Below are 1,085,328 nucleotides of genomic sequence, written 5' to 3' on the forward strand. Positions count from 1 at the left end.
TGTGTGGCAGAGACTAATATTATCACCTTTGTATTTCAGATGGGCATTTATGGCTGAGCAATAATGGTTTACCTAAGACTACAAGGCCCACCAAGTACTGAAAAAAATCGCAACTGCAGTAAAAACAGCCATAATACAAGACAATAAGCAGCAAAGCCGATAAGAATTCCAATAATGGGATGGAAGATTATTATGTTGTTTTGTTCCGATGTCAGGGACTTATTTTCTCTCAGTGGATTTAGGTCGACAATTTTCCCACTGACCTTGAGCTAAATAAATGGCAACAAATTCCTTATACAGTACATTTACTGTTGCTTTGGTCATTGAGCAGCACAGACCTGAAATAGATTATTGAATACAAAATACAGTATTTAAAACAGTTTAAAACAAATTACAGTCACAGTTAGAGTGGGCCCTAAGATATATATCTCAAGCGTCAAAGACCAAGGTAACCAGCGTACCGCAAAAATCAGTGATGATTTTTGTGTCCATAAATCTCCAAGACAGGGGTGCCAACTTGAACAAAATATATGGGGGGGGCAGGTAAGCCCCTGTCCCACATAATTGATCACATGACACTGCACACACACACCATTGAATGGCAATGCCCATCTACTTTGGGGGGGGCTGCAAATCATTTATGGAGGGGCCGAAGGGACATTGGCCCCTTGGAGTTGGCTTCTATGCTCCAAGGGCAGACCATCCCAATCGGCCGTCCACCCCTGCAGAGTGCAATAGCCACATTTGACCCAAAGCTCACTAGGAATTGGTCCCTCCTTGACAAATGACTCACAACGAGTCCCACAGAGTGTTACCATTCTACTCTGTGGCAAAAACCAGACTGAGGGTATGTCCAACCACAGGTGGAGGAAAGGTAAAAGAAACAAGTGAATAAATAACCGGTAGGCAAGAGAACGGCAGAGCACAGCAACACACTCAGCCAGTGTTGTCTACTAAACCCATGAGAAATAAGTATTACAATCTCCTCATCATAGATACTCTTTGTGGAGGCTGGTTCACTTGGGCAAATGAGACACTGCTCCAATATTATTATTTTATTATCCATTAAATTTATATTCCAACCTTCCTCCCAAACAAGACCCAACCTCAGTCTGCCCTTAGCCAGCCACCACCTGCCTTCCTTCTGACTTACCACCAGTTCAGGGGGTAGCATTACCTGTTAGCATCCTCATCCATGTTCTCAATGTTGCCCCTTGTGGAAGTCACCAGAGAGGACAAAATTAGAATTCGTTAGCTCTGCTTGTCATTGGCTGTCACTGGCTCCACCTACTTTTGGTCTTCCTCCTTTCTGCCCTGCCAGTCTCCAAGAGACACCAGACACCGTTGTGACCATTTGACCATACTCAGTGATGACTCATTGGACCATTTTTCTTCCAGCTTGCAGTTGCCTTTGCGAGTTCTTAGTCCTGTGAGGCTGCTAGGACCCTGATGATTCAAAATTGTCATCAAAGCTTGCCGATATTATCTTGGATAGACGTAGAAGAGGTGGTTTTGTGAGTCAATCTACTAACAGTACAAAGACTCACTTTAGAAAACCAAACCTCCAAGAAAAGAGCACAGAACCGCACAGCCATACAGAAATACTTTACCCTGTTTATGCAACCACTTCCCTTGTGGGTTTTAACTGCAAATAGTTACATCAGAATTGGTACATGTGCCCATTATAGGCACTAATTCTCTCCCTGCCTGTCGTCCCAGCTCCTTGCAAACAAAAGCCTCTGGTGACCTTGATCCTATGCTATCTCACCGCACATGAAGCTTCAAGCACAATGGGAGGGATATATTCCCCCCCCTTTATAATCTCTTAGTCTGTGAACTTTCGCACAGAAGTATGGTTAACGTGACTGTGCATTTTTCAAAATGAAGGCTTTTCAATGCTAGATCCCTTCTGCCTGTAAACACTAAAGCAAAATTATGCATCTTCCATGACACCCCAAATGATTTTTTAAAATTTAATTTTACACTTTACAAATATATTTATTTCATTCACAAGCAGGAGCTGAGATGAGGGACAAAGTAGGCATGACAGAGTCAGCTTCATGTATGTATTGAAACACACAGCTACCCTGTCACATAGAAGGGGAATGAAGAGGATCCCGTTAAAAAAACCCAGCCAGGAACAAAAGCCAAATTTTCCTCCAACGCTTGGCTTATATCCCATCAGCCCAGCTTTCTAAGCAACTTTCTGTCTCAACTAATCAGCTTCAGTCCTTTTCTGAATCTCTGGTTCAATTCGATGAGAGCTAAGAATTCTTTGGTGTGGCTGCAAAATGTTAGACTAGCCTCCGCAGGGCTGTTGTAAGGATAACTGCAGTGAGAAGCAGGGACATTGCACAGCTGCCTAGAAGCTGTGGAATGGACTTCTCTCTTGACTTTCCAGAGAGGGTGCAAAACATCTCTTTGGCCTTCAGTTCAGCCGGTTGGTTTACTTGTTTTCTGCCATTCTGTTCTTTCGTGAAAGCCTTACTGCAATGGTTTTGTTTTAGCTCTTTGTGCAGTGCCTTGAATATGTGGAGAGGCAGCTAACTAGAGATTTTAATCAGTCTGTGGTCAGAGATGCTTCTGGTATCAGAACCTCTGCTGGGGCGGGGATAGGGGAACACCTGGAGAGAAAAACAGGTTAAGGGCTACAATGAATGGGAGCATCTGCACTTGCCCGTTACTTTATACATGGATTTTTTTCTCCTATCTGATTGGGGCAGTTCCATGTTTTGACATGAGGATATGTGACACAGCCACCTTGTTGAAGCTGAGCAAGTCTGGACTGCTTGGGAAAGGCAGCAGCTCAGTGGGTAGATCATCTGCTTTGCACACAGAAGGCCCCAAGTTCACAATTCCCAAGTAGGGCTGGGAGACTCATGTCTTTAACCCTAGAGAGTTGCTGCCTGTCAGTGTAGAGTATACTGAGCTAGATGGAGGAAGGATCTGACTCAGGAAAAGGCAGCTTCCTACATGTTTGTTGAGAGCCTGAATAGGAGACTCCTGGAATCCCTAGAATCCATGATGGAAGAAAAGCTAGACTGGTGACTGGGAGTGGCAACTGAGACCACTGAGGTGGTACCTGAGGTGGTACCTGAGGTGGTACAGTGGTACCTCAGGTTCCATACGCTTCAGGTTACAGACTCTGCTAACCCAGAAATAGTGCTTCAGGTTAAGCACTTTGCTTCAGGATGAGAACAGAAATTGTGCTTCGGCGGCGCGGCAGCAGCAGGAGGCCCCATTAGCTAAAGTGGTGCTTCAGGTTAAGAACAGTTTCAGGTTAAGTACGGACCTCTGGAACGAATTAAGTACTTAACCTGAGGTACCACTGTAATACCGGTCTTGAAAGTCCTACATTGGGCCCTGGTACCTTTTTGAGCACAATTCAAAGTGTTGGTGCTGTTCTTTAAAGCTCTAAACGGCCTTGGCCCAGTACAGTCATACCTCTGGTTACGGAGGCTTCAGGTTGCGTTTTTTCAAGTTATGGACCGCCGAAACCTGGAAGTACCAGGACAGGTTACTTCCGTGTTTCAGCGGTTGCACATGTGCAAAGCGCCGAATCACAATCCGTGCGTGCGCAGACGCAGGTTGCGAACGTGCCTCCCGCACAGATCACATTCGCAACCTGAGTGTCCACTATATACCTGAAGGAGTGTCTCCACCCCCATCGTTCAGCCCGGACGCTGAGGTCCACCTCCGAGGGCCTTCTGGTGGTTCCCTAACTGCGACAAGTAAACCTACAGGGAACCAGGCAGAGGGCCTTCTTGGTAGTGGCGCCCGCCCTGTGGAATGCTCTCCCATCAGATGTCAAAGAAATAAACAACTATCTGACTTTTAAAAGACATCTAAAGGCAGCCATGTTTAGGGAAGCTTTTAATGTTTGATGTTTTATCGTGTTTTTAATATTCTGTTGGGAGCAGCCCAGAGTGCCTGGGGAAACCCAGCCAAATGGGTGGGGTATAAATAAATAGTAGTATTAGTAGTAGGTTACAAATTTGGCCTCAAGATTTAAAAAATGAGGCAAATGTTTTTAGGCATTGCATTGTTAAACAGGAAGGTGTATTATATGCCCTAGTGCTTTTCAGCCAGCAAGCATCCCAGAGGCCCTGCATTTAAAATACTGAAAGAAATCACATTTTATAATAAAAACAACCATACTGCAAGATAGTAAGCTGCAGGGAGAAGTCCCAGTGTTAAAATGATGACAAGCTCTAGAAAGGGGTGTGTGTCCATTGAAGACAGTGTTCAAAGGAAGTGGGCTGTTCGTCCACATCCCACACTTAATCCGCACCAATTCTGCCTTTTCAATTCTCCAAGGACAGAGTGTGTAATAGTTATCAACAGCCCTCTAAATACAGGGAAACTGTCAACAAGGTCACCTGCATGCTCTTCAAACTATGTTGCTGCATCATATTCTTTCATAATATGCCTGGGGCTGAACGTGTCTCCAGCAAACCCTCAAGATTTATTTTCAGCATTCATTTTATCTTAATTCAACTTAACCAGTGAACATCTTTCTTAAAGCGGTCGGGTGGGGGCCCCCGAGGCCTCTCTATCTGCTTCCTCCCTCGCTACACCCCTTTCTAGCCCCCACTTGGTATCTTTCCAAGTAGTAATGCGTCCTTGAACTCTGATAATACTTCCTGCTTGTCTGAGCGCACTCCTCTGTTGTCTCCTGAGACAGATGGAAGCCAACAACCAACCAGCCTGGATGGATGGAAAAGAGTGAAGAAACAAACCTACTGCACAAAAAGGTAAAAATTCGCATTTAAAGCTCTCCCCACCCTTGCCAGGTGGCCCTCAGGTGGTTGCCTAGAAAGGAATGTGGCCCTCGACATTATCTTTATTACTTTGCTTTACTCTTCCCTGCTCTGGGGTTGAAAATATTCAATAAAGAGCAGGTTAGGAATACTTCTAATTACTAATGAAGATGATGTTGTTCCCCAACCTTATTCTTTAGATGGCGATGCCCCCAAATGAATTGATTTTAGTCAGGATTAAACAAACTTTGCTCCTCTACATGATTCATTGGAACATCTCTCATTATAGGGCAGCAATCTCTAGGTTGGATTACTGCAACACATCAAACATAAAGCTACCTCTGAAGACAGTTCGGAAACTTCAGCTGGTGTAAAATTCGGCAGCCCGGTTGCTCACTGGGGTTAAGACCAGTTGAGCATATAACACCAAATCTGGCCTGACTCCACTGGCTGCTGATTAGTTTCCGGGCCCAATTCAAAGTCCTGTCCCCTCCCTCCCCCCCAAAAAAGTGCTGCTTTTGACCTACAGTGGTACCTCGCAAGACGAATGCCTCGCAAGACAAAAAACTCGCTAGACGAAAGGGTTTTTGGTTTTTTTAGTTGCTTCGCAAGACGATTTTTCCCTATGGGCTTGCTTCGCAAGACGGAAACGTCTTGCAAGTTTGTTTCCTTTTTCTTAAAACCGTTAATACAGTTGCGACTTGACTTCGAGGAGCAACTCATAGCACGCGGTGTGGTAGCCTTTTTTGAGGTTTTTGAAGACTTTGGTGATTTTTGAAGCTTTTCCAAAACTTTCCCGACACCGTGCTTCACAAGACAAAAAAACCCGCAAGACGAAAAAACTCGCGGAACGAATTAATTTCGTCTTGCGAGGCACCACTGTATAAAGGCTTAAACAGCTCAGGACTGCAATACCTCAAGGAATGCTACTTTCCATATGGACCAACCCAGATCCTTCAGTCATCACCTGAGGCCCTTCTCTGTGTGCTTCTTCCACAAGAGATGCAGAGAGTGGCAACACAAGAATAGGCCTTTTCTAAGGTGGCTTTCTGCTTGCGGAATACTCTCCTCAGGGAAGCTTGCCTGGCGCCAGGTGATTTTTCTCTTCAACCAGGCATTCGACCGATGAATGTTCCAAATGTGTTTGGGGGGGGGATATTGGTTTGTTTCTGTTTTATTACATATTTTATGTTCTCATTTTATATTATTCCTGTCATGCACCACCCTGGGATCTTCAGATAAAGGGTGGTACAGTGGTACCTCGGGTTAAGTACTTAATTCGTTCCAGAGGTCTGTACTTAACCTGAAACTGTTCTTAACCTGAAGCACCACTTTAGATAATGGGGCCTCCTGCTGCTGCTGCGCCGCCAGAGCACGATTTCTGTTCTCATCCTGAAGCAAAGTTCTTAACCTGAGGTACTATTTCTGGGTTAGCGGAGTCTGTAACCTGAAGCGTATGTAACTTGAAGCTTATGTAACCCGAGGTACCACTGTATACATATTTGATTAACAACAGCAACAGCAACACAACTGAGAGAAGTTTAACTGAAGCTTCATTGAAATCCTACATTGAGTGTCTACTCCAGTAGTTCCTAGTGTTTTTCATGTCACCACCCCCTTGGTTCCATGCCCCTTACTCTATAAAAAGCATTGTTAATAATAATAATAATAATAATAATAATAATAATAATAATAATAATAGAGTTATACCTCGGAAGTCAAACATAATCCGTTCTGGAAGTCTGGTCGACTTCCAAAACGTTTGCAAACGTGCGGCTTCCGATTGGCTGCAGGAGGCTCCTGCAGCCAAATGAAAGCCACGGAACCCGCTTCAGACATTTGGGTTCCAAAGAACGTTCGCAAACCAGAACACTCACTTCCAGGCTTGCGGCGTTTGGGAGCCAAAACATTCAGCTCGCAAGGCATTCGACTTCCAAGGTACGACTGTAATTTATCTGGCTGGGTTTTCCCAGCCCCAGAATAGCGGTTTGCACAGCCCACTAAAGAAGATAATGCACAATAAAATTAAAAACATTAACAATTAATTGCACATTCATTCAACATCCAACCCAAACTACTTAGGTTCATTAATTCAACAAAACTGAGAACTTGATCAAGAGATGCTAGCTTTTCAGTTCGAGATCTACTTAATCCACTTTCCTGTTTCCAATAGTAACCAGCCAGCTGCTTCTGGGAACCTGATAGTAGGGAATGAAGGTCACAAGCCTCAGTGTCAGGTACGCCTAAACAAGATTTCCCCTCACATGTTTCAAGCCCCATGCCTCAGCAGCTGCATGCTGGCCCTGCCCTCTCTGTTGCAGGGGGCCTTCTGTAGGCAGGGAGCCTTCTGAAGCAGGTCTCCCAATTGCCTGGAAGCTTCTACTTGTGTTCCAACAAACATAGGTAGAAGCCCCCTGGGAAGGTCTGGGACTGAGCAAGGGTGGGACCAGGCTGGATGGATGACATCAGAATAGGGCTATACAGTGATACCTCGGGTTAAGAACTTAATTTGTTCTGGAGGTCAGTTCTTATCCTGAAACTGTTCTTAACCTGAGGTACCACTTGAGCTAATGGGGCCTCCCACTGCTGCCACACCGCGGAGCACGATTTCTGTTCTCATCCTGAAGCAAAGTTCTTAACCCGAGGTACTATTTCTGGGTTAGTGGAGTCTGTAACCTAAAGCATCTGTAACCTGAAGCATCTGTAACCCAAGGTACCACTGTATTAGCTTCCATGTTGACTCTGGATACAAGGAAGCCGGGTTCGAATTCCAACTTGGGCCCCCTGTAGTGTGAATGCGGCAAAGGTGTAGATCACACGGGTGGGTACTCCTACCAGAGTCTGCTTGCTGACAAAACCCTGCTTAGTTTTTGTATGAGTGAAATAGCCTTCAAATGAGATCATGTTGTGGTTTTGAGTATGTCAGACTGACCTATTTCACAGGGCTGCTATGAGACCAAGGTTGCAATCTTCTACCTACTTACCTGCAAGGAAGCCCTAATTAACACAGTAAGACTTGATTCCATATCTCTTTTCTTTTGTGTAAACACTCCAGGAGCTTTTTTGGCTCAAGAGTGAAGTTAAAAATGTTTTAGATCAATAATAACAGTGATTCTTGAGATGATTATCCAGAGCAAGGTTTGGGATACAAAACAACCCTCCCTTTCACTGGGTTGCTGACTGAAGGGGAGCCAAAATGAGCCCACAAGAGGAAAGCATCAGAAGTTTTCAGAAGTATGTACAATGAAAAAGAAAGGAAGCCTAATGAGACAATCCCTCCACCAGATTGTCCAAGCTAAGTAGCCCTGGAAAGTTGAGCATCAGTTGGGGGTGGGTGGGAATGGCCTTACTCCGCTTGGAGGAAATGGCTGGGTGAACATGAGTGCACCCATAGCTGTCAACTTACAGATTTGAAAATAAGGGACCAGCAGCCTCGAAAATAAGGGATCAGCAGCCAAAATAAGGAATTTTCCGGGCACTGGTATATTCAACTTCTGACCCAAAGGCAGAAAGCCCAGCCAGCAGCCAAACGAAGCCTCAAGCGGTGGTTCCCACAGCGCAGCAACCCGGCAAAGGGGATGCAGCAAGGAAGCCACCATCACCTCTCTGCTGGGAAGTGCTGAGCAAAGGCGAGTCCCCAGGCAATGCGGCCGATTTGATCCGCACAAGGCATGCAAGCTCCACCCCCCAGTCGTTCTTAGACTCCTTATTGGGTGAGCAACGCAGCCAAGCAACACAGTTGGAGCCTCCCTCCTCCCTGACCGGCAGGGAGGGAGGGAGGGAGAAGAGCTGCTTCCTTTGAAACCCGGGAAATTTAAGGGACATCATCAATAAGGGACAGCAGTGGGACATGGCGCTGGGATAAGGAAGTTTCCCGCCAAATAAGGGACAGTTGACAGCTATGAGTGCGCCTATTTAGGGAGAGAGGACCCCTCACCCTGCAGTGTTTATTGATGGATCCCACTCCTGCCACCAAACAGTGACATTGCATTTGCTTAGCTCACTCCACCCAACTCCTCCTTCCTTGCATCAAAACTGGTCACACAACTCATTCCGGATCTGACACCTTCAGGCATGCTAGCAGGGAAAGGATTCAAACTCTTGGATCTTCCATCACAAATATACTGCCAGTGCCACGTTTACAGTTTAATAGTGGACGTTTTATGAATGCGCTGGATGTAGCAAATCAAGTCCCCTGTAACGTATTGCATTTGATGCTATCTGAGCTGAGCTTATACCTGCAAAGGTTCATTTGAACAGGAAGATCATGAAATAATGAACACGCATGCATGGAACTCAGATCTAAGTTACTAGCCAGAAGCACATCCAACGGCGGCTAAGTCATGCAAACACACCGCAAGGTTGCCAACTTCCCCTCGCAGCTTGGCTCCTGTGCCGTTAACGGCAGGCTTGACAACCAAGAACTAAGCCTTCCCCAGCATGCTGATGCCAATACGTATAGGCAAAGCTCCCCCTCCCCCACTTAAAAAACACACACGCTGCTTGCCACTCTACTGCAAAAGGCACAGGAGCCTTAAAGAGGGGGGAAAGAAGACGCTGGCAACCTTAGTCAGTAATAAACGTCTTGCGCACACAAGCGCTCTTTTTAACCCGCGACTGCTTGCCAAAAAATAATAATGAAAATGGAGAGCCATCTGACTGCGACGAATACTGCAAGTTTCTTTTCTGAGAAGTGCTGGGGAAGGGAGGCGGGGAGAGAGCACCGCCCGCGGGCTCACGTCGGAGCGCTGCGCCAATCACAAGCCAGCGGGGGGCGCTCCCAGGAGGAGTCCCCCCACCCACCTCCCCACGTTTTGCAGTCATGGCGTTAGGGGTGGGAGGGTGGCGGGGAAGCGTACAGTACGAGGAGCCCACACCCTGCTGCGAAGCGGCACTGTCTTCCTGCGTCTCCCCGACAAGGGAGGGGGCGGGCACAAAGCCAAACTCCCCAGGGCGCTTTCTTGCAGCGCGATCCTGTGGACGTTTCCTCGCGAGTCGCCGTGTGAATGGGGCTTGCTGCCAGGATCACAGTCTCAAGACATCCATATATAGGGCTTCGGGTGTGTTTGTTTTGCGGGGGGGGGGGAGCACAGTCTTATAAGCCCCGATAAATACTGCAGGCTTCATTTCCGAGCAAACACGCGTCGGATCGGGCCGCGTGCCTCCTCCAGGATGTTTCAAACGCACCCTCCTCCTCCTCGGCTCCTTTGCAGAAATGGAACCCGCCCTCCGCCCAACTCTGCTCGGATTCAAGAAAGATCCGAGTTACGAAGCAGGGGACGAGGAAACGGCGCGCCATGCACGCAGGGTGTGTGTGTGTATGTTTGCACACCCCGAGCCTGGAGCGTCACCGGGGATCTCTTGGCCCCCGAGTGCAATTGCTGCTCGCCACCCGGGAAGCTGGCCCGGGGCGCCGCCGACAGCTCGGACAGGCAGCAGCGCATGGGGAGGTGGGTTTGTCCTCCGTACCTGCTGCATGGGAACTGCAGCCCTTAGAAAAGGGAAACGAGTGGGGCAGTGCAAAAGAGAGAGAGAGAGAGAACACCCTCCCTACTGAAAACCCCAGGAAGACACGCCGCTAAATTGCCGGAGTTTGCTCCCAGCCCGCAGGTCACTCCTTAAGACAGGAGACCCCGGCGAAGGGTTCCGCGCTCTGCTACTAACTGCCGCCACTGACACCTTACTTCCTGGTTTGCAAACTCAGGACCAGACCCATCTCGGCGGAGTGATTCGATTTTCTCTCCTAGCCTCCTCCCCTTTTTGCTTCTGCTTTCTCTCCCCCCCCCCTTCTTTTGCACGAAAATAATTTGACAGCGTTTTGCTGACACGGGGATTTTGCACCAGAGATTAAGAGAGAGGGGGGGCAGAGCCCCCACCCTAAAGTGGCATGCAAGGAATTTCATGCACAAGGTAAGTCCAGCTCCCTTGAGCTTCTCCTCCTGGCGTGGGCTTGGGAAAGAGCGAAGATTAGTTATTTCCACCTCTCTCCCCCCTGTACAGTCGCGGAGGGGAGGAGGGTGCATTGCACAGGGGGTGGGTGGGTGGGGGGAGAAGAGGGGGCGGAGGCGGCGGGGTTGCGTGTAGATATGCAAGTATATATTTCCTGGCGGAGCGATATTTGTTTACAGCAAGAGCTTGTACTGTAAGCAAAGTAGGACCCGAGTAAATAGCAGCTCAGTAATAAATTAAAATTGCAATTGCCCCGTCGCTGCACAATATAGATCCATTATATGTATTAAAAACTGCGCCCACACGGACCCTGCATGCACTTGTTGCAGACTTGGCACCAGGTAGGCAAAACGCTTAACAACTTCCATTCTTGCACGGAGCTTGCAAACTCAACTTTTTCTTCTTTTTTTTAAGTTTGCAAGTTCACTCACTTTCGGTATGTAGGACTGAGTGGGCGAGGCCCTCCCTGTCTCCTTCTCCTTCCTGCAAGATATCCCAGCAGAAGGAGAGAGAGAAAAAGGAGATCATTAAGCCTGGCTATTATTATGATTATTATTTTATTATAAATAAATGTCCCCCTGGCTGCGTGCTTCCTTAAGTAAGGTGCAAGGCCGCGTTATTTTAAATCGGATCGAGGCGAGTCCTCGCACTGCGGGAGGTGGGGCGGGAAGAGGGCAGCGTGATCTTTTAAATCGAGTGCGTGTACAGGGAGCTGCCCGCGGTGTGGCAAGAGAACCATATGCGAGGATCTGGCAACGGCGGATCGCACACGCTTCCTTACCTACCTGCTCCCAGTCGGTGGGAAATTAGAAAGCGAGAGATTTGCATCTTGGCCACTCCCTAAGCCCGCACACCCATGCTTTCTTTCCCCGTAGCGCTCGCTTAGCATTCATCAAAAGGAAAGAGGCACTTAAAGTAAGATGGATGCATTTTAAAAAAAACAAAACCAGAGATGAGTCAGTGCCTGAAAAAGCCCATAAATGAATACGGTTGTGTGTTGCGGTTGTGTTTCATATAAAAATATAGCAACCGGAGAAGGGGAATATGCAAGGCCGGTACTGAGACCATCTATATTTTCCTTGTTTCCAGAGTCTTGACTCCGAGAGCGTTGCATGAACAGAATCCATATCTGCTTGTGTAATTTGGGTTAATGCAGGATTCACATGCTTCACCCAAGAGGTTAAAATGAGATCTGCAACTTTTCATTGATTAGTCAGTTTAAAAAAATACCCTTTGACCACCCACAAAAGTTGTCTGGGTTAACCTGGTAGCAGTTTATTTTAAACAGAATGTTTAATTATTTTTAAAACAAATATGTATGAAATTGTAGGCAACTGGGCTCCATGTTAGAAAAGCCACTTGTCCTTTTCTTGCATATTCATCCCTGAATTGTGCCTATGAGCATTAAGCTTAAAAGCAAAATATGCCTGTTTTTCTTTTGTTTTAATTCATAAGCAGTTTTTTTTATTAATTAATCGTCTAAGGTGTCTTTAATCATACGTCAGCCCTGGTTTAAAATACTCCAGAGTCAGTTTGTAGGTTTCCAGATGCATAGTGTGAATGTGGTTCTTGGCTATGAGATTAAAGTATATTAATGTGGGGGAAACCGTGTGCCTAATTGGTTTGGAATCTCTTGCCAGCTGTCTAGTAGTTGTCAATGTGATATAATCTGCAGTGTTTACTAAAAAGCTGGTGGAGCATTGTGGTCAACAGCAAACCTGCATCCCTGCTCAGAAGTTAGTCCCACTGTGATCAATAGGACTTAACTGCTTAGTGTGTTTAGGATTGGAGCGTGGAGCTAGATCTCCATTTTTAGAAGACCAAGACCAACCCACTCTTGTGGCACCTTCAAGACTAACCTTAAAGGTTAGGAATTCCTTAAGGGTTGTTATGGCCTGAGCCAGAGGTTGGAAACCAAGGTATTTTTGTGTGGCTAGAAAATGGTGTCCTTCAATTCCTGCTGAATTCCTTCCTGAATGGAAGCTAGATTTGGATGTAGAGAAACTAGCCTACTGTACAAAGAAGGTAGAACTTGTGTTTGTTTTGTAAAACTAATAAAAATATAATTAAAAAAAAAAAAGAACTTGTGTTTGTTGCCCCTTCCATTTTTGCTTCTGGGCTACTGAAAGGAAGCCTGGAAGTGAATGTGGCCCTGGTAGGTTCCCCATCCTGGCCTGAGTCTTGGTGGAACTAGTCTACTTCCATCAGCTGCATGAATCGTCAGGGTTGGTTACCAAACATGTGCACCAGTGATTGGGGTGGGGCATTTTTCTTTTTAGGGAGTGACATTTTAAGCATTGAGTTTTAGAGGGAAACGAAATGCTTTCCAAATGAACCTACCCAGATCCTGAGATCATCTTCTGAGGCTCTTCGTCGTGTGCCTCCTCCAGGAGAGGTCTGGAGGGAGGCAACACGAGAACAGGCCTTTTCTGCAGTGGCTCTCCGTTTAAGGAGTTTTCTTCCCAGGGAGGTTCTGCTGGCGCTTTCGTTACAGACTTTTAGGTGCCAGGTGTAAACATTTCTCATTAAGAAGGCCTTTGGCTGATTGACATCCAATGCCCTTTTAAAAGGTAGGGGGAAGTATAGTGATACCTCGGGTTACATACACTTCAGGTTACAGACGCTTCAGGTTACAGACCCAGAAATATTACCTCGGGTTAAGAACTTTGCTTCAGGATGAGGACAGAAATCGTGCCCTGGCGGCGCAGCAGCAGCAGGAGGCCCCATTAGCTAAAGTGGTGCTTCAGGCTAAGAACAGTTTCAGGTTAAAAACGGACCTCCGGAACGAATTAGGTACTTAACCTGAGGTACCACTGTAGGTTGTTTATTGGGTTGCTTTTATTTTTATTATGTATTTTGTGATTCTATATTGTGATTTTATGATGTAACTGCCCTTAGAATTGTGGGTATAGAGTGGTATACAGATTTAACTAATTAATAATAATAAATGCAAAAAGTACAGGCTCTGACTGTTTTGTTGCAGAGGTATTGCAAGGTTTATTCACATATTGTATGGTAAGCAGTTGTTCAGATGCAATGTGTCTCTACTCTGGTCTCCATGTTTCTCTATCGCCGCCAGACACAGTGGTCCAGCCGCTTTGGAGCCCCTCTTTGAGAGGGCGCTTGGAGAAAGGTCTTTGTAGAGGACTTTGGGGCATGGGTACAGGTGCATGGGGGGGCGTTCTTCATTTCCCAAGCCATCTTAAGGTTTTCTATGTCAAAATCAGCATTTTGAATCTGGCTGGGAAGCAATTTGGAAGTCGGTGAAGGTATATGTTCTGAACATGTTCAGGGTTGCTATATAAATCAGAGTCCCGGGAAAGTATCCTGGGAACTATAGTTTGTTAAGGATATACAGTCACTTTCCTTTAGTGTCAAAGAGGATATAAGGTTGTTTTAAATGTAAGGTGTTGATGTTAACAGTTGAGGCATGAGCCCAACTACACCTTTTGGGGGGTCTGCTTTTGTGTGCATGGGTGGATGTAAGAAAATTGCCAGGCTTCACCATGCTTTGACCCGAGTACTACTCCTCTTTGGAAAGAGTGTGTATGTATGAGTGTGAGAAGTAATAAGTGTGGTGGTGTAGTGTAGTGGTTAGAGCGTTGGACTAGGACTTGGGAGATGAAGGTTCAAATCCCCCGTCCACTATGAAAGGCAAACATAAAATGAGGAGAATCATGTATGCCACCTCGAAGTCTTTAGAGGAAATGGGGAGTTGTAAATGTAAAAATAAATTAAATAACAATGATGAGAGCTGCTGTACCCCTGATAGCAAAGAGTGAGTTATGAGCAGGAAGTTTTTGGCTCAAATGGTAGCTTACCCACAAACTTGTTGTATGGCCTAAGCTAAGCTCCTATCTCTCAGCCACCCCATTGGGTAAGTTGCTGTTTTTCTGTCCATCTCCACGTTTGCAATACAGTGATAATAAGACTTCATAAGCGCTGTTCATAAAAAATCATAATATTGAGATAGTTATTGAGAATGTGCACTTGAAGCACTGTGAACCCTTAAAAGCTTTCTTACTAAGAGTGTCCCTGAGCATGTGCAGTGTCTCACAGGCTTGGCTTGAGTTTAGGAGACAGAGCATTGCTTCTAGAAATATCTGTTTCTGCACCTGTTTCTTTGGAATTGAACCACTGGAATCTAGGGCGCTTATCTGATCAAAGGAAGTCGATAAATCAGTTGAGTTTTTAATAGATTAAAAGTGGCATTTTCTCCTTTGCGTAAGTACTTCTAGCAACAATGATCAATGCTTGCTAAAAGAATATGTTTTGCGTGATTTATCTGTGATACCTTTTAAGTTTATTAAATGTTGTTTAGCTGATTAAACAAACTGTTTATTTGACTGTAGGTGGTATCCATATTGGAAACCACCTCAAGTTGTGTACTTCTTTATAAGTTCTGTAAAGATTTAACAAAAACATGGTGGGATATGTAGCAGGTACCACCAAGTAGCCTCTCTCAAGCTTCCAAGACTTTGAAGGACGTGAAAGTTTGACACACTACCTCTTGTGGGAATGGATTACCAGCCACTTGGTTGGTTTGAAATTCATTTAATTTTTGAATTTTTTGGGGGAAACGTTTTCAGTAATACACCCAGGCATTGTGTTGTATTAGCATCGGATGTTAGGGGCACTGCAGGGTACTTAAAATACTTAGTGCTTAAAATGCTTAGTGTGCTCAGCATAGCTCAGATATGCCTCTGGGCAGATAAAGATGGTGGATGGGGTCTCATTGGCACTGTGTTTGCTGTGCATTGCACACAACCACACTGTAAGCAAAGGCTGTGGCTGCTTCATTCCCTAGCCGCCTTATGGCACGTGCAGGTCCTATATATGCAGAACTAGATTTTCCCCTTTTTGGAGAAAGCTTTTCCTGTGCAAAAGTTAATGCTTTTTTTTATGATAAGAAAAGCTTATACATAAAATAATAGCAACGACACTGTGCATTTCAAAGGCATTTGCTTGTAAACCCTCAATTTTGCATTTAAAGCAAAACTGAACGATGCGCTTGATTTTGTGAGATCCACGTGTGTCTGACAAAATGAATCGTTCACTGTAGTTTTTCAGCACATCTCTGCAATTTTAATTCGCTTTGAAATAAGGCAGATTGTGGCTGGCATCCACATTCACTTGTTCTGTAGCTGAAAAGATTAGAAGACATTGTGAGTCCTGTGTTCCGCTCTGGCACCACATCCAGGTGTAGACCAGTGATTCCCAAATTTTGGGGGGCCACCACCCCATTGGTTCCATAAACGAATCTCCAGTGCCCCCCACCTTACCCTGTAAAAAGGCATTATTCAGGTTTGCAGGACCCACTAAGGAAGATAATAACAAAATAAAATTCAATTAATTGCACATTTATTCAAAATCCAATCAAAACTATTTAGCACAATCAATTCAGCAAAAGTGATGAGCTTGGTCCAATGATACCAGCTTTCAAAAGTCTGAGAGTCATTTACACCTCTGGGTAATCCCACCTACTAGGGGTGGTATCATTTACTTTAGGAACCACTGGTGTTGACCAATTGGAATGAGTTCACTGAGGGCAGCAAATATTGTCAGGGGTAGGAAATACACGTCCTAAGAGGATTGGAAGCCTGGATCCCTTCCAGTCGGGATTCAGGCCTCATCATGGGACTGAAACTGCCTTGTTCGCACTGGTTGATGATCTCCGGCGGGCTAGGGACAAAGGTGAGAGCTGTTTCCTAGTTCTGCTGGATCTCTCAGCGGCGTTTGATACCATCGACCATAGCATCCTTCTGGACCGTCTTGAGGGGCTGGGAGCTGGGGGCACTGTTATACAGTGGTTCCGCTCCTTCCTCCTGGGCCGTGTTCAGAAAGTGGTGGTGGGGGATGAGTGTTCAGACCCCTGGGCTCTCACTTGTGGGGTGCCTCAGGGTTCTGTCCTCTCCCCCATGCTTTTCAACATCTACATGCGGCCGCTGGGAGAGATCATCAGGAGGTTTGGGCTGGGTGTTCATCAGTATGCGGATGACACCCAGCTCTACCTCTCTTTTAAATCAGAACCAGTGAAGGCGGTGAAGGTCCTGTGTGAGTGTCTGGAGGCGGTTGGAGGATGGATGGCGGCTAACAGATTGAGGTTGAATCCTGACAAGACAGAAGTACTGTTTTTGGGGGACAGGAGGCGGGCAGGTGTGGAGGATTCCCTGGTCCTGAATGGGGTAACTGTGCCCCTGAAGGACCAGGTGCGCAGCCTGGGAGTCATTTTGGACTCACAGCTGTCCATGGAGGCACAGGTCAAATCTGTGTCCAGGGCAGCTGTTTACCAGCTCCATCTGGTACGTAGGCTGAGACCCTATCTGCCTGCGGACTGTCTCGCCAGAGTGGTGCATGCTCTGGTTATCTCCCGCTTGGACTACTGCAATGCACTCTACGTGGGGCTACCTTTGAAGGTGACTCGGAAACTACAACTAATCCAGAATGCGGCAGCTAGACTGGTGACTGGGAGCGGCCGCCGAGACCATATAACACCGGTCTTGAAAGACCTGCATTGGCTCCCAGTACGTTTCCGAGCACAATTCAAAGTGTTGGTGCTGACCTTTAAAGCCCTAAACGGCCTCGGTCCAGTATACCTGAAGGAGCGTCTCCACCCCCATCAGTCTGCCCGGACGCTGAGGTCCAGCGAGGGCCTTCTGGCGGTTCCCTCATTGCGAGAAGCAAAGCTACAGGGAACCAGGCAGAGGGCCTTCTCGGTAGTGGCGCCCGCCCTGTGGAACGCCCTTCCAGCAGATGTCAAAGCGATAAACAACTACCTGACTTTCAGGAGACATCTTAAGGCAGCCCTGTTCAGGGAAGTTTTTAACGTGTGATATTTTACTGTATTTTTGGTTTTTATGGAAGCCGCCCAGAGTGGCTGGGGAGACCCAGCCAGATGGGCGGGGTATAAATAAGAAATTATTATTATTATATACTATTATAGCAGAGCATCTGCCTTGTGTGCAAAATATGCCATCTTAAATCCTGTGTATCTCCAGGTAGGGTTGAAACCCTGGAGAGCCATTGCCAGTCAAATAAGACAGTATGGAGCTAGATGGACCAGTGGACTGACTCAGTATGGCAATTTCCTATGTTCCCAACTGGGTAGAATTATGGAATTGTAGTGATGGAAAGGGACCACAAGGGTCATCCAGTCCAACCCCCTGCAGTGCAGGAATTTTTTTAGCCCACTTCTAGTCTGCGGGGACCTCACCTGTCTCCCAAGAATTCTCAAAGATCAGGATTCCTCAACCTCGGCCCTCCAGATGTTTTGAGACTACAATTCCCACATCCCTGACCACTGGTCCTGCTAGCTAGGGATCATGGGAGTTGTAGGCCCAAAACATCTGGAGGGCCGAGGTTGAGGAAGCCTGTCAAAGATTATGGACATACTTCTGTTGATGCAGCCTAGAATAGCATTAGCTTTTTGGGTTGCTGCATCACACTCTTGACTCAGGTTAAGGTTGGAGTCCACTAAGACCCCAATGTCCTTTTCACATGTGTTTCCAGTAAGCCAGGTGCCCCCATCTTAGGTTTGTGCATCTGGTTCTTCCTTCCCAAGTACAAAACGTTTCATTTGTCCCTATTGAAATTCATTTTGTTAGTTTGGGTCTAGGTCTCCAATCTGTTAAGGTCTCTTCCTTCTCTGGGTAGTGGCATGAGTCCTTCTCTGCAATGTGCCTTCCCCAGCCACCTTGGTGTATTCTGAGGTCTGCAATTGTCCTTGCTCCTCCGGCTGTTGCTTTGGATTTCCTGCATGAAGCAGGCTGCATTGGAGAACCAGTGGCCCTTTTGATGTTGTTAGACTCCCAGCTCCCGTCAGCCCTAGTCAGCACGGGCAGTGGTCAAGGATGATGGGCGTTGTAGTCCAGCAACATCAAGAGGCTTACAGATTCCCCATCCCTGGCCTACAAAGTCTTGCATGATGCTGTATTGGGGGTTGCTGCTCAGGCTAGGTCTACAGTATTCCTTCATTGTGCCATGCAGTGGTACCTCTGGTTACATACTTAATTTGATCCGGAGGCCTGTTCTTAACCTAAAACCATTCTTAACCTGAGGTATCCCGCTAGACTAGCATGATTTCTGTTCTCATCCTGAGGTAAAGTTCTTAACCTGGGGTACTACTTCCAGGTTAGTGGAGTCTGTAACCCAAAGTGCTTGTAACCCGAGGTACCACTGTAGTGTTATGTGCTTTAAAAATATATAAGAACTATACACCATGCTATGACATTTAACATACATTTGCCCAAGAGACCTCATTATACTAAGAAAATTCAATAGTAAAGGCAGCTAATTAGATGAGGGAAAAGTTTGTAGCGGAATCCAAAAATGTATACTCAGAAACAAGCGCTATTGAATTCAAGAAGTGGGGTTAGGATTTCAGCCTTAACAAAAGTGATTTTATCTATATATAATTCTCAAGAGAGTGTCTTTAAAGAACTATATTTGTGGAGTTCGCATTGGCATGGGCAAGATCGATCCCCATATTTGACAGCTGCATTGACAGCTGTAATACTAGATGATCCTCACAGTGCCTTCAAACTCTACAATTTTATGACTTTATGTCTTGTAAAAATTTCAGTATTTTTGTCTGCTTGTAAGATATAGTGATGGCCTGGCCACCAGCTTGGATGGGGAGAGGAACAACCATGTACTTTACCTTGAACTTTGTGGAGGAAAGGTGGAATCTAAATTTGATGGTGATGGTGATTTTTTTTTTAAAAAAAGCACCCCATAGTTTTTGCTTAGTTCAGATGTAATGGCAACCTATAATTTGCCACAAAACTGGAAGTCAGGGAACATGCAAGCTAGGGGCATGTCATGTATCGTCACAAGTTAAACATAGTTTGCTGCTTCGTTGTAGTATGCTAAGCACTTGAGAATGCAACTACGTGTGCATTTGAGGAAGTCTGCAATGTGGAATGTAGAAGAATGTGGGCAGGCACTAAGATATGGATCGTTCATGCTGGATCAGGGCTCTGCGTCAGGATTGGGGAACCTTTTTTTTTGACATTCTATTCTGAGCAACCTTCTCAGGGCAACATGCCAATTGTAGGTGGAGCCAGAGGCAAAAGCAGGCAGAGCAGTGACTCTAAATTTTGCTTTCATGTAGTGGGCACTTCTATCTCCATTCAGACAAGCAAGAGGCAAACACCAAGAGTTGAAGGACACAATCCAGGGAGGGAAAAACAATCAAGGCCAGAGAGGGGTGTGGCCTGGGGAGAGGAGGTGTGGCTTGGAGAAAGTGCCAAGGGCCAAATAGAGAAGTCCAGAGGGCCACATTTGGTTTGCCAACCCTTCTCTGCATGGACCCTTAGTCTAAGGCAGGCATAGGCAAACTTGGCCCTCCAGATGTTTTGAGACTACAATTCCCATCACCCCTGACAACTGGTCCTGTTAGCTAGGGATGATGGGAGTTGTAGTCCTAAAACATCTGGAGGGCCAAGTTTGCCTATGCCTGGTCAAAGGTACCATGGGCAGTTCATATGTTCTTACCTGCTGTTTGCATTTTCCACCCCTGTTTCTACGCTGCGTGTGGCCACGTTGGAAAGGTGCGCATATGTTACTTGGTTTATGACATTGACTCATAGCTGAATGTGTGCATTGTTGTTCCATGCCCTGGCAACTTCCATCTTGGTCTACTGAAAGGCGCTTTGTGTGGGGATACCCCTGAGGTTGGTCTGGAAGATGCACCGAGTGCAAAATTCAGTGGCTCAGCTGCTCAGTGCAAGGGCCAACTATCACCTCCATCTTACATAGTGCTGAGAGTCTTGTACTGGCAGTCCTCTATTGGACTTAGTTGAAGGTGCTGATTTTGGTGTACAACACCCAGTGCAGCTTGGGAACAGGATACCTAAACAATCATCTCACCCCTTATATACCCAGTCAATCACTATGCTCTGCAGATAGAGGGACTCCTTCAGATACCATTTCATCAGGAGGTCCATTCCATTTGATGCAGAAATTGGACCTTTAGTGTTGTGGCATCTACATCTTGGAATTCCCTCCAATGATGTATCAGACAGGTGCCATCTCTGTTGCTTTTGGTGCATATTGAAGATCGTCCTTTTCCAGCAAACCTTTTAAGTGAAGGTTTTTGTCCTTTTTCATCTACATTGGGTTAGAAATAGTGTGTTTTATAAACACACACATTTTTGAAGCACTTTGGGATGTTTTCTAGGAAGTAATTTATAAATTAAATGAACAAAATTAGCTTGTACTGATATGAAAACTCCAAGAGCTTGGCAGCAACTCTTGGCGAGTTGAAGTATTGCGGGTTTTTCTGGAAATTTTTGAATTGGAAGATTTCCCTCTGTGTGTTAGGGTAAGCTGCCTTGGGAAAAAATCATTTTGCATCAGAAAATTTTGTGGTGTCTTAGAGAGGGATTTAATTTAGCATCTTTATGATGTACTTGCTCTGTAATACAGATGGTTATAGCTATGTTTTATGTTTATGTTGAGTGTTCACTGATGGTTTGGTTTGTCTTCAACAAGTAACAAAAAAGTTAGCATTTCTATTTTACTCATAGCTGTCAACGTTTCCCTTTTTTAAAGGGAAATTCCCTTATTCCGAATAGGATTCCTCGGAAGAAAAGGGAAAAGTTGACAGCTCTGATTTTACTTGCATTTAGTAATCAAAGCTGAAAACTTTGAAACTGCTAAGCTCGCCTCGTGTTGTATTTGAAGTTGGCACCCTTTCATGGTTAGTCATGAACTTAGGAAACAGAAGATTTTCTATGGGGAAAAATAAATCACTGGGGAGAAAATTCCAACACACATTGTTGGTGGTGAATTGTGAGGCAAAGGGTATTAAACACAGCGATACACAAGAGGTTGTCAGAAGGCTCCAAACTGAGATAACATATGCAATTGATGGTCCCCTTAGGGTAGTTATTTTCAGAATTCCTGCCGGCTTCCTTATTGCTTTGTCTGATGTGGGACCTTGAAACACCTCAGCTGACATTCACACAAAAAGGTTTTAAAGTTGCTTGTGCAGCCTCTACTTAAGAATTGAAGGCATCACTAACTTGTATTACTAGGGCTGTTTGTTGTCAGGCTGCTTGGCATAAGTGAATGCAAATCTTGAGAGAAGTTGTGAAACTACCTCCTGAGGGAAGTTTGTCAGGCCCTACTCTTGATTGGATATCAGGAGCAAGGTGAAGACTTCAGTGTTCTGGTGAGCATTTGAAGTGTCTGTTCGAATGTTTAAGATTATGCTGCAGATGATGTGCAGTTCTGCTGCTACAATCTTGTTTTTCACCCTGGTGCTGTTGGGAATTTTCATTATGCGGTGTTTTAACGAAGGGAAGTTTCTGTTTATTGAAAGTTACGTATGATGAGAGGCAGAGTTTTGTGGTGGAACACAAAAATTTAAAATGTGTGTGGACAACAGCAGAGTGCTCCATTCTAGTTGAACAGTGGCTGGGATTTCGCCAGTCTCCACGTGTGTATTGACTGTTGACTGTAAAAGGAAAACCAGTTACACAATTAGGCTCTCTGACTTTTACTGCATATATTCCACTTTGGTTTACTTCTGATTGATCTGATGTTTTTCTATATAGAGTGTACATTTCCCTTGCAGTAATTACTGGCAAGATTGAACACCCTTTTTGGAACGGGTGAGTGGGCATATAAAATAAATTTGGTGGTTGGTTGTTTAGCCAAAGTGTTCAGTTTGTAAGTCCAATGGCTAATAACTAAAATGAAAGTTAGGAAGTTACCCTGTGCAGTTGTGGCATCGTAAGCTACTATTGACTAAGACTCCCCAAGCTGATTAATGATTTGCTATTTAGATTCAAATCAACTCATAAAAAATAATCAGTATTATAGCTTGGAAGGGAAGGAATTCCAAAGGTTGCTATCGGGAAAGGAGAAATGAACTCATAGGCTTTTACTTGCACCAGGGTTTTATTTTGATAAAGTAAGGGCATCTGTACTTGGCAACACAGAACTAAAGTAGGACAACTCACTAGAGTAGGTGTGAAATGCTGTCTTAAGAGATGTGAGGCATAGTTTGAGTGTTGCAGGTAAAAATGAAATGTGATGAACTTAAGCTGCCTTTATACTGAGTAGGGATGGAAGGATCTGTCATTCTGCCAATATTAATTCCCCCCATCACAAAATGCAGTTTGTGCATTTTCTTTTAAAAAATACACATGCAAATTATTATATGCATTTCTGTATGTAGTTTTGACTGATGTACACATTTCTGCAAGCAGTTTCTTTTAATATGATTTTTTGGTAATTTTAACTGGGGCTGATGGGAGCTGGGGTCCCAAGTTCATACCACCCAGCTCTCCCTTCTGTAGCTGGGTCTAAAAGTTTACTTCAAACTGCAGAAAAGATAGGGAAGCAAAATAAATATTGTGGTACATAGTCAGCTGCTAATGACATAGAAAAGAAAGCACTGTTCTATTTTGTCACCTCTGAAGTGTTGACATCCCATGTTTTGGCTGAATACCAAATGTATACGAGAAAAGTACAAAAGCAGCGTTACCTCAAAAAAGTTGTTTTTGAGTGATGAAGGTTTTAAAAAAGGATTGGCTTGGTTTTGCTTCAAACTTAACTGGAAATGCAAAATCCCTCCAGAATGGGATCTAAGATTTCCAGTTATAGCAAAGTAATAAAATTGTATTTATTTCTTTTTTACGGATTTGTCTGTTAGGTTAAATTTTAGGCTCCTTTCAAATTCACACGTTGGTTCAAAACATAAACAATGCAATGAGATCTAATTGAAAAGCCAAATCCAAACGATGTTATTTCTTTTTCTACCTTTAATGTAGCAATTTGAAGTCAAATATGGTTCAGGGCTTGAAATGTGCTTGCAGAATATCAAGTTGGGACTTGTGCAGTTTTGGCGGTTGGCATCGTTAAAATAATGCAGAGGCAAAGTGCATGCACACAAGCTGAAAACAACCCAAAGTGTTAGCTATGCAGCTTAAACTATTTAATCAGTTTTTATTAAAACTTACTACTGCTGGACTCGATGATAGACTAAAATACTACAGAAATGATGTGCAGTCAAGTCCTAAGCATGTTTACTGAGAAGTCAGCACTTACTGAATCCCAAGGGGCTTGTTCCTAGGTACATAAGTGTGGTTAGGGCCAAAGCTTTAAACATTACCCAATCTCTGATATTTCTTGTGTTGGTCTTAAAGCCTATATTATTCTTAGTGCTGAATAACCAGTGCCAGTGAGATGATATCTTACCCAATGCGTAAAGCAGAGGAATAAATTTCTGTGGAATAAGAGCTTTTAACCTTGAAAGGGCTACGTGTCTGCTGTGGAAACAGAGCAGACATAACATCCAAGAATTCGTTGTGAAGAATGCAAGGGGGCAGAAATTGAAATGGCGAGATATAAATGTAGCAAACCAACAAATTGTTCGCCTTTCCTCCAAGGAACTTGAGGTGATGTTCATGGTTCTTGTGCAGGTGCTGCCCCCCCTCCCACTATTCTATCCTCTCACAACATCCCTGTGAGGTGAGTTAGGCTGTGAGATTGTGTGACTGGTCTCAGGTCACTGGGGGGGGGGGCTTGTGGCTGCAAGAGGATTTGAACTTTGGTCTCCCTAATTCTTGTCTGACACTTGCAGTGTCAAGCAGAAGGTAGACAGGGATCTGGGTAAACCAGTAAGGGAATCTGGGTAGACCAGAAAGGGTTTCTGACTCACAAATAGGAATAAAACATTTCCCTCACCTAAATGCAGCTGCTGAAATGATGTGCTAACCAGAGGTGCTGCAAGAGGACCATGAACTGACTTCAGTTCTGGTACTGAAAGCATAATTTTAGGCTCAGAATATGCTCAGAAGGACCCTTGTTTTTGAATCTTTGCGTGTACAGTATTCAGCTCCCGGCTCCTGTTGGTAAATATTGGGGTTCCAGAAAATATCAAAGGAGATCAAAGAAACCTAAAGTCTGCCCATTGCTGCTGTAACCCCAGTACCACAGCGGCTTCTGAGATTTCTTCAAAGAGCTTTGTGAGAGCTTGGTTAAAAAAACAAACCATCAAATTCACAAAATGGTGTTGGAAGGGGGAGTTGCATTGCCTATTTACCAGCATTCAGCACAGGTACTAGCATGTCATCGTCCTCATGGCATAAACAGAAGGAATTAGTCCCAAGTCCTAGTCCAGCATTCAAACCACTTCCCCAACTGGCCTCCTTGGGATGAAGTGTTTGATGCAAATCCACTAAATTACTGGAGGAAGATTTGTTTAATGCCTGGAATTGGCTTTTTTAAAAGAAGATGTGATCAAGATGCAAGTGTATGCTTTAAACCAATGGTTGGGTATTATTAACAGCAAGACTTATTGCAACTAGGTATTGGAGATATATGGAAGGAGCCTCTGACGGATTGTTATAATAAAGTCTGGGAATCAGCACTTGTTTAGAAACTCACCAATAAACTTAGAAGGGCAGAAGGTTTAAAACAAAAGGACTTCTTTGCGGTAGAATGAAACTGCTTCATTAAGCATACAGTGAAGAATGACTATACAGGACTTCATATCAGCATTCTAGGTTGCTTTGATCATTTTTTGGGGTTATCCTTTGAGGAACCTGTGAAAATAAGGATTTATGATGTGGACTTGTGTGGACTTCAGATTTGGATGCAGACTTAATCTCTCGGCGAGGGTTAAATTAGTCACTTCTCTTTTCAATTTCTGCATTTATATTGTTTTGTAATATACCGTATTTTTCGCTCTATAACACGCACCAGACCATAACATGCACGTAGTTTTTAGAAGAGGAAAACAAGGAAAAAAATATTCTAAACGAAATAGTGGATATATGATTTTTGTGGTTCATGCTGTGGCCACAGACATGTGATCTGACAGTGAGTTTGGAGTAGCCCAATGCAAAAATCCTGAGGATCCATGTGGATCCATGCTTTGTAACCACGGAGGAGGGAAGGAAGGGGAACCATGGATCCTCTGCTCGCGACTGCAGCAGATCCCCCCCCCCCACCCGCAGGCATTCGCTCCATAACATGCACAGACATTTCCCCTTACTTTCTAGGAGGAAAAAAGTGAGTGTTATGATGCAAAAAATACGGTACTTACAAAAACAATAGCAACAGCTCTGTGAGGTAGGTTAGGCTACAAGACCAGTGACTGGGCCAATGTCACCCAGGGAGCTTCATGGCAGAGTGCAGATTTGAATCCTGACCTCCCAGGTCCCAGTGCAGCATGCCAACCATTACATCAACTGACTGCCTTCTGATTGTATGTGGATATGTTTTTTGGTGGAAGATTACATTTTCCCATTGATAAAATGCTATAATTTAAGTGTGAGTGTTGGAGTCTTCCTTTTAAGCAGCAGTAAGTTCTTCAGTAACTACTGTGCATTTAACACACAAGTAAGTCATTATAAAGTAAGTCAAGTAAGAGAGGTCATTTGAACTGGGTAGGACCCCTCTAAACTCTCCCCAGGCTAAACCCCGTACTGTCACTGCATCTTTCCCCAGTTGTTCTTGTCTGACTAGAATCTATGTTTATTAATTTATTTAGACCACTACTGTACTGCTAGAGAAAGAGAGCAGTGCACAGAAATCTAAAACAGCAACCAGAAATCTGACCAAAAACACACACACAATAATAAAAAGATAAATACAAATTACTAATAAATGTATACTGATATCTGTTCCTGTTCCTTCTGGCACAATTTCCCAATCACCCAGCCTCTTGGCTCTCATCCATGATCCAAACAAACTCACAGAATCATGCCCCTCACACACACAAAATAATCTCACAACGAAGAGAATTCCTGGATCCTTCTGGCATCACCCTAGTCTCTCACACTAAGCTTGCTTTTATGGACAGGCACCATGATTGATGGAGCTTTCTCGGGTTGTCCATAGCTGTGTCCCTCCCTGCTCAGCACCTTGTTTGCTGCATGGCGCGCACACACAATCACAGTGGTGAGTTTCCTGTGTTGTGTGTAAAACAGAGAGCAAATAGGGCACTCTTCCACTATGTGGTCTTGAACTCTCTTAATGCCTCTTGCTTGGCTGGGTGGTGGAAACTGAGGGGGTGTGAGTGTGTGTAGACACTGGCCTACGTACAATGCAAAGGTAACCTTGACATTTGATGCTCCATCTACTTTTGCTTCACTGTGCACTGGCATGTGGTCCCTTGCCCTGAAAACGGTTCCCCATCTCTTGTCGTAGAAAGACAGTTGCCCACAAAGCAACTGCAGCTGATTTCATGCTGAAAGGAACTTTGCTGCAAGGCTGGCCTGTAATCTTCAGTTGAAGGTCATCCCTGGTCTCCCCCATCTGGGATTTAGCCCAGCAAGGAGACATAACAATTCTGTGATTGCCACGTTTATTTTGCCCTCCTTCCTTTTCAGTGCTCACCCCACCTTTTTTAAATTAGTCTAAGACTGAGTTTTCACCAAGCTGTGGGAGGCAGTGGAAGAGCGGAGTGCCTGGCGTGCTCTGGTCCATGGGAGTCGGACACAAAGAGTCGGACACGACTAAACGACTAAGCAACAACAACAAGACTTGAGTCTTCAGACCAGACAGCGCAGAACAGTAGTGGGGATTCTGTGGCCCTCCGTATGTTGTTGGACTCTAGCTTTCATCAGACTCATCCATCAAGATTAATTGACGAGGTTGATGGGACTTAGTAGCACAACAGCCATTGGAGTTAGGCCTCTATCCCTGGTTTAGAATCTAAGCAAGCCTAATTGCTGTACAGGGATGAGGAAAATAAGGAGTAGAATAGATCTTCTGCTGCTCTTCTGCCAGAATAGCACCTCCTGCTGTAGCATCGTTGAGATTTGCTTCCTCAGAAGGCCGACTTTTCTCCGTCATTGAATAGGTATCGGGAAACGGTGAGAATTTATTTTCTGTCCTTTTCTGTGCTTCCGGAGAAGCTTACTATCTCGGCACGTCATGCTATCCTTTCAAGTTTATCTCTATAGTCTTCCTATTTTAAGATTTCAGTTGTTTCATCTGGCTTCTTGGTGTTGGGTTAGATCAAAGCCCTCTGTTGCGTACTCTGAAAATAGATAAATCAAGCGAGGCTTGTGAAAATATTTCAAGGCTTATTATGGTGTGAAGTGCTTTTTGTTTAATTCTTTCCTGTTAACCCCCCCCCCCAAGAAAGCAGTGTTTTTATTGTAAATGTTGCTTTTAAACTTTTATTAGGATATACATTCTATTTTTCTTCAGCTTATTAACAACATAACCTTTAAGAACTACTACTACTATTCTTATTTCTTAGCCTTTTTATATGTTTATTATACTTGGCTATCATCTAAATAGAATCTAAAAACTTTTTTAAAGTGTAAAATTATATCTTAACTTCTTACTAAGCTTTTATTTACCTTTTCATTTTAGAATCTTTATGTGAAAACTTTGGACAAAATGAAACTTTTATACAAACATTACTCAATACTCTCTTTCTTTCTTTCTTTCTTTCTTTCTTTCTTTCTTTCTTTTAAAAACACTTTCCTGCTTTATAGTTTTTTCTTTTTTAATGCCCGTGTTCATTTTAGATCTATTACATCAGGCTGGTTTTTAAAGGTCTGAGTTAAAGCCGCTTCACAGTTATTGATTTCTTTTGTGCAAAGTCATCAACCTGGTTTCTGTGTTTCTGTCCCAGTAGCTTAGGGTGAATACTTTTAATACATTTATAATGCAAATGAATTCTATAAGGGTTAAAATGTTTTGTAACTTAGCTTTCTACATTTTCAAATGTGTATCATTCAGGCACACATTCCAAGGAGCTAGAATTAGCTGTGTCTCACTTTTGTGTATGTATTTGGTGTCAAATGTGGGTTTACAACTGCACAATGTGTGAATCAGGCCTTATTCATTTGGGTTCTCTATCTAAAGTACCTTTAACTTGAGTGACTCTCTGCTATGATTTGCTTTCCTCCACCTCCTTCATTTCATGTTTACCAAAGCATTCATTCATGTTCCTTTTCAAGTGCTGTGTGGGGACCATATTAAGTAATGACTTACTAAGTGGATATATGCAGAAAACTTCTGCCCATTCACATGGCCATTTTGATTCTACTTTTGCTGTAAGGAAACCCAGAAGCTGGAACCCTGAATTCACCATAGTTTCTTGTTCTGTCTGAAATTTTAAGCTATAGTTACCAGGCTTGGTTTAAAGTTGGTTTGATGTCCTGGCTTGTTCTGAACTTGATAACCATGGTTTCCTCCTGGTTGATGAAACAGGAAACTATAATTAATTAGTGGCTTCTTGGTTTAGTTATGGCTCTCATAAAGGGGAGCACAAAGAGCAAATTTTGTGAGCAAGATGTCGATTTACTAAGCTGAGATAAGGATATCCAGACCAGCTCAGTGAGTCAGAAATTCAGTTGCATGAAGTGAAAACACATAAGCATTGTGAATTTGGGGGCAATGGGGACACTTGGATTTGAGAAGTTCTTTAATGTGCAGGTTGGCTGCATGGGCAAAGGAAGGATTAATTTCAGTCTTTCCAGGCATTTCCTCCCTGTATGATAAATGCATCTGTCTGTAGATCTAGCCCCCTCACCCACACCCACACCCAGCTCCATTGCAGGATAGCACATTTTCTTACTGTTCAGATTGCAATATTTTGTCACTGGAAAAAGATTTTCAGCTGTGCTGCAAATGACAAAACTCTTTATTGTTTATTGTGATGCAAATTCTCTGTTCCCTAGTTCCCAATCAAACAAAACTATGATTCTGCTTATAGACGTTTTTAAATAATAAAAAAGCAGCAGTATTTTCTGTTTGTGTGGCTAATTTTTTTTAATAAAAAAACCTTATGCTTTTGGAACCTTAATATTAGGAGCTGTGAAGAAGCTGTGTTTTCTAGAAGGTAGGAGTGGGAGTTGTGTTGATGGCTAGACAGGAAATTAGCAGGAACAAAAGCTATTGAGGATTTATTAAAAACAACTACGATTGTCAAGTAGATATTTTGCTTTTGGACTACTTGTGCATTGAAGATAGGTCCAGGGAACATATTTAAATTATTACTTGCATTTGACAAAGCACAAGTGAAACGTTTGTTAAAATGTTTTATCAATTTTATTTTGTGTCTTGGTTTGTTCCTATGCTTCGTTTATATAAGGATTATATATTTTAACTTGGTGCATAGTAGAAAAATGTATGGTTTTGTGCTCTAATTTGCTTTTATTGGGTATGTGGCAATATTAAAAACGACTGTAAAATGTTTGCTGTTTAAAGAAGATATTTCCTGGTGTGTGTGAATATTGTTCTATATTCTTGAAATTGCTTCTCCTAGCTTCAGAAGATTTAAACCTTTTGCAAAATCTTTTTTATTTTTATTTCTGGAAAATGTTCTTCATTGGATATGATTCTTGCCAGCTTAGGGCTGTTAATTTCAGACAGAGGGCGTTTTTGAACACTGGGTGTTCTAATTCAGTGTATTGGATACAAGCCGCATGTGAACTTCTACTAAATTGAGTTGCAGATGTGGGAATAGCAGAAGCAGGGCAGGTGCTACCTGCATGATTCAAAACAGGAACATAGTTTGTGTTCCTTCCTTATTGTACGCTTTTCTACCACTCTCGGTTTAGTATAGTACCGTAGTGCTAAGTCAGCATGTGGGAAGAAGATGCTCTGCGGACACAGGCTAAGATGTTTCAGGATGGTCCTCATATTGTAGATCTGCCGTTATGTAAGAAAATAATTACAATAGTGGTTTCTTTATCTGGAGAAAAAATCACCCGCTTTGTAATTATGCATGCGCACACATTGTAATTTGCAAAAGTACAATTGTCAGCGGTAAGCCTCTTGCCTCACTTAACCATAGTAGCTTTTGTTTCGTGTCAAATTAAATTTCTATATTCTTTTGGGGAGCCTTCCAGTTCTAATCCTTTAAGTCAAGAGAAATGGAAAACAGAACAAAAGAACACATGCAATTTATTTTAGGCAATGCGGAATGCAAATCTGTATCTGCATGCTTTAATAGCTGCTAATTCATTTGCCATAGACTATTTCTATTAGAAGCCCTGGGTTAGCTGTAAAGCAAATCTCCGCTTAGAAGAGGAAAACCAAACCATCTTTTTGTCCTGGGCAGCATTCTTGTGCCTGACAAATGTTGAGCAATCCTCTAAACTCTTAACCTCGTGTAACAAAATATGTGAAATGACCTGACCTTTCTTGAACAGCAGAAATGTCTGTGAGTGCAGACTCATGGCTTAGGAGCACCCAATATTATAGAACAGTTGAAGTGGATGTGACGGGTATCAGTATGGGAGCTTGCGGGGCTGTGTGAGCCTTGCAGAGCTTTCAAAGGAGGTGTGAAACGTAAGGCAAGTTCATGCATTACGCAGCAATGAACCTGCTCAGAGAAACTCAAGCAGGTCACAGTTCAGTGGTAAATCACAAGCCTTCCATGCTAAAGGTCTCAACTTCAACCCCCAGAATCTCCAGTTAGGACTGGGAGAGAGCCTGTAAATGGTACAGTGGTCTGACTCAGTATAAGACAGTTTCTTATATTCCTGTCCTAGGTTTTCCACTGAGCATGTGCTCAAGAGGGTGCAATTTATTATCTGTACCCCACCCATCTCATTGAGTTGCCCCAGCCACTCTGGGCAGCTTCCAAAAAATATAGCAGCATAATAAAGCACTATTGAAAACTTTCCTATACAGGGCTGCCTTCAGATGCCTTCTAAAAGTTGTATAGTTATTTATCTCCTTGACATCTGATGGGAGGGCATTCCACAGGGCGGTTGCCACTACCGAGAATGCCCTCTTCTTGGTTCCCTGTAACTTCACTTCTCTCAGTGAAGAAACTGCCAGAAGACCCTCGGAGGAGGACTTCAGTGTCTGGGCAGAACGACGGGGGTGGAGATGCTCCTTCAGGTATACTGGGCCAGGGCCATTTATGGCTTAAAGGTCAGTACCAACACTTTGAATTGTGCTCGGAAACATACTGGGAGCCAGTGGAGATCCTTTAGGACTGGTGTTATATGGTCCTGGTGGACCATAAGATCTCCTGTTTTTCAGTGGAACAAGGGCTAAAAATCAGTAACATTTTCTAGTAGATTGGATGGACTTCTGTTTTCAAGTCTTTAATTTTATGTGAGTTACTGAAATGAGCACAGTTTTGGTTTTAATGTAAAAAGGCAGAAGTTTGGAGCTGGGCTTCTTTGATGACACGCTTAAGTTTGGTGTGAATGAAGTACACTTTTTTTTTTGTCTGAGCTTCTGGCATATTCACAACGAATGATGTAAATATTGGTCATCACTTACTGTAAATCTTCACGATGCTTGGCAGACGTACGGCTTGATTGAGCTACACAGTGATGCATGCTGGGAAGTAATTTACTGTAAGTGTTGTCTCCACAGTGACTCAAAATTAGAAGTACTTTGATATGTACAGATTTTGAAGACAAAAGAGAGCAGAAGAAAAGTCACGGCAGTTGTGTAGCGCTACAGTTTGTTTAACCTCTACATAGCTGCAATATAGAAAGTGCTATTTGGGTTCTTTGACTTGGCCACACATATGTAAGCTGAGAGCACAGGCAGGGGATAGGTGTCTGGTTTTCGGTGCGAAACCTTTTTCGTAACACTTTGAAAACAGCATATGAAAATCCCAGATCAAAATCCGTTGCTTATCGGGTCATTTATAAGGTAGAGGTGGGGAACCTTAGGTCTGGGGGTGGGGTTGAACGCGGCCCCCTCCTGTTACAAATGGTTCTCTTCATTTATCTGTTCTGTGGCCTGGGCACTTCAAGTACTTGTTTGTGTATGGAACTAAAAGTGCACTTTTACGACTTTGGAGCCGTCTGGCCTGCGGAAATGGCAACTAGATTTTCTGTTTTGGCAACTATAAACCTGGTTTACAGAGCCATTTGGCACCTAGCTTATATATCTTGAGTTTCTTAACACTGTAAGTTGTTAGCTGCCCTGGGCTCTGTATGAGTAAGGGTGGGATATAATAAAAACTACTACTACTACTACTACCACTACTACTACCAATAATAATGATTTTATTATTTATACCCCACCCATCTGGCTGGGACTCCCCAGCCACTCTGGGCGGCTTCCAGCAGAATATTAAAATACAATGGTTAATCAAATATTAAAAAAGAGAGACTGGTTTAATACAAACTCTAAACAAAGAAAACACAAACACAGGGTAGTTCTTTTTGTGCGATTGGATGAATTAAAAGAAAAAGAAAAAAGACTGGTACTCCAGGAAGCTTTTTGTGATGCACCTATTCGGCTTCTGTTATGATAAAGATTTGTCTCTTTTGTTGTTGTTGTTGTTCTTGACAGTAATTCTAAATGTGTGTATATACTTTCTGTGGAAAGGAATTGGAGAAGTAAGGCTGAATTCAGTAAGGCTTGTAGCTTGCAGCACCCCAAGGAAAATAAGAGGAAGTACTGCTACTGTGTGTAACAGCACTGCACCAAAAATTCATGTGTCCTTCCATGTCTGAAGAGGCTATTGGGAATCAAAGGGAGGGGAAAACATGGAAGGGGAGAGGGGGAAACATGTATGAACTTGGCACTCAATGTAAGCATCTCCTTCTCTTTCAAGTTCCCCAACTCTCATTATTTGAAGGAAAGTGTGTAGGGCCTAGCTCACAGTTGAAGCATGGTGGGATAAATGCTGGAAAGTGTCTCAAAACTCATCTAGTGATTCAGGACTACTATGGCATTGCTGATAGGTAGCCATCCAGCCTCCACTTAAAAACTTCTAGTGAGGGACAATCCACTGCCTTCTGAGGCAGTCTGTTTCTCTGTCCATTACCACTAGGAAGCTCCTCCTAATGTTTAGACTTGAGTCCTTCTCCCCTTTGTAGTTTCAACACTTTGGTTCAGGTAAGTACCCTCTAGAGCAGTGTTTTTCAACCACTGTTCCGCGGCACACTAGTGTGCCGCGAGATGTTGCCTGGTGTGCCATGGGAAAAATTGAAAAATTCGAAAGATTTAAAAAAAAAGTCAAATTTTCGCCCACTAGGCGGGCACGGACTGTGTCCATCCTATTTTCCATCCGTCCTGGGTGGGGATCAGATCGGATGGGATCGGATGAGAGCGGACAGACGGTCCACTCTCATTCGATTCCCCATAGAGAGCAGCGGGGCTCTGACATCTCCCTCTCCGCACACAGTGGTGGTGTGCCTCGTGATTTTTTTTCATGAAACAAGTGTGCCTTTGCCCAAAAAAGGTTGAAAAACACTGCTCTAGAGCAACACAAACCAAATTTACAACCGTCCTTCAAATATTTGAAGATGTTTTTCCTGTTTCGGGGAGCATTTAATATTTGATCCCCCCCATTCCCCCCCTCTGTATTTTGTGGGAAGCTTCCTAGAGTGGCTGGGGTCACCCAGTTAGATGGGCAGGAGTCAGTGAGAGTTGTGACCTGGGAAGATTTCTGAGGGCTGGTTAGAGACACCTGGATTTTTCTTGTTTGGCCGCCAGGCCTGAAGCTTCTGCCGTTGACGTTCCCATGTGGAGGCATGTGTTACCTGTGGCTTTTACATGTTGTTTCCTGTTCTGACCCCTGCACATTCCCTTTTCGATGACATAAAATGATTTTGGAAGGCACAAATTTGTGTGTGTGTATGTATAAATAAAATCTGTCGGTAACCAGTAGAGAAGATGATAAGAATACAGAGCACATAAAACAATAAAATACATTAAGTATGCTATTAAATGTAGAGTTAAAAGCAATGTAAAATATTGCACACTTGTTTAATGTTTAAAACCTCAAAGTCTGCAATTGTGAGAGTGAGTTAGCATGCATGCATTGGAAATGAGAAAAAATTATTTTGAGGCCAGTGAGGAAAATGAGAAGTGATGAAACAGAATGTGCTTGCAGCCTAGTCTCCACCTACAGCTATCCAGATTCGTATCAGCATGTTGAAGGTGAAAGACTCTCTGTTTTACTCTCGGTCCCAAAGAGCCATTTTGTTCTAGATAATCTCTCCTCTCTTTCTCTCTCTCGTTTGCAGCAATGTACACCAGCAAACACACCAAATTGCTTACTCACCAACTTGGTTTCTCTGTGATTCGTATATTGTGGAAAAAGATGGCTAGTTTAGTGTAGCGGGTGATGTCTGGTTTCAGGATGATGCTGGGCATGTTTGAAAGGAACAAAACTTAGGGCTGACTGTGCATTGCGCCACACATGAACCTGGCAATGCACTAAGGGACGCGGGTCCACAGAGCCTAGGACTTGCCGATCAGAAGGTCGGCGGTTCGAATCCCCGTGATGGGGTGAGCTCCCGTTGCTCGGTTCCTGCTCCTGCCAACCTAGCAGTTCAAAAGCACGTCAAAGTGCAAGTAGATAAATAGGTACTGCTCTGGTGTGCTGCTCTGGTTCGCCAGAAGCGGCTTAGTCATGCTGGCCACATGACCCAGAAGCTGTACGCCGGCTCCCTTGGCCAATAAAGCGAGATGAGCACCGCAACCCCAGAGTCGGCCACGACTGGACCTAATGGTCAGGGTCCCTTTACCTTTACGGGCCTGCACTGGGCAGGCACCAGATAAAATTTTACAATGAATTAACTAGGTGACTAGGAAAGCGCTCTCTCTCTCTCTCTCTCTCTGCACATATTTTTCCATCCACAAGACAGGACTAATAATAGTTCAGTTCACTAATAGGGGTACTGACAATATTTATTTACATGAAGCTCCTTGATTATTTGGCGTAATCTTTACCCTTTTAAATATTCAAAGAGCTTCATGTACATAATCTTCACCCTTTTAAAGGGGACACAGGTGGGGCTGTGGTCTAAACCACTGAGCCTAGGGCTTGCTGATCGGAAGGTTGGCGGTTTGAATCTCCGTGATGGGGTGAGTTCCTGTTGCTTGGTTCCAGCTCCTGCCAACCTAGCAGTTCGAAAGCATGTCAAAGTGCAAGTAGATAAATAAGTGGCTTAGTCATGCTGGCCACATGACCCGGAAAAACTGTCTGCGGACAAACATCAGCTCCCTCAGCCAGTAAAGCGAGATGAGCGCCGCAACTCCAGAGTCGTTCACGACTGGACTTAACTGTCAGGGGTCCTTTACCCCCCCTTTAAGACTGGGGCACTGGACCAGTCTTAATTTTCTGCTTTATGGGTTGTATTCAGTGTTGCCAGTGTGTGTTATTTTGTTGGCATCCATCTGTCTCGAAAGACAATGGAGTGTGTCTCCAGGGGTGAAGTCAAACCGCTGGAGAATCAGAGTGCCATATAGAACTATTATCCATTCTAGCTAGTATCATTGACAATTTTCTTTTGGCTCATAAGCTACTGCAAAAAGAAGTTTTAGGATGAAATCCTGTGTAAAGTAATGTGGTCAGAGTAAATAGAAAGGGGTTCAGGGAAATCAAGGAATATAATAATTCCAACTATTCCTTTGAAATGACAAAGTGCCCACTTCTTATTTTAGCCCATGAATCTAGATTTGCCAAAAGAACTGCCTTATGATTTAATAGGCTACAAATTTTACTTGGCCTTGTTAAAAAAAACAACAAATCAGAAGTGAGTATCTGGCTTAAAGCCTGGTTTCCATCTGTCTGTATTTATAGAATTATGCATGTTTTTAACATGAAAAATGTGAGGTCTGTGTAGTTACAGAGGCAAAGCAAATTAAGTCATTTAGTTGTTAAAACAGGTCAGTGTGAATACCACAAATCCTTTTCATCCTGTAAATACTAGCAAAATGCCTGTCGCTATGATGGGCTTGAAGAGAAGCAAAATTAGAAAGAGACTGAACATCAGCAATGCCTTTAGAGCAAGGGGACAGTATTTCAACTATGTCCCAGATTGCAAGCTCCCGTCGAATTTAGCGTCTCCACTGGGAGCCACTAAGAACTAAGTCCTCACCGACATCAGTAGCCATATACCCTGGGTTCCCTTTCTTAGTTACACTAGAACACGAGTGCAGAACATTTTTCAGCCCAAGGGTATTTATCAGGGCCTTGTGGGCTGGGGCAACACACCACTTGTGAACAACAGTGAATGTAGATTTTACATTTGTACAGTAGGCTATTTTATAAACAAGACCCTTAAACACTCCTGTCTGGCTCCATCTGGGCAAGGAAGAGTAATCACCAGAGTTCAAGTCACATTGCAGCTGGGCAAAAGCACCCAAGAAGCCTGTGACTGATGAGGGAGATTCTCAGGGGCCACATAGAGGCATTTAGCCCCCTGGTTTGAGGTTCCTCACTCCTGTGCTAGTCTGTGACAATGAGAGGGAACCCTGGAAGCAGTGGTTTCATATACACCGGGGTGGAGACCCTGGTATTGTCCAGCTTTTGTTGCACTGTGCCTCCTATCCTCCCTCACCACTGTCTGCACAAAGGGTGGGGCTGATGGGAGTTGTAGTCCAGCAAGAACTAGATAGTGACAAGTTAGGAGAAGCTGCCATAAAACAGCTGTCATATTGAAAACCACATTGCTTTCAGTGAGAACTACTTTCTGAAGCTTTAGTCAAATGGAGCCAAGTCCCAATTCTCTAGCTTCATGTGATGTTCTTCGAGCCTTCGACTGAAGCTGCTACGCTCTTTGTTTTTATTCGTTACCAAACAATACTTCCTCTCCGGTGACTCTTTCTGCATTTTCAGATCAACTGGCCTGCTGACTCAGCAGCCTTTCATTTTATAATACGTGAATCTTGAAATATTAATCCTATGTGTTTTGATGGTTTATGTTAGGCCAGGCATAGAGAGCGGGTTCTTTGTGGAAACTGGCCTTTGCTCCTGAAAGGTTTGGATATTCTAGATTGGTATTCTTTATAATGTACTGGCGACTGACAAAACAATGGGTGGTGTGTGAATATAGAAAGGGTGGAGGATTCTTCCAAAATCAGGCTTGAATCCCAACTTAAGGTAACTTAACAATGCTCACAGGAGAAAATCCCCTCCAATACCCATCCTATGTTAGGGGGGCTTCACTGAACTTTCAAAGTGCCTTAAGGTACACAGATAGGTTTGTGATGGAAGGAAGAAAGGGTTAACTTGTCATGGAACCCGTTGCCGTGTTTTAGAAATAAAATAAAATCCAAACGCTATAGAGGGACTGTATTTCTTTAATATGTATTCTGTCACCATACTTTCCTGTGTCTCATTAACTTATTGTTTTTAAACGCAAATATAGGTTGTGCTCCTTTGTTTCTTTTATTTTTACGTTTTCATTTATTTTCTCAAATTACAGTGATTGACTCCTTAACATGAATCAGCTATACCTTCAAGCATTTTGCCCAAATATTTGTTTACTAGCTGCTTTGTTTGTTCAGTGCAATTTGCTGAATCAGACTATAAATTGAGGGTGTTCCCTGGAACTAAAAGCGGGTGAACAGTCTAAATGCATGACTTTGAAATGTTTAAATTTGTGTTTCAAGGACTGTCCTCTGAGAGGGAGGGTTACAAATTGGGATTAGTTTTTTTTCAAAAGTGCAACCATATTTTTACTGAACTGAAACAAACTTGTTTACAATAACTCCTTGGCATGTTTTGTGTTCTTTCTGGTAGTCAATATTTAACCCGTGAAAGGAAAGATAGTATGAGATTCCAAAATGATTGTCAGAGGGTGTCAGAGCTGCTACCAGGTCCCAGCTCACATAGGACCACGCCACACAGCGTCCACTTTAAAAGAGTCTTTATTGAGTTACAGGTTTCATTTCCGAACTGCAGCGTGCAGCTCTACACCTTCTGCCCTAGGTCGGCGAAGACCCATCTGAGTCCCCGCCTCTTGCACACCAGCTTAATACCCTAGCCTTGCTCCACCTCCTTCGCCTCTCCCTACGTCTCTGGGTCCTTCTGCCCCCCTGGGACTCCTCCCTTCTACTCTCCTCTGACGCTGACCCCCCTGATCCTTCCGCTTCCTTTCGGCGGGCTTTGGGACCTGGCTCACTCTCCGGGCTGCTTACTGCTCCAGCTTCCGCTGCATTTGAACTTGGCGCGCGCGCCCAACTCTCTACTTTCCTCTTGACCGTTGCCTCGCTCTCTGAGGAGGGCGTGACCACCCCTGACTCGTGCCCTCCCTCCTGCTGACGGCCTCCGGAACCCGATGCCTGGCTGCCTTCCTCCCTGCTGCTCTCAGTCTTGAGCGTGGGTCCCGACTTCCAGCTGCTGCTCTCTGAATCTCCTCTGTTCCCTTCCTCCTGGGGTGTCCCCCCGGATCCCCCCCTTGCTCTGCTCACTGGGGCTCCCTTTTGGGAGTCCTCTGACTCACTGCTTAGGCTTGGAGATCTCGGGTCGTCATCATCACTCATTCTCCCTTCGGCTTCCTCCCCCTCGCTCTCTGTTTCCACCCTTCTCTGCGTCTCTGCTTCTGAACCCCTGACATCCATCCCCCCCTCGAAGCCCCCCCTTCCCCCCTCCCCGCTGTCAGGTGTGGGTGCTGGGTGCTCCATCATCATGGGAGGGAATGCTGGATACAGGTCGCTCCCCGTGGGTGGCCGCCAACTGAAGACCTCCGAGTCTTCCCCCTCGCGGTCGTCGACGTTGACTTGTTGCTCTTCCATCTCTGTACCGCCGTGCTCGAACCCGAGGTCCTCCCCGAACACTTCCATGTCAGTCTCTGCGTCGGTCGCTCGACCTGGCATCTCCAGCCACTTCCTGCGCCATTGCTCCTCTGGTCGATCGTCCCACCAATACGAGTTGCCTGATGCCGAACCTGCCGGTGAACCTTCTGGGGAACGGGTGCTCCGTGTGGGTTCCCCTTCTGAGTCGAATCCATGGAACGTGCTGGAAGAAAGTGTGGGTGTGAACAACCAGTCGTCGAAGAAGCTCGCTGGCATGGGTTTGTGTGGGAAGAGGGCATGAAACTCGTCCTTGAGCAGGGGTTCCTCCAAAGCGTAGTCTGGTACCCAGCTATTGGCGCTGGCCCGGGTGCCCTCTCTGGCTAAGAGGTATTCGACTCCCTCTTCCCCCCATCTGGAGTCCAAAATCTCCGTGACCTCGTTGATGTGGTCCTGGTGCTTCACCCCCCGCGTCTCCGTCCGTTCCCGGAGCGGACTTGGCGCCGTCCCTGGCTCCTGGAACCTGTGAGGTGCCTTGTAGGGAGTGAGCACCGACCTGTGGAACACCGGATGCATTCTGGAACCCTCCGGCAGCGCCAGTCGGAAGGCTACCGGGTTGATCTGCGCTTCGACTTGGTACGGACCGATCTGCTTGTGCCCCAACTTCTTCTTGGCAAGTGACCTGGTCGGCACTGCGTGGGCTGCCAACCAGACCCAGTCTCCCACTTGGATCACTTCGCCAACCCGCCTGTGCTTGTCAGCTTGCACCTTGTAGGCGTGCTTAGCTAGCTCCAGCTGCCGTCTGAGTTGATCGTGGACCGCCTGCAGCTCTGACGCGAACGCGTCCGCCGTCTGTGGTTCTCCTTCCCCCACTCTCTCCAGTCCCGGGAAGGTTCTGGGATGCCTCCCATTGTTGGCAAAGAACGGCGTCACTCCTGTGGACACGTGCTTCGTGTTGTTGTAAGCGAACTCGGCTAGCGGCAGGTAATCCACCCACGTCGCAGGCTGTTGATTGGCATAGCATCTCAGGTACTGCTGCATGATGGCATTGACCCTCTCTGCTTGCCCGTTGGTCTGCGGGTGTCTTGCTGATGCCAGATTGACCTTGACATTTAGAAAACCCATCAGCTTCTGCCAGAAAGACGAGATGAACTGGCGTCCGCGGTCGGACAGGATAGACCGTGGCAGGCCATGCACTTTGAACACGTGATCTATGAACAGTTTGGCGGTTTGTTCCGCCGTGGCCACCTTCGCACACGGAATGAAATGTGCCATCTTGGTGAACAAGTCCACCACCACCAGCACAGCTGTCTTGCCTCTCGAGCTGGGTAAATCCGTCACAAAGTCCAGGGCCACCCTCTCCCACGGTTCAAACGGCGTTTGCAGCGGTTCTAACAGTCCCGCCGGTGGTCTGTGTACCGGCTTGGCCCTCTGGCAGGTGTCGCACCTCGCGACGTAGTCCGCGACCTCCCCTCTCAGCCTGGGCCACCAGAAGTCTCTCGCGACTAATTCCATCGTTTTCTCTGTGCCAAAGTGACCGGCCGTGGGTGCGTCGTGCAACTGTTGCAGTACCTTGGCGCGAAGGTCGTCTCCTGGTACATAGACAGCCCCTTTGCGTAGGAGCAAGCCGTCCCGCACCTGGAACTCGTCCGTGGTAGCCGTGCCTCTGAGCAGTTCCGCCATCTTGTCTTGCGCGAATGAGTCGTCCCGCAATGCACGTCGCACCGCATCCAGGTCTACTGTAGCTGAGGCACACGCCCACGCCGTCGGTGCGAAGATGTGCATGGCCGCCGCTGGCGTCACCTCTTCTAGGTATTGCGGTTTTCGGGACAGTGCATCCGCCATGATGTTGGTGTCGCCTGGGACGTACTCTATTCGGAAATTGAAGTCAGCAAAGAACTCCGCCCAACGTATCTGCCTCTGGTTCAGGAACTGAGCCGTGCGCCAGTGCTCCAGATTCTTGTGGTCCGTGCAGACCTGCACCGTGTGCTTGGCGCCGATTAGGAAGTGCCTCCACGCCTTGAAAGCTGCATGAATGGCCAGCAACTCCCTGTCCCAGATGGTGTAGTTCTGCTCCGACTTGCTGAGCTTTCTGGAGTAGAACGCTCCCGGCCGCCACACCCCCTGCGGGTCTCGCTGCAGCAGGACAGCTCCCACGGCTCTGTCTGACGCGTCTGTCTCTACCCTCAACGGTTTACTGGGGTCGATATGCAGCAGTTGCTTCTCCGATGCGAAGAGATGCTTGAGCGCTTGAAAGGACTGTTCCGCCTGCTCCGTCCAGATGAATTTCTTTTTTTTGGAGCTGAGCGTGTCCGTAATTGCTGCCGTCTGCATCGCGAACCCCTTGATAAACTTGCGATAGAAGTTGGCGAAGCCGACAAACCGCTGGACCTCCTTCCGGTTGCGCGGGCTCTTCCAATCCAATACCGCACGAACCTTGGTGCTGTCCATGGCTATCCCCTTGTCCGACAACTTGTATCCCAGGAAATCCACCTCCGTCGTGTCGAACTGGCACTTCTCCAGCTTGGCGTACAGTCTATGTTGTTGCAACCTGCTGAGCACCTCCCTCACGTCTCGGTCGTGAGCTTGCTGCGAGTCAGAGAAAATCAGGATGTCATCCAGGAAGCAGACGCATGTCTTGTAGAGGAGTCCCTCCAACACGTGATGCATAAAAGCTTGAAAACAGTGAGAGCCATTTTGTAATCCAAAGGGCATAACTCTGTATTCGTAGGTGCCCAGCGGTGTGAACATGGCCGTCTTCCACTCATCGCCCTCCCGCATGCGGATGAGATTGTACGCCCCTCGCAGGTCCAACTTGGTGAACACGCGTCCCTTGCGCACCGTCGCGAGGAGGTCGTCAATCCTGGGCATGGGGTAATCAGACGGTTTGGTCATCTGGTTCAAAAGGCGGTAGTCCACAACGAGTCTTTTTTGGGGCGTGTCTTTCTTTTTCACGAAGAAAACGGGACTGCCCCCCACTGCCTTGGACTCTCTGATGAAGCCACGCTCCAGATTATGCTCGATGAACTGTTTGAGTTCCTGCATTTCATCTTCAGACATGGAGTATAGCCGCCCCTTCGGCAGCGTCGCCCCCGGTAGGAGGTCAATCTTGCAGTCATATGGCCGGTGAGGGGGTAGCTTGTCCGCCTCCTTCTCGCAGAAGACCTCCAAAAAGCTCGCGTATTTGTGGGGGACCGCTTGCAACGTTCCCAACTGCAGTTGTGATTCCTCCTCCTCTCCCTCCCGACGGGGCAGGATGCAGTGTTCTGCGCAATAAGAGGAGCCGAAGATCAGTTGTCTCTGGTACCAAGCCAGTGTCGGACTGTGCCTGTCCAGCCAACTCATGCCCAACACAATGGGCGTGTCCGACAGTTGGGTGACATTAAAACTGATGACTTCCCTGTGGTTGCCAAGGCGCATCACCATCGGTGGCGTCTGCTTCACCACCTGCCCCCCTAGCAACTCTCTGCCATCCACTGTGACGACTTGCAGGGGCAGAGTGGCAGGCAATAGCTGTATAGCGTGCTGCTCCACAAAGCTCTGCGCTATAAAGTCTGCGTTGCTTCCAGAATCCACAGAAAGCGGCACTTCGATAGTGACGCCGTCGGGTAGCTGGAGAGACGCTGTGAGCTGCACTACTGGTTTGGGTGGGAGGGGATCCGTGGGTTGCAATATCGCTGGGGACTGCTTCACAGATGCGTCTGGCTGGGCCCCAGTGCCTCCGTCTCCAGCCAGACATCGTCGTTTCCCTGCTGTGGTTCTCCTTGCTGCGTTGCTGCAGTCACCATTGCTGAGGCTGCAGTGTGCTTGTGGAGCCTCCGGGGACACTCCTTCGCCAAATGGCCTGGATCCTCGCAGATGTAACACTTCCTGTTCCCTCTAGGAGGCTTCGCTTTCACTGCTGCCGGTGCTAGGGCTCTGGCTGCTGACTGAGCCCTTGCACCTCCAACCTCCATCGGTTCCCCTCCCCCTCCTGGCGGAGGTGTGGATTGCGCACGCGCTGCTTCCCTCGGAACGAAAGAGAAACTTCTCGCTGCTTCGCGCCCTCCACGTCCTTCATCTCTGCACCATGGACGTTCTTCCAGCCTCACCCCCACAGTCAGCGCCCTTTGGACCACCTCCTGCGTGCTTCGGGGCCTCTCCCCCCTTGCAATTTCATCCTTAACCGCAGAACTTAGACCCTCCCAGAAGAGGTCTCTGACAGGGGGCGAATCCCGATCCCATTCTAAAGCACTGACCAGCGCAAAAAATCGGGCGTGATACTGCCGGACGCTCGCCCTCCCTTGTTTTAGTCCATGAATCTCCCGTCTGGCAAGATCCACATCAATAGTAGACAAAAAACACGCATCCATCGCTTTGATAAAGGCATCTGCATTCTGAAGCGCCGGATCTTTATCCCTCCACAAATTGCGCAGCCAGGCTTTGGCATCCCCATGCAAATGGGACAATATGAACCCCACCTTCTCTTCCTCATCTCTAAAGTCTTTTGCCAGCAGTTGCAGTGCGCACATTACGTCTGCTCTAAAATTAGGGTACTGTTGCAAAGTCCCATCGAAGTGAGCCACAAGCCCTCCTGCTCTCCGTGCCAATCCCACGCCCTCCGGTCTGGGTCCCGGTTGCCCTTGCTTAACAAGCATTTCAAACCTGGCGTGTAGGTCTCTGTAGGCGGCTGTAGTCTCCTCCTCCCGTTTCTTGGAAGCCAATACCTCTGAGGACAACTGGGTCACTGCCTCTCGCAGCGCGGAGATCCTCTGTTCTTCCGTCATCTTGCTAACCTTTGTGAGCTTGCTTACAGACACCCCTCTTCCTCCCCTAGCGGCTTCTGCTCCCGCTGCGAGGTTTCAGGTTTCTGAAGCTTTGATGTGATGGGTCTTACTGTCAGAGCTGCTACCAGGTCCCAGCTCACATAGGACCACGCCACACAGCGTCCACTTTAAAAGAGTCTTTATTGAGTTACAGGTTTCATTTCCGAACTGCAGCGTGCAGCTCTACACCTTCTGCCCTAGGTCGGCGAAGACCCATCTGAGTCCCCGCCTCTTGCACACCAGCTTAATACCCTAGCCTTGCTCCACCTCCTTCGCCTCTCCCTACGTCTCTGGGTCCTTCTGCCCCCCTGGGACTCCTCCCTTCTACTCTCCTCTGACGCTGACCCCCCTGATCCTTCCGCTTCCTTTCGGCGGGCTTTGGGACCTGGCTCACTCTCCGGGCTGCTTACTGCTCCAGCTTCCGCTGCATTTGAACTTGGCGCGCGCGCCCAACTCTCTACTTTCCTCTTGACCGTTGCCTCGCTCTCTGAGGAGGGCGTGACCACCCCTGACTCGTGCCCTCCCTCCTGCTGACGGCCTCCGGAACCCGATGCCTGGCTGCCTTCCTCCCTGCTGCTCTCAGTCTTGAGCGTGGGTCCCGACTTCCAGCTGCTGCTCTCTGAATCTCCTCTGTTCCCTTCCTCCTGGGGTGTCCCCCCGGATCCCCCCCTTGCTCTGCTCACTGGGGCTCCCTTTTGGGAGTCCTCTGACTCACTGCTTAGGCTTGGAGATCTCGGGTCGTCATCATCACTCATTCTCCCTTCGGCTTCCTCCCCCTCGCTCTCTGTTTCCACCCTTCTCTGCGTCTCTGCTTCTGAACCCCTGACAGAGGGTAATGCACAGTATGATCCGATTTGAGTCCTAATAGCCAATATGGCAACTCATAGACCCTTTTTCATCCCTATTTATTTTGTTGATCATAGAAACATAGAATCTTAGAGTTGGAAGGGACCCCACAGGTCATGTAGTCCAACTCTCTGCAATGCAGGAATCCCAGCTAAAGCATCCATGACAGATGGCCATCCGACCTCTGTTTAAAAACCTCAAAGGAAAGAGAGTCCACTACCTCTTGTGGAAGCAAACGTCAATCCACTGAAAACCTGATAGATGTTTGCTCCAATTCAACTGTTAAAGAGTGGGTTTCCCCCGGGGAAATCGGCAGGACAAGTGGAAGTGTGTACAAGCCCTGAGTGGGCACTGAGGGAGGAGAGGTCACATTCCCTCACTGCAGCGATAGGGAACCTGTGGCCCTCCAAATATTTCTGCACTCCAGTCTCCATCATCCATCCCCAACCATTGGCCACACTAACTGGGGCTAATGTGAGTTGTGGTCCAGCAGAATTAGAAAGGCCACTGGTTCCTCATACCTGGAAGGAGATTCAAGGCAGCAACTGAGGCAGGCGTGGGATGCTTCAGCACCTTGCAGATGCATTGCTGCTAAATAACTAGCAGCATCCTACAACAGCCCATTGATGTCAATGTATCATCCAGGTATGCATCTGGCCAGTCAGTAGCTATGCACCTGTGTGGTGCTGACGGATCTTGTGTCTCCTGTTCCTCTTAGCTGTTGCACAGGGGAAATGGGCAAGTAGAGCCTCTGCTACAAACCTCCCTAATTTGATAATGACAATTTGATGTTTTAGTACGCTTTTATATTTGCTGGAAGCTGCCCAGAGTGGCTGGGGCAACCGAGTCAGGTGGGCAGAGTACAAATACGATAACAATAAGGACAACAACAACGTTGTATAAGAGGCCCTGCAAAAAAGCAGTTTCACAAAAGCGGAGCAGTTCCGCAGTAAAAATCTAATGTGGAAGCACCCTAAAATTATTGGCACTTGGAAAATTGAAATAGCGTTAGAACTTGACTGCCCTGACATTATTTTCCTTCCTTTAATTGAATACCTCTATTTTTAGCTCGACTTTAATGCTAGGCAGCAGACAATTAAAAAATTTGCATACATTTAAATGTATTATGCAAGCCAGCAATGACAATGCTTTAAAAAATAATCTGTAAGCCTTCACGGGCTCGCATTACACCTGTATTGCTTTGTGACAGAGTAGACGTGTAGAGCTCCTTGGACCTCCAGGACATCTGAGGAAGCAAAGCATACACGTTGTCCTATGTGCACTACAGAACATGCATGCCACCCTGCTCCTAGCATAGACAGAAGGAGATGGACAGGCCATGGAATCATTGGATTGTGACCAGGCTCTGCTGATTGAAATGAAGGCTGGCTGTGTAAACTGATGCCAGAAAGCTGAAGCAAAATGAATATGTTCTTGGCAGGGTTGGGGATATATCTGGAACTCTTATATGCTCCTGCTCTTCTTTGTATGTTCAGAGCAGAGTAAAACATTGGTTTAGAGAATAGGCTGGCAGTGTAATGGTATTTGCCCCCAATAATTTTCAGCCTTTAAACCCGATCTCAGTGCAAAACCCTTTCTGTTCTTCCTTGCCTTTTAAAAACCTCTTTCCAGAGTTTTGGAGCAGTATTGGATATGAGCACCCTTGCTTCCAATTCGGAGATGTAAAGTCCTGGGGAGTGGGAATGGTGGAAAAGTGTGCCCTGCCCCACGTTCTTTTCTGTCACTCTATTTCTTATTATTTATTAAACTTGTATACAGTAGTACCAATGACTTGGATGATGGACTTAAGGGCATCCTGATCAAATTTGCAGATGACACCAAACTGGGAGGGGTGGCTAACACCCCAGAGGACAGGATCACACTTCAAAACGACCTTGACAGATTAGAGAACTGGGCCAAAACAAACAAGATGAATTTTAACAGGGAGAAATGTAAAGTATTGCATTTCGGCAAAAAAAATTAGAGGCACAAATACAAGATGGGTGACACCTGGCTTGAGAGCAGTACATGTGAAAAGGATCTAGGAGTCTTGGTTGACCATAAACTTGACATGAGCCAACAGTGTGACGCGGCAGCTAAAAAAGCCAATGCAATTCTGGGCTGCATCAATAGGAGTATAGCATCTAGATCAAGGGAAGTAATAGTGCCACTGTATTCTGCTCTGGTCAGACCACACCTGGAGTACTGTGTCCAGTTCTGGGCACCACAATTCAAGAAGGACACTGACAAACTGGAACGTGTCCAGAGGAGGGCAACCAAAATGGTCAAAGGCCTGGAAACGATGCCTTATGAGGAACGGCTAAGGGAGCTGGGCATGTTTAGCCTGGAGAAGAGGAGGTTAAGGGGTGATATGATAGCCATGTTCAAATATATAAAAGGATGTCACATAGAGGAGGGAGAAAGGTTGTTTTCTGCTGCTCCAGAGAAGCGGACACGGAGCAATGGATCCAAACTACAAGAAAGAAGATTCCACCTAAACATTAGGAAGAACTTCCTGACAGTAAGAGCTGTTTGACAGTGGAATTTGCTGTCAAGGAGTGTGGTGGAGTCTCCTACTTTGGAGGTCTTTAAGCAGAGGCTTGACAGCCATATGTCAGGAGTGCTCTGATGGTGTTTCCTGCTTGGCAGGGGGTTGGACTCGATGGCCCTTGTGGTCTCTTCCAACTCTGATTCTATGATTCTATGACCTTGAGTTACAAACGCCTCAGGTTACAAACGCTTCAGGTTACAGACTCCGCTAATGAAATATACTCTGAGTCTGTAGTGATTTCATGCTCTTTATTGCAGCTTGTAAAGCAGTGATTGGATTGCCCTCCAAACCTCAGGTTTTTATAAACAATATTTACACAATGAGTCCCGTCTGATTGGCTGATTCTGCTGCCCTCCTGGAGCCTGATTGGTCTTTTCCTGCAGGCCAATCAGTTGTTGCATTCTACAATCCGACCAGCCTAATAGGCTGATTAACTTCTTCCTGGAGCCTGATTGGTCTTCTCCTGGAAGCCAATCAGTTGTTGCATTCTAGGATCCTACTTGCCTGTTGTTCTAGGATCCAAGCTTAGTACATAACAGCTAACCTGAAAGAGTTACCTCATGTTGAGAACTTTGCCCCAGGATGAGAATGGAAATTGTGTGCTGTCGGCGCAGCGGCATTAGCGAAAGCATGCCTCTAGTTAAGAACAGGTTCAGGTTAAGAATGGACCTCTGGAACGAATTAAGTTCGTAACTAGAGGTACCACTGTACTGCCCTTTGCCCGCAGGTCTCAAGGCAGTTGTTTCAATGGCGGAGCTTCATGCTCCAGCACCGGGGGGCGGAGAGCAGGCAGGGGCGGGGCTGGCGCTTGTCCTGGGGGCGTGGCACGCCGCCTGCGGAGGCATGGCGCCCAGCGCGGGGGAAGGGGCAGCCTCGACCCCACCGGGATCGTGCTGCCGGGGCCGGTGTGCTTCCCCCACACTCCTCTTCCTCTGCCAGTGGGTTGTTTCCTTCCACCCCCACCTCCCAATTCTCTGCAAAGAAAACCCAACTCCCCCTGGGCTATTTAGATCTCTCCATAGCAATGAAATTTCATGGTCGGCTATGAGCAAATCATTGTTTCCAGATGTAATGATCCCAGCCTGATAAACCATGGTTTACCAGACCAGCAGTGAGCTGGCGCCCACATACTTCTTCCTTGTGTGTTTTACTCCATCCTCTCCTCATGCACCCACCTTTAGCAGTGGCTGTCTGGGTTTCTGAAATCAGTTTCCCGAGATGTCTGAACCGGGAAACTGGTTTAAGAGCTCTCTCCAAACTAGGATATGAAGCAAGGATCAGATCCTGGAATGCGACATCTGTCGGTGCATGGTTTGTTACTAGTTATTCCAGCCTCAGCCTATTGTGTGTCGCTGAGTTGCCCAGGAGGATAATTGGAGATAAAAGAGGAGGGAAGAAAATTATGTGATTGCTGTACAAGCAGAAACAGCTTTTTCCCCTAAAAACGTTGGTTTATAAAATAAAGCCTGCTAAGTTTGTGAGCTTCTGAGCAGAATGCAATTCACCAGCCATGTATGGTGATCTCTCAAATCTTGTGGGACTGCTACTCCCATCATGCCTGACCAATGATCATGCTGGCTAGAGATAATGGGGATTGGATTACAACCACATCTGGACTGGGGGAAGCTGTTTTACTGTCTTCCAGGGTGGACAAAAACAGAGGGATTTCCAACTACCTGATTCTAGGGCTGCTGGTGGGCAAAGTTGTGTAAGTCCCCTCCCCATAGTACTGTAAAATACCATAATCAGGATCTAGGTGGATTGGTGGAAATGTTTTTATACAATAGATGACCTTCTGTGGACTATAAGTAGCCTGCTGTAAATTGCTTACTGTCAGAAACCACAACCATTATTTATGTCCATTTAATCATTAATGAGATTTAAGGTGACACATCAAGTCATAAAACTCTGCTCTTTGACCATCCAATATTTTCTTACCGCGGAAAAGTTCTGAACACCAATTTCCAGTGGGGTAGCTGTGTTGTTATTATGTTCTTTACTCTTTTACTACTTACAGTGCATGCTTATTACAACTTTTAGAACCAGGATTCTAAGTATATTGCTAGTAATTTACTGGAGGTGATTTTCTGTAGGTGTAACTTCTGAATGTTCTTTATGCTTACAAAAAAATAAATACTAGATTTCACAGTTTCTGATTTACAAGATGTTTGCTCCTGCAGCTTTCCAGAGATTACAGAACTGTGTTTTTTAATTAAAGAATTGCAGATGGCCTCAGTAGGTTTGTTGCTCAGGTTCACATTTAAGGTAGTTAGATGTGTACCAAAACATTTTTTAGTGGTGTTTGTGTTCAGATATGTGTATGTTAATTACTTATTTCTTTTAAAAGCAGTCGTGTTTTTCATGCACCTGGTCATAACAAGGTTGTTAAAAACCAACAAAAAGAGTAATTCAAACCATGATTAAATTCAAACAAGGAAAAACAAATTCACACCAGAAAGCAGTGGCAGCAGAAAAAAATTCCAGCTAGGTGGAAAGGTGGCAGAATGAGATGGCCTTTTATCTAAGAGACAGAAACATAAGGCGCCAGCTCCGTAACCAGTGTAGGGCAAATGGGTGCACAACCCCCCTAGATTTGTGCTTCATCCATCTGTCTCTCCAGAATTTTCGGAAAGTTGTCTTAATTTGTGGCATGACAGCCTATGGCAGCCTCCATTTACAGAATAACAGCTTGTTATAAGGACAGGAGAAATTTAAGAATAGGACCCTCTAAAAAATTCAGGCAAGGTCTCAGAAGTCTCATCTGGAAGAGCCCCCCAAAGTCTGCTTACTCAAGACTTCCCCAACTGAGGGTGGATTTTTCATGATCACAATCACTCTGCAGGCGCTTAAGCCAGGGGTTGAAAAAACAGACTCGGAACTTCCTTTTTAAAAAGTAGATCCCTAGACTTCCTAGTGAGAAAGTTATGGGGCGACATGTATAGGTACTTTATAAATGTTTTCTGTGAAATGAGAGTAAGGTATTTTGTACTTTGTATATTTTTCCTGGTACCGAGGAAAGCTTCAAGTTAGAAAGCAGGAATATAAATGTTTGTGTGTGAGAGAGAAACATGATTGTGTGATTTCCACAATCGGGACCAGCAGGACACTGCTGACTTTCTGTGGTAAGAATAAGGGTGCCAAAGGTGGCTGTCTCTCTAATTCTGTGTTATGCTGTGCATCCCATGGCAGTCGGTTTTGTGTTATGTCAGGATCCCCACCATAGCAGCTATTTTGTGGGTGGTGCACTTAGCACTTTGTCAAATAAAGTGAAATAAAGAGAGAACTTAAAGTGATCTGAAGAAACATCTTCCCTAAGTTACCCTTTACTCTCTTAAAATACTGGATACTCTGAATACTGGATCATAGTGGCTATTTTCCTTTTTTTTTCTTGAGTGCTTGATGGCAAAGGATGAAACCAGCTGTAGAGGAATATAGTGGTACCTTGGTTCTCAAATGCCTTGGAACTCAAACAACTTGGAACCCAAACTGAAAACCCAGAAGTAAGTGTTCCAGTTTGCAAACTTTTTTTGGAAGCCAAATGTGCTCCGATTTGAATGTTACGCTTCCGCTTTGAGTGCCACACTTCTGCTTTGAATGTTACGCCGACGATTTGAGTGCCACACTTCCGCTTTGAGTGTTAGAGCGAGGTCTGTCTGTTTTTACTCATTATTTTGTGTTTTTGTTTTTGCGGCTATTTTTGTTTTTTGTGTGTGACTGTGTGGAACCCAGTTCAGCTACTAATTGATTGTGTGACTGCAGTGCATTGTTTATTGCTTTCATTTTATGGATCAATGGTCTCAATAGATAGTAAAATTTATGTTAAATTGCTGTTTTAGGTTTTTTTTTAAAAAAAGTCTGGAATGGATCGATGCATTTTGCATTACTTTCTATGGGAAAGCGTGCCTTAGTTTTGGGATGCTTTGGCTTTGGAAAGGACTTCCGGGGACGGATTAAGTTTGAGAACCAAGGTACCACTGTAGAATCTGTCAGCTGCAGGGATTTTTAGTGAAAATTTAGCAAATTTAGCAAATTTGGTTTTTCTTTCATTTGACCCATGACTTTGGTGTTTGTGTGGATTTGCTGCCTCCGGCCCTGTGTGGCACTGCCACAAAAGAGTCTCTAACCCAAATGTCTATGAAGTTGGGAGCATTTGTTCAGAGTCAGGTCTTCAGTAAAGATCTTAAGTTTGGGATGGGGAACCTGTGGTCCTCCAGATGTTACGGACTGTAACTCCCATCAGCTTCAAGCCACCATGACCAGGGGTCAGGGATGATGTGAATTGTACTCCCAACATCTGCAGGGCCATACCTTCCTCATCCTTTTGGTACTTAACTAGCAGCAATGGGTAATCTTCAGCTACTTTCTGTATGATGGTAGCTGCTTCTCATACATTCATATGAATATACCTCCATGGGATGTGACGTTTTGTGTGTGGCAGCTCCTCACATCGCTTGCAGTGGTTTTGTTCATGCTACTGAAGATGTTCTTTTTCAGGGCTTGATAGAGTCCGTAATGCATTAACAACTCATAGTGAGTTTATAATCCATACGCAAGGACTGTGTGTGTGTGTGTGTGTACACACATATTCACAATGTTGTTATGGTTGCCATGGCACCAGAGAACCAGTTTTCTCTTGTATTAATTGGCATTTGTGCCTTGGTAATTTTATTTATTTAATTTAAGAGTATTTGTTGCTACTCTGAGGAGCCATGTCAGATCACTGCACAAAGTGGGTCCTTATCGGATATGTGGCAAAACTTGTTGTAGGATTGAAGTAGTCCGTGCCTGTGAAATTTGTGACCTGCTAACCACACAGAGGCCACCAGCCATGTTTGATGGCTTGCTGGGAAACTGTCTCACTAGTCCTAAGCAGACAGCAACAGCTTGCATTGCGAGCTCAGAATGCCTTGATGCAGAGGCACACACGTACGACAACCTAGGTGGCATCGTCGAAGGCTAGAAATCGGTGCACAAGGCTTGCAGGAGAAGAAACACGCTGGTGTGTGTTTTGGTGTTTGGAGGTACAACCCCTATAATTGTTTTGCTGGGTCTAAGTTCCACTGAAACTAGTGGACATGGTTCTGAGTAGATGCATCTAGAATTGCATTGCTCATTTTTAGTCATGAGCTTATGTTTCATGTTGTTGCATCAGAACAGTTGTGAACTACCTTAGGTGCAGTAATTGAAGCCAAGGCCAATGTTATTCAAGTGGGCCTTCCACATACATACACACATGCAATGCATACACATTGTTTTATCTGTGTACCACTTTTCCACAGTTTAATACCATGCTCAAGGAGGTTCGCAACATGAAAAAATACATAATTACAGCATAACAAAAATAGTCATAAAGAATAAATAAAACATAAAAAATACACAACGAAACTGAACAATTTACATATAAATCATAAAAAGATCTGTTGAAGAATCCTTGCAAGGGAATTCTTTTTTTTTTAATGAACATCTTTGAGTAAGCAAGCAAGAAGCTCCGGTTTTTAACTCAACTATGCAAACAAATTACTTGTTAGTCAATTGTGGCCTGGAAGCAGTTTTTGTAAAGCTTCCCTTACTAGTGACCAGGTAAATAGACACTTCACAAGCCTGAATTAATCCATGTGCCAGAATCCAGTATATCCCAGTGAAATCATTGGTGAGTAAACACTCCACAACTCTCTGCTGGATCATAACCTAAGGGCCTGACCACTATGTTTGAATAATAATAAAAATGTAGGAGAGATACTATGATCCCTTTCTGATGTGGGCCATTTTGAGCATATTTAATGACAGCAACAGCCTCCTAGCTAAAGCAACACAGACAAATTATGGCAGGGGCCATTTTGAGGATATGTAATGATGGCAACATCAGTTCTTTTGCTAAACAATTCAGACAAATAATTTATCACTTGGAACAGCATTTAAAAAGATGTTGCCAAGATCACAGGATGCACACAGATTGTTTATGCCTGTACTCTAATCATGGAGCATTTGGCAGGGTACAGCCTCAACTAAAAATACACATTTTCAATCTTATTAATTCATTAATTAAGACTTTAAGCCTGTTCTTAACTAATTGCAGTTGAAGCGCCATGTGGATCTGATTATTTTCTCCACACCACATTCCCGCGCCTCCAATCTCACAACATGGAGAAAATAGCCCAATTAGTGTGATGAACAGCTGCACGTGAACCGTCTGATGTGTGAAGGCATCCATTGGAAGGAGCAATTTGGAGTGGCTTCTGTGTGTGTGTTGTTCCATGAAGAAAAGCTGTTACAGTGGTTCAGATGCTTCTCCCCACCCCTCCTTCCCAAAATTGGGCTTGAAATCTGGCTGGGATCTTGCGGAGTTGCATGTAGCAGCCTCTCGTCATGCCTCTTGGGATTTGTCTCATTGGAGCCTCTTTAAAAGGCCTTCCATGGTTGCATAAATTGCAGTGGTCAAATATGAACCCCCCCGTGGGGAGACACACCTCCATACAACCTATGCCTGCCAGCAATTCAGCACCTGGACAAGGTGATGCAGGTGGGATATAATGTTGTATGTGGACATGGCCCTGGCACTCGCTCTTCAAGGGGTCATAATTTTATCAGCCTCAGTTCCTCATTTGTAAAATGGGGATAACAGCAGCCTACCTAATTTGACTATTGCCAGAAAAGCCCATTAAGAACTCTGTGAATACAGTGGTACCTCGTGTTAAGAACTTAATTCCTTCTGGAGGTCCGTTCTTAACCTGAAACTGTTCTTAACCTGAGGTACCACTGTATTCACAGAGTTCTTAATGGGCTTTTCTGGCAATAGTCAAATTAGGTAGGCCTATGTGGGACAAGAAGCTACAGTTAGAACTGGATATGAAACAACTGATTGGTTCAAAATTGGGAAAGGAGTACAGCAAGGCTGTATATTGTCTCCTTGCTTATTTAACTTATATGCAGAATTCATCATGCGAAAGGCTGGGCTGGATGAATCCCAAGCTGGAATTAAGATCGCCGGAAGAAATATCAACAAATAGAAGGGGAAGAAATGGAGGCAGTGAGAGATTTTACTTTCTTGGGCTCCATGATCACTGCAGATGGTGACAGTAGTCACGAAATTAAAAGACGCCTGCTCCTTGGGAGAAAGGCGATGGCAAACCTAGACAGCATCTTAAAAAGCAGAGACATCACCTTGCCAACAAAGGTCCGCATAGTTAAAGCCATGGTTTTCCCAGTAGTGATGTATGGAAGTGAGAGCTGGACCATAAAGAAGGCTGATCGCCGAAGAATTGATGCTTTTGAATTATGGTGCTGGAGGAGACTCTTGAGAGTCCCATGGACTGCAAGAAGATCAAACGCATCCATTCTGAAGGAAATCAGCCCTGAGCGCTCACTGGAAGGACAGATCGTGAAGCTGAGGCTGCAATACTTTGGCCACTTCATGAGAAGAGAAGTCTCCCTGGAAAAGACCCTGATGTTGGGAAAGATTGAGGGCACAAGAAGAAGGGGACGACAGAGGACGAGATGGTTGGACAGTGTTCTTGAAGCTACAAACATGAGTCTGACCAAACTGTGGGAGGCAGTGGAAGACAGGAGTGCCTGGCGTGCTCTGGTTCATGGGGTCACAAAGAGTTGGACACGACTAAACGACTAAACAACAACAACCACTTTAGCTAATGAGGCCTCCCACTGCCGCTGCACAATTTCTGTTCTCATCCTGAAGCAAAGTTCTTAACCCGAGGTACTATTTCTGGGTTAGCGGAGTCTGTAACCTGAAGTGTCTGTAACCTGAAGCATCTAACCTGAGGTACCACTGTAATACGTTTTCTGGTTGAGTAGCAGCTCCCACCATTCCTGACTGCTGGCCATGCTCACTGGGGCTGCTGGGAGTTGGGAGTCCAGCAACTTCTGAAGGGCAACAGGTTCCCAATCTCTATGTTATGACTTAGCGATGCTCAACAATCATCCTTTCCCCCCTTCTTCTTTTTTTGAAACCCCGGCAGCCAGCTTAAATAGTAGCAGCTTGGTAGGTTGAATATTGAGATCAAATATCAAATTCCTACTTGGGTACAAACTTTCCTGGTGGCCTTTGACTTCACACTTGAGCCACGTACCTCACAGACTTGTTGAGTGGATATAAGCCACTTGTTGCTTCTCTGTGGCTGGAAGGGTGAAATAGCAATTTGGCTATCAAGGCAAGACCAACTGGTGAGAGTGTCAGGTTGGTGCAAGCTGAGCATGGGCTGGAAAGTGATGGCAGATTTGTTATACTACCCTCATTTGTCCCTTGGTGCAAACAGAACAACCTTCTTTACATGAACAACTGGTTATATCAACCCTATAAATGTTTGTTTGTTTGTTGTGTTAGCTTTGAGCCTCACCTTTTCATATTAAACATCCAAGATGGCAAACGACAAAGCTAAATAGTTGCAGAATAAAATCAGATTTGGAAAACAAGAACAGATGAAAATAGAGCATTAAAAAAAAAGAAAAAAAGCAGTCAACTGAAAATGAGCAACAGAGGAAACAAATCGCTTAATAGCCAAAAAGCCTTTCCATACAGGAAGTTTGGAACAGGAAGCCTGAAAACGTTAGACAGTCTCAATCAGCAGTTCTCAACCTGTGGGTTCCCAGATGTTGTTGGACTACAACTCCCATCATCCCTGAGCTCTGGCTTTGCTGGCTAGGGGTGATGGGAATTGTAGTCCAACAACATCTGGGAACCCACAGGTTGAGAAAGGCTGGTCTAGATGGATTTCCCTAGTGAGCAGGTTCTAGAGCATGAATTAGGAACCTTCTGTCTGTAGGCAGAATCAGCAGGCCAAAGCCCTTTGTTCCTTTCTGGCACACTGGCCGTGTTGCGCTCCCTTCGTGGTCATCCCAGCATCAATGGTCATTTACATGGCATTGAAAATACTGAGAGACCCACGGCAGTGGAAGATGTGGGGCTGAGCAGGAAGCAGTTGCTCCCTTCCTGTGCTGCTGGCTCTCTTGGCTTTCTCACTGAGAAAGTAACGCAGGATCTGTGTGCCAAGAAATGGGCTCCCTTTCCTCAGCATGGCTTCTTCGCTGTTCCCTGAGGAACAAGACTCCCAAGGGAATTCACTTCGGAATGGAGAGGTTCCTCAGCCCTGTTTTAGAGCCTAGGGAATGTAAGAGCGTGCTGGATCAGACCGGTGGCCCGTCTAGTCCAGCCTGCTCTACTCACAGTGGCTGAACAAGTTGCCTGTGGTCAGCCAGGCAGCAGGATTTGAGCAGAAAAGCACTGTCCCCCTCCTGCGGTTTTCATCTACTAGGAAGGTGCTTCCTCTTGTCTGTCCACAACGTGCCTCACATGTTGGCAGGATATAAAGAAGGGCATCTTGTGAAGATCTTAAAACCTAGGCAGGTTTGTAATGAAGAAAGCAGTCTTCCAGATATCAGCAGTATAGACATTTTCTAATTGCAGCATTAAACTGATGGTGGGGGAAATGTTCATGCCCTCTTAGCGTGCCTTCTTTCCAGGAAAACCTTACAGAAATTGCTTGGCTTTAGACCTTAAGAATTGTGCATCAGGATTGTTATTTTTAAATGGCCTTCTCCGCTTCTGTGCCAGGATGCCTGCAGATCTGATAATAAAGCTATTTTTTTATGACAGATGCAATTTCAAACTCTGAAAACTGGGACATAGGCAGAAATGCCCTTCTGCCCACTAACTCCTCCAATAGAATGCCTTTCAAAACAGAACAAAACATAGCAATGAACTCTGTGTACAAAAGCGTACAGTTGGGTTTTCAGGGGACCTAGTCTGAACCAGATATGGCATGTATTTGAATCACTTGTGGCCAGAATAAGTTAATTCTTTTAATACTCCCAGGTCTTTAACTATACAGTCATACCTCGGGTTGAATGTGCTTCGGGTTGAGAGCATTCGAATTGCGCTCTGCCGCAACCCGAAAGTAACGGAGCGCGTTACTTCCGGGTTTCGCCGCATGCGCAGACGCTCAAAATGACGTCATGCGCAGAAGCGGTGAAAAGCGACGCGTGCGTGTGCAGACGTGTCATCGCTAGTTACGTTTGCTTCTAGATACGAACGGGGCTCCAGAACGGATCCCGTTCATATCCAGAGGTACCACTGTATAGAAATAGCTCTCTATAAATTCTTAGTGATGGTAGTGTACTAACATGAGCAATATTTACATTCTGCCCTGTGTGACAAAGGGCCCATTGGACTGGATGAGAGAAATTAAGTGGCAGCAGTTTTATTACTTTTATTAATTTATTTGTTTTCATTATTTGTTACAATTTATAAGTACTTCCTTCCTTCCATGGAACTCAAGGTAGTTAGTGTGCATTGCTTTCCCCTTCTCACAGCAAACCTGCAAGGTAGAATACGCTGAGAGTTTCTCCCAAAGTCACTCAATGAGCTTCATAATTGAGATTTAAACCTGGGTCTTGCTTGTAGGAAGTGTGACACTTAGTTTAACCACTATGCCGCAGTTTGAGAAGGCTGATAAAGCCCCTTTTCCTATAGGAAACCTAGATTTATTTGGACATTTCCTTTATAAAGTATGCATAAACAGAGATCCAGTTCTTTTCCAGAGGCATGTATTTTAAACAGGACTGTTGCAGATGCTTACATATTGCATCTGTGATACCTGATGGAAGAGTGTGTGTGTGGTTTTTGGATATTGGAATCTAGTTACAAAACTTTCCAGAGGGATGGCTGGTTTAGTTTCTTGCAGCAGAAACAAAACCCTTGTGGCACTTTAAAGACTAACAAATTTATTATGGCATAAGCTTTTGGGGACTGTAGCCCATTTTTTTGGTTACAGCTGGGAATAATGGGGATGTAGCAGGGTAGTGGGAACAAGGGAGGGGCAGTGCATGTGATTTCAGCTGTGTGAATCGGCACATTGTGCATTCGCCTTCAGACATTAGTTTAAGTATGGTTTAAAGCAGGGGTCAGCAAACTTTTTCAGGTCCACTGTTCCTCAGACTATATTTTGGGGAGAAAAAAAATGAATGAATTCCTATGCCCTACAAATAACCCAGGGATGCATTATAAATAAAAGCACACATTCTACTCATGTAAAAACACCAGGCAGACCCCACAAAAAACCCAGAGATGCATTTTAAATAAAAGGACACATTTTACTCATGTAAAAACGCTGATTTCTGGCCCATCTGCGGGCCGGATTTAAAAGGTGATTGTGCCGGATCTAGCCCCTGGGCCTTAGTTTGCCTACCATGGTTTACCGTACTTTAAAGTGATGTGTGAACCTGGCCTAATACAATGAAATATAACTGTGCTTTGCCTCAGTGTTCATGTATGTCCATCACAGTAAAGGAACATATATTATTAAGATTCTTTGGAACTGGTAAGTCTGGATAGTGGTTGCATTACCCTTTTAATGTGTGAAAATATCATAGTTTATTACTTCTTTATTTATATTCTTTAAGGCATCTACTTGGGTATAAGGCAAATTGATGTCATTCTTTCGAATGCAGTGGTGCCTCGCGAGACGAAATTAATTCGTTCTGCGAGTTTTTTCGTCTAGCGAGTTTTTCGTCTTGCGAAGCACGGTGTCGGAAAAGTTTTGGAAAAGCTTCAAAAATCACCAAAAACCTCAAAAAAGGCTACCACACCGTGTTCTATGAGTTGCTCCTCGAAGTCAAGTCACAACTGTATTAACGGTGTTAAGAAAAAGGAAACAAAGTTGCAAGGCGTTTTCGTCCTGCGAAGCAAGCCCATAGGGAAATTCGTCTTGCGAAGCAGCTAAAAAACCGCAAAACCCTTTCGTCTAGCGAGTTTTTCGTCTTGCGAGGCATTCGTCCTGCGGGGCACCACTGTAAGTCCTATTTGGTGTCCTTATTTCCTTACGATATGTACTTAGGCTCACGACCTTAATTTAATTGCTTTTTGTGTGTGCCTTAGATGAATCATTTTGGGGCATATGAATACAACGTAAAATGCTACAAAGAACAAATTGCCTCAGAGTAATTGAGATTTCTGAAAACAGGAGTTGCTTCACAGATTTATGTGTTGTTTATCAGATTTATAATTGGACTATGAAGCATGGCACGTTTAAGGAGTCTATTAAGCAAATGTTCGTTTGACAAGATGGTATGTTCTCTCACCTTATGGTTAGAAATAACATTGGAATATAAGAACATCAAAACGGACTTGATGGATCAGAGCAAAAGGACAAGTACCAGTTTACTTAGAAGTAAGTTCTGCAGTATTCAGTGAGGCTTATTCCCTAATAAGTGTGATTATGATTGCAGCCTTAGTCTACAAAAAATGTAGGTGGCATTGTTGGTCCACAGGAAGTGGGTGTAGAATCCAAAAACCACATGGCTTTATTAGGACTAGCCAAAATGTCTCAAAATCACAAGCAAGCTTTTGATTTGACCAGAACTCTTCCATCAGGGGAGAAGAAACGAGGTGTGATGATGTTAGCTCAAAGCCGACAGTTTATGCAACAATCTACAGAATGCAGAAAGAGTTATGCGGACACAATTAGATTAGCCTCACCAGCTGTAAGACAGATTGCAAGTTGTACCCAGGGCTACATGGACAAAGAAACAACAATGACCTTACTTTCCAGCTATGGTCAGTCAGTTCCCCCTGGAAGGGCTGGTGATTATTGGGATCTCACCTGACAATGATAATAATAATAATAATAATAATAATAATAATAATAATAATAATAAATAATTTATTATTTATACCCCGCCCATCTGGCTGGGCCTCCCCAGCCACTCTGGGCGGCTTCCAAAAGAATATTAAAATACTATAATACATCAAACATTAAAAGCTTCCTGAAACAGGGCTGCCTTCAGATGTCTTCTAGAAGCCTGCTAGTTGTTGTTCTCTTTGACATCTGGTGGGAGGGTGTTCCACAGGGAAGGCGCCACTACCGAGAAGGCCCTCTGCCTGGTTCCCTGTAACGTGGCTTCTCGCAGTGAGGGAACCTCCAGAAGGCCCTCGGTGCTGGACCTCAGTGTCCGGGTAGAACGATGGGGGTGGAGACGCTCCTTCAGATATACTGGACCAAGGCCGTTTAGGGCTTTAAAGGTCAGCACCAACACTTTGAATTGTGCTCGGATGGTGGAGTTTAAGCCTTTTGATCCCGGCTATGGTCCTGACGAAAATCTCTCATCTGAAGCAGCTATTTGCATTGGGAGGAAATCCATCACCATTGTCAGTGGCAAATGGCAACTTTTGATGAGCCGTTTTTGTCAGGACTGGGGGCGTGGGGCAGGGGGAGATTTTCGATTTTGCTAAAAACAACAACACCATTCTCATCTGCTGCAGTTCTAATAACTAGCAGTTCCTCGCGGCCCCTGCTGTTTTACATTTAAAAAACACCCATGCTGAATTCAAAGACGGTATTTAGCATCCTGCTTGGTTTTGCCATTCCTCCGCGTCCAGAACACACAATGGTGGGGATTTTGCTCCATATCACTAATGTTGATGGTAGTGGTGGGGAAACACACTATGTAATGAGATTGGCCTAGATCAGGGGTCTGCAACCCGCGGCTCCAGAGCTGCATGTGGCTCTTTTACACCTTTGCCGCGGCTCCGGGGCGGATACTAGCAAGGGGAGGAGGTGCATTGTGTGCCCCGACACTCCCCACTGTGGCGGGCGCTGTACTGGCTGTGACGTCGCATGGGGGCAGTGCGTGCGTTAGTCACGCACCGTCCCGACGTCACCTTCCTACCTGCTGTCAGATCGCGGCTCTGGAGATATATTTGTTTTAAATGTCGCAATGGTTTTGCGGCTCCCAGTTGTTGTTTTTCTTCGGAAATGGGTCCAAGTGGCTCTTTTTGTCTTAAAGGTTGCAGACCCCTGGCCTAGATATTATGGAGGGGAAGGTGGCACATAAGCCAAAAGACAACCTGAACTCATCTGTATTCGTTAAATGGAAATCAGCTAACAGAGTACATTAAAAAAAAAATAATCAGCCAGGCTCTCCCTACCCACCCTTTAAGCACTTTATCAAACATGCCGAACTTCCTTTTTCAACCATAGGAATAGCCTTCCCATGTTGGCTTACCAGATGCGTTCAGGAAGCCCACAAGCCACAGGCACAAAGGCGGTGGCCTGTCCTGCTGTTTCCTTCAAAAACTGGTATATAAGTGGCATACCTCTTCTGCTCACACGTAACGACGAGCCACACTTTCTGGCTTATTGTGGTTGTCAAGAATGAGCAGCACGCTTGTGCACGCTGTCCAGTTTGCTCCTTCCATAAGCAAACCAAGAAACACTGGCTTTCCATTATGCCTGAACCGGGTGGTTTGTTCCGCCATAACAAGACTTGAAGCCATGGTTTTCCTGGTTTTAACCCATAAAGCCCTAAGTAGGTTGGGACCAGGTTACTTGGAACATTGCCTCCTCCCGTGTAGGTCTTAGGCTCCTCTGCAAAATCCCTGCTCCTGAGGCCAGCCAAGGAGAGGATGGTTTCAGTAATGGTACCATGGCTACGGAATGATCTCCCAGGGGAAAGGTTACCTGGTACTTTCTCCAGTGTCTTTTCAGCACCAGATGAAGACCTTTTCGATCACTCGGGCCTTTTAATTTGTTCTTCTTTTCTTCTCCTTTCTTTAAAATCTAGCCTGTTTTTTATTACAAGAGAAACCGCATTAAAAAACAAAACAACCCCTGGCCATCTTTTATTGAGCAGGATTCAGCTAATGAGTCTTATTAACAGAAGCTTGTGTTAAGGACTTCTGCTTGTCTAGCAGGGCTTCCCCCACTTCTCTTCCCCCTGCAAGCCCCCAAAATTGGCTTGGGCAGGGGTTTGGGGGAACCCCTAAATAGCGTGCAGGGGAAAAAACAAGGGAAACTTTTGTCTGACAAGTGCTCTTTCACTCTTATCACACACATAGAGCATTGTAGTGTACATAGGCTGCCAGGGAATATTTGTTTGGTGGGTGGCTATATAAATTCAAATATTACTGCTACTACTAGTAGTATTAACCTTCCCATTAGTATTCTCTATTAGTATTAGTAGGGAAGGTATTGCAACTCCTTAATAACTTTTGGTCACCCATTGCTGCACCTTTCCCAGCTCTGTGATACCCTTTTCGATATGTTTGATATCTTACGCATCTATTAAAATTTGAACCTTGCCTTGTTTTTCGAAATCCATTTTGCATTTTGAAGCAGGCGCCGAGTTTTCCCTCCCCTCTAATGCATGACTCCCAGCAGTGAGAAATATTTGAAGTATCTTGAAAAAAAATTAATAAAGCAATTTAGCCAAAAGATAATAGCTGACATTTATGGAAGAGAATTGCTTGGCTGCTATGGGAATAATTGTGTCCATAAGAAATTATCTCTTTTGCATTAAATTGAATAAATGCAATTAATGAGAAGTTAATATAGTCCTCCCATTTCAGAGTAATGATGGCATTGGTTTTTGTTTTTAAAAAATATATATCTTGACACAGTTATCCCTTTATGTAGAGGGAGGGGCTTTTATTGTGGTTTCCACAATGGTTCTTTAAAGAAGATGAGCAATATCCCCCCCAATTTTAATAAAGAAGATATTAAGAACTGCATTTTCCCCCTCCCCTTCTTTCTCAGACCGTGAGCTTAATCACATTTGCAGTGCTGTAACTGTTCTAAATCAAATGTTTTCAAGATTCTTGCAGTGAGCAATCCTTAGACAAGAAGATATCTGAGCCTCTGTGCTTTTCAGTCTTCCTCACTGCCTGATTTCAAGGAAGAGGTCAGAAGTAGTCTATGGTCCTTTAAAAGAGAGAAAATACTTCTGACATTAAATTTAATCTCCCCCCCCAAAAAAAAAAAAAAAAAAAACACCAACCAGCTTCAGGACTGAAATTTGACATTGAGATTTGCTAAGCAAGCCAGTGTGGTATAGTGGTTCTGTTATAGGCTGGGAACTGGGAGGCCAGGGTTCAAATCCTACCTTAACCATGAAGCTCACTGGGTGGCCGTGGGCCAGTCACACCCTTTTAGCCTAACCTAACTCTCAGGGTTATTTTGAGGGTAAAATGGGGAGAGGGAGAACAATGTGTGCTACTTTCCTGGAGGGAAGGTGGGATATAAGCAGGATAAATAAATGTGTTTGTGCTGGTGAATCATTCAAGCCCTCTGCAGTCTTCCACACACACAGGATTAGACATGCATTAGCAGAAGAAGCCCATTGACCCCTCCCACTCTGTTAGCCTCTCATCACCAGTCCCCATCATCCTCTGCAAAGTGAGACCTGAACATCCACAGCAAGGAATCTTCACAAGTGGAGAACTGCAGGAGTTGAACCCCCTTGGTGGGTGTGGCAAGAGAGAGTAGGACCAAAGGCCTCATTCCTGCTCTCCACCTCACTGTGTGAGGGGTGTATCTTCAGAAGAAGGCTGTGGCCTGGGTAGTGATGGAGACTTCATTAGATCATCCCAGGCTGAGGCCCAGCACACATGCACCTGTTAAAATGTGGTGGTGTTGGGGCACAAGGGAACAAGGCTCAGCACATCACTCTTTGATGCTTGCAGAATAAGGCTCAGTGGGTCTCCCATCTGGAAAATTTCCAGAGAGCTTCTTGTAGGACATTCTTTACCCACTAGTGAATAGGTTGGTGTCAGCTAGGGTCTTCAACAGCAATGGAGAGCTTCTCAAAGGAGAGAAGGGTAAACCCAGTACAATTTGAGAGACCTGTTGTCTGCTCTACACAGTGGCAAGAGATTTTCCCAAAAGCCAACTTTGGGCACATTGATAGGTGTGGTTTCTAAGCTGGACTCAGACTTTAGTAAGGTCTTCTTGGACACCAAGTTTATCCATGTGGCCAGCTGATAGACCTAGTGTCTGCTCTGGATACCTTCCAGGGGCAACAGAAGAAGGTCTGCCAGTTGGTAGACCAAAGGTATACCAAATGTTCTTTGAAAAATAAACCTTCAGAAGGGTTTCTTGGAGATTGCACACTGTAGCTAACCAGTAGACCTTCAATGTGTTTCTTCTCTGCCATGTAGAATGTGAATCATTGTCATCTCCAGGTAGGACTGGGAGAGACCCCAGTCTGAAACCCAGGAGAGCCGCTGCAAATCAGTGTAGCTGATAACCAACTAGGTGGACCCTGTATGAGACAGCTTCTGATGTTGGTAGCCACCTCTAGGTTTTATGTTACATCACCCCCACTAACTCACTCTGCCTTTGCATTCTTACTGCCTTCGCAATGTTAGACTTCTCTACTCTAACCTTCATATACAATTGGGGGGGGGGGGTGGAAGAAGGAAGCCAGAATCTGGGGCAGACTGGAGGGAGCAGGAGAGAGTGTGATGGCTGGGTGCAGTTTGCTTTTCTTAACTCTGGGTTGAGACACACCCTGTGGAAAAGAGGTGGAGAAGCACTCTCCATTCTGTTAGCCAGACAGCTTGCTTCTCCGGGGATTCCATAGGGAGGTAAGGGGATTCTTTGGCAGGGAAGGCTAGTGGATGGAGCAATGATTATTACCTTACATTTCCTTTTGGAGAGTGGAATTCTTCATCTGCATTCCAGCTACTCACCCCACTAATTCATTGTATTTGAAATCCTAGGGGTGTGGCATTGGAGTTGTATTTAGAGCATAGAAATGAAGAGCAGAAAAATGTTTTTCTCAATGATAACAGATTTAATTACCTTTTCTTTAAAAAACCCTGCACTTTTGCGTAGGGTCAAGTGTTCTTTCTTTCCTTCCTTTTTCTGTTTTAACTATGCTAGGTGCACTCTTGTCCCAAGGAAAGTTGATAAGGCTATGCAGAACAGAATAAAAACAATTACACCTTTTTCCTTTCCCTTCCCAGGTGTCCAGAGTATGCCGAGTATATTCTTAGAATGAAGACTGATGCTTTTTCGGCCCATTTAATGAAGGAATGAAACCTTCTCTGCTTGAAAGGGGAACAGCCATCCAGAAAGAATTTAGTTCCGTAGTGCAGATGGAAGAGCCAAAAAAATAAATCACTTCACAGACGATTTCTCAGGGATTACAGATCTTGGTGTGTGGTTTCTTAAAAAAAAATAAAAAACAAAAAATTAAATGGTTTTTGTTGAGAGAAAATGGGAGATCAGCAAATGTACAAAACGAGCCATGTTGTCAACAACAACGAAAGCTTGTATTACCAGCAGCAGCAGCAACAACAACACCACCTAAATTCCCTTGCACCGTTAAACCACAGCTATGGAACATCAGCCATGGATGCAACTCAGGAATCTCCGCTCTCCCCATCGTTCCCCCAAGACACCAGGGAAAACATAGCTTTGAATGCTGGGTCCAAAACCCTTGGGTTGATGGATTCTCCTAGGCAATCCAGTTGGGCCCATTTGGGTTCCGGGAACCACGCCCCAGTGAGGAACAACCAAAACGTCATGTGGGGCTCAGCGGGGCAAGGTGAAGTAACTGACGGATACGAGCATCTGTGTTCCCAAGCCAACGAGGTCAGGCCGCAGAAAATGACGAGTGGCGTTTTGCATAAGCTGGACTCCTTCGCCCAAGTGTTTGCAAACCAGAACTTAAGGATCCAAGTCAACAACGTATCTCAGGTCATCCAGCCTTCGGCGATGGGCGGCACTGGCGACAGCGCCCTTCGGCAGCTGCTGTCTCAGAAGCCTGCGGTGGAGCAGCAGCCCGCCGTGCAGAGATACCAACAGGTGCCGCAGCAAGTCCACCAGGGTTTTGTCGGCGCGCCGCAGAAGCAGCACATGCACATGATGGCGCACCAACAACCCCTCTATTACGACGAACAGCAGCATTTAGCCCATCTGCAGATGCACCCTGCCACGCATCAAGGGCAGGCCCACTTCCAGCAAATGCACTCTCAACACCTGCTGCCACAGCAGCTACAGCAAGATCAATACTATCTGCAGCAGCAGCAGCAGCAGCAGCAGCAGCAGCAACAATCCCACCAAGGACAACATAGGCTTTTAATACACCAGTTGCAACAGCAGCAGCAGCAGCAGCAGCAGAGGCAATGCCCAGTGCAAACAGCTCAGTATTATTCAATACAGCCTATGATGCAACAGTTGCAGCAGCAGCAGCAGATGCAAATGCAACTTCCTGCCTTTCACAGAGATCCTGACCAGAAGCCTCTGCACGAGACTCATCAGTACTCTCAGGATCGGGGTCATTCTGTGCAGCTCATTCAGCTGGGAGCAGTGCCTCAATACTTCTATCAAGATCAGCAGCAGCCCTTCAGGCATTTGTATTCACAAAGCTTATTGCAGCAGCAGCAGCAGCCGCCACCAGGAGATGCCAGTCAGCCAAACCATTACCAGAGCAACAACAAGGCTCAGGCACTGATGGATTCACACCTTGGATTCCCCTTGGCAGAAGGGACGGAGGGCACAGTTCAGCAGGACATGAATTCTGTCGCCGGTGGCGTCCCTCAGCAACCTCTGATGTCCCCAGAAGGTATCCACGTGGATATCAAAGGGCCACGGCCATTATCCCCTGGTCCAATGTGGCCTCAGGTATGTAATACTTTCTTTACTGTATCTGAGTTTGGGAAGAAGCAGAAACCAAATTCGCCTCTGCTGTGTGAAGTGGAATTCCATCAGAAGTTTTAGGCTCCCATTGGCACAGTATTTTGGTGAATCCACAACTTATTAGCCTGGGCACTGAGGTCCGGCTGCGAGGGGCTTATGGCGGTTTCCTTACTGCAAGAAGTGAAGCTACAGGGAACCAGGCAGAGGGCCTTCCCGATAGTGGCGCCCGCCCTGTGGAACATCCCATCAGATGTCAAGGAAATAGACAACTACAGTCGTACCTTGGAAGTCAAACGGAATCCGTTCCAGAAGTCCATTCGACTTCCAAAACGTTCGAAAACCAAATTGCAGCTTCTGATTGGCTGCAGGAAGCTCCTGCAGCCAATCAGAAGCCGCGGAAGCCCTGTTGGATGTTCGGCTTCCAAAAATAGTTCGCAAACCAGAACAGTCACTTCCGGGTTTGCCAAAATGTTCGGGAACTAAGCTGTTTGAAAACCAAGGTACACTGTAGTTGACTTTTAGAAGTCACCTGAAGGCAGCCCTGTTTAGGAAGGTTTTTAATGCTTGATGTTTTATTGGGGTTTTTCTTTTTTTGTTGGGAGCTGCCCAGAATAACTGGGGCAATCCAGCCAGAAGGGCAGCAAATAATAAAAATTAAATTATTATTATTATTATTATTATTAATAATTTTAATTAATTACCATATTTTTCCGTGAATAAGATGCCCCCATGTATAAGATGACCCCTTATTTTAAACTTTTAAAAAATTGGGAAACGTGTAGTCTTATACACGGAAAAATACGGTAATTTGTTGGCCTCCTAATACAGGGCAGTCTTGAAGGCGGCATAGTTTAAAAACATAAAAGTTTGTGCTTGTTTAAATTCTAATGGTGGTGGTTGTTTTTCTTCAAAAGAAAAACCCAATACATAGCATAAAATGCCAGCTTCCATGCCAAAGGCACTGACAGAAAAACCTTGACCTGGCTGTGTCAAATTCCATTAAGCGCCCTGTCTTTACCTGGTGTCAGTGCTAGCAGGCCTCGCTTGGGAGGGCATTCCCACAGGCAGAGGGGCTACAACTGAAAAGGCTCTGTCCATCCTTTCCACCCTCTGAGCCTCTCTTGGCAGTAGCATGTAGGGAAGGGCTTCGGATTACACTCGCAAGGTCCAGGCATGTTCTTTTCAGGAGAAGCAGTTAGTCAGGTAACTACTTAGCATTCATTAGCACTATGCCTACCGCTCTCCCAAATAGGCAACGTGTTGCTAAACTAGAAAAAATGCCCATAGTTCTGATGGCTGGGATATGAATTAGTGGAGGGTCTATATATTATATTACAGAGCTCCCCAAGTGGAGAATTCAGCAGCATTCTGCATTCAAAGATTAATTATCACCATGGGGTCTCTGTTAGTGGAAGCCAAGCCGACCACAGGTGGAAGGGGGAACATTTTGCTCCCACAGTGATCTTCCCTGTGCAGCCCCTGTAAACCCAGTGTCTGGGGTGCGAGACAGGCTTTGTCCCCTCTCACAAGTCCCAGATTGCATCCCATTTAGACCTGGTTTATGCAGGCAGCAAAAGGAGGTGGCAGAGTGCTGAAAGTTCTCTGCAAGCATAAACAATTTTCTACAAAGGTTCTGGCTTCTTTGTGCAATGCTAGAAAAATGGCATATGATGATGATGATGATGATGATGATGATGATTTATTTATACCCTGCCCATCTTGCTGGGTTTGCCCAGCCACTCTGGGCGGCTTCCAACCAAATATTAAAAACAATACAGCGTCAGACATTAAAAACTTCCCTAAACAGGGCTGCCTTCAGTTGTTTTTTAAAAGTAAAACAGTTGTTTATTGCCTTGACATCTGCTGTGGGAGGGCATTCCACAGGGCAAGTGCCACCACCGAAAAGGCCCTCTGCCTGGTTCCCTGTAACCTCACTTCTCGCAGCAAGGGAACCGCCAGAAGGCCCTCAGCACTGGACCTCAGTGTCCGGGCTGGATGATAGGGATGGAGACGCTCCTTCAGGTATACATATTCAAATGAGCACCCCTCACGTGTTGAAGGGGGAACAGGGTCAGTCCGCCATCAATACATGCACCAGCTACAGTCTGTCTCTGCAAGGCAAGCCAAGGATGTATGCTTCACATGATTCCCCCTGGATGTTCTCTCTATTCAAGTACATTTGTGTGTGCATACAGCTCCTTCACACTAGCACCAAATGTGCAGCTGGTCAGGGGCTTCACAAACATACACATCATTGCGGATGGGACATGACTAGGGATGTAAGAAGGCGTTTCCCCCCCTGTTCTGCCCTATACGTACTGCATGCAGCACTGTTTCCATTCTGCTGCAGCTTGTCTTGCTGTCTGATGCGGTGGAATTAAGCATAGCTTACACAGTTCACATCATTAATTAGGATGTCACTAAGTTATTCCAGCCCAAATATTTCAGTGCAAAGGAAACACAATGGAAGCATGATCATTTATGTGTAATTTGTGGGCTGAAAGCAACGGCAACAGTGAATGCTGATCATATTTGCTAGACTGATTTCCATTGGGCATGGGTCAAATAAGGAAACACAATGGCAACTTCCACTTCCATAGCTGTTGGAACCTTCTGATCTCCCTAGATAAAACCAGTTAGCGTAACAGCATCGTTCACCTTCACGCATCTGTGAATGGGCAGGGGAGGTTGCGTGAAACTCTTTAAATGATTATTTGAATGAGTCATTACATGTGTGTGAGTCTAGATAGATGATTCTTCAGCATGCTGATATATACCAGTATTTTCATCTCTTCCTTTAGCAGCAGGTCCATCTGCCTGATGGAAGACTCCAGTCAGTTTCCCCCGAGCAAAGGTATATTTGTTATATAGCTACATATGTATTCTTAACTTTCGTTTTTTCAAAAGTCCTCAAATAGTGGCCTCTGTACAAGTCCACCTGTATGTTTATTGGCCATGTAGTGGAATCTTCTAGAGCTCTGAAGCATCCGGTACTTATTCTACCAATCTTTGACTGAATGGTTTTGGTGCCTGTTGCTTCCTCAGTCCTTGGCCCATGGGACTAATTTAGTGATGGAACCAACCAGAACTTTCCAGAACTCATTTCTGGCACCTCTCAGGTGGGCGCCATTGCCATTCTAAGAGAACAACGGAGGTGTTCATTGTAAATTCTGGCACCTCTTTTTCTAGGAAAATAGCACTGGATGGAACCTTCTGCATAAAAGCATAAAAGTGACCCTTGAGTTAATGCTTGTCTGCTCTCCACCTTTTCACTGGCCGTGAATTGGATCAGGGCCAACCTGTTAAAACCTCACAACAGTAATAAACGGCAAGCACTTTCAGCATTTGAAGGAGAAACTTCATTAATCCTCACTCAAAAATAGTTTAGTTGTGAGAAGATTGCTTTAAAAAAGAAGAAAAGCACTTGCTCACAGACTTGATTCTGACAGTGGATGTTTTTCTGAGGAAAAAATGGCTCACGATCTCCTTAGATCAGGGGTGGGCAGACTCGCAGGATCTGCTTTTTTTGTTTTTGTTTACTAGAACTATTCAAAGCTAGGTGCAAAATAATGGTTCTGAAGGGTGGATGCACAGTAAGAATTAAACACAAGCACACCCTCAGCCCAGGTTAATAAATGTACATCTGTTTCCCCACCGATCTCTCTTTTTCTCAGCAGCCTAACTTATGGTCAGGAATCAGCAGGGAAAGTTTCTGTTAGACATTTGGGAGTCAAAACCCCATGCCAGCCCACTGAAGATCTGCCAGCAGATCCCCATCTATTTTCTGCCTGCCCCTGCTCTAGAGTAGACCTGGTCCTTCACTTCAGGCAGCAAATTGTCTCGAGCTGGCCCTGTCAGAGAGAGAATCTGTGATCATTGTTTTTTAAGAGTACATGTATGTGGCTGGATTAAAATGTATTTGGGAACATTCTCATCAAAACATGTCTCTCCTTCCTTTCTGCAGCAGCATTCATGATAAAGAAACTCATAGTGAGAGATCTGAAACAAAGAGCAAACTCACATGCACTGTATGCTTGAAGGAATTTAAGAGTTTGCCAGCCCTAAATGGCCACATGAGGTCTCATGGAGGGATACGGGCATCTCCTGCCTTCAGACAGGTAACACTGTGGTGTTTTGCTGTATGGCCTTCACCCTTTTTTACTAAAGTTCGCTGCTTGCTTTGCTTTGCAATTTTCCTTTTTTTAAAAAAATACAGTGATTCTCAATCTGATCCTGCTATTGTCAAGGAAATGTGTCTTTCTCCAGTTTCGTTTTCTAGTATGTTCATTCTCCATCGATGGAGATCTGTCAATGTCTGATGTCATGTAGACATGAGAGCTGTTCTGAGGCGCAAAGTTTGGCTAGCCTCCAAGTGAAAGGGGCTCCTCGCTGTGAACACACCTCGACGCTGCCTTATGACACCATTATTATTATTATTTATTAAATTTGTATACCACCCTTCATTTGTAGAGCTCACAACATAAAATTACAATGTAAAACCCACAAAATACATAACAAAAATAAGAACAACAACAAACCAATAATCCCTGCCCCCAAAACAGGGATTTTCTCCACTCACCTCACCTGAGTCTACTTTCTGTTCTGTCCTGAGGCGTTTCTTCTGCCTGGGATGTGCACGTGCCACATTTCATGCTGTGTTTTCCAGAGAAATAGCAGTGTTGACCCTCTACTGCATACTGAGATTTGACAGATCCGCTACATAGTGGGCTCCAGCCCACAGTGACCAATGCCTCCATAAGTAGGCTAACCTTGAGAGTACCAGAAGACTCTTTTATTTGTTGTCTGTGCTGCCTTTTAGTGTTCTAGTTGGGAGCAGTCCACGGTTGAGGCTGAATGCCTTTGGTTGTCTGCACAGGACGAAGGGGAGAGCCTGCCGCAGCCCCAGCACCAACACCAGCGGGAGCAGCTGCCCTCCGAGGCGGAGAGCTTCGTCCCCATCGTCATGCCTGTGTCGGTGCCCGTTAAGCTGCCGTCACCCGATCCCGGCAAGCAGGCCGCTGACAGCAGCGCCGTGCTTAAAGATAAGCCTGTCTCAGATGATGAGATGCCCGTTCTTGTGAAGATGACTTGCTCTCCGCCATGCTCCCCTAACATGGCCAGCCCCTGCCTGTCCTCTGTGAGTGTTCTCTTCCTACTAACTGTGCTAGGGGTGCCTTGTGAATCCCTCTGCATTTTTTTAAAAAGTGCTTCCTGTTAAACATCATCCCTGTTTGGACATATGCAATACTGGGTACTAGGTAAAGGTAAAGGGACCCCCGACCATTAGGTCCAGTCGTGGCCGACTCTGAGGCTGCGGCGCTCATCTTGCTTTATTGGCCGAGGAAGCCGGCGTACAGCTTCCGGGTCATGTGTCCAGCAGGACTAAGCCGCTTCTGGCGAACCAGAGCAGCGCACGGAAACACCATTTACCTTCCCGCTGGAGCGGTACCTATTGATTTACTTGCACTTTGACGTGCTTTTGAACTGCTAGGTTGGCAGGAGCAGGGACCGAGCAACGGGAGCTCACCCTGTCGCGGGGATTCAAACTGCCGACCTTCTGATCGGCAAGTCCTAGGCTCTGAGGTTTAACCCACGACGCCATCCGCGTCCCAATACTGGGTACTAGGACTGGGTGATTCCTGGATTTCAACATTGTGATATATCACCAGCTAAATGTCACGATATACCAATATATTGCCATGTCTGAAGTATGGAGTTATGTAGAGGTATTGGCTGGCTTCACAATTTTTTCCACATTGTGATTTATGATGATGATGATCATCATCATCAACAATAATATAATTATTTGTACCCTGCCCATCCAACTGGGTTGCCCTAGCCACTCTGGGCAGCTTCCAGCATATATTAAAATATAGAAAAATATTTCAGGCACTCCCAAACTCAGCCCTCCAGATGTTTTGGGACTACAACTCCCATCATCCCTAGCTAAGGACTAGTGGTCAGGAATGATGGGAGTTGTAGTCCCAAAACATCTGGAAGGCTGAGTTTGCCTATGGCTGATATAATTAATCATCCCCTAGACACACACACACACACACACACACACACACACACACACATCATGATTCGCAATATATTGCCAGGTCAAAAATTATGAAACCAATATCACAATATGGACTTCAGTTTTGGATGATATATTGACCTAACGGGTACCCTGGTCTCTTCCAGTTCAGGCAGAAGCAGCCTTTTTTTTCTGGATTGTCCCAATATTCCTAAAGGGGAAGCTTTACTTCCCTCCTCCAAAAAAAGGCAGAGGGATTTATTGCCTATCAGTGTTATTTGTGCTTGTTTGTTTTTAATGTTGCTCGAAACCGTTTTCTTCTTTAATAATGTGGGAGCAGGGCTGAGTGGGATTTTGCCTAATATTGTCTCCTGCAGATAAATAGCCTTTATCACCTAATTATTATTGTAAGAATAATATACTCCGGCAGGTATTGTGAAGGACTTAATTAGTCTCCTCCTTCCTTTCCTCCCTATGCATACAAACACCCCCCCCAAGCAGATTATAGATATCTTTGTGTGAATTCTCAAGGACACAAATCACCTTCGGGGAGTCGACTCCCCAGTGCGAATGTGGGTGGGGGGAGCAGGGATGAGTGTGCTAAGCTCAGTCCCCCTCAGTTTCCATGCCTGTCAACCTCTGTGAGTTCGTGGTATTGTCTGAATCGCAGAGGGAGCCCCCTGAGTCCTGGAAGCTCACTGCTTCAGATGTTTGACCTCCAACTCATGCAGGGGGGTAGCAGTTGATGGGTAGGGAGCTTAGTGTTCTCGTCCCCATTTTGCCCTGTGTAATGCTTCTTGTGGGAGGGATTCATTTATTTCCACATTTTTATCCCTCCTTTCCTCCAAAAGAGCTCAAAGTGACATACATGGTTCTTCCGCCCTATATATTTTACCCTCAGAACAATCCTGTGAAGCTTTCTGCCTGCAGAAACCAGCAAGAAAACCACTGGCAATAGATTTTCTGCCTGCCTGGGTATGGTTGGCAGTGTGGCCAGTGTGGTGTAGTGGTTAAGAGCAGTTGATTCGTAATCTGGTGAACCGGGTTCGCTTCCCCGCTCCTCCACAGGCAGCTGCTGGGTGACCTTGGACTAGTCACACTTCTCTGAAGTCTCTCAGCCCCACTCACCTCACAGAGTGTTTGTTGTGGGGGAGGAAGGGAAAGGAGAATGTTAGCCGCTTTGAGACTCCTTTGGGTAGTGATAAAGCGGGATATCAAATCCATCCTCTTCCTCCTCTTCATAGCTGGGGGTTTCTCAGCTGCTGATGCTTCTCTCCACATGTGGAGGTCAGCAGAGATGCACCAGGACACCATCCTAACTCCATTGGTTTTAGGGGCAGGCAGAGGTTAGGATTCCACTCTTACTTTCCCCACTCTTACTTCCCTGAAAATGGGAAGTTTTAACAACAACAACAAAAACACGCACATATTTGTGTTCAGGAAAGCAAACTTATAGCATAAGCAGTGTACCACTTTGGTGCTTGCTGAAAGCTTTTTCATATCAACAAGCCAGCCAAATGCAGTTTAGTTTCCTGTATTGATTTATTTTAAAATTGATTCTTTTTATCCATGTTTTAAAGATGATTATTGTGTGTATATTTGTCTTTCAGTTTTTATGGATTTTAGATATGCTTTGGTCAATTGTTTTATTTCTACGCTGCTTAGAGAGCTCTTTGATTTAGTAGTTCATGATTTTTCTCTCTCTAAATAATGAAATATGTGCAAATAAATGAGGATGGTAGCAATTAAAACAACTGGAGTCTATACGTAAAATAAGCAGCAAACGAGGTCTGCAGCACAGGTCATAAAATCAGTGTCATACATACCAATAAAGCGAGTTAAAGACTAATGATGAGCTGAAGCATGGTTTCATGAACACATTTGATAGTGGAAATAAATATCAAAGATAAGTTGGTGACTGAAATTGCAAGACTTTGTGTATACATACATAGCTCTATATTTTGGGGCTGTTCTGCGGATCTGTCAAGATCCCTGTCAGGCTGCCAATGTACATAGGGAGGTCTCTGGTTTAGCTTGGCCCATTTTAACTTAAGTTTGCTAATCATTTCACCACTGGGAAAATCCCACACTCTGCCAGACCATTGAAGAACTGAGGTGGGTGGAAAAAAAATAGGGGAGGTTGTTTTGGGGTGTCACCTCATTGATGTCAAATTATAGGCTGGTTCATAGAGGCTCATGAGTTGGTTCAGGTTTTGTGTCCACCTGAGACTCAAGTACATGATGCCATTTGCCCATGTTACGTCTTAAGTTGTCTGAATGCTGAAAACCTTCCATTCAGGACCTCAACAGAAAACAGCACCAAAGCACGGCCAACTCTGAAGAAAGCTTCAAACCGTTTAAAGACAAGAAAAAATACCGCCACAGACCGGAGCCTCTGTTCATACCGCCACCTTCTTACAACCTCGCTGCATCCCACCTGGGCGCGACGCTGTACCAAAGCCAGCTTCGCTCTCCCCGCATCCTGGGAGACCACCTGCTTGACAGCATTCACGACCCCCCTCCTTACACCCCACCTCCCATGCTCAGCCCGGTACGTCATGGATCTGGCCTCTTCAGCAGCGTTATCACATCCGCTCATGGTGCGTCTCACCCCCAGCTGCCGCTCACACCTTTGACACCCACACCCCGGATGCTTCTCTGTCGATCTAGTAAGTATGATGGCGCGCTGTAAACCAGGGGGTCCCAAACTGTGGTCCATGGACCACCTGTGGTATGTGAGCTTCGTACAGGTGGTTCACGACATGTCCGCATGAAATACACACACTGATTTTTAGTTGTGTTTTGTCGTATGTTTTATTTCTTGTATTTCATTTTACTGTATCGCGATGCAGATTCTGTGGAATGCAATTAAATGCAACCCAAGCCATTAAAGGACAATTAAAAATCATACGGTATCTAGCCCCAGTGCATTACAGTTGCCACAACAGGCAGAAATTAAGTGTTTTGCGAAGGCCATTTTTTCAAGTGGTCCAGCCATTTTCAAGTGGTCCACAGGGGAGAAAGTTTAGGAACCACTGCTGTAAACTTATCCAGTTTCCATGCCTCACTTCTGTATAGCACACTGCTGGTTTTTACATCATGCGGCATTTTATTTTCATAGAATCATAGAGTTGGAATAGACCACAAGGGCTATCAAGTCCAACCCCCTGCCAAGCAGGAAACACCATCAGAGCACTCCTGACATATGGTTGTCAAGCCTCTGCTTAAAGACCTCCAAGGAAGGAGACTCCACCACACTCCTTGGCAGCAAATTCCACTGTCGAACAGCTCTTACTGTCAGGAAGTTCTTCCTAATCTTTAGGTGGAATCTTCTTTCTTGTAGTTTGGATCCATTGCTCCATGTCCGCTTCTCTGGAGCAGCAGAAAACAACCTTTCTCCCTCCTCTATATGACATCCTTTTATATATTTGAACATGGCTATCATATCACCCCTTAACCTCCTCTTCTCCAGGCTAAACATGCCCAGCTCCCTTAGCCGTTCCTCATAAGGCATCGTTTCCAGGCCTTTGACCATTTTGGTTGCCCTCCTCTGGACACGTTCCAGTTTGTCAGTGTCCTTCTTGAATTGTGGTGCCCAGAACTGGACACAGTACTCCAGGTGAGGTCTGACCAGAGCAGAATACAGTGGCACTAGTACTTCCCTTGATCTAGATGCTATACTCCTATTGATGCAGCCCAGAATTGCATTGGCTTTTTTAGCTGCCATGTCACACTGTTGGCTCATGTCAAGTTTGTGGTCAACCAAGACTCCTAGACCCTTTTCACATGTACTGCTCTCAAGCCAGGTGTCACCCATCTTGTATTTGTGCCTCTCAATTTTTTTGCCCAAATGCAATACTTTACATTTCTCCCTGTTAAAGTTCATCTTGTTTGTTTTGGCCCAGTTCTCTAATCTGTCAAGGTCGTTTTGAAGTGTGATCCTGTCCTCTGGGGTGTAAGCCACCCCTCCCAGTTTGGTGTCATCTGCAAATTTGATCAGGATGCCCTTGAGTCCATCATCCAAGTCGTTGATAAAGATGTTGAATAAGACCGGGCCCAAGACAGAACCCTGTGGCACCTCACTAGTCACTCTTCTCCAGGATGAAGAGGAACCATTGATGAGCACCCTTTGGGTTCGGTCAGTCAGCCAGTTACAAATCCACTGAGTGGTAGCATAGTCAAGACCGCATTTTGTGGTCACTCGGATAGCAGTTTCTCTCTTGCCCACACGGGTCCGAAGAGGAGGGATTGTAGAATATCCCCAGGAACATACCACCCTGAAAGACTCCTCCATTTGCCCCTGGAATCCATCCAATCCATTTTAGGACTGGACTACATGATCATTTGCCCCACATAATACAGTGGTACCTCAGGTTACATACGCTTCAGGTTACAGACTCCGCTAACCCAGAAATAGTACCTCGGGTTAAGAACTTTGCTTCAGAATGAGAACAGAAATCATGCTCTGGTGGCGCAGCGGCAGCAGGAGGCCCCATTAGCTAAAGTGATGCTTCAGGTTAAGAACAGTTTCAGGTTAAGAACGGACCTCCAGAACGAATTAAGTACTTAACCCGAGGTACCACTGTATATCTGTTGATGAACTTGAGGCTGCAGGTGTGAGGTAGAATGTATAAATGGTCACTCATATTAAAAAACAACAGCAAATAGCTTGCATATACAAAACTAGAATTTCTAGTCAAAGCCAATGCATTCCCCTCAAGCAGCAGCACCTCTTTTTGTTGTTGTTAAAAGGTGTAACAACATCATGATGAGTACTGGCACCTACTTCTCTAGAAAAAAAGGGATCTAGCCTTGTCTTCTCTTTGACCTCCTAGGGAGGTTTTTGCACAAAGGAGCCTTCAAACTTTCGAACCCCAGCCCCTTCACTTGCAACCTCATGTGTTAAAGTCCAGCAACAAAGATGCATTGTGTACAATTGTCGATGGTTGCGGTTGGCCTCTTAAAACTCCCCATCCTGGTCTGGTTTTGCACTGGTCTCTTATCAGCCCTGTGGACCAGGCGGGGGCTTCTTGAGCAGGGGGACCGTGATGTCACTTCCACTTAGGTTCTTGTTATGAGAACTGTCTGGATGAAAGGTGTGTGCAAAAAAAAAGGTGTATGTTCTCAGATCTTGGGTTCTGGAGCACCATGAAGAGATGAAGATAGCAGATAAAGTTCAAAGGGGGCGGACATACATTGTTCCATTTGTAGAACCCACACTAGTTTGCAGTGGGACAGTTTTCACCATGGTTACACAATGGTTTAACAACCCCCCCCCCCATTTCATCAGTGTAGAATTTTACTTGCTTGTGGCCTTGAATAATCTCTTTAGCGGTTTTAACCTCCAATTTTTTTTTTACAAAATAGTCCCAAGTTGAAATTCATATATACAAGATGCCGCCAAACATACAAATCTTTCTTAAGAAGCTGTGGCCATCCAGATCTTGTTGGACTCCAACTCCCATCGGCCGCAGCCAGCATGGCCAATAGCCAGGGATGATGGGAGTTTTAGTCCAGTAACTTCTTGAAGGTCGCAGATTTGCCATCCCTGTCTACTTTGATGGATCTCAGGGAGAGGCTTTTCCCCATTCCCTGCTATCTTTATCCATTTAATTGGAAAGGCCAGAGATTGAACCTAGGAATACCTGTATGAAAATGCGTATTCTTATCCTTGAGCTATGGTTCAGGCAGTCAGTGGGTTGTATCCACTCAGAGTATTCTACTCAGAGTAGACCAGTTGAAATTAATGGCTCTGACTAACTCAGGTCAAATAATTCCAGTGTTTCTACTCTGAGTACTGCTTAGTTGGATACAACCCTTTGCCCCGATGAAGTTTTATTTTCTGTTAGGTTTTCCCAGAAAGATGCAAATCTGTACTAGTGAAGGGAGTGCCTGCCTGCACACAGAATGACATATTCTTGTTTTTCTTACAGATAGTGTTGATGGAGTCAATGTCTCGATCACCCCAGGACCTGGAGAACAGACCATTGACGTAGAACCGTAAGAACTAGTCTTATGTATTCAGACATCACTTGGTATCCACTGTAGTTTTATAAATTGAATGTGATCCAAAACATCTTGGGTCTAGTACAGTCGTACCTTGGTTCTCAAACGTAATCCGTTCCAGAAGTCCGTTCGACTTCCGAAAAAGTTCAAAAAGTGAGACGCGGCTTCTGATTGGCTGCAGGAGCTTTCTGCACTCAATCAGAAGCCACATCGGATGTTTGGGTTCCAAAGAGCGTTCGAAAACTGGAACACTTAGTTCTGGGTTTTCAGCGTTCGAGAACCAAGGTGCAACTGTAGTTTACATGTTCACTGTAAGCCATAGTTAATGGTTTGCCGTGAATGCAGAGGCTGCTTCTGCCTCACTTCTTCCCCTAGTGAAAGGAACAAACCATGACCCCTGGTTTCTGGTTTGGATTTAACGCTTAACATTGTGCTGTGTTTGGGAGTGAAACTAACCACGATCCCTGTCTCAGATGTAACACTAAGCCAGGGATCAGGGTTTGCTGCTGCGCGAGGTGGAAAACAGAAGCGATCTGCCTGTTCTCGGTAAAAACCGCTAAGCATGGCTTAGTGTGACATGTGAACGCTGCCAGTGGTTTGCCTTGACATTTATATTTTTAAAACAACAACTGCAGCTTCTTATGCTGCTTCAGAAACTACTTCTGGAAGGACCCCTGAGTTTCAAGAACAATTATATCTGGTGTTCTGCCCTGGTCATGCACAGAGGGTGATCTCTGAAGTGGTACTTTTCGTGTGAAAGAACCCCCGTGCAATGTTTTGCATTCTTCAACCAATATACAGTGGTACCTCGAGTTACGAACTTAATTCGTTCTGGTGGTCCGTTCTTAACCCGAAACCGTTCTTAACCTGAGGCGCGCTTTCGCTAATGGGGCCTCCTGCTGCCACCGTGCCATTTCTGTTCTCATTCCTGAGGTAAAATTCTTAACCCAAGGTACTACTTCTGGGTTAGCAGAGTTTGTAACCCGAAGTGTTTGTAACCCGAGGTACCACTGTAAATAGCTCAATCAGAGGTGATGGGGGAGGAGGTATCTTTAAGCGCAAAATGAAGCATATGGAATTGACACTTCATATACCACAGAGGAATGTATTCTTTCCTATGTTTAGTGACTTCCCATCCCTCTGTGTGGCAAACTGATGTAGTCAAAGACCCAGATTTCTCATTGGGGGCTCCTAAAACCTCGCACTCATTGGCCATATGTTTAAGCTTTTCAAACCATTAATAAAATCCCTGTCTCACTCAGCTTAACTATTAATGGAACGATGTTCAGCTAAACTAAGCATACATAACCATTTTCAACTGGTTGCTTGGCAGATAATAGCCAAGATGGGAATTCCTTTCCGCCTCACGTCACAATTGCATTTTATTCATATTGTTTTTCGTTACAATTATATCTGTTTAAAAAGTCCACGTGGGAGACTGGAGAGTGAAGAACTGGAACAGCTCAGTTTTTAAAGCTTCCTTGTTTGCTAGCATTTTAATTCTCCTAACTCCGTTCCTTAACTCTTCTCTCAAGACAGAGCTTTGCCGTTGAATTCCGTGACTATTTAATCACCCAGTTCTGTTGGGGCAAGGGCACAGTTTTAAAGACTTAGGTTAACATGAAGCTTCATTTTGAGAGGTCCCTTGCTTTTCCTCACAGATTGTGCATTTTACGCTATGTCTGGGCCTGTTTGTTTGTTTGTTTATTACTGTATTGGCCTGAATGTAAGCCGCGCCCAAATATAGTCCACACCGCTAAAAGCAGATTTCTTAAGAGTGCAACAATAGACCCCACTCAGGTTTTATACAAGTTAGGTTGAGCAGGGCGTAGTGTATCCTGTTTTCAGACCGGTATGGCATGGGACGCAGGTGGTGCTGTGGGTTAAACCACAGAGCCTAGGACTTGCTGATCAGAAGGTCAGCGGTTTGAATCCCCGCGACGAGGTGAGCTCCTGTTGCTCGGTCCCGGCTCCTGCCAACCTAGCAGTTCAAAAGCACGACAAAGTGCAAGTAGATAAATAGGTACCGCTCCGGCGGGAAGGTAAACGGTGTTTCCGTGCTCTGCTCTGGTTCGCCAGAAGCGGCTTAGTCATGCTGGCCACATGACCTGGAAGCTGTACGCCGGTTCCCTCAGCCAATAAAGCGAGATGAGCTCTGCAACCCCAGAGTTGGCCACGACTGGACCTAATGGTCAGGGGTCCCTTTACTTTTACCTACGGCATGGGTATATTCCATCTTTCCTCCAAGGAGCTCACAGTGACATACATGGTTCTCCCTCCTCCTCTTTATCCGCACAAGAACCCTGTGAGGTCGGTTTGGTTGAGAGTTAGTGACTGGCCCAAGGTCACCCAGTGAGTTTCCTGGCTGAGTGAGGATTTGAACCCTATTCTCCCAGGCCCTTGTCCAACGCTTTAACCATAGTAGTTTGCCCACCAATCCTCAACGCCAAATTTTGGTGAGTGAGTGAAATGGGGAGGAGATGAAGTTTCTTTATATGCTTTCAGGCATATCAATATTGGATCGAGATTCCAAGCCGATATTCCTGAACTTGAAGACAGAGCATTGGTGGGGGAAGAGGACCACAAGGCAACTTTAGTTTGGAAACCAGGGCCAGAACTGGAAGATGAAGATATCCAGCAAAGAGGTACTGTGTTTTCTAACCCTCTTTGCGACTGATCTAAGCATCTCTGCCAAGTGTCCTGTCCTGGTTTATCATTCCACCTCTGTGTCTTATGGCGTAAAAGTCATTGCTTCATTAAATGGGTACTGACCTTCACATGACTTGTCGTGTATCTGTGCAGAATAACACCTCTTGCTGTCCTTTAGCCTGATCGCCACTTTGAAACTCAGCTCAAAATGTGCCTTTTTCCTCAAGCCATGGGAGTTTTTCGCCTGGCTGCTGGACTGTTCATAATTTTTGTTGGGTATTATTTTACTGCTTCTGTTTTCCTTATTCCTGGTTTATATAGTTTTCATATTTATTTGAACATTTATTTTGTCACTGAGAACCTTGCGGGTTGAAGGACAACATATAAATCTTATAAAAATTATTACTGTTACAGGCAGCGAGACCATTTTACATTTTACATTCATCCAAGCAACACGTGACTGCCAACACGTAGGGGGGGACTCATAACGGAAACCCCCCCCCACAAAACAATTGCCACCTGTTTTTATTTTATTTTATTTTATTTTATTAGCTGTTCTAAATAGCTTAATTAATATTTAAGAGTGTCTAAGTACTGTACAAAATACAATATAAAAACCCGTAAAACAGGTAAAAGCAATATTATTTTCCCCAGTGTTTAAAATAATGCTGGTAGATGCATTTCAACCTATATATGCGTTCGGCCACCCCCTCTGAAACACTTGTCTGGTACAGTTGTATCTTGATACTCAAAGGCCTTGGTACTTGCTTGTTTTGGCTTCCAAACGCCGCAAACCCAGAAGTAAGTGTTCCTGTTTGCAAACATTTTTTGGAAGCCGAACTTCCGACGCGGCTTCTGCTTGAGTACAGGAAGCCCCTGCAGCCAATCGGAAGCCACGCCTTGGTTTTCGAACCGTTTCGGGAGTTGAACAGACTCTCGGAACAGATTAAGTTCGAAAATCAAGGTACCACTGGTTTTCTGTTCCAACTTTCTCAAAATGAGAATCTGAGCTTGTAAGAATTAGAAGATTTGTGCTGACTTCATGACACTTTCAGATTTATGTTTTTGCTTACAGGCTGAATATTGGACAGGTTTGACAATACTGTTTTGAATTGTTTTCTTACAGTGACCAGCCTTTTAAATCTGTGTTGTTCAAGTGTATTGACTGGTGGGGGAACCAACCTTGAATATGGCTTGCATTCTCTCTTTGAGGCTAAAGGAGACGTTATGGTAAGAGCAGCTTGTTTATCCTCTCCCAAATATGTGTTAAAATATGTGTAACAGGCTTCATGAGGAAACCGGGCACAAGAAAGCTTTTTCCAGTGACTAATTGGGAGAATTTAGCCTCACTCTGGCACCCACCACTTTTCTTTCTCAAAAGAAATCTATTATTTTATTATTCCTAGTTTTTATTTGTTCATTAAAAACACATACCTTGCCTTTCTTTAGAAAAACATTCAACACCGCAAGTTGACTTGTTTATTTCGTAATGTTTATACACTGTTTGTTAAAAAAACCCAGAAACAAAACCCTGGATGATGCTCGTTTAAAATACAGTTAACTAAAATGGCAGAATTACAGTAATACTCCAAATCAACAGTAGTTAAAATCATACTCGTGGAATACAAAATGCAAAACCAGCATCAACTAAAATCACACAGAACATCCTGGGTCTAAGGCCCATTTAAAATGGTCAGAGAATGAGACAGGTGTATCTCGTGCAAAAGGTTGTTCCATTGGATGGGCTCTTCCATCCGTAACATGGGGATAATAAGACTGGCCTGCTCACAGGGCTGTTTTAAGGATTGCTGAGGTCCCAGCAAAGGAAGAATGGATACAGAAACTTAAGGAATATGCAGAAATAGTAGAACTTACTGGAAAAATAAGAAACCAGGCAACAAACGTTTTATAAAAGAATGTTGTTGTTGTTTAGTCGTGTCCGACTCTTCGTGACCCCATGGACCAGAGCACGCCAGGCACTTCTGTCTTCCACTGCCTCCCACAGTTTGGTCAGACTCATGTTTGTAGCTTCAAGAACACTGTCCAACCATCTCGTCCTCTTTCGTCCCCTTCTTCTTGTGCCCTCAATCTTTCCCAACATCAGGGTTTTTTTCCACGGAGTCTTCTCTTCTCATGAGGTGGCCAAAGTATTGGAGCGTCAGCTTCACGATCTGTCCTTCCAGTGAGCACTCAGGGCTAATTTCCTTAAGAATGGATGTGTTTGATCTTCTTGCAGTCCATGGGACTCTCAACAGTCTCCTCCAGCACCATAATTCAAAAGCATCAATTCTTCGGCGATCAGCCTTCTTTATGGTCCAGCTCTCGCTTCTATACATTACTACCTGGAAAACCATGGCTTAAACTATACGGACCTTTGTTGGCAAGGTGATGTCTCTGCTTTTTAAGATGCTGTCTAGGTTTGTCATTGTTTTTCTCCCAAGAAGCAGGCGTCTTTTAATTTCATGACTGCTGTCACCATCTGCAGTGATCATGGAGCCCAAGAAAGTAAAACCTCTCACTGCCTCCATTTCTTCCCCTTCTATTTGCCAGGAGGTGATGGGCCCAGTGGCCATGATCTTCGTTTTTTCGATGTTGAGCTTCAGACCATATTTTGCGCTTTCCTCTTTCACCCTCATTAAAAGGTTCTTTAATTCCTCCTCACTTTCTGCCGTCAAGGTTGTGTCATCTGCATATCTGAGGTTGTTGATATTTCTTCCGGTGATCTTAATTCCGGCTTGGGATTCATCCAGCCCAGCCTTTCGCATGATGAATTCTGCATATAAATTAAATAAGCAGGGAGACAATATACAGCCTTGCCGTACTCCTTTCCCAATTTTGAGTTGTTCCATATCCAGTTCTAACTGTAGCTTCTTGTCCCACATAGAGATTTCTCAGGAGACAGATGAGGTGATCAGGCACTCCCATTTCTTTAAGAACTTGCCATAGTTTGCTGTGGTCGACACAGTCAAAGGCTTTTGCATAGTCAATGAAGCAGAAGTAGATGTCTTTCTGGAACTCTCTAGCTTTCTCCATAATCCAGCGCATGTTTGCAATTTGGTCCCTGGTTCCTCTGCCTCTTCTAAATCCAGCTTGCACTTCTGGGAGTTCTCGGTCCACATACTGCTTGAGCCTTCCTTGTAGAATTTTAAGCATAACCTTGCTAGCATGTGAAATGAGTGAAATTGTGCGGTAGTTGGAACATTCTTTGGCACTGCCCTTCTTTGGGATTGGGATGTAGACTGATCTTCTCCAATCTTCTGGCCACTGCTGAGTTTTCCAAATTTGCTGGCATATTGAGTGTAGCACCTTAACAGCATCATCGTTTAAAATTTTAAATAGTTCAGCTGGAATATCATCACTTCCACTGGCCTTATTATTAGCAGTGCTTTCTAAGGCCCATTATAAAAGAATAGAGATGGTTTATTGAATATTTACAGATAAATTGTAAACAGATAAGAACATTGGCAGGATTATTGCAATAACCTGCAGTTTTTTAAGAGTATATATTTAAAGCAGATGAATAAATGAGCAAATTAAGTTAATTTGGATATTCAGAAGGTATCAAAATAAATTTAAGGAACACCAGAAAGAGGGAGAAGGAAGTCAAATTTTGAAATGTTAAAATTGTATATTGTAAAATTATAGTGAAATGTATTAATCTGAAAAGCATAAATAAATTTTAAGAAAAAGGATTGCTGAGAAAATGTATAAGGAGCTCTTAGTGCATATAGAACAAATGGTATGTAAATATTATTATTTTAATACATTATTAAAAGAAGCAAAAGAGTCATAGCAATTAAGTGTCACATAGTCTTAAAAGAAGATAGAGTCATAATAATTAAGAACATACAATTCTGCTTGCCTCTTTTTGTCCTGCAGGTCGCTTTGGAGATGCTGCTTTTGTTGAAGCCAGCAAGAGCAAAATCGCATCCTCTGGCAAGTTATCACTATGCTGGTAAGTTCCTGAACGGATGAGTTAAAAGGATTACCTAATAAAGGCTAGTTCTGTGTGTGAGTCCTTTGCTCGTGGAAGGAATGCAGCTGCCTAGTGTCACTGATGAAGTTCAGAGAAAATAGTTATTCCATTGACAGTATACATACACACCTACTTGCAGAAATCATAGAACCTTCGAACTGTAGAGTTGAAAGTGACCCCTGCAATGCAGGAATCTCAACATGCGGTTCCCCATCCAATTTGAAACCATACCAGAACCTGCTTAGCTTCGCAAATGTGACAGCAGTTTTGTTTTTGTACCATGGTGCAGGCACACCCCCACCCTCGATTCTTATCTGTTTGTTTCTTTCAGGTTCAGACCAGTGGACACCCGTTGAAAGAAAGCTGTTCAGCAAAGCATTATACACATACGGCAAAGATTTTATTTTGGTACAGAAAATGGTAAGGCTTGTTGTCCTTGTTCTTGCTTTGTTGACATTCCTGATCTTGTGGTTTTCAGCCACTAAGTTAGTTTCATCATATGAAAGTAGAACATTATCAACATCATCTCGTGTTGCTTTTCTTTGCCACTTTCCTGCAAAAACCAGGCCCAAAGTGATTCACAACGTAGCAAATGAACAATAAATATAATGACAATTCAAGAAGGACACTGACAAACTGGAACGTGTCCAGAGGAGGGCAACCAAAATGGTCAAAGGCCTGGAAACGATGCCTTATGAGGAACGGCTAAGGGAGCTGGGCATGTTTAGCCTGGAGAAGAGGAGGTTAAGGGGTGATATGATAGCCATGTTCAAATATATAAAAGGATGTCACATAGAGGAGGGAGAAAGGTTGTTTTCTGCTGCTTCAAAGAAGCGGACACGGAGCAATGGATCCAAACTATAAGAAAGAAGATTCCACCTAAACATTAGGAAGAACTTCCTGACAGTAAGAGCTGTTCGACAGTGGAATTTGCTGCCAAGGAGTGTGGTGAAGTCTCCTACTTTGGAGGTCTTTAAGCAGAGGCTTGACAACCATATGTCAGGAGTGCTCTGATGGTGTTTCCTGCTTGGCAGGGGGTTGGACTCGATGGCCCTTGTGGTCTATTCCAACTCTATGATTCTATGACTGGAAAATATGAGTATCAATGAGTTTAAAAAGAAAAAGAGAGATCCACACAGCATTGTATAAAACAATGCAAAAAAGTGAAACAGATTTAGTATTTCCATTTAAGCAATAACGTCAACACACAAATAGAATAGTAGGGTGCAAAACATTGCCCTGTTCCACACAATGTACCTGTATCTAATTGTTTGGTTCCGAAACTCAGTCTCCATTCCAAGGACCCTAACCCCATCTCCCACACAGACCCTGCCTCCCTGGCTCTCACCCAGAGGGGCCTTATGCTCACCATTATCATGTGCTCTTACCCACATGGTGGACATTAACTTTCCTTCCACACTCTCCCACCAAGCACTGCTCATTCATCCAGGTTGGGGGGAATTCTTACGTTTTAGCTTATGAGAGACTCCTCTAAGCATTCAGTTTATTTTACTGTGTCTGTGATACCGAGCAAGAATTTGTTGCTGAAATTAGAGCGGGGGAGAGGGAATGTTGAAGGGTGGTTGGGGCAGAGAGCATCTGCACTGAAGTGGGGAGACCCAAGTTCATATTCCCTACTCGGTAAATGAATCTCATTGGTGACATAGAGCCCAGCCCCTCCTCTCAGCCCAGCCCCTCTCCCAGTCATAGCTGTCAACCTTCCCCTTTTTTGCGGGAAATTCCCTTATTCCAGCGCCGTTCCCCGCTGCTTCCTGCTGCTGTCCCGGATTGTTAGATATCCCGTAGACTGTCCCCAGGACAGGTGAGGCTGCTGATCCCTTATTTTCAAATCTGAAAATTGACAGCTATGCTCCCCGTCTAAACAGGACTGTCACCCAGTGCTCCATAATGGACTGGCAGGATAAAAATGAGCATGTGACTGGGAGCATAGGTAAAAATACTTCCATAAGACCTGTAGCCCAATTCATGCTTTCAAGCCTTCTTCCGCTCTTTGTGATCAAGACATGAGTGAGTGGTGTTTTTGGTGTTGCGCTGAATGCTACACAATCATAGTTCAATGTTGCAACATCTGAATTACTGTTTGACTGTAGGTGAAGTCGAAGACGGTGGCCCAGTGTGTGGAATACTATTATACCTGGAAGAAAATCATGCATTTAGGACGAAAGCACAGAACACGCTTAGCAGAAGTGAAAAATGAATGCCTGGTAGGAGCCACCCTCATTTTTATTTTTCTAGTTTGTGAACTTGTTCTCTCCAGATATTTATTTCTGACATTGCTCCAAGGTTCAGAAATTCCCTGGCATCTCCAGTTTAAAGGATCAGATAGCAAGGAATAGGAAAGACCTCTTACCTGGAGAGCCACTGCTAGCCAGAGTGCTCCAAGTTGGTGAAAGCAGCTTTTACCAGCTGTTCAACTTGATTTTTCAAGCTGGGAGGAGGTCAGCCAGCTAGGGGAAAGACTCCTCCCTCCTTCAGAGCTGAGAGAAGAGCTTTCCTGTCTCCCATTTATTTAAGGCATGCTTGCTCTCCACCCCACCTCCCCTAAAATCCCTTTTGAATTTCAGACTAGCGGCGAAGATGATGAATTAGAGGAAGAGGAGCAGGCAGAGGAGGACAAGAAGTCCGTCAAAGAAGAAGCCGAAATTCAGAATTCTCCTGAGCCGCCTTCAATTATTGCTGCTGAACCTATTAACCTGCCTTCCTTGCAGAGCCCCACACTTCCAGCAACCTCATATACATGTGAAATGCCAGACTGCGGAGCGGTAAGTGGACCTGGAAACATTTTAATTCTATGGTACAGCTGTGCTTGGAATGTTACGTCCAGTTCGGGTTGCCCCACCTCAGAAAGGGACATTGTAGAGCTGGAAAAAGGTCAGAAGAGGGCAACCCAAAACCGTCAGGGAGATGGATCAACTCGCCTATGATGAAAACATTTGGGGAGGGCTTGTTGAAGTGGCTGACCGCTATCATAGGAAGAAAAAAGTTGGAGATCTCCCAAGTGCACAAGAAAAGGTTTATTAAGCCCAACACATTTTGGAGAAAATCCTCCTCATTGAGCGCTCTAGGAACCAAGCTGCAGCTGTGCTTTACAGACTGGGTCACAAACTGTTATTCAAGAGTCCCCCGAAGAAGGATTTATTCCAAAACACATGACGCCTGAGAAGTCTCTTCCTAGGTGCCTAGAGGTCTCTTCCCTTTTTCTTCCTTCCCCTTTCTGTTTAAGACGGTGGTCAAGAAAAACAAAGTTGGGCTAGATGGAAGTTTTTAACTGGTCCAGCAGGATTCTCCGTATGTTTTTAAGCAAGCAACCAGAACAGGCCAGTGGCCAGTCGTGGTGCAAAATCCAGTTGTTACAGTGGCCAACCAGTTGCCTGTGGGAAACTCTTGATTTCACTTCATTTTTGTGATTTAGAACTGTAGCGTTGCAAGGGCCCACGAGGGCCATCTTGCCCAGCCCCCCGCAATGCATGATTCTTTTGCCTAACATGGGCCTTGAACCCACAACCCTGAGATTAAGAGTCTCGGGCTCTACCAACTGAGCTATCCTTTTGCCCCCTAGATGTTCAACTCCAGACCAGCTCTGAATGGCCACGTTCGCATTCATGGCGGTACAAACCTTGTGACGAAAACCCGCGGCGGGAGCCACAGTGCGAAGCAGAAATCCAGCTCCCAGAATGACCACCCTGCCAAAAACTCCCCAGCTCACAGCACGACAAGTGGCGAGACAGACCCAACTACACTTTTCCCTTGCAAAGAATGTGGCAAGTGAGTAGATGTGGGAAACACAGAAAGAACTTAGTTGTTTCATCAGGGGAAATAAACTGAGAGTGGGGCTCCCTAGAATGGTAACTCCACTGTATAAACCAGGGGTAGGGAACCTTTGGCCCAGGTTCAAAATGTGCCCCATCAGGCCTCCCTGTCAGGCCCTTGGGATGTGCCTGAGGCCACACACCCTTCCCAGACCACACCCCTGGCTGGTCCTGCTGTGATCCCTCCGTGGGTTGCCTGCAGTGTTTTGATGCCTAAACAGAGGATGGTAAACTTCTTGATGTAGCCAATCCCAGGGTAGTACACTGCCAGCACCAATCAGCTGATAGGCACTGACAGCAAGACCCCTTGGCTGCACCAGGGAGTTCTATGTCATCAGCGCAGCCCGGGGAACTAGATCTGAGCACTGGACTGGATCCCCATCTCCCCCACACTTGCTGTAGACCAAGTTTGAGAAGTGGATGGAGCCACCTCTCCACCTCTCCACCTCTGAAATGTGCACAGAGCTATGCAAGCTTCATCAATCGACTGGCTATTTCAAAGTAATGCGTGGCATGCAGGCCCTTTTGCAGGAACTGATAAGCAGGTGATGGTTGCTGCTTGCGAAGTACTTTGTATGGTGTACCACTGGACTATGAATCTATGGGTGGTCTGCATCATAGCGGCAGAAAATTGGCTGTGCTTGCAGGACGTCCCAGGTTCAAACCCCAGCATCTCCAGGGAGGGCTGGAAACATTCCCTGCCTGAATTACCGGAGAGCTGCTTCCCGCTAGTGTAGACAGTCCTGAGCTAGATGGACCAGTGGTCTGAGTTGGTATAGAGCAGCTGTGTTTTGCAGGTACCTCTGATCAGCTGGTAAGTTATGCCTTTGACCCAGCCGCATCTTTTACCCGTCCCACACCTGGCATTGTATATAATGTCACAGGTTGGACAGGTGTGTACGTGGTGTGGCCAAAAGAACCTCACAGTCCAAATCTGGAGGCCTGGCAGGTCTGATGAAGACCAGATGGTTCCCTGCTGCTAATGCAACTGATCCGTGCAAGGCTTTGCTGTCAGTGCCCACTAGGACTTCTTGTAACAACCACTCTTTCAGCAGTGAGACCTGCTTGGCCCAAAGGATCCTGGAGAATGAGGGAATTGCTGTGTGAGGATGCATACCCTCTGTTGCTCATTATTTCAACCCAGAGTTCTTTTCTACAAAGGAACTTTTAGCAGCAAAGGGGCCTGGTCTGCCTCCATCCCTTGATGACCGGAGAGGTGTTGGGAGAGCAGAGGGCACATACCAGGGGGCACCCATCCCTGGAGCCCAGTTCTCCCCTCGCCTTCCAGTATCCTTCCTTTGGTAACAAGGCAGCCTCCTCCCCCCCTTGAAATGATCATTCAAGGGTTTAACTAACACCTTAAGTTTATTCTGGTTCCCTTCTTGTGAATGCTTGGAAACAGTCCTGGATTTAGGGCACTGTGGGCAGTTACCCCAAACAGGCAGCTGAGCTGACAGGGTGCAAAATAATAGTAGTAATAATAATAATAATAGTAATAGTAATACAGTGGTACCTCTGGTTGTGAACGGGATCCATTCCTGAGGCCCGTTCACAACATGAAAAGAATGCAACCCGCAGCGGCACATCTGCGCACACGCGGGTTGCGATTCACCGCTTCTGCGCATGTGCATGACATCATTTTGCACTTCTGCACATGTGCGAGCGGTGAAACCTGGAAGCAACCCTTTCTGGTATTTCTGGGTTGCCGCAGGACGTAACCTGAAAGAACGTAACACGAAGCGGATGTAACATGAGGTATGATTGTACTAGCACTACTACTACTGCTGCTACTACTACTAGCCAGATAGGCAGGATATAAATATAAATATAAATATAATAATAATTTTATTATATTGCCAAAGTCTGCCTGCTTGAAAATGCATTTATCTGTATATTCAACTAACACCTACACTTTCTGGATGTTCACAGTAGCACATATACTCAAAATAATTGTTTCTGAAATCTGCTCTCTCTCTCTCTCCGCATTCCTTTCTCTTCCTCTCTCTCCCCCCCCCCCAACGCTAGGATGTTTTTCAAAATCAAAAGCCGGAATGCTCACATGAAAACACACCGGCAGCAGGAAGAGCAGCAGCGGCAGAAAGCCCAGAAGGCGGCTGTTGCAGCTGAAATGGCGGCTACGATTGCAAGGACCACGGGGCCCTCTGGGCATAGCTTGATACCCTTGGATCATTTGGACTTGATAAAGCAGGTGGAGGAAGCCGACGACCTCAGCAGCGATGTTGTTCAGGAATTGGGAGAGGTCATGGACGGTACTGAAGTGATAGACCCTGACCTCTTACTGGATGAAGAAGACACAGATTTGCTTCAGGATGATGTGGAGCTGTAGAGAGAAAAAAAGCCATTCTGTAAAATTATGGATGCCTGTTGGAATTATTTTCCTTCGGCTGGGAGGGTTAAGTGTTTACTTCCCTTTTATTTTAAACTATCTGAATAGTTTGAATGTTTTGTTTTTGTTTTGTTTTGTTTGTAACTTGGGGGGTGGAGGAGGGTGGGATAAATCTGGTTATTGCTGTTGGTCCTTTTACTTTTTGCAACTATGATTGCAAAAAGATTCATATTTTCCCTCATTCGAAAGGTATTTTTTGTCAAATACCTTGCAAGCTAGTTGGTTCTGAGAAGTCTTATTTCCTTACTGTTTCCTTTCAGGCATTTACGTGACAAGTCCCCAAATTTATTTGCAACACCTCAGGGTTTTTGTTTTCCCTTCCACCACACCCCCTATACGTGTAGATTTTGGTTTCTTTTTCTTTTCAAGACGTGTTTCATTTTGTGCCTTCAGCTCTGGCCTCAAAACATCTGCCACAACAAAGAATGCTGTCTCCGCAATAAACAGAAGCTGAGACTTGGATTGTTGGCATCTGAAAGTTTTGCTCTAACATGTCGCCGGGCCTGTTAGAGGGCCTCTCTGCTGATAGGACAAGTAGCTGTGGCAAGTTCTTTCCCATTACACGGAATGCTCTGTGGTGGATGGAGGCTTCCAAGATGCCTTCACATTTCCTTCTTAGCAAGAAGACTGGCTTTGTAGAAATGGATGGGCTTGGCGGCCTATTCCGCTTTACTTTGACCCAGAAAAAAATTGAGCGGCCCTGAAACGAGCGAGAACAGCTAGATTAGCCCTCTGTGAATCTGCATTCACTTCCTTCTTTCCCTTTTAGGAGGCAATCTGTTTCTTTGAGAAGGGCTCTACTTGCGCTGTACACTTCAGAGCTCCCGGTTAAACAGGGTTGAGGGAGGGATACAGGGAAATCAGAAGTCCACAGGCTTCACCATGGGAGATGCTGCTGAGGCACATCACAAAAGTCTTTTGACTGGAGACTACTGGCTTGGATACTTGGACTTGGATGTGCATTCGTGATAGGAATGCACTGAAATATACCTCCATTTGCAAAAGTTTTATCACTTTTTTGTTTTAAAAAGGTTATCCTTGAGAGTATGCAGGGATTTATTATTGTTAATTATTATTATTATTTGCTGCCTAGAGGCAGTGGTACTTGTCAAGACCTTTCCTCACAGAAAGAAGAGGGGGGAGATTTCCACTTTGAGGTAAAGCACGTTAAGATATTTCATCATGGCCAGAGGCCGTTTATGTATGTATGTATGTAAGAAATAAATAAAAATTACATAGCTTGGCTGATAATGTTAGCATAAATATACACAGTGGGGTTTTATGCCTGCCAGCGCTCTCTTATGGAGCCATAGGTTTGCTCTGGGAAGCGATAAAGCCCAGCAAACATTCAGCAGTTTGGGTCAGGGGGTGACGAGTATGGAAATGCAATAAATAAATAAAGACACACACACCTCTTCTATATGAAAATTTTATCAGGCCACAGCTTCCTCATTCCTGTTCAGGGAAGTCAGCATGTTCAACTTTGGAATGACTTGGCTAGGGAGCTTGCACCTTTTCCCTTCCCAGAGCTAGGAGTGGGATCATTCCCCAGGCCACGGTCTTCTTGTGCATCACCTCTATTGCTTATAAATAGACAGTTACTATATCTTACGTTTGCACCTAAGAGTCAAGACCAGAGCCCTAGAAAAAGTTAATAGTCAGAAACGTCTTTATTTTTCTCATTCAAAGCCAAACCGTTCATAGCCATGCTCCCACTTGGTTCAAAAGCTGCGCCAGTCATGGGTGACACTGGTGAGACATGGCTCTTGGATACCCCCAAATCAGATGAAGATTGACCCTCTTAAGCCAGGGCCGCTTTAGACAACTGAAATTGTCTCCACTTGGCACATTCGCCAGGCATTTCAGAAAAAAAGTAGCACCTGTCCCAGGGTGTTCCCAGTTTACACCCAATAGTTCTCAGTGGTGATTCAGGGTTGAAAAGAAATGCGTTGCTTTGTTCACTTAAATTGCTGCCAGAAAACCATGGTCAGATACTAGTTTTCCACGCAGTTGCCTCTCCAGTTGGAGTTGCATCCTCTGTGTGGCCGTGTCCCTGAGGATCTGCACGGAGACAATCTCCGAGAAGATGAACTGGCTTTCAGTATGAGAGGACCGATTTAATAATCATTGAAAGCATTTTGATAAATGCAGAGGAACTATTTGGGTGTTCCTTGCAAGCTACTCCTCTCTTTTCCCCAAGCTTTCTCCCTGAGAATCTGTTCTCATCAGGGAATAGCTAGTGTCACCCAGGTTGTCTTTGGAGAGTTGGGTATGATTCTTCAGTGTGCCTGCCCATCTCAGTCAAGGGGTGTGATTTGCCTTCACCTGTTGCTGTCGCCCGACATAGCTGATGAAGAGAACTGGCAACTTGCACGCTGTGTGAGATGTTTCTCATATGACCAGCTGATCACAGACAGCCTTGCATGGTTGACCCTTTTCCAGGGGTTAGCTACATGACACCTATAAGCATGCCTGCTCTCATATGAAATGTTTGCTGGCAAGTGACATTTTTAGTGTTCTTAGCGAGATGCTGGTACCTGCATGTCTGAGCAGAATATTTTCTCTCTCTCGGTATTATTTTCAAAAGGAATGTAATGTCCCTCCCAGTTTTCATTGACTGGCATCTACTGGGACAGACCCTTAAGAATTCTCAAAAGTCAGGGATTGTGTATTTTCCATCTGTTATCTAATCGGATTCTGTTAACAGCTTGGCAGGGGACTGGCATAATGGTGGTGTTGTGTAGGTCAGTATCTGATCAGCTTACTGATTATTTGTTTTAGCCATTGGCCATAACAGTTACATGTGGGTGCAGTAAAAAAATGCATCAAAAACAAAAAATAGAGGAGCACCATAAAACAAAATATATCCAGCCTATAGGCAACAAATTACACAAGCATCCAGATTTTTTTGTCAAAAGTTTTGTAGCAGCCAAGGCAAACATAGCCACAGTTCCAGAGATCTCTATCCTGTTTGCAATGGAAAAAAATATTATTTCTGCTGATTTTATCAGTTGATATACTCCTTCAGTAGGCAAAGGAATCATTGTACCTTTAGGATAAAACAAGAACAAACTAAATAGGTACCACAGACTGTCTTCTGTTGCTTCCTCATCACAAATGCAATAATGTGGTATTGCCTGGCTAACACAGCAGAGGGCATCAGCTGAAATCTTACCAATGTGTATTCTTTCCTGTAGTGCAAATCTAGACCAATCAGTTTAACTAATTCTTTTGCCATTTGCCATTAAAGTACGGTTACATGGACAAAGATTTCTTGCATTTCCAGTTTAACAGGGTAACACAGAATCTGAATGTAATACGCAGGAAAGACCAGCTGAGCTATTCTTTGAAACCAATTGGACAGTCCTAGGCAATCAGGTTGCAAGTGTTTGGAAGCCTATTGTGACATATGCATGATCTGTAACCAATAAATAAAGAGAGGAGACTAATGCGTATATAACAATAGCTCCTTCCAAACAGATTCATTGGGTTTATATTTGACTATATGATGCAGCATTACACCAACAAGCCCATGTAACAAATGTCTGTTCTAGGTCAGGACTTGTTAAAACATGGAAGGTTTGGGGTGATACATATTCTTGTCAGCAAGCAATGATTTTTCCAATGTGAAATTGCAGTGTATAGGCCTTTCCTTCAGATTTATAACCACAAAGTTGTCCTTTAGCAGTAGTCTTACATCATACTGGAAGGTGTTACAGGGAAAATTGCCATCTTGTAAAAGTATTGTGGAGCAAATGATGTGGCTTAAAATAACCAAAGAGAATCTCAGAATAATTCTTGGAAGAAATATTGATCCTCGTTTAACTTCTATACATAGGTTCTGTATTTCTAAGACAATTGCAGTGATAAATAACATCTAAATATGGTCAACATTTTGCTGGAAAATCTGATCTTTTATTTCCCTTTTTGTTAATGTTTCATGTTTATTGTGGTATAATTCCAGTAGAGAATTAGAGAAAAATTGTACATAACAAAAGAAAAAATCTATTTTATGGGGGAGGAAATCTTATTTTCAGACATATTTAACTGCTGTTATATTGTTACAGAAAAGCTGTAAATAATTTCAGAGTTACAGTGTAGTGTAAAGAATGTTCTTTGGGGATAAAATAATAAACATTTTAATGTAGTTCTTTTTATTTTTGTAAAGAAAACTTTGCCTGTTACGGCTTAATTGCACCTGAACTGCATGTGGTTTAACTTCAGGGTGTAATTTTATTCAGGTTTGCACTAAAATGTTTAATTTCATACGATGATGTGCCATGGTGTTTTTTCTTTCTTTCTTTTCCCCCTTTCCTTTTTGTTTCTTTGGAGGGGGCATGAATCCCAGTTAGTTCATGAGAGCACTATGTACTATATAGAAATATTTCAGCTTTTTCTTAAATCGACAGAATATTGTATTTGTAAAATCAAAGGGATCCAACGTAACGCTGCCACAGAACAGTCTTTTATACTTTTGATAAAATGTACGTTGCTGATGTTTTTTCCTTGTTCACGTGACAAAAGAGTTCTTTTAAATAAATTAATCTTCATTTGAAATATGTAGCATTTTTTAAAAGTTGGGATGTTTATCTGAGTTGCCTGTACAAAAATGGGCCCCCAAACTTAGAGGTAGTGCTCCGCTACATATGTGAGAAAGAATAGCCGTGTGCATAACTGCCACACTAACATTTCAATCATTTCCAGAGGAGTATCTGTGTTTGTCTCGTGTCCCCAAAACAAGAGACTTGTGATGCTATAAAGATTTGACACATTTATTGTGGCATGAAGTTTTGTGGGCTGTAGCCCACTTCATCAGATGCCTGAAGTTCATTACTAAATTTGTTGACGGTTGCATCCAGCTAACACTGTGGCCACATTTGAGCATTTGAATTAGAGCAGAGTAGTCCAAACCCATAGGTATTTGTGGAGCAACTTCAGTCTTTACTGGTCACCCAAGTAGGTGTTGCTTTATGTCTTTGACCTTGGGGGAAGGATGACGATCACTGTTGTTGCTGCTTTAAAAATAATACAATGGTACCTCTGGTTACGTACTTAATTCCTTCCGGAGGTCCGTTCTTAACCTGAAACTGTTCTTAACCTGAAGCACCACTTTAGCTAATGGGGCCTCCTGCTGCCGCCGCATTGCCAGAGCACGATTTGTTCTCATCCTGAAGCAAAGTTCTTAACCCGAGGTACTATTTCTGGGTTAGCAGTCTGTAACCTGAAGCGTATGTAACCTGAAGCGTATGTAACCTGAGGTACCACTGTAATAATAATAATAATAATAATAATAATAATAATAATAATGTGTCATTTGAGGGTAACATCGTGTTGACAACACAAATGCAAGGAGCTACAAACCATAGTGTGGTTCTGTGCAGATTGTTGTTGTTTAGTCGTTTAGATTAGACCTGCTGAAATTACCTGGCCTCCGTCATGTCCGTTAATTTCAGTGGGTGTGACTAAAGCATACAACATTAATCAATGCTACAAAACTCATGTCTTTAGCAGCATTTTAAAGTACTATTTAAGAATCCTGCTTGTGTGTACAAAAGGGTGGGGTGGGGTGGTTTTGTTTGGTAAAGAAAATGTTTCTTTATTAAAGCCTTTATCAAAGCGGGGTTAAGTAGCAACTGTTCTGAAAGATGGAGATCATAATAAGCCCTAATAAACTTAACTCCACCCCAATCTGCAACCAGACAGAAGTTAAATCCTGGAGTACATTACATAGCTGTACATATTCTTAGGCGCCAGGTAAAAACTTTCCTCTTCCAGACCTTTGGCTAAATTTAAAAAATCTGTGGCCTTTTAAACTGGCAAGAGTTATTGTTTTGTTTATTGTGTTATGTGGTGGTGTGTGTTTATACAGTAAGCAGTCCTGTGATCCGCGAATGAAAGGTGGTATAGAAATTTAATGAATAGTAACAAATTCTTCAGTATCCCCATCTTCCCCTCCCAGCTCAGCATTGTAGCTAGAACAGCCCAGATCTGCAGCGCAAGGTTGCTCTCGGAATGCCATTTACACTTCATTTATGAACCACTGACTGTGCCGGTAGGGTTTTTGCGAGCAGGGCTGGCAACCTGCTGTTGGACTACAACTCCCATCATCCTTGATGCTGAGGTTGATGGGAATTGTAGTTCCAAAACGCAATTCATCCTCAAGACTCTGGAATATGGGTCTTAACTATTCTTTCGCAATTTTAAATGGTTCTCCCTGGAGCAGGGCGAATTTGCAGGTCATTAAGATGATGGTGATTAATAAAACGCCGCAGTTCTTAAAATAAAATAGTAATAATCAAATTTCCCCCACACTGGAAGATCTGCTTGTACTTCCCTTTCCTAGCCCTGGTAGTTATTTGTTACATTGCTGCCAAACGCACTGCAGCAATAATGAGCAGCTGCAACTTTTGCCGCTCTAGCGAGAAAGTCACACGACCAGAGAAGGAACTTTTGTTGTTTACGCCTCTATCGTTTCTTCGGCGAGAGAACTCTATGATTACCTGGATGCCAGGGCCATAGAGATCGACGCCGTCGCTCGGGCCCTACAGGAAACCGAGCTCTATGATGTCATGGCCGTAGGAAGTTGCTTGAGGAAGGGCAAGATGGCGGCGCGGAGGGGAATGAGCTTCTTGTGCCGGCTATGGAAGGTGATTGTGGCGTCCCTTGGGGCAGGGTTCGGCTGAGCAGCGAGGAGGCTCCCCGGGGCGGTATAAGTGAATGTCTAAGCCGCTAAATACAGGGTGATAATCTTAAAAAGCCGACGTCAGAGCTGCCTTTGGATAATATCTATCTGAGCGGGAGGGATGTGTCAGGAGAGGGAGGCTGGCGAAGATGGTCACCTCAGAGCTGGGCTTTTATGTCTCGCCGCCACCCTTCCTGTGGGAAGGACCACCTCATCGACGGGTCTGCTCCAGCAGGATTTTATCCCTTCCCCACCACAGGGCCCCGCGAGAAAGCGTCATACGTTGATATCGTTTGCTGCGGCGTGATGGTTTTTCTGCAAGCTGCATTGGAAAGATGAGCATTCCGAGGTTACTGCAGGTGTAATAAATGGCAATGCATGCTTTAAATGCGTATGTGCGAACTAGGAGACCCGGGTTCAAATGCCCACTGAGCCACAAAATTCACAGTGATCTTGGGCCAGATACTGCCAACCTAGCCTACTTTGCAGGGTTGCATTCGAGTCTTTGCAATGGAAAATTGTTAAAAGCTTTTACTGGCAATGGCTCTATGTTATTGGAATTATTAAGCACCAAAGCAACGGTCTGTTGCTTAAATGGTGATCTCTAAAACCCTTGGAGTAGCTTTGCCATTCATCTCAGTTGACATAGTAAACAAAAGAGAAAAATAGTCATTGTCACTTTCGCCTTAGTAAGTCTCCAGCACCTTTATCTGTCTTTTATCAGGCAACATTCAAAGAGGTTTTCCCGGTGACCACCTTCACACTGGAAAAATACCTATTTGCTGTGGCTTTGCCTGGCTTTTCTCATATGTTTTAGAATGCATAGCACTCCCACAATCCCAGTGGCAAACTTTATTGGTGGCTGCTTATGGACTGATGTGCGTATCTCATGGAGAAGCATGGGACGTAGATGCTTCCATGTCATTGCAGCCTGGTAAGGGAAGTAGCTATGCTATTGCCCTTTCCCTCTCCTGTTGCACTGATGCCCTTTACAGCTTTTACTACATCAGGCTCGGAATCTACTGTTAAGAAACCCCAAAAGCAGCCAGGGGGCAATGAGTGGGAAATGCTGTGCTTATGAGGGGGCAGGTTTGGCCTCAATGGATGAGCAGCAGCCCATTTAAACATGAAGGCCTTGAAGGGGATTGTGTGTAGAAGATCCAGTTATGACAGTTACATAATACGTGAGGAATCTAGAAAGAACTGATGTGATAGTTTGTAATTGTGGACTGCCTTTTGTATGAATAATGTTCTAAGTAAAGTCTCCTTTCTCATCAACTGCCCACCTTTTTAATGTATTTTAGATGGGGGTGGGCATCTAGGTATTTATTTTCTTATTTGACTAAATAAACCTGGAAAGCTGAAGTAGCTGGCCAACAATGTAGCAACATTGCTATCTTAACATACCAATCCTATATTATGTTCTTAGGAACCAGAGGCTTGCCTTTTAACAAGAAGAGTTCCACTAAAGCAATGTAGCTTTCTTCAGTAAGTTTATCACTTCCAGCTAAATTCTTAAAACACTCATTTTCTTATATTGCTCCTGTCGTGATATTATCACACACACCCCTTTTTCCTATTTCAGCAACAATCACTTGATGTGGTTTCAGTTTTCAGGCGTGCACACCAATATTCAGCAGCCCAAGGAAAAATCCCTGGTAAGTCTTGAGTTTTGAACTTCTTATATCTTGCCAGTAACTAATAAAATGTTCTGAAAAATATTAACTTCGAGATTGGGAGTACAGGTACTTTACAACTTATGCATATTGAACTTGTGCACATTCAGCTTTACGTACTTGGCAAATTAAAAACAAATAAATAAAAGGGGATGGAAAGGGGGCGGGCATCCTGAAAACAAAATACAGTGGTACCTTGCAAGACGAATGCCTCACAAGACAAAAAACTCACTAAAGGGTTTTTTGTTTTTTGAGCTGCTTCGCAAGACGATTTTCCCTATGGGCTTGCTTCGCAAGACGGAAACGTCTTGCAAGTTTGTTTCCTTTTTCTTAACACCGTTAATACAGTTGTGACTTGACTTCGAGGAGCAACTCATAGAACGCGGTGTGGTAGCCTTTTTGATGTTTTTAAAGACTTTGGTGATTTTTGAAGCTTTTCCAAAACTTTCCCGACACCGTGCTTCGCAAGACGAAAAAAATCGCAAGACGACAAAACTCGTGGAATGAATTAATTTCGTCTTGCGAGGCACTACTGTACATTGGTTTTCCCACCTGCCATTTATTCCTATGTGTTTTGGCTTTATGCGCTATCCCCAGAATGTAACCGCCATGTAAGTTCAAAGTCATTTTTATACACAAGTACCTTGGTACTTGAACGGCTGGGCTCCCAAACAAATTGGCTCCCGAACGCCGCAAACCTGGAAGTGTTCCGGTTTGCAAACATTTTTCGGAACCCGAACATCAGATGCGGCTTCCGCTTGAGTGCAGGAAGCTCCGGCAGCCAATCGGAAGCCGCACCTTGGTTTTCAAATGGTTTCATGAGTCGAATGGACTCCTGGAAGAACCAAGGTACCACTGTATGTATATTGATACGGTTTAAACAATGTTGGGGCACAAAAAAATGCATATAACAACTTAATTTGAACTCAATGATTTAAAACAAGACTTTAATGAACCATGCATTAAGGCTGCCAAGCCTTAAAATATGAGTGCTTCTTTGCTTATTTCTCATTGTTTTTACATCCAGGTATCTGTTTCAGATGAACCAGATGTGTTATATAAGAAACTGGCTGTTTTGGTGAAAGGTCATGACAGAATGGTGTTGGACAGTTATGAGTATTTCATGGTGCTTGCAGCTAAAGAACTTGGTCTCTCCATAGAAAAAGTGTAAGTACAATTATCCATTGTAGTCACTCAGTAATTCTAGAATCTCATTTTCTAATTGGTCCAACCAATTATCCAACTATAGCTCGATAATTGTAGATAAAAGACTTAGCAAAATTGCATTTTAGCTTAATGCTTTCAAATCTGATGGTTTTATTGACATTTGAAAAACAAGAGAGAATGCATAAAGCACACTAAAACTGTTTTATTGATTGGAAAGAATCCAGAATATCAAATTACTACCCTTATATAATTTTGAGGGCAAGTGTGGTGCAGTGGTTAGAGACAAGGGTCTGTGAGATTAAAGTTCAAAATCTTCATTCAGCTACAAAGTTCACTGGTTGACCTTCAGCCAATCACATCACAGAGTTGTTGTAAGGATAAAATATGGAGGGCTGAACCACATATGACAGTTTGAACTCATTGGAGTTAAGATGGGATATAACTGTAGTCATAAACAGACAGTTGGGCTCATTGATTCTAACTTTGGAATATGGACTATTAGATAATTTGCTTAAGGACTAGTAAATTATGCAAGACACTTTCTTGCAAATTTACAGTCCAGAAGTACATCTTGTGGCTGCTGTCGCTAAGAAATCTATCATATTGAACAACAGTTCAGTGTTTCTGAAGGTAGAAGTAACCTTGTATTTTAGGCAATGCATATTTACTCAAAAGTATGATTTTAACTAGCAGTATTACTGTTAAGATTTTTTATAAAAAAAGTTTGTCATATTTAAATTGTTGACAAAAGTTCTTGAAGTCAGCAAGAGTTTTGCTACTGACTTTAGTTTAATAAGGTTTTCTCTTGCCCATTTCCATGATCCCCCCTCCCCCAAACCTTAGGTTACATGCATCTCTTTGAATACAGCCACAAAGGCCAATCAGTTGAGTTGGAGGCTCAGTTGTTTCTCTCCCTGCTCCCCACTGCTTGCCAGGCAACTTCATTATTGAAAGCTGTCAGTGGAGTGGCTGTAATTTCAGAAATACATGAATATACTAAAATGACCAATGATTCTATGAAAGCTACTCTATCTCTTAGAGAAGAACCTCCAAAGAAGATAGAACGATTCACACTTCTGAAATCAGTGCACATATTCAAGAAGCACAGAGTTCAGTATGAAATGAGGACGCATTACCGCCACGTGCAGGTGAGTGAAGAGCTGTATGTTTAAATAAGAGACGTGCTTAGCAAACAGATTAACATTTTTATTATTATTCAGGAAATAACAGCTGTCTACCCCCTCTTTCATCATACACATGCACATACATACTCGTGTGTAAAACATTAAACATAATAGGTGGTGAATAGCTTGAGAGCCATATTCAAGCCTCTAATGTTTGACCTAGAATGGTCATAACAGTGGTATCTATATTGCTCCAAGTAGGGCTGCAAAAGCCGGGGAAAAGTAAGCCAGATACAGCCTACAGATTGGTTTCCTTTAGCACATGTCTTATTAATTGTTATGAAAATACTGTTTTTGTTTCAGTTAAAGCATTTAACCGGCAGCACAGCCAATGTTTACTTGGAATACATTCAACGAAACCTACCTGAAGGGGTTGCTATGGAAGTAAAAAAGGTATTAGTGAACTTTGTTCTTGCTTCTGTAGTATAAACTCTTAGTTTTATCATTTATCGGACAAAATGGGATTTTTGCCACTTGGTAGCCTATTGGCATGTCATACACGTGTTGAATTTTAGGAATAGGATTCATATAAGTATCACAGAAATGCGCTAGGATTGTTCTAGCATAAAAATAGCTGTTGCACATGCATGATTTTTTTAACCTCATTTTTGATACTTTCTTTTTAGACAAGACTAGAAAGACTTCCTGAACATATCCAGAGACCTGTCTGGGACACACTGCCTCAAGTAGAAGAATCAACAAGTAAATCCTAAATGCCTGGTCTGAAGATCCCACCCCCTAGAGTTGAAATCAAATGTAACAATGTCATTCTGTTAGAGAGAAATATACTATTTCTTAAATGGACCTTTAATGAACTAGTTTTTAATGAGCCTGCTTTTCGACCAATTAATTCTCAAAAAAAACCACTCATGTTTCGGAAGAGATTGTGGACAACAGACACTTGACAGAAGTTGTGTTAATCTGTTGTTGTGTATCATGTCTTGCTGTACAGTGGACGCTCGGGTTGCGAACGTGATCCGTGCGGGAGGCATGTTCGCAACCCGCAGTGCTGCGTCTGCACACACATGGGTTGCGATTTGGCATTTCTGCACATGCGCGACCGCCAAAACCCAGAAGTAACTCATTCTGGTACTTCCGGGTTTCGGCGGGTCTGTAACCCGAAAAAACGCAACCTGAAGTGTCTGCAACCCGAGGTATGATTGTACGTGGATAAAAGGTTTAAAATTATGCTACTGACACTGTTGCTTATAATCAGAATATTTACTACAGTATGAACAGCATAATAATAAAGAGGCCCTTAGCAGAGTACAGTTGAATTTGTAAACCATCTGCAACCAACTGTATTAATAACCTTTACTTCCTTCTATATAACTCTTAGAAAAGCTGTTAACAGAATACAATGGCACCTCGGAAGTTGCACAGAATCCATTCCAGAAGTCCGTTTGACTTCCAAAATGTTTGGAAAGCAAGGCACAGCTTCCGATTGGCTGCAGGAAGCTCCTGCAGCCAATCGCAAGCCACGGAACTAGCATTGGATGTTTGGGTTCCAAAGAACGTTTGCAAACCGGAACGCTCACTTCCAGGTTTGCGGCGTTCAGGAGCCAAAATGTTCGACTCACAAGGCGTTTGGGATCCAAGGTGCGACTGTATTTTGTTCACAATAGGGATCTTATTATAAGAGTCACTGTGCTCTACATATGAATCTTTTGTGTGTACCACTGATAAGAAATGGAAGGTAACATCAGCTAGAAGGACCAGGTGTGTGGTGCCAGGTATCCATAGTTCTTAGTGCCAATTACAGCTAAGGACCATGTTTGCCACAGCTTCCCCTCTACCCCCACTGATGTATGGATGCTTGCTGCTACATTCACAGCACACGAAATTAGCTGTGGACGGGCACTATGATTCATGAAAGAAGCCTGAAGCAGCCTCATGTTAGTGTTTAAACAATCATAGAAATACGTCCTGCTTCTCTGCAAAAAACACTGGGCAACTGTAGACGTATAGTGAAATCCTGTGTCTACTTAGAAGACAGAGTTCAATGCGGCTTACTCTAAGATGATTAAATCAAGGTTGCAGTCCTACAGAGACATGGTTCAATTGCTTCGACTGAAAAAAAAAAATCCCCTCAATTTCAGTGCAAAGGTGCTTCTTTTATCTTCATTCTCTTTATTACCAAATGGACATTAATTGTAGTGGATAAAAAATTACCCTGTTAACCTGTTACTTAATAGGCACCAAATTCCCAAGTACTTAATGTGTGATAACCACTTCTAAAAAGAAAAGTGACCGCTTTTTTGAAAGCGAGATGAGAACTAGTCAGCTTGAGATGCAAAATGCCTAATTGCTTGAGACGGAGCTTCGATTTCACACGGCTAAGGATGATTTTGCAGGATTTATGACTTTCCGCAATTGCTGTCAGTTCTGATCCATAGTGTCAGCTATTCTTGGAGAATTGGGCATACTGCTGGAACAGTAATCTTAAGCTGATTTTTCCTTCTTTTTTTGTTGTTGTTGCTAAAGAGGAAGTGTAAGACCAAGCTGTGCCAAAGAGCTTGTCTTAATTAGGCCAGCCCCGAGCAGATGCTAATCTCCCACATAGAGCTTACTAATAACCACAGGATGTTTATGAAACAATCAAAAGCCTACAGAAATATTTTTAATTGGGGCACAAGCCAATCTGTTTCTTCCATAAACACACTTAATAATTTGATATGTTAATCTGCACCCCCACCCCAAATATCTCAACTGCCCAGCAACCATATTCTTGTTTTACAAATCAGTGAAATCACTCCGTTTGCTAAAGCATTTTGATCTCTTGGAACCAAACCCAGAATGCTCCAACCCCATAGTAGTTATTGGCATTCCTGGAAAAGATATTCACCAACCTATGAACAAGATTCATTTAACATACCAATTTTTATAAAGGATTGCATTGTTAGTCTCACTCAGGTTTTTTTTTTAATTAAAAATTTTGTTTTTTAAAAATACGCAAAATGGATAATTTTGAGAACTGCATCTCTCTTTCTATTTAGCTCAGGGAATCAAGTTCTTTTTCTCATTATTGCTTTGAGCAACATTTGAATGGTATTCTTTCTTTACTGAAACAGTGTTTCAAAGAAAGTTGTTTTCCTAAGAAAAAGAAAATCACAAATAGCCAACGCTTTCCTAGGTATAGGCTGTCTCTTAGCAACCAGACTCAAGGTAGCTAGGATACAGAAAATACAAAGGGAAAAAGGTTTCTACTCTGCCAGAGCACAAAAAAGACGCCTGATACAGGGATTGGTCAGTACAATGAGTGTCTAGCTAGGTATCTATTTGTATTGAGAGCTCCCCATGTGGTTTGGCTCTCAAGAAACTACAGCAGGGAGACTGAATTACCAGTCATGTTTAGTTAATGGTGAGGTTACTGTTACTCCACCCCATGTTGATGACTTTAGCCAGAAAGTTAAAAGTGCTACATATCTTCTCAGCAGCAATAATAGTGCCAGGGCAAAATAAGCCAGCTATGTATCTTGTGCCAGTTTAACAGGAGCTCCATTGGACCTAAGCAAACCATCTGACATAAGCAGCTTGAGTGCAAGAGAAGATGAATAGGGCCATAGACAAGAGCATAATGTCATCTTGGGTAGCAGTTGTTCATTTAAAGGGGTTTGTTCGGTAGGAATAGATGCTGGATTTTATTCAAATACAACTAGGATTATTCTGTAGACCTATTCATCCAATTCATCTCAGGTCAGACAGGAAACTTTATATCCACCACTGCGAGTTGCAGCATGGAAGAAAGCATGCAGTGAATAATGTATATATTCATATGAACCATTTCCTTCTTCCCAATGATGCTAGACAGAAGAGTAGTATTTATGTACTGTATACACCTTGTAAATACTTCCATCACACAACAATCACAGTGCTTAGATACTTTATTAGTTTCTCATTCATTGACAACAAAATACATTTTTGTCTTTAAAATGAGTTGATCTTGGGATGTAATTTATTGCAATAGACAAAACATTCCTAATATATTACACACACACCTTGGCTCAAGTTTGAATCAAGATCAGGCTACTGTGAAATATTTATCTACCGTGTTTCTCTCAAGGTCTGTGAAATGGTCCCTATGGAAAAAAATTGAGTTAACTGTACTTATAGAGTTACCGACAAGGGGAATAATTCAGCAGGAATTTCCTCTGCAGAGACCCCATTGAAATTAACAGGATCAGTGTAAAAATACCAAAGATGAGAGATCTATCAATGACTATTCCTCCTGGTAACAGAAACAGTATCTCTGAACGCTGGGTCCCTGGGGCAACCTACCACATTCATGCTCTGCTTATGGTTCTTAAAACATCCAGATTGTGGCTAAAATAACAATACACTGGCCTTTCTAAATAGGGCGATAGACTCTCAGAGCAACTTACAAAAGCTTCTCACAATACAATTCAAGTATAGTATCAGATCCATGGAATTGGATCTGGACTAATTCTGCAATCCTATATAAATCCAGTGGGACTAACCTCTGAATAAACAAGTGTAAGATTAGTGCTAGTTAGCTTAATTTAGTAATGAGTAAGTCTGAATAATCTTATACATGCCTATTTAGGCTGGTATTTTTTTTTAAAGTGATACAACAAATAGGGGTGGGGGGGAAGATGATTATAAATTATGTGTTCATACATCTAAATGTTGTCAATTGGCCTTACTCCCAGGTAAGTCTGGATTCAGCAAATGATGCTAAGATAATTCAAGTAGCGTGTTTTGCCCTCATCCTTGCTTTGTCTTTACTAGTGTGAGCCTTTGACCATCATGTACAACATCATGACCAACAATTCCCACTGAGGACTTCTTAAGTTAAGGAAGGAGAGCCAAGCAGGTTGAACTTGCTTGGCCAATGATGAAGGCATGTGTTGCTCATATTAGGACCACGTTTCCATCATTTCACTTTGCACCAGAGCACTATTACAGTTTATACAGGCACTAGACACTAGCTCTTTCTGCACTCAGTTGCAATTCAGTGCAAGTAGAATTTTATCAAAAGGAGCAGGGAACCTCAACCTAATCTTCCTGAAAAGTTAAAATAGCTGCACTCTATGAAAACCGATACACTGTTTTGCAGGCTGTTAAGTTCACATCTGCAATGGATGTTCCCCACAGAAATATAGAAGGTCAGAAAAACAGTTTCACTGTCAAACCATCATCATCATCATTTTTTTGAAAGAGGGCAATAATGAAAGCAAGTGTTACCTTAACAATAGACTTGAAATCTTCCTGCAGAGTAGTATGCTTATACACAATTCAGATGGCTGCAGCAACTTTAATACACTAGAAAGGACAATTAATTCTCAGTCTATACAAACATTTGTGTGATTGCAAGCTTCCAAACTGATTGCTTCTCCATGAACATTAAAAATCAGAAATATGTTAAGTCAGCCTGCTACTGTATTTTAAATTTCTGAACAGTAATCTCATGCAGCTAATAGTAAAAGAAAGGAAAAAGAAAAGAGGAATTCCAAGCCCCAGATCTTTAGTGCTGAATGGGATTAAGAGACAACTGAGGTACTACACCTCTGAAATGGGGTGCAAGCAGAGGGCAAAGCCAAGCTGACTATGTAACAGCATCAAAGCTGTTCCATTCCCCTTCCTTCCCTCAGCTATGCCAGCCTGAACTGGTGTACTGACAGAGAACACCCACACCACCTACCCTGGTTGGCATGAGCTAGCAGGACTTGGGATGTAGTGGTAGATATGCCATACCATGCTACCTTATCATTTTGGATTGCTCTGCCCATCATGTAGGTGAATTGCTGTACTAGAGCACTAAAAGTGTTTGTGTTCTCTCTTATGCTTGGGTTCAATTTCTCTCCATATCAACAGATAAAATTCAGCAATATATTCCTGCTACTAAATGTACAGGCTAGTACTGATTTACTATTACCAAAGCAGCTTTGCTTCGCTTGCTCATTACTCTTGTCAGCAGTTGGTATAGAATAATATAGAAGACTGAACATACTAATCCTTTTCTCCTTGAATTTTCAAATGCATTGAATGGAGAACAGCAAATACTAGTTCAGTTCAAGGGGGTATTTGCAAGCAGAAGGCCAGCTTCAATTTCTGGAAGCACCAAGTTACAGCTATCTCAGAAAACAAGTCTGGGGAAAATCTTAGGAGATCCATGGTCAGTAATAACAGACATTACTAGGCTGGATCAGCAGGAAACCTATGAGGCCCTTTGGGCTAAGCCACACGAACTTGCCGTACATGCAGTCTCAAGTGTGGGTTAGGTAAAGACGCATCTGTGCCAAAAGTGGGTTTGCAAGCGCCTGCAAAGCCCAGTGCACAGCCAACCTTTTGCAAGCCCCAATAATAAGCATGGCACTTGAACCACACAGCCAAAAACAGGTCATCTGACATCATGAGGTCAGGTGACTAACAGATGGCCAACCCCACCCACCTCACAAAGTGGATCTATTATGTGTCTCTGTGTTGCAGAGATAAGGATATAGCCTGGTAGCTAGATCATTCCCCACCCCTGGACTAGACAGAGGAATGTTCCAATTCAGTGTAAACATGGCTTTGTATGTTCAAATGTTATTCCAAGTAACAGAATTTGTGTATTGCTTAGTAATTTCTGACAGTAACCTTTTCGGTAAAGATCTGCATAAAGCCCAGCTTCATTGGACACACACCTGGTTGACCCACCACCATATGCTTGGCAGCTCGGTTTCTCCAACTGAACCTGATGAATCCCTTTTGAATGACTGGGTTCCACTAGGAGATAACTCTGTATATAGGCCGCTAATGTTCTGAGTGAAACAGAATTGAGACTGTGTGTTGTGTATGTGCCCCACTTCAGACATGAATCAAACTCGGATGAATGTGCACTTCACTCAAAGAAAAAGAAAGTGAGTGGGGAAAATGTTTAAATACTGTCTCACCTCAAGGCCTTGATGAAAGCTCTCCCAAAGGTCTGCATGGCATCTCCCACTGGCCTCAAAGGGTGACTATGTTACCCTTCAGAAGATAACAACAGCATCATTCTTTCACCATTGGGCAACATTAGATTACTTTTGTAAAAGTTGCAGTCAATACTGTGTTTTTAAACCAACACAAAGTCAAAACAAAGCATCGTTGCAGTATAATGATTTAACCAAATGAATAGAATAAAGTATTTTCTAATATGTTATACACAGCTGAATTTTTTCACTTTTAAAGAATAAGTTGTGAAGGCTAAATATTAGCTTTCGTGATTTATTGGGAACGTTGAGGTTCTGATCAAGTATCAATTTAAAGTCGGGGTTTTGTTTTGTTTTATCAAAGCTAAGGTTAATACAGTTTGTTCATATATTAATTTAACTGGAAGCCAAGTGTTAAGAGTAGACTATAGACATCTATATATGCTTTCATACCTCAATTTATTGCTTTTCTTCATTTTTTTTTACTTTGCTTGTAGACTTTGGACCCAGTGTAGGAACTGCTTAAGTTAAAAAGTCCCAAACTGCACCAGACTGGTAAAAAAAGTTTCTATTCAGCCCTCAGCACAGAAGAACACAGACCGTATTAATGAATGTAAATTTACTGACTGTGATCATCCTTGACATTAAACAGCACTGTTTCAGAATTTTACAATTTTATCTGTCATTTTAACAAGCAAAAGAAGATTTACATGTTTCGTTTTTGTTAAGTTTTTCTAGTGCACAACAAAATCAAATCTAAAGTGATTATGTAATGTACAGAAATCTGTCATTTAAAACAATATGCACACTGCGGATTTTAATATAGCCTTTCATTTTATGTTTTTGATAACATCACCAGTTGTAATTATACAATAGGTCAATTGTTTAGCCATGTACTACACTTAGTTATTACATGCTAGAAATTTAAACACCAAGGTCAAGCTGAGTAACAGAAACAGTAATTAAAAATTTAAACAAAGTCCATAAACTTCTGTTCATTTATAATTTTTTTCTCTATTTCTTAAATTAACATCCACAGTTTGTTTTATCCATTACATTTTGTGCATCGCTTATATTTCCCCACATGATACAGAATAATTGCCCCTTTGAAGTAAGAAGCATCTTGATGAATTTATTGTTACCACATGTAAGTGCATTTGAAACCAGAGTTCACAAGATTAAGAACAAACAAATACATGTTACTGAAACAGATCAAGATGTATTTCCAAAAAAAGAGCTGCACACAAGTTAATTGAATATTAAGTTAAAGCTTGACCTATTCTTAAGATATGTTTCTTTTAACTTTTAGTGTGCAGATGCCAAGGTCCACAAACAACGGGCTTCAAAAGGATATGCTTGAAAGTGTCCAAGGAGTCACAGGTCTTTAGGATATTTTTAAAAAATATATGGCTTTTACCAACTTGGTGCATAAGGGCTGCTGGAAAAATATGGAATATCAAGCACTCTGTTATTTTCTTTGCCTTCTTTAATGCTTTATAGGCAATTCTTAGTCCAGCCATTTCAAATGGTCTTAAGGTAAAAAGGATGTATCCCAGTTACTGAATTTAAAGAATAAGCCTCTTTAATAGTATCTGCCACCTGGCGGCCCAGGCCATCTCTGGCCCCGCACAGGTGGCGGAAGGGCTGGTGCACCGGGTCCACTGGGAAAGCTGTATAAAAGGATAAAATCATAATTGTTGTTTTTTCCCCTTCTCAAAAGAGTTACTTTTTAAAAACAACAGACTTAAAACCCTACATTACAATTTGGGAAAATGCTTCCAACATGCATATTTAGAAAGCTTCCAATGTGGTTAAATATTATGCTAACAATAAGTTCTGATTTTTTAAGTCTACGTGATAAGCCTCGTTCTGAATACTTAACCCTCCTTAAGTTTTAAACATTGTTACATAAAATTCTTTAAGTGTAAAGTAAAATGAGCTAAAAAAGGAGTGGGAAAGGAATCTTACCTGCTTGGAGGTGGGAAACGGCCTCGTGGCCATGGCAGCATCCCTCTGCCTCTGGGGGGAGGAGGAGGTATTCCTCTGAAGCCCATTGGTCCAGGTGGTGGGGGAGGGGGAGGGGGAGGTGGGGGCGGAAGCCCAAAACTGCAGAGACAGACCCAACTGACCATCACCATATGACTACTAACCCAGTTATATATCATGTAACTATTAGTTTTGTTTTCCCTGCTTCAGACAGGCATTTTCTTTAAATAATAATAAAAACATACCATATTTCTCCGTCTATAAGATGCCCCAATGTGTAAGACGCCTCCTACTTAAGAAAATGGGGGGAGATGGCCCCCGTGTACAAGACCCCCCCCCCAATTTTGGACATTATTTTTTAGGGGGAAAACCCAGTCTTATACACAGAAAAATACGGTAATTTTTTATTAGAATTTGCTCATTCATTCAGTTTACATTTTGCCATTCCTCCCAAAGGAGCCCAGGACAGCAATCATATCGATAATAAAACATTTTTAATCTAAAAATTGCGCTTTCAGAGTTGCCAGGAATAGTTGCATGTTTTAACACATTTTCTCCAAATTTCAGATGAGTGTGTGTTCACAAAGAAGTAGATAGATAGATAGATAGATATTGGGGGGGGGGGGCGTAATTTCTCCTTGTATGTACAGGAATGCTTGATCTAACTCAGTAGCTCTCAATCCTAGACTTATCTGATTAGCATCAGCTTTCTTGAGGTATATTTTACAACCCCAAATCTTTCCAAAGAAGCACTCCTGATATTGAGTCACATACAACCTTTCAGTTGCATAACTTAGATTCCAAAAAAACATCAATTGCAGTGTCATCTCCTCAGTGGAAAATCCCCAAAACTTGATCTCCAGCTCTTGAAACTTTTTTTTTCTTTGTGGACCCTCACACAACCAATTCTATGGAATTTGACAAGAAAACAGGGTCTTGTGAATTTTGCTTGCAGAAAGCCCCAAATTCTGCAACTAATGCAAATTGCATATATAAAACATATGGCTAGGTGAATCAACCCCAAGCACATTACCCAAAACTACAGTCACTGTTTTTAAATATATTTGCAGTTAACCTCAATACTAACCATGGTGGGGGTGGCAGAAAAGGCACTCTCATCATTCCTCTCCGAGGAAGAGATGGCGAGAAGAGAGGTCCGCCTCGTACTCCTCTTCGCCCTCTTACATCTGAATATGGGTGCATTCTTCCCATTCCACGTCTACAAAAACAAGAACTTCTCAGCACCAATCTAAAAGCATGAGCAACTCAGCAAATCTTAATAAAGAGACAAAAGTCCAGGTTTGCAAATGTGCAGGCTCCTGGAAAAGTGCTTGCAGCCATTTTGGTCCTTTCCGGTCCCTTTTGCTCCTAAGCCATGTGTGAGGTAAGTCAAGGTTTGGCTTAGCTGATCTTCTGAACACAAGCTGATGATTAAGTTCTAACCACATTCTTGGTTACAGCTCAACATATGAAGCTGCCTTATTCCATAACCAAGGGTCAGGAATAAGAGGGGCTACAGTCCAGTGACATCTGGATGACCCCATTTTGGCTACAGCCTGAATGGCAGTCACATTCCGGAGTTTCAGGAGCCTTTCCCAAGCCCTACTTGGAAATGCTGGAAGTTGGACCTGTGACCATCTGCAAGCAAGTGCAACACTCATTTCAGTAGGGGAAACGTACCTGCATGCACATCCCTTTAAGCCTGAAAAACCATCACAATTTGAACTGCAACTGTGTATTAAAGCTTTACCACTTAGGAAGTTTGCACCCTGAAGTTAATGTGTACAACATTATACAATAAGTAAATAATGTACATTAGGTAAAAAATTGAAAGATTACCTTATCGGCCCAAAGCCATTCAGTGATCTGCCTCGCATTTTTCCTCTAGTATAGCCTCTGCCACCTCGGCCTCTTCCCCGACCTCTTGGGCCTCTGAGCATAACGAAGGAGAACATATGAAATTCTGACCACTTTTTTTTGTTCTAAGAACCACAGACCAATTACTATGGCTAGGGGTGCCAACAGGATTTTTCAGGTCCACACTGTATGTAGATTAGGCCCTCTGCCCTACCCATAAAAGAGAACACAAATTTGCAGCAAACTTGCAAATATTTTGTGCCATATGGAAAGCTGTATCCTCCTTTAGCAAGGGTCAAAAGTAACCTGTGGGCCACACAGAACTAACAAGACAGATGAAGTTCTTTGCAGAATTGCATTTCCATACTAGAAGTCTTAACCCACTGAATTTGTGATTTCCTCATAGCTGTGGCACATGAGCCTGCTCTCCCTTCCTAAACCATGCACAGAAGCAGAGTTGCATGGGCTGTCAACCTAGGGTTGCCATATGTCCGGAATTTCCCAAACATACTGTATATGGAATACTGCAAATATACAGAAAATCTGGAAGTATGGCAGCCCATGTTGGCAGTGCTGTTTTTCCATAAAGCTAGCTCAAAAACGGCTCACAAATTTGCCCCCCACCCTCCCCCAAAAGAAAAAAGCTCGACAACTTTCCTTTCCGGATTTTCAGTTCAAAATATGGCAACCCTATGTCACTTGAAATCTTTCATCAATTGATCTTACCTGGTAATGCTGCATTGTGCCTAGTACCAGTCATGCTCAGAATGGATCCACTGACAGTAATAGTCAGAGTTAACTTCAGTGAATTAATTTCTATCGGTCTACTCAAAGTAAAATTTAGTTGGATACAACCCACTATGTTAGTACATGACCGAGGGCACTTACTTTCAGATTACATATATGTAAAAATATACGCAAACCCAATGGAAGGGGGGGATGACTGCTTACAATCCCAGTACATATGTACTTGCAACTCAGGATAATGCGTAATGCAGCTGATGAACATGAAAATATACATATATGTTAAGGTGGTATTCAACCAAATTTATTCAGAGTAGACCCACTGAAATTAATGAACACAACCAAGTTATTTCCATGAATTTCATTAGAACTACTCTAAGAAAAACTTAGATGAATACCACCCTTCAAGATGCCATAAGACTCTTTCTAGTTTTTATAAAACATTTTTCATTGTTTAAATATGACATTTAACAACATCAGCAACTTAGGAATTATGTCTCACCTTTTTTTTGTTTCAGTCACTTGTATGTTTTCTGGAGCAGATTCAGGCTGATCCATTAGGTCTTCAGCTCCTTCTTCCATCTATTAGAAATACTGGAAGGGAAAATAAAGTCATGTTTCAACATAAAAGTTTAAGAATCAAATCCTAATGTAATTTTGGAGGTTTCCAGCAGAGTCTGTTAAAAATAGTTACCAACAATTATGCACCATCTTATTGATACAAAGAGAAATATCAAAGCAAGTCTTCTAGATAATCTTACCCAAGTCTGTGCCTTGTACCATACGATGCAACTATGAATACAGTTTCAAAACGAAGATGTCAGAAACAGGCAGATGCAAGGCTGCTGGGCCAACAGCAGGGGTGGGGAACTGGATCCAGCCAGCCAGAGGGCCAGATCTCCACAAGCAACTTTAATTGGTGGGCACCCCTGCCCACCTATCAATCACAGGACATTGTATGATGTCAGGTGATTCTATCTGTAGATTCAATCAGATCTTCCCTTGCAGCCACAGCTTGAAATCAGTTGCAGTGCAGACAGGCAAAACAGCTCATTTTTTATCTTGTAAAGGAAGAATCAGGAACACAACCATCGCAACATCTGCTACTTGAACTTTCCTAAATCTGACATCATATATGACTTCAGATGGAAGGAAGGTGGATGTGACTGGCCTGGTCAACCATGAGGCTTGAGAGATGTAATGAGACTCATGAGCCACTTTACATTGGCCAACAGGAAAATTCCACCACCTCTCAGTGAACGCATGGAAAGGTACTGTGTAGGCACTACTATCGGTAACACAGAATCAGAGAACAATAGTCTCCTATTAGAGAAGAGGGGAACATGAACCACACATCTCTTTTAAGAAATTATTCTTTGCATTCTATTAAGTATTGCTCAAAGATGGCATGTATCATGAAACTGACTAGCACAGTAGTAGTACAAGAGGGTAGGAAAGTGGAAAATGGAGTTTATTCATTATACATTAAAACAATAAAGTTTTATGCTTTGTTCAAGACAATTTAAAGGTATTTTGTTGTTGTTTAGCAAAGTTTAAAACAGATTACTTAGATTTCTTGTTGTTAGGGATATAGCAGAAGAAATGGGCTTGAAGGATTCCTGTCAGCAGAGGTCGGCACTTTTGGTTACCCTAAAATTTTCCATTCCAGTGGTTACTACAAGAATTCTCTAACCAAGATCAAGTTTGTGGTTTCCTCATCCCTCCGCATCCCTTTTTCTTTTTGTGCCATTTATTTTCAATTAAAAGTCTGACATTTCTAAGCTGCTCTGGAAGCCTTTTTTCAGCTGAAGAGCTGGCCAAAGGGGTTTTAAATAAACTGCGTTGCATATTTTGCTGTATTTTATAGTATATGACCTTTTTTGTATAACTTACTGTAAACTTCTGATTGATGTTTTAAACTAATTCCCACCCCAGCAGTCTGGCTCTGTTGATCTATTGTTTATCAGGCGGATATTTTAGTTCTAAAAAGGTTTGCTGTAGATCTCTTAGGTGAGAGTCTCTGTAGAGTTGGAACAGATGCAGCATGTATACTGTATATTTGTTGGTCAGTTGGTTTACGGTATAAGGTGGTTGTCTATACGCCCATCCTGTATTTTTATAGTAGTGTCCAAAAATTCTGGCCGGTTCCCCTGAGGGAAAAGACGCATCAGGATCAGGCCTTTTTATGCCTGACCCAGCGAGGCGACGGTTATACAGTATATGCTCCAGGCGCGCGGAGGAGAAAACGAGGACGGAGCAGAAGCCGCGGAGCGAGGGAGGACTTACCCGGCTCGACGCTTTGCCAAACGGCTGACAGAAACAACGTCGCGGCCGCGCCGAAAGGGGTGGGAGGAGAAAGCCGCCTCTCCTCCTCTCGTCTTTCTCGGGTTCAGCCCACAAACAAAAACGCTTTTCAAAATGGCGCCTCTGCAAAGTCTCAGGAGAGCGAGCGAGCGAGCCGCGAAGCCACGCCCCCCACCAGGAAGGAGGAGGAGCCCGGGGAACAGCTTCGTTTCGGCAAGCAGCTGCCGCAGCTAGGCCCCGCCTTCTCTACGTCCAAGTTGCGTCAGCGGCAGGGCTGCGATTGCCGCAAAGGACTCTGGGCACTGTAGTCCGCCCCCTCACAGAGCTACAATCCCCAGCGAGGCTCAACGAACCCTAGAACTGTCTCAATAATACGTGTATTAAAGAGAGCATTCAACCAACAGGGGTTGGGGGTGGATAACCGATATGGGCTGCGATTCTAAACACATTTACTTGCCAGCAAGCTCACTGGGATCCCATGAAACTTCTGCGTAAAGGTGCAAAAAAAAACCCTAACTATACGCCCTTACATGCCAGGTACCAGCCACTCCTCCTGGAGGAGGAGCCAAGGAACCCACAGCAGATTCAGCCTAGCCCACTGTCGTAAGCGGCGGACTTGGGGGGCCGTAAAGCGACAGGGGAGGAAATCCACGTGGGAAGCGGAGCAGGAAGTTCGACAACATGGGGAAGAGGAAAGCTCGCCGGCAGCAGCAGCTGATCAGCAGCTTGAGTAAGAAGCAGAAGAAGCACCTCAAGGATTTCGGGGAGGAGCACCCATTCTACGACCGGTGAGCGGGGCTTGTTTGAATAGCGTCTAAGGTGAAGGATCTGTTTGTTGCCGGCAACGATTTCCCTACAGAAGCCTTCCCTGAGTCGGCGCTCTCCTGGTGCTGTCGGACTACGACTCCCATCGTCCCTGGTAACTGGCCCTGCCGGCTAAGGGTGATGGGAGTTGGAGTCCAACAACGTCTGGCGAGCCACAATTTCCCCATCCCTCACATAGACTGAATTGCTAAGGCAGACTGCTCCGAGGATTTTGGCTGTCCTAAATGCCCTTCTCCTCACTCCTGCAGCATTTTAAGTGATCCATAGCTGACTATATGTCTTCATTTTCATTTTTCAATGGCCTTTGCTTCCTTTCTTCCTGTGTCTCCATTTCTCACAACTGTTAGAGAGCAGTAAGTTTTTAGTTATCTGTCGCAGAATGCAGAGGATATTGCCTCCCTAGTCAGAGGCAGTCCAGTCGGCATCCATCTGTACCGGGAGATAGTGAAGGAATGCACCTATGGGGCTGACAGCAAATTGTTGGAAGGTTACAGAACCTGCTGCGGCTGTAGAAACTGATAATGGAGATACAAGTTTTGTTGCAGTTGGGGCAGATGAAGGTGCCCGGTTGTGCTGCTGCAGATGCACCATTGTGTTTCTTCTCTCTGGGAACCGCAGGAGAGGAGTGCTGTTGTGAACAGATATCACTTGCTGGCTTCCCATGGTTATCTGGTTGTGATCAAGGCCCTGTTCCTCATAGTGTGCACACTTATCCCACACTCAACCTCTGTTCACTGTTTTTGCATGGTTCTGTAGTGCTTCGAAACCCCGCAAACACTACAGTTTGACAGAAGTGAGCACTGGGGCAAAAGAGTTGTGCGATCCACCACAAATCTTTTAGACTGCCGTTGTATGCACACTTACCAGGGGCTAAGCCCCATATAGCTCAGTGGGGCTTACATCTGACTAAGCATGCTTATTTAAAGCTATTGCTTATACCCAATATAACTGTATTGCTGGGCTCCTCCTCTCCTTTCCAATTATTCAGTGCCAGATTCTTTTTTTAAAAAAAAAATATTTATTGCTTTCCCAACAATTTAAACACTACAAAAAACAACACAAAAAAAGAATAGACAATATAATACAATGCAAAAACACTACATAACACTAACACTAACACATTAAACTAACAAAACAAAACAAAAGCAATTTAAAACACATCAAATAATTTCAATATCTTATCTTTCATTCACTTATTTCAGCATATTCAGTGACAGATTCTCCACAATGTATTAGGTGATGCAGCAGCAATAATAATCTGGGACTGGTGCTTTTTTCCTGCAGCCATTTGGAGCACTGAAAGGACAACACACTTGGGATGGTTTGATCACATCTTTCTGTAAAGTTTCCTCTCTTTCGAAAGGTGCAGTTCAGCTTTGAGCCATCAGTGATCTCCTTCCAGCTCCTAGGTGGTGTCCACACAGGTGTGCAAAGGCTGCACATAGTAGAGTGGTGCAAGCATTAAGGAACTCTTAAAACATTATTCTCTTTTGGAAATCTCTTGTTGTTCCGGTTCCAATCAGGACATTATAAGTTGTGATGGGCAGCTATGCTCAGTAATGCTCACATCTTCTTGTGCTAAACTCTCCAAATATTAAAAGCCACACACATTTTTGGTTATTTTTAATTTGCTTCTTCAATCTATCAGTCGCTAAAGATAATTTAAATTCAAATGGTTTCCTTTTAGGGTTTCTGGGAAAGAAAAACCAACTCAAATCTGTGAACTGGTAAGAGTGACCCTACCTTTTTTTAAACATGCTTCTTTTTATATGGATAAATTAATGGGAAATGCTAATGCATGAAAACTGACTAATTGTATTAACACAGTTAGTTCAAATTCTATAGCACATCCCTCCTTACTGCCTTTGCTGTTTCCATCCCTGGTTGGAGTGTAATTCGATAGCTCAGTGTGGTGCTAATAGTGCCAATGTTGCAGGTTCGATCCCTGTATAGGACAGCTGTATTGTATTGCAGAGGTTTGGGCTGGATGATCCTCAGGGTCCCTTCCAACTCCACAATTCTATGATTTTATGTGTCTGTTTTAGCGCCTGGTATTTTACCTAGGCTTCAGCATATCTTGTTGGACTCCACTCACATCACCCTCAGCCAAGCACAGCCAGTGGTCGAGCATTGTAGGGATTGTCATCCAACAACATTTGAAAGGCCACAGGTTCTCTATTCCTGTCCTAGCACTTGCTACTTCAGAGGAAAGCTTGCAAATCTGAGAATCTGAAAAAGCTGGGGAGGGCTTGTGGAAGCTTGCAGTAATAACAGAGTAGGACTTCAGCAGTCCCATCCTCTGGCTCCAGCTCATTCTCTATCCCTGCCCCAACCCATCCCGCTTGCACAACACATTTCTGCTGTTGCAAATGGGAATTCCTTTCCCTCCTTCCTGCAGCTCCCCACAAGCCCCAAACATCTGCTCCAGTGAGTTGAGGGATACTCTAGAGCAGATAGGGGTGCAGGGGAAGAAGAGAAGTACCGTCACGGCCCCTGGCGTGCCATTGGATCTCGCCCATAATTTGGATTTCTTAACACAAAACTTGAAATATTTATTAGCAGTTAAGTCCCATGATGAGGCCTGAATCCCTATTGGAAGGGATGCAAGTGGTCCGCATCAGTCTTCTCCAACCTGTTGCTTTCCAGATGTTTCAGGCTACAGCTGAACACAGCCAGGAGTTGCCCATCTTGAGGGCACCATGTTGTAGGAGGACAGTCTACATGCTTGAGATCCTAAGTTCAATCACTGGCATTACCAGTTAAGAAGGAAACCCCTCAGCCTGTGAACTTTGGAGGGTTGCTGGCATATAAAAGCTGGATTTGGATAGAATAGTATAGAAGGTAATACTAGGCTCAGCATCCAGTGATCAAAATCTGTATCAGTAGGTTTGTATTATATGTTCTGGGTTATTTTCCCCCCATTTCTAGTCAGACACTTCCGAGCAGTCAAGCTCAGAAAGTGACACAGAGAATGATTCTGAACAAGCCTCAGTATATCACAAGTTACTGGCCACCTTAAAAACTGCTCCATATTCGGACAGTGAGGATGATGAAGATGAATCAGAAGGAGGAAGCAACAAAGGTGATGCAGAAGTGGGCAGTGATGATGAGTACGAAGAAGATGAGGGAGAAATGGAGGGCGAAGACAATGACAGCAATGCGCCTGACCCCCCAGAATCAGGTAATCCAGCGCATCTCAAATTCTGTGAACCACAGCTCTCGTACAAATACAACCTATGACTCTTCTTCTTTTTTGATCTGGCATAGATCAAGAAGCACCACTGCAGAAAAACATCCAAGAGGAAGCTGGAGATCCAGAGGCTTCTAGCGACCTAAAACATGAAGCCACTGAAGAATTCACAGACATGCAGCACGAATCTGAGTTTAGCCTGGAAACCAATTTCATAGAAGAAGAGTGCAGTGATCCTTCTGCAGATGGGAAAGAAAGCAGTGGTTCTGCAGATATTGCAAAAGGTAAAATGCATGGTCTTTATATTAAATGTTTGTTGGGTGGGGGAGAGTACCTACATACAAGCTTCTTGACATCTCGAAGGACTGCCTTCACCTCTTTGGACCAGTCTGAGCCCTATGGTTGAATTTGGAGGCCCTTTTCATAGGCATGCCACTAAGGCCAATTAAACAGGCAGACACTAGAAACAGGTCCTTTTCAGTGGTGGCCCCTGCCCAATGGAATCCCAAGGAATGTGTGGTTGGCCTCATCTGTACCTGTTTAAATTAAGAGGATTTTTATTATGGTTGTTACTGTTTTTTAGAGTTTTGTTTCAATTGCTTATGGAAATTTTGGTCATTTTTATGCCTTTATGTTTTAAAAGGTTTAGTAATTCTGGTTACTGCTTGCTGGATTCTTGATATTTTATATGTAATATATATATTATTATATTGTATTATATAATTGGAGCTGTGATGGTCTTGGTTATAGGTTCATATGTTGCTGCCTAGGGGAGGACATTATTCCTTAATGTAGCCTAAGAACCTTGAGAAATTGATTTAAAGCAGATCTGAGCAGCTGATGAGCCATAGAACCTGTTGCCTTCCACCTGAGGTCAGATGAACCTCCTCTTTGTGCTGCCTGATTAAAACTACACAAAGAAGAGTTTGCCATTGCATCTGGCAAACCGCACATAGCGAGCTGCGTTTAACTTAAGAGGTCATCAATTGTGCAGATCAGACTTGAACACTAATAGCTAATTTGTTTTTTATTGTCACTAAGTTCAGTTCTCTGGTGGTGGAAAAAATCTCTTGCCATTCCTTCCAAAGCCTGCTTGGGTTTGCCAAACCTCTTGAGAATGGGTGTTCCTTTTTTGAGGAATGACAAGTGTTATGGTTCCAAGGGGTTGCTCGAGAGCAAGCAGGCAAATACCTCCCTGCTCGGCTGTGAAGCCTTGCTTTTGATGCCAAAATAAACTTTATCTGTCCAGAGCGCCACTCTCCCGTGGCTGGCTCATTCACTGGCAGAATCCGTGAGTGGGCGGTCCTTAAACCTTCCCCAGCAAAGTAATTTCTTGATGCCCAGTCTGTGCCTCCCCTCTCAGCATGAAAGCTTATTGCGCAAGGAGGGCGTGGGTAACGGAGGACCTCTCTCCTCCCCGCTTTGCCCAGGCAAGGTGTCCTGGCACCTCTGAGCCCTGAAGCTCCTCTCCACTGGAGGCGTGGTTACTCTCCTCCGCTGAGGAGGAGCTGCTTCCCACGATCTTTGGGGGCTCTCTGTCATCCATCCGGCTTTTCCTCTCTTCCCCCTTGAACCGATGGCAGTTCCCTGACAACAAGGTTTATGTGTATGCTCATTGTAGAACAGGGGTGGACTGCACTGACTGAGGCAGATGGGAGCGGGAGTCCTACTACATTGGGATGAGGCAGAAGTTCCCCTTTAGCCATGCTGTTGTTTTCTGTACTGTAGAATTGCCTTGTCATGCCAGATTCTTTTATGATTACATTCTTCTTCTTCTTCTTTTACTGTTTGATGTAGCATTTGAGATCTCTGACAAGACGTCTAACAAATTCATAATTGTGATAGCAATTTCCTCCTCCTGATCAGATTTCTTTAAAAAATGTGTAGAGCAGAGTCTAGTTTTCATAACATTGTTTTTATCTCTCCACACAGATCCATTTAAGTGTCATGTCGAAGAAGAACTGGAAGAAAAACAAATAGATAAAATTCTTGCATGCTCAAAATCTACCAGCCAAGTCAAGGTAATAATGTACATTTATTTCATATTCACTGTGGTTGGTTTCCATTCCTTATTTGGTTCAAAACTTGCTAACTCATCTCTGAATGTGTTGTGTTCATCCTCTGTAAATAAAGAGAAATAGGGTCTTTTACAGCGTATCTGAGACTATTAACAGGAGTTGTGTTTAACCTTATGTTGTGTTTGTTTCTCCTTTCTAGTGGCCAGCACTGGGTCAGTTAGTTTTTTCTTCAAAATTGGAGAAGTTCGGAATGGTTAAGCCAGACAAAGAAGTTGATTTGAAACGGCTTCATCTTCGAAAGCCTTTAGGATCTGCTTGGCCTAAAGTCAACAGCCCATTCCTTTCCACGCAGGTGAAATCAAAAGATCAGCCATTTACTCCACTGCAGAAAGAGCTTTTCTGCATCATGAATTCATACAAGGACTTGTTCTACCCAGAGAGGACTGCTTTAAGCAATGGGGAAGAAGTCCGTCAAGTCTACTGCCTGCATGCCCTGAACCACGTCTTGAAGGCAAATGCCCAAGTGCTTGGCAATAATGCCAAGCGAAGGGACCAAAAACCTGGGACTGACGATGATAGCTTCAGAGATCAAGGACTCACAAGACCAAAGGTGAAAGGATTTCCTTAATTTGTCGTCGTTGCATGGAAAACATGCCTTGGTGTATGTGGTATTCCCTAAACAGAGATGCCATTGTACAGTAAAGGCATCCCTTCAAATCAGCCTATGAATCCCTGACCCAGTAGAGGAATTATTAAATCTCTTACAGCTTGGAAACTGTAAGGTGCCCATGCTTGGCCAACTGTCCATGAGTCCATAATCATCATGCAATAAGACTTCACTTGATTCCACCCAGTATTTGCTTCTCTTGTGTAGCAAATGATGGACCAATTTTCTTTTTGGACTTGAGTAGAAAACGTTAGTGGAATCTCCAGGATCTATGCCTTGGAGGATGTTTAAATCTTGTATCATAACACTGGGTATGTTTTTTGTTTGTTTGTTAGATCTTCATTTTAATGCTCAAATGACAGGGACAGGGAGTTTGATAATGAATGACATTGTTCAGTATATCCCATGGAGAATGCTCCTTATTCCTGTATAGTTATCTAGAACTCTCTCATTCATATATATGAACCCAGGTATTTACTGAACTGCCTTCTCAAGCAGTAATCTGCCTGCTCACTGAGATTATCATCTGAGACCATTATCCAACCCAACACCACTGAGGATAAAATGCCATTTCATTGGTGGCTCCTCACCTTTGGAATGCCATCCACAGGGAGACCCATCTAATGCCCTTATTACTGTGATTTAGGCACCAGGCATTTTTTTCTACTGTTTCCCCAGGCTTCTTAGAATGGTAAATTTTAACACTTACAACTTTGAGCAGCTCTGATTTTCACTGGACTGTTTGAACAGACAACTGCTGTTTTAGTTTGTTGTTCTAGTTATTCTCATTACAATATCCCCCCCCCCATTTTTCTGCTTTGTTAGCTGCCCTGGGTACAAAGATAAATTTGTGTTGTAAGTTTGGTAGGCTATGAACTCTACAAATAAATACCTATTTTAAGGAGTGTTCAGTCAGCTAAAGCTAGATGAGAAGCACATAATTTTTCTAATGGCTAGCCCTAAATACCTACAATATAGTATCTCACTCTCTGTGTGTCTTCTATTGAAAAATATTTCTTGCTCAAAATAGATTTGCTTCTGCATTTCCCTGCATAGGTGTTGATAGTGGTGCCCTTCCGGGAATCAGCTTTACGCGTGGTGCAGATTTTCATCAGCCTCCTTGAATCGACAAGTCAAAAGAAAATTGATGTTAGTAACAAAAAGCGGTTCAAGGGGGAGTTTGGCTCAGATCCAGAAGAGAAACCGCCCAATCTGAAAAGGCCAGAAGATTATGAAGCTGTCTTTGCTGGGAACATTGATGACCACTTCAGGCTAGGTACTGACATTTTAAGATCAGTCCTTTTTTGTTCTAAAAAAATAGTTCAAAGCATTAAGCATGTTTTACAAGTTTAGGGTTGTTTTTTTGAATGCCCAGTGGAAGCCCACCATATCTCCAAAATAGTATTCAATTTTTTGCGTTGATTTTTTTCCCCTTGGTAAAGCCAACACTGTCTTGTTTTTAAATGTAATTCTCCCTCTTACCACTTAGACTCCTTAGGGCTGCTTCATTTATAGGAAAAACAACAAGGAGTCACTTGGCACCCAATTTATTATGACATTTTGTGGAGTACAGTCCATTTCATCAGATGCAGGAGTCGCAGGTGTGGTTTGGTGTGTAGTGCTGCAAACAGTGATTTCAGAAGAAAAAGACAGCACAAAGTGCTAACCCCACTACTTTGTGTATCTCATTTGCTTTAGATCTCTCTGTTTATAATCTTCCACAAACCATACACACCCACACACACCTGCAATATTTTTACCAGTCGCCAGTGATGTGGGTTTGCTGGGAAAACAATTCCAGTGCCAAAAATGATTTAAATGTGGTTTAGCATGTTTGCTTTCTGATTAGTTAGTATGCGGTAATAATGTTTTACAAAGCATGCAGTGTAAATTTTATACACTGGATAACTATCTCTAATTTTTCTGCAGTTGCCAAAATTATTTGTATGGAACAATTTCCTTAGTGGGGAAAAATAGTCAATTGCAATTCATGCAGCTTAGATGTTTCATTTGAAGCCTTACAGATATTATTGAAATACTTGAAAATATTTAAGGCATTATAATGATGACACCAAAAACTGTTAGCATGCTAATTTCAGCATGCCGAAAGAGCTGTACAATTATATTGTATGTGTGTGCATGCATTTATGCTTTTTTATGAACAGTACTCTGAAAAACGTACATTGCAACCTTTAAACTTTCCCAGTTTCACTAATAGCATATTTGTTCATCTTGTTACTATGTAATTTTGAGGAACAATGCATTTTCAGAAATGGACACTCGTTTTCCATGGAAAATTCCATTGCATTGCAAACAGTTTGCATGGAAAATTTGATTGCAGAACCATTTTTTAAAAAACAACAACAAAGGGCTCAAGCTTGGCCCTGCTTGTAACATTGAGGCAAATGCACAAGCCGGACCACATTGTGCAGGTTGGATGTGATTCAAAACAATTGGTGCTTCAGAATTATGGATGAAGCTGCCGCTACTTAATTGTCTTTCATGCTCTCCTTCCTCTGCTTGAGACATTGCTGCCAAGCGGAGTAGACAGTACTGGCTGAGATGGGCCAGTGGTCTCATTTGGCTATAACTCAGCTCAGTGGAAGACCCTATATCCTGCTCCTTTTTGTTTCTTTTAAACTGCTCTGATCTCCCTTGTCTCTCTACAGCACGATTGACTTAAGGTAACAAAAGATGGTAGGGAGATGCAGGTTAATTCGGAATCTCAATGAGCATCAGCACTGAGAGCTGTACTGGATATATAGCTCCAGCAGCTGCGGGCCCAACCACATTGTGCAGGGTTGAAAAGTAGATGCCCTGGTGTATTTCCTCGCTGCCACCTACCGCTGCCTAGCAACTGCATCACTTGTCCTTCCTCCTCAAAAGTGAAGAAGAGGTGGATGTGGACTAATTTGGAGCGCACAAGAAAACGCTTTGCACAACCGTGGGAAGACGTGCTCAATATGGAGAAATTGGCAGGGACAGAAGCAGTATGCGGCTGTGTTTTGTGCTGCTTTTGGTCCAGTTGTGCCTTTACCCTGCACAAAGTTGGACCGTGCCCTAGTTTTTCAGGAGTCAAAATCTTAGACACTGAGAGTGTGTCCCCCTCTTCTCAATCAGCTGGTTGTTGCTCTGTGCAAAACAGGAAATCTGTCCATTGGTCCTCTGTGGCAGTGCTGTGATCTTTGGAATACCCTTGAGAACATCTTCTGAGGTCCTCCTTTATGTGCCTCCTCGAGACACATAAAGTTGTGATGGGCAGCTATCGAGGCACCTTCATTATACACCTTTAGTCACCAGGCAAAAACGTTCCTTTTTAACCAGGCCTTTGGTTGATCTGATTGATATCCTAGGCCCTTTTAAAATGAAACCCCTGGGTATAGGGTGGTATAAAAATTCTAATAATAATAATAATAAATTTAATGTTAATAATAATTTGTGCCATGCCTTCTCCTTACAAACTGGAAAGTGCCCAGGGAAGAGAGAAACTAGGATAGTGAAGGGTCTGGAATCCATTACCTATGAGGAACAGTTGAAAGAGTTGGATATGTAAAGCCTGGAGAGAAGATTAAGGGGTTTTGTTGTTGTTTAGTTGTCTTAGTCATGTTCGACTCTCCATGACCCCATGAACCAGAGCATGCCTTGGAAACTCTCACTTTCTTCTCAGAGCTTCTCCTTTTTTATGTCCATGAAGTTTTCTTGGCAAAATACTAGAGTGGTTTGCCAGTTCCTTCTCCAGACAGGGTTGTTAGCAGTCTTTAAATATCTGAAGAGTGATCACACAGAAAATGGAGAAGACGGGTTCTCCATTGCTGCTGAAGCCAGGACTTAGAAACATCCGAAGAAGCTTCCAGATGATAAAAGAGCTATCTGAGGATGGAACAGATTGCCTTGTGTGACGGTGGTGGACTTTTATTTTGCTGGAGGTGTTTAAACAGAAGCTGGGCAGCCATTTATCAGGAATGCGCCCTGCATTGCAGATTCTTCACTGAGCAGCGCATTGGACTAGGTGAATTCCCAGGTCCCTTCTAACTCTACACTTCGGTCAGCATAGAGCAAAGCTGTATGCTTTTGTATGGAACATGCAGCCTGCTAATCTACCACCAGCACAAGCACACCCCAGCTGCAATGGTGTGCAATAAACATTGTGGATACCAAGGTGTGGAAGCTGCAATAATCGTTGTGGAGGCATAGGTGGAGGCAGCCCTTATTCTAGAGTTGTTGAACCCCTAATGAACCCTGCACTGCGCTGAAACTAGAAAACTGAAATGGAATCTGATGGCAGTGTTGTAACCGTCACTCTTCTTTGTTGCCCTTGAGGACTGGAAAAAGCAGAAATTCAGCAAATGATCTAGATGTTGTGTTCGTCTGCAAAATGGTGATTGTGCAGCTAGAATGCCTGGGGCTTCCAGCTGAGCTCTGCTGTACTCTCCCCAGGTGAAGTGAGTCCAAATGTTGGCTAAACAGAAAGTGTCAAGACTCTTCCAGAAATTGCAATTTCATACTGGTTTATCGGTGCATTAGGCAGAGTCTTTCCCTGTGGCTTGATGTCTAGGACTCTTGCTATGAGAAGGCTGCTTTAAAACTTAATGTTACTTGAAGGTATTGTCTCATGAAAGATATTGCTTAATAATACAGCCAAGAGATGCAAGTGCGTCATTACTGCCGCTGATGGTGTTCCTTTTGATTAAGTCCGGTTGCCAAATGGTTCCCTTCAGGATTCCCCCCTCCTGTACAAATGTGTCTTACCTACTTACTAGGCATGCTGAAAGAAGCAGAGAAGTTCTCTTCACCATAGTGACAAACATGGCTTGCGTTCATTTTTGTGATACTGGTTGCTGCATTAAGTGTCACTTAATGTTGACCCTGTAGGTGTGTTTGGAATCAGGGAAGCAACTGATCCCAATTCAAACAAGGGAATTGGAGGAAGGTCTACTATCCAGTTCATGTCATTGGTTCCATGTATTTGGACCCACCAGTGGGCTTTACACCATGGCAGTGGGTTGTGCCTCCATTTAGGATGGGGAACATATTTTACTCCATGTGCCAGGTCTTTATCAGGATCTGCCTTGCAGACTTAATTTGACGAGTGGGCAGGGCTGCCCACCTGTCAAAATGCCTTTCACTCTGATGGGAGTGGGAGAGGAGCCTTTGTGAGTTTCCCTCACCCTTCCCCTTCGAGTCTCTAGTCTCATGCTGATCTCGTTCTGCTGCCTAGGCTGTGCATTTCTTGCTGGGAACAAGATCATGCAACCAGTGCAGGATTAAACCCTGCCTGTCAGCTGGTGTCACCAGTGATGTCAGCTGATGGGTGGATGGTCATAGGTTTGGGGAAGATGGCCTGGCAGTCCAAGATATGCTCATGGCCTGGATGTTCCCCATCCCTGACTTAGGGCCTATCCCAAGGGCAGCATTCCCTCATGGGCAACCCTAGCTAGCAATGGTTAGGACCAGAGAAGGAGAAGAAGGAGGAGAAGAAGAAGGAGGGTTTGAATTTGATATCCCGCTTTATCACTACCCGAAGGAGTCTCAAAGCGGCTAACATTCTCCTTTCCCTTCCTCCCCCACAACAAACACTCTGTGAGGTGAGTGAGGCTGAGAGACTTCAAAGAAGTGTGACTGGCCCAAGGTCACCCAGCAGCTGCATGTGGAGGAGCGGAGACGTGAACCCGGTTCCCCAGATTACGAGTCCACCGCTCTTAACCACCACACCACGCTGGCTCTCAAAGACAAAATTGGGCAGAGTGACACATGTGATCATTGCCTTTTGTAGAGTAAGCTGCATCCACTCAGAGGTTTCTGTGCACACCTGCATGCTCACACAACTCACCCATACATACACAGCCATTGTGATCAGGTGCGATGGTTGTGATGGTTCAGAGAGAAAGGAACAGCTATACACAACCGTTCTGGGATTCTGTGAAATAATGACTGTTGAAATAATGACTGACTGGTGACTGGCTTGCTTGTCTGTGTTTGGGCAGGTGTTTCTGTTCTTCAGAAGAGCATACGGCTGTACGCACCTTTTTACTCCTCCGATATTATCATTGCATCTCCCCTTGGCCTGAGGACTGTTATTGGAGCTGAGGGAGAGAACAAGAGAGACTATGATTTCCTCTCGTCCATAGAAATTCTTATCATCGATGAGGCCGACATCTACCTAATGCAGAACTGGGAGCATGTTTTGGTAATGCATCTCCTTACCCCTTCTTACTCTTTTCCCTCGCATATCATGCCTCACGAACAGGGTTGACAATATAGGTAACGCAGCAAACAGCCAGCGGATTTTAACACTGAGAAACGCGGGTGTTTAATTTGAATTCATGGGATGGAGACATGTGTTCTGGGTTTCTTGAGTGCGGCTGCATTCTTAAAATTTAGTGAAGCCGATTCTCCTTTTGGACTGCCTTCAACAGGCAAGGCTTCCCTCTAGAAGTAGCACATTGCTTAGAAATTCTCCTGGCAAGTCTTCCATAGGTAGTGATGGCCACCAACTTTAAAAATAGGATTACAGTGGTACCTCGGGTTACAGACGCTTCAGGTTACAGACGCTTCAGGTTACAGATGCCACTAACCCAGAAATAATACCTCGGGTTAAGAACTTGGCTTCAGGATGAGAACAGAAATCGAGCGGCGGCAGCAGCGGAGGCCCCATTAGCTAAAGTGGTGCTTCAGGTTAAGAACAGTTTCAGGTTAAGAACTGACTTCCAGAACGAATTAAACTGTAGTCATATCTGTGGAGGATAAGGCTAGTCTCTACTTCCACTGTCAGAGACATTATGCCCTGAATACCAGTTTCTGGGAATTTCAGATTGGTAGAGTTCAGCTGTACTGATGTCTATGAGAAGCCTGCCAGCAGGGCATCTGGTTGAGCACTGTGATAACAGGATGCTGGACTCAATGGGCCACTGGCCTGATCCAGCCAGCTCTTCTGATGTCATGCTAGAAAATAGTGGGGAGTTCTTTCTAAGGGCAAATCAGTTGCAAAGTCGTGGAAACTATGAAAAGCAGTATAAATAGCTCCTGTGATCTCTTCTTGTACCATATTATTTCCTGCGGGCCAGTTGAGAACATTAGAACCAACTAAAAGATTTCGTTTTGTATGGTTTCTAACACTGGATGGTTCAAACAACACTTAGAGCAAGCCAGGTGTCGAATGACCCTCGTTTCACTAAACACATGCTGCAGTGATCGTTGACAGTCTCTTGGATGCTGCAGAACGGTTTTCCAGAAATGAGCTTGAGAGGCAACAAAAGCCTCCTAGCAACAACAGCCAAAGAGCTGTTAGGAACATAAGGAAGCTGCCAAATATTGAGTCGGACCTTTGGTCTGTCTAGCTCAGTATTGTCTAAGCGCCAGGCGAGAATGTTTCTCTATAAACCAGGCCTTTGGCTGATTAAACAATCTATGGCCTTTAAAATGGGCTCACGGGAGGGGGGTTATTGATTTGTTTGTTTGTTTCATTACCTATTTTGTGTTCTCATATTGTATTTTTATGTTGTGAAGTGCCCTGTGGTCTTTGGATGAAGGGCAGTAAACAAACAATTCTGTACTGGCTGGCAGTGGCTCTCCCAAGTTTTCAGACGGGTGACTTTCCTCTCCCTGGAGATGCCAAGGATTGAACCTACCACCTTCTGTATTCAAACTGGTGCTCTACCAGTGGGCCAAATCTGTTGCTCAGTTTCAGCCAGGAAAGGAGTTTAATAGTTCAGATTTCCATTCACGTGGCTCATTTTAGTGCAATGCAAGAACTTTTTAGGGTTCTCTTTCCTTGATTTTCCTCTTCCTGCAAACCGATCCAGATTGACGGACATCTTTCTTTTCTTTTTAAAATCTGCTCACAGCACCTGATGAACCACATTAACCTGTTGCCTTTGGAGTCTCATGGGGTGGATTTCTCGCGGGTGCGAATGTTCAGTCTGAACAACTGGTCCAAGTATTATCGGCAGACGCTGCTGTTCAGCGCCCTTCAGGATCCACAGATCAACTCCATCTTCAATAAGCACTGCTTCAATTACAGGGGGCAGGTTAGTTGCACATGTGTCTATAGCCCTTGTATAGAAGTGAAGAAGGCCTTCCAACATGACCTTGCAGGGCGATGGGAGGGTGTGCTTATGGACTTACAGATAATAAATCTTCCCATTCCTAATGTGTTTTAATGTCTCCAGCCAAGCTGACCTCAGATTATTGCTGCCTCCAGTTATTACATTTGTCACCTGCTGCCAAGCTAATATTGAAGCTTGTATGTTAAAATATCCCACCCCTCATTGTCCCATTAAAGATATAAACCTTGACAGGCATCCTCCTCAACAGTCATGTCCTATTTCTATCTTCCTTGCATCAACACAAATCTTCTTTTTTCGTGTAAAATAAGGGTTGGCAACTAGTAGCCCTGGGGCCAAGCACAACCCTATGATGAGTACCCTCTGTCTCTCTTCCTCCTTGAAATGGTAATTTAGAAGTGCAAAGGTACAAAGAGAAAGCATAGGATGCAAGAGACTTCCCTTTAAAAGGAAGTGTTTCTTTGGCTCTGGATTTATGACAGGAAGAAGGGTCTCCTTTCCCCACAATTCTTGATTTACTTGTCGAATTCACCACTCTCCTTGACGAGTTGATGGCCACTAGTTTAGAGAGTTTTTAAAAAAGGATTAAGCAAGTTCATGGAGGATAGACAAATGGCCTTATTAAGTACTGCTAACCTTGACATCTGAATGAAGAGTCCTTTTTCACAGGCAACTTAACCAGTTGCTAAAGCTAAATAAGGAAGGTAGCTGTCATTGCCATGCCCTACTTGTTTCTAAGAGCACCCGGCTGTCCGTTGCTGTTGAGAACAGGATTCTAAAGTAGACAAGGGGGACGTACAATAAAATGTTGCAGTTCCAGTTCTATATTGGTTTTATTCTGCTTTAAGGGCAATGGCATCCTTCAGTGAATCCTGGGAATTGCAGTTGTTTGTTTTTATTTTATTTTTAAATTGTACACTCTTTACACCAGAGGATTTTACAATCAAAATAAACCATAATACAAACAAGAACATGACTTTGCTTTTCATTCATGTTAATCTCCTTCTTTTAACTCCTTGTTCTTAACCTCTTAAATCACATGTATATCTTTAACAATTTTCCAAATTCTGCCCTATACCTCCCGCCCCCTGTTCCCGTTACTTCCCTTCACCCGTGTGTGATCTTCTGAACCTTATATTGTTTCTCGTTGTGTTAACAAAAGTTTGTATTTGTTGTTCCATATATGTCATGATACCGTCTTGTATCCTTGCGCATTTTACCTATTGCATGTTAAATTTAAGCTCCAAAACCAAATCTTTCCATGTATTTCTTTACACACTCCAACTCTTTGTAAATTTTTTTGGTTGGAACATGTTGCAGTTCCAGTTCAGTGTCTCCCCCCCCCCCCTGATAGGATGTTCCATTCTGTTTCTCCCTCCTGTGTATTTTTCCATTTTTCCACCCCAAGAGGCAGCCAGTGTTCTGGGTCTACGAAGCACGCTCAGTCCTCATTAGGCTGTTTTGTGTCTCTTACTCCCCTGAGCAAGGAAAATATTGTTTATACATTTGCAAACCTTGGGCAGAGGGAGCGTTTGGGTTACATAAGCCAATGGCACTCATGCCTGAGTGCTGGAAATAGAGGAAATGAAGAACCGAACTGTTCCAAGCCGGCAAGTCAACTCTTACCCTTTCCATGAGAGTTGATCTCAGATGTAACCTGTCTGGTCTAACATTGCCTTCATTTGCCTGTTGTGTTTGCTTCTTGCAGGTAGCGGTAAGAAACATACCTCTGAAGGGCTCTATCAGCCACGTTGTAGTACAGCTTCCTCATGTTTTTCGCAAGCTGGAAGCAGAAAATTCCATTTCTGCAATAGATGCCAGGTAATGTGGTCGTTTCAGCTGTGCTCTTCTGACATCAGGTTCAGATTTGGTGCTCAGTAGAGTGTAGCATTGTGGAAAGAGAGTGTGTGTGTGTGTGTGTGTGTGTGTGTGTAGGCAGTGGGCGGGGGAATAAAATTTAAAAATCCAAGGAAACCAACACAGCCTGCTGAATGGCAACATTATGCACACCAGAATCTTCTGCTAACCTGCGGTGCTATAGAAACCTCAGTCCTATATACTAATAGCAAACTCCTTCTCCAAGCACTGGTCTTTATGCAGGCAAAACGGCACCATCTGCAGACAAGGAGGAGGTGTCAGCAGGGAACCTCAAGCCTTGCCAAAGTGCAGTGAATCTTTAGCCAGGGGGCAGGCAGGGAAGCCTAGCGGGCAGACCCCAGAAACAGCACAATGAGGACTGGGCACACTCCGTAGGCAAAGACTGCTACCTACCAGGGCTGTGGGGAGATTATTATTATTATTATTATTATTATTATTATTATTATTTATTAATTTATACCCCACCCTCCCCAGCCAAGACCGGGCTCAGTGCGGCTAACACCAGATATAAAAACAATGGATTAAAATACAACTTTAAAAAAAGATTAAAATACAACATTAAAATGCAGCCTCATTTCAGTAGAAACTCAAATCAAAAACTTTTTGGGGATGAAAACATCAAATCTTTACCAAGGCCAACTATCCAGACTGGTCCTACATGGGCCAGAAAAAAGCCAGGGAAGTCCCCAAATAGGGGTTCCATCACAGAAGGAAAAGGAAAGAGGGGAAGGGGATCAGGCTGGTCCCAAACCAAAGGCCAGGTGGAACAACTCTGTCTTACAGGCCCTGCGGAAAGAAATCAGATCCTGCAGGACCCTGTCTCATGAGGCAGAGCGTTCCACCGGGCCGGAGCCAGTGTTGAAAAGGCCCTGGCTCTGGTTGAGGCTAATCTAACTTCCTTAGGGCCCGGGACCTCTAGGGTGTTGCTATTTATGGACCTTAAGGTCCTCCGTGGGGCATACCAGGAGAGAATAGAAAACCAGAGGATGGAACTCTGGAAGATGGCAACCCTGAACAACTCTGCACTGAAACACTCTGTTGCCGGTCCCAATTATTTTCCTTTGGCGTTAGACACTTGCCTTGTGGAGGACTCCTAAACGTTTCCTTATGGTTAAGTGCTCTGTGTTGCAGCTGCAACATCCCTCCCCAGTCTGATGCCCTCCCAAGTGTTTTGGACTGCATCTCCCATCACTTGAGCAACGTAATTACTGCCATCGTGGAAATTCCCCCTGCTCCCACCAAAGCTCACCAAGAAAGATTGAGAGCCAAGTGCCCACTCGGTCTCCAAAATATTGTGGGGTGTCCTTTGACCCATCACCATCTATCCACCTAAGCAACCTCACAGGGGTGTTGCATAGATAAATGGGACAGGAGAAACCATATAGGTCACCCTGCGGTCCTTGAAGGAAAAGTGGGATATGAATAATAGTAAAAATGCGGAGACTCCACACAATGTTAGATGCAGTTAGTGGTCTGTCTGCAGTGTTTTTACTATGAAGACTCTAGTGATCTGTGTATAAATCATTTTTATATACATTTACGATGTTTTTAATAAGATTTTTTATTGCTTTCGCTAGAAAATACGATCAAGAATAAGATAGCCTGTGGTGCATGTAAAAAATAGTCATAAAGACACATTTGTGTGTATCAGTTAAGGGGGAGACCCTCCTTTTGTATTAAGCAGCATTAATAAAACCTCTCCCATTTGAGAGGAGGGTGACATCTTTCCCTTATTCTGCTTATGTAGGAAATAAATTGGAACTCAGCTCCTTCAAAATGGTCCCTTTTGCAGTGTGTTGAGTAAGACGTGTATTTACAACGTAAAGAGAGTGTTTGTGTTGTGAGATATATTCTACATTTGCATTGAGTGAGATGCTGGGAATTTTTTTTATTTTTGGAGCAGAATAACATGCTTATGTTTCCTTAATCAGGTTTCATTTTTTCATTGAGAAAGTGTTGCCTGAGTATCGCGATGCCGTCATGTCGCACACACTCATCTACATCCCGTCGTATTTTGATTACGTGCGCCTTCGGAACTACTTCAAGAAGGAAGAGTTGAGTTTTGTGCACATCTGTGAATACACCAGTAAATCTGGCATTTCCAGAGCGAGGCAATTCTTCCTAAAGGGAGTGAAGCAATTTCTGATTTTCACGGAGCGTTTCCACTTTTATAAAAGGTAGGCTGGGGTGGTTGCTAAAGTCCAAGTCTTTAATAGAAGAGGGTGCATGAGGTCATACTTGCTCCCCCCCAAAATTAATAATGCTTCATAATTAGGCTAAAAATGTGGAATTTTTCACACAGCACTGGAAGATTTATTAAATGTGTATTATTTTCATCACCTATGCAGCACCATCAATGTAGATGCTGCTCCACAGATCATAAATATAGGCTAAAAGACAGTACACTTCTGGTTTGATTTCTGAATGTGTTAATAACTGGTGTTTCTTGGGCTCATATTTCTCCCATAGAAAGGTAAAATGTGTCTTGAAAATCATTGCCAGCTAATCATTATGTGATGCTGTGTTTACTTCCTTTTGAACCAAAGCTGTACGTATTTATTTAATAACAAGGAAGGGCCATAGCTCACTGGTAGAGAATGTGCTTTGAGTGCAAGTCTCAGGTTTAATCTGTGACTGCTCCAGATTTGGCTGGAAGAGACCTCTGTCTGAAATCCATGAGAGCTGCTGTTAGTCGGTGTAGACCAGGGGTAGTCAACCTTTTTATACCTACTGCCCACTAATGCATCTTTCTTGATGGTAAAATTTCCTTACCACCCACCAGCACTCGATGGAAGGAAGATTCAGCTTGTGCCGTAGAACCCCCTGCCGCCCACCTAGAACCCTGAAACACCCACTAGTGGGCAGTAGGGACCAGGTTGGCAACCCCTTGTGTAGACAGGGCTGAGCAAGATGGACCAAAGGTCGGACTTGGTATGAGGAAGTTTTCCTTGTTCCAGAAGTCTGGATTAAGTGGTGAGAACAAAGGTGGATAGAGATGATCCAGTTTGACAAGAGGAGAAGGGACCTAGGGGATGTTACTTTGCTGATCCACTAGAGGAGTGATGTTTGAATAGGAATCCGCAGCCCTTCCTTATAAAAATGATGCCACCTTTGTGATCTTTGGGGCACCAACTGAAGCCCTTTTGATTCACCCAAACCTTTTAAATTTTGAAGGCTGGGCCTCTCAGCATTTATATCTGCATTTTAATGAGGGTGGGGGGTACAGTGAGGTTTGCTTTTGTTTGCATTTATGTAGATAACAGTTGGATTGTTTTTTACTTATTCACTGAAAGTTGACCAGATACCTTTATGATATAGGGTGTCCAACAAATGCCAAACATACAAAAATAAGGTGGGGAGGGAGGAGGTTCATCAAATAGCTGCAGGAAGGTTTCAGGCATCCAGAGACCCTGTTTTTTGGTGGCTAGCAGTCTACAGAATCTATTCTACCTCTCTGCATTGTAACTTTTAATCCTGCTTCACTGCCGGGGGGGGGGTGCAGGTTCAGGAAGCCCCATTTCCCTTGTTGAAATCCCAAGTCTGTAAAATTAAAAAAGGGGCTGTGTTCTGTTTCATCTATAAATGGTTAAAGTTTCAAAAAGGGATTTCTGTGTTGCCCGGTTGCATATTAATCATTTTGTGCCCTCTTGTTTGCTTGCTTTATTCAGGTACTCAATTAGAGGCATCCGGAACCTTATTTTTTACGAGCTGCCCACCTACCCCCATTTCTATAGTGAGGTCTGCAATATGATGAAGCTGGCAGGCAGCGAGGAAGAGGCCACCTTGACCTGCACAGTGCTTTACTCAAAATACGATGCTCAAAAGGTGGCTGCGGTGGTGGGTGTTGACCGGGCGGTCCAAATGCTCCAGTCTTCCAAAAATGTGCACCTTTTCGTCACTGGAGAAACAGAGTGAAATAAGTGGTGGACTGAGATTTAGAGTGGACTCCGTGACCTGTTCAGCCTATTATTTGGGGCTTGTGCTTCTTCCAGAACAAATGTTAGAAAAAGAAAGGCCATGCATTTAAAATGTGATTATACCACATAAGCGGTTATGGCTCCCCCCCACCCCAAAACAATCCTGGGAACTGTAGTTAAGGGTGCTGAGAGTTGTCCCCCCCCCACACATTTGCTTTTAACTGCTTTGAATACACTGTCTAATACAATACAGCTACAGTAGGGATCAGCAACTAGCAGACCCTGGGTCCAGTCCACCCCTCTAGCAAGCACCCTTTAGCCCCACAATGGCCAGTGGTTGCCAGCTGTTCTTTAGGGTCTGGTCCATCATTCTCCACCTGTTTCTTGATGTGACCTTCGGTAAAGCTAGATGCTGACCAGAGCACTACGGTGCCCAGAAAAACACAGCCAGCCAGTCACTCACCCTTTGAATAACTATAAACATCAAACATGTGAGAGATGTCTTGTTAAAAAAAATATATGTTCTATTTGTGTTTTATTAAAAAAAATTGCCAAACTTTTTAAAATCTTTGCATAGTGATTGTGTCCTTTAAATGTCAAAATAGGCCTGCAGAGCTGTGGTTCACTAGTCTCCGCCATTGCATTGCTGTCTATTTTAGTTTTAAGCTGATTAACTGTGTCTAATTCCTCTAGTGCAGGAACTAAACACCAATAAAGAGGCAATTCCATTTCAATTCCTGAATTAGCCAGCATTGATATAGGAATGTTCCTTTAAAAAAGAGAGAGAGAGTGTGTGTGTTTATTTTTGCATTTTCAGGTTTACAAGCAACAACAAAGAAAATAATTAAAATATAATCAGTAAATCCCCTTTGACTTCCCTCCTCCCCTTTTGTGGATCCTTATGCCAACATTTTTTTCCCTGCTTCTCTTCTATTACTCCAATTTTATCAAATCTTTAAACAGACCATAATTCAACTTTCGACTACAAGTATTTATTCTTCCTGGTTCCTAATTCTTCTGGTCAGTTTTGCCATTTCAGCGTAGTCCATCAGTTTTATCTGCCATTCTTCCTTGGTAGGGGCTGCATTTTCTTTCCCATCTCTGACCTAACAAAGTCTGGGCAGCTGTAGTCACATACATAAATAGTCTCTTCTGGTCATTTGGAATCTCTGCACCTAAGACTCCTAAAAGAAAAGCTTCTGGTTTCTTAGAAAAGGTTATCTTTAACAGGAATGCTCCTGTTTTTGTACTGAGAGACTAACTTACTTTATTTCTAAATTCTGCATGCTTCTCAGGCTGACTCATGGTTAGAGACAGGAAAGCAAGCTGCTAAATTAAGATTAAACGTCTCCTGTCCCTCTCTTCAGGATGTATTTATTAGAGATGAGTGTCTGAGCAACCTAAAGCAGGATAACAAAGTTAGGGAGCAATGGAAAGATAAAGCATGTTGCTTTGTAGTTTCTTGGCAACAACAGGGGTGTCATTGAAGTCACCCTGTTCACGAAAGCTGATTTTCATTTTTTTTTTAAAGATCATAACTTTTGGTTTTAAAATGAAAATGTGAGAAATGGTAGCTACATTGCTAAGTGATGGGCCCAGGTCAGAGGAGTGGGCGGCCTTTGAGATGGGTTCTGTGATACTGTTTGACTGACTTGTGTGAGCAGAGAAGAAGAAGAAGAGTTTGGATTTGATACCCCGCCTTTCACTCCCTTTAAGGAGTCTCAAAGCAGCTAACATTCTGCTTTCCCTTCCTCCCCCACAACAAACACCCTGTGAGGTGAGTGGGGCTGAGAGACTTCAAAGAAGTGTGACTGGCCCAAGGTCACCCAGCAGCTGCATGTGGAGGAGCGGAGACACAAACCCGGTTTCCCAGATTACGTGACTACCACTCTTAACCACTACACCACACTGGCTCTCATTTGCCTTGCTCACACACTGTGTCATTTGTATTGTGCTGGGAACCAGCGCTGCTTAGGTCTGGATCCCCACCACACAAAATACATTACTGTCGGCTGTAAATTGGTGGCGCCCCAAACGGGTCTCGGATACCATTTTAGAGTTGCAGAGGAGTAGATCTGGCCTAGAGCCATTTTACTCTCAGAGAGATTCCTGCATATAAAATGTCAAAAGGCTAATCCCTCTTCCCTGTATCTTCTCATGCCACTGTTCTGCTTGAGCTGGAATGGGACTGCCCCTTTGACTTGGCTGATTTGACCTTATTCTGTTTCCTGAGAGCCTATTAAGCTAAGTAATACCATATTAACTGTCTCCTCTTAGAGCGCTGATGATGCCCTGTGTAAAAAAGCTTTCAGCATTAAGGGCTGTGTGCTAATTTCTTGGTTGCTGAAAGCCAGATAAATTGTGGTCCAAAACACTTAATGGGAAACCACCAAGAAATTATCCCTCATCCCTGGAATGAGAGCACACATTATTGGAATTAAATGTTTGTGAAGCATTAAGCAATGACAATGTAAGACAGCCATTCACAGGAAGGAGCGTGATTTGTGCCAGCATTGGGGAACCTGTGACTCTCCAGGTATTGCTGGACCACAGCTGTCATCAGCCCTAGCCAGGATAGCTGGTGATCAGGGATGATGGGAGATGAAGTCCCGCTACATCAGGAGGGCCACAGGTTCCCCATCCCTGGGCTATATTAATGCTCCTTTCTCTGAATAGTCAACTCTACAGCAAAGGAGACAAATTAGAGAGTGTCTGCCCAGATGGCACCCAAGGGAATATATATGGCATTAAGATCTGAGCAAGTGGCATATTCCTCAGGTGTGTGGTAGGTGAAATGCTTCACAGATAATACGACAACAAATTTGAAATGGTAAAAAAACAAGTATTTAAGGTTCCCAGGGTGACTGAATAGTCATTTGCACCCAAATTGCCCATGAGAACACTCTTACACTGCCATACTGTCTATTTCCAGGGGCTATCCAGTATATCTCATCCACTGGGAAGTTCTCCACTGTGGCAGTTAGTCAGGAACCTCATCTCATTTCCCACCCTCAAGAAGTTTGGGGTCTGTTAGGCTTGAAAACAGTTAGGCACTACAGTGGTACCTCGGGTTAAGTACTTAATTAGTTTCAAAGGTCCGTTCTTAACCTGAAACTGTTCTTAACCTGAAGCACCACTTTAGCTAATAGGGCCTCCAGCTGCCGCCGCGCTGCCGAAGCACGATTTCTGTTCTCATCCTGAAGCAAATTTCTTAACCTGAAGCACTATTTCTGGGTTAGCAGAGTCTGTAACCTGAAGCATATGTAACCTGAAGCGTATGTAACCCGAGGTACCACTGTACAAGTACAGTTTGGAAAGGCTGGTGTCATCACTTCTTTTTTGTGCACACAGTCTTGGTAGATCAGGCATGGGGGGCCTCAGGGCCAGGGGCCATTCCTTTTGGCCATGGACTGGCACACTTCTTGTGACACACACACACACACCTCCCCATGGTAATGTCTCTTGCTTGCCTGGATAAGTAGCAGACATATCTGTACATTTCAGTTCTCCAACTTTCTATTTTTAAAAAAATCTTAATTTCACTTCTCAACATTTCCACAATTTGTGGTTATTATTTTTGTGATCCCCATGAAAATCCACCAGCCTTTAGTGCACATTTTACTAATAAAAACTTTTTTGTATACAGTTTTGACTAATAGCATTTTGGCAAGCAGTTTTCTCTAATGTCCATTTTTGTAAGATAGTTTCACAAATATATGCACTTTCATGTGCACTTTACCCTGGAATATAGAGGGACGTGGGTGGCGCTGTGGGTTAAACCACAGAGCCTAGGACTTGCCGATCAGAAGGTTGGTGGTTCGAATCCCCGCGACGGGGTAAGCTCCCATTGCTCGGTCCCTGCTCCTGCCAACCTCGCAGTTCGAAAGCACGTCAAAGTGCAAGTAGATAAATAGGTACTGCTCTGGCGGGAAGGTAAACAGTGTTTCGGTGCGCTGCTCTGGTTCGCCAGAAGCGGCTTAGTCATGCTGGCCACATGACCTGGAAGCTGTACGCCGGCTCCTTCAGCCAGTAAAGTGAGATGAGCGCTGCAACCCCAGTGTCAGCCACGACTGGACCTAATGGTCAGGGGTCCCTTTACCTTTACCTTTACCCTGGTATATATATTATGTGGCTGAAGAAATGCATTGCAAAATTTGAAGAAGTATGAATTTGAAAGGGTGGCATTGCATATTGTTTCAGAAAGAGTGGTTTTGGCTCATCTTTAAAAGTGAACTGAATCAACTTTCTCCCCCACGCTTGTCTCTGTCTGTCTGTCTGTCTGTCTGTCTGTCTGCCTGCCTGCCTGCCTGCCTGCCTGTCTAGAAACCTGACTTTATTGCATGGCTAGAATATAATCTTAAGAGTCACATCCATTGCAGCTCCCATAAGGCTGCCCACAAGGGAATGTGGCACTTAGTCTTTTAAAAAAATCTCACCCCTGTGGTAGATAATATTTCTGTGATGCCCTGGTGATCATAGATATAGATATAGGTGTGTGTTTGTTTAAAACAGCTTTGAATTAATGGCAGGGAATCTCTGATTCCCACCTACAGTGTGCCGTTCACAGAGTATTTGGCTCTTTGTTCTCAAACTGTGAGGGAATTAATGCAATTTGTGCTGGTTGACTGACTGAACAGTTTGAAATGAACCATAAAGCCCATCTGTTCACCCAGATGATATCAAGCGTGCTGGGAACAGTGAGGGAATGTAGCGAAGAGGAATTTACAAGTGGTCGTCTTTTCTAAAGTGTGGAGCAAAGTCTTAGTAATTGGGACAGATCTTTATTATATGTACCATATCTGTGACAAACAGTGCTTGCTTGATGATACCATTGGCCTGATCAAGAGAACAAGGAAGTTATCCCAACCAGGGACCACCTGTTCCACATGACAATTGGTTTTGAAGCAGTTGGCCAGAGGGATAGGCTGTGATAACTCAGTCAAGATCTGGCGTAGTACTTGCCCGTTTCCCAGAGTTCTTACGGATTCTGGGGCTTTGACTAAAGATTGAAGTTGCTGCTGCTGCTTCAGTTATTTTTGTAATGGTACTTACCGGCATGGAGTACATCCTCTCTCCCCTCCCTCCCTCTCTTGTTGTGCATGGCTTTTACCAGGCTCCCCCTTTCCATAAGCCCAGTGTTTGGTGCTTTAAAGCCCTAAACGGCCTCGGTCCAGTATACCTGAAGGAGCGTCTCACCCCCATCGTTCTGCCCAGACACTGAGGTCCAGCGCTGAGGGCCTTCTGGCGGTTCCCTCACTGCGAGAAGCCAAGTTACAGGGAACCAGGCAGAGGGCCTTCTCGGTAGTGGCACCCGCCCTGTGGAACGCCCTCCCACCAGCTGTCAAAGAGAAGAACAACTACCAGACTTTTAGAAGACATCTGAAGGCAGCCCTGTTTAGGGAAACTTTTAATGTTTAATAGACTATTGTGTTTTAATATTCTGTTGGAAGCTGCCCAGAAAGGCTGGGGAAACCCAGCCAGATGGGCAGGGTATAAATAAATTATTCTTATTCTTATTCTTATTCTTATTCTTATTCTTATTCTTATTCTTATTCTTACTACTACAGTGGTACCTCAGGTTACATACGCTTCAGGTTACATATGCTTCAGGTTACACACTCTGCTAACCCAGAAATAGTACCTCGGGTTAAGAACTTTGCTTCAGGATGAGAACAGAAATCGTGCTCCGGTGGCGCAGCGGCAGCATGGAGGCAGCAGGAAGCCCCATTAGCTAAAGTGGCGCTTCAGGTTAAGAACAGTTTCAGGTTAAGAACAGACCTCCGGAACGAATTAAGTACTTAACCCGAGGTACCACTGTATTATTATTATTGAGAAGCACCTATTTCTCTCCCAGTCCCACTAGCAGCTGATGCTTTCCTTCCCCACTGCCTGTCACTTGATGGGGGCAGGAGAAGGAAGTGCTTTTCCCAGTGCTATTTTTCTAGAAAAAGAGGTGCCGGAACTCAACACGAACACCTCCCTGGTTCTCTTATAATGGCAATGGCACCCACCTGAGAGGTGCTAGAACTGAGTTCTGGTAAGTTCCCACTGAGAAAAAGCCCTGGCTTTGCCAGCCCTATATGTGTGGAACTTCCCAAAGTGTCACCTAACTGCCCCAGTGCCATGAATCAGGGACACACAGGTTTGCTGAAAATAAAAATAATTTCTAAAAACACAACCGAGACCCTTTAGCCTGCTAGGCATAATCTTGGCATGCTTTGAGAATGGATGGTGTCTGTGGAGCCTCTCTGATGAGCAATCCCAAAGCATAGCCACTGTCAAGAGACGGCGTTGCCTCTGAATACCAGTTGTTGGAAATCATGAGTGGGAAGAGCGCTGTCATGCTCAGGACTGTTTGTCCATTCTGAGAGCAGGATGCTAGATTAGATGCGCTGTTGGCCTGATCCAATATGGCTCTTCTCATGTCATATGGCTCCATTTCCCAGTAAGCGGCAACAGCTTGTCAATAGACGAAGGCTAAGGAGAAATCGGTATCGTTCCTCAGACAGATTTCACTTAATAATTTAAAGCAAAGAAGCATTGCTAGTTGTCTCTCCACCCGCTTTTGACTTGGCATAGGAAAGAAATTGGATGGTGACTCTTGAGATTATTCATGAGCGTGCCAGGTTTATGCACTGCAGTAACTTAATGTTTTGCCAAATGGATCTCTCAGTTCTGGTGCTTGACAGCCATTTTTGAGTAAGTGGGTAGATAAATTACCAGTTTGTCACTTTTTATATATTTTACAAAAACTTTTACATTTATTTACAGCACTTTGGAGAAGAAATGATAAGAGCTTTGAATACAATTTAAACTCACATATCATAAATAACCAAATTCTCAATTGTACCATTTTACCACAGAACGCAGATTCATCTTTCTAAACTTTTTCATCTTTTCTTCCAGGAAATTGACAAAACTGGAAGAGTTATAATGTGAATCCCTTCATTTTCTTTTCTTTGTCTTATCTTGCATCCCAGAGCTGCTGAGGAGGGAGGAAAGATATATAGGGCCAGGGCAACCCACTCCATCCCACATGCTGAAGAGTGCTGTTTGAAGGAACAAAACCTATTGCTCTAGAGCTCACTCTGAGTTAGGATTGCCAACCAGCTAAGATCTTGCTTGGTCTTAATAGCAGTCTTGCTTGGTCTTATAGCAGCAGTAACGCCGTGGCACTCATGGGCACCATAGTGTGTCCTCCATGTACGGTGGTACCTCGGGTTAAGTACTTAATTCGTTCCGGAGGTCCGTTCTTAACCTGAAACTGTTCTTAACCTGAAGCACCACTTTAGCTAATGGGGCTTCCTGCTGCCGCCGCGCCACAGGAGCACAATTTCTGTTCTCATCCTGAAGCAAAGTTCTTAATGTGAAGCACTATTTCTGGGTTATCGGAGTTTGTAACCTGAAATGTATGTAACCTGAAGTGTATGTAACCTGAAGCGTATGAATCCTGAGGTACCACTGTACTTTCAGTGGCGTTGCAAAAGGTCTCTGTAAATATACCTTCAGAACTCCACAGTGCCTGAGAGACTGTTAACTCTTCCTGCTCAGTTCCTGTTTGCATTGGCTTCTTCTCTCCTCTGAACGACATGACCAGTCCAACAAAGTTGATGTTGCTTTCACGCTGTTGATCTTTGCTTCTTCCAGTACACTGGCATGTGTTCACATAATCACTTACGGACACACAGTTAAGACCAGTGCTTTTCTGTGGGTACGCAGGGGTACGTATACCCCTAAACATTTTGTGAATCTAATGGGATGAACCATCAGTTCCATTTCTACCCCGATGGTGGCCTCATTTCCCTTCACGGTGTTTCCTGAGTCAGTCTCAGATGGAAGCAAGTGTTTAACGTATGAAGCAGTGTGGAATGTGGGTGTGTTGTCTTTTACTGATGAGGTAATGCATGTTCTTTGTACTTTTGTCCATTTACTGTATTTATTTCCCCTGATATAAACTATAAAAGGGTGATTTTCTTGAGTCAAAATGTGATTACCCCTAAACATTTTTAAAGAAAAAAAGTACTGGTTAAGACCATATTCATGGAAGACATATTCCTACACTGAGCACCCCCCCCTTATGATTACTGCCATTGCGCCCGAAAAAGGGAAATATATTTGCAAAATGTGTTGGGTTTCAATAAACTTTGGCATTCTTAATAATCTGTGTCTCCCTTGCTTTCCTGTCCTGCTACTTTTCAAGCTGAAAAAGCTTTATGATTTTAAGATCTCATGATATTAAGACCGGCTGGGGAGGTTCTTCCCTGTTTCTCATCAAGAGGTACATCTGGCCAGGACTTAAAGGAGTCCCCCCCCCCCCAATGTAGTTGGACAGAGTGTGGAACTCCCTCCCCAGGAACAGCTGCCTATCCCTTTCCTGCATAGTATTTCACTACCTCAGAAAAACCTTTTTATTTCAACAGGTATTTAACCTTTCAGTTTGCAGGTGTTTTATTATGATCTGATGGTTTTATAAAGTTTATTTAAAACCTGTTGTTCTCTCTGTCCCTCTCCAAACCCCGACATTTCAATGGTTTCATCGTTCTGGATTGTTTTATTTCAACTCATGTTAACTGCCTTAAGTGTCTCTTAAGAGACTGAAACTTGCACAAGCTATAATGAAACATTAATGGCATTGGATGACATCCAACACTATGCAAATAGACACTGGCTCATGTACTTCCTCACCCTCTCTTTCCCACGCAGCCCCACTCCCCCGGGAGGCTCTAGAGAGTCCCCAACCTTCTGGAGCAGATTTGGGGTGTGCAAAGGAGGTTGCATGGGGAAGAGAAATCTGTTCCGCTGATAGTGTCCGTTCCACATGCAGATGGACGCTATCGGCTCTCATCTTCTGTATGCATATCACCTGAGAAAGATTAACCTGTCCAACTATGTTGCTGCAACAAGTGTCAGTCATTGAAATAAAACATGATGTGGCTGTTAAAACACACACACACACATTTCTCACCTGTCAGTATACACAGTGTGGTTTCCCTTAGGGCGATGGCTTGTCCGTCACTAACAAACATTGACAGATCAATTCATCACCGATTTTTGTGGAGCGGTGCCAGAAATAAATCTGACCCAGTTTGCTTTTATTCCGTGATGTTTCTGTTCAGTTTTCCTGCGCAAGGCTGCAATCTGATCAAGACTGCTCCCTTCTATTTGGTCTCTGCCAGCTGCTCACTTGCTAGTCAGCCAAAAAGGGAAGACATTCCAGATGCTTTCGTTTTGGTTTCAAAGTACACGGGATCTATTAATTATAGGGAAGTTAGCAGATGATGAAAAGCAAAGGCGAGCCATTTTTATATTGCTTGGCTGCAGTTCCTGGGAGACAAACAGATCTGGTGCTAGAGACAGGCACAGTTCCCTGGTGACTATTAATATTTTAGGGCACGTGTAATATTTTCAGGATTGCATTACAACTCTTATTCATAGAATCACAGAGCTGAGGAAGTCTTTGCAGGCCATCAAGTCCACCTCTTGCTCAGGCAAGTAACCCTGATGCCCCAACAGATGGCTGTCCGCTTGAAGACTTCCAGCAAGGAACAGATCACCTGACTGGAGAATATTTACATTGTCAAAGTAGGGGAGCAATAAAAAACAAAACAAGGGATGAAATGAAAAAGAGGGAGGGAATAAAATAAAAAGGGAGGCCAAAATTTGGGATGATTTTGCTCATCATCTAGGAATTTGTATTTGCCAATATGATGTGTGAACAGGGATTCTAATAAAACAAGAACAGAAATAGTATCCCCCCCCCCCCGTGAATGATTATTGCATCAGATGAGAAGAAAGGCTATACAATATGATTGGTTTTTCTGCAGAAAATCCAGGCTGCCTTGGAGTGGGGAGGAGCCTTTCCAAAAGAAGGTGGAGCAGAAATTTAATAAGCAAATAATAAAAATGTATGCATCTTTATGTGGAAATGTTTCAGGGATGCTTTGCCCAGACAGGCATTCCAGACATGTGTATCCACATATGTATCAGCTGTCCACAAGCATTTCTCCCCAACTTCACTTTATGTGATCGCGGCAGGAATCACCAATGAGTAGAATTTCTGGATGTGCTTAGGAGAGCCACAAGCACTAGATGGCGCCCTAAGAAACAGCAGGGGCTACTTCGAAAGAGACCTGATGGTAGTGCAAGGAGGAACTGTCCATTTCATAGAACAAATATTGTGAGTGGGGTGCCTGTGCAACATTTTTCTTTGCATTGTAAAGCGCCTCAATCGAAGGAGCGACAATATATGTAAAGTGCTCAGTACATTTACTCCATCCTTCTGCTATAAGATTGGCTGTGGGAGGACTCCTTAAATGTCTACCATCTCTATGTACCCTTATTACCTGTCTTACCATACATTTTGCGAGGACTATAGTTGGTGACTAAGGCTGCAACCCTAACGCCACTTATCTGGGAGTGAGTCCTATTGAATGAAATAGGACTGACTTCTGAGTCAACGCAGTTAATATTTTGTTATAAACCTCGCATTGTCTGTAAGCTCCCCGTTTTTGTTCTGTTTCAAAAACAAGGGACTATTTTTCCATGGCTTAAAGTGTGCACTTTTCACAGCAGTCTGTGCAAAAGGATATTGGTTCAGGCCAATGACCCATCCCATCCAGACTCCTCTTCTCAGAGTGGCCAACAAGATGCGTGTGGGAAACCCTCAAGAAGGAACCAAGCACAAAAGCGCGCTCCACACTTACAATTTCTTTCTTTTTTAAATTTTTAAATTTTAATTGCAAAACAATTTACATAAAAGAACAACAAATAAGAAAGAAAACAGTTGGGACTAAAAAACAACAACACACACAACAACGTTAGACATTGACTAACAATACATCAACTAACATTGCACACTCTTTTGACTTCCGATTCACCTCCTTGTGCTTTCAACATATTCTTAACCTACACGCACTGTCTATTGTATCTGTTACATATCAAAAATTATCTACTTTTGTCACTTTCCTTTTAATCTTCAGGATTCAATCTAAACATCACCGGCACAATATTGTTTTAAGTATTCTTTAAATATTATCCAGTCTTTGCACACTCTCTGATTTGAGTTTCCTCTTATTCTCCCAGTAATTTTAGCCTAGTAGCCATTGGTAGTCTTATGCTAATTCCTTTTTGTTTCAACCGCCCTGACAATTCACTATCATCAGCAAATTTGGCTACCTGACTACTCACCCCTAGCTCTAAACCACTTATGAACAAGTTGAGAAGTACGGTTCCCAGTACCAATCTTTGTGTATCTCTGCTTCCTGTTTCTTAACCAGATCCACAAGCAGATATCTCTTATTACATGACTGCTAAGCTTATTCAGGAGGCAGCCTATAGGTTATGCTACAGTAATGCCACAAGTCTCCAGCGACCTTCAAAAGAAACCTTCCTTGGGGCACACACTGGAGTACCTGAAATCTCTCACCTTTAGAAGATTGGGGTATGTGGTGGGTGGCGCTGTAGTCTAAATCACAGAGCCTAGGGCTTGCCGATCAGAAGGTTGGCAGTTCAAATCCCTGCGACGGGGTGAGCTCCCATTGTTCGGTTCCTGCTCCTGCCAACCTAGCAATTCAAAAGCACGTCAAAGTGCAAGTAGATAAATAGGTACCGCTCCAGCAGGAAGATAAACAGCGTTTCCGTGCGCTGCTCTGGTTTGCCAGAAGTGGCTTAGTCATGCTGGCCACATGACCCTGAAAAACTGTCTGTGGACAAACGTCGGCTGCCTTGGCCAGTAAAGCGAGATGAGCGCCGCAACCCCAGAGATGTTCGCGAATGGACTTCACTGACAGGGGTCCTTTACCAATTTTTTTACCAATATTGTGCTTTTTGTGTATATTAATTATAAGCTATCTTGGCTGGGAAATGAGTACAAATATCAAAATTAATAACTGAGAGAGGCTTGAGTCCAACTATGTAACTGTGCAAGAAGCAAGTGCCCCCTTCCTTTTCTCCAACTGCACATCCCCCTGCACCTTCACAAATCTGCTTGGGGGGAGACCCCCAAAACAGATTCTGGGGGTGCACCAGGGACAGAGGGAGGGGAAATTCCATTGCATAAAGGAAGTTGTTCTGCTTGTGCAATGACCTCATTGGATACAACCCATATTTTCCCATATGTAAAGCTAAACTTGATGCCTCATTAGCTTATTTTTTTTTAAGGCCACAGATATTTCTAGATCTCCCTGCAGTATACCTGAAGGAGCGTCTCCACCTCCATCGTTCTACCCGGACACTGAGGTCCAGCACCGAGGGCCTTCTGGCGGTTCCCTCACTGCGAGAAGCCAAGTTACAGGGAACCAGGCAGAGGGCCTTCTCGGTAGTGGCGCCCTCCCTGTGGAACGCCCTCCCACCAGATGTCAAAGAGAACAACAACTACCAGACTTTTAGAAGACATCTGAAGGCAGCCCTGTTTCGGGAAGCTTTTAATGTTTGATGTATTATAGTATTTTAATATTCTTTGGGAAGCCGCCCAGAGTGGCTGGGGAGGCCCAGCCAGATGGGCGGGGTATAAATAATAAATATTATTATTATTATTATTATTTGCCATCTTCGCAGTCATAATTCAGGTTCAGTAGCCTAGCAATTCTGACTGCTGCTTGGTGTCACAAGTCCAAGTTCAACTTACCTTGCGCTCTTCCACAGTGCTGTGACAACTTAATAAATAGCACCTTGTTAAAGCTAATGAGAAGAATAACTAGAGTGCGAAATGGAAGATGAAAGAGCAAGGCACCATTTGACAATGTCTCACAGAAATTACTTGGAGTTTTGCCTTAATAAAGCTGACAACTTCCGATTCTCTTTCAAAGGTTGGGTGGGAAGCAGCAGTGGCTATTAATCTATCAGGTAAAATGTTACAGTTGGGGCAGATTTGTTATAACCTGTCACAATTTTTTAATGCAAGATGGTACTGAGGCAGCTCATTAATTTCCACACAATTTAAATTTCACATGTCATTATTTTATAATACTCAGAGGATTTTTTTAAAATAATAATTAATGAGGAAGCCCAGGGGGCTGAATTTCCCTCGGATGGAAACTTATATGTTATGACAACTGATTGCCACATAGATTTCAAAATAGCCCACCTATAATATATTACCTGAAGTCTTAACTTGCCATGTGAAACGACTGTGTTACAGTAGGGTTTGGTTTTTTTAAAAATGTGCAACATTTTAGACATTTTATGCAGAATTCAGGAAGGTGTGGATAATTTCCTCATTACTCCAATTTCATCCTTACAGCTATCTGTAGCATACGTTATGCTGCAAAGTTGTGAGCCAGTTCTGTCTTGGTTTCTAAACCCCAGTTTATTAAATCAATACTGTACAATCATCAGTCATATCTGCTCTCTTCCTAACCCTGTGCACCAACTTCTGTGTTTCTATCATGGTCTGTTTAACGTTTAAACCACAGTTTTCTGTTGCACTTGAACTGGGAAACCATAGTTCAGTCCTGGTCTATTGCTTGTTTGTTTATTTAATTCCATTTATTAATTGCTGCCCATAAAATACCTCAAAGTGATTTCACAATAAAAACATCAGCAACAAAACCGCTAACACAATGTCATATATACAAAAACATAACAATGGGGGGGATGTAAAATGCAATTTCAAATCCAATACACATACTGTTTTAGATAAAGAAATCAACTTAGAAGGCTTGTAAGAAAAGAACTTCAACAGGCACTACAAATACAATAGGGATGGTGCCAGTCTGATATGTACCAAAATACACCTTTGGATTCTGCCCCATCCAGCCTTAGAATTGCCCCCTAATGCTGCAATTTTTTATGCACTTACTTGGAAGTAAGTCTCAGTGGAATTTCTCAGTGTGGGATGTAATCCATTGGAGCAGTCAAATACAACATTCCTTGTTTCACTAGAGTGGACACAGGCAGGGGGATGTTACTCCAGCCAGTATAACTTCCTGTTCCACTGGTCTGGGGTGTCCTCGCCTGCATGTGACCAGGCAGATGGTCATGACCCTGACTGACTCCATAAAAGAGCCAAGTCACACAGCCATCTTTCTCTTGATGCCATGCTGCTCTCCTGCAGCCATTTTGTTCTCTTGGTGCTGTTCTCTTAAAGTATTTTGCTGTCTGCTGGCTCTCAGCCAGCAGCACACGGGCTCAGTCCCCATATGGGATGAAGTCACACTTTGTTCTGTAATTACAAGCTAAAGCCTGCCTTCAGGGATCATACTGGGAACTGAATGTGAGTAAACGTCTTGTTACTTTTAAGGAAAGACTCTTGTGTCTTTATTCTTTTAAGAGGGATCATAGGGTACTTACCAGGAATCATCCAATCTGGGCAAGCCAGGTTGGATTGCTTAACTTGTTGTTGTTTAGTCGTTTAGTCGTGTCCGACTCTTCGTGACCCATGGACCAGAGCACGCCAGGCACTCCTGTCTTCCACTGCCTCCCACAGTTTGGTCAAACTCATGCTGGTAGCTTCGAGAACACTGTCCAACCATCTCGTCCTCTGTCGTCCCCTTCTCCTTGTGCCCTCAATTTTTCCCAACATCAGGGTCTTTTCCAGGGAGTCTTCTCTTCTCATGAGGTGGCCAAAGTATTGGAGCCTCAGCTTCACGATCTGTCCTTCCAGGGAGCACTCAGGGCTGATTTCCTTAAGAATGGATAGGTTTGATCTTCTTGCAGTCCATGGGACTCTCAACAGTCTCCTCCAGCACCATAATTCAAAAGCATCAATTCTTCTGCGATCAGCCTTTTTTATGATCCAGCTCTCACTTCCATATACATCACTACTGGGAAAACCATAGATAGCTTTAACTATACGGACCTTAGTTGGCAAGGTGATGTCTCTGCTTTTTAAGATGCTGTCTAGGTTTGCCATCGCCTTTCTCCCAAGGAGCAGGCGTCTTTTAATTTCATGGCTGCTGTCACCATCTGCAGTGATCATGGAGCCCAAGAAAGTAAAATCTCTCACTGCCTCCATTTCTTCCCCTTCTATTTGCCAGGAGGTGATGGGACCAGTGCTTAACTAAAGACATTCAAACGAATCTGCAAACTAGCTTCCTAGTTTGAGGGGAATCTACCTGACTCACTAGTGTGAGTGAAGGAATGATAATATTTAATCAATATATTCTCTCCTACTATTCTTAACATCCCCACACTCAGTAGCAATGTGAAGGACTGCGACAGGAAGGACTGCAGCTCCGTTGCAGAGCATCTGCTATGCATGCAGAACATCCCAGGATCAATCCCTGGCGCCACTAGGTAGGGCTGGAAGAGGCTCCTATCTGTAACCCTGGAGAGTCACTGCCAGTCAGTGTAGACACAATATTGAGCTAGATGGATATAAGGTATGATGATATGGCAGCTTGCTATGCCCTATGATAAAATATATCCTTCATCAGGTGACAGTCTTAATTAGTAGGGTTGCCATATTTCATGCAAAGTTGTTGATCTTTTTTGGCAAAATCACAAAAAATGCCTATTTTTATGGAAAATCGGCAAGAACTGCATTGCTAACGTGGGCTGCTATTTCCACATGACATTGCCACTACCAAGTGCACTATTCCAGATATGTCTGGGAAATCCAGGGCATATGACAATCCTATTTCAGAATTATTGAGGAACACACCTGGCAGGAGCCGCTTAGTACAAATATTGAATTCAGTGGGACTTCTCAAAAGCAAAAGACTTTAAGGATCTAAGGTACTAATGAATAACTGCTGAGGCAAATCATAGCTCTTCAGCAGAACTAAAAAGTTTTCGGATTAGCTGGCAGCCATAATTCCCCCCATGTCTATTTGAAAGTCAATTATGGTTTCATAATTTAAGTCCAGTCCCAAAGGTTAACAAACTCTTCGAGATCTAGACTTGATATAGATTGGGCTTGCAAAGGGCACATTGATTTTTAGACCTGACTCATAAAAATGCCAAGCGGTCTTGAAGGAACTGAACTTTCTCCTCACCTTGCCAGGATTAGATTTACAATAAATCTCCTTTATGATTGTTTTTCTGTATTCTATGAATATTCAACAGGATGGAAAACACTTGCTCAAGTCTCACCTAGGGATGGGGGGGGGGATTTGATTCAGTTCACATTTAAAGCCAAATGTATCAAATTAATGCTAGAGAGAGAGAGAGATGTTTGTAAAGCATATATTGAAAAGTGTTACAAAAATCAGAGAGGGAAATGGATAAATGAAATTATTCTACTCTTGGTATTATTTTTCTACTTGTACATAGAAGCCATGAATATCCTAACAGAGATAAGGCAAAGGACTGTTGTCAGATCTGAACTACTGCAGCCTTTTCCCAATGGAACATTTATCTCTCTATTGACTGGAACAGAGGAAGCTAACACCCTTACACAGTTCATTGGTCCCCTCAGTTGTTAGGGACATATTTTTGAATACTTGCATTTGGCTCCAAGTAACTGTTTTTCTGATTTATGGAGACAGTAAAAGCTATAGAAGATGTATAGAAGATGCAAAGTGCTACCGCTGAGATGCCATCCATGACCAAAAGTGCTGAATAGTGAGAGGCTGACTCCAAGGATAATTTTTATTTATCTCTCCAAATCACAGGAGACTAATTTAAACCACTCGTGCTGTCCTTTTCCGTTTCAACATTTACCTTCATTAACAGTGTGAGCCTTTGCATGTCTGCTCAGAAGTAAATCCTGCTGAGTTCAATCTAGCTTCCTCCCCAGTAAACAGCTGGGATGAGGAACCTTTCTACAGCACAAGGGCCACATTCGTTCCTGGGAAGCATTCTAAGGGCCACATGCCATGGATCAGTGAGGCCAGAAGCCCATGTAAAATTTATGTCTGTACTATAGGCTAACTTCTTGCGCACGCTCACACACAACCTCCATCCGGACAAGCAAGCAGCATTACCAAAGTTCAAGCTTACTTGGAGTGGTTTTAAGCCTGCTTTCTGCAGAGATCGGCTGTGTGATCGAGTTCCCCATAGGGCTTAGAGTTGAATAGCTGGTTGAGCCATGTCTCTGTACCTGCTATCACATATGATATCAGGTATGGAGCAAATGGCCATGGTTTGGGGGAAACAGCCTTGTGGGCCAAAGAGGAATCCATGCTCAAACAAACTTGGCTAACAGCCCACATCCTTCCTCATCCTTGGCTCAGCATGTCATCCAAACCAGGCCAATGTCTTGTTATGTTGGCTCTGTGCTCACATCCTTGAAGTTTGATTGTTTTGTCTGTTTTGTTTATTAGAACCCCATGACTTTGCTGTTAGCTTTTTAAATGACTTGCATTTAGGACAGCAATCTGTGGTCAGAAGAGTTTTTCAGGGACTTGAAGGTAGCAAACCATGGTAAAGGTAAAGGGACCCCTGACCATTAGGTCCAGTCATGGCAGACTCTGGGGTTATGGCACCCATCTCGCTTTACTGGCCAAGGGAGCCGGTGTACAGCTTCCGGGTCATGTGGCCAGCATGACTAAGCCGCTTCTGACGAACCAGAGCAGCGCACGGAAATGCCGTTTACCTTCCCGCCGGAGTGGTACCTATTTATCTACTTGCACTTTGACGTGCTTTCGATCTGCTAGGTTGGCAGGAGCAGGGACCAAGCAACGGGAGCTCACCCCATCGCGGGGATTTGAACCGCCGACCTTCTGATTGGCAAGTCCTAGGCTCTGTGGTTTAACCCACAGCGCCACCCACGTCCCAAAGCAAACCATAGTTGCTACAATTTTTTTTAAAAAAATCCTTCCAGTAGCATCTTAGAGACCAACTAAGTTTGTTATTGGTATGAGCTTTCATGTGCATGCACACTTCTAAGACCAATAACAAACTTAGTTGGTCTCTAAGGTGCTACTGGAATGAATTTTTTTAAAAAATTGTTTTGACCACGGCAGATCAACATGGCTACCTACCTGTAACATAGTTGCTACAGTATACTCACTATTTTTTTCTCTCAAACAATAATTGTGTTCCAAGAGGTTTTGCAATATTTTGACTCCATCCAGAAACCTGTAAAACCCTCCTCGCATTAATAAAATATTTCTTTCTGCAGCTATCCTACTTACAAGTCGTTAAAAAAATAAATAAACTGGAACCTGGGCTGTCATCAACTGCTAGGGAACAGATGATTCTGTGGAACACATCCCAATTTATTCTTATTATATCTGTACATTCATGTGCATTTTATTTTGGGAGCCAATTTTGGCTGAAACGTAGGGTGTAATGCAGCAGAATAAATGAATAAATAACAGACATAAACCCAAACCACCTTCACGTTACTGGTTTGAATGCCTTCTGAGTTGTTAAAAACCTACTTAAGAATCTTAAGCAATCATTAAAAAAAACCTGTACCTTAAGAATCTTAGTGGCAATACAGTAAGATTGCCTAAAACCAAAATGTCTATAGTCAAAACACACTGGGTTCAGTGGCACGTGGGATTGCCAATGTATTTATTCCTGGATGCATGCTGTTTCCCGCTCCCTTATTTATTTTTTATTATTGTTCTGCCAAGTGCATAAAGCTGAATGCGCACAAGTTAAATGTGTGCAAGCTGTGGGCTGACTGTATAACATTCCTCTAAAGCATTTATTTCTGTCTGTAATTCCTTGGATCAATCAATAAACAACAAGCACTATAGAGGCTCAGACAAACCTGAATCTGGGGACTGTGTGGAGCTCACACTAGATCCCATAGGAGAAATCTGCCCACAGTATTTTTTTTATCTCACACTCCTCCTGCATAACTTGACCATTTATTGATTTCTCATAAGACCAAACTTCAACTAGGATACATGCTCAATTGGGTATAGCATGGTGCTGATAATGCCAAGGTCGATAGCTACATGTTCCTGCATTGCAGGGGGTTGAACTAGATGATTCTTGCGGTCCCTTCTAACTTTACAATTCTATGATTCGATGATCTGGCATTACCATTAGCAGTATTGATTTACCACTGTGATAAATTTTGAACAGTAAGATGAATGACTGACAAATGGAAGAGAGTCCTTTGCCAGGCATTATTCAGTCTGCTACATAAATAAGCACCTTAAATAATGTAATGAACCACTAAGAAGACTTTAGTACAAGGGGAGGGCCCAGCTACACATAATGGTATATTAAACCATAGACATGTGGTTAAATAAACCAGCCAGTGATTAATTTGTGATAAAGAATGGTAAAAACAAACTGATCTTTATTTCGTTTTCTATATGCTGGACCATGTATGACTAAATCAGGTAAGGTAAAGGTAAAGGACCCCTGGGCAGTTAAGTCCAGTCAAAGGTGACTATGGGGTATGGTCAAAATGTAAAAAATAAAATAAAATAAAAATTGTCCAGTAGCACCTTAGAGACCAACTAAGTTTGTTCTTGGTATAAGCATGCACACAAAAGCTTATACCAAGAACAAACTTAGTTGGTCTCTAAGGTGCTACTGGAATTTTATATATCTATATAATCTATATACTGGTATCTCTCTCTCTCTCTCTCTCTCTCTCTATATATATATATATATATATATATGCTTTCGTAGATTTTCACGGGTACAGGAATGCAGGTTTTGGTGTCTTCGGGTGTCTTCCCGTGTAAGAGTCGGGGTGTCTGTGCGACGTTTCGACGAGGTCTCACTCGTCATCTTCAGGCTGGTGCTTTCGGCTTCTTGTTACTGGAACAGAGCAGAGTCTGGTGTTTGAGTTCCTATAAATACTGTTGAGGGGTGTGGTGTATAGCCTCCAACGTTCTGGGTAGAGAGGAAGTTCCTAGATTAGTGTGCCTTTTCTTCTTTTGTTCCTTAATTACTTGAGGGATATCTTGGGTGATTTCATGAGTGATATTCTGAATATCACTGGGTGGGTCATTAATTACTTGAGGGATATCTTGGGTGATTTCATGAGTGATATTCTGAATATCACTGGGTGGGTCATTAAGTGTAGATTAGTTGCTAAAGCTCTCGTGTCTTGACCTCTTGAGCTTGTGAAGAGTTTTTCTGAGAAGATGGCTGTGCTGCATTTAGTTGTGCTCTGGCTTGGCTTCGTGTATAGGGGCGAGCTATGGTTTTGTGCCTTGTGCCAGCCAGATCTGTGTAGGGATTGCAGGGGGGTGCAGCATCCGGAGGTGCCACTATAGTTTGGTTGCTGGATGGAGTCTGTAATATGTCTGTGGAGAGGGTCTGGGTTTGGGTCTGGTGTGGTTGATTGGTGACGGCGTTCTGTGTGCCTCTGGTTCTGGTGTCGGTTTTTGTGGGGAGGGCTAATTTCCAGATGTCTGGCAGGCGGGACGTGTCGTCACGCTTGTTCATGTTGTGAGGGTGTTTCTCTATCTCGATGGCTTCCATGATTATTCTCTTGTGGTGATGTTCCATGTTAAAGAGCAATTTGGAATCTGCAAAATTAATTTCGTGTCCTGTTTCTTTCATGTGTTGGAAAAGAGAGGAAGTTTTTTCTTCTTTTTTGACGGCATTCTTGTGTTCTGCGATACGTGCATTTATTCGTCTGTTTGTTTGTCCAATGTACGTGGCTGGGCAGACTTTGCAGGGTATTTCATAGACCCCTTGGTTTTCCAGCTGGATTTTGTCTTTTGGGTTTCTGAGGATATTGGCTATTTTTTGGTTGGTGCAGAAGGCTGTTTTGATATTGTGTTTATGGAGGATTTTGCTGATTTTGTCTGTAGTGCCCTTGATATAAGGAAGGAGGGCCATGCCATTGTTTTCTTCTGTGTCTTGGTTTTTGGGGGGTGTTTCTTTTTGGATTAGCTTCGTAACCCTGTTTTTCTGGTATCCATTGGCGATTAACACATTTGAGAGATTCTGTAACTCAGTTGTCAAGTGGTCTTTGTCAGCCAGGCGTTTGGTTCTGGAGATGAGAGTCTTGGCTACGGAGTTTATTTGTGCAGGGTGGTGGTGTGATTGTGCATGTAAGTAGCGGTTGGTGTGTGTTTTTTTCCGGTAGATAGTGTGTCCTAGGGAGCCATCAGGTTTTTTGTAGATTAGGACGTCAAGAAAGGGGAGTTGGTTGTTGTCTTCTATTTCCATAGTGAATTGTATTTTGGGGTGTAGGCTGTTGAGATGTGTGAGGAAGCTATCTAGTTTTTCTTTTCCGTGTGGCCAAATTACAAAGGTGTCGTCAACATATCTGAGCCAAAGTTTGGTCAAGACACGAGAGCTTTAGCAATCTAATCTACACTTAATGACCCACCCAGTGATATTCAGAATATCACTCATGAAATCACCCAAGATATCCCTCAAGTAATTAATGACCCACCCAGTGATATTCAGAATATCACTCATGAAATCACCCAAGATATCCCTCAAGTAATTAAGCAACAAAAGAAGAAAAGGCACACTAATCTAGGAACTTCCTCTCTACCCAGAACGTTGGAGGCTATACACCACACCCCTCAACAGTATTTATAGGAACTCAAACACCAGACTCTGCTCTGTTCCAGTAACAAGAAGCCGAAAGCACCAGCCTGAAGATGACGAGTGAGACCTCGTCGAAACGTCGCACAGACACCCCGACTCTTACACGGGAAGACACCCGAAGACACCAAAACCTGCATTCCTATACCCGTGAAAATCTACGAAAGCAAATATATATATATATATATATATATATATATATATATATATATATATATATATATATATATGCAGGTTTTGGTGTCTTCGGGTGTCTTCCCGTGTAAGAGTCGGGGTGTCTGTGCGACATTTCGACGAGGTCTCACTCGTCATCTTCAGGCTGGTGCTTTCGGCTTCTTGTTACTGGAACAGAGCAGAGTCTGGTGTTTGAGTTCCTATAAATACTGTTGAGGGGTGTGGTGTATAGCCTCCAACGTTCTGGGCAAAGAGGAAGTTCCTAGATTAGTGTGCCTTTTCTTCTTTTGTTCCTTAATTACTTGAGGGATATCTTGGGTGATTTCATGAGTGATATTCAGAATATCACTGGGTGGGTCATTAAGTGTAGATTAGTTGCTAAAGCTTTCGTGTCTTGACCTCTTGAGCTTGTGAAGAGTTTTTCTGAGAAGATGGCTGTGCTGCATTTAGTTGTGCTCTGGCTTGGCTTCGTGTATAGGGGCGAGCTATGGTTTTGTGCCTTGTGCCAGCCAGATCTGTGTAGGGATTGTAGGGGGGTGCAGCATCCGGAGGTGCCACTATAGTTTGGCTACTGGATGGAGTCTGTAATATGTCTGTGGAGAGGGTCTGGGTTTGGGTCTGGTGTGGTTGATTGGTGACGGCGTTCTGTGTGCCTCTGGTTCTGGTGTCGGTTTTTGTGGGGAGGGCTAATTTCCAGATGTCTGGCAGGCGGGACGTGTCGTCACGCTTGTTCATGTTGTGAGGGTGTTTCTCTATCTCGATGGCTTCCATGATTATTCTCTTGTGGTGATGTTCCATGTTAAAGAGCAATTTGGAATCTGCAAAATTAATTTCATGTCCTGTTTCTTTCATGTGTTGGAAAAGAGAGAGTCGTCTGGGGAGCTGAAACTGAGACCTCAGAAACTGAGACCTCCCCAGAGTCGTCTGGGGAGCTGAAACTGAGACCTCACATAAGACAGACAGACACACCAACAAACTCTACAAACTAGAGAAACGCCAGAAGCCCAGCCACCCTCCACAACAACCCATGAAACAAACAGTACATAACATATCAAACAGGATCCTCACCCCAACTGAAACCAAAGTACTCTCCAAAGGTTTCAACTTTGCAGTCGCCCCGAGACGCATCCCCACGGAAAACATCATATGCGGAGTCGAAGCTAGCCTGACCAAAATCGACCCAGATGAAGCCAATAAAATCAGACTTGAAGTCACCAACATCCTCTGCTCCAGCAAACCACCCAGAAGCAATTTACACAAAGAAGAACAGAAAGCACTCACCAACCTGAGGAAAGACAACAACATAATCATTCTCCCAGCAGACAAAGGCAACGCCACTGTTGTGATGAACACATCGGACTACCAAGCAAAACTATCAAATCTACTCCAAGACCCTACCTACCAACCTATAAAAACAGATCCCACCACCTATCTGGAAAAAACCACCAAATCCAAAATAAAAGCCTCTCCTATCAGTGAAGAAATCCAGCTAAGAATCATCCCCAGAGAAAAATCATCCAGATGCCCCAAACTCTACGGTCTCCCCAAGATACACAAAGAAGGAACACCACTCAGACCAATAGTCAGCTCCATAGGCTCACCTCTACAAAATCTCGCTAAATTTCTCGCTAAGCAACTTCAGCCCTATGCAGAACCCATCGCTTCACACGTTACTAACTCCTTCCAGTTCATAGAAACAATAAAGAAACAATACCTACATCCCGATGACCTACTTGTGAGCTTCGATGTTGTATCTCTCTTCACTCAAGTGCCCATTAATGAAGCCTTGACAGCCATTCAAAACAAATACAACCCCCCCAAATACATCCTGGACCTGACCAACCACTGCCTAACCAACACGTACTTCATCCACAATGGACAAAGATACAAACAGATAGAAGGAGCACCTATGGGATCACCCCTCTCACCGGTCATCGCAAATTTGTACATGGAACACTTTGAAACCAATGCTTTAGACAAGTCAGAACACAAACCCAAACTTTGGCTCAGATATGTTGACGACACCTTTGTAATTTGGCCACACGGGAAAGAAAAACTAGATAGCTTCCTCACACATCTCAACAGCCTACACCCCAAAATACAATTCACTATGGAAATAGAAGACAACAACCAACTCCCCTTTCTTGACGTCCTAATCTACAAAAAACCTGATGGCTCCCTAGGACACACTATCTACCGGAAAAAAACACACACCAACCGCTACTTACATGCACAATCACACCACCACCCTGCACAAATAAACTCCGTAGCCAAGACTCTCATCTCCAGAACCAAACGCCTGGCTGACAAAGACCACTTGACAACTGAGTTACAGAATCTCTCAAATGTGTTAATCGCCAATGGATACCAGAAAAACAGGGTTACGAAGCTAATCCAAAAAGAAACACCCCCCAAAAACCAAGACACAGAAGAAAACAATGGCATGGCCCTCCTTCCTTATATCAAGGGCACTACAGACAAAATCAGCAAAATCCTCCATAAACACAATATCAAAACAGCCTTCTGCACCAACCAAAAAATAGCCAATATCCTCAGAAACCCAAAAGACAAAATCCAGCTGGAAAACCAAGGGGTCTATGAAATACCCTGCAAAGTCTGCCCAGCCACGTACATTGGACAAACAAACAGACGAATAAATGCACGTATCGCAGAACACAAGAATGCCGTCAAAAAAGAAGGAAAAACTTCCTCTCTTTTCCAACACATGAAAGAAACAGGACATGAAATTAATTTTGCAGATTCCAAATTGCTCTTTAACATGGAACATCACCACAAGAGAATAATCATGGAAGCCATCGAGATAGAGAAACACCCTCACAACATGAACAAGCGTGACGACACGTCCCGCCTGCCAGACATCTGGAAATTAGCCCTCCCCACAAAAACCGACACCAGAACCAGAGGCACACAGAACGCCGTCACCAATCAACCACACCAGACCCAAACCCAGACCCTCTCCACAGACATATTACAGACTCCATCCAGTAGCCAAACTATAGTGGCACCTCCGGATGCTGCACCCCCCTACAATCCCTACACAGATCTGGCTGGCACAAGGCACAAAACCATAGCTCGCCCCTATACACGAAGCCAAGCCAGAGCACAACTAAATGCAGCACAGCCATCTTCTCAGAAAAACTCTTCACAAGCTCAAGAGGTCAAGACACGAAAGCTTTAGCAACTAATCTACACTTAATGACCCACCCAGTGATATTCTGAATATCACTCATGAAATCACCCAAGATATCCCTCAAGTAATTAAGGAACAAAAGAAGAAAAGGCACACTAATCTAGGAACTTCCTCTTTGCCCAGAACGTTGGAGGCTATACACCACACCCCTCAACAGTATTTATAGGAACTCAAACACCAGACTCTGCTCTGTTCCAGTAACAAGAAGCCGAAAGCACCAGCCTGAAGATGACGAGTGAGACCTCGTCGAAACGTCGCACAGACACCCCGACTCTTACACGGGAAGACACCCGAAGACACCAAAACCTGCATTCCTGTACCCGTGAAAATCTACGAAAGCATATATATATATCTATCTATAGACTGGGTCAGACCAACATGGCTACCTACCTGAATCTAGAACTATGGAGTTGCAGCGCTCAACTCGCTTTCAGGCCGAGGGAGCCGGCGTTCGTCCACAGACAGCTTTCCGGGTCATGTGGCCAGCATGACTAAACTGCTACTGGCACATGGAGAGCCGTGACGGAATCCAGAGTGCACGGAAATGCTGTTTACCTTCCTGCCACAGTGGTACCAATTTATCTACTTGCACTGGTATGCTTTTTAACTGCTAGGCTGGCAGAAGCTGGGAAGGAGCAGTGGGAACCCACCCCATCACATGGATTTGAACCACTGACCTTCCGATCAGCAAGCCCAAGAAGCTCAGTGGTTTAGACTACTGCATGTGAGCAGTGTTATTTTTCTTGTTGCCCAGTCACTTCCTACACATTTTCCCAATGCTGCTCCCATTTCAATTGTTCAGCATCTCTTGGCAACCAAATCAACTTCTGTTTAAAAAAGTAAATAAACCAGGAAGCTGTATACAACATACCCAGTGTGTGTGAATTATTAGAGCTATAGTTCTTTCCCGAACAGTTATTTGGTGCCTCAACTCTTCAAAACCCACATTTCCACTTATGGTGCAATCATATAAACCAGGGGTGGGGAACTTTTTTCAGCCTTGCGGGTCAAGGTCCCTTTATCTTCACAAGCCCCATGGACCAAGTGAAATGAATCACTATACTGTATAATGAAAAACGAAAAACAGTAAAGGAACACTAAAGGAAGAGTTTTATATTACATTTTGCAAAACAAAGACAAGGCCCACACGACAGTCTCTTCTTGCATATGTACAGTGGTACCTCAGGTTTCAGACGCTTCAGGTTACGGACTCCGCTTACCCCAGAAATAGTACCTCAGGTTAAGAACTTTGCTTCAGGATGAGAACAGAAATTGCGTGGTGGCAGTGCAGCAGCAGCGGGAGGCTCCATTAGCTAAAGTGGTACCTCAGGATAAGAACAGTTTCAGGTTAAGAACGGACCTCCAGAACGAATTAAGTTCTTAACCCGAGGTACCACTGTACAGGAGAAAACTATTTAAGTGAATTTTATGTGTATGGTAGCACTGCCTCTCACTAACAGAAGGCTAAGACATGGGTCAACTCACTAAGATGCTTCATAAGGCAACACAACTACAGGACAAGGTGAGGTACCATTGCCAAGGCCCTTGCTGGTGCAATTTGTAAGTTCAAGTTTGTGGTGTCCCTTGTTCCATGTCACAACATCCTTTTTGAAGTCAATCTTACAAGCAAGCCACTACAAAATAAGGAAGCTGATTTAAATTCAGGAAAGGACCAAGAATTGCCTTGTGGGCTGAAAGTGTGATGAGGGTTTTCAACAAGTTTTGATAGCTGATACTGAGATTGCAAAGCAGCTAGGAATGCTACCAAACTCTGAGAAAGAAAAAGGAGAGATAAATGGCAATTTGAGTATGAGACCTAAGAAGAAGCACCGCCAGATTCAAAGTAGAAATTCAGGGTAGGCCAACCATGCAATCTGTTAAGGAGTTTCCAACAGATACAATAATATAATTCCTTATTTGTCTTTCTGTACGATATATACAAAAAAAATCTACTTCAGGTGTACTTAAGGCCTGCAAGCACTTGGAAAAATAATTGATGCACAGCGGAAACAAAGATAACGATGCTGAATATCTGTGGTGTGAACTTATAGCAGTAGCTCAAAGACTTTCAAAGTTGAGGCCGCCACAAAGAGTACTTATCTTCATTCCACAACAAAAGCTCCTGGATAATGTGCCTAATGTTTCTTTCGCTCTAAAGATCCTTCTCATGCTTCTGGTGTCAGTGGCAAGTGGTGACTGCAGTTTCTCAAAGCTCAGACTTATAAAAACTTACGTGCACTCAGCAATGTTGCAAAAGAGGCTGGTTGGCTTGGAAACTGTATCATTTGAACATGGCCAAGCACCAGCCCTTGATCTGAAGGAATTGGTGACAAAATCTGCAAAGGAAAAGGCACGCAGAGTGAGATTTTGATGTGCCTGAAATTGAAACTTTTAAGAGACTTGAACTTTAACACCACATTTCGCAAGATTATTCAATAAGCTTTGTGTGCAGCTAAAATGTTTTCTTTTGCATTTGGGAAAGACAACCAAAGAATGTTGCGCTTTAAAATAAATTTAGCAGTTTTGTGCTTTTATTTTTCTACAGCTTTTGAAAATTGATGTTAGCAATTTTTTGGCAGGGGTGCAAGTAGTTAGCCTTGCCCAGGGCATAAACTAGCCTGGCACCAGCACTGCCCATATATTGGTTCACCATTAAAATTAGAAACCAGTTGTTCTAGATATATGGAAGCATAGGAGAATAAGCCCCGAGTACACTTCTCTCCTATGATAGAGGCCTTTTATTACATCTGTTGGTAACATATTATTCATAAGATATTCTTAATTATCCATAATTGAGAACTGGGAGGCTGCTGGCACCCATGGGGAAAAGTTTGCTATCCAAGAAAAAACACCTTATCAAAAGCAGATGATTATAAGAGAACTGGCATATACATCACTCAACCTGAAGTCAACCTGAAGTCTCAGAATTATAGTGGCAAATACAATGCCAGGAGAAGGTACCTGTTGCTAGAGAAGCAAACAAAGAGCTACAGAGAATGACGAGAGAGGACATGGATATATAAGAGGCCTGCTGAAACTGCATGGTCACTGTTTTAGGAGCAGAGTGTATAAGTCTTCATCTCAGCTGCAGATTCACATTGAATTGAAATGTGTTCATTGGACCCCAGGCTTGAAGATCTTGCTGGGACCATATAACCCTGGCCCTAAAGGATCTTCATTGGCTCCCATTACGTTTCTGAGCACAATTCAAAGTGTTGGTGCTGACCTTTAAAGCCCTAAACAGCCTATGCCCAGTACAGTGGTATCTTGGGTTACAGACGCTTCAGGTTACAGACGCTTCAGGTTACAGACACTTCAGGTTACAGACTTCTGTAACCCAGAAATAGTACCTCGGGTTAAGAACTTTGCTTCAGGATGAGAACAGAAATCGTGCTCTGGCACGGCGGCAGCAGGAGGCCCCATTAGGTAAAGTGGTGCTTCAGGTTAAGAACAGTTTCAGGTTAAGAATGGACCTCGGGAATGAATTAAGTACTTAACCCGAGGTACCACTGTATACCTGAAGGAGTGTCTCCACCCGCATCGCTCAGCCCAGAAACTGAGATCCAGCACCAAGTGTCTTCTGCTAGTTCCCTCACTGCAATAAACGAAGTCACACGGAACCAGGCAGGTGGCCTTCTCGGTAGTGGCACCTTCCCTGTGGAATGCCCTCCCTTCAGATGCCAAGGAAATAAACAACAATCTGACTTTTAGAAGACATCTGAAGGCAGCTCTGTTTAGGTAAGTTTTTAAGAACTGATGTTTTTATTTTGTTTTTAGATATGTTGTAAGTCACCCAGAGTGGCTGGGGACACCCCGCCAGATGGGCAGGGTGTAAATAATAATAAAAAATAAAAAATTTAAAGTATCTGCTGAAAAAGCCAAACATACATGGAGAAAGCTGAAATGTTGATAGTCTGTAGGCCTTTGGACCAGGATGCAACATAGATATCCACCCACTTGCTGAGGTTTAGAATCCCTGGTCAAAGTTACAGATGCCCATCCCTGCTAAAATATATCCTGGGGTCTTTTGTTCCATTGTAAATGTCCATTTTCAGCCATGTCTATGACCCAAGCACCCAAACCCTTTTCTTTTGGGCCACTGTCTTTATATAACAGTCTTTACTATTGCTGTATACTGAATGTGTGTTGGACTACAACTCCCATCAGCCCTTTGACGTCTGCAGGGCACCACACTGGCTTTCGGTGATTAGGCATGGTGCAATGTGTCAATTTTTGTTTCTTGCAGATTCTCTCTTTTTTTCATTCTTAATTTCAGCTTTCCCCATTTCTGCACCAGTTTGCAATTTTCCTTTTAAAAAGGCTACCAAAGGCTACCCAAAGGCTATTGCATGGCTAGCGAGTAGACCAGGTGGCTGAGGGTGCACCGGACAGATTGTGGTACTTAGACCCATCTGAAAGGAGGCCAAGATCTACCAGTAGGTCCACTGTTTGAGAAACACTGGTCTAATGCAAAAACACACACCAAGCAATAGGTTGCATGAGGAGCACTAAGGAAAGTTGAGTTGTTCACTTAAGTCCTTCACCGTGGAAAAATGTTTGGCTGTCCATTAATGTACCAACTGGGAGTCAGACTTCTCACGGTTTCCTTTGTTCTCAGAACAGCATAGTCAGGCAAACTACAGCAAAATCAATTTCATGCTGTGAACATCTAGTCCTACAGTCTTCAAACTCAAACACTGGAGCTGGAAAGCTCACAAAATAGGATCAATAAAATATCTTAGGTCACTTATTTTATTATTCTAACTCTATGGAGCCAAAATGATTGCACAGCCGTCTTTTCTGTTTAAAAATTACCCCCGCCCCACCAATTCTAGCATTCTCTAGATTTTAGACAATTACCCAAGAAATGTTGTTTGCAATAGCTTCACTAAATGTGCTGTCAGGGAATTAGCTAGGTCACTAATTGCATTATGTGCATGCTGCAAAAAAGTGTGTTTAATGTTCTGTTCTGTTAAATTTGATCACACACTTCCAGTTCAATTATTTGCTGCAAAGAGGAAGAATGAAAAGTACCTGCATCATGTCAGATGACATGATTTTTGGATTGTCAAAGAATCCATTTTCTTCTTCTTAAATAGCTTTGTGGTGACCCCAGGGTATGTTCTACTAAGGTAACAACTTGCTAAACCAAACCAGCTCTTAAGATAAACTATGTTGCTGCATTATATGTAAGGGATCAACACAGCTGCCTGCACTTTGGACTCTATTTGGGGTATGGTGATGGGGGCTGTCATGATGAGCTCTTGCACTTCAGAAATTACCTTTCATTGACTGGGTTGAAATTGAAATTAAAAATTACCTTTTGCATGGAAAACAGCGTCAGGGAGTAGATTAGGCGAGAACCAGTCAATAGTGAAGCAATACTTGCTTTTTAATTATGATTAACTCCTTTCCTCCATTGCATTCCTGGAACTGCCATTTATTTCTCCTTCTTCCACTACATGCCCATTGTGAATCGATCAACTGCACTGCCTAGTCCGCCTAGCATATGAAAAGGAGCCTACCTGGCTTCCTGCTCAGAGAGACCAAATTAGCTTTAGAGGAAACAGAATTCTCTAAATAAGGGAGCACGTCTGGGTTTATAAACAGATGTCCTTGGCAGCAGGGCTTTAGCAACGAGTGTGGAACATATCAGGAGCAGTGGAAGAGAAAAATCTTACTTGACTCATGTGTTCCTCATTCCACAGCCCCGGAATGACACTCACTAGTGAGAAAAATGAGGTGGGGGCCAGGAAGAGAAAGACATGTTTTCCAATACAAGTACTGTACCCTTTGTCATGATTATATATACAGTGGTACCTTGGGTTAAGGACTTAATTCGATCCGGAGGTCCGTTCTTAACCTGAAACTGTTCTTAACCTGAGGTACCACTTTAGCTAATGGGGCCTCCCGCTGCCGCCACGCCGCCGCACAATTTCTGTTCTCATCATGAAGCAAAGTTCTTAACCCGATGTACTATTTCTGGGTTAGCGGAGTCTGTAACCTGAAGCGTCTGTAACCTGAAGCGTCTGTAACCCGAGGTACCACTGTACAGAGCTTAATGTGAGCTTGTACAATTTGAGAAGCCAAATGCACATCCTTCTAGTGTATTCAGCAGCGTATTCATTAGCCTGCCGGCTGCTTCCCAATTCTCTTGTTTTGGTCACTCTCAGGCAATAAAACCAGGGATTCTTAGCTGCTATGAAGGACAGGCTGATGGTCAGCATTTGGCTCATTGTGTCATCCATCCATGCATGGATTAGTAATCTAAAGTAGCAGGTGTTTCAAGAAACAAGGATGCTTAGCATGTTTGGGAAAGCCTTGCCTTTGAACATAAGAGGTTATCCTACAAAGTGATGTTCAACTCCCTCAAGCAAAATGTGGTACACTGAGGAAGCAGAGCTAGCAATCGGGTTTGGCATCCGAACAGTGCCAATTTTCTGAATAAACTTTCTTCTCATATAGTTCTCCCTCTTAATGGTGTCTCAAATTTGAAGAAATCCCACCACACACAGTGACATCCAAAGGGAGCAAATTATTGTTACCACAAACCATAGCTTTCCCTGTGAAATCAGACCAAGAAATCATGTGGGTAAACTATGGAAGCTTGTCCAGTCAAGATGTCACACAAGAGGTCAGGCAATCAGAGCACACATAGATAAAAGGAAAAGAGAAAAGGGAGTATGAAAGGCTTAAGCCTGTTTTGCAACCGTCAAACCATGGTTTGGCCATGATTTGTGAGTTAATAAGTAAGCAAATGATCCAGTTTTAAAGCAAGAAGCAAGGCTGGTCCAGAAATAGTTAAGACATTCATAATACATTTTTCTTTCTTTCTTTGTGTATTTTTTGCTGGCTGCAGAACAGAATACAAAACAGTAGCAGCTGCTCCCAAGCTGCCATTTCAACAGCATTCAGCTGCCTTCATGGAATAATCACAAAATGTTGAAAAAAAATCAATGATCTTATTTATTCAATACTACCACCAATTATTTTTAGGAACCCACGGGGTGGAATTCAATATAGTGCTAAGGAGATCATTCCACCAGCACAAGCATTTCTGCTTGTCTGATGGGATAATCTCCCCCGCCCCCCTGCCCAACCCTCCAGAGTGGATTATTGTTATAGTGGGAGTCCTTTCACTGGCTGAGGTAATACCCGTAACACCTGACCAGTGTATTGGACTTGACAAAAGAGTGTTGATAGCCTATGATGCTCCAGTGATGCAATCCCAAAGCAGCAAAGAAGCCTAGGTGATGAAGGAGATGACTTGCCCTGATTGCCCAAGTTGGTAGAATCTGTCCCTAGCGATCCCCTGCGTCTTCAGTTAAAATGATCAAGTAGCAAATGACAGAAAAGGCCACTCTGCCTGAGGCCCAGGAGAAAAATCCTGGGCTCATTAGACCAAAGGTCTCTCAGAATATGGCAGCCTCATACCTGCATAAATAATATTGAGGAAATTAGTGTTAATGCCTACAATTTTGCAAAACGCTTTAAATTTTTTTATCAAAATGTTTCAATTTACATAGAATTTAGTCTAACTTTCTTAGCAGCTTATTCCCACCTCCCACTCCTCTCCAAACAACCTACAGGGGAAATCAATATAGATCTATGGTCTTGAGTTGTGAGATGCACAGCTCCACTTGAACGATCATAGGGAGATCCTGTCTGCTATGGAGCCCTTCCCTTCCTCAGTTTCAGTTTTGCTAGATTTTGAATGAAAGGGTTGCTAGCATTGTGATAAATGGTTCTGAGAGTCTGTCCTGTTTCGATTCTGAAATTGCCTTTCTGCTCTGTTGAACCACTGATCTGTAACACCTCACAGATATGTCTTTACAATGTACAGCAGCTGATATCGGCACACTTGCTATGATACTAGACTATAGGGCAGTGCTAGAAAGATACTGCTTTCATAGTGCTGCGTTAAACCAGGATACAGGCCCCTCACCTCGTGTCATAGTATGTAATGCTGTTTTTGAAATGTCCATTGTACTCATGATTATTTCATGCAGCAGTACACCCTGTTTCCTTTCCTACCAATAACACAATGTTATAACCTTAAACTTGTTACAACTCCTAGAAATTTAATCATTTAGAAAAGAAGGTGTACCCAGTGGGATTGTAATATGATGTGGTCTCACTGCCTCAACTGCTGCTGCTGCTGGTTTTATTGCTAGTTCACAGATTTAAGTGCTTTCCTCCAGTTCCCAAACCCGCTGCCAGTACAATCTGAAATAGCCAATATCTACAGTTTGATTGTTTTTTAAGATGTGAGGAAGAAGCAATTAAACTGGCTGTTTTCTCACAAGTAGCCCAACTAGCAATCAGCCAGGATAGTTCAGAGCTGAGTAAGGGCTAGCAAGCTGGGAGGCACTGGGAGGATGATGTAATCTATAATGGAGTTGGTGTGTTAAGTGGGCTTGTTTAGCACCTCACCAGAAGGGCTTCAATGGTCTGACAAGAAGGCTGAGAGAAGATAAGGAGATCTGTGCCTCAAATAAGAAAGCACTGCTATCTAAGTTCGGAGGGGTCTGGGACCCTGGGACAGTGACATAAAAGTATTCCGTAAAAGCCTAATAATCTGATTGCAATATGCTGGCCGTTTTCACAGAATTGTAGAGTTGGAAGAGACCACAAGAGTCATCCAGTCCAACCCACTGCAATGCAGGAATCTTTTGCCCTAAATGGGACCTGAATCCATGATCCTAAGATTAAGAGTTTCATGCTCTGCTGTCTGAGCTTCCAAGGATTACCAAGCTACATTTGCTCTAGGATTACTTTATGCGGAGGGTGGAAGTCTGAAAATTGTGACAGAAATGTGGAATTACACTAGATCTATGTGCCAACAGCCTCTTGAAATTCTCTTCCATATATATATTTACTAGCAGAAAGTTCAGCACAGCTCAGAAGATATTATAAACCAAAAAGTCTTGTGTGTTTTTGGACTGCGCGCACACACACACACACACACACACACACACACAATTCAGTGCATCTCATGGCATCGAAATGTAGACGAAAACCACCTCCACCACCTTGGGAAACCTCCTTTGTAACCATCATGCCAAACTGGGTGACCTCATGCCAAATTCATGTTTTGGTCTGCCATCTTAATTCAAAATGGCACTTGGCATCCAAACACAGAGGAAGATCTCTGCCTCCTCCTCAGGAACCCTTGTACCAAGTTCAGTGACAATATATTAAGAGACATACAAACTGACACAGTTGCAACCCATCATGCCAGATTGGGTGACAGTACCTTCAGAGCCATCAAAATTGGTGCAGATTGAACCTGTGATGCCAAATTGAGTGAAGTCCCACTAAATGGGGGTGATGAGATCTTCAGAGGCATCCATACCAGTGCAGTTTGGACATATCATGTCAATATTAGGGTGAAGTCATGCAAAGGCTACACTTTGGTCTGCCATATTGACTCAGAATGACACCTGGTGTCCCTACACCTCATCTGTCCCATAGCCACAAACCCATGCTGTAAAGAAAGCTATATAGTAGTATATCAGAGACAGGAATCCTGAGAAATTGACTGACCAATCAACACAAGTCTTCTTCATAAATGCTGCAATCCTCCAAGGTCATACATTACGTCCCATGGGATATAGACAGCGCTGCTTTTGAGGGTAATTCACACAAGCAAATGTTGGTTTTAAGTTAGTTCAGACAGACTTTCTGCTTTTGCAGGAATGACTAGGGGACCTTGACTCAGGGTAATAATAATAATAATAATAATAATAATAATAATAATAATAAGTTTATTATTTATACCCTGCCCATCTGGCTGGGTTTTCCCAGCCACTCTGGGCGGCTTCCAACAGAATATTAAAATACGATAATCTATTAAACGTTAAAAGCTTCCCCAAACAGGGCTGCCTTCAGATGTCTTCTAAAGGTATGGCAGTTGTTTTTCTCTAGCCAAAGATACCCCAGTTGTGCCTCCATTCCAGGTTTAGAATTAACAACCAAGCTGTTTTAGATCTGTCATGTTCTGGAGAAGTATCAGACCTTGAGGATGCACCATGTCAGGCTTCAGGGAATCGGCTCCCTCCCCTGTGGCAGTAGATAAGCAGAACAAATGAAAAGGAGTCTTCTTACTAGTTAGAAACTTTAATAATCACAGTGAGAGAACAAAGAACCCACCTCCTAGCAATGGCCTGTGCTCCCAATTAAGGATCCCACCCTCAGCCATCCCTATTAATCTACGTCACTTCTGCGTCTTGTAATCTGAATTTGTACCCGCTGTGCTTTCTGTTCTGCCACTTTCTGAGCTCTCCGTGACTTTGGAGAAGCGGGGTGGATGCTGCCCAGAGACTGTGAATCTGTTAACCCTCTCTCTTCCAGTGTTTCTTCTCCTAGCTGTTCCCCATCCAGTATTTCCCAGCTTCTGCCTTCTGAACTATGTCCCTCTGCAAACCACTGTTCCAAATCTATACTGTCGTCCTCCTCCTGGGAAGATTCAGGATCCAGATCAGGAGCAGGGGGAGGGGGAGGCTCCCACACACCATTAGCCCAATTATTTGCTGAATAATGTCTGTTTACTTGAGCCTTTGAACACAGCCGTTCCATTTTTGGAGCATAAACCTGCTTCCTTCTTGCCTAAACTTGTCTGTGCTTCTTTTCCTCCCTCCCTCTTTCAGAGAAGTGTAGCAAGATGCACCACCTACTGCATTCTGCCTGTATCCTGACATTGCCAAGTTGCCTGGCTGTAACTGAGGCAGAATGTACCAAGCAGTGTGAAACACTTGCTCATAAACCATTAAAACGTTCTGCTTGACTGGCATCCAACAGCCAAGGCAAGCAGCATGGCTGGGAATTGCACTCTGACATTGACCCCTCGTGGCTAAGGGGGTCTAGGATGGGGTGGGCTGCTTCTCTGGGCCAGAAGGATTAGCTAGCACTCCATATTGCCCCATGGACAGATCTGAGCAGATCCAAAACCTGCACACCCCACACTATTTTTGTTCATTTAAAATATATCTGTACAACTTTTCATTTGCAAAAATTGTTCAGATAACCAAAACAAGAGAATAACTCCATAAAAGTCAATAGTCATTAGACTAGGAGAAGTAGATTTTGTAAAAGGCAATACCTATTCTCTGCTCCAGGACCACTGTGAATTTTTGAATTTTCAGTAGCTAATTAGTTATACCATAATTGTTCAGGGTGTCTGAATAAACATATTTTAAAAAAAGAAATATACAGATGTATAGGAAGAGAGTGTGTGCACTACTTCTGAAAAATATTGCATCTACTGTGTTGTCTTCTATCATTTTTCCAGAATGCAAGCTATGACCTTGCTATAGAATAATGTAACTTCAGTGAAAAGTTCAGTTTTAATGTTTTCTGTCTAGACTTCCCCATATTAGCCTCATCTAAGGGAATAGTTTTCTGTCTGTGTCAAAGAGAACAGTGAGCTGTTATGAATCCTACTGGGTTGTTTATTTGTAAATTGTGGCTCCCCCCCCTCAAAAAATTGCTGCAGTGTAGCTGGATAATAGAATGTGTGCACAAAACAAATAGTTTCAATATATTATAATTCCTCCAGAAACTTTGCTATTAATATGGCCATCCATGGCTTGAATCCAATATGTTTCTTTTATTTAAAGCTGCCACAGATATCTAACCTATTCCATTTGTACTCTACTCCTCTTAGTTTTAGAAATTGTGTTCCAGCAGCTGAAGCAAATCATCTGTTATACCAAAATTAGGAAATATGAATAACTTCAAAGCTTAATTAACCAAAGAAATACAATCGGAGATGAGATCTGCTTAGAAACCTTAGGGCAGAGCTGTGTAAATTGTTCAGCACAAATAAGCAGGACAGAGAACAGAGCCTGTAACTGCATGATTTGCATATTATTTTAATAATGGATGCCAATATACAGTTGATACAGTACCCTTCCTGAATCTAACTGTGCAATGCTATGCATGTTTTCTTGGTCATAAGTTCCACTATGTTCAATGGGGATTAGTAAGTATAAGATTTCAGTCTTAGGGTGCAATATATAAGTGATCTCTTGAAACATATTGATGTGAAGGCCAAACTAAACCCCATTCAAACAATCATACCTATGGAGAGAAATGCAAAGAGAGAGGGCTCATACCTGCTGCACATCCCCTCACCTTCACCTGCTCACCTAGAGGTCAGAAGAGAGTTAGTGTGTGTACGAATATGTATGCACATTAGCCCTCTGTGTGGCTGGGAAGTGAACTCTGCAACATGTAGGTTCCCTGAATAATGGATTGTATTCATGTTGATTTGTACATCTGTTGGTTCTGTTCTGATCTTGCAATTAATGCAAGGAGAAGGCACAACCCTTGATATGGACACTATCCAGCTTGTCACACTGTTGACTTGTGTTAATTTCCCTTCCCATGTTCCCTTCCCATGCTCCATGTTTTTAGAAGAAGAAGAGTTTGGATTTGATATCCCGCCTTTCACTCCCCTTCAGGAGTCTCAAAGCGGCTAACATTCTCCTTTTCCTTCCTCCCCCACAACAAACACTCTGTGAGGTGAGTGGGGCTGAGAGACTTCAAAGAAGTGTGACTGGCCCAAGGTCACCCAGCAGCTGCATGTGGAGGAGCGGAGACACGAACCCGGTTCCCCAGATTACAAGACTACCGCTCTTAACCACTACACCACACTGACTCTCCAAATTAGACAATTCCCTCTCTCTTTCTCCTCTCCCTGAATCAACTTCAAAAAAGATAAAGTAGGACAAGTTCATTGTTGCTTTCAATTATCTTTCTAGTGCAAAATTTGTTTCCCATGCATATAAAGAAGACCACGAAATTAACGGAAATTAAATTCTTAAACTAACAAAAATGCAAAAGGAAAATACATTATTGTGATTGTGCATGATAAGATTTCTCTGTAGGGCATGTTGACTGGCTGGCATGCCATTTTACCTGGGCCATTTCTTAGATTTATAATCGTAAGTAAAGGAGACAGATGGTGACTGTCAAGCCAGAGCAGCCATGCAGAATGATATCAGGGCTGGAAATATTCCAGCTGGAGATGGCAGCAAAAAAAAAAAAAAAAAGAATGTGAGAAAATGAAAATATGCCTTATACCCGAACAGACTAAACAGAACCATGGGAGATATTGTCAACAAATTTCAAAACTGGTATTGTTTTCATCACTGATTGTCATGAAGCAAATAGAATTCCTGTTTCTTGGTCTTTCAGTTTTTCATGAAATGTAACACTGTTCGTTCATGAAGAGCCTGGGCTAATGAGTGTGAGTGCACTTGGGACTTTGTTGTACAGAAAAGGTGAGTAAGGGGTGATATGGTAGACGTTTACAGAACTCTACCAACAAAGGTCCGTATGGTTAAAGCTATGGTTTTCCCAGTAGTGATGTATGGAAGTGAGAACTGGACCATAAAGAAGGCTGGTCACCGAAGAATTGATGCTTTTGAATTCTGGTGCTGGAGGAAACTCTTGAGAGTCCCATGGACTGCAAGAAGATCAAACCTCTCCATTCTTAAGGAAATCAGCCCTGAGTGCTCACTGGAAGGACAGATCCTGAAGCTGAGACTTTCCAGGGCTGAGAGTTTCCAGGGCTTTATATATTAGAAATAAGTAGCCAATCGGCAGCCAGCGCAGTTCCCTCAACACAGGTGAAATATGTGCACACCCAGGTAGTGCACTCAGCAACCTGGTTGCAGAGTTCTGCACCACCAATAATTTCTAGATCAATCTCAAGGGAACCACCATGATAGTGCATTATTGCTGTCCATTTGTGAGATTATGGACACATGAATCACAGTTGCCAAGATATACTTGTCATTTTCCATTGGAAAGAGCAGTAGCTTTTGGGGAAAAAATGAGCAAAAAAGAGACTTGTATTTTCCAACTTTGGGGCTGAAATGTTTGGGAACATTTCCGAGTTATAATTTTGGTAAGTGGGTTCAAGTTTCAGAGAAAAGGATTCAAGAAAGCAGATTGGGCAATTTTCGAACTGAGTTGGATAGGAAAAGAGTGGGCAGTTAAGTGGTGGAAAGAGTAAGATCTGTTTAGTATATACGTAAGTACTAAAGTACAATGGCTCGATTATTTCAGATGTGTATGAATCTTTAAAGACGTGGAAAATTCATGCAGAATGATTGAAAGCTGAAACTATGAGGGATATTAAAACAGAACCATTTTAGAATTAATTATTTTAAACCACAGTTGGAAAAATTGCAAATACATAAAGTTGTCTGGTACTTTAAAAGATCAGATACCTAACCGAATATTTTAAAGATACGTAACAGAATTGAATATGGATTGTGGGGCATCTGATAGAGATTTAGCATCAGGTGAATAATCTTGAAGGAGAGAAACCATGGTTACCAGAGGCAAGGCAAGCTTCTTTAAGTCTGAAGTGTGGATTGGAAAGGCACAAAAAGATTTATTTATTTTTGTACAGGGAAAAAACTTTGGAATGTGTGGCATAAGCCTTGGATTGTCCAGCTTTTTGCACATTGAGAAACCATAGTTTTTAGTTGTGGACCAGCAGCTAGACCTAGTAAACTGACAACAAGGTGAAGGAAAGGTAACCACAGACAGCAAACAGTAAGAAAATGTTGGAATGTCCTATCACCTACAGTTAGGTTAGTAAATTTTATTACACTTTTGGATCTTGCTTTCCCATGAACAAAGAAGGAAAGATGCAGCACTGAAAGGACAGTGATGTTTATATAAAATAAGATAAAGTTAGCCTACATGAAAAGGAGTAAATTTCTCCATGTAAATAGAAGAGGGTTTGGTCATAGTTCTATAGGTTGCACTTCCAATCACTTGCTTTATTAATTAATGTTGATTGTAGCACACACAGAAACACACATATCAGTATATACACACAAAATGTATTAGTTGTCTTCTTCGTCCCTGAGCTTCCCAGTTAATTTTGCCATTTCGGCATAGTCCATCAACTTGATTTGCCATTCTTCTTTGGTCAGGGTTGTTTCTTTCATCTCTGGGCTAGCAGCATCCAAGCGGCCATTGTAGCATACATGAACAGGTTTCTTTTGATCTTTAGGGATCTTGGTACCTATAATTCCTAATAAAAAAGCTTCTGGTTTTTAAGGAAAGGTTAAACTTTTTCCACATTTCATTATATATCATTTCCCTTTTTTTATTACATTACAATTCCACCACTTACGATAAAAGGTACCCTTTTTTTCTTTGCATTTCCAGCTTATATTGGTACTTGTTCTATACATTTTTGCTAATTTTACTGGGATTAAGTACCACCAATACGTCATTTTCATATATAGTTTTCTTTCAATGAAGAACATGCCATAAATTTCAGATCTGTTTTTCATAGCCTCTCCCAAGCCATCATTTGTATATTATGCCCCACATCTTTCGCCTATTGTATCATCCTACTCTGATTATTGATAATACCCTCACAAACCCACATTGCCATTCTTAGGTGACATTAGTTAGGAGATTCAGAGTAATCTCAACATGTGGAATTTGTATTATCTTTTGATGTAAGTTTATCCTTCTCTCTCTCTCTCTCTCTCTCTCTCTCTCTTCTTTTTCTTTCTTTTCTTTCCGCCTCTCCTGGTATGCCCCACAGAGAAACCTACGGTCTTCAAATAAAAACCTCTTGAAGGTCCCAGGCCACAGAGAAGTTAGGCTGGCCTCAACTAGAGCCAGGGCTTTTTCGGCTGTGGCTCCGATCTGGTGGAACGCTCTGTCACAAGAGACTAGGGCCCTGCGGGACTTGACAACTTTCCACAGGGCCTGCAAGACAGAGCTGTTCCACCAGGCCTTTGGCCAGGGCACAGCCTGACTCCCTCCCTCGGCAATCTTCGCAGAGCTCTGGCCCAATGGTTGCTAGTGGCTTGAATTAATTAATTTTTATAATGAATGATTTTAGAATGTTGTTTATGTTGTACTTTTGTACTGTTTTATTGTTGTTAGCCGCCCTGAGCCCGGCTTCGGCTGGGGAGGGCGGGATATAAATAAAATTTATTATTATTATTATTATTATTATTATTATTATTATTATTATTATATGTGTGTGTGTGTGTGTGTGTGTTTTAAATAACAGTTTTAAGTTTTTGGTGTGTTGTTTTTTTTAAAAAAAACTTAAAAATAAATACCTGTTCCATTGACTGAAATGGGACTGTTTTCACTTAAACCACTTATTTTGCAAATTTATCATTACATCCTTACTGGAGCTGTTCCCCAGCTTCACTCAATTCTCTTGTACAGCCCTGGCAAGTCACACTGCCATAAAGGGTTCCATCAGCGGTAGTCTACTGCTGGCACAACAGTACACACACAGCTGAAAAGAACAAAATCCTTGTCCTTTGGTTTTCTGGCAATTGTTCACAAAGCAAAAAACAAGCCATAACTTTTTCTTTCTTACAGACTAGCAATAACTCCTTACCTGGGAATCAGCTCCATTTAGTACACTTGCTTCCAAGTATATTAAGGAATGTGTTGCTTGTCTCTCTAAGTCTTGCTATATGAATGAAAAACTAAAGCCTATAACGATTTCAGTTCTCCCAGTGCCAGCCCAGTGGCACAAGCTACAACATTCATGGAACAAGGCTGCTAGCTATGATGGCTATGCTCTACCTCCACAATTGGAAACAGTAATGTTTCAAAATACCAGTTGTTGGGAATAATGGGAGGGAAGAGTGCTCTTGAGCACATGCTCTGCTCCCTGGTTTCCCACAGGCATTTGGTTGGTCACTGTGAGAACAGGATACCGGACCCAGCAGGCTAGTCTTATGTTCTTACATTAACAGGGAGGAAACAGTAGGCTCAAGGGAGCCCCAGGGTTTGCATGAATATTTCAAATCTAGGGTGGGGGAATATGCCAGGAAGGGAGGGCATAAAAGGAAATATTCAGGAAGAAGGTATGGTTGGTTGGCAGGAACCCTGAAGAGCAGGAGCCCCGTGTTTCTTCGCAAGTCTCACTTGTTTTCTGTTTACTCCTGGTTTGCATTTTGTGTGTGTGTGTGTGTGTGTATGTGTGTGTGTGTGTGTGTATATATATATATATATATATGCTTTCGTAGATTTTCACGGGTATAGGAATGCAGGTTTTGGTGTCTTCGGGTGTCTTCCCGTGTAAGAGTCGGGGTGTCTGTGCGACGTTTCGACGAGGTCTCACTCGTCATCTTCAGGCTGGTGCTTTCGGCTTCTTGTTACTGGAACAGAGCAGAGTCTGGTGTTTGAGTTCCTATAAATACTGTTGAGGGATGTGGTGTATAGCCTCCAACGTTCTGGGCAGAGAGGAAGTTCCTAGATTAGTGTGCCTTTTCTTCTTTTGTTCCTTAATTACTTGAGGGATATCTTGGGTGATTTCATGAGTGATATTCTGAATACCACTGGGTGGGTCATTAAGTGTAGATTAGTTGCTAAAGCTTTCGTGTCTTGACCTCTTGAGCTTGTGAAGAGTTTTTCTGAGAAGATGGCTGTGCTGCATTTAGTTGTGCTCTGGCTTGGCTTCGTGTATAGGGGCGAGCTGTGGTTTTGTGCCTTGTGCCAGCCAGATCTGTGTAGGGATTGCAGGGGGGTGCAGCATCCGGAGGTGCCACTATAGTTTGGCTACTGGATGGAGTCTGTAATATGTCTGTGGAGAGGGTCTGGGTTTGGGTCTGGTGTGGTTGATTGGTGACGGCGTTCTGTGTGCCTCTGGTTCTGGTGTCGGTTTTTGTGGGGAGGGCTAATTTCCAGATGTCTGGCAGGCGGGACGTGTCGTCACGCTTGTTCATGTTGTGAGGGTGTTTCTCTATCTCGATGGCTTCCATGATTATTCTCTTGTGGTGATGTTCCATGTTAACACCAAAACCTGCATTCCTGTACCCGTGAAAATCTTCGAAAGCATATATATATATATATATATATTATATATATATATAAATATAATCTCTCTCTCTCTCTCACACACACACACACATATATAATGAGAAGGTCTGTTCTGTGTTCCCCCTACAAAAACATTAATCTATCTAATAACTTTGCTGGCATTCCATATGTCATGCAAAAAGAAAACGAAGGAAGGAAAAGGACACAATGTTTAGGCGTTTATGCCCTAATGCCAGAAGTCTCAAAAGCCAAGATGTGGGATCTTGGAGTGCTTGGTTACTCAAAGTGAACGTAGATATAATGGGAATATCAGAATCTTGGTGGGATGAATATAAATGGTGAGACATTTATTTATTGAACTGATACCCCACCCTTCCTCCCCAAGGAGTCTATGGTGAGCCTTGGATATAAAATACATTGAAAGGGAAGTGTGTGTGTTGATCTACATAGAAGGGAAGCAAAGATATTCCACTGGCTCTGCTGAGACACCAGCTGCCTTTTGCTCTCTCTCTGGGGCTGCGGGCTGCCCTTGGCACAATCTGACTGATGCCCCTGTCACCTCCAAACCCTGCCAATTCTCCTCTTTATGACAGCAACACCACTGCCCCTCTTCTTCCACCCTGTTCCCTCTTACACATAGAGTACGAGCAGACAAATGGACAAACCATTCCCCAAAATATTGGGTAGATGAAAGATATGTGAAAATGGCATAATTTCTTCCATCCTCTTATAATACTAGAACCAGGATCATACACTACCCCAAACTGATTGTCAATAGATGGCAGTTCTTTATACTATACGTAATTCACTTACGGAATTTGCTACCACCAGATGAGGTGATGGTAAGCAGCTGAGATGGTTTTTGAAAAACATAAGAAAAAATCCAAAGGGATACTTCTAGCAGCATGTATTAATAATGGTGCCTAAATGGAAACCTCATGTTTTAAAACAGTGTATCTCTGAATAGTCGTCACAAACAGGCAAATGTCAGGAGAGGGTTTTCTCAGCAAGCTATCTCGCTGGGTTTTCCAGAGTCTTTGCCACTGTTGGAAATAGGGTGCTGGATTGGTGGACCTTGAAATAATTCAGCTCATTTGGTTTTTCTCCACACTTTTATAGATAAATGAGGTAGAATGACCAACAAAAGACTCACTGTCAATATTCTTACAAAGTTGTTGATATAACAGCTCCCAAAATATATTTAGTTTGATGAAATTATGATGTAGGCATTCTCATTATCCAAAGTACAGTCTAGATACTTAATGTGATTTCCAGTTACATCTTCAAATCAATTAAAAAGATGTGGTGATTTTACAAATAATAATGTTTGATATGATCATGTGAGACAGTGGTTTTAAACGAATTACTGCTAACTTTACCCTTAAGAACAGGATGCTTGAAATAAAACAAAGCAAGCACAAGAACATCAATGAACAGAACTGTTTTGTGGAAAATTGTGTGGCTAAGGTGTTTCTTACCAAAAATTCTGCAGGTGTAATAATTACTTGATTGCTGTTTTGGCCACCACTGTTCGGGGGGGGGGGGGGAGATGGAATGTGCTTGTTAATGGAAAAATGCCTCTAGAAAACATGCAAAGTTTCTGCATCTCTGTGATATGCTCAGTGGGACACTCACCCACAGTATTCCCACCATCCAAGGTTTTGATATTTTTCCTTTTCATGCCGAAATAGAGTTGAAATGAGATGGAAATGGAGTCCAATGGGAAGCCTTTACTTTTAAGCACCATTCACTCTCCTATAGAGCTACTACAATATCCTTCCTCCTACAGCATCTGTACTGCGTTCAACAGTCGTGAGAATTTCTCAGTTTCAAGTGTACACAATGAACTTTTGGGAACTGTATATAAATATAACTTAAATATTGGGAGAGCTTTAGTTTCAGCTGTGCTCAATAATAAAACATAGGAAATGTTATTTAGTGAAAAGGATCATCTTATGGATTTTTTTTAAGTATGAAGAAATATATTTTAAAAGGGCAAGCTCCCAAACATGAGCACTTTTGAAGTGACAGAAAACAGTACTCACTGAAAATAATCTATTCTCATTTGTGAACACAATTGTTAACGCCACTCTAGTTGCATTTTTGAAAATAACACAGAACAGAAAGGAACAGAAAGAGTGGAAATGATTTTTCCGTTTCTGGGCAACTATTGTAGTGTAGGAGTTCCTTATCAGGAATTCAGCAGATGAAATTAGTTTTTAAAACCTTTTTTATAAAAGGGCAAGCTCTCAAACATCAGGGGTTTCAAAGAGCTATGGAAATAAAACTTCTTTAGAGAAATCAATACACATTTGTTAATCCAATTCTGTCATAAATCTTAATGCCTAAATTATGCCCATGTACCATTAGACTGATGACTCCTCTGTGAGCTTTTGGAAGGGTAAATAATCACATCTTAAAAGCAAGTTTTGCTACAACAGTTAACAGCAAATTCATTTCACACCTGTTGACCTTTGATAAAATAATTCTCAGTGAAACTATCTTTATTTGTTTGTTTTTATATTATGTATTTATTAAATCTATATACTGCCCTTAATTACATGATCACAGGGCGGTTTACAACACAAAAACACAAAATGAAGACACAAGCATTTATTTATTTATTAAATTTAATATTTCTTCTTCTGTTGAGACTGCTATTTAAAGATGGATCCAACTTAACTAAATGAGGAGTGCTTAACAGTATTGGGGAGGCAGTTTTAGGTACAATGGGTACAGATTCAAGACTCTGCCACATATATCGTTCCGCGAGTTTTGTCGTCTTGCGGTTTTTTTCGTCTTGCCAAGCACGGTGTCGGGAAAGTTTTGGAAAAGCTTCAAAAATGCCAAAGTCTTTTAAAACCTCAAAAAAGGCTACCACACAGCGTTCTATGAGTTGCTCCTCGAAGTCAAGTCGCAACTGTATTAACGGTGTTAAGAAAAAGGAAACAAACTTGCAAGACGTTTCCGTCTTGCGAAGCAAGCCCATAGGGGAAATCGTCTTGCGAAGCAGCTCAAAAAACAAAAAACCCTTTCGTCTTGCGAGTTTTTTTGTCTTGCGAGGCATTCGTCTTGCGAGGTACCACTGTAACTGAATCATCCACCCACTCATTTCATTTTTGCACTCAGCATTATGATACTGCACCGTTTTGTTATGGTGGTTACAATAAATTCAATATGTGGACAAAGTTTCTCAGTTTATAAAATGGAAGCAGATGAATGAAGTGTGTGTTCAATGTAACTGAATTCTGAGCTGAGTTTCAGTGAGGATCATTTTGGAATAGTAATGAATAGCCATGATGTGCTGATTTTGAACTTGCTAAAACAACTTTTGAATCTTAAATGGTATCCAGATTTTTATTGAACAAGCTAGTACGTCCAGTTGTTTAAAAGAGGATTCTTGAATAAAAAAAAATCAATGTATCAAAATATTATTTCAGTTTACCTTTATAGGAGTGGGAACAATCAATAATAACTCCTCTCTTTATGTGATTTATGTTAAGAAATTATCCTAGCCCCTTCTCCATCAAAATCAGATGGTATTTTCAGCTCATTGAAATGATGTAATTTCCAATGATATTTTTAATATCCCAGTGCCCGGTCCCCTTGGACAGTGATTTTGACACGAAGGTGTCCTCTCCAAATGTAGGTCAACAGGGCTCTGACTTAGGGATCACATATGACAGTCTGAGGGACAGCACACACCACACAGAAGAGGATTTGATATCAGACTGTGCCTTTGAGGCCAGGGGTTCAAATTACTAAAGTTAAGTATAACCTTAAGCAGTCCCACAACCACAGTAAGTGCCCAGTGGCCTTCACTCCCATATAAATTCAGAGCAGAGAAGAGGGGGAAAACACACCTAGAGGCCACAAAGGGAGACAGTGCATAAGAACATAAGAAGAGCTTGCTTGATCAGACCAATGGCCAATATACAGATCTAAGCCAAGCACAGCAGGCACATGTCTCTAAAGTAGGGTTCTGACCTTTAGCATTCTTACCAGCTTTCTCCAGAGGCAGGCGTAGCCTGAAGGTACATTAGGAATTGGTAGATCTCAGAGTAATTTGCAGTACATCAGAAAGGGTCTCGAAGTACCAATTGTTTAGCAAAAGGCTCTCACTCTCCAAAATAAGACTGCTGAAATAAAGAAAGCTAGTGGGTATGAGTCAGGAGTGAACATGAGAGAACTGAGCTCAAACTCGGGGCTGAAAGCAAATTATTGGGCTACGCATGTGCTCAGAAGCAGCCTGTTCCTAACTTCTGTGTATATTGTATATCTACATCCTGAGCCATGATTTTGCACCTGGCTCTGGTTGGTGGTCTTTAGGATCTAGTAAAAAAACACAACAAAATGGATCCTGCAGGCCTGACATCTGCCTCAGTAGCCTTTGCTCTCAGCTAAATTCAGATTGTCTAAGCAACCTGTCTTGGTTGCTAAATTTGCTGGGAGCTCTCCCAGGTCCTGAAAGACTCAACCTCAACCTGCTGTTTGAATTCTGACTTCTGGGATCTTACATCTGTTGCTTTCTACCAGGTCTCTGGAGTGAGATGATTCATGCTCCAGCAGTTGCTGCTCCACAGGCTCTCAGTATAGCTAATCCAAGCCAGGACTATGTCTAGCATCTATATTTCTGACCAGTTCTTACTTTTCTAACTGAATATATCAAGTTCATGTTTATTGCTTTGTAAGGTAAAGGAAAAGGAAAAGGAAAAGGACCCCTGGACAGTTAAATCCAGTCAAAGGCTGGGGTGCAGTGCTTATCACGCTTCAGGCCAAGGGAGCTGGTGTTTGTCCACAGACAGCTTTCGGGTCATGTGGCCAGCATGACTCAACCGCTTCTGGCGCAACGGAACACTGTGACGGAAGTCAGAGTGCATGGAAATGCCAATTGCTATGTAGACTAGAAGTGTCAACCAGTTATCTGTGTAAACCTAGCAGACAAATATGCCATTTAAAATGTAGTTGGTCTTCAGGTAGTGATAAGTTCCTTTTGTGTCAACAAAAGATGCAAACCCATCAAATGAGAAACATTTTGCATGATATACTAATTAAGGTGGACATTACCTTCATTGGAACAGAAAGCATATGGTATTGGTGCCAAAATTTTGCAAAGATGTAAACATAGTTCTCAAATCAATTAAGGTCATCATACTGGTTTATAATTATCTCAACTTGCCCTTCATCTGCTGGATTAAGAAAATCCCTAAGAAGAAAATCACAGACTTTTGCTTGAACACCCTCTGAGTATCTTAATCAGTATTTGCTACTATTACTAATGAATCTTTTTTGTAAACTGTTTGAGGGAGTTTTTTGTGGGTTTTATTTTTTGTTTTACAACTAAGCAATGGATAAACTTTATGAAATAACTATATAATGAATGGGATTGTTAACATTCCCAGTAACCAGTATTTTATATCAATTTGGCGCTGTGGTGTAAACCACAGACCCTAGGGCTTGCTGATCAGAAGGTCAGTGGTTTGAATTCCTACGACGGGGTGAGCTCCCGCTGCTCGGTCCCAGCTCCTGTCAACCTAGCAGTTCGAAAGCATGTCAAAGTGCAAGTAGATAAATAGGTACCGCTCTGGCGGGAAAGTAAACAGTGTTTCCGTGTGCTGCTCTGGTTCGCCAGAAGTGGCTTTGTCATGCTGGCCACATGACCCGGAAGCTGTACGCCGGCTCCCTCGGCCAGTAAAGCGAGATGAGTGCCGCAACCCCAGTCTTCCGTGACTGGACCTAACGGTCAGGGGTCCCTTTACCCTTTATTTTTAATCCAGCTGTGAATGTGTGTGTGTGTGTGAGAGAGAGAGAGAGCATGCAAAAGGACCAACAAATTAGCTCCCAAATTTGGTTTATTATTACTGTCTTTTTCTGCTTTATTATTTTGTTGTGTCTGTCAGGTGAATATAAAATACAGGTGAAGACAAACATATGATTTTAAATGTTGGAATTGAGATTTGAACACAAATCACTAAAATGCAGAGAATGTGTGTTGGGACCACTTTCACTTTCAAATGTTTGGTGTACATAGGAGTAAAAGAGCAGAAAGAATAAAGAAATGACAAAATGAAAGGGAGCAGCAAAAGTGAAGGGATGGTAAGGAAATCTAATAAGAGACATGAAGAAGAATGTTGCTGGAGGGCATTTGATGTAAAACAAGCTATGAGTAAGACGCCACAAAGCATGGCAGGGGGGGGGGTATCAGTCAACATCCTGAGCTTTAATAAGTGAATACAGTGGTACCTCGGGTTAAGTACTTAATTCGTTCCAGAGGTCCGTACTTAACCTGAAACTGTTCTTAACCTGAAGCACCACTTTAGCTAATGGGGCCTCCTGCTGCCGCCACGCCGCTGGAGCACAATTTCTGTTCTCATCCTGAAGCAAAGTTCTTAACCTGAAGCAATATTTCTGGGTTAATGGAGTCTGTAACCTGAGGCGTATGTAACCTGAGGTACCACTGTACAGAACTGTACTTGAGTTTTAGCTCAGCACCTTCATTCCTATTTATTCTTATAATGGTGCTATGGCTCCTTCTGATAGCCCTGCTACTGTCATGGTAATGCCATTACATATTCATCCTAAAACTTTTGCTCTTTTGGGCTTTCTACAGGTGAAAGACAACGTAAATGAAGTGTAGACAATGCAGTTCAAGTTCTCTGGAGCTCTCTTGTTATAGAAGCTTCCATTGCTTGCTTTTTGGAGTCAAGCTAAAACATTTTTTAATATCCTGATGAAGTAAAATGTTATTTGACCTTGACATAATAAATTGTGAATTTCATTTTATTATGCATTGTCTTCAATCTTTTTATGTGTATTAATTGTTGTACGCCTCACTGTTCTTTTATAATGGGCTATAAATGTTTAGTACAAATATATATATATATATATGCTAATGAAAACTGGTCCAAAAATGAGTTTTCAGAAGACAAAGCAAAAGACAGAGAAACCTAGACATATTCAAAATAAGGAAAAAAACAGATTAAAGAGAATCTGGATTTTTAAAAAGGTAACGATGAAAAGGAGCTGATAGGAAGCATTAACTACAGCCAGCCATAGTACTGGCACACTGAGTACCTGCTTCATCTGAATATCTCTGCCAACTTACACTCTTCTTGACCTGAAGCCACCCCTTTAATTCTAACACTGGAACACTTTCGTGACTAAGCAGCCTGCTAATTGGAATTAAGTGGCACAGGAAAATGGGCACAGGGATAACATTTTCAGTCTCCAATTTGTCTTACAAGTCATAGAAATGTTAACTTATCTACCTCTAGGGTGGCTCATTATTATTATTATTTATTTATTTGTTTGTTAGTTGTCTAATACTGACAGTCTCTATGAGCCATAGAACAAATCTAAAACATGCAAAACACACGAATAGCATGATAACATTAAAAAGAACACCAGCCTCTAAAAAGAAAAATAAGTATTCTCAACAATTCTTATCTATATGATTGAAATCCCCTCTGTCAATTTTGTTTTAAATAAATTCATTTTAAACCCTCCAGGTATCAGTCATACATTCTGATGACAAGGTGGGCAAAAAATAGGTTCAGCAGCAACCAAATGTTGGCAGAAGACAGCTTGTTGCTAGTTTCTGGTAGACCCCTAGCACCTGCTGGTTGTTGGGATTCTTCCAAATAATGGTGGAGTAAATTTGGCAGTCCCCCCCCCCCTTAATATAAGTACTGCCTACTTGTATCATATAACATAGATTAACTTTGCCTTAATTGTAAGCAGCACTAAAACACCCACTCTTGCTTTGTGTAAATAAAGGCTTATATTCCATCTTTCCACTATTTAGGTATTCCATTCTGCATTGAATTTAATAAAATAAGGTTGTCAATCCCAGGAAATGCACCTATACTTGTAAAGTGCCATGCAGATTAATGACACTAACAAAAGACCACAGAGGACAAACACCAACCCACCATCTTTGTATAGCCTCTGGCACATTTCTCTCATGTTATAGAAGCTTACATTGAATTAAGATGGGATTTAAATTGGTCATCAATTTTTCATTTTACACAGCAAGGATTGTGGAATGAAGCAGCAATGGCTCTGCCCTAAATAAAGACTGGCTTGTAACCCAGATTTAAATGAGATTAAAGTTAGTTGTAACAAATTTACATCATGACTGACTTTAGTCCTATTGAATTTCTTGGGCTGCAACCCTAACCCTACTTATCTGGGAGTTAGTGCCATTGAGTTCCATAGGACTTACTTCTGAATAAGCCATGGTGTAAGTCTATACAGTCATACCTTGGGTTACAGATGCTTCAGGTTGCGTTTTTTCAGGTTATGGACCGCCAAAACCTGGAAGTACCAGAACGGGTTACTTCCGGGTTTCGGCGGTCGCGCATGCGCAAAAACGAATAATCACGCTTTGCGCATAAGTGCCAAATTGCAATCCGCGTGTGCACAGATGTGGGTTGCGAACGTGCATCCCGCACAGATCGCGTTCGCAACCCGAGCGTCCACTGTATTTGAAAGTCATATGAATGCATATATGTATTTGAATGTACAATTTCTGCACCCCTGTAAATGTTCCTGTAGCTCAGGATAACATTTCATACACTTGAAGACTTATTTATTTATTGCATTTATATCCTGCCCTTTTCTCCAGGCAGCTCACGTACATGGTTCTCCCGAATCTTCACGTAATCCCCACAACAACCCTGTGATACCTCACAGGTGAGGCTGGAAGGCAGTGGTTGGCCCAACGTCACCCAGTGAGCTTCAAAGCTGAGTGGTGATATGAAGTCCAGTAGCTCCCAGGTCCTAGTGTGACACTCTAACCACTACACCACCAAAACCTATGGTGTAAGAAATCTGTTAAGTCTTCATGCAGAGGCAAATTTAGGGGGCTGTGACTGGTTTGGTTGCACTGGGTGCAGAGCCTTGTGGGCTATGATTTACAATGGAGCATGAGAGGTGGAGGGGCACTGAATTTTGGCGTTGCATAGGGTGCCACTGAAATCTAACACAACAAGACCCGCCACTGCTTTGCGGTTGCCACAAGTGCCCTTGCTCCGCTCAGGGTCAGCCCAAGACATTTTGGCACCTGAGGCAGACCTCGAAATGGCTCTCTTCTCCCTGCCCAGGAAGAGTGACAGTAGCAGACTTCGGGCTCTCAAATTTCAGCAGCACCCTGTGTGGCACTAACATTTGGCACCCACCCACCTCTGGCGCTCTGTTCTACATCATTGTTGCAGCACCCTCTCTGGCACCCAGTATAGCCAAACCGGTTGTGCTACCCGGTGGAGCCCATGGGTGCAGCCAGGATTTTTGATGGGGGGTGGGGCTTTTTGATGGGGGTCAGAACCTCAGATTTGTATTGATTGGGGGGCAGTTCCCCCTGCCCCCCCCCCCGCTACGCACATGCTCTGGAGTACGGCAATATCTACATCAGTAACAAGGCAGGGTGGTGGTGGGGAAAGATAGATCGACATGGGGATCTGCTGCTCGGGTGGATCCCGCTACCTGAGGCCGTCGCCTCACCTTGCCGGCCCTGGCTCCGCTTGCGACGCTGAACTAATGCAGCAACCCCCTCAGGAAGCTGGATGCGCACGACTCTCCTCAGACTGCCTCAAGCGCGTCTCTTTTCACATAAGGCCTTTTTATCCGGCGACGCCCGCGGCGGGTGAGGCAACACCCAAACACCCCACCTCCTCCTTCACACCCACGCCCGGCCTCCGAGAGGCTGAACAGTGGTGCTTGGCTCGCGTTGGGAGGCTGCAGCAGCAGCAGCAGCGGCAGGCAGTGGCGTCGGCGGCCTTCCCGCGCGGTTTGACTGACAGCGGGAGAATGTGGGACGACCGTTGGTCCGCGAGATGGTGTCAACTGCCGCGCCGCGCGCCGGCAGAAACCAAAGGAGGAGAAAAAGCCACCGCCGCACTTTCGAATCTGGGCGCGCGGAGCAGGGAGGGAGGAGGAGTTGGAGGGGGGGGAGGAGGAGGAGTCACGCGCAGGTCCACAGCCCTGGCACGCTCCGCTCTGTTTAACAGCCCCCCCTCCCTCCTCCTTCTCCCGCTGCCTCCTCCTTCCCCCATCCTCGGGCGCTTCCCTTCCCCGCCGCCGCTGTTCCTTCCCGGCTCTACCCGACAGCGTGTGCCTCCTACGTGCGTTCCACTTGGTACGGCCCACCTGGAAGATCATGGCGATTGATGGTAAGTAGGCCAATAACGGGCTCCTCTCCTCTCGAATAACCCCCCCTCCTTCCCCCTACCTGGGCAGCGGGCGCGGGGAGCGAGGGGGAGGGGCGAGCAACGGCGCTGTGGTGCCGGTGGGTGGTGGTCGGGGGGGTGCGCGCGGGCTGCCTGCCCCTGAGGAGAGGCGGCGGGATAAACAAACGCATAAATTAAAAGAATGAGAATTAAAAACAAAACCCAAACCAGGGTGGCGGGCGCGCGGGAATGATGATGAGTGGTCTTTCCCCCAAAGTGAGCGGCGGGGGCGCTCGGGGCGGCTCTCCCCCCGCTCTGGGGTGCCAGGCGCTGCCTCAGCTCGACCCCCGGCAGCGGCGGCCGTTTGCTCCCCGTGGAGTCGAGGCTTTTTTTGTGGGCGCCGAAGACGAGAGGCAGCCGCCTCCGCAAACACACGCCGATATAATGGTGGGGGTCCTGTATCGTTTGTTTACATGGTGTAGGTGGCTGACTCTTCGCTGACATGTAAAAATTAATTCCCCCTCAGGAATAGTAGTTGCCACACCGTTATTGACCCGTTTTACTTAGAAGTTGTGTCTGTCTTAGGCCCCCCCCCCCCGCCCTGTGCCACAGGCAGCAGCAGCAGCTCCTGGAAGGCGAAAAGGTGCCTCAAGAAGAAGTGGGGCGGAAGAAACCCGCTTTCTTTTTCTCACTTCGCCAAACGCCTTCTGGCAAGCCTTTAATAAGTGCCTGAGAGAAATAAAGCCAGCCTCGCAAAGGCTGCCGTCACGCAGCTGGGTTTCAGGGGGGCTGCAAACAAGCAGGGTTCAACGCCCCCCCCTTTTCCGCCGCCTGACCCATCTCCTAGAGATGCTGCCCTCAGCCCTGGATACAGCTGGTTGCGTGGAGTGTTTCCACGTCTGTTGCTCTTTCGGCATCATTTGAATAAGAGGAGGGGGTGTATATATATATATATATATATATATATATATATATATATATATTCAAATGATGCCGAAAGAGAAACAGACTTGGGTAGACTTTCAGGCGGACTTTTTAATCAGCTGTTTCACAACTAAAAGTCTGCAAACAAGAGAGAGAGAGAGGAGCTTCTCTTTCCCCACTTCCCAAGGAAGGCAGTCATTGGTCTTTCTGAACTCCATTCTTTTCAAATATACCTTTTAAATTTTGTAGAGTGTGGGAGTATTCAGTGCATTTGGTTGACACTGCAGGAAGTTGGGGGGGGGGGAGAATTCATTGCCGCTGATGAGCTGGAAAATGTTCTTATTAATATCATGTTTGATTCTTAGAGAGAGGTACGGATTTAACACTGCTAATGTCCGTTTACTTGTACTCTTTACATAAAACTAAAGTTTGTCTGAAAATCTTGTCTTCTTTTCCAGTTTTCCTTGCTTCTATTCTTTGAGAATAGTTGGTTTCATGCATTTGACATGCACATTTATCTAGTTTGTGTATTGGCAGTCTATGCTTCCTTGAAATTAAGACACAGTTGCTTCAGCAAGTTTTGTTGTTGTTGTTTAGTCGTTTAGTTGTGTCCGACTCTTTGTGACCCCATGGACCAGAGCACGCCAGGCTTCCCTGTCTTCCACTGCCTCCCGCAGTTTGGTCAAACTCATGCTGGTAGCTTCAAGAACACTGTCATTATGCATAGGATCTTAGTCTGAATAGGTCCTTTCCCATGTAAGGTATTTAAGACAATTATGGCAGTAAAATAATCCATATGTCATCATTTATGGCAAGATTTGTTCCCTTTAAGCATTGCAAGTGGGAATAGAAGGTGTGATTATGTTCTTGGAAGTGCACATTGGGAAACAATATTTCACAGTTACTCAGTTGAATAATATACTAAGGTGGAATCTACACAAATATAAAAAAGCTGTGAAAATGCTGTTTTAAAAAACGTTTTGAAAAATACATTGAATTTTGCATAGCTCAGTGTCGTCATCTAGAATTACATTTGTATATTGTACCTTACACTTTGTTTAAAACATTTTATTTGCAGCTGTATGGACAGAGTAATTTTCTACCTAGCCAACTAGCTTGTGTCTGTTTTATAGTCTTGACAAGTGTGTAACAACACATGACATTAATAGAGTAGTGCAATCTTTGTTGATCATTTCCAACTATGCTGTCTGGTGTTTTGGCCTGTCTTAGAAGACAGTTATTTGTCTTGATCAAATTAATTAGTAGTCATTGCCATCTTTATTATCCTTGTTTGTTTATCTTGTAGACATTGATTTTCTTTTTTTAAGAAAAAATGAGGGAGATTATCATGCAGATATCTGAATATGTCTTATATCTGAAACTATTTTAATTATTTTTCCAGTTCACCACATTTAATAACAAGAGAACACATATATTATCTGTTAAATTTATATCCTGCATCTTCTTCCAGAGGTGCCTAACACTTAATATTGTTGGGTGTTTTGTTGTTGCTTTTTATTGATATACATCTTGCCTTCATAAAAGTGCACTTTTCAGAGCCAGTTACTAAAGATAGGATATTTGTTAAAACTCCTAAATGGAAAATGCATTCTTAAAGTGTTGAGAAGATCCTGTAATGGTAGTGAATAGTTCTAGATGTTAATTTTGTTACATAGAATACAAGAGAAATATCAGTGATGGGCCCTTCTGAGTCCCTGAGCCCAACCATTCTATGCCTGAACTGAGACTTAAGAGTTCCTCTTGGCACTTTTTCTCCTGTTTTCATGGTACAGTAGCCTCAGCAGGTGGAGCAGTGGTTATTACTATGGTCCGTCAATTCAAAACATGGGTTGCGATTCTTCTTTACAAAACATGGTTCATCATTTCGGACATCATGTCAAACTATAGTTAAGCTTTTTAAAGCATTGTTTGCTAGATGATGCTGGGAGACATTCCTAACACATGGGATGGTAACTCCTTCATTGTGGAATAGGCAGGGTCCTTGCAAGTCTTCTGCCTCTCCCTTGTAGGGAGGAGCCATCCGGCCCTCCAGACCAGAGCTTTGATTAGGTTGGGTCTGACCTAAGCTCTGAAGAGTTCTGTCAGAAATACTTTCGAGTTGCTATGGATGTTTTGGGGTTTGTCTTTCCTTTCACCTTCTGTTGCTTCTAAATCTTTTTCTCTGGTCTTTCTGTTTTATTGTCAGTGTTTGCATTTTGTTGGTTGAAATCTCATTTTTCTTGTTTTTCACTTCATCCCCCCCCCTCTATCTTTGGAGGATGAGTTACACATAGTTTTCATTGAGGGATATGTTTTGTTAGCCCTGAGGTTGCTGTTATCTGCCAAGCAATCCCTGTGATGTAGTGCCTTCAGGCACAGAGCTTTTGCAGGTTAATTCAATGGTGTAAAGAAAATAATCTTATGCTTAACACCAAAAAAACCAAAGAACTCATAATTGACTTTAGGAGAAAGAAAAGTGTATTGTTACCATTGCACATAAATGGCGAGGAAGTGGAGAGGGTTGGTAGTTTTAAATACCTGGGCATTTATATCTCGGAGGACCTCTCATGGACTACAAATATTAATATGGTTGTGAGGAAGGTGCAGGGGAGGTTGTATTTCCTGAGAATGCTCAGGGGACTGAATCTATCCCAGCACCTACTCCTGTCCTATTATCATAGTACCGTCGAGAGTGTCTTAACCTATAGTATATTATCGTGGTATGGGAGCAGCTCTGAAACGGATAAAAAAGCTTTACAGCGAACAATTAAAATTGCCCAGAACGTTATTGGGCTCCGACTACCAACCCTGGATGAGATCTTCACGTCTCGCATCTTAAAGAAGTCACATAACATTCTGAGAGATCCCACCCACCCTGCCCACAACTTCTTTGAGCTATTGCCTTCGGGCAGAAGATATAGGACAATGAAAACACGAACCACACGCCTTCTGAATAGTTTCTATCCAAGAGCTCTGATTGCACTAAATAATGATCTCAGGGCCAGTTGCAAGGTTTAGTAAGTAGGGAGAGGAAGGAATGAGATAGGTTTTAGGTTATGTTATGCTTTTAATAGGTCATGCTATATTTTAGACTGTGTATGTTTTATAGATTTATAGATTATGACCAAATAGGATGAGAGCTCGGAGATACGTGCAAATGTATATGTGTATCCGGTCTTTGGGTGGGTGTTTGATTTTTGTTGCTGTGCATACTGTGTATATACGGACAATGACAATAAATTATCTAATCTAATCTAATCTAATCAAAGTTATCAGAAAGGCATTTTGTTTGTGGCTCTTGTGCTATCTCCCTTGCAATCGAAAAGGATGCAGTTGGTCCAGTGAGAGCAAGTCCCACACCCTCTATAATCCAGCACAATTGCCTGGGTCAATACTGCTTTTAGCAGCATAATATTGCTGCTTAACCTTGGTGTGGTTTTGTAATTATGCTTGTCATAATCCAGAGTATTAAAAAAGAGGTCCATGGTGCAAATTTGATTGAATAGTAGTGGAAATAGTGAGGTAAATATAACTACCGCAGTCTCTGAAACTCAGAAATTCAGAAGTATATGCTGTAGGTTTGTTCACCATACATGGATGAAGGGATTTACTTTACATACAGTGAAATAAACTTTCTTACACAATTTCTTGAAATATTGTTGATTCTCTGGCTGCTAAAGACTTAATGAATAAACCTGACTAGTGAGACTGAGGATCACATTTTGTAGTAATTATATAGTATAATATTGTTGCATGCCACCCCAGTCTCCAAGCTGTGCAATATTCCAGGGGTTCTGGGTACTTTCCCAGGGTTTATGTTTCCTTTTGGAAATGAGGCACAGTGGAGACTGTGGTGTCTTTATGATATATGGTTCATTTACACGTACAATGGTACCTTGGTTTGCATATGTTTTGGATTACAAACATGTCAAACCTGTAAGTGTGTGTCCCAGTTTGCAACCTTTTTTTTTTGGATTACAACCCATTATTTTTTTTGGATTATGAACAAATTTTGGAGGCCCCATTGGCGAAAGCACGCCTTGGATTACAACCTGTTTTGGTTTACAAACAGACCTCTGGAACGGATTTTGGTTGTAAACCAAGGTACCACTGTATATACAACCCGAGCCTACAATGTAGGGGTTCCCAGCATTAATACCCCAAAAGGATCTTGTTTCTCCCATATCCGCAGCCTTAGATTCAAATAGAAATCAAACACTGCTCTCAAATGTATCTCTGCCTCTCCTCTCCAGCCTGCTGCTTTATTTCTAGATCATATTGCCCTCTCAACTCTCTTCCAAACTCTGGCTTGTCTCTTGAGTGAGGAGCCCCCACCCATTAGCCATCTCATACCAAGCTCCTTAATCACCTCATCAGACAGCTAACTTGGCTTGGTTAACTTTTAACACTTGGTGGATCCAGGGATTAGAAGGTTCTGGCACATATCTCAACACCACAAACTCCTAGCAATATAGTCTTGCATAGTATAGTATTACAGGTACCCACAAATCTCCTTGCCAGGGACGAGTACACACAGCAGCCCAGAGGCTCGTTTTCCATTGCAATTTTTAAGCAGGTAAAAAATAGCAGGAGTCCCTTCCCATCAGCATAAGAAAGACTGCTGTTTCTTATCTTACCCATATGCTGCCAAAATGTGAGATGACCCTGCATCTCAAGAAATGGGAAGTGACTGGTGACAGGCACTAGTAAGGGCTGGCTAGTAAGCCAAGCCAACATTTTTGGACACTTAAATATTGTAAATGTACAGATGGCTTTTGATTGGGTTACTTGCTCTGGGGAACAACTCATTTTCATTAGCTTGAAATTTCATTCTGTCCAGTAAATTACTCTGTATAACTGCAAAGCTTACATACTTAAGTACCAAGGTAAATTGCTCCAATATGAGTTATAATTATAATTTAGATATTTTGAATCTACTGTTATCTATTGAGGATAGAATAAGAAACTAATAACCATTTGATACTGTAAGTAAGTTTGAAGGTCTTTCAAATAATTAAAAACACCATTGGATGATTATTAAGCCTGCCTAAGATAAGTTTATGAATACTGAAATATATTGTATCGTTTCCCCACTTAATTCTCTTTCTATGAACAGGTGGTGAAAGACCCTGTGGCGTACATGAACTAATTTGCATTAGAAAAGGTAAGCAACTTCTTTGAATACTTTTAATTATCTAAACATTTTTTAAAATAGTGGAACAGCCTAGAAGAGTTAAGGAAAGAGCAATCCAGACCCTTATGTTCAGCTCTCCTCAGCTCAGCTAGTCTCCCACTGGCTGCTGAATGTCCCCACCAGTGGGGGCAGCACACAGCCCTGGAATGGGGCATTCCAAGGCTGTGAAGAGGCTGATGCTGAGCTGGCCCAAGATCTGCTGCCTCACAGCTGTTGTATGTCATCATTGGACCTAGCTGTTGTGCTAGCTGGTAGGTGGCATAGCAATCAGGTCTGAATTGGGCCCAAGTCTCTTACTCTGCTGTTACTGTCATGAGTGTTAGGACTATGGATGCAGTGGTTGTTCCTTTACTCTGCAATCAGATTTCCAGGAAGTTGCTTCAAATTCAATCTAGTTGTGCTTAAGAATCATTTCTATATTTTTGCATGTAGTAAAGCCTATTTCAGGCCAATTATTCTCCTGCTGTCTTCATGTGAGAAATGCTTGCTACAGAGCAATTTGTATAGCCACTGTAGTGTAGTGGACAGAATCTTAGATTTGGCCTGGGAAGACCTTGGTTCAAATCTCCTTCAGCGTGAAGTGCTGCTGGCAAAAATTTGGGTGAAAGATGACTGGTGGGCCATTTCAAAAGAATTGAAAGGCAAGACCTGGTCCAGAGATGGACAGTTTGTCACACCTCCCTTTAAGGAAGGACGTAATACAAATGTGATAGAATAATAAAATAACTGAATTCCGAATTGTAGGGTCATCTAGTCCAACCCCCTTCAATGCAGGAATCTCAATGAATGAATGAAACCTTAATTAAGCTCTTTTAAGCATGCCAAAGCACTAAAGTTGTCCAGTGGAAATTATTTTATTCTTTTCTTCTTCTTCTTGCATGGCAAACTCCCATTCAGTATCACAATCTGCATTTGAAATTTTCAGTTTCCAAAGAGGCTTGCAATGCAGCATGGAAAGTTGCTTTTCCAGAAACACAAGTCAAAAGTTTATTTTAATGCATAGCCATAGTTGTATGGTTCTTTGGATCCAGGCTATAGGCTATATGTGTCAAATCTTAATTGTACTGAAAATTATTTATTTTACTTATATAATTCAATACTTATATAATTACTGTCAATAGATCTCAAAGCGGTTTACATTTAAAAAGTCCAAGTACATACGTATTCAGTAAGCCCATTCTCCTTTCAAGTTTAAATTAAAGTACTTGGAAAATATAACCTATTCAAAATACATGATTGATTTTGGTGCAATACATTTTACAGCTAACAATTTGAATATAAGTCTGGCATATCAGTAAAAGCAGCATAGTAACATCCCATAAATGCCTGAATAAATACAGGTTAATCTCAGGACGAAAGTGCTATGTCAGAGTAGTATCAGACAAACATGGAATCATCACAAAACTTTGCAAAGAGGAATTTATTAGGAGTGAACCCTTCCTTATACACATTGGCTGCTAATTAATTTACACCATGATACTATTTGTGGGCTACAAGCATTCAGATGGCATCTTATGCCTATCTCAGGTTCAGGCCTTTTAGTTTTCTGTTTTTCTTAGCAACAGAAGTGTGCTTATAGGAGCTGTTTTGCAAAATGTTTTGTAGAGATAACCCAATGCTCCACTGCACTGGGAACATTGTTCCTTTTGTTGGTCTGTCACCACCTCTGACACTTGAACGGGTTAAAGCTAATCTGCAAAGAGGCCTAAATTCCATAAACCTGTGGGATATAGAGAGAGTTTTGAAACTATTCCAGACACTCCTGCCCCTGTTTAAAGAATTAAGACTGAATGGATGTGAGGAAACATATTTTTATCATTGATGTAAGTTGCCTTGAGCATTGAGAATAGGAAGTAAAATGGTTAAATAAATATTTTAAGCATTAGCAAAATAACTTTGTCATCACCAGTTTGTTTTTTAGAAGGTATGAAACTAGATATGTTTTTTTCCCTTTAGTCTGTTATTATCATAATGCTTGTGTTTTGAAAGCCATTTACTAGCTCTTTAATAAATCAAGATTATATAACCCAATGAAACTAGATAGGTACTTGGCTATGGTAGATTGAATTTCCATTGGTAACAATCAACTGATATATTGTCTGGTGATTTCCAGCTTTAAAATGTTGCATAGTGTAGCTTTGTCCACTCATTTCCATATGGCATATTGTTTACTAGACAACTCTTAAAGAAGTAGTAGTAGTAATAGTAGTAGTAATAATAATAATAATAATAATAATTAATAATAATAATAATATTTCTATCCTGCCTATCTGACTGAGTTGCCCCAACCACTCTGGACAGATTCCAACACAGAATAAAAACACAACAGAACCAATTTTGTTATGTATTAATAGCAAAAAAGCCATATCCTCCAAAGTATCTTAACAAATGAAAGTAGGGTCACACCTCTAACCTTTCATGTCTGTCATGTCCCTGTTTAAATGCCCTTAAAGCAAACAAACAAACAAACAAACAAACCCCAAAACACAGTTGTAACCTTATGGCATAAACTGGGAATTGCTCTACCCACTTGAACATTTTGGTTACCCGCTTTTTAATCTCTCCCTGCCCGCCCCTAGTTCTACATAACTTTTTGAGATGGCATGCCCAAAACAATACAGTGGTACTTTGGTTCTCAAACTTAATCCGTTCCAGAAGTCCGTTCCAAAACCAAAATGTTCCAAAACCAAGGCACGCTTTCCCATAGAAAGCAATGCAGAACAGATTCACCTGTTCCAGACTTTTAAAAACAACCCCTGAAACAGCAATTTAACATGAATTTTACTAACTAATGAGACTATTGGTCCATAAAATGAAAGCAATAATCAATGTAAGGTAAAGGTAAAGGGACCCCTGACCATTAGGTACAGTCACGGACGACTCTGGGGTTGTGGTGCTCATTTCACTTTATTGGCTGAGGGAGCTGGTGTACAGCTTCCGGGTCATGTGGCCAGCATGACTAAGCCGCTTCTGGCAAACCAGAGCAGCACACTGTATCAATGTACTGTACTATAAAATAAGTAAGACAGCATTGTAGATGATAAAAATTAAAATTATTTTTTTCTCTTTACCTGCACTGATGATAGTCATTGTTTGGATGGGGGACTTTTATCCATTTCCACAGTCACACAATCAAACAGTAAGTAGCTGAATTGGGTTCCACACAGTCACAAAAACAATTTAACCGAATACCCCTAAAAATAAAAAACGCAAAATAAATAGCAAAAACAAAAGCTCCAAACTTAATCTGCTTCGGAAGTCCGTTTGACTTCCAAAATGTTTGAAAACCAAGGCACAGCTTCTGATTGGTGCAGACGCCTCGGAAACAATAGCCAACAGCCGCATTGGACGTTTTGCTTCTGAAAAAAAACGTTAGAAAACTGGAACACTTACTTCTGGGTTTTCGGCATTTGGGAACCAAGACATTTGAGAACCAAGGTACCACTGTACACAGTACTGTACCTCAAAGCATGGACACACCATATATTTGTATTTTAATTATGTGATGCTGGAAGTTTTATTTTTGATTCCTTCCCTAATAATAGCTATCATGCAATTTACTTTTTTCACAGCTGCAGCATCCTGGTCAGTTGTTTTCATTGAGCTATCCACCACAACCTCGAGTTATTTGTTGGTCAGTCAGTGCCAGCTCAGACTCCAAAGTCGCCTTGTAAAGTTAGGATTTTTTTTACCATGAAATGTATCACTTTGCTGTTACTTTCACTGAACCACACTTTATTTATTTAACAAGTCCCCCCCCCCCGTTTAAACAACAAAAACCTCTTTTGTTTTTAAGTTTTACATAAAGCAGTACAAAAATTCATTAAAACACCAATAAAAACAGTAGGCAAAGTAAAATGTATCAAAATATAAGTAAAAGTCTGTAGTTTTACAACAAATAGATGTAATAAAATTCTATGTCTAGTAGGTTTACCTAAGCAAATACGTTTTTAGCAGTTACCAGAAACTACAGTGAGGTTTTCATCATTAGTTGGCACTTGTCAATGTGCCAGCTTTGCAGATTGAACCATTTGAGTGGGTAAGATAATTTCGCCTTTTTATTGCCTATTCAGCCAGTTAGGAGAGCTCTTTATGGAGTTTTTTTTTTTTGCTTTTTTTACCATTCTGAATAACTTGGTGTCATCAGCAAACTACCATCTTATTGCTTATGCCTAGCTCCAGATAATTAATGAATAATTTAAAAAGTTCTTGTTCCAATACAGTTCCTTACCTCCCTCATTGTGAAAACCATCCATTTGTGCTCTGACCTCTTATCCACTAGCTTCTAAGTTTACTTTGGTGAAGGAATTAGTCAAACACTTTTTGAAAGCAGAAGGATAAAATGTGCTTGTTGTCACTGTCAAGGAACTCTGAACAGAATAGTGAGGCAGACTTATTTCTGCAGAAAGCACATGAGGTTTTTCCAGCAAAACTTGTTCATCTCAGCACTTGGTAATTTTATCTTTAACAATATTTTAAGTGTATTTAGAATATACTTTAAGCTAACAAGTGTGTAATTTTTTGGCGCCCCCACATCCTTTTAAAAAAGTTATTATACTGGGCACTTTCCAGTTCTCAAGTATAGAGACTGATCTTATTTCAAGATCAGCAATTTCACATTTGTGTTTTTAAAGAACTCGTGGATGGGATACCATTAGAATCTGCTAATTTTTAAGTTGTCAAGGCTTTGAAAACTAGCAATACAATTTTAAATTACCTTCCAATCTAAAGGTACTAAATGTAAGGAATGTAGGACAGATACGATCTGATCACAGTTGCTTAGAGCAGGAAGTAACTATGCTATTCTATTATGAACAATTTAGTTCATAAAGCAGCATTACTGGAGGCCCATATAGAAGGAAATAGCAGAAACTGAGCTTTGTGACCACCAGAGACCATTGGGGCAAAACCACCACAGGACAAATAAAATCACAATTAGCACATCAATCTCAAACTCAGTATTCAAAATTTGAAGATGATAATGACCCACTTCCTTGATCTGAACTTGTCAATGCAAAAGAAATTGAGGACATTAATATTGTGCCCTTCAGACCCTCATATTGCACCCTTCATACATTCCCCACCAGTCTTCCCAGCAGAGAAAAAAGTACTATGATGCAAAGGGGTAAGAGATATGTTATGTTTACCTATGGCACTCTTAAGTGTCTGCTACTGAATCACTTGGGTGTAGAACAGCACATAGAGGAACACATTTAAATCTCTTTGGAACAACACATAATTGTTCTTCATTAGTGATTCAATCTCATCTTGTGGATATAGATTTTGTAGGTATATTTTATTCAAGTTGGCTCATCTTGAAGAGGCAGTTCATGTTCAGTCATTTCTGATGAGATGCAGCTGTAAGGTCCAGTGTAATCATAATGGCTAGCTGTCCTTGATCTAAACTCCTCAGCAGATCAGCCATGCCCATAAAAAGTTTGAGGTTACAGAATTAAAAAAATTGGGGATAGTAGGTCAGTGCACCTGGAATACGGCTTGGAGGCACCTATTAAGGGGCTAAAAAGGTCAGATTTGTGTACTAGTTATTGCCATGACTATGGGCTAGTTAGGGCTGGAATAACTGCTGTTCCTTCTGAGGTGGTGATTCAGAAGTGGGAGAAAATTTGGTAAGGGTCATGCAGTGACCGCTCCCCATGTGTTTCCTCCTTGTACGTGCGGAAGAGCCACCTCTGGCAAATTATTGTGTGTCCACTTGGGTCTTAGACCAACTTACCTGGGAGTAAGTCCCACTGAACTTGATGACATCATAACTGAAGTTACATATATGAGTGCATAATGCCCTTCCTCCCAATAAGACCACTAAGTTCAGGGTCTAAAATTACCTAGCTGCACCACTGGCACAGTTCCTTCCTGAAATAGACCATTCCTTAAATTGGGGCTTATGACCTCTCTCTGTTCCCTTCCTCTCCCCCTTTTCCAAGCCTAAAAAGCCTTACTTTATAGTTTGTGTACATCAAATGAATTTTATATGGACTAGAGAAAATGATTTTAACTACAATCCTATAACTCTCACCAGTAAGCAAATACCAAGGAAATAAATGGGTTTACTCAGAACTGAGTAGACATGTAGAGAATTGTGCTGCGTGAAGGCAGTCTTGATTGCGGTGCACACTTAGCTGAAGTAAGCCTCACTGAATACAATAAAACTTACTTTGAGGTAAAAATGCATAAGATTGTGCTGTAAATTCAGACTTCCGCTTGTTTTGTGTTTATTTAACAGTAACCTTATTATTTTTTAAAAAATATTATGAACTCCTAATTTATTTTCATTGAATTATATTTTTAGTTTTTATCCCATCACTATATCATATACTTTATAATACATATTTCAAAATGTATATTAAGGTTTTGTGAAAGTCTTAATTGCTTGATGGACTCAAATTTTATATTACAAAAAGGGCTAATTTTTGTTTAAATCTTTGCTAAACTTACGGACTTTGAAGCAAAAAAGTAATTCAATTTCTTCCCCTCCCCCTTTTCATCTAGTTTATAGACCATCTGCTGGGTGTAGTTAGAGCACATGAAAGTGCGAAGGATGGTAGAGAACGAGACAAGCAGCTTTGACATAGGTAACATGTCTCAAAAGAAACAAAGCAAAGTAATCAACATTTCCCATTGAATTTGTGGTTCAGATATATTAAAAGAGTAAAGATGACTAGGATTTCTTAGTTTTAAACTATGGATAAAATATTTTCTGTGAAACCAAAATTATATAGCGTAAAGTAAGTTAGATGCTGACTGTATCGGAATATTGCAGTAAACCTGCTGTTTCCGTAGCACAAATAGGAGCACCAAACCACAGTCCCTGGATTAGAGTTATGTCTGAACTAGCAACTGTGGTTTGATTTGCTTCACATGAATTACAATCTAAAACCAAAATTCGTTTTTGGCTTTCTGAGCATGACTTGTTCAAGAAAAACAAACCACCATCTTTGGGTCGGATGTAATGCTAAGTCAGGGATAATGGTTTATTGCTTTTGTTTGTACTAGAGCAGGATCAGATTTGGAATGATCTGTGTCTTATGTGCAAAGAGGACCAATGTGTGTATAACTATAATATAAAAATTTTGTTTTTGGAAATATAATGAATAATTACAATACTTAGTGCTTCAGCAAAATTTGAGGGTAATGTTTTTAAAAGCATTGAACTTCACGGAGCTGAATATAATATAAAAAGTTCAACAGTGGAAAAAAAGCTTGCTCCTTTCTTGAAGGTAAAGGAATATGTCAGAGACACTTTAGTACAGTAGTACCTTGGTTGTTGAACTTAATCCGTTCTGGGAGTCCATTTGACTCCCGAAACGGTTTGAAAACCAAGGTGCGGCTTCCGATTGGCTGCAGGAGCTTCCTGCACCCAATTGGAATCTATGGAAGCCGCGTTGGACGTTCAGCTTCCAAAAAAGCTTGCAAACTGGAACGGTATTTGGGAGCTGATATGTTCGACAACTAAGCCGTTTGACAACCAAGGTACCACTGTAACAGCATTTCAACTTGGAGGAGCCCTTTAAGCCTGTCATAATTTGTGGTGTGGCTTGTTTGCTTCCATTTTGCGGCTATTTTCATAAAACCTGTAATTTGTCCCGCTAATGTGGTATGGGAATTGCTTCGTTGGGTCACATTGAATATAAGTAACATTTGTTTACAGGAGTCTTCTGAAATCAGTGGATAATGTGGTTACTTCTCACACTAGCACTAGTATTGTGGTGTTGATGTAGGTGTAATCATATAACCAAACTCTTCCATGTGGTTCCTAGAAATAGACACTATTGGTGTGGCATGTGAGTCATCTATGCAGAATCTCTCTCACATTTCAGTGGTTGGTTACATATAAATTGGCCCTGAGTTATGAATGAGGCTGAATGTAATCTAGAATGCATCAGACAAATACCTTAGAGATGTTGAATAATGTAGAGCATGACTGATCCTGCTCAATGCAGGTATTCCATTCCCCAGGGTTCTGTGGTTAAGCAGTAGCAATTAAATGTTTCTTTAAATATTTTCATTGTCTTGTGGTCACAGTTTATTTGTTTAGCTAGAGATTTAGGTTGGACGTAATCAATAATCTGTCATTCAAGTTATTTTACTTAATTTATGTGACGTAATTATGTGCATTTGCATCTCACTAAAATAAATACAATAAATTCATGTAATTGCATCAGCTTGCTGATTTCTAGAGAGATAATTTACTATTTATTGTAATCTGTTGATCATAAATAAGGATAATCATAACAAAAAAGGACAAATCCTAAATTTAGAAATGATGAGCCATTAGATGAGCTTGTTGCATGGATCAGTGCTCATTACTTTTTATAAATCTAAAATAATGTTTATCTTCATAAAACAGGAAAGTATGATCCATCTTAAATGAAACACTTTGAAGGCCTGTTCGTTTCAGTTGGAGTTAAGCACTTGCTCAGTTCCCTCCCTTTGAAATTAATAGGATTTAAATATGTTGAGCTGTATCTGGATTCCACCCAATATTTGAGTAAGCAATCAAAGTCACTATCTGTGGTACTTATTTAGTGGGAACAGAATATTCAAAGTGTAGGTTTTGCACTTTGTAATCTAGTTGACCTATAGTGCCATCTAATGGCTAATTTATGAAATACGTTAAAAAATTTCCCATGAAAACCATGGTCTAATGAATACTGTGCAAAATAATACAGTGGTACCTTGGATTACATACACTTCAGATTACATACACTTCAGGTTACAGACTCCGCTAACCCAGAAATATTACCTCGGGTTAAGAACTTTGCTTCAGGATGAGAACAGAAATCGTGCTCTGGCAGCGCGGCGGCAGCAGGAGGTCCCATTAGCTAAAGTGGTGCTTCTGGTTAAGAACAGTTTCAGGTTAAGAACGGACCTCCAGAACGAATTAAGTACTTAACCCGAGGTACCACTGTACTCTATATAGGTTGCTTTTGGCCATCATAGAAACCATTGAGATCAGTGGACTTAAGCTAGTAAAGACAAGCTTATTTCTGTTCATTCTGGGATGGCTGCTCTGAGGATGAGTTAAGCAGATAAAGCCTATTTTTCATTGCAAATTATATTTAATAGATTTTCACATCTGGTTTCCTGAGCCTGAGTGAGCACAGAAGTGAAAAATACTTTTGGCTGTGTGTACACTGAAATTACAACTGCAGTGTAATGGTTTGAGTTTTCACCTGCTGTCTCAGAACTAATACTTTGTAAGAATTTGAGAATAGTCTTTTTAAAATGAGCAGTATTAATTGATAATAATCTGAAGCTGCCAATAATTATTAAAAACTTTATTTTTTATATGGGACAGTGGATGTCACTACTAATGTGAACTACTAAACTATGGTTGTCATAAAGAAGATCTCCCTGCCATGTTTTTAAACATGTGTCTTAAACGTATAAGCCCAGATTACCCATGAGTTCAGAAGGCTGCAGAAATTGCAGTAGCCCCATACTTCATCTCTCACAGGTTGAGGTGTGGGCTGACATACAGTGTGTCAGTAAGCCAGCATACTAGGATAGTTGGCATATGTGCCTTCACCTGCTGTCACCACTGCCTGGTCAGGTAATGACTTGATTAAAAGAAGAGAAGGGAGCTGAAGTGGGGAGTTGATGGGGAGGGTTCTTTGGGGACCAAAGAGGGTTGACTGGAAGGAGGAATATTTTCTGAACCTTGGTTTATTTCTGAATCAATTAAGGCAGTGGCCCACTTGCACATCTCTGCTGTGAACTTCTGTTTGTCTGCTTGCTGTGAGCAAGTAACATAAGCTTCTAGGAGTATGCCTCTTCCATTGAAACAGACTGCTTTCTTGTGCCATAAAGGTAAAGGTAAAGGTACCCCTGCCCGTACGGGCCAGTCGTGTCCGACTCTGGAGTTGCGTGCTCATCTCATCTTGTGCCATAGTTTCAGTGATATCTGTGCTACCCCTTTAACACTGGGGCTGGTCTCTGGGATAACATTATTGCAGATAATGATTCTGTCTCTGTCTTAAATGGTCACTGGCCTATTAAGCCAAGAAAGCAAATAAAGAAGTACACATATTGCCAATAGTGACTTTGTTTTTTTGTTGCGGCATGTATCCAGTGGGTAAATGGAGAAAAGGTTGGTTAAATACCCTTTGATTAATGAGGATCTTTAGAAGCAGCTGAAATAAGAACTTTTTAGTACTCCTTTTTATACAGTGGTACCTCGGGTTACATACGCTTCAGGTTACATGCACTTCAGGTTACAGACTCCGCTAAGCCAGAAATAGTACCTCGGGTTAAGAACTTTGCTTCAGGATGAGAACAGAAATCGTTCTCCGGTGGCGCGGAGGCCCCATTAGCTAAAGTGGTGCTTCAGGTTAGGAACAGTTTCAGGTTAAGAACCTCCAGAACGAATTATGTTCTTAACCCAAGGTACCACTGTATGCCTATTTTAAACTTTTAAAATTCTATACTATTGTGAAAGAAATGAAGTTATTTAGTTATAATGAATTTATTATTATATAAATTAAATACCAATATTGTATTTGATACCTTAACACTGTAAAAACAGCATAACTTTTAGTACTAAGTAGCATTCAACTAAATAATTCCACAAGCGGAATGAGTTCCATTTGTGCAAAGGGACTTAACTCCTCCTTACATCCCATGCCATTCCCAAATCTGCTCTCGAGTGCTGGGGTAACCCCCAAAACAGATTTAGGGAATACACAGGTGAGAAGAGAGAGGGTGAACATTCCCTTGTGCAAGGAGAATCCTTGCTTTCATGGAACACTCCCCTTAGTGCTACTTTGAATACAACCCGTTGAATTGTGTTTTTAAAAATAAGTGTATGTTCATTGACCATCATGGGGTTTCAGATCAAGTACCAGTTTGGCTTGTACACAAGGCAGATACTATTGCATTGACCACATTAATAATTAAACTGTCTTGACATGCAGTAAGATAAATATATAGTTTCATACACTATTGGAGCAATTGAACAGTCAACACTTTATGTAAGTAAAAAAAGAAGTTTATAATTTTTTTTAAAGCAATTACCCTTCCTTAAAATTAAAGGTATTTGTTTTGGTTTAATGCTTGTGATACTGCTACTCTTCAAAAATACTTTCCCAGTATGTTTGAAATTACTTTTGGAAAGAGATAAAAACAAATTTAAATATACAACATATGTTGATTTTTGTGACAAAGAAAACAAAAGTCCTAATATAATGACATTTAATTTATGGTAAGCTGCCAAATACTAATTTTGTTAGCGTAATTTATAACCTTTGAATTCATTGCTAGTATTTACAGTACATTACAATATTAATTTCAGTGAATTTCTTTCACCTGTTATTGAAATATAATAATGTTCCTTGAATTACTTTAGTTCATTAGATAGAATTTACATTCTTTTTGTCATTGTGCATCTGCTATGTTGAATAAAACTGTTCAGCCTCATAAAAACAGTTCTAAGATAGTCTTTACAAAATCTGTTGTATTTTGAAAGTTGTAATACTTTTCAAGAAGCAATTAATATTATTGTGGGTCATTAATTAGGATATAACATTAGCAATATTTTTAATGGAGTGCATCCTCTGCATAATTGTGTTAAATTCCTTATATTTAATTTTATGAGAGTTACTATTACTATCTGTCCGTAAAATAATTGTGCTTAATAGTTAATTTAAGAGAATTAAATGCTTAATGTTAAATAGTGGAATGCAAACAGCATAGTATACTGTACTGTACATAATCCCTCATGGGGTTATAGAAATGCTGGTTACAGGTTTAAGAAAACTATCAGAATAGTCATGTCTTTCACATGTGATAAAATCAGGCTGCTTATAGTCCTAAAGATGGGTTCATGTATGCAAATTGATACAAGATAGATAATTCCAAATACTTGCATTTGGTGTTAAGGTAGATGAATAATTAATTAGTCTAGCTGAAGCTAAGGTATCATTCTTTCGTAAGGTATTAATTGCTGTATTCTCTTAACCTCAGAAAATGACCTTAGATCTATAATTGATATTATCATATTAAACACTAAATTTAACATTAAGCTAATAAGCAAACCAGCTATGCTCTGTGGCTGAAAAAAGTGTTATCCTATTGGGACAGTGCCCTTGCAGAAGAACTATACAGGCAGGAGTAACTTCTGCAATAAAATGGGGCTAGTTTTGTTTTAATTGATTATTTCTGTGCTGTGGCATTATAGTCCGTCAAAGTAAATAGGGGCAAATGAAACACTGCATGCTTGAAGGCATTGTCCACAACTTGATAAAAAGTCTATTGAAACAGCAAGTATTTTTCATAAATTTGATGCAGCATTTAAAGCAAGGCATTGTTAACAATTTAGAGATGAAAACAGGGCTGCATGCCAGTGGCAGGCATAGCTAAAGTGAATGTAGAAGTACTCAAGTTGGTGTGGCCACCCCAGATTCACAGTCTCTTGCAGTCACAGACTTGCAGACATACAAAAATGCATGCAAATCCCTCTATAGTGGTTGCTCTGTACTACAAGCACTAATCCGTAATGAAACTTCATACAATAAAATTAGAATTGTATGTCTAGACCCTTGGAAGACTAAACGTTAGAACTTCAGAGGGTTTTGGATCGCCACTAGTCAATCTGGAGGCAAGCAAAGAGAACAGGAAGCTGGAGTGAGAAAGCAGTGGCTTCAAAACCAGGTCCAGGTTACTGACAGGTGTGGGATCCAATCAACACATTAAACATGCACTAGCTGTCAATTTGTTACCTGACCAAGTCAAAGATTTTACTATATATCTGTAGTGGACATTAGAAAGCATGTGTTGAATTCATTCCCAGTAACAAGTTCCACATAGATATCCATGTGTGGTAACTGTTTATTTGCAGCAAAAAAAAAAAAAAATCCTGGTTATAATCCAAAAGGATGTGATTTTAAACTTTGATTTAAACATTATGTTCATTAATGGGTCACATTGCTTTTATGAAATACAAAAGTAAACACAATTCATAAAAGTAGACATAAAATTGCTGTCGTATTCAGCCAAAGCCATGTAGATTTCACAATTGGCAGGATGGGGATATATACACACATTGGTCTTGACAGTAGATCTGTGATTGATTACTTGATTGAAAGTAGGCTGAAAAATTATATTGTAATGAAAATGATGGCAATTAATATTTATTTATTAAGGGTTTTTATTTTATTCTTTTAACTCTACAAGGCAAATATATAAACAATATGATAATATAATAAATGTTAGTAAATAACTTAAAGAGCAAATAAATGAAACAAGGTAAAAGAGTTAAATAAAACATTCAAAGCACCAGCAGTTGAATTCTATTCTATGAACTCTGTTGAGCCTAAAATAAAACCATGTTGGCCTGATGCCTAAAAACTAACAAAAAAGAAGCAAAGCAACTTCCCTGGGTATGGAGTTCTACAGACTTGTTACCACCACTGAAAAGGCAGTGTGCCCATGTAACCACTTGAATGAAGGGGAATATGAAACTAGGCCTCTTGTTTCATCTTCTCCCTATTATGTACTTGCATGGAAGTTTGGGTCTGGGTGTGATTTACTAACAATCTAGTTTAATGAAATGTGTTGGCTTTCCATTCTGGTCATTGTTTGTGTTTTTTCTAGTATCTCCTGAGGCAGTTGGATTTCTGTCAGCAGTTGGACTGTTTATTATCCTGTTGTTGATTCTTTTTCTATATATTAACAAGAAGATGTGTTTTGAGAATGTTGGAGGTTTCCCAGACCTCAATTCACGATACAATGCCAGAAAAAATTCACAGGACAAACTTTGTAAGTATCAAATTCTATGGTCTATGGCTTTGAAAGACTGCAAACCCCTGGTGTAATATCATATGAATAATGTTATGTAGGCATAAAAGTTTGACTTGAATAAAATAAATATCTGATATAGTCCAAAATACTTTTACTAATCCATCTGTAGTGCTTAGTCAGAATTTAATGGCTTTGGGGTCTGTTGAATGTTTTGTAAGGGGTTGACATTTTAGATAGTGGAAAGAAACAAATGGTTTTATATTTCCCAAATATGCTTAATAAGAATAATTAGATCACAGCTTTTATATACCAGGAAACCATATTTTCTCAATTATGAGGGACAAAATCTTAGATATTTCTGAAGTGGTAGGACAAACCTCTTTTATTTGCAGTGTATCATTCATTAAAAGTTAGAGGGAAAACACACAATAATCATATTTGAACTGAATTATATTCCATGACCGCAGTTCAACATAGAATTTAGACTGCATAAACTTGTTGATTTTACTGGGGTTGTATGCTTATATTTGTACAGAATTTGTACAGACTGTTGGCCATGGGTACAGAATTATTGTGGTCTGGGTGAATACAATGTTAAGAATGTAGTCCAGTGTTAAGAATTATGTTTTATGGTTTCTTAATAACCGATACAATGTGGGGTATATGCTAGTGTTTTGAAACAATGTAGTATATCTGTCTTTATAATATATTATTTAAATACGTTTAAACTTTTTCTTTGCAGGTGTAGAGTAAATTCAACAATTTACATATAATATTTAAAATGTCTGGTTATGTTATACAATACAACATACAACACAACATAAAAAACAGAATAGATTTTTATCAATTGATTTTGGCTTTGTGTAGTAGAAAACACTTGCTCCTATTTATTGCTTTTAAGGTAACAGAATTCAGAGAATGACTAATCTGCAGAGTCCACAATTTAAAGGATAGGGTTTAGGATACTTGAAAAAAATACAATAGCAGTGCATTTGAGGAATAACATATTTTCAAAGCAATAATGTACTAACAATCAAAACATGGCATTTTTCAAAAATTTTCAACAAAATCTGAGCCTTCCTTCTATGTCTTCTCTGGTTGACACACTCAGTAATGCTGTAGATGATCTAACCAGTGCTGTTGGAGATGTCAGCTATACAGTAGCTGACTCAGTTACAGAACAGGTAACAAGTATGATCAACAGCCTTCGGACAGATGATACTGCTACCGCCCAAGAAGATAAATCTATAGTAGATAAAGAGGAAAATAAAGAGAAAGAAGACTTGAAAAATGTTACCTTTCCAAAAGATACTAGGCAGAACTGCAAGACATATAGAACAGATGAGTCCCTTAATAAAGAACTAAATCAAGAATTGCATGCTGAGGTAGAACAAAATGAGGGCCCGTTGCATAAAAAAGCAAAACAAAAATCACCAGGACTTGACTTCAAAAACACCAGAGAAGTGCACAGTTTTGATTCCAGGAATTCAGAAAAAAATGAAGAGCAAACTCCAAAATTGCAGAAGTTAAAGTCTAAAAAAGCTCATGGGGTTCATGATGTAAAAGAAAAGAAATGCAAACCATTTTCGGATGGCCACAGACAGTCTGTAACAAAGCAGGAAGAAAATGCACCATCTATTCTTTCAAAAGAAAGTAAAAAGGAAAAGGCTAAGCAATCAGAATGTTTTTCAAAAGAAGTGAGTAGTAAGAAGACACCAGAAAAAGGTGAGGTGTCTTATATCATACTTTATCCATGTGGCCTTTCCTGGATCTTTTACTACATACTTCTTTTCCCAACTGCTTTTTTAGATTTCATTCATAATGATCTTTAAAACAGTCTCCTTAGTAGAAACTCTTTGTGATATGTATATTATTTTCTCTGAAATTTGCTTTATCTAATTTTATTCATACTCCTTGAAAACTGGTTACATATTTTCTTTCCTGATTAATGCTACTAACTTTTGAATAGTGATTAATCAACTTTTTTAAAAAAAATATCTTTCTGTTCCCTTAAATTTTGCTACATTTTTCAACGGTTTGCACTGGATAACAAGAATATTTTGTACATGATTCTTGAATTCTATATTTATATGTGTTTATTTGCCTGGTGCTTCAGGACATAGTGTGCAGATGTTGTTTTATTATAAGAAATAATATCTGGGAACCTAACATATTATAAGCTACATATAGCTTTTCATGAGGGGTAATACTAAAAGTGAGAAAACTAACATACAAATCATGAAGTAGTAATGCAACAAGTCTAATATATATATATCTAAAATAAATAAATATAATTGAAAATATATTTTCTCTAAAATCAGTCAATGCATAAATTATAAAATAGGCTATTTCACATCTCTAATAATGGAAGGAAAACAAACATTTAAAGCCATTGCTAGCGAAACCATGAAGGTATCCCAAACTTTGCAGTTATACACAAAAACAAATGCTGACATAAATGTATCTATCTAACAAGAAGGATAAACCCCCTATATCAAGTTACAAAAGAGCTTTCTGAATCCACTAAGGGTGATAGGGCAAAGAGGGAAGACAAAACAAAATGAAATGCATGGGGGGGGGGACTTCCCCATGGGCAGCAGTAAAAAGCATGTATTTAGGAAACAACCTTGGTTCATCCCTTTAAAAGCCTGATTATTTCAGGCTAAAATAAATATTTCCAGGAATAACAGAAACAAAAAATAATTATGTTAGGGATAATACATTTATTGTGAAGTTTGAGCTCTTGCCTAAACTGGGTTAAAATGTGAACTATATTACCTTCTGTTTAGGAAAAAAAATGTATTAACAATTAAATGTTTACCCATTATAATTTTAGCACTCTCCTTTATGGTGCCATCTGTTATCATTCCCCCCTCCTTTTTTTCCAAAATAGACAACTCATACATAAATAAAGATCAGCATGGTTCATCATCTGAAAGTGAAGATGAGGCACTGGGTAAATATCACGAAGCCTTATCCAGAACACAAAGTTCAAGGCCACCAGCAGGCGATAACAGACAACAGAAAAACTATATTTGGGAAACCAGACAAAAATATAGCCCTCTGTCTGCAGAGTATGATGGGTACAGTAGTGAAGCCTCAATAGATGAAGGTATGACATTATTTACAATGGTTTTTACTTCATCTTATTTCACATTCATCAAAAAACACCATAGGATAAAGATACAGCGGTTGCAAGATATTATCTGTAAAGGTGCCAGTAAAATCTAAAACCCTGATTGAAATAGTTAGGGATTTAGGGGGAAAGACTGGATTTCTTTTATTGATCTTTTACCTTCTGAGTGCTTAGAGCTTTCCAAGCATTTCACCTATATTCATATGGGAAACGTTTAACAAAAAGCGTAGCAGTTTACAATTTATTGTTATGTATGGAAAAGTTTGTAAACATTTCCTGATAATAAACTGCCTTTGGTATATGGTGGTTTTAGGGTGACTAGATGAAAAAGACAGGGCTCTGTGCCTTTAATAGCTATGTAAAAGAGGGGTTTTCAGCATGTGTTACTTGTCATACAAGCAACACCATTCCAAATTTACCTCCTCTATGCAGGTCTTAAAGGTGCGCTCCTCTTTTTCATCTGGTCACCCTGGTTTGCACTGACTCTGTTTATAAATGAGATTGTTAAGAAATCACTGTTGTTGTGAGCTAAAGGTACATGTTCTAGCCCTATTATATTCTTACTGGGATACCAGATAAGACATCCTCTGAGACTTCTATACCAGCTGGATGATAGAAAACTCACGTTTGAGAACTCTGGTGATGATCTGGTTCAGTTGTGTAACCATAGCTGAATTTATTTAGAGTTTTACATATATGTGTCAGTTTATTTAAGGACCTGTTCTGAGACAGAAAAAAAGTTAGTTGGGTAAATTAGGAAGAAACACATAATACTGATGACCTGTTGGCACATAATGTATGTAAATCACCTTGGAAGATGATTCATAAATGTATTCATCATCATTACCATACTTTAATGTCCAAGGGAGTGCCCAAAGTGTCTAAGGTACCATACTATGTGTGGCGCTTATCTTTTCTGCCTTAGATGACTTCTAATAAGGTAGTGGAATTCTGGTGTGTGCTCAGAGTTTGGGTCAGGGAATCATCATCAAGTGATTCATCATCAACAACAGACATATAATTTTGGATTGGGGACTAGTTAAAAGGGAGATAGAATCTGTCTCTGAGATAATAAAAGTAGGGCATAACTTTATTTGAATAGTTTGTTGTTTTGTCTTTCATCTGAAAGTCTCAGCTTCTCAACCAATTATGTTGTACATCCACTGTTGGATGAAATATATATTTGACTGCCAGTTGCTGAGAATCACTAGTAGGAATAGTGTGATTGTCCTCAGGTGTTTCTTGCAGGCTTCCCATAGGCATCTGGTTGGCCACTGTGAGAACAGGATGGATCACATGGGTCACTGGCTCATCCAAAAGGCTTTTTCTTATATTAATTAATATTTCCTGCTGCATTAGGGCATATTGTGTCAACTACTAATTAATGAACTGTTTTCATAAGTTATTTTTTTTGGTAAATCCAAATTTCCCTAACAAAGCGTCTTACCAACTTTGGCCTTTCCAAAAACTAGAAAATGTTTGGGTGATGTTAACGAAATGCTTTTTCTTTCCACCTTTGAGATAGTTCCTTCTGCTTTTTCTTAAGTAACTTAAGTGTTTTGCGACCCTTTGGGGCAGGCCTTACTTCTTCCCTTTCTAAAGTGGCAAATAAGTTTAGGCTCATTTTTCATCATAGTATAATAGTGGCAAGTCTTTAGTCAGCTTGAAAGGAGTCTTTGGGAAACGATCAGCATCCTAGTCTTACGTTCTTATAGGTAACAATACAGTCCATGTCCTCAGGCTTCCAGTCTAAAAGATACAATAAAAAATAAAAAAATAGATTGATGTAGAAGAGGGGGGAAAGCAAACCCAGGCACTATTGGTTAATTACAAAGAGTTCAAGGAAAAGAGGGATCCAAAGTTGCTGCCAATGGAGTGACTTGCTTCTTTCTGCTGTCACCTGATGTGATGGCTTCTGCCCATTGACAGTTGATTGGGGGAGGAGCCTGGTTATTTCTCTACAGACTGATGGTGACACTGCTTCCCTCATCTCCCTTTGATGTAGCCTCACTTTTAGGTAGATCATTGTCTTATGTTCAGTCAAGTTCCTAGCATGCTTTAATGATCTTATGACTATCATTGATCCTATTAGAATTTTAGCAGATTTTGACATGATGAAGTGTTGGTGCTATGGCTGGAATCCTTATGATTTTTCTTAAGACACTGAAATAGGACATTGCTGAGTTGATCTGCTCGTTCCTGGAAGAGCAAGGATGAATGCCTGCTCATTACCTCTCTGGCTTCATGTGAAGTTCTCTAACGTTTCATAGTATTTCCTCTTTCCCTCACACTTGCCTATTCACTATATAGAGTCAGGGTTAGCAAACTTTTTCAGCAGGGGGCTGGTCCACTGTCCCTCAGATCTTGTGGGGGCCGGACTATACTTTGGGGAGGGAAAATGAATGAATTCTTATGCCCCACAAATAACCCAGAGATGCGTTTCAAATAAAAGCACACATTCTACTTATGTCAAAACACCAGGCAGGCCCCACAAATATCCCAGAGATGCATTTTAAATAAAAGGACACATTCTACTCATGTAAAAACACACTGATTCCCGAACTGTCCACAGGTCGGATTTAGAAGGCGATTGGGCCGGATCCGGCCCCTGGGCCTTAGTTTGCTTACCCATGATATAGAGGCTGTATTGAAATATATGGCAATTTGTAGTTAGAAGTAATTGATATGCAAATGACTATCACCTATCCTTCTCATCCGTGTAAGATTCTAGGCTTACCGGATGCTTGACTATTGCAAAAACTGGACGTGAACCATGCAAACTGGTGTATTTACGATCAGCAGGCTTTGTGTCTAGTAAATGTGAGTGGGAGGGATTTGTAGTTCTTTCTAGATCTGATGGTATATTTGCACATTAGATTGTGTAAGGCATAGTGCAGGAATACTGGTGAGTGACCAGGAAATTCTCTAAAATAATAATCAAAGTGTTGGCTCATGGGGACAATACAACCTGCCATGCCCTTCTTCTGACAATCCACCACTCTGATCTTTCTTCTGTAGTATCAAATGTACTGAATGAAAACATTTCTGATTCAACTCTATGTAGCTATTCTATCCCTCTAAGTCATACTCCAAGTAGACACTGAAACCAATGGACTGATTTCATAATGACTAACGTGTCATTCATTTCAGTAGGTTTACTCCAAGTATTAGTTAGTCAGGTAGAGTAAATTAAGATTTACATTTGTGTTACTGGAAGCAACACAGCACTAGGCTTGTAAATAGCCAGTCACTTTCTCAATAGGAGTGAGTCAGAATTGCCATAGGTCTTCATCCGATAGGGTGCAGCCTAATGGGTTGCAGCCTGATTCAAAGTAGGTCGCAACAGGAGTACTACCACCATACAAATATATGGTAAAAGATTAAGAAAATATTAAGAAATGGGTCCTTAAATGCATGTTTGGGTTACAAGTCGATCCTTAGTCTGAAAGGTTTGAAGACACCTGCTCTAGGTGACCTAGTAGGACAACTTTTGCTAATAGAAATGGAGCTGGCTCTCTAGGACAGGGAAGGGGAACCTGTGGCCTCCAGATATTTTGTGTACTCCAACTCCCACCAGTCCCAGCCAGCATAGCCAAATGACAGGGGTGATGGGACTTGCAACATAGCATAACATCTGGAGGGCCAGGAGTTTCTCATCCCTGTTATCTTCCCCACTCTTTATGGTTCTAGCAACATACCTCTTGATTGTTGTTGTTTAGTTGTGTCCGACTCTTCCACTGCCTCCCACATCTTGGTCAAACGCATGTTCGTAGCTTCGAGAACACTGTGCAACCATCTTGTCCTCTGTTGTCCCCTTCTCCTTGTGCTCTCCATCTTTCCCAACGTCATGGTCTTTTCCAGGGAGTCTTCGCTTCTCATGAGGTGGCCAAAGTATTGGAGCCTCAGCTTCACGATCTGTCCTTCCAGTGAGCACTCAGGGCTGATCTCCTTAAGAATGGCTAGGTTTGATCTTCTTGCAGTACATGGGACTCTCAAGAGTCTCCTCCAGCACCATAATTCAAAAACATTGATTCTTCGGCGATCAGCCTTCTTTATGGTCCAGCTCTCACATCCATACATCACTACTGGGAAAACCATAGCTTTTACTATGCGGACCTTTGTTGGCAAAGTGATGTCTCTGCTTTTTAACATGCTGTCTAGGTTTGTCATTGCTTTTCTCCCAAGAAGCAGGCGTCTTTTAATTTCATGGCTGCTGTCACCATCTGCAGTGATCATGGAGCCCGAGAAAGTAAAATCTCTCACTGCCTCCATTTCTTCGCCTTCTATTTGCCAGGAGGTGATGGGACCAGTGGCCATGGTCTTCGTTTTTTTGATGTTGAGCTTCAGACCATATTTTGCTCTCTCCTCTTTCACCCTCATTAAAAGGTTCATTAATTCCTCCTCACTTTCTGCCATCAAGGTTGTGTCATCTGCATATCTGAGGTTGTTGATATTTCTTCCGGCAATCTTAATTCCGGCTTGGGGTTCATCCAACCCGGCCTTTCACACGATGAATTCTGCATATAAGTTAAATAAACAAGGAGACAATATATAGCCTTGTCGTACTCCTTTCCCAATTTTGAACCAATCAGTTGTTCCATATCCAGTTCTAATTGTAGCTTCTTGTCCCACATACAGATTTCTCAGGAGAAAGATGAGGTGATGAGGCAGTCCCATTTCTTTAAGAACTTGCCATAGTTTGCTGTGGTCGACACAGTCAAAGGCTTTTGCATAATCAATGAAATAGAAGTAGATGTTTTTCTGGAACTCACACTAAAAATTGGCTCACACTATCAGTCTATTGCTTGTGCAATGTAATTTCAGAAATCTGAACTCACATGTGATCTCAGCATTTCAGTCAAAACAAAAAAGGAGTCATGATCTTACATGACTTTGCAGCTTAATGTTAACAGTGCTGAAGTACATGGACCATTTAAACACAAGTTGTCTGTCAGGGTATTGTTATACTGACTCTTATACAGTGGTGCCCCGCAAGACGAATGCCTCGTGAGACGGAAAACCTGCTAGACAAAAGGGTTTTCCGTTTTTGAGCTGCTTCGCAAGACGATTTTCCCTATGGGCTTGCTTTGCAAGACGAAAACGTCTTGCGAGTATTCCGATTTTTTTCGCTCCCCCCCTTTTCTAAGCCGCTAAGCCGCTAATAGCCTTTTAGCCGCTAATCCGCTAAGCCTTTAATAGCCTCTAAGCCTTTAATAGCCGCTAAGCCTTCAATAGCGCTAATCCGCTATGCCGCTAATAGGGTTGCTTTGCAAGACGAAAAAACCGCTAGACGAAGAGACTCGTGGAATGGATTAATTTCGTCTTGCGAGGCACCACTGTACTAGAAGCATTGGTACATATTCTCCAAAATGTATGAACATATTTAGGCTATTTCTAAATTATTTCCGTTTAAGAAACTTTTGAAATATTACTACAATATCACAAATAAATTTACTTTGAATGCAGGAAAACATAATGAATGACGTTCACAGTTGCATCAGATTTGTGATGGAGAAAACTCTGCGCAGCATAGGACTATAGTGGCTGAGAAAACAGGAACCAGCAGGCCATAAAGGAGGCTAACAAGCACTACCAGCCTGTATAATTTTTAAAGAACTTTTAAAAAAAGTTTCTATCTCAGATTAGAAGTGATGGACATCAAGGTACATTTTAAACGTTCAACAGAAATAATAAAGGGGATATGCTTGCATTGTGAAAATAAGACAAGATGTGGTGAATTGCATTCACATCTGCTATAGTGCATGGGGCAGCAGCAGTTCACAGCCCTGCTCCTATTTTATCATTTCATACTACTACCTGTCAGGAGCATCAGACTCCTACTTTTTTGTATCAGTTTATTATTTTTAAATTTGTTTTTTAATTTCAAGTAACAAACATACCCATACAAAGAAAACAGAGCATAGTATTTGTACAGAAAAGAAAAGAAAAATAGTGGATGCTGGTTGTAGTTTTAGATGTTCCAAGAAAGGCAATCAAATTAAAGTGTCTCTCCATAAGGTTCCATGAGGCAATGGAGGGTGAAAAGCAGATTTGATTGTCTTAAAAGTATTTAAAAGGATACAATGTTGTATAGATGGTGTGAGTCTTTCCCCACCAATCAATACTCCGTTTGTGAAATGATTGATTTGTCCATATGCACAATGTCCCATTGGTAGCCAGCATCCCAGTGTTGATGAAAACTGCAGTTCCCACCTTGGAAACCCTTGTGCTGAGTTTGAAATCAGCACAGATGTACCCATCGCACCAAAAACCGGATGAAGTCACACCAAAGTCACATTTCAGACCAACATCTTGATTCAAAATGGTGGCTGGATGCCCAACACCAATGAAAACCAGTTCCCCAGTCTCAGAAACCCTTGTTCCAAGTTTGACAACAGTATGGTTACAGACTCCGCCAACCCAGAAATAGTACATCGGGTTAAGAACTTTGCTTCAGGATGAGAACAGAAATTGTGCGGTGGCAGCGTGGCGGCAGTGGGAGGCCCCATTAGCTAAAGTGGTACCTCAGGTTAAGAACAGTTTCAGGTTAAGAACGGACCTCCAGAACAAATTAAGTTATTAACCCAAGGTACCACTGTGGTAGGTTCTCATATCCCAAAATAGTACTTAATAGTTATTTAAATAGTATTTTTAGCTAATAGAATTAGGAAGATTATTACTCATTGTGAGTTTTTATATATTGTTTTATACCTATGAGAATTCTACCTAAACCACACTGAATTGTTTGAAGTCACCTTGAGGAATGAAAGGAATATTTTCTTAACTGCACCAGTATTAACATGATTGATAGGATCTGACCCACTGGCAGAATCACAGCTTTGGAGGCAGGAGTACACTAGACCCTTTATGGTACTCATTGCCTCTGAGATAGGGAGAAACACACTCAACTTCAGTCACCAGATTCTACTATACCTTCCTTCATCCCTGACAATGGCAAGTGGAGTCCAACATCTAGAACGCCAGAGGTTTTCTGTTCCCACCCTAGACTCCACTGCTCTGTCATACAGCCTAGAGATGACCTCTTTAGGATACACTGCTATCTATAGCTTCTGCTTCAACTCCCATGCAAGGTCAGTATAACCATAACTGAAATGTAGTAGTGCATAAAGGTTTATTGTGTTTTCTACTTGCAGCTTTTTTAAAAAGGGCATATGACCTACAGATATGAAACATGTATCTATAATTTTTGTTACTCTAGTGGCAGGATTCAGAGGGACCTGCGAAGATTTCTGTTTTAGAAAGTATGATGAGATTTCAATACTGCAAATCTTCCATTTTATATATTCAACTGTGAATGCAACCTATTTAAATTTTATTATAGAAAATAGTTAAGTTGGGCATGACCTCTGCTGGGGTAACTTGCATGCTTTTGCAGGAAGAAAAGTGTCCAACAAACTCCAACTAAACATAAAGATTCACTGCTATGCAGTGAGTGCCTACCCTGAACACAGATCTGGATTGTTTCACTATATTATTGAGCTTATCTTCTACAAGCTGAGTAGCCTAACCTCACTGCTGCTACAGCAAGCTCACCGGGATTTTCTCTAAACCTCAGGGATTGAACCTTTCTGGATTTTATATTGGGGCACCTAGGGATATTGTTTTTGGGTTTTTTTAAAAAAAATTGCATGCAAAGTGTGTGCTCTGCCACTGAGCTTTGTCCTTTCCTAAGGATATCTGCTAAATAATGGATTTTAAGGAATGAAATTTTATGGAGCACTTTCCATCTGAAATGAATTTTACACATCAATCACTGCCATTCAGTGCCTTAACATTTGGCACGTACATATACTGTGTGGAGAAAAAAAGATTCCTTTGATAGAAACAGAGTTACCACTCCTAGGATAATTTCATTAGGAACAGATGTGTGCATAATACAAAAAATATACATTATAGTACAAGATGGATATGATACACACAAATGGCTGTGTGTATATGGATAGATAGATAAGGGTGTGGGTGTGTAATATCATGCCTTAATGGTCTGTGTGGTAACTAGATGCATATCATGGGTTTGTACCCTTTCCCTGATGATTGATTGATTGATTGATTGATTGATTGAATTTAACTACTCACTTACAGCACATAGAATGCAAGTTATCTGATTCACACTTCCCAAAATAATATGCAGTTCTTTTGAGGAATTATTATATATATATTTTTTCACTTCATTGCTGCTGATTTAAATTAAAATTATGGGAATCTTTGTATTGAAGAGCAGACTAGTAAATTCCTACCTCATTGAATACTGTAAAAAGCACAGTTTTGTAAACTCATATTTCACCATAGTCTTAAAAAAAAAAGACTACAAGTTTAGCTGGCCAAACCAATCAGAAAGCTTGCATCATTATAGTAGGTTGAACTCTAGTAATAGTTATGCTAGTAAAACAAAGTACTATGTACCAGTGCATTGTACTGATATTTTTCTGGTGTTCCCTGGCAGGCATACCAGCTCAAGATATACTTGTTTCATGATTATTAGTTTAAAATACTCAGAAACAAATATGGGCTGCTTTAGGATTATTCTTTTCACCTCTAGGTGGCCATATTAATCTTTTTTCTTTTCTTTTTTTAGCATGGGACTACTTAGAAAAGATGACTTACCAATATGGCAAGATCAAGCTATGATTAAAAATGTTTCAACATGTAATATTTTCTATAATTTTCCTCTTATTTCTCATTTTACATTTTATATAAATAATGAAGTACATATATAAAACTTAAAATATTATAAGAATGACAGTTACTTCAAGCAGATATGGCACTTCAAGATACTATTATTCTCCTTTTAGAATAAATAGCTCTGAATCTAATAAAGTTGCACTCCTATGCAATGCAGTTCTCCAGCCAAGTAACATGTAGAAAAATACATAAACTAGTGTAAGATATGCATATAAATGTATATATTATTGAAAACAAATACAAAAATGCATGTTGTTCAGGAAAATTGCATACAAACATGTATATTAGGAGAAATTAGCACTCAAATGCTGATGAATTTTAATGAGGACTTTAAAAAAATAATTTGCAAACAGATGTGCATATGTGAAGAACTGAGTTTAAGGTTGGAATAACTGAAAGAAACAGAAATGGACATATTTGTGCATCCCTATTGGCTACTCAAGAAAAATTAAAACAACTGCATAGGCCTGTTGGCATAAAACCAGTCTTCAAGAGACACCTGAAAGTCAAAAGCGTGGATGCTTGCCGAATCTTCTGGAATAAATTCCCTTCATTGTTATAGTGCTTTGTCTTTCAGTTTTCATGAGCTAGTGGTTTTCAAATGTTATGCTTTCAGGGTATGTCAGTTTGTCTGTTGAGGGACCTGGTGCACTGCAGAGGATTCTGGGTTTTATTCTAGGATATACTGTATACATAAATCAGAAGTGTTAGGTCATAGCATTTAAATGCCTTGTGTTCTCTTTCCCCCCCAACCCTCTACTGCATATACGGTAACACCAAATGTCTTACAACAAATGTAACTGAAGAACCTGAAGAAAGAGACAATGCATGTGCTTTTGAAAATGAGGGGAAATTATTAGTCTTTTAAAGAAGAAAAGGAGTGTGTAGCAGCTCCCAGTATTTAAAGAGCCCCCACCCCTTTTACATCATTAGAACCAGAACATAAACCTATGAAACTAGAAAAAGAGCAAAAAATATCAATGTTTGGTCCAGATGCTAGGTACTGCACCCTCACTAAAGTAGACTGTATGGATGATTCACTAAATGATTGTAGGATGACATGTGTACCTGAGCTTACGGCCTCAAATTCTCTTTATCTTATATGCTGTTTTATAACAAAAATGACGACTAGACTACTGATTCTAAACTGAATAGTTAGTTGCCCAACCATCCCCTCCAGAACCCACCGCTCTCAACTGACTCTCAACTGCCTTGCATTCAGACTCCTTTCAAATCCTCATCCAGTCATCACTCACCACCAGAATTCCACAATCTCTCTTTCCCCCTCCCTCCCTCCTTAACCTTCCCATAATAATTCTGATACAGTTACCTTAATAACCCTGTTACATTCAATGTTTTATACACACTGCTACCTATAACCATACTGTTTAGAAGCACTTGAGCTTCCCATTCCTTGTTCCTAGGAAATGGGGGTGAGCAAACTGCAGGTTCTTCATCCCTGTTCTAAAAAGCAGATGTCTTCCCCCAAATGATCCTGGGACTTGTACTTTGTTAGGGGTTATGGGGATTGTAAGTCTGTGAGAAGGAAGCCACAAAGGCAGGAATCCTTTTGGGGGAAGTCATGTGCTTTAAAGGCGCATTGGATGCTCTTTAAAACATAGCATCATCAACCCCCTACAATGAAGGAATCTCAACTAGATGATCCATGGCCGATGGCCATCCAAGCGCTGCTTAAAAGCATCCAAGGAAGGGGAATCACTGCTTCAGCCCTAAGGGCCTCTGGAGCAGCTGAAAACAAACTTGTTCCATCCTCCATGTGACAGCCCTTTAGACTTTAGTTATTAAAAGGGCTGCATGGTGTGGATTTCATATCAGTGTTATGAGTGTGGAAGCAACACATTTCTCTCTCCCCTATCCCCACACCATGCAGAATTGCAATGGTAACCAGAAGGCTGGAGTTTGGAGCCCAGCCAGGGCTGGCTGTGGGCAGGATCCTTGCATTGCCGGGGGTTTGACTAGATTACCTCTTGGATCTCTTCCAAGCCTGCCATGCTTTGATTATATCAAGCAGCTAAAGGAACAAAAAGATGCTTCTGAAAGATTTGAGAATCATAGGACACTCTCCCCACCAGTGGCTTCCAGCAAGAGCTTGCATCTTTCTTAGGAGAGAGGCAGTCCAGAACAAGGTGGGAAAGGCTCAGAGTTCAGGTAGGTGGAAATGCCAAATACTATAGGAATGCTTCCTTCCGGTGTCCCCCACCCTCATGCGCCAGACTGGTGCTAGCATGGCTGGGAGCTAGGCACTGCTGATTCCTCCAATTTCTTTGCAGGGAGGGAGCCTTTCCCCAACATATACTTTGTTCTGGCCAAATCCCTGGAGAGACATGATGACCCTCAGGAACTGGGGCAGAGGGAAGGAAGGGGTCCTTGTGGAACACATTTAGGGAGTCTGTGGCTTCCAGCAAGTGCTTTTCAGAAGCATTGCTCTCTCCAACAGGTGAGGCTGAGCATAACCATCATGGCTAGTTGCCTTTGATAGGCCTCTCCTCCATGCAATTGTCTAGCCTTCTTTGAAAGCCATCCCATCCAAGAAGCTCTTGTGGTGCATCTGATTCTCCTATGCTTCCTTGCTCTTGCAAGGAGATGACTATTATGAAATCCTTTGGTTAACATCTATCTGGGCAGGAAAATATTAAAGAATCAGAGGTCTGGTGAGCTTCCCTTGAAGCACAACTGACCAAAGGCAGGCAGATCTGTTAGCATCTTGATAAAGATGCTCAAATGACGAAGGATGCTATCATACCCCGCAAGCATCTCAGAAAAAGCTCCCAAGCTGAAGAAGAGAGCAGTTAAGTGCTCAGTGGGGCTCCAGGTTGCCGTTTCTGGATCCCACCGCAGCCCTTCCAAGTTGCCAAAGAAATCATTGACACAACAGTTTTTTTCTCGCACCTCCTCCCCATGATCCCACATGGGGCCTTCTCAGAGGGGAGACTGCCCGCTGGGGGGCGGGTGGGCTGGGGAGCCCCTCTAGATTTAGAGGCCCTAGTTTTCAGCCTGCTGGGCCTATACATAAATCCAGCACTGCTTGTGTAACCTGATGGTGCGTCCTGGAACTTAAAAATCTATGACCCATGGTGTATTGGAAGATCAGTAGTAATGTGGGAAAGCTATATTTCAGGAATTTTCTCTTCTGCTACTCATGTTCTCATTGACATCCTCTTAATAAACTTCTGAGGAGTATCATGAGCCACTAGAACACAGTTTGCAATTCACTGCTCTTGTCTTGCAATCTGTGTTGTCCATACCATCCCAAGAAACTATCTCAGCAAGCAGTAATCTAGTTAATTAGATTCTCAAGTTTTCATTTTCAGTTCATTTATTTATTTAATAATTTTATGTCTCACCTTTTAGGGCAAAAATGCTCCTAAGGTAGTTTTCAAACATTTAAAACAAGAATGAAAATATTTTGATAGGTAGACAGACAAAGCCATATGTATTTTAGGGAGAGACTTCCAAAAATGTAGACCCATCACTTTCTCTGATATCTCCTAATTTAATTAACTTTCATTGCAGGCCAGAGAGCAGGACCCATGCAGATTCATATGGGTGTAGGTAGTCTAAATACAATTCTCCTTTAATTTCACAGGATATGGAAGCGAATGGGCCATTTTCTTTAAAATGTGCCCAGGTCTTATGGCGACTGTCCTAGTGTTCTTCTCAAGTATAACTCTTCCACACATAATCCTGGCTTGACTATAGCTTGCTGCTGCGGATATAGCTAAGTGTTCAACAAACTAATTTACAAGCAAATTAGCAAATTTACTATTTAGGTGAATTTGCACATGATGTTTTGGTTAGTTTTCTTTGGAACTCTTAAGGGAAATCATTAGTACATATCTTGTATAGCCTTTCTCAAAGGGTACATTAGTGCTCATCCACACTTCCTTCTGCACCATTGCTTTGCATGGAAAACCTGTTTGCTGTTTGCTCCAGTTCAGCAGTAAAATACAGGTTTTCTCAGGGAATGCGCTGGGACAAAAAAATTCCACCCTGCTGTGACACAGAGCTTTAAAGCCCAGACCTGTGCTTAGAAATGTGGCACAAAAGGAAGGCTGGATTAGCCCTTAGTATAGCCTTTTTTGAATTAGCTTTTTTGAGGGTGGTAGAAATAACAACAACAACAACAATAATGGCAATTAAAGAACATCTTTGCCTTTTCAGCAACAGCCCTTTCAGCCGTACCTTTGCTAGGTATCAGTATTACATAGAGTCTAACATAGAAGTGGGCCTGCTTAGAGAAGATTTTATTTTTAATAGTGAAAATGAAAGAGTGAAGGGGAAGAAGTGAAATGCTTTTTAAAGCTGTTTTCATGACAGTTTTATTTTATTTTTTTAAAGTAGGCTGACAAAAAGGAACAAACTGAAGCATTTTTGATAACCTAGTGTCTTGTTTCTTTCCAGATGCCTTTCTCTCTCCAAACAATTCAGCATCAGATTCTTCCAGCCACAAGCTGCCAAGTTAAAAGCAATAACAGACTGTAGGCTCCTGGAAAAGGCTGATGTTTGTAATGTGTTTATAGTTAGTGAACATTAAAATTTTCCTACCACACTGTGGGTGCAAACCCACCTTCTATCCAAGTCACTGGCAAAAATCCCATTGATTGTAATTGATCTGAAGGTTTTGAAGATAGGGTTACATGTTGAATTGTGCTGCGTCCAAGCGGTTTGTTATAATGTATGCTGTTGTGTGGAGATTAAAGACTGCATCAGCTTGCATGAATTCTGTGGTGAAGGATGGTTATGTCTGAAATCATTTCCCCTCCTTTCTCTTTTACTATTAAGCGAACAACACGACTGGAGTTAATACTTCTGTTTAACTCTGCATGTTGCTGCCTAATACTACTTATTCAAGGAGAAGAGGACACGTGCCTGTTTAATCCTTAAGGTACCAGAAATAATTTTAGGTTTATTGGCTAGTGTTGTAGTGTTTTGCAGTGATTTAGCTGTTCACAGGATCAGGTGTACCCTAGTGATGAGGCATGATCCCAGTTGTTTATTGGCAAGGATTTGCAAGTAAAACATGGTGTGTGTCTGTGTGGTTTATGGAGTACAATTGCTCAAAGAACATTCTTCTAAAGGAGGAATGGCTGCCAAACATCTAGAAAACCTGATTTCACACCCACAACTTTTACTGGATTTGTCATGGATGCTGGCCTTGTGAGGCACAGTACTCCTCCATAACCGTAAGATCCATGATTGTGGTACTTATTGAAGGAAGGACTGTAGCCTCCCAGAGAGGCGTTACTGTAGCCAGTTTTTATCAGACAGATAAAAACAGAGCTGAGGCAAGGAGAATTTGAGGTTTAGGAACTGCCAGATCCAGGACACTGTTGGAGCAGAAGGAGTGTCCTCCCCTTATCTTTTCCTTGTATGTGGCCTTTAAAAAATGTTTCAGTGTAATAGAAAATAAGTATCCCATCCCAGATTGGCATACTACCCACATTCCAGAATGTGTTGAAATGACATCTGATCAAGATGCAGCAGCAGAATGCCACCTTTTTTTCCTTGACTTCTAAGGAGGCATTGATGGTGAACCTTTCTATGGAGGTTGGGAGAAGGTTTCCAAGGGCAGGATTTCCCCTCATTGGTGTTGTTGTTTAGTCGTGTCCGACTCTTCGTGACCCCATGGACCAGAGCACGCCAGGCACTCCTGTCTTCCACTGCCTCCTGCAGTTTGGTCAAACTCATGCTGGGAGCTTCAAGAACACTGTCCAACCATCTCGTCCTCTGTCGTCCCCTTCTCCTTGTGCCCCCAATCTTTCCCAACATCAGGGTCTTTTCCAGGGAGTCTTCTCTTCTCATGAGGTGGCCAAAGTATTGGAGTCTCAGCTTCAGGATCTGTCCTTCCAGTGAGCACTCAGGGCTGATTTCCTTCAGAATGGATAGGTTTGATCTTCTTGCAGTCCATGGGACTATCAAGAGACTCTCATAGGTAGAAAAGTTAATTTTACTAGTTCTGCTATTATCCTATTTTGAAGAATGTTCTACTGTTTTAATATTTTGGTTTTGATGCACAGTTGTTTTAATTGATTGTTTTAATTGTTCTCTGCTCCAGAACCCTTTGGGGTTAACAAGTGTGAGCTACAAACAAAATATCTCTAATAAGAAGAAATTTTAAAAATTGCATTGTTGAAAAATATGCACATATTAAAAATAAGAAAATACAAAGAATAAATATTTAGCACAACAAACTTATATAAATGGACATACATAAGCATAATAAAAGAACATTGCTGTTTTAATATAATTATCATAAAGAGGAACAGAATTGTCAGCTCTTTTACTTAAAATATAATTTTAAATTACTCGATGCATGATGCACCAAGTAATGGTGGGGCCTGGGGCCTTCCAGATAAGGATGGAAACCAACTTCCATCAGCCCCAGCCAGCATGATCCTTGGCCACAGATGGTGGGAGCTCTAACCCAAGATTACAAATTTCCTACCCCGTCATAAAAAAATTCTTTTTTATCCAGGTTTGTCCTTATAACTAATTTGATACACTTTTTGCCTTGCACAGAATTATAAAAAAATAGGTATGATACATGTGCTCCTGCCAACCTAGCAGTTCGAAAGCACATCAAAGTGCAAGTAGATAAAATAGGTACTGCTCCGGCAGGAAGGTAAACGGCGTTTCCGTGCACTGCTCTGGTTTGCCAGAAGCGGCTTAGTCATGCTGGCCACATGACCCGGAAGCTGTACACCGGCTCCTTCGGCCAGTAAAGCAAGATGAGAGCCGCAACCCCAGAGTCGTCTGCGACTGGACCTAACGGTCAGGGGTCCCTTTACCTTTATGATACATGTGATGAGCATATAATGGGTTTGGTTTTTGTTTTAATTTATTTTGTTGACACTTAAACTTATGTAAGCTGCCCTGGGAACTGTTAAAGGGTGGGTTATAAATCCCTAAAATCAATCAATCAATAATAAAGAGGCGGTGGAGTTTGTTGTGGTGAAAACGATGTATTGTAGGTGTAGAAGTCTTTTGAGGGTGATTTGAAGGAAAAGGCAGTTTGCAGGATGCAGAATGGGTGGGAACTCTTCCAGGTATAGAATGTGATATTGTAGAAAGCGTGAAGACAGTATTGGGAGAATGGAGCAAAGCTTGTATGTAGCTAGGACTGCTTCATTCAATCCCCCTACCCTGCCAACCCACCAGTCTGTGGCTTGAAGTCTAAGAAGGAAAGGAAAATAAAGTCCTTAAGATGACCTTGAGTTTATGTACTTGGAAAATATCAGAGACACAAACATTTCCAATGAGTGATATTCAATAAGTAGGAAACTGTCTGTTCCTTCATCTGTCTTTATATCTATTTCTATACAGGAGATATACCACTATATTGGTAGTAATGGTAGAGATATCCAATCTTTTTTTTAAAAAAAGCCAGGGAGCCAGAATAACCCCCATTCAGTCTTTCAAACCTCAACAGCTGTTACCCATGTGCATTTCACTCATATATCCCCAGCAGCAGCAGAAGATGGCTTGCAGGTGCTAGCCTTGGGGCCTGTGAAAGGTTTTTGGCTTAGCAGGAATTGAACTAACACAAAGATGATTATGTGGGAGTAGGTTAGCAAACCTTCCCTCCGTGTCATGTTTGCTTCCAAGGTGATGCCGGGGTTTAATGGGTACACTGAGGTGGGGATGTTTCCAATTATCTCTATCTCCTCTTGCACCCATTGTTTTGTTTCATCTTCTAAGATGTATGGGATAATGTGGCGCACATGGTTGGCGATGTATTGAGGATTTTCCAACTCCTTCTGAGGAGGGGAGATGCAGAAGCTTGGAGTTTATTTGTGGCTTTTTGTGTGAGAAGATAAATGAGTGTAGTTTTTTCTGCCACAGAGTTGTGTTGAGGGGATCAAAACTGGGAGGATTGCTGAAAGCCTTATTTAGGCATTCAGTGCCAAATGGAACTGATCACGCAGGGCTACCCCACCTTCTTAATCTGAGTTCTCATCCACACGATGGAAACCTTATGCACGTAGAAGGGGACTCCTTCAAACTGATGCCAATCACACTTTGGATGGAAAAGTCTGACTGGTACATGTGACATCTTTGAGGGGGCAGAGTTATGTTCCTCCTGGTTCCTTCATGTGTTTCATACCCACATGTACTAAAGACTTAAAGTTGCAATTACTCTCTGCTCATTAAAGAGTAAATAAGTGTGTCTTGGGTCACACGCATACATTACCTGGGGAGAGCAGCATTGGCCGAGGGAGGAATCAGGTACCGGTAATTAGCCCTATCCAAAGATTGGTTACCAAAAGTTCAGGCCCTAAAACAATTCATTTTTCTTATTCCTCCCTTCTTTGCTGGAAAGAGAATTCAGTATGAAAAATAATTTCTGAGGAACTTAAAATCTTGCTCACTAAATTTTGTCGTAATAGAAGGTATTACACTACTGTTGCTCTTGGATTACCCCCCCCCCGCAATGGACTTACATGGCTGCCCGCAGTTTTAGATGCATCACGTGACCTTTCTCATTCTATATCAAAGTAATTATGTAAATATTTTTTTCTCGCGTATCTGGTTTACATATTTTCAGTATTGTGGATTCTCACTTTACATTTGGTCTGTGAGTTTGTGCTCATATATATTGTCATCTACTACTTTGACCTGATTTTACTTGTAGATGAAGCATTAGAATTGTACATTCTCAGAACACTTTTTTTACGTGGATCAGCACCTTCTTCCTTCAGCTCAAAGTTATTTGATTTTTGTCTTTAGCTAGCTTGTTCATCTCCTTTGAAAACCAACAGGTTGTTTTCTGCCAACAGAACAGAAAGCATTATCTGAAAGCATTTGCTTTATTGTTACATGACCAGATACATATTTAGAAATAAGTTACAGTACTGAGACTTTAATTCTAAATTTACTTAGTGTCATGGCTTTACGCACCATGTTTGGCATTTATATCCTGTTTCCTCACATATATTCAGACTCAGGGTTCAACTAAGTGACATGCCATTTGTGCAATTAACAAATGTGTGGATGTTGTATTAAATTTGTATACTGCCCTTCATCTGTAGATTCAGGGCTATTCGCAACATAAAATTACAATATAAAAAACACAAAATACATAACAAAAGCAAACAAGCCAATAACCCCCTCCCCCTTCCACAAACACATTTCAGTCAAAAGGTTGAAGGGGAACATTTTCATCTGGTGCCTAAAGATGTATACAGTGGAACCTCGGGTTGCGAACGTAATCCGTGCGGGAGGCACGTTCGCAACCCACAGTGCCGCGCCTGTGCACGCGCATGACGAGCTTCTGCGCATGCGCAAAGCACGATTTAGTGTTTCTGCGCATGCGCGAGCACCGAATCCTGGAAGTAACCCGTTCCGGTACTTCCAGGTTTCAGCGCGTCAGTAACCTGAAAACACGTAACCCGAAGTGTCTGTAACCCAAGGTACCACTGTAATGTGTATAATGAAGACAACAGCTGAACTTCCCTGTGGAGAGTATTCTGCAAAAGGGGAGCCACTGCAGAAAAGGCCTGTTCTCGTGTTGCCACCCTCCAGACCTCTCATGGAGGAGGCATATGAAGAAGGGCCTCAGAGGATGAATGTGGGATTTGGGTCAGTCCATATGGGGAAAGGCAGCCTTTGAGCCTTTAACCCTTCCCCCCACAAATAGAAATCCAATAGAAATAACAGGCATGATCAAGACTGGGACTACAGCAAGTGCTAAAGCCCTGCGTCCTATCCCCTTGCTAGCCAGGGTCCCGGTCCAAATCAGAGCCCTCTTGTACTAACTATTTAAAACAGCAACACTGACACAGTTGCTAATGGCATCTTGTCTAATTTACCCTCGGGGACACAGAAATAGTTTGCTGAGATTGATACAATAGTTTCTGGGCCATCTTCCTCTTGTCTTTGCAAAGGCCATTCTCGCTGGAACTGTTGTCTTTTTCCATGGCTTGTATAGAAATGTTTTCAGAAACCTTCTAAAACCTGTTTTTCATTTCTAATTTGTGAGCTAGTTTATATTTTTAGTATTTAGAGTTTATTGACTTGGTTTTACAGTCTTCAGGTTAATTTTATTTTGTAGTAGTTCATCCTTCTACCAGTAGTTTACAAATGCACTATTATATGGATGCCACACATTAATAGCATTCCTTCGCAAAATGCATCAATTTGTCAGATAAAGGAAGAAATTAGCTACACTTTCTTCATGTTAAAAGTCACACCCTATCTAATTTAGAGGCATCTTTGACTAGAAGTTGCAAGCCTTAGGATACTGATTTGAATTATGCATGACTGTCTGGTTTGCAGTTCCATTAGCCTGCTGTTTGGATAATGTAAACATGCTCTGAATTTTAAGTATACTATATGAGTGGCAGGTTAAAAATAGAGCTAATAAGAGTACATATTTGGAAGATGTGAATCTCAGAACAGAAGGCTGATCACTCCCAGCAACTTGAATTAGGATGGAAACACATGACCTGCAGCATGGTGATGCTAACAGCAAGGGTGATGACCATCTGTGGCCTTTTGCCATGTGGTAAGTTAACATAATCACTACTGGAAATACACTGATGTTAATGCTGCCAGAGGTATGTAAAGCTAAACTTATCACATAGTTTGAGACCACAGGTAGTTGTGATTCTGGGCCTGAGAACAGGAAGTGAAAGTGAGGGAACACCACTTACTACCTACAGCTTTTAAATGGACAATCTCCCGACATTTAATCAGTTGACTACAGCCCCTCCTGGACAATTATATTTGTAAATAATGTAGTCAAAAGGCCAAGGGGATTCAATAATTGATCTGTTGCTGATGAATAGCCATTATAGTGAGGATAGACTTACTACCCAAGGCCTCAGATGGAGAGAATGTGTATCCATGTACATAGGTGGGGAGGGTGATTTATTTGCTGAAATTTATCACAAATACTTTATAGTGCAACCATAGCCATATCTATTGAAGTCTTGTTAAGAGTTAGTGTTGCAACCATACATGGCAATTCTATAAATACTCACCTGGGATTAAGCCAATTGGACTTGCTACTCAGGTAGTGGGTGGGATGCGGGTGGTGCTGTGGGTTAAACCACAGAGCCTAGGGCTTCCTGATCAGAAGGTCGGTGGTTCAAATCCTTGCAACGGGGTGAGCTTCTGTTGCTCGGTCCCTGCTCCTGCCAACCTAGCAGTTCGAAAGCACGCCAAAGTGCAAGTAGATAAATAGGTATCGCTCCAGCGAGAAGGTAAACAGCATTTCCGTGCACTGCTCTGGTTCGCCAGAAAGTGGCTTAGCCATGCTGGCCACATGACCCAGAAGCTGTACGCCGGCTCCCTCGGCCCATAAGGCGAGATGAGCACCACAACCCCAAAGTCGTCTGCAACTGGACCTAACAGTCAGGGGTCCCTTTCCCTTTACTCAGGTGCTAAGGACATGCCTACAAATTTATTTTGATTAGCAGGCCACACTTCAAATGTGAATTTATAAATTTTTTTGGTAGTCTATAATTTTTTATAGTACTGCTTTTTTATGAGCTGGATTAATATAAACTAAGAGCTTTCACTGAAGTATAATTTGCCATACTTTTGCCTCGAACCTGGCTTTGGTTATCTGATGTCTGAATTTACCCAAGTTAGCATGATGACAGGAGAAAAGAAAGGCTGACAACAAAAAACATCACTGTGTCATTAGTTACAACTGTGCAACCTACTGTATTTTTCGCTCCATTGGACACAGTTTTCCCCCTCCAATAATTGAGGGGAAATGTGTGTGCGTCCTATGGAGCGAATGCCGGCTTGTGCCATAGCAGCGCGCAACACCTCTGGCAGGGAGAGGCTGCACGGGGCTATGGCTTCTTTAGCTCCACGCAGCCTCTCCCGGCAGGGAGAGATTGCACGGGGCTAAAGAGGAAGCCAAAGCAGCCAGCAGGATCCATCCCGCTGGCTGCCTTGGCTTGTGCTATAGCCGCGCGCAACCCCTCCGGCAGGGAGAGGCTGTGAGATTTTGACCAGCTTCGGCCCATCTGAAGCTGATACAGGCTCATCTTATCTTGAACCCAAGCAGAGTAGTCCACACAGCAGAAGGATAAGCAGTATGTGCCACATTCTTAACTTTATTTCCACTCTATGCTGAGAGAATACAAACATGCATCTTGCCTCTGTGAGAGCAGAGAAGCAACTCCTCTCGGAAACAAAGAATACCGAGAGAACAGTGAAAAACAGGAAACCAGTGTACGTCACATCCAGTCTCCCATTCCCGTGGGAATCCCACAGTAACTCTGACTGTGGAATGCAAAACAATGTCTTGTGACTGCAGTTGATGCTCACTGAGGGAAATAGAAACCAACAGAGGCTGCACGGGGCTATGACTTCTTTAGCTCCACGCAGCCTCTCCCGGCAGGGAGAGATTGTGCGGGGCTAAAGAGGAAGCCAAAACAGCCAGCGCGATCCATCCCGCTGGCTGCCTTGGCTTGTACTATAGCCGCGTGCAACCCCTCCGGCAGGGAGAGGTTGTGCGCAGCCTGTACACTGCCTTTGGGGCTGGGGGGGGGACGATTTTTTTTATTTATTTCCCCGTCTAAAAACTAGGTGCGCCCTATGGTCCGGTGCGCCCTATGGTGCGAAAAATACGTTATTTCTCAGACTTCTTGGTTTGTATAATAGCAAACTCAGGTGTCAGTGCAAACAGGAAAAAATCTGAAACGGAGACACTGAGGCAGAAGCAGGGAATCCCAAAGTTTGCAAAAATACAAAAAATACCTAAGGAGATGCCCCCTGTTTAAATACTGAAGACTGAGCTGAGGGTCAGTTGTTAAAGGAAAGTGAAAGACTTGGGAGGAAAGAAGAATGGATTGCTTTTCTTGGGCTCCTTGCAGCTAATAAAATCCTGGCAAAAGTGTGGCAATATATTATTACTACAAGGTGCCACTTGTTGCATCTAATAGCAAACCCAGGTTGTTGAGTGATGCCAACAGGATTGGAGCCCAAATGGCCGCTGAGAAATGAGAGGGCTGTATTGGAGTGCTTGAGTGAACCACAATGCAGTGAGGACTGAGCATGCTTAGTGACTTCCAGGAGCACAGAACGTTGAGTGTCAGCTGGAAAGAAAAACAGAAAATGGGGGTGGGATGAATTGTACTGCCTAGGCAGCTTACAGTTTATAAAACCCTGTCCATCTGATTAACTATGAACAGGAGCACTTCTGTTAAGGGATGAAGAGGACACGCTGCAACATTTTGTTGCATGTCTCACTTGTTACACCAGATGATATTTATGGCGGGTTTTTTGCCTCAAGTGTGTTGAATTGAGACCCAGAATCACAATTATCTGTGTATCAACCTGTGCCCTTGTATTATGTCCAGTTATGCTGATTTTGCTGATGTATGTAGTTGGTTTCAGGGTTGACTAGCAATTTTTTATAAGAGGATATGACTTCTATAAAGAGTGTCAGGAGCTGGAGTCAGGCGTAGGTCAGCAATAAAATAATAAGAGCACCCAATGTCAGTGAAGTTAACTTTTTATTCAAGAAAAGAAAACAGCTCAGTCATAGTGGTCACAGCAACCCTTGCCCCAATGAAGCAGTTGTGAGGACTGAAGGTCTCTGCCTTTCCACTGCTCTCTAAAGCTTCTTTCCCAGTTCCTTCCCCAGCAGCCTAAGGCTCCATCATCTTGTTTCTCATTTCTGTGTCCTCTTCATTTCTTTGTTCTGGGAAAGGGGAGAGGAGGGGGAGCTGGTCACAGCAGGAGGGGGGAACTCCCTGGGTTCTTCAGCAGCCTGCCTTGTCTCCTGGGCCCCCTCTAGGGTTGTGCAAAAAATCACCACACCCTTGAAATATTGAAATATTGTGATAAGTGTTTCAACAAGGCAGGTGGACACTTAACAGCTTCCTGGGAGTAGCTCAGGTGAACTGATACTTTAGTTACTCTGCAGATAATTTGCAGGCCCGGTGTTGCCAGCTTTGTATGTTCTCTCCCTCCTAACTGATAAGAAATTAAGATAGTGTTGGTGCTGACCTTTAAAGCCCTAAACGGCCTCGGTCCTGTATACTGGAAGGAGCGTTTCCACCCCCATCATCCAGCCTGGACACTGAGGTCCAGCGCCAAGGGCCTTCTGGTGGTTAACCCCTCATTGCGAGAAGTGAGGTTACAGGGAACCAGGCAGAGGGCCTTCTTGGTAGTGGCGCCTGTCCTGTGGAATGCCCTCCCAGCAGATGTCAAGGAAATAAACAACTATTTTACTTTTAAAAGACAACTGAAGGCGGTCCTGTTTAGGGAAGTTTTTAATGTCTGATGCTGTATTGTTTTTAATATTCGGTTGGAGGCCGCCCAGAGTGGCTGGGGAGGCCCGGCCAGATGGGTGGGGTATTATTACTATTACTATTATTTTATTTTGAGATAAACTCTCACACAAATCAGCAAACTCTTTCAGCTTCACCAGTATCTTTCCATTTAGAGCTCAGCTAATTATGCTGAGCCTGCTAACAATCCAGAAAGAGCCCCCCCCCCCATGACTGGACAAGAAAGAATGTAAACAAAGAACTGGAAAACACTTATTTCTTTTTTCTTTTTTAGAAAAAAGAGGGGGAAGAGTTTTTATTTTTATTTTCTGATGGTGTTTATGCTGTCCCCCCCCCTAAATAGTTTCCTTCCATATCAAAAGGGAAGGTTTTATTTATTTATTTAAATGAGTCTATCTTTTTGCTTGCTTGCCCTCCCTCCCTCCCTCCCTCTGATAAAAAGGGAGAGATTGGTGGGATGAGGCCTTTGGGGGGGGTGTTCTGGGGGGACATGGAGGGGAGAAGATTTAGCTGGCTGCCTTGTGCTGAAATGGGAGGTTGGGTGTTTTGCAGTAAGCAGTGCAAGCAAATGCATTTCTACTCACAAGCAACCCCTCCTGAATTCAAGGAGGCTTACTCCCAGGAAAGTAGAAGTAAGTTAAGTTGAACTCAGTGGGGCTTATGCATGCATAGAATCCGCTTAGACCTCTGAGTGGGGAAGCAGATGCAACCTGACTAGTAAATCACTTAAACAACTCTTAAATTAGTTGAAAATATATGAAATATATTATATGGGAGTTCATTTAATATTTTTATTAAGTCTACTAGTTTACAGTTTAAGACCCTCCACCGCCACAGGGAGCCTCATCAAGGCCCTCAGTTGCTGTGGGGAAGCGCGGCACACCCTCTGCCACTGTGGGGAGGTACGGCGAGACCCTCTGCTGCCAAGAGGGGGTGCTTCAAGGTCCTCTGCTGCTGCGGGGGGGGTATGGCGGGACCCTTTGCCACCGGGGGGAGGCCTGGCAAGGCTCTCCGCTGCCATAGATATATATTGTGATATATCAAGATATAATGATATTCAGCTGGTGATATATTGTGATGTTGAAAATCAGATATTGCCCAACCCTACCCCCCTCTGCTCCTGCCTCTGAGTCTGCACTGTTCTCTGCCACAGTCTCTTCCTGCTCACTAAATCCTGTTACCTCTTCAGCTTCCAGCACCACCTCCTCTCATTCGGCTCCCTCTTCTCCCTCTGACCACTCATTGTTGCCCCACCACCAATCCCCAGGCTCTAAGATTGTCCAGGAACCTCGAATATGCTCCCTTGAGTTAAAAAAAGGCAGGATATAGTTATAAATATAAGAAAAGAGTCCCTAAATTTGGTCCACTGAATAATTTTCAAAATGTCTCACAATGCCACATGAGCTCAGGGCCAAAGCTGAATGTCAGCTGTTCTTTGCTTGAGAACTTAAGTGTTATTTCTGAAACTCTCATATCATCGCTAGTCATTGCAGCAACGTTAGAAACTGAAACCCTAACCTTTTTTTGGACACTTTTTTCTTTTTCTTGGAATGCAGTCAGCTGGGTTAAATAACTCCTTCCCCTCCCGAAAATTAATCTACAAATTCATTTCATTTAGAACTCAAGTGTATACAGTATTGTGCAGCTTGTTTCTAAGGGTGGGGGTGGGAACCTCAAGGAACAGTACCAAGAGATTAGAAATTCATCCTATATAGATGGCTCAGATTCCTACTGTGTCAGTTTTCTGGTGTTTGATAAGACACACAAAGCAGTTGCAAGAGAAAGCATGTCGTTGGTATCCATGGCAACGCCAAAGATACTTTGGAACTCTGGGGGATAGACTGTGCCACAGTAATGGGTCGCATTATGAGGGCAAAATGCATAAAAGGCTCAGACATATGCTTGTAATTAATTGCCATAAATAGCTTAAAACAAAACGTAATGGTTTGTTTTGCTGGTAGAAATCACTAACCTTTGAGATTTTAAAGATATGTTTGAACTGATTTTTTTAAATAAAAAAACCTTGTTGTCCTAAAAAAGTGCATGGTACCTTGAATACTAATATATTTGTGAAATCATGTGCCAGCCATGAGAGAGTACATGCTGATAAAAGCTTCTATAAATCTCATATGTCCAAAGGTTTTAGATGGTGCATTTCAGTTTTAATTCCCCAGTCCATCATGCAATTTCTTACGATGACTTTGGACTGTAAAGCATTGCCCATATGGTGCATTGTGTAAGGAATTACTCAAAGGTATGTTTAATATATGCCTTTCTTTCCAAGGGAATGATGCAACAGACATTGTTGAAAATTGGTACTTCAGGTTAGACTAGAAATCCTTTTTTTTTTTAAGGACATGTCTTGAATTTATTTATAGGAACAGCAATTGCAGTGTAATATTTGTCCAGGGTGCAGGGAGATTCAACAAGCAACATTTTTAGATAGGAAAAACAGAATAATTATTTAGAGAAAATGTTTTAATTTGAAGGGGGGGGGAGGCTAAACTTTTAGCAAAATAATCCTGTTTGCAAGGAACCCATCTTTGTGTATTACAATGCAATTCACCACATTATTTCTTCTTGGTTGCTATAGAAACTAATTCTGGTGCAGATGTGATCGCCTATCAAAATTCTAACATTACCCTATGTTACAATACACATTTCTTACTTCAAAGTAAATTGCAATATGGAGTCTGGTTAAACCATGTACTTCATCATTCAAGAATTGTTGAATGGCCAAAATGATAATGCAATTATGTTTCTGAAAACTGTCCCTGCCTACTTTTTTTTTTTGCAACTTTGTACAAGAAAACAAGAGTGCTTACTTATGGTTGTTTTTAACTGAAATTCAGGCAGCTCGGGGAAGCACATGATATTTTGCGAGCCCAATCTTTGTTTCATTTCATGGTCATACATTGTTCAGCCACAATTGTTTCTAATAGGAGTTAATTTGAAAGTATTTGATTATGCTGCGACTTCTATTCTGGTTTATAATTCTATAAACAAACCAGTCTTCTATGATAACAGTTTAAAACAGCTGCTTTGGTGAAGTGGGACAAGTACCATAACAGTGGTATACATGCTATGAAAACTTGAGCATTATATACTGTGAGCATTATATTCAAACCATTTTCTTTTAGAATCTTAGAGCTGGAGAGTTGGAAGATACACCAAAGGTCATCTAGTCCAACCCCCTGCATTGCAGAAATCACTGCTTTTAAGGTAGGGTGCAGTCAGCAGTCCCTACCGATGTCCTTTGATAAACATTTTAAGATAAGTGGATTTTGCATAGAGCCATGAAATAATTTCATTCCTGTTATTGAAACCTTAATAAAAATAATTCCAGGCAAGGGAACTTTATAGCAGGGTTAGCTGTTGAATTCATGGAAGTCTAATGAGATTTGCAAAAAGTTATTTACCTTCTGATGCAACCTATCTTATGATGATAGGAAGGAGAAGGAAGGGAAGCATGGGCAAATAGGAAAATAATACAGTGGTGCCTCGCAAGACGAAAAGAATCCGTTCTGTGATTCTCTTCGTCTAGCGGTTTTTTCGTCTTGCGAAGCAAGCCCATTGACGGATTAGTGGATTAGCGCTATTAGCAGCTTTTAGCGGCTTTTAGCGGCTTATCTGCTGATCGGATCAGCTGATAAGCAGCTTAGCAGCTTAGAAAAAGGGGGGGAGGAAAGGAAAAAAACCCCGCAGGAACTTGCAAGACATTGTCGTCTTGCAAATCAAGCCCATAGGAAATTCGTTTTGCGAGCACCTCCAAAACGGAAAACTCTTTCGTCTAGTGAGTTTTCCGTCTTGCGAGGCATTTGTCTTGCGGGGCACCACTGTATGCGATTATTTCAATTGCATGTGCTTAAGGCCTAACTGCATATTACATTTACAATGTTACTAGCCATCACATTATGAGTTTTTTGGTTTTTTAAAAAAGGTTAATGCCCCCCCCCCCGTTTTATATTTACAGATCATATTTTCATCCTTATACAATAATTTGCATAGAGTTCCCCACCTGGGTTTCCGTGGCAGTTCAGATGCATCTTATTTAGCTACATATCCATTAATTTATCCATCCTATTTTTACCCCCTTCCATATCATTGTTGTTATCAACTGTTGATCATAACATTCCAAGTGGGTAGGGAAGGTTTAAAACCTTCCCTCGCCAGCTGTGATCTTGGTAAAGAAAAATCCCCTCCCAAGCACAGTGATTCACAATAGGGAAAAACTCCCACTGGTACCTAGCCAATTCATGCTTAATTCATGCAAAATCCATATTACTAATGTTTCAATTGGATGGGAGAGAGAGATGAAAAACGAAACTAAATGATAATTCTTTTCTGGTGCAGGTGCAGCATCTGTTCACGGAGCAGTCCCCACAGGGCTCAGTCAAGCTCCATTTCTCCTCCTCTAGGCAGTGCATGGGAATATTATGGGGCCTTTCCTCCCTTATCCCCATCCAGTCTTCCCTTGTGTAAGTTTTTTCGTCTATGAGACATGTGCAGGTTGCATACAGCCATGATAAAACACTGGATGGAGATATGGGACACATGCATAGCTCTTTGTTCCCCGTAATCTTATGGTGGGCATACGTGGGAGGCTGGGTGTGAAATAAAACAGTTTTGCTGAGATGAAATGGCTCAGAGACTAGATCAGGGGTTAGCAAACTTTTTCAGCAGGGGGCCAGTCCACTGTCCCTCAAACCTTGTGGGGGACTGGAATATTTTTTTATTTGGGGGGGGGATGAATGAATTCCTATGCCCCACAAATAACCCAGGACACATTCTACTCATGTAAAAACACGCTGATTCCTGGACCATCCCTGGGCCGGATTCAGAAGGCTATTGGGCTGTATCCGGCCCCCAGGCCTTAGTTTGCCTACCCATGGACTAGATGCTACATTTCTTGTTTTTAACTGTAAGCTGCCTTGAGTCCCGTCAGGAAAAAAGGTGGGGAATAAATAAATATATTATAATAAGAAGATGTTAGCTGTATATCTTTGTACTTAAGTACCTTGTTTTCCATCTTGGAGACCAGGGTTCAAATCCCTGTTCAGCCATGAGGCTGTGTAACTTTGGGCTGGTTATTGACCATCGGCTCACCTCTCGCACAGGGTTGTTGTGAAGAAATAGCATACGCTTCAACATTTCTCCGATGAAAATAGGGACACCCCATTCCATAATGATAATTTTACTATTTATACATCACACATCTTACTCTGTTGCCCTAGCCACTCTGGGCAGCTTCCAACATATATCAAAACATTTTTTTTAAAAAAAATCCCAGAACAGGATTGCCTTCGGACAGCTCGGGGGGGGGGTGTGTCAGATAATTCCATACCTGCCAACATTTCTCCAATGAAAATAGAAACCAGGACGGCTTCTCTAAATCAGGGACGCCCTGGAAAATAGGGAAACTTGGAGGGTCTGATACAACTCTCAGATCACTAGCTGAGAGAATGCTTTTCACAGCTTCTATAATGCTACTTACTATTTTAAGAATGCTTTTACTACCACTATTACTACTATTATTGACATCTTTTACAGCTTAGTCTACTTCAGGAGGAAGAGTGGGATATGAGTTAACTGAATGAATGAATGAATGAATGAATGATGGGAGCGGGAGAGCTTTGTATGTCACTTTGAGCTCCTTGCAGGAAATATCAGATATAAACGTAACAAATAAATAAAGTGTAGCTTGGTAGAAGGGGTTTAGCCATTTGTCCTCCACTATGCCCCCACTCGTAGAAAAGCAAATGACACTCCTCCACCCCTCTGCTGTGCAAATCGTAAATCTGAATCGGGACCAAAGTGAAGGAGTTAAGTGCAAATCTCCCTATTTATATGTTTTAAAATCCTACACTTAAAAGCACCAATACATAGGTGTTGCAATATATACATCCCCTAATATCTTTTTTTCTGATTTGCTATTAAATAATTTCCACACCTTCAAAACAGTGCCCAGTTAATACATGGTTTTAAAGGATTGGCTGTTCAATTTTTTCCCTATTCTACCGTGCTGGCATCAAGGGCTAGAATTATTATTTTCTTACTTGCTTTTTATTGACTAAGCCGTCCCAACATGCAACGATTTTTTCCGCGTGGAAGAAATCAAAGTGGTCTTTGTTTGTATCCCTGTAAGAAAACACTGGAATGTTTTAATCGCGTGTTTTTTTTCCAGATAAGTCATTTAGCTTCTGAATGGATCTTCAATAAACCATTTTCAGTTTTGGAATTATCATACAAACATTTTGCAGCTGTAGCTGTCAGATTTGTTAGTAATTAGCTACTTATCTGCTACCTTCAAATGGGTTGTTTAACAAGCTGTATAAAACAGTAATTTCAAATTAGGTATCTAAAATGTTACATTTTATGCCCATGAAAATGTTGAGTGTGTAAACTAATAACTGTAAATAGTAAATACATCAGCATTCTTTTGAAATATGCTTTTACAACTTCCATTGTGACACTATTGACTGTAAGGTGGTAAAACCAGCACTTGAGAGTAGATTGTTCAGTACTTGTGTCTCCCCGCAGTCAGATTGTCTTCTGATGATTAGCTTTCCATTAGGAAGGAACTCATTCTGGTTCTTGAATTGGCATAATAACCTTGTATGTTTTCCCATGTTGGTGATGAAGCAGTTTGGGTCGAGCAATTTGGGTCGAGCAATTCTGAGCTGAAGAGTCTTCCTGCAGGATCGGGAGAAGGTTAAATCTCTGCCCACATCTCCTTCATCCACAAGCAGTGAGGAACCTATGGCCTTCCAGTTGTTGTGGAATTCCCAACCCCCGTCAGCCCAAACCAGCATGGCCAAAGATCAGGATGATGGGAGTTGTAGTCCAGCAATGTCTGGAGGTCCACTGGTTCCCAAATCCAGGCTGCATTGGGTTAAAATAAATAGTGCTCAGCTTTAAGTTAGCTTCAGCGATATTTCAGTCTGAAATTTTGGGGCAGGGGACGGAGTGGCAGTCAAGGGAAAATGACGCCAAAGTCGCCCTACAGTTTACCCTTCTTCAACATCGCTTTTCTTATGGTGCTGACAATAGCACTCTTCCGGCAGCAGCCATTTCTTCACACATTGGATGATTCTGAGGTAGCTTTTCGGGGGTGACGGTGGTCAAGGGACGCCTTTTTGTTTTGACAGAAGCCTCTCACAGAATGATTAAATTGTGTTGTTCCAAGGAGCGATTCTGGGGAAATAAAATGGTAGTCACAGGGAAGAGAGCTGGCACTAGAAAGTTTCCCTTCTCCCCATTTCACTACTTCTCCAGCCTCCCCACATTTCTTAGAGAGAAAAGAATCATGGGATTGGTTGTAACATGTTGCTTGCTGTGGAATGACAGCAGAGAAAACAATGGAGGGGGGGAGATATTTGAGGGGAGCAGGCATGTTAAAGGAGGCTTTGGAAACATTGAATCTAGGCACTCCTGCGTCTCCAATGCTAGAACAGGGGGAACAGATACCCCAGGTGTGCTGCATGGAAGCAATGGCATGGATTTAATTTTTAAAGATGTAGCAGTGAACCAATGAAAAGGAGGAAGAACCCACATCACTGCTTTCTGCCGTACTGACACAAGCCCAATGGGGCTTTGGATTAGGCGGTTTGCTCGCCTTCGATTCTCCTTTCCTTTTGGATTGTTCTGCCCAGCAATCAGTTAAAGGGAAGAGGTTGTGTAGGTAGCAAACGAGAACTGGGTTGTCTGATTGATGCTTATTTCAGCTTTTGAGCAAGACAGCTGAGCTGTCTTCAAGTGAATGTAACTGCCACTCCCCGCTCCTTTTTTCTTCCCTCCTTGTTCATTCATTCTGTCAGACTGCTTTTTTCTTCTGCTCCTTTCTAGTACAGAGCTGATTACCGATCGAAAATCTTGTTATGACACATTTCTTTAATAGGTTCTTTAATAGGAGTTTCTCGCTTTTCAGTGGGATTCTGGGGGTGTTATTTTCTAAACTGAATTTTAGTTTATTTCATTAAGCACAAGAGAAACAAAACTTCCTCTCCACCCCACCCCACCCCAAGAGCTGTGCTATTTATTGCTTTTGGGCTCCAATGTCAGCATGGTTCACCAAAATATGGTGCCATTTGTGTGGTATGGTGACAAAGTATAGTAACTTAGTGGAGGCAGGGGCCAGCCAAAAGGACACAGTGCATGTATGTGCTAGCCAAATAGTCAATGGTGCCCAGCATGGGTGTGCGTTATGCTTGCATTCAGCATAACTCCCGGACCCAGCCAGTTCAGGGTTAGTGCTTGTTTTACTGCTCCCTGCTCTCATCAAAGCTGCCTGGTGCCATGACTGCAGTATTCATGCAGAGGTTGGGTGACTATCTGTCATGGATGCTTTAGCTGAGATTCCTGTATTGCAAGGGGTTGGACCAGATGACCTTTGGGATTTCTTCCAACTCTACAATTCTGTGATTTTATGGTCTGATGAAACCACCCCATGTTTTTCCTACACATCTAGCGGAGCAACCCACAAGTGCCTTCTCCTTTCCCCCATTTTGTCACCCAGCACTACAAGTACATAGCATGGTTAACAAATTTACTATTGTTGCCATTACTGACAACAATAATAATAATTTATAAAGCACCTGCAGCTTTTTAACTACTCTCAAAAGTTTTTTTTTAAAAAAAACAACAACCAGAGTTCCTGCATGCAAACGTATTGTCTAATCAATGTGATGCAAAAGGAAATAGGATTGGGGAGAAAAGAGGGAAACAAGCCAACTTGGGCCCCTAGTTTTTGGAGTTACTTAATTTTTCTTATGATGACCAGCTAGAATGGAGACAGTCCTAGGAGAGGAGAAGCCAAAGCAGGCTTCCTCAAACTCAGCCCTCCAGATATTTTTGGCCTACAACTCCCATGATTCCTAGCTAGCAGGACCAGTGGTCAGGGATGATGGGAATTGTAGTCTCAAAACATCTGGAGGGCTGAGTTTGAGAAAGCCTGCGCCAAAGAGTTCATTTCTCAGCTGAGCTGATGGGGTGAGCCTCTCCTTTCTCAACCTTAGTAGCACCAAAGGGTTTCATCTTAGCAGCACCAAAGGGTTTCACCAGTAGATGAAAACCCAAGGGAGAGGAGGATGTGAATGGCAACTGTGAATTTTCACTGCATTATAATGCGTTTGAATGCACGTTCCCTGAGTTCAGCTTGCTTTCAGAATTTAGGAATGTCCAAAGTAGCAATTTATTTGGAAATGAAATCAAAACGATTTGTCTTCCTCCCAAACAACCCAGTAATCTACTCGTAAGGTATATTTATTTTCTCTCTGCACAAGTTACCCTTCATGTTTAATATATGTTGTTTCCATTTTGGTAGGCAGGTGGTATAAGCCGTGATTCCTCTGTAGCAGGATGCTGAGACAACCCACTTCATTGTGAAATAACAATGTTTGCATACGCTCGTCTAATCTTTCTGTTTTAAAAGGGGGGGAAAGCGCCCCAGGTCTTCATTAAACATTTATTATTTATCTTCTATACTCTCTTTGCGTTGCAGGGTTATTTGGCGAGATGAACTTTTCCCAGCTCAAAAATATTAAAACATGAAAATTCCATTTGCGCTCATTGGAGTAGCATAGCAGAAACCTCTGTGGGTATTTAATCATTCAAAATAAAGGGTTTTATTTAATTTTTAAACATGTATTTCATTTTATGTTTTATTTAAATTGTTTTAACATTTGCCGAGAAGCCCCTGAAGTACTAAAACTTTTGAAACTTAGGTTAGCTTAAAAATAAACATGAGTAATCCTGCATGTGGAGGAATGACAGGAGAGAGGAAGGGGGAGAGAGAGATGCAAGTATGCTGCTGAGAAAGAAACCAGCCATGATGATTACAAAGCATTACTTGCAAAAATTATCAAGCTATACAAGGAAGCCGGAATTGGGTTGCTCATTGATAACAATAGGCCTTTTTTCTGATTATTATGAATATTTAAAGGAGCTCATGAGAAGCTCAAAGCTAATGTGCAAAATCAGATTTTGGTAGAGCAGTTCTCTGGCTAGGGATTTTGAACCTCAGAGATAAGGCAGCAGTTTCCAGATGTTAATGAGGCAGACAGTGTAGGCATGGTTTGGGGAAACCAAATATAGAACAAGAAGAGTTGAGATGATGAAGACCTGTGGGAAACTGCAAGGCACGCAATGCAAAAGAACTTTACTAGCAAATGCTGTATTTTTGTGAGTAAGTAACATGTAAGGCAAGGGACCAAACTTGCAATTGAAACGAAAAAGTTGAACATTTCAAAGGAGAGGGGAAAAAGAAGGAATAAGATGGAGCTTACATCTGAAACAGTAATGGTTGCAGTTAATATGGATTCAATTTGTTTCCTTCTACAGGAAATTTGCAACCCACTTAAATTGGTTAGTAGCATTAATCACTTCTCTGCTTCTTTCCTGACTCCAAAATGCACCTTTCTTTTCTTCATTATCTTATCCAGCTTTTAGAAGCAGCCCATATACTCATACACTTTACTTCATATAAATCCTTGTTAATGGAAAACACTAATTTGTTTCTGTTTTGTCTTATGGGGGGGGGGCAAACGCCGTGTGTTCATAGGTTTTACTTGACTATTTCTTCTGTATGTACTTTCCATCTGTCTTGAAATATATTAGGGCTGTCATTCTTCTTCATTTCTTAAAGTTATTTAATTAATTGTTTGAGGTTTCCAGTGCAATCTTATACATACCATAATCCCTGCTGACTTCAATGGGACTTACTACCAGGTAAGTGGGTATAAGATTGCAGCCTTCATTAAGTAATTAATCAATTTTATAGTTGCATATGAATAAGACACTTGTTTTTTGGGGGGTGGGGAGTGCCTCCTTGTTTTCAGACAAGGCATGTGCCACAGAACACACAATGTATTCCCTCCTGTGTCATAGAAAAAGAAGTTGGAATCTTCTTTTAAGAGGTGCCATATGTCCAGAAGAGTAGATTATGGCAAATTTTCTTTTAAAAAGCTCAACAACTTTGCCAACTGTTGTGTCTGGACTTTCACTTTTTAAAATATGGCAACCCGATTCTAATATGCTGTTGACCCTGTGCCTTTTTTATATGTGTTAATATTTAACACAATGTATTTCCCTATAAATTGGGGGCACCTTTTGATCAGTTAAAAAGCTTTTAAACTGATAACTGTTTAATCAGCTAAATGGCGCAGCCCCCTAATAATACTTAAATTATATTACAGTACTTGCAAAGTTAAAATAAAGTTCCATTTAAAAGAACTTGGCTATATGTTTTGGAAAACGTAGCCGCAATGTTTGGCACACTTGATTGTGTTTGCAGGATCTGGACTGGGACTCAATACAGAATCAGAACTGTAGGTGAGCTCTTAGACTCAGAACCAGGAGATGAACTCAGCTATAGCTGTCAAGCAAGCACATGCCTCATAGTGACAGACTCACGGTTATGATTCAAGTATCAAGCTAGGAAAGTTAGGCAAGAAAAGAAGCTGCAAGGATTGTCAGAATCTTATCAAGGACAGAAGATCACACCTAGGAAGTACTTTTTATGAGAAGGCACGGGTGGCAATTTGAGGTAGAATTCAACCCGGCGCTGCATTGTTGGATAGCAGATGAGGCAAAAACTGTGAGGATATTGAAGTTGGGTCGTATTGGAAGTTCAGGATAATCAGGGCAGGGCAAAAGCATATCTGGATCCATGGAGCAGGAGTGGTAAGGGAGCATACCTAGAGATGAGGGATGCAGTTCCTTCTTCATGCACCAAGCTCAGCACATAACTCTTTGGATCAGGGCCACCATGTTTGAATTCCTCGTAAAGCACCACCTTGCTAAACAAATGATGTTTTTCTCTTCCAGCCACATTTCTTACGGAATGAAAGCCTATGATAACTGTTATTTATTCCTAGCAAACTGCATTCAGAGAATGAGACAAACACCTCCTCTTGATGAATTGCAGCCCCCACCGTACCAAGATGATAGCGGCTCCCCGCATCTCTCATGCACGCCCTCCGAAGTTGGTGACAGCAAATGTGAATTCTCTCAGTGTAGCAACAGTCCGAGATGCTCATATAAATGCCCAAGTGAAGGGAGCACTGGGCATGAAATAGAAAGCTTCCATAACAAAGGATATGAAGAAGATGTACCCAGTGACAGCACTGCAGTCCTTAGCCCAGAGGTAAACACACGCTCTCCCAATTGTACCAAAATTATTCAGGATATAATGAAGCAGCATTGGTCCGGTACATTACAGATCAGTCGGGCCTTGAAAGATGGCTTTCCCCATTGAGCCATACATGCACCACCTGAGACACAGGCAGAGAACTCTTTAAGTTCCTCCAGGTGGCGCTGTGGGTTAAACCACAGAGCCTAGGACTTGCCGATCAGAAGGTCGGCGGTTCGAATTCCCGCGATGGGGTGAGCTCCCATTGCTTGGTCCCTGCTCCTGCCAACCTAGCAGTTCGAAAGCACGTCAAAGGTGCAAGTAGATAAATAGGTACCACTGCGGTGGGAAGGTAAACGGCATTTCCGTGCACTGCTCTGGTTCGCCAGAAGCGTTTTAGTCATGCTGGCCACATGACCCGGAAGCTGTACGCCGGCTCCCTCGGCCAATAAAGCGAGATGAGAGCTGCAACCCCAGAGTCGGCCACGACTGGGCCTAACGGTCAGGGGTCCCTTTACCTTTTGCCTACTGAGCATGAAAACTGAGATGCAGCCTCTATCAAAGCCTTGGCTAGAGTTTAAATTAGAGAGGATGTGGTAATTCTTCTTGTTTGCCTGGATAGAGGATCAAGGAGTGTGTGTGTGAGAGTATGTGGAAACTAGCCTACTGTAAAAAGGTAAAAACCACCTTTCCCTCTGGCCCCACTCATCACTTCCCTGTGGCCCCCGGAAACTTGCCCAGAAGAAAAGGTGGCCCCCAGGCTGAAAAACACTCCCCAATTCTGACACATCAGAAGACCACCTCAGGACCTGAAGTTAACTTCTTCCCCAAACCTGCCCCTGAGCCTTTCTTCCACCAAGTGCCCTGTGGGAAGAATAGCCATGACTTTTTACTTTCCTCATAGTAAAATATTGTGTACTTTAAAAAAGTAATTTAATGTCACTAATAAGCCGTTGTGGAAGGATTTGTATCCTGAAAGGTGGGAAAGAAGTAATTGCAACAAATAAGTATATAAATGTAAGTCTATTATAGTTAGACTTGCTAACTTTTCAGTGGAATTCTTTGACTGGAATCTTAATGTTTGGTACACAGATAACACCACCGTCATCTACCACAACCAAAATTATTAGCAGATTTGGCTACATATGTGAATCTCATTCTTATAATTAATAATGTGCTTTGATAGTTTAAATGTACAGCATGCAATTAGGAAGGTGTTTTATTTTTAACTGAGTCTTCTCACATACCAAATGTCACTTTGACTGGTCATTTGACCAGTCTGGTAGCAGGGTTTTGGTTTTCTTTTTAGTAAAGCACAGGGTGAAATAGGTGGAAAAAGGCTGTGGTGTCAGCACATAGCACCCTCATGCTATGGGACTTATCTGTCCCTCCCTTAAAATAAATCTGGCACTCTGAAGAATCACCAGGTGTTTTGAAACAGCTATTATTATTATTATTATTATTATTATTATTATTATTAATCACAAATGGAAGTTCTTTCCCCCAATAGACATAGCAGGTGCAGAAGGCCTAATCCTGAAACTGACTATAGTAGAGGGAAAGGGGTTAGCTTACCCACCCTGATCCAGATCAGACCTCCTGCACATGCTTTTAACTTTTAAAATGCCATGCCCACAATTGATAATGTCATGAGCAACATCTAGTCTTGCCTTTAAAGGCACAATTTCTACAGCCCCTGCTTCTATGTATCAGGCTGCACAATCCACAAATTGTCACTTATTTCTATGTTTTATTTCTGTTTTGTTCATTTTTATGCAAACATTTCAAAATGGTTTATTATGTCATTGATTAATTAAATTTATTATGTCATTTAATTCTCCAGCTCCTCCCGACCCCTTCAACATTGTCCTAGCCAGTTCTCCCAGCTGTTTCCAAACACTTTGACCTTCTTGCTATGAACCTTTTATTCTTGCCTTTCTCTTTTCTGATTGGCTCTTTTCACAAGCAGTAAAAGAAGCCTTCACATTTTTTGTTTGACTGCCTGACAGCATACTGTCCTTCCTTGAATATTCAAATACCTTGTGTGTGAAATGAACAAAAACATCATACTCCGTCACCGAGGACAAGCATTTTAATTTTAACAATTTATGTTAAGACACATACTGGCGAAACCACTTTTAACAAAATGTATCACAGAGTGTATCGATACAGTTATAGATGTCTAAATGGGGGTGAATGTATGTAAAATCTCTGCTCCATTTCATTTAGGATCTGTCAGCTCGAGGATCATCATCACAGCTCCCTAAATCTTTTGATCCTGAACCAGAAGCTAAGTATGGCACCCTGGATGTGACTTTTGACTACGACTCGCAGGAACAGAGGCTTCTGATAACAGTGACAGCTGTCACAGACATTCCAAATTATAGCAGGACAAGTGGAAGTTTATGGCAAGTACACCTGGTTCTTCTTCCTATCAAGAAGCAGAGAGCAAAGACCAGCATCCAGCGGGGTCCATGCCCTGTCTTCACTGAGACATTTAAATTTAATCATATTGAGTCTGAGATGATTGGGAATTATGCAGTGCGCTTTAGACTGTACAGTATACGCCGTGTAAAAAGAGAGAGGATTTTGGGAGAAAAGATATTTTACTTAACCAAATTAAATCTTCAAGGGAAGATGTCGGTACCGGTGACATTGGAGCCAGCGTACCCTATTTCCGTGAGTATTAAATCATACAGAAAAGTGTACAACCAAGGATTCTGATTAGAACCGTTATTTGTGCCACAAAGAAATATACTTCTCTACAGCAGGACAATCGTTACAGCAGGGCAATGAATAGTTGGTTGATTTAATGAAATTCGCTCACTCCTTCTTTTCTGTTGGGGAAGGAGAGAATCCATTTTGGAGTTCACCTCAGGTGCTGAAATGGCTTGGACTGGCCCTGGTAGTAGCCCTAAAACTTTGTAATTCCCTCCCAGCAAAGGTCCATGTAGCATTGCCATTATTCAGTTTTTGTCATATGCTAAAGACACACCTCTTTATCTTGGCCTTTGAGGAATGTGTGTGTGTGTGTGTGTGTGTGTGTAAACCTGAAAATAGTAAATTAGTAATATATATATATATATATATATATGCAGGTTTTGGTGTCTTCGGGTGTCTTCCCGTGTAAGAGTCGGGGTGTCTGGGCGACGTTTCGACGAGGTCTCACTCGTCATCTTCAGGCTGGTGCTTTCGGCTTCTTGTTACTGTAACAAGAAGCCGAAAGCACCAGCCTGAAGATGACGAGTGAGACCTCGTCGAAACGTCGCCCAGACACCCCGACTCTTACACGGGAAGACACCCGAAGACACCAAAACCTGCATTCCTGTACCCGTGAAAATCTACGAAAGCATATATATATATATATATATATATATATATATATATATATATATATGATGGATGCTATTAATTGTGCTTTGAACTGTATTGCTTTTGCTGTTGCATGTCAGCCAAGATTCCTTTGTAAAAGGATGCTATCAGAAATACTGGAAGGTTTACTCCATTGGAGACCAAGACAGAAAGAAATATGAGATCTCTGATAGTTGTTTCTGTAATAATTATCATCTGAGGGGGTGCTTTCAGGAAACGTTAAATCTGAGGTAATTAATCCAGCTCAATGTGGGCACATCATTTTATCCTACAATGTAACGTAAACAACATGGCTCTCATTTGTGTAATACAAGATGAGTATTACTAAGTTGGAATGTGTGAGCTCTTTGAAGTAATGTAAGTGGCTTGTCTGAACAGATCCACAATGAACAACTGTTGCTCAAGTCTAGGTTTGAAAGCTGGTGGTACTAGAAATAAACATGGGTAGGGGGACAGAGGGGTGAAAAGAGAAAAAACAGAATGATTCAGCTTCCTAAGCTCCAGTTAGTTTTCCCTGCATTTACTACACAGTTTCCTCCAGGTTCCTCAGATATGTGTTTATTGTATCACCTTGTGAGAAGCATGGTAGGATTCTGCCAAATGGCTTGAATCACCTTGTATCAGCTGCAGGCAGCACTAAACCAAATTCTTCCCAACTGAATTTGCAATGAGACAGGGGGGCATCATATGCTATATTCAAGAAACCGTCAAAAGACTTTAAGGACAATGGGGCTATCTATCGCTTACAGGTCATATAGGGACGTGGGTGGCGCTGTGGGTTAAACCACAGAGCCTAGGACTTACTGATCAGAAGGTCGCGGTTCGAATCCCTGCTCCCGGGTGAGCTCCCGTTGCTCGGTCCCAGCTCCTACCAACCTAGCAGTTTGAAAGCACATCAAAGTGCAAGTAGATAAATAGGTACCATTCCAGCGGGAAGGTAAATGGCGTTTCCGTGTGCTGCTCTGGTTCGCCAAAAGCGGCTTAGTCATGCTGGCCACATGACCTGGAAGCTGTACGCCAGCTCCCTCGGCCAATAAAGCGAGATAAGCGCCGCAACCCCAGAGTTGGCCACAACTAGACCTAATGGTCTAGCAGAGACCTTGCCAACAAAGTTCCATATAGTTAAAGCCATGGTTTTCCCAGTAGTGATGTATGGAAGTGAGAGCTGGACCATCAAGAAGGCTGATTGCTGAAGAATTGATGCTTTTGAATTATGGTGCTGGAGGAGACTCTTGAGAGTCCCATGGACTGCAAGAAGATCAAACGTATCCATTCTTAAGGAAATCAGCCCTGAGTGCTCACTGGAAGGACAGATCGTGAAGTTGAGGCTCCAATACTTTGGCCACCTCATGAGAAGAGAAGACTCCCTGGAAAAGACCCTGATGTTGGGAAAGATGGAGGGCAAAAGGAGAAGGGGACGACAGAGGACGAGATGGTTGGACAGTGTTCTTGAAGCTACAAACATGAGTCTGACCAAACTGTGGGAGGCAGTGGAAGACAGGAGTGCCTGGCGTGCTCTGGTCCATGGGGTCACGAAGAGTTGGACACGACTAAACGACTAAACAACAACAACAACAGACCTAATGGTCAGGAGTCCCTTTACCTTTACAGGTCATATGCTTTCTTTATAGAATTGATTCCTCAAAGAATAGTGGATCTACATATACACACACATGCAATATTCTCTGGGGGATTTTCTATAAAGCTTGCAAAAAAAATCATGAGGTGGCTGCCATTATTTTGCTAATGGGCTGTTCTTTCAGAGTACTCACAGCCATTAATTAACATTCAAGACCATGGATTTTAGTGGGCTTAATCAGTAGCAGTGTGTGTTGTGGCCTCCTGTGACTGGCATTTCTACGGCTTACCTGGACAAGGCAGGGCAACAGTGAGGTCAGGGCTACATGGTTGCATTGGTGGGACTGTGGCCTGTTCCCACCCCTGTCCAAGTAAGCAGCAGTGATGCCAGTGCCATGCTACTACTGACCTTATGTGTGGTTAACTCTATGTTAGGTTGTGATTTTTGACTTGGGATCCCTTTATCGGGGATGCCTGAGGAAGTTGCTCTTTGTGAATTCTGATAGAAACTGAGCTGACCCACACACACCTCCCAAGCTATTATGCAGATTGGAACCTAGTTATTCTTTAGATTTAGCACTCCTCTGAATTTTCTGCTGCAGTTTTTCACTCCAAAATATGTAAAGTATCTGAGGTGAAATACATTTATAAATGCATATTTAGAGATAAAATATGTTCAAAAAGTATTTATTTAAATTTGACTTTTGTGAGTTTTTTAAAATCTTGTAGATTGATGCAGAAACACGATGAAATGGATTTATGAAAAAACATTGCTTGAAAGAGGCATAAACCAGAAATAGACTGATATGTGCCTGCTTACCCTTTAATCAAATGTTTGAAAAGTTTTTATGGCTACATTCTTACATAGCTGTGAAGTATGTTTGTCAGTGAAAGATGCCTTGCATATGACACTATTAGACCCTAATGTAGACTATAAAAAGGGTATCTAGGCAATAATTTTAATGCTTTGTCAGAGCACATTCCAAACAAATTAAATAATCTATCTTCTCATTTTTACCCACTAAGATGTACTGCATAATTTTTATTAGAAAACTTATAAAGACACTGCATTGTGCATCAAATGAGAAAAGTGGCACAAGGGTGCCATTCTTACCTTGCCAAATGTCTGTTGAGGAAGTTGGAACACTGATTTGCCAAAACATATAAATTCTGTTTTGTCATTTCATTTTGAGAGTATATTATTCACAGTAGCTTAAGTTTGGGAACAAAGCTGATCTGTGAATAGTGTGATACTTTTGTTCTCAGAATAATTTGCCTATGCATATATTTCACATATTATTTATGATTTGCAGAAGGAAATTTGATATAACTTTATAGACTCTGTAGTAATAAATCACAGCTGTATGTAATAATTTTTAAAGATTTGAGTCTCTTGATTATACCCAGTGAAGGAATTATGTTTTTCATTTGATTTTACTTTAATCAGTGTTTTTGCCCAAGACAGAAGGAGATTTTTAATAGTGCATCTACCAGTTTGCCCTCTTGAGATTGAAAAAAACAAATTAGAAGCAAAGGCCTTTGAGAAGTTGTCTTTTAACCAATTCTTCTAAAACTCTGATTAGGTGCTTCATGCAATTCTATAGAGTCTATGCCAGGGGTCAGCAAACTTTTTCAGCAGACCTTGTGAGGGGCTGAACTATATGGGGGGGGGGAATGAACGAATTCCTATGCCCCACAAATAACCCAGAGATGCATTTTAAATAAAAGCACACATTCTACTCATGTAAAAACACCAGGCAGGCCCCACAAATAACCCAGAGGTGCATTTTAAATAAAAGCACACATTCTACTCATGTAAAAACACGCTGATTCCTGGACCATCCGCAGGCCGGATTGAGAAGGCAATTGGGCCGGATCTGGCCCCCGGGCCTTAGTTTACCTACCCATGGTCCATGCAGAATTAAGAATCAATGAGTTCTGTGTGGCTTTCTCCTAGATAAGTGGATATAGGATTGTAGATGAGCAGATCAATCCTCTGCACTGGAGTGAATTTGGATGGGGCTTCCAACTGCATGTGACTGAACGTGTGGAAGCTACCACTGGCAGTGTCAGTGTCAGCTACAGCTTGTGTGTGCCTCCCAAACAAGGCTTTTCAGGGGCGAGGAGTGGAGAGTTTTGGGTTGGCAAAGGAACTACTGATCCTAAGCCAGTCCATTGACAGGCCCAATCCAGGTCTCTCTGCTGTGTTATCCTGGAGCTGCTCCAGAATGGTAATTTCGTGCCACCCACCTTCTGCTCTGATTGCCATGATGTCCAGTTGTACCCTCCAGGAGTTTGGATTGTGCCCTTAATAAAACAACATATCATTTTTTACTGTACCACTAGAATGGCATATGTAGCCGGCAAGATTTTTCATAAATCAATAAAAGAGCTTGGCTCTAAATTTTATTCAAACTAGATCTCACCCCCTCATCTTAAATAGAAGCTATACTGTGATTAAAATAATCATCATCACAAATATTCTGATTACAAATATGGTCCCCCCTGCCTTAATGGAAGCAGCCCCCACAACAGCGGGGGATCACCAGCAAATGAAAAACAAGGATGACAGAGGCTAAATCACCCTTGCAAATTCCCCCCAGGGATGGGGGGAATGGGCTTCACTCGTAGTTTGACTCGGTACCTGGCTCTTGCTCCAGTATGGGACAGGAGACCTTTAATCTTAACTTAGCAGCTTGCTTTTCTGTCTCTAACCATGAGTCAACCTGGGAAGCATGTAGAATTGTAGAAATAAAGTAAGTTACCCTTTCAGTGCCAAAACAGGAACATTCCTGTTCAAGATAACCTTTTCTAAGAAGCCAGAAGCTTTTCTTTTAGCAATCCTAGGTGCAAAGATTCCAAATAACCGGAAGAGACTATTTACCGTATTTTTTGCACCATAACACTCACTTTTTTCCTCCTAAAAAGTAAGGGGAAATGTCTGTGCGTGTTATGGAGGGAATGCCTACGGGTGGCATGCCTACGGATTTTCCTCCTCTAAAAACTACGTGCGTGTTATGGTCGAGTGCGTGTTATAGAGCGAAAAATGTGGTATATATGTGACTACAGATGCCCAGACTTTGTTAGGTCATAGGTGGAAAGAAAATATAACCCCTACCAAGAAAGAATGGCTAGTAGATTCTTTAACATATTGTGCATGCATACTTCTTCCACTGAAAAAAATTGGAGATGTTCTAAGTGTATGCCAGAGATTGTAGTTGCATATAAGATAATCTTAGCTTGAGGCACATTTCTTGATACCTGATTCCTGAAAAGGCAGGAAGACACCTCATTGTAGCACTTCTCCACCCCATTAAAGCCTTGCACCAGTGTTGAAAAAAGGATATCCTGAGTCACCAAGAAGCCCCATGCTGACGTTTCCAAAAAGTGGAAAAGATCCTTGAACAATCTGGTCCAAATAGATTCTTGCTATCTTGGGTAGTCACCCTTATCTTGGTATTAACCCTGGAAGAGGACATCTGCTTCACACATCCTCTGATACCCAGTTGCACCTGAAGTAGAGGTGACAGAGTGTAGAAGACAAAAGTGGCATCTGGAGTGAAGTGAGAAATAAGAAAGTATACTTACATGGGGCACAGGTGTGTTTTTTGGTAGCCGAGAGAAGGCACAAGGAGATGGAGGTCAGGCTATAACTACCTTACCCTTCTTGTCAGAGGTCCAGCTTACCAGGAGCTGCAGGTCTCCAGGGCCCTTTCTATTGATTGAAAGAGAGTTGTTTAGTGAACTTTCCTCAAAAGCAGAGGTGTTTGTTAGGAGAGAAATCCAAGTGGGAAGAGAGGTCTCAGATTTCCTCGTTTTCATGCATGGGATGTGGTTGCTGCCAGAAGAGGTGCCTACAAATGCCTACCACATAGCAAAGATGGACCGACACCTGATATCTTACACCCTGGCTACATTGTTTACTGTCCACTACATAATTTACTGTCCCAAACAAAGGCAAATACAGGGCACCTGTCTAGAGTAGAATGTGCTTCTTAGCAGCAAACACATGCTTGCAACTGCTTTCTGGAAAAGATTCCTAATTTCTACGAACACGAACCAGGGTTTTGAAAAGGCAGGTCCCTGGTGGAGAGTTGTCTCTTCAGGTCAGATGCAATACACATACACACACATTTCAAAAACATAATTTTACCTTTGTGTTTGTGCTTGCTTCCTTGAGTGTTAGATTTGTGCTTGCGGCGATCTTTCGTTTACACAATGTGGGGTTATTGGAGAACATTTGCCGGTATCTTGCCGAGTCATTTGAATTGCTTTGTTGCACCCAACTGATTTGTAGAAGGTTGCACTTGGCTTTGCACCACACTGAGTGTCGGTGATAGACCCTTGCCTGCAGTTATGGGAAACCTGCAGAAGCATACCTTTGATTTCCAGCAACCAGATTTATCACACTGCGTTTCTGACTTAAGGCAAGGTAATTCCGGTTCTTTGGGCTGGGATGGTAATGTAATCCTGGCTTAAATGTATGTGATGAGATTTAATTGTTTTCTGGGGTGGGGGAATTGAGCATCGAATTTCACAGCTTGATATTTTGCCTCGGCTTTGCTCTGAACATTGGGGGCCCCTGGAATCTTGCCTTGCTGCATTCTCCTACAGCTGTTATAGAAAGATAGAGGAAACAGGTTCCGGGAATTGATCTCTCTGGTAGAAAGTGATCGGGGCTGGTCCTTGGTTTAATGTTGTATGATAGGTGCAGGGACACCGTGTGTCTCTCTGCAGGCGTTGAGCATGGGAATTCATTCTTAGACCAAGAGGGTAGTGAAAACCTTTCTGTGCATGGATTTTCCCTCCTGACTCTGTTCCAAGTGCAAAACTGAGCATTTTCCAGCACTTTGAGAACTTGTTATTCCTATTTGTGATACTGGTTCTGTTGGCATAGAAGGTGGCCTTCTTTATATTTTGAGGAGGGTTATATTTCACTCTTATATGTATTGTTCTTTCAGATCCACACCCCCGTTTTTTATTTTCATTAAGCTGTCATGTGCTGTTAAGATCAAGTTAGAGTCAAAATCTAGGGAGATATAAATACTGGGAATGGGTTCTTCAGTATCTTGGCTGCATAAAATGCTTGCAAATGCTTTGCTTTTGCTTCTAGGGCTGCGACTCCCAAATGAGCATGTCAGAAATGTCCTGCAGTGAAAGTACCTCCTCCTGTCAGTCTCTGGCACATGGCTCAGCTCCAGAAATCCTCATTGGACTGCTTTATAATGCCACAACTGGAAGACTAGCAGCAGAAGTGATAAAAGGCAGCCACTTCAAAAACCTGGCAGCAAACAGACCACCCAGTGAGTGGAATATATTTTTTTTTATCCTAATACTTCTGCACTTGGGGGGATTTCACTGGTGGGGACTTCAATCCTATCATTTAGCTTTATCCAGTCAAACTGAAATACTGCAATCATCAGCTAATCTGTTTCATGTTTTATATTTCCAGTCATTGGGGAAATGGCAGAAATCTAAAATTCAAAATATTAGTTGTGATTTGACAAGATCCTTTTAATTTTTCATGACTGGCTGACTAATAAATTGCCTTTATCATAATGATTAATTGCTAAACTATTAATGCCTCACATCACAGAGCCAATATAAAAAGTTATAATGTATTTTAAAAGTGTGTGCCAATGAATGTTTATGTAAATGTGTTGATGCTACTGCGGTTAAGGATCCTCTTGTAAGAGTTTATCAGTGTGTGAGAGTTTAACTGATACCGACATGTATAATTTAGATTTTATATTCTCATAGTATAATATGATTTATATTATATTTATTCCTGATACCAGATATGAAGAAATGTTGCACACTCTAGAGATAGATAGGAAGACAGTCATGCGGTTTGTTCTTGGCTTCCTGCTTCTTGTTTGTATGCGGTACTCAAACAACAAACCTGAGTTCAGACATAATGCTAAGCCAAACCATGGGGTAGCATGGGGTTGGACAGCAGTAGCAAGACCAGGAAGGAGCAAAGTGGCTGTGATTTCTACTGTGCGTACCCGTGCACTTGAACAGTCACACTGAGCCATGGTTTGGCTTGCCCTTATGGATAAACTGGGCAAATATGGGTGCAATCCTAAGAAATTGCAGACCTCTCACTCCATGGGTAGAGAGGGAGATCTACAGACAGAGGAGATCTACCCCAGGGGGAACTTCTGTAACTGGAAGTCTCTTCTGCATCCAGTGCTTCTGCTGTGTTGGTAAGGGAAAGGGGGCATGTCAGGGAAGAATGAAAGAAACATTGGATCCACACGATCTAAAGCTCTCCCATGCCCCTGGCATGCCCCCAACAATAGATGAAAAGGATGTCTTGGAACTTCCACATATTTTCCCTGCAGTGGCCTGGCACCCACCTACCAGCCTAGTCATCACAAGACTGTCAAGGCTCTGTTCTTCCACTGTGAATTCTTCCTTTCCTGCCCCCACTAGACTGCTCCACCCCATAGCCTCAGATGGAGCTAGGAATGTGCTTGAACTGGGCATATTTGAGTTCCTTTTGTTCAGATGTACATTGTGCTAGCACCCAAATTTAGCCCTTGGGAGCCACGCATATATAAATCAGTAAAGAAAAAAGTAAGCGGTAGAAAACCACAGTGGTAGTCAGAACCTAGGGAGGAGAAAACACAAACTAGGTATGATACTCAACAACCATTGCTCCCAAGATGTTAAGTCGTAAGAACATAAGAAGAGCCCTGCTGGATCAGGCCAATAGCCCATCTAGTCCAGCATCCTGTTCACATAGTGGCCAGCCAGATGTCTGTTGGAAGCCTGCGAGCAGGACCTGAGTGCAACAGCAATCTCCCCTCCTGCTGTTTCCAGCAACTGGTACTCAGAAGTATTACTGCCATGGAGATAGTCCTTGTGGCTGATAGCCATCAATTGCCCTCTCCTGCATGAATTTGTCTAATCCTCTTTTAAAGCTATCTAGGTTGGCGCTGTGGGTTAAACCACAGAGCCTAGGACTTGCCGATCAGAAGGTCGGCGGTTCGAATCCCTGCAACGGGGTGAGCTCCCGTTGCTCGTTCCCTGCTCCTGCCAACCTAGCAGTTTGAAAGCACGCAGTGCAAGTAGATAAATAGGTACTTCTCTGGCGGGAAGGCAAACGGTGTTTCCGTGCGCTGCTCTGGTTTCGCCAGAAGCAGCTTAGTCCTGCTGGCCACATGACCTGGAAGCTGTACACTGGCTCCCTTGGCCAATAAAGCGAGATGAGCGCCACAACCCCAGAGTCAGTCACGACTGGACCTAATGTTCAGGGGTCCCTTTATCTTTACCGTAGGTTGGTGGCTATCTCTGCTGCTGGGGGAGTGAGTTCCGTAGTTTAACTATGTGCTGTGTGAAGAAATACTTTCTTTTATCTGTCCTGCATCTTCCAGCATTCGGCTTAATGTCCTTGAGTTCTAGTGTTATGAGAGAGGGAGAAAAACTTTTCTCTATCCACTTCTTCCATGCCATTCATAATTGTATACACTTCTATCTATCCGTTTGGGTTGCTGCAAGCATTATTTTTTGAAAAAACAAACCCTTTTTAACAGACGCTTCAGGTTACAGACGCTTCAGGTTACAGACTCCGCTAACCCAGAGATAGTACCTCAGGTTAAGAACTTTGCTTCAGGATGAGAACAGAAATCGTGTGGTGGCGGCAGCAGGAGGCCCCATTAGCTAAAGTGGTACCTCAGGTTAAGAACAGTTTCAGGTTAAGAAAAAACCTCTAGATCGAATTAAGTTCTTAACCCGAGGTACCACTGTATCTTCTTCCATTTTGTTTGAAATGGACCCATATTACCGTCATGAGTTTAGGAATCTGGTGCCCTGATCCAGAATCTCCTTGCACATGCAGGTGTTGTGATCCACACACCAAATTTTTCTATCTGTTCATTGCAGTGTTGGGAACAGATCTAGGTACTAATCTCCACTATGTTTTTCACTCAGGCTTCCCTGACACTGTAGTTTGAGTAGAAAGCCTATTCTTACAGGAGAACTTTATGGGTACATTGAAGCAGCCATTAAGCTTTAGATGGTCTATGATCACATGATTTTGCACTTGGTGTAATAATTTATCTCAGATGAATGATGGTGTAAAGTAGCATTAAATGTACAGAATAGTGTTGTGGTTGTTGTTTTTTTAATAAAAACACACACACCCAACAACCAGTGTATTGATCAAACTAATGTTTAATCCAATTAGCTTTCACCTTATTGTTTGTAATATATACAGGATTCAATTCAGTGACCGCTTGCCCTTTTGTAATCCCATTGACCTCAAATGAGGCTCCACTAGTTTGAGGTCATTGAACTGACCCTTACTCAAAAAGCTGGAGTTTGCATGAAAAAGAGGATGGTCCGGTAAAGGTGACACTATGATTTCTGTAGTTTTGTAGCATAATCTTTTGCATGAATCTGTATGTTCTGTGTTAGAAACACAATAGAAATTAGTACTAAAATATCCCATTACTTGAAACAGTGTAATTTTTTCCCCTGTTAAAGATTACACAGTGACCTTACAGAATTCATTTCATTCAATTGTACCTGCCAATCCTTTTGTTTGGTCCCTCTCTCTAAATGGATTTGTTAAGGTTTCATTTTCTTCCACTCTGGTGAATAGTGTTTCCTCTTAAACTTTAACCTTTGATCCTCTCTCACCCAACTATTGACATCTGGTCATTATTTCTTTTACTGCTTTCCACCCCCTGTTGTCAGACGGACTGTTCTGTTGTCTAAAACACTTGATAGGTGGACAGGTTTATATAATACGAGGTGAGTTCCTGTAGAGACTAATTGGATGTTGTCTTTTTCATGCAAAAGAAAGTTGCCAGCAGCAAAGCTCTCCACCACTCGCCACCATGTTGGTTTCTGACAATTTACCTTAATTAACTATTCCACTCTTATAATGGAGATAGACCAAATCTCTGACTGGATGATGGTATTTCAAAGATCTGAAAATTAAAATGTGAAGTCGAATTTAATGGGTAAGCCAAAAAAGAAGACACAAAAACTGTCTTGTTTCTAAATACCATTAAATACAGATATGGATGCAGCACCCTGCATTCAGTGGCCATGAGTGTATTTTCCCAGACAAAGTGGAAAACACTATAATGAAACCGATAGTTTTTGGTGTCAAATGTTGTATTAATGAATTCATGTCCACGATTCAGTAGCTCTGGTGCACAGATAGAGGCTTTCCTGTTCTCTTCTATCAACATTGGAATATATTCCCCTGTGCAGATAGGATTTTGGATCGTGGCCTGAATATCTGAGCTATTGTTATAGCCTAGTACTTCTTAAAAGCACTATAAAGCAACTGTGCCCAAATAATGTAACAAAACAACACATTGAATATTAAAAATTAGACGTGAAGAGAGAGCATTACTCAGATGAGTAAACATCAGCTTGTCAATGCATTTTGTTTTTTGGCATTTTAAATATTCACAAATGAAAGAAAAAACTGACAACCCTTGAACCACATCCATGCAGAGAATTTTCCCCCAGTAAACATTTCATTCTGAGCACCCATGATATCATCACTGCACTCCACCTCATACACATATTTTTACTTGTAAATTATTTGTTTATTTCATTTCTCTTTTTATCCACCTGTTTACATTATCTGAAAACTCTGAAATGCTTTACAGTGTTGTGGCCAGTTGTAGCTTGCTGAGTGTTAATGCTACACATGTCTGCTTTATGCAAGTGAGCAGGGGGTGAATGGATAGAAGGATTATGAGGTATACCTTTAAGTAAACTTGTTATGTAAGGATAATGCAATTAAGTAAATTTGAACTTCAATGTTTACTTCCTTTTTTAAACATGGCTTAAGTTTAGTCAACTACTCAAAATCCAACATGGTATACGCCATAACCTTAAAGATAGTCTGGTGTATTTTCGCAGGAGAAATCCTTTGTCTAAAGCATCTTATGCATGACATTGTTTATTTTGTAGATACGTTTGTTAAGCTGACGTTGCTGAATTCTATGGGCCAAGAGATGTCCAAATGCAAGACATCTATCCGAAGAGGGCAACCGAATCCAGTCTACAAAGAGACCTTTATTTTCCAGGTGGCACTGTTTCAGCTTTCTGACGTTACACTCATATTGTCTGTGTACAATAAACGCAGCATGAAACGAAAGGAAATGATAGGCTGGATTTCTTTAGGTTTGAACAGTTCTGGCGAAGAGGAACTAAATCACTGGACTGAGATGAAGGAATCCAAAGGACAGCAAGTATGTAGGTGGCACTCGTTGTTAGAATCTTAATGAGTAGTTGCGGCTCCACGTAATGTCAGGATTCCACGAGGCTGCCCCGCAGGTGCAACCAAGAGAAAGTGTTGCAGAAGTTACAATTCAACATTCCACTTTTACAGATGCACAAAACGCCGTGGAGCAGAATTTACTTTCGCATCTTCAGTTGACACCACTGAGTTCAGGTGACATGCACTGGACGCAGAAGAAAGAGCAATCCCAAGTCCTTATTTTGACGCTTTCAGGATTGTTTTGGTTCACATCTCAGTTTTCCATTTAACTAATAGGTATTTTGTGTAAATCATCTACTATTGCAAAGTTCTCTTGATTGTGTTTGTTTTCTTAGAGGTGCTATGCTGTGTTATATATGACTTGTCGAGAAGCAGATTTAGAGAGCTGGGGGAGTAGTTAACTAGTGGAACACAAAAATTAGAATTTTGGCACACAGTAGTTGGAACATTGCTTCCCCACCCCCTTAGGAACTTAACATTTCCTTAACGGAGTTTAATTTTGAAGAACAACATGCAAGAGCACTCCTGCATGTTGACTGCTTATCAGATACACAAACAGCTCCTCTGTGGTGCCTGCTTTAGGCTGGGGGTTGTAACTCCCTATTCGCTCCCAAGAGCGGAAGTTGTTTGAATGATGAATCACTGCTAATAGTGTGCATAAACCCATCACAATTCATCCCTGGCAAACACCTTTTTGTGTTGTTTCAGGAGCTTACAGACTTGTTTCGCCGGTGGCAGCAGTGAGAGAAAAGAAAAATGTGTATGTACACCATGGGAAGGGAAGCCTCTCTCAAAAAACTTTCTGCTCTCTTGAACTATTGTGAGAGTGCCAATTTACCATGCAGGATCCTATTGCGTGTCGTTTCCTTGGATCTGTCAAATCAGGTCTCAATATTTTTGGCATTGATCAAATTGTCTTTGAGTCCACCTCAGGAATAATCTCCACTTTATGTCATGCAGCGATCATTTTTTGTTTTACGGATCCCTCACAGGCCTATTTAGACAGGTTGAAAACACAGGATCTAAAGAGCTGCACAACTAATTCAATGTGCCTAAGGGAGCTTTAGACGTGTGTTTCTCAAATAGCAGCCCTCCATGCTTTGAAACTGAGAGGAATTTTCACAGTATGGAGGTCGAGTTTTTTTTTAAAAAAAAGTTTCACTGCATGAACAGAAGCACCAGGACACAACTAAAGCCATCCTATTTCCCCCAGTAGTAGAGCATGGTTGAAATCCTGTATGCAGTTTCTGGCAAGTCTCACTGATACCAGTGGTATTTTTGTTTAGGTAGCAGACTTCAGGACTACAGCTAATAACTTTACTAAAATTTCTTTGTCATTAAATCAGTTGGTCTTTATATGAACCTTGTATTACAAACCTTTGAAAATTCAAAGGTGATAAAATCTAAGGATTAAAACAGCTGGGAATAAGGACTTGGGTAATCTTTGATAATAAATAAGGGAAATAAACTTCTATGACATCTGTCAATTTATTTAACTTCAGCAATGTGTTAATCATAATATAAATCTTGGAAAGACAGCTTCATGCATTATGAGATTTGAAGCACAAAGGAAAGTATGACTAGAGTCTGCTAGTTTTAAAGTTCTTGCAATAAATTGTTTCACCACTTTCTGTTTCAACTACTGGTAAATTTCAGGGATTCTGTGTGATACTGAAGCTTTCCTTGAGGATGAGGTTGGCATCATGATTAAAAAATAGTACAGTTTAAATAAGCACCTAGAACTTCTAGTATTCATATCTGAGGATGGAATCTCTATCTGCTGCAAGTGTTGTCAGAGCTCATGAATTCCTAGTTAAGTGCCAGATTCAGTTAAGATTTCTGGATGAGGTGAGTCTGTGAAAAAGATTCATATTTCCTTTATTTATTTAGAGTGAGCTGATCGAGAAAGTGCATATTTATCACTGTTTTCTTCACAATATTTTTGAATGCCGCTAAGTTTGAGATCCAGTTTTTGCATGAATGGATACAAGTGCATCATATGAAATATGTGCAATGTTCCCAGTCTCAAAATTCTTAAGAACCTCCTTAAAAATTCCCAGCTGTTGTCTTGAAATTGTTATTCAGTGCCTTTCATGTTTCACCACTTAAATTTGTAACTGTAATGCGATGCAGAACTGGATGATTTAAGTCTTGATTGATTTAAAGATTTACCAAATGAATTTTCCCTCCTGTGTTGCATGAAGAGTATGGCACACAAAATATAATTTGTTAAAAGAAAACCATTCAGGAACTTTTGCAAACATAAATAATGTTAATAGTTGTTCAGTATAGTATAATCTTTCCAGTTTTGTTTCTTATTGATTTCGCAGTGCATCCTTATACAAGCCTTATTACAAGATTTTTTTGTTTCAGAAGTCCTCACTTTACAACCTTTTTGTTAAAATGGAGACACTTGGGATCTACTTGTAGCTCTAAGCCTCCAGTTCCAATAAGGCTTACCAGAAAATAAGTACTATTGAACTCATTTAAACTTCTGAGTAAGCATATTTAGGATTGCTCTGTAAGACTTGCACTGTCATAGTGCCTTGAAGATTGGATTATGCATTCATACAGAGAAGGAGCAGACGAATAAACTGTGGCTTCATAACAATATTCCTAATTTTAAAAATGTATTACTTGGTTGGTGGTTATGACCTAAGAGATTCCTAATTCACAAAGTTGTCTAATCAGGATTGTACCTCTGCATATTATTTGCTTTTTAAAGTGCAGTATAGATACAGCTATTGAGTAATTCTGCTAAAAGGCAAGATAGAAGTGAGCAGAGTATTATTTTTTTATGAACGTTGTTTGTCATATTAACACCTTTGCCCTAATTTTCACATTGGTTGCCTTGTTTGGAAATTACCTTGTACACATAAAGCATTTGATGGGTAAGAAACATTCAAATCTTCTTCCATCTTTCTACAGGATTGTTGTACAGGTATTAACTGAAAATTCAACTTTTGTACCATAAGACTTTTTAAAAACAACAGCAAACATATTTGGGTATGTATTTAGAAAGGCCTAAAGGGAATTCAGCAAGTCACGTTAACATAAGATCCTATTAATAGAACACTCCTTTTGGTGGCACTTATTTTTATTTTGTTGTTTGGGATTATCATTACTGTATTAGTTACTAGATTCCCCCCCTCCCTTCTTCAACTAGCTCAAGGCAACAGATTAATGTCATTTTCAACTGAGTGGGGTCATATCTCCGTAGTAGAACACTTTGCATAAATGGTGCCCTAGGGTTAATAATTAATATGTTCAGTGACTCCTTTTAGTGCAAGAAATGTCCTAAATGCATAGCAATTTGATGTCGGAAAAAAATCGTATAAAGTCTGTGTAAATTGTCACGTGCAATAACTGCATAATGTGTACACAAATTGGAAATGGCATGTACATGTAGTAACACAGGTACAGGTTTTAAAAGACAGTGTATGTGCAGTTTCCAGTTTTGTGCACACAACAAAATAGAGGCTAGTACATGTGAGTTAACAGTTTCTTCCTATATGGTGGAGTAATATGCTTAGGAAAGCAGTATGTGGTTAGCCTTTCCACTACCATGATGCCAGAATATAGTGTGAGCTAGGGCCAACAGATGTATAGCCTTTTCAGTGTAGTTGCTGCCATAACACTGCCTCTCTAAAGCTAGTTCCCATGTTGTACTAGATCACAGGGGCATTTCCCATGCTACCTGACTTTAGTGCGGGAAGTATCTACATGGTCTGATCCAGCCTTCAACCAGCCTGATACTTTCCAGATGTTTTGTGCTGGCTAGCGATAATAAGAGCTTTCCGGAGGGCAGCAGGTTGGCAAAGGCTGGTCTGCCTTAACAACAGGATATAAATAAAAAATATTATCTGGGGCAGGAGAGCCTGCCAGACACAAGCAACTTTGTGACAGCAGCTGCACCCAAAATACCGTATGGATTGCCCCCATATATTTTTTTACCCAAACATTGCAATTTTTCATGTGAAAGTACTGTGGGTTGTATCCCAGTCTAGTCCTATCAGAACTAACCCATTGAAGTTAATAGACATGGCTAACTTACTTTCATTAATGTAATGGGTCTACCCTGAGTAGAACTTAATTGGCTACAACCCTCTTTTTCTTTGAGTGCAGAAATTATATCTTGATTTGTATGTTTAGGGAAAGGGCCTTGTGGTGTTGAGGACTCTCGCAAGGGACTGTGTTGCTTCAAGTTCCTGTCTAGCAAGTCACCCAGTGATTACCGCTTGAGAGCGAGGCATTTTAATGTACTCATTTTGGGTGTCTTGGAAATATTCTTGCTTGAATGCTGTTGGCAAAGGGGCCGTCATGCTTTTCAAACTCTGACTTGGCATATTCTCTGAATCGTTTCCAACTGTTCCAACTGCTTTCTTGCTAATCTGTGGATTATTGCTGAATGCCAGCAAGCCTTTTATGGGAGGGCTATGGCTTATATGGCAGGATCTTGCTTGCAGAAGATCCCTGGTTCAATCAGTGGCATATGTAGTTGAAAGGAACTCAGGTTGCAACGTTGGTGAAGATCTCTTGTCCAAAACCTTGAATGCCACTGAAGTACTGGGATAGGCAGGCCAGTGGTTTGACTCAGAAGTCAAACCTCATCAGCCTCATGTGATCAAACTCATTGGGGCTTTTGTTTTTGCTCTTGATTTTAGAAGAACAGAAATTGCATCCTATGGGCGGGGGGAAATAGTGTGGTTCTTTTTCTGCTGTTGATTTTACTCACTGTTCATGTTTGGATTCTCTTACATTGTTTTAAATCATGATGATTTTTCATTTTTGTTATGCTCAGCCGTCTTGGGTGTTTTACACACACACAAAAACCTGGACAGGATATTAGTTTTTAAAATAAATGAATAAATGATGCCACTAAAGGCAAGTGACATTAGGCAACCACAGATGCTATGTGAATGACGTGTAAAGTATAGTACCCCGTTTAACATGGATGAGTATGATTAAAAATCCCCTGTCTTCATTTTAATATCCTGTTCATCCTTTAGCAGCTTGGAATTTGTCTACTTTAAAGCTAAAAAGAAAGGGAATCATTTGAGGAACACTTCATTCAAATAGCAGTTATAGAATATCTGTCCTCGTGAAAAGAGAGATTAATTATAGATTCTCTTTTTTGGCAAATTGCTCTGCTCAAAGTCTGTAAGGCACTTACCAGGACTGGGAAGGTAGGAAGCCGCAGATTCACTGCTGCATCCTGAGCCCTACCTGCTGCTGCTGGACACAGGGAAAGGAGGGGTATTTCCTCCTCCGGCTTACTGCTGCTTCAGCTCCAGGGCTGGCACAGGATTGGGCCCCTTGGGGGATCCATGGGGATTTGGATTCCATCGGTCCATAATCTGTGGTGCCCCGAAATGCCCCATAACCTCTTGCCCAGGCATCTTCGTGGTAGACCCTCCCAACCAGCAGACACAAGTATGTGCCATCCTAGCCTCTCCCCCTGCCAACAACATTGTGAGGTTAGGGTGGCAGCCTTAACTCCTGAACAAACCACTGACAGCACTTGCTTTTGGTTCTATGTTGACTGTGTGTTGTTCTCCCACTTGTTGTGATTTCCATGTGGCAGTCCTTTCATTTTCCTGCTGCAATAGAGAATGCACGTGGGAGGGAATGACCGCTCCACGCTTAAAACGGGGGGCACCCTTTGCGTGGACGTGCGCAGCCCCTAGATCTGGAGCGGCTCCAACAGCATAGGCTTGGTTTGCCTTCCCTCAGGTGGGATACCTGGAGGTCTCCGCCTACCTCAGTCAGTTGTCCAATCCCACCTGGGGGAAGCGTTGCCAAGGAGACCAGGCCAGGTAGGGGAGGGATTACCTGCCCACACAATAGAGGGAGGATCTTACCTGGGAATCCTCACTTGGCTCCAGAGCTTTACTGCTGCAATAGAGAACGCACGTGGGAGGGAAAGTGTTTTATCTGATCTTTAGCAGAGTTCATATTTCTGAATGACAAATTTAAAACTTGCCTTTTGATAGGTTTGGGAACATGTATATCCCTTCAGGACTCTGGATGTTGTGCACACCTAGTTGCTTATGACTAGAACTGGGCTGGGACCTGTTGCATTAAGATAATTTCTCTGTTTGACGCTGGCATCACTGCTTATCTTTTGGCCTTCTATTTTAAACCAAGTAGAGAACTCTTATTAATTGCAAGAGGGTTTTCAACCACAGACAGAACTTCTAGGTGTGGATTAATTAGATACTGTGGTGATTTATGTATTTATTTAGCCTCCCTTACTACAGGAACTCTTGGGAAATGAGTTGCATGAAAGGCTCTGGCATGAGACCACCTCCATGGCCACCAGACTCTTATTAAAATCAAATAGCGATTAAAAAAACAAAACGTGGTGACTGGAGACTCAGTGTAATGCTAGAACCCTTTTCTACCATGATGCTGCACAAGGGATTCACCACAGGGTAATTGTGAACACTCACCATGGAGTGAACAGATTATTGTCTGAGTCGATCCTGGAGCTTCATGTCCTGCCTAAAGATTGAATCTTGTCAGTTGCAAGCCTTGTTACCCCAGTAACTGCTAGACATACTTCTCGTGAGCACAACATTTCTCACACATCAGCATGAGAATAGCATCCTTCTGCTTCCCCACAATAATAGAATTGGTAGGTTGGATAGTCCTGTGGACTAGCGCATGAAATGCACAGCTTCCTAGAGCTTAAAAAAAGAAAAGAAAAACAACACAATGATGTTTTCTGCACAGCTTTTTCTGAGCAGTGCAGAGTTTTTCATTCTTTTTCATGATTTGCATACCTGTTCCACAAATCTCCGCTATCAAGTAGGCACATTTAAACACAAAAATTGAAGCTTGTGAAAATTTGGTTGAACTCAACTATTTGCCTTTTCAAATTTCCCTATATTTTAAAGTTGTACCTTAACATTTAATAAAATGTTACTCAGTGCTACCCATGCATATTTACTTGTATGAAGATTCTTTGTTTTAAAAAACAACAACCCTGAAATTCCCTGTAGCAGCAACAAGATTTGGCATGTATCTCTTTAACGCTCGCGTTAAAGTTTTAACATTCATCAGAGAGGTGGAAAGGAGCTGGGAGTTGTTGTTATTTGGTGAGGTTTTTATATGAAATGTATTGTTTGCAGTTTTAGCTGCGATTTTTATTTTTTTTAAAAACTAGCAAAGAAAAAGTAAGCAGCAACTTTTCAGTTTGCATGAACGTTGTTTCGATCAACAAATCCGGTCAATTTCTCTGTAACACAGGGGCTCTAAGCAAATAGTATCAAAATCTCCCCTTTGATGTAAAATCAGAGTTTGTATAACTCCACATTTAGAAATGGCACAATCGAATTCTTTTGGATACTGTGGCAGATTGTACCACAATGCAGAACAACTTTGTTCTTAGGCTGTAGCTGCCAACGTCCTACCCAAGGTCCTAGTTCCCTAATGCAGTGGTTCCCAAAATTGGTAGACCATGTAATAATTATTTGTCTGCCTGTTTCAGCAATTTTAATGCACTGTGCTACTGTATGTTTTCAGTTGTATTTTATTGCTTGTTTTATTTCTTATATGTTGTACATATATTACATTGTGTTTATAAAAGAAGCAATAAAAAACTGCTGGTGATCTACAGGCCACAGGTTGGGAACCACTGCCCTAATCTTGCACTGAGTACCTGATGCCTCCCCCCTTTGTTCTTCCGTATGCTGTGCAGCCCAATCCTTACCCCACTTATATCCATGGCCTGACAACATCCATGGCTACAAAGCAGCTTATGGGTCCATTCCCACTCACATAGCACCACAGCATGTGCCCCCAGCATCAACGCCATGAGCAACTTGCCTGCCTTGTCTCACCCAGCTGATAGATGCAGACATCAGGTTCAGGCAGCCCAGGTTAATGTACTTGGTACGTCTTTATAACATTTTAAGCATCTTGTAACTTTGGACATTTAAGAAAATATTTATTAACAATGCAAGTCACAGGCTACAAGGACGCTTCTGAGGGCGACATCCAATAATGCTTTAAAAGCATCATTTTAATAACAATGTGTGATAAATGAAATGTTATTTCCTTTCCTTTTTTTAAATTTAAGGCAAGATTCCCCCTTACTGAGTTTATGAACTTTCCTACAGAGCTTTCTTAACTATTTTTATAACTTGGATCAAACTTAGATGCTCCATGAGCAATACTGTATCATAATGGTCCTGACCCATTGTCCTTACTCAGAGACTGATTCTGCAGGGTTTATTCATGCTGAACCACGCCCTATACATTATGTGATTCAGCTGATTTCAGTGAGAACCCATTCACAGAATATATACTACCACGCAAAAACAGTGGTAGGACTGCACCACTCAGGACCAAATCCATTTTCCACTTCAAGTCAAAGGGATCTCAAAATGTAGTATTAATATGACCAAGAAGGCACATAGCTATACATTCAGAAAAACCATGTGGTACATGGTTAGAATTCAGAAACGTTAGAATTCACAAGAGGGTTCATCTAAATGCCCAAAACTTTCTGCCTATAGAAACAATGCACATCAGACAGGATTTTCATCTAGCCATATTTCCGATGTGCCAGTTTTCTATATATAGGGACTTGGATGGCTGAATGTGAATTTTCTCTGCTTTCATTGGAAAACAGCACATTCAGGAGATCTGTACAATGTGCTTTTTCTGAATTCCTATATTAGCTCTTAGATTTACGATCCTTGAACTATTTCAAACATATTTATTGGTGATGATAAACTAATAAGTGATCTTAGAGCATTCACGTAAGCTGTTGTGGCATTATAAACAAAGTGTGTTTATGTGTTCCTTTCACTTTGTTGCAAATTTTTATTGTATTGAGAGATAAACCTGGCCCTGTGATGCTGTAGGTTATGTGAAGAAAGCACATGTCCACCAGATTTTTAAATGTGCGTATTAAAGACTTACTATATTACATATTATTCACATAATTTTCTACTGCTTACATACCACCGATACACTCGGTGCCTTGTTTCTTTGTAGAAAAGTAATATGGAGGACAACTGATGTTATCCTACTCCTTAGTGTCACTGTAATTGTGATTATACTGGCCACAGGTTTTACACATTGTGTTCTTTTTCACATAATATAAAGGGCAATTTTGTTGGAAGGCCTCTTTTTTTGCTGGCTTGCTTTCCAGTAGAGTTGTCCACCCTTATATGATTGGTTGTATTTTGCCTATTTATGATTGTCACATGATGGGAGCCAAAGAACAAGCCCCATTTCTCATTTTTATGGAAAGGCAATGTTGTTTCCAAGTGATCAGATTTTACAAATATGAACTTGGCATGTTGAAGTATGTTGGAAAGTATCTTAACAAGTTGCGTAATACTATGTTAAGAGCAAGAATGTTAATTTTTTAGATTTCATTGGTCAGATCTGTCCACAAGACAAAAATCTAAATTAAAAGTGAAATCTGCTTTACATTATATTCCTTATTCTTCCATATGTTAGAACTACACAAATTTATTATTGTTAGAAACTTATTAGCGTGTACATATTTATCTGTATGAGCTATCCCAGGCATAGGTAAACTCAGCCCTCCAGATATTTTGGGACTACACCTCCCATCATCCCTAGCTAACAAGACCAGTGGTCAGAGATGATGGGAGTTGTAGTCCCAAAACATCTGGAGGGCCGAGTTTCCCTATGCCTGAGCTATCCAGATCACTATGAGAGAGGACATGCATAGAAGAAGAGAGACTCCACTCGCTTGCACCTATCCCCTCTGCATGCAAGGGCATCGCAGGGAATGAAAGACCTGTGTGTCTCCATTTTGTCATTCAGCAGCCCCCTGCCCCATTCTCCAAACAAAGATACCCTCCATATGGTTCTTAACCAGATGAACTGGTTGAAAATATAAATGGCCTTTTTCACAGACCTCCCATTTTTGTTCTCCTGCCTAATTTCATACTTCCAAAAAGCAGCCATCCTTCACAATTCACACACAGCTCTGAATTTTGCAAGGTCACAAATTAGAAATGTTAGAAATTTACTTGAGTAATATGTGCATAAAAATGCATATATTCATGAAAATAATGTATAAGCAAATATTTTATTGGGGAAATTGCTTGCAAACATATGTACATTGTGGAAAATTGTTTGCAAAAGTATGCATATTAGGAGATATTCACACTAAAATGATGATGGGGACTTAAAAAAACCCAATTAGATGATGTGGAGAACTGAACTTAAGACTGGAAAAATGAGGAGCAGAGACATTCAGCCATGACTACATGATACCTAAATTTTATGAGAATCTCTCTATTCATAGTTGCTGTGCCTACAGTGGACTGGATTGAGCACTGTTTACATTTACAGTGAAGAATGGATATTTTATTTACTGTACATATCTTATGGATAATAATGTTTCTTTAGAACAGCTCTACATTTTGTTTTATTTCTTTAAATTAAAAAAATGTTCACTGGAAAATGTTAATTTTTTTAATACTAAGGTTTTGTTTTCATCTTCTGTTTTTCTACTATCACTGCAACTTGTTTAGGAATCTTTAATGAAAAATTGTGTTAACAGAACAGTGGTTAAAAAGAGGATACTATTCTGCAAAATGGTATGCTGCACGTTTAAAATATGTAATTTGAACTGTAAAGTATCTGGAAATTAAAACACTGAAGTTATGACCAAGTCACCAACAGCCTTTAAGTCCATAAAATATCCATGAGTGGACCAGAATCCTTCCTGAATTAACTTGGTTGACCTGAAACATCAATGTCCAGTTAATGTACTTTTTTCTGATGATGCTTAGAATGGAAATGTAAGGAACTCTCCTTTTAACACTTTGATATCCTTTAGAAAGCATGGATCTCGTAACTGATTCCTGCTGTTGATTTAATGCATTCTTACTGCTTCTCCTAGCTAACCTTTCCCTTTTGCTGTTACTGTACTTTCAGTTGAATAATCAGCATTTTCTATAAATAAACTGTTCTCTATTTTTAATACTCCTTTTCATTTGTTTACCTAATTTATTGTCCAGTATGAATCTTTTTCAATGTCACTGTTGTTGAGCTAAATGTATTGTGGTCTGACCATTTAGATGGATGTTGACACAAGTGATAATTCTAGTAGCAGTTCTTGAAATCATTGCTCAAAATGTGGACTGTTATCTAATATTAAGATGGATTCATAATTAAGGTAGCAATGTTACTCACACTTTTTTTAAGCAGAATTCCCCCCACTCAACGGGACTTTTGACTAAGAATGTGTGGAATTGGGCTGCACATGTTGCATTAGCACAATGGTACAATTCAACTGAGAAACCATGATTTTTTGCTACAAGAAATTGTCATGGTGAGCCTATGGCTTGCCTCCTTCCCCTCCCCTTCATTCTTTCATGCCAAAGAACAGCTCAAAAGTTTCCTTCTTTAACCACAGTTCCATCTTTGGCTAGCAAACTATAATGTCTCTGGTTTCAGTGTGCTGTGCACACACATGGCAGAAGCTATACAGAAGCTACCCCAAACCATGCAACCCAGAAAAAGTAAAATAAACAAATAAATTTATTTTTAACTGCCTCTTCCACTTGTTCTGTGATTACATAGAAAGAGGGGGGACACTTCAAAACCAGAGGGTGGGGCTCACACAGGAAAGAAAGAACTTGGATGGAAAAGAAGGTGGAATTTTCAGGAGGTGCTGAGGGGTATATGAGGCCCTTAAACTGCAAATTGTTTTCCTGTGATATAACACAGTTACTGCCAAAATTTCCAAGGGCCTCCCCCCCCCCCCAGTTATTTTCATGTCCCATATTGAATTCATTTTGGTGGTGTAGACATGATAAACAAATCAGTCTTCAAAAATATTAGGCCACTAATCTTTGTATTGGTACACCTGCCCATGCATTTTTGGCACATAAATAGCCTGGAAGAAGGATGAACATATTCTTTCATTTATTTATTTTTAAAAGAAAAAAATCTGTGTGTTTTGGTACCTGGAGGCAAAACTTACTTGCCATAGGCAAGTGCCTATTTACAAACCTGATCTTAGCTAGCATAATTTTTTTAAGGATCGTTTTGTTCTCTGTGCGTAAATCCCATCCTTCCTTAATTATATGGAATGTACTTCTGGAAGTTTTTTTTTTCAGAAGAATGCACATACTACATGAGATCTGTAACAAGAGTGAAGTGCAGAATACATTTAAACAATTGGTTGTCATTCTAGGCAATCTAAATTAGATGTGATGTGTAAATGCTGCAATCTAAAAGAACAAAAGCTGTAAAGTGAAGCAGTGGCAATTAGAAAGCACATATCCAGGAATACAAGCAGAAAGAGTTGCTTTGAGGGGAAAGGAAGTAAGCATTTATATAAACAGTGAATGGGTTATATAAAAAAGAGGAACGCTATTCAAATATCACCAAAGGCTATATACAGACAACAATTCCAGCCGACCAATGGAAGCATATCTCCAATCTGTATAATTGGCAAAACTACAGTAATATTGGAAAATTAATAATAAATTTATTTATTTTTTAATTGAAGCAACTCTCCCAGCTGTGGTGGTGAAGCTAACCCTGAGCTGACAGCTTGATCACTATCAAGGGCAGCAAGAATCTTGCTGCAGAGGGAGACGCTTGTTCTTAATTTCTAACTGCAGTGGTGTGAAATTAAGGGAGGTGGCATTTCTAACAGAGTAGAAAGTGCTTTGAGAGAGGTTTTGCTTCTCACGGTTTGCATGTATAGCACACAGGACTTTCAGGGTTTGGGGAACTAAATAAAATCCTGCAAAGGTTGTTTCTCCAAGACAAAAACTACAGGCAGTGAGTGATCCCTCCTTCAAACAGTTTTCATCTCCGGGAGAAAAATTTCTCCCTCAAAAGGTTTCTGGCCTAGTCAAGTTCACTTCCACAGAAACCTTTGAAGAAAATGTTGATGAATATGAGAATCATATAATTTTAGAGTTGGAAGGGGCATTGAGGGTCTTGTAGTTCAAACCCCTGAAATGCAGGAATCTCAGCTAAAGCATCAATGATTGATGGCCATCCAAACTCTGCTTGAAAATATACAAGAAAGGAGAGTCTACAACAAACAGCTCTTACTGTCAGAAAGTTCTTCCTGGTGTTTAGACAGAATCTCCTTTCAGGTGGACCCTTTAAAAATATTTGTTGTTGTTTTAAAATTAAAGCAAGGAAACATTCTTGACATGGCGGAACACTGCTAAGTTGGAAGAATGTAACCTGGTTCATTGTTTTTTCTTTCTAGGACTAAATGCTAAATAGTAGATACACATGCATCCTTTGTTGTACTAAATAAGCCTGGGGTAGGGATTGCTCATCACAAGTAATCTCATAGACACTATTGAACAAGTGCCGGCAGCATTCATATATATTTGTAACACCGCACTGGCTTGGGCTGCTGTGACCCATCTTGTATTTTCTCCAGGCACCTTTTGAACATTTTTAGACAACTGTAGTACTGATGTGACATGACAAACACCATGACTTGAGAGAAATACAGGTACGTGTGCTACAGGCAGTAATAGCTCTACAATGCCACTTCCACATATCTTAAAAGTTATCTGTACACAACCTTGGACTTGCCCAGATTATCTCTGATACTAAATTTCTCTTAGGCCAAATGTAAAAATTATGGCACTCCAAGTGACATTTGTGCAGCTTGCCCCCACCTCCGCTCTCATATTTAGTATTTGGCTTCCAGAACTGCAGGGACGTGGGTGGCTCTGTGGGTTAAACCACAGAGCTTAGGACTTGCCGATCAGAAGGTCGGCAGTTCAAATCCCCTCGACGGGGTGAGTTCCCATTGCTCGGTCCCTGCTCCTGCCAACCTAGCAGTTCGAAAGCTCGTCAAAGTGCAAGTAGATAAATAGGTACCGCTCTGGCAGGAAGGTAAACGGCGTTTCCGTGCACTGCTCTGGTTCGCCAGAAGCGGCTTAGTCATGCTGGCCCCATGACCTGGAAGCTGTACGCCGGATCCCTCGGCCAATAAAGCGAGATGAGCACCGCAACCCCAGAGTTGGCCACAACTGGACCTAATGGTCAGGGGTCCCTTTACCTTTACCTTACCAGAACTGCATATTCCTCTGAAGCATAGGAGCCAACTCCTAGTGGCCGTGGGGTCTTCAGCCCCCACAATAAAATATTTGAGATTAGCTGGGCCCCCGCAAAGTTGATATGTGCGCATTGTGTCATGTGATTGATTATGTGGGGCAGGGCTTACCTGGGCCCCCACAATATTTCATTCAAGTTGGCACCCCTGTTCTGAAGGTAGTGCTAGCATGCAGATAGCTGCATCTGATTGGGATGGCACATGTGGTAGAGATCTTTGAAATGTTCGTTTATGTACTATGGTGTCACAGGATAGGCTTTTGGGTGACTCCCGTATCGGGAATAAAACATTTAAAATAAACTCTTATGGATATCAATAGCTTTGGTTTCTTTAGATGTTGTGCTTTCCCCTCACATAAATGATTCTCATTTGAGATTTTCCTTGACTTCATGTACACTGGCAATAGTGTGGACAACACTTTCCCATCCAGCGACCCCATGTGTAATAATGGGTGTTCCCATGCTGTTCTGAGGATGCAAATGAAGCAATCAAATGGGCAGGACATACCTATTTCCCACCTCCTTGTCAATTTGCTAGTAGCAAGTTAAGTACAGTAACCTTTACAATACAAAGTTTATATTTTCAGAAGTGCTTCTGTCTGGCCAGTTATATCCTCTTCTTCCTCCTGAGTAGGTACACCTGTACATCATGCTCTGTCGTGGATGCTTTAGTTGAGATTCCTGCATTGCAGGGCATTGTATCCCTTCCAACTCTAAAATTGTATCCTTCTATGATGCTATGAACTGTCTACTGTTCTTGCTGTCCCTTGAGCAGCAGATTGTGTTTAAGCTCTAATATTAACTGTGCTGTTTCTTCTAGCTTCTCTAGTGCAGAATCTGCATAATGGCAAGGAAGGACACATTCCATATTGCTCTTGAAAGCGAATGTAGGCCATCAGTATGTAATAACTGGAGCTGGAACTCTGCCAGAACATTTGGATTAACTACCTACATGGAGAAAATATGGCCTGGGGTCTTTAATTAACTGAAGTAATTATCATCTCTCCTTTACATCTTATCCAGCAGATGGCATCTCCAGAAAGTCAACTTTTCCTTACCACTCCTCCCATACTAGGGGCACTAAAACTGCAAACAGGCAACCACGGAGTTAGCGTCGTCAGCGTTTACAGCACCAAATATAAACCCTATGCAAGCTACCTTCATGGAGCTTACAGAAGATATCACTTACATTAACAGTATGTCTTCATAAGATTCAATAAATTCTCTCAGCAGCGCATGGGACTTAGCCGAGGATAGTTAGAGAAGAAAGGGTATGTACTCTTAACCCAGCTGTTCCACTTATTTCTAGGAAACATGTTATTTTTGCCAGATAACTCATTTCTCTAGATATCATTCGCCATTTTTGCAATCATTATTTTCAAGTGCAGAAAGGATGCCATTTGAAAAGATAATGCATGAAATATGTGGATATCCAGCCCAGTCCTCTCTTTCCAACCTTTTCTGTCGGACAACAGTCAACATTTCAGAGTAGATCTTTGCCCCTGGCAAATGCATATAATTGAATGATTTGATTATTGCCAGCAGTGCAACATGGCCAAGAAACATTTTATTTCGCAGGGTCACATTCCAAATGCATTAGTTCTTATGAACAGTATTTTTTCCCTGCTAAACAACTCACACCATAGCTGTCTACGCTCACTTCCATTGAGCAACAACTCCAGCTCAGTTCTCCCCATCACTATTTATTACAGGAGCTCCTATGACAAAGTAGGGCTAACTATCAGCTTGGCAGTTGCACTGCAGATGCAGTATTCTCATTATATGTTGCTATGAACCAGTTTTACTCAGAAATGTGCAGGTTTCCAGGTATTGAAAATCTTGGAAGTAGTGTGTGATATACTTTGGTATCTAACAGCCACACAGCAATGAGTTTTAAGTCTGCTATTCAGCTTTGTTCAAGTGGTGTTATATTACTCCCACTGTTCCAAATTATGAAACATGATTGTTGCAAGAAAAATCTTAATTCCCCTTTTGCTACGTATCTTGTATGAACTGCTTTTTTCTTGGAAAGTTCAGGAAGTCTTAAGCCAATTGAAAGTTGCAAAAATTAATTAAAAAATTAAGAAGTCACCAGGTCTAGATAGTACACAAGAGTTTCAAAAGAGGTCAAATGTGAAATAGTGGATTTTAAAAAATAAAATTTGTCATTAAAATCAGTTTATGGGGTGTAATGAATACATCACACCCCATAAAGTAGGGGGGAGATTATTAAGATCTTTAGTTAAACAATTAAAACATTAAAAATATCGAAAACCACGCTTATTGGTTCCATACCTTCTTTCTGTCTGTATTAGTTTTGTAATGCACATGGATAAGGTTCTGGAGAAAGGCATGTGTTGCATCTCCCATCATCGCAAGAACAGTGCTGTGCAATACAGGAAACTGCTAAAGGAAACTGGCAAGGGCTTAATTCACCCTTCATCTCCAGTCACTGCCTTGTCGTCTCTGAATGTTAATAAACAGTCAGAGGTGTGTTATTATCTAATAGCCAGGGTGCCTTACACCCCCCTGCCCAGGAATTGGAATGCATTAAGAGCTCCTCAAATAATTCTCAGTGTCCTGGTGCTGAGGACAGCCTCCTGATTTACTGCAACATCCTGAAGAGCTTCTCCCTATGCCTCCCGCCTTGGAATTACCGGTAATAATATTTGCACTCCAGTTTCTCTCTCTTTCCCTGCCTCCCTCTCTCCAGCTCTCTTGCAAGAGCCCATGCTGCTTTGCAGCAAGATGTATTTGTGTTCTAACTTGCCTCTTCATCCCAGTTCAGTTCCCCACATGTCCTTCTGGCACCTGCCACTTTTTCTTCTCCATATTTGCCACTAGGGTCTTCCTGCCTCTCTATTTCTTGTTAGTTTTACCCAAAGAGTTGCCAGTCCATCTTAAATTATAGTGCCTCTATGGTCCATCTTTTATTTCAGTAAAAACCTGCATGTTATTCAATCTTTGTCTTTTAAGGTTTGGCCTGTTGTCCAGTTACTGGTATGTGTAATTTACCCCATGACTTTGAGCTGAAGACCCAGTGTATGTTTCTCTCATACATACACATTTCCCCAGCACATGTAAATGAGGGCATGCAGCAGTAACCCCGAGGATCTGTGGTGGGACCCATGTTATTTAATTTATAGGCGTCAGGGATAAGCATTGTGGTGGCCAAGTCTGTGAATGACATCAAATGATTGAGGATGACGGAAACCAGGGAGCTGTGTAGAGCTCTGGAAGGGCTCTTCCCAAGTGGGTGGCTGCAGGAAATTGGAATTGTGGTTGATGAAACCCTGTGACCCATAAGACAAACTCCATGCTGGTCTTGAAAAAAGGCAAGGGACTGAAAATACGGCCGCTAAACTGTACACGCTTGGGAGTGGGTCCTAGGGAATCTAACAGGACTTAATTCTGAGTAGACATTGATAAACTATATGGCAAAACAGCAAGCACAACAGTATCCCTATGCATGCTTCTAACCATAGTGTGACCACACTGAAATACTATGTGCAACTCTGGTCATTCCATCTCAAAATGCACATCACAGGGTTGTGAAATGTGCAGAAAAGGGAATCCCAAATGATCAAAGTGTTGCAGCCTCTTTCCTGTGATGCAAGGTTAAGTGTCTGGGCCTGTTTGGCTTGGCAGGGGTGGGGGGAATATCTGAGGGAGTATCTAACACAGATTTATTACACATCATATGGAGAAAGTTAATTTATTTCTTCGTCTCTCTGCTATATCAATGGAATCTTACTGCATCTCAGTAAAAATTAGATTTAGGACAGGCAATGGAATATATTTAGGATAGACAAAATAAAACATAGAATCATAGAACTGTAGCGTTGGAAGGGACCACAAGGGCCATCTAAGTCCAACCCCCTTAAACGCAGGAATCTTTCTGTCCAGCATGGGGCTCAAACACACAACCCTGCAGTTAAGAGTCTCCTGCTCTGCCAACTGAGCTGTCCAATACAGTGTATGGAATTCACTGCCGTTGGAGTTAGCAATGGGCACTGGCTTATAGAAGGCTTTAAAATGTGATTGGGCAAATTTAATGCCTATTAGCCAGAACAGCTAAATAGAACCTCCAGGTTCAGATGCAGCACAGCAGTTGCCAGGAGAGGCAAAGAGTAGAGGATGCTCTTGCCTTGAATTCCTGGAAGTATCTGCCTGGTCACTTTGGGGGAAAAGGATGCTAGACTAAATGGCCTATTGGCCTCACCCATCGGGGTTCTTTTGTTGCTCTACTCTCATCTTTCTTGACTCAGGTGGTCAGCCTCATTTGTTTCCCCCTTTGTCCAGGTAGAAGAGCAATGCCTACTGCAAATCCTTAATCTGCATGGAAAGTATATAAGCTGATTTGTGTATTATCCTGACTGTTTCAGTCATCCTGACCATGTCCAGAATACTCATCATCCCAATATAGTGCAGCTGTTTTGAATAATCATCAGCCTGTTTCCTTGCACTCAGTGTTTTGTTTTGTTTTTATAGGTGAGCAGTAAGACTAAATTTCTGTTCTTTAAAGGGATTGTGTTGCAAAAGATCTTTTACTTGAGACATCTGGAGCTATTTGCTCTGCAGGCAACTTACTTTAATGCGGTTGCTCTCTGTGTGAATTACACTGGATTACGTAGGTTGTTCTCTAGAAGCTGGTGGCTCGATGGCTCTGCTCTGGGGCAGGGGGGATAGACTAAATGGTGTTTAGTCTATCCCAAGTGTACAGTTCTGAGAAGAAACACTTAGTCATGCTTCTCACTTAGAGGAAAATTGCATTATTAAAGATTGTAACTTGTTACAGTAGTGCAATTTTGGACTTGTATCTGTATGAGGACATACACAACATGTCCATTTCAGTTGTGCAATTATAACTCTGAGCATAAATATGCACTGAATGGCAATACATCTTCCATTTTACGAAGACAACTGTCTAACACTAAGGGGAACTTCTTTTGAAATAACCTATGTTGAGAGATTCAGGGCAGACAAAACAAAGTACTACGCAGCACATAGTTAAACAATGGAACTCACTCCCACGGGAGCCAGTGATGGCCGCCATCTTGGATGGCTTTAAAACATGGCTGGCCCAAGACATTTTGGCACCTGAGGAGAACCACAAAATGGCACCCCCTCCTGCTATGGTAGAAGAAGTGGGTGAAGCTCTACATCAGGAACAAGCTGTGTGGAGGAGGATAAAGATCTTTATCAGGAGCAAGGGAGGGGGGATAAAATCATCCTTACCAGACAGCTGAAGTGGGGATCAAAGGCTGTCACGCGGAGGGAAAAGGACCTGCTCTGAAGAACACTGGGCGGGTGCAGAGCCCAGGAGACCCCACAGAGCAGCCCCCACTATTTCCTCTCTTAAGTGTGGGAGGAGACCAGCAGTGTCTCCTATTCACTGAGGCTGCAGTAGCATGGGGGGGGGGCTGCCTGGGAAGCGCTCTAAGGAGTGTTGCCACCTTGGCTGCAGCAGTGGACAATACATTCCTTTGCTGACTATGGATGCTGCCGCCTGAGGTGGTCACCTCACCTCGTCCCATGGGTGGGCCCCATTTAGGTTTAATAATAATAATATTTTTTATTTATACCCCGCCCTGCCCATCCAAGGCCGGGCTCAGGGTGGCTAACAAGCAATAATAAAAACAAGTTGAATGAATACAACTTAAAAACAATATTAAAATACAATATTAAAATATTGAAAGAATAAAATATTAAAATGCAGCCTCATCACAGAAGGAGAAAGGAAAAAGAAAGAGGGGGAGGGACTCAAATTGGCTCCAAACCAAAGGCCAGGCGGAACAACTCTGTCTTACAGGCCCTGCGGAAAGAAATCAGATCCTGCAGGGCCCTGGTCTCATGAGGCAGACTGTTCCACCAGGCCGGAGCCAGTGTTAAAAAGGCCCTGGCTCTGGTTGAAGCTAATCTAACTTCCTTAGGGCCCGGGACCACTAGGGTGTTGCTATTTATGGACCTTTAGGCTCTCTGTGGGGCATACCGGGAGAGGCGGTCCCGTAGGTACAAGGGTCCTAGGCCGTGAAGGGCTTTAAAGGTCAAAACCAGCACCTTAAATCTGACCCTGTACTCCACCGGGAGCCAGTGCAGCTGGAAAAGCACTGGGTGAATATGCTCCCAGGGCAGAGACCCCGTGAGGAGCCTCGCTGCTGCATTCTGCACCCGCTGGAGTTTCTGGGACAGCTTCAAGGGCAGCCCCGCGTAGAGCGAATTACAGTAGTCAAGCCTGGAGGTGACCGTCGCATGGATCACTGTGGCCAGGTCGGGGTGGGAAAGGTAAGACAAATTTAGACAAATTCATGGAGAGTAAGACCAAGCGGTGAAACTAATGCCTGATGCAAACTTTTATAATTCTATAAAATCAGTGTACAAATGAAATGGGCATATTTGCAGATGCTAATTCCCCAAACTTGATATTTGCTCTGCTGTCTTATTTTTCCATCCTGTGTTTCAGACCCCTCCAGTGCCTGACTGAGCAGTACACTTGAGGCACTATATAAAAATGCATTGTTGCTGTCAGGGGTTCAGGAGCAGAGACGCAGAGAAGGGAGGAAGCAGAGAGCGAGGGGGAGGAATCCGAAGGGAAAATGAGTGATGATGACGACCCGAGATCTCCAAGCCTAAGCAGTGAGTCAGAGGACTCCCAAAAGGGAGCCCCAGTGAGCAGAGCAAGGGGGGGATCCGGGGGGACACCTCAGGAGGAAGGGAACAGAGGAGATTCAGAGAGCAGCAGCTGGAAGTCGGGACCCACGCTCATAACTGAGGGCGGCAGCAGCTGGAAGTCGGGACCCACGCTCAAGACTGAGAGCAGCAGGGAGGAAGGTAGCCAGGCATCGGGTTCCGGAGGCTGTCAGCAGGAGGGAGGGCACGAGTCAGGGGTGGTCACGCCCTCCTCAGAGAGCGAGGCAACGGTTAAGAGGAAAGTAGAGAGTTGGGCGCGCGCGCCAAGTTCAAATGCAGCGGAAGCTGGAGCAGTAAGCAGCCCGGGGAGTGAGCCAGGTCCTAAAGCCCGCCGCAAGGAGGCAGAAGGATCAGGGGGGTCAGCGTCAGAGGAGAGTAGAAGGGAGGAGGCCCAGGGGGGCAGAAGGACCCAGAGACGTAGGGAGAGGCGAAGGAGGTGGAGCAAGGCTAGGGTATTAAGCTGGTGTGCAAGAGGCGGAGACTCAGACGGGTCTTCGCCGACCTAGGGCAGAAGGTGTAGAGCTGCACGCTGCAGTTCGGAAATGAAACCTGTAACTTAATAAAGACTCTTATAAAGTGAACGCTGGCGGACTTGGTCCTATGTGAGCTGGGACTGGGTGGCAGCTCTGACAGTAAGACCCGTCTCTTAAAAGCTTCGGACACCTGATATCTCGCAGCGGAGAGAGAGGCAGCTGGAGGAGGGGATCGGTGTTTGGGAGCAAGCTCACGACGGTTAGCAGAGATGACGGAAGCAGAGAAAGTTGCAGCGCTGCAACAGGCAGTTACCCAATTGAACGCGGAGGTACTGGCATCCAAGAAGAGGGAGGAGGATGCGGCAGCCGCCTACAGAGATCTCCACGCCAGGTTTGAAGCATGGGTTAAACACGGGCAGCCAGGACCCAGACCGGAGGGGGTTGGGTTGGCACGGAGAGCAGGAGGGCTTGTGGCTCACTTCGATGGGAATTTACAACAGTACCCCAATTTTCGAGCAGACGTAATGTGCGCACTGCAACTGCTGGCAAAAGACTTTAGAGATGAGGAAGAGAAAGTGGGGTTCATACTATCCCATTTGCATGGGGATGCTAAAGCGTGGCTACGCAATTTGTGGAGGGATAAAGATCCGGCGCTTCAGAATGCAGATGCCTTTATCAAAGCGATGGATGCGTGTTTTTTGTCTACTATTGATGTGGATCTTGCCCGACGGGAGATTCATGGACTGAAACAAGGGAGGGCAAGCGTCCGGCAGTACCACGCCCGCTTTTTTGCGCTGGTCAGTGCCTTAGAGTGGGACCGGGATTCGCCCCCTGTCAGAGACCTGTTCTGGGAGGGTCTAAGCTCAGCGGTCAAGGATGAAATTGCAAGGGGGGAGAGGCCCCGAAGCACGCAGGAGGTGGTCCAAAGGGCGCTGACTGTGGGGGTGAGGCTGGAAGAACGTCCCTGGTGCAGAGATGAAGGACGTGGAGGGCGCGAAGCAGCGAGAAGTTTCTCTTTCGTTCCAAGAGAAGCAGTGCGTGCGCAATCCACACCTCCGCCAGGAGGGGGAGGGGAACCGATGGAGGTTGGAGGTGCAAGGGCTCAGTCAGCAGCCAGAGCCCAAGCACCGACAGCAGTGAAAGCGAAGCCTCCTAGAGGGAACAGGAAGTGTTACATCTGCGAGGATCCAGGCCATTTGGCGAAAGAGTGTCCCCGGAGGCTCCACAAGCACACTGCAGCCTCAGCAATGGTGACTGCAGCAACGCAGCAAGGAGAACCACAGCAGGGAAACGACGATGTCTGGCTGGAGACAGAGGCACTGGGGCCCAGCCAGACGCATCAGTGAAGCAGTCCCCAGCGATCTTGCAACCCACGGACCCCCTCCCACCCAAACCAGTAGTGCAGCTCACAGCATCTCTCCAGCTACCCGATGGCGTCACTATCGAAGTGCCGCTTTCTGTGGATTCTGGAAGCAACGCAGACTTTATAGCGCAGGATTTTGTGGAGCAGCACGCTATACAGCTACTGCCTGCCACTCTGCCCCTGCAAGTCGTCACAGTGGATGGCAGAGAGTTGCTAGGGGGGCAGGTGGTGAAGCAAACGCCACCGATGGTGATGCGCCTTGGCAACCACAGGGAAGTCATCAGTTTTAATGTCACCCAACTGTCGGACACGCCCATTGTGTTGGGCATGAGTTGGCTGGACAGGCACAGTCCGACACTGGCTTGGTACCAGAGACAGCTGATCTTCGGCTCCTCTTATTGCGCAGAACACTGCATCCTGCCCAGACAGGAGGGAGAGGAGGAGGAATCACAACTGCAGTTGGGAACGTTGCAAGCAGTCCCCCACAAATACGCAGACTTTCTGGAGGTCTTCTGCGAGAAAGAGGCTGACAAGCTACCACCGCACAGGCAATATGACTGCAAGATTGACCTCCTACCAGGGGCGACGCTGCCGAAAGGGAAGCTGTATTCCATGTCTGAGGACGAATTACAGGAACTCAAACAGTTCATAGATCACAATTTGCAGCGCGGTTTCATCCGGGAGTCCAGGGCAGTAGGGGGCAGTCCTGTTTTCTTCGTGAAGAAGAAGGACACGCCCCAGAAAAGACTGGTGGTGGATTTTCGCCTCTTAAACAAGATGACCAAGCCTTCTGATTTCCCCATGCCCAGGATTGACGACCTGCTAGCGACGGTGCGCAAGGGACGCGTGTTCACCAAGTTGGACCTGCGAGGTGCGTACAATCTCATCCGCATGAGGGAGGGCGATGAGTGGAAGACAGCCATGTTCACGCCTCTGGGCACCTACGAATACAGAGTGATGTCGTTTGGATTGCAAAACGGTTCTCACTGTTTCCAAGCTTTCATGCATCATGTGTTGGCGGGACTCCTTTACAAGAAGTGCGTCTGCTTTCTGGATGACATCCTGATATTCTCCGACTCGCAGCAAGCCCATGACCAAGATGTTCGGGAGGTGCTGAAGAGGCTGCAGCAGCATAGACTGTACGCCAAACTGGAGAAGTGCCAGTTCGACACGACGGAGGTGGATTTCTTGGGTTACAAGTTGTCGGACAAGGGGCTAGCCATGGACAGCGCCAAGGTTCGTGCGGTGTTGGATTGGAAGAGCCCGCGCAATCGGAAGGAGGTCCAGCGGTTTGTCGGCTTCGCCAACTTCTATCGCAAGTTTATCAAGGGGTTCGCGATGCAGACGGCGGCCATTACGGACACGCTAAGCTCCAAAAAAAAGAAATTCATCTGGACGGAGCAGGCGGAGCAGTCCTTTCAGGCACTCAAGCGTCTCTTCGCGTCGGAAGAGCAACTGCTGCATATCGACCCCAGCAAACCGATGCGGGTAGAGACAGACGCGTCCGATAGAGCAGTGGGAGCTGTCCTGCTGCAAAGGGACCCACAGGGGGTCTGGAGGCCGGGAGCGTTCTACTCCAGAAAGCTCAGCAAGTCGGAGCAGAACTACACCATCTGGGACAGGGAGTTGCTGGCCATTCATGCAGCTTTCAAGGCGTGGAGGCACTTCCTGATCGGCGCCAAGCACACGGTGCAGGTCTGCACGGATCACAAGAATCTGGAGCACTGGCGCACGGCTCAGTTCCTGAACCAGAGGCAGATACGTTGGGCGGAGTTCTTTGCTGACTTCAATTTCCGAATAGAGTACGTCCCAGGCGACACCAACGTCATGGCGGATGCACTGTCCCGCAAACCGCAATACCTCGAAGAGGCGACGCCAGCGGCAGCCATGCACATCTTCGCGCCAACAGCGTGGGCGTGCGCTTCAGCCACAGTAGACCTGGATGCGGTGCGGCGGGCGTTGCAGGACGACTCCTTCGCGCGGGCGAAGATGGCAGAGGTGCACAAGGGCACGGCGAAGGGCGACGTGTTCCAGATACGAGACGGCTTGCTCTTACGTAAAGGGGCCATCTACGTGCCGGGAGACGAACTTCGCGCCAGGGTACTGCAGCAGCTGCACGACGCACCCACGGCCGGGCACTTTGGCACGGAGAAAACGGTGGAATTAGTCGCAAGGGACTTTTGGTGGCCCAGACTGAGAGGGGAAGTCGCGGACTACGTTGCGAGGTGCGACACCTGCCAGAGGGCCAAACCGGTGCACAAACCACCGGCGGGACTGCTGGAACCGCTGCAAACGCCGTTTGAACCGTGGGAGAGAGTGGCCCTGGACTTTGTTACGGATCTACCCAGCTCGAGAGGCAAGACAGCTGTACTAGTGGTGGTGGACTTGTTCACCAAGATGGCACATTTCATTCCGTGTGCGAAGGTGGCCACGGCGGAACAAACCGCCAAACTGTTCATAGATCACGTGTTCAAAGTGCATGGTCTGCCGCGGTCTATCCTGTCCGACCGCGGGCGCCAGTTCGTCTCGAATTTCTGGCAGAAGCTGATGAGTTTTCTAAATGTCAAGGTCGATCTGGCATCAGCAAGACACCCGCAGACCAACGGGCAAGCAGAGAGGGTCAATGCCATCATGCAGCAGTACCTGAGATGCTATGCCAATCAACAACCTGCGACATGGGTGGATTACCTGCCGCTCGCCGAGTTCGCTTACAACAACACGAAGCACGTGTCCACAGGGGTGACGCCGTTCTTCGCCAACAATGGGAGGAATCCCAGAACCTTCCCGGGACGGGAGAGAGTGGGGGACGGAGAACCACAGACGGCGGACGCGTTCGCATCAGAGTTGCAGGCGGTACACGATCAACTCAGACGGCAGCTGGAGCTAGCTAAGCACGCCTACAAGGTGCAAGCTGACAAGCACAGGCGGGTTGGCGAAGAGATCCAAGTGGGAGACTGGGTCTGGTTGGCAGCCCACGCAGTGCCGACCAGGTCACTAGCCAAGAAGAAGTTGGGGCACAAGCAAATTGGTCCGTACCAAGTCGAAGCACAGATCAACCCGGTAGCCTTCCGACTGGCGCTGCCGGAGGGTTCCAGAATGCATCCGGTGTTCCACAGGTCGGTGCTCACTCCCTACAAGGCACCTCACAGATTCCAGGAGCCAGGGACGGCACCGAGTCCGTTCCGGGAGCGGACGGAGACGCGAGGGGTGACGCAGCAAGACCCCATCAACGAGGTCACGGAGATTTTGGACTCCAGATGGGGAGAAGAGGGAGTCGAATACCTCCTAGCCAGAGAGGGCACCCGGGCCAGTGCCAATACCTGGGTGCCAGACTACGCTTTGGAGGAACCCCTGCTCAAGGACGAGTTTCATGCCCTTTTCCCACACAGACCCATGCCAGCAAGCTTCTTCGACGACTGGCTGTTCACGCCCACACTTTCTTCCAGCACGTTCCATGGATTCGACTCGGACGGGGAACCCGCACTGAGCACCCGTTCCCCAGAAGGATCGCCGGCGGGTTCGGCGTCAGACACCTCGTATTGGTGGGACGATCGACCGGAGGAGCAATGGCGCCGGAAGTGGCTGGAGATGCCAGGTCGAGCGACCGACGCAGAGACTGACATGGACGTGTTCGGGGAGGACCTTGGGTTCGAGCACGGCGGTACAGAGATGGAAGCGGAACAGGTCAACGTCGGCGACCGCGAGGAGGAAGACTCGGAGGTCTTCAGTTGGCGGCCAGCCACGGGGAGCGAACTGTATCCGGCATTCCCTCCCGTGATGATGGAGCACCCAGCACCCACACCTGAAAGCGGGGAGGGGGGAAGGGGGGGCTTCGAGGGGGGGATGGATGTCAGGGGTTCAGGAGCAGAGACGCAGAGAAGGGAGGAAGCAGAGAGCGAGGGGGAGGAATCCGAAGGGAAAATGAGTGATGATGACGACCCGAGATCTCCAAGCCTAAGCAGTGAGTCAGAGGACTCCCAAAAGGGAGCCCCAGTGAGCAGAGCAAGGGGGGGATCCGGGGGGACACCTCAGGAGGAAGGGAACAGAGGAGATTCAGAGAGCAGCAGCTGGAAGTCGGGACCCACGCTCATAACTGAGGGCGGCAGCAGCTGGAAGTCGGGACCCACGCTCAAGACTGAGAGCAGCAGGGAGGAAGGTAGCCAGGCATCGGGTTCCGGAGGCTGTCAGCAGGAGGGAGGGCACGAGTCAGGGGTGGTCACGCCCTCCTCAGAGAGCGAGGCAACGGTTAAGAGGAAAGTAGAGAGTTGGGCGCGCGCGCCAAGTTCAAATGCAGCGGAAGCTGGAGCAGTAAGCAGCCCGGAGAGTGAGCCAGGTCCTAAAGCCCGCCGCAAGGAGGCAGAAGGATCAGGGGGGTCAGCGTCAGAGGAGAGTAGAAGGGAGGAGGCCCAGGGGGGCAGAAGGACCCAGAGACGTAGGGAGAGGCGAAGGAGGTGGAGCAAGGCTAGGGTATTAAGCTGGTGTGCAAGAGGCGGAGACTCAGACGGGTCTTCGCCGACCTAGGGCAGAAGGTGTAGAGCTGCACGCTGCAGTTCGGAAATGAAACCTGTAACTTAATAAAGACTCTTATAAAGTGAACGCTGGCGGACTTGGTCCTATGTGAGCTGGGACTGGGTGGCAGCTCTGACAGTTGCCAAATATTTCAAAACTTTAATTGTGACCTCAGAAAAATCCCTTACGTTTAACAACTCTAGGAACCCATCTATGCCAGAATGCTATAGTGGGCTTTGGCAAGATAGATAGATAGATAGATAGATAGATAGATAGATAGATAGATAGATAGATTCTTTATTGTCATTACACTAGTGCAACATTGCACAAGTGCAACGAAATTGGATGCCATCCCTTAAAAACAACAAAAGCAAAACAACAGCAACAACCAACCAAACCACCTTCCAGCCACACCCACACCCACACCCATCAAACTCCCAGGTCTCACTATCGAGTTACAGCATTCAAAAAGGCCACAGCTCTTGGATAGAAACTGTTTTTCAGTCTATTTGTCCTTGACTTGATGTTTCTATACCTCCTGCCAGAAGGCAGTAGTGCAAACAGACTGTATCCCGGGTGAGATGGATCCTGCAGGATGTTGTTTGCTTTCCTAAGGCAACGGGAACCGTACAGTTCTTCCAAAGGTGGGAGAGGGTGACCAATAATCCTTTGGGCTGTGGTTATGACCTTCTGGAGCACCTTCCTCTCCCTAGCTGTACAACTGGAGAACCAAGCACAAATACAGTATGTAAGTATGCTCTCTATGGAGCCTCGGTAGAAGGACACCAGCAGTCTCTCACTCAGATTGTTCTTTTTTAAAAGTCTGAGGAAATAAATTCTCTGCTGGGCCTTCTTCACCAGAGCAGTGGTATTTGCGCTCCAAGTCATGCCCTGATCCATAGTCACTCCCAAAAACCTGAATTCCGCTACCCTCTCCACCCGTTCCCCGTTGATATACAAGGGCTGAATGTCCGCCTTTTTCTTCCTGTAATCCACCACCAATTCCTTGGTCTTAGCCGTATTGAGAGCCAGATTGTTCTCTCCACACCAAACACAGAGCCGCTCCACCTCGTCCCGATAGGCGGACTCATCCCCTCCTGAAATGAGCCCCACCACCGTAGTATCATCAGCAAACTTGATGATTTTGTTGCTGGAGTAGATGGCTGTACAGTCATACGTATAGAGAGCATAGAGCAGGGGACTCAACACGCAACCCTGTGGTGAGCCGGTGTTAAGGCTAAGGGCTGTGGACACATGTGACCCTACTCTAACCCTCTGAGAACGTTCTGACAAAAAATCCAAAACCCAGAGACAGGTGGAGTTGGGGAGTCCAATCGTCTCTAGCTTGGACACCAGTCTATGGGGGAGGATAGTGTTAAAAGCAGAGCTAAAATCCACAAACAGCAGCCTCACATAATCCCCCGGCCGCTCCAGATGGGACAGAGCAGCATGGAGAGTGATGGTGATAGCGTCTTCTGTGGATCTATTTGCCCTGTATGCAAACTGGTAGTTGTCAAAAGTTGATGGAAGACAGGAAATAATATGACGGCGCACCAGTTTCTCAAAACACTTCATGATGATTGGAGTCAGTGCAACTGGTCTGTAGTCATATAAGCTAGTCAATATTTGCCTTTTTGATATTCATTTTCTTATTCTTTTGTTATTGGTTTGTCTCCATGCTTGAAAAGCATAGTATAACCACATTTAAAGACCACATTTAAAGATACTAGATCATTGTATCTCCTTTCTCCTTATAATGCAGCCTAGTCCTATACTGTTGGTAAAACAGACTGAAAACTCACCTACTCTGTTGCATGATGTTATGATATATCTGATGCTATATCATAGTTCAATGCATCTAAGAAAATGACTCCTAATCCTTAATGTGCAGGAATCCTTAATGTGCTAATCTACAGATTTTTGTAATGTGGTTGTGATGTCGTCATCATCAGCATCATTAAATTTATACACTACCTTTCATCAAAAGATCTCAGGGCAGTTCACAATTTTAATATAATTTACCCTTTGATTTAAATCTGTTTCCTAAACTTGGGTCTCCAGCTGTTTTTGGACTTCAACTCCCATCATCCATAGCTAGCAAGACCAGTGGTCAGGGATATGATGGGGACTGTAGTCTAAAAACAGCTGGAGACCCAAGTTTGGGAAACACTGGTTTAAAGTAATGAAATAAATGGCCTGCGAGTCATAATCACTATTGTATTAGCTGCAGTGCTTCATATGCTTCATGTTTTGTGGACTCCTGGATGATTTAGACTTGAGAAAACAAAGGTAGCTCAGAAATCATACAGTTCAGTGACAGAACAGTTCACTGACAAACCCCAGTGAAACCTTCCTTTGGGGGCCGAATATTTTGGAGATTTGTTGATCTTCCATTTTTTTTGGAACGGTTTTGGCTGGAAATATGTTTTAACCTGCCCTAAGCCCCCAGGATAAGCATTTTTAATTAGCACAACCTACACTGCGGGAAAATGCCCGTAGATTCCCCAGACTCGGAGCACATTTTGCCTCGTCGTGCGTTCATTAGAGATGCAGCATGTATCAACGACGGCAATTAAACAGCAGGCAATCTGTGAAGTTCACCCTATAAATAACCAGAGTGAACTTCACCAGTTGCCCTTCACCCTAGTTTGCTATAATGGGCGGACCACTTTTCTGATAATAATGCAGCCCTACCTAGTCGCCTTCCCGCCAGAAAACCAAAAGGACCCACGTTGGGTTGGACCAGACGTCGTCCTTCTTCTACCGCCTAACCCAGTGCCCAGTCTCCAGCAGGGAGCAGTGGCAATGGTGCAGGAAGCCGCCACGAGGTACAAAGCAGGGCATGAAGGGTCTCCCTCAGCATCTGGCGTTGAAAGGTCTCCTGCTGCCTCACAGGCAGCCTCCAGCTCTCCTCCTCCTCCTCCTCCAGATCGCGGCACCTGGCCTCCTCCTGCCTGGCCTCGCAGCAGCGCCTCATCTGTTTCCTATCAATGGCGCGCTGGGCTCGGGGAGGATGAAAGGGCGGCAGGGCGGGAAACGCCAGGCTCTCCCCCTAAACAACAATGGCCTCCTTGAGGAGAGAGCAAATTAAGCCCTCAGCCCATGTGTGGCAGGAGGAGCCATTCAGAGGGGAAAGAGGCTGACTGAGGGGGTCTTAACCTGAGGGGGGTGGCGGCGTGAGGGAAAGGTGGCTGCCCTTTCGCCTTAGCTGGACACGGAGCGGAGGAAGGCGAGAGAGAGAGAGAGAGAGAAAGAGGGTTTTATATTATATAATTTTTATTAAGGTGGGGAAAGGTTTCCTCACACACTCTCTCTCCCCGCTTTGCTTTGCTTAGCCAGCCAGTTCCAGCGCCTCTCTCGCGTCTCTACTATTCCTCTTCTAACCCTGGGGGCATCCTGAGGAGAGCACATAATATAGATATATATACGCGCGCGCGCGCACAACATACAGTATAAGCGTGTACACACACACACACACACACACACACACACACACACACATAATCTTTTACTATTCATTCAGGGGGGCATGAATGTGCAGAAACAGGACTGACTGGTTTCACGCGCTCCTTCGCTTTGGGAGCGAGCCTCTCTCTCTCTCTCTCTCTCTTCATTATCATCCACCACAACAGCCGCCTGCACACACTTAATAGCGAGGGCGGGAGGGAGGAAGGAGGCAGCCCTCGCACCCTCAGGAGCAGCAGCGGGCACTGAGGGCAAAGCCTGAGAGAGGCCGCCGGCGGGACCTGGAGCGAGGCAAGCGCAGCCGCAGCCGCTGCTCCCAAGCCACGCAAAGACCCGCGGGGTAAGGAGAAGGTGTCTGCGGTCTGGGTCGAGGGGTGAAGCGGCCGGCGTGGCCCCCGAAGCGCGTCTGGCGAGGAGGGGGAAAGGGGCTGGGGCGGCGGGGGACGCTGCTGCTGCTGCTGCCCCTGAGATGGACTCCGCTTTCGCTCCGGAGGCGCTGGCGCTCTCTCCCCCCCCCCCCCCAGCGCAGGGATGGCTCTTCAGGCGCTGCCTTGGACAGGGGGGAAGGAGATGGAGGAGGAGGAGGAGGCAGCTGAGGCGGGGAAGGCTGTGTGAGAGAGAAAGGGGGAGAGGGAGGGAGAGAATAAGCCGCTTGAGGAATAAGCTGAGGCTCAAAAGTGACCGCCTGAAGGAGGGACGTGACACAGCGGCTGTGGCTCTCTCGGGCGCCCTTTTCCTGAGGGGAAGGTGGGGCGGCCGGTGGGGGGGGGGAGGCAGATACTGAGGTGACCGGCGTGTGTTTGTGTGGGGTCTCCACCTTGGGAGGCCAGCCGCCTCTTCCCTGCAGCCAGCGCCGTGGCGACCTCTTCCCCAGCTTCTGCCCGGGGGGTGAGGGCGGGGAGAAAGGGGTGATGATGATGGTGGTGGTGGTGGAGGCGGCGGGAGCTGGCAACCTCTCGTCTTTTGAGGAAGGGTGAAAGTAGCGGGAAACCAGCCGCTCTCCTCCTCCTCCTCCTCTGCCCTCGCCTCTCCCTCCCGCCTCCCGCCCTCTCTCCCTCCTTCGCCAGAGCGCGCGCGCGCGCGCCGTGCCAAGCTCTCCATTAGGGAGAAGCTCCCGACTCTTTCCGCGGGGTTATAAATAACCGGGCCACTTGAGTTGTAATGACAAGGCGCCCCTTCGCCAGCCCTCCCTTGAAGCATCCTCCTCCTGATGGCTCTTTATGCTCCAGGGCGGATACAATGAGCAGGATCCCTTGGGGGGGGGGTGGAGAGAGAGCTGCCGAGGAGTTGCTCCCCTCAGGCTCTCTGTGACTGGCTGGCAGAGCCTCTCATGGCTAGAGGGGTGTGTGTGTGTCTCTGTGTGCAGTGATTAAGATACACGTGTATCTTGCCTCCCCGATGCACGTGTGAACACACACCAATACCACAAACTGAATTCCTCCAGCAGGGATGTATGGAGGCGAACCCGTTTCATGTGCTGGGTAAAAATGCAGTTGGGGGGGGGTGTCCACAGCCTTCAGTGGGGTTTTGGGGGGTGGGTAACAGTCGTGGCCAGGACCAGGTGTGGGGAATGGTGGTCTGGTAGAAATCTGCAGCTGGAATGCGCCGTTTGTGCAGGAAACCCATAGGGGGGAGAATAGCTGGCCAATGCAAGCGCGCCAAGGGGCTGGATGTTTGCATTCAGAGGCGGATTTCTGAAGCAGACGACGGAAAAACAAGCAAAGCAGCGTACCGGAGGCGAAAGGCGCTGAGCTCATTTGGTCCACTTGCAAAAATGTGGACTGTATCAGCTGCCCGATCCCTTCCCCGTTTCCCCCTCCTCTAATGCAAGGATCTCCAATACTGTGCCGTGTAAATAAATTAGGAGCGGAAGAAAACTCGGAAGCATCACTTTCCTTAATTCATTCCATGCGCTTCTATGCAAGGGTTATGGGTGTTTACCTGGCTTTTTACTTGAGCCCCCCTCACCTGTCCACCTTTCGTCCTCCCCAATTTGTGGAGGTGTTTATCGGCAATATTTTGCTGCAGTGCTTCAGCACAGGAAGATAAACGATCCCCATTTTCCCCGGTTGCCACAATGACTCAATCATTAAAAAAATCCCCAACTTGGAGCTGAAAACGGCAACTTAAGCAAAGCCCCTGAGGTGGGGAGTTGGAGGGTGGGGAATACAGAAGTGGGAACATTAAAAAGTAACTTCAGCAGCTCCTATTTTCATTTGCAGTGCCTACTTTGAACTAGGAAGGGTTAGTGAGCTGCTGCAGGCTTTTGCAAAGACTGGATTCAATTTTGGAAGCCTGTTGCCAATATTTGTGAGTCATTTCCTTGGAATCCTACCTTTGGTGTTTATTTCCCTTAGAAGGATTCTTGTAAAAGTGTAATAATAGCTCTTAAACTTCATGGAAAGTAGCACAGGCTACAGTGAAGACAACTTGCTTTTTGCTTCAAAACACTTATTTTGGTTTTGTTTGCATTATTCAGTGGACAGAAGAGAAGGCGGCAATGTAATTAACCCATAAAACATCTAATTTATTGTACCAGTGACATTTGTGTACTGCTGCATTAGGGTTCAGAGTCAGTTGGAAAGGCAACCTTAATTGGTAGTTCTTTTTAAAAGAATAATTAAAGAATCAAGAGAACCATCTTGTGATTTTAGAGGTCTTTGTTAAGAGGAGTGGTTTGCTTTGTCAACCCACTCGGAGTTCCTTGACCCAATTTCTTTAAGTTTTATACCATTCCAGCACAATAACAATACATATTAATTACAGCGATGTGAAAACTTAAGATGCACTATATAACAGCCAGAACTTTTCTCCCACTTGATATGCAATTGTTTTGCAGGTTAGGTTATCTTAGGACTATTTCCCACATAAATGTTCTGTGTTTTTATAGACTTTTTAAAGCAAGCACATTGCTTGAATACCTCCACGTAAAAATGTTACATGAAGATTAGTCATCCATGCAACTTTGGGTCCATGAAGTGTAGAAGCAGGGGGAATCTAGGATTATCTGGTCAGAAATTAATCCAAGAACATGTAAGTGGTAAACAGAATGCTTTTAGAAATCTGAACTCAAAAGAACATACTGAATCTAAAAAATATCAGCATTGCCATTAGTATGGCTGTTAAAGTGAGGCAGTCAGCACTTGAGGCTTTCCTAACAGTCTTAGAGATATATAAGCAACTTACTGTTCTCAAAGTACTGACAGGTTCTTGGCTAATATCTCATCATACCATAAACCAAATGGAGCCCAGCTTCCTAGATACAATGCATTTGCAAAAATCTTCATAATGTAAATTAATTCATGTTCCAAACTATCATAAAGAGGTGACCTTTCTATTCCACTTTCAGCAAGGAAGTAAATACTAGATACCAATGTAGTATTGAAAAACTAGAGTGATTGATTAAGAGCAATCTTCTTAATGCTTGCCATGTCTCTCTTTCCTGATGTAAAACACACACACACACCAAATCTATTTCTTTTGATTATTGATGTTATATCTTTTCCTAATGGTAGTTTCTAAGAAAACTGAATGGGAGTGATGCCAATTAGTTCAGCCCTTTGCTTAATTATCACTTAATTAACCCCCCAACATTTTAAAAAGAAAGTGCAGGAAATCAAGCTATTTAAAACAGCTGTTTCTAGGGATCCCAGAAGAGTAGTAATGAGATCCTGAGGCCATACTTTGGAATACTAGAAACACAAAATGCAGGTTCTTTTAAAAAAAAGAGAAAAAAATCAACCCCAAAACATCCCAGAATGATTTGTTTTCTCAGTGAAACAAAATGATAGCCTCAAGAAAGTAGTTTCAAGGCATCTGTGGTATAAGATGAAAAAAGTAGTAGTGTATGTTTCACATGTGTGACCCCTCAGATCCAGTTCCTTTCATGTCCAGGAAAAAATATATGTAAGCGCTTGTATTTGAACCTGGAGAACACTGAAGGTAAAAGCATCATTGGCTGGACTCATATAATGCAGTTCCATATATGGGGTGAGGTGGGGGGGGGTAGGGAATCTGAGATATGGATATATTCAAAATAGAACAATATTTAGCCAGAAGTGTGTTTTTGGTTGTTGTTTTGTTGAAGAAGAAAAAAAAGCATAGCTGCTTTATCTAAATGAATGCTAGCACAGTAGTTGTAAATTTAAAATATTAAGTAACATAATTTCATAAATAGTGAAAGATGATGTTAAACACTTCTCTTCCGGAGGGGTTTATACACTCATACAGCTCACTCACTGGCTTCATATTTTTTCTTGCACTAAAACCATCAACGGAACCAGTGAATCGTTTGTATTTCTTTTTTGGGGGTGGGGAAAATGAACAGCGGGGGGGGGGTTATGAAAATGACACACTGGACTTCTTTAGAAGATCAGTAGTTTATTTTCTTCTTCTTCTCCAGTTGGAAACTAGACTGGTGATTCAATGTTCGAACTAGATTTTAACCCTCATGCTGGTTTTGGAACATAATACAAGTGTAATCCAGTCGTTATCTACATTTCCAGAGTAGTACTTAACAGGAATGAATTGAGTAATAATTATGTTGCCAGTCAGATCAGCACTGACATGGGAGAACTAAAGAACCTGTGTAACTTATCTTCCACATATGTCTACATTCGCCTTGCTTTCTTTAGTCTTTCACTTTACCATTTCCTCCACCTCTTTGTTCTTTTATCACCTCCTATTGGGCCATCTGCCTTTAAACTAACTAAAGGGTGAACTTGCTCTTCTTCAGGCTGGCCTAGACAGTGAAGTCACCTCTCACTTTTTAAAACTTGGGCTAGTGCGTAATAATACTGTACCTAGGAGGGACGCGGGTGGCGCTGTGGGCTAAAGCCTCAGCGCCTAGGGCTTGCCGATCGAAAGGTCGGCGGTTCGAATCCCCGCGGCGGGGTGCGCTCCCGCTGCTCGGTCCCAGCGCCTGCCAACCTAGCAGTTCGAAAGCACCCCCGGGGGCAAGTAGATAAATAGGTACCGCTTACCAGCGGGAAGGTAAACGGCGTTCCGTGTGCGGCTCTGGCTCGCCAGAGCAGCGTTGTCACGCTGGCCACGTGACCCGGAAGTGTCTCCGGACAGCGCTGGCCCCCGGCCAATAGATGTGAGATGGGCGCACAAACCCCAGAGTCTGTCAAGACTGGCCCGTTCGGGCAGGGGTACCTTTACCTTTACCTAGAGCTTTTAATTTCCCACTTTTCTCGTATGAAACACATTTCTGTTGCAAAATGCCCTTGGGCAACCTGCATTTTTAAAATTATTGTTTTACAACTACTGTAAACACAAGGATTTGACAAACATTTCATATCCACTATTTTCCCCCCTCACCATGCTTTTGTTACTGACACTCGACAGCCATGAGGCTGTTCTAATGTGTCATTGGCTTAATGTTTCTTGTGAGTGACACTCTAGACATGGTGTTCTCAACTGGTTAGGAAGACTGGTGATCTGAAAATGGAAGGTGTAATTGTCAGTTCACTTCCTGCTGACCATTCTCTTATACATGGATAGAACTATTAGGAGGGTCTGTCCCCAGAGATCGATGGATTCAGATCAATTGCTTAAAACCACCAGGGAGTTCCCAGTTAGCATGGCTGGTACTGTCAAAGCCTAACTCTCTCTGTGGGATATGGAGGTGACCCTGGCAATTGACACAATCTTTCCTAAGCAATCTCTCCTGTTAAACAGAGCCTGTTCATCTTCCTGATTTATTTATCCCAATTTATTATTTATTACAAAGCAGTGGGGGGTGGCTCGAATGCCAGTGACAGAAAATTTGAACTGGAGTCTGACCAAACACAGGTAAGAGCTCATTTTGGAGCTTGTTCTATTGTGATGATGAAAGCCAAGAAGCAACACCTTTCAGCCTCCATTGCAGTGCCATCCAGTTGAGTTTTCCAAGTGGTTCAGGGCTTTTCCCACTTTGTATTGCAAAGTGATGTAGGTGGTCCCTCTGTGACTTCAAAGGTAAAAGCTGCTCATGTTCATCTTGACTTGGATGCTACTTTCCTGTAATCCATCCTATGGACATCTCCAGTACAGTGTATAGTCCTGATTTGTTGGATGAATTTATTGTTTATGCCTGAAGATGGGGGGGAGGGAGGTACTTGGCCAATCACTTGTGTTCTCAACCTTTCCCTTACTGACTAGGTAAAAAAAGGTAAAGGACCCCTGGACGGTTAAGTCCAGTCAAAGGAGACTATGGGGTTGTGACACTCATCTCGCTTTCAGGCCAAGGGAGCTGTCATTTGTCCATAGACAGCTTTCTAGGTCATGAGGCCAGCATGACTAAACTGCTTCTGGTGCAATGGAACACTGTGACAGAAGCCAGAGCACACAGAAATGCCGTTTACCTTTCCACTGCAGTGGTACCTATTTATCTACTTGCACTGGCGTGCTTTTGAACTGCTAGGTTGGCAGGAGCTGCGACAGAGCAACGGGAGCTCACTCTGTTCTGGGGATTCAAACCGCTGACCTTCTGATCGGCAAGCCCAAGAGGCTCAGTGGTTTTGACCACAGCTAACTAATATGTAGCAGGAGAGATCACTGGCTAAGTCCAGGAGGTAATTAATGACTTGTGTCTCCTTGAAAGAGGGGGTTACCTGGCCAACTTGAAGTGATTAGTGATGAGACCACTTCTAAATACCCCTACTTTGGACCTCAAGGATTTGAGTGACTTTTGGCTGTTAGCAAATCTTCTTTTCTCGGGCAATGTGCTTGAGTTGCCATACAATCCAGGCACTCAGATGAGACTGATTATCTGGATCCATTTCAGTCTGGCTTTGGGCCCACATTCTTCATCAAAACAGCCTTGGTCTCTCTGGTGGCTAATCTATGCCAGGAGTACAGGCAAAGTTTGATCTTGCTAATTCTCCTGAATAGGCTTATGGACTGTGTCTGGGAAGAGGATTTGGGGCACAGAACTTCGGTGGTTCTGATTACCCCTGCTCATATTGGCTTCTTCTGACAATGAATTATGCATTGACCCCACGTTCTGCCACTTACATCTTTGGAGATAGGATGAAGATTTAAAAAGCAAAACAAAAGCTGAGATCCTCAGAAGGTGTGGTTCTGAAATCACTGCAAAATTCTACATTCATGTTGAATTGCATAATACATTGGATGTGAGATCAAGTAAAACCCTTGCCTGAAAGCAGTTTCCTGCAATGAATAGCCAAATTGATCATGTCCTTTTATTATTCATAGTGGATGCCACACCATGCCTGAAGTGCCTGAATTCAGGAGGAAATATAATAATACCAGGGTTCTCAGATTTCATACAGATTGTAAATAGTTACATCAGACACAGCTTCTTGCGTTGTGATGGTACAGTGGTGCACAAGTAGAAATGGCAACCCAGGAAAGTGAGCTCATGTACCTGCTAAAAGGAAATCAAGGTACCAAGAACAAACTAACATGTAAGATATAAGCATCCCTGGACTCTTGTGACACTTCAAAGACTAACAGATTTATTATGGCAAATGCCCGGTATATACTTTTTGGATAAAAGCCAACTTTACCACATGCAAGGTAAAAGTAAGGTACCCCTGACTGTTAGGTCCAGTTGCGGACGACTCTGGAGTTGCAGCGCTCATCTTGCTTTACTGGCCGAGGGAGGCAGTGTACAGCTTCTGGGTCATGTGGCCAGCATAACTAAGCTGCTTCTGGTGAACCAGAGCAGCGCACAGAAACACCATTTACCTTCCCACCAGAAGGTAACTATTTATCTACTTGCACTTCATGCTTTTGAACTGCTAGGTTGGCAGGAGCAGGGACCGAGCAACAGGAGGTCACCCCGTCGCGGGGATTCAAACCGCTGACCTTCTGACTGACAAGCCCTAGGCTCTGTGGTTTAACCCACAGCAGTATGCCATAATAAATTCTGCTAGTCTTTAGGGTGCTAGAGTATGCAAGCGTGTGTCTGGTGGACTGGGTGATGCAAGACAATTGTCTCCTTTCCTTTATGCCTAAAATAGAAGGCTGAAGTGCCTACTAGTAACTAGCTTCAGTTTGAATCTATTCAGTCCAGGCCCTGTGTCAATTTAAGTGGCAGTCTGGAGTGACCCCTTGTAGATGGACAAAGGCACATAGATAGATTCACTTTCCCATTGCTACAGAATGTACCGTTTTGTGCAGCATCACAGTTTTGTACCTTATAGTGCTCCTCATTAGTCATGATGTGTACTGTAAACATGCAAAAAATGAGAGGTCACATCCGCACCACATGCTTAATGCAATTGGCATCTCTCAAATAATACAGGGAACTGTAGTTAAGTATGCTTGGAATTATAGCTCTGTGGGGAATAAACTACTGTTCCCAGGATTCTCTGGGGGAAGCCATGTGTTTTAAATATATAGTGTGGATGTGATACCCAACCCCCCAACTCTAAATGAATTGAGAAGACCCTCCCTGCTTAAAAAATAACACCACCTACTGGTGCTCTTGACATATCCATAGTAATACATAGTTTTCAGAATTCAACACAATTATCTTTGATTATTCAGTGACTAATCCCACAAACCCACATTTCTAATTATCCAGACATTGTGGATTGTTTCCAGACCACTTGGATGAGTAAGGTTATAATCCATCCTCAGATATGAAAGCTAGGAGCTGAATGGCACCTTAAACCTAGGTTACGGACGCAACAATGGAATGTCTAGGCGTGCTTTTTTAAATAACAAGAATACAAAGCTGAAAATGAATGAACTGCAGCTAAAATATTATGTACATTTTTCACATGGTCCAGTCCATCCCCTGCCCGCCCCCCTAATATTCTTAAGAGAGTCTCTTCTCCAGTCTTCAGAGAGTAGCTGGAAGTGCGGAGGCAAAAAAAGCTCCTCCTTTCCTTCCACACTTCAGTACTGTGCCCAGAACTCAGAAACTGCTCGCGCTAATGAAACTCCCTGTCTCAAAATGCGCCTTGAACAATGGGAGTTTTGAATGCTGTCTATCTCTGCCTTTCTATGACCAGCTTCTTATCTCACATGGTACCCAACTGTATGTCACCTAATAAAATGATGCATCACCATTATGTTTTGTTGATCATATTTTAATGCATTTGAGTCTGCAGCTGGCTTTAGGGTCCTAGTGGGCTGGGAGGAAGATTATAAATTTAAAATAAAATAAATTAATGACTAGAACTGTCAAACTGTTAACAAATAAATATTCTTCCATCCAGCTATGTAAATCTCATTGCGTTTTCTTATAAGCACAGGTAAGCATAATGGCTTCATACAACTAAGAAATCAAAGAGTTTCAGAATTAGCAATACCACATGCTGTTTCCACAGAATATAGGGTAACTAATGAGGCCCTGCCAATACCAGGCATTGCTTCCACCTTTACTTTTTGGCCTTTAGGGATTTTAGTCAGATTTGCAGCATTATTGTAACAAGCATTTTAAATTTAACTTCTGTTTTAGTGGCATTCTGGAAATGCATAAAGACCTTTTTTCATTGACATTGTGAATTGCATCATTACAGTTCTCTCATTAGCATCATAATGACTCCAAAGGAATAGTGAGTGAAAATGGAGTAGTTGCTGAAGGAATAGTGAGCAAATGGAACAGTATAGCACTACATAGTAGCCTCTTACAGAGTAGAACTGCATAAATGCAAGAGGAGTCTGACATTTTAACCTTCAGGCTGCTTTGGATGCCTCAGGGTGTTCTCTTAATGCATGCATTCGGCTGGCAACAGGGAAAATCTGTGGTAGCCTAAGGATTAAAAGCTGGATTTAATAAAAAATAAAAATGGTCTGGTTTCCATACCACACAAAGCTTTGCAAACAGATTTTGAAGCCTGGATCTAGCCACAAATCAAGGCTTTATGTTACACTTCTTTGCAGAAAATATGTAGTGCACTAACTTCCCACCCTTTCATTACAAATAAGGATAGTGGTGCATTACCAGTAAATAACTAAATGTCAAGAACTATGGAGCTGAAGTCGAATAACAACTTTCTATACGACACACTAATGGAAATCTTTAGGTGCAATAAGTAGCTTCCATCATTCTCTTTCTTTGTCACATGCCTAAAAGCCTAAAATTTAATCCCATGCTGCATCCCAACAAGAGACAGAATGTGGGCCACTGATTGGCAGATGAAGGGGTTGGCTTAGTCTTCAAAGGTGTCTGCTGAATTCTACAGAACAAAGTATGTGGACGGTGATTGTCCCTAGGCATGGCTAAGAGGAAAAAGCTGCACCCCAGCTGCCCAACAGTATCTTTCAATGCACCCCTTTACTTTCTCAATATACAGGTGCTATAGTCAAATACACTTAATCATAAGAATAGATGTTTTGGCAGTATATAATAATTACTGTGAATCTTATGGCTGAAAAACATCTCTATAGCTTAGTTGGTAGAGAGTGAGACTCTTAATTTGAGGGTCGTGGGTTTGAGCCTCAAGTTGAACAGAAATATTCCTGCATTGTAGGGGTTGGACTACATGACCAACCCCCACAATACCTTCCAACTCTATGATTCTATAATCTGGTCAATTTCTTAGTTTAGGTTCTGCTTCCTGGAAATATCTGGTGGACCATTGTGGGAACCTGGTTCTGGACCAAGTAAGCTCTTCATCTGATCCAGAAGGGTTCTGTGTGGGGTTTAACAAATCATGACACTTTACTACAATTATTTCATAAATATAGAATTTGATCCACCAGGCACAGTCTTGAGAAGGCTTATTTGCAATAATGTATTAAATGTGTTGCATTATGGTGGTTCAGGTTGCCTTCTGATTCCATAACACCTTGGTAAATTGAATGGCGCAAGCAGCAACTTGCGCTTCCAAAATTGCAATGTATTTGCAAATGGGACTGGGCCTTCCAGCTCTGCCCTGTTTCCTGGGCAAAAACCCCTTGCAGGCTTATTTTTAGGTAAGTTTGACATAAGGATCTAAGATCAGGTTCTGCTCACTGGTTTGGCACGCCAGCACTTGTTGCTGAAAAGCTTTTTGGAATAGCTGATATATGGACAGTCTCTGGGACCTCTCCCTTTCTGGCACTAGCCAAACAAAGCAAGAGAATTTGTGCAGTGCAACTGAAGTATGTTAAGTTGGGGTTTTTTGCTAATCAGCCATGCAAAGAGCTGCTGCTGTTTCACTGCTCAGAAGACAGGTTAGAAAAACTTGTGAAGGTGCCCTAGGAATCTAGTGCTCAATCTTCTGCATTTGTTCATGCAGCAGCCTTTAGCAGTGGGCAATTAAAATAATATTTTCTGGTGGTGGTTTCTGTGTGTGAAATCAGCAGTGGTTGTAGACACTCCTGGAAATAAGAATTGGTTTCTTGGATGCACAACATTATGTACCCTTAATTGGGAGGAAGTCCCAGTGAAATGAAAAGGCCTTGCTTGCTTATGAGTGAGGATGCATTGATTGTGATGTGAATTTTCTACCTAGTAGAACTGTAAGTAGTTCATGCTGGCTTCTGAAAGCTCTCCCTTAGGAACAACATGGCACTCTGTGTAAGTTAGTATGATAAAGTGGGACAGTGTGCACAACAGCAAATTGATATGTGACAACAATCTGCAGACTGCAAAAAAATTACAACGAAGATAAATGTAACGAATTGAGCAAAGTTTGGCACTGAAGATTTCTCAGTGTTTACTTAGCAAAGAACTAAAAAGCCGGAAGCATTGGAGCAGCAGAGGTGTTCTAACATGTATAGATTCCGAAACTCTCCACTGTTTTGGATTAATCTATGTGTGCAAAAAGCTACTGTATGCAAAAAGTTATTGTAACACCCACCCCCGGTATTTCTGAATACCACCTTTTGCAATCTTCCATAATATTTCTCTTTCACCTCCTCACTAAGGCTGCAGTACCATGCACATTTACTGGGAAGAAGTCCCATTGAATTCAGTAGGAGTGTGCCAAGTTACAGAAGCAATCAAACAGTTTAGAGGAATGGATTCTCAGTGTGTTGCCTACAAAATGTGTGTGCTTGAGAGGTAAAAAAGGACCCCAGGATGGTTAAGTCCAGTCAAATTCAACTATGGGATGTAGCACTCATCTCTACTTTCAGGCCAAGGGACAGCTTTTCCGGGTCATGTGGCCAGCATGACTGAACCGCTTCAGGTGCATGGAGCACCGTGACAAGTGCCAGAGCACATGGAAACACCATTTAACTTCCCGCTGCAGCAGTAGCTATTTATGCACTTGTGCTGGTACGCTTTCGAACTGCTAGGTTGGCAGCCCGTCACTTGGATTTGAACTGCTGACCTTACGATCAGCAAGCCCAAGAGTGGTTTAGACCACAGTGCCATTTGTGCCCTTTGTGCTAGAGAGCTGTAATGCAAGGCATACAAACTTTATTAGGCCTGATGCAGCAAGGGCAACGCATGTATGAAATAAAATAGGTCTCTATGCATTTATCCATCTGGACTCCCCTCTTCTTTATGATGTTCACTGTAGCTCAGTCGGTAGAGCATGAGACTCTTAATCTTGGGGTTGTGGGTTCAAGCCTCACATTGGGTGAAAGATTCCTGCATTGCAGATGATCCTCATGGTCCCTTCCAACTCTACAATTCTGTGGTTCTGTGGTTTGTGTTTGAAAAGCTATACTGCTTTTACTCTACCAAAATGGAGGTACTCAAGTCAGCTTTGAAGACTGACCATCATGAAAAAACCTTTGCATCCAACAGCAGTGTTTTAGAGAGTTTGTGTGGATCTAGCCACTTCACAAATGGGGTCACACAGCAATAATCAGTTCAGTGAGGGAGGTACTACAGCTTCAAATGTGGTTGCCTCTGTTTTCACCATTAATGAATTGGCTCCCTTGTATGACTTTATTTAAAATTTATGTAAGACAAATAGTAAAACCCGAAACATGTGGATCTCTCTTGCAGGAAATTTAGTGATACTTAAGTTCTATTGAAATCAGTGTGGATCAAGTTAGTGGTGAGTAGCTTAAGCCCCATCAATTTCAAAGGGGCTTAACTGTGACTAATTTGCTGGGGGTAGTTTGAGTGAGGATGGACTTCCCTAAGAATGAAAGGAATATATTTCAGACGCATAGCTTCCAAATGCAGAGTTATGCAGCAGAATCCATGGATAAATGACAATTTTGCAGTCTGCTAGACAACAGAATAGGTTAAGGAGCCCCGCTGCTAAATCTGGAGCACTTAAGTAGCCTTTTCACATTTTTCATCCAGAAGCCGGTGGAAATATTGCAAGGCTTGATCTGTTAACCATTTGTAGCTGGGAATTTCAAAAAGGTGGTCCTTCGCTTTTGGCCCCAGCGCTATGTGCAATTGCAATCCCTCCTCTCACTCAGTTGAAACAGCAAGGGGCTTCTCCAACCAGTCTCGAATATTTCTTGTTTCTTACTGTTCTAAGTCTTGACCTGCTGCTTCATCAATCTTGTCCAGACAGACTTTAATTTGTAACATGCTGCTGGCTATCCATTCCCTTTCCAACTTCTGCCTCCCCCCCCCCCCGCCGAATTTGGAGGACCCTGTTGTCTTCCTGCAGTGGTCCTGACTTGAGAAATATATGGAAAGAAAACAAAAATTCTTGTTTCTTGGAGAGAGCAGGGGAAGATGGGGGAGGCGCCTGGCTTTTGTGCCAAAGAGTAGGTGAATTATTGTAGAAAGTGCATTGTGATGCGGTTTGCCTGCCTCTTCAGAAAGTTCTTTCTCTCTCCCTCTTTCGCTCTCTCGCTGCTATGGGGCTGGATGGAGAGCTCACACAGCCTGGCTCCGGCCCCGGAGTCCCTGCTCCTGTTTAATATTCTACTTGCTCCACTGATGTTGTGCTTGGCTCCTGTGGGACTGCAACTCACGGCTTGAAACCGGAGCCAATTTTCTGTCTTAATCTCCGTGTTTTGACTGGAGGCAGATCCAGTTCAGCCCAATCGGGGCTGGTGGAAACAACTACCTAAGAGTCTCGCTCTGTTTCGCTTGGGGAAGGAAAAAAGAAGGGAGGAGGAGTAGGAGGAGTGGGGAAAGAAAGGGGGGTAAAATAAAGGAAGGGGGAAAAAAAGAAAAGCCAGCCTGCCTGCCTGCCACACATAAGAAACACATGCAGGCAATGTCGTTGGCGAGGTCGCTGTGTTTGCGCGAGTGAGACCGGCAGAGTATGCGGAGAGAATAAAGTGATCGTCTGGCAATCTGCGAGCATCCCTCGGATCGGTTTGTTGGCACTTTCTTCTTTCAGGAAAGGAAGAGGGGATCGCCGCTGAGCCGGAGCGCAGAGAGCAGCGGCGAAGGGATTTGGGGGGCAGCCAGTCAGCAAGCGAGCAAGAGGCGGCGGGGAGGGGTGGGGTGGGGAGAAGACTTGCCTTTCCGAGGGGAAGGGGCTGCGGCGGTGCTCCGAGCTCACTTACCTGGAAGTAAGGGCCCCCGGAATCCGCGGCACTTACTTCCAACCAAATGCGTTTGGAGAGGGGCGCGCGGAGAAGGTCAGCTCTTGGGTCTGGTGCCCCCCCCCCAGCAGGATCGTGTGTGGTCCCAGGGCAGCCGGGAGTGTGAGCCAGAATCCGTGCCAAGCGAAGATAAAGAAGGCGAAGGGGGAATGCTCCCGAGCGCTTGAAACCTGGAGCGCGTGAGTGCGAGAGGGCAAAACCTGGGTGAGAAAAGGCAAAGCAGGAGGCTGGGGAGAGACAGAGAGAGGATCCCTCGGTGGCAGCGGCAGATGCCAGGCTGACTGCGGGGCGCAGGCACGCAATGGCCGCTGATGCCGCTCGGGCAAGGCAGGGCAGGGCAGGGCAAGGGGCGGGCGGCTGCTTGCCTGCCTGACCTGACGGGTCGCGCTCTACCTTTGTCTCCACTTGCAGATCGGAGGCGCCGCGATGACTCTGGTGCTGCCCCTGAGCAGCTTCTGCGAGCCCATTGTCTCCTCCGAAGGAGCCGCCGAGTTCCAGCCGCTGTGGGAGTCGCGCTGTTGCAGCAAGAGCAGCCCCGCCTCGGATGCAGCCGCCGCCGCCAGCAGCAGCAGCAGCAACCCGGGCCAAGCGCAGCCGCTGCCGCCGCCGCCACCGAGCAACGACAGCAGGGCAGCGGCTGGGCAGCCCCCGGCGCCAGGTAAGGAGGTGGCTCAGGGCTTGCAGTCGGTTGCATCAGCATCAAACCACCATCTCCGGCTTCTTCCTCCGAAATCACAACAGTGGGGTGTGTGTGAAAGTCAGTAGTCATCCTTGGATGCTTACACGAAAGAGATGTGGGCAATATATGGCCTCCCCTCTGAGCGCGCGCCGTGTTATCCTCATAACAACCCCTCGAGGTAGGTCAGGGAGGGACTGAGGGCTCAAGGTCACCCAGTGAACCCTGTGCTGAATAAGGGTCTAAATGCCCACCTTGTTCAGTATCCTCTTTCCAACAGGGGCAAACAAGATGTTCCTGGGAAGCTGGTGGCCAGGTCTGAAGACAAGAACCTCCCATTGTTGTTGTCCTCCTCTGGTACACAAGAAGGACACTATCGCTGCACTTGAAGGCTTTGTTCAGTTATCAGGGCTGCTCCCGCTGCTCTGCTCTGTAAGGAGAAGTGTCAGGGCAAAAGCATTTGTGCAGAAATCTTTTGCAGCCACTTAGAACTGCCTTAAGGATTAGCATTTTAGTTATCTGGGGAGGCTAGTTTTGCGCCACCTGCTCCAACACACTTTTGCAGGTGTTAAGATCTCACTCTGAGCCCCTCCGGTGTGGGAGATAACTGTGGGACAAAGACTGAAGGTGCCCTGACTCAAACTGGATGGGAAAAGATGCTTTGCAGTGGCTGGCTTTGAAAAGAAAAGAAAAAAATCAAAGAGACTCACCAAATCCCAGAGCTTGCTTTTGGTGGTACAGAGGAGTCCCAGAGCATAAGAGGGAATAATAAAGACAAAAGAGTGTCTGTGAGGCATAGTCCTCACAGAGAGAAGATGAAGCGGCAAATCTGTGTCTAGATGATGCTACTTCAGGCTAGTGGTAGGAATTAACATGATTGATGTTCCTCTATACAAGGTAACACACACACACACACACAAAGAGAGAGAGAGAGAGAGAGAGAGAGAGAGAGAGAGAGAGAGAGAGAGAGACTCCAGGTAGATAATCTGGGATGCCATTCAGATCAACTGTAGGTCATTGCTCTCCCTGACATGCCTCTTTTTGGTAGGACTTTATTTTTTGGCCCCAGGGAGTGGCGAATGGACGTGAACTTAATCACAAGAGTTCCTACCTGCAGTCTGAAGTGATGTGGTCTAGAGATGATTTTACTACCTCATCATGCATCTGAGAACCAGTCTTCTGTATTTGCAGTCTCTTAGTGCACAGAGTATCCTTTCCACATAGCTGAAGGCCTTACACATTATGTCAATTGGGTGGCTGTCAATATATATATATTTTTAAATGTAGACCTAGGCATGGCTTGTGGGAGATTTCCACTGGGGCCACAGTGAACGGGGCAAGGGAGGTCTAACCTTTTTCTCCCCAAGTGCAATCCTGGAGAGAAAAAAACCCCTTCGCTACAAAACAACATAGAAAAAGTACCCATTGATGCACATGAAAATCCAGTCCCTGCTCCTACATACCTAGGATTAAATTGCCACCCCCCATATGCTTCAAGCTGCACAATTAATATAACATGTAACAGGTAGGCCCTAGGTTTCCACCACATGTCCTATCTGCAATCTGAGTTCAGGGCAAAACTTTGCGGATTTCAGGCACAACGCTATGATTTATGGGAAGATTTGAATACATCATGGTCCCATGGTCTAGACCAGCCTTTGCTGGTGCCCTCCAGATGTTTTGGATTACAACCCCCACCAGCCCCATCCAGTTGTCAGAAGTTGGTCTAAATGAGAAGTTGGTCTAGATAATCCCCTCTCGCTCTATTCTTATGCACACAACAAGAGAAGTATGGAACTGCTGGTGGAATTGTGGTTTATTCTAGCCAAAGTTACTTAAAACAAATCAGAGTCAGACAGATCCAGTTTTGTTGATTAATTCTGCTTAAAATTAAAACTCCCCAGATGTTGATGTAAATGTGGAGCTGTGGATAGTTATGAAATAAAATTGGAAGCTTTTAAGGCAGCACCTCTTGAATAGAAAGAATGTTGAAAGGAGAGGGGAGTACGTGAGCCCAAAATTACCCAAAGAGATAATTCCTGATCACTTTAGCCATGGTTTAGATGATCATCTAAACTGGATCATCTAAACTTGGATACGCTAGGCTAGTGTTTCTCAAACTTGAGGCTCCAACTATTGTTGGACTGCGACTCCCATCATCCCTTGCTAGCAGGTCAGGGATGATGGGAGCTGTAGTCCAACAACAGCTGGAGACTCAAGTTTGAGAAACACTCTGCTAGGCCTTACTTACAAGTAACTATAGATGTGGAAGGGCAAATTGTGTTTTCTTCAGCGCGTTTAGAGACATTGAGCCTGCACATGCACCATACAGTTAAAGCACACCCACCCTCGAAAGGATACTGGGAACTGTAATTTACCCCTCACAGAGCTACAATTCCCAGCACCCTTAACATACTATAGTTTCCAGGATTCTTGATGTGAGTGTGTGCACTCTTAATATATGGTGTGTATGCAGCCTTAGTCTGCTTTGCTTTGAAATGTCATTCTTTGGCTATCTAAAAAGGCCTGGTTCTAAATATACTTGAGAAAAAGCCGGGGGGGGGGAAGGATAAGATTAAAATTCTAAATTGATAACTGTAACTGTAGAACTAGCTAGTTTTCAATACTGGTGATTGCTTAAATGTTTTTATATTTTGCCTGCAGCCATTGCATGAGCTTGTTGGCTAATTGTCAGTACAGTCTTTTTTTTAATAAACTAACTAACTAACTAACTAACTACCGTAAGTAACTAACTAACTAACTAACTAACTAACTAACTAACTAAGTCACTAACTAACATGCCACATGTAGACTTGGGAGTGTTCTGCTGCAAAGGAAACTAGATGCCACCCAGTTTGTCTTGCACATCATTTATTGGAGGTTGAAATTAACACTAGGAGGAAAATGCAATAAACCCCAAACAGGTGGCCATATTAAGTGCTAGGCAGTAATTAAAATTTCACTCTCAATGGTAGCATATGGTTTGATTGGAGTATTGTGACCCAGGCTAGATTACAGTATCCATTGGTCTCAAAAGAGCTCAAAGTAATTACATTTTTGGCTACCTGTTCCAAATAACTTCCTTTCTATTGGGCTTAAAGGGCACCATCCCAAGTTGGTTATTACAGCAAATTATGCTTATTTGATAAATAAATTACAAATTGGATTTGTCTTCCCATGAGCCCAGCATTTTTTTCTTGCCAGAGGAGGGTGATGTAAGTGTACTGTTGTTAAGAATTGAATTTTTTTGGGGGGTAGGGGTGACTAAAAAAAGCTCTGGCACTTTAGTTATTAAAATCAAATTCTTGATTAACGTAGCATTAATTTTCACAGCCCGCTTAACTACATCCGTTAATAATTCTCCTTCCCAATAATTTGGAGAGTTGTCTTAGCCTTTTCCAAGAAGGTTAAGCCAAACTTATAAATCTTTAGCAACTAATACTTATACTACCAATGCATTAAACTTAATCAGCCCTGTCTAATTCCTCGAACTACTACAGAGTGTAGTCGTGAACGTTGCAGTTTTTCAAATGCCTTGAACAGCCAGAATGAATGTTTCCTTGAATTAAAATATGCAGAGGGTGCTTACGCTCATGTGACAACTGTGCTTAAATAAACAGACCTGTTTCCTAAACGGTCTTGCAGCACAACCCTTCATTGCCTACAGCATTTTCTCACAAAAACTATTATTAAACTAAATTTCTGTTTTGTTAATGCTGTATAAGCATATAAAGAAATATGTAGTAGAGTTCTGATGCACTGGGGAAGACACGGATAAGGTTTTTCTTCTACTTTTTTTGGGAGTGGGGGGGGACCTCAGACAGATTGCTACATGCTATTTATTTTCTCACAGGATCTCACCACAGAGGAATTTCAAATCCTGTAACAACATCCAAGATCACATACTTTAAAAGGAAATATGTGGAAGAAGAGGACTTCCACCCCCCACTCAGCAGCTGTACACCTAAAGTAAGTTTCAGAGAGCAATCTTTAGGAAGCCATCTGCCTTGAAGCCGAATGCAACATACATGTGGATCCCAGCTAGCAATCAACCCAGGCACGGCTTAGCTTCAGCAGAGTGGCACTCTTGTGGGCCTTCAGACTCTACTGTGTTCCACTGCTTGTATCTGAAAATACTCCACCTGGGTTATGTCCATATTTCAGTTCCTGTTTCGTTTTTTGTGTTTTTAAATATATCTGTATCTGCTTTCCCTCCACTTGCACTCAACTAGTATGATGAATTGAATAGCTGTCACTTTTGCTTTCTTTACAACAATCAGATATAGACACCCTGAACGCTTATACAGCCGTACAGTCATATCTCGAGTTGAATGTGCTTCGGGTTGAGCTCGTTCGAGTTGTGCTCCGCAGCAACCCGGAAGTAATGGAGCTCTTTACTTCCGGATTTTGCCGCTTGCGCATGCGCAGACGCTCAAAATGATGTCACGTGCATTCGCGGAAGCGGCAAAACGCGCCGCGCCGTTGCATCTTGCGTTCCGTTTGGGATGTGAACAGGGCTCCAGAATGGATTCCGTTCACATCCCGAGGTACCACTGTACCTTGGTTGACGAACGCCTTGCAAGTTGAACGTTCTGGCTCCCAAACACCGCAATCCCGGAAGTGAGTGTTCCAGTTTGTGAACATTCTTTGGAACCTGAACGTCTGACGCAGCTTCTGATTGGCTGCAGGAGCTTCCTGCAGCCAGTTGGAAGCCACAGCTTGGTTTCCGAATGTTTTGGAAGTCGAACGGACTTCTGGAATGGATTCTGTTCAACTTTCTGTATACCCAATGAGTCTTGGAGCACATTTCCTTTTTGCTCCTCAGTGAGTACCTAAACTGGTTGTTGGAATGCATTTCATTTCATTTATTGCCTATATTTCATTTTCCCATTCCTGGGAAGAACCCAAAGTGGTCCATAGCAAGCACCTCTGTTAAGACAACATATCAGAATAATCAATATATTAAAACATAGCACATGTAAAAATATAACACAAATTAAAGTCACATACATCTCTAAACAATAGTACAGCAAACCTATTAAAGCCATACAAATTAATTCAATAATAAGGTTCCTCCTTCATGTCACCATTCAGTGTCTCCATACTTAGCTTTGTGTGTACACAGATGGGAGCTACTTCTCTGTGGGATGATCCCATGTCTCTGAACAATGCATCTGAATAGCCTTCCAGCCATGTGCTCTAAACTTCTAGGCTCTCAGGTTCACACTGGATGAGGCAGATGAAACCTGGGTTGGCCCTCACTGGGACACTCCTAGCATTCTTCTTGCTTTCATACTGAGAGCCAGTGTGGTGTAGTGGTTAAGAGCGGTAGTCACATAATCTGGGGAACCGGGTTCGCTTCCCTGCTCCTCCACATGCAGCTGCTGGGTGACCTTGGGCCAGTCACACTTCTGTGAAGTCTCTCAGCCCCACTCACCTCACAGAGTGTTTGTTGTGGGGCAGGAAGGGAAAGGAGAATGTTAGCCGCTTTGAGACTCCTTAAAAGGGAGTGAAAGGCGGGATATCAAATCCAAACTCTTCTTCTTCTTCTTCTGCTGCTCCCGATCTGCTGGATGGCAAATGCTCTGGTGTCCAAGGGAAACACCAGGAGTAAAACAGAGCAAACAGCTGTGTCCCTGGCTTCCCACCTTTGCAATCCACCACTGCTACCACTCCCAGTTCTGCTACATTGCATGATCTTCCTTCCCCACAATGTTGAATCCCAGTTACCTAGCAGATAAAGATGGTGGTAGCCAAAGACATTTTGGAGGCTGGGGCAAAGCATACAAATGTCACCTTGTTCAATGGCGTGAAATATATATAATATATATATATATATAATATAATATATAATAGCCAACAAAACAATTGAGAATTTGCTGTTATTTAATGGTGCCCCCAAATCTACCGCCTGATGTAGGCTGCTTCACCTGGTCTAAATTGTAGGATGAAACTTGGGCAAAATATCCTGGGTAAGGACTGATTGATCCCATTTAGATAAATCTGGGAAATGCCATCAGATTTTACTGATGCTGAGGGAAGGAATGGGATAGAGCAGGGGTCTGCAACCCGCGGCTCCGGAGCCGCATGTGGCTCTTTTACACCTTTGCTGCGGCTCCGGGGCGAATACTAGCAAGGGGAGGAGGCGCATTGTGCGCCCCGACACTCCCCACTGTGGAGTGCGCTGTACTGGCTGTGACGTCGCATGGGGGTGGTGAGTGCGTTAGTCACGCACCGTCCCGACGTCACCTTCCCGCCCGCCGGCCCGCTACATTGTAAGGGGCATGTACGCTGGTCACTGCATTGAAAGGGGGCATGTACGCTGGTCACTGTTTTGAAGGGGAGTGAAGAACACACACACAAAGGTAACTTGTTAATTTAACGTTTATTTCTATGAGGAGGAGTAATTCTGAGGGGTCAAACGAAGAAATAATAAAAAAGTGACAAAAAAGTTCTGTTTATAATGACGAGTTTTGCGGCTCCCAGGTTTGTTTTGTTTTCTTCGGAAACAGGTCCAAGTGGCTCTTTTTGTCTTAAAGGTTGCAGACCCCTGGGATAGAAGCATGGGAAAATCCTGAATCATGAGCCAGATGTCCAAGCTAAATCTCAACTCAGCTAAAAACACATTCATAGGCGCCGACTCCATGGGGCCTGAGGGGGCCCGAGCCCCCTCAAAAATTCGTTTGGGGGGGCTCTGCCCCCCCAATAATCTCGGGCGCCCCTCCAGCAGAGCGCCACCACCGCCCCTCCCCCAGCCCAAAATGCACAGGGTCGGGCTGCATGCCTCCTGCCCTCCCTCCCGAGCAAAAGCTCCACCCAATTTCCTTCGGAGCTGATTAATAGGCGCAGCACGCTCTCCCCTATTCGCTCACGAGGAGGCGGCGCCACTTTATCTGCATATTCATGAGCTTATTTATTATTCATGAGTTTTCGTGGGCTCCCCCAATATTTTTTATAAGTCGGCGCCCCTGAACACATTGGACAGCCTTAACCTTAACCTTCAGCTGTAGCTCCTTGCACCTAACTAGAGACCACCTTAAGGGGTTGTTGTAAGAATCATGAGGGCCAGTTTACATCTTAGAATGGCTGTGCATTGGTGGACAGGAAGCAATTGCATTTAAGTATTCCTTCCCATATGCATCGCTACAATGCTGGTCCTTGCTCTCACGCTCCACGGTCCATGCAACAATAGTATGATACATGTGCCAAGGAGCCTTTTGCCAGCTTGCTGCTGGACTGAATTAAAAGTGCTGCCATTTGCCTTCATTGCCTGAGGCTCACATACCCCTGAGAACACTTTCCCTGGCATAAGCCCTGCAGCAAGCAGATATGTTTTGGGCAGTAGCTCCAAGGCGACCCTCTTCCAATTGTGGTACAAAGTTGCTCCTCCCTCATGTCCCTCTGCAGAACTGGCTTAGATCAGTCTTAGAAAGTGTACCGCATGGGTGTCCTGCTAAAGCCTCTTGTTCCACTTTGGGCTGCAGTCCTAAACACATTGACTAGGGAATATGCCTCGCTGAGATACCAAGGCTTGCTTTTGCACAAACACGTATAGGACTGTGTTGTTAATGTGGGGTTTGCAAAACACACACACAACCCCCCCCCAAACTCCCATACCATTAAAAATAATAAAAATGTTCATCTTACTGTTGCAGGATGTGTTTTGGTTTTCGATTTGGTTAGCCACTTTGAGCCATTAATTAGTCAGCTGTAAGCATGATTTTTATTTTATTTTTTGCTTTGTTTTTGGTATTGTCACCTACACGTGATGGCTTTTCATCATCCTGCATGTTGAAGTGGAATTTCTATTCTGTCCCTATAATGTATACAAATTTCCTTGGACCCCTGAGAAAAGCACAGTATACTATGACTTGGATTTTGAGAACCACAGATGGAAGGAAGTTTACAAAAGGGGATTTTCCCATCACTTTCTCCCAAGTGTCCTGCTCGGGGCCCTTTGAAAGCTTTTCTTGAGGGTCAGTGAATCCTCTTGAAAAGTAGGAATAGGGATTGCAGACCCTGCTGAGGAGGGAGCAGAATTCACCCATAACTGATCAGAGCCAACTTCTATGACTTTTAGTATATATTTTGTCTTTTTTATGCTGCAAAATGCCCTGAGATCTATGGACAAAGGGTGGTATACAAATTTAATTGACATTGATAATGATAATAATTCTCCTTCCATAGCATCCAGTTGTGCCCCTTCTGCTATTGTTCAAGGGTTAGGTGTTTATTTATTGTGACAAGCAATTGCTTTACATTTCACTCTGCTGAAGGCTCAGCCATTCAGATAGCCACAATAACATTAAAAAGCAACTTTGTTTTCCATTCACATACTATTTTTCATTGGGACACGTAGCAAATGCTGCTGTTGTTGCCGTCCTTGTTACTATATTCCCACAAATTCCAAAGAGAGGCAAAACGTCTGCAAAGGGAAGTTTTAATGTAATATGTAGCTTTGCTTCAGCATACTCATAAAACAATGCTCCAGAGCAGGAAAAAAACAACAAACCACCACCAAATTTACCTGTTTGCTGTTCCTGGTGGCATTAGCTGAAATATGAAATGTTTGAGAGACAATGGGCTAAAAAACTGAAACAAAAACATGGACTTTGTTCCCCAAAAGCAGATTTACAGAATAGCTCATCATAGTGAATGAAAAGAAATGGAATACTGTATAGCTAAAAGTGCCACTGGAAAGGAATAGTCCTGAAGATCACTCCCAGTGGATATCAAACTTTCTAGTTTCTGAATCATAGTAGGTGTCAGTATTAGGAAAGCAGTGTTTTACAGAATACCCACGGTTTAGATATACAGTTCTTACCTAATTCATTGTTCACTCCCACCCCTCATGAGATCAGGCAGCAATTTTGCAGACCTTGCAACTTAGATCTTTCTTTTCAGCCTACTGAAAATATACTACGGAGAGCAAATTAATGTATAAGAGCATTGCAAGCTTGCCACATTGCCCAGACATCTGGAAAATTAAGCTTTAAGCCCAGGGGAATGTTGGATTCTATGCTTCATGTGCATCATGACCTTTTGGCTAAGTAAGGTTGCCAAATGCGATGGCGATTTTTGTAAAGCAGATAGTTTTCCACTGGGAACTGGACAGAGACCAGCAGATAGTTTCACAGAAAGCTTTGCAGCCTGCCAGATATTTGTTGGTTTCTAGTCATGGCAATAGTGACTGCAACTGAACCAGGGACTATAAGAGGTCTTTAAAAAACCCAAGAAAAAAAGCACCACTGAGTGCATGCAATGAACTTCTTGTATAAAACTGGGTTTATTTTAGAAACAATATTTCTGAAGCAGGGTAACTAATTACTTCATCTTTTTTCACTTATAGCGTGCTTTTTTTGCATTGCATATTTCCCCTAGAAATAGCCATTTATTAGAAATTAATAAGGAATTCCGTTTCAAAGTGGGATAGTGCAAAGCCTGGAACTAGTTTCTAAAGCACCAGAAGTGTTGTCAAGATGCACAGAAGGTTTTGCTCAAAGGGAAAGGATACTGCATTGTTTTGAGAGAGGCTATGAGAAAAATGGACCTTATTATCTCCATAGGAAAGATTTTTCCTCTCTGCCAAAATTCTTTGGCCACAAGGGAAAATCGGAACAAGAAAAACAAGACACAGAGAGGAATATCTTTTTCTTCTCATACAATATTTGCGTATGTTTTGGCTTATCTTAATCAATCAAGAGAGGAAGAAAGGAGGCAATTGTGCCAAGAGCAAATCTATGGGCTGGTAGCCCACGCTTCCTTCACCAAGGCTTCTGAACTTGAAGAAATTCTCTGGAGCTTTCCCCACTCTAGCCTGCTGCATAAAGAAACAGATGACATCACTTCCTGTTTTCTGTATCTGCTTCTGCTCCTATGCAAATAGCAAGAAGCCGCTTCACAAAACAGGAAGTGACAGTGTACCTTCAGGTGGCAGGAAGAAAACAGGGCAGGGGCTAATGACCACCAGAGACAACAGCAGCAGATAATGGGGCAGAAGGTTGCAGCAGGAAACAGGCACAGTGACAGAACCTGTCACAGAATTTTGGATTTGATGTCCCGCTTTATCACTACCCGAAGGAGTCTCAAAGCGGCTAACCATCTCCTTTCCCTTCCTCCCCCACAACAAACACTCTGTGAGGTGAGTGAGGCTGAGAGACTTCAAGGAAGTGTGACTAGCCTAAGGTCACCTAGCAGTTGCATGTGGAGGAGCGGGGACGTGAACCCAGTTCACCAGATTACGAGTCCACCGCTCTTAACCACTACACCATGCTGGCTCTCACAGCTGACACCAGTTGCCACATTACTTTTTCTTTCTTTTTTAAATACAATTTGTTTTTTGTGGGTTGAGGAGGTTGGGTATGCTGCTCAGTGAAGCACCAATGGAGTTTCCAGGCATGTCCATCACCATCCTTTCCCTGGAACGCTTCTTGGATCCATCTAGAAAACCATTGGGGAAGGTACTGCAGCAAAAGGGGGAACATGGCAAAAGTAATCTTCCCTCTTTTCCAGCATGAATTCCTGTGGGATTGCAGTCCCTTTGGCAAACAGAAGGACAGCTCTATGCCTTATGATAGGAACATATAGATACTTAAGGGTTGCTGAGTTCATAGTATCAGAATTGTAGTGCTGGATGAGACCCCAAGGACCAGCTAGTTCAGCCCTCTGCAATGCAGGAATCTGAACTAGACCATACACAACAGACAGCCTCTGCTTAACCTCTGCTTAAAAAACTCCAAGGAAGGAGAGTCTCTTGAGAGTCTGTTATGGATATGAAATTAGCCTGTGTATTAAGGAAAGAAGCTTTTTTCCAGATAAAAACATCTCTGGTTAAATTAACCCTCTGCTTAATTCACGTTCCTGCAAATCTCATTTGAGTCATTTCTTCATTAGAAATATTTTCCCCCTGCCATGGAAGCTAATGGTTGTTGGAGGAAGTATGGTACTGCTCAAAAGTACAGATAATTTTTGGTTTGTTTCAGTTTTTCCCCTTTCTGCATATATACTATTCTCCACAAGGACACAGTTGGCTCAAGAAGATTCCTCACAGCTGAACTAACATTGAAAAATGTCAATATTCCAGCACCGGAACACAGGAACATAGGAAGCTGCCTTATTATAATTCAGACTGTTGGTTCATCTAGCTCAGTACACGCCTGGCAGCAGCTCTCCAGGGTTTCAGACAGAAGTCTTTCCCCAGTCCTAACTGGAGATGCCTGGGATTGAACCTGGGATCTTCTGCATGCAAAAGAGATGCTCTACCACTAGGCTACAGCCCTTCTCCTGGGACCATATGGTCTCGATTCCTTCAGATCTTGGCTATTGACTAACTAGCTTTCCTGGGCTGCACTTTGGTAATGACAAGCCCACTAATCAGCTACTGGTTTGGGGGAGTTGAATGTGCTGGAGGGCAGGGCGGAGAAGTCTTAAAACAGGCATGTTCTAAGTCTGTTTTGGGGGCCTAATCCGGCCTGCTGGTGTAATCCCTGCCCCTGTGGCAATTTATTTCCTGGGGGGAAATCCCCAAAATAGCTCAACAACTTCAATCCTCAAAGAAGCTCAACAACTTTGGGGTAAATTTGTAAAAAAAGGGCTCAACAACTTTGGGGTAAAATCGTAAAACTTCAATCCTAAAAGAAAGGTCAATAACTATGGTTGGCCCTCATGCTTGTTCACTTCATTAAATCTGGCCCTCTTTGAAAAATGTTTGGGCACCCCTGTCTTAAAATAAATATGACTGCCCTAAGTGTTAAATGATGGTCAGACAGGTAGAATCTCAACAACATGTTTCAGCTGATCTGCATTACACCCATCTTAATAATAATAATAATAATAATAATAATAATAATAATAATCGCTGATCTGGCTGGGTTTCCCCAGCCACTCTAGGTGGCTCCCAACTGAATATTAATAATTTGTTGTTGTTATCTCCTCTCTCTTTCATCTGTAGACGATATCCGTCTTTGAGGAGCGGGCGCATATCCTTTACATGTCTTTGGAAAAACTGAAGTACATTGACGACCCCGAAGTCTACTTGAGGAGATCCGTCCTCATAAACAATTTAATGAAGAGAATTCATGGGGAAATTATCATGCAAAACAACTGGTGCTTCCCTGCTTGCTCCTTTGGGGGGGCCTCTGCCCAGGAGTGGTTTGTTTCTCATGACTGTCCTTATAGAAAACGCCTTCGGATGGCAAGGGAGGACTGCGAAAAGATCCACACCTGCTGTTTTTACCAAGAATGCAACAGCCACTATTTAAGTTTGCCATCGTCTGCTAATTCTGCAATGGGAAATTCCTCTTCTTCTTCCTCCTCCTCCTCCTCTTCTTCCTCCTCCTCCTCTTCCTCCTCCTCTTCGATATCTATGCCAAGTTGTTCCCAACAGGCGGAATATGGTGTTGGCAGCACCCCAGTTTACCGGAGCGATGATCAGATACACATCAATGAAATTTTCATTACTAATGCTGGGCTGCATGGGCACCAGGACAAGACCGTATTAACCGATGAGAAAGGAAGCCACGATATAGAACGAGACCGTGCCTCAGATTGGGAGCCTATGAAAAGTGACCATGGCATTGCATGTAAAAGCAAATGTTATGATTATTTTGAGACGGGGCGGGTTGACAAGAGCAACATGAACGAATCTTGGAAGAAATCCTTACGGAAAAGGGAATGCTTACCAGGTGGCAAAATATGTTGCAGTAAAGGAAGTAAAATATGAACCACCTTCCTAATAACTGCAGTTCTAAAGCACGCACAAGCATGTTGAATTTATCGAACAATATTTCATTCCGGATGAATTTTTCTGATACTTTTATACCGCCAATACAATCATATCACAAGCTTCATGGATAGTTTAAAGGACTTGGCAGCAGAGTGCGTTGGAGCGTATGTATGTATGTGTGGTCTGCATCACAGAGCTATTGATACATATATGGAATCTTCATAAAGAGCTCAGTTGAATTGCTATGTGTATTTTAGCTTTTGTCGCTGAGGAAAACCAATAAACCAGATGGAGAAAACACACAACCCTTTTCACCTAGCCCCCTGGGGAGTCTGACATGTATTAAGAGGAATCTCCTTTGTGCATATCAATTAATTATATATCTGATAAACAAATTATTACCAGCAAAGGGGGAGGTCTACTTCTTGCCCAAGAATAATGGCCGTGAGAAAGACTAGGGAGAGTTGAAGAGGAAAACACCCATATCGTTATCTAGTATTGATGCCATTCAGATGTATTTATGTGTCTGGTTCAACTGACCCAAGTGGTTGCAATAAGACCTTTTATGGAATCTTAATCAGAAGCAAACAGTTCCAGCACATGCACAGTTTTCAGCTAAGCTGCAAGAATGAGTGAGCCTTATGGTGGTTTGTTGCTATAAAGGGCAGAATTTCTTTGGTGCCTTACTTTTTAATCTTAATTTTTCCAGGGTGAAAATTAAGTTGTTGTTGGTTTTTTTTTAAAAAAAAAAAACAAACGAAAACAAAAACAGCTACAGCAGGGATGTAACCTAAACAGGAAATAAAATAATAATAACAGGGTGGATCGAATATTATTAGAAACCTGTATCCTTTGAAATACTGTGTTTGATTTCCTATTCAAATGCATCTATTCTTCGTTTTTGCTCAATTGCTTTTTGATTTGCCATAGGAAGGATTGAAGAAGAAGAAGAAGAAGAAGAAACAATAGGGAGATGTCTCTTGTAAACAAGCATTAACTGCTTGAACATTTCTATGGCAACTGTCTGTTGCTGTGATTTTTTCCTTTTTTTCCTGGTATAATGAAGTTCATGAACCAGTGGCATGCTTTATACTTTATTCTGTTTCACATCATTTTCTCTCTTTAAAATTGTAAAGAGCATGTACTGGGGTTTCATATAACTTTAGGGGTTTTTTTATTTTGGGGAAGAAAAGCACAATGTTACTAAATGATGTGGTGATATAAGATTTTATCTGAAATGAATGTAAGGGTTTTAATTTTTTTTTAAAGATTATCTTGGAGAAACAGGGGGGATAATCTTCAATTGTAAGAAGCCCATTTTGTTCATTTTCAGGTGTCTTCAATTTAAAACACACATTTTGAGCAGGATCTGGCTGAAGTTCAGCCCGTTTGAATCCCACACGTAACAGGGGCAGGGTTAGGCACACCATGAATTTTGCCCCACTGAAATCGCCAAGATATTTTGATTGCTGAAAGAACCAACCAACCAGATTGGGGGGGGACACACACCCAACTCTTTACATTTATCCTCCCCACGGGAGAGCAAGACCTGAATTAAGAGCAATCTTAATTTTAGCACAATGCTTAACTTTGACTGAATCTTGCCCTTGTTTTTGTTTAGGGGCAAATGAAGATCTTCCTTTAACTGAGACTTACTCTATGTTTCAGTCACCACAGAATTCCAAATTATCAGCAGGGTGTATTCAATTGTAACCTCCTGTCACACACCCCACACAAAAGAAAGGTGTGTGTGTGTTTGATCTTCAAGGCCTGTTTGCTGTTCCCTTAAACCTCTATTTTTTATTCCCAGTGCAATAGCCACATGGATTACTCAAATAACTATGGGCACTTCCAGATTGTGCTATTTTCGAGTGGGATTCAACCATGTACCAGCAAATTCAGATTGTGCTGTTGATTTAACCTGCAAATCCCCAACCTGCAAATTTAGACTTTTTGTGATATGGAAAGTGATGGGAAAATGTGCTGGAAAACGTCTAACCTACCCATAAACAAACTGGGATGAAGGCACAATAAATAGGTCATTCCTCACCCTATAGTCTACAGGTTGCAAAGTGAGGCTAATTAACTATTCAGCAGCTCCTGTTCACCTATGGGCACACTTTTGATGCAGTTCTCAGCCAGGATGTGATGGGAAGGACTTCTGCCAGAGGGCTGCTGCCAGCCAGAGCATGCAATATTTGGCAAGTTGGATACAGTGTCTGGCATGGTATAAGGCACTTCCTATGCTCAGGTTTGACCTGAGAACCATTCGACCTAATTGCAGATATGGAAGGTCCATTGTAGCTGCTCAAAATAGATCCCAGGGATTATCTGTATGGTGGTGGCCTAGGTACCTGCAACTAGCAACCAGTGAGAATTTCCCCTGGTTTTATTTTAACAGTGGAACTGGGAGCTCACTGTAGGGACAAAGCTGACAATGTGGTAGGGATCTTAAACCAATTTGAAATATGTAGGGTTCAGGAATGTGAGTGGGCAGTGCAGTGGGTGACCTTGCTGTACCCTTACCTGTTTGTGACACCCATGGGCCACCAGGTTAGCCAAGCTGTTATGCTTCCACATCTGCTGCAAGCCAGAGCTGAGCAGGGGAAGAAGGATAATATGGGTGGATTTTAACAGGGCTTCCAAATCTGAGAACATGGGACTAGTCACAGAACTACACAAGCAAGCAGATGGGTCAGGTGAGGGACACTCCAACAGCTGGGAAGGGATGCAAAGCAGGAAGCTCAAGACCTTAGGAGCCAGCCATGAAGAAACAAATCCTTGACCAGGGACAACTTCATTACGGATTTCAGTGTTTTCCTTTGTTCTATTCCACCCACCCTCCTGCCTTCTTTTTAAAACACCTAGGTGAGATTGCACAGTAGACCAACACATTCTGTTGTCATCGTTAACAGCTTGTCATTTGCATAAGGTATGATTGTGTTGAAGATATTTCTACCTTTCTTGGGTGTATTTCTTGGAAATACAAAGACAAAATTCTGCAGAGAATTAAATATAACCTTTATCTATGCCAAAAGCAAGAAATTTGCAAGGATGATCAATTCTAATATTTTTTAAAATTATCCTACCTTATTTCTCCAAGACAAAAGCATTTTTTAAAATTGCTATCAATATTAAATATAGGTCTCATTCATACAGTGTATGAGTAGGATCATTTAGTCATTTGTCCACATGGACCATTTTTTTTAAATTGCTGATTTTTCTTGTGTTTATATTCAGTTGAGAATAGAAAAATCTGTTCTTTTCCAGTATATGTCAAACATCTGATGTTTTAAGCTTAGATATTTAGGTACTTGTATACTAAGTGGTGTTGTAGTAAAGTGAGTTTTTTTTCTTGATATATATTTATTAAAATGATTAAAAAAATCATTTTGATTTAAAACCTTTAAATGTGGTGGTTGTTTATTTCGCCATCGAGAAACAGCATTTAAGTGAAATGTTTCTGTGGGCAAAATATATGGCTGATTCTGTTCCTTTTGGCTAGATCAACCCAAGGATTAAATCTCAGATCACTTTGGTATGTCAATCTATTATGCCCACTTTATATATTGATAAATGCCTCTTGCAGTTTGCAAGCACTGAGACTTTCCAGCTAAAACGGATAATCCCTCTTTCCCTTTTCCTTAATCTGATAATTGTTAACAACATGTGTACATGAAAATTGCCCCGGATTTGGACAGCAAATTCCCTTCTTCTAATGTGAGGCTGCTTTGCAATTCCCACCGCTCAACAATGAGTCCCCATTTTGCTTTTCCCCATGTGGGAATGAAGGCCAAAATCAGTGGTGCATCTTGGGGCTTCAAATTTCAGTGGCACCCTGTGCGACACCAAAATTCAGCACCCCTTTTAACTGGTTGTGCTCCCCTAACTCCACCTCTGCCACTCTTACGAAGCAGAATTAATGCTGTTGTTTAAATTTCATGGGGAAGATGTCAGACATTTCCAGTAACTGGAAGCCTCATTCTGAGGAACCACTCACTTCATTAGTGGGACTAAACCAGTGAGGCCTACCCCTGATCACACATACTCTGCCTAGCTCCAACTGTGCACAGATAGCAGAGTTGGGGCCAGCCAAATTTTGTGATATTAGGGGCAGAACTAGCTGGCAAAGCCCCATTCCACAGCTTACACTTCAACAGAAGGTATGAGTAGTATGCCGGAACAGGGCTAAATTATCTTGGACTACACGATTATGGGTACTAAGCTTCTGCCCTGATGAGGAAATCCATACAAATTGGGATGATTCTAGATGGCCCATGAAGGGATTTGAACTCATGGAATCTCCTGCTCATGGAATAGGGGGGAGGCAAATCCATTTCTGCAGGTGGCAGCCTCCACTGGATTAGCAACCTTTTTGTAAACATAAGGTCCTCTGACACTCAGGAAAGGAGACTCCATTCCCTCTAAATTGGATTGGCAGAACAAAACATTAGAATATGCAGAGTTAGCAAGATTAGCAGCAAGATTCAGAGATTATACAGACCAATATTTAACAGAGAGTGGGACATTTACAGAGTATACCTAAAATAACATTGTAAAAATCTAAATTCTTTGGCAGGCCTGGATTGACTTCTGCAAGAAATAAGAGAATTTTACAAAACCAATACAACCAGAACAACTTAGGAGAGAGAAAATTAAGTGAGTAGTCAAAAATGTAATTTAGGAACCACAATGGGGGATTGGAAATCATGTTGGAATCAGTTATGTATGAATCTATTTTTATTTTTTTGTAATTAGTATCGGTTTTGGATTGTTTTTCTTAACTGTTTTGTGTTGTTTTGTTTTTAAAACCAATAAAGCATAAAAAAGACATCCAGGAAAGTGCCAAGGCGTACGTGCTAGTGAGACTGAATTTGCTGCCATTGGCAGTACTACAGATTCCATAAAATACCACTTGCAGAGAGACTATGTCCCTGTGAACAGAATCCTATAGAATCAGTTGTGCATGTTCTTTTTCACTGCCCCTTGTATCAGGCAATTCAATCTAAGTTCATCAAGCAGTGGTGCAGTTTATGCAGATGGAGATAGTAGCCAGGTTTCTGCAACGTGCCACGAGGATTCGTGAATGTTATACAAGAGTATTATAATTTGTTAGATGCACCAAACCTTTCGGAATTTTGTCTATATACCAATAGATTGATTGAGGAAAGTGCCACTATGGATCCAAGCCAATTATAACAACTTTGTATTATAATGCATTTGTATATGTTAATAGGCACATCGCCTTGTTATTCTTATAACAACCCTATAAGGTTGATTTTTATCTCCCTATTGTAGAATTGGAGGGCAGAAGGCTAGTACTCCTCTGTGTGTTCATGGCAGAGATGGAAGATTCCAACAAGGGAGTTTCTCATTTGTAGCCCAGTCTCTTAGCTGCTGCCCTATGCCTCCTCCTCACATGTGGAAAAAGACTTCCACATACATTGTTGTTGTTTAGTCAATTAGTCATGTCTGACCCCATGGACCAGAGCATGCCAGGCACTCCTGTCTTCCACTGCCTCCCAGAGTTTCGTCAGATTCATGTTGGTCACTTCTATAACACTGTCCAACCATCTCATCCTCTGTAGTCCCCAAGGAGTGCCAAGGAGTGTGGTGGAGTCTCCTTCTTTGGAGGTCTTTAAGCAGAGGCTTGACAACCATATGTCAGGAGTGCTCTGATGGTGTTTCCTGCTTGGCAGGGGGTTGGACTCAATGGCCCTTGTGGTCTCTTCCAACTCTATGATTCTATGATTCTCCTTGTGCCCTCAATCTTACCAAACATCAGAGTTTTTTCCAGAGAGTCTTCTCATGAGGTGGCCAAAGTATTTGAGCCTCAGCTTCAGGATCTGTCCTTCCAGTGAGCACTCATCCACAACAGGCATCCACATACATATCACCAGCTAAATCAAGAACTTCAAGCATAAGCCAGATATGCCTCCCCAGGCAGGTACCATCGACACCCACTTCAGTACTTTCAGTGAGATGTGTTCAAGGATACGCATTGAAAAATGTATCCTCAATTCTATCCTGGAATATCTAATCACTCATGACCCTTGGGGTCCCTTCCAACTCTATGGTTTTATGATAAAACCAATTATTACCTTTGACCAGGGTTGGACTGTGGTGTTCAGCTTTCCACACTGATGTAGAAGAACCTTAAAGATTCTGATATCTTCTTGAGCGAGTGAAGCCAACACATTTTTATATAGAAAGATGAACACAGACAGACAGACATTTCATTCATTCAAATCATTGGAAGAACATCCAAAGGTGTGTGAGGTCCCCCTCAATTCTGACTTGCAAATTATTGATGTATGACAAAATCCTCACTTGAAGAATTCTCAGTGCAATCCTATTCTTGCTTACTCTGATGTAAATCCTGCTGGAAAAATTACAAAGGAGAGCTGGGCCTAAGCAACAAATCTTATGGGGAAAGGTGGAAGAAAGTGGGTTAACAAAAACATATTAATTTTTGATTTTTAGAAATTTAAAGAAAGGGAAGAAAGGGGGAATTCTGTATTCACTGAGGGTAGGACAACAAGCTCTAGGTTCTAATTCTGAGATGTGTGTTATAATTAAACATTGGGGAATACTTTTAAAATGTCTGAGCATATCAGCAACACAGTAAGTAGCACAGGGGTACAGTGGTGTCTTATATCCTTGGAGGTTTTCAAGAAAAAAGAGTGTGCAGGCAACTAGAAAGGCTGTGAAGAATGTCCTGCTGGGCAGAAATTAATCCTTATATGTAAAGTTGATTGGTTCCCCTCCCCTAATATTTTTACTGGGGGGAAACTAAAAATAGAACATTTAATAAAATAATATGTGCCTAAGGGGAAAGGATTATAGGACAAGATTGTCCAGAGCTGCTTGTCAGAAAGTGGGCTCTAGCTAGCATTATGGATGGATGGATGGATGGATGGATGGATATCCCACCTTTTCCCCAAAGACACAAGGCACCATTCAACGGTTTATGCAGGCAGCAGGTTAAATCAAGGATAAGCATAATGGGTCCTGCCATTTCTTGAAGCCTAACGAGGTAGAACCTTTACATTTCCAAGGCCACATACCAAGACCACATTACTTGGAGAAGTAATGAATGACATCTATCAGAGGAGCTCAGCATCAGGGCCACCTACCCATGAGGCAAGGTGAGGTGACTGCCTCATGCTGCAGGATCCCCAGGGACAGGAGATCCTGATGTTGATCTTCCTTTCCTCTTTATTCCTGATGTAGATGTTTCATCACCGTTCTTCTGTGGTGGTGGGTAGGGGACACCATTTTGGGGTTGTTTCAGGTGCCAAAATTTGCTGGGCCAACCTTGCTTAGTATACGGACCTCCTCCAAGTAACACAAAGCCCATTAATTGTTATATTTACAATCCCAGAATGGAGTAGGCCTGACAAGAGTACTCAGACTTGCCTTCTGGCATGTCAGGGAAACAAGGCAATATTGCGCGGGGGGGGGGGGACAAGAAGGGGGCTGGGGGAAGGAAAGACCCACGCCTGTATTTATTACAACAGACTGTCTTGCAAGCTTACCAAATGGAATTTGGAACTTTCAAATGAGTGCATTGGTTACAATTCACAGACCCAATTTCACCCCTTCAATATTCACCTTCAAACAGTAAATTCCAGGGACAGTAGTGGGTTTCCTCAAACAACCACTCTCTGAAGCCATTTCTGTCATCTCCCTAAGCTTGTGGGCCCCTTCTCTGCAGCTCTTTGGCCAGCATGACAACGTCTTACTGACGTACTTGAAATTAAATCTGATGATTTTACCTTAAAGTTGCATTGGCTAGCCCTCGGCTTGCTTCCTTTTGAATTTGTATTTGATTTGGCTGCTTGCTGTTTTTCTTTTCTTTTCAAGAATCTTAGAAGCTCTGTGCAGCTCTTGTTAATTTCATTTCATCTGCAAGTTAGCTCTCACAATGCTGCTGCTCGGGCTTTTTTCTGTCCTCGGTCCACAGTTGTGGCATTAAACTGAAAACTCTATCACAGTAGGCATTAGACACGCCATCTCAGAGTATTCCCTTTTGTTTGTTGTAGCAAATGTAAACTTTAAATAAAAATGGAGGGCCCCTGATGGATTCACTTTGCTTCAGATAGTTCTGCAACTGAGAAATGGGTCAGCAGTTAACACATAAATGTAAAAGCCAGATAGGACTGCAAAATCATTCTGCAAAATTATTCAAAAATGACACAATTGTTAGCTCGTTGCAATGATTTTCTAGAAGTATGCTTGCAGTATCGACTGGCCAGGTGGATGGCATCTGTAGTCCCAAACCTCTGGACTGCACCAGGTTGGGGAAGGCTGATATATGTTGTGAAGAGGCTGAATCAAAGAGGCATCTAGACAAACTCTTCCACGAAGCTATAAAAATGTGAAGGTTTTACAAGCCATCATCTATAATTAGTCAGATCAGGAATATTTCAGACACACACCATTTCCAGTCATCCTTTTATAAAAATAGAGTATCACTTCTGTTGCTGAGGCAGATGGAAAGAATTGACTGTACTATAGTACACAGAGATTCCCTTGTGATGTTGCAAACTATCTCTCTGAGGTCCAGTTTTATTTTAATGTAAACACACCCCTGGCAGTCTGCCCAGATCTTCTGAAGCAGTTAATCCAGCTCAGATTAATTCTGAGAATGTGAGAGATGCATCCAAGACCATCTAAGGCTCGGTATTGGCCCCTGTGAACTGAGCAGCTATAAATGCTGGGCGTGCGGAAGCTCATTAGGATGTCAAGATGGGATCTCCAAGGCTTTCCAAAGAATAGATAATGCTGTGACAGCAAGGCCCTGGATGAACTAATTGTCACATAAGCAGCCTCTGGTAAGATTTGCAATGTCTCAGATCAGATTTCCAGGCCCAGCCAGCTCATCATGCAGTCACATCTTGGTTTAGGAGTAGCCATACTATTCCTTTCTTTCTAGGATGCTGTGCTAATTGAGCATTCACAACACTGATCTCGAGGTCTATGGCACGTTCCTTTCACATCTAAGAGGGACTCTGTGGACCAGGAACCTCAGAACAAGAAGCAGCTAGCTTTCCAGCAGGTGGGTCACTGAGGCTTACCAGGAGGGGGCGAGGCAATGGAGAGGCTGGTGCAGTGCAAATGCACTGGCAGGAACCCCATATTAAGTCCACTGGTACATTTGCACTGCACCAAACTCCACACTGCTTCACCCCTCGCCCTTTTTCCTTACTGGAAAGCAACAGTGACCCACCTGTCAGGAAGCTAGTGCAGCAGCTCCTTCCCACATATATGATCTAGTTGAGATCCATGCATTACAGGGGGTTGGGGGAGAAGACTGTTGGGGGCCCCTTTCAATTCTACAATTCTGTGATTAAGCAAGGCTTTGGACCCATCTGCCACTGCATGTTGGTTCTTCAAGGCCATTGTACAAAATGAAGCACAAAAATCCGAGGTAAGGGAATATAGCTAGGCAGCAAAGGGACTAAGAGATCAGGGGTGGAGAACCTCTAGCCTATGGGGGTCAAATTTGGCCCACGAAGCTGTTTCCCTCAAAATGTAATTTGTGATGTCAGGCATGGAGCAGCCAGAGGCGTGACAGCAGACGCAGAACAAGGAGACTTAAAGTGTGCTCCTGATTGTGTGTTGGCAAGGGGAAGTAGACTTTGACTGCCAAGTGTGGGCCCATGAGGCTAGCTTCTGGAGTGCAGAGTAATAATAATACTAATAAATAATAATAATAAAAAATATTTATACCACGCCCTCCCCAGCCAAGACCGGGCTCAGGGCAGGTAACACCAGCTATAAAACAATTGATTAAGATACAACTTAAAAACAAGATTAAAACACAACATTAAAATGCAGCCTCATTTCAATAGAAATTCAAATCGGAAACTTTTGGGGGATGAAAACGTCAAATCTTCACCAAGGCTGACTATTCAGACTGGTCCTACGTGGGCCAGAAAAAGCCAGGGAAGTCCCCAAATAGGAGTTCCATCACAGAAGGAAAAAGGAAAGAGGGGGAGGGGATCCAAGTTGATTCCAAGCCAAAGGCCAGGTGGAACAACTCTGTCTTACAGGCCCTGAGGAAAGAAATCAGATCCTGCAGGGCCCTGGTCTCATGAGGCAGAGCGTTCCTGGTCTCATGAGACAGAGCCAGTGTTGAAAAGGCCCTGGCTCTGGTTGAGGCTAATTTAACCTCCTTAGGGCCTGGGACCTCTAGGGTGTTGCTATTTGTGGACCTTAAGGTCCTCCACGGGGCATACCGGGAGAAGTGGTCCCATAGGTATGAGGGTCCTAGCAATGAAGGGCTTTAAAGGTCAAAAACAGCACCTTAAATCTGATCCTGTACTCCGCTGAGAGCCAGTGCAGCTGGAAAAGCACTGGGTGAACCGAAAAAGGTTCCCCACCCCGGCTATATGTGCTGATAGCAAATGATTCTCTAAGTGCCTAGTATGGAGAAAGGGGATAGAAAAGCCCAATATTACACTAGAACTCCTGGATGTCCAAGGAAGCTGGATGTTGGAACCTGCAGGGGACATGAAAGAGAGCTATTCTTCACGCAGCACATAGTTAAACTATGGGATTTGCACCCGGTGGTGGCGTTAAAAGAGGATTGGGCAAATTCATGGAGGATAAGGCTATGAACAGCTACTACCGTGCTGGCTGTGCTCTGCCTCCATAGCTGGAAGCTGTAATGTTGCTGGATTCTACACTCTGGTAACTGTGGGAGGGAAAAGTGTTCCTGTGCTTTGGTGCTGCTTGTGAGTTTCCCACAGGCATCTGGTGGGAACAGGATGCTACACTGGGTGAGCCTTTGGCCTGATCCAGTAGCCTCTTCCTCTATTCTTATGCTTAAGTGCCTAGCTAGTATTTGGGCAGCCCTGCTAAAGATGATTTGGTTGGTCCTAATAAAGTGATTGCCCAACTGTGGATTTTGAGTATTTTCTTTATGAACCACCTTTGCTTTTTAATTTTTTAATTTTTAGTTTTAGTTTTTTTAAAAAACAACTTTACAAGCATTGCTTGTTTCATTCTTTTTGGTTGTTCCTCTTCATCAGAAAATGTTTTTTTTCAGCTACTCGGAGCTATTAGATGCACTTAGGGCCAATTCACACATGTTATGTGTATCACTCGATATCTCAGCTGACACACACCGCTTCATTCATCGCCGAATGTGCAAATTGCTTCCATTGAAAAGTTTTGTGTTTGGCATAGTATGAAAGCACCATTTGATCTGGCACGGCTGCAAATCATCATATTATGGCGTTTATATGGTGTTTATTGATAGATGCAGTTGTGTGTGTGTGTGTGTGTATGCATGTGTGAAATCTTCACAGGGGTTTCTGAACATAAGTTCTTGTTCAGAACTGTCTTGCTGTCTTGGTGCCAATAATGCTGTTGGAACTTTCATCTGTGTGAAGGCAAAGAAAGGATGTTACCTGCTGCTAGTTCGAGCTTTCATGGACAAATCTCCGGTATTCTACATAGCTGCCGTAGGGAAGAAGGAAGGGCCATAGCTGTGTTATAGTGGACATACTTGGCACGTAAATAGTTCTAAATTCAATCCCTGGCATCTTTAGGTGGGGATGGAAAGCTTCCCATTCAGAATTCTGCAAAGCTCCTGCCAGTCAGTCAGATCTCCTGAAGGTCCGGATTGGTCCGCCCTAAACTTTAGGCACATATTTATTTATTATATTTATCATCCCATCTTTACCTTCCAAGGATCTCAAGGTGGCACACATGGTGCCTTCTCCCTCTCCTCCCCATTTCACCCCCACAGCAACCCTGTGGCTGAGAGACGGTGACCGGTCCAAGGTCACCCAGTGAGCTTCATGACTGAGTGGGGATTTGAACCCTGCTCTCCCAGTCCGAGTCTGACACTCTAACCATTATGCCACACTGGGTCTTTCTCAGACTAAGGACCACATAAGCCCCTCTGGGCAGACAGCTGGGACTGGGGGCACGTGACAGTGGTAGGTGGGGCCAGAGGGAATTTTGAGCAAAGCAATGGATGCAAATGCAAACAGATGCAAATTTATTACTGCTTTCACTTTCAGGGATAGCCTCTCTCCCTCCTAGTAGCAGCAACAGCTGCACAGTCCATCATGCTTTGGTCCCCTTTAATCAATCTGGTTCCACTGGATCCACGCCACTTTCGGATTGCAAAAATCGCTGCACATGTGGGGAATTAATTGTTTGAATCCAGTCGGAGGGCCTGCAATTTTAGAAGTAGCAGAATCCTTCAGAGAAGGTGAAGAAGGCTGCCCTCTTCCCCTCCTCCCAACCCGCTTCGCTCCTTTTTAATGGGCTGGCTGGCTCTTGGCTATGATTGCAGGGCAGCTTGAAGCAGCTGGCAAGCGATTATTAGCATAACAAAGGACTGTATAACAGCATTGTTCTATGCACTTGCAAGCTTTCAAAATACCGTATCTTGAATCTGATGTGTGCGTTTTTACACACAGTTGAGTTCCATTTAGAACTGGGCAAAGTTAAAGTGCGCTTTTGGACATTCGTGGAATGAAAATTATAGCTTTGCCACATTGCCACAGTCTGGCAGTGAGAGATTCTTCTGCACATATCTGCAGACCATTGTTACACACACACACGAGTGACATATGCATCTGAACAGATACTTTCTCCATACGTCAAATTTCAATACTTCTTTACTGTTCTAAAAGGAAGAATCGATGCTGGCACTGAAACCTAAGAGTTACACACTCAGATTTGGAACGCCTGCCTGATAAGTGTGTGTGTGTGTGTGTGTGTGTGTGTGTGTGTATTTACACATTTTGGGGCTCAGGCCAGACATTCAGAGCAGTTTTGAAGGTTGAACCTGGTTTAAATTCAGCCAAGCTCAAAGAGTGAATCCGGATAATCTATTTGCATGATTCTAAGCTCATCTGGAGCAAGCTCCCCTACCCACAGGCAAATATTACTTTCAGATGTTCAGAAAACTTCCTGGAAAGGAGACCTCAAATCTACGTTAAGTTTCATATATGTGTAAGTTTTAGCAGGACTGTGACAATCTGAGTCACCATTTTCACCAGCGTTATGGATATGTTTTCCACAATCAAGGAAAGTTGAAATACTTGCAGAAATGCGTAGCCATTTCTGGACTCCTTACGGATTATCCTGTGGTCCTATTGAGATACCTGCCAGATGGTTGTTGGAGGGAATTCCTAAATTTAGGCTTCGTAAGGTTATAAGATTGTAAGTTGTCCCTGAGAAGTCCCTTCCTCATGCCACCAGGCCACCATCTTCACCTACTGTTGGCACTATGAGCAGGGCTCCCTTGTAGGTGTTAACACATGGTCCAGAAGTTCTGATGGAGAAGAGTTTGGATTTGGATTTGATATCCCGCTTTATCACTACCCGAAGGAGTCTCAAAGCGGCTAACGTTCTCCTTTCCCTTCCTCCCCCACAACAAACACTCTGTGAGGTGAGTGGGGCTGAGAGACTTCAGAGAAGTGTGACTAGCCCAAGGTCACTCAGCAGCTGCATGTGGAGGAGCGGGGAAGTGAACCCGGTTCCCCAGATTACGAGTCCACTGCTCTTAACCACTACACCACACTGGCTCTTACTTTTATGGAGGAACACTTTTATGTCCTCAGGTCACTGTGTGTGTCCACAAAATCCTGAGCTGACACCATGTGTGCCTTTTCTCAACACAGAGAGGCAGTGATGGGAAAAGAGAGAAAAAGCTGCACTTGCTATGCTTTTGCCAGTCATGAAGCTTTTTGATGCACAAAAGCACTGCCAGGAAGAAAACCTCAGCAGCAGCAGAGGCAGAGCATCGTGAAACAAAGCCCAGTTGGTGGTTAGGGTAATGCAGGCCTCTGCTTTGGTACTTTCCTATTAGGTATAGGGAAGAAATTTGATTCAGTTCACATTTGATTCAGTTCGCCCAATTTGTACAGAACAATAGTCAGCATTTGAATGTTGCACTTCTCCAAATCTTGCCTATACTGCTTTCTCCAAATGCATATAGCAAAGTGTGCAGGATACAGTGGTACCTCAGATTAAGTCCTTAATTCGTTCTGGAGTTCTGTACCTGAAACTGTTCTTAACCTGAAGCACCACTTTAGCTAATGGGGCCTCCTGCTGCCGCTGCGCTGCCGGAGCACGATTTCTGTTCTCATCCTGAAGCAAAGTTCTTAACCCGAGGTACTATTTCTGGGTTAGCAGAGTCTGTAAACTGAAGCGTATGTAACCTGAAGCGTATGTAACTCGAGGTACCACTGTACATGCATATATTAGTGCAAATGGCATATGAAAATGCATTATATACAGGGTCAAATGTCTTGCAAAAATGTTTATATTCGGTGGAACTGTGCACAAGGTGAGCATAGTAGGAGAAATTCGCACCAAAACGGTCTCCTAATTTTCATGAGGATTTGCCCCCCCCTGTAAAAACTCATGTGGAAATGTGGAGAACCGAACCTAAGAGTGGAGAAACGAGAAACCCAGACTGACGGATTTACCCACCCCTATCAGCCAAAGTCGGGCATGGAGCCAAGCCTAAAGCAGGTACCGTCGAAGGCCTGGCAGTGCGTGAGGCTACCTATCAGACTTGCCTATGGGAATTGCTAGGTAATGGGAATCTAGGTTATTCTCTGTCAAGACAGCTGCTAAGGGAAATTACATCTACCAGGATTTAGAGACGCTGCAGGAAATGAAGTGAGAGAAGCAGAGCGATCAATGGCACAGCTTCGCGAAGCTGATCCTCCCCTGGGTCCAACGCCTGTCAGATATGTTTGCTGCACACAGATGCTTCATGCTTTCAGAATGAGGGATTTAAAAGTTAAACCCTCGTCGGAGACTTTTCTCTCCTGCCCCAGATCAAGAGTCCCTGACAGGGCAGGAAAAAAGTAAATCCCAGATTAGGCGACAAGTTCTGTCAGCCCCCCTAGGATGTGCGTGTGGCAGCGGGGGTGGCGGGGGAAGGAGGCTGCCTCAGCCTTGTCACCCCCTCATATTAGTTATTCTTGTCAAGCTGAAAGACGCCTAGCCAAAATGGTCCCTGCGGAAGGGCAACACACAGGCATGCTTGAGTTCGTAGCGCAAGAGGCACAACCTCCCCTTTGCAAAGCACAAACACACACACATATATACATACCTTATTAATTTATTCCTGAATTTATAATCCACACTTTCATAAAATTATAGCAAGGCAGAGTGCCGCATAAAGATACAATGAACAGAAGATCCATTAACACGTTGTTAAAAACATCAATGAATACTGATGGGTTAAAAAGAGAAAATTCACACTGCAAAGGCCTGCCTAAACAATATAGTTTCAAATGCCTGGCATAAAGGAGAGATCCTTCTTGATGAACCTCTACTCCTAGGGAGTTCCACAGGGCAGGGCCTGCCATACAGAAGGACGCACTGAAGTCTCTGTTGAAGGACAAACAACCAAAGCCAAGCCAATGGGGAGCCACCATATCAGAGCAACCATGTCAAATATGGCACCATTATCAGTGCCATATCAGGGGATCTCAGCAACTGAGGTGGAGCCTAAGCAATCAGGTTGTCCCTACACATAAACACCCACCATTCATTTATATCTATATATTTTTAAAAAACGGAATACGTGGCACATCATTTTCATAATGCACATGTAGGTGGAGAACAATCTTAGCTCCATTTCCTGAGTAGAAAAGTAATGTATTTTATTAATTCCAGCAAAAGTCCCATGTGCTGATGGTGGGATCCCTTGCCCACCATGTCTGTTAGCTCATTGGATAAAAGCGGACCAATGCGCTGCATCCTCATTGTCAGTCTTTCCCGGGAAAGCCACCCACATATTCAGCCGTCTTCGAAGCTCCGATTCTGTTAGTCAGTTTCTGTGCTGAAGGCAGTAAAATGCAATTTTGGTTATTGATCTGATTTTACTTTCTCATTGGTATAATTTGATGTATTTCATTCCCCCCCCCGATGTTTCTGGGTGCCCTTTTGTTTATGTGTTAGAAAAGCAGAGTAAAAAAATCCTACAGACACACTTACACACACATTCTCTGACTGATAGATGATCCTTGTGTAGCCAAAACACACGAGAGGTACCGTAGCTAATAGCAAGCTTAGGGGAATCCCAAGGTTTGCAGAACAACATTTTTTAAAAAAAGAAAAGAAAGCTAAGTGGGGTGTAACCCTCACTGACGGCTGAGCTGTGCTTAGTAGCCACAGAGTGCTGGCTGACTGTTGTGGGAGCAATGGAATGAAGTATCCTGGGAAAGGGTACGAAGCCTGAACAGGAGCACTCCACACTGCAACCTTTTGTTAGTTAGTTATATCCAATCAAAATTAAAATGGGGAAAACTGTATATATTCTCAGGACGTGAGTTTGTACCCAAGGGCAGCTGTGCCAAGTTGGTTCATCTGTAATCTTCCAGCTACATACACAGAAATAATAGAAGATGTGCATAACGTGCATTTGTGAAGGCTGATTATTATGATGACATGGCTCCCCAAATCAACACATACTGTGGAAACTTCACGCTGGACTTCAAGCATCTGGCATTGTGTGCCTCCCCATTCTTCCTCCAGACTCTGGGTCCTTGGTTTCCAAAGGAGATGCAAAAGCTGCTCTCATCAGAAAAGAGATTTGGGGAGCTATGTCATCAGCTGGTGTTGGTGTACTGTGCTTCATTATGTCCAGGGTCAACACAGCCATCTACCAGGAGATTTTGGAGCACTTCATGCTTCCTTGCGCAGATTAGCTTTATGGGGATGCTGACTTCATTTTCCAGCAGGACTTTGGCACCTGCCCACACTGCCAAAAGTACCAAAACCTGGTTCAGTGCCCATGGGATTACTGTGCTTGATTGGCCAGCAAACTTGCCTGACCTGAACCCCCATAGAGAATCTATGCGGCATTGCCAAGAGACAGATGAGAGACATGAGACCGAGCAATGCAGAAGAGCTGAAGGCTGCTATTGAAGCATCCTGGTCTTCCATAACACCTCAGCAGTGCCACAGGCTGATAGCATCCATGCCACGCCACATTGAGGCAGTAATTGATGCAAAAGGGGCCCAAACCAAGTACTGAGTACATGTGCATGCTTCTACTTCTCAGAGGTCCAATATTGCTCTATTTGCAATCCTTGTTTTCCTGGTTTCATTTAGTATTCTAATTTTCTGAGATTGTTAATTTGGGGTTTTCATCAGCTGTACGCCATGATCATCACAGTTGTAACAAATAAAGGCTTGACATACCTCGCTTTGCATGACATGAGTCTATCTCATATATTAGTTTCACCTTTTAAGTTGAATTACTGAAATAAATGAACTTTTCCATGATATTCTAATTTTCCGAGTTTCACCTGTATATAGCCTTGCAAACTATTGTTCTCTTGTGCTTGACCCTACGCAGCCATTGTCAATACTTAAAGTGTTCTGTCTCTCACCCATCCATGCTTTGCTTCACGTTGGGCCTCTCCACCTAATCCCCCCTAACTCGGGCTGGAGCTGCCTCTGACAGGTGGCCCGAGTGAAGAATTCCAAGCATCAAGGCTAGCCACTATTCAGCAACAATAACCTGAGTCAACTCATGGATTTAAAACAAAACCCCACACACCTCAAGACTGCAGAAGAGTGGCAGTTTGATGGAATTTGTGAAAGCTGTTTTGTTTGAGCCATTTAAACGAGACTGGGCAAGAAAGTGGAGAAATCTACCCTAACGAACACTTCCGCACCTGCCCTCAGGGAGGGACGACCTGACCTAATAGCTCTTTTCTCTCTCTGATCTCGCTGTTAATCATCACCTGTGAAATCCTTGCTCTGAGGGAATGAGATAATTTCTCCTGTGGCCAAAACATTTGTTAAATCTTTGTCTCATGAGAGGAGCTGAACATTCAACAACAAAAAACAAAAGCCTGGGCGTTTCTGAACAATGCCGAAACCACTGTGAGAGCCTCTGAAGTAAATCTGCGCTGTCTTATTCTTGATTTGCACCCACCTTGGAGCACCTCCCAGTTTCTCTCTTCTTGATCTTAAGAGATGCTTTTATACGTGGAAGTTTGACGAATGAATGAAATATGCCAGAACTTTTACATTCTTCTTTGAAAGAGACCCAGGCTATATTCCGCCATTAGAAAAATTCACATCACAACTGTTTTAAAACTATATGAAAATGACTTTTTCAGAGATCCTGTTACACTGCAATCTGAAATGGTTTTGACCAGGAGGAGGGGAAAAACCTTTATTACTGGATTCTGTTAAACATATAAACTGGTCTTCGGCAATTAAAACTGGGCTGCAACTTGGACACTAAATTCAACCAGCCTTTGGTGAGTCAAGTCTCTCAAATTAGTAATAGCACTGACAAGACTGATTCCACATGGCAAATTTTATTGAAGAAGATAATGTGTGTTAATGGGGGGAAGGGGTGTGTGTGAAACAACCAGTTAATGTGATCCAGGCTGCAAGCGACCCATTTGCAAAAAATAAGTGAAATTTAACAAATGTAGGTGCAGCAATCATATCAGGATTTGAACTCTGCACTTCAAGTGTTGCTTTTCTCAGTAACAACTTTACTGTTAATGACCCATAACAACCCCACCAGGCCTCACCACAAGCTAAATATTGTTGTTGGGCTTTGTATTTGGTGTGTGCTTTTGTTTAGGGTTGTTGTTTTTTGTGTTGTTTTTTTTGCAACTTCAGATCCAAAGCAGAGCAAGAAATGTAGGGTAAATGTAAAATAACACACATGTCTGGAGGATTAGTTGTCTCTTGTCCAGAAATGCCACACCTCGTAATTAGAGAGGCTGTTAGTCTGTGGCATAGGAATGTGTAGGGTGTGGGCCCTTTCAGATTTACAGGCTTCGGGATTTATGAAAGAGCCTGAGTCCTCCTGGAGTTGCAGAGTTGGCAAGGTTACTGTTTTAACTCCAGTAGAGCTTAGAAGCTCCAGCAGCTCTCTTGGAAAATGGGGGAGCAAAACACCCTCTTTCCGATCCCTGCTCACCTGGGAGTAAGTTCCTATGACACTTAAAGGGACTTCTGAATGGATGGTTATAGGAGAGCAGAATTACAGTGGTACCTCGGGTTACAGACGCTTCAGGTTACGGACTCCGCTAACCTGGAAGTAGTACCTCGGGTTAAGAACTTTGCTTCAGGATGAGAACAGAAATCAGGTGCAGTGGCAGTGGGAGGCCCCATAAGCTAAAGTGGTACCTCAGGTTAAGAACCATTTCAGGTTAAGAACAGACCTCCAGAACGAATTAAGTTCTTAACCTGAGGTACCACTGTATTCCCATAATTAATCCCAAAGAGTTTTCTTTTAATTGCTTTCATATGTCATTTCCTAAACTTTTGGAGGGTGCCTCAGTCTCTCTCCCAACCCCCTCCCCAGCAGCAGGGCTTCTGTGTCTTTAAGGCAAGTAGGAAATTTAGCAGCTGAAGCTTGGTTAGCTCCATGCTGGTGATACGGACTGAGGGGGGGGGTGCCTATTTCCTCCCTTCCTTTTGGCGGTCCGAGGCGATGACCTCAAGGGTACCACCGCACACCCACCCTCGAACCCCCTTCACCGTTGCACAAGCACCACATGTTTCCCAGACCTTTTCCCGAGCGAAATAAGCTCGAGTATATATATATTCCCTATCCTTTCCTATGCCTATCTGCGCTCCATACTTAGAATGAGTAGACCGAGTGTTTCCCTTCTCCGCTTATTCCTATGGCCGCGCTTTGGCCAATCACAGCCATGCATTCGTCCTGCAGGAGCTAGCTCAGGGAGCTCTTGCACGCCTCATTTAACCTCCTGACGAGCTGCTGACGGCCCCCCATGGCGAGAACAATAGAACCGAAACTCCCGACCTCGTAAAACTGTCAAACCCTTGTTACAATGTATCCATTTCTGCAAGAATGGATACATTCTGCTTCCGCTTTTGATCTAGGCTACGGAACGGACTGAAAGTCATCAGAACCTTTCAAAATTCATATAAAATCAACCGCAGCTCCAATTTTCTTGCTCTTGGTGTCATTCGACTCAGTTTCCCCAGGACTCCATGATGTTGGCCGACTCCATAATCCTCGAGACGGCAAGTCACGTACACAGGAACTCCTTAATCCTGTCAGATCGCTCTGCCCAGCCCGTCCCCCGGGCAATACCAGGTGGCAGACAGTGCATATCAGTAACCCATTGTCTCACCGCCACCGGTACTCATGAAATGTATATTTGTGTATGACCCTCGCTCTGCATATTCCCCCTCCCTTTCCTCAAATGTAAATTAGTCTAACCCCACCTTTTCTCTGACATATTCATGACGTGTGTAATGTATTCATGATGTAACCCATGAAATCCAACCTTCCCATAATGTATTCATGACGTTTCTCGCACTGTGTTATGGGACTTGGTGGGAACTTTTAAAAGTTTATGTCGCCCCATTCTCGGGGTTCAATCTCGTCTTGAACCTGTTGCGCAATAAACTTGGATCTTCGCATTTTGCTCCTGCGTCCGGCTGAGCTTCCTTTTCTTCCGCTAGAATCCACGGACTTGGTCCGATTGGCTGGGTGGCAGGGTAGATACGCACCCAGATTTTCCGTAACAGCTTGGCGCCCAACGTGGGGCTGGCGGTTCTCCCGGGTTGCTGACCGGAGGCCCCGAATTCTTCAGCCGGCTGCGGGCCAATTTGCCCGAGAAGACCCTTTTGGACCTCCGGCCATCTCCCGGGCGGTAATCGGAAGCCCCAGGAGTTCAGCCGGGGAGCAAAAGGGATCCAGCCGGCTCATTCATCGATCCCGGGATCGGATCGACGGGAAGACGCGTGAGTATAGGAAAATCCAGTGCACTGGTGGGAAGGGGTGGAAGTCTCCTGGCAACTGAATTCTCTGCCCTCCTCTCTATCGTACCTTCTTGCCTTTCTCTTGGTCCAGTCAGTGAGAGAGACCGTGGACCGCTGCTCGACCCAAAGGGGGGTTCTGAGCTCTATCTCTTTATCTAAACCCTCCAGCCAGCCGCACCAATTGGGAGCCCGAAAGGTAAGACGGAGAGACCCGACTTGAAAGATAGCCGACTCTCCGCAAACGGGCATCCCAGTTGAAAGCAAGGGGTTGGAGCTCTCTTTCCGATCTTCCCGAGCGTCCTTTCTAGGGGGCAGGAAGTGGTCTTGCTTTCTATCCCAATCCCAGCCGCACCGGTCGGGCTACAATACCACGTGTACTGTAAGCCCGCTTCCGAAAGCAAGGGGGATTTTCGACCCAAACCTCTGTCCAGGGACCACCCGATCTGGCACCGCACGGTGCGGGCGTTCAGTAGGGCCCCTTTCCTGAGTTGTGACGATAGGTAGGAGGTTGCCAGGAGGGAATAGCCCATGAGGAATTGGGCGGGATCGGCAGAGTGGAAAAGGGACCCCAGGTGAATGGTTAAGGAAAAGGAAGTAAGGAATACCGGATAGCTAGAGCTCTTAAAAACCTCCCTAGGAAGTTGCCAAGCGACTAAAGACCTTTCATTTTACTAGTCCTTTGTCGAATAACCCTAGACCCACGAATCCTTATCGACCCCCTCCCCTCTCCTCTTTCCTATCTAGACACGCGTGAAGTATACTATGGGTACCCAGGCTTCCAAACACGAGCGGACTCATTCTGGGAGGAAGGCTTCCCGGAAGCCATCCCGTTCCCAGAAGGATCCCGACTCCCCTCTTCAATTTGTCATCGCGTGTTGGAAGTCGATTCCTGGCCACAAATTGTTATCTAAGGAAAAACTAGAGGACCTCTGCTCCGGAACCTGGCCCGCCAGGACTGCCTCCGCCAGACCCGAACTGCGGTGGCCACCGGGGGGTTCGTTTAATGAAGAACGCTTGAACCACCTAAGGAAAGCCCTGATAGAAGAAAAACCCCGCCAGTTAGAATACCTGGCCACCTTTGAGGCCGTAAGAAGAATGCTCCAAGCCCCAAAGGGAACAACATCTTACCAATTGCCTATATTAAATCCCGGGCGACTGCCAATGCCCCCCCCTTACGAAGATGACGATGTACGACAGACCCTGGTCCCCTTTTACTATCAAGGACCACCGCCGCAAGCCCCGACATCCAGCGACAGCGACTCCAGTAGTGGGGAGGAAACGGGGGAGGAGGATGAGGCACAAGACACCGAAAATAGGAGGGTCACACGACTACAAGCGAAAAAGGACAAGGGGGGAGCCAAACAAGTTAAAAACCCCGGACAAGCTAAAACTAAAATCCCCTCCTCTACTCACCACAACACCATTGAGGACTCTACCCAAGTCGGGAATAAACCCGCTCCCACGGAACCTCAAGGCTCCGAAAAAGGGACCCGGGGCCGTGATAAAGAGACTCCGGGGACTTCTGACCAAGTAAGCTCCACCGTGAGTTCTACTGCGGTCCAGATGCCCTTAAGGGCCCTGCCCATTCCTCCTCTCGACCCTGATGGGCCCCCGCGGATGGTTTACACGCATCAACCCTTCTATACCTCAGACCTGGTAACTTGGTCAAACCAGATGCCCTCATTGAGGGATGACCCGGACAAATGCCACCGCCAGGTCAGCGCTATCTTCTCCACACACAATCCCACCTGGCCCGATGTCCACGTCCTTCTGAATGCCCTCTTCAACGAGGCGGAGAAAGCGGACATTCTAACTAAAGCTGGGGAAGCCATAGAACTACCTGACTACCAAAGGGGACGGCCTCAGGGATTGCAAGCGCTCACAGCACAATGTCTCAGAGTAGAACCAGAATGGGACTATAATACCACTAACGGTATTTGGTGCTTAAACCTATTTAAAAAGGCCATTTTGGACGGTGTAAAGGCCGCCGGACAACGCACCGTTAATTGGACCAAAGTCCAGTCGGTCATGCAGGGACCAAATGAACACCCGTCCGATTATTACACTAGATTGGTCTCTGCCATTAAAACATGGGGAGGAATAGACCCCAACAACCCACAGCATGAAGTAATCATTAAAGGGTTCTTCAAGGATCAGGCTTGCCCAGATATCAGGAAAGCTCTGAATCTCCAAATTGGATACGATGGAAAGAGCGTAAGTGAAATCTTGTCCATCGCAAAATCTGTCTACAACTCTCGGGATGAAAGAAAGAAGAAGGAAACAAAGCCCGAGGTCGAACAAATACTAGCCTTAAGCATGGAACCTGCCTATGGTCCTAATCGAGGCAGGGGATTCCCTCGAGGAAAGGGAATCCGTGGAGGAGGAACCCCAAATCCCTATAGGCAATGGGGACCGGGGACTGGAGGATGCTATTACTGCCAGGAAGAGGGACACATAAAAAGATTCTGCCCCTACCTAAATGCGACACCCTACGGGGGACAGGAGCCTAAGCCTTTCCCTGTACGGATCACCCACCCTCCTTTCTCCCCGCAAGCCAACGTAACCCCAGGCTACAGCAACCACAACCCAGCGGCTTATACCCCACCGGCGGTCTCGAACCCGATCCCTCAATCCCGACCACAACCGGGACCCCGGACCCAAATGCCGGCCACCCAACTGCCAGCCATAGACCAGCCTGCCCACCCTTGGGCGAATGCTACTGCTCCTCCCTTGCACCCTCCAAACCAACCACCTCCCGATGATCAGAACACTTATTGACAATTAGAAGGGGATCCCGATCAGACCCAAACCATCTGCCCTGTCCTTACATTGTCACCCGAGGACCCGGTCTGTACTATCGAGATAGACGGCCACCCTTACCAATGTCTACTGGACACAGGGGCCACCTATTCCACCCTAACCGACAGTCACCTGGAACCAGGGACAGTAACCAAGAAAGTAATGGGACTGGATGGGATACCCCGCACTTGCCCGCTCTCGCGACCGGCCAAGGTCACCCTCGGACCATTACTAGCGGAACACACTTTCCTATTAACAAGCAGCCCAGTCAACCTCCTCGGCAGAGACCTCCTCTGCAAACTTAATGCCACCATAAAATGCTCCCCGGATGGCATTTACCTACATATGCCAGGGAACTCCATTCCCATTTTCCAGGGTATCGTTCAGGAATCCAAAGCGGACCGACAGTTTCCCGAACTCCCTTTAGAACTGGAAAACGAATTGCCCCCCTCCCTATGGGGCACTGAATCAACCTCAGTGGGATTCTTACTCTCCGCCACTCCGGTTAAGATCACTTACCGAAGCGACTTACCCTTCCCATGCACCAAGCAATACCCTCTGCCCAAAGAAGCCATAGAAGGCCTAACACCCATGATTGAGGACTTCCTCGAAAAGGGGATTCTAGTCCCATGCGCTTCACCCTGTAATACCCCAGTTCTCCCGGTCAAGAAACCCGCTAAGGAGGGGGCACCTATACGGTACCGTTTTGTGCAGGACTTGAGATTAGTGAACCAATTCGTGATCCCCCGACACCCGGTAGTTGGCAACCCGAACTCCCTCCTAAACGCCATTCCAGCAGGGACGACTTGGTACTCCGCTGCGGACCTGTGTTCTGCCTTCTTCAGCATACCCCTAGATCCAGCCAGCCAATTCCTTTTTGCATTTACCTGGGGGCCCAGCCAATTAACGTGGACCAGACTGCCCCAAGGCTATGTAGAGTCACCCGCCATTTTTTCGGCCGTGTTACATCAGGACTTAGAGGACATCCACCTACCGGCCAGTTCCACCCTGCTTCTCTACGTGGACGATATTTTATTATGCTCTACCAGTGAGGAGGCGTGTAAGATAGATACTAAATGCCTCCTATCAGAATTAGCAAAGAAGGGACATAAAGTGTCTCCTAAGAAACTCCAATATTGTAAGCAAGAAGTCAAGTATCTCGGACACATCTTGGGAGTAGGGACCAGAAGTCTAGCCACTGACAGGATTGAGGCAGTCACTAAAATTCCCCTCCCAAGAACAAAGCGACAGCTCCGCGGCTTCCTTGGCATGGCCGGCTTCTGCCGGGCATGGATCGCTGGTTACAGTGAAATAACGAAGCCCTTAACTGCCATGACCCGCCAGGACCACCCAGACACCTTAGTCTGGGAAGATGAAGCTTACAGCTCTTTTGAACGACTAAAACGGGAACTCAGATCTGCTCCTGCCCTAGGATTACCCGACTACCGAATCCCTTTCAACTTGTTCATCCACGAACAAATGGGGGTAGCCTCTGGGGTCCTAACCCAACCATTCCGCGACCAAGAGAGGCCAGTAGCATATTATAGTCTACAACTTGACAATACTGCCAAAGGGGCTATCAGTTGCCTCAGAGCCATTGCTGCCGCCGCTGTCCTCCTCGAGAAAGCCCAAGAGACGGTTCTAGGCCACGAAATCACCCTCCACGTTCCCCATTCAGTCTCAACCCTCCTAACCCTAAAAGGATGTCACCATTTCTCCAACTCCCGCCTCAACCGCTACGAAGCCCTCCTACTAACTCCAACCAATGTCACCATTAAACGTGTCAACTCGCTAAACCCCGCTACCCTACTACCCCTTCCCGATGATGGCACCCCGCATCATGACTGCACCACTATAGTCCGGCAAGCCGAAAAGCCCCGTGAAGACTTAGATCATCTTCCCCTGGAGAACCCGGACCTAATATTATATACCGATGGTAGCTCTAAAGTGATCGACGGGGTCAGGAAGACCGGGTACGCGGTGGTCTCCGACTTCGAAATAATAGAGTCAAATCCAATTAACTCTCAGTACAGTGCCCAAGCCGCCGAGCTAATTGCGCTACTGCGTGCCTGCGAGATTGGTGAAGGGAAGCGGATAACCATTTATACGGATAGTAAATACTGTTTCGGCTTGGTGCACACAACTGGCCAAATTTGGCTCCAAAGAGGCTTTCTAACCGCTGCTGGGTCTCAAATCTCGCACGCCGCCCTGGTTGAGCGACTTCTCACAGCGATCCACCTACCTGCCGCTATAGCCGTTGTCCACTGCAAGGCCCATACCAAGGGCAGAGACTCAGTTTCTAAAGGAAACAGACGAGCCGACAAAGCCGCACAGATGGCAGCCTTACGCACCCCTAACAACGAATCCGAGTTCCAAGCCCTCCAACTGCCAACAGACCTAGACCTCACAGAAATTTACAAATCTGCCCCAGGGGATGAGAAGGCTACGTGGGAATCGATAGGTGCCACCGAACAACAGGGTATCTGGGTCCTCCCCGATGGAAGACCCGTCCTTCCAAAGGCCTGGACTCCAAAAGTAGCGAGGTTTCTTCATCAGCGAACACATTGGGGAAAAGGGAGATTAATGGAACATGTAATTAGATCTTGGTACGCACCCGGGATAGCTGCCGCAGCAGCAGCAGCATCAAAGAATTGCATTACCTGCCAGCGCTTCAATCCTAAGCGTCAACCCAGGAGGCCGCCTGGAGCCAGACCATGGACCTTTGTCCCCTTTGAGAACTTGCAGCTCGATTTCATTGATCTGCCCCAATGCCAAGGCTTTAAGCATGCTTTGATTATCGTTGACCAATTTTCCTCGTGGGTGGAGGGATTCCCTTGCAGAAAGGCCACCGCATCCGTAGTTGCCAGGGCCCTCCTACAGGACATTATTCCCCGCTATGGCATACCCCGTCGCCTAGACAGCGATAGGGGGACCCACTTTACTGCAGAAGTGGTGCAATTAGTGGCCAAATCACTCCAAATCAAATGGGACCTCCACACCCCATACCACCCACAATCTTCTGGCCAAGTGGAACGTATGAACCAGGAAATAAAGATACAGTTGGGCAAACTTTGCGAGCTCACTGGCCTAAAATGGGTCAATGCACTCCCACTAGTTCTTCATAACATCCGCAGCGCCCCAACCGGACGTTTGAAACTCTCCCCATTCGAACTCTTATTCGGGAGACCTCCTCCCGTCTACAACACCCTATTCCCACTATCGGAACTGGAGCTCGGGGAGGCAGAACTTACTAATTATGTTATTCAGCTCCAGACACAGCTACAGCGTCTCCACCACTACGCGGCCATCGAGGGACAGAATCTTCCCATCGACGTCCACGCTCACTCCTTCCACCCGGGCGACTGGATCCTCGTCAAGGTCTACCAGAAAGAACCACTCCAACCCGCGTGGGAAGGTCCCTACCAAGTACTCTTGACATCGCCAACCGCCGTGAAAGTAGGTGAGAAGAATTCCTGGTTACATCACACTAGGTGCAAGTCCTCACCCCCTCCACAGGAGACGGAAGAAAGCAACGGCGAGGACTTCACCTTTTCGACTCCACCGGCTTTACCGACCTCATATATTGACGACGACGACCAACGGACCGGACCAGTTGATCGGGGCCAAGGTCGGGCTCAACAGACCGGACCAGTTGATCGGGGCCAAGGTCGGGCTCAACAGACCGGACCAGCCGATCGGGGCCAAAGTCGGGCTCAACAGACCGGACCAGCCGATCGGGGCCAAAGTCGGGCCCAACAGACCGGACCAGACACCGCGACACCCAACTGGACGTCTGAAATCATCCCAGATACCAACACCATCAAGCTACGTTTCAGACGCGCCGACAACCACGCTTGACAGCTCCATTGACAGCTTGCTTCGTTTGACAGCTCCATTGACAGTTTGCTTCGTTTGACAGCTCCATTGACAGCCTGCTTCGTTTGACAGCTCCATTGACAGCCTGCTTCGTTTGACAGCTCCATTGACACCTTGCTTCGCTTGACAGCTTCGCCTTTGACAGTTCATCTGACAGCTCCGTTCAACAGCGCTATTTGATACCTTCGCTTTACAGCCTCACCCTGTCCGGCGCCTTCGTTCGCTCACGCATCCGAGCCATGCGCCTGGTCACCACCGCCCTTCTCCTCGCCACCTTATCCTGGGTCACGTCTACCTCATCAGACCACTGCACAGGATTACGAACAAACTACCACTTCTTGGACTATCATGAGGTCGAGACGGGAAGGTCTAACCCTGATCGAATGGGGGACTTTGATTTCTGCCTTCCCGAGTCCCGGACCTTCCTGCGCCATTCCCTAGTTCCCCAACTCGCCGAAAACGAATATTGGGAACTTTTCATTCGAAACAAGGATTTACATCGTGTCGGCTCTGCGGCTCTCACTCTTGACCACTCCTCTTACCGGCTGACCTGCAGAAATGGGACTTACCTTCTTTACGAGAACGGGGAGGTCTCGCAAACCCCAAACTGGACCGAAGTCGAGACAGGAGGGGCTACTCACGCTTATACGGAATCAAGCCACCCCTCTGGAAACTTGATTTTCGGCTTCCAGTGCCTCCGCTCCACCCCAGAAACCCGGAAGCCCCAACTCCAAGGACTCTGCCTACGACGGTTCTGCTGCCTATGGGACTTAGGGGTCACTCATGAGTGGAGAGGGGCTGAATATCTCGAAGGGTGGCACCATTCCTTACACCCCTCGCGCTCCCCCTCATGGGACCACGTCGGACCCCTGCGATGCGGCGGTATCGCCAGGGATAGGCGACTACTGAACACCACCGACCCCCTCCATCCGGTTGGCACAGCACCCCGACAATTCGGCGCCGACCCGGCACTCCCGGGAGAAGACCTCCTGTCATCCTGGGAGCAAAACTCCTATATTAAGCTTCTCAGCCAGGTGGCGAAGGAGTCACCCTACCCGGACTGCTGGATTTGCGCTCACGCACCCAGCCATCTCCAACAGAGCCTCCCACTGGTCCCTGTACCAGTGACCCTAGAACAGTTCCGTTCCGGAAATGTTACCTCCTGGAACCTGACCGCACTCAACTTAACACATCAATACCTCTACCTCACCGGCCCTACGAAGGGACCCCTTTGCCGCAGCTTCTCAGGGGAAGGAACCTTCATCGGATCCAGTACATGCACCAACACTTTGGAAATCCTACCAACTGGACTGGTCACTGTCTCTAACACAAGGGACTCCCGAACTTTTCCTAACCTTACTGTTGCCTGGGCCGCTGTGGTTGGACATCCCTTGGACTGGAAGCCACAACCCGCAGACACCAAGCTACTACAAACCTTTGCTTCAGGCCGAATGGAATCTTACCTCAGCGGCCTATTCTGGGTGTGTGGGCACCGCGCCTATACATGGGTGAGCCCACACATGTCCGGATCCTGCTTCATCGGCTACATCGTTCCCGGAATTAGAATATTACCACACCTACCGCCTGGAAGACAACGGAACAGAAGGGAGCAAAAAGAGCTGTCAGACCTGTCAGACGTTGCTGCGAATGGAGAGACCGTAGGCCGAGCACTCTTCCCCGCCTACGGTGCCGGTTCAAACCACGTGGATATTCTCCGACTCACCGACATCCTCCTTAAGTTCATGCAGGAGGCGACTCAGATCACAGACTCTCTCATGTCGGAACTATCCGAGGTAAGACAATTGAGCCTACAGACGAGGATCGCGACAGACTTCCTCTTGTCCAGTCAAGGAGGTACCTGTGCATTAATAGGCACAGAGTGCTGTACATACGTGACTGACCAGACCTTAAATATAACTGGACATTTAAATAACATTCATGAATTAGCAGGGAAACTCCACGACATCCAGCATGAGGGGCTATCCGACGTAGACTTATGGGGATGGTTGCCCAAGCTGGGATGGCTCAGACAACTATTGAAAGTCGTGTTGTTCATCATTTTAACTGTTTTCCTCTGTGTCTCTATCCTATGTTGTACTATGCATTGTATTACCCCTTGCTGCTCTCTCCTCCGTCATTCTGCTTCTGCTACCTCCTTTTCTCTTCGAGCCTATTCCCGCTCCCGACATGCTCCCACTTTCCCAGACTATGTACAGATGAGACATTTGGGAGAAGGTGAATATGAGATCACCGAAATTTAGTGCTCAAATGGTGCGGAGAAAGGATTTGCAAGTTCTTACAGAACTTTAATGCAAATCTATCTCCGAATGGGGGACTGATACGGACTGAGGGGGGGGGTGCCTATTTCCTCCCTTCCTTTTGGCGGTCCGAGGCGATGACCTCAAGGGTACCACCGCACACCCACCCTCGAACCCCCTTCACCGTTGCACAAGCACCACATGTTTCCCAGACCTTTTCCCGAGCGAAATAAGCTCGAGTATATATATATTCCCTATCCTTTCCTATGCCTATCTGCGCTCCATACTTAGAATGAGTAGACCGAGTGTTTCCCTTCTCCGCTTATTCCTATGGCCGCGCTTTGGCCAATCACAGCCATGCATTCGTCCTGCAGGAGCTAGCTCAGGGAGCTCTTGCACGCCTCATTTAACCTCCTGACGAGCTGCTGACGGCCCCCCATGGCGAGAACAATAGAACCGAAACTCCCGACCTCGTAAAACTGTCAAACCCTTGTTACAATGTATCCATTTCTGCAAGAATGGATACATTCTGCTTCCGCTTTTGATCTAGGCTACGGAACGGACTGAAAGTCATCAGAACCTTTCAAAATTCATATAAAATCAACCGCAGCTCCAATTTTCTTGCTCTTGGTGTCATTCGACTCAGTTTCCCCAGGACTCCATGATGTTGGCCGACTCCATAATCCTCGAGACGGCAAGTCACGTACACAGGAACTCCTTAATCCTGTCAGATCGCTCTGCCCAGCCCGTCCCCCGGGCAATACCAGGTGGCAGACAGTGCATATCAGTAACCCATTGTCTCACCGCCACCGGTACTCATGAAATGTATATTTGTGTATGACCCTCGCTCTGCATATTCCCCCTCCCTTTCCTCAAATGTAAATTAGTCTAACCCCACCTTTTCTCTGACATATTCATGACGTGTGTAATGTATTCATGATGTAACCCATGAAATCCAACCTTCCCATAATGTATTCATGACGTTTCTCGCACTGTGTTATGGGACTTGGTGGGAACTTTTAAAAGTTTATGTCGCCCCATTCTCGGGGTTCAATCTCGTCTTGAACCTGTTGCGCAATAAACTTGGATCTTCGCATTTTGCTCCTGCGTCCGGCTGAGCTTCCTTTTCTTCCGCTAGAATCCACGGACTTGGTCCGATTGGCTGGGTGGCAGGGTAGATACGCACCCAGATTTTCCGTAACACTGGGTAAAGCTTTACCAGTTGAATACATGCCTGTTTTGCAAATGCTACAGGATTCCTGTTTATACCTGTTGATGCTGCTGCTTTATTGGTTTGGGGTTGCACATGCATTTTAATTATGTTTGTTGTGTGGCACTCCCCCCCCCCCAGCTGCCAAGGAGATAAGTAACTATTCAACCTTTAGAAGACATTTGAAGGCAGCTCTGTATAGGGAAGTTTATTTTTAATGTTTAATGTTTTATTATGTTTTTATATATGTTGGAAGCTGCCCAGAGTGGCTTGGGCAACCCAGTCAGATGGGTGGGGTATAAATAAAATCATAATGATGATAATAATAATAATAATAATAATAATAATAATAATAATAATAAAAAAATTAATAATAATATTGAATAGGTCACTCATATTTTCTTTGGAGAAATGTTGGCAGGTATGACAGAGTGTCACTGTGCATATGTGCAGAGTGCCTTTCCCTTAGACCTGAATAATCAGGGCCAGTCCCTGCACATCTGAAATTACCGTACAGGAGAAGGATTTCAGGGTAGCCATTTCCAAGCAAGCTTGAGCCCCACAACCTCACATTTTAAGAAATGGTGCTTTGCGGCCTGTGATAGATTCTTTACCGAACAAACCATTGCCTCAGTGCCAGCTATGTGCTGCTCATAATTGATTAGTATGAAAGCATTTTTAGTTTAAAATAAATCTCATGAAATCTGCCCGCAAGCTGCCCCAGCCTCTTCTGGAGCAGTGCTATGCTTTGTGCGTTCTCGTTTGCCTCGAATGCAGCCTGATCCTTGTGTAATAATTCCATGGGAAAATCCAGCACTGACTGCATAACTGATTTGGCATGGCACTGGGCTTTAATTGCTTTCAGGTTTTGCTTGCAAAGGCCAAGAAACCCAAGCCCCACATAGCGCTGCGCTGCTCTCCCTCTGCAAAGAGCGTCTCTGTGGAATAGAGGGCTGTGGAAGTGAGTGCTGCGCACACTCAAAACGAAGAGGGAGGCTTTTCAAAAGCCCAGCAGATGTCTGACTGATGGCCCATGTGGCAAATCAAGGCTTTATTAAGTCAGATTCTGTTACCAAGCTGAATTATTTCCCCTGGAACCAGGTTTTCTTCCAAGGCTGGACTTTGACCTAGCAGGCTTCGGTTAAGATCTCCAATCCAGCACGGCCCCACTGAAAGGATCCAACAAGTTGATTTTTCTCAGCTTTGGTTTCATATCTGTTAAATAGGAATTGCAATTAAAAGGTGGCCCCTTTCTTGCAAGCTGGGTTAAAGGTGGTTTGGTCCTAAACACTTATTGATTTGTTAAATATGTATATTGCCCTCCATCCGCAGGTCTCAGGGCGGATCACGACATAAAAACACAATATAAAAAGCACAAAATACATAATAACAATAATAATAATAAAACAATAATCCACCTTTCCACAACACATTTAAAAGGGCATGGGATGTTAATCAGCCCAAGGCCTGGTTGAAGACAAAGGTTTTTGCTCGACACTTAAAGGTGTATAACGAAGGTACCAGCCGAACCTTCTTGGGGAGAACATTCCACAAATAGATCGGAGTGTAATCGTTTGCCGGATATTTCACTTCTCTGGATTTTGTGATGGAATTCTATGTTAAAGAAAAATTGAGGGGGGGGGAATATGTATTCAATGTTGGTATTTTGAGATCCAAAATACTTAAATTTGAATTTTTAAAGATTAGTGTGGGAATTAGTTGGAAGAGACTTGAAATATACTCAGAGTTGCAAAGTGATTTCATGCTCTTTATTCAGCTCATAGTGGTGAGGAGGAATGAATGAAAGTCCCCTCAAAGTGTCTGCTTTATATACATTATTTACACAATGGGCTGCACATGATTGGCTAATTCTGGAATTCTACTGTAAGCCAATCAGGTTGTGGATTCACTTATATCTGGAGCATGATTGGGTGGTTCCTGCCAACCAATCATACTGCTGCATTGTTCTAGGACCAATCAGACTGCTGCAATTTGGATCCTATTGTTCTAGGACCAATCAGACTGCTGCAGTTTGGATCCTATTCAACTCAGTACATAACAAGACTTTTGAACAAACACCTGCCAAACTGACATGGGCTTAGAATCATAGAACTGGAGAATTGGAAGCGAACCCAAGGATCATCTAGTCCAATCTCCTGCAGTGCAGGAATCCTGCCGTATGTGGACTCAAACCACCAGCTTTCTGGTTAACAGCCAGACACACTAACCCATTGTACCCCAGAGGTGCCTGAATGGAAACAGTCTGATTCATTCATTGCTAGTCTCTCATATTCTTACTTGCCATGCATATAACATATAGTGCCTATAATTTAGGCTGCAATCCTAGACATTCTTTCTTAGGAAAGTGCCCATCTGAATGGACCACCAAACCCAGCGTCCTGTTCTCACAGTAGACAACCAGAGGCCAGTGGGAAACTGACAAGCAGGACCCGGGTGCAACAGCACTCTTGCCTCCTCTGGTTTCCAGCAGCTGCCATTACTGCCCCCAACTGTGGAGGCACAGCTCAGCCATCATGGTGAGTAGCCATCAATAGCTTTTCTCCAAACTGTTCTAAGATCCAGTATGGTACATTGGTCTGACTTGGTATAAGGCAACTTCCTACATACCATTTGCTTCAACAGCCGTTGTGTTCCTTTGTTCCCTTGCGCATGAACCAAAAGGTGTGATGACGTGAGGAATTTCTCCTTGTGACTTTAATTTTAAGAGTCTTCCGCATGGCCCAGTTAATCTGAAAACAGCATCTTCCAGGAAACTACATTTTGGTTAATGGGATGCTTGACATCTGCAGCCTAGCAGAGGTCTGCCAACTGTGTATTTGGGGCCTGGCAATGTACATCCAGACGAAGCCCAGCGTCGCCCAATCACAATGTGCCCATTTCCCCAGTCTCCAAAGTTGTAAGTCTGACAACAGAGTAGCACCCAACCACTGGCACATTATTATTTTTTTTTATAAAAACCAACCAACAAACAAGTTGGAACGCTGATCAAATAGTGGATGGTTTTGTTTCACTGACCTACTTAATTAAAAAAGCAGTTTCTAAAAATGGAAATGCTGTTTGATTTAATATGAAGATGGAGCTGTGTTTTTCCAACATCTGTGTCCAGAAAGGAAGAAAAATCCTGTTTTTACTGGCCTTCCTCCATCAGTCTTTTTTTTTCATTTCGTGTCTAAAGCACAGTAAGTTACATAAACATTCCATTTCTTTCCATAAATTGGCTCCAGTTTCTGAACAATAGAGTCACTGTGAAGAGGAGAAAAACCACAGACACACCCCACAACTGCTGGTCACACAGCCAAAGAGAACTAAAGAGACATTCTTTGAAAGTACCAAAAAGGAAATCCATGGTCTTAAGGCAAGACCTTTTAATGTTATACTTGGAAGTGTTCCTTCTTTCCCCCTACTTGGCTTTCTTCATCTTTGGCTGTCTAGTGCAGAATGCTTGACAGTGCAAAAGAAAGAAAGAAAGGAGGAAGGAAAGAGGGCCTGGAGACAGAATATTATTCTCTTTTAAAATGTGTTGATAATAGCTGTCAGTATTCACTAACTTCTGAGTGGGGAGCGCCAGAAATTTCAAGCACCTCACAATATGGGGAAACAATTATGAGTGGATTTAGTGCAAACAACACTGTTGAGGCTGCCCCTAACTGGCTGCCCATAATATTTTAGCTGTGGAAAATAGATAAGCTATGTTTGAAACATGAAATATTAGCAGTGTATAATGACAGCGAAGGCAAAGTAAGCCAGAGCAGTATGATTTTCAATAGAGTGGTGTTAGGAGGATAGTTAGGAAATAAATAAAGAGCTTTTCTGCAGCCATTTTTATATACTACTACTACTACTACTAACAACAACAACAACAACAACAATAAAATTTATATTATTATCATGATCACCATAATTTAAAAGTGCATAAAGTAGTAGGAATCTACAACTAAAGGTCTTAAGGACAAATCCAGTTTTCTGCTATTTAACAAATTGTTGGTAATAGTCTCTCCTCTTAAAAAATCCATACTCTCTCATAACATTTCTCAATGCTACCTTATTAAAAATTGTTCAGGGTCTAATTAGAAAGTTACCACCAGCTATTTGTAAGGAAAACTACCTCATGAAGGCTGACTACGTGTTCTGAAGGCAATATTCTCTGTTGCCCAATATTCTCTCACCCCTGCTTCCTAGCATTTGCCTCCTGAGGTGGTTGCATCACTTTCTGCAAATATTTTTAAAAGAGGTTTAAATATGCTTTGAGATCAGCAGTTGATGAGCTCTTGGAGGAAGAGTGAGGGTGAACAGAGAGTGGTGACGACGAGGAAGAGCAGCAGCAGCAGCAGCAAGGAGGGACAGGATGCTCTGAGATGGACCTCAGAAATAGGCCTCAGCAGATGCCATCCTGTGGCGCCGGCTGGGATGAGCAGCATGGAAGTATAATGAGACTTCTGGAACCGACTCCAGCAAAGGTCCCGATGCTGTTTGCTGTTGTCTGGGTAAATGCAGCCTCAGGGCTGGGGCACACTTTAAATCCACCACATGGAAACCATTTTAAATTGCTCTGTGTGGAGACTGTGACCACATGGTGAGCAGGTTGTGTGTGTGTGTGTGCGCGCGCATGCGCACCCAGAGATTGACCATGCGGATGAAGTCTAGATGAAACTCTCTCCAAGCCACTTTTTTATTTTATTATGGAGGGCACCAATTGTGGTGGTAGGGAGGAAATTGCCCGATCCATGTGGTGAGCTGCTGCACGCGAGCGTGTTTGGACAGCTGCAGCGTGGAGGGATTTAAAGTAGCCTCCACAACATAAGCTTTTGCCCACATTTAGTGCTGACTTGTAGATTAAAGGCCTATTAAGGGCTTTGCTAAACTGAAATAACTGTTCCATGACAGGAAAAGAACTACTCTCAGAGATAGGGAGTGGGACAGAACGGTGGAGACAGGAAGGGGGTTTGTAAGCCTAACTCATTTACATTTGAATTTTTCTGTAACTTTCACAATTCTGTCTATGCTATGGTAGAATTATTTTTGAAAGGAAAGGGGGCTAAGAGCTAGAGGCAAGATAGGCACACATACCACAGACCCTCCAAGCATCCCTATTTTCCAGGGACAGTCCCAGATTTACAGAAACTATCCCGGTTTCATTTGATCCCTGAATGTCCCACTTTTCCTTAGGATGTCCCTATTTTCCTCAGAAAAATGTTGGAGGATATGCAGCCTTTAGAAGACACCTGAAGGCACCCCTGTAGAGGGAAGTTTTTAAAAATGCTTGATGTTTTATTATGCTTTTATATATGTTGGGAACCACTCAGAGTAATGCAGTCAGATGGGCGGGGCATAAATAATAAAATGATGATGACGGAATAGGACGTCCCTATTGGAGAAATGTTGGAGTGACATGATACCAGTCTCTATTTCTTTCGGTTTCTCATTTTCCCAATCTTAAATTCAGTTAGCCACATTCCCACACCAGCATTTTAGCATGCATTCTTCTTAATACGCTCAGGCCTGTATCCAACGTAGTGCTCAGTAACCATCCCCTCTGTGCAAGGATTTACCCCATGCACAATGGCACATTAAAATCTGAAGGTGTTATAGAATTCTAAGCATGTAAGAGGCACAAGATCGTACCCACCAACCTCTGCCTCCTCCATCTCCAACTTTGCAACGTCTGAAGGGTGATTGCCTGGACAATGCATACGCATTCAGGGACTGAACTCGCAACAGATGAACATCTGTTTCATTTTTGACAGTTATCCAGGGTTTAAAAACTCTGCACTCAGTCTTGCCTCCAATTAAATATTTAAATGCACACGTTTAAAAATATCCCTCAGGGTCTGGGAGATCCTCTGTTCAAATCAAGAAGCAACTGGCCTGCCAGCCTCAGAAGCATCTTCAGTCTTTTGTCAGATGATGCAGGATGGCATGCTATAATAACAGAACAGAAACTCTGGCCGCTCTCTCTCTCTCGCCACACTCTCTCTCAGTGAGGACCTCATGCTTTCTGTGTAGGGTCCTTCTCCTTCTCTGACCCTATATATGCCACTATATATGAAGGTATGGGACACAACAGCAGGGAACTTTCCCAGAATAATGGAAGTGATATTAAAAACACCTTTAACGGAGGCCAGTTCAACCCCCTGTTAGGACTCACACTTGTAGTAAGCAAGAAGGTTAATGTGTTCTCTACTGCTTGCCTAATTGCTTCTTTATCCGTGATATCCAACTTTCCAGCCCCTGAGTTAGTGTCTGAAGCCAAAATTATCTGGACCTCGCACAGAACTTTAAGCTGTGGGAAAGCGCAGCTCAAAATGGCTGCTATTGTTTTCCGGTAACCTTATACTTAGCGTTTAATATCCTCAGCAATTTACAGAATGCTCAGGATTCCATTTTGGCTCTTTCGGCTTGGGAAATCCCAGGCTAGACTTCAATTACCTCCCCCCCTCTTTTTTTTTTTTTTTTTTTGCTGTAACACTGTAAGATCAAATGCTACAAAAGAATAAATGTGCTAAGCACAACACACCTCAATATGTTTGCAGAAATTGCTTTTCCCCCTCCTCCTTTGTATTTTAAAAGACACATTTTAATTACTGAGGCAGATGAAAAGAAGAGAAACTATGTTGCTTGCTTCACTGACTGCTCTGTTAAGCAGCATGTTAAATCTATTAACGTGAAATCCAAGATGCTAAAAGGGCGGTACGAACCGTACAAATGGAACAAAGGACTTGTAAACTTAGTCTGCAGTCCTAGGCACATTTTCCTAAGTGCAAGCCCCATTGAACTATACGGGACTTGCTTCCAGGTAAACGGGCACAGGGCTGTACTTTTGCTGTCAATGTTTTGATTTCCAAAAGTGACTTGTGAGCAAAAAGAAACAACAAACAGAAGAGGCTCTGTTCTGTTCATGGTCTGTGATACAGTTCAGGAACATTTAATTTTACATTAGTAAAGAAGGTTTAGAAGAAGAAGAAATCACACTTCTATTCCCAAGCTTGGTAACAATTATAGATACAACAAAACCAATACAATAATACAGATAAATAGTATATTGTACCACACATTTTTGTCTCTCCTGCCCCATTTCTAAAACTGAAGTGATATTTTAAGGGACAGGAATCAGTTATTTACTATGGGCCTTTGCTTAAGCCAGTCTTCCCCAGATGTTTTGGGTGCCCTCCAGATGTTTTGGGCTGGTGATGATGGGAGCCATAATTTAATCTTATGAACAGAAGTGTGTGTGTGTGTTTGTGTAATAGTGGGCTTCTGTGAGTAGAACAATCATAGAATTGTAGAGTTGGAAGGGACCCCAAGAGTCATCTAGTCCAGTGTTTCCCAACCGGTGTTCCTGGTGTGTCGTGGGAGGGAGGCAGGCGAGTTGGGCGGCGAGAGGCGGGGCGGCGGCGGCGGCGAGGAGAGGCCGCCTAGCGCGGGGCTCTCGCCGTCTGCCTGCCTGGCTGCCTGCGTGGCGCTGACGTCACGGGGCTGTAACGTGCCCCACATAGGCACACGCGGGGCGGCGAGTGAGCGAGCTCCCACATCCCATCGCCGCTCGCTTCGGCCGGCCTACTGGGCTGTCGCAGGCGGAAGGCCTGCGCATGCGCGAGGTTTTCGCGCCTTCGGGATTCCCTTCACGCCTTCCTCCTCCCGGGTCCTTGAGAGTGCGGGAAGCGGCAGCGCGAGACCGGCGTTGAGCCTGGTAGGTATTGCGCTTGCCAAGGCAGTCATTTGGGAAATGAAAACTTGCAAAGCAAGCAACCAGTTCAATCTGAAGTACGTGTATACTTAATATCCTGTATCTGAAACCTGTTCTGCCCCCTCCCTCACACTTGGTGCCATTTTCATCTACACATGCAGCAGAGTAAGTTGACCCAGAATAGTACCAATTCAGATGGCAGATGGGAGAATGACAGTGCTGAATGCTTTCCCATGTAGAACAGTCCCTGCAAATAAAAACCTAGCATATTTGGAAGAGGGATGCTAGCCTAACCATTACCTTCTATGCTGTTACTATTTATTTATTTTTTAACATAAGTAAAAAGTGACCTTTCCCCATCTGGCATGGTGGTGTGCCTCGAGATTTTTTTCATGAAACAAGTGTGCCTTTGCCCAAAAAAGGTTGGGAAACACTGATCTAGTCCAACCCCCTGAAATGCAGGAATCTCAGCTAAAGCATCCATGACAGACGGCCATCCAACCTCTGCTTAGAAACCTCCAAGGAAGGAGAGCTTACAGCCTCCCAAGGGAGACCGTTCGGCTGTCAAACAGCTCTTACTGTCAGAACGTTGTTCCTGATTTTTAGTCGGAATCTCCTTTCTTGCAACTTGAAGCCATTGGTTTGAGTCCTACCCTCCAGAGCAGGAGAAAACAAGCCTGCTCCCCCCTTCATGTGACAGCCCTTGTGATATTTGAAGATGGCTATCATATCTCCTCTCAGTCTCCTCTTTTCCAAGCTAAACATACCTAACTCCCTCAACCGTTCCTCATAAGGCTTGGTTTCCAGTCCCTTGATCACCTTGGTTGCTCTCCTCTGCACACGTTCCAGCTTGTCAACATCCCTCTTAATTTGTGGCACCCAGAATTGGACACAGTATTCCAGGTGTGGTCTGACTAAGGCAGAGCAGAGCTGCACTATTACTTCCCTTGATCAGGACATGTCTCACTGCTACAGATAATATGACCTCACGTGATTTTTGATGGTGCTGCCCAGTTCCTTCTGCAATTGGTCATGGGTCCTTGCCAGTGGAGGCCTGGGATGGAGGTAACACCTAGCAGGTGCTATTGCAGGCATGGTTTCCCACTGTACTAGCTGTTGGGGTTGCAGGAAAGGAAACTATCACAATATTATCCAAATGAAGCGATGTGGAAGGAAGTGGCTGCCTGAATTGGCAGAGACCCTGAGGCACTGCCTCTGAGGTGTGAATTGTCCCATTAATTTTAATGCATGCTAACTCAGATGCCAGTTTTTTAGATTAGCATGGCCCTGGTTAACTGTTTCATTCCTCTCAAAGAATGCAGGACAGAAAAAGGGCTGCAAAGGAGAGTGACAAAAGAGACCCACAAGCAACAAATTAGGGGCCATGAAAGACTCAGGGTTAATGGGTTCACCCATAAAATTATTCTGAGGGAAAACAACAATTAATAGCAGTAACTCAGTAACAATATCATGCTTATTGTAGATTAAATTTGGCCTCTGGAGGAGGCACCCCAGTGGTCCATAATTTGCACGCATCTGTTAACTGTGGGCTGTCTGGTTTTGGGCCTATAAAAAATTATAACAGCAGCAGCAGCAACAACTATTTATTATTTATACCCCGCCCATCTGGCTGGGTTTCCCCAGCCACTCGGGGCGGCTCCCAACAGAATATTAAAAACACAATAAAACATCAAACATTAAAAACTTCCCTAAACAGGGCAGGCACCACCACTGAGAAGGCCCTCTGCCTGGTTCTCTGTAACCTCACTTCTCACAGTGAGGAAACTAGCAGAAGGCCCTCGGCGCTGGACCTCGGTGTCTGGGCTGAACGATGGGGGTGGAGACACTCCTTCAGGTATACTGGACTGCGGCTGTTTAGGGCTTTAAAGGTCAGCACCAAAACAAGCACAACAAGCATGAAAGAGAATTTTACTGTTCTGAGTCAGTCCATGGTTTTCCTTGGCCCCATGTGACATTAGGGCACACCCACAAATTGCCAGCTTTCAATAATAGGGTGACTGGTGTGCCAAATTAGGGAATAACTTTAAAGTCTATATGGTAAACTATTACTATGCCTGATAGCTAGGTTGCTGTATGAATGTGACACTTCTCCCACAGGAGCTGTGCTGATTCTTGATTTCTTTGGAGCCCACTTTAATATTTTATTTTTGACAGATAAGGCCCTAAACAACTTGGGACCTGCTTACCTGAAAGACAGCATATTCTTCAATATGAAACTGCCTGTTCACTATGACCTTTGGATGGAGTCATGGTTTGTTTTGGTCCACCAGGCAACTATGAGAAACAGTGCATTCTCGGTGGTGGCACCTACGTAATGGAACGGTCTCCCTCCCAGGCATCTGTCAAGCATCCTCAGTAGTTTCCTTTCTCTGGCAGTTAAAAACATTGTTTCCCTGAGCATTTGCCAGATCTTTATTTTTTCCTGCTCAGTGATTCCCTGTCTGCTGTTTTATTGTATTTTTCCTGGCACGAGGCAAATGTCTTTGGCTAGAGCCAGAATTTCCAATGACTTTAAAGTAATTTGTGTGGTCCAAGTAAGAAAGAATTGTGTTCTTACTGTTATCTAGATGAGTGGTAAGAGGTAGTCTACTAAGTACTTTAATTTTCTCTATGATTACCCCTTTCCTACCATGTGAATATATTTTGTAAGGGCTTAATATGCTTACTTTCATAAATTTGCAGGGGTTTTGTTTTTGCACAAGTGGAAAAAATTCTTTAGAGGGCTGGAATGCACTCAGATATGTTGTTATAACTGGCAGCAGTAGAATTCAAGTTTTTACAAATTACTTTTTTATTGTTCTCCACAGACCCTCCTCACCTGCCACTGCCAGTTATGCAAGCAACAGACACAACAAAACCTCCAGAAATGCCTGCTGGGGTGGTTCCCCTCCTGCAACTTGGTGTGAAAATACCAGGGACTTGGGGATTTTGAGTTAATTTATCTTGGTGCAAACATGCTGGAATTACATACCATTTAGCAAAACAGAAATTTCCCCAAGTGCAAATACTTTGCAAAAAGTCTAGTAAAACAGAAGCTGGGTTTCAAATGGCTTGAAAAGGTGGCGTGAAAGTAGAGGAACCATCGAGCTGTATAATATTAACAATGAGTATCACATTCCGTTTAAGTTGAGGCATAGCGAGTGTATCATATTGCACTTGTGGAGTGGTACACACACACACACACACACACACACACACACACACACAGAGAGAGAGAGAGAGATTTTATAAAGGGCATTGGGCAATCTGGTCCTAGGAATCAGTTGCAGAAGTATGCAGAGATTTGCATGCCTGAATGTTAAACCTGAGCCTTTTCCAGTCAGCAAGGCAGGCAGAGTCAGTGAATTTTTTCCCTTCTGATTGCCAATAAATTAACCTTAATGCTATTAAATATGGTCCGGGCCTGTTTGTGCCAGCCTCCCACACTCTGCTTCTAAGAGTGCAATCTCCCAGGGGGCGTCTGGTTGGTTAGTGGTGAAAGAACAGAAGGTTGGGGTAGTTTGAAACTTTAGTTTAAGCTAGCAAAGCAGTGCTTATGCTGTTAGGAATCAAAATAGCACACAAGATGCTACACAAAGGAACTTGAAGAAACCTTCCCCTTCCTCTCTCTTCCCACCATTGCCCTTCACACACCCTGTTGCCAGTTTGGGTGAATTGCCTGACAAGCTACTGTAAGTTGATGCTTCTGCAGTAGCCATGGAACTAGCAGAAGCCAGCACCAGCATGCAAGGAGGAAAAATGTCAGAAATAATTTCTGAATTTGCACTTCCTGAGAAGGAAATAAACTGAAAGACATCAAATGGTACAGTTCTCCGGATTTTGCAATGCAGTTCTCCTATCCAAAAATGGCTGGTTCCAGAGGGCTGCTATCTGCCTGCACAGATAGACGAAAGGATGGTCACTTGGCAGCAACCTCCTTTGGCTGTGCCAGACCCCCTCTCTGGGGTGGGCCTTGCCTGCGAGGCCAATCAGGGCAGGAGCATGGGGGATGGTTGCTGCCTGCTCCTGCTATGCTTAAGAGAGTGATCATTTGCTGACTGTTATGGGATTTTTCACCCACCCACCCAGTCCGTTAGGGGCCCTCTCATTGGGGGAGCGGGCAAGTTGATGTAAGGACCTTGCTATGGTTTACTCGGTCCCCATATTCGGGGCCAAGGATGAATTTTCTCCTGCAAGCAAATTGGCCAGCTTTCAGATTTCTGCCTGCCTAATGGCAACCATTGCAACATTGGTGGATAAGGCATTGGACTGGATCTTTAGCCCAGGAGAGGTGACTCTGTCTGGGAGTCCACACAGGGACCAATGGGCCAAAACACCTCTCCCAATGGTGGCCTGTGCAGGGTCACAGCAGCTGATCTGTGTTGGGAGTGACTCCGCAGCACACGGTTGACCCCACTTGGTTCCTGTTGGGGAGCATGCAAACTGCCTGGTGCTGCATGCATGCCCAATGCATCAGCCAAACCTATTCTTACCTGTAATCAATAAAGTTGTGGTCTAGTTCAACTCAGTACCAATCTCCTGTGTGCATTTCCTTGGTCTTCCCTGCACTGGCTGCAGACATCATGCATCTGTGGCAGCAAAGGATGTCCCTTGAGACAGATGCCCAAAACCCATATTAGGGCAGTAAAGGTAAAGGACCCATGGACAGTTAAGTCCAGCCAAAGGCAACTATGGGGTGCAGCGCTCATCTTGCTTTTCAGGCTGAGGGAGCTGGTGTTTGTCCACAGACAGGTGTCTGGGTCATGTGGCCAGAATGACTAAACTGCTTCTGGTGCAACAGAACAGCATGACAGAAACCAGAGCACACAAAAATGCCGTTTACCTTCCCGCCATGATGATACCTATTTATCTACTTGCACTGGTGTGCTTTTGAACTGCTAGGTTGGCAGGAGCTGGGACAGAGCAATGGGAGCTCACCCCGACGTGGGGATTCGAACCGCCGACCTTCTGATCAGCAAGCCCAAGAGGCTCAATGGTTTAGACCACAGCACCACCCGCTGTCCTATTAGGGCAGTACCTTTATTAGGCCAGCTTCAAGTAGGGTTGGTTGGAAATTCACATTTAGAGACGGATCTATAAAACTGGCACTTTCCAAACCGAGATGAGAACCGAAACACAGTACAGATACAGAATGTGAGCTCCACACCTTCACCAACGCCTGCCATTCCTTCCTTCTAAAGGTTGTGTGAGGATCCATTTGGGCTTGACATCATATGTACCACCAATTTAGTCATTCTCCTTTAGTGCTAAATGAACATTTCAGTAGTACTAGCAATGTTTTTCTTGTGCCAGTAGAAGCTGATGTCGAGGGGCTGATCTGCACAGCCGCCTTGAAATGACTGTGAGCTGCAGAAGAGCACAGCAGATGGGAGAGCGATGCGCTGCCTTATTAAGAACCACATCCTCAAGCCTAGCAGTGCTTGTTTTTCTTTCCCGTCTCTTGGTTTTACATTGCGATGCACATATGTACCCTGCTCTCTCTGCCTCCTCGTGCATAACACGATGTTGCACTGCGATAGCTTATTCTGGCAAGGGCTGGAATAGTAAATAGGCAGTTTTTATTTTAGATGTCACAGTTCATTAAGAACGATGTCAAGAGCTTATTCTTTACCGGGCTCGGCCCTTTCAGACATTTATCTAACAACGCTATCTGATCTTAGATTACATTTGTGTTGCTTTGAATAGCTAGCTGCCTGTTTTACATTTAAGCCTCATTCTGTAAACACAGGGTGTAGCGAGGAGCGTTCGGCAGGCTCCCTCGCTTTTTCAGTAATGCTTTTCATGCGCTAATCATTCGGGCCTTTCGCACACTTCTCTGCCAGCCTTCAGAGAAAGGTGGAGTGAACTTTGTGAGCCAAAGTACATAAGTTGCTTTCAATGTAGCGCTAAGGATAAGGTTCCGTCAGTGCATGGATTTTCCTTTTGTGACAGAGCCTTCTCCCCCCTCTGCACACACTCTTGGTCTCCAGAGTTGTGGACTGTGCAAGGAGAGGTGAGGGAGGAAAATTTCCATTTTGCTAAATGGAATCTTCGACTAGCTTCCACTAGTGCAACAATTTAGTTGAATGCAGTCCTTTGCTAGCCAGGGTAGCTTTCTTTCGCCAGTTTTCCGTGTGTGATATAATCAGCTACTTGTCATCTGTTGTCTCCAAACACATCATGATTATGTGCTCTCATGTGTGTTTGCTTGTCCACCGGCCTGCAAGCGCTCCAACTGGAGAACAGCCTTTACCAAAGGTGTCATGGACTTTGAAGATGCTCGAACTCAGGATGAAAGGGAGAAACGTGCAAAGAGGAAGGCATGTTTGGCAAACCCTCACTGTGACCAACTCCCACCCGGAAACCTGTGTCCCCACTGTGGAAGGACGTGTGGATCCAGAACTGGCCTCCAGTCACTTACGGACTCACTGTTAAGACCGTGTTTTCATGGAAGACAATTTTACTCAGCTACAAGTGATCGCCAAAGAAGAAAGAAGCAGAACACTTGTGCCCCTTGCATTCCAGCTCTCTCTTGACCTGTTTCATTGTGCAGAGCTATATGGAATCTCCACTTAGAAGGCACTTAGGGGCAGTTGTGGTGTTGTCCCACTGCTCCTCACCATTCCATAAAAGCCTTAACAGAATTCCCAGCAGGGGCTACTGGAAAATCCCCCAGAGCATACAGAAATCTAGCTTGGGTTTAGATCCAGTTTGGGGACAGATTAGGACAGATGGCTGACCTTCGTTTGGAGAGGAACAAGAAGAGCGCAACTCTGTTGCTTCTCCTGGCTCTCGGCAGCTTTAATACTATCAACCATGTTATCCTCTGCACCATTCCCATGAGTTGTGGATTGTGGCCAGTATTTACACCTGTTTCAACCCAATTTACAAAGTCAGCTCCAGAAAGTAGTAAAAGGTAAAGGTAAAGGTACCCCTGCCCGAACGGGCCAGTCTTGACAGACTCTGGGGTTTGTGCGCCCATCTCACATCTATTGGCCGGGGGCCAGCGCTGTCCGAAGACACTTCCGGGTCACGTGGCCAGCGTGACAACGCTGCTCTGGCGAGCCAGAGCCGCACACGGAACGCCGTTTACCTTCCCGCTGGTAAGCGGTACCTATTTATCTACTTGCCCCCGGGGGTGCTTTCGAACTGCTAGGTGGGCAGGCGCTGGGACCGAGCAGCGGGAGCGCACCCCGCCGCGGGGATTCGAACCGCCGACCTTTCGATCGGCAAGCCCTAGGCGCTGAGGCTTTAGCCCACAGCGCCACCTGCGTCCCCAGAAAGTAGTACTGGGTGACAATTCCTAGGTCCCTTGCAGTCGATTTGTGGGTTTCACAGGGCACGATTTTGTCCCCAGTGTAATTTAATACAAAAATGAAGCCACTGGAGATTTGGTACACATGTCACCAGGATGCTGATGCTACCTAGCAACCTATAACGGCCAAATCAGGAGAGGCCATGCACATCCAAAAGTGATGCCTGGGTGCAGTCATGGGCTGGAAGAAGGCTGTGTCTTCATGTTGACAAGATGGAGGCCTCCAAGAAAGGTCAGTTCCTAGGTCCAGGAATTGAGTTGTATGCTAGCTCTGGAGGGAGGGCACCCTCTGAAGCAACAAGTACATAGTTTGGGGCTTCTCCTAAAGCCATCACTGTCAACAGAGCCTCAGGTGGTCAGCAGCTTGTCAGCTGGTGATAATGTGGAAATGGTTATTCTTGGTAATAGCACCCACTGCCTGGAACACCCTCCCTTGGGTAATTTGTGAGGCAGAGGCAGTAATGACCTCATAAAAGCTCACGTTTACCCAGGTTTTCCTAGATTCTGGTTCTTAATTTAAATTTTGTTTTATTTTGCACACTGCTCTGTTTTATTCATAAAACATAGTTGCATTTTGTTTCAATGTCATTTTTTGGAAATGGTATTAGATTCTGTTGTTCTTTTATATTTTATATTTTATATTACTACATGCCCTTTACCAGGAGGTCCCAGGGAGGGTTACAGCAATTTAAAATTCAGTATTTAAAACATTTAAAACCAATTCTTGTCACAGGAATAGGGTGTGTCCTGAAAACACACACCTCAGCTGCCAAAGGCCACTTGTGGCGATGGCAGTGTCCTCTCAGGGTTGGAAAGCAAGTCCTTTGTTGTCATATGTTCAATAAACCTTTGTTTCAGCTTCTTTTAAAAAAATCCTGTTGTAATTTGAAAGATGAGCAAAAGTGCCACCTTTAAAAATGCAGCAAAGACATGGACTTGCCTTCTGGAAATCCACCAGAACACCAGCTTCTCTGAACACGTTTCTAAAGCAGCACAAGTAATTTCTATTTGGACAGGCTTTGGAGGGTCCACTGGTAAGAGAGTGCATATTTAAAATTTAAAGTGATCAACCTGTCTCCAGAAAGAAAACTCTTAGTAAGTTATTAAATTTTAAAGCCCGCTTTCTGCCAAACAAATAATCAAATATGTATGCAGACAGCATAGGGTCATATTCTGTGATCCCCAAATGTACAAAGCTCCTAATGCAGTTCTAAGATTTCTTCAGCGAAATGCAAGAAAGAACAGAATTTCTGCCAAATCTTGCCTCAACTTTGGCCTACTTATTTCTTGAGTTTCTCAGAAAGCCAGAGTGGTGAAACAGTTCGGGGGTTGGAGTAGTATTGGGGTGACCAGGGTTCAAATCCCCACTCAGCCATCAAGCTCCCTGGATGACCTTGGACCAGCCAATCACACAGCTTTCCACCTTGCCCAGCTCATAAAGGTATTGTGAGGATAAAATGGGGGAAGATCCATAAACTGCCTTGAACTCCTTGGAGGAGACCTGTGAAAGAAATGTAGTGAATAGATAAACAAGCCTGGTCTGAAACACTGGAACAAATAAATATATATATATATATATGTAAAGAGACAAATGGCTACGGGTTTTCCTATGTGTCAACTGCAGTATCTGCATTAAAAGGCAGATTATAGATGCAATCTAATGTGCAGATTTGGGACTATGAAGCCCAGAGTGGTCAGAGTGTCACTGAAAAATGTTTACATATCACTTGAGAAGACAGGCAAACTAATGTCAGTGTACTGGAAGAAGCAAAGATCATCAGTGTCGAAGCGATGATTCTTCAACATCAACTTCGTTGGACTGGTCATGTTGTTAGGATGCCTGGTTATTGTCTTCCAAAGCAACGACTCTATTCCCAACTTAAGAATGGAAAGCGTAGTGCCTGTGGGTGACGAAAAGGGTTTAAAAATGCTCTCAAGGCAAGTCTTTAAAAATGTAGTATGAACACTGACAACTGGGAATGACTGGCCTGTAAGCACTCCAATTGGAGAATAGCCTCTACCAAAGGCGCTGTGGACTTTGAAGTAGTAGGAACTCAGGACGAAAGGGAGAAACGAGCAAAGAGGAAGGCACGTTTGGCAAATCCTCACCGTGATCAACTCCAGCCTGGAAACCTATGTGGTAGGATGCACAGATCCAGAACTGGCCTTCACAGTCACTTACGGACTAACTGTTAAGACCATATTCATGGAAGACAATCTTACTTGGCTACGAGTGATTGACAAAGAAGAAGATACATGAATTTTCTACATGAGTTCTGCAATCAGTAAAGATCAAGTGGAGATCAAGAGTCCCCTTCCACAGAAGAGTAAATGTTGGCATTGCAGAGCCTTTTCAATGGAGGACTCTTCATTACAACCTCTGTGGCCGAGAGTCTCTTAAAAACAATCCATTAAGGCTTTTATGTGAATTTCACCTGGATGAATCAAACAACAAGGTGCTTGGGATTAGGAAAACTAATAGTCCAGCTTTGTTTAAAAATAATTATGAACCAATGTGGGAAAAGTTATGATAAATCTACAAACTTGGTTTTGCTTATAGCTCTAGGTACTAGGAAGAGTTAATGCAGCTGACACACTTTCAGCTAATACCAAACAAATAAAATTTTTGCATGTTGAAAAATGTACTGTGGCATACAAGTTTTTAGACTAGGACCTGTAAAACCATATGCGTGAACTGTTATTCAAAGGTATCATTCACAAATGGCAACAGCACAATAGTTTTGCTTTGCTAAGTTAAACACCTATAGTAGGGCAGAAAACCCCGATAATCTCAAAACTGTCCTTTCTGTTTTGGAAAGTAACTTTTCAAGGTGAAGACAAATTATTAAAGGAATAACAAAAAGTTAGTCAAACGTTTATTGGGTACAATCAACTTCCCATATTATACGTCAACAGAGGACACCATTTCTTGCACCTGCTATTTGCTGTTCCATATAAAATCAGCTCAGGATGCATAGAGTACAAGTGCAGTAGGCTGTGTACACTCTACCATTTACTTTTGTTCCAGTGCACTCCCACCACTGGTGTTTGAAGCTGTGTACACATAACATTAGCCACTATCTATACGTATCCTGTGGTACGCCGGTGGCTCTGTGGGTTAAACCACAGAGCCTAGGGCTTGCCGATCAGAAAGTCGGTGGTTAGAATCCCCACGACAGGGTGAGCTCCTGTTGCTCAGACCTTTGGCCCCCCAAATAAAATATTTGAAGGGGCTGCCCCCTCAGTTTGCTGGGAATTGCCATTCAAATGGTGTGTGCGCACTGCATCATGTTCTCGTGGGTCAGGAAATCGGCTTCACCTGCTGAGCAGCAACCTGAAGCAGCAGAAGGCAGAGTGATTCCACCTGCTGCTGGCCAGCCTTCTTGCTCCTGATGTGACCCAGCTGGCTTCAGCTTTCTTAATTGGGGGTGGGGGGGTTCCATCCTCAGTCAGTTGCTGGAAACAACTGCTTCTTGCTTGGACTCTTGGCTTTCTTGACCTCCAGATCGTCTTGACTACATGAACTGAGATACTCTTGACCTTAGGACTGGACTGAACCTTGCATAAGGATTCTAGCTCCAGGCAAGTACCCCTCTGAGACTTTGCTGGCCGGATGGCCTCTCCTGCCATTGAGCTCTGCCATGGCTGGGCAGTACAGAACTACAATACATGTGACCAATTATGCAGGGCTGGGTTTACCTGGGGCCCCCAATAATTTTATGCAAGTTGGCACCCGTGCAGATAATAATAATAATCAATAATAGTTTATTATTTATACCCCACCCATCTGTCTGGGTTTCCCCAGCCACTGTGGGCAGCTTCCAACAAAGTATTAAAATACAGTGGTCTGTTAAACATTAAAAGCTTCCCTAAACAGGGCTGCCTTCAGATGTCTTCTAAAAGTCTGGTAGTTGTTCTTCTCTTTGACATCTGGTCACCACTACCGAGAAGGCCCTCTGCCTGGTTCCCTGTAACCTGGCTTCTCGCAGTGAGGGAACCCCCAGAAGGCCCTCGGTGCTGGACCTCAGTGTCCGCGTAGAACAATGGGGGTGCAGACGCTCCTTCAGGTCTTCAGATGACAGTGCTCAGGCATAGGGAAACCAAACAGCTAATGCACATCAGGCAAAGACTTCCCTGCGCCATCTCTGGTGTGTACAGCAATGTACAAATGTGACTTAAAATACAGGGGGTGGGGGAGGGGAGAACAAAATCACTGTGTACCTAGTCTCTCATGCGAGTGAGCTGGCCTGGTGATAGATAGGCTGAAGGACAAAAATAACCACCATAACAGAAATAACTATTTTATTGGTCTTGTTTGTATAATCTTATTACTCTGCATTCTGTTACCTAAGTGTACTTGTCTTTATTTATATTATTATTAATTATAAAATAATGTGTGTGCCACCTTTCATTTTCAGAAGAGATACCAAGGCGATTCACAAAAACAAATCACAAGTCCGTAGCAAAATAACAATGAATATGAAAATAACTATAACAAATATAAAGCGGATTATAAAAATATAGCTATCCATAAAGCTCATGCTTTACCAAATGGTGTGGAAAGACTGCTCCAGCAGGTCATGCCCCCTGCCCTTGTCAGAAAAGAAAAGAAGTGATCTCCGAAAAGGAGTATTTATGTGTGTGAATCCAATGCCATCGCCATAGCAGATCATTCTGATCCATTTGAATGTTTTCCTTCACATGATAACTTCCTTCATGAGACTGTCATATTCCTTCCTCTAACAGCACACTGAAAACAAGCCCAATATAATCAGGCACAGGGCGACTTAATATGTGAGCAGATCATGTGAAACTTTTTTTGTTGTTGTCCGCTCTGAGTCCAGCTTCGGCTGGGGAGGGCGGGATATAAATAAATTATTATTATTATTATTATTATTATTATTATTATTATTATTATTATTATTACTACTACTACTGCTACTACAGGCAAACAAAGCACTGCAGAATGAAAATGAAGCTAAGTCTGAATAAACCCAAGGACTTAACTGGATTGCATATTTATTAAAACCTGTTGAATTCAGACATAAACACTGGTGGAGTTTGCTGGTGGAGTAAGGAATGTAGGTTATGCCTTGTGTGAGGGAGAACCTTTTGAAAAATATGCGCTCATTCTGTAGTAGTTGAAAAACTCCCAGTATTCTGTTTATGCTCAGTAACAGGTAAAATCTCTCTGTCTTCTTTTGGCAAAGAGCTATAACTACGTAAAACAGTGCAGCGAATTCTTTGCAGCTATTTTAGTAATCCACCAGGATGTATTTTGCTCCTCCTGGATTAAAGCCATTATCAAGCCAGTTGTCAGAAAGTATCAAGTGATGAAATACAGATAGCACACTGAACATTTGTTTAAGTTCATGATTACTACAACTATGCTCTGGAAAGCATTGTGGCTTAGGCTTTTAATAAACTCCCTCTAGAGATCAATTACCCAGATTTATTTAGTGGCTATACTATAGTCTGGATTTTTTTTTATTTTTAAAAGAACCTCGTCTGTTAAACTGAGAACAAAATACTGAATCATTAGATCAGAGATAAATAATCTCTCTGATTATATATTAAACAATTCCAGTTGGGCCAACGGAACTGTTTAGAATATCATATTACAGATTTAGGAATATTAATATTAATGAAATCAGTTTGCCATCTTCAAATCTTTTTTTTTTTTTAAAAAAAGATAAAATATGATGTCTTGGAACAATGTGTGATATACAACATTAGTCATACTCCGAGAAAGCCCACTGAAATAAAGAACTTAATAAGAAGCCCATAACAATGAATATAAACCTGATGATTTCAATGGGCCTATAGCTCAGTCAGTAGAGCAATAAACTTTTGTTTGTCCACATTGGGCAAAACGATTTCTGCATTGCAGGGGATGAACTAGATGACTCTTGAGGTCTCTTCCAACTCTGACTTAGTGGGATTTCAGCCAATATTGCGATCCTTTTTGGTGAAAGCATGATTGACATATGCTAAATATTGGGAACAATGGCTTTCAGTTTTGATCAAATGGTAAAGATATCCTCTAGATCTGACTGCAACAAAAGCGATTTATCTCAGTCTATCTCAATTCTTGTAGGCGTGCAAGTTTTGTGGTCCAAAAGAGCTTCAGCTTATTGATAAACAAATAGGATTTTGTGATCAATGAGAAAGAACAAATAAAAAATCATTGGCGACAAAAACATACTATTTATGGCAATGTTCAAATACGGGATAAAGAAGTGGATATGGACATTGAGAATATGAAGAATTGGTTATCAGTATAACAGTATCTAGAAATTAGGAAATGAACTCTGAAAGAACAATCTGATCTTTGTGGAGAGTACTTCAAGGTGCTAAAGATAAATGTGACTTTGAGACGAAAAAGAGCAACCTTTTTTTTTATTTTCATTTTCAAATATTTGCAGTAGAACTTGCCCAGATTCAATATTTGTAATACAAGCTATGAAAACACAATATAATTCTACAATATCCCCTAAGTTACTAAGCCAGCAGTAATGAAAACACACACACACAGCCCAAGATACAAGACAGAATGCCACAACACAACAGTTAAACAAAGCACCTCTTGGCCTTCATTGGTATTGGCCATGCCAAGGTGACCTGAAACAGGTAGCTGTTCAAGGCCTTTCAAAAGGACTGGAGTGTTGTAGCCTTTGGAAGTCAGGTGCTAATGAGTGCCAGAGTTGTGGGGCCACCACAGAAAAAAACTTAATACCCGCCAACTTTGCTTACCTAAGTGGCAGGCAACTGAGAAAGGATTTTGGAGTTGCGCAAAGGAAATACAATGGTTGAGGCTGCTTGACAGGCCACCACTGTAATATCATAGTATATATTGGTCAAACTGTATGAGGTTTAAAAAACAATGCAACAAAAATCCCAAGGAAAACATGATCAAATAATGCATAATCATTTCCTATTCAGTGACAAAACAATATTTTCTTGAGCTAAGATACACTAAAGGAGAAGGGATTTAAAACTGAGTCACTGCTAGTCAATATAGGCAATACTGAGTTAGAAAGATTAGTGGTATGACTTTTAAAAAATATTACGTGTTTATTAAATTTGAATACGCCCTTTCGTCTGAAAATCACAGGGTGGTTCACCACATAAAAATACAAAATGAGAACACAAAATGCCTAACAAAAGCAAAAGATAAACAAGCCAATAGCCCTCCTCTGACAAACATATATTATTTTTATTTATTAAATAAAGTTGGCATAAGGCAGCTCTGTTGTTCCTGTGCTTGCCAAATCGTTATCCCTGTTGTGGGTTACTGTAATACCAATTTAACATTTCGAAAGAAATGGGTACCATGAAAGGAAGTTGTGGAATTTTATGTTTTTTTCCAGGAATTAAAACCATGTTACCTATCACAACTGCACATTATTAATGCACGGGATCTGTTCAAGTCAAGATGTCTTGAAAAGTGTGCCAGCATCATGCATCTGTTTTACATCTCCCTCCTCCTCCTCCACCCCTCCCCCTTTGAACATTTGTAGTGAAAAGTTAAAGACGGGAAGATGTTTTATTTGGTAGATGGAATGTATAATGTTTTCAGAGTTTTAGCCAGGAGAGAATATAAGGGCGTGCTAATATAGCAGCCTGCTCACTTACTACTAATAATTTTATGTTATTCCATTACGTTGAATATTCAGGCACAAAGCACACACACACACACAAAAGTTTAAATGATTCCATGTCTGTTTGGCTATTCATCTGAGCAATCAAATAAAACGCTGCCCTCTCTTCCCATCTTGGAGACAAAAGCCATTATGCAGGCAACAGGGGTGGGGAGGGGGAACAATCTTTGTGCTATGAATAACTTTTCAGCAGCTCAAGGAAAAGAGCAAAAAGCCTTATTTCCAAAGGGAACTCTCTCTGGAGAGTTTCACAGAAAAGTGTTCTCACCAGAAATCTCCATATTAACAGGCGGGGGGGGGGGGAATAAATCTGTGCAATCATAAATACAGAGGGCTGAAATGAGGAGAGGTGCTTTTCAAATGTTTATGACTGACCACTGACCCTTGAAATAACAGACCGGCCATTAGAATTGCTCTCTGCTCTTTCTGGCCTGGTTCTGATGTCATATTGAAGTCATTGTTCAGGACTACAAGAATGAGATGCCATGAGCCCCCTGCTTCTGGGCTCCCCACTCCTCATCCAACATCGCCACGAGGAGGATTTCGGACATTGCCGCTTTCAGGACCTCAGGACTTGTTTTGAACAAACCTGTGGCTGGCATCTGTCTTTCGAGAGACAATGGAGGAGCATGCCTTGGGGGGGGGGTGAGATCAAACTGTTGGAGGTTGTAGCGCCTGCTGTAGAGAGTGATATGGGAGACACATGTTTTGTTGCAGCAAGGGCAGATGAAGGTTAAAGGTAAAGGTAAACTGGACCATTAGGTCCAGTCGTGGCCGACTCTGGGGTTGCGGCGCTCATCTCGCTTTATTGGCCAAGGGAGCCGGCGTACAGCTTCCGGGTCATGTGGCCAGCATGACTAAGCCGCTTCTGGTGAACCAGAGCAGCGCACGGAAATGCCGTTTAAACTTCCCGCTGGAGTGGTACCTATTTATCTACTTGCACTTTGACATGCTTTCGAACTGCTAGGTTGGTAGGAGCTGGGACCGAGCAATGGGAGCTCACACCGTTGCGGGGATTCAAACCGCTGACCTTCTGATCAGCAAGTCCTAGGCTCTGGGGGTTAACCCACAGCGCTGCTGCAGATGTGTCATGGGGTTTCTTCTGTCTCTTCTCTTCCCTGTGGCCTCATTTCACCTCTCCTCTGGTCACTGCTATGGATACATAACTTGACTGCCTCTCTCCAGGCACTGCGGTTGTCTGCAAGGGATTCCCACATAGCAGGGCTGATGTTAGCCTTTGCATGACGTTTGCAGGCATCTTTGTAGCACGGAACTGGTCTGCCAATGGGCCTGGTCCCTGAAGCCACCTCCCCATATAGCACATCCTCAGGGATCCTGCCATGTTTCATTCTGTGGACATGACCAAACCAGTATACATGTCGCTTAGACATGAGTGCAAATATGCTGGGAGTGTGAGGGTTGAGAGATCACATCTTTGTTTGGAATTCTGTCCTGCCATGTGACACCCCAAATCCTTCTGACGCAGCGCTTCAGATCCTTCTGACGTTGCCCGTGAATCACTTCCACAAAGCAGCATGCTCAACACACAAGCCTGGTAGACCTCCATCTTGGTCTTGGGAGTTAGGATCACATTCTCCCATATCCTTTCGGACAGGTGGGCCATTGCCATAGCCGCCTTGCCAACACGCTTGTCCAGTTCAGCGTCAATGGAGAGGTTGCTGGTTATGGTGGAACCCAGGTAGACCAATGCTGATGCATGGAGTGCTGGCGACATTGGTCTTCGTCAGGCTGATGGTAAAGGCCAAATTCCCCGCAGGCTTGGGCAAAACGGTTGATGAGTCTCTCTAGAGCTTCCTCAGAGTGTGCTGGCAAGGCTGCGTCCTCTGCAAACAACATATTCAGGGATCCACAGCATAGTCTGGGCAATGGTCCACCTTGCCGCTGATGCCCCCCAAGTCACTTGTGTGGTTGTTGTTTAGTCGTTTAGTCGTGTCCGACTCCTCGTGACCCCATGGACCAGAGCATGCCAGGCACTTCTGTCTTCCACTGCCTCCCACAGCTTGGTCAAACTCATGCTGGTAGCTTCGAGAACACTATCCACCATCTCGTCCTCTGTCGTCCTTCTCCTTGTGCCCTCCATCTTTCCCAACATCATGGTCTTTTCCAGGGAGTCTTCTCTTCTCATGAGGTGGACAAAGTATTGGAGCCTCAGCTTCAGGATCTGTCCTTCCAGTGAGCACTCAGGGCTGATTTCCTTAAGAACGGATAGGTTTGATCTTCTTGCAGTCCATGGGACTCTCAAGAGTCTCCTCCAGCACCATAATTCAAAAGCATCAATTCTTCGGCGATCAGCCTTCTTTATGGTCCAGCTCTCACTTCCATACATCACTACTGAGAAGTCACTTGTACCCCCTCCTCATCCTCTTTGTAGCGTGCAGGAATGCCATTGTCCTCCCCGCACCTGGGCCACCATTGTCTGGGAGAATGTAGAGGCAACACTGGGATGCATTGCCAAGAGTTTTCCCCCTCCAATGGAACATCAAAAACAGGATAACCAGTTGAATGAGTAATAAAGGCAAGTGGCAGCCTGCAAATGTCCTGGTGACAGTTCCCAACAACTTCAGGGTTGTTCCTCTCCAAAATCAATATATATATTATGTTAAAGGAAATTACTTAGCAAAAAATATTATATTAGGGGAAATTGCATACACACACACACACATATCTCAGGAGAAAATTGCACTAAAATGATACGGAATTTTCATGTGACTTTTAAAGAAGTCACAAACTGATGTGGAAATGTAGACAAGTGAACTTAAGAACAGCAAAATGAGAAAGTGAGAGAACCCAAAACTGATAGATTCATCAGTCCCCTTAACCACATCCTCCGGCCACCAGGTCAAAAACTATTCTTTTTACCTGAGCTTTTTAATTGGACAGTGATGGTAATATTTTTTTATTGCTACTACCAAAGAGTTATGCAGTAGCAGAGTTTCATTGTTGCTTCACCTTGGTTTTATGCAGCTTCCCTCTCCCCACCCCGTTTTTGCAATAATGGTTTATTGTTTTCCTCTCTTACATTCTGCTGTGTTTTCATCCTTTGGAAGCTACCTTTCAGTTTATTTGGGGTGGGGTGGGGGTGGGGGACGTGGGGTTTAAATGGAAAGGCAGCTATAAATACCTGAAAGGCTTGCATTGATTTGGGCTCGGAGCTTTCGCATTGTGCAGATTTTGCAGGTCAGATATATTACATTCACATTACTTCAAGAGAAGTAGGCAGTAAAGGCAGAGTGCTGACAGGCCTCCGAGACAGAGCCAGAGGGGGGTGGTTCTTCCCTTTTTTCATTTAGCCATTTGATTTGCACCTAGCTTCCCTGTCAGATGCTTGATGATGAATAAACCCCTCAATCGGCATTTTATTATTCTGCCAAAAATCCTTTACAGACCTACACAAATAAAGAGTGGGGGTGGAGAAACACCCATTCCTCGGGAGGTCTGTCACAATAGTTTTATTCATGCAATCACATTTTACAAGTAATTTAATCTGCTCTTTTATATATTCTAAATGCCTAATAATGATGGGCTATGCCAGTTCAAAGAAAAGGAACTAACAAAATTTGCCTAATTCTCACACTTTAATGAGCCCGGACATGTTCGTGTTGGATGTCTTGGATAAATAAATACTCATTTCCCTTCTTGCCAACAGATGTTGCATTATTATTATTATTTTTTGCCATGCACACCTAAAGAGTCTGCTTCTGTAGAATATAAAACATGTTGCTGGGATGGGAACAAGTGGTCAAAATTTCCTTGCAAACACACTAGGCAAGATTGCCATTGCCTAAGTTTTGGTTTGTAGGTTTTGATGCTGCTTCGAAGGGGAGTTGCCTCAGGGTTCCCATGGATTCAGCCATGACAAAGAAGTGATATCTAATGCATAAGCTTTAATGGACTAGAGCTCACTTCCTCAGTTGCATGGAGTTATCCACAGGTGATATGCAGACAGACAGATAGACACACACGTACCCTCCAATATCTAGCTGATCCAAATCGGAACACTCATTTTATTTTATTTTTTGGACCCGAGCTTTCGTGGGAGCCCGCTGACTTGTGCGAGAATGTAAGATTAAAAAAACAACAATGTATTTATGTCTGCTGCTCTGGGAGCCCCCTGACTCACACCATAGCATTGGACCAAAAAAACAGGACATTCCCAGATCCAATCAGAAGTCGGGATGGCTTCTGTAATTCTAGGATGTCCTGCTTAAATTGGGACAGCTGAGCAGCATGCAGACATGGGTAAGGAGACAATGAGCTTCGACTGACCGAACCCTTATATACCGTATTTTTCGCACCATAGGACGCACCGGACAATAGGACGCACTTTGTTTTAGAGGGGGGAGAACAAGAGAAAAAAAATCTCCCCCTCTCTGCCCAGCGCCCCTTCAGTGAAGCGGCAGGAGGCGCTGCACAGAGAGGGGGAGAACTTTCCCCTCTTGTTTTCCCGCTCTAAAACAAGGTGACCAGCCCCAAAGAGCAGGTCAGGGAGCAGCGGAAAGGCGCAGCGGAGAGGCTCCTGCCATAGCCACGCGTCACCTCTCCAGCCAGGAGAGGGTCGTGGGGCTTTGGCTTCTTTAGCCCCGCGCGCGCTCTCCTGGCTGGAGAGGTGACACGGGGCTGTAGAGGTTCCTGCCATAGCCGCGCATCACCTCTCCAGCCGGGAGAGGGTCGTGGGGCTATGGCGTCTTCGCTCCATAGGACGCACACACATTTCCCCTTCATTTTTGAAGGGGAAAAAGTGCGTCCTATAGAGCGAAAAATACGGTGCATGCTGAATAGTACTGGGGACAATATATTGTCCTGTGGCACTCGGCAGGGCAGCTCCCAGAAGACCCCAAACAACCATCCACTGCAACTATCTGGAATCTTCCCTGTAGGTATTTATTCACTCTCAGGGTGGTTCACAGCATAAAAAAACAGAATACAACCACAAAGTACATCATAAAATAGCTTCCTCCCACAAACACATTTAAAAGGACTTAGGATTGTTTTCACCTGGTGGCTAAAGATGAAGGTGCCAAGCAAACCTCTCTGGGGACGGCATTCCTCAAACGGGGAGCCACAGCAGAAAAGACCCGTTCTCATGTTGTCACCCTCCAGACCTCTTGTGTAGGAGGCACACGAAGAAGGGCCTCAGAGGGCTCCCTAATCTGAAAGCTGAACCAGTAGTCCAGGCATAGGCAAACTCGGCCCTCCAGATGTTTTGAGACTACAACTCCCATCATCCCTGACCACTGGTCCTGTTAGCTAGGGATGATGGGAGTTGTAGTCCCAAAACATCTGGAGGGCCGAGTTTGCCTATGCCTGCAGTAGTATATTATAGTTTAGGTTTAACAGCAATGTTTCGGTGAACATATCATCTATCAGAGTGACCAGATATGTCAAGAGTGCGTGCAGTTACACCCCTTCTCAACTCCCAAATAAATAAATAAATAAAATAAACTTGATCACCTGCTTCTTTTTTAAGTAACTGGGAATCATTGGATCCAGGGCAGACCAGTGTTGGAGCTTCATGCTCCGGCACTGGGGGCGGCGGAGAGCAGGCGGGGGCGGTGCACGTCCTGGGGGCGTGGCATCCAGCGCTGGTGGGCGGGGCAGCCGCGATGGCACCCCACCGGGATCACGCTGCGGGGGGGGGGCGGTGCGCTCCCCCTGCACTCCTCTTCCTCCACCAGTGGGGCAGACTTCACTGGCTGTTTCAAAACTTTAGAGGCAACTAATGATAATTGCAGTAATCATCATCACCCTCTTTAATCCAAGTACACCACTGTTTTAAAACAGACCTGTGGGTTTCGGCTATTACTGCCATTGGTTTTCAGCCACCTAAACTGATTCTAGTGAGAATTTCTTGCTTTATGTGGGTTGTGGATCACAATAGAGCTATGATCAGCATCCCAAAGTTATGGATGATTGGGACAAGCGAGAGGGCTTTTTTGGTGGCTAGGCCCAGGCTTGCAATTCCCTGCCCAGGGAGGCCTGCCTCACCCCTTCCTCGATCATCTTCCATTGCTGATGTGGCTTTGGGCTTTTAGTGGCTTCCTCTAAATCTGCTTATCTAGTTTCAGCTGTTCTTCTTGTTTTACCTGGGGATCCCCTGCTTCTTTCTTTTTAATTTGTAAAAAAAATATTGAGGGGGATATGCTTGTTTTATTTTTATTTTTTGTTCTGCTTTGTTAGCTGCCTCAAACTCTTTGGGAAAGGCAGGATATAAACATTTTAAATAAATAAACGAAAAAGATGACCAGATTTGCTAAGTTGTCCAAGTCCTGACAGGTTCACATGAACAGGCCTTGTTGATATGATTGCTCAGGAAAGCCTTTGCAGTTTTTTTGTCTTGTATAGGAATATCTGTATGCTCCAGTTGGAAAGGTTGGCTGCTCTTTTAAGATGTGGCAGAAAATAAATGCCTTGAATAGCTCAGATCTTTTGCAAAGCTATTCTAGTAAAGTATTTTCACCGACTATAATGTATTTTCCACTTGTGAAATTCCTCATAAAATTTGAGAATTTTCCTGAAGTGGTGCTGATTCTCTTTAAGCCCCAAATTGTTAATGTGCACTGTGTTACTAGTTTCTCTTCCAAATGTGCATAAGTACCCCCTTTTAAGGCAATTTTTACAGTAATGTTTCATTTTTGTGTCTATTTCACTTGCTTTCTTCTGGGAGGAAAAAAAACCCCGCCACTTAAAATTACCCACTTTCAAGTTATGGTAAGTTTATCTCCTCTCCCTCTCTTTCTCTCTCCATCTCTCTCTTTCCATCCCTCCCCGCAACTCCCACCCCCAAAATGTGAATTATTTCTTTATTTCCTGATGATTGGCCTTATTTGTGTAAACGGAGCCTGGTTGTGCCACAAGGAGAGTTGGGTAACTAATGCTGAGGAGGTGGTCACTAACAACAACAACAACAACAACAACAACAATTTATTATTTATACCCCGCCCATCTGGCTGGGCTCCCCCAGCCACTCTGGGCAGCTTCCAAAAAAATATTAAAATACTGTAATACATCAAACATTAAAAGCTTCCCTAAACAGGGCTGCCTTCAGATGTCTGGTAGTTGTTGTTCTCTTTGTTATCTGGTGGGAGGGCGTTCCACAGGGAGGGTGCCACTACCGAGAAGGCCCTCTGCCTGGTTCCCTGTAACTTGGCTTCTCGCAGTGAGGGAACCGCCAGAAGGCCCTCGGTGCTGGACCTCAGTGTCCGGGTAGAACAATGGGGGTGGAGACGCTCCTTCAGATATACTGGACCAAGGCCGTTTAGGGCTTTAAAGGTCAGCACCAACACTTTGAATTGTGCTCGGAAATGTACTGGAAGCCAATGTAGGTCTTTCAAGACCGGTGTTATATGGTCTCGGCGGCCGCCCCCAGTCACCAGTCTAGCTGCCGCATTCTGGATTAGTTGTAGTTTCCGAGTCACCTTCAAAGGTAGCCCCACGTAGAGCGCATTGCAGTAGTCCAAGCGGGAGATAACCAGAGCATGCACCACTCTGGCGAGACAGTCTGCCAAAAATGAGGAAGTGCGTTTCCAAGAGACAAAAACAGGAGATACATTTGCACAACATTTACATATATAGTGTATATTTATATAAATTTATAATGGCTATACTTTAAAAGGATACATCAAATGCCTCACCATAGCAGGGAAGGCCAAGGCCAAGCCTGCTCAGTCTGCTGTCCAGGTGTTCCCTGTGAAGGGGCAACTTCAAGGCTCTCCACTGTCTTCCTTCTGGCAGTGGAGGACACAGTCTAGCAATCCTGGAAATAAAATAAATAAGCAAGCAATCGCCCCACTATATGCAACATATGCATGGGCTGTCATGTTTCTTTGAGCCTTTGAAAAATGACAATTTTACACACACACACACACACACACACACACACACACACACACACACTTGCTTTCATGTGAGACCTGAGGCTTCTCTGCATGAAGCCACTTAACTGACCTAAATCTGCATCCACATAGCAACTCCTGAGTTATGATTTCTCTGGTTTACATGGCTCTTGGCTCACGTTTTTAAAAATAAGCTCGCAGTCATCAAGAAAACTTTGGGGTTTTGAATTGCAACGCCCCTGCAGCATCAATACCAGGTCAGCTTTTGGTTTCTCCTCAGCGATGCCTTTGACTGCAGCCCTTTGATTACTCTCCCCCACCCCACCCCCAATGTAAATGACATCTATTCCAAAACCCTGAAGGGAATGGAACCGGGGCACAGTCTTGTGGGACTTGGCATCCAAATGCAATGGAATGAGATGGTAACACACCAAAGTCCTAAGGTGGACTGCACCACTTCAGACTGTGGGTGAGGGAAGTCTCCTAGATTTCAAATGCCATGCAAACAGAAAGCCAGCAATTCAGCACTCCCCTTGAACATCTCTTCCAGATGCGCTAAGTTTTCTGTTTCCCCTGCCCCCATGTAGGAATGGTCAAAAACAGTATCTGTTGACTTCAGGGGTACATCCATTGCTGGGTGGTGGCCATCTGTCACTTTAGAGCAAAGGATATTCCCTTATTTGAAGGACTGTGTGGTCCAAGTCCAGTTTAAGGCTAAAGAACCAGTGGAAGGAGTTGCCTATCAACAGTTACACACACCCTCAACTGTCCCGATTTAAACAGGACCTCCTGTTTTTTTTGGGGGGGGGCATGCTCTCTCGTGAGTCAGCTGGCTCCCACAAGATCATGGCCCTGAAAGATGCACATTTGATGGGCTGTTCTCTCGTGCGAGTCATGTGAACTCACACAGGAGCATGGCCCTGAAAGACACACATCCTGGTTTTATTCTGGAGCATGTTGGAGGGTATGCAGTTGCCTTCTCGATAGTAGACTGAGCAGGTCAACAGGTAACCTGGGCAGGGACGCAGACTTATAAAAAATATTGGGGGGGCCCGGGAAAGCTCATGAATAATAAATAAGCTCATGAATATGCAAATAAAGTGGCGCCGCCGCCTCGTGAGCGAATAGGGGAGAGCGTGCTGCGCCTATTAATCAGCTCCGGAACAGCTGATATGCGGGAAACGTGGGGTTGGCCGGAGAAGAGAGGGCGAGCCCCCTCCGCTCCGGCCCTAAACCGCTGAAACCGCCAGGAGGAAGGAAATTCCCCCCGGCAGTGCCTTGGCAGTGGCGGTGGTGCTGCGAAGCAGCGAGGCAGGAGCCCCCGCCCCCGGGGATTCCCTAATCTCACGGGGGACGGCCGGGGCTCTCCAACTAGGGCGCGCGGCTGGCTGGCTGGCTGGCGAGGGAGCAAGTGGGGAGGAGGCGGGGGACGGCGGCGGCGCTCTGCTGGAAGGGCGCCCGAGATTATTGGGGGGGCTGAGCCCCCCCAAAAAATTTTTTGAGGGGGCTCGAGCCCCCTCAGGCCCCATGGAGTCGGCACCTATGAACCTGGGCACAGTCTTCCCTATGGCAGTGAAGTGTAGTGTACTTCTATTTAGAGAACAGCTACTACTTCCAAATTTGCTTGCATATGCACATATCAATTAGCTAATGCACATGTGAATTTTTTGTGATGATGATGATGATAATAATAATAATAATTTTATTTAAACCCTGCCACTCCCGGTTCAGAAAACCGGGCTCAGGACGGCTAACAACAAATTTAAAACACTTAATTGACGCAACAAAAAATAAAATACATAAAATACAGTATAAAACATGAATAACAATAACTTCAGAATTCAAAAATCAATTTAGGGGGGAAATCCATCCAATAAACATTAGATGATCACCAGGGCTAGCTGGCTAAGTTAGTCCTATTTGGGCCAGCGAGGAGACCAGGGGAGAATTAGCTGTAGGATCCCAGAGCGGGTAATGTTCATAAAAAGGGGAGGGGGAGGGAAGGAAGGAAAATAAAAGATCAGGCTAAGTTCAAATTGAAAGCCAGGCGGAATAGCTCTGTCTTACAGGCCCTGCAGAAGGAAGTGAAATCCTGCAGGCCCCTGGTCTCATGGGACAGAGCATTCCACCAGGTCGCATATGATGCATAAGTGGCCATCCTACTCTGTTCTCATGGGTTCTTGAGATGCAAAACATTTCCAACATATTGAATGGTACACAATGTGGAGCATCCCCATTCGCTACCAAGTCTCTTTGTGGCTCTTTCCTTAATATTGTTTTGAGCCCAGTTTCTCCCCCTAACTCACCCCACTCTACCGACCTCGCTTCAAGTTAGTGGTGTCTCTGTTTGCTGGCTTTGGGCACATCATGCAGCCTTACTGGCTCTGTTGTCTCATCAATATAATGGCAATAATATTTACTTATTTACCAGGGACTGTCCCAAAAGTATTGTAAGGCTTATAGCTAATGGAAGGAAAGCACTTTGAAGATGTGAGAAAAACACTGTGTAGGCGCTAAGATTAATATTAATAGTTGTTCCGAACACTCATTCTGCATCGTATTATGTAATCATGTCTAAAGATCAAATGCCTGAAGCACTTATTTTCAAGGGATAATGCCTCAAATTCCCAGTACTTATTACCCTGCATTATTTTAGATGGGAAGGGTAATAAAATGCTATTGTTATGCAAAATAATACTCCCAAGAATTTCTTTACTTGCATAGATATTAAGATTCGAGAAGAAGGCATGCATCGCATTAGGAACACTGTGTGTTAAAGCACAGTAACTCAGTGGGAACAAGGGGTGAGGAGTATTGTTAATATTGTCATTATTGTCATTATTGTTGGATTTCTTACCTGAGCTTCACTGCAATGTCCCAGGGGCAGGTGCAACAATATAAAAATACAAGGTTAAAACAATCTACAACCAAAAAATAGGGCAGGTCCCCTGGCCCTGTGGGTGGAGAGGACGGAGATCACAAACCTGAGGTTTTGTTCAGGCTCACTGCAAGCCATGGTTTAGCATTACGTGTGCCCTGGGCCCAAAACACTATAGCAGGAGAACGGAACCTGTGTTCTGTTCCAGGTGATGTAGAACTCCAACTCCCATTAGCCTCAGCCAGCATTTCCAGTGGTCAGGGATGATGAGAGTTGATGTTGGCATCCATCAGTCTTGAGAGACAATGGGGTGCACCTCCAGGTCAGTGAAGTCAAACCTCTGTGTTAGCAGCACCAAAGTTGGGGCGCAAGCCTGGGAAGTGTGTATGGAGGTCCTGGGCTGCCCAGATGACAAGACACTCCCCCCCCAGCCTTGCTGATGTGGTCCAAAGGAAAGCAGAGCCATACGTTTGGCCCCAGCTTGGCTGCAGGAGTTGCTGGAAGGAGGCGTACAAGGCACCATCCAACTGTCTTAGGGACTCTACTCCCAATTTGTGTAGGGTTTTATCAAGGGGATGATTAGCTGCTTGTGCTTAAAATAGTGCCCCTTCAGAGTTTGTGCGACCCCACAAACCTCTGTGTGTGACAGAGCTCCTCAGACATGTCTGCTCTAGTCACTTGTAGAGTCCGACAGTGGCTGTCTGCGGAAGCGCTTCCAGCAAAGAAGTTCCTTAACGGAAACGCGTCTCCTGGACTCACGACGTGACAGCTTCCGGCGAAGCATAGGTCTCCCTGCAGTTGCTTCTGACACCTCCCCGCTATTTTCGCTCGAAGTGTCTCTCACCCCTTTCTCTCCCCTTCTGCTTCCTGCCTGGGCTGCTGCGTCACTCTCAGCATTACTGAGATCCTCCTCCAGAGACCCCGCACTCCCCCTACTGGTCCCTGCTTTAGCTGTTGACCCTCTCCCAGTCTCTGGGAGCCCTGCCACTTCCCTTTCCTCCGATGTCAGTTCCCTGACATCCACCTCCCCTCCAGGGCCCCCCTCTTCCCCGCCCCTACTCTCTCCTCTGGGCGGTGAGGAGCTGAAACCCCTAAAAGAATCCTCCTCATCTTCCGACGTCTCGAACATTTCCCTCCATCGGTCCTCGTTCCGACTCGCTGAATCCTCCTCCACCTCGGAATCAGCGAACCCCTCCAACTCTTCTTCTTCGTCGGTGGTGGCGAAGTATTCCCTCCGGAACCTCGCCACTGGCTGGGGTTTCCGAGGGAATCTCTGATGAAAAGTTTCAATCAAAACCTCGTCATCTACATCCTCTGCCCTGACCCAGGTGTTTTCCGACTCCGGCTCCCCTTCCCACATTACCAAATACTCTACTTGCTCTCCCCTCCACCTGGAATCGAGAATCTCCGCTACATGGTAGCTGTGTTCCTTTTCCTCCATAGCTGGTCCCCTATTGACCCTCCCCTCTCTGTCCCCTATATACGGTGACAGCAATGATCTGTGGAACACTGGGTGCAACTTCATGTGGTTAGGTAACCGGAGTCTGAAAGCCACTGGGTTGACCTGTTGCGTGACTTCAAATGGGCCCAGTCTTTTGGGTCTTAACTTCTTACAACCTCCTTTAAATGGTAACCCTTGGGTGGACAACCACACCTGATCCCCCACCCTAATGCTTTCTCCTTCCCTTCTGGTTTTGTCTGCCTGCCTCTTATATTCCTCCTTCGCCCTGTTTAAATTAAGTTGGAGCTGGCGATGGATCGCTTCCATTTCTTCCACGAACTGTTCTGCGGCTGGAACGCTCCAGTTCTCCCCCTCCCCCCCTGGGAAGGCTCGGGGATGACACCCGTGATTGGCCAAAAAAGGGCTCATTCCCGTGGACACGTTCTCCGCATTGTTATAGGCAAATTCTGCCAACGCCAGCTTCTCCACCCAATCATTCTCTCTGTCATTCACATAACACCTCAAATATTGCTGGAGGACACCATTAGCTCTTTCCGCCTGCCCGTTGGTTTCTGGATGACGGGCAGTTGAGAAATTCACCTCTACATGCAATAAGCTCATGAGCTTCCTCCAGAACCTGGAAGTAAATTGTTTCCCTCGGTCCGAAACCACCCTCAAGGGGGCACCATGCAATCTAAACACATTTTCCACAAACAATTTAGCGGTTTCTTCTGCTGTGACCGCATGTGAGCAGGCTATAAAGTGGGCCATCTTGGTTAACAGGTCTACCACAACCATGATGGCTGTCTTCCCTTTGGACCTGGGCAGATCAGTCATAAAATCTATTGCCACTGCCTCCCATGGTCTTTCCGGCGTGGGTAGTGGTTCTAATAAACCTGCCGGTGCCCGCCTCTCCCCCTTGGCTCGTTGACATCGGTCACACCCTCTCACATACTCCCGCACATCTTCCCTGACCTTGGGCCACCAGAATTCCCTGGTAACCAGCCACATGGTTTTGTGTTGCCCAAAATGCCCTGCTGTGGGGCTATCGTGCAGTTGCTTGAGTACCTTTTCCCTCAATTCTCCTTCAGGTACGTATAACGCTCCCTTGTAGTACAACGCCCCGTTTCTCTCCTCAAAACCCCCGGGTTTGTCTCCCTCCCTCCTGAGACCCCTGAGTTTGTCCTGGGCATATTCATCCTGCACCGTTCCCTCTATCAGTTCCCTTAGCCCCACCAGTGCCGCCCCACACACCCAGCGATCCTCGGGAATGACATGGGTCTCTTCGGGTGCACCCTCTCCCTCCAAATATTCAGGTTTGCGTGATAGAGCGTCCGCCCTAACGTTCTCCTGGCCTGGTACGTAACAAATCTCAAAGTTAAATTTGGAGAACTCCTGGGCCCATCTCAACTGCCGTTGGTTGAGCACTCGCGCAGTTCTCCAATACTCTAGATTCTTATGGTCCGTGCGTACTTGCACCTTCTGTTGTGCACCAATTAGTAGGTGCCTCCATCTCCGGAAGGCCTCATAAATCGCAAGAAGTTCCCGGTCATACACCGTGTAGTTTCTCTCCGATTTGTTCAGCTTTCGCGAAAAGAAGGCACACGGTCGCCACTCGGACCCCTCCTTCCCTGGCTGCAGAAGAAGCACCGCCCCTATGGCTCTGTCAGAAGCGTCTGTTTCGACCCTCAGCTTTTTTTGTAAATCCACATGTAGAAGTTGTTCGTCAGAGGCGAAGGCCTTTTTCAGTTCCTCAAACGCTCGCTCCGCCTCCCCCGTCCAAACAAACTTCTTTTTGCTGCTGAGACAGTCCGTGATGGGCGCCGTCAGGTGAGCGAAGTTTCGGATGAACTTACGATAAAAGTTTCCAAACCCTAGGAACCTCTGCACATCCTTCTTAGTCTTGGGGGTTTTCCATTCCAGCACCGCCTGAACCTTGCCGGGGTCCATGGCCAACCCCTTGTCTGACAAGCGGTACCCCAGGAATTCCACCTCCTTGGTATGAAACTGACACTTCTCCAGTTTCACCCACAGTCTGTTGGCATGCAGCCTGCTCAACACTTCTCTGACGTCTCTCACATGTTGCTCCTCATTCTCCGAATACACCAACACGTCATCTAAGAAGGCCACGCAATTCTTGTAGAGCAAAGGCCCCAGTACATGGTTCATATAGGCTTGAAAACACGCGGAGCCTGCTTGTAATCCAAAAGGCATAACGAGATATTCAAATGCCCCCAAAGGGGTGAACATGGTGGTCTTCCATTCATCCCCTTTCCTTATACGTATCAGGTTGTACGCCCCCCTTAGGTCCAGCTTTGTAAAAATCTTTCCTTTTCGCACCCTGGTCAAAATATCATCAATCCTGGGCATAGGGAAAGCCACCGGCTCTGTCACTGCATTTAGGGCCCGAAAGTCACATACCAGTCTCGGCTTGTCCGTGTTCTTTTTATCCACAAAAAACACTGGGCTACCCCCCGCTGCCTTGGACTCTCTGATGAAGCCTCTCTTCAGGTTCTTGTCAATGAACGCTCGCAACTCCTGCATCTCCCTGTCTGACATGGCATACAACCTGCCTACAGGAAGCTGTGCTCCAGGGAGTAAATTGATCTGGCAATCAAAGGGCCTATGCGGGGGTAGTTGGTCAGCTTCCTTCTCGCTGAACACGTCGCTGAGATCAGCATACTGTGATGGCACCTTCCCCTTCTCCATCACTTCCGTCCCTGCTAGGGTGGCTTGGGCCCCTGCTGACCCCTTTTCCCCCCTGCAGTGTTCTAAGCAATGTGCGGAACCGAAGGAAACCACTCTTTGATGCCAGCCCACCAGCGTATCATGTAGGGCTAGCCAGCTCATTCCCAAAATAATGGGAGCGCCTCCCAAGGTGGCCACATTAAACGCTATCAGTTCTGTGTGCCTTGCCACCCTCATTATCATTGGGATGGTCTGCAAGCTGACGCCTCCTCCCAACAGTTCTCTGCCATCGATCGTGGTCACCTGCAGGGGGTTGCTTAAGGGGATAGTCTGTATCTGGTGTTCAGCCGCAAACTCCTTGCTCATGAAATTGCAGGAGCTGCCTGAGTCTAACAGCGCCTTTATTTTTAGGGGGTGTCCATTTTGCAACTCTAGCGACACTTCAATCACTAGAGCAGGTCGAGGAGCTTCTGGCACTGGCACTTGGGAAAGGGGCACTTTCACTGCTCTTTGGCCTGGCTGCAGTGCCCTGCTGGCAACCAGGCGTTGGCTTTTACCTGCTCCGTTTCTCCCTGCTCTTCCCCCTCAACAGTTCCCACCATCCCTTGCCATTCCTTCCTCTGGGGGCAGACTCTGGCAAAGTGGCCTGGCTGTTGGCAGAGATAGCATTTCCGGGGTCCCTTTCCCTCCTTCTTCGCCCCCTCACTGGGCTTTGAAACTGCGCGCGCGCGGGCTGTTCCGATTTCCATCGGCTCTGCCGGCGGGAAAGCTGGCTCAGGAATGTCTGGAATGCGTAACTCCTTCCAACGTTCCCCTCTCCCTTCCCGCCTCTCCAAGGCTCTTGCCTCCTGGCGCGCTCCAATGGTCAGTGCAGATTTGGTCAGCTGATCCATAGACACCGCCCTGGGGCTCCTGGCCAGCTCGTCTTTCACAGCTGAAGAAAGACCCTCTTCAAATAGCATCTGAATGGGTGCTGCCGATAAATCCCACCCCAATCTGTGAATCAGCATGGTAAATTCAGTCCAGTACTCACGGACAGATCTGCCTCCCTGCTTGCAAGCCATTAGCTGTCTGCGCACTCCCCCCTCCTCAATATCGCTGGAGAACATGATATCCATTGCACGAAAGAATTTCATAGCGTCCTTCAGGATATCGTTGTGCGTTGCCATCAGGGGTCGAACCCAGTCCCGCGCCCCCTTCTCAAGATGCCCAATTACGAAAGCAACTCGGGATTCCTCATCAGGGAACTCATCAAACTGCACATTCAGGGCATATTGCATTTCAGTCCTAAAGGCATGGTAATCCTTGGGGTCCCCCCCAAACTTCTGCACTAATCCTGGTACCTTTCTGGGGAACTGAGTGGTTCTCCCCTTCTTGTCTGCATCTTGAGCCCTCCTCTCCTCGAGCCTCGCCGTCTGCAGCGCAAGTTGGACTTCCAATGCTCGGTATCTGTCTTCCAAGCTTGGACCAGCTCCACCCCCTGCGGCTCCGGCTCCTGCTGGGTCGCTCATGATGCCTTCTCCTGCACAGGCAGCGTACAGAGACTGTCGGACTGCTATCAAGGGGATGATTAGCTGCTTGTGCTTAAAATAGTGCCCCTTCAGAGTTTGTGCGACCCCACAAACCTCTGTGTGTGACAGAGCTCCTCAGACATGTCTGCTCTAGTCACTTGTAGAGTCCGACAGTGGCTGTCTGCGGAAGCGCTTCCAGCAAAGAAGTTCCTTAACGGAAACGCGTCTCCTGGACTCACGACGTGACAGCTTCCGGCGAAGCATAGGTCTCCCTGCAGTTGCTTCTGACACCTCCCCGCTATTTTCGCTCGAAGTGTCTCTCACCCCTTTCTCTCCCCTTCTGCTTCCTGCCTGGGCTGCTGCGTCACTCTCAGCATTACTGAGATCCTCCTCCAGAGACCCCGCACTCCCCCTACTGGTCCCTGCTTTAGCTGTTGACCCTCTCCCAGTCTCTGGGAGCCCTGCCACTTCCCTTTCCTCCGATGTCAGTTCCCTGACAGGTTTGACTCCCTAGCTTTTTCTCCTCCCAAAGATATCCCACAGGCAGTGGGAGTTTAGGATCAGAGATTTCCTTTTCCTAGATGGGCTACCTTCCCAGGAAGATGAGCCCCAACTGCCCCTCACTTCCCTCTATAACACATGCAGTACAGTGGTACCTTGGGTTACAAACAGTTCGGGTTACATACGCTTCAGGTTACAGACTCCCCTAACCCAGAAGTAGTACTTTGGGTTAAGAACTTTACTTCAGGATGAGAACAGAAATCGTGTGGCGGCAGTGGGAGGCCCCATTAGCTAAAGTGGTGCTTCAGGTTAAGAACGGACCTCCGGAACGAATGAAGTTCTTAACCAGAGGTACCGCTGTAACTGCTTTCTTGACTGTTGGACCCACTATCAGTCTCATCTGCTCAATCTGCCAGAGCCTTTCTTCACATAGAATCATAGAGTTGGAAGAGACCACAAGGGCCATCAAGTCCAACTCCCTGCCAAGCAGGAAACACCATCAGAGCACTCCTGACATATGGTTGTCAAGCCTCTGCTTGTTGTTGTTTAGTCGTTTAGTCGTGTCCGACTCTTCGTGACCCCATGGACCAGGGCACGCCAGGCACTTCTGTCCTCCACTGCCTCCCGCAGTTTGATCAAACTCATGCTAGTAGCTTCAAGAACACCATCCAACCATCTCATTCTCTGTCGTCCCCTTCTCCTTGTGCCCTCCATCTTTCCCAACATTAGGGTCTTTTCCAGGGAGTCCTCTCTTCTCATGAGGTGGCCAAAGTATTGGAGCCTCAGCTTCACGATCTGTCCTTCCAGTGAGCACTCAGGGCTGATTTCCTTCAGAATGGAGAGGTTTGATCTTCTTGCAGTCCATGGGACTCTCAAGAGTCTCCTCCAGCACCATAATTCAAAAGCATCAATTCTTCGGCGATCAGCCTTCTTTATGGTCCAGCTCTCACTTCCATACATCACTACTGGGAAAACCATGGCTTTTACTATACGGACCTTTGTTGGCAAGGTCCTTGCCAACAAGCCTCTGCTTTAAAGACCTCCAAAGAAGGAGACTCCACCACACTCATGCAGGAGAAGTCTCTAACCTAGCTGAGTTCTAGACTGGTGACATGGTCCCTGGTCTACCCAGCCAGGCCCCATTTTGGCAGTTCTCTTGCGGGTAAGGCAAGGGAAGTGGAAGCCTCTGTGGTCATGGAGAAAGGGAATCTGGCACCAGACCTTCCTCTCCAAGGTCAGGCTTCCCTCTCTATCCTTGGAGAAGGAGATCTGATGTTGCTGCCTGTGTCCCCAGGGACACTCTTCCATTGATTGATCGCACTGGAGCATTGTTGACTTTTATTGTGTCACTATATGCAAGTGCTTAGAAATTCAAAGACCCTAACATAAAAAGCATATCCCATGACAAATCGATAATCTGATTTAAAATAAACACTAGCTCTCCGCGCTCTTGCTGCATTGGGGGTTGTTGGGCATCTCTCTTCTATTCAAATACACAAAGTCAGAGGCAGGGACACAACAGAGAGGATGAGGTCAGGGATTATTCTTCCAGTCTGGCCTCTCATGCAGTTGGCTTTGTACAGGGAGGAACACCTGGATCACACACACACTTTCATACTGATTATCATGTTTCATTTCCAGTGTTTTATTCTCCGTTACATCTTTCTAGAGGGAAAAGTAGTCAGAAGCAACCTTGCACATTCACAGTCCTGTATACGCTGTTACGGACTGCAGAGAAATGTGATTCAAGTTTGCATTTGGACGTGTGCCTAATTTGCACATTCTAAAATAACGTGCAAACCAGAACGCAACCCTCCTTCAAAATACACACTCCTCTGAGTTCTCCAGCCAAGCAAATGCATATACTAGGGCAATGTGTGCATATAAATGCATTTATTAGTGGGAGAGGAAATCTGCAAAATGCATTGTATTGGGGGAAATAGCTTTGCAACAATGAAAAATTGTACTCCATGAAGCGGAGAAATTTGCCCTAAAATGATGGTGAATTTCCATGAGGACTTCTTTTAAAAACAAAATCAGTAAAAGTTGTTTGACAGTGGAATGGACTCCCTTGGGAAGTGGTGGACTCTCCTTCCTTGGAGGTTTTCGAGCAGAGTTTGGATGGCCATCTGTCATGGATGATCTGCCTGAGATTCTTGCATCCCAGGGGGTTGGACTTGATGACCCTTGGGGTCTCTTCCAGCTCTGCAGTTCTATGGTTCCATGATTCTAATATGCCGCCTCTCATATGGATAGAGCAGTGCAACTTGTGAAATTCCCCGTTTCCCTGTTCTTGAGTCTGGCACTCACTGTGTGCTAAATGAAGGAGGCATTCATTTTGCCTCACTCCCCTAAGGTAGCCGGCCAGCTGACTGCGGTGTTTTGTCAAGTTGAGAGGCTGTGACTCGCCCTGTAAGACTTGTGGTTCGGGCAGGATATATAACCCAACTCAAAATCCTTGATCTAGCTATTAGACCATCCAGTTTCTAAGCAATGCGCTAAGGAACCGAAAGTGCCACTCATCATGCATCTATCCCCATCCCACATAGCGGGGACCTCTGCGTGTGTGTAAAATGGCAGCCTTTTTGTTTTGTCTGGAATCATTCCCATCAGGGCAGCTTTGATGTGCTGTGCATTCCCTCCCACCCTTCTGTTTCGCTGCTCCACATAGCAATGAGAGGTTTCCTCCAAATCACGTACAAGCTTCTCTGGAAGCGAGTGTGCAACATGCTGTCCTTTCTGTCTATATGTGTTTTTTTATATATATACTAGAACTTGGTCCAAATCTAATTTTGAATTTGTTCTTTTGGCAAATATTGGAGTTACTTATCGAGTGACTGGTCCCTGCTGTGTGGACACTGAGGTCCTTCAGGACCTTTAAACAAAAAACTGGATCCTATAAGAGTGGGGAATCTGTGCCCCCCTCCAGATGTTGTTAAGCTGCAACTCCCATTGGGTGTATGGGGTGTTAGGGAAGGGGTCAGACCTCTGGTGGGGGCCACACTGTGTTTCTTCTGGGGTAGGTTGTCCATCTTTGGTCCCTACCCTGCACTTAGCACTCACCTGTGGCTCCTAGAGACTGTCAGCATGTGACAGGGGCTGGGCCCCGGGAAGCAGCTTCAACTGGGCAGCTAAACCAGGTGAGGGTAACCAATGGGTCTCAAACCCTCAGTGAGTTTGGATTAAGACAGGCATAGGCAAACTCGGCCTTCCAAATGTTTTGGGACTATCCCTAGCTAACAGGACCAGTGGTCAGGCATGATGGGAGTTGTAGTCCCAAAACATCTGGAGGGCCGAGTTTGCCTATGCCTGGATTAGGATGAGCTAAGTGACGCGGGTGGCGCTGTGGTCTAAACCACAGAGCCTAGGCCTTGCTGATCAGAAGGTCGGCGGTTCAAATCCCTGCGACAGGGTGAGTTCCCGTTGCTCGGTCCCTGCTCCTGCCAACCTAGCACTTCGAAAGCACGTCAAAGTGCAAGTAGATAAATAGGTACCACTCTGGCAGGAAGGTAAACGGTGTTTCCGTGCGCTGCTCTGGTTTGCCAGAAGTGGCTTAGTCATGCTGGCCACATGAGCCAGAAAAACTGTCTGCAGACAAATGCCAACTCCCTTGGCCTATAGAGCGAGATGAGCACCGCAACCCCAGAGTCGTCCGTGACTGGACCTAACGGTCAGGGGTACCTTTACCTTTTAAGTGTTGCAGAGACCTGATCCACCAGAGAACAGAAATGTTTGCAGAACTTCTCTGAGTTCAAGTAGAAGTATAAAATGTGTGGGGACAGAAAGTGTCCCACTCCGAGATTTTTTTTTTTAAGAATTGCATGGCCTTCTCCTTGGGAGGGCTGTGTCCCAGGAACCCTAGCAGACCACTCAGCACTGGGTGTGGATGAGCTCTGAACTCTGAAAGAGAACCAAAGAACAATTAGGACTAAAGGGGGGCAGGACCAGAGAAGAACAGGCCAGGAGTCAGGCCCAAGGAGGAACACCAGAAACTCAAAACATGCAAGAGCTCAGGGAGACCATGTTGCTCAAGCAAAGCGTAGCTGGCAAAGGAAGTCTTTGATACCTCTCTCCTCCCTCCCTAGAAAGATTAGGAGAGCCTGGGTGGGCGAAGTCACCGAGAAGACTGCAACACACACAAACACACACACACACACACACATTCCAGCAGCTCCTGACATCACCAAACATCCTCCCTCCACCCTCCTTCTACCTGTGCACATTGCACTTCATTAGAAACCACAATAGGGTGGAATATTCAGAGACAGAGAGAATATGTGTGTGTGTCTATTGGTGATATTTAATTTATGACACATCTTTACTTTTTGCTGCAACTAAAGAAGAAAGGACCATAGCTCAGAAGCAGAGGACATGCTTTGCAGAAGGCCCTGGATTCAGTCTGGACATCTCCAGTTAAACAATAGGATTGGGTAGCAGGAGATGGGAAAATCCTAGAATTGTAGAGTTGGAAGGGACCACAAGAGTCATCTACTCCAACCACCTGCAATGCAGGAATCTTTTGCCCAATGTGGGGCTTGAACCCACGACCCTGAGATTAAGAGTCTTGTGCTCTACTGACTGAGCTATCCAGGACTGCCTGAGACCCAGGAGAGCAAGCCACTGCCAGTCAGGATAGACCAGGGGTCCCCAAACTAAGGCCCACAGGCCAGATAAGGCCCGAGGGACTTGTTTATCCGGCCCGTGGTGACCCCCGCCGCCTGCTGCCGCCGCCCACTCATACTGGCATTGCACTGCGTGGCTGCCCATTCCCAGGTCGGAGGAGTACCGGAAATAGCTTGTGCGCATGCGCAAACATTATTTGCGCATGCACAAGCATCATTTGTGCATGTGCAAGCGTTATTTCCAGTGCACATTCAGGTTGGAGGAGACCCGTGCACATGCGCACAAGCTATTTTCGGTGATACTCCGACCCGGAAGTGCGCCGGAAATAGAGTGTGCACACACATATGGGCACGTGCTCCCCCGCCCTCCGGCCCAGTGCGTGATTGGCGCTGGAGACACCGGCCTGAGGCGCGGTAAGTTTGCTGACCCCTGACCATACTGGACTGGATGGGCAATTATAGTCTAGCCTGGTAGAAGGTAGGTTCCTATGTCTCGAGAACAGGCAGCTCCCCTTTAATGAAAGACAAAATGGGTTTTTGCTAGGGAAGGGAGCAGCGCAAGGAAAACAGCCCCAGATGTTCAGATCCATATATTTTCAGAGTCCTTTGTGCAGCCTGATTACATGGCATGTGTAAGATGAAACAGCCACGGTTTCTAGCAAGCCTCCCCAAATCAGCTGCTCAGCTACACAATGATGCTAACCAGATGTTTCACTTTTGTCTTCAGCTCATTTTCTAAATCCTCGGGAGCCCTGCACGTAATAAGACCCTTACCCAGCTTACATTACCCACCCATCCCCGAGCTGTGCCTTAGCTCCTCTGCTGCAAAAGAGGAGGAACACTGCTGGCTTGAAAGAGAAGGCAGGCCAGTGGGTTCTGTGCCCGGTAAGGGCTGTGTGCTTTTCCACTCGTTTGTAGAAGTCCTCAAATATATTCTCGGCATCCGTTCAGTCCTGTGAGTCAATGAAAATAAATGCTCCATTCACAGGCAACCAAGCTGAGAGTTGGAGAATGATATCCGTTGCAGAGAGGCAATTGTCCTCGAAACCAGACCAGTGAGTGAAAGGCTAGCCCCAGACTCGGCCAAGGCAAACAAGGAACGGTTGGCTGGGGAGGCGCAGAGTGGGACGAGGTTGCGTATTTTCCTCTCGGAATTCATAGCCCTACACTTGGGAGCTCTGAAAGGAAGTGCATGTCAGCCTTGACTGCATCATATTTAACTTGGCTGTTGAAATCGCTCACTTGGCTCTTTCGGCAAATACCACACCTTTTTTATGTTCTTTTCTCCCACCTTTAACTTGTTCTTTAGCGATTTTCAAGATTCTGAGCAGAGTTTAAAGTGTGTGTGTGGGGGGGGGAGGAATGCCCTTCCCTACTTCATTCCCCCTAGCCTAGTTTCTCACGAGTAACAACAATGCTCTTACTCTATAAGTTACTAAAAATACATAATTCGCTTACAGATATAGACAGAACTAGTCTTTCTAGTTTCTCTGCAATATTCGCCTATGTGCAGGTATGTTTTTGATTTGTCGGATTCCCACCCAGCGCACTTGCAGGGCTCTACACCTTTGAAGCATTAACAACAGGCAGAAAAAACATCCCTTGAGGCGTTCCCTATTGCTGTGTTTCTGTGCCCAGAAAAACTTCTTGTGTTGAATTCCTGCATTTCATACAGTTCTTAAAGTTGTAGTCCAGGAAAAGCCTCGGCCCTGACCTAAAGATAGCAGGCAGAAAAGGGAGGGAGGAGGAAGCCAAATAAATCAAAAGTAGCTGAAAAGAGATAGTAAGTACAGAAAAGCCTGTACATAACTAAGAATTTTGGACATAATAAAAGGCTCCTGTTGCATATTGATTTGAAATAGTCAGACACATATTGGACTACAAGCCTCTAATAGCAATACATGCAGTCTCCGGGTGTAGGAAATGGATGGCTCTGTTCAGTGCTTTTTTTCTAGAAAAATTGGTGCCGGTACTCACCATGGAGTTGTTACAGTTAGTGCCACATGTTTTAACAACAACAAAAAAGAGGTGCAGTTACTGCGTACTGGAGTACCCCCTGAAAAAAAGCAGTGGCTCTGTTTATTTCTGGTCCATGTCAATTTCACATCTGTCCAGTCAGAAATCTGTTCCATCTTGTTTCTCCATTAATCTGCATTTTTTAATAATAATAAAAATTGCTTGCATTAAAATTCAGATTTAAATATGCATTCTCGAGAAAGTATTTTCTCAATTTGCAATGCTGAACATACTTGTCCTAAAATATGCATGCTTGTGAACATATTTGTACCTTTTGTGTTGTTGTTTTTTTGAGTCAGGAACCACACCCCAAGTGTGAAATCTGAAGGACAATGGCACCTTAGCCTGGGAGATTTGGATCAGGTCAGTTCATAATCACAATTTGCAAAGAACAAATCCCTCAAAGCATCCCTGTGGGAGAAGCACTGCATTTGCCCAAATTGTAAATGCTGCAGCTTGGATGCATGTAAAAATGTGTGTGTGTGAGAGAGAGAGAGAGAGAGAGAGAGAGACGTGGCATGATGTATGCAAACTGACTTAGAGGTAGCCTAATAAACGAAGGCTCCAGGAAACTTGTCACTTGTTTTCTCTTTCTTCCAGAGGTGGGGGGGGGGGGCGAACCCAGGCTGAGCAGCTACGGAAGACGTATTCCACCTTGAGAGACCAAGACAGTAAGCTCTTCCAGATGCGATCACTGTCAGGGTTGATCAATGTACTGACCTACTTAACTTGACAGTGCCTTTTTACCTATAGCAGAATGGTGGCTGACATCAGTATAATAAATATGCATGGTTTTCCCTCCCAGCGATTCCTTCCCAAACATATCAGCTGACGGCATGTCCCTGTTATTACAGCAGCGCTGCTTAATCTGGGAAAGAACAGGACTTTTGCACATAACACTCGTTGTAGTCTGCTGCCACCCAGTGGGCTCCTTGTTCAATAACTGCCGTCCTCTTCTAAGTAAAGGGAAATGCAGCACAATAGAAGTTACTGTATATATCATTTGGTGGCTGTTCTGACTCTCTAGCATATGGGTAGGCAAACTAAGGCCCAGGGGGCTGGATCCGGTCCAATCACCTTCTCAATCCGGCCTGCAGAAGGTCTGGGAATCGGTGTGTTTTGACATGAGTAGAATGTGTCCTTTTATTTAAAATGCATCTCTGGGTTATTTGTGGGGCATAGGAATTCGTTCATCCCCCCCCCCAATATAGTCTGGCCCCCTCACAAGGTCTGAGGGACAGTGGACCAGCCCCCTGCGGAAAAAGTTTGCTGACCCCTGCTGTAGCAGTTGTGCTATTTTACTAAAACAAATACCAGGGTAACTATTGGTACCTCATGTTTGTCAATGTTTGCTTGTTTGTCCCAGCTAAGGTTCTGGTGTCCCCACAGTGGGGTTATAGAAGAAGGGAAGAAACTCTTGCATATCTCTCTCCCCCCCCCCCCAAGATTCAGACACCCTGAGCTGCTTGGTCACTAGGATTGGGGAAGAATTTTGTTTTTATTGCATGTTAAAGGTAAAGGTAAAGGTACCCCTGCCCGAACGGGCCAGTCTTGACAGACTCTGGGGTTTGTGCGCCCATCTCACATCTATAGGCCGGGGGCCAGCGCTGTCCGGAGACACTTCCGGGTCACGTGGCCAGCGTGACAAAGCTGCATCTGGCGAGCCAGCGCAGCACACGGAACGCCGTTTACCTTCCCGCTGGTAAGCGGTACCTATTTATCTACTTGCCCCCGGGGGTGCTTTCGAACTGCTAGGTTGGCAGGCGCTGGGACTGAGCAGTGGGAGCGCACCCCGCCGCGGGGATTCGAACTGCCGACCTTTCGATCGGCAAGCCCTAGGCGCTGAGGCTTTAACCCACAGCGCCACCCGCGTCCCTGTTTATTGCATGTTATATTTACTTAATTAATATCCCACCCTGCCTCCCGAAAGAACCCAGGGTAGCAAACATTTCCACAACAAAATGATTGTTTTATTTTTTAAAAAAGCTTTCCCAAGAGTTAAAACATTCCAAAACCATTTTCTCATCCAGTGATCTTAGGGTTGTCAGGCACAGTGCTCTTCAGTCATCAAATAACTGGGTAAACAGGAACGTTTTAAAATTGCTCATGAAAGTCAATAATGATGGGGACAGATGCACCTCACATTTTAATGTGGTGCTTCTTAAACCAAAACCACCCCTCTCCCAGACTTGATGTATTTATTTTATTTAAGACATTTATATACCGAAAAAATATTGGGCTAGATGATGAGCGACGTCTGCGTGTGGGATTTTTCAGGGGAAGGATGGAAGAGAGAGAAAACAAGCTTTATGGACATGGGTAAAAGCTGGTTCCAGCAAATAAAACGAGATCTTACTGAAACTGCATGTTTACATAGGGCACCACCCAAACCACCATCAAATCAGATTCAGATCCCTATTTGTAAGATCCAGTCCACCGGGCTAGATGAGAAGTGTGCTTTTGACACGCATTTCCCATGCAAAAACTATGCAAGCTGCAGATTCCTATTTTCGTGCCACGGTGGCACTGGAAAACGCCGGAACTGTTATCTGATGCTGGCCTTGTAGGGGCATCTTGGAGGATCCATTTTTTTAAAATATAAATTTGCTTGCAGCCAGCTTTTAGCTTCTTCCCCGTTTCATTAAAAAACACACCAGTTGCTAAAGAAAAGCTCGCAAAAAGGTCAGCTTGCCTCGTCATTCCAAAGTTGATCTGTGCGCAGGGAAGGAAGGAAGGAAACCAACCCACCCTATTGCGCTCCGCGAGGCTTACACTCGAGTAAACAGCCCCACGGTCTCGCAAGCTGATCCTGAATGTTGCAAGCCACGCGCACCGGGCCCAGACCGCGCGCGTCCCATCGCTCTCCGCAGAAGGGGCGGAGCGAGTGCGCGCCTGGCCGGGGCCGGAGCCGGAAACAGGGAGGGACGCCCGGGCCGCGCATGGAGCCGCGCTCCGCCGCAGGTCGGTGCTTTTGATTTGTTCCGCGCGGCTCCGCGAGCCATTCGTTGCTACAAACCGTCAAGGCGGGGAGTGGAGGTCCGCCCCCTGCGCCGGGAGCTGGGCGGGAGGGAGGCGCCGAGCAAGTCGAGGAGCGTCTCGCTCCGGGTGCAGAAGACCAATGCATGCATGTTGCAAGCGGGAAGGAAATTCCTGTCGCGGAAAACTTTGTCTGAGGACCCTGGGAGCGGGAGGGGACTCTGAAAGCGTCCTGCCCCGGAGCTCCGCTTGACGGTCGCAGGAGGGTTGCGCGCGCAAAGATGCGCAAGAACATGTTGCCTCTGGGCATGGTCAGAGGAGTCCTGCAAGCACAGTTCAGCACCTAGAGGTCCGAGCAGGCGCGCCCGAGCCACAAAAGTCCCGGCTAAAATAAACGTGTGGGGCCGCAATTATATTACATACTTACTTGGGAATAAGTAGCGTTGAACTCAAGTGAGGCTTAAGTTTGCGCTGTAAGGTTGTTGTGCAAAAAAAACCCCAAACAGTGGACTTTCCTGTAGTACAGTACGTTGCAAAATTTTGATAAGGCTCCTGAGTGCCTGCTGAGTGGCTTCCAGTCTTGCGGATCTGAGATTAGGTTTATCAACTGGCCAGAATTTCACTCTCATTCCTAGTTGTCAGAAAATGATAAGAATCCGAAAGGAATTCATGCGGTTGGTGTTTTTGTGTTTTTAGCTATTCCTCTACAGTGTGGTTTCGAAAACACCATGGTTTTTTTTGAGGAGGAGCACTTCGTTCTGTTTGAAGATGTTAGGTACACTTTTTAGAAAGCTTTTTGTATCTTTTCTTCAACTGTTGGGTCGGCACCGCTAGTGGATTGCAGGCTGCTCCAAGATGCACTCCCACCTGGCAAATATAAGGCAAAAGATTAGCAGATGGGTCCCCAAAAGCATGTTTGGGTTAAAAGTGGGTCCTGGTTCTGTAATGGTTGAAGATACCTTCCTTAGATGGAAGATACTCTGCACATGCTCAGAGCTACTCAACTTGAGGTTCCAGAATGGTTTGAACAGAAAAGTTGGCAAACCTTTTTGGGATGACATATATTTATAAAATAGTGTTCTCGGTCGGTGTCCAGCTTAACTTCTCCCTCCCACAGCTAACAATCTGTATAGGTAGAAACATTTTGGGGAATATCTGAGGAAATATCTGTAGGAAAACGGGGAGGCAGGAACAACAACAAAGAGTCTCTTCCCATGGCCTTTTCCCTTCCCATTGCATCATTTTCCAAAAATGCCACAGGGCAGCAGTGTGGCAAAAGAACATCACCTGCCCCCTCCTTGCTCCCGCAAGAGCTGTAGTAAACCAAACAGCCATGGATTTTAAGAATAGCAAATGGAATTTGTCATGGTTGGCCACCATTGCTGCCCTGACTCCAATGGCATAGTTTCAAGGTGTATCATGTAGCAACTTTGGTGAAGTTAGCTGGGCCTGGAGGTGGTCAGTGCCTGGAAGAGAAACTACTCATAGGGATAACATAGGCATCTCCCTTTCGCCAAGCCAGACCAGTGGTTCATCTAACTCTGTAGTGTCTACTCCAGATGTTGCTGCACTGCAGCTCCCATCATCCCTGGCCATCCCAGGTCTATACTGACTGGCAGTGGCTTTCCAGGGTTTCCCTCCAGCCTTACCTGGAGATATTGGGGATTGAACCTGGGACCTTTTGCATTCAAGGCAGGTTTCTCTGACACTGAGCTACAGCCCATCCCTTATGGAAACATATCCATACAGCTTTTGTGTCCTTGGGGAGGGGGGGATGGTATAAAATGGGAATGAATCAGGGCCCTTTTTTAGCCAGAACTTGCTGGTACTGCAAGAGGGAGGTGTTCATATGAGTTCTGGCACCTTTTCCCTAGAAAAACAGCACTGAGAATGATACATTTTTCTGCTTGTCCGTTCATTATTTCGTTCTACAGAACACTGACCTGAAAATCATTTTCAGTGCAGGATTCTATTCATGGTGAACAATGGCTGAAGCGCCTGCCTGCCATGCTGAACTTGCTCCTTTGCAAGCCCTGAGACACAAGCAAAGGACCCACGAACCCCATCCTCCCTGGTGCAAACAGCAGCAGAGATGCTAACAGGCTTCTCTCCTTTAGGGGAAGGGCCGTCGCCTGCTGGTAACACCATGCTCCCCTCGAAACCCTTCTCCATGCTTCAACGAGGCTGAAGAAGGCTTCTTTCAGCAGCGGGAGGGGTAGGTGGATGGGACTCTGTGGTTGCCTGGAAAGGCCTCTGAGGGCAACATGCACAGCTGTGAGTGCCACACTGGCAACTCATGTTATGTGTGCATTGGGTCCTGAACTGGACTGTTCTATAATAATGCAGTTGCCATTGCTCATGATTGACAGTTCAGATTAATATTATCTTCCACATAGAACTGTTGTCCTATCCTGGAGACTCCTCTGGATCTACTTTTAAAAATTCATAAAATTATCTTCTTGTTTTGCAGGCCCTATCTACCAGGATGTTGTCCTCCTAGGTTTCGGGAACCCGGAAAAATGCCGTTACAATTAGGACTGCTGCCGGTATGGGAGCTGTCTCTTTACCTGTTCGTTTCCTTCGGCTTTCATTTTTATTCCTTTTATGAAGTCTTCCAAGCCTCTCGAGGTAAGGCTCTATTTCAGGCTCATTCTCGTTAGGTACTTATTATTTTTATTTTTTGCTTTTGTAGTTCACAATGTATTGACTTAAATAGTATGTCTTTAATGGAGTACTTTGTAACAGCTCCCAGCAGGGCCCCCCTACAAAGGCTTTTTGCCCGGAGCTTGCGGGTACCCTTCCTTTGTGTGAGCCGAGAGCGGCAGCGGAGCCAGGTGGAAGGTACACAAGCTGTGCATCTCCTTTTAATGAAAGTGTAATTCAAGGTTTGTACTTCAGCTAGTCAGGGACCACTAGAAGCAGTCAGTTGACATTTACTTTGTAAAAGGAAAAGACGACGTAAATCTGAAGGTTAGCCCACTAATGTGTTTTCAAATGGGTAACAATGGAAATTTGTTTTCATTTTCCTAACAAGAGTATTTTTCTTGCGTGATGGAGAGCTATGGATGTTTGTGACTTAAATTCATTTGCTTAATGGTTTAACCCTTGAGAAGTGGCATTTACATTTTGTACGAAACTGTTTACTTGGATCATAATATGCCACCGTGTATAGCTTCTGGTCTGGTTAAGTCCTTTTTTTTATTACCTATCACATACTTTATCACTTGGTTAATTTGTACAATCGTACCTTGGTTCTCGAACGCCTTGGTACTCGTACTTTTTGGCTCCTGAATGCCACAAACCTGGAAGTAAGTGTTCCGGTTTGTGAACGTTTTTCGGAAGCTGAATGTCCAACGCGGCTTCCACTTGGTTGCAGGAACCTCCTGCAGCCAATCAGAAGCCATGCCTTGGTGTCCGAACAGTTTCGGAATGGATTAAGTTTGAGAACCAAGGTACCACTATATTTTCACAAGGGCTCAGGTAAATAATTAAGCAGACAGGCATGTTGAGCACCTTCTGGCCAAGGTAGCTTACTTGCAGAAGCTAAGAGTTTCAGAGAGCTCTGTGTATTGAGGGATTTGGGGATGCACCCACTCTCAGGATGATAACTCCTTTAATGGAAAGTGAAGGTCTTGAGGAAGGAGGGAGCCATCCAAGTAAGATGTAAAAGATGAAGGCCATTCCTTAGGGGCTACATTGATATCAGCTTGTGCATCTGAGGTTGGGGTGGTCTCCTAGCTGTAAAGCGATTGGATTATTAGAAACTCAGAGTGATGAGTTTCTGATGGGTGTGTAGCCATTTCCATTTTCAGAGGAAGTTGTCTGTTCCTGCTACTTCAGCAAGAGTATTTAACAGCATGTGACACTAGCAGACTGCCCCAGTCCTTGTTGATCATTTCTGTTTTTGTCAATTTCCAGTTTGATGTCCAGTTTCCCATTAATTTTGCAGCCGTTGCTTCAGCACAGTTATCCATAGTTATACTCATTGTGTGCCAGTGAATTCTACTGGTAAATTGCACACACTGTGAAAAGGTTGGTCTTGTGTACTCTGCGTGCCTCAGTTGCACGGTGTATGTGCTTTATCTATGTTAATGTTTACACCTTGAGCATAGAACCCACCTTGCTAATATCTGTTGAATGTTAGGTTTCTATAAATATATTTTAAGAATAGTTTTCAAAGCAGACTTGGTGCTTTGGGGTGAGATTGAACATAATTCAGCACAATAATTTTGAGAGCTGACGTTGCACAGGCATAACAATAGCTGTTGCGCTGGCAGCTGCAGAACAAGAGTGTTACTGAGTGCAATAACAGCAGTTGCGCTCAGTGTTGCTCGGCACCTTTCCCAAGGGCAACACAGCTTTTGCATTTGGCTATTGCATTATGTTAAGAACAAGGTCCCCCGCTTGCAGAATGGCTGTGGACTGCTGCAACTGGATATCACCTTTGAAATTAATGCAACCAACAAGTCCTTTCTCCTCCTTGTGCTTCTGGCATAAGTACATCAGTTTTCCCTGATTCTCTCATAGCATTAAAATGCATACCTGTTGAAAGTCACAGTTGTCGGAGAATGTTTGATAGCACTTTTTATTGGAAGTGTGGACCTTTTCTCCCTCTCAATGGGATATGTTGCTTAAGAACAGAAGGAAGGATGCTTTGCTGTCTCAATTTATCAGTTGGGTGTGGAGTTCCTACCCATCAGGATGTACTTAGGGGGAAGACACAGGTGTTTGTCTTGTGGTAGTTCTGTTCCTGTTGAACATGTCTTGCTGCTGTGTCCATGGTTCTCAAGTGTGTCACAGGCCTTTTTGCGTGTTGTCTGTTCTGAATTGTGGGTGACTCCTAGAAGCTTTGTTGTTGTTTAGTCGTTTAGTCGTGTCCGACTCTTCGTGACCCCATGGACCAGAGCACGCCAGGCACTCCTGTCTTCCACTGCCTCCCGCAGTTTGGTCAAACTCATGCTGGTAGCTTCGCGAACACTATCCAACCATCTCGTCCTCTGTCGTCCCCTTCTCCTTGTGCCCCCAATCTTTCCAGGGAGTCTTGTCTTCTCATGAGGTGGCCAAAGTATTGGAGCCTCAGCTTCAGGATCTGCCCTTCCAGTGAGCACTCAGGGCTGATTTCCTTCAGAATGGAGAGGTTTGATCTTCTTGCAGTCCATGGGACTCTCAAGAGTCTCCTCCAGCACCAGAATTCAAAAGCATCAATTCTTTGGTGATCAGCCTTCTTTATGGTCCAGCTCTCACTTCCATACATCACTACTGGTCCTAGAAGCTGCCAGCATGCAATTGTGGCCACACCCTGGGAAACGGCTTCACCTGACCGGCTAAACCAGGTGAGGGTAGTCGGTGGGCCTCAAACCCCTAGTGAGTTAGGGACTTCCCCTGCATCAGAAGACAGGCTCTGGTGGATTGAGCGGACGAGACCCATAGTGGGTCCAATGGTCAAGAATGCGGTTTCTGCATGTTAGATAGATAGATAGATAGATAGATAGATTCTTTATTGTCATTACACTAGTGCAACATTGCACAAGTGCAACGAAATTGGATGCCATCCCTTAAAAACAACAAAAGCAAAACAACAACAACAACCAAACAAACCACCTTCCAACCACACCCACACCCATCAAACTCCCAGGTCTCACTATCGAGTTACAGTATCGAGTTCTGTGGAGGGATGTGAGGGGCAGACAATGCTTGTCAATTTGGGAAGGAGAAGGGGGACATCTTCGGGAGAAGAAAAGTCTAAGGAGTAAAACCCTACACAAATACAGAGTGGAGTCCCTAAGACAGTTGAATGGTGCCTCCTTCTGTCAACTCCTGCAGCCAAGCTGGTGCCAAACGTATCGCTCTTCTTTCCTTTGGACCACATCAGTGAGGCTGATGGAGGGTGGTGGCCTTGTCTGGGCAGCCCAACCACGCTGCCTAGACTTGCATCCTGGGGAGGTCACTTTGGTGCTGCTAATGCCGTAGTTTGACTTCACCCCCGGAGGCACACTCCATTGTCTCCTGAGGCAGATGGATGCCAGCGAAGAGCTCTGTTGGGTGACTGATCTCTTTTTAAAGGCAGTTTCCATTATTGGGAACAAGTCACTAACAACATAATTCTCCTTTTATTTCCAATGAGGCTAGCAGTGCAAACTGCTGCTGTTCCATAAACACATATACTGTACCTACGTTCCTATCAGTTTCAGTGGGTTGGATAACGCTCTTCTCTTGTCCAGATATCCTCTCCCCTTGCACACATGCACATGAGATATGAGCATTCCACGTGTGAATCATTCATGTATATGCTCAATATATTAAGTGTTCCTCTTCCTTGTTGAGCTTTCTGAATCTGGCAATTTGATGGCTTCATTCAGATGTGCCTTGGATATTTTAATGTACAGTGATGCCTCGCAAGACGAAAAGAATCCGTTCCATGATTCTCTTCGTCTAGCGGTTTTTTCGTCTTGCGAAGCAAGCCCATTGATGGATTAGAGGATTAGCACTATTAGTGCTATTAGCGGCTATTAGCGGCTTTTAGCGGCTCATCAGCTTATCGGATCAGCTGATAAGCGGCTTAGCGGCTTTTTAAAAGGGGGGGAGGAAAAAAACCCCGCAGGAACTCGCAAGACATTTTCATCTTGCGAAGCAAGCCCATAGGAGATTCGTTTTGCGAAGCACCTCCAAAATGGAAAACTCTTTCGTCTAGTGAGTTTTCCGTTTTGCGAGGCATTCATCTTGCGGGGCACCACTGTATATATAAAAAGAATACACAACCTTTGTTTGTGGCGAAACATTTTTACTTTGACTCGAAGTAAATTGCCATGCTTATTTTTCCCCCACTAGGGGGAGATAGCAAAACAGTCTTTGCAAATGTTGGAAATGCAATCCCTATCTTGCATGTTGTGATTAGGGCAAGCAGACATAGATTCTTCAACTTTTGCACTCATTTTTTCAGTGCTGCATTCTGTCTTTATATACCGAAAATGACTATAAAAATAAAGCAAGGTTTGCTTAAGGTACATGCTTATATAAAAAACATTCATTGTGTCCAGGTTTCTGCCTGACATGCGGAGAGAGATTCTTACTTGGAAGTAAAGTATGTAGTGGTACAGACTCAGCAGCAGATACAGGGCTCACAAGTCATGGTTCCCAACAGGCTTCATTACCGCACCCGCCGAGCTTTTAAAGACAAGGTGTGGCATGTTCACTCATGACACTTGCTCACCTTGCAGGGATGATGGGATTGCAAATGTGTGGTCTGTCTGGCCACATCGGTCTGCTGCTTCCATCTGCAGAGGTGGCACCTGGCTCTAGGTGGCAAGACTGCACCCTCAGGCTCTTGTTCGGGCACTGCCACATCCTCCCTTGGCTGATCCAAGTCCTCCCCAGCCTCCAGTGCTAGGGCAGCATTTTGTCACTTTGGTCCCAGAGATTGGAGGATGCTGATTGGGCATTTGCAGGAAGTCTAGACCAGATAGAGAGGGTTGAAGAGTGTGTCTGCTGTAGGGCAACCTTGAGCAGCAGACTTGATAACTGTACTTAATAGGCAGGTTTAGAATCAGCAAATAGCCATCTTTAAGTGGATGAGCATGCAGTAGACTCTGCCAGAGTAAAGCAGGAAGAAAATGTTATGCAGGGGATGCAAAATAGGATGGGACAAAGCACACACCGTTCATGAAGGACAGTGTGAGCAGACATTTGCTGGTTATCCTGATCAAAAGACTGAGTGAGAACAGGAGATTCTGAGGAGGGTGGGGGATAGTTGGGTTCTTCTTGTTTTTGTTTTTATTGTGTATTTTACATTCTTATATTGTGATTTTATCTTGTGAACCACCCTGAGACCTGTGGGTATAGGGTGGTAAACACATGTTGCTGCTGGTGTTGTTATTAATACTCGCTTTGAACCTCAGAAGGAGTTGGGAGAAGAATGGCTAATCCGCCTGATATTTCCCTGATGTTTCTTTTTTTTGCCTGCCCTAAGTGTCCCATAGGCTGAGGATGGACCTGAGAACCCCAAATGACTCTGATTGTGAGTTTGTTCCCCCTGCCCCCGCCGCCTTCTGCCCACAAATACAGTTATCTATGTCTGTTGTACAGTTCAATCATGGCACCATCTTTGTCAGTAGGCATTTGTGCATGCTCATTTCTGCCACTAATCTGCTGGCTGTTCTGACCCTAGCAGTTGATAGCATAATGTTGGAGAAGTGATGCTTTGAAAATGAATTATGGGCATGTTCACATTAGCGCTAGGGCTGATGGGAGTTGTAGTTGAGCAGTATCTGGAGCGCCAAAGGTTCCTCACTCCTCTTTTAAACCTTTGATTTCTGCCTGCGCTGCTCTATCTGTGTCTAGCAGAAGCACCTTATAATCATGCTTTGGAGGCAGCCAGCGATAAAGCCTCACGTGCCATTAAATAATCTCCAAAGTAACTCATTAAAGTTCTGCGTCTATTGAATAAAATACTTCTTAGTCTACATTTTTGGGGTTGCTCTCTGCAAGGTCAGTGGTGCTGGATTAATAGGGTCTGCAGGTTGACCAGGGAAAAAAGGAAAAAGAAGCAGCAAAAATCCCTCAGAGAAGATGACGCTTTCCCTTGAGATTTATCTTGGGTGTCACAAAGTGAGAGCAAAAACTCATTCTGTTGAGAGATGAATTTCTTCAGGTAGAAATTAAGAATCCCCCTCAGAAAAGCAAAGGTGATAAATCAAGCGTTTGGCTCCTCGCTCGCAGAGCTTTTTTCTTCCCCCTTCAGCTAAGCAAAGTTAACTGTTTGAACCTCTGAGGCAGTCTCTCTTCCGTGTGACTCCAAAATAGGACTTGACAGGCTTTTGTTGGGGATAAATTGTGGGCAAGAGTGCATTTGATATTCAGTGGATTATACATGTTGAAAATTTTGCTCTGAGTAGCCAATAGTTGTGCAAGGGCAGTACCAACGTACACACACACACACACACACACACACATGTCTTAAGGCTGTTGTTAATTGTTAGCAGATCTGGCTTTTAACAGATTAATTAATTGACTGATTAAATTCAGGTTAAATCTGCATTTATTTGAAACGCCAGCAAGCTGTGAAGGAAGCCCAGGAAATGGATGTGGATCTGTAACAGAAGTTGCTGGGTATGCAAGGGAGAGAGAAAATTAATTGGAAAGCCCGTGGGTGGACAAGTTGGAAGGGAATTCTGCTTTTGATAACCTTACAGACTGAACTCTCAACTATTGCTTCACTGCTACCTACCACTCACATTTATTATTGATGCTCCTTTTGCCTATATTTGTCACTTTTTCTGTGAATAAGCTATCTGATCAATTCAGTAGGTCACTGTTACACATTCTGTGAAATTGAAGACATTGACTATCTAGCACAGCGCTCACATGCTTTTTTGACTATTGCTAGTATGCTGTGGGCCACCCTGAACATTGGTTTTACAGTAGAAGGATGGAATATGAATGCTGCTGAATATTACAAAAATCTAATTAGTCTGGCTTTTATGTGTAAATTTAAGTGATAATGCAATAAACCAAAATAGACATGCATCGTTAGAAAGGAACCACTTGCTTCAATGCTTTTAAACATGGGTTTTCTGTGATGCTATGCAGTAGAACTAAAATAGCATTTATTTATTTTTAAAAGATGTGCAATGAATTTTAAGCCCTGGTCAAACTGATTGTTACTCCTTTCTGAGTCTAATGGTCGCACAGTGAGTGGCCACTTCTGATGAAAGATCTTGGTTTCATTTTGCACCTTTCCACTATTTAGTAAAAATGTCTATAGAATGAAGGCTTGGCATCATTGGCCTGTTAGCATTTTGACTCCTTGTCTCTTTTAACTAGCACTAAGTATTTCAGCAAGTGGAAGTCGTCAGGTTGTGGCGGGGATATGAAATGTTGTGCCCATCCTCACCTCTAGGAAAGTCAACACAAGGCTTTTCTACACCACACCTTGCTTTAAAATTTGGCAGGGCTGTGGGTGACTAAGATGGAGTTGCTGGTGATGACTGAATCTGACAGCTGGCCCCCTCTGACATAGAAACACAATCTGTAATAGCTCCATTTTCAGCCTAAGCATGTTGCCGTGCTCCAGCGATGACACAGAGGCTGAGGTGCCAGGGTGGCTGTCTGAGGAGCAGGCCATTGGGCCTGAACACTCCCACTGATCCTGAGACCCCCTGAGACTGGATCAAAGGCTCCATCCTTTGAGCACAGGTGCCTTGCATGAATGCCTGGAACGTGCTAGATTCTGCTCCAAAGCGCTACTCCTTTAAGGCTCCACAATTCTCAGCAAAGGGGTGGAGATGGAGTGGACAGTTTCAAGGAGCACTTGTCTCAGTTGGGAAGATGCATTCATTGAAATAAGTCCTGTGTTTCCTAGACTCTGTCCAGGGTCCTGAAAGACCTGCTCTTAACTTCTCACCTTCAGGCATTTAAGCCCTGATGAAACCCAGTCCATTTCTTTCATTCTATTCCAAAACGGCTTGATGGATTTTTGCCCTCCTAAGTCAGCCATGGCTTTGTTTGGGGTTTTTTTTTTTACTAGGAAAGGATACATGCTTACTTGGAAATAAGCCCTGCTAGGCTTAGTGGGATTTCATGTTTAATAGTTTGGGTTAGGTTGCAGTTGTTGCGTAACAGAAACTGATGTACATGTTGAGCTGTTTATAAGAAACAGCCAACTTCTGTTACTTCCTGATAATAACTTCTTATTTAATGATCTGTTATTCCTGGCAGAGTATGAAGAGGAACTTGATAGAGAATTTGAGCTGGAAACTGATTCACTGTTTGGAGGATTTAGAAAGGTAAGGTCAACGAATATTGCTGAGATATTACTTTTAATTTGAATAAGCATGGGAATAAGCAGTTTGAATTGCCTTTCAGTGAACTGTAATTGGCTTTGATGACTGGTGTGTTAAATTGCGCTCTGGATGAAGAAGGAACAGTTTGGCACAAATTGTGATGGAGCCCCAATGCTATCCTGTGCCATATGGCTTGTCAGGTTGGCATGGTTAGGCTTGCCAATTAATATGGCCTGTGTTGCTTGGCGGAGAAATTGAACTAAGTGCTGCATTAAACTTTGCAGATCTGATCTGTGCAGCTGTGTGGACTTTAGTGTGCAAACAAATTCAGATTTGCTTGCACACTTATCTTTCAGGAGTCAATGTCGCAAGCACCTGTTACTACTGTCATCATATGAGCTAAATAAAACTATTAGGAAAAGCAACAACAAGATTTCCTCTTCCCTTTTTCATGTTTAGTGGAACAAACGCTAAAAACTCAACAGTTAAAAAACCACACAGCATTATTCAGTATATGCAATCATTATTAATATTAGGCAGGCATCTTTGTTTTCCTGTTTTTGATGCCTGCTATAACAAGAAACCTTATTGTTTAGGCCAGCCTACCCAAAGCTTTTGGCATGACGATGAAGATATTGTTGACAATTCGCCTTAACTGGTTATGCCACCTATGTTCAGTCTAAAGCAAAAACGTGAAACAAATTTGGGTAGCTTTTTTCTAGAGCTGAAACATCTGCAGAATTTTTAAGAGGAGACAAAAGAGAATTAGTCTGCAGTTTTACGCAGACTTGCCATTGAATTCAGTGAAGCGTTCTTCTGAGTAAACATGCATAAGATTGGATTGCTGCGTTGTCTGTATTTTATAATGAAAATCCGTGGGGATGGGGTTTGGTTATCTCTAGATTTCTACCTCTGGTGAAATTTGAAGCAAATCTGGAAATTCCTCCTCAAACAAAGCAGTGTTTCACAAAGGGTCTGACCTATCTCCAGCCTTAATGCAGGCTTTGCCAACTTGGTGGCCTCCAGATTTTGTTGGACTACAACTACCAGAATCCCTGACCATTGCTAGCTGGAGCCTATGGGAGTTGTAGTCCAAAACATCTGAATGGCACCAGGTTGAGGAAGGCTGCTGCAATATATCGCTGCTGTTGACTGTATTCCTTCTCAACTTCTGCAGGAATAGCAATAAGGGATGGAACTGGCCTGATTACGCATTTTGCAAGCCTGTTCTAATGAGATATTCATCTATCCTGGGTCTGTTGCCCCTGGAAATGTAAAGAGCTATGACAGTATGCTCAGATACTCTGAGAGGGAATGCTTTAACTAGTTGGCTTCTTTTACTTGTCTCTTATATGTCGTGTCTGTTCATAAATACCGTATTTTTCGCTCTATAAGACACACTTTTCCCCTCCTAAAAGGTAAGGGGAAATGTATGTGCATCTTATGGAGCAAATGCAGGCCTCACAGCTTTCGCTGAAGCCAGGAGAGCAAGAGGGATCGGTGCGCACGGATCCCTCTTGCTCTCCTGGCTTCAAGGATAGCTGCCTGAAGCCTCCTGAGCGCAGCAGGAGCGCTCCTCCCGCTGTGCTCTGGAGGCTTCGTGTTGCTTTCGCTGAAGCCAGGAGAGCATCCCTCTTGCTCTCCTGGCTTCGCCTCACTGGAGAGCCGCTGCGAAGCTTTCCCTCTCTGCGCAGTGCCCCTTCAGAAAGTGGAAGGAGAAATGGAAGTGGCAGGAGAGGCAGAGCCCCTTCCATTTCTCCTCCCGCTTTGCTGGAGAGGCGCTAAGCAGAGAGGGAGAGAACATTTTTTTCTTGTTCTCCTCCTCTAAAACTAGGTGCGTCTTACGGTCGGGTGCATCTTATAGAGCGAAAAATACGGTAATTGCAGGAACTGGTGGCATTTCACTTAGGCCAAAGGTTTGGAAACATGGAAGTCACCTTTATGTTATGACCCATCTAGGTCAGTATTTCCTACTCTAACTGTCAGCATATCACCAGGGTTTCAGACAGGAAGCTCTACTTGGAGATGCCAGGGATTGAATCTGGGACCTCTGTGTGTTCGTTCTCTACCACTGAGCCATGGTCCCCCCCCCACACTGCTTCCTTTAAATCAATATGGGAGCTTCGCTCCTCATCCCTGCAGCTTACTGGGAAGTACAGAGGGAGGGGTAAGGCTAGTGGGCCAAACATAGCCGCAGAACTAATCTGGTTCTTCCACTGCATTGACTTTGGTGCTGCCTCGCCTTCCCATTTTACTCCCAAGATGAAAACATGACACAGGCAGCAGGAGGAGGTCAGGTGAGCCCCACCAATCTCCCCAACAACTGGGTGGCCTCCCTGACCACCCAGTATCCCTTCCCCTTTCAGATCGGCCTTCAATTCCTTCCATCATTTTTTTTGGGAGCATTCTTTCTCTCCGCCCCATCCAACCTCCCAGTCTCTCTTCCTAGTCCTCCTTGCTTCCCATGGTTTGCTGCTGACTCAGCCCCAGCTTGCTCTTTTCCTAGACTTGGTCTGTTCCTCATGCTTCGGCAGCAGTTCCCGCCCTGCCTAGCTTCTGAGGAGCTCAGCAGTTGGCGATATTCTTAAGGATTAGAGTAGCTCAGCAAATTGCAAGCAATGAACCTTAGCAGCAGAGCAGCTAAGCCTACGACCAGTGCTTTTTTTGGGGGGGGGGGAGTATGTAGTGGGACGCAGGTGGTGCTGTGGGTTAAACCACAGAGCCTAGGACTTGCCAATCAGAAGGTTGGTGGTTCGAATCCCCACAAAGGGGTGAGCTCCCATTGCTCAGTCCCTGCCTCCTGCCAACCTAGCAGTTCGAAAGCACAAAGTGCAAGTAAATAAATAGGTACTGCTCCAGTGGGAAGGTAAACGGTGTTTCCATGCACTGCTCTGGTTCGCCAGAAGCGGCTTAGTCATGCTGGCCACATGACCCGGAAGCTGTACACCGGCTCCCTCGGCCAATAAAGCGAGATGAGAGTCGGTCACGGCTGGACCTAATAATCAGGGGTCCCTTTACCCTTTACCTATGCAGGGGTATGCATACCCCTAAACATTTTGTGAATCTGAGTTTGGCCTCATTGAGGAGCAGTATTTCAATATGAGTAGGAAAGTGAGAGTACCCCTAAACATTTTTTTTAAAGAAAAAAAGCACAGCCTGCACCTGTGTGACTATCTAGTCTTCCCACCCTCATGACGGGCAGCTTAGCCAGCGACTCCTGAAGGCATCATTGCTACTGTGACACCCAAATCCCTTAGCATATTACTGGGTTAATTTATACGGATGTGTTCATATGTGTATTCCCCTATACGCCTATTGTGTGTACATATATATTTGTAAGAGAAGGATGTGGTGCATAATGTATTAATTTAGCTTCACACAGCTTTTCTATTGTCATGTCATGAGGACCGCAGACAGCGAAATGTTATACGGCCGCTTTGTCGGCGCTAAAGATTTTGTGGTTGTTTCATAGTCTTCAAGCTAAAGCAAAGGGGAGGAAAAATTCTTTCAGCACCTACTTGAAAACTGTGCCACGCTTTTAACAGCATAAATTCATACAGACACCCAGACAGTGATTGCTGTCTGCTTTCTGTTCTAATTTGGAAATTCCTTTTGATCAACATTGTGCAAAGGATGGCATTGTTCTTGGCAGGCATCCTGGGAATATATTCAGGAAGCGAATGTGGCCATACAGATTGTGATGGATACATTGCCAGGGGAGGAAGAGAGAGAGTGAGAGTGAGAGCGAGAGCAGGGAGGAAGTATAGTACTTAAATTTATATACTGTCTTTCTTTCAATGCACTCAAACGTGGTTTACAATTTAAAAACAATGAGTTACAACTCAATGGACAGTGATAGAAAAAGCCCTTATGTGTTAAGTTGGATACCTGTGCAGAAGTTCTTCAGCCATGGTTTCTCCTGGTTTGTGACCTAAATCTAAATGCAAGCAGTGACCATGTACTTCCAGTCTTCTCCTCATGCTTTAAACCCATTTTTATGATGGATTTATGCCTAGGATCCCATGGATTTTGAATGGAATTTTTGGATGGAATGGGGTAAAGGATATATCCTGTGGCTTCTTTTCGGTCACCTCACGGTATCACAGCTGTCCAGCCTTTACATGAAGAAGGTAGGCGACTTTGAGCTGACCTGCTCTAATTTGGAAATTGCTTTGGATCAACAAATATGTCAACATTATCTCTAAGAAGAATAAGAAAGCTCTAGTTTTACAGTACTAGTAGCGTAGACGCGTTTTGTTGCCTCTGTGGCCTCCATCCAGTGCCATTCAGTCCTGGTAGCAACCCTAAAAGGTGGGATGTATACCTGCCCAATGAGATCTCCTGTGACCTCTAGGGGCACAGAGCTTCACTCAACATCGGAGGCTGGATCAGGGGCACAGCTGTAGTACCCTTTAAATATGTGGTGCTCTTTCCAGTCCTGGGTAGAGTTTGTCTGACGTTTGAGGTGGGAGCCTTGTCAGAATGAAGTTATAAACTCAAACTAAAATGCCACCAGTCCCTAGCGGGTTGCCCCTGCCAATTTAGCCCTCTGAGGCCTGGAGTAAGTGTACCCAGCTGCCCCACTTCTGCACAGGCCCCTCCCATTTCTCATGGCTAATGTGTGAAGGGTCTAGAACAGGCAGAGGCAAACTCAGCCCTGCAGATGTTTTGGGACTACAACTCCCATCATCCCTAGCTAACAGGACCAGTGGTCAGGGATGATGGGAATTGTAGCCCCAAAACATCTGGAGGGCCAAGTCTGCCTATGCCTGGTCTAGAACAAAGCATGGCGGTGGTGGGGTGGATAGCAAGTGCTACATCAGCCACACACTCTGAAATGTGAAATGGTTAAAAATAAATAAATCAAAAATTACAACTCAGTCAGTAAAAAGACATGGTTAAGAGCTGCACATAATGTTCCAGTGCTGCTCTAAGTAGAGTCGAGGGACATTGTGTGACCTAGCAGAGGGGAACAGCATTTCAGATAATATTCAATGTTTTTCAGCTGTTCTTTGGAAGTCTTCAAGAGGCCTGTCTAGGTGTCTGCTGGTTTCTTAGCCACTCTTTGAAGCTAAGAAAGAACCACTGTATAGCAATTCCAACTGCGAAGAAAACTATCCTCTGCAACTGTCAATTTTTGTAAGGGCTTCAAAATTTAAGCAGAAATGAGGCATAAATATATCTTTATTGGATGCATGTTTGAAATATTAACTGAAGAAGAAGAAGCCCTTAGTTTTTCAGAAACAACCACATTTGCAAAGGCAAAGAGAAGAAGAAGAAAAACTCTCTTATTTATGTAGGTGGGGAAATTAGTTCCCCTTCGGGCCACATGAACCCATTTCTTCCCCAGTCCTTGTAGAAATGCATGGATTCCCTTTTCTCACCTGCTTTAGTGCCACAGTTCAGTGGCTTCCTCCCTTCTCTCTCCTCTAGTTTTAATAATCTTATGGAACAGAGAGCCTGCAACACTGCTCAGCATGGAATTCATTAGAAGCAAGCCACTTTTATTTTCAATTATTCCTTCAAGAATTCTTCCTATTTTAAATATTTGAGGGGGAGTGGTTGTACAGTAGCTTGAAATTAAATATCACACACTTTCCACAGATGTCTCTGTTATATGCTACAGGTCGACACTGTGTTTTTGTAATAAAGGCAGGCGCTGACATTTTTCCAAGCGCCGCAACCTAAGTGTGACTAATGGGTTGGTTCCAAATCTACAGTGAGGGGAAAAAGGTATTTGATCCCCTGCTAAATTTGCCCAGTCCAGCCTTGTGCAGGTCTACAATCTTGTCCCTGACATCCTTGGACAGCTCTTTGGTCTTGGTCATGGTGGCTACTTTGGAATCTGCTGGATTGATTGCTTCTGTTGACACGTGTATTTTGTACAGGTACTGTAACGAACTGGGATTACAGGTAAGACCTCTCCCTTGCAGCAGGTGCTTCTAATCTCCGCTTGTTACATACAGTGAAGATACCAGGTAGCCTGACATATGGCTGGTTAATGGGGATCAAACACTTATTTCACTTATAATGCACATCAATCTCTGACTTTGGTCTTCTGGGTTTCTGGGGTTTTTCCTGTTGTTATTCCGTCTCCCACAGCTACAATAAACCTACCATTAAAATTATGGACTGCTCATTTCTTCGTCAGAGGGCAAACGGGAAAATTTAGCAGGGGATCAAATTGTACTCCTATTCCATCCCTTGTACAAACTGATGCAAAACTGAGTTGCATCTGGAGCTGAATCTTGAGTCGTGCATTGAACCGAAAGCGAGTGTTTTCATTCATTTTTGTCCTCCCTGTCTTTTTAGTACAAACCCTGGTTTCTGATGGTGTATGGCATGGCAGCCTGTTGGTTTCTGCTTGGTACCAATGGTTTGGCAGTGATTTTTCTACATGTAACTTTCTCATACGGAGTGGCTCAATATAAGAACCCCTTTCTGATGTGGCTGGGCTCATTGCTTCTATTGTCAACTTTGCGCATGTCTGCCCTGGAAGAAATAAAGGTAACTGGTTGGGTTTTTTTAAAATAAAAATAATACTTTGATTTATTTGTTTAAATTCATTCATACCTAGCGCTTTATTGTTGAAATAACCACTTTTCAATTTGGTTCTGAAAATGTGCATTTTGAGGAATCTTCTTTTATAAGAAAGCTTAAGGTTTAAAGAATAGTTACCCCTCTCACTTCAGGAATTTCCAACATGTGTGCTAGGGCGAACTAGCGCAAAGTGCTCATCCTTGGAGGAGGGGTTAGCCACTGTCTCTCTGCATGATGTACTGTTCTGGCTTTGCCTCTGCTGCTGTTTTGTGCACTCCTCTTGTTTCTCTGCCTCAGGAAGAAGTGTTATCAGCATTGTTGCTGTTATTTATCTAGATTTTTAGACTGCTGTCCATAAAATCTCTTGGTGATTTCAAAAATGACTGAAAACAGCATCCAATAAAACAAAAACCAGTGTCCCAAACAACCAGCAGAGGAACTAGCGTAACAAACAGAACAATAAATTTATGTCTGAAAAAGACCAAGCTGCTGCTATCTCCAAAAAGAGCAGGAATTCTTTGAGGGGTTTTATAGCGGTGTGGAGAGGGTGACGCTTATGTCTAGAACAGTAACTCATGCTAGGGATAGACTCCACCCTGGACAGGCAAACTCAACTGCCTGGATTCTGCCTAATGGCTTAACTATGTTTTGCTTTCTGCCAACAAACCACAGTTTGAAGGCATGGTTCGTTGGCTTCCGAACCTTGGTTTTGTTTTTTTATGCTTCACATATTAGCTCTGTTATTAGACTTTTCTTTTAAATACCCTAATCATCATTTTCTTTGTCAAGCTGGGCCTTTCATAGTGTGATTCATGATTTCATAAAATGAAGACAAGACTTGTAGAAGTATTCAATTCCAGATCCATGTCTCCTTTTTATATTTCTGCAAGGTTCCATATTCTGTGGTCGTGCTGACCTTTCGAATCATCAGGATAATGGAGATAATAAGTGCCTGAGTGTTCTCTCATCCAGTAACCGGCCCCACAAACCTAGTACCACTCTGTTTTTATGAGGTCTCTGCATTCTCCTGCTCCTTTCAGTGTCGTCAGCAATGGTCTGTGGTTGGTGGACGCAGAGTCAAAAACTGCTTTCTAGTCTTATTGGGATCATTTTTCTTAAGTTTCAACGGGAAACAATTAAGGAAATGTCAATCTGTCGTGACTCCCATTGCCAACCTGATACTTTTTCTAGATAAGTTTTTTGGTTTTCTCTGACTCAGAACTTTCATTGTACCAATGAAATCCCCTCTGACTTTAAGCTTACAGCTGCTGGCTAATGCCTTTGTTCCTGTTACCTACCTATCCCACATTTGAAAATGGGAGAGGAAATGAGGGTTTCTCATAATGAAGCAGTGATTTTTGCTATTTTAATGTTAGAACTCTACTGGTGGAGTGTTTCCCATGCAACCCACTGGGACTAATTTATGCTGTTAGCACTGCTTTCAATGACCTGTGCCTCCAGCTTTTCCACCATAATATGAAATCTGTCTCTCTAAAGACACCAAGAGTTGTTTTGTATTACCTTGCCCGGGGCCAACACCAATGTGCGTTATCAACCTCTGGGGTCATCCAATGAGCATTTCCATGCTCTTCGACTTGTTCCCTTCTCTTCTGTGCAGATACCATTCATCTGGTACCCTTTATCACAGGGGTGGGTATCCAGTAGTCTGTGAGCAAATCTTGGCCAGGTCTAATAGTAGGTCAAGTTGGTCATAATGAAATCAATTCTTTATGTTGTGTTCTTTGCCTGAGAAAGTCTGCCTTGAGGAGGAAGTCCAAACTTTCACTTTATGTTCTTATCATATAAAATGTTATGCTAGATTTCTGGTACAAACCTTTCTGGAAGCTGTATCCGTGAAACTACAGGCAGCAATGGTTTTGCGTGCATCCAACTGACATGTCACCGCTGATGGGCAGGTCCTTTTGGACCCAGGAGGGGGAAGAACGGGGGCAGAATGGGAGGCAGAATGGGGTATAGGAGGGCAGTAAATGGGCAGAGCAAGTTTATGCATGCTCTGTGGACACATGCGGGGGCTGGGAACGGAACCCCCATGCAGATGGAAGTGGTTATGCAATTTGCCCAAATGAGCCCTCTCTGTGCCATTGAAATTTTCACTTCCCTTGTTAAAGCACTTATCTCCAACAGCATCAGATCTCTGATCTTCCTTTTACAGTCCTGGGCAGAGTTTGTCTTAATTGCTCAGCAAACTGGAGGGTTTTTGGGTTTTTCTTTTTTTAATAAAGGCAGACAGGAGTTTTAGGCCAAAAGTGCACGATAATGCAGCTCTCATTTTGCTTTTTTGTGGATTCTTTCCCCAGAGGTATACAGCCCATAGCAGGAAACAGAAAGTGTCTGAATAATGTTACAGACCTTTGTGCATGTGGGTCTTGTGCCGCTGGGTTTATTATTTCTGCCTTAAGTTTCATCCTCTTCAGGCCTTATCTCAATATTGATTTCTCTCCCTGAATAGAGAATGATTTTCAGTGCTGTTACAGAGCATGCAACGGCTCCTATATAACTTTATACATATAGTACCGTATTTTTCACCCCATAAGGCGCACCGGACCATAAGACGCACCTAGTTATTAGAGGGGGAAATCAAGAAAAAAATAGCCTGTCTTCTCCCAGAGCTTCTTGGAGCTGCCGGGGGAAGCCCAGGTCCCACCCCCCCCCCAGCCCCAAAGAGCAAAGAAGCCAAGACAGCCAGCGGGATCCATCCTGCTGGCTGTCTTGGCTTCTGCCATAGCCACGCGCAGCCTGTCCGGCAGGGAGAGGTTGCGCACGGCTATGGCAATTCCCCCACAGCCCACAAAAGCACCCTTTAAGGAGCACGTGGCTCCTGCGGGCTTTTCTACGAGGAGGGAGAAGGGACTGACTGGCCACGTCAGTCCCTTCTCCCTCCTGGGGAAAAGCCCGCAAGAGCCGCATGGAGCTTTTCCTGCCTGCCTCCTCCCTGCATTCGCTCCATAAGCTGCACACACATTCCCCTTACTTTTTAGGAGGGAAAAAGTGCATCTTATGGAGTGAAAAATACGGTATATGAGCTTGTGCTCTGCTCTGTTCAGATGGGGAGGCATAGCAGCACTCCGGATGTTGGGTGTTTGACGCAGAAGATTCAAATTGTGTTCCCTGGTAAAATACCCAACAACTTGCCAACATTTGATGGTAGCTCAAATCTGCCCAAGGCGGTACCTACTCTGCTGATTCATATGGATTTTGCTATATATCATGTAGTTTTTGGTATCACACACACTGGGTTCTGCCCAACTTTGTGGGTGCCTGGGTGTGACATCACGCTGCAGAAGGCGGTCCAACAGGACCCGCTGCGGCCACGGGGAAGCCCAGTGAGGCCTGTTGCAACCACAGAAAGGCCCCAACAGAGGCCCTGTGGTGAAGACAAAGGCCTCAGTCTAGTCGCCACCAGGGCACCAGAAAGCAGCTAGGCAGCAGGTGGGCACCCAGAGTCAAAATATTGTGGGTGCTCAGGCACCTAGGGCCCTTCAAAGATGGCACCAGTGTTTGGTATATTCAATAAAGTAGAAAAGTAGCATTTTAGATAGTAGTACCTAATACACTGAGCACTAGAGCCAAAGTTATATAAACACAGAGTATCGTAAAAATGATTAGTTTGTGGTTGTGTGGCATTGAATCCACAATGTTCTTTATCTCCTTAGATGTGTGGATGATACTTCACATAATTTTTGATCTGCTTTTATTCTACAGAGAGGCTGGTATGCCAGTGAAAGTGAATACTACTTGCTTCTTTTCACCCTGACTGTCCGCTGCCTCTATTACACAAGCTTTGGTCTAGAGTACTGCTGGTACAGGTCTGCTGAAATGACTCATCACCCATTCCTTTGGATGCTGGCTTATGTGTTCTATTATCCTGTCTTTCACAACGGACCCATTATTACCTTTGATGGATTTTATAAACAGGTGACAGCACTTTTTGGTATCTTATATGCAAATGGCCTTGAGACAGTGGTTTAGAAGGTGATTGATATAATGGTGATGATAATAATAATAATAATAATAATAATAATAATAATAATTTGATCCTGGCAGAATAGCGATTTCTGTACTGCTCATGGCTGCTGGTTCTTAAGTCCCTTTATAACAGGGTTTCCCAGACTTGGGTCTCCAACTCTTTTTGGACTACAATTCCCATCATCCCTGACCACTGGTCCTGCTAGCTAGGGATGGTGGGAGTTGTAGTCCAGCAATAGCTGGGGACCCAATTTTGGCAAAACCCTACTTCATAGCAACATATGTACCTGCTTTGTTGCCATAGCTTTCTCTCATGCCTATGCCAGTCAGGACTCACCAGAAGGCCTCTGGCCACATGGTTTTCTGACACCACATTGATCTTACCACTTACATGATTCCCAGCCTCTTGGGAGTTGCGTTGCTTTTGTGGCATGCTAAACACACTGACTGTGCATCCATGCAAGTAGGAGCTTTGGCATGGCCTCAGACCAGTGTAGCCACTGGCAGGGCCTGCTGGCTGGATCAAAGAATCCTGTGATTCAAAATTGTCTATGCAATATCAAGGTGCAAAGGGAGCTGAAGACAGCCACAAGAATAAATCCAGACTCATCTATTCCCCCCCTCCCCACTTTACTAGCTTAATGGGTTGTGGGAATACGGTGGGTGCAATTCATCTTGATTTCAGCAAAGCATTGACAAAGCTCCCCAGGATAATCTGGTTAACAAACTGCTTAAGTGTTGATTAACAGCTGGTTGGGAGGAAATACTCAACAGAGTGATCATCGGTGGTTCCTCAGCAGCTAGAGTGAGGGTGTTTTAGTGTGGCACTGCATAGACTCTGTTCTGGGACTTAGGTGAAGGGTTTGGGGAATCCTTATCAAATTTTGAGAGGTGGCAGCAAAGATGGCGAGTGGCGTGGAAGGGATGTCACATGGAAAGAAGACAAAGACTTGTTTGCTGCTGCAGGACTACATCTAATGGGCTTCAGAGCTACAGCAGAAATTTCAGTTGAGTATTAGGAGAAATGTTTTAACCGTAAGAGCAGTTTGACAAAGGAACCAGCTATCTAGAGGGTTGGTGGCTTCCCCTCACTGCAAGTTCTCAAGAACAGGTTGGACCGCAATCTGTTGGAGATGCTCTTGTCCTGGGTTAGGAACATAGGAAGCTGCCTTATGCTGAGTCAGGCTGTTGGTCTATTTAGCTCATTATTGTTCGAAATGATGGACAGCAGCTCTCCAGGATTTCAGACAGGGAATCTTTACCAACCCTACCTGGAGACCCCAGCAGGGGGCTGGATGTGGATGACCCACAGGGTGGAGGTTTGGCCCAGGGGGCCATTTCTTCAACATCCCTTGCACCTGCCAATCAACTGCGAGTGACACCTGCAGAGAGCAGGATTGAACCCTCTGCTCAGCTGATGAGTGAAGAGTTTGTTCCTGCTGAGTGCTGCTTCACCAGCACATTTTTTTTTGCCAAAAATATTTATTAGTTTTCCAAATTTTTAACAAATCAGTGTCGAACTACATCAACTTTAATACAACTTTCTAAAAAAGTTGACTTCCTGCTCTTCGTATGAGATGCTTCCCTCCTTCCTCCCATCGCTGCTTGATATTACATATTTTTCTCTAATTCACATCATTCCTTATATTCAATTCACTATTGTTATTGTTATATTTTATGTTCACCAGCACATTCCCTGTCATGAAGCAGACCCCTGTAGAGAGCAGGATGGAACCCTCATGGCATGGGATGATTGATGGGCCCCACCCACTTGTTAGAGTTGGCCTGGGGGATGGGAGATAATGATCTGCCCTGCCCTGCCAAAAGGGTTCCCCATCCCTGCTGTAGCTCTTGATTCCCTGCACTCAGCAGGGGGTGGATTGGGTGACCTACAAGATCCCGTCCAGCTCTATAATTAGGAAAAGTCTATGGGCAAAAACTTCAGGTCCCCAACCCCTAAGGGCAGGAGTTACCTAATGCGTCTGGTCAGTGGAAGCTCTGTGCAAGGGCTTATGATTATGCAATGGGACTTTCCCTCTCCCCCCTGTGCACCCCCTGAAATTGTCTTGGGAGGGTTGAGAGAACCCCCAGAACAGCATGCGGGGGGGGGGGATTGTTCTGTCTGGCAAACTGAAATTTTTGCACAGTGCAACATTGAATTCCTCCCTAAGTGTGCAGCTCGCAAATTACTAAGTTAGTTCAACTGTAAGTTAGTTCATCATGTTGATTTTTAGAATGGACCATCAGATCCAGGAAAGCTTACCTCTTTTCTTGGCCATCAGATTTAGGCCAATTTCGATGGAATATAGCTTTGAATTTTGGGGATGTGTCGGAGGTGTCGTGGGAGCTGGTTGCGTGTGTTCCAAATAGGAGGTGATAAGATTTTCTTGAATGCCTTGAAAGAGATTGTCATTTAATCATAAGGATTTTTTAGCAAAGCCAGAAAGCTCTTTTCAGATCATGCTGAACTCCTGTTCTCATTATCTCCTTTAAAAATGCATGTTTCCTGACTTCAAAAATTCTCGCTGATGAGATTTTAAGTGGATAAATGTTTTAAGCATTGGCGTATTTACATAATTTTACATGACAGTGCTCTCTACAGGATGGGAGCTGGGGAGAGTGGGACACAGCCTGGCGGTCCTGTTTCTGCAACAGGTGCAGACAAATCTTGAATTTTGGGGGAAGGTGCATTAAAATTTATGTGCTTCACTGATAATATTTGTTGTTGTTAGGTGCTAACAGGTGTTGCTAATAGGCTGTTTGTGCAGCTCTCGAGGGTTTCCTCAGCCCTGCCTGGAGATATTGAGGATTAAATTTGGGGACAATTAAATTTCTATCTATTAAGCAATTAAAAGCAATCTCTTGTCTTAGTAGACCACATGAGTCAACAGGCCATAATCCCTTTTGGGCAACATTCTGTGGCTCACTTGCCATTTGGGTCCGTTGTGGGGAGCAATGAATGCCCGTGTTACCATTCTATGGTAGCCTAGATTCTTCAATCTCTCTATGCTCCGTCCAAGCCAACAGGAAGCATTATCAGAGTTCAGTGACACAGAGTTCAGCTAGACTGGTTATTGGGGGCAGCCACCGAGACCACATAACACCGGTCTTGAAAGACCTACATTGGCTCCCAGTACATTTCCAAGCACAATTCAAAGTGTTGGTGTTGACCTTTAAAGCCCTAAATGGCCTCGGCCCAGTATACCTGAAGGAGTGTCTCCACCCCCATCGTTCAGCCTGGACGCTGAGGTCCAGCGCCGAGGGCCTTCTGGCGGTTCCCTCACTGCGAGAAGCAAATCTACAGGGAACCAGGCAGAGGGCCTTCTTGGTAGTGGTGCCCGCCCTGTGGAGCACCTTCCCATCAGATGTCAAAGATATAAACAACTACCTGACATTTAGAAAACATCTGAAGGCTATTTCAGGGAAGTTTTTAATGTGCAACATTTTGATGTATTTTTAATCTTTGTTGGAAGCCGCCCAGAGTGGCCGGGGAAACCCAGCCAGATGTGCGGGGTACAAATAATAAATTATTAGTATTAGTAGTATTATTCCAGCCAGGCAAAAGCACTCCAAAAGACAAGGGCTGCTGAGGGATGTGTCTCTAAAGGGTGTGTAGCCTAGAAAGAGGCCTGAGGGCCAGAGAGCGAGAGCGAGACGTGCATTTGGTCCCCCAGGCCTGAGGTTTCCATCTCTACAATATAGAATAAAGAACCGGCAACTCAGGAAATAAACGAGAGAAGGTGGAGACCTGTGTGCTTGCATTAGTGAGATTCCATTTCATCTTGAATTTGCAGCTGCTGTATCGGCAAGTCTATAGCAGGAACATCAGCTGCTGTAAGCACCTTTCTACCAGTTCCATAAAACGAAAGGAAAATTACCTCCAAACTAAAGATTTTCAAAAGCTGCTGAAGGAATGTCGATACCCGGTTCCCACTAAAAGGAAACACTCTACGGCCTCGATAAATCTCTGCTGATGTGCCTAAATGAATATTTTATTTCATGATTTGGTGCTCGAACAGGAAGCAGATGTGTCAACATGCCTATAGAAGTCTGATTGGCATGCATCACAACTGAATTGGCAGCAGCCCAGAAATTTCCAGTCTCCCCCACCAAGCACTCTGAAGAATGGTAGTTTCTTCAAAGTATTCGCTGCTAGTGAGATGTCATTAAAGATGAGTCAGAATAGTGAAAGCATCCGGCAAGCTCCCTGAAAGATGTAATAAGAGTTATTAAGTAATCTTCCATTCTTTATGGAGAATAAGCCAATCATCTGTGTAATCATTTCCCAGCGATGAACAGAGCAAGGAAAGAAAGAAAGGGGAAAGAATAAAATAAAGAAATGGTAAGTTAGCTGAATGAGGTGTTTCCTCGTTCCCTTACCCTTAACAACTGAGGATTCCCCCCCCCCTATTTCCCCACAAATACTTAATTTACTTCAGAAGTATAAATCACGACACACACACACACACACACACACACACACACACACGAATGAAGGTAAATGCTTAATTTTTAGATAACAAACATGCAGGCAAACAAACATATTATACAAGTGGCATGTTGGACATTATAGTCTAATATCTGCTGCATTTACAGTTTCTTACTAAATAATCAGAATCATAGATCACTGACAGTCTTGAGGAGGCTGCTGCTGAGTTTTGCCAGGTGAATGACTTGGCTGTGCTGGAGGCTGACTTGGTCTTCCAGAAAGGCTCTTTTGTGGATTCTGTGACCTTGGTGCATAAGCCTTCCTGCCTGATTGTCAATGGGGAATGTGGGAAATTTACTGTATTTTTTCCGTGTATAAGATGCCCCCATGTATAAGAAGACCCCTGTTTTGTTAAACCCAAATCTTAGAAAAGTTGTTGACGCTGATCACTGGGCAAACTGTATTTTAATTGCTGGTTCTGGAAAATCTTATGTGGAACAATGAATAATAATAATAATTTATTATTTATACCCCGTCCATCCTGCTGGGCTTCCCCAGCAACTCTGGGTGGCTTCAAACAAAATATTGAAATACAGTGGTACCTCGGGTTACAGATGCTTCAGGTTACAGACTCTGCTAACCCAGAAATAATACCTCGGGTTAAGAACTTTGCTTCAGGATGAGAACAGAAATTGTGAGGTGGTGGTGCGGCGGCAGTGGGAGGCCCCATTAGGTAAAGTGGTGTCTCAGGTTAAGAACAGTTTCAGGTTAAGAACGGACCTCCGGAATGAATTAAGTTCTTAACCTGAGGTACCACTGTACAGTAATCCATCAAACATTAAAAGCTTCCCTGAACAGGGCTGCCTTCAGATGTCTTCTAAAAGTCTGGTAGTTGTTGTTCTTTTTGACATCTGGTGGGAGGGATTAATGGAGTTGAGTATGTTTAACCTGGAGACTGAGAGGAGATATGAAAGCAATCTTCAGCTATCTAAAGGATTGTCACATGGCAGATGGAGCTAGCTTGTTTTCTTCTGTTCTGGAGTGTAGGGCCCGTATCAATGGCTTCAAGTTATAAGAAAGGAGATTCTGATGGAACACCAGGACGTACTTTCTGACCTTCAGAGCTGTTCAACAGTGGAACAGACACAAGAGGTAGTGGACTCTCCTTCCTTGGAGGTTTTTGAGCAGAGGTTGGATGGTCATCTTGTCAGGAGTTCAGCCTACACTCGAGTAGGACCCTGGCAGAGACACATGCCCAACTGGCATGTTCCCTCCCTCCTGGTTGATCGTTCGGGAGCTTCATAAGCTTTCTTCAGCCCGAACATCACAGTGACCGATGTCAACCGACACCGGCACACTTAGGGATCTGCAGAGTTTGTGCACCTTGCGTGACAGACCTCAGCAACTCAGCATTTTGGCTAATCTACTTTATTTGCATATAAACACACACGGAGCACTGCAACGTGGCTCCCTCTCTCTCTAGCATCAGACAGCAAAGAGAAAAAGAACAAAGGACAATAGTCCCACTTCACGGAACACAGGAACACAAACATCCTGTCTCCGTCACATCCCATTCTGTGGAGTCAAAACATACACCGTCATGGGATAGACATGGAAATTCTAACACATCTGTCATGTATGATCTCGTTGAGACCTCTGCTTTGCAGGGAGTTGGACAAGGGTCACTTTCAACTCTACGGTTGTGTGATTCTATAATTCTATGTAATTTAGTTGCTGTTTTAAACTAGTTTCTTTTTATTATTTTGTATTTTGTAATGCTATTTTTCAATGTTAGAAGCTGCCTTCAATCTAACTTGGGAGAAAAGCAATACACCCACCCACCCACCCACCACGTTTTAATGTACAAATATACATATAACATGATTTACAGATCTGTAATATAAATGAGCAGTGAAAATTATCAATTAATCATCATAAATAATACAAAGTCAAATTCTTTCTTTCGGGTTTCTTCACAATAGCCTAATAATCCATAATTAAGTAAACATTTAAGAGGCCTTACCCAAAGCTGAAAGATGAGCAAATGTGATTTCATTTTCTTTAGCTGAAGAGCATTATCTTAGTTTCTTTTTAATTAAGCAGAATTATGTGTTGAATATTAAGCATGTGCGATGTTGTAGAATTTATTTTGCAGTTTTAGGGGGCTGTGTTAGTGGTATGGGAAGCTTCCAGAAAATTGCATTAACTTCCAAGGTTGTTTATGGATTCTTGCATGAAAGATGATAAGGATTTACAGCTGTTGTGGTAGAGAAGGACCACAAAAATTGACTGCCTGAACTGATGTGCTTTATCAGGAAATAATCTATTTTGTTAGGTTCTAAATATCCACGTCATCTCATAATCATAGTCCAGAATTTCCTGCAAAAGGGAGATGCGAGAAGGTGGAGTCATATTCACTGCACAGCCCAATTCACTGTGACGATGCTTACCTTTCAAGCCTTAAATGGCTTGGGACCCAAACACTGGGAAGAATGCCTCTTCCTATATCATTTTATCTGTGAATTAAGAATCTTAACTACATTAGTCAAAAACCGTTTTGAATTCATTATAAACATGCAACACTAGATGGTTCCAAAGAGCAAAAATAAAAATAAAAATCGAAGGAATTTATACATAGCTTTTTAAACATTTTGTTATAACAATTTAATTTCTGACTTATTTATAGCATTTCCCCCCTGTATTCAGAACCACTCTGAGGGCCTTCTACAGGTGTTGTCACTTTCTGGAGTGTGTTAATGCTTGCATATAGGAGAGGAGCTTTTCTGTGGTGGTGCCACAACTTACAATTGCCCTTTCTAGAGAAGCTCAGTGGGTGTCAGCATTATTATCTTTTCAGTGCCTGGTTAACAGAGCAGTCCTAACGTAGGAAGCTGGCGTAAATTGTGCCAGTAGAGCTGAGGTGAAAGAGTTATGCCAGTATAGCAACATTTGATGCTGGTTACAGATAGGTAGCCGTGTTGGTCTGCCATAGTCAAAATAAAAAAAATTCCTTCCAGTAGCACCTTAAAGACCAACTAAGTTAGTTCTTGGTATGAGCTTTCGTGTGCATGCGTATGTGTATCTGAAGAATATGTGTATCTGAAGAAGTGTGCATGCACACGAAAGCTCATACCAAGAACTAACTTAGTTGGTCTTTAAGGTGCTACTGGAAGGAATTTTTTTTATTTTAACATTTGATGCTGTAGAGCAGTGATGGCCAAACTTGGCCCTCCAGCTGTTTTGAGACTACAATTCCCATCACCCCTGACCACTGGTCCTGTTAGCTAGGGATGATGGGAGTTGTGGTCCAAAAACAGCTGGAGGGCCAAGTCTGGCCATCACTGCTGTAGAGAATAGCTATGGCTGATCCCTGGCTCAGCTGATTGCAGACATGTGCTGTAAGACTTCCTTGTTTGCTCAGGCATTTTAAAAGGGCCGCATTCGTTTGATTTTCCCTTGTCTTTCAGTTTTTATACTTTTATGGTGGGCTACATTTTGCTTCTATGGCTTTTCATTATTGTTCCCACTCCTGATATCTTTGGATGAGGGACATTTCAGATTTTTTTTCCCAAAGGAAAGAAAGAAAACCAGGAAACCTGAAAGATATTGGAAACTTTTAGATGAATAGCAGAATTTTAGATGATTTGAGATTTAGGCTGAATCATTCATAGGCAAACTCGGCCCTCCAGATGTTTTGGGACTACAACTCCCATCATCCCTAGCTAACAGGACAAGTGGTCAGGGATGATGGGAGTTGTAGTCCCAAAACATCAGGCGGGCTGAGTTTGCCTATGCCTGGGCTAAATCCTCTGTGTAGATATATATCAGTTAGGTACTTCTGAACTATTCTGGCAACTCCATTTATGTTTTATACTTCTGTTTTGCATGTAATGCTTCCTTAAAAGAGTATGTACCTTCCATGAATCTGTGAAGAGAGAGCGAGAAATGCACACTGCATTAAAGGTTAGGTCTCATAGTTGAGGAGAAACTAATAACCATTACTCAATCACAGAGAAAAAGGGAAATGTTAGCTACCTTAGCTCTTAGTGTTAAGGTCCTACTAACTTGAAAGCATCCCTATGAGAAACATTTTGCAGTCTGTCAAACCCCTGAGAAGCCATTCTCAGCAACAAAGTTCTGAAAAGAGAATATAACATCCAGAAGTCAGGGGTGGGGGGCAAGAAAGAGAATGGTGTCCAGCCCGAGGTTCTTATTTTTGACCTTCTGGCCTACCGTAGTTTGAAAGTGGGCCACCACCATTTAGTGTATGCTCTCTAAGTAGGGTCTGGCTATCTTCACATCAGGGCTCATCAAATGAGTTTGCTTGTGGAGGACAAAATTGTCTTGAGTGCAAAAATACATAGTTCATTGTGTTGTGGGAGATAGCCTCCCCAAAGAAGCTCCCTTTCTGTGCCTTTTCTGTTATTAGTCATTGTAATTAGATTTCTTACCTTATCTCCACCATGAGGTCCCAGGGTAGATTTAAAAAATACACTGTTAAAATCAGTTAAAACAAATTAAGGCCTTTCAAATGCTTTTTTTGTTAACCCAGGTGTTCTAACTGTGTCCTACATCTGGGCTGAAAATTATTTTATGCTGCTTCTATGCAAGGAAGGTGGGGTTTTTTTTGAGGGGGGTGTTAATTATTACTGTGTTTTAAAAATATTTTGTGTAAGCTGGCCAGTGTTTCCTGAGGGCGTGCTTAATAATAATAATAATAATAGAAAGTGGTATTCACACATTGAACAAAAAATGAGTTAACACGTGAGTATACTTCTGAATGAATCATTTTCCTGCTTTATTGGGTTGCCTGAATGCCTTCCTATAAAGGCAACTTTTTCCAAATTTAATATTTCAAAACAACATTTTAATTATTCCTGCTTGAAATCCTGAATGCAAATCCTGAGTGTAAAGGGAAATAAGCACATTTCTCTACGGTTAATTGCCTTTATTCATTCAGAATCTCTTTCCTGAGAGGTCAGGGAACAAAATGCTTTTTCACAAACAATTATCCCAACAGGTGATAAAGACTAGATGTTGAGGCTATTCTAATCTCACATGCCTTTTGGGGGTGGGGGAGGCGAATTCTACCGGCCATTATGGGTTGAAGGGAACTTTGCAGAATGATTAAGCATGATGCTCAGAGAAGTGAGTCAGCTCTGCATGATGTGAGCAGACATTAGAGAGACGGATAAAAGTGAAGGGGGATGAAAGGCTAAATCTTTTAAGCTTTTTTATGTGTTAGTAATTTACTAAGGAATAAAAATTTGGTCAGGTTTTTTTTTAAAAAAATAAAGTCATATCCACGCAAGCAGACTCATAACTATTACACAAAGATCGTCATAAAGCTTGAAGCGTGGGAATCCTGATAGACTTACTCTATTTAAATCATTTAATGAACAAAATGCTAGAAAATCTGACAATGTAAAGAGAGCACACTCATTCAATCAGTGCAATGACTTTATGCCATGCCAGAGAACTTCTCCTCTCCCCATATCCCCCCTGAACCTGATCCAGGGCTTGCCCCAACTCTGTGGAGCAGGGCCCAAGGTGTGGAAACAGAAATCCTTTCGCTAACAGAACAAGTGCATTGGTTGACGTACGTGATCCAGAGTTAGTGTGAGTCGATGAAGCACTTATAAAGAAACATTGAGAGTTTAAAGTGGGGATTTGATAATGTTAGACAAATATCTTGGTTGGTCCTCCTTCGATATACGATTGGATTCTCTGAGGAAACCTGGTGTGCAAGATCAGGAAAGATCAGGAAAGGGCAGTGCTTCTTTTCAGTCAGTTCTTTTCTTTTCACAGGAAATCAGTTCCAGCTTCTCTCAGTTGGGCACCGTTGCCATTATAAGAGAACAAAGGATGCGTTTGTAGTGAGTTCTGTCACCTCTTTTTCTAGAATAAAGCACTGGAAAAGGGACTTTAAAAACTGCATTCCTGCAGTAGATTTCACACATAGGAAAATTCAGTTGAAATTGGTTTACTTTGAAGTATTTATGTTTTAGGATCAGGAGCATGTCAGAAGCACTTCAAATGTGATGGATTCCTGCTCCTTCTGTTTGGAAATTGGTTACAAGAAGTAGAGCCCGCAGTTTGTCATAATCATATGGGTACAAACAGCAAAATGCCACGTGTGAGTCCCCCACCACACACCATGATTTATATCAGGTGTGGGGAACCTTTAATTTTCCAGTTGTTGTTGCTGAACTACACTTCCAGCCATTGGCCATGCTTGGTGGGGCTGCTGGGAGTTGTAGTTCAAAGCATCAGAAGGGCACCAGCTTGGAAAAGTCTGGTCTTTGTGCTCATTTATTTACAGAAGCGCTATCCACACATCTCAGGTTTTTAATTACTCCACACTTCAATAATGGCCTTAATATTACACTTCAAATACATATACCTTGGTAGTCAAACAGCTTGGCTCCCGAACAAATCGGCTCCCGAATGCTGCAAACCCGGAAGTGAGTGTTCCGGTTTGTGAACGTTTTTTGGAAGCCAAACGTCCAATGCGGTTGAGTGCAGGAAGCTCCTGCAGCCAATCAGAAGCCACACCTTGGTTTTCAAACCATTTTGGGAGTCGAATGGACTCCTGGAATGGATTAAATTCGAGACCCAAGGTACCACTGTAATAAAATTTGTCAGCCAAACTGAGACTACTGTACAAGCCTCCATGAGCACTGGCCAGCCGAATACATTCAGTACTTTACTATCCAGACATACCTTTTAAAATATTTTAAAATGAGACTGCTTGTCTTAATTAACAGGGCAATCTTTTGCATGTCTGCTCAGAAGTAGAGTGGTACCTCAGGTTACCGACACTTCATGTTACAGACACTTCAGGTTACAGACTCCGCTAACCCAGAAATAGTACCTCAGGTTAAGAACTTTGTTTCAGGATGAGAACAGAAATCGCACGGCGGCAGTGGGAGGCCCTATTAGCTAAAGTGGTACCTCAGGTTAAGAACAGTTTCAGGTTAAGAACGGACCTCCAGAATGAATTAAGTTCTTAACCTGAGGTACCACTGTAAGTCCCACTGAGTTCAGTAGGACTCACTCCCAGGTAAGTGTGTATATAGGATTGCAGCCTAAATGTCCTATCTTTTCTATACAGTATTGTTATCATTCATTATCATCACCGTTGTTGTTGTTGTTATTATTTCTAATACAGATGAATAAACAAGAAACCTGCAGTTTGAAGTTCAACCTCTGGGTTTTCATCAGGGGCTCCGTTCGTATTTTGCTTTGGTGGTGGCTGGCAGAGTCAATGATTCACTTTATGTATATACATGCCATCTGCAGCAGTCCTTCACATCTGGAAGCAGTGACCTACTGGACCCTAGGTTAGTGCCTGTCTATTGGTTTTATGCAGTAAACCAGTGAGATCTGCAGTGTATTGTTCCTCCTAAGAGAAGTACATTTGTTTCAGGTTTCTGCTGCTGGCAGGCTCCCTGTAGGCAATATCCTGTTCTCGCAGTGGCTAACCAGATGCCTACAGGCAGCTTGTAAGCAGCAAAGGTTCAGCAAACGTCCTTTGGCCTGATCCAGCAGGACTCTTATTTTGTTTTTAATGTACGGGTGCTTCCAACGGCTGTCAAAAACAAAGCCTGTTTTCTCAGGCTTTCCCCAGCTTGGTTATTAGCCCATTTTAGATATTGTGGATAGACCTGACAATGTTCATTGGCTGTTGTTGAATTTATTTAGGTTTTATGAATATTTTAATACATATCATACATACATGTACACACACACACACACACACACACACACACACACTGCTGTTGATGACATCCATCTGTCTCAAGAAACATGGAGTTGTGCCTCCAAGGGTGAAGTCAAACTGCTGCAGCACCAAAGTGACCTCCCAGGGTGCAAGCCTGGTCAGTGTGTATGGAGGTCTTGGGCTGCCCAGATGATGAAGCCCCCCTCTCAGCCTTGCAGATGTGGTCCAAAGGGAACGCCCTCCCACCAGAGGTTAAAGAGAGCAACAACTACCAGATTTTTAGAAGACATCTGAAGGCAGCCCTGTTTAGGGAAGCTTTTAATGTTTGATGTATTACAGTATTTTAATATTTTTTGGAAGCCGCCCAGAGTGGCTGGGGAAGCCCAGCCAGATGGGTGGGGTATAAATAATAAATAATAAATGATGATGATGATGATGATTGTTGTTGTTGTTAGCAAAGCAATATGTTTGGTACCAGCTTGGCTGCAAGACCTGCTGGAAGGAGGCATAGAAGGCACCATCCAACCGTCTTAGAATCAGAGTTTCCCTTCTCCTAGATGGGATACCTTCCCAGGTTGACAAGCCCCATCTGCCCCTCACTTCCTTCTGCAGCACATACAGAAACTGCCCTCTTGACCATTAGACCCAGTGTTGGTCTCATTCGCTTAATCTGTCCATAATTCACCGATGGCTTGAGATCTATTGGCTACCCTCACACACACATATATATGTTATATTAACATTTTAGTGTTGAATTTCATTCTGCTTCAAGATATTTGGGGGCAAAGCAATGACTTAAATAATAATAAATGAATGATTTGAGGTTGTGGTAGGCCCATGGAGCTTTCATAGTCCGTGGGGCTACCTTGTTATCTTCAGTCCTGGGGAAAAGCTGGCCTTTCCTGTGCCATGCGCAGATTGGAGCAGCCTGGAACTGTGGCTTACAGCCATTTGATAATAACTTTGGCCCAATCCTGCTCTCTCCCTGCCAGTGTGTTATATCCATTTTGGCCAGCCTGACCCATGGTCTTGGGTGCTGGCAGGCGAAACAGTCACAAATGGCATGGGGCCGCTGTGTCTTTTTGAAATAGCTCCTTACGCTAATCCTTTTGAAAATACCCGAAAGGAGAGAATTTGCAGGTCTGGAGGGGTTTGCTGGCAACTCTACCAACACTGTGACATACATAAGCGAGGAAGCTGCAGTTCATCTTGCACCTCAGGCAGGAATAACAAGTCCTAGAACGTTGCCCACACAAAGAGACATGTTTTTCTCTACAGCTTTATTAGGAGTTCATGAAATTCAGAACTGATGATTAATGTTCAAATAAGGATACCATTCAGTAAGCTAAAGAAGGTCTAGTTGCTGGCACATTTCATGTTTAAATGACAGAAAATTAATAACTGATGGAACATATTCAGCCTTATTCTTTTACCGGTAAATTAAGAGACCAAATATAGGGAACCCGTGCTCTTTTGGGTTCCACACATCTGGACTCAATACAATAAAGAAGAAATTGATACGACGTGGAACAAGCAGCGTTGTGAAATCGATTGCCGCCAAGTTCGTTTAATGCAATCGGTGTCAGATCTCGATAACCGCAAGATAATCCTGACCAGGTGATTGGAAATGAGATGCATGGTCATATGGTGGATTTTTGAAATTGATGGTGAATCAGGTGATCAATCAGGTGATCATTTGATAATGTAAGCTTAAGCTTGCTTTTTTTGTTTCTGGCGCTAAGAAAGAAAGAAAGAAAGAAAGAAAGAAAGAAAAAGAAATGGGAAGGGAAGGGAAGGGAAAATAGGGCATTCTAAAACAAGTCTAATGTTAATTAAATGTGGAAGGAATGCACAACTGTGAATGCTTACCTTTCTGCCCAGGCTTTCCCTGAGCCTCAAACTGCAAATAACAGAACAAGGAATGCTATTGTTGATCATACCCAACTTACACAAAGCTCTTTATCTAGACCAGGTGTGAGGAACTGGATCTAGCTGGTGGACTGGATCCTTTGCTTCCTCATCATCTCATCCCCATGGGCAAAGTTTGACATTTGGGCAGAGCCACCCACCTGTCAATTACCTGATGTCACAAAGATGTCAGGTGACCCATATTTTGTCCATGCCGACGTTCAGTTGATCATGAGGACTTGCACCTGTACACAGAGTGAGCCCTGGTTCTAGCTCAGGTGGTCCCTAACACTAAATGTGATTCTTACTGAGATTCTGGCAGGGGTGCCAACTTGCCCCCCACATTGAGGGGGCCTGGCGTCATGTGACCTGTCCCTCCTCACCAGGCAGGCCAGCACTCACCCATCGGCAGTGGGGGGCGCAGAGGGTGAAAATCGTCCTCCATGCCTCCTGCCCCACCTGGCAAGCAAGCCCTCATCTGTTGGTGGTGGGGAATGGTGGCCCCTTCAATATTGTGGGGGCTTAGCCCCCTGCCCATAAATATTGAGGGGGCTGAAGCTCCTTCTGCCCCCTATAGTTGGTGCCCCTGGATTCTGGGAAGGTTTGAAATGTATGGAACCTTCTTTAGGCAGGATGAAGCGGGAGACTGCTCAGCCTCATCTAGTATGAAAAGAAGCAATGACCAATTAGCAATGTAAACCTGAAGCCAGTGGAGATAGATAACATCATTAGTAAAAACAAAACAAAAATAAATGCAAAAAATACAATCTGTGCAGCATTTGAGGATTAGACAGGAGGGTTGTATACTTTTGTAATGGTTCAGATCTCTGCTTAATCTGTTATTTTTGGAGGACTGAAACTGCATATGTTAAAACTAAGTCTTTTACGAGATGGGAGTGGGTGGCTCTTTGGTCTAAATCACCGAGCCTCTTGGGCTTGCTGATTGAAAAGTCGGCTGTTCAAATCCACGTGATGAGGTGAGCTCCCGTTGCTGTGTCCCTGCTCCTGCCAACCTAGCAGTTTGAAAGCACAGCAATGCAAGTAGATAAATAGGTACCACTCTGGCGGGAAGGTAAACGGCATTTCTGTGCACTCTGGCACTCGTCATGGTGTCCCATTGCTCCAGATGCAGTTTAGTCATGCTGGCCACATGACCTGGAAAGAAGAAGAAGAAGAGTTTGGATTTGATATCCTGCTTTATCACTACCCTAAGGAGTCTCAGAGCGGCTAACAACCTCCTTTCCCTTCCTCCCCCACAACAAATACTCTGTGAGGTGAGTGAGACTGAGAGACTTCACAGAAGTGTGACTAGCCCAAGGTCACCCAGTAGCTGCATGTGGAGGAGCAGGGAAGCAAACCCAGTTCACCAGATTACGAGTCTACCACTCTTAACCACTACACCACACCGGAAAGCTGTCTGCGGACAAACGCCGGCTCCCTTGCCCTGAAAGCAAGATGAGTTCCACACCCCATAGTCCCCTTTGACTGGACTTAACTGTCCAGAGGTCCTTTCTTCTTCTTCTTCAAAATATAATAAATTGAAAACAACCACATGGAATCTGGAGGGTTTCTTTGTGGTGAGAGCAGTATCTATTTTTCATGTGAAGCCTAAATAAAAAAAATCCTTCCAGTAGCACCTTAAAGACCAACTAAGTTAGTTCTTGGTATGAGCTTTCGTGTGCATGCACACTTCTTCAGATACACTGAAACAGAAGTTGCCAGATCCTTCTATATAGTGAGAAGGTGGGGAGGGGTATTACTCAGAAGGGTGGTGGGAATGGGAGATTGGCAGATAGCTGAGATGAGCCTGTTGACGACTCTTAACGACTGCAATAGGTCTTACAGGAAAAGGCAAGGTGAAAAATGGCTTAGTCATGTATAATGAGATAAGACATTGGATTCTTATCTCATTATACATGACTAAGACCTATTGCAGTCGTTAAGAGTCGTCAACAGGCTCATCTCAGCTATCTGCCAATCTCTCCCCACCTTCTCACTATATAGAAGGATCTGGCAACTTCTGTTTCAGTGTATCTGAAGAAGTGTGCATGCACACGAAAGCTCATACCAAGAACTAACTTAGTTGGTCTTTAAGGTGCTACTGGAAGGAATTTTTTTATTTTGACTATGGCAGACCAACACGGCTACCTATCTGTAACTGGAATCATGTGAAGCCTGTGTGTTCATCAGTTTCATAGAATCATAGAATCTTAAGAGTTGGAAGGGATCCCGAGGGTCATCCCAATATTTTAAAAATGCAAATGGCATCAATCAAGGGTGTGTGATTACTATTGGGATTGGAACTGGAGGGAAGGGGAAACTTAACCCTTTCTTTCTGTGCTGTGGTCTTGAGGAAGGTACTTCCTCTGATATTGTTATTTTCATTTGCACCACTGATGGGTCTCCTTTTAATGCAGAGAGCACCTTCAGAGGTGGAAGTTTCCTCAGGACCACAGAAGCAATGCGGTAAATCCCTTCAATTTACAGGACTCCTGGAAGCCATTGTGATTATTCAGGATCGGCCACTCTGCCTGCTGCAATCCTGATATTGATGAACATGCCCAGGTGATGCTATTTGCATTTTAAAATACCTTCACATAACATTAAAAGACTCATTTTACATCCATCTTGTGTGGTCCTCAGCCTTTTCAGCATAGTGTTTAATAAAACAGGGGCGGGCACACAGGATTGTGTTAAGGAATAATTGAGCTGATATATGTGAACTGCTTTGCACACTGTCATGTGCTCTATAATTGCTAAATTTTATTGCTGTTTAATTTATTATTGTCAAATTAAAACTGGAGCTTGATTCTGATTGTGTCTAAGAATACTATCTGTAGCTGGTGTCTTTTAATTTGTTGTCTAATAATCCAGAAGATAAAGCGAGAATTGGGTGAGTTCAGGTTTAAAGCTTCCAGTGTTTTGTTTTTGAACATATTAGTGTCTGTGCATTCATCTACATACTAATGGAAAGTCAACAAAAGAATCTGTTTTGCTGCTGTTTGGGGCTTTTTGCTGTGGTATCATTATTCTACAAGATAAGGAGGAGGAAGCGAAATATTTGGCATCTTGCATTTGAAAACAGACAATACAAAATATAATTTAGGGTGCTTAATGAGATGTTCCTCCCCAAACAAGGGACAAGTGAGGACTTCATAAAAAGTATTAATAGGAATATGTATATATATTAAAAAGCCCTCCAGCAGGTGAAAAGTAGCTATCCATGCAGAACATTTTAAAGTCTGTAACAACTGTTGAATAGTCCGCGGCTTGGTGCTTGTTTTTCTCAAGCCTTTTGAGATTATCTTGACTGGAGAGAAAAAAACTGCAGTGTCTTCTGTGCTCTTGGTTTAAGCTCCTCATTACTGGCAGACAACTCATCCTTGGACTCAGTTCAGGAATGGGCTTGGTGAACAAAGTTGTTTTCCTGAAATAACTACAAAAAGTGTTGTTGTTTTTTTTATGCCAAATTCAGAAACCCTTCCACTACAACCAGATTAAATTTCCAAGAAGCGTTCAAAGGATATCCAGAATGCCCATTATTACAAAGATGTAATAATATCAATACTAAACAGCTGAAGCCCAGAGGATAGATCAAGGGGAGGCATCAATAAACTGTCTTTAGCTATGTTGCATTCTGTTTCTGATGCGACAGATTTCAAGACTAAAGATCCATATAAAGAATGCTGCTACAAGCTATGTTTCTCATCTTTTGTCTAGTCTGTATCCTCTAAATAAGTGGAAGGTTGCTGAGGGTGTATTTGTCATGATGTGAAGGAGTACTAGCACCGCGGAGGCGGTAGGAAAGAAGATTGCATATCTTGATGATACTTCTTTCAAGACTTTCCTCACTCTTTGAAGCCAATTCAGATTGGTGGTTTATTATGTAGGATGTACGGTATGTTCAGGGATTCAAAAACCCCGTAACCTATTCTGCCTTTAATAGTTGGATCTGGCAACAGCCTCCTGGGATGCTGTGGGCAGAAAACTTTCCCTGACTTTCAGACAGTTAGGCACTGTGAACTTTTTTTTTTTTTAATGTACTTGTATTTAGTTTCCCTCTTGAAAAAGGGCTCTAGCCTGAAGCGTGTTGGGCTTGATATATTTTTCCATGCACTTTCTAGATTCTTCCATGAATAGGGCTTGGTGCCTCCCATCTTCTTTTGGTAGGTAATCGCAAAAGGAAACATTGGATCCTACCCCAGACACTGACCCATGATTTAAAGATAATTTACTTGCTTTTCATTGTTTATCAAAATGTGTTTCCCTCTCTCCTCCTGCATTTGAGGGAAGGAGCTTCCAGTATGTGTTTTTTGAAAGGAGAAAATTAGCTTTGAAAGACACACAGCAAAAATTACTCCTTCCTTTTTTCTTTCAAGGTTGGATTTGGAAGAGCGACCCATAGTGATAAAGGAAAACTCAGTCATAAAATCTCAAGTCTATACTCACTTTTCAAAAGAGGATACATGACAAAGAGGCTCACAGTACTATAAACAAGAGAGGGGGTGAATCAGTCGATTCCAGTTTTTCTCAGTTACTCATTTTTTTCAGGCTTAAGTTCAGCTTTACACTTTTTACATTGCTACCCTGTGCTCTTTTGTGAGGAGTGTGTGTGTGTGTGTGTATAAATTTTATTAATAAATGAATAATCATGCAAATTCATTCTTCCTCATGAAACTCAGTGTCAGCATTTTAGTGCAAAATTTTCCTCACACATTCCTGCAAGCAAATTCCCTTAATACGGTGTATTTTTGTATGATATTTCCACTCATATGTGCACACTTTGACTAGTGAATGCATTTCTGCGCAGGTTGCTTGTGAACACAATGGGAGTTTGCTTATTTATTTACTTATTTATTGCATTTCTATCCTACCTATCCAAGGAGCTCAAGGTGATGTACATTCTGTTTGCCCTACAATTCCCGCAAACAGCCGTGTGAGACAGGTGAGGCTGAGACTAGATCAAGGTTACCCAGTGAGCTGAAGGGCTGCGTGGGGATTTGAATCCTGATCCAGCTACAGCATTTTAGCAGCTTGAGCTAGGCTGGTTAGTTCCCTTCCTGCTGGAGTCCAGAGTGCCTCATGGCTGATTGCTTGAAGCAGGCCCAATTCTACCTCATGCACTTGGCCGTGGAGCTCCCTTTCTTTCTTTCTTTCTTTCTTTCTTTCTTTCTTTCTTTCTTTCTTTCCCAGTTGCAAGAGGAGAACTCTCAACAGCAGTTTTTATCCCAGTAAGCCTCTTTCTAATGTCAGGTCGCTTTTCTTACCAGGGGCATCTAGATAACGCTTATCAAGGCTGTTTAAAGTTGAAAGGATATCTGAGGATGCGTCTTTCGCTATACAAACGCTTCCCATCCATTTAGCTCCCCTGAGGAGGCCCTGCTTTCAGATACCATCTATCAATTGTGTGAAATCAGTCAGTGGAATTCCTTCCCCAGGAAGCCTGCCTGAGCTTGACAGGCCTCTGGAAGGAACTGGAAACACTACTCTATTTAGGTCTCAATCCTCCACACCTGGGATAAGCTTCGCTGAACACAGTGGAGCTTCTCTGCAAGGTTACTCGTTTGACTGTATTAAAGTGTGGTGCTTCGTGATTATTTTGCTCTTTAGGCTTTCGTCTCTTTTCGTAATTGTTGAGTTGCATCTTGCAAAAGTGACATTAGCCGTCTTGGCTTTCCTGCAAAAAGGGGGGAAACGCTCTTTCAAATGAACAAATAAAAAGATACCTTGTGGTGAGAGGGATTGGATTTGTCCAGGGAAGGGAAATATGGCAAAGTTTTGTTCGCAGTAAACATCTGCCCCATATCTTTTCCTGGACATATCAGTACTGTTTTAGGGTCAGAAGCAGCTGTTTTCAGCTGGCAGTTTAGCAGGGCTAGCCTAGCTGTATCAAAAAGGATATGGTTTCCAGACACCCCGTTATATTGGAAACGAAGCGGCTTGTTAAGCCCTGGCTCATAATCTTTTACTCGCTTCTGCCGATCAATTGAAGCAGTGCATAGAATATTCTCTTTCGAGAGGAGCATCTCTGGTACTAACACAAAGATGACTCAAGCAGGTGTGCCAACAGCCACTTGCTAAATAAGGGTGGTTGGAATTGTAAGTAAATTATTTAAGGGCCAATGCTCTTGTTTTTAACAGCGCTTGTTATGGTGGCTGCTGCTGCTGCATGTATTGCAGGAGAACTCTCTGGAGAGAAAACATTAACATGGAAACCTTCAGAATAGCTATCTATGCAAACCTACATGTAAGGAGCTGTACGTTTTCCAATGTAGTTTGGTTATTGGCCTTGATGCTAAATGCAGAACTGGCCCAAGGAGGTTTGGTGCTTGAGGCAGAAAATCCAAAGAGATGACCTCAAAGTAAAAAAATAGGATCATTTGGTAAATAATTAACGATTAACTATTTCGTGCCACAGATTTCCTGCCCGAGGTCATGAGCTCAGTTTGCCTAATTCCAGGACCAGCCCTGAATAAACTAGAATTGTGGTTTGATTTTTTTTTTAGTGACCTTTTCATGCCCAGAAAGTGAATGATGGGAAACAGTTAGCACAAGAACTTTCACTTTTATCATGCGCATGCTTTTGAGAAATGAACAGGAGAATGAATAGTAGAATCTTCTAGCCAAATACAGTGACAGCCCCAGTTCATGGATTACAAAATATATTTGGAGTCTTTCATGTATATCTAACCCTTTAGAATATGCTACAGCCGGGGGTGGGGGGTGGGGGTGGGACGGGACAGGATCTGATTGGTGGGCAAAGTACTCAGGCCAGTTAGGCCAGTCAATCACCTGAAACCATTAACATCAGCTGACCCAACTTCAAAGGAAATAATCAGGAGTGCACTCTGAAATAGCTCCCAATTCTTCCCTTTCTTTCTTTGTTGCCTGGTTGGACCTCAATCCAGGTTGAATGGAAGATCTCTACCGAAAGGGGCTTGCACTCAGCACCTGTCAGCTGACTGGCATTGACTGCAAATCCCATTGGGATCAGGAAACTGAACGCAGACATTCTCTGCTGCACTGTGTGGGTGGTATTCAACTAAATTTTTATCAGAGTAGGCCCACTGAGATTAAGGAACATGGGTAAGAGAGGTTCATTCATTTCAATAGGTCTCTTCTCGGTTGACTACCACCCGGGATCTGCATCTGAAGGGGAGAAGAGGCGTAAACGAGTGTGCTTGCCACAGCTGGTGTGGCACCTGTCATGAAATTCTACTCAAGATTGATCCAGAGTAGATTCCAACATATGGTTAGCAGAGTAAAAACTTAAACACGTTGCAGGATTCCCAAAATATAGACCAGAATCAATTGTATTTCATCCAGCAGAGCTTTACTGCTACTGAAAGCAAATGAGCATAATGGTCACAAATCCAATACATTCAAGACTGGCACTGTCCATAAGAAGTCCAGTTGCAGCAGACTTAAACATATAATAAGTCTAAATCTTAACACTAAGCGTACTACAGAACACCACACCAGAAGGAAAAGAGAAAGAGAAAGTGAAACCTAGGCTCCTTCTGGCCCTACTTTTATAGTCAGCATGACCTTGACAGAAGAGAGAACAGAACCAGTTTAAACCAACTGCACTCAGCTTCTCTGAAGGAATAACCCAAACATTGTGAACCTTCTGCTTTCACACAGAGAAGCTTCCAGAACCCTCTTGAATTAATTAGAATAGGAAAGATCTCTGTACATCAGATCAATACTTTCTGCACTAAGAAATGCAAACTGACAGCATCACCCTCTAGTGAGTGAGATGTGCGGAGGGAAGGGTAAGCAGTTATTTGCTGCTCCACAGCTCCATATTTGGGAGAAAGGCTAGGGGATTCTTTGATAGCAGAGTGGGAAAAGCTCCCCAAGTCCCTTAGCCATGCTGCCCTTTCCTATTCCAGAGCAGGAGAGGTGGGCAAGGGAGAAGGATTGGCTATCACTACATGGGTGCACTCTGCATCTTTGGGAAGGAGCATCCAACTGTGCGTCTTCCTTCTGGCCTTTCCCTCAGGAGACAGCGGTGGTGGTGGTGGGTTGGTGACTTCACTATTTGGCTTAGCCACCACCATTGCTGAAAAAGCAAGCCTGCAATTTCTGTCTCCTGTAGTGAGTGGTGTTGCCCAGCAACCACTACAGCAATATTTTGTGTGAGGCAAAGTGTGCAGAGTTAAGAGTCACAATTTCCCGCTTCTTTTTGGTGGCCTTCATGGGTGTCAACGTTCATGCAGAAGCCTCAGTTGTGAAGGACGTGGGAAGCTGGCGTATGCGAAGTCAGACCGTTGGCACATCAAATTTAGTACTGTCAACGCTGGCTGGCAGTAGCTCTCCAGTGTCTCAGACTGGGGACATTCCCACTCCCTACTGGAGAATCTGGAATCATTTCCATGCTAATCAGGTACCACTAGGCTACTACCATTCCGCAAGTAAAGCTCACTAAGGTCAGTGAGTGTGTATGCTTAGGATTGCACGCTAAAATATTTCTAACTGTGTGATACTTTTCAAAACCAACAAATACTATTATACCCCTTTAAACAGTCACAAGGGATCCTGGGAGCTGTAGTTTCCCTCACAGAGGTACAGTCTCCAGAGTTCCCTGGGAAGAACTAGTTTTTAAACTGCTCTGGGAATTGTAGGAATTCACAGAAAAGCAAATGTTCAGAACTGAATGTTGGGAAGGTTGTCTTTAGGAGCTCAGAAATTTCCACAAAATGAAAGCCAGTTGGCAGGCTGTTACCTTGGTTCTTTTTTTCTAGGGTGGTGGGGTGTGGGCAGCTTAAAGCACATTTTTTGGAACACATGCTATAAAAGACCAAGAGAATTCTGGGCGGACAAGTAGAGCAATGTCTGTAATAACACTGAACACACCAGCTATTGACTTTATATTTAGGGCACATGAAGATTTATAGCCCTTTGAGGGTAAATATTTATCTCCCAGATCAATAGGTCTTGATTTCCGCTGAGCTGAAAATCAATATTTGCTTATTATACCAATCCAAACCTGGAGGTCCCAGCTGAGATTCTGGAAGGAAGTGTGACATTTCTGATGTTTTCTTACACCTGCTGTGGTTCATAAACTAGAATGAGCGAAGGAAGAGGTTTTAACATATTGATGCTCTATGTGTATATATGAGATGCACCTGAGATTTCAGGTGCATGTTTTACTCCTTGAAGAACATGACTTGAACATTGCTTTACGTTAAGCAGACTCCAGTGTGGTTGCAATCAATCTTTCTATGTGGGAATGTGTCAGGGATCCTGTCCTGGGTGGCTTACTGCAGGTCCAGAGATGTTTAGCACTGTGGCCACTAGGGACTCAGCTGTACAGCTGCAAATAAAATGTTTTAAGTGTGTTGTAAAGTGCATTATGTTTTCCCTTTACCTTTTTAAAGTGCATTATACAAATGTGACACTAGATGGCGATGGTGAGCTATGGCAAATTATATATATATATATGCATTTTCACAACGTTTTTTATATGTGTGTAGATTCCACCCAGGTTGGGCTTGTGATCAGAGTCACCAAAATAGTTTGTTCTGTTCCACACTTAGCTTTTCCTGAAACAGTCCTTCAAGAGATCAGGGAGTGGTTTAGCTGCGGAATCACGAAGGGCCGGAACATCCATCCAGAAAATGATGGAATCCATAAGACAGAGTTCTGAAAACATTGGATTGTATCCAACAAAGTTTGTCCTATTTGCACAAGAGCTTCTGCTTGTACAATGGAACTCCCTGGCCCCTTCCTCTCTCCTCATGCCTGTCCCATTTGATCTGGAAGGTATCTATTTGGTAGGCATAGGGTGGAGGAGAGGGAAGGCAAGTTCTGTTGCCTTCCTTGCTTGAATGGGATAACCTCATTGCATACAACTGCACACAAGATGATCAAAGGTGACCCGGAAACTACAACTAATCCAGAATGCGGCAGCTAGACTGGTGACTGGGAACATAACACATAACACCGGTCTTTAAAGACCTACATTGGCTCCCAGTACATTTCCGAGCACAATTCAAAGTGTTGGTGCTGACTTTTAAAGCCCTAAACGGCCTCAGTCCAGTATACCTGAAGGAGCGTCTCCACCCCCATCGTTCTGCCCGGACACTGAGGTCCAGCGCTGAGGGCCTTCTGGTGCTTCCCTCACATCGAGAACCAGGCAGAGGGCCTTCTCGATGGTGGCACCCGCCCTGTGGAACGCCCTCCCACCAGATGTCAAAGAGAACAACAACTACCAGAGTTTTAGAAGACATCGGAAGGCAGCCCTGTTTAGGGAAGTTTTTAATGTTTGATGGATTACTGTATTTTAATATTTTGTTGGGGTGGCTGGGGAAACCCAGCCAGATGGGCAGGGTATAAATAATAAAATATTATTATTATTATTATTATTATTATTATTATTATTATTATTATTATTATTATTATTATTATGAGAATCAGAGGAGATATGGCAGCCATCTTCAAATATCTACAAGGCTGCCACATGGAAGATGGAGCAAGCTTGTTTTCTCTTGCTCCGGAGGCTATGACTTGAACCAATGGCTTCAAGTCACACGAAAGGAGTGCCAAAGGAAAAGTTTTGCTTTGACCTGTTTAATAGGCACAGTTGGTGTACATGTTCCATGCATCAGAATCATAGAATTGTAGAGTTGGAAGGGACTCAGAGTGTCAACTAGGCCAAACCCAGCAGCACCCACATCCGCAACTGAAAGAGATAATAGACACTGACCACCTTAATGATGTATATTTGCACGATATGAAAGAGTGAGCTTATTTACGGGGAGAGGGAAGGACGATGAGTATTAAAATAATGACTTGAATCTTCCCACCTTGCATTCTTCTCAGGTGGGCTGGCGTTAGCTCAGGTCCTCTTCTTTTATGTGAAATACCTCGTCCTTTTCGGTGTTCCTGCACTTGTTATCCGACTGGATGGGCTGAAGTCTCCCGACTTGCCGCGCTGTGTGAGCACCATGTACAGTTTTTCCGGAATGTGGAGGTTAGTTTTGCTTTTTATTGCAAAGGTTTATTGCAGATTGAATTTTCGCGAAATGGCTGCCTGGCATGTATGGGCTGTGTGGCCTTCCGCCTGTGTGCCACATGACACATGGCACCTACAAGAGAACTTGCAAATTGATAAGCAGCATTGCGTTTCCATTCCTAACTGCTTCTCTTTCTAATCTTTTGAAAAACTCCCTTCCATCTAATAATTACTTTTCTCCTGCCACAGAGGTGAAGAGAAGGCTGCCTTTGGGATGTTCATCATCTTAATGATTAGAATTGGATCTAAACCGCTTAGCTCCACTGATCGGATAATTATTTTCTCCCCACATCTTTATGAAATACGATTCATTTTTCATTATTGTCCCCCCTGAAAAAGACACTTTGTGTGGAAAATTCATGCAGGGAAGGATAAGTAATCTTTGATTAGGTGACCCTGCAGCAAAAGTGTTGAGGATGATCATTTTCACTATGCTTTTTGGAAGGTAATGGGTTTGCTTCAGAAAAAAAGTAACTTTTAGAGATGCCTCAAAATTTTGCTGATTTCCATAGGCCTTTATCTGGTTTTGCACCTCCAGTTGGGTTTTTATTAGAAATCTAATGGTCCTTGGCAGCTTTTGAAGCAAGGTTTACCTGAAAGGGGTGGGATTACAATCTCTGTAGATGAAGAAGAAGAAGAAGAAGAAGAGTTTGGATTTGATATCCCGCCTTTCACTCCCCTTCAGGAGTCTCAAAGCGGCTAACATTCTCCTTTCCCTTCCTCCCCCACAACAAACACTCTGTGAGGTGAGTGGGGCTGAGAGACTTCACAGAAGTGTGACTAGCCCAAGGTCACCCAGCAGCTGCATGTGGAGGAGCGGAGACTCGAACCCGGTTACCCAGATTACGTGACTACCGCTCTTAACCACTACACCACACTGGCTCTCCAGATCAGAAATGCAGCCTAGGTTCTTATTCTTATTCTTAATTAGGTATTAAATTTCACTGCAGTTTGTGGGACATACAACTAAACCACAGTCTCCCTTCCGTAGAAGTATGGACTTGGCAAAGAACTGGCTCCGCCTAAACTCAAATCTCCCTGGTTTACTATCCCTAGTACTTCAAGACTCCCATAAAAGTGCCTGGCTTAAAGCCATCTATCAAAAACTTCACTCTTGTGGCCTATCCCCACAACACCTACTCACTATGGGCGCTACTAAAACAAACAGTCTAATTGGTCAACGTCTAAAAGATATCGAGCATCAGAACAACCTGGCCACTGTAAGGAAATTCTGCCCTTGGTATGTTCATTTTCCACCTCCCCATTTTGATTCTCTGGCCCCATATCTGCACAAACTTCTTATCCCAGACGTGCTTTTACACTTGCAAGACTGGCTGTTTTGCCATCTGCGGTACTTGAGGGTCGATTCCAAAATATCCCGCCTGAGAAACGTCTTTGCCCCTGTGGAGATGGTAGCACTTAAACAGCGGCACACGTCCTCCTGTCCTGTACTCTCTACAAAGACCTGAGGAACGTGATCATCACCCCACTCGTACTAACCGTCCCAGGGCGCTCAACCACTGCCACAATGTCCTTTCTGCTATCAGATCAAAATGAGCCGATAACAGCAAATGTTTCCAGGTTCATAGCAGGGGCAGTCAGAACAAGGGCCACTAACTGACGGCTGATTCAGGACTTTAAATTGTGCTCTTATATCAAATTTCCTTTTCTGCGTATACTGTAGTGTTTCACTGTTGCTATGGCAGTTGGCTAATGCGAATAAAGTTTTATCTATCTAACAACTAAACGACTAATCCACCAAGGCAAACAAAAAAAGATAGCAAAAGTCTCCACCGGTTGTGCTCTGCAGGGAAGGTGTTCCATTGCCAGGGTGCCACAACAGAGAAGGCTCTCCCTCCTTCACATGTAATGTGTAGAAGGTACAGTGGTGCCCCGCAAGACGAATGCCTCGCAAGACGGAAAACTCGCTAGACGAAAGAGTTTTCCGCTTTTGGAGCTGCTTCGCAAAACGAATTTCCTATGGGCTTGCTTTGCAAGACGACAATGTCTTGCGAGTTCCTGCGGGGTTTTTTCCCTTCCCCCCTTTTTCTAAGCCGCTTATCAGCTGATCCGATCAGCAGATAAGCCGCTAAAAGCCGCTAACGCTAAAAGCCGCTAATAGCGCTAATCCGCTAATCCTTCAATGGGCTTGCTTCGCAAGACGAAAAAAACGCTAGACGAAGAGAATCACAGAATGGATTCTTTTCGTCTTGCGAGGCACCACTGTACTGTGGGGAGGGCCTTCCTAGCACATCACATCCAGCACCTCAGTTAAGTTATAAAAAATTGTTAAAAGCAACCTTCTAAAAAATCTGTTAAAAACTCCTAAAAGCAGCCAACTACTCTCAAACTAATAATTTCAAGGTTGCCAGGGACAGAACTTTCAACCGTCAAATGCCTGGGGAAGCGGGTATTCAACAAAATGATGCACCCAAGGATTACCACTAGTGCAACGGAACTTCCTTCCTCCCAGGACTCCCTAGGCCATCTACAAATCCGATCCAGAGGGTTGGGGGAACCCTTAGAACAGATTTAGAGGGTTCTAGGGGGGAGGAGAACATAGGGAATTTCAGCCATAGCACTACATTGAATACAGTCATATGTAACAGCATTCAGTTAAAAGTGAAGCAAAACTCTGCCAAAGTCCTCTTCCTAGTCATTTGGGAGACTTGAGGGGGGCAGTGTCTGAGCCAAATGCTCCCCCCCCGGCTTGCTCGTATAGTGCAAAATTCCTCCAACCTAGGGAAGCTGGCTGAAACCGATGGGAGGTGTAGTCTAAAACATCAGAGTGGTTCAGCGTTATGTACAATGAATCTGTGTTATGTGTGTGTGGTGATAGGAGCTGTTATTTCTGCAAAGGATTTCGTTTCGGCTGCTGATCAAACCCAACCCTTTCAGGCTGTTTTCACCCTCCATGGGTGAAAATATTTCATAGCAGGAATAAAAGCCTCTGTCTCTCTGTGTGCGTTTGTGTGGATTTTGATTGAGAAAAATGTGTGGTGAAACGGTTAGGTAACATTTCTGCTCTTGCTTGCAATCTCTCAAGCCAGATTATTATTATTATTTTTAAAAATAAAAATAATTGAAAGTTTCTCTCTCTCACACACACCTTGCATATAAAGTCTAATTTGGCCTTAAGGTATTCATCTTGAAAATTGTTTTTAACTGTGCTTAGTACAATTCTAGCTATGGAAATTTGGGAATTATGACTTCTATTTCAGTAAATCCCCGTATTAGAAAGCAAACTGCCTGTGCTTCTCCAATAAACAGGTTATAGTTATTATGTCTTAAGGTGCATTAGTCAGTCTCCTTCCATGAGACTCTATGCACCCCTCCTTGTAATAGAGAAACAACGTTCTCTGGTTCTTAGTGTTTAAATAGCAATAACCTCAAACAATGTGGTGTTGTCTCCATTGATTTTGATAAGATATTGTAGGAAAGACTAATAAAGGCTAAAAACTCTTTACCGAAGCGCTTCTGTGTTTGCCTTCTGTGGTTTTAAGGAAAGAAAGAAAGTAATGAATTCTGGAAGAAAGAGAATCATTAGAGTAGCTAACAATGGACCCATTTAAATTAAATTTGCTGTTTTGAGACTCCTCAATTGCTCTTGTTTAATTATTCCAACTGAAAGGCCATTTTTGACAACCTTCCTCCTGATGACTCCATCACTTGCCCATCTTCAATCTTTGAACTGGTTGAATTTTGCAACCACCTCCATATGAACACCACAGTTGCATTCTGAGCTGTTCTGCGGGCAGTTCTTTGGTTTTTTTTTTTGTTTTTTTTTTATTCAGGATTTTCTTGTTTTACAGGAGTGTAGTGCCTCGTATTTTTTTTTCCCATGTAACATTTTTACAAATCCATTTCATTTGTTGAGGCATTAGGGGGAGAAGAAAAGAAAAAAGAAAAAAGAGAGGGGATGGAGGGAGGGAGGATGGATAGGGGTGGGGTCGGGTGGCGGTGTTTCTATTATGTTTAATGTATGTAGAGTTTGGTGTCAGCGTTGCTTGTGTTGTTCACTTGTGTTCCTTTGGTGGTGAGAGAGGTTGGGGTTGGCCTAGGGTGTGATTGTTTGCTTGCGATTGGCTGTGGTGATCTTTGTTTTTGTGTGTGGGTGAGGTGGGTGGGTGTTTTGGATCAGGTTAGCCATATTGATTTGTATGCTGTTGGTGGATTATTGTCACTGTCCTGTTGGGCTGTGTATGTGATAAAGGGGAGCCATACCGGGGTGAAGGCGTCTTCTTCTGTTTGTCCCCGTGTCAGTTTCAGTTTGTTAGTTAATTTTTCTAGTAGGGCTGAAACTTTCAGGTGTTGCCATGTTGGTGTGAAGGGGGTGAAATGTCTGAACAAGCATCTTGAAATTATGTATGTTCTGGCATAAATGTTGCGGTAGCTAGTTTAAATGTTAACCCTAAACCACAGGCGTGCCAAGAAAAAAAAAATCACAGGAAGGAACAATACGTTTTAAGCAGTATTGTACCACTTTAATCAGTCATGGCTCCCCACAGAGAATCTCAGGAACTGTAGTTCAAGTGTGTTGAGAAGACCTCTCGTCCCCTCACAGAGTTGCAAGTCCCAGAGTTCCTTGGGAAGAGAGATTGACTGTTGGACCACCAAAGGGTGGGTTTAAAAGGGATTGTTCAAAGGCTATTAGTGGCCACCACCCATAATGGGTATGTTCTGCCTCCATAGTTGGAGGCTAAAAGCCACAGGAAGGGAGAGTAGGTTTGTCCTCAGGTGCTGGTGAGATTCTCACAGGCTTCTGGTTAGCCACTGTGAGAACAGGATAGTGGCCTAGATTGGCCATTCTCCTGATCCAACAGCCTCTTCGGTCTTTATTTTTTTTCCAGCCATATTTATTTTTCTTTCAGACATATTTTTTATTGCTGTTTTGGCCCGTTATGCATAGCAAGCAATGCCTGTCCCAAAAAATTAAATGTGATCTTTTCGCAGATGGGATTGTGTGTGTGTGTGTGTGTGTTTGAAAATCAGTTCATGCCGAACGGTGTTATGAAGAGTTACGCGAGGAGCAACATCTCCCATGGCTACCATGGTGAATTATGGGTCAATTTCAATTATCTAAGAAAACCTACCCAGCTTGCCCTCTGCTTCTCTTGAATTATGACTCCTTCATGCCCTTACAGTTAAAATAATGGATCACGGCTACCCACGGGGTACAGAGATATTTTATTTGTCCGCTGCCTTTTATAGGAATATGGTCGTCAGTGATGGAAGGCAGAAACAGAGATTTCACAATGAGAGCGTAGTCTGGGCTATTGCAGGTGCAGGGCAATTGTTGCTCAATGGAACTTACTTGAATTTGCACAGGGTCATGGCCTAAAATATCAGAAAGCTTTGGAGGTGGCGAGGGATTGCACTGCCCTGGGCTTCAAACTGGAAGGCCACAAACAGAGGACAATAGTGCTGTTTGGGTATTCAGCCTGATTGGGGGTGGGATGCTAAACATGCATGAAGGCCAGGCATACATCCATACATCCATGTATCCATGCATGCACACACACACACACACACCAGCTCCACCAGCTCCTGTACTGTACATTGGACAACCCACCTGCTTCTGTTACCTGTGTGTGTCTGTAGCAAAGACCTGACGGAAGTTTCGGGGGGGGGGGGAGAAGAGAAACTGACAGAAAACAAAACTGACAAATTCACCCATCTTTAGCTGTAAATCAGGGGGAAAAGAAGCACAGCAGGAGAAGTGCTATTTAACACTTTTGCCTCTGGGCACTTTCCGAGTCAAACTCTCTTTCCTCAAGCATCCTTTTCCACTTATGGGAGAAATGATATATGAGATCCTTATATTTTTTCCCCTGTGGTTTTCCCCATGGGAAAGAAAGCAACTCAGAGGTGGGGTGGGGGTGGGGGACAGAGGGAAATAAATAAGCCTCCTCTCTCCACCCACCCTTCCTCTGTTCTGACTTTTAGTCTGCTTGGGCGGATTTCCAGAAACACCATGAACAAATCGCTAATATGGAGTTCCTTGTAGTCTGAGCCTGAGTAGACCTAATGAGTCTTGTTCCTCCCACCCCAAAATACACACAACCTTTTACTTGGAGAATATAATTTTTTATTCTGTTCTGGAGTACTCACAAGTGTATTAGAACATCAAAGTTGTTAATCCTATATAGCGCGAAAACTGGCATTGTTGAAGTTTCCGGAATCCCTAAAGACAGCTCCCTCCAGGCTCATGGCGATTAAGAGATTATCCGGCTAGAGGCAGAAGTGTTTAATAAATTGGAAGGCATTTGCATTGCTGTTTTGGCTCCGAGTCGCTTCACATTTCGCTACTCGACTGCAGTCAGTTTGGATGGGGGATCCTCTTTGCGGGAGTGGAGAGCATGTTGGGATTGAAATTCTAGCAGGTATGCGGGGACCTTTGTCACTGATTCTGAATACAAACAAAAGGGGAACTGATGGAAGGTGGTAGTTGTGGTGGTAGTTGTGGTTTGAACTGAAGCAGGTAGAGCAGAGCTAGTGCAGTGGTCTGAGAGCCATATTCCCCTCTGGGCAATGTTCCAAGGGCCACGTGTCAGTGGCGGAAAGAACCCGTGGCAAAAGTCTGTACAGTAGTCTAGTTTCTCATCTCCCTCTCTCCGTCAGACACATCTTGACAGGCAGTTTCAGATTTCAGTGGTACACTCCAGCTAGGCAAAAACATTTATTTATTTATTGAACTTATTAGTTCTAGGTCTTCATGTGACTTACACTGAGGAACATATACATAATTGCATTATAGAATAGGAAAGTAGTAGAAATGTTAACATAACATTCTCTCTCTCTCTGTGTGTGTGTGTGTAAAACCGTACCCTGCCAACAGCAATAACAATATTGGCAGCACGGTAACAACAAAAAAACCCTATAACCCCACCCTCTAGCCAGTGGAGAAAAATAAGAACTTGAGTACCAACACACACCCCTCCCTAGCTCAGAAATCCTTAACCCAAAAAAGTCAGTCACATCAACCCAGTTTTTGTTTGTAGCTTCCTCTGTAGTGGTTCCCTTGCTGGAGGTCAATAACAACATAGTAATATATAAGTAAACTTTTATTTTGCATGTGCAAAGTGGCAACTCCAATGCGGAAGTCACTACAAAGGATACAAAGGCAATGCAAGCATAGATACAGCAGTGTAAACTTTATCAAACTCACCCCGTAAAGCCTCGTTTCAGCCACTAACCAATTATCAGTTCACACTTTTTCACATGCACAGTCAATCCCCTGTGTTGCTACCTTATTTTAAGGCATCAGCTATGCACAGAGTGGTTAATCTGCAGCTCTCCTTGAAGACCCTACAGCGTGACTTGTTGCCTTCTCCTTCTCCCGTGGTCTCCAATGTTCTCTTATCAGTAGCATAGCTTGCTCGCTCCCTTTCAATCATATCAAACATGGCATTGTTTTCTTCCCACCTAGCAGTTTCTAGGACACGGGTGGCGCTGTGGTCTAAACCACTGAGCCTTGGGTTTGTCGATCAGAAGGTCGGCAGTTTGAATCCCCGTGACGGGGTGAGCTCCTGTTGTTCAGTCCCAGCTCCTGCCAACCTAGCAGTTTGAAAGCATGTCACAGTGCAAGTAGATAAATAGGTACCGCTCCGGTGGGAAGGTAAACGGCGTTTCCGTGTGCTGCTCTGGTTCGCCAGAAGCGGCTTAGTCATGCTGGCCACATGACCCGGAAGCTGTACGCCGGCTCCCTTGGCCAATAAAGCGAGTTGAGCGCTGCAACCCCAGAGTTGTCCACGACTGGACCTAACTGTCAGGCGTCCTTTACCTTTACCTTTAGCAGTTTCTCTTCAAGACAATGAAACAATTTAACTCTTTCCATCTCTTCACCCTCTCCTCCAAGAAGTCCAGCATCAAGGCCAGGTGTGCTGTAAGTCAGATAGTCTGAGAACTCTTCTCTTGCAAATATAGCAGCAGGAAATACCAAGCAAGAAGAGATGGCAAAAAAATTACCTGTTCTGCAGCTGTTCCAGCTGCTGCTTCACTCTGAATGTCCCTGCTTTGCACTGCCAAGGAATCAGTGGTTTTCCCCCCAAGGGGCACTCAAGGGTACTTACTGTGACAACTTCATGGTGAGTACTGGCACCTATTTTTCTATTTAAAAAAGCACTGCGTAGTATAGAATTGTAGAGTTGGAAGGGACCACAAGGGCCATCTAGTCCAACCCTCTGCAGTGCAGGAATCTTTTGTCCAATGAGGGTCACAAACCCAGGACCCTAAGATTAAGTCTTATGCACAACTGACTGAACTATGATTCAGGTAGCAACATTGAAGGTTTATTTCCAAAAACCAGATAGAAGTTGGAATCTAGACACATATTTAAAAAATGATGTGAAAATGCTTTTTTTTAAAAAAAAGTTTTGAAAAATAGATTGAATTTGCCATAAGCTCACCATCACCATCTAGTGTCACGTTTGTATAATGTGCTTAAATCACACTTAAAACGTTATATGTGCCACTGTATAGTTGAGTGCCGACAGGCCTCAGCGCCCCCATACCATGGCGACTGATCCCACTGCCCCATAGTAAAGGAATAATTGCTAATCCTGTGGAAAGTAGCAGAGGATTTTGTTTTGCTGCATCAGCATTGGGGCTGTGTTGCTGTAGACCTATTTTAAGAATGCTTTGCAAAAGGAGGAAAATAAGCACCTTAACCCTTCTAACGTTCTGCTAATGTGAGGGTTGCAGTGCGTGGCACAATTTGCTTTGCACAGCACAGCTGATTCTGACTTGCATCCCATCTGTAGCCGTCTTCATTCCCTGATAGCTAACCAAACAGCCATTTCTTTAACCCCCCCCCCCCCCGGGGAGTTATTCAGCAGCTGAAGCTTGAAAGAAAAGGAAGGGCAAAGACAAGCTGACACTTCCTTCTCCCTTCCTCTGTGTGCCGGTTTCAGAAAGGCACCACTGTGACGTTTCCCCGTCGTCTGATTTTCTGTGTGGTGGGAATATTCCACACACACCCCTCGCACTGTCTTTAAATTAAAGGAAGGAATCAAAGCAGCTGAATCAAGTAAATATTTCAAACTAATTGAGGGCATTAGAATCCTGCTGACTCCTCCCCATAGGAGCAGGCTTTTCATTAAAGCCAGTTTTAATGTTGCAAAGCTCTTCCAAACCTAGCTGTTCCACATCCCGTTCCTCTTCAAAGAGTGGATGGTCCCCGAAGGTTTCTTTTGTCAAGCAGGCCTGGGTTTGAAAGAGACCCCCGTGGTGCTGAGATATTCTAGTTTCAGGGGCTCAGTCCATCAGTGAGTAAGTGGCTGCTTTTGAAATCCAAACTTAAAAGCCTAGATGGTCCCTACTTGGGGGAACTGAATGAACTATCAGTTTAAACAGCCTCGGAAATGGCATGCATATTCTTGCAACCCTACATAAAACATCTATCGGTCCTCGCTAAGCAGATTCTCTCACATGTTTTGGCTTTGCCGCCTAGTTCTGATGGTGCACCTGCATCTCATGTGCCTATCCTTGTGGTCCAAATCCAGTTTCCCAAACTCCTTATATGTACAGTAGTCAAGTGTCCTCTGTTTGAAGGGCTGTCTGGTCCAAGTTCTGTTGCTGTTAGCATCCTTCTGTCTCGAGAGACAATAGGGTGCACCTCCAGGGATGAAGTCAAACCACAGCATTAGCAGCCGAAGTGACCTCTCCGTTGCCCAGATGACAAAACCCTCCCTCTTGGCTTCACTGGTGTGGTCCAAAGGAAAACAGGGCAATACGTTTGACACCAACTTGGTTGCGGGAGTTGCAACACCCAACCTTAGGGACTCCACTCCGGATTTGTGTAGGGCTTTGTGCTGGGCCCGGGGGTTAACCCGAGCCACACGGTCCAGGTCCGGTCCCGATTCCAAGGATTCTGCGAGGAGTCAGTCCAACAGGGCCAAGGCAGGAAACTGGGCTAGGTTGGGCACAAGGCAGGTTCCAGCAAGCAGCAATGTTGCTCCTACAACCTGGGGCAAGGTCCGACAGCCTTTTATCTCTGACGGGATAACAGCCGGTCCTGATCCCCCAGCGATTCACCTCCCTTTCTCACCCGAAGGCGAGCACTCCTCCTGCGAGTACTCAGGTCTCTCCTTCTCTCAAACCTGAGTCTCTGCAGCTCAGGAGATGTCGGTGGGTAACTAGACCCAGGGGCCGCCTCAGCCTCTTCTGAGCCAACTGGTAGCGGAGCAGCTGTACGTGATTGCCCAGCCGAGGGCAATGAGGTAATCCCCGCATCTGGACCCAGGGCAGGCTCAGGCCCCTGACTCGGCCCAGCTGGTACTTGTTGCAGGGGAACCTGTGCAGACTGGGGCTCTTCAGAATCAGGCCCCAGACTCGGTTCAGATGCCACCTGAGGCAGAGGATCCGGTGAGGACTGAGACTCCTCCAGCTCCGAGTCCCAGTCCCAGGCCATCACAGGCTTACTCCTTAGTCTTTTCTTGTCCCAACAATATCCCGCAAGGCAGCTGATGGTTTGGATCAGAGTTTTCCTTCTTCCCAGGTTGACAAGCCCCCTCTGCTCCTCACTTCCCTCTACAGCACACGCAGAAACCTCCTCCTTGACCGTTAGACCCACTTCTGGTCTTGTCCACTCAGTCTGCTGGAGCCTTTCTTCACATGCAGGGGAGGTCCCTCAGTCTGGGTCCCTTCTTGCTCCACCATTCTGTGATTCAAAGTTCAGTTCAATGATAAAAGTATCAGAAGAAGGGGAAAGGTGGGCCTTTGCCCATCAACAGTTAGTGGACTGAGTGGCTGCCTGATCATGGTATGGGATCTAGTGATGGAAGGTAGGTAAAGGTAAGGTAAAGGACCCCCCCCCAACTTCTGCCAACCTAGCAGTTCGAAAGCATACCAGTGCAAGTAGATAAATAGATGGAAGGGCTGTGGCTCAGTGGTAGCGTATTTGCTTTGCATGCAGAATGTCCCACGTTGAGCCTTTGGCTTCTCTAGGTAGGGCTGTGTATGTTCTGTGCCTGAAACCCCCACAGAACAACTGTTGGTCAGTATATTCAGCACTGAAGTACATGAACTGACTGACTGACTGTGAACTGACTGTGGATGGTTGTACAAGAGGATTAGACAAATTCCTGAAGGAAAGGGCTGTTGAGAGCTACTAGCCATGATGGCTTTGAGACAGCAAGGCTTCTGAATACCAGTTTCGGGAAACCACAACAGGGGAGAAGGCTATTGTGTGCGAATCCTGCTTGCTGGTTTCCCCGCAGGCATTTATTAGAGTTCAGGGACACATTTCAGCCACTCAAAAGCACACAGGGGGTGAAGCAGGACCAGTTAGTGGGCACAACCTGGAAAAAGGAGTGTGACCTGGGCAGAGTTTCGAGGACCAGGTAGTGAGGCCTAGAGAACCGAATCTGACCCCCATACCTGATGTTCCTCATCCATTCTGTACCCTTTTACTCCACGTTCCCCTGCCAACTGGAGTTCAACTGGTGGCCATGCCAAACGGGGAGTTGCAGAGTTGCGGCATCAGTCTCCTGGGATGCCCTACTGATAGAAGAAGGAGTTGCTTTCTGGCTGCTCCTAAAAATATGACATTTTAATGTCAGCTTTTGCTGGTGGCTAATAGCTTGCGCTGTTGCCTGCTGTGCTAATGGCTTTGAGCTCTTCTTATTTATCTGAGGTGCATATGTGTGGATAACTGGTGCATTGTTGTTTTTTGTTACCACTTTTGTGTTTTGTTTGTTACCGCTTTTCTTGTACGGTATCTGGGATTATGCTTAACTTTTTAAAAATATTGTTGGCCAACACTGCTCACTGATTGATTGACTGAGTACTGTTGGCCTCTTTGAAGTTCCAGCAGTTGAATTCCATCTGCATTAGTACTACTTGAGTGGTATTAGGAAGGACTGTGCCTTCCTTCCAAAACAGATAAAAGCACGGCGTGAGTTTCTGGCCCCGTTGGAATGAATGGGCAAGGATCCTGCAGACTTCACTTATGCCAGAATTTCATGGCTAGTCTGTAACACTTGATTACTTACCTATTAAAGGGGCATTATGGAGACCTTGCAAGTCTCATAATGGGAAGTGTTTGGCTGAATGAGGTTTCTCAATCTTTATTCCATTCAGGGCAGATTTTTTGTTTCTTTTACAAATAGTGCCAGTGTGTTTTACTGGTTAAAGTGTTGGAATGGGATTTGAAGGACTCACATTAAAATCCCCAGTCAACTGTGAAGCTCACTGGGCTTTAGCCCAGTCACTGTAACTCTCAGACTAACATATCTCACAGAATTGTTCTGAGGATAAAAAGGGCAGGACCATATATGCTACCTTGAACGGCTTGAAGGAAAGGCAGGGCATAAATTTCAGGTCTCCTCACTTGGCTTATGTGGTGGTGCACAACTCTTCAATTTTAGGAATATGCCTAGCTGAAATACTAGTGTTTTTGGTTTTTGTGTGTGACAGTGGCATCTTCTGCAACATGGTGATGTTTTGTGTGCTACTTAGATCAAGCCATCTTATTTCTCTCTGTTTCTCATTTTCTAATCTTAAATTCAGATCGCCACATTTCTGCAGCAATGTGCATTTTTTAAATTTTCGTCCTTATGAAAAGTTGTTATTTAAGGGTGAATTTATCCTAAGAATCACATTTTTTAAAATATGCAGTTTGGAATAACATACACATTTCTGCAAGCAATTTACCCTGGTATAATGCATTTTTTCATGTTTTTTCATGTTCATTTTTATACAGACTTCCCTCCTAATTAATGCATTTTTGCATACATTTTCTGAGTGGGGAACTGCATCGCAAAATTTGAAGAAGGGCACATTTGACCTGGTGGAGGCTAAGCCAGGTTTGTTTCCCAGTTAACAATTTGGCCTATCATAAACATAATATAGTTTATACCTTACATTTAACGAGCTGCATGATACAGCAATAATGCTGCCAAGCCTCCTTTCAAAGGGGCTGTGGTGATAAGGAATTGCATGGATGAAATGCAACTGTTGGGAAATGGCTTGAGGGCATCTGCGACGCAGTTGGAGCTGACTCATCATTTCCTACGGCCATCTCATAAATGCAAACTAATCACAGTTTTGCACATGCTTTGACTTTCAGATGTGTATGTTATTGCTATTTCAGAGCAGGGTGGAGAGGGCTGTATATTTTTATTTGCTGTTTGGCAATGTGTGTGTGCGCGCGTGTGTTTTAATCAAATGGGTTATTGCTACCAGTAGAGCGTGGACATTTTGCATGAGGGCCTTTGAGTCTCCCCCAGGTTTTGGGTTTATTTTTGTATGTGGGGCTTTGTGTACGACTGTGTGCTGAATACCAATGCGGAAGTGGCATGCTAAGGAGAAACAGCAGGCTTTTGAAATAACTGCCAACAGCCCTCAAGAAGAGCGAAGTGTCCTCTCGGGCAGGCTTTGCCAATCTCGTGTCCTCCAGACGTTTTGCACTGCAGCTGTGTTGGCTCAGGCTGATGGGAGCTGTAGTCCAAAACAGGGCACTAGATCATGAAATCATAGAATCATAAAGGGACCTCCAAGGTAAGTGTCAGGGAACTGCCATCAGAGGCACGGGAGAAGGAGAGGGTCTCTGATTCTGCAGGAGAAGGTCCCAGCGCTAGGGGGAGACTCAGCTGTGAAGGAGGGGAAGAGAATGAGTGTAACACCAGGGATCCAGGAGAGCAACGGGACAGGGAGGTGCAGGGGCTCCAGGACTCTTCGTTGGAAGTTAGCGAGGAGAGCCCAAGCACCCCGCTGCCCACGCCCACCCCGCGCAGGAGACTCCCGCGCAGTGAGAGGCGGAGACGCTTAGGCGTCAAACAACTCTTATGTTGGCAGCGCTTTAAGAAACGCCCACAGACAGATTCTACGAGTGACTAAGGGCAGCCACGCTGAGATGGGCTGTGCAGTCTGGAGGGTTTAACCAGGCAATCCGATGCTCAAACGGGGCAGGATTACGCACGAGTAACTCCCAACCACTACAAAAAGTTATTTTTTTAGAAAATTAAGAAGTAATATCTTCTCTTCTGGGTCTCTTCTGTTATGTGGCCTTCCTCTGGGTCCCGGCCTGATCTCTTGGCACGCTATCTGCCATGGAGTAGGCTTGGGTCGAGCCTGGACTTAGCCACATGTCCTTGCCCTCCTGGTGCTCTCCTACCTCTCTTCCTCAGCAGCGGCGGCAGCGTGGCAAGGTCAGGGCTCCCCTCTTTTTTCTCCTTCCTCTTTCTCTCTCTTCCTTCTCCTTCTCCTTTCCTCCTCCCTGCATCGGCTCTGGGGTTTTTACTGGCCCTGGAGGGCCGCTGGGCAGTCTGCCAGGTGGCCAGGCGCTTTCGCTCCTGGTTCGGTTTGGGTCCTGGGGGTGTGTGTCAGCAATTCCCCCAGTTGACATGCTGGACATCCCTGGTTTCCCCTCAGCAGCAGCAGTCTCAGCAGCTCAGAGCCAGCATGGTAGCACAGTTGGCTCTGGCTGGCTTCAGGAACTGCTCGCTGCTGTGGCACCCGCCATTTTGCCTTGCCGGAAGTCCCCATATGATGTGTCTTGTGCCATTGAACCAATCACGCAACATTCATACCCTACTAATAAATCTACAACACTTAAAATATAAATCCAGGGGCATTAAATGAAATCCGGGGACGGATTTTGTCCGGGGACAGATTTGTAAATCCAGGGACTGTCCCCAGGAAACGGGGACATCTGGTAACCATACCCCAAGGGCCACCCCTTCAATGCAGGAATCACGGGTAAAGAATCCCTGATGGGTAGTTTTAAATCACTGCTGGAAGGCCCTGCTCCCTAATCTGAAGAATTTAACCCAGAGGATGGCCTCTTTGAAGGCGACAAGACGCAGCCCAGTGTTTGAGATTTGGAGAGGGGGAAGCAGTGCTGAGGCTTCTATTCCCTGCTCCTCCACCTGCAGCTGCTGGGTGACCTTGGGCCAGTCACACTTCTCTGAAGTCTCTCAGCCTCACTCACCTCACAGAGTGTTTGTTGTGGGGGAGGAAGGGAAAAGGAGATTGTTAGCCTCTTTGAGACTCCTTAGGATAGTGATAAAGCGGGATATCAAGTCCAAACTCTTCTTCGTCTTCCCGGTAGAAGGCTCAGAGCTCAGTTGGATTTCAAGCTGTGTACGTCAAAACAGGTCACCTGTTGTCACTGTGACATCAGGTGATTGCCCCGATCGTCTGTCAAACTTGACCCACAGCATATAGGGGAGATAAAACCCCTCCCACTGGCAGGATCCTATTGTAGGGCCTTTCACATCTGTAGGGTACAAAAATAGGGTTTTTTCAGCTTCCTCTTGTAATATTTGCTTTATTGCAATCATTGCAATTGTTCCTTTTTGCACTTCCCCCTGATTTGAATCCATCCTTCTTTCTGCACAGAAGTGTACAGAAGTGGATCCAGTATTGTGTGCTTGATTAGACCTGCAACTCCTCTTGTTGATGGAAGTGGAACTTGTAGGACTCTTATCAGAAAGTGCCCACCCGCCTCTCCTCTGAAAATATTGCTTCTGTGGTCTTCTGCATTTATTAGCCTGAATCCCCCACCCCTTTTGCTTATTTCCACTTTCTAATATAGTACACTTGCATATTAAAATATTTTCTTTCTTCTTTTTTTACAGAAGTTTTGATGTTGGGCTGCACACATTTCTTGTCAGGTAAGTCAATATTTATTATTTGCCGCTGGATTCTGTTGTATATAAAAGTCATTTCAAGATAATTTTCCAAACTCTGTGTTGGCAAACCTTCTGAGGAAGTCCGCCACCTGACAACAGTTATACACTGTTGGATCACCTTAGATTATGTGACTTTAAACAGCCAGCTGCCATCGGTGGTATAGCTTCATCATACCACCTCAGATGGTTTATTGTTAATAGTTATGCATTCTAAAGTGATCCAACAATGTGTGTGTGTGTGTGTGTGTTTGTCAGTTTCCTCCCTTAACAAATTAGGACATCACATCAACTTGATGTGAAACTTGACATGAGCCAACAGTGTGACGCGGCAGCTAAAAAAGCCAATGCAATTCTGGGCTGCATCAATAGGAGTATAGCATCTAGATCAAGGGAAGTAATAGAGCCACTGTATTCTGCTCTGGTCAGACCTCACCTGAAGTACTGTGTCCAGTTCTGGGCACCACAATTCAAGAAGGACACTGACAAACTGGAACGTGTCCAGAGGAGGGCAACCAAAATGGTCAAAGGCCTGGAAACGATGCCTTATGAGGAACGGCTAAGGGAGCTGGGCATGTTTAGCCTGGAGAAGAGGAGGATAGCCATGTTCAAATATATAAAAGGATGTCACATAGAGGAGGGAGAAAGGTTGTTTTCTGCTGCTCCAGAGAAGTGGACACGGAGCAATGGATCCAAACTACAAGAAAGAAGATTCCACCTAAACATTAGGAAGAACTTCCTGACAGTAAGAGCTGTTTGACAGTGGAATTTGCTGCCAAGGAGTGTGGTGGAGTCTCCTACTTTGGAGGTCTTTAAGCAGAGGCTTGACAACCATATGTCAGGAGTGCTCTGATGGTGTTTCCTGCTTGGCAGGGGGTTGGACTCAATGGCCCTTGTGGTCTATTGCAACTCTATGATTCTATGATTCTATGATCAAGAAACATGCAGGTGATTTTTCAGTGCTGTTTGAAAACAGGACCTGATTATAACCTACAACTTTGACTACCAGAGAGCAAATTAAATTGAAAGGTCTCCTAATGATTCTCACAGTAAGGTTTGTTTATTTATTTGAAGATCTTGGCAGGAAGAATGATTTCCTTTCAGAGGCAGAATGTTTAAATAAAATTTGGAAAACCAACAGCGAAATATCTTGTTAGTTTTTCAAAAAGTAGGCAAAAAAATCCTACAACCGTGACCAAAGACGCACCATAGTTTATCACATTTTGGAATAATGGAAATAATTTTTATTATTATAATACAGTAGGTTTATTCATTCATTCAGCCATTTAATGAATTGCCTTTCTCACCCTGCAACCAAAAATACAGAAAACAACAAAAGATACATTTTGAAAACAATATGGATAAATGCAGATACCTTAAAGAAAAAGAATCTCATTCAGCTGAAAAAAACGTAAACAAAAGTGTGTGTGTGTGTGTGTGTGTGTGTGTACACACCTGTGGCAGGTACCTGGCAGAAAGATATCAAAGGCTGTTACTCTGCTATTTTTTGTTCTGCAACTATTTAGGATCCTCACTTGACTGAGGTGAAGAGGGTATATATTTTTGCTTTCTGCTAATGGAAAAATAGATAGGTGATTTGCAGTCTTGCTTCTCTGTGCTTTATTAAGATTAGACATGCATGATAATGGGATTTGTGGGAATATTTTCATCAGAAAAGAGAAGCTACTTCATTCTTTCCAGGTTTTGCAAAGCCAGTTTATGATGTCGGTGTGACTGCTGTGCTTTTTTGGAAATCCATAAGCTTCTGCGTCTTTTTTTTTTTATAAACCCACTGGAAATGAGTTCTTGAATATGTGAGATTATTTGCTCCTGTGATGCAAAAGTCTGCCTCCTCTGAGGTTTCAGTGTGCTATGGCTGAGGAAGAAAAAAACAACTAGTGCCAGGGGATGTTATGTGTTTGGGGTGACAGGCAGTATTTTTATCTGTTCAGAAAGGGAGGTGTGGTGGGTGTCCGATCCTGGTATCCAGTAAAATGTGGTCATATTTAATGGTGTGTGTAGGAGACACCAAGGCAGTGGAAAATAAGCAGCAAGAGAAAATAGCCTTATGCACTGAAGATTGATCTGTCATCTATCAAGAGATTGATATGAAATTAAAATAACAAGAAATATAATGCTTTTGGAGGGCTGTTTACTGAGACCTTTCACAGACAACAGAAGAGGTACCAGTGGGTAGCTTTCTCTTTGGTTTGAAGTGGATGACATGCTCTTTCTTATTCAGGCAAACCTGTTTATGACTTTTAGCTCTAAACACAATGGCAATAGGAACATAGGAAGCTGCTTTGTACTGAATCAAACTATTGGTCCATCTAGCTCAGTATTTTTCTAAACTGACTGGCAGCAGCCTTTCAGAATAGCAAACAAGGAATCTTTCCCTGCTCTATTTGGAGATGCCTGGGATTGAACCTGAAGCCTTCTACTACTGCTACTACTACTATATTCTTTATATCCCACCCATCCGCCTGGGTTTCCCCAGCCACTCTGGGCAGCTCCCAACAGAATATTATTGATAATAATAAAGCTATAAGGCATCAAACATTAAAAACTTCCCTAAACAGGTTTGCCTTCAGATGTCTTCTAAAAGTCAGATAGTAGTTTATTTCCTTGACATCTGGTGGGAGCGCATTCCACAGGGCGGGCGCCACTACCGAGAAGGCCCTCTGCCTGGTTTACTGTAACTTTGCTTCTTGCAGTGAGGGAACCGCCAGAAGGCCCTCGGTGCTGGACCTCAGTGTTCGGGAAGAACGATGGCGGTGGAGACAATACACCTGCTCTTCCACAAAGCTGCAGCCATGTTTCCGTATCACAGTGAACCATAGTTATGTGCTATGTGAATGACCAGGGATACACCACACCACAGGGAGCCTTCAGTGCTCACATTTTCCTTCCCTGTATTCCTCCCTCATGGCTGGGAGAAAGAGTTTAGGAGGAGTCATTTCCTCTTTTTGCTCAACTTCAATTTGTTATTTTCCAGATGTACAAACGGGTTAGTGTTAATTATGCTTTGTTTCAGACGAGCCAACTTGAAGACATTTTGCAGTTAATACTACCATGCTCTCACATGCGATTCATCAGTCCTGTTGATCAGGACTGACAGCACATACCGCTTTTGAGATGGTATTTAATATTTTAGTGAATTGTTTGATTGTGCCGTAACCATTCCAGTTCCTTATGAGGTCCACAACCACTTAGCTTCTGATATAGTATCTGGTGATCCCAGTCCATTCTCTGGACCCAGTTGCTACTTGTTGCTATGTTTACTTTTAGTTTAAGGATCATGGCATAGAAGGGAGTGAGCTTTCATGTCTATTTTCTTGTTGTTATCTCTTTCAACATCAAAAGAAAAGAAAAAAATTATGGAAAACTGTTTCGATGCAGCACCATCCTCTGTTTGTTCCATTCGAATGCAGCACCTGTGTGTGAAAGCAGAATTTGTCCTACACAAAAGAGTCTGTGTAGAGTTCTAGGTGCATTTTCTCCTTCTCCTCCCAGCAACTGCACTAAGGCCAGAAGATACACAGGGAAGTGTGTTCCAGCCTAGTTATCCTTTGTTGTCATTCTTTGTGTTTGGGATTGGCACTCCCACAGGGTCCAGCCTATTCCAGTGCTGCCCAAAAACTAACAGAATTTGGATAATGAACCATCTGTTGGTTTGCTAAGTGCTTTGTGCCTGAAATTGGCAAAGGTAAGGGGGAGGAAACTGCTGGTTAGTCAACACTGTCTACCCCCGTTGCATCAGAAAAGTGGCATTGTGCAGCATAGTCAGTGAGTATAGAGTACAGTATATTTATTTCTGCTTGGTTTTAAGGAGAAAGTATACATGCTTTCTCTCTTCCTTCACTATGTAGAAGGCTTCTCTATAGACTCTGAATTGAATTGGCTGAATTGAGACAATTGGAAATGAGTCACAGGCTTCATCTCTCTTTGCTCTCCTTCTTCTCTCCCCATGCATGGTTACTTCTTGGTTTGAAACCCTGGTTTGGAGGACTTGCTCAAACCATGGTTCAGAAGTAATGGCAAACTGTGGTTTGATTAAAAGAGGAAATCAAGACAGGAGGAGGAAGTAGTGTTTGGGCTGCGGTTGAGTGGTTCTGGAGTCAATGAATTGGGCAGTCAACCTGTCCTGGATGGGATGACACTCCTCCTTTACTTTTGCCAGTTTCAGACATAAAGCAAACTTGATTGGCAGCCACAGCTTGATTCTTGTTTCCAGCCCTGGTCTGAAGGGCAAACACAAAACATTCAGTTTACTTTAGATCCAGGAAAAGAAGGGGAGCTCTGTGTATATTGGGAAGACTGAGTGTGTTGACCCAAGACTCGTTGATGGCTGGTTTATGTTGTGCTAAACTATGATTTGACACTGTCTCTGTGTTCATTAATAGTGGAGATTTGCTCAGTGAAAGTTCTGTTGTATTCTTGAAGCAAAGTGAATGTGAAAGCAAAGTCAATGTGAACTTGATCAGAACCCGGATGAGAGACCCACTAGGAGCTGCTCTGAGTTATCTGAAAAATAAAGAGTGGGATAGAAGTGAAATAAAAATAGAAATGAAACTGAGAAATATTTGAATTACTAGCAGTGCAATTATGTTTTACTCTTCCTATATCTGTGAATGATCATAGATAAGAGGAATAGTTCTACTGTGTTAGAATGCATCATCTGAGATCATCCTGATTATAGAAAATTGGACTGGAAGATATTTGGTCCTTCCTGCTCTATAAGTTTCACATTCTTACTAATATCCTAAAGTGAAATTTCCACATACTGCAGGAATGTTGAGTTTAAATACAAATGATTTTTTTGTTATCTAGGAAACAATAAAAGGACACCATAAAAACTCCTTCTGTTATAGTTTCCCTTTATAGCCTCAAGAGAATGAATTCTAAGCCACAGTTTTAGAAAAACGAACTGCAATCTGTTTGCTATATAGTGAATTAGCTGATGAGCATGTTGCGAAAATAAACGTCACGTTCTTGCATCAACATAAGCACATATTTATGTAAATGCAACATTTTAACTTTTGAAAACTGATGGCGTGGCAAAGTCAAGATTAAGAAAGCTGTAGATATAATCATGCTTGTGTCATCTCCTTGGCTTGTGAATTAAAGGTGCTTTAAGAGATCCAATCTCCCCCTGTTATTAATAAGAGAAAGTATACAGCTTGAAGCATTCCTGGTAATTTTGTAATAATAGTGGCTGAAATCCAAAGGGCCATGTGTATCTATTGGAATTTTTGCAGTTCAACACTGGAGCTGAAATGGAAATCAGGGGAACTCTGATGGCCTGAAGGAGTTTATGGGAACTTGCATCCCAGCAAACAGATCTGCCATAAGACATTCTGCCACAGAGACAGAGCCATGTCACTACCTGCACGCTGACCTCCATCCTTTTCTTTCTTTTGACAGCTGCTTGGATATGTGAAGGCTCTCCAGGGCCTCCCATCCGAAGCATTGTTCTTATAAATGCCCCTACGGAATGTCCTTCTAGAGTGAGGCATTGTGGATGAGGCAGCCCTGAAGAATGCCTGGGCTGCTGTGGTTTCGCCACAGTGGGAGCAAATACTGTTTGCTATGGCAATGTAGCAGTGGGCCATATGACCTCTGAGGCTTTGTCCAGGACACTTTGTTCTTCTTCTTTTTAAAAAATATTTTATTTATACTTATGCATCATACAAACAAATGCCAAATAAAACAAACAAACATTACCGAAACTGAAAAAATACAAAAATACCAACATAGTAACGTAAATTCAATCAAAAATATAAACATTATATTCTCCTAAAAAAATAATAATAGAAAAAATAGAAAGAAAGAAAGAAAAAGTTGACTTCCAACTAACTCCATGTGGATCTTTATTTCTCATATAAATAAAGAAGAAGAAGTGTGCATGCACACAAAAGCTCATACCCAGAACAAACTTAGTTGGTCTCTAAGGTGCTACTGGACATTTTTAAAATTTATTTTGACTGCGTCTGACCAACATGGCTACCTACCTGAATCTTTATTTCTCATATAACTGGACACTTTGTTCTAACGAAGAACTTCCACAAAGCAGGGCATGGGCAATCTGGTGCCACCATAGACTGCATGGCAATGTGCCATTGATGCTCCTGGAGTAGTGGGGTACATGGTTAGGGAAAGGCTTGCAAATCCACGACACTTCCTGTTGCGCCACCCAAGGCAAAGCTGTTAGTGTAGGTGAGCCAAACCCTGCTAGCAAAATTGTTCTTTAGTCGCATCTGCTGGTCCTAACTGGCGAAATGAGAAGGATACTTTCAGTACTTCCATAGTCTAGATATTTGAGACACTTTAACCCGCACTATTCCCTGCCACCCCTAATGTCTCATTGATTCTCATACTAGAGCAGTGCAGGGTGTCCAATCTGCATAAATGAATTTCTTGTTTGAATGTAGGAATGTTCCAAGGGGGGAAAAATTACCTAGCCATTTGCAGGCCAGTACCAAGGGACATTCCCTTGGGACATGGGTGGCGCTGTGGGTTAAACCTCAGCGCCTAGGACTTGTCGATCGCATGGTCGGCGGTTTGAATCCCCGCGGCGGGGTGTGCTCCCACTGCTTGGTCCCAGCGCCTGCCAACCTAGCAGTTCGAAAGCACCCCCGGGTGCAAGTAGATAAATAGGGACCGCTTACTAGCGGGAAGGTAAACGGCGTTTCCGTGTGCGGCTCTGCCTCGCCAGAGTAGCTTCGTCACACTGGCCACGTGACCCGGAAGTGTCTGCGGACAGTGCTGGCTCCCGGCCTATAGAGTGAGATGAGCGCACAACCCTAGAGTCTGGCAAGGCTGGCCCGTACGGGCAGGGGTACCTTTACCTTTACCTTTTACCAAGTGACAACTGCAAACCAGATGGCTGCTTTTTTATTGTGCCATATTTTTGAAATATTAAATAAATTACTATACTATGGCACATCATTACATCATGCAAGCTATTCAAGTGAAGAAGAGGAGTTTCCACAGAAGACTTGAAATCTGAAAAACATGGCTGTTACTCTATATGTGTGAATTTTCTAAAGATGCCCTGCGGTTGTGATGAAATTATGTTCTGTGTGTATCTGGTCTTGAAAACATTTCTTTTGTAACTTGGTCGTGCTTTCAGATTCCTGAATGCCTTGGTTTTTGTTTTCTTATAGGAATTTCTAATTCCTTTTAAAGACGGGAGAAAACTCCCTTTAAAATCTTCACATATGGCCTCTGGTTGATGTCAGCATCTTTACATACATATGGTCCATACGGAACATTTCTCCCAAACTCTCATTTTTAAAATATTTTGAAAAACAACCCAACCCAAATGTTGCATTGGGTGTAACAAAAAAAACAACAACAAAAAAACCAAACAAACCCCTAACTAAATAATATAGAAATGTGTTTGATTTATGTTATATATTATAGCAAACATGGGTTGCAGAATTTGATATTTATTAGCATGGAATCCGTGTCAATAAAAGTTCCCTGTATTTTATGCTAGTGAAGTATAGAGTTTTTTCTTTTGCTGCTTTCTGGCTCCTGTTTTGCATGTCGTTAGCTGTGTGCTGTCTAAAAGTGATATCGGTTCCCAAATAAGTTATTTTCAATTGGTTGTCTGTAAAGTGCCTTTTGTCTCTCTCATTTTAGTTTCATACTCTTTGTCTCTCATTTGGACTTTGGCAGACGGGAAGACAGCTTATGCTTCCAGGTGATTAGGATTCAATTGACGTAGAGCTCATTACTATGCTGTCAAGCCTGCCAATTGGTTTCACAATTATTTCATAAGCGTGGACTTGTACATTTTCAGCACGCTTTAAAAAGCAGCTTGTCAGACTTGCGCAATCATCTGTTGGTGAGGGTTGGCCGTGGACATGAGCAGAAAGAAAATTGTGCAGAAAGAGGGGGGGAAACAAGAGTTTCATGCATCCCGCTAGTTCTGGTAAATGAGACTTGTATTGTATATTTGGACCTTTGCACTGATAGCGGTTTATGTAAATTTACTTTGAAATAAGGGATATTGAGAATATGATGATGATAAAATTGGTATTCCCACCCCCCCTTATTAGCTCTTAATTAACAGCTGCATTGAGGTTTTCTTATCTAACCATCAAACTCCACTTCCATGTTTTATTTATGATCTTTGGTTATTGGTTTTCTGTTTTGGTTATCTGTCTTGGGAGACAATGGAGGAGTGTGCCTTTGGGGGTGGATAATAAAAATATTATAATAATTGATTATTTATACCCCGCCCATTAAACTGTTGGATGTTTGTAGCGCCTGCTGTGGCTGTAGAGACCCATGCGGGAGAGACATATTTTGTTGTAGCTGGGGCAGACGAAGGCATCCAGTTGTGTTGCTGCATTTGTTCTCTCTGTGCTCCTCCCAGGGGTCAATGGCATTGTTGGCACAAAACTCTGACCAGTTGCACTATCCGAATGTGGAGGTATTTACTTAAAGGTCGGATCACATTTGACTGCTCAATCGCCCCCCTTTGGCAGTACATTGCTTCTTTCTGACTTCAGAGGAAGAACTTACTGCTATAGCTTCCTTCCAGTGTTAAGCTGAGCTCTTCACATAAAGATTTCAGTTCTGCAGGACAAAACTGGCTTATGGAATGTGCTCAGAAAACCACAGGAGACTAGAAACCTGGAACCACCAGATTTGTGGCCTGTAGAGGGCAAACATATCTTCTATGAACGCATCCACACTGTATGTTTAAAATGCCATAGTACCACTTTAACAGTACTTTGAACATCCTTCAAAGAATCCTGGGAGATGTAGCTTGTTAAGGGTACAAGGAGTTGTTAGGAGACCCCCGTTACCCTCACAGAGCAAAACTTCCAGAGTGGTTTGACAAGCTCTGTGAGGGGAATAAGGGGTCTGTTAAAGTTTTATCACAGTGCTTCAAATGTCCAGTGCAGATGTTTGTCAGCCTCTGTGTCTTCTCTTAACTGCTGCTATCAACAGTATTGAACGTTTCTGAAAGGTTAATGGGGATCAGTTAAGCCTTTCACTCACCAAACACATATGGTCAACTGAGGTCAAGAATGAAGACTTGCCACTATGCCTATTTATCTGTGACCAGTCTATCATCCTTTAAGAATCTGTGAAGTAACCAACTACTCCAACCCTCTTCCTAAACAGAAAGATGGAGGTCCTGGGCAGATATTACTGTTCATCAGAATCAATAGATGTCTCTGCTTTGGGCAGCAATAGTGAATTTTGAAAGTTGTGTACAAGAGCTTGGTAAATTTGGGAGGCTGCCATATTATCTTCATGCAGTATGTGTGAGGTAACTTCGACTTGCTATTACAAGTATTGCTGCCACTAGAGGGAAACCTTGCATTAATATTTTAGGGACCTACTTAATTCTGGGTCTGATGCTTGGTGGTGTCAAACAACACTCTCAGTTGCACTGGAGACAACAGGGAAACCTCCCTAACTCAAAGCTTTATTTTCCCTCCTCCTGCCGCCCCATTTCCTAGTACTCTGACATAAATCAGAGTTGGCTTTGATTTGCACCATAACAATTTCTTTTAAGTTCTCTGGAACTGGGTGGTGAGAAAACTTATCAGATGTAGAAATCAACTGAGCATCTTAAATTAATCTGTACTTTCACTCCACTCTGTACAAGTAAGAGTCTTCGCTTGATTATGTGAACTTGCATGAAACTACAGGACCATGATAGGAACAGAATCCCCCTCCCCTTTGTGAATTCAGACAAGATAATTTGTAGCATGTGGCAGGCAGAAGCTCAGCTGGTCCAGTTTTCTGTGCTGTAGCAATTCAGTAGGCCAGATATCTGCCCTTCTCTGTTTGCTGCGGTGCTGAGTCATAGTAGTCTTTTTGAAAATGAAGAGAAATATATGATGTGGTAAAATTGTTGCCTCAATTCTTACTGTATTTTAGTGAGTCTCTTGGGCATGAGGGATTGCATGGTAAATGGGTGTACAAAGACTGGTTTATAATTATGGAACACCCATATACATATTAGCAGAAAAATAAGATAATATAAACGTTAAAGATACAGTAGTAATATAAATATATTGCACGTAAAACATAGATATTTCAATTATGCTTATCTTTCCCCCAAAGCTATTTCTTTTTAATATAGTTTATTATAATGCAAGAATGAACTTTAAATTCTTAAAGTACTTATATACTTCATTTACAACATCATGAATACCCTCCCATAACTATTTTTACGTGGTATATTGCTAAACGTTATTTATCACCATTTGGTGATTATGTCATAATCAGTATTTGTCAGCATGACAGCTATGTCGGCAATAGTCTGAAAATCTACGGAATATCAAAAATTGTTCTGTAGCTAGATGGTTATACAACTTTTCATAATAAATATTAGCTAGGATAGAATGTGGTAGCAGGGATGCTTCGGTTTGAGGTCCTACACAATCATAGCTTGGCCCTTCAACCACAATATTTTCACAATATCATTTTTGCCTGAGGTATCAAAGGGTGAAGAGCAAAGGGGCTGTGGAAGACAGCACTGATAAATAAAAGAATGGGGCTCTTCTTGAAGAGAACATGGGCCAGTCAAGTGGGGTGGGGGGATTAATTGGTGGCATGGAGGAAGACATGGAAGATCTTGTGAGCTATCCACTTACTCAGAGTAGACCCATTAAAATAAATGTGCATGGCTAACTTTCAAGTGGTTGGCTCTGAGTGGAACTAAGTTGGATACAGCCCATTGGGTAGTATAGTGGTATCTTGGTTCTCAAATGGCTTGGCTCCAGAACAAATCGGCTCCTGAACGCCGAAAACCTCGAAGTGAGTGTCCCAGTTTGCGTACGTTTTTCAGAAGCCAAACGTCTGACGCAGCTTCCACAGCTTCTGATTGAGTGCAGGAAGCTCCTGCAGCCAATTGGAAGCCGCGCCTTGGTTTTCGAACGGTTCCAGGAGTCGAACGGACTCCCGGAGCAGATTAAGTTCAGCAACTAAGGTAACACCGTATCTAATGTTGCCCTGTTCAGAGTAGACCCCCTTGAAGTTAATCACCACGTATTTGGGTGCAGTCATTTCAGTGGGTCTTACGTAAGTTGGACTTACGGTGGTACCTCTGGATACGAATTTAATTCATTCCAGGGGTCCGTTCTTACCCTGAAACATTTGCATCCAGAGGCGCCACTTCTGCGCATGTGTGCGGGGCGGAAACCTTTCTGTTACTTCCGGGTTTGCCGCATGCGTAACCCGAAGGATATGTATCCAGAGGTGTTCGCAACTAGAGGTACCACTGTAGTTGAATACAGCCTGATGGGAGGGATTCAACATAGTGCTAAGGAGATTGCCTCAGGAGTGCAAGCATTTTGTGTGCCTGTTGGAATGATTTTCCCTCCTCTTTCACATGGTGGGTTTTTTTTGTGTGGGGGTGTGTGTTTCTCCTGACCTTCCACCAACCAATTTAGAGGAGCGAGGGCAAGGAGATGGGTAAATGCCTGTTGTACTAGCAAAAGTCATTGAGCAGACATCTGCTAGCAGGACCAGTTAGTTGAGTCTGACCCGCCATGTTTGTTTCTATGGAGAGACACTCAAGTTCTAGTTGGACTCCCCAGTACAGCCAAGGCTTGGGGGATCATGGGAGTTGTAGCCCATCAACTTTTCTGTTCTGCCAAATGGAAATATAAGAAGGGAAGACTTGTTCTGCTGGATCGGGTCCAACTAGTTCAGTACTTTGTCTTCAGTGGGACCAGCCATATGGACTTGGGATATTCACAAATGTAGCATGAAGGATGAATTTTGTGTTGCTTATCCCCCAGTATCTGATAATTAGAGCAGTAGTTCCTCCGAACATAAGTTTCCAATCTTCCTGATGGTAACTAATAGCCATTGGCACACCTGTCTAATCTGTTTTTAAAAATCCATCTGTGCCAGTGTCCACTGCAACATCTTGGGGTGATGGGTTTCATAAGCTAATTATTGCGTTCTGAGAAGTATTGTTTCGTTTTGTTTGTCCTGTACCTACTGCCAATCAGTTCCACTGGATAACCGAATCAAAACTTGATAGGGTAGCAAGTTGAAACGACTCTTTCCAAGTCATTTTTCTCAAGCAGCCTTTAGCGTGCTGGGGGAGGATCCGCATGTGGACAAATAAAACAAATATTCAAGTATACTGCATGTAGCTGGAGCGCTCTATGCAGAGGTCAACTCAGGTCTCATCCAGAAAGTACCATAAAGTGGCCATAACCACATCCAGCGTAGAATAAAAAATAAAATACAAAAATGCATCAAGTTCAGCAAGACTGCTTTCACTCATAAAATTTATGCATGGCTTGATTGTAAAACAACAACAACCTCAAAGTACCAGTGTGGTGTAGTGGTTAAGAGCGGTAGTCTCGTAATCTGGTGAACTGGGTTCGCTTCCCCGCTCCACCACATGCAGCTGCTGGGTGACTTTGGGCTAGTCACACTTCCCTGAGGTCTCTCAGCCCCACTCACCTCAGAGAGTGTTTGTTGTGGGGGAGGAAGGGAAAGGAGATTGTTAGCCACCTTGAGACTCCTTCTGGTAGTGCTAAAGCGGGATATCAAATCCAAACTCTTCTTCTTTTCTACTTTTGTGAGTTTCAGCTCTGCTATTGGGGGCTCTCTCTTGCTAGGGAGTGTGCAAAGCCATGCATTGTGAATCCAGGCACCAAGCCAGTTATTTTGTTCTTTACCTCACACATGTGAGTCACAGGAATTCATACATCTCTCTCCCCCCCCCCCGATGAATGCTGAAAAGAAGGAAAAAAGTAATAAAAAAGAGACACAGGCAGCTTCTAATCCACATTAAACTCTAGTGTGGATGAGCTTCTAGATGGGAGAAGTAGAAAGTAGCAACAGAATGGCTTCATGGTAGTTAATATGGTCAAATTCCAATGACCTTAAACAAGTTGTATTCCATTAGTTTACCAAAGACCATTAGCCAAATTGTTCCAGAAGTTCTGCTGTTCCAAAAATTCTGCTGTTACAGAAATGTGACATGGTCTCTCCCAGCCTTCACCAAGCTGGTACACTCTACACCCCCCTCCCCCAACCATTGACTGCTTGAGAATTGTGGGTGGTCTTGGTGGGCCCCGTAATGATTTTTCTGCCTATTGTAGCAATTGTATTGCATTATGCTGGAGGCTGTATTAATTTTTAATAGTATTTTGTTATGTTTAGGTTTGCTTTCCATAGAATTCAGTTCTCAATACAATAAAATAAAATAAAATACAATATAAGAAAGAAAAGAAGCAATAAAAATACAATTAAAACCAATGAGAATATTTAATGTGGACATGCCTTAGACTACCTGAATGAAGCTTGTGGACCACAGTTTGGGAACCTCTGCTATAGATGCTCCTGACTACAACTCCTGTAGTGTCTGAGCTGGATCATGGTTGCAGGCCAAAGTATCTTAGGGCACTTTTTACTATTAACAATTAACTATTAAGTAGTTAATAGACAACATCAGGAAAGAATTCAGGTGGCTGGTTGAATGAATAAATAATGGCAGTAAATTTATGTAAAAAGAATTAAGGAATAAATGGGAAGTCGGGTGTAAAAGATAATGAGATTTTTTACTTTTATTGTAACATGATATTGTAATCACAAATTTTTGTCATAATTTTTATCTTAATAACAGCTTGTGTAAATTTCATTTTCTTTCCTTTTCCCTCCTCTCTTAAGTTGTACCCTCTTTTCAGTACTGTTCCCTTTTTTTGTATGTAATAAGCGTGGAAATAATAAAAAAGAATAAATAAGCAACTCAAAATCTCTGCTATTTATATTGGGCTTCCCCTTCCCCCATTTTATTAATTCCTTAATTTAAGTACTGTATATCTCTGGGTGTCATGGGTTATATAACATGCATAGGAGACATTGTCCCTTTTAACTTTTATCATTTAAATGACTAGAACAACTAATTGTGGGAGACGAGTGCCCTTATTAAAAAAACCCATTTGTGTCACCTTCCTTTACTTCTAGTGCAATGTTTTGGCACATTGCGTTCCAAGTATGTTATTTAAAAGCATGCTGTCATGTCCAAATATAGTTACTCCTGACATTATTTACATGTACATCTACTATCTGGGTCACTTTGCCTTTTCTTATGGTTCCATAGCAGCCATATTTCAAGCAGGAGGACAGTCAATGTGTTAGTTCCCGGCCTATGCAGTGTGAACCTGAGGCTAAATTTGGTTTTCTGTTAATCCAAACCCTGGTTTTCAAATAAACATCTAAAAGTAAATCAAGGTTCTGCTCTCGTGTTTGTAGAGACTTGTAGAAATGGAGTAGGAGCTTTTGTGCCTTAGCCCTGTTGTTTCTCCCTTGGCATAGAAACACAGGAAATTGCTTTATGCCACAACGAATGTCAGCCCAGTGGTCCATCTTATTATCTGGGGAGCCTCCTGCCCATGAGCCAATCCATGGGAGGGCATGGGACACGCACAGAGAGAGAGGAGAGCGGGGGAACTTCTGTTGTGCAAGTGAAAATCCTTCCACTGATGGAATGAGTTAGCTGCATACAACTCAGTCTTTTAATTCAGAGTAGTGCTTTCCAAACTTGGGTCTCCAGCTGTTTTTGGACTACAACTCCCATCATACCTAGCTATCAAGACCAGTGGTCAGGGATGATGGAAATTGTAGTCCAAAAACAGCTGGAGACCCAAGTTTGGGAAACACTGATTTAGAGTATTCAATAGGGATCTAATCTTGGCAGGGCTGGCCACGCCATTAGGCAGAGTGTGGGGGCTTCTTCAGATGGGGCATGCTGGGTTGGGAGTAGAAAGTGGCAGAGAAACAGTGGAGGGGGAGACAGTGTTGTGAGTTCCATGGCCTTGGTCCAGTATATCTGAAGGAGCGTCTCCACCCCCATCGTTCTACCCGGACACTGAGGTCCAGTGCTGAGGGCCTTCTGGCGGTTCCCTCACTGCGAGAAGCCAAGCTACAGGGAACCAGGCAGAGGGCCTTCTCGGTAGTGGTGCCTTCCCTGTGGAACACCCTCCCACCAGATGTCAAAGAGAACAACAACTACCAGGCTTTTAGAAGACATCTGAAGGCAGCCCTGTTTAGGGAAGCTTTTAATGTTTGATGTATTATAGTATTTTAATATTCTTTTGGAAGCCGCCCAGAGTGGCCGGGGAAGCCCAGCCAGATGGGCGGGGTATAAATAATAAATTATTATTATTATTATTATTATTATTATTATTATTAGCCTGTCCTGCACCCCCTAAACTAGCCTGCTACCCTCTGATATAGTGGACAACAGTATCTCAGTGTTGGAAGAAAGATTCTCTGTCACGGTCCGGTCTACGGGTGATCGAAGCCCCGGCTGAGGACGTCGAGACCAGGGGCAAGATGGCGGGGTGGGAGCAGGAACGAGAGTCCAGAAGCCGGGGGTCCGAAGGTCAGGAAGCAAGGAGTCACGAAGCCAAGGGTCCGAGGGTTGAGAAGCAAGGAGTCAAGAAGCCAAACACAGCAAGGCAGGAGGCATGTTGCTGTGGCCAAGAACCAAAGGGAAATGCTGACCTTATATCCCTTCTCGGCTCTTGCCACCAGGTACAGTGAGTTACCCATCAGCCTCACCTGTGCGGCTGCGCCTTGCCTCTCCAGAACAAACTCGGGAAGGCCCCAGTCCTGCGAAGCCCTACTGGTCACAGGGCCTGGCTCCTGCAAACACTCCTGACATTCTCAGTCTGATGGGCAGTTGTATTTGAGAGGGCAGCAAATGGATGTAGGAGTATCTAAAGCAGATACCAAGCAAGTCTGGATCTGATCAAATATTATTGATCCCTTAGACGAGAAGCTACCATGAATTGATTTAATATGAAAAGCACTCTGTTGTGAATTAATGCAGGAATATCCTGATAGTTTTCATTCTGCAGCTTCTAAGATAATCCCCTTAAGGGAATGCAACATGGACTTTTTTCCATTCCTTAGTTCTACTCTAAATACATGCACTTTTAAAGCCCATACTGTTCAGAGAACTCTGATATTTTGGGTTGTACTCCCATCCCACATTTATGAAGATCAGTCAGGCAAGTCTTAAGAGTTTTCATAGGAATTATTAACTTGTTCCAGTCCCTCCTGGATATATGAAAAAGTTAGCATGATGCCTTCATGTACAAATAAACATGTACAGTGGTACCTCGGGTTAAGAACTTAATTCGTTCTGGAGGTCTGTTCTTAACCTGAAAATGTTCTTAACCTGAAGCACAACTTTAGCTAATGGGGCCTCCTGCTGCTGCCGCGCCGCTGCTGCGCAATTTCTGTTCTCATCAAAGTTCTTAACCCGAGGTACTATTTCTGGGTTAGTGGAGTCTGTAACCTGAAGCATTTGTAACCCGAGGTACCACTGTAAATTAAAAAGTTCCTTCCAGTAGCACCTTAGAGACCAACTATGTTTGTCATTGGTATGAGCTTTTGTGTGCATGCACACTTCTTCAGATACACACATGTGCATGCACACAAAAGCTCATACCAATGACAAACTTAGTTGGTCTCTAAAGTGCTACTGGAAGGAACTTTTTTATTTTGTTTCGACTACGGCAGACCAACACGGCTACCTACCTGTAACTAGCACCATGTAAATTAATTATGTCTCCTCCTAATGAAAAATGTTTTGCTCTTTCAACATTAATATTAATTGGTTGTGTTAATTGTCTCCTACACCCTTTTTATATGACTTCTCGTTGGGATTGCAGTGCCCTATTTTTCCATTGCTCTTTTCTGTTTCAAATAAATATACAATACAGTGGTGCCTCGCAAGACGAAATTAATTCGTTCCGCGAATTTTTTCGTCTAGCGAATTTTTCATCTTGCGAAGCACGGTTTCTCATAGGAATGCATTGAAAATCAATTAATGCGTTCCTATGGTCAAAAAAAGTCCAAAGAAAGCCAAATTTGGTACAACAAGAGTTTATTAAGTGCTCTTTAAAGTCACACATACTGTAAAGAGCATTTCAAAATTCAAACCCATAATTTTTTTTAAAAAACAGCAGAGTGGCCCAATGGTCACAGAAAATCATAAAAATGCAGAAAAAAAACCACAAGTTTCCAGATTCTTGCAAACCCCTCCCCAACTGTTCCCCCAGCCACCCAGCACACAGAAATTCAAATCCAGATTTTTTTTTAAAAAACAGCAGAGTGGCCCAATAGTCACAGAAAATCATAAAAATGCAGAAAAAACACACACAAGCTTCCAGATTCTTGCAAACCCCTTCCCAACACCAAGTCCTTGAATTCCAAACACCCCAACCCAAAATCCAAACCCCCCCCAAAAAAAGTTTTAAAAGCTTAACTTACCAAATGGCTGCAAAAGAAGTTTTGGAAAAGCTTCAATAATCACCAAAGCCTTTAAAAACCTCAAAACAGGCTACTATGTACACTGCGTTCTATGAGTTGCTCCTCGAAGTCAAGTCGCAACTGTATTAACGGTGTTAAGAAAAAGGAAACAAACTTGCAAGACGTTTTCGTGTTGCGAAGCAAGCCCATAGGGAAATTCGTCTTGCGAAGCAGCTCAAAAAACAAAAAACCCTTTCGTCTAGCGAGTTTTCCGTCTTGCGAGGCATTCGCCTTGCGGGGCACCACTGTACTTTTATTTTTAGCATTTTAGGAGAGCTTCAGCATTCACCATGTGCATGTCACAATACCAAATATTTAAGCAGCATCTAAATAATGTGCATTTCAACGGCAAATTTGATCATTTAGGTCACTTGTCAGTGAAAACACAGAAATAGCTTGCTGGAAAAGATTGAGCTGTGCCACCTCTTTGATGTAGGAGAGGGAAAGTGTCCTCAATCTACTGTTCCCCCTAACTATTAAATCCCTATCAAAATAACTTCCCCCTCCACTAACAGCATTGAACGACAAGCAACATTATTCATTCCCAACAGGGCAAGGAGGCTGCTCCCACTAGCTGCCTGCCGTTAGCTCCAGCTGCAAAAAGTGTGAGCCCACTCCAGAAGTTGGCACAGCTTCCCACAAGTGCACAGTTCCAAAATGCCAGGTGCCTGTGTATAAATATTTAATTGGTACCTTTTTGTTTTGCAGCAATAGCCCAAAAAGGCGCAGATGGAATGAACTGAAACTCAATTATAAATAAATGTTTTATGTAGGAAGGAAGGAGAGAGAGAGAGAGAGAGAGAGAGAGAGATGATACACACAAGACTGCAATCATTATTTTTTTTTTAAATGAATGCAAGGATGCAACACCTTCTCTACAGCTCTATTTCCTGTCCCCATTCATTTGTTTAAAGGCTCAAGGCAGGAAAATGTGTGGCAATAATCAAGACAGTTTCCCCAAAATCATATGGTTTGATAAAAATTGTAGATGATGGGGGTTTTTTTTTGGGGGGGGCGGGTAAACGTAAGAGGCAGCTCTTTTCCTGTGTCAGCTGTGCACTTCTATGCGGACAATGGAGTTGCTTCCTTAACAATAGTTAATGATTGTCCTGATCCAAACCAGTCATAATTGTTGTGTTATTCAGGTTGTTCCTTGGCACCTGAGAACTCCAGGTGTGACCTTACTCCAATCAACTGGCCTGATTTTCACATCCCCATTATTAAGGAATAAAGACACTCCAGAAATCTCATGAAGAAAATGAATGCATTAAAAATTACAGCGCTTTGAGAATGATTTAGAAAGGCTTAAAAAATTACTAAAATTGGAGGCTACTTCATTATACTTTCTTTAAAAAATGGGACAGAGATTGCATCTTAAAGGCAAATTATTTTTCAGTTTCAAAATAAGAATAATCTCATTTAAGAATCCTCTACAGATGTATATATGAGTCACAAATTGCATTTCTACACAGGACAACGCACTTAATGCTTTATAGTGTTAGGGTTTTGTTTGTTTTTTTAAAAAATGTTTTATAGAAAATAATACATTATTTGAATTTCAAAGCACATGAAAAATGAGTTTCACATCAGAAAGAAATGCAGATGAAGAAATATATTTTTGTGTGCAAAATACCTTTAGTAAAGAAACGTATGGGATTTCCGGCTTTTAAAATTATGTGTTAAACTTGCCATTAATGTGCTACATGTGTAATCCCTGGGTGGTATCCCTGGGTGGTATCCAGCTTTCTCATTCTGGTACCACAAGCCATCTCCGGAAAGGGAGAAAGGTGTGGTTTGGCCCACCTTTAGAACAGCCTCCGCCCACTGCTGGTTTCAGCCCTCCCAGCAAATTTCCCCCAGTGCACACAGCCCTCAAAAGAACACAGGCTACCTACCCAAGATATATATGATTAGGATGAAAATCTATGGAAAGGAACTGGACCTTAGAATGTAAAGCCGGAAAGGCTTAATTTCCTCTAGCTGCTATGACGTGCCAATAATATTATCAAGGCTCTAAAAAGGAGACACATCAATAGAAATTAATCCTACTTCCTTTGGAAGGTCTAACACAACGAGATCTAATATGTATAATTAAATGAAGTGCTGACTCAACAAGCAATCTCATTAACATTACTTATTTGATTGCAAATAAGAAGGCTGACCGAGTTAAATCATTTGGAGAAACACACAACAGGGCAGTGCATGTTTTAACCATCACTCCTTGCTCATTACAGTGCACTTTTGTTTTACTGGACACATACTTTTCAAGTATCAGAGAGGGTTTGAATAAGCAACAGTCCTTCAGTTAATACTACCTGTGTCAAATAATCATAATCTACCTGATTACCTAATTATACCTGTCCTGAAGCTGAGGCTCCAATACTTTGGCCACCTCATGAGAAGAGAAGACCCTGATGTTGGGAAAGATTGAGGGCACAAGGAGAAGGGGACAACAGAGGACGAGATGGTTGGACAGTGTTCTCGAAGCTACCAACATGAGTTTGACCAAACTGTGGGAGGCAGTGGAAGACAGGAGTTCCTGGCGTGCTCTGGTCCATGGGGTCATGAAGAGTCGGACACGACTAAACGACTAAACAAGAACAATCTGGATCTTCAGTATGATTTCATGTCCAAACATGGCATTGAAACCACCTGGGTCACCCTAGTTGATGACACTTGTTGCGGAAGATAGAAAGAATATAGTCCTGCTCATTCTCCTTTAGCTCTTGGTGGCTTCTGATACTACTGACCATGGTATTTTTCTGAAGGCAGCCCAGGGAGGTTGTAGGTATTGTACTTAAGTGGTTCTTGCTCCTACCTCCAGAATTGTTTCCAGAAAGTAGTTATGTGGTACTACAGTTGAGTGCCATGGGAATTGTCCTGTGGTGTCCTGCAGGGTTTCATCTTCTCCCCTGTGCTGTTTAACAACACAGCTAGGAGCTCTCTTCAAGAGATTTGGAGTGAGGTGCCATCAATATACAGATGAACGCCAAGCTCTATTTCTCTGTTCCATCTGAATCAGGAGAGGAGGCTGAAATGGTAGACTGGTCCTTGGAGGCAGAGATGACCTGGGTGTGTGGCAGTACATACATGCCCACATACATAAATAATTTTCTTGTTTGCTGCCTTTCTAATGTTTAAACCACAGGGACGCGGGTGGCGCTGTGGGCTAAAGCCTCAACGCCTAGGGCTTGCCGATCGAAAGGTCGGCGGTTCGAATCCCCGCGGCGGGGTGCGCTCCCGCTGCTCGGTCCCAGTGCCTGCCCACCTAGCAGTTCGAAAGCACCCCCGGGGGCAAGTAGATAAATAGGTACCGCTTACCAGCGGGAAGGTAAACGGCGTTCCGTGTGCGGCTCTGGCTCGCCAGAGCAGCGTTGTCACGCTGGCCACGTGACCCGGAAGTGTCCCCGGACAGCGCTGGCCCCCAGCCAATAGATGTGAGATGGGCGCACAAACCCCAGAGTCTGTCAAGACTGGCCCGCTCAGGCAGGGGTACCTTTACCTTTACCTTAATGTTTAAACCATGCTCCGAGGTGGCTTACAACATGAAAAAGCACCTAACTGCAACATAACAAAAGGAATCCTAAACTATAAATAAAACACTTTAAAAACAAACACACACACAACCAAATGGAACAGTTTTCATAGAAATCACAAGATCTAAACTAAAGATACAAAAACACCACCAGCAGCAACAGAAACAACCTCCTCCTCAAGAAGCACCCCAGCCAAAAAAAAAAAAAAACCCTCAGCCCAATAAACTGAAGCAGAATCATGATAAGACAAAGCAGAGATGTTATATGTTCAAAGTTCTTAATTCCAGGAGGAGAGGAGAAGGCCTGTTCTGAGTGGGGTTGTACTCCCCTAGAAGGAGCAGGTTTGGTGGGAGGAGAAAAGAGGGAGGAAGTTCCATTGTGCATGTGGAAATGCTTTTGCTGACAGAAGAGGTTAGTTACATGCCACCCCTTGCCTTTTCACCTGGGGAAAAGAAGAAGAAGAGTTTGGATTTGATACCCCGCCTTTCACTCCCCTTCAGGAGTCTCAAAGCGGCTAACATTCTCCTTTCCCTTCCTCCCCCACAACAAACACTCTGTGAGGTGAGTGGGGCAGGGAGACTTCAAAGAAGTGTGACTGGCCCAAGGTCACCCAGCAGCTGCATGTGGAGGAGCGGAGACACGAACCCGGTTTCCCAGATTACGTGACTACCGCTCTTAACCACTACACCACACTGGAGCTTCTAACAACCATTTTCTATTGCTTGTATGTTCAAGGCTGTCCTAGGCTATTGCTACTTGTATTACGTGCCCCACCCCCAATGAAATGAAATAAGATGCGCTGGAATTACTTTAAGCTGCACGTGGAACAATTTGTTAAATACCTTCCCTGGGCCCTTTTGATATTAGAAGTGGCCATTACAGGCCTCCTTTATTCCTACCTCTCCACGAATGCACCTAAAAACAGCGAATTGTGGCAAGCCAGCATGTGCGCCAGCCCTTTGCTGTTACCAACTCTGTGTTCTTGAGCATGAAGGTTGTCTGTTGTTCCGATCTTAATTTCCAGGTGTTGGCTCCGAACACCGAGGGTTTAATTAGCTTGTCCCAGTACGCAGAAATGCAGGAGTCGTTTAATTCAGAGTGCTGTTCACCTTCAGAATTGGCGACAATGCTTAAGATAACGTTTGTCAGTGTGCATTTATTAATGTGCGGTGCCCTGTGATAAATTAGTGTCAAGTGCTAACATTGCTCTGCAGTATAAGTATGTTGGATTGGCCTACAATAAGTTCGAAGTTATACCTTCCTCGGGTTTTCTTTCCAATTCATCAGAAGCAGTTTCCTCTTGGTGTTTTAACTCTGTATTGTTGTTTCGTTTATTAATCGCTTCCCATGAGGGACTCCAAAGCAATTTATTATACTGTAATCCCAAGGGTTCTGAATATACACAAAAATCTCAATATACCCAAACCCTTGAACCAGCCCATGGCTAGCAGGTGAGAGGGGTGGGTGGAGAGATATCATCATTAGCTCCTCCAGAGCTGTTGGGCTGAGTGGGCCTTGCCCTCGAAGCAAGACCAACATCTTGAAAGCTCTTTTTGCATCAAGCCTGCTTCGGGTTACCTGGTGTGAAAAGAGTGCACAGACTCCAGAAGTCTAGAGATGCTCAAGCGAGAAGAAGAAGAAGAGTTTGGATTTGATATCCCGCTTTATCACTACCCGAAGGTGTCTCAAAGCGGCTAACATTCTCCTTTCCCTTCCTCCCCCACAACAAACACTCTGTGAGGTGAGTGGGGCTGAGAGACTTCAGAGAAGTGTGCCTAGCCCAAGGTCACCCAGCAGCTGCATGTGGAGGAGTGGAGACGCGAACCCGGTTCACCAGATTACGAGTCTACCGCTCTTAACCACTATGCCACATTGACTCTCAGCGAGATCTCACAGGAACGCAAATTGCCCCACAATATCTTGCGAGAGCATCCCAAGCTAGACTTGACTTGCCCAATTTCAATCAACCATTCTTCAGCTGCGTATGGTTGAAATCATGCAAGTCAAATGCACATAAAATGAGGGGTTACTTTATCTGAAAACTATATATGAAAACAGTTTTAAAATTTCATATATAAAAACATTTTTTTAAAAAAGAATGAAAAAAGAAACCTGTTTAAAACATCATCACCATACAGCACATACATAAAATTCATTTATGCCCAATGCAGATACCAATGGGGGGGGGATCTCAATTTGAAGGGCTGTTGAGGGGGAAATCATAGGTGGGGCTGATTCATATGCTTGTGACAGATCTGTTCTGTGAAGTGTGGTGCAGGAACAAAGCTCTGTAGATGCAGACTGAGAAGCCCTGGTTGCAAACCCGTAAGTTTGGTGAGGATCTGTGGCCAAATGCCACTTTCTGCTTCACACTTTATGGTATTTGTTCTTGCAGTGTATATGTAAGCAAATGTTCTCATTGTGTAAAGCAGAAGTTGGGAACCCGTGGCCCACCAGATATTTGGGGCTACAACTCCATCACCTCCAGCATTTGTCCATGCTGACTGGGGCTGATGGAAATCATAATTCCAACCACATCTGGAAAGTCACCTGTTTCCCTTGCCCTTGTGAATGGGTTGCTGAGTTCCATTACACATTATTGACTGGATGCAGCGTTGTAAAAGTGGAATGTGGCAATCCTCATGCGCCAATCCTCATGTGCTTGACACTCCAGCTTTTTTTTGGGGTGGCTTTTGCCATTTGCAATCATTAGCGTGTGAACAATGTGGGTGTAAACGACTGCCATTCCCATTAGCTGACTTTCACACCCATATCAGACAGGTGTAAGCTATTACATGGGGTCTGAGGCAGAGGAGAAATTAGAGCCCCTATTCATGGCTGGATAATCAAGTGACTTGGCTGATCTACATGGGATTTGGGAAAATGTTGACAGTTTAGCAGATTGGACTTTTTAAGTGGCAGATGGCACTGAAATGTCAAAGTTAAAATATGCATGTTGGGGACAGGGATGAGAATGTTGAGAAAATGCTCCTCACAAAAAGGTTATTTTTAGGAAGCAGGTTTTTGAGGACGTTGGGTGGGTTTGGCCGATCCTTGTGTGGTGGCAGAGACGACACTTTCCTGGAGCGATGTTTTGTATTTCCAGGTTCGGTTGTAATTCTCAAGTGCTTCAGAGTTTTCTTTCTCGAAATGACAATCAATATTATTGTATCGGTTCAAGAAAAGGAACGGAAAGAAAAATGCATGTTTGTCTCAAAGAAGAAGCAGTTTAATTTTGTATGTTATGGGCATCTTTGGGGAGGTGGGGGATGCTTCCAGCGCTCTGAACTTGGAGCACTAAAAACTGACCTTGAAATATTAAACACTGTTTAAAAATAAAGGTTTTCATAATGATGTCAAAGCATGGTGATAATCCCCTGGTTTTTTCATCACTTTAAAGCAGCCTCTGTTTTGACTAAGCTGGGAATGGGAGAGAAATTCAGTTTGGTTCAGTGCTGTTTTTCCTAGAAAAAGAGGTGCCGAAACTCACAATGAACACCTCCCTTGTTCTCTAATAATAACAATGGTGCCCACCTATGAGATGCCGGAATTCAGCCGAAAAATGCCCCCTGGTTTGGTTTACTTATTCATCATCTCTTTTTTGGACTAGGTGAGCCTTGGTCTGATCCAGCAAGGTAATTCTGATGTCCTTGCAATCATTTTTAGTTTAGAAAGTGTTTAATTTGACAGGCCCAGAGAGCTATTGCTTGGCTTTTGCCCCTGGTTAGCTTTGGCCCTCACTTCAGTTTGGCTTTGGCTTCTGTGGGATTTGGCAGCAAGTATAAGCTATTGGCTTGTAAATGAGGAATGGAAAGAATAGGTGGAACAATGAGCGTTCAAGGGCCAGATTGTTGTTTAATAATGTTTCAAGCTTTTGAACATACACATCCTGCGTCTTCCCAGTTTTTTATTTAAAATGTCAACATCGGTTCCTGCAGAACATGCTACGTAGTTGCTAGAAGTCTCTGTGTGTATTCTGTGCAACTTAGAAGCTGCTGTAAGTGCTTGCTTATGTCAATAAAGGATTTTGTCTTGGGTGCGTGTTGATACTGGCCTATTACAGGTGCCTCATAATACCCATTTCACATTTGTAAGAAACCAATATTTTAGTGTTGTAGCAACTACACTTTGGACTGTACCCTTTTTGATGCCTGCTAGAAATCTTTTTGGTTAGGCAAACCCACCCAGATATGTAGAAATTTGATGTGTGTTTTATCTGTTTTAGTTCACTGCTGGTTTTAATTTTTTTAAAAAAGTTGTTTTTACAGACAATTTTGTTGCTTAATTCACTTTGTAAACTGCTTTGAGGTTTTTTTTAAAAAAAGCAACCAAGCAGTGTATATTTAAATGAATGAATGAATGAATGAATGTGCAGGCAGTGGGGCCAATTCATAATCCTGGGCCAGCCCAACCCTTCTCTTCCCCCAGAATTCCCCATTTCAAGCTTTCTGCTGATGGATGGACAGGGGAGCATCAATAGGGTGGGGAATCTCATTACCCTATGCAAAGGTATTCGTACCTTGGTGAGAGATGATTTAGGAATGGCTTAAGGACTCCAACCGGCATAAAACAGAAGAAGAAGAAGAAGAAGAAGAAGAAGAAGAAGAAGAAGAGGAGGAGGAGAAAATGTATTACAGTATTTTAATATTTTTTTGGAAGCCGCCCAGAGTGGCTGGGGAAGCCCAGCCAGATAGGCGGGGTATAAACAATATATTATTATTATTATTATTATTATTATTATTATTATTATTATTATTATTATTATTATTATTTAGGAGGAGTTTGGACTTGATATCCCACCTTTCACTCCCCTTAAGGAGTCTCAAAGCAGCCAACAATCTCCTTTCCCTTCCTGCCCAAGGTCACCCAGCAGCTGCATGTGGAGGAGCAGGGAAGCGAACCCGGTTCACCAGATTACGAGTCTACTGCTCTTAACCACTACACCAAGCTGGATTTCTGATCTCATATCTTATAATGAGGTATAGGGTACACATGCATTTTGGATAACACCATGTGAACACGGATCAAAAACCCAGCACTGGAAATGCAGTGAATGCACAGTAAGCAGGAGTGTGAACACATCCTTAGTTTCTATGCTGCATCATCACCTGGGGTTGGGTATGAACCTGCAGTAGGTTACTGGAGGAGAGATAAAGCTTTTTATGCCTCTGCTAGAAGCCTGCTTGGTTCTTACACCAGGCAGGGAGGAGGAGCTTCCACTTCCCTATGGCCGGATGTAGAAACACTATTAGAGCACCATACTTTTTCTGATCACCTGCTTACTCAGATCTGATCACCTGGATGAAATTCCTATGGCAGCCATGTAACTGATTAAACCACAGTTTCGTGCTTTGAGCATCACAGGAAACTTCGACGTAAGCAACCACAATGAAGATCAAAGTAGGACATGCGAGTGGAAAAACGGGAAGGGAGTCCATAGCCACATAACTTATTCTCCGACTGATAAGTCATGGTTTATCAGACTGATATCATGACATGGGCTTCCATTTCTCACCTTGTGAGCTTTATGCAGTTAGCAATGCTCTGAGCTATTATAGTGTAATGAGAACATAAATAAAGTGCATGCTCTCTCTCTCTTTTAGCTGTCAAGCATTCTTATTAGCTTGGTTGGTAATAACCTAAAGATGATGACCTCTGTGGAAATTAATGAAATCCCATTATAGAGATGTGTGCCTTGGCATTCCCCTCAAATTGATAATGGGATGCAGCTGCTGGTAATAGGATGCATGGCTTTTCATCTTGAGGTCAATAGTTCAAATGAAGCCTAGGACAGGAACATCTCCCAAGTGTCTTCTGTGTCTTGGCAGTTCCATGCCAATCTTATTTGTGGACATTCGCCAGATTTTCTCCCCTACTTCCTTGACCTTGAATTCCCCCTGTAACAAAAGGAGTGAGGTGTCAGCAGTTCTGCTGAAAACTTTCTGTTGACAAAGCTACTGTTAATTTTTTAGTCCTAGTCAAGCAGATTTTGGTCCCTTTGGTAGCATCAGAACATAACAAGGAAACATTTTTATAGCTGTCTTCTGTTTGCTATAGCAATTTTTTATGACTGAAAGATCATTTTCAGTGTATGTTTCATTTTAACATAAGGCATAGATATTATTGACATATCTTTGCCCATCTGTAATTAGCTGTGGTTGGATTGTGTAAGATTCTTACTGGAAAAGTAAATGTTTTGCCTGTAATGGACTCTGGGTGTTTCCTGATAACACTCAGATAACTTTTTAAAACCCAGTGGGATCCAGTAAATAAAACTTTTGGGTTTGACTTGGTATTTGGGATTCACAGCAGTCTCCTGACATGGGCTTGCTGGGTGACTTACACTGAAAGTTACAGCCTCAGTTTCTCTTCCATAGAATGTGTATGATTGCGATCAACTTCACATGACTTTCTGAGAACAAAGCAAATAACCTCTGTAAAATGCTGTATATATTATAACAGTTTCAAAAGTGTGAGGATTCATGGAGAGGAATGATGAATAGGGCTGTCATTCAATTTAAGAAACTTTTCCCCCTCAGTTAATCATATTAGTTTTACAACACATAAGAGTTTTGCAACACAATCCTCTACACATTTCTTCACGTGGAAGCAATTCCCGTTGTGTTCTGTGGACCTTATTCCCTTGAAAGTGTGTTCGGGATTGTAGTCTTAGTCAATTCCTTGATTCATGAATTGTATTCAGTGGTGGATTTGAGCTAGCAGAAAGCTCACACAAGGTGGGGCACCTGATTCTTGCCTCGCACTCCACCCCACTGCAGTTCCCCCGCATGGTCCTGAGAACAGGATGCGATGTAGCACTGGAGAGCTATAGAATCTAGTTGGGTTGTCAAGAAGCAGGTCCTCTATCTTCCTTGAGAGGAAGAGTTTCCCTATCAATTTTTAGGTATCTCTTCACCCCCCACAAATGAGGCAGTCGTCACCCCTGGCACCTGCCACTATCCCCTCACCCGTTGCCTAGGGTAGCCTTCTTGCTCCTTAATAGAGTTAGCTGACCATGTGCCTAGGCCAAAGATCCGTTTCTACAGCTCAGTCCAGGTAATTTTCAAGGCCAACCCATTTTACAGCAGAAATCATGTGCACCCAGGAGTCAGGCAGCAGCTACTTTGAAATAAAGGCCTTTGATATTGCTATTCAGCTTGTGCTCTTTTATTGCAAACCTCTCCATTATATTTTCTTATGGTTGGCCTCCAGGACATACAATATGTTTGAGTGTAGGGCTCCTCTCTGAGTGATTGCAAAGACCTCCTGATGAAGGGAGGGCTCAAAAGGGCAGAGCTCATCAGTTCCTCAGTTCTCTTGCTGTCGATGAGAAGGCCAAGGCAGGATAAAGGAAGGGGGACCAAAAAATAAATAAAATGAACTTGAATTAGGGGATTTTATTATTGGAGCAACTTTTGTTTGTGGAAAACCAGTTTCTTGTTAGATGTTGCAGTTTTACAATTTCTTAGCATCAAGTCACATCTTTATTGTTACGGTCAATGGCCAACATTAAGAAAGCAAGAGGGAAATAAAAAGAAAGCACATAGAACACTCTATCCAAATGTCCAAATAATTTCTTAGGTTATCTGAAGCCCAGAGGGAGGCACATTGCACCACTTCATTCTGTGGGGGATGTTTTTTGGAGAACTTTCCTAATACTCTCCCTGTATAAAGAAAAGATTGTGGGTGATATCCAGTGTCAGTAATACACATTGATTTCAGTGGGTCTGCTCTGTGTGTAACTGATGTTGGCTCATACCCTAAGATCTCCCAAATGAAACATTAGATTATTCCTTTAATGTTTACCTGTAGATTTCGTAGACTAAATTCCCAGAGAAGAAACTCAATTAAAGCTTTGACCTATAATATAATGTGATCCTTGTGGTCCCTTCCAATGCTATGATTCTGTGAAATAGCTGTATTTATCTGTGGGCAGCTGTATATGGAGAGAGAGAGTTGCATCTTTTTTTCTTGGGATTGGTCACTTTCTCTTAACTTCCCACTTTCTCCATTGATGCCAGGTACCACATTGCCAGTGGTTGCCCTAAAAATCTATCCATCTCTGGGATAAGGCCCATTTTTGCTTCATACTATGATGGCCCCAAAGCAAAGTTTGAATTCTAATGTTTCAAAACTCTTTACTCTGGTAGCATTTGCACTTACCCTCTCAAATAGCAATAATTGACCCCGGCAGCAGCTTCAGCCATCAAATACTTTATTTTGGCAGATGCTTATAAATAGAAGTAATTTATTCCCCAGTGTGTTGGCAGTGTTCAACTCCAGACCTTCCCTGATCTTTGGAGGTAATGGATTCCCACTAGGTTTGCTTTGCAACAAGGCATGTTCTGGGGGTAATAGGGATGGTTTGAATGCAGAGCACACTGTGATAATTGTAGCCAAGAGAAGCAGGTACTCTCAAGATAAAGGAAAGGACCCCTGGACGGTTAAGTCCAGTCAAAGGCAACACTGGGGTGTGGTGCTCATCTCGCTTTTCAGGCCAAGGGAGCCGGCATTTTTCTACAGACAGCTTTCCAGGTCATGTGGCCAGCATGACTAAACTGCTTTCTGGTGCAACGGGACACCATGACGGAAGCCAGAGCGCACAGAATGCCAGTTGTTGTTGTTTGAATTTATATACAGTGGTACCTATTTATCTACTTGCACTGGTGTGCTTTTGAACTGCTAGGTTCGCAGAAGCTGGGACAGAGCAACAGCAGCTCACTCCATTGGGCGGATTTGAACCGTCAACCTTCCGATCGGCAAGCCCAAGAGGCTCAGTTGTTCAGACCACAGCACCACCCACATGCCCTCTAAAATAATGCATCAGACTAAGAACAAAATGAGAGGCAGAATGTGTTGTGTCACCAATAATCAAGTCCCAATTAATAAATCAATATACAGATTAATTGCCATAGTGCCTTCTTGAACTTCTTTCCTCCCTTCTCTTAAATAGATCAAAGTGGGCTTTACAATCTACAGTCCACCAGAGACTAGTGTAGAACTATAACCCTTGCCAAGTTAATATCAAGAAGGATATTGTCTCCATGTAATTCTTAGAGATGAGATAAGCTGTCAGTGTTCTGTGATCCGGAAGGTCACTGCTTGTAACTCGTGTTGCCAGCTCCTTAATTGACACTGTTCCTGTACTTTAACATCAGGCTGACATACCAAAATTTCACAGCTGTAGCTTTTCCTCCCAGTAAGATAAAGCAGTTGGGGGGGGGAGAGAATCATCTCTCTAATTTTTACATGTTTCAAGCACCTCTGCTTGCATTCTCACTCTTGTCAGCTGTAGAAAGGCTCTCATGCCTGGGTTTACAGTGCTTTGGCTTTCCAAAGCCAGCCAGGGAAGCAATATTTGCTTTTAGTCTTTGGGATCATCATATTTACAGAATCTGAGAAGTGGAAGGGAATTATAAAGCCGATGCCCTGAGGCAAGATATATATACCTCAAAGTGTTTCTAACAGATCCCCATACAGATTTTGCTTGAAAAAACCTCCATGGGTGGAAATTCCATATCCCCTTTTAGCAATTTTGTTCCACTGCTGAGCCGTGCTTGCCATTAGACATTCACCCATCTGGCATTTAGCTATAAATCTGCCTTCTTTAAATTTCTAACCATCATCATCATCATCATCATCATCATCATTTTATTTCCCTTTTTCCCTGTTGAGACTCAAGGCGGCTTACATGTAAACATGAGAACTGCTAAAAACATAGAAAAAGAACTATAATTAAAAATCATTAAACGTTGTTAGAGCTAACAACTATGTACATATATAAAACCATAGAAATAATCACAATAAGAATATCATGGCACCAGCCCTTTCATTCAAAGCAGTCTCCAAAATCCTATGTGGGAGCAAAAAAGTCTTCACCTGCTGGCAGAATGACAACAAGGAGGGAGCCAGTCAGAGTCCTCTGGGGAGGAAGTTCCAAACTTTAGGAGCAGCTGCCGAGAAGGTCTCACCATGACCATTCTTTACAATACTAATCTTGTAATAATGGCTCATCTCACCAGTAATTGCACAGACCTCTGTCAATTAGCTCTCTCTTGACTTCATTTGCGTGCCTAACACATTTGTTCTGTTGCGCAGAGAACCATCAACAAACTTTTCCCTACTAAACTCTGGAGCCTTAATTACCATCAACTCCTGGATCCAGTTGGGCTTATCTGTCAAATGGCATAGCTAATTTGTGCAACTAATCTGTCTGTCTGTCTGTCTGTCTGTCTGTCTGTCTCCCTCTGTGTTCCCGTTCTTTCCAGTTGCTGTCTCTGCTGTTTTGATGTTGTGTCAGTTTTGCAGAAGGTGATATCTGTTGAAAACAAAGAACTCACATCTACCTGTGTGCCATTTTCCTATCATTTTGCTCATATTTCTTGCCCTTTAGTAATATACATTTATTATACGTTCTATTTTGGACTTTGAAAAACATGAAAGGTGACAGGAAAGTGGGTGTTTGCGGAGTTTGGGCATAATTTATTAGCCAGGATTTGTCACTGCTTTGAATCATCAAATACTTTTGAAAGGGACTTCAGAAATACAGACCAGGAATGAAAAAAATCAGGCAGCCAAGTTTCTTAAAGAAAAAGTTTTTATTTGGTTTTGTCAGACAAAAGCAAAGGGTGCATTTCAGAAAAATGAGAAAATGCCCACCCCTCCTTGGGGGTAGCTAACTCATATACCCTCTTGCAAAGCATAGTTCAGCCCCTTGGCATCCCTTTAGCCAATGATTGACAATTTCCTATGGTCATTGATGCATATTCATTAAAGCTCAACCAATTAATAAATTGGTGTGTCCTTTCGGTTCCAAGTTGCCTATTCCACTAGGTGGCGCTACTGGCTTATAACCTATTTATTAGTTCCAGGAAATACCCCTAGCTGGTGTTTCCTAGAACTGCGTCCTGTGGTTTTGACAGTTTCTCTAGGCGGTTAGCTACGTCCTCTTTGTCAGGGGTCGTTTCTCAGAAATGGCTTAACCTCAGGTGCAAGCTACCCTAACCGCATCCTTGCAAGCTAGCTGCCTCTACAAAAGGTGGCAAAGTGGTAAACAGGAGAAAGAGAAATGTGCTTTTAGCTTTTTAGATGGCTCTATAATATGGCTTCAGAGGTTCTTAGCCTGGCTCTCCATTGGTCATCCTGACCTTCACCCCTCCATTCCCCCCTTTCCATCACGAAAATGCTGACCGGCACGGTTCTCCATTTTCGCTTGATGGACCTATAGGTACAATATCATAGAGAGCCAGGAAATGTACACTTCTGTGGATACACGGGCCTCCCTCTATGACCCTGTCAAGTCTTCAAATATGGTGCTGGGGAACCACGTAGGTGGTGTTCAGAATCGTGACCTCGCACGCATACCCAGCACTCAGACCTGTTCAGGCTCTTGGCCACAGCCGTGGTCATGTTCAGGAAGGTGTTCTCCCTCCACCCGGTGGCCATCTGAGAGGCGAGAACCATCAGGAGGCAGGGTATGATCCACATCCTGATTCGAGGAATGTTTGGTGCCCCAGAACAAAGAACTGTACCACCAACACAGAAATACCACAAAAAGGGTAATACCACAGGCCAAAGGGATGGGGGCCCACGAAGGCCAGGTCATGTGGGCCTCTAACTCCTGGCCCTACTGAGGCGTGAACAGCGTCTACACACAAAACGTTCCCACTCTACACAGGGAAAAGTGGCCGCCTGACACTGATACACTGTTAGGCCTCGGGATGGCAATAGACTCTGTAAAGTTCAAAGGCTGGTCCTACTGGGTGGAGGTCACCTACGTGGTCTCTGACCAGGGCCTATGGAGGCTGAAGCCTGGGGTGGCAACTCTTATGCAGCCACAAGAATACCCTACCACATTCAAGGGTATTATGTGTGGAGTTACCAGGCCAGGTATTCTTCTGGGATTATGGGAGGCTCGAGCCACCACGACAACCACAGGTGGGGCTGCAGGATTTACTGGCACTTGTTCAGCAATTTCAATGCGCACCTGGTTCAGGCTCCCTCCCCTGCAATATTTGCATTAAGATAGGCTCCGTCCCATGCAACACCTGGATTAAGATTAGGACCTGGTCTACCAGATGGGGTTGGTACAGTGCTCTACCCCCTGAGTGACAGTTGGTTACCCCCCCCCACAACAGCAAGAGCGGTCCAGAACTCGATAGATTTCGACCGTCTCTGCAACTTCCCGTAGGAGCAGTACCCATGTGCGCTGGACAGTGGTGTGGAAGAGAAGCCACAGTGGGGTAGTGGGATGTTTCAATACGGCAACCTCATCAAACCCCTGTTCCCAATAGCCAATGAGCACGCCATTTCTTACCACTGGCAAGACGAACCAGTCATAGCAGAGGTCCGCAGGCCAATAGGGTCGGTATGGCTCAGTGGGGTCAGGACAATAGGACATAGAGCAAATCAATACAGAACATAATAGAGAAAAGGGGAAAGTCCTTGTGAAAGTCCTTGTGATGATCAGTCGCAGGATCTAGTTGCCCGTGGCCTAACGCGTTTCCGGTAGCGTCAGACACAAGGTGATGATCAGACGCGTGTGATGCACCCAGGGAATCACGTCAGCTATTCTCACCGCAGTTGGGATGGAGAGGAGGACGGTATACGGGCCTCGCCACTTAGGGATGAGGGGGTTGCGCTTCCACGCTGTCACCCGGCTGGAACTGGTGGACCGGCTCAGCGAGACTGCACGGTGTAGGCTCGAGGTAGTACCTGGAAAGGGAAGCAAACACACACGGGGACAGGAATTGCACTTGTTCCTGAGTGATGTGATCTCCCACCCGCCCCAAACTGGCGGGGATGTCTCGGACGAAAGGGGTGGCCTGCCATACAAAAGTTCAAAGGGTGATAGTCTCAGTCTCTTGGTTGGAGCGTTCCGAATCTGAAACAAGGCAATGGGCAGGACATCTATCCAGTGTAGTCCCGTCTCCTGGGTCAACTTTGGCCAAGTGGGTCTTCAAGGTGCGATTCATACGCTCAGGTTTTCCCAAACTCTGGGGTCTGTAGGCTGTGTGTAGCCTTCAGTTTATCTGCAGCGCCTTGCACACTTCTTGCACAACTTCATCAATGAAGGCAGGGCCATTGTCACTGCCAATACTTCTGGGGAGGCCAAATCGGGATATGAGTTCATGTAACAGTTTCTTGGACACTTCACGAGGTATCTCTGTTCTAGTGGGGTACGCCTCTGTCCAAGCCGTCAGGGTGCAGACAAACACAAGCAGGTATTTGATGCCCCTAGTTGGTGGTAGTTCAGTGAAGTCCACAATCAGGCTTTCCATAGGGGTAAAGCCCACGTGTTGTACACCCGGTGGTGGAAGGTGGCCTTGTCTGGGGGTGTTCTTGGCGCACAGGACACACCCCTGGGATATAGCAGCAACTAGTTGAGAAAGGTTAAAAGTATCCCAAGGTGTGCTCTGGCCACTGGACCCCCTAGATGAGTGGACTCGTGGTAATTCTTCACAATCACGGTAGCCAGATGTTGGGGCACAAAAACATGGTTGTCTGGTAGACGGAACCATCCCTCCTGGAGTGTTGCTCCTTCCTGGCATGCCCACTGTTGTTCCTCCAGTGTGTAGCGTGGTTCCACATCATCTGGAGTGAGTTGTGGGATGAGGGCTGTGGTACGTACTGGTGGAGGTTTCAAAGCTGCTTCACGAGCTGCGTTATCTGTCTTCCGGTTGCCCCTAGTGACCATGTCCCGGCCTCTCCCATGGCTTTTGCAGTGGATCACGGCAATCTCTTCTGCTTCCAGTAACATACTGCTTCCAGTAACATCTCAACTTCTGGACGGTAGCCTTGCATCTAGTTGCCAATTGCAGGGCAATGCCTTTTGCTGTTGGACTTCGTCTCAGAGCACAAACAACTCTTGGAGACTTTGGCTTTCTTAGAGGTCTTGGAACGGCTTGCCTGGCTTGCACCCCCACTTCTGGGTGCTCTGCTGCCTGAGGAACAACTTCTAACTGCCTTCCTCTTCCCAGGTCTCAGCCTCTCTCCAGCCCACAGTCCATCACACAGATTTATTGAAGTGTAGAAACAGCTTCCGAAAACCGCCTCACCCCCTCTGGGCTTGGTACTTTTTCTGGGCATCCTCTAGCCCCCTCTGGGCTTTCTGGGCGTCCTACAGCCCAGGCCCCTCTGGTCTGGCTGGCACTGTGGCCTGACATGTTGTCTTCAGTTCCTGCCACGCGACCCAGGACTTCCTCCCTTGGAGTATTGGCAACAGCCAAGAATCAAGGCTGGCCCTTAAAATGGCTAGGACCCTTTGGTCTCTCTAGAGCACCAGGCACGTCTGTTTCACAAGCTTCCATTGCGCCTGCAGACTTCTCAATGGGTTGGGCAAAGCCTGTTTACCCTGTATACTCCTTATATTCCATAAGGGTGAGAACCGAATGGGGCACATTCACATACATCTCCTGGCCAAACATGAACTTGCCTGCTTCTTCCACTAGTGTGGCGGTGGCAGTGACAGCCCACAGACAGGGTGGCCAGCCTTTCGCTGTGGAATCTAATTGCTTGATAGTCTCAAAGGCTTCTTGTTGGGCCGGTCCCCACTCAAAGGAGTCTCTTTCCCTTCCTCTGGTAACTTCATTTAGAGGTTTTGCTAAAATACTGAAGCCTGGGATCCCGATTCTGCAAAAGCCTGCTGCTCCACAACTTTAAACTTGACTTTTAGGGATATCACAATCTCTGCCTTTTTTTTTGCAATGACCTTTTGACAATTTCTAGATGGTCAATATGTTCAGCAAGTTGTCTGGATAAATTAGGTAAATTTTCATTCCCTTTTTTTGCCTTTTGTAACGTGAACTGGTTGTGCGAATCTTTCACTGATTTCAGCTCATTCACAAAACTTTGTTCTTTGTTTTTCTTTTAATTTTAGTAACTTGTTCAATTTCTCATTTGTAGAGATATGTTCATCGACCTGGGATTTAAGATGGTCTGTTCCTCCTTACATTCTATTTCTGTTTCTTGCAAATTTTGTTAGGTGATTTACTTATTTATTCTTTAAGCAATTTGATTTGTGAGTCACACTCCATGAGTTTGTTGCTGTAAGTAACATCACAAGTATTGATTGCAGAATGAAGATCTTTAACTGTTTGGCTAGTCTCTTTGTTTTGCCTAACAAATTCTTCATTCTCTTTTGCTTTACTAGCATTTTCAAAAATTTTTCCCCCTCTCAGCCACTTCTGATTTTTATTGCACTTAACTGTTCAGAAAGTTCTGAAAGCTTTCTGCCTCCACTGTTCACACCTTTGGTTTGTAAATCTTTCAGTAACTGGACTTTCCTTTCAGTCTTAGACAACACTATTTCCCTGTCTTGCATTTCATCCTCTTTGCACTTGATCTGCCATTTCAGAGTATTAATCTTCTCAGAATACACATTTGTATTTGAAATAATAGCAGAAATTTCTTTGTCTTCTTCAGCTAAAACCTCTCTGAGGTTGTCAAATTCTCTTCCATGCCTCTGGAGGTCTTGAATTAGTTGAGACCTCTCTTCTAAATGACTTGTGTTTAATCTATTAAGTCCTTCATTTGTCTGCTCAAGATCCTGTTACATTAATTCTATAGCAGCATCCTGTTTCATGGTCTTTTCTTTTATTTTCCTCTGTTAATGCAGTAATAACTGCTTACTGTTCTGTACACTCTTCTCCATAAACACTGCACTTCTTCTGGACATCTTCCCTCTCCAAAACCTGACATGAGGGAGTGACTTTGCAATGTTCAGTCCTGCATTTCTTCAACCAGGGGGTGGGGTGGTCATCTACAACCTTCAGCCAGTTGTCTATATAGGGGATCTGGTCAGGATGTCCCCCCTGGTCTATGCCATAGTCTCCACTGAATCCTTTCTTGAAGTTGTTTAACATACATTGAAGGGGAATTACTGGACCTTTCAAGCCTTTCAAGCCTCCCCCCTCCCATTTTCAGTATGGCCCTGTACAGCGTCCCCACACCAAACACTCACACATTCATTTCGCAACTTTTCTCGCCCAGGTGCGGTCGCCCGACTGGGAAACGGAGTACTTGTTGCTACGACCCCAGGGGAATGCCCTGGGGTAACACACATACATGCACAAAATGCCTCTTTTGTTGGACGTTGTACGACACACTAACCACCATGTGTTTCCCCTTTCTTTCTTTCCTAATACTAAAGCGTGGGTGGTTCTCAGGGGTCAACCCTTCTACTTAATGCCACTATCCACGCTGGAGATTTGATCAGAATCTCCCTTCTCCTTAATTAATTAAAAGGAGGATTTCCTATCCCCTCAGGGCTTGTTGCCATGTACTCACCCCAGCCGGCTGTTCTCTGCCCTGTCCTCCCAACCTCGGCTCTTCAAATCCGTTGTCCTCTGTCCCAGGATACAGCAAGAGGGTCAAGTTGCCTTCTGTCCCCCTCCGAAGAAAAGGTTCGGTGTGCACTTGGAAGCCAGGAGGTCTGTTGGCCCTCCGCCGTCACTGCCCAGAGGGCAAGGGAGCTGCCTCCTGGTCTCTGAGGACACTTAAAGTCCTTCTGATCCGAGTCACTTTTGGCACCAGAAATGAAAGGGACATCAGAAATACAGACCAGGAATGAAAAAAATCAGGCAGCCAAGTTTCTTAAAGAAAAAGTTTTTATTTGGTTTTGTCAGACAAAAGCAAAGGGTGCATTTCAGAAAAATGAGAAAATGCCCACCCCTCCTTGGGGGTAGCTAACTCATATACCCTCTTGCAAAGCATAGTTCAGCCCCTTGGCATCCCTTTAGCCAATGATTGACAATTTCCTATGGTCATTGATGCATATTCATTAAAGCTCAACCAATTAATAAATTGGTGTGTCCTTTCGGTTCCAAGTTGCCTATTCCACTAGGTGGCGCTACTGGCTTATAACCTATTTATTAGTTCCAGGAAATACCCCTAGCTGGTGTTTCCTAGAACTGCGTCCTGTGGTTTTGACAGTTTCTCTAGGCGGTTAGCTACGTCCTCTTTGTCAGGGGTCGTTTCTCAGAAATGGCTTAACCTCAGGTGCAAGCTACCCTAACCGCATCCTTGCAAGCTAGCTGCCTCTACAAAAGGTGGCAAAGTGGTAAACAGGAGAAAGAGAAATGTGCTTTTAGCTTTTTAGATGGCTCTATAATATGGCTTCAGAGGTTCTTAGCCTGGCTCTCCATTGGTCATCCTGACCTTCACCCCTCCACTTTTTGCTCTACGATCCAAATGTCTCAAGATGCCAAGGTAGCAAAAGGGAGTGGCAGCGAGATCACAACCTGCTCTAAAAGCAGATTGTACCAGCTGTGCAACACTTATTTAAATTAATTTTAACCACACCTTTCAATAATAATAATAATAATAATAATTTATTATTTATACCCCGCCCATCTGTCTGGCTGGGTTTCCCCAGCCACTCTGGGCGGCTTCCAAAATAATATTAAAATACTGTGATACATCATACATTAAAAGCTTCCCTAAACAGGGCTGCCTACAGATGTCTTCTAAAAGTCTGGTAGTTGTTGTTCTCTTTGACATCTGGTGGGAGGGCGTTCCACAGGGAGGGCGCCACTCCTTTAAGGGCAGCATAGCTTACAATTATTATTATTATTATTTACAAAAATACAATAAGAAATTACTGACCAACAGTGCACCAACAGTTAAAACAGTAACACATCTGTAAGAGCCATTCAAAACACGTAACACGTCAATAACACTACTAACCACCTAGAAAATCAAATCGCCACCCATCTTCCCCAGCCCACAATCTTCACAAGCCACATCCCTCACAGCCTGACTTTGTACCCTCCTTGGGAAGTTTTGCCCTTGAATCCCGACAATGGTAGCCTGTGTGGAAGATAAAGAGGAGTGTATGAGTGTGAATAAACTAGTCTATAGTACAGAAGCATTTTTATTTTATTTTATTTTATTGATTACTCTATTCACTTCTGCCCATTTCCTCCAGAAGGGACAATGTCTCTCATGCTGGAAAGCGTTCTCCACCTTGATGTAAAACAACTGTTTGGCTTACTGGTGGAAGCATTATTTTCATGGGCAGGATGGGGGCGGGGAGCCTGGAGGAGAAGGAAGCAAAATTTGGCAGAGAGGAACTGGAGAGTGGGATGGGGTGGCTTGGGCACTCTTGTGGGCCTCACTGCAGGCCTTTGAGGGGTGCATGCATCTGGCAGGTTCTGGGTTACTCACATGCACTAGTGCTTGCCGGACAGTTTGGAGGTCCTTCAAATCAGCATCTAAATCTAAGGGTCCCCCCCCCCTTTCAGATTCGCATTTGAGAAACAGTAATAGCTGCCATTTCTCTGGCAAAAACACTGCAGATCTAGGAGACAGAGTGTGGGGTGAGAGAATGCAATGAGGTTTTAAAAAGAGCAGAGTTTGCACTTGCATAGGCTGAGCTTTCACCTATTCAGCAGAACAAAAGCCACAACTAAGCTCCTGTCCAATTACACTTACATATCCAATATTGAGCCAAGGCTATCTTCTTCTTCTTCTTTACACGATCAGTTAGCAAGATGAGTTTTTTTGTGCAGAGCCTTAAGGGCATATTCATGAAGGTAATTCCAGAAGGAATTAATATGGCAAATTGTTAAAGATACATAGGATAAGGTTCATTCCTCAGTTGCACTTGTTCATCATTAAAGTAAGAAAAATAAGGCGAAGTTGTCATGACCCCAGATCTCAGCAGCGATCAGGACACAAAGTCAAAGGCTGCACAAGCAGTGGCTAAGGAGTCTGACCAAGTATCCAACTCTGAGCCTGATGCTAGTGACCAGGGGGCCGCTAAATCCAAGGCCGGTGGGCAGGAGCCCCCGGGACAAGATTCCACAGCACCAAACCCATGGAGTCTGAACCCTTGGAGGCAGCTTCCCTTCAAGAGGAGTGCTCATCAGCAGTCAAAAGGATTGGCCTTTTAAGGACCTCAGTTCTCAGAAAGGGGTTGGAGCCTAGGAGACGTGGACAGGAGACAGAGATCCAAAAGGTCACAGTAAATTTCTAGCCTTTGTTGGAGCAAGTTGCTCACTTGGAGCTCTCCATGGTCCTGAAACTCCTAACCTGCCTTGACACCTTGCCCTGTTGGCTTCCAGAACAGAATAGTATTTTCTGAAAGTTCTCAGTTCTTGGTTTTTTGTTTAAATGATATTTATTACTTTTTGAACAGTTTCAACACAACACTACAAACAAACAAAAAGGAAAAAAAAGAACAATACAAATACAATACAAAAACACTACATACAAAACAAAACAAAAACAAACAAAAACAATTTAAAAACACCTCAAACATTTTCAATATCTTATCTTTCATTCGCCTATTTCCATTGACCTCCTCACACCTCCCTTTTTGTATTCCACTTCTATTAATTGTTTCAGCAATTCCTTTCCATCTTCCTCTGTTTTCTATCCTATAATTATCTTAACACATTCTTGCCTTATTTTTTCCTTTAATTTTCTATTAATCTATTTATACTTAATTCCTTATAACATTTCTACTAAAGCCATATAACTTCATTCCAACATTCTTCTAACATTCATTAATTTTACAATATTTCTATAAATAGTCTTTAAACTTTTTCCAGTCTTCTTCCCCCGACTCTTCTCCCTGGTCTCGGATCTTGCCAGTCATTTCCGCCAATTCCATATAGTCCATCAACTTCATCTGCCATTATCAAACACTTCAGTGCTTTCAAGAAGCAGCCATTCTCTCAGCCAGCAAAAAGCAGATAGTTCACAACAAAGTTTAGGGGTCTGGCAGGGCAGGTCCACCTCCTTCTTTGGCATCCGTCAATATCTTAAATTTTACTCGAGGCTTCCTGCCCTGCCAAACAAATCCAGAAACATCCCTCTGCCACCTCCTGAAACAATCCATCCCATCCAAAGCTTGCAATGTTTGAAACAAAAGCAACATCCCCGACAACACAGCAACCCTCATCCCCACCACAGCAACTCGGCCCAACAATAACAACTTCAGATTTGTCCATATTTCCAATTCCCCCTTCTCTTCAATCCAACATCCTTCACAGTTATCCTTGAATAAATTCACATTTCTGGCGGTCATACTAACCCCCAAATACCTCTCTTTCTCAACCGATGTTAGTCCTGTCTCCTCCTGAAACTCTGTCAAGCTTTCCTTTTCCTCAGGTAGGGCTCTGATCTTCAAATTCATCTGTTTCTCTTTGAGTTCAATCATAACAAATGTCAGCTTATGTTCATCAAGTTGTCCTTGTATGGATGGGACTCTCTCTCTCTCCAGTTGTATTGCTTTACATTCAGCAGCAAGGGTTTTCTCCTTGACTTCATCCGCATTTTGCCGTATCAGAGTAGATTCCTGTATCAATTTCTGGATGGTTTCTGTATTGGTATTCACCCTTTGTCCCAGATTATTTAAACTTTCTACAGTTAAGTCTATTTTAATATTTGCAGCATCCACTTTCACATTTATCACGTCTGTTTTCATGTGAAGCTGTTCCAGCGAATCGTTTATTTTCACTAATACGACCGCTAAGGCTCTTCTGTCGACGCTCCGTCTGTTTTTTCCTTTCCATTTGCCATAACACTTAAGAGATTCAAGGTCAATCCCAGAGTCTCACAATTTTTTATCTTGCAGCTGGAAATTCCCCAGCCCAGCTCCTGTAGAGCAACCAATTTCAAAAGCTTCCACTAGGGGAAAACAGTTTCTATTTGTATTAGTCAGTACTGTCCTCTTTTAAACAATGTTCCAATAATCCAAAGTTAGTTTCAGTTTTCAGTTACTTTTACTCCTTTTTTTTAAAAAAAAAAGCAGCCGGAGACAGTAGAAACAATGTATTCTCTTGTTTAGCTACCTGTCAATGAACGTTCTAAATGCTGTCAATGAACATTCCAAAAGACATTGATCCTGCTAGCAGCCCGTTTCCAGGATCTGAGCGGCAGTATTTTAACTCTCTTGACTCTCTCCTACAGGCATATTCAGTCCACCACTTCCCCCCCTCTTCTCCTGTCTCCAGGGGGGGGTAGTTCTTTGCCGATGGAGATTTAGTCTTTTTACAAAAGGCTTTCCAAGACTTCAGCTTGCAGGCTCATTGCTTTAGTTTATTTACAAAAGGGGAGGTAGACTTCCTGTATTGAACCTCCCCATTTCGATGCCAAATTAAACGTTTAAAAATCCAATTCTCCCACTTCAGCTCTACTCACGGGTAATTACTTTAGAGTCAAATTGTCCACAGGAAAAAGTCAGTGCTGTCTGGCAACAGCTATGCGGCTTTGCTCCATGGAAGAAGCAGACGATTCGAAGCACTGCACCGCTCACCCCATGTTGTTCCGGATCCCCGAAACCGGGTTTCCCCGCGAGTAGGGGAGGCTCAAAAGGTGCCCGCCGAATCCCACGTTCACAGGCTTCTCCCGCCTGTGATTTTTACGGGTCTCTGCCTTCGCCGTGGCGGTACAGACCCAAATTCCCACGGGGCAAATTCCTCCCGATCAGAGGAATTCCGCCATTGCCGGAGGCACCAACCCGGAAGTTCCTCAGTTGTTGGTTAAATGTAACCCGCTGTGTTCGACAAGGTTTATTCCTAGGTAGGAGTGCGGTCTTATCTGATGCATCAAAATGCTGCTATTGAGGTCAGAGTAAACTGGAGTGGGGTGAAACTCTCAGGATCACAGGACTTTTGTGTCCCCTTTACAGTGTGCAGCAGCACCAGCCATGCACAACTGGAAGTTACAGCTTTCTTTTTTTGTATGGAAAAGGCAAAGGTGTCATTCACATGAGAAATGAGCAGAGACATATCCCAAATTCACAAATCCATCCAGATGCCAATAAAGATACATTCAAGGAAAAGGTTCTGCTATGCTTAATTTAAAGCCAAACGAGTTTACATAGTGAAATTGATTAGACAATCGTATATATTTATCTGCATCTTCTATCACATTATTTTAGTGTGTAATTCAGGTCGCCTCATCTCAAAAAGGATATTGTAGCATTGGAAAAGTTTCAGAAAAGTGCAACCAAAATAATAAAGGGGCTAGAGCGTTCGTGCGCACCCACCCACCCACCACCCCAGTCAAGAAAGGTTGTTGCAAATGACACGCCGTAGTTTATAGAAAAGGTTAGGAAGAGGTGACATGTTAGAAGTTCATAACTATGCATAGCATGGAGGAAGCGGATGGGTGAAAGTGTCAGGAGTTCAGCCTACACTTGAGTAGGACCCTGGCAGAGACACATGCCCGACTGGCATGTTCCCTCCCTCCCTCCTGGTCATTCGTTCGGGAGCTTCAAAAGCTTTCTTCTGCCCAAACGTCACAGCGACTGATGCCAACCGACACCGGCACACTTAGGGATCCGCAGAGTTTGCGCATCTTGCATGAAAGACCTCAGCAACTCAGCATTTTGGCTAATCTACTTTATTTACATATAAACACACACAGAGCACTGCAACATGGCTCCCTCCCTCTCCAGCATCAGACAGCAACGAGAAAAAGGACAATAGTCCCACTTCATGGAACACAGTAACAAACATCTTGTCTCCGTCACTTCCCACTCTGTGGAATCAAAACATATACCATCATGTGAAAGACAAAAATCCCATGACTGCAATCATGGAGCAGGAATTCTAACAGAAAGTCCCTCTCCTCATGTAACACTGGAACTTGTGGACATAGTTGAACTATGGAGCTCACTCCTATAGGAGGCAGTGGTGGGTCACTTTAAAAGAGGGATAGATAAGATAGCTCAGTCAGGAAAAGCATGACTCTTAATCACAGGGTTGTGGGTTTGAGCCCCACGTTGGGCCAAGAGATTCCTGCGTTGAAAGTGTTTGGACACTTGTGGTCCTTTTCAACTCTAAAATTATATGATGCAAAGACAAATTTGTGGAAGCCAAGGCTACCAGGGGCTACTAGTCACTGGGGCAGTTAGTGGGAATCACAGGTGGGCAGAATGCTGTTGCCCTCAGGTCCTGCTTGCAGGTTTCCCACAGGCACCTGGCTGGTTACTGAAAGGATACTGGACTAAATGCTCTGTTGACCCAACCCAGCAGACTTCTCTTACTTTCTCAGCACTCAAAGTCTTTCTCTTTGTTTTGATGCCTTTCTCTCAGCAGCACAGGAGCTAGATCTGACAGCAATATAATTAATAGGTATTATTTTACAAACAGTCTAAGGTGTTCTTACACTGGAGCAAATCCTGGATGTGAGTAGTCTGCATTCCATCCAGATGGTCAGATCTTAAGCAGTAAATCCTCCTTGACGGCAGTCATTCATCTTGCTTCTTACTAAAAGCACCACTTCAGCAAGGGATGGAGACAGAGAGTCTCTCAAATGTGTGCGGACATTTGTTTCCATCATCACATTACTGTCTTGTCAACTTAACTTCAAGCTCACTCATCTACTATATTATGTGGTTAGCTTTAAATCAATAACAGAAAATGTAGTAGAAGAGATTTTCTTATTTAGTAGGTAATTTGTTTATGGTAATGTACATGCTTCAAGTTTAAATAAAATGTGGATATGACTTTGGTGACCAAAGGTGGATCCTAGAGAGAATGCTAATAAGTTACTTTTTAAAACAAGTCATTTGACAAAAGGCAAGTCTGTTATTTGATCTGCAGTCAAAGGTCTCCAGAGCTGCAGTTTCATCACTTTCTAGAAAGTAGTGAATCAAGTACAGTGGTACCTTGGGTTACAGACGCTTCAGGTTACAGACTCCGCTAATCCAGAAATAGTACCTTGGGTTAAGAACTTTGCTTCAGGATGAGAACAGAAATTGTGCAGTGGCAGCGGGAGGCCCCATTAGCTCAGGTTAAGAACTGGCCTCCGGAACGAATTAAGTTCTTAACCAGAGGTACCACTGTAGTGTGCAATTAAGAGGACCTTGACCCCCTACTTTGCTCCAGGTTTCTAACCATTTTAATTTCATTGCGTATATGTTCTCATTTTGCTAAACACTGCAAACTATAGACTCTCACAATCGTTTGCAAAATAACATCATCAACAAGAACAATCCACTCTTCACCCAAAGGCCCCAGGATACAACTATTCACAATCGAAACCAAAAAAATTAAGCAATAAGATTAAAACAGCATAAAACACTGCTAGTGTGATGGCATTTCCCCCCTCTCCTTCTCCCTGTGCCTCCTGAATATATTCTAGGGCTTCCTCCAGTCTTCCAAAGCAGATTTGGGAGTGGAGGAGGGAAAATCCTATTGTACTAGTGATAATCCTTGCACTAATGGGATGAGTTAGTTGGAAAAACCCCTGAGATATTACTAAAACCAGCAGTAGTGACAGAAAGTCAAATGCCCAATAAACCTCATCTCTCTAATCCTCTTCATTTGCCAACAAAAGAACACCAAGGATACTGGTGAGACACCACCTCAGAGGGGAGGTCCTCACAAAGGTGAGAGGTCATTGTAGAGAGAGTCCACCCATGGGCCCCTGACTTAGAATTGCATTAGGCATGGAAACCACCAGCAGAACTTCCCCTGCAGATCTTTATTAAATTGCATAAAGGTAAGTAAAAATACGTATTCTGTATTTTTTGTTAACCTGTGCACAAAGTGTAGCTGTTATAACCAGTGGCAGCATGGGTCAGTGCATTTGGCTGTTAATCAGAAGGTCGGTGATTCGAGCCCACCCAGGGACGGGTGTTGGCAGGATTTCTGCACTGCAAAGGGTTGGACTGAAAGACCCTCCGTGTCCCTTCCCACTCTACAATTCTATGATCAGGGCCTTTCTACAGACAGAACTCACCGGTACTCAGTTCCAGCACCTCTCAAGTGGGCACCATTGCCATTACAGTGGAACCTTGGTTTTCGAGCGTCTCAGAAGCCGAATATTTCGGTTTTTGAACACCGAAAATGTGGGAGTAATTGCATCTGTTTTCAAACGCTTTTCAGGTGTCGAATGGCTTCCAAGGAGTTTTTCTTCTTTTTTTTCCATTGACTTTGCCAACCACTCTTTGTGCCTCGTTTCAGAAGTCGAACGGTCTTCCAGAACGGATTACGTTTGACAACCAAGGTATAAGAGAACAAAGGAGGCATTCATAGTGAGTTCCGGCACCTCTTTTTCTAGAAAAATAGCACTTTATATGATTAGATATAAAGATCTTTCCTTCACTCTTTTGACCTGTTTCTGACAGGGAAGAGCCTTTTCAGCTGAAATGCTTATTCCACAAATGGAATCTTATTGCCGTTCCTACATCAGAGGCCTGTCAGGCAAATAGAGGTTAAAAACCTCTAAATGCTTCCCTCCTAGTTGATGGTGGCTCTTTCAACATTTAATGGCTATTTATTGTGGTTACTTGTAGATGACTCCTGTAAGTTCCTTATTGGGTGCCCTGTCCTATCTTAGATTTGTGTCTAAGCTCAAGCATAGTATAGTATGTGTCAGAAATACTCAAAATAGATCCATTGAAATCAGTGCACTTAAGTTACTCATGTCTATTTATCTGCTCTGAGTTTGACTTAGTCAGATACAACCCCTAATCTTCTTAGCTAATAAAAGGGATATTTACGGTACATGGTTGTCACTGCAAGATGTGCTGTGCTTGGCCCACAGTCACACTGGCTAGGTATATCAGTCTGTCATATATTACCAAAAGGGTACTGAAAGCTACATAGCACACCCAGCTTATTCCTCTTTAGCTGTTTCCCAGGGAGCAACTATTCTGGGTCAAAAACGCCGCCACCTGATAGCTAGTTCCAGTGAATTGTCTCTGAAGTAAAACCTGGTCCAGTGGTGGATATAGGAGAGCCCTACCAGTTCGCCAGTAATGGGTGCCGAGCTGAGAGAGGGGCCACAACAATGATGTACACTAAATTTTGTTGCTGCACAGGGCGCCACTGAAATTTGAAAGTCCACCACTGCCTCGCTTAAAGCCACTTGCACAACCAGCCTTTCTCTTCTCTTTCTGTTTTAGTCACCTATAACCTTCAATATGGGACGCGGGTGGCGCTGTGGGTTAAACCACAGAGCCTAGGACTTGCCAATCAGAAGGTCGGCAGTTCGAATCCCTGCGATGGGGGTAGGCTCCCGTTGCTTGTCCCTGCTCCTGCCAACCTAGCAATTCGAAAGTACATCAAAGTGCAAGTAAATAAATAGCTACCACTCCCGCAGGAAGGTAAACGGCGTTTCCGTGCGCTGCTCTGGTTCACCAGAAGCAGCTTAGTCATGCTGGCCACATGACCCAGAAGCTGTACGCCGGCTCCCTCGGCCAATAAAGCGAGATGAGCGCCGCAACCCCAGAGTCAGCCATGACTGGACCTAATGGTCAGGGGTCCCTTTACCTTTACCTTTTTAATCTTCAATATGGCTTCTCCAGAGGGTTAGAAGGCCCTTCCAACCAGCATGATTTATGTTACACAGGACAGTACAGTGGTACCTCAGGTTACATACGCTTCAGGTTACAGACTCCGCTAACCCAGAAGTATTGCTTCAGGTTAATAACTTTGCTTCAGGATGAGAACAGAAATTGTGCTCCGGTGGCGTGGCAGCAGCAGGAGGCCCCATTAGCTAAAGTGGTGCTTCAGGTTAAGAACAGTTTCAGGTTAAGTATGGACTTCCGGAACGAATTAAGTACCACTGTAGTGCATGGGAGCAAATACTCAATGGGTGCACCAGCCAAGCACTGTTCCATGGAGGGTCCCTCTGTCTGATTTGGGGCAATGCTCCAAATTGCAGCTCAGTTCAACATGGTGCACACCAATCAGAAGTGGGGCCCTAATCCTCTGGAGAAGTTTTCTGGTGGTTGCAGGGAGAGGAGGGAGAGAAAGACAGTGGTTTTTCAAAGCTGCCTTCTGCTTTCCCAAGCTGCAACCCCCTGGCTTGTCTGAGAAATGCACTAACCCAATCTGCTCACTTTGCTTTTGAAGAAATTCTTTTGGCAACTAAAGGCAAATGCCTTGACTTGAGTCATGTGCAACATTTTCATCAGTTAACAAAAGAAATGAAGATTACAAGATGGTTACCTTGTAAAGTTGGATAGAAATGTATTTGGGAACTGCCCACTTAAAGGAGATGGTACCTATAACCCAGTTACGCTTGACATTTTCATTGGACATTTTCATTGGACACGGCATAGAAAACATGCTTTGTCATATTTGCAGGTGGGGGGAAAATGTGTGGAATTACTCGCTCGAAACATCAATACCAGTATAAATGTTTCTGTTGATATCTGCCCCAGCGTTGAACAATTTTCAAAGTTAAAATGCCACTCCCCCTTTCCTGTTTTCTATTTTACCATCTAACCTTCCAGTCTATCTGCAGTATTACTTGTAAATCTTCAAAGCTTTTACTCTTCCACCTTAAAAGATCATCTCCCTTGTGTTTTCAATATAAGGTTTTTTTGTTTTGCCCTTTAGGATGTCATGATTCCTTTTTACTCCTTGAAATGGCCTGCATTTCCTTTCCCTTTATCCATTAGCCTGAGCCCCTAGAAATGAAGATTAAGAGGATATAGGTCCACAGGAGAACGTTTTTCAGTCTGGTTGGAGACTCATCTCAGTGTTTATAAAAGAGTTTTTCTGTATATATATATATATATATATATATATATATATATATATATATGCTTTCGTAGATTTTCACGGGTACAGGAATGCAGGTTTTGGTGTCTTCGGGTGTCTTCCCGTGTAAGAGTCGGGGTGTCTGGGCGACGTTTCGACGAGGTCTCACTCGTCATCTTCAGGCTGGTGCTTTCGGCTTCTTGTTACTGGAACAGAGCAGAATCTGGTGTTTGAGTTCCTATAAATACTGTTGAGGGGTGTGGTGTATAGCCTCCAACGTTCTAGGCAGAGAGGAAGTTCCTAGATTAGTGTGCCTTTAGTGTGAACAAGAAGCCGAAAGCACCAGCCTGAAGATGACGAGTGAGACCTCGTCGAAACGTCGCACAGACACCCCGACTCTTACACGGGAAGACACCCGAAGACACCAAAACCTGCATTCCTGTACCCGTGAAAATCTACGAAAGCATATATATATATATATATATATATATATATATATATATATATATGCAGGTTTTGGTGTCTTCGGGTGTCTTCCCGTGTAAGAGGAACAGTCTGTTCCAGTAACAAGAAGCCGAAAGCACCAGCCTGAAGATGACGAGTGAGACCTCGTCGAAACGAGGTCTCACTCGTCATCTGTTCCGTGTAAGAGGAACAGTCTGTTCCAGTAACAAGAAGCCGAAAGCACCAGCCTGAAGATGACGAGTGAGACCTCGTCGAAACGTCGCACAGACACCCCGACTCTTACACGGGAAGACACCCGAAGACACCAAAACCTGCATTCCTGTACCCGTGAAAATCTACGAAAGCATATATATATATATATATATATATATATATAATCAAACATGAATTTTTAAACCAAATAACAACTCAACAATTGATTTAATCAACAATTAAATCTCATTTAAAACTATGGAAAAACAGCACAGCAGCATATAACATAACTAGCAGCTTCGTTCAGAACCTTAAACCCTGAGTTTCCTGTACAGTACAAATAGGGTGACTGAATCAGAAATATCTTTGTTAAGTTCCAGTGTTTTGTTTATTCGGGTAACTTACAAATCACTCTTCATTCAAATCAATCTCAGACATTACCCCTACACTTAACACTCTGGTTTGGATTCCTTGTGCAAACATGAAGCTCCTAATACTTGCCATATGAATAACAGCCTGCTCATGATGCATGTTCCTGTCTCTTTTGATTCGCAAACGAAAATTTGAAGCTTTTGCCTACATGCTCCGTGGCTGCTCAGCTGCTTAAGCCCAGCCCAAGACTCTGAGGTTTGCATACATAGATAATTTTATTTGTATGCCACCTTTCCATAGTTTGAACCATGTTTGTCCCAAAAGTCGTCATAAGCAGTAAACAAAACATCAAAATATACACAGCCAATTTGGACAACTTCCACACCAATCATTCTAAGAGCTAAAATAAAGATGCAAAAATCAATAACACTTTCACAACAACAACAACAGCAGCAGCAACAACAACAACCCAAACAGCACTTCAGCCCAAGAATCTCCTCTGCAGCTTCAGCTTTTTGTAGCTGGAGTCAGTCAGGGCCCTGCAATCCCAGACTAGGTGGAAAAAGCTTATGGTTCAAACATTAGAATCCCTGAGCAGATTCCAGCAGACATCTTCCTTTTATGGCTTAAAGTTATTTGGAGGGTCCATATGGGGCATAATTCAGTGGTGGACCACATGCTTAGTGTGCGGAGGGTCCCAGATCCAAGCCCTGGCATCTCCAGTTAAGTCAGAGTACACTCAAGGAATGTTCCCAGTGTGTGTGTCTGCTCTCAAAAAGGCTGGCCTAGAATCCCTGCTCTACGATCCCTATGTGGATTTCATTCATTGACTTTATCTGGAAATTGTTGAGGTTTCTGTAAACTTTAAAACTCTGTTGGTAAATGTATACGGAGGTAATACTTAAGCCTAGTGTTATGGTGTTTCCCTCTGCTTCTCAACATTGCCCATCTTTAAGGACGCTCCAGTTCTTCTGTCGGTCTGGTCTCTGGGCCATTGACTTCAGTTTGTTGGACACATTCCAGTGACTTGGGTAGGTGCAATAGGATCCCTGCATGTTGAATTATTCAATAGCTTCTTTATAACTTTGCTGAGGCAGAAAAAAGGCACTATCTTAATTAAATGTTCTATCGCTGCATTTTGTTTCTCACCAATAATTTCTTTTCCTGCTTTTTGCAGCAAAAAGCTTTTTTGAAGGAAAGTAGGTGGGGGGGGGGGAACGGGACTATGCAAACACTTAACAAAAGTTTGTCTAGTTTCTGTGTTCTGTAGTTGCAGGATGCATTTCAAACAGGGGAAGCACAGAAGCTGTGTTCAGAAATTACACCAGGGCTGCTTTTTTCCATGCCATGTTTTATGGGTTCCCACATTGCTCAACAATGTTATTGGATTTACCACATGGTCTGATTGCATGAGGCCGGTCATCATCATCATCATCATCATCATCATCATCATCATTTTATTATTTATACCCCACACATCTGGCTGGGTTTCCCTAGCCACTCTGGGCGGCTCCCAACAGAACACTAAAAACAGAATAAAACTTCAAACATTAAAAACTTCCCTAAACAGGGCTGCCTTCAGATGTCTTCTAAAAGTCAGATCTGATAGGAGGGCATTCCACAGGGCGGGTGCCACTACCAAGAAGGCCCTCTGTCTGGTTCCCTGTAACCTCACTTCTCGCAATGAGGGAACCGCCAGAAGGCCCTTAGCGCTGGACCTCAGTGTCCAGGCTGAATGATAGGGGTGGAGACTCTCCTTCAGGTATACTTCAACATGGTGGCTCCAAATGTTTCCCTCTCCACTTTTGCAGCTAGTATCACTGATGATAATGGTGACAGAGCTTTGGAACAAAGAAAAGTGAATGAAAGTTGAGGTCCGAATACATTCCTAAACTGAAGTGCAGAACTAGTATGGCCAAGATCACTGCAGGTGCAAACAATCTTTTTAAATACTCAAATGCTTTGCAGGCAAATCTCAGTCCGCCCCAGAGGGTTTGCTCACATCCCCCTGAAGACCAAAATGAAGGAGGCACTGAACCATCTGGCAAAACCCTGCTGCACTCTGCCAGGGTGCAAAGGAAGATATGAAACTTCCTTACACTGAGTCAGATCGCTGACCCAGATAGTTCCTTCTTTCTTCAGCAGTGATGGTTAACTGCAACTCCAACTCCCATCAGTCACAGAAAGCATAGCCAGTGGTTAGGGCTGATGGTAAAAGGTAAAGGTAAAGCGACCCCTGACCATTAGGTCCAGTCGCGGACGACTCTGGGGTTGCAGCGCTCATCTCGCTTTATTGGCTGAGGGAGCCGGTGTACAGCTTCCGGGTCATGTGGCCAGCATGACTAAACTGCTTCTGGTGAACCAGAGCAGCGCACGGAAATGCCGTTTACCTTCCCACCGGAGCGGTACCTATTTATCTACTTGCACTTTGTGCTTTCGAACTGCTATGTTGGCAGGAGCAGGGACCAAGGAACGGGAGCTCACACCGTCGCTGGGATTTGAACTGCCAACCTTCTGATCAGCAGTCCCTAGCTGTAGTCTAACAACATCTGGAGGACACCATATTGGCAACCTACAAAGCGGGCTGATCCTTCATGGCCTTAGCTGGAGAAGCTGGGGATTAAGCCAAGCCTGGGATAACCAACCTTTTTGGAGCCTCAGGCACAGTTGCAAACTGCTGTCGACACAACACACACACTGCAACTTATTCCATTGGCTACAGTATAAGGCTTCTTTCAAGTATCATTTCAGCAGCATTAGGGAGAGGACCTTGTGGTCCCCAAGGCAGGTATCTATGGACTTGGGTGCACTGATAGTTGTCTAAGCCATGTGTCAGTGATCTGGGAATAGGATGCCAGGTCTACAACAGCAAGATACATATATAAGCTCAAAAGCTTGGTGGAACAGAAATTACTAGATGCTGGTGAGCCAATAAAGAGAGGCCCAGGTGAGCTTCTAAGCATGGGTGCCATAATGAAAAAGGCTCTGGCATACATCCCAGCTAGCTGAACCTCTGATCGCAGGCAGGACACAGAGCATGGCCTTCGATGAGGCACAGTGGGCAGTCAGGTTCTTGAGGATGAAGGTGATCCTTTCAGTCGCCTGGTCCCAAACAGTTGTCTTCTTTGAAGGTGAAGGAACACAGAGTTGTGCCTTGAAAATTACATATAAAAGTTTCCATTTCCCAAGTGATTTTTGCAAATGCGTGCCTTATGTGAGAACCGATATAGACACAAATGCATGTACACATAGGCAGTCTGCTTAAAAAAGCATTAGGTTTAGTTACAATTAAGTAATCCTGTCTCATGATAGCAGATTTCTTAGTGGATTAATATGGATGTCAGATATTGAGGTCAAAAGAAATAAAGAAGGGCACAGCCCGGATACAATAATGTGAGATTTCCCTCTATGCTTGATCACAAGAGATAAAACACTTTGCTGTCTTATTGCCTTCAAATTATTCCTTACATCTTTGCAAAGCATCTTGCAAGGGTTTACACAGGTTTAAACCAATTCACTTGATGGGCTGAAGGAAAAGAAAAATCCATTCCATTTAAGCAGCTGTGATTTCTCTGTAGAGCACACAGGAAAAGAAAGCAGCCGAAAACAACCTTATTTTCATCACGGAAAAAAGTAGACGTGGCTCTGAATTCATACAAAGGACATTGAGCAAAAAGGTGTCAACTTTATCACCCCTTCCTGCATCACAAATCTACTATAAGCCACAATTTTTAAAGCTTCTTCTTTTTTTATTTTTGAAAAGGACTTTGAAACAATGGAGTTATGTGCTTAGACTTAGAAGAACTTGGCTTGAGGCCAGTACCATCTTCACAGTGGTTGGGTTTTTTAAAGCATCAAACACGGGTCATAAAAATGAACATCCAACTTAATGCAAAACCATCTGTGCATTTGAAACGTGGGGAATGTTTGCACATCACCTGATGGATTCCAGAGTGGATCCGAACACTGGGGGGGGGGGATTCTAACCCATTTTATTGCATGGAAGAGCAGCTGCTCATTAGGACGCATGCATTACTTAGTTCCAGTTTCTTCTCTCTCTCTCTCTCTCTCTCTCTCTCTCTCTCTCTCTCACACACACACACACACACACACACACAGCAATCATCTTTGAAGTGTATTACTTTGAAGATATCTGTTTTTGTAATCAGTGCCACATTATTGGGTTTTCTTTCCCTTCACACCCTTAATTAAATTGCGCTTCGTTGATTAAATGTGTCTAACTGGTGTCAGAAGAAAGTCTGAGAAGGAAGCACTGAAGGAAGTGTTTTCAAATCGTTGTCTAACATTCTGAAGCGGCACAAAAGCCCCTGCCCACCATTTTGCAGTCTAAACAGAATACTTCTGTGTTTAGACTGTAAAATGTTGGACAGGGCCTTTTCTGCCGCTTCAGAATGTTAGACAAGGATTTCTGATGTTATCTTTCTGATCTTCAGGTTGTGAGACCCATTGCCCACAGAGCCAAAATAGCACCATGCAGGCACAAGAGTATTAAGAGCGGGAGTCGCCAGCTTTTTTGGACTTGTGGACACATTGCAAATTTCCAAGAGCGCTGGGGGTTCCAGTGACAAAATAGCTGCTATGTCGGGCACGGCAGAACACAAGATGGCTGCCATGGGGAGTGTGGTATTACTCAAAATCAGAGAGACAGCAATTTCACACTTCCCATAGGAGGTCATTTGTTGCCTGCTGTTCCCGGTTGTGTGGATCACACAATAATGATTTTATATACACACCCACATCCACACACTGCATCTAATGGCAACAGGGAGCATTCCTAAGTACCAGGGAAAATATACAAGATGGCTGCACGACACTCAATCTCATTTCACAGAAATTGCCTAGAAATTACTTGCACATTTTGCTGCCCCATAACTCAGAGTCTGGGGCACCTGCCTGGGGGCACCAGTGTGGGCGTCATGGAGCCTGCATGATGGAATTCTTGTCTGGAATTCAGTTATTTCAGAAAAGAATAACACATAAGTTACAGATTTCTAAGGGACAGGAAGATCCTGATCATTTTTATTCAGTATGATGGGATTATATTTCATATAGTTTGGTTTCAGATTTACAGGTATTTCCCCTACGTTTTCTAGAGAAATATGGTTGTCATGGTTTTAGAAAGGGTGTTATTATTTAATAAATTTAGGTTTTCTATGCCATTGCCTTTAGTTGAATATATCATTGAATTTTTATATTCATCTTTAAAAAAAATTAATTTTATTAATATTGTATCATTACACTTTGTAGCCAAGATCGTTACACATCAAACAAGCTTGCTTGTCAGGAAGAAAGAAAACAAGTAGTGAGGGAAAGAATAAAATAAAATAAAAATGACATGTGAAGAGAAAAGGGGGAGCATATTAAAAAAACATAAACCCAGCCCACAAAAAACTTTAAAATGCGGTGAATAGATTAAAAGGATAAATATCACCATTTAGATTGCCATTCCAAAAATGTAAAACAAAGCCCACCTCTCAATAACTTTGTTCTCCTGATTATCATGTATTGTTTTATCTCATCTGTAAGTTTTATCGTTAAGATAATCTGCCAAGATTTCCTCAACCAATTAGTTGTAGGGGGTGTTGTCTTTATTCTTGTAATACACTGTTGCAACAATTTTGCTGTTGTTTGCAGTGTAGTAATCAGCTGTAGATCAGTATGAATTACTTCACAATGAAGCATAATTATTATTAATTGTGAAGATTTGATTTGATTTTTTTAAAAAACATTGCAAACTGATTCAAAAATGAGGGATTGGAAACATTTAGATAGAGAAAGAAATAGAAGGACAAATTTGTCCATTCCTACTTTGACCACAGAAGAGTGAAAGAAATTGAAGCCCCATATATTATTATGATGACCCCTGAGATTTTTGGTGTATTATTTCAAATGAAGTGCAAAGTAGAATGTGAATCCTGGGGGGGGGGGGAGATGCTCATTAGTTATTTTCCCTCATCTTCTTCCAACTTCTGGTCTTCCATTTGGTCATTAGCAAAGTTTCTACGGTTCATGGCTTTAGTCTCTCCATCTTCTTGCCCATTAAAATATTAAAATCTAGCAAGCACTTAGGCAAGCTTGTTAAATTAGTAAGGAAGGTGTTTAAGAATTTAAATACTGGATAGATTGTAATGCACTTAGGAGCAGTTGTTCCTCTGCCTCAAAAAATTAGTTGTCCTTCTCTGAAACTTGGGTATAGCCATTTTGTAGCTCCTTGTTCTCCAAAAGTCACTTCAGCCATTCCTACCTTCGTCTGAAATACATCCATGTAGCATGTCTCAAAGACACAAATATTTCATTATCAACCAAGGAAAAGCAATAATGGATGGTAGAGAGGGCTGTCATAGATTTTTTACAGTTCCATAATGGACAGTGTGTCCTTTAAATCACTTTTGGAAGTTGGATGACTTTAAGTAGATAATCATATTAAGAGTCATAAATACCTTCTCTGATTTCCATAAAGTGCATGCAAAGCTCAGGTGGAATTCCATTTTTAATTATGTTTTCTTGACCCTGATCAAGACCTCTCTGGAGGGAAACAAATCTGCATAGTCATATTTTCGTAGCCCTGGTTCTCCATGTATTGCCATAGCGGTGTTGAACATTCCTTACACCAAGTTTAATTAAAAGCCCTCAATTTTTGTGTGTGTAGGTGTCCCTTGCGGTCACCCTGCATCATTGACTTTGTGAAAGGGACTTCAGAAATACAGACCAGGAATGTAAAAATCAGGCAGCAAAGTTTCTTAAAGAAAAAGTTTTTTATTTGATTTTGTCAGACAAAAGCAAAGGGTGCATTTCAGAAAAATGAGAAAATGCCCACCCCTCCTTGGGGGTAGCTAACTCATATACCCTTTTTGCAAAGCACAGTTCAGCCCCTTGGCATCCCTTTAGCCAATGATTGACAATTTCCTATAGTCATTGATGCATATTCATTAAAGCTCAACCAATTAATAAATTGGTGTGTCCTTTCGGTTCCAAGTTGCCTATTCCACTAGGTGGCGCTACTGGCTTATAATCTACTTAACCTATTTATTAGTTCCTGGAACTGCCCCTGACCACATGCTTCCTAGAAATGTGCTGAAGTGAGTCGTGTGGTTTAGCACCTGGAGCCTGGCGGTCAGCAAACGTCCTGCTACTTGCCTTTGTCAGGGGTCGTTTCTCAGAAATGGCTTAACCTCAGGTGCAAGCTAGCTGCCTCTACAAAATATCCTAACCACACTTGCTCTTTGCAAACAGTTGCAAACAGGAGAGAGGCTTTGCTCTCAGAAAATGACTTCAGGCTTTTAGCTTCTAGTTTGCTCTCTAAAATGGTGTCAGAGGTTCTTAAATGGCTTTAGAGGTCCTTAGCCTGGCTCTCCATTGGTCATCCTGACCTTCACCCCTCCATTTGTAGTATCCTTGCAGTCTCCAAACTGAAAATCCTATGTGCACGATTGAACAGAGAGACTACTCATACAGTCACAATGCACATGCAATGTAACATTTGAGATGGGCGGAGGCATGTTAATTTGTTTCTACATCCCCACCCCGATTCTTGCAGCATTTTGCTCATACACCAACCTTTCTCTCCCATCTTGCAAGTAGCTGTAGCATGGGCCCACTGCCCCTCCATGTGTATGATGTTTTTGTATTGGACATTGCAGTTCTCTGGCACATGCAAGTTTAATTAATAAGAAATAAGAAGATTTGGCGTGAAAGTGTTAAAATATTGTAAAAAAACAACAACCCAAAACCAGATGGCTTGATGCAAATAAGGTGAAAATGCCACAAAAATGCAGATCTTGCAGGAATTCAGAGTGCTTATTCATCCAGAGGCAGCTTGTAAGCAGATTTATTGAAAGCATGATGGATTTGGGAAGTCTAATACTGAAGCCATTAAGCAGCAGAGTTTGCAAGCACAAACAAATGCTTCCAAAAGGCTGTCTCACTGTGCTGCAGGTAACACTTGTAAGAAACTAAGGAAGTGGTAATTGGGTTTGAAAGTTTTACGTCTTCAAGAAATGTCATTCTTAAATATTTCAGTAATTATGTTTGTGATGCAATAGGGATTTGAAGGGTAGTATTTACATAATCTGTCCAATTCACTAATGGGCATCTTGTGAGTTAAAATTATGATGTGCTGCTTAAATGGAACAGCTTGCCTGCAAGAGATAAGCTGACTTTAAAAAGCTGCCCAGTTACTTGAAAAAGGATGCTGTGCAGTGTAGAAATGAAAAATCACGGGAGACGAGAGAGGCAGGTGTAGCTAGGCGTCTGTCAGGGCGGGCCCTGAGAGCCTATTTTATTGAATATTGCAAGCATTGCCCCAGGTGGGCCTGTGGTTGATTGGTTGATACATACACACAGAAACTTGTAATTGGTTAACATAAGTACTAAGGCGGGAATTACATCTGAAAGGTGGGGATTACATGTGATCATTTATCATTGATGGGGAGAGGCTGAGAATCTGAGCTAGAACTGGACAGGCGTGAAGCCTCCTAATTGAATTGTAACTAGGGATTAATTGGCACAAACAATATAACAATCGGGTTCTGTAAATGCGGTCAGCTAGGCATGGAGAGCAGGTACAGTTTGTTTTCCATGAGCTTGGGATGTCTGTTACTTAATGATTGATCATAGCATGAGACAATGTAATAATCAAGTTCTGTGAATGTGGTCAGCTAGGCGTGAAGAGCAGGTTCGTACAATGTGTGCAAAAGCAGGGAAAAGCCTACAAGCAGAACTTCTCAGAAAGCATGAGAAAAGAGGAGCAAGGCTTCCCCAAAATGGAGCAGTTTTGTGCAGAAAGAGACTTAACAGTTATGTGCAGAAAGAAGACTTCCCTTTAGTGCAGTTGTAGAAGGAGTGCTTTGCACAATCACCACCAATACAAGGTGGGCTACTTTTCAGTAAGAAATACTTTAAATTCAGGTAGGTAGCAGTGCTGGTCTGACGCAGTCGAAATAAAAATAAAAATAAATTATCTAGTAGCCACCTTGTAGACCAGGAGTAGGCAAACTAAGGCCCGGGGGCCGGATATGGCCCAATTACCTTCTCAATCTGCCCGCGGACAGTCCGGGAATCAGTGTGTTTTACATGAGTAGAATGTGTCCTTTTATTAAAAATGCATCTCTGGGTTATTTGTGGGGCCTGCCTAGTGTTTTTACATGAGTAGAATGTGTGTTTTTATTTAAAATGCATCTCTGGGTTATTTGTGGGGCATAGGAGTTCGATCATCCCCCCCCAAAAAAAAATAGTCCAGCTCTCCACAAGGTCTGAGGGATAGTGGACGGGCCCCTTCTGAAAAAGTTTGCTGACCCCTGTTATAGACCAACTATGTTTGTTCTTGTATACGCTTTCATGTGCATGCCCACTTCGTCAGATACACAGTGTATCTGAAGAGGTGTGCATGCACATGAAAGCTTACTAGACAATTTTTTATTGTACTTTAAATTGTCAGGCTTTTTTCATTAGGTAGATAAAAATTCTATAACTTAGAGTAAAGACTTCACAATCCATGACTGGGCAATACCTTTATTAGAACCAAACAAAATGTCACGCATTTACGGCAAATGGTTGAGTTCTCCAGATTTTATTACTCAAGGCAATATAATAATAATAATAATAATAATAATAATAATAATAATAATAATTTATTATTTATACCCCACCCATCTGGCTGGGCTTCCCCAGCCACTCTGGGCGGCTTCCAAAAGAATATTAAAATACTATAATACATCAAACATGAAAAGCTTCCCGAAACAGGGCTACCTTCAGATGCCTTCTAAAAGCCTGGTAGTTGTTGTTCTCTTTGACATCTGGTGGGAGGGCGTTCCACAGGGCGGGCGCCACTACTGAGAAGGCCCTCTGCCTGGTTCCCTGTAGCTTTGCTTCTCGCAATGAGGGAACCGCCAGAAGGCCCTCGGTGCTGGACCTCAGCGTCCGGGCAGAACGATGGGGGTGGAGACGCTCCTTCAGATACACTGGACCAAGGCCGTTTAGGGCTTTAAAGGTCAGCACCAACACTTTGAATTGTGCTCGGAAACGTACTGGGAGCCAATGTAGGTCTTTCAAGACCGGTGTTATGTGGTCTCTGCGGCCGCTCCCAGTCACCAGTCTAGCTGCCGCGTTCTGGATTAGTTGTAGTTCCGAGTTTACTACTCAAATACTTCATTATCTACATAAATGTGATTGGAAGGACAGACCAGGACTATAAGTACACAGTTTCCCGTGAAGCTGGTGGGACAAATCAGCTGTGAATTAAGTCTCCTATGATTTCAATGGGAACTAACTGCCACTATCATTATTATTTATTAAATTTATATCCTGCCCTTCTTCCCCAAAGAAGTGCAGGACCTCAAACACACAAACTATAAAACATATGAAACATTTAGAAACAAGTCCAATGTAGACCTGGAAAGATCTTTGCATACAAGGCTTGTTGGAAGAAAAAAATCTTCTGCGGGTGCTGGAAAGACAGCAGAGAGAGTGCCTGGCTAATATTCAAGCAGAGTGAATTCCAAAGTGTGAATGTCACAACTTAAAAAGCCCAGTTCCTACATTGGGTGGAATGGACCTCCTGATAAGATGCTGTCTGCTGGAGGCCCTCAACTGCAGAGTGCAGGGATTGATGAGGTATCCATCAGGTATCCAGTTTCCCCAGGGACATTTCAGGTCTCCAGGTCTCCAGCTGTATAGGTCTGTATACACCAAAACCAGCACCTTGAACTTAACCTGGTAACTAGTATAGCTTGAGTCCAATCTTTCATCAGTTTTAAGTCACAGCCGGACACCGCTTGTGCAATGTGTTACCATCTAGCTCTTAATGGTTCCACTGTCAACACTAAAACTATACCTGGATCCCACCCCCCTCAAAGATTCACATCCAAGACTTTTCATAAGCAAAAAGGAATTAATGCTCAATTAACCAACTGTTGGCACTAGATTGTAAAAGTCAGATAATTGAATCTCTTTCCCTCCTGTACAGCTGCCTGAGCAGTCACCTAAGGAGAGCCAATTGACACCGTGTAAACTGAACTGTAATTGAAAGCACGCTTTTAAATTAAAGTTGTCATTTCTAAGGCTGTTCCTAGTGATGGTCACATTGGTGCCAATTGAGATCATTTGCACAAACAGAGGAGTTTCCTGATGAGAAGCAGCCTGAATCTGCTATAGTTAGAGGATGCTTTCGTGGAAAACATTCTTGAATTATCCTTTCAGGGACCAGCTTGTGTCCTGCGATGTTCACCTTGCTGGCTAGGGCTGTTAAAAAAAACTTCAGATGAGCTTAACAAGCACAACAGCATATTACTGATGCGGAAACACACAGTGCTCTGCTTTTTCTGACTTCCAAACCCTGATTCTGACAGATATATTGCCAGACAGAGCTGCCTTCCTCAGCCTGGTGCTATCCAGATGTTTTGGACCACAACTACCATAATCCTTGGCCATTGACTGTGTTTGCTGGGCCCAATGGGAACTGCGGGTTGAGGAAGGGAGACCTATCCTTTTAAAAGAACCCAATTGAACTGTCAATTGGAAATTTTTATGTCCCATGTTTTAGCTATCATTAGAACTGATTTTTACATGAGGGGTGGGGGGCTTGTATATATTCCATACTGAAGGTATGCAAGAACAACATGAGAGAATCTAAACCACACAGGATAGATCATGTCCAGTTCTTCAAATGAGTCCTGGTTTGTTTCCCCAGAAGGAGTTTTCGGCCAGTGCAGAACTACTGAAGAAAGCCTGGCAGTCTCTCAATTGGAATGTCTAAATTGCAAGGATGGATAGCACTTAGAAAGCACTTCTGGGCTGCTTGCATAACCTCCAGCTACGATAACATTTGCGGAGCCTCAACATGAAGAGTAGAGGGCTCTTATTACACTTCCCATTCCCCAATTCCCTAGTTTTGTTGTGTGTTTGAGACCAGGATCTAATAATCAAATATTCCCTGGGGGAAATGGCACTAATTAACAATGCATCCCTGTGCCGGTTTACTCAGAAGTAGATGCCACCTCATACAATGAGGTTTATTCACTAAGAAGATGTATGTTGAGGATGGAAGCCTGATTTATGGAACAGAAAGACCTCAAAGGCTGGTGTTGACCATCATACAGAGAGATGAATAGTGATTCTGAAATGTCGTAAGCATTTGAGAATTAAATGTTGCTACTTCTAATTGCATTCTTTAGTTAGATCTATATCTCCTTAATCCTGTACAATTTGTTTCTATTTCTTTGAAATATCGCTTGGGAAGGGGACTTCATTTCCCCTCAAAACCAGTGGAGCTGTAATAATAATTATAAATGTAAACATTATGGATCAAATGACTGATTGCATTTCCTACCTTAAAAGGAAAACTTAGGTTGGGACCATGTTACAAAAATGGAAGTCTTGGGTTGGGTTCCCCACTCTGTGTGACATACATTACAACTTACCCTTGCTCTGGGTTCCATTACATGGCCTGATCCTCCCCACTCCACCAGCATCCCTGCCAATGTGGAGAAGAGCCAGTATCTAACTAAGTCATACTCAGAGTAAACCCAGTGAAATCCATGCACTTAAGTCGGTTGATTTCAGTGTGCCTACTCTGAGTTTGACATAGTCAAATACGATGCAATGATGTCAGGTAAATTGTGGGAGTGAGAGGAAGAACTGAATGCTTCCATTCTCAGCAGCAGCTCTGAACTTTGTGTAATACTTCTGTATAGATACTTATTGGAAATAAAACAGAAAGTAAAAAAGAAACAATGTGAACGAAGGCAAAGATATTACTAAAATTTACTTAAATTTACTAAAATTTACCAAACAAGGTTTTACCAAAACTTTTCAAAGAAAGTATTTCATCCAACAATAGTGTTTTACAAACCTATTGCGGAAAGATTTAAGAAACCATGCAAGTAAATATGGAATTATTTATTTGCTGTGTAGATGACTGCTTGGTCCTGGTTAATATCCTGTTCCAACACACTGTCTATTTTTAATCGTGTTTTTAATACTCTGTTGGAAGCCACCCAGAGTGGCTGGGGAAGCCCATCCAGATGGGCAGGGTATAAGTAATAAATTGTTGTTGTTGTTGTTGTTGTTGTTGTTGTTGTTGTTGTTGTTGTTGTTGTTAAAGTTTAACCTCACAGGGAATGTGGCATAGCCTGTGTATTCAGTTTTGGCATCTTCCAGGTGGGGGCAGGGGGAGGGAGATGCTTCAATTTGCCAAAAAGCATGAATTATTATTTTTTAAAAACAACAACAACACAAACTCATCCACTGTCTTTAAGAAACTATAGAGGTTTCGGAAAGAAAATGTCAGGTAATTAGTCAAGGCAGCACTTTAGAGCTGCTGGTAAAAACAAATTTATATTGCAGTAGTTGTATTGCTGTGATTTCAATGAAGTCTTAATTACTTCTGCTTATAATTTCCCTGGCAGGTACATTTACATCCCGATGGGAGGATCCCGCTGCAGCATCTTGAAGATGCTGTTCTCCACAGCAATCACGTTCGCTTTTGTAAGCTATTGGCACGGCGGCTATAGCTACCTTTGGTCCTGGGCGATACTTAATTGGCTTGGAGTAGCGGCCGAAAATGGAGTGAAGAGGCTGGTTTCTCTTCCAGCTGTCCGTGACTTAATTGTAAGTTCATTGGTTTTCATGTTTGTAATGCTCAGAACTGTGTTTAGGACTAGAGACTTCAGGTGGTTCAGGGCTGTCAGAATGTGCCCACCTGTTGGACTCGAGTTTTGGAATTGGCAACTTTCTAGAGCTACATAATACAGAAAGTGGTTGTGCTGCGAAATACAATGACAACAAACGGTAATTAAAAGTCCTTAAGGTCATCCAGTAGGGGATTTTACTTTGCTTAGCCATCTTTAGAAATTTAGTGCAGCTGTTTGTTCATTTATCTGAAGTTGCTAGACTTCAATTCCCACCACTCCCAGCTAGCATGGCCAATTGTAACGGATATTGGGTGTTGTAGTACAACAACATCTGAAGGGCCACCCCGATTTAGTGCAAAGGAAGTTATTTGGGTCTCTTGTCTGCCTGTATCTCATAGCTTGGTAAGTTATATAATAATAATAATAATTTATTATTTATACCCCACCCATCTGGCTGAGTTTCCCCAACCACTCTGGGCGGTTCCCAATCGAGTCTCAAAAACAATACAGCATTAAATATTAAAAACTTCCCTAAACAGGGCTGCCTTCAGATGTCTTTTAAAAATAAGATAGCTGCTTATTTCCTTCATATCTGAAGGGAGGGCATTCCACAGGGCGGGCGCCACTACCGAGAAGGCCCTCTGTCTGGTTCGCTGTAACATCACTTCTCGCAATAAGGGAACCGCCAGAAGGCCCTCGGTGCTGGACATCAGTGTCTGGGCAGAACGATGGGGGTGGAGACGCTCCTTCAGGTATACCGGGCCAAGGCTGTTTAGGGCTTTAAAGGTCAGCACCAACACTTTGAATTGTGCTCGGAAACGTACTGGGAGCCAATGCAGATCTCTCAGGACCAGTGTTATGTGGTCCTGGCGGCCCCTCCAAGTCACCAGTCTAGCTGCCGCATTCTGGATTAGGTTCAAGGGAGAAACCTAAAAGGCAAGTATCTTGAATGAGATCTTCTGTGCTAGAAGCCCTGCTAGTGAGACAGAAGCGTACATATGCTCAACAGCTCAACCCCTTCAGTGTTGGTAGTGAAGCTTCACCCCCCAAGTGCAATTCAGTATAGATTCTTGCTATGTGAGTATCAAATCCTTTTGTGCAAATCCCATCTTCTCTCACTGGGTGCTTCTAGGCGGCCTGCTTATTGAATATTCATCCTCGTTTGTTTGCGAGAAGATTAGATGACATCAGCTATTTAATGAGCATTCGTTTTGATTTGTTTGCGGGGAGATTAGGTGAAGTTGCATCAAAGCAACTTGTTATTGCACACTTTCCAGTGCATTTGTACAGCCATATTCCCACCAGTGTATTGAACATAGTACTCATCTCCCCACCACCTTGCCCCCTTCCACTCTTTTCCTCCTGGAGCCAGTATGGTGTAGTGGTTAAGAGTGGTGGACTCATAATCTGGTGAACTGGGTTTGCTTCCCCGCTCCTCCACATGCAGTTGCTGGTTGAACTTGGGCTAGTCACACTTCTCTGAAGTCTCTCAGCCTCACTCAGCTCACAGAGTGTTTGTTGTGCAGGAGGAAGGGAAAGGAAATTGTTAGCTGCTTTGAGACTCCTTAAGGGGAGTGAAAGGTGGGATATCAAGTCCAAACTCCTCCTCCTCCTCCTCTTCTTTTTCTTCTTCTTCTTCTGGTTAACAGCAATGACTCTGCTGTTGGGAGGTCAAATAAGCATCACGACCCCCCCCCCCCGAGTTGTGCTTTGTGCTTCTGGGGCAATTTAGGGAGGGATATAATCTGTCCTCCAGCCTGCTTTCCAGAAAAGCGCTAGCAAAGCACTTGCTACGAGACAACCAAGAATCTTCCTGGTATTGGGTCTCAGGCAGAATTGAGAGGCATCCCAGCATAATATCCAACCTTCCCCACTGAAGAGCATACCAGAAGCGGATGCGAAAACTACCCTACCACACACAATCCACCCCAACACACAAGGATGGTTTGCATTTGTAAAAGTCACATTTGCATAACGAATGCTCTTCTCTTGGTACGCACCTGGATTTTCTTCTGTAAATTGCATTCCCTTTTGAAAAGTTCATGTCCATTCAAGCAACGAAATGTGTGTCAACCAACTGCCAGCGCAGCAGCTTCCTTTCCTGAGCACTTAGTCTGAATGCAGAAAGTACAGGCGCAAAATAGGTACACAAGTTCAAAGTGCTCCATTTAAATGATACGCAGGAAACCATTTGCAGAGGAATGAGAGAGCTTGCGTCAAAAACTCATTTGCATTATGAGTCAGATATTATTGAATGCTGATGTCATCACGGACCATTTTAAAGCCAACTTGAACACCTTTGAAAAATGGATGAAACGAATTTGTGAAATATAAGGTGGGGGTTGGAGGCTCTCTACTTCAGTGGTTTCAATCTCGGTAGTGGCACCTGCCATGTGGAACGCCCTCCCACCAGATGTCAAAGAGAACAACAACTACCAGACTTTTAGACGACACCTGAAGGCAGCCCTGTTTAGGGAAGCTTTTAATGTTTGAGACATTACTGTATTTTAATATTGTATTGGAAGCTGCCCAGAGTGGGGAAGCCCAGCCAGATGGGCAGCTTATAAATGAATTATTATTATTATTATTATTATTATTATTATTATTATTATTAATCCTACCTCCAGGACCATTTCCAGCAAGTAGTGAAGGGGGCAGCAGCACTGTTCAGCACCATGGAAGTTGTCCCTTGGTGTCCACTACGGTTCCATCTTGTCCCTCATATTATTTGACATCTATATGACACCTCTGGAATCTGTCATCAGAGGATTTGGAGCAAGGTGTTGTTAATATGCTGACAACCACCCAGCTTTATCTCTCTGTTCCATCTGAATTGGGAGAGGTGGCTGAGGTGTTTTAAGGCACCGATGGTTTGCATGTGGGCCAATAAATCAAAGCTCAATCCTGAAAGACAGAGGTGTTACATGTACCGAGTTCTCAAGTCTGGGAGATAGAGAGACAGCCTGTCTTGGATGCGGTTGTACTCTGCTGGAAGGAGCAAGTCTATAGCTCGGGAGTGCTCCTGGATTTAACATTGTTACTAGAGTCTCAGGTGGCCTTGGTGGCCAAAACTGCTTTGTCTGCCCCTTTGGGGCAGAAATGTTGATATTTCATGTTTGGAAATTTCCAGATTGGACTATTGCGGTGCACCCTACATGGGGTTGCCCTTGAAAACGACTTAGAAACTTCAAATGATCAAGTGCTCTTTGCTTTAAGATATATTTTTAGGGTCCACTCTAGTTGTGCCTGTGATTTGTCTAATCATGATATCTGTATATTATTACCTCCTGGATCAGAGAGAACATGGCAGTTCCTTAACTGGGGATCATGAGTAGGGGACAGCCATTTCAGTTATGTCCTGCTGTGGGCTTCTCAAAGCTGTCCGGTTGGCCATTGTGGAGATAGAATACTGGACTGGATGGGACTTTGGTGTAATCCAGCAGGTTTGTCACTCAGAAAACATAATGGTGCATGCAGAGTGTGACTGGACAATGAAACAAATGGGCAGTCCCTGCTTCCACAGGGGTACATGAGCAGCCCTTGTGTGTACACTACAGGTTAGAAGGTCTGTATCAGTGCATATACTTTCTTTCTTCTGGGTAAGTCCATTTGGTGGCTTCCATATACATTAGATTCTCCATGCAAGCATCTAGAGCAGGGGTCAGCAAACTTTTTCAGCAGGGGGCCAGTCCACTGTCCCTCAGACCTTGGGGGGGGGGGCTGGACTATATTTTTTTGGGGGGGGAGAACGAATTCCTATGCCCCACAAATAACCCAGAGATGCATTTTCAATAAAAGGACACATTCTACTCATGTAAAAACACACTGATTCCCGGACCGTTCGTGGGCCGGATTTAGAAGGAGATTGGGCTGGATCCAGCCCCCGGGCCTTAGTTTGCCTACCTGTGATCTAGACTTAAGCAGATACCCAGTGTAGGTACATTGCACGTGCTCTTTCAGTCATGGGGACTGGAACTCAATTCTGTGTGAAGTTCAGCAGGCTCTGCCCCTTGACAGCATTTAAGCAGCTCTTAACAACCATACTGGGATGTGGGTGGCGCTGTGGGTTAAACCACAGAGCCTAGGACTAGCCGATCAGAAGGTCGGTGGTTCGAATCCCCGCGATGGGGTGAGCTCCCATTTCTCAGACCCTGCTGCTGCCAACCTAGCAGTTCGAAAGCACGTCAAAGTGCAAGTAGAAGGTAAACAGCATTTCTGTGTGCTGTTCTGGTTCGCCAGAAGCGGCTTAGTCATGCTGGCCACATGACCTGGAAGCTGTACGCCGGCTCCCTCGGCCAATAAAGCAAGATGAGTGCCGCAGCCCCAGAGTCGGTCACGACTGGACCTAATGGTCAGGGGTCCCTTTACCTTTACAAACAATCATACTGCTGCTTTTCATCGCTAATCTGGTTGTGGCTGTGGGTTGTTTTTACCTATGGGGGGAAAATGGTCGTCTGTCACGGATGCTTTAGCTAAGATTCCTGTATTGCCAGGGGTTGGACTAGATGACCCTGGGTTCCCTTCCAACTCTTAAGATTCTCTGAGTTTATAATCATGTTGTTCATGCTGGCTTTAGTAACATTTTGCACTGTTTTGAAATGTCTGCATTTAACTTTGTTTTAAAACTGCGCTATGCTTTATATGTTCATGTGTGTGTGTGTGTGTGTGTTATTCTTTTTATAAAGCACTCTGGGTAGCACTGGGTTTGAAAATCAATCTGTAATTTATTTTAAATGAGTAAAAATATAATTAAATAAATCTTCGTGCCGGAAGAGCAATCCCCAGCAGACCAGAAATAAAAAGAACCAGGACACATACCACTTTTACAGCAGTAACATTCCTGCACTGAGTGATGCAAAAAGCAAGCATCAATTGAAACTACGTGCAGATGACTCATCTTAAGGGGTGACTGAAAAATCCATCTCATTTTTTTTTAAAAAAAAAAACCCCAACAACAACAACCAAAAAGCCAGCTTTATGATTTAGTCTTTGGAGAGCAAGGTTAGTCATTCTCCTCTTAACTATTTAGCCCATTTCTGAATCAGTGAAAATAAGTTCAGGGGGAAAGCTACGGAGAGCTTACCTTGCAAACATACAAATAAATACAGGCTTTCTTTTCAGACAGACATCCCCACCACCACCACTTAGGCACGATTGACTCACTCGCGACCGTATGATGACCGTGTGATGCTGGGAAAATAAATAAATAATCTTATTTTAACCTGAAATGGTGGGAGAGAGGTGGAAAGTCCTTGTCGGTGAGTCAAAAATCCGGGGGGGGGGGGGGTTTGATTCCAAGGGCACCAAAATGGTGTGAGCGAGCTCAGCAACTGTTGGGTGTGAAACTGTTTGTATTGCAACGGGCTCCCCACTTACGTGTATGTGTGCTTGCTGATTTTGGTTCCACCCACCTCTGGCATGGTTATAACCATAGTTTAGAGGTCCCGGGCCCTAAGGAAGTCAGATTATCCTCCATCAGGGCCAGGGCCTTTTCAGTGATGGCTCCGACCTGGTGGAATGGTCTGTCCCATGAGACTAGGGCCCTTCAGGATTTAACCTCCTTCCGTCGGGCCTGTAAGACAGAGCTATTCTGCCTGGCCTTTAATTTGAACTCAGCCTGATCTTTTATTTCCCTTCTCTTCTCTCCCCCCCCCCCTTTATGAAGATTACCATCTCTGGGACGCCACAGCTAATTCTCCCCTGGCCTCCTCGCTGGCCCAAGTAGGACAAATTTAGCCAGCTAGTCCTGGTGACTATCTAATGTTTGGATGGATTGATTTTTGAACTTTGAATTTTATTGTGATTCATGCATTTATACTGTATTTTATGCTGCTTTTATGTTGTATTACAATTAAGTGTTTTTAATTTGTTGTTAGCTGCCCTGAGCCTAAGTTTCTGAACTGGGAAGGGTGGGGTATAAATAACAATTTATTATTATTATTATTATTATTATTATTATTATTATTATTATTATTACCTGTGGGGGGGGAGCACAGCCTCAGGCTTAAAAAAAATCACCTATCCCTGACCCTAAGGAATATATTAATTACTGTATCTGTTCGGTTAGTGATGTGATGGTTGAAAAGTAAAATTTGAGGCTGCCACTATTGTTTAATGAATGCCTGAGACCGCAGTAGATTAACACTCACACTTTTATCGTCTAAAAGTGACTATACAACAGCCCTAACAAACCCACAAATGCAGATCTTGCTTGTGCTTCAGTCCTAGGGTCACATTTCACCACAGCTTTCTCACTGCAGGTTTGTTGATCAAAAATCATTGCCTGTAATTGCTGTGTCAGGCAGATGAGTCAAGCAGTGATAAGTCTATTTGGCACCTTTGTTTATATTTATGGATGGACATTGACCCTACACCCCACGCGCCCATCCCCTCTCACAAATATTCATGCTTTCCAAAAGGGCAACTTTCACAGCAGCAATCAGAGCTCATGAAAATTCAACGCAACACACTTTAATAGTATTTATCAAGTGGTACTGGATTATCAAGATGCTCCGCAGCTGTCTGTACTTTGTAGTGTTCTTACTGCATTAGGAAATATCATCCAGCAGACAAGAATGTGCAAGGATTTGAACTGTCTGATCAAATGAACAGATTGATTTATAGGCACTTGAAGCACAAATAGTTTTGCTTTCTCTCTTGATTGTCCACCCTTCTCCTTTTGTCAGTAAATTACTGCTTCCTCTGTGCCAGCTCCAGCAGAATAAATGCCCAGGCACTCCCATATTTTCTTTCTGTGCTTGACATGTGAAGGATATTTGAAAGTTAGGTCATGATAAGAAGCTAAAGATGTCAGCGGAAGTCATATGTGAACGTCCATAAAAATTCCATCTGTTTAATTTGAAAGGTGTATTTGGATGACACAAGGCACAAAAAAGAGATTATTTCGATTTTTGTGTATGGGGGGGGGTAACGTTTAAATGTTGGATACCCGTTTTAAAAATTAGTCCTATTAAGATGTTAAGATATTTACCATTTTTTATGGGGGGGGAGAAATCAACAGATGGTGCACTTTTTATGCAATTAAACTGTTTTTGACTAAAACATATGATTTAATACTTTTTAAATTGCTGCTTTTGATTTTTATGCCTTCAAATTCTGTCCCTCAATGGACACTCAGTGAACACAGGAAGCTTCACCTGATCTGGTCATGGAAAGGGTTAATGGATGGACAGCTTTTTCATGATTCCATAGGTGGAGCTGCATGCCTGTTCCTCATTGGTGGGATGATTTTGTATGGGTAATTCCACAGTCAGCTTTGGCTATGTGTTGCTGTCCTCTTCTAAGGAAACTGCTGCTAATGGCAAGTGGGGAGGCCACTGCCTGTGGGACTTCCTACGGCAGGGGTTCTCAACCTGTGGGTCCCCAGATGTTGTTAGACTACAACTCCCATCATCCCTGAGCTCTGGCTTTGCTAGCTAGGTGTGATGGGCGTTGTAGTTCCACAACATCTGGGGACCCACAGGTTGAGAAAGGCTGTCCTATGGGCATCTGCTTGACCAGTGCAAGTAGAAGAGGCTGGATTAGTTGGGCTTTGGCCCGATGCAACAGCGCTCTTCTTGTGTTCTTATGCTCTTGTTGCAGTTGGTTGCCAGGAAGAAAATCTGGCAAGTGGTGAACAAGGTGCATATCATGCAATGCAGATACGGTCCTGTGCTGTACCTCCCACAGAAGTCTGTAGTTTTGTGCCTTGGCACGAACTGAGGACATCACTCGCTAAGTAGGCAATTGCAGCAGCATGGAGACACTGGCTTTGCGTGAGCTGGTCTCTCTCCCCATTTCTGGTTAATAGCCAGCAGTAACCTTGTAAATGAATGGGTCCATCCCTCTTGTATCTCCAACCAAAGACTGCTGCTGTGTGTCCTTGCATGAACTGATGGCATCACCTTCAGGAAGCCAGCATTGCAGTGTGATGAAACCATGCCCGGTTAGTTTTCAGTGACTACTTCTCAACAGTGGCAAACTGCTTCATGTAGTCGCAGCTGGTGATTAGGACATTTGCAGATGAACCACTAGTAGACAATGATCATAATCCATACAGCCTTCAAGGTTGGAGGACATTCTACTGGGTGATTTATTTGTTTGCTGAATGAACAGATCATATTCACCCTTGGAATAATGCTGATTGCATTTTTATCACGGCATGAAAATAACATGTACACACATTTACAACTTCTGCAGGAAGATATTTCTTCTGTGGCTTATATTGTCACAGAAATCTGCAAAATGAGTTTGAATTCCTAGAGCACCTTACAGGATGGCTCCCTGATGCCCCTCTTGCAAGGGATAGGATTTTTGGTCCTGCAGGGAATTGCATGCAATATCTTCCTTCCACAGAGTCACAGCCGCTGCTGAAATTATATGTTGCTTTCTGTTATTATCTTGTTTGTTTTTGTGATGTGAGTCTACTGCAAAATATTCACCAACATTTCTCGCCTGGACAGTGCTGACTCACACACTCTAGATTGAGTACCAGGAGTGGCAGACGATCAATTGACACCATATTTCAAGCACAGAAAAGGAAATTATAATGGTATTTTTATACCCACGCCTTCCATTCATATGGCAGCTTAACCCTTCCATTTTCATCACATTCTAGACTGCCAAACTTTTATGCTTACATCGACTTGTGGCATTTTACCGTATTTTTCGCCCCATAAGACGCACCGGCCCATAAGACGCACCTAGTTTTTTTTTGGGGGGGGGAAATAAAGGGAAAAAAAATTATTCCCCCCCCAGGTGCGCTCCGCTAATCCCGAAGCTTGGGGCGTGCGGAGCTCAGCACACCCCAAGTTTCTGGGTGCCGGCAAGGTCTCCGCTAGCTGTGGGAGAGCCGGGAGCCTCTCCCAGGGCTAGCGGACAGCTGCGCTAATCCTGAAGCTTGGGGCGTGCTGAGGTCAGCGCGCCCCAAGCTTCTGGGTGCCGGCAAGCAGTCCGCTAGCCCTGGGAGAGCCGCGGAGCTCTCCCAGGGCTAGCGGACCGCTGCGCTAATACAGAAGCTTGGGGCGTGCTGAGGTCAGCGCGCCCCAAGCTTCTGGGTGCCGGCAAGCTCTCCGCTAGCCCTGGGAGAGCCGCGGAGCTCTCCCAGGGCTAGCGGACCGCTGCGCTAATACAGAAGCTTGGGGCGTGCTGAGGTCAGCGCGCCCCAAGCTTCTGGGTGCCGGCAAGCTCTCCGCTAGCCATGGGAGAGCCGCGGAGCTCTCCCAGGGCTAGCGGACCGCTGCGCTAATACAGAAGCTTGGGGCGTGCTGAGGTCAGCGCGCCCCAAGCTTCTGGGTGCCGGCAAGCTCTCCGCTAGCCCTGGGAGAGCTGGGTCTCCCACAGCTAGCGGATAGCTTCCTGAAGCCTGGAGAGCGAGAGGGGTCTGTGCGCACCGACCCCCCTCGCTCTCCAGGCTTCAGCGAAAGCCTGCATTCGCCCCATAAGACGCACCCACATTTCCCCTTCATTTTTGGAGGGGAAAAAGTGCGTCTTATAGGGCGAAAAATACGGTAAGTACTTTGGGCATATCCCAAAGTTACCCGTGTCATATATGAATTAATGATACCCTGGAAAACCATTGAAGATAGGCCTAGATTGATGATCTTGATTTATGTTTGAATATGGACAAATGATTTGTCTCTGCATACAGAACCACTGTTTGATCCTATCAGTATCTATACATCTGTCAGTAGAATATTTAATAACCACATTTAGCTTCTTTCCTATCGCATTTGGAATGTTTATGGATTGTTCATAGGTCGGGAGCTTCAGCAACTGTAAATATTAAGAAAATATGTTGAAAATGTTTTGGATTGATGCAATAAATGTCTGTGTACAGATATCAGTCATTCCTGCCTTCAGTTTTGAAGCTGTATTTGACTGGTGATATATAGATGTAGATATAGATATATATAGGTATAGATGAGCTAACAAGGGTAAGTCACTTTGTAAAAATATAATGCATGTTTGTTATTAGTGCTGTTTCTCATACTCAGTCAGAAAATTGATACATAAGATGATAACGTCCATGAAATAATAAAAATATGCTTTCCAAATCCATATTTAATAGTTACACACACACACGATAGTTACCCTACTGTGCTTGAAGTAAGTCCCTTGATATCCCAGTTACAGTGGTACCTCGGGTTACATTACCTTCGGGTAACATAATTTCGAGTTATGAACGCTGCAAACCCAGAAGTTTATACTTCTGGGTTTCGTCGCGCGCACATGCGCAGAAGCATTCTGCATGCTTTGCGCATGCGCAGAAGCGCTCTATCGTGCCATGCATGTGCTCAGAAGTGGTGCCTCTGGATACGGACTTTTCATGGTAAGACCCCCGGGACGAATTAAGTTGGTATCCACTGTATTTTTATGAACTTCCTATAACAATACATTAGGATTGGAGTGCATGTTGCCCCACTGCTTGCCACAAGACAAGTTCAGGCAAGGGAAGGTGGCTAGAGTAGAAACGAAGCCCTGATTCTGCTTGGCAAGATTTGAACTGATGTTTGGCTGAGCAGGATTGCTCACCTATTCAAGCACCCCTGCTTGAACTCTCATGACACCCCAAGGTGGGGTATTACTAACAAATAATTCATGTAGAATCAAAGAATCATAGAGTTGGAAGAGACCACAAGGGCCATCGAGTCCAACCCCCTGCCAAGCAGGAAACACCATCAGAGCACTCCTGACATATGGTTGTCAAGCCTCTGCTTAAAGACCTCCAAAGAAGGAGACTATGTAAATAGCACATGCTGGCCTCATCCTCCAGTGTTCCCAACCTTGGTCACTCAGCCTCCAAACTTGATTGGAGAAGGTCTGAAGGTTGTTGTTTTTTACTGTGTTTGCTTGAGTGTAAGTAGGAACCACAGTACAACTCAGGATTCAGGGTTATGACCATCCAGATGGTTCTACTTGTGTTCAATGAAGTGCCAGTAAAAGCCAGTGCTGGGAATGAACTAATTCAGTTTAATGGAGTACACTGAACTAGTTCAAAAATTTATGAGCTATTTCTGAAGATAGATTCCATACTAGCCAGGTGAACTAAAGGTGAATTACATTCATTTTGGGGTAGAACTCTTAATAATGTCTAGCTCATCTTCATGTCCATACCCTTCACCCATTCAGCAAGAGGCCCGAATCCTTAGCTTTCTTTCTTTCTTTCTTTCTTTCTTTCTTTCTTTCTTTCTTTCTTTCTTTCTTTCTTTCTTTCTAGTAAATCATTTGGACATCTCTGAAAAATTTAGAAAAACAAATGTGGAGTCAACTTTCTAAGGCTTATTAGGCAGATATGGGGGCACTGCTATGGCGAAGGACACTTACTCACTTAAGCACGATTGCTAAGCAATTAAAAGGAATGAATGTGAGGCATTTTCTGTATCTTTTTCTGCTGAAGAGATTTACTCTCTTCAAACAGGACCTGTTTTCAGTGAGGATAACAGGAACACTGCAAATGGTGCCTTGTGCCTTTTACAGCTGTGTGGCTGGCACAAAGTAAACAAGGGTAAACTTTTTCCTCTATAAAAATACAATTACAAGGAAAGCTTCACCTGTTGACATTTTCTCTGTCAGACATCTTTTTACTTGTTTATGAACCCTGATTTGGTTTGGACTCTATATGTCAGCCCAGCGGCTTGCAACATACCAAAAGCTGAAAGAAAATGGCTGTGGATGAACTTTTTATGAAGAAAAAGTTTATTTGGATGAACTTGAACTGAATTAGTTGGTTTTGTACAAAGGTGGACTTAAACTCAGGGTTTTTTTCAGCCGGAACACACTGGAACTCCGTTCTAGCACCTCTCAGGTGGGTGCCATTGCCATTCTAAGAGAACGAGGGAGGTGTTCATGGTGAGTTCTGGCACCTCTTTTTCTAGAAAAATAGCACTGCCTACACAACTATTATTTTCTGTCACAAAGTAACACTTGAGCACGGCTTCAGTTACCCATCACAACATTTTCCTCTGTGAATGTGGGCTTCTCTTGTGCAGACATCAACTTATGGATGGTGTACCTGGGATCTGTGCAACTTTGGGGTCAGAGTCAGCCCCCATTCCCCCTTCTACACAGAGAGCCTTTCATATGGATAACATGAGAAGAGGACTTAAAGCAGCAATTAAACCAACCACATGAATGGCATTTCTTACGGTTTTGAAACATGTAATTTAGCAGTAAACTATGGCTAGTTTAACCCAGTTCACTGCAAGGCTAGTTTAAAAAGTTTCAAATAAAAATACTGCAAGTGCAACAGAGGGCTAAATGTGTTTCCAGACTGTTCACTCTAATATTAATGTACTCTGTGGTTGGTGTCAACCTTGTAATAAGAAAGCTCTGAATGTTTTATACATGCATAACATTGAAAGCTTCACAAACATGGCCAAGGGTATGTAAAAAATGTAATAAATTATGGATTGCTATCTTTGAAACAAATAGAAGTAGGAATACTGTTGCTTGCACATATTAAATGGCTGCAAACCTATACTTGCTTACCTGAGAGTGAGTTCCCTTGAACATCTGAGCAGATGTGTCTAGTTCTCTGCTGTTAAGTTTAAACATACCGTATTTTTTGCACCATAACACTCACTTTTTTCCTCCTAAAAAGTAAGGGGAAATGTCTGTGCGTGTTATGGAGGGAATGCCTACGGGTGGCATGCCTACGGATTTTCCTCCTCTAAAAACTATGTGCGTGTTACGGTGGCAAAACCTCTGTTTCCAAAGTTATTTGATTTGATTTTTTGGAAAACAATCTGCTAACCCAGTGATATGAATTCTTAGCAGCTTTAATAGAGGAAGGTATATAGTAATATTAATTGGATCCTTCAATAAAAACAATTATGGTAGAAGAATAATCATAAAGCTAAATTATGGAGACAGGAAAGGTATTTATATTTTGAGTTAACTTCCCTGTGCTTAGTTTGCTATGTGAATTTAATTTTTCCTACTCGCTCTTAGCCTATAGTGACTTCTGTGTTGCTGTTTTTGAAATGCATATTGATTATTGTAGTATTGAACATTCAAGCTGTCAAGCACAATCCAGGCTCCCTGCTTATGAAAAAAGCAAGAACATAAGAAGAGGCCTGCTAGATCAAGCCAAAGATCCATCTTGTCCAGGATTCTGGGCTCACAGTGGCCAACCAGATCATAGAATTGTAGAGTTGGAAGGGACCCAAGGTCCAACCCCCTGCGGTGCAGATGCCTGTCAAAAGCCTTCTAGCAGGACTTGAGTGATTCCCAGCAACTGGTGTTCAGAGGCATATAGCCTTTGGCAGTGGAAAAAAGAATGTCGCCAGCATGGCTAGCAGCCACTGAAAGCTTTAAATATTTCAGCATTCAGCTTCACTGGATGACCCCAAATTCTGCTATTATGAAAGAGAAACTTCTCCTTTTCCATTTTCTCCACATCTTGTAACACTATCACCATGCATAATTATCACAGTTATGCACACACGTGCACTACTGTTACAATGGCGAAAGTTAACGCCATTGTAAGTTCCCCCGTTCCAAACAGTTCACAAGGAACTTGGATGAATTTGACTTACGCCACCCTTTTCATGAGCTATGTTCTGCTGGGTTGCACAGTTGCATGACTGAGCTGAGAGCGGGGTTGGAATACATGTAATTCTCTCCTTGTCCCGCTGCTGGAAGAACCCCTTTTGGGGACTAACTATAGTGTAAGTCAAGTTCTGCCAGCTGAGTCCCAGCTAAAGTGGGGTGAGCGACTTAGGCTGCCATAGCCCTGGCTGAGTACACATCTCAGTTGGGAAAGCCCAAGATCTGCTGAATCTAAACCCTCTTATCTCAGCAGATCTTGGGTTTGGAGTTCCCTGTTAATTGGTTTGCACAATAACCATACAGTTTGCAAAACCAGTGAGTTGTCTGGAAATATAGCTGCTTCTAATCGTATGTGCTCTGAAACTTTCTGTGTAGTACCCCTGGAAGACAACTATTGACTCTGTTGGGGGGGGGGTGTTTTTTAAAACCTATATAAATCCCAGGACAATTCCTTTAAATGTGGTGCACTAAGCCAAGGTGCTTTCCAGCGTTACTTTCAATGCAGCGGATAATTCTTCCTAGAATGATGCCTTATTGCTGTAAACCAAGGACCGGGAACTTGCCACGCTCCAGATTTGTTGAACTCCCACTTCCACCACCCTCTGCCAGCGAGGCCAGGGGCAGGGTAATGGGATTTGTAGTCTAACAACAGCTGGAGAGTGGCAAGTTCCCCATCTCTTTTTTTAAAATATTAACATTTACAGGAGAGCAAGGGTTTCTCCCCACTCTCACGACTTCACTATACCTATAGCGGTCACCCTAACACCACCATGATTTATTTCTAACCTTCTAGTATTAAGATTTTATTGTTATCTGCCTGTTTAAAATTTGCTTTTCAGAACCATTTTATTGATATTTTTATGGTTTGCAATAAACAAGAAGTTTACAACGCAGTAACAAAATCTCCACCTGAGAACTTAACAATAAACTGAAAACAACATAACGTCTACGTTATAATATTTGCTATTCCAATATATCAAGAAAAATACCCGTTTCTCCATGAATTTATTTGCTTGTATTCTCCGGTAGTAGGTTAGTTTGACCATTTTCACCATGGTCTTTTCAATCTCTTTAAAAGTAGTGAGAGGAGCTAAAGTAATCAAATTGATTGCCATCTCTTGATCACTGTCTATGAAAGCACCTTTTATGTATCCAAGCAGAAATGTCTTAGGTTCCATAGGGATTTGTGTTCCTAACGATTCTGATATTATTTCCAAGGGAAAACACATCCCTGTATTTGGGGACAGTTCCAGAAAATATGGCGGTAATCTGCTTTTACTTCTCCACATGCCCAGCAATTATCCCTTCCTAACTTGTGTATTAAATCCACCTTACCTTCTTTTCAGAACCATTTTTTGTCCCCAAGAGGCTGTCGGCGACTCCATGCAGCTCTGGCATCTGTGTCCACCATGTGGTTGATCTTCTCCAACCTTATCTTTCTCGGAGGGAATCATGTTGGCAGAATCTACTGGAAGAGGATCTTCATAGAAGGCAAGCTATAGCAATCTGATTTTTTAAAATTATTGTTATTATGAGACATGCCTTCCTGGAATTTGATTCAGCATTGCAAAACACATGAGCAGCTTTCTCAGACGCCGTTCCCTGTGTCTTGCACTATATGCTTTTTGTTCAGTTAGTCCTCCTTCTCCTTGACATCATCTCAGCAGTAGTCATTGTAGCATTTCCCCAGGGCTTGTTGGCTTTCAGCCTGAACCTTTGTTATTTATTTTTATTTCAGGCACTTTTTAGAAGCATTTCCTGCTGGTATTTGGAGTGTCCTATAGCACAATGGACTAGAACAAAAAACAATAATATAAAATCCCTAAAAGTGGACAAGTATTAAAGCCAAAGTTGGATAAACTAAGCAGCAGCATTTAAAAAATATTGGGTTGCATCCAACTAAGTTCTACTCTGCTTTGCGTGCAGAAAGTCCTTTGTTCAACCTGTGACATCTCCAGGTAGGGTCCAGAGCCACTGCCAGTCAATGTAGACAATACTGAATTAGATGGACCCAATGGTCTGGCTCAGTGTAAGGCAGCTTCCAGTGTTCCTATGTAAAAGCATATAGAGATGAAAGAGGAAGTGGGAGAGAGTCTCGCTCTTCCTACTTCCTCTTTCAGCTCACTGTGTTTTTCAAGGGAGACAAAGGTACCCAGCCTTGCTGCCTTGTAATGAAGGGGGCAGTGAGTGTGTATAGGGAGGCTCAGAGATTCTGTGGGTGCCAGGAGTTCTCAAAGGTGCCATTACACTAGTAGGCATCACAGTTGGACGAGCTCTCATGTATTTTCATTTCACACAACATTTTGCACCTTTTTTGCATATTTTTTTTTGTAGCATGAACTTTCATAGGCAGGGGACTATGTCACCAGATGCAGAGAATGTCTATGATGCCCGGAATGTTTCCTCTCCTCATCGAAGGCACTCACTGCATCTGTATGCATCATACAGAGTTTTTAGGTGCCTCAGCAATAATTGTTTTTCTGTACTGCCCCCATTGTGCAGTAAATAGGATATGAAATATCACTTTTAAGCAATTTGCTGGTCAGACCCATAGTACTGAAAAGTGAAAAACTCAATTTCAAAACTGCTCAGGGCAATGGTACTACATCTTCCTTGTTGAGAAGTAAGAGACATTAAATTACAGAGTGTTAAAAATAATCTTTCTATGACTCTCTCTTTCCTCTGCTCCATTTATGTGAGAGGTAGTTACCTAGAAGAACTTTGCAAATAATAGTTTGTGAGATGGCAGGCTACCACCGACAATTCCTTATTGTGCGGTTCCTTCCCTCGTTCACAGCCACCTAATTACCCATTGCTTCAACTATCAAGGAATCACCACTAGCATCAGGAAAAGCTCTGCACTTACCCATCCCAGAAACACAGAGCAGCACCATAGAGCTGTGGACACTTTTCTTTGCTGTTTGTCTTGCACATTATATAGGGTTGCCATGCATGGGCTTTCATACGTCCCAGACATTTAAGCGATTTCTGCCCGGATGCTGTTTACAAGGGCTGAATACCGTCCATGTCTAGGAAATTCCCAACATGTGGCAACCCTAACATTAAAGGCCAAGTAGCTCTATAAATAGAGAGCAGGGAGTGCTGGGATCGCAGCACACTATGCTGTAATTCTGGGTTAAAAGGTGTGAGCAGCCATTTGCTACTCCTCAGCTGGCCTCTTATAGTGCAGGTCCAGATCTGAACTTTTTACAGTTATCCCATTTGTGCATTTGCACGTGTATGTTATATAAAACATGTTAAACAATACAGTTGCGTGATTGAACACACTAGGATAACTTTGGGACCAGATCATGTTTTTGGAGGGATACCAAACTTTGTGTTACACCATGCTCAAGTAGAAACATTATTGCAAGTAGAAACCACGTGCCTCAATATCTGAAAATTGTCATTGTGTTTTAGTCCACAAATGATATGAATTTGGTGTTTTTGTGAAAAGTGTAAGATCCTTCCTGATTGTGGTTGAAATATGTAAAATTGCATCTTTGAACCCGGCAGAAGAAAGGTGACTTTTCTCTTGGATGGGAACTTCTTTATTTTGTCTTCAAATGATCTGCCTTGCCATTTGCAACAGTAGCTTAAGTTTGAAGTACAGCAAAACAGACATTTTATGTTTTGTTTTCTACGTAATCAGGCCCATCTTTATGAATTAGGTGCTGGCTGCATCGTTACAGATTATGTACAAAGCAGATCAAACACGAACCAACACCATATCAGCAGCAGTCTTCACCTGGACATCCAGTGTCATCGGGAGGCAAATGACATAGATAGCCTGAGCAGGGTGGTACAGGCAGGGCGGCACTGTTCATACAGCGTGTTGAGCTCCCTATGCCTTGTCCTCCCCCTCTCAGTGACTGGCAGCGATTCATGGCATTGGGAAACCAAGAGAGCAACACCACTCTCTCTGCGCCAACCTCTGTAGGTACATAGCCCAGTTGAAAGAATCAATGTTATTTGGACATCCCAGATAAGGGTTTATGGAACCATCACCATCACTCTCCTTGAGAAGTGTTTCAGCTACATCAAAACTTCCTTGAGTCCCCTCCAATGTCTTCTGACGTGTACCAACCACAACCCTCTCAGAAATTTCACTGTGAGCAAAATGCAGGGCAAATGTAGCTTGTAAACTCGGCAATAATAATTCTCATTGTAGCAAAAGCTGGCTTGGTCACAGGAATGGTTGGATCCTATATCCAGAATCGCCGAGTTCACACATTACAGTAGTCTGAAAGGGTCTTGTCCTTCAGCTGTCAGGATCCTTTACATGTGCGAATGAAGAACTGGGTGAACAGGCTCATAGTACGAAGGTCTGTTCTTGTTTCAGCCACCTGGCACGTAGCCAAATATAACCTGGTATTTGTTCTGTCTGTTTGCATAGAGCTGAAAAACCAGTCATTGTCATAGGGAAGGTAAAACAGCATTTAAAAAAGAAGAAGAAGAAGATGTACACACTATTTTTAGAGGCAAGAGACGAAAGCATGATTTTCTCCCAGATTACCCGATTGTCTTGACTGCTCAGGGTTCTGTTGAAACAAATGACTTTGGGCAGGCATTGTATTTAATAATGAAGTGGAACATTGCAATTTTAAATCAAAGAAAGCTACTTGGACTTGTAAGTGTACAACTTAATCTACACTCACAGGCCCTGGACCTGCGATCAGATTAAGGTGGCCCTGTTCTCTTCTTTGCAGAGGACTGTCTTCTGTTTGAAGGGCTGTCAGATGATCCTCCTCTGTTAGAAGGGTCCAAGAACAGTTTAAAGATAAAAGAGCCATCCAATGGGAAAACAAGGTCCTTGAAGTTGCCCATCAATAGCGGCATGTGGGCAGCAGGTGGAGCAGTCCCACAAGCCACCTTGTCCCAGTTGTCCCCTTGTGGGGAGACAACTGCATTTCTAATAATTGCAGTAATTATTTCTGAACTTGCATCTGTACATGTAGGATTGTATTTTAGTCCTATGCAACTGGGTGTCTGCTTGTGAAACAGGACCCCTCTTTCCTCTCCTCCCCCATGGGCCCCCCAAATTTGCTCCAGAGAGTCTTCCAGACCTGTGGGGAAGTTCAGATGTACAAGCAGACGTCCCCTACGGGAGCAGGACAGCAGTGCTGGATACCAACACATAAAATGGTATACGCAACTGCTATGCAAATCTGTGCCCTCTTTGGCCCACATTTTTGGTAATGCACATAAGTTGCCACCTTAGGTCAGAGTGATTGCAAATGCCTGTAGTTTCTGGGTACCCCAAAACTACCATATGATCTCTAAATTTCCTTCATTCTTTATTTTACGTGAGCTCATAGTATTCACTGTACCTCTTTACTTTTTGTAGAGGACTTTGGCATCCTGGCCTGCAGCATTCTGCTTGATATTGCAAGGTGAAACATAACATAAGAGAGAAGCATGATTGTTGAGAAGTAACTGTATATAAAATATTGAGTATGGACTCAAGAAACATTAAGTGAGCAATAGTTAGCTTGGGGTAGTGAGCAGACGTGCCTCAGGAAATTTAATAATTGAGATGCCAGGTCTGTTGCTCTGTTCTGCTGAGATATTAATGTTCTTTCCCTATTTTGTTATATGGGCTGTTGTGGTTTGTTTTCTGATAAATGATTGTCAGCTGCCTTAAGGACCTGCTTGAGCCAAAAGACAAATTACGGATTGAGTAATTTCGTTGTCCCCGAAGGGGGCAATGACAATAAAGATATTATTATTATTATTATTATTATTATTATTATTATTATTATTTTAAAAAGTAAATAACGGCGCAAGGCAATAAACACTTCTTTCCCTGCATACATATGTTACTTAGCTCCCTACTTCCAATAATTTATTGGTTGGTGTTTTTATTTTACACAAATTAAAAACAGAGTGCTGATCCGAAAGAGTTCACCATTGGGATTGTGCTTTGGGTGTTGTCCTATTTTACACAGCTGGCTTTTCACTAATCAGCTCTTTGGTGTACTGGTTAAGAGCGGTGGACTCGTAATCTGGTGAACTGGGTTTGCGTCTCCGCTCCTCCACATGCAGCTGATGGGTGACCTTGGGCTAGTCACACTTCTTTGAAGTCTCTCAGCCCCACTCACCTCACATAGTGTTTGTTGTGGGGAGGAAGGGAAAGGAGATTGTTAGCCGCTTTGAGACTTCTTCGGGTAGTGATAAAGCGGGATATCAAATCCAAACTCCTCCTCCTCCTCCTCCTCCTCTTCTTCTTCTTTGGGTGGTCTAGTACAGGCTCCAGACTGTGATGTTCCTCAGGTGCTAAGTGGAACGATTTCAGCCTTTTTGTATGCAAGACCCCACACAAATATATGTGGAGAAACTCACACCCAAATCTGCTGGTGAATTTTCATGAGGACTTCTTAAAATCATCCCCAACATCATCACCGTTGCAAACTGATGTGGAAATGTGGGGGACTGCATTTAACCGAGAGAAACCAACATTGATAGATTTCTCCATCCATGCCTTAAAGTTATGAGATTTCCCCATCCATACATGCAACCCAGCTATTGGGTCAGACTGGAGAAAAAATATGCATGGCAAGGCCTCCACTCCATTCACCAGCTCTCCTGAACTACAAAAAGTGTTGAAAGGTTAATCTTCCACCTGGAGGGGGGCAATTTCCAGCTACCCCAGTCACCACCAAGCAAGCTTTATTTATTTAAAACATTTTTATGCTGTAGCCATCCACAGTGTCTTACTGTCAAACACAGACACATGCATATCCAGCATGCAGGACATTTTATTCTCTTCCCATTCATCTCTGTGTGCAATTCCCCCATGCAGTTGGGATCCAGACATGGTAGCCTCTTGCCATGGGCTTTGATTCCTGGATGAGTAGGTGCGATGATGCTCGGGCAAAGAGAAGCAATACTATGTGCAGCCCAATTATGCTTGTACTGTTTAAAAGGATGCTCTTGATATTTGTATTGCCACATATTCTGGACGTGCATGTGAACAACAGTTATATTTTATTATATTTTATATGAGTTATATTATATTTTATATGAGTCGCTCCTGCTAGAATTTGGATTTTTGAGCAGGTGCCCTGGGCTCCAACCCTTTGCTCACTTCTCTTCCCCCGATCACTTCCCCCAAGAGACAGAAGGAAAGCACATGTGCACACAATTCCTTTTCCCAATGTATCTGGATAAAAGTTGGATCCAGCAGAATTAAGGCTTGTCTACACTTCCACTTGTCCCATGTCCAGAAAGTTCAGGTCTGAGCAGTTTTCTGTTTGTCCCATGGCTTTCCCTGGGAAAACTCGCTCTTTGGCACTGAATCAGAACAAACATCAATCCGTGGAAAATCCAACAGACTTTTGCTGTGGTTCAGCGGCAAAGGTTGGGTTTTGCTAGGGGCGGGGCGTGGTGGGACAAGTAGAAGTCTGGAAGAGCCCTTAATCTGAACCTTGGAAAGCACCATAGAGCTGAAAGATAAAGCAGGAAAGAGTGTCACTCTTCTATCTTCCTCCTTCTGCTCCATGGGGGTGAGGAATGGGGTTACTGGTTTGTTCTTGTTTCTGCTATGTATTTTGTGATTTTATCTTGTGTTTTTATGCTGCGAACTGCCCTGAGATCTACAGATGAAGGGTAGTATACACACAATGTGCTTTTAAGTGGAGAGAAAGATAATTGCTCTCCCCACCTCATGACCAAGGGAGCAGTGAGGGGGGGGGGCACAGAGGCTTTGTGAGCACCAAGGAAAGACCTCAAGGGCACCATTGTGCTGACCAATGCAGCAGAATAATATTAAACTGACTCCTGATGTCTTCCCCTACACTCCAGCCTAATCCCCATCGCCTTAAATATTTTATTAGACTAAGGCTGAAACTTGTTTAAAATGTAGCAATTTCTTTGCAAAGTCTGCCTTCCACATATTTGCACAAAAAATCATTTGGAAAAAGTGTTTTTGTCTTATTGTAAATTACATCTCTTTGGTGTGTGTTTTTTAAAAAAAGAAAAACACACATCCCTTAACTGTAAGCATCATTATTCTTGAAGCTTTGATGGAAATTCTACATATATTTACTTTTGTTACTTATCGCCCTTTCCCAGCTGCAGTAAATAACAGTGATTATCCTTCCGGTAGGAAACTGTGCTCTCGTGGGGAGCAGAAGAATGTGGGTACGTTAACTCACTGGGTGTGCAGAAATCAAGCATTTTTAAAAAATCATTTTGAAAGACATTCTAAATGTTAAAAATGGCTACCCCCAATATATATTTTATATATATATATATATATATATATATATATATATATATATATATATATATATGCTTTCGTAGATTTTCACGGGTATAGGAATGCAGGTTTTGGTGTCTTCGGGTGTCTTCCCGTGTAAGAGTCGGGGTGTCTGTGCGACGTTTCGACGAGGTCTCACTCGTCATCTTCAGGCTGGTGCTTTCGGCTTCTTGTTACTGGAACAGAGCAGAGTCTGGTGTTTGAGTTCCTATAAATACTGTTGAGGGGTGTGGTGTATAGCCTCCAACGTTCTGGGCAGAGAGGAAGTTCCTAGATTAGTGTGTCTTTTCTTCTTTTGTTCCTTAATTACTTGAGGGATATCTTGGGTGATTTCATGAGTGATATTCTGAATATCACTGGGTGGGTCATTAAGTGTAGATTAGTTGCTAAAGCTCTCGTGTCTTGACCTCTTGAGCTTGTGAAGAGTTTTTCTGAGAAGATGGCTGTGCTGCATTTAGTTGTGCTCTGGCTTGGCTTCGTGTATAGGGGCGAGCTATGGTTTTGTGCCTTGTGCCAGCCAGATCTGTGTAGGGATTGCAGGGGGGTGCAGCATCCGGAGGTGCCGCTATAGTTTGGTTGCTGGATGGAGTCTGTAATATGTCTGTGGAGAGGGTCTGGGTTTGGGTCTGGTGTGGTTGATTGGTGACGGCGTTCTGTGTGCCTCTGGTTCTGGTGTCGGTTTTTGTGGGGAGGGCTAATTTCCAGATGTCTGGCAGGCGGGACGTGTCGTCACGCTTGTTCATGTTGTGAGGGTGTTTCTCTATCTCGATGGCTTCCATGATTATTCTCTTGTGGTGATGTTCCATGTTAAAGAGCAATTTGGAATCTGCAAAATTAATTTCGTGTCCTGTTTCTTTCATGTGTTGGAAAAGAGAGGAAGTTTTTTCTTCTTTTTTGACGGCATTCTTGTGTTCTGCGATACGTGCATTTATTCGTCTGTTTGTTTGTCCAATGTACGTGGCTGGGCAGACTTTGCAGGGTATTTCATAGACCCCTTGGTTTTCCAGCTGGATTTTGTCTTTTGGGTTTCTGAGGATATTGGCTATTTTTTGGTTGGTGCAGAAGGCTGTTTTGATATTGTGTTTATGGAGGATTTTGCTGATTTTGTCTGTAGTGCCCTTGATATAAGGAAGGAGGGCCATGCCATTGTTTTCTTCTGTGTCTTGGTTTTTGGGGGGTGTTTCTTTTTGGATTAGCTTCGTAACCCTGTTTTTCTGGTATCCATTGGCGATTAACACATTTGAGAGATTCTGTAACTCAGTTGTCAAGTGGTCTTTGTCAGCCAGGCGTTTGGTTCTGGAGATGAGAGTCTTGGCTACGGAGTTTATTTGTGCAGGGTGGTGGTGTGATTGTGCATGTAAGTAGCGGTTGGTGTGTGTTTTTTTCCGGTAGATAGTGTGTCCTAGGGAGCCATCAGGTTTTTTGTAGATTAGGACGTCAAGAAAGGGGAGTTGGTTGTTGTCTTCTATTTCCATAGTGAATTGTATTTTGGGGTGTAGGCTGTTGAGATGTGTGAGGAAGCTATCTAGTTTTTCTTTCCCGTGTGGCCAAATTACAAAGGTGTCGTCAACATATCTGAGCCAAAGTTTTTCTCAACAGCCTACACCCCAAAATACAATTCACTATGGAAATAGAAGACAACAACCAACTCCCCTTTCTTGCACCAACCAAAAAATAGCCAATATCCTCAGAAACCCAAAAGACAAAATCCAGCTGGAAAACCAAGGGGTCTATGAAATACCCTGCAAAGTCTGCCCAGCCACGTACATTGGACAAACAAACAGACGAATAAATGCACGTATCACAGAACACAAGAATGCCGTCAAAAAAGAAGAAAAAACTTCCTCTCTTTTCCAACACATGAAAGAAACAGGACACGAAATTAATTTTGCAGATTCCAAATTGCTCTTTAACATGGAACATCACCACAAGAGAATAATCATGGAAGCCATCGAGATAGAGAAACACCCTCACAACATGAACAAGCGTGACGACACGTCCCGCCTGCCAGACATCTGGAAATTAGCCCTCCCCACAAAAACCGACACCAGAACCAGAGGCACACAGAACGCCGTCACCAATCAACCACACCAGACCCAAACCCAGACCCTCTCCACAGACATATTACAGACTCCATCCAGTAGCCAAACTATAGTGGCACCTCCGGATGCTGCACCCCCCTGCAATCCCTACACAGATCTGGCTGGCACAAGGCACAAAACCATAGCTCGCCCCTATACACGAAGCCAAGCCAGAGCACAACTAAATGCAGCACAGCCATCTTCTCAGAAAAACTCTTCACAAGCTCAAGAGGTCAAGACACGAGAGCTTTAGCAACTAATCTACACTTAATGACCCACCCAGTGATATTCAGAATATCACTCATGAAATCACCCAAGATATCCCTCAAGTAATTAAGGAACAAAAGAAGAAAAGGCACACTAATCTAGGAACTTCCTCTCTGCCCAGAACGTTGGAGGCTATACACCACACCCCTCAACAGTATTTATAGGAACTCAAACACCAGACTCTGCTCTGTTCCAGTAACAAGAAGCCGAAAGCACCAGCCTGAAGATGACGAGTGAGACCTCGTCGAAACGTCGCACAGACACCCCGACTCTTACACGGGAAGACACCCGAAGACACCAAAACCTGCATATATATATATATATATATATATATATATATATATATATATATAATGGCTCCCAGTCTAGTATTTATACGGAAAGCATTATTATTGTGGAGAATAAGGTTGATGAAGGAACATAGTGCAGAGCGCAACTCTGTGGTTCTTTCCAGACGTAAAAGTTTCACTACTAATCTTAATGCTACACTTTTTGGGGAGTAGCAGTCTTTAGTCACTCCCTTCTCCCAGTACCTGAAGTGTGGGGCAGTGGCCAACTAGAGAGCAAGAGTGACACTTCAACTGGAAATGGAGTTTAAAGTGGCCATGACCTTTATTGGTTACAGTAGAGACACAGGCTTTCAAAATTTTACTAATATCTATAAGACGTAGTCTGCAGTGTCTGCCCCAGCAATAGAACTGGTTTGTCCAGCCTCCATGTACCTCCCCCCCCCCCCACACACTGGTACCTATTTTTTAAAAAGCACAGGCTAATTCAGTTTCAACTCTCAATAAGCCATGAAGATTGAGTAGATCACTCTAAGGCTTGTCATAGTGAAAGTGACTCTGTCTTGGGTTAGCCCTGCCGTTAGGCAGAATGTGGCAGCTGCCTCAGGGGACAGATAAAGCGGAAACGATTTGTCTGTTATTAAAGTTATGGTTTTGTTTTCTTTTCTTTTAAAAAGAAGACTGCTTGAGGGCACCATTTGGCTTTGGCTTTTGAAAATTACCAGGATGCAACTGCTCAAAGAACACTCCTTGTTTTGGGAGGGGCACGGGGGAATCTAAGCAGGAAGCGCTTGAAATATGAATGCAAGCTACTGTGTTCAGGCCTAGCTGTCAGCAGCCAGAAAAACAGGGTCCCGGGTTGTTCATGGCAGCTGCCCCCTCACATGAGGATTAATTGCCTCTGGAAGCAAATCTATTCCCTTTTAAATTCCTTAATTTGAAAGAGTAATTCTCTCTGCAATGGCAGAGGGAAACTCAGCTGGGATGCCATGAAGAGCGCAAAGTTCAAAACAGATCTGATTGCACACAGTGTGCTGAGCTAAAATAAATACCCCTCACCTGCATGAAGCAAGAATTAAAATGGTGGGGTGGGGGAAGGGAATTTATAAATCAGACCGTACAAATTAAAGTCTCCTGGGCAGCAGCAGGCAAGCTACATGGCTGGCTGAGATAGCCAGCGCAGGCAAACTGACCTTGGGTAGCATTACCAAGCTAATCCACACAAGGGGATGAATGATTTCCAAACAATGTCTCTAGTGAGAGAGATTATTCACAAATAGGATTTTCCTTAACACTACGAGAGAGGTTTCTTCAAATCACGCAAGAATAAAGCAAGTGTAATTCGAGGCACGATCAATGGGACAGATTCTTAAGCGGTGTTATGGCAGCTCAATCTGCTTGTTTATTTAGGCTTTTAATCCAAGACATCCTTAAAGGTTAAAAGTGAGGTGACTGCATTGTTTAAAACAATTTTGTAAAATGTTAACCGTCTCGGAAAGGAACTTACCCAAGAAAATACAGCACTGGTCTCCTTTAACAAGAAAAGAAGTTTGCGTCACTTCTGGAGGGTAGTAAAGGCAGTTTTATACATTGTGTTCAGCCTGTAGCTTCATCAATGCGTCCATCTGCAGATGGCAGTCTTCCTTTTGAAATAGTCCTCTGTGTGATCAGCTGTTTAAACCACTTCCAGCTGAAGGATAAAGAACCAGGGTGTTGGAAACTGCCCATCCATTGGAACAGCCACGGGTCACAGTTTTCCCTACTATATTTCTGTCTAAACTATCTTAAGTATTTCTCTCTCTGTGTGTGCATGTAAACTAGCATATACAAATTGTATGCAAATATATGTCCTTTTTTTGGGCTGATGCATTTTCTCTTTGCAATGCATTATATAGCAGCTGTGTTTTGCAGTCAGCCTCTGCTGACTTCAACCACGTTGGTCTGGCTGAAATCAACACAGATTGGCTTTCCTCACCCAATTACAAAAAAAAAAGGTCAAACCATTTCCATTGTCTCCCAAGACAGACAGATGCCAGCCAAAAGCACAAATTGTCATTGGGTTGTGGGATAGCTCCCAATAACAGAATTAGGCTGACAAAATCTACAACTTTAGCCCAATCTCACTTTTATCAGCCAAAAAGCTTGTTGAGGCATGTGTATGGTAAACTAAATCACAATGACTTGTTTTTCAAATATGCCTTAGTGATATGCAAACATGTTATCTTCCTTTATACAGTGGTACCTCAGGTTACATACGCTTCAGGTTACATACGCTTCAGGTTACAGACTCCGCTAACCCAGAAATAGTGCTTCAGGTTAAGAACTTTGCTTCAGGATGAGAACAGAAATCGTGCTCCGGTGGCGCGGCAGCAGCAGGAGGCCCCATTATCTAAAGTGGTCTTCAGGTTAAGAACAGTTTCAGGTTAAGAACGGACCTCCGGAACAAATTAAGTACTTAATCCGAGGTACCACTGTACTTAATACTAAGATAGCAAAGCTGGAGAAAGTATGTAAGTGGCTGTTCTTGGATCTGTGAGCTTAGTAAATGAGAACAAATGAGAGAAGAAGGAGGGAGGGAGGGAGGGAGGGAGCCTTCAAACATCACAGAGAAGACAACCGCTTGACTCCACTGTAGTGGCAGCTGCCCCCTGCAGCACCAGAGACCACTTGGGAGACGATAGGTCTGAACATCCTGGCGTGTCTCGCCTGACATGCATTGTAATATGGCATATCAGAGACTGGTAACTAATTGTACCGGAGAGGGAAATGGGGAAAGAGGTTTGCTTCTTTAATGTCATGAAATGAATGCGCAATTCATATGAGCTCTTTCTTGTTCGTGTTGGGCAAGGTTTGGAATTTTTTAATGGAAAACTCCATAGCTGCATAAACCGTGTTGAGGTTGCTTTTGCTATTAGTGCGCTGTCTTTTTTTTTTTTTTTTACTGGTTCCCCAAGACTTTCAAAATTCAAAATATGCCTACTGGTGATCCCTGTTGAAACCAACTTCTGCGTGCGGAAAGGAAACACAAGACCAGAAAACACAGTGGATATAAGGAGCTACAGTTTGGGTTTAATTCCAGGCCAATGTGATTGGCAATGTTTTATCGTAGCCGACAGGTATCTCCTATGCAAAACATAGTTAGCACCCCATGTTCAAAGAAGAGGAGTGGTTAGACATGTGCCAGTTTTATTTGCTTTAAAAGCACTGTATTCAGAAACACGCATTATCTTTCCAACATTGCATCGTTCTTGATGATTGCTATACTGAGTGTCAAAAAAAAATGAAGGGATTCAGAAGCAATCAACAAAGATAATGAATGTTTAGAAAAGAAATAGCATATGAGGAACGCTCAGCGGTAGCCTGCCCAAATCTTGTGCTGTGATAACAAAAGGGAAATGTCAGGGGTAGCCTAAGACATATTCTGTGTGGGGCAAAGGGCCAGATGGTGAGGAGGAAGATAATGATGAGTTGCTGGGTTGTTATCCCACTCTTGCTTCCGAAGGAGACCAGGGCAGCGAACAACAAGACAATAATAACAATATTGAAGTAGCTCCTTGAGGGGAATGGAGGTCTCCTAATGTCAGCACCCTTAAATAACAGTTCTCGGGATTCTTTGAAGGAAACCATGACTGTCTAATGTGGAATGATACTACTTTAACTGTAGACTAATGGGAACTTACTGCGGGGGAAGAATATGTGCAGTAAAAAGGTAAAGGACCCCTGAAAGTTAAGTCCAGTTGCATACGACTCTGGGGTTGCAGCGCGCATCTCGTTTTACTGGCCGAGGGAGCTGGTGTTTGTCTGCAGACAGTTTTTCCGGGTCATGTGGCCAGCATGACTAAGCCGCTTCTGGTGAAAGGGCCCCATTACCTTCAGTAGCTTAAAGGTAAAGGTAAGGACCTGACCATTAGGTCCAGTCGTGACCGACTCTGGGGTTGCAGCTCTCATCTCGCTTAATTGGGCAAGGGAGCCGGCGTTTGTCCGCAGACAGCTTCCGGGTCATATGGCCAGCATGACTAAGCTGCTTCTGGTGAAGCCAGAGCAGCGCATGGAAACGCCGTTTACCTTCCCGCTGGAGTGGTACCTATTTATCTACTTGCACTTTGACGTGCTTTCAAACTGCTAGGTTGGCAGGAGCAGGGACAGAGTAACGGGAGCTCACCCCGTCGCGAGGATTTGAACCACCGACCTTCCGATCGGCAGTGGTTTAGACCACAGCGCCAGAAGAATGTGTGCAGTAGCATTCAGTTATTCCTGAGTGGTCTTTCCTCTTCCAGGAGATATATTTTGTTACACCAAGATAGCTCCTTAATTGCAAACCACTGTTTCCTTGACTTTCTGTTTCATTCAGAAAAGAATAGAAATCACACGGGCACTCAATAATTATTGCTTTATTCTCACAAGACAATAATGCTTTCAAATGAAGTCTGGAGTTTATTTAGATGCAGGAAGAGTGAGAGGCAATTTCTGGCATAGTGGAGAAAATATATTTACTGAGGAGGTGGGCTTCCGGTAGAGTAAGATGCCTTTCCCCACCTCAGCTCAGGCCTTGCATCCTGCCTTAGCAAGAAAAAAACCACACACTTTAGGATGAAGTTTTATTGCTTTGGACATAACATCTCTGCTTCTCTAAATTTCCATAAAAATGAAGCTGTAGAGTCGCGTCTGTTGACTCTGTTGGAAAGGTTTTTAATTCTCATCCTTCTTTTCCTTGCTGATAGGCCAAATGAAAATACAGGGTCTTCAGCTTTATCATCAAGTTTGTTGTCTGAATGATAAGGCAAAGCTAAAGGAATAAGAAATGGAAATACAGTGGTACCTCGCAAGACGAATGCCTCGCAAGACAAAAAACTCGCTAGACGAAAGGTTTTTCCGTTTTCGATTTGCCTCGCAAGACGAATTTCCCTATGGGCTTTTTTCGCAAGACGAAAACGTCTCGCGACTTTGTTTCCTTTGTCTAAAAACAAAGACATGTTTTGTTTATAAAGTTAATTTATTTTCCCTTCAATTTTTGAACTGCTCTTTACAGTATGTGTGACTTTAAAGAGCAGTTAATAAACTGTTGTTGTACCAAATTTGGCTTTGTTTGGACTTTTTTTGACCATAGGAACGCATTAATTGATTTTCAATGCATTCCTATGGGATTTCGTGATTCGCAAGACGAAAAATTCGCTAGACGACAAAACTTGCGGAACGAATTAATTTCGTCTTGCGGGGCACCACTGTACACAGGCGTTGGTGCGGTCAGGATTCTGGGAAGAGATATGGGAAATAGTTTTGACTAATGCATGTGTAGTCAATGAATGCTTTACATTCACCTCCACTTCGTGAAGGTTGGCTCTTGAACAAGTTTGATGCATATGTTTTGGGTTTGGGTTAATTTTACAAGCCTGTTTCAAGGTTGACCTGTTCCAGCCTTTCCACATACTTCTTTAAAAATCATATCTACAGTATGTACTATTATAATTGTCCTATTCCGTTAGTCTGAGCAGGTATTGTGAATGTTCCTGTTCAGGGAATCTAGACATCCATGCCTACAGGATACTCCATTCCACCCCACCTCATTTTCTTTCTTTTTTTCTCAATTAGATTTTTATTCAATTTTCTTTTTGCTTATATTGGTTACAACCATAATTACATATTTACAGTTTTTGAACCTCCACCAACACCTCCCACAATCATCCATTTTTCTTATTTTCTCGCATTTTCTATATAATATTGCTGATTTACAATTAGTTTACACCTCTCTGATTCTGTCATGCAATATACCTTACAGTATTACAAAGTCTCTTTAAACCCCACTAGCGTTGTTTGTTGATCACATATAGTTTCCAGATATACCGCAAACTTTCCCCAGTCCTCGATGAATTTTTGATCTTTCTGATATCTTATTCTTCCAGTCAATTTATCCAATTCTGCGTAATCTATGAGTTTCATCCTCCATTCATTCAAAGTCGGTATTTCCTCCTGTCTCCACCTCTGGGCCATCAGTATTCTTGCCGCTGTAACAGCATACTGAAACAGTTTATAGTCCCGTCTTTTTATCTCTCTTCCTGTTATACCTAATAGGAAGGATTCTGGCTTCTTAACAAACGAGTATTTAAACATCTTTTTCAATTCATAGTAAATCAATTCCCAGAAACCCCTCACCTTCCTGCAATCCCACCACATGTGAAAGAGAGATCCCTCTTTTTCTTTGCATTTCCAGCACCTATTACATGTCTTGTACGTTTTTGACAGTTTTGCCGGTGTAATATACCACCTGTACACCATCTTCATTATGTTTTCCTTTAGTGCTGTACATGCAGTGAATTTCATGTTTTCGTTCCATACCTTTTCCCAATCCTCTAATTGTATACTGTAACCAAAATCTCTGGCCCACTTGATCATGACCGACTTAATCTCCTCGTCCTTTGTTTGCCATTCCAAAAGTATTTTGTACATTTTCGAAATTATCTTAACATCATTATCAATTATATCTGATTGAAATTTAGACACTTTTTCTATATAGCCCCTTTCTTTAAGATCTTTGTTAAACATTGCATTTGCCTGAAAATAGTGCAGCCAATCATAAACCTGATCCTTAACTTGTTCATATGGCTTCAGTTTCCATTTCTCCCGCTCTTTCACTACCAATTCACCATATGTTATCCAATTTGGTCTCATATTAATATTTTTTACCGACATTACCTCTAGTGGTGACAACCAATGCGGAACTTTAAATTCCAGAATATTTTTGTACCTGTCCCAAACCTCTATTATAGAGCCCCTGATAACATGATTAGTGAAACCTTTGTGGACTTTCTTCTTCTCCAACCACAAATAGGCGTGCCATCCAAACCTATTATCGTGACCCTCTAGATCTAATAATTTGTTGTTATTTAACTTTATCCACTCCTTTAACCAGCAAAGACAAGACGCCTCGTAATATAATTTCAGGTCCGGCAGGGCAAAACCGCCTCTTTCCTTAGCATCTGTCAACAGCTTGAATTGTATTCTTGGCTTCTTGCCCTGCCAGATATATCTCGAGAGCGTTCTTTGCCTTCTTTAAATACACTTGTTCCCCTAATTATGGGAATCATTTGAAACAAGAATATCATCTTTGGGAGCACACACATTTTGATCGTTGATATTCTGCCCCAAAAGGACAGTTTCAATCTAGCCCAGGTTTCTAAATCTTTCTTAATTCCGTTCCACACCTGAATATAATTGTTCTGATATAAATCAATGTTTTTTGGGGTCAACCATATTCCCAAATATTTTACCTTTTTGGCTACATCAATTCCTGATTCTCGTTGCAATTCCTCCATTAAACTCTGGTCAATGTTCTTAACCATTATTTTTGTTTTCTTCTTATTTAAGCTAAATCCAGCCACTCTACCAAACTGGTCAATTTCCTCCAGTACCTCATTTAAGCTATTTTTGGGTTCTTCAATCGTTATCACAATATCGTCGGCAAAGGCTTTAACCTTATATTCATTTTTAGCGACTGTCACTCCTTTAATCTTATCATTATTCCTTATTGAGTCCAAAAGGACTTCCAGTACTATTATAAATAGCAACGGCGAGAGAGGACACCCCTGTCTAGTACCTTTCAATATCTTAAATTCTTCAGTATGCATATTATTCACAATCAATTTAGCTCTCTGTTCCGAGTAAATTGCCCTTATTCCATTATAGAATTCATTCCCAACCTCCATCATTTCTAAATTTTTCAACATGAATTCCCACGACACATTATCGAAAGCCTTCTCTGCATCCACAAACATTAGTAAGGCTTACTTCTCATTCCTTGCAGACAGGTATTCCAAAGTATTTATTATATTTCTAACGTTATCTCTCATCAATCTGCCCGGAAGAAACCCTGCCTGATCAACATGTATTATTTCCTGTAGTATTTTCTTTAATCTTTTTGCTAATATTCCGGCAAAAATCTTATAGTCTGTGTTTAGCAGAGATATTGGTCTATAATTCTTTACTTGTGTCAAATCGGCATCTTGCTTGGGAATGAGTGTAATGAAGGCCTCTTTCCATGTTCCTGGGATGTCCTGTTGTTTCAATATATTGTTCATAACTTCCTTTATTGGTACTATTAAGACATGCCTCAATTCTTTATAATAGCTAGATGTTAAGCCATCTGGTCCTGGTGCCTTCCCTTTCTTCAGTTCTTTTATGATTTCGATTATTTCTTCATTTACAATTGGGGCATTCAGTCGGTCTTTCTTATCTGCCGGGATCTTTTGCACACTTTTCCCTTTTAAGAATCTATCTATTTTCTTCATGTTATTCTTTTCTCTGTTGTTGTATAGATGTTTATAATAGTCCAAGAATCCTTTCCTGATAGCTTTAGGGTTTTCTACTTCTTTTCCATCTAAGGTAATTTTATTGATTATACTTTCTTCCTTCCTCTTCCTAATTTGCCACGCAAGCCATCTGCCAGATTTATTAGCAAATTCGAAATTTTTCTGTCAAAGCCTTTTGATATTCCATTCCACCTCTTTATTTATAATCATCGCGAACTGTGTCTGTAGGACTTTAATATTCTCTTTTATTTTTAGGCTGTTTGGATTCTTGATTAATTTAGTTTCATTGTCCATTATTTGTTTTAAAATTTCCTTCCTCCTTTTCTCCCTGTTCTTATTCTTAATCGCATTCTGTTGAATAAATAATCCTCTTATCGCTGCCTTACTGGCGTCCCAGACCACACTCATTTTTGTACCCTTATTCATATTATCCACAAAGTATTCTGACTGTTTTTTCTTTGCATCTTGAATAAGCTTTTGGTCATCCAGGAGATAGTCATTAAGTCGCCACCTAAATGATCTTTCTTCATAATCTTTAACCTCCATTTTTATTGGGTTGTGGTCAGATATTATTTTTGGTTGAATCTCAATCTGTCGGATTCTTGGAGTTAACTCATTAGAGACCCAGATTTGATCAATCCTTGATAGAGACTGATTTGGTTCCGAGTGAAACGTAAATTGCTTCTCCAGCGGGTGTCTGAGTCTCCAAATATCAACTAAATTAAGGTTTTTTATCATGGTAAAAAAAGTCTTTGGCAGTTTTCCTTCTCTACTTACATCTTTCTCTCTTAATCTATCTAATTCCAGTGAGATTACCCCATTCATGTCTCCCATAAGTATCATTTTTTGGTCTATATATTCAAGCAGCTTATCTTCCAGGTTTTTATAAAAATCGGTCTTGTTTCCATTGGGTGCATAGATCCCGACGATTATTATTTTTTCACCTTGCCATTTAATCTGTATTGCAATTATTCTTCCTTCTTCATCTTTAAAAATCTGTTGAGCCTCAATGTTCTTCTTTACATATAGTACAACCCCTCTCTTTTTCCCTTTATCCGAAGATACAAATTCGTTTCCCAGTCTATTATTAATCAAAATTTTCCTATGCTTTTTTGCCACATGTGTTTCTTGAAGACAGATGATATCTAAGTTTTTCTTTTTTAGGTATTGTTCAATTTTATTTCATTTCTTCCTATCGTTCATTCCATTTATATTCCAATTCCATATTTTCAGCGCCATCTTTCCTTCCCAATTAAAAAAAAGAAAGAAGAAGAAAAAATTATCTAATTAGTTAGTGTCTGGCTTCTTCCTGTTCTTCTCCCTCCTCTTCTTCTTCCTCTTCCTCTTCTTCCTCCGATTCTGCGTTTTCCTTTCCTTTTTCCTCCAAATACTTCTTCTCCAGTGGGTCAACTCCTCCTACTGCTCCTCTTTCTTCTTCTTCTTCTATTGTCAATTCCTTATAGCGTCTCTGAAATTTACTTGTTTCTTCCGGACTAGTAAGTCTATGTTTCTTACTTTTATAATTAAATGAGATCCCTTGCGGGAATTCCCATTTAAATTCAATCTTGTTCTTCTTGAGAATTTGAACCAATGGCTTATATGGGTCTCTTCGTTTCAACAATCTCACAGGAATATCTTTAAAGATAATTATGTAGTTCCCATCGATGTTTAATCTTTTTTCTCTGTTTTTTTGCAGAATTAAATTCCTCATGTCTTTATCTTTAAAGGTAATCAAGCAATCACCAGGCATTTTCTTTGTTCTATTTGTTCTTATTTTTATTCTAAATGCATTTTGGACTGATCTTTCAACTTCTTCTTTTTGTATTGCCAACCATTGTGCTAATTCTATTATCAGTTTTTCTCTGATATTTTCACCTTGTATTTCAGGGACTGCTCTCAGCCTGAGGTTCACCTCCCGTTGTCTCAGTTCATTCATCGCGATTGCGTCCCATACTTCTTCTTGTGTTATATTAACTTCCGATAATCCTGCTTTTAGTTTCTCTTCTTCCCGTTTCACTTTCTTCATTTCTACTCTTGTTTTTTTCATTCCTTCTTCCAGAGATTGCGTTCTTTTAGAAACATCTTTAATTTGACCTCTTAACTCTTTTACAGTTTCGTCTATCTTTTGGTCCATTTTCCCAATTCTCATATCCACCTGTTCTATTCTCGTATTCACATGTTCCAGTTTATCCTCCATATTCTTTTCACTCTGTCTAATTTCAGCAAACATTTTCAAAATTTCTGTTTTAAAGTGCATCTGGTTTAGACCCTCTCCTATCTCCTGGTGTTCCACCCTCCCCACCCTTCTTGGGTACGTGGAACATTCTCCCAATATAACCTTTAATTTAAAGTTAACACAACCTTGATGTCCTACTATCCCTTAACCTTTTTATGGGTTCCCACCTTACTCACTTGTAGCACTTATACACTTACAACATTCAAAATCCAATCCAAATTCACTAATTAACCATATTAAGATTCAACAATGCATTTTCCCACAGATTCACTAATTCATAAAAATTTGACTTAGTAATATCAAAGTTGGGTCTTTCGCCAAAGCTTTCGGGTTTTACCCCCCTCTAGGGTCAAGGGGTGGTGGTTAGTTAATCCAAAAAACTTCAAAAAAAAATAAAGGAAATAAGAAAAAAGGAAAGTTTAAAGAGCGTTCTTCTTGCCCCTGTTAGGCTACTCCCTTGTAAAGTCAAAACTTTCCCAGTTATGGTCCAATTAAGTCACAAGGAAGTCCAATTTAGGTCACAGGGAAGTCCAGACAAGTGTAGAGAAGAAGGAAAAAAGGGGAAGAAAAAAAGAAAAGAAATAAAATAAGAGGACAAAAAAAAAAGCGTTCCCAATTCCAGTCACCAGATACAAAAGGGGAAAAAAAATCCTTCTGCCCCAATTGGGCTAGTCCTTATAAGTCCTTATAAGTTCTTGTAAATTAGTTATAATAGTTATAGTAGTTATAGATCCAGTTTTAGTCCATTTTTAGTCCAGTCAAAGGGAGCACGAACCACAAGTGAGGAATCGGTTGAAAAAAGAGGTAAAAAAAACAAAAAAAAAAACAGATTGTAATTATCCTCTTGGCCACTGGGTGTTCAGAGTCTCTGGAGGTTAACTAGTTACATGTAAGAGGAGGAGAGAAAAAGGGGGAAAAAAAGAGAACAAAAAAATAGTACGGTATTTCTGACTACCAAGCCAGTTCCTAAATTCTTCGGTGTTAGTTGGAAGACCAGTATTGTAAATTAAGTCCAAGTAAGTTACTTGAGGGACGCCAAAAAAGATCTTTTGCAAAAAAAAAAAAAAAAGGAAAAGGCAGAGAAAAAAGGCGGAAGCCCGGGAGGCCGGCCAAACAATGGGATCAAAAACACTTCCTCTATTACGCAGTCTTTTAAAAAGAAAAGGAAAAAAATCGCGCTTAAACTTCCAAAATTCCCAAGAGGACCTTAAAGTAGTAAATCGTCACCCTCCGTTCCCCCCTCTTAGCTTGGTTCTTCAAAAGAGTTAGTTGTATCAGTTAGTTTGTAACAGCTTAAAGGGGGAAAAGAAACAGTAGCCGCGAGTGGCAGCTTACTTTCACTTTTAACGACTTTGCTTCCCAAATGCGCACAAGTTGATTGAAGACAGCGCTGGTCTCATTATTACTTATTTTCCTTCCGGACTTTCCTTTGAGATTTTAATCTTCCTTTAAAGATATTTTATGCCCGAATTCCTTGGTTTTGAGAGTTGTGAGCTCCCCCGGCAAGCTCGGGGCTTCGTTTTCCGGAGTTAGCTATGGCTTCCCCTCAGCCTGCTTCTCCTCCCTGCCGCTCTCTTCGCACCCGTTGGAGTTACCTGGCGGCCGGGTGATCCGCGTTGTGGCTCTTCGCGGGAACCTGAGCGTCTGGACACCCTCCAGACACTACTTCAGGGGGTCACACGCGCCCAAAGACCCCCCTAAATCCTCCGAAAAACCCGGGATTCCCCACTACGAAGGAATCCCCGCTTGCGATGGCGTCGCTCACAACCGGAAGCTCTCCCACCCCACCTCATTTTCTATCCCTCACTCCCCTCCAACAAATATTGAAGTTCCACCAAGCATACTGATACACTCTCCTTGTGAGAGGATGTTGCCATTTTGGTTTCATAAGCGTCCACACGGTGAATGAATTCATAGGAAGCTATTTGTAGAAATTATTATTATTATTATTATTATTATTATTATTATTATTATTATTATTCATACTTAGTAGCCACTTCTGTACAAAAAATGAAACTCAAAGCAACTTACAAAAAATTAATGTTGTAAACAAGTATAAAAACATCCTAAAATACACAAATGAGAGAGAGAAGGAGGGATCCGACTCTACCCTACTCTGCTAAAATTAAGATCCAAAGGCCTGGGTGAAAAATAATGTTTTTGCCTGGTGCCTAAAAACAGCTAGTACTGGGGACAACATTCCATAAACGGGGCCACCACTGAAAAAGGCCTGTTTCATGTCACTACAGGAGAAGTTATTTACATGAAAACAATTTCCATAATCAACCTTTGCAAAGCATTGGATTCTAAAATAACTTGACATAATCAGAACTATGAACAGGGAGCTTGGTTTAATATAGGCTTTCATTAAAATGGGAAGCAAGACAGGAAAGAGGAGCTTCATACTGTTTTCTCCCTCTCTCCTCAGTATTTCAGCTTCCTTGATTTCTTTCTTTTTTGTGCAGCTTGCATTGTGGATACCAGCTCAGCGTGGAACAATCCATGCTCTGGTCATATTTAACTGGAGATAGGTAACAAACAGATTTCTCCACTGTCTGCCCAAATATCAGGCCCAATTTCTGAGTTCTTGTCAACGTGACGTTGAGGTCTCCCAGGGCACCGTATCTAGGGAGCTTCCTTGAAGATCACCAGCAACATCTCTGTCAGTTCCTTTGAACAACTGTCTGTTTGGGGGTTTACTGAGAAGCAGAAAATCAATGTTAGCTTTGACTCTTTTTCTTTTGGAAAAAGTGAAGACAGCTAGCAAATTCAAAACAACCTCAAAAGTAATTTCCTCTTGGCTATGTTGATGATCTTTGCCTTGCAGTTTTCTAACCCAGGGTTATGCAAAAAAAAAAAATATATATATAGATCAAGATGTGCTGGTAGATCTCTGGGTGATTTGCAGTAGATAAGCAAACTCATAATTGTTTAGAAGCAGCATTTTTTTTAAAAAAACAACAACACCCTTTTTTCTAAATTAAGAAAGACTGGGTGGAAATCGGGAGTAGATTTTTCTATAAAAGCACCGAGAGTTCGATTCTTATACTGAAAAATCCCTGGGCAGAGCATCCCTTAGATGGCAGCTTGTATCCATGCCACTGTTTTCTGTCTCTTAGGTTCTGGTAATAAACAGAGTAGATCCCTCAAGACTGAAATGTGTCCACTTCTTTCCTACTTCATTGAGCTGGTCTATTTGGGGGCACTGGTGACCAGCTTGAAGCTGCCTGCCTTTTGACTTATAACCAGTCATGAGAAGGCTTTTTCCACCACTGGCTCTGGCTTCAGCTACTATTAGTCCCTCTGCCTACCAGTCCCAAAGGATACTCCAGTAACGAGAGAATACTGGGGAAGACACATAAGACTCACAGCTCTACAGGCAAAATAAAAAAATTCCTTCCAGTAGCACCTTAAAGACCAACTAAGTTAGTTCTTGGTATGAGCTTTCGTGTGCATGCACACTTCTTCAGATACACTGAAACAGAAGTTGCCAGATCCTTCTATATAGTGAGAAGGTGGGGAGGGGTATTACTCAGAAGGGTGGTGGGAATGGGAGATTGGCAGATAGCTGAGATGAGCCTGTTGACGACTCTTAACGACTGTAATAGGTCTTACAGGAAAAGGCAAGGGGTGAAAAGGTGAGAAATGGCTTAGTTATGTATAATGGGATAAGAATCCAATGTCTTTGTTCAAACCAGGTCTTTCCATGGTTTTAAGTTTGGTAATGAGTTGTAATTCAGCAGCTTCTCTTTCCAGTCTATTTCTGAAATTCCTTTGTAGTAAAACAGCTACTTTGAGATCTTGTATAGAATGTCCTGGGAGCTCTACAGGGTTCAGATTAGGGTTGGGTGGCCATGCATCTTGCTTGACAGTGGACAGTAATCTATTTCTCTATTTCAAGGCCTGTCCTGTGGAAGCAAGGTTTTAAACCCTAAGAAAGGAGAGAGAGCAGGGCTTTTGAAGTTGCCCATCAGCTTGCAGACTTAACATATAGAATAAGAGAACAAGAAGAACATACGTTTAGAGAAGATTGGAATATGTTTGTTGAATATATGGGGGGATTGTGTTACTTGAAAACGTTGGCAGTATTAATTCAACAGTGTAAATAAGTTTTGATGGATGTAATATTGGAATACTGAATGGTTTTGTTTTTTTGTAAAATATGCAGGCGTTTATAATATGCAAAATGAAGCATGGAAAGAGAAGAAGGGAAGTCATTGATATTTTAAGGGTGTTTAAATGAGTATTCTAGATTGTAAAACAGAAAATTTAACAAAAAATTATACAAAAAGAAGTTGCCCCTCAACAGTCAGTACCTCGATTAGCAGGTGGTGAGATGGATTGGATTTCTATTTAAATTATAGTCCAATTAAAAAGCGATTATATTATTTTGTAATCTTGACTTTAGAGATATGCTAGATATGTGGAACGCTTGGCACTTATGAATAACACAAGGGGGAACCTTCTTTGAATAATACTTTCAGCTACCTGGGATAATCTGCTCATGTATATTTATGGGAGAGGTCCATAGCTCAGGGGCAGAGCATCTGCTTTGCATGCAGAAGGTCCCAGGTTCAATCCCTGGGTAGGGAACCCTGCCTGACACCTTGGAGAGCCACTGCCAGTCAGTGTAGACAACACTGAGCCAGATAGACCAATGACTCTGTTTAAGTGTATGTGTTATATTTGCATTTTCATATCAAGTAGCATATGCAAATTTTACACAGATCTGCGCCCACTTTCATTATCTGTTTTGGCAGTGTGCAAGTGACCATGAGAGATTAGAGCAGGGGTTCCCAAATATGTGATTCACAGACCACCAGTGCTCCCCAAGCTTCATTCAGGTGGACCACAGCTTTTCTGTAAAAATGCAATTAAAGATCATTCACCACCTAGCATGCACATTACATTTGCTACGACGGGCTGAAAAATCACTGGTTCGCCAAGACCCTCAACAGTTTTCAACCATGGAGGGTGGAGTCTGAGAACACTTGATTTCAAAAGTGATGGCGATCATGAAAGTAAATGTTGGCTCCTGAGGATGTCATTATTTCTGGAACCCAAATTTCCACCATCCTCTTTCTCTAGATTTATGTCCTCCCAAGCCTAAAATTGATGCACAGCTACCTTCTCTTCCCCCCTAGACAGAGGTTGGAAGTGAAATGGGGTGGGAGGAGGCACCTGAGAAGGTTGAAAGCTGAAATATTTTCCATCATCTCTGTTTTCACTTTGGATTTTGCATGGCCAGATTAAGATCCTAGGCCTGGATGGATTTCCAGTGCCCCGGACAGGGATTTAGTTCAGGGATTCAACTGTCTTATTGCAACCTGTGGCAGATGACATTTTGAGTCCATTCATGAGACGTGAGAGAGCTTGTTGCTTATTCTTCACATGCTGTCCAGAGGAGATTAAAAGCTTGCCTCTTCTTGATGAGTCACTGTAAGATGAAGGGGGTTTTTTGGTGCTGATTTTAACGTCTTTTGTAAATTAAAATCCGTAGGGAGGAACGGTGGCTTTGATGTTTATTATGCCATTGGAAATCCCACCAGCTGAAGACCAGAACATTATGCCACACCACTTCAGGAGCATGTGTGTCAGTGCTTTGACTCACGACTAAGTAAACATAGCCAGACACTGCACATCTGGGTATACTTGAGCTCTGGTGGCTTATTGCTTTATTCATTGGTTTATTTTGCATACATAAATATTCATGCAGCGCTGGCTGTTGTGAATTGGCACAGTGCTGTATTTAAGCACACAGCTGGTAGCCGTAGGCAACAGAGAGCAATAGGCCGCTAGGTGAGTGGACTAGCAGAGGAGGAGTGGAGCACTCTGTCCAGCATCAACAGCAAGCCAAAAGAGGAAAATGTCCTCTTCTGTAGCATCCAGCGTGGGAAAGCAGGGTACTTTCTGCACCTCTGTTTTCAGATGGGATTCAGTCACACACCAGCAAACTCAGGTTATGCTCTAATAGTTGGTTGGGAGGTTGTGTAACAAGCCCACTTTCCCAAAAGGTTGGCCTTTCTGAGACAAGGAAAGTGACAGGGAGCTACATTGGAAAGTGTGGGATAACACTTGATTGGACATCATCTAACCTCCCCACAAAGAAACCATAGAATCATAGAGGGACCCCTAGAGTCTTGACCAACCCTCCGCAGTGCATCAACCATGATGAATTGGCTGGAGTGGGCTTCTGGAGGAAGGGGCAGAGGTCTCCATCTGGGCTGGTCCTGTGGGTTACCCGAAAGGCAAGGTCCAAGTCCAGTCCGTGGTCAAAGATGCAACGTGGAGGCAGTCCGTAGTAGCTGAAGTGCAGGGCAGGGTGTCGGGTGAAGTCAGGAACAGACAAGCAAGCAGGGAGCCAGAGCAGGGCAGGAACTAGCAACCAACAAAGTTGCTCCCGTAACTTGGGACTGGGGCTGGCCGGCTTTTATCTGCCCCGAGGCATAGGGCAGCCCCGATCCTCAGGTGACTCGCCTCTCCTGGCCTGGAGGCGAGCACTCCTGCGGGAACTTAGTTCCCTCTGCCTCTCTGCCCTGAGCCTCTGCAGCTCAGGAGAGGCTAGAGGGTTACCAGACTCAGAGGCAACCTCAGCTTCCTCTGACAAGGCTGAGAGTGGAGCACCTGCAGGCAATGAGTAAATTACACCACCTCAGGAGCCACAGCAGACTCAGCTGGTGCCTGCACCTGAGGATCCAGCGCAGGTGAGGACCCTTCAGGCTCAGGCCCCAGCCCCGGCTCAGCTGGTTCTGGAGGCAGGGGATCCTGTGCAGGCTGGGATCCCTCAGGTTCAGCATCCGAGTCCAAATCCCAGGCCATCACACCATCCATCCTAGGACAGCCCACAGCAAGGACTAGTAGCTTTTGCCATAGAATCATAGAATCATAGAGTTGGAAGAGACCACAAGGGCCACCGAGTCCAACCCCCTGCCAAGCAGGAAACACCATCAGAGCACTCCTGACATATGGTTGTCAAGCCTCTGCTTAAAGACCTCCAAAGTAGGAGACTCCACCACACTCCTTGGCAGCAAATTCCACTGTCGAACAGCTCTTACTGTCAGGAAGTTCTTCCTAATGTTTAGGTGGAATCTTCTTTCTTGTAGTTTGGATCCATTGCTCCGTGTCCGCTTCTCTGGAGCAGCAGAAAACAACCTTTCTCCCTCCTCTATGTGACATCCTTTTATATATTTGAACATGGCTATCATATCACCCCTTAACCTCCTCTTCTCCAGGCTAAACATGCCCAGCTCCCTTAGCCGTTCCTCATAAGGCATGGTTTCCAGGCCTTTGACCATTTTGGTTGCCCTCCTCTGGACACGTTCCAGTTTGTCAGTGTCCTTCTTGAATTGTGGTGCCCAGAACTGGACACAGTACTCCAGGTGTGGTCTGACCAGAGCAGAATACAGTGGCACTATTACTTGCCAGCTTATTTACCGCTCAAATTTGCAAATCTGAAAGTAATGTGAAGGTGGAGTTGTTGCTTAGGAGGAAGTACTGTATTATTTATGGCTACCTGTTGCTTTTTTTAGACCAAGTCCTGCTTCCCCTTTTCTTCCCCTTTGATCTCTTCTGCAGCTTGTATATCCTGTAGCCTTTGCTGCCATATTTGTTGGGCAGGTGGATCTGCCACATTACAAAGCGAGAACTGAGCGAGTGCTTGCTGCTGTCCCCTCTGCTTGCCAGTTTGAATATTTTCATTTACTGGCAACCTCTTGAGAAGTGTCCTCTCTAGACACAGGAGGTGCATGCCCAGAAGCTAGTTTCTAATAATACAGCAAAACATGTTGCTCTCCTTTATATACTCCTGTGCTGTTTGTGAGGGTGGATTCTGCTGGCAGTGCAGAACACACTTAAGTCATGGTATGGGGACCTTTTTGGTGGGAGCAGTTGTCAGATAAGGTGTCCCTCCCCCCACTTTAATTACACAAATTGAAGAGAAGGAAGTGGGACCATTTTTACCACTTAATCCTGCAAATGCACACATGCCTGCTGGCTTCTGTATGAAATTCCTGCTGTCCCTCATTAATTCAAGGCCAGACATCCCTATTAGACTGGAGAATGGTAGGGAACATCACAGTTTAGTAAATGCAAGCAAGGCCAAATTTAAATAAAGCACGGCTAATTACAAAAGCTTCAAGAAGTGTGATGTGCTGGAGAACAAAATGGTAATATTTCTCTTTCTCTCTTCCCTGGTTTTAAATAAGATTAGGGTTGGGCGGCCAGCCGCTGGAACAATGGCCTTGGAAAATGCTCAGAGCCTCTGCTAAAAAGGCTTTCTGTTTTCTAAATCACCTTCGTTTGAAGTATGCAGTTACTTTCAAAATTAAAATTAGCATTGAAATATCATCTCGCATGGGATAGGAAACTGATCACAGTTTGGACACATTAAGCCCAAATGCGTGGAAAGAAGAAAAAAGGCTAAAGATGAGCTGAATTGGTAATTCTCCCTCGTAAAAGGACTCCCTTGACAGCACTGGTCCCTGGAAGTGAGGGGGGAAGGGGGACTGAAGCCCCTCCCTTTTAGTTTGGGAGGCAGCGGGACAGCCCCACCCTCCAAAATGATCAGACAAAAAAACTTGCATTTTAGTTGGCACTGATTTTATGGTTCCATAAGGGATCCATAATGTTTACTTCGGCCAAGTGTTTGTTAGATTTCTTGTATTTATTATTTGCCCACTCATTAAAGGGCTATAAAAATGTGCTTAGCAAGTAGGCAGCATTCGTCTCCTCCTTTAGCAAGTAGTTGGTGGGGCAGAGGAACTTACCCAAACTCCTGGTAGACGTGCTACTGCTCCTTACCTGAAAGGTGAGGGGCAATGAGGCCGTGAGTTTGGTGCAGTGCAAATGCAGCAGCAGAGTCAATCTGACACCCCTACCGGTACAATTGCACTGCACTGCCGCCTTGCCCTTCTCCCTCCTGGTCAGCATCAGCAAGATCAGGGAAGAGCTTCCACCCCACCATGCCATCCACTACTGACTTGAACCCTCTGCCCCCACCCTACTTTACAAACACATCCAAGCTCTGTGCTTGGCAGCTAAAATTCTTCCCTGATTGGCTGACTAGAGAAATGCCTGTCTATCATAGCAATGGACAAGGTGTTATAGAGGGGTGTCCTTCATATTATATGTGGATACATGTATATAGATACAGATACAGATACAGATACAGATACAGATACAGATACAGATACAGATACAGATACAGATATAGATATAGATATAGATATAGATATAGCCGTGGCTCCCTCTGGAAATGCGAAACACCTCTGGTGTCTCGGCTCCTAGCTGATGAAGAAGAAAGACTCAAAGGAGGATTCTTCCCAGAGGCTTTAATGTTTAGATATGCAAATGGATGGTTTAAGGCACTCCAGCCAATACACATAATTAACCCAAAATACAGCTGCAACAAAGTCAGGTGCTCTAACTGCCACAGCTGTAGGGGTTGATCGAAGACTGTCACACACCCCTTGCTATCCTATATATAGCAATGGAGTTGGCCCAACTTAGTGCAGTAGGCATCTCTGCAGTCTCTCACTATGCCTAGTAAGCAGAAGGCTCTGTGCCCTTTGTCCTTTGGCTCCTCCTACATCTAGGGGACGGGGCAGGTGTCTGCCTTCTGAGAGGAGGCTGAGGCAACATCCCCCTATGGAAAGGCAGAGCTACTCCTAGTATCTGAGGTTGTCGGGCTCGGTAGTGGGACAGGTATCATGGAAGTGTCAGAGGAGGAGGAGAAGAAGAAGAGTTTGGATTTGATATCCTGCTTTATCACTACCCGAAGGAGTCTCAAGGCGGCTAACATTCTCCTTTCCCTTCCTCCCCCACAACAAACACTCTGTGAGAAGTGTGACTGGCCCAAGGTCACCCAGCAGCTGCATGTGGAGGAGCGGGGCCGCAAACCCCGTTCCCCAGATTACAAGTCCACCGCTCTTACCCACGACACCACACTGGCTCCAACAGCTGTGGAGAGGGAAGTGGGACCAGAGAGGGAGGTGGGGCTCATGACTCTCATTGTGGAGACAAAACGAGAAAGCAGGTTGAGGAAACCTAATGCCCTTTCCACCTAATTTCAGATGTGGGAGACTTCAACTCTTACTTTGCATGTTTTCATTATACAAAATAAGGTTTCGGGGTCTCAACTCCTACTCATATTGACCTCCAGGATCTCTTCCAAAGGAGGACAGGAAGGAAGGCTAGCATACTCTTCTGCTCTCCGCTTTGGAGGCCAAGCCTAACTGCCCCCAGCATAGAGTAAAAGGTAAAGGGACCCCTGACCATTAGGTTCAGTCATGGCCGACTCTGGGGTTGTGGCGCTCATCTCACTTTATTGGCTGAGGGAGCCGGCATACAGCTTCCGGGTCATGTGGCCAGCATGACTAAGCCCCTTCTGGCGAACCAGAGCAGCACATGGAAATGGTGTTTACCTTCCCACTGGAGCTATTTATCTACTTGCACTTTGACGTGCTTTCAAACTGCTAGGTTGGCAGGAACAGGGACCAAGCAATGGGAGCTCACCCCGTCGCGGGGATTTGAACCGCCGACCTTCTGATTGGCAAGTCCTAGGCTCTCGTGGTTTAACCCACAGCGCCACCCGTGTCCCCTCAGCATAGAGTAGGCTAGTCTTAAAAAGTCACTTATGCGTTGCAGACATGCTAAGATATTTGGAGAAAGGGCGAGTTAAAATAACACTGCCGCTCTTAAAACAAAGGAGAAAAAAATTAAGAGGATGGCGTAATTCAACTGTATAAAATGCATTTTATGGAAATGTGAGGGCTGGCCTCTACAGACTTTCTTATCAGACAGACACTTTCATTTATTACGCAGGCGACTTCTGGTAATGCAGCTCTTTGAAAGAAAAGGTCAAGTGCACACTGGTGGTGATGATGATGGTGTGTTTTTTTAAAATGCTAGAATTAGAAAGATAAGCATATATAATAAATCACAAGAAATTATCTGGGGAGAAATACTGCAGCAAATGCTGTTTATTTCAGGCTCCTCTCTCTCTGAGGGGCAAATATGATGCTAAACACACAGCAGTGTTTGCATAACAGTTTGAGGCTGCCTCCAACACTGTTTTGCAGCTGTCACAGCACCTTGTAATTGTACTTTTATTTCCAGCACCTACACAGCGCAAAGATCCTGTATTAAATCCAACTTGCTGGCTTTCTTCTGCAAAGCTCTAAATGCTTTAGATAGTGTGCATGTATCCTGGCCATCTCTGTTTAGCCAAGAGCTGTCTATTCATAGTGCCATCTCACCTGCCACTCTTCTGCTCCTCCATCTCTCAAGCACCAGCAGGGATGGATGAACACAGGCTGTGTCCTGACAATAGCTTTCTAGCCATTTGGATTAGGCATTGCGTAGCCATCCTTGCTCACAGTATGTGGCTGTTGTTCTTAATACCCATCATGACCAGCAGGGGTTGGGTAGTTTTTCTAACCCTCCAAGGAAAGGTGAAACGAACCCACAGAAGCATAACCACAGCTCTGCCCATGAGTGTATATGTATGTTTTGTCAGAAGCCCGGCCTACACACGAGTAGGACCCTGGTAGAGACACATGCCCGACTGGCATGTTCCCTCCCTCCTGGTTGATTGTTCGGGAGCTTCATAAGCTTTCTTCTGCCTAAACATCACAGCGACTGATGCCAACCAACACCAGCACACTTAGGGATCTGCAGAGTTTGCGCACCTTGCATGACAGACCTCAGCAACTCAGCATTTTGGCTAATCTACTTTATTTACATATATACACACACAGAGCACTGCAACATGGCTCCCTCTCTCTCTAGCATCAGACAGCAAAGAGGAAAAGCACAAAGGACAATAGTCCCACTTCACGGAACACAGGAACACAAACATCCTGTCTCCATCACTTCCCACTCTGTGGAGTCAAAACATATACCGTTATGTGAAAGACAAAAATCCTATGACTGCAATCATGGAGCAGGAATTCTAACATGTTTTGGTGTGGATGTCAAGTTCTCAGCTCCAACTGCAGTTGCTCTGGGACTGCAGAGCTGAAGGCAGGCACACTCTGCCCTCTGCCACTGGCCAGGCAGCCAAGGGTTGCTGTGAGGTTCACACCTCCCTCCCTTGAAGAACATCACAGCAGGAGGAGGACCAATCCATTAGCCAGAGGAGGAGTAACTGCAAGGAGTTCTGTCTCGCCACCAGGAAGAAGACTGTGCTACTATGGTTAGCTGCCCTTGGTCCACAGAAGCAAGGGGAGGCACACTCTGGCCTCTGCTGCTGTCTGAAAGAACAAGAGCCGCTGGATTTGTCGTGGCCTGTTCACAACTCACCACTTTGCCAAACCGATCGTCCTCTTCTTCATGAGAAGTGAGCAAAGGAAGAACTTAAGAGTGCTGCTGGAATAGACCAAAGGGCTTTCTGCCCCAACAACCTGTTCTCAAAGTGGCCAACCAGATGCCTGCATGAAGTCCACAAGTGGGATCTGAGTGTGACATCAACTTCAGAAGTATACTGGGGAAGAGCCAGAAGTATACTGGGAGAAGATTTGCTTTGCATGTATTGACTCTCTGGCTCAATCCCTGGCACAGACGCTGCATAATTTTGAGAGGGCCTGGCTCCCACATTGTGTCCCTGATTGTGTCTAGTATCTGTTGATAGCCTTCTTTTCCAAGCACTTGTGTAATCCTCTTTTAAACTTGTCACTACCTGTTGTGGGAGCAAACTCCATAGATGAATTATGCCATGGGTAGGCAAACTAAGGCCTGGGGACTGGATCTGGCCCAATCGCCTTCTAAATCCGGCCCACATACGGTCCAGGAATCAGCGTGTTTTTACATGAGTAGAATGTGTCCTTTTATTTAAAATGCATCTCTGGGTTCTTTGTGGGGCAAAGGAATTTGTTCATTTCCCCCCTTCAAAATATAGTCCAGCCCCCCCACAAGGTCTGAGGGACAGTGGACCGGCCCCCTGCTGAATAAGTTTGCTGACCCCTGAACTATGCACTGTGTGAAGAAGTACTTTATTTTGGATTTGAAGAAGAAGAAGAGTTTGGATTTGATATCCTGCCTTTCACTCCCCTTCAGGAGTCTCAAAGCGGCTAACATTCTCCTTTCCCTTCCTCCCCCACAACAAACACTCTGTGAGGTGAGTGGGGCTGAGAGACTTCACAGAAGTGTGACTAGCCCAAGGTCACCCAGCAGCTGCATGTGGAGGAGCGGAGACGTGAACCTGGATCCCCAGATTACGTGACTACCGCTCTTAACCACTACACCACACTGTCCTTTCAACATTCGTCTTCATTGGATAGGCCCAGGTCCTAATATTTTGAGAATCCAGGGCCTAGTCTCTCTACAGAGACTTCTGCACAAGTTTCATTGAGTATACCAGGGCAGGACAAGCAGTATAATCCCATGGCTCCCTTCTGTATGGGCAGGCTCTTGGCCTTGAGAATTTGTGGCTGTGTTTAAGCACATTACAGTCGCTGAGCATCTCTGCTTGGTGCTTGTTCATCCAAGTGCACAAAAAGTGAGATAGTGTCTTATCCTACAGCATTGGTTTTCAACTTTTATAAATTGAGGGAACCCTTTTCCTGTTGTGACTGTTTCTACTGATTTTTAGAATACATGGCTATGTTTACAGATGGAGGGGGGAAGGAGAGTAAGAGAACATTGATTTTCCACTTACATGACAATTACAAGTGCATAACATTTGCTAAATAGAGAGAGGTTTCTTTATTCACAGCAGTAATTAAAGTCAAATCAGATTCATTCATGCAAAAATTTCCCCTGATACTGAGAGTTGGTTCGTTATACATCTTGCAACTGGCCTCCAAAGATTTTTTATTTTTTATTTTTGTAAACACAGAAGGGGAGCCATAATATCCTTAGAGAGGCAGTAGAATTTGAGAAACTAGTTACAGTGCAAGACAAAAAAAGGAAGATTTTTATTGGAAACTTAGTAAGCTCCATGGTATTTCTGTTCAGCTCTCAGTTTTAGGGATGGATGAATCTGACAAGTTAAGTTTCTCTTTTTTTCTCTTTTTCTGCTCTTCAGTTCTCCAAACTTCCAGGCCAGCTTGCAATTTTTTTAAAAAACAAGTCCTCATGAAAATTCAGCAGCATTTCTCCAAATATGCAAATCTTCGTATGCAATTTTCCTTAATATACACATTTTTGCAAAGTTATTTTCTATAGTATAATGTATTTTTGTATACTCTTTCTGCTATCATATGCATTTTTATTTAGAAACCATATTTAGAAGCATTATGCATGTGTAAAGGCTGCTTATGTGGGAGAGGAGAGGCAAAACCTGTGCAGAACTCAGGCTTGCTGTTGTAAGAGACCAAGGCTGTAATGTTACTTCAGCAACAGTCTTCCTTAGGCTGAGCCCTAAATAGGAGCAGAAGTTTACAACTACGGGTACCATATAATGCCTGTTCCGCATTTGTAAGAACTTGATTTTTTATTGTGGCAGCAACTTTGCAACTTCCTGCCTGTTGAGATCAAGCAGGTCCCTTCACTCTTTTTGGCACCTGCTAAAAACATTCCTGTTGAAACAAGCCTACCCAGATGCTGGGGACGCGGGTGGCACTGTGGGTTAAACCACAGAGCCTAGAACTTACCGATCAGAAGGTCGGCAGTTCAAATCCCCGTGACAGGGTGAGCTCCCGTTGCTCAGTCCCTGCTCCTGCCAACCTAGCAGTTCGAAAGCACGTCAAAGTGCAAGTAGATAAATAGGTACCGCTCTGGCGGGAAGGTAAATGCGTTTCCATGCGCTGCTCTGGTTCGCCACATTATTTGTGGGGCACAAATTCCTATGCCCCACAAATAATGCAAAGATTCATTTTAAATAAAAGGACACATTCTACTCATGTAAAAACACGCTGATTCCCGGACCATCCGCAGGCCGGATTTAGAAGGCGTTTGGGCCAGATCTGGCCCCCGGTCCTTAGTTTGCCTACCCATGGAGTAGTACAGTGGTACCTCGGGTTAAGAACTTAATTTGTTCTGGAGGTCCGTTCTTAACCTGAGGTACCACTTTAGCTAATGAGGCCTCCCGCTGCTGCATGATTTCTGTTCTCATCCTGAAGCAAAGTTCTTAACCCGAGGTACTATTTCTGGGTTAGTGGAGTCTGTAACCTGAAGCATCTGTAACCCAAGGTACCACTGTACTCCAATAATAATTAATAATAATAATAATTTATTATTTATACCCCGCCCATCTGGCTGGGCCTCCCCAGCCACTCTGGGCGGCTTCCATAAAAACCAAAAATACAGTAAAATATCACACGTTAAAAACTTCCCTGAACAGGGCTGCCTTAAGATGTCTCCTGAATGTCAGGTAGTTGTTTATCGCTTTGACATCTGCTGGAAGGGTGTTCCACAGGGCGGGCGCCACTACCGAGAAGGCCCTCTGCCTGGTTCCCTGTAGCTTTGCTTCTCGCAATGAGGGAACCGCCAGAAGGCCCTCGGCGCTGGACCTCAGCGTCCGGGTAGAATGATGGGGGTGGAGACGCTCCTTCAGGTATACTGGACCGAGGCCGTTTAGGGCTTTAAAGGTCAGCACCAACACTTTGAATTGTGCTCGGAAACGTACTGGGAGCCAATGTAGGTCTTTCAAGACCGGTGTTATATGGTCTCGGCGGCCGCCCCCAGTCACCAGTCTAGCTGCCGCATTCTGGATTAGTTGTAGTTTCCGAGTCACCTTCAAAGGTAGCCCCACGTAGAGCGCATTGCAGTAGTCCAAGCGGGAGATAACCAGAGCATGCACCACTCTGGCGAGACAGTCTGCAGGCAGATAGGGTCTCAGCCTGCGTACCAGATGGAGCTGGTAAACAGCTGCCCTGGACACAGATTTGACCTGTGCCTCCATGGACAGCTGTGAGTCCAAAATGACTCCCAGGCTGCGCACCTGGTCCTTCAGGGGCACAGTTACCCCATTCAGGACCAGGGAATCCTCCACACCTGCCCGCCTCCTGTCCCCCAAAAACAGTACTTCTGTCTTGTCAGGATTCAACCTCAATCTGTTAGCTGCCATCCATCTTCCAACCGCCTCCAGACACTCACGCAGGACCTTCACCGCCTTCACTGGTTCTGATTTAAAAGAGAGGTAGAGCTGGGTATCATCCAAAACACCTGGTTGTGGCTTTCAGGAGTTGTATTAAAAAAAAACACAACCTGGCTGTCACCATGTTGCCAAACGCTGCTCTAAACTTCACCCTCTGCTGAATCCACGTTGGAAACGCCAGCCCTGGTTTCCCTGGGCGGTTTCACCCAAATACGAGACTATCTGATGTCAGCTCCAGTGTACAGTTTGAGAGCCACTATGCAGCCTGACTTTTATGCGTCTGCTTCTCTGGTTGCAAAAAGAGAAGGGAGGAATCCGGCTCCTGCACTCGGCTGCCGTGGGCTGAGGTTGTGGGAGACAATGCTGAGTCACTGGTGCCATTGCTCCGTCAGGTGCTCCGACGTTTCTGATCCAATAAGCTGAGAGGGGAGCAGGTGCTGTCAACTGATGAACCAGAGAGATGCCTTGGCAGGGATCACGATGCACTGAGCAGCTGGCTGCGAGGAAAGCTGCTTGCGGAAGCCTCTCTGCGCCTCTGGCTGTGTGTGCTGAGCACCTCGGATCTCGCTTCCTTCCCGGCTATCTTTTCCAGATGAAGCATTTCATTAGGGAGCAATAAGGGGGAGCAGATATTATATGCTTGGCTACAGACAAGTACGCATCCTACTGAGGAAACTGTGGTCTCCTTCCCAAGCTGCATAGCCACAAGACATGGGAACAATCCAGTCTTTTCAAATTATTTGCAGCACCAGGCTCAGTTTTCAAAGTGGGATGGGGGCAGCCCAGCAACCAGGCAGCAGGCATTCAGGATCATTCAGGCACTGTTGTCAGGGAAGACATTTTAATCCGCCTGGATTTAAAGGCAGATCTACCAAATATGCACTTTCTGAAACTACAAGCGGCAAACCGAAACATTTAAAAACTTTAATCCGTGTTGCGCTTCTCTGAATTTTGCAGTGCAGCTCCCCAGTCAAGTGGTGTGTGCAGAAATGCACATACCAGGGTAAAGTGTGACAAAATGCATATATTAGTGCATTTATCCAGCAAATGTGTATATTAGTGCAATATCCAAAAAAATGCATTATATTGTGGGGAATTGCTTTGCAAAAGTATTGGGCAAAATGGCATCCGAAAAATGTCTATACTGCGGGGGGGGGGGGGTGCGAGGGGAAATTGCCCCAAAATGCTAGTGAATTTTCATTGCAGGGGAAATGCCAAACTGATATTGAAGATATTGGAGAAGTGAAGTCAAGACTGAAAAAACTAAGAAGCCAAGAAAAACAGAAACCGGCATATGTGGCCATCCCTAGTTGTCACACAACCTTTTTTAAAAAAATGGTTATTGCTCCATTCCATGTTCAGGATCTTAGTTAACAAGCATGAAAGGTGGGGTGGGAAGGAAGCAGACATGAGCAAACGCGTCTTGCCCCCTTCCTCTTCCTTGCTTACCATGAGGTCAAGGGTTGCTTTAGCCCAATAATAATTGCAATTGCTTCCATTACTGCTTCTAATAAGAAAGTTAGAAATTGCAGTTGTCCTAATTTTGGAATATGTGCTGCTTACCCTAATAAATATTTCTAAGGATACCTTTACCAAACACATGTCTGCCACACGGTAGACCTAAGCCCATGAATATGACAGAAACCGTTCCAGCCTTTCTCGTAAATTAGGCCCGATTTAACTTCCAATGCCACCAACTTAATAAAAGTCAGTCTAGCTGTTGGACTGTATATAAATGACGGCGCCGCTTTATTTGCAAAGGGACTTTCCAAGGGACCTCACCATCGTGGTAAAAAAATAAAGTAGTATTCCTACCCCACCACCCATTAAGTTATTAGCATGTGTACAAGAGCAATAGGTGCCAAAATGAAAATAGCCCATCCCTAATTAATCTTGCCAGTTTGCCATAAACATAATATCCCTGTCAGTGACATAGAAAGATGAGAGTTTTATGGAGCACAATCTGTCTGTTTCATGCCATGGATTTAAAAAGGGAAGTGGAAAGAGAAGCCGCCAAGAGGCAGATATATGCAAATCAGCTTCATCAACTTCATTTATCATTTTTATAGGTAGTTTGGAAGGGAAACTAATTAAAGTAATTATAAGATATTTCTTTTTGGTTTCGCACGTATTAAAAACCCTCTTGAATCAGCACCATTAATATGACACGGGAAAAGCAAAGCAGATATTTTCTCTGGTCTTCCATGTGGTGCTTGTGCGTGTTCCGCCTGCCCCCCCCCCCAGCGCTGAGCACTTCAGGTATTCTAGATACACAGGGCATCTGTACGCTTTGCATTATGAAACATGGTCTTTTGAAAACAAATTACCGTGCCTTTGGAAATGTTTGTACATTCACCAGCTGCTATGGTGTCTTTATGCACACCAACCTAGTAGATACACAAAGCTGAGACAACACATGTGTTGTTCGGCTCCATTGTCACTACAGCCTCACCCAGTGCAAATCCAACAGGGTAAGTCAGGGATGGGGAACTTGTGACCTTCCCGATGTTGTTGGACTACGATTCCCATCATCTCCAACCATTGGCCATGCTGGCTGGGGCTGATGGGAGTTGAAGTCCAGTGACATCTGGTGCCCCATCCCTTGTGTAAGCCCCTCCTGCTTGTTAGTTGCAGTCTCATTATAGCCGCTTACTAAAAAAGGGGGGGAGGTAAAGGACCCCTAGATGGTTAAGTCCATTCAAAGGTGACTATGAGGTTGTGGCGCTCATATCACTTTCAGGCCGAGTGAGGTGATGTTTGTCCACAGACAGCTTTCCAGGTCATGTGGCCAGCAGGACTAAACCGCTTCTGGCGCAATGGGACACCGTGACGGAAACCAGAGCACATGGAAATGCCGTTTACCTTCCCGCCACAGTGGTACCTATTTATCTACTTGCACTGGTATGCTTTTGAACTGCTAGGTTGGCAGGAGCTAGGACAGAGCAACACTCCCCGTCACGGGAATTCGAACTACTGACCTTCCGATCAGCAAGCCTAAGAGGCTCAGTGGTTTAGACCACAGCGGCACCTGTGCTTACTAGAAAGGGTCTGTCAAGAGCATGCAGTAGCACTGATGTTGCTGATTCTGTGGATGGCTAAAAGGCTTCTAGAATGACACACACACCAAGGCCTGCCTCTCTGATTCCCACCATGGCGCCTCTCTGTGTATATTCCTATGCTGGCACAGCCCCATATTGAATATGCTTGCAACATAACCAAAACCTATTGAATTTATTCCAGTGTATAAACAACATGTTGGGAGATGATGTTGGTGATTTCAATTTGTATGCCAGGGCAGGAAGCAAGAAGAGCTAAGAAATGCAGGAGGTTTCTCTAAATTTTAGTTCTTGGAGCAAGCTGTTGTCCATGCTTGCTTTTACAGTCATTTCTTTGCATCAGCCATGTTTGCCCTTAGGTCTCAGGTATTCACGCCAAGGATCAGTTGGTACCTGGGATACTATCTTCAAAGACGCTGGCTGCAAATACAGAGTTTAATCATCAATCCCTCTTTCCACAGAACTGTGGGAGTGGTATCTCTGGGAGGGAAATAGAGGTTTCTCAACAATCTTCAGTATAATAAACTGCAGCTCCCAGGATTCCTTGGGGGGGACCACAACTGTTAAAGTACTATCATAGTGCTTTATTTGTATGGTGTGGATGTGGCCTTTGTCTCCAGTCCTTCATCCACAGGCCCAACCCTACCATCAGACAAGAGTGGAACAATTGCCTCCAGTGGCAGGTGGCATAAGGTGACTGTTGTTCTCTGATGGAAAATAGTGTGCGGTGTGCCTCATGTACCGCCGGCATTATCCTGCTCCTCTGTGGTGCGGTGGATGACACTGTCCTGTTGCTAGTGTCAAAGCAAAATTCAACTGCCCGTCCAATTGGCTTCTGGGTGTAGAACTGGGGGGAAGGGAGCACCATCTTGTTTTGCTTCAGGCAGCAAAATACCTTGAGCCAGCCCTGTCTATGCAAGGGAGTTGATCATGTGAAAGCTTGCTTGGAATTTTATGCTGCTCAGGGAAGCAGGAAGCAGAGGAACAGAACAGTAGCTTGACAGCTTTTATTGCTACGTTGCAAAAATGCATGCAATTAATAATGGAAACACTTTCATTGGGAGCAGCAAGCATTTCTATAACTTGGGTGCAGTAAAAGAACTTCCTCTCAGATCACCTGTTAGTACAGGAAGGCTTCTAAAACGTTTGAGTCGCTTTCTGTTCTTTTATCACAGTATAGTCCTGCCGCATCAACATCTATGTGAACTGGTTTCACGAAGCATTCCCTGAAATTTGACATTCCAGTCATAAAATTGGCGAGTTGCAGTTTTTATTTAATATTTACTGGGTGCCAGAATGTGTTATGATCAAAATTCTTGAGGCCTTCTTGTTCTCAGGATCTCCTTTCAGACACGAAGGATACTCTGGGAGCTCAGACTCACCATAATGAAATGCTAAAACTCGGCATTCTCTCTAAATCTGTTGTGACAATCCAGTTTCATGCATGACAGTACATTAAATTATCAGGACTTCAGTCAAATGAACAATGCTGATTGCAGAAAGAGAGAGATCCTGTCATTATCAGGGAAAATTACATTGATTTTGTATTTACACGGTAAACGGTGCAAAGCATTTTACATTTAAGGCTATTAGAATTTATAAGGAATGATTGATGGCGTGCCTTGGATGACACAGGTCCACACTTGAGTATAAACACTGCAAGACATAATTGGATGGACTGTTATCCCCACCCCAAATGGATTAAAAGGTGTTCTCAGGGTCTTTTAAAAATGCAAATGGGTTTTGTGCTGAATTTTTATAGCAGGTAACTTACCTCAGTGATAATGTGTGTGCCATCCACCCCGCCCACCAAAAAAACTGAAGCAGATAGTAAATGGAAATATTAATACGACAGGAAACTGTTGCAGGTTTGCAGTCTAAATCAGTGAGAACATCTACACATACTGGTTGTTGCATGGTTGTTGCTTATATATCTAACATGCAAACATGCATTGGAAGAGAGACCATTTGAATGTAGCGCTGGGTACAATAATCCACATCCACTCTGGAAACCGCAGAGTGACTGGGTTAATTTCCTGGACACCTGAAGAAGCTCAGAATGGGGTCCGCTCCTAAGCAGGATGCGCCCCTAAGCCTTGTTACATAGCCTTTGGCCATGGGCAGTGATCCATGCTGCTGGCATTCCTGGGGAGCTACCCAGATCGGTTCTTAAAATGGAGTAGCAGCTCCTAATTAGTGCCCCTCATAAAGCTATTGTTTGTTTATAAGATTCCTTGCATGCCCTGCACCAAAATAATGCAATATTGAAGAGGGTTAATGCAATTTGCACTGGGCTCGTTTCCTGCAAAGACTGTGTGACAGCAAATACTGTATAGTGTTAGGTAGTCTTCTGTTGGCATCTGCCTGTCTTGGGAGACAATGGAGGAGTGTGCCAGAGGGGGTAAAGTCAATCCATTGGCAAGTTACAGTGCCTGCTGTGGCTGTAGAAACCACATGTGAAAGAGACATGTTTTATTGCAGCTGGGGCAGATGAAGCTGTCTGGCTTCACTGCTGAGATGCACGGTGGTGTTTCTTCTCTCTGCACTTCTCCCAGCAGCCATTCCTCCTCTGATCACTGCTGCGGGTACATGACCTGACCGTCGAGTGTCTCCAGGCACTCAGGGCAGAGTTGATGTTGCCAGCCTTCGTGTCATGTTTACAGACATCTTTGTGGCCCAGACTTGGTCTGCCCATAGGCCTGGTGCCTGAGGACAGCTCCCCACAGATCAAATTATTTGAGGATCCTGACGTCTTCCATTCTGTGCATGTGACAGAGCCAGCATAGATGCCGCCGAGACAGAAGTGTGAACATGCTGCCAAACAAACATACCAACTATTACTGCTAAGTGTGGGGTAGAGCAGAGCAACACGGTCGCTGATTATTTATCAGGGTGGCCAGATACAAAAGAGAACAAGGTTCCTGCAACTCTCATTGCTGTGTGGAAGAGCTTGTCTTCGGAACACCCTGCAAGCTGCCTTAGACCACGTCAGACCATTGGTCCATCTAGTTCAGTATCATCTGCATTGATTGGCTGTGGCTCTCCAGAGCTTCAGGCAGGAGTCTCTCCCACCCCAGGTGTAGATGTTGAGGAAGATTGAGCCTGGGAGCTTAGGTGTGTGAAAGAGATGCTCTCCCACTGTACATGTCGTGCAGATGGGGCCACGACGATCTTGCTTTGTTCCTGGGTACGTACTGCAAGAGCTTTCTCTTCTTCCACTTCATCCACTGCCCTAGAAGCTAATACGCCTCTGCTGTGAATTCATTTGTCAGGAAGTAAGATAAAACGAGGACTTGAAAGTTCATTTTCTCAGAAACACGGCTGGCACATTCCTCTTTAGCATTTGAGTTTGCCTTGTTTCCATAGCCTTTGTGATTCTGGAACTACACCGGTCAAGGGCTGGTTTTGTTTGTACTTCTCTTTTTTGGACTCATTGCTTCAGGGCTGTATTTCCCCCCCCAATTTTATTTCTATCTGCATCAAATTTTATCGGTGCCTCTTCCTGTGATGTACTCAATGCAGGCTCTTGACTGTGCAGTCTTGCAAATCTTATCTATGCTGGCCCTAGCTTTAGATGATGTTTAAACTCAAATTAAGATTTAAAATGTCAGAAGCAAGTGGAGCAGATGAAAATTACTGATCCCCCCCACCGCCCCCATTTTTTTTGGCAACTGAAAAATAAACAGGCTCCTGGCTGGTAATCAGTGTTGCTGACAGAGGAGGTCAGAGTTAGATCTACGTTTTCAAATGACTATTACAGCAAGTACAAATAGAAAAGAGAAAATAAGGCGTCAAAGTCAGCTGCATGCCACCTACTGTTAACTCCCCAGCCCCCAGCGTCCTTTTCAGCCTGCAGAAAAAAACCATTATTGATCACAGATTGGTTAGGATTTGGGCTCTTCTCTCCCTGCGTAAATCAATTACCGAAGCAGCTGTTTAAAGCTGAGCTTTCTCAAAAAGCTGTGGAAAATTTAATGGAAACCTCTGAGCCACTCTGCGTTTCACTTGCGCCGCAGTCCTCCCTGCATTAATTTGCACGTACCTCTCGAGCTGGGAAAAGAAAATAATGACAGCAAGGCATTGTTCTTTCAAGAAATCTCCTCCTGGCAGCATAGCCATCTGACAAAGCACAAAAAAACCCAAAAACGATTTGGGGGCAAGCCGAGTGCTGGATTTCATGCAGCCTGGTTTTGGTTGTTTTTTGTAAAAGTGCTTGCTGCTTTATACACTGCTGAAGATCTATTGCCTGCCACAAAGAATGGGGGTGGGGGAGGGACGGGGGCAGAATATCCCGCTCCAAGTTTTGCAACATCGATTCACTGCAGGAAATGGTTGTTTTCAATTACTGAGCTACTTTTAGCTCTGGCAACGGCAGCCGCCCCTTTGATCACATGTATGGTTTGATGCACAGTTGACGCCTGCATTGTGCAGAGGATTCAAATTAGGAAAGGGACTTGGGAGCCAAATGCCATCTTTAGTCCTTGGCAGCATAAATAGATGCTTGGGGGGGGGGTGTTTGGCAAAGAGGCATCTTCTATGCACCATGCAGATATATATGTATGTGAGAGTCAGTGTGTTGTGGTCAGAGTGATGGGTCTGGGAGACCACGGTTCGAATACCTACTCAACCACAAAGTTCACTAGGTGATCTTGGGCCTCTCAACCTAGCTGGCATCAGAGGGTTGCTGTGGGGATTAAATGAGGTGGGCAGAACCACACATACGGCCTTGAGCTCCTGGGATGCTCAAGGTGGGGTATAAATTTAACCCATTTATAAAATTTAAATTAATTATACAGTCGTACGTCGGGTTACAGATGCTTCAGGTTACAGACGCTTCAGGTTACAGACTCCGCTAACCCAGAAATAGTACATCGGGTTAAGAACTTTGCTTCAGGATGAGAACAGAAATCACGTGGCAGCGGCACAGCGGCAGTGGGAGTCCACATTAGCTAAAGTGGTACCTCAGGTTAAGAACAGTTTCAGGTTAAGAACGGACCTCCAGAACGAATTAAGTTCTTAACCCGAGGTACCACTGTACTGCTTTGAGTAGGGAATAAATTCTTGTTCATATACATAAAGGTAGCATCACACATGTGTGCATGTATGCATGCACACCCACCCACACCCAGAGAGTTTGGGATTGTGAGCTAAGTTTTGCATATCCTGACCCAAACTCACTTTTCTAAGTGGATTCCCCCCTCCCAAGAGCAGGATCAGGTTGGTAAAAAAGGTGATTCCTAATATACCCCCCCAAAGAAACAACAACCCCCCTATTGTTCCTAGTCAAATACAACCATTATCTATTCATAAGCAGAACACAGCACTCAGTGGATACATCAGTAGATAAAGAAGAATTCTAAACAAATACGACTTCAATAGCACCCCTGCATATCAGCCTTTAGCTCTCCAGTTTTTCTAGGTCCTATTGCTGTAACAAACCAGAACCAAAATAGTTTCAAAATGTAAAAATGTCTCCTGACTTTTAAGGTCCCAGTAAATAAATTTGGCCCCCAACCAATTAATAAAACTCAAAATGTAGGGGTGGAATAAGACCTACTCAAATGAATGAACCGAAGTTAGTTGTGTCCTTTAATTTTAATGGGTCTACTCTGAGTAGGACTAGTGTTGTATAACACTAAAAAAAAAAAGGTAAAGGAACCAGAGCACACAGAAACAGTGTTTACCTTCCCACTGGAGCGGTACCTATTTATATACTTGCACTTTTTATGGCGTGCTTTCGAACTTCTAGGTTAGCAGGAGCTGAGACCGAGCAACGAGAGCTCACCCTGTCGTGGGGATTTGAACCGCCAACCTTCTGATCGGCAAGCCCAAGAGGCTCAGTGGTTTAGACCACAGCACCACCCACGTCCTGAATACCACTATAGGTATTTAATCCAGCAATTAAATTGGAAGGAACCATGTGTTCCCATCACCTGCAACCTAATTTTTTTTTTTTACTGGCCCAGAGAGCTGCTTCCAGTCAGAGTAGACAATGCTGGGTTTGATGAAGAAATGGCCTGATCTGGAGTAAAGTAGAGTCCTATCTTCCTGCAATGCAATGCAATAAATAACTGGAAGGTGCTGAGAGACGTTTAGAGCCAACATCTATTTGTTCCTTTTGGGCTTGCAATAGAATCAAGCTGCACAGGGGACAGTGTTGCAAAACAATCCTACCAAGTGCTGCTACTATTGGGCCAAAGGAGCACAGCTTGATTTTTTCTCCCAGCTTTTATTGAACAGCCCAGAAGCCTCTAACGCAGGAAAAGTTCTATTAAGAACAACTGAAGTCTCATGCAGTTGCTCAGTTTTACTCCACAGATGCTGCAGTGCAGGGAAATTCAGAGCCCTCATTAGAATGCTGTCGGGTTCTTTTCCCCATTGCCCGCTGAGGCTCTCCATTGCAGCAGTGCTAGTGCTCCTTCCTTGAACTGAGCCAAAGTTTCTCAAGACATTTCCCCGAGAAAATTCCTTGAGATTCTTTCCCCCTAGAAGGAAAAGAAGAACCTCAGAATGTTCCTACTGTTTTCTGGGGCGGTGTCATGGACTGGCTGGATGCAGAGGAGGGGTGAGAGGCCCCAGCTGGGGACCCCCCCCCCAAAGGGAACCCTGGGGGGCGGGGGAGAAGGCTCAGAGCCAGGGGATTGGTGGGGGGATGACGATGCATGGTCAGAGGTAGAAGACTAGGGGGAGGAGGTGTTGGAAGATGAAGAGGCAGCAGGGTTTAGTGAGCAGGAAGAGGCTGTGATAGAGAGCAGTCTAGACTCAGAGGCAGGAGAGGAGGGGGCGGGCAGGAGACAGAGATGAGGCAGGCTGCTGAAGAATCCAGAGAGTCTCTATGGAAAATGAGCAAGGTCCCAACAAAAGAAGAATGGCAACTTAAGCTGATGGGATATGTGCAGCTTGCGGACTTAACATATAGAATAAGAGAACAAGAAGAACATACAGTCATACCTCGAGTTACAGACACTTCAGGTTGCGTTTTTTCGGGTTACGGACCCACTGAAACCCAGAAGTACCGGAACGGGTTACTTCTGGGTTTCAGGGGTTGCGCATGTGCAGAAGTGCTAAATTGCGCTTTCCTCATGTGCAGAAGTGCCAGATCGCAACCCACACGTGCGTAGATGTGCCTCTGCGGGTTGTGAACACTGTGGATTGCGAACGTGCCTCCCACACAGATCACGTTCACAACCCGAGCGTCCACTGTACGTTTAGAGAAGTTTGGGAAATGTTTATTGAATATATGGGGGCGGCGGATTTTGTACACTTGAAAACGTTGGCAGCATTAAGATAAACTCAACAGTGCAAATATGTTTTGATGGATGTAATAATGGAATACTGAATCATTTAGTTCATGTAAAATATGCAGGGATTTGTGCAAAATGAAGCATGGAAAGAGAGGAAGGGAAGTCACTAATATTTTACGGATGTTTAAATGAGTATTCTAAATTGTAAAACAGAAAATTTAATAAAAATTATATGTAGAAAAAGAATCCAGAGAGTCTCCCCCTCCTGCTGCGACCAGCTCCCGTCCCCCCTGAGTTCCCAGAACACACAGAGGGGACATTAGTTGCCTGCAGATACAGTCTCTGGCTGTTTGGGGAAAACTCTGGAGAGGAGGAGACAGGCAGCTGTGGGAAGGCAGGGACCTTGAGTCCTCGCAACTGGCTCATTGGGGCAAGACCTGCTGGGAATAGTTTCTGTGTTCACTAGCTGTGATCACCTGAGCTGTTGGGGTTTCTATGAATGAAGAATTAACTTCACCGGCATTGGTGTTTTTATTGCTGACCATCTCCTGATTCCAGCTCCTGACTTGCCTGCATGCAACTCCACGCAACTGGCCCGCATGCAGTTCCTTGCTGCTTGTAATGAAAGTGTTGCAACTCTAAAGCAGAATCTGCATTCCAGTTTTATGATTTCCGAAGGAAATTGGGAGACGGGCTGTACAGAATCGGCACATTCTTGTTGGTTTTGCTTTGAGCAGCAGTGATCAGAAATGCTTTCTTTCCTCTCATTTTGCATTCCCTACTTCCCTGAACACTGGGAATTCCCATGAGCAGCATTCCCAGTTAGTTTCCTTTGGAAGGGGAAAGTTGTGCTGTTTTTTGCAATATACCAGCAGAGCATAATGGAAGGAAGCAGGCACTCCTTACCCACAGCTACTAGAGCACACACATGCCCCAAGGCTTTGCCTCCATTCTCAGCTAACTCCAGCTAGAAGTTCAAAGGGTTCTCATTTGTTCAACCTTTACTCATCCCAAACTCTTCTTTCTCACCGACGTGTCCAGCAAAGCACATATTTTTGAGACCTACACCAGTGCATGTATATTGCCCAACAGTGCTTTTTTTTCCTAGAAAAAGAGGTGCAAGAACTCCTGGCTTTTTTGGGGGGGGAGGCAAACAAGCAACACTTTTTTTGGGGGGGGAAGAAGAAGAAGAAGAAGAGTTTGGATTTGATATCCCGCCTTTCACTCCCCTTCAGGAGTCTCAAAGCGGCTAACATTCTCCTTTCCCTTCCTCCCCCACAACAAACACTCTGTGAGGTGAGTGGGGCTGAGAGACTTCACAGAAGTGTGACTGGCCCAAGGTCACCCAGCAGCTGCATGTGGAGGAGCGGAGACGCGAACCCGGTTACCCAGATTACGTGACTACCGCTCTTAACCACTACACCACACTGGCTTCTCCACTCGACTGCTCCACCACCAGCATCGCTGCGGAAGCAAGTTCCGGCTGAAAAAAAGGCCTGTTGCCCATTCAGAAGACTATTCATGGATATTCAAGTTAAGAAACGTTGCTCATCTTTCGTCAACATCCACAATCACTCATTTAACTCACAGTGTTAAGCTAGCAACTCTTGTTCGTTCAAGGACATTGATATCATCTGATTTTTTTTCAGTATTTGATGACTTGTCTTTTTAGCTCACTTACGAAGCACACAAGGCAACTAACATCACTTTTAAAAGGAAAAATGAAAAGTCTACTTTTCTACACTTTTCCCTAACTTCTGGACACTTGTTCTATTTTTGCAAATTGAAATGTTTGTAGAAATCCAGGTAGAGGCAAGTGCTTCAAGAAGAGCTGAGAATGTGAGGAGGAGAGAATGTGACAAGCATACTCCAATGATGTCACTGAAGAATTCAGCTTCTCTGTGATGACCTGCATGTCATCCTGTACCCTTCTCTATAATCAAATAATAAGAACACACGAACCATTCACTTACAGCAGTCATTTCAAGGGTGCTTTGGCCTTACCTAAATCACAGAGTCCTTGCACATCTCAGCAACAAAAACCTGTAATGATGTGTTTGATATCAAGCCTAAGTGGAATGAAATTTCCCCTTAGCATTTCTGGAGAGCTGTGTTCGTTCCGACTTCCTCGTTCCGACTTCCTCTCTTTCCTACTCACCCTGATGCCCACTCTCCAGAGATGGTTTAAATGAAAGGACGCCTTATTTTGCTTCACTTCCTTCCAAAGCCTGGAGCATTCTGCCAAGACCGAAAAGAAAGTCATCTGTGCTTAACCTTCCTTTTTCTTTTTAGTTCTCCATTCAGAAAAAGATAAAAGAGAGAGCTTGAAATGAATCAAAGGTATGAGGCAGCAGGGCCTGCTGGACTGAGCTCATATCAGTTCAATTACATGAATAGGCCTGGAGGGCTAACTTGAGCATCTGCTGAGATGATGCCAGGTGGCATCAGATCTGCTCCAGGCATCCTTATTCATCAGAGGAGCCCTTCTAGATCTGTCCAATTGTCCATCTTTTCCAGCATCCTGTTCTCACAGTGGCCAACCAGATGCCAAAGGGAAGCCCCAAGGCAGAACCTGGACACAGTAGAGCATTCACAGTGACTGCCAGTCAGAGACATGTCATCTCTGACAGTGGAGGTGGAACATAGCCAGCTCGATAGCCTTCTCCTCCATAAATCTGTCCAATCCTCTTTTCATCCAAGTTGGTGGCATCACCACCACTTGTGGGAGCAAGTTTCCAGGCTATGTGAAAAAGTCGTTTCTTGTTTGTGTGGTGTAGTGGTTAAGAGCGGTGGACTCGTAATCTGGGGAAACGGGTTCGTGTCTCTGCTCCTCCACATGTAGCTGCTGGGTGACCTTGGGCCAGTCACACTTCTCTGAAGTCTCTCAGCCTCACTCACCTCACAGAGTGTTTGTTGTGGGGGAGGAAGGGAAAGGAGATTGTTAGCCGCTTTGAGACTCCTTAGGGTAGTGATAAAGTGGGATATCAAATCCAAACTCTTCTTTTTCTCTTCTTCATCTGCCCTGAATCTTCCAGCATTCAGCTTCATTATACATCTAGTGTTCTAGTGTCATAAGGTGTGGGGGGGAAGGAGCTAACCTCTTTCCACCTTCTCCACATCTTGCATAGTTCTAAACGCTTCTCTTATGCCTCTTACTTGCCTCTTCTCTAAACCGAAAAGCCTCCAATGTTGTCAAAAGCAAATTAAACCAGGACTAGCCTTCTACACGAGGCAATAGCCTGGGGATAAGGAGCGATTAGGACAACAAAAGATCAAGGGAAAATCTTATTTGCAAATGAGTGTGTTCCCTCCCTTCTTTCCTCAAATGAGTATTAGTTTTAAAGTGTTTTAGGGTTGCAGGAGTTGTAAAACGGACATAATAAGCCGCAGGCTGGAGTGAGAGTCAGAGAGAAGCATTTGAGAGCAATGGTTGCGGTCTATTTAAGTCCAAGGCTGCTGTGGAGAAGCCAAAACCTCTTGTGGTGTGAATGGTGTGAATCCCTCCAACATCAGCTCAGGTTGTATAGATGTGTAAATGAACCATGTATCATAAAGAAAAGCCTCAAATGTTGTACCTGATGCTCCTCCATTCCCTTTATCATTTGGGTTACCATTTTGTGAACCTTTTCCAGCTCAACAGTACAGTGGTACCTCGGGTTAAGTACTTAATTCATTCCAGAGGTCCGTACTTAACCTGAAACTGTTCTTAACTTGAAGCACCACTTTAGCTAATGGGGACTCCTGCTGCTGCCGCGCCGCTGCTGCACAATTTCTGTTCTCATCCTGACAGTGGCGTAGCGTGGGGGGTGCCAGGGGGGCCGACCGCACCGGGCGCAACATCTGGGGGGGCGCGAGTCCAGAGGGAAGGGACAAGTTCCTTCCTCCGTCGGGCTCCCCGCCGCCACCACCAGCCTTGCGCCCTAGCGCGCGCGCCCCCCGCCGCCGCTGCGGCTGCGCTCCACTCACTGCTCGCAAGAGGAGCAGCCGCTGCAACAGTGCCAACGCCGCCACCGATGCCTGGCCGGGCACGGGCAGCCTCTGCACCCCACCGCCGACGCCATCCCCTCGGCCCAGCCACAGGCGGCGGCTGCTTCTGCCGACTGGGAGGGAGGAGAGCTCCGAGGGGCCTCGCCGCACCCTGCACTCCCCAAAACCCTCCGAGAGGAAGCTGGCGGGCGGGCGAGGGTCTCCCGGCAGAAGGGGGCGCCGCTGGCTCCGGCTCTCAGCGCAAGTCTCAGCCGCGGGGGGGGGAGGACGGAGCACGGCTGGAAGCCCCCGGACCCAGCCGGGAGGAAGAGAGGCGCTCGCCAAGCCCGGATCTGGAGCCCAAGGAGAGGAGGGGGCGGGGAGGCACCCGAGGGGAGGGGGCTTCGGCTGCCTCGGCCCGTGGGGGCTCCGCAAATAATAAATTTAATAAATTCCTTCTGAGCCTTGGGGGGGGGGTCCTTGGCTCCTTCGCTCACCCCCAGCCCCAGTGGCGTAGCGTGGGGGGTGCAGGGGGGCCGGGCGCAACATCTGGGGCTCACACTCGAGTGCTAAAATCCACGGGTTAGGGGGCGCAAATTACTTGCCTTGCCCCGGGTGCTGACAACCCACGCTACGCCACTGCATCCTGAAGCAAAGTTCTTAACCTGAAGCACTATTTCTGGGTTAGTGGAGTCTGTAACCTGAAGCGTATGTAACCTGAGGTACCACTGTATCTCTTTTTTGAGGTGTAGTGACTAGAACACCAAGTACACAGTAGTTCAGCTGGGAGAGCACCAGAGGTTTGTGCAACAGCATTGCAACACTGACAGTTTTCTTTTCAATTCCTTTCCTAAAATGATTCCTTGCGTGGCATTCATCCTTTTCCAGAGCTGCCGAATACTGAAAAGTTGCTGAGCTGGTGAGCTTTGCATCTCTGGCTCATTCACTGGATTCTAGTGCTCTGCATCTGCCTAATCTCTCGTTTCTTCTATTCACAGGCTGGCCATGGGCGACACTCTCTGTTTGGGGATTCCTCTATTGCTACTCTCATGTTGGGATTGAATGGCAACAGACTTACAGCAGGCATTAGCAGTTATTGGAAGGGATGCCTGCTAGACCTCTCAAGAAGGGACCTTTGACCTATGAACCCCATCTTGTGTCTCTCGGTGTACAATGCCGTACCAGTATCCCAGTGTATCCTGAAATGCTGCCCATCAAGAGGTGTAGGAATTTCTCATCTGTATGCATTTGCCAAAGCCTTTGAAACTCTGGAAGTCATTGTAAGATACATGGGGGGTGGGCATTAAATCAATGCAAATGTTTTAAAAACGTATTTGTCTCTCAAGATACTATTTATAGATCAATAACTATTTGGAGATATGTTTTTAATGTGGGGTTTTTTTAAAAAACATGTAGGTATGGGGATGTGGGTGGCGCTGTGATCTAAACGACCAAGCCTCTCGAGCTTGCTAATCATAAGGTCGGCAGTTCAAATCCACACAATGGTGGTGAGCTCCCGTTGCTCTGTCCCAGCTCCTGCCAACCTAGCAGTTCAAAAGCACCTCAAAGTGCAAGTAGATAAATAGGTACCACTCCAGCAGGACGGTAAACTGTGTTTCCATGTACTCTGACATCAGTCACGGTGTTTCATTGCACCAGAACCGGTTCAGTCATGCTGGCCACATGACCCAGAAAACTGTTCGCGAACAAATGCCGGCTCCCTCAGCCTGAAAGCAGAGATGAGTGTTGCACCCCATATTTGACTAGCATTTTCCGAATTCGATTGGACTTAACCATCCCGGGGTCCTTTACCTTTATCTAATGTGGATATGTATGACTATATAATCTGGTAAGTTCCCGAGACCCAGCCAAAGTTAAGCATGAGACCCCAGGGTATAGAGCGGTATATAAATTCAATAAATAAATAAAATTTTGAGATTGGAATCCTTTGGTCCTAGCAGGGGGTGAGAAAAGGCACTTTATCCACCTCCATTCTCCTTCCTCCCACCATTTTTTGGGATTGCCATGAAGGTAATATTGGCAAAAATAAAAATACAAAACACCCCCAAATTGTGTTCTAGTACCATTTTTACTCCCTCACCCCCAAAATCCCAGAAGTCAATTACCTGGAAGCAGGACCCTTTGATTTTAGAAATTTTGAAGAGAAGACGATTTTTGGATACTATTATCTTTTGTTACTCATTGTTTCACATGTTTTTAGGAGGAAAAAAATGTTTACAGATTCTATTTTGATAATATCTTGTACTGATTTGGTCTTTGTTTTCCTGGTTGTTGCATGTTGGAAGGCGTGAACTACGAGTGTCTTGGCTCACTGTAAGACATTTTTCATGACATGTTAAGCCAACCCCTGGCTTAGTGTGATCTCCTGGAGAGCTGCTGACAGCCATTTCTCCTTCTCTGATCCTTTTTGCTGCTGCACCAGGCTGCGCTAAACCATAGTTTGGCTTAGCATGTAATCCAAACAAGGCTTTCAACTAAATCCAAACAAGGCTTACAACTAAATCCAGAATCGTTAATTTGGAATCACATTCATAGAAGAAGGTTGAAAATTTGAGTACAAAAGTGAAATGAAAGAGAAGAGTTTTGAGAAAGGATTAGGGATGAATAAAAGGTTGGTACAGTAAACAGTCTCAAATTGTTTTTTAATTGATTGACACTGTTGTATCAAAATGGATGCAATATAAATGTTTAAAACCTACCACAAGACCCAGTTTGAAAGCAAGCCCATACCTTTAAGTATTTACACCATCAGTCCATCTGCTCTTAGGCCATGGAACAAAAATGACAGAATCTTGGCCCAAAATGGCATGCTAATTGGGCTCTATTCTGGCCTACTGCTTACTTCACTGACAGCTACTCCTTTGAGGCCAAGGTTGTGGATCTAGAAGAGATAATTTGTTCTTTTGGCATGTGAACCTCTGGCCTGCGTCACCTCTCTTGCCTCCATGTGACATCTCCATCTGGCTGTTGTGTACCCAGGAATTAGAGTGGCAATATCATTTCACAAAAAAGCATTTATGAAATTCCTAGAGGGGCACATCTGAATTCCAGTCCGGTAAATATGTGTGTCAGCAAACTGGTCTTGGGAATAGGGTGGTCACTTCCACACTGCCCCCCCCCCAAAAAAACACAAACGGACCACAGTTTTGCATATAATTTGCCTGACTCATCTGCAGAAATGCAAATTTAGAAATAATAAGAAGAGAGAGTTTGGATTTGATATCCCGCTTTATCACGACCCTAAGAGTCTCAAAGCGGCTCACAATCTCCTTTCCCTTCATCCCCCACAACAAACACTCTGTGAGGTGAGTGGGGCTGAGAGACTTCAGAGAAGTGTGACTAGCCCAAGGTCACCCAGCAGCTGCATGTGGAGGAGCGGAGACGCGAACCTGGTTCACCAGATTAAGAGTCTACCGCTCTTAACCATTACACCACACTGGCTCTAATCAAAACAGAAATACATCTCACCATAGAAGGGAAGACCATGACCTCCCTGTTTGCTCAGTGTGCAGTTGAGGTATTGCTCACAGTTGATGGACAGCTTTGAGGTCCTCATGCCCTTCCTAGAATTCTTTATCTTTAAATGGCAGTGTCAGGGACTGGACTGAAGAGGAATGTTGGGGACCACCCCTCCTTCTCCTGAACCTTCCCGAGAACAGGAGGAGAGTATACATTTAGAATAGTGGTTTGTAGAAGGTCATAGTTCAGAGGCTGCAGAGGGGAGAAGCTGGAAAACATTGGAAGAGGAGCAGCAGGAAGAAGAAGCACCAGGGGAGAGACAGCTGACAGACTCAGTGTCTTTGGAAAGCATTCCTGACCCCGCTCCCAGGACCAGGCGAGCATTGAGGGTAGTCAGACAGAAAGCTCAGAGGCAGAAAGCTGATGCAGCCATGGCGTAGAATAGGAGAGACAGAGGGGGTGGGACTTTACTCAGAGCAATGCCATTATCATAGGAAGACTGCATTCCTTCATTGCTCTCTGTGAATTACAGTGGTACCTCAGGTTACAGATGCTTCAGGTTATGCATTTTTGGGTTGCGCACCGTGCAAAACCTGGAAGTACCGGAACAGGTTACTTCGGGTTTCGGTGCTCGTGCATGCGCCGAATCGCGACCCACGCATGCACAGACACGGCACTGTGGGTTGCGAACGCTGCGGGTTGCGAAAGTGCCTCCCGCACATATCACATTCGCAACCCGAGGTTCCACTGTCTTGAATAAATTGTTTGGTAAGAACATTTATTGTTTATCTGCTTCTTGGCTGCCACTGTGGGAGGGATTGGATTCCCTGAAGTCTGACAGGCCGTTGGAGCAGAAAGTCCCTTGAATAGAGGAGAGGCCTGTCGCCTCATAGCCCTTCAGATAGAGCAGGGTGGTCCAACATGCCCTCAAGGCCTTTCTTGGCAGCCATCAGCAGCATTTGACAACTCACTACCCACAGCCCTAGCACTGCCTTCCCAAAGCTGCATAAGGAGGCGGTCTTTGGGAAAGTGGCGTAAGGGCTTTGATAGGGTCCTCCGGTCCTCACCCTCCTTCCCAAAGCCTTATTAGCGTTATTAGCACTAGGAGGTGCTAATAAGAACCTGCCAGAGCCTTGCACCTCCTTCACAAAGCCCAGTGCCTCTCTTAGCCGGCTTGGGAAGGCAGCACAAGGGCGGGGCACATCAAATTTTGGCAGCATGAGGGCTTGCAGGGACATCAAAATTTGATATGTGAGATGCAACAAGCTAGCATAAGGCAATTGCCATTTTGCAACAGTTCTGTTGGTACAATCAGACTAATTGGTGCTCTCTCTCATTCTGCCTTGATTACAAATTGTGCACTAAGCTTTGCTCCCATATCGGTTTCACATCAGAGAATGAAAAGCTTCTTAGTTTGACTAATCTGCTCAAAGCAGGTCAAAGCAGGGTGGGAGCTTAACTTCTTTAAAAAAGAAAAATCCATGAAATAGTCAATTATAACAATAGCATCATGACGTTCTTTTTGCTTTAGTATACATTGATTTACATATGCCCTGAACTTGCTGTTTCTGATTTGTCCTGTAGGTCACTTGATTACGCAAATTTTTCCCAGAACTTTGGAGCAGTGCTTTTTACAAAACTGACAAGTTTGCCATTATAGCTCACCTACCTATGGCGGTAGACAGAGTGCTGAGCAAGGACTAGGAGACCTAGATCAAAGGAAGAGAACCCTTCTCAGACCAAGGGCCACATTCCCTTTTTCTCAACCTTCTGAGGGCCACATGCCAATGGGTGGGGCCACGGCAAAAGTGGGGAGGAGCCCCCAAAAGGGGCAAATGTCCATTAGCCAATTTCCTCAGTGAAAAGTTGTAAGTTGATGGATCACAAAAGGAAGCCTACTCCCTGGGTTAACTCAGCAAAGCAAGAAATCCAGCAATATTAATATTTGAGAGGCAAAGCAATAAACAATTACCTGACATTCAGAAGACATCTTAAGGCAGCCCTGTTCAGGGAAGTTTTTAACGTGTGATATTTTAGTGTATTTTTGGTTTCTATGGAAGCCGCCCAGAGTGGCTGGGGAAACCCAGCCAGATGGGCGGGGTACAAATAATAAATTATTATTATTATTATTATTATTATTATTATTATTATTATTATTTGCATTACAGAAAATATTTGTGCTGGGTGAAGAATTAGCAGGCACCCCTGAGCCTTGAGGAAAGCAGGACCTATGTTTCTGTAAAATAACACAGCCTTCACTGAAGAAGTGTGCATGCACACGAAAGCTCATACCAATAACAAACTTAGTTGGTCTCTAAGGTGCTACTGGAAGGAATTTTTTATTTTGTTTCGACTACGGCAGACCAAAACGGCTACCTACCTGTAAACAGCCTACACTCTTAGGGTAATGAGGCTGCCATCTTTTCTTCTTGCTGGGGTTTTTGTTTTTTTTTTAACACTGAAATAAAAATACTGTCGGTTAGGTGCATTTGCCTCCCATAACCCTTTGCCTGCGGACTGTGTTACGTCAGGCTGCCTAACAAGATGTGTCCCCAGCTGAACGCAGGGATGAATCACCTACAACTGGAGCTTATTATGGACGGATCATCAAAACTGGTGTGCTCCCTGCCTTGGGGCAGGCCGTGACAGCTCCCAGCAAGCAAGCTTCTCGGAGATGTCACATCGAGACCCAGGAGAAGAGGAGCGAGACGAGGAATGCGCTCTGATCATAGTACGACAGACACCCGTTGGGGCCAAGCTGTAGAATGATGTTGTTTTCATATCACTTGTACTTTCACCTGCCCTGTGGAAAGAGGAGAACCTCAAATGCCATCTAGCCCAACCCCCAGCCAATGCAGGAAATCCACTGCTGTAGATTCAGGAAATTCAGCCTTTGCTGTAAGGCTGTAGATCTCTTTCTGGACAGGGACATTAAGATCAAGTCCTTGATCGGTCACCTTCTCATGGCAGCTTGATTAACAAGAGTTGAATTCTGGAGGTGCCTCGAATGAGCAACTGTTGACTAGTGGTATTGGTATGTGTGGTTTTTGGCTTACATAAATGAAAAATTGGCAAGTAAATTAAAAACGATACCATGTTGTCACAAAAACGATTCATTTATTAACACAAGGTATTATTTTATTGCTTTTGTAAATCTAAAAGACAATAGCCCATCATCACATTAGGTGAGAAACTGAGAGAACTGAGGGCTTCACGTGATTCAATTTATCAGTTTGCTAAAGTGTTGCTTTATATTTTTATCTTTCTCATGCTTTCTGAATTCCACATCTCCAAGAAGAACATCTGCTTCTTTGTAATTGAAAGTCTCCTGTTTTGAGCCAATTCATCTGAATCATTCGTGGAGGAAGTATCCACATGTGTGGTCGTTTGCTTTATTATTGCTGAAAATCAATAAAAACATTTTTTTAAAAAGAAAAAAACTGCTAATGAAGAGGAGAGTCTATCCTTCCATGCACTGATGCTACTTACCATTTATACAGCTTTTAAAAATATTGCAAGGAGATTTGTGGACATCAGTGTGTGTGATCTCACAAAGCCCTGGTGAGAGATACTTTTCCAAGGCTGCCATGGACCAGAAATTCAAAGTAGTGTTGCTTTTTACCTTTTACACCCCTGCAATGACTTTTGCTGCAGCCATTTGGGGTCAGATCTGCTGCCTCAGTTCCCCTCCCTCTACCTTTGCTCTCTGCCTTCCTTCCATCAATTTATTCTCTTTGCCTTTTGCTCCATTTTATTGATGTACGAATTTGCTAAGAAGCCAATTTTAATGTGCTTTTGTCGATGTATAAAAGCCTTTGTAAGCCATCAAAAGAACCCTGCCTTTGGTTTCTTAGCAAATTGCCAGCCGGTGTGGTCCTTTCAGAAGTGGCATCACATGCTTGGCGTCCTACTCAGCAGCGAGGCTGCGGCATACCCTCCTAGCTACAGCTTTCAGTAGCTCAGTCTTGAGGTTGCCAACTCAGGGACCACAGTGACTCAGACTACCCCTTGGTGACACATCGCTTCGAATCCCCTGAGGACTCCTTCCAGTAGTTTCATATCAATGAGGAACAGCACTGGGAGCAAGATGAAACCCCCACAAAGTAACTGCCAAGGGGCTAAGGTCCAGGGGGAAGGGGCTGTAGCTCTGTGGTGGAGCATTTGCCCAGTTTGAATCCCCAGCATCTCCATGTAGGACTGGGAGAGAACCTTGTGTGGAATCCTCGAGAGCCGTTGCCCTGCTGCCAATCAGAATAGACAATACTGAGCTAGAATGACCAATGGCCTGACTAATAATAATAACAATAATAATAATAATAATAATAATAATAATAATAATAATAATAATAATAATTTATTTATACCCTGCCCATCTGGCTGAGTTCCCCCAGCCACTCTGGGCGGCTCCCAATCAAGTGTTAAAAACAGTACAGCGTTAAATATTAAAAACTTCCCTGAACAGGGCTGCCTTTTAAAGATAGGATAGCTGCTTATTTCCTTCACATCTGAAGGGAGGGCATTCCACAGGGTGGGCGCCACTACCAAAAAGGCCCTCTGTCTGGTTCCCTGTAACCTCACTTCTTGCAGTGAGGGAACCGCCAGAAGGCCCTTGGTGCTGGACCTCAGTGTCCAGGCTGAAATATACTCAGAGTCGCAAAGTGATTTCATGCTCTTTATTCAGCTCATAGTGGTGAGGAGGAAGAATGAAAGTCCCCTCAAAGTACCTGCTTATATACATTATTTACACAATGGGCTGCACATGATTGGCTAATTCTGGAATTCTCCTGTAGGCCAATCAGGTTGTGGCTTCACTTCTATCTGCAGCATGATTGGGTGGTTCTTGCCGACCAATCATACTGCTGCATTGTTCTAGGACCAATCAGACTGCTGCATTCTGAATCCTGTTGTTCTAGGACCAATCAGACTGCTGCAGTTTGGATCCTATTCAACTCAGTACATAACACCCCTCCCCTCTAAGTTCCAGTCCTGCCCGGGAGGTTGCATTCATAGTCCTCAAGGTACGCCGGCGGCCTACGTGTGTGTTGCGGCCTGGGGTGTTCCCTGGTCCGGGGTTCAGGTTCTGGCTCGTGTTCCAAGGATGCTGGCTGTGATGGGGCTGTTTGGTCTGGCGCAACCGGCTCGCTCAGTCGTGGTTCTGGTTCCGGTGTCCTTTCGGCCTCGCGGGTCCTCTCTGTATTTACTGATTCTGCCTCTCCTGCTGGCCCCTCCTGTTCTATGGGCCTCACTGCCCCACTGTTCCCTTGGGACTCCTCTGACCTGTCCTCCTCCTGGTTTTCTCCTGTTAGCACCTCGTAAGACACAGGGCCAGTGACCTGGTGACTGTGGCGGGTACCCATGCTGGGCCTTCCCCAAAATTCTTTGCGTACACTGGGTCCTGAGCCTTGAAGGTCCGGGGGTTCCTGACTTCCCCCACCACTACCTCATCCTAAGCTCTATCAGCGTGAAGGCAGTCCAATCTGATTGCAAGGCGCCGACCCATTAAGTAGTTCAGCGGGGCTCCGGCCAGTCATTGACAGTCATTGAGCTGGGGGTGCTGTGCTGTGCTAGAAGGAATGTGGCAAGGCGGTACTCCCTATCCCCTTGCGTCATGCGGCGGAGGGTGTCCTTGGTGGTCCGCACCATGCGTTCTGCTTGGCCATTGGTGGCAGGGTGGAATGGCGCCGAACGGATGTGGCGGATGGCGTTCTGCGCTGTGAAGGTTTGGAATTCTCCTGACGTAAATGCGGTCCCGTTGTCTGAGACGAGAGTGTCAGGGAGCCCGTGGGTTGCAAACAGCCTGCATAGTACCCGGATGGCTGCAGACGTAGAAGTGGACGGTACCAGTGCGACTTCCAGCCATTTGGTGTAGCAGTCCACCACTATGAAGAATGTTTTCCCCTGAAAGGGGCCAGCGAAGTCCACATGCAGGCGTGACCATGGTGTTCGGGCGGACTCCCAGGACTGGACTGGGGCCCTTGGGGGATCTGGGCGGGATTCTTGGCAGGCCTGGCAGTGTTTGACCCAGGCCTCTATCTCTCCATCGATCCCCGGCCACCACACATAACTCCTGGCAAGGGCCTTCATTCTTACTACCCCTGGGTGTGTCTTGTGTAGGGCTGTGAGGACCCTTTTGCGGAGGGGCTGGGGAACAACGACCCTGCTTCCCCATAACAGGCACCCCTTGTGGGCCGACAGTTCATGTTTGCGGGTTGTGTAGCCGGCGAATTCTGGCCTGGGGCTGCTGCTGGGCCATCCCCTCCACACCCAGTCCAGGACCCGGGAGATGACCCTATCTTTCTTGGAATGGTGTGCCACTTCTTGTGCCTGAATGGGGCGGTCAGGAAGCAGCTCCAGGCTCATAACCTCTTGTGCAGGTGCTGGGTCGGGGCCTGTTTCCGGTAGTGGTAGCCTGCTGAGGGCATCCGCATGGCCCATCGCCTTCCCAGGACAGTGAATCAGTGCATACTGGTAGCTGGCAAGGAAAATTGACCACCTAAGGACGCGAGGAGACAGCACTTGGGGGGTCTGCTTTTTGGGGGCAAACAAGCCAAGTGACGGCTTGTGGTCAGTCACCACGGTGAATGGCCGCCCGTACAAGAAATCATGGAATTTTTTTACTCCCTTCACAATTGCCAGACCCTCCTTGTCGATTTGCGAGTAGTTCTGCTCGGTTGCGTTGAGTGTCTGGGAAAAGTATGCCACCGGTACCTCTCTTCCATCCGGGAGTTGGTGTCCCAGGACAGCGCCAATGCCATAGGGTGAGGCGTCGCATGCTAGCACCACCGGCAGCCTCTCGTCGAAGTGTGCCAAGACCGAGTTTGAGACAAGCAAGTCCTTGACTGCCTGGAATGCAGCCTCCTGGTGCTGGCCCCACACCCAAGGGGCCCGCTTGTCCAGGAGTCTGTGTAGGGGCTCCGCTACCACCGCCTTATGGGGAAGGAAGGAATGGTAAAAGTTCAATAGTCCCAAGAAGGCCTGAAGTTCAGTCTTGCTCTTGGGTGCTGGGGCATCACAAATGGCCCGTACCTTGTCCCCAGTCGGATGGACCCCTTCTGCGTCCATCATAAATCCCAGAAAGTCCACCTGAGGCACTCCTAGTAGACATTTTTCCCACTTCACCTTGAGACCCGCCGTCTGGAAACGGTGCAGAACGGTGCGGAGGCGGTCCTCAAACTCCTCTGGTGTGGGCCCAGGCAATCAACACATCATCGAAGAAGAGGGTGAGTCCATTAGATTCTGGAATATGCCTGGTACCACACTGACACCGAATCATCATCGAAGAAGAGGGTGACGTAGGAATCCCTTTAAGGAGAGAGTCTATTAGATTCTGGAATATGCCTGGTACCACACTGACACCGAATTGCAGCCGCTTTACCCTGAACGCTTCTCTGTGCATCACAATCGTCTGTGCCTCTGCTGTGACGTCACCTACTGGCAGCTGTTGATATGCTTGGGCTACGTCCAGCTTGCCAAAAAATTGTTCTAGGACCAATCAGACTGCTGCATTTTGGATCCTATTGTTCTAGGACCAATCAGACTGCTGCAGTTTGGATCCTATTCAACTCAGTACATAACACAGGCTGAACGATGGGGGTGGAGACGCTCCTTCAGATATACTGGACCAAGGCCGTTTAGGGCTTTAAAGGTCAGCACCAACACTTTGAATTGTGCTTGGAAACGTACTGGGAGCCAATGCAGATCTCTCAGGACCGGTGTTATGTGGTCCCGGCGGCCACTCCCAGTCACCAGTCTAGCTGCCGCATTCTGGATTAATTGCAGTTTCCGGGTCACCTTCAAAAGTAGCCCCACATAGAGCGCATTGCAGTAGTCCAAGTGGGAGATAACTAGAGCATGCACCACTCTGGTGAGACAGTCCGCGGGCAGGTAGGGTCTCAGCCTGCGTACCAGGTGGAGTTGGTAGACAGCTGCCCTGGACACAGAATTAATGTGTTGCTGTATGCTGAGCTGTGGATTTGTGCCTCTTCTCACTGAAGGAAAGGTTCCTGTGGCATAGCAGGCATGTGCAAACACTAAGGTTTGTTTTTTAAGAAAGCAGTACAGCTCATCTGGATGGGGACATTTTTTAAAAAAACAAAAACTGTATAAAATAAGCCCCAATCAAATACTTCCCCTGGTGCTGAATAAGACATCTACACAAAATCAAGTTTTCTAGTTCATCATGACTGGATCTGAATGGCAGAACCTCAGGATTCATTCATTGAGAATGATGGCAGCTGAACTAGCAGGTGCTTTGCCACGAGGACTACTGACAAAGTTTCTATTACGCCCAAGAATGCTGAGATGCTAGGAGTCCTGATCAATAGTCTCCCCCCCCCCCAGCAGTCTGGCTGCTGGAAAATGGCTAGCACAGCATTCTTGAGCATAACAAGGTCTGGCTCCTGTTATTATCATCTCTGTGGCTGCTACTAGCAGGTGTATTTGACTAGGAAAGTGAGGCTGCAGCAGAAAGAGTTATTGAAGGGCCTGGTACCAAGAGCATTACATCTTAGGTTCTAAGACCTGGTCAAGATGCTGGTTCTTACCTTCAAAGCACAAAAAGGGCTTGGGACCCAAGTGCTTGGAACGAATGTCTCTTCTCATAGTAATTGATTTGTGCTTTGAGATTTGCTGAATGCCATCTCCGGGTGAATCCATCAGCAAAAGGAAGGTTTGGCAAACAGAAAAGGACCTTTTCAGCAGTGAATCATAGAATCATAGAGTTGGAAGAGACCACAAGGGCCATCGAGTCCAACCCCCTGCCAAGCAGGAAACACCATCAGAGCACTCCTGACATATGGCTGTCAAGCCTCTGCTTAAAGACCTCCAAAGAAGGAGACTCCACCACACTCCTTGGCAGCAAATTCCACTGTCGAACAGCTCTTACTGTCAGGAACTGGTGCCCCAGTTGTAGTGGACTGTGCTCCCCAAAGAGGTTTACGTGATACCTGTGTTGCAATTTTTTTTAGTGCCAGGCAAAAATGCTGCTGCTGCTGCTGCTATTTATTAAATTTATATCCTGCCCTTCATTTGAAGGTCACAGGTTATTTGCAGTGTAAAAACACAAGACACATAACATAACAACAACAACCAATAACCAACAATACCCCCTGATAATCAATTGTTTAATCCAGTGGGGTTTTTTAAAAAAAAAAATGTTTGGGGTACTCTCATTTTGACTCAAGAAAATCACCTTTTTATAGTTCAAATCAGGGGGGAAGAAATACAGTAAATGGACAAAAGTGCAAAGCACATGCATTACCTCATATTACACAGCTGACAACTCACAGTAACTTCCACGTTGGCATGAGGCTGAGACTCAGGAAACACGAGGAAAGGAAAGGAATCCACCATTGGAGGTGGTAGCAACGAAACTGACCAATCACCGTGCTAGATTCCAACTCCTACTTCACACATTAAAAGCTCGCTTCTGTCTGAGACTCAGGAAACACCGTGACAGAAAATGACAGCCTAGGAGAAGAGGAATGTTGTTGCCTGACACCTAAAGATGTGTAATGAAGGCACCAGGTGAGCCTGGGGAGAGCATTCCACAAATGGGAAGCCACCTCAGAAAATGTTCCTATTTTAACTTATTGTTAGATTATTTATCCTCCCCCCCCCCCCCGCCGCTTTTTGTGCTGGAATACAGGGTTATGTCCCAGTGATGCCAAGGGCTTTTGACCCAGGAGAGGTGTCTGCTAGCAGAGAAAGAGGTGATTTTCACTGATTCCCCAAAGCCCGCAACAGGTTTTGCTTAGGGGAGAGCTCTGGATGGGAGGAAGCTAAACAGCAAAAATTGGCTGCTCCTCCCCCCCTTTTTTTAAAGGAGAAGCCTCTCCTGGAGCAACAGTCTTAAGAGGACTAAAGGAATTACACCCGTATTTTGTTGAGCACTGCCCTGGAATCCTAAGGGTGGTAAATAAATTAAAACTCTAGAACCAAGGCCTGCTTGTAATGAACTCTGGAATCTTGAACTGTGGCAATTAATTTCTGGAATCCCCAATTACGGAATTCAGAGCTGTCCCTGTCTGCAAAACCACAGAGACCACATGGGCAGTGCCTCCCATGAGAGAGAACTCGAAAGGTTTTTAAAAAATAAATAAATGGCAGAGCAATCAGTTCTTTCACATGCATTCAGAAATAATCAGGCAGCCTTTGAAAAGAAACTTAAAATTACAGTCATTTGTCCAAGCAGAAAATCACACACTGCAGAGGCAAGACACTGTAATGTATAAAATAGTTTATTACTATAATAAATAAAATTAAAATTTGTCTTTACAAATATTATTTGTGCTTGTTTAAAAATGTCAGTAGGGGGGTATTTATTCATATCTTGTGACAGCAACTTTATCAGGACATTCCAAAACAGGAGATATATACTCTCTCTACTGGCAGCTTTTTCAGCTGACCACAAAAATAGTATCTACTTATTCATCTTTGTTTTATTCATGCTCAGTAAGACAAAGTGACAAATGCAAAGAAATAATCAAAAAAGAGATAGTATTTGGTGGATTCTGGAAAGGAGAAAAACAAGTGGAGTACATTTTCTTTTAAAGTGCCAGAAAAACTGCATTACTGGATAGCCATAAAGTGTCCATGCAGACGTGGAAAAGGAAGGTTTCAGCATGTTTTCAGGTGATGGAAAAATATGGAGCGTATGAAGGTACAATAATATAACACATTCATTATGAAAAGTCATATTACTTCGTTTAGCAAGTTCATCCTGATACAAGATTATTGAATCTTTCTATTATTCAAATGATTCCTTTCAAAACACAGGACATTAAATAGGAATAAGACCAATGGGGGTGGGGAGGGAAATCATTGCCCTTTGAAAATCTCTTTGAAAATAAAAATAAAAACGAGCATTTATTCCTTTTAAAAATCCCAGACACCTCCAGCATTGGTAGTTCTAATTCCAGTTACAATGACATTGTGGGATTTGTCACACCGGGTCCTACGACACTCGGGCGTCATGTGGAGATAGACGATGGCGGCAGAAGAAGCACACTACCTTGGTCAAGAAGAATGGGTGTGAGAGAGACTTGGATCAATACACAAAACACTTTTAGCAGCATGAGGTGTCAGCTCCCTGATATATAAAAGTGTCTGTGGCAATGGTGATGAAGTGTCCTTGCAAACGAACGGGGGGAAAGGCTACAGAAAAACTAGTCAGAAGGCAATATGTGGAGAAATAAATCGAATTACCGATGCACGATTTCCATTAGACTTAAGAAATCTAATCAAAGTGCTTTATATCTTGAGGCAACACTGTAGTGAACACTATACAGAAGGGTAGAAAGGGAGTCCCATGACAGCATCATAGTTTCAACTCTTTATCACTGACGGAAAGGGGTCTTAAGGCTAAATGTTAAAAACAACTTATTGCAAGAAGCTTTGTTTTCGTACTTAGCGCAAATCCATCCTTGCCACAGCAGTGTGTGGCATGAGGGTGCGGTAGGGGAAAACAACTCAGATCAAAGATACTGTACTAATGACAGTGTTTCTTATATAACTGAATTCTGGGAAGCCTCCCAGTGAGGATCCCTGTCTTTGAAATGCTTATTATTACTTTGAAATGCAGATGATTGGTTATTCCCTCCTACACCCCTAGAGGCTGTGTTGCTTGACTGTCTTCCACAGAGTCAGAAGCCAATGAGTCAACAGCTACCCATGGCACAAGTGCGGTTGCACCAAGTTGGTAAACGCAGCATGGAGGGGCGCCTGCAAACCATGGCGCTCGGAGTGGGTCAGCTTTGTGATAAGGGCAGCTTAAGAAGCACCTGCAGGTGACCTGTGGCAGTGGTGAGAAAGCACCACCAGCGGGTATATATTTCACTTCACTCACATGCCAAACCTTGCTCCAAAGCAGGGGAGGCTAAACCGCAGTCCTCAGGCCAGATTGGGGAAGCTGCGAGGAATGGCCTGCCAACCCACTCCAGCTTTGCCTCCAAATCTCAGTGTTGTAGTGCTCAGCATGGAGATCAAAAGATTAAATCCCTCTGCCTGCCTGGCAGAGATTATACTCCTCTGAAGAGCAGGTAGAGGAGTTTTGTCTCTCTCAATCACAGCATCAGAGCACTGAGACTGGGAGGTTAAGTGCTGTCTCGGCAAAAAGTAAAAGGCAAAAGCTCTCTCTGTGGTGGTGGTGGTGGTCCTTGAAGCACAGCCTTTTGCTCATCACATATTGTGCTCCCCCATCTTCATACTTGGGTGGGGATGATTTTTTAAGAGACCCTCATTGTGCCTTGAGGGAGGGAGAGATAGAGAAAGAGTTTTGTGTGTGTGTGTGTATGCTTGCATGTTTACATGCAATTTGTATTTGTGTGTGTGTGCGCGCGCACGCGCGCATGAAGGCACACTTACACAAACACACAAATTATATTTTGACCTTGCCCACTAATGACAGGTGGTCCGTGCAGGGATGACTGTCAGTACGACCCTTGGGTCAGAAAAGGCCAGCCACCACTGTCCTGTAAGAAATATAGTAGCTATCTAAATATCCTATATTTTCTACATTTTAGACTACTGGATCTAGGCATGGAAAAACAGGAATCATATATATATATATACTATACTTCGCATACGCTTCCCATAAAAGACACAGGGCATGGCCGTTCCTAAGGGGCTTTTTCACCCATGAGAATAAAACTGGGCCTTGCTTCAGTTGGTCTGTAATGCAGATGGAAAGCTATGGCAGATGTCAGTCTTCCACACACAACCAATAGTCAGATATTCAAGCACATAGCGAGACCCAAATGCAATTTAATGTAATATGGGAATATATACTAAAACCGTGGTCAGTGCCAAAACTCAGTAAATGCTGACCAGGTCCTGGTTCAGAACCCCCATACCCAGGAGTAGGTAGTATCCTAATATGTTGCCACAGGACTTGCTTCAGAACTACTGCTATATAGAAACGTAGGAAGATAGGAAAGTTCCCATCAGACCATTGGTCCATCTTGCCCAGTCCTGATAGCCAGTGGCTCTCCAGTTTCAGACTGAGGGTCTCTCTATCTGGAAATGCTGGGGAGTAGACCTGGGACCTTCTGCATGCAAAGCCACTGAGCTATGGCCCTTCCCAGGTGAATACAGTTTTGCTTCCACCATGTCATTGAGGGGCATAAGTGGTTTGTTCCTGGTGGGTTTCCTAGGTCATAAATTGGGACCTTTGGCCCTTCAGGTGTCACTGAGCTCCATTCCAGCCCCATCTGGCATTGTCTACTGGATGGGTCACCGTTCGCCATCCCGACTCTAGGCCCTTGAATCCTCAGCCCTCTTCTTCATCACCACCTTATCGCTGCAAAGGAGGAGAGCTACAGATTTCGCTGGTTCATCTGGGGAGTCCAAAGAAAGCACACGAGCTAAACAGTGTGAAAGGGTGGGGTGCAGGGAAGACAAGTCCTTCTAGCAAATACAGCCATGACAATAGGAAAAGTGGCAAAGGGTGTTGCACCAGCAGTCCCTGATGTGCGACGAGCACAACTCCTGAAATTCCTGAACTACGATTTTGTACCACAACAATGCCATCCATGCAACAATAAAGGGCTCCGTGAACATAAGCAGGCACTTTCTGCAGCACAAAGTAGGGCGGGCACACACACACTGTGGCAGCATCACAATTTTTTTGCAGCTTTCTGCACACTTGTTGCACAATGAAAGGCCTGGATGAGAGGAGCTACTCCTCAACAGCAGAAAGGAGGAATCAATGCAAGGTCTGATTCCCCACCTCTTGAAATTTGTCTCAAGGTCGGGGCAACATATTTTCCCCACCACCCTGTGCCCTGTGGCACAATTAATGTATTTATTTATTTTGGCCCTCCTTGCCTGCAATTTCTCATACAAGCCTGGCACTGGAAGGTTTGTGCCAGCCAGCTTGGAAGATCTTCACTTTTAAAATTAAAAAGCCATAGGAATTGAAACAAAGGAAAACCATCTCACTTTACATGCAGCCAAGCACACGCAACAGCCAATGGCCTTGTGCAAACACACCCACATCCCCTTACGCGCCAAGAGATGCATCTAGCTAGTGTGGCGTTCAAAAGGGACTTGTGAGTCCACCATCTACATTAGCTGTGACTGTAAAAACCCATCTCCAGGCCTGTATCTTCATGGCTGAATGAAGTGGCCATGCTGATGTGGTCTATGTGCTGCACATTTCATGCACATTGAAATCTCATCCAAGGCAGAGACCTTCTGGCTTTAAGATTATGCTCATGTTTCCCCCAAGGGTTAAATATTAATCGCCTCCTTATTTACACAGAAAGACTTCTAATACAGCTCTGAGATTTCTCTGCATTAAGAGTCCTGGCTGCCCTGACATTTGTTAGACCATATCCCAGCGGCACAGTTACAATTCAATCAAAGTATACTATAGAAATATTAAGCAGAACAAGGAAATTAAACACCCCCGCCCCACTGCAGATTAACATGATCCTCATTGCTGAACTGGACCAACAGAATACATTTGTCCACTGGGGAAGACTTCTGTTATTGTTTTGATATCTTGATCGCAGACTGAAGGATATGCTGTGAATTGTCCAATAACACTAATTATAGACCGAACTAATGCAGACACACGTATTGTGTAGCTGCATAATCACATACACATTTACTAATAAAGATTGCTTTTTTAAAAATAATAATAAAATTGTGTTTTAAATGGGTCCACGCCAACTCTATACTGAGTCAAAACAAAGAAACAAAAATCACCAGGATGTTCACAGCAAATAGCTCTTTCGATTCATTAAGTGAAGGAGTGTAGATGCAGAACATCACCTTCGGAGCTGTTAAACTGGATGTTCTCGGGGAAATCGGGACACCGCTGTAAATGAAATTTAAAGCAAGAAGGGTGTTTTTAATATTGCACAGGAAATCTCCAACAGAAACACATGTATCTGAAGACACAGAACGTTTAAAAATATGGGTGTCAGATTCTGAGAAGAATTTGCATCATTTCAGAGATTTGCTCCCCCCCCCCTCTTTTTTAAAGCCCTGAAATTGAGTACAAATTAAATTTGATTTATCTGGAAACCTCCAAAGTCATTTCACCGTGGTAAAGATCAACATTGTACCACAATGGGGTAGCAGTTTTCAGCATGTATGGTGAAAAGGATATTTCTTTTACACATTTTGCCTATTTCCAAGGGTATATTTAAACGTAGCATGCTTTGCTTATATTTTCCTCTTCCCTCTGCTCATTATGTGTGCTACAATTCATCAGCAACTATACAGCTTGCAGATAACTTCCTTTGTGTTTAGCTGTGGGTGCCCTGTGTTGCAAGATTCTTCCTGGTTCTCTGAATTGTAGCTATCTTACTGATATCATGAATGGAAGAATAAAGGGGATCAGAATGCATGGGGGGGGGGGAATAAGAGCACAATAATTCAAGGAAGTCCTGCACAACTTGAGACATCAAGCCAAAGGCAGCATTCCATGTTCAATAGACTCCTTTTGCTCTTGTCTAGGAGTGCAGAAATTGGGGTGGGGAAGTAGAGCTGACCCTAACTTTCTTGACCAAATTTTGAAAAATTTCTCTTCTGAGCTTCTCCTGATCTATTAAAGAATTCCAGTCCTCCGCTGTATAATATTCTGCATAATGACCTCCCCAGTTTTGCCCTCCATGATTGTGGGTGCAACTGTAAATCTTGTTTTAACGTTATGTAATTTTTTTTAGTGTAGCAGGAAACAATTTGGTCCCTAGCTGATTGCTACCACCCACCAAAATAAATGAACTTTCAAGTGAGCTGAAATTTCACAAGAAATAATTTTCTGATTATTGTTGTTGTTGTTGTTTGTATAATCTTTTCCAAGTTCCTTTTAAACTGTTGAAATAATTTCAGCCCTGGCCTGAAGAATATTCAGTGAAATTCCCTGCCTTTTGCTGCCAACAAAGGCATGGAGAATTCTGAGGGGCCATTTTCTCTCAGCCCCTGTGCGGCTTGTCAAGAATCTGAGAGATTGCAACATGTTTATTAAGCCCCTGGCAGGACACATTTTATGGCTGGTGGACTGTATTGGGCTAGGCGGGACACATGCTGTATTGATCCGTGTTAATTGGTTGGTTCTTGAATTTGCCTTGAAAGTTAACCTGTACAGTGGTGCCCCGCAAGACGAATGCCTCGCAAGACGAAAAACCCGCTAGACGAAAGGGTTTTCCGTTTTTGAGCTGCTTCGCAAGACGAATTTCCCTATGGGCTTGCTTCACAAGACGAAAACGTCTTGCGAGTCTTGCGTTTTTTTCCGCTCCCCCCCTTTTTCTAAGCCGCTAAGCCGCTAATAGCCTTTTAGCCGCTAAGCCGCTAAGCCTTTAATAGCTGCTAAACCGCTAATAGCGCTAATCCACTAATCCGCTAATAGGGTTGCTTCGCAAGACGAAAAAACCGCTAGACGAAGAGACTCGCGGAACGGATTATTTTCGTCTTGCGAGGCACCACTGTAGTCACTTGATTCCACATTGGGGATCTTTAGCATTGCTGAGACACTGCTTTTCTGCACTGAACTGGAAGTGTAATTAAAACTGGTTCAAGTGGTACTTAATATAACGTGATATTATCCAATAACGTCCTTTGCCATGGCCAAGAGCTTATTCTCAAGTAAGTCCCATTCTGCAAAGGTCCCCTGTAAGGTTAATTAGTAGCTTCCATCTTGCAGCTTCTGCCTCCTTTATTGGTTGGGTGTTTTCCCCTCTCAGTGAGATGCTGCGTCTCTTTATGGTATGCACAGTTTAGCATTACATGCATGGGCCTCCGGTTTAGGAGCTCCTCCTCCTCCTCCGGCACACCCATAGGACATTCTCAGTTATATCTCATAGTTATTAGCATTAACTATGTTTTACAGATGCAAGCTAACCTCAGATTGTGGTTAATGATCCCTAGCTTGTTTCGCACAAGAAGCAATAACCAAAGTTCCTGTTTTCCTTCTCGTGGCAGTACTAGAGGAGGTGAGGGCTGTTACCAGATGTATTGCTAAATGTAAATAACTTGACTTGACAAGTAGACAGACAGATAGGGCACTCATAGAATCACCGAATTGCAGACTTGGAAGGGACCATGAGAGTCATATAGTCCAACCCCCTGCAATGCAGGAATCTTTTGCCCAACATGGGGCTCGAGGCCATGACCCTGAGATTAAGAGTCTCATGCTCTACCAGCTGGACACAAAGCAGTAAAAGCTGCAAGAGGTGCAAGGGGCAGCTTTTAATGAAAGATAACAGCAGCCTTTAACCGCTTGGTGCTGCAGAAATCAGACCTGAACAAACGACACTGGACTGCAATGATTTAGTCTCTAGTGTAAGTGAATAAAGGATAGCAATGTGAGGAAGGGCTATTGCAAAAGCAAGACTCTCTGGCAATGGTGGGGCCTTGCAGCCGAGATCTTGCAAGCACATCAGGTTGGCACGAAGGAAACATTAGAATCTAATGATGTACTCATTTGGAAAAATAAGCTTAATTCAACAGAAAGTGCTTTCTGCTTCCTCGGCTATTCTATCCACTGCATACCTTTGCAGAATAGGAAATCAGTTTTTCATATCATTCTGGAGTGGATGCCCTTGGAATCTTAAACCCTGAAATTCTGGCACTGCAAAGTGGAACATGGGAAACTGCTTTACACATAATCAGACCACTGGTCCATCTAGCTCAGTATAGTCTACACTGATTGGCAGCAGGTCCACATGGTTCTAATGGAGATCTTTTACCTGGAGATGCTGGGGACTGAATCTGGAAACTTTTACATGCAAAGCATCTTCTCTACCACTGGGATATGGCCACTACCCTATATTATAAGCCTATAGAGTTTCTCCCTCCCCTTCCTTCGCACCTTCTCTCACACACCTATATATAGATGTATTAAATCCAAGCATCAAGCAAAGAAAACTATTCGTTGGTTATCCACTTAAAGCCTTTCACTTAATAGCCTTTGGTACACAAAATCAGACAAACTTATTAATCCTGTCACCCTGTTCAAACATATGGCTTTTCATTGAGGGAGTAATGAAATAAATCTGCAGACGTTTTCATATTGATAAACAATAGATTTGAAGGGAGGAAAATAAACCCTGCTTTCTTTAATTTTGGAACGGTGCTTAGATGTGTCACATAAGTAGCATCACAGAACGAGGCATGTGTTCTTCCCAAACTGGACCTGCCTTTGTGGTTTTTGCAAATGCCAGTGTTCAAAATGAATGCATTTGCTGGACTCAAAAGTGCTTCTTGTGCAAGCGGAAGGCACTCCCATGTGAACCGGTGTGTGTGTGTGTGTGTGTGTGTGTGTTCCTTGACTCTTCCTTCCAGCTACAGCCCTGAATGTCACATCACCTCATAGGATCACAGACCTTCAGAAGGGGCTCAGAAGAAAAGCACCCAAGACTACAGCATGAAGTAAATTGGTGGGGCCACCTCAATCCATGAACAGAAATCTGCTCCAAGCTTCCTCCTTCCTTCCTTTTTTGACAAACCACTGCCAATTCATGGAAAGGTTAATTAATTTGAAGGTTTTTAATCAATCCACCTAACTGATTAGTCAAGTAAACACTGCGGCCCTGGAATTTATGACTTGGTACAAGCTATAAACATCCTGTGGGATAAACTAAGCAAAATGGCACCAGCTTTCCCACACAGCAGTCTGTGATTGCCTTTGTCTGAAAGAAATTAATCTTAAGGAACTAACGTCCTCCAGAGCTGCTTCTCAGCACTGCAGCAGAGTTACTAACTGCTGAGCTTTATGTACTGTGTATTATTGGAATCGCTTTCTATTTTTGTCCCTAATAATTATGAAGATGAGAGCAAATGCTCTCTCTGCATCCCTGCAGTTTAATGGCAATCAAAACCATATGCAAAGATTCAAAGCACCCGTTTTGGTGCGCAGGACTTTTTTCTTTTTAAGCCCCAGCAGATTCTCCTGCTGCTGTTCCTCAGAAGCGGCATTGCACTCGAGGATATCTGCAATACTGCTGTGCTTTTGATGGGGGCACAAAACGTGGTAAATGGCACAGGGAGGTGCTACTTTGGGAAAGGGAGCTGAGCACAGAGAGTGTAGTCTGACTCACTGCACTGACCCCACCTGCACTCTACGTTTAAAGCAGTATCATATCACTTTAAACAATCATGGCCTAACCCAAAGAATCCTGGGAACTGTAGTTGGTTAAATGTGCTGAGAGTTGTTAGCAGAACCTCTATTTCCCCCACAGAGCCAAAGTGCCCAGAGTTCCCTGTGACTGATTGTTAAGCCACTCTGAAAATTGTAGCTCTGTGAGGGGAACTCTCAGTGCCCTTAACAAACTTTACTTCCCAGGATTCTTTGGGGGGAAGCTATGGCTCTGCAAAGAGCTTTAAATGGGTAGCGCAGACAGAGACTAATACTCAGAGCAGACTCATTGAAATCAGTGGATGTAAGTAATTTGTTGGGACTAATTTGATTTCCATGAGCTGGGCACCACCCGCAGTTCTCAGGATCCGGTCCACATCTTGTAAAGGAAGTCTGCATCGCTGATGAACAGCTCTTTCGATTAAAAATAGTCCAAACAATATATCTCTGAACGTTAAACTGCAGGTCAGTTTAGATTCAGCACTTTGCAGCATTATTCTTCCATGGCAATAAGGATGTGGCACCACTTCCCTGCTCTGATGTGACTGAACTACAGCTCCCATCAGCCCTAGCAAATATGGCCAATGGCCAAGGATTGTGGGAGGCTGTTAACATGTGGAGGGTTCCCCAAGTCCACTAGCCCACTAGCAACGCAGTCTTTCTCTGTTAAGCAATTTTCACCGTCTCCTTGGTGCAGCATCCTTTGGTACAATAGAGTTTTCCTTAATACAAGCAATTTCTTTCCCCACCTGCTTTTACTTCTACTGGTGCCCTAGTTAGTCTTCCTCAAGACAAATACATTTCAAGGGAGACAGCATTAGCTTAGAATATGAGATAAGAGACAGAACAGCACAATCTATCTCCCTAAGGTACCAGGGACCATTACAATGAGAAAATACATCGGAATGGTTGGTGTGCATCATTGGTCTTAACGTATACATAGTTCCACATCCTTTGGCATATATCTTGTTTAAAGGAAACTCAAAAGGCAAAGTGGAGAGTTCAAAACAACATCATGAGCACAAAATATAAATTTTTCGTTGGGGTGGGGGTAGGAGTTTGTTTATAAAATCACAAACGCACGTTAGTGTGGAAGGCCTCTTTTTAAAAAACTCCAAATATTTTTGATGACAGGGATACTCCACCTCGCAGTTTCATGTTTCTTTGCCGTTAGATGATATCAACCCAAATCTGAGATTTTTCTACCACCAGGTGGCAATAAATAATGGCACCTACGAATCGTATGTGAAAATACACACTGCATACTTTGATAAGGAAGTCCACCTTTTGCTCCCTTTTCTGGACCACCTCATTATCACCACCATGTGAAACCTCGCCATTTCACATGATCTATAAAGGCTATGCAGACATAAAAGGAGGAAGGCGAAGGGACTCGCTAAACCATTTCACAATGATGAGATCTTACTCAGCAAGCTGGCAATGTAAAGTCATGTTCAAGCTCCAAAGCTTGAAAGGAGCCCAGTTCATGTACTTCCACTTTCTGTACTCTGGTGTCCTCCAGATATTTTGGACTACAACTCCCATGAGCCCCAGTCAGTACAATGTTGCTGGCTGAGGCTGATGGGAATTGTAGTCTAAGATGCCTGGAGGGCAGGGCACCAGGCTGTGGAAACCTAAAGTGTTTCCTACGGTTGTGGGTCCTCTTGTAATAAAAGTGTTGGAACTCTTTCTCTCCCTGATTTCCACACCACCACACACGCATAGGGACCACAATCACACCACACATTGAAAGCACTATGAGACCACTTTAGGCAGTCATGGCTTTCCCCCAGAGAATCATGGGAGCTGTTTGTTAAGATCTGCTAGGAGCCCCCTAACAGAGCTACAATTCCCAGTATTACCTGTGAAAAGGGATTACTGGCTAAATCCCTCTGAGAATTGCAGTTCTGTGAAGGAAATAAGGGTCTCTGAAAATGCTCAGGCACCCTTACTCCCAGAATTATTTGGGGGAAGTCATAACTCTTCAAAGCTTCGTAGTGTTTTCAGTGTATCGTATGAATGCAGTCAGTGTAATGTTAACATGCAGGTTCATTCACGTGAACGCCTGATTGACATGATTCTTCCCCTTTAAAAGGGGGCCTTCGATTTGTTCATTCACATGTGAAGCCCCTGTGTCAGATACTATTTGACATGTGGAGGGAGAATTTGCCCAGGAATAAACACCATGTAAAAAAGTTCCAACAACCAGGTAAGTATATGAACTGGGCTTAACATATGACTTAGTTTTCTATTAATGTCTCTTTTCTTTCTTTCTTTTTTAATATAACAAAAGTCAATTTGAGGGGTAAAGGATGCACTGACGAAGAAGGAGGGGGAAAATAAACATTATAAACTGTACCCTTGCTGTCAAAAAGACTTCAGAGTCAGCTGCCATCTCGACATGAGGTTGCAATTCCTGTTACTATACCATTTAGAGAGGGGGGAGAACATGGTTAACGGATTGGCCCCTCAATGGAGTTCATCAAGAAAAGATTAAATGTTTCGCTTAAAACACGTTGAAGTGGGTGTTTTGTTGTGTTTGCGGGGGATATCCGGTTGACGTCTGCTTAAAAGAACCACCTCAGCTTGCTCCAAAAAGGTCTTTTTCTGATTCTGGAGACTGTGGCCTTGATATTTCGTACAACTCCTGTGGTGATTGCGAGCTTCTTCTAGAGGCTAATATCCTTAGTATCTCAGCAAGCTGTTTTTCTATGTTCGTTATTTTTGTGTTTAAAGCTTTGATGTCCTCCTTCAGCTCATGCTTCACTTCCAACATCGTGGCCTGAAGAGTCTGTTCGGGGATGGGGTAAAAGGAGTGCTTGACTTCTGCCAGGACGGGACTTCGGTCCTGAGGACTCCTCGTCTCCCCCACGTTGTCCAAGCGCAGGTCGCTTTTCGTGATGCCGCTGTCGCAAGAGTCGGTCTTCTTCAGAGTGGCTTCCCCCACCACTTTCGTCCTCTCCGGCAGCGTCTCCATGGATTCCGCCTTGGAGACTTTGTTCCAGTCTTCTCCCTTCGCGCAGGCATCTTTGAACTTTGCCCAGCCTTTGCGCTTCGGAAAGTCTCCTGCCACCTTCGCCCCTACATAATCTGAGGCTGGGGCTTGAAGTTTGGCCTGGTCAGATACCCCAGATGTTGAAGCGGACTGGTAGGTGATTGGCGTTGCGGGGCTTTCCCTGACGGTGACGATGCTAGCTTTAACCACAGTGCGCGAAGGGTGGTCTCCCAGAATGTTGCCTTTCTCCACATCCAAGTCGTCTCGGCCTCTTTCTGCAGCCAACCGGGCCTCCTTTTGCTGCCTAAATCTTTGAAAAAGCCGGCGGACTGGATGGTCAGGTGGCAAGACTAAAGGGGCTTCGTTCTTCCTTTTCATCCTCTCTTCTTCTTCTCGCTTGACGTCACTAATCTTCCGGAATACAATCTGCAACGGGGAAAAATATATCACACTAAGGGTTAGAGAACCAGAGTGGGAAAGGATATCCATTTTCGTTATTTGAACTGATAATTCTGCATGCTCAATAGCTCATGATACAGGAGCACAGGACTCTGCCTAATGCTAAGCTAGACCATTGATCCATCTTTCTTAATTTCATCTACATTGACTGGCAGCCGATCTCCAAGGGTTCAGGCAGGGGACAGTCCCAGCCCTGCCTAAAGAGGCCAGGAATTTGAACCTGGGACCTCATGCATGCATAGCAGATGCTCTGCTCCTGAGCTATGGACCTTTCCCATAAATATACATGAGCAGATTATCCCAGGCAGCTGACGTATGATTCAAAGAGGGATTTTTGTTGTTATTCAGAAGCACCTAGCATTCCACATGTGGAGACTATCTAGCACATCCTAAATGCAGTATTACAAAACAATATAATCGCTCTACAAGACAGAGGTGCTATTGCATTGAGGTGCTTGTTACATTTCAGTTTACTCCATCTCTTACACAAACTCAAAGTCAATGCAAGGATTGTGGATAGAGGTGAGAATTAATAGACTTAAACACCAGTTTCTCTAGGCTGATTGTATGGGTGGAACCACATAAATCCCCAGAGGCCTTCAAATAGCAGCCAGGCCTCTCTTTGAACACAACCCTCGCTTAGAAGGTTTGTGCATTTCTTAGATAAGAGCAGTCGGGGGAGTGGCTGGCTCTCAGCCAGTTTTCCAGGCTCTAGTACTCCACAAAAAGGCTTGCATTGAGCAAGAAAAGTGGTGGGGTGTATGGGTGTGTGTGTGTGTGTGTGTGTGTGTGTGTGTGTGTGTGTCCCCATTCCATTCATTCCTAATATCACAAGGAAACCCACCCTGTGCACTCAGATTTCCATTTCAATGGGAACATCAATTCTAGATCAGGGGTTGGGAACTTCAGACTCAGGGCCAAATGCAGCCCTCCAGGCCTCTCTGCCTGGCTCCTGGGGCTCAATCAGGCCACACCCCTCACCTGCTTTGCACCTTCCCTGAGTGTTTTTGCATGGGAGCAACGAGTCTGTGAACTCTACTAATGCCTCTTGCTTGCCTGGGTGGAGGATGGAAGGGTGTGTGTAGAAACCAAAGTAAAATCCACATTTGCTGCTGCATCTGGCTCTATGAACAGCCCTACCTGTGATGGCAGTGATGACAAAAATCAGGGTCTGAATATTGCAGCAAGATCTTTACAGATGCTGCCCTTGGCCAGGTATGACTCCTTCATTAATCCAGGCCACACAAGGTTATTCACTGTTCAGGTCCAGTTTATTTGCTACCAATGTAGATAGCGACCATAAAAAAACAAATCCTTTATGGCAGGGCTCTCTGTTCCCTATTTGAGCAGTGACATCATCAGCAGGTGCGGATGGCATGAGTCATCAGCAGGTGCCGATGGTGAGTCATCTGAGTTGTACCAATGCTTTCAATCTGTACACACACACACCCTGCTTCACAGGGGCAACTGGCCCTGGCATGAACAATCATCACATGATCTGGGCAAGGCCCACCAGGGAAACAGCCTTCCAGTAACATATGTACACTCACATCTTCATGTCCCTCAGGCCACAGATTATATTACACAGCTGCAGTTCTGCCACCCTTGCTTTACTCATCGCTGTGGACTTGCTCCCCTTCTCACCTGTTCCCTTTCCTTCTGCTACTAAACCCCCTTAATTTGTAGCACGGCTTTCCCTCAACTTCCTCCTGAAACCTCATCACCATTTATGAGCTCAAGGAGTTGGTTAACCAAGATTTCTGCTCTGAGGTAAAAAGGCTATTGAGATCTGTTGTTGTTGAAGGAAAGCCTCTTTGAAAGGGCTACCCTTGGCAGCCACTTGGGGCATAAGACCGTCAGGAGAGCCTTTTTGGATCGGGTCAATGGCTCATCTAGCCGAGCATCCCATTCTTGCAGTGGCCAACCAGATGCCCATGGAAAGCTAGCAACAGCATTCTTCCCACCTTCAATGCTCAGCAACTTGTATCCAGAGACATGGTGCCTCCGAGAGTGGGGGCAGAACCCAGTCTTCATGGCTGGTAAGGTAAGGTAAAGGTAAAGGACCCCTGTCAAAGGCGACTACGGGGTCTCACTTTCAGGTCAAGGGAGCTGACGTTTGTCCACAGACAGCTTTCCAGGTCATGTGGCCAGCATGGCTAAACCACTTCTGGCACAACGGAACACCGTGCCGGAAACCAGAACACACGGAAACGCTGTTCACCTTCCCGCCACAGTGGTACCTATTGTTGTGCTTTCGAACTGCTAGGTTGGCAGAAGCAACAGGAGCTCACCCTGTTGTGGGGATTCAAACCGCTGACCTTCCAATCAGCAAGCCCAAGAGGCTCAGTAGTTTAGATCACAGCTCCACCCACCTCCTGATTCATGGCTAGTAGCCATTGATACCTTTATCCTCCATGATTCCACCCCCATCCTCTTTTAAATACATCCAAGTCAACAAGTGATAGTGCAGCCACTTATCAGGCACATAACTAAACTCTGCCCCTCCCCACCAGGAGTTATGAACCGAGTTATGATTACTAGCTCCTCATAATTTTAGCTAAGAAATCGTTAGTACCCCAGTAAGAAATAACTTTTGTGTTATAGATGTTAATTAAAAATAACAACAAGCAGCTAAACAAATAAATAAACACATGTCAAAGTGGTATATTTATATTAAGAGAGTTATAACAGGCCCACAAAATAATGAGACGTTATGTTTCCCTGATGATGCTAATCCTACTTGGTATTCTCCTCGATGCTGGGCAGACACACAAACAAATAGCTTTGCTAATTTCTGCCGTTTAGAGAGGTAGGTGAACTTGGCAGTTAGAGCTGCCAAATGGGAAATGAGAGGTTTTTCATCTTTGCAAACACTTCGTTTCCACATCTCAACGCGAAAGCCGTGCATAAAGTAGCAATGGCATAAGAAGATCCAGCGCCAGTTCCGCTGGAAGCTGCAGGGTGACTTTGTACGTGTGGTCGGGATCTGACGGTTTCCCTCTCCACCACAGCACAGAAAGGATAAAGATTCACATCACTCTAATTTAGAGGGTTGTCTAGGTGAGGATGGGGGAGAAGTGTATGCTTCCTAAGCCAGTAAGCGAACTGAATTTTGTGACACAGTTTTCCAGTCAAAACGGTGCACAAAAATGCACCCATTAGAGGAAATAATATACAAAATGGCATTCTATGATGGAAAATGACTCACAAAATGCACACATTAGGCAAATTGCACACAAAATTGCATATGGATGAGAAATGCTCATAAAATGCATAGTTTTGTGCGTGCAGGCTTTTAAAAGACAACTTTACACACGGATGTGGGCTGGCTGAACTCAGCTTTGGTAAAATGAGAAATGTGACAGATTCATCCCTCTCTAATCCAGATGGAATACAGTGGTGCCTCGCAAGACGAAATTAATTTGTTCTGCAAGTTATTTCGCCTAGCGAATTTTTCGTCTTGCGAAGCACGGTGTTGGGAAAGTTTTGGAAAAGCTTCAAAAATCACCAAAAACCTCAAAAAAGGCTACCACACCGCGTCCTATGAGTTGCTCCTCGAAGTCAAGTCACAACTGTATTAACGGTGTTAAGAAAAAGGAAACAAACTTGCAAGACATTTTCGTCTTGCGAAGCAAGCCCATAGGGAAATTCATCTTGCGAAGCAGCTCAAAAACCGCAAAACCCTTTCGTCTAGCGAGTTTTTCGTCTTGCGAGGCATTCGTCTTGCGGGGCACCACTGGAGCAATGGTCCGAATCAGTAAAAGGCAGCTTCCTATGTTCCTACTGACAGAAAGGACTGAGATCCAACTAAGTCTCCCACTGGAAGAAGGAGTTGGTGGTCCAGTTTTGCCCATTCCCTCTCCTGCTTCCTACACTGCCTGTTACATTTTCCCAGAGGGTGCCCCAACATGGCAGAGTAGTATTCAAGGGCACAGGAAATTGTGAAAATTGCCTCAACCCCTCCCTCCAGCAGGGGCAGAGGTAGCCCAGTGACTACAATCCAGCCTTTTACAAATAACATATTCAGCCCCAAATGACTTAGGACCTCTATACTTGAAGGAGAGCCTCTCTCTGTATGTTCCTGCCCATGAGTTGAGATCTTCCAAGGAAGTTCTCCTTAATGTACCATCACTGGGAACTGTATGCTTGGCAGTGCCACGTGGATAGACATTTTCTATGGTGGAACACATAGAAGGCAAATTCATCACTGAAATTCAGATGCCTTTGTTGTCCAGGCCTTTGTTATTTGATACTGCAGATATGTTGTTTTTAATTGCATTTTCTTTGGAATATGTGTTTTAAATGGAGACTTCGTCATTTTATTGATTTTCTTGTGGCCTGTCCAGAGATCCTAGGATAAGGTGGTCTAAACATAGCCGACCTAAATAAACAAATAAACCTCCATTTAATAATTACCCCTTGTTTCTGAACTTGGGAAGTCCTTGCGTAGGCAATGGAGCTTCCTAGATCCAGCGACGCATTATCTCAACTCACCTTTCCAAATCGGTTATGCTGTTGTGTCCCAATGATGATTTATATTCACTTATGTGAACACCATCGGTGTGACCGTTGCCTTACAGAATAATGGGCAAAATGTCAAGCTGTTGCCCTGAGGTGCCTACAATTGAAAATTCAGCCCAAGGGAATGTGAGAAAAATGGTAATGGGAAGAACAGGCATGCTTTTCAGAGGTCTGGAGGACTAAGAGGTTAAGTTACGGAGAAAAGGTGGCTTGGAAGGAAGAGAGATAAACAGAATTGCATTGCATGTAAGGGTAGAATTGTTTCATAGTTTATCTTGTTGGTGTTTGGGAGTTTGATATTGTTTTATTGCATGGTTGGTTATTTTATAAAGCCCCATATAACACCAACCTCTGATATTTTAGTGACGAAGGGTGAATTACTAATGCTTTTACCAACAACAAAAATCATGGGAGACTGTTAAATGCCTGAGGGTGGTGGAAGTTTTAGAAACCGAACGTGCTTCCAGAAGAGTGTTTATTGTGTGAATGATGCTGCTGTTGTTTGCCACTGTTTCCAGCATCCACACACCCCATATCTCTACCCTTCCCAATTTAATCCAGATGTAATCTAGGCTTGCTAGAGAGGTTAAAAGCAACAAAAAAGGCTTTTATGGGTATGTTCGTAGCAAAAGGAAGAACAAAGAAACAGTGGGGTCACTCAGAAGAGAAGATGGTGAAATGCAAACAGGGGACACAGAAAGGGCTGAACTCCTCAATGCCTTCTTTGCCTCAGTCTTCTCCGATAAAGAAAACAATGCCCGACCTGAAGAATTTGGAGCAAATGATTCAGCAGAGGAAACACAGCCCAGAATAACTAAGGAGATAGTACAAGAATACTTGGCTAGTTTAGATGTATTCAAGTCTCCAGGGCCAGATGAACTGCATCCAAGAGTATTAAAAGAACTGGCAGATGTGATCTCAGAACCACTGGCAGTCATCTTTGAGAATTCCTGGAGAACAGGCGAAGTCCCGGCAGACTGGAGGAGGGCAAATGTTGTCCCTATTTTCAAAAAGGGGGAAAGAGAGGACCCAAATAATTACCGCCCAGTCAGTCTGACATCAATACCAGGGAAGATTCTGGAGCAGATCATTAAGCAAACAGTCTGTGAGCACCTAGAAAGGAATACTGTGATCACCAATAGTCAGCATGGATTTCTGAAAAATAAGTCATGTCAGACTAACCTGATCTCGTTTTTTGACAGAATTACAAGCCTGGTAGATGAAGGGAACACAGTGGATGTAGCCTACCTTGATTTCAGCAAGGCATTTGACAAGGTGCCCCATGATATTCTTGTAAAGAAGCTGGTAAAATGTGGTCTTGACTATGCTACCACTCAGTGGATTTGTAACTGGCTGACTGACCGAACCCAAAGGGTGCTCATCAATGGTTCCTCTTCATCCTGGAGAAGAGTGACTAGTGGGGTGCCACAGGGTTCTGTCTTGGGCCCGGTCTTATTCAACATCTTTATCAACGACTTGGATGATGGACTCAAGGGCATCCTGATAAAATTTGCAGATGACACCAAACTGGGAGGGGTGGCTAACACCCCAGAGGACAGGATCACACTTCAAAACGACCTTGACAGATTAGAGAACTGGGCAAAAACAAACAAGATGAATTTTAACAGGGAGAAATGTAAAGTATTGCACTTGGGCAAAAAAAATGAGAGGCACAAATACAAGATGGGGGACACCTGGCTTGAGAGCAGTACATGTGAAAAGGATCTAGGAGTCTTGGTTGACTACAAACTTGACATGAGCCAACAGTGTGACGCGGCAGCTAAAAAAGCCAATGCAATTCTGGGCTGCATCAATAGGAGTATAGCATCTAGATTAAGGGAAGTAATAGTGCCACTGTATTCTGCTCTGGTCAAACCACACCTGGAGTACTGTGTCCAGTTCTGGGCACCACAATTCAAGAAGGACACTGACAAACTGGAACGTGTCCAGAGGAGGGCAACCAAAATGGTCAAAGGCCTGGAAACGATGCCTTATGAGGAACGGCTAAGGGAGCTGGGCATGTTTAGCCTGGAGAAGAGGAGGTTAAGGGGTGTTATGATAGCCATGTTCAAATATATAAAAGGATGTCACATAGAGGAGGGAGAAAGGTTGTTTTCTGCTGCTCCAGAGAAGCGGACACGGAGCAATGGATCCAAACTACAAGAAAGAAGATTCCACCTAAACATTAGGAAGAACTTCCTGACAGTAAGAGCTGTTCGACAGTGGAATTTGCTGCCAAGGAGTGTGGTGGAGTCTCCTACTTTAGAGGTCTTTAAGCAGAGGCTTGACAACCATATGTCAGGAGTGCTCTGATGGTGTTTCCTGCTTGGCAGGGGGTTGGACTCGATGGCCCTTGTGGTCTCTTCCAACTCTATGATTCTATGATTCTATGATTCTACATTTACTGTGGAAAATTTCTGGATTTTCTCTTTCCCCCTCTGCTCCTAATGTTTGTATCTTCAAAAGAAGTGTTTTAAGTGTTTCCTATGAAAGAGAGTTGGAAATGACTGTCCTTCCTACCCCCCCCAATACTGCAAAGAGGGCACAAGGAAGAAGAAAAAGTAAAAACTGAGCAAATGAGATGATTTCAGTTCAGCTCTTTCATATATATATTTTTAAACACACATTGCACTGGGGTGCCTGGTGCAAAATGAATGTGTATTCAGCTTTCTTGTGCAGAGGTGGCAGGAGCTAAGAAATCAGAAACACTGTGAGCCACCAGGTATGCATATTAAAGCTGGCATCACAATTCTGCCTCAGCTGAAGTTCAGAGAGAATTTGGAGGCTCCTGCTCAGGTGAAATATCAGAGTCATTGAAAGGGAAGCCAAAAGAGACTTATAAGCCTAATGAAATAGCTCAGTGGGATTTCTCATGTCTCTAGTATTGATGATGAGCTAAAGGACAGCATGGCTGCCTTACTGGGTCATAGAATCATAGAACCGTATAGAAGGGACCCTGGGAATCATCTCGTCCAGCCCCCTGCAATGCAGGAATAGGCAGCTGTCCCATACGGGGATCAAACCTGCAACCTTGGCATTATCAGCACCACACTCCAATCAACTGAGCTATCCAGGCCCCCAGGGCCAGACTCACCACTGCTTCCAAATCTGATTGGTCTGACCTGGGTGTCTGGCAAGGTCTTTCCCCTCACCTCCTACTTTCCTTTCACCCAAAGATGCCAGGGACTGAACTTTGATCCTTCTGCCTGCAAAGTGTGAGGTTCTGAGCTATGCTCAAAGCTTCTGTTTTTGAGACGTATGGCATGGACATGACCATAGATAAGAACACAATAAGAGCTTGCAGGATCAGGCCAGTGGCCCACCTAGTCCAACATCCTGTTCTTGCAGTGGCCACCCAGATGCTTGGGGAAAATCCACAAGCCAGATCTGAGCACAAGAGAACTCTTCCTCTCTCCTTTCCCATCATTTCTGCCTCCAGTTGGTGAAATCCTCCTTTAAAGCCACCCTTAGTCCTGTCAATTAATTTCAGTTTGTATACTGTGTGGTACTAAAGGTAAAGGTAAAGGTACCCCTGCCCGAACGGGCCAGTCTTGACAGACTCTGGGGTTTGTGCGCCCATCTCACATCTATTGGCCGGGGGCCAGCGCTGTCCGAAGACACTTCCGGGTCACGTGGCCAGCGTGACAACGCTGCTCTGGCGAGCCAGAGCCGCACACGGAACGCCGTTTACTGTGTGGTACTAGCACTGAATAAAAGCCAATCTTTCCCCCTCGCCACACCATTTTTCGTTTTGTATCTCTATTTCATGTCCCACTATGGTGTCAGCCACACTTCTGAAAGCCTGATTCCAATTTGACAGTAAACGGTGGGTTTTCCCAGAGTAAGTAGCAGGACAAAAGGAAAACCTCTTAGAGCCCATGACTTGAAATCACGAGACAAACAAAAGCGCAGATGAACCCTCGTTTATCTTTCTTCTAAACCAAAATACCTCAAGTGCTTTAGTCTTCCTATTAGAAAAGGAATTGTTGGTTAATCCTGCCATAATTTCCCATTTCTGGGAATTTCTCAGACCCCTTTTATATGCCGATAAATAAGATACTCAGTCTATTTCATATAGCAGCTCATGATAATGAACAGAATGTCTGCTGCATTCAAAAAGCTCCCCTTTCCATCATTTGATGTTAGCGTTACCAGAAGGAAGAGTTTATAAAATTCCCCAAAGTCCATTAGTCTCACTGTCACAGGCCTCTATTCAAGAAGCTCATCTGCATTTTTATTACTCTATTTTAAATCCAGACATTAGAAAGCAAGATGGCCGAAGTAAGCAGCTACAAAACCTAGCAAAGGGCAAGTCAACCATACTTAGCATGTGGTAAGAATCCTGTGCCCACAGAAAGACAGCATTGCAAGCTCCTGCATGAATGTGCCTTCACCCCCACTCACTTGAGTACCAGGGCCAACCTTACCAAGAAATGCCTTGGCAACATGTCCTAGTTCTGAAAATTGTGTAGCAGCCCTTCATTAGTACAAGCTGGCTCCACAGATTACTTAGTTCTGCATTGTGTGAAACATTTCAGGGGAGTCACCATCTTTGTTGTGTTTGCTGCCAAAGTTTAACTTTCCAATCCTATGTTATACACGTCTACTCAGAGGTAATAAATAAATAAATAAATAAATAAATAAATAATAATAATAATAATAATAATAATAATTTTTATTTATACCCCGCCCTCCCCAGCCAAGGCTGGGCTCAGAGCGGCTTATAAGCAATAATAAAAACAAGTTGAATGATTACAACTTAAAAACAAAATTAAAATACAACATTAAAATATTGAAACATTAAAATATTTAAATGTAGCCTCATCGTAGGAGGAGAAGGAAAAGAAAAAAGAAAGAGAGGGAGGGAATCAAATCAAATGGTAAGTCCATTTAGGTTCAGTGGGGCCCAATTCCTAAACACACTTAGCATGAAACACCTTTGTGGCTCAATGGGTCAGTGTGTTCACCAAAAGGTTGGTGGTTTGAGCCCACCCAGGGATAGATGTGGGCAGAAGTCCCGCATTGCAGGGGGTTGGACTAGATGACCCTTGAGGTCCCTTCCAACTCTACAATACTTTAATTCTATGTCTGAAGGTTACCCATTGAGCTACATGGTTGGAATGGGAGTCTCAACCCACTCTAAGTATGTGTCTCTAGTCTTTATCCACTACCATTAACTTATTATGCAGACTTTTTTGAGAACAAATAATCACTATTAACTTGCCTGTGACCCTTGGAATAGGAAAAAAACTGATCTAGATGGATCAGTGGACATGATCCTACATGCATATCAGCTTCCTGATTTTCGACATGACCCATCTAATATGCTGAAACTCAACTGCAGTATTTGTATATAATGTTTCAGTTAGCAAAAACTCCTTATGCTGTTTCTCTCTGAGGTGCCAATTAACTGCTCATAATGAAGGCAAGGAAATTTAATACCAAAAAAATTGTTTATTCATCAGCGGTAGTTATGTAAAATATTACTTTGTGTCAAGCATCAACTCTAATGAATTGATGAACAGCACTGTCTTGGGCAACAAACGTTGCTTAAGCCACAAAGCCAGGCTCCACAGGAGTGAATGCAATGTCTCCTGATACATTTTGAATTGGGGAGGACGTAAACAAGATGAAACATGCTAGCCAATAAAGACAATAGGACATGAAAGTCATAGGCAGGGGAGCTAAGAAGTGAATATGCATTAGTTATCCTAAATCACGAACCACTGTACTGGCAATTCAGTGTCTGTGGAAAAACAGTGCAATAGTTCCTCTAAAAAAGAAAATTAAAAGGTCCAGTATAAAACTCCCCCTGCAACGTAGGAATCTCAGCTTAAGTATCCATGACAGATGGCCATCCAACCTCTGCTTAAAGACCTCCCAAAGGAGACGATTCCACTGTCAGGACAGTCAGTATTTCTCAGCCTGGCTGAGTGATAGGAGGATAAAAACAGCAGAGAACCATGTTGTGTGGGATCCATTCCAATCTGTTACCTCTGAGGATGTGGACAGGCTGCTTGGATGAGTGAAACCAACCACCTGTCCCCTTGATCCTTGCCCATCCTGGCTTATAAAAGGTAGCAGGGAAGGGCTGGGCGATGGGCTTTGCAGGATGCTGGATGCTTCTCTCTGTGAGGGAGACTTTCCAGACCTGCACAAAAGAGGCGGTTATCTTAAAAAACCATCTTTAGATGCGGCCAATATGGCCAGCTATTGCCCAGTCTCAAATCTTCCATTCTTGGGCAAGGTGATTGAGTGAGTGGTTACTGAACAACTCCAGTCACGCCTGGAAGAAGTGGACCATTTGGATCCCTTCCAGTTGGGATTCAGGCCTCATCATGGGACTGAAACTGCCTTGGTCGCACTGGTTGATGATCTCCGGCGGGCTAGGGATGAAGGTGAGAGCTGTTTCCTAGTTCTGCTGGATCGTCACTATCGACCATAACATCCTTCTGGACCATCTAAAGGGGCTGGGAGCTAGGGGCACTGTTATACAGTGGTTCCGCTCCTTTCTCCTGGGCTGTGCTCAGAAAGTGGTGGGGGGGATGAGTGTTCAGACCCCGGGGCTCTCACTTGTGGGGTGCCTCAGGGTTCTGTCCTCTCCCCCATGCTTTTTAACATCTATATGAAGCCACTGGGAGAGATAATCAGGGGGTTTGGACTGGGTGTCCATCAATATGCAGATGATACCCAGCTCTACCTCTCTTTCAAATCAGAACCAGTGAAGGCGGTGAAGGTCCTGTGTGAGTGTCCGGAGGCGATTGGAGGATGGATGGCGGCTAACAGATTGAGGTTGAATCCTGACAAGACAAAAGTACTGTTTTGGGGGGAACAGGAGGTGGGCGGGTCTGGAGTACTCCCTGGTCCTGAATAGGGTAACTGTGCCCCTGAAGGACCAGGTGCGCAGCCTGGCAGTCATTTTGGACTCACAGCTGTCCATGGAGGCGCAGGTCAATTCTGTGTCCAGGGCAGCTGTTTACCAGCTCCATCTGGTACGCAGGCTGAGACCCTATCTGCCTGCAGACTGTCTTGCCAGAGTGGTACATGCTCTAGTTATCTCTCGCTTGGACTACTGCAAGGTGCTCTTGTGTGGGGCTACCTTTGAAGGTGACCCAGAAACTACAACTAATCCAGAATGCGGCAGCTAGACTGGTGACTGAGAGCGGCTGCCAAGACCATATAACACCAGTCTTGAAAGACCTACACTGCCCCCTAGTACGTTTCCAAGCACAATTCAAAGTGTTGGTGCTGACCTTTAAAGCCCTAAACGGCCTTGGTCCAGTATACCTGAAGGAGTATCTCCACCCCCATCATTCTGCCCAGAGACTGAGGTCCAGTGTCGAGGGCCTTCTGGTGGTTCCCTCACTGCGAGAAGCCAAATTACAGGGAACCAGGCAGAGGGCCTTCTCGGTAGTGGCACCCGCCCTGTGGAATGCCCTCCCACCAGATGTCAAAGAGAAAAACAACTACCAGACTTTTAGAAGACATCTGAAGGCACCCCTGTTTAGGGAAGCTTTTAATGTTTAACAGACTATTGTATTTTTATATTTTGTTGGAAGCCACCCAGAGTGGCTGGGGAAACCCAACCAGATGGGTGGGAGATAAATAAATTATTATTATTATTATTATTATTATTATTATTATTATTATTATTTACAGCTGCACTTTGGTTCTCAAACTTAATCCATTCCGGAAGTCCATTCCAAAACCAAAGTGTTCCAATACCAAGGTGCGCTTTCCCATAGAAAGCAATGCAAAATAAATTAATCTGTCCCAGACTTTTAAAAACAACCCCTAAAACAGCAATTTAACATGAATTTTACTATGTAAAGAGACCATTGATCCATCAAATGAAAGCAATAAACATTGTACTGCAGTCACACAATCAATCAATCGGTAGGTGAACTAGGTTCTACACAGTTACAGATAGGTAGCCGTGTTGGTCTGCCATAGTCAAAATAAAAAAATTCCTTCCAGTAGCACCTTAAAGACCAACTAAGTTAGTTCTTGGTATGAGCTTTCGTGTGCATGCACACTTCTTAGGTTCTACACAGTCACACACAAAAAAGAGCCGCAAAAACAAAAAGGCAAAATAAATAGCAAAAACAGACAGACCTCAGCGTAACACTCAAAACTGAGCACGTTCGGCTTCCAGAAAAGTTTGCAAACCAGAACACCTACTTCCGGGTTTGCAGTGTTTGGGTTCCAAGGTGTTTAAATACCAAGGCGTTTGAGAGCTAAGGTACCACTGTATTCTGTCTTGAGTTTCCTGGAGGACTGGTGGGATATTAGAGGAATAAAACAAGGAAACATATAAAATAGTTGTTTCAAAATGGCTTGGGAAATGGATCTGGCCAGGAAGAAGCAATATGTTAAAGACAAGCACATTTTATTATGAGATTGGTGTGTGTGTGTGTGTGTGTGTGTGTGTGTGTGTGGACTAGAGTCCACTTCATCAGATGCATGAAATGCTCACCTCAGTGGACAGGTATACAAAGAAAAGATCTGCTTGGCAGCATGTAATGTACAGTTTTGTCCTAATGGACCAATTAGGGTAAAAATAGTAAAGTGCAAAAGAAGGTTAGGAATTAAATGTAAGAACTCCTGTAGCACAAGCATTCAGAAACTGATTTCCAAACTTTTATGAGAGAAAAAGCACAGTCCCCCAGGTATAATCATGTGGATTTGGGTCTGCCATTTCTCCGATACAAGTTTTTCTACTTTCATATACTGAATACTGCAACCGTCACATGTTTGAATGAGAAACTAGAGTTCACTTTTTTCCTCCTACAGGAGTTCAGATTGTTATAGCTGTCCTCAGAGCCCAGCTTGTTAACAACAACCTCATACAATGTTCAGAGCTGAGCCTGTCAACAACAGCTTAATACAGTGGTACCTCGGGTTAAGTACTTAATTCGTTCTGGAGGTCTGTTCTTAACCTGAAACTGTTCTTAACCTGAAGCACCACTTTAGCTAATGGAGCCTCCTGCTGCTGCCGCACCGCCGGAGCATGATTTCTGTTCTCATCCTGAAGCAAAGTTCTTAACCTGAAGCACTATTTCTGGGTTAGCGGAGTCTGTAACCTGAAGCATATGTAACCTGAGGTACCACTGTACAGGTGGGGGTTTTTTTAGTCCAGTTCATTAACCGCTACATCTATGCCAGCTGGATATAATCTTAGAAGGATACATCAGTTGTAAAAGATTGCCATATATTGGGGGGGGGGTATTTTTTTGACTATGTTTTTAATAACTGGCACGTGTCTGTGTGTGCACATGAACACACAAGAGCCATAAAAAAATATTAAGTGATCTGTGATTTACTGTGAAAATATTATTCAGAGAGAGCCTACTCATGAGCCTATTCAGAACCTACGCATGCCCCTGGATCTGTGCTTGCTCACAGTTTTCTTTACCAGCCAGAAATTTTATCGCTTGCATTTTATTACCAGCTTCTTCTTCTTCTTTTTTGGCTGCAGATCCCAATTGTGAACATTCATTGCACTTTACAGCTTTAAAATTAAAATGTTTTGGGGGAAGGAAAGCACAAGGACTCGGGAGGTTCAGGTTTCATTAGCTCCTCCCTGTCACAAAACATTTATTCCTCCGCGGGGATATCACTTAGCTCCCATCCACTCTCTGACACAATTTCCTGGCAGTAGTTCCACGTTGTAGTCAAAGACCGAAGCCATTATAAGGTCGCAAATAGCTACACCATATGTATTATTTATGCCTTTCACTTTAAAGTATGTATTATGCGCCGCTTCCAACCCGGCCTCCCCCTCAGGCCGCAAGCGCATAATGGACTGTGGGAAGGCAGCCTGGAGCAAGAGCTATTTAACACCTCAGAACTCTTGAGCTCCAAGGAGGAAAAAGAGGTGGGTGTGTCACTGAGCAATTTACCTTGTGCACTTAAGACTGGTCTAGCTGAGAAAACTACATTCATCTAATTTCTAAGCTCATTTACTCATTCCTTTGTGGACAATTGTTTTGTTCTCTTTCTCTCTCCACTCCAAACCCCCCTCGCTCCAGTACTTTTCTGCAGCTTAAGCCTATAAAAAAGGTAAAGGACCCCATGGCGGTTAAGTCCAGTCAAAGGCGACTATGGGGTTGCGGCGCTCATCTGGCTTTTCAGGCCAATGAAGCTGGCGTTTGTCCACAGACAGCTTTCCGGGTCATGTGGCCAGCATGGCTAAACCACTTCTGGTGCAATGGAACATCATGATGGAAGCCAGAAATGCTGTTTACCTTCCCACTACAGCGGTACCTATTTATCTACTTGAACTGGTGTGCTTTCAAACTGCTAGGTGGGCAGGAGCTGGGACAGAGCAAGGGGAGCTCACCCCGTCATGGGGATTTGAACCACCAACCTCCAGATCAGCAAACCCAAGAGGCTCAGTGGTTTCGACCACAGCACCACCCATGTCCTGTGGTTTTCCTATGGCTGCACACATGTTTGGGGAAGCAATGGCTGGCTAAAGTGTGGTGCACCTGTGTTAAATGTGTGGTGCAGATGTGGTCTTCATTTCTTAGCTGTGCGCACACCATACATTTAAATTACATGACTTCATCTCCCCTTTCCCCCTGCCCCAAAGAATCATGGAATATGTAGGTTGTTAAGGGTGCTGGGATTTGTAGCTCTGTGAGGGGAGAGGTATCTGGGAAATGTAGTTATTTTTAATTTCAGATTTTCCCTGAGAAATCCCCCACAAAGACTCAGAAAAATCCAGCCCATTCTTAATTGAGAGGGACAGGGTTTTTTTCTTGTCTCTAGAAGAATGGCACATTTTTCACAAGCAACTTGCATTTTTATACTTTATTATTGATGTCTCACATTCCTGCTAGAAAACACAGGCAAGTTTAAAGAGGGCTCCCGATGGTCTTTTATTCAGTCACTAATCCTTATTTTTGCACTCACTGAAGGATTAGCATTCCCAGACCTTTTGTGAGACAGTCAAGTCAGTTGAGGATTTCCCAAAACATTTTAGGACTTACCCAAAATGGCCCTCCAATGTCATTACCCTGTTTCCAGGCAGCAAATTGTGGTGTGTGTGTCTTTCACTAACTTTCTGGGGGTAAAATCTGGCTGAATTTACTGACACTAATGATCCTTGCAGTCCTGGGAGCGGGCAGCTGCCATGAAACTCCTTGGGTGACCCTGGGCCAGTCACTGCCTCTCAGCCTAACCTCACAGGGTTGTTGTGAGGATAAAATGTGGAAGAAGAGAACCATGTATGCCACATGGCTAATTCATAATAAATGAACGAATAAGTTTTAACTACCAGTCCCTAGGGTGAAATCAAGAAGAAATGTCCTTATCGGACTGGCTTCATAATGAAATGAATAACGTTCCCTCTTATTGCTCTGAAAACAGCTAAGACAGAGGGAAATGCTTCCTTTCCTCACTCAAGGAAATTGCTGGGTAAAATAAAAATGGTAGACACAACAAAATCCATTTTTGAACTGAAGTCTAAAGAGAATTTTTGGCTTATCCATGAATAATGCAGTGTTCCATGCATAAGAGCTGCAAATTTATAATTTCCTTTCTATGTTACTGCATTAGGAAGTAATGCTAGAGCCACATAATGAATAAAGGCAGAAGTAACACCAAACTCGATTCAGAAATTCCCCCTGGTTCTAACCTAACCCTTTCAGATGTGCACAGAATTTTTTGATACTGAGGAATATTCTTGCCTTCGAGATGCAATCTTAAATTGTACAACCCGGGTACCGGTTTGCCACGACCGTGAGAACAACGCTGCCTAAACTCTAGCAAATATGCCTGAAGCACAGTATACCTTTATCTTTCTATGAATAATTCTGTGTTTCACATAGTCCAGAAGTTTTCCAGTGTTGCCTTCTTATGAGATGAAATCATACTCATGTTCATTACGAGTCAGCAGTCTTGCTTAGATATACTTCCATTAGGTTCTGATTTCTTACTTTTGCAGTCGGAGTAACACCACACACACACACACACACACACACACACACCCTTCTTTCTCCAGATGTTTGTAGAATCACTTTTGATTGATATTACATGTTGTTTTGTTACTTATAATTCAGACTCTTGTGGTGCTGTGAAAAACATGTTTGGCAGGCTCCCAATTTCCATTTCGGTGTATGAAGGTAATCCATGAGTGACGTCATAAAATTACCTTTAATTCAAGTGATATTCAGCCTATTCATTAGAGAGTTAACAGAGAAATCACTGTGGGAATTCATGGAGACAGTCACTTTGCCAATCTCAGCATGCATATCAGTTACTTTTGCATCAGACCAGCCTGGTACTTGTGCAATATCCACATAGTTCAAGGAACAAGCCTGCTGTTCAAGGGACATGCTTCTGTTGGTTGTATTGAGTGTCATTCAATTGTTATGATTATGACCTGACTGATCCTTTGTGTGTTTACTGAGAGGTCAGTCCCACTATATTCAACAGAGTTTGTTCCCTGAATTGCAGCTGAAGGGTTGCATCCAACTAAGTCCTATTCAGAAGAGACCCACTGAAATTATTGAACCAAGCTAAACCATGATGTCCCAGAATACTATTTGCTGGATATCACAGGTAGGCAGAGTGCTGCTGTGATCATGTCTAGCTTGCAGGCTTCCCACAGCCATCTGGCTAGCTACTGTAAGAACAGGATGCCGGCCATCGTTCTGATCCAGCAGATTCTTATGTCCACTCATTGAAATGGATGACTCTGAGTAGGGCTAACACTGGAGGCAACCCTAAATCTCTCATACTGGATCTTGGAATCAATGGATGCACAAGTTTAACTATGTGAAAGCATCAGTACATTAGCATTAACTGCTTATTTCTAGCTTTCAACATTCCCATTATTCCACTAACTTTAGGAATACCGTCATGTTACACCTTTGCAATAACTATCCATTAGTATTATATAGGCTCTGAGGCCCCTTCAGCCTCAGCCTGCCAGTTTAACTTCCTGCTAAGGGCACATTTGAATCATTTTATGATTTTATGTTCCATTTTTATGTCTCCTCCAATCTTCATTTTATATTCTATTTATGATTAATGAAAGTGTTAGCCCGAGTGCAATTACAAGGCAATCCAAACCTTTTATGTTTTCTTTCTAAAATGTAACCTAGTAATGCCATTTGTTTCCTTGCCAGTTTTCGTTTCTCACAGTGCCTCCAGAGAGGGTCTTGTGCCCCACTTTGTGGAGGGAGATCCTCTGTTCAAAGGAGTTCTCTGTTTGAAGGGCTGTCCAGTCCAAGTCAAATTTAAAGATAAAGAACTATAAAAAGGAAGAGGGCAGGAGACGACATTGCCCATCAGCAGCTGGCAGACTGGACAGCAGGCTAAGGTCACATTCACACCATACATTTAAAATGTTATACCACCACTTTTCATGACTTCCCCAAAGAATTATGTGAGGTGTAGCTTGTTAAGAACGCTGAGAGTAGTTAGGAGACCCCTATTCCCCTCACAGAACTGCAGTTCCCAGATCTGTTTAGCAATCAATCTTCCTTCATAGGAAACTCTGGGAATTGTATCTCTGTGAGGGGAACAGGGGTCTGCCTGAAACAGAATAGGAATATAAGATTTCTGAATTTTCAAGTATAGCATGCTCTTGCAGTTAAATATCATAGCAGCCACAGAAGAAAAACACCCCCAAGCTTAGCAGAGCCTCACAAACTCAACAACAGGTTCAACATTCATCTAAATTACTTCCAAAGCCATTATAAACACATGAGTTCTATTTTTCCTCTGCATTTTTGCATGATTTAAAATGGTGAACACCATTACAATGGCAGCTGTTCTACTTAGTTGCAGATGGGAAGTGATGAAATAAAAGACTTTGTGGCAATTGGATAACAAAACAAATTCAGCAGATGCAATTATGAGGGCCTGCTAAATCTGTCACAGTTCCATGCATGTTATTCCTTCTTTAGGTCAAGTATTGATAAGAGCCATTGCAATCCTTCCTATTTACCCAATACCCTATTAGCCGAGCTCCTTCAGGGTTTCCCCCCAAAATAAAGCACTGATAATAATTATTCTACTTGCCATGACCTGAATAATTTTAATAAACTCTTAAGAGCATAACTATTCTTCAAACTTCACACGTCTGTGAATTTTGCAATACAGATACTGACTAAAAAAATACACTGAAATGTATATTTTAGGATAAAATATGTTTATAAATGCCTGAGTGAAATTAAATCCAAAACTACAGCATTTTGTGATAAAATGCACATGTAAATATTATTATACATGTTTATTTAAATGTGCATTTAAATATGGAGGTTTTTGGCTTGGATTTTAATTATCATCATCACAGATTATTGCAGAGATGGAATTGAACATATGCATGAACACATGTGAAATTTGCACAGCCCATAAATAGACTGATCCATCCATCCTTAGTTGTAAGCATCTATTTTGTGAAAATTTATTTTGCAGGCTACCTAGAAAGTTTGGAAAATATACTCCCTCCCCTTTGATTTATGTGTACTGGCTTGGTTGTTTTCCCCCATGCCACCTGATATATGAAAATAAAAAGAGGGTTTTTTAAATTAAATATCAAAAGATGGCTAGAAGGTGGATAACTTCATATGGTACAATAATTGCTTATTTGAAAAATATCCAGCTAGAGTTAGGAATAAAAACCTTCAAACCCCATGTGTAATCTGTGGGATGTGACATCACTGTAGCAGTCAAGTACAACATTTCCTGTTTGCCCAGAGTGGACACACAGGGGGATGTTACTCCAGGCAGGAGGACTTCCTGTCAGACCTGTCTGGAGCATTCTCCCCCTGTCTGTGACCAGGGTGATGGGTGTAACCCTGTGAGACCCTGTAAAGGGGCCAGTCACGCAGCTATCTTCCTCTCTTTTGCTGCTGTCTTCTGATCTTGATGTATTTTGCTGTCTGCTGGCTCTCAGCCAGCAGCACATGGGCTTAATCCTCATATGGGATTAACTCACACTCTCTTCTGTAACTACAAGCTAAAGCCTGTCTTCAGGATCATACTGTGAACTGAATGTAAGTAAACTTCTTATCATTACTTTTAAAGAAGTCTTTATTGTTTTAAGAGGGAATAAAGGCGAATTTACCAGGAACAATCCAGCATGGACAAGCTTAACTCAAGAGATTCAAACGAATCTACCAACTAGTATTTTCCAGCAATATACAGGGGAATGTACTCTGCTACTGATTCACTAGCGTGAGTGAGGAAGGATAATATTAAATCAATATATCTTCTCCTACTATCCACAACATTCCCACACAATCACAAGGTGAAAAGGTTCTTTCTGTCCAACATCAAGTATTCAACTAATGATATTGTCAGCTAGTTGTAAAATTTTAGCCACTAATTATTATATGAAATAGGCAAACCCTAAGAATTTATTTATTTGTTTCATAAAATGTATACACCGCTTGAGTGTTAAAAACCAACCAACCCTCAAAAGGGTTTACAAATATAAAAGAATAAAATCATGAAAAATCCACAACTGTACTGTAAAGCATACAAAACAGATAAAAATGACGTTGACATTCTAAGCATCTGGGTAGGCTTGTCTAAAGAGGAATGTTTTTAGCAGGCGCTGAAAAAAAGTGCAGTGAAGGCGCCTGCTTGGTCTCAAGAGGCAGGGAGTTCCAAGGTGAGGGGGTTCCATACTGTCAGGGGCTCAGGAACAGAGGTACAGGGGAGAGAGGAAATGGAGAGCGAAGGGGAAGAATCTGAGGGCAGCGTAGGGGAGTATGACAGTGGCCCGAGAGATTCCATGAGCTTCTCCAGCGAATCAGAAGATTCCCAGAAGGAGGCGCCGATGGTCAGGGCAAGGGGGGTCCCAGGGGAGACACACCAGAAACAAGGGGCCAGCGGGGACTCCCAGAGCAGCAGCGGGAGATCAGGACCAGCGTAGTGGGGGGGAAGAGTCCCATGTGTCAGGGCCAGCGTCTCCTCCAGCAGGGAAAGAAGATGAGTCAGGGCTGACCACGCCTCTATCGGAGAGTGGGGGAACGGAGGGGAGGTCAGGTCCAGCTAGCCCCCCCAAAGGGGGAAGCAGTGACAGGAGCAGTGTAACGGTCAGGAGGAAGGTTGCCGGCTGGGCGCGCGTGCCAAGTTCGAATGTACAGGCGCGTGGGACAGCAGAAAACCCGGATTGGGAACCAGGTCCTAAAGCCCGCCGGAGGCAGGGGGAAGACTCAGGGGACTCAGCGTCAGAAGAGTCTAGGAAGGGCGAGACCCCAGCTGACAGGCAGAGCCAGAGGAGGAAAGAGCAAAGGAAGAGGTGGAGCAAGGCTAGAGTCTTAAACTGGTGTCTGGGGGGAGGAGATTCAGACGGAGCTTCGGCGGTCTAGAGTTTCAGACGTAGAGCTGCACGCTGCGGCTGTTAAAGCGAAACTGAACTTCAATAAAGACTTTTGTATATAACAACGAACTGGCGTTGGTCCTTTGTGAGCTGGGACCTCGGGCAGCTCTGACACATACTAAATTATCAATCATTCTTATTATTTATTAAATTTGTATACCACCCTATCCCCGCAGGTCTCAGGTCAGTTGCAACATAAAATCACAATATAAAAATACAAAATAACCAATAAACCCTCAAGCTCTTACAAATGTGGAACAGGTATTCTGTGGCATGAGAAACTTGCTCTTCTTGTGCATTTCCCTTTATTTGGCTATACAAATAAAAACATTAAGTTAGGCTGATAAAAAATAAAGTATGCTAGCTGAAAGCTTGCTTTTAATAAAGAGATGGAATAAATGACATCCCACATCATGGATGAAAGTGTCTGGTGACAGATGTTACATGGAGCGTGGGGGAGGGGAAGGCAATGGACCAAATTGAAATTGAAATTGAAATAACCTGCAGGAACATCTTTCAAAGTAAATGTACATTGGCTATCGGAACCAGAATATTGTTCTACCTCTGAAGCAAACATACTCTAAAGTGCTATATGTTATAAAAGGTAAAGGTAAAAAAGGTAAAGGACCCCTAGATGGTTAAGTCCATTCAAAGGTGACTATGAGGTTGTGGCGCTCATCTCACTTTCAGGCCGAGGGAGGTGATGTTTGTCCGCAGACAGCTTTCCGGGTCATGTGGCCAGAATGACTAAAGCACTTCTGGTGCAACGGAACACCGTGATGCAAACCAGAGCACACGGAAATGCTGTTTACCTTCCCACCGCAGTGGTACCTATTCATCTACTCACACTGGTATACTTTCGAACTGCTAGGTTGGCAGGAGCTGGGCTACAGCAACAGGAGCTCACCCTGTCACAGGCATTTGAAATGCCGACCTTCTGATCGACAAGCCCAAGAGGCTCAGTGGTTTAGATCACAGCGCCACCTGCTTCTCAAATATATGTTATACAATAGTTTGGGCAATGATGTGGCTTCAGAAAGCACTTTGTTATGGTTAGAACCCTGCGCTCGTTTATGTCCCAATGAACATTGTGACACCTACATTTTACTAAATATATATAAGATTAGGCACAGAGGCAAGGAACCTTATCAGCACACACATCATGAAAAAAAATCACTTTACTGCACCCCTTTGTGCCGTGGTGTGAGAAGGACTGGAAGTTTCTCCTGCGTTTGCCCTGGCCACGACAGCAGCGTCACGGCACCACAAACATATACATCATATTCTCCATAGACTGACAGGTGATTTTTGTGGCCCCTCCCTGAGCTGTGCCCACAGCGGGGGCCTACTTTGCCATCCCCTAGGAGCAGCTCTGCTTTCAGTTTTCTTTCCAGCCTTCCACCTAGCTTCAGGGTTATAGACAAGTATGATTGCTGACACCTGTTGGTTAGAAAAATATAATCTGGGTAGCAGAAAGCCACCTGATAGGTGAAATGTATTTACAGAAAATGGTGATTTAATGGATCAGTTCATCTTGAGTATCTTTCCAATTTTGCTGCGATATGCTACCATCCATCACCAGGAATGTCGCTTCTTACAAAAGCAGGTTTCCTTATGTAATCCCTTTGAAAGGAGATCACAGTCCAGATTCTGCTGAAAAAGAATTTGCCAAGGTAGGGCATTTAAGTCTGAGGGGCAGATGGAAGGACACTGGATATGAAGACAAAGCAAGAGAGAGAACACTAAAGCTTCTTTATACAATCAAGTTGTATTCAGAGTAGACTCCCTGAAATTAATGGACACAGCTACTGCCTGAAAGCTCAGCTCCAGAGGCTTAGACTTTTACAGTGCAGCATAGAGTGGCCATGTCTCATGCTTTATAGAGGACAGTCCTCTATTTGAGGAGCTGTCTAATCCAAGTCTGGTTTAAAGATTAAGAACCATAAAAAGGGAGAGCAAGGGCCTTCAGGTTTGGCATGTGGAGAACAGACTGAGCAGGCAAACAGTCTTGTTCCCCACTTTGATGAGGTAAATTGTATTTCTATTTATTGATTTCTAAATTTGTGTATATATCCTGCTATATATATTTGCTCTAAATGCCATCAATCTGTAGTTTCAGTGGTCACAGATGGTGCTGTGAACTATGGCATGATGAGAGGTGGTGCACATGCAGTGGGGGGCAGTTAGCAGAATAAATTAGGAGGCACCACCCCTAATATACACATATACACACTGTATGCAAATCAGTGTCTTCTTCTGTCCTTTTCCATTGGTGCCAGACGTGTGAAGTTTGAAGAATAGCTTTGCTCTTAAGAGTTTATTAAAATTATTCAGGTCATGGCAAGTAGAATAATTATTATCAGTGCTTTATTTTGGGGGGAAACCCTGAAGGAACTCGGCTAATAGGGTATTGGGTAAATAGGCAGGATCGCAATGGCTCTTATCAATACTTGACCTAAAGAAGGAATAACATGCATTGGTGCCTTTTCATTCTTTCTGCAGATCCCTTTGGGATTTTTTTTATTATTTTACCATCAGGCAGCATGCAAGTTTCATGAAACAAGTTAAATAAATAAAAGCAGATCGGGTGGCTATCAGTGCTGAACTTAAAGCATCTTTTAAAAAGTGACAGCTGTCTCTGTGAGGACTCATGTATCAGTGACATAATTAGATGAGAGGAATTGGAGGTTACCTCCCTTTCTCTCTCACACACATTTTCCATCTTTTAAAGCAGAAGTAATTTTAGGAGCACTTTCACATACCTTTGCTTTGTAAGATGGGACGTTTTAACAGGGCAGGTGTTTTATCAGTACCTCAGTGTAACAAAGAGTTGAAAGTAGTTAATTCATCCTCACAACACTCCTTGCCTCTTCTATTGACAAACAGTACATCAGACCCTCCAAGTGTCCCTATTTTCCAGGGACAGTCCCGGATTTGCAAAAGCTGTCACAGTTTCTGATTTGATCCCAGAATGTCCCACTTTCCTTAGGGTGTCCCTATTTTCATCGGAGGGTACGGAGTTATGTGATGCATGGAGATAAGTAACTATACAACCTTTAGAAAACATCTGAAGGCAGCCCTGTATAGGGAAGGGTTTTTTTTAATGTTTACTTTTTATTATTAATTGTATATGTTGGAAGCCTCCCAGAGGGGCTGGGGCAACCCATTCAGATAGGTAGGGTATAAATAATAAAATTATTATTATTATTATTATTATTATTATTATTATTATTGACCAGGGTGTCCCTATTTTCATCACAGAAATGTTGGAGGGTATGGTACATTGGTGCTGTGAAGAAAACTGCAAAGGGTGACAAAGGGAGTTTTACGGGCAGATGTTGTCTCCCCAGAGAATGGGCAGGGTGCTAATGTGCACTGCTGAAATCCTTCCCCACTTCTGCTGCTGCCCCCCCTGCAAGGAAACAAGCTATGGTCTATCTTGCTTTGTCATCCAAACCTGGTCTTGTGGTTCGTTTCTTTCTCTTTCATGTCTTGTGCTTTGTTCAGGTTCAGGCAAGGTAAGCAGCCAGACCATGGTTTGCAGGACAGCACAGCAGCAGCTGCAGGAGTTGGAGAGGAGCAAAGCACCCACAATTTCACACCAAACCATAGTTTATTTTAGCTACAGTTTAATGTGATGTGCAAACCAGGCCACTGGCTGTATGTGTCTGATCAATTTACCAATTTACCAGTTCCTCAGAGTGTGGTATGCTCAAAAGAAAGACATGTTTCTTTTTTGGGGGGCGGGGGAATAAACCTTCTTGCCTCCCCCGACCCAAATAAAGAAAGCAGGAACGGGTAATACACAAATAATTTGCCTCCAGCAACAATGCCAGATGAGGCACATATTCAAGTGGAGAACAAATGGCTTAAAGCTTTCTTGCTTGATAAATGATGTAAAACTCCTTTTGTTTTCCATAATGTTATCTACCTTCTCAATGCCAAACCAGAGTTTAACAAAAGGGATGGGAGCACTATGCAATATCTGTAAATCCTTCTTTTGCTGCTCAGTGATAATGGCTCCTGGATACATTCATTAAAGGAGTTGCAACAGACAGTACTTGATGGAATCAAATGCTCATCCTCCAACCATTTTTTGACATTGTGCTGGCCCAGAGATACACTTCACCTAAAAGTATAAATTAGCAAGGCGTGCTTTGAGTTTGACGCCAAATCCATTGTCTGTGCACACAAATCTCTTCCAGTTAGCCAACAAAAGAAATGGTTCCAGTCGCTAATTGCAGATTACTGCAAGTAGCAACATTTTCCAGAGCTATTGTTCTACAGCCAATATTTATATCTTACAATTTGAATTTTTCTGTTGCGCAGTGAAGGGATTTCAATACAAAGGCTGTTGGAAGCAGCCTGTGACTGTGTGCTGATAATGATGGTGAAGAAAAATTACTTTTCTGTGGTGGGCTGTGGCTGTCTGAGCCCTCCTATTAGAACAAAAGAGTCTAGCTAGATCAGACCAAGAGTTCATCTTGTCTAGTATTGTGTTTCCCACAATGACCAGCTGCTTGCTTTTTTAAGGCAGGGGTGATGGCTGTAGTCTTCCCATGTGCTTATCCACAATTTTTCTTTTGGTACCTCAATAGGTATGTTGGAGAATTCCAATGACCACAGAAATGAGAGCAAAAATGAATATATAGTTAAAGCGTTTGCAGATGATCTGGTAATAACAGTGGAGGAACCACTGGGAAGTATTAAAAGAATACTAGAAGAAATAGATCAATTCGGTCAAGTTGCAGGGTTTTATTTAAACAAAAAGAAGACAAAAATTATTGCGAAAAATATGAAACAAGAATCAATAGAGGTAATGCAACAACAAACTGGAATAGAGGTGGTGAATAAAGTGAGATATTTAGGAATTTGGTTAACCCCCAGAAATATAGATTTGTTTCAAAATAATTATATACCTGTGTGGAATGGTATAAAAAGGGATTTGGAGGTGTGGGGAAGGTTGAAGTTATCCTTTTGGGGGAGAATATCAACGATAAAGATGAGCGTGCTACCAAAGATGTTATTTTTATTTCAATCACTCCCGATAATCAAGGGGACATCAATATTTAAAGAGTGGCAAAAGATAATATCAAGGTATATCTGGCAGGGTAAGAAGCCAAGGATTCAGTTTAAGTTACTAACAGATGCGAAGGAAAGAGGTGGCTTCGCACTGCCAGATTTGAAACTATATTATGAAGCATCTTGCCTATGTTGGTGAAAGGAGTGGATTAAACTAGAAAATGGAGAATTGTTGGATTTGGAAGGGTTTGATAATAGATTTGGTTGGCACGCCTATATATGGTATGAAAAGAAGAAAATTCATAAAGGGTTTGAAAACCACATCTTCCAAAGGTCATTAATAAATGTATGGGGCAGGTATAAAAATTTGTTGGAATTTAAACCCCCTCACTGGATTTCACCTTTAGAAGTGATGAGCATAAAAAAGATCATTATGAGGGGGAGGTGGATAACATATGGAGAATTGACAGTTAAAGAAGGGGGGAAATGGAAAATGAAACCCTATGAAGAAGTAAAAGAATTGGTCTATGATTGGTTGCATTACTATCAGGTCTGTGAAATGTTTAAAAAAGATTGCAAAATGTATGGATATGGAGAAAAAGAATCAAAATTTCAACTAGAGATATTGAATAATGAGCATAAAAATTTGTCTAAAATGTTGCTGGAGTGGCATACAAAAGATGAAGAGGTTAAATTGGTAATGATACATTGGGCCAGAAATTTTGGTTATAATATACAATATGACGAATGGTCAAAACTATGGAATGAAAGACTAAAATTTACGGCATGTACTGTGTTAAAGGAAAATGTGATGAAAATGGTATATAGATGGTATATAACGCCAGTAAAACTAGCTAAAATGTATAAAACATGTAATAAGTGTTGGAAATGTAAAGAAAAAGAAGGGACATTCTATCATATGTGGTGGGAGTGTAAAAAGGTGAGAGGCTTCTGGGAAGTGATATATAATGAATTGAAAAAGATGTTGAAATATACGTTTATTAAGAAACCGGAGGCCTTCTTATTGGGATTGGTAGGAAATGAGATAAGTAAGAAAGACTGTAAACTTTTTCAATACGCAGTTACAGCAGCGAGAATACTTCTGGTCCAAAAATGGAAACAGGAAGAGCTACCGACGGTGGAAGAATGGAGACTGAAATTGACTGATTATGCAGAACTGGACAAACTAACAGGGAAGATTCGGTATCAACGAGACCAAAAGTTCATTGAGGACTGGGGAAGATTTACAGATTATCTGAAAGGCATATGTGATGAACAGATAACATTTGTCGGTTTTCAAGAGACTCTGTGAAAAACAGAGGAATATTGTTAAAAAGAAAATAAGAGGAGGGAAGGAGATATCTAAAGGCAATACTAAGTTAAGAAATGCGTTAATAATATTGACGTAAACGAAAGATCGGCAGAGGAGCTGAGGGAAGTCAAAAAAAGAGAGGAATGTGTGATAAAATGTGAATTGATTGTATAAAAAATGGTTGGTTGGTTTGTTTTATTTTTCTCTTTTGTGGAAAATGAATAAAAATATTATTTAAAAAAAAAAAGAAATGGGAGCAAAAATTGCCAATAGTATTTCCTTATTCATCCTCTATCTGGAATGGAAATCAATCCAGTCAATGCAATGAGTATTTGCTGTTGTTGCTGCTTTCAGTCAGCAAACGATACACAACTAATTATTACCCCCCTCATTTGCACTGGGTTTCCTTTGCACTGAAATGAATGGGGTGGAGTAACATAATGACAATGCCGTTACATAATTTAAACAATTAATTACAGAACTTATGCAGCTGCCACACTGGATAGCAAGACAAAAAAACATGTTTTAGGCAGAAGACAAATTGCAGCAGAACGGAATCAGTGCTGCGTTCAATGAACAAAGGGCAAAACAGAATAAAGTGCCTTCTTATATCCCAATACCTGATATACAACAATACCATTTGTAACTTTGTGTTTTTGAGCTGTCAAACTGTTATAACCCCCTCCGATAAGAAATTCTATAAACGCGACAAACACCTGATCTTTCCTATAACGGATAACAGCGGATGATCTCTTTCCTATGACTCCATGAATGTATGTAATCCTCTTCAAGGATCTGTGGCCATGATAACATCTTGTGGCCATGAGTTTCTTAAGTTATATATTTAATTTCTTTTCTTTTTAAAAGTTCTTTCCTTCCAATTTGGCTGTCAGTATTCCAGATGTCTCTCCCCTGCCAAGAATGAGGCACGCTGATGGTTTAATTGCACTTAGATTTATTAGTATTTACACAGTAGTCACATGCCAAGCACACAGTTCTAGTCCTCTTGGGAAGAAGTTGACCCGACTGAAGGGCGGGCTCTTTGCCAACAGGATATCCTCCATCGGGCGACCCGCCTCCTGTTGGCCTCATGCCAAGCCTGGGCTCTGCCCCTTCTGCAAGCCTGTGGGGACTCCCTCCACCCCCGAATCAGTCTCCACCCTCCACAGAGTGATGTCTAAAGGCTCAGTTCCTCTGAAGCCTGGCCTGTCTCTGTCTGACCTATGCTATCTTGGGACTTTACAGCCTCCATTCCTGGACGGAGTGGGAAGGAACCAAGCCTCTATTGTCCCCAGTCTGCCACCCCTCCCCCTCAGAGTCCTCACTGGGAGGGGATGTTCCTGACAGAGGCTGGGCAAGACCTCAGTTCAAATCTCCACTCCTCCACTCCTCTTGAAGCTCATTGACTTTGAGCCAACCACTGTCAGGGACTGGGCAGAAGAGGAATGGTGGAGACCCCCTCCCCAGCTTGACCCTTCCAGTTAGTAGGAAAAAGAAGATGGTTTACAACAAGGGGTTTGAGGGAGGTTACAGCTCAGAGGCAGATGATGGAGGAAAGTTGGGAAATAATGGGAGAGGAGGAGGAATAAGAAGAAGCACCATGGGCGGGGGACAGCTGATGGACACTGTGTCTTTAGAAAGCATTCCAGATCACCCCCCCCCTCTCCCAGAACCCGGCGAGCCTTGAAAGTAGGAGAGCAAAGAACTCAAAGACAGAGGGCACTTAGCAGCACCCGTAGGAGAGACGATGAGACTGACAAATGAGGAAGTGGGAGAGACTGGGGGGAGGGGGAGATTCACTCAGGACAACGCCGTTATCCAAGAGTCTGGGTTCTATAGCCTCTATCTGTAAATACTGAATAAAAAATGGAAGGTAAGAAACATTTCCTTGTCGACTACATGGGATTGGCTGAAATGACTGGCAGATGGCAGATGAAAGTGATGGACTATATGACACTGGCGGAGATGACTGGCAGAATCCGGGATCAGCGGAAGGAGACGACGGAAGAAGACTGGAAGAAATTTAAAATTTATTTGAAGGACTATTATAAACTTGATGAAGGTTAACATGTCAAGGCTTCTAGAATGAAAGGGTTACAGCGAGATAATATTAGATTGAAGGAAACGCTAGTAAGACATACTTTTGACAGAACTGTTAGAAGTTGCTGAAAAACTTTGGGCATTGGGATGCAGAAAAGGGAGGTATGGGGAAGTCTGAGAAACGAAGTTCATGAAAATTTGTTTATGAAATTATACATGTTTGTATGTCTTTTTATATGTTAGTATTGTCTCAAAAACTTTTGTAAAACTAATAAAAATATAATTAAAAAAAAATAATGAAATGACTGGCAGAATCCGAGACCAGGGAAAAGAGACGGAGGAAGAAGATTGGAAGAAATTTAAGAACTATCTTAAGAAACATTGCAAAATCAATGTGTGCTAGAATGATGTGGCTTTAGAAATTAAATGGAGTACAGCTGTAAAGATTGTTAAAAGAAAAGAAAGGTTGACAATTAGATAAATTTTAAGGGGGGAGGATTTGCTGAACTAAATTTTTGAAATGGGAATGCAGAAAGGGGAGGTATGAGGAGGTCAGTGAAGTAAGTTTTAAGAAAATAAGGTTCTGAAATTATACTTGTTCTTTTTTTGTTTGTGTTTGTGTGTATTGTTTTGTTTGATATAATTTGTAAAACTTCAATAAATATCTTTTTTTAAAAAAAGAAACATTTTCTTGTCTTTGTAGGTTCCTGGGCTGGGAGTCGCTAGCAGCAGCCTGGCAGCCACCATTCTTGCAAGGATCTTGTGATAAGGGCGAGGAGGCCACAGTGACTGCCTTGAGCTCCACAGAGGAAGGGAAGGATAAATAAGCCATAAAGAATAACCCTGCTAGTTCCCTGTGAGTGGTTGCCAAGGTAACTGAGGAAGGATATGTGCATGTATAAACATCAAGGGGTCCTATAGATTAGATATCCATGATCAAGTCACATATCACTTTGTTGAGTTTGAGAGCATCACGGCATAGTTATTACGAAGTTTTCTTTTTTAAAACAAAAACAAAACCAAAAACCAAACCTATTGAACTTTATTTGGCAGTCATGGCTTGTTAATAAAAATAAAAATAATAAAAGCCACTCTAAAAATATGAATTCATTAGGGCTTTTTTCAGTTTAATTTCTCCATTATCCATGTGGAGCTCTTTTGAATCTTAACCCTCTTCTCAGGATCCTAAATTGATGCTCCTATCTTTTTAAAGGTCATCTTCTCTTATTGTAATTAGTTTCCCAGACTTCTCTGCCAGACTTTCTTCTCCCTGTGGATATAGGACAACGCGACCAGTTCCCTTGTACTGGGCCTAGCGGGTGCTGCAGGGCATCACAATTATGATGTAGTGAACTGAGCAAACGGAAGGTGAGGGGCGGGAGGCCCCGAAATTTGGCCTCGCACAGGGCCAAATTGAAATTTGAAAGACCAACATCTGCCCCTGCCTTCCCTCAACCATCTCTCACACACAATCTCCTGAATCCTTGGGGACACACTTCCCAGCTCCTCCCTGTCCCTTCCATTCTCTCAAGCTCTATTCCTCTTCCTTTTTAGTTTTCCTCCCTCTCTCACAATACTAGAACTCATGGAGGTTGAAGGAAGCTGAACACTGGAAGATTCAAGAGAGATGAAATGAAGTACCTCTTCACACCCACCCGGGAAGAATGGCAGATGAAGCTAATGGACTACATGGAATTGGCAGAAATGACTGGCAGAATCCAAGACCAGGGAAAAGAGTCGGTGGAAGAAGATTGGAAAAAATTCAAAGTATATTTACAGAAATATTGTAAAATTAATGAATGTTAGAAGGATGCTGGAATGAAGTTACATGGTTTTAGCAGAAATGTTATAAAGAACTAAGTAAAAATAGATTGTTAATGGGCCAAAGTGTAAAATTTAAGGTCAGATTGTGTTAAGATAAATTATAGAACAAAAATTGAGAAAGATGGAAAGGATTTGCTGAAATAGCTAATTGAACAAGAATACCAAAAAGGGAGGTGTGAGGAGGTCGATGATACAAGTAAATGAAAGGTAGAGATATAGAGATATTGGATGTGTTTTTTAAATGTTTTTGCTTTTCTTGTTTTGCTGTATTGTTTTTTTCTCTTTATTTTTGCTGTATTGTGAACTTTTTACTGTCTTTTTCTTCTTTTTTCTGTAACTATTAAATTTTTAATAAATATCTTTTTTTAAAAAATGAAGTACCTCTTCACACAGTACATAGTTAACCCTTGGAACTCGCTCACACAGAAGGCAGTGGTGGCCTCCAAGTTGGATGGCTTTAAAATTGAAATACTTTATTGTCACTTGTACAACTTGTATACAGTGAGATTACACAAGCACCCCCCACTCAGCTCTCTTAGTCTTAATTCCCCTCGTTTACTGACGCACACCCACCAAACCCGAAAGTCAGTTGCCCTGTTGTTATCTTTTCATTCAGCAGCCTAACAGCCCATGGATAGAAGCTGTTCTTTACCCTGTTGGTGCGACTAATCATGCTTCTAGATCTTCTGCCCGAGGGCAGGAGATCAAGAAAGTGCCGGCCATGGTGTGAATCATCCCTGAGAATTTTCCTCACTCTCCTGAGGCAACGTTCTTCCGCTATTTCATCCAGCGGATTCACAGGACAGCCCATAATATCTTGTGCTGTATTCACCACCCTCTGTAGGCACTTCCTATCAGATGATGTCAAACCAGCGTACCACACCGTGATGCAGTATGAAAGGACACTTTCTATTGCTGACCGGTAGAAGGAGATCATCAGATGTTGATTGACATCGTTCTTCCGCAATACTCTCAGGAGATGGAGTCTCTGTTGGGCTTTCTTAAAAGAGGATTAGACAAATTCATGGAGGAGAGATCAATCGATGGCTGCTAGCCATGCTGCCTATGCTCTGTCTCCACAGTTGGAGACAGCGATGCTTCTGAATACCAGTTGCTGGAAACCAAAGGAGGGGAGAGTCCTCTTGTACTTGAGGTCCTGCTGGCAGGCTTCCCACAGGCATTGGTTGGCCACTGTGAGAACAGGATGGTGGACTAGATGGACCTGATCCAGAGTTTGACCTCCGTATCCTAACACATTCTTCCCCTCTCATTTTCACCAAGTTTGTATATTATCTCCCAAGTGATTTCCCCCAGATTATGACGCTTTCTTCATATTTGCGGTCGCATCTTATATAGAAGATCTTATATAGTGGGACGCAGGTGGCGCTGTGGGTAAAAGCCTCAGCGCCTAGGGCTTGCCGATCGAAAGTTCGGCGGTTCGAATGCCTGCGGCGGGGTGCGCTCCCGTCGTTCGGTCCCAGCGCCTGCCAACCTAGCAGTTCGAAAGCACCCCCGGGTGCAAGTAGATAAATAGGGACCGCTTACAAGCGGGAAGGTAAACGGCGTTTCCGTGTGCGGCTCTGGTTCGCCAGAGCAGCGATGTCACGCTGGCCACGTGACCCGGAAGTGTCTTCGGACAGCGCTGGCCCCCGGCCTCTTGAGTGAGATGGGCGCACAACCCTAGAGTCTGGCAAGACTGGCCCGTACGGGCAGGGGTACCTTTACCTTTACCTTATATAGAACACGCTCCTAGAAACAGAATAAAATTAAAATCTAACCTCATTCTAATATCTTCATTAAAACAACAACAACTTTATTTTCTATTATGAATGGCAAGTCGATTGTTTCTTCCCCAACCTTGCATTAATAGCCTGGAAGTGGTTTTAACCCAGAATGTTCTGAACTGCCCTACAGGTCTTTGCAATTGCCAACTCCTGCAATTTCTTCCTTTGGAATTTCTTAAAAGCTCATGTTTTCCTGTACCTGCTTCTGCGCTCCCTGATTCCCATCATACTTGAATTGAATTTTATTATTACGGTCACAGACCAGTTCCGGCTCACTTACAATATCAGGAAAATCATAAAACACAACAGGAATACACCATCCTCCTATTAGACTCACACTATTCATTTCACTTCCACTCCCTATTTCAAGTGAAAGCTTTGTTTACACCTTTGCAAAAGCCTCACATAATCCTGATCCTGATTAGACGTAGCACTGCTTCAGTATGGGAATGCTCCCAGTAGTATTTGTTCACTTTCTTTCAGTTTTTAAATAACTAGCAAATCCGAAGGTCTTCAAGAGATGGATGGCCACCCTATTAGCTAGGAAACACCAGTTTCTGTGGCCTACAATGCAAGGGGTCGATGAGGCAGATGACAGATGATTGGCAAACAGGAGGGAGCCTTTCTGTAGAAGAGAATGAATGAGACTTGAACTCACATCATTAAGGGCTTACAATCCTCCCTTATATCCCAGAATCTGGTCCATTAGTCTGGGAAATCAAAGGCAGTCAGATGTGAAATGGCTTCATGATACCTTTTGGTTAGGGGTGTGCGTATTATGACAGGATGGCAACAGTGCCTATGTTCTCTTTCTTTTTGCACTTGCTTTCCCTTCAAGCGAACGTGTTTGGAAATTGGGTATTCATCTTTTGTAGCTGTCGGTTCCACCACCCCACTCCCTGTACCTTTTGATTTTGCTGTCAGACGAGAGACCGGCATTGCCGCTGCCGATCTAAAAGCACCCAGAAAGATAAATAATGAAGTTCTAATTACAAAACACTTTGAAATGTTTTTGGCAGCAGCAAACTCGGCTATGCTGACTGTTCTCTATTATTGCAGATATTCCATGTATAGCGTTGAGATCCCACTGAGATGAACGACACATCTCTAATTGGTTTTAATGGTTGGGGATTGGAGTTCTACGGGCTGCCATCCAGAACACTGTGATGGCATATGAGCCGCGCATAATGGCATGTAATTCCATTATCTCCATGGAACTGTTTGAAAGAAGAGTACGCCTTATCAAACTGGACTGTGGGCGTCTCATATATTATTTCTGACACATTAGTATCATGCCAATCTTCTGTGGAGTTCAAGGCTGATCCCACTTTATCGCAATGGACCCATGAGGTAGATTAGTTGAGAGATTGTGGCCATGCTCAGGGATCATGCTCTCTGATCCTCCAATCTATAGTCTGGATTATTTGAGATGCAACTCCTTCTCCTGGCACACTCGAAGTAGAGCAGAACACTTCCTGCTTTGTTTGCTGTGACTGGGAAAATTTGATACGAGTGATCCATCTGAAACAGGATGCAAATTGTGTTTTGATCAGGAATTCTCTATTGAGCAGGGCATGCAAAGGGAAGGGGATGGAAAAAGTGGGGAAAGGGTCACACACACAAACATGCCTTATTCCCAATCCTTCATCCATGGTTGGATGGGGAACTTGTGAAGTTGCTGGACTCCAACTCCCACCAGCCCCAGCTAGCATGGATTTACATATAAGCTAAACAAGCTATAGCTTAGGGTCCCACTCTCTTGGGGCCCCCCAAACAAATGCAAAGGAAAAAAACTGGATGTACATTTCCAGAATATAAAATAAAAAACAAAATAAAAACCCCTACATGCAGCAACAGTGTTTTGTGCTGTGTAGACTCCTATGATGTAAGTAACGGGCCTTGCCTGCTAGCCTGCTCCCTAAAATATCACTGGTTTGCTCATTTCTGTATATAGGGTGCCTACATTATGCATGTGCTAATGGCTTTTGATACCTATTAGGTCCATAAATTACCATATAGCATATATTCAACACAAAAAACAGCGACAATTTGTTGTTGACAAAGGACAGCTGGACATATAAAGGGCCCCATTACCTTCAGTAGCTTAGGGCCTCATCAAACCTACGTAAATCCGGCCCCTTGTTTGGAAAGCAAGAGAATGTGATATCTGAGTACAGTCAGTGACTTGCCCAAGGCCACACATGGCTAAGCAGGGATTTGAACCTCAGTCACCTAATCCAAATCCACTTCTCTATCCAGTACACATTGGTTCTTTTCCGCTTCACAGTGCTTGTTAAACACAGGAGGAAGGCAGGTATAATCACAGTCATTCACACCATGGCATGAGACTGGGTTCCTCTTGGCTTCACAGTTTGCATGGCGGATGATGGACACTGGCCTTTGTTCCTTTTCAAACAGACTGTCCACCTCTTAAATTTATCTGTATGTGTATTCAGAAACATCATTGAAAAAATGCTTTGGTGTATGTGTGTTTTGAGCGAAGAGGAGTATTGGTGGAGACTGGCCATTTGGTGCCACCCACAACTGTTTTTTGCTGCAAACCTGCAGTTCCATTTACTGCCACCCGCACTCCCCATCTCAGCCTTGGAAAGAAAAGGTCAGCAAAGTGATTGCAATTATAAAGGAACAGGAGATGTGCCAAATGCCTATCATTGCTTTTTGTAGCTTGCCTCTTTGGTGAACTTTAGATATGTAAAGGTGAAGCTTTTAGTTGGGGGATTATGAAACTCTCACATCACAGGTGGGGAGGGGCGAGGACTTGGAGGAATCCACTGCTTTGATTTAATATTCTGTTGCATCCTGTTATATCTAATTAACTCCCCAAATTCATCTAGATGCAGGTACATGCATCACAGCAGGTTCGATGTGACAGCATTGGAGATGACAAGACGCTCCCCTTTGAAATGATGAGATGCTTTTAGGCCGAAAGCTGGGAGCTGCAAATGGCTTTAATGACCTGTGAAAAAGGCAGGATCTGGGATGCACTTTAAAAAAACAACAGCACCAAGCGCCTCTAAGAGGCAAAGAAGGTCCTGGCATTGTCTGTTGACCAAATGCATCTACATTTGCTATGCTTAATCAGTTCTTTTCCCTTTTTATCTTTGGGTTCTCTCCATGTGCTAACTAGTCACTAGCCAATTTGAAAAGAAAAAGAATCAGCCACAGAGCAGAAGACATTAGGATTGCCTGCATATATATTCAGAGCATTTACGCAGCCTTTCTGTAAAAGGGACTTTCTACAGGAACCCAGATTGTATATTCAACAACTGTTCAAGGACAAGGCTACAGCAAGCAATTACTGAAAGTAAGCAACATGAGCGGCAGGCGGGGAGAATTATACCACCTTTCCCTGATGCTCTTCCAAACTGCTGTTTAGAATGTCAATAAACCCTATTAGCTCTGTTCCCCAAAATTCCTCTCCCAAGCATTTTATAAATGTAATGGGCAGCAAGGTGAGAAAATTGTACGTCTGCTATCTTGGCCACTTAATGCAGCCGTTCAGTGGCCAGTCAGATTATCATGGATGTGACAAGACTGCACTCCACTTTCCCGCTCCTGCAAAATGGGAGCCCCTACTGGCAATGCCAGCCTGTTTCCTTCAGGTTACTGTGGGAGACTGCTAATGTATTCTGCTGTACGGATGCAGCATTTAGATGGCAATCCTTAAAGGGACTGTCAAGAAATAACCCTCAAGTTCTGAAACAGGCTGCTTTTCCCTGTGGATATTTTAATAGTGGCTCAAGAGTTTTCTTTCTGCTGGTGAACGTGTGTTTGCCATCTATTTTTGCTTCTTTGTGCACGAACTGGCCATCGCCCCAAACTTGGATTTTTAATGCTTTTAAGGAAAATTGGGGCTTCCACTTGCAATATTAACGATCAAGCATGTTAGCAAGGAATATAAGGGCGGAGGATGCAATTAAAGGAATTAAGGTAGGTAAGAAAGCCTACAAATTGAAAGCGTTCACAGATTACTTAGTTATCATGGTGGAAGATCCAATAGATTCTTTGTCGGAAGTATTAAGGAAAATAAAAGATTTCGGTCTAGTATCAGATTTTAAATTAAATAAAGGTAAAACCAAACTTACAGTTAAAAATGTTCCAGAACAAGATAAAATACAGATAGAAGAGAAGACAGGTATAAGTAGTCACAAAAAAGTGAAATATTTAGGGATTTGGTTAACAGCTAAAAATATAAATATAATTAAAGACAATTATGGAAAAAAACATGGAAGGACATAAAGAGGAACCTAGAAATTTGGGAAAGAATGAATATGTCATTAATAGGAAGAATATCAGTTATTAAAATGAACATATTGCCAAAAATGTCATTTTTATTTCAATCAATACCAGTGATCAACGATATGAAATGCTTCAAAGAATGGCAAAGAGATATTTCAAGATTTATCTGGAGAGGGAAGAAGCCAAGAATAAAACATAAATTGTTAACGGCTACCAAAGACAGAGGTTTCTAGCTTCCAGATCTAAAACTATATTATGAAGCGTCTTGTATTTGTTGGATCCAGGAACGGATATGTCTAAAAAACACAGATCTAGTGGATCTGGAAGGACACAACAACAGATTTGGATGGCATGCATATCTATGGTAAAAAAGGTAAAGGTACCCCTGCCCGTACAGGCCAGTCTTGACAGACTCTAGGGTTGTGTGCCCATCTCACTTAAGAGGCCTGTCCGGAGACACTTCCGGGTCACATGGCCAGCGTGACAAAGCTGCATCTGGCGAGCCAGCGCAGCACACGGAAACGCCGTTTACCTTCCCGCCAGTAAGCGGTCCCTATTTATCTACTTGCACTTAAGGATGCTTTCGAACTGCTAGGTTGGCAGGCGCTTGGACCGAGCAACGGGAGCGTACCTCGCCGCGGGGATTCGAACCGCCGACCTTTCGATCGGCAAGCCCTAGGCGCTGAGGTACCAAAAGGCTAAAGTACATAAGAGTTTTCATAAGCATATTTTAAGAAATGCAATATTTAAAGTCTGGGGAAAATATAAGGACTTATTAAAACAAAAAAAACACCTTGTGGATTTTACCACTGGAGGTAATCCTCAGTACAAAAACAAATCCGTGGGCCGGATTTAGAAGGCGATTGGGCCTTAGTTTGCCTACCCATGGTATACAGGTTGACGCATCATCATGATTCTGAAAAATATTTGCAATATTACAATAATAGATAAAAACAGATATGAATTAATGGAAACATGACTTGGACATGCATGATTTAACAATGAAATAATGGAACCACAGAGATGGTGGACGGAAGTCAAGGGATTGTAGAAATCCCACCTTTCACTATTGTATTGATTTTATAAACAGTATGTAAAATGATAAAGATGATTTTAAATCAATTTTTTTCTTAATGTTTTTTGTTATGTTTGCTATAATGAAAACTAATAAAAAAAATTTAAAAAAAACTATCAAGCATGAATCTTGCATGAATCTTCACTGTACATGTAAGACCATTTTAATAGTCATGTCTTCCCCCAAAGAATCATGGGAGCTGTAGTTTGTTAAGGGTACTGAAAGCTGTTAGGAGAACCCTATGCCCCTCACAGAGCTACAGTTTCTAGAGTGGTGTAACAACCAATCCATCTTCCCAATGCACTTCAGGAACAGGGGGATAGGGTCTCCTAACAACTCTGAGCACCCGCTCAAGGATTCTTTCATCCACCATACACCCACAGTATTATGCAGAAAACTCCACAAATTTTGATTGCTATGAGAATCACTCATGTGTGAGAATGTGTGGGCAGCACACACAATATAAATATATCTGTAAGCAATACACAACCTAGTAGTTGTGCCAACCTAGCAGTTTGAAAGCACGTCAAAGTGCAAGTAGATAAATAGGCGGGAAGGTAAACGGCGTTTCCGTGCGCTGCTCTGGTTCACCAGAAGCAGCTTAGTCATGCTGGTCACATGTACACCCGGCTCCCTCGGCCAAAAAAGCGAGATGAGCGCCGCAACCCCAGAGTTGATCACGACTGGACCTAATGGTCAGGGGTCCCTTTACCTTTAAGCAATACACAAATGAATCTGATTGGGCCAGTTTTCCAGACACACACATGAATTTGCAATGGCCACATCTTATGTGTTTGCTGCTGGAAGTCCTGTAACAATACCACTGTTTCTTTCAGCAAGAATTACATTAGTGTTTTCCCTAAATGGGTGCATATGGGTGTGTAAAGATGCATATAGAATCCAAGTATATATAATGCCGACATTGCAAGTTTGCTGTAATATAGTATTGGTCTTTCCTCCCACAATCGTGGTGTGTGCAGCTGCCTTAATAGAGCCATCAATCTTGCCATTTAACCTTCACACACCCATTCAGATTCAGGCCTCATCCTGGGATTGAAACTGCCTTGGTCGCGCTGGTTGATGATCGCCAGCGAGCTAGGGACAAAGGTGAGAGTTGTTTCCTAGTTCTGCTGGATCTCTCAGCGGCCTTTGATACAATCAACCATAACATCCTTCTGGACCATCTAGAGGGGCTGGGAGCTGGGGGCACTGTTATACAGTGGTTTCGCTCCTTCCTCCTGGGCCGTGTTCAGAAAGTGGTGGTGGGGGATGAGTGTTCAGACCCTTGGGCCCTCACTTGTGGGGTGCCTCAGGGTTCCGTCCTCTCCCCCATGCTTTTTAACATCTATATGAAGCCGCTGGGAAAAATCATCAGGGGGTTTGGACTGGGTGTCCATCAATATGCAGATGATACCCAGCTCAACCTCTCTTTCAAATCAGAACCAGTGAAGGTCCTGTATGAGTATCTGGAGGCGGTTGGAGGATGGATGGCGGCTAATGGATTGAAACTGAATCCTGACAAGACAGAAGTACTGTTTTGGGGGGACAGGGGGCGGGCAGGTGTGGAGGACTCCCTGGTCCTGAATAGGGTAACTGTGCCCCTGAAGGACCAGGTGCGCAGCCTGGGAGTCATTTTGGACTCACAGCTGTCCATGGAAGCGCAGGTCAATTCTGTATCCAGGGCAGCTGTCTACCAACTCCACCTGGTACGCAGACTGTGACCCTACCTGCCCGCGGACTGTCTCGCCAGAGTGGTGCATGTTCTGGTTATCTCCCGCTTGGACTACTGCAATGTGCTCTACGTGGGGCTACCTTTGAAGGTGACTCGGAAACTACAACTAATCCAGAATGCAGCAGCCAGACTGGTGACTGGGGGCGGCCGCCAAGACCACATAACACCGGTCTTGAAAGACCTACATTGGCTCCCAGTATGTTTCCGAGCACAATTCAAAGTGCTGGTGTTGACCTTTAAAGCCCTAAACGGCCTTGGCCCAGTATACCTGAAGGAGCGTCTCCACCCCCATCGTTCTACCCGGACACTGAGGTCCAGCGCCGAGGGCCTTCTGGCGGTTCCCTCATTGCGAGAAGCAAAGCTACAGGGAACCAGGCAGAGGGCCTTCTCGGTAGTAGCGCCCACCTTGTGGAACACCCTCTCATCAGATGTCAAAGCGATAAACAACTACCTGACATTCAGAAGACATCTTAAGGCAGCCCTGTTCAGGGAAGTTTTTAACGTGTGATATTTTAGTGTATTTTTGGTTTCTATGGAAGCCGCCCAGAGTGGCTGGGGAAACCCAGCCAGATGGGCGGGGTACAAATAATAAATTATTATTATTATTATTATTATTATTATTATTATTATTATTATTTCCCAGTTGCTTTGATACAGCCAACCACTTCCTACAGTAAACCACTGCAGGAAGCCTTCCTCTGTTTGCAAGATCTCCAGTGCTCATTTTCTTTGCACATGCTGGGCTTTCTAGGGATGAAATGGGAGAACCCCAGACAGACAGCTTTTAAAAGAACTGAATGTTGTAACCGTAACTGGGCTCCCATTGATATTTGCTCAGGGCACCTCAGTGGATCTCATTTGCTGAATCAGCACTCTGAACGATGTGCACTTTGAAAGCCAAGCATTAGCCTCTTCCTAATTGCTAACCCCATTTGAGTGTTTCAAGGTGCAAGAGATGACCTTTCTCCTTTCCTTTTCTGAGTTTTGAGATTACAGGTTTCTCCGTTACAAAACAAGCTCTTGTGTATTAAACCCTGAGTTCCTTTGACAAGATAACTGCCTCGTATTGCTTTCTGCTGGCTGCCTCACTTCTCCCTCTGAAGAAGAAGCCTGGAACCTATGAGAGTTGCTGCTGCATCAACATTAATCTGAAAAGGTGTTGTTTGATTCCTAGTAACCGTAACCAAACATTGACACTGCTATTGCAGGGTACTTGGGCAGGACATGATTTCAGTCAATGCAGGGAAATGCAATTGATCCATGATATTAAGAGTGCTGCAATCTGTCATATCCCTTGGGCTTGTCTCCCCATCTTTCCCCCAATGTCTGCATAAAAAGCTGTGTTTGCAAAGGGTCACCTCTGTGTGAGCAGTTGCTCATGTGTAGGCTAGATCTTTCCGATACCAGCCTCAATGGGCAGTGGCATAGTCTTGCTGCCCTCTTCTCCACATCAAACTTTTATGCCTAGAGTATGTCAGAAGGGGTACTTGTGAACAGGTGTCAAGAGTTCAGCCTACACTTGAGTAGGACCCTGGCAGAGACACATGCCTGACTGGCATGTTCTCTCCCTCCTTGTCTTTCATTCAGGAGCTTTCTTCTGCCAGAACATCACAGCGACCGATGCCAACCGACACCACCACACTTAGGGATCCGTAGGGTTTGCGCACCTTGTGTGACAGACCTCAGCAACTCAGCATTTTGGATAATCTACTTTATTTACATATAAACACACACGGAGCACTGCTCCCTCTCTCTAGCATCAGACAGCAAAGAGAAAAAGAACAAAGGACAATAGTCCCACTTCACAGAACACAGTAACACAAACATCCTGTCTTTGTCACTTCCCGCTCTGTAGTGCCAAAACATATACCTTCATGTGAAAGACAAAAATCCCATGACTGCAATCATGGAGCAGGAATTCTAACATCAGGTAGTGTGGGTTGCTGGTGCCTGTGGCAGGACAAGTGTTGCACCCCCCTGGTGGACTGGGCAGAGGTCAGTCCCTTTACCAGCCAGTGTCTAATCAATGGAGTATCTCCTTGCAAATTAGCCCCAACCTGAGAGCAGAGCTAAGCCAGAGAAATGGGAAGCCAGGAACACCACTGTGTCCCCTCACCCTCCTATCCTTGCAGCGATGCGCTCTGGGCAACACACGTGGCTCCAGCAGTACCTTCCTGCCTCCCTCTCCCTCCGTCCTTGGTGGGCAGTGGCGGCGGCAGCAGCAGCACTCTTCTCTTTCCCTCCCAGGGGAAGGGTGCACGTGGGCATCCCTTTGTTTACCACGAGAAAGAAGCGCTATCGCTTCTGGGCTGCATCAATAGGAATATAGCATCTAGATCAAGGGAAGTAATAGTGCCACTGTATTCTGCTCTGGTCAGACCTCACCTGGAGTACTGTGTCCAGTTCTGGGCACCACAGTTCAAGAAGGACACTGACAAACTGGAACGTGTCCAGAGGAGGGCAACCAAAATGGTCAAAGGCCTGGAAATGATGCCTTATGAGGAACGGCTAAGGGAGCTGGGCATGTTTAGCCTGGAGAAGAGGAGGTTAAGGGGTGATATGATAGCCATGTTCAAATATATAAAAGGATGTCACATAGAGGAGGGAGAAAGGTTGTTTTCTGCTGCTCCAGAGAAGCGGACACGGAGCAATGGATCCAAGCCACAAGAAGGAAGATTCCACCTAAACATTAGGAAGAACTTCCTGACAGTAAGAGCTGTTCAACAGTGGAATTTGCTGCCAAGGAGTGTGGTGGAGTCTCCTATTTTGGAGGTCTTTAAGCAGAGGCTTGACAACCATATGTCAGGAGTGCTCTGATGGTGTTTCCTGCTTGGCAGGGGGTTGGACTCGGTGGCCCTTGTGGTCTCTTCCAACTCTATGATTCTATGATTCTATGATTCTACCCCAGTCCCAATGGCCCCATGCAGCTTGCCTCCTTGCTGTTCCAGCCTCAATGAGGAAGCCTGGAGTGGGGTATCTGGTTGCACCCCCTCATAAATTTGCACCTGGAGCCACAGCCCCCCCCCCCAGACCCCACACTGCTTGTGGAGCATGGCAAATCCCATTGCAACATATTGCAAGCGTTGTTATGATTTTATTGACATACCATTGAAAGACTATTCCTACAGTGAAGATCACTAGCCTGCAGTTGAAGTGCAGGACCATAGTTCATGCCAGACTGACTGGCTTCAGGTATTCCCTGCTCTTCCCACATATACCTGATTTTATCCTTGTAAGTGACCATAGACAGGAGTAGCTGGTACGCTATTCTGTTACCACTGAATTTGCTTCAGAATTGAAGGAATGCTATAGCTAGGAACATAGGAATATGCTGCCTTATGCTGAGGCAAACATTGGTCCATCTTGCTCACTCCTGTCTACACTGGCAGAGGCTGTCCAGGGTTTCAGGCAGGGTTTCCTCCCAGCCACACATGGAGACACAGGGACCTTCTGCGTGCAAAGAAGATGCTCTAACCACTGAGAGACACTCCCTTCCCTCCAAGCTCATAAAAATGCCCCCTCTTCTTTTGATGCTACAATGAGTGTCGTTGGCGATAAAGAGCAGCAAGAACAGAACATTCTCTTCTTATTTGAAGAGTATCAGACATCTTGCTATGCATATATGATGCGCCCCAGGCAATCTCAAAGGAAATCTAATCATCCAGAATCCTTTTAACATCTGACTAGAAGGGCAATCGCTACCCACTCTGGTCAGTGACAGCTATAAATCCCAGGACTGAAGGGTGACAACAATGAACCAAAAATATATCTGACAACTTGCACTCAGGCAAGAAACTCCACTACAGAGGTTAACTGCTTAGGAGATGCTGCATCTGGCATAAGAGATGTTTGGCATCATGAACCTTCCCTCCCTGATATTGTATGACAGCAGTAGCATTGAGACACTGCAAGATAAGATAAGCTGCTGCTGCTGTATCATTGCACTGCCTCATTTTTAAACCCACACCGATTGGAAATAAAGCAGTATGACTGTTTCCAAACCATTTGCAGGTGCAAATAGTAATAAAAGTGATACAATGTATGACTGCCCCAACAGCATCATGAGCACAAATCATCATGAATGTGTAATAAATGGGAAATCAACATTTTACCTTAACACATGGGAAGTACTTCCATGAAGAGACATGCCCTCTCTACAACTAGGCAACTCCACATGGATATATTAAAGTAATAAAACACTTATATTAATGAAAATAACATTAAAAATGCATTATTTGAGAGGAAACTGCTTTGCAAAAGAAATGTGTATATTAGGCAGCATTGCATACAAAAGCAGGTATACGAGGAGAAATTCACAGTAAATGGCATGAAGACTTTGTTGAAAAATGGAGGAACTGAATTTAAGACAGGAAAGCTGAATATTTGCCCACCCCTCCCAGAACCACAAACCCCTTTATGAGTGTGGAACTGTGTGTTTCTTTGGATCCTAGTTGAAACATGTAGCCCAGTCCTTGGTCATATCAGAGACAAAGATGGCAGACTAAGGCCACAGTTCTACTTGTCCCATCGATTTCCCTCAGGAAAATCTGCTGTTTGCTGCTGAACTGGAACAAACGTTAATTGGTTTTTCCGTGGATTGACATTTGTTCTGATTCAGCAGTAAACAGTGGTGTGTTTTTTTCTGGGGGAAATGGCAGGACAAACAAAAAACTTCTCAGATCCGTGACTAGAAAGTAAGGGGCAAGCAGAAAACCTCTCAGACCCAGTGGAAATGTAAACAAGGCCTAAGGCCCAAACTAAACACAGCACTAAATGCAGCACATCAAGTTCCATGTATATTTTCCTCTATACTTTAAATGCCAGTGGCCTGGGGTCCTGACAGGAACAGGACCATGGTTTGGTGGGAAAGTGTTAACTCTTTCCATTATTCTAGCAAAAAATAAATAATAATAAAAAAATCGTCCCTAGCTACTCTCCGGTTTAGAAACTCTAATTTATGTTAATGGCAGCTTCTCTCCTGAGAGAAGTGATTTTCATTGTGATCATGAGATTGGGAGGGAGCAGGGGAGGCAGGGGAGGTTAAAATTCCCTTTCTGTGCACTGTGGTCATGGTGCTAACCAGGATACCAGCAACTGGTATTAAAAATATTCTTTAAGAAACCAATCAAACTTCACCCTGACATATTAACCATCAAGCAACACCTACCCATAGATAATCAAAGATAATCTGCCAGCAATCCCTGCTGATTTCAGTGGGATTTAAGAATGCATTGTTCTCTGTATGTACTTGAAACTGCTGACAAACATTTCTTTACTTCCTCCCCTGACCTTTCACTAGCTCGATAGTCAGTTTCAACGACTTGCTGTAAACCTGCATAATCAATAGAAAGCTGCTTGAATTAGGCCAAATCAGAGGCTGGTGATTTTCTTTCCAGGAAGTGTTCTGGCTCCTAACCAAAGACTACCAAGAGCAATGGTGAACTTAAATGCTCTGCCCAGTAAATCAAACTATGGATGTGCAAATACATTCATTTGCTTTTTTAAAAAAAAAAAGTCCTTGTGAAAATCAACATTTTAGTCTGCATTTCTCCTAACATATTCATTTTTATATTCATTTTTGCCCAACGTTCATATTTTTACAAACAACTTTCCTCAACATAATACATTTTTGCATATTATTTTCCAGTAATACATGCATGTTCCCGCACACAACTTCCCCATAGTATTTGCATTTGTGTACATGTTTGTTGGTTGGAGAATCAAATCAGAAAATTTTGGAGGTGTGAAATTTGAAGGCATATTTTAAAGCTATGTTTTCGCTTGTGTATAGTTTCAGAAAGTACAGATTTGGTATGCTCGTATTTAAATGCAAAATAAATCAAATCCCTCCCCTATCCCAATACTCAGCTTTGAGTTCACTGCCAGTGCTTCATAGCACAGCTGGGGAAAAGTCTCCTCCTAAAACATCCCTCTCCCCTATGAGAATTGGAGCGCTCCTTTTGGCAGCTGCTAATACGCTGCAACATTTTGTTGCAGGTCTCCACCTGTCATTCTACTGTAAAGAAACTTGCTCCTCGGTGCAGATACTGTTTATCTACACTTTGAGACGTTTGCCTTGGAGACATACTGTACAAGGCATCAAGCCTTGAAATCGGGAGATGTTTTATAGAGCTGCTTCTTCTCGAAAGCTCCTTGCCTGCAGCTGTCTTCACGTTGCTGTTTCAGTGAAGCGGAGCATGCGAACGCCAACCTCCTTTTGCCATTTCTAACCTTCAGAAGTCAGATCTGAATGCAGTCGGCATCCAGACTCACTGCACATGGCTTGCCTGACTGCTGACAGTTCTCAACGGGTTATAGTGGTAGTCTTTGGCCAAACTTGAAAAACCTGTGACGTTAATGGATGTTTAACAGCTGGATAGGATTTACTGACTGTGAGTCACTGTATTCAATGATGTTTTAAACAAAACCCAAAATGCCACTGTGTTTCGATTCACTGTTAAGTGCCACTGCCCACAGCATTTCATCCCAAAACTTTTCATACTTTGCAAAAGCATTAATATCATTCTGACCCAGCAATTTGTCATAGGAGCGGGGGTTTCAATGTACTTCTGCGGCTCCTTTGATTCACACATGGAGATTCGCAGTCTGAAAGAACTGCCCCATTGATCTCACTCAAGGGGGACTTTGGGGCATGGGATGCTATGCATCTTTAGTGAGGGTTCAGGTGAAGTCAATCATGAGCATCTGTTGGGAACACGGAAGGGGAAAACAGTTTCCCGCCTCCAGGACATCTGCATCATATAACCTTTGCTATCACCTCCTTGTTGCCTGAGCACTCATTTCTGTTCAGAAAGCACCGAGCAAACCGCATTCTGCACCAGCTGAAGTTTCCGAACTGTCTTCGGAGGCAGCTCTACGTATGGGGGAAATAGGTTGGGCTTTCTCTACAACAGACATGTCCAATGTGTCAATCACGATCGAACAGTCGATCCTGGGACGAATTCTGGCTGAACACCACCTGCCCTCTACTGGAGACGTGCCTGAGTGGCCACCCCCTCGTCTTGAGCTCCTCTCAGCAGGAGGGGCTGTTTTGACGCTGCACACCCTCCCACCCCTACCCTGTCGGTGCCCATCATCCATCCCTGCCATGTCGAGGGAAGCAGGCGGCACATGCCCACCCACCCTACACCCATCCTGCCCCCTCGGGGGAAGCAGCCAGCACCCTGCACCCCCACCCTGGGTGGCAGAAAACTGCCAGCATTTATGTTGGATCGTAGATTACAGCCTACTTCATGTTGGACAAGCCTGCTCCTCAATATGTTTCAAAACATACTGCTTTTGATAGAACTACAGTCCAAATATGTTTTGTTTCCCACCCACCCCCTCATCGTAGCCTAATGCATCTGTGCGGTGTGGCAGCTTACAAGAAAGACAAATAAACAAAGAGATTGTTCTGTTGTATCACTGTTGCCCAGGCAGAAGATCTCATTTGGAAAGGCGATGCCTGAGACGCAATATCATTTCGTCGATTTGCACAAAACCCGTGATAGCATAACGAGAGAGAGAAAAAGACGTACTGACTCCTGCTCAGATTGATTATTATTTGTGAAAGCAATTACAACCCTTAGCAGAATCAGGCAATTTGTAAATGGACTGTGTGTAATAATTCAGGACTGATGGAGGGCGAATGAAGGAAGGACATCTTGCTCCATAAATACAGTATGTTACAGTCTTAGCTCAAGAACCGAAGCTGGGCTCAGAAATTATAAGGAAGGGCGTGAGGAAGCTTAGGCCAGGGCTAGGCAACCTGAGGCCCAGGGGCCAGATGCGGCCCAATCGCCTTCTCAATCTGGCCCGCGGACGGTCTGGGAATCAGTGTGTTTTTACAAGAGTAGAATGTCCCCTTTTATTTAAAGTGCATCTCTGGGTTATTTGTGGGGCATAGGAATTTGTTCATATATTTTTTCAAAATATAGTCCGGCCCATCACATGGTCTGAGGGATGGTGGACCGGCTCATGGCTGAAAAAGGTTGCTCACCCCTGGCTTAGGCATACTGGTATCATCACCAAAGTAACTCAAGTGTCAAGTGCGACGCAAGACCACATAGGCCCTGACCCTTCTGCACCCCTGGCATTATGAAGCGGACACGGAGCAATGGATCCAAACTACAAGAAAGCAGATTCCACCTAAACATTCGGAAGAACTTCCTGACAGTAAGAGCTGTTCGACAGTGGAATTTGCTGCCAAGGCATGTGGTGGAGTCTCCTACTTTGGAGGTCTTTAAGCAGAGGCTTGACAACCATATGTCAGGAGTGCTCTGATGGTGTTTCCTGCTTGGCAGGGGGTTGGACTCGATGGCCCTTGTGGTCTCTTCCAACTCTATGATTCTATGATTCTATGATTCTATGATTCTATGTCCAGAAATGAGGCTATGTTGAGAGAATTCACAAATACTGATGCGGTAAAGATCGATGGTTTTGCAGCTGCTAAAGGGAAAAGAGTTTGAGTTGGACAAGTGTCCCAAAAAGGCAGGAATCTTGTAAATACTGCTGCAAACAAAGCAACAGGTCAGTGGTTTGATCTTTGGTGCAATTAATCCAGTGAAAGTTAACAGAGGAAAGATCCCAAGTAATTCTATGGGGCAATGGGAGGAGCTGATCTGAAGGAGAAAATATTAATGGGATGATAGATTTCTTAAGAAGATGCTGGGATATGATGATGATGGGTCGTGGTACCAAGGGTTCACAGTGATGGAGGGCAGGAATGTTCACCCCCTCAGCATGCTCAATTCCAATAGGCTCTGCTGCTCGGAAGAGAGCGTTGGCACACAAAGTCATACTGAGTTTCATGCAATATTACAAACTGTTCCTGATTGTGGTGTTGCTCCACCATAAATGCTAACATTTTAGTCTTGTTGCTGTTGTTTGAAGGCACTGAGGGCATAGCAGCCCTTATCTGTAAGATATTTTTTGCTGTCTTTGGTTTCTGTTTTGCTTTTTTCTGTTACTCTCCCTGCGCTGTTGCCTGGAAGCAGCCATTCCATTAGACTGCTGCAGAGTGGAAGACCAAGGCTTAAAGATCAACCCCTTTTGCCTTCTCCCCCTTAACTGTTTCCCCCCCCCCAGCTGCTCCTACTAAGAACTCTGCAACTTAGAAAAGTAGTGCCTGGGTTTGCCTTTTCCCTCCTCCCTCCTTATTCCTCTTTCCTTTTGTGTGGTGTCTTTTAGATTGTAAGCCTGAGGGGCAGAGTAAAAATGCCTTAAGCGAATAAATAGTACACAATGCTCTGAATGCACATGGCACACAGCATCACCAAAAGACACATCACACAGTGCTACTGCTGAAGCTAAGTAAATCTAATCCCATACACTGTCTGGACAGGAGACAGCCTGGAACCCACAGGTAAGCATTTCCGGTAAATGCTTGCACTGAAATGCTTGTGCTGCTGGAATTATCGGAATAACATAATGCTGAATTCCTCCCTATCATTTAAATAGAGATGGGATCTTGCCTGCTCTTTGACCATACATTTCCTGCTTACCCTGCAAGCCTCAAACTCCCATGGAACAGGACTGGCACTGCCTGGGTAGTGGTGGGACATTTCAAGGCTCCAGAACTCCTTTACTACAGTTCCATAGCTTTAAACTGAACTAGGGACCAGAGAGCATTTCAAATAGCAGACAGCCCTCTGTAAAATAGGACACATGGTCACTCTGGAAAGAAGGCTGTTATGCATGCTCAGATTCCACACCTTGGGGAATAGAGGTGTGTCTGGGAAAATACCCAAGGGTCACCTGAGAAGGCAGGCTAATGTGTGCTCAGGCAGGTGGAAGAGGCAGGTGACAATCTACTCTGGGAAGCCTTTGAGGGATGCCAGCTCTTTAAAAGCAGTGTTATCATGGAAAAATATTGAGAGAAGGTAGACTGTCCTTGATCGTACCTCTTGCTGGCAAGGAAACAGGATGAAAATTGCTAGGTTTGCCAGCCAGGGGAGGCACCCGGCTGGTTTTTAGATTGCTCCCCATGACTTATTCCAGCTCAGAAAGACCTGGATGACCCTTGTGGGAGATGCTGTGTGCTTTGGAGAGATTGCTGCTATTTTAGTTGTTATAGCAACTTACGGGTTCTACCATCCAAGAGGTTTAGTTTCGCTAAAACAGGGACTGTTCGACACGGCTGCCTAAATCCCCTGAAAGCAGTGTCAACTAGGGCCTGTAGAAAGGCTAAGCTTCATAGCAAAGAGCAATTCTGAATTTTCCCGAGGCAAATCTGAAGCTAAACCACTTAGAAGCCACTTGGGCATATTAAACAAACAAAACAAACTGATACCCTTACAAGCCCACATTACAGATCCAACACCACAGTAGCATGCCCAAGACTATCTAAGGTAGATCTGGTAAGGTGAAGTCTTGATGTTCAGGTCTTCTATAACAATATGCTCAAAAGGAACCCAACACCACTCAAATAAATCTGTTACGTAGACTGTTCCTAGTCCTAACATTTGTTCCTAGCGCTAGGTATGCACAAGCAAATAATTGGTTTTATTAACCACAGGTTGATGCGGCAAAGGAGGTGGAATTTCAACATGCAACTTTGGGTCGCCCCCCTCAGTCCTGTTCTAAATTAAGAGTGGCGGGCCTCCCAATACCAGTGCAATCATTAGACTGCCTGTACCAGTCCCTATTTGCAGATCATATAGGATCTATACGAGCAGCTGGGCATCTTACTGGGAAAAGATAGACATAATATTTTACAAGGACAGGAAGAAACATCATGGACAGAATAATTTCCACACACAGGAAGAACAAGGATATAGTTTGAATGCTTCATCTGTAGATTTATAAATCATTTAATGCATCTATACGAATGGGAGTTGTTAAAATTGCAGTTGTTGTATAAGGGATTGTTATTTTGTCAGGAGGGTAATTGAAATTAATAAGATTTTGGAATGCAGAAATAAAGTAAATCCTCAAACCATCAATTCTAGCATGCGAGGGGCCACCTAAATTATATAATTTGGCATCTGAATGATTGGTATTAGTGATTGTAATTTGGCATGGTTATGAGGCTGTTATTGGATTATTGTAATTGAAAACTAATAAAAATTATTATCACAAAAAAGCACTCACAGGACGATAGAGGATGCTGAAGGGATGGGGGTCAGTGCACAGGAACGAGAGCAGCAGGACTATCACCAGAGCTAGAGGGGTCCCCATCTTCCTGAACACAGTGGGCTCTATGGCAAAAGGAGTAGTGGGAGGTACGCTCTAGGAGGCCGAGGCAGGCAAGGGTCCACAGCCCAGCTCACTAGCTGGCCAGGTGGGGCAAGCTAGCTCTGGGAGGAGGTGTGGGGTTCTCTTTGGGGCTGTGCTTGTGCAGGATTGACCTCCAGCTCCCTTGACCCCTGGGTTGGCTGCAGAGGTGGGAACCCGGCTGGACTTTTGACGTTGGGCTTATTGGGCTGCTGGACTATGTGCTAGCATTGGCTGTGGGATTGTGTACGTCGGCGGGACTTGCCACCGGGTACCTCTGGTGGTTCGGGACACTCACAAGCATAAAACCCAATACAGTTTTTGAAAAAGAACACCAGAAAACAACTTCCAGAGCCTCGGCGTAGTGTAGTGTAGAGCCAGTGTGGTGTAGTGGTTAAGAGCGGTGGACTTGTAATCTGGTGAACCGGGTTCGATTACCCGCTCCTCCACATGCAGCTGCTGGGTGACCTTGGGACAGTCACACTTCTCTGAAGTCTCTCAGCCCCACTCACCTCACAGAGTGTTTGTTGTGGGGGAGGAAGGGAAAGGAGATTGTTAGCCACTTTGAGACTCCTTCGGGTAGTGATAAAATGGGATATCAAATCCAAACTCTTCTTCTTCTTCTCTCCCATTCAGATTTTCAAAGCACAGGGAATCTCTGGATTTAGGGAAGCATGGAACAGGAGTTCTTGGAGGAGGGACACTGCAAGGAGGAGGGGGGATTAAAGGAAGTGTGAGGGGTTCATGAGCCACATTAAGCCAAAGTGTGGACAGGTCCCTAGTCTAAATAAACAGAGGAATAAAACCAATTCACCAAAACATTGCATAGCACATTATTATTATTACCTACTCATACAACTACTACTACAGATAGGGGCATCACTGACAGTGGAATGAGTGTACCTGAGATTGGGGAGGGGGCTTCCAATGTATGTTCAGGCTACATGCTTTGATTGTAAAAAAAGGGTTTCTGTCTCCTGGCCTGTTGCTGACCTAATCCTGAGAATTTGGCTGGAACCATCTGAGGCAAAAAGAGGCCTTCTGGCATCACCCAGCCAAGCCTTGGCAACACAAATCTTGAGAGTGGCCTTATCCAAGATCATGTCGCAGATAATATTTGTTTTTAGTTGCAACCAGCCAACCTGGCAATAATAAGGGAAAGCCCAAGACAAGGAGGCATTTTGACATCAAACCAGGAGCTTAGGGCCATAGCTGTCAACTTTTCCCTTTTCTTGCGAGGAATCCTATTCAGAATTTCCCTTTAAAAAAGGGAAACGTTGACAGCTATGCTTAGGGCAGACCCGGAGAGAAAAGATCTTTTCCCTCCTCAATGCCAGACTTCCCCAACCACTACTCTCCTAAGTGCTAGCTACTCCAGTCTTGGCACACAACGTAATCCTCATGCTGCCTACCATATCATGGCTAAAGTCTTTGATGGCAGAAACTGGAAAGTGCTGGAAAATTCTAGAAGATTCTAGAAGGTTCGTTTCTGTTGCAAATATTGTTTTGACAAATTCCTGCGCTCAGTGAGTTGTGCGCTCGCTCTCTCTCTCTCTTGTTTGTACCTTGTATGTCTGAATCCCCCCCCCCCGAAGTTTTTGTTTGTTGGACTGCACCCTCTGTCAACCCCATGCAGCATGATCAGTGTTGAGGGTGTTGGGAGTGCAACAACAGAGATCATTCAGGGCACAGCTTAAGGATCAAGTATGTTAGTATTGAAGTCAAGCAGCCAAGAGAGAGATGAGGGGAGATGGGACAGGCTGGCATGATGTTTCCTGATCCAGCATGTGCTCTGATTGGCTGTGTGGTTCTGAGGGAATTTTCCTCTGTATGTTTTGTTGAATGCTTGCCTGCTATGTGCAAGGCGAGGGGGGGGGGAGAGAGAGAGAGAAAATCTCTCTGTTCCTTTTCCCACAAATTATAAACTTTGTTCAGTTTCCTCAGTAAAGTGTTGCCAGAATTTCTTTTCCCTCTCTGCTTCTGAAGTGATTTTGCTAGCACCTGGATGGTGGGAAATAAAATCCAACATTTGGACGGCACCAGCTTGGGGAAGAATGCTCTGTGAGTTCACCTTTCTGTTTTAACTCTGCCCACGCTTCTTTTGAGTAAGTCCACATGACCCAACCATTTCACAGGCTTCGTTTTTTAATTAACAATAGTTTCCCTGCACCTTCCCTTAAAATTGTGGCAGAAGCCATGATGAACGAGCGCTGTAAAGAAAGCAAATATTGCCAGCTTCAATGTCAGGATAAATGAAGGCAATTTAGAAGCTGGAAATTGATTGCAAACATTAAGTTTCCATATTAAAACTGCAAAATGAGTTAAATGAATTAAAAATAAAAGGAGTGTAGTAAAGATTTTTTAATGTCAAGGAGATGGATATTTGAAGTGGGGATTTTAAGAGCAGGGGAAGAATTGTATTACCAACCACCACCAAAAAGTTAATCTGCTAAATCTCTCCCCAGCCCCTTTATTGGACTTGTAGCACTTTGCAACGTGCTTTACCATTATGAAGTCCTCTCCTATGACAATCCCATGTGGACTGTTCTTGCCCAGTGTTTTCTGTCAATATTAACTGCAATGTCAATTTCGCACCGTCTTCCATTTCCAGGGCTGCCAGCATTGTCTGGTAGCCAAACATCTCTTGAAGAAAGCTAGCAATTATGAGGCGTCTCTGGCAAAACAACAATCTGAGCCCCTGACAAATCATACATTAATCACCGCTCCCGTTTGAAATATTCGTCGTGCCGCCTAGACTAGACAAATCCATCTTGCACTATATATAAAAGTGCCAGAACTTAAATCCAGGATCCCTTTCCACTTTACATTTTGTGGTATGAGACTCACAGCGTGGGCATTCCCATGGAGTTTGCAAGTCGTGGCTGTTTAGATATCATCATCACCACCACCACTGAGGCCCAGTATACCTGAAGGTGTGTCTCCACCCACATCATTCAGCCCAGACATTGAGGTCCAGCTCCGAGGGTCTTCTGGTGGTTCCCTCACTGCGAGAAGTAAAGTTACAGGGAGCCAGGCAGAGGGCCTTCTTGGTGGTAGCACCCTCCCTGTAGAACACCATCCCATCAGATGTCAAGGAGATAAAGAACTACACAATTTTTAGAAGACATCTGAAGGCAGCCCTGTATTGGGAAGTTTTTAACGTTCGACGTTTTACAGTGGTACCTCAGGTTAAGTACTTAATTTGTTCCAGAGGTCCATGCTTCATAGAATCATAGAATCATAGAGTTGGAAGAGACCACAAGGGCCATCGAGTCCAACCCCCTGCCAAGCAGGAAACACCATCAGAGCACTCCTGACATATGGTTGTCAAGCCTCTGCTTAAAGACCTCCAAAGAAGGTCCTGAAACTGTTCTTAACCTGAAGCACCACTTTAGCTAATGGGGCCTCCTGCTGCTGCCGTGCCACCGGAGCACAATTTCTGTTCTCATCCTGAAGCAAAGTTCTTAATCTGAAGCACTATTTCTGGGTTAGCAGAGTCTATAACCTGAAGCGTATGTAACCTGAAGTGTATGTAACCCGAGGTATCACTGTATTATGTTTGTTATATTCTGCTGGAAGCCACCCAGAGTGGCTTGGGAAACCCAACCAGATGGGCGGGGTATAATAATAAAAATAATAATTAATAATAATAATAATAATAATACAGTGTTTTAAAACACTGTCTCAAGGTGATTCACATAGTTTAAAAGTGTTAAAAACACAGAAGCAACAGTTACATTGAAAGCAAGACTCAAAACCTAACAAGTGAGCACTTGTGATAACAACCCTTTTAGCTGGGAAAGTCTGTGGGCTCATTTGCGCCTGGGCCAAAATTATCCTCCTGCATGAAAAGAAGGGAGACTGCACTTGAACCTGTTCAGTTGACCTCAGGGGATAAGTAGATTTGTGAGAGAGAAGCTGGTCCCCGGCTAGTGTTTTTCTATTAAGTACAGTATTTATTAAACATCAGTTTGAGCATTTAACATTAGAGAAAGTTATACACCCTATAATAGGTACTTAAGCAACATCCGTGAAAATGTATGAAATGGCTTTATTATGAGCATCACATTTCCCTTGTAGGGAAGCAAATTGAACATGACTCCTGTTATCTAACATTACTGTGAAACGTGTACAGCGGGCAGCCTTAAAAACCTGGCCCTTAATTTCAGTCTCTGTGGCTTAATCACTTCCCTGTTCTGCATTTCTCCACTAATTCTCATTTAAAGATTTCTGATGGGCAAAGTTCAACCTGCATATCATCCATAAGCAAGCTGTGCACGAACCAGCATAAAGAGCCATTAATATGCAAGATAATCATGATATATGCAAGGTCATAACATCATCTGATGCTTGCAACACAGAACAAGATGACCCACGAATAGATGCAGATATGGGTATTTGAGATAAATTGGAGTTGGATGGCAGAACATCTGCTCAGTTTATTCTGTGTAAAAGAGCTTCTTGGTTCTTCAGAATCCAAATCAGGATATTTTAAAGAGGTTAAGAGATATAGCATATCCTAACATCAACATTTGCAGGAAAAAATCAAGAGGGGAAAAAACAATTTTAGTCATCACCAGGTATTCAGAGTTCTTTGTTGTTAACAAAGCAAACTCCCTGAAGGTGAGAAGTTCCAGGGAAATGTTATTCTTAAATTTTATTTATTTATTAAATTTGTATACTGCCCTTCATCAATAGATCACAGGGCAGTTCACAGCATAAAACATATCTGCACTTGATTTTGGGAGGGTGAGTTAATGCTATTACTTATTTTATCTTGGGAATACCTGTTTCATTCACAAACGTACAATTGAATAGGGAGAAGTTCTTTCTGTCTTTCTTAATACTAAACTCAACTTCATTCAATGAAGCTGTATGTTGGAAGAATCAGGAGAGGCAAAAGAAAATACTCTTTCACACAGTTGGAACACACGACATCCTCATCCGCTGACACTGTAATGGAGTACTGCTGGAGTAAATCAGATGTTCAGTGCAAATCTCCCAGTTTTTAATTAACCAGAGACAGTGTTTATTTTATTTTTTTAGGGGAATTTAACCCCAGCATAAGCATCGTTGGTAACTGATGCACTAAGGATGAGATCTGAATAGCTTATGGAAATGGATTGTCCTATCCTACCATCCATCTTGCTTGGGGCCACTAGCTCAGGCAGAGCAGAGAGGCGACAGAATTGATGGTGATGCTGAGTGTGGGATAACCAGCCTCATATAACCAACATGCTTAAGTCTAATTGTTGCCTAAAGGAGTTAATACCATGGAGTAAGCTGTCTTGCCAGGCTTAGTGAGGTCATTTCCCCTTACCTTGGGAGGAATTGATTGTTCATCCTCCAGTCTACCTGATTCACTCAGCATGTGAAGAGACTAAGCTGATTGCTCCAGCTTCGCCTCATGGCTCTAACAAGCCACTTGAGTTCCTCTACCAATAATTTAAGAACTTTCATCTTTGGAACTTAACCAGATTTTAATGCTATGCAACTGTTTGAAAGAGGCAGTGGTAAAACCACTCCTTAAGAAACCTTTCTTGGATTCAGAGAACCTAGCTAACTACCGGCCAGTTGCTAATCTCCCATTCCTGAGCAAGGTTCTGGAGTGAGTGGTCGCAGATCAGATTCAGGTGCTTTTGGAAGAAAGTGGTTTTCTGGATCCATTTCAATTGGGGTTTAGGCCCAGTTTTGCCACAGAAACTGCTTCGGTTGCCCTGTATGATATTGCTCAAACTAGCACTAACAGCCTATTGATCCAAGAAGCCTCAAGGTTCCTGAGCTAAGAACTCAATTATCCCAGATTTGTAGCCCACAAGAAAGACAATGGAAAAGATTTAGGCTACAATAACATAGATCGAATACCTCCCATTATTATCATGCTAGTGCCATTGTACCAGGAACCTACATCATGTTACCTTGCCACAACTTTTATGAAGTACTCATTATACATGAATTGTCACACTTTAGGGTGCTAATCAGCAGGGCACAATAATTGTATGGAGGAAAATGCCACGAGACTTCTCATAGCTAAGGCACCCTGTGCGAGCCATCAAAATTTGCTTCCTTCCAGGAGCTGTACCTCAAATCAATGTCATGGGCCTAGGCCCTTCGTGATGCCGTGCCACAGCACTGCTGATTCAATTGACAGCAGATGATAAGTAGCAGCAAAGAGACAGACTGACAAGCTTTCTAACAAGTCTAATGACTACACCTGACAACGAGGAAAGGTCAACAGAAAAGCCAGTTCTCCGGCGCTGACCCAGAATCAAGTGGCAGCTTTCAACCCTACCTGTCCTCTGTATCAAACAGACAGGTGGCAATGGCTGTAAGCAAAACACCTGCTGCTCCTTTGCTATAACACATGCATTTGCCAAGGTCTTGGCTCTGAGTGGTGATAGATGTCAGCTTCTGTTTTTAATGAGGCCGAGCGTGGCATGACTAACAGCACCACCCACATCAGAAAAACCTTCTTAAAGAATGCCCCAATAATCCTAATTCTAAACCCACCAACATCACCATTATTTATCATGGGGGTTTAGTGGGTCGCAGTTGCAACTCTTGTACTTTATGAGCCCAGTTAAGGGTGTAAAATGTATAAATTGATCTGTCCTGCTTTTTGCCCTGCTCTCTAGCTCCTTTCTTCTCTTTTTGGACAACAACACACTTTCCCTTTGCAATGAGGTGGGATATGTTACATGGTCACTCTACTCACAGTAACTGATGCAGAAACTCATCCGTACAACCTTAGTTATTCAGCAGCAAACCAGCTAAAACCTCCTGTAAATCATCAATGTCACCTGTGCCACAAACACAATGCCACAGATCATAAAGTGTCTCTACAAATCTGTCATCTAAGACAGCAGATAGCATTAATTGAAGCCTGAATAATGAGAAAAAATTCTCTCAGGGGGGGTTAATTTATAGTCCCTGTATATTTAAGTATAGCGTAATCTTGGTTGAAGTCAGAAATGAAAAAATCCCACTGGATTAAAAAAAAAATTAACCTGTTGGTTCTTTTTAATGTAACCTTTGGAAGTCAGAATCTTGGCCCCTAAAAATAATTTGCAAGAAATATCCAGTCTGTTGAATCACCAACTCCTCTGGCGGTGAGTTCTCCTCCCCCAAAGTTTCTGTCAAATTGCTCCTTCAAAAGAAAACTAGTCAGCTCATATATATATATATATATATATGACATGAACTATGTAACCAAACATATCCTTTAGGATTTTCGGTTGTCTTCACTACCTATTTCCCAGTTTTAGGTCTGTTGGCAACGAATGCATAGATGGCATTCTGCCTTCCTATTTATAGAATTTGGAAATTGCCATTACTCTCTAATAGTTTATCACAACAGGCAGGATAGTGCACCTTCTGTGCAGTCCAAAAGCTGCATGCCAGGCAGGAGAAAAGGTTAGGGCTTCAGTGGCAATGGCTCTACGTGCTCTCCCATCACGATGTGTCAAAGCCCTTTCATTCTTTAGGCCTGAACTGCCTCCCATATCTGGAGCGCATTATGCTTCTACTTGTGCTCATGGCTGGGTGGCTGAATGGAAATAATGCTTGTGTTCACTCTAAGCACTGACTCCTTATCGAATCAGCCTGGGAATCTGGAAGTTGGGCTGTGCTTAAGGGGAGAGTGCACAATTCATTCACCAGGACAGGATGCAACAGATAACTGCTTGATCAGGGAATGAGTCACTCACCGTTATAAATTTTGTGTAATGCTGGTGGTCAACAAAAGAGGCTTAAAGACTCTCTCAAGACAAATCTAAAAAAATGTAGTATAAATACTGACAATTGGGAAATACTGGCCTGCAACTGCTCCAATCAGAGAACAGCCTTTATCAAAGGTGTCGTGGATTTTGAAGCTGATAATAACAACAACAACAACAACAACAACAACAACAACAACAACAACAACAATTTATTTATACCCCGCCTATCTGGCTGAGTTTCCCCAGCCACTCTGGGCGGCTCCCAATCAAGTGTTAAAAACAGTACAGCATTAAATATTAAAAACTTCCCTAAACAGGGCTGCCTTCAGATGTATTTTAAAGATAGGATAGCTGCTTATTTCCTTGATATCTGAAGGGAGGGTGAAACTCAGAACGAAAGGGAGAAACATGCTAAGAGGAAGGCACATTTGGCAAACCCTCACCAAGATTCAACTCCTGCCCAGAAACCTGTGTGCCTACTGTGGAAGGACGTGGGGATCCAGAATTGGCCTCCACAGTCACTTGTAGACTCATGGTTAAGGCTGTGTTCATGGAAGACAATCTTACTTGGCTATGAGTGATCGCCAAAGAAGAAGAAGATGATAACGATAGAGGGAGAAAACACATTCCAGACATATAATTCTGCTCTCAAAAGTGCTTGTTCAAGACATTTTGTTGTATGGACCACAGCCCCAAATGGCCTTCCCTCTTCCTTTGTTGGGGGAAATACTTTACAAAGTCTCACTACACCATTCAAACCTCACTCAAGCAGTCCTCCATGCCTTCAATTATCCCTCCCAAATTCACCTGAAGCAACTTATTTCACCCTGCCACATGGTAGAGCCGGCTGTTGCTCTCAGATGTGTTTGATGTTCATGATGGCTGGAAGCAGCAAATGATAAAAGCTGATGGAGCGGCAACAGAAAAAAGAGAGCCTCCCCCCCTTAACTGCAGTAAAATTCCCTATCATTAGAAAGAAGAGAGGAAATATTCATTTAATTCAAAAAGCCCATCCATCATTGCTATGACATGCCCACTCACCAATTATCTACAGCTACAATGTCCTTACAATTGAACTTGGGGGAAAGTAAGACTGTCTAGATTAGTTTTGCAACATAATTAGCAAGCTAAAATAATCCCTCTCCCATCATCTAATGATTTCAAAGACATCACTGCAAAATGACATTATGCCTTCTTTCCAACTTGGAATTTGCTTTATTTTTGTTTTGAAGCTGCTGGTTAAAAATAAAGATAGAAGTGTAACTCCTCAGATCACCGCAGGTTGCAGAAGTAATTATCTGCCTTCCAACTAATACAGAGATTTATTTGGTTCTCCTGTTGCCTAATTACTTCTGCCTAACTGGATCTTTCAGTCACCTGCAGAGGTGTGAAATGGTTCTTTCCTCCCATAAATATACACACTCCTTCCATGGATGCATCAAAGACACCTGTGGTCCAAATATAAAGACAATGGGGAACATGATACAGAGCAGGGATGAAGCACTGGAAGACTCAAGATTTACCCACTCTGGAAGAATGGCAGATGAAGGTGATAGACTATATGGGACTGGCTGAAATGACCGGCAGAATCCGTGACCAGGGGAAAGAGACGGCGGAAGAAGATTGGAAGAAATTCAAAATTTATCTTAAGAAACATTGCAAAATTAATGAATATTAAAATGTTGAGGTTTTAGGGGGAAATGGGGGTTACAGCTGTAAAAGATTAAGTAAAAGAAAAGAATAAGGGAAAAATTCGATAAAATCAAGTGTTAGGATTTGCTGAAATAATTTTGGAAATTGAGATGTAGAAAGGGGAGGTATGGGGAAGTCGGCGAAGTAAGGTTTAAGAAAAAAAGATACGAAATTATACATGTTTGTTTGTGTGTTTGTTTGTTTGTTTGTTTGTGTTTATAAAAACTTTGTAAAACCAATAAAAATTTTATTAAAAAAAAAGATACAGAGCAGGGATGAGGAACCCTTTTCAGCCCAGGGTCACATTCCCTCCTGGACAATCTTTCGGGGGCCACGTGCCAGGAGCAAGCAGGGCCAAAGACCAAAGCGAGCAGACCAATGAATGCAAATTTTGCCTGCACAGTAAGCTACTTTCTACATGCATATCACTCTATCCCCCATCCAGACTCTTAAGATTCTTCAATAATACATTCCAACCAGGCAAAAACATTCAAGTAAGGTGTGGCGCAAGGCCAGTGAGGGGTGTGGCCTGGAGAGAAGGGGTGTGGCTAAGGAAGGAGCATAGACCTCTGGGTCTAACCTTCCCAACTCCTGATATGGAGTTTTTGTGAAGCAGTATGGTGTATATGGATTCCTGGACCTGTTTATTCCTGGACCAGTACGGTGTACAGTGGTACCTCGGGTTAAGTACTTGATTTGTTCTGGAGGTCTGTTCTTAAGCTGAAACTGTTCTTAACCTGAAGCACCACTTTAGCTAATGGGGCCTCCCACTGCTGCCATGCCGCCGGAGCACGATTTCTGTTCTCATCCTGAAGCAAAGTTCTTAACCTGAAGCACTATTTCTGGATTAGCGGAGTCTGTAACCTGAAGCATATGTAACCTGAAGCGTATGTAACCCGAGGTACCACTGTACATAGTTTTCTGGAGTATTCCTTGTGGCCTCATCTGAAATCCATCCAAAATAAGAATGTGGAGCTCTGACAAGGAGATATGGGACTGAATCAGCACCATTAGGCCAGAGTTCTTTGCATGCCATTTTTTAATGCTTACCTAATCTGGACCTAATGGTCAAGGGTCCCTTTACGTTTAATCTGGAAATGGGACACGGGTGGCGCTGTGGGTTAAACCACAGAGCCTAGGACTTGCCAATCAGAAGGTCGGCGGTTCGAATCCTCGCAATGGGGTGAGCTCCCATTGCTCGGTCCCTGCTCCTGCCAACCTAGCAGTTCGAAAGCATGTCAAAGTGCAAGTAGATAAATAGGTACCGCTCCGGCGGGAAGGTAAACGGTGTTTCCGTGCGCTGCTCTGTTTGCCAGAAGCGGCTTAGTCATGCTGGCCACATGACCCGGAAACTGTCTGCAGACAAACGCCGGCTCCCTTGCCCAATTAAGCGAGATGAGAGCTGCAACCCCAGAGTCGGTCACAACTGGACCTAATGGTCAGAGGTCCCTTTACCTTTACCTTTAATTTGGAAACCTCTGTTCACCCTGAACTGCACTATTTGCTGATTTAACCTAGGACAGATCTACACTCATGGTTTATCATGTTAAGGTAGGTTTAAGGAATTATTTTCGTAACACAGATGGAAAAATTACGTTTTGCTTCCAACGTTAATAATGTGTTATTAAAATGTGACACCAGAGGGTAATGCAGAGCAACCAGGAACTGGCAAAAGGGGAAGTGCATTTTTACAGACAAGACAAAGTAAGAAACTTTTTTTAATTTACCGGTATGCCCTGTGACATTTTAGAATGATATATCTAATATCGTTCTAATAATATTAAAAAGGTCAGTGTCGATCCAGCCCTAGACTCAGAAGATTAGACATCTATTCTGAAAATTTTGGTCCCAATTATTTGTCCAGAATGGATGGTCAAGAATACAATATTAGATGAATACCTTTTTATAGGAACCCGTTGTCAAGCCACTCTTATAAACCTGTCCCATGCACAAAACATCAAGGCAACCCCAAACATAGTAGTGCATGCTTTTGGGTGATTAGTACTGGCCCAGCACACTTGGCTTCCTGAGATGGAGTCCAAACAGTGTCTCTTCACTATGGCCAACACCTTTAAACAGCTGGAAAAACATATGAAGAGCCCTGCTGGATCTGACTAAAAGTCCATCTAGTCCACCATTTTGTTCTCACAGTGGCCAGCCACATGCTTGAGGGAAGCCTGCAAGCAAGACCTTTCATTTCCCCACTTACGATTTCCAGTCACTGGTATTCAGAGGCACAATGCCTCCAACAGTGATGGCAAAAACAAAGGCATTGTGACAGGTAGAGCTGTACCCTCCATGAATTTATCTGATCCTCTTTCAAAGCCAGCCAAGGCAGTGCTCATTGCTACGTCTTGTGAGAGTGAATCCAATGGTTTACCTATGTGCTATGTGAATTACTTCCTTATGTCCACCCCGAATCTTCCCACATTCAGCTTCACTGGGTGTCCCTAGTATTTTGAGAGGGAGAACAAGCAGCATCAACAAGGTTGGCTTAACACAATCCCAAAGAGTACTTTGGGGCAGAGTGTTCTTTGCTTTGTAAAGACCAAATTCTACATGCCTGGAGCCATGACATGGTTCCTTCCCAGCCATCACTTATATAGTCATCTTCTGCAGACTTTTATTCAGGAAGTGCTCCCTGGTCCGATCAAAATGATACTCTCGGTGTTCTATGGCTGCCAGTCATCATGATGCATTCAAATTTTGTTTTTGGTATTCACAAGGGAGCTAGATCATAAGGCTCCTGCGGATGTATTCAGCAAAAACACCTGCTGACAGCTTGAATGGCAGATTGGTTCTAAGCAGAACATTGAACACTTCCAGAAATAGCAGGCTAGAAAGTAGACAATCAGATGGCACCATAGATAAATGGCAAAAGTTGAAACTCAGAACTGACCATCGGTGGGAGAAGGGGGATCAGTCTTAAAGCCTGACTATTTGTTTATTTGTTCCAATCATAAATCAGACTAGAGAACAAATGTGTTTATGGAAGGGCAGGTCCACAAATGTTCAGCATTTGTTGACTATAGTTTCAGGTGATGGCTCTCACTTGTTTAAATGACTCACAGCAGATTAATCTGCAGAAATACTATTCAGCGTTATAGCAAATACAATGCTTTTCAATAAAAACAATAGGAACTGTACCCATATGTAGCTGAAAATTCTGTAGTGTTCAGATGTTGCATAGGGATTATCCATTTACTAAGGGATGTGAGAAAAAAATGGCAATGGATTCAAGATGAATGAATTCTTTAAAAATATTGTATTTCCCTTTCCAATTATCAAAGCGGAGTGTGTGTGTGTGTGTGTGTGTGTGTGTGTGTGACTTAACATTTGGGTTTCTGAAATCTCATTTTCTGGGACTTTACTGTGAAAATGTTCCTCTACAATTGGCAAAACCTTCCAGCTTCTGATAACAATGGCCACATTCTAGAGGACCAATTAGGTTTTCATTAGTTTAAACCAGGGGGCTGGATAATAAGCTGCTTTTCTCTCTGTCTCCCTCCTCCTCTCTGTTTCATTAGCCTTGGCCTGATTAGTTTGTTAAATGCCTGATATGATGAAAGTTCAGATTTGAAGTACTTCTTCTGTTTGCTGCTCTGAAATTATGTTTGGAAAACTGTTTGTTCTGTAAGTTTCAAGGATACTTGAAACTCCATTACACAAAAGCCATATGAAAAACACATACACAGAGAGGGAGAGGGAGAGAGTTGGTTGTTAAAGAATTGTAGTACTTAAAAAAAAAATCCCCTGTGTGACCTGACAAATTTTGCATACAACAATAGCATTGACTAGTCTGCCACCTACTGGCAAGGAAATTAGAACTGCCAAAAAAATAATTTTTTTTTCTTTCCATCAATCTAGCACAAGTTTCATGTTCTCTTCTCAACTGTTTTATTCAGACACCCCCTTCTTCTTTGACCAAACTTGGTAGTTTGGCATCTTTAATTGCATAAATTACTCTTAAAACATATCCCCTTTTCACCCTTAATTCACCTAAATGCTTCTCTTTCATCTTCAATACCCTTCATCTCTGTTTTTCTCTGTATACATTTGCCTATATCGACCCTATTAATAACGTTAGAAATGGCAAAGAAATCACTTTGAAGTCTTTGCTTTGTCAGTTCTCACCAAAATAGTTCTTCCTTGATCTGTGATTGTACCTTTAATCAGGGAGGAACATAATCATTCTTATTGCCCTATATTAGGCAGAAAGCTTCCTTTCAAAGCTAAAATGGGCCATTTGAACATGATGCTCCATAAGATCGAATTGCTGAACAGGTTTCCTGAAATGTCCGTAAATGAATGATTAAGACTGGAGTTTTCCAATGTGACCAGCATGCTAACTAACACAAGGCAGCTGTGCAGGCCGTTCAGGTCTGTTGTTCTGCTTTTCACATGAGAGCTACAAGGGTTGACTCCAAAGTCGCATGAAGCAAATTCAGCTTGTGAGTTGAGGACCCGCCATCCGCAAAGGATTATACTAAGACACAAAGACGCATTATTTTAGGTTAATGGGCAAAATAAGGCCACAACTTTATTAGTTACAGCATGTGAGTAGTATTGGCTTAGGCATTGGATAAAACAGCAATACATGACTCCACCCCGCTCAGCATGGAGTCATTTCAGGGTTAACAACCAGTGGGAGGAGCTTGTTGATGCAAATACAACTGGAAGCTTCCCCATGACGTCACCGGGGGTTGTGCCATGGCCCTAGCCAACAGCAGGGCATCGGACAGGATCCACGACCACCGGATTCCTTTAACAGAATACTCCAAAGGGGAGGGGTAGGTGATGGCCCAAAACCGATCCTCCAACACAGCACACCTATTCCAATGCCTAACCAACAACTTCTGCTTGTGCAATGAGACTCCCAAGGCAAACACACCACAATCTGTTCTGGGGTTCCCCTAACCCCCGGGGCAGGTCTGGGTATGGTGCATAGCATGCACGGGGGGAGCAGAGGAGGGAAAATCTCATTGTGCAAGTCGAAATCATTTCATTCATACAGTTGCTTAGTTTGGAATCTAGTTCAATACAGTGGTACCTCAGGTTACAGACGCTTCAAGTTACAGACTTCGCTAACCCAGAAATAGTACCTCGGGTTAAGAACTTTGCTTCAGGATGAGAACAGAAATCGGGCTCCGGCGGCGTGGCGGCAGCAGGAGGCCCCATTAGCTAAAGTGGTACCTCAGGTTAAGAACAGTTTCAGGTTAAGAACGGACCTCCAGAACAAATTAAGTTCTTAACCCGAGGTACAGCTGTACAGCAGAAAACCAAAAGGTTCCAAATGCTCTTAAGACAGAAGCTCTTACTCTTGCATGGTGCCTTTAATCGTGAAGGCTATGGGCAGGTAGTAGCTTGAGTGATGGAGTGGTGTTGGAGAGCATTGCTGCAGCTTACCTGGAGTTGAGCTGCTGCAAGGGCAGGAATGCATGTATTGGCTCTGTATTGGTGATATGATATTGGTGATATGATAGCCATGTTCAAATATATAAAAGGATGTCATATAGAGGAGGGAGAAAGGTTGTTTTCTGCTGCTCCAGAGAAGCGGACACGGAGCAACGGATCCAAACTACAAGAAAGAAGATTCCACCTAAACATTAGGAAGAACTTCCTGACAGTAAGAGCTGTTCGACAGTGGAATTTGCTGCCAAGGAGTGTGGTGGAGTCTCCTTCTTTGGAGGTCTTTAAGCAGAGGCTTGACAACCATATGTCAGGAGTGCTCTGATGGTGTTTCCTGCTTGGCAGGGGGTTGGACTCGATGGCCCTTGTGGTCTCTTCCAACTCTATGATTCTATGATTCTATGGCTCTGCCAGTGCATTTGCACCACATTCACCCCACCATTATGCTCCCCTATCCCAGCCCCATAAAATGCCAGTGTTGGGAGGGAGGCTCCACCATGCTAAGGCTGGGCAATCTCTGGTTTTCAACATCATGATATATCCCCCAGCTAAACATTGCAATATCATGATATCTGATATAAGGATGGAGCCATGTCGAGGCAACGGCTGCCTTCAGAGTTTTCCCTGCATCACAATTTTTACCTCCTCCTGCTCATGTGATTTGCTGCTCCCTGCACGAGGCGGGGAAAGCTGAGCCAGCAAGTGTTAACAGGAGCTGCAAGAATCAGGAGAAGCATTGGCTGGCTTTACGGTTTTTCCCCATATTGTGGTTTTTGCATAGCACACAAACACACACATATACATCATGTTTTGCAATATATTGCCAGGTCAAAAATTATGCAACCGATATCACGATATGGACTTCTAACCGGTTTTGGACAATATATTGATACATCACCCAGCCCTACACTAAAACACACAGGACACGGCTGGCTACTGTGGCCATGTATACTATTTTACAGAGGACAATCTTGTATTTGAAATGCTCTCTGGCCCAAGTCCTGTGTAAAGACATAACACTATAAGAAGGGAGAGCAGAGGTCTTGAATGAATCACTTAGGTAATAGGCACACAGATCACCTGACAACAGTCTTCTCCACTGGTGATTTGTACTGTACTTCTACTGAAATTAAGTTAAAGCAGTTATTTATAAATGTGCACCTATACATCTAAATTAGCAGGTGCACAATGTCTGGAAATCTGCATCCCATCTGTGAGCTCTATTTCCTCTCTTTCTCTCTTTGGCTATGCATAAGTGGCCATCCTAATTAAGCTTATTATCTGTTGACAAAACTGTCATTCCAAAATTGTCTAATCTAAGCCAAGGAGCCATTCCACACAAAGACACTGACCCTCTTGAGTTAGTGGCTCTATGCCCACTATTGCCAACTATGGAAAGGGAGCAATGCCTCCTAATATTGTCAAGAGCTGCTAATTGCAGGGATGGATGGGGTGGACTTTGTGCAAGTGGAAGGATCTTTCTGCTTGTATCTTGTACCTTTGGATCCAACCACTTGTTTCTATTCAGTTATTATGGGTAATACTCCCTCCAGTGTGAAAGGGGGGGGGAGTCCGTTTATTCCTGCTCTTTCCTTCCTCTGCTTAATCAATAGGTTCTCTTACAGATCAGCTATCTTTTGGGGTTGGAGGCCATAAGAGGTTTCCTCCAACTCCATGAAAACATTTTCCTTAAGAGCCTTTGACAAGGCACACCGGGAAAACCTTAGGATACCAGCAAATCTTTTTTAACAGCAAGCCAATTATTTGGGCATTTCTTAACTATAGTGGCACCTCTAGTTATAATAACAGATTTAATCCATTTCTGGGTGCCGTTTGCACCCTGAAAAGTCCGCAACTAGAGCACCTCTTCCGCACACAGCTAGAGCACCTTCTGCCACACAGCGCGATCGAGTGCTTCTGTGCATGCGCAAAGGGCGCAGATCACTTCTGTGCATGCGCGGGCGGTGAACCCGGAATTAAACACTTCTGGGTTTGCCACGTCTGTAAGCTAAAAGTCTGTAAGAAGAGCGGAACGCAACACGCGGTATGACTGTATTGGGAACATTATGCATTTTTACATAGCTTCTAAGTGGCATAGCTTTCATTTGATGTTGAATCTTTCTTCCATGCCTGGCTTAATGCCTACTAGATCCATTGGGTGAGAAACTGCCACAGAAACCAATTGCCTGTTACATTTTCCCACACCTTTGTCTTCAGTTGTTGCTACATAACTCCATTTGTAGTCCTCATGCAGTTTCCTGAGAGTGGGACTGTGAAGTCCTCCTCTGGAACACAAGCACGGGCTGGATACCTGTGACTCTGACAAATAACTCTGATTGCCCAGACCCCATTAGGCTGCCACACCTTTCCATTAGCACACATTCCTCATCCTCTTGAAAGCACATAATTGGACCACAAAAGCTAAACACTTAACTCATGCAAAGGAATGCATGCAGACCCTGATGGGGGTTGGTTAAGTTTATTTTGTCTCTTCATTTCCCTTGCATACCATTGGATACAGGAAATTTGTCTTCTCGTTCCTATTTCACTGTTCAGATAGAGGATGGCTGGAGAAGCAATGTGTTTTTTTCAAATGGAGAGGCACAGTTTGCTTTATGTTACTCATTCCTTCCCTGACAGAGGACCTTGTGCCTTTAATAGGAACATGACAAGATGAAATTCAGCAGAGCCAGCTCCTCTCACTTCTGCCCTGAACAATTAATTTTACAGTATGAAAAAGTTGGCCGTGCCAGTGGACTGCATCTCATACAAGTGGAAGCATCTCCTCCATGGAGTTCTGCACAGAGAACGCTCCTCTTGGAGCAGGTGGCTTTTGCCAATTGCCTCCAGCACAACTTTCCACCCTGTTCTGGAAGATTAGGGGCCCCTTCAGAACAGCGAAATGGAAGGTGAAATCTGGATCAAGCCCAGTATCAACTAGATGTAACTAGAATTCAACATGCCACAGAGCAGAGGTAGGGAAACTATGGACTGCCAGATACTGTTGGACTCCAACTCCTATCCGCCTCAACCAGCAGAGCCAGTGGTCAGGGATGGGAGCTGTGGTCTAGCAATACTTTCCTACTCCTGCCTTAGCAAGTATTTTGATTGACATAGGAAGCACAGTGCGGCCCATGAGCACCTTGTCTCTGTCAGCTGAGCATGGTCAAGCACTGCAGGAGCAAACAGAGACCCCCTATGGGCCCAGACACCAATTCCCTGGCTCATTGGCCTTCCAGGACCAGGAAGGAAATGCAGGCATTTTGGGCCAGACAACAGGCACTCTTGAGCTTGGGCATCAAGTAGCCCAGGAGAACCAGCCCCATTTCGCTCCTTGCTAATAATAATAATAATAATAATAATAATAATAATAATTTATTATTTATACCCCGCCCATCTGGCTGGGTTTCCCCAGCCACTCTGGGCGGCTTCCAAAAGAATATTAAAATACTATGATACATCAAACATTAAAAGCTTCCCTAAACAGGGCTGCCTTCAGATGTCTTCTAAAAGTCTGGTAGTTGTTGTTCTCTCTAACATCTGGTGGGAGGGCATTCCACAGGGAGGGTGCCACTACCGAGAAGGCCCTCTGCCTGGTTCCCTGTAACTTGGCTTCTCACAGTGAGGGAACCGCCAGAAGGCCCTCGGTGCTGGACCTCAGTGTCCGGGTAGAACGATGGAGGTGGAGACGCTCCTTCAGGTATACTGGACCGAGGCCGTTTAGCTGCACTCCTTCAGAATGGGCAACTCACTGCTGAGGCCAACACCTGTAAGGCTGCCCTTCTGCACTATCATGTGGTTCCTCTCTTTCTCCTGCCTCTGCTTTCTGTATCCCGCACCCATTTGACCATGATTCCCCTGACCTGTGTCTTATCCTCAGTTCCACAAATTGTGTGGCCTTAGATATACAGTATGGCTTCCCACCTGGCTTATGAGCTCCATTCCTTGCTGCCTCATCTGCTTCAGGTCAGCTGTGGCCTTGCTGGCCAAAAGACTCTGACTCTGACAGGGTGTGTGATGAAACCCATCACCTTTGAGGCAACTTATAATGCTGGGTGCTATTTGTGACAATTCAGAAATCCCTTATCACTACTCTAAGGTATGCCTAGTTATTATCATTTTTATTTTGTTTATGCATTTTTACAACTTATATATACACCATACAATATTCACCATTCTAGTTACAGGTAGGTGGCCGTGTTGGTCTGCCGTAACATAAAATTAAAAAAAAATTCTTCCAGTAGCACCTTAGAGACCAACTAAGTTTGTTATTGGTATGAACTTTCGTGTGCATGCACTATCTGAAGAAGTGTGAATGCATGCGAAAGCTCATACCAATAACAAACTTAGTTGGTCTCTAAGGTGCTACTGGAAGGAATTTTTTTTTATTTTGTTTCAATATTTTTTGTTTCAATATTCATCATTGTCTCTTACCCTCGGATTTCTCAGGCCATCTCCCCATGGCATTCTACATAAACTTCTGTCGTCTGTATAATTTATTATTTCATCCATTTTCATCTTGAATCTTCCTTTACTGAATGTTCTCTGCTGCTTATATGTTCATTCCTACTTGTAGGTTAAATTGACTGCTATACCAGCTGCACTGGCTCCTGGTGGAGAACAGGATCAGGTTTAAGGTGCTGGTTTTAACCTTTAATGCCCTATACGGCCCAGGACCCTCGCACCTACAGGAACGCGTCTCCTGGTATGTCACACAGATGACCTTATGGTCTTCAAATAAAAACATATTGGTGATCCCAGGCCACAGGGAGGTTAGGCTGGCCTCGACCAAAGCCAGGGCTTTTTCAGCCATGGCCCCAATTTGGTGGAATGCTCTGTCCTAAGAGACTAGGGCCCTGCGGAACTTGACATCTTTCTGCAGAGCCTGCAAGATGGAGCTGTTCCACCAGGCCTTTGGCTAAAGCACAGTCTAACCCCCCTCTTCTGTAATCCTCATAGAACTCTAGCCCAATGGTTGCCATTAATTTGATTCTGAACTGATTTTAGAATGTATTTTAATTAATTGACTGTGTGATTTTATGTACACTGTGCTATTTTTACTTGTTGTTAGATGCTCTGAGCCCGGCTTTGGCCGGGGAGGACGATATATAAATAAAAAATTATTATTATTATTATTATTATTATTATTATTATTATTATTATTATTATTATTATTTCCCTCTAGGATACTCTTCAAAACATTTCCACTCATCTCTTATCCATGACTCATTCTAATTTCTTAGTTTCGCAGTCAAAGTTACTAATTCTGTGTATTCTATCAATTTATTCTGCCAAATTTCTTTCATGGGTTTCTCTTTTTCTTTCCATTTTTTTGCATATACCACTCTAGCTGCAGCAGTCGCATATAAAAAGAGACTGAGCGCCTCTTTTGGAATATCATCACTTGTTATCTCTAATAGAAATGCCTCAGGTCTTTGGGGAAATGAGACCTTAAGGATCTTTTTTTAATTCTGTATGAAGCATCTCCCGGTATTCTCTAGCATATTTACACAACCACCATCTACCTCTTGGCACTTCCAGCATAGATTTGACCCTTTTCTGTACATTTCCACCAGTTTGCTGGGTGTCAAGTACCACCGGTACATCATCTTTTTGTAAATTTTCCTTAATAAGGTAGCAGGCAGAGAAGTTCATAGTTTGGTATGCCTAATTATTTTTATGGATTTCCTTGATGTTTTATGTATATAATCTATTGCTTTTATAGGTTTAGAAGCAATTTATGATTAAGAAGGCTGTTTGTGACAATGCCATGATTTCTATCCCTCCTGTCCTTCATACAATTTATGACACATTGTTGTGATCAGATTAAGTATTGTTGGTTGAAAAGGTTTGTTCACAGAAGTTCAAACTCTCTCTGCACACACACACACACACACACACAGAGAGAGAGAGAGAGAGAGAGAGAGAGAGAGAGGAGAGACAGAGAGAGACTGTGATTTTAAGTAGGCTAAGAATCTCTGGTTTAAATATAATTGGTGCCTCACATTAGACAATTCAAGTGTTAAGCATACCTTGGGTCTCTTTGATCTTAACTTTGATCTTTTGCTGGATTTTTATCCTTTAATGCGTAGAAAAAATTCTTGAGCAATAGGAAAAATGACAGCTTCACTTAGCCATTGTTCCAAATTGTTTTATCCCAGAGAAAGCAGCCACAGTCACCTCCATCTCGTAATGAAACTGTTTATGAAAAGCCTTTAAACTACTCAGATGTTTCATGACCCTTGGAATCTGAATGCTTGGTGAATCCTATGGAAATGTTTTCTCTAGGGCGGCTACTTACACACTCACCAAATGGAAGAAATAAATCAGCAGAATAGAGGATACAGGATTGCATAGGCTGATTTATACATATAGATGCTGATTTAAACATAATTACTATCTTGCAATAAACGGCGTTTCCGGGTGCTGCTGTGGTTCGCCAGAAGTGGCTTGGTCATGCTGGCCACATGACCCGGAAGCTGTACGCCGGTTCCCTTGGCCAGTAAAGCGAGGTGAGCGCCACAACCCCAGAGTCGGTCACGACTGGACCTAGTGGTCAGCGGTCCCTGTACCTTTTTACTATCTTGCAATAGTGGGGAAGACTTCCAAATATGTAACTCTAACAGTTCCCTCAGATCAGACTCCAGCCTCAGGACTAGAAAGCAGCCAATGTAACACCAATTTTAGAAAAAGGATGGGGGGTTGTCCCTAAAATTACAGGACAGTTAGCTTAACATCTGTCCCTGGAAATTTAGTGGAAAGGCTTGTTAAAGATAAACAAGCATATAGAAAGCATAACAAAGCATACAGAAGAACAAGCCATACTGAAGCAAAGTCAGCATGGCTTTTGCAAAGGAAAGTCCTATTAGAATTATTTGAGAATGTCAACATGAATATAAATAGAAGCAGTTCAGTTGACACATTGTATTTGCACTTTCAAAAAGCTTTTGACAAAGTATCTTAGAATATGTACAGTTTCCATGTAATATATAAATCTGACCTTTTCCCCACAATTTATCAAATGTGTATATATAAGAATACAAATGGGCATACATTCATTGAAAACACATACTGTTTCTCGTACAGTTAAAAAGGGGGTAGGGGAGTAAAAAGAAAACAAACAAAATGCCATATTCCATTATTACATAGACAATAACTTAATCCACATTCGCTGGAAGTTTATTTATATTCCACTAGTGTAGAAACGTTGGCAAGTCCTCCACAAATGCCTGACATAACCTTGTTTCTTTCTTGCCTGGATGCAATTATCACAGTTAATTTAGTTATAATCATAATATTTCAAACTTTTGAAAGTCATCTATCTATTCTTGGCTTCCAATCCTTCCTCCAATATTTGCTATTAATATCTCTGTGTCACCAGCATCGTTTGTTTTCGTTCGCAACATCTTGGATCATTCCACAATACCAGCTGTGGTATGCAGGGAAGCACAACTTCAAAAAGATTTTTGACAATGTTCTGGGGAGGGACGGGACCAGGGCCTGCCCAAAGTCTTAGATAATACTAACAGCACAATGCTAACCACATCTACAAAGAAGTAAGTCTGAGTAGAATTCAATAGAATTCAATGGCACTTAACTGCCAGGGGTTAGGACTGCAGTGTAAATTTCCTCCATAAATGTACTAGTTCCAATTAGCTGCTGGGCTAATTTCAAGGTGCTGGTTTCAGTGTACAGTGGATTCTTGGGTTGTGAATGTGATTTGTGCGGGAAGCACGTTCACAACCCACAGTGTCCGCAACCCGCAGTGCTGCACATGCGTGGGTTGCGATTTGGCGCTTTTGCGCATGCGCAAAGCGCGATTTAGCACTTCTGCATTTACGCAAGCACCGAAACCCAGAAGTAACCTGTTCCGGTACCTCCAGGTTCAGCACAGTGCACAACCCAAAATCGCGCAACCCGAAGCATCTGTAACCCGAGGTATGACTGTATAAAGCCCTATACAACTTGGGACCAGGATACCTGAATGATCATTTTGCCCCATATATACTGAATTGAGAGGCTCCTGAAGATACCATCTCACCAGGAAGTCCATTGCAAACAATGCAGCAATTGGGCCTCTGGTGTTATGGCAACTGCCCTCTGCCTTAGTCCAACACCACACAGGTTTCAGTGGTGTATTCCATTGTATAATTAGAATTTTTAAAAATTTTAGCACTGAAAGAGTGATAAGGACAATCCTCTTTCACATTCATGCATTTCCATTGTTTGTGGCTGTATGTGGCAATTTCTGAGAAGGTATCACCAAGGAGCAAAAATATTAGCGCTATCATTCAGCTATGAAAGCAGCCCACACATGCATGTTATAAATCACCAGGAGGCAGAGGCTTTTTATATTCAAGTGTATCTGCTCACCCTCCCCCGCAACGCACTCTTTTGTTGAAAAAGAAACAAACATGCCACTTCAACCAGGTTTTTGATTGGTTTTTGTTTGTCAAAAAAGGTGAGTAACCATGAAGAACAGTTAAATGACAAAAAGCAGTTGGACTTCAGTCCCTCATCCTTATAATTTGGCAGCCTAAAAAGCAAGGGGTGCTAAAAAAATAAAATAAAATTGAGGGGTTCGTTGCTGAAAACTTTAGGTTGGTAGCATTTAGAGAGGTGACTGGGCCCTTGGATGACAAGAGAATCGAAGGGGTTCTAGAGGAGGATAAGGAGATTGTGGAGCAGCTGAATGAGTCCCTCAAATCAGCCTCCATACTTGAGAACTGGAAAGTAGCCCATGCAGCAGCGCTACTGGTTGAAAGGGGACCCTGGAAAACACAGGCCAGTTAGCTTATAGTGCAGGGGTCAGCAAACTTTTTCAGCAAGGGGCTGGTCCACTGTCCCTCAGACCTTGGGGGGAAATTTCTATGCCCCACGAATAACCCTGAGATGCATTTTAAATAAAAGTACACATTCTACTCATGTAAAAACATGCTGATTCCCGGACTGTCCGCGGGCCGGATTTAGAAGGCGATTGGGCCAGATTCAGCCCTCGGGCCTTAGTTTGCCTACCCATCTTATAGTGTGTCCCACAAAGGTACAGTGGTACCTCAGGTTAAGTACTTAATTCTTTCTGGAGGTCCATTCTTAACCTGAAACTGTTCTTAACCTGAGGTACCACTTTAGCTAATGGGGCCTCCTGCTGCCGCCGCGCGATTTCTGTTCTCATCCTGAAGCAAAGTTCTTAACCCAAGGTACTATTTCTGGGTTAGCGGAGTCTGTAACCTGAAGCGTATGTAACCTGAAGCATTTGTAACCTGAGGTACCACTGTATTGTTAAAGATAAAATAGGTAGAGCTGGTTAGGTTGATATGGTGTATGCTTCTGACAAGGTAGCTCCTGAGTAAGCTTAGCAGCCATGAAGAAAGAGTGGAGGTCCTCCTGCGGATCATGAATTTGTTAAGTGGCAGGAAGCAGGGAGCAGGAATAAATGGAGAGTTCTCCAAATGGAGACATGTAGAACGTGGAGTCCCCCAAGTATGGCCTTGTGGAGGAGCAAACCAGGGTTTTCTGTTGAATAATGTGTGAAATTGCCCCCATATCAATCCCATGCAGAATCATCTCCAGATATCACGGTTTCGGGTAGCCTTTAGCATATTCCTCAGAGACAGCTCTCCTGTTACTTTTCTTTAGTTTCATTGTTAAACAAGGCAGAAAAGCAGGGAGAAAAAGGCTGAAGGCAGGTGCTTTGTAATGCCACGGCAATCAGTTTGACACACTAAATAGCTCAACTCCTTGAAGTTCCTCAGAGACTGTGACCTCTAAAGGCACATCTGTGAGGTCTGATGTTAAGACCGAGAATCCCAAGCACGATAACATAGGGATCTATTTGGATTTTTCTATTTGTCTTATTTTTCTACTTTGTCATCTCAGTTTTTTCTACAACGTCAACAACAAAGTGGTCAAGCGAGGCATCGCCCAGTGTGTATGGCTCTCTGCATGTTAAAAAAATACAATGAATACTGGAAGTGGGAGAATTCTCATACTTCATCTCTCCCCTTGCAGAGATACACGTAATTTATATATGCGTAGTTGTAGAGCTTCTACTTCCCATGGGCAAGATGCAAGAGTTCTTTTTGGGGATGCGAGCGAATGTGCAAGCATAAGCAAGTTCACAAATGTTGTAATGTGTGACATCCTTCCTCAGCTCACTGCTCTCACATTCAAGCGTGCGAATATGTTGAGAGTACCGACACCCCCTCCAGGCCTTTCTCCTGTCTCAAAACTTAACATAATGAATTGGTTTAATATTCCATTATCAAGGTATAGACCTTCACATCTGGAGACAATTTCATGTAGGGGTGCCAACTTGAATAAAATATTGTGGGGTGGGGGATGTAGATAATCCCTGCCCCATCGATCACATGACACAGTGCACACACACCATTTGAATGGCAACGACCGTCAACTGGGAGAGGGGAGGCGGCCCTCTCATATATTTTATTGGTGGGGCCAATGACCCCTCAGCCCCTATGAGTTGGGTCCTATGTTTTCATGAATGGCACTATCACCATGGTTTGCATTTTATGGTTTTGAAAAGCAAATACAGAACGAAAAGGACTAGACTGAAAAGAGCATCCTTCTGTTTTCTGCTCTGCATTAACGGCACTCACACTTGCACACACTGAGGGTGGTGTTCAACGCTGCACTCTTATGCATGTTCCATCTGCATAAGCCTTGCGGCTTTCCAGATGGACAAATTGAGTCTTTGTCCAAGAATGGACCACAAGGGTCATCTAGTCCAACCCCCCTGCAATGCAGAAATCTTTTGCCCAACATGGAGCTCAAACTCACAACCCTGAGCTTAAGAGTCCAATGCTCTACTGACTGGGCTATCCAGTCACTGATCCCCACTCTCCTCCCAAGGGGGCATGAGGCGGCGACAAGAGGAGCGAAAGCCTTCTTGCAGAAGTGGAAGTCCCTCCGTAGCCAGATGGGTGGGATATAAATAAAAAAAATACTATTATTATTATTATTATTATTATTATTATTATTAGGCGTGTTGGGAGAATCCCATCCCCCCAAAAAAACACAGCAGGAGCTCAAAGACATGCTTAATATTATGTGAGAAAATGCCTTTACTTACACAGAAGATGGGGGGACGTTGAATTCAGGTTTTTTTTTACATACTCTTGTACTCCCTCTTTCAGTACATTAATTCTGAGACTGTCTGATATCACCAGCTCTGGAGGCTTATCTGAAATGCATGTTTCCCTTACTGGATTCTGGGAGAATTTTTTAAGAACAGGATTTCATGTTCAACCCACACTTGAAAATAAAGTTTAAAAATGCTGTGCTTTGGAAAAAAAGATTAAACAGCACTAAGAATTTATAGGCTACGGATCTTAACCTTAAGCAAAAAGCAAACCAACAATAAAATATTTCTGGAGCACAATTGTACTCCCACACTTGCAGTGCCTGGAGAAAAACTTCAGAAACAGCTTAGCTGACAATGGATTGTATTCAATGCTTTAGGATTTAAGATTATGTTTGTACCACCACTGTTGTCACATTTCATTTTACTTTCTGCCTCTTGCTGCCTGCAATTCATTTCCCCACATTTTCTGCATATAGTTTTCCTGTAATTGTGGGCTTCCTTTCTCTTCCCCACACCCTGGCTGCTGAATGAGTACAGTCACAGTTATAGACTTCACAATTTTCTGGTGGGTGTTACTCAAGTCATTTGGAGGGTAAATCTGCCCGCATTCTAGGATGCTATAGAGTGGAATGAAAGCAAACTTTGACCAAGAAATCTGGTCAATGATATGAGCAGGCCTCAATGTGGGGGGGGGTGATTAAAAGGGGGGGAGGCACTGAATGCAGGAATAAACCAAAAAGATTAAGTTCTCAACAGGTTCCAAACTGGGCATGTTTCAGAAACTAGCGTTTCCTTCCCCAGGGGCAATAAACTTCTTACAGGCAGTGTCCACGCAACATAGAAAGTCGAACTATGGTTTACTGGGATCAGACTAGTTTGTAGACTCTTGGAGAGAGAGAGAGAGAGAGAGAGAGAGAGAGAGAGAGAGAGAGAGAGAGAGAGTTCATTCCTTCCCCCTCTTTTTTACTCCCACACCGCATGGAACCAAGACAATGTTTGGCTTAGCATGTCATCTAGACCTGGGTTTGCAGTTAAGTGCTCTCCTCGCTAACCACCAGCTGAAGCCAAGAATAGGGATGCTGGGAAATTCTGATGAAAACAGAAAAGGAAATTGCAGGTGTTCCCCTTATTCAAGGATGGTGAGAGTGAGATTGGGTGAGTGGTTGTGTGGCAAGGTCCTGACACACACACCCCACAAGGTATCAATGGTAGTATGAATGGGTGCATTTTATGCTAATTAGGATTATTTATATTGATATTGCTGATATGGATATGAATATCGTTTATCTATTTTAATGCAAATCATTGGACACTGTTTTTATTGTATTTTGTGTGTGTGTGCATTTTATCTATAAACTTCTTCAAGATCTACAGATAATAAGCAGTCTATAAATGGAAATAAAAAAGTAAGAAGTACATAAAAAGCAGGAAGTTGCTCATTAAAAGGAGCATGCGATAGATACATTTGGTATGGAATTGCCATCCTGCTTAAATAGTTTTCTGGTGCAGCTCACAGGAAACCAAAGTCTGGGTGTAGTATAAGAGAGAGCAAAAGTTCATTTTCTTCCCTGTTACTAACAATGGAGCCTCAACTGTCAGAAAAAGGACACTTGGAAGTATCTAGGTTAGTGCTACACCCAGTTAAAGTTGCTGACTGCCGGTTTTGGGGGGATGCAAATGGGTTTTTTAAAAAAGAATACTTGGGATAGTTCACAGCATTGTGCTCCATCATCAAAAGATTTATTTCACAGTATATAAAAATTAAGCCTGCTGTTAAAAATAAACATATCCTTCTACTGCTTAGATGCTCCTTTATCTTGCTCTGAACCTGCATCCACAGAGACAGGTGAGCCAAAATGAAAGATCTGAAAAGCATCTGTGTTCTAAATAAACAAAATGAAGCAAACACAAAAGAAGACCAGAAGTGCACTTTAGAAATTTCAACAGGAAAGAACCCATTTGTTTCAAAGCAACTCCACACAAGGAAAACCAAGTATTGTATCTATCCCTCTGGTAAATGATTCACAATTTATTTCGCAAACCGCAGGATGTGGGACAGAGTTTGACAAAGAATATTTTAAACTCTGCTAAATGAACTGAATGTTTCCTATCTGTATGAGTGCATTGCCTTTGCTGCTTAAAACCACAATGCAGCATCAAATCAAAGGAAGCTTTCTTGCAGTATAGTCCTAGGTATATTTACTTTCACTTTGTTCAATTGGGCTTACTCTCAGGAAATTATACATAGGATTCCAGCCATAAACTCAATGGGTGACATTAATAACGTCCACCTGCTTATGCAATAGAGATCTGGTACAACAAGGCTTCTAGTTTCTCTTCTTCCTCCTCCAGCACCCCATAGATCCCCAAAAGCTGCTGTGGAGGGCCCCCAATCCACCAGAATTTTTAGGGGGATGCAAGGGACAGCCAGACATCCTGGAGAGTGAAGTCAAATGGGCCTTAGAAAGCACTGCAAATAACAAGGCCAGTGGAAGTGATGGTATTCCAGCTGAACTGTTTAAAATTTTAAAAGATGATGCTGTTAAGGTGCTACACTCAATATGCCAGCAAGTTTGGAAAACTCAGCAGTGGCCAGAGGATTGGAGAAGATCAGTCTACATTCCAATCCCAAAGAAAGGCAGTGCCAAAGAATGCTCCAACTACCGCACAATTTCACTCATTTCACATGCTAGCAAGGTTATGCTTAAAATTCTACAAGGAAGGCTGAAGCAGTATGTGGACCGAGAACTCCCAGAAGTGCAAGCTGGATTTAGAAGAGACAGAGGAACCAGAGACCAAATTGCAAACATGCGCTGGATTATGGAGAAAGCCAGAGAGTTCCAGAAAGACATCTACTTCTGCTTCATTGACTATGCAAAAGCCTTTGACTGTGTTGACCACAGCAAACTATGGCAAGTTCTTAAAGAAATGGGAGTGCCTGATCACCTCATCTGTCTCCTGCAAAATCTCTATGTGGGACAAGAAGCTACAGTTAGAACTGGATATGGAACAACTGATTGGTTCCAAATTGGGAAAGGAGTACGGCAAGGCTGTATATTGTCTCCCTGCTTATTTAACTTATATGCAGAATTCATCATGCGAAAGGCTGGGATGGATGAATCCCAAGCCGGAATTAAGATTGCCGGAAGAAATATCAACAACCTCAGATATGCAGATGACACAACCTTGATGGCAGAAAGTGAAGAGGAATTAAAGAACCTTTCAATGAGGGTGAAAGAGGAGAGCGCAAAATATGGTCTGAAGCTCAACATCAAAAAAACGAAGATCATGGCCACTGGGCCCATCACCTCCTGGCAAATAGATGGGGAAGAAATGGAGGCAGTGAGAGATTTTATTTTCTTGGGCTCCATGATCACTGCAGATGGTGACAGCAGTTACGAAATTAAAAGACGCCTGCTCCTTGGGAGAAAGGCGATGGCAAACCTAGACAACATCTTAAAAAGCAGAGACATCACCTTGCCAACAAAGGTCCGTATAGTAAAAGCCATGGTTTTCCCAGTAGTGATGTATGGAAGTGAGAGCTGGACCATAAAGAAGGCTGATCGCCGAAGAATTGATGCTTTTGAATTATGGTGCTGGAGGAGACTCTTGAGAGTCCCATGGACTGCAAGAAGATCAAACCTCTCCATTCTGAAGGAAATCAGCCCTGAGTGCTCACTGGAAGGACAGATCGTGAAGCTGAGGCTCCAATACTTTGGCCACCTCATGAGAAGAGAGGACTCCCTGGAAAAGACCCTGATGTTGGGAAAGATGGAGGGCACAAGGAGAAGGGGACGACAGAGAATGAGATGGTTGGATGGTGTTCTTGAAGCTACTAGCATGAGTTTGATCAAACTGCGGGAGGCAGTGGAGGACAGAAGTGCCTGGCGTGCTCTGGTCCATGGGGTCACGAAGAGTCGGACACGACTAAACGACTAAACAACAACAACAAGGGACAGCCTGGGAAGGAGGAAGAAGAAGCCCTGTTGTATGAGCAGACGTCTCCTCACTCCACATTGGCTCTCATTCTGTTGTGATTGCTGTCATAGTCCAATTCTGCTAGTGGGAAAATAATGAATTTACATCAGTGTAAGGATCTAGTCCTTATTTAAAGATTTCTCAGCCATCTTTCAGTGTAGGTCACAATGCCCTCAAAAGACAGTGCGCAAAACGCCATAGCAAAATTACAAAACCATCAAATTACACCTCGAGAACAATTAATCCACAGCAGAGTAATTAATAAAATGCAGATCAAAATGTAAATGTCATAAGAATTGTCCTTTTAGAAAGGCAATCATGGGGCTAAGCTTCTTTTTCTGTGGAGTGCATTCCACAAATACCCAACTTAGCAGCATTTTACATCTTGCCTTCTAAAAACCAAAAGAGAAAGACAAACCAACAGCCATAAATACAACTGGCCCCAGTGTAACCCTCCCTCTTCTAGACATCAGGCTGCTGGTGGCCTTTGAGATGGATGGGGTCATGGTCTGAGACGGCCATTAGAAGGCACCTGGCTGTCATTTCCTAACCTGCTGCTAGCTGAAGGGAGGCTGGATGCAAACTCTAGCAGTTGCCGTTTCTGAAAGTTAGCTCTGTGCTGCTAAAGATAAGCTGTTTTGCAATGGTTTCCTGTGAGCTCCTATAACCCATCAGTGATTCAACTATATTCCATCTGGATGCTTTTCTCTGTTTGACCCAGATTTTATACAGATGCCAGTAGCATCTTGTCCAGTCTGTTGCTGACAACAGAGACATTGACACATCTGAGTGAGCTAGGACCTTAGGGTGGGGGAAATGCTTCAGAGAAATTAAAAAGGGAAACATTTCTGTCTCTGACTCTCTTATCTTCATTTTGTGCTGTTTATTAACTTATTCTGTTCATTTGTCTTTTGATATTCTATTTTGTCTTTTTTAATGCAAATAAATTGCCAAAAGGCCAGGTTTTTATATGGTTCTGGATTGGCATAGTTTTAACAAAGATTTGTTTTGAAAGGAAAGGAAACGTTTAAATTTGAAGGTGGAGGTTTAATGAGTACAATATTAGGCATTTATGTTGTTAATTATATTCGTAAAAGCTTTGACAGAGCTAAAAAATATTTGCTCTTCTGTGTTTTTAATGTTCTGTAAGAGTCTGTTGTGATATAGTGTAAATTAGGTGTTATCTGTGCCCTAACTGGATTTGCCACACAATGTTAAGGTCTCTGCCCCCTGCCCCATGCAGTTTAGCATCCATATGAAGCTGTTGGGAGTGGTCGCTGGAGAATTAGAAATGAGAAGTTACCAATATGTGGATGACACCTTGTTTCTCTATAACATGGAGGGCTGGATAAGGACAAATTAGCTAAAACTGGAGAGACCAATACAGGAGAGACATATTTTATTGCAGGTGGGACAGAGGCAATTGGTTTTGCTGCTATTACCTTTAAAGTCCTGCGGCATTATTTTAGCTGCCCAGATTTCAATTTGATGGTCATATCATGTTGCATTTGGTGCTCCCATGAATTTCCATATTACACTTCCGAAGTCTCCTAGGAACTGCATGATTTGTCATACAATATAACTGCTTACCATAGTATATTCGAGACACTCATCCGGATAGAGTAACCTTCAGTGATTACTTAAGTGGACTTAAGTGAAAGTCACTTAAGTGGACTTAAGTGAAAGTCCTGTAGATATTTGCAGAGTGAATGCCGCAAGATCAAGAAATGCCAGAACGTTAGCAATTCATCTAATCTACCATTATGTTATCTACCAACTTTAGAAAATAAGGAAGGCACCTGAAAACACCGTGAGAAGGTGTATGGCTGGTGTTGAAAGCGAGAAATGTAGCTGTCTTTATGAAATGCAAAATTGGACACAATTCATCAGCATTTCAATCTACCCTTCAGTGCAGCAAGGCTAGACTAGAAGTAGGCGTGGAGATGGAAGGGTCATTTCTAAATCACATCCCGATTGTCAAAAGAGAATTGCTGCACTGAATGCGTGTGTCAAAGAACGCCAAAAAAGCTTTCTATATTGACTGGAGATGATAATGCCGAAACTTTATCCCAAATAATTTTCGACCATGTCTACAAATCCTTGCACAGATTCCATTAGACTAACATAAAATGAAGCTCTTTACATTTCATACAAGGGCAGAAGACACTGAAACTCTGCAAACTAATAAATTGTTTGAAGCAATCTTATTTTTCACTGGGGAAAAAATGCCACATATGGGTTGCTGCTGAAATGACTTAAAATCAAAGCAGACACTGGAAATCGTGGACAAATTAGGGATCATTCAGCTGTACTGTACAACAGTTTCTAGTAGGAAAGCCAGCATAACTGCACTCAATAACCTAGGCAGTGTAGGGAAGGGAACCAGAAGAGATGCTGGAAATCTGTGATCAGAATTTATTTTAAAAGTAGCTGAGGTGTGACTAGTCTGGGGAAGCGGCTTAACACTTTGTGTGCTAGTTATTTCCCCAGTCTAAATCTCACCTCCTCCCCAAGCTGATATACAAATGGCATATTGGAGGGGGGAATTGTACATTGGAAAAATGGTGGAGGGAGATAATTTATTGTTGTTGTTGTTATTTATTACTTATACCCCGCCCATCTGGCTAGGCCTCCCCAGCCACTCTGTGCGGCTTCCAACAAAATATTAAAAACACAATAGAGCAATACCTCCGCAAACGTCCACCCCGTCGACCATCCATTTTGCTGAATGTCCACGGCAAACACTGAAGTACCAGAACGGGTTACTTCTGGGTTTGCTGCTCACACATGCACAGAAGCACCAAATTGCGTATGCACAGAATCACAAACTGCTCCGCGCACGTGCGCAGAGCAGCGCTTTGTCGAGCGTCCCTTTTGTGGAGTGTCTAGGGCTCTAGAACAGATCCAGGACTCAAAACAAGGTACCACTGTAAAAGATCAAATGTTAAAACTTCCCTAAACAGGGCTGCCTTCAGGTGTCTTCTAAAAGTCAGATAAAGTCATACCTTGGGTTACGAACACTGTGGGTTGTGCGTTTTCGGGTTGCGGACTCTGCCAATCCCGGAAGTACTGGAATGGGTTACTTCCGGGTTTTGGCTCTAGCGCATGTGCAGAAATGCAAAATGACGTCACGTGCATGTGCAGAAGCACTGAATCGCTCCACGTGCATGCACAGACATGGTGCTTCAGGCAACGAACGCTGCAGGTTGCGAATGTGCCTCCCGCAAAGATCACGTTCGCAACCGGAGGTATGACTGTAGTTGTTTATTTCCTTGACATCTGGTGGGAGGGTGTTCCACAGGGTGGGCACGGCTGCTGAGAAGGCCCTGGTTCCTTGAACTATGTGGATATTGCACAAGTACCAGGATGGTCTGAGACAGTCTAAATGCAAAAATAATTGATATATACTTCTCGCAGTGAGGGGACCGCCAGAAGGCCCTTGGAGCTGGACCTCAGTGTCAGGGCAGAACGATGGGGATGGAGATGCTCCTTCAGGTATACTGGGCCGAGGCTAAGGTTACCCCTTCTACCTTCGCCACTCTAACCACCTCTTCCCTCAAAGCTACTAAGAGAAAATATGAGAGGCTTGATTTCATTTCCAGTGTCTCATCTGTTCCAGGCCTGGGACTCTCCACTTCTTCTTGTTCCTTAAGCTCATTCATTACATTTTAAGCTATATTTTTATTTCAGGCACTGATTTCCAATATGCAACATCCCTAAACTGCTTTTCGAATCAGTGAAAGGGCATAGGAGACTTCCAGGGTGCAACTCAAGGCAGTGTATGTAGGGTTCCCAGTCTCTCATCTAAACTCTGGCCGAACCGACCTCCACTTAGCTTCAGAAAAATCGTTGAATTATGTAACCACAAGACCAACTCCAGATTAATCTCTAAGGATTGGCAGCACTGTCACCATTTCCTTCCTCTGCTCCAGCCATTTGAACCAGTGTGTGATGGAATGTGACAAGTGAGTTTATCTTATTTAATTTAGAGAACAGGTCAGCATCAACAATATCCCAATGCTCGTCTTGAGTGGCAGTAAAGCCCTGAGCAGTACTTAATGAATTGTGCATACAAAAATGGTGTCGCATTTCCCTTACAACTGCAGCCTCAACTGGGGATGTGGAAATATAACATTTCTGCAAAGCAAGAAAAGAACACCTTGACAAAGATAGGGTGTAGGTTCTCATCTCGTATCGATCTAACATCTGCTTCTGAATCATGCAAGTCTTTGAGCTGCACAAGCTCTTTGAGCAAATGGCCAGATATTAATTCTGCTTTGCTCAAAATCTTGCAGTAATTTGCAAAGAGTATTGAATAATGCTACCTGCGATATAAACTATTAGTGTCCCTATCACAGACAGACAGGAACAATGGCCGGACTCTCTTTTTTTGGCAGAATTACTCCCTTTAAGATTTTCTGAAGGCAAGGATACATTAATCTTAAAAGCAAATGTACTTTTATATGGTAAGTGCAAAGAATGCAGTTTATGTCATTGCATCAGAATTGACCTGCTACAAGCTTTTCTGGATCTTTTACTTCTATGGGAAAAAAACACCCAAAAGGCAAAACAGGAAACAGCCATCAGTCAAGCAGAGAGATGCTCAAAAGTGTGACATCAAATTTATACAATTATATACCAGATTCAAGGGACGCGGGTGGTGCTGTGGGTTAAACCACAGAGCCTAGGACTTGCCGATCAGAAGGTTGGCGGTTCAAATCCCTGCAACAGGGTGAGCTCCTGTTGCTCGGTCCCTGCTCCTGCCAACCTAGCAGTTCTAAAGCACGTCAAAGTGCAAGTAGATAAATAGGTACCGCTCCAGTGGGAAGGTAAATGACGTTTCCGTGCGTTGCTCTGGTTCGCCAGAAGCGGCTTAGTCATGCTGGCCACATGACCCAGAAGCTGTCTGCAGACAAACATCGGCTCCCATGGCCAATAAAGCGAGATAAGCGCAGCAACCCCAGAGTCAGCCATGACTGGTCAGGGGTCCCTTTATGCTTTACCTTTATACCAGATTCACACATAACACAAAGCCAAACCAAGACTTAGCATGAATGAGAAAACATGCAGGTTTCCAGAGTGGAGGTTGTGGCCAACCCAGGCTAAGGTATGGTTGGCTTAGCGTTACATCTAAACCCAGGCTATTGGTTTTTCTCACTCTAGAGCACTGTTTTCCAAACTCATGTCTCCAGGTGTTTTTGGACTACAATTTCCATCATCCCTGGCCACTGATAGCTAGGGATGATGGGAGCTGTAGTCCAAAAAATAGTTGGAGACCCAAGTTTAGGAAACACTGCTCTATACAAAACACATGGAGTAACCAAGCTTTAGTCTTGGTTTACCATTCATGGTCTGACCTTCACTTTGAGAAACCACTTATTTGCACAAGGCCATAGTTTGACATATAACCTTACATGCAAACTGGGCCACAAATCTTATGTGATGTTACAATTAAAGGATTGCCCTTGCATCTTTGAAAACCAACATTTCTTATACTAAGAAGAGAACCTAACTACTAAATGAGAATTGCAATTTATTTCCGAAGGGTTTGCCTTCTGCCAAAGATTACGCTTCTTTCAACATTCAGATATTATGCTACTAATAGGCACAAGTTTAAGTGTGCACCTAAAATGTAATGAGTAGAGCCACTGAAATCCAAAGCCATTATTTTACATTGTTCAAGTTATTTCATGGGGTAATCATTTCACATATAGCTTTATGAAATAATTGTGCTGATTGCATCTCGTATTTCAGAAGACAAATCCACAGTCCTAAAGGAAACATGTGCTTGCCTGCCTGTCTAGACTTCCTGAGCAGAGCAAGCATAATGAAATGCTAGAGCATTCCACCTGTGAAAAAGGTCTTTCTGTAGTATTCGCAGCCAGTTGTTTAATCATCTCTCACACCATCTAAAAGACCTAATGGCTAAATGGCATCATGAAATATTCAAGGCATGGAGAGCACTAGAGAGACCTGAATTGAGGGTACTGCCAGCCAGCCAGCCAGCCAGCCAGCCAGCCAGCTCTCTTTGGTAGGGCATGAGCAATCATCTATATCCCATCATGCAAACTACCGCATGCATCTGTGCAAGGGAAAGCAAACACGCCCATCCCCGAGTGAGTGAAAGTAAACTAAGAGCAATCAAGAAGAAGTAGTGTACACAAAAACTAAAGCAAATATTTGCTGAAACAGAAAAGACAGGAAGCATTCTGCCAATGTACCAATTAGGGGCACTCCACTGATGAGTATTAAAGAGGCTAAAAGGCGTGGAGGTTCAAACCAGAGGGAAGAAAGGGGGGAAGCTACTAAGCCACTCGTCATTACTAAGGATGATGGGAAACTTCTTCTTCCATAGGAATCTTTATATTCTTCAAAGAGATCTCCCAGTGGAAAGAAGTATAACCTGGAATCCCCAGTAGAATTGATGGATTGATGTAGATAAAAATGTCTAACCATCCTAAATGTGTTCAGTGTGCTCTCATGTCCCCTTGGTAGGACAGTTATTTTGAGGCCAACAAATTTTCATTCAACCTAGCATCCTGGAAATTAATTCATTTACAATACTGACTGTACCTGTGGCAACTTCAGATTGTAGGATGGATAGAAAAACTTACAGTTGGAAAAAGTTTTCATGTATAATAATGGGGGGGCATCAAATGAGTGGCAAAAGTTTGTTCTGGTCTACAGTAAACCTGGTTCTGCAGGTTTTCAGCACGGAAGAGTTTTAGTGAGGAAGGTTTTTTCTGCTGAAAGTGTCTATTGTCTAGTAATTGTGCTATCAGAAGCTTTCCTCTGCAATTTAAATCCCCAGAGAAGATTTGCAACTTGCATGAAGGGATACAGTTATAACAGGGAATGACTTTTTTGGTTATTCTTTTGCATTCTTAGACCATCCTCCAACCTATGTTTTCAGGGCAGTATACAAAGAATACAGTAAAATATAACATAATACTGCAAAATTATACAATTTACAATTCAATTACAAAACAGAAACAATGCAGAAGTCATGGTAAATAGAAGCTGGTTAGCCACCTCTTCTGTCCCCAAAGTTTAGACAAAAAAGGTCTTTCACAGATCTTTAAAAGATGCCAGTGAAGGGGGGCAAACATATCTCCAATGGAAGGGAGTTTCATAACTGGGATGCCATCACTCAGAAGGCCCTGCTACAAGTCACTGTGGAATGTATCTCAGTTATAAATGGAACATATGACGAGCTTGCTAAATCAGGCCAATCACCCTTCTAAGACAGCATCCTGATGAATGTGGCAACCCTGCAAACAGGACATTAACACAACAGCATCTACCCACCTGTGGTTCCCATAAACCACAGAGACATAATGCCTCTGACAGTGAAGATAGAACATTGCCATTGCAGCTAGCAGCCATCAATACCCCTCTCCTTAGTTTAGGCATGTTGAGTGCATAGTTAAAACTATGGAACACTCCCACATGGGGCAGTGATTGCCATCAACTTCGATGGCTTTAAAAGAGGATTAGGCCATCGAAGTTGATGGCAATCACTGCCCCATGTGGGAGTGAGTTCCATAGTTTAACTATGCACTCAACATGCCTTCCTTTATCAAAAGGATAAATGAGCATGCAGTTCTTTTTTTTAAAAAAAGTTAAGTAATCAGACAGATGACCTGATTCAAAAGGACATGATTGTTAACTGTTCCATTCTTCAATGTCTTGCTGTGTATGATTCCCATGCATGTTACACTGATAGAATTATACTCACCTAAAGCCTAGATTCCAGCTCTTCCTCCCTCACAGACACACAACATCCTTAAAGACTCAAAGCATGAGAAACTGAAATATTTGTAGCACAAACAGGAATGCAACCTATGGGTAATGAATGAAGCACTTTGCTCAAAACAGATCGTATTTTTTCTTCAGCAATTCCCATCTGGTATACCTTATCCATATTCTTAACACAATGTTTACATCTTCTGCAGCCTGCGGAGTAAGTGTGCTGGGTAACCCAGGGTAGCCAATTCTAATTTGCAATCAGCTTCTTGCAAATAAAAGAAAAAGAATGCAGTTCACTTACTTAATACTAATCAAGTTTAACCATTCTCACCATCAATCAGCATCAGTTTTATCACTGACTGCAATCCAATTAAAATACCATTATCTCAATAATCAGATGGAAATTGCTATGATGGAATGTGCTTTCTATAATAAATGTTTCATAGAATAACATGAAAGGGAAAGAATGAAGTTCCTTTGCCTGAATATGTCTTTCCAAATCAATCCGCAGATAACCCTTCTAAGCTTAGCATAAAGAAAGCTCTGGTTTAAAAACAGTAGCAGCCGTGGATAGCAGTTCCTTAAGCTGGGATGGAATGAGAGAGAAAGTTGTCTCAGTGTGTATTTGAAAACAAACTTAACTAGTTCACAATACCCAAAATAATAAGTGAGCCAAAACACAGCCACCTTTCAAAATTTTGCAGTGCAGTTCTCCAGCCAAGTAATGTGTATAAAAATAATAAAGTTTGCATAACAATTTCCTTAGGGGAAATTGCTTACAAACAGTGGCATAGCGTGGGTTGCCAAAGCCCAGGACAAGGAAAGCATTATGCCTCCTAAGGCAAGCATTGCTCCCCCAACTGGCGCCTCCATGCAGCACTGCTGCTGCTGGACAGAGCTGCAGAGCAGCAGCGGGACATATGTGCTTGCCTCCTCCACCTTGGGCACTGCCACTGCCACCATTATCACTGTCTGCCTGCTTCCCCCACTGGCGGGTGATGCTGCGTGGCCAAGGGATGCAAGGTCCCATCCTCTCCCAGCTCCTGCTCAGTGTGCTTCTCAGGTGAGGTGAGGGGGGCAGGGAGTGCCTCCATTCGGGGTGGCAGCTGCAGAGGTGTGCCCATAAAAAAAATGTGCTGGTTTTCATGCTGATGTGATATCAGGCAGCCTTAACGCTGTACCATTTTAAACACTTGATTTGGAGCCGCCCAGAGTAGCTGGGGAAATTCAGCCAGATGGGTGGGGTATAAATAATAAATTGTTCTTATTAATTCAACTGCACATCACTGGAGAAGGTGACATATGGGGTGGCTGCGCCATATATCTCTTCATTGGGAGCTGGTGGTGCTGTGGTCTAAACCACTGAGCCTCTTGGGCTTGCTGATCAGAAGGTTGGTAGTTCGAATCCACACGAAGGGGTGAGCTCCTGTTGCTCTGCCACCTAGCAGTTTGAAAGCACACCAGTGCAAGTAGATAAACAGGTACTGCTGTTGCAGGAAAGTAAACAGCGTTTCCGTGTGCTCTGGCACTTGTCACGGTGTCCTGTTGCACCAGAAGCGGTTTAGTCATGCTGGCCACATGACCTGGAAAGCTGTTTGTGGACAAAACGCTGGCTCCCTTGGCCTGGAAAGCGAGATGAGCACCACACCCCATAGTCACCTTTGACTGGACTTAACTGTCCAGTGGTCCTTCATAAAGGGATCTTGAGCCTTAATCTGAAGGAAATATCCACTTTGTATTGAAGTTTTTCTGCTCTAATTTATTCCGCTTGCACCTAATTGAGTGTGTACTTCAACTCAACAGGGCATAATGAAATGATTAACTCTGTTTGCTGCCAACATGATTTTAAAAACAAATAAGTAGTCTTTCCACTGGCAGGTATAAAAAATGGCACATAACGCTGTGGTGATTCTCACTCGTCTCCGTCAAAACATACTAACGAACAGGTTAATTAATTAGGCCAAAGAATTCCATGCTGTATTTGAAACTATAATAAAGGAATGTCTCGACAAAATAGGTTACGCTCATTGCATGGTGCCAATTATAGTTGCAAAGCTATACCCTTGTAAAGCCTTTTTCTGGCTTTTAATCAGATTTCATGGCTTTCTCCTATCTTCCTTGTATCTGAAGCAACAATTCCAACACTGTTAAAATATATTACCACAGAAAGCAGCCCATACCGTCTCACCAGAAATGATGCAGAGCTAAAACAAAACCCCACAACCAGAAAGTGTATTTGATTCTTCCGTCTGAGAGATTATTTCAAAGCATTAGCAGAATGCAACCATATCGTGCAAACCATGGCAAGCATTGCACACAAATTGCCTTGTGCCAATATTCTGCCACAGACCTGGGAGCTCAATTATATCTGTCTTCAAGTAAATAAATACACATACTAACTGCCCACGCAACCATTGCACAACACAGCACAGCGGATGTGCCAGAATACCTTTAAGCCATCATTTATGTACCTGCAGTCCAGGAGGTGTGGAAAATGCTGCTCATTATGTACTGCATTGCTCCCTGTCTAATTCTACCAGGAAGATTCCTTTTTTTAAAAAAAAATTGGTAGAAAATCTGTTATTTCTTGATGGGTTGGGATAATTACACTACCTAGAAGGTTTTAACATTTGCCCTCACAGTTCAGACAAGATTTCACAGTGCAACATGGGGCCTTGTAGACTGGGAATCGCCTATGTTAAAACATGCTGGTGCTATTTTTGTGATCAGCAATGGTTTCTTGTTAATAAATCTGACTGGCTGGATGAAGTGACAGCTACTTGCCACTTTCAAGGGTTGTAGAGAATAACTCAGAGGAGCCAAACACAGAGAAGAGAACAGGCCTCAATCTTCGCCTCTTGAGTAGCCTCGCTTTTGTCTGAGGCCTCATTCCATGGCATACCTCAGGATTTCTCCATGTTACATTCACAATCATATTTCTACTATATGCTTTTCTTTACTCTTATACACTAACACAAACTTCAGTTTGGAGACTTCTTTATTTTAGAATATGCTTCCCACAAAACCTCTTATGGCAATTCTTTAATTCTATCCTTCAAAGTGCTGGTGTTGCTGTTTGCATTTCTCTTTTTGCAATAGCGGACTGTTCTTAGTGCTGAGCGAATGTTTGTGAGTGGGGGAAGAATGCACTAAATATATGCACAGTCGTCCCCCACCCATCTTCACAACTTTCTGAGCATATACAAAAAAAGAGGTATAAGGAAGAAGGCTTGAGGCACATTTGCTGGATACCGAAGTTGCGAAGAAGCAGAAACTATCTCCAGTACAGATTTTAACGGTCATTCCCTCTCGCTAGGAAACTCTGGAATCTATGGTTCTTTGTGCAAGGCCAAAGATTCTCAATCATGGGAATTGTAGCATAGAAAGGGTGTTGAGAATTTACTTGAGCAACGCTGCAGTTCTCAGGGTCTCCTAGGAACCCTGGCTTATCAACAGGCATTGGATTTTTTAGATCCCCACCTTACCCACCAATTTGACACATTTTTTATATCATGCTTCATTGTAATTGACTCCATGGTAATTTTACATTAGCTTGCTGGGATGCATAAAATTCTCTGGTAAACTGATGTGAATCAGTACAGCGGTACCTTGGTTTACAAACTTAATTCGTTCTGGAAGTCCGTTCTTAAACCAAAGCATTCTTAAACCAAGACGTGCTTTCTCATAGCAACGGAAGACTCAATTTACAAATGGAACACACTTAACATGTTCTGCTTCCAAGCAAAAGTTCACAAACCAAAACACCTACTTCCGGGTTTGCAGCGTTCTAAATCCAAGTTGTTCATAAACTAAGCTGTTCTTAAACCAAGGTACCATTGTATATGGGTTGAATCCAATAAAATCCATGGAATCCCCAGTGCAAACTCCAGAATTGGGGGAGGGGGGATGCAGGGAGCATGCAAAGTGAGGAAACAGAGGAGCAGATTGTTGCACAAGTTACACCCCATTGTAGTGCAAATATGCCTGTAGGTGAGTTGTTTACCAGTGAGGATTCTTATACACCCACATTTTCCATTTAAAAAAATAATCCTGACAGAATCAATCGAAAAGGAAAAGAGCCAACCCAAGACCATCCTTATAAACTACTATTAAACACACAATAACTCCTTACCCTTTTCCTCAGGTTGTAGGTCAAGATGAGGTTCCTGGAGAAAGAGTGTGAGAAGGCCGTGTAGAACTCCAGCACCTTCTGTAAGGCATCTCTCTTGATCACGTGAAGGTCACAGTACGTCAGAGCCCTTACGTTAGCACAAGACTGGGCGAGGGTAGTTTCTTTCCAGAATACATCCCCAAAAACATCTCCTTTGCCTAGGAAAAGACAACAGCAATAATATCCACGATCAAAGGACTGCCTCAGCGCCGAGACTCAAAGAGCAAGAGCAAAACATTTCCACAAGAGCTAGCCAGCTAGCTAGCTAGCTAGCTAGCTTTCTTTCTTTCTTTCTTTCTTTCTTTCTTTCTTTCTTTCTTCTGAAAGTGCATTTCTCATTTCATTCCACGTTCTGAACACACACTTTTAACAGGGCCCTCTGGTTGGAGTCCAGGGACAAGATCCAAATATCCCTGTACACGGTGACATGCTGCCAACAACCTTCTTCCCCAGTTGGCGCTGTCAGGCCAGATTTAAATGAGAAGCCAAGGACACAAGGAAACATTTCCCATGTAGTCACTCTCTCATTTAAATCAACCCATCAGCTGGTGCTGGTTCTGTGTAAGCATGCAGGTTGTAGTACACTTGGTAGAGTTGATTTTTTTATTTGATATTTGTGTTCCACTTTTCCAACAACAGTGTTGGGTTCAAAGCGGCTCACAATCATCACCATCACCATCATCATCATCTTTAAAATGTGCAAACATTACAATCCCTATAATCCTATCAAAAACACAATAGCAGGGGAGAAAATAAGGCTGATAAAACAAACAAATTCAATGCAAACTCATAGTGCTTCAAAATACATAAGGAAGAAAGCTATCATGCTACGGAAAGGAAGCAGGCAGGATTCTTCAAGATAGACGTTTGAGACAATTTATCTTCCTGGGCTTGTATTCTTTTTGTATGCTGTACCTATAATATGACACGCAGTCTGGAGAGGTGGATGAGGGATGCTACATAGGCAACTGGCAGTGTTGAGACATAACACTAAACCATGGCTTAGCACTGAGTCAATGGGCCACAGCAAGCAACAGACCTATGTTCTCCCTCCTCTCATGTGCAGCCAGAAAAAGAGCGCCAGCAGCATTTATTTTCAGTTTCTCTGCATCTCAGCTTGTTGTTGAAGCCAAAGTGGGAATCAACTAATCCTTCTCAATGTCAAAACAAGCCAATTTCAAACCATGGTTTCTGAATCTGGCTTGTTTGACCACAGTAACTGTGCAAGCCCTAATCCCCAATTTGGAGACAGCAAAAAGCTGAGATTCCATTCGGATACAGCAATAAGCTGAGATTCAGGGAAAATACACCAAAATCCTTTTCCGTTATGTGGCAAGATAAGAGGATAGAGTGTATGCTTTCAAGGCTTCCTGCAGCTCATTCACATAATGACATGAATTGTTTACGATCAATTGGTTTTTACCCCACCCTTCAAGTCACTCCAAAGTGGGATGTATCAAATATAAAAATCCTACAAGAAGTCCATTAAGAACATTAAAACAATATAAACCAGTTCAACAACTACACCGTTCACTGCAATGTGGGAGTCATAAAGCCACGGCAAAGGCTTGTAATATTGCAGGGTGCCCCCTGACCTCGGCTGACCAGCACTCTGAGCTTTACAATGTATTGGAATGTATTGACCTTAAATGGAGTTGTGTTTCCTCTGGGCAGTGATGACCCTATTTGGCGATGGGTGGGTTTAAGCCATGACCGGATGTAGGTAATGTGAGACATTGGCAAACGGCCATGCGGGAGGAGAGAAGAAAGGATAATAAAAGATACTGGAGAGGAGAGAATAAGTTCGAAAGGAACTGCCCTCCATCCATGAAAATATTGCTGGCTCCCTTTGTCTTTATTTTACGCTAAACTGCGCCATTTGTGATGGCTGGCTCCGACACTGCAAACATCAGCGGCCTAGTCAAGGTGGGCCCAAGACATTTCGCTGCCTGAGGCAAAGGACAAGATGGTACTCTCCCATTCTATACATAGAACCAAGTGAACTGGCAACAGGAGAGGGACTTGACTGCACCTGAAGGCAACAGGCTACCTTTAGGCACTGCTGAGGGAAGGGGGGGGCTGCCCCCAGCACCTGCCATCTCTGGTGGCTGCCTCATTATGTCTAATGGTAGGGTCGACCTTGAGCCTGATACATCAAGAACCCACATCGTTAAAGAGAAGCATACTTTTGCTGGCGCTGAAAATCCACAAATGTTGGCGCCAGGCAGTTTGGTGTTATATATGGTCACAGCTACTATGTATTCAGAGTTATGCGTACTCTAGGCAAGCAGAATGCAGTGTTTTTCAAAGGCCAGCAGTCAATCAGCTGAATTGCTCCACAGAGTTCTGTGCTTAAAACTATCCGGTGGATTAGCATAAATCCATTTATCCAGTCTTAGCACTGGATTCAGAATTCTCAAGCTTGCAAAATATTTAGTTAAACAACTCTGGTAACAGCGATTAACCCGTTCAATTTAAAATGTGGATTGCTTCCAATAATCTAGAAAGATCCATTCCATGTAAGATTCCTAATAAAAGTAATTTCTCCTGTGCTGTTCAGTCAAGAAAATGTACCTTTATTAAACTTTGTAAAAATTCTAACTGTGCTAAGGCACTGATATTTAATTTGCCAATTAATTAATTAGAGTAATTTGTGCAAAGTAAGACAGTTAATAGCATAAAAAGAATGTTGAGTGTCAGCCTGCTGTTAATCCTTCAAAAATGGCTAACAACCTAAAAGCTGTCAGTCTCTCTTTGCTCCTTTTTCTTTACTCGGTGGCTAAACAGTGTAACTGGCAGAGTTGATAAAAGCCACCCTGAGTTTTTGTTCTCCCACACAGTTTCTTCATATATGATTTAACCTGAATTCAGGGGTGCTGTCCCCTAAAAGTGTGTGAATAATTTACTTCTTTCATTTATTTGAAAACTAACCACAATTACTCTTCCAAGTTCACATGAAAAAATATTGTACGGCCTAAGAAATCTTTTTTAAAAATCTGATAAACAGAAATATTTTCTCCTCAGAATCTGAAAGAACAGCCCTGTGTCAAGTGGCCATATTCTATAATGATATAATAACAAGATAAAGAGTCTGTATTCATTTAGTAGATACCTTGTCCATTGGGTAGATGCCAAATGACCAGTGGGTCCAATGCAAACACTTAAGATTCAAAAATATTTTCCTCATATCATATAATAGAGCACATTGTGCTAATAGAGCAATAATCAAATTGCAAGGTAGGAGTTTGCTATATAGGCAGTCCCCCATTTACATGAGTTCAATATGTGTGCAACTGTGAATATGCACATCACGCTGAACCCAGAAGGGACATGGAAACGTCATAAAGGCATCACTGAAATGTCACTAAATGGGCAGAGTGGGGTGACTGCAGACTCTTTCAATGGGTTTCAAATGGGTATAAACATGATTTTGCTGGCGGTGCCTCGTAACCTCTGAGTAAACAGGGGGCTGCCTGTATTTGGGTTGTATCCCCCTAATCAGGACAGACTCATTGAAAATAATGGCCATGACTAACTTATTTATTTCAATAGGTCTACTCTGAGTATAACTTAGGGGGATACAACCTTATGTGTGGGATCCACTTAACCACCAGCAGCAAGCACAACCAAGCTCTACCCCCCTCTTGCCCCCATGTGCCTCTGAAATTGGCTCTGGGCAGCTGCAAAGCCCCTAGAACAGCACACAGGGAGAGGAGAGGGGGAATCATTCCATTTGGCAAACAGAAATGTTTGTGCAGACAATGTTTGTTCTGGTATAGAACTGGTATAGAACTGCCCCCCTGTAAGATATCCTAGCATGGTCCAGTAGGTGTGGGGCATGGGCTCTTTAGTGCTTTGAAGATGGGGAGACTATGTCACATGTGTATGATTGGCAGTCATCCTTTGTAGGTACTGTAGGTTGTTATATTGTTGAGTGGTTGGTTGATGGAGATAATACTCAAAGTAGTAAATGACTGTTGTGGTTCTGTGCAGTGGATGGTGAGTGAGATTGGGTGAGTGGCTACATGACTAATGTTTTATGTTGGTTGTAATTTTGCATCATACTGTCTTGTACTGATCTCTGATTATTCATATCAACATGGATATTGTTTAAGTATTTGAGTGTTGTTGTTTTACAGAAAGCATTCTAGTCTTTATTGTACTTATTGCGTAGAGATAATAGATAGACAGACAGATAGATATGTATAGATAGATAGATCGATAGATAGATAGATAGACAGACAGACTGGGAACCCCTTTGAGATCTTCAGAAAGTAAGCAGTTGCTAAACGGAAATAATACATCAAATAAAATCCAACTCCCTTGTATGGGGGTGGGGGCAAGGTTTAAATATTCTTGTGCCACATTATGAGTCTATCCCATTGAGTTGGGACTATCACCTTTGGCACTTCTGTGTAATAGATGTCCTTGCCGGTAAAGTATTAAACCAAAGCAGTTTCAGAGAAGCATTACAAGAACAATTATGTCTGTATGCTTTAAGATTGCAATTAGATAAAATTAAACCAGCAGGGTTTTCTCCTTCTAGAGGAAATGGGCCATTTAACACCTTTCTTCTACAGAATGGAATACACACACATTTCCACAGGGGTAACATGGTTTTTTTGAAAGAAAGAAAAATTCCTCGGGGATGATGACTTTGTGAATAATAACTTACTCTGGAAATCTGAGGACACGCAATCCATGCCATCCGCCTGTGCAATGTGCTCTCTTAATCAGAGTAAACAAATGAAACCACCCCAATCCCTGGTGGCAGTAAACAAATTAAAATAGCTGGGTTTGCATAACAAATGCATGCATGGTCACACTACAATCATAACTTTAGTTGGTTTATTGATTTTATCCGCTTTATTATAGCTATTTGTATTGAGGTGGAAATTATTCCATACCAAACTGGAATCCTAAAAGGATCAGATTTTTTTAAAGTATTTTCTTTAAATGCTTTAAATCAAATACCCCACTCCCCTTTGTACACAATGTTTCCTACTTAAAAGAGGCAGGTCCTAATGTGCTTCGCCACATCATTTCCAGCAAAGACTTCAGCACAGCAAGGGAGAAACAATGTTTAGTCAACAAAGATAGCATTTGCACTTTTCCAGTATTAGTGCAGAAATACTTCTGCATATGTTTACATTCTAATAATAAAGATATGTCTTAGTTTTGTAAAGCAGGGCTTTGATCAAGGGTAGTCAACATGATGCCCTCCACTTATTGCTGGACTACAAATCCAATGGGCCCCAGCCAGGATTGGTAAAGTTATTGTAGTCTAACATCTCAACAGTTATCCCTGAAGTTATCAAAACTCTACACCATTGTCTGGAGTGAATCTTAAAGGACCAGCCCCCAGGCCTGAAGACTGACCTTTTGGGGGGCTTTTTGTGGCCTGTCATGGGTGCCTCCATTTATCAACATAAAGGTAGGTTAGGGTAAGAGAGTCTAACTGGTCCAAGGTCACCCAGCGAATTTCCTGGGTGGGTGGAGATCTCACAGGAGATCTTCAAGAAGAGACTAGGCAGTCACCTGATGTAAATACTCTTGCTCTAGATTTCTAAATTGGAGCAGGAGGTTGGATGAGATCTCCCTTCCATTCTACAAATTTATGACTAGGCAGGGAACTGAACACAGATTTGCTTGGCCTAACTCCAAGATCCTATCCACTACACCAGACTAGTTCTCAAAAGATATCCTTCTAGCACGATGAATATCTTTTGGAACTGAGATCACGCTTTCCTCTTAGGAACTGGGTAAACCTGATTTATAGTAACATTATTATGCAAGAGACACAGCGTATTCAATAAGCCAAGAGCAATAAGCTCACCAAATGAAACATTGTTGTAGGAGGCTCAGCCTCCTAATTTCGGCGTAAAGTTGGCTCTAATGGCATTTTAAAAAATATTGCCTGTAAATTCATTCATATCTTTTTAAGGCACAAAGGACATTTTGCTCCTAAGTTACATAGATCATTCAGTCACAAAATAATAATAAAAAAATGCAGTTTGTTTCTCAGTTGCAAGGTGGGATAAGAGCATAACTCTTATATTCTTACTCTTACATTCCATAATCACATTCCATTAAAAGAGAAACTGAGAGATTATAGTTTAGTGAACATATTCCCCCCCCCCACACACTTTCTAGTACAATTTTCACAATGATTGCTATTCAAAATCCTGAGGGGTACTGCTGAATAATCAGAATTCAAAATTTGTGGAACAGGTTAATTAATAGTAAGACTATTGACCTGTGTTCTTAAACTGACCAATTCACAGTAGAGCCACTGTCTTTGTTAATGACAGTCATAACCACAGAGTGATCCTTCAGCAGCCCTAAAGTGTGATCTCCTCCATCCAGCCGGTCTTGAGTACAATCCGTATGTGCAAGCAGAACCGACCCGCCCATGAGACATACTGAGGCAGCTGCCTTGGGTGACAGAATCCGAGAGGTTGCACCACTGCAGGTGCCACTGCTGCTGGATAAGCAAGAAGCATTGGTGGCGGCTTCCAGGTTCCGGTGAGATCTTGTGAGAGCCCTGCAAAATCCCATTGGAAGCTGCTGCCACAGCTGCTTCTCCTTGTTTCTCCAGTAATGGTGGTGGGGGCTCTGTCATCCCTTGGATTCTGCCACCCAAACTGGAACCCATAAGCTGCACCCACACAATTCTGGTAAGTGAGGCTTCAGTGGGGGTAGGAACAGGATGGGTTGGCCCTGTGTCTAAGCAAGGAATCTTTTTCAGCCCAAAGGCATTATGTGTAGAGTAGCACAGCTAAGATGACCAAGGGTATGGAAACCAAGCCTTATAACAAGCAGCTGAAGGAACTGGGTCTGTTTAGAATGGAAAAGAGGATACAAAGAGGAGATATGATAGCCATCTTCAAATGTCTAAAGGGCTGTCACATGGAAGATGGAGCAAGCTTACTTTCTCCAGTTCCAGAGGCTAGGACCCAAGCCAATGGCTTCAAGTTACAAGGAAGGAGATTCTAGCTAAACATCAGGAAGAAATTTCTGACACTAAGAGCTGTTCCACAGTGGAACAGTCTCCCTCCTTCCTTGGAGGATTTTAAGCAGAGATTGGATGGCCATCTGTCATGGATGCCTTAGTTGAGATTCTTAGATGATCCTCAGGGTCCCTTCCAACTCTAGGTAAAGGGAAAGGGAAAAGGGACCCCGGACCATTAGGTCCAGTCATGACCGACTCTGGGGTTGCGGCACTCATCTCGCTTTATTGGCTGAGGGAGCCAGCGTACAGCTTCCAGGTAATGTGGCCAGCATGACTAAGCCGCTTCTGGCGAACCAGAGCAACGCACGGATACGCCGTTTACCTTCCCACCGGAGTGGTACCTATTTATCTACTTACACTTTGATGTGCTTTTGAACTGCTAGGTTGGCAGGAGCAGAGACCGAGCAATGGGAGCTCACCCCATCACGGGGATTTGAACTGCTGACCTTCTGATCGGCAAGTCCTAGGCTCTGTGGTTCAACCCACAGCGCCACCAGCCATTCTATGATTCCCTCTTGGGCCACCTTCTGGGGGCTGCATAGTCAATCCAGGCAATAAAGAGGAGCTCTTACAGGATTACATTCCAGCCAAGCAACAAAACCCAGGAAGGGAGAGAATGCGAGGTCTGATGTGAGGTGTGGCCTAGGGGAGGAATGGGGCCTGGGCAGAGCCCCAAAGGTAAGATAGAGAACCAGGGAGGGAGGGGATGACAACATGAAAGGGGACTGTTGGCAACAAAAGGCTTGGAAGAGGGAGACATCAGCACGCTGGAGGACTCCAAACTGTGACTGAGACTATTTATATTTGCCTTTTAAATAATTTGCCCTGTAGATAAATAAATAAATAAATAAATGGCTGAACCAGAATACAAGCAGTCTTTTGGGTACCTAGTTGAGACAGAGAGACAAATTCAGATACAAATGCAAGGCAGCTTCCCCAAGTAAAAGAAAGAGAGGAAGAAATAGGGCGGGGGGGGAGAGAGAAACAACATCTAAGGGGTTTGCTCTATAGTATACAGTGGTACCTCGGGTTAAGTAGTTAATTTGTTCCGGAGGTCTGTTTTTAACCTGAAACTGTTCTTAACCTGAAGCACCACTTTAGCTAATGGGGCCTCCTGCTGCTGCCGCGCCGCTGGAGCACAATTTCTGTTCTCATCCTGAAACAAAGTTCTTAACCCACGGTAATATTTCTGGGTTAGCAGAGTCTGTAACCTGAAGCGTATGTAACCCGAGGTACTACTGTATTGCTCTGTCTTCTCTCTTTCCTGACAGTATATTTCCTTCTAAGTGATAGCTACAATTGTTCTGAAAGATTTAAGGTTGCTAGGCTGCTGTTTTTTCTGCAAGGCTAATGTGAGCAACAGACGCTGCACCACATCTCTGTGAGATTTTACTTTACCATTAGAAAGGTGTGATCAAATCGCATCACCACCTGAAGGCTGGATCAGCCTTGTTACTTACCTACATCTTATGGGTTATCACATGGTCTTTCCCTCCTTGCTTTGCTTCCACTGTGTTGAAGTGCAAAACCTTTTTTATGTGCTTAGTGCCCTCACTGTATGGCTGAACTTTCTGGCTAAAAATAGAGCAAATCTACATTTCAAAATGCTTTGGGCTTTGGTTGACAGAATAGGTTTTAATGTTCTTTAATGCTTCTATGCTGTTAATGATGCCTGGAAATACTGCGTTAAACAACAGCATTGCAATAAATATATCCAAGACGGGATGGGGGAGGGGGGAGAGGGCTGGATGGGTCCCTTACTTCCAATGAATTATAAAGCCATGGATGACCACCACTAGCTGTATGCTTCTCCCCAGCTATAGTGTATATTATTATTATTATTATTATTATTATTATTATTATTATTATTATTATTATTATATTAGGGGGAAACACATTCCCTCTTTTTCAGAGGAACTCAAGGTGGCTAACAATTTTCCACTTTACCCTGTATTTGTTTCTGTGTTTCTGTTCCACTGCAGTTCAGCTTCCGACACCCCTAGTAACAAATCTCAATAACCAAACAATATTTACAATAAAAACAATCCCTAAGCGAAACTCAAACAAAACAGCTGATTTTAAAAAGCAAAAAATGAAAGAAAGAAGCTACACAGGAATTCACTTTCAGAATAAACATTGTCATTTGGTACACAAATGTGAACACGAAGACAGAATGTAATGGGAGAACCTACCCAAAATTGCAACAACTTCATCATCCTGGATAACTTCCAATGATCCTGAAACCACAAAGCAAAGATTGTCCACGCTCTCTCCAGCATGATATATGAGATCCCCCGGAGCACAGTGCACCGTCTGAAATTCCATGGCAAGAGCTCGCAGACACCCATCGCTGGCCAGCCTAAACGCAGGGTGCTCTTTAAAAACTTTTCGATTCAGATGAACGCAGATGTCTGCTCGCATGTCCTTAGGGCAAATCTGCAGAACCTGGGACAACATTACAAGAATCAACCTCTGCAAGAGATTCGAGTGTGCTTCATCCACTGTACGCTGTCATTATGGCAATCTTTTTTTTCTTTAAAAAGCATCGTGTGCTTGTGCAGGAGATTCCTTTTGGCTTCCGGTTGGCTAGCCAACTTACAATTGGCTAAATTCCTGTTGCTGCTTCTTTGCTCTTCTGAACAAGTGGCTGCAGCAATGGAATCTAGCCACCTCTCTCTTAAGTGATGTGAATCCCTAATAACAACCCTGTTTTTAGCTGTTTGCCTTTGAATTTGGAATCCTCTGCATCTACCTATGTGCATGGAAGCTGTGACACTGCTCAGCAGATGTTTGTTTTTATCAAATAAACTGAAACATCTCCGACTGCCAAGATAGCAGACAGAAAATAATTAATAGTAATCATTAAATCTCATTGGGAATGGTGGCAGCTGCTGAAGTTATAATTGCAAATGTTAAACAGGAATCTGTCAGGGAACGCAAAGTTAGAAAATTACTTTTAAAAGTGCAATCCTCATTGACCCTGAAATTCCCACACCAGCCTCAACATTAAATTAAAAAGCTCTTCAATATTAAGGCAGAAGATAACTGTACAAGACCAAGAATAAAACAGTTATTTAGGCCAAACACATTCTTTGGTAGCTATTGAGCTACTAAGATAATAGTCAAAGGTTTTTTGTTTTTTTAAGACAGTGAAATCAATAGAACAGAATACATATCACATACTTAAATAGGGCATGCAATTGAAACAGCACACAAATGCTTAAACTTTTTGGAATGTATATATGATCAGGGGGCTTTCAAATTCCTTTGTCATGAGAAAACCAATTAACCTACAGTAGCAAATCATCATCACATTCCTGGCAGGGGGAGAGAGTTATGTGGCCAAACACACATTGGCTGCCTTGCTAAGATTACACCTCCCAACCCCCAACCCCCCCCCAAAAAAAATTGTAGCTCACATTCAAGACCTGGCACATGCTTAAATCTCCCTAATAGGGTTAACTTTGGTTGGATTCTGCTTATGTTTTGTTTGCATTTTGTTAAAACTCATTTAATTGAAACCTCCAATTTCCATTCATGGTCAAACCAGCGCAGAAGAGAGGTATCATTGCATCAGTGGTCAAACACAATAGCATCTTAGAGTAGTTGCTAGCATTCACATGCCTAGGAAGAAAAGTTTGCTTATTGCTGATGATTTTTATTCCACTAGAGAAGAAGAACCTTTTTCTCAAAATACACTCAGATGTGGAATTTCCCAACAAGTCCTGGCCTCTGCCATTGCCATGGGGCAACTAGAAGACAGCTACCACTATGGCAAATATCCTTAGAATAAACTTGTTTTACTAATATGTTTGTCTAACGTACCTTTGCTTAATGGAAAGGGCAGAACTAGAACTTATTTGGGAAACACAGGATTTCTGGGTTATTTTATCATTATTTATAAAAGTATTTGTATACTGACAATTCATACAGTGGCAATGCATAGCAATATATACAATGAAATATAAAAACGGTACAAAACAATTGTTAAAGTATCTGGCTAAGCCAAAAATATTAAACAGTTACATAGGCCTTTCAGCATAAAACATCTAAAAGAAAATGTCTGAAAATCAAAAGCAAGGTACCTGCCAAATCTATGCATGATACTGATAACACTTTCTTTCAAATTTACACAACAACCACCACTTGCCTTCTGCGGCAAATTATACCGTAAGTGGCTTACAAAACATAAAACTAAGAATCATTTATAAATCTACAACAAAACAATAAAATAGTAGCATTGTTGCCTTTCATCAACATACAAGTTAAAATGTAACCAAAACTGTTGTGATGGCTTCTTTCAATTGTTCAGCCCATTAAGGTGGCACTGTGGTTTAAACACTGAGCCTCTTATGCTTGCTTGATCAGGAGGTCAGCAGTTTGAATCCACATGAAGGGGTGAGCTCCTGTTGCTCTGTCCCAGCTCCTGCCAACCTAGTAATTCAAAAGCATACCAATGCAAGTAGATAAATAGGTACCGCTGCGGTGGGAAGGTAAATGGTGTTTCTGTGCACTCTGGTACTCATCACCACATTCTGTTGCACCAGAAGTGGTTTAGTCATGCTGGCCACATGACCCAGAAGGCTGTCTGCAGACAAACGCCGGCTCCCTTGGCCTGAAATCGGAGACGAGCGCCGCAACCCATAGTTGAATTTGACTGGACTTAACCATCCAGATGTCCTTTACCTTTACCTTACCTTACATTCACAAAATAAATCAATAATGCTTAAATTAGCTTTTACTGTTTTAGTTCTTCTATACCCTCTGTACCTCACGAAGCAGGTAAAATAAAAGCATAGTGATTCAGGGGATAAATTCACCTTCAAAATATTTGCTTAGAGGGATGTATTACATGACACACATCAGTAGTGACAGCCATGCAGGAGTGTAGAAATCACATTATGATTTATTCATTCCACAATGTTCTTGAAGTTGTGTTTGTATGCAAATTCAGTGGAGCTTGAGAATTGGACTTTAGAATTTATGGACTGGTATTGTCATTACTCAAGTCTTAAATTTGTTAGCCTCTGCTATCAACATAGGCATTTTTTTTTTAAAAAAAAGATGCTAAACTGCACTGCCTATGATATGAATATGTCAATTACAGAAATCTATCAGAATATATCTCTTTTAATAGTCGAAGAATTGAATATTTCTTTATATTTATTAAAGCAATTATTCAAGGTGAAAACGGATAGCTGTGATTCAATAACCTTTGCATTCTTCTCATGAAAATGCCTTTGGTGCAAGAGGGCAGAAGTTTGTTTTGAAATTAGCCCACCTTTTGTGGCCAAGGTCAAGATACCCAACAAATGAAGGACAGCGAATCAAGTTAAAAAATAATGATAATAAAGAAAAGAAAAGATGTTAAATAGAGGAAACTGAGGATGCTTTTCAAGTCATGACTGAACAGAAATGTTGCATGAGAACGTAAGAGGAGCCTGATGGATCAAGCCATGGGCCGTGTGGCCCAGCATTCTGTTCTCACAGTGCCCAACGAAAGGCCTGTAGGAAACCCACAAGCAGGACTCACGCGCAAGAGCCCTCACCCAGCCAGCTGTTTCTAGCAACTGGTATTCCAAAGCATGACTGCCTCCAGCCATCCCAGTCAGAAGCTGTTGGTAGCTTTATCCTCTATGAATTTGTCCAACCCTCTTTCAAAGCCATCAGAGTTGGTGGCCTTTATTGCCTGCTGCAGCAGCAGCGAGTTCCATAGTTCAATATTTCTACACACAGAATATGCAACGGACCCAGGCAGTGGCAGAGGAAGTGGAGTACGGGGCGAGCCATCACAGCTGTACCCCCACTGCGCTGAGCACCACACCCCCAGGACGCGCGCCGCGCCCGGGCAGGCCTGCTCAGTGAAGCTCCGCCACTGGAACCAGGGACTTGCCCTCTCTTACGAGGAGTTAGGGTGTGGAAGCAGGTGCCTGTTGAAGAAACAGCATTCATATTTACTAAAATTCACCAACAATGTTGAGCCAGAGAAGCTATTTTCCCGGATTTGTGGATTTGTTTATTTAGTGGGCACAGAATGCACCCAAGGCACCATTCGTAGGGTTCACGGGTGTCCAGTTTCATGGGGATCCCCACTACTGCAAGTAAGGTATTTGTGCTTTTATCTTGTGAGCTCTGAGATCTTCAAACAAAGGACACTACTGTATATTAATAGTAACAGGCATAGTAATGGAAGGCTAGGCAAAGAAGAATCAGCACCTTGGAGAGGGACCTACATAAATGTGGGTTTCAGGACAGAACATGCTGAGACAGAACATGCGAATTACCTCCGCTGTGTCTTGGAACAACTGGCAGATCTTTATAGCCTGGGCTATAGGTATTAATTGACTAGAATCCCCCCCCCCATTGTGAATCTGGTCAGTTAGATCTTCTACAGTTGGCTTCCTCTAGGGATTGGGGTTCCAGCCTGTGGTGATATCTCCTCTGGACTCTCCTGATCCTCTAGATCTAGCCTTTCTCAACCTGTGGGTCCCCAAATGTTGTTGAACTGCAACTCCCATCACCCCTAGCTAGCAAGGCCAGAGCTCAGGGATGATGGGAGTTGTAGTCCAACAACATCTGGGGACCCACAGGTTGAGAACTGCTGCTCTAGATAGTCTGTGGCAGAGGTCTCTCCTCAACGTTCAGGGAAGGCGAGGAAGCTGATTGCACCTTTTCATGGGACAATTGAGGGAGTGGGTTCATTTTCTCCTCAGGGCTGCTGTCAGAGGAGAACTCTGTGGCTGTAACATCCAGAGGAATCTTGGTCTGCAGCACTAACATCACATCCATATAAAGACCTGCTAAGTTTCATCACGGCTGATATATCATGTGCTTCCCAAATACAGAAACCCCTTAGATAACTACATCTCCCAAATTCTCCTGACTGTATTAGCCACCACAATGGGCAACAAACAAACGGAGAAGGAATGGAGGAGGGAAAGAAATCTGCGCTGCTGGGTTGCAATGCAACATTCTTCAAATTTCCCCATATTTTTCTCAATGAAAATTTGAAACTTACAAAGCCAGTATGTGGAGAAAACTTCAGAGAACTCAGACATCTCTACATTTGACAAAGATGAATTTGATATAAGGAAAACTGAGTTTTTTTAAAAATCAACCCAATAAACAGTCATCAAGAATAGCAGCTACAAGAAAGGAACAGTGAGAAAGCATTTATTTGATGGTAGCTTTCCAATATCAAGACAGCTCACCTTTTCTGTATCGATGCCTCTGGACATGGACCAGGTAGAAACAATATAATCCATCACACGTTCACTCAGACCTTTGGGCACTTGATAGAGTTTCAGGAAGTCCCGGACACTGTTTAGCATTTCGTGGTATCTATTTGTATTAGCATACATTTGCTGGAATATGGTTGTTACATTACCAAAAATCGTTGCATATAGGAGAGCTGGAAATAGAAGGAGGAGGAGGAGGAAGAAGAAGAAGAGATAAAGTTGAATATTTTCCGAACACCTTTTAAGCAGGACGTTTGAGATCAATGTCGATACAGTGTGTTCTCTGTAGGAGAAAGTAATGCAAAATACACATTAATTATCTTAATTGTTACAAACTGACATGAAGATGCCACTTATTGGATGGTTGCTGTTGGCACTCAAGTGCTTCTCAAGTAATTCTGAATCCTGTTAGTGGAGCATCCCCTTAGCACAAATTCTCTTGTTTCAATTAAAGAATGCCCATGTCAGTTTAGCTTGGGTTCAGTGACTTTATTGGAGAAGTCCTAGTTATTAGGGAACTCGCTTTACACCCCTGAAGGCTGCTTATTGAAGCCTTGGTGTTCTCACTAATCAACTTCCTCCAGTTCAACTAACCATAAGCAGGTACAGAATCCCATTAGTTGCAGAATCCAAGTGTATTTGCTCCTTTTAATACTGCTGGTGGTTACCAACATTGCTGGCAATTACCAGAGGAATGCCTATCTGCCACAGCAGCTCCATTATAAAAAATATTTGTTTGTTTGTTTGCTTGCTTGTTTGTTTGGGGAGTGGGGTTGCAACCGTGCCTTTCCATCAAGGTATTTTAACAAACATTAAAAACCAGTAGAAAGGCTAACAACAGCATCAAATTAACATACAAGACAGATATTATTATTATTCTATTATTATTATTATTATTATTATTATTTAAGTCACACTACTTAAATAAGAACCAACAGCCATCCATAATGAAATGGCATATAAATTGCATTCCACAACCAGGGAGCCACAACAGAAAAGTCCATGTTCCTGTGAATCTCAGCAGATGGGTACAGCTGGAGGATGACCTCAGCTTGTGATTTTAATGTAGATTCCTTGCCCCCCATGTAAAATGTTCCAAGCTGAATTTCAGCTTGGAAAAGTCTCATGTGGTAAGGCTAGGAAAGACCTCCCCTAGAGACTTCGAAATACTGCTTTCAATTAGATGGTCATATCAAGCTGCCTTATACAAAGTTAATTATTATTATTATTATTATTATTATTATTATTATTATTATTATTATTATTTTATTTGTACACCACCCATCTGACTGGATTGCCCCAGCCACTCTGGGAGGCTTCCAGCATATACTAAAACATAATTAAACATTAAAAACTTCTCTATACAGGGCTGCCTTCAGATGTCTTCTAAAGAATAATAAAAGATAATCATTCCATCCAGCTCAGTATTCTCTGTACTCATCTTCTCCAAGCTCGGCTGAATCTAGACATATATAAAAACCCCTGTGAAAATGCTTTTTAAAGAAACTGTTTAAAAATATATACTGTATTGAATTTCCCATTAGCTCATCATCATCTAGTGTTACATTTGTAGAATGTGACATTTAATACACTTAAAACGCATTTGCAGCTACATAGCTGAATCCCTGGTGCCCTCCCCAAAATTTTGAACTACAACTCCCATCATCCCTGACCAGGGTTAGTGCCTTAAGCAACAACAAATTCTAAATGTTTTGAAATGCATGAATTGGTTCGTCACATACAATTCTGGTTGCAAACAAGGCTGTATGTAATAGTTTTCAGGCTTACTTGGCAGGGACTGAAAGGGGCATGGTCAATTGTTAATGTGTGGATCAATAATGGGTCTTGGCAGTGAGAGCATAATCACTGAGGAAAGAGGTGGGGACACTCTAAATTTATTGACAAGCTTTTGTGTGATAGGGGAGTTTGAAAGGGATGATAGATTTGTTGTGTGGTGGTTTTGTTTGAAGGGGAGTGCCTTCAAAGTGCTTGTGACGCCTCATTAAAATGCAACAAATGATGTGTAGGTATCTACAGGTAAGATGTTGGTTCTGCAGTCACTTTCAAACACTCTAAGGACACTTAGTTTTAACAGGCTTTACAACTAAAGCCTTACTAAGGAGGAGACTCTTGAGAGTCCCATGGACTGCAAGAAGATCAAACCTCTCCATTCTTAAGGAAATCAGTCCTGAGTGCTCGCTGGAAGGACAGATCGTGAAGCTGAGGCTCCAATACTTTGGCCACCTCATGAGAAGAGAAGACTCCCTGGAAAAGACCCTGATGTTGGGAAAGACTGAGGGCACAAGTAGAAGGGGACGACAGAGGACGAGATGGTTGGACAGTGTTCTCAAAGCTACCAGCATGAGTTTGACCAAACTGTGGGAGGCAGTGGAAGACAGGAGTGCCTGGTGTGCTCTGGTCCATGGGGTCGCAAAGAGTCGGACACGACTAAACAACTAAACAACAACGACGGTGTACAAAATCAAGCACTGATACTGGTAGGAGGAAAATGAGTTGAACCACGCTCACTAGACCACACTTGCTGTCATGCCCTGTCTAAGGCTGTCCAGGGTTTGAGAACATTTCTGCAGTGGGGCAGCCAACTAAACGTGAACAAGGCATGCCACTAAGGTTGAAGCTCCTTGTGTTTAATTCTGTTCTGGGTGAGAGCTACTATCCCTGAATTATAATCCAGCCACACCACACTTAATTGAGTCCCCACACACCTCTAATTCTTCATAATCAGGATGCTGCAAATAACCATTCTGACTGTTAATTACAAATTGTGTATTATAATTACCCTTGCCAAAAGGCATTCTACTCCATCTGATTAATCTATCTCAAACCTTATTAGCTTTAATTTGCCATTAGTTAGCCAGTGAAATACAGTATTAGTGCAGGAGATTCATCAAAACATTTTTTTAAAGAAAAACAAACAAGCATCATTTCACCCACAGGGTTTCTGAACAAGGTTGTAAGTTACATGCTTTCATAGCATTGGGAACTTAATAATAACTATTATTATTATTATTATTATTATTATTATTATTATTATTATTATTATTACCCCGCCCATCTGGCTGGGTTTCCCCAGCCACTCTATAGCAGCTTACAGCATATCTAAAAACATAATAAAAACAACAAACATTAAAAACCTCCCAATACAGGGCTGCCTTCAGATGTCTTCTAAAAGTTGTGCAATTCTTTATCTCCTTGACATTTGAAGGGAGGGCATTCTACAGGGATGGTGCCACTACCGAGAAGGCTCTGCATTTTCTTTTCTTCTTTAAAAAAGTGGAACTCTTTTTAAAACCTTTTGATTTTTTTAAAAAATATATACAATAGGAAAGAAAGAAAGAAAGAAAGAAAGAAAGAAAGAAAGAAAGAAAGAAAGAAAGAAGAGGCAGGTGAGGGGCACACCAAGCCCAAATATTCTGAATCCTGTCAAATGCATTGTTGTTGCTTTATTATTTGCTTTCTAAACCACCGTCTTGATGCAATTTGCACATAATTTTAAAAAGTTAAAAACATGAAAGCAACAGATATATTTAAAACAACCCTAAAACTCTAACAAGTAGACATTTGCAGTAAGGCCTCCTTTTATCCAACTGGAAAAGCCTGTTGGAACAAAAGGTGGGAGCTGTTTGTATCTTGGCAGCAGCAGAACAGGGGCAGCCACATTAAAAGACCTGCTCTGAGTTATTGTGGAGCAGGCTTCTTAGAACTTTGGAACTTGCAAGAGAAATTATCCTACAGACTGCATCAATTTACTGGGTGTATATGGTGGTTTCTCAAGTAATCTTCTCCTGAGCTTTATAGGGACATATATGTTAATACCAACACCTTGAACTAGGCCCAGTAGCAAACTGGCCAGTGAAAATACCACAAGCAACGTGTTATAGGCTGGTAGTAACTTGCCCCCACAAGCAACCTAGCCACCACATTCTCCACCAGCAACACAATGGGTTACTATACTTGCAATGCATACTGTAGTTTCAATACGGTTGGTTGAGTTCAACTAAGTCTTACTGAGAGCAGACCCTTTGAAATAAATGAATTTATATTAGTCAACGCACTGATTTCACTGGGTCCCACTGTGAATATAATGTAGTCGGCTATCACCTAGTAGGTTGTATCCAGCACTGTCTGTGCATGTGGGGAAGTTCAGAGGAAGACGTCCCAGTGCATGAGCAGAATTCTACTTGCGAAATGCTGGATTTGGCCCACTGAGTAAGTAAGACAAATTAAGAAGAAAAATAAGATCGGGTGTCACATTACAAAATGGCCTGGTTTTTAAGGTAATGTGAAACTATGGCTTAGTGCTACATGAGCCAGCCTCCACAAGCCTGCATGAAACAAGGGAAGCTGATTTATATTGTTCCATCTAGCTCAATACTGCATACACTGACTGGCAGCAGCTCTCTGGGGTTCTAGGCAAGGGTCTTGAAGTGTATGTGGGTTCCCACCAGGCAAGTCACAGTGATAACAGCAAGAACCTTTATTGAGCTAACAGAACTAGACAACAGGGGTAAAGCAAGTGCCTATATACATTTCTGAAGGCCTGGGCCACTCCCACTCCCAATGTGATTTGCTGTCTAAACTTCCAAGCTGCGAATCATAACTCAGAGTTTAAGGGACAATGGCAGAGGCCCAAATCCTGAAATGTTCTGTGACTGGATATCATGTATCGAATCAGTGCCAAAGAAAGACAGAACTTTTTTTATGTACGCTACCACAGCAGCAAGAGTACTCATCGCAAAGCATTGGAAGACTCAAGATCTACCCACTCTGGAAGAATGGCAGATGAAGGTGATAGACTATATGGGACTGGCTGAAATGACCGGCAGAATCCGCCACCAGGGGAAAGAGACGGCAGATGAAGATTGGAAGAAATTCAAAATTTATCTTAAGAAATATTGTAAAATTAATGAATGCTAAAATGTTGAGGTTTTAGGGAAAAAAAGGGGGATTACAGCTATAAAAGATTAAGTAAAAGAAAAGAATAAGGGGGAAATTTGATAAAACCAAGGGCTAGGATTTGCTGAAACAAATTTGGAAATTGGGATGTAGAAAGGGGAGGTATGGGGAAGTCGGTGAAGTAAGGTTTAAGAAAAAAGGATATGAAACTATACATGTTTGTTTGTGTGCTTGTTTGTTTGTGTTGTGTATTGTTTGTGTTTATAAAAACTGTGAAAAACCAATAAAAATTTTTATAAAAATAAAATAAAATATCATTTATCGAATCAGAATACAGGGGTTTCAGAATCCTTCGTCCAGACTCAAGCTCAGGCAAACACAGAGCACTGAATACGTAACAGGTCTCTCCCAACCCTAAATGGAAATACTGGGAATTGAACCTGACACATTCTGTATGAAAAACAGATACTCTACCACCAGACTACAGTCCTTCCTGCATGTGCGTGTTGGGCTCACAGAGTAATCCAACCATGCAGCCGAGTTCAGTAAATCTCTGGAAACATTTAAAAAACTGCACCTGAAAAAAGGCCCAAGTTACAGCACAAACACCTGCTTTTCATGCCGCAGGCTGAGGTAACAAACACATTTGCAAGGCCATATTTTGCAAGGGTGATTCCTAGTTTCATCAATATGAGAAGAATATTTATACTCAATTTCCTCAATATGGGAAGCCAGTGATTAACCACAGAAGAACTATGAGAGGAAGTCGATAGCAAGGGAACATTTGCCCATCAAAATTTACTGTACAATCTCATCCTAAGCCTCACACATTATTATTTTTTAGCCAATGCTTTCAGTCAAGGCTATTGCCACAAAGAGAACAGGCAAAGAAAGCATTCTTACAGAGCACGAGCAAATTCCATTCACAGCTAGTATTGTTCTTCTGTGGCAACACCTGCCACAGCACCAGCCCAGAAAGAAATCTTTTCAGCAGATGTCATTTAATGCACAGAACCCTCAGACAGAGCCGAGCGTCTTTGCATTATTCTCTCTTCCCAATTACGTCTTCTCTGTTCAGAGTTAAAGTGCAGTGTCTTGTCTGCGACAATGTGGCAACTCATTAACAATGCACTCTGCGCTGCCACCTCATTTAAAACATTGTGGTGTTTTTTTTTTTTAATAACACTACAGATAAAAGCTGCATAATTGCTACAGGGAGTTACTCTTACAGCCAAGTTGTGAAGGTCACTATCAGGTTGGTGAGGCTACCAAACAATTTGCTACTTTTAATGTAGTTAAAACTCAAACAAATAAAAAAAATGTATGTACTTGATTGTCACAATAGAATATAGCTTTTTTAAAAAAAAAATTGTTGGTTTTTTAAAAAGAGTTCCTGCCTGGAGTAGTTGCAAAACACTCAAACCTTGTAATTGGGGTTATAAGTGTTGCAATAGTGTCTCATGTTCCCAGTATGAATCATTGCATTTAATTGGACTGATTTTAAATGTGCTCTCTTAAGGAGCACCCTCTTGTTTCTTCCGAGTAAGATCAACCAACGCGAGTGTGTACTTGTGGTGGTGACGCCTCTGACACTGATTGCCTAAGCTGGTATGGCGGCACGGAAAGTTCAGATATTCAAGAAACAATGAAGTTTGTAATCCAGCTTCTGTGTGGCAAGGGAGAGCTGTTAGTTTGGCTGGAATTAAAATCTCACATGATGCAAACAGGGGACACAGAAAGGGCTGAATTCCTCAATGCCTTCTTTGCCTCAGTCTTCTCCGATAAAGAAAACAATGCCCGACCTGAAGAATTTGGAGCAAATGATTCAGCATAGGAAACACAGCCCAGAATAACTAAGGAGATAGTACAAGAATACTTGGCTAGTTTAGATGTATTCAAGTCTCCAGGGCCAGATGAACTGCATCCAAGAGTATTAAAAGAACCGGCAGATGTGATCTCAGAACCACTGGCAGTCATCTTTGAGAATTCCTGGAGAACAGGCGAAGTCCCGGCAGACTGGAGGAGGGCAAATGTTGTCCCTATTTTCAAAAAGGGGAAAAGAGAGGACCCAAATAATTACCGCCCAGTCAGTCTGACATCAATACCAGGGAAGATTCTGGAGCAGATCATTAAGCAAACAGCCTGTGAGCACCTAGAAAGGAATGCTGTGATCACCAATAGTCAGCATGGATTTCTGAAAAATAAGTCATGTCAGACTAACCTGATCTCGTTTTTTGACAGAATTACAAGCCTGGTAGATGAAGGGACGCGGGTGGCGCTGTGGGTAAAAGCCTCAGCGCCTAGGGCTTGCCGATCGAAAGGTTGGCGGTTCGAATCCCCGCGGCGGGGTGCGCTCCCGCTGCTCGGTCCCAGCGCCTGCCAACCTAGCAGTTCGAAAGCACCCCCGGGTGCAAGTAGATAAATAGGTACCGCTTACCAGCGGGAAGGTAAACGGCATTCCGTGTGCTGCGCTGGCTCGCCAGATGCAGCTTTGTCACGCTGGCCACGTGACCCGGAAGTGTCTGCGGACAGCGCTGGCCCCCGGCCTATAGATGTGAGATGGGCGCACAAACCCCAGAGTCTGTCAAGACTGGCCCGCTCGGGCAGGGGTACCTTTACCTTTACCTTTACCTAGATGAAGGGAACGCAGTGGATGTAACCTACCTTGATTTCAGCAAGGCATTTGACAAGGTGCCCCATGATATTCTTGTAAAGAAGCTGGCAAAATGCGGTCTTGACTATGCTACCACTCAGTGGATTTGTAACTGGCTGACTGACCGAACCCAAAGGGTGCTCATCAATGGTTCCTCTTCATCCTGGAGAAGAGTGACTAGTGGGGTGCCACAGGGTTCTGTCTTGGGCCCGGTCTTATTCAACATCTTTATCAACGACTTGGATGATGGACTCAAGGGCATCCTGATCAAATATGCACATGACACCAAACTGGGAGGGGTGGCTAACACCCCAGAGGACAGGATCACACTTCAAAACGACCTTGACAGATTAGAGAATTGGGCAAAAACAAACAAGATGAATTTTAACAGGGAGAAATGTAAAGTATTGCACTTGGGCAAAAAAAATGAGAGGCACAAATACAAGATGGGGGACACCTGGCTTGAGAGTAGTACAAGCCTACCTTGATTTCAGCAAGGCATTTGACAAGGTGCCCCATGATATTCTTGTAAAGAAGCTGGTAAAATGCGGTCTTGACTATGCTACCACTCAGTGGATTTGTAACTGGCTGGCTGACCGAACCCAAAGGGTGCTCATCAATGGTTCCTCTTCATCCTGGAAAAGAGTGACTAGTGGGGTGCCACAGGGTTCTGTCTTGGGCCCGGTCTTATTCAACATCTTTATCAACGACTTGGATGATGGACTCAAGGGCATCCTGATCAAATTTGCAGATGACACCAAACTGGGAGGGGTGGCTAACACCCCAGAGGACAGGATCACACTTCAAAACGACCTTGACAGATTAGAGAACTGGGCAAAAATAAACAAGATGAATTTTAACAGGGAGAAATGTAAAGTATTGCACTTGGGCAAAAAAAATGAGAGGCACAAATACAAGATGGGGGACACCTGGCTTGAGAGCAGTACATGTGAAAAGGATCTAGGAGTCTTGGTTGACCACAAACTTGACATGAGCCAACAGTGTGACGCGGCAGCTAAAAAAGCCAATGCAATTCTGGGCTGCATCAATAGGAGTATAGCATCTAGATCAAGGGAAGTAATAGTGCCACTGTATTCTGCTCTGGTCAGACCACACCTGGAGTACTGTGTCCAGTTCTGGGCACCACAATTCAAGAAGGACACTGACAAACTGGAACGTGTCCAGAGGAGGGCAACCAAAATGGTCAAAGGCCTGGAAACGATGCCTTATGAGGAACGGCTAAGGGAGCTGGGCATGTTTAGCCTGGAGAAGAGGAGGTTAAGGGGTGATATGATAGCCATGTTCAAATATATAAAAGGATGTCACATAGAGGAGGGAGAAAGGTTGTTTTCTGCTGCTCCGGAGAAGCGGACACGGAGCAATGGATCCAAACTACAAGAAAGAAGATTCCACCTAAACATTAGGAAGAACTTCCTGACAGTAAGAGCTGTTCGACAGTGGAATTTGCTGCCAAGGAGTGTGGTGGAGTCTCCTACTTTGGAGGTCTTTAAGCAGAGGCTTGACAACCATATGTCAGGAGTGCTCTGATGGTGTTTCCTGCTTGGCAGGGGGTTGGACTCGATGGCCCTTGTGGTCTCTTCCAACTCTATGATTCTATGATTCTATGTGAAAAGGATCTAGGAGTCTTGGTTGACTACAAACTTGACATGAGTCAACAGTGTGACGCGGCAGCTAAAAAAGCCAATGCAATTCTGGGCTGCATCAATAGGAGTATAGCATCTAGATCAAGGGAAGTAATAGTGCCACTGTATTCTGCTCTGGTCAGACCTCACCTGGAGTACTGTGTCCAGTTCTGGGCACCACAGTTCAAGAAGGACACTGACAAACTGGAACATGTCCAGAGGAGGGCAACCAAAATGGTCAAAGGCCTGGAAACAATGCCTTATGAGGAACGGCTAAGGGAGCTGGGCATGTTTAGCCTGGGGAAGAGGAGGTTAAGGGGTGATATGATAGCCATGTTCAAATATATAAAAGGATGTCACATAGAGGACATAGAGGAGGGAGAAAGGTTGTTTTCTGCTGCTCCAGAGAAGCGGACACGGAGCAATGGATTCAAAGTTTCCACCTAAACATTAGGAAGAACTTCCTGACAGTAAGAGCTGTTCGACAGTGGAATTTGCTTCCAAGGAGTGTGGTGGAGTCTCCTACTTTGGAGGTCTTTAAGCAGAGGCTTGACAACCATATGTCAGGAGTGCTCTGATGGTGTTTCCTGCTTGGCAGGGGGTTGGACTCGATGGCCCTTGTGGTCTCTTCCAACTCTATGATTCTATGATTCTATGATTCTATGATGCAGGTTAAGAATTAGGAAGTGGTCCCAGGACTCAGGGAACCCTAAAAGACAGGGACTCCAAAGGCATGAAAGATGAATGAAGGGTCCAGAAGGAAGGGTGAAGAGGAACCTCAAGAAAAGTTAGAGGGAAAGGGGCAGAGATGATCATCACAGAAGGGACCTTAAGAAATGTTAATGGTGCTTCAGATCAGAAACAGCTTTAGGGAGGAGGAGGGAGGGGTTTAGGGTAGCTAGTCAAGAGACAGGGTGGCTAAAGAAAGCAGTAGGTAAATCTAGAGCATCACCTCACAGAGTGTTTGTTGTGGGGGAGGAAGGGAAAGGAGAATGTTAGCCGCTTTGAGACTCCTGAAGGGGAGTGATAAAGCGGGATATCAAATCCAAACTCTTCTAAAAAGCAGTGGCAGGAGAGGCCTCTTAAATGCCATGTACTAATTTTATAAACATGCTATTCCTTGGACTGCTTCTCATTCTAGAATAAACTGGAACTAGCTTTAGAAATAAGACGAATCAGCATCAACACAAGGCTGCCACTGTTATTCACAACTGTATCCAAGCCTTGGGGTGGTGTAGATGGGATTTTCCTCAAAACCAGCCAAAGGCAGTAGGCTCTGGCTGGGAAGTAGTCAACACTGCGCTATTCACTAAAGAGCTTCACTGCAGAGTGGGGATTTGAATTCGAGCCACAAGTCACACGTCAGCTTGTTTATGTTTGTGGCCATCATCCATCTACCTCAGCATTTCTTTCTTTACTACCTCTATCGCTCCCATTTATTCCAAGGAGCTCAAGGTGGTGAACATAGTTCTCCTACTCCCCATTTTATCCTCACAACCATCTTAGGCTGAGAGTGAGTTACTACTGTGGTGGTTGGGAGTTACTCGTGCGTAATCCTGCTCCGTTTGAGCATCGGATTGCCTGGTTAAACCCTCCGGACTGCGCAGCCCATCTCAGCGTGGCTGCCCTTAGTCACTCGTAGAATCTGTCTGTGGGCGTTTCTTAAAGCGCTGCCAACATAAGAGTTGTTTGACGCCCAATCGTCTCCGCCTCTCACTGCGCGGGAGTCTCCTGCGCAAGGTGGGCGTGGGCAGCGGGGTGCTCGGGCTCTCCTCGCTAACTTCCAACGAAGAGTCCTGGAGCCCCTGCACCTCCCTGTCCCGTTGTTCTCCTGGATCCCTGGTGTTACACTCATTCTCTTCCCCTTCTTCCTGGCTGAGTCTCCCTCTGGCGCTTGGACCCTCCCCTGCAGAATCAGAGACCCTCTCCTTCTCCCGTGCCTCTGATGGCAGTTCCCTGACAACTACCCACCCCAAAACTTCAATGGCTACCCTTGCAGCAAAGCCACTCCATAAGAACCTAGGAGGAGCCCACTAAGTCCAGCATCCTGTTGTTCTCACAGTGGTCAGCTCCAAGTATTCTTCTGAAATGTGGCAGGGTTTATAGTTAGTCTCAGAAGGAGCAACCTTGCTTGCAAATCACCCAATTCTGCCCCAAATTTAAAATTATAAATGTTTCATTTTAAAAAAAAACAAACACACACTTCAGAGGTGTCTAGCATGAAAGTCCCTGGATCTATTTGCTTGTAGTTCAGCAGGCATTATCCACTCTGCATGGCCTACCATGCCTAAAATTTCATCAGCTTCTGCCAAAAGGGAAAATACAAAAGCCTTTTGAAAATAAATAAATTAAAACCCTGAAAATAGAGGGGAGCAAAGCATACATGGGCAGACCTCAAGCTGAATCAGGCAGCCTACAAAGCACCCTGGATCAAGGCAGGCTGTTTTTCGAAAGCGCCAAATCAGGATTTGAATCAAGGCTTGTTGCACTAAGAAGTGCAGCATTACAATGAAATAATCTACATTTAACACACAACATCATGGATACTAACCTCCGCAAAAGGAAAATATTGGTGCATGAACTTCCATGGTGCTAGAATGTTAAAAATCAATTAACAAAATGTTAAATATCCAATTTCAGACCTGTCATTCATAATTCCATTACTACATATTAATAGAAAGCTTGATTGACAATTCAAAGAGATCACTCAATCTGTATAGTTCTAATTTCAGTATCAGTATCACTACCATAGAAATAAGACAAATTTAGAATCCATCTAACACCATGTAACTATAATGATTTGCTGCAACAGCGCTTCGATATTGAGTGTGTTCTTTTTTCTTTGAGTAACTTATGATTATAACTTTCAAATAATAATTAAAGTTATACAGTTCCAAATTTGGTTCTCCATCTAAGCTCTCTGAAACATATGCATTACTGTGAAAAACATAGCATGACTTAGCTGGTTCATTAAAATTGCTCAACCAATACATATTATACTTGCTCAAATCTCATAATGGAATCAGGAATTCTGCAATTGTCAAACCAGAGTCAAATTACTCACAATATATTTTTACAACTATGGGTGCAATTCAGCTGAAGAAGAAAAAACCATGAAGTTGAACTGTCCATAGGATAAGGATATGCTTCAAATCCCTTAAGAACATAAGAGTCTGCTGGATCGGCTAATTAATGGACTATCTTGTTCAGCATCCTGTTTCCACAGTGGCCAACCAGATACCTGGGGGAAACCCACAAGCAAAATTCAAGCACAAAAGCCCTCTCCCCTCCTGTGACTTCCTGCGACTCGTATTCAGAAACACTGCTGCCTAAACTGTGGAAACACAGCTTAGCTTTCAGAGTGAGTAGCCACTGATAGAGCCTCACCTCCTTGAAAGCAATGGGATTTCAAAGTGCTTAACTAAAGTTGTATTATGACCGATGTTACATAACACATTGAAACCACACTCATCAAGATTTACACATTTACCACTAATATTGTGGGGCTACTATCTGTTCGTTTGTTTCGCCAGCCAGTTTATTACCCACAGATCTCAAAGCAGTTAACAATAAGTAAAAGCAAAATACAGTGGAACCTTGGTTTTCGAACGTAATCCATTCTGGGAGACCTTTTGATTTCTAAAACATTTGAAAACCAAAAACTCAGTACAGGATCATCAATACAACAGGGGAACTCAAAATTGAAGCCGTGTAGCACGTTTGGCTTCTGAAAATCGTTTGAAAACCAGAGCAGTTACTTCTGGTTTTTTGACGTTCGAAAGCCAAAACGTTCAACTACGGAGGCGTTTGACAACTGAGGTTCCACTGTACATAAATATACAATCAGGATGTAAATATACAATATACAATTGCATTTGATTTGCATTAGGAAAAATCCAAATACATAAATATACCGTATGCTTATCTATTTGAATAAGCTCCAGAGAAAAATACTAGGCAGCGTGATACAAACTCCGAACCAAAATAAAACACAATATTCGCACAACACTCACACCACGTCACTATCGCCATCCATTTACACAATGACTACAACTATTCACTACCTTATAACCCAGTATATAACTGACTACACACCTATATTGTTCCTACAACTGATCACTGACAAGGATACAAAATTAATGGACTGTTCATATCAGTGAACACCAAATGCCCTTTGAACGATCACATACTTCCCTCTCACCTGTGAGGGACCCAGTTTTATACCAGTACTGGATCTCATACTGCAAAGCATAAAACTATTTCCCTCCAGTAATGCCCAATAACCCCATGACAAATAATCAACATCAACACTGGTAACAACCATGAAAGGAACCGGCATAGACAAATATGGTTGCAAGCACAAAAGCAAACTTCCAGCATCACACCCCCCCATAGTGACCCTAAAGATCACCCTGACCTCAGTCCACCTCATCACTACAGATGTAACAACCAATTGTAAAAATGTCCATTGAGTGGGGAGCGAATTTATTGCCCAAGACCTTCCAATGAACTAAAATTGTGCAACCTGAAAGTGCCAGCACGAGACGGAATACCACCCCAAAATGGGGACAGTGTGGAAGTGCCCAAAATCGGTGCTGCAGAGGAAACCATTCCCACCATTCAGGTGTAACAATAATGTGCCTCTTGTCCACCCTAGAAACATTTGTGCAGTAGCAGCACAAGAAACAGGAGCAGAGTCAGAAAAAATTCAGAAGTAGAAATTGTGGGAATACAACAGGTTTGCTATTGCACTGTGCGAATGCAAACTAAGCAACACTTTACAGTCATGGGATGAAAAAGCTAAGGTTGATGGTTGCCAGGTAAAGACTTTCTTGTGTTAGAGAAGCATTTCTAGTTTGGTTAATGCATATTTAAATCTGTTGTGATATTTTAATAGGGACTAGTTCATTGCTCTTATCAGTTTGTTTCAAGATTTCAAACTGCATATAATTCATCTTCGGTTAAGTCACCTTGAAATTTTTATAGAGCAGTTTTGAATAATGTAATATGTAAGTAAATCTTCCAGTCTCTCTGAGAGACTGCACAATCAGTATTTCACTTTCAAAATTAATGCTAAAGCTTTTTTCCTCTGTGCTGTTTCGTTTCCTCAGGTCTGATGCCAAGCAGTCATGATCTTGCCCTCAGCAGTTTATAAACATAGAGGCCCTGTTGCTCAGCCAATTTGGGGGGCATTTACACCTGACTTTAGCTGAAACCAGGGATAAAGTTGGCCAGTATATTAATAGATGCAATGCTTTCTACTGGGGTGAAGAAGATGAAGGAAGACTGCGGGGATTTTGTACAATTTAGGGAGAGAAATAATGTTGATGTCCTGTTTTGCTGACTTTTATCTACAACAAAATTAAATAGTCTCGAAAACTAAAATGGATTTCTATTTCATTTCACAGTGCTAATGAACAGGTCACTACTTAAATGAAGGCAGAGTCATTTAAGGGTATCATTTTCGTTCTGCAATTTATAGAGAGTAATGCATGGGCCATTTTCAATTACAGAGCTGAAATTAAATCTCCAGTGAGAGCTGCTGTTTTGATTATTTGTGCCAAAGAGTCTGGCTTGTGCTTTAAGGTTTGTCACTTTCCCCAAGTGGCTAAATTAAAGGGCTAGTCTGAGTTCAAACCTGGATTTGTTCCGATATTTTAAAATATTACCCTTGACCAAGTTTACCCATATGTTAAGGCAGTGATAGACTATTTGTAAAATCAGTCCTCTTTTGTGAGACAAAGGGAAAGACCATTTAAGAAGAGGCTGTAAATTATATTATTTAAAGCATCTAGAGTCAGAACTGCATGAGATGAGATTAATTTTCAAGTTTTGCTTGGAAATAAGTTCTTAGCAGCCTAAATCAGTTACACTTCTGTCAAGCAGTCATGATTCTTTAAGTAAGAAATACAGAGAATTGTACTTTTGTCGTGGTCTTATTACCATGCTAAGCACAATCAAAGTCCCAAACCCACTGAAATGTCTGAAAATAGACAAGGCTTTTGTTGGCCACTGGAGCTCTTTAGGAAAGGAGTTCATAGAATCATAGAATCATAGAGTTGGAAGAGACCACAAGGGCCATTGAGTCCAACCCCCTGCCAAGCAGGAAACACCATCAGAGCACTCCTGACATATGGTTGTCAAGCCTCTGCTTAAAGACCTCCCAAGAAGGAGACTCCACCACACTCCTTGGCAGCAAATTCCACTGCTAGAAAGCAGAGTGATTTGATGTTACCATGGAGTGCGGCTCAGAACCAGGAATAGAATAGGGATAGGGATAGAACAGGGACCAAACAGAGCAATCGCCAGCCAGCTAAGGTCAGACATATGTACTTGATGACTTCTATGAAGCTGCCTGAGCTTCCCTGCCACGGGAGGCAGCAGGTCGGTGGATGGGAGAGTGTGATGCAGACTGTCAACATTATCTTTGACTTCAGAATTTGATAGCACTCTGGGAAGCCTAAAGGGGTGATCAACCCCTAAGTGCAGGAGTACAGATAGGATCTCTAGAAGGGGGGGGGTAGTTGCTGGTATTCCCCTATTTAAATGTTCTCACCACACCTGTGTGGAATCTACTAATCACAGGTCCGCAACTAGGGATGGAGGAAGAATTTGGTTAGGTTTGCATTTTCAGGCAAAACTACCTAACAATAAACAAACAGAAACACAGCTAACATTTGAAATTCACACGTATCCAGATTTTCCAATGCAGTTTTCCAACCAAGCAATATATAGGAAAAAACATAGATTAGGGAAATGTGTGCACAAATGAATATAGTAGTGGAAATAATAACATGGATCCTTGCAGGGGAAATTCCTTGCAAAAATCTGCACATTAGTCAAAACTGCATACAAAAATGTGCTTATTTAATAATAATAATAATAATAATAATAATAATAATAATTTATTTATACCCCGCCCATCTGGCTGGGTTTCCCCAGCCACTCTGGCCGGCTTCCAACAGAATATTAAAATACAATAGTCTATTAAACATTAAAAGCTTCCCTAAACAGGGCTGGTGAATTCTCATTAGTTTGGGGCTATTAAAATCCCAAATTGCCTCAGATATGTAGAGAACTGAATTTAAGATTGGAAAAATGAGAAACCGCGAGAGCCAAAATGGAGAGATTTGTCAATCCCTGGTTCATACAGCTTACGGCTGTCTCATTATCTCGCATGGGTGTGTGAGCTCGTATCTCACAAGGGGCGTGGTAATCACAGAAATAAGTCACAGTCATCCACTGAGAGGCTGGGTTGGCAAATACCAGGTGGCTTCTACCCAATCAGCAAACACATAGGACTCTCAATAATAGGGCGTGTGCACCTGTATGCTGTGTACGCAAACTGTGTAAACCAGATCCTCGAAACTGGGAGCCTCTGCCTGCTTTCTTACCTTAAGTCTTTTGCATTCTGCCCTTATCAAAATGCCTCAACATCCTCATGCAAATCGAAAATACATTAGTAAACTCTCCCCCATAAAATCTGTGCAAAATGCTAACACAAAACCTCCAGTCTTCTAATGGCTGGTGCTTTAAGCCCATTGCATCTTCCTTTCCCATCCCATTTAACTGCAGAACCTTTCAAAAAGGTGCCACTTATCTTGTCATCTTGCTATGATAATACTGGCTCTTTCTTGTGGCTTGAATCCCCCCCTACACAGCTGACTGATAAATGGCTGGTAATTGGTTAGGGAAAACAGAAGCGATGCATCAACACAAAATTTAAACATTCCTAACTTATCAAGTCTCTCAGGTTTACTACTTCAGCACTAGATCTAACAGCTGAACTGTTTTGTCGCCTTTGCTACCCCCCTCTGCCACACACATCATCTCCCACATACAATATTGGAGTATTGCTCTAGATTTCCCACAGTCATTAAAAGCAGTGTCAACAGCATGCAACTAATGTGTGATTTACCAATACAAGAGTCGTTTACCAGTGCAGCACTGTGAGGAGGGCAAAACAGACTAGTAAATATATTTTCCTGGATCTGAGCTTAACAAATTATGAAGTGATATGAAGACATGAATGCACTCCAGCACATAACAGCTGCCAGTAATAAATATATCTGTTTGCAGCTCAAGGGCTGAAGTGGTTATAAATCTTTACAGATCATGCATCCTAAATTTGTCTTTTTCTTTTTTTCAATTTTAGAAAGAAGTTTGACAGAGAGAAAATCCAAGCCTGCTCCTAAGACATTTCCCCTTCTAATTAATGTTTGCTGCGAGAAAATAATGAGTCAGGATAGCATACTTATCCCTAATCTGCTATTGTAATCAAACAGCAGGCATGCATGGAGTTATTAAAAATATTTTCCTATCACACTCTCTTGTTATTCTGGTGGCTATTCTCCCATTTGAAACACATCTTGTTCTGTTCTGTCATTAATTTGCATGCCACCAAAGAATCACAGAGATCTTTCCAGTGAAAAAAATAAGGAATTCTATTTTAGAAGAGTTTCCTTAAATACATTTGCCATTAAAGTTCTATTTCTGGTTATTTTTCTTAGATATCTGTTTGCTCAAGCACTTCCTAGTCAACTACGTTAGAGGACGATCCAGTTCTCCTCTACATTCTTCCTCCCCAGTCCTTCCACAGATGGGAAGAAGAGAAGAAGAAGAGTTTGGATTTGATAGCCCGCTTTATCACTACCTGAGGGAGTCTCAAAGTGGCTAACATTCTCCTTTCGCTTCCTCCCCCACAACAAACACTCTGTGAGGTGAGGCTGAGAGACTTCACAGAAGTGTGACTAGCCCAAGGTCACCCAGCAGCTGCATGTGGAGGAGCAGGGAAGAGAACCCAGTTCACCAGATTATGAGTCTACTGCTCTTAACCGCTACACCACACTGGCTCCATACAGACTCTCCCTCTCCCATCAGCAGCTCTCCCACACATGGGGCCACACCAGCAATGAAGCTCCATCATCTTGGAAAAGCATACGCGCACCATCCAACCCCCATCACCCAGCCATCCATGTAGGGAGAAGGGGTACAATGCGCTCTTAATTGGAACATTCACCTTAAAAAATATACACAGATGTATTTTTTTTCTAACATTGGCACTTAAACAAAATATCACTTGATTGGGGGGGTGTTTTAAATGTTTGCTGTAATAACATGCACTCATATTTTCAGAGCATGTGGATTTAGGATTTTAACAGACTCAAATATTTGTTTTAACAGGAAAGAAGTTGGTTGGAATGTATACATAAAATGAATTGCTGCCTATATTAAAGGAAAAACACATAAATTAGTCAACATGACATACAAAAATGCAATATTATGAGGTAAAATGACTTGTAACATGTGTGTATTGGTCAAAACTACATTAAAAATGTGTTTGTTGGGGGAAATTAGCGCTAAAAATACTGAATTTTCATGATTTTTATTTTTTAAATGACAAATTTACATAAAATTGGCCGTGGTGGGTCATGTGATGAACCCATCAATGGGAGTTGCGGGGTCGGTGCCCCTATCATTAAATATTCCTTCCTTTAGGAGGATACTGTTAAATTGGAAAATGTATCAATCAACCAGTACAGATAATGTGGCTATTGAGTTTCCCTAGTATAAACAGTCCCCAAAATGCATATCAGCATTAAAAGACATACTTAATAGGTACTTTGCTCCACTTTCAGTTATGTGGGTCAAAAACGCGGTGAAAAAATAATTTCATGTTGACTCCATTAAAAGGCAAAATACCGTTGACTCCATTAAATGGCAAGCTATCCATTCTGCCTGCTATCATTACCATGGAAGTTAAAGACAGATTTACAAGCTCAAGCATGCAAAACACTTTAGTGATTCAATTCTGTGTAATTAATGGGATTCTGCACTACATTATCTTGGTAAAATCAGCTGGATAATTGACCTAATGTGGGGAAATGAAGCTCATTTTGAATTACTATAAAACTTCACTCTGCCTTGACCTCATGTTTCACACACTAAGGGACCTAAGTGCAGGAGTCAGACATAAAAATGCCAAGGAAGGCAGGCAAAATAATCTAAGCCAAAGATGGGGGACCTTTGTCCAAGTAGATATCAGTGGACTACAACTCCCATTGGCCATGCTAACTGGGGAGGATTTGAATTAGAGTGCAAAACATCTGGATGGTTGGAGAAGGCTGATAATAAGAGGGATGGTGCTTGTGAAGGAATGACAACATTCCTTCTCCTTACATGTTGACTATTCATAATAAGGTGAGTCTTCCCTGATTACTCAGAGTCCAGCAACATTAGGAGGGCCAAAGGTATACATTAGGAGGACCAAATGGAACTAGGCCATTTTGCAACAGTGCATAATCTTCAAGGTCTTACAAATGAGATCAAGTACAGTCTTGTGTACTTAAAAGACCCCTGTGACTACATGATGGGTCAAAATATTCTTGCCTCCCCCAACAGAACTAAAACTTAAATTAGCACTCCTGAATATATACATTTCTCACAGTTTCTTCTTGTTGTATTCCTTTAACCTCAAATAGCCTGCCCTTCACTGTTTTAAAAGCACACCACTTGTTGGTTTGGCTAGAGATGCATAATTATCCGACAATATATTCTCAACAGTTCAAAACTGTCCTCACCAGCTTTAGCATGCTAAATATACACAATGGCTTAGCGTTCATGCACATGCCTTTACATGAAGGGCTGGCCCTATCACTAGGCAGAATGAGGCAGCTGTCTCAGACAGCAGATACTGCCCCCAAGTGCAGTGGGAGATACTGTCCTGTCATTGGTGTAAAAGTAAGATTCAAATGCTGGTCCATTTGGATTCATGGAATGGAAGCATGATGGCCCTTTGCCTCAGGCAGCCAAATGCCGTGGACCAGCCCTGTTTACAGGGGAGAAAGATGCCCTTTGGAACTCCAATAGATCCCAAAGTGGGGGTAGCAAACCTTCCGTGTCCCTATTTTTCAGGGATCATCCCAGATTTACAGAAGCCATCCCAGTTTCTGATTTGATCCTGGAAAGTCCTGTTTGTCCTTAGAATGTCCCTATTTTCAATGGAGAAATGTTGGAGAGCATGAAGTTAAGTGACCCCTGAGCTAGGGAGATGAGTAACTTCTAGACTCCTTGTATAGGGAAGTTTTTTTAATGTTTAATGTTTTATTATGTTTTTATATATGCTTGAAGCCTCCCAGAGTAGCTGGGGCAACTCAGTCAGATGGGCGGGGATGAAGAAGGAGGAGGAGGAGGAGGAGGAGGAGGAGGAAATAGGACATCCCTATTTTCATCAGAGAAATGTTGGAGGGTGTGGGGTAAAGAAAACCCCACACAAATCTGAAGAATTGATCTTTCTAGCAACTCACATCAACAAAAAGCATCTCAAGGACAGTGGTTTATCAAAGACAGCTATCAAAATATCAGGACAGGCACTGATCAGAAGGTGAATTCCCTTCCACCACCAATATAGCCTTAAAAAATAATAACAACAACACAGTTTTAAATGCTAGAAGCTGTATGCTGTAAGTGTAGGAGCTCATTAGAGAAACCTCTGCAGGAGAATGCTCAGGGCAAATGCTATTCAACTTCGTTTGGCTCTAATCGTCATTTTCAGTCACAAGGGATCGAGCTGCCTGTCTGAAAGAATAGACGTCTGGTAGCTTGTTTCTCTTCAGCATTTTGGAAACATAATCACGGCCCAGGCTATGTTTCCAAGACGCTGAAGAGAAACAAGCTCTCTATGCTCGATTTTGAAAAGGAGTCAAACTTAACATGAAAGTTTGATTCCACAGAGCACTCCACAAGCCTCAGTTGCCAAAGGGAGAATAAAAAGGAAGACACCCTCCTCTTCCCCCACAGCAATATTTGGATCATTTTCCCAGCTAGAATTCCCCAAAGTGAGCCAAACTGATCAGAAGCAAATTAGACTTTATTAATGCAATAGCCGTTCTTAATGCTGTGCACCTTCCAGGCCTGATTCTCCTTTCAGTGGGCTGTGTCTTAAGTCATACTCAAGAGTAGACCCCTTGAAATGAATGGAAATGACTGTTACTGCTTTTTATTTATGATCACCATGCCCTTTTGACTCCAGAAACACTTTTTTTGCCACAGAGGAAGAGTATGTTCTTTCTGGTGAAAATAAATGCTCTTGACACACAGATTATGGTCATTATGGCACAATTTCTGTGATGTGTGAATGTGCAATCACTGCTGAAATTTGTTCAAAGTGAACTGAAATTGCCAGATCAACCCAAAAACATTTTCTGAATGATAGCCTTCAGCCTTTTTCAAATTCTGAACCCAATGTTAATCTCAATTTGCAACAATGAGATGTCCTTTAATTTTCCACTACTTTCACTCTTTGTTTTTATCATCTCTCTGTCTCCATCTTCTCTGCACAAATATTGGAGGTGACCTTGGGGGCAGGGGGACTTTGTCAATTCTCCTGATCCACCAAGCTTGTAATTCTACCAAAAAATAAATAAATATGAAATTTACCTGAGTCTTAGTAATAAAAGCATCCTTTTCTAAGGGCTCACAGACCAATTGTTTATCTGTTCTAGAACCTTCCCTGGCATTGACCTCATGTTGAACAGTTGGCAATTACCTAGATCTTCCTTTCCCCCTTTTTGAAGATAGGTACAAGTTTGTCTGCCTCCAATCTGCAGGGACCTCACCTGTTCTCCAAGATTTCTCAAAGGTTATAGACGGAAGTTCTGAAAGTATATCCACAAGCTCCTTTGGTACCCTTGTGTGGTGCAGCTCATCAGACCCTCGAAATATGAATTCATTTAAAGTAGCTAGGTGTTCCTTTACTACCTCTTTTCCTATATTGGGCTGCAGCTCCCTCCCTGCATTATTGTTTATTCTGTTATCACCAGGTAGGGCACTGTTTTCCTTTTGGGCAAAGACAGGGACAAAGTAGGTGCTAATCTCATTGTTATCCATGAGACTCATCCATGATTCACCAGCCCCTTTCATTCTCCTTTGAAGCAAATTTTAAGCTAAAACAAATAATGGCTGTGCCATCCATGTCAATATAATAGATCGTTTTAGAACACACAGACACAGAAGTCTTAATGCAAGGATTCTTAATTGACCCTGAATAAACTTTCATCTTTCTCAGAAGGACAAATGCCACCATCTATCTGGGACACAAAAAACCTTTTTGAGTCTGGAGGTCATTATTTTCAGATCACCTGTTTCTTATTGTTAGCAGCACTGCTTCCAGATTTATTGCCTTGCTGTTCTGTGAACTGTTAGCCACAAGCTATTTAGTTCTCTGTTTACAATCCAGCATCACCTCACACCCTTGAAGTGTCATTGAAGATCAAAAGGGCTCACAGCCAGGATAGCTCAGTATCGGAATATTCTTAGCTGTTAGAGGCAAATCAACTGAAGCAAAAAACAATAACAAGTCCACATTGTTGTTGATTCTGTACATTCAGAATGATTTTGGCAACCGCCTGCAGAAAACCTTTGCATGACATCCTTAATCTTGTATGGAAAATTCATTTGAGGTCACTAGGAATGGCACCCGGTAAAAATCAGCATATCAGAAGACCTGAACTCTACTTTGCTAAGGATTGTGCAAGCACAGTTAAGTTTACTGCACGGACTTCCAGACTTCATTGTGATAAAGGTTCTTTGCAGACCATGCACAATTCCCACACGGGAGACTCTGTGATTGGCTTCTAAATTGAAAATGCCTTCTACACTCCAGTACAGCTGTACTGAATATACTGAGGGAAAGGGAAAGTTAAAGGGAAAGGGAAGCCTGATTCTTGCAAGACATTTTGTAGCTAGTGCCAAACAGGGTGAGATCAGTATCGAGACATGCACTTTTTAAAAAAAGTATTATTCTTTATCAGGTAACAATAATCAAGTAAACAATAGTCCGTATAGTTAAAGCTATGGTTTTCCAAATAGTGATGTATGGAAGTGAGAGCTGGACCATAAAGAAGGCTGATCGCTGAAGAATTGATGCTTTTGAATTATGGTGCTGGAGGAGACTCTTGAGAGTCCCATGGACTGCAAGAAGACCAAACCTATCAAATCTTAAGGAAATCAGCCCTGAGTGCTCACTGGAAGGACAGATCCTGAAGCTGAGACTCCAGTACTTTGGCCACCTCATGAGAAGAGAAGACTCCCTGGAAAAGACCCTGATGTTGGGAAAGATGGAGGGCACAAGGAGACGGGGACGACAGAGGACGATATGGTTGGACAGTGTTCTCAAAGCTACCAGCATGAGTTTGACCAAAGTGTGGGAGGCAGTGGAAGACAGGAGTGCCTGGCGTGCTCTGGTCCATGGGGTCATGAAAAGTCAGACATGACTAAATGACTAAACAACAACAACAAACAATACAGTAATCAAAGCATGTACACAGTTTCCAGTTTGATCAGTCCAATATGTGTATTTTAAAAGGAATTGTGAGGAGCTCCAAAAAGGACTCTCCAAACTGAATGGGTGGTAAAATGGCAAATGCAAGTCAGTGTAAACAAATGTAAAGTGATGCATGTCAGGGCAAAAAGTCTTAATTTCACATATACACTCATGGGATCTGAACTGGCAGTGACTGACCAGGAACTTGTAGTGGATAGCTCAATGAAGATTGTTATTTATTCAGTGGTCTGTGTTTGCCTGAGCTTGAGTCTGGACTAAGAATTCTGAGCCTCTGTATTCTGATTCAATACATGAGATCCAATCACAGAACATTTCAGAATTTGGGCCTCTGCCATTGGCTTTTAAATTCTGAGTTATGATTCGCAGCTTGGAAGTTTGGACAGCCAATCATGTTGGGAGTGGCCCAGGCCTTCAGAAATGTATATAAGCAGTTGCTTTGCCCCTGTTGTCTTGTTCTGTTAATTCAATAAAAGTTCTTGCTGTTATCCCTGTGTAGTGCCTCGTGGGAACCCACCTACACTTCAAAGAAGTTGATCCGGTGTGCAACAGTAGTCAAAAAGGCAAATTCCATGCTAGGGATCATGATTGGAAGCAATCAAAACTAAAACTCACAATATCATAATGCCGTTATACAAACCTATGGTGCTATCGCATTTGAAATATCGTGTACAGTTTCTGGTCACCCCACCTCAAAACAGGTGTTATAGAATTGGAAAAGGTTCAGAAAGGGGCAAGTGGGTGGAACAAGCCCCCTAGGAGAAAAGGCAGGAGCATTTGAGACTTTTTAGTTTAGGTGAGTTAGAGGTGACATTATAAAATCATGCACGGAATGAGGAAAGTGGATAGAGAAATGTTTTTCAGCAGGGGGCCGGTCCACTGTCCCTCAGACCTTGTGGGGGGGCCAGACTATATTTTGGAAAAATAATAATGAACGAATTCCTATGCACCACAAATAACCCAGAGATACGTTTTAAATAAAAGGCCACATTCTACTCATGTAAAACATGCTGATTCCCAAACCGTCCGCGGGCCGGATTGAGAAGGCGATTGGGTCAGATCCGGGCCCCGGGCCTTAGTTTGCCTACCCAGGCTCAAGAGCTCATGGTCATCCAGTGAAGCCAAATGCTGGAAGATTGAGGACAGACAAAATCCCAGTGCACAGTTAACCATGGAACTCTCTCCCACAGGAGGCAGTGATGGCCATGAACTGGAATGGCTTTAAAAGAGGATTAGACAAATTCAGGGAGGAGAGGGATATCAATGGCTACATTCTACCTCTGAATACCAGTTACTGGGAATCACAGCTGGGCAGAGGGCTGTTTCACTCAGGTGCTGCTTGCATGCTCAGACATCTGGTTGACTACAGTAAGAACAGGGTGCTGGACTAGATGGGTCATTGGCCTGATCCAGCAGGCTCATTATATGTGCCCAAACCAGGAATTTCTGGTGCACTGGGCTTTTCAGCTGAAGAATGGGAGAGGGGAATTCCTTTAAAATGATAAAAAAGATTAAGTCATGGGAAATAATAATAATAATAATAATAATAATAATAATAATAATAATAATACTTTTTTATTTATACCCCGCCCATCTGGCTGGGTTTCCCCAGCCACTCTGGGCAGCTCCTAACAGAATATTAAAAACACGATAAATCATCAAACATTAAAAACTTCCTTATACAGGGCTGCCTTCAGATGTTTTCTAAAAGTCAGATAGTTGTATATTTCCTTGACATCTGAAAGGAAGGCGTTCCACAGAGCGGGCGCCACTACCGAGAAGGCCCTGTGTCTGGTTCCCTGTAACTTTGCTTCTCACAGTGAGGAAACCACCAGAAGGCCCTCAGCACTGGATCTCAGTGTCCGGGCTGAACGATGGGGGTGGAGATGCTCCTTCAGGTATACTGGGCCAAGGCCATGTAGGTTTTTAAAGGTCAGCACCAACACTTTGAATTGTGCTCGGAAACACACTTGGAGTTGATGAAGATCCTTTAGGACCGGTGTTATATGGTGCTTGCGCAGGTGGGACATTTGTCATAGGGCAATGTTGAATTCCACCCAATATATTTGAATATCTATTCAATTAAACCAAATCACTTTTGGTTTACCAGGTTGGGCTAAGAGCTTTCTGTCTTCAGAAGCTCCAAAAGTCCAGGAAATTACAGTTACTAAGGGCCACATACTTAACAGCCACATTATTTATGCCCTATTGATATGGGATTGTATCCTATCCTGTGCTTACAGTACATCAGGCAGGGTTTTTATTTCAGGATAGGAATGCTGAGCAAAACCCTATGTGGGAGATGTAGGGTGGAATCCTACCATATTGCATTAAGAAAGGTCTTGGATTAGATCAGGGCCTCTAAAACTATCTGATGTCTGGTTCCCTGTAACTTTGCTTCTCACAGTGAGGAAACCACCAGAAGGCCCTCAGCACTGGATCTCAGTGTCCAGGCTGAACGATGGGGGTGGAGATGCTCCTTCAGGTATACTGGGCCAAGGCCGTTTAGGTTTTTAAAGGTCAGCACCAACACTTTGAATTGTGCTCGGAAACACACTGGGGGTTGATGAAGATCCTTTAGGACCGGTGTTATATGGTCCCAGCGGCCGCTCCCAGTCACCAGTCTAGCTGCCGCAATCTGGATTAGTGGTAGTTTCCAAGTCACCTTCAAAGGTAGCGCCACGCAGAGTAGTCCAAGTGATATTCACACTGAACGATTTGGAATATTATATTTAGCAGCTTTTAAATATAGATTTACCATTTCAACTTTCTTCAGGGCGGCAAGGAGGATTTGAAGCTGATATGGATGCTACCTAACCATTTGCTCAAAGGTGACATGCTTTCCCAGCATTACCTCAGCAAGCCCCACCTGCTTCTCCTGAGTCAGGCAGCTCCGAATTGTTATGTCAATTTTGAAGGTGAGGAACTGCGGCAGAGCAGTTACTCATGTAATGTCAGCCAATGAATCAACAGCCATCCCACTGCAAGCCCAGCAGAAGGGAGGGGAGAGAGAAAAAGACACAATCTGAATGACATACATTGTTGTGAGCTTCAGCAGACAACAAACCAAGCAGATCCGCCAAGCACTACCAAGTTCAGGACTTTTGCTGAGTGGAACAGAAGCACAGAACTGTAGAGCTAGAAGCGACCCAGAGGGTCATCTAGCTCAACCCCCTGCAATGCAGGAATATGCAGCTGACCTGTATGGGGACTGAAACCACAAGCTTGGCGTTATCAGCCAACTGAGCTAACTAGATTATGTATAGATTCGTGCAGGGCTGATGTTCTACACACACACAGTGATGAGTATGCACATGTTATGATGGAGGATGATGGTGCAAGGACATTGAGGAGCACTGTTGCATGTATGAACATGTCCATATATAAAAATACTGAGTGGAAAAACTCTCTCTCGAATACAGTGGTACCTCAGGTTAAGAACTTAATTTGTTCTGGAGGTCCGTTCTTAACCTGAAACTGTTCTTAACCTGAAGCATCACTTTAGCTAATGGGGCCTCCCGCTGCCACAGCGCCGCCACTGCACAATTTCTGTTCTCATCCTGAAGCAAAGTTCTTAACCCGAGGTAATATTTCTGGGTTAGCAGTGTCTGTAACCTGAAGCGTATGTAACCTGAAGTGTATGTAACCCAAAGTACCACCATATATATATAATTTGTGGGAATCACCTAAGAAGCCTTATTAGTGGAAGCAGCGGCTGAGATAGCCGCTCCGGCACCCAGAACAGCACACATGCAGTGCACCCGGAGCCGGGGTGATCCATCCATGGGGCGGTGCAATCTGCCCAGGGGGCAGGGTGATACATCCACAGGGGCGATTGGCGTGTCGGCGATCCACCCTGGGGCCGATTGGTGCACCGGTGACCCTCTTGGGGGACCAATGGGCACATCGGCGACACGCCCAGGGGGACCGATTGGCGCGTTGGTGATCCTCCCGGGGGGGGGGTTGTCACCCCTCCCTGGGATGACACCCAGGGTGGACTGCCCCCACTGCACCCCCCTTCCTATGCCCCTGAGTGGAAGCCCCTGCAAGGACTTCCTTGCATATGCAACAGGGCTTTCCCCCTTCTCATCCCCCTGTGCGCCCCTCACACTCCCCACAGTTGGTTTTGGAGGCACCCCCAGAACAGCACATAGGCAAGGAGAAGCCTCTGGCATGCTGAAATGCTTGCGCAGGTGGGACATTTGTCATAGGGCAATGTTGAATTCCACCCAGTATATTTGAATATCTATTCAATTAAACCAAATCACTTTTGGTTTACCAGGTTGGGCTAACAGCTTTCCGTCTTCAGAATCTCCAAAAGTCCAGGAAATTACAGCTACTAAGGGCCACACCCTTAACAGCTACATTATTTATGCCCTATTGATATGGGATTGTATCCTATCCTGTGCTTACGGTACACCGGGCAGGGTTTTTATTTTAAGATAGGAAAGCTAAGCAAAACCCTATGTGGGAGATGTAGGGTGGAATCCTACCATATTACATTAAGAAAGGTCTTGGATTAGATTAGGGCTTCTAAAACTATCTGATGTGGCGTACCAGCAAAATCCAACCCTCATCCTGCAATATGCCAGGGACAGGCACCATATTTGTGCCATATTATTATTGCATTTGCACAGATATACTTAAAGATATATATACCTCCAGATGTATCACATGGATGTATCACTATAATAATAATAATATTAAGCCCTGGGTGGGTTATTTTTCAGGAGTGGGCACAATAGTGCCTTCTTCAAGGGATGATAAAGGTAGTCCAACAACATCTGTAGGGTCACATATCCCATATATTTCTCACACACACACAAACACACCTCTTGTGTATCCAGTTTAAAAAGAGGATTCCATACTCTCCAACATTTCTCCAAAGAAAACAGGGATGACCTATTCAATAACAAACAAACAAACAATTGCCTGCCCATCTGACCACTCTGGACAGCTTCCAACATATATGAAAACATAATAAAACATTAAACAACAACAAAACTATCCCTATGTAGTTAGTTCTCTCCTATATAGTTAGTTATCTCCCATATATTTCACACACACACACACACCCCTCTGGTGTATCCAGTTTAAAAGAAGGATTCCATACCCTCCAACATTTCTCAAATGAAAATAGGGACCTCCTAAGAAAAAGCAGGACATTCCAGGATCAAATCAGAAACCGGGGCGGCTTCTGTAAATTTGGGACTATCCCTGGAAAACAGGGACACTTGGAGGGTCAGGGGTTCTGTAGTTGGTAACGAGAAAGGCCTTTATTCCTGCTAGAATAAATGCTAAACTAGCCCGGTATGACTTGGAACAACCCAGATCCCTATGAACAAAGGACGTCTTAGCCACAGTACTGCAGCAGCTGGTAGAAAGAAGGCCCTGTGAAAGAAATCACTCTCCTACATACTAAACAAAGTGTTGCAACCACAATACATACCTCCACATGTGGCGGGAATGTCCTAAAATACAACTGTTCACATCAATCATACAAGATATATGCAAAATAACTAAGCAAGTATTAGAAGTCACCCCAGAACTGGCCCTACTAAACATCTTCCAAGACAATAATGCCCACTCCCATCACAAAGAGCTCACAACCCACCTACTCTCAGCAGCCAGAAACATCATAGCTAGACGCTGGAGAGACCTGTCAGGAGTAAGCATGGACTAATGGTATCAAATAGTATGGGAAACAGCCTTATTAGAAAAACTAACCAACAAACTGAAACTGACATGGGGACAAATAGAAGACGCCTTCTCCCCAGTATGGCTCCCCTTTATCACATACACAGCCCAACACGACAACAGCAAGAACCCACCAAGAGCATACGAATCAATCTGGCTAACCTGATCCAAAAACACCCACCCACCCCACTCACACATGAAAACAAATTTTACTACCGCCAATCAAAGACAACCAACCACACCCTGGGCCACCCCCAAAGCTCTCTCACCTCCAAAGAAATGCAAGCAAATAGTAAAGAACCCACACAAGTAACACTGACCCAAAACCCCACACATACACTAAGTATTGCCACCCAGACTCACCCCCCTCACCATTCCCCCCCTCCACCTCTTTCCCCCTTTTCTGCCTAATGTAACACTAATGTCTCACAGCAAATGAAAACTAAGAAATCTTTAATAAAAATATATTTTTTTAAAAAGTGTTTAACAACACCAACTGAAATACCACAATACTTTCCAAAAGAAAGTTTGAAATATTTGAAAGGACTAAGCTGTCAGTGGCACTTGTAGGTACGTGACAACATGACGCTTTGACGGCTCCTGTCCTCCCACTCTGGCTTCGGACTCAAAACCCAGCAGGCTTCAGTGTGACCCCCACCGAGGGACAGCCCAGCAGCAAGAAGGGATTACACGGCTCCTGTCCGAGACAAGGGTTTAATTAGATGTAATTCAAGCCCTAATGAGGTTAATTGCAGCATGCCAGCATCACCAATTAGCTCAGAACTGCCAGCCCCTCGCATCCAGCTGTGACAGTACCTGCAATTAGCAGTACACCATCTTCGCCCCTGCAACTCAGTTTGTGGCAGGAGTGTAAGAGGTTGGAGCGGTATTTTCCAATAATTAACCAGGGTTCAAAAAGGAGAGAAATGATGGCAAAGTGGAAAGTGAAAAGCTAAAGGAAACGGAATATATATATATATATATATATATATATATATATATGCAGGTTTTGGTGTCTTCGGGTGTCTTCCCGTGTAAGAGTCGGGGTGTCTGGGCGACGTTTCGACGAGGTCTCACTCGTCATCTTCAGGCTGGTGCTTTCGGCTTCTTGTTACTCCCGGTCCGGGCGGAGTTGAAGAAGCTCCACAATCGGGCGGCCCCCCCGAGCATTGCGGGCGCCGCCATCTTCGCAGCCACAACCCGATTGTGGAGCTTCTTCAACTCCGCCCGGACCGGGAGTAACAAGAAGCCGAAAGCACCAGCCTGAAGATGACGAGTGAGACCTCGTCGAAACGTCGCCCAGACACCCCGACTCTTACACGGGAAGACACCCGAAGACACCAAAACCTGCATTCCTGTACCCGTGAAAATCTACGAAAGCAAATATATATATATATATATATATGCTGAAATGTGGGGAACTGAATTGATGAACGAATAAATGGAAAACGAGAGAGAGACAAAATTGACAGATCCATTCCTAGTTGAGAGGCAACCCTCCACCATATCCAAACACACACACACACACAGAGCAACACAGATCTGGGGTATTAGGATCACACTGTTACTCTCAGATCAGTTTCTATACGGTTGCAGTTTTTATCTTCTTAAGCCGCCACTGTCATTCCTTTCTCCATTCTGTCACTGTTAGAGTAAAATAGCTTCTGAAGGTAGAGTCTATTATCTGCAAACAGTGTTAAGAAAGAGCCCTTTTTAGAAATGCAGTTTGGCATTCTTAATTACTGTCTTTATTGATTTCAACATTTCCGCAGGCAACGGGGGGGGGGGTGTGTGAGTGTGAGTACAAATGTGGGACAGGAATCAAAAATATAGGAAGACAGCTGTAGAAAAGAAAATTAAATTTGCCCAGTTCTCATACAGCTCCTACTAATATCAAGGAAATAACAGTCTCACAATAAGCCTAGTGAAAGAGTAACTCATACCTGTGTCCTCACTTAAGGCAGACAGCTCCTTGTGTGCACGGATTAGAAAGTTGTTGTAACAAGTAGAGTAGCAGTAGAATTACGCAGAACCCCAAAATGCAGCCCAGATGGATCGTCTCACTTCCCATATACAGTGGTACCTCTAGTTGTGGAAACGATCTGTTCCGGGGTGCAATTCGCACACCGAAAAGTCCGTAACTAGAGTGTGATAGAGTGCTCCTGCGCATGTGTGAAGTGTGCAGAACGCTTCTGCGTGTGTGCGCATGGCAAAACCCGGAAGTATACACTTCTGGGTTTGCCGCGTTTGCAACCCGAAAATCCGCAACATGAAGTGAACGCAACAAGAGGTGTGACTGTACTAATCCTATACAAACAACCCTAGAACTTTAAAGCCTTGTTATCACCTCATTTACTAGTCAGAGCCAAGAGGATCTGTTAATTACCCTAGCACTCTGGCAATTGAAGTCATCCCTCCTGTTGAGAAAAAAGTCTCAGACTTGTGCTTCCCCCTCCATTGCACCACTGGTTATAACAGCACAAGAAAGTGTGTGTGCATGGAAAGCAAACCTGTAGGTTCCCCCTCCTTGTACAACAAAGCTCCAAAGTGAACTTCTAGTAATGAAACAAAGGCTGCTCTACAACCTTCTCACCACTGAAATAATTTCATAACCTCCAACATTTCTCTGATGGAAACAGGGTTGTCTTATTCCATCATCATCATCATTAATACCCTGCCCATCTGACTGGGTTTCCCCAGCCACTCTGGGCGGCTTCCAACATACAGTGGCACGTCAGTTTTCGAGCGTCTCAGAAGTCGAATGTTTCGGAACCTGAATGCTAAAAACCCGGAAGTAATTGCTTCCGTTTTCGAATGCACCTCGGAAGTCGAACGGCTTCCGCTGCATGTTTTTCTTTTTTCTCCATTGACTTTGCCGACCACCATTTGCACCTCAATTGTTGAACGTTTCAGAAGTCGAACAGTCTTCCGGAATGGATTACACCCGACAACCGAGGTACCACTGTGTATAAAAAATAATAATAAGACATTAAACCTTAAAGAACTTCCCTATACAGGACTGCCTTCAGATGTCTTCTAAAGGATGTACAGTTACTTCTATCCTTGGCTTGGGTGTGTGTGACATAACTCCATACCCTCCAGCATTTCTCCAATGAAAACAGGGACATCCTAAGGAAAAACAGGACATTCCAGGATCACATCAGAAACCGGGACAGCTCTTGTAAATCCGGGACTGTCTCTGGAAAATAGGGACACTTGGAGACTCTGGAATTCAACTGATTGGCTCTGTGTCAGGAATGTGGAACCTCCAGATCTTGTAAGACTTCCACTCCCATATTCCTAACCATTGTCCATATCAGCTGCAAAATCATACAAGCATGCTTTCCTGCATCCAGTAATGGTTGGTGGGGCTCACCTGGCCTCCCATTGCCCTGGTCTGCCTGCTGCTTACCAAGAGGTACAGGGGAAGGGGGAGGTGGTGGCAAGGTCAGCATGGTGCAAATGCGCTGGCAGAAACACTGGATGGGCGCTCCACCAGTGCATTCTAGAGCAAAGACCAGCTATCCTGTATTTCATTGTGAAGCAAGGGGGAAACTCTTCTTCTTATTTCCACTTCAGTCTGAGTAGGTGAAGCACTTCTAAGTCGCTTGTCTTCCTACAGGTTTTCCAAAGAGAAAGCTTGTGTGAACTTGTGTGAATTTTAATAAAAAGCAAGCTGCTCTATTTGGTCATTTCAGAGTACTTTCCCCATACATCCTCAAGGGATGCGAGTTTCTACTCTCAGGCTCAGGGAAAGATATTACTTTTGATGCTGGTATAACCACAGTGATAGGATTTTTGAGAAGCCAGCAGAGGATAAACTCTGCAGAAGTAAACTGAACCCAGGCAGCGAGAAGAAGCTGCACAGAAACCAGAACAGCGTCTAAATCCTCTTTGGGGTTATTGATCAGTTTAATAATGTGTCAAATATTTCTTTCATATGGACCGAATTGAACCCACCCTGCTAAGCACAACCACTCACATTCATTCTCGCATTAGATCTACAGAGGAAGCTCATCAGCTATGATCATCTGGATTAAATAACATTGTGCTGAGGATATTCTCAACTTTCTGCAGATTCATGGGCCTGTTTTGCCTGTATGGTGAGGAGACAGTTTTGAGCATCTCTTCTGATCAAGGCAAACTGAATTTAGGCAAATTGCAACAGAAATATTGGGGGAGGGGAGCAGGATTATGAGAGATTTTGAACTGTCCTGGATATTTTACTAAGGAACTTACGTTTCGTCACCCACTGACTTGCCCTGATTCTTCAGCATGGACAGGCTATGGATTCAAATACCTGAGTTCTCAAGATCTGACCATGCGTTTAGAGGTTATATATTTAAATTAAGTAGTGAATAAATTTTGTTAAATAAAATAAACGTGATCATAAAATTATATAACAAGGCAAGGTATCGGGGCTGGGGGGGGGTTAGTGTGTGCCAGGGATGGGCAAATCTGTCAATTTTAGTTTCTCTTAGTTTCTGGTTTTTCCAGTCTTATATTTGATTCTCCACATTTCCACATCAGTTGGCCACTTTTTAAAAGAAGTCTTAATGAAAATCCACGAGCATGTTAGTGTAAATTTATCCTAATATATATGTATGCAAAGCCACTTTTCCTGATAGCATGCATGTTTATATATTACTTTCACTAACATGCAAAACCTTTTGCATATTTTACCTTACTATATGCATTTTTTAAAAAAAAACACATTGCTTGGCTGGAGAGAAAACTGCACTGCAAAATTCAGAGAAGTGTGAATTTTGAAGCACGTGCTGTGCTTTGGGTTCACGTAATGTTCTGGAAAATGAGAATTAGATGGGTTCTCCTTTAAATACAAACTGGACTGCATCCCAAGCATATACATTTTCACTAAAGAATAGGGAGCAGTGAAGAAACATGAAGGAGAAAAGGAGCAAGAATCTGTGACAATGAAAAGATGTGGGGGTGAGTTGATAGTTTGGGACAAAACCTGATTTCAACAGTAACAAAAATAGATCAGATTTTTTTAAAAAATAAATAAATAAAACCCAGCAGCATTTTCTCTCATGCTTTTTCATTCCCTTTATTCCTTTCACTCAGTTTTGCAATAGGGAGCTTGGTCGTTTCTGTAGCTGGCAGATGATCAAATAGGCTCTGTACGATACCTCATGCAGAAAGAAAATTACATGGGCCTAGTATACTTCTCCATTAAACTTTACAAGCAAGAAAGGGCTGAACTGCTGAGCATATCAAATGAATAGAATTCACGGGACAGTAAAGATGTCATTTCCCATTTCCAGTTGCGGAAACCAGGTTTCTGCCTTCCCATATCAGCCCTCTAGTGGCTGATTCATACAGTGCTAAAGGGGGGGAGCATGCATTGGAAGCATGCATGCGCTAGTAATGTTGCTGGCTGGGCACCCTCTGTCATGATCAAAGGGAAACAGCTGTCACTCACATCTATGTAATTGCTACTCAGCATATGGATTCTGGCATATTAGCAGAGACAATGCAGAGATGACAAGAGGGGATGTAACATGGGAGACTTAAGGGCACTGTTTTTTGGGCAGGATTCAGCAAATTCAGGTTGCACAATGAAAGCTGATTTGGAGCTTCCACAAACAAATAATCGTGAATGCGCATTAACTAGATTGTGTCTCGCTCACAAGATCCATATCACGAGTGGGCAATAGAAAAGGTCCTGTATATAATTTACAAATCCCTTTGCTTAAAAGCTCTCCGGGTATTTCTGTAATTTGACCTTTGTGGTGAGAAGCACCAAGTATCAGCCTAGGCTGGCTGGCCAACTAGACACTTCCTTAGTGTCTAGTTCCTTAGCTTGGTCACCATGACTTATGTGTTGACAACCTCATGACTGGACTACTGCATTGCACCCTTTATTGGGTTTCCCTTGGGATTGGTCCAGAAGCTGTAGATGGAGCAGAATGCTATGGCCTTCCTCTAGGGAAATTCTACTCAAAGTACTGTATCTTATCAAAAGGCAATTACCCCAAAATGGGCATTTTCCACCATTGCCCCTGTCCTATGAAATGCCCTTCCCTCTGCCGTATGCGATACAAACATTGGTTGCTCCAGAAATCTTTCAGATACTGTTGTGTACTAAGCTTGGATCCTAGAACAATAGGCAAGTAGGATCCTAGAATGCAACAACTGATTGGCTTCCAGGAGAAAACCAATCAGGCTCCAGGAAGAAGTTAATCAGCCTTTTAGGCTGGTAGGATCGTAGAATGCAACAACTGATTGGCCTGCAGGAAAAGACCAATCAGGCTCCAGGAGGGAAGCAGAATCAGCCAATCAGACAGGACTCGTTGTGTAAATAATGTATATAAAAGCCTGAGGTTTGGGAGGCAATTCAATCACTGTTTTACAAGCTGCAATAAAGAGCATGAAATCACTACAGGACTCCGAGTATATTTCAGATACATATCTTTTTGCTCAGGTTTTCCCTGACCCATAAGATTGGATCCTGGTCTTATTTGTTTGAATTCTCTGCTTTTATTTGGTTTAATATGCTTTTGTGATGCAGTTTTGCTTTGATGGTAGTGCTTATTGTTTTTCTCTTGTACGCTGCTTGGATTTTTAAAAAAATATTAGGTCATTTATAAATGCACACATGAACACACACATACTCAGTCTGCCCCTGCCCAAACTCCACCTTCTTCTAGCCAGTCCATGATCTCATTGTTGCCCTTGTAGAACTCAGCAGGGAAGAGAATGGGACTACAGTGGTACCTCGGGTTAAGTACTTAATTCGTTCCGGAGGTATGTTCTTAACCTGAAACTGTTACTCTTTGGCACCACTTTAGCCAATGGGGCCTCCTGCTGCCACTTCGCCGCCAGAGCACGATTTCTGTTCTCATCCTGAAGCAAAGTTCTTAACCTGAAGCACTATTTCTGGGTTAGCGGAGTCTGTAACCTGAAGCGTATGTAACCTGAAGCGTATGTAACCTGAGGTATCACTGTACACTAGAATTAGTTGCCTCTGCCTCTCATTGGCTGTTACACCACCTCTCATTGGCTCTGGATCAATCTACTGTTTGGGTTCTCTGCCTTCCACCCCACCAGTCCCAATGGGCACCACTGTACACACACAAACACACAGTCACAACAAATGCTGTTAAGTTCCACTGCCATTTCACCACCTCACCTGCAACAGATTCAACAGCAAAGATTGCTAAATATCCCTTCCCTCTGGTCTTTGCTGATTCTCTCCTCCCTGTTCCCCCTCCCCAATATCTTTGACACCCCCCCCCAAAAAAAAGCATGTCAGTGTTTCTCAACCTCTGCACCCTATTTAAAACAAGGCAAACCAAGACAATAATTGGTGTTGCTCTTGATTTCTCTCCCACGCATCCTCACAACCTTTGCTTTCAGCCTCCCTCCACGACACTGCGATGACTGCACTAATGCTAACATTTAATGAAGACGATTAGGTGGGGAAATAGTCATTCTTGGTGTGTGTTTGCTTTGATTCACGGATTCCACTGCTTAACCGCTATTATTCCAGCCAATATGCATGCATTTCCATGATTCTGACCTTTCAGACCTCCATTTCTACTGTTTATAACCTTTTTCTCACTATCGGAACACATTATTCTGACTGATCTGAAATTTGAAGTTATTATCTATTTATTGCTTGCAAGCCTCGCTCTGGTCTTCCTGGCGCAGATTTATTTATTTATTTTTTACCCTCATGGAATTCATACCTCAGTGAAGAAAATGGGGGACTAGCTGACAGATCCAGAGCTGTGTTGAGTGTGATATAACTAAAATGACTCAAAAGGAGATCCTTCTCGAAACCAGCAGTTTGATTTCAAGCAGTGACATTCCCTATTGCAAACGCAATGTGAAATACATGACCAATTACTTGAAGAGAAAGCCAATTATTTAATAATAATAATAATAATAATAATAATTTAAAACATCCAATCCTGCTGTTCATTTGGTATCATATAGATTGGCATAAAGGTGCCAAATTTAGAAGGCACTTCTGATGAAAACATGAGGGACCATGGAAACTGTAATCCTGAGAACTACCATCAGTAGTTCTGACTGCCTATATCAGGTTCCCATGGGGCCTGGACCTTTGGGATCCACAGGCTTCAGACCAAAGGGGCAGAGCTTGAGAAGGCTGGAAGAAGAGATTCATAATGGTTCAGTTAACAAGTTGCTCACTCAAACCTATTTGTGGTATTTCAGCCTCTGGCCTGCCTTGACCTCATGAGTAGAGACTACCTGATTTAAACAGGTCAAAATATTGCAGTGGACTGTGGTAGTTCTCAGAGCTACAGTTCCCATAGTCCCTCACACCTTGTTAGACACAATAATGGTGAGGAGAGATGGGTGGAGGGAGGGAAAATCCCACCTATTGCCCTCTCCTGTCCTTGCTGCTCATGAACCATTATTGCTGATTTTAAAAAACAGGGCTTTTTTCAGCTGGAACTCACAGGAATTCAGTTCAGGCACCTCTTAGGTGGGCACCATTGCCATAATAAGAGAACAAGGGAGGCATTTATGGTGAGTTCCAGCACCTCTTTTTCTAGAAGGATGGCACTGGGTAGAAGAAATGGGGAAAGTGTGTTTGGGGTGGTGGGAGTACCTGTCTAAGTCCTTGGCTTAGCTAAATAATTTTTTCCCAAGGTTTCCTAGCTTTCCACAAGAAATCCCAGGAGAATTCGGAGTCAATCCAAGTACAGCCAAGGAAGACTCACCTATCTCTGGTACATTATTATTATTATTATTATTATTATTATTATTATTATTAATACCACCCTTTGTTTGCAGATCTCAGGGCGGTTCACAACATAAAATTACAGTAAAATAAAAATAAAAATAATCACTCAATTCATCCCGTTGTTTTTAGCTTCAACACACATAGCGTACACTGGACTGAAACCATCACACTTATGCAAGAGAAGGGAATAAGAAATGGGTAAATGTGTCACTCAGCTATGCCTATATCACATTAGGACATGTGTCAGGGGACTTTGCAAGGGCTTGACTGCATGCAAGGGCACTCCTTAGAGCAGAGCTTTCCAAACTTTTCATGTTGGTAAGACACTTTTTAGACATGCCTCATTTTGCAACACAGTAACTCAGTTTTACTAGCAAACTGGAGGTTAAACTAACCCCTTATAAGAGATACGGACACATATCGCATCACACACCTTTCCACTGCAGCCGACACGCTAATGTGTCACGACACACAGTTTGGACAGCTCTGCCTTAAGAGAGACCAGGGAGGTCCTCTCTTCAGGCCACAAGAGTTTCTATATCTCTGCTGTTATCAGAAGGAAACAACTACAACAGATGTTCTTTAAATAATCTGGCCCAGATCTAGATGAAGTTAGTCATGACTAGTTCTCATTAAATATTGTGGATCTAAGCTGATTGTTCCACTGGTTTTAATGGCACACAGTCATGGTTGACTTTATCAGGACTAAGTACTTTAACACTGGGGCTCACTGTTTAATGTCAGTGAGCACATATTTGTACATTGCTAGAAGTCTTGTGTCCTTCTACTCATCTCCCTTTGCTGCTGTTCCTACTGAAGCCCTAAAGTGGTGCTCTAGTAACAGACAAACTATGTGAGGGAACCCTATAATATGTTTGAAATTATTGTGATAAATAATAATAATAATTTATTTATATCCCGCCCTCCCCAGCTGAAGCCAGGCTCAGAGCAGCTAACAACAGTAAAAGTAACACAGTTTACATAAAATCACAATCAATTAATAGAAATACAGTCTAAAATTAATTCATTATAAAATCAATTCAGAATCAAATTAATGGCAGCCATTGGGCTAGAGTTCTATGAGGATTACCAAAGGAAGGGGTCAGACTGTGCCTCGGCCAAAGGCCAAGTGGAACAGCTCTGTCTTGCAGGCCCTGCAGAAAGATGTCAAGTCCCGCAGGGCCCTAGTCTCTATAATCACCATAATCACTCTTAATAAATATTGACAACACAGTCCCATGCATTTGAATATATGGGTGAAATGCATTATACTGTGTGTTTTAGACTATGATTCCAATGACACTTGCTTCAATTCAATAGGACTTCTAGTAGTTATTATTAGGCTTACACTCTTGTGCATGCAGACTAGAGGGTATTTGAGGAAACTCACATTTAAAAGCAGAGAAAACAACTATTTTTCAGAGCTCAATACTCTGGTTTCTCCTCAGATCATATAAATCTTTCGCCTTTTACCAATTTCACAAAAATCAGCTCAATCAACATCAGCAAATACAGTTTGCTGATTATCCCCAGCCCTTTTGGTGAAGCAATATAAGGAATTAACATCAAAAAGGGATTGTACAATTACCGCCTAACATCTTATGTCAGTTTCATCTCAGATCACATGCCATGCACTTTGCTGGAGTCTGTTAGGAAAATGGCAAATCAAAAGCCTTATTAGCACACACTAAACGGTAAAACTGAATAGAAATGATGCCTATTGTATTCATTCTAAATTTAGCACTAAAGTTTTAAGAGAAGTGCAATTCAGTACCACATAATCAACTTAAAGTATGGCCAGCTCCCCATCATAGAAATGTAGAGCTGGGCAGAACCCTGAGGATCATGTTGTATAAAAGTTCATGGAAACACTGGAACAGATCTAGCCTGCTATGGCTGACAGTACTTCTGGTCCAAAACTTCTAGAGTGTGCCGTGTTGCTACTCACAGCTTCCATTCAAATGTGTGTTTGTTTGTTCTTCCCATTGCAGTTTCATCCCTCACACAAACCTGGTGTGTTCATGGCATCACATTCTAGGTAACGAAGCTCTTCTTTCCATTTATTTGACATGAGCAACTGCAGCACATCAGGTGAGCCCAGGGCTAGCCCAAGACATTTTGGCACCTGAGGCAAACCACAAAACGGCATCCCCTTCCTTGCCAGGGAGGAAGAGGTGAATGGAGATCTATATCAGGAACAAGTGTGGCTGGGGAAACCCAGCCAGATGAGCGGGGTATAAATAAATTATTATTATTATTATTATTATTATTATTATTATTATTATTATTATCTACATCAGGCTCTGCTGCCCTGTTAATCCTGCCACCTGAGGCTTTGGCTCACCTTGCCTCATGAGTGGGCTGGTTCTGTATGAGGCCCATAGTCTCATTTACTTGAAATGTTTCATCATAAGGTGCATCCTCATCAGCACAGCATGACTTCCAGAGAATCAGACCAAAGCAAATGGACAAATGTCTTCACTTGAGAGCAGATTAAAAATATTTTCAGCATTACACTTACTTTACAAATGGACTTGCGCATTCACTGGACAAACAAACCTGGTGACCAGTGACGGAACAACAAGGGACCATTCCTATCAGGCACATAACCAGCAAATAAGCGTTCTCCATGTGAGGGTGCCTGGCTTATCCCTGCTTAACCCACAATATTTGCCACATGAGTTGCTTATGGGAACCCCCATGGGAGCACAAGCTTAGGTACACACACACCAAAAAAATACCCTTCACTCTACAGAAAGTAACTGTCAACTTTCCTTTCAGCGAACATTATTTCCCTTCAGCAGTCAAGAAACTTCTTTCCTCTGTTCCACTCTCAAAGCATCTCAAGCATCAAGTTAATTCTCAGTGTAATCTCTTTCAAAAGGTCTCTGGTATTATCTGCTAATGCCCCCCCCCCTTCTCTTTCTTAGTGAGTCATAGGCTTGATGATCCAAATCAGTTTGCAGCAGAAAGCCATTTGCTGTATTTACTATAGGTAATTTGCCAAATGCTTTTATGCTGTTTTATCAACACGGTACATCCATTGTTTAGCCCTCTCAATAAAGAAGTCTTTTTTTTCCAAGCCAGAAATGTCATAATGCTTTGAGTACATGCATCTCAACCAAACCATTTCTCTTAACATTTTATAGTCTTTGGTTCAGTCATGTACCTTTCATTTCAGTTCTGCACTCAAGTATTCCTCAAACACACGCAAGCAAAAAGGAAAAAAAATATGAATTTTTATTCTTTGTCTGCCTTGATTCCACTGAGAACATCTTATGTGACATTACAGTCTTTTACTGTCCGCATTTCATTATACGGAGCCCTTCAAATCTCCTTCTTAAGTTAGAAGCAGTAACTCCTTCTCGAATAAATCTAACCATGCCTCCATTTTGCATCTTCTTGACTCCAGTGAAGTAATTGAAGTTGTGCTGTTTCTCTTGACTACTCCCATTTAAAGTCTGGGTTTTATACAGTATAGGGTTGTCAGACACGGAACGTTGGAAACAGAGAATCAAAATGGCACAATGATTACGTATTAAATCAAGCACATTTATTGATTGAGACGCATGTGTTCCTGGTTGTTTTCTACGACACTGTTTGTTGAGCAAAGGTGTGTTCTCAAGGGAGCACTACAGAAACCCATTTTTAGTATGTAAGCCCTAACTTCTACCATCATTGTTTTGACATTCTGTTACGTACTGAAGTTCTCACCCTGGGCCAGCAGGGGGATACTGTAGATAGTTATGCAAATGAAGGATCGAAAGTGACGTTCAGTGATTGGCTAGTTACAGAAAATGGTTACTGTTGCATTCTAGTGGAGCTCTATATAAGCAGGCTGACAGAGCTCCTCAGTTCAGTTCTGTTCCAGCTTACAAATAAAGAGCTTCTTTGGAAGAATCGCTGTGTCGTCTGATATGTTCGCCCACAACTTAACACATTCAAAGACTGAGGTTGAAATTTAGGACGCATTTCAATGAATGAATCCCATCAACAGAAGCCATGCGCAAGGACTTCCGCTTGCACAACGGGGCTTCCTCCCCTCTCCTGCCCCAGCACCTTCTGTGCACACACAAAGTTGTCAGGAGACACCCCCCAGAACAGAATATGGGGGAATATGTTATTTTTGGCAAGCCAAAATGCTTTCCCTGCAAGAGCCATCACATTAGCATAGTGGCTCTCAAACTTTTTTCTCTGGGCCACACTTTCAGAATAAAAATTTGCTCATGCCACACCAAGTTTATTCCACAAATTAAAAATAAATAAATGATACTACACTGTACTACACTGGAAGGTTTAAATGTTTCATTCATTGTCCTTGAACCTTCCAGCCACACATGCCATACTCTCCTGCCACATCACTGTAGCACACTACCTTTGAAAACCACGGCCTTAGCGAGATGTTGCACTCCTTCCATACTTTTAAAAAATACAAATCATCTCCGTCCATAAAATGAGGAAACCAACCTGTCACTTTTCTGTGTATTTCCATAGGGTTATATATAGGAGAGAAACAATCAAACCAGGTAACTAGGAGCTCTAAGGTTTATATAGTGGCTACAGTAAGTAGTTTAATTAAAGTACAGTGGTACCTCGGGTTAAGAACTTAATTCATTCTGGAGGTCTGTTCTTAACCTGAAACTGTTCTTAACCTGAAGCACCACTTTAGCTAATGGGGCCTCCTGCTGCTGCTGCGCCGCTGGAGCACAATTTCTGTTTTACGTATCTGAAGGTATCTGAAGAAGTGTACATGCACACGAAAGCTCATACCAAGAACTAACTTAGTTGGTCTTTAAGGTGCTACTGGAAGGAATCTTTTTATTTTGACTATGGCAGACCAACACGGCTACCTATCTGCCACTGATTTCAATTAGATTTAAACATGTGTTCAACAGCTGAAATCTATGGTATGGTAAAGAGTTTACCTTTGGTTTGATTATGTGTCTACGATGATTTTACCAACAAAAATGTAAAAGGGGCAAAGTGTTCTCCTCTAAAATATCCATGTTATGGCCAAGCCACATAACCTTTTTTTACTTGACAATGACTTAGATGAGTACTGATTTTGATTGCTGGTACATTCACCATGTAGAGAAGTATACAGTGGTCCCTTTGGTTACGTACTTAATTCATTCCGGAATTCTGGAGTTCTTAACCTGAAGCACCACTTTAGCTAATGGGGCCTCTCGCTGTCACTGTGCTGCCGAAGCATGATTTCTATTCTCATCCTGAAGCAAAGTTCTTAACCCGAGGTACTATTTCTGGGTTAGCGGAGTCTGTAACCTGAAGTGTATGTAACCTGAAGCGTATGTAACCTGAAGCGTATGTAACCCGAGGTACCACTATACAGTGGCATAGCATGGGGGGTGCAGGGGGGGCCGACCGCACTGGGCGCAACATCTGGGGGTTAGGGTTAGGGGGCGCAAATCCACGGGTTAGGGGACGCAAATTACTTGCCTTGCCCCGGGTGCTGACAACCCACGCTACGCCACTGCCACTATATATTTATTCTTTCATTACATTTATATTCTACCTTTCCTCTGGGAAGTTTGAGGTGGCCTACAGACTTCTCCTTCTCCCCATTTTATCCTCACAACAACCCCAAGAGGTAGGTTAGGTTGAGAGTGAGTCAGCAGCTCAGGGTCCCCCAGTGAGCTTCACAGTTGAGGGGGGATTTGAACCCTGGTCTCCCAGGTTCCGTAAGCACTATACTAGACTTGCCATTCTAGTATCTAGAAAATATCTACCTAGAATCTAGAAAATTCCTGACATGCCCTCGTTATAGGGTGTAAAAATAGGGGGTGGGGATGGCAACGTGATGGAAACAGCTCCAAAAGCTTAAACTCTCTATTTTTTTATTCCCCCCAAAAGCCCAACAATTTTGGTGGTTTCCTTTAAAAAAAAAGCTCAAACAATTTGGGGGTCTTCCTTTAAAAAGTGGGTGTTGGGAATTTTACTTTTTGAAATATGGCAACCCTACACTATACCACTCTGGCTGTTCCCTTCAAAATCACCCTAAAGAACCAATAAGGAGGGGGAACTGTTACTAATGGCAAAAGGTTGGGAGCTGGATCTATGAAGGTGATGATAGAATCATAGCATTGGAAGGGACCCCAAGGATCATCTAGTCCAACCCCCTGCCAAGCAAGAATATGCATCCGTCCAATGCAGGCATAAAACTTGCAACCTTGGCATTATCAGCACCACGCTCTAGCCAATAGACTCAGTTCATCACAAAGTCAATCTCTGCATCCTTAAGAAATCATTTGACTTGCTCATTATTTCAAGCATATTGGATATTGCAGTCTGAAACACTGCATAGTAGAAATTAATCCAGTAATACTTACAGCCAATCATCATCATAGCAACAGCAAAGATCTTCTCTCCATCCGTGGTTGGTGCAATGTTCCCAAATCCAACACTGGTGAGACTAGTCATTGTAAAGTATAACGATGAGATATAAACAGAATCCTTGCTTGGCCCTCCTTCCCATTTTCCACTTCCTGACCTGTTAAACTGATACGGTGATCCTATGGATTCGCCCAGCTGGTAGAGCCAACTTTCGTTCCGTATTGTGTTTTTATCCTCATTGATAACTTCATAGTCCCCGATACTGTACCAAATGCAGGCCAGCCAATGGGCTGCAAGACCAAAGACGCACACCAGCAGAACCAAGACAGCTGCTCCATACTCAATGTAGTGGTCCAGTTTCCGAGCCACGCGACCAAGCCGGAGCAGCCTGACTACTTTAAGGGAGCTGAACAGACTGCTGATGCCCTAGAAGAACGAAGAAAAACAAAACAAGCTGATTAGCATTCAGCATTAAATTATTCCATGTCTTTTGTCAACCATAACCTTGAGCTTTAGACGTCCAAGGTGAAGCCTGGGCAGACCAAAGACATGGCATTGTATAAATACAGTGCGTTCTATAAACAGGCAGAAGGATGGAGACTGGGGGTTGTATCCCATGTAGAGCTAAGTTAAAGTCACTTAGTGGTATACTTGTTACACTGGGGGAATGTTGTTCAACAAGGGAAAACAGAAATACTGTTGAAGACTGCCGTGCAACAGATTGCACAGCAAGAATCAGCTACTGTGTAAGGGAAAACACAAATGCATTTTTAAAGATTGCTGTGCAACATGAACCAGTTGCTGCACATACAAACTTTCACTAGTGCAACTTCCATTTAGCACAAGGGCTCTTGGTGATCATGAAAGGAGGAAGTTGGATATGGCTCCATGGGCCCAGTTGAAAGAAGGTTGTGCTGAAATCCATTAATCGGCCTTGATCTAAATAGGATTTGGGAATTAATACTGTCTCTGGATTGCGGCACAGGTATTATGCAAATGGTAAAAAATGGCTCCATAATTTAAAAAACATACGTGTCATCACCAGATTGCTGCAAATTCAAGACCCCGGATGACCTACCTGCTCATGGTTTTCCTGTATTAGGTTACCCTGGGTACTTCCTGCTTATGAGATCATCCCAAGAAACAGATGGGACATGGCATATAAACTCCTCCCTCTGGCATTTTCTTTTCCTATTCACTCTTTAAATGTTTATACATTCCATTGGTTTGCCATTACAAAACATCCTCAGTTTTCAACCCTTTGAGGTACACGTTTTTTTTATTTCACACTGAAATTGGCTAACACCTATGCTCTGAAAATATGGCATTTCTTGTAATCCCCATTAAAAACAAGAAATTAATTAAGAGCTGTGCAGACGTTGCAATTTGACTGCTCCTCTGATTCTTCTCCACCTTGCTCCAAAATGTGATGCACCTCTGGGAAACAAACAACACCCTAACTCTGATTAAAACATTAAAGCAAGATTAACAAAAACATCACACTAATTATACAACTAGGATCAGCAATATTAACAGACACTTGAGCAAAATCCCTTTCAGACTTTTCCATTAAGCCCTTTCTTATTCACACAAGGTGGGGTCTGACAAGCAACAACAGAAAAGGCGAGTGTTCAGGGGTTTGTTTGTTTTTTTAAAAAGGTACCGGTATCTTTCTGGAGCTATTTATATTTTAAAATCTGTGTACCACAATAAGATCCCCACTCATGGTGACATACAGCATATACAACACAATCCAGTGCCTTAAGAAATACATACACCAAAGCATCAGAAATATTTTGGCTACTCATGATTTGAGTGGGACCACATTTGTCATACCACAGTGCTAGTCCTGCCTTCTGGTATCGGTGCACTGAGCACATTTTTCTGCAAAGGACCACCTATGCAAGAACAGTTGCTTGAGTATATGGGCTCCATGCAACCAGACCATCCAGTTGTATTTGTGTCTCTAGCAAGCAGCGCCTGGTCCATTAGCAAGGAGGAAGGCTCATCAGAGAATACTGGGTTGCTGCTGTTTTAGCAATATCCCCATGTAACTCAGCTTTCAGGCAATGCGCAAGCTCTCCTGTTTCAGAGAACCTTTCATCCAGCAACATAAAAAGAGAGCAACATTTCAGATGTACATATAGGAGCACACCAGGGTTCAAGTGATTGAAATTGAAGAGTTGGGGGGGAAACATGCATTGCTGAGAATGAGCTTTCAGCAATTTACAGGTGGCATTTGCACAGCTGATAACAGTCATTTTGCAAGCGTTTTGTATTTGCAAAGAAGGTACTGGAGACAGTTGTAGAGGCTGAGAAATGGAAGCACTCGAGCTGGATCTTTCTTCAAAGCATTGCCTAGTGCAGTGAAGGATTTTAATTCCCAGGCACACATTCTGAACACCAGAGGCAGCATTACTTTTAAGGCTAAAACAGAAAAGCTTGAGAGGAAATAGTGGTTAAAGTGGTCTCCTGTGGGTGATGGGCAATCTTTTTGCCCATGAACATGCTGATTTGGAAGAACGGCAGATCAAGACGATGGAATACATAGAGTTGGCAAAGTTGACAGGGAAGATCCGGAATCAGTGCAATGAACTGTTTCAAAAGGACTGGAGCAAATTTATATTTTATATGAAAGAACATTGTAAACATCTGAAAACGTTTGTAGGTTTGAGTTGAAATGTTTTGTAATGTGAATATAAGAAACTGGTTGCATATAATGAGGTGAAATATAAAAAGAAGATAGAAGGTAAAAAAGTGGTTATAGAAATGCTAAGAATTTAGTAAAGATGTTCGGAAGTCAGAAAGAGGGAGGGAAGGAGGTTGATGCTCAGTTAGAGCAATGTTTTAGGTTACAGAAGTATGTAATAGAATGTGATTATGTTAAATATGGAAAACTTAATAAAAATTATTATAAAGAGAGGGAGAGAGAGATGTGGGCTGTTTTACAAATCTTAACATACTTCAATCTTGCCCATGGTTACTTTCCTGGCATCTTTTCTATTGCATGGTATAGATTGTGCACTGTGATTCATACGTAATTTTTCTCTGTATTTTGAAAGGTCAACCAGCAGCGCCAGTCTTGGCTGTTGCTGATGAGATGTTTTGGCATGACTCTTACCTCTTTAAAGCAGGGGCTGGGAACCTGTGACCCTCTAGATAATCATAGAGTTCTGGAGTTGGAAGGGACCCCAAGGGCCATCTAATCCAACCCCCTGTGATGCAGGAATCATGGCTAAAGAATCCCTGACAGGTGGCCATCCAACCTCTGTTTAAAAACTTCCAATGAAGGAGAATCCATTGCCTTCCAAGGGAGTCTGCTCCACTGGTAAACAGCTCTCACTGCCAGAAAGTTCTTCCTGATGTTCAGTTGGAATGTCATTTCTTGTAATCTGAATCTGAATAATGATGATGATGATGATGCGTTTCAGCCCTACCCTCTGGAGCAGCAGAAAACAAGCTTATTCCCTCCTCCATGTGACAGCCCTTGAGATATTTGAAGATGGCTCTCATATCTCCTCTCAGTCACCTCTTTCCCAGGCTAAACATACCTAACTATCTCAACTGTTCCTTATAAGACTTGGTTTCCAGACCCTTGATCATCTTGGTCACTCTCCTCTGCATGTGTTATTGTGCCAAATTTGGTGATGTCATCTTCCAAATTGCACAGTTTGGGACATTTTGGTCCACCATCTTGATTCAAAATGGCATCCAGTGGTATCTAAACTTACTACCTTTCTAGTAGAAAAGGGATTTAAACAAACAAAACAACAACAACACAACCTTGGATCAAGTCTGAATACTGGATAGGTATAGCTGGAGGGTTAAGGAACAGTCTTAATAGGTATTCTGATTACTGACAAGGTTTGAGTAATAGTTTGTTTTAAGAGAACAAAACATATCAGAGCACATCTCAAAGCAAGAAACACATGCCTTGTAGGAGACATACTTCTCCCTTCAAATTGCTTATATTTAAAGTGTCCTGTGTTAATGAATATTTTTGGAAATAAATTATTGCTTAATTCTGGTCATCAGGCATTTATGGAAAAGTTTGTTCAGTCATGCTTAAATATCATTTGCGCCAACATTTTTGTTTAGGCTTGCTTAATGCAGTGGAAAATCTCATTTCTTTTGCCCATTAATATATGTTTTTCATATTAACATATGTTTCTGGGAAAACAGAAATACTGCTGTTTCGTTTTTAATTCATGAATTTGTAATAATTACATTTCTTCCATTGTTGTTTTTCTTTCATGAAAAACACATATGCAGCTTTTGCTGAATGCTTACACAAACCATTAAACCTCTGGGGTCTTGGTTAATTGAGCACAAAGTGGGGGGGGGGGACAACGAGTCAGTAAAGCAAAGTAATTTGTAGATATTTAGAAAAATGGCCTACAACCGTGCAGTCCTTTGTGCTTTACTAGTGTTAACTATGAAGCAAATAAAAATGTGCATTAAACATGAAGCAACTTTCCAAACTGCAGAGATAATGCTCAGCTTTTATTTTAGCTTCCCATTTTAAATTCTTGGCTCTACTCCTGAAATCACCTACTTCCCATTATGTGAGTCCCACTGGTGAAATAACCGCATTCTGGATGTCAGCCAAGCATGTGACTACAGAAAGAAGTGTGTGCCTTAATGCTACAAGAAAATAAAGAGTGAATATCCTTACAAATGCATAGAAGTCAGAATTACTCCAGGCATCATCCAAATAACCCAGTTCTATCTGCACTGAGTGCCTCTCTGGGGTCTTGGGGAGAAGTCTCTCCTGTCGCTTGCTAGGTGATCCTTTTAGCTCCTGGAGATACTAAGACTGAATCTGGGATCTCATGCATTCTAAGAATGTACTCCATCCACCAATATTGGGCTAAAGCTTCCCCCAACAGTAGCGCAGGGCAGTAGAAAGGGGATATTTGCCAGCTGAGAGGTGATTCTCTGCAAAGCCATCTACTGCCATGGCTCTCACTGCCAGACCAAGAACTCCCAGCTTGGTTTCAAGGAGCAGCCGATACAGAAGAGTTATAGATACATGGCTAAGTGCAAGCTAAGATATTGATCCAACAAGCGGCACACACCCTGCACTTTCCTTCTGAAGTCGCAGGGGTCCCAGGACTGGGCACGCCAATGCATAACTTCCAACATTTCTCCAATGAAAATAGGGACAACCTACAGGACATTCCAGGATCAAATCAGAAACTGGGATGGCTTCTCTAAATCAGGGAAATCCCTAGAAAATAGGGACACTTGGAGGGTCTGCAAATGGGCCTTCCTTTGAATGGGCTGAGTCATGCTGATGTCTTCATGTCCTTGCAGATGGAGGTATCTGGCTCCTCTGCCAATCTGCTTGACCATCATTTCCCCGCAGATTCTGTTCTCCATTCCCTAGACCAGTAGTTTTCAACCAGTGTGCTGTGGCACCCTGGGGTGCCTTGAGGGCAACACCGGCCTGTGTCCTTCTTTCCTTCCCTCCCTCCTCTGATGCCCTCTTGCCTCTCAAAGTCTTCCAGGGTTATTTGTTGCAGCAGCCCTGGCTACAAGCTCCCCAGGACAATGGTGCCTCTGGGACTGGCCAGGGGGTGCTGGTTGCCAGGAGCTGAAGCAGCCTCAGAGCAAGCAAGCAAGCAAGTGGGCGAGGGAGTCTAGCCTGCCAGTCCACCAGCCCTTGCTGTTGGGAATGAATAGACAAGTGGGAGACCGGGCAGGTGCTGCGTTGGTCTTTCTTGTGCTTCCTATGTGCAAGGTGTGCCTGGGAGCTGAGTGCCTGGTGCTGAAGGGGAGCCTTTCCACCCTGCAGGCCCAGCAGCGCCCACTGCTGCCTCCCAAGGCAAGGTACTGACCTAATGTTCACCTTTGGCCAGTCTCCATTGGGCCACTAAGGCTGGGTGCACCCTCTTCCCAGGCCCCTGAGTGAGGAGACACCTCTTTGGGGGGCAGGCAGAGCAGCTCAGAGACCAGGGGTGGTGGCTGCAGCTGCCTAGAGGATTCCCAAGGAGAGAGAAGAAGAGAGGAGGCTGAGGAAACACTCCACAAAGAAGGGTGTTCAAAAAAGGGTGAGAGGCTGCCAGCTCTGCAGGCAAGGGGTGACATAACTGGGCTCCTGAGCCCCACAGGGGTGCTGCAGAAAGAATGCACTTGGCCAAGGGAGCCATGGACTCAGAAATGTTTAAAACCTCTGCCCTGGACTACTGACCTTGCTGCTCTCAGACACTTCTTGGTGTCCCAATTTCACCTTCCCCGCATTCCTCAGGGTCACCCAGTTCCAACTCCCTGAGCTCCTCCAATTCCTCCTCAGAATTCAAGCTTTCCACCCATTATGGTTCCGTGGGGCTCATGACGTCTACAGAGCCATATGGAACCACTGTCATGCAGTGACCTGCTACCGATGGTCAAAGCCAACTATAAATACTGGCGACCCTTTGGCAGTCAAATTAAATGCCAATGGAGTCATAGCAGTGATTATGAATGGTCAACTGTCAAAAAATAAAATAGCCCAGGTTTACCTTTGTGCTGCTCAGTTTTTGCTATTTGTTTGGAATGAAGGAATAGGTTCTTTTATCAAAGTGACAGATGGCATGAAATGAAGAGGGATCACAAACACTTTAGGATTCTGATAGAGCAGAGACTGGGGCTAAAACAATATGAAATTCACTAAAGGCAAGTGTAAGACACGCCATCATGCAAAAAAGAAAGAAGGAGGCAAAGATTCAAAAATGGATGAGCAGAAGCGCTGCTTTTGAAAAGCAGTGCATTCCTGCTGGAAATTATAGCAGAAAATCCACTATACAGTCCTACCTTGGAAGTTGAAGGAATCCGTTCTGGAAGTCCGTTTGACTTCCAAAACGTTCAAAAATCAAAGTGCAGCTTTGATTGGCTCCTGCAGCCAATCAGAAGTCGCGAAAGCCCCATTGAACCTTCAGCTTCCAAAAATAGTTCACAAACCAGAACAGTCACTTCCGGGTTTGCGACATTCAGGAGCCAAAACGTTTGGGAACTAAGCTGTTCGTCTTCCAGGGTACGACTGTATTTCTAAAATTCCATGCAGAGTTAGTTCCATTGAGCAGTGTGGGACTTAGTCTGAGTAAACATGAATTGGATTGTGCTGTAAGAGTACATTTACGGTGTGCTGCTTCTGCGTAAGACTAAGGCATCGTTAGCAAAACTGGTATATTAAAAGCCGGGAAAGCAATTATCTTTTTTCTCTTTAATTTTCAGCTATTGTTCTGTTCTAACAATATAAGAAGAGACCTGCTGGATTCGGTCAATGGCAAATCTGGTCCAGCACCCTGTTCTCATAGTGCCTGGATATGACCCACAAAAAGGACCTGAGCGCAACAGCACTCTCCCCACTTTGGATTCCCAGCAACCAGTATTCTGACAGTGGGGTTAAATTACGGACCCTCCAAGTGTCTCTGTTTTCCAGGGATGTCCCTGATTTAGAGAAGCAGTCTGGTTTCTGATTTGATCCTGGAATGTCCCTCTTTTCCTTAGGATGCCCCTGTTTTCATTGGAGAAAATGTTGGAGGGTATGGAGTTAGACAACCCCCAAGCTGTCTGAAGGCAATCCTGCACAGCGAAGTTTTTAAAATGTTTTATTATGTTTTTATATTTGTCGGAAGCTGCTCAGAGTGGCTGGGGCAACCCAGTAAGATGTGTGGGGTATAAATAGTAAAATTATCATTATGGAATGGGACAGCCTTGTTTTCTTCGGAGAAATGTTGGAGGGTATGAAATTGTAACCATCATGGCTGGTAGGAATCATATCCAATTTCCCCACCCCGCCATATTCAAACAGACTAGGAATGGAGGAGCTGGAAGGGAGAGAAGGACCAACCGCTCACCACACTAAACTAATGAAATCTAAAGGCCTTCCCTCGCTCCTCATCCCATTCACTACTTTTCTCCTCTGACTCTGAAAAATTGGTGAGATACCTCATCACCATCACCAGTTCACCTTCTGCAAATCCGGGGAGCCATTTCCCAATAGCCCTAGTCTGAATAAATAAAAACACTTGGGATTTGAACTTTTACTTATGCTGACCTAAGCAAGACGCTAAAAGCTTTGGACAGCACACTGGGTGGTGAGTGGAGAAGTGTGAAAAAGGTTGTGCTGGGGTTTTTTAAAACTCTGAGTGACTCACGAGAAGGCAAGAGTTCACCCTGTATCTTTCCAGTGTCGAAGAAGACTATTTGTACGCTCACTGTAGCAAATGAAATACAGACAAGATTACCAGCAAAACAATCGCTGAGGGCACAAAATACCAAATAGCCTGTAGGGTGAATAACACAGAGCCCATATGGTGAGCCATAAAACTCCTATGGTGACCTTGGGAAAGTCACAAGCTCTCAGCCAGACAGGTTTGTTGTGAGGATCACTTGGGGTAACCTTTAAACATCTTGCCCTAAGCTCCTCAGTGGAAATGTGTGATACAAATGTGCTAAACAAATTGATTCGGGTTACACCTGCAAGCACAGAAGACTTAAATCCCACAGCGTCGATTTTCTAACTAGATTTTTCATAGATAAGGCACTCTTACCTTGCTGTACACTCTACAGTACATGCCAGCCCACTAGCTTGACCAAGCATCAAACCCAATTCATCAAGGGCTATGGTAAAAGTATTAACCCAGCACTGTTACTTACAATCCAATGCTTCAGCGACAGGGAAGCTGCAAGCCTGCAGTTGTCGCTGGACTACCACTCCCATCATACCTGATCATTGGTTATGCTGGCTGGGGCTTTTCTGTGGTGGCTCCCCAATTATGGAATGCTCTCTCCAGAGAGGCTCACCTGGTGCTATCACTTCATGTATTTAGGCTCCAGGTAAAAGCATTCCTCTTTACCCAGGCCTATGACTATTAAATAATCCATGGCTTGAAAAAGTGTGAGGGACAGGAAAGAAGCATTTTTGTTAGGGATTCTAGGGCAAGACCTGCCAAGAAAAATAAAGAACTTATTTATGTATGCTACAACAGCGGCAAGAGTTTTGATAGCACAAGGATGGAAGAATGAGGAAATCCCAACGAAAGAACAGTGGCAAGAAAAAATGATGACTTATGCAGAACTGGCTAAATTGACATACAAATTGTGAGACAAGGACAACTGTGATTTTAAGGAAGAATGGGAGCTTTTTACAAACTATCTAAAAAGACAACAAAATGAACTGGACTCCTTGGCAGGGTTTGAATAAACATACACAAAATTATTGGTTGATAACATGATAGATAGATAATGTAAGGATATGTACAAGTTTATAACATGCAGAGAATAATTATGTGCTGAGAAATCAGAGAGAGGAGCTGAGGGAAGTCTCGGGAGGAGGGGGGTTGGATGGGGGGAAAGGGGGAATAATGAATATGGTATGTTTTGAAATATTTGTTTTGCTGAAACTGCTAATTAAAATTTTTTTAAATTAATTAATTAAGTACCATATTTTTCACTCTATAAGATGCACCAGACCATAAGACGCACCTCATTTTTGGAGGAGGAAAACAAGAAAAAAAATATTCTGAATCCCAGAAGCCAGAACAGCAAGAGGGACTGCTGTGCAGCGAAAACAGCGATCCCTCTTGCTGTTCTGGCTTCTGGGATAGCTGCACAGCCTGCATTCGCTCCATAAGGTGCGCACACATTTCCCCTTACTTTTTAGGAGGGGAAAAATGAGTCTTATAGAGCAAAAAATACGGTAATTGTTTGGGATGATAGCCAACTAAGTCATATTAGGAGTTAAGTGACCTCCAAGTATGACAAACATTGCAGTACAATGCTAACTACGTCTACTCAAAAGTAAGTCCCATTGAATTACCTGAGTACAGCTTTAGTCTTTAATGTGCCACAAGACCAGTTGCTGGTTAACCTACAACTGCATTCCCTATGCACAGTGCTTCCCCCCCCCCGGGGGGGCACCTAGGGGTATGCAGTACCAGCACCTCTTTTTTTTTGTTAAAAAGTGTGGCACTGTAACAACTTCATGGTGAGTAGCAGCACCTATTTTTCTAGGTGGGGGAGAAGCACTGCCTTTGCGCACTGTAGGCATACCATCATTGCAATACAACATAGTAACGGAGGGAAGTAGTTTGATTGTGTGCGGTTTTTTAAAAAAAGAAAAACTGCAAGCCCTCCGATTTTTATAAACCACAACAAAAAGCATTATCTAATCCCCTCAGTGCATGACAGAATATGAGCAATTTTAGGAAAGTATGGAAAGAGAAGACTATTTATATCTTTCCTGAGCCAAATTAAAACTGGCAAGCCTATGACAGATTCACATAAGTTCACATTCTCCAGCAGTTCCCCCACCCCCTCCATAAACAGAATATAGAAATATGTTCTTCCCATTCCAGTGCTATGCACCAGGGACTGTCTGTGTTTTACTCTCATTCTTATTTGTTGTCTGTTGAGCACATTTAATGGGGGGAAATACTTTACACTTCTTGCCTCATTCGTCTTCTCTCATCTCTCACCACAGCTCCAGGAAAATTCCCAAGGCTGCGCAATTGGTCAATTAAATGGCTGAGCTAATCTCCAGGGTCCAACTGCTATAGGTTGTTCAGTGGACCAACTAGCTTTCATTTGGGTCTTTGCCACTGTTGTTTTGACCATTTATAATTATTAAACTATTTGTTACCATTGTTGGATGCAATTTATTATTTGCTGACATTTTGCTGGGTTGATTATCTTAATACAGTGGTACCTCGGGTTAAGTATTTAATTCGTTCCAGAGGTCCGTTCTTAACCTGAAACTGTTCTTAACCTGAAGCACCACTTTAGCTAATGGGGCCTCCTACCGCCACCGTGCAATTTCTGTTCTCATCCTGAAGCAAAGTTCTTAACCCGAGGTACTATTTCTGGGGTGGCAGAGTCTGTAACCTGAAGCGTATGTAACCTGAAGCGTATGTAACCTGAGGTACCACTGTATGTATATTTCATGTTATGTGAAAAGGAGGTTTGTGCTTTATGTTAATTGGTTTAAAGTATTTGTTTCTTAACCATTTTCATTCTGGTTCATTCAGATTGAATTCTTGTGGGATGTAGTTTTTGCTGCATGCTTTTTTCATTTCTATGGGTTGCAAACTGCCTTGAGTATAGCAATGCAGAAGGATTAAATTAAATTTAAAATGGCATTCGCAGCATCAACCCAATTAAAATCTTGTTTGATTTTAAGAGCATAAAAAGATAGTTCTTAATCATTTCAGCTTTCTCTTGAATCGCGTATGGTTTTATGCTCTTTTTAAAAAGCGGGAATTAGGATAAAGAGAATAAATGAATTACCAAACCCTTACCGGCTAACAAACTGGGACTACCCATGTTCTAATGTTCTAACTCCTTGATGCTCAGGAGTCACACATTTCTCTCCTTTCTTTCCCTGATCCCTCTCCCCATTTCACAGCTTTATGCTTGTGTCCATTGCTCTTCATGTAGCCATTGGACCTTACTGCCTTAGTCAAATTAGTCCAACTGCCTTTGGGCTGCTCAACATGTCCCAAGACACTCACTGCCTCGACACAGAGGGCCACAAAGAACAATATTCCTTTCTATGCTGTTTAAAGTGCTGCTCTGACAGCCCCTTTCCAAAGCAATGCCAACGTAACAAGCTCAATTTGCTCTTCTTTGACAAACGATATCACCATATATTATCCCTGGGGTGTAATTGAGACCTTAATTTCTTTCGGCTTAATATAGACTGAGAGGCTTATGTAGGCTGCTCTGCTTTGTCAAGTTTTTTTTGTTTTTTTTTTAAGTTAAACGTTGTCAGTTGATGCAGAAATAACACCTTTTCAATGGCAACTCGGAGATAAATCGTCTTTTCTTCCTGCTGCAATAGGGGATTGGGTTGTGGGAAGATTTAAAGTTGTGCTGCATGTACTTTGCTTTAAGAAGTCTGAAGTTGTTAGTTCAGAAGTTGGATCTTTTCCATGATGGCACCACCAAACTGGTGGAACATCCTTTCAAAGAAGGCTCAGCGATCCCTGTACATTAGGGCTGAGCGATATCTGGTTTTCAACATCGCAATATATCACCAAATAAACATCGTGATATAATATATCATAATGCCTGAAATAAGGACGGAGTTATATAGAGGCATCAGTTGGCTTCACGGTTTTTCCCCCATCATGATTTATGCATAGCACACACACAAACACATCATGATTCGTGATATATTGCCAGGTCAAAAATTATGAAACCGATGTCATGATATGGACTTCAAACCGGATTTGGATGATATGTCGATATTTCGCCCAGCCCTATGGTTCAATGCTTTATTTATTAATTTTTTACAAGGTTAAAGGTAAAGGTAAAGGGACCCCTGACCATTAGGTCCAGTCATGACCGACCCTGGGGTTGTGGCACTCATCTCGCTTTATTGGCTGAGGGAGCCGGCGTACAGCTTTCGGGTCATGTAGCTAGCATGACTAAGCTGCTTCTGGCGAACCAGAGCAGTGCACGGAAATGCCGTCTACCTTCCCGCCAGAGCGGTACCTATTTATCTAATTGCACTTTGACATGCTTTCGAACTGCTAGGTTGGCAGGAGCAGGGACCAAGCAACGGGAGCTCACCCTGTCACAGGGATTCGAACCGCCAACCCTCTGATCAGCAAGCCCTAGGCTCAGTGGTTTAACCCACAGCGCCACCCGCATCCCTTTTTACAAGGTTACTGATAACTAAATCAAGCACAATCCTTCATTCTTGTTAGCCCCAATGGCATCGACGTGCCCTACCAGAGGAACTGCAGGGGAGGAAGCAGTAAATACAAGCGAAGCGACGTTTGCTTAACCAAATAAATTAGAGAAAAGCTTGATGTTAGGCAAGGAAGATGTTTAGCTTCCAATCTAAAGTAACAGAGGACAAGCACAGAAAACAAAGCACAACCTGCACCTCAGTAGAAAGAAATGTCATGTACTCTGAGAAAGGGGCAGGTGTGGAGCTCGAAATTTGAACAGAAAGCAGAAAAGATCATGATGGAATGGATCGCGAGTGAAGTATTGCAAAACTAGTATGTTCACAGACTGGGCAATACATTGGGTTGGCCTGAAGGCCTTGTTAATAGAATTATCTCCCATTTCAATACAAGTGGAAACTTGCTTTATATAAGGGCGCCTCATTATTATTATTTCTTCAGGTGAGGGCTACTTTATCATAGTCCAAGCCCAGTGCAGAAAACAACTCCAAAGTTTATGAAACAATTCGTGTTTAAGGGGCATAAGATATTTGTTTGATTATTTTGTGATACGGTCTGCAAATACCATATTGCAAGTTGCATTACATTTTGAAGATGCTGGAGCACACAGCTTTTTGTAAGCCAGACTCTCTCTCTTTTGCAGAACGCAAATGTTATCAGTAACCTTGTAAAAAATTAATAAATAAAGCACTGAACCATAGGGCTGGGCGACATATCGACATTTCATCCAAATCTGGTTTGAAGTCCATATCATGACATCGGTTTCATAATTTTTGACCTGGCAGAATCATGATGTGTTTGTGTGTGTGCTATGCAAAAATCATGATGGGGGGAAAACCGTGAAGCCAACTGATGCCTCTATATAGCTCCATCCTTATTTCAGGCATTATGATATATTATATCACAATGTTTATGGCAGCAAGTCATCTAGCAGCGTGGCTCATGCCAGAGCAGCCAGAACAAGAATAATAATTAATTAAGAATAAGTCTGCTCACAGTGAACCAGGGTTGGGGGAGATACCTTTCTCAGACTGAGGGACACCTTCACTTCTAAGAAACCTTCCACATACCAGTGGGGGACAAGGCTCATAAAAATAGGGACCTTTCAAGTGACACTCTTCAACCCACCCACCATTCTACCCCCTCCCACAGAGCATTTCCTATCAAAAGAAGGGCAAGTGCCATCACTTCTACACCAATGGGACACAGTCTACACACCCTCTACTGCCCTGAGAAAACCCCTTAATCTCAGTTTTATTTTATTACATCCTTTGGTAGATTTGCAAAAAGTAAAACACACCAATAAATGTATTTTAGAAAGGGGCAAGATTCAATGTGGACACACAAAGCATTAAAAAGAAAAGGACTCCTTGGATCCCACTCTGCTCCCCCTTTCTTCCCACCCAGAGCAGCTCTGCCCTCTGCCTGAACTTCAGAGCCAGTGGCGGCCTCTCCTCCTCCTCACCTGCCCTCCAGCAGCTGCTACAGGCTGCCCAAGAGAGGAGACTGGATGCAGCGGCCATAGAGAGGCCGTGGAGAGGCAAAAGGATGCCCCCTTGAAGCTGCCACCACTCAGGACAAGCATGGCTTATCCTCCTCCCCAAGCTCCGTGGTGGTGGCACTGGCGGGGAAAATCGGGACATTCCAGGATCAAATCAGAAGCTGGGATGGTTTTTGTAATTCCAGAATTGTCCCTGGGAAATAAGGACACTCGGGGGGGGGAGCAGTGGGGGAGGAAGGGGGTGTGGCGTGTGTGGGCTGCCCGGGTGTCATCACTGAGGGGGGGTGACTAAATGACAAAAATATGAGGGGGGGTTAAAAAAATTGGGCTCACGAAACTTTTTAGTTCAGTCAACAAACAGAAGAAAAAGAAGAAGAAGAAGAAGAAGAAGAAGAAGAAGAAGAAGAAGAAGAAGAAGAAGAAGAATAGTAGTAGTAGTAGTAGTAGTAGTAGTAGTTTGGATTTGATATCCCGCTTTATCTCTACCCGAAGGAGTCTCAAAGCAGCTAACATTCTCCTTTCCCTTCCTCCCCCACAACAAACACTCTGTGAGGTGAGTGGGGCTGAGAGACTTCAAAGAAGTGTGACTGGCCCAAGGTCACCCAGCAGCTGCACGTGGAGGAGCAGAGACGCGAACCCGGTTCCCCAGATTACGAGACTACCGCTCTTAACCACTACACCACACTGGCTCTCCAGAAAGGCGGCTGGCACTGGGTGCCACACTGCGGGGGCCATCACTTACCATGGGGCCTGAAGCGTGCCAGAGCCACACGTCTCTCCTGGGAGTGATGTGGTGGCTTGGGCACCTGAAACAGCAGCGTGGGGCTTGCATCTGCCCTCCACCTCTCCCTCAGCCACCCTACAGTGGAGAGGCTCCACGCAGCTCACCCTGCCCCCATGGGCCTCTTGCCCCGCTGCTGGCTGCAGGATGCACTCGTCACACCAGGCACTCAGGCATCTAATTACGCCACTGGGGACAAGGGAGGGGATGCAAAAGTGGGCAGGGCAATGAATGTAAATTTTACCTTAGGCTCCTTTGCCATAGATTTCCAAACAGGCAAAAAAACCTCAGGAAGTGAAGCAGAGCCAGTGGGGTTGTGGCCTAGGAAGACATCCAAGGGCTAAATAGAGTCCTGGAGAGTCACATTTAGCCCCCAGACCTGAAGATCTCCTCATCCTGAAATAGGTTATTCAGGGGAAAGAAAGGTTTCAAATGACAGCGCTACCTCTCCTGAAATTTGCACTGTAACTAGCATGCAAAAGCCACTGCATTCTATAGATATACGGTAAACAGGAAAGTAGAAACCTTCTGAGTGAAATCAGTTGTACTATATCCTTACACATTAGAGGAACTTGTATCCCAAAACCTGTACCTGAGTTTGCTTACTTCCTCCCTCTCAATCCATTTTCCCTCAGTGCCATGCCTTTTTAGCTTGTAAGCCTGAGGGGACTGCCTTTTTTCTGTTTTTTAAGTGATTTGTAAGCTGCTCTTGGAGACCCTTTTGACTGGGATGAAAGAAGAATTTGACTAAATAAGCAATAAATAATCTTAGGAGTTGGGGGTTCTAGACTCCTCTAATCCCTGGATCCAGCAAGTGTTAAAAGCTAATCAAGCCTTCTAATTCTGCGAAACAGCTAAGCTAGCTTTCTGGATGAAGTGACTCAGTGCGAGTCAGCAATTGGGAGGGGCTCCCTCCCTCAGCAGATAAAGCCAGAGCTTAGAGTAGAGAGTTTGGGCAGTGATATGACATAGAAGCAAAACAGCAAGTTGGGGAGACAGAGAGACACAGCAATGATTGCTTTCTATTTGAATCCAAGGCTGTGGCTATGGGAGAAACAAGACCTTTTTGGGGTGCTAATGCTATGAACCCCTCCATCGTAAGCTCAGGTTGTATATACGTGTAAAGAAACCATATATCATAAAGACACCACAGTCTCCGCTGTGCCTCATTTCCAAAAGGAAACACGAACCCTGGGAAAGTGCCTGGGACCGCTGGAATCTTGCACCACGCAGAGACTGGGGTGGTGTGCAACAAAATTATTTCATTCTTCAGTTGAGAGACTGATCATCTAAATGCTCTCCACTGCAGCTGCCCTCCCCACCCAAACACACACACACCCAGAACGAGCATTTCAGTGTGTTGTTTCCCACCATCTTCCTCTCAGGACCACCAAAGGAAAAGCATCACCTAGAGAAGCAGAGGGTGCTCTCTCTCACACACACACACACGCACAATAACAATAACAACAACAACAACAAGCCCCATTCAGAAGGGGCTGAATATTTGTAGGATCAACAGACCCTGACTGGTGTCAGAGGGAGAAATCGAAACCCTCCAACATCACAAAAGTTCTCTGTGAAGAAAGAGAACAGCCAGAGCAATGAATCAAAGATGTAGTGATGCACAATCACAGAAGGATAGTCCTAAAAAGCTAGTGATAAACTCAAGAATCCTACTGGCTCTAGAGGACTGTAAACCTGACAGTACACAAAAAAGAAGTCCATTGCTGTATCAACACAGATTAATATGTGGATCAGATCTGAAAACATTAAGTTTGAGGTGTTGTGAAAAATCAGTCTCTAATGGGTCATGTAGTCATGTAAAGGTTCCACTCGTTTACTTGCTAGAGCATGCCAGCAAATCAGATCTGAGTCTGATCATTTTTAGCACAGCTCACTTAATCCCCGCACCCAAAAGTCAGTCAGTTGCCATGATGCATGTGACTCAGCCAAAGGGGCTGGAAGCAGATGCCTGTGCTGGATTTTGTTTCTGGGCAGGGGGAAACAAGCAGGCAGCAGTAGCAGATTTCTCCCAGAACTGAACTCAACACACTTATTGAGGACACATTCATGCCATATATTTAAAGCACTAAGACACCACTTTAACGAGTCATGGCTTTCCGCCAAGAACTCTGGGAGCTGTCGTTAGTTAAGAGCGCTGACAGCTGCTAGCAGACCCCTATTCCCCTCCCAGAGCTACAACTCCTAGAAGGGTTTAACAATCAATCCTTCTTCTGAGGAAACTCTGGGGCATCAAGAATAAGGGGGAAGCCCACAAGCAAGTGAAATGTATATGCTTGGGAATTTAGGGTGCTGCCTTATATTGAGTCTGACCATTTATCCATCTAGCTCAGTGTTGTCTACAGAGGCTGGCAATGGCTCTCCAGGATTCCACCAGCATTCTTTTATAAATATAAGAATACGGTACCTATCTGTGTGATGCTGGCACAAAACCCCCTGAGCAAACACTATGCAATGGAATGAAATATCATTATCCCCCCCCCATCTCTCTTCACCCCCTCTCTTCTCCCCCTACCATATCATGTCTATGACAGAAGGGTCTCATACCAAACACAAATGAACTGTGAAAAAGACTCTATGAATTGAAAGTGGTACGCTATACAGGCAGCCCCTGTTTGCACACGTTCAGTACGTGCATGACTGTGTAGATGCGCATTGCGCTGAACTCAGAAGTGACCCACATGTCATTGAAACGTCACTAAAAGGGCAGAATAGGGGTGTTAGCAGGCTTTTCCCATGGGTTTTACTTCTACACAATTTCACCTGCACATGCATGCCTCGGAACATAAACAGGGGGCTGCCTGTATGTACTTTTTTGCTTCACAAGAAAACCTTTCATAAAACATAATTTTAAAAAATACAGTCATACCTCGGGTTACAGACGCTTCAGGTTGCATTTTTTCCAGAAGTACTGGAATGGGTTACTTCCGGGTTTTGGCAGTCAGGCATGTACAGAAGCGCTTAATCGCGCTTTGCGCATAAGCGCCGAATCACAACCCGCGCGTGCGCAGATGAGCCACTGCGGGTTGTGAACGATGTGGGTTGCAAACATGCATCCCACACGGATCACGTTCGCAACCCGAGTGTCCACTGCAAATGAATAAAACTGACCCAAAGAAGGGGGGGAGCAGCATTCTCTCCCAGCCCCTAACATGCAGATGCCAGGTATTGAACCTGGGACTTTCTGCGTGCAAAGCAGATGCTCTGCCACTGAGCTACAACCCCTTCCCTTACACGCCCACACACCAGGCATCAACACAGTACAGCTGAAAAGACACCCAGCATATGGAATCTAACATGACCCAGAGACACCGCCTCCTACTCACAACTCCAAGCAGCCAAGCAACCACTTGAGCAACGTCAATGTAGCCTGGGAAGGCAGAAATTTCCTTCTCCTGTAGAATTGCCTGTTGAAGAATCCAGAGCTGAAGCCTCATCTAGTCGCTGCTTCTTCCGGTAGTTACTTCTCAAGCAGTCAGAGACAGGCGTTCCCTTTGCAGCATCCGGGGCAGCCCATCAATGAGGTGAGGTCAAGCCATTGGCCTCAGGTGGCAGATCTGACCGCCTGACCCTGCCCTTCTGCTGCTGCCAGACCCAAGAAGGCTTCACCCACACTGCCCTCACTGTTCCCATGGCACCAGCGCTGCTGCCAATGCATTGCAGCGGCAGTGTGGGCCCAGCTACAGGTGAGGGTGCAGTTGCAGTGGCAGGGTGGGCAGCAGTGGGTGCAATGGCAAGGCCAGGAAGGAAGGAGGGGTGGCATCCAGGCCTTTTGCCTACAACGGCAAAACATCCCAGGCTAGCTCTGGCAGCACCGCAACTCTAGAATTGGTTCCTTACCAAGGTTCGTCAAGTTTTTCCATGCTGCATTTTTCAAAAAGTTGGTTAATCATTTGCTTTCCTGCCCCATGGCTTTTGATAGCTGTTGGTTCGATGCTGGATGGGAAACTTTCCATGGTCTTATACTTTCTGAATTGTTAAAATGTGATCTGGAAGAGTGTGTGCGCATGGCTACTGTTTAACTGCAAGCCATCTCTGGCATCTTTTGAACCTAATATTTTAAGACAGATGAAGTGCTTGCTGAAACTGGAGAAGCCATCAAGCAAACATGGGGCAGACGGTGACTTTTTTCAATCAGTTTTGACTATATACTTTTTGCATTCTTATGTTACAGTGATAAAGAAAATAAAGCTGCACAAAAATGCTTAATGAATCTGGGGACTAAAGGTCATTATATAAATCTCAGTCTCAACGTTTCACGAGGTATTAGCTTATTGCGCCTCCCATTGCCTGTAAAACAAACAAATCTATAAATACTTTTGTGAAGTACTATTGTGAATTGATTGCAAATTCTTGAGAATTTGCAATCAATTAGTGGTTGCAGCCTAGGAAGGCAGAATGACATTTATTTAAGCACATGTGTAGATGGAGAGCAACTAACCAACTTTTGGTTTAAAAAGCCATTTTTCTCCCCAGTCAACCGATCTTGGTAAATGATTAGATGGCAAGTGGAAACAAAACTCACCTCATCAACATTCTCAAATGCGTTGATCACATCATACGGCAAACAGGACAGAAGGTCAATGACAAACCATGTCTTCAAGTAATTCATGCGAATCAGTTTTGGGTCAGAGATCACTTCTCCAGCTGGCCCAACAAACGTGGTGTGGAAATTAAGCACAATGTCTACCAGAAAAATGACGTCAACAATGCTGTCCACTACCAGCCAGGCCACATTGTTCTGTTTCGTTTTAAAGGAGACGTTGTAAGGGACCAAAATAGCCGTGTAGAAGGTTAAAATCAGGATGACCCAATCCCAAGTGGTCTTGAAAACACAGTAATGTAAAATGATATGTGGTGGGGTCTTTGGTGCCTCTTGCTTGTACTGAGGGAGGATTTCAGAGCCCAGTTGCAGGACCTGCTTGGAAAACAGGAAGAGGAAAAGCCTTTCACTATTAAAAAAACAAAACAGCATGCTTTTTTTCCAATTATCACATCGGCCATCTTTCCTTAAAATAAAATAAAAGGGCTCATGATGACTCCTAGAGCAATCCTAACCATATCTATGCCTTCTCCTGAATCAAGCCATTGTTCCATTTAAGCTCTGCATTGTCTTCACGGACGCGCTATGGCTCTCCAGGGGTTTCCAGCAGAAGACAATCCCAGCCCTACCTGAAGATGTTGGGATTGATGCACAGCAGATGTTCTAGCTTTCTTTCTGGATGTTTTCCCAAGTATCTGTTACAGTTGCTCTTGCAGACTTAAAATCAAGTGCTGCTGCTACATTTGTAGGACCATTAGGAGACCAGAAGCATTATGGGCCCCTCAGCACGGTTAGGCTGCGCCCAAAACACATCTGACCCCTTTCAAAGTCCCCTTATGCTCTTTTTCCTCTACAACATCTACTGGTTCCCAGTGTGCAGGAATGCACTGGAGCTTAGACATGGGCTCGGCGATATAAAAATAATGAATGCAGTATTTAACTGGCAAATAATTATACACATCTCATATGTGCAGAACATACTGTATTATTTACAATGAATTCACCAGCTGTCCTGGTTTAAATTTATGTGAAGTCTAATCTGATGCACCAATTTAGCAAGGAATTGTCTAGCAAATAGTATATGGCCTACTTAAAGCAGAGGTAAAATCCTGAACCGCAGCAGCATTGCTTTCTATGAAAAAGTCAATGCACTGGCTCTCTGCTTGGACATTTACTTAATGTTTCCAAGTGTTAGCAAAGTCAATGATATGCAGGCATTTATCAACAAATCTTAGGACCTGCTACATTCAGATTTGGCAGATGCATTCTTATAAGGTGCTCCAAGAGCTGTACCAGTTCAATGCTTCCAAATGTGGCCCACATTTGAGGCCAGGTGAGGCGCCTGCTTCAGGCCCCAGGGTTTAAGGGGCAGGATGAAGGATCTAGGGCAGAAGACCCGACTCAGGATAGATCAGGGAATGAGTCTGCCTCATCCTTGCCGCTGCTGCTGCTGCTTGAAGAATTTGTCTCCAAAGGGTGTTGTTCTGGCACCATGATATCATAACACTCAGAGGGCACTAGAGGCCCGGTGTGGTTGTGGATATTATTCCTGCCCCTCCACACCTCAAAGTGGCTCATCTTGCAACTCTCGGCAGATACTGATGGGACACTAGCTGCAGCAGGTGGAGTCTGTGGCCCCCTATCAATCCCCTTGATTTCCCACCAATTCGCTCCAAGCAAACATCCCACAAATAGACCTCCTTTGTCACTGGAATTCAGGTGAGCCGTTCCCAAGAGTCGGGCGCTATTGATTCAAGTGGGCTTGCAATAATAATCACACGTTACCTCAGCAAGCCGGGAGTGCTTGTGGACGTTCTCTCCTTTCTGTACGCTTGGAGCCAGCTGCTGCAGGACTCCTCGACTGCTGGTGAGTGCACGGGTTAAGCGAGCAAACTTTCCCCAGCCTGAAGGCGATACAAGAAATTGCACATCGGTTATTACAAACAGCCAGATATATTGTGCAAAGCAATTCTAGGAATATCCTGAATCATCCCCATTGTTCTGTCCCATCCGATTTCCTTGAGAAATAAACATTTTCCCTTGCTTTCCAGAAGAGGGACAGTATTTGTCTGTGGTACAAAAATAAATAAATAAATAGCCCTCTGTATACTTGAGATTACATCTGTGAAATCTAGTGGGGCTTAATTCTGAGTAGACCTGCACGGGAGTGGGAATTCTAATCTGAAGTAGCCATGGCAAAAACTGAAGCAGGTCAGCCCTTATCCCAGATTAGATAACACTTCTGGCTCAGCTGTGTCTGTAGCAGCACTGGCTCTGACCACTGACAGATAACCCCTGCAAGAAAGGCAGTTCTCAACAGGAAGGGGGGAAAGGTTACCCATCCCTGCTCTAATACATTTACTCTGCTGTGTTCAATAAGAAGGATTCTCTTTAATGAAGTAACAGTGCGATGTATAGTGGCTCATTAAAAACAACCAATGGAGTAATCAACCAAGCAGTGATTCTGTGTGACTTCTATTCATTTCACTGAAGTGACAGGAAATAACTACTGTATCAGTGTTTGGATGGCATCCAGACCATCACCACTCCTGTCACATTTCATTTCTTATTTGTTCCTCAAGGTTTCTATCCTGGTGATTATATTATATTATATTATATTATATTATATTATATTATATTATATTATATTATATTATATTATATTATATTATATTATATTGATTGGGTCTCTCTTCCTCTCCAACAATAAGCCAAAATTTGCACAACTGCAGCTATGCCCTCCTCTTACCACCTTTCTCCTCCAACAAATGAGACACAGCATGGTGAAAAGTAGAGTTCCAACCCTCGGATTATATTGTGAGTTTGCTGCTTTCCAGGACCATGGATTTGGAAGGATTAACTCATATGTTTATACAAGGCATATGAGAATTCATTGATGAATTCATTGATGTAGGTGAGGCGCAATGTCAATAATTCTGTATAAACTTGGGTTTATAAGGCTTGGGAGGGTATAGCTATCAATGTAGACCTGGTGGCCATATTTACCTCCAGAATCAGAAGAGGTATGCATCTGTATACCAAAACATGAGTATGGAGCATTCTTGGGCGATTGTATCCTACTGGAGGGCTTCCCATGGGCATCTGGAGAGCCACTGTGAGAACAGAATACTTTGGTCTGATCCAGCAGGGTTTTTGTAACATTCTTAATACATGGGAAAGGACATGGGACACATATATCCTAATTAGACTATGGGTCCATCTAGCTCAGGGTTTCCCAAACTTGGGTCTCCATATGTTTTTGGACTACACCCCTCGCTAGCAAGACCAGTGCTCAGGAATGATGATAGCTGTAGTCCAAAAGCAGCTGGAGCTCAGTATTGTCTACAGTGACCGGCAGCGGCTAGCCAGGCTTTTAGGCAAGAGTCTCTCCCAGACACCAGGAGTTAAACCTGAGATGTTCTTCATGCCAAGCAGATGCCTTACCATTGAGCTACAGAAATTGAGTGTGGGTGGGGCTAGGGTCAAGAAGAGGGGAGGCACAAAAGTTCCATGCATCCCAGAACATAGCACTGTTTGCAGCCATGTAGTGAAAGGAATTAGACACAGAGAGAGATTAGGAGTTTACTGTGAATGAATGGTAGCAGATCACAGAGTATGATGTAGACTACATCTTCTCTTTGCATGATTGCACTGGAATAACTCACTTAATATTACAGTCTTATTGCAGGTTTCAATTGTGTGAAAATTGCTCTGTCTGCATGGAGAGGAACTCCCATTAGCAGCTTGCCATGTAGAACATAGTTGTATTTTCAGCTAGCTACAAGGTGATTCCTTGTGTTTTTGCAAAGAGTAATTGGGGGAATGAACAACTGCCATGATACTGTAAGACTTTCTGACACTGAAGGTGCAATCCTGTGCATGTCTACTCAGAAGTAAGTCATTAAGTTCAATGGGACTTGCTTCTAGATCAGCGTGCTTGGGCATGCAACCTAAATGCATGCCTGTGGTGGATAAACTGTATTAACCACTGGTGCTGTCCGCGGTGCTGAACCTAATGGCTTGCTTTATGGGCCTTTGTGTGATGATGAGGCAACAGGCCATATCGTTTTTAATTTGTTCTAGATTCATACAAACAAGCAGCAGCTTTTTGAAAGAGAAGGGGGGCTTTTTGCTCAAATGGCATGGCTTCAAACACAAGACAACACTAGCAATGAGAGCTCCCATTCTAAGAAAAAAACATCGTCTAAGTGCTTTATCTCACTACAGTCCCTGTATAGCACTGCCTGGTTTTAGATAAGAGAAAGGCTGGAATATTATAGAAGAAATAAGAGGATAAGAGTTCTCATCATGCATGTAAAATAGCAAGAATGAAGAGAAGAGAACCGGAGGGAAGGCTAAAATCAGTAACATCTATAATGGAACAAGGACTGAGAATGTCCCCTCGCACCCTAGAATGCAGGAATCCATGTTTACATTCTCTTAATCTTATTACAACACATCACTACAGAAGCCCGAGGAGAGGCATGGCTGTCTCCCATACACAGAAAATAGACAAGGACTGATTATTCTCATTAGTCAGCGAAGGCAAATGAAAGTGCAGCAGACTTAAGACTATAGCACAGAATGCCAATAGCAGGCGAAACAGTTCATTATTTTTAGCAGTGGGGTGACATTAAAGGGAAGAAGAACTTCCAAGGCTGGGGCTACACAAAACCAGGCTCTGTCCACGTGGTACAGCATGAGGATCCAAAGACCTGTGACACTAGATTTTCTGCGGACCTGGTGCTGCGCAATCCTATTCATACTTACTCTGCTCTGAAGTCCCATTCAGTGCAGCAGGACTTACTCCCAAAGAAGTATATGTAGGTTTACAGTTTTAGACTTGCTTTTTTTTTTTCTTCAAACAACAGCTTCCCCCTCCCTTTGGCACATTACAAGCTGCTTTTGAAATGAGGAAATTTCAACATTAGATCATTCTGTGCCATGGGGCAAAGTGAGGAGGCTGTTCAAATACTTTTTGAAAAGTCCAAAATTGTGCAGAGCTAAGTCTATTGTGTGAACCTCAGCATTTCCCTGGATCAGAGCCTGCTAACATACACATTAGTAAAATGCATCCCCAAATCTCACATTCAGAACACTAAACCTCATGCACAAGCAACTGTTTCCAACACCACCTTGACCAGGGCTAATCAATGGGGAAGGGCTTTAGCTTAGTGACAGATCACATGCTTTGCATAGAGAAGGTCCCAGGTTCAAGCCCCGACATCTCCAGACAGGGCCAGAAACCCTGAAGAGATGCTGCCAGTCAGTGTAGACAATACTGAGTTAGATGGACCAATGGTCTGATTTGCTTTAAAGCAGATCCCTATATTCCTCTTGCTAATCTGCTGTTCAGGAGTGTCACCACATTCAGGGCTTTTTGCCCTGAGTGACCAATAAGCACAGGGAGCATCCAGCGGTCAATCAAAGTCTGGTTCATTACGACAGTGAACAGCTCATCCAAGGCATGAGCACGACCGACTGTTACTCAGCACAGACCGCATTCAAGTTAACACAAAACCTTTGGACTAAGATGAATTAATTCTAAACTCAGCTCAGAACATAAGAAGGCCTCTTATACTCAGTCAGACCACTGTCCAGCTAGCACACTTTCTTTATTCAGTCATCCTCAGGTGCTGCACGACCTGAGTGCAACTCCCTTGGCAGCTCCACAGGGGAGAATTGTCAAAACCTGGGCTGACCATTTGCAGGCTTCCTATACTTTAAGAGGACTTCGTGATTCAGCTGAGCCTTGCTTGAGCAACAAGATGCTCCTGATGTGTTCCTGCATCCTTGGATACTCTTGGGGTTTTTTATCCTGTCTCCTGTTTGGTCCTGACCTCCTCTCCAGTCCTGAACACTGGCTGATCCCACAGCAGATGACCGAGGCCCATATCCCAGGCCTGCCATTGTTTGATCCTCAACTTGACAATTGTGCATGGGACAGGAACTGTTATCAGATTGAGGGCCACATTCCCACTTGGGTATTTTTCGGGGAGGGGGCACATCCGGTGGCCTGGGGCAAAAGAGGGCAGAACTTCTGTTTTCTCTCTCTCTCTCTGACACACACACACACACACACACACACACACACACACACTCCATCCAGGCAACCAAAAGGCATTATCAAAGTCTGATGACATATTCCAGCCAAGCAAAAGCAAGATTGTGAAGCAAGGCCGGGGGGGGTGTGGCCTGGAGAGAGGAGGTGTGACTGAGGAGGAAGCAGAACACAGAATGAGTCCTAAGGGCCAGATAGAGGGGCTTGCAGGGCCACATTTAGCCCCCCAGCCTGAGGTTCCTCATGCCTACTATAGTGCCACCACTTGTCCCCTCCCTCAAGGAGCAATGACCTCATGTAAGTGGATGGAAGGAGAAATTAAAAAGGGAAACAGGAAGGCAGATGCAGCATGCAAAGCTGGAGTAAGCCCAGAATCCTTCCCAAAACTTTTATGGAAAAGTCCAGGACTCATTACGACCTACTGTGGGGCACCTAGTTAGGTCAGAAGCGGCATATGCACAAAGCTGGGATTTGCATCAGAGTAAGGACTCTTACATCTCAGTCTCTCTCCCTCTCGTAACCGCTCTGGACATTTTTTTTCAAGAACCTACATTTAATACAGATTCCCATTTGTTTCATTTACAAGGTGATCATAGGCAGCTTTAAAAAGCGAATCAGCTCTGTGATGTGCATCCCAAACATTAGCTGATAATTGAGAAGCTTATGGGGTACAGCAGATCTATAATTTCTTTAAACATTCGCATTTCTAGCATCTGCGCTCGAAATGAACAGCAGCTTCTCCCTGCTGTTTCATCTGTCTCCCCCTATGTCATCTCAAGATAATAGGCCCCTCTTCACTTTCCTGAATTTGTCTGTCCCTAGTCACTAACTAGGCACACATCTGCTTCAGTTACTCACAATCACTTGGGCAAATCAATAGCTAACCTTTTAATAGGAAGCTACTCAATAGTGATGCCAGTTTCTGTCTTTGGTTGCATTAGCAGTGATCACAGCTATGTCACACAAGGAGCCAGAGATCCTAACCTTCCCTAGTTACTTATTGAGTGGATAACTGCTTTTATCTCCTGTCTTGATTTAAATGTAGCTTCATTGAGGCCTATTTTAAAAGATTGCATTTGTATTGATTTATATCATACTTTATCGTTAAACCACTTTGAGAGCTTTGTCTAGGATTTAATTTTGCAATCGATAATAATAAACAACAGTAGCAATCCTGAGAGGTATACATCACACGGAGAAACAGTAGCTTCCTGAAAGCCATCTAAGACAACTTCATAGCTGAGCAGGGATCTGAACTCGAGTTTCCCAAATTCCAAGCACAACAACTCCTCGCTGGGCAGCTTTCTCTAGACTGCTAAAATAAAAAAATATAGAAACCCACCCTTAAAGGGGGTAAAGGGGACCCCTGACCATTAGGTCCAGTCATGACCGACTCTGGGGTTGCAGCGCTCATCTCGCTTTATTGGTCGAGAGAGCTGGCATACAGCTTCCGGGTCATGTGGCCAGCATGACTAAGCTGCTTCTGGCGAACCAGAGCAGTGCACGGAAACGCGGTTTACCTTCCCGCCGGAGCGGTACCTATTTATCCACTTGCACTTTGACGTGTTTTTGAACTGCTAGGTTGGCAGGAGCAGGGACCGAGCAACAGGAGCTCACCCCACCGCGGGGATTCCAACCACCAACCTTCTGATCGGCAAGTCCTAGGCTCTGTGGTTTAACCCACAGCACCACCCATATCCCTGCAGTGTCATAGTCCCTCCCCATTATACTCTTAAGGCTACATTTGCACCACACATTTGAAGGACTGTGATACGATTTTAATTAGTCATGGCTTCCCCCAAAGGATTACGGGAGCTGAAGTTTGTTGAGGTTCCTGAGAATTATTAGGTCAGTCATTCCCTCTTCTCTGGGAACTCTGGGTATTGTAGCTTTGGGAGGAAACTAGGGGTCTCCTAACAACACTCAGCGTTAGAAAGGCTTTTAACAAATACATTGATTTGTAGTTACTTCAGTCTGATTCTTAATCATTCTATGGACAGAGCAAAGAAATCTCTGCAAAATTAGATTACGCTGAATTCTAAAAAAACAGAATACATACAGTGGTACCTTGGTTTACAACCATAATCCGTTCTGGAGGTCCGGTTGGAAACCAAAATAGGTTGTAACCCAAGGCACACTTTCGCCAATGGGGCCTCCCAAAAAAAAAGGGTTGTAATTTAAAAAAAAATAATGGGTTGTAATCCAAAAAAGGGGACATGCACTTCTGGGTTTGACGCGGTTGTAATCCAAAACGGTTGTAATCCAAAACGGCTGCAAACCAAGGTACCACTGTATATATTTTAAATATGCATTTGTGTCCCCCCCCAAAAAAAATAAAGAGCCAAGAACATACCTTTGCACGAATCATCCTCTATTGGCTGCTTGAAAGCTGTTATGTCACTGAACGTGCAAAGAAACAAAACAACTTTGTCCTGTTCATTTCGAATTGGAGCAATTTTCACAAAGAACCAAACAGGAGTCCCTGGGGGAAAAACAACACACACAAAAAACTGGTCAATGACATAAAAGATGTACAGCATGCCAACCATATTGTTTTACGGGGAGACACATTGCTTCAGCAAACAAAGAGAAGGACAAAAGGTTATATGGTGGCAGCAGAACAGCAGAAACAGCTGACTGCAAACATATACCCACTTACCTGGGAATGTGCCCCATTGAATTCAATGGGGCTTACTTCTCCGTAACTTGTACAGCATCAGTGGACAGCATGTGGTCCACAGGTCACATTCACCCTTTGACTACTCTCTGTGAGGCCCACCAAGCCCCAGGGAGCCCCGCACCACACATTTAAATCACTACTATACCACTTTAACAGCCATGGCTTGAATTCAATGGGGCTTACTTCTCCGTAACTTGTACAGCATCAGTGGACAGCATGTGGTCCACAGGTCACATTCACCCTTTGACTACTCTCTGTGAGGCCCACCAAGCCCCAGGGAGCCCCACACCACACATTTAAATCACTACTATACCACTTTAACAGCCATGGCTTCCCCCAAAGAATCCTGGGAGTTGTAGTGTGTTGAGGGTACTGAGCGTTACTGACCCCTACTTCCCTCACAGAGTTACAATTCACAGAGTGGTTTAATAATCAGACTTTCTGCCCAAGAAACTCTGGGAACTGTAGTTCTGGGAGGGGAAGTCTTCTAAGAACTCTCGGCACCCTTAGCCAAGCACAGCTCCCACATTAAATCAGCACAATCTTTGCACAAGAGGAAGGTGTAAGCAGGCTTGGGGAAAACTTGGCATTTGCAAAACTATGCAAAATATTAAGGGGGAAAACCCAAAGTGGGAGTGGAACCCACCCCAAATCCAATGAGGACTGAGCATAGTAAGTAGCTATAGAATGCTCACTGTCAGTGAGAGAGAGGGAATGGGAATCTGGGGGAAATGAGAACGGAGTGGCTGGAATACTGAACAGGAAGCAGTCCGTGCTGCAACTTTTTGTTGCAGTTCCTATCTGTAAATTAGATTTCCAATGATGCAGATATCTTCATTGATATTTGGTTAGTTTGGTTGGTCAGCGGAAGCACATTCCTGTACAACAGCAGTGCAAGGATGTAATAAAAGAAGTAAGCCCCCTCCCTGCCCCCACCTTTTCCCATTGGAATCCTGGCATTCTACTACCTGCAAGAAGTCCAACATTACAGGAGAAGGAATGAGAATTTTGCTTTTGCTTCAAAAGCATGCAAACCTTCTTTGAACGGAGGTCAGAGTAGTTCAAAAGAAAGAAGGATGTTCATCAAGGGAAATAATGGTGCTATCTTGCTCCTTTCAACTCTCTTTTATATAGAGAGAGAGGGGGAGAGAGAATGGATCTGTTTGCAACCAGTCACAAAATGCAGAAATTGAGGTCACTGTTGAAATGCAACTGTTGAGGGGGTCTTTGGGTGCAACGAATACCGTAATCACATAGCCTAGACTGTGTATACCCTCCAAGAAACAAACAGATAGTCTGCATTGACATAATTTATTTTATTTGTTTATTAGAGCATTCATATCCCACCGTTCTAGTGTAAATACACCGCTCAGGGCAGCTGATCCAGATTCCCTTCCCAAGAAAATCATCACAACGTGTATAAATTATGCAGCCTGTCTCACATTACATAACCCTGTCTCTGCTCATTTTAGAGAGGAACGTTGGGAAAACTCACGAAGCCTGGATATAAGGTTTGGAGGGGTCATAAAGTTTGCCTCAGAGTCGAGGTGAGCTTCAAAGCTTTAAGATTTCCCTGTGGCCTCAGAGTTGAAGGCAGTACACTCTACCCCCACCTACCATCAGCCAGGGCAACCAAGGGGACTATGAGGTTCCACTCCTGCATCCCAAGCAAACGTCACAGCAAGATGGAGACCAACTTCCACCAGCCAAAGAAGGAGCAGCTGCAGGGAGACCACTTCCCTCTTCTCTTTGACCAGAAGAACGCTCTGCTCTGACCGACAGTTGCCCTGGGACTGCAGATGTAAGAAGCAAGGGCATTCTGGCCCCATCCATCATTCAAAGGAACAAGGGCCATCAATTGCTATTCAGGCAAGGACATCAGCAAGGGGAGATCGGCATGGATAAAAATGTCTCCTCACAGAATCATAGCTCAGCAGTTTGTTCTGGCCTTAAAAACAGACTTCCCTTTTCCCTCCAGTGCCCTTCTCCTTGGCATTAGCCACTTTGGGAGACAGAAATCGTTTGAAAAGCAAGATTATTATTATTTTTAAAGCAAATAAATATGTAGGGCCAGCTTTGGGGTTTTTCCAAAGGCTGTAGCTGCTGTGGAATGTGGTGGCTAAATTGCTCATGGGAGCTGTTATGTACTGAGTTAAATAGGATTCAGAATGCAGCAGTCTGATTGGTCCACAGGAGCCACCCAATCCAGCTCCAGGTGGAAGTGAATTTGCAACCTGATTGGCCTACAGAAGAATCCTGGAATTAGCCAATTACGTGGGGCCCATTGTGTAAATAATGTATATATAGCAGACATACTGGGGGAACTTCCATTCCTCCTCACCACTATGAGCTGAATAAAGAGCATGAAATCCACTCTCGACTCTGAGTATATTTCAGGTGCGAATTACCACAGGCGCATAAGACCCTGAAGGATTTATGGTGTCTGCCAATCAGCTACTGGGCCAAAGTCAAGGGGCTGACATATAAGGCCCATACAGTCGTATCTCAGAAGTCGAACAGAATCAGTTCCAGTGGTCCGTTTGACTTCCAAAGCGCAGCTTCTGATTGGCTGCAGGAAGCTCCTGCAGCCAATCAGAAGCCGCAGAAGCCCTGTCAGACATTCGGCTTCCGAAAGACCATTTGAAAAGCAGAACACTCACTAACGGTTTTTGATCATTCGGGAGCCGAAACGTTCGACTCCCAAGGCGTTTGGGAGCCGAGGTACGACTGTATAACTAACATATAAGGCCCTATGCAGCTCAGGGCTGAGTTACATGAGAGACCGCCTTATCTTTTACATACAGAGTATATTACTGCCGTCGGCAGGAGAGTTCCAAGGATCTCAGAAGCTCACTCCACTGAACTTGGAGCAGGGCTTTTTAGTGTGGCTGCCCCCATCCTGTGGAACAGTGTTCCTGTTGAAATATACAGTAAGAGGTGCCCACTATCTGCACTTTCTGGGAACAAATGAAGACTGCTTTATTCCAACTGGCTTCCCCAGCTGGGTCTTTACTTCTTGTTAGGGTTATCGCCTTGTTTTAAATATACTTGTTGTTTTTAACCCTTTACAATTATCTTATATGCAACAAGCCTTGAGACAGTGGCTTAGAAGGCAGGCTATCAGCCGGTATTAATAATTACAATATAAAAATAAAATAATTCTATGACTTGGCTTAACACCTGAGCAACGGATGAATTCCTGGCTTGTTCACACACCTCAAACCACCTCCCACCATCCACCTGCCCTGCTTCCCCAAGCCTGGATAGCTCAGTTGGCTAGAGCATGATGCTGATAATGCCAAGGTTGCAGGTTTGATCCCTGTGTGGGGCAGCTGCATATTCCTACATTGCAGGGGGTTGGACCTAGATCGTCCTCAGGGTCCCTTCTAAAAGCCTCCCTCCTTCCCTCCCTCCCTCCCTCCCTTTAAATCACATTTACTTGGGAATAAGTCCCACTGAATTCAGTGTGGCTTACTTCTGAGTAGACACGTATAGGTTTGCACTAAATGCTACCCCAGCCGGATATACCAGCTGCACATCAGGCCTGCTACGAAAGCTGGGCATATGTCACCTCTCCTTTAATTACTGGGTATGGCAAATCAGACGGCTGAGTTTTGGTTACATAATAGTTACAGCTGACCTTTGAAACTCCCTCAATCAATATTACACTATTCATTTTTAATGCTGCTGCTGTACATGATGCAGGAAGCTGTGCATTCTGCCCAGGATTCATTAGTGAGCAAGTCAAGTGTCTGCGATTGGGGTGGGTTAGGCAGGCCATGCGGGTGAAAAGGAAGTTTTTAGATACATAAGCCAAGTGAAATCTCTTGCATCTGACCGACTGCTTTTAAGATTAATGCACCGGAAATTCAGCGAGGTACTAACTGCTCCATCCTAGCAAGCAGAACGCATAGTGAGAAGCAGGGGGGTTGGGGGTTGGGCTGGCCCTTCACAGCTTCCCGGGAGGAAAGCATAGTGTGGTTATGCTGATAGACCCAGCAAAGCCATTTCCAGCGTCTTAAAAGGCTTCTTCCTTCACGCTTGTCTACCACCGAACCCATCCGTGGGCTGGCTGAGAAGAGGGTCAATAGGTTAGAACGCTACATGTTAAGATGAAGAAATCCTATTTCATTCCCCCGAGGAAGAATCAGAAAGGGCTGAGGTTACTCTGTTGAACTAGAAATATCTGAAAAGTGGTTAAAGAAGAAAAATAAGTCTTCAGCCCAACAGCTCTTTTGAAATGATGTGTCGGTTGGTTGTCTCTTTAGTTTTTAAATGAGTCCTGGGGGTGTGGGTAGGTGGGGTGCAATAGATTTAAACTAACACCAACAGGACTTGTGGGGAATCATAGAACTGCAGAGTTGGAAGGGACCCCAAGGGTCATCTAGTCCAGCCCCCTGCAATGCAGGAATATGTAGCTGTCCCGTGTGGGGATCGAACCTGCAACCTTGGCGTTATCATAATAAATAATAATAAATTTTTGTTTATACCCCACCCTTCCTGGTTCAAAAACCAGGCTCAGGGTGGCTAACAACAAATTTAAAACACTTAAAAACCCTTAACTATAAAAGAAGCATAAAATACAGTATAAAAACATGAATAACAATAAAAATAAAAAAATCAATTAGATAATCCCCAGGGCTAGTTGGCTGAATTGGTCCTACTTGGGCCAGCGAGGAGGCCAGGGGAGAGTTAGCTGTGGGGTCTCAGAGCAGGTGATCTTCATAAAAGGGGAGGCAGAGGGAAGAGAAAGGAAATAAAAGATTGGGCTGAATTCAAATTAAAGGCCAGGCGGAATAGCTCTGTCTCACAGGCCCGACGGAAGGAGGTTAAATCCTGAAGGGCCCTAGTTTCATGGGACAGAGCATTCTGCCAGGTTGGAGCCATCACTGAAAAGGCCCTGGCCCTGGTGGAGGATAGTCTGACTTCCTTAGGGCCCGGGACCTCTAAACTATGGTTAGAGCACAATGGTTAGAGCACTATGCTCTAACCAACTGAGCTATCCAGGCCCACAGCAAAGTGGCAGAGCATCTGCTTTTCCTGCAGGAGGTTACAGGTTAAATCCCTGGCACCTCCAGGTAGGCCTGAAACCTCAGGTGAGGTGTACATCCCTGTACGGAACAAAATGAGTCCAATGAATCTGAGTGTTTCTCCCGGTGCTCTTATCCTTTCCTGCAGATTAGCGCTGGCCACTTTGTGCTGCAAAACTGCCCCGAGCAGAATCCTGTCTCAGAAGGAGCAGTACTTCAGGCTGTACTATAATAGGCAGGAAGGGAACAAGCTGAACATGAATAAAAGATGACAAGCGAGGCAACGATCGGGTAGGGAGGCATTATTCGGTCCTTGTAAGAGCACGCCGAGTCTCTGAAAACAGACAAGCAACCAGATTGCCAACACTAAGGCTTGCAGTCAAGAAGGACACAAGAAGAACCTTGCTAGATCGGACCAGTGGCCCATCTAGCCCATTATTCTGTTCTCACAGTGGCCAACTAGATGCCCATGGGAAAGCTGTGAGCAGAACTTGAGGGCAATGGCACCCTTCCTACTTGCAGTTCCCAGTACTGTAACTGGCATTCAAAGGCATAATGTCTCTTGACCGTGGAGCCAGAGGATAACAATCATTGCTAGTAGCCATTGATAGCACTGTCCTCCATGAATCTGTCTAATCCTCTTCTAAAGCCATCCAAGTTGGTGGCCATCAGCGCCTCCTCAGGGAGGAAGCTAGAAAATCCAAATAAAATTAATGTCCCGTGTCCTTCAGATGATAATGATGATGATGATTCCTTCGGAGGCTAAGCGAAGGGCCTTTACCTGTGCCCGTCTCAACTGTTTTCCTACAGCAGTTCTCTCGGGTCGTTATTCCAGAGTTCCCATCGCAAATAGAACATGCACCTGTAATGACACGTCCCTGGAGACTATGGAACATGTAATGCTCTTCTGTCCCAACTGGACAGATGAAAGATCTCGGTTTTTAACTCCCCTCGTGAACAAGTTCCATCTCCCAATCCAGCCTTGGATAGTGTCCCTCTTTTTGCAGGATTCTGATTGCTGGATTACCGAGATGACAGCTAACTTCCTGCTTAGTGTGATGAAGAGGAAAGCGGCACTAACTTCTTCCTTAACACCACAGCTGCAGTCGACACGCCGCACAATCGAACGAAATTCCAAGTAGCCTTATTGTACAAGGACAATCGAGTTAGGACAAATCTGAGGAGCTGAAGGACCCTTTAACAGTCCTCCTCCAGCCTCAGCAGTTTTGTTTTTTTTTTTTTTCTTTCTCTAAGTAATCGCCCAGGACGATATCTACCTTTACCTCCCCACCCCCATTTTATGTTGTTATTTTAATGTATATCATGCTATGGCCACATGGCTAATGCAATATATAAATAAATACTGAAATGATGATGATTTTAATTTATTACCTCCCTCTTCACCCTAAGGTCCCGGTGTGGGCTACGACTTAAAACAGAAAGGGGTCAAACTATCACAAGAGGGCATGAAATTTTGGGAGGTTGAATAGTTACAACGGAGTGGTCTCGGTGGTGGGGTGCCCATTTCTATTCTTATTTATTTATGATTATTACTTTGTCAAAATAAAAGAATAAGAATAATAAAAGGAAGGGGGGAAGGGGGGAATAATGCAATCACAAAAAATGGGATGTGTTTCAGGTATCAAAGGCCAGGATAAATTTGGGATTAGGCTTTTAAATCTGTGTTTTGGAGAATGCTGGGATTCTGCGGCACAATATCAGGATTTCTTCAAAAAGAAGGTCACTAATGGCAGAAAGACAGCTTGTCTACCAGGCTTAATACCCATCCCTTAAAACAGGGGTTGGGAATCTGCAACCCTCCAGATCAGCCTCAGGCCAGAGGTCAAGCATGATGGGAGTTGTAGTCCAGCAATGGAGGTAAAAGACCAGCACATATTGCCTGGGGCTGATGAGAGTTGTATTCCAACAATGTCTGCAACTGAGGACACCAGAAGAAGAAGAAGAAGAGTTTGGATTTGATATCCCGCCTTTCACTCCCCTTCAGGAGTCTCAAAGCGGCTAACATTCTCCTTTCCCTTCCTCCCCCACAACAAACACCCTGTGAGGTGAGTGGGGCTGAGAGACTTCAAAGAAGTGTGACTGGCCCAAGGTCACCCAGCAGCTGCATGTGGAGGAGCGGAGACGCGAACCCGGTTACCCAGATTACGTGACTACCGCTCTTAACCACTACACCACACTGGCTCTCCAGGTTGAGGATGGCTGCTGTAAATAGTCAGGTATCCAAACTCTGTAAAAAGATTGTTTACTTACACTCACTGATGCTTCCAGTTACAATTTATGATTGGCAACCCTGTTACTGTATCCCAAGTAAAGGTATAATTCTCATCACTCACTCCTCCTGAAAACTTGTTAGTGCCAAGGAAAAGGCAGGGGGGGAATAGTGCTCCCAGTGCCATTCCTGCAGCAGCGATGATGTCTTGTTAAACCACATCTCATGATCTGCTCTCCTGCCTGCATTTCTGGTTTCAACGTGGCCCTGTTGAAAGGTGAGTGAAAAAACTGACTTACTGTTCTTCTTGTACATCAAGATTTCAAAGGAGTTCATCTCGTAGTTCTCAAACGTCTGTCGAACTTTATCTATGGTGTCTTTGTCAGTCAGCTCTCCGTACATAAAACTGCAGGGAAAGTGGAAAGACGTTCAGAGTAAGATAGAAGGCAGTCACAGGCAAGGCATATTGACACAACAAGACATTTACAAAAATGTATTAATGGTTATTAGGGTAATCTCAGTAGGATTTGCATACCTAGCCCCTGGGGCTTGTTTGTTGACACTAACTATTCCCATGAAGAAGAGACTTTTGTTTGAAACATGTAGGCATTTGGACATTTTTTTAAAAAAAAAAATCAGCTTACTATGTGTCAGGCTTCGGGAGAATGGCTTCCTCCCTCCCTTTGGCCATGGATAAGCAGAACAAAGCAAAAATTGTCTCCTACCATTTAAAGAGATTTTAATGATCCCAGCTCAAGAACAAAGAATCCATCTCGGAGTAAAGGTCTCCCAATTAAGGTTTCCACCCACTTCCCCCTTAGTCACTTCTGCCGCTTGCAACCTGATCTCGCAACCACCATGCCTTCTGTGCAGCTACCCTATCTAATCTCCTTGACCTTGGACTGGACAGCTGGACACTTTCCAGTGAACCAGTCTGTTAACACTCTCTCTCTCTCTCTCTCTCTCTCTCTCTCTCTGTTCTTCTTATCCTAGCTGTTCACCCCCCAGTTCCTCCAAACTTTTGGCTTCTGAACTATGTCCCTCTGCTAACCGCAGTTCCAAATCTATACTGTCCCACTGCTCCTGGGAAGATTCAGAATCCTGATCAGGAACAGGGAGAGGGGGAAGCTCCCACCATTCCTCATCTGTGCAGCCCTCCCCAGCACGGTCCCCAACACTATATTCTCTTCTTTTTGTTGCGCCATTTCTCTCTCCCTCTGTACGTGTGTGTGTGTGTGTGTGTGTGTGTGTGTGTGTGTGTACCTGCACATTTTAAACATTTTTCTTCTCAGAAAACCAGGGAAAGGCTATCAATGGCTACGAGCCATGACGACTATGTTCTGCCTAGTCATTGGCAGTAGCCATGTTCCTGTGCTGGAAACCACAGGATGTAAGAGTGCACGGGTTCTGCTTAAGGATGTTCCATAGGCATCTGGTTGGCCACTGTGAGATCCGGATCCTGGACTAGATGAGCCATTGGTCTAGATGGCTTTTCCTATGTTATTAACCTTGGGAATTGTAGTTTTCAGACAGGAGCCAGTCTTGTTCCTAGATGGCCAGTTTGTCGGCCATTCATCCCAAATTGTTTGCACACACAAAATGCCAGCATGACAATGTTTCAAACTACCTTAGAGCATGAAGAGTCATGACTTGAAGGCCACCAATGTAGTAAGCGAAATTTTGGACTTTGACAAGGGAAACCTGAGTGCAGTTTCCAGTTTAGTTATCTAGGCAGCAAGGCCTCTCAAACTAACGTACCCACAAGATTGCTGGGAGTACAAAATGGAATTTTTTTTATTTTCTGGCTAAGCACAGTGGTAGCTTGGGATGCGAACGGGATCCGTTCCAGAGCCCCGTTTGCATCCTGAAGCGAACACAACCCGCATCCGTGCGTCTGCGCATACACGGGTCTCATTTCGCTGCTTCCACACATGCGCATGACATCATTTTGACCGTCTGTGCATGCACGTGTGGTGAAACCCAGAAGTAACGTGCTCCATTACTTCTGGGTCGCCGCGGAGAGCAACCAGAAAATACTTAACTTGAAGCACATTTATCCCGAGATATGACTGTGCCTTAAAAGAAGGAGAGCCTACAGAAGTGCCACAACCATTTTGATCTTGCTGGTTTCATGTTTGGTATCCTTCCTGTATGGTTTACTGGTGCCAAACATGATGAACCTGCACATTATCTAACACTCTCAGAGGGATGAGGAACCTGGGGGCCTCCAGAAGCTGTTAAACTACAACTCCCATCACCCCTGGCTTTTGGCCATGCTAGCTGGGGTGGCCGGGAGATGGAGCCCAGCAACATTTAAAGGTCTACAGGTTCCTCTTCCTTACCCTAAAAGCTCCCTCCTGAATAAGTCCTGCTCTCTCAGCCACAAAATGCAGCTGTGGTTTCTACAGCCTGGGGAAGATTAAACTGAACAGTGAGCTGATCAGATTGTTTTCATTCAACCCGAGCAAGAACAAAGCAACATTTGCAAGTTACCGAACGGAAAGCAAATCTGCCCTGAAATACCTGCAGGTGCTGCTTTTTTGCATAACTTCTGCTCTGTGGTATCCCGAGAGCTTGCAAAATCCATCATTGCTGTACACAATGGGCCAATCCACTATCTGGGCATTGCCCAGGACAAAATTGGTATCTGCTTGAAAAAGAAGACATTTACAGTATTAAATAAAATAGCTGCATGGCACAGTAATGGGTTAGACCACAGACTCCCACCCCACATACATGTGCGCGCATGCATGCACACACACTCACTCTGGGGGCAAAGCAGTTCCAAGCTCTTTGAGGCTCTTCCTTACTCCATTCAAGGAGCAGATTGACACCCAGCTCAGGAATGCTCTAGCTCCCAATGCTCTCCCCCCCCAAATCGACAAAAGTATATTTTAAATTTCCCTCCCCAAACTCAAACTATCCAATCGAAGTCAGCAGATATTCACCCTTGTGAATAATAATAATAATTTTTATTTATTTATACGCCACCCTTCCCAGTTCATAAAACTGGGCTCAGGGCGGTTAAGAACAAATTTAAAACACTTAATTGTGATACAATAAAAAACAGCATAAAATACAGTATAAAAACATGAATAACAATAAATTCAAAGTTCAAAAATCAATTTAGGGGAAACTCCACCCAATAAACATTAGATGGTCACCAGGGCTAGCTGGCTAAATTAGTCCTATTTGGACCAGCAAAGAGGCCAGGGGAGAATTAGCTGTGGGGTCCCAGAGCGGGTAGACCCCACCCCCACCCACCTTCCCCCCTCCACCCCTTCCCCCCCCCCCCCAATGTCTCAACAAATGAAACTGATTTGTAAAAATGTTATGTGGAAAAAATACGAGAGACATTACACATACTTCTGTAAAACAAGAAAATCTTTAATAAAAGGGGAGGGAAGGGGAGGGGAGGGAGGGGAATAAAAGATCAGGCTAAATTCAAATTGAAAGCCAGGCAGAATAGCTCTATCTTACAGACCCTGCAGAAGGAGGTTAAATCCTGCAGGGCCCTGGTCTCATGGGACAGAGCATTCCTGAATGGACTCGCAGCTTTTAGGTCTATGTTCTTATAGTTCCCATATCTGCACAAGCCTGTGCAGGGCAGTTCACCAACAGTAGAAGACTGCCTCAGTGTTTGACCCCTCATTCGCTGGCTGCTGTTGTGCCCTATCTTCCAGACACTGTCAATTCATTTCACTTTTAATTTGTATGCAACCTTTCTGCATTATTATATACAAGGTGGTCTACAGCAACAAAATATACAACAAAGAACACACATCCAATAATAATTTGATCCAATGCAAAAATCATAATAAAACATAACTTTAAAAATGGAATGACTTCTATTAAATAAAGTAATATTCAATAATCTTTTAGAATACAATAGTACACGATAAAATTAACTCCCAAAACATCAGCAAATAATAAACAGAAATTCACTCTTAACTATTACAATAAATAATTATTTAACCATGATCCATAAAAATAACTGCAAGTCACAATGCATAAAATACCACAATACAGTGGTACCTCGGGTTAAGAACTTAATTTGTTCTGGAGATCCATTCTTAACCTGAAACTGTTCTTAACCTGAAGCACCACTTTAGCTGATGTGGCCTCCTGCTGCCGCGCTGCCAGAGCACAATTTTTGTTCTCATCCTGAAGCAAAGTTCTTAACCCGAGGTAATATTTCTGGGTTAGTGGAGTCTGTAACCTGAAGCGTATGTAACCTGAAGCTTATGTAACCTGAGGTACCACTGTACATACAAAAACCATGTTGCGTGGAGAGTTCCCACCCCCCCCCAGTAGAAATAATGACACATGACACAATTATTAAGGTTAATGGGCTAAAAAAGGCCACAACTTTATTGGTTACAGGTGATGGAGCGGTATTGGCTTAGGCAATGGACCTAACCGACTATATCTGACTCCAACCTGTCTGCTGGAAGTCCAGGAAGGGTTATCCACCAGTAGGGGGAGTCCTGCTGATGCACATCAACTAGGAACTCCCCCGGAGTCATCGATAGGGGGCGTGCCTTAGGCCCTAACCTCCCTAGGCTTCGGACAGTGCCACTCCCCCCAGAATCCTTTAACGGACTACCCTTCAATCTGTGGGGCAGGTGATGGCGCTACCTCCCCTCTTTGCATCTACAGAACTATTCCAATGCCTAACCGCCAATATCCAGAAAGTTGTGACAATGTGCTACGAGGTAGGCGAAAACCAAGTGGCCGGTGCCAATTTGCTAAGTGGGAAAATTCCTACCAGGCCCCAGCAACCAACCGAAATCCATAGCAAGGTCAAATAAAAGAAAACCTTAAAGGGGGGAGGGGGGAAACCGGAGCAGTTGGAAGGCAGAAAAAGAGGGAGATCTCCGCCTGCGTCCTGCCTTTATGGGGCAGGCCACACCCCCAGACCAACCTGATTGGTCAGCTAGGGGGTGACACAGCCGGGAATCATCCAGTCGCCAGGGGCCAGCCTCCCACCCCCTGCACACATGGAGGGGCCTTGAAGCCCACAACCCCACCTCCTCCTCAAGGTGGAAAGGGCTTAAAAGGATCAAACTGAGAAACCAAGACACACAACTTATCTTGGCCTGGGAGTGGCTAGTTCCTCAGCTGGGAATGACTGAGGTGAGGGTGGGGAGAGGCAAGTCTCTTTCCCTCTTCTTTGCACTTCCTTGCTGAGGAAGCTGACTTCTGCTGCATCATTTTAGAGTCTTTGTGTAGGTTTTCTTCTGGTGAAGCAAATGTGCTTTCTCTCCTAGATGCCTGCCATGACCACTATGGAAAGCAGTGCTCATCAGATGAAAGGAAGAAATGTTTCATTATCGCAACTTTTGGTCATCATAGAATTGTAGAGTTGGAAGGGTCATCTAGTCCAAACCCCTGCAATTCAAGAAATATTTTCTTTGCCCCCTGTTCATGTTGGCATGGAGCACCATGGGCTGCTACCATGGTTTCCTCAGGAAATGAAGAAGATCCTAGGCTACAAAGCCTCTATCAAGCAATGGCTGGACATCCACCAATGAAGCTTTTCTATACAGAAAAGTGTTCTGAATCATCCGATAGTATTTGGTATAATGCTGTCCAGGCAGAAATGTTGCACTTCAGTCCTTGTATCCCTCTGACCGTTGTCACATCTTACTTCTGTCACTGAACCATCACGCGCAATGTAGCAGGCTCTGAGCTTTGTCGAGAGTGATAACCTTATCTATAGCTTGCAAACCCTTCATCCTTGCTTGGAACATGTAAGAAGGCCTTCTGCAATGCTTCTTTATCCTCACCACCAGAAGAAGGAAAAAATAGAAAGTCATCTTTTCCACTGGATGTGATTTCCTTCTCTTTTCTAAATATTTTAGTAGCTTGGGAACCAGCTGGTCAGCTGCGCAATTCTACATTGCGGACAGCAGGATACAGATCTGTGCCAAAGTCCAAACTGATCCACAAACACAAGCCTACTCCTGTTCAACAAACAGCCTCACCAAATGTTGAAGGAACATCATGTAGTTATTTGATAAGAATAGGAAAAATCATGAAAGATCATTTTCTGAAAATCGGTTAGCATCAGCTCTTGCCACTAGGCTTTGCAAGTACAGTGGTACCTCGGGTTACAAACACCTCAGGTTACAGACTCCGCTAACCTGGAAGTAATACCTTGAATTAAGAACTTTGCCTCAGGATGAGAACAGAAATCACGCGGTGGCGGCAGCAGGAGGCCCCATTAGCTAAAGTGGTGCCTCAGGTTAAGAACGGTTTCAGGTTAGGAACGGACCTCCGGAACGAATTAAGTTCGTAACCAGAGGTACCACTGTACCAACAATCAGTTGACTGCCAGCACTTGAAAAGTCCTGAACCTTTGCCAGCATGTTTTGGTTTCAAACCAAGAGGGCAGAGGAAAATGTTTCACCTGGTATCATGATGACACCAGGTGACTGACAGGTAGGCGGCCTCACCCTCCTGTCAAAATGGCCAGCAGGAACTGAGGAACCTAAGCACCAAGCAATGGCACCCCACTCCTGCCCTATTGGAACATGCCATTGCATGAAGGATCAACTGCCTCAATGGGTCTAGAGTTGACTCAATCATAACAGAAGTCTCCTGGCACCATGAAATAGATACCTAAAAGAAACAAAGCCCAGCCAGACTACTGCTGTGACAAAAGAAAGAAGGATAATCATTTTGAGGGAAGAACATTATAAATCAGGTTTGGATCTCTCTCTCAACTAATGCTTTGTAGTCCATGATCACATTCTTGATTATGGGTCAGGAAAGGAGTATCAGGAGTGTGCTAGCTTGATTTTCTTTTTTGATTATCTCATGATGAAACTTATCTGATCTGTCCATTGCAATTTCAAGAACCCTTTTGAGTTTCAGAGACCGTGTGCTCAGATATATTTTCATACTGCAGTTATAATGGTGGTTATTTAGAATTCTATTCACTAGTCTTGAGCAACTCATTTTAGAAGTCCAGCACATTCAATACTTTTCCAAAGTGAACTGAAAACTGGCATGCAGGTGCTAAATTCTTGTACAAACTACTTTTAAAAGAGAAGGGAAGAGAGAATGTGTCTTAGCATAATTATTTGGTCAAAGACTAAGACAACTTGTTCAAAATTCAAGTTGAAGTGTTTAATCTAACCTTTATCAAGGTTTTTCTTTTGCATAGTTAGCCTCTCAGTTACTGGAGAGAAAAGCATAGTCCTTTTGGGGGTGGAACAATTGCATTTGTAATTTTATAGTGTTGTTATATTGCATTATGTCTTATTGTAAGCAGCCTTATTTATTATTTTAATAGGAAAGCAGGGCTTATATATTAAGCTAAAACTAAACAACATAGTCACTTTGGAGACTAGTGTGAAAACTTGTACATCTTAACACACACATGATAGATAGATAGATGATAGATAGATAGATAGATGATAGATAGATAGATAGATAGATAGATGATAGATAGATAGATAGATAGATAGATAGATAGATAGATGATAGATAGATAGATAGATAGATAGATAGATAGATAGATAGATAGATAGATAGATAGATGATAGATAGATAGATAGAATCCCAACTTGGCTTTCAGTACTCAAAAAAGAAGTATCTGTATATTTCACAGTAGCAATTAGCAGAATAAATGGTGGAAATGTTCATGCAGGCAACAACTTTTGCAGCAGATGAGCTAAAACTCCAAACACCATAAACTACTTTATCCGTAAGTAAAATCTGGAAAACCAGTATCTTTTTCCTGGCACATTATATGTACTATACTCTGACTGGGAAGCAGGAAGAGTTTGTTGTGAGCATGGTCCCTTCACTAATCATTTCATTACATTGAAGATATCTTCCAATCACTTTGAGCCCTAGGTAAGATGTGTGGAAATTAGGCTTGAACTTTCTGCCTTTAAATGTATCCTACAAAAAGGCTAGAGGAAACTTTGCAAATTTTAGCCCCAGTTCAGTGGGGCAACTGACTGCCAAAATCCACTGAGACATTGTTCCCAGATTCGCCATCATGGATATCATTTAATGGTAAGGTGCTGGGTGTATCCTAGAATGTACTCTCAGTTCCTGTGGGGCAGCAATGAGACCCAGTAGCGTCCCTTGTCAGCTAGATATGCACCCAAGAGCCCTCCAAAAATCTCTGTAACACAGGAGCTCTGATACTCATGTGCTGCTCAGCATACGGTGCAGAAAGGGTTCCTTGAAGATGTGTGCTGTGTGCACACTATTGGCTCAAAAGCTGTGTGCACACTGTTGGCTTAAAACACAGCTAAGTTTTTTCCTTTTCCAAATCTGAGTCAAAGCTGGTTTGGGGAAAATGCATCAAAACCACAATATTTCATAAGGAATGACAGCATAGATATGAATTGTGGCTAATGTATTGTGTGCACTGCTTCCCAAACTAGCAGTTTGAGTGCGTACATAACCAGAATGTTTGGAAATCACTGGCCTACAGCAAGTAGGAAGAAGAGGAGGCTCCGAAACATTCTTATTCCCAAGGGTAGCTTATCCTGTTTACAGGAAAGAGAGAAAAAGAATGAAGACGAAAAAGAAACAAGCATGTCCTTTTAGCACCCTTCCATAGCACTACGCCTCCATGTCTGTATTTTCAAAAAGCCGCCCACATTACATCTCACGACGTATTTATTATTGTCAACAGCAATTTCTCCAAGTGAGAGACTCAAATAAAAGAAGCATAAACATTCCTGCCTCTGAACTTCCCTCTTTTCCTGCCACCATCACCCTTTTTTCTCCGTAAAAGGCTTTCCTCCGTGCAATGAGCATGTGGGATTCAATCAACACGTCTTTAGTGATGTACACCCACTGCCCAACTGCATTTACAACAGGAAAAGTGATCTTTGCACTCCCTTTGAAGTAAAACACGGTGACAATATAACTGCAGGACATTTTAACTGCTTTGTTTCTCTCAGCCTGTGTTAAATCCCCTTAGCTTTTCGCTAGCTCTTTGCTGGTTTTCCAGAAACAATAAAGCACATTAGCACTTACTGTGATTCATTAAGCCAAACCACTTCTCCTTCTAGGAGCCCATCCCTCCTGGAGATCATGTTCTCCTATTAACTCTATCTCACTCCCAATATGAACCAGTGTAAACTCCAAATTGCATTCCCTCCTAATTGTAATGACCATGTCAGAATGTCCTATTGGTTTTGATGTTCACAATATCCAGTCAAGAACATTGAAACAGGAGCAGATTGATGGATACTGGGGTCCAATACTGAGCCTGCAGTATCTTTCTACGGCCAAAATTTCAGATTAAGGGGCAAGGAACAAAAGTTTTCAGTACCAGGACAACATTAAAGACCTGCTATTGGATTCACTCAGGGTTAAATTGTGAACACTGCGTATTTTAAGAGAAATTGCTGTGGTTAGTCGCAGTCTTTTTATACCAAAAGAACTATATAGCAATATAACAAACAGGTTATTCTCAGTGGCCAAATTACCCTGTGGAGGCTTCTAGACTGTCAAAATCAGGGGGGGGGTGTGCTTGCAAATTATGTCCAAATACATAAATATGTATAAACCAGTTTTATTTCAGGATCCAATCAATATTATTTTGATCCGTTGTCACAGGATCACTAAAAGGCACCGGGCCCATAAACTGGTACCTACTCTGTGTATTTGGTAATCTGGCCCTGGTTACTCTTTTTTGAAACATGGATATGTGCATTTGATACCCACATCTAATATTTGGCCCATTAATTAATAGCAATAGTGACTCAGTGTGCAAGGTCAGAGATGGGGCAAAATGAGGAACTGATTTTCATTATTATTTTAACTCTTCCCCCAAGATGACCCTGCTGCCCATTCAGTGGTTTTTCAAGAGATGCTGTGCTATAAATAAATAAATACACATTTTTGCAATGGGACAAACATATTGTTGAGCGGATGATGCAGCCTGCCTGTTCATTCTTGCAAGGCATTGTGGCAAAAGAAACCACAGCAGAGGATCAAAGCAGAGGCCATTGGCTGGATTGTGTTGGCAACAAGGACATATTCCCTCCCCACAAGCCTTCAGAATAAGGGCATTCTCCAGTCTATTTATTTGAAATCCTTCTCACTACAGTTCCATTGCATGGGTACAATGGACGATGTTGTCACATGCCCTTTGTTGAAGCAAGTTTTGCCTTCTGCATATAGAATGGGGGCAACATCTTATCCTTAACCCCAGGCAGCAAAATGTCTTGGGGCAGCCCTGTTTGCCAGCAAACCGGATTTCATTGTAAAGATGCTTGGACTTGCACTGGAGTGGGGAAGCGATAGGGATGAAATTTCATTTAAGTTTAGATTTAAAAGTGAGCCTACCAAATCTGCCCTTTCTAAAACAATACACAAACTGGAACACAAGTCCAAGAAGCTCTGAAATTCGCACACCTCTGAATTTTGCAACAGGGTTCCAGACAAGTAATGTGTACAAAGTTGCATGCACTACAGTGGTTTTTTAAAAAAAAAATGCTTATATTGGTGAAAGTAACCTGCAAAATGCATTGCAGTAGGCTTTGCAAAAATGCGTATATCAGGAAAAATTCATGCTAAAATGCTTGCAATTTTTGAGAGGAGAGAGAGAGAGCAGTGTGTGTGTGTGTGTGTGTACAGTGCTTTTTTTCTTTAAAAAGTGTTTAGGGGTATCCCTGCATCCCCTCAGAAAAAAGCACTGTGTGTGTGTGTGTGTGTGTGTGTGTGTGTACACACAGTGCTTTTTTTCTTTAAAAAGTGTTTAGGGGTACCCCTGCATCCCCTCAGAAAAAAGTACTCTCTGTGTGTGTGTGTGTGTGTGTGTGTGTGTGTGTGTGTGTGTTATTCTCATGTGGCTGAAGAAATGTAGACAACGGGATGTATGATATGAAAAATTAGAAAGAGGGAGAATGGAAACTGACGGCTCTATCTATCCATTGCTAGGCAACGGCCAGGACTTTGGGCTGCACTATAATCCCACCTGATGTGAGAATGTGGCCTAGACAACACCAAATACTCCCTAGAGGCTAACCACTGTAAGGGAACATGGGTAGTGCTAACAGTGATGGCTGGGGCCCCCACTCTCCTCCCTATTGAGTTCTTTTTTAAAAATATTTTTTTAATTTGATTTTTAAAAGTATACAGCGGGGGGAAACCAAAACAATTCAAAATCCAAATATCGAGATTACTCTGAATCTCTTGACTTCCTCCATCCCTTCTATGGGTCCTAATGATAATATTTACAACTGCAGATCAATACTTATCCAAATTTTTGTCCTTCTAAATTATCCATAGTTTCCGTTACTTTACAAGTGTGGTTAAAATCCTGCCAATGTTTTAACCTGCTTACAGTGGTCCCTGCTGAGTTCTTAAAGGGCAATATTAAGACTGAGGAAGAGGGAGCTGACAGGAAATAACACCCATTAGACTAGTTGTAAGTAGGAAGGCCCTTAGGCCCTCAGGTACAGAGGGGGCCCTCTTGGTGGTTCCTCCACCCTCAGAGGCTCGGTCATGACCAGCAGAGGGCCTTCTCTGTGGTGTCCCCTCCCCACAGAGGCATGTCTGGAATCTTAATTGTACAGCTTCCAGAAAATGCTGAATACGCACCACTTTCCTTTGGCTCTTGACACTTGAGGCCTATATTTTAGGGCTCACCTTATTTTCACAGTTGTGAGTTGTTTTAAACTGTCTTTAGCATTGCGTTTCAATGTTGTGGCCCACTCTGGGAACTAAGGGTGAAAGACGGGTAATCAATCAATCAATAGTACGGGGGCTAATTGAGGTTGGTGTGATACTGCCCCATCTGCCCTAATGGAATAAAAAGGTAAAGGGACCCCTGACCATTAGGTCCAGTTGTGACCGACTCTGGGGTTGCGGCGCTCATCTCACTTTATTGGCCGAGGGAGCCGGCATAAAGCTTCCGGGTCATGTGGCCAGCATGAGTAAGCCACTTCTGGCAAACCAGAGCAGCGCACGGAAATGCCGTTTACCTTCCCGCTGGAGCAGTACCTATTTATCTACTTGCACTTTGACGTGCTTTCGAACTGCTAAGTTGGCAGGAGCAGGGACCGAGCAACAGGAGCTCACCCCGTCACGGGGATTCGAACTGCCGACCTTCTGATCAGCGAGTCCTAAGCTCTGTGGTTTAACCCACAGTGCCACTCGCGTCCAATGCCCTAATGGAATAGCCTCTACTAAATGTTGAACAAACCATGTCTCAGGGAAACTTCTCTGCCATTACTAACTTTCTCGTGGAGGAACCTTAGATTAGCTTACTTACACAGAGTTTAGGAGTAGGGTTGCCATATTTCAAAAGGTGAAAATCTAGACACAACAGCAAAATCTCAAAAAAAAAAAATCACAACTTTTTGAGCTAATTTGAAGTAAATACTGACATGGGTCACCATACATCTGGAATGTCCACAGTTTTGAACGGCCGAATGCTGGCTATGTATGTCCGGGAAATTCCAAACATATAGGAACCCTATTTAGGAGGGCATTAATCTGATATAGCACTGCAGTTTTCAGGCTGTGTTAAAACTGATTAATGAAGGCAAAACTGAGATCTATGCAGTCAGCACTTCTTATGGCATCCATCCCGTGAAGAAGTCAGATAATTCTAAAGATTTCCGCACAAGCACCTATTTATTTTTTTCTGGATGCAGAAAAGATATCAGTACGGCTGAACAAAGTTACAGGCTGTGCTCTCACCCACTTCTACTGAGAACAATGGATAAAAAGAAAGGGAAAAGGTTGTTACTCAGAGTCCACATCCTTTCACAGTATTTCTGGATGGTAAAACATCTCGGAGGAGATTGATTTTTATTTTCCTTTTTTTAAAAAATGGGTCCTTTTCAAATGGAATGATTTGCCACACAGTGCTAAAAGAATTGAAAATAGGTGTGTGCTGAAATGTGTGACTACAACAAACCCTGGCAGCCACTATTTCTACAGCATTATTACTAAAACATAATGACATTCTGCAGCAAAGGTTTAGAGACCTCAGAGGTATGTCTGGGTGGGCCTGTATCCATAAAGAAATACCAGCGCTGATTCACATGAAAGGCAAACGCCTACTTGAGCAAGCAGAGATCAGAAAAGCTGTCTTATACTTAGCAGGCAATCTTGCTGAAAACCAAAGAAGCCCTGTGTCTGAAAGGTACCAGTTTTGGAAGCACTACTTTGATGAGGCAACAGAAATAGATAACTTGCAGCCAATGGCCAGTGTCTGTGTCACTTAAGACTGCATACTCACAACATTTTAATCTAGAGTCAATGGAGACCGAATTAGGTTACACACACCCCCACACACCGCCATGCAGTCCACACAAAATCTAGATCTTTTGCATACATTTGTCTCCTGAAAAGCACTTCTTGAGAAACTGGTTTCTTTCTGAAAATAAAAGCTCATTGTGGATCATTACCCCACAGTCTGCCCATTTGAAAACAGGTGTAGGCAGTCCCAAAAATGGGAGAAGGCCATCACCTGCCCAGTGATGCTGTGGGTAGGCATCATATACCAAAATTGCAATCACCACTATCTTCTGGGCTTGTGCAGTGAGGAAAAGGCATGACTCACCTAATCAAGACGAGGGTTTTCAAATGCCTGTCAAGTAACTACACCCAAACTTGTGGAAGACAAGATCTAGAATCAATCTAGATTGAAATCAACATACAGTGGTACCTTGGGTTAAGAACTTAATTCATTCCGGAGGTCCATTCTTAACCTGAAACTGTTCTTAACCTGAAGCACCACTTTAGCTAATGGGGCCTCCCGCTGCCGGTATGCCGCCACTGCGTGATTTCTGTTCTCATCCTGAAGCAAAGTTCTTAACCTGAAGCACTATTTCTGGGTTAGCGGAGTTTGTAACCTGAAGCATATGTAACCTGAAGCGTCTGTAACCCGAGGTACCACTGTACTGAAGATGATCGTGAGTGTTTCTGGATTCAGAAAAACTGCATTTTTGTGCCACAAACGGGTTAGTGAGTAGGCAGCTGTCAGGGAACTGCCATCGGAGGAACAGGTGGTGGAAGGGCTCACGGACGCTGGGAGAGACTCAGCAGCGGAAGCAGGAACCAGCAGGGGGAGAGGTGGGTCTCTGAGGGAAAGCGAGCAAGAGGGAGGGCTCAGGGACACGTCCAGCGAGAACAGTGGGGAGGTTTCTGGACCTCCCATAGGGAGACCCACTCCTCGCCGGAAACTGTCACGCCGCGAGTCCCGAAGACGTGTTTCCGTTAAGGAGCTTTTATGCTGGAAGCGATTCCGAAAGCAACCACTGTCGGAATCTGCAAGTGACTAGAGCAGACATGTCTGAGGGGCTCCGTCACAGACAGAGGTTTGTTGGCTTGAACAAACTCTGAGGGACTATCATTTACGCACAAGCAGCTCATCATCCCATCACAGCAGCCTTTAGTTGGGATTTACATTGGGGCAAAGGCCATTGGTTTGTCCTGTTAGCTACTGTAGAGTAGATAAAGAACGACTGAGAAACCACCACTGATACAGATTGTAAGCGAGCGGCAAAGGACTTATTCAGCTTTGCTTTGCTCTTTTTTTTTAGTGTGGGGTGTCTGATGGGGAATTTGGGCAGCCGCAAAACCTGCTTTTAAAAAAACCCACACCTTCTATTCCTTTTGAATAGAAGAAACCCTGCCTTGGGCCCGTGTTATCAGCCCTGCCAGAGAGCTATATAAGAAACAGCAGCAATAAATCTGGAAACCTGCATGAGGCCTGAATCGAGGAGTCAAGGTTCAATAGGCAACGCAATCCCCTTGTATCTCTTGTCAGTGAAAAGACGAAGAATTTGGTTTTTAAGAAAAGAAAAGAGCAAAAAAAAAGCTACATGTTTCTGAGAATAGTCCTGGGATACGCCTCAAGCAGGGGGCCAAGCCCTCACAGGCCGTGACTACAGACCTGCTAGCATTGTTTTCCTGCTTCCTTTGCTAAGCAGACTGCTAAGCAGTGGAAGAGAGATGAGAAAGGATTGATTCTCCCTTGCCAGATTGCTCCCTTCAGGAAGTAGAACTGCAGCAAGCAGAAATCATTACGATCCCCTCACTCTCTCACAGGCCTCAATTCAGCAGAAGGAGTAAGCAAAGCTGTATCAGGCAGGCAGGAGAATCAGGAAGCAGAATGTCAGCAAAAGATAAGGAATAGGTATGGCCCAAGACATTTTGGAACCTGAGTCAAAGGTGGCCCCACTATCACCCATCCTATAATAATAATAATATTATTTGTACCCCGCCCATCTGGCTGGGTTTCCCCAGCCACTCTGGGCGGCTTCCATAGAAACCAAAAATATAGTAAAATATCACAGATTAAAAACTTCCCTGAACAGGGCTGCTTTAAGATGTCTTCTAAATGTCAGGTAGTTATTTATCGCTTTGACATCTGATGGGAGGGCGTTCCACAGGGCGGGCGCCACTACCGAGAAGGCCCTCTGCCTGGTTCCCTGTAGCTTTGCTTCTCGCAATGAGGGAACCGCCAGAAGGCCCTTGGCGCTGGACCTCAGTGTCCGGGCAGAACGATGGGGGTGGAGACGCTCCTTCAGGTATACTGGGCCGAGGCCGTTTAGGGCTTTAAAGGTCAACACCAGCACTTTGAATTGTGCTCAGAAACGTACTGGGAGCCAATGTAGGTCTTTCAAGACCGGTGTTATGTGGTCTCGGCGGCCGCCCCCAGTCACCAGTCTAGCTGCCGCATTCTGGATTAGTTGTAGTTTCCAAGTCACCTTCAAAGGTAGCCCCACGTAGAGCGCATTGCAGTAGTCCAAGTGGGAGATAACTAGAGCATGCACCACTCTGGCGAGACAGTCCGCGGGCAGGTAGGGTCTCAGCCTGCGTTCCAGGTGGAGTTGGCAGATAGCTGCCCTGGATACAGAATTGACCTGCGCCTCCATGGACAGCTGTGAGTCCAAAATGACTCCCAGGCTGCGCACCTGGTCCTTCAGAGGCACAGTTACCCTATTCAGGACCAGGGAGTCCTCCACACCAGCCCGCTCCCTGTCCCCCCAAAAACAGTACTTCTGTCTTGTCAGGATTCAACTTCAATCCATTAACCGCCATCCATCCTCCAACCGCCTCCAGGCACTCACACAGGACCTTCACCGCCTTCACTGGTTCTGATTTGAAAGAAAGGTAGAGCTGGGTATGATCTGCATATTGATGAACACCCAGCCCAAATCCCCTGATGATATCTCCCAGTGGCTTCATATAGATGTTAAAAAGCATGGGGGAGAGGACAGAACCCTGAGGCACCCCACAAGTGAGGGCCCAGGGGTCTGAACACTCATCCCCCCCCACCACTTTCTGAACACGGCCCAGGAGGAAGGAGCGAAACCACTGTATAACTGTGCCCCCAGCTCCCAGCCCCTCTAGACGGTCCAGAAGGATGTTATGGTCGATTGTATCAAAGGCCGCTGAGAGATCCAGCAGAACCAGGAAACAACTATCACCTTTGTCCCTAGCTCGCCGGAGATCATCAACCAGCGCGACCAAGGCAGTTTCAGTCCCATGGTGAGGCCTGAATCCAGATTGGAAGGGATCCAAATGGTCCGCATCCTCCAGGCGTGCCTGGAGTTGTTCAGCAACCACGCGCTCAATCACCTTGCCCAAGAATGGAAGATTTGAGACTGGGCGATAGTTGGCCATACTGGCCGGGTCTAAAGATGGTTTTTTAAGAAGCGGTTTAATGACCGCCTCTTTCAGTGGATCTGGGAATGTTCCCTCACAGAGGGAAGCATTCACCACCCCACAGAGCCCATCGCCCAGCCCTTCCCGGCTTGCTTTTATTAGCCAGGATGGGCAAGGATCAAGGAGACAGGTGGTTGGTTTCACGCGTCCAAGCAGCCTGTCCACATCCTCGGGGGTAACGGATTGAAATTGATTCCATGCAACTTGACCAGACAGAGCTCTAGCACTCTCCCGCCCCGGCCCTGCACCCACGGTGGTGTCTAGCTCCTTCCGAATATGAGTGATTTTATCTGCAAAAAACTTAGCAAAATCATTGCAGGAGATCTTGGAGTCTTTACAAGGCCCCGGTGGTAAAGGTGGTTCCGTTAAATTGTGAACCACCTGAAAGAGTGTCCTGCTATTATTTTCTGCAGATGCAATAGAGGCAGTGAAGAAAGTCTTCTTCGCCATCGCTATCGCCACTTGGTAGGCTCGACGTTGAGCTCTAACCTGTGTCCGGTCAGATTCAGAGTGAGTTTTCTGCCACCGATGCTCTAGCCGTCTCAGCGATTGTTTCATTGCCCTCTGATCCGTGGAAAACCATGGGGCTGTCCGGGCTCCATGCAATCGGAGAGGGCGTTTCGGAGCCAGACAGTCGATAGCCCTGGTTAACTCCGCATTCCAGCGGGCCACCAGGGAATCAGCTGAAAGGCCATCAACATGGGCTAAAGCATCCCCTACCACTCTCTGGAAACCATTTGGATCCATTAAGTGGTGGGGGTGGACCATCTGAATCGGTCCCGCCTCCCTGCAGAGGGGAAGGGTCACGGAGAAGTCCAGTTGCACCAGGAAGTGATCCGACCATGGCACTTCTTTCATTTCACTTTTACTTAGTATCTCCTATGAACAGTCAGAAGCCTGCCAGGCTAGCATTTGAGCCTTACTTCGACACAGGTGATGGGGCAGCATCCTTCACCTCGCCTGAAGGCAGCAGACTATCTTAGGAAGCTCAGGCATGGCACAGACAGCATGGCACAGACATGCAACTTGCCCCCATAGCAAAAGCCACCTGAGCTGGTTGCCTTACTCTGCCTGTTGCTTTCTGTTGGCATTGACCATGGCAGGGCCTTCTTGGTGACAGCCCCCTGTTTGTGGAAAGCATTCTCCAGTGAGGTACAGCCTGTCCTGCTCTTTATTAACTTTCAGATTAATTGTTTAAAACCAAATTCCTGTTTATTTAGGCATTTGATAGCTGAAAGTTTCTGTTCCTGGCAACCTTGAAATGATTAGCTAGGGGGCAAGTGATTGTTTTTAGATGGATTGTTTTTATTTTATTGTTTTGAAGCTGATATGTTTGTCACTCTGGGCTCCTTCGGGAGGAAGGGTGGGTCCCCCGGGTATAGGGTGGTACAGTGGTACCTCGGGTTAAGAACTTAATTCGTTCTGGAGGTCCGTTCTTAACCTGAAACTGTTCTTAACCTGAGTACCACTTTAGCTAATGGGACCTCCTGCTGCTGCCGCACTGCCGCCGCACAATTTCTGTTCTCATCCTGAAGCAAAGCTCTTAACCTGAGGTACTATTTCTGGGTTAGCGGAGTCTGTAACCTGGAGCGTATGTAACCCGAGGTACCACTGTATATAAATTCAGAATAATAAGAATTAATATGTGTCAGGGAACTGCCATCGGAAGGAAGGGAGGTGGAAGGGCTCACACAGGTTGGGAGAGACTCAGCAGCTGAAGAGGGAACCAGCAGGGGGAGAGGAGGTGATCCGAGGGAAAGTGAGCAGGAGGGATGGCTCAGAGACACTTCCAGCGAAAACAGTGGGGAGGTTTCAGGACCTCCTGTAGGGACACCCACTCCTCACCGGAAACTGTCACGTAGAGAGTCCAGAAGACGTGTTTCCGTTAAGGAGCTTTTATGTTGGAAGCGATTCCGAAAGCAACCACTGTCGGAAGCTGCTAGCGACTGATGGAGCCATGTTTAAGGGGCTCCGTTACAGACAGAGGTTTGCAAGCTTGACCAAACTCTGAGGGACTTGGATTTTACGCACAAGCAGCTCATCGTCCCATCACAATATGCATTTAATAAATACAGATAAATGATGGGGGAGCTAGCTCTGCCAAGGGAAAATGAGGCCCATGAGCACTGCTTTTCTTGGGGCCCCAAACCTCTCTCAAGGAAGCAGCATGCAGACATTTCTATTTTTTAGAGCAAGTCTGCAAAGCAAAGCAGGTTGAGGCAGCAAGACAGAGAGTGAGGGCTGCACCACGCGCACTTCAAACTGAGGAGGTGGGAATGTCACTTAAAAATAAAATGTTCCATCGTGTTAAACGAAGAAACCTCCCTGACTGACTCAGCTTGAAAACTCACTCAGGTCTGCTCGCACTCACCATTTGCCACAGGCTCACGTCTCCATCCCAACGCAGGGTAGTTAACGGGAATGTAGCAAATATTTCACCACACACCCCAAATATTTAACAATAACTTACTGCAAGTGCAGGGTCTTGGAAATAGGAGTGAGTCAGTACTATAATAATAATTTATAATAATAATATATTATTTATACCCCGCACATCTGGCTGAGTTTCTAATGTTTGATGTTTTATCATGCTTTTAATATTCTGTTGGGAGCCGTCCAGAGTGGCTGGGGTATAAATAATAAGAAGAAAAAGAGGAATTATTATATTTATTATTAAGAAAAACCTCTCTGTTCGCTACTTTTGCATAATTTCATAAACCTCTGCTATGGTGGTCACATTTCTTACATTACAGAGCACAATCTGCTACCTGAAGGGCTGTTTACTCCAAGCATCATTTAAAGCTACGAAAGAATATTTAAAAGTGCTTAAGGAGGGAGAGAAAGAAACCTTGGAGCTGTCTTTCAACCGACTGAACAGACACAAAGATCATCTGATCACACTCTTCTCTACTATGGCGAGATTACTATATTTCTGCTTATTATTTCTCAATTTGCTATATGCGTTTGTCTTGGTTACATTTGTTCAGTTCCCTTCTTGCCTTGTTAGGAAAAGTCATTGTTAAGTATATGGGGAATTAGTCCAAAGTCCCAGAGGCTTAAAATAAAGAAGGTGATTTAATTACGTAACAATGTTAAGGGAAAAGCCGCAGAGTGTTTTTTCACTGAAGCAAAATGTTGGGATGAGGGCCTCGCTTTCAAAATGTGTTGCCGAGTTTGTGCAAATGCAGCACCTTGCAAACACTCAATATTTGCCTCTTTGATTCCTTCTGCACTGCAAAGCAGAAAGTGAACCACAAAAGAAAAGAGAAATACTTGCTCAGGAAAGCTGTATGGGAAGAGCTCCCTCTAGTGTTCGGTGCCGGGTTGCTGCACCCCCAAGATACACCTAAGGCCATGTAGTACATTGCAATATTGAAGTCACAGAAATGTCTATTGTGACATGCAAAACTAATGATCTACCCTGAAAATAAAAATAAAAATCCCAGCCCTGAGATATGGAATGTGATCTGATCTGATCTACTTTTTAAAAACAATATGTGCCACAATTTAAATTTCCCATTTAAAAAATAATAATTATCCAGTTCAAAAGTGATACACCATATGTCAGAATCTGTTTTTTTAAAAAATCTTGCTTTTTGATTGTGAAATGGAACAAGACCGTTTAAGGAAACAGACTCTGGAGGTTACAGAGATAGATTCTTTCACCCAAAATAAAATCTGCCGAAGATCTGCATCAGGGCTGTATTCCCGTTCCCAAGTAGTGAGCCTACACACACCAACAGATCATGGGAACCTTCTGGGTAAGGCTTACCCAGTAAGAGGCAATAGATACTTTTCATAAAAGATAGACTCATACATGAATGGGGCTTCAGTATCGCAGACTGGCCACCAGCAGAAGGTGGATGGGCAACCTATGCAAGGAAAGTACTCTATTTTTTTTTAATTCAGGTGTTCATAAGCTACTCTTCATCAGAAAATATCAGGCTGGTGAACAATAAATATAACCAGAAAATGGTCATGCAACATAATGAAAAGAATAAAACAACATCAAAAGGCAGCAAAGCTACAGCTGGACAAACTGACCAACTTAAAATGCACAGGCAAATAGAAACATTCTTTACCTGGCACCAAAATCATTGCAAGGTCACATCTCTGTGATTTGGTGCCATAGCAGAAGAAGCTGGAAATACGGAGAACAGAGAAGCCCCACCTATCTATATCATCTTTACTACTGTCTATATTTTGCTACTCCCCCACATAAGGAAGTGTAGAGCAATATGTGTCTCTAAACTTTTCCCCTCTCTCTGCCTGCAAGGAAATTATCTTTCCAGGTTAGTGGCAGGCAGTGGCGTAGCGTGGGGGGTGCAGGGGGGGCCGGCCGCACCGGGCGCAACATCTGGGGGTTAGGGTTAGGGGGCGCAAATCCATGGGTTAGAGGGCGCAAATTACTTGCCTTGCCCCGGGTGCTGACAACCCACGCTACGCCACTGGTGGCAGGTCACCTGTGGTCCTTCAGATGTTGCTGAAGGACAACTTCCACCATCTCTGATTGTTGACCATACTCAGGGGCACAGCATGGGAGGCAAGGGGAGTTGTGGCCCCGAGCACAGAATTCTGAGGGGGCAGAACCCGGTGCCCCAAAACAGGCTCCCTTGACAAGGCCACATGGCTGCCGCCTTCTGGAGCCACAAAGAGGTGAACAGCACCGCCTTCTCCTCAGGGCCAGCGAAGAGGTGCCCGACCCTGGGCAGAAATCCCTCCGGTCAGAGCCCAGACTTCTCCCGGCCTAATCCGGGCCTTCCCCGGGGCCTCACTCCTGGTGTGTGTCCTTGAATGAGGTGCACACCCCACAGCAGGAGTGCAGAGAGTCGTCTGCTCGCCCGGGATCCACAGGCACCCGTCCTCGCACTGTGCAGCCAATGAGAGGCGGCCAGGGAAGGGCTGCGCTAGTCGCTTTCTGCCAAGCCCCACCAAGCAGAGGACAGTCGCCACTCCCACCAGGAGCTTGCCAAGCTGAGAGTGCAAATGTGGTGACTAGCAGGCGACCTCTGTGAGGAGTGGCTGCCACAGGGGCACAGCAAAGTCCACCTGTTGCCTACTGCACGATGCCCGCAAGGAGGTTAGAGGGTACAATCCTTGCCTCGTCCCGGGCACTGCCACTGACTATACTGGCTGTGGCTGATGGGAACTGGAGTCCAATAACATCTGAAGATTCCCCAACCCTGTTCTAAGATGATGAAGGAGTTACGCCTTCGTCTTTGCAAAAGCAGAGCAAAGAATTATCCCTGATTTTCCCTTTGTGAGGGAAGAGAGTGGGGAATATTTTTCCTCCTGTACATAAATCATACGTGAAAGGCACCAGAAACAAGACAGTCCCCTCGGACTAACATCTAGTGAACTCCAAATGTTGTTTGCTTTTTGCATGGACGAACAGAGCCTTCAAATGGGTAGAGCCTCTATTGTTTATCTAGATTATTCATCTGAGCTATTGTCAGTTTAGAAGGACTGGCTTTTCTAAAGCATGGTAAAGCAGCTGCTTGATATATCAGATACGCTTTTCTCCTTTTCCTATGATACTGGATAGGACCCAGGATCATCTAGTGAAGCTGAACGTTGGACAGTTCAGGACAGACGAAATGAAGACAATCAAGGGCCTGGAAACCAAGCCATATGAGGAACAGTTGAAGGATCTGAGTATGTTTAGCTTGGGAAAGAGGAAACGGAGAGGAGATACGATAGTCATCTTCAGTCTCTCAGGGGCTGTCACATGGAAGAGGGAACAATCTTTTCTCCTGCTCTGGAGGGTAGGACCCTCTTGAGGCCACAAGCTACAAGAAAGCATATTCCGACTTAAACATCAGGAAGAACTTTCTGACAGTAAGAGCTGCTTGACAGTGAAACAGACTCCCTCAGGGGACTGCGGACTCTCCTTTCTTGGCCGTTTTTAAGCAGAGGTTGGGTGGCCATCTGTCAGGGATAGTTTAGCTGAGATTCCTGCATTGCCGCGACCATCCCAACTCTACAATTCTATGATTCACACAGCACAGAAACTACAGAATTCACTGCCACAAGATTTGGTGATGGTCCACTGCAAACTCCAACTTGGACAGCTTTAAAATTCATGGATGATAAGGTTACAATTAGCTACTAGTCGTGATGGTTGTGCATTACCTCTGAATCCCAGTTTCAGAGAAGTTGGATCCTCCTAACAGAGGGTCCATGTTGTGCTCGGCCCCTGAAACTCTTCCCCAACTGGCTTGTGGGCGGAGCTTGGTGGTGGTGGTGTCACAGTTATGCCACTGGCCTTTAGCCAATCGGCATTGTGGCAAAGGTTGGGGGTATCTATTTGGCAGCACGACGTAGGGACCTCCTTTTGCTTCGCACTGCCGAACACCCGCCCACACACCCACTAATTAGGTCGTGTTTGGCCTTGCTTTGGTTGGTCACCTGTTTTGGAACGGGGGCCGGATAGGAATTTTTCCCAATGTGGCAGATTGGCTGTGGCCACTTGGTTTTTGCCTACCTCTTAGCAATCGTCACAACTTTGTAAGGTTTGGCGGTTAGGCATTGGTTTAGGGGAATGTGGGGAGGGGAGGTGCGGCCATCACCTGCCCCTCCAATGAATAGGGTATTCCGTTAAAGGAATCTGGGGGTCTGGATCTCGTCCGAAGTCCAGAGAGGGGCTAGGGCTATGCCAAGAACCCAAGGAACCCCAGGGCTGAGTACCAGTCAATATACACTGACGGGGATCCCCCTACTGGTTGTTTACCCTTCCAGGCTTCCTGCGGGGTGGGGAAAGAGCCAGTTATAGTTTTGATACCAATGCCTAAGTCAATACCAGTCACATTTGTGCATTCAATAAAGTTGTGGCCAAAATTTGCCCATTAACATTTAAACTAAATTCTGTCTCCACTGTGTCTTTATTTCCATGAGGGTTTTGGGGCTCGGAGCACAAACACAAGTGGCAAAAGTGCTGTTGCACTCAGTTCCTTTCTGTGGGCTTCCCACTGCGCTGGCCATTGTGAGAACAGAATGCTGGACCAGATTATCTGATCAACATTACTTTTCTTGTCTAGTTGGACACCGAATGCGCTTTGACCTGAATTCAGGCATGCCTTGTGGGGTTGGGTAGGGAAGAGTCATTTAAATAAATCCCATATTTAACTAAACTAAAATTACGTATACGTATATACGCAATAGCAGGCTAACTCATCACGTTTACTGGAAAATCAGAAAGGAGAGGCTGGCAACTGATGAAATACAGCAGAAATACAAAATGGCAAAAAGCAATCTCTTTTATTGCTGTTGGCAACTATGGATTTGTTTATAATACACAATCAAGATTCAGTGGTTCTTGTCCACAAATTTCCCTTCTAATGAATGTTTATTAGGGTGTATTAACCGCCCAGTCTTGCTTAGACAATTCACTAACTAGAGAGAAAAATACTAGCTATTGGTTAGATAATTATTATCTGGAAAAGGGTACTTAAAAAAAAAAAAACATTAAGTGGTGAAAATCAAGAAAATCCTTGACAGTAGATGGCACCGTTCTTCCAACTCACTTCTGATGCACTGAATGGGTATCAAAGTTTGGAATAAATTGCTGGTTGTCAACATGGAGGTCAATGGAACTGAATACCAGGTATTTTATATTTAGGATTGCGGTGTCAGGATGCAAACCACTCACAATGACTCTAATGGAAGAGCAGATCGAAAAGGGAAGATGCAAAGGTTCTTCGGATGGAGATTGTGGTAAAAATAGCTCAAGGTCACAAGGGATCAATGTTTGTTTTTTGGTTTGTTTTTGCATAACACAATTAAGTTAATTGTATAAACCCTGCACTCCTCTTAGGGTTGCGCCATTTGATTGTATGCAAGACATGGGACAATTTAGAAATTTGTGCTAATAATAGGGTGCTTTGTGGAGAGCAAAAGCTGGCTGGTGCCTTCACATTTCTTTTGTTATCATTGCACAGCCTAAAACGGTGCAGAGAGAGTGAGCGTATTGCTTCTTGACCACGCTCCTCTTTGGCAAGCCTTGAACCATTAATTTACAAGGAACTTTCAGGAGCCCTTCCAACACATTCATACTGACAACACTCCTAATGAATGCAAAGGCCAAACTTTATAGCAGTTGGGGCTGCAAAAACTGACCGGCGGTCGTAGAAATCTGAAACACGCTTGGCATGCTACCAAAGGACACTGTGGGGAGCATCCCTTCCCAATGGGCTCTCAACAGCTGCCCTCTTCAGAAAATTTAGGGTGTGCTGAATTTTTCAACTTTCAAATTCTAAAAGGGAAAGGTGCCATAAAGTTGCAACATGACTTTAAAATTCAAAAAATATTTTGATTATATGATTTAGTTTTGCTTGGTAAGTAAAATGTGTGTAAAATTGCGTAGGAATCATTAAAAATGATTGCCAAGTACTTGCAGCTCCATTATTATTACAGTACAGTGGTGCCCTGCAAGATGAATGCCTCGCAAGACGGAAAACTTGCTAGACGAAAGAGTTTTCCGTTTTGGAGGTGCTTCGCAAAACAAATTTCCTATGGGCTTGCTTCGCAAGACGACAATGTCTTGCGAGTTCCTGCTGTTTTTTTTTCCTCCCCCCCCTTTTCTAAGCCGCTAAGCCGCTTATCAGCTGGTCCGATCAGCAGATAAGCCGCTAAAAGCCGCTAATAGCGCTAATAGCACTAATCCGCTAATCCATCAATGGGCTTGCTTCGCAAGACGAAAAAACCGCTAGACGAAGAGAATCACAGAACGGATTCTTTTCGTCTTGCGAGGCACCACTGTAGTATTATTATTATTATTATTATTATTATTATTATTATTATTATTATTATTATTTAGCATTACATGGCATTTCTGAAAGCACTGTGTTTTCATCAAACATATTCCCTAAACCAGTCAGCTTCTGTAGGTGGAATGTGAGGGCACCATATTCTCCCACTCCACACACCAAAAATGTCTTGGACTCGTCCTGAGTAAGACATCTACAACATCCCACTGAATTTACAAAAGAAAGGGGGTGGGGTAAAGTGCAGCAGTGGCAGCATTCTGCAGAAAGCATTGTGATCTTCAGAGTGCGTGGGCTTTCTAAATGTATTGGCAAGGCCGTGAAAGAGATCTTAGATATTACAGGCACTCAGAACCAATACTTACATCTGTAACCTGCTGTATACCACAAGGATAGATAGATATAACAGCAACACGGCAAAACGTTACTAAAATGAAAACTTTATGATTCAGTCCATTTATATTCTCTCTCTTTCAGATCAGACTAATTTCCCGCCCTGTTAGGTGGTCTCTTTGTGGCCCATTACAAAAAGCTTTTACCAAATCAAAGAAAAGGCCATGTGCAGCTTTCCTTTCTCCAGCTGATTCATGAGCTTTTTTAATGTTAATACAATCACTCTGGCAAAAGATTGCCTGGAGTCCCTTTGCAAATTGACATTCTGCAGAACAGTGGAATGACTCTGGGAACAATTATTTTGGGGTTCTTGTTTTTAATGTTTTCAAGAGTCCATGTGGGAGCAGTTGTGGCATCAATTGGTTGATTAGCCCCCAGACTTTTCCCCTGATCTACACAAGAGGTCGCAGATACCTCTGTTTCCACTTCTTTTCTGCTATGAAACTGTACCAGGGATTGGGAGACCTGTTGCCCTCCAGATGTTGCAAAACTCTAACTCCCAGCATCCCTGACCATTGCCCATTCAAGCTGGGGTTCATAGGAGTTGGGGTCCAGCAACATTTGGAAGGTCACACACTGATCTACACAGAGACCAAGAGGTGGCAAAGTCAGAGTAATTTCCCCATCTTTCCCTTTTATAACCTGGTCCACAGTTTTGGACATTATTTGAAGACATACTTGGGGAAATGTCCTACTGAATGCAGTGGGGCTTGTTTCGGAGTAGACACATGTAGGACTGTTAGAGATGCCAACATTACAAAAAAGTCACTTAATATAGAAAGTCTTGCCCCCAAATGGCAACTAGACATTCTGTTTTGGCGACTGTAACCTTGGTTTAAGGAGTCATTTGGCACCTAGCTTACACATCTGAGTTTCTAACATTGGTTAGAATGTTGGACTAGGACCAGGGAGACCCAGGATCAAATCACCAATGAGCTACAAACCTCACAGAAAGGGTCAGTGGTAGGATACAGACTTGCTGTGCAAAAGGTTCCAACTTTGGTCAATGGCATCTTCATGTAGGGTTGGGAGAAAGCCCTTCAGAAACCCTGGGAAGATGCTGCCACTCAGCTGTGGACCTCTCATCCTTGCATGCAGAAGGTCCCAGGTTCAGTCTTTGCCATATCCTGGCAGGGTCATCTATAGAACTTCTAACTGTAGACACTAGCGCTGGTACAGTACAATGAACTTCATTGTACTCACAGATTTCTCTTTCCACCAGCACATCTTCATAATCTGATTTAGAATGATATTGACTTATGTTGCAACATTATCTTAGACTCGGTGGCATTTTTGGTAGGCGACGTTAAACATTCTGTAATACCAAATAATGAGGAACTGCAATAACATGGAGAAGACAGTGTGCGATCTTTTAACAACAGCCAAAATTCCAATAGCCACTAAAGGTCGGGGTAATCAAGTACCAACTATGAAAGCCTGGCTAAATTAAAAGGTGGGAAATGGCTGGGATGGTTAGAGAACTTGAATTATTAGAGATGGGAAAAAATAAAAGTAGGGGGGTTGATCAGTTATTGGAGACACTCCCTGGAATTGAAAGATAAAAATGTATAAACAATACGAGCAGATGTGATATGAGCTAGAGATGGCTTTCAGTGGTGTTCACACCACTGGGAACAGGTGACACACTAGAGAGGACACTCAGCAAAACAGCCTCCTGCCTGCAGCATCACTACTGCTCACCAAGAGATGCAGGAGCAGGAGGTAAGATGGCAGTGTAGCCAGGACTGTGTGGACCACCAGCAGGAGCATCAAATTCCTGCTGCCACCTCACCCATCCTAGTAAGTGGCAGCAACACTGCTACTGCGAGGCTCTTGAGAGCCACTGTGGTATAGTGGTTAGAGTGCTGGACTAGGATCTGGGAGACCAGGGTTCAAATCCCTGGGATAAACTGGGAGGGAGGGAAAACTATGTTCGTCACCTTGAGCTTCTTAGAGGAAAGGGGTGGGTTATAAATGGGACAAATGAATAAATATTGCCGCTGCATCTCGTCCCCACTACACGAGCAAAGACTGTGAATGTCTAATCAGGTATTTGTTTTGGTTCCTTGTTAATGTTGATTCTATTTTTATATTCTGTTGGGATGGGATCTGGAGTTTGTTTACAAAAAACAATCGCATGAAAAGTTGCAAGCAGTTCTGAAATTAATATTTAATGTATTTTAAGAAAAAATATTTTATAGTACAGGAAGTTTATATGTAAGTGTTCCTCCTAGTTCTATTGAAATTAAAAGGTTTGTGATCTGTGCTTGGCACTTCAGCAACGAATGTGATTTAACAAGAAACTGGTGCATATAAAGGAAGCCTGTTATGTGATTTATTATATAGTACTATTAAGATCAATATTCAGTTGTTGGAAGCTTGTATTTGTTGTTGCTGGCATCTTTCTGTCTCAAGAGACATTGGAGTGGGCCTCCGGGGGTGAAGTCAGACCACTGAGTTAGCAGCACCAAAGTGACCTCCTTGGGGCGAAAACTTGGGCAGGGTTTATGGAGGTCCTGGGCTGCCCAGGCGACAAGACCCCCTTCTTGTCTTCGCTGATGTGGCCCAAAGGAAAGGAAAGCAATATGTTTGGCACTAGCTTGGCTGCAGGAGTTGCTGGAAGGAGGTATACAAGCTGCCATCCAACTGCCTTAGGGACTCCACTCCAGATTTCAGTACGGTTTACTACTTAGCCTTTTCTTCTCCCAAAGATATCACACAAGGCAGCAAAGGTTTCGGATCAGAGTTTTCCTTTTCCTAGATGGGCTGCCTTCCCAGGTTGATGAACCCAATCTGCCCCACACTTCCCCCCTACAGCACCTGCAGAAACCGCCTTCTTGACTGCTGAACCCACTGTTGGTCTCGTCTTCTTAATTCACTGGAGCCTGTCTTTTGATGCAGGGGAAGTCCCTAACTCAACTTCACCTGATTTAGCCAGCCATTCAAAGCCATTTCCCAGGGGGTGGTCACTGCCAAGTGTTATTGATATTAATATTTATTGTGTTGCATAATGCAGTCATTTATGTTATGATATATTTAATCACAATATTGATCAGCAGGAGTGGCTGTCCCAGGAGGGCAGAACTGAAGCAATAGCCTCATGGCACTTTCACTAGTGACCCACACGCATCCCTGCATTTCTCTCTCACTTTCCTTCTTGCAAAAAGTCCTCTCTTTGGGGGAAGTGAGTCTGCTGTGTGCAAGACCTCCCGAATCAACTGTAATTGTGCAGCCTGAATTGCTGGTATGTGATTGAATCCTATCATTCTGAAAGCACCCTTTCCACCCTCCATCTATGGGCATCTGTAGTAAGTCCTCTCATGTAAAGCTAGAAACATAGGAAGCTGTCTTTCACTGAGTATAGCTGCCCTTCAGAATATTCAGGCAGAAGCTTTACCCAGCCCAACCTGGAGACACTGGGGATTGTACCAAGAACTTTCTGCATGCAAGGCAATTGCTCAACCATGGATATATACTATATGCATGCAACCAAGAACCCCACACATGTAGGTTGGAGGAAAGAACCACTATTTACAGATGCATTTATTCTACATGAATGAAGACCTGGAAAGGCTGTGCTTGATATGCTGAGACGTGGCTACCACATTAACCTGCTGCAAGTAGAATCATAGAACTGGAAGGGAACCCAAGAATCATCTAATGCAGCCCTTGCAATGCAGGAATGTGCAGCTGCCCCATACAGGAATTGAACCTGCAACTTTAGCCTTACTAGCACCACACTCTCAGCAACTGAGCTATCCAGGCTCAAGTAAATTGCAAGCTAGAAAGAATCCACTAGAGGGGAAAGGCAACCAAGAAATAAGTGTGCCCTGCTTCTAGTAAGAACTTTAAAAGTTCCCGGCTAAATCAAAACAAAGTCCCATCTGGTCCAGCATCCTGTTCTCACAGTACCAACCAGAAGACCACAAACAAGACATGAGCGCAACATCTCTCTACCAATTTCTGCTCCCCAACAACTGGAATTCAGAGGCAGACCATCTCCAATACTAGAGTTAGTACATTCCACCCTAACTCAGTAAAACTGGATAAAGACAGAAACTACCCCAGTGCAACAACAAAATGCTGGAAAACAAGCATTCTAATCTTCTGGCTGCTATTGAATCTATGGCTACACACACACACCATGTGTGTGGCTGTCCTGGAAAGCAGATCTGGACCTACTGGCCATTCTCTGGATCATTTGCAGTAGATTGGGGAGGATTTCTGATTCCCAGCTCTTGAACTATTATGGCAACAAAATGACCCCCTGCCCACACACAGCTCCAAACTATATTACCAATATGAATTGGGGCAGATTTTTGTGTGGAAGGCTCCATTCAGGTCTCAGAATTCTTGAATTCCCAGATGCAGAATTCTGTAATTATAGATGCATGTCCCTTGCACCCTTCTACAGGTAGATACATGTCCTTTTGCAACCCCCTGGTTGATGGATCTTGGGAGTTCTAGCAAATAAACGTTGAAAGCCAGAAGTCTGCCCACCATGAGAGTCTGTTTTAGGAACTTTTTGGCAGCCATTGATGAATTTTGATTAAAGGCAGTGGGTTTTGCATCAGGCCTCTTATTGGGGGAAGGAAAAGGAAAGTCAAGGACATGTCAATTTCCACACAGCGCTTTCTTCAAAATGACATTTTAATGATAATATTATTCAAACATGAAGGCAGGCGCTAGGAAGTTAGAGGAGTTTTTTTTAAAGTTGGTGCTGATTGAATGGCGTATTCATCTGACAACAGTGAAATAATTTGAGGAGAAGAAAGCACTGGCCATTACTGTGTTAATGACAAGTGATATTTCTCCTCTCCTCCCAAGTAAAACCTTTCACTTTTAATGATGGATTGGGGCTGGAGGGGACTAATTTACATTTTGAAGTGACGCATCAGTATACATTAATGTGATCGTGGTTTGCATGGAGAACAATCAAAAGGTGATTTCCTCTACAGTGTAACCCATTTAAAACAGCAAAGTGTTTCTGGAAGTTATTAAAGTTGTATATCTGCCTTATCATTGTGTAGCTGAATCCCCCCCCCAGCATCTTTAGAGGCAGTGTGCCTTCCCCATTTGGATTCCAGCCCTGCGTCTCGCTCATCAATACTTGTGCCAATAGCTCTTATTTGTTCAAGTAGCTGCAATTAATCAAACTGAAAGGAAGGAACTGGGTCATAATTTTGCAAACACATAACACTGGAACGAGCCTTTGGGAGAGGAGGAAAAGGTGCCTGAACCTAAGGGCACTGCTGGATCAGAGGAAAGGCCTACCGGGTGCAGAATACTCTTTCCTACAGCAGCCAACCAGGTGTCTCTGGGAAGCCCTGAATCACAAGATGCGAGAGCCCTGTCTAGCTGATATTCTGGCCTCTTCAGTATTCAGAGGCATGGTGTATCTGATCCTGGAGGTATCATATAGCTATGGATAGCTTCATCCCCCATGAATTTTCTAATCCTCTTTTAAAGTCATCTGCATCTTGTGGAAGTGATTCCCATAGACTAAGAACTTCGTTTTGCTTCTCCTGCATCTCTCACCATTTAGCACATCCCTCAGTTCTGGAAATATGAGCTGGGGGGCGGGCGGGAGAGAAACTTACCTCTATTCACTTTCCACACACTATGCAGAATTGTATACACTGCTCTCATATCCCCATTGCCAATCTCTCTCTCTCTATCTCTCTCTTTGTAAATGGAAAAGACTCAAATGTTGTAACCTTTATCCACAGGGGAGTTTACCAGGTCCTTGATCATTTTGGTTTTCTGAACCTTTTCCTGCTCAATGACATCCTTTCTAAGGTGCGGAGCCCAGAACGCACATAGTATTCCAAGTGGGGTTGCGCCATAGATTTGGGTAACGGTGTTGTGATATTGACAGCATTGTTTTCAATCCCATTCCCAGCAATTTGCCTTTCAACGGAAGAGGGGAATTTGGACAGCTTGTCATGTAGGGGTGGTAACAGCTGAATCTGCTGCAATTTTCTCTTCTGTGTAACTGTTCAAAGGAGAGGATCCCTGCCCTCCTTTACATTCACACACCACAAACCTGGCGAGACAGCAAACTTGCAATCAGCAGCCCTCCAGAACTCTCATGCCAACAGAAAGGTGAAAGAAAAATCCACTTCATAAAATAAATAAATCCAGACCTATACAGAGACAGGCACGTCTAACCCTATATGGGTTCGAGCTGGTACCATGTTTGTTTCGATTGGCTCAGTGCGATGGAACTAATGCTAATGTGGCTTTAAAATTCGTGGGTCATCCTGTTAGCCTGAGAATTATAAGGCAGGGACAAGCCACACACACACACAATTCAGAGACTAAGGTCCTTCCCACCTCAATTTTCCTGCTCTGTTTACCAAGTGGAGGCTGTTTGTTAGGGAATACAAACATGCAATGGGGGTTTTAATTAAAAATAAATTAATTAATGAAATACAATAATAACAATAAATGACCTCAACCAGAACTGTTTCTGATCTTTCAACCAGAACTGTTTCAAAATTCCCTTTAGCCATACTTAAGCATTTAAACAACTTCCCCCAATCAGTATCTTCTCCTGAACACACAAATGTGACTTCTCACTGTGCACTAGATTCAGCAAACCAGATTATAATGACCTGCAAGATTCTTCTTGTATAACAGTGGCTTATTTGAATGATAGGAGGGGGCTTGGAGCCAGCCAGGGACTGATATTAGTCAGTACTTAGTCTAAATTGTCAGAATTAACCTTCAAGAGCATTCTAGCCTAAAAACCTCTCTCTTTACCCCCCCACCCCACCCTATGGAAGTATCAGCCTATTTTAAAAAGAAACAAAACAAATGTAGAAATCACACCCGTTCGACAACTACATAGAGATACGCATCAGGGTGTCGTCCCCGTCCCCCCATTCCTGCTGCACTTTTAAAGTGTGTGGCTGTTATTTTAGACAGGTTCTCCCTGTCGGCTTCCACCTGCAGGGAGGTGAAGTCTGGAAGGAAGCCTATTTAGATCCAAGCGCCTCTCGCTCGCTCGCTCGCTCTAGCTGAGGATCTCACTACAGCCTCCGCAAAGAGAGACTCCCAGGTCTGCATAGCACCAAAAACCTCAGTAACAAGGGAGGGGACAGCCCCTGAGCAAGCGAGGCGGGGGAGTGGGGAGGCGAGAGAAAGGGGAAGGACTCCCCCAGGAAAGGGAACGGAGGAGCATTCTCTCCCCAACACACACACACCCTGCACACACACACACACACACACACGCACGCACACTGCAAGGAGTCTACATTAGGACATCATCCCAAGAGCTCGGGAGCAGGAGGAATTATTGCTGATCTTTTCCCACCACCAATCCCGCCCTGAACAGCAGCAGCATCCCCCTAAACCGGCCGTGCAACAACACCTCCCCAACCCCCCAAAACAGTGGCATTTCATGGGGCCCAGGAGCCTTGCGGGGTTTCCTCTGAACCTGCCTCCTCACGGAGGGATCTGGACCACTTTTTCTTCTGTCAGACTTCTCCGGGCTCCCACCCAAAAGGCATCCCCACCTGAGCCAGGAGGAGCTCCGGATCGAGCCCGAATTCGCGAGTCCCGCATTGGGGCCGACCGGGGACGCATTCACACGTGCACGCGAACACCGCCAGCAGCGCTCCCTGCATTCTGCCCGGGAGGGTGGTCCTCCCGGCTCCCTCCCCGTCCCACCGCCGCCGGGATCTCCTTCTCTCCTCACCGTTGGATCTCCTGACGATGTTCTCCAGGAAGGTATTCTGGGGAGCCACCAGCCCTCGCCTTCCCCCAGCCATAGTCGGGCGCGCTGGCTCGGGCACGGCGGCCGGGCGAAGCTAGGCGCTTGCCTCTGCGCGCTCGTCTTCGTCTTCTTCTTCCCGCTCTGAGCTCCTCATGGTCCCCTCCGGGCGGCTTTGCAGCATCAGCTCCTCTCTCGCGCCCAACCACTCAGGCTCCCTCCTCCCGCGCCCGCTCGCTCGCTGCATCCCCGCTCGCGGCCGCCTCCCAGCCGCCGCGCCTGGACCTTGTCCGGCAGCGCCCTCTGCCGGCCGGTCGCCCAACAGAGCTCGCTGGCAGGAGGGCTTCTTTGGAGCAGCTGCCCTGAACAGGCTGATCGGGTTGCATTGATTCGCATCCCGAGCTGACCTCTGGTTTGTTCCAAGGGAAGTCTCTCTGACCTCAGTTGGGCTCGCGCCCAAGGTTCCCTGCCAGGTGGACGGCGCTGGCCCGAGGTAGTTCGCTCTCTTTTCCCAGAAGCATAGAATTGTAGAGTTGGAAGGGACCCCAAGAGTCAGGACCCCAAGAAATGCAGGAATCTCAGCTAAAGCATCCATGACAGATGGCCACCAGATCTCTGCTTAGAAACATCCAAGGAAGGAGAGTCCACAGCAGGCATAGGCAAACTCGGCCCGCCAGATGTTTGGGGACTACAATTCCCATCATCCCTGACCACTGTTAGCTAGGGGTGATGGGAGTTGTAGTACCAAAACATCTGGAGGGCCAAGTTTGCCTATGCCTGGTCCACAGCCTCCCGAGGGAGTCCATTCCACTGTCAAACAGATCTTACTGCCAGAAAATTTTTCCTGGTTAGTCCGAATCTCCTTCCTTGTAACTTGAAGCCATTGGTTCAAGTCCTGCCCTCCAGAGCAGCAGAAAGCAAGCGTGCTCCATCTTTCATGTGACAGCCCTTGAGGTACAGTGGTACCTCGGGTTACATACGCTTCAGGTTACAGACGCTTCAGGTTACAGACTCCGCTAACCCAGAAATAGTGCTTCAGGTTAAGAACTTTGCTTCAGGATGAGAACAGAAATCATGCGGCGGCGACACAGCAGCAGCAGGAGGCCCCATTAGCTAAAGTGGTACCTCAGGTTAAGAACAGTTTCAGGTTAAGTACAGACATCCTGAACGAATTAAGTACTTAACCCGAGGTACCACTGTATTTGAAGATCCCAGAAGACCTGGGATAGCTCAGAGCATGAGACTGTTAATCTTAGGGTTCTGGGTTCCAGCCCCACGTAGGGCAAAAGATTCCCGTATTGCAGGGGGTTGGACTAGATGACCCATGGGATGTCAGGAGTTCAGCCTACACTCGAGTAGGACCCTGGTAGAAACACATGCCCGACTGGCACGTTCTCTCCCTCCTGGTAGATTGTTCGGGAGCTTCAAAAGCTTCTGCCCGAACATCACAGCGACCGATGCCAACAGACACCGGCACACTTAGGGATCCGCAGAGTTTGCACATCATGTGTAACAGACCTTACATGTGTAACTCAACATTTTGGCTAATCTACTTTATTTACATATAAACACACACGGAGCACTGCAACATGGCTCTCGCTCTCTCTAACATCAGACAGCAAAGAGGAAAAGAACAAAGGACAATAGTCCCACTTTATGGAACACAGTAACACAAATATCCTGTCTCCATCACTTCCCACTCTGTGGAGTCAAAACATGTACCGTCATGTGATAGACAACAATCCCATGACTGCAATCATGGAGCAGGAATTCTAACATGGGGGTCCCTTCCAACTCTACAATTCTAAGGGCTCCAATGGCACCCCCCCCAAAAAAAATTAACACTTTAAAAAGTCTCCTGACCATTCAGACACCAGCAGCGTCTCCCTCGTGGTGCCTCATTTCCCCCTGCTGTATGGAAGGCATTTAGATCTGGCCCACTCCTTAACTCAGGGCGAATGGCAATGCTTTGAAACCTACCTAGAATGGCCACTTTAACATGAAAGAAATCAGCCCCTCCGGTAGTGAATTCAAATAGTAAGTACCCATTGCTACGTAGCCAAAATAGGGCCCTGGGGGACAGCTCAGCATGTTTGGTTTTTAGAAGAATAAAAAAACAAAACCCTCTACCGACAAACAAGCGAAACAATGAGACATAAGACAGCCCTAAGAGGACTCAGGATGCTCAATGTTTTGTGTCTTATCGGTACAGAAAAGTAGGGAAACAGGATGGGGGGAGGTGGAATGGAATGGACCACCCCGGAGTGGTACATTGCTAGCGGGCTGGCGGAGCCCTGAATTGGAGCACTCCTCACAGGTGAAGACACATGGCAACATTTCTGCAGAAGATACACTTATTACCAAACCTAGTACTGTACTAGCCCTTCTTCCTTATCTTAACAGACTTTAAAGCCAGCTAGTGAAAGTTAGGATTGTGTGTAGCCTATATGACAGGACACAAAATCATTTTATTTTGGCACCTCCCCCCACCTTTTATCCACACAACAATCCTGCAAATTTGACTAGGCTGTGATGGTGACTGGGCCTTCAAAGTGACGCTTTTTATCCCAGTCAGCACCTGTATTGGATTTGAAATTGTTTTTATATTGGCAATTGCCTTAGCTGGTTTTTCTTTTTTTTAAATATATAAATGAAAGAAATAAACCAGTAAGCTCTGCGGAGGACCAAGAATTGAGCCTAAGGCTCCCCAGTTTAAAGCACCCTTAGACCACTTTAACAGTTGTTGTTGTTTAGTCGTGTCCAACTCTTTGTGACCCCATGGACCAGAGCACACCAGGCACTCCTGTCTTCCACTGCCTCCCACAGTTTGGTCAAACTCATGCTGGTAGCTTCGAGAACACTGTCCAACCATCTCGTCCTCTGTCGTCCCCTTCTCCTTATGCCCTCAATCTTTCCCAACATCAGGGTCTTTTCCAGGGGGTCTTCTCTTCTCATGAGGTGGCCAAAGTATTGGAGCCTCAGCTTCACAATCTGTCCTTCCAGCAAGCACTCAGGGCTGATTTCCTTAAGAATCAAGCGGTTTGATCTTATTGCAGTCCATGGGACTCTCAGGTTAACAGTCGTAGCTTCCCACAAAAAATGCTGGGGAACTGTCATTTGCTAATTGGGCTGGGAATTGTAGCTCTGTGTGTGGTCTCCCAACAACCCTCAGCTCCCTTAACAAACTACAGTTCCCTGGATTTATTTGGGGAAATAGTATCAAAGTGGTATATGAGTGCTTTAAATGTATTGTGTGTGTGTCCTTTGTCCAACTCACTTTAGCCAAGACATTTGCTCCAAAGTGACACAGTTGTACTGTTCTAGTTGCCAGTTGACTATTCACCTTTGGTGAGCAGGAATCATCTTCAGGCAGCCTGACACAGATTTTTTAGAATGGGGGAGGGGGGGTACTCAGTCATTGTTTTCCTTTTAAATGATATTTTTAATTAAATTAAATATACCAATTAAATGATATACCAGTTAAATGATATTTTTAAGACAGATAAGAAGAAATGTTTTAGTTATGAGATATCAAGATTCCAAAAAGGTTTGTTGGGAAATAGTGTTAAATTACTGTCAAAAATGTGTAGATTGCTCTTGGAAAGGCATACAAAAGATGAACAGGTTAAATCTGTAATGATACACTGGGCAACAGATTGCAGATTCAGACTGCAGATTGGGAGAAGTTATAGAAAATAGATTTGAAATTTACGGCATGTTGTACACTGAAAGAAAATTATATGAAAATGATGTGCCAGTGGTATTTGACTCCTAGTAAGTTAGCAAAAATGTATAGAACAAGTACAAATACCTGCTAGAAATGTAAAGAAAAAGAAGGTACCTTTTATCATATGTGGTGGTCGTGTAAGGTAATAAAAGCTTTCTGGGAGATGATATATAATGAACTGGAAAAAATAGATTCAATCCTAAACCTGGATACCCATGTTTTGGTAGCAAAAAGCAATGTTTTGGGCCAATTATGGAAAGCTGGCCAACTGTGTTCTTTTCTGGAGATGTCAGATGTGGCCACAGTGACACACACATTAGTCTGGAGCTAGCGGAAGTTGTAGTCCAAAGTGTGGGGAGGGCACTGGGTTCAGAGACTTTTGACCTAAAGCTATAACATTCACCAAAATTATCACAATTTTGAGCTACTATATTTTTCTCCACACTTTGTGTGTGTGTGTGTGTCTGTATCTTAATTCAAGCTATGCCCTTTCTTTAAGTTTCTTAATCTTCTGAGAGTTTGATCATATAGCATTTTCTCAGTTCCTCCTCTTAATCTCTCCTCCGGTGAGTAATATTAAATGAACTTCTATAGATCACCTATTGATTTTTGTAAGCACTTGGCCGTACCTTTTCTACCTGGTGCAATTATGCTTAAATGTTTCCATTAAATATTACTAAGGAGTATCATATTTAATACCATAACTGTGCAGCCACGAATGTAACATTATGTAACAATGGACATTTTTCTTGTAATACTGCAGTTTTAGTCTGAATGCCGCCATGATATTTTATATTTAAATGCAATTTATAAAATATAAATGTGCGAGTGGAATACAGAGTAATTAAAATAAACCTTCTTCAGATGTTTCTATTACTTTGCTTCTGCTTTCCCTAGTAGGCTTTAAACTCAAAAATGTCTATCAATGAAAAACTGCCTAATTGCTTGGTTGGACTTGGCTTTCCTCTGTAGTAACAGATCAGGCACATATTTAGCCTGGCAAGGGAATAATCTCACTGACGGTCTCGTTAACAGAAGCTTTCTGCTTCATAGAGGAGCCTTTGGGGAGTTTGAAGGAAGTATGCAATATCTCCAGTTACAGATAGGTAGCCGTGTTGGTCTGCCATAGTCAAAATAAAAAATTCCTTCCAGTAGCACCTTAAAGACCAACTAAGTTAGTTCTTGGTATTGATACCAAGAACTAACTTAGTTGGTCTTTAAGGTGCTACTGGAAGGAATTTTTTATTTTGACTATGCAATATCTGACAGCATAAGATACTGGAATACAGAAAACGAAGATGATTTTCCCCCACCTGCAAATGTGACTTCAGTTTGGGAAGTTACATGCCATCAGGTATCCCACCGTTAGGTAATCAGGCCCAGCAGCAGTTCCCAACATGGTGGGATAAATGCTAGGATGGCACCACCTCTTCTGCCAGGCTGCTGGGGCCACTGGGGCAGCATATTATATGACTGTTAGGTGGAAGCCACTCTAAGCAGAGATACACACCGGTTTGGTGTGCATGTAGTGTCACTTTCTGCCCTACTAATGATGCTGACTCTGCCCCTGGTACATGAACACTGGGGACTGGAGGAGCAGCATTAATCTTGAATTATGTTGCAGAGTTGGGACGCGGGTGGCGCTGTGGGCTAAAGCCTCAACGCCTAGGGCTTGCCGATCGAAAGGTCGGCGGTTCGAATCCCCGCGGCGGGGTGCGCTCCCGCTGCTCGGTCCCAGCGCCTGCCCACCTAGCAGTTCGAAAGCACCCCCGGGGGCAAGTAGATAAATAGGTACCGCTTACCAGCGGGAAGGTAAACGGCGTTCCGTGTGTGGCTCTGGCTCGCCAGAGCAGCGTTGTCACGCTGGCCACGTGACCCGGAAGTGTCCCCGGACAGCGCTGGCCCCCGGCCAATAGATGTGAGATGGGCGCACAAACCCCAGAGTCTGTCAAGACTGGCCCGTTCGGGCAGGGGTACCTTTACCTTTACCTTTATGTTGCAGAGTTAGCACACAACTTGGAAGCTGTCTTTACTGAACCCTTGTAGGAGAGCAGGCTTACCTTGGTTGCAATCACACAAGGGAAACTTGGTACCGAAAAACAAGACACTAAGTTTATTGTAGGAAATACTGTACATACTTGGGCAGAAAAGAGCTAGTTCTAGCAAGCTGGGATAGAGTTGCAAGGGAGCCATACTAGCTGCTTGCACTTAGCAGAAGTACCGTATTTTTTCGTATGTAAGACATCCCCATGCATAAGACGCCCCCTGACTTTTGGGGAGCCCAAATTTAGAAAATGGGCATATGCACTATCTGTGTATAAGACGCACCCAGAATTTCAACCTTATTTTAAAAGTAAAAAAAACCTAGTCTTATACACAGAAAAGTACGGTACAGGTATAGTACTTCCAAAGATTTCCTCTCTACAAGAGGGTCTGAAAAGAAGGAAGGAAGCAAGAGCCACAAATTGAGAATAACCATGTAACATTAGAGGAAAGGTCAGTACAGAGGTCAAAGGACAGTGAGGCAGTTTAGGAATCTTGGAAGTTTCCTTCTCTATCTGCTTTAACCTCATGCAACCCCCTTAGCAAGCTGAGTTGCATCTCTACACTTCCCCTAATTAACATTGTAGCACCAGCTACAAACCACAAACCACCCACACAACTAAGGGGTGCGAAGACTGGAGGCAATTTGTGCAGCTATCCTCCGCAAAAATAAGGCTGTAAAGAACCACATTCAAAGCAATGTTTTTTATACACTTCCAGATTACACAGGTGATTTCTATTCACCAGTCAAGGGATCACAGCAATCTTAATAGCTGCAACCCAATGTCATAATCCTAAAACCAATTAAAATCATTTGGATCTTCAGATCAGCCCTCATTATAATATCATGTGATTGCATGTAACCATTTTTCAGTGTCTTTCTCTATTAAGACTTTGACTAATTTTCCTATTCATTGAATGTCTCCAAATATCTCCTTTCATCTGTCTACAAAACAATTCAAGATTAATCACAATTGTCATGCCTAGCTGATTCTCTTTTCATGCATACAGTGGACACCATAAATTCTAACCATTTATTATTTTCAGTGTTTTGGAACATTAATTACATAGCACAGGTCTTTTCAGTTTAGCTAGGCCATAAACTCAAAAGAAAATGGAATCGTCAAGATTATGGTGTTTTATGAAATTATTTTCTCCATCATTAACATATGCACATTTATGCAAATTTGCCTCATGAGCCTGTACCCTGTCTTTTAGGGATCTACAAATGGTCTGTATATAATACTACAAAATTTGGTTCCAATTGATTTTTTTACATTACACATCACCTAAATATTCCCTAGTATATAGATATTCCCTAGTATATAAAGACCATCACATTGCTCTTTATTTTTGTTCTCCGTCTCCCTAGGGTCAAGTTATGTGTGTTCTGATTAGGACTTTGGACAGACTCCAGTAACTTCTGAATTTTATATTCTCAAACATGGGGAAGCATCGACTTGTTTTGTTTTTGTCCTGATAGCACTGGATGCACCTTACAATATGTCTTGCACCTTGATAGTCAAACTTAGTTGTACCTGCAAAGTCTTCTATATTATGAGAAGCTGCATACTTGGGAAGCAACTACACTATTCACAGCTTTTTCTTACATCCCCACACTCACCTTATTTAACTGACGGGTGGTCCTAATAGAAGTACAGTGGTACCTCGGGTTACATACGCTTCAGGGTACAGACTCCGCTAACCCAGAAATAGTACCTCGGGTTAAGAACTTTGCTTCAGGATGAGAACAGAAATCATGCTCTGGCGGCGGGGCAGCAGCAGGAGGCCCCATTAGCTAAAGTGGTGCTTCAGGTTAAGAATGGACCTCCGGAACGAATTAAGTACTTAACCGGAGGTACCACTGTATTGCCCTATATTCTCATGTGGCTCATGGCGTCACTCGCTCGGTCCCACCTCCTTTGCCTTTCCTGGAGACAAACAAGCTCCAGAAGCCCCTTATATTTCTGTGGTGGGCAGGGAGGAATAAGCCAAACAAGTTGCCAGAGCAGGGCGCCACCTAAAGGGCTTCTGTTGCCTGAGGCAGCTGCTTCATCCCACCTCACAGGTGAGCTGGCCCTGCCTATGTGCTTCTAGGTATGAGGGAGAAATTTGATTTAGCTTGCATTTAAAGGTGAAACAAAACAATCCACACTTTCCAAAACAATATATGTGACGCGGCAGCTAAAAAAGCCAATGCAATTCTGGGCTGCATCAATAGGAGTATAGCATCTAGATCAAGGGAAGTAATAGTGCCACTGTATTCTGCTCTGGTCAGACCACACCTGGAGTACTGTGTCCAGTTCTGGGCACCACAATTCAAGAAGGACACTGACAAACTGGAACGTGTCCAGAGGAGGGCAACCAAAATGGTCAAAGGCCTGGAAATGATGCCTTATGAGGAACGGCTAAGGGAGCTGGGCATGTTTAGCCTGGAGAAGAGGAGGTTAAGGGGTGATATGATAGCCATGTTCAAATATATAAAAGGATGTCACATAGAGGAGGGAGAAAGGTTGTTTTCTGCTGCTCCGGAGAAGCGGACACGGAGCAATGGATCCAAACTACAAGAAAGAAGATTCCACCTAAACATTAGGAAGAACTTCCTGACAGTAAGAGCTGTTCGACAGTGGAATTTGCTGCCAAGGAGTGTGGTGGAGTCTCCTACTTTGGAGGTCTTTAAGCAGAGGCTTGACAACCATATGTCAGGAGTGCTCTGATGGTGTTTCCTGCTTGGCAGGGGGTTGGACTCGATGGCCCTTGTGGTCTCTTCCAACTCTATGATTCTATGATTCTATGATTCTATGATATGAGCCAAACCACAGCCATCCTTCAAAATTTGCTCTTTCAATAAATTTTGCAATACAGTAAGCTGTACAAAAATTGCTTTCCAGTCAAGTAACAGGTTCAAAGTCCATGTTTGGATAAAAATGTATGTATTAGTGAAAATAGTGTACAAAAATACATTGCATAAGGGGAAATTGTTTTGCCAAATGTGTGTATAAGGTAAAAGTACATGCCAAGATTTGTGTTTTAGAAAGAACTTGCACGGAAATGCTAAATTTTCATGAGAACTTGTTTTTTTTAAGAATGAAAGAAATAAAACATTGCAACTGATGTGAAAATCTGGAGAACTGAATTTAAGAATGGGAAAGAGACACAGAGAAAATGAACTTGACATTCAACTATCCTGCGTTTCCTCTAAGCTCAAGATGGTGGATGCAGTTATCTTCCTGCACACCCACAATTTTATCCTCAGCTATCATGTGAGACAGTGACTAGCTCAAAGCCACACAATAAGCTAAATGTGGATTTGAACCTGAGTCTCCCCAAGCTTAATCTGACACACTAACCTACAGTCACTGTGATATTTAGATGCAGCGGTGTATGGCAGTGAGCCAGGTATATATGTATGTCTCACCTACATTTAGCCCTTTCTAATGACATGTAAGAGTATATTCACATGGATTGTAAAGGCAACAGATGCAATACATGAATATGGATCAATCACACAACAAATTATACACATGGGGGGGTTGGGTGAATGGCTCTGATATTTCATCGCTTGTAGAACTGGAACGGGAAACCTCAGTCTTGGGAGACATATGTGACACCCCCAGGCCACACAGACCTCACCAGCTCTGTTTTGCACCTTCCTTGAGTGTTTTCACCTGCCTGAGATGTGTCTTTGAATTCTGACACCTTCTGCCTGCTTGGAGAAGAGGTATACAAAAGTGTGCACATAAATACATTAATCGCTCTGCCCGCTTCTGCCTCTCACCCCACACCAAAGGGAATACGGCCCTCCAACTCGAAAATGTTCCCAATCCCTGATGCAAAATATGTTACGCCAGTATATGAAAAAGTCCAACGCCTTAGCTCGAAATTCAAAACAGTATGCTTTGAATGCATCATAGGCCAGTTTCCCTGCACAGGGAGTGCACGCTTGCCTTGAGGGGAACCTGAAAACCTGAAAGTGTGCCATATATTGGGACCCTGAAGAAAGTTCAACAACCAATGCTTTGCTGGTTGCTTAAAGCAAAGCCAAAACGTGGACTGCTGGCGTGTCAAGCGACGTGAAAACTCCCCTTTCCGGAGTTTGTTCTGCAGTGTCCCATTTCACACGTACAAGCCGTCCCGCGATGACTGACGGATGCCCAAGGGCGGCCCCACAGGCCGCACGACGCCTGTATATTGAAAATCGGTTCCTTGCCGCACGAAGCCCTTTGAGCACACGTGCAGCACGTTTCCCACATGCAGAAAAAGTTGCGCTAAGGCTTCACGTGTAGGAACCGCGACTGACACGCGGGGAGGATCTTATCCGAGTCTGGAAGCTTGAGCTCGGCGGCTCTCGTCCCTTCTCCCGGTTGAGGGGAAGCAGGCCTCAAAGCCCCGACGCCGACCAGGCGTCCCAGCCCCTACCCTTATAGCTGCCCCCCCCCGTAAGCCCCGCGCTTCGGCCCGTCCTCTCCCCTCAGAGGCGAGGCCCCGGCCTTCCGAGGCGCGGCGCGCGGCAGACGACAGGCACCTCCGTCCCGCCTTCGCCCCCTCTCTCTCTCCTCAAGCTTCCAGCGCGCGAGGCTAGATCCGGCTGGGCCGCCGCGGAGGGATCCCCGACCCGTGGGCGGAGGAGGCGAGCCGAAGCGGGGTGGGGAGGGGGGGACAGCGAGAGGGAGAGAGAGAGAGAGAGAGAGAGAAGGGAAGGGAGGAGGCGCCGGCGCCGCGGCGGCCTGAGCCGCGGGGGGGCGGGGGAAAGGGGCACCAACATGGCGGCTCCACATTAACTTTCCCCCCCTTCGGCAGCCGCTGCCACCGCCCGCCGCCCCCTCGCCTCGGCAGCCGTCATGCCGGGCATGATGGAGAAAGGAGCCGAGCTCCTGGGGGGCGGCAAGAGTAGGGGGGCCCCCAACGGCACCAAGAACGGCGGCGGAGGCAGCCCCGGTTCCAACGGGCACTTTTCTGAGGCGGAGAGCGGAGGAGGAGGAGGCGGTGGCGGCGGCGACAGCGGAGACGAGCACGGTGCGAGCTTCAGCCTCCCTCCACCAACAAGCCACCAGCCCCTTCCCTCCGAGACTAGACTCGAGTTGGGCCTGGTCGCTTCGCCACTGCGCACTGCCTTGGGTGCATGGCGGCTGCACCACGGAGCCTGTATATATAAATATATGTTTGTGTTTGTTTGTTTGTGTGTGTGTGTGTGTGTCTGCCGGGGTGTGTGTGCGCAGGGTGTGTATGTGTGAACGCACACCCTCGCGTTCGTGCAAAGCGAGTGGCGGGTTGAAGCGCGCGCGTGGAGGGCTCGAGTGAGTGAGGGTAAAAAGTGCAAGTATGTGTGTGTGTGTTTATGCTGTGGGTATATGTGTGTGCGCGCGAGGGCGCGCTCTCCCTGCCTCCCCGTGGGCGTGCGCAATGTGTGTGTGTGTGCGCGCGCGCGCCCGCCAGCCTGTCCGCTTCTCCATCCATCCATCCGTCCGTATCCCGTGGAGAGTGGGTGTGCATTTTCACAATGGACACGCGTGTAATGCAGCCGCACCTCGGGCGCGGCGTTGCGTTGCTCTTTAGGTGCGTGCGGGCGTGTTTTGTGTGTACACTATGGTACAGATTTAGTAGTGTAAGCCTTTCAAACGAGGACGAATTATGACGGGATTGCCGGCGTGCTGGTCTATTTTATGTGCACCGCCTTGTAATCTTCACTATTTGTACCTTGAGTGGGTTAGAGATGCACAGCTGATGCATACAATCGGGCCAACACCTTGCAGTATTTGCACAATAAAAAAAAAAGTGGAGGGGATGTTTGTGTCAAAACGTATGGGTGTTTTGTTTTGTTTTTAAAAAAGAACAATTTTAAAAATAATTATTTACCTTTTGGAAATTATTGCCTACCTAGAGTGTTAAAAGGAAGTAGGGTTTTCTTTTTCCGGTGTGAGGTAGTAGTAGTGGTGGTGATGGGTGATCTGCACCCCACCCCACCCCCCATTTCTTTCTCTCTCTCCACACTTGTTCAAAGGGTGAAGGGTTTGAGGCTATCAAAATAACAAGGTTTGGCTGCAGTGGTGGTCTTGGATTGGCTTGCTTGTGATGCTTCTAGATCACAATCTATATTGTTTAAAGATCACACTTCATGACTGAAGAGAACAGCGTCTTTCCCCCACCGCCCCTCTAAGTGATGCATTTATTTTTTCTTCCATTGCAGATGTAGGAATGAGGGTCGGAGCAGACTATCAAGCTCGCATTCCTGACTTTGATCCTGGTAAATACTCTTTTTTTAAAAAAATATATGTTTGTAACCTGGTATCATTTGCTCTTTCGAAAATGGGGTTTTATTGCATGGTTGTTGGAGGGAGACTGAATAGGTGTGCATTCAGTTGAATATTGTGTGTATGTGTATGTGTGACTTGCATTTGTGAAGGTTAAAGGTATGGGATTTTCTTTGCTCTCCCAAGCTTTGTGCTGCTTGTTTGTGGTCACTGAAGCTTCACGGGGCCAGCATTTGCTCTGTGCAAGCTGAAGTGAACAGGCCTCATATATGGGAGTCCTGGAGGGTGGCTGTTACCTTATAGGAAGGAAATGAGGGGGTGTAAAAAAAATGTTTTGCTTTTTAAACAGCCCATATTGAATCTATAGTAGTTTGGGAGCAATATTGCTTATCGTAGTAATTTATATAGTGTGGATTTTTCATTGTAATTAAAAGGGGCTGATACTGAAGTTTATAGGATTGTAGAATCTGATTGTAGATTGTACCCATTGCTTTGGTGAACCATCTGTCAATGTACAGGCAAACTTGTACTCATTGACACTAATTTAAGTCTGTTTTAATTTGCATGGACAAAGAAGAGGATTTATATTATTGTAACACACACATTCTCATTCCTTGCTTGGCCACAAGGAAGCACTGTCAACTCTCTTGTTCTTTAGACCTGTACCCATATGTCTGTTGATTCCTGCTACTAGAGTGATTCCCTTCTCTTGAGGTTTGAGCTTACATCAGTAGCTATTCCAGTTTTCTGGCCTTTAATGTTTTACAACATGCTAACTATATGGCTTTTAAGGGGGAAACGAACTATTTCTTTTCCCCTTTTAGAAATGCTCATTTGAGTCATAGTGGAGGCCTTTGTTGATCATAAATGTGTGATTTTACAGCATCAATACTGGTCTGAAAAATAAATGACTCCTGAGAATTCTAGGTTTTGGGCAGCATCCAGTTATGTCCACTCACTTGTGGAACCAAAATGTACTTGTGCAACAGGACTTTGTGTTTCTGTCCCCCTTCCCCCAGTTTCCTGTGGCCTTCTTGTCACTCTGAGGCAGGCATAGGCAAACTCCGGCCCTCCAGATGTTTGGGACTACAATTCCCATCATCCCTAGCTAACAGGACCAGTGGTCAGGGATGATGGGAATTGTAGTCCCAAACATCTGGAGGGCTAGAGTTTGCGTATGCCTGCTGAGGATTCCCCATGTCTCTGGTGCAGATGCAGGGTTTGCAGGAAGGAGGAGACTAAGGAGAGTCTTTTTGCACATGTGAACACCCACTCGTGCTACATTGGCTCTTGACCTTCTTCTAATGTATACATGTCATATAGACTAATAAATTGTTGACCTTAAGCTTGATTAATCATTTTTAAGATCCTTTAAGAGGTTATTAGCCCGAAATGACTTTAATTTCACTGTATTTCTATTATTCCCTTTCTCAGTAAGGAATCTGTTTGTGTTTTCTTTTCATCTATTTAAGGTAAATAGTGAATACCCTGAGTTGCTAATGTGAAACAGCTCTTGACCTGCTGCAGGTAAAATATTGACCCTGCTTGTGATGGGTTTAACTCTTGACTGGTCACAAGTTTCCTGTTGAGACGTAAGTGTCTCGTGGATAAGTGTTGACACTGAGCATTTACTATGACTCATGTACAACCAGTTGCAGTTTATCATATCCTTTTGGATAATCTGGGGACGTCAGGCCTATTCACATATGTTCCTCTCGGCTCATTCGGTGATACAAATATAGGGGAGGTATAATCAGTGCTATTTATCTAGAAAAAGAGTTGCTGGAACTCACCAGGAATGCCTCCCTTGTTCTCTTATAATGGCAATGGCGCCCACCTGAGAGGTGTCAGAACTGAGTTCCTGTGAGTTCCAGCTGAAAAAAAGCCCTGGGTATAATATGTGGTCATGTGCACCACCAGATAGATGGATGATGGCTGCAGGGTGACAAGTACACAGCTCATAATTACCTAATTTTGATCCTTTCTGCTGTGGAACTTTTTTGGAGGAAAATGATTGATAACTTGAGAGAACTGGCTGTGTAGAAAGATAACAGCAGCAGATTATGACAGCCTATCTATTAGCTATTTCTTGCTTCTCTGTATGAATACCCTTGTCTTTCGCCAGCTGTTCTTCCAGAAATGTGATAAGAGTAGAATGAATGTTGTTCTACATCCTTCATCCTGTGCACTTCTTTTTAGGCAGCCTAAATAGTGGTGTACCATATTGCCTCCAATGTTTTTCACAGTCTTTCAAAAACCTGTTTCTAGAATATTGTTTTGTGTTGCCTGCTCCAGTATGAATAAAAAAATCCCTTCCAGTAGCACCTTAAAGACCAACTAAGTTAGTTCTTGGTATGAGCTTTCGTGTGCATGCACACTTCTTCAGATACACAAGGAATTTTTTTATTTTGACTATGGCAGACCAACACGGCTACCTATCTGTAACTGCTCCAGTATGGTTTTTCATGAGTCATGTAATGAAGGGTAGGTAGGTAATTTCTTGGGATGGATTACTATTTGTTAGTATTTGAGGCTAATACTGCACTGAGAATGTCTTGCTAGATCAGACTGAAGATACATCTAATTTGGCCCTTTCCCTGGATGACCAAGTAGGTGGTAGACTTTTAGTATCCTGTTATCTTTTTGTTTGGTGCAGTGGAAAATGGAAGATTGTTTTCCAGTGAACTCTAGGACTCCTGGCATTTGTATCAGATGGATTGCCAAAGTATGTGAAGGCAAACTGCATGAAGAGGGGAGGGAACAAATCAATGAAATAGCATGTCCATTTCTCTAAACTGTGTATAGGTACAATGAAAACTTTAAAGTTGCAGGCTCACAAAGGTTGGATAAAGCAGCATTTTCTCGCTTGAGAGCTATCTTGAATCATAGAATGGAGAGTTGGAAGGATCATCTAGTCCAGCTTCCTGCAATGCAGGAATCTAAACTAAATCATAAATGACAGGTGGTCATCAAACCTCTGCTTAAAAACTTATGAAGAAGAGTCCATTATTTTCCAAGGGAGTCCGTTCCGCTGTCAATTAGCTCTTGCCATCTGAAATTTCTTCCTGATGTTTAGTCATTGGTTTGGGTCCTGACCTCTGGAACAGGATAAAGTACAGTGGTACCTCTGGTTACGAACTTAATTCGTTCCGGAGGTCCGTTCTTTACCTGAAACCATTCTTAACCTGAGGTACCACTTTAGCTAATGGGGCTTCCCGCTGCCGCTGTGCTGCTGTCTCACAATTTCTGTTCTCATCCTGGGGCAAAGTTCCTAATCCGAGGTACTACTTCAGGGTTAGTGGAGCCTGTAACCCAAAGTGTTTGTAACCCGAGGTACCACTGTAAACTTGCTCCATCTTCCGTGTGACAGCCTTTGAAATATTTGAAGATGGCATTCATATCCCTTCTCAGTCTCCTCTTTTCCAGGGTAAATGTACCCAACTGCCTCAACCATTCCTCATAAGGCTTGGTTTCCAGACCCTTGATCATCTTGGTTACCCTCTGCACACATTCCAGCTTGTCAGTTTCCTCCTTATATTATGTTGCCCAGAACTGGACACAGTACTCCAGGTGTGGTCTGATCAAGGCAAAAATAGAGTGGTAGTATTACTGCACTTGATCTGGACACTCTAGGTCTGTTGATGCAGACTAGAATAGCATTAGCCTTTTTTGCTGCTGCTTCACAGTGTTGGCTCATATTAAACTTGTGGTCTGCTTAGACCTCTAGATCCTTTTTCACATGTACTACTGACAATCCAGGTGCCCCCCATCTTATATTTGTGCAACTGGTTCTTTCTGCCTAATTGTAGAACCTTATATTTGTCCCTATTGAAATTCATTTATTAGTTCTCCAATCTCTTGTATCTCTCCAATCTCTTGAATCCTGATTTCTCTTCTATGGCAATGGTTCCCAGTTGGTGGGAATGTGTAACCCAGGGGTCTGTGTAACCCACCCTGGGGGTCCGGGACACCATTCACATAACAAAAACTACCATAGAGATATCAAAATGTTCAAAAGTAGGGTGTCCATTGCATGGCTTTTGAAAAACAGGGAGTCTGCAGTACTTCGTTAATTGGGAACCACTGTTCTACATTAGTAGCATTAGCTACCCTTCCTAGTTTGGTGTCATCTACAAAATTGATGAGCATTTACTCAATTCCTTCATTTAAGTCATTTATAAAGACATTGAACAACAAAGGGTCCAGGGCGGAACCTGCAGTATCCCACATCACTTTTTTCCAGGATGGTGAAGAGCAATTAGTGAGCACTCTTTGGATTCGGTCAGTCAACCAACTTTAAATTCACCTAACACTTACCTCATCTAGCCCACATTTTACCAACCTATCTTCAAGAATATAATGGGAGGCTTTGTCAAAAGTCTTATTGAAATTAAGATAAACTACATCCACAGCATTCCCCTGATCCACCAAGCTTGTTGCTCCATTAAAAAAAGAAATGCGGTTCGTGACTTGTTTTTGAGAAACCCATCCTGGGTCTTAGTAATCCCAGCATCCTTTTCCAGACTGATGGTTTAATTATCTGTTCTAGGACCTTTCCTGGTATCATTGTCAAGCCGACTGTGCAGTAGTTACGTAAACAAACAACTAGCTTCCTCTATCTTCCGTAATACAGCTGTTTAGATATTTGAAGGTGGCTATTGTATCTCCTCTCAAGTCTTCTTTTTTCCAGGCTAAACATACCCAGTTCAGCTGTGGTGAGTAGATATTGTCCTGGCAGTTGTGTGGAGATCCCTGTCCCTCCTCCAGCTGCAAGATTGGGAGGAAGGCTGCAGGTTGTTTGGCAGCTGTGTGGCTGAGGCACGTCGTAAGCCTTGGCCACCCAGGACCAAGCCAACATAAACAAACAGCAATAATAATAATTTCGTGATTTCTGCCCTGGAGCATTAAACAGAGTGGGGTAGGAGTTTCAACATGGAGCATCTTGCAGCAGCAACAACCAATGCTGTCCTTGTCAGCCCTCCCCTCAGGAAGCTTCAGAGCAATAAGCTGTGTACAAAGCAAAATTTTGCCAAATATAAGAAATGATCCCCTTAATATCACAGAAAGAGTAAGTAGGTATTTGATTAAATGTTGAGGGCATTAAGCTCTCGTGCTTGTTAATAAATTTCTCAGAAAAGCTTTCCATAGGGGAAAATTGGTAGCAGGCCTTGGACCAACCCATTATATCTTTCTGTGAGGCTCTGCTTCCCAATTTTGATAATAAATGTAATAATTTAAGTCTGGTATTGTCATGATACAAATCAGGTACACTGTAAGCATTAAATTGAGGTAGAATTAATGGAGAAACACTCCCAAGAAACAAAAATGTCATTTATCTTCTTTTTTAGAGCGTTGATCTTTTTAGGTTGATAATTACATTTGTTAAACCATCACTGTTCAAAAGAACAATTTGTTTCCTACTCTTTTTGCAGTTTTTTTTTGGGGGGGAGGCGGGACTTGCGTTTTTATTTATGTCTGAAAAATACTAGGAGATATGCCTTCATTCCATTAGGGTGCTGGGGGTGTCTAAACTAATTTCTATGGTCCATGCTTGGGATATATGCATTCTGGGAAGGAAGAAATGCTTCATCTTTGAGTACATCTCAAAGATTTGTGTGTTTACTAAACAGGAGTAAAATCAAACCAGATGTGATCTGGATGGAGACCAAAATGCAAACTGAATATTTTTCAGAATCCAGTATATTTTTCAGTTGAAAATTTCCTAGAAAACCCAATGCTAGTGTTGCTTTTATATCTGTATCGATGTATGATTTATATACTGCTTGAGTGTCGAAAACCCCTCAAAGCTGCTGTTTCCTACCTATCATGGAAAGTCTCATAGGCTGCCACTGTAGCTGTCTGTTAGGAGGTACATGATGAAGAGTTGAGGTGCTGCATCTCTCAGCTTTCTCTTTGTCCATCTTCCTATTATGACTGTTAACTAGGAGCAAACCATACATCTTGCAAGTAATGTGCCCTATTTGTTGTCAGTTGTTTGGTGTGTTGCAGTGCTCTGTCTCCTCCTATTGCTGTGTGACTTCCTGGGCTCTCTTATTTCTGCTTGGATAAATCTATTTCCACCGGATGATGACACAGGTTTTGGGCTAGTGGAAATTTGAACCTCTCCCACACAGTAGTATGTCTTTTAATGATGAGAAAATCTAATAAAATGTCCTTCCCTAGGGATAGTGTGGATGGTCCTCTCTTGATACACGACTTCAGTGTTTACAGAGGCAGTTTTTACAGTACCTGACTAGTTGCCTTTGGATTCCAGCTTCACTTTTTCTGCTTGCGATTCCCTCCTCGTTCCTTGCTCAAGAAACACTTTACACAGAACTTAGTGGTGTGAAGCGGGATCCTGTATTAATGAGTGGCACTCAACTAAGTTTTACTCAGAATAGGCTCATTAATATTAATAGTAACTTAGTCATGTTTGTTGTTTTCAGTCGATCTGCTTGCAGTAAAACTTAAGTTGAAGACCACCTAACAAAAAGGCGCTCAGTACAGTGGTACCTCAGTTTAAGAATAGTCCTGTTTACGAACGATTCGGTTTACGAACTCGGCAAAACCGAAAGCAGTGCCCCGGTTTGCTAACTTTACCTCGGTCTAAGAACGGAATCCGAACGGTGGAAGGGCACTGGCGGCGGGAGGCCTCATTAGGAAAGCGCGGCTCAGTTTAAGAACAGTTTGGGTTTAAGAACGGACTTCGGAATGGATTAAGTTTGTAAACTGAGGTACCACTGTAGTGTCCATAGCTCCACACAGAAAGGTGGATGAGGTGTGCAATTGTAACCCGGATTCAAGTAGTTCTTTCTGTTACATTTTGTTTCACTGATAATTACATTTGCAGGGATCACTGGGCTTAACCAGTGCTGTAAACTGTACATGTTTTTAATGCACCAAGAAGGAACTGTAGATGCTTTGCCAGCTCCAGCATGTGCATGCTTAATGTTCAGTGTGCACTTAACTCTGCGTGCCTAGACATCGTTGAAATGTTTATCCCCAAGGACACCTCTCTACTGTTCTTTTGGCCTTGGCACATAGGATTATTTTAGCTGTACCAAGGTTGTTTGTCTTTGGGAAGAAAGTCTACTGTTTCCCAATATTTCTCACATCAGCTCACAAAAAAGAGCTTAGGGCCTGTGCTACTTGAAACGTTGATTGTGTCTTAACCATAATGGTTCTATTTCTACAAAACTCAGAGAACAGAGGGATTCTGCGTAAGTGAAGAACAACAGACTATATTTCGTCCACTTGTATATGACTGCTTTTTACCGTCTGTGAATTAAGTGTTCTCTTAAAAAAATTGAACAACTTAATCTTTCTTCTAGGAGCTACAAAATACACAGATAAAGACAATGGAGGGATGCTTGTGTGGTCTCCATATCATAGTATTTCAGATGCCAAGTGTAAGTTCTGCGGAATGCATTAAATAGTGTTCTGTCAATTGCTTTGTTTGAGAATCACATCACATGCTATAAAAATGCTACACATACAAGCAGTTCCTTGTAGGCTTTAGCTCCCAAGATGCTCTAGTTCGAATTCAGTCACATTCACTACTGCTCCCATGTCCCGTATCTAATACCTTCCCAATTTAGACAAATTGCCACTGAAAGATCTTGCTGGCTGGCTGTTTTTAGCACCTTTTTAAAAGTACTTCTTTAAAAAGTCTTGTATGCTGCCCGTAATGTATGTGCTTAATTTTCAAGCATATTCTCGTACTCGTTTTTTAAAACTTTCAGGACACGGCTGGTAACTTCTAGTGTTAAATGTTCCAGCCTGGCAAGGTGTTAAAGTGTGTTCCCGCATTTAACAAGTGAATTCTCTTTCCAGGTTGACAGAGGTATTAATACTGTTACAGTTCATGCAGACATTCTGCATCTGCTATAAAAGGTGTGCTGTAGCACACTGTACTTATTGAACATAGGAGAAGCATCGCTTGACCAGACCAAGAGTCTGTTTAATCCGGCATCCTGCTTTCCACTGCAGTCAACCAGATACCTCTGATTCTGAAGCTTACATATACCACCATGACTAATAGCCGTTTAAAGACCTATTCTCCATTAATATGTGTTCAAATGCTGCTATAATATGGGCATTTGAAATCCTTCTGTAGTTCTACCCAGTGGTCAGTCCTCCTTTCCCTATCAGGTAATTAGAGAATATTCTGCTGGCCAGAGGCTCATGTGTCCACTTGGAGTCCTTGCATTCTTTTGGTACCACTATATATAGCCCCCTTCCTTAAGTTCTCTCCTTACCACACAACAACTCAGTTGGCAGGGAGTATTCTTAACTTTTCTTTTCTCAAGGGTGGTATCAGTTGAGAGCCAAAGAAAGAGGAAGGGGAGTTGGTGAGTAGAAAGTTTTGTTTTTGTTTTTATTCAGAGAGTGAGATGCCAGGAATCTTAGACGTACAGTATCAGAGACAATTCTTATAGTACTGAGAAGTATCAGAAGTAGATTTCATCTCCTGTAATGTGAAGTTTACAGTCTTGCTTCAAGAGCATGGATGATTTTCACCAAGAAAGAGCCATGCCACGTGTCCATCAGCCTCTCCTTTTTATGTCACACTTCTTACATAAAGTACAGATTTGTGACCGAAAGATCCTAGAGAGCAGGATACACAGCCTGTGAAAGTGTGTCCCAAAGCTTTGGAGAGGCAATTGAGAAGGCCCAGAGGCTAATCTGGCACCTGAATATGATGAAATTTGAAGCAGTGCCTCTCCTGTTTATGGATCGGATGTTTAAATGTATTTACTTAAGCAGTCTAAATGATTGCAACTTTGATCAACAGCCCTTTTCCCACTAGAGAGTCTCTGGAATATTTCCAAGTTGAAAAAAAATAATGGTCACTATTAACATGACCTCAAATTGTAGATTTTAAGTGGACGAATCTATTCATAATGGAGACTGAACATTTCTAGAAAGGAGCATAAAGTGTTGTGTGGCACCTAGTATCAGTTATCCTAAACTGCTCCTCAGGTCCAAGTATAAATAACTCTAGCATTCTTTTGTTACAGTGGATGAATATATTGCAATAGCAAAGGAAAAACATGGCTACAATGTGGAACAGGTAAGTGTTATAAATATAACAAATTAATTCAAGACAGTTTTCTAAAGAGATTTTATATATACATTTTTGTCCAAAGCAACCCTCAGTGTAATAAAACTACATAACTTGGAAATAATATTGTCAAAAAGCTTTTAACAGCTTGATGGAAAGCACAGGGCTAGCTTAGCCCCCATTCCCTCCAAAAGGTCTCTGAAAAATAGCAGTTCTAAGTTGTGTATGAAAGGAGAATCAGGACGGGCCCATTGAAGCTTCCCTTCCAGCAAAAAGGTCATGTTTCTGGCAGAGGTAGAAGAAGATGTAAGGCCTTGGACTATGACTTCAGCATGAGGACAGATGATCCTTCAGTTCTAACAGCCCTGGACTGTTCAGGGCTTTATATATATTTAAACCAGCACTTCCACACCTTTAAGTATGATGGTGAATCTTGAGATGTACTGTATGAGCACCAGGGAAGAGTAACCGAAAAGAGCATCTATGCATCATCAGCAACTCTGCATCATCACTGCAAGAGCTAGTAGGATGCATTACGATAAGAACAAGGGCTCTCTCTCTCTCTCTCTCTTTCTAAGGCGCTTGGCATGTTGTTCTGGCATAAGCACAACATTGAGAAGTCACTTGCAGATCTCCCAAATTTTACTCCTTTTCCGGATGAGTGGACAGTTGAGGATAAAGTCCTGTTTGAACAAGCTTTCAGTTTCCATGGGAAAAGCTTTCACAGAATCCAACAAATGGTAAGGTAATACATGGACCACCTGGGAATGAGGTTGGGACAAAAACTTTTGGCATCACAGGAGGAGACTTGCAGGAGTGGCCAGTAAAAGCAATACTTAAAAAAATTATAGCCAGATTTAAAAAATGGACGAATGCAGAGGGGCCACAAAAACCTTTTACTATCACCTATGGGAGTGATCAGCTGAAAATTGGAGGGTCCCCAAAACATCTCTTGGTGAGCTGCAGGCTGCAGGATATTCACCCCTACTATAGAACATGTTTTATTAATAGACAAATTAATATGATCGGGTTAGTGTTTAGAAAGGTATGGTTTGTTTCAGCCAACATGTGAATACCCTTCCAGAGAACCAGTTTTTACGTGGAAAAGTAATCCCAATAAATCCTTGAATTGCACTGCTTTTCTTTTTCTGCAGTTTAAACTTAAATAGTCAAAGCCAGACCTGCAGATCAACTGGTCATTTACTGTATTATTTGATAGAAAGATTATCCTTTTGAAGTCCTTTATTATTTAAAAAAGGATACAGTTTAGCCAAAATGTTGGTACCATCCAGTTAAAGCTAAGGAATTTACTTTTGATTTATTCTTACGGGGAAATGTAGGCATTTAACTACAGTCCTATATCCACTTACCTGAAACTCTCAGTGGAGTTTACTTATGAGTAGGCATGTGCAGGATTGCACTGTTAAAGGGTGGCCTAAATATAGCCTGTTAAATATTTATTCATTTATTATAAATAAATAATCACATGCACTCAGATTTTAAAGTGCAATAAAGTTGTGGATGTTTCTGTCTCTCCTTCCCTCTCAGTAGGTAGGACCTATTTCTCAGGAGCATCAGCATTTATGATTATGAGGAAATGTAACAGCCTAGACGCTTCAAATGCCTAGTGGTTTGCTTTCAGTGTGAGCTTTAATTCACATTCATGGTGATTTGAACACCTTAACAGTTTTTGTTTGCTTTTTAAAACCCTCTGCTATCACCATGGATTCCTAGTGCTGCAGGGAGGAGTCTTAGGAATTTGAACCTTTGACTTAACGTAATCTCCCCCACACACACACACACACACTTAAACAATGTGTCACAATATTTCATTCACATTATTTATAACTAGCATCTACATATTGTGTTGGCATGTTTTAGCTTCCAGACAAGACTATTGCAAGTCTTGTCAAGTATTACTACTCCTGGAAGAAAACTCGTTCTAGGACAAGTTTAATGGACCGCCAAGCTAGGAAGCTGGCAAACAGAAATAATCAAGGTGACAGGTAAGCAGCACAACACCTTTCTGAAAATAACAACTTGCTTATATCCTTTTGTGTTTCTGTTTTTGCTTTTTTGTTACTAACGCAAGGCATGTTGTTCCATGGTATTGCATCTTTGTTACAACTAATCAGGTGCAGATTTACTGCATCCAGGAGAGACCTTCCATTAACAGTCCACATACCCTCTTTACTGTTTTGTAGTGCATTCCCAGAATTATAGCAGGAATTATCGGAATATAGCACTAGTCAAATTTGTACACTTATTCCAGGCATAGGCAAACTCGGCCCTCCAGATGTTTTGGCACAACTCCCATCATACCTAGCTAACAGGACCAGTGGTCAGGGATGATGGGAATTGTAGTCTCAAAACAGCTGGAGGGCCGAGTTTGCCTGTGCCTGACTTATTCTCATGAAACCATAAATATATCAGGCGCAGCATGCATAACTTGGAGTGCTCTCTGAGACACACACACACACAGAGGGAAGGGGTTTGGTCAGGTGTAAAAGGAGGGGGATGTCAAGGGTATGCAAGGGTTGAGCTAAGTGAGGTTGAAGAGTGAAGGAAGCAAGGGCAGCAGCCCTAGTATGCAACCTATTTGTGTAACTTAATATGCAAAGTATGTTTTAATATTAATATATTTTGTAGAAAACTACCTTAATGTAAAAGGGACGCGGGTGGCGCTGTGGGTTAAACCACAGAGCCTAGGACTTGCCAATCAGAAGGTTGGCGGTTCGAATCCCCGTGACGGGGTAAGCTCCCGTTGCTCGGTCCCTGCTCCTGCCAACCTAGCAGTTCGAAAGCACATCAAAGTGCAAGTAGATAAAAAGGTACCGCTCTGGCGGGAAGGTAAACAGCGTTTCCGTACGCTGCTCTGGTTTCGCCAGAAGCAGCTTAGTCATGCTGGCCACATGACCCGGAAGCTGTATGCTGGCTCCCTCGGCCAATAAAGCGAGATAAGTGCTGCAACCCCAGAGTCGGCCACGACTGGACTTAATGGTCAGGGGTCCCTTTACATTTACCTTTTTACCTTACTGTAAGCCAACCCAGTGTATGATTTTATGAAGGGTGGTATACAGATACTTTAAGTGCGTTAAATAAAGGGGAGGAAATGTTTTTATATATTCAGTGTATGGGAATATTGCCTAAAACTGCTTTTCCTGCCATTCATGCTTTTAAATCTGATTCCCTTACTGTACTATTCAAGCATGGAAATTAATGTTTAGTGGATGCTATGCTTAAAGACAGAAATATAGTTAATTCCATTTGAGTCTGCTTGTTAAGCCTGTTGCTATGAACTTCCGTGTTGACCTCAAGTAACGACTTTTTATTATGCAGAATAGCTGCAAAAACAACCTTTGCTGTAAGGGTAAAATCAAATATAGGAGGAGGTGAAAGGAAGCAAGTTCCCTAATCTGTTTGTGTCCTCAGTGATGATGATGTGGAAGAAACTCACCCAATGGATGGAAATGATAGTGATTATGATCCCAAGAAGGAAACTAAAAAAGAGGTAATGAATAGTTAAACTGCAATAACCATATTATTCACATAAACTATGTGAATAATATTCATGTATATTTAAAGATACAGTGAGTGGGTACTAGTCACTGGCTTTTCGGTTGTGGCACCTAAATGCTCTACATTTATCTCTCTTGGATTTCATCTTGTTGGTTTTGGCTCAGTGTTCCAGCCTGGCAAGATTATTTTCATTCTTGATTGTAGTCTTCTATGGCCAGGTGGACAAGAGGTAGAGTGGGATTGTCTAGTGGATCTCTGGCTGATTTGCTATAGATTGGCGAGGGCTTCCAACCCCCAGATGTTTAACAACAGTGACGACAAAACTACTTTCACCAGCAAAATTAGCCTTCTGAAATAATGGAAGCAAACCTGGAGTGGATTTTTGTGTGAAAGGATTGCAAACTCCTTGTGACCAGAATCATCGCTTCAACACTGGTGATCTTTGCTTTTTCTAGTACACTGGCATTAGTCCACTTGTCTTCCCAAGTGATGTGTAAAAATTTTCCAAGACACCATTGATGGAATCTTTCAAGAAGTTGGAGATGGCTTTTTTAAGTGGTCCATGTTTCACAAGCACACAGCATCTGTAGCTCCCAGATCCAACACTACGCTGCTGCCACCCCCTTTAAGATGGAGACAATATTTGTCACTCTGAAATCTTCTGGCACCTCATCCACTCTTCACAGATTCTATTTGCTTTATTTATTACACTGCCATATAACATGAGTGGCTTACAGTAAATAAGTAAAAACAAAACCCACAATTGAAATACAAAGTGAAACATAAAGCCGTTAAATGGGGGGAGGGCGACTACAGAAATATTTTTTTTAAAAACTCACTGCAAAAGATTTAAAATATTTTTGGCAGGTTAATGCCAACAAGCTCATTCAGTGCCCTGGCACATGATTCCATTCAGCTTTGGAACCTTGAATTCATTTAAAGTAACTAGGTGCTGTCTTAACCATTTCCCTTCCTGGTTGCAAGTCCCTCCTGCCCACAGTCATCCCCTGCTTCCAAAAAATAGTTAAAGCAAAATGAAACACCCTTCATAAAACTTGGACCAGTCACTACCGTATTTTTCCGTGTATAAGACTAGGGTTTTTAACCAAAAAAATAGTTTTAAAATTGGGGCTAGTGTTATACACGGGTAGTGCTGAGGGATGTTTGGAGTCCCCCAAATTACACATGGGGGCGTCTTATAGATGGAAAAATACAGTATATCTCAGCAAAGGTTACGTCACAGAGGTTGTTAGGTTAAAATGGGGGGGGTATGCCATCCTGAGCAGCTTGGAGGAAGGGTGGAACAAAATGTCATTTGGAAAAGTAAGTTAAACACAGAAATTAAGCTAAGCCACATGCAAGGGAGAGAGGAAAAAAATGTTATGCGTGCTTTAGAGAATTGTAACAGCACTATTAAATGTGCAACGGTTGTGGGATTCCCATGAGCACTATGAGGTAGTTTGACCTGAGGGATAGTTAGAGGTCCCATTCATTTGTTTATTTGCGATATTTGCTGCCATTCAGGGCAACAAGAGCAATTTAAACATAAAATTTAAATATAAAGCCTAGAAAGCATTATTGCTAATAAAATTCATGCAAATGTGTGTGGATTTATTTGACTTGCACTGGTGTTGAGACTTCCGTGGGATTTAGAAGCTTTTGGTAAGGGTTACCAGATGCTGTAAGGTGAACAGAGGAGGGATTCTTAAAGGAAAAGGTATTGTGTGGTGTTTAACTTTCTTTAACTTTTCAAAAAAATATTTCAGGGAAGTAATGAGCAACCTGTTCAGTCCAGCAAAATAGGATTGGGTAGAAGAGAGTATCAGAGCTTACAACATCGTCACCACTCCCAGCGTTCTAAATGCCGTCCTCCCAAAGGCATGTATCTAACTCAAGAAGATGTGGTAGCTGTTTCATGTAGCCCCAATGCTGCCAACACTCTTCTTCGGCAGCTAGATATGGAGTTGATCTCACTGAAGCGACAGGTATATCAATTATCAGCTTTGCTTCTTACATATCTTTAGGTTTTTATCTCTTTCCTCATTCTGTGTGCTTGGGTAGATGAAAACACAGTTATGAAAATATTTACATAATAGTTAGGTTGTAGATTAAGTTTATCCTCTATATGCGTAGCATTGCTTATTAAAAGGTACTCTTTAAGCTGTCTTCTAAAGCACTTCTGAAATATCTTAAAGCTCAGACTTTGGCAAAAATATTGGTCTACCCAATAATATACAGATGTAATGATGATTGTTATTATTGTTGTTGTTGTTGTTGTTTATACACCGCCCATCTGGCTAGGTTTCCCCAGCCACTCTGGGGATGTGTACTTGTTGAGTTAAATATAATTAAAATTCACAAGCCAGGAACTTCACTTAATTGGATTTTAATTATTGAACTATGGGGAAAGTGTTCTATACAGTTAGTAAATAACAATTGTGCTTTTATGCTGGGTTTGGAAGGCAGCCTGTTGTGGTACAGCCTAGGCCAGTTTTTACACTGTTTTATCTGAATACTTTCCTGGCTATATAAATGTCAAAGCAGAAATAGTACAATTGTATGTTCGTGCCTCTCAGGGGTATAAATACAAAATAGCATAGGCCTGCTAAGCTGATAGGAAAGTGTGAGAGAGATGAGAGGTCCTGTTTCCTGGCCATTAATAACCAGAACCTAATAGTGGGATGGCTGGCTTTCAGAAACCTCAACCAGTTGAGGTATGTAGCCCAGATTCTCAGCCTTGGATAAACAGATTAGGATGCTACCTTCAGCCCTGTGATGTGGGAAGTTGAAACTCTGCGATAGTGCAGAGCATGTTTGTGCCTGATATGTGGAAGCAGATGAACACTTTGCTCCAATAGGCAAATGTCATCTCTTCAGAAGTTTTTCCCTCTGCTCAGGGAGTTGGCAACATGTGGGTGTGTAGGGGGGGTGTACACCAATTTGTGTCAGCTAATTTTCATTCCTGGTTCTGTTGTTCATTGGACAAGGTTCAGAATGCTAAACAAGTAAACAGTGCACTTAAGCAGAAAATTGAAGGTGGGATAGAAGAATTCAAACCTCCTGAGGTGAGTCATTGTGAAAGCACAGATGAATGTTCAGAAATGCATTTGTTGTGCTGGGAGCTAAGTTGCATGTGGCTTTTCAAAACAACAGAATCCATCCCATATTTATTTTCAACTGTAAAAATGTACATATTTGCTTAAACTGGTCAGGAAAGCTTATCTAAAATTTACATTGGCTGAAATGCATTTTAAAAAATTTAAATAATGGTGTGAAGGTTTCAAAAGCAGGTTTTAGTGCCATGCACAAAACACCTTAAACATGACTTGTAATCAGTAGCACATGTGCTGAAGTGTAGCAGCTTTTTTAGAAGGTTACTCTAGATTATACTATGGCTTCTGATTCCATTAATTTGTGATCCAAAATTGCAAGGGAACCTAATGTATATGTCATTTTATTTGGATGGTCTTATTCTGTTTAGCACAAGAACACACCATACATACGTTTCACATGTATACATATACAGTCGTACCTCGAAAGTCGAACAGAATCCGTTCCGGAAGTCCGTTCAACTTCCAAATTGTTCAGAAACCAAGACACGGCTTCCAAGCTCCTGCAGCCAATCGGAAACCATGTCGGACGTTCGAGTTCCAAAGAAGATTCGCAAACCGGAACACTCACTTCGGGGTTTGCGGCGGTCAGGAGCCAAAACGTTTGAGTCGCAAGGTGTTTGACTTCTGAAGTACGACTGTACTGGTTCTCTTCATTGAAAGCTGGGGAAGCTGCTACCCAGATAGGAGTAAAAGGCAGTGCCATGCCTTGATGCCATACATGCAAAGGGTCCTAAGCTCAGTCACTGGCATCTTTGGGTAGGGTTGCGGGGAAACTCCTGTGAAGCTCTAGATACCTGTTGCCAGTAAGTGCAAAGAATACTAAGCTGATGGACCAATGGTCAGAGTCTGTATAAGCCAGCTTTTAGTTCCTAATTCTTGATAACTCCCTTGTGAAAACATCAGAACTACTGAATTAGGGAGTGTGAATGCTAGCTTACAGAGTTGAAAGGTAGTGTTTGGGGCTGAAATTCTCAATACTTTCAGCCTCTTAACAATTTGTAATATGCTCTGTTACTCTTTTTTTCCTCCCTTAACAGTCAAATCAAAAAATCAATGCCCGTTGGACAACAGAAGAACAACTTCTTGCAGTTCAAGGTATGTTCGCTTGACTCCTGTTTTCCTTAAAGAGTGAAATCCTTTGTGATATGGAATGTACCATAAAAGGATATGGGTCCAGCACCATCACATGGCAGGTTTAAAATGTGATGGGAGGGATTTTGTCTCACTAATAGGAATTATTTGAAGATGAAGTTGGCAAGTATTCTAGAGGAACAGTGAACAATACCACTTAGCATACAAAGTCAGATTAGATAAAGCTGGTTATAGCTGGAAAGTTCTCAACTGATTTCATTTTGAACTTTCCCATAAACTTAATCTCTCAGAGTCTTCTAGATAGCTCACACCCTCAGTTCTGTGGTCCAGCAAATGCTTTGCATTCCAGGCTAGTTAGCAGTAAGGATAGTTCTGCCACCAAAACTGTGCTTAATCTATGCATAACAAAAACAGTGTTTTGCTCCTAGGAAAATAAGAGACCCTACTCCCCACATTTCAACATTTTTGTGCTTTCTTATCTGAAAATGCAAAGGTCTACTACATTTGGATTAGCAATGTCCTTTTAGTCCTTTAGTTTTCTTACTTTTAATACAGTTCGATGCTGTTTGATTTAGTGCATCTTCAGCAAGAAAACAAAAAAAGAGCAAAATCACTTTCTGGATTAATCCTAATTCAGTGCTGGCACATTAAATCCTCCTTTTGGCTTTTCCATTGCTAAAATTCCACCACACACACACACTGTACACACACCCATCCCCATTTACTAAAATACAACAGTTACTTCCATCGATTCTGGGAGGTACGTTCATAGCTTTATTTATTATTTTAATGCTAGCTCACTGAGTCCGTAGTTAAAACAAGGAACAGCAAATCATATTTTGGGTGTGGAGGAGAAGGACTCAGTTGGATTTCTTAAAATAAGTGTACTTCCGAAAAAGAAAGGGAGAATCTATTAGTCGAGACTTTTCTGTGTGTTCCTGGATACATATATTCATTATTTTGAAAATGCGATTTTATCCGTCTTGCTTGCAGACCCACCAATTCAGGCTGAAATATTATGCCTGTTTACCTGGAACTAGCTGAAGGTAATGGGGCTTGCTCCTGAGTAAACATAATTGGAGCATCAGTTGTTTAAATGTTTGCTTTGAGCTGGAACCCTATACACACTCAATTGGCTTTAAGCCACATTGAATTCATTGGGACTTACTTCTGCATAAACATGCATAGAATTGTGCTGTTTGTAAACTTCCTAGTTAGCTATTTCCCAGCGGTAGTGAGACTCAGATGTTTTTGAGTGTTTATATATTCTGTTCCCACTGTTCAGAGAGCAGTAAAAACAATTGTTACCAAGATTCCTGTAGCTAGAATTAGAATTAAACATTTCCTTAGATGTCTTTCACTCTTCTTTGTCTATATGCCACTTAACCAGTACAGCAAAAAATTCACTGTTCTGTAAACAGTTGCTGAGTAGCCATTTGAAGGGACTGGTAGTGCAATCTCATCCATGTCTACTGAGAAGTAGGTCCCATTATGTTCAATGGGATTCATTCCCAGGTACTTATAAGATCACAACCAGAATTTGCTAGATGTTACCAGCCTCAGATCCAGTCCCTCTTTGGCTAAGGACATGGTCTGTTGATCCAATTTAATATGAGTTTCCTATGCTGTATTGTGAACTGCTTTTCATAGTCCTCTCCTTTTCAAAAACAGTCTTGTGACGTTCAGGCTTCTGTTTGAAGAGTAACGCCCTTCTGGGCAAGTGGAAATAGTTACATGGTTCTCTACGTGTAGTAAGTAGGATACTTAACAATATTAAAACTTGGATCAATAAAATGAACCAATAACAGTATATAGCATTATGTTAAAAGTTCTTTACAGAAGCTCCATTGTAGTTTTTTTCCAGAATTTTTCTTTATCTTTCATTCATGGAGGGAATCTCTGCATATATACATCGTACAGACTTCTGCTTACTTACTTGAACCTTCATAGGTGTATTTACTTTGCCTTTTTAGGTGTCCGCAAGTATGGCAAAGATTTTCAAGCTATTGCTGATGTAATTGGCAACAAGACTGTTGGTCAAGTGAAGAACTTCTTTGTAAACTACAGGCGCCGGTTTAACTTAGAGGAGGTATTGCAGGAGTGGGAAGCAGAACAAGGAACGCTGGCTTCCAATGGCGATGCCTCTGCTTTAGGGGAGGACACAAAAAATACTAATGTGCCATCAGGAAAGACCACTGATGATGAAGATGAGGTGTGTTTTTGTGTACCGGATCTTAAATAAGCATGAGTTCAGGAATGGCATTAAACTTCATATCCTAAAATGTTATGTTTTAACTTGAAGTGGAATGCTGAACCCCCAGCTGTGGAATCTTACTGCCTCCTGGTACTTAGAGCAAACTACTCACTATGTCCCCCCTTCAGTTCAGTGGGGCTTGCGTTAGCCTGCATCCCTTCCAAACCTTTCTTTGGACCATGCTAATAATGGAAAATGTAAATACTGCAGAATTGTTAAGCTTTTTTTTTTTTTCATTTCATTTTCGTTTTGACTGAATGTCATACCTCTTTTCCCCTATTGAACTGTTTAGAAATGGTTGCTTTCAAAGGAGGGTTTCATAGCTGCCAATATGGATGAACTAGCTCTGCTTCCCATATTCTGGAGGCAATGACAACCCAAACTGCGTGATACGACAGGATGGCTGCTATTACATATCTGTGTCACTTTGTTTATAGGCCCAGATCCCACAGACCCCTCAGTGTGTAGGGTCTTCTCCACCTGCCCAGGCGTCTACTCCAACACCAGCAACCCCTGTAACATCTCTGAACCAGCCTCCTCCATTACTTCGTCCAACCCTTCCGGCTGCTCCAGCTCTCCACCGCCAGCCTCCACCACTTCAGCAACAGGCTCGGTTTATTCAGCCAAGGCCAACCCTAAACCAGCCCCCTCCACCACTCATCCGCCCAGCTAATTCCATGCCTCCTCGTCTAAACCCAAGACCAGCGTTATCCTCCACCGGCGGCCCGCAGCCACCATCGCTTATCGGAATCCAGACAGAATCACAGTCCCCTCTGCACTAAAGGAATAGGGCAGAACTATGGTAAATGACAAAATTGTATCAGTGTCTATTTTTCCTCAGATAATGAAGGGGGAAAGGCGGGGGGAAACAAGCCTTCCAAAGTATTGAATCAATCTTGAACAAAAAGAGCAAGGTGGAAACCTTTACAGCAGAAATATGTGATTGGCCAACTGTATGAAAGAAACTTCAGTGCAGTAGCTTGTTACAGCAAGACCACGTCCATGAAATCAGACTTTTTACACAGCTAACTTCTGGGCGGGGGGGAGAGTTGGGGGGGGGACATTCAATGCACTAAGACTTCAGCTGGTTTTTACTCTATTTATTTTAAAAAATTCTTTATATTCAACTACACAGAAACAAACCATAAGGAGAGTGCAGGAGTTTCAGCTTCAGCTCTGAAGCAGGCTATAAACCTGATATATTGGGGAAATTATTTTTACATGTTCCTATGTTAGGATCAGAAGCATTACTAACAATCCTGCCATTTAGATTTTGACAGATAACATAACTTCATACATTTCTTAGGCTTGTATTTTTCTAAATTTCTTTATAAATTGCTTTTCTTCAGAAAAAAAAAGTTGTATTGAAGATTTGCAAAGCTAAGGTACAAACTAGGTTAAACCTATCTATGTGCTCTGATACTAGAAGTATGACTTACTAGTGCAAAATCTGTGGTAGGCAGTGGTTGGGACAGCATCTTATTTTACATTACATGGAAAACTTAACACCAGTAACAACTTCTGCTGCCATGTGGCTACTAAAGTTGTCTTCTTTTTAAATAATCTTTGTAGAACTGCTTTTTATCTGAAATTTTATTCTATTATCTCAGTTCTGGCAATAAGTTAGCAAAGAGTGCCCCCCTGAATTCCGTAGATATAGGGGCAGTGCGAAACAATAAAATATTTTAAAATGTATTTAACTGTCATTGCTTCTCAGGCAACCTTAATCTATTTTCCTTGCCAGTGTATTTTTCCCATGTTACTTGGTATTAAAGCAAATACCAAATCATGCTTTACGGAATCAGTCAGGAAACAGTGCGGCTCCATGTAGATTTGATTCTCTTATTCTGAAGCAAAAAGAAAATGCTAAGCTACTGAAGTCTTCTGTTTTCATGAAAAGATGTGTGTTTCTTCTTTACTCTCCCAGCTAACTTCCCCACTTCTTACGGAAGCAGTGGTATTTAACATTCAAAGTTTAAGGTTTCTGTGTACAATAAAGTTGTACCAGCCTCTTATGCATACTGCATTTTACAGCTCAAGTGTCAAAACTTTTAGATTAACACCTTAATCATGATTAAGGTGCTAAAGGGATTTATCCATTAACTTTGTTTTCTCGTGTCTTTTTTTCTTTTCTTTTCTTTTTTTTTGAAGAATTTATTTAAATAGAATTTTCTTTTGTTTGTTGTATATTAAATACAAATGTCCCATCCATGGGTTTTTCTTCATATTATATCTGTATTCCCAGTCACAGTGTTTGATTTTAAATACTAGGTTTTCAAAGGAAAAAAGCGGCACAGTCAATTGCCAGAATTCTTGGGACTTTGCAATATTGCAACTTTGGTTCTGGGGTCAATGTTAACCCTCTGAATTCTTCCAACCTGTCCATTGTGCATTTTGGCATAACACTCTAATATCAAACTACTATAACAATGCATTTTCAGTATTTAAGTATGTAGATCAGATCTCCCAGTGACTGTGTTGTCCTTTTTTTGCTAACTTTTTTGCTAACTTTTTGTCTTGTCTCTTGTTGCTAGAACTTCAGTATAAAGCAGGTTGGGTGCTGCCGCAAATATGGCAATTTTAGACTATCAAAACTGTAACTGGGCACTTGTGGGTGAGATAGGTATGTAGTGTAATATTGCTTTACATACGCTATTCCACACAGTAATGAAATGTTTAGCATTTGTAGTACTGAATATGTACATAGCAAAAATGTTGTCCTTTTTAAAAATTGTGTGCTTTCCAGATTATGTGCATACAGCTTGCACGTCCTGTTTTGGGTAGGGGGTTGTGTTAAGCAGTGTTTTTGCCTGGAAGAGTGATATGCTTGCTGCTTAATCAAAGAATTAAAGTTTCCAAGGAATCTGTGTCTATTTTTATGTACCTTGTAATGGTTTAAAATGTTTAGGGCCCATATACTGTGATTCTCTTCTAAATTCATTTATATTTTTTTAAAGATTAGAAATAAAACTATATGATTTTTCATTTGAAAAGGGTTTTCTTTTTTGCCATACTATCTTTAAAAAAACAAAACCCTCCAGCTTAACTTTGTACCATTGCTACAAACCATAAACTATTCATTTTGGTTTACTTTTTGTCACTTTATGAAATGTAAAATGTTTGCACTCCCTTTAAGTTGGTCAGAGAAAATATTTCTTACATTGGTTTTGACAAATGTAACTTTACAGCTCCTTTTTATGTACAGTTTTTCAGTTACAATAAAGAAATATAAAAACTTTTAAATGAATGGCCGTTTTAAAGGCCCACATGTATATCAACTATTTCTGGGTTCGAGTGACTGGATGGAAAAGGGGGTTTGGGTTGCGACCCTTTATTGCTGTTGCAAATGTATACACTTTTAATAATTCACAAATTGAAATACCATATTCTTGATAGGTAATAGTACCATTTTAGTACAAGAGTTTAGTGCAACTAGTTCTAGCTGAAAGAACTAGAGCCTTATACATTGTGATGTGAGAGACAGTACATACTGTATATAGCTTTAGAGTCATGATCCCATAATTCAGAGAGGCTGGAAGCTTGGGAGACTAGACACACTACTTTTAACACAGATGCAGTTAACATATGTAATGGCAGAGCGTAAGAACAAATGAATCCTGCGATATCAGGCCAAAGGCCCATCTAGTCCATCATTCTCACAAAGGAGTACCTGAGTGCAAAAGTGCTCTCACTTGTGACTGCCAGCAACTGCTAATCAGTTGGCACTGCTGCTGGACAGTGGAGACAAACCTGTCCATTGCACCTACTAGCCATTGATGGTCTTCCCCATGAATTTGTCTGATCTTTTAAAGCCATCACCAAATTGGTGGCCATCACTACCACGTGGAGCAAATTCCATAGTTCAACTATGTGCTGTGTGAATAAGTACTTTCTCTTGTCTGTCCTGAATCTTTCAACATTCAGTTTCCTTGATTGGCCTCAATTACAGTGGTACCTCGGGTTACCAACACTTCGGGTTACAGACTCCGCTAACCCGGAACTTAACCTCAGGATGAGAACAGAAATTGTACAGCGGCAGCAGGAGGCCCCATTAGCTAAAGTAGTACCTCAGGTTAAGAACAGACCTCTGGAACGAGTTAAGTACGTAACCAGAGGTACCACTGTACTAGTATGTCTATCCACTTTCTCCACACAGTCCATAATTTTATACTATCATGTCCCCTCACCTGGTCTCTAAAAAGCCCCAAATATTTTAACCTTTTCTCTTAAGGTACAGTGGTACCTTGGGTTACATACACTACCTTGGGTTACATACACTTCAGGTTACAGAGTCTGCTAACCCAGAAATAGTACCTCAGGTTAAGAACTTTGCTTCAGGATGAGAACAGAAATCGTGCTCCGGTGGCGCAGCGGCAGCAGGAGGCCCCATTAGCTAAAGTGGTGCTTCAGGTTATGAACAGCTTCAGGTTAAGAACGGACCTCCGGAACTAATTAAGTACTTAACCTGAGGTACCACTGTAGCTAGAATTGTAGAGTTGGAAGGGACTACAAGGGTCATCTAGTCCAACTCCCTGCAATGCAGGAATTGCCCAGCGTGGGGCTTGAACCCACGACCCTGAGATTAAGAGTCTCATGTTCTATGTTCTCTATCCCCTTGATCTTTTCGGTTGCCCTTTCCCAAACCTTTTCCAGCTCTACAATATCCTTTGAGGTGAGAATATGTCTGCAGTGTTCCAACCTCAGTCAGTCCATAGATTTTTGTAATGCATTAAGATTTGGCAACTTTATTTTCAGCCGCTTTCCTAATGACACCATGCCTGTGCATGCAGTCAGAAGGAAATTCCATTGAGTTCAATGGCACTTACTCCCTGGTGCATGTGCATAGGACTGCAGCCTTTATTTTCAGAACTACTACGTGACTTAAAAAGAACAATCTTTTTACTTAACTTACTTAAACACAGTGGGACTTGCTTACAAATAAATATAAGCCTGAACAGCGGGCTAGAGAACCTCAGGCCCAGGGATTCAGTGAGGCCCCCATCTCAAGGCTACTCTGGCTTTGCCCCTCACCAGCCCTGCTCCACACCGCCTTGGAGTGCTTTGTCTAGCTGGAATGTGTCCTTTAACTGTGACAGAGTCTCCTGGTTGAAGAGATTTATGTATATAGAAACCCCTTGATGTTTATGCGCCTAGAATGTACTGTACTACAAGCCAAATCTTATCACTTTTGCCTCTGGCCACATGCAGCCCTGACAGGCTGTCCGTGGAAGGTTGCCCCCAAATGGAACAAGACCTCTATCACTTCCTGTGGTTGAAGTTATTAGTTTCTATACTACCCTTCATCTGAAGATCACAGCGGTTTGCAATATAGAAACACAAAAATCCATACCATGATAAAACAAAAAATATCCCACCCCGGTTTAAAAGGCTATACTGTATAGATGGTTTAATTAACTAAAGGCCTGGGAGAAGATGTTTTTGACTGGTGCCTAAATATAACATAATGAAGGTGCCAGGTAGGCCTCCCTTGCTGGGCAGGGGTAGACTTTGGCAACATGCCACCCTGAACAAGGTCCCCACCCTGAATATTTATTATTTTCACAATAATTCGTTACTTTTTTAATGAATCTTCTCAGCAAATATGGGTTTAAATGTAAATGCATATGTATAAATATCGGTTTTGTTGTTTTGCACCCCTTAAATCCGGCGTCGTCAAGGGAGAGCCGTCCACAAGCTGGAGCCAACGCCAAAAAGGCCCTTTTCCCGTGCTGCCACCCTCTGGACCTCTGGCGGAGGAGGCACACGAAGAAGGGCCTCCGATGATGATCGCAGAGTCCGAGCGGGCCGGTTCCTATTTAAACGTGCATTGCTATATGCTTTATATTCTGCTGGCTCAGAAGGCCAAGCCAGTGCAGCGCTGTGTTCTCCCGCCGTCGCAACAGATGCAAAGGAGCAACTCGCAAGCAGGACGCGAGCGCAAGTGCGCGGTGTGTTTTCCTCCCTCGGGATTCCCATCCCCGGTTCCTCAAAAGGCACACTCGGGAAGAAAGCGCATCCACATCGCCCTGGAAATCGCGCTGGCTTGAGAGAATAACAAGAACAGAACAGATTCGGTTTCCAGGCTGAGTCACCACTTTGGGGCCGGGGAAGGAGGCTACCTTGGGAAAGCCCCTTCCACTCTACCCCGCTCCTCTTCCCAGAAGGCAGCGTGACTCGTTCAGTTGCCATGAAACTGAAAGCCCCGGCGAGGAAGCGCGAGAGGGGGCGGCTGGCGGGGAAAGAGGAGGCCTGCTCTCGTCTCGGGAAACCGCGAGGCCTTTCCATGCACCTCCATCTCCCAAGCGGCTCGGCAGCAGGAAAAAGTTCCCTCCGCCCGGCCGGGCTGCGGGAGGAAGGCGCTCTGCTCCCCGGGAACTACGCGGAGGCGCGCGCGCAGCTGCCTTGGCCGGCCGCCCCGGTAAGTCGGAGGGCGGCGAGGAGGCTCTGCACCGGGGAGTAAGCGCCGTGCAACTTAATGGCACTTACTTCCGAGTAAACACGGCCGGGGAAGGGAGGCGGGTTGGCTGGAGCTCGTGCGCCTTTGTCCCCTGAAGGCACCCGCGCGTGTAGGGAGACTAAAGAACAGCAGGGCATGCAAGGAACGTGCGAAAGGCCGGGACACGTGTACCCCGCCCACCATTCGCACTCGAAGGCAGTCGCCCTCTGAGGCGGAATAACAATAGCTGCCCAAGGCATTCCGGCAGGAGGGGAGTGGCTCTTCCTGGGCGGTGCAAAATAAAGGATATGCAGGCGGCGACCCACACGCGCACAAGCCCCGACCAGAGGGGCTCAACCCAGCGGTAGGGCCGGCCCCGCGTGGGCGCCTACGTCAGCCCCGCGCCCCTCCCCGGCCCGCCGGGTTTGCTCCCCACGTGCTCCTGAGACGGAGCTCAGCCTTTCCTCCGTCGCTATTGGCTTGCTTGGAGTCGACTAGAACAGCTGCTTGGGCGGACCCGGAGCGCTGCGTGAGTAAGTGCCTCAGTCTTGGGTGTCTCTCGAGAGGCGCGGGGAGGCTGCGGTGGAGGGACGGAAAGCGGGCGGGAGCTTGCGTGGCCTTTGAACACCCCCCCCCCCAGACGAGGACCTGAGAGGGGGCGGCACAGGTGAGTCAGGGTGGTGCTGTAGTTAGAGAACGGTCGGGAGTGGGTATTATTACCCAGCTATATGGCTTGCCTTTTAATTTAGTGTTCTGTTACTGCCGGATGAGCTAGTGTCCGTTTGCTGTGAATGCTTTACAGCGTTCATGTCAATGCATAGCTGTCAACTTTCAGATTTGAAAATAACGGATCAGCAGCCTCGAAAATAAGGGATCAGCTGCCTCACCTGTTCCGGGGACAGTCTACGGGATATCTAACAATCTGGGATAGCAGCAGGAAGCAGCGGGGAACGGTGCTGGAATAAGGGAATTTCCCACCAAAAAAAGGGGAGGTTGACAGCTATGTGGCATAGCTAATTTTGTATGTTTCGGTAGAAGCAAGCCCTATAGAACTTGGGTTATTCCCTCAAGGAATAATTACTAATCTGACTCAGAAGTAAAAGCCCTTTAGGCTCAGTGGTACCTCCTCCCGGGTAAGTGTACTTAGATTTTGGTCTGGGCCAGAAACGGTTAAATAAACTGGTTTCCGACACAGGCTTTTGTTTGCACTGTCCCTCTTTTTCTGTGCAAGGGAACCTGACAGTTGCTCAAAATGGTGGGTGTGAAGGCACCCTGCTCAAGGAACAAAAGCACTTTAGGAAGTTTAGCAGCTTTTCTGGGGGAAAAAGGGGAGAGAAAAAGTCATCATCTTTATCCACCATTTCTGTGAGAGAAGTCTGAGCTGCACAGTGGAATTCTGTACATGTCTCCTCAGAAGCAAGTCCTGAGTTTAGTGGGGCTGATCCTCAGCAAACTGAATATATCAGATTGCAGTAAAGGAATAACCCTTTATGTGGTGAGGAGGTGATGTGGCCCCAAAGACAGATCAAAATAAATTTCTAGAACCCTATGCAGAGATTTGATTTCTCTGTATAATCTCTGTGGAGCCATAACTATTTGTGTCATTTGTTGTTGCTTTGTACACTTGAAGTTGGAGTTATTGGGCTCTGAGAGAATCTGCTCTTGTCCTGCTTCTCCACATGGCAGTAATTGCTTTATGAAAGTGAAATGTCATCTGTGTGGTGAATAGGCTTGTATGATGCGTTCTCTCCCGGTGATGCAGGAAATCTTGGGGAAGATGGCATTGTGCTAGTAGGCAGGAGGACTTGGAATAACTTTATCTTTTTAGCTTTTGTAGACTCGTTTCTCAGTGGGCTCAACAATGTTAAAATATCACAGTGCGATCCTAGTATATACCGGTATGTAGTAAGTCCCTGGGGCTTACTGAGGCCATGTAAATGGGCACAGAGCTGCAGCCCTAACCTTGGTTCTGTTGAAAAGTGCCCACCTCCGTGTATAAAATAACATAAATGAAAAATGCATTGAGGCAAGCTGTTAATTATATATAAAGCTGAACATTCAAACTAGCACAGTCTTCCGGATCATGTTATAAGGTCTGTGCAATTCACATGCTGCATTTTTTTTTCCTTTTTCAAATCCAAATGCACTGTAATTTACTGAATATTGCAAATGGGGCTTTCTGAGATTCAAGGGGAATAGGACCAGTGGCATCAGTTAAAAAACCCCAGAGAGCAAGAAGCCAATGACATCTGCTGTGAATGTTTCTTGACAAATTAGGCCCATGTTGCAGATGGGGGAAAATCTCTGAAACCATTAGGTTGCTGTTTTTTGTGTACACCTAAATATGGTGTTTGTACTGGATTATAGTCATTCAGAAAATATTAAAGACTTAATGGCCATTGGCTGTCTCTGTCTGTGGTTAGCACTTGCATTTCTTCCAGGAGACAAGAATCAGTATTAACTTTTGATGACAGAAGGGTACATGAAGGAATTCATATACTTTGGGAATGCATAAGCCGTAAATAAAGCAAGTCCAGAATAGATTGTGCTGTAATGGAAAATCTGTAATTTTCTTTATCAAATCAAGATGCTTGTGGTACTGCATATAGATATGAGGGTTTGGAGTTAGCACACTGAGATGGGGAAATAAGGTCCCTGAGTACCGGCGGTTCACACACTCTGAATCCCTGGGGAGCAGTGTTACTTCGTATAGGAAAAGGCTATATATACATCTACTTTTGGTAAACAGACTCTATAAATGGAGCTCACCATCAGTCAAATAAATTCAGTGTGTCATTACCCTCCTCCCTCAAATAAGGAGCTGTTTGCAGCTCAAAATGCATTGGAGCTCTTTAAAGGGTTTCAAGAAAAAGCTATTTCCTGCTCTTGCTTTGAGTTGTTTTCTCCTACATTGGTAAATGAAAGTCTGTAATCTTAGTAGCAGATCGTGGCTCTGATGGGGTGAGGCGTTGCAGGTTAGATGAGAGCTTCCGCACTCTAGTGAGGCATGCAGTGTCGTGTAATAGTTAAGAGTGCCGGGCTAAAACCTGTGAGGGACACGGGTTCAAATCCCCACTTGACCATTAAGCTCAGTGGGTGACCTTGGGCCAGACACTGCCTCTCAGACTAAGCTAACTCACAGAGCTCCTTGGAGAGAAAGGTGAGATGGAAATGCAAATTATTATTTTTTTAAGAGGGAGCGGGTGGCGCTGTGGTCTAAACTGCTGAGCCTCTTGGGCTTGCTGGTCAGAAGGTTGGCAGTTGGGATCCTGCAACGGGGTGAGCTCCTATTGCTCTGTCCCAGCTCCTGCCAACCTAGCAGTTTGAAAGCACAACAGTGCAAGTAGATAAATAGATACCGCTGCAGCGGGAAGGTAAACGGCGTTTCCGTGTACTCTGGTTTCCGTCACGGTGTTCTGTTGTGCCAGAAGCAGTTTCTTCATGCTGGCCACATGAGCCGGAAAGCTGTCTGTGGACAAACACTGGCTCCCTCAGCCTGAAAGCGAGATGAGCGCCACAACCCCAGAGTTGCCTTTGACTGGAGTTAACCATCCAGGATTCCTTTACCTTTATCTTTTTACCTTTTACCACTTTTCACCATACAGAAAACAGTGCTCAGTATAATTCAATTGTCAGCTGCTTGAGAACATAGTTGACTTTTTTGCGTGCTTCCATCCTGTATTAAATTTTTATTTAATAACTACTTCAGTGTCCTAGATATTGGTGGGTGAAACATCTGCATTGCTGTACAGTTTGGGGAATCATAAGATTTAGTCCAATATGTAAATTCTGCTATGCATTGTCTGCCATTTGCAGCTGTGCATTATATTACTTTTACCACATCATTACTAATTTACTGTTTATTGAAACATGTGCCTTCCTCTGCTTCAGGCAGGTTTACTCATTTTCATAGAATACATTCTTCTTGTAATAAAGACTAGAGAAGTATGTGTAAATAAAATGTTTCCAAGATGAGCATTTTAAAAAAGAAAATTGTGTAATACCAATCTCTTGTATGAAATGCTTAAGATAAAGTGATGAGTTTACAGGAACCTAGATCCCAAATCTGGTGGGAGGAACATTAAAATCAAGAAATCGTGGAGAAAAAAATATTTTATCTCTCTCTCTTTCTGCTGCCTTCACTTAAAGAAGTCAGAGAGACAATAAATGTACATGGGTGGTATTTTTGTGATGTAATTGGTACTGTTTCTTGAAGCAATAGAGCTTTGAGCTGAAATCCTGAACATGCTTGCTTTGAAGTAAGTATCGCTGAAACAAATACTGCTTGCTTAACACTAATGGACTGAGCAGATAACTGTAAGTGAAGCCTGTGGGTGAGCCTGAGATAATTGATACCGTCATACCAAGTAGTGGGAGAAGCTTGATCATCAAGTAAGAACCTTAAAGATAATGCTTGTGTGCTTATTTTGGTCATGACCTCTACCCACTTATTACTGTAAAACAGTGAAAACTTCACAACACATGGAGCACATAGAGTTGAGATTCATATAACTTAAATGAAGCTATATAAGAGAGGTGATGAATAGATGAAGAGGGACCTGAGTGAGAGCAGGCCAGAGTGGGTTTTCCTCAAGGTGTGAGGCTAAGGAAGGGGAAGCTGGGAAGACTACTACTTATTTGTACAGTGGTACAGGGTTAAAGACGCTTCAGGTTACAGACTCCACTAACCCAGAAATAGTACCTCAGGTTAAGAACAGTTTCAGGTTAATAACGGACCTCCAGAACAAATTACGTTCTTAACCCGAGGTATGTGGATTGAAGATTAAGAGGAAAGCTATGACAGAGGGCTATGTGCTTTATTGACGCTGGTGGCACTGTGGTCTAAACCGTTGCTCTGTCCCAGCTCCTGCCAACATAGCTGTTTGAAAGCATGCCAATGCAAGTAGATAAGGTAAACGGCGTTTCCATGCGCTCTGGTTTCTGTCACGGTGTTCCGTTGCACCAGAAGCGATTTCGTCATGCTGGCCACATGAGCCGGAAAGCTGTCTGTGGACACATGCCTGCTCCCTTGGCCTGAAAGCGAGATGAGCATCACAAGTTGCCCTTGACTGGACTGGACTTAACCATCCATGGGTCCTTTACCTTTACCCTTTTATATGCTTTATTATGATGATGATTATTATTACTATTATTATTGGTGTTACTTTTAATGTTTCTTATCTCTCTCTGTTATTTTTCTCTTTCTTTTCTTGTTCTGTCTTTTTCATCTTTTTGATTATGTTTGTTCTAGATACTATTATATTGTATTGTGAAAACCGTAATGAAAAATTGGGGTGGGGGGAGAGATTCATATGAAACAACAGAATAAAGGTATACAGGAGATAAGCAACAATTGGGGTACTCATAACCTTTTAATATATTTTAATGCTTGATGCATCTAGTAGTAACATTTGAGACTTAAGCTAATGGCATCATTTTATGTGCCTCGCTCTGATGTTTTCCTCCCCATGCCCACCCACTGACAAACTGAAAATAGCAATACTTCTAAACTGGGGGTGTGGGTTCATTTTAAAAACGAACTTCTGAAGAAAGTCAGTAATGAAGCAGTAATGGATGGTTTGTAGTTGACCAAGGTGTAATAAACAGGAACTGCTCCACTGTTCCTTTACAGGTGGTTGTCTTTCAGAGTTTCTTTTACAGCTTGCTTTTTTTTTAACCAACATAAAGACTCATAATTATGGTGCTGTGACTAAAACCATTGTATGAAATGGAGTAATCTTGAGAGAATAAAAAAGAATCAAGTAAGTCTTTTGGAGGAAACTGTGTTCATTGTAGGAAGAACTGTGAGTACCTATCGAACCCCTGAAGGGAATAACTAAAGATGTATTGTTCCTGATCAAGAATAGGAAAGGGGGAAAATGCATTGTTTCAAACGTTTTTAGTATGAAACATTCTAGGGGCATGGTTGACTGATTTCTGCTTTCCAGTGTTTTAATAGCCTTTAGTCATATTCATCAGTATTGTTTTTCTAGAAAAAGAGGCCCGGAGCTCACCATAAACACCTCCCTCGTTCTCTTAGAATGGCAATGGCGCCCACTTGAGAGGTGCTGGAACTGAGTTCCGGCGAGTTCCAGCTGGAAAAAAGACCTGATATTGATTGATTTAGGATGTTCCAGGTGCTCACAGTTCAGGGTGTGATAGTTAAATAAGGCAAAAAGTAATGTGTGAACAGGTTCGGATTTTTTAGGATGCTTAACTCAGGAACAATGTGTGATATTTGGTGTTAGTCAGACTTGGAGCAGGCCTGTTGAAATGAATCAACAAGTCAATTGCTCTCAGTGAGTCTACTCTGAATATTACTAAAATATATTAACTCAGCTTTGTAATATAATGCCTGTAGATTGCCAGATTATATTTCAAGAGCACACATCTTCGAGCTCATGGTTTTTCTTATAGAATGGCTTTAGATCTAACATATATGCAGAGTTTTCCAGGATATAAGCTCTCCTGTAGAGGGTTCCTCTTTTCCTTTATCTTTTCACCATAAATACAGGCTTAATCCAGCTCAAACTAAGTGTGTACAGGTTCCCGCCCCCCCCCCAAAAAAAAACTTATGTGGGGGACACGTTCTGGGTGCCCGTGCACATAAGCAAAAATTGCACAAGTAGCGAGCACTCTCTGAACACCCTTTAAATGCTACCTCTGCCGCTCTCCCTACAATCTGAACCAAAAATATTGTATCCCAAAATACCCATAACTAGAATTGAACCTCTGGGGCAGGTTGGAGGACACTTGGGAAAGCGGCTGCTGCTGTGCTCCCATGCATGTCAGCTGTTAAGCAGAGAGGCAGCCTAAACAAGGCCCCGCTGTGCCTCCAGTCTCTTCAAGTCCTCTCTGCCTTCACTGACATCCTCGTAGGGCTCCGTCAGGACTCTCCAGCACTCTTCTGCCATTTCCAGGTTTGAACTGAATGAATTATTTCCTAGTGTCGTGTGTGTATACGCAGTAGCAACGTGTGTGTGTGTGTGTGTGTGTGTGTGTGTAACACCTGTGCTTGTATTGCTCACATGGAAATCAAACCGGACTTCAGTGCACTCAGAATTGGTTTTCTTGTTCTTTGAGCTTACTCATCTTGGTATCCATTTATTACAACCATGGGTTCATTTGAGGTAAAGTAAAGCGAATCAGAATGATCGAGATTAGAGCTTTCTGCCAATAGGAAAGTGATTTCTGTGAACTGCCCTGAGACCTCCAAGTATAGGGCGTTATATAAACCCATTAAATATGAATAATAATTCACCTGTCTGGCTTAGCTAGTCTTCACAGCCTTCTCCTTTGCATGAGGATTTTGTCTGGGGTCTGTCTGTCTCCCTTCTGGTTTGCTTGTCAGGTGAACAGAGCAGGAGCAACGTAGGAAGGTGTGTCTAGGACAGGGGTCAGCAACCTTTTTCAGCCATGGGCCGGTCCACTGTCCCTGAGACCATGTGGTGGGCCAGACTATATATTTTTTTTTGGGGGGTGAACGAATTCCTTTGCCCCACAAATAACCTAGAGATGCATTTTAAATAAAAGGACATTCTGCTCATGTTAAAACACGCTGATTCCCGGACCATCCATGGGCTGGATTGAGAAGGCGATTGGGCCAGATCCGGCCCCCGGGCCTTAGGTTGCATACCCCTGGTCTAGGAGGAGGAGACAGGGTTAAGTACGCCGAAGTATGAAGAATGAACCTGTCAACCCCGTGTGCAGCCCTGTGAAAAAGTTAAGAGATTAGGAAATTGGCTGAAAATAAACAGATAGTATCATAAATCGGCTATACAAGTCTATGGTTTGTCCTGACTTGGGATGCTGTGTTCATTCACAGCTGCCATACCTATAAAAAGATATTGTGGAGCTGGGGAAAATGCAGAAAAGGACAACTCTCCTATGAGGGAAGGTTACCATGTCTGGAGCTTTTGGGGGGAGGACGGGGGGATATGTTAGAGATGTGGGAAATTATACACATGGTGTGGAGAAAACGAGTAGGAAGAAGTCGCCCTCTCATAACACCAGAGCATGGAGTCATCCAATTGAAAGCCCTTTTGAGAAATGCACAATATGCTTCTACAGTCTGGAAAATATTTGACAAATTTTTATGGCTTCCTTGGTAAAGAGCTATCTTTAATTGTTTATACTTGGTCAGGATGCTAGATGAGTACATGCAGTTCTGTATATCAAATTGCCGTGTGCTTTTATGCAATCTTCTTGCAGCTTGCCTAAAAAGGGAGAAATACGATTAAAACCTATTTAAGATGCAGAATGGAAGCACCAAGCAATCTGCAAAGGGAGACAAATGTGCAAATTAAAAGCTTAAATGAAAGTTTGTTTGATTTTAAACACCTCAATAGCTTTCCTAAAGTTTTAAAGATGGGGGGGATACTGATATTCAAAACTCTGAGTGAGAGATAGCATAGGGGGTTTTGAACACAGGTCTTATCCCTTGTTAAGTAGACCCTACCAGCCTAGTAGTACTCTTACACTGTATTGATCAATAACATTTTTAAACTACGCTGCTTAAGTGCCCTCCTACTTGAATGCTACATTTACTTTTTGACTTCTTACAAAGTTAAAAGACCATTCTCTCTAGACTTCATACCATGATATTGGGGTCTCCATTATCCCTTTCAGGCTGATTGTGTGCCTTTGTCATTCGTTATAAACAAAGACTATAGTTTAATACTATTTTTGTAATTCGCACCTGACGGTTGTTCAGAAATCCACATGTTCTTGATTTCACATCTGTGCCAGTAATCATTTCCATCTCTGTCCTTACTGATGCAGCACACTGTGTGCAAACCAAGTCTTGTCTGTTTCCTTCCTATTTCCTTTGATTAAAGTCTGCAAGGCACTGATAGCAGTAGGATACATTGAAAGGTAAACAACTTAAATGATTGCTACCTGTTTCTCATTTGTCCAGATTTATTGGACCCAGACCCTGTTTAATCCCTGGGGCTCTTCTCAGAAGAGGAGACATTTATTGGCAGTGTGCCTAGATATGATTTTTTTTAAAAGGTTTCCCATAAAGTGCTTCGCTGTGGGTGAAATTGACTGGGACAGCAGTTCTCAATCTTTTTCTCCCCGTGGACCTCTTGGAAATTGCTGTGTGCCTTGGTGAATCACTTAAAGCTTTTGTCTTCAATGCCAGCATCATCGGCAAACCAGCAACATATTATGAGAATTGCAGGGTCTAGGCCAGGCTGCTGAAAAGAGATATTTAGGAGGAAATTGATAGACTGCACTACTGCTGTATTATGAAAATGATCTCTCTCGACGCCGACCCTCCCTCCCCCAGATGGTGCAAAAAAGGATCATGGGACCTATCTAGCCTCTTCCATAAATCCAGCCCAGCAGTGGTCAAAACTTCCTGAGATCTCCATTGTCAGAAAAGAAAAGAGCAGGGGCAAGGATGGATTTATCTGATAGTTATGGTGACCACTGTTCACTATAGCAGCTTGCCCTAAAATATGAGGAGAGAGACTAGAGGTGCCTTTTGAAAACAAGAAATACTAGGGAAACCTTTGAACCTGGAAGGAAAAGGTTCTTGGCAGATTGACTTGCAGAAACAAATTTTCTTTTGGGCCTGCCTAGATGCTTAGTCTTCAGAGGCCAAGTAGATAAATAGGTACCGCTCTGGCGGGAAGGTAAATGGCGTTTCCGTGTGCAGCTCTGGTTCGCCAGAAGCGGCTTAGTCATGCTGGCCACATGACCCGGAAGCTGTATGCTGGCTCCCTTGGGCAATAAAGCGAGATGGGCGCCGCAACCCCAGAGTCGGCCACAACTGGACCCTAATGGTCAGGGGTCCCTTTACCTTTAAATGCTTAGTACAAAAATTCAAGCCTGACCTTGGAGGCTTGCTAAAGCAATACAAACTTTTGCACAAGTCCACCTTTTCTGAATTCTCATGCCATCGTCATCTTTTCGTTCTAACTTTTTAATGGTGCTTTTCTTGAACTTTATTTTTATTTTTAATTCTGCAAGTAGCCTTACTGCTTTGCACTTGCTATTTACTACTCTGAGTTCATGGGGAAAGTGGATTATTAATTTATTCATTTTTAAATCAGTGTAATGACGACCACTGTTATGTAACTGAGAATAATACAAAAGTGACAAACAAATCAAATAATTGTTGGTTACTTTTTTAAATAAAAAAACCCCCACACAGTTTAATACAATAATGCAATGTCTCCTTTACAAGAAGTATCATAGCACCTCAATGTAGGAACTTACAGGCTTGTCCTCTTACCCTACTTAGAGAATAACTCTAAAGCCAACAGAGAAACATGTGGATTCCCATTAACAAAAACATTTTTTCCTGATATACCTGGCCTGCAGTAGAAGGGGCAATTGCATGCATGACACCACGCACTGAGGTGCAATTCAAATGCATGTCAGATTGCTCATATGACAGCTTTGCCAAATCACTGTTTGCTGGATTTGTGTGTCTGAACCATATGAAAGATTATGCAATTTAAAAAAACAAACAGTTATTCTTCCCTTGGGAAATCATGGTTTCAAAAATATATAATTATTGGCAATGAAGACGTAGTCCCCTGGTTTTCATTAGTTAGTCCAAACCTTTACTTAGGATAGTAAACCCAGTTTATATTCTGCCAGCTTGAATATGTTCAGGGCTGCCGCTGCAAATTTCTCTTTCATATCTTTGTAAAAAAAAAGGTAAAGGTAAAGGACTCATGGACGGTTAAGTCCAGTCAAAGGTGACTATGGGGTTGCGGCACTCATCTTGCTTTCAGGCCGAGGGAGCCGGCGTTTGTCCACAGACAGCTTTCCTGGTCACGTGGCCAGCAGGACTAAACCGCTTCTGGTGCAACGGAACACAGTGACAGAAGCCAGAGTGCACGGAAACGGCGTTTACCTTCTCACCGCAGTGGTACCTATTTATCTACTTGCACTGGCGTGCTTTCAAGTTCACTCTGTCGCAAGCCCAAGAGGCTCAGTGGTTTAGACCACAGCGCCACCCGCATCCCTATATCTTTGTACCACCCTTGAGTTGTGTAGGAAGGAACGCTCTCACCCTTCCAGTCATCCACACGTTTCGCTTTCTCTGTGCTGTCCCTTTTTGACAAAGTAGAATTCACATAAAAGACAAAAATATCCTGTTTTCAGATTCTCAGCAATCAAGTTATTTTAGAATAAAGGCACACCAAATTTCAGCATTCAGCCTGTGCAAGTTTCTTAACAGTTTTGACATTTCCAAGAATGAGTCATTCCTAAATATCTTCAGTGTGTTCAGCTGTTATGCAAGGCACCACAGAATTTCAGACTGTTCACACTTATCCTGAAGAAAACCCCTGTAAGCACACTGGGGTTGACTTTTGAGTAAACGTGCATATGATTATATGGTAAGTTTCTGAATGCTGTATATGTTCAACTCCCAATTAAGTGAAAGTTCCTTGCATTTCTATAAAAGGTTTTATATATATATATATATATATATATATATATATATATATATATATGTGTGTGTTTTGGTGTCTTCGGGTGTCTTCCCGTGTAAGAGTCGGGGTGTCTGTGCGACGTTTCGACGAGGTCTCACTCGTCATCTTCAGGCTGGTGCTTTCGGCTAAAGCACCAGCCTGAAGATGACGAGTGAGACCTCGTCGAAACGTCGCACAGACACCCCGACTCTTACACGGGAAGACACCCGAAGACACCAAAACCTGCATTCCTGTACCCGTGAAAATCTACGAAAGCAAATATATATATATATATATATATGCAGGTTTTGGTGTCTTCGGGTGTCTTCCCGTGTAAGAGTCGGGGTGTCTGTGCGACGTTTCGACGAGGTCTCACTCGTCATCTTCAGGCTGGTGCTTTCGGCTAAAGCACCAGCCTGAAGATGACGAGTGAGACCTCGTCGAAACGTCGCACAGACACCCCGACTCTTACACGGGAAGACACCCGAAGACACCAAAACCTGCATTCCTGTACCCGTGAAAATCTACGAAAGCAAATATATATATATATATATATATATATATATATATATATATATATATATGCAGGTTTTGGTGTCTTCGGGTGTCTTCCCGTGTAAGAGTCGGGGTGTCTGTGCGACGTTTCGACGAGGTCTCACTCGTCATCTTCAGGCTGGTGCTTTCGGCTTCTTGTTACTGGAACAGAGCAGAGTCTGGGGTTTGAGTTCCTATAAATACTGTTGAGGGGTGTGGTGTATAGCCTCCAACGTTCTGGGCAGAGAGGAAGTTCCTAGATTAGTGTGCTTTTTCTTCTTTTGTTCCTTAATTACTTGAGGGATATCTTGGGTGATTTCATGAGTGATATTCTGAATATCACTGGGTGGGTCATTAAGTGTAGATTAGTTGCTAAAGCTCTCGTGTCTTGACCTCTTGAGCTTAGAACTAATCTACACTTAATGACCCACCCAGTGATATTCAGAATATCACTCATGAAATCACCCAAGATATCCCTCAAGTAATTAAGGAACAAAAGAAGAAAAAGCACACTAATCTAGGAACTTCCTCTCTGCCCAGAACGTTGGAGGCTATACACCACACCCCTCAACAGTATTTATAGGAACTCAAACCCCAGACTCTGCTCTGTTCCAGTAACAAGAAGCCGAAAGCACCAGCCTGAAGATGACGAGTGAGACCTCGTCGAAACGTCGCACAGACACCCCGACTCTTACACGGGAAGACACCCGAAGACACCAAAACCTGCATTCCTATACCCGTGAAAATCTACGAAAGCAAATATATATATATATATATATATATATATATATATATATATATATATGGGTTTTGGTGTCTTCGGGTGTCTTCCCGTGTAAGAGTCGGGGTGTCTGTGTGACGTTTCGACGAGGTCTCACTCGTCATCTTCAGGCTGGTGCTTTCGGCTTCTTGTTACTGGAAACAAGTTCCAGTAACAAGAAGCCGAAAGCACCAGCCTGAAGATGACGAGTGAGACCTCGTCGAAACGTCGCACAGACACCCCGACTCTTACACGGGAAGACACCCGAAGACACCAAAACCTGCATTCCTGTACCCGTGAAAATCTACGAAAGCAAATATATATATATATATATATATATATATATATATATATATATATATATATAACAAAGGGAAACAAAAACTGAAATACCAAAAACAGAGAAGTCCTTACATAAAAGAAAACAAGAACTGTGCAGTAATTGGAGCAAGAAAATGTTTTCTTATGTTGGTATGCTCTCTCATCTTAAACTCTGTGCACAACTCTTATGGGAATACTTAATACCATCATTAATTTAAAAATGTAGCTCCAACATGAAGCTCCTTTTTAGGAGCTGCGGAGCTCTTGATTTCCATGTCTCTAATGTCTATAAATATGCAAGAACTCAAGAACCACTTCTGCTGTTTTTGTAAATAACACGCATCTTGTTTGTTACAATATGGAAATCACAGACATGGGGAGCAGAAAAGAAGAAAGAAGCACTAATTGGTATTAACCATTAGAAAAACAGCAGCAAATTAGGGAGTGCTGGGGAAAAACAATAAAGCCAAAGCAAATGCTGTACATTATATTCTTTGTTCCTTTTTAGCTTGTGTAAAAATGCACGTTTTGAATTTAGCCATAATCATGTTAAAACAATGCAGTGCTTTAAACATGAAGCATTCTTAATATGCAGTGTCCCTACAGCAGTTTGTTTTAATTCATATTGGGGAAAGGTAATTAGACTCTGGATTTTTAATGAGGCATTCAAAGGAATAATTAGCAGTGTTCCTCAACCCTTAAAAAAAGAGAATTTAAATTTGCCCTTTAAAAAAAGTTTTACTTTTCTTTGTAGGTCTAGTGCTGTGTGGTTTGTTTTTTTTTCAATAGTGATCACATTATGGGTGTTTTTAGCTTCCTGGGCTGTGCAAAGGCTAATCAAAGGCATTTAGCGTATAAACTGAACTGCAGCAAATGTTTTTCTCTGCAGGTTTATTTAGCAACCTCAACCAATCAAGTACCTAAAGCTTGGCAAGCTGTCCATCGAACCCCAAAACACAACTGCACCTGATTTGTAGCATAAAATGTTTCTTAATTGACCTGAACACACAGGCTACCATGCTACTTCTCTGGAGTAATTTGGTAGCATGTTTAGGCTTTTTGTTGTTAGTTTCTGAGGGTGTCTATTAGCCTGTGATGGATTTTTGCAAAGGAAAATCCCTGTTCATTTCCTTCAGGCAGAAAAAGCAAGGAGGAGGAGTAGTCTGGGATTTGAGTTACTTGGGAGTCAGCTTACTAGTTGCTGAAGGGAAAAAGTCCCTTACCCCCTTCCAGCCTTATACCGTATTTTTTGCTCTTTAAGACTCACTTTTTCCCTCTTAAAAAATAAGGAGAAATGTGTGTGCGTCTTATGGAGTGAATGCAGGCTGCGCAGCTATCCCAGAAGCCAGAACAGCAAGAGGGATCGCTGCGCAGTGAAAGCAGCAATCCCTCTTGCTGTTCTAGCTTCTGAGATTCAGAATATTTTTTTCTTGTTTTCCTCCTCCAAAAACTAGGTGTGTCTTGTGGTCTGGTGCGTCTTATAGAGCGAAAAATATGGTGTTTCTTCACAGTAGGAGCATAGGAAGCTGTGTTACACTGAGTCAGTCTGTTGGTCCATCTCATAGAATCATAGATTCTGTGGTCAGTTTACATATGCAGACTAGTGACTCTCCGGGCAGAGAGGAAATCTCCAACCCTACCTATAGATGCTGGAGATGGTTCTCAGGACCGCCTGTGTGCAAAACAGATGCTCTTCCATTGGACTTGCTTCCTTTCCCCTAAATGAGGAAATCTCATTAAGGAACACCGGCAACCTACAACCCAGCTAATGTAGAAGCAGAGAGCGTGAGCTGTGCTGTCCCATTCAAATCTCATCTCTGAGGTGCCCAGTCCCTGTCAGTGTTGAATGACATTTTAAGAAGATAGTGATGTAGAACAGTATGTGTGGGGTGGGTTTTAAGAACCACTTGCGTGTGGAAAGTTAAATGCCATATGTTAGGACTTGGGTTTGAGGCAGGAAACGTATAAAAGTATAAGCATAGAGCATTTGCTTCCTGTCTCACACGTTTGAATTCTGTGTCCTTTGAACACAAACTGAAGAAAATGTCCGTGTGTGTATATATATATATATATGCAGGTTTTGGTGTCTTCGGGTGACAAAGACCACTTGACAACTGAGTTACAGAATCTCTCAAATGTGTTAATCGCCAATGGATACCAGAAAAACAGGGTTACGAAGCTAATCCAAAAAGAAACACCCCCCAAAAACCAAGACACAGAAGAAAACAATGGCATGGCCCTCCTTCCTTATATCAAGGGCACTACAGACAAAATCAGCAAAATCCTCCATAAACACAATATCAAAACAGCCTTCTGCACCAACCAAAAAATAGCCAATATCCTCAGAAACCCAAAAGACAAAATCCAGCTGGAAAACCAAGGGGTCTATGAAATACCCTGCAAAGTCTGCCCAGCCACGTACATTGGACAAACAAACAGACGAATAAATGCACGTATCGCAGAACACAAGAATGCCGTCAAAAAAGAAGAAAAAACTTCCTCTCTTTTCCAACACATGAAAGAAACAGGACACGAAATTAATTTTGCAGATTCCAAATTGCTCTTTAACATGGAACATCACCACAAGAGAACAATCATGGAAGCCATCGAGATAGAGAAACACCCTCACAACATGAACAAGCGTGACGACACGTCCCGCCTGCCAGACATCTGGAAATTAGCCCTCCCCACAAAAACCGACACCAGAACCAGAGGCACACAGAACGCCGTCACCAATCAACCACACCAGACCCAAACCCAGACCCTCTCCACAGACATATTACAGACTCCATCCAGTAGCCAAACTATAGTGGCACCTCCGGATGCTGCACCCCCCTGCAATCCCTACACAGATCTGGCTGGCACAAGGCACAAAACCATAGCTCGCCCCTATACACGAAGCCAAGCCAGAGCACAACTAAATGCAGCACAGCCATCTTCTCAGAAAAACTCTTCACAAGCTCAAGAGGTCAAGACATGAAAGCTTTAGCAACTAATCTACACTTAATGACCCACCCAGTGATATTCAGAATATCACTCATGAAATCACCCAAGATATCCCTCAAGTAATTAAGGAACAAAAGAAGAAAAGGCACACTAATCTAGGAACTTCCTCTCTGCCCAGAACGTTGGAGGCTATACACCACACCCCTCAACAGTATTTATAGGAACTCAAACACCAGACTCTGCTCTGTTCCAGTAACAAGAAGCCGAAAGCACCAGCCTGAAGATGACGAGTGAGACCTCGTCGAAACGTCGCACAGACACCCCGACTCTTACACGGGAAGACACCCGAAGACACCAAAACCTGCATATATATATATATATATATATATATATATATATACACACACACACACACACACACACACTGCTAATGTCTGAGTGATACTGTAAAACATACACCCTGGTAGAATAAATTAGTTTAGACCCATTCAAATATCGGCAATAATTAAGAACCACAGAAATCAAAGAGGGTGTGCTTCCTTTCCCCTCATGACTGTACATATTGAGCTGTTTGTAGCTCCAAGCCTGATACTCTTGAGATGTGAGGAAAGTATAATGATAGGTTCTCAGCTAGCATCACTCTCTTCATTCTTGTGTTTGTAGCTCTATGCCCATGGCCGCTGAAGACCTTGCAGGCAACTTAGCAAATCTCTACATTCGGCAGAATTCTACCAGTGCCATTTCCTTAGACTTTGAGCCTAATGCCGACTATCAGTTTGTGGAAATCGTAGAAGAACGATACAAATGTGCCTATTGCCACCTGGTCCTTCACAATCCTCACCAGACGGGATGTGGGCACAGATTTTGCCAGCGTTGCATAGTCTCTCTGAGGTAAGAAATGTCCCTTCCTTCTCTTACATTCAGATCCAAACCCTCCCTTTCCATCCCTGAAAACTATGTAAATTGTGTTTGTGTGAGGGCTGGGGAACAGGATCCCATTTTGGGAGACCGTTTTGGCAGGTGAGTAGTGCTGCCCACCTGTCAGTCACTTGACAGCACCATAATGTCAGGTGACCCAACTTCAAAGGAAATAACCATGTGCTCCTGATTCTTCCTCTGCCGGAAAGCTTGAACTCAAACTGTGCTTCAAAGGAAGATCCCTACTGCAAAAGCAATGTTTGCAGCCACAAACTCTGGATCAGCTACACTCCGGAATTCCTGAGTGAATTGGATCCCAGCATTATGTTGGGTGTGGGCTGATAGATGTGGCTTGGGGAAACAGATTTGTGGGCCAAATGAGGACCCCAGCCAAGCCTAATTATTCCTGCAACTCCACAAGCAATGTGAACAGCACGTTACTATAATCCTAAGGTGTGTTAGTTTTCCTCTTGCTTTAGTCAACACATTTTCCCAGGGCAACTTTTAAAAAATTTTGTGGACATCTGAGGCATGAGCAGTGCAATATTAAAACATTCTGAAATACCATTGACTTCAATGGAGGCCCTTTAAACACATACTTCGCTCTTCAGTAAAATGAATGGGGATTGGATACACTTTTGTCTGGTTCACGTCCATATGTTAGATGCATTGTGATCTTAAATAAGGCTTCTTATTGCAGCTTCCCATAGAAGCTGGTGGGTTTTTCTTTCTGGGAAGTCCCTCTTTCCAATGCTTGAAAAATTATAGCAGTGATATTAAAGTGCTGCAGGCTTGGTGTGGCTTTGCCGTAGAGAAGAGATGTAGAAAAATTTAAAAATGAAACTTCAACTCTGTCTTGTAAAAGCACCCTTTTGATTCACCTAAGTTTCACTTCAGAGTCATACTGGTTCCTTCCTTTCTGAAATGCCTGCACAGTTACTTTCTAGAGTGAAATTGAGACGCTGTAATTATAAAGTGTCACTTAACCGTTCAATCATACGCTTGTCTACTTGGAAGTAATTCTCATTTGTTTCCGTTAAGCTTACTCCCAAGATAATGGGGTGTGGGATGGCAGCCTAATGCTGCACGACTGTGCACATTTACATGGAAGTAAGAACCTCTGAGCACTAAATAAATATGCATAGGATTGTGTTGTGTGGGTTTTAAGACTTATTGATGAGAAAGTAATAATTGATGTACCATGCCCTGGGATCACTAGTGTGGTGTAGGGCAGGTTTAAATGAAATAAATAAGAAGCAGCCCTTGCTTAATGACTCACTAGTTTCCTTTGTTTATATCTGATCTATAACATAGTTTAACACTGGGTGGGGAGCCTACAGCCTTCCATATGTTGTTCTCCTACAATTCCCATCATTCCTGACCACGGCCCATGCTAGCTAGGATTGTTGAGAATCCAGCAACACCAAGAGAACCACGGACTCCCCACCCCTGTTTAACAGGACTGCTTTGACACTATGTTGATTTTTATTCAGTTTTTCCTCTTCTGCACAGTTCTTAGCATTTTTATGTGCTCTCAATTTATGTGACGGTTATTACTTAATGCTCAGTTAAACTACTTCTTAGGTTGCCGGCTTTGTTAATTTAATTTCCTCTTGCAATTTCCCTTTAGCTCTCTGTATGGTAACATGACAGTGGGACTCCAATTTAAAGAGGTGCTGCGAGTGTAGCCAACAGACTCTAGAATCATTTAAAATGGGTGAGGAGGACATTTTTGAGAAAAGGGTATGCTGAAATCGGCACCGGTCTAATATGCAGCAAGATGAGGGATTTTAAAAATAATTCTTTTGTTCAGATAAAACTGGAATTTAATGGGCCAGCTATAATAGGCATATAATTTTGATCCTTTCCCCAGAGCAGATTTTTTAAAAAACCAAATATAACCTCTGATCTCTTTAGAGAACTGAATGCTGTACCCACCTGTCCTGTGGACAAAGAAGTAATAAAACTACATGAAGTAAGAAAATAATTTATGTTTACATTCTTTGGAGGGTGCGGGGAGTCAATCGATTCAACAGTTTTGTGTGCAGTATTATTTGAATGTACGTGAAGAACCTATTCAAGTTTGGAGCCCAATGAGATTTTTATACCAGAATGTTTAAATAATTTTAATCATCAAAACATGGAGAACAAACTTGGAAATCCAGAGCTCTCAGGAATGGCCAGATCTATTTCCCCTCCTACTCCTGTTTTTAGGGGAAAGTGAGTTTTACAATTGTGAAGCAAGTTTATGGCTTCCTACCAGCCCTTCCTGTTAAGATTTCACATCATGCTAACACAGTCAAGAGCCTTTTGGGCTGATCTTTAGGATCCTGATCTGTATTATGAGGTGAGGCATTTCCTGTAAAATAGATACTATCTCAAGCCATTTAGGGTTTGTAGCTGAAAGCCACCACTTTGACCTCATGCCCAGAAAATAAAACTGCAACTACTGTAGGGGTGGAAAAATTATCTGTTCGTTCAGTTTATTTCCTGCCCTTTATCCATGGTAGCAAACACATCAGTAATCATAAATTTTGAAGTCGGCTTAAAACATTCTGGAAACCAGCGATTTTCAGGATTGACAGGTGCCTGGGTAAATAGGAACGTTTTAAAAACTTCTCCTAAGTCAACAGTTGGTGAGAGAAGCACACCTGAACAGGGAGGGCAATTCTCCAAATGGGAAACTGACACTGAAATGGCCCTCTCACAGGTCAGCAGCATCTGACCTCCGGCGGCACCCCCAAAAAGGCCTCCCCTGCCAACTGTGGGGTCTGAGTAACGGAAGGCTGCTGTCTCTGACCCACCTCCACAATAGGGCAGTTGCAGGTTGGAGAGAACTCAAAGACAACCAACCTGAATAACAGAGAAGATGGAGCTGTGTATGGAACTTGAGGTGGATATTCTGTGTGTTGGGAGGAGGAGAGCTGAGATTTCTTCACCAGCGTAATCCTTCCTGTTCAAGGGGTTTGTTTGATATAATTTATGATCATCTGATGCCTAGTTACTCTCTCTCCTCTAGACCCTTCTAGCATTTGAAACTAGCATTAACCTCACTCCCCAAACTTCAACACTGGAAACTTGTTTATCACATACCGTGTTTTTTGCACCATAACACTCACTTTTTTCCTCCTAGAAAGTAAGGGGAAATGTCTGTGCGTGTTATGGAGGGAATGCCTACGGGTGGCATGCCTAAGGATTTTCCTCCTCTAAAAACTACATGCGTGTTATGGTCGGGTGCGTGTTATAGAGCGAAAAATACGGTAATTTCCTCTGTAGCAAGACTGGCTTTTCATTAAGTTTTAAAAGATTATAGTGAATTATGGACCTTCTGTGTGTGCTTTGAAATAAGCTTTTATACTCTTTTTATTTAGGTTTTCAAAGACAATTGCTGTAAAAGGGAAGTTCTCAATTTGCAAGTGTTTTGCAGAAATTCACCAGCCTGTAATGCGAAAACGTCTCTGGGGCGATATCAGGTTTGCATTCCTCAACTCTTAATATCAATTGAGCCAAGTTTTTATGTCTTTCTGCCTTCATGAAGCAACTGCACTTATTACTAAAGCTACTCCCCCCTTATCTTTTTTAATATACTTTTTTAAACATAATATATATTTTCCCATTATGAGTATGAGAAGCGTCAGCCTGTGTGGGTGGGAACGCACTGCAAATAAAAGACTTGATATTGCATTGCTCTTAAACTACTTGTTTTCCTCACTGGTACCTCAGTTTTTTTCTCTCTCCCCCTGTTAAATAGATCTCCTGTGGTTGTGGAAAAAAGGCAGGCCGTTGGCTTTGACCCTGCCAAATGTGTATTGAGGGCATAGGAGGGGGGGGCATGAAGCATCTATATTCTTCCCATCCAATCCCTGCAAATTCAAGGTGAACAGTGCAGCTTCTGTGATCCTACCACTTGATGTTATGCACATGGATTTATAAATCAGGCAGTAGTGAGCAAGAACATTGGATGCTAGTAATTTAGCTTTTCCACCCACAGCTTACCATATTTTTTGCTCTATAGGAAGCACTTTTTCCCCTCCAAAAATGAAGGGGAAATGTGTGTGCGTCCTAGGGAGTGAATGCAGGCTCCTTGGCTTCAGCGATAGCAACGCGAAGCCTCCGAAACGCAGAGGGAGAGCTCCTCCCACGCTCCGGAGGCTTCGCAATGCTTTCGCTGAAGCCCTTGAAGCCCCTGGAGTGCAGGGAACTCCCGCTGCGCTCCGGGGGCTTCAGGCAGCTATCTGCAAGCCTTCGGAGCGCAGCAGGAGTTCCCGCCGTGCTCCAAAGGCTTGCGGATGGCCGCCTGAAGCCTGGAGAGCGAGAGGGGTCGGTGCAAACTGATCACTCTTGCTCTCCAGGCTTCGCTTCGCTGGAGAGGCACTGCACAGTTTTCCCTCTGCGTAGCGCCCCTTCAGTGAAGCAGGAGGAGAAATGGAAGGGGCTCCATTTCTCCTGCTGCTTCGCTGAAGGGGCGCTGAGCAGAGAGGGGGAGAATTTTTTTTCCCCTGTTCTCCCCCTCCTATGGTCCGGTGCGTCCTATAGAGCGAAAAATACGGTATTTATTTCATTTATAAGCCACCTTCCCACACACCCCAAGATGCTCAAGGTGCTGTACATGGTACACACACACACACCATTTTATCCATTTGTGCATTAAATTTGTGTGTTCTTCTCAAAAGGGAAGAACAGAAAAGAAACTTGTCTTAATTGTGCCAGACGTGCTTTATATTGGCATTTGGGGCATCTAAAAGTGGGGGGGGGGGCTTCTTTACAGCAGAGTGTAAAAGCCTAGGAACATGCCTAGGTAGAAACCGGTGTGGTCTTAAGGCAAATGTTTTGTAGGCAGAGATGGAAGGGACGCTGAGAGTCATCTAGTCCAGCCCCCTGCAATATAGGAATCTCAACTTAGAATAATGGATATAGAATAATACAATCTGTAGAATAATGGAACAGTAACCCTCTGGGGCAGATTTGGGGACAGCACAGGGGGAGAAGAAGGAGGAAATTAATTAGATGAATACATCAGAAGCTGCCTTATATTGAGTCAGTCCATTGGTCCATGTAGCTCAGTACTGTCCACTCTGGCTGGCAGCAGCTCTCCAGGGTTTCAGACAGGGGTTCCTCCCAGCCCAACCAGGAAACGCCAGGGATTGAACTTGGGACCTTCTGTATACAAGATGGATGCTCTACCCCAGCTTTTCCTGTTGTTGTTGTTGCTGTTATTATTATTAGAATTAGAATATACCCGGAGGTCTCAGAGCGGTTCACAGAATAAAATCAAAATATAAAACCACAAAATACATAATCAAAATAAAAACAACAACCCAATAACCCCCCCCCCCAAAAAAAACCCTCACATTTTAAAAGAGCATAGTAGAAGGAAGCAGGACTCTGAAACCAACAACAACAACAGAAGAAGAAGAAGAAGAAGAAGGATTTGTGCATGGCAATGCGACAGGAAAAGGCAGAGGTTTATGGAGGAAGAGAGAGATGTGACTGTCCCCACAACAAATGCTTTATTGGGAAGCTGTGGCTCACTGCATTACCCCATGATTGTGCGCCCAAAGGTGCAAGAAACCAACTGAATATAGGCACAATGTTGTTGACTATGGGGTTTTTAGAGAGACATCTGACCTTCCTTGCAGATCCCAAAATGCGGCATGTTTTATGTGCCTCCTGTACATACTATGGTGATGTTTATGATGCAGGTAATATATGGTAGTACGTGGTTCTGCTTTACAGGATCACCTACAACAGTGTTTGTTCGAAAGCGTGCAGTGCACTAATGAAGGATGTTGTGAAAAAGTTATTCGGAAGGATTTGCAAGAACACCTAGGTTTGCAGTGCAGCTATCGGAAGGAACTGTGCCAGTACTGCAAACAGCCTGTGACTTCAATTGATTTAAAGGTAAAATGTTAGTAAAAATGTCTCCAAAACACGGTGGAAAACCCTAAATGTGACTCTTCCCTCTCTATATATATCAGCAATCTCATATATATATTGCTCTCCCTCTTCTTTCTGTCACAGCCTTGAAGAGCTTAAACTACGATGATAACATGCACTTCTGTTTCTCTGTTATATCTGTGTTAGGTGTAGCATTGCAAGTCCCAGGCTGCTGTGGTGTGTTGGTTGCAGGCCAATAAGCTCAGATTGAATTGTCTGTGCATATTTCTAGACATGGGCCATTTACTTTTTATTCCACTGTAGAAGAGAGAGAGAGATGAGAAGCAATAAATAAATAAATAAAAATCGGGGAGGGATGTAATGACAATAAGTCTGTAATATGCAGCAGGTTAGAAATGCCTACCTTATATAAGAAAACCACAATCAACTGGAGCATTGTGCATTCCTCCTCTTCCCCCCCCCCACCCTTGGAGTGATGGAAAGTGCGCAGGAGTGCTTGGAAAAGCGCTATTGTTCATTTCAGTTGGACTTGCACTGTCGTTTCCTAGTGGATGGTCAACATGATTGCTTCTGCCTTTTGGGTTTGTGTTAAGTAGAACCAACCTCTTCATTTCTCTTGAATAACAGATTTCCCAATGTGTTTTCAGACTCACGAGAGAACAGATTGTCCCGATTATCCCTTGATTTGTCCTCATGGCTGCCCACAGATAATTCTGACAAAAGAGGTACAATGTTATTTTCATTTCATTGCAAGATAACAGTGTTGTTGAGAGAAGAGCAAAATAGTCCCTAGCTGTTGCTAGTCTCTGCCGCCCTTCTTCATGTTAGTAATTATGTGACATTGCCACCATGCATAATGTAAGAGCACAAAGTAGCATCTGTGGACTGCTTTGTTATTGTCATTGTCCATGACTAGATTTGGTGACGATGCAGAGAATATAATCTAGTTCCTTTTTGTACTTCTTTTGCAGGAAACAAAGGTCATAACGCACAAACCTTCTTCACCTATAATTAATGTGTGATTTAAAACTTGTTAATATTTGCAGGTAGAAGAGCATGTCGTAATATGTCCGGAGGTGAAAATTGATTGTCCTTATAAAAAGTATGGCTGTTCTACAAAGGTATTGTAATGCAATCATCCATGGTCCTACAGTAGTGTCCCTTTCTGCTTCATCCTCCTTTTTTTGTTCCTCTGGTTTAATTTTTTCAGAATATCCCTGCTGAGATTTTCCCCTTGTTATGTTTTGTTTTGTTTTGATTTGATTTTTTTTTTGCTTTAGAATGATTTTAAATCTGTTCAGTTTATAATGTGTCAGGTTAGCTTTGTTCTCACTACATGTTTATATTCTCATTTTAGATTAAAAGAGGAAAACTTTCAGAACATGAAAATATGTACCTAAGAGAACATATGCTTCAAATCTTAGATAAGAACTCAAAGCTGGAAGATCAGGTATAGCATGGCATTTCCTCCCAAACCCTTCAGCGTCTAAGTGGAAACAAGCGACAGTTCTAAAAATTCAAAGAGGTTCAAAAGAGGCTAAACTTCCCTTAGTTCCACAAGTGTCTTACACATGTACTTGTGCAATTTGCTAATTTTGGAGAAATTACTACTGCTTGTGAGATCTTTTGGGGGACAATTGCCCACACACACAGTAGCTAGTTGGGAGCGGAGGAACCACACATCCACACATCTTTTACATACCCTCATTACAGATTCACAGTAGCACTTTGCAGAAGGGAGTATGCAAATTAGCAAGAAGGTAATTTGCCTCAAGTACTTTTTCATGTAGCAAACTAGAAGGAAGGATGAGGTTTGGTCGAAAATATAGATGCAGACAGAAGTCTGGAGCCCTGGGCAAAAAAATGTTGCTAATTCAGAATCTGTAGCTTGACAGTTATCTTTTTTTATTATTACATGCAAAAAGTCCCCTTCTCCCCCTTTGAAGGCCCCTTCCCTTTGCATTTCCATATGATTGCAGTACTGTTGTTATTATTACGTTAAAGTCTGGGTACAGTGAAAGCTTTTGTGTGAAGAAAGGGCGAGTAGTAACACTAATCTTCCATATATCTGCTTCAGTTTTATTTGTGCAGTGCTTTTGGCACCCTTATTGTTCTCTGAAGGGTGTTTATGTGTTAGGGGCCATTTGGTACCTTCCAACATTTATAATGTGTAGTGATCCTTCATTTGAATAAGATGAACTTTAGAAAGTTGGCTTGAAACAGGAAAGCATGATTCAGTTCCTCATACCATGCAGAAACTGTTGTGTGTGCGTGTGTGTGCGCGCGCGTGAGTGTGTGTTCTACTGTGTCACTGTGAGGTTAGGTGTCACTTTTCTTAGGAAAGAAAAATCTTCTGAATCTAGCAGCATGGTACTCATTGATGCATGTTTGAACCACACCCTAGAAACAATGGGTTTTGATTGTTGGCTACCACTTTTTCTGTTGCTATTGATGCGTATAGCATGCATCAGTGCAGGGGTGGGGTGGGGAATTGTACACACTGTAAACTTTCCAGGGTGTCCTTGTTGGCATGTGTCTGCCTTGGGAGACAGTGGGGGAGTGTGCCTTCATGGGTGAAGTCAAACTATGGGAGAGTCACAGTGCCTGCTGTGGCTGTAGAAATCAATGCAGGACAGACATGTTTTGTTGCAGCTGAGGCAAAATCAATCTGTCATAGTCCTAGGCAGTGAACAAAAACAGAGAGATTGTTAAGCCTCTGGTGGGCTACCATACTTGGTTGTTGGGTCTGTGTGGATCACAAGTTAAAAACTGACCCAGTTGAAAGTGATTGTGGGAATTATCCTTGGGCTGTTACTTAGCTTGTCCATCTCTTAACATCTGAGCAAACCCTCTGGGTTGTATTCAGTGTTATTAGCTCTGTTCTGAGTTAGACATAACTAACATGGGTCTACTTTGAGCATTAGCTGAATATAATCCTTGCTTCATAATTCAGTTGTTTTTTTTATCAGTTTTTGTGTCTTTTTAAAAATAACATGTTGAATTTACACCTTCACATTTCATTTTGTAGATCTCCGACCTTTATAACAATCTTGAACACAAAGAGAGAGAAATACAGCAGCTAGCAGACACGATTAAGAAGTGTGAGAGAGATTTCAGGCAGTTTACACAGCTGTACGGTAAAAATAGCAATTTACTGGCAAGCACTCAGGTAATCCCACCCTCCTTCCTAACAGAGTTGCTGCTTCAAAGAAAACACAACAGTATCTTTGTGGAGATACTGCCTGTGCTGTGCTAGAATCAGCTTAAAATGTGAGGTTTTCTGGCTCTGCTTAGCCTGGGCATCATTTCCATTTTGTTTTCATAGTTCATTCGCATGCTGAAAGCAAAAATGGATTCCCACCCCTCTGTGCTTTCAAATTGCACATGTGTGGTGATTGTGGCCTGCATGCATTGGGTGAAACCCACATAACTGGGATACAAAATTGAAGTTTGCATGCTCTTGATAAAAACATTTATGCAGCTCAATAAGTGAGAAGAAACATTGGAGACTTATGGCACATTAAGGACTTAACAAATGTATTATATCATAAGTTTTGCAATCTATGGTCCCCCCAATTAAATGTTTTCCTGATTAGCATATATTCATCTTCCTGTGGGGAGATGGACTGCAAACAGTGAAGTCAGAAAGAAATGAAATGCAGAAAAGTACAGTTTGGGATATGTAACTTGAGAATTCCATAAACCAACAAAATAACAAACAAGTGTAAATCTCCAAGAACCTCCCAATCTAAGTTTTAGCAATGGGGTGGAAGAAGGGCACTAGGAACAAGCACGTTGTTAAAGCTATACCATGGCATGGTACTAAAGCAGAAGGGTTAAAACTGTCACAACAGTTGAGATTGCAGTGAGGAAGGAAGGAAATATCCTGAAACCATTGGCAAAGATCATTGCTGCAGACATAGCATCAACCATGAAATGTGGGAGTAAACAAAGAGGACCAGGGGATAGAAAACTATTTGTGCAAGACAAAGCCATTGGACTTTTTCGGCTTGCGCAATTGAGATCGTGACGATAGACGATTTATGATCCTAACTGAAAAGAAACCTTTGGAAAAACTCTTGAGGAGGGAAATGCAGTCAATGACAGAAGACTTTAATAAACAATTTGTAATATTAGGTTGTCTTCTTCAATTTTGTTTTAAAATTGCATGTCTTCTCCCTTCTCTCTCATCCCCATCTCACTGAAGACTTTGGCAATTCACATTGATAAGTCTGCCTGCCTGGAAACACAAGTGAGACAGCTGGTGCAGATGGCAAATCAGCAGCAGAGTAAATTCAGCCTGAGACCACTTCTGGAGACCATTGATAATATAAAGCAAAAGGTTGCTTTCCTGGAGTCATACGAGCAGCGTTTAGGTACCTTGGGGATTCTTCTCTTCCTAAAGTGTTTTGGTGTTATGGGGGTAGTAAGCTAGTCTAGTTTACTTAAGATCTAAAATTTAAAAACGCCATTGAGGGGAGTTGAGGCTTTTACAAGTTTATTTATGTACTTTTCTCAGCAAACCACATAGTTACCTAGGGGCACACTGGTCTCCTGCGTTCCCTATGTGCTCTCCTTTGGGATTAAAGAGAGCCAGTGCTTGAATTGTTATGTTGCTGGTCTTTTGGGGAGGGAGGGGTTAAGCATGGAAGGGGTTGTGCTCTTCCTCTTTTAAGTTTTTTTTTTTTACAAGAGGTTTGCATGTCAAAGAGTTTGGAATCCAAATCCATGTATCCTACTAAAAACGGACAGACCACTGACTTCAGCGTTGCCCCCAATCTGCAGAAAAAAATAGGTTGCATCACAAGAAGTGGAGCTGTTATTGCCAGGCTCTGAACAGTTGCTCTAGATCAGTGATGGCCAAACTTAGCCCTCCAGCTGTTTTAGGACTACAGTTCCCATCATTCCTGACCACTGGTCCTGTTAGCTAGGGATGATGGGAGTTGTAGTCCCAAGTTTGGCCCTCACTGCTCTAGATAGTTAGATGTTAAGTATGTAAAAATGATGTCTAATACAAACTCTGTAAGTCTCTGTATGTAACCCTCTCTTATCTCCCCACATTTCTTTCTCTTAGTTGTTCTGGAAGACTTGTCCAACCAACATGATGTCCATCTCAGTATCCACAGGGCACAACTTAACAAAAACGAAGAACGGTTTAAACTTCTAGAAGGGACAAGTTACAATGGGAAACTGATCTGGAAAATTGTCGACTACAAGATGAAGAAAAAAGAGGCTATGGAAGGACTCTGTCCCTCTGTAGTCAGCCAGCCTTTTTACACCAGCCGCTGTGGGTACAGGTTGTCTGCCAGAGCATACCTGAATGGGGATGGTTCAGGAAAGGGCACTCACGTTTCCTTGTACTTTGTAGTGATGAGAGGAGAGTTTGATTCGTTGTTACCGTGGCCTTTCAAGCAAAAGGTCACACTTATGCTTCTGGACCAAAGTGGGAAGAAACATCACATAACAGAAACCTTTAAAGCCGACCCTCACAGCAGCAGCTTCAAGAGACCTGAAGGAGAGATGAATGTTGCCTCAGGGTGTCCTCGGTTTGTTGCTCATACTGTGCTCGAAAATGTGAAGAATACATACATCAGAGATGATACGCTCTTCCTGAAAGTAGTGGTGGATTTAACTGACCTCGAGGAATTATGAGAGAACTTGGAAGAGAACTGTTAAAGGTGATGGCTTGGTGATTTAACTGGATTGCTTTCAGACAACAGGAAAAAGCTGCTATTCACTCTGCTGACCTACTTTTATATTCCTTTTTGATAGTTTTGACTACTCCTTTGGTACTTTTTCAACTTGCATTAAGAAAACTGGTCAAGTCTCTAATGAGGTGAATTTGAAGCATATAGCAAAACGTGGTATTTGAGAGAGCTTTTTTATGTTTGAAAAGCTCTTAACTCAGTCATTATTTATCTCAGGAGACACATTATCAGGTGATACTACAGCAGAATACTGTATTCCAAAACCCAAATGCAGCTCCATCAGTTCTTCTCACTCTGTTACAAGCATTGCTAGGGGTGCTATTCACTAGGGAATGTTTGGGGCATTTCACAAGTTTGCGGCAAACGAAAGAATTCTAACGTTAACTTGGGCTGAAGGTTAGATTGACACACTTCCCATCTACCCCACTGACAGTCTGATCCTATGTATTTTTTAATTCATTGGGATTTGCTCTCATGTATAGAGAGGACTTACTTGAGAGTATTTCATATATGTGTGTGTGTGTGTGTGTGTGTGTATCACACATGATTATGTACTGTAGAATAGGCCCTATTTCATAAAGTGCATGACTTTGGCATCTTTTGAAAGCAAATCTAGGATCTAGGAAGACCACTAGATCCTGATTTTAAAGCACTTCAGTTAGTTGAAAGTTTTGCAAGTAGCAGTCCTGTGGCACTTCTAGGGTGAGTCCGCATGTGTGCGCAACACAAACAATCTGATCACCCACAGTTTGATAGCTCCTGTAATGCCCGTTGTGATAGGAGTTGAATAGAAAGAACCAGACCTTTTTTTCTTTAAAAAAATGTTTAGGGGTACTCTCATTTTGACTCAAGAAAATCACTATTTTATAGTTCAGATCAGAAAAAAATAAATATAATAAATGGACAAAAGTACAAAGATTCACAAAATGTTTAGTGGTTTGTGTTCCCCCAGAAAAAAGCACTGGAAAGAACATAATTGAGCATCCATAGTTCCATATGAACTTTTCTAGGGAAAAATCTCTCCGGCCACCCACTTTATTACCGGTAATCTGCTTACTTCAGATATCAGAATGAATAGGGTGATTGAACAGTTGCCTTTATTTTATGTTTTTAATTGCATGGAATTTGGGTTTTCCGCATAGATGGGTTACAGCAAATAACACAGAAAAGCACTTTAAAAAGCTATCCCATTATTTCTATGTAAATATGGATGTGATGTTTTCCTGCAAAGGAGAGTCTTGATAGTTCCATAAACGCAGAGATTAATATATTGAAACCAAAAGTCCATGGTGAGGTTTTTTTTTGGGGGGGGGGTGAAATCAGCAAGAATTCTGAGCACTGAACTTATTTTAATACATAGGTGTGTGGCTGAAATCAGATATACTTTGAAGTTGCCACAAGAACGTTGTTTTAATTCTCTTTCTGCTCCCTTCTTTCTAGCTGATGTAATTTGCCATACTAGGGTGTTGTGAGGATTTATTGCATTGATGTTGTAGTTTTTCAGCATGAAAGGGTGGCGCTTTAATAGATATAGTGTAAGGGAGTTTGATGTTGAGTGTGTAGGTGTATTTTCAAAACAACTTGGAAAGCATGTTCATTTTTGTCTAAACTGAATTGCCATCTTACAAGCACTGAATTATTTTTACTCTTTAACGACAGGTTGAAATGCAAGTAAGGCTGTGAGTTTTTTCAGGGATGTGAGATCCAGCCCTGAGGCATTACCAGGCACTTTGCAATACTCTTTCCGCATCCTCTCAGAATGGGATCACTGCTCACTGCTTTTAATAGCATTGTCTACTATTCTTGTTTCCTTACTATGATGGGGCTTGCAACCACAGCTGGAATAGCAGGGTGACAAAGGAAGCATTGTGGCATATACCTAGTGGGTTCCAAGTTCTGAAAGATGGAATTCTCTAGGCTGGGATTTGCAGCCATATCACTGCCTTGTGTGTTAATTTTTTTGTAAAGTTGACCACATTTATTAAAGAGGCTGTAAAGCTAAAATTGCTTTCTTTCCTTTTTTTAAAGAAAAGCAGTTTTCTAATTCTTTTACTAATGAGAATTTGTAAGTCCTTCCCTTTTTTAATACAGGAGGGAATTTGCTTTAAATATTCCATTTTAATACCTGGGTCCCTTAAAGTTTACATTTCTGTGCCAATTTGTTGATATGTTCTTAGATATGTTTGATGTATTTATTGCTGTAGGTTTTTAACCTTTTGTTATGAGTGGTTCACATTTTTCAATAAATATTAAAAAGCCAATGGTTCTTAAATGACTCACCTGAATGAAGTATTGCTGAATTCTTGAGCTCTCAAACAGCTTCTAAAACAATGCCTCCTTATTGCCACCTTAACTTTTGCAGACACAGTAGAACACACAAAACTTGGGGCTGGGGGAAAGAGGTTACGTATACATAATCCTCCAGCCACAAGAAGGAAAAGTAGTCTGGAAATTGATCTAATTTGGGAGGTTATTATTGGGAAGGTAGTAAAATGTAGTAAAAACTGTCTTCCCTGATCGCTCACCTGAGCTGCTATGCACTGAGCTGACTGGCTCTCTATAGAGGGGTGGGTGGGAGACAAAATATTTTAGCTACCTTTCTACACGTGTACCTATTGTTCTGAAATAGTGCTTCCATAACAAGCCTGTCCAAATACAGATAGGTAGCCGTGTTGGTCTGCCATAGTCAAAATAAAAAAATTCCTTCCAGTAGCACCTTAAAGACCAACTAAGTTAGTTCTTGGTATGAGTTTTCATGTGCATGCACACTTCTTCAAAATTCAAAATTATTCTCAATAAGTGAAAAGACTGCAATTCACAAGTACTGCAAAATTTTCAATGGCAACTTTATTGAAGGAATGCAATTTACGTAATTCCTGAGTTGTTACAATCAGGAAGACCTCGCTTCACTCCCATATAAGGCAAATGCAGGTATAGGACTCTTGCCTCATTCCTCCAAATTGTGCTACAGTAACAATGGCACTGGCAAAATCATCTTCATCTGTTTATCTCGGTTGGTACAGCACAAGACTCTTAATCTCAGGGTTGTGGGTTCAAGCCTCACATTGGGCAAAAGATTTCTGCGTTGGATTAGGGGGGACCCTCATGGTTCCTTCCAACTCTTGAGTCTATGTACCTCAGCAGCTCGTTGGCAAGGTTGCTATTCACACACGTAAAGGGAATAGCAATCTCGTATTTACCTTTCTCCGTACATGCCGCATAGGAGCCAGCAACCGCTGTACCACACTGCCAGAGGGCTCTCTAACCTCTCTTCAAAACCCCTGCTTTTGGAATGATATAATAAATGTGTTAAAGGCTTTAACCTCTTCGTGCATAATGCCTATTGTTACTACCGGATTTCCCCCCGAATTATCAACTAAATCCATTTTTGTTTACAAGAATAAACAAAACTAGTTTACAAAATTGGTGGGACCGGTTGCCCACTAGTGCCACATTTATTTCAAAACAAAATAATTTGTTGTTGCTTTTCAGGGTGTAAGCTTATGTCAAACCACTAGATAAACATGCATCTTAAAGAACATTAAAATAGCATACACACACACAAGCAGCTGGAAAATGTACTAGTTTTCAAACAAATCTTATAGGAAACATCCTTCCTCTCCAAGATGTAAAATGGGAAGTCTATAATGGTTTGCTCAAGCCAAGCTCAGAATGTGACGTGCTTTGGAAGATTAAGAATATTATGCTTTTAATGGAGAAATTTCTGGAACAACAATGGGATATCAGTCTCACCCAAGGCATGGTGGATAACAGGAACAACTGGGGGAAAGAAAGACATAGCATCTTACAAGGACAGGATTGCCACACACAGGAAGAACAAGGATATAGTTTAAGTTCCTCACTTGTAGTTTTATAAATCATTTAATGTGTAAACCACGGATAGAAGTTATTGATATTGCAGTTGTTGTATAAGGATTATTATGACCAGAATGCAATGGAAATTAGTAAGATTTTGGAACACGGAAATTAAGCAAACAAACCATCAATTCTAGCACGTGGGGGGGAGCACCTTATCTAAATTATATAACTTGGTATTTGAACTATTGGTATTAATAGCTGTATTATAAATTGTTATTGTGATAATGAAGCTATTACTGGATTGTAATTGAAAACTAATTAAAATTATTATATATAAAAGAATGTTATGCTTTTATTCATTGACAATAAAAAACATGTAAAAGTGTGCGTGCGTGCCTGCATGCCTGCCTCAATACAGATACCGACCGAGGTTAAAAAAATAAAAGATGACAACGGTTAAAAAAAACACGGGCGTAGCCAGGATTTATTGGGGAGGGGCAGGCTTTAGGTTTGGGGCGGCAGAACCGAGTTACCTGCAATACAATTGGTCAGTTGAGTATTATTATTTATTTACTTGATTTTGGGGGGGTGGCAGCTGCCCCCCCACCGCCCCCGGTTAAACAAACAAAACACCCCATGGCTTCCTTTCCCCTCAGCAAGGAAATGAAACGCTGCTGCTAATTCGGAGCCATTTCCCTTCGATAACGCTCAGCGTGGTTGTCGCCGCAGGCTTTGCCCTTCCCCTCCGCCAAACACCCCTGTCAGGTGGGCCGCCTGGAGCGCTCTTACCAGGGAGTAGACCCCACACAACACGGGGACTTACTCCTGAGTAAACGCGCGCAGGCTTAAGCCGGGCTCAGTCTCCTCCCCCCCCCCCATACACACACTTATTTTCGCTCCTCCGGCTCCCCCTCAGCGCGGCGCCCCGAGTCGTGAGGGAGGCGCCGACCCCGAGCGCCTTTCGCCTCCCGCCATTTCCCGGATATCGGCGCTGGCCCTGTCCCGGCAGGCGGCGGTGCTCCGCGTTGTGGTTCCGGGTTCCCGGAGCGCCTGGGGCCACGACGGCCGCCGGTTGCTGGTCGCCTTCGCCGACGACGCCGCCGGTAAGCGCCGCCCTGGGCAGGCCGGAAGGCCCGTTAGCTGCTGCCTCCTAGGCCCGGCGCGCTTTCGGGGAATAGCCGGCCTTCTCCCCGCAAGCCGCCCGGTCCCTGAGGCGCCTCGTACGCGGCGGGGCTCTGAAAGGATGGTTGTGGTGAATAACTGCTGCTGTTACTGTCGACGGCAGGAGTCGCACCACACGCGTGTAAACGGGCCCGAGGGGCTCCGGTTAGTGGGCGTGGGGGGTTATATTCGTATTTTGGCTTCCCTGGGGCGCCCCGCGTAAAAAAAAAAGGAGCACTTTAATCCGGAGTAACTGTCACCGCCGCTCCTAGAAGCGTGGGGCTGGTTCTCAGCGCGAGGGATTGTGAATCTTCCCTCTCGTGAAAACAACCAACCATCTTATTCCACGCATTACAAATGTGCTGCTGTGGGGGATAAGCTTTCCATACTATCTCCTGCAAACCTTGTAGCGGCACCTTGAAAACCAACCAATGCATTGTTTTGTGGATTGCTACTGCGCTTATCTGGTATGCCTTGGACCTGTTGCGTGGAAGCCTTGATAGAGACAGCCCCTTGCTGTTTCGCTTTCTCTATACTTGTACCTCTCTGCCTGATGCTGGACAGGCACACTGACATCTCCCTGCCTTGCTCGCCATATTCAGTCCGTTGCCAGGTCATGGTTACTTCTCACTTCAGGGCATTGCAAGAAACACCCACCCATACACACCAGGGGCTTTCCTCTCTGAGCCCTGGGGAAAGACCCTTGTCCCTCTGCCCCCTGGCCTAGGTTGCTGCAATGCTCTCCTTTCTGGTCTTCCACTGCCTCACCTTGGTTCCATCATCTCCATCCAGCTACGTTCCCGAGGGGTATTTGCAAAAACAACAGAGAGCTGAGTGGCACTCTAAATTTTAACAAATGTATTAACAGTGTAAGCTTCTGTGGACTAGACCATGGGTAGGCAAACTAAGGCCCGGGGGCCAGATCCGGCCCAATCCACGGACAGTCTGGGAATCAGTGTGTTTTTACATGAGTAGAATGTGCCCTTTTATTTAAAATGTATATCTGGGTTATTTGTGGGGCATAGGAATTCGTTCATCCCCACCCCCAAAATACAAGCTCGCTCCCCACAAGGTCTGAGGGACAGTGGACTGCTGAAAAAGTTTGCTGACCCCTGGACTAGACAAACAAAGTGCTGCTTGAGTGGGGTGTGTTTCTGTGTGTGTGTGTGTGTGTGTGTGTCACACACAACAGTGAGATGGAATTGTGAATCTGTGAAGTTAGAGGGAAATGAAATGCAGAAAGCACGGTCAGTAGCAACTACATTATTAACAATGACCATTCCCAAAGGAGGGTTAAGGTGCCACAAAACAGTTTGTTTCTGCTGTTAAAATCATTCCTCCCTCAAATAATGTGATGCCCTGTCTGGTCCAATAGTTCCTCATCTTTGCTATCAAAACCCTCCATGACTTTGCCCCTCCTTATCTCTCCATTCTTATGTCCTGAAACATCCCTGCTTTTGACCTTTGCTCCTGTAGCTCTATCACCTCCAGCTGTCCAAAGGTCTTCTGCTCCCTCAGAAGACTCCCTTTCCCCATTTGGAACTATCTCGCACATCACTTTTGTGATGCAATTTTTTCTCTTTCCTCAAATCCTTCCTCAGTGCCCACTTTCCTCATAAAGCTGTTGGCACAAAACCTGGTGTAACTGCCCAAGTATCTGTAACAGTGAAGAAGGGGTGGGGGAATAACACATTCTCCATCTGTTTTCCCTGAGCTTTCACAGCTCTGCACTTCCTTGTTACCCCCTCTGTCAGTTTTTAGATTGTATGTTTCTCAGGGCAGAGACGTGGCCTCTTGTTTTCTCTCAACACTTTGCAAATGGATGATTGTATATAAATAACACATAGAATGCTAGCTATCTGGATCTGATGAATTGGGCTTTAGACCATGAAAACCTATTCGAGAAAGAGTAAAGTAAGTGTCCCAAAATTCCATTTTGTGTTTACTGTAACAGGTTAACACAGTTAAGCTTCTGGAACTTATTGCATGGTAGAACAATACAGACAGCCATACTACCCCAGGTGAGAGAGAGAGAGAGAGAACTCATTTTGGTGTACAGTGGTACCTCGGGTTAAGAACTTAATTCGTTCCGGAAGTCTGTTCTTAACCTGAAACTGTTCTTAACCTGGAGCACCACTTTAGCTAATGGGGCCTCCTGCTGCCGCTTGCTGCACGATTTCTGTTCTCATCCTGAAGCAAAGTTCTTAACCCAAGGTACTATTTCTGGGTTAGCAGAGTCTGTAACCTGAAGCGTTTGTAACCCGAAGGACCACTGTAGTTTGACAATAGGTTCAGACTCCAAAAGCATGGCCAAAGTGTGTTTGTTGAGGAGTAACTAAGTGAGTTTGTTAGGGAGTTACATTATTTAACTTCTGCAAGTACCCTGAGTGATGAAATGTGTATAATGTTGCATTTCCAAGGCTACTCTTTTATAGAATTTCAAGAGACTTTCAGCTTCTCTTGGATGAAGAGTTTTTTAGGTGTCTAAATGCAACATGAAATCTTTTCAGAGACTCCCCAGGCTTGGCTGTAGAAACAAGTTGCATTGATGATGTGTCACTGGCATGAATATTTTTTCACATGTAGCCATGCAAATCATGCCTGAAGTTACCGCATAGCTACAAAGCTGGTCCTTAAGAAATTCATTTTTGCTCATTGGTTGTTTACTTACACACCTCGTACTGTTGGTGTTACCACTTGTGCACAATTCTTGAAGTGCAGTTTAACACTCTAAGCAGTTGAAACAGACTCTAATCTAAACCTGATATGCCCAAATCTGTTTCAACTGCTTAGATTAGATCAGATGCTTAAAATTCAGTAGTACCAAGGTCATTAGTCTTTCCTGGTAGTGGAAAAACTCCATCTCAACAGGTAGTTTCAGTTTCTTCCACAGAAAATATTTTTGACAATTTTGTTTGTGTATATATAAATATATATGTTTCATAGATATGGATAACAGACATGAAGAGAAAGGTGGGGCGCTGTGTGCAACATCGCAAGAGAAAACAAAAGGAAGAGGTAAGTGTAATTGTTGAGTCTGTGACAGTAGCTTCAATAGAGAGCATTCTCAGGTTTTACACTCCCTGAATGTATATCGCTTGTATCAGAGCCAATTAAATGCTAACTATTGGTTTACACACCTTTTTTTAAAAAGTGCATTTGGGTGTTTTGAACCAGTCTTTCAGATGCTTTGGCACATTTCCAGATTGCAGCACAGTGTTTTTAAGTTCACTCAACTTCTTGAAGGTTTTTGAAGGCATTGTGGGTTGTGTTGGAACTAGTCACACTACTTAATCAGCACTCTCCGATCACTGCAAAGTCAACTTGCTTTATCTTCAGTATGTAACATACTGTTATGTGAATTAGACTTATCTTCTGGAAGTGTTGTAGTGCAATATTCAGCCACCTTGCTGAAGCCAAGCGTTTCTGAGTTTCGTTGGTGCTTGGATAGATAACCTGGGAATTGCTTGTGTATTGTCTTGTGTACTATTCCATGATGGAAGGAAGATAGGATATAAATGATTCTGTCTGTACGATCTAGTTGAGATTCCTGCATTGCAGGGGTTTGGCCTGAATGACCCTCAGGAACCCTTGCAACTCTGCAATTATATGATTCTATTAAATGCAGTAAATAAATATATGTGTTCACTGTTTATTATTTAATTATCAATTTGATTAATCTGTGTTTTGCCTTTCACTTAAAATCAGGATTTTCTAATCTAATGTACCAAAAAACCTAAATCCTAATCAGTGCTCCTGTACTCTGGGTTTTTATTTCTTTAAGAGAGAGAGAAGAGGAAGCGAAAGCGCAGCAGGAGCAGGAGCAGGTCCACCTCGATTTCTTCCACTACGTCGTCTAGTTCTTCAACATCCTCATCTTCAAGTTCTTCCTCAAGGTCCTCTGCTTCACGCAGCAGAAGCAGCTCAAGTAGTAGAGGTATGATTTCATCTCTGCATTGAAGTAATCTGTTTAGTATACGATGGCTTCAAATACTGACAGCAAGTCAGCAAATACTGACAACTTCCAAGCCCAGACCAAGCATAGATCGATAACCTGCATTTTGTAGGAGCTTAACTGTGCACTGTCTTAATGAGTTTGTTGTTGTGAGAACCTGATTTAGCATGGTGGAGATGCTTGAATGTAATAGACCTGATACTCAAGCCAGCAAGGAAAGGAGGGGGCACAACATTGAATTCCATCCATAGACTAAAACACTTCTCCTTGGTCATGTAAACATTGGTGCCAAATTTGATGGTGCCATCTTTAGAGGTGTCCAAATCCGTGCAGATTGGAACATTTTGGTCTGCAATCTTGATTCAAAATGGTGTCTTGTATATCCATACATAAACGAAAACTAGTTCCACCTTCTCAGGAACTGTTTTGTAACACAACTCTGATTCATGTAACATCATTCAAGCCATAATACGTGTGTGTTTGTTTTAACTTTAATGCCTAGATTCTCCCAAATCAAAATCAAAGAAAAGGAAAAAGGAAAAACAGAACAAAAAGGTAAGGCCAAGATTAACAGATAAAGCAGAGATGAAAAATCAGTGCAACTGAAAAGCTCTTCTTTGTGCTTTGTTCAACATGTCATGTTTTTGAGCACAAAATATTTTGTAATTTTCTTCTGTGGATTCAGACAGAATATGATTTGAACCCAAACGAGAGATTATGCTACTCTGACTAACTTCCTTTTAGCAGATTACATTGCTTGCTGACATGTGACAACCTCTCATGGAGGTGGCATGTGAAGATTACTTGTCTTTCAGCTGCTTTGGTGATGGACCTATGAACTCCATATCCATGGAAATGCATGTCTCATTGTTGGTTCGACTCACTGCGGATGTGACTTGAGTTTACAACAGTGATCCTCATATGATGCCTGTTGGATGCCTGTTAGCGGATAATGTGGGTGGGTCATATGGCTGCTAACAGTGGGTTCTGGAGAAAATGTATCATTGGAAGCATGCTACTGGCATTTTCATTCAAAGATTGGACTTCTATTTAAGGATTGAACTAAATGAGCTCAACAGCTGATTAGCAGGTACCTGTAGAGCCGGGTTAAGGAACTAGAACTGGCCAGCAGGTCAAATCCATGGTTCCCTGATCCCCTGTGAGCCAAGTTGGATGGGTAGCACCTATCGGTCTCCAGATGTCACAGTGACATTGGGAGCCTGCTTTCCTTTGCCCTCGTGGTTTGAAATCAGGTTGTGTAGACAAAGGCACAGCTCTCTACAAGCACCAACAATCACCCTAGAGCAGCCAGTTTGTTTTATGCTGCATTCCCATAGCAACCATTTCTGGACTGTCACCCACAGGACTTTCTCAAAATTCCAAACATGCCCACTGGCCTCAAAAGGTTGGTGAACTCTGGTTAGCAACTTATAAATATTGCCAATAAATAAATAAATAGGGAGATTGGTCTGCTAGGTCTCTGTAGGCAGTGCATAAATTAATGTGAATCTGTATAGGTGCTCTGTGGCTACTATCAGACATAAAGAAATGCCTGTGCATGTTTTTATCTCTTTAGAAGAGAAAAAAAGATAAGTTGAAGAAAAAGAAAGAAAAGAAGAAAAAGAAAGAAAAGTCAGGTCCTGTACAGCTTTCTAAGGTAGGTGCAAGACTGAATGCCTGGCAGTGTCTCAATTTCCCCCCACAGAACTAGACTAGCTCATAAGTGTCTATGATTAAAAGTATTTAAATGGGCAGTAGAATTACTTAGATTTTCTGTTTTGATTACCTTTCTAAAGGTTGAACTACATCTTGCTATTAGAACAAACACGGTGGCATATTTATTGTACATTTTTATCTGGTATTTCTCCAAGGAGCTCAGGGTGGCAGACACAGTCTCCCCACCCCTGCTTAATCCTCACAACAACCCTTAAGTTAGGTTTAGGCTGACATTGTATAATTGCCCCAAGGTGAGCTTGGCTGAATAGAAATTGATACCCAGGTCTCCTCAGTCCTAGTTCGGCACCATTACCACAGGTGTGATTGAGCAGAATGAACTTCAGGAGAGTGAAACTCTTTCAGTATTACTTTCACCAGATTCATAGAATCTACTGTTTTAGTCTCTTACCCTGAAGAATCCTGAGTATTTTGTTTTTAGGCTGTTGCCATTGGGTCAGATTTCCCTCCCCCCCTCCCCAAACTTAAATCAGTTTAAGATTTTTGATTTCCTGTTTGTTTTGGCTTAAGAGGTCCATTCATTACATATTTGCACATGTTTCTGCTTTCCCTGTAAGCCGCACATAATTCTGAAGAAGCAGGCATGTAGCTCGAAAGTACTTCTGGATCCTTTGCTGTCGCTTGAGACTCAGGTGGTCTCAGGGGCATGGAGTGTCCTCCATCAGCACTGACTGATGGCCCAGCTGCGCCCCTATCTACGCAGGGATAGCCTAACTTCTGTTGCTCTGGTAACATCTAAATTAGATTACTGCAACAAGTTATATGTAGGGCTTCCTCTGAACAAAGTGAGCTGGTGCAGAATTCAGCAGCCACGTTTCTCACTAGGGCAAGGCACTTTGAACCAGGTCCAAGTGCACTGGCTCCCAGTTAGTTTCTGGGCTCAATTCAAAGTGCTGGTTTTGACCTATAAAGCCTTAAACAGCTCCGGACCACAATACCTCAAAAAGCACCTCTCCCTGAACCCTGTGATCATCTTCAGAGGCCCTGTTTCATGTGCCTCCTCCACAAGAGTCCCGGAGGGTGGCAACACACGAACAGGCTTTTTCTATGGTGGCTCCCCATTTGTGGAATGCTCTCCTCAGCAAGGCTCACCTGGTGCCTTCATTTCCTATCTTCAGGCACCAGGCAAAAACATTTCTCTTTAGTCAGGCCTTTGGCTGATTAACATTCTAGGTCCTTTTAAATGTATTTGCAGGAGGGGGTGATTGAGATTTTTTGTTCTTGTTTTTATTATGTAGTTTGTATTCTCGTTTTGTATTTTTATGTTGTGAACCGCCCAGTGATCTTCGGATGAAGGACGGTGTACAAATTTAATAAATTAACAACAGCAGCAGCAATATAGATAATTTAAAATGGTACATATTTATTTATGTATCAAATACATTCTTTTAGTACTTGAAAGATAAAAAGAAGAATCAGAACTACAGTATGATCACAGGGAAGAAAATTAAGATGAAAGTAAAGAAGAGTAAAAAGGATAAAGAGGTAACATTTTAAACTTTTTTATTGCTTCCTAAGGGGAGGGGGGAGGTGGTAGCTGTGTTTACTGGTTTGTTTTCCCTTCAGTTGTAGCATCAGAGCTATGTAAATTCATAATCCACCTTTGGTCTACACCTTGATCTAGATCTGTATTTACTGCCAATCATTTCCGTGGGCTCTAGCACTCATCACGGTGTGCCATTGCGCCAGAAGCGGTTTAGTCATGTTGGCCACATGACCCAGAAAGCTGTCTGCAGACAAACACTGGCTCCCTCGGCCTGAAAGCGAGATGAGCGCCGCAACCCCATAGTTGCCTTTGGCTGGACTTATCTGTCCAGGGGGTCCTGTACTGCCAATGCAGATGTACACCTCCATTGCAATGCTTTTCCAAACCCTGTCAAACTGTCTGGACGTATCTTTTCATACAGATGGATATACACATCTGTAATGACCAGTTGCTACTTGAAATGGCAGCTGGATCAAAGCTGTAGCTTTTCTCATAATGTTCTGCATTCCTTGAGTTTGTTTAAAAAACACCTCTTTATGTTTAAAGGCCTTCTAGTTTTTCTAGTGATTTTTCTGTAATTGAATTATTTTATATCATTCCCTCTAATGATATAACGAACTCAGGTGACTGAAAGCCTAGGAGTTTGGAAGCAAAACAGAACCACCCCTTACAAAGGCTACAAAATGAGTTTCTAATAGTTTGAACTGGCTATTGAAAGCATTTATAAAATAGTTTTAAATTCACTGGCTTTTTTATTTCCAGCGAGATCGAAACCGCGCTGAACTTCTTGATTTCTTGAACTCTGCTTTGTAGTGAATATGCTACTAAGCAAGGACCAGTAAGTCTGTCAACCTGCTCCTCAAGGCACCAAATGCAAGCTCAGAGTGAAGGGGTGAAAGCACTTTATGTGCGATGAGCTGAAATTCTCCTGCTGCGAAGATCCTCCTGTACAACAGTAAAGAACTGAAGGCAACAACTTGCCAACAAAGAGCCATATTGCCGCTCCTGGGGACCCTAAGAAAACTAGGGTGATTCCTTAAAAATGCTTTAATGGGAGATGACATGGTTGAATTTTGACCTACTGCACATATCCCAAACTGCATGCAGAAAACAACTTTACCACTGGCTGTCCTTTGTCATTTTTCATGTTAAAGCTGACTATTTGCAAATAAGCTCTTTCAAAAAAAGAGTACCTGTATATATAGAAATTTTTAGTATTGAAGATATTTGTTTGTAAACGGCAAAAATCACCTCTTTCTAAGTAGTGTGTATTCTAGAGAAATTAATACAGTATACTTTTGAAAACATTGTTTCATTGATAGGATTTCCTTTTCCTTTTCCTGTTATTAACAAGCCAAATGGCAGTTTGTTAACTAGGTGCTAGGGTATTAATTAAAATATTCTGGCATAATATAACCATTATGTGAATATTCTGCAACTAGCTTGCATCCTGGTGTAATTTATTATTTTGTGTTGATCCCCACTGCTTGCTTTTTTGTATGCTTGCCATAGTTTATGTTCTAACCACCTGCAGAGAAATATGTATGTAGGTGCACACTATGAGAATCCCACCGGGCCATCAACTTAAAGAGAGTTCAGTGGTACGCCCAATAGACTTCAATAGACGAGTCGTTATGTAAGGTCACAATGTACAGACTTCTATTTTAAAAGAAAACAAAATAAAACCTGTTTCTGAATTTGAATCACATAGCACTTGGTGAATTATGTGCCACACAAGTAGAGTTTTAGAGTGTCAGGATAGGGAAGCTCGGAGCAGAACAAAACAGGCCAGGCCAGTGGTCACAGGGTTCCTGCCCCAAACCATTACCTGTTCTCTCTTGAGAACATTTACTAAAGGAAATGCATGGTGAAATCTTGTAGCTCATTCTTACCACTCCACATGATTAGGTGCCACATGGGCTGGGGGAGATGAGGAGAGAGAAGCATATATCATATCACACTTTTAATAAGATCAGCACTAACAGAAGGGGAAAGTGGACTCTGGACTCTCTTAGCAGCAGCATATGAAATAGTTGTCATTATTTTGCATAAATTACTAGAGTACTTCTTAGTGTGTATATTCCTACCACCCAAACTAAGCAGGGAGAGATAGTTAGATCTGCTGTAATGCAGTATTACAGTGGTTTTCAACCAGTGTGCTGTGGCACCCTGGGATGGTCAAGGAGTGTTGGTTGCCAGGAGCTGAGGCGGCCTCAGAGTAAGCAAGCAAGCAGGCCAGGGAGCCCAGCCAGCCAGTCCAACAGCCCTTGCTGCTGGAATGGACAGACAAGTCCCAGGCCCCTGTGGGGCAGTGTGAGGAGGCATATCTCTTTGGGGGCAGGGAGGGGCAGCTCAAAGACTAGGAGTGGCGGCGGCAGCTGCCCTGAGGACTCCCAAGGAGAGGGGAGAGAAGGCTGAGGGAGCACTTCTCAAGGGAGGGTGTTCAAAAAAGGGTGAGAAGCTGTCAGCTCTGCAGGCAAGGGGTGACATAACTGGGCTCCTGATCCCCACAGGGGTGCTGCAGAAAGAAAGTAGTTGGTCAAGGGAGCCATGGACTCAAAAAGGTTGAAAACCTGCAGTACTGTATAAGATTCCACAAATTCCAATTGGTAAAATCCCTAGAAGTAACAGCAGAGGGCACTCTATCCCTCTCTAAATTTGTGGCAGAGTGGAATTGACTAGAGAAAAAGCCCTGGTGAAGAAGGAAACATTTCTAACATCTGTACAGAGTACGGTGCTGATAAATTCTGTTGAAATACTTCGTAAATGAAACTGGTTGCCAAAGTTGCTTTGAAAATGATCTCATTTATGTGTTCATCCTATTTTTATAGAGCATTTAAATGAATACACATAGTGGTGGTGTTTAGTCGTGTCCGACTCTTCGTGACCCCCTGGACCAGAGCACGCCAGGCACTCCTGTCTTCCACTTCCTCCCGCAATTTGGTCAAACTCATGTTGGCAGCTTCAAGAACACTGTCCAACCATCTCGTTCCCTACTCCTTGTGCCCTCCATCTTTTCCAACATCAGGGTCTTTTCCAGGGAGTCTTCTCTTCTCATGAGGTGGCCAAAGTATTGGAGCCCCAGCTTCAGGATCTGTCCTTCCAGTGAGCGCTCAGGGCTGATTTCCTTAAGAATGGCTAGGTTTGATCTTCTTGCAGTACATGGGACTCTGAAGAGTCTCCTCCAGCACCATAATTCAAAAACATTGATTCTTCGGTGATCAGCCTTCTTTATGGTCCAGCTCTCACTTCCATACATCACTACTGGGAAAACCATAGCTTTAACTATACGGACCTTTGTTGGCAAGGTGATGTCTCTGCTTTTTAAGATGCTATCTAGGTTTGTCATTGTTTTTCTCCCAAGAAGCAGGCGTCTTTTAATTTTGTGACTGCTGTCACCATCTGCAGTGATCATGGAGCCCAAGAAAGTAAAATCTCTCACTGCCTCCATTTCTTCCCCATCTATTTGCCAGGAGGTGATGGGACCAGTGGCCATGATCTTCGGTTTTTTTTATGCTGAGCTTCAGACCATATTTTGCGCTCTCCTCTTTCACCCTCATTAAAAGGTTCTTTACCGTATTTTTCATTCTATAGGACGCACATTTCCCCCTCCAAAAATTAAGGGGAAATGTGTGTGCGTCCTATAGAGCGAATGCAGGCTGCGCCGCTAAGCCCAAAGCCAGAACAGGAAGACGGAGCACTGCGGAGCGCTCCGTCTCGCTGCTCTAGCTTGGGGACAGTGCCTTCACCCCGCTCTCCTGCAGAAGCTAGCAAGGCTGTTCCCAAGCCAGAACAGCGAGACGGAGGGCTCCGTCTCGCTGCTCTAGCTTGGGGACGGCTGCGCGCAAACCTCTGCAGGGCAGCAGGGCGCTGCGCTCCAAAGGCTTCAGGGATCTTTGAGGCTGGTGGTGGGGGAAAGCAGCGCTTCCCCCCACCGCCAGCCCCACAAGCTCTGGTGAATGTACCTTGAACGCACCTTGTTTTAGAAGCGGAGAACAAGAAAAAAAAAATTCCCCTGTTCTCCCCCTCCTATGGTCCGGTGCGTCCTATGGTCCGGTGCATCCAATGGAGCGAAAAATACGGTAATTCCTCCTCACTTTCTGCCATCAAGGTTGTGTCATCTGCTTATCTGAGGTTGTTGATATTTCTTACCGGCAATCTTCCAGCAATTCATCCAGTCCAGCCTTTCCTATTATGAATTCTGCATATAAGTTAAATAAGCAGGGAGACAATATACAGCCTTGTCGTACTCCTTTCCCAATTTTGAACCAAACAGTTGTTCCATATCCAGTTCTAACTGTAGCTTCTTGTCCCACATAGGGATTTCTCAGGAGACAGATGAGGTGATCAGGCGCTCCCATTTCTTTAAGAACTTGCCATAGTTTGCTGTGGTCGACACAGTCAAATGCTTTTGTGTAGTCAATGAAGCAGAAGTAGATGTTTTTCTGGAACCGTCTAGCTTTCTCCATAATCCAGCACGTTTGCAATTTGGTCTCTGGTTCCTCTGCCCCTTCGGAATCCAGCTTGCACGTATGGGAGTTTTCGGTCCACATACTGCTTAAGCCTGCCTTGTAGAATTTTAAGCATAACCTTGCTATACATATAGTGTATAGTTGCTTAACTCTGCCTCTGTTGCTGTTTGTTGTCCTTCTCTTCCCAGCTTATTTGACCAGGTTTGGTAAAGGCAGGGCTGACTGATTTTTAGTATGACAAAATGACAGTTCAACCTCAGTGAAGTCATTCCTTTGCCTTCAAGCGGGGGGGGGGGACGGGGGGACGGACCAGAACTCCTTTCATAGCTGTCGCTTCCACTGCTACTTTGATGGAGTAGCAACTGGTGTGCAAAGCACAGCCACCCCACTGACCTGAACAGGACTGGAACAGGGCTATGGGAATGCACCTGTGAAGTCAGTCTGGGATTACTGCTGAGGGTGCCCAAAATCCAAAAATCCAAGTATCAGCCAATGCCCTAAATATCCTTTCCTGGAATGTGGCTGGTTGGTCTAGATGTTTATCTCAATCTACAGATATTCTATTCTATTGCCAAAACTTTAACATCATCGCCCTTCAAGAGACATGGGCGGCGGAAACTCCAGTTCTGGGATTACTGCTTATCTGCCTACAGAGCTCCAGTCTTGCTCCCCCCCCCAACCCAGATAAACTGCAGTGCTGCTGCTGTGAGGTCACTGCAGACTCACTGCTAGTGCTTTCATAATCATCAAGCCCTATCCACTTTGATGCAATGCCTCCATCTGCGTATGGAGTTTGCTGGATTAGTGTTTGGTTGCAACATATGCCATGCTTGCTAAATTCTCAGAGTTGCACACAGTTATTTCTGAATTTGCACCGTTGGTGCTGGAACACCATTTGCTGTTATATTACTACTAAGCCACTCCAGTATCCCTGCCAAGAAAACTCCATGGACAAAGACAACAGGCATATAAAAGTTATGACACTGGAAGATGAGCCCCTCAGGTCGGAAGGTGTCCAACATGCTACTGGGGAAGAGCGGAGGACAAGTACAAGTAGATCCAGAGCTGATGAAGCGGCTGGGTCAAAGCCGAAAGGACGCTCAGTTGTGGATATGCATGGAAGCGAAAGGAAAGTCCAATGCTGTAAAGAAAAATATTGCATAGGAACCTGGAATGTAAGAACCATGAACCTGGGTAAGTTGGATGTGGTCAAAAATGAGATGGCAAGAATAAATATTGACATCCTGGGCATCAGTGAGCTAAAATGGACGGGAATGGGCGAATTCAGTTCGGATGACTATCATATCTACTACTGTGGGCAAGAAACCCGTAAGAGAAATGGAGTGGCCCTCATAGTCAACAAAAGAGTGGCGAAAGCTGTACTGGGATGCAGTCTCAAAAATGATAGAATGATCTCGATACGAATCCAAGGCAGACCTTTTAACATCACAGTAATCCAAGTTTATGCACCAACTACTGGTGCTGAAGAAACTGAAATTGACCAGTTCTATGAAGACTTACAAGACCTTATCGAAGTGACACCAAAGAAGGATGTTCTGCTCATTATAGGGGATTGGAATGCTAAAGTAGGGAATCAAGAGATAAAAGGAACAACTGGCAAGTTTGGCCTTGGAGATCAAAACGAAGCAGGGCAAAGGCTAATAGAGTTCTGTCAAGAGAACAAGCTGGTCATCACAAACACGCTTTTCCAACAACACAAGAGACGACTCTACACATGGACATCCCCAGATGGGCAACATCGAAATCAGATTGATTATATTCTCTGCAGCCAAAGATGGAGAAGCTCTATACAGTCAGCAAAAACAAGACCTGGAGCTGACTGTGGCTCAGATCATCAGCTCCTTATAGCAAAATTCAAGCTTAAACTGAAGAAAGTAGGAAAAACCACTGGACAGGTAAGATACAATCTAAACCAAATCCCTTATGAATACACAGTGGAAGTGAGGAACAGGTTTAAGGATTTAGATTTGCTGGACAGAGTGCCTAAAGAACTATGGATGGAGGCTCGCAACATTATACAGGAGGCAGCAACTAAAACCATCCCAATGAAAAAGAAATGCAAGAAAGCAAAGTGGCTGTCCAACAAGGCCTTACAAATAGCGGGGGAGAGAAGGCAAGCAAAATGCGAGGGAGATAGTGAAAGATACAGGAAATTGAATGCAGATTTCCAAAGAACAGCAAGGAGAGAAAAGAAGGCCTTCTTAAACGAGCAATGCAAAGAAATAGAGGAAAGCAACAGAATGGGAAGAACCAGAGATCTGTTCAAGAAAATCGGAAATATGAAAGGAACATTTCGTACAAAGATTACCATAATAAAGGACAAAAGTGGTAAAGATCTAACTGAAGCAGAAGACATCAAGAAGAGGTGGCAAGAATACACAGAGGAATTATACCAGAAAGATATGGATGTCTTGTACACCCCAGGTAGTGTGGTTGCTGACCTTGAGCCAGACATCCTGGAGAGTGAAGTCAAATGGGCCTTAGAAAGCACTGCAAATAACAAGGCCAGTGGAAGTGATGGTATTCCAGCTGAACTGTTTAAAATTTTAAAAGATGATGCTGTTAAGGTGCTACACTCAATATGCCAGCAAGTTTGGAAAACTCAGCAGTGGCCAGAGGATTGGAGAAGATCAGTCTACATTCCAATCCCAAAGAAAGGCAGTGCCAAAGAATGCTCCAACTACCGCACAATTTCACTCATTTCACATGCTAGCAAGGTTATGCTTAAAATTCTACAAGGAAGGCTCAAGCAGTATGTGGACCGAGAACTCCCAGAAGTGCAAGCTGGATTTAGAAGAGGCAGAGGAACCAGAGACCAAATTGCAAACATGCGCTGGATTATGGAGAAAGCTAGAGAGTTCCAGAAAGACATCTACTTCTGCTTCATTGACTATGCAAAAGCCTTTGACTGTGTTGACCACAGCAAACTATGGCAAGTTCTTAAAGAAATGGGAGTGCCTGATCACCTCATCTGTCTCCTGCGAAATCTCTATGTGGGACAAGAAGCTACAGTTAGAACTGGATATGGAACAACTGATTGGTTCCAAATTGGGAAAGGAGTACGGCAAGGCTAGGGTTGCAGTAATATAAGATTAGATTAAGAAAGGACTATGATGAATTAGGATGGGGAAAAACATTTATATGTTGCTATAAAACTTGGACATGAGGATGCAGAAAGGGGAGGTATGGGGAAGTCCGAGGAAAGAAGTTTATGAAAGGACATTTTGAAATTATATTTGTTTGTTTGTCTGTTTTTCTTTTATGTTTGTTTGTTATAAAAACTTTTGTAAAACCAATAAAAATTTTATAAAAAAAAAAAAGGAGTACGGCAAGGCTGTATATTGTCTCCCTGCTTATTTAACTTATATGCAGAATTCATCATGCGAAAGGCTGGGCTGGATGAATCTCTAGCCGGAATTAAGATTGCCGGAAGAAATATCAACAACCTCAGATATGCAGATGACACAACCTTGATGGCAGAAAGTGAAGAGGAATTAAAGAACCTTTTAATGAGGGTGAAAGAGGAGAGCGCAAAATATGGTCTGAAGCTCAACATCAAAAAAACGAAGATCATGGCCACTGGGCCCATCACCTCCTGGCAAATAGATGGGGAAGAAATGGAGGCAGTGAGAGATTTTACTTTCTTGGGCTCCATGATCAGTGCAGATGGTGACAGCAGTCACGAAATTAAAAGACGCCTGCTTCTTGGGAGAAAGGCGATGGCAAACCTAGACAACATCTTAAAAAGCAGAGACATCACCTTGCCAACAAAGGTCCGTATAGTAAAAGCCATGGTTTTCCCAGTAGTGATGTATGGAAGTGAGAGCCGGACCATAAAGAAGGCTGATCGCCGAAGAATTGATGCTTTTGAATTATGGTGCTGGAGGAGACTCTTGAGAGTCCCATGGACTGCAAGAAGATCAAACCTCTCCATTCTGAAGGAAATCAGCCCTGAGTGCTCACTGGAAGGACAGATCGTGAAGCTGAGGCTCCAATACTTTGGCCACCTCATGAGAAGAGAAGACTCCCTGGAAAAGACCCTGATGTTGGGAAAGATGGAGGGCACAAGGAGAAGGGATCGACAGAGAATGAGATGGTTGGATGGTGTTCTTGAAGCTACTAGCATGAGTTTGATCAAACTGCGGGAGGCAGTGGAGGACAGAAGTGCCTGGCGTGCTCTGGTCCATGGGGTCACGAAGAGTCGGACACGACTAAACGACTAAACAACAACAACAAGTTATATTACTTAAGCTAAGCGAGCGTGGATTGTTTTCAACAACTGAGATAAAAACGAGTAGAAGCCTCATGCAGGAATAGGATGTGTATACTTTTTAAAATTATGATTTCTTGCATGTGGATTTACTTAACCCATGTACGAGGACTATGTTTTGCAAGAAAGTACTGATCAAAACATGGAAACAAAATAGCAATGGTGTTCTTTTGTGTTAAAATAACAGTAATTCTTGAAGTCAGCAAGACTTCCCTTTGCAGAAGCAATGGTGGTTCTTTTTCAGTACACTTGCTGCTTCTGTATGTTTTCATATCTAATATTTTTAAAGTAATGATTTCCATATAACTTTTAATGCTGCTCTTTACCAATCTGGGCTTGTGGTTTCCTAAACATTCCTCCCACTGTCTTTAATAGTATTGCATTTGCTGGCTTAATTTACACATCAAGGTGTGCCCAACTATGGCTTCCTGAGATTGTGCAAACATTGGCTAGAGTTCATGGTTGAGGAGAGACCTTAACCACATTCCTGTGTTTCATGCTAAGCCAAACCTTACATTCACTGCTCAGCTGACCTAAAAGAACCAGCAAGGAGTAAAGCAGGTACAATCTCTTCCCCAGGAGCCAGCGCATTTGTGTGTTCACAGTAAGTCATGGTTTGGGCTTAGCATTATGTGCAAGCACATCCTTATCTTCCACTCATCAACTTTAGCATTTGTTAGATCTTTCAGTTTAAAAGTCAACAGTTTTACATTTTAGTTCTGTACACCACTACCCTCTGCATGTTCACTCAGAAGTAACTCCCACTGACCCGTTCCACACTTAATACTAAGACAATCCATGACTTAGTGTAAACAAGTAGATTGTGCCTGCTTTGCCCCCTCATTCCCCACCCCATTATTCCTGCTGCACTAAGGCATGGTATGGCTTAGTGCAAGGGTCGGCAACCTAACGCCCATGGGCCAGAAGAGGCCCATGGGGGTCGTGTAACCGGCCCATAGACCCCCGCCACCCGCTTGGGGACCCCCCCACTGCCCGCTTGGTCAGCTCCCGTGCGCCATGCTAAACTGGCGTGGAGTAGAGCGGGGACCGCCTTCTGCAACACTGGCTGGCTTCCCATTGGCTGCAGGAAGCTCCTGCAGCCAGTGGGAAGCTGCACACGCCTCCTCCGCACCAGAAGGAGCGTCAGAAATAGTGTTTGCACATGAAGCAGCCCAAGCCACAAAAACTTTGCCGACCTCTGGCTTAGTGTTACACTCAAATCAAGACTTCTGCTTTCACAAGCTGTAGCCAAGCTTAGTTCTGTGATTTACCACTCATGGTTTGTCTGGGAGAAGATCGACCATGAGCCTGGTTCAGATGTAATGCTAAGTTAAGCTATTTCTTAGCTCACGTCAAGAGATGAGAAGAGCAGTCATATTCCTCTCTGGGAACCTGGACATTTCTTTGTTCATGCCAAGACATGGTTTGGCTTAGCACTGCATCTGACCTGAGCCACTGGGTCATTGGTGATGCATCTTTAAGGCTGTAAACTGAGAGTAACTGCTCAGGTCTTGGGCACTTAAGCTACTAGGGTATTCCTTCATTGTAGAGATTTAGAAATTCTGACATAAATGAAAATACATTACATTGTACTAAAAAGAAATTAAATTAGGGGGGAAAGCCATCTTATGGAGCACTCAGATTGCACAATGGCAGCAATAATTTTGAAGTTCCTAATAAGTAGAACACTGGATATAAAAATCACAGGACAATGGGACAGCTAAAATTAAAGAATGTATTTCAGAATTTAACACAGCAAAGAATTGTTCACTTGTTGATACAAAAGTTGGTCAAATGGCAATGTTAGAAAATGGCTTTTATACTTTTTTGTCAATTTCCCTTATGAACGAGGCCCTAAGACAAAGAAAAACATGTGCATATACAGTAGAAAGGACAGATACCACATGAGAACACACAAGTTTTTAAAAATGCTCTAACAAATATAGATCACCATAGCCTAAGATAATTCATTTGGGGCACTATCTCCCCAACTATCCTAGGGTGCTAAGCACTTTTGTGGGCTATGGAGAACACAAGCAGGGAGGAACAGAGCTAATCCCATTAGCCCTTACATTAGTATTTTTTAAAACATAGTTTCTTTTTCACATAGGAAAAGCAGTATACAAATTCCATAAACAAATAAATATTCATAGGTGTAGAAAGTGGCATAGTAGTTGTACAATTGTCAAAATATTTTGGGTCTCTTTCTCTGCTACTGAGTTTAAATGGTCCAGCTCAAACTGGATCTGGCATTTGGAAACCCTGAGTTTGCTTCATATTAAAATAATGCAGTTTGCTGGTGTCTTAGGGAAAGTTTGTGTGTATGAGAGAGAGTGAATTCTTTAGTACAGTGCATCCACATTGTCTCATCTTGCGTGGGTCTGTGGGTGTGTAGATGAGAGATAAATAGATAGATAGATAGATAGATAGATAGATAGATCCCAAAAGCTAGCAAAATCACTCCAGGAGAAATCTTAGCAAAAATAAAAGGGTCCAGGTGGCAGTGGCATACGGTATAAAACACAAAGCCCTCTGAACGTTTAAGTACCCCATTCACTTAACAAGAGTTGCCTGAAAGCAATCACAACTCAGAAACCAGCTAGCTCAGATATCAAGAGTCAATAGTCTTAGTTTCCAGTGGAACACAACCAAATAAACAGCTTCGTTAGTCAATTAACCTATTGTACCATTTACACAAGATAGAATGACTGGCTGGTTCATGCCATACTAATAGAAATTCTTTACCTGCTTCCAAGTATTTCTGCATTAAACTAAATAAACTGAAAAGAATTCAACTTTGTCTGGATTGTGCCTTGTGTACAGATAATTAGTTAGGCCCAAGCAAATATGTTGCTATAAGCTAAGGACCTATCTTTAAAAGTTATCCTCTGGATTTATCTTAAGCTACTCGAAAATAATTCCAGCCCTTTCTTGCCAGGGTTGCAATTTGTCATCCAGAGGTAGACAGACTGGGCATATTTCATGCATAACAGTGTCTAACATTCAGAAAATATAAGCTCATTTCCTTCTCATGGAGAAGAAAAACACCACCCAGCTGAAAAGTTCTCCTGCACAAGCTCAAATACATTTCCAATTCTGATTTGAAATGTGACAGCAGCTGCTTTAGAGCTGCACCATGGAAACAGCACATCAAAGCGCTTCTCCTTCTAGCATAACAGCCAGTAGCTCTTTCTAGCTTTAAAGAGCTACCGGCAACAAGAAACAGAGACACTTGCACAAGCCCTCCATAGTACAGCCTCATGATCAACAGCACTGAAGTGTCTGCATGGGTATCTTAATCCCTCCACACTCCCCACCCCAAGAACATTTTTCATGTCTACACAGAAGTAGCCAGTTATAAGATGGGGCATATGCCTGGTTAGGATCGTGCAATGACAGCTTTCTGAGGGGGACAGCGCTCCAAACGAGTAATAAAATGCTAAGGGATCACCTTGATATTGGCTGGTCTTGGTCATAGCCAGTCAGGCTTAGCTTCCCATTCCACTGCAATTCGTATTCCACCTGCTTGGCAGGGGGTTGGACTCGATGGCCCTTGTGGTCTCTTCCAACTCTATGATTCTATGAAAAGCTATGTTACTTTGTCTCACTGTCCATTGTGGCAGAAGGACTTACATACATAAGGATGTAAATTATGTTCTCATTACATAATTCCACCCCATTCATTTCAATGTAAAAGAAGCACAATACAAATTGGGGGCGGGGGGTAATCAATTACATTTGTGGGCCAAAAGCAACAGCAATAGTAAATACTAATCATATTCACTGGACTGATAAGCGAACACCTGCCATTTCCACTCCAGTTTTTGTCAGAAATCCCCTTCTATCCTATTTTGTGCTGACTACCTGCTGCATGGCAATTGTGTTTGTGGACCCTTTGATATTCTGCTCAGTGTTTGGCTGGGGTTGATATGGCATGTGGTCCAGAGAGTATGTACATCAGCTGCAGTACTGTGGGCATCAGGAGAGAAAAAGAAAGAGAGGTGTTTATAAAAGAGGGTAAAACAGAAACACAGGGCTGATTCTCACAACTACTTTCTGGGCTTCCTTTTCGGTTTAAAGCAAAATAGGTTGAGTGGTTTGGCGTTTGTCACACATCCCATAGTGCACCAAGCTGGCTGTTTATATTAAGAGACCAGTCCATATGAAAACAGGAACACACAGAGAGATACATGGGTTAAAAGAAGCCTAAGAAGCAATCAATGTGAACTCTCCACAGAACAAAGAAAGAAGGGACAACGGGACATAGGAAAAAGTCACACAAAAATGAATAAATAAGTAAATACATAAATAAGATGGTCTGTTCCCAAAATCTGAGTGTTATAAATAAAGTCAGTAGTCCTTGGTGCTCCTGAATTCAGGCATGCTCCATGCCCTTCTGGCTGGATCGGTGCCCCTCTCAACATCTTCCGAAATGGTCTTGATGTCACTACTGAAGGGCAGAATCCTGGCCCGGGACTTGAATGTCATGAGAGAGAGGCTGGTTTTGTGCTTTGTGTTCCACTGCCTTGCAAGCTTCTTTGCCTCTTCTTCCTCTTTGCTCTTCTCCATGGCTTCTTGGAGAACGGAACGAAAAAGCCGAGAAACTTCAGAGACCTCTGGTTCGTATTCAGAAACAAGCTGCCGAAATCTATGGGGAGGAAAGAAGCCAAAAAACTAATTCATAACCTGGGGTATAAATCCTAAAGCACAAATATTTGCTCTTTTAATCTATAGTTACAACAAAAATCCCCTTAAGAATAAGATCCCTTTTCCAAAATCGGAATATATTCGATTCACCAAGTGGATAATAGACAGCTATTAATCCAATCAAATTTTTGCCATTTAAATAATGAGGTATTCAGATGAACAGATATGGTGGATGCATGTTTTTTGCAGGAGAGATGAAGAACTAGAATCACCTCGAAAGGGTTTACTACATCCATTACAAATATTGATGACTTTACCACCAATTTTTTATTTTATTTTATTTTTTGCTTCACTTTGCTTTGGTTACCATCCGATGCAAATTTCTGGAGAGCTTGCAAGATGGCCTAATAAAAGCTATATTCCTAATACAGATTTTGGAAAAGATTTGTTATGCTTTTCTTTCAAGTTATTCACATGAAGGCTCTCAAAATAGCTCAAGACACCCAGGCTGTATGCTGCATTCACACAAACATAATCAATGTTAGGTCATTTGCCTTGCTTCTGTACTGTTCGTCCATGTTTGTAAAAGACAGATTACCGGTATCCTGCCTTATTTATTCCAGTTCAGTTACTCAAACAAAGAAGCTAGTGTCTATGCTATCTTTCACCAAGTATTGCCAGTACACTTTGAGTTTCATCTGCATAGCCATAAGGATGTGAAACTGGATTTTAAGAGAAAATGAGAACCAATATTTTCAGCAAAGCTCAAGACACTCCCTTTCAAGCATCACTTAACTGAGATCTTCAGTCTCTTAACCCACAGCAACAGCATTATGATGCTTCTGAGAAACTTTACAAACTGTGGAAGGTGGGAAAACCAGCAAATTTTCCATTTCTGTTGGTGAGCGTACAGCCATAGCCAGAGAAGGTTGACAGAAGACTTCAGCTTACCTAATAATGACGGGCCCACAGTAGGAGGGATGTATTTTGGAGCACATGTCCTCCAGCTGCAGACGCTCCCCTGGACTGATATCGTAGCTGTGCTTGGGGTAGCTAACTAGCCACCCATAGTCAACACCCGTCTTTATCTTGCGGTACTCGTTCTCTCGTTCCCGATGCTGCTTCTCAGCTTCCTTGATCTGCCAGCTGAGTTCCATCATAAGAGTTTCCACCACCATTTCTGTTGGGCTCCTCTGAGAAATGCGGCTGGGGGGTTCATTCCACCCGAACCAGGAAGCCAGCGCCATGTTCACTCTCGCTCTGGCCCCTCACACTGTAAAAGGGCAAAAAGAAAGATGATACACATTCATTTTTGCCATAGAATCATAGAACTGTAGAGTTGGAAGGGACCCCAAGGGTCATCTAGTCCAACCCCCTGCAATGCAGGAATCTCAACACTATCAAATTGGTCCACCATCCCATTTGAAACCACACTGCACCCTGCTTAGCACATAGCTATTAGTTTTATTTTATACACCACCAGACAAGGTATGCTTCTCTGACATGAAGCATAAAAACATTTGCGACCAAAATTTTTGGTTTTGGGGGTTTTTTTGCTCAGCTGTTTCTACCAAGAACATGAAAAAACTTTATTCTTGTAAGAGGGAATGATGTGAAAATGAAGGGTGTGGCTCTTCACCATGCCGGAAACTGCAACATAGTATAACTGCCTTACACAGAGTTAGACAAATAGCAACTCAGTATTGTCCTAACTAACCTTCCTCAACCTAGTCCCTTCCAGACGTTTTCCTTACCAGATGTTTTTTGGCTACAAATCCCATGCTGGCAGGGGCTGATGTGAGTTGTAATCCAGAACATCTGACCAGGTTAGGGAAGGCTGCTAATGGTTCTTACGGATTTTAGATCAGAGTCTTTCAATCCTGGGTGTTTCCAAGCAGGGCTTGGAACCAGGAACCATGCAAATTGGCATGGGCTCTACCAGGATAGAACTCTCACCTTGGGGGTCCTTACTTTTGGGCAGTGAAATGTGACATTTTGGCATAAAATACTAAATAAAAAATCTGTGAAATCATAACTCTTCCCCTGTTGGATTTAGGGTGGTGCGGGCAGTTCCCCCACAGAGGGTGCCAAGATCCATAATTAAGAAGATCCATGAGGAGGGGGGCAATTTTTGCTTTGCTGAGGTAAAGATGACCAAAGTCCACCCCTGAGAAGGAGAAGGTCACATGTGGCTGCTGCAGTGTCTTCCTTTCAAATGGCCATTGAAGGAGCCTAATATTGCTACACTGAAGCTGAAGGAGCCAAATAGTGTCCCCTCAAAAAAGGGGGGGTCACCAAAACAGAAGCCCCTTTTTCCCAACCCTCTTCCCCCTGCCTTTCAGGCAGCGTAAGAAGAGGATCTTAGGACCCACAACAGCCAAACACTCCCCAAATAGCAAGTGATCCTTCAGTGTGAGAAAACATAGGATATGAATATGGTAACAATTATGCCAGCGATCTAAATGAAAGAAATGTATAGACCTTTGGGAGTATCTGCTAGGAGACAGAGGGCTACAGGGGTGGTGGAAGAAAAACAATGCTATGTGCACCCTATTATTTTTCCATCTGATATCCGACAGGATACATTCAGTTCTGTTATGGGAGCCAGAGAAAGCCTCGACAATCAGCAGCTGAATAAAAGGTCATGTGAAAATCCTCCTGGTTAATCTCAATACATAATCTCCCTGATACAAGGTTGCCATGTGGAACATGCATTTTATTCCTGATTGAATTTAGACCTCATCATCATCAATAAAAATGCAGGCAAACAATTTCTAAAAGCAATAGCAAAATGTGAACACTTTAAAACAAAGCAATATTAAATGCTACTGGAAGCCAGGAGTAAAAGATATTATATATTCAAACTAGCAGCTATAAAACCAGGTGTCAGAACATTAGAAACCCCAATGAAATTTTAAAATCTTCAATTTCTGGCACAAAATGCAACAAGAGGAAGCCCACCAAATTTCAGCTGAGGTGGTATTTCTGGGTCAAGGCATCATGAAAGAGAAGGTTCCCAAGACAGGCCTGAGAGCAAAGCCTCCAACATTTATCTCAATACCTAGACAGGCCCATATCAGAGCAAGCAGCCTCTAATATAACCTGGTCCTAAGCTGTTTAAGACTTTAAAAGACTAGATGCAGCTTTTTGAGGTCCAGCACCGAGGGCCTTCTAGCGGTTCCCTCACTGCGAGAAGCCAAGTTACAGGGAACCAGGCAGAGGGCCTTCTCGGTAGTGGCACCCTCCCTGTGGAACGCCCTCCCACCAGATGTCAAAGAGAACAACAACTACCAGACTTTTAGAAGACATCTGAAGGCAGCCCAGGGAAGCTTTTAATGTTTGATGTATCATAGTATTTTAGTATTCTTTTGGAAGCCACCCAGATGGGCGGGGTATAAATAATAAAATATTTATTATTATTATTATTATTATTATTATTATTATTATTATATCCAAAAGCTAAAAGAGCCAATGGAGCTGGCATGACGTTGGAGCACTTGCAAGCACCAGCTACTTGAGACCCAAGTCATTTGGGACTTTATATTTCAGTGTTAATATCTTAAATTGGGCTCTGTAGTTAACTGGAAACAAATGCAAATCTTTTGAGACTGGCGTAATGCATGTTCAGTCAGACACATCAACCAGAAGCCTCACTGTTGCATTCTGCATTAATTGCAGCTTCTTGTCTTCAATGACAACCCCACACAGAGCATGCTGCAATAGTCCAACATGGAAGTTACCAGCTCCCTGTGGCCAAGCTTTCCTTGTGTAGGAATGACTATATCTGGCAAACCAGCCAGAGCTGGAAATAGGCACTCCTAGCCACTAGGGCATAGTGGAGTCAAGGAGTACTCAAGCTATGCACCTGTTCCTTCCAAGGGAGAACAACCTTGTCCAAAATTGGCTTCTACCAACTTCCCAAGCTTGAGATCCTGCAACACATAGTACCTCCACCTTGTCTGAATTCAGGTTAGGTCAATGATGCTGATGATGTCAGATTGGAGTATAAAAGACAACAGATTGGAGCTGCAGTTCAAGAGCCAACTTCACTCAGTTGGATACTCAGTTAGGATGATATATGTAAGGCAGGTTTTGCCTCTGCTTTCCAAGGAAGCAATTAAAGTCCAAGAGCCCTGTAAACAGTTACAGGCAGCAGTAATAGACCAGAGATGAATTGTGTCAATATAAAGTCCCCTCTTCCTTTTCCTGCTCCTTTCAGTTCCAGGAAACTCATCACAGTGAAGTTAGTGAGCTGGCCCCATTTCCATTCTCTTGCTCCCATGGGGGACGCCACAGATTTTCATGAGAGCTGCTCTGCTAGTGTTTTTAATTTAAAATTCACTGTGGGGCTAATCATCAGATTACACACAGTGGCTTTTCTGTAAGTAAGGACTAAATAACAAAAACAAATGAGAGCTTACAGGACAGTTTCCAAAGCTATGATGGAAAATACATTTTCATTTAAGCAATTTATTAGATTCAAAATGTTTTATAGCCAGTTTTTATATTAAAAAACTTCTTACAGTTTTCAACTTGGTGCTGTAATAATAATAAACTTTTTTCAATCATTCAAAGCAATACATTAAATGCAACCATGGCTTTCCTGGGCTTGAGTTACTTGCCATGACCTAAGCATCTTTCCTTTGCTTTGGGATTTACAGCAAAATCCCATGCAAATCTGCTAAGAAGCAAAACACACAGAGTTCAATAGGACTACCTCATAGGCAATAACTAGGTATAGGACTGTAGACTTAGCCACTGCTTAACTTTTCCGGCAATTGTGCCCACAGAGATGGTGTCAAAAATCACACTCGTATGCTCTTTTAATAACATAATGTGTTAGAACTCACAATTTCTAATCCAGTGAACCGGGGTTAATTTCTACAGGGGAGGTGTAAAAGCTTACAGCTGTCTAGAAGTCCTATCTACAGAAGTCTCCAGACACACAATACTCTCAAAAACCATAATATCAAAGGACTGCACTGGCCAGTTGGTGGACTTATGTCAAAAAGCCCAGAGCATTTCCTCTTTGAGAGCCTCAGTAGCTTATTTCATGTTAGGGGCTGGCTTCAAAGTTAGGCAGCAGCCTTCTTTTCTGTTGTGGCTGTGGAGGAGCCATCCCTCTTCATCTCTTTCAGACACTTCCTTCTCTCATCCCACCCCCTCCTTGCTCAGTGGACTTCCAGAGAAAGGGCAGATTACTCAAACACTGTAAAAACCCATTACACTCATCACAATCCTCTCTAATGTATCTTTTTCTACATTCTTCAAGTTCCAAACTGCACTAAAGCTCCAGACAGCTTAGATACCTGAAGAAGAGCACTAATATTAAAGGCTTGGGATTCACTGCAACATTTTGTTGTGGGTCCCCATTTATTATGTTATAAAAGCAGATTTGGATGCCATCATAAACACCGAGAATTGCATAACACCCATTTATTGTGCTGCAATTTCTATAGCTGAGTCATCGTCCAAGGCTTTTCTTAGACAATTTTTAACACACTTACAGTAAATGCCATTCCAGACATTCCTTTGTTAAAAAAGGTGCTGGTTTTTGAAAGAACTGTCACACATAAGAGATATTCAGTGTCCACAACCAGAGCAAGGACAATAGCTTTAAGTGAGTGGTGTGGGATGCATGGCAGTGCGAAAGGACATGTTTTGAAGGATGAGGAACCAACATGGCACAATCCTTGCTATTTAAGCACACCCATCTCAAGTCGTCCCAGGTCAGGAACTGCACTTAACAAACTACACATGATATAAAGACGACTCAGGCTCCGCTTCCCCACTACTGTACAAAGTTGCAGCTAGGCGGGAACAAGGCAGAGGGGAGATTCACCCTCCTTTTCCCACTCTTCTTCCTTGCTGCTTTTCTCTCAGCTAGAATTCCACTTCCACTGAAACTGAGTCCATGACACCACTGACAAGAGATATGTGTTTCCCAAAGTGGTCAGCAACATACAGGTCAGAGGAGGCATTTCACAGTAGGTACATTAGGAACAGAAGTAGGTACAAATGTAAACTTCCTGCCATGTAATAGCCACATGGTAAAATACATGGGATTGAATGCTTTTTCTTCCTTACCATTCTGGAGGCAGCAGAAACACACAATGGAGAGCCAGGGGCCAGAGAATTTATGTTACAGGGCAGAAGTTTGTGCATGTTCATTTCTGAAGTAGTAGCCCTAAGACTACTTGGTGTGTGTTGATGGTTTTAGGTGGCTGCTTTTTAGAGAATGTAAAAAAGTGTTAATAATGAAATAACACGATTGAAAAGTGGGTTTAAAATAGCCTTTAAAAAGCACACAGTGATGTGGTGGCAAGCTTTCCATTGTTAATTCCCCCCCCCCCCCGCTCACCCACAGAAATGTTTCAATTTAGAATTGCATTTGTTTCATAAAGTTAATTAGGAACTTAATGAATACTAGTCAAATTAAGGCAACTTCAATTGGCAAAATACCAGTCAAAAGTTGTGGTTGTCCCCAAGGAAGCAAATATATTTATGCCCACAGAGTAATAATCATTTCTAAGTGAAACATGGGATTTGTTTGAATATAGCAGCTTTTGTTCTTTAGCCTGGTCCTCTCTAGACATTTTGGATCCTGTGACCAATGGAGTTGGGAGTCGAAAACATCTGGAGGGCACTAGTTTTAGCATTTAGGCCACAGAAAGCATGTATTACTCATCTCCCCACTCAAACGAAGTATCAAATAAACTACTTTTGGCTCTCAGAAACAGTTGAGATATTTTTACAAAACATAAGAATTAACATAACATACTTTGTTTTGTTTTCCAAATATAAAGGTTAAGCAAAGCATGCTAGGTCAGAACCCAAAGGATTTAGGACAGTAGAAACTTTTCTAGGAAAATCTTCAAGAGAGCCTACACATTACAAAAAGATTTGCAAACGTGCAAATCATTCCTGTGAACTTGTCAGGGAGCCCAGATGACTCAGTGACAAGCCCAGGTTTCCCCAGTGTAATGTATACATTTAAAATGCAACATCAGAAGCAGCCTTCAGCTGATGCAAACTGACATTCGCTGTAATCCAATAAAGTGATGGCCCTAGCTGTGAATTCAGGAGAGGGTAATACCAGTAAAAATAAACAGAAGCTGAGAATAGAAATGGTGATAAGAAATCTTTTTGCCCAATACCTTTGAAAAGGGGGTGTTTTTCTTTTTGTTTCTAAATGTTTGTGGTAAAACTCAGCACACTGCATGCTTATTAAAGCAAAACGCAGTCATCTGCCCAGACTCAAGAGTTATGTACTCAGAAGTAGTTTTTGGGGGACAGGGGGCGGGCTGGTGTGGAGGACTCCCTGGTCCTGAATGGGGTAACTGTGCCCCTGAAGGACCAGGTGTGCAGCCTGGAAGTCATTTTGGACTCACAGCTGTCCATGGAGGCACAGGTCAATTCTGTATCCAGGGCAGCTGTCTACCAACTCCACCTGGTACGCAGGCTGAGACCCTACCTGTCTCGCCAGAGTGGTGCATGCTCTAGTTATCTCCCGCTTGGACTACTGCAATGCGCTCTACGTGGGGCTACCTTTGAAGGTGACTCGGAAACTACAACTAATCCAGAATGCGGCAGCTAGACTGGTGACTGGGGGCGGCCGCCGAGACCACATAACACCGGTCTTGAAAGACCTACATTGGCTCCCAGTACGTTTCCAAGCACAATTCAAAGTGCTGGTGTTGACCTTTAAAGCCCTAAATGGCCTTGGCCCAGTATACCTGAAGGAGCGCCTCCACCCCCATCGTTCTGCCCAGGCGCTGAGGTCCAGCGCCGAGGGCCTTTTGGCGGTTCCCTCATTGCAAGAAGCAAAGCTACAAGGAACCAGGCAGAGGGCCTTCTCAGTAGTGGCGCCCGCCCTGTGGAATGCCCTCCCATCAGATGTCAAAGCGATAAACAACTACCTGACATTCAGAAGATATCTTAAGGCAGCCCTGTTCAGGGAAGTTTTTAACGTGTGATATTTTAGTGTATTTTTGGTTTCTATGGAAGCCGCCCAGAGTGGCTGGGGAAACCCAGCCAGATGGGCGGGGTACAAATAATAAATTGTTGTTGTTGTTGTTGTTGTTGTTATGTTTATGCCAACCTCTCATAGACTTCTTACTAAAAACATCTAATTTTGTTTAAGTTCATGTGCAGTTTTTATTAAAGGCTCGCCTTAATATGAAGAGGGTGGATTTCAATATGCCACACTGTAGCACCAAAGTGTTACTTCGAGTTACGATGCATTATACCGATGACCACTTGGCATGCCCACAGGTGTTAGCTGTCTTTCAATAGTAGCTGAGCTGATTCTTCAAAATCTTGAGAGAAGGCAGTCTTGCAGATTCTCCCCACACTCAACACATGCACACACACACTTAATCAGCTTCTACTACTATGCAAGTGACGGTATTTTCACTGTGTTCATTAAAAATCTTCATTTGTCTGATGCAAATAAATGCAACAAAAGCCCAGACCTACTTTTCCCTGTAAAAAGTATCTTTGGGAGGTAGACTTGGAACTGGGAAGTTATGGGAAGGTAAGGATTTAAACAGTTCTCCTCCCTGCCACTTTTCTATCAAAAATTCCCCACCACTCCCCAAAGGTATTTTTTCCTATGAAAAATAGCCAAAGTGCTCTTATTATAGAGTGTACCTGTGCTGTCAGCAGCAGTCAAAATAATTATAAACCAATGTTTCCTTTAAGTGCAAGCTGACTGGAATGTCAAAAACAGATACCTATATGTACAAGCTTGTGCTACATAGAAACAAAAATTTCAAGTCAGAAACTCACAATTTTGTATCTCATCTCAGCAATTAACTCACAAGATGCCACAATTCTCTCAGTCCCCATTCCCCCACCTACAATAAGGAGATATTACTGATACACCACACAGAACTATTGTAGATTACTGAGATAAAGTATATGGCATGATTTAAACACTTGAAACATGCTAAGATATAGATAAACAGGAGAGTGGTTAAAGGAAAAGCTAGGAGCACAGGAAGCTGCCCAAATTGGTTCATCTAGTTCTAAATTACCGGTATCTGCTTTTCAGTGTTCCAGGCAAGAGTCTCCAACACTTGTGTGTGTTTCAGACAAGAGTCCTTCCCAGCCCTACCCGGGGTTGCTAAGGATTTAACCTGGAACCTTATGCACGCAAAAAGTCTGCACTGCTCATTCAGCTATAGCCCTTCCCAAAACTGACTTCACAATTCTTTTGCTGTAGCAGAAATCCAAAGACAGTCAAGAAGACTAACAGATGTTAAGATTAATTGCATCACAAAATGCTGTTTTGATATAATCTGAAGGATCTGGGGTGATGCTTCCAGTACCCGGGATTATGGAGTTAAACCTAAAGATACACTATTGACTCATCCAGTTGTAATCCTCACTTATTCTAATTGGAATCCATAGTTACAAAGTGGTGAGTCAAGGATCCAAATTTAGCTCTCAAATCCTTCTGTTCTTTTTTTTTGGGGGGGGGGGGGTCATTTGTATCTCTACTGTTAGTGGAAAATATCATGTTGTATTTTGACTACTGTGTACACCCCTCTTGTCCAGGCTTCTTTATAATGAGAGTTACTTAGTTTTTTTCAGAACTATTTAATGATAATACTCATGAGGTATTAAGCATATTAAGCAAACCCCAGGGTATGCAGCTCCTTTTTATCAGAAGCATGGTTTTAACTTGAATTTTTGATCTCAAACAGCAGCTGACTTTAAAGTACCTGACTTAACATACCTCTACACGGTGAACATTGTTGCAACCATTTTTTTAAATTGCTTGTAAGAGCTAAAGAGGTAAGACCTCTTCACACAGAGTATGTCTCCACTGCACTCCACTTAATAACATTATTAAGGAGGTGACCTTTTCTACTGGACCAACTTCCGCTTGGGAAACAGCACGTGTTACCGGTATCTTTTCGTCAAGAACAACCAAACAGGAGCTCATTCTCAGCACAGCAAATCATCATGCTCAGATTGCTGACAACAGCTTCCGTGGGATAGCATCATCACAGCTATAATGCAAAGACCTCCTATATCACATCATTTTGGCAACTAGCTTGGAGTGTTTACCACCAATGCAACCACTTTCCAAAAGCAGCCAACATTGAAGAGGTAATTTTCTATACCAGGTGCTAGAATGACATCACGACTGATGCCACAGTCGGAGTAGCCACTGTTGTACAGTCCAGATGTTCGCCAATAGTCCGGGGTGATGGGAGTTTTAGGCCAGCCACATCTGGAAGGCACCACACTAGCTGTCCTTTTCAAACATGCTATGACCAGTGTCACTAAGCAGCACACTCTGCATGATGTTCATAACATGCACTTCAGCTCACAATATCATGACATTGTGCAATAAAGTGCTTCTGGGAAACCACAGAGTGACATAACCATGCTCTTTTTGACTCTGCAGTTCTAGAGCTTTTTTTTAAAAAAAACAAACACCTCATCTTTTTTGGCATAGAACCATAAATTATGGGGGGGGCACCCTCCCCATTTCCAACCTGGGATTCCATGCATGGTGTGAACTATCAAAGGTACACTGCAGGATAACATGTAATCTGGGATTGGCACTTTGTGTGAAATAAATGAGAAATGACAAATCCAGCACTTTCCCACTTCCTCCCAGCAGCAAAGTTAGGCGCCCTCCACTACCTTTTTGCAAACTATAAGGCCTTTGTCTGTCATGCTGGTCCTAAATTAAGAAGAGTCTCCACTTATGTGCCCTTTTAATAAAGGATATTGTTAAAGTAGTTCTAATATAAGAGCCATAGCTCAGTGATATAACATCTGCTTTGCTTGCTCTAAGTCCTAGGTTCAATCCCTGGCATCTCCGTTCCCCTGGAAAGCCACTGTCAGTCAGTGTAGACAACACATTTTTTAAAAAATAAATTATTTTTCAGTTTTTCAAATATTTGCAAACATACAAAACACAAATCACATACATTTCTAATACACTTATATTTGACTTCCCTCCCCTCCTTTTGTAGTTTCTTTTTAGTTTTAATTTTCATACTGCATTTTCTACATTAAGGTAGTCTTTATTTTCTCTTAATAATATATTAAACTGCTTGTTTGCATACATGAGTTTTTCAAACATTCCACAAATTTCTCCCAATCTTTAATAATTTTCTTCTTCTTCTTGGTTTCTTATTACACACGTTGACCTTGCCATTTTGGCATAATCATTAATTTAATTAGCCACTCTTCCTTGGTTTGTACTACATCTTCTTTCCAACTCTGGGCAAAAACCATTCTAACTGCAGTTGTAGCACACATAAACAGTTTTTTGTTTGCTTGTTTTTTGGGTCTTTTGGTATCTCAGTATCTATGATCCTCAGAAGGGAAGCTTCTGTTTTTTTATTAAAAGTTACCTGAAACATTTTCTTCAAATTGTATTAATCATTTCCCAAAAAGCTTTTACACCAACAAGACCACCACATATGATAGAAAGTACCTTCTTTTTCTTTACATTTCTAGCATGTGTTTGATTTTGATTTATACATTTTTGCCAATCTACTAGGAGTTAACTACCAACCATACATCATTTTCATGTAGTTGCCTTTCAGTGTATAACATGCTGTAAATTTTAGGTCTACTTTCCACAACTTCTCCCATGCGGCCATTTCAGTATTATGGCCTATATCTCTTGCCCAGTGAATCATCACCAACTTCACCTACTTTTCTTTCATTTCCCATTCTAATAACAATTTGTACATTTTGGAAATCATTATCATTATGAAAGAGTTATTATCATTAATAACTCTTTCAAACAGTGTAGACAACACTGAGTTAGATGGACCAATAGCCTGACTAAGGCAGTTTCTTGTGTTCCAAGCCGTGATTTTTGCCCAACATGTCAAAATCAAAATTCCCTTTTCTAGATAGCTTAACTACACAGCAATTAGATCTTAAATGTGAAGCAAAGCATTCTCAGAAGTGTTCGGAATTATCTTCAGACCTTTCCATGACCCACTTATGCCAAAGTATTCCAGTTTAAACTGATGTGATCCCTTTGCAGTCAATGAAATTAAATCAGCTTATCCCCACCAAGTCCATGGGATATGATGGACTGAGAAGAATTCCAGCAATGCACTCCATTGAAGTTTATAGCCCTTGGAGCCATGGATCAACTACCCACATGGTCTACCAACACCATAATCCTCTGGTAGAAAGGATGGGTCTACAGCAATGCCACAATATATAGTGACTTGGAATTCCTTCAGCTAAGGGACAAACAACACAATACATGGAAATGATCCAATGTACTTATTTTGGCTTCAGAAAAGCAGATTTGGTGGTTGTGATTTTGAGTGGGAAAGCTGTAGTTGTGTATAGATATGTATTTATTCCCTTTCTGCATCCGCTTTGCTACTCTCCAGAACCCTCCCTGTGGCTATATTTCCCTCTTTCAAGGTTCCAGGTGCACCCTCATCCTTGCACACATCTGGAAACCTACTGGGATAAAAACAGTAAAAAAAATGGAGTAGGAAAATGTCAGGGAGGGCAAGGTTTAAACAAGAACTCATGCTTCTCTGCTTAAACAGCACAGCTTCCAAGTTGCTTAGCAAAAGATCCACTAAGCTATTGCTGAACACATTTGCATCCTATATTTTCAGAGGATGATAAGGCCTGCTGGTTCTAGCCTACTTCCCAGGAATCCTATGCCTCCCCCAGTACTATCATACCATGCAAGAATATGTATGAAGGCAGCGGCAAATTCACTGCAGAAAAGTGATATGATTTTTCAATGCACATTGGACATAATCAATATGTTAGATAAATTATACCTGTCCAAAGAAGCTTTGAAACCAGTAAAACTCCTTATCTCAGACTGAAACTTTTTAAAAAGCTACACTTTGACCTCCTTTTTTTTAAAAAAAATGCAACATAGTTTTTCTTGTTATTTTGAAATATATATTGTTAAATGCATGCAAATTATTTAAATACATAGCTAATGGAGAAATCATTTCCTCAAACTATAGCACAGAAAGAGAGAGAGTGAAGAGACTGCAGGCAATGACCAATTGATGACTGTGCACACGCACTGCTGCAACCCAGAAGTGGCAGGAAAAGGGGGCAGGATAGGCTTACACACACGGTGGTCAGGAACATAACCCCCATGCAAAACAGTTGTTGCCTGTACAACGCCTCTCCATTGGCTTAGCTGAGAGACAATAAACGTGACTGTCATAATTTTCTAGAAATTTCTACTCCAGCTGGTGATTACAAGAACTCTGAAGTAAAGAACTAGTGCTCAATGTTGCTTTTACTCCTTCTTCCCTTCTAATCCCTTTTCCTTTTGTGTCATGTCTTTGGCTACAAATCTGAGGGTGGGAGCTATCCTATTACTGATATTTGTGAACTACTCTGGGAGATTTTCTTTGGCTGAACAGTGGGATAAAAAAGTTTTAACTAAGTAAGTATCCAAAGATCACTATACCCAGGGACAGGCTGTCCACGTATATCTCTGCACGCAAGCAGCAAACACAAGATGATGCTTTAATACTTCTGATCACCTCCTGGGGTGGAGAATGAATGCCTGGGATCAGTACCATCGCATCTCCCAAATGGCATCCTTCAGAGGGCTGATTCATTTGCTCCTATGGAAACATGCAAGCCACTACCCATGTCATTCCAGTACCATCTAGAAAGCCCAGGACTGGGGAACCTGTGGCCCTCCAGGTGTTGTTAAAACTACAGCTCCCACCAATGCTGACCACTGGCCTGAGGATGATGGTGCTGAAACCCAACCTCTATGCTCTGGTAACCCCTAGGTTAGATTACTGCAACACATTATACACAAGGCCACCTCTGAAGACAGCTTGGCAATTTCAGCTGGTGCAGAATTCGGCAGCCAGGCTGCTCACCAGGACAAGTCAGTTTGAGGATATCACACGGATCCTGGCCCAACTGCACTGGCTGCCAATTGGTTTTCGGGCACAATTCAAAGTGCTTGTTTTTACCAATGAGACCTTAAACAGCTTGGGACCACTATATTTCAAGTACCGCCTCTCCCCATATGAACCAATCCAGACACTGCAATAATCATTTGATGCCTCCTCCATGAGAAGTCCAGAGGGTGGTAATGTCGAGAGCCTGCTCGGCATCCGAAATAATCAGTCTCACACCAGGATGACTTGAAGAAAAAGCTTTGGCTTTAGCCGTGCAATGTTTATTGTGTCCAGTGAAAATAATTCATCCTCTCTCCTCCAGCACAGCGCTTGTTCTGTCTGGTACTCAAAAGTAACAATCAAAGGAATGTAACCTTGCCTTTGCCCACAGACAAAGAGAGTGTTATGCTACGTGAGCCAATCATGTAGTCTAGCATGAGGTGTTCACGTGCTCATCATGCTCTTAGCAATATCTCGTGCTGTAAAATCACTCTGCAATAATAAGAACTCTGCTCATGCTCTCATGTACAAGCAATCATTTTCCCACATGGTAACATGAGACGGAGCCTTTTCTGCAGTGGCTCCCTGTTTGTGGAATGCTCTCCCCAAGAAGGCTCACCTGGTGCCTTCATTATATATCCTTAGGTGCCAGGTGAAAACATTTCTTTATAACCAAGACGTTGGCTGATTAACATTATGTGGCCTTTTAAACGTGTTTGTGGGAGAAGGAGTTATTGGTTTGTTTCTGCTTTATTATGTATTTTGTGTTCTTACTTTGTCAACAGGGATGGTGGGACCTGTAGTCTAACAACATCTGGAAGACACCATGTTGGTTGCCGCTGCACTAAATAGCTTTCTTAAAAAAACAAAAAAACAGATCAAGCCAGTACGGTCCCATTAGCATTTCAATGCATTGTTTTACCATTGGATTTTCCTTTAAAAATGACAGATTTTCAATCCAGATAATATTTTGAGAGTATGTAATAGAGAGCAGTTTTTCCTGACAACATGACAAATAATTTCTACCTTGCAACATTCTCATGGCAGCATGAGCTGATCTGGGAGATTCCTATAAATAGCTTTACAAAAACGCTATTGGAGCTAAGCACCTATTTACAGGGGAACAGCCATGATTTAAATCCTATCAAAAAGCCCCATTTTAGATTTGCAGTTACAGAATTAACAGTACCTACAGATTTATCGCTTTCTACCAAATGAACAAAAAACACATTTCAGTTTCATAGAAGCTGAGGATATATTTATCCATTTTTATTGAAGATTCAAGAAAGAACTAAACTACAGTATGTTTATTTCAAATACCAAATACTAGCTCTTATCAAAGTTAAGAGAGCACTGGTGCAATATTGTGGATGTTGGATGATAATGAGCTTTGGTCTGTGAATCATGGCTTCAGAATTTTGCCATAATTCCCATTAAGGAACTTCATGTAAACTCTACTTCTGGCTAAATTCCCCATCTTTCAAACTTGCCCCTCAGGAATGGTGAGAAGAGAGTCAAGGCATGGGGTGTATAGCCTGTACAGTGGTACCTCGGGTTACATACGCTTCAGGTTACAGACTCCGCTAACCCAGAAATAGTACCTCGGGTTAAGAGCTTTGCTTCAGGATGAGAACAGAAATCGTGCTCCAGCGGTGCAGCAGCAGCAGCAGGAGGAGGAGGCCCCATTAGCTAAAGTGGTGCTTCAGGTTAAGAACAGTTTCAGGTTAAGTACGGACCTCCAGAATGAATTAAGAACTTAACCCGAGGTACCACTGTATATTCGCACACACATTGCTAGACATTAATATGTCCTTGGAACAGATGGTTGGTGTTTTGAACTCTAGCAGTGTTTAAAACAACCTGTTGGGGAAAGTAAGGAAAAAGACATAATTTTCCCCCAGCTGGTATGCAATGCCCACTTATGTGCCTCAAAGCAAGGGGGGGCAGTTGCAGCCAGAAACACCCTCTATATATGGGTGTAGTCAGGATTTATGGGGGGGGGCAGGACACCCACCTGTCAATCATCCTCGGTCTAGCAGATTCGGAATGTCTCAACAACAGTTGTTTCAAATTACAGTGGTACCATCCGCCAGGCATGCCGGAGCCCTATTTCTGTTCTCATCCTGAAGCAAAGTCCTTAACCTGAAGCACTATTTCTGGGTTTGCGGAGTCTGTAACCTGAAGCGTATGTAACCTGAGGTACCACGGTACTTTCTTTTGACCCCAGGTGCTCAGGGGGAAAAAACCTGTCAAAATCTTTCTACTAGTTAAGCATTTTTATTTATTTACTTGATTTGGCATGGGGCAGCTGCAACCCCCCATCCTACCGCCGGTTACGCCCCTGCCTCTCTATATGCCTACAGAAATCCAGATGCGTTTGTTAGCGCTCCATCCAATCGTTACCTGTGGAACCGAGCGGCTCCATCGCAGGGGCGCAACTCAGAGCCATGCGCCGCAGACTTCCAGCCGGACTCGCCGCAAAGTGAGCCTCCCACCACGGGCGGAATGGGGTTGAGCAGACGCAAACGCGCCCGAAGGCCCCCCCCCCAAAGTGAGGCGCGCGCTTTGCCAAACTTTCGCCTCTCCCCCTCAGGAGGCGCGCCTGGGCTGCAGCCCTTCCTCACCTGGTGCCTGGCGGACGGCGCTGAGAGGAAGCACCCCAGAATCCAACCCGACAGAGGACGAAGACCCGAAGAGCCCCACTGCCGAGGAGCTGAAAGGCGAGAGGGAACCTTCCCTCAGCGCTCTCAAGCGCCTTCTCCCGCCCCTGGCGCCCGAACCGGCCAGAGTCTTCCCTCAGCGACACCCACCTCAGGCTCCTTTTGCTCGCATAATCCGGGCGCGCCCAACGACTTTCCCCGGCCAGGCCCCGCCCCTCCGGGTTCCTGATTGGCCGTCGCTATAGCGACCGACCGCCCTAAGCCGCTTGTCCCTTATGGCGGGAGGAGGAAGGAGGAGTTTGGTCGAGTAGGCCCGGAGCGAGGGCGAGCGGGAGACACAGGGATGACAACCCCGGAGAGGGAAAGCATGGCGGGGAGAGCAGGGGCTGCCGGCCCGCTCTGTTCTGGAGGGCCGTCCAAGTGAAGCAAAAATGTGCCCTGGGAAAATCCAGGCACGGTGGGGGCTGGGAGTGCAAAGAAAGTGATCCCCCAAGCTGCTCAAGATGATGCACACAGTGCTAGCCATATGAGTGGCAAGTGTAATATTGGCAAAAACCCCACAAAACTTGTCATTATGTTTATGTGTGCTTTATAAGTAAGATGCCCTCAAAAGAACCCACATCTGTATTTGTCCATTTTTTCCCCTACAGAAGGAACTCAGGCTGAGCAATAACAAAGTGGATAAATAACAGACCCTCCTAGTGTCCCTGTTGTCCAGATTTTGAGAAGCCATCCCAGTTTCTGATTTGATCTTGGAATGTCCCACTTTTCCTTAGGATGTCCCTATTTTCATTGGAGAAATGTTGGAGGGTATGGGGTTATCCGACCTCCAAGCCGTCTGAAGGCAATCCTGTATAGGGATTAAAAAAAAAAGTTTAATGTTTTATTATGTTTTTATATATACAGTGGTGCCCCGCAAGACGAATGCCTCGCAATACAAAAAACTCGCTAGACGAAAGTTTTTTCCGTTCGCGATTTGCCTCGCAAGACGAATTTCCCCTATGGGCTTGCTTCGCAAGACGAAAACGTCTCGCGACTTTTTTTCTTTGACTAAAAACAAAGACATGTTTTGTTTATAAAGTTAATTTATTTTCCCTTAAATTTTTGAACTGCTCTTTACAGTATGTGTGACTTTAAAGAGCAGTTAATAAACTGTTGTTGTACCAAATTTGGCTTTGTTTGGACTTTTTTTGACCATAGGAACGCATTAATTGATTTTCAATGCATTCCTATGGGATTTCGTGCTTCGCAAGACGAAAAATTCGCTAGACGACAAAAATTGCGGAACGAATTAATTTCGTCTTGCGGGGCACCACTGTACTGTATATATTTTGGGGGTAAAAATAGCAAACTTATCATTATGGAATGGGACGTCCATATTTTCATCAGAGAAATGTTGGAGGGTATGAAATAATATGAAGCTACATAATGGGGTCGATGGCAGGGATAGATCATAGACTCGAATTCAAGACTATGTGAGGCTTAAGCCTGCTCACTAAAAGACACTCACATTGTTTATATGGATTTGTACTCAAAACAAATCCTTACTGGACCAGCACTTGCCATGTGGCTTTTTTCTGTTTTAAGGCTTCTCCATACAAGTGTATATATATCATTATTAATTGCTTTTTAGAAGCTTGTTTTAAACTGTTTTTTAAATAGATTGTAATTGTATTAGGATTGATTAGTTTGCCTTCCTGTGCTCCTTAGAGGAAGGTGCAGCACACAAATCCAATAAATAAATAAGCAATCCCCCCCCCCCAGTGTATCATTTTCTGCTGTGGAGCAAGCCTATCCAAGGTCTTTGATTATTGGACATTAATGATGTAAGCAGTTGGAAACTCATTTACTGCATACACACAGTACGTTTGTATGGGTCCATATACAATGTTCTGCACCTACTTGTAAAAAATAAAAGGGAAAGAAACAGTTATTATTACTGAATATCCAATTCTTTCAGGACACTCAGGGTGACTGAGATCACTGTGGGGGGTGTGATCCAGTACAATCAAACAAAATTTAAGAACAATGTAAGTCAATGCAAACTAAACAGCAGTTGAGAGAAGGTAACATTGTGTAGCAAAGATACACGTTGAATGTCTGTTGAAGGAATTTGGGGTTAATTGTTGGGAATCAGTGTATGATCACATTTTATTCCATGCGATTTATATATTTGCTTCTCTGTATTTATGGTAAGTCACCTTAAGACCATTGTGATATAAGGCAATGGATAAATTGTGTGTGTGTGTGTGTGTGCGCGCGTGCGCGTGTGCGCAATATATATAATCTCTTACCACCCATCTAGATTCTCCCATGTGTATTTTATATTTTATGGAAAACACTTAGAGAGTTTGATGTTTGTGCGGTTTAGAAACCCTGTTAAATAAATAAATAGAATAGAATCTCAGGGTGGGCAACAGTAACTTGATAAAACAACCAATGCCAAATAAAGCCATTAAAATACATATACAGTACTGTACATAAAATCACACCTCGCAGCTAAATATGTTTCAATCAAGGTCGTTTAAATGCTTCCCTGAACAGCCTTGTAGAACATGGCCAAGAGGAAATTACAGATGAGCCTTCAGATCAGGAACACAGGTGGCACTGTGGTCTAAACCACTGAGCCTCTTGGCTTGCCAATCAGAAGGTCGGTGGTTCGAATCCCTGTGACGGGGTGAGCTCCTGTAGCTGTATGCCAGCTCCTGCCAATCTAGCAGTTTGAAGGCACACCTAGATAAATATGTACTGCTACAGTGGGAAGGTAAATGGCATTTCCATGCGCTCTGGTTTCCATCATGGTGTCCCATTGCTCCAAAAGCAGTTTAGTCATGCTGGCCACGTGACCCGGAAAGCTGTCTGCAAACAAACACCGGCTCCCTCGGCCTGAAAGCAAGATGAGCGCCGCAACCCCATAGTCGCCTTTGACTGGACTTATCTGTCCAGGGGTCCTTTACCTTTTACAGATCAGACCTCCATGTTAAAAGCCTACCATTTCACACATATGCGTACGTACACACTCCCATTGTAATAGCCTAAGGAATCCTGAAGAAAGAAAGAGGCAAATTGTAAAAATGGTGAGGCGGGCTGCACTTCAAAGTCCATCCCATGCTCCAAAAGGTCACCCATGCTGCCATAACAATACCATACTGAACTTAGGTAACAGTCTCTGAGATTTTGTGGATGAAGTATTTTTAAAAAATGAAAATACAAAAATGTTGTCAACAATGTTTGAACATATGAAGACTTTGGCAGGGGGACGCGGGTGGCGCTGTGGGTAAAAGCCTCAGCGCCTAGGGCTTGCCAATCAAAAGGTTGGCGGTTCGAATCCCCGCGGCGGGATGCGCTCCCGCTGCTCGGTCCCAGCGCCTGCCAACCTAGCAGTTCGAAAGCACCCCCGGGTGCAAGTAGATAAATAGGTACCGCTTACCAGCGGGAAGGTAAACGGCGTTCCGTGTGCTGCGCTGGCTCGCCAGATGCAGCTTTGTCACGCTGGCCACGTGACCCGGAAGTGTCTCCGGACAGCGCTGGCCCCCGGCCTCTTGAGTGAGATGGGCGCACAAACCCCAGAGTCTGTCAAGACTGGCCCTTTCGGGCAGGGGTACCTTTACCTTTATCTGGAAACAGCAGCATGAACAAAATGAGAATATGGATGCACTAACATAAAAATGGGATAAGAGGTTGAGTTAAGCGGCTTGTTATCCCCTAGTTTGACCTTGTAACCGAAATTGTCTCGCAATCTTATATGAGTTGGTTTTTTAAAAAATATTTGTGACAAATTGTTCAGATTAACCTAGAGATTAGCAGTCTTCTGCTTTTAATTAATCAGGGAGGATTATGTTCCAGTTGTCATGCCTCAGCCCACAGTCTGTCCCTGTCACCCTGTAGATCGCAATTCATAATGGTAACCTGCGTAAACCCTTTCTGGCATAGGTTTCCTGGGTTTTTAATTAAAGGCTAACTGATTGCTTCGTTTGCCATCCAGTCAGAAGTTATGAACTCTGACAAACTCACAAAAAAGCTTCAAGGAGCTGAGAGACTCCAAGGGCCAGGTAAATTAGCTATTTGAGAAGCACTGATTTCACAGCAGTACCCTGCAGTGAATAACAAAGAATCATGATTAGAAAACAACTTGTGACTTTAACTCAAGGGGAGCTCCAGATTATCTGGATGTACAGTATTTGCAAGGAAATAACACATTTTGTGTTTGAGAAGCTGCTATCAAATATAACCTGTAAGATTAGGGCTAGTTAATGCATGAAGGGATTAAGGCCACAGAATTGTATTCCTAGACTCATCTGGGTCACACCCCTCACCTACAAGGAAGGAAGTTAAGTTTCCTCCTTTGTCTGCTCTCTTTCACCATATGAATTCACCAAGACAAGACATGCCTGAGCTTGCTTGCTACAAGCTCAGACTGCATGCTTAGAGCTATTTCACTATAACCCCCCTCCACAATATTTCTGCCGGTGTTTACTTGCTGCTGTATAGAATAATGCATGAATCCGACCTTTGGAGTTTGTAAGTAAAGCATTTAAACTTACTAAACAGTGTGGTCCGATCACTGCAAGAGGGTAGAGTGGGGAAGCACTGTAAATGGACTAGAACGAGATATTTAAAAGGTCTAACAGCCTATTATTCACACACTTCCCTGTACTGCATGATTCTGTGATTTTAATACTCTCCTGGGGGCTTTCTCTTGTTGGAGAATGTGTTTAGCCCCATACACTCTCTCTCTCTCTCTCTCTCTCTCCTGATAGCTTAAGGGCTCTTTAGTCTTATTAAGCAAAACCATCCAGAAAACTATGAAGTGCTTTTTTTCAGAAGTTACTGAAATTGTATTAGCTTAACCAGAATAGTCAACAAAAATTTGCATCCTTATTTTGTGAAAGAATCAGCAATTGCACCTGGAGTAGGAGGTGGGGACAGGCTGGCATGGAAGAAACAAGTAGCCTTTGAGTTCATGCCAAACTAGTCTGCCACTCTCTCCAATGTGGGACAAGCAGATGGCCCTAGGGAAGGTCACAGATTGAGAAGGCCTTCTGTCATTGCTCTCCAGACTCCCACATCAAGTAGCAAGGATATATCTAAGCTCTATTTTTAGCTGTCATGGTTAATAGAGCTGTCCTCTGTAAAACTAGCTACTTGTTCTAAAAAAGACCTTTAAGCTAGAGGTCTCCACCTCATCTTGAGATAATGAATTGCATTCATTAATTCATTAATTACTTTTTCCTTCTCTCTGTCAGTCAGTGTCTTTGAGCAACCTAATGCAGACTTCAGTCAGTTTTTAGAAGAGGAGAGAAAAGGAGAGAATAATTCCCCCCTCCCTCAAATTAATGAAGCTAACTATAGAATTACACAGTTGCTAAGAAACACATTTCTATAAGGGAAGGCTCCAGAGATCTTTCCTGCAAAGCATTTTATCACACTTAACATTTCTAGTTGTCTGCTGCATTTGGAATGTGGTCAACTTTCTCACCATGGTGTGATCTCAAGGCACTGCTTCACAGTGTCCTTCCATCTTGGGTCCCCAAATGATATGTTGATGGACTCCCATCATCACTGATCATTGGCCAAGCTGGTTGGAGATGATGGGTTTGGTAGGCCTGGCCAACATCACCTGGGGACCCCAAGCTGAACAATGACAATGAGTTTTTGTATTATGTTTATCACTATTTAGAGTTATTTGAAATACCGTATAGTTTATAAATGTTTTAAAATAAATAAAGGCAGACTGTACAGTCTAGACACACCTGCAGTTCTATGTAAAGCACAAAAATGGAATATGGAAGAACAAATGGGAGAAGAAATACTAAAGAACATGCATATACAAAGGAACTCATCACTTATGGACTTCCCTCCCTGGAAAGCTGGATCAGTGAAACTGGGTGTTCTCTTAAAGCATGGTTTTGCTGCAGCCATTCCTGATTCAAGTTACCTTGAATCTTTTTATCCATGCATGCGTTACTGAACCAAGGTTCCACGGGCTGATTTCCCCCACGGATGTTAAAGCTGCATATACACACATGCATACCCTCCAACCTGACCCCGAGGAAAACTGGGGTGCACGTTTTTCGGGGCCATGCTCCCATGTGAGTCACATGACTCATGTGAGAACACGCCCCCCCCATGTGCATCATTCAGGGCCGCAATCTCACAGGAACCAGATGACTCTCGCAACAGCACAGGCCCCCACGTCTTTCAGAGCCGTAATGCCATGGAAGCCAGGTGACTTAAATGAGAGCACGGGGCCCCAAAACAGGTGTCTTTGGGGGGCAGCGACATCCTGCAATTGACTCAGAAGTTGGGATGGCTTCTGTAATTCCGAGGGGCAGTTGAAGGGGCAGTTGAAGGGTCTGTGAATGCAAATGAAATGCAAATGAAATAGAATAAAGCAACCCTAAGTGACAATTTGGGTCTGGTGAAAATTTGTATTGCATTATAATTTAGCACTCAGGCACCACTGTTTTCCTCTCTACTTAATTTCTAAAAAAATTAATCATGATGCATTTATATGGTGCTTTGGAGTATTTAACACATTCCGTGTCCTTAATATCAATGACTAGGTGAGAACATACCACTAAACACTGATATCCCCCCCCCACTAAAATTCATTCTTTTTGTAGGAAATTGCTGGTTTTCCACTTGCAGCATATTTCCTTTATCTCTGTTGTCAGTCGCAGCAAATGGTTAAACAAGCTAGCAGCAGTAATTCCCACACGCCATTAATACAGATGGGACTATAGTGCAGCCCCTTAAATTGGAGTGGCGCTTAAGCCTTAAATCACAGTGAGATCAGTGATTAGCCACAGGAGACATGGATGGCTGTTTATAGCCTCGGCACTGGACAACCGGCAACGGTTGAGCTGTTTTAAAGGATATTTGACCAAGGATTAAACGCACTTGGTGACTTTAAGTGAGCAGCAAAGGGAAGGCTTACAAAGAGAAGTGCTAATTGGAAGAGGGGGGAGAGCAAACTTTCTCTTGATGGATGTATTTGGATATTATTTGGTAAAGCAAATAACATGGAATGAATCCTGCCTGAAACCCTTAAGAGCTGCTGTCAGTCAGGGTACAGCTGGACGTTCCTGTGTTTAGCAGGTTTGTGGAAGCTTTTCTAATCTCTGGGGTCCGGATTCAGAGATACAGGGGGGAAATAGGGACAGGTTTTGTAGTCTAAGCTAATCAAATCGTAACAGAGGCCCTGTGGGACTTATAGCTGAAGCTACACTAATCTTCCCAACCAGGTGTCCTTCATATGCTTTGAGCTACAACTCCCATAGTCTCAACAAACATTGCAACTCCCATCAAAATAGTATTCCACACAATATCTGGAGGGCAGCAGTTTAGGCAAAGCTAGCTCTATGACAGATGTCGACCCAACAAGTTTGGGGAGGGAGGGAAGTACTTTAGTGAATGCAAATCTGATAAAATATTTTGATCAGTTTTTCAATGGGGTATTTGATTTTTTAAAAAATAGTTTTTCAACAGGAATCACCAGAGGGAGAGATCAACTCCACTAAATATAGACCTGAAAGAAGATGACTGTCTGCAAAGAATTGTAGGTAACTGAACACACACAAATTCTGCTCACTTATGAATTTCAATTGAATCTTGGTTCCACATTCTGAATAACCGCCAAGAATATCAACAATAAACCTTCCTGACATAAAATTTATCTGGGTGATGTTTGTGGGAGCATCCACCAGAATAGCACTTTGAGGAGACTGGCTAGAGTGGTGCATTGAGTGTGGTGATGCCTGGGGCTCCCCTCAAACCTGGCACCAAGTGGAACTTGTTCATTTATTTGTCCTATGTCCAGAACAATCAAGTCCCATGGCCAAATCAATCGAGTGAATACAACCAGTATTCATTGTTGCTATTTTCAATCTGCACACAATACCTGATTACATCCCCCACCCGCATTCGCATTCTGTTTCCTTTGACTTGAAATGAATGGGATGGATTATCCACAATGACAATGTGAATTATGTCATTAATTACACTGAGTTGTGTAATTTCACCACAGTGGACAGCAAGGCGAAAAACGTAGTTTTTGGAGGAAGAAGAACTGCGGCAGAATGGAAACAGTGCTGCATGTTATAAATACAGGGCACAGTGGAACATGCTGCCTTCTTACATCATGAGTCACATGGTGCATTCACCAATTTGCTGGGCTATGTGGGTCTTTGGCTCAATCCAGGAGGGCTCTTTTAACCTTTTCGTGTAGTTATTCCATTGCTTCTGCTCCTTTATTCCCAGATGTTTCAGACTCCTTTAAGGAAAACCTTTCATGTATTGCTTTGATCTTACACTTGATTTCGATGTGAAGCAACCACATATGGTTATCAGTGGGAATAGGTTCAGTTCTGCACAACTGACTTTACACCCTTTCCCCTTGCCTTCCTCTTATCTTTAACCTTTACCCCTTAGGTGAGCAGGAATTAATCTGTGGAAAGGAAATGCTGGCTTCCATTTTACTCTCTAATTCAGGGCCTGCCTTTCCATGAGATGGACTGAGGCAGCTGCCTCAGGTGGTGGAATCCAAGGGCAGCACTCACAGGTGCTCCTCCCACCAACGATGCCAGTGAAGCAAGAACAAGCAGCTGTGGTTGTGGCTTCTGGTTCTGGCAAGATCTTGGGGACCTCTCACAAGATCCCACGAACCTCTCATGAGATCTCTCTGGAACCCAGAACCCACACAATCTTTGTAGGGGGCACACAGGGCACCAGAGTGAAATGGGACGAACCACCCATGTTATAATTATATGTCCTTTGCACCTGGCTATGGTTGATAGCTCTTGTGGTTCTAGCAGAAGACAAAGTGGATCTGACAAGCCTAAAGTCTGCTTTCCTGGGTACTTTGAGAAGGCTTGGAGAAGAATAGCACCCTGTTCCACATCTTCAAAAAACCTCTGCTTCCTCCCTAATTTTACCTGCATTGCCTTCTCCCCAAGTACTCAACACGCAACTGCCTTTGCAACCACGGTCTAAAGCTGTTCTTAGATGCTGCTTGCTCTAATCGCAGCTTCAATATTAAATATCAGGCCACACCTGTGCATCAACATGCCTGGACATGTTCCTGACTGACGTGGTTACATGAAGTGGCTGATTTTGCCCTGAACGATACCTCAGCTATTGTTAAGGTGAGGCTGGTCAAAATCTAAAAATGGCCCTAGAAGCTAATCGGCTGTTTGTAGAAAGAGATGGTGGATGTCACTTTATAATAAAACAGAGAGTCTAAGGTACGTAAAGGGGAAGGGCCATAGTTCAGTATAGAGCATCTGCTATGCTCACAGAAGCCCCCAGGTTCAATCCCTGGTATCTCCATGTGTAGAGATCTTTCCTATTCTAATTAATTCAAGAGGGTTCTGGAAGCTTCTCTGTGTGAAAGAAACAAGCAGAAGGTTCATGATATTTGGGTTATTCCTTCAGATAAGCTGAGTACAATGGGCTTTGAAGTAGTTCTCTTATGTCTTCTGTCAAGGTCATGCTGATGATAAAAGTAGGGCCAGAAGGAGCCTGGGCGTCACTTTCTATGCCTTTTCCTTCTGGCGTGGTATTCTGTACGTAGTATGCTTAGTTTTAAGTTTTAGTCTTGTTATAAGTTTGTAAGTTTAAGTTAAGTCTGCTGAAACTGGATTTATTATGGAGTGTGCTAATCCTAAATGTATTGGATTTGTGACCATTACGCTCATTTGCCTTCAGTAACAGTAAAGCTCTGCTGGATGAAATACAATTGCCTCTGGTCTATTTTGGGGGACTCTACAACGTGTTTAAGTTTTTACTCTGCTAACTATACATTGGAATCTACTCTGGATCAAGACTGAGTGGAATTCAATGACAAGATGGACCAACGACCTAACTCAATGAAAGGCAACTTTCTACCTCTGATACTAAGGGCAACATGAGATTTATGCCCAAAGTGTCAAAATTATATAATTTAATATATAATATAATTTTATATAATTTTAGTTTTTTAGTTTTTTAAAAAGCTTTATTCAGGGAATTTTGCAACCCTAGGGAGCCACCCATACTCTACACCAGCACTGTTGACCTCTCCATGAGAGGTGTCACTTTGACGTGTGAATGGCATGTTTAATTCTCCCCCTTCTGGCCACATACCAAAGAAATTCCCACAAAATCCCCCCTATGTGGTTACAAGATAAACACTGCTGTGTAGCCTGGCTCTTTTTGTTTTTTAATTATTTTAACAGTTTTCAAATTACCATGGAATCGCAATGATAAGTAAACAATAGAAAAAATCAAAAATATTTCCGACTAAAGGCAGGACTCTTCTAGATTTTTCTGACAGCACCATCCTGCTGGCCACTTCCTCTCACCAATGTTGGGGAAACAGGACACACCCTGATATATAGGGAGTCAGTTTTGTACAGGTAGCACGTGCAGAAGACATCACACACCTGCTGTTGTTTAGGGGCTGTTAACAATCCCTGAAATGTTATTAATTTGTCAGAAAAGGTATTTTAATGGAAATTAAGAACTTGAGAAAATGATGTTTTTAATACCTTTCATGAGCGACAGAAAAATGGCAGGCTAATTTCATGTTTCATTTTTAGCAGCGTTATTCTGAGTTAGCGGAATAATAGCTAGTTAACCAATTTAGCTGTTTCTTACATCTGGATAATAGGGCACATTTAGCAAAGGTGGAGCACAGAAATTGTGTGTGTGTCTTACTGTGGCTTAAAAGTTGTACTCTGTCCACATTTTTACTGCTAAAAGTTGAAGATTCTGAGACTGCATTGGAAACTAAAATGCCAGAGAGGTTCCAATCTTTAACTTGTAATAAATGCTTTTAAATCTGGAGTGCTCAAACCTGTGCCAACCCCTCCATGTTGCTGGACTACAGCTACGCAGAGGTGGCCTTAATATGAACAGATGAATGCCTGGGACACATAAGGAGCCATGATAATAAATGACCTGCCCTCCCTTGACGCTTAAGGGAAGGCGGCTCAGAAGTGGCAAGGCGGATTTGCAGGCTGCCTGCTCAACTTTCCCTGCAAAGCACCACGTCTGTGCCATCGTCGTTCGAAGCTGGATTTATTTCCAGCCCTTGTTTCTGTGCAAGTGGCACGGCAGCCTTATTTATCTCCGGAAGACCTCTGCGTAGCTCATGCCCTCACGAGCACATGTCTTGAATACTGTAATTCCCTCTTAGCGGGGCTTACAGCTTCACGTCAACGCCACTTCCAGCTGGCTCTGAAAGGAGTGGCGCGTTTGTTCCCTGGCTTCAACTATCGTCATCATCCCCATCTCAGGCCTGCCCTGAATTCCCTGGGACGCCTCCCTGGATGTACCAGAGAGGATTTTCTGATGCCGAGACGACACGTTTTGACTCTGAAAACATTTACTGAGATTATAACAGTCAATATTTCCTCTTTGTCCTGTGTGTTTTATCCAGACTGCTGACCACAATTGCCACCAGTTTCATAATCGTTATCAATTGTTGTTGTTGTTATAAATGCCATTTTCATTCCACCTTTCCTCCAAGCAGCTCAAGGTGGCATCAATGGCTCCCCATTTTTAGCCCCATAACTACTCCATGAGGTAACGCAGTGACTGGCCCAAGGTCATCCAACTGAAATGTGAGACTCGGATTTGAACTCAGGTCCCAGTCCAACCCCATAACCACTACATCACACTGAGAGATGCTAATAATAATAATAATAATTTTTATTTATACCCCGTCCTCCCTGGCCAGAGCCGGGCTCGGGGCAGCTAACACCAGTAAAATTACAATAGAAACATAATGGGGGGGACCCCAATTTAAAATACAGGTTGAAATGCAATTTAAAATGCAGCCTCATTTTAAAAGTAGCCCATATATCAAAACCATAAGGGGAGGGAAGACATAAGGGTCAGACTGAGTCCAAACCAAAGGCCAGGCAGAACAGCTCTGTCTTGCAGGCCCTACAGAAAGATGTCAAGTCCCGCAGGGCCCTAGTCTCTTGTGACAGAGTGTTCCACCAAGTCAGAGCCAGTACTGAAAAGGCCCTGGCTTTAGTTGAGGCCAATCTAACCACCTTGCAACTTAGGGCCTCCAAGGTGTTGTCATTTGTGGACCTTAAGGTCCTCTGCGGGGCATACCAGGAGAGGCGGTCCCGTAGGTATGTGGGTCCTAGGTCGCATAGGGCTTTGAAGGTCAAAACCAGCACTTTAAACCTAATCCTGTACTCCACCGGGAGCCAGTGCAGTTGGTAAAGCAATGAATGAATGTGATCCCGCGGCAAGGACCCCGTAAGGAGCCTCACTGCAGCATTCTGCACCCGCTGGAGTTTCTGGGTCAGCTTCAAGGGCAGCCCCACGTAGAGCGAATTACAGTAGTCAAGTCTGGAGGTGGCCATCGCATGGATCACTGTGGCCAGATCAGGGCGGGAAAGGTAAGGGACCACCAATGCGGTGGATCATTGGTGGCTGGTGCCGATTAAGACTGGTGGGGCTGAAGGCAGAGAGGCCAACAATAGGTGGAGCCAGAGCCAATGACAGGCAAAGCCAGCCAGTTCTAGTTTTGCCCCTGTTCCCCTCCCTACCGGGTTCTATAATAACAACACTGAGCCTAAGGAAGAGGATGCTGACAGCCAGAACCACTCTCTGGACTGGATGGAAGCCAGAGGCAGGTGCCAGGTCCAGGTCAGTAATAACCCACAAGGTGGCAGCAAAGTTAACTCTGCATTCAAAGAAACAAAATAGCTCAGGCCTAGACAGGCCTCATCCTGGTAGAAGTTGCCCCTATGAGGCAGTTGTGGAAACTGAAGGTCCCTGTCTTCCCACTGGTCTCTCAGGCTCCTCTCCCCAATTCCTTCCCCAGCAGCCTACGGCTCTGTCACCTTGTCTCTGGGAGACCAGGGTGGGACGGGAGCTGGTTGCAACAGGCGGGAGAGTCTCCTTGGATTTCTCCCTCTGTTACCTGGTCTCCCTCCTCTCCTGCCTCTGAGTCTGGACTGCCTTCTACCACAGCCTCTTGCTGCTCACTAAAGCCTGTTACCTCTCCAGCTCCTGACACCTCCTCCTCCCAGTCTGCTCCTTCTCCCTCTGACATGGGGGTTCACTTGGGGGTCCGCCAGCAGGGGCCTCACCCCACTCCTCTGCTTCCAGTCAGTCCATGACATCAAGAAGGCTGGCTGGCAGGGGCTGGCTGAAGACAGACTGAGTTTTCTGAGGTGGCACCTCAAACAGACTGCAGTGGATTCAAAGGGGAGCAATCCTGCACACTCTTTAATGCAGCTATCTGTAGCATTCCTGGGCAGAGATGTTCATAGTGACCCTGCATGTACACTGTTCTGCCTGGGGAACCCTTTGGCCTTCTGTAATGCTGTTGATCTATGGGCTACTATTAAAATGCGGCTGCATTTTAAATTGTATTTTAACCTGTATTTTAAATTGGTTTCCCCCTACTATGTTTTTATTGTAATTTTACTGGTGTTAGCAGCCCCGAGCCCGGCTCTAGCTGGGGATGGTGGGTTATTATTATTATTATTATTATTATTATTATTATGGTGTTCCCTTTCATCAACTCCACTCCTTCTAGGAGAGGGCATGCAAAACATCCCTGCCCCTTCTAACTGTGTCATCCTTTGGTTTGTTATCCACCTCCTGTAATTGCTGAATTGTTTGCTTCATTAGTGTCCATGCATATACAAACACAGCACACCTGCTTGACTTTTGCTCCAGTATGTTGGGTCCGGTCTTTGGCACCAACATATTTATTAATTGCTTTCCTACTGCTATCACACTATTCCCTGCTAAATTTTGATTGATTTTTCTAAGGACTGTTGTGCTCATGTCCTTCATGTGGGCCTCTGGCTGGCCACTGTGGCTTGATCCTGCAGTGTTCCTTTTATATTATTAAGATTATATGGTGCTTTGCTGCTTTGCTTTACCTAGATTATGTGCATGGCTTGATATAAGAACCGGTGGGGAATTAGTGTGAGGATTAGCACAATTCCCACATGGCTTGTGGGTTCCATCTGTACTGCATGAATGCAACAAGCACCTAATCAGCAGCCTTGACATAATATATGCATCTGAGGAATCATCTTTGCTCATTCCGCTCTTTGCTGTATAGTCATGAAATTGGAAAAGGGAAAAGGAGGAAAAAAGGAAAGAGAAATAAAGGGAAGGGAAAATCAACATCCAAAGGTACACAAACAACCAAGTGTTGGAAAGCTCAGAGATGCAGCCAGCAGCACCGGCAAAAGATGAAAGGGTGCTGTTTACAAATGCCTTTCTGAGCTGGAGAGGTTTGATGGCAAGCTATGACCTTTCAGAGAATATCTTTATAGCAATAATCCCTAGGTGCTATGTAGCTCAGTGTGCAGCAGCTGAAATCCAAGCGCACTGTTTTTCCTGGGGTATCTTTTGATCTTCTGTCATTCTGTTAGGTGTTCTCTTTCATCGGCTCCCCTTCTCCTAGGAGAGAACATGCGGAACATGTTTATTTAAATATACCGTCATTTGGTTTGTTATCTACTTATTGGAATTGATAGATGGCTTACTGCAATTTTTTTATGCGTTTATACCATGTTAACAGTCATGGTTTCCCCCCAAAGAATCCTGGGAACTGTAGTTTGTTAAGGGTGCAGAGAGTTGTTAGGGGGCCTCTTACTCCCCTCACAGAACTACAGTTCCCAGAGTTCCCTGCAAAGAGGGAGTGATTGTTAAACCCTCCAGGAACTGTAGCTCTGTGAGGGGAATAGGAATCCATTGTTAGTGTGGGTTGTGTGGCCCTTTAAATTGTAGCACGGTGAGATGAATCATAGAGTTGGAAGGGACATTGAGGGTCATCTTGTCCAATCATCCTTCAATGCAGGAATCTAATCCTGGTGGTGCAGCAATAAAACCGCTAGCACAATTGGAAAGCTAAGCAGGGTCCAGTATGCTTTCATACTGGATGGGGAATCAGGCATTGAGATTCCTGCATTGCAAGGGGCTGGACTAGATGACCCTCGAAGTCCTTTCTAGCTCTGTGATTCTATGAGTCTTTGATTCTCAGCTTAAGCATCCAAGGCAAGTGGCCACCCAACCTCTGTTTAGAAACCTCCTAGGAAGGCAAGTCCACCATCTCCCCAGGGAGTCTGTCAAACAGCTCTCACTGTCAGAAAGTTCTTCCTGATGTATAGTCAGAATCTTTCTTGTAATATGAATCCAGCACTTTTTTTTCTGGGGGGACGCATACACCTAAACATTTTGTGAATCTAAGTTTGGCCTTGTTGAGGGGCAGTATTTCAATATGAGTAGGAAAATGAGAGTACTGTACCCCTAAACATTTTTTTTAAAGAAAAAAAGCACTGCTTGAATCCATTTGATGCCGGTCCTACCCTCCAGAGGAGGAGAGAACAATCTTGCACTATCTTCCCTGTGGCAGCTCTTTAGATATTTGAAGACAGCTATCGTATGTTCTCTCAGTCTCTCAGCATCATTTATATGACCATCATTTATATGGAAAAAGGGACGCGGGTGGCGCTACGGGTTAAACCACAGAGCCTAGGACTTGCCGATCAGAAGGTCAGCGGTTCGAATCCCCGCGATGGGGTGAGCTCCCGTTACTCGGTCCCTGCTCCTGCCAACCTAGCAGTTCAAAAGCACGTCAAAGTGCAAGAGATAAATACCGTAAGTGCTGCTCCGGCGGGAAGGTAAACGGCGTTTCTGTGTGCTGCTCTGGTTCGCCAGAAGCGGCTTAGTCATGCTGGCCACATGACCTGGAAGCTGTACGCTGGCTCCCTCGGCCAATAAAGTGAGATGAGCACCGCAACTCCAGAGTCGGCCATGACTGGACCTAATGGTCAGGGGTCCCTTTACATGTATATGGACCATTGTCATTTATAGGAGCTATCATCATTTATGTGAACCGTATATCATTGGTTACTAAATGAAATAACTGAGGCAGAAGCTGCAGCCACACTCCCCCTGCCCCAGTAAAAAAAACCAAACATACCCCTAGAAATTTCCCACAGAGAAACCTCAGCCTCAAACATTCCTACCAAACATACCCATTTGCATAGCTAATCCCCAGCCGACAATTAGTTGCAGAATTAAGTCCTAGTTGCAGGTGGGACAATCAACGTGACAAAAAGAAGAGGGTCGGGGATTTAGGAGCAGGTTTCTCTTAGCTTTGTTGAGTTCCAACCATTGTGACAAACAGGCAGGAAGCAAAAATCTCCACCTTGCATTAAAACAAGGGGGTGGATTATCTCTAACATAATGTCAGTTCATGAGGAGGCGGGAGAGATGGAGGAGGCAGGCAGAACGAGAGTGAGCACGAGAGAATGAGCACGTTCGTGTAGGCAGGCAGATTACGATGATCCGGGAAAGGGGAATTGCTGCATTTGCTGTGTATGCATGCTTGGAGGCTACTGACAGCCTGCCTCTGTATGTGTGCAAAAGGTAAAGGACTCCTGGACGGTTAAGTCCAGGCAAAGGCGACTATGGAGTGTGACACTCATCTTGCTTCAGGCCACGGGAGCCAGTGTTTGTCCACAGACAGTTTTCTGGATCATGACTAAACCACTTCTGGCACAACGGGACACTGTGACGAGTGCCAGAGCGCAAGGAAATGCCATTTACCTTTCCGCTGCAGCAGTACCTATTTATCTACTTGCGCTGGTGCGCTTTTGAACACACTAGGTTGGCTGAAGCTGGGATAGAGGAACGGGAGCTCACCACTGTCACGCAGATTCGAATCGCCGACCTTCTGATCAGCAAGCCCAAGAGACTCAGTGGTTTAGACCACAGCGCCACCTGCTCCCTGTATGTGTGCAAGTCTATTGAAAATGGTGCATTCTAGAGTGCGAAAACGAGGTCCAGACCCACAAGCAGTGAGGGAACTCACTCACTTCCGCCTTGCCGTACCTCGCAGGGTTGCTATGAGAACAAAGTAGAATAAACCCCTGGCATGTCGTCCTCAGGTCCTCGGAGGAAAGGAAAAGATGCAAATGCAGTTTCCAAAAATGGGGGTCGTTAGCCCTGTAAGCGTTTTTTTTATTGTGGAGCAGAAGGATCACTCTTAAAATGTGGTTGCTCAAACATATAAAAGCAGGTCTTGCGGTGCTTTGATACATTTCTGCATGTGCTGGTCTTCCCAACATTAAACAAGGGGAATTTTCACTTCCCTGTTAAGATCCAGCTGTCAGCAGAGGGCGCTTCCAGGCTGTCACTATTTCAGGTGTGAGTCAATCATCTACTGGCAAAGAAGAGTGTCTTGCATAGTATTAGGATTAGAGTCTTTTACTGCAGGGGGTGGGGAACTGAATTTAGGTGGCAATAGGTTTACTTAGAGTAGACACAATGAAATTAATAAACATTAATTTAAATGAGATTAAAATATCATCAGAGATGGCCCATGGATAATTTCAAGAAGGTGATTCTACATGGAATTTGTCCTCACAGAAAAAGCTCACCCCCTGGTGGCCACTACTTGAGCTCCCAGTGAATCAATTGAAGGAATTGAGGAGAGACCCACCCAGGCCTGCCATTCTCCACCCATTTTTGATTTCTCTACTGCTTGTCTCCTTACCAGATGAACTATTTGCCGTGAAAAGAAACCTCTTTAAAAACTCAGCCCTTTTAAGCTGCCAGTCATGGCTCCCCTGGGCACGATGCAACATTTAACCATGTATTTCTATTATTCATAATTGATCTCCTCTTGTAAGGAAATGTAGATGGCATGTTCATTCCCTAGTTCGACGTTGGTAGCAGACATATCCTTTGCAAAACAGAATTGTGACAGGTAGCCTGGGAATGCACCCATGGAAAGAACAACAAAAAGATCAGAGCCTCGTGTGCTTAGAGAGGAAGCAGCGGCCATGAAAACCCTCCTCTTGCGAAACCGACAAAAGGATTTTACGGTTATCCGGTGCATGCTGAAGGTCTGAAGAGCTATGAGTTTCATAGATGAGTTAAAACCTGGTCTCCCAGGTCCTAGTGTCCATAGGATGTTTTAAACAAGAGGCTCTTGCGATGATCAGCAGAAGAGTAACTGTATTATGAATGCAAAATGATGCATTAATGCAAAATCCACACTGACCAGATTTGCCATTTGCATGACACAAGCCCCCTTCTATGTATCCCTTTCCACAGTAACAACAGTCACCGTATTCACCTAAACCAGGGGTCTGCAACCTTTAAGACAAAAAGAGCCACTTGGACCCGTTTCCGAAGAAAAAAAATCTGGGAGCCGCAAAACTCGTCATTATAAAAATAACTTTTTTGTCACTTTTTTATTATTTCTTTGTTTGACCCCTCAGAATTACTGCTCCTCATAGAAATAAACGTTAAATTAACAAGTTACCGTGTGTGTGTGTGTGTGTGTGTGTGTGTGTGTGTTCTTCACTCCCCTTCAAAACAGTGATCAGCGTACATGCCCCCTTTCAATGCAGTGACCAGCGTACATGCCCCTTACAATGTAGCGGGCGGGAAGGTGACGTCGGGACGGTGCGTGACTAACGCACGCACTGCCCCCATGCGACGTCACAGCCAGTACAGCGCCCGCCAGAGTGGGGAGTGTCGGGGCACACAATGCGCCTCCTCCCCTCGCTAGTATCCGCCCCAGAGCCGCGGGTTGCAGACCCCTGACCTAAACCAACCTGGTTTAGGGCTGACTGAGAGTGGTGGGAGTTGGAGTCCATAGCATCAGAACTGCTCCAAGTTGGGCATGGCTGACCTGAACAGAGCAAGGGAGTCTCACATTAGGAGAGCACCAGGTTGAGGATGGTTTGTATCAATGCTATGCAATCATCCCCAGTACAGTGGTACCTCGGGTTAAGAACTTAATTTGTTCCGGAGGTCTGTTCTTAACCTGAAATTGTTATTTCTTTTTAGAGTCGGGAGTCCTTCGCCAGGTGAGCTGGCTCTTTTATTAATTTTTTTAATTAATTTTCCAGAAAAAAGAGTTTTTTAAAACAAACAAACAGACAAACAGACAGACAAACATACATCTCCACCGTAATTAAACCGATCTTCATAACATTGTTAAGTGACTTCCTCGTATCCCCCTGGTTGAATTTCAGTGTATATCATTTTAACGGTTTTCCAAAACCTAAATTCTTAAAAATTTAACTTAATCACTTAACATCTTTCTTTCTTAACCATTCAACTTTAAACATATTAGTTCATCACATTACATATTTAAATCCTAAGCCTATCTGGTAATTGCAAGCTTTCCAATTAAGTTAATTTAACATGTTCAACTAAATAGTCTTTAAATTTCATCCATTCTTCCTGGTAGTCCTCCTCCTTCTGGTCGCAGACTCTTCCAGTCAGGTCGTGAACCCGAACCTGAAACTGTTCTTAACCTGAAGCACCACTTTAGCTAATGGGGCCTCCCACTGCCGCCGCACCACCAGAGCACAATTTCTGTTCTCATCCTGAAGCAAAGTTCTTAACCCGGTTAGCGGAGTCTGTAACCGGAAGCGTATGTAACCTGAAACGTATGTAACCCAAGGTACCACTTTATCAGCATAATATTGCCTCTGCCATTAACATTATCCTCACCACTGGGGAAGTTATCTGCGGTGATTAGTGTGTGTGGTTTTAGCATAAGCAGGAGTGACATCTAGTGATGAAGAGTGGAAAGTAACAGGTGCACAGCCCTTGAAACTGATGCCAAGGGAGGGAGGGCCTTTCCAGATGGGAAAACCCCAGGGTTTTTCCTCTTCGTGCTTAAGTATCAGCATAAAAAGTGCTCTGTCTCATCATCACAACGCAGAAAGGGGGAGGGCTAAACGGCTCAAACGATGAGCCTACCACTGAAAAATGCATTGCCTGAGCTTTCCTCGACATGGAACTCAACAAGGGAGAAAGGATTGCTTGCTCAGTTGTTGGCAGCGCACTCCTCATCTGGTTTTGAGGGCGGGTCGTTGGTCCCTTTGCTGTGCCAAAAGGTTTGGCTTTGCCCTTGCTGCAGATAAGCAAAACTGCTCACCATTGCGAATCCTTTCTAACCAGAATGCTAATCGTTTTTTATCATCGCTGCTCCATTATTCACACACGCTGAAGCAATCTGCGACAAATGAAGTTAGATAATTACACCGCCGCGGATAACAAACAAAAACCTCTGGCAAGAGCAGGTGCTGCGCGCCATGTTGCAACGACAATTGTTTGTGCAATTCTGGAAATCAAGAACAGCAGAGTGAATTCTTTGCTGCGCTCTCCAGATGGCACATACAAATACTGCTTTGAAGATCCTGGTTTTGGAATCAGTAGCAGCGTTGTCGGAAAAAAGGCTCGTGGGCTGGCAGCAACTTGTGCAATCCTGTCCAGAAAACGAGCATGTCTATTGCCTTTCTCCCTGCTTGATACCATGTGGAAATGCTGTCATTTCTACTCAACGTCAGGCTTGCTCACACATGACCCCAGGCAGAAGTGCAAGCTGCCTCTACGTGTGTGCAGTGGTACTTCGGCTTAAGTACTTAATTCGTTCCGGAGGTCCGTTCTTAACCTGAAACTGTTCTTAACCTGAAGCACCACTTTAGCTAATGGGGCCTCCCGCTGCCGCTGCGCCACTGGAGCACGATTTCTGTTCTCATCCTGAGGCAAAGTTCTTGACCTGAGGTGCTATTTCTGAGTTAGCGGAGTCTGTAACCTGAAGCATATGTAACCTGAAGCGTATGTAACCCGAGGTACCACTGTACAAGTGTTTGTGTGAAAGAGTGTGCACTCAGCTCAGCTATTGTGAACAAGGGTACGTGACATGCACAGACTTGTTGGATGTTACATGTGAGTAATTGCATGAGCGTGCAACTCAACTATTTGTGCGGACAGATTGTACAATCACAGAAGGTAACTTGTGAACACCTACACTCACACAGTGGCGTAGCGTGGGGGGTGCCAGGGGTGCCGGCCGCACCAGGCGCAACATTTGGGGGGGCGCATTTGGCCGGCCCTCCTCGAGGAAGCAGGAACCCCACTGTCCTCGGACCTCCTCCGAAGGCTGGCGGTGGGGCGGAGAGACCTCCTCCCGCCGCCAGCCTTCGGATGGCTGTCCTGAAGACTTGTGGTGGGAGCAGTGGCGTAGCGTGGGGGGTGCAGGGGGGCCTGCTGCACCTGGCGCAACATCTGGGGGGCGCGGAAGAGACTCGAGTGCTAAAATCCACGGGTTAGGGGGCGCAAATTACTTGCCTTGCCCCGGGTTAGGGGGCGCAAATTACTTGCCTTGCCCCGGGTGCTGAGAACCCACGCTACGCCACTGCACTCATATCTGTCATGGACCCCTTTGCCCAGTCTGTTTTATCCAGTGTTAGGGAGACTTTGAGACAGGATATCCACTCACCCTTCAATTCACTGAGCAGCTTTGGACTAGTCCAAACTAGGGTTGCCTGTGTGTGTGTGTGTGTGTGTGTGTGTGTGTTTAAAAAAACCTAACTTAAAATTCATTTCCACTTTTCACTTTTATCATCATACATAAATCATAATCATTTTACAAATAGGATTCTCAGAATCCTGGAACTTCCCTCCACCCCGCCATGGTTTCCCCAGATATTCTTTTCAAACTGCATCTTATCATATTCTCCATATTTTCTTAAAACTCAATTTATAGTACTCACTTCTTTTCAAGCATTTTCAAAACCCTGCCAATGTTTTCAATTGTTTACTGTACAGTGTTCTTTCAAGTAACTTAAGAAAATTTCCCCATTCTTTATTAAATTTATTGTCCTCTTGATCTCTGGTTTTCCCGGTCATTTTCGCCAATTCGGCACAGTCAGTCATCTTCATCTGCCATTCTTCTTTTGTAGGTAGGTTGCCCTCCTTCCATCTTTGGGCAAGTAGCATCCGCGCAGCTGTTGTAACATACATAACCAGTCCTTGTAACTCTGCCGTTTGCAATGGCTTGACCTGCAGGCATTGGGAAGTGATGGTGCTTCAGAGGTGGTTGGGCTTTAATAGCCCAAGATCTACCAACCATAAAAAGGTAAAGGTAAAGGTACCCCTGCCCGAACGGGCCAGTCTTGACAGACTCTGGGGTTTGTGCGCCCATCTCACATCTAGAGGCCGGGGGCCAGCGCTGTCCGGAGACACTTCTGGGTCACGTGGCCAGCGTGACAACGCTGCTCTGGCAAGCCAGAGCCGCACACGGAACGCCGTTTACCTTCCCGCTGGTAAGCGGTACCTATTTATCTACTTGCCCCCGGGGGTGCTTTCGAACTGCTAGGTTGGCAGGCGCTGGGACCGAGCAGCGGGAGCGCACCCCGCCGCGGGGATTCGAACCGCCGACCTTTCGATCGGCAAGCCCTAGGCGCTGAGGCTTTAGCCCACAGCGCCACCCGCGTCCCCTACCAACCATAACCAGGTGCAAAAGAGATGATTAGAATTAAAGAGCACATTCAGAGCTCACAGCCTTTGCACTCAAAAATCCATTCCAGGACAGCTTCTTCTTCTTTTTAAAAACCCCAGCAACCTAATTTAGATGGGGAAAGTAGTGCTCTTGTTGCTGTTGTTAAATAACCAGGAGTCAGAACCCCTGGCTGATCTGCTGCCCATAACTGCTCTATAATCGTGGGGAAATAAACACCATCACTTGCATCTGCACAGCTTCATGCTGGGGAAAGCTTCCCCTGCTTCTTCCCGCTGCTAAAGCTGCAAGAGCAAGGTGTGGGAGGGTTTGGCCAGGTGGGTGGCAATTTCCTATTCTGCTGCAGTACTAGCCAACCACAATGTGGTGTTTGCAAGGTGTGCTTTCCAGTAAGCCACAAACCAATAGAGAATTGAGTGCTGCCAAGCCAATTGATTTCAGTGGACTTCACTGTCCTTCGCTTGGGTAGTTACCCATCTGAATGCAACAAGTGGCAGCGGACTTTGGAGTTCTGTGTAATATAGGATTCCGTGCAGTCCAGTCATATGCCTGTTTTATCAGGAGTCACTCAATTTGAATACGGTGAGGATTCAGCCTCAGGGAAGGGTACGTAGAACTGAAGCCTTTTGTATAATTCCTAGGCTATATGGTGATGCTCAGTGTCCATCGCAAACAATGCTATCATGCCTTGGCAGTGTTATCCTACTTCTAATTCAGGGTGATGGATCTGGGGAAATGGAGTCTTTTCCCCCTGGCAGACTCCCATATTTTTTTGGTAAGGGTTCTCACCCCAGAAGAATTTTGATTGTCTGCCACCAATCAGGCTGAAGCTCTCCCCAAGTCCAGCTGCTTCTAAGCCTTATGGACCTAATGCCTTCTGTCGGGAAACAAAATAAAAACAAAGCAACATGAGTTTCATTTCCCCAAAGCACAGAAGATACACAATCTGCAGTCCCAGCACATGGGGAAACTTTTAGTGAGAAATACCTTTTTAAACCAAATGTCAAAGTAGATAAAGAAAGTTTAGTTGGGGAAAGGGAGGGAGGGAAGGAAGGCAGAAAACAAATTGCTCACAGACTGTCAAAATTAAATTGAAAAAGTCAGTCTAACTTGGCTAACAAGGCTTCTCATCTGGATCCATTTCTAGGTGTTTATTCTGGGATTGCCACTCCTTGTTCACTCACTTTTAACGGGGCATCTACCTGACATCTCCATCCACTCATTCATTGCTCTCTTGTGTTTGCTAATCAAATATGCCAAGGCTTGATTCTGCAGGCTAAAGCAGCTGGCCCCCCTCACCTTAAAGGGAGGCGAGCAAAGGACGTTTCACTGAACACCTTGAAAGGGCATATCATTATTTCTCTGTAGGGCCAAAACCAAATCTAGTACTTCTATGAAGGCAGAAGCTCTCCAGCATTCCAGGCAGAGGGATTCCCCAGCCCTGCCTAGAGACACCAGGGATTGATTCTGCATGCAAATGATGCATTTCTAATGGTGATGGTAGAAACATTAGAATCATAGAATAGAATCACAGAATCATAGAGTTGGAAGAGACCACAAGGGCCATTGAGTCCAACCCCCTGCCAAGCAGGAAACACCATCAGAGCACTCCTGACATATGGTTATCAAGCCTCTGCTTAAAGACCTCCAAAGTAGGAGACTCCACCACACTCCTTGGCAGCAAATTCCACTGTCAAACAGCTCTTACTGTCAGGAAGTTCTTCCTAATGTTTAGGTGGAATCTTCTTTCTTGTAGTTTGCATCCATTGCTCCGTGTCCGCTTCTCTGGAGCAGCAGAAAACAACCTTTCTCCCTCCTCTAAGTGACATCCTTTTATATATTTGAACATGGCTATCATATCAGCCCTTAACCTCCTCTTCTCCAGGCTAAACATGCCCAGGAGACATTAAAGGAGACCAGCTCTCAGATTAAAGCTGCGATCCTATGCACCATTATAAAAACTGGCCTTACTTCCAAGTACGCACATAAAGGGTTGCAATGTCATTTGCCCGCATTTCTTTGCATTAAAAAAGAGCGGAAAGGCTGGAGAGTAAAGGCAGAAAATGTTTTTTAAAAGCTGTAAGCATGTGCGAGATCTGAGAGCGGAAGGTATACTTCCATCATACACAGAGGTTCCATTTGGCACATCAGAACATAAGAAGAGTCTGCGGTGATCGTTGGATGACGGGCAGAATAGAAATGTAATAAATAAATGGCCCATTTGGTCTAGCACATCCTGTTCTCACAGCGGCCAACCAGTTGCCTGTGGGGAATCTGCAAGCGGAACATGAGTGCAAGAGCCTTCTCTCCTCATGTGGTTTTCAGTAGCTGGAATTCATAAGCCTTGGTGCCTCCAACTGCAGAGGGAAGCATAGCATGTATCCATTGATAACCTTATCCTCCATGAATTTGACTATTCCTCTTTTAAAGCCATTGAAGTTGGTGGCCATCACTGCCTCTTAGGGAGGGAAGAAGAAGAAGAAGAGGAGGAGGAGGAGGAAGAGTAGGAGGAGTTTGGATTTGCTATCCCACTTTATCACTACCTGAAGGAGTCTCAAAGCGGCTAACATTCTCCCTTCCCTTCCTCCCCCACAACAAACACTCTGTGAGGTGAGTGGGGCTGAGAGACTTCAGAGCAGTGTGACTGGCCCAAGGTCACCCAGCAGCTGCATGTGGAGGAGCGGAGACGTGAACCCAGTTCACCAGATTACGAGTCCACCGCTCTTAACCACTACACCACACTGGCTCTCAAGGTAAGTTCCATAGTTTAACATGTTGGAATCAAGAACAGTAGGGTATTAAATAGAGGTGGTTTTAGGGCAGTGCGACCGGTTCTGCCACACTGGGCACCAAGCGGAGAGAGGGCACCCGCCCAGCTATGGGAAGGAGGCATGAGGGCTCTGACAGGGTCCTATAGTCCTCCCACCTGCTTCCCAAAGCGTGGCTGGGAGGGGGCAAATTTTGGCCTATCTCAGGGTGCCATAGCACCAAAGTCTACCACTAGTATTAAATGCCTCTTGGTCCTTCAAATAATAGAGTTTGAAGTGGCAGCTCTTTCCTTTCAGCATCAAACCGAAAAGCTTCCCTCATTTCTTGGCACCTCTCTAAGTTCAGGGCAAGTCGCCTGAACTTCATGTGCACTTGTTTGAAGGATCGCAACATTTGGAATTAACGAAACCCATCGAAATCCAAGACAAATTGGTGAGGTATGAATGATGGAGATTGCAAAGGAAGCCTTGATAGTCCCAGCCTGCCAAGAACCACCACAGATTCAGGCTTTTGGCCTACTGATCAAACGGTGGTTACATAAATTGAGATTGCTGGTCGGGCAGTAACTAGGACAACAGGGAGACAAACACACCCAATCGTATCTCAGAATCCAAGGTATTACTGAGAATAAAAGACTTCTGCCTATTTATTTGGAAAGGCTCAAGCCTTTTTCATTTTTCATTCCCTTTTGGGAAACATGCCATTGATCTGTGCCTCTGGGGCTATTCTCTCTAAGCACACATATCCTGGGCACCCTTCCAGAAATTCAGCAGATAAATGCTGACTAAATATTGGATTTCAGTCAAGAAGGTACTTGGCACTGCTTAGGGGTTCAAAGGAAAATAGACACTGGCCTCTCTTTTGAGGATCACCATGTGAATTTCCAGAATAGACTATGGCACAGCACAGGTCAAGGCTGTTAATCTCTATCCTCTGACAACCTCATGTATGTGATTTTTTAAAAAAATTCTCATTGTATTTATATCCCACCTTTCATCCACAATGCTGAAGGTGGTGTGCATGGTTCAGATCTTCCCAGTGTTATTCATCACAACAATCCTGTTAGGCAGAGAGAATGACAATTTCTGCTATAAAGGCTCACAAACATTTTAAAAACACTTCCTCATGTTAGTTCCTCGTGAACATAGCTCAGAGCTGGCACATGCTTTTGCGTGCAACAGGTCCCAGATTCAGACCTCACCAACTCTAGGAAGGGTGGAGGAAAGACCCCCACAGACCCTCCAAGTTTCCCTATTTTCTGGGGACAGTCCCAGATTTACAGAAGCCATTCCAGTTTTCTGATTTGATTCCAGAATGTTCTGCTTTTCCTTAAAGGTAAAGGCAAAGGGATCCCTGACGATTAGGTCCAGTCGTGACCGACTCTAGGGTTGTGGCGCTCATCTCGCTCTATAGGCTGAGGGAGCCGGCGTTTGTCCACAGACAGCTTCCAAGTCATGTGGCCAGCATGACTAAGCTGCTTCTGGCGAACCAGAGCAGCGCAAGGAAATGCCGTTTACCTTCCCGCCAAAGCGGTACCTATTTATCTACTTGCACTTTGACGTGCTTTCGAACTGCTAGGTTGGCAGGAGCAGGGACCGAGCAATGGGAGCTCACCCCGCCGCGGGGATTCGAACCACTGACCTTCTGATCGGCAAGTCCTAGGCTCTGTGGTTTAAACCCACAGCGCCACCCGCGTCCCTTGGCTTTTCCTTAGGATGTTCCTATTTTCATCAGAGAAATGGTGGAGGGTATGGAGTTATGCAAACCCCGAGCCGAGGAGATAAGTAACCATACATCCTTTAGAAGACATCTGAAGTCAGATCAGACCACAGTTTTTAAATGTTTTATATTTTGCTATGTTTTTATATGTGTTGGAAGCCACCCAGTGGCTAGGGCAACCCAGAACCCAGTTAGATGGATGGGGTATAAATAATAAAATGATTATGATGGTGGTGGTGCTGGAATAGGATGTCCCATTTAATACAATACCTAGAAGGGCCCCCAACATTATATAAAAAGATCTATTTATTTTCTGAATTTTTGTACTGCTCTTCCTCACAGATAGATAGATAGATAGATAGATGAGAGTGGGGGACAGACCTCACACACTTATTATTGAATTGATACCACACCCTTTCTCCCTAAAGAGCCCATGATGGAAAACACAGTAAAAACCATTCTAGAAAAGTTTACATCTAAAAACAGTTTCAGCTAAAACTTTCTAAAACAGTTGCAATTAAAAACATTGTTTCATCCAGTGATCTCAGGATTGGCAGGAACAGCCAGTCTCTTCAGCCACTACATGTCTGGATAAAAAGGAAAATTTTCAAATTTCTCCTGGAAGTTAATAATGATTTAGACAGATACAATTCTCTATGGAGGGCATTCCTCAAACCAGAAATTTGATAAATTGCGTTCAGGGTGGATACACATTGCTATCTAAATACACATTACAGATAGGTAGCCGTGTTGGTCTGCCATAGTCAAAATAAAAAAAAATTCCTTCCAGTAGCACCTTAAAGACCAACTAAGTTAGTTCTTGGTATGAGCTTTCGTGTGCATGCACACTTCTTCAGATACACTGTGTATCTGAAGAAGTGTACATGCACACGAAAGCTCATACCAAGAACTAACTTAGTTGGTCTTTAAGGTGCTACTGGAAGGAATTTTTTTATTTTAAATACACATTCTTCTTCTTCTTCTTCTTCTTTGGCAATCACTTGTAGCCGAGTAAGATTGTCTTCCATAAACACGGTTTTAACAATGAGTCTGTAAGTGACTGTGGAGGCCAATTCTGGACCCACACGTCCTTCCACAGTGGGGACATTAGTTTCCAGGCAGGAGTTGATTATGGTGTGGATTTGCCAAGCGTGCCTTCCTCTTAGCATGTTTCTCCCTTGCATTCTGAGTTAGAGTGTCTTCAAAGTCCATGACACCTTTGGTAAAGGCTCTTCTCCAACTGGAGCGCTCACAGGCCAGTGTTTCCCAGTTGTCGGTGTTTATACTACATTTTTTTTAGATTTGCCTTGAGAGAGTCTTTAAACCTCTTTTGTTGACCACAAGCATTACACTTTCCGTTTTTAAGTTCAGAATAGAGCAGTTGCTTTGGAAGATGATAATCAGGCATCCGCACAACATGACCATTACTATCTAAAGCACCCTTCTCCCCAAACAGGACCTCAAAGTCCAAAATCACCTACTTGCACCACTGTCTAGAAAGGGGAGTTTTCCCAAAGTGCAGTTACAACTAGTTACGGCACTCTTTGCCAGGATGATATCTAAGGAACTGGAAGCCTATTTAAAAAAAAAAACCTACTGAAAAAGATAACATCAAACAAGTAGATGGGGAAAGCTAATGACTCTTCTATGTTCAGGGTGATTTCCCTGATCAAAGAGCTTTTGAAATTAATAAATGTTATACCTCTGGGTGTGGCCAGGAGAGGCAGAGAATGGGCAGAATCTTGTGAAAGGCAGGTCAGAAATGAGAACAAAGTTCGAGAGTATAAGAAGACTCTTTCTGGATCATGCCCAAAGCCCATCTAGTCCAGCACCCAATTCTCACAGTGGCCAACCAGATGCCTATGGGAAGCCCGTAAACAGAACCTAAAAGCAACAACACTCTGCCCACTTGTGATTTCTGGCAATATGTAATGTATCACGGGTGGCAATATGATTTCTGGCAATATGTAATGTTAAAGCCTCAGCGCCTAGGGCTTGCCGATCGAAAGGTCGGCGGTTCGAATCCCCGCGGCGGGGTGCGCTCCCGCTGCTCGGTCCCAGCGCCTGCCAACCTAGCAGTTCGAAAGCACCCCCGGGGGCAAGTAGATAAATAGGTACCGCTTACCAGCGGGAAGGTAAACGGCGTTCCGTGTGCTGCGCTGGCTCGCCAGATGCAGCTTTGTCACGCTGGCCACGTGACCCGGAAGTGTCTCCGGACAGCGCTGGCCCCCGGCCTCTAGATGTGAGATGGGCGCACTAACCCCAGAGTCTGTCAAGACTGGCCCGTTCGGGCAGGGGTACCTTTACCTTTACCTTTAATGTATCACTTCTATGGTTATAGACAGTATGGCTCTGAAGGAGACATGGGTTCCTCATGGCCAGTACCTGTGGCCCATCAAATGTTGTCATGCTCCCATTATCCCTGGCCAGCCTAGCCAATGAAGGATGATGAGAGTTATAGACCAGTGACATCTGAAGGACCACTGGTTCCCCATACAGGAGGTCAAAAGTACAGCCAAGAGTCCAACTGGTGGGTCATGCATCATGCCAGGGGAGATCCTGTTCCTTGAAGAGCTTTGAGATAAATGAAGGGGAACACTGTCCCATCTCCTGAACGGACGTTTCAATCAGAGGATGGCTGCAGTGTACCAGTATTATGTTTCCAGCACTGAGTTGGCAGCTATGTCTTCACAAGACTTGAAAATAATGTGTTGCTCCTTCCTTTAGTTTTTGGCTTTTGCAGAGAGAGGAGGAATATTGCCGTATTAAATTAAGATGAACAGGAAATGCAAAAACCTGAAAGTATCCAAAGTGAAACCACAAACAAAATAGAACATGTCTCCAGGTGCTGAAAAAGTGGGTTATATATTTTCATAGCAATGCAGCCAAGTTTTATTTAAAGGACTTTTCCAGGGATTTTTCAGAGATTAAATAGGTTTCAGCCTGCAGAGATGTTTAACTGGTGAGTGGCAACCCACCAGAGACCTCCGCAGGCTGATGTGCATTGAGCTGTGCTCACTGTTTTTCAGTATCCTGAGACACACTAAATTAGCAGGCAAGGAGAAAGGTAAGATTCCCACCTCCTCCCCATTACTATAAATTACCATTTTTTAAGATTCACTAATAGTCTGCATTCTTGCTGGAATACACAGGTAAAAAAAAGTTCTTAGCAACTTACAACAATGTATTATTCTACCAGTGTACTAATTTCAGTGTTGATTTGGCAGATACGTATTCAAGGGACTAGAAATTAATGTACTCCTTCCTTTTGAGTTTTTATTATAGAGGATAATGTAAGAGCTTCCTTCTCTAAGATCATGCCTGGTCTTGTTATGCTCACTGTTCTCTGTCTAATTTGTCTATCTTTCCATCCTTGCCATCAATGTCTACATAATGCCCTTGGGCATTATTTAAACGTTTTGATTCTTCTGAAACCATTCTATTGCACATTTGCACTTCAGCTGTCAAACATTAGCTCTCAACAAAGCCCTTTGGGCTGCAATCTTAATAAGAGCTGTTGAATTTCGTGGGACTTACATCTGAGTAAACAAGCATAGGATTATGATGTTAGTGTCCAAATTATCACCTCATTGAGCTTAACTAAGATAAACTAAAGAGTCTGCCAGCAGGAGGAATTTTACTCTCTGATTTGAGTAGCAAGAGTCAACAATTATTAAATATAGAGAAGGAATGGAAGGCAATTATGCCATTGCTCTTCAGTCCTAAATACTGTACATAATGGCCACCTTGGCTGTGTGTCCTAGAAGACCTGCTCCCTGCCTTGCAGACCTTTTTCCAGGAGATCTGACTGACTCCAACTACAAAACCAGAGAAGGCCAGAAACCATCTTGGCTGTCTCTTAGTGCAGACCCAGGTCATTGAGCCTGAACTTCTCCAGCCGCCACCTGCTGTGAACCACCATTGGCAGGATTGGCAGCAACAGATATGTTCTATGCTTATGATAATATTTTATTTTCTTGGAAATTAAAGGTAAAGCTACCACTGACCGTTAGGTCCAGTTGCAGACGACTCTGGGGTTGCGGCGCTCATCTCGCTTTACTGACTGAGCGAGCCGCAGACAGCTTCTGGGTCATGCGGCCAGCAGGACTAAGCCGCTTCTGGCAAACCAGAGCAGCACATGAAAACGCTTGGAAATTATGCTGTTTTAAATGTGCATTCTGCAGTTGATCGATGTAATGTTTTATTTTGAAATCTTTAATATTTTAGTGTTAATGATGTTGCTTTGACTGTATACTTATAGATTTGACTTTCTTCAGTAATGTTTTCTTCAGGATTGTTTTATCTGATGCCTTAATGTAGGCTGTAAACCACTTTGAGGTTTTTCCCCTTGAAAATATAAAGCTGTGTAGAAATGGGATGAATAATATTAATAAAAACAGTTTAGAACTAACATAAAGGTTACACATAAATTGTCTTAGAATTTGTGGTTTTAGGGGAGAGAGTCAGCTAATACAGGATTTTTATCTTAGTCCACAAAAAGTCAGACCTGAATATGGTTAGAACGCTCACTGGAAAAGATCTGGGTTCAAATCCTCAGTCAGCCATGTGCTCATTGGGTGACTTTGTCCCAGTCACCCTGTCTTAAGACTGATCTACCTCACAGGGCAGTTGTGAGGATAAAATGGGGGCAGACTATATACAAGGCACTGAACGTCTTGGCGGACAGAGTTGGGTAAAAATGTAATACATAATTCCAAAGGTAACATGGTAAGATCATCAACAAAAATTGTGTGAGTTAAAACAGTCAATTAGATTAATCGGCAGTAAAGTCAAATGGGGGTTAAGAAAAAGAAGGGGAAATGTGCTGAGAAAATGCCACGGCCAGGGAACCAACCAGGAGGAATATATTTGCCCAGAGGTGCCTTTTAACATTCACAAAAAATGAGCATGACACTAGGCAAGAATATCCCTATTTGAAATCAGCATCTTGAAGTGAATATAATGTTCAAGCCTTTCAATTCAAAATTATATAATCAGAAAAGCATTTTAAAATCTATATTGCAGGATCATGGTTCTGAGTGGAAGTAGGCGGACTCCGCCAGTTGGGCCGGACCATATAGGAAATTATACATTCCCAAGCAGGTGCTCACCCTCTTTTTTCCAAAAACAGCCAGTGAAACAGATTTCACAGCCTCCGTAGAGAGCCGATTCTATTGTTAAATTGGTGTTGAAATTAAAATGCTTATCACGATTGTGTTTAATCTCAATATGCTTTTCTAGTACAGTTAATTCTTTCTGACTCTCTTTTTTCAGATCCATAAAGACTCCTCCCTCCCCCCCCCCAGTCTCCAGACACGATTGTTTGAGAGGAACAGAATGAAACAATAGGGAAATTAGTAGAAGAAAAAAGTCAATTCAGTTTATGTCAATTTTATTCATCGTAGGGTGGCAGCAGTCTACAAATTCCTTTCGGATGGCACAGTGCAACTGAACTTCCCTGCATGAAAGGTGTCAGCTTAATCTAGTTCACACTTCTTGTGCAAGATACCTGCGCCATGGCTCAACCGACACCTCTTTATTTGCAATGATGACTTCAGGCTTCTCATGGTGTGACGTCAGCCTGAATAAGGCTGACATCAATAGCCTAGATACGATGGCGTTCATGACATCCAGTTGGGTGTGGCAGAATGAACGCTTGCTCATTTAAAGCAATGCAAAGGAAGTTGACACAAGAACTCTGGCACGCTGCCCGCCTCTTAAGGCTGGCTTGGAAAGGGATGAGAGACAGCGCTGGCAACAATCAAACAGAAGTTCAAGTGTGTAGCAGGACTGGCTCCTTGTATTCATAGGCCTTTAAGCAAGAGGCTATCGTTGCCATCCCCTCCCAAGTAAATCTTGCAGTGAGTGCCTGTTGAATAAGAGGCATTCCCAACGAGGAGGGAGCCATAAGAGAAAATAAATGTGATTCTGGGTGCAAGGCAGACAAGCTGCTTTTGCCAACTCTAGCTGGCTGGGGCTGATGGGAGTTGTAGTCCACAGCATCTGGAAGGTGCCAAGTTGGCAAAGGCTGGGCTAGAGGAATGAGGAATGACTTGAAACAACTTTAGTTTCCAGACAAGCTTTGCAACAACCTCTGGGCCAGGTGTGGGGAACCACTAGCCCTTCAAATGTTGTTGAACTATCATTCCTGTCAGCCCCACAGCAAGCATGACCAGTGGTCAGGGATGATGGGAGTTGTAGTTCATCAACATCTGGAGAGGCCAAAGGTTGCCTATGCCTGCTCTAAATCTTTAGAATTACCATGTGACTTTAGGGCAAGTCCTCAAATCACCAACTTCTTAATACTAAGGGAAGGCCTCCAAATTATAAACTCTGTTGTTTTGAACAAGAGTTCGAATAAACAAACAAACTTAATTCAAATTGCCTTGGTGGGGGCACTCCTTGCCACTCTACTCATACCTCTGGGTCTGAAGTCAGGGAGATGTCATGAGCCCAAGAGTGTACAGTGGTACCTCGGGTTAAGTACTTAATTCGTTCCGGAGGTCCGTTCTTAACCTGAAACTGTTCTTAACCTGAAGCACCACTTTAGCTAATGGGGCCTCCTGCTGATGCAGCACTGCCGGAGCACGATTTTTGTTCTCATCCTGAAGCAAAGTCCTTAACCCAAGGTACTATTTCTGGGTTAGTGGAGTTTGTAACCTGAAGTGTATGTAACTTGAAGCGTATGTAACCCGAGGTACCACTGTATATTAATTCAGGAAAGAAGGGAAAACCCCAAGGGTGGGGAGGTCAGGTGGGCAAAGCCTGAAGTTGTCATGGAAAGCCAGTACAGTGGTACCTCTGCTTACGTACTTAATTTGTTCCAGAGGTCCATTCTGAACTTGAAACTGTTCTTAACCTGAAGCACCACTTTAGCTAATGGGGCCTCCCGCTGCTGCTGTGCCGCCACCGTGCGATTTCTGTTCTCAACGTGAAGCAAAATTCTTAACCCGAGGTATTATTTCTGGGTTAGCAGAGTCTGTAACCTGAAGCGTATGTAACCCAAGGTACCACTGTACCCACCTTCCCAGCAAGCGCCTTGAAGCTTCCCATCAACAGTTCACCACACCTGGACAGCAGATTGATCAAGCTTACCTGGTTACAGCCTTCTGCCTGAAACCAATCTATTTAAATTACAGTAGCTATGGTAGAACCTCAGCGCCTAGGACTTGCCGATCACATGGTCGGCAGTTCGGATCCCCGCGGCGGGGTGCGCTCCCGTCGTTCGGTCCCAGCGCCTGCCAACCTAGCAGTTCGAAAGCACCTCCGGGTGCAAGTTGATAAATAGGGACCGCTTACCAGCGGGAAGGTAAACGGCGTTCCGTGTGCTGCGCTGGCTCGCCAGATGCAGCTGGACACGTGACCCGGAAGTGTCTGCGGACAGCGCTGGCTCCCGGCCTACAGAGTGAGATGAGCGCACAACCCTAGAGTCTGGCAAGACTGGCCCGTACGGGCAGGGGTACCTTTACCTTTACCTTTAGCTATTTCTAAATTTGCATGTACACATATAAGTGAGGCTGTGCAAATAATATGCAAATCTGTGTCCTCTTTTTTTGTTGACACATTTCCTTTTCTTGGGCACTGTATAAGTGAAACATGGACAGGAAACTGCCTCAAGAGCGTAGCATAAGAAGCTTGCTTAGAATGAGTCAGATCCCTGCTCCCTCTAACTCAGTACTGTCAACACTGACCAGCCGTGGGTCTCCACCCAGGAGCCCTTCCCAGCCCTACCTAGAGATTTAACCTTGACCTATTTGCTTACAAAGAATATGTTGTGCCACTATGGTACATTCTGGCATTTAAGGAACACCTAAGGGACGTGGGTGGCGCTGTTGGTTAAACCACAGAGCCTAGGACTTGCTGATCAGAAGGTAGGCAGTTCGAATCCCCGCGACAGGGTGAGCTCCCGTTGCTCAGTCCCTGCTCCTGCCAACCTAGTATTTCGGAAGCATGTCAAAGTGCAAGGAGATAAATAAGTACCACTCCGGCGGGAAGGTAAATGGCGTTTCCGTGTGCTGCTCTGGTTTGCCAGAAGTGGCTTAGTCATGCTGGCCACATGACCTGTAAGCTGGACGCCGGCTCCCTCGGCCAATAAAGGAAGATGAGCACCACAAACCCAGAGTCGGCCACGACTGGACCTAATGGTCAGGGGTCCCTTTACCTTTAAGGGATTAAACTCCCCTTAAAAGGGGCTTTCTGGAGTGGAGTAATTTTCATTGGAAGCGGGTTGCTGAACCCTTCCCCTGCCAGTCCTGTTCCTGCTGAAACTTCTTCCTCAGCTGCTTTTACACTTGCAAGGTTCTAGACCTTTGTGAGGTAAACAGGGTCTCCAGATGAACCTACCTTTCCTCTCTGGGGCTAGGGTCAAAACTCAGTGGCCTAATGTTCTTTACAAGACAACAGTCTGTGCCCATACAGTGCTTTCTTAACACAATCTAATTTGCAAATATATAATATCCTGAGTCCACACAAACTAGTTATTGAATTCTGCATAGTCACATGTCAGCGATTTCAGTTTATTAAGTCAGCAGCACAAAAGCACGCCTTAAAGTGACCACACTCCCTTTGTTGTTTATTTCTCAATACAACTTCCGAATGCCACAATATAAAAAAGCATTCAGAAGGTTATTTGTTTGCCATCTTCTTTTCCTTGAGAATACCTCATCGGCTCTGTATTTCTGCCTATCTAGGGAGTACAGTATATCCCATAGAACAGTGGTGGCCAAACTTGGTCCTCCAGCTGTTTTTGGACTACAACTCCCATCATCCCTAGCTAACAAGACCAGTGGCCAGGGATGATGGGAATTGTAGTCCAAAACAGCTGGAGGGCCAGGTTTGGCCACCACTGCCATAGAACATATGAGGAAGGGCCCTAGCTCGCTGGTAGGGCATCTGATTGTGTGTGCAGAAGGGCTTAAGTTACATTTCCAGCATCTCAGTTATATAAGCTAATCACCCAATGGCATCTTAAACCTACGGTAGGTTACAGTCACCACAACAGAATGTCTAGGTGCCTCGACATAGGTGAAATTTATTATTAAAGACTTCCTGTTTCTGCCTGCACCAGAAAAGGAGGTCTCCCTCAAAATTGCAGGGAGAAATGGATGGAGATAAACAAAGAATGATGGGGGGAACTCATTCTTTGACTTCCTCTCTGGGTGGGAGAGGAACAGACTCTCACCTGTGGATTGCCCTGTGGTCTGGCACTTGCTTCTCTGTGGAATGCAAGGGCAGGCAAAGGCACTGGGTGCATGGAGCACTCTGAATGCCGCGACACCCCCTCCCCATTCGTTCCTGGAAGCAGAGGATATCCTGCTAATTGGGCTTTAATTGGCATAAAGTACAGGCACGTGCCACAGGCAATGAGACGACAAACTGCGAACATCTCAGCTACAAGGATTTAAAGGTTGGAATTGATATAAAGTTCCATTTGGTGCCAGAGACGTTGAGGAGGAGGGGAGTCTACGGTTGTTTTTCTTCTACATTTCTGATTCGGCAAACCCTCCCCGGAATGCAAGATTAAAATATAGTATAAAAAGTGGAAGGTGGAATAAACTGGATGAATAATAAGAAATTTAACATCAAACTGGAACTGCATGTGTAAGTGGAATGGAATGGAATGGAGAGAGAAGGGGGGGGGCGGAATTCACACTTTGAAATAACTATGCTGGAATATAGAACAAAACCAACGCCGTACTCCGTTATTTCCAAAGAAATGTGAAGGAGACTGAGACAATTTGGAATGAAATCAAATTGGAAAAGTAACTATAATTTTTTCAGCTGAAAGGACGAGAGGGGTCCGCCAGCTGCAAGGCCAGAGGTTTTCTTATTAATTATTGGCAGTCTGGAATATTTCTAGGTTGGAAAAAATGATGAGGGCAGTTTATTTGTTGGAACAGCGGGGTCTCTAACAAGCTCTTGAATCACGGGACAAAGCAACACAGAGGCTTTTGGGAAACTGTGAGACAACCACTTCCCCCAAGTCATAATGGGAAATATCAACAGTTGGAAGAATGAAGGACACAACACCGTATATGGTTGAGACAATATCATGGGGTGGGGGGAGGTTCCCACACGCAGGAAAGAACAATGATTACAGACTGAGTACCTCACTTGAAACATTATTAATTACTTAATATATCAACACAAATTGAAACCAAAGGATTGTAGCTGTTGTATAAGGAATTATCTTGAAGGGAATGTAATTGAAATTATTGAGATTTTGGAATGCAGAAAACAAAACAAAAAAACCCCATCAGAACTAGCACATGAGGAAGTCACTTTAACTAAATTGGATCATTCGGTATATAAATAATTGGTTTTAATAATTGTTTTAATTGGATAAAATTGGCATTGTTATAATGAGGCTGTTATTGAAACAATATTGGAAAATCAGTAAAAATATTTATTGTAAGAAATTTATTATTTAAAAATTTGTTCTCTCTCTTTAAAATATAAAGCGGTATAGAAAGGAAATGAACAATATTGTTAAACACTCTGCAGTTTCCCAAGTGGTGAGCAATCCAGATGTAGCAATGGAGTATTTCGTTTCCTTTAAAGCACACCACATGTGACTTTGTAATATGCATTTTATTTAGAATTATACCAGCAGAGCATGGTGGAAACAGATAGATTGCTACAGTAGGCAGCAAGACTACCATGCTCAAATTCCCAGAGCAACTGCATTCCTGTTCCGCATTAGAGAATGAACAAATGAATGATTGAATGAGTGAGTGAGTGTGTGTGTGTTCCCCACCCAGGGCCTCTGTGAGGAAGAGCAAGATGTCAATTTAATAAATAAATATGTATGAATTAATGTTTGTGTGACTGAATAGACCGGACGTGTGTGAATACGTCTTAGAATGGAAGTGTGGGGGTAAATTACTGTTGTCATTGGAACTCCTCTTGTGTGGCTTGGCTCTGATGAAGTGCTGCTACGGGACCAAACCAATTCCTGGACTGGGTGACAGGTGCTAATCTGAAAAAGTTGGTTCCCATGTCAATGTCTCCTGAACTTTGGAGGAAGATCATGGCTCAGTGGTAGAGGACATGCTTTCTGTGCAAAAGGCACAGGTTCAAACTCTGACATCTCCAGGTAGATTTCTACCTGAAATCCTGGCAAACTGCTTCCAGTAAGAGCCTTTTTGCACTTACCTGTTATAATGGTACAGTTGTTGTTTGCTTAGGGTTGGCAAAATACAAGGCAGGTCAGGCAAAATAAAGGAAGGGTCAGGGTGGGGATTGGAGGGCACACACACTCTTAGGACACCAAATCCCCCCCCTTGTAGGGGTGAATTCCCTGCAATCGGCCTTCTGCCTCCCTCACCACTAGTGGCGTAGCGTGGGTTGTCAGCACCCGGGGCAAGGCAAGTAATTTGTGCCCCCTAACCTGTGGATTTTAGAGCTGCGAGTGCGAGCGCGCCCCCAGATGTTGCGCCCGGTGCGGCCGGGCCCCCCTGCACCCCCCACGCTATGCCACTGCTCACCACCCTGGCTCCGTTCTTGCCCTTGACTTATGGGTAGGGGTCAGTGGTAGACAGCTGGCTCCCACAGGTGAGTTGAGCCACAGCCAAAGCCTCTCACCCATGCTAGCATTGAAAAGGACTCGGGTATGGAGGAAGAGGAAGAGGAGGAGGAGGAGGGAAAGGAGGAGATGTCAGGTTGGGGTGGCAGAGAGGATCAAGCAGCAGCAGACCCACACTATGCTAGACCGGCGGGCAACACCTGAGGAGGAGCGCCAGTGAGAAGAAGGGAGGGAGGGAAATGAGGTCACTCCTTCTCCCTTCTCTCTATTGCTGCTTGCGCCAGGCCAGGCTCATCATCGGCTGCACCAACAGCGACACAACCACCATTTGAGGCCGGCTGCATTCGAATACAGGGAAATAAGGAGTCCTGTTTGAAGTCCAAACAGGAAAGGGGACACTTTTCTCCAGAAATGGGGTGATCGTGTTTTTCTAGGGACAGGTGGCAACCCTATGTTTGATCCAGTTTTCTTACACAAATGTGGAGCTTACCAACCACAGGGTACAGTGTGCATAAGATGCTCATGTTCATGAAAATAACATACCAAAATCCACTATATTAGGGGAAATTGATTTGGGGAAGTGTGTGTGATAGGCAAAATTGCATATTAAAATGTGTTCAAGGACAAGTTTGCTCTAAAATGCTGGTGAATTTTCATGAGGCCTTTTATTTTTTTAAAAAAAGGTTAATTTTTTGGAAATGTGAAGAACTGAACTTAGAACTAGAAAAACGAGAAACCAAAATGGGCAGGTTCACTCATCCCTATCTGGAATAGACCTATTTATCCATCTAGCCAAATATTCTGTACTCTGACTGGCAGCAGCTTTCCAAGGTTTTTCTCATCACCTCCTCCCTGAGCTTTTTACCTGGGAAATAGGAGACGATGAGACACACAAAATGCGAGGTTTAGCTCAGTGGGATAAAATATTGATCTGTTCTAATTTACCCTGCCTTCGTGTCCCAGAGCAATACTGCTGAGAAAGCGAAAGCTATTGATTCAAGAAGATGATGATAAACTACGCTTCAGCCAGTACGGTAGAATATAACACTCCGAAAATTCATTCCATTTTAGATTCCCACCCCCATTTGTGGATTTCATAGTTGAGAGCAGAACTATTCTCATTTAAAGTGAGGGTTGAATTTTAATCTCTCTCTGGCCACAGCACATCACTTAACATTCTTCCTGCTCAGCTGTTATGTGCAGAGGGCAGAGACTTTCCACAGGGCCACTTCTTTTCTCTCCCTCTTCGCTAGTACTTTAAACACAGCTCTCATCATACCAATACTGGGTGTGCCCCAGTTCAGCCTAGAGAGAGGATACTTCCTTTTAATTCCACCAAGAAATGAGAAAAACAAAACCAAGAGTGTTTACGACACTCAGCCGCCATTAATGTAATAACTTGGCTCAATGAAACATGGCAACTGGCTCCTGCAGAGAAACTTACCAATAAACAGTGCCTAGTGGAAGGACAAGCCTTGCACGCAGAATGTCTCAGGTTCAATCCCTGGAATCTCCAGGCAAGCCTGGGAGAGACTACTGCCTGGTGCCCTGGAAAGCCACAGCCAATCAGTGCACATAATACTGAGCTCATTGAACCAATGGTCTGATTGTGTATAAGGCAGCTTCCAATGTTCCTACAAAGATTATTGCACAACAGATTGGTGCAGTTTTATATGCTTATATGTACAAGAAAGACAAACAGACGCAGGTGGCGCTGTGGGTTAAACCACAGAGCCTAGGACTTGCCGATCAGAAGGTCGGCAGTTCGAATCCCCGCGACGGGGTGAGCTCCCGTTGCTTGGTCCCTGCTCCTGCCAACCTAGCAGTTCGAAAGCATGTCAAAGTGCAAGTAGATAAATAGGTACCGCTCTGGCAGGAAGGTAAACGGCGTTTCCATGTGCAGCTCTGGTTCGCCAGAAGCGGCTTAGTCATGCTGGCCACATGACTTGGAAACTGTACACCAGCTCCCTCGGCCAATAAAGCGAGATGAGCGCCACAACCCCAGAGTCAGTCACGACTGGACCTAATGGTCAGAGGTCCCTTTACCTTTTACCTTTACAAGAAAGACAACCCCAGTCTCCCAAAGTTACCCAGTCTTGTCTGGCTGTTTGAACATTTCTTCTTTTAGTATGTTGAATGCCAACCTTTCATGGGTGTGTTTTTCCCCATGATGCAATTATTGTGTAATCTGTCAGGAGGCTGTGTTGTTTGTAAGACGGGAATAAATTGAAAATTCAATTTAAAAATTTGCTCACCTGAAACAGTAAAACAAAGGGAAAGTGTGCTTAATAACATTATAGCCCCATACCAAGTCAAATCATGGCATCATCTACCCTGACTGGCAGTATAGGGAAATCAAGGGAAAGCAATTTTAAATAACCACTTCTGAAGGAACTGTAAGGCCCTAGAACAGTAAATATGTAAAACAGGAAAATACAACTTTTTAAAAAATTCAGATACTTGGAGGCTGGAGTTGTACGGCTTGCAGTGAGTGCCAACAGCCACCCATGACATTTGCAAAACCACATTCCAGGCAGAAGTAGCAATCACTGTGTATGTGCTGTTGGGTGTGGAGAAAAGTATTGTTTTTTCCTAACAAGAATTAGCAGGTTAAGTAATGAGGAAAACTTGGTGAAAATGTGTTGCATCTTAAGCTCCTGGTACTCCCTTTGAGTAAGAACATGAGAAGAGCCCTGCTGGATCAGGCCAGGGGCCCATCTAGTCCAGCATCCTGTTCTCTCACAGTGACCAACCAGAAGGGAAACCCATAAGCTATATATGAAGACAATAACCTTGTCCTGCTGTCGGTCTCCCACTGAAAATGGTACCCAGAGGCATGCTCTCTCTGCTCCTGGAGGTTGCTGTGGCTGTTGTCTGTCTCAAGAGACAATGGAGTGCACCTCTGGAGGTGAAGTCAAACCACAGCGTTAGCAGCACCAAATGGACCTCCCCTGGGGCACAAGCCTGGGCAATATTCATGGAGGTCCTGGGCTGCCCAGATGACAAGACCCCTCGCCTCTCGGCCTCACTGATGTGGTCCAAAGGAAAGCAGACCAATACATTTGGCACCAGCTTGGCTGCAGGAGTTGCTGGAAGGAGGCATACAAGGCACCATCCAACTTTCTTAGGGACTCCACTCTGTATTTGTGTAGGGTTTACACCTTAGCCTTTTCTTCTCCCAAAGAGAGGCAGCAGAGGTTTAGGATCAGTTTTCCTTCTCCTAGATGGGCTACCTTCTTGGGCTGATGATCCCCATCTGCCTCTCCCTTCCCTCTACAGCAGTGGTTCTCAACCTGTGGGTCCCCAGATGTTGTTGGACTACACTTCCCATCATCCCTGATCTCTGGCCTTGCTAGCTAGGGGTGATGGGAGTTGTAGTTCAAGAACATCTGGGGGCCCACAGGTTGAGAAAGGCTGCTCTACAGCATGTGCAGAAACCACCTTCTTGACTGTTGGACCCACTATTGGTCTCGTAAGCTCCATCTGCTAGAATCTGTCTTTGCATGCAGGGGAAGACCCTAACTCACCAATGGTTTGAAACCCATTGGCTACCCTCACCTGGTTTAGCTAGCCAGTCGAAGCCATTCCCAGGGTGTGGCTGCTGCCTTTGAGGGTGTATGGGGTGTTAGATGAGGGGCAGTGGACACATCATGCTCCTGCTAGGGTAGTTTGTCCAACTTTGGTTCCCACCCTGCACTCAGCTCTCCTGGAGGTAAATCATGATTAGCCACAAATTATCCTTTACCTCCATGAATTTGTCTAGTCCCCTTTTAAAGCCATTTGAGTGGCTATCGCTACACCCTAAGGCAGTGAATTCCAAAGTTTAGCAATGAAAATAAGTATTTCCTCTTGCCTGTCCTGTATCTCCCATCCTTCTGCTTCACCGAATGACCAAATTGGGGTTGGGAAAAAGGGAGAAACAGTGGTGGTTGGGGGCGAATGAAATCTCTATCCACTTTTTCCACGCCATGCAGATACTTCTGTTGTATGGCCCAACCCCACCCCAATCGCTTTTATGCTGTAACCATTTCTCCTAGGGAAATCTATCCAGCCTTCGGATAATAAATTTCCCTTTCCCTTTTCTGCACCTTTTCCAACTATACAATATCCCTACTGAGGTTCAGTGACACATAACATTTACATCCGTTTCTGCATTCCCCGCAGTACATATTGCTAATGCAAAACTTCCTGCAATTAAATGATAGGTTTGATTTTTAGTGTCTTTCTTTCTCTCCCTCTCCCACTTCCCAACCTCTGTTAACATTCAAGGCACAAACAGCGCAAGAGATGCTCAAAGATGCTTTTGGCGACAGAAGCAAAAAACCCTTTACGGATTGCTGCATCTCCAACGCTTTCAGAAGCGAGTGGCACGTTACACACAATTTATTGCAAAAAGGAGGCATGGGGAAGGTGACATTTCGTCCTTTGGTTGAATATTCCTCCACACCAAAAACAAACAAAGAAAAAAAATGTTGGGGTGGATGCATTTCCGTGCATGGAGAAAATTAATCACGCTCAGAGAGAAGGCAAGGCGAAAACCATTTAAATAATTGTGTTGAATGAAGTCATACAGATCCTCCACTTGCTCTTCGCTGAAGTACTGAAGTACTGAAGCCCAGGAGCACGTTGACCAGCTCATCTGCTGTTTGTGAGCACTGAGCCTTAGTCTCTAGGTGTGCCTGGTCCATCCTGTGTAAAATGGGAACAGAGAGAATATTTCCTTCATCCTAAGCATCATTAGTCAGCTGGCAAATTGTTTTGTTAATACTGAGCATCAGTGCATCATCACAAGTTCTTTGCAGATCCTGTTCCTCCAGCCAACCTTAATTTCTCAGACAGCATCCCGCCTCCTGTCTGTGACTTGTTTTGATCTCGGATCAAAATATGCTCATTGCAACCTCTGGGCAGCAAGAATGTCAGCAGTGGTGCTCTGTGGGTTTCATACAGAGCACCAGCCATGCAAATTGGTGACAATCGGCCATGCAATTTTTCTAGAAAAAGAGGTGCCGGAGTTCACCACAAACTTTCTCCTTGTTTGCATTCTGGCTGGGAAAAAGCCCTGATAATCTGTAATACCATTCATTTCTAAGCTATGCGTGCTGAAGAGAACTGATAATGTGCTATAAGAGATATACAAATGAAATAATCAATGGTGCAAGCCCAAAGTATCCATGTATTTTTAAATCTTATATCCCACACTCCGTCCCAAAGAAGCCCAAAGCAGCCAACGCACAAGTGATAAAAAAATTAAAACATCTAAAAACACCGATTTAAAAAGAATTCTTCTACATATGAAAGCTGGGGGAAATCTTTTCTCAGAAGGCCTGCTGGAAGAGGAAGGTCTTCATGCAATCATAGAAATGTAGAGCTTCTGCAATGCAGGAATATGTAGTTGCCCCATATGGGGATCAAACCTTGGCATGATCAGCACCATGCTCTAACCAACTGAGCTTTCCCTACGTGTAGTATTGGCGAAAGGACAATAGAGATGGCACCTGTGCAGTGATTCCAAAGAGTAGGTGCCACAACACTAAAAACCCAAATCCTCCATTTTGTGCAGAACGGACCTCCTGATCAGATGGTTACTGCAGGATGCTCTCAGGTACCGGGGTCCCAAGTAGGGTACCTGTTATGTCTCTGAATGATTCCCTCCTCTGGCCTTGGCACCTTCCAATCATGCTTTTAGAGGGATGGGCTTCTGCTAAGTAACTGTATGGGTGTCACTGGGTCATTTATTGACCTGAGCAAAGGTGGAGCAGAACTACCAGCCCTTAGTAGAGGGTGTGCATGGCAGCTCTGCACAGGACACAGGAAAACTGCCTTATAACAGATCAAATATTTGTCCATCCAGCCTATGACCATCTACTCTGACTGGTCAAATTTTCCAAGGTCACAGACAGAGATCTTTGGCATCACCTGATTCTTTTACCTGGAGATGCTGAGGATCAAATTCTGGACTTTGTCCATGAGTCACTGCCTCCTTTAGATCAGGAGGTGCACACACAGATCAGCAGCTCATGCAAAACACAGCACACGGGCTCCTCTGCCCCTGTAGAGGAGCCCGTTTTCAGGTTTAAGCAAAGAATGCTTCTCATTTTAAACCAGGAAAAAGTGTATCTGGGGCCTCTGAAGTTTGACGCTCTGTGCCCTCGGAAGACACAGATTTCTCCTTTTTGAATGGTTCAGATTATCAGCTGACTGCTTGCACAATCCAGCCTGTTTTTCTTAAAACAAACACAGCTGCCAGCCAGCCGAGCCCAACCAGGAAGTACAGCCAGAAAATCATATGAACTCCAATTATGAAGATTCTGAAACCACAATTTCCTTTCTGACAAATTACCCACTGACACAGAAAAAGAATTCTGCTTTGGTCAGCCTGGTCTGAATTCTGCTTTCGTGCCAACATGCTAGCCAGGGAAGCTCGCTTGCAGGACTTTCATTCACTTAGAAGCAATTTCATGAAAGTCAGAGATGGATAGATAGGAATTATATACAATTACCTTTGTGGAACTTTGATGCAATGTTCCTCTTAGTCGTATATAGGAAAGGGCTGAGAGGTTTCCCTTAGATCAAAACATAAAATAAAATAAAATAAAATAAAAGTGCAAAAACAATGATTCCATCAAAATAACAGGAAATACCAAAGGCTGTTCTTAAAGCAACATATCCAGCAACTAAAATGACAGAAATAGCCTAAGATTAACATAACTAGTAGAATGTTTTAACTGTAAGCTGGACCTCTAGAAAAGGTGAAGTGAAGGTTTGGCCACTTTAGCTAACTTAAGCATGAGCTGTATGGGATGAATGTATGAATATGCCTAAACTGAGTCCGACTACCCTTGCATCCACTCCATTCATTATTATCTGTTCTGGAAACAGCCCTGAAGCCTCAGGATTTCACTAGCGCCCCTTTCTGAGATCCCTATAGATTGAGGCTGCAAAACCTGAGACTGCATATTTGAGTCTGGTTCAATAATGCACACAAAGCATGAGCTCCCCCACTGACATGTGATCCCTTCCCAATTAAAGTGACGTCGATCAATACCTGCTCTTTCCCTTTAGTTGTAAGAATTGTCCAGGGCTGCTTCCACAGACTGTAGGCAGACACGTTTTTATCACTCACCTTTGACCTGCATAACACACGGATCAAAACACCCTCTTCCTTGCTTAGATTCCCCAACCCCCTTTTTTCAGAGGATCTGACTTGCAAACATAGAATTGTAGAGTTGGAAGAGACCATGAGCATCATCTAGTCCAACCCCTGCAATGTCGGGATCAGTTGCCCAATGTGGGGCTCAAACCCATGACCCTAAGACTAAAGAGTCTTGTGCTCTACCAACTGAGCTACCCCAGGACTTCCTGCTGTCCTTTTTTTTTTTTTAGCACCATGAAACAGCTGTACAATTTCCATAGGACAGTATAGACCAGTGTTCTTCAACAAAGGGCCCTCAGATTGAGTTGGACTACCATTTCTGGTGACTGGCTAAACTGACTAGGCATGATGGGAGTTGTAGTCCAACAATTTCCAGGGATCCAGCTTTGAAGAACACTGGTATAAGATGGCCCACCATGCAGCTGTTCCAGCCTATTGTTTGTTGTTTAGTTGTTTAGTCGTGTCCGACTCTTCGTGACCCCATGGACCAGAGCACGCCAGGCACTCCTGTCTTCCACTGCCTCCCGCAGTTTGGTCAAACTCATGCTGGTAGCTTCGAGAACACTGTCCAACCATCTCGTCCTCTGTTGTCCCCTTCTCCTTGTGCCCTCAATCTTTCCCAACATCAGGGTCTTTTCCAGGGAGTCTTCTCTTCTCATGAGGTGGCCAAAGTATTGGAGCCTCAGCTTCACGATCTGTCCTTCCAGTGAGCACTCAGGGCTGATTTCCTTCAGAATGGATAGGTTTGATCTTTTTGCAGTCCATGGGACTCTCAAGAGTCTCCTTCAGCACCATAATTCAAAAGCATCAATTCTTCAACGATCAGCCTTCTTTATGGTCCAGCTCTCACTTCCATACAGCACTACTGGGAAAACCAGCCTATAGAGGCTACTAATAGCCTGTATAGATTGTACTTCAGCCATTTCCTTCACTGTTGCCTGTCTACCCTCCCAAGGAAACAACTCTCAACTCTATCACATTAACCCCTGCCTGTCCATATAAGAGTATAACATTATATAACATTACTTAGGGTCGCTATATTTCAAGAAGTGAAAATTCCCAAAGTTGCTGAGCTTTTTAAAGAAAAACGCCAAAGTTGTCGAGCTCTTTATTTCCTCCTCCAAATTGCAGCCGGGGGTGGAACCTGTGACTGGGAGTGAACTGGGAGAAGGGAGTATTTCATGTGTGTGCAAATTTGGGGGTAAGGAAAGAGGGACTAAAATATTGATTGGATTCCAGAAGTCTGGAAGCAGAGTTGCCTAAAGTAGAGTAGCAAAGATTAGGTGCTGTTGAACTGTCCATGTCTACGATATTTAAGCATTAAACAAACAGATCTGCTGATTACCACACTTTATCTATCAGACTACCTCTAAGAGATTTAGGTTCAGAATTAATGTTTACACAACTGTAGCAGAGCACCCAAAGAGTTTGTATGATGCACCTGTAGTCCAGGAACTCAGTTGAGAAGAGCTATCTAAATCCTAGCATTAAGGCACGTTATGGTTCTACAGTTAAGTACACTGTGTTCAGTACAATCTGAATAATTGGAGCATGGTGTGGCACTTTATCTAGAGCATTTGACCCACAGGGTCACAGGGTCAAGGTCACTTTAAACATGAAGCTGTTGCTTCACTCAGCTGATTCTAGAGAGATCACCATTTTCGTGGTTCTAACCTTCACTTTCTCATGACTCTTTAAAAAGTGAATGGGGTGATGGCGATTTCCACTATTTCCACTATTTGCTCTAAGAATGTATAAGATGAATTGCCTCAGATATTTTTCTCTTAGATTAGAAATGGCCTCTTGTATTGATTTAGTGGAATGGATGGAGGATAAATCTGATTCCATTCACATAAAAGGCAAACCTTCCGAATCTGTACTTTGCGAAACTGTGGGACCCGAAACACAGCCATTCATCAAAATTTGCACTTCTTTGAATTTTGTGGTGCAGTTATCCAGCCAAGTAATATGTAAACAAATGCATATGCAAGAAAAAGTGTGCCTTAAACTGCCTATATTAGTGAAAATAACATACAACAAAGTATTATATTATGGGAAGTTGCTTTGCAAAAATGTGCATATGAACGTGTGTCTTTGGAGAGATTCATACGAAAGAGATAGTGAATATTCATAAGGACTTTTTATTTTAAAAAATGCAAATGAACATGTGAAAATGTGATTAATTGAGGGGAGGGGAAACCCAGAAAAAATGAGAAATTTACAGGAACCAAAATTAACAGATTGAGTCATCCCAAATTGGTTGCAGCAATAATTGGTAGGATTACACTATGATGTACATTTTCCTCAGGAGTAAGTACACTGAGTTCAATGAGGCTCATTCCCTAGGAAGTGAGCATAGGATTACAACAATGCAGCCCACATCCTATGCTTAGTTACTTTGAAGAAAGCCCCACTGAAATCAATTCAATGTTCTCAAAAGTAAATAATGCATTGAAGTAAAGTACTAAGTACAAACTTATGGACTCTGACCTGAGAATAAGCCACACTGAACTCAGCAAATGTCTAGAATTCATAGTGTTAGTCTTAAGGAGAGACATCATAAAAATGATTCCATTACAGTGGTGCCTCGCAAGACGAAATTAATCCGTTCCGCGAGTCTCTTCGTCTTGTGGTTTTTTTGTCTTGCGAAGCACGGCTATTAGCGGCTATTAACGGCTTAGCGGCTTTAAGAAAAAGGAAACAAACTCGCAAGAACTCACAAGACATTTTGTCTGGTGAAGCAAGCCCATAGGGAAATTCGTCTTGTGGAACGACTCAAAATACGGAAAACTCTTTAGTCTAGTGAGTTTTTCGTCTTGCGAGGCATTCGTCTTGCGGGGCACCACTGTAATGCTCTTTGTTGTTTAACTGTGCGAAGAGCTCTTATCCGTTTTCAAAGAAGAGATAAACGCAGCTCTAAAACTTGCAGTCTACTGAGTTTGTCCCCCATTCAGATTTGGTTCTCTGTCTTTCCCACAAGTTTATGTTTGAGTTTGTGTAATCACCAGTTAACCTTACAGCAAAAATATTGCTGATGCTTTAGCTTTCATTTTCTCACACTTCTCCTATATTCGTTGGTTGTTTTTTTTTTCTAGAATTCAGGAAGTCATACAGATTTGCAGCTGTAGCAGATCTGTCAAAGCCCTTTTTATTTTTAAGGTCAGGGCAGTCTAATGTTCCAAAGTTCTACTTTCCCATTTCTCCCATTAAGAGTGAAAAGGTGGCCTCCTTTGCAGCTGCAAATCTACCCAAAAAGCAAAAGCTGGCTGTAAATGTGGATGACTGTTTGCCTTTTCATTTCCTTTTTTGTAATCACCTTCTGATTCAGCTTTGCTATCACTGAGTGGCGTAGTAGCAAATTCTGAAGTGCAGCCACCCTGATGCCACCATTTTAAAACCCTTTGTAAGACTGTGCAACAAAAATGAACCTTTGACCATTGCATGCAGACAATGTGGCTTCATAGGGATGTTGGATAATTCTGTCAGAAACAAAAAAGGGAGTGGAAATTACCACCATTTGGTGTGTTTGTTGGAGGTCAGGAAAGGAAATCATGCAAGCTAATAAGAACAGTGTATGTTGGGTTTTTTTTTTAAGACTCTGCTATGCCTGCTATGAAATAATTGGTGGTGGTGCTTCAGCCCCAACCATTCCTCCTCTTCTACACCAGTTGTATCGCTTATGGTTTAAACAAACCACATTCTCATTCTCCACTGAGCAGTTTGTTAGCATAATTGATCTTTTTCTACCTAGGCTCCACGTGAATAAAAGCAATATTGGAGCAGAGCCAGTATTGATCCGTTGTCATATCCATTCTGAAAACTGCAATTGGTTGTGAGATAACAAGGGCCTATAATGGCTTTCGTACAGTATTTTCAAACTTACTATTTCATAATTAAAAAACAAGATGGCTAATTAGAAACTCATGGCTATACCAAAGTCACAATAAGCCCATTCCTGCCTTGAACCTGAACCACTAACGCTGTTACTGGCTAAATCATCCACTGCTTGCTGGTTTTGAAAAACTCGCAGTTTGGATCCCTCCAAATGAAATGATACATTTGGATTATTTATGTATATATTTGTATAGGTTTGTTTTACAGTGCCTTTCTGCCTTAACTGACATTCTGCAGTTAATGCAGAAGAACAAAGTCTAACTAGGGGGTTAGGGTTAGGGTCAAAAGCTAAAAACCAACTATCAAGAAATGCAAACAGAGCTGAAATTCAGATAAAGGGCAGAATCAAATACAGACAGAAAGGATCCACAGGGATTTAGGGGAACTGCGAAAAGCTAGGCAGAACAAAGTAATTTTCAGAAGCTGTTAGAAAAAGATGAGAGGAGGAATAAATATGTACTTTCTGAGGAAGGGAGTTCCAAAGTTTGGGTGCCACTACCAAAAAGTCCCTTTCCTATGTAGCCACCAGTCTCACTCCAGCTGATGATGGGATGTAGAGAACAGTCTCTTGCAATCACCTCGAAGGGCCAGTAAATTAATATGGAAGAGAGTGTACAACCATTGCAGCCTTTTCTCCCAAGGAATCTAGATGTGGTGTGAACGGACACATAAACAGTAAGGAAAAGCAGTCTGTGTTTCCCACCTTTGCATTACACTGGGATTTGGAGGAAAGAGCCTAATTGTGGTTTGCAGTAAGCTTTTCTCTTGGAGAGGTGAATGGTCACTCTTAATCTGGCAAGAAATGCTGTGATTGTTTCAACTACTCCTGTTGTGTCTGTGAACACTACAACGATGATTATAGCAAAGGATATTTGGCAAATACCCAATTATCCTGCTTATGTTTCCCAGACCCCACTATTTCTATTACTTTCCCAGACAGTCTCCCCCTAATTCAAGCCTCACTCCTCCTCTTCTTCACTTTCATTAATTAGTTGTTCCTATTTCCTATAGCCCATAGATTCTCAGCAGAACTCTCTCTCTCTCTCTCTCTCTCTCTCTCTCTCTCTCTCTTTCATAGACAACACAGCTGCAAATACATTTTTATACTTGTGATGGTAAAAAGAGGATCCTGTTAAAACACATGATCAGTGTATGTATAATCTGTCAAATAAGATGTCTAATTAATGGTGGGGGTGGGGGTGTTTTAAATGAAGAATTGCAACACTGTTAGATTGTCTGCAAAACAATAGCTTCCTTATTCAATGGAGTTTGACACTTGCTAAATTCATTAAAATGAGGCGCACAATTACCTGCAATCATCCGGTTTACAATACATTTCATTGGCTCAGGTCATTTCATTGCTGAAGAAGGTGGCTGTCCTTGAGCTATCGACACATCATATGAAATGCTCAGATTTTATTTCTTTAAATAATAATAATTTTAAGTGAATATCCTACCCTCAAGCCAGCAGTGAACCCACAAGATGGCTCACAGCATAAATCATTAGCAAGGCTAACAGTTAAAACACAGGGGTGGGAGGTGTCATGATAAAATACTGCCTCATCCCACATGACCCTGGAACAGCCATTGAGGCTCCACCCGCCACCAGCAGAGGTGCGATGGCTGAATCTTCTTGGTTGCGATGCCAAGACTATGGAATTATCTGTCGCAGTAAAGCTTAGCTAGGCCCTTCAAAAACTAGCCCTATGCGGCCTAGGACCCACGTACCTACAGGACCGTCTCTCCTGGTACGCCCCGTAGAGGACCTTAAGGTCCACAAATAACAACACTTTGGAGGTCCCAAGCCTCAAGGATGTTAGATTGGTTTCAACTAGGGCCAGGGTCTTTTCAGCTCTGGCCCCAACGTGGTGGAATGCTCTGTCACAAGAGACTAGGGCCCTGCGGGACTTGACATATTTCTGCAGGGCCTGAAAGACAGAGCTGTTCTGCCTGACCTTTGGTTTGGACTCAGTCTGACCCTTATGTTTCCCTCTCCTTATGGTCTTGATTTATCAGCTACTCTAAAATAAGGCTGCATTTTAAATTGCACTTTAATCTGTATTTTAAATTGGTTCCCCCCCCCTTTTTCCCCTATTATGTTTTTACTGTGATTTTATTGGTGTTAGCCGCCCTGAGCCCGGCTCTGGCCGGGTATAAATAAAATTTTTTTTTTTTTTATTATTATTATTATTATTATTATTATTATTATTATTAAAAACTGCTCCAAGATGGGAGAGGTGACTGCCTGGCTGTTGCAAATGCCAGCCAATCAACTCATTCCAAACAGGCTCAGGGTCCCCTGAACTCATTCTTAAGAAGAGTTCAAAATCCAGCGTGTGCACTAAAATTGTATTTGTCAATATACACCCCTCACAATGCAGTTGTATGCATGCCTCATAGAATCATAGAATGGAAATAAGTCTCATTTAGTTCAATGGGGCTTGCTCCTCAGGTAAACATGGATAGGATTTCAGCCTGCGCTGACCTAACTACAGTGGTACCTCAGGTTAAGTACTTAATTCGTTCCGGAGGTCCGTTCTTAACCTGAAGCTGTTCTTAACCTGAAGCACCACTTTAGCTAATGGGGCCTCCTGCTGCTGCCGCGCTGCTGGAGCACAATTTCTGTTCTCATCCTGAAGCAAAGTTCTTAACCTGAAGCACTATTTCTGGGTTAGCGGAGTCTGTAACCTGAAGCGTATGTAACCTGAAGCGTATGTAACCCGAGGTACCACTGTACAAGAACAGGGTTCACTCAGGCTGTATAAACACTCACATTTACTTTGCATCCAGCGTGCTCCAAATACTGGTTTGAGAATGTTGTGCACACACAACATTAATCACAATCCACACCTGTCATTTTTAAAAAATGAAACACTATGTTTTGAGGTGTTTTCCTCGGAAACAATTTCAGTCAGACCTGAGGACAGCCTAGCTGCGTTTTATGCCAGGAATGTGTACACAGCCTAAGATAGCTGAGGCCACCGGGCTCTTTACTTCATAAAGCATTTATTTGCATTGAGCAATCTCACAGCTGAAAGATGCCTAATTCATGAGAGCAAAAAGGTCGGCCAAGGTTTCAACATTTCTAGGAGGCGTCTCTGGCAGAAATTATAGGCTACAACCAGCAACAGCTACTGGAACGAATCGAGAACAGCACAGTGTCCCCCCAAGAAGGGGGTCGGGAGGAAGCTATTGTGAAAATTCCAACGGAAACATCACGAAATAGCGAGCGCGAGCATGGAAGTTTACCAGATCATTAAACAGAAGGGTGGAGGAAGAGAAAGAGGTGATGGAAAAGACTGCAAATTCTAACTGTCTGAAGATGGAACGGAGGAAGCGTTTTTTGCAGAGTGAGGCTGTTTCCAGGCAGGAGCTTTTACATCACAAAAGAGATAATTGAGATCCAATTTTTGTGTGCCCATGATTTGCACATGCGATTCTTGATCCTGCAGCCCACAAGGGTGAGTGTGGTTATTTGATATGCATTTGAAAACCCTCCCCTTGATTGGGCTATTCACATCTTTTCCTCCCTGCATTTGCCCCAGATGAAAGAAGGAGGAAATGGTGGTTGGGATCATGGTTTATTCCCATCCACAACATAACTGGGCAGGTGTGAATACACCTCCACCCATTGCCAGGATCACCTACCTGTGTTTTTAGACAGACCCACTGCAAGGTAACGCAGAATCAAACTGCAATGAGCTTTTATCTTTGGCATGAAACCAGTTTCTCAAGGAGGTCTTTTCAGGGGATGGAAAATATGCAACAGATCTAGATTGTGTGCTGCCTACATAGAAAACAAGTACTTGGTCTCCTTTGATTCTAGAATAAAATGTTTGTTTGTTTGTTTATATCCTACCTTTTTCTCCAAGTTGCTCAAGGTAGCATACATGCTTATCGTCTCTCCATTTTACCCTCACAGAAATCCTGTACGTTAGGCAAAGAGGCGGCAACTGGCCCAAGGCCACTCAGTGAGCTTCATAGCTGGGGTGGAGATATGAGCCTAGACCAGGAGTCAGCAAACTTTTTCAGCAGGGGGCCAGTCCACTGTCCCTCAGACCTTGTGGGGGGCCAGACTATATTTTGGGAAAAAAGAAAAAGAACAAATTCCTGTGTCCCACAAATAACCCAGAATGCATTTCAAATACAGTGGTACCTCAGGTTAAGTACTTAATTCGTTCCGGAGGTCCGTTCTTAACCTAAAACTGTTCTTAACCTGAAGCACCACTTTAGCTAATGGGGCCTCCTGCTGCTGCTGCACCACCAGAGCCCGATTTCTGTTCTTATCCTGAAGCAAAGTTCTTAACCTGAAGCACTATTTTTAGGTTAGCAGAGTGTGTAACCTGAAGCATATGTAACCTGAAGCGTATGTAACCTGAGGTACCACTGTAAAAGCACACATTCTACTCATGTAAAAACACCAAACAGGTCCCACAAATAACCCAGAGATGCATTTTAAATAAAAAGACACATTCTACTCACGTAAAAACATGCTGATTCCCAGACCATCTGCGGGCCGGATTGAGAAGGTGATTGGGCTGGGTCTGGCCCCCGGGCCTTAGTTTGCCTACCCATGGCCTAGACCTCCCCTGTCTTAGGACCTGTCCCTACCTCGACTCAATGTGCATTGTGGACCCCTTACACCTCCTTTCATTCATCCTTCTCCTCCTCCATGCAGCATTCTCCTCCAACTACTGCTGTTCCACACTTCCTCCTCTGTAAATCTGGAGATTCCCTATATTTTGAAAATCCAGATCGGAGAACTACATTGACTGCACAGGGAATCACTGGATTTAGGGAGAGAGGTACTGCAAAACAGCAGTAGTTGCAGTCCCAGCCTCTGTGTACCCTTGCCGACAGAGAGGGGAAGAAAGTTGCTTAGAATGGTTGCACTTTTGTAGTGTTAAGAACCAACAGTGAAGCAACTTAGAAGCGTTTTCCTGAATACAGATCATGTGGGTTTTGGGTCTCTCCTGTTGCACCACTTGGCCTGCTCTACTAAAATCCCAAGGTCCATCTCTCAGATTTGTTTCAAAGAATCCAAATTCTCTACCCTAAAGTGACTGATAATCTCGTGGAGAGCATCCTTTTAGAGGCTGGTGTTGTGTTTAATATCATAGTTTCAAATGGAGTCTCAGACCTTGAGGATTGGAACCAGAATGGTGGATTGATCATGAAGTGAGAACTCAGCTACATTAGTAAAGAAACGGTGATTTGAATGTGCTATAAACATGCAACACCAGATGGCGCCAGAGAGCAGGAAATTTTAAAACGTGATTTTCCATAGGGATTTTGTCCCCTCTTATTCATAGCATTTCCCCCCGTTTACATCCATCCTGAATATGGTTTGAGGAATTATGACCAATAGCTCCCCAAAAGCCACAGTGTGTGTCAATATACAGTAAGTGTAGCTCCCATGAATGGACTGGTTTAGTCCAGTGGGACAGAGTTACTCAGGACAGAGCTATAAGAAAGGAAATGAAACTTGTTCTGCTGGAGAGCTAAATAATATACTTGGGCATTTATAGCCATGTATAAGGTAAACTGAAATTATGTATATGCATGGTTCATTAGCAAGGGAATGGGGAATCAGCAATATTTATATTGTGACTCCGAGGCTATGTCCTTCAAGCTGCAATTTATACTTTTGCCCTTTGCTGTGGTTGTCCTGTTGCTTTGGAATTAATGCATTTTGCAAAGAAGCGACTCTGAAGTGCCCAGCACCCTGGTGGATTAAAGGAAAATTTGGACAGGTTGATTACAAAGTTTGTAAACATGAGTTGCCTAATTTTCTCTTTGAAGTCAGAGGGACTAATGCATTGTTTGGCTGTTTAAGGGCTGGCTTGCATATGTAGCTCTTTGTGGACAATCGCTGGATTGCCTTGTATAATTATAGTTCCAACAAAAGAACATTTGTTCACCTTAACTATTTTTATTCCACAGGTTCCTGATGCTCAACATGCACAAGAAGTTGCAAAGTTCTTCGGACCCTGAGGATGGTGTCCAAATACTCTCTGCTGTGCCGGGGTAACCCTCGAAATTATCACATCTATGCTGCAGCTGCTGCAACACAACACAACCTCTATAGATAAGGAACCCCCAGAGACTGTACTTTTTGAGAATACTAAGGAAAAACCATCTTCCGCAGAAACTGCTGCTTGCCTTCTATCACTGTGCCATTGAGAGCGTGCTCACTTATGGCTTATGTGTGTGGTACGGAAGCTGTACTGCCCAGGACAGGATGGGGTTGTGCGGGGTTGTTAAGGCAGCAGAGAGCATTGTTGGCTGCCCACTCTCCACCTTAGAGCAGATTTATGCCACAAGGTGCCATAGGAAGGCACTGGACATAGTAAAAGATCCATCGCATCCTGGTCACTGTCTCTTCGAGCTCCTGCCGTCGGGACGGAGATACAGGACGATGAAGACAAGAACGAGCTGTCTTAAGAACAGCTTCTTCTCCAGAGCGATCTCGGCCCTGAATGGGAAGCCCGGACTTTGAAAGTCATCGAATCTCCCTTGCTGTATTATATTGTATTGTTTAATTAGTGTTTTTATGGAGCAGTCAAGTAATTTCGTTGTCCCCGAAGGGGGCAATGACAATAAAGATATTCTTATTCTTATTCTATTCAATATCCTCTCCAGCAAAACTCCATGTAGATTTGCAGAAGACTCTAGGAGGCGAGCGATGTACATTATCTCAAGGCACATTTCGTTGTTTTGGCAGTGTGGGGGGTGCTGTTGCAGAATTGGAGTTAGTTATTATGGCCCCATCTGTGTTGACATTTTGCATTCATGGTAAAAGTATCTTATGGTATATTGTGGCTGCTGCCAAGCCGAGTGAGATCTCTTTGTTTGGGGTAGGGGAGGAGTGTGTGCAGAGCTTTAATTGCATGTGGAGTCAAGTGCCTGGGAGGCTACTCATAATTATGGTTAATTAATATTAGAGATCCCTCTCCCTGCAACAAGATGGGATGGTGACTTTAAAGGAGGATTTGTCAAACTCATGGAGGATAAATGCCAATGGCTGCTTGTCAGAACCTCCATGCGTCACTTACTAAAAAATAGGAAAGGGCTATTGCCTTCCTGTCCTGCGTGTCAACTTTTCAGTGGCAACTGATTGGTTATTGTTAGGAAAGAGGATGTTCGAATTGGTGGACCTATAGTTTGAGCCAGCAAGAGTTCTTCTTAGCTGCTGCTGCTGCTTGTTGTTGTTAAATTATTTATTATTAACAATTATTCACTGCCATTACTGATTATTAATTTTATTTCAAATCTGTTATGGAAAACAAAGAAAGGGAAAAGAAAGGGAAATGTGAGCTCACATTAACAATACATTTAAACATTGATACAGTCATCTTTGTCTACACATACAGATACAGTGGTACCTCGGTTTTCGAACATCTCCATTGACAAACGTTTTGGTTTTTAAACGCTGTAAACCCAGAAGTAAATGCTTTGGTTTCGAACATGCCTCGGAAGTTGAACGTGTTCTGCAGCTTCCACTGGGTGTAAGATCCTGAGGCCTAGCTGACAGCTATTGAGTTTTTGGTTTTCAAACGTTTCAGAACTTGAGCAGTCTTCCGGAACGGATTATGTTCGAAAACCGAGGTACCACTGTATGCTGTCTAAATGTGCAAATATGTATCCACGTAAAGCTCGTGTTTATAGGGAGTGCGTTCGAATGTAGCGAAGGCGTTAAAGTCTTCAAACCATTGCCTGAGAGGCAGTGATTGGTGCAAGGTTACCCAGTGAGCTTCCTGACTGAATAGGGATTTGAACCCTGGCCTATCAGGTCTTACTCTAACCTCTGCACTGCACTGTCTCTCATTCACAATTCGCTTATCATGAATTGACCTGGTGTTTAGCTAGCACATCTGGACACACTGTATGCACATGGGCTGTAGTTCATGAGAGTCTCTCTTTCAATCCCACCTAACTCTGCTTCCAAAGACATCCTGTGTACTGTTGACAAAGTCCTACAGGCTTAAGAGCAGAACTGCTGAGTCTGGCATATATCCTAGCCTTTAGACCTTGTACTCTCGCACTCAACATGTTATGCGGGGATTCGTGGTAGACAAGGAAAAAGTTGCTCCAAAGGCAGCAAGTAAAACAGTGCACAACCTTGCTGCTTTAAAATCCTTATAAAAAAATATCTACTGTTTTGATTCTATTTTTTTTAATCTTTTTTTCCCTTTTTTTCTTTCCCTATTTTATCTGTAAGCCACCTTGAATCCCTATCAGGGAAAAAGGCAGGGTATAAATAATGTTTGTTTGTTTGTTTGTTTGTTTGTTTGTTTGTTTGTTTGTCACCCATCTGACTGGGTTGTCTCAGCCACTCTGGGAGGCTCCCAACAAAGTATTAAAAATGCAATAAAACACCCACCGAGGCCAGGTGAAAAAGGCCTGCAAGGCAGGGAGCAGGTCTTCCAGGACTCACAACCAATATGGTCAGGATATCCCCTGTTCAAATCTTGCCTTGCCCATAAACTCATTAGGTGGCCTTACACACGTCTCTCACACACACCTTCAAACGCACCCTACTGCTCCTCTGTGCTGACAGTAGCACAAAGTCTTGGCTCATTGTCTATCTGGCAAAGTCCTTACATATTGACTCAGACAGCAGTCTTTCATTCATTCGCACTGGGGCCTGACTTTCATAGTGAACTGCTAGCATTATTTACAAATGCAATCCTATTAATAGCGCAACCACTTGAATCTGGCTCTTCGCTCTTCGCTGTGGTTTTGGCTGCAGCCATATATCATTCCAGAGGTGCCTTGCTGCGATGCTTAGTTGGCAGGCAATTCTGGTGCACAGTGCATTTCAAAGTCTCACCATTAAGCCATTCAGGTTGGCAGAATTATGAACAGGTGTGCTGTAGGGTTAAGTCCATAAGGGCCTGCCTGGAATATTTTTGTAAAATTAGCAAGGCAGCCCGACTGATGGACTGGTTCTACAGCAAAGATCCACTTGGACTTGAAGTTTCAAAATCTGGGAAAGGCCCAAAGTCCCAGATTCAGTCGCTGGCATCTCTGTGTAGGACTGGGAATGTCTCCTGCATGTACCCCTGGAAAGCCTCCACCAGTCAATTCAATTCAATTTAATACCTCTATAATATGAGCCAACATCCAAGACAGAGGTGATCAGAGACACCAACAAACTCAAATCCAGCTTGATTTCAAATTAAACCTCCACAAATCACCACAACAATTTATAGCAATTTTATTTAACTCCATTTTCCCATTCCCCACACCCCCCAGCCAATGTCTAGAGGGCTGCCCTGTGTGTTTCAAAGCTATTATCGTCACTCAAAAGAAACCAGACAATTTCTGCCAGGGTGTTCCTGCTTGCCTGTGTGAAGAAAGGTTTCAGAAAGCAGGTCTCTATATACAGGGCAGGCTAACAGATAATGAGTGAGGTCTTGCACCCGAGATTCACCACAAATACAAAAGCTGTCTGCGTATGGGACCTTGTTGTAGTGGGAATCACTTGGAATCGCAGCTCAGGAAAGGCATTTCTGAAGGAAACTGGCGAGAGTTTGGTCAGATAACTAGCTCTAAAATGCTCTGTTCTCAAGAGTTTCTGATTAATTGCAGTTCCCCTTTGGATTCTACCCAAGAGAGCCAATCCCTTAGTTGACACTTATTCAAGGTCAAAGCCTCCACCAGTCTGTATAGACAGTACAGAGCTAAATGGAGCAATGTTCAGACTTAGTATAAGGCTGCTTCCTATATTCCAGAACTCAATACATATTAGCACAGCCTTACCAAAGAACATGGATATGCATCTGAGACTGCAACTCTATGCCGACTTACCTGACAGTCAGTAGGGCTTACTTTTCCATAGACATGTATAAGATTGCACTGTGAAACGCATATCACAAGCAAAAAATGCTGGGACGTTCCCCAAAAACCAGCATAAATGACAGAAAAAAGCGTGCAGACACATCATTTTTATATATAAATTAGTTTTAAAACGGTTGATTTCTCTGTTATTTTGCTGTCATTTTATTGCTATTTCCTTATGAACGTTATATATCATTTTATGTAAACCACTTAGAGCTTTTTTTAATTAAGAGGTATATAAATCTGGATCGATTGCATCCCTCCGAGTGCCCTTTACAGAAGCCAGGAGCAGGCTTGGTCTACACATGCAGCAGGATGGAGCTTGGGGGGGGGGTGGGATTAGAGAATTCTGAGCATAGCTGCCCACTTTTCCCTTTTCTTGTGAGGAATCCTATTCGGAATAAGGGAATTTCCCTTAAAAAGGGGGGAAAGTTGACAGCTGTGATCCTGAGTCTGGAGTGTACCATTTCACACTACGTGTAGGAGCACCAGTTCTGGATGCTCCTCTCTGTAAAAAAACAACTCCAAAAAAATTAAGAATTGCACAGTCTACTCCTGCACAGTTCTAAACCCAGTTTATTCCTTGTGATACTGGTTTTCTGTCTGCAGGGTTGTTTTCTTTCCTACAAGAGAGCATGCAAATATGGAATTCTGCACCAGAAATCTAGTGGAGCATTCTGTTCTCCCACCTCCGAGCTCTTCTGCCTCATGAATAAACCAGGGTTCAGTTTCACCCAGTGGCATTTCATAAACTGTGAGCAAAGAATATCCGGTCCTCACTTATTGAGACACACAGCAGCTCATATTGAACACATGAGGCAAACCAAACGGTCTGTGGTAGCCAATGGATTTCTGAGCTTTTTTATTAAAAAAAATTCAGATTGGATCTTAGTGCTAAACCAAAGGCTGCTTTCCTTTTGAAAAATGTTTCCTCTTACAGCATAAAGGAGCTGCTACCAAAACAAGAGGCAAAAGCACCTTCAGCCCATGAGTCTAGTTCAGGCAGGCCCAAAGTTCGTTTCGGGGGCCTAATTCGGCCCGCCGGTCAATTAAATCCGTCGCCCGTGGCAGTATACGTCTTGGGGTAAAAAAGCTCAGCAACTTCAATCCTTAAAAAAATCTTTGGTCAGCCCTCACACATGTTCACTTCAAATCTGCCCCCCTTTGAAAAAAGTTTCGGTTCCCCTGGTCTAGTTGTTTCACACAGCACATTGTAAAAGCCAACTGTTAAACTGGTATTCACTTCATAGGTTTTTCTGTTTCCTTCGTGGCTAGCCCAATATATTTTGCTGCCTGAGGCACTGCAATAAATGACATCCCTCCCCCAGTCAAGGTGCAGAGTGCCCCAAACCAGCTAAGTTATTTTAGCACCCGAGGCAGAAAATCCCTCGTGCATCTTACCCCACCCTCACAGCCAAAATACAACTTTCAGCACTTTCATAGCAGTCAAAAATTGAGCTAAGGTAGCAATCACGTTCTGCCTAATAGCAGAGCTGGCCCCAGTTCTCCCGCAGCCAAACTAGTAATACGTAATAGCACATTTCCCACCAAATGATTCTCCCACCCGGATAATCTTCAGAAGCAGGGAGCACTGTGGTGAAATGACACAGATGCTTTAAGCCAATGTGTAGACAGTGAATCCATATGGATTTAACTTAATTTATGCATCTACATTTCAGAAGGAGTGCACAATGCATGCTGCCCGAACAGCTGCTCCAAGATGCAGGTGCCAATTCTATACAAGGGAAGGATCTATGAAGAATGCACTGAAGCATGTCACTGAGCTCATCAAGGCGGGATCAAGTCAAGGTCTTTACTAGCCACCTATATGCAAATGAATGCTCTGCTCCGGAGGTCAGGCTATAAAATGTTTGTAGAGGTTTTCTAGCGTCCGGCTACAGACATTCGAAAACAAAGCGCTTGGGGTCTAAACAAAGAAACCCACCCCAGCCTATATTTGTATCAACCAAAGTAGTTGCATTTTCCAGAAACGAGAACAGCAGGTGCTTTAAAGTTGAAGCAAGAATGTTAGACCTCTTGCATCACAAGCTAAAAACATGTGTAATTCCAAGGGGAAGAACAAGATTTTCCCAAAGCAGTTTATGTCTTCATTGCTCTTTCATCTACCCAGCTGTGTGATCCATGAGATTTTTTTATTTTTTGCTTCCCTGGATAGTTTCCTTTATGGACACTTTAAAGACACGCTGAAGACCTGTGTGGCAGTGTTTAATCTCTTCTGTCTTTGATCTGCCCAAGTCTTCCTCTCATTTTAGCCTTGGCAAAATTAGGACTTCAACAAAATGTTTATGGGCTTCTCTCTTAACAGGCTTTGTGACAGACAACAAGAATTTGTTTTTCCTTTTAGTTCTTCTGTAACAGAGGGCTGCTTGGTGTAACCTTTGAGCCAGCAGAAATTTGCATATAGGCACTGCAACTACTTGAGATGTCAGCAACCACATATTAATGCTACGCAATTTTCTTTTATGGGCTTTTTAGCTAGTGCACCCCTGATAAAACTATGCACAGAACTAATTGTATGGTGGGTAGACTTGATAAGCTGTTCAGAATCAGGGCGGTGAAGATTTGATCTAGATTCTGCTGCTTCTTGATTTTCTGACTGTAGCAACATGTGCGCAGCCCTAGCAGCCAGATTAGGCTGCCGGGTGTGAAAGCATTTCTAGACCTATGCTCCCTAACTGGCCTGGGGCTTGAGATTTGGTGAAAAACTGGACCCTTGTTAGCCAGATCTCATGTCTCAGAACTCTAATTAAACTAACCTTGCATTACTTACACACACACCCCACTGTGAACAAATTCATTTAGCCAAACCTCCAGTTAGAAGTGTTTTTGATGTTACCAAATCAATTTCAGTAAGCGAAGGGGTGTTTAAAAGAGGAGAAACAAAGGACCCTGCCAAGTTTCATGTTTTATACAGCAACATTTATTTCCTTTTCGGTTTTCAGGTTTTATGCAAGGAAACACAGAGTCATAACTGGTTTAGCAGAAGCCTGTTGTCACGGGCATGATGTCGCGAGATACAGATACGCCAATTATGTCTCCGAAGCATTGGTTTCGAATACGACCCATAGAATTTAAGAGATGCCTCTCTAGCTACCACTGAGCGTAAGGGTTTGGAGACTAGGCTCAAGAACACTTAACACAGAGAGAGCGCAAGTGGGGGAGGGGGGGGAAATCAGGCTCACACATTTGTAAGACATGGAAGTGTTCTTCACACAGGCATTTTAATGACAAACCCAGGATCACAGAGGTATGAAAGCTCCTGTTATAAGTAAGGCTGCATTTGGCTTACCAAAAAAATAAAATAAAATAAAAATCTGTCACATATGTTCTTATTTCAGGCACATGAAGCATTATAGTACCTTTCAGTCCACCAAGAGGTGAAGCAATGGTGCAAGATAGAACCAAAATAGAATATTTACTGTAATATTCAATAATTGTTTTGTAAACATAAGCCAGAGTCCCAGAAGGCTACATCGATGCTGTTATGAAATTAAAGCAGCATATTTAAATATGGTACTTAATACCCTTAAATACATAATACTCCTTTCACGAGAAACTTAAAAAGTCAAAAAGCAGAGGGCGTAGTGTTAAAGGTGGTTCCCCGCCCCATCAATGAGAAAAGTCAGAAAGTGCATTCTAGTCTAAACAGTTTCCCATTATCTCAGTGGAGTCAGTGCCAGAGCTGCTCTCAGTGCTCTTAAATGAGTCTCTGAACAGAAACTTCATTTGCATACAGCAAGAGTTAGAGGTGCTCAGAGGCTGGAGGCTGGGAGAGTGGGGGGGGGGGAAGAGAGCAGATTTTATAACATAACAAATACATCTTCAGCACTACTTGCTTCCAGCACTTTAAGTGGTTTTGAAACATTCTCCAGAACTTTAGGTACCACTGTTAAACACTCAGTTTTGTTTTGTAAAGGTAATTTATTTGGGTAGTATTCAACAACGTTTTGCTCAGAATAATCCCACTGAAATTAGTGGGCATTACTAAGCTATGTCCATTAATTTCCACAGGGCTGCTCTTGAGTAAAAGGCTGAATACCACCCTTTGTATTAGAGGCTGGTTCTACAAATATTTCGTGATGCAGCAAACAGACCCTAAGTGTTCAATCATTTCAAATCTCTTTGAGCAGCTTCACATATTAACAGTCAGTGAATACAACAGTGTGTTTTCACAATGAAACTTGTAATGTGAGGTGGCTTAGCACTCTGTTCATTGCAATATCCCAGAAAGCTATGTTTAGTTTTCGCTGCAAAACTTCAGCAGAATAAACTGGCACAGCCACTTCACCACAAATGCATGTCCTGAGCACAGTGTGTTAATTACTTTTATCTACATGGAACAGCCTTCAACACCACTAGCATTCAGGAGAAAAATACTACCTTATACAAGAATTTGCAAAACTGGCTTCAATATTTTCATATACAATCAAGTACAAAAAATGTCTCCTGTACTTTGGAGGTACTCCAGCTGTTCCATTTTTTCCAAATGTACCTAAGACAGCTGACATACTGGAAACTTTACCTGCAAAAGCAGAGATGAACACAACATATTCTGTTGTAAAAGCCAAGCTATTGCATAATAATAATAATAGTAATAATAATAATAATCAGGACCACACCTGGTACACAATTAGCTGCTTTTCTCCCTTACCACTGCAGTGCAAACTCAATATGAGAGTCAAAGTTCGTGCTTTAGAGAGACGCAGCAGTCTTTGAAAAAAGCTATTACAATATTGCAAAGTATACTAACCCAGAAATTAAAAAAAAAAATGGCCCATCAGGGGGCAGATGAGGTTAAAAGTGAGACTCTATTGAGCTAGAATGTTTACTATGTGGGATATAGGCCACACACATTTTAAAAAGAGGGAGAGAGGGAGGGAGAGAGAGAGAGACAGAGAGTGAGCAAGCTCATACTTCTAGCACTAAAAAGATAGGAAACCTTGGCTTCAAGATCCAGAATTTACAGTATTATTGTAGCTTTTCTGCCTGTCCATCAATACATGCCTGCCCGTTCCCAGCTATACCAATCTAGCCATGTCAATGTGAAAGAAAAGCAGCTGGAAAAAATCTTATTAAAATACAGCTCCATGAGAATTGTACAGCAGTTTTTACATGCATGCAATAATATGTGAGGGACAAACTGGGAGTATTAACAAACAAGTGGCCTTTATAACAAAGAGCCCAGAAGGCAAAGGTAGATGTATTTGATCATTTCACAAATACACCTTTCCAACACTTTACAGCTTGTTAACAGAATAATTTTGTTCTGAAAAAAATGAGGTTTGACTGCAACACTGCTGAGCAGGAGGTGCAGAGTGGAAGCCACTGATCACTTGCTTTGTTTGCAATTCCATGTCAAGAATGACAAATTAGTGACTTTCCATTTTGAAGTTGGGGAACAAACCTAAATAGCCATAAAATAAAAGAGCCTGCATTTAAACAATGCAAATTACACTCCCCCATCCCCCTCACCAAAAAGGTAAAGTAGCAATGCATAAGGAAGACCTCAACAGTCCTCTTTCCTGGTTCTACAGCAATTGTACATGAATCAACTGTTGGAATAACTAAAATATGTAAGGAAATTTTGCAATCCCATAAAGACTTCCAATAAGGGCTCTTTAAAATGTTTTAGAAATAGTCAACATTAATGCCACCTCTGATTTAAGAATTAGCTCTATTTTTAATTGATCAAGAACAGGTAAAGGCTAGTTGAGATCCAGAAACCTATTGGCTAGCATCCTTGCATTCAACATAAGATTAGCCTCTGCAACTTCAATAGAACTAAGGTGGCTGATTTTAAGAGGATTAGCCAAGTGGCTTGACTGCAATCCACAAATTTGTGCAGCAATTTCTTTTCTGAACAGGAAGCACTAACTGCTCCTCAACACCAAAGAGCAGAAAAGTTTGAAGTAGGCTAGAATTTGCTCCAACACATGCCTTCACTACACAAAATGTGTTCCAGGTTATGAGAATTGACTGGTGGAGGAGTTCAGATGTCACAGTAAGCCATGGTTTATTAATAGGAAGAAGGCCCAAATAGTCTCAAGCTCCTGCTGCTCCTGTGTGGCTACAAGGAAGTCAAAAGCTTTCACTTCTGGTTTTGTTTTATTAGCTTCAGTTGAGCACAATTCACCATTATATCCAAAACCTAAACTGTGGATAAACTATGATTTGTTGAAACAAGCCTGCTTCACAACCCATAGTTTGAAGTTGATTTGTTTCAACCACATCTTATTTAATAATTATTATTGAGTTTGGATGAACTGAACAGCTGCAATTGATCAAAAGTGGGTGTGAAAGCTTCTGGTCTCTTCACAGCTGAATCTCAAAGCTCACTCATGTCACAATAAGCCAAGGTGTGCTACATCCTTCTCCAACCTGATGACCTCCTGGTGGTTTTGGACTAAAACTCATCACCCCTGGCCACTGCCATGTTAACTGGAGCAGAGGGGAGTTGCAGTTCAAAACATCTGGAAGGCAGCAGGTTGAGGAGGTTGATTTGAAACAGCTTAGTAAGTTGTTATCTTAGTTAGTTGCTTCATGAAGCAGCTGCCTGTATTGTGTTAGAAAGAATGCATTTCAGCTGCACGTTGGGTAAAATGGCTCATCACGGCTCATCATGAAATACATCAAATGAGAATATATTAATGTTTATATACTGCTAAATTCCATGTGTGGTTTTTTTAAAAAAAGTAAAAAACATTCTTTTAACTCAAAACTAGATGTAATCCAGACAATATTTACTCTTCCATTTCGGCAAGGCATGGATGACACCGCAATGACAAATATCAGCTGTTTCTAGTTCTGGCATAAATTTACTTGAAAGTAAGGTGTTCTTAAAAAATTCTTAAACCTATACAATTGGGGAATGCACAAACTGAGATGCCTTTAAAAGGACTGGTCAATTTCTGTCTTAAAAGTTATCCTTACAGTCATGTGGATATGCATATCTTTTACAAATCCTATTTTCAAAGCAGCCATTTTTCATTAGGCCCCCAGTACAACACAAAAACAGGGTTTGTTTTTTTAATAAACCAGTACTAGATATGTTTTAAGATGCTACTACTAATACTATGGAGTATAACCTACATGAAATAGGGTTCACTTTTTCATGTATAAGGAAAAAAATTCCTCAAAGAGTCTACCTTAAAAAAATAATTCTGCCTAATTATTGGCTTCCTTTCTTTATGGTTTGTAAAACATTCACATTCACACACACAATAAGTAGAAAGGCTTCTTCCTGGATTTCTCTAACACATACTGATTTCCAAATGGAGAAATGGGTTGCTGAAGAACTCAATTTTAATTTTTAATCCAAAAAAAAAAAAAAGCATCTTGGCAGAAATGTTGATACTGGTTCTCCAGAGTTGTTGAAGCATCTGTAAACTTTTCGGTGCAATTCAACTAAAAGTTAACACAAGCACATATTGTGTTGGGACGGCACAATTATATCCTTTCAAACAGGCAGCCTAGATTTCAATATTGTGACCAGAACAGGGATTTCAACAATTACAATACTTTGCAACTTGTCTCTTTAATGCTAGTCTTTCTTCTCAAAATCAACCTGTGGTTGAATGCAGACTTCACTCAGCACAACTTTGGGAATTACAAAGACGATTCAAATTGTTTGTTAGGATCTTCCCCAAGCTTTACAGCAGGTATACACTCTGATTTAGTCCTCCTGGTTTTGTGCTGTGAAGAGTCAATGGCTATTTCAGAGAAAGAAATAGAAACGGAAGGGGACTTATCGGTCTTCTTTGCACTAGTCTTTTCCGTAGTTCCACAACACTGCTTCAGAGCACACTGGGTTCTGCAGGGAAGTTCACATTTGGTTACAGCCTCTCCAATAGTAAACTCAGGCTGTATGGTTGTTGCGTGTATCCCTTCATCATGAAATATCTCTTTAATATCCTTCGCAACTTTCAGGTACGTTTCTGGGTCCTTAAATTTAATGTGAGCAGTGCCAATGATCCTGCTTCCTGCCAGCTGCCAAACATGCAATTCATGGACAGCTTCAACTTCTTCCAGTTTGCGGAGTTTCGCATTTAAAGAACGAATATCAATTTGTTTCGGAACAGTTTGCAAAAGGATAAGGGCGGATTCTTTAAGAAGTGGGTAAGTTGTATAGAGCAGAATGCAAACCATTATGAGACACAATGCAGGATCTAAATATAGGACCCAGCAGGGACCAGCTACAGGAATTTTCCATAACTCAGTTGCATTCATTCTAGAAGACAACTGAGTAATGTTTTCTGCACAATCGTCATTAATACATGGGTTAATACAAGGCCCATCCTTAGGGCAAGGAGTCCAGTAAGCGTAAAATACTAAAGCATTCACCACAACAATAACGGAGCCCAGGGCATCTCCAAGAACATGAAGAAATACTCCACGCATATTGAGTTGACCACTAGTGTCTTCGTCAGGTTCTATGTCCAGAGAGGTGTCATTATCAATATTCCCATTTGGTTGAAGTTCCATTTGGTTCTCTTTTGCCCCATCACCTGCAAACACAAGAGCAACATTGTTACATGGATAGGAAGCCTTGTGGGGTGGGTTAACAGACTGCTAGCAATATTGGGGACAATATAATATTTGGAGGAGGGGAGTTATGGAAGGCAGTTCTCTTTGTAGAGTTTTGGAACCACTAGAATACACACACCACATTACAGAATAATGGCTTGTTACAGCAACCAAGTCAGTGGTTTTTCAAACACTATAGAGAGAAGTCTTCTTTTCAGATCACAGACCCACTTTTAACAGCAACCTGTAATAAGGAATCCCAATACTAATATTTTAATAATATAACCACCTTTCTGCTCTTCTCATTTTGGGGGGGTGGGGGTGGGAATATCCTAACCCAAGAGGATAAAAACAACAAAATGGTGGTATTACTGCTAGTCTAGATTGGGCGTATGCCCCAGCTATGGGTTCTGACTTGCAATCTAGAAACACTGATTCAGAGCATTCAAAGGATTCCATGTATTCTCAGTATTCCTTATTATAACACTAAAGTAGGTCACTATTATATCTGTATTACAAGGGAGCCAGCTGGGAGAGGGTGGTTTGATGGTGGCAGAGCTACGAATTGAATGGAGGCTTCTAAGTTCAGAATCACAACACTACACTAGCTCTCATGTATTGTTTTATTAAATTAGGTAATGATTCAGTAAGATTGGGTGGAAAGGGAGGGAAGGTTAAAGGAGCATGCAGTCTGTGTGCAGCAAGGAATGGGGAGAGAAGTGAGACATTTCATAATTTACAAAAAATAAAGCTCCAGTCTGCACAACAGTTGAAATATGTCACTACCATGAAAAATCATGTCACAGATATAAAGTAGCTTATACATGCCTACATGTCCACAATGAAATGGCAGAGAAGCCATGTCACTAAAATGGCAGGTGGTGTCTATCAAAAAAGAGTGGCATCTGTCAAGACTGTATGAAGTCAAATGCCATTATTGCAGCCTTTGTTATGCAAGTATTATTTTGAACTGGAATTTATTCCAACTTTGAATTTTGTTGAAACAAACATGCACCCATCCTCCTTTACGAGTGTGCCCTCAATTCTGATTCAAATAAAAGAGACTGTCCCAGATACTAGTAGTTTTGAGAAACCTCTCTGCAGCTTTTTGACACAAGCAATTGTTCTCACACTAGAATATCACACAAATGGATTTGCCAATACAAACTAGCCATTACATCAAAGGAGATTTTTCTTTTTGTGAACTGAAAAAAGTTTTTGAGATATTCACGCATGGATACAGACTCAAAAAAGTTTTTGAGATATTCACGCATGGATACTGAGCAAAATTTTGCCTGGTGATTTCACCAATATAACCGGTAGAACTGGAAACCATCACAACTCCCACACTTGTTTCACCAGGTAAACTCCACCTATATAATGTACTTTACAAGTCCCAGAAGTAGCATCCTCAAGTGAGTTCAAGAGTTATGTTCATGCATACTAAAAAAAGACAGCTTTTAAAAGCAGCAGAAAGTCAAGGCCTGCTAACAGGTATATACTTAAGATATGAACTAAGCACACTGATACAACACTTTTAGGCTTCATGACCTGCAACTATAGGAACTACTCAAGAAATCCTCCTTCCTGTTTTGCACCAAGAAATAAAGCTCAGTGAATAAGCCAGCATATTGCCTAATTGTGATAGTCTTGCCCTGCCAGGCAGTGGCGTAGTGTGGGGGGCGCGGGGGGGCCAGCTGCACCGGGCGCAACATCTGGGGGTTAGGGTGCGCAAATCCACGGGTTAGGGGGTGCAAATTACTTGCCTTGCCCCGGGTGCTGACAACCCACGCTACGCCACTGCTGCCAGGCCTAACATTTATCACCTCCAACTATTGCCAGGCTAAGTTTATGCCCCACTAGTATTTTGCAAAACTTACGTTCAACTTAAAATCCTTACTATACATGGGGCAGGACATAAAGGTTTGCCATGCTTGGCGTAACTTTTAAAAAACATATTCAGTTTCATTCACCTGCAGTTCAGTAAAGAAAATATAGCTGTGTAGTCTGTTGACGGCTAATCATCCTTCAACTGTATGGACTAGCTTCAGTGAAAAACTCTGGGCTACATACAGCCCTAGAGGAACAAGAGTGTGCTATCTAGGTGCCAATACTGAGGATGACTGGTGGGCTGTAGAAATAAGACATGCACCCTCTAGAGACAGAAAGAGAGAAGTCTGTCCACTTCTCTATGAAAGGGAACTTTGCCGTACAACTACTTGGCCAGATCCTACCAGCGGTCATAATATGTCGCCTGACTATTATCCTAGCACTGACTCCCTATTAAAACATGAAATAGAGATGTAAAATAATTTACTGGCATAAACTAAAATTATATTAAATGTAGTGTATTGCTATATATTCCCATTTATTTCTACAGTAGATAACAAATTCTTTCATCTGAGATGTAAGAGATGACTTTCCAAATACATAGGGCCTTTATTTTCATTTTTTTTACAAAAACCAAATTACTAATGATAAAAGCTTTAATGAAAACAGAATTAAGCAAGAATACCAAAGCAGAACGAAGTAGTTCAGCTGACATAGCAATGAGCAACAATGTAAACATTTGTACCACTCCACTTTTATTTTGGTACTATCCCAGGAAATTATATCGGGCTGAATAGGTCTTTAATATTCTGACTAATATTCTGTAGAAGAGCTGTAAGCAACACTTATAAACAGACACTGTATTCTGTAGGATCAGAAATAAAACAAAACTGCTTTTTCATAAGGAATTTTACATTCCACATCTATAGTCATGATCATTGTCACCTATGGATAATATGCTTCCTATTGCAACTTGGCTCCATTTAAAGACCTGGCAAAAGAGGAAGTGCTTCTAGTTACTGGAACCAATACCATGCAAAGGCTTTGGGTGTAGATCAGGAATGTCAGTAGAGTTCATTCTGCTCATCAGGAATGTTGGGAAGGCAGTTAACAGAAGCTGCAGCTTCCTGTGAGCTTTGCCACTCTGTCTACTTTAATGCAACGTGTTAACCCCTAAAATAGGGGGTTCTGCAGATTTCCCCATGAGCCCAAATTGTGCTATAGGATATAAAGTTTCCTTCATCAAGCTGTAAAAGAAAGAAGGCTGATTGTAGTACCTCAGTTGTCAAAACTGTTCTGAGAAGCCTAAGGGTTTCTCAGTGGCAAGAACATTAACAGCAGTAACTTCCTCTGTAGCAGCTTGTCCACCACTACTGAATTTCCCCTGCAATGCATGGTCACAGGAACTTATGGTTCCTAAAGTCATACTTTTCATTACAGTAGGATGGAAGGCATACTTGTCCTGACTTATGTGTTTTAAAATTTGCGTCAGACTCCTCTGCAAGGTTCAAAGGCAGACATGCTGGGTTGTCTCAGGAGACATCTTGGGAAGGGGGCTCTAAGGGTAAGAAATTTGAAAAGCACTGCAGTAGTTCCTTTCCTTGCGTTCTGCGAAAGCTTAATGCCACCAGCAAAGACTGTGAAATGTTGGTGGCTTTCATGTAGGGAATTCAAGGTACTTATTCTATAAAGTAAAGTGTATTTCTGTTCTGTACAAAGGGGTCCTTCCATGAAACAGAACGAATGGGTGCTGCTGCAGCTTCTGTTAACTGCCTTCCCAACATTCCTGATGGGCAGAATGAGCTCCTTGACATTCCTTGATCTACACCCAAAGCCTTTGCATGGTATTGGTTTCCAGTAGCACTTCCTCTTTTGCCAGGTCTTTAAATGGAACCAAGTTGCAATAGGAGGCAGATTATGCACCGATGACAACTACCACCACCACCACAACTACAAGGATCTGAAGTGTGCAACTCCTTATGAAAGGGCAGTTTCATTTTATCTAGGAACCTACAGAATGCAAATGTCTGCTTAGAAGTGCTGCTTACAAGCTCTTGTGCAGACTAGAAATATTGCCAGACCATCAGCTTAGTGGGGATATTAAAGACCTGTTCAGCCCAATAACCTGGTTCTGATGGAGGCTCCGACCGCTTCCGGGTACCCCTCATATTTGGGGCTGTGCCTGGGAGAAGCCAGGCATCCCCGGGCAGAGGGGAGGCCTGCTCGCCCACCCTCCCCCCCCCCAGCTCACCTAGCTTCTCCAGGCTGACTCCATTGAAGCTGCTGAAATTGTCCACCAGGGTGTTGGTCTCCTCCTCTTTCTGCCGCTCTCCGGGAGGCTGCTCTGCCTTGCCCCGGCGCCGGTGGCCCCCTCCTCCTCCTCCCCCGTGCGAGTGGCCGTGACCTCCTCCGCCGCCGCCGTGCTGGTGGAAGAGACAGAGCCCCAGGACGTTGACCAGGAGCCCCGCGGCGCCGACGCCGATGACCACCCAGGGCTGCTTGATCTCGTTGGGCTCGGTGAAGCGCTCGATGGCCTCGAGCAGGATGGTGAAGCAGAGCGCCGTCAGGAAGACGGCGTTGACCAGCGCGCCCATCACCTCGGCGCGCACCCAGCCGAAGGTGTTCTTCTTGGTGGCGCGGGTGCGCTCGGCGAAGCGCACGGCCACCAGCGCCACCACCAGCGCCATCACGTCCGACAGCATGTGGAAGGAGTCCGACAGCATGGCCAGCGAGTCCGTCACGCGGCTCACCGCCACCTCCACCACGAAGAAGAGGAAGGTCAGCGCCAGCATGCACATCAGGCGCGCCCGGCGGCACCCGTGCCGGCGCCGGACCGGAGCCTCCGCGCCCATCTTCGCCCGAGACGGAGCGGACCCGGCAGGACCCAGGCGGCGCCCACGAAGCGGCCGCTGTTGCCGAGGGAGGTGGGGGAGCGGCGGCCGGCGGCTCTTCGACTGCGCCTCGGCCGCTTCAGGCTGTCGACGCTCCGGCTCCTTCGCTTCTTCCGCTCTCCTCGGCCGCCGCCTCCGTCTGTTCGAAGGAGAACCAGCAGCAGCAGCAGCAGCGGCACCGCCGTTCTTTGCAGACGGTTTGAAACTAAACTTTGCACCCGAACCCCCTCGCACTCCTTTCCACACGGAACCCCAGAGCCGCCCGCCGCGCGGGCCCGCCCACTCGGGGCCTCCTCATTGGCGACGGCTCCCGGCAACCGCGCCGCCCGCCGCCAGGGCCCGCCCACCGCCGGCTCGCTCATTGGCGGCGGCCCCGGCAACCGGGCGGGGACCGGTCACGCCTCCCCGCGAGCTGATTGGCACCCAGGCGGCCTCGCGACCAGTCCCAACCGCCACGCCTACACGCGGCTTCGCGATTCGCCCGCCGAACCTCCGGCTTCGTCCGGGGAGGCGGGGGCGCGGCCTCGGGGGGCGTGGCGCTGGTTTCGATTGGGGGGACGCGGTCAGCCGCGGTGTGCGGCAGCCTATCAGCCTTGGCTTTCCGCTCCTCGCTCCGTTCTGCCTCCGCCTCCGAAAGAGTCATTTTTTCGGGACTGGTGCAAAACGTGGTTGCGCTGAAGGAACAGAAGAGCCTTCTTCCTCCTTCGCCCCGCCCCTCCCTCCCCCCCCCACCCGCGCGCATCGCCCCGGTTTTCCACACGGCCCACCAGTGGAACGCGGCATTTACCTCACAGCGGCTCTTTTACACCCGGCCCGAGCTTCCCCTTTCCGCCTCGGCGATACTGACAGGCTGACCCTCCCGCTCTTGGCAGCCGCGCCCGGACACGGGGCGAGTGTGAGGAGGGCGCTGGGGCACGTGTGAACCTGTCAGTGCGCACGCGATACACCGCTCTCTTCCCCTTCGCAACACCCAAGGGCAACGCTTCCCGTGTAGCGATGTCCCCGTGTGCGTCAAAAGCAATAACAATAGCAACAACAATATATTTCCATCCATTTCTAGGCTCCCTCACAGACCTCACCTGGAGTACTGTGTCCAGTTCTGGGCACCACAGTTCAAGAAGGACACTGACAAACTGGAACGTGTCCAGAGGAGGGCAACCAAAATGGTCAAAGGCCTGGAAGCGATGCCTTATGAGGAACGGCTAAGGGAGCTGGGCATGTTTAGCCTGGAGAAGAGGAGGTTAAGGGGTGATATGATAGCCATGTTCAAATATATAAAAGGATGTCACATAGAGGAGGGAGAAAGGTTGTTTTCTGCTGCTCCGGAGAAGCGGACACGGAGCAATGGATCCAAACTACAAGAAAGAAGATTCCACCTAAACATTAGGAAGAACTTCCTGACAGTAAGAGCTGTTCGACAGTGGAATTTGCTGCCAAGGAGTGTGGTGGAGTCTCCTACTTTGGAGGTCTTTAAGCAGAGGCTTGACAACCATATGTCAGGAGTGCTCTGATGGTGTTTCCTGCTTGGCAGGGGGTTGGACTCGATGGCCCTTGTGGTCTCTTCCAACTCTATGATTCTATGATTCTACATATCTCTTGCCTCATCATCCTCTTGCAATGTAGGTCGTGCCGGGGGAAAAACACGACTGGCCCAAGATCGCCCAAAGAGTAATGTGGCTCCTTATGTAAAAATAGATCTTGCTCGCCCTTTAGGGTGGCCACAAAACACTCGTGTTATTTAACCCGCTCACAGCCTCTCCACAACATCCAAATAAGTGAGCAAGACTCGCCATAAGGGATATGGCAGGGTGGATGGGCAAACCATTCCTAGTCATATTTACCACTTTGGGACCTTACAAAAGATCTTGGCTTGTGTTCTCCTGTGCTCAGGCCTCCCTAGATAGCAGCCTGCCCAAAGCTTTGAGGGTCCTGCTTTTCTTCTCTTGGTTGATAAGGCGAATCCTCCAAATAACAAGCAATGCCAAAGCTACTAAGAATCCCAAATGCCCACACATTTCCATGTTGTCACCTCTCCTGGCAAAGCAATGCGTGTTCTCCTAGCCGTATGGACACCACCTACCACACCTACTGGAGTCAAAATGTATTAATATTGGCTTGCATTGTACGCACAGTCAATGCCCCTCCATCTCTGGCCAGCTTGCCTTATGATGCACAAGTGGTTCATGACATCCAGGCTTTGACAATACAGACGCTAAAACAAATACACCAGCCCTCCCATCTCAGTCTAACAGGTCCTGATGAGGCACCCCATCTTGTGCCGGATATTGTGACAGCCGTAAAATCTTCCTCTGAAACATGTTTGTGAAGGTCTGGAAATCCTATATTCCACATGGAGCTATCTGTAAAGTGTCCATGAATCTGGTAGGACTCGCAGATTTCACAGCCACCACTTATAGTTTAGGTATTAAACTGATTGATTCAGTCACCATTCAGATTGCCACCCTGCTCTGAACAACCTAGGTTATACAATAATTGTTCTACCAGAATTTAATCAACCAGCCAGCCGACCATTTTTATCTTAACCATAAGTCTCAACAGAAATCAAACCATCCCCAGCATAAGGCTGTTATTGGAATTTGGCCCTTGGGATGTGTGATTCTGCCTGGGGGCTTGTGATGCCCAGAAAAAGCATTTCTTTTCCATTTTGGATATCTCCTCTGGAAGGCACATGGGATGGGTGAAATCTTATTTGGTCATACTTGTTGTTTTAACGAAAGCCAAGTATCACAGCTGACATAACACCTAATATAGCTTTATGCTATATTAGCTCACCACTGTTGGCATTGCTGCAGCATGCTTTCAAGAATCACCAATACTTTATAATTTTCATTTTATTACTACTTCCTTTCTTTCATAACTTTAGAGGTAACTTTCATCAATTTGGGGATTTATGAAGGATTGACAACCGGCAATTGTTTAGTGATCTGTTGTTCCTCCACAAGAGGGATGTCTTGAGAATATATTTCAGCATAGCCAATAATCAAATTCCAAAATTAACTGCCTGTTTACACTGCCAGTGCTTCAACGTCTTGCATCATTTCATTTTAAGGATATTAAAAGTTGCCTGTTTCCCAAATGCCATTCTTCTCAGACAGTCTCAGTAGATTAAATCTCTTCAGTGAATAGTCCACACTTGAATTGTGGCAGTTAATTCCAAGGTCATCTGGCAGTAGAACCTGCTGATTCAGTTATTCCAACCATTATTTTGATAATGGAATGGAAGGTCCCTCAAACCAACCTTTGCCATTACTATTCCAAAAAGCAGCAGTTGAGAAGAGATATTGCAATGGCTAGAACTATTAGAGCAGTTTACTCTTGAGTAGTCCAATGTATCTTAATGAGAGGGTAAATTGTTTGGAGACTGCTGCAGTAGGGCTTCCCTTTGTGCACAGATTCTTAGCCAACTGCTCTGTGATATTTCTTGCTACTGAGGCTGCTATCTATGTAGCAACACAATTGCTTGTGGTTACTTTAGATTAAAGGACACACTAGCTAATTCTATCTTCTGCTGGTTTGATTGTGTTGCCTATTGAATCAAAATGTCAAGATTTTACACTTGGAGCCAGCATGATGTGACTGTTGCAAAGTTTTTGTTTGGCTGTGGGAATTTCAGGTTCAAACATGCTGCTGAAAGCCTCTTCACAAATACAAAGTGACAAATTTTATGATTTTTTGCTACTGAGTAAGCACTTGATAGATGTTTGCACTTGTTAATCCAACCCTCCAGCCAAGTGTACCTGAACAATCTTTTTTTAAAAAACAACAACCTTAGGTTCATATAAAAATATATCACATTTTTACATGTGCATCATGTGCAGTTGCTGATGCTGTTATTCTGCAGTTAAACATGTGTATCCTGCTCCTCTGCCAAGGAATTAAGTTCCACCATATCATCTGATGTGAATTTACCGGTAATTCTCTGTCATTTGGTAAATTGTGGATTTTCAATGAAATTGATTTCTTTTAAGCCTGTAATACTTTGGATAATTACAAATTATTACAGATAATTATGAATTTCAAAGGATGGCTGTGTTTTGGTTTGCGTACTGTTTTGAAAAGTGTGAATTTGATAGATTTGGCTTTAAATGCATAATGAATCAGATCTTTCCTCCATCCCTACTTAGAGTAGAACCACTGAAATCAATGGGATTAAGTCTGTTGTGTCCATTGATTTCAATATGCCCAATCTAAGTATGATTCAGTCAGATACAACAACGAAGTAGAACTACCTTCCAGTAACCATAAATAATGTTTGGTCACAATGTCAACATACACAATGTCAAAGCAATAGGACTTTTTAGTCCAAAGGCTTCTGGTTAACTTGTAAAGGTGTGATCTAGGTTATAGAGATGGCCAGTTCCATATTATGAGGAACATCATTACGATGTTTATTTCTATCTTAAGGGATGCAGTCTTCTCCAGTTTAATAGCATGTGGAAGCTACAGCTATCTATTAACAGTATATGGATTTATCCATTTAGCAGTACATGTCTACCCAGATGTTAAATTACACACATCCACTGCTCTCAGTGGGGCTTACTCCCGGGTGAGCATTACAGAATTACAGTATCAATGCATCAAGACAAAAAAAAGTATCATACTGCTGTAAAGCTTCTCCCTTGAACTCCACCTGTATCAAGTTATGGTACAACACATAATCGGTGAGTTGCCGACTGCAGTGTCATATTTCTTCAGCAGTATCCACCCACTACGTCTTCAGTATGAGTTAATAAGCCAGTGTATTACCCAATTATGGAAATGAATGGCAAATTAGTCAAAACATCTGGCTCCTTACAAAGCCTTTCACTGCTGGGGATTGTGAAGGTGGTGGTGGGGAGAACATTTATTAAGAAGAGGAACAGACTGCTGTGTAGTTGAATTACTCTAGGAGGCCAGTAAAGGAAGAGGAAGAATGAAGGAGGGCTGACTCATGATTACTGCTCCTTACTGAAGTATTTCACTGGGGATTTAATACAGAAAGTTTTTCTGCTTTCTCTGCAGACCTCAGCAAGGCTTGTTTGCCCCTCACCATCCATAAAAGTGAGCACCACATGAGATATTTTGCTGTTCCTTAGTCTGATTCTTTTTTCTAAAAGGGCAAAAAACTCATAGTAAACAAGTTATATTTAGTTAGTTACTTTTATTTAAAGCAGGGGTTCCCAAATTGGTCTGTAGACCACCAAAGGTCATTGAGCTTCATTCAGTTGATCTGTGGCATGTCTGTAAAAATGCAATTAAAAATCATGCAGGATCTAGCACAACAGGGGGGAAAAGTATTAAGTGGTCTGCCAGTACCGTCTGGTATAGAAGATTTTTTTTTCCCCTTGGGCACCATTCAACAAGCATTCCTGTCCAGTAGAGGCCTTCAGCCCTGACAGAAAACAAATCACAAAGGCATACAGGGTCCATTGCTTAGTGCTAGTGCACATCTTTTAAATGCAGACGGTCTGAGGTTCAATCCCTAGCATATGGAGGTAGGGAAATGGCCTGCCATTTATGCACATACATACACACACACACACACTCCTGAAATCCTTTTAGACTTCACTCCAGTAACAAATGGAATCACTCATAGCTGTAGTGCACACCTTCAATTTACAATCCTTGTTTCATGCCATAATGTCCTGAATGGTTTGGTATAATCAGGATCCAATCTTTATCCCCAACTTTCTGGGAGTAAGCTCCGTTGAACTAAATGGGGCCAACTGCAGATTTTCACTTTTTTAAAAAATATGATTGCAACTAATAGGAACCCACTGAGACAGGAAAGCTTTGGGAAGTTCAAAAGAAATTACAGATCCAATTAGAAACTCCCCCCCCCCTTTACTTTGTTCTTAAGAATGGCAGATGGCCTGTAGGTGTTGCATTCTGGCATCTGCAAGTTGGTGCAAAACAGTACATGGCAAGGACAAATATCAGATTTAAAACTGTTTTGAAGAAAGGAGAGGGGAAAGTGTTGGTCTTGGTTTCAAAAATAATTGGTTTTTTAAAAAAGAAAAACTTTAAAACCTGGGATTCCTGATACTGGAGGGAAGAATGGCTCCATAGTATTCATTGTCACAAAGCTGTGCCTATTTCTAATGCATATGTATCTTTGTAAATATAGATATAGCCATCTCTCTCTAGCCATCTTACATGTACAGGTAGTCTTGTTTTTCTGTTCATAAATAATCTTTTATACCATTTCCACTTTGGGAGGTTCCTTTGACCTTGTTCTGATACTCTAGGGGACCTTCTTTGTTTTATGCAGACCAACATAGCAGCTTCAACATATAAAATAAAAATATATTTGTGGAAGGAAAAAGAAACGGCTTTGGCAATCATCCAAAAGGTGTATTTATCTTTGCTCTTTCCACATAATCATCTGTTCTGTGGAAAGCAAGTGATAATGATTCAGCAGAAGGAAAAATTCTAAAAACAATAAATTTGTGGAAGCAAAAGAGAAAGGAAAAAAGAACAGTAAATATTTTCCTCTCCTGTAATTGCAGGAATTTCCCTGTGAGGGGCAAATTAGTAAACTGTACATTTGAGCTATTTTTCTTGCTAAGAATATATTTCTGGGAGGTGGTTTGCAGACAGTCTCAGTCAGCAATGGGGACACAAGTACTTTGGTGATCAGATATTTAATTATCTGTTTCCATTTCTGTTTGTTTTGGCCATTAACCATAACAAAATTGGTAATTTAAACACTTTGCAAATTAAACTGTATATTAGTCTGATGATGTTTTGAAGGGCAGAAGTCTATGATATCAGTAGGGAAAGCTTCAGGTATACTCTGATATAGGTGTAATTTTTTTTAATAAAATCTAGGAAGGAAGAATATGAACAGCAATCCATCTCTTTCAAAATGGTGTCAGGCTGAAGCATGCATCAGGACACAACATTATTGTCTTGTCATCATTAGTGGTAATGAGAGATTTCCTCCTAATACAAATGCCAGGATTTTCATCAAGTCCAAAGGAAGAGAAGGAAAGGGTTAATTTAAAAAAACCAACCACCCCAGCTAATGCTCTTTCCTTCTTCCCTTCCTTCCTTCCTTCCTTTTTTTTTTTTAAAAAAAATCCCAACCCTGGACATTAAATGCAAAGACACATCTAGCTTCACTGCTGGTTTGTTCCTGAGGCTGTAGGATTAGTAGCACCCAGATCCATTTTCCACTTGGCTGTGAAGCTCACTATTTATCTGGGCCTAGCCTACCTCATAGGGTTTTTGTTAGGATAAAGATATGTTGCCTTGAGGTTCCTGGAGGCGAGGTGGGATAGGAGGGCAATAAGTAATAGCAAATTAATCATTCATAGTATTAAGGTAAAGGGACCCCTGACCATTATGTCCAGTTGCGGACGACTCTGGGGTTGCGGCGCCCATCTCGCTTTATTGGCCGAAGGAGCTGGCGTACAGCTTCCGGGTCATGTGGCCAGCACGACTAAGCCGCTTCTGGCGAACTAGAGCAGCGCACGGAAACGCTGTTTACCTTCCCGCCAGAGCAGTACCTATTTATCTACTTGCACTGAATATTGAATAAAAAGACAGACGTTAAGAAACATTTCCTTGTCTTTGAGAGCCAGTGTGGTGTAGTGGTTAAGTGCGGTAGACTCGTAATCTGGTGAACTGGGTTCGCGTCTCCGCTCCTCCACATGCAGCTGCTGGGTGACCTTGGGCTAGTCACACTTCTTTGAAGTCTCTCAGCCCCACTCACCTCACAGAGTGTTTGTTGTGGGGGAGGAAGGGAAAGGAGAATGTTAGCCACTTTGAGACTCCTTAAAGGGAGTGAAAGGCGGGGTATCAAATCCAAACTCTTCTTCTTCTATTCTTTGTACGTTCCTGGGCAACCAGCTGGGAGTCGCTGGCAGCAGCCTAACAAGAGATGAGTCAGGCTGGTGAAGAACCCAAGGTGTCTCCCACTCCTACTCTGATGAACGCCCCACCTCCCTGGTCTCCCAGAATCAGAAGAGGTATGAAGAGGAAGAAATAGAGAAATGTGCACCAGCAGAGTCTCAGATTGCTTGGGAAGGACCTGAGAGAGGAGGAGGTATAGGCAACTATGGGAAGACAGAGTCTTTTAGTCCCCACAACAGCCTCATAGGGGCTATATCTACCAGGGTGGAATCTACACACATATAAAAAAAAGCTTTGAAAAATACATTGAATTTGCCATAGCTCACTGTCACCATGTAGTGTCAAATTTGTTTACTGCACTTTACAACACACTTGGAACATTTTATTTGCAGCCATATACCTGAGTCCCAGGAATAGTTGCTGTGCTCGTTAGGCCTGGCATTACTGAGCAGCCGTGTTTCTTCTAATAAATTGTTAACTTCACTTACTCTGTGTGATTTATTGCTGGCTGGTTCCCTGACACACAGCAACTTTTTTGTTGCAGATCCCACTTGTTAATAATAATTAGCATTAGAAACCAGGCTAGCTGATAACAACCAATGTCTTCTCAATGGTAAGTCCTATTGAATTAAAGGTGACTTACTCCCAGGTAAGTGGGGTTAGGATCCCAACATTCCATCCCCACCTCCCGAGTTCCAAGCAGCAAGGCATCAGAAGTATTCCCCCCACACACACACACACACATATTAATACATCTGTTGCAATGGCAGTTTCAAGTAGGCGTAACCATATTATAACTTCTCTTGAAGCTTCACATGCCATTAGGAGCCAGCTTGCACAGTTTTGAATATATCCGCCTTCATCTCAACAAACATCTTCTACTATAAATGACAATTACCATTAGCTGAATTGCAAGGAGACGTTACTGCATATTATTAAGATGGTTCTGTTTCTTCTCTGACTATGAAATCCATGTTAATTGTAGCCTCCAGTTATAAAATGGCAATTAAAATAATAGAACATCGGGAGAATGTTTGTGAGCATGAAAAGATTTATTATCTTATGTTTTCAACCAGTTGTAAGAGTCCCTTGGGGAAACCAACTATAATTATGGATAGTTTTGAAATACTGTATTAAAAGGCACTCTCCCAGAAACATAGCTCAGCTTTTGGATCGCAACTAAAGCAGTAGGGATGGGATGAATTGGCTTAGCTCAAGTTTTTCATGGGGAACCTCATGAACTCAGAAAGCTGTAGAGCAGCCTTCTCTAACCTGGTGTTTTCCAAATATTGTTGGACTACAGTTCCCATCAGCTCCAGTCAGCTGTTATCTTTTTCTCTCTCTTGTACAGTTTAGAGAGAAAGCTGGAATAATCACATGTCCGCCACCCACATTTATTTTCTATCAGCTCTATGTGATTTTCAAGACTCGGATTCATTCTACTATATCTGACTTTTACTCAGTTCCCTTGGAAAAGGGATGCATATGTGCATGTGTGGCGCTGTGGTCTAAACTACTGAGCCTCTTGGGCTTGCAGAAGGTCGGTGGTTCAAATCTGCATGACAGGGTGAGCTCCTGTTGCTCTGTGCCAGCTTCTGCCAACCTAAATACTTTATTTATAAATAAATAAATGCTTAGGATTCATGTTTAAGCAAGGATTATGTGGCAGGCATCAGTCTCATGCCAACTATGCTTCTGGCTACTTCCTGTTGTGCCAGAACTGCTCCCAGCCCTTAGGATGCTATACCTAGGGAATCTCTCCTAGCCCCCAAACTACACCCTGTGGCTCTCTCTCATTATTGGATGTATTTGAGCACTTTTAAGGACACAGCAAGAAGCTGGAAGTGTCCGAGCAATGCCATAGCTATTGATCTTTCTGCTGAAACAGGCCCTGGAATGTGGACTTTGCTCTTGTTTCAGCTTCCCATTGACTTCCTTGTCACCCTGTTCTCACCCTGATGCTTTGTATTAAATGGCCAGACAGTTAACTTTGCTTGGGTATATCCCTGCCTGCCCTGATTTATGCTTGTCCCTTTTATGACTCGCTAACATTATTAATGTGGGACGTGGGTGGCGCTGTGGGTTAAACCACAGAGCCTAGGACTTGCCGATCAGAAGGTCGGCAGTTCGAATCCCCGCAACGGGGTGAGCTCCCATTGCTCAGTCCCTGCTCCTGGCCACCTAACAGTTCGAAAGCATGTCAAAGTGCAAGTAGATAAATAGGTACCGCTCCGGTGGGAAGGTAAACGGCATTTCCGTGCGCTGCTCTGGTTCACCAGAAGCAGCTTAGTCATGCTGGCCACATGACCCAGAAGCTGTACACTGGCTCCCTCAGCCAATAAAGCGAGATGAGTACCGCAACCCCAGAGTCGGTCACGACTGGACCTAATGGTCAGGGGTCCCTTTACCTTTACCTAACATTATTAACGGCAATGCAAGGATAATGCAGCATGCAAACCACAAGTCACAGGGAGCGAAAACGGCATAAAGCTCAGAGGGATGGTGAAAAGGCCTGAGCAAATCAAAAGATCTTCATCTGGTGCTGAAATGACAACCACTGTAGATACCAGGCAAGTGTCTCTGAATAGACCCTTCCACAGTCAGGGACCCAACAATGAAAAGGCCCTCTCTTCCCTACTGGTGTATCAGCCTCTCACCCACTCATAGACTCATAAAGCTGTAGAGTTGAGAGAGACCCTGAGGGTCATCTAGTCCAACCCCCTGCAATGCAGGAATCTCAGCTAAAGCATCCATGACAGGTGGCCACCCAACCTCTGCTTCAAAACATCCAAGGAAGGAGAGTCTGTTTAAATTAACAAGCAGTTGATGGTGATCTACAGTCTCATAGTTTGTGTAAACAATGAGGAGGATAGTAGACTGGCTAGTTGGCCCTTGGCATCAGCATGCCAGGGATGCTTAGGCTGGCAGGATGTGCAAGGGTGTCAAATGCGCTTCAGAGCCAAAGGAATGCACAGGGCAGATAGCGAACTCTTTATTGTCAAAGATAATGCAGCAGCTTCTACAGCTCTGTGTGCTATGCTGCAACAGGGGACCACTCCTCCTCCACCAGTTTATGTCCCTTTGCCCAGCAGGCTATGCCTGTGTGGAAGCATCCTCTGCTCATCCCTTTTCGGTCCCCTCCTGGTTCTGGGAGATGCCAGGAGTGGCACCACTGACCTGCCTCTTCCTCGTCTTCTTCCCATCCATCCTGTGCTCTGGCGCTTCCCCTGCCTTTGACTCTTTCCTCCTGGCCTGTAATGTTCCCTACAAATCACTGTAGGGAACTAAGCTCTCATACCTGCTTAGGACAATCCAGGTAGTAATTCCCTAATAAACTACTTCTCCAGTTCCTTGAGGTCCAATTCAGCAATGGCTGAAGACCTACTTTTAGGCTTCCCACGGGTATCTGACTGGCCACTGTGAGAGGAGGGTGCTGAATTAGATTAGCCTTTTAGGCCTGATCCAGCACAGCTCTTCTTTTGTTCAATTAAATAGAGCAAGTCACTGCTATTGAGAGTACGTTTTAATAGGACTGAGATGACAACTCATTAAGGTTCCTTGACCTTCCCTGTGCTTAAGTAACACAACACTGCATCTATTATTAAGGGTTATATACTTAGGTTGGGTTCTTTCTGTCTAATAAGGCAACACATACATACCAGACCTTCTGACCCGCTGATTTCATGAAACTCACACACCTACCATAATAATACTGACATCTCAATTTTGGCCTTGCCTGCTGAAAGTGCTTAGTCTGTGTTGTCTGGCATTCACATATCCCATTGGATTTCAAGCCAATATATGGGACACGTTATAGACCCCCTATCAAATCTTGGCTAGCAAGCTGAAGGAAAGCTACTTCCAGCATAAAGGATAATAACAACAACAGATAAACAACACAGTTGCTAAAGTGGGAAAAGAAAACAGGACTGCAGTGCCCTTTCCCCCAGCTGTTTATCTCCTTTAGACATGTCCTTCGATGAAGTTTTTCCATTGTAGCGGATATCTTTCTATGCAGGTTGTTGGGTGTGCCAGGCCAGCACTATCTCGAAGAGTCCATGAACAGCGTGTTGAACCCTTAGTGACATCAGGGCAGCTAATAATTAAACCTGAGATTTTAAGTACTGCTGCTCAAATAAATAGCAAATACTCAAGGAAAGAATACACTTTTTACACACTAAATTTTAGCATATACCGTATTTTTTGCTCTATAAGACTCACTTTTTCCCTCCTAAAAAGTAAGGGGAAATGTGTGTGCGTCTTATGGGGCGAATGCAGGCTGCGCAGCTATCCCAGAAGCCAGAAGAAGCAAGAGGGATCACTGCTTTTGCTGTGCAGCGATCCCTCTTGCTGTTCTGGCTTCTGGGATTCAGAATATTTTTTTTCTTGTTTTCCTCCTCCAAAAACTAAGTGCGTCTTGTAGTCTGGTGCGTCTTATAGAGCGAAAAATACGGTATTTATCGACTGCATTTATATCCCACCTTTCCTCCAAGGATCTCAAGAAAGAATCATAGAATTGTAGAGCTGGAAGGGACCACAGTGTCTTCTAGTCCGCCCCCTTCAATGCTTGAATAGTTCACCCAATGCAGGGCTCGAACCCACAACCCTGAGATTAAGAGTCTCATGCTCTACCAGCTGAACTATCTGCTCCTCCTTGCTTTAGCCTCACAAATATCCTGTGGGGTAGGTTAGGTTGAGAGACAGTGACTGGCACAAGGTCACCCAGTGAACTTCATGCCCAAGTGAGAATTTGAACCCCGATCTCCCAGATCCTACACAACACTGGCTGCTTAATATTGTTTTTGGTCAGGTCTTTACTATTTATCTGAGTAACCATGGGCAACTTTAAGTACTACTCCAGCACATGTCTTCATAACCCTATATTCTTTTCCTTGGGTCAAAATCCTCCTACTATTTCATGGTGCACTGTGAAATCTTGGTGCACTGTGAAAACATCTTTATTTCATGAATCTTGGTGCACTGTGAAAACATCTTTATTTCAGCAAGCATTTCTGAAATGTTGATTTTATCCGGTCACGTTTAATACTCTCCTGCTTGATTTGTTTGGTATGGAATTGTGGATCTTACGTTGTTGACAATCAATTGGAGATCTGTGACAAAAGGTGGTTCATAAACATCTTAAATAAGTACAGTGGTACCTCAGGTTACAGCCTCTGCTAAACCAGAAATAGTACCTCGGGTTAAGAACTTTGCTTCAGGATGAGAACAGAAATCGCATGGCGGCAGTGGAAGGCCCCACTAGCTGAAGTGGTACCTCAGGTTAAGAACAGTTTCAGATTAAGAACGGACCTCCAGAACGAATTAAGTTCTTAACCTGAGGTACCACTGTAAATACTACCTGCAACCATAGTAACACAAGGCAAGGATTAAGAGATGGGTCTCTAAATGCATGTTTGGGCTTCAGGGTGGTTTCTGGGTCTAGAAAGGTGGAAGCCAACTGACTTAAAGCATTCTGCTCCATTGTTGCTGGGACAGTTGGTTGCTCTACCACTGACTTAGAGGTACTATGAGAAGAGATAGTCATATGTGCAGAAATCCCAGTGTTAAAAAGCAACTGGGTCCCAAACTGTCATTTCCACATACAGTCATTCAGAGGAGTGATTGAGAGAGAGAGAGAGAGAGAGAGAGAGAGAGAGAGAGAGAGAAATTTAGCAGAGACACAGAGGTGGCATGCATAAAGAAGAAAGTTTTAGCATTGCCCTCTCCCAGATGTTTAATTATGAGCAGGCAGTTTGCTTGTTTGTTCTTCGAATATATCTTCAAAAAAACTGAGCCCTCCTTAACCACGCCTGCAATGTGAGTTCAGCCACCTCTGTCTCTAACGTCACTGTGGGTAGTAGCACAGTTTGCACTGTTAATCCTTTTCAATGTCATTAGCACACCTCTTAATAACAGGCCTCTAAAGTGAAGTATCATCCCAATCTAGCAATTGGGTATATGCTGACAGCTGCTTGCAGCCACAGTAACTCACCACTGACGTTGGTGTAGTGTAGTCTTTTAGCTCCCAGTCAGGAAGTACGGTAGATACTCTGAACAGTACTGGGCCACCTCGGTGTGTGGCTGACCCCAGTATTTCTAATTACATATCACTGTCTCTCATTCCCAAGGCCTCTCACTGAACTTCTGCAAAGGTGACCAGAGACAAAGGGATCCTTCATCCTTACTAGTTGTGTAGAAAGAGAGATTTCAGTCCATGAGACCTTTCTCATCCTGTCATTGTGACATGTAGCTTCAGGCAAAGACTCTCCTCCCTGAAAGAGAGGGGAGGGGTTGTGGTCGGGAGCCCGAGCTCCGCCTGGCAGGGGGCGTAGCCCCCTGCCTCCAGCTCACCTGGCTGGCGCTCACGCCCCCTCGGTGGCCACCCAACCAGGTGCCACTGAGGGGGCGTGTTCAGCAGCCTTTTGCTGCAGCGCCAGCCTTTCCCCGGCCTCATTCCTTCGTCGTCGCCTCTTCGGGAAGTCACCCACCCTCCACTCCCTTTAGTTAGGGCTTAGGTTCTTGGCCTTGCTATGGACCTTAGGTTGGTCGCCCCGGTTGCCTGGGGGGCCTGGTAGGAGTTTTTCCACTTGGCACTAGGCTATTTGGTTTTTTCGCCTACCTCGTAGCAATCGTCACAACTTTTGTGGTATTGGTGGGTAGGTTAGGCATTGGAATAATGTGTTGTGGTGTGTCGAAGTGCTAGGTGTGGCCATCGCCTATGCCTTCAATTTTTTAGGGGTATTCCGTTAAAGGAATCTGGGGGTCGTGTACTCTGTCCGATGCCTGCTTGGCGGGAGGCCTTGGCACGACCCTCGGTGACAACAGGGGTGAGCCTATAGTCGGATTAGCATCGACAGGCTCCATCTACTGGTGAATAACCCATATCCAATGCCTAAGCCAATACCTTTTTCCATTGCTGTAACCAATAAAAGTTGTGGCCTTTTCTTGCCCATTAACCATATATCGCGTGTCTTAGTGTCTTTATTTCTCTACACGGGGGTCGGGTCCTCGAACCACAAATGCCCGGAATCATTTCTGAATTTGCACGATCTTCATTAAACTTCATTTGCTCTTACAAATAATGGCATAAACAGCAGAATGGAGAGAGATTGTTTCTGAGTGGAAAAAAGAATAAGATTATCAATCAAACTTGAACTGTAACTGGGCGGAGGGCTGGGGGCGGGATACAGAATATAGGACCTTACATCGCTCCCTTTAGAAATATAAACTCTCCAAATTTTGTGTGATATAATGTGTGCAAAAATGTGTATATTAGGAGAAAGTGTGCATAAGAATAAATAGCTTACAAGAACGCATGGTATTAGAGAAGCTGCTTGCAGAAACATTGGCATTTTATGAGAAATGTGTGCTAGAATGCCAGTAATTTTTCCTGTGGAATTAAAATAAATAAATAACAATTTATTGCAGAATAAGGAGAATGAAAGTTGGGGGGGGGGAATGAGAAATAGAGAGAAACCAAAATTGAAAATTTTGTCCAACAGGTTGGCCCTGGTTCCCCTCCTGTTTCCTCTTGCTGCCTACATCCTGCCTAGAAATAGACAAAATATGGCAGTCAGAAGCAGCGTCAGGGGAAATTTCTGAAATGTCCAGTAAAATCCAGATGTATGGCAACCCATGTAGATTTTGGTGAATTTTCTTAAAAATAGCTGAAAAACTTATTCTTATTCTTATTCTTTAGATTTTGCCAAGAAAAGCTCAACAACTTTGGGCAAAACGAAAAAGACAGCAGGGAGATGGAGAGTGCTGTGTGCGTCCTCTGGGGCCATGTTGTCCCTAACCTGGAACCGCCTCAAAACAACATCTTGTTTATTAGCAAAAGCAACAAGGTGGCATTTTCGCTGCTGCATTCTAGTGTGTCTCCCTTTTTAAAATTAGAACAGATTATAGACTCATTCCACAGCTGGCATCTGTTCTTCCTCTCAGATATTATGCATCCATTCTCTAATTCTCTTTTATGTGAAGCCTGCCATTCAAAGGATGTTTGGGGAACATGCAGAGATGGGGGCTTCGGCCCCTTGTGGGCTACAGATATGCATTTGTACACGTGGAGCAGAGCTCACACACAAACATACACCACACACAAGTGTGAGGACTTTATTCAAGCATTCAGTTAACACATAAAGGTCAGGGGATGGAATATTTCAGAGCCTCCAAGTGTCCCTGTTTTCCAGGGACGGTCCTGGGTTTACAGAAGCCATCTCAGTTTCAGATTTGATCCCAGAATGTCCTGCTTTTCCTTAGGATGCCTCTATTTTCATTAGAGAAAAGTTGCAAGGTATAAAGTTATATATATGTTTTTATATATGTTGGAAGCTGCCCAATGTGGCTGGGGCAGCTCAATCAGATGGGTGGGGTATATAGTGGTATCTTGGTTCTCAAGCGCCTTGGTACTAAAACGTCTTGGTTCCCAAACGCCGAAAACCCGGAAGTACGGTAAGTGTTCTTGTTTTCGAACGTTTTTCAGAAGCCAAACATCCGATGTTGGCTATTGTTTCCAGGGTGCCTGCATCAATCAGAAGCTGTGCCTTGGTTTTCAAACATTTTGTAAGTCGGACAGACTTCCGGAATGGATTGAGTTTGGCGCTTTTGTTTTTGCTATTTATTTTGCATTTTTGTTTTTGAGGCTTTTTCGGTTAATTTGTTTTTGTGACTGTGTAGAACCCACTTCAGCTACTGACTGGTTGATTGTGTGACTGTGGAAATGGATAAAAACCCCTCATCCAAACAATGGCTTTCAACAGTGCAGGTAAGGGGAATTTTTTTTTTAATCATCTACAATTCTGTCTTATTTGTTTTATAGTACAGTACATTGATTATTGCTTTCGTTTCATGGATCAATGGTCTCATTAGATAGTAAAATTCATGTTAAATGGCTGTTTTAGGGGTTGTTTTTAAAAGTCTGGAATGGATTAATCCATTTTGCATTACTTTCTATGGGAAAGCGTGCCTTGGTTTTGGAATGCTTTGGTTTTGGAACGGACCTCCAGAACAGATTAAGTTTGAGAACCAGAATGTCCCTATTATCATCAGGAAAATGTTGGAGAAGGTTTGATATTTTCATCACTCAAATAATGAGCAGTGAGTACCAACAGGATGGCAGCCAAAAGAGGGCTGGTGGGGAACAAGAAGGAAGGAACCCTGAAGTCTGCAGAAGTACAAAACATTTTTTTAAAAACACAGTAACTACTAAGGAGGCACAACGCTCCAGAAACAGTGCAGTGAAAACTGGGTGTGCTCAGTAGCCATGGAATGTTGAATCACTTGGAAAAGAAACCCCGGGCTGGATGGAATGGAGTATCTCAGGGAGGTCATGGCTGGCTGGAAACCTGAGCAAGAGCACTGCTGCCTGGAGAAAAAGATAGTTCCGCATTTGTACGTAAACACCTGTGTGCTGTAATAGCAGTTTTGAGAAAGCATGGGGAGAGAAATATTTCAAACAAATAAATATTATATAACACACATAATTTGGGTGGAGCATGTAAATTACATGAAATGATGCAGCGTTCTGGTCAGCACCACTTCAGTCTGCACATTGTGGCTGAAGTCGCAGCAACCGTGGTCAATAAATTACCTTAATCTGAAGTAATTACTACTGAATCCCAGAATAACTGGCTGAAGTTATTGACCTAAATATGAAGCTGGTGCATCAAAAGCAGTAGTAGCTCTTTGAGGCTGCTTCAAAGTCTCTCAAAAGGTGCTCCCTTGATATTGAGATAGGGGAGCTTGTGTTGTTTTGTTTCAGAGTGGTGGTGGGCCAATTTCCATGGCAAGACTATCAAACATTTCCAGTATCAAAGGAATCGGAAGGCCTTAGCGCGAAACATTCAACACACACAGAGATCTATGATCCTTACTCGACCTTTGTCCCCTGTCATATAGTGGTCAGCAACACCACCCCATAGATCGTCGACTCAACGAAGAAAATTAAACTTTAAATGCTAATGGGCGTGGATCGATGAAGCTGAAATTCTTCCAGTAATGTTTAGGAAATACTGGTTAGTGTATCCAGTAGGTTGCCTTTTAGAATGGTGAAATGATCAAGAATTTATGAATACAGGGGTGTGTGGTTTTTCCCCCCTTCTTAATCTACCCTCTATGAGCCTTACATGTCTTGTGGAAAGGTTTGTTCAGTCACACACAGAGAGAGAGGGGGCGCGTGCTGTTATGTTGGGGCTGGATTTTAGATAACAATAGTCCAAGAATTTGCATGTGATCTACAGGCATATGCAACTTGGCAGATGGCAAGTCTCAAACAATGGGCCTCATGTCAGAAAAACTGGTGGTCTGGAATAAAAGGGGCACAACAGGCCATATGGTGGTGGTATATATTTGAAATGAGGAGAGGGAGTTTCTACGTAATTCCCAGTTAAATATAAACACAATACATTGGGATACCATTAAAAACATTAGTAAATAGTGGCATTTTTGGGCACATTAAGGGTCATTGTACTATAACAACAGTGATGAAGGTGGCTTGCAGAAAATGGAAAATGGAAAAGAAGTAATGGTTTAAAATAATAATGATAATGACTGCAGTTAATAGCATGGAAATATTTAGTGCACAGAAGCTGATGAGCTTCAGTCTATTGCAAGCGACAATTTGGCAAACTTGTTCCACTGGTTACAGTGAGACCTGGCACAACAAAACAAACTTTTGCAGCAATAAGCTAGTGTAGAGAGTGAGATAAGCATTTGCTGGGATGTTTGTTTCTGCAACCTCCACTACCTGTGGTACATAGGAAGAGCCCCGCTAGATCAGGCCAAAGTCCAGCATCCTCTGGCCAACCAGATGATCTTAGACTCATAGAACTGCAGAGCTGGAAGGGACCCCAAGGGTGATCTGGTCCAACCCGCTGCAAGGCAGGAATCTTTTGCCCACAGTTGCCCCTGGGTGGGCTTGAACCACCAACCTTCTGGTTAACAGACAGATGCACTAACCCACTGCACCACATGGAATGCCCCCAAGCCGGAGCTCATAGTCACTCTTCTCACCCATGTTCCCCCCAGGAACTGGCAGTGGCTGAGAGAGACACCCATTGGAAACCCTGGAGAGCTGCTGCCGGTCAGTGCCATAGGGTACAAGGCAGTGCCATATGTTCCTGTACCTCTCTATGTAAGCCTTGTTCATTGGGTCTAACAATAGTCATTCGGCGTGCAATTCTGCAGTCCCCTAGCGTGCAGTTTATCCGGGAAGAAGCAGGAACAGAGAGACAATCTGGAGACCCTGAGGAAAATAAGTTGCTGTGTGCTCCTGGGACATATGTGGAAGTTTTTGCCTTGGAGTGTGCTAGCCGCCCTTAACACTGCAGATCCAGCAGTACAGCAGAGACCTGTCCCAGAGGTAAGTCAGGGAGCAGAGGTGGAATAGCTTCGATGGGGCTGCCCCACATGCTGCGCTGTAGGTGCGAGACCAAAAGAGGTCTAGGCCATGGAATTCTACTCAAAATTCATCCAGAGCAGATTCCAGCGTATAGTTAGCAGAGTAAAAACTTAAAACACGTTGCAGGATTCCCAAAAAAAACCAGACCAGAGGCAATTAATATTACATCCAGCAGAGCTTTACTGCTACTGAAGGCAAATGAGCATAATGGTCACAAATCCAATACATTCAGGATTGGCACTGTCCATAAGAAATCCAGTTGCAGCAGATTTAACGTAAACTTACAATAACTTACAATAAGTCTAAAACCTTAGCACTAAGCATATTATGTACAGAACACCACACCAGAAGGAAGAGAGACGGAAAGAAAATGTGAAACCCAGGCTCCTTCTGGCCTTACATTTATAGTCAGCATGACCTTGACAGAAAAGATAACAGAACCAGTTTAAGCCAGCTGTACTCAGCTTCTGTGAAGGAATAACCCAAACATTGTGAACCTTCTGCTTGTATCTTTCACACAGAAAAGCTTCCAAAACCCTCTTGAATTAATTAGAATAGGAAAGATCTCTCCACATCAGATCAATACTTTCTGCACTAGGAAATGCAAACCCAAAGGTCTAGGCTGCAGCTTGTGCAGGTGTGTGGTTTGTGTTTGGGGTGGCCACACACCACATCTGCCTTGGCCTTGCCTGCCCGCTGGCATGCAGAGGGAATAGGACCCTCGGACTGGTGTAGGACCAGTGAGTTAGTAGAGATGTAGTTATCCCAAGGATTGATCCATTCTGAAATAAAAAAAATTATGAATACAGGCAGAGCAGAGCTGCAATATAAGCAACACATCATTATGCAGAGCTCAGATACTGGTTGCAAGGAGTTCGTCAAGGACATGTTAATGCACAGTGACTCTAAATCAGGGAAATTTTGGCCCTCCATATGTTGCTGGACTACTTTGTCTCTGACCATTGGACATGCTGGTTGAGGGTGAGGCAGATGGCAGTTGAAGTCCAGCAACCTCTCGATGGCTACAAGTTCTGCTTCAAACGAATGGAAGATCAGGAAATCCTTTGGTAAGCTGTTTATTTATTTGCATATTTAAGAGGCATACCAGTCACGTAACGGCTGAAACTAGACATCCTAAATAAAACTGTCATTTTTTTAAGGTCCACACATATTTTCTTAAGTAAATCTAATGAATCCGGATTAAGTGCCAGGGAAACTGATAACAGCTCATTAAAAATGGATCCTGCATTTCTCAGGAGGCTTTGAAGTCTATCCTCCCTAGCTCTAAGTAGGTGAAACTGAAGGCCAGCAAGTGGGTTGAAGTCACCCTTGACTTCCAGTGAGTAAGGCCACACATCTAGGCCAGCAGGAACCTGGGGCGGGAGCAATGAAGGAGGGAGGTGAGCAGATAGCACCACACCCAAACCCTTCATCATGCTCTTGATATACCAGCCTATATACTGTATGTATGAAAGATGTGTGGGGTGATAGTCAACTAAGTTTTACTCAGAACATACCTACTGAAATAAATGGACCTAACTTAGTCATGTTCATTAGTCTACTCTGAATTAAACACCTTTAACAAACAACAATTCCCAGGATTCTTTGGGGGGACGGATCCTTTAAATGCCTACTCGAAAGTAAGGTGCCACTCTAAAGCCCAAGCAGACATACAATGGGAACCAAGGAGTCTCCGATGACTCTGATTAGTTGGTTGGCATCTATCTCAGGAGACAATGGAGGAGCATGCCATTGGGGGTGAAGTCAAACTGTTGGAGAGTTACAGCACCTGTTGTGGCTGTAGAGAATGATATGGGAGAGACATGTTCTGTTGCAGCTGGGGCAGATGAAGGCTTCCAGTACCATGGTGTCTCTTCTTTCTGTGCTCCTCCCAGCAGTCATTTTTCTTCTGGTCACTACTGTGGATACACAACCTCACTGATTGTCTCTAGGTGCTGCGGTCGTCTGCAGGGATTCCCACATGGCTGTCTTGGTGTTGCCAGCCTTCGTGTCATGTTTGCAGACATCTTTGTAATGCAGAATTGGGCTGCCAATTGGCCTGGTGCCTGAAGCCAGCTCCCCATAGAGCATGTCCTTGGGGATCCTGCCATCGTCAAATCTGTGGACTTGACCAATAATTAGATCCTAAGACAAAAAGCCCAAACTAATTATGTATAATCTCGCTGCTTCCCTGCTAAGATGCTGAATCAAGTCAAGACTTTTCTGAATTCTGATTTTTCATCTCGTCTTCCAAAACGGATGTGGCACGTCCGGTTTCTGTATCAGCCACCCGTTTAATAAATGTCCTCATGTGTCTTTTGTACAAGGTGAACTGCCAGCCACTGATTAACCCAGAAACAATAATGCTATTAGCAGAGCCTTTTGTCTTAAGCAAAGGTTACGTTGCCAAGCTGTGACACAAGCCTGATGCTTGATAACTATAATCTATGATTGCGATGACACATAAGAGAGATGTTACATCTGGGCACAGGGGAGATGTGAACAGCATTATTTCGACCACGTTTTTCAACAGAGAAAGCAGTTACCCTTTCTTTCTTTCTAATCCCAAAACTGCACAGTGAGCCTGCACACACACACACTCCCCCCCCAAAAAAAATGTATGAAAAGATCAAATCTGCACCTGTTTCTCTCAGTCCACCTAGTGCACTGTTCCACCTGAATAGATCACCTGATTCTCACCTAAAAAGGTAAAGGTAAAGGGACCCCTGACCATTAGTTCCAGTCATGACCGACTCTGGGGTTGCGGCGCTCATCTCGGCTTATTGGCCGAGGAAGCCGGCGTACAGCTTCCGGGTCATGTGGCCAGCATGACTAAGCTGCTTCTGGCAAACTAGAGCAGCGCACGGAAACGCCGTTTACCTTCCCGCTGGAGCAGTACCTATTTATCTATTTGCACTTTGATGTGCTTTCAAACTGCTAGGTTGGCAGGAGCATGGTCCGAGCAACAGGAGCTCACCCCCGTCGCGGGGATTCGGACCTCCGGCCTTCTGATCGGCAAGTCCTAGGCTCTGTGGTTTAACCCACAGCGCCACCCACACCCCTACGATTGTCACCTACATGCATGGAAATTGTGAAATTTCTTTATTTAACTAGGAATCAACCATGCAAGTTGCATGCATGTTAAGTGGCCATAGGCTGATCTGTCCCTAGGTACAGTGGCAGGGACAGAACACTTAGTGGGTTGGTGGAGAGGACCTGCACACACTTCCCATCATGCACCGGGCTAGGTAGACTGTGGCCAAGAAGTGCCACCTGTACCGATGGCAAGTCTTCCCCTTCCTCACCTCCCCAGAGCGGATTTTAAGGAGGCAGGGGTGGGGAGGGGACCGGAGAGCAGAGTGTCACTGAATTCTACTCAATATTGATTCAGAGCAGAACTCCGATGTATAGTTAGCAGATTAAAAACATGTTGCAGGATTCCCAAAAAATAGACTAGAGGCAATTAATATCACATCCAGCAGAACTTTGTTGCTACTGAAGGCAAATGAGCATAATGGATACAAATCCAATGCATTCAGGATTGGCACCGTCCATAAGAAATCCAGTTGCAGCAGACTTAAATTTACAATAACTTATAATAAGTCTAAACCTTAACACTATATACAGAACACCACACCAGAAGGAAGAGAGATAGAAGGAGAAAGTGAAACCTAGGCTCCTTCTGGCCCTACTTTTATAGTCAGCATGATCTTGACAGAAGAGATAACAGAACCAGTTTAAGCCAGCTGTACTCAGTTTCTCTGAAGGAATAACCCAAATATCATGAACCTTCTGCTTGTGTCTTTCACACAGAAGCTTCCAGAACCCTCTTGAATTAGTTAGAATAGGAAAGATCTCTACACATCAGATCAATACTTTCTGTACTAAGAAATGCAAACTGACACAGAGATGGGAAGGAGGAAGTTCTGAAGTAGAAGGCTATTGTGTTATATGCAACTCCTCATTTTACAGATGGAAGCCTAGTGGTAATGGAATACTGCTCAGTGCTTTGATGCCTTGAGCTCAGGTAAAAGACAGACATTCTGGGCCACAGCCAAAAATTGAGGTGAGCAGCCCCCTACAAACCAATTGACTTAACTGGGTTTAGGAACATATCCCTGCTTTCTGGACTATGGCACCAATCTACTAAGCCCACACTATTTATTGCTTATGCAACATGGCGCAAGGAGCAGGAGTTGTGCCCAACTATTTTATGCGTACTATATTCAAAACTGCACAACCCATTTGCCGCATAATTCAAAAAGCTTAGCCAGTGAGTAAGCAGGCAGTGGCATCTACTGCTCCTCCTTACCACCACCTTAGGGTCTCAGATTTCAGCGGCACTCTGTGCAATACCAAAATTTGGTGCCTCCCCTTTCTTATCTTTCATTCTACATGATAGTTGTGGCGGAGGCTCCGTGACCAGCGCGACTGAACTGAATGTGCTCCCCTAAATCCTCTTCAGCCACCACCACCATTGGCAGGGCAGAAGAAAGAGGTGGGTGAACAAGCAAGTAGCTTGCAATGGTGAAGAGTAGGAGCAAGTCCACAAGGGCTTCTTGTCAAATGGCCCCATGCTGGACTATGGGCTCACGGCAGGTGCCCAATCCTGGCAACCCTTGACAACACCTACAAACATCAAGGAATACCATTGAATAGAAACAGGTGGGTCTCTTCATTGTCTCAACTTCCCGTTCATGCTGGCTCTCCAGTGCACATTTGAGCAAAAACAGATTGTCCTGACACAAGAAAGGACAAGCTAAGAAATGTAAACAAACACTTTGTCCAACAGCTAATCAGCAGCAGCAACTAACATGCAAAAGGACACTAGAATTGTGTGCTTTACTTCTGTCTGGCAAAAACATGAGTTGAGCCTGCTGGAGCCTAACAGAGTGGTGCATGCTCTAGTTATCTCCTGCTTGGACTACTGCAATGTGCTCTACATGGGGCTACCGTTGAAGGTGACCCGGAAACTGCAACTAATCCAGAATGTGGCAGCTAGACTAGTGACTGGGGGCGGCCGCCAAGACCACATAACACCAGTCTTGAAAGACATACATTGGCTCCCAGTACGTTTCCGAGTACAATTCAAAGTGTTGGTGTTGACCTTTAAAACCCTAAACGGCCTCAGCCCACTATACCTGAAGGAGTGTCTCCACCCCCATTGTTCTGCCCGGACGCTGAGGTCCAGCGCCGAGGGCCTTCTGGTGGTTCCCTCGTTACGAGAAGCAAAGCTACAGGGAACCAGGCAGAGGGCCTTCTTGGTAGTGGCACCCGCTCTGTGGAATGCCCTCCCACCAGATTTCAAAGAGAAAAACACCCACCAGACTTTTAGAAGACATCTGAAGGCAGCCCTGTTCTGGGAAGTTTTTAATGTGTGACATTTTTATGTATTTTTAATCTTTGTTGGAAGCCGCCCAGGGGGTACAAATAAATGATGATGATGATGATGATGATGATGATGATGATGATGATGTAGCCCAGCATCCTGCTCTAATAATGGCCAAGCAGGTGCTTTTGGGAAGCCAGCAAGCAGCATTTGAGCACCAGAGAACTCTCCCCTCCTGCCATTTTCAGCAACTGGTATTCAGATGCAGCACAAGCCTCCCTGCTTTCTAGTAGGAAGTGCTGAATCAATACGCTCTTTTCACAACCACTCATTTGACAACTCCAGATTATGCAATGTTTTTATTTCGAACTGGGTGTAACCCAGTTTCAGTATCACGAAACCTTCGCCTTGCTCTACGACTTGGCGGTTTGAGAAGACTATATGGATTTGTTGACAAACTACAGAGCAGAGTTCTGATTTGGCTCAAGAGCCCAACTTTCCCATTGGCTGGAAATGTTCAAAACGTAGATTAGTGTTAACCTACCTCTAATTGTATCCTTGGCTTTCACCATATCCTTAGTATCAAAAATGAGGAAGAAGTCCTATAAAAATGACTCACAGAGGAAGATGTCTCAGAAGATACAGAACAGGTGTGTTTGCTAATGCTTTAGTTACAAAGTGCTTGATGTGCTGGCTATTGTCACAATCTTTTGAGAGATCTATTTTCTTCTTCTCTAGGTAGTCTAATCTTTAGCAAACAAAGAACAGCATGGATTAATCCTCAATATAAATTTAGAAACATTTAGGAACTGCTTAAATTTTTATAACCGCTCTTAAGTACGGTAGTGTCCATAAAACAGTATTACTGAATACATAGATTAAATTTCCAAATATGAAAAACAAGTGTACACAACTAAATTATATGTCTCGGTGGACTTGTTGAAATAATAGAAGTTTATTGTGAGGTTGTTGTGCAACATAGTTCTGCTTATCTCCTGAGAACGCATCCATTGCCCTGTTTCTTAACTACATGAAATCTATAGAGAGACAAGTTACTCACAAACAATTCTTAGAATTGAAAGGTGGAATGGCTCATGCTATCTCTTCTAGCTCTGGATTTCTTGCCAGAGCAAAGGGATGAATTAGATGGCCCTTAGATGACCCTTTCCCACTATGATTCTCTCATTCTATGACTCAGCTCAGCATCCTTGTGAGGAATATGCTATCAGTGCCACTTCAAACACCCCTCCCTACCAAATATTCCAGGACTACTGCCTCCTCTGGTCCAGTTGTTGCATGGGACTGATTTGCTTGTACTAAAATTCAGGTAGGGGCAGGAAGTTGAGAGGGGGAGGGATAGAGTACTATTCAGAGTCCTCTGCAGTATAACAAAGGGAAACACAGTGGGAGTCCAGCCACTTTGTAAACAGAATCTGAGACAGTCACAGGGAAGCTAAAAAAAAATAACAATTTAAAATTCAGAATTAAAAACAGTTAAATTGCAATCATGGGAATAGGATGGGTCTTGAAAACATACATCCTCAGTATTTGCTGGAGGTTTTATAGTGAAGGTGCCATATGGACCTCTGTAGGAGGGAATTCCACAATGTGGGGCTGCCACAGAAAATTCAGGCCGTGACACCTGAATTTCTGAGAGTGGAGGAACTACCAAGAGGGTCTGCTTTGCTGACATAGCACATGAGAGGGTCTATAGAGAAATACAGTGGTACCTTGGGTTAAGAACTTAATTTGTTCCGGAGGTCCGTTCTTAACCTGAAACTGTTCTTAACCTGAAGCACCACTTTAGCTAATGGGGCTTCCTGCTGCTGCTGTGCCACCACCACCACACGATTTTTGTTCCCATCCTGAAGCAAAGTTCACCTCAGGTACTATTTCTGGGTTAGTGGAGTCTGTAACCTGAAGCGTCTGTAACCCAAGGTACCACTGTAGGTGGTCTCTCAGATATTTCGAGTGTAAGTCATTTAGGGCTTTAAAAACTAGAGCGAGCCCCTTGCATCGGGCCCACAAATGAATGCAGTCCCTTGAATTGAGCCCCTTGAATCGGGCCTACAAAGTCAATGCAGTTGTTTAAGAACAGGGGTTCGAAAGGCAACCTGGCCACTGCATTTTGAACCGGTTGAAGTTCCTCAGTAATCTTCAAGGAGAGACCCACATAAAGCACATTGCAATAATCCAGTCTGGAAGTTCTCAAAGCACAGAGTACCATGGTCAAGTCATCTCTGTCCCTGATGGCCCCCAAGTCTCCTTTGGCATCATGGGATGACAGAGGGGCACCCTCCCGAACAACCTATCAAATTTGGCCTGCCGTGCTGAGCCTGTGAAGGTTCTGACCTATGGAAGTGAAAAGGTTTACCACCCTGGTTTAAGTCAGTGTTAAAGGTGAAAATATTTTAATCTGCTAGTTAGAGGAAAATAAACTTTTCACCTTCATTGAAGAGGGTTGATGAAGTGCTGCCACTTTATCCTTTCTCAAAAACAGGACTGATGTAGCATATCTTGACAACTCCCATAATGTCACTGCATTCAGTTGAGCACAAAGTACTTGACATCTTTCTAGTCAACCTCATTATACAAGTATCATTGTTTCATGACTTTGTTCCACCACCCCGGAAGTCATTATCTCAAACGATCTTGTGTCATGATTTATTGCCCTTCTTATTGCCTTGTTTATATTACCAGCTTTAACGTGTCTGGATTCTCCAAACAGTGCAGTTTAGTGACAGGGCACGGGAACATCAGTTGGCGCATGTCCGGGCTATGCCCCCTGCGTATTCTGAGGCACTCAAATAGCCTATTTAAACCAAGGGGATTGACCATAGCTCTGTTGGAAGTGCAACAGCAGAGATCATTCTGCGTGCAACTTAAGGGTTAACTTTCCTTAGCGTTAAGGTCAATTAGCTAAAAGGGGGCGGATAGAGATGTTGATGGAAGGCAGTGAAGGCACTTTCAGGGCCACACCCCTCCTCTAAGAGTATCACCTCTGTCTTAGTTCAAAGGAAACCGCCTCATGGGTCAGGAATGGGAATTTTAATTTTAATGATCTTATGAGGAAGTTACACGAGAAAGGAGATTCCAACTAAAACTTGGGAAGAACTTTCTGACAGTAAGAGCTGTTTGACAGTGGAATGGTCTCCCTCGGGAGGTGTGGACTCTCCTTCCTTGGAGGTTTTTAAGCAGAGGTCAGATGGTCATCTGTCATGGATGCTTTAGCCGAGATTCCTGCATTTCAGGGGGTTGGACTAGATGACCCTTGGGGTCCCTTCCAACTCTACAATTCTGATACTGTGATGTTGATTGTGATCTCCTGGGTGTGATTCAAAGTGCTGGATTTGATCTTTAAACATGTAACTAGTTTGTGGGCCTGAGGGCACTTCCAGGTGCTTACTCCTTTTGGATGTGATTCAGTCACTTACAGGGAAATTCAGGTTGCACAATGCAAGTCGATTTGGAACTCTTGCACAACAAACCTGCTTTCCAAACAAACAAAACCTGAGCCTTTTGCAATAAGGAAAGGGGACAGAAAATTCTCACACATATACAGCTCCCTGCAGAATTGGTACCTAAGGCAGCTGCCTCATGGGCGTAGCCGATCAAGTAAAACAATAGAAGTAAAACCCAATCAAGTAAAACAATAGAAATACTTAACTAACTAACCAAACACATCCGTTCTGCCCCCCCCCAAAGTCCTGCCCCTCCCAACATAAATTCTGACTATGCCGATGCTCTGCCTCGTGGTACAGCAGGCCCTGCCTACTGGCTGTGCTGGCTGGAACTGATGGAGTCCCAAGAATATCTGGAGGACCACAGGTTCTCCTGACCTGACTGAGGTTCCCAGGGATTTGAGACAGACAGAGGTCTCTGCCAGCTCTATCTGAAGATGCCAAGGATTGAACATGGGACCTTCTACATGCAAAACAGATGTTCTACCTCTGAGCGATGCCTCTTTAAGTTTGCTGCCCAATTATTTAGGTCTCAGTGGTCACTGTGCTCCTGGGCTTTTGCATCCCTGGTGATGAGCAGCTATGGAAAATATTAATGGTCTTCAGGCACTGTATATCCAAGTGGTCATAGGAAGCATCAAAAGCAAAGGTAAAGATTAGGTCACATCTGGAAAAGCTACTGAGTGATAGGATTGACACCCTTGTGGTCTTGGCAGGAGTTTCTGTGCCTTTAATTCCCAGCACTTTCAGATTACCTGTTTATTGAGCATTCATCTTGATTTATTTGGAGGGAGATTAGATGCTGGCTAGTTAATGAACATTCGCTGGGATTTGTTTGCAGGGAGAATAGCTGATGTTGCATCAAAGCTCACATTTTCTACTGTGTTTTCCAATCACTTCCCTTATCACAATAAGTTTGAGCCTTTTCGGAAGCAGGTCTGTTGCATCAGACTTCTCAATCAACGATCAAGTTGGAAGTTCCCTTAAATCCCAGGTTCTTTGAGGCAAAGAGCTGTCTTTTGTTATGCTAACCTGTTAAGCACCATGCCCACAGATCTGAACAGGAACAGTAGCACATTATGTTGATTGGTAGTAAGGGGGGGGGGATGGCAAGGGAGTTAACTTTGGTGATTCATTGAAATTCTCTTCAGGTTCAAAAGGTGGGCCATGGTTTGGAGAGGAAAACAATTGGGAGAAAGGCCCATTTGACACAGTGAGCCTAAGGGTAATTCTTGCTATTTTGAGCTGGGATACAACTGCATATTGGCAAAATTAGGTGTGCGATTATAGTGGATTGTGAGCCCTTGTGCCACAAACCAGCTTCCCCAAAAGATCAGACTTTTGTGTGTGCGTGCAATAATGCTTATTTAAATGAGCCGCCATAGCTACTAGAGGGCTGTGAAAATTTGTGCCCTGGGCTTTTCAGACAGCTTTGTGTGTCCATTCTTTATGGCACTGTTTCTCAAACTTTCCTCGTAGGGCTGTAGTTCAGTGGTAGAGCACATGCTTGCATGCAGAAGTCCCAGGTTCGGTTCCTGTAATTAAGAATATTACATGCTTCCTACTGGAAGAGCCTCCCATTCTCATAGGGACCAATTAGATAATAGAATAATAATAGAATTATAGAATAGCAGAGCTGGAAGGGACCCTGAGGATCATCTATTCTAGTCCAAACCCCTGCAATACAGGAATATGCAGCTCCATGAGGCGGACTGAGGCAGCCGCCTCGGGCGGCAGAACACCAAGAGCAGGGGCCCTGTCCCTCCCCACCTCCTTGGCCGCTGGTTGGGAAGTGGCAGCAGCATCTTCAAGGTCTCACAAGATCTCACCAAAATCTCGCAAGCTCTCACTGAAATCTCACAGGATCTTGTGCATGCCACGAGATGTTGCAAAAGGCCTGCAAGATCTCACCAGTCGCTGCTGCACAACCCAGAGAAGGGAGCCTTTAGTGACAACAGGAGGGCACCTTCCCATTTCACCTCAAGTAGCAGAACAGGATGCTTCCCAATTGTGATTCATTCTGGAGAAGGAACATAACCTTCGGGGTTTGTCCAGTCCTCTTTTAAAGCTCTACCACTGCTTTAATGGGAAGGATTTTATTTTTTTTAAAAAAAAACTTTTTTCAGGGGAAATGTGCTTTTGGGATTGGTGTAGGGAAGATCTAGGCATTCTTTTGTGGCTTAGATTTTAATCTGATAATTGTAGGTCTTTAAAAGGTTACCTCCGCTATCCTGTGCTTGGGGAACTATGTGTTGTGCATATACAAACCCTACCAAATTCTGACCACTGCTCCTGTTAGGTGGTAAGGAGGGATTCATGAGGCAGGGCCAAATTTCCTGCAGCTAGAACAGGATTCCTAACCAACAGAGAATGAATGAGGCAGGCAGCCAAGCAAATAAATAAGTAAAACTAGTTATGTGACACACTTTGAGTCTGTTTAAATTAAGTATTATTATTTTTTAAGTATTTACAAGTACATGAGCACTTAGGCACCGATATGCTTTGCAGTGAAAATATGGTCCTCAAATTAATCAAGGACACTGAACAATCGAGTCCGAACTAACAGACAAACATTTCAATTACTTGGGGCCATATAAAACAGCAGACATCAACATGAATTTCCTGCAAGCAATGACAAGGAAGAAAATCTCAAGTTTCCCATTTGCCAAATGGCTCGAGGGCTGCAAATTAACTTTGCATGCTAATCATTTAATGCTTATGAACAGCGAGCAACCTGGGAAGACAATTGTAAGTGCTGGTCCCATAAATCACGTCTCGTTCCATTTTGTTTGAAGAAGCCAAACAAATGCTTGATGTGCATCTGTGCAGATACTGTGTACACAGTGGACCAAGCCCAAAATCACAGGCACTCTAAATTCCATCAGCTTCAAATCTGAATCAATATTTAGTGACACGGGCCTGTTACTGATGGTCACAGAAAACGACTTCCCGGAGATTATATGCAGGATTAAGTCAAAGAAATTCCCAAGCGTGGCCTTTATCCTGCACCATCCTGTGTCAGATACAGGCAAATCTTTGCTGTTATCGTACTAACTTTCCAGCCTTGTTTGGCCGAAAAGATTAAATGGAAAAGCAGTGTAAATGACGCACAGTATTAATGCAGTATTAATATCAGCCTATCAACTGTTCCGCAGTCGTAAAAATTAATATTTAATCTTTGGCTGTATTCTAACAGTGATCTGAAATAACCTTTAACGAATTAAAGCTATAATCCATCCTATAAGCACTTATATAAGGATAAATCTCATTCAACAGCGTTTGAAGTACACATGTATAGGATTGCATTGCTTGCCTTCAATGGTTTATGACAGTAGGGGGATAACCCGCCAGAAGTTGCAGAACTACAACACCCATCATTCCTAGCTATTGGCCATGTTCGCTGGGGCTGATGGACATTGTAGTTCAGCAGCATCTGGAGGGTCAAAGGTTCCCTACATCTGCTATATATGTACATATACATACAGGGCAAGCCTATAGATGTCTGCTCAGAAGTAAGTCCCATTGACTTCAGTGGGACTTTCTTCTAGGGAAGTGGGTATAGGATTGCAGCCTTACCTGGAAGTAAGCCCCACTGAACACCAGGAGGCTTTCTCTGGAGTAAGCATACCTATGCAAATGATTTTTTGTTGTTTTTGAATAAAATGCAATAGGATCCAATGTAAATATTTCATTTTAATGGTCAACACTGGGGCCTCCCCCTGCATTTCCTTGGGTTTGTGCCTGCTGACATTCTGCTTCAAAAAGAGTTGCATATTAAGTATACAAGTGGGAAGATTTTGCTATGATGGAGGCTACAATTGTATGCATACTTAATCTAGGAAAGGAACGCAGTAGGATTTGGTCCTGCAAAAGCATACACTGCGGAGGCAGTGGAAAACAGAAGTGCCTGGCATGCTCTGGTCCATGGGGTCACGAAGAGTCGGACACGACTAAATGACTAAACAACAACAAAGCATACATAGCAGTGGGATGCAAGTCTCATGGAAAACAATTGAATGGTATTTGCATAGGGGTGCTGTGGAAATTTAATCAGAGGTAAATCTCTTTCAAGATGGGTGTGAGCCAATGTAACATAAGTGTGAATTGGCTAGGGCAGTGTGGCTTCTCCTCACAGCAGGACTGTGTGATTTGCATGCAAAAGGTCCCATGGTCTGTCCCCTCCTTCTCCTGTGACACACATGTCTGAAACCCTGGAAAGCCACTGCCAGTCAATAGGCCCAATACTGAGTTAGATGGACTAAAGGTCAGATGCAGTAGAAGGCAGCTTCCTCTGCTGCCCAGTGCAGCTGCCCCTTCCACAAAATCTGCCCTCAATTAGGTGGGGGTGAAATTTCTGGAGCAGATTTTGGGGTCACATGGGAGTTCTAGGGAGATGGTCCCTGCTATCTCCAGGTGCAGCAAGGACCAGAAGTCCTGTTGTGCAAACAGAAAGCGGGCAGACATTGGATGCTGCCCAACGATGTTTGCTTCCACATGTAAGCTTGGAACTCAATGGGACTTATTTCTGAGCAGACAAGCAAATCCTTAGCGGGAGGTAGCAGTAGCATTGCTGGCTTGAAGGAGGACCCTAACCTTAGACTCCCTCAGCCCATTTCTGCTGCACCCGGAGAACAGCTTCCTGTTGGCCAACTAGCCACACCCATGAAGAGCAAAAGCTTTGCTACAGCTGTAACGAGTTAACTGCAGAAAGCCTATTTATTCTGAGGCCACCATAGGCTGGTGAATGCTAGTCTTAGGCTCCCCAGTCTTTCCTCGCTAGACCTTAGGATGGCAACATGTTGGAGAAACCAGGTTTGGTAGGTTGGTTAGATCTGCTACTGAAGAGCAAGAAGTTTGCCACAGTTGGTTGTGGGTTGTTTCTGGGGGTGCAAGGGAGGGTAGCTGCCGCTGCCCCTTTGGGCTGAGGTTAAAGGCATGCTTCATGGGGGGGTTGCTTGTGAGCAGGCTTGCTCCTAGGTGAGAGAATGGAAAGGATAGGGTGAGATATTATTTCCCCTAGGTACCAAGAGCAAGGTGGAAAGCTGGGGGGCTGCTGTGTGGTGAAAGCATGACTGCAGCTCAGGAGTGGGATTGGTGGGTGTTCCAGCACCTCTTTTACTAGAAAAATAGCACTAGATGTAAAGAGTACTGCAAGGGTTTGGAAAACCTAGCTATTCAAGTGTCAGTGGAACATGTTGCTATAACAGCTTAAAATTCACATTTCCAGTTACTTTTGTAGTTTGTAAACTGGTATGCAAAGGGGAGGCACAAACCAATGAAAACCAAGCACTTGTCTGGCATAGTTCTCACTGTAGATAAGCCATTTCTAGGCTGTAATGCAAAATTGTGTGTGTGTGCATGCGAGAGATTTAAGGAGACAGAAAGCCTGCCACTCATGTGCCATGTGCATATGACCAGGCTGCAATGAAGACAACAGCTATCCCATTACTTCAGAACATGCGTGTATTTCAGAGGAGCTGGGTGGCCATGCTTTTCTAAAATAATGTGGCATGTGAATATAGGTTAAAGCTAAACTCATGGGCCAAATTTATTTGACAGTAAGCTCTACTGAAGCAGACAGGCGTTAATTTCACATATAGGCACTTGCAGCGGAGGTATAAGTCGGGATCACCACATCAACAGAGCAAGTGCACCACCTCCAGGCCATTGGAGAATTAAGCTATTTAAATTCTATCCAACGTTTTGGATTAACGAAAGAGATCAAAAGTGGCTTCATACATTCATCACAAGGTGAGAAAAAAACAAAAAGGGATACAAGACTATTTACACTTCTGCTTTTAATAACATCCAAAGAGTATGTATGCATCCTGACCTCTGGAATCCATAGATCTCCCTTCCTGGGAAATTTATGATCTTCCTTCAGACGTAAGAACTCATGTACAACCATATTTAATGTATAAAACCTCTCATGAGAAATGAGTCTTTAAACAAAAGGCTACCTGTAAATTCTTTTCCTCCAGTCAAATTTTGATATCTACTCCGTTCTGTGGGGATGTCCTGGAACACATTACATACTTGGCTCTTTTTTAACATTTTTCATTAAACAATGTAACATTTCAGTAAACTTTGCAGGGGGAGTAATTCAGCTAATTAGAAGGAACAGATATTGTGCTAGATGCAACATTATGCTTGTAAAAATCCAACTATTATACACACCTAAATTTAGAGACTCAAGGTGAGGGTTTTTTTTCTTCTTCTGATGCAGCAGAATCACTTCCTTAAATCTTATATCCAGTGTTGTGCTATTTGTTAAAATCACATCGTAATCATTAAAAAAAAAATCTAGCTAACCACACCATGAATATTTATATTTAGAACTGGCCTAAGCAATGCAACACTAGCAAGCCAAATGCATAAAAATGCAAACTCTAAGGAAAAGAGTTATTCGCACACAACCACACAATTATTTACATTTATTTACAAAGAGTTTAAAAGACTATTTTAGCACCTTTTCTAAAACCATCCTACGCAGCTTTTCATCATACACGCCACAGGAAACATCAGCTTAAATGACACTATTGAAAACATCACAGTTCTGTACACGATACACACAAATATTCAGCGCATTCCGAGAAGCTGGCGGCTTTTGAGCTGGTAGTGTTTCTCCAGCTCACAAAGGGCTTGAGCCCGCAGGTTGGCAGCGTAGAGACGCTTCTTCAGATTACAACCTTTTTCTTTTGAGAGGGGGAAATTCTCCAGGCTGTCCTCAGACTGAGCATTTTCTTTGCTTTCGTCACCAAACTGAACCTTCTTTTTTCTCGTAGGAAAGACTGGCAGCGCTTCGTCATCTTTTAAAAAACAGAAAGATGCTTTTCAAATACTTAACTCTCGCTCACCGAATATTAGTTTATTCTTTACTCTGGGGGTGGATAACCTCTGGCTCTCTGATGTTGTTGGGACTCCCAATTCCCGCCATTCCGTAATGGCCATTCCATGGAGTTGGAGTCTGGCAATGTCTGGTGAGCCAGAGATCAGCCACCCCTAGTTCACTTCCTTCCATTTTGAGTTTTCAGCAAAGGTTGCAAGTGTTCATACCCCTCTACAAGGCGAAATTTTGATTACACTGAAGGTTCCACAGTTGCCACACTCCTTGTAAGAAAAAAAGTCATCAATATCACTGCCTTTGGGGGGGAGTGTGTGTACCATGCTATTACAGGGGCAAAGGCGTTCAGTAGTAGTAATAATAATAATAATAATTACTACTATTTATACCCTGCACATCTGGCTGGGTTCAGTACTCATAGGGCTTATCTGGGAGAATGTGCCTTCTAGACTGTGCACACATTATTGTGAAGGGAAGGATTATCATATAGAGATCTTCTGTGTGTGAAAGAAAGACAGAAATAAATCTTGTTTGCCTTAGGAAACTCAGAATAGGGTCTAGGAAAAAAAGAGCCAACGGATGAGGGGCCTTGTTTCTTACTTTTAATTCACCTCTGAAGGACAATATTGGTCAATGCACTTTTATTTTATAAAACTGAAGCAATTTGACAGTATGAACCAGTTTAAAACCATGTCAAATGGGTGCAGCATAAACATACTTAGTTGAAGAAGATAAATTTCATGTGTGGCAATTGTTTATACACAGGAAATTGGAAAAGTGAGAACTTTTCATCATGCATATATTCTCCTTACACCCACACTATATAACACTGCTCCTTTACTGAGTTTTAGTGTTATGTGTTTTTATTATTTTACACTGCACAGGAGGCTACATGTTCCATACAAAAGGGTGGTTTCACTGAATAATTTTATTACATGTTTATGCTCTTCGTAGTAACTCAGGCCACATCCACCAAAACATTTAAAGCAGTATCAGACCACTTTAACAGTCATGGCTTCCCCCAAAGAATTCTGGGAACTGTAGTTTGTTAAGGATGCTGACTTGTTAGGTGATCCCTATTCCTCTACCAGAATTCCAATTCTCAGAGTGGTTGACCAATCAATTGTTCTTCTCACAGAACTCTGAAAATTGTAGCTATGGAAGGGGAGCGGGGGGGGGGGGGTCTCCTAACAACTCTTAGCATCCTTAACAAGCTACAGCTTCTAAGACTGCTTGGAGGAAGCCATGACTTTTAAAGTGGCATCACAGTGTTTTAAATGTATTGTTCAGACATGGTCTCAGACTGCATACCCCCATGGTCACAGCCAGCTTGGGAGACAGTTTATGCCAAGGGAAACTGGCCCACGATTACTTAGCAAGTTTTGTAGCTGAGGAGTGATTTGAATGCAGCTCTCCCTATTCTAAGAGCCAGAAGTCTAGCAACATCTGGAGGTTCCCCATCCTTGATCTAAGAAGAAGAAGAAGAAGAAGAAGAGTTTGGATTTGATATCCCGCCTTTCACTCCCCTTCAGGAGTCTCAAAGCGGCTAACATTCTCCTTTCCCTTCCTCCCCCACAACAAACACTCTGTGAGGTGAGTGGGGCTGAGAGACTTCACAGAAGTGTGACTGGCCCAAGGTCAGTCTAAGAGCAATGATTAATCATGGTGTAAGTATCTCAAGCTCAGTCTTCAATTTGGAAGCAGATTTCTTCTCCATTGGTCAAGGGAAGTGTCAGATGTCAGCAATGATGGGCAGCTGCCAATGCCCCATGTCTAAGGAGAGCACCCCACTGCCAATGCGTGGAAGCCTCAGGCCCACCTTCAGCTGTCATCTTCTATTAATGATGCAGCAAGGAGAGCCAACATCCACTGACTTCATCCTCTTCTTCTGGGAAACTGAGGGAGAGGTCAGTAATTTGGCAGTTTTGAAGGAGTGTCTAGACCCTGGAAGTAGCACTGACCCTGCTTATCAACTGATGGACATAACCTAAGATTCTACTGGAAGCAGCAGAAATAATATTTTTATTTGTTCAAGTCATGAGAGAACTGAGGAAAATTGGGCAACTAGAAGGACACAGCTAAAAATGAAAAACTGCCCAACTTTCCTTGAGTTAGGTAAAAGCAGTCTTCTCCAATCTATTGCCCTCCAGATGTTTTGAACAACTCTCATCAGCTGCCAGCAGCATGGTCAGAGATGATGAAGTTATAGTCCAAAACTCCTAGTGAACAGCAGGTAGGAGAAGGTCCCAACTCTGAAGATACTGAATACTACTTGCTCTCATGTCTGTTCCAGAACTTGGGGATGCACTGCCGATCTGTGGCTACACCATTATATTTGTCTTTATCCCCAGCCAACCAAACCCCAAGTGCATGCCATTGTATTGTTTTCTCCCACTCATCCATCCCTTCTCTGACCCACCTTTGGACAACGTACCATTTACATTGATAGTGTGGGGATTTTCCCCTGTATGAAAAAAAAGCCCACAAAATGTTCAGTTTCAAAACCCATTCACCCATAGTATATTAGCCCACTTCAACTGCAGCATATATCTAAAACCTGAAAGTAATCCCTGCACTATATGTCATGGAACCATATCTCGATTTTGGGTACATATTCTAGACAATAACTAAAGATCAGTAATAAGAACAGCACCAATAGCTGTCTTTACTATGCCTCTTTTTCTGAGGAGTCACTGGGCCTCCTTTGCACATCACAGTAAACCATAGTTAACGGTTTATCATGAGCTTGCTGCTCCAGGGTGCTTTGCTCCTTGATGCTAGAAAACAGGAGAAATGGATCATGTTCTTTAGCTTTGCATTATGCTAAGACAGAGATGTTGGTCTGCTCAGTTCCAAGAAACACAGGATTAGTAAGCCAAGAACAAACCTAACTACAGATCTTGACTTCTTAGGAGTGAAATGAACTATGATGCCTGACTTGAACATAACACTAATCGTGGGATTGTGGAAGCGCAAGTGGAGAGCAGCTTGCTCAGAGCAAACCATTAACTGTGGTTTACTGTGATCCACAAGCTGGACCAATATCACAAAGAATTGCCTGAATGTAGAAGTAGATATTCAAACAGGCAGACTTGTGTGTTGAACTGTAAACAAATAAAAGGTAAGGCTTGTTTAAGGCTGCTTGTGTTTTGCTAGTCTGTGGCAGCCATTTGCCAGAAACCATGGGCAGGGTGGGGGTAAGAATAGACAAATAAGAGCATTTTTCTTTCCTTGTTTGCCTTTTGCAAGGTTTCAGAGGGCTTTGTTGTCATTTTAGGGTCAGAATTCCATGGTTGGCAACGCTTTAGAATCCCCCCCCCCAAGAATCGATGGCAATCGTTGACCAATTACATGAACACTCACCTAACAAATGATTTCCTGAATATGCATTGTGTTTGGATAGTGGGACTGGTGTGTATACAGCTTTGCTTACCATGAATGGTGGCAATTTAGCCAAGCAATTTCTCACATCAAAAGTATATTAAAAAGGTGACTAGTGGGCATACAGAATTAGCTATTTTGCAAGTAAAGGGGGATTCTTATGTTAAAAGAGCCCACTAGTCAGGCCTCCTTTACAATAGTTTTGAATAGACTTGAATACCTCATTGTAAGGCACTGTAGATTACCTTTTTGATGCCGCTTAACTGCAATACTTTCAGATTTTTTGGCCACAGATGTGAAGGCCCAGAAAACACTGGTCAAATTCAGCAAGCCCACCTTTCAAGGGACTTTCAATACCCCCAACCAAAAATTATGTATTTTAATAATAAGTAAAACCATACATAACAGAATTCAGCCTGCATATGGAACAATAAAAGGCTACTATATGCAAGAGCTGTATTACTACAGAACAGCATCCAGCCAGGTAATATTCTGAATCTACTCCCAGAAATCAATGGAATTTGGTTACTTAAAGTCCATTAGTTTCAAAGGGGCATCACCCAGATAATGCAATTGTTAAATTATTACTCAAGTCAAGTGGGTTTGCCCAGTGAAGCAGGTCCCTTAGAACAGAGCTGGAGTGGAAAAATATCAGTTGCAAACACAGTGGCTTTTTTTTTTTTTTTTTTTTTTGCAGAAGCTTCATTTTGGTTCGAAGACTACAAAGAAGTTCACTTCCTGAAGATGCTTTGATATCACACCATTTTTGATAAGTCAGATAAATAAGAATTCTATCATCATTTAAGTTTGTGGTGATTAGCGAAGCCTTGTCTGTGATTTTGAAGGAAAATCCACAAGGAAAAATGGTATTTTAAAGAGGCTACATTATTTGCTGGATTTCTTTACTAGGCCTATTGCTCAAACAGCAACATACTAGAATTTGGGTTTTGCATTGACTAGACTCCCCTTGGCAGTTACTCTGGTAGGCTTCCAGAAGTCCACGCAGCTAGCTGCATGGGGTTTTAGGCTTCTGTTTATTATAAATGAGGCCACTCATGCTGCCTGACAAACAGCTTTTGAAATGAAGAGCGGGGGTCCCAAAGAAAAATCAAGTTTAAAGAAAAAAAATCAAGCTGCATCAGTTCATGGTATCCCAGGCTATATGCCTAGATAACAGCATAGAACCTAGAATTGCAGTGTTTTAAAGCAAGATATATGAAAATTGACTAGACTACAGTCAAAGAAAAGCTACCCATATTTTGGCTGCTTTTGAATAAGGCTTAATTCCCTATCTAGTTTGGATATGCATTAGGATGTACAGCCCATTCTAAATGGCCTCCAAGAACAAAAACCTACTAACTAGTAAGGCACCATCATATAAACCCCAAGTTAGCCTAAATTAGCCTCTCTGCACAGCCATTTACAAAATGGTAAGTTAAAATATATTTTATTTCAGGATTAACTTTAGAGTTCAAGTAAGCCAAAATTGGCTCCAAGTTGTAAACATGTAAGAAGACAGAGGTATAATGCACACACACAGATCTGGCACTAGAAAGTGACAGCTGAATGGTAGAAAATATTTACTGAAGTCATGATGCCTCCCATCTTGGGTAGCAGTGGTATCTAAACTAGGCTTAGCAGTTAAATAGCAGAGGCAAAGAGAAGCAGAGAGGTTTAGGTTGTCCAACTCTTCATTTGTCTGAGTGGCAAAGATGTCAAACACCTCTGCCCCTGACCAAACCTTCAAGAAATTCACAGTATACAGCATTTCAGAAGCCTCCTCTTAAAGTCATGGTTTACCATACAGATGAGGAGCATCAACAGCTTGAAGTAGCCAGTATTTACTACTGGCAGAGGGAAGTACCACCACAGTGGGCATCCAATCTGGCCCCTTCATACACATATTAAGCCCACCCTAATCTGCCGCCGGTATTAAAACATACTGGAGCTGCCAGGAAAGCTGGCTTAATATCCACCATAGAAGGAGCGTTACTAGAGAGGTCACTAGTACTAAGGCTGGTAGCATCTGGGGATTCCGGGTTTAGCAGTCCGTTAAGAGCTTCCAACATCTTCTCCTACCTGGGCATGTCGCTGGCTGCAATAGCTTCTGGTCCTTGAATAAGTTGTAATTCTTCACCATGTTCTCAGCCCTGTTTAGAAAGGAGCTGGTTAATAAAAGAAAAGCCTTTTTCAAAACAAGACGCTTTTAGACATTTTAAAACCAACCTAGACAGTTTTTCTTCTGCCAGTCGCTCCCGAACACACAGTTCCCGCTCTCTCTCTGGAACAAAAGACAAGCCATGTTATCCAATTGCGGACAGTGTGCAGCTATGACAGCTTTTTATTCTGACCAGTAAATGGCCCATGGGGAAAGCAGCATGCAACCTGCATAGTATGTGAAGTCCCTTTGCTTCTATGAACAGTGTCCTTGGCTTATTATAAAAGGATAAACAAGATCCATAACGGAAAACACACGCAAGCACAGTAGTGTCACTGCATCCATGTTTAGACACCATGAAACTATTAGTTGAATATATCATCTATTCAGGTGCATTCCAAGTTACATATGACTTGACCCTCATTCATTCCAAATGTGCTGCTACATCATGCATGCAAGAAATGTGGGGGGGTTGCAGGTGGTGCTGTGGTCTAAACCACCGAGCCTCTTGGGCTTGCCAGTTACAAGGTCAGCAGTTTGAATTTGCAAGGCGAGGTGAACTCCCGCTGCTCTGTCACAGCTCCTGCCAACCTAGCAGTTTGAAAGCATACCGGTGCAAGTAATAGTATAGTATAGTGTATTTTAAAATGGGGTTTCAGAGTTTTTAGGGGTTTTTGAATGTTTTATGTAGTTTTGTAGTAGTTTTATGTAGTTTTTCAATTTCATTGTCCTGCATGGGACAATGACAATAAAAATATCGTATATCGTATATCATATAAATAGGTACTGCTGCAGTGGGAAGGTAAACAGTGTTTCCGTGCGCCCTGGCTTCTGTCGCGGTGTTGCACCAGAAGTTGTTTAGCCATGCTGGCCACATGACCCGGAAAATTATCTGTGGACAAACACTGGCTCTCTTGGCCTGAAAGTGGAGAATAGCGCTGCACCCCAGTCAAATTCGACTGGACTTAACCGTCCAGGGGTCCTTTATCTTGCAAGAACTGTATTAACGTTTCCTTCATGTCACCGAAAGAATGCATCCCACTCCCCATTGAAGACACGTCTGGAGCAGGAATCCAAACCCCCACATCCCATTGCTGCGTTCGTTCTTACGTTCTAGCCGGTGTTCTCTCTCTTTTATGGCTCGCTCCCTCTCTTGTAGCTGCTGCTCTTTCAGTTTCAGCTCATTCACCGGAGTTCCAGAAAGTCTTTCTACTTTATCTTGCTCTCCTGATCGTCGCCCTCTTCTCTCCAAGTTTCTCCCTTGCTCTTCCAATACCAGGCTGGCTATCAGAGGGTTCTGCAGAATTTCTTCAACTGAAGGCCGACAGTAATCCTTGAAACCAGGGAGACTTATTATAGTCACTGTGCAGAAATGTTATGTTTAAGAAGCCATTTAAAGTTTTTTTCAGGCAGCAGCACATTTGGGGGATCAAATTATGTATACAGTACTTGTCTGGATTGGGATTGACTGCAGCCACCTCTGCTGCATCAAAAACTAATATGGAAGGATCATAAACACTTCCTTCTTTGGGGCCATGATAGGCAATAGGCCAAGAATGAGGACAGAAGCTTCCACCAGCAGCTCGTTGGACACCACCCTTCGTACCCTTGAGAAATCACCCTTACCTTTAGGTGCAGCATCTTTGTGATGAGTTCATTCAGCTGATCTGAATAACGGTATGGGATCCGCCTGAACTTCCCTTCCCTTATCTTTTCTGCCAACTCCTTTTGGTTAAAGGCTGTGAATGGAGGCCTAGAAAGAGTGAACAAACATGCTCTTCCACTTCACCGCAGCATCAACTTGAAATGAATTCTTATTTATTTGTTCTTTCTAGAATGTTTTGGTGCCCATGTTTTAATTTAGTTGCTTCTTCTCAAGAGCATTCTATACTGTGAAATGAGCTTAAATGCTGCCAAATGCCTGCCTAGAAACTTTTAGCTGGTACTATACTTACGACAACGCACACAACTCGTAGAGAAGACATCCTAAAGACCAGATGTCAGACTTCTCATTGTAGGACATGCGATTTATTTGTTCCTAACAGGGGGGGAAACAGAATATATTAGTACAGAATATATTAATAATTACTTTGCAAATTAGATGAAATGTGGCCACAAAATTGGTTACCAGTATGCATTCTGGAATATTACTTAGGTGTTAAGCATTAAAAAACACATAGTAAGTAGCATTCCATGATGGCAATAACACTTTTAGTGCTAACTCATACTTGCTGCTTACTGTATTTTAGGACCGTCACCTTGTCCACCTTTTGACTTGACTGTGTCAATATAACATTGAAAGAGGAAAGTCATATTGGAATTCAAACCTGTCTCCAGCAGTTGGTGTTAAGAGGGTTAAGGTTCACTTTTCTTAGTGAAATTTACCATTATTTTCCCCCCTTTTCTAGAAATACATTCTTTCTTAAAATTAATAACAATGAATGATACGAAACCAATTAAACTGAGCAGTTTCTAAGCTGCAATTCACTTAAGACTCCCGATAGGAAGCATATATTAGTATGTTAACATTTAAATATTAAGAAAAGATTGAAGGCTCCAAAATCTGTTAAGGAAGCACATGCAATTAAATTTCCACGACTTTATGAGTTGACATGTTTTAAGCCCCCTGTTGATTTTAAGTAGGTTTTGCATTTTTTTAAATTACCTGCTTTTAACTTTTCTTATGGACAATTCCCTGAAATCAAACCTTTATTAGGCATTATGCAAATAAAAACCGTAAGAAGGAAAATAAGATTTTTTTTAATTAATGGACAATTCCAGTGTTGTTCTATTATTTGTAAACTACACAGTTTTTTATGATCAAGCTGTATATAAATATTGTAAAACAATTGTGTCAATATTTACAAGTTTTACCATAATTTTCAAGCTAAACACAACATTTAAACCAGTGTAATTTATTTAATTATTCTCTATTAAATATTTCAGTTGTTATTTCTGCTCTCTGAAAGATAGTCTGGAGATCTTTTATACAGTATACAGCATGGCAAACTTTTACTTGTATTTAGAAATCAAAACAAAACAAAACAAATCATGCTATATTAGATACCAATTAATTTAAGTCACTGCTGCTGAAAGGTAAGTTAGATCTGGCAATCACAAAGTAAAACTGCTCAAAATCCAAAGCAGTTGCTTTCATCTTGGGACACTTACTGGAGACATATAATATGGTGTGCCAACAAATGTTTTTGCAAAACTGGTATCATGGTGAAGTATCCTGGCCAGGCCAAAGTCACCAAGCTTCACATTCTTCTTTCCATCAAGGAAGATATTTGCTGGCTTTAGGTCCCGATGAAGCACAGTGTGGCCACCATCACTCCGCCTGTGACACTCCTTCAAAGCCAAGGTCAGCTGGGTGAGGACGCGAAGGACAAAGTTTTCTTCCACATAATGTCTTTTGAAAGAGGAAACAACTGGTTATTTTGAGTACCTTTAAGCCAAAATCCATTCTCTCTCTCAGCCCATTTTCAAATATTCCATTACTTTGGTAAAGAAACTCAAAACATGCAGATAGAAAAGGGGTGAAGCTGAGTAGCTTGAGTCCCCAGGGGCCAAAACTGCACCCCTTTTCAACAGGTGTTCCCCAAGTGCAACAATTTTCCCATACTGTAGAAGTGAATGATTGCCATTCATTTCTTTGGATAATGTGTTTTGGATAGATGTGTTTTGGTCACAAGCATACATGAAAGTAACTGAAAGCTAACTATAATCCTCTGAAAGAATCCCACAAATAATTGCCTTGTCTTATTTTCTAAATCCCATTTGTCCTTGGTATTATCTCCCTGTTCCCTTGTGCTGTTTTGAGGCAGAAATTTCCCAAGTATGCTAACAGTTAAGAAAAGGAGACACTCTTGTTTCTCATTGCCACATTGCTGAACCTCTGAAGACCTCCAGTACACAGAGCATTTGGAAGAGAGACAGTCTTATCTAAATCTGCATGCATGCCAGACAAGGAATCTCTCCTGCTAGTCATTATCTTATTCAAACTTCCACACAAGTGAGAAAAATCCCCGCCTCTTTCCCCAAGTCCAAGAGGCAGACTCTTGTCTCACTTGCACAGCTGTTTAGAGTAGATCAGAATCTAAAGTTGCTGTTTATCTTCTACAAACCTGCATCCAACAGAGGCATGACTGCTGCTCCAGGCCCTCTGACAAAGAATTTGGGAGACAGCTTTTTCTAACATTACTCATCCAAGCATGGATCGGGTAAAACTGCAGGTTTTATTTTTATTTTCCCAATGCCAAACTGTAGCTATCTCATAGAGTTTAAGTATAAAGGATATTCTATCTCTGGGCAACTACTTGAAAACCCCCATAATCATTTCATTACTTGCTAGCAGACTAAACTTTTCACCAGTTTTTTTAAACACAGGAAAATGCAGTGCCAAAACAGAAGGATTCCAGCTCAACAAATTAGACATTTTATTTATTTAATTTTATAAAGCCAAGAGTAAGACATTCCAACTTTTGGCTATTTTACAGAGGGACATGGGTTACTTATGAGCAAACTGTAAATTGTATTTTTTAAGTCTCAAGTCAAAGATTTTGAAGCATTTCAAATTTAGTATATCATGTTATGTAGGATTATTACACCTATATTGTAGTGTTCACTACTGACAAGGGTGATATCCACGGTTAAGGCCTCTCTCACTGTATATTTCTTTAGTTGCCAGGTCATTTATCTAGAACAGCCAAGTTAATGTTTTAAAATGCACAGGACATTGTCCTCATTTCCTTGATACTCTCTTGTAGATTTCCTATTCTAAAGGGGAAAAAACAAACTGAAGTAATAAAAAACAAATAAAAGAATCCACAGGAATATTCCTCCTGAGGATTACAGGGAATAAAGACAACATTTACTAAGTATGTAATTACTTAGGAAATCGTGCGTGCATGTCCAAGCAAACTGTCATTTCCCCACAAGCAGGCAGTTTGTGTAGTAAGTAATCTTATTTCGAATCCCCGCAACGGGGTGAGCTCCCATTGTTCAGTCCCTGCTCCTGCCAACCTAGCAGTTCGAAAGCACGTCAAAGTGCAAGTAGATAAATAGGTACCGCTCCAGCGGGAAGGTAAACAGCATTTCTGTGCGCTGCTCTGGTTCGCCAGAAGCGGCTTAGTGATGCTGGCCACATGACCCAGAAGCTGTACGCCAGCTCCCTTGGCCAGGAAAGTGAGATGAGTGCCGCAACCCCAGAGTTGTCCACGACTGGACCTAACGGTCAGGGGTCCCTTTACCTTTTTAAAGCAAACTACTTGGTTGCCTGTATGGGTTAACATCTTGCCAAGTGGAAAATAAAATTTCATCAGCGTGGTAAAAATTGGCATCTCTGCTCAGCAATAATCTTGCACCCTCAATGACAGTTGGCTCAAAAATTAAAGCTCAATTTCTGGTTGCTGGCTTAAAATACCTGTGACCTCTCATAACTAATTTCATAACCTACAGCACAAGATGATGTCATGATAATCCAGAAGTTTTACATACCTTTCTTTTGTACATTTTGCAATCAGAGTTGCCAGGTCTCCACCTTCACAGTATTCCATCACAATATAAAGTGTTGTATTTGTCCTGTCAATTATACGGTCATAATACCGGACAATATTCGGATGTTTTAGTTCACGAAGCAAGTTCACTTCAGAAACAAGCATTTGTTTTTCAGATTCTGTCATAGATCCATAGTCAAGTTCTTTCCAGACCAAGACCTGAAAAAAAGGAGCAAGCCATCTCTAGACAATAAACATATAAAAAACTTGAAAAATACAATGATTTTAAAAGCTCAATGGACTAGCATCTTACTTTAAACGAATATAAATCTCACCCCCGCACCCAACAGCAGCAAACCTGACCTCACATCTCCACTGCTTCCACAGCAAGAGATTCACACCTCATTTTATTAGTGCAAGGATCACTTGTGGTGGCTTTGTAATTTGAGATTTTGCTCATGGTAAATCTTCCCATGCCAAACATACCAATAAACAAAAGCTGCAACTTCCTTCTAAATGTCTAGCCAACCTAATGCACAACTGCAGAATTAAGAGCACAACACAGTACAATGTTCTAATGAGGTTGGGGAACCCTTTCATGTGCCAGAACCAATCTGACGCTTTTGCTAGCATATGTATATGGTGTCTCAGGTCCCATGCCCAGAAGTCCAGGTAGAAAAAGACTGTTTCTGAAGCAGAGATGCAGCAACTAAGACCTTAGTCCAGTTCCTGCACAAGAGTATTAGAAGTCAGAGACCACATTGCTTCCAACAGAAGGAAACATCCAGAAACCTCACAATAGCAACTAACAATCAAGGAAAATAAAGTAGTGAGCTATAGAGCCACCTCTACTTCAGGGAGCATCCCTAGAAAGCAGGATCTTGTCCCTCTTCACCTCACCCACAAATACAAAGACTGGGGCCACACATTTCGCTTTTAGGGGAGGGAGGCATGGAAGAAAAGTAGCAGGAACACAGCCTGCATGCAAGGCCTGTGTTGTGGTGCAGTAGTAAAAACAGGAAAGGGAGGGGGAGCTCAGAGAAATGGTTTTTAGCACCAGGGCTGAGCTCTAACACTAAAGTCTGTTTCTGATTCCAAGCTTTGTTTTCCATCAAGCTTTCTTTGGTGGTATCCCTTTGCATATGTTTTAAGACAGGGATAGTGAATTTGTGGTCTTCAGCTTTCCTTAGACTCCAATTGTCTTCAGCTCCAGGCTACATGAGCATTGATAAGGCTATCAGTTCATCACAACGGCTGCATGCCACCTTCAGTGCCAGAGACAGCATATCTCTGAATACCAGTCACTGGGGAACAATAGCAGGAGTGGGCATGATTACTGGCTTCCCTGAGGCATCCCACTGGCCACTATGAGAGAAGGACGCTGGATGAAACCCCCAGCAGAGAAAGGAGTAGCCGGAGCAACTGCAGAGCAGATAAAACTTCTTCCTGCACTGTATTTGCTGCTCCTACTGCTACGTTTGCATAAGAGAGCTGCTGGACCATTCTTGGAAAACGATACCCCTGCTCTAATTTACAGCAGCTGGCCTTGACACTGAAATTCTGGGTGTAAGTAGAGACCTGATGACATATAACTAAATAAATTAATCATCATCATCATCAGTGTTTTTTTCTGGGGGGATGCAGGGATACGCATACCCCTAAACTTTTTGTACTTTTGTCCATTTACTATATCTATTTTTCCCGATTTGAACTATAAAATGGTGATTTTCTTGAGTCAAAATGAGAGTACCCCTAAACATTTTTTTAGAAAAAAACCACTGATAATAACACTAATAATATAATATGGCTTTTGGCCCTATCCAGTAGGGCTCTTCTCATGCTCGGAGAGAATCATGGGAATTGTAGCACGACAACCTCTGGGGAAGCACAGCGTTCCCACCCGGGCCTAGGCCCTGCCCTTCCGCGTGGCTTCAGAAGGGCTCCCACAATCCTCCGGGTTTCCCACAATCCTCCGGGGCGCTCTCCCCCCCCCCCCGCTCGCAGCCTCTACTCTCACCTTGCCGTCCGACCTCCGCCGCACCTTCTGGCACCTGCCGTAGGAACCGGCGCCGATAGTGAGAAGCACCTCGTAGTCCTCCGGGCGGCTCGGCATCGCTCCGCGCTCCGCGGCGGCCAAACGACCCAAACACAGCGGAACACGCAGCCGTCCCCCAGCGCAAAAGACGTTTAAAAGACGCCGCGCCTGCCGCCGATTGGTCTGCCGTTGCCCACGCCCGCCCGCCCTCTTTCCAATTGGCTCGCGCGGACGCCGAAGTCACGTGCCTCCCAACGGCTGCTCCTCTGCCCCGGTCGCCAGGCAACCGCAGCTGCCGCTCGAGGGCGGCGCGAGAAAACTTGGGGCTGAGGTATTTTGGGTACGCGGCTTGGGCACGCGGCGGAAGCGGATCCCAAGTTGCGCTTTGATCGTGCCCTGCCAGTCAAAAGACGTCATCAGGCAGGCGACGAGAATGTATTTTTACCAAACCGAACAAACGCAAGAGTTGAACATAAGTCATTACAGTATTTCTGGTTCCATATCGCAGGCATTCGGCTCTTCAGGTGACGTAGTGGCTACCAGGGACAGGATGGAATATAACTATATATTTATCATACTCCGAGTAGACCCGCTGAAATTAATGAGAATGTCTGCTAATTTCAATGGAGCTACTCTGAGCAGAACCCTGAAGACCCAGGGAAGGCGAAACCCTTTTATTTTTCAATGACACCCTTAGCCTCTCATGGAAAGACAAAATCAAGTGCATGTAGCAGAACATAAGAACTGAGTCAGGGTACAGTGGACAGTGGGAGTTTATATCATTGTATCTTAGTATATTCTGCCACCACCACCACCCTCTCTCTCCACCGTCCTCATTTGCCTTTGGGGTGAATATAAACTGCTCTTAAACAATTATAATGCGCTGTCATTTATTGTTCCATTTTTAAATTGCTTACGATCTTCCTTGCATTAGCCAAAATAGATATTCCCACTTTCCAGATAGGGGAATGAAGGCTGGGAGAGAGTCTCATGCCACACCAACTGAACTATGTGTCACGGCTTTGCAATTTGTCCACAATCAGACACAACACCGTTCATGAGACTGAAAATGGCTTTTAATTCCCAATTTCAGTTCCTAATTTCTTATGGAATTCATAAGAAATTATGATCTGAAGTTTTGCATTTAAGCAGACCTGGCTTAGATGCAAAGCTTAGAATTGCAGTAAGAAGAAGGACAATGCACTGGGAAACAAACCAAGTAATTGGCAGTTTGCAGCTAAGTGGTTACATCTCTGAAGACTCCTTGCACTTTTTGGTATTATTGCAATCATCAGAGGATGGGATTTTAGCCACTTAACCTTGTTGATGTTTAGTCGTGTCCGACTCTTCGTGACCCTATGGACCAGAGCATGCTAGGCACTCCTGTCTTCCACTGTCCAACCATCTCGTCCTCTGTCGTCCCCTTCTCCTTGTGCCCTCCATCTTTCCCAACATCAGGGTCTTTTCCAGGGAGTCTTCTCTTCTCATGAGGTGGCCAAAGTATTGGAGCCTCAGCTTCACAATCTGTCCTTCCAGTGAGCACTCAGGGCTAATTTCCTTAAGAATGGATGCGTTTGATCTTCTTGCAGTCCATGGGACTCTCAAGAGTCTCCTCCAGCACCAAAATTCAAAATCCACTGAACCTTGGATTGCTGCTAGTATCCTATGGTAGGTTTTCAATCATTTCAAGTTGATACCCCAAAAGTAAGCCGTTGTATATATCCTGCAAAGAGGGCACAAGAAAAAAAAAAAGAATGCCAGAGCAGGTTCTGAAGGAACAAGATCCATGTCATATCTAATTATTTTCTCACCTTGGCTCTAAACATGGAAATTATGTTGATATCACTGATTCAGATTTTAAAATTGTTTACAACCCTATCTTAAACATTCTTACCAGAAAGAATGTTCTATTGGGGAATATTTGGGAGTGGTCTGTAAGGTGGTTGGTCATACTGACTTCAGTCAAACAGATTTACTGTATTTACTCGAGTCTAATGCGCCATTAAATCTAATGTGCATCTCAGTTTTCACAACCTTGAAACCCAAAAAATTATTTCCTGGCGAATGTAAATGTGCCATCAAATCTAATGCACACCTTATTTTTCACAACGTAATTTGGCCAGAAAAGGTGAGCATTAGATGTGAGTAAATATGGCAAATGCAATCACTTTGGGACTTAATTAATTGTGAATTGAGGTGAAAATCTGAAAAACTGATCTCTTGAATAATAATGTTAATGGAACCTTTGCTGGTTTAATATTGGATGCTGTGCTGCAACATTTCCATTAGATGGCACTTGGCCATCACTTCAGATATTGAGGGAAAACAGCAAAATTTACACTTTCAGGATTTACAATTTATTGTGGCATGAATTTTTGTGAACTCATTTTGTTAGATGTACTGGGTGCCCTTACACATGTGTGAATATCTCACCTACACAGAGTGGAAAGTGAGGTCAGAATGACATGAAATATAAAAGGCACAGATGATCTGTGACATTCTGTGGAAAAGCTAAAAGCACAAAAGATGAATGCACAGTGAGTCATTTACAACAGAAGTCATAAGTCTTAAAATCTGTCTTTTCAACTGCTTTGCTGTTTTAACACCTTTGGCCATGTTAGCACTGTGCAATTGATTGAAGTTGTGAATGGGTTACTGTGCTTATATCTGTGTATCTGAAGAAGTGTGCATGCACACGAAAGCTTATACCAAGAACTAACTTAGTTGGTCTTTAAGGTGCTACAGGAAGGAATTTTTTTATTTTGACTATGGCAGACCAACACGGCTACCTCTGTAACTGTGCTTATATCTAACAGTTTTCAAACTTTAATTTACCGTGGTCCATTTGAGATCTCAGTGTATCACAACTTTTTTTCTTTTACAAATCAATGCATGTATTTAACTTATTTAAGTAACTATACTTTAGTCTTTCTAATTCAATGGATGAAGAAAAATAAAACAGCAACATTCCATTACGCCCCTTCAGCACTGGCATCAGCATCAAAGCCAGCATCAAAGTTGCAGACACTAGCCTCTTTTAACTGGACTCTAGGCAGTGTTGGTCTGTTTGATAACCCAGACATGCTTAAAACAGCCTTGATATATTGTCCTATTAAAAAATCAAATAGAGAACTAGGTATGGATATTATTGACTGCTTCACAGCCTTTTTGTGGTCCACCTGAATGAGACTCATGCTCCAGAGTTTGAAAACCTCTACATTGGCATGGTACAGAAATATCACAAACCTTTTTTAGCTCCTTGCTAATTACCATTCACCCCTTTGAATGCATGTGTATATTATATTTGCCAAAGGCAGTGGGGGAGGGTCCTAATCCACAAAAACTGCTACCACAATCAGGATTGCAAGCTTATACACACCTGGGGGTAAGTTTCTTTGAACTTATTGAAGCTTACCACTGATGAGACATGCATAGGATTGCAGTGTAAATCTGTTTGGTCTTTAAGATGCTATAAGATCCTGAGCTACTTGTCTGCTGGAAATGATCCATAAGGCAAGATGAAATACATATGAAAGCTTCACATTTCATAGCTGAATAGCTTTGTGTATTGATTGGGTTAAAATGCTTTTCCAGTAAAAAAAAAATACATAGCATACTTTCTGCCATGCTGCAGCTTTAACATGTTTGTGTTTGTATTATTAACATACATCATAAATGGTCAAATTTAATTAAATATATACTAACAAATATCAATGATTCTCTTAAAAATTATTTTTCCAAACAGAAAATGTCTGTATCACATTTGCTGTTAAATTTATCGCAATTTGTTTCCAGGAGAATGAAAGTTCATAATAACATATATTGGGATAAATTAGATAGTGGCATATCTCAGTCTCAGCCAAACAATACTGCTGTGTCTCCTTCCTGAATTATGTATGGGGTTTGTGTGTCTCCTTGTTGCAGCATTCCCAGAAACTATGTGAAAATATTTGTGAAATGTAGCCTTGAATTCATAATGGCCTGATTCAGACAATTTCCCAAAGCCTGGACCCATGCCATGAAGTATTAAAAAAAAAAACCAAAAATTCGCAAACCATGATTAGAGCTTTTCCTCCAGGCAGAATCAGAAACCCATGCTGAATCCCACTGGGGAAGGCAGAGCCATAACTACAGGGGGGATATTGAGGGTTTTTTTGCCCTGGGTGAAGCCTCCAAAGGAGCATCATTGAGGCTCCCAGCCTGTATGTGCCTGGGTGGGTGTGCCAAATTGGGTCTTTGACCTGGGTGAAAGGGTCAACCTGGGGAAGGGCTGCAGCTCACTGCTAGCACATGTGATAGGAATTTTGAGGTCTTAGATCTATGGAAATGTTCATAAATTTACTAACCAAGCACGTACATAGATCAGCACAGGAAGACCAACCTGGAACCATTTTGATTCCTAAACTGAGCAAATGTTTTCTCTGCAAGGTCAAAGTGGGAAACCTCCCCATTGTCTCTTTCCTCACAAATCCTGTCTTAAGGGCACATTTAAGATATGAATAGGGTGTGAGCCTGTGACCTGGCCCAGGGACTAAGTATTTATCATTACAAAGGACTGGCCAGGCTACCCAGGCAATCCAATCAAGTAACCTGCCAAACAGGAGATAAACAACGACAGGAGAAAAACAACATTCAAATTTCTGTTTTAAGACCGCCTTTTTTGTGATGTAGGTATGATGTATCTGAGGGGTGGTCTTAGGTTACACCCCTTCTGTGATGTATGTATGATGTTTCTGGGGGTGGTCTTGATCTACAGGATGGGAATTTCAAAAGTCTTTATAAGGCCTTGTATGCCATTTTTCTGGGTCCCTCCTCTCTCCTGCGGGTGAGGGGAGACCCTGTTGTAACAGATCAATAAAGATCAAGCTTACTAGCTGCTTTGCTTCTCAATATTCTCTGGTTGGAATATGTTATTCTCTCCTACCAGTAGGGAACCTATGTAAGGACTCTATATGGGCTCTTGGATACCCTATAAGGGAAAAGGGCAATTTTTGTTTACAACGGACACCTGTTTTGCATGCAGAAAGTCCCAGGTTCAGTATCTTCAGGTAGAGCTGTGACTGGTTCAGCTGAAACCATGGAGAGCCCCTGCTCTAGATGGCTCAATGGTCTGACTCGGTATAAGGCAGATTTCTATGTTCTATTAGGTTCAATATGTTGCATTCCAAAATAAGGGTCCTTCAGAGTACAGCTTCAATTATGCTAAAGGATGCTCTTGCAATGTTTTTATGAAGCCGGGAAGGCTGTGATTCTACACATGGGTATTCGGGGGGCAAGCCCTTCTGAATGCAGTGGGATTGACGTTCCAAGTAAGCATGCATAAGGTTGTGTTATCTGTGCGTTGCTATTATTGCCTACAGCTGTGGTCCTGAGCACATTTTCCTGGAAGTAAGCTCTTACTGGATGAAGGCCTTTATGTTAATTATTGTTATAGGTTAGCACCTCCACACTCCCATGCTCAGCTGGCAGGAGCGTGGGGCTGACAACATTAAGGTTGCAGGCAGTGCTATTTTTCTGGGAAAAGAGGGGCCAGAACTCACCGGGAATGCCTCCCTTGTTCTCTTACAATGGCAATGGCACCCACCTGAGAGGTGCCGGAACTGAGTTCTGGCTGGAAAAAACCCTGGTTGCAGGTTCAGTCCCTGTAAGGGACAGATGTATATTCCTGCAATGCAGGGGGTTGGAAAAAATGAGCTTCAGGATCCCTTCCAATTCTATGATTGTATGAGATCTCTCTCTGTGTGTGTGTGTGTGTGTGTGTGAGAGAGAGAGAGAGAGAGAGAGAGAGAGAGAGAGAGAGAGACTGGGATATAAGGTTATACACAGATCACATGCTTGGGCAGAAATCCTAAATACACATACTAGGAAATGAAATTTGCTTCAAAGTAATTCCTTTAGGAGTGGCATGTTGAAGCAGTAATTGCACCAAGACCCAGAGCATGGCCATAGCAATTTGTTCAGACCTTAACTGCCACTCAGTTAAAAAATTCAATTTCACAATGTTGAGAACGTGAAACGCACATTTCAGATTGTCTTTGAAAGGAAGAACTTAAAAGGTTTCTTGGTTACTGTTGCATTGCTGCAGCTGGGTAATGGGTGAATCATTGACAATTCTGGTTATAGTGACCTTACAGAAAGGAGGGTTCTCTTACATTATTAGCATCATAAATAGGCAGTGCCATTAGACAATGGAATTACAAAAACAAAACTTTACCACATATACCTGTCAGGTTAGATTAAATTGTAATTGTCAACTTTAAATATATAGCTTTATATAGCTTTCTCCCATGCAACAGAATCTCAACTGTGATTACTCAAAAGTAAGCCCTATCTGAGTTCAACCTGACTTCTTTCCTTGCAGGTGTGCTTCATATTAGAGTCTGAACTCATCAAAAAACATGATTTATCATGATGGGAATGAGTCATGGCAAGTCTTAGCTTCGCACACTCCCCACCCTTCCAGTAGATATTTGAAAGCTTTCAGTCCCATTTTTATTAAGCATAGCTTGTCTTTTATTTGAACCTGACAAACTGTGGTTAGCCTTAACCATAGTTTGTTCATAAAGATTAGCCACAATTTAGAATTTGAACAGAAAGCTAAGCTGCCACTGATATAAAATAATAGAAGTGAAAACTTCTGATCTTACTGGAGGAGGAGAGGAGAGTGGGGAGGTGCACAACCCCAAGGCTCACTTAGATTAGTTCCCGCTCGCAATAAATCACAGTTTAGCACAACGTCTGAACACAGCTGCTTTGTCATTCTGCTTGTATTCATTTCTATGCTTCAGTCAAACCTTTATCACTGGACATTGCAACTTCAGTTTCATAAACTGGTAATTATTAATTACAGATGGGTAGCCGTGTTGGTCTGCCATAGTCAAAATAAAAAAATTTCTTCCTGTAGCACCTTAAAGACCAACTAAGTTAGTTCTTGGTATAAGCTTTCGTGTGCATGCACACTTCTTCAGAAGTGTGCATGCACACGAAAGCTTATACCAAGAACTAACTTAGTTGGTCTTTAAGGTGCTACAGGAAGAAATTTTTTTATTTTGGTAATTATTAACTGCAAGGTAGTTGCTAGCTCAGTTGGTAGAGCAGGAAACTCTTAATCTAAGGGTTGTGGGTTCAAGCCTCACATTGGGTGAAATATTATTGCGTTGCAGAGTGTTGGATCAGATGACCCTGGTGGTCTCTCCCAGCCCTACGATTCTATGAAATCTATGTGCTTTTTTAGACTGCAGAAGAGGGTTCAGTGGGGTTGGAATTCTTAAAACATGGTCATTGCAACGATTGTAACTGCAGGTTAATGTGCAGACTTTAACAGGCAATAAGGTTTTATTTCCTTGTGAAAATCTTCACTGTGCTGTGCTTGGCTGGGGCTGATGGGAGCAGTTGCAGCACAAAACAAGCCACATGAAGTCCCAAAATGAGCTGTACTCTTGTCCTCAGGTTCCTTCTAAGAGCAGAAAGCCTTGGGGCTGTCGTTTGGAACAAATCTAGTTTATTATCCTTTGCAGATCCTACCAGGCAGATTCACCTAGCATAGAAGAAGTAACTTGCAAATAAGTACCCTTATATAAGAATTTGTTGATGTGTAAAGCCTAGGACTGCCAAATGACAGGCAGGGGGGGATGCCAGGCTACTCTGATACATTTACAAGTGTGTAGAAATCGGCCTCCAAAACTTTTCACACCCTGAAAATAAACGTTATCTCTGCCTGGTGTCTGTATATAAGACTTCTGTTAAAGATTCTTCAGTGCATATTTAACCCTAATAAATATACAGGCTTGCCAACAGCAAGTTATACTAATGACATTTTCGGGGGGGGGGATGTTTTCAAGAGTATTTTTTAGAGGTTGTAGAGCTGCAAAAATGGCAAGACAAAACAATGTAGGTTCATACCAATTTATCAGGCGATAGCATTGTGCACCTCATTTGAGCAAAAATGTCAAGAGAGCTGGGAAGATAAATTTTTTGCTTTCAGAAATTGATTAAGATAAGCCCGCCTACCAGAACTTTAACTGGGAAAAGGAGGAAGTAAATGAAACAGATAAAAAGCACAAAGCAGTTTTTTTCAAAAAAATAGCATGAGGAAAAAAGATTAGAAACCTACACAGAGGCAAACAGAGGATACATTTCTCTTAACAATTGGCATGTAGGTTTTTGTTTGTTTATTCTCTGACCAGTTTTTCTTGTTCCATCCTCTATTATTTCCAGGTACAGTAATCTCAAAAAACACATATAGGATAACAATCCCATTTAAACCAGTAGAGAAGGCTTCCCCAGACACCTGCCTCTCCCCAAGGATGCCAGACAAAGAGCTGTTTAAAACCAACATCACGATTATTTGAATAACACGATCCAGCCATCCTCTTAACTCCATTTTCTAAGATGCACCGCTTCAGATCCATTTACATCCACTTCCGACTTCATAATCTCCCACAAGGGCTATCGTCCATTGTTAAGGCACATGTCTCAAATTTCTGTTTTGCCCTGGTCAAAATAAAAAAATTCCTTCCAGTAGCACCTTAAAGACCAACTAAGTTAGTTCTTGGTATGAGCTTTCGTGTGCATGCACACTTCTTCAGATACACTGAAAAAGTGTGCATGCACACGAAAAAGTGTGCATGCACACTGTTTTGCCCTGGTAATGCTGGGGGTGGGGTGGGATGTCTCCCTGAGACTTTAGTTTCAGTACATTTCCGAGCACAATTCAAAGTGTTGGTGCTGACCTTGAAAGCCTGTTATAGGAATTCTAAGGTCTCATATATATAAATTGTATGTTCATAAACTTACAAGGCAATCACATTCAAAGTATATAAATAACAATACAAGAGAGCAATCCTGAAGCCATTTTGACTCTTCCTGTGTCCTCAAATATTCTCTGCAGTGAGGAAAGAAATAGGAAAGCCTCCCCATTTCCCCTTTGCTCAAATCCTGTCTTAAGGGCGTGTTTCTGTATAAATAGGGTGAGCTTGTGACCTGGATTCAGGAGCTAAGTATTTAGCATCTCAAAAGGAATGGCCAGGCTGCCCAGGTGGAGCAATAAGTAACCATTATCAGGTATCCTGACAAACAGGATTTCTGTGGTAGAGTGCCCTCTGTGATCTATTTCTGTTGGAGACTGCCTCCTTCTGTGGTGTATGTATGATGTTTTGGGGGTGGTCTTGAGCTACAGAGTGGGCAATTTCAAAAGTCTATATAAGCGCTTGCACACCATTGTTCGGGGTTCCTCTCTTCCCTCCCCGTGGGAGACCCTGTTGCAACAGTTTAATAAAGACCAGGCTTATTAGCTGCATTGCTTCTCAATATTCTCTGGTTGGCCTCTGTTATTTTCTCCTACTGATACGAGAACCTACTCTGTACGGGCTCTTGGATACCCCATAAGGGAAAAGGAGCAGTTGTTTTTTTCTTATAACAGTTCTAAACGGCCTCGGCCCAGTATACCTGAAGGAGTGTCTCCACCCTCATCATTCAGCCCAGACACTGAGGTCCTCCTCTGAGGGTCTTCTGCTGGTTCCCTCATTGCAAGAAGCGAAGTTACAGGGAACAAGGCAGAAGGCCTTCTTGGTAGTCGTGCCTGCCCTGTGGAACACCCTCCCTTCAGATGTCAAGGAGATTAAGAACTACCGTATTTTTCGCCCTATAGGACGCACTTTTTCCCCTCCAAAAATGAAGGGGAAATGTGTGTGCGTCCTATGGGGTGAATGCAGGCTTTCGCTGAAGCCTGGAGAGCGAGAGGGGTCGGTGCGCACCGACCCCTCTCGCTCTCCAGGCTTCAGGAAGTTCTGCGCAACCCTTGGGAGACCGGCTCCGAGGGTTGCGCAGAGCTGCCTGCAGTCCCGGGATCAGTGCAGCTCTGCGCGGCCACCGGGATCGGGGCGCGAAGTCCCACCCAGCTCCGGATGGCCGCGCAGAGCTGCCTGCAGTCCCGGGCTCAGCGCAGCTCTGCGCGGCCACCGGGAGTGGGGCGCGAAGTCCCGCCCCGCTCCGGATGGCCGCGCAGAGCTGCCTGCAGTCCCGGGCTCAGCGCAGCTCTGCGCGGCCACCGGGAGTGGGGCGCGAAGTCCCGCCCCGCTCCGGGTGGCCGCGCAGAGCTGCCTGCAGTCCCGGGCTCAGCGCAGCTCTGCGCGGCCACCGGGAGCCGGGCGTGAAGTCCCGCCCCACTCCCAATGGCCGCGCAGAGCTGCCTGCAGTCCCGGGATCAGCGCAGCTCTGTGCGGCCACCGGGAGCCGGGCGCGAAGTCCCACCCCGCTCCGGATGGCCGCGCAGAGCTGCCTGCAGTCCCGGGATCAGCGCAGCTCTGTGCGGCCACCGGGAGCCGGGCGCGAAGTCCCGCCCCGCTCCGGATGGCCGCGCAGAGCTGCCTGCAGTCCCGGGATCAGCGCAGCTCTGCGCGGCCATCGGGAGCGGGGCGCAAAGTCCCACCCAGCTCTGGATGGCCGCGTAGAGCTGCCTGCAGTCCCCGGCTCAGCGCAGCTCTCCCCAGAGCCAGCCCCACAAGCTCGGGGGACAGCGGGGAGGCAGAGCGCACCTTCCCGCTGTTCCCCGACCTGGTTCTTCCAGCCCCACACCTGGGGGGGAAATAAATTTTTCCCCTTTATTTCCCCCCCAAAAAACTAGGTGCGTCCTATGGGCCGCAAAATACAGTACATAACTTTTGTAAAACAGTTGAAGGCAGCCCTATATTGGCAAGTTTTTAATGTTTGTTGTTTTATTATGTTTTATATATGCTGTAAGCTGCCCAGAGTGGCTGGGGAAATGCGGCCAGGTGGGCAGGGTAATAATAATAATTATAGAAATAATAAAAATATATAATTATTATAATTATTATCATGGTAACAATAGCCAAGCCTTTTTTTGTCTGAGGGCCACATTCAGGGGCCACATGCCAGTAATAAGAATGGCCAAAACGGGCACGGGCACCACACACTTTCACACAAACATACTCATATGCCTCGTACAGGATAAACTTAAATGCAGGACACACCCACCCTCAGTGGATCTATGCAAATCAGGTCACTACAGGGGGTGGATGGAGAATTGTACCCTCTCCTCTCATCAATTGCCATTTTGGGTGCTGTGATCTTACATGATTTCACACAGCATTCCCCCCCCCGGGGGGGAATAATACATTTTGGGATGCCACGCAAGATCATGGCCCCCTAAAAAGCATTTTTTCAAGGGGGATCATGGTGCAAAATTGCCTGAGATCATGGGACCAAAAATGGCTTCAATCTTCCCACAAGAAAAAAAAAGGTATGTTTTCCAGGACATTTATGGGGTATGATATTTTTGAAGTGCTACAAGATCCAACAGCAGCAGTGAACCCAGACTGGTGCCCCCATCCTCGTGCATCAGCTGTTGGGGGCGGGGAGAGTTGAATTCTGCATTGTTCTGGTGCACAAGCGGTGCGATGGCTACACATCACTAGGACTAACCCTGGAAAATCACAGTTCTAAATGCATGGGGAACCTATATGGATACAAAAGACTGCACATGGGAGGTATTTGCCATGAGCTTCCACAGTCTCCCCCCCCCCACCCCCATGTTTATATTAGCGTAACTGTAGGGCCTGAAGAAAAATTGCATCAAAATGGGTTTCTTACTTTTTCAAAAAATTGAAACAATGGGGTGGTTCACAAAGCCAATGAAAAACTGCCAGGTAGCCAGCCTTCTCTGCTCTCATTAATGCTGGAGGCCGCGAGGAAGAAACATTATTAGATTAGGGTGACCTCCAGTCTGCAGAGCACAACTTAATCATAACATTTCTGTGAAAATCATTACAAGGGATGGCAGGCAAATGAAGTCAGGCTAATTAGAACGTTGCCAGGCCACTTAGCGCTGCATAGCGTGCACACGCACACACACACATGCTTAAAAACTCAACAGCAAATTTACAGAGGGTGGGTTGGAGGAACGTGTTCTAAACCACAGTGCTCTGGAAAAGATTAGTTCTTACCTTCTTTTAAGCTAGAGAGAGACAAAGAAGATTTTTGTCGCAACAAATAAAGTGGTAGGACAGTGTCAGGAGTCAGGCATAGGTCAGCAATAAAGCAACCAAGCACCCAATGTCAGTGATGCTAATACTTTATTCAAAGAAAGAAAAACCAGATCAGTCCTAGTGCTCACAGCAACCCATCCCAGGAGGTCTTGCCCAATTGAATCAGTTGCGAGGACTGAAGGTCCCCACCTTCCCACCGCTCCCTAAGGCTCCTCTGTCAGTTCCTCAGAAGGCTAAGGTTCTGTTCTATAGCTTGTGGCTCTGCCCTCATCTCGTTCTGACCGCACATTGTTGTCCCATCACCAATCCCCTGGCTCTGAGTCTTCTTTCCTTGGGGGTTCCCCTGCTGGTGTCTCTCACTATTCCTTAGCATCCAGCCACTCCATGACAGACAGAGCTGTTATTGGTACCGATGGCTTGCGGCCATCTCACTCCAGCTGCTACTGGTTCTAGTAGTGCTCCAAAAAGTACAAACAGGCTCTTCACTTTAAAAAAAAGGTGCCTAGCTCTGCTGTCCATCACTGTTCCAAACAAACTGGTGGATAAATTCGTGCAGTGGCAGACCTTGGGTTCTCAAATTTCAGCGGCATAGGATCGCTGCCTTAAGAACCTTATAGCTGCTTTTCTGTTTTGTCATAATGAGAGCTTGATGATGGATTGCAGCAATGGAATCCTAAAGCTGGACAACACCAGCAAGCTGGCAGAATGATAGATCTATTGCTTGCATGCCTCTAGAGCACAGCCAAGAAATGGGTGCCTGGCATAGCTGTCAATTTACAGATTTGAAAATAAGGGACCAGCAGCCTTGAAAATAAGGGATCAGCAGCCAAAATAAGGGATCAACAATTACTTTGATAAAATACATATTTTGTTGTGTGCAAATGGCTTTAGATACCTATTAGGTCCATAAATTACCATATAGCATATATTCAACACAAAAAAACAGCAACAATTTGTTGTTGACAAAGCATAGCTGGACATAGAAAGGGCCCCATTACCTTCAGTAGCTTATTTAAAGGACATCATCAATAAGGGACAGCAGCGGGACATGGCCCTGGGATAAGGGACTGTCCTGCCAAATAAGGGACGCTTGACAGCTATGGTGCCTGGATTCTACCTGCCTGCCACAGCACAACCTGGTTTCAGCCATAAGTCTCTGTGTCTCGAGGACCCAGCTCCAGAAGTTGCTGTACGATTCCCATCACCCCTGGCTGAGAGTTGAAATCCAAAAGATCTGGAGAGCCACAAGTTCTCCAGCTCTTCTCTAGCTTGTACAGTGCAAAGGTCTGGGGCTCAATGACAAGTGGCAGCAGTCATTCCTCATCTCCTGAGCCATAATAAACTTAGCTTGAAACCAGTGTTACAATTTTGGGTTAATAACATTCTTCAGCCAATTCCACAGCCTATGGAGTATGTCTAATTAATTTAATCATCACCCTTAGCAAGAGAGCATATTAGCTGCATGACCTCTCAGGATATCAGGATTAGCAGATTGCATAGAGGAGTTGCAGGGCACCGAGGAAATTGAATTAGCAAATGCTAACGAAGCTGGGGACTTTCCACACTCGTGGGCATTAGGGGGTTCTGTGCCTTGGGGATCAGGGACACCAGGCGTATTCTTTGCCAGATTGTGCAACGTGGATATTTCCTTAGGGATGGGGAGTAAATATGCATTTGAGTTTTGTATTTATTGAGCAGCTTGTGATTCAAATGACCTAATTAACACACATACACACACAAAAATTCAAATGAAAATGCATACTGTTCCAGGAATCAATTGGCAGTTTCAGATTCAGCTTAATAAAGGATTTTAGTGCACCTGATTCTGCCTAGCATAAAAATTCTATTCTGATTTATGCCCACTGAATGAAGGTAGGTTAACTCTTAAATTCCCCCGCCCTCCTGGATCTCAGAGGCATGCCAATAATCTGCAGTAGTGTTTTGACACCATTGCATTGCTACTAGGGCAGGCTGTCTTCAGCCAAAACCCATATTGTGGCAGGACAGCAGCAGGGAGAAATGGGCAGAGATGGAGATGAGAGCTGAGGTGAAACTTTATCCTTGCCTACGGCTACTTCCTACCCCTGCATCAATGTAATGTCATACCTTGCAAAAGAGGTGCTATAAGTTAAAACCCTTCACACCATATACTGAAAGCACCTCAATACTGCTTTAACAGTCATGGTTTCCCCCCAAATAATTCTGGGATCAGTAGTTTGCTAAGGGTGCTGACAGTTATTAGGAGACAACAACTCCTCTCTCAGAGCGATAATTCCTGGAGTGGTTTAGAGCTGGGATAGCTCAGTGGGTAGAGCATAAGACTCTTAATCTTGGGGTTGTGGGTTCAAGCCTCACATTGGGTGAAAGATTCCTGCATTGCCATGGGGCTGGACTAGATGACCCTTGTGGTCCCTTCCAACTCTAACAATCTGTGGTTCTATGGTTTAACAAGAAATACCTCTTCCCAGGCAACTCTGGGAATTGGCCCATGGGCCTGAATCTAGGGCACCATGAGGTGCCTCTGCAGCTGCCTCAGATGGCTGGGGGAGCATAAAAATTTAAGATGCTAATTAGCAAAAAGATGCAATGTTTTCTGATTTTTTTATTATTATTTTAAATAAGACATTTTAACCGAGCACATTCCAAATTAAGATGCTGACAGGAACTCGATCACAGCACAGGAAAGGAGGAAAAGTTGCTGGTACAGCAGCGGATATTGGAAAACAGTAGCAGAGAGATTCAAGAAAAAGTTATAAATTGGAGGGTTGGGGAGGGAAACTCTGAAAGCATTACTTCCGACCTGAAATATGAAATGGGAGAAAATTCAGTGCAGCCCTGAGGGCTACTAATATGCAGAGAGGTTTATTACGGTCATCAGCTGTGTCCCATTTATATAAAATCCAGTAATTATATTATCTTGTCTGTGCACTGAAAGCATGCCACCCACTGTTCAGTGTTGTCGTGTTGTGGGCATGGCTCCAAAGGTTTTCTGGCTGCCAACCACGTTCAAGGTAGGCAAGAGGCGAAAGGTTGCATTGGCTCAATATATTGGACTTTGACTATCGGAAAGTTGAACTGTGGCTACAAGGCAAAAAAATAAATAACTGCTAGTACAGTGTTATCATTTTGTTCTCCAGTGCAGTGGTGGGAGTTCTCCATAATCCTCATGAATCTTTTTAAGAGTAAAATTTAGCATTGTTTGACCCATGCATCTCCAAGAGCATCTTAAATGTTCTATCTGCACAGCACCATCCTGGGACCTGCTACTTGGACACAGTCAAATGTGACACAATGTTCATTTATTACGGTAATTTTATTTATAAAAATACTGATAGACCGTTATTTTTTTTATATATAAAAAAACCCCGAAACAAACCATAGCAGCTTACAACCACTGTACATAAAACCAAATAAAATGTTAAAATCAGAAATCAGCTAACTGTTGTATTCTTAGTTGTCTGGATAAGCCTGATGGCATAGAAAACTTTTCAGCGGACATTTAAAAGTTGGAACAAAAGGTGCTTGCTGAATCTCTGTTGGCACAATACCGGGCCAACGAAACTAAATGCTTAGGGTTTTATTTTTTTTGTTGTCAAATGAGCCTCACCAACTTGGGGAACAACCCATGATGCTCCTCTGTGACTGAGCTGGAATATAAGGGTTCAGGTGGTCCATAGAGGTGCCCTGAACCTAAGTTGTAAATTACTACAAGGACCTTGAACCTGCTTCGGTAATAGATGGGCAGCCAGCAAACAGTTTTAGCAATGGGGTCACATGCTCTGACACCCCCATTGGCCACAGTCTGGCTGCCACATTCTGCACCAGCTGAAGCATCCCCAAATCAGGCCCAAGGGCCCACAGAGAGCGCATGGCAGTAATCCAGCCTGTTGGGAACTTTCTATTATACATTATTATGAGACAAACAGAACAGCCACAGTTGGGCTTATCTGCTGTGAAATGAACAAGTTTACAATTGTGTTTGAAGCTGGCCATAAGATGAAGTCTCATAAAGATGAAAATGGAGAACACATCTCTTCCACATTCTAATTTCACCCTCTCTCCCCACAGCAGGTAATGAAATTATCTGCGAAGTTCCATGGTAATAAAATGTTCTTATTTAATTAGCTCTATCTAGAGATGTGATATGCCTCTTGCCCTCCCCCCATCCCTCTTTATGTCAAGAGAGAGGCTGGTGTTTTCAAGGTTGACGTGTATTATATAAAAACAGCAGAAATGAACAAATCCAGACACTCTGGTGTCTTCGGCTGAAGCAGTTCTCTAAGAATGAGCCAGCCAAAGTTGAGCACACTGAAGATTTCAGATGTCATATTGCAACTTCTGAGCATTGGCCAGGTTTGCTGGGGCTGATGGGATTTGGAGTCCAGAGACACCGGGAGAGCACAGTTCATCACCCCGCAATGTAAATAATAAAGCAAATTCGCATCTATCTGTTGACTTCACATAATTGATTCTTCTCCAACTAGCTATGGCAAGGCCATGATGCTTCATTTTTAAAATTAAAATGGCCCTGGAAGTACAGCTACTTAATTTTCTGCTCCTTTATTTCCTTTCCAAGTAACAGTTGAAGAAGGAAAAAAGATATTAACATGTTAATCTTCAGAAAATAAAAGGTCAGCTTAAATATCCTGAAACCATCTGGGATCCATGTTTTCAAGATCCAAGTGTTCTTGCCAAAGCACAGGGTATGTCAGCTTCTGATGTCGGTTACTCTGCTTTGACTTTTCTTCTAGTTCAGTTGATACTGGAGTGGGGGGCAGCTGTTCAGGGCTAAACCATGAATAACTATTCCTGTTCAGCTTTAGGGAGCCAGCCCTAGAGGGCTGGACTTAGGCGTAGGTCCACAACAGAAACAATAAATCACCCAAGGCCCAGTGCAGTCAAATCTTTATTAAAGGAAACAGACCACATCTCAGAGCTAATAGTCTCAGCAACACTTTCTAGGCAGTCTTGCCCAAAGGAAGCAGTTGCAAGGTTCCCACCTTCTCAGTGTCCACTAGGACTCCTCCTCTTCTGGGTCGTTTCCATGCAGTCTCAGGCTGTGTCTGCACACAACCACCCTTCTTCTCTCTGCTTGTTTCATTTCTCTGTGAGTTCTAGGAGACTAGAGAGGAGAGAAGCTGGTCACAGCAGGAGGGGGAGACTCACGGGATTCTTCAGCAGCCTGCCTCATCTCTGTCTCCTGGCCCCTCTCCCCTCCAGCCTCGGAGTCTGAACTGCTCTCTGTCACGGCCTCTTCCTGCTCACTAAACCCTGTTGTCTCTCAGCTTCCACCGCCTCTCAGTCTGCTGTCTCTTTTCCCTCTGACTATTCATCAATGTCCCACCCAGCGCTAAATTTACATATAAGCTAAACAAGCTATAGCTTAGGGGGCCCCTCTCTTGGGGGCCCCCAAAAAAATTAAAGGGGAAAAACTGGATGTACATTTCCAAAATATAAGATTAAAACAAATAAAATAAAACCTACATACAGCAGCACCAGTGTTTCCCTTTTTAAGCTCAGCAGAGAAAGATGGGGACAAAACTGGAGCTAATTTGGTCTGCCTGTTATTGGCTCTGACTATTGTGGGTCTCTCCACCTTCCACCCAATGGGCACCAGCCATTGCTGCCTCCTTAGAATACAGAAGGGAAACAAATCTGTATGCTCCCATTTCTACGATATGGGGAAGGGCTGGGCATGCACTCTCTCCTGTACAACCCCTTTTCCCCATTGAGAAATAGAACATCTCAGAATGGGAATCAAGGGAGCTTGTATTTCTTCATTTCAGATAGTGTAGAGGTATTTGCCATAACCCCCAAATTGCAACTCTTCTGAGCATGCTCAAATATGACTCCAATACTGTTATGGTAAGTGTAGCACTGATGCCAACTGCAATTTATCTCCTTTTGCAGACACCTTTAACATTGTACAGAGGGGGCCTTATAGAAAATATGGAAAGACACTTATGCATTATATTTGTAGCTGGTGTGCCCAGAGCAAAAACAGAGCACCTCATGCCATATGCCATGCATTGTGGTCAACTCATGTTTTCATACACTCTGAAGATTTTAAAAAGCGGAAGAAAACAGCTACAGGAAAAAGCCATCTTCTGACTGAGGCTTCCAGACTGTTTGACAGCTTGACCACCCTTTATCCGTTTACAGAAAAGGATGAGGCAATCAGCTGGCAGCTCCAATATTGGGCAATATAAAGGTAAAGGTAAAGGTACCCCTGCCCGAACGGGCCAGTCTTGCCAGACTCTGGGGTTTGTGCGCCCATCTCACATCTATTGGCCGGGGGCCAGCGCTGTCCGAAGACACTTCCGGGTCACGTGGCCAGCGTGACAACGCTGCTCTGGCGAGCCAGAGCCGCACACGGAACGCCGTTTACCTTCCCGCTGGTAAGCGGTACCTATTTATCTACTTGCCCCCGGGGTGCTTTCGAACTGCTAGGTTGGCAGGCGCTGGGACCGAGCAGCGGGAGCGCACCCCGCCGCGGGGATTCGAAACGCCGACCTTTCCATCGGCAAGCCCTAGGCGCTGAGGCTTTAGCCCACAGCGCCACCCGCGTCCCTATTGGGCAATATACAA

The 1,085,328-nt window shown here is 43.6% G+C and overlaps 13 protein-coding genes and 6 long non-coding RNA genes across 56 annotated transcripts; 12 read left to right on the forward strand and 7 right to left on the reverse strand.

Annotated features, from left to right (window-relative positions):
* Window positions 1-9,681: 9,681 nt before the first annotated feature.
* TRERF1 (transcriptional regulating factor 1) lies at window positions 9,682-93,248 on the forward strand. 10 transcript variants are annotated; one of them, XM_082217310.1, is made up of 15 exons: window positions 9,682-10,670; window positions 65,095-66,757; window positions 69,574-69,626; window positions 70,740-70,890; window positions 71,592-71,909; window positions 75,094-75,463; window positions 78,728-78,794; window positions 81,306-81,445; window positions 82,576-82,679; window positions 85,329-85,404; window positions 85,757-85,845; window positions 87,537-87,650; window positions 88,011-88,208; window positions 89,006-89,211; window positions 91,281-93,248. In XM_082217310.1, the coding sequence occupies exons 2-15, from the start codon at window positions 65,348-65,350 to the stop codon at window positions 91,600-91,602; spliced, it is 3,618 nt and encodes a 1,205-aa protein (XP_082073436.1). In that variant the 5' UTR covers window positions 9,682-10,670; window positions 65,095-65,347; the 3' UTR covers window positions 91,603-93,248. The 10 variants fall into 10 exon arrangements, with proteins under 10 accessions (XP_082073436.1, XP_082073435.1, XP_082073437.1 ...); XM_082217309.1 differs by having other exon boundaries at window positions 69,577-69,626; window positions 70,737-70,890; XM_082217311.1 differs by having other exon boundaries at window positions 69,577-69,626.
* Window positions 93,249-98,196: 4,948 nt separating this feature from the next.
* Window positions 98,197-103,175, forward strand: MRPS10 (mitochondrial ribosomal protein S10). Its single transcript, XM_082217984.1, has 7 exons — window positions 98,197-98,309; window positions 99,774-99,832; window positions 99,930-100,002; window positions 101,048-101,187; window positions 102,227-102,335; window positions 102,675-102,764; window positions 102,998-103,175. Exons 1-7 carry the CDS (start codon window positions 98,232-98,234, stop codon window positions 103,082-103,084), a joined length of 636 nt encoding a protein of 211 aa, XP_082074110.1. The 5' UTR covers window positions 98,197-98,231; the 3' UTR covers window positions 103,085-103,175.
* A 149-nt stretch (window positions 103,176-103,324) lies between these two features.
* LOC309529663 lies at window positions 103,325-116,360 on the reverse strand. 3 transcript variants are annotated; one of them, XR_014218265.1, is made up of 8 exons: window positions 116,159-116,360; window positions 114,375-114,466; window positions 113,111-113,203; window positions 112,359-112,490; window positions 111,254-111,391; window positions 109,268-110,955; window positions 104,192-107,654; window positions 103,325-104,021 (listed from the first exon to the last, which is right to left on the reverse strand). It is a non-coding gene; the product is annotated as an uncharacterized lncRNA (long non-coding RNA). The 3 variants fall into 3 exon arrangements; XR_014218266.1 differs by lacking the exon at window positions 103,325-104,021 and having other exon boundaries at window positions 106,238-106,450; window positions 107,577-107,654; window positions 116,159-116,357; XR_014218267.1 differs by lacking the exon at window positions 103,325-104,021 and having other exon boundaries at window positions 106,238-107,654; window positions 109,268-109,343; window positions 116,159-116,340.
* Window positions 116,361-116,466: 106 nt separating this feature from the next.
* On the forward strand, window positions 116,467-137,468 carry UTP25 (UTP25 small subunit processome component). The gene is made up of 12 exons (XM_082217510.1): window positions 116,467-116,964; window positions 118,689-118,728; window positions 119,930-120,182; window positions 120,269-120,475; window positions 122,124-122,212; window positions 122,409-122,819; window positions 123,933-124,152; window positions 128,861-129,063; window positions 130,721-130,903; window positions 132,648-132,760; window positions 134,749-134,994; window positions 136,486-137,468. The coding sequence occupies exons 1-12, from the start codon at window positions 116,858-116,860 to the stop codon at window positions 136,730-136,732; spliced, it is 2,319 nt and encodes a 772-aa protein (XP_082073636.1). The 5' UTR covers window positions 116,467-116,857; the 3' UTR covers window positions 136,733-137,468.
* Window positions 137,469-175,956: 38,488 nt separating this feature from the next.
* On the reverse strand, window positions 175,957-189,085 carry LOC309529689. Its single transcript, XR_014218310.1, has 3 exons — window positions 188,819-189,085; window positions 183,320-183,456; window positions 175,957-176,543 (listed from the first exon to the last, which is right to left on the reverse strand). It is a non-coding gene; the product is annotated as an uncharacterized lncRNA (long non-coding RNA).
* Window positions 189,086-189,357: 272 nt separating this feature from the next.
* On the forward strand, window positions 189,358-263,943 carry SYT14 (synaptotagmin 14). Of its 5 annotated transcripts, none has more exons than XM_082217535.1 (10): window positions 189,394-189,486; window positions 195,524-195,571; window positions 202,109-202,191; window positions 203,967-204,107; window positions 209,210-209,374; window positions 212,250-212,468; window positions 247,345-247,613; window positions 249,828-250,277; window positions 257,662-257,851; window positions 262,494-263,943. In XM_082217535.1, exons 4-10 carry the CDS (start codon window positions 203,987-203,989, stop codon window positions 262,805-262,807), a joined length of 1,728 nt encoding a protein of 575 aa, XP_082073661.1. In that variant the 5' UTR covers window positions 189,394-189,486; window positions 195,524-195,571; window positions 202,109-202,191; window positions 203,967-203,986; the 3' UTR covers window positions 262,808-263,943. The 5 variants fall into 5 exon arrangements, with proteins under 5 accessions (XP_082073662.1, XP_082073664.1, XP_082073661.1 ...); XM_082217534.1 differs by lacking the exon at window positions 203,967-204,107 and adding an exon at window positions 210,258-211,081; XM_082217537.1 differs by lacking the exon at window positions 203,967-204,107 and adding an exon at window positions 261,255-261,311.
* On the forward strand, window positions 227,919-230,309 carry LOC309529780. Its single transcript, XR_014218448.1, has 2 exons — window positions 227,919-228,949; window positions 228,982-230,309. It is a non-coding gene; the product is annotated as an uncharacterized lncRNA (long non-coding RNA).
* A 29,532-nt stretch (window positions 263,944-293,475) lies between the features above and the next one.
* On the forward strand, window positions 293,476-322,662 carry SERTAD4 (SERTA domain containing 4). Of its 3 annotated transcripts, none has more exons than XM_082217832.1 (4): window positions 293,476-293,740; window positions 308,176-308,422; window positions 312,294-312,409; window positions 320,391-322,662. In XM_082217832.1, the coding sequence occupies exons 2-4, from the start codon at window positions 308,191-308,193 to the stop codon at window positions 321,159-321,161; spliced, it is 1,119 nt and encodes a 372-aa protein (XP_082073958.1). In that variant the 5' UTR covers window positions 293,476-293,740; window positions 308,176-308,190; the 3' UTR covers window positions 321,162-322,662. The 3 variants fall into 3 exon arrangements, with proteins under 3 accessions (XP_082073958.1, XP_082073957.1, XP_082073959.1); XM_082217831.1 differs by lacking the exon at window positions 293,476-293,740 and adding an exon at window positions 302,372-307,531; XM_082217833.1 differs by lacking the exon at window positions 293,476-293,740 and adding an exon at window positions 307,665-307,968.
* Window positions 297,808-886,963, reverse strand: LOC309529766. Its single transcript, XR_014218433.1, has 3 exons — window positions 886,342-886,963; window positions 298,570-299,565; window positions 297,808-298,202 (listed from the first exon to the last, which is right to left on the reverse strand). It is a non-coding gene; the product is annotated as an uncharacterized lncRNA (long non-coding RNA).
* HHAT (hedgehog acyltransferase) lies at window positions 398,914-594,175 on the forward strand. 6 transcript variants are annotated; one of them, XM_082217683.1, is made up of 12 exons: window positions 398,914-398,932; window positions 403,708-403,865; window positions 411,951-412,018; window positions 416,032-416,145; window positions 418,328-418,522; window positions 422,279-422,491; window positions 434,143-434,314; window positions 447,430-447,580; window positions 463,204-463,239; window positions 526,018-526,219; window positions 541,140-541,284; window positions 592,528-594,175. In XM_082217683.1, exons 2-12 carry the CDS (start codon window positions 403,757-403,759, stop codon window positions 592,617-592,619), a joined length of 1,497 nt encoding a protein of 498 aa, XP_082073809.1. In that variant the 5' UTR covers window positions 398,914-398,932; window positions 403,708-403,756; the 3' UTR covers window positions 592,620-594,175. The 6 variants fall into 6 exon arrangements, with proteins under 6 accessions (XP_082073809.1, XP_082073806.1, XP_082073810.1 ...); XM_082217681.1 differs by lacking the exon at window positions 398,914-398,932 and adding an exon at window positions 400,276-401,222; XM_082217682.1 differs by lacking the exon at window positions 398,914-398,932 and adding an exon at window positions 401,306-401,586.
* Window positions 605,230-838,377, reverse strand: KCNH1 (potassium voltage-gated channel subfamily H member 1). 4 transcript variants are annotated; one of them, XM_082217421.1, is made up of 12 exons: window positions 838,139-838,377; window positions 807,137-807,260; window positions 804,913-805,019; window positions 797,027-797,155; window positions 790,398-790,516; window positions 788,595-788,987; window positions 769,083-769,512; window positions 724,718-724,917; window positions 719,699-719,951; window positions 710,456-710,652; window positions 616,453-617,514; window positions 605,230-609,830 (listed from the first exon to the last, which is right to left on the reverse strand). In XM_082217421.1, the coding sequence occupies exons 1-11, from the start codon at window positions 838,209-838,211 to the stop codon at window positions 616,675-616,677; spliced, it is 2,865 nt and encodes a 954-aa protein (XP_082073547.1). In that variant the 5' UTR covers window positions 838,212-838,377; the 3' UTR covers window positions 605,230-609,830; window positions 616,453-616,674. The 4 variants fall into 4 exon arrangements, with proteins under 4 accessions (XP_082073547.1, XP_082073546.1, XP_082073545.1 ...); XM_082217420.1 differs by having other exon boundaries at window positions 788,595-788,990; XM_082217419.1 differs by having other exon boundaries at window positions 807,137-807,263.
* Window positions 636,353-655,476, forward strand: LOC309529715. Of its 2 annotated transcripts, none has more exons than XR_014218365.1 (6): window positions 636,353-637,079; window positions 647,491-647,659; window positions 651,455-651,589; window positions 653,544-653,720; window positions 654,767-655,019; window positions 655,343-655,476. It is a non-coding gene; the product is annotated as an uncharacterized lncRNA (long non-coding RNA). The 2 variants fall into 2 exon arrangements; XR_014218366.1 differs by having other exon boundaries at window positions 647,491-647,643.
* On the forward strand, window positions 848,618-872,459 carry RCOR3 (REST corepressor 3). 2 transcript variants are annotated; one of them, XM_082217633.1, is made up of 13 exons: window positions 848,618-848,939; window positions 850,111-850,167; window positions 857,506-857,583; window positions 858,484-858,525; window positions 859,195-859,247; window positions 859,817-859,978; window positions 861,120-861,244; window positions 862,671-862,749; window positions 864,524-864,742; window positions 865,745-865,822; window positions 866,908-866,965; window positions 868,936-869,174; window positions 869,654-872,459. In XM_082217633.1, exons 1-13 carry the CDS (start codon window positions 848,765-848,767, stop codon window positions 869,996-869,998), a joined length of 1,710 nt encoding a protein of 569 aa, XP_082073759.1. In that variant the 5' UTR covers window positions 848,618-848,764; the 3' UTR covers window positions 869,999-872,459. The 2 variants fall into 2 exon arrangements, with proteins under 2 accessions (XP_082073759.1, XP_082073760.1); XM_082217634.1 differs by lacking the exon at window positions 858,484-858,525 and having other exon boundaries at window positions 848,620-848,939.
* TRAF5 (TNF receptor associated factor 5) lies at window positions 873,687-906,433 on the forward strand. 4 transcript variants are annotated; one of them, XM_082217642.1, is made up of 11 exons: window positions 873,687-875,634; window positions 892,312-892,539; window positions 894,484-894,541; window positions 895,938-896,039; window positions 898,303-898,467; window positions 899,112-899,189; window positions 899,511-899,585; window positions 899,822-899,914; window positions 901,493-901,633; window positions 902,672-902,840; window positions 903,539-906,433. In XM_082217642.1, exons 2-11 carry the CDS (start codon window positions 892,316-892,318, stop codon window positions 904,114-904,116), a joined length of 1,683 nt encoding a protein of 560 aa, XP_082073768.1. In that variant the 5' UTR covers window positions 873,687-875,634; window positions 892,312-892,315; the 3' UTR covers window positions 904,117-906,433. The 4 variants fall into 4 exon arrangements, with proteins under 4 accessions (XP_082073768.1, XP_082073769.1, XP_082073767.1 ...); XM_082217643.1 differs by lacking the exon at window positions 873,687-875,634 and adding an exon at window positions 876,057-876,185; XM_082217641.1 differs by lacking the exon at window positions 873,687-875,634 and adding an exon at window positions 876,211-876,319.
* Window positions 906,434-908,398: 1,965 nt separating this feature from the next.
* Window positions 908,399-918,030, forward strand: LOC309529619 (uncharacterized protein). 6 transcript variants are annotated; one of them, XM_082218026.1, is made up of 8 exons: window positions 908,604-909,094; window positions 912,099-912,170; window positions 912,937-912,958; window positions 913,061-913,089; window positions 913,610-913,662; window positions 914,684-914,764; window positions 916,234-916,326; window positions 917,090-918,030. In XM_082218026.1, exons 2-8 carry the CDS (start codon window positions 912,101-912,103, stop codon window positions 917,138-917,140), a joined length of 399 nt encoding a protein of 132 aa, XP_082074152.1. In that variant the 5' UTR covers window positions 908,604-909,094; window positions 912,099-912,100; the 3' UTR covers window positions 917,141-918,030. The 6 variants fall into 6 exon arrangements, 5 of the variants coding, with proteins under 5 accessions (XP_082074151.1, XP_082074152.1, XP_082074149.1 ...); XM_082218027.1 differs by lacking the exon at window positions 908,604-909,094 and adding an exon at window positions 909,284-909,619; XM_082218025.1 differs by lacking the exon at window positions 908,604-909,094 and adding an exon at window positions 908,399-908,538 and having other exon boundaries at window positions 912,937-913,089.
* Window positions 918,031-929,406: 11,376 nt separating this feature from the next.
* Window positions 929,407-946,500, reverse strand: RD3 (RD3 regulator of GUCY2D). 2 transcript variants are annotated; one of them, XM_082217993.1, is made up of 4 exons: window positions 946,263-946,500; window positions 944,413-944,494; window positions 930,689-931,010; window positions 929,407-929,738 (listed from the first exon to the last, which is right to left on the reverse strand). In XM_082217993.1, exons 3-4 carry the CDS (start codon window positions 930,982-930,984, stop codon window positions 929,441-929,443), a joined length of 594 nt encoding a protein of 197 aa, XP_082074119.1. In that variant the 5' UTR covers window positions 930,985-931,010; window positions 944,413-944,494; window positions 946,263-946,500; the 3' UTR covers window positions 929,407-929,440. The 2 variants fall into 2 exon arrangements, with proteins under 2 accessions (XP_082074119.1, XP_082074118.1); XM_082217992.1 differs by lacking the exon at window positions 944,413-944,494 and having other exon boundaries at window positions 946,263-946,497.
* A 61,924-nt stretch (window positions 946,501-1,008,424) lies between these two features.
* On the reverse strand, window positions 1,008,425-1,019,014 carry SLC30A1 (solute carrier family 30 member 1). The gene is made up of 2 exons (XM_082215845.1): window positions 1,018,132-1,019,014; window positions 1,008,425-1,014,031 (listed from the first exon to the last, which is right to left on the reverse strand). Exons 1-2 carry the CDS (start codon window positions 1,018,730-1,018,732, stop codon window positions 1,013,133-1,013,135), a joined length of 1,500 nt encoding a protein of 499 aa, XP_082071971.1. The 5' UTR covers window positions 1,018,733-1,019,014; the 3' UTR covers window positions 1,008,425-1,013,132.
* Window positions 1,019,015-1,023,155: 4,141 nt separating this feature from the next.
* LOC309529041 lies at window positions 1,023,156-1,025,794 on the forward strand. The gene is made up of 2 exons (XR_014218055.1): window positions 1,023,156-1,025,251; window positions 1,025,603-1,025,794. It is a non-coding gene; the product is annotated as an uncharacterized lncRNA (long non-coding RNA).
* A 26,808-nt stretch (window positions 1,025,795-1,052,602) lies between these two features.
* Window positions 1,052,603-1,066,943, reverse strand: NEK2 (NIMA related kinase 2). Of its 2 annotated transcripts, none has more exons than XM_082218435.1 (9): window positions 1,066,718-1,066,943; window positions 1,064,702-1,064,919; window positions 1,062,374-1,062,614; window positions 1,061,158-1,061,240; window positions 1,060,829-1,060,955; window positions 1,060,313-1,060,535; window positions 1,059,271-1,059,325; window positions 1,059,124-1,059,194; window positions 1,052,603-1,053,628 (listed from the first exon to the last, which is right to left on the reverse strand). In XM_082218435.1, exons 1-9 carry the CDS (start codon window positions 1,066,811-1,066,813, stop codon window positions 1,053,399-1,053,401), a joined length of 1,344 nt encoding a protein of 447 aa, XP_082074561.1. In that variant the 5' UTR covers window positions 1,066,814-1,066,943; the 3' UTR covers window positions 1,052,603-1,053,398. The 2 variants fall into 2 exon arrangements, with proteins under 2 accessions (XP_082074561.1, XP_082074560.1); XM_082218434.1 differs by lacking the exon at window positions 1,066,718-1,066,943 and adding an exon at window positions 1,066,601-1,066,622.
* Between the last annotated feature and the right edge of the window lie 18,385 nt (window positions 1,066,944-1,085,328).

Source organism: Podarcis vaucheri (genome assembly GCF_965113315.1).
Source record: "Podarcis vaucheri genome assembly, chromosome: 3".
NCBI classification, from domain to species: Eukaryota; Metazoa; Chordata; class Lepidosauria; order Squamata; family Lacertidae; genus Podarcis; species Podarcis vaucheri.

Coding starts and splice junctions, on each gene's coding strand:
- TRERF1 (XM_082217306.1), top strand. CDS start 65,348: ATGGGAGATCAGCAAATGTACAAAACGAGCCATGTTGTCAACAACAAC. Junction 71,910..75,093: donor CCAGCCCCTGCCTGTCCTCT/GTGAGTGTTCTC, acceptor CCTTCCATTCAG/GACCTCAACAGAAAACAGCA. Junction 78,795..81,305: donor CAGACCATTGACGTAGAACC/GTAAGAACTAGT, acceptor ATATGCTTTCAG/GCATATCAATATTGGATCGA.
- MRPS10 (XM_082217984.1), top strand. CDS start 98,232: ATGGCCGTAGGAAGTTGCTTGAGGAAGGGCAAGATGGCGGCGCGGAGG. Junction 98,310..99,773: donor TCTTGTGCCGGCTATGGAAG/GTGATTGTGGCG, acceptor TTATGTTCTTAG/GAACCAGAGGCTTGCCTTTT. Junction 99,833..99,929: donor AAGCAATGTAGCTTTCTTCA/GTAAGTTTATCA, acceptor TTCCTATTTCAG/CAACAATCACTTGATGTGGT.
- UTP25 (XM_082217510.1), top strand. CDS start 116,858: ATGGGGAAGAGGAAAGCTCGCCGGCAGCAGCAGCTGATCAGCAGCTTG. Junction 118,729..119,929: donor CAACTCAAATCTGTGAACTG/GTAAGAGTGACC, acceptor CCCCATTTCTAG/TCAGACACTTCCGAGCAGTC. Junction 122,213..122,408: donor AATCTACCAGCCAAGTCAAG/GTAATAATGTAC, acceptor TCTCCTTTCTAG/TGGCCAGCACTGGGTCAGTT.
- SYT14 (XM_082217534.1), top strand. CDS start 210,397: ATGGCATTTTTCAAAAATTTTCAACAAAATCTGAGCCTTCCTTCTATG. Junction 250,278..257,661: donor AGCCAGCGTACCCTATTTCC/GTGAGTATTAAA, acceptor TTTTGCTTCTAG/GGCTGCGACTCCCAAATGAG. Junction 257,852..262,493: donor GGCAGCAAACAGACCACCCA/GTGAGTGGAATA, acceptor TTTATTTTGTAG/ATACGTTTGTTAAGCTGACG.
- SERTAD4 (XM_082217832.1), top strand. CDS start 308,191: ATGACTCTGGTGCTGCCCCTGAGCAGCTTCTGCGAGCCCATTGTCTCC. Junction 308,423..312,293: donor TGGGCAGCCCCCGGCGCCAG/GTAAGGAGGTGG, acceptor ATTTTCTCACAG/GATCTCACCACAGAGGAATT. Junction 312,410..320,390: donor TCAGCAGCTGTACACCTAAA/GTAAGTTTCAGA, acceptor TTTCATCTGTAG/ACGATATCCGTCTTTGAGGA.
- HHAT (XM_082217679.1), top strand. CDS start 401,075: ATGTTGCAAGCCACGCGCACCGGGCCCAGACCGCGCGCGTCCCATCGC. Junction 412,019..416,031: donor TGTTTGGAGGATTTAGAAAG/GTAAGGTCAACG, acceptor ATTTATGCCTAG/GATCCCATGGATTTTGAATG. Junction 463,240..526,017: donor CTGCACACATTTCTTGTCAG/GTAAGTCAATAT, acceptor TTTCCCTGGCAG/GTACATTTACATCCCGATGG.
- KCNH1 (XM_082217418.1), bottom strand. CDS start 838,211: ATGGCTGGGGGAAGGCGAGGGCTGGTGGCTCCCCAGAATACCTTCCTG. Junction 797,156..804,912: donor CTTGATGTACAAGAAGAACA/GTAAGTCAGTTT, acceptor TTTTTCCCCCAG/GGACTCCTGTTTGGTTCTTT. Junction 788,991..790,397: donor AGCACTCCCGGCTTGCTGAG/GTAACGTGTGAT, acceptor CTGTTTTCCAAG/CAGGTCCTGCAACTGGGCTC.
- RCOR3 (XM_082217633.1), top strand. CDS start 848,765: ATGCCGGGCATGATGGAGAAAGGAGCCGAGCTCCTGGGGGGCGGCAAG. Junction 858,526..859,194: donor AGAAAGAGGAAGGGGAGTTG/GTGAGTAGAAAG, acceptor CTTTTGTTACAG/TGGATGAATATATTGCAATA. Junction 861,245..862,670: donor AGAAATAATCAAGGTGACAG/GTAAGCAGCACA, acceptor TTGTGTCCTCAG/TGATGATGATGTGGAAGAAA.
- TRAF5 (XM_082217640.1), top strand. Junction 896,040..898,302: donor CGTCTCTGGGGCGATATCAG/GTTTGCATTCCT, acceptor TCTGCTTTACAG/GATCACCTACAACAGTGTTT. Junction 898,468..899,111: donor TGACTTCAATTGATTTAAAG/GTAAAATGTTAG, acceptor ATGTGTTTTCAG/ACTCACGAGAGAACAGATTG.
- LOC309529619 (XM_082218025.1), top strand. CDS start 912,101: ATGGATAACAGACATGAAGAGAAAGGTGGGGCGCTGTGTGCAACATCG. Junction 912,171..912,936: donor AGAGAAAACAAAAGGAAGAG/GTAAGTGTAATT, acceptor TATTTCTTTAAG/AGAGAGAGAAGAGGAAGCGA. Junction 913,663..914,683: donor AGGAAAAACAGAACAAAAAG/GTAAGGCCAAGA, acceptor TTATCTCTTTAG/AAGAGAAAAAAAGATAAGTT.
- RD3 (XM_082217993.1), bottom strand. CDS start 930,984: ATGGCGCTGGCTTCCTGGTTCGGGTGGAATGAACCCCCCAGCCGCATT. Junction 929,739..930,688: donor TGTGGGCCCGTCATTATTAG/GTAAGCTGAAGT, acceptor TCCTCCCCATAG/ATTTCGGCAGCTTGTTTCTG.
- SLC30A1 (XM_082215845.1), bottom strand. CDS start 1,018,732: ATGGGCGCGGAGGCTCCGGTCCGGCGCCGGCACGGGTGCCGCCGGGCG. Junction 1,014,032..1,018,131: donor AGTCAGCCTGGAGAAGCTAG/GTGAGCTGGGGG, acceptor TTGTGTTTGCAG/GTGATGGGGCAAAAGAGAAC.
- NEK2 (XM_082218435.1), bottom strand. CDS start 1,066,813: ATGCCGAGCCGCCCGGAGGACTACGAGGTGCTTCTCACTATCGGCGCC. Junction 1,062,615..1,064,701: donor GCAAAATGTACAAAAGAAAG/GTATGTAAAACT, acceptor CTCTTTCAAAAG/ACATTATGTGGAAGAAAACT. Junction 1,061,241..1,062,373: donor CACCATATTATATGTCTCCA/GTAAGTGTCCCA, acceptor CCCCCCTGTTAG/GAACAAATAAATCGCATGTC.